This window comes from Bacillus rossius, chromosome 5 (assembly GCF_032445375.1).
Source record: "Bacillus rossius redtenbacheri isolate Brsri chromosome 5, Brsri_v3, whole genome shotgun sequence".
NCBI lineage: Eukaryota > Metazoa > Arthropoda > Insecta > Phasmatodea > Bacillidae > Bacillus > Bacillus rossius.
In genome coordinates this window covers 70,099,121-71,044,708 of record NC_086333.1, presented here as the reverse complement: position 1 = coordinate 71,044,708, position 945,588 = coordinate 70,099,121, and the positions used below count along the sequence as shown (strand labels likewise).

General features: G+C 39.1%; 7 protein-coding genes, 2 long non-coding RNA genes and 1 other non-coding gene across 15 annotated transcripts; 4 read left to right on the top strand and 6 right to left on the bottom strand.

The window, feature by feature from the left end:
• Nucleotides 1-2,179: 2,179 nt before the first annotated feature.
• Nucleotides 2,180-17,374, bottom strand: LOC134532295 (vesicular glutamate transporter 1-like). The gene is made up of 8 exons (XM_063368714.1): nucleotides 17,132-17,374; nucleotides 12,935-13,109; nucleotides 12,084-12,217; nucleotides 7,218-7,341; nucleotides 6,799-6,932; nucleotides 5,517-5,659; nucleotides 4,450-4,570; nucleotides 2,180-2,728 (listed from the first exon to the last, which is right to left on the bottom strand). Exons 1-8 carry the CDS (start codon nucleotides 17,372-17,374, stop codon nucleotides 2,384-2,386), a joined length of 1,419 nt encoding a protein of 472 aa, XP_063224784.1. The 3' UTR covers nucleotides 2,180-2,383.
• Nucleotides 17,375-36,055: 18,681 nt separating this feature from the next.
• Nucleotides 36,056-76,184, top strand: LOC134531986 (exostosin-3). Its single transcript, XM_063368092.1, has 16 exons — nucleotides 36,056-36,401; nucleotides 37,120-37,450; nucleotides 38,181-38,332; nucleotides 39,364-39,635; nucleotides 41,194-42,097; nucleotides 44,734-44,949; nucleotides 45,525-45,641; nucleotides 48,591-48,684; nucleotides 50,970-51,100; nucleotides 52,846-52,971; nucleotides 55,435-55,562; nucleotides 57,312-57,436; nucleotides 59,446-59,594; nucleotides 61,079-61,183; nucleotides 62,366-62,485; nucleotides 64,122-76,184. The coding sequence occupies exons 2-15, from the start codon at nucleotides 37,180-37,182 to the stop codon at nucleotides 62,468-62,470; spliced, it is 2,895 nt and encodes a 964-aa protein (XP_063224162.1). The 5' UTR covers nucleotides 36,056-36,401; nucleotides 37,120-37,179; the 3' UTR covers nucleotides 62,471-62,485; nucleotides 64,122-76,184.
• LOC134531985 (adenylyl cyclase 78C) lies at nucleotides 61,162-565,462 on the bottom strand. The gene is made up of 28 exons (XM_063368091.1): nucleotides 565,023-565,462; nucleotides 475,454-475,621; nucleotides 216,555-216,684; nucleotides 205,696-205,861; nucleotides 193,763-193,933; nucleotides 191,249-191,428; nucleotides 188,767-188,954; nucleotides 184,606-184,798; nucleotides 156,858-157,007; nucleotides 155,121-155,200; nucleotides 153,186-153,335; nucleotides 151,434-151,570; nucleotides 147,218-147,311; nucleotides 138,639-138,905; nucleotides 130,373-130,579; nucleotides 129,111-129,208; nucleotides 127,322-127,523; nucleotides 123,913-124,223; nucleotides 120,968-121,297; nucleotides 117,941-118,172; nucleotides 99,350-99,476; nucleotides 95,598-95,704; nucleotides 91,236-91,347; nucleotides 87,585-87,730; nucleotides 83,967-84,177; nucleotides 82,792-82,985; nucleotides 79,534-79,697; nucleotides 61,162-61,250 (listed from the first exon to the last, which is right to left on the bottom strand). Exons 2-28 carry the CDS (start codon nucleotides 475,489-475,491, stop codon nucleotides 61,247-61,249), a joined length of 4,389 nt encoding a protein of 1,462 aa, XP_063224161.1. The 5' UTR covers nucleotides 475,492-475,621; nucleotides 565,023-565,462; the 3' UTR covers nucleotides 61,162-61,246.
• Nucleotides 143,503-146,253, top strand: LOC134531988 (uncharacterized). Its single transcript, XM_063368095.1, has 2 exons — nucleotides 143,503-143,632; nucleotides 145,733-146,253. The coding sequence occupies exons 1-2, from the start codon at nucleotides 143,627-143,629 to the stop codon at nucleotides 146,132-146,134; spliced, it is 408 nt and encodes a 135-aa protein (XP_063224165.1). The 5' UTR covers nucleotides 143,503-143,626; the 3' UTR covers nucleotides 146,135-146,253.
• LOC134531989 (uncharacterized) lies at nucleotides 160,542-161,382 on the bottom strand. The gene is made up of 2 exons (XR_010075107.1): nucleotides 161,110-161,382; nucleotides 160,542-160,995 (listed from the first exon to the last, which is right to left on the bottom strand). It is a non-coding gene; the product is annotated as an uncharacterized LOC134531989 (long non-coding RNA).
• LOC134531987 (uncharacterized) lies at nucleotides 166,288-181,351 on the top strand. Its single transcript, XM_063368093.1, has 2 exons — nucleotides 166,288-166,521; nucleotides 176,205-181,351. The coding sequence occupies exons 1-2, from the start codon at nucleotides 166,467-166,469 to the stop codon at nucleotides 176,666-176,668; spliced, it is 519 nt and encodes a 172-aa protein (XP_063224163.1). The 5' UTR covers nucleotides 166,288-166,466; the 3' UTR covers nucleotides 176,669-181,351.
• Nucleotides 267,230-276,705, bottom strand: LOC134532387 (E3 ubiquitin-protein ligase Siah1-like). Its single transcript, XM_063368823.1, has 3 exons — nucleotides 276,637-276,705; nucleotides 272,900-273,389; nucleotides 267,230-271,530 (listed from the first exon to the last, which is right to left on the bottom strand). The coding sequence occupies exons 2-3, from the start codon at nucleotides 273,344-273,346 to the stop codon at nucleotides 271,216-271,218; spliced, it is 762 nt and encodes a 253-aa protein (XP_063224893.1). The 5' UTR covers nucleotides 273,347-273,389; nucleotides 276,637-276,705; the 3' UTR covers nucleotides 267,230-271,215.
• On the top strand, nucleotides 268,829-268,900 carry Trnap-cgg (transfer RNA proline (anticodon CGG)). The gene has a single exon. It is a non-coding gene; the product is annotated as a tRNA-Pro (tRNA).
• On the bottom strand, nucleotides 483,220-484,292 carry LOC134532386 (uncharacterized). The gene is made up of 3 exons (XR_010075138.1): nucleotides 484,069-484,292; nucleotides 483,821-483,949; nucleotides 483,220-483,673 (listed from the first exon to the last, which is right to left on the bottom strand). It is a non-coding gene; the product is annotated as an uncharacterized LOC134532386 (long non-coding RNA).
• Nucleotides 565,463-632,518: 67,056 nt separating the features above from the next.
• LOC134531984 (regulating synaptic membrane exocytosis protein 2) lies at nucleotides 632,519-945,183 on the bottom strand. 6 transcript variants are annotated; one of them, XR_010075102.1, is made up of 24 exons: nucleotides 945,111-945,183; nucleotides 910,272-910,476; nucleotides 862,275-862,881; nucleotides 785,102-785,514; nucleotides 779,236-779,268; nucleotides 760,967-761,186; nucleotides 750,675-750,863; nucleotides 745,253-745,395; nucleotides 731,351-731,481; nucleotides 728,563-728,728; nucleotides 725,460-725,552; nucleotides 724,470-724,666; nucleotides 719,893-720,019; nucleotides 717,382-717,518; nucleotides 716,326-716,470; nucleotides 714,630-714,708; nucleotides 708,588-708,807; nucleotides 704,882-705,024; nucleotides 701,966-702,121; nucleotides 696,160-696,310; nucleotides 665,669-665,883; nucleotides 661,872-662,011; nucleotides 655,239-655,575; nucleotides 632,519-641,964 (listed from the first exon to the last, which is right to left on the bottom strand). XR_010075102.1 is itself a non-coding variant. In XM_063368090.1 (23 exons), exons 1-23 carry the CDS (start codon nucleotides 945,155-945,157, stop codon nucleotides 655,369-655,371), a joined length of 4,164 nt encoding a protein of 1,387 aa, XP_063224160.1. In that variant the 5' UTR covers nucleotides 945,158-945,183; the 3' UTR covers nucleotides 649,898-655,368. The 6 variants fall into 6 exon arrangements, 1 of the variants encoding a protein (XP_063224160.1); XR_010075103.1 differs by lacking the exon at nucleotides 696,160-696,310 and adding an exon at nucleotides 669,657-669,804; XR_010075105.1 differs by having other exon boundaries at nucleotides 701,966-702,118.
• Nucleotides 945,184-945,588: the final 405 nt, after the last annotated feature.

The following is a 945,588-nucleotide window of genomic DNA, read 5'->3' as shown; positions in this document are numbered from 1 at the left end:
TACAGGCACAGGAATGCATCATAGACTTCGGGACCAGAAGCATTCATTATGGTGTTAAGACTCGGGCCACAGAGCAATGGTCAGAATATCAGGCGTCCGAAAACATACCAGACCTAGGTAAGGGGGATATCGAGCACCAACTAGACCGCTCCCAAGTAGCACAACTCCTGCACATTCTAAACCAATATAAGAGTGTCTTCGAGGACAGTGGCCCCTTCAAGCAAATCAGGACAATAGCCCATGAGATCTACCTAAGCTCAGAACAGCCAGTGTACGAAAGACCAGGGAAGCCATCCCCAGCAAAACAGAGAATCATTGCCCAACAGCTGGAGGAGATGAAACAACGAATAGTGGAACCAGCCAATTCTCCTTTCAATGCTAGCATAGTACTGGTTCCCAAGAAGAACGGCGAATTACCCTTATGTGTGGACTACCGACCACTAAACAAATTAACCTACAGTGTGGCCCCACCCACAGTAGACATAGACCACACCATGCGGGAATTGTGAGATACCCACATATTCTCAAGGCTTGACCTCAGAGCAGGGTACTGGCAGATCCCTGTGGCCCCGGAGCGCCGGAAATACACAGCCTTTACCAGCCCTCGGGGAGAAAGCTTTCAATTTAGAGTAATGCCCTTCGGGTTAAAGAACGCACCATGCACATTCCAGCGACTGATGATGACCGAGGTATTAGCTGGAGACATAACCAAATTTAGCATTGCATACATGGATGACATGGGAGGAACACCTGGAACACCTTAAGCGGGTCCTCGAGAAACTAGAGATTCACAATCTCACCTGTCGCATGAAGAAGTGCGAGTTCGGGATGCAACAAATACAGTATCTGGGGCATCTAGTCACCCCAGAAGGAAACAAGCCACAGCCAGAGAAGATCCTGGCCATCCTGGAAGCAGAGGTGCCTAAGACCCCCAAACAGTTAAAAAGCTTCCTAGGCACCTGTGGGTGGCTGCAACCCCGGAAGGGTGTACCACGAGCCGCCAAGGACCACCTGAAGGGAATCCCCCGGTGGGGATGTCCATCTGAACTAATCAAGCCCTTCCCTCCGACACCCCCTTGTAACCTGCACTAATTCCACCAACCTGACCCACCCACACGAGTAGACAGTCTCGGTTATAATTGGACGTAGAGGGAAGACTCGTTACACTAGGAAACCACCCCATGCAACCATAATGGGGCCCAAGGGCTACCTGATAGAGCACACCTCGTACTGCGACAAGGATGGTGAGTGGGTGGAATGACCAATTTGCCTAAGGGCTTCTGAATGTGCCAGACTAACTTAGATAGGCACGAGTCCAATAACAAGCAACTGGGAAGCCTTATCGTTGAAAACTTAGGATAAACCTATCTGTAGGACACCAGGCAAGAAAGTGTCTTAAAACAATTAACAAAAGATGTATAAGAATAAGCAGGGAAGTCGGGGTACCCATGAGCATAGGAAGTTGCGAATCAGCAGAGGTACCGCTTCACATATCTGTCTTAGTACGCACTCGGCAGGTAAATGCCTTTCTCGCTACCTTGGCCAATCTGCAGCACACTCAAACATTTCCATACAAATGGGTAGCGGCGCAAACATGCAGGCTAACAATTTAATTCAGAAATACAATCATAATATAAATGTCACATGACTAAAACTATTAAAAATAATAGTTCAGAACGTGTTCAATGAAATATATACGAACTCAAACTTCTTGTTGGTTGGTGACATGTCATCATGGTCTCAAGTATAGGATGGCACAAAGTTGCACTTCACCCTTGAGCCCCATCAAAGGTTGGATCATCCTCCACTACACTGATTATTATTTTTTTAATCAAATAAACACTGAATTGGACATAAATAACACTTCAGGTTCATTGTTATTTAATTGAAGCATATAGTGTACACAATATATGGACACCAAATTATATTTGGTATATAATTGTTTAGAATAATTACATTTTATACATACTTAAATTATTTTGAAAATTGATGTCAGCAGAAGTAATACTAAAACTTAAGTGAAAATCTCAAGATAATATTATTTTATTACTTGGTGTTTTATTAAAGTGAGAAAGGTAGGGATAGGATTTGTGTCGCAATCATGACATGCTTAAATAATCAGTACTTCATAGCCCCAAAAACACTGATTTATTTACACTGGACTCATAAAATGTTATGAATTAGAATTATGTAAGATTGTTATGATTAAATTTCCTGCTTTAATTCTTAGCAAGAATGTGACAACTTAGCGATTGAGGCCAAAGCGTACACGCCACGTTTCTTGACCCGTTGTGTGAGCATCGCTCAGTCCGGGCTTCTTGCTCCAGTGCGCTCTACACAGCCGAGCCAGTCTAGCACGTCCATCCGAGCAACACAGGAATGGTCATATGGTGAGGGTGTGTAGGTTCCGCAGGTCCAGCACCACACAGCCGTGGTCGGACCGGTTGCAGTCCTTCTTGCGGTGGTCGGTGCGGCCGCAGCCCTGGCGCCCGGCCGGGGATACGGCGGGCGGTGGCGTTGGCGGTGGCGGTGGCGGGGTGGCCTTCTTCGCCCCGGTGCGCTGCTGCCGGCCCTGCGCCTGGCGGTTGCAGTCGTTCTCGCGCTGCACCACAGGCGGGTCCTCGGCCCACGCCTGCCGCTCGGCCGAGCCCAGAGCGCCGAACACGGCCGCCCCCACGAGGTACACCGCGCTGGCCGTCCTGAACACGCTCCGCCACTCGCTTGCACTCTGTTGGCAGGAAGATCCAAAAAAAAAAAGACAGTTAGCTTAATATTTTTTTTCAGTGATTCAGTAGATCAAAAGTTTAAGATGGATACTCTTACCAGGACATCTGATACCAAAACTGGCCTTCGAAATCAATCAATATCATTAATGGTTGCCAAGTACCTATTTTCAATACAAAACAAATTGATGAGAATTTTTACTTTGATAACAGTAATTTCTGAAAGTAGCTGAACAGGGCTCTTACTCTATGAGCACACTCTAGTCAACTGGTCCATACTGTGTGGGCTTTCATTCGGAAGAACCCAAGTTTAAATTTGGGCAACAGTTTAACATTGTATCCAAAATTAGTCCAGGGAAAAGCAATAGTTTATGTGCAAGAGCCATAGACATTTTAATCTAAAATATGTACTTTAAATATATATTTGTAATTTTAGTCTTAAATGATTTTGAAGAAACTAAAAGTCAATTTTAAGTTAATAATTAAGTAGTTAATTTTGTAATGAATATCTCCTGCTCACATTTTCTGACCAAACATGCAAGTACAGGAGAACACGTGGACATATTTTATTGTGAAGATTATTATGGCATAATATCTAAATAATGGTAGATAAATGATACAAAGTTGGCAAGGAAAAATAATCTGGGAAGATAATTTTTTTTTAACTTTGTATGTGTAACACAAATGTATGCCAAATAATCTGTACGAATTTGTCATCTGTATATTATGTAAGGAATATATTCATATCTATCTATACTTTAACTTGATACTTATATTTTATTTATTATAACTAAATTTTAAATTCTCATTAAAACTTGTTTTTATTTTCTATTTCTCAAAGTTATTCATACATGAAATGTCGTAAGAGCACATAACATTAACTAGTCACATGTCTGCCTACATTATATTGATCAGGACTTCCGGTTTATGGTGGGCAAAATACGTCGAGTTACATTCCTGGGTTCAGGATTAGATATTGGGGTGTCCTTGGCCAACATCCTGTAGAAGGAAACTGCAAACCACTGTAGAATCACCCTGCCAAGAAAATCTCAGATGCATCACAGGCTTTCTCTTCATGAAGCCATCGCAATCGAGATCGAGCAAAAAAAAAAAAAAAAAAAAAAAAAAAAAAAAAAAAAAAAAAGAGAAGGCTGTCTGTAAAGTCGGTTTACGGACGATAGTTTAACGTGACAACGTCATAACAAAACATTGATGAAATGATTGCATACTTTTATGAATAAAATTGAATCATTTTTATTGAATTTTCACTATATTTTGTATGGATACACAAAGGAGTGAAATGAAATCTACAATTTAATTGATAAATTTACTTTTATTTGCACTCATTAATTTAATTATGTTTATTACTTTAACGAAGAGATTTTTTAACTATAACTTTTATACATGTTTGCTATTTAACTTCTTCCAATCTGTGTTATTCTTTTAAGGATAGGACGATGATAGGAAAAGTAGGAAACGAATGGGAGTGTTTTCAAGTTTAATGTGCCTCGAGAAAGTCAAATCAATGGTTGTTCCAATCGAGTGTGAAGAGAGATAGATGCGGCGCAAGCTTACAATGAGCGTAACGGGACAAAGCGTAACGGGACAAAGCGTAACGGGACAAAGCGTAACGGGACAATGTGTCATCCTTTTTGGTGCGTGCAGCCGGCGTTCATTGATTTATTAGACGTTGTCACGACAAAAAAAGAGTTATTCGTTGGCTCACCCTGTTCTGCACCAGCAGGCCTGTGACGACTGGCCCGATGAGTCCGGCCAGACTGCCCACGGTCTGCGACACACCCACTAGCACGGCGGAATGCTTGGGCGCCAGGTCCAGGTGGTTCACGCTGGAACACAACCCATCGCTTCGTTGTCCCGCCATTGAAAACATCTGAGAGCAAAATCACAAATACATTTTGAGCCTATTTACTTTGATACTGGGAAAATGGGTATGGCTAGAGACCCGGAAATTTCGCGAATTCGTCTGGCCTCCGTGTAGAATTCAAAGTCATAGGTGTGTTAAACCGATGTTTGCTTATCCATTGGTTGATTTCTTAGTGAGAACAGTTTTATCCTTGTTAATTGGCACTAGCTGATTCGCTTACTTCTCTCCTAGCTGGACCTCGTTGGTTCACGGTCGTAGAGGGGCGTGCCCAAATAACTGCTGTCCAATCATGAACACAGTGCGAGAGTGTGAAGGTTTGCATTCTAACTTGCGACTAAATGAATGCGCGAAATTTCCGTGACTCTACTTATGAACTAAACTAACTTGAACTTCATTTGTACTAACCGCAAACAGAGCCGCTGACTCAGTGGTTTGTCTAGTCACGACTGACGGTAATATTCAATTAAAATATACGAAAAACCAATGTTTGAACTTTTGAAGGATTATTAAAGTCATACATAGGTGTGTTTTTAGAATTTGTTTCAAATCTTTGATAGTTTTAACAGGGTCATAATATATTCGGTTTTTGCATGGAGGAAATTTATCCATTTATTTGCTGTTTGTCGAAAATCTGAGCCACTCCATTCTAGAGCAAGAACCTAATTTGTGCAAGTGTCGATTGTAGAATATACATACTACGAGCTGGAAGATTGTCGCTGGTTACTCCTATTGTTGCTCCACTTTACCTTGTTGTATCTCTCGTTTCCCTCAAGCTAGTTGGGGTGAACGACAGGCAAGTGTTTTGCATAGAGCAATTTTGGCTTCACGTCATATCGTCCTTTTTGACCCTGCTGCAGGTGATCTTGTGGCAGAGCTGAGTAGGGTACAGAGACAGTTCAGAAGCCTACCTAAGGGCGGCCGCACCAAATGGCTGCAGTGATATGGCGAAGGCGAGGCAGATCAGGACCTGCGCGGGAGTGTCCAGGACTCCTGCCGTCATGACGAACAAGGACTCCACCACGAAGGAGCCGCACACGTACAACTTTCGCACCTGCAAACAAACAAACCGAAAACATGTAACCAAATAGAATTCATTAAATTAAACAAATAAATTATGCCTCGATTATTTTGCAATTAAAATAGGCACATTCCCAAATTTCCATTGACACAGAAAATGTGGCGTTGCTTAAAATAATGTCCAGTGGTAAACAGGGCTCCTCTGGTTCGGGCTACTCGTCGTCTGGCTGCCGAACGAGTGGTTCCCTTTCTGGCATCTCCTGGAACGGGCTGGTGATCGGGCGTGCTGTGTCCGCTCTCGTCCGGCTCTGGGCTACAATTTTCGAAAATTACAATCGCATGAAGGGAATTGTCAGGTACGTGGTGGGGGATCCGATAGAGAAGAGTGCGTCAGCGGCGACGCCACTCCAGCGCATGCACTAGCTGTCTAAGGGGAAGACGGCACGGGTGTAGCATGCTATATGCTATGTAACAACCAAATCGCGAGATGGCAAGGGAGAGGTATTACAAATGATGCATCAGCAATGCTTCGAATTCTCGTAACACTTGCTTGTGTTTGTCTACTCAGTTTTCGCAACGCCTAAGATTGGCGTTACCGTATTTTATTTTATTTAAAGTATCTACAATTTTATTTATTCATTTGTGCAGTTAACTTTATAAATGTCATTCATTTTTATGTGAATGGTGTGATTGAAAATGTCAAAAATTTATCTCTAGCCATACTTAATAAGTAAGAAGTGGACTCCACGAACACACTTTTTTTTCTCAACTTTTTCAGAGCAGCAGTAAGGTGACCTTGATATCTTAATTCACCTTGTTAGAGAATAATCAAGAATAATCGCTTACGTTCTTAACAAAATTGCATTGAAATTGGTTTTTGGTATAAACCATTATCACATTAGGTTAGTTATACACAAATAATTAGTATTCAGTTATAAATTTGGGAATATATAAGATTTTATTATTTTTGTATTCTTTCAAAATAGCTTGAGAAATGCAAATAACATTTTTAATTTGAATTTAAACTATTATTAGATAATTGCTTTTCTATGATCATCACTCATAACCTTATTAAAAAACTCTTTCCATAATTTACTGTCATAATTTTGAGATATCTGGTATGCTCATAATGGCATAAATAATGCAGGAGCTCATTCAGCCTACTTTATTAACCTTGGTTGCAGTTACCACTTCCTTGGACTGCAGACAGTCAGCGAGGTATCCGGCACCTTGCAGTATAACAGCCATGAAGAAGAATGGCAGTGACAACATGGCACCCACTTGTTGCTCATTGTAATTCAAGGTATCTGTAACAAAAAAAAATATCTTTCGGTACTTGCCATAGATGTGTAACATCTAACCTCGGTAACAAGCAAATTCATGTGTTCTCATGTTGCAAATACACTTATAATACGAAAGAAAACACTATAAATCATCTGTTTGCTTATGTGATTCCTTATTTATCTTTCTTCACGAGTTTCTGGATTTGCCACTGCATGAGAAGTATTTGACTGTTTGTATCTCTGATGCCTACATTTGTGACTGTGTCTCAACACCAAGTGTAACCTAAATCTCTTATTTCCGGCACAAACCTCCCAAGAAGGACGGCAGCTGTTTGAGCAGCGTGTGCGAGCCCCAGGCCTCAGCGAAATGTGCGATGGCGACAGCCCAGACTGGTGCAGAAGTAAGGATCTTCCTCCAGGGATGCAAGACCGCCTGCAACAGAGCCGAGCTTAGCGATGACCGGCTGACTGTGAATACCGCACAGCACTGGTGCACTTGAAGTAGCTTGGCTTATGGGTTGTAGCCGTGTCATTGGCAAATAATTCACCTATTTTTTTTTATTTGCCGATTTTTTATTTGCTAATTATTTGCAAAAGAACACGGCTACAACCCAGAAGCCAAGCTACTTCAGACAATGGCCGTGAAAGCCTGCGAACATTATTAACTGGTGTACTTGTTGCTGAAGATGTCGAAAAATATAATACTCGATGCCTGTGTTCGAGGCTATTGTAATAATAACCAGCGACATGTATTCAAATATTACCTCCCCAGCCATTAATATGTCTTCCAAGGCTATTTGTTACATTCCAGGTTGGCCCGGCAACACAACCCAGAATAATAACAAATTACAATTAAAACACATGAAAAAAATTATCAGTTTATATCTTTAATTTCATTTTGAGCGAGCTGCCGCGGCCACACATTGCGACGATCGCGCGAAAACTCGACAACGGACACTGACTGCAGTTATTTTCCCTTTACAAAGACAAAACAAATAGAGGCAACCCCGTGGGCCAACTGACCAATCACAACACAGAATGTCAAACTTTGAATTTGTATATAATAATGCAATCAAACATAAACACTTCTTATATGTACATATATACATACACATATATACATACATCCAATCAATCATTTCAATATATTATTTAATTATAAGTATTATTTTTATTGTCAGTAAAAAATTATGATATATGACTACCTAGTGTAAAATAACCAATCCAAAGTACTGGGATGTGTATTTAAAGTTATTATTATAACACTTACTTAAACAAATAACAAGTGTTAATATTATTTTTTTAACGACGGTGTTAAAATATGATAATGAGTCATGTAAGAAAATGTTTTAAAAATGTTATTACAGACGAGTTTTGATCTTTTTGAGTTTTATTTCTTTTTGACGTGACAACGTCTAATAAATCGATGAACGCCGGCTGCACGCACGAAAAAGTGTCCCGTAACGCACATTTTCCCACTACGAGGTGTCCCGTTACGCTCATTGTACCCTTGCACCGCATCTCTCTTTCACTCGATTGGAACAACCATCGATTTGACTTTTCAATCATGTTTTCGTCGTTTGAATTATTAATATTATGTAATTTAACAATCGTCCACCGATTTTCAGCACAATCGGTACGGTTATTTAAAAGTAATTTGAATTTTCAAATACGTTTTTGTACGAACAATGGTGTTTTACAGTTACACATAATAATTCAAATTACACCCGGGATCTTTTGCACAATGTTTTAAAAAATATTGTAACACATTATAAATAAGTTTGGTGTATTTGGAATGCGTATTTGTTATAAAATCGTATTATAAAAACGAAATAATATTATTCCCCTATGGTGCTGTCATCTACGGTGACGGACACAAACCGAACGAATCGCGCTATCTGCCGCTTCCGCGGCAACCAGGCACTCGTTAATACATATTTTCCTTTTTATCGCGAGGGGCGTTGTTATTAATGAATTATAAATAAAATTTCGTGCCCGGGGCCACAATTGCATTTCATTTTGAGCACTGGAAGACATAAAAACGTAAAATATTCTCGACGAATTTTAATCTCGGCCCCAGCGCACCACGAGCGTCTGGGTTGGAGATTAAAGCCGAAATTCTTTCTTAAACTTACTAATACTTATTTTATTAACTGCAAGGACATTTTTATTAAATTCTACGTTTAATTTCACGACGAACAAACTTCGTCATTAAATGTGTAATTGCGAAAAAGCGTAAAACATTCTCGACGATCTTGAAGTTAAATAGCAAACATGTATAAAAGTTATAGTTAAAATAATAATCTCTTCGTTAAAGTAATAAACATATTTGAATTAATGAGTGCAAATAAAAGTAAATTTATCAATTAAATTGTAGATTTCATTTCACTCCTTCTTTGTATCCATACGAAATAGTGATAATTCAATAAAAAGGATTCAATTTTATTCATAAAAGTATGCAATCATTTCATCAATGTTTTGTTATGACGTTGTCACGTTAAACTATCGTCCGTAAATCGACTTTACAGACAACCAATTTTTTGTAATTTTTTATATCAACAATTTTATTCCAGAATATTTTTGCAATCAGAGTGATTTATTTGTCACAATACGCTTGATATATCCCTCGGTTTTCATTTAAGAGAATATCAAATAGGTTATTGCCGCAACACGCAGATGACTTCGATACCAACGCGCCTAAAGAAATTCAATTTCAAAAACAACTTCGAGTAGGCAGTAACATCGTAATTGTTGCAACCAAACATTGAACTAACTTTTCCAGCCATAATAAATAATTACAACTGCATAAAACTGGAAAAAGCGCATATTCAAAATTGCCAAAATACCCTTATGAATGTACTCTCTCAATTAATTACAGTTTCTAATATTTGTGTACCTATTGTTAAGCGTAATTGGTTTATTATGAAACAGTCATGTAACTGTAAATTTTACCGAATTCTACCTAAATACTTACGTTTGTATGTGTTTTAAAATGGTTTTTAAGCTTTAAATATTTTGTTTATATGCGCAAATGCACTGTAACGTATTTTTCTTTTGTAATTTTGTCTGTGGGATGATGCAATCATGTGAGCCAGTTGCGTGGCAGTTAGAGTGAGAAAGAAAGGCGTGCGTTGACACAGTGACGCCGAGGTGATAAAACGATGATGCATCCGGTGTAAGACAGAGACAGAGCAACTAGCGTGAGAAAATATTTTGGCAGTCCCCGATTTTGATGTGGATTTGAAAAGAGACAGATCAAGGGAAGTCCCGGGTTATGTGTGTACAGGGTTTTTCATGTATTGTAATTTGTTCTGTGATTGGCTGGTGTTGGAGGGAGTGTTTGATACTGTGCTGTGATTGGCCGAAAGTTACGCCATGGTGCACTCCTGAGACCAGTGTGTCGTTTTGGTTTTTTAGTCATCTACTGCACAGCGGCTGAGGAGGTGGGTAGTTGAGTAGGTGGCTCAAAACATTATGATATTATGAAGATTTGATGATTTAAAGAGTCAATTTCGCGGCTGTGGTCCGGGCGTCACCGGTTTATAATCAACCTTACTTTCGTTTTTTTTGGACATAAATTAGAATTTAGTGACTACAGTCGTCGGTAATCGCCCAAAACATGACTTAGTAAAATTCGTCATTGTTTCCGAGAACATTGTCCTTCGGCATTGTACCGAAAAGTTGAGTGCAACTGCGGGACTTAACTTCGAATTTTTTTTTTTTATATATATTCAATTTTCGGCCAGTCAGTGTGTGATTCAAATTAATAAAGCTTACTTGTTGTGAGTAAGGAAAATACTGTTTCAACTTGTAAATGTTGTGGTCGCAATATGGCGGCAAATGTCTCGTGAATTCGTAAGGTATAAATAAACAGTGAAAAACATTTTTGTGTACGACAGACATCATTGAAATTCAACATCGCCCATAACTAATAGTCTGAGGAAAACATAACCTCAGTTTTTCAGCATCCGAGCATGCAAGTGTATCCTGTATGTTACCCTTCAAAGACCAAAACGTGAAATATCTGAGCTTGTCCCGGGGGGTCTTTGGAGTGTAACAAATGTTTCGATCCTTGGTCGATACAAACAGTTATTTAAGCTGAGAAACATTTATTTAAAATTTATTTAAATAACATCACTTCAATTTAAAGTTTCGCCATTTAAGTTTAGCAATTTTTCTCAAGATAAACTTCTTGCTACTGTAACTACACCGGAGACTTTTCGATACTGCTGCAGATACAGAATCAAGATTAGCCTCTACAACTAATACCTGATGCATAGTGAGTTTTAAATTGAAACAAATACTTAAATAAGTTTTTTTTCAGTAGTTGATCAGCAAAATATATTTTTCATAGAAAATAATACATGTTCAATGTAGTTTTGCTTCTTAACAAAAGATTTTGCCACATGTCTGAATCACATACAGTTTAATTTTTGTTATTTTAGATGCATTGATGCTCTCTTACGGACGAATGAGAAGGAAGGCTTCTCTAGGTCTCAAAGCGTTGCCATGCTTTTATGTGCAATCTCCTTTACTTATATGACGGTATTTATCAGATATGCCAAGGCATATAAGCAAATGTTGCTCAATCTGACTACAAATATAGCTACAAATGTAGCCAATTGCTCAATTCCATTACACTAGAAATGTTACCTTGTAGCCTGGAATATGTGGTCTACTGAAAACATTACCACTGATGTTTAGGAGTGGAAAAAATTGATTTTCAGTATGCTCGATTGATCTACTATTCACAAATAAATAGTCAGACAATCTACATGTATCAGATATACCAGATGTGTAAGTATCATCAGGGGCGCAACAACAAGGGGGGGGGGGGGGCAAGGGTATTTTGCCCCCCTCTGAAACCTTGAAGTGGGGGCAAACGGGGGCAAAGAAAGTGCTGTGTAATCAATTTTTAGATAATAAAACTGCTTAAATAGCACCATTTTCCACCTTGAAATACAAATTTTCCCGGGGAAGTACCCCCGGACCCCCCCGCTTCAATAGGGGGGATCGATGATTCTTTATAAAAATGTATATTCCCCCCCCCCTCCTTTTCGGAAATTTAGTTGTTGCGCCCCTGAGTATCATACTGCATTTCAATCATTTATGTTTAAAAAATTCAAAAACTGTTAATGACTACAACCAAACTTAAATTAATACTTAATTACTTGCCTTGTAAATTTTATCCTGTGGTCCTATAGCTGACTGTATGTACTTGAGTTCTTCAACAGAAATTGAAGGATCTCGTTCAGGACATTCCTTGACCACCCACCACCAAGCACCGAACCACAACAGACCAGTCAGTCCTGCAAAAACAACAGTACCAACCACTGCCATAGCTGACCAACCTTCTAATAAAGCACACAATGCATGCTACATTTCATATGTTGCTAAAACAAAGTAATTTGGATGTGTAATGTTTAGGCTTGAAAAGCATTTCCCTGATCTGTACATTTTACATTAATTTAATATATACAGTTTATGTGATTTCATGAATTTGACTATGGAGGAGGGGCAGGAATTACAGTTTAATAATTTGTTGATAACGAGATTTAAAATTGTATTATTCTAAATTTTTTTAATAAGCTTCATTTAACTTGAAACCCTTACATAATTTTCTGCAATATCAATTATGAGAGTACTTGAACAAGTTACATGAGTTATAAATGGCAGTTCAGTTGTTATGATTAATTAAAACATCAATTAACAATAACTCACACCAACTTCAACTTAAAAACCAACAGACTACCGAGATGCTAAATAGTGATTTTTAGACAGAACCACGAATCCCGAATATCAACCACTATCAGTTAGAAGAATATTTTTACATAGCGACTTTGGTGATAGTGACTGCTGAAGAAGAATATTTTTACATAGGGACTTTGGTGATAGTGACTGCTGAGGCAGCGCACATTCTGTGGCAAAGCTTTATTTGCTACGTAGCACCTGCAATGAATTTCGGGAAACGTGTTCCACAGCAGGATGTAAGTGGAACCGACCGACAGCAACGAACACGTGTTTACCGAACGCGTAGAAGATCGCCGGCCAGCCGATGTACCGCGCGACGAGTGCGGACAGCGGCAGTGCGACCATGGACCCCACGTAGCTGCCGGAGAGAGCCAGCGCCATGAGCCTGTTGCGCTCCAGCGGTGGCGCCCAGCGAGACCACAGCGCGTTCATGCACGGGTGCAACACGCCCTTAAACACACGAAAACACCACGGTCAAATGGGAGACCTAAGATGCACATCAAGTTCTGCCATTCCCGATCACACCCGAACAATTCACCTTCGGCCAACTTCGGGTCTTTGTTTTATTTTTGCGCAGGGAAAAATGAATTCAAATATTAAAAGTGGTCGGATAGATTAGCTAAATTAAAACACTTTAAAACACTATGGACGGTTAGTTAGGTTAGTATAGCTACATTAAAATAAACAGAGAAATATAAATATATATATAAATAAACCCGAGGTTGGCCGAAGGTGAATTGTTCGGGTGTAATCGGGAATGGCAGAACTTTATGTGCATCTTAGGCTTCCCATGTCAAATGATCAGACAACCACCATCTCAAAGCACAGAGCACTGTTCCCAACCATGCCAGATTTAAGTTGGCATTTGGATCCCCGCGGGGAAAAAAAGAACAGGTTTACACGCTAAACCTAGACTAAAACACATAACAAATATAAATATCACATAAGTTCAATAACTATGTCACACTGACAACAGAGGTAATCAACTTTTTTTTTTTTTTTTAACAAATTATTTACAAAGTGTTTGGAAACTCGTGGGTGTAAATTTAACGGGTGACAGAGATAGCCCAAACAAGTTCTTTAAGTTAAGTAACAAATTAAGTTTCGGAAACACAACCCTGAAAAGTTACAAGTGCGAAAAGCAGCGTGAAAATTTGAATTTCGTGAGCATCTAAGCTCTACACTAATGCTGGTAATAACACACATGTTTTGCACTGTGGTCCAAGTGCTACCAGACACCTGTTAGGCCACGGGAATCCGGGAAACCTTCCTCGAAGTGTAGTGATCTAATAGGTCTCATGACCTCCGCGTCAATCCTTCGTGGTATGAAACTCCCAATGAAATAAATGCAGGTGCTATTGTAACATTACCCTTTTGATATTTCATACTGCCTTTTCTGCCATTTTTCCCCCTCCCCATACACCATGCGCACATCAGCAATTTCTGTTAATGTAAAGGCTACCATGCCATTTACGTTCTACAAATCCATAAACGCTGCACCATACTCACTCACAGTCAACAGTGCGCTACTCGCACAAAGCCAAATGTGTAATCATAAAAACATACTACAACCCACCATCCACTTTGATGTACACCAGAATGCTGGTGATAGTGCATTTGACAAGTCCTTTTCTTCATCGAAACACTTTTATCATATATTTACGAGTCAGATTATCTTCTTTCACATTTACACCTATGCCTTACCCCGGGATCGAACCCAAAACCTCTCGCACCGTAAGCCAGTGTGAAACCGACTTTGTTAGGGAGGGCTGACTAGTCTGTCTAAAGCTTAGTTTGGAGTACACAGCAAATTGCACCCACTGTTGCCAAATTGATTTATTTTGTACACTATTAATAATTATAACAAGCTTTCATCTTATCTTAATTCTACTATTTGAATATTACAGTTGTATATATTCCAAAAAGAAAAAATCTAATCACCATATATTATATAACTAGGTATTTGTAGCAATCAATCACTATTATTAACAAAACATTCCATTAATTATGACATATGGTGAAACAGAGCCAAAATTTTTAATAGCAAATTATATTTAAAAAATAAAACGGTTGAATTTTATTTGGTGTCTTTAGGTTACATTTCTTTAGCAGTAAGAACTGAATACTATCAGATGATGCTATAGATTAACTTCAACAGTAAAACTTTTTCCTAAATTATCATCCCAAATATTTTTACAAAATAATTTTTTAAATAAAATTTTAAAAATAAAACTTAAAATTTTGGACAATTTTAGAGGTTATGTTAGCTGTTTTACTACAATGTATAAATTGTGAAAAAGCCCTAAGAAAACAAAATAAAAATAATAATTCTTTGTGTTATTGCAGAAATCAATCAAGTTTTATGTTTAGTATTTAGTATCTTGAATTTATCAGCGAACAAGCATTGTTATTAAAGATGTATTTTACTAGGATACAATACAACTTGTAATCTCGTAATCTTGTAATATCGAGTAGTAGAGTTTTTTTTTCTTTTTTTTTTTTTCAAAATGTGGTACCAGGTCAGGGGCGGCTCCAGGGCTGGGAAACCACCAAAGACCCCGCTACTATTTGGGTCCCGTGCCGACCTGTTTCATTTTTAACTTTCTTTTTTAAAAATGTGGCTGTTATTGGGAAAAGAAAATTTTAATCATTTTTAGCATGTAATTTAAAGAGCTGGTCAATCAATTCTTAAATTCGTGATTTCTTATAAGGAATTCTTTCTTAGACTTCATTGCCTCATATAATAACGCTATTTTACCGTAATTTGTTCGTAAGAATATATAAAACTAACACAAGAATAATAAATCAGGAAAGAATACATAAATTTCTCGAGATAAATGAGCGAAAGCATTGTTGAAATCGGAGTTCCAGATTGGCTTATAAAAAAACGTTGTTTTAAGGAGTTTATTTTTTTAAATATTCTGAAGGAGGGCCTCAGCCTCCACTCCCGTAATGCCCCTCTTCAAAATATGATGCCCCTATAACCAATGGCGGCTCCAGGAAGATCTCTCGGGCAGGGCTCTCACACACAGGAGGATGCAGTTAATAATCATGACATTGCCCTTGGGATATTCACTAAATATATCATCTCAAATAATTCTGAAATTTAGTATTTTCGTGTACAAATTCTGATTGAAAGAAGTGTTTCAGCACATTAATGAAAGTATTTAAGTTAACATTAATATTACATACAAACAGGGGCGCAACAACAAGGCAGGGGGGGGCCGGCAAGGATATTTTGCCCCCCCCCCCCCTTCTGAAACCTTGAAGTGGGGGTAAACGGGGGCAAATAAAGTGCTGTGTATTCAATTTTTAGATAATAAAACTGCTTAAATAGCACCATTTTCCACGTTAAAATACAAATTTTCCCGGGGGAGGACCCCCCCGAACCCCCCGCTTCAATAGGGCGGATCGATGATTCTTTATAAAAAGGTATATTGCCGCGCCCCCCCCCCCCCCCCCCTTTTGGAAATTTAGTTGTTGCGCCCCTGCCTACACATACATAAGAAGTAAAATGTGGGCTCGGAAGGGGCTATCGCCCCTTGCGCCCTTCCTCCGGAGCCGCGCTTGCCTATAACTTTGAATATATATACTGTATAGAAGTCGCGAGTGGATAGGATTTACTCTACGTTTTTCAGGAGCGTATGATGAGCAGCTTGGGAAACTTCACCGCTGCAGTGCGCTGCCGTAACGCCCTGTATCGTCTTAGATTGTTATTTACACGTTAGAGCGCAGCACTGTCGCCCGCTGTCATTTCCCCGCACCCTCCCCCCCCCCAATCATTCACTGCAGCTCAAGATAGTTCATCAGGAGGGGGAAGGGGTGTTTGAAGAGTTCGACACTTGTCCGCTAGGGACCACCACAAGTCGATGCCCTGGAGAGGGTGGCGATTGCGGCGGTGAATTAACCAGACACTATGACTCACCCCCCCCTAACCTAATGATGGCCCCCCCCCCCCACGAAATTTTTTATGCCATTTTCTCAATGATTTACTCAATTATTTTATAATATTATACTTTTTTAGTATTATATTTTATCACATTTTGCATTAATTAAAACTCATTTTCTAATAATAATTTTGGTCATATCAGGTAATATTTCCATCCTGAAGCGACAGATGCCAAACTGCTTTTGTTGAGGAAAGTGCGGGGTTGCCAATTTTATTTACAAGATCCCTTTCAATTATCAAAGCACCAGAAACGTATTTTCACATTAGAAGCTATAATTATGTAAATAATATATACATTTTTTCTCGTCTTTTTACAACCCCCCCCCCCCCTGAAATTTTAATGACGCAGTCTGCGTCGTTACCCCCCCCCCCCCCTTGTGGGCACCCCTGAATTAACCAACTACCTCGAAACCGTATTAGAAATGTTAACCTGGGCTGGCGACTTGTATGCAGTATGTATATATATTCAAAGCCCGTGACAAGCCGGAGCGGGAGTGGCAAGTAGGGGTTGGGATGCCCGGACCTGCAGCGCTCCCTGGCAGACGCGCAGAGCCACCAGCAGGCAGGGGTGCATGCAGGCGAGCGCCGGGGTGAAGAGCGCCAGCAGACCCGAGGAGGCCAGCCCCAGCCCCAGCAGGCGGTGCGCCCCCACGCGGCCCGCCAGCCAGCCGCACGCCACCTGGGCGCCCGCGTAGCCGCACAGGAAGGCAGCGGCCACCGCCTGCCGGGTGCCCGCTCCCCAGTCCATGTCCCGCACCTGTGGCATCACGTGACAGACAGTGTCCCCGGTTTTAAGCAACAGGAAGAAAAAAAAGAAGGAAATTTGAGGTAGAGGAAAAAAAGAGATTTTTAACTTACGCGAATGATTTGATTTTAAGGAAAAAAAAGGGGTTTTTTTTTGTAAAGTCGGTTTACGGACGATAATTTTACGTGATAACATCATAATAAAACATCGATGAAAAATTGCATACTACTTTTTTTTTAATTTTCAAAAATTATTTACATTTTTTTTTTGCAAATTTTATTTAAATAATTTGTTTAAATATACTCACGAACAATTAGTAGAGACCGGAAACATTCGCGGGTTCAATGACCTCCAGGTTAGACTCCAATATCCTCTACACACTCGGGCAAATGCCACCTGTTCATTGGCTGCTGGCTTGTGGGTCGTCTCGACTGGGTGGCCTGTGATTCGACACTCCTATGAGTGAGGGTCTCTAATTGGCCCTCATTACTCCAGATTAACAGTGAACCGATGGCAGAAGCAGCACTAAGGTATAATTATTTGAATTGTAGCATATCACGAAATGAATCCGCGAATTCTGCAGGTCTCTAACAATTAGTTAAAAAGCCCGCATGAACCAGTTTGATATTATATAAGATTTTCTCGCACGGTAGGTTGGCCGGTTCTTGCACGCTCGGCAAAGGCGGAACATGACAATGGGTCATGCTTTTTCGTGCGCACAGCCGGCGTTCATCGATTTATAATACGTTATCACGTCAAAAATACCTACATGCCAAATTCTACAATTTAAAAACAACAGAAAGAGGTGTAATATCCCCGCCATACCATAGAGTACTGCTTAAACAGGTATTATGGAACACACGATGACGACAGCGCAGACAAATACAGTCAAACTTAAATATCAGACAGCACAGGAATGAAAGGAATTTAGTCATGAAAAAAATAATAATAACAGCACAGACGAGCAACAACGACGAGGCAGTTTCAACAGTAACATTAGGTACATTCAGACAGACAACGCAGCAAACATACGAAGAAAGCAGAATTCTTGTCCTGACATATTTAAGTTTGAATGTGTACGTCTGTGACGTATTCGTTGTGTTGTTAGGTTCATCGTCGGGTTTATCTGTTTGACGTCAGCTGATTTAGGCTGGTTTTTTCTGTGGGTTCGTACTTTTCATTTTTTTTTATTTCTTATCTTGCATTTCTGAGTTATTACCATGACGAACAAAGCAAAACTGCAATGGCGTGTGTCCAAGAAACTGTACATTAAATCACTTCGGCCGATGTTTTGGACGTCTAACGAAAATGGCGCAACAGTCGGCCGAAGGAAGGAAAGAAATGAAATGGCTTCACACACTTTCAGTGCAGGCGGTGACGCGGAGGGAAGCCTTCATTTCACAGACGAGAGAGCCACACCCGAAGTTCCCCGAAGTTCATGCTCGCTTTTTTTTCCCCCGTTCTATATCATTGTATAAACCGGCGTGGCATTAAATATTGCGGTCGATTAGGATAGGTTAGCTACATTATAAATACTTTAAAACATTGTGGATGATTGGTTATATTAGATATGTATATATACATTAAAAAATACTGCAAAATCATTTTATGGTTGCTTAGCAAATAACTTTTTTAATATGTAGCTATCCAGGGCTAGGAAACCGGTTACATGATTTCACAGTATCTTTAATGTAGCTATCCTAACCAAATCAACCGTACACAATGTTTTAAAGTTTTTATAATGTAGCTAACCTAGGGTGACCAAACGTCCCGTAAAACGGGATTGTCCCGTTTTATAATGATCGTACACGGGGTCCCGAAAAAGTCTCCCGGGACGCCTAAATGTCCCGTATTTACGTTGGGTTGATGATACACTTTTGTCGCCCCTCTCCTCGGGCCGTCTTCCCCTACTAAAATAATCTTTTCGCTTATTAACATTCAATCGACGGATGAAAGGAACAAGATGGGAGTGGATACCTTTTCTGCAATCTTGCAGGTACTCTACAATTTAAAAATGGACTGTTCTAGTTTTTACAACTTTATATTGGAAAAGAAAGATGTTTTAAATTTGGCTGGAACGAAAGAAAAATATCCCCAATTGAAATTCTAAAGATTTTTAACATAACTTTGACTAACAATTTTAGTTATCTTGTTTAATTATGTTTTGAAGTATGTCATAATACTTATAATAAATAAGTATTCACTGCAAAATTGTTGTTTTTTATTTATTATACCACTCACAATTTAAATTAAATTACATGTGCATAGGTAAATTGAAAAAAAAGTTTATAGGTCTCAAATTAGCAAAAAAAGAGCATGTTTCAATGATTACGTCTCTATGGAGGCCACTCGGACCCCCCTTTAGCTGGAGGGCATCGCCCCCAAACCCTCCTTGGATGTGTCCCGTTTTTTCAAGTTTATGATTTGGGTCACCCTAAGCTAACCTAACCTTTTACGATGAACAAAGAAAAAACCCGAAGTTGCACGATCGGGCGTTTGGCTCTCTCGTCTGTGGAAAGAAGGCTTCCCGTGACGCGGACGTGGCCACACATTGGCCGTGGGGAAGGGAGGGTGGGGGGGGGGGGAGGCTCATAGGCGTGCCCAGACATTACCATTAGGGGCCCTGCTAAATTTTTAAATAAGAAGCTGAATTTAGAATGTTAAATAGCCTAAATACATTCACTCATTGCCGTGTATATATTTTTGTGCAGTATCAACGAGATATGTTTACTAGTTAATATTTATATCCGTTTACTTTAAAAATATTGAAAATGTTTTTTTTTTCCATAGACAATGTTTAAAGGGTACATACACATTCCCCCCCCCCCCCCCCTCGAATTTTCCAATAGCTTGGTCCAGATCTACCTTGAAATGAACTTCTTTTTAGTGAATGCAAACACAGCAATTCAGACAACAGAACTTTAACAAACCTCTTAAAAAAAAATTTTTTTTTGCTTGGCCATTTTTAAGGTACATCTTTTTTTTTTTTAAATAAACTAAGGCGGCTGTATTTCCATAACGATAAAATGTTTGAAAACATTGTTAATTAGCACGCTGCAACACTGAAAAAAACAGTTTCGAGTGTCACATTGCCAGGAATACACGAATATTAACGAACGCATTAGAGAAAACGCCGATCTGAGTGATTACATTAGGTGGGGGGGGGGGGGCGGGCATGGCCTGCCTATGGCGAAGACTCCGGGCGCGCACCTGCAGGGAGACGCCGCCGTCCCATGAGGAGCGTGTAGTTGGCCGTCATGGCCGCCAGGGCCACGTCCGTGCTGGCGCGCAGGCCGCAGGCGCTGCAGCAGCCCAGGAAGGCTAGCAGGCCCCAGCACGTGGCGCCGCCGCCGCCAGAACTTCCACCACGGGCCCAGCTGCGAGTCGCCGGTCAGCGCGTGGCCCCTGCACGCACCGCGCGCGTAACACAATAGTCACACTGTTTTACATTCCATTTATATTTTCTCTGGTTAGAAAAAAAAATGGTTGTCTGTAAAGGTCGGTTTACGGACGATAGCTTAACGTGACAACGCCATGACAAAACATTGATGAAATGATTGCATACTTTTATGAATAAAATTGAATCATTTTTTATTGAATTATCACTATTTTGTATGGATACAATTAAGGAGTGAAATTAAATCTACAACAAATCTACGACAAATGCCTCAATCTGCACGGTGATTATGTGGAAAAATAAAGATGTACGTTTCTTTTGACATTAAAATAATTTCCCAATTCATTCCCGTTTCTTTATTACAGCCGATCGGAGGTTGAAAAAAAAAACCTCGTAGCAATGATGCTAATTTTTTTATAAATGAATTAATTTATTTCGTCCATACAAATTTTTTGGACTCATCATAATTTACAAACATATTTACAAAGGAACTTCGTGAAAGCGGATCGAATGTGGTTAGGCTTTTAAAGTTGTAGAAGACCGCTTGCATAGGTGTGTACGCAATACTTTCATTTCCCCCGGAAAATGGAGGGGGGACGAACCCTTTGGCTCGCTGTTTGCTTTCAAATTATTTCCTTTTGTGGTGAAAATTATTTCCGAATATATATATATATATATATATATATATATATATATATATATATATATTCGGAAATAAAGATATTAAAATGGACGCGAGGCCCCAACAGCACTTGCCTGGTGTCCTCTGGGTACTCATCGCTCGCTTGAGGTCCCTGCTTCGAGTCCTGGCATTCCTGGTCAGGACAGCAAGCACCCACGGCCATCTTGAAACTGATTACATGTCACCTGTGGAGGGGAAATACACGAATTATAATGAATCATATCTCCGGTATGGTGTTATATTGGAATTTGGTAGAAGTAACGATATTATTAAATTGATTTTCCTTTCATAATGTTTGACATGAATACGTCTTTAAAATTGTTCCATAGTGGGAGGCAATTCAAAAAACTAATGATAACAAAATCGGGGGATACAGTTTGGTGTTGCAGCTACATATCTATCATCTCCATCCAAAATTTATTTACACCACTGGATAGTTAAATGATCAAAGAATTCGTTAAGTTAAGTGAGGATTGTGACGCATAGCGCGCAGTGGAGGGGGAAGCACCGCCATTTTGAGGTCATTTTGCTGCGTTTCGAGTTTACATTTAGTATAACTTTTGACTCGGAGAAGCTACGACGTTCGTTTGAGTTTCATTCATCAGTTCTCTTCCAAATCTATCGATTGCACATATAAAACATAAGTGTAAAATAGTTACAGTGAATAATATGATGTTAAAGTAAAAAAAAATATATAATCAAAAATGTATAACGTCGGCCTATACGCAGGGACGTCGCAACAGGGGGGGGGGGGGGGGGGCAGCAGGGGCGAGGTCGCCCCCGTGCTGTTATGCATGGGGGGGGGGGGGGCGAGAGTAGCATTTCGCCCCGCTCCTTTTCCCAGAATAAATGTTTGGTCCTAGTAGTATTTTTCTTAACCAGTAGTTACAAACGTTGCACTGGTGATAATATTGATTAGAAAATCAAATTTATGATTGTCAATATACTGTAAAATGATTGCAAATTCCTAGATAGTATTTTATTTAAATTGTACTACATCTACTGTCAGAGTAGTATTTAATACATACTACGTCATCAAATTCTTGGAATGGTATATTTAATATTTTGGTTCGGAAACTCATTAAATAGCACAATTTTGCATCTACAATTCCAAATTTTTCCGGGAGAGGACCCCGGACCCCCCGCTCTAGGACTGTGGTAAGTGTGATACATCTTTTCGCCCCCCCCCCCCCCCCCCCCCAATCTTGAAAACGTTCCGACGTCCCTGTCTATACGTGTCAAAAAGCCGAATACAAATACAGAGATCGTATACGGTTGGAAAGGGCTTTACAAAAACAATCAAATGATACCAATAAAACACCATATGGCCGAGTGAAGCAGTGCAAGGAACGTAAAAGAATGAATGCGGCCGAGCGGATCAACGACGGTGCTAGTACATAATATGCAGCTGGGGCGGTTGAAATTATGCAAGTGGGTGGTGACGTCTTAGTGTTTAGACATGTTGCCCTTAGAGCTCGTGCTTTTAGCACTCGTGCTCCCAACCAGGCGGCCAACTTAATAAAAGGAGATAGTTTGTCTGTAGCTCACCTAGCGAAGCGACGAAGTGGCCTAGATCCGTGAAATTTGGAACTTGGATTCTACAGGGGAACATCCCGTTTGCACCTCGAAGAGATTTTTACGAAATTCATTTTTATTTTTGACGTGATAACGTCTTATAAATCGATGAACGCCGGCTGCACGCACGAAAAAGCATGACTCATTGTCACGTTCCTCCTGAGCCGAGCGTGCAAGAACCGGCCAACCACCGTGCGAGAAAATCTTCTATAACATAAAACAGGTTAAGGCGGGCTTTTTAACTAATTGTTAGTGATTATATTTAAACAAATTAATTAAAATTAAATTTGCAAAAAAACTGTAAATAATATTTGAAAATGAATAAGTATGCAATTTTTCATCAATGTTTTCTTATGACGTTACCACGTAAAACTATCGTCCGTAAAACCGACTTTACAGACAAACCCCACCCCCCCCCCCCCCCCCATTTTTTTTTTCTTAGCGATCTTTGACCACGTTTACCCGGTAATCTCCATGGCAACAACCGTTGCCTTGTTGATGATGCTTTCTTCATCTACCGCGCAACGGCCATTACGTTTTTGTCGAATATTATTTTTGCCATCACGGTATTGTTGTTTGGTTTGATGAATGCATATTTGGCCTTTTAAAAACTTCTGAATCCAAGATGGCGTCTTTCAGTTATCTCAGTTGCAGCAATTTTAAATTTGGTATTTATTTATACCTATATATATATTTTTTTTCGTTTGAAGTGTTTTGTGTGCAGACCTCCGTAGCGAAGCACGGGTTCAAAAGCTGTTGTGTAACCAAAAACCCGCGCGACTAACGCGATGACAGGAAGTGGGCAAGTGACCTCCTCCCCAAAGGGTGCTGCCCTCGTGGACGGACCCAGACGGCTCCAGTAATTAAGGACCTTCCTTCCTTCTCGCCCGCGCCTGGGCCGTGGGAACCTCCGACCCGCCTCTGGACGAGCTACCCCGTACAACCTGGCCGTCGGAATGCGGCCTTGCCTGGGGAGATGTGGCGCAACCCGCGCGTCTAGCGTCCGTCCGCGCCAGCCTTCGCCAAACATCCGCGCCTCCTATCTTGTAGGCACGCACGGTGACAGTCGTGTCGCGCGCAGCGGTCGGGACAGGGGCGTTGGAACCCTAGGGGGGGGGGGAGGGACAGGAGGGACGTGTCCCCCTGAACTTTTTGGGTGGAGGGGACTGTCCCCCCCCCCCCAACTTTCTAGACCGTGATATTTTTTTTTTTTATAATATTATTCTGCCAAACGTTATTTGTAATTTCTTCACTCAAATTTTATCTTAAGGAAACAATAATAATTTTAACATCGATGTATCCAATGGTTAGATACAAAAACTGCTTAAAAAGCGCTATTTTGCACTTTTAAAATCAAAATTTTCCGGTGGAGACCCCCGGACCCCCCGCATAGTAAGAGGGGAATGGGTTTACATGACATCAAAATCATTATTTGTCCCCCTCAACTTTATGAACACAGCTACGCCAATGGGTCGGGACTGTTAAGTCGCAGGGCCAGGCCAAAATCCACGACAGCGAAAATGGCACGTCGCTCTGTCCTAGAGCGGCTCTAGCCCTAGCGCCGCTCCAACAACACACAAGTACTTTCTCAACGCCACGCGCGACTCAAGTAGAAACACTGGCCAGTCTATTTCATTGCGCCCAATAAGAACACTGGCCAGTTTTCTGTGTGTTCAAAATTACTATGTTAATATGCAGAATTTATTTTAAAATATTCAGGATACAATTTGACGTGAATACGTCTTTAAAATTGCTTCCATAATGGGAAGCAGGGGCGCAACAACTAAATTTCCAAAGGGGGGGGGGGCAATATACCTTTTTATAAAGAATCATTGATCCCCCCTATTGAAGCGGGGGGTCCGGGGGTCCTCCCCCGGGAAAATTTATATTTCAAGGTGGAAAATGGTGTTATTTAAGCAGTTTTATCATCTAAAAATTGATTACAAAGCACTTTCTTTGCCCCCGTTTGCCCCCACTTCAAGGTTTCAGAGGGGAAGCAAAATACCCTTGCCCCCGCCCCCCTGTTGTTGCGCCCCTGGTGAGAAGCAATTAAAAATAAAACGAATGATATCAAAAAACAGGGGATACAGTTTGGTGTTGCAGTTACATATCTATCATCATCCAAAATTTAATTACGCCACTGGATAGCTAAAGGATCAAAGAATTCGTTACGCTAAGTGAGGACTGTGACGCAACGTGCGCGGTGGAGGGGGAAGCGCCGCCATTCTGAGGTCATTTTGCTGCGTTTCGAGATTTACATTTAGTATAACTTTTTAGTCGGAGAAGCTAAGACGTTCATTTGAGTTTCAATCGTCAGTTCTCGTAAAAATCTATCGATTGCATACATAAAACATCAGTGAAAAATAGTTATAGTGAATATATGTGGTGCTAAAATAAAAAATATATATATAATAAGAAATATATAATGTCGACCTATACGCGTCAAAAAGCCAAATCCAAACACAGAGATCGTAAACGGATGGAAAGGCCTTTCCAAAATCAATCGAATGATACCAATAAAACACCATATGACCGAGTGAAGCAGTGGCGGGAACGTAAAAGAATGAATGCGGCCGAGCGGATCAACAACGGTGCCAGTACATCTGCAGCTGGGGCGGTTGAAATTATGCCAAGTGGGTGATGACTTCTTAGTGTTTAAACATGATTATAACATACATAAAACAGGCATTTTATAGAATATATTATTATATTATATAAAAAATATTACCTGTTACGTACACGTATTCACGTACAACACACGGCCTTGTCCATGACACAGCCACACCTCTTTTTTTTATTTCTTAAATGTACAACTTTTAAAATCTTACAATAAAATATCTATCTTAAGACTGCAAACATTATCGTGGCCATTACTGTAAACGTGATCTGCGCATATCGCATAACTTGTGAGCTTTCCGATAACTAAAGACTTGCGATTTTCGTTCTATCAGGGTAAACTCAAACTTTATAAATGATCCTGAAACTCAACTGCTGTTATGTCCACAGGGAATTTGGTCCCACTGCAGAAAATAAACGATTGTGAATAGGGACCGCTTGTTGAATTCACGTGTAAAAGTTCCAGTCCTGCCCCCTGACCCAGGGGCGCAACAACTAAATTTCCAAAGGGGGGGCAATATATCTTTTTATAAAGAATAATCGATCCCTTGTATTGAAGCGGGGGGTTCGGGGGGGTCCTCCCCCAAGAAAATTTGTATTTCAAGGTGGAAAATGGTGCTATTTAAGCAGTTTTATTATCTAAAAATTGATTACACAGCACTTTCTTTGCTCCCGTTTGCCCCCACTTCAAGGTTTCAGAAGGGGGGGGGGGCAAAATACCCTTGCCCCCCTCCCCTGCCCTGACCGACGCTGCCTTATCGCGCCACTGTTACGTCGCCGAAGGAAGAGGTACCACGACCGGGCGCTAGCGCACCCCCCTGCGGGCCGACTCAGCCAATGAATGGCCCGCATTTTCCCGTTCAAGGCCAGCCTGTGGGCGTCCATTCATGTTGCCGTGCACGTCTCGTGTTTCGTTCATTGAGGAGGGGAAAGGAAAAGGGGAGAGAGTGGTCGAAGCGTCTCTGTTCTGGTAGACCGCTCCGCGTGCACGTTGAAAACAACTACTGGAACTGCCACAGTGCGTTTGTCTGCCATGGAGGTATTTTGTCCTCTGAGATCGAATTACTGGACTAAATTAGGAATCCGATAATATGCTACCATGTTTAAATACGATTTTAGTTTTTTTTTTTAATTTTAAGTTATAGATACTTCTTTATGTGCGTAATGGAAAAATGATGAGAGTAAATTTTTACTATTCACACACACACACACACACACACACACACACACATACACCATGAAACAAATTTTGTTCACAGGAAAATGGTGGACCCACGTACATGAACATACATGAACCCATATATAGTCCCTTTATAAAAATTAGGGGACATACCAAATGTATTGGTATGTAAAGAGTAATCTCAAGTTTTCAAAAACCTAAGGACACTGATATTACATTTTATAATGCTCATTCTCCATACAAACGTTGCTAGGTAGCGTAACGGTAGAGCAGCTGCTAATTCACATCCAGGAGTGTGGTTTCAATTTTCGTTAGAAAATTGTTTTACTTTTTTAATATCTCATTGCTTGATTATATAAACTGTTCATTAAGCAAATATCTGAATACATTTTATTTGTTTATATAATTTCTATAATATTATTAAATAGATAACTCAGTCCATTGGATATTTTTTCATTCTAGGTTGGAGCATATCTTCTATTTTTTACTTTAAAATAAATAAATTACGTTTATTAGGAAATTAGTATCCATAAATTCTCATATTTATTTTAAAATAAAACTTTATAATAGTACTACTATCCTTTAATACTTTATGTTATAATTGAAGTTATACTTCTTTAGGCGCGTTATGAAAATAAGATGAGAGTGAATTTTTACTATGAGCACGCAACACGCAATGAAATTTTCACAGGATGAAAAATAGTAGAAGACCTGACATAATTTGTTAGTATTGTGCTATTCCAGTTTTTGTAGTGTACAGTGTGTTTTGACGTAGTAAATTAAACAGGGTTGCGACAGGTGTCGAAAACAGGTAAAATAGGGAAAAGTCAGGGACATTAAAATGTTTAGCAAATACCTGGAAAAGTCAAGTATTCCGTAATTTTTTCTTGAAACAGCAAAATTAAACCTTAAATACCATTTCCGCCAAAGTTAAGGCGCCTCAAAAACTGCTCAAACGTTTATTAATCAGGAAATTTCGTAGATTTTCCTTTTAGTGTAAACAATAAGGGGGTAAACTAAATTTCGGTTGCATACATAGAAGTTTAATAGCCTACATTCGATAGCTTTAGATGAATCTATAGAAATTATATACATACACGTGTATCTATTTAAATTGCGTTAATTTTGCTAAGGTGACACATTTGAAAGCACACACGTCTTCCCAATCTCTCTCTCCCCCCCCCCCCCCCCCCAAATAAATCTAGTAAGTCATGGGATAATTTGTGTCTGGAAAGTCAGGAACCTGTCGATTCAAATCAGGAAATTTTGGAATTTCAAGCTTGCAGCAATACTGTTACAACAGCACGTATTTTGTACCAAAAGTATTAAAATAAATAATTCAATTAAAAAAAAACAATTAAAATAAACAAGCACCATTCAATATTTATAGAAACATTTGTATAAAATAATAATTTATTACGTTTTTATTTAATAACAAATTTAAAATGAACAAATTAGAATATACAGACAGCATATTCCTTTATTTTCATTACTAATTATAATTTATCTTGATTAATTTACTGGATAAAATAATTATTTTATACACATATTTATATTAATATTGAATACTGAGTATTTTCTATTTAATTATTTGTTACAGTAAATTTCACAATAGTTCAGTGACTTAAATAAAAAATTAATTTAACTTCCACCTTGCTTTTTAAACTTTGGTGTGGATGAAAAGTATCAACTAGAGTCATACATTTTGAAATTATGTGCTGCAACATATTTTACAGGTAGTTATGCTACAACTGACCTCTGTGTTAGTCACAAGAGTGTTAAAAAAGGAAAACAAAAAAAAATGAAATAGCTACCTTTTAGATTATAACATTGATGTGAAAGAAAATAACATATAAAGAGATGCCGAATATAACTGTTATTGTGAAACAGCACAATGAAAACCGGGTTGTACACAGGGATGGTAAGTGTGTGTATGTATACACACACACACACACACACACCGAAATATTAAAAAAAATCTATAATTCCCACCAACAAATGGAAATAATTTGAAATTCCACGTACACTCCTGAATGGAAAGTTGTTACTTTTCCCATATAGCTAAGCTAATCTATATATGTAGGTGGAATAGCAAGTATCGGAACGTCGTTAACGGCTGTGAGTGTTTACGTCTGCATGATCGCATGTTAACTGCGTGAAGAAGGTTATGGTAGCTAAATTTTTTATATAACCCAAATTAATTTATAAACTGAAAAAAAAAAAAAAAAACTGTGTTCACGAATTACTGGCCATGTGTCACGGCATAATCATTTGGCAAATAATATAATTGTTCAATAACTCTGCCAACAGATGTCGGAAACATCGCGACATTTCATTGGCTGAAATTAACAATGAGATTTTAAATTGTAAACCGATTTCGAACAGGTCGTGTGCATCCCCTGCTAAGCATTATCGACCCGTTGTGAAAAAACGATGAGTGTGAATTTTTAAGATGCTAGCCAACGAAATTTTTACAGGTAAAAAAAAAAAAAAAAAAAAAACTACCTACACATACAATTTATATGTTTATTTAAATCTTTAAATTTAGTGACAGATATCGGATGGTGGCCCAAATCATTAAAAACATTCATTTATTGCAAATATTATTGATAAATATTTTGTTTATAAAATTTTTCAAGTTTATTTTTATATAAGTTGTTATGTTCCCGTATGTATAATTTATTTGCATAATAAGTTACAAAATGTAACATTATTATTAAAGAAATAAATAATTAAAATTAATACGTTAGAACAAACATTCAGCATATTTAGTGATTTTCATTATTCAATTTAATTTTATCTCGATTATTATATTAAATTAATAATTAATTTTATACAAGTGTTAAGATTAATGTTGATACTGAGTGTTTACTTATTTTTTTTTTAAATTTGATTGAATTTATACTTTACCAAGCGTGTTTCTGTTGGATTGAATTTTTTAAATTGAGATCCCCAGGTTTACCTTGTGCGTGTTGGCGTGTGACGTCCGCGGAGCTACCGGCGCCGGACTCCGGAGTAGCAGCCCTGCATCGCCGGCCGACGGGAGATGGATCCCGGCGGGGAGTGAACTGGGGAGGTCGGGTCCTCGCAGGCTCTTGGCTCTGCCTCTTGCCCCCCCCCCCCCCCCCCCTTCTAAGGCTTCCTAACCATCCCCCTGGCCAGGCAACGCCTGCGTGCGATCTTCGGCGGTAAACCCGCCGCGCAAAGTTTTCTTCGGCGCAGAGAGCCGGCCATCCATCCACCGAGGTGGTAAGCCTATTCCACACATCCAGGGGGCGGTTGCAGGATTTGACCTCTGTGGGAGGAGGAATCCTGCAACACCCCATCCATCAATAAAACGGGGGGAGTGGGACTTAAGTAGTTAGATATTATCCTAAATGATGTATTCATTTTACGTCGTTTCGTGTTTTTTTTAAACATCTACTTAATAAAACTCTAACACTGACTGACAGACAACGAACAGCTTGAACCGGTGGACTTGTAAGATTTGAAAATTTAGAGGAAATATACCTTGAGTACCATAGGGGTGCACTAAGGAGGGATTTTTTTTTTTAAATTCCACTCGTAAAGGGGTGAAAAGGGATTGGACCCCACTCATCACGAGTTCTCCGGAACTAAGCTCCCGAGGAGGTTTTCGGTGGCTTTAAAATTCAAAATTTCACTTATTTCAACAGGATGTTTCTGCAAAATTTTGCGGGGCGTTAAAGATCAAAATTTCCCGTATAAGAATTCTTTAAAATAATGCCGAGCGTGTTAGATATACGCATCCGCCACTATAACACGCTGCCGGAGTAACTACGCCAACTATATAATAATTCGATTGTCAGGGCGAAATTTTAAACAATGTAATCATACGGCTCCGATACAAGTTAAAAAGGCATGAAAAAAATACTAAACCCAGATTTTGGACCTGATTTTCGACAAGGAATTTTATAAATATATTGCCCATATAGTTAAAAATCATTAAACATTTAATAGTATAAAGTTTCCCTTTGGCTTTACGAACATTGGTTCGCACCATACGCCACAGATGGCAGCACCATGTTTACACATTTCCGGTCCATTCACCAAATGCCGTACACCAAGAGCTAATATTTTCAAATTAAAAAAAAAAATTGGTTGTCTGTAAAGTCGGTTTACGGACGATAGTTTAACGTGACAACGTCATAACAAAACATTGATGAAATGATTGCATACTTTTATGAATAAAATGGAATGATTTTTATTGAATTATCACTATTTTGTATGGATACAAAGAAGGAGTGAAATTAAATCTACAATTTAATTGATAAATTTACTTTTATTTGCACTCATTAATTCAAATATATTTATTACTTTAACGAACAGATTATTTTAACTATAACTTTTATACATGTTTGCTATTTAACTTCTTCCAGTCTGTGTTATTCTGTTACGGATAGGACGATGATAGGAAAAGTAGGAAACGAATGGGAGTGTTTCAAGTTTAATGTGCCTCGAAAAAGGTCAAATCGACGGTTGTTCCAATCGAGTGGAAGAGAAATAGATGCGGCGCAAGTGGCATAACGGGACAATGTGCGTAACGGGACAATGAGTCATCCTTTTTCGTGCGTGCAGCCGGCGTTCATCGATTTATTAGACGTTGTCGCGTCAAAAAGTTCTCAATGGCGCAGCTTGTGCCACGCAACCACGCTGCGAGTTGCCCTGGTCTATACTAAATCAAACAAAATCGTGAGACGCTGACTCCGGCAAGGTGAAAACTTGTTGAAGGGGGGTTTGTACGCGTGGCCGCGTGGCCACTGTCCCGTCCAACCTGTCAGGCGTTACATTTTTTTGTTTGTGTTTATTCTCCGCGGCACCGAAAAGAGAATAAAAACTCTGGGCATTGCAGTGTTCGGTTTTTATTTTTCTTTCCCCCGCCCTTCTCGATTACGTGGCCGTGGATGGCAGGCGGTTGTCCGCCGAACTACGACATGGAGCGAAAGATCGGTATATGTACAGCATTTGGTAGAAGTAATTTTTCGTGAATGGAACGTAAGTCGAGTGATCGGAAATGTGTAACCACGGTGCCGAAGTCGTCAAGATGGCAGACACATGTGTAGCAACATATAGTCACTTTTGTCAACATTAGGGGATATACCAAACGTATTGGTGTGCCAAATGAATCTTTATGGTAGTGAAACTCTCCTGAAATATATACCTATGGAAAACTAAAATAGTCATAATATTCGTAATCTCGAGTATTACCGTATAATATGTAAGAAAGTTGATAATACATATATTATCCTTGCAAAATCAAAATAGCCTCGGTAGCAAATCGGTAGAACGCTGACTTGTAAAGCTCAAGGGCGAATTTTTAACGTGGTTCAAACCTCGTCACTGAAAAAAAATTCTAACATAATAGTATAATAGTCTTACATAATAATAATTTGAATCATCTCAATAATACTTACTTTGTAGAAAATATTTACAGACTAACTTCAGGCGTTTAAGCATAAACAAATATGTAAACAAACATATAAGTACTTAGTGTTATAATGTTGAAATTAATATTTTAGAAATGTCATGATAGAAGTATAACTTTTAACAAGATTGGCAGTTATCTTTAAAAGATTTGTGCAATGGGAGTGCATGACTTGATGTAAGTTTTTGGACATACGCCATTGCTTAGCAATGGCGTATGTCCAAAAACTTACATCAAGTCAAGATTGGCAGTATTTTAATTAAATTCCTGTTCGAAAACCATGTCCACATTCGGAGTTTAGAATTTTTCTAAGTCTGGTTCGCTTTTATCGAAGCCATTTCTGAAAGTTAAAATTTCCTTGTGTTTCATGCTGATTGCGCGCAATGTGGCCCAGCAACGTTTACAATTCAGGCAGTGGATTCTAGTGGCGAGCGCAGAGAGAGTGTGATTTGCATCCAGAATCTTGGGTAGGCCTATTTGAAAAACGATTATTTTATTTATTAGTATATATATTACGCTCGGCATAATTTCAAAAATTCTGCTTTAAAATTTGTGTCCGATTTTTGTATTATTAGTTTATTTGCAACATGAACAACACCAGAACACATGATTTTGTTCGTTACCGAGGTTAGATGTGTACACATCCTTGGCGAGTAATAAAATATTCGCTCATTTTTAAATTTTTTAATTATTTGTCTTTAGAATAGAATAAATAGAAACATACAGAATTTCATGCTTATCTGAACTCTTGTAAAACAAACTTTTGAAAACAAATCTTTGCCCTAAACTGGGAAATGAAAGAATTTGTTCACACTGACGTCGTTCCTCCTGCGGCAGTAAAGCCCAGTTCCAAACCCCACCAGTCCCGGACCCTACTGGCGGAATGCACCCCTCGCCTTCGCTCCCGAGTCAAAGACACATCTGTGTCGACATAGAAGAGAAGTAACCAGTGTTGTGGTAAGCGGTCATCTGTTGTTTATTAATCTTTAGATTACATGTGTGCTCGTGCAGTGTACATCAACCCCTTTATTGGCCACAAGGGATAGTGCTTCATACAAGTGTGTTGTCCTCTTAAGGGCACCCTATTTTGTGAATGTCATTGTTGTCCTCTTATGGCCTATTGCCTAAATTAATTCATAATTATGCTGGGTCACACCATCTTAATATTTAAATCCACATTAAATATATCCATGGAGCGGTTTACAGCAAACACTGACAGTCTCCAATTTTTCTAGTAACTGTAACTCTAATTTTTATGAAACATTTAATACAACATTTTTAGGCCTTCAGCCACTTGTTATTAGATATTTTATTCAAGGGATTTGTGAAGTATTTAGTTATTAAGTCTCACATAAAATTAGTTTCATTTCTTTTACATGGTTTGGTGGAAAGCAGATTTATTTTGGTCCCTCTCTCGCCTCCGCCACCTCCTGGCAGTCTTCAGTCATCAGGCCACGACCCAGGGCGGATGGTCGTCCCGTGGGGCACCATCACCTTTGCGTTTATCGATTACTTAATTCTGATAACTATAGTCAAAATGGTGATAGCCGACCCCACGCCCCACCCCAGTTTTATTTAATAGTCGAGCATACGTCTGCCAACATCAGCTAATGTAAGTTCGCGGCTCAGTGTAGTCCGCTAGAGTCTACAGTAATTCCATCATTAATGGTACTGGCCGATTCCCAACATAAATCTGTGCAGGACTGTCACCAGGTCCCATTTAAAGTAACGAAAATCGCAACATGTACCTTTTAACTTTAATCCACAGCATGTTTTATTTGTGTATTATCTCATATTATTTCATGTACCTAGAATATAATTTAACGTGACAATTCAATTTTCCAGTGCTCTGTTGTTCTGTCAGCGCAATGCTTCTACTGTGTACTGCTGCCAGCCCAAACAGCAAATAAACCACATGTTTACCAAATGCTTCTATCATTCAGAGACTTGAAGTGTCCCGGCAACAGCATCCAGTGCTGGAGTGGCTTGAGGTGGGGTGTGACTTCCTCAGTCGTCCCTGTTGAATAGCTCCTGTAGTCGGCAGTCCACCAGGCAGATATGAACTCCTGCTGGTCCTCTTGCTGGGCAGGGATCAGGGAAGAGGAGGGAGGGAAGGGACGCTCCAGGAGGGAAGTCCTGGAGCTTAATTCTCGAAGGGCCGCCCTTCAGTACAAGCCAAGCTTATATACAAGTCGGTTACATTATCATTACAGTCAATATTTACAGATTTAGCCTTTGCAGCATGTTCTATATGATGTCACTGACTGTCCTGATTATATGCTAATTTCTGACTCTCGGGATGCTCCCAACACGAGCGGAAGCCTGCTCCTTCCCTGATTAATGCCACAATGAATCCCACTTATTTACATTCTGCAGCAGGCGCCATCTATTGGCACCGGGTGCATCACAATCTTACAGGATAACTAGCTGAGGTATAGAGATTAGGTAAAAAATATCCTGCAGTGTCGGGACAGCCATGTTTCAGGGATGAGCATGTAGCACTCGCACAAGGGGGCCGAGGCCAAATGCAGGACACGACAGACTCTTTTCAACTTAACCTGCGGCGTGAGCATATAGTGTGCATTGGGCTTATAAATAAACCTCAGACTCCGAGCCTACAGAGCAAAGCTGGGGTCGACCACTCACGAGACATCCTCGGTTAGCCACAAGAGCTAGCCTGGCTCCCTCCCTGAGCAAACTCAAACCTCGTTCATGCCAACCCCTACTAGGCACACCCCGGGTCTCGAACTCAAGACTGCGGTTGATGGCAACACTTTGACATACACCCAGTTATAGTTTGGCAACAGTGGCATTCGCAAAAAAAAGGGGGGGGGGGGGTTTATAGGTCTCCCCCTCCTTCCCGATTCTATAAAATGTTTTTGATGGTTCGGTGAAGGTGGTATGTTATTTTTTGTGATGCAAGATGAGCCGTCACAATGCTTGAAACTACAAGCTACACATGAAGTACCATAGCTGGAGGAACGCCTCGTGCCCGAGTCTGGCCTCGGAGACCAGGACGCCGAGACGCCACTTCCGAGTGTACGGAGCAGAGTAACGTCATGAACACAGCTGCGGCATGCTGCTGACAGAGCTGGGACCCGGGCTTTAATTGAGGGGCAAGGAGGTATGGCGTACATTGTGTAAATTAGCGATGTTCTGTAATTGGCTAGCTGCTCAGAAGCCTTATTCTTATTGCTGTCGGATTAATTTCTCTAAAGGAATGACTTCCAACTGACAGGAGTTGCTAAACCTTATTCTTGAACACTCGCTAGAGAAATTAGGTATTGGCATAACGTCACAAATGTCGGATTTTTTCCGCTACTTTTTTTGACGGCGGAATAGCAATTACTCTAAAGATTTTAGAGTTATTTTCTTTCGGAACTTCGATTTGTTGTTCTGAAATACTAAAAAATCATATGGATTGTTTGTTAAGTTTGACTGGTTATATTTACATTTTGTAAAATAATATGGATCATTAAGCTTTATTAGGTTAGCTACATTTAAAACCTAACTTATTCACCCTATTAGATTATATGATGTATTGTTAAATAAAACTACACGACATGATACTAAATTACTTCATCTACGTGACAGCAAAGACATATCTTGGCACTTCCTAATTCCAGTCCTATAAAGTACAGGAATTGTAATATATTTTTAAAAATCGTTAACATTACTTCTTGTTCTATCCGGCTTGCGCTCAAATGGTAATTTTCACATTTTCTGTAACTTTTACATCCGCATTTCATTTAGCCTTACATCCAGAACATATTTGTTGCAGAAGTACAAATGATGCAGCTTACTAGAACACTGTTGAAATGTTCAAAATGGTTCAAAATAAAATTTTGACATTTGTAGGAATGTTTAACTAAACATTATTGAGCTGATGAAATTTTATAACGTTAATTAAAAAAAACTGGTTTTTATTCAGAAAAATGCCTGTTAGGAATTTTATAACTAGCCTGCATTAGGCATGTCGTGCTTTTTATACGCTGAACCTTGATAGTATGTACGTCTTGGGATTTATATAAACCTAACCTATAACTTTGTGACTTTTCAGCAATAATAATGTGAAATAGAAATTCTAAAACAATTTAACTTTCTGTGTGGGGTGAATTATTAGCCTACGATAAAATGAAGAAGAAAGTTACAGAGGTGAGGCTTATTTAAAGCAGGATCTGTTCGTTCATAAATATGTAAACAAAGCATTAATAGCTTCCTGTTTTTAATATTAATAAACCAGTGCATTATTGGTTACATTAAATTTTTTCTTTAAGGGTTTGTAGGTTGGACTGAAAATGAATGCTGATGCATTAAGCAGGGGTACAGTGAAACTTGGGTACTTAAACAAACAATTTATATATACATTTTTACATCTTATGTTTATAAGTTGTAAGTCTACATGCTGTGCCCATTTAATTCGTATAAGCAATAGTTCTATATTAGCTTGTATTTCAGCCAATGTATGTTAGGAAAAAAATTGTGGATTAAGCAAAAATACGAGTGGATTCCCTACTACGTGTTGACTTCATCAGTGCGTGCAGTCCAGACGTGTGCAGATTTCATCCGTCTTTAAAATTCTGAGCATTGAGCAATAGTCTGACAGATATTGTCCATGTTAGAGTCAATGAGGGGCATCTGTGATGCTTACTGGTGAGGAACTATGGCATAGAAATGAATGGCCGCGATGCCAAGTTGTTGGAGTTCATGCAGGTAAGTATCTTGATTGGTTTGACAGGTCTTTTAAAGCACATGAGTGGCAGTGAAGTGGTAATGTGCTGGTAACAGTTTCAGTCAGAGACTCTATGGATCTGAGAGAAGCGGTATGTCAGGTGCAGATGTCTTGCATCATCCTGATCCTGTTGTCTGACAGGTGTTGCCACGCACGAGAGGCGGTGAGGAGGCGCTTGTGCGTTTATAACGGTGCTGCACCATGACGGTGGACACGAGCGTGGCCGTGAGTGGCTGCCACGCCCAGTGCGTGCGGCTCAGCCAGGTGCGGATGTCGCGCATCATCCTGATGCTGTGCGTGATGCTGGTAGGGGCCCCTCTCGTCTACCACTACTACCTCTCCCAGGTGGAGGGGGCAGTGCCCAGCAGCGACGTGCACCGCACGCGCTCCAAGCTGGAGGCCCTTGATGATTTCAGCTCCCTCAAGGCCTCTGACCTCAAGATGCGCATTGAGGAACTGCTTAGGATTAAAGGTACCTACCCACAAATCAGGGGTGAATCCAAGGGGTAGGGCCTTAAGGGGTGTTTCTGTGTTATTGAGGCTGGATGGTATGTGCGGAGCTTGCTGGAGGTTCTAACTGGTATCGCTTTTAATCCTCTTTATGTTGTGCAATGAATGTGTTGCCAGGTAGGCTCAGGCCCTTAAGTTATACGTGATCTTGTATACACCCTGTAAGTTCCTGACATACGTTTTTTTCTATTCCTTTCATGTCATCTCTCCCTTTCTTACACACACATTCCTTCTCTCTCTCTCTTTTTTCCTCTTAGGTAATCGTTTCATATCATGTATCCAGGTTAACCCTTTGATCCTGATGGCATGATCTTGTAAAAGTTTGTCCTTGAAGCTTGCTGTTTTAATTTAAATACGTTAAAATATCATAAGTTGAATTCAAAACATATTTTCTTTGCTATCCAACTAAAATCATAATTTATTGTTATATCACAAGTTTTGGTTATGTGCAGGATCTTTTGAAGTACTAAATTAAAACAGCAAGCATCATTTACCACAGGATCAAAATATACAGGATCTTGCCGTCAGGATCGAGGGATAAACTTGGACGTGTGCTACGGAACTTTTACCTCCTTTTATTCTTCTGACTATTTTTCGTTACTGTATTTTTTTTAAAATTGTAGTTTGTGCATGTGCTCATGCCGACGGAATGTTACGACCTTGAAACACGAGCACCTGCTGTGCGGTTGCAGGCTCGGTGAGCTCGGAGCTGCGGGACCTGGAGGGGCGGAAGCAGCGCCTGCACCAGGAGATGGCGGGCTACACGCAGCACATCGAGGAGCTCAAGCTGGAGCTGTCGCACCAGCAGACCGAGCTGGAGAGGCTCAAGATCTCTGTCGAGCAGGTGCGCCGCCGTCCCCACGCGCAGGGCCATCGAGAAGGGGCCCGGGGGCAGATAAATGTGTCCCTGTTGTTGTTATTATTTAAATTTGTAACATGCCCATCGTCAGTCATAAGACTTTAATGGTGGGCATGACACGTAAAGACAAATACATAGTAATCATGGCAAAGAAAGGTATGGACTCCCACCACCGCCGGTACCACAGCAGGCAGAACAACTGCAGATGGCCAACACAAGAGGGCAATTGTTCCCCAAATTAGCAGTGATAACAACAGTTACAAGCACTTTTACAGTAAAAAAAGACAAAAAACAAAAAAAAAACACAAAACATGAAAGGACACAAAATAAAATTGCTTGATTCATAAGTGTGATATAAAAAAAGAAGACATGAACTTGAAACTAAGAATGATATTCAAAAACAAATCACTTAAATATTAAAGAATAAATTTAAAACTTTTCAAAACCAAAATTATCTAAAAATTCCAAAGATAGTAAATGTTAATGTAGCCATAATTATTCTGAACGTGATCTGAGCATATTGCATAGTGTAGTGGTGTTTCGTGTAAATCCCTATTAAATGACGAGTTGCTAGGTGCCAAATGTCCTTACGTCATTATTCATTGATCCTGTCATTGCATTTGTGTTGTTCATTCTGTCATTTTTTTCTATTATTTATTCATGAATTCATTTATTCTGTTCCGTGATGACAAAAGTTGAAAAATTCACCCAAAACCTGGTGAAACATAGGTAGCAGCGCCTAGTACCAAATTGTGTCTAGATGGTGATCTTAAGTTTTACTGCGTTTTGTTGGATATACAAAGCTAGGAGAAGGTTTTATTTGCATCCATACAACAGCACTATACAAAAAAAAACTGAAACATGTCCAAGCTCCAAGCACAAACAATTAATGTGAAACATTTATGTAAATGGTCTTTAAAGTCATGAAGCACATTCATTCATCATTCATTGATTCATTTATTGATTTGTTCAGTTATTCATTTATTGATTTAATGATTGATTTGTTGATGTATCAGGCCCAAGTCGCCCAGAGAGAGGCGCTCCAGGAGAACACCCCCGAGCTGGCCTTGCCGCGGAGGCTGCTGCCGCTCTCCGCGCCGGACCCCCTCCCCTCCCCGCGCGGGCGGGAGGCGTCCGACTGCCGCATGTACAACTGCTTCGACCACTCGCGCTGCTCCCTCACCTCCGGCTTCCCGGTCTACCTGTACGACCCCGACCGCCACCCGGTGGTGGGCCCCGGCTGGGAGGTGGAAGGGTTCGTCAAGATGACCTTGAAGCAGACGCTCGGGTGAGTTTATTAGTATCATCGAGGCTCCGTCTCACATGCTATGATGACTTTTTATTATTTAGTTTATACTTTTTTATAACATCTTATCTCGATACCATACTTACATTTGTTGTTCTGTTACAAATATTTTAAACAGATATTCGCATAGTGTAATATCATGTGTGTAAAAAGGTACGCAAGTAATGACAGTTACAAAGAATTGTGCACATTTATTACACCAATTATACTGAACTAACTGAATAACTGTTGCAAATATATGTGGTAGAACAAACAAATGCAAGGGAGATATCAAGTAAAATTTTTAGAAATAATCCTTAAATTAAAGTAGTCTAGACGAAAAACTAAAAAAAATCAACATGGAGTGTGAGACTGAGTTTCAAGAATATCTTTTTTTTTTGTGTTGTCATAGACATCATTTAGGTCCTCTGTGATATTGATCCCTAACATTTCGTGTTTATATGGCAAGGGTTATGAGTTGGATTCTTGCACCCCAGTAAGACTCATATTTATGGCCTTGAGTCTGTTTTCAGGTTGTTCGGATTCTACTATAATCTTGGAGGTTGCGTCACCTCGAGCCTCTGTGCTTAATCTTGCTACATCAAAACCTGTTGTTTCAATCAATTCTTCTTAACTTGTAGCCTTGTTTGGCTTCGACCCGAGAGTGGAGAGACAGGTAGGTGGCCTTCTTGTAGCGCTGCACCGCCACAGGGCAGCTGGGTGGCAAGGTGGCTAGGCTGGCGGCTGTCAAAAAGGCTTCCCTGGCAGGATCAGGCCTCTCGACGACCCTTGTTTGCATGCAGCAGATGTTTGGGTTGTCGGGAGTCGTGTCGTGGCTGTGATGTCCCGAGATCTGGGTGGCATTGTTCCCCCTCCTTGGTCAGCTAGGCTCCAATTGGCTTCTCACTGCTTCACTCTCCCCCCACCCCCCCTATTTCAGTAGGGCATAAGGCCGGACGGGGTAGGAGCAAGGAAGAGGGATGTCGAAGGGTAGATGTGGCTGCTGACACCTGGCTGTCCAGGCCCGCAGTAGTGCTGTGTTCTGTGGTGGTCATTCCTGACCGTCCGTCTGAGCCATACTCAGTTGTGACTATTGTCCCGGGACGCCAATTTTGCTGTGGAGGGGTGACGAGCAGCTGAACTTGTAGCAGGTTGCAGGCCTCCAGGTGCCGGCAAGGTCTCGTATGCACATAGCGCATTGCTGCAGGTTAACTTATGTTAGGGTCCTTTGATTGTGGCACTTGCATGCAACAAGTTGATGAATCACCATTTTTCTCAAACTGCAAGTCTTTCCATCTTTTCTTTTGCTCGCATAGATTTTTATGCTGTGTGACACTGTGTCAAAATTTGGCTCTTCATAGGCAGTTTCACTCATTTGTGATATTATTTGCTTATTACATTCTTTGGCTTTAAACACCCATCCATCGATTCTGTCAATGCTACATTCTAATATCTTCACCATTCATTCTCTTTTGTTACCTTGATGTTGACGAGACTTTAAGCTCTAATTCTTGGGTGTACTTACTTGCATGCACTGATGTTGGCTGTCTGAATGGCTAAGGTACAACCCTCACCTGACGCCGGACCCAGCGTCTGCCTGCATCTACCTGGTCCTGGTTGGGGAGGCCCTCACCAAGACGTGGCCCAACATCACGGCGGTCACGCTGATGGAGGAGAAGCTGCGTCGCCTGCCGCACTGGGGCGGCGACGGCCGCAACCACGTCCTCCTGAACCTGGCTCGCAGCGGGAGCCTGCGCGAGGGCAAGGACTCGTCCACCGGCGGACGGGATGTCTTCCACGGGGTGGACACCGGCCGGGCCATCCTCGTCCAGTCCACCTTCCGGCGCCGCGGCTATCGCCCGGGGTTCGACGTCGTGTCCCCGCCCATCCTGGGGCCTCCCGGCGGAGACGTCTGGCAGGACGCCCCCACGATGCTGCCGGCCCGCCGCAAGCACCTCCTGTCGTTCCAGGGGGAGTTCTTCAGAGCGCAGGGCTCGACCTCGAAGGTGGTCGAGCGGACGGATGCGTACGACGACACGGACGCGGATCGGGGAGAGAGGAGCCGGCCGCCGGATATCCACGGCTTCATCGTGGACCACCTGACGAGCATGGCCTATGGCGAGACGATGGACAGCTTCCTGTTCCACTTCGAGTGCTCGGTGAGCGGTGGACGGCTGCTCCCGAGGCGTGGGCCGACCGACTGGAAGGCGGCGGGGGTGCAGGCGGCGGGGGACTGGGCGCTGTGCGGCACAGAGTCGTCTCGCGCGACCGTTCTGAGGGAGTCGACGTTCGCGCTGGTGATGTCGGCGGCGGGCCAGGAGATGGTGTCGACCACTGCCGTGCAGATGCGCGTGTACGAGGCGCTCAAGGCAGGGGCCGTGCCAGTGCTCCTGGGAGGGGATATGGTCGAGCTGCCTTACGGTGAGGTGGTCGACTGGAGGCGCGCTGCTCTCTTCCTGCCCAAGGTCAGTGCTGCATATCGCAAAGCTTTTATTTCTATACCTTAAAGTGTGTTTTTACTTTGATGGTTAAAAAGAGTTAAGACAAAATGCACACAGCTCTAGCCCAATTTTTAATTTCTATTTAGTAGTATGCCAATAATTTAAGTTCACGAAGGGAGGAGACTGAGATTGTAACAGTTTGTAACTAGTAAAGAATGCTGTCTATTAGAACTAGTCAGAAATAGATGGATAGCGTCATAAAATATCTGCAGGAAATAGGCCTTTAAAAAAATTGGCGTGATTGGTGCTGGCCATATGATGATGGAAAATTTGTTAGGGAATTTACATACCTTACAGTTGGTGTATGCTTGTAGAAACTAGAGAATTAAGTAACTTTATTATCAAGGTTGTGTTCAGTGAATTCTTTGATTGCTTTAATTTCCCCATTTAATATAGAAATCAATAAATGAATTTTTATGTAATGGATTCCTATTTGAAGGAATGTACAACACCCACCTAAATGTATGTTTTAAAATGTAGGACAGCCTTGAATTTAAGACAACTTTGATTGTAAAAGACATTTTTACTGTATTTAAAGTGTGATATATGTTTTTTTTAAAAATAAATATGCTAATAATTTTAATAACTTAAGGACAGACATATGCATATGTCTTCCGTACTTGTGTCGTTCTTTAACAAATGTATGTCCTATCTTATCAAAGTTCATGTCTGTATTTACAAAGTGATAATAATGTTATTGTGAATGCTTTCTTGACATAGTGGTCATTTAAGACTAAAGAATGAGAAAACGAGAAAAGAAAATTGAACATGGATGGAATGAACAAATGGGGAGAATGCTATTACCTTGAGAGAACATGCTGGCTTATGGCAACGTCTGCCACGTTTCCCATTTACTAAAAAAAGGCGTTTAACCCCAATGGGAATGAAATTCATATTGCCTTGGTATAATGCGTGTGATCTGAACCGTTTGTGCCCCCTACATTCGTGTGGCTATCTTTTAAAGTTGTATCAGTTTTTGGTAATTATTAAAAAAAAAAATCGGTAACGGAGGCTCTTAAGGTAATAATAGGAAAGAGCGTGTGTAATGTTTAGAGCCAAGATTTTATGGTGTTATGATAAAGCAAATTTACTCTTTAAAAATAGTGGATTTCATATTTATCATCATTAAAAAATTAAAACTCATGTAATATTTCATGTCAAGTACAATCACATTGATTAACTGCTTCAAAAATGTTAGGTAAGAGACACAAATGGTTTATTTAGAACAACTCTACACATGTTGATGAGAGTACCGTGTTTTCTCGCATAATCGTCACAAATTTTATTCTAAAATCAAGTTTGAAAACTAGTGGTGCGACAATTATTCGGAAAAAAATTTTTTTTGTTAGATGAAGTATTCATAAAAACAAAACCCATTCATGGAAAGTACGTTTATTTACAAAGTGAAGTATAAAAGAGCACGCCAAAGAATTTTAATTCAATAAGTCATGCAACAAAAACCTTTCTTTAACACTAAATAGAATAACAAAATCTGTGATCCAAATGCAAGCCGAACGAACGCGTAACTACCGTAGTAAACACCACGAGTGAGCGGGATATTGAATGTAGTTAACTCGGTTCCGCATATAGAGCGTGCGTTGCATGCAATCGGCGAGATAACGATATTTGACTACGTGTGCGCGCTCTATATGGGAAGCAACATAACCAAACAGTAATGATTGCAATGAGCGCTGGCTACATTTTTGTAAACGGTACACTGCGGCGACGGAGACGAACAATGAAGGTTATAACGTTTAAAAAGTCTTTAAAAGAAAATTTACACATCACACAGCTTCGTATTTCCGTTATTTAAATAAGTACACTGTAATTTCTGAATAAATATTATATTTATACTTTCAAATACATCATTTTATACGGAAGAGATACCTACAATCAGGGAGATATCGATATTCGACTACGTGTGTGTGCTCTATACGGGAAGCAACATAACCAAACAGTAATGATTGCAACGAGCGCTGGCTACATTTTTGTAAACGGTACACTGCAGCAACGCAGACGAACAAGGAAGATTATTTTATAACGTTTAAAAAGTCTTTAAAAGAAAATTTACACATCAAACAGCTTCGTATTTCCGTTATTTAAATAAGTACGCGGTAATTTCTGAATAAATATTATATTTATACTTTAAAATACATTGTTTTATACAGAAAAGATACCTACGTGAAGCGCTCGGCATCTAATAGCGGAACCAAAAACATCATGCGACGTTTAGACGAGAGGTTTTTTTTTTTTAATCCAAATTTTGACGCCCTAAAATATGGGTGCGAAGATTACGTTCGTGCGGACGATTATGCGCTAAAAGAGGGTAAGTTAAAAAAAAAAAAAAAACACTGCAATTTAAAACATTCAGAATTCTTCTGTAATATTCCTCAGTTCACTAGAAAGTTACATATGTGTGTGTGTGTGTGTGTCTATATATATATATAAATAAATATATATATAAATAAATAAATATATATAAATAAATAAATATATAAATAAATAAATAAATAAATATATATATATATATATATAAAGAAACACTTAATTTTTTTTTCTTAATAAGTGTGTAATGTGTTCCGTGTCGTGGGCGGCGGCAGGCCCGCATCACGGAGCTGCACTTCTTCCTGCGCACGATCCCGGACGCGGACATCCTGTCTCTGCGCCGCCAGGGACGCCTCGTGTGGGAGCGCTACTGCTCGTCCGTGCAGAGCGCCGTCGACACAGTGGTGGCGCTCCTGCGGCACAGGGTCGGGGTGCCCCCGCTGCCCGCCGAGGAGGAGCCGTCCCCGAGCATCTTCAACGCCACCTTCGCCGTGAGTGGGTCCCCGCTGCCCTCGCGGGGTGCGACTCAACACTTACTGATCTCATAGTTGTCCGCAACCACATGAGATTTTCTTAAATTGGCATGACCTGCACCTATGCTTTCGACTTTATGTGTGGCCAAGTACCGTAATCACCTGAAAATAAGACAAGTTTTTTTTTTTAAATTTAAAGACCACTGGAAAAATTGGATGTCATCTTAAAACTATTTAAAGAAGAAAATTAAAAGTTGGTTTTAAAATGACAGAATTAAATTTTTTTTTAAAAATATTATTTACAAGTGTTTTAATGACATAAATATTAGTTAAGCATTCCTAATCCTCACAGAGATTTACATAAACCCTTACCTAAATAAGAAAGTAAAACAATCCAAATGTTTCGCTCTGTTTCTCCAAACGAAGTATTAATTTTGTTGTGCTTTTTTTTAGGTAACAGGTTCAGATATTTAGTTGTAGGTAGCTGCGTAAGTTTTTTTTTTTAACAAGATGTCAGGAAGACATTATGGTCCAAATAGTTGCTGCGTTCACATTGCGAGGACTGCAGGTGACAGCTTCGTCCTCTGTTCTAGCCCCTGAAGACTGAACCGGTGATACCGGACGCCGAGCCGGAGGAGAGCCTGGGGCCCATCGAGCCCCCTTACCCGTCGCCCAGGTTCAGGCGGAACTACACGTACTTCCTGCTGCAGGTGCGTGGTTTGAGGCGGCAGAGTTCGAAATGTGTGTTGTACGCACAGGAGTGTGTCGTGGCGATAGTTACTGCTGCAGCGGGATTTTAACCAAGCGAGGCGGCACAACGGTTAACCTTGTATTCGAAAGTACCCCGGTTTGAACACAGGTAGTTCCATCTTTATTTCGGCTGTCCCCCAAGGTTTCACCAAATTACTCTAGGGACCGTAATCAATTTCTTCCTCAATACCCAGAGTTGTGTAGAGTATATCAGTCTTTAATGATCTGGTTGTTTATGGAATTTAAATTATTTATCTCTATCTGTGTGTGTGTGTGTTTGTGTGTCTCTATACATATATGCACATACATATACTGTATTTACTTGCGTATGGGTCGCAGATTTTATGTCGGTTTTTTGTTTGCTAAAATGTACTGCTACTCATATGCAAATTTTCCATTTTGGGTAAAAAAAAATTAACATTGCACTGTTGGGGTTGACTATCTAACCTGTGTTGGTTTTTAATAAATATTTTACGAGTAAGTATAAATTGTGCAATTAAAATATCTCAGCAGTGCATGTAAAGCATAATGAACTGTGCCTTTGGCTACGTTTCCCACCTGTTGGGTTGCTACCCGACCGCAGCGGGTAAGCGACGTGGCAGTCTGCCTGCCGGGCTGGCGCTGGACAAGAGAGGAAAATCTAAAAAAAATAAACCAGCCAGAGAGTGAGAAAGAGGAGGGAAATGCGTGCGTGTGCATCCATCTCTCATCGTTGTAAATTTCCGTAAACTGTCACCGTACGTAATCATCATGTTTCTATCTCGACAGGTTTTTTGTGATGCAACTGTGTCCAAACATTGTTTTTGCGTGAGATTTTGTTCGCTTTCTACTGCAACATTTCATTCATGACAACACTTCTGTGAAAGGCATGCTTTGTTTTTATTGTAGGAACCGACAAAAAAAAAATTGACAAGGAAATAGCATGCCATCTTTTCTCTCGTGGGGAAAGGGATGAGTAAAAAATAAATACAATAGACGAGAAAATAGATGAAAAATAGTGTTCGTTTTACTTTGTATTTTTTGTTAGACTGTGGGAGAATTAGATGGGGTGGAGTTGAAACAGGTAGAAGTATCTAGGGAGTGTATTGGAGGGAGACAAGGAGGAAATAGTGAGGTGAGGACAATAAGGGGATGCATTCTACAGGTGTGTGATAGATTTGGTATGGAAGAGGGAGGTGCCATTAAAATGCAAATGTGTTGTACAATACCTACTTTGTGCCCATAGTCACTTATGGAGCAGAGTCTTGGACTGCAGATAAGAGAGATGCTGGTAAGATCAGAGCAATAGGAATGAAGTACCTAAATGAGGAGTGTGTTGTCAGTCACGAGGCGAGACAGGATCGGGAATGAGATAGTGCGAGCAAGAGCATGTCTGCAGGACTTGTATGGGAGCATTGAAAAAGTGATAATAAGATGTACAGCCATGTCCAGAGAATGGAAAAAGAGAGGCTGCCTAGGAAAATGATGGCGTTGAAGTTCACAGGAAGAAGACCCCCAAGGAAGACCAAGGAGGAGATGGGAAGAGCAGATACGTAGTTAAAGGAGTGCAGGAGAGGGGAGAATACTGGAATAAAGTGAAGAATGAGAAATGGTGGAAGGACAGCGGAATATGGAGGCATTTTACTCGGCTGATCCGGCCGCAGGCTGGAAACAGTTGATGTACAAAAGTGCAGTATATTTCTGATTGATAATCCGGCACACTTGGGACTTCAGGTCCTGATTGACAGAAAATTCTGAATTAACGGGCGGTATCTCCCGCGATTGCTAAACGTTAATTTATAGATCAAATACATACGTATGTAAAATTATGTTTGGCAGCAAGTATTGTTTACCAAGAACATAAGGATAAACATTTCAACACAAATACAGGCCGAAACTAAATTATTATACATTTTAAATGCTTTTATGAATACAATTTTGTAACAGTTATGAATTACATCCATACTATACTTATATAATATATGTGGCCTATAATCCATTGAAAATCCAACAACTAATCTGTTTTATTTAAACAAATCTTGAATGTCTTTTTTTTGTGAGTCACCACAGTTTAAAAAAAAGTTATTTCTAACAATGTGTAAATTAACTAGTTATGCACTACTGTAACTAGAATTTGCTTCAGCTAAGACTATGAATTAGTTCATTACTTTTCCTGCTTCATCCTAACTGACATTTTCCTTTTTTTTTTTTTCCTCTTTCATTTTCATCCTACTTTTCAAGAATCACTTGTTGAAGATTGACAACACTTTGCATAATTGCTCATTTGACAGTTATTTTTTGGTAGGTTCATTCTTATAGATCTCAATACATTCTGCTATTTCCTTTTTGGATATACATATTTTCCAAAAACATTGGTATTAGAACCTCTCTTAACGACATCTAATACTTCAGTAACTGTGTCGTTATCTACTTCTTCTGCAACAGTTTGTCTTTTGTGTTGGAATTCACAAAACCTTTTTTTCCAGCAGCATTATTAAAATTATTATTTTTTATTGCTTTTAGATGCCCCACTTCTCTTTATAGTAGCACATTAAATATAAATATTTGTAGACTGACTGCTTAAATCATTTGGAGATTATCTCTGAAAGGATCTTAGCAATTTTAATGTAAATGTATGCATGTTTCTGCGAATAGTATTATTTGTTATTGTTATAATGTTATTAGATATGTTTGATTTTGCTTATTATATATGTAAAAAAGAAGGTATGATATAAAAAATTGATTAGAACATTTTATTTAAAAGTTTTGAAAAAGTCCTGAATTGGTTTACCAGGTGTTTGTAGACACCCTGGATTTTGAACGTGTGTACGAGTGATTTAGTTTTTAACCACTGATTGCTAGTCACCTTTCAGAACTAGTTTGCTGTTGGGTAACTTCCTTCAATCTGTTTACTGTGGATTTGTGTGCAGGGTCACGAAGTGTGGAACGAGTGGGGAGACCCGTTTCGCTTGTACCCTCAGCTGCCTTTCGATCTCATACTGCCTTCTGACGCAAAGTTCATCGGTAAGTCTTGAAAACGTAGAGCGTTGCAAAGTTCATCGGTAAGTCTTGAAAACGTAGAGCTCGTAACGCAACTTATTATTAGGGATGTACCAAGACTCGAAAACTCAAGCCAAGTCAAGCGAGTAGCTAAGACTCGATTCAAAAGTAAAATTATTTTATATTCAACAGGACGAGACTAGACAATCTTATTTATTACGTACTCATTTGCTCATTACTATTTTACATGTTAAATAAGCAAAAAATCACATACTATTATTTTGCAAACATTTACTAACATACGTAATTTAATATTTATATTTGCACAGTTTTCTTTAAGTATGGTTATTTTACATAATTACACTGGCCAAAAACATAAAACGTTCTTCAGGTATTTGTTTCATAATATATACTTTAAAAGACGTCAGTTTGGAATGGCCTGCTGTAGGTCAGATATTTGACACAGCAGACAAACTATTAAAAGAAAATATTTTTATGGTTTGAATTTTTCATTTTTTCTAAGACAGCAGCAATTGGTAGTGTTGCTGTTCGACACAAACACAAAGGTGTTACACCATGTATATTGACTGTCTAGTAAATTGGCCGATGCCTAACCTTTAAAAATGGATGGACGTAGTTATTTTTTTGTCAACAACAAAATTATTACATATTTTGCACATAGTTTAATGCCATTTTTAAAATAAATTTTTGGTGTGACATTCAAAAATGCCTATGTATTGCTGTTTCGTGAAGTTGTGACATTTATTTGTAACCAGAAAATGGCAGTAGAAAAGGAAAATAATACAGAGTAGATTTTCTGTTTGTTTACATTTTTCATTTCGGTAAGGTTAAATTTTAAGCACATTATTTTTGAAAGTCCAGTTAATAACATAAAAAAAAATTAAATATAAATTATTTTTTTTAAAAATTCCAAAAAATGTGTATTTGAGTAAAAATGTTGCTAGATTATGCTGCAAATGGCAATTTTTTTTAAAAATTGATTGGTTTTGTAAAGAAAAAAACTTTATAGTCAGGAGGGTTATGAAGTTCAGGGAGATAATCCTAAAGAAAAGCCATTACAAATTTGAAAATATAATTTTACTTCATGACATGTTTTTGAGTCCTCTAAGAGGGTGCTATGATACTTTATTAGTTAATCAGTAGCTCACCGTTTTAATTGGTGGTTAGGTTATATACATTAAAAATAGCGGGAAATTGTTAGTACATTAAGCATTAAAAATACTGTGACATGAATTTGAATTTATAGGTAGCTATTTTAAACCTCACCTATTACTATTTTATGTTATTTTAATATAGTTAACCATTCAAACATTTTCTAATATTTTTAATGTAGCTATACTACTTTAAAAAAACCTCTCAAACAATTTTAAAGAATTTTAATGTAGCTAATCCAGCCAACTATTCTCACCATTTGCCATGTAGCTAATGTAACCTAACACTTTTTAAAAAGATGAACTAGGCCTACTGGTAAACTACTTATATCATGTATTACAGTGCTGTCTTAGAAAACATGTTAGCAAGTTTCAAAAAAGAATTTTGGATTTTTTTTTATAAAAGACGCTCTCCTTCAGAATTATCATCTAGGGTAATTGTAGGGTTAAAATAATTTAAAAAGAAGGAAATAATATTTAAGCTCTCTGGTTTTGGCTTAGAGTTGAGGTGGGGCTCAATGCACACTTTATTGTTCACTTGCTCTTGTGCCTCAAAAACAACTATTAGATTTGGTCAACAGGCTGCTTAAGAGGTTTTTACTTTTAAGTTAAAGAAAAAAAAATATTGCCTAAACGTCTCCAGTTTATTTTGTAACTGTACAACATTAAGCACAAAGAACCAACCCTCCATATTTAAGAATATCTAAATAATGAAGAACCTAAAAAAAAAAATAGTCTTACTGTATAATATATCTTTGTTTTTAAGTTTTAAGTATTAGTACATATTTTGGGATCCTTACAAGGTATTTTAAAATTAGTAACAGTTCGGGTATATTGGAATGAGATTAAACAGTAAATATTTTCTGAAGCAATAATACACATTATAAAGGCTATGTAGTATATATATATAAACTAGAATAAATAATTATTAAGTTTTTGTTTTAAATTTAGTAGTATATGAGTTTTTCTTAATTTATAGCATCATCAGTTTTTTTTTTATTTTGACACCATTTAACACTAAAAATTGTTTTTTCTTTTCTGGATATCATCCAATCTTGGATAGTCACTATTTGAATTTGTGATCCACGGACTGTGGAGTGTTTGACGGGTGATGGTGATGCCGTTACATGGTTGCAGGTTCTGGCATGGGGTTCAGGCCTATCGGCCGGGGGGCCGGCGGAGCGGGGAAGGAGTTCTGCGAAAGCTTGGGGGGAAACTCCCCCAGAGAACAGTTCACCATTGTCATGCTGACGTACGAAAGGGAACAGGTACATTGTTGCACTTTTTAGTTACTCTTATAGATGATGCAGTTGCTTTCTTAATTTTTTGCTGGGTCTATTTGTTGCGAAAATGAGTTTTTATCTATTATTACTAGGCCTGTGCAAATACATAGTACTTTTTTTATTTTATTTTGAATAGAATACGAATACAAAATTATTCATGAATACAAATATCAAATTTGAATACTAAGAATCAAAAGTCAGTTCACATTCCCGGATAGGGACTGCATCTGTCAGTGGCTTTATAACATAACATTTAACTTTAAAATTTACTGAACACCGCCTGACCATTTACCGCGGCTTCAACTGCAACAGGGTATGGGTCCAGTAAAAAAAACATGAAAAAAATGACTGATAAATAGTCAAAAATGCCAAGACGTTTAGGATGCGTGATAGTAGTGAACAGAATTTAGTCACTGTAAAAGTTGCTTAACATTTAATAACAAGACAATTAAAAAAAAAAAAATTACGAAACTTGTCAAAATATCAAACCATAAAATCTTGGCTCTACCTAATAGTGGTAAACTATTAACAAATAGCTTTTGTGATGTTGGCGTAGTGATGATTTCACTAATTTCTGTGTGTGCAAACAATTTATTTTGGTGAAGTGTGTTTTGAAAAATTTTTGCAATCCTAACCTTACCCTTTATTTTTATGTATTATTTGTTTTCTTTGAGTTTGTGATTCTATACTTAGTAAGTGTCTGTAATCTATATTTTCAGTTTGGTATTTGTCAGCTTCTGACTGTGTCAGGATTAATATGTCAGGGTTAATACTATTGCCATACAAAATTTTGTTTTAATATTTCTTAGACCATGTCCCATACTCTTATTACTCATAAAAATTCTCAGTAATCCCTATATAAACAGACAATGACAAACCAGTGTGTATGTTCAGAAAAACTTGGCACTCCACACTTTTTTACTAATGTGGTAAATAGCAACACACCACATTTACTTTAATTATTAATTGGTTAAATTAGGCACATAATTATTAGTTGGATTAGCAATTTTTTTTAAAGCAGTTGCACAGATATCTTTATGGACATTAATTAGTAATTACTAGAGCCAAGATTTAATGGTGTTAAAAGAGCTAATTTTGTCATTAAAACAGTGGATTTCATCTTTATCACCATTAAAAATTGAAACACATGTTAAAATAATTACATATATAGAGCACAATTACAATGATCAACTGATTTAACAATATGTAGTAAGACATTTAAAATATTTACATAAAAAATACTACATATACTGATGAGAGAAAGTTAAACAAAAACAAAAACTGCTAATAAATCATGCAATAATCAAAATATCAGTATGCAATGTTAAAAGCCCAAAATTATTATACCTATTACATTATACTTGTAATGTTCCTCTGTAGGCTTTACCCATGTCTGTATGGTATACTTTAAAAGCAAAAAAAAGATAGATTTTTTATTTAAAATGAAGATTTGTGATACCTTAAATGAGGTAATTGAGGTGAATTTATGTGTGTTTCAGAGTTATAAGGTGGTATTGTCTTCCATTTCGGTGTTTGGCATTTTATTGACTTAATTTCGCCATTATTTTGGTTTTATCACTATTCACCATATAATCTTACCTCTAGTAATTACCTTTGTGATACTGTATTCTGCCTGTATTCTCCTTACTTTAACATTCATAACCATTATTTCGTAAAATTTGGTAACAGCCAGATGTTGTGGCACCTATCGCATCTTATTAATCACACAGATCCTGATCAACTCGTTGAGCAGACTTTATGGCTTGCCTTACTTGAACAAAGTCATTGTGGTTTGGAACTCGCCGCGGCCTCCCCTAGAAGATCTTCGCTGGCCGGAGATTGGGGTGCCCGTTCACGTGAGTTGAAGTTTTGATAACACGAGTGCATCTGTATCTGTTTTTGCTAGACCTGTAAAGTTCTGATGCTTTCATAGGGCAATTTAATGTCGACATGCTTGAAATTAAAATTTTCCCATTTCCCATTAATCATTGCAGATATTAAAACCTTCGACTTATGTTAAAATCTCACATGTTTAAAGTTAAAATACAAACAAGCATTACTGTCTATGTGTCATGAGCATTTACCACTTTAAAAAAACCATTGTATATTACAAATAACTTATGAATTAAAATTCAGTCCTACCTAAATAACCAATACCTAAGTAACACCAATGATTTTTGATAGTTTTTATTTTTATACTTAGAGTACTCTTGAAGGTTCTTTTCTAAGGTTATATTTATAATTCTTTCTGAAACAAGGAGTTCAATATGTTTTAGCTAGTGATAATCAATTCAGTAAATATTAGTTGACGTAACAGAATGATTACTAGGAGTGACAAAAAAGTCTACTTTCAAGGTGATGGAAATGAGAGTGCTATATTTGAGGTATATCTGAATTAAGAAAATAAATGTTGTAGGTAATGCAACCAGAATCATGTGCATTGGAAAAATGGAATTGTAGCTAGTATCATAGGCGTGCCTACAGGGGGGGCCAGGTGGGCCATGGCCCCCCCCTAATGTAATCACTCAGATCGGCATTTTCTCTAATGCGTTCGTTAATATTCGTATATTCCTGGCACTGTGACACTCAAACTGTTTTTCAGTGTTGCAGTGTGGTAATTATCAATATTTCTAAACATTTTATCGTTCTGGAAATACAGCCGCCTTAGTTTATTTAAAACACGAGGTCCCTTAAAATGGCCAAGCAAAAAAAAAAATTAAGATGTTTGTTAAAGTTCCGTTGTCTGAATTGCTGTGTTTGCATTCACTAAAAAGAAGTTAATTTCAAGGTAGATCTGGACCAAGCTATTGGAAAATTCGAAAGGGAAAAATGTGTAAGTACCCTTTAAACATTGTCTATGGAAAAAAAAAACAAATTTTCAAGATTGCTAAAATTATACGGATATAAATATTAACTAGTAAACATTCATATCTCGTCGATACTGCACAAAAATATAAACACGCAATGAGTGAATGTATTTAGGCTATTTAACATTCTAAATTCAGCTTCTGATTTAAAAATTTAGCAGGGCCCCCCCTAATGGAAATGTCTGGGCACGCCTATGGCTAGTATATGTTGTTTAAATTGTATCTAATCTATGTTTAAACCTTTCTTGGGACCATAATTAAAAAAATAAATAAAAGGTAGGGTATTAATGTAAATGTAGGGTATAAAGTAAAGATATTCTCCATGTTAGTATGACTGAAGTTTGACTTAATATTTTCCAGTATCAATTTTATTGTATACTAGTATAGTAGTATAGTAGTATATTCATTTAACATTATTATTATTATTTCAGGCCTGCCAACAGTCATAGACTTTAATTGGCAGACACTTAACAAATATTACATAAGATACAGAGACAATCACATATTTACATATACGTAGTACAAAGACAGTCACAATAATTAATGTAGGACAGCACAAACATAAATTATGATAATGACAAACACATGGCAAAGACATTTAAATACCCAAAACAAAGGAAACAGAAAAAATAGCATCATTTTTAAATTGATTTTAGCTAAAGAAATAAAAATAATAAAATTTGAATATAAAATAGTTACTTAACTGCACTAAAATTTAAAAATTCTAAATGTCTTTAACCAAAATTTTTTTATTTGAAAAACGGGTCCAGATCTTTTAAGCAATCTTTACAATTATCAGTCCAACGTTTGAACGATTCATTGTTTCTATAAGTCGTTCAAAATATAACTGCAATATCCTACGTTTAAAAACAGGAAATCTTAAGTCCAATTTTGTTTAATATTTCTGTGTTGTGATAGACATTTGTAAAACAATTCACTACAAAAACACTATCTGCCACTTTTCTTCTAAATTGCAAAGAAAAAGATAATTTATTAAAAAAAAAAACTTTTTTCCCACAATTTTATAACTTGTTGCAGTTAGAAATGTGAATTTTTCTAAGAAATTTGAAATAGGAGTAGGGCTAGTCCATTGTCAGTAGTTGAAACAAACAGGGCCGGATTTAGAGGTCTGGAGGCCTCGTGGCAACAGAGGAGCGGAGGCCCCCTGGCCCCAAATTATTTTCCAAATAAAATGAACAATTTTTTTTCAGTCGATTTTTCCAATAAATAATTTATTGTGAAATCAAGTAGATTCTCTTAGTATTTAAAAAACATACATAAATATAATCGGGGACAAGAATTATATGAAATTAAATTTTAGTGTTAATGAACGGCCCTCCGTTTGTGGGGGCCCTCTGTTCGTGGAGGCCCCGGGGCTTTCGCTCCGGTTGCCCTCCCCTAAATCCGGCCTTGGAAACACAGCTGAGAGTGTTAAACTGCGAGGTTCTACAGGTGGTGAAGGCCAGCCGAAACAGCCTCAACAACCGGTTCCTGCCGTACGACGCCATAGAGACAGAGGCGGTCCTGTCGGTGGATGACGACGCCCATCTCCGCCATGACGAGATCATGTTTGGCTTCAGGTATTTTTTTTTCCTAGTGTTTTTTTTGTCTTGTCGAATGTGATGTCACCAGAGACAGATAATCTCTAAATCTCAGCAACACATTCAAAGAAGGAACTGGGGAATGAATCGGCCTTGGCATGTAGTAAGTAGGCCTCACTAGGCCTCACCTCAATATTAAGCTTTCAAAATATATAGTTGATTTCACAAATCTTCGGTTTAGTTTAAAAAAAAATAAAATCTATATTTTTTTTCTTTTCAATGTATACTATACAGGCATGGGTAAAGCCTACAGAGGAACATTACAATATAATGTAATAAGTATAATTATTTTGGGCTTTTAACATTCCATACTGATATTTTGATTATCTCATAATTGCAGTTTTTTTTTGTTTAACTTTCTCTCAGTATATGTAGTATTTTTTATGTAAATATATTAAGTGTCTTACTACATATTATTGAATCAGTTTGAGTTTATCAATGTAACTGTGCTCTATAAATGTTCTTATTGTTACATGTGTTTGAATTTTTAACGATGATTAAGACGAAATCCACTAGTGCGTAGCTTCGTCTTGTGACTGCTTGCGGGTGTAGCCTAGCTGTGTGGATTGTCTTCCTTGTAGATGGTGATCACCTTGCGTAGTGCAGACTTGTTTGTGGTGGCTGGCCATGTGCAGTGACAATAAATTTTACTAATAAATAAAAAAAGACTACACACACTCCTGACATGAACAGTGTCCAAAACACAGGAGTTCTGTGAAATGTGAGTAGGTTTATTTAATTTGCACTCGTGCCCCATGCCTGTCTTTTTCTTTGAACTTCTTCTCCCGCCCTGCTACCAACATGTTGAAAGCGAATTCCCAGCATAATACGCCGGAATCAGGATCAGTGAAAATGTTGCGTTATTTTTAAAGGATCCGTTGGATGGATGCGGGAGTAGGTATTATGCTGGAGTGTGTAAAACGCTTGACAGGAATTGAAGGAGCTTACAACTGTTTTCCATCAGTTGTTGGATAAAAAAACTTTTCTGAGCTCCAAAAAAAAAGTGCTTCTTAGTAGGGCTGGGCCGATCACTAAATTTGCCGATCATTCCGATACCGAAAATTTGCGCCGATGACCGGCGCCGATCAGGCAAATTAAGAATTTTATAGCTTGTTTAATGTTAATAATACAAATCTAAAAAAAAAATTAATGAAAACTTACCTTATGATAACTTACCATTTATTTAACACTTCTGACAGAGGACAAATTGTTCATTGGTTTTTAAAAATGAACAATAATGTAATGTAAGCGAAGTATTTCCTTTTTATACTATTTCTAGACCTTCCCACCCCACAAACCAAAGTACCTACCCATACGACAATTTTCACAGGTCTTGAACATAAGTGCTTTATAATATCTACAAAAGATTTTCCAAATAAATAACTAAAGGCCTACCGTATTTAGTTATTTTGTAAGTAAATTTGAAATGTACAACTTTGCATTTTTTTAATTCAGTATTTATTAATTTTGATTTAGCATGTAATGATCGGCGTTTGGTGATCGGTTAATAATTTGCAGATCGGTATCGATGCCGATGTGTTAAAATCGGCCGATTATTGTGATCGGTGATCGGCATCGGCCCAGCCCTACTGCTTAGAATTAATTAAATTTGATAAATCTCTTCCCCTTTTGCTTCCAAGTGAAGGAAGGTTGTCGCGTGGAGTTAATTTTGGTAGTTTGCGAGGAAATGTGTGTTTTTTGTTGAAAGTGTGTGTTGTGTGGACTCAGGGTGTGGCGAGAGCAGAGGGATCGCATTGTGGGGTTCCCGGGACGGTTCCACGCATGGGACCTCAACCATGGGGGCTGGCTCTACAACTCCAACTACTCCTGCGAGCTGTCCATGGTTCTCACAGGTACGGGAACCATGCTGCCAGGCATCGGTACTTGAGACTTTGAGAGCCACTGTCTCTTCACGCTGGGATGTGTGCTTGTGGGTTGCAGGCAGAGCTGAGTCCCATCCTCCAGCCAATTGTGTAGTAGGCCTATGCGAAGCTTCGACTAATATTCGATTCGACTCTGCAAAAAAAAAAAATAAGCCTTTTATTTTATTTGAAGCTTCGGTTGTGATACAAAGCTTTGCATCTGACGTGAAGCTTTGCATTTGTTACAAAGCTTTGAAACATTGGGAGCCAAAAATTCGCACACAAAAATATTAATTTTTTTTTTGTGTTTTATAAGTTTTGCTTGAATGATGTTGGTTACTTAAAAAAAATCAGAGTGCTTTTTTTATGAATGCCCAATATTAATATTATGCATGGTTATTTTATAATTTTTATTGAATCAATGACATGTATAGAGCCCTATTGGTTAATCACTTATTCAATTCAAATATTACAATTGTTAAACAATTATTATTTTTAACTTCAATTGTGTATATTATGAAATAAGTGATCTACATTTTCGCTGAGAACAGTATTCATAATTCTATTTGACTTGGCAAGTATTTTAAACATTTAATTTTGTATTTGCTTTGCATAAAAAAATATATTCTCACAGGCTTAGTAGGTAGAATGGTAATTCATAGCCCAATATATTGTTCATTATATTTTATAAACCACCCAATGGTTATAATACTCCTAGTATGTATGTATACAGTAGAACCCTGTTATAATGTTTTTCAAGGGAGCACAAGAAAAAAACATTATAAGCAGGAAAACGTTATAAGCAGGAAATCTCAATTTAGCACTTAACAATGTTTGAGTTTTGTACCAATGGACTCACCAAGCTATGTAAACAACTTTAATGTTAAAACCAAAGATAGTATACTTGATACATGTATTTTCTGAAACAAGCCAACAATTTTCCAACTTCGTATTGTTCCCTGGTTAAATTTTGTTTGTCTTTAAAGATACACTGCCACATTTTTTGTAAAATTGTCTCACGATTCATGATGACAACATTAAGAGTGAGAACGTCTACTCCTTCGCCACCTGAAATTGTTTAATTTTGGGATTCCTACGTATGAATGAAAAAAAATTATTTGTAAGCAATAGAAAACACTTTTAGTTATGCCCTTGCTCAATGGTTGGCAACTTAAATATTGTAGGACTATGTATGTATCTGAATGCCCACTGAAATGGCAAGGAAGAGAAGAGTTGACTAAGTGTGCCAACTGACACGTAACTATGAACATTGTGTACCTTCAGTATATTGCATAAAATTGTATTTTAACAAACTTATTGTATTGTATGGCAGTGGTTGTAAACATAAACATACATAAAGGAAACTTTTTATCGTAAGTGTTGGAATAATTTGGTTTTAAAACATTTTTTTCCTATTTATTGAATGTTAGAAACCAAACATTATAAGCAGGAAATTACACTATTTATGAACATTATATGCAGGAAATAAATACACTGTCCTTATGGGGGAAATATTGGGACTTTAAAAATATGACATTATAAGCAGGAAAACATTATATGCAGGAACATTATAACAGGGTTCTACTGTATACACAATTTTAGTAGCCTAAGCCCTAAGGTCACATTAAAAAAAATTATTTACTGAAATGTAAGTTCTTTATCTTAACTTTCACCAGTACTACTTTCTGCCATTGGTTGTACTGCGTTTACTAATTGTGATTTATGCATAAATATTTTCAGAATTATTCATTAAATTTAAAGTTGGTGAATTGACATGATTGAAATCTTGTAATGATATGGTAGATGGTCAGAAAAAGCTTTAATTTCCATTGTGGGTCTGAAACTTCAGAATTTTATTATGTTTTTGTAGGAACAGCTTTTGAAAAGGTTTTCTGTGTCTATAATCATTTGACGGTATTTATTCTCTGTAATTCTGTGCTGCATGCGAACAGGTGCGTAGTGCCGAGAGTATTCGTTTTTTGTTTTGTTTGCGTGCGTAGGAGCGGCGTTCGTCCACAAGTACTACCTCTTCATGTACTCGTACTGGCTGCCGCAGGCAGTGCGCGACAAGGTGGACGAGTACATGAACTGCGAGGACATCGCCATGAACTTCCTCGTGTCCCACATCACCAAGAAGCCTCCGGTCAAGGTCAGAGGGACATAGGCGTGCCTACAGGGAGGGCCAGGTGGGCCAGGTGGGCCAGGTGGGCCAGGTGGCCCCCCCCCCCCCCCCCCCCCCCCCTAATGTAATCACTCAGATCGGCATTTTCTCTAATGCGTTTGTTAATATTCGTATATTCCTGGCACTGTGACACTCAAACTGTTTTTCAGTGTTGCAGCGTGCTAATTAACAATATTTTTAAACATTTTATCGTTCTGGAAATACAGTCGCCTTAGTTTATTTAAAACACGAGGTCCCTTAAAATGGCCAAGCAAAAAAAAAATTTTTTAAGAGGTTTGTTAAAGTTCTGTTGTCTGAATTGCTGTGTTTGCATTCACTAAAAATAAGTTCATTTCAAGGTATATCTGGACCAAGCTATTGGAAAATTCGAGAGGGAAAAATGTGTAAGTACCCTTTAAACATTGTCTATGGAAAAAAAAACCATATTTTCAAGATTGTTAAAATCATACGGATATAAATATTAACTAGTAAACATATCTCGTTGATACTGCACAAATATATAAACACGGCAATGAGTGAATGTATTTAGGCTATTTAACATTCTAAATTCAGCTTCTGATTTAAAAATTTAGCAGGGCCCCCCCTAATGGAAATGTCTGGGCACGCCTATGCAGAGGGACACAGGGGCGTAGCCCGGGGGGGGGGGGAGTTTTAGGGGTTAAAAACACCCCCCCTCCTCCCTTAGCAACAAATCTTTAATTAATTTCTTATTCATCACTCAAACAAATTTCATATTAAAATTAATAAATTTTTTTTTTACCATGGCAATATTTAAATTTAAGTACCGAAAACTGCTAAAATAAGCACTATTTTACACCTTAAAATCAAAATTTTCCCTGGGGGAGGACCCCCGGACCCCCCCACTTTAATACGAGGGGGGGGGGGGGGCTCATACTTCTTAACACCCCCCCCCCCCCTACACAAATATCCGGGCTATGCCACTGGAGGGACGTCACCGTCATTCTACCATTAATGTTGCAGGGATCATGGTTTCTGGTATTTCAAACTTTTCTTTTTTTTTTTTTACCGATGTGTCAAATCACAATTTTGCTCAAATCTGAATCTCTAATTTGAATCCTAAAGAGTACTTTGAATATCTTGTATTTTGTTTTTTTTTTTCTAAAACTTGCCTAACCTGACAAATGAATTGACTTCTCATAAGTAAAATATGTTAAATTATTTTCTAATTTTTTTTATGGTAGAACTTTCTTGTTTTTGCTTTTTTTTAAGGAAGATTCATAGTTTTTTTTTTCTGTTTTTACTGTTATTTTTTTGTTTATACTTACAGGTATTTTACTTGGTATCTAAAGGTTTCATTATGGTAATCAGATATTTTACTCGTACATATTTTTACAGAACATGTTTCTTTGCCAATGCTCTGTGAATTGCTGTTCCTTTGTGACAAGCAAAAACAGTACGAGTGCATCTGGGTGTTTGTGTGTGTTCCGCAGGTGACGTCTCGATGGACGTTCAGGTGCCCGGGTTGTGCGGGCTCCCTGTCGGAGGACGAGACACACTTCATGGAGCGGCATAAGTGCATCAACTTCTTCACCCAGGTCGGTGGTCGTTTGTCGGCTGTATCTCTCGCCGCGGCGCTGATGCCATCAGCTCCGTGAACCTTATCTGTAAAAAATGTAGCACATAAATCATAAGTGTGTACATGCATTTGTGCATACTTTTCCGTTCTTTTCAGTTAAAACCACTTTGTAGCAAAAACATTGAAAAACTTGTTTTCATCTTGACAGTATGTATTTTCAGAGTGAGTATTTCCCCACAGAAAGGGGATTTACAGTACAGCCAGGGATTTCCCACTGAAAAGGAATTGTTTTTAAATAATAAATTTATTTGTGGCATTAGACCTTTCATTGTAATACATTATCATTAAGATATTCTATTTAAAAATACATTAAAAAAACACTACTTGATTTAACCCTTTGTTTTAAACTGTGGTTTAAACCATTGTGGTTTATATCAGCTAACCCTGCTAAAACATAGCCATATTTTATGTCTAGCTGGTCAATAATTTTTAATTTTTGTTTGAATGTCAAACACAACATGTTGGCGTTTATTATTAGACATTACTGTTCAAAGATTATGACTGATAAAAGTACTGCTGCATTGCGACTGCTGCATTGAAACGAAGCAGGCCAGTTATCGCTTACATGAGTCACGGAACAGCCGTGCCGTTGCGGCGCCAACCTGAGTGCAGTTCACGAGCATGCATGGCTTACAGGGGTGCGTTTATAATTTGCTCCAGCACTATGTTTGGCAACATTTTTCGTCTTGAATCACAGCATAAATTCATCTGTCACATCGATAGATCACAAAAATAAAAAATAAAAATTAATGAAAAATTATTTTTTATGGTTTATGCAAATGAAATCTGGCCCGGTTAACCCACAACCCGGATAACCTGCACCACGATAATAGGGTGTCTACTGTAGTCGGAGACTGTCCAATTATGTATATGATTAAAAACTTTTAGCTTACTAATTTGAAAATTGGTACGTTCATGCGAATAGCATATTTATGTCGTATTATGTTTGATCTGACTTTTTATTTATAAAAATTAAAAATTATCCTGTTGTGAGAAAATGTTTGTCGGAAAGCCTTGAAAACGCCCTGAGATTGGTAAGTCAGATGTTTGTAGGAATCCTGTTACAGGGAGGGAGGAATGAATAGGTTTTTAAAGTTGTCACCGCCTCGTGTACAACTACATATTTCCTTTTCGTGCACAGGTGTTCGGCTACACGCCTCTGCTCAACACGCAGTTCCGCGCTGACTCCATCCTCTTCAAGACGAGGATACCCCATGACAAACAGAAGTGCTTCAAGTTCATATGATGTCTGCGCATGCATGTGAGTGTCCTGCTTTGTTTACCAAGTATGAGATGGAATTACATACCTACATTCATAGTATTGAAACCCAGTCAAAGCTCTGCATTAATTAGTAGGCTTGTGCGAAGACTACCTAGTTTTTTTGATGCGAAGCGAATATCAATTCGAATGTTTAAAATATTCGCGAAGTTGAATAAAATTGCAAAAAATTGTTCTGGGGAAGCTGTGTTGGCACATATTTATTAAAATACAGGATTGAAGTAAAAAAAAATATATAATCTGTGAACGTTTGTAATTTTTTAACTGATTAAGTGATTAACCGATTGGGCCATAAATATATATACGTTCAGTAAAATCATTATAAAACAACCATGTATAAAATGAATATTGAGCATTCATGAAAGCGAATTGAGTGCCTTCTTTTGATTTTTTTTTTAAGTAACCAATTCTGTTCAAGCAAAACATATACAACACAAAAAAAAAATTTCTTAAGCAAATCTTAAGCATCAAATTTTGAAAGCTTTGCAACAAATGCGAAACTTTACATAAGACGTGATACTTTGCATTACCACCGAAGCTTCAAATAAAATGAATAGTAAATTTCCTGGCAAAATCAAATTGAATATTAAAAATAGCTTCAATAGATTTGTGTAGTCGAAACTTTGCACAACACTATTAATCATGGTTTTATTCAATCTTCAGTTATATTTAAATGTCTTCAAAAGAAAGTTATTATTTAAATAGAAAAAATTTTCCTAATATTTTATTTATGCTACAAAAATTATACTCATCTAATTAGAATTAGATGTAGGAAAATAACAGTATGTTTGTAATTACATAGATAAGATTAACATTTTAGCATAGCTTTTGAAAAATTTTATTTAGCATGTCTAGATAGTTATTCATGTTCACTGTCTGCTCTTGAGAAAAGAAGGGTCCAATCACTTGGTCATGTACAACCCCACACCACACATTCACTTTCGGACTATCTCCTATCTGCTCCCTAACCACATTTGGGTTTTCTGTGTCCATAAGTCTACATTATACCTGTGAACTTTGCCCGGTAAATGAGAAAATAAATAAATAAATAAATTAATATAGTGTTTGTGTGTGTGTCTATATATATATATATATATTTTTTTTTTTCCCCAAGAAATCTTAAAGTTCATGCTGTCCAGCATTTTCGTTATAAAATAGTTGACGAGCGTTGTGGCCATAAGGCTTCTTTTTTTGCACTAACTGAACCTTGTATGTACATAACCATAATTTCTTATGCAAAACTCTGTGTACCGTAGCATGTAAAATCGCTAGTTCTTGCATTTCAAGAAATTTTGTAACTCTCTTAACTCATAGTCACTAGGTTGCTTATTGAACTTTTTGCAGTAATTTCATTGATTCTGGGTATGTAGTTGATTTTGTTCCAAAAGCCACATCACACAGATTGCACGCTCGTGAATAGTTGCCATTTCAAAATACAAGTGATTGAGACAAATAAAGACTGCAATTTATGCCATATTTTGGTGCAAATAAAACCTACAGAGATTTACTTCAACTTGCTTCAAATGCCATAGCTAACTCAATTAGTACTCTATGATACATTTTCGAAACCTCTTGTGGACCTTAGACACACACTGTATTGTAGTGTTGGTGTTAACAGATATTTGACTTCACGTATGGTGCAAGACAAGCTAGTCAGCGAATGGTGCGGGCGTCTTCAGAAGTGGCCTATAGTGTCGTGCAGTCTCACTGGAGCATTCTGCTACGAGCGGTCTCTGGTGTTTGGTACGTAAGGCATTGGAGTCTTCAGTGTCAACGATGAAGCCAGAAATGTTGCAGGCGTCATCTGAAGATTTTCACATGCCTTGGTGTTGCAGTGAAAGCGTGGTGATGAGTATGTCCTAGCAGTTCCAATTAAATGAAAAATTATTATCTTTGAAAGATTCGTGCAATGGGAGTGCATGACTTGATGTAAGCTTTTGGACATACGCCATTGCTAAGCACATGTATGTCTGTAGAAGAAAACTACAAAAAACACAAATGACTAAAACACATATGATATAAACACAAATTAAGCAAAAAATTGCTGTTGTCAGGCTTGTTTCTGTTTTAGAAAAATGTTGTGTTTGTTTCTGCTTTTCGTTTTGTCGTGTTTTTGTCTCGTTTTGACTGTTGTGCTGAATTTTTTTGGGTTCAATATTTTTGTGCTGTCATCATTTGTGGGGGTTTTTTCGTTCTCTTCTGTTTTTGGAAAACTATTGTGTTGGTTTCATCTTTTCGTTTTGCTGTGTTTTTGTCTCGTTTCAACTGTTGTGCTGAATTTTTTGGGTTCGGTATTTTTGTGCTGTCATCATTTGTGGGAGTTTTTTCGTTCTGTTAGCCCATTTTTCTTTGTTTGTTGACCATATTCCTGTTGTGGAGTATTGTGTGGTGTTTATATCCTGACAACAGCAATTTTTTGCTTAATTTGTGTTTTTATCATATGTGTTTTTGTCATTTGTGTTTTTTGTAGTTTTCTTCTACAGACATACATGTGCTTAGCAATGGCGTACGTCCAAAAGCTTACATCAAGTTAAATGATAAATTATCATAATTTTAAGGAAATATTTTAGATAAATTATTTTGTTAGAAACCTTTTATTTACAGGTATGGTGTACGATTATTCCATCTCTCTTGAAGATTTAATGATTTTTTTATTTTATTTTAAAGGTTTTGGACATTCATATCTTTCAATTGATATTGGGATGAGTGATAATAAAGGAGTACTTTATAATTAATTATGTTCTTTTCATCTCCGATAAAAATTTCTCTCTTGTAATATATTATGTATTTTATGTTTGTTGACTAAAGATAAGACATGTATTTGCAAATTAGTCAGTATCAACAATCAAATATTTTATTTAATTTTGCTATACAATTTAAAGTTTAGACAGTTATATTTATACATACACACCCACATACGTGAGTACGTAGTGATTAATTTTTCTTGCAAAGAGCAAAGCACAAAGTTAAAGCACTGAACTTTCTCTGTCACTCAGACAACTGCATAAATTTCAATTTGGAAACACTTAAAACAATCACTATTACATGATGTTGCATAAGCCATGTTTTTCTTGCCATAATTATTTATCGATTCTCTTCATGAAATGAAGATTAGTCAAGTATACATATCTTTTCTAAATAAATTTTTGTACAAAGTTATGAAATTGTATTGACTGCTAGCATGCCTTTGCATGCCTAAATTTAATGTGCCATTACCTCTTGATTAACTGCCCTGATAGTAATCATCAATAATATCAAAAGGTATCACATATCAGCCATATTAATTGCTATGCATGACAGTTTATATACAAAAATTTGAAAACTTTGAGCTAAAAAAATATATTCACATATGTAAATATTATTATTTGCATTTCTGATCATTATACAAAATTACAATGTGGTTGGACTGATGAAGAAATGTCTTTCACTGCCTTTCACTTAAATTGTTGATAAAGTACATAATCTAGTCTAGTTTTCTCTAAAACTTACAAAATGTTGTATCAAGCTTTTTTGAATATTAATAATCAAGACTGCTTGAGGAACTGGTATTTAATGTAACATTTCCTGAAAAATAATTACAGGTGCAGAAACCTTTCGTTTAAAAACCTTGGGATCAGTTGTTTCAAATATAGAATTTTTTTGTTTCGAGATTTAGTGGTTGGCCAGTTCCACTGTTTTACTGTTTTACACCTACTCTGATTTGGTCTTATATCATATGTCATCCCAAAAATTATTGGTCCTTAATTTTATGCAATCTTTTATTCAATTTATCTTTGTATTCAGGCTCCAAGGTCAAGAATGTAGGTGTTTTGTATTAGAGGTTATATACATAATATTCAACATTGTCTCGTACTTTATCTCGTATTCGATTCTAAGTTGTTTTGCATTCAAAGCTGTATTATACTTGATTTCGTCAATATAATCGAGATTGTCTAATGTTTATTATTGTTGTGTATTCAGAGTTATCGTACATTCAAAGTCATATTATATTCTAGGCAGTCATATATTTGACGTTGCTTGTAGGCCTGTGCGAATTGCCAAAATTTATTATTCAAATTCGATTTGATTTCAAACAGACTTTAAAATCACGAATATTCATTTGTATTAAAAGTGTAGTGAAGCTGTTAAATATCTCCCCTAAGATTCCTTCCCCCACAATTGGCCCTCTTTCCTGGAGCTCCACTCCTCGGGAAAGTGGCGATGGGGATTTGAGACATTTGTCAGGGTCTCGGTGGCCATCTCTTCGCAAGGCAGCCGAGTTGCGAGAGGCGCAACGAAGTCTTTCAAAGGTGTTACAAGACAGGTGTTCTCCGCCAGAGTATGCCCAAGTTCGGCAGACTTTAAATGACTAATCGAGACAATTTCTGGTGCAAGGCAGTTTATTGTGCCCAAAAAACACACACTGTCAGCTGCCCCTACAGTGCCAGTTGAGTAATGGAACACTAAACAGAATGGGATGTTGAACAGCCTGCGGCGACCTTGCAGTCTTCTAGTAGTGCCGGCCGCACAATGCCGCTGAGAGGCGTCGGTATACATACGGACGGTCGAGCGGCAGTTACCTAACTTTCAAGATAGTGCACCACGATATTGTCAAGATTGTGCACCACAGTGCGCCTGGAAATGGATGGCCGAAACCTTTCAGATGTTCTAATCGATTGCAGACAGGCGTTAGTGGTGTCGGGTAGGCTCTTGTAGTTGAAGGGTGTGGGACTTGGAGTGCAGGAAGTTTCGGCTGTTGGTGGGCGAGACGAGTTGAGGCACAGCGTTCCGAAAGACGACGAGTCATCGGCGACTGAGCGATTACCGGCGATCACAGCTGCCGCGCCCTCTTTTATCGCAATTCTGGCTGTGAGGAATGTACCCAATGGGGAGGGAGAGCAATGCTGATTGGCACACATATTGAGTAGATGGTGGAGGGAGGGGAAAAGGCGCTGCACTTTTTCTCTCCCCTCGTGCGAGACTTGGTGGTCCAAGGTCACGCAGCAGCAATGAGCCAGGTGCATTTTGTGCAGCTACACTCGGCCGGTGCGGTGGCCCTGAAGAGGGGAGAGGGGTGAGGAAATTTTTGTCTGCTGACATTTTTGGTGCGAGGCACTAATTAACCTCATGTAACTATCAAATTTGTGTTTAAAATTCATTGTACAATATAAATGCATATATTACATTTTCAATTTATTGATTGGCTTGGAGATAACTACCCAGAGTTTGATTACAACATTTGCACAGTTAACATCAAAACGGTTGAGGTCAGACTAATGGACTGATTGTAAGACGGAAATTGTTTGATAAGTTGAAAACAAGGCATTTTGCAAACACATGAAAAAAATAATCCATAAAAATTATAAGGCATACTACTTTTATAGTTGGGTAATTATAAATATTAATGTTCAATCCATGTATAATTATTTGTAAGTTGATGTTGATATTTGTATTTTAGAATATTTTGATATTTTTATTTGAATTTGATTCAAACTAAAAAAAAAAAAAAAACACTTGTATTTGCACAGGGCTAGATGCTTGTATTTGAGGTTGACTTGTAAGTGAAACATTTTCTAGGTCATGTTCTTATTTTTGAAATTTTTTAATATTTGCTATAAATTTATATTATGGATGGAACGTATTATACTTATTATTATCTCATCTTATGATTTTTTTATATTGTCATATATTCAAGATCATTTTATATTCGTGATTGTCTTGTATGTGAGATTGTGTTAATTTAAATACTGACTCATCTTTGAAGTCACCTAGTATTTGAGGTAATCTTAGAATTTGTTTGTATGATACTTACATTTGATAATTGTTAGGGGTTGCAAAATTAGCATCTATTTTTTTTCCCAAAATTAACATCTATTATTGTGAATTTAATAATTTTGTTGTATTTAATTAACTTAATATATATATATTTTAAAATGTTTCTAAAATAAAACTTGATACTTAAATACAAATAACCTACAAATAACTCTTATTTTTACTTAAAAAATTGGTAATGCTTTAGGCTAGCAAATTTTAAGTCGCAGGTTTAATCCATTCAATCAAATGGATTAATTTGGTGGAGCTTATATTTGGAAGTTATTTAAGATACAAGTAAGTTTCTTGACTGCATCACAGACACTTGGCAATACCGTATTACAAATCATGCTGGTCATGAAAATTAATATCCAGAACAATTGTCATAAAATCACCACATGGGTCAAGTGTAACATTTGGAAGAAAGCCAAGTACCTGTAGTTCTGCTGAAGCGAAATGCAAGTCTGCAGCCTGTCTAGTTTTAATCTTATTAGCCATCTGTGAGATGAGAGAATTAGTGGCAAAAATGGTGGATGTGTTGTGTTTGTGTATTAACTGATGTGCTGATAAGTCTTAAAACAAGTAAATCTTTTGTGATCCCGAAATTGTTCTCGATTTTGGGGATTCCGCACAGCCCTAAACAAAAACGACTGAATATTCGTTTTTTCAAAGTGTTAGTTTTCGAAATTGAATTGAATATGAATACTGAACTCTTTGTTTGGATCTTTGAAAATTTGAATATAATCGCACAGGCCTGAATAATGCTGTCGGGCATTGAGAAGCGATCTGCTAGTTGCCATAATGTTCTGAAGTGGCCAGCTCAAGAAAGTGGCGTGCTTGATGTGTTATCGTGAGGGTGAGGTTGCATCATCGTGCTTTCTCAAAGTGTTCAAGGCCATTGTGGTATGTGTTTAAGTTCTAGAAAGTTCAGGTGTCTTTTTTGTGTCTCCACAATTATGTACATACATATTTATTTTGTATCATGGTGATGATTATGTATTCAAATGAAATGTGCATTATAAGAGGAGAACTTGGAACTAGTCGCTCTTGTGGTGCTATAACACTTTTTTTTAATATCATATCTGAGTGATTTATTATCACATGTTTATGTACCTAGTTTTAGATAATCAGCCATCTAAGGAACCATGTTGCCCCAAGTTATCTTTGAAAGGTATAAACTTTAGCTGCACATAAAATGCAATGAACTGCTTGTCATTTGTTTTCACATGAGTGTAAATTCTGTATTTTTTTTTTTTAATGTTAAATAATCGTTCATGTATTTTTCTGGTTCTAATTGTTATTTCCATTATTTTGATTTGGTTCACTTTTCCTTTTTCGTATCATACCACACCTTTTCTTGTCTGTTCTAATTCTAACTGTTCCTCATAAAACTGATTGAATATGATTGCAACCATTCCATCTCTCTCTCTTTTTTTTTTTTACATATATTTGGTTGGAAATTGTACGTACTTGTGAAATAGAATGATCTTACTAGAAGAAGAACAATAGTTTTATGTGCTGACTTACTTGAGGAGATAAGGTAATTTATGTTTGGATGGAAGGTATGTGACTTTTCAATTCACGCCATTGTGAGCTCATTATTTCGCAATAGATTTCAATGATTACTTTGCAGTTTTTGGTGTTTTTTTTTTTTTTTTCGTAATTGCAAGTCTGACGAAGGCTGTTCAAACAAAAAAAAAATTCCTACCTTCAATGGGTAACAAAATTGTAGCTTGAGAAGGTGACTGCTTAACACAGTAGTTTGGTTGTATAAACTTTCATACATACGGTATGCGTGCATGTAGTTTTGGAATGATAGTTTTGTATTAGAACTTTATCTGTGGAATAGATAAATGTGTCATTTTATCCAAACCATTGCATCATAGGTCGTATTTTCCTTCATTTTTACATTTGGTATTATTTTGCATGTCTAATTTATGCATGCTTATTAATTATTGCTCAGTTTGTATATAAGCTATACTTTCTTTTTGTTTGGTTGATGCGTCCATTTATTTGTGGTGTGGTTATGGTCATACCTATTTCCAGTAGAGGTCTGCGAGTATTCGACAAATATTCTAAATTCGTGAATAATTAAATATTCGATTCAATATTTCATTAAGAATCTTCCAAAATTATTTCTTATTAATATGGGACTTACAAACAAAAAAAAAATTATTGATAAAATCTAACTTATGAGGTTAAGATGATTTATTGAAAAATTTAGATTGATTTTCTCACCATTATCCACACAGGTTTTTGTATTGAACAAATTATCAGTGATTATGATTTTAAAATATTATAATTTAATAATACTCTATTTTATGTATACAAACAGTGATAACTACTAAACAAATTTCAAATTTCAAATTTAAAATTTAGCTGGTTTAAGATAATGTATTGTCAGGTCTTATTTATTTTTTTTAATTTCCTTCATTTTACACCTCTTTATCATGGTTCTATATATATTTCTCTTTTTTTTAAATTTTCATTTTACTTTATTTTGGATACATTTTTCTCGGACTCCTGTGAAGTGTGAAGATGAAACAAAAGTTTCGATATATGTTCAAATTCAATTAGAAAAATATTTAATATATGTTTGAATATTGTGATATTCAATTAAAAATTCTATCCAAATAAAAAAAAAGTATTCGCAGAAGCCTAATTTTCAGCCTTTTTTCTCCCCCCTTAAGACTCATTATAGTGACAACTGACAAGAAATTGAATATGTTTGTGAAACCTGCAGTATAGTTTTATTTCATTTTTATTTTCAAGTTTGCTTTTCAGTATAAGACTAGTGTCATATGTACTTGTGAAATTTAAAACTAGATTAGATTTAAGAGGTTTAATATAAACTTGAATGTATTAAGGTAGTTTTGGGATGAGTAATATGCTATAATTTATATATAAAAAAAGCTTTCGGATTCAACAGATTGAGAAATTTTAATACTATAAACACAAATCATTAGAATAAATTTTTAGATTTATGGTTTCAGTATAAAAAAAAGTGTTTAATATAGAATATTTTTTACTAACCACCATATTTTGATGGGTACTTGTATCCAAAGGTAGCAAATGAGTGGAAAGGTAGGGTAAATCATTACTCATTACTGAAATAAAAATGCTGCCAATATAAGATCTCTAGTTATTGAATACCTCCGACTTAAAAAAATTTCTTCATGTTGAAATTTTACTTAAATTTTTACTTTTTACGCTACCCAGAAACTTGAGTAACACCATCTTTATTCTACATTCAGGTTTTTGCAACCAATATTTTTTTTAAAGATATTCTTGAAGTTGGCGATACTGCTTATTTGTGTTGACACAGCACTTTGTAGTGCGTCTCATCCTTAGATTGCAGAGTGCGTTTAAAGGATATACACTCTCTTTCCGATGCACCATTTCTACCATTAGCGCTGTCCTTGTGTGCTATGTTGTCAGATCTACGCCATTGAGTAGAAACATTTCAGACTCAACTTTGTGATGTAATGAAATTTTTTTTAAATATGTTTATGAAACATTGTATTTTGTAAAGTATAGTAAAATTTGCAATGAGAATTTTGGAAATACATAATTCCTGTTGTATTTCAAGAGCATCTTCTAATAATATTCATAATTTATCTCTTAAGGAGTGGTAATTGAAAGCTGTCATCTTGTTTTCAACTTTTTATTTAACAGTTTTCTTTTATGTGATTTAAATAAATAATTGTAGCTTTTTTTGAGCACAGCGCCTAATTTTATGAAATACTTTGTTGTTAATAGTGACGGACTGGCACAAATAGTATCTCCTGTGAAATAATAATTGGTGTTTAGGATTGAATTATTTTTTTATAGAGTGACAAATGTGATAATACTGCCAATAGACACAAATTTATAGTCTTCAAAAAAATATCAACAAACAGTAAAATAAAAAAAATATTAAAAGGTATTAAAATTAAAATAATAATTAAAATTGTTAGTGTTAACAAGTCAGGTATTGTGTATCTGACTATAGTGGTCGCCATTTTCTCTGTACTGCAATCTAAGCATGAGACAGTGAGGATTTAGGCCCATTCTTAATTATAATAATCTTCCTGAACATGTGGTCTTATTGTCCGGTACAGAGTAATAGTAAACAAGATTATAATTACTCACTTGTTTACTTTTGGAAAAGGTATGATGATAAACATTGTTTAGTATGCTTAGTAAAGTACATTTTCATTAGTATTTTATTGGTAAATTTTAAAAATTACGTATGAAATGAAGTGCACATGTAGTTAGTGATTTTCAAGAGGATTTTAAATGCCATTACCCACATACTGTTACACTAAAGTGATACACTTTCATTCCATTTTGTTTTTATTACTGAATGTGTGATTCAATAAATTTTTTTCTTTAATAGAGACGTACACATTTTCTGAGCATTATTCCTTAGGTAGCTGCAATACTATGACTATAGTGTATTAAGTAAGGCACAGTTTTTCTTACGTAAAATATTGACGTTTAAAATAATAAAATGCAATACAGTGTTTTTGCATAATGGTAATTTTTATTACACAAAATATTATTAATATAATTAGTCAAAAAGTTGAAAATGCTGATATTGAAACTTTGTAGTTTACATAACCATGAATGTTGCTGTGAAATATTTTTAAACTTTTAAACACAGTAAATATTTCATTTCAGTTGCTCTCTCATTTTCCAGCAACATAGTGATGAGAAATGTAGAGTGGGAAGTAATTAAGGGCCCTTTTTAAATACGAAAACAATTTTAGCAGTATTGGTGAACACTAAATAACAGAAATGTATTTGTATGATTTGTGTAATCTCAAAGTTTTTGTATTGAATAAAGTGTAATATGTGTAATTATTAATTATATACCCTGAAAATTTGTGTTAAGAAAAGTAGTTTTTACCATGACAACTGTACAAATACTACAAAAGTTGTCATAAAACATTTTTTGTAAATACTTGTATGTTATTTTGAGGTGAGAAAAAAATTATACATTTTTTTTTACTAGAAGTAAAGGTTAGTTATGTTTTCTCCTAGAATATGTATTTTATGTACATTAATTGTAAAAAAAATACTTAGCTTGCATAACATTTTGGTAAATTATGTTTTATCCGTATCAGATGTGCCAAAGATTATATGCATTGTATAGTTGTAACAAAATTTAAGAGACACTATTATGAGTAGACTTCATGAAAAGATTGATTGTGCAACCAAAAAATAGGCATTGGGTATAAACTTATACAAGAAAAGTTAATGAAGTTCATTTTCATTTAAAATTGATAGCCAAATCAAAGTAAATTCCTATATTACTACCTTGCCTGTGTTTTGGATGAATATTTTTTTTTTTACATTTGAGAATTGTGTTTGTTTGATAACTCTGTTTCTAGAATATAATTCATATTCCTGTATAGAACCTGAGGCTCATAGGTGTTTGTTGTTACCCTTCAGTTGGGTGGTTGCATATTTTGTAAGTTCAGCCGTGCCAAATTTTATGAAAGCAATATTTGTGTAAGGCTGTTAGTTTTTTAATTGTATTTAATTTTGCACGGCAAGTTTGAAAATTTTGTGGAACATTGTTATGATATACTTATATACATGTGGTAAAAAAATTTAAATCACGTTACTTTAAGCAGACAAATGCTAATATAAGTATATAACATTAATCATGCTTTCGAATCTGTGCTGACTGAACAATATACGGGCTTGTAAGTGATTGTCGTGTGATGAGAACAGCTGTATTTTGACTCTGCCACTAGAGTTGATGCAAGCAAATTGAAACTGCACTGATTGATAATGGCTGTGCTGAGGATTGTATTAAGGGGACTTCCTAGTAAAATATTTTCTATAAAATATGTTTTTGTCCCTTGAACATTTTATCAGCAAATAGTATTACTAGAAAACATTTTTTTATAAACATAAAAAAATATGTCTTTGATTTGAGTTAATTAATTTTTTGTGTTCATAAATGAAAACATTGTTGGTAAGAATGACTATAAAAATGAAATTTTTTACACATTATCTGTGCAGTTCACACAAGATGAGTGAGGAAAATTTGCAACTGTACACCAGTTTACATTTTAGCCTCCATTTTGTCTGACAATATTCTATCATCACTGATAATCATTTCAAGAAATCAGACAAAGTATCGCATGCTGAAACATAGCCAGCTTTGCACAAGGTTTTTATTTTTAATGGAAGTTCCATTAAGTCACAAAGTAAAAAGATACACAAAATATAAAGTAAACCACAAACCAAGATAATTGTATTTTAACTTAAGTAAATTGAATAATTTTTTGGTTCTGTTTGGTGCTGCTATATTGATCGAAATTGTATTCCAAAAATGAATGGTAGTTAAAGCAGTACTTTACTTAATATACAGCCCGCTAGTTGTTTTCTCTCAGTTCTGTTTCAATTGTTATTAATTAGACAATTTTTGAAAATATGTTTTATGTACAAAAATACTAGTGCCCTTTTTATGTACTTTTTTCCTTTGTTGTTTGTGATAATGCATTTGTTTTGCTACAAATTTGAACTTTAGAATTTTTGACTCCTGTACATAACCAACAGCTGTGTCACTTGTTGTTTGAACTGTTGTACTTCACCGAGTGAGTGACTAAATCAAAATTTAAACTTTATAATTGTAAGGATAGAACTGTCATTTTTTCATGAATTATCATCCGTACTATTTTGTAACATAAATGTATTGTACCTGTAAGTTCTTAAGATTTTAAATCCTTTAGCGGTACCTTTGTTTAAAGCTGTATTTTTGTAGTTGATTGATTAATGAATTACATGATTAATCTGAGAAACTGCACATCCAGCTTTATGATGCTTTATGTCTACTTTACTACTCAGTGAATCTGCAAAATAATCATGCATCATAGCATCAAAGAGAAATGCTAACTCCTAGAAATCAAACAGTGGGCAGAATTAATAAACCATGTTGCATCAATTAGCAGGCAAAATAGCCACCTATACTTATGTAACGTCACAATGCATGTGATGATCACAGAAGAACAACCCCACGTAGTCAATTAAATTTACTTAAGGGGAAAAGATAAAAGTCTAAAGATGCGATCTCAGAACCAACTGTTTTAAAGAGACAATTTTTTTATCATTCGTTATTGAATATTTGTCTATTAGGCTGAGAGTTCTCGTTAGTCTATTTTATGAGCCTGTCAAGAGCTGGGTTATTAATAATACTTTTTACAATTGTTGTCATTCTTCTAATGGATTAAACTCTTAACCAAAAACCACTCACAGAAATCTCTTATTTGTTGTTTTGTCAACTGCAGGTATTCCATACAATTATAGAATTATTCGGTTCTAAGATGCATTCGTTTTGTCACTTTTTGAGATCAGAAAATTAGTTGCATCTTACAGTTAATGAAGTCTTACATTTACAAAATTTATTAAACTATAGGATGCTTCTATTTATTGAGTTTTTTTTTTTAATTGTGAGAATAAGGTGGGGCTTAGAATATTGATGACTTCCAGTTGTAATTCAGGATGTGGCACGAGGAACAGTGTTTACTAGTCAACTGTTGCGACATAAAACAAGTAATTGCCACCACACCATTGTGTATGAAGAAACAGATCACTTTCAGGTTGTGAAAAACAACTGTAGAATGTATGTCATTTTATGTATATTCTGGATTCACCAGACTTTCTGCTAAATAGTTTTTCTCTCATGTTCAGTAATAAAGTGGTGACTTGTAAAGTGTTTAAGAATTCCATAATATGTATTAGTGTGGTTAGGATCTAAAGATGCAGGATCTAAATATAGTTTGTAGTAAGTAAGAAAAACGTTCTAATAAGAAAGAGACTCTGTGAATAATTAATTATGTCTATGAAATCAAGATTTGGGATTATCGCTCAAAAAAGAATTTGATTAATTACAAAGTTCATACTTCACTTCTTTTACTTTTAAGTACATATACATTTTAATTCCGTAAAATAAATTTCACCTAACTACTTCTTGGTCTCTTGGGAGTGAGGCCATATCTACCATTTATATTTATATGTTATACATTAATAATTGGATATAATTAATTTAACTAATCAGTACTAAGGATTTTTCAGGTACTTTTTAATTAGAGTTCACTGTATAGTATGTTTCAAAGACAAAAAGTAATATATTTTGGTAACATACAAAAAAGTCTGAAATATATGTACGTACATAGTTTTTTTTTAATTGTAGGCTTATCTAGTTGTAAAACCACACATAGTTTGTTGATTTAGTCATATTCTTTCAGTTATGCTCATTTATTGGCAACACTGAGTACAAATATAAACATACATTAATAGTTAACTTTCAGCATTATCTTGAGCTACTCAATTTTTTGTTTACATCATCATTCGTTTGTGTTACATGTCTCAGATCATTATCTGATGTGTACCCTTTGCTACTTTGTAGGTGTGTTGGTTATCTACTGTGATACATAGGCGATAAAACAAATATAAAACAGGCTGAGACTCTTGGAAAATGAAAGTAACTTGTTTCTTGAGCATAAGATTATAAATATGTCAGGACCTACTCAACTTTGGAAAATAAATGTTTGGAAAACCAAACAGTTTAACAATTACATTTACAGAAATAGGTACAGTATTATCTTATAAAATAGATTGAATTATTTAGACTTCACTGGTTGTTCAGTCTTCCAAAAAATTGTTTCTTTCCATCAGTTGTAATATTTATAGTTTTTGCTCTCTTTGCATCAAGATGGGGCATTTATGGAATTGATATAGACATGATGTTAGATTATTAGCAATAAAGTGTGAGGTAAAAGAGATGTAATTTCAATGTTCCACATTTTGTAGGCATAGCCTCATTATAGTTTTTTAGTTTTAACATATTTAACAGGGTGAAAATGCAATACTCCCTAGAAATTGGTGTTTTTGTTTGCCTAAGGTTTTTATTGTATTATTCATTCAAATTTTCATCCATCCCCATTGATATTCATGATCATCTGTCCAAATACTGTAAATAATAATTTGGATCACGAGTATCAGCTAAACGCCCAACCATTTGGTCTTATCATCGAGACTTCTACTTGGTGGGCCGAAGGTCCCGGGTTCAATTTCGCGGCAAGTCAGGGATTTTTCAACTGTGGGAAGTTTTCCTTCCAGATTCAGATTTGTGTGTTGTGATGCCGGTCACCTCTGTATCGCGGAAGGCAGTGGTGTACCACTGCAGAATCACATGGCCTGCAGCTTCCTCCTCTACCACGGCCGAAAGGGCAGTGGCAGCCATTTTGTGGTGTCCTAATATTTTGTGGAAGGGGCTTACAGGGGGGAAGGGGTAGGGGTTAATGGAATGGCCTCCAGAGAAACAAAAAATGGTTGGGGAGCCCTTCCCAACTCTTTAAAACAATGATTTTGTTACTTTATCTTAAAATATGTTGATATCATTAAAATTCAAATAAATTACATTTGTGATATATAATGAAAAGGGGTTTAGTATTTATGTAATTACAAACCCTTTACACTACAGGTGCGTTGGTAAAAAAAAAAGAGGCTGGTGCGGGGCCCTGCTAGTTCAGGGGCTCTGGGCCATGGGTGTTATTCCCAGGGGCAGGTGCCTATAAGCCCTTATTGTGGGGGCCAGCTTCGCTCTTGCAAACTTGTAACCGTGAAATGGGAATGATAAACCTAATCCCCCCCCCCCCCTTCCCCAGGGAATTCTACAGATTTTCACCCCTGCTCCTGTCCTGGGTTGTTGCCCTGTCCTAGAACCGCCCCTGCAGAAGCGTTCAACATTATCAACAGCGAAATAGATAAGGATACAGAAAAATAATGGGCTGCGGGGCTAAGTGCATTAGAATACTTTCCTGTGAAACCAAAATCAATCTGTCAGCAACGGATACTTCAATTTTTTTTTTCATTGCAGTGAAAAAGTACATTTTGTTGCTTAAAAACACAATTTTTTTCATAATGCATGGCAACAAGTCTGTCTGCATTTTGATCCGGCTTTGAATAACAAATGAGTAAGGGACTATTTTTTTGCTGTATGAATGCTGCATGACTGAACATAAAGATACATAGCAGGAGGGATACATGATTTTTGATCTTGTGTTTTTCATAATCCATAGGTGTACATACAATGCTCTCTCATTGCTAACATTTTTGTAGAACATATAATTGCACCAGATATCACCTTTTTGAGTAGGTCAAGAACACTTGACGTTTTTGGATTGAACGTTATTTGATGCACAAATGCAAACAAACATTCATAATTTTTGTAAATAGTTACAAGTTCACTTCAACTAATCAAACAACCACACCATCACAGATTCCAAAATTGCATTTCTAGCATGCTGTCTTGTGTTGCAGTACTTAAGCGCACAAAGGGTTTGTAATAAAAATAAGTACATGTATAGTAAAAGTGATTTTTTTACATCCAAAATTCTTTTGTAGTTCATACAGGAAGCAAGAAAGTACTCGTAATGGGGAGCAAAAGAACTGGTGGGTTGCACACTTAACAGATACCCAGGGCCGGCGCGTCCATATAGGCAAACTAGGCAACCTCCTAGGGCGCCAAGTAGCTGGGGGCGGCGCAGCACGACACATAACAGCTGATATAATATGTTTAACGATTATTGAAAGTAGATGAAAATGGATTTTTGTAACAGTTTGGAATGTTTATATTGATATAAGTAATTATTTAAAGTCCACGGTGACCTGTTTATGATTTGTAATAAGTAAAAAAGTAAAAAAAAAAAAAACACAAGCCTGCTTACTTTTGATCGCTGACAAAATCTTAGGCTTACGTAAAGTATTTTAAGGTAAGGAAATTTTTTTTTGGGGGTTTCCGGCCGGGGGGGGGGGGGGGGGTGGCATTAAGATTTTCGCCTAGGGAGCCAATTTACCTTACACCAGCCCTGCAGATACCGAAATCGTTTCTGCGGTGAAACGTCAAAAATATATTGCGGTTTTTCCTTCAATTTTTTTAACACGCTGTGATTACTAAACCTAGCACAGCAAAATTAAAATTACTCTGTAGTATGATAAAGGATGCCAACCTGCTCCTATTTTTTTTATGGGGATTTAAAAAAGAAACCTGCTTTGGGGAATAATGTTTTTTTCCACGTGTTTTCACAAAAACGGTTTAAATAATAAAAAAAAAAAGTACACACAAACTGGCAGCCTTGCTTCCGTGAGAGCTTCGAAGGTGAGGGACGGGTGCTTGAGGCAAGTGACGACACCACGGGCGGAGGGCCGGGGGCAGAGCTACCGGGCGGGCCGCCCCTCACCGCTGGTCGCCGGCCTCGGGCTGCAGCGACGCCCCGGACACCTTGCGGGACAGCGGCTGCCAGTCGCCGCCCGTCACGGCGGGAGTCTGCGGCGCGGAGGACGGCTGCAGCGCGGCCAGCAGCACGGAGCTGCTGCGGGCGGCCGACAGCTGCCGCGCGCTGCCCTGCGCCCAGACACACGGCGGCTCGCGTGTTGCACCGATGCCGTACTCGCGAGCGGTTTCGAAACAAAGTATTGATACTGAAGTTATGAGTGGTTTTGAAAGAAAGTATGGATACTATAAGTTATGAGTGGTTTTGAAAGAAAGTATGGATACTATAAGTTATGAGTGGTTTTGAAAGAAAGTATTGATACTATAAGTTATGAGTGGTTTTGAAAGAAAGTATTGATACTATAAGTTATGAGTGGTTTTGAAAGAAAGTATTGATACTATAAGTTATGAGTGGTTTTGAAAGAAAGTATTGATACTATAAGTTATGAGTGGTTTTGAAAGAAAGTATTGATACTATAAGTTATGAGTGGTTTTGAAAGAAAGTATGGATACTGAAGTTATGAGTGGTTTTGAAAGAAAGTATTGATACTATAAGTTATGAGTGGTTTTGAAAGAAAGTATGGATACTGAAGTTATGAGTGGTTGGTTTTGAAAGAAAGTATTGATACTATAAGTTATGAGTGGTTTTGAAAGAAAGAATGGATACTAAAGTTATGAGTGGTTTTGAAGAAAGTATTGATACTAAGTTATGAGTGGTTTTGAAAGAAAGTATGAATACTGAAGTTATGAGTGGTTTTGAAAGAAAGTATTGATAATATAAGTTATGAGTGGTTTCGAAAGAAAGAATGGATACTGAAGTTTTGAGTGGTTTTGAAAGAAAGTATGGATAATATAAGTTATGAGTGGTTTTGAAAGAAAGTATTGATACTATAAGTTATGAGTGGTTTCGAAAGAAAGTATGGATACTATAAGTTATGAGTGGTTTCGAAAGAAAGTATTGATACTATAAGTTATGAGTGGTTTTGAAAGAAAGTATTGATACTATAAGTTATGAGTGGTTTCGAAAGAAAGTATGGATACTATAAGTTATGAGTGGTTTCGAAAGAAAGTATTGATACTATAAGTTATGAGTGGTTTCGAAAGAAAGTATTGATTCTATAAGTTATGAGTGGTTTTGAAAGAAAGTATTGATACTATAAGTTATGAGTGGTTTTGAAAGTAAGTATTGATACTATAAGTTATGAGTGGTTTTGAAAGAAAGTATTGATACTATAAGTTATGAGTGGTTTTGAAAGAAAGTATGGATACTGAAGTTATGTGTGGTTTGGAAAGAAAGTATTGATACTGAAGTTATGAGTGGTTTGGAAAGAAAGTATTGATACTGAAGTTATGAGTGGTTTGGAAATAAAGTATTGATACTGATGTTATGAGTGGTTTTGAAAGAAAGTATTATACTGAAGTTATGAGTAGTTTCAAAAAAAAAGTATCATACTCAGTGAAGGATTAAAAAGTATCGATGCTTTTCCTTAGATACTTAACTTTTCTGTTCAAATTAAACATGTTATAAATAACAAGAACTTGTTTGTATTCGAATTTTGACTCGAGAAATAGCAGAACTCAGCAAGATAAAGCAGAATGAATCAAATGCAAATGAAAGAGCATTATAAAATTTCTGCTTCAACACTCGCTCAGTTGTTGTGGAAATTGTCACAAATGACCCAAATAGATTTATAGATTTTACTAAAATCTCATGTAACCAAGATTAGTTGAAGTTCCCAGCATTGCCTAGCTTTGCTTTACACAGAATGAAGAAGCTTCATTTAGAGGGATAGGGTTGGTTTTTTTTCAATCTCATGTAAACAGTACCTAACACTCTTTTGGTTTGAAGGTCAAGTGTGCAAGCTTCAAGCTCTGAAAAAAAACCTGTAGATTTGTTTAGAGACAAAACTCACAGACACACTCCTTTACATATTATTCGATACAATACCTGCAAAATAGGACTCGTAAGGCAAAAAGTATCACAGAGGTGGATGTTACGGGGTGGGGACAGTGGCCATATATCACCTCCCTGTAAGTTGGGAAAAAATTTTTTAAATATCAGTGAAGGCAGTATGTTATTTTGGGTGATGCAAGGTGAGTTGTTACAACACCTGCAATTTCAAATGTGTGAGAAGCTGCTTCACCTATGGGTACTTCTTTAGGCCTATGTGTCAGTCTGTCAACAGTAATGTAAGTTACCTACATTTTTTCTATTTTTTTTTTTTGGAATCCCCATCACCAAAAAATTCCTGTATCTGCCACTGAAGTATCAAGTACAGAAGTATCAGTATCAAAAGAAAAGTACCTGATAGGGACGAAGTCTACATGCCAGAATAAGAAAATTACAGTAGTTTTTACAGAGAGATTATTTTGGGAGGATATTGTTTCTAATTAGTGGGCTACAATATGTATTTCCTCCTCTCCATTAGCACTATATACCTTGTACACAGAAGCGGCAGGTATGTTGTTCTCACAGTCTGGATTTAATGCTGATTTGCACAGGTGTTAACTTAAGCATGTATTTCACGTATTTCACCTGACGAGTGTTTCATGTTTTAAATATAATATATGTATTTATTTGTTTTAAGAAGATCATCAAATATTAATAATAATTAAATAAAAACCAAAAATATAAAATTGTAAGATTTTTCCCTTTTTTTTTTTGAAGCAAAATTGTTACTTAAATTTCTGTGTGTAAACGTTGAGTTATGATTTAGTATTATATATATATTTATAATTTTATACAATACCTACAAAATATGACTCTTAAGGGCAAAAGGTATCACTGAGATGGATGTTATGGGGTGGGGACTGGCAAAATATCACCTCCCCCTCCATTTAAGAATTTTAAACAACATTATCATATACAGGGGCGCAACAACTAAATTTCCAAAGGGGGGGGGGGGGGGGGCAATATACCTTTTTATAAAGAATCATCGATCCCCCCTATTGAAGCGGGGGGGGCGTCCGGGGGTCCTCCCCCGGGAAAATTTGTATTTCAAGGTGGAAAATGGTCCTATTTAAGCAGTTTTATTATCTAAAAATTGATTACACATCACTTTATTTGCCCCTGTTTGCCCCCACTTCAAGGTTTCAGAAGGGGGGGGGGGGGCAAAATACCCTTGCTCCCCCCCCCCCCTGTTGTTGCACCCCTGTGTATGTATAATGTTTAAAATTCAATTACAAAGACCACCTGGTCGTGAAGAAACGGCACGAGGGCGAGTACCTGCGTCCAGGCGTCGCCGCCCGCCGAGTGCGAGGGCTGGTGGCCGCCGCCCGCCCTCGTGGTGTTGCGGCGCGCGTGGCCCGGGGTGGAGCGGCCCAGCGCGCGCATGCTGCTGAAGTTGGCCAGCCTGCCCACGCTGCCGCCGTCCACGCCCTTCTGCTGCGAGCGCGTGCGGCTGATCAGGCTGCCGCCCGCTGCACACACGCGAGCACGCACCTTCAGTTCAAGTTTTAGGAATTCTTTTATGTGTCGGAAGTAGATTACATATGGAATAAGCCAAGAAACACAATATCAGTAGACGATAAACAATTCATATACACTAGCAGTAATACCAGACGTCTCCATTGTCTCTAGGGAAAAAGGGAAAAAAAGGGAAAGGGAGAAAAGGGAAAAAAAGGGAAAAGGGAGAAGGGAAAAAAAGGAAATTAAGGAAAAAAGGGAAATGAAGGAAATTAGGGAAAAGGGGAAATTAGGGAAATTAATTAGGGAAAAGGGAAATTAATTAGGTAAAAGGGAAATTAGGGATAAAGGGAAATTAAGGAAAAATGGAAATTAGGGGGAAAATGGAAAAAGGGAAATTAGGGAAAAGGGGGAAAGGGAGTAAAGGAAAATTAGGGAAAAAAGGGAAAAGGGAAATAAGGGATAAAAGAGAAATTAGGGTGAAAAGGGAGACAAGGGAGAAGGCGAAATTAGAGAAAAAGGGAAATTAGGGGAAAAGGGGAAATTAGGGAGAAAAAGGATAATGGGAAAAAGAGGGAAATTAGAGAAAAAGGGAAATTAGGGAAAAATAGGAAAAGGGTGAGAAGGGAAATTACAGAAAAAGGGAAATTAGGGGAAAAAGTGGATAGAAAGGGAAATTAGGGAAAAAGGGAAAAGAGGAAATAGGAAAAGAGAAAAAGGGAAAAATGGAAAAGGGGAAATTAGGAAAAAGGGAAATCAGAGAAAGGGAAAAAGGGGAAAAAGGAAATTAGGGGGAAAAGTGAAAAAAGGGGAAAAAGGAAAAAGGGGAATAATGGGAAAAGGGGAAAAGGAGAAAAAAAAGGAAAAGGAGAAAAAAGGGAAAAAGGAAAAGAGAAATGGGAAAAGGGAAAAGGGAGCAAGTGGGAAAGGGGAAATGGGAAAGAGGAAAGTGGGTTGGGTGAAGTGGGATGGGGAAGGGGGAAGGCGCCACTCACGCGTGGTGCTCTTCTTGATGGTTTGCTTGCGGCGAGCCTGCACCATGCCGTACACCACGGCGGCCAGGCTGTTGTACGCGCTGGGCTGGCGCGTGAAGGCCCCCGCGCGCGACCCGCGGCGCCCCACCACGTAGTAGGTCTCCATCTCGCCCTTGCCCTTCACCGCGATCACCCCGCGCAGCTGCAGCTGGAAGCAGCGCGCCTCCAGGATCTGCCGACACACGGCGCGCGTCACTTGCCTGTGCGAACATCAGCTGCAGTCCAATGTCAAACCATTCTCCAAATACGAATATCGAATTCGAATAACAAGAATGAGAATTAAGGTCAGGGGCGTAGGAAACGGGGGGGGGGGGGACAGGGGGGGACGTGTCCCCCTGAACTTTTTGGGTGGAGGGGACTGTCCCCCCCCCCACTTTCTAGACCGTGATATTTTTATTTTATAATATTATTCTGCCCAACTTTATTTTTAATTTCTTCACTCATCAAATTTTATCTTAGGAAACAATAATAATTTTAACATCGATGTATCCAATGGTTAGATAAAAAAACTGCTTAAAAAGCACTATTTTGCACTTTTAAAATCAAAATTTTCCAGCGGAGGACCCCCGGACCCCCGTCTTAGGGGAATGGGTTTACATGACATCAAAATTATTATTTGTTCCCCCCCAACATTATGAACACAGCTACGCCAATGATTAAGGTCAGTCTGCAACAATTGCAATGTCTTAAACTGTGTCCGACGGACACTGATCACTGATTGGCCCACGTGACATGGTGTGGGCGATGGTCCGAATACTTTGGTTGATTTGAACTTTTTGTAACAATCAATGCCGAACCCTGATTACTTTTCATATTTTCTCCTAATTTCTAATCATCGTTTTCCAAACTAACTAAAGTATTATTTTACTGCAGTACTATAGATAACATGACGTTTTTAAGCCACAAAAATGTACTAAAATTGTATAATAAAATTTAAATTGGCCCTCCCCTGACCAATATTATGGATCTGCCCTTTGTCTTAATAAGTGTCCTTTGGTAGCATGAACTCTCGTGATATTTGCTGTTTCCGGTTCCAGTTTCAAAAGGTAATAACAGGCATTTATTAGCCTTTGATTTTTATTGCCTCACAGAATAAATAAATACTTTTTACCTTCAAACAATTTCAAAAGTTATCTAAATATCTTAAAATTAGCTGTGTACACATATACAAAAAATGAAAGTAGAAAAAAAAATCTAAAAAAAAAAAAACAAACGATTATTTGGGTGCTCTATATTTACTAGTTAATACTTTAGTTATCAGTATATACGGACATCAAACATCGCAATTGTAGATAGTATTGTTTACCATGTGACAATGTGACGTCATTCACATCAGGATAAGGACACGTACCGCTCACAGGGCCCGTCTACAACACTCTGAACCTGTGGGCGGTCAGTATCCTTATCATAATGTGAAGGACGTCACATTGTCGCATGGAAAACTGCCCTGTATGCAATTGTGATGCCTGATGTCCGAATCTCCTGAATTATAAAGTAGTCGTTAGAACGCAGAAAATGTTTTTCAATTGTTTTTTGTTTGTTGCTTTCATGCATGATTTTCAAACGGGAACCGGCTCAAATATCGTTAAGTGTGCTGTTGTTGTTCTATGCTATCAAAGGAAACAGATTGGGATAAAAAGTTCAAGTTTACCAATTTATTCGGACCAAGGATATTCGTACCATCGCCCACACCACGCATGACGTCAGAGGGTCACGTGGACCAATCAGCGACCAGTGTCCGTCGGACATAGTTTGGGACATTGAAATTGTAGACGGGCCTTTACAATCCTACAATTATTATTTTTTTCTCATAAAAAATACACAGTGAAAGAAACAAAATTTATGTAGTTACAATCACAAATCAATTCATCTGATCATGCGTGAGAAAAGCAAATGTTTCCAAAAATGTATTGTAGGTGCCACTGCAATCTCATAACAATAGTGAGTGAGAAATTATGGTTATACAAAATACAGATGCGGATACAATTCTAATGAGAATTTAGTGTCCAAGCACACAAACAATACTCTTCTGTCCAGCCCTACTCTTCTTCCTGGACCATTCTCATATAAGTCATATTGCACCCCGTATTACTGAGCCCAGGGGTGTTTTTCCCTGCGTCTATTAGCCGGTCTAGAGTTAATATAGGGGAATTCAGTCACGGCATTAATCGCTGCCAATCTCCGATTTAAGCACACGTACGATGCATAGTACCCTTCCTGCATGGTTCAAACCCCGCATGATAAGATGTGTACACGCGTCCAAAACTAAATACATTTATAATATGTTAGGTTAAGGGAAAACATATTGTGAGCGAGTCTTTCAGTAGGCCTACTCGGCAACGAGCAAATTCGTGTGATCTCATGTTGCAAATACACTTACGTTACGAAACTAGGACGCAAAAATTTTAAAAGTAGAATTGTTTGAAATAATGTCGAGCGTGTAAATATACGCAGATGAGAGCTTTTCGACTACGATTCTTGACGCAAATCACACGTAATTTTCTGCGCCCGCTGCTAAGTGTGTTAGAATTCGCTTCCGGAGCCGACTACGCCGGGCATCGGTTGTTACACCTTTTCCGTTACTCGACTTCCGTCGCGTTCAGAAAATTACTCCAACCAAACGCCAAGAGCTAAGATGTTACACATAGAAGAGAGTGGAGCATGGCCCCGGGCCCAGGCCTGCTTATTTTTAAATGATTAACTATTATAATTTTTTTATAAACTAATAAAAAATTAGATGATTGTACACACCTACAGCTAATTTTATTTTTCTGTAACTATTTTCATTTTTATCTCAGTGTGTGAAATAAATACAAATACTTGCTGCGGTTATTTTAAAGTAAAATAATGTTTATAAACAAAGCTTAGTTTGGACTTATAAAATAGTAACCAAGATTACACCCTGTATTTTCGGGTTAAATAACAGTCTGAAGAGAGTGTAGGTGAGAAATGACCATGCAATTATAATGCAGCACGTGACTGTAAAAATTGTGGGGCCCGCGTCATCGTATATGGGGGCCGTGGGAGTGGAGAGTACATTGTTGGGAACAGGGCCCCCACATGACCGGTGCTACCGTTGCTATGGCAACGGGGCCCATGGATCTGGGGGGCCTGCGAAGGAAAGAAAAAAACTTAAAAAAAAAGTAGACAATTTTAAATAAATCATAGAAAATAATTAAACAGTAAGGCCTAAATTTAGTTACCGATGAAATATTACACCAGAGTAATATTATTCGGAATATGCTGTGCGTACAGAACGTGTCTGAATCTACAACTGTGAGTAACAAAACCACCACCAATTGACGTGACACCATGTTGACAGTGCAGAACACCCTACACTCATTTATTTGCCATTATTCAAAATTAATTTACGTTGACAATCGAAACACTAACTTAAAACTATTTTTAATGTGTTTTAAAAATAATTGTGAAAAGGTTAAAAAAATATATAACTAAAACAATGTACATAAAGGAAAACACATTTTTTTTATCTCTGTTAGAAAAAAAAGGGGGGTTCAACACGACTTCTAGCAACGGGGCCCACAGAATGATGTGGGGGGCCATGGGAGTGGAACGCACCGCCGCGGTGTCCTTGGGCACCTGTATCTGGCCCATGGTGCCCGTGGAGTCCATGCGCGAGGCCTCGTTCACGGTGTTGCCCCAGATGTCGAAGACTGGCTTGCGCGCGCCGATCACTCCGCCGACCAGCGGGCCGCAGCTGATGCCTGCAGCGATGACACACACCCTGCACACCCTGGCCACGCCGGCCTGAAGGGGACGCACCGCAACGCACGAATACCACTACGCCCAGGGGCGCAACAACTAAATTTCCAAAAGGGGGGGCGGCAAAATACCTTTTTATAAAGAATCATCGATCCGCCCTATTGAAGCGGGGGGTTCGGGGGGGTCCTCCCCCGGGAAAATTTGTATTTCAAGGTGGAAAATGGTGCTATTTAAGCAGTTTTACTATCTAAAAATTGATTACACAGCACTTTATTTGCCCCCGTTTGCCCCCACTTCAAGGTTTCAGAAGGAGGGGGGGGGGGCAAAATACCCTTGCCCCCCCTGATGTTGCGCCTCTGACTACGCCGAACGTACAATAACGCCGAAAACCATAACGCCGAATGCCAAATTGACCACAACCCCGACAGCTAGAAAACTGCTGTGTACCACATCGCCGAATTACCACAACGCCGAAATACATTTAACGCCGAAATACATTTAACGCCGAAAAATGTCATTGCAGGACTGCCACAAAGGTTAGGTTAGGTACGGTCAGGTTAGGTTAGGTTAGGTAAGGTAAGTTTAGGTTATGTTAGGTTAGGTACACAAATTCATTCAGTTGTTTTTAATTTTGCTCCTGTGGCCCCCCCCTCCCCCAGCAACATTTTTCGGCGTTACTCTATTTCGGCGTTGTGGTACACAGCAGTTTTATAGCTGTCGGCGTTGCGGTCAATTTGGTATTCGGCGTTATTGTACGTTCGGCGTTGTGGTAACGACCCCTAGCTGGAACATCTTCACCTTCAACTTAACCAAGAGCGCTGGTCACAAGCTACCTAGGGATATTCCTACATCTAGGGATCGAATTCAATAACTTTTGACATTACTTCAAAATAATGTTCTTGTGGTATGAATACATTGCGGGCTTTCCCGCGTAGAACTTCTGCATATTTAAAAGTTTTCGGAATACTTTATCTTCACACGTATGGCCGTCGAAAACGCCAGCCAAAACGCAAACTGGTGTTATGAAATGTGCTTTGCCCAGAACGTCTCTCAAGCTATGTTTTTTTTCTTTTAGTACAAATGTTTCAAACCCCGTTCTCCTCAAACCCGAAACCTGAATTTTAATCACTAAGAATAGCTCGAATCTTAAATTAAATCTCAAGGGTCAAAAATAAAACTTTGTAGTTTTCGCTTAGTGCAGAAATAATCAGACAAACAAACAGCAAGATAAAGAGTGGTGACATTATGGACAATTAATTGTATTACAAACACTTGTTTAAAAATGCCTCTAAACCTGATATATTGCAGTTATATTTCAGCTATATTTCAGATTCATATCAGGAGATTATGCGTTGTAGGGTGAAGGCGTTGTGGTGCATAATCCATGGAGTTAGGAGTCGCATAATCAGTGTTTGGAAAGTACATCTCCTCTCTGCTCCTGATAGCTTGTTACTATCATATGATACGGCTTGCTCTAAAAGCGTTTTTTTACGAGTGTTTTCAGACACTGAAAAAGTGATTCGTCGACGGAACAATAAAATGTTTTGCTTTTTTATCATTCATACCAGAAAATCAGTGTTTTTAGTTACTTTCCAGTGAAAACTGAATGAAAATATCGGTCGGACCCGTATTTTTTGTCCAATTTACTGTTTATGCCACTGTGATATTAGGACATAAGATTTCGAGAGATGGTTTTGTTTTGTATCGCATGTGTTTAGTGTTAATGATATACACCTCCTCTCTGATCCTATCAGCCTGATGCTAACATACCATACAGCGAACGAGAGAGAACGTAGGGAACATAAATAATAATGTGAGCGAGCATTGCACCTCAGTGATATTTATTATAAACCTCGGTAACAATAAAAAAAATCATGTGTTCTCATGTTATGTTGCAAATATACTTATAATACGTAACTCGGACAAGAAAATACTTCAAAATAATGCAAAGCGTAATAAATAAACTGATAAAATAACAAATGTCTGAATACGGATAACTAGAGACCGGAAAAATTCGCGGATTCCTTTCGAGACAGGCTGGAATCCAAACTCGTTTAGCTTAATGTTGCGTCAGTGATTGGACTGCAATTTACCTGACGGACTCTGAGCCAATGGCAAACACTCAACAAAAGAAGTATCGAATCATAAGAATCGCAGTAAACAGGTGTCCCGAGTCGTTAGACAATGACCAGGTGATAGTTGCCCGAGTACATAGAGAATCGTGGAGTCTATCGTAGTGGTCATTGAAACCGCGAATTTTTCCAGTCCCTACGGATAACACACATACTTTCTGCAACCGTCGCATTCGCTGCCTGAAAGAAAAAAAATGTAGAAATTGGCTGGTAGAATCATCTAACCCTTGAATACCGCCCAATCTATGGTGTTTTAGGTAGATTTCAAATAAATACTATTTATTGTAGCCGTTACCATGGCGCGACTTTCGAAATTTTTTTTATATAGTTTATCATTTCATGGTCAATAGACCCCAAAACTATCTTCAACTCAAAAGTGTGTGTGTCTATATATATATATATATATATATATATATATATATATATATATATATATATTCACACACACTCTCATACACAATTTTGTGGCTACGATAGTTGTCGCAATTTTTCACACATCACTTCCAAACTGATACATAAAATCTAGTAGTGGAAAATCTCAATAGAGTTATTTAATGGGTAATATCCGACCAAAGGGGTACAAATAGAAAGGGTTAAAAAAAAAAAAAAAAACCAGAACAATCACTGTAACTCCCATAAAATGGGAAATATCACATCCGTTTGAACATATTATAACACGTAGGAGTAATGCCAAACACTTTTGTCTAAATAAGTTTCTGATACGACCAATCATAACTGCAAGGGGTTGAAAAAAGCAAGGCTTGGAGAACATTAAAAAAAAAATCATATCTCCCTTTGTAGGCACAACATCGAATTCGTTCGGATATTTTGTAGATGTTATATATATATATAAAACTGAAACTATGAGGAAAACTTAGTGATAGAAAGTAGGGGTCGTTACCACAATGCCGAAATATCACAATGCCGAACGTACAATAACGCCGAATACCATAACGCCGAATGCCAACTTGACCGCATCAACGCCGACAGCTAGAAAACTGCTGTGTACCACAACGCCGAAATACAGTAACGTCGAAAAGTTTTGCTGCGGGGGGGGGGGTGGGGGGGGGGGGGCACAGGCGCAAAATGAAAAACAACAGAATGAAATTTGTGTGCTAACCTTGTGACAGTCCTGCAATGGCATTTTTCGGGGTTAATGTATTTCGGCTTTGTGGTAATTCTGAGTTGTGGTACACAGCAGATTTATAGCTGTCGGCGTTGTGGTCAATTTGGCATTTCGGCGTTATGGTATTCAGCGTTATTGTACGTTCGGCGTTGTGGTATTTCGGCGTTGTGGTGCGTCCCCGAAAGTAACATGATGGTGATTGTGAAGTGTATACGTGGGGAACGCTGAAGGGGGGAAGCGGGGACTCACCCACGCGCAGGTGGAAGTTGTTGAAGGAGTGCGTGTTGACGTCATCCAGGCGCTGCTTCATGGCCAGGGCGAAGTCCACCAGCGCGCACAGGTGCTCGTACTCGTCCTCGCCCTTCGACAACCACACACAGGCCGTCTCCCAACAATGGCCCTCACACAGGCCGTCTCCCAACAATGGCCCTCGCACGGGAAACATTCTTTTCACAGACGAGACAGCCAAAACGCCCGATCGTTAGGGCCAGGGGCGCAACAACTAAATTTCCAAAGGGAAGGGGGGGGGGGGGGCAACATAACTTTTTATAATCATCGATCCCCCCTATTGAAGCGGGGGGTCCGGGGGTCCTCCCCCGGGAAATTTTTCATTTCAAGGTGGAAAATGGTGGTATTTAAGCAGTTTTATCATCTAAAAATTTATTACACAGCACTTTCTTTGCCCCCGTTTGCCCCCACTTCAAGGTTTCAGAGGGGGAGGAGGGGGGTGGGCAAAATACCCTTCCCCCCCCCTGTTGTTGCGTCACTGGTTAGGGCCATGAAAATTTTCGCGAAAAGATCCCGAGTGTAGCTGGAAGTTAAAACACTGTAGCATCGTCTGTGTTTCGTGATCGGGAGAGTTACTTTCGAGGTGCATGTCGATTGTTACAACAAACCAATCACACTAATTCAGTGCGGGAAAGCAAACTCGTCCTTAGTGGTCTCGGTCAGACAAGGCAACGAACGACTTCTCTCGCAGACGGCCGCCAATCACAAGGAAGAAACCGCTGGTGTGGGTATACCTTGTTTCAGTCTAGTAGGCGTTCAGTTTTTTTTTTCGCGAAAATTTCCTGCCCCTTCCGATCGTACATCTTGGTTTTTTTTTTGTTCATAGTAAATGTGTTGATAAAAGGATACTAATGGTCAATTAGGTTAAGTTAGCTACATTATAAATACTTTAAAACATTGTGAACGGTTTTATTTGGTTAGGATAGCTACATTAAAGATACTGAGAGAAAAAAAAGCGAGCATGAACTTCGGGGAACTTCGGGTTTTGGCTCTCTCGTCTGTGAAAAGAAGGCATCCACCTCACACAGGGTGTCTCCCAACACTGGCCCCCACACGGACTGCCGAAAAAGCTCAGGCACTGCGGCGAACACGATCACGCACTAATGTAAAAATATCTGTCATTTTACTTGAACATTTCTTTTCCATTCACAAAAAAAAAAAAATTGGTTGTCTGTAAAGTCGGTTTACGGACGATAGTTTAACGTGACAACGTCATAACAAAACATTGATGAAATGATTGCATACTTTTATGAATAAAATTGAATCATTTTTATTGAAATATAACTATTTTGTATGGATACAAAGAAGGAGTGAAATGAAATCTACAATTTAATTGTTAAATTTTACTTTCATTTGCACTCATTAATTCAAATATGTTTATTACTTTAACGAAGAGATTATTTCAACTATAACTTTTATACATGTTTGCTATTTAACTTCTTCCAATCTGTGTTATTCTGTTAAGGATAGGACGATGATAGGAAAAGTAGGAAACGAATGGGAGTGTTTAAAGTTTAATGTGCCTCGAAAAAGTCAAATCGATGGTTGTTCCAATCGAGTGGATGAGATAGATGCGGCGCAAGCGTACAATGAGCGTAACGGAACACAGCGTAACGGGACAATGTGCGTAACGGGGCACTTTTTCGTGCGTGCAGCCGGCGTTCATCGATTTATTAGACGTCACGTCAAAAAAAAAAAAAAAAGAAAAGAGCTCGTGTAACTCAGTTCACGTAATAGAAATGTATCAATCTTCTTTGGCATTTCAAACCTCGACTGGTTAAGTATATCGTAAGGGGTAAAACAAGAGAGCGAGAGAGAAAGAAGACAATTTTTCTAAATAAACGTGTACTAACAATTTTTTTTTATCTCACTAAAATATAACTGCTCAGGATATCAATAATTATTGATCAATAAATAATGATTAATTAACGATAAATATTACTCGCTGTTGAAATACACCATGGAGAAAAACTGTGCGTGTAAAGCTGGACTCGGTGTGATCCGTCGTGTCCGTCCGCCATCCGTCCGTCCGTCCGTCCACAAGCCCAGCGATTCACAATCATCCGCAAGTCCGTCATAATATTTTTTCTACTCGGATGCTGCCTACAACTATTAACGCTTGTATTTTCGAGGAAATTCCTCTTGTAAAGGTTTACCAGTTCGACGTTCATGTACGCTGAGCACTTATTAATGATTAAAAAAAAAAAAAAAAAAAAAACTCTAAAATATTTATTTAAAAATATTTTCGAGTTACCGTGCATTAAAAATTACTTTTCTGTCTCAATTATTGTTTAAAATATCAAATTCAAAACGTGTTTATAGGCATAATACGGAAGCAGATAAAAAAAAACACTATTAATATTCTACGCACGGTATTTGTTTAAAAGTCTTTCTTAAAACTAGCATATTTTTAGTTGGACTTAACATATGTAAAAGCTCGTGGGCTCATAACTATAGCACGGTGTGTGATTTAGTTAATCAAATAATAACCCTGTCAAAATAGCGTGAAATCTTATGCCAGCAAAAAAATATATTTAGTTGCACAGCTAAAAAAAATACTCATATTATAATTTTTAACAATACTGATTTACACAAGTAATTAATATAATACGTAATAGAAAAAAAAAACACAATTTACTTGCTAATATGGCCTGTGGCGCGGTGCACAACAATTAGCTCAATCCCCGTAGTGTTGCCACTCTGCCCAGACACTCCCTTACTAGATGCCAGCAAGTCGGGGTGGCGTCAGGCGCAGGCGGGTCCCTACCGCCGCGACCCGCCTATCCCTGCAGCATGGCGGGGTTTAACCTGAGCCTCATGTTATTTGACCTTCGCAAGACCTGGCCCAAGGTTTTCCCTGGATCACATTAGCTAGCTTTGAGCTAGGGCGACCAATGGAGCGTCAGCCATGGCGACAATAGCTGTCATGACTGGCCAATGAACCTCAGCAGCAGAAGACGCAAGCGACCTTTTCCCGCACTGTGCACCCGGATGAGTAGAGTGTATCGGCTTTAAGCCTGAGACACACTTAGGTCCTCACCTAACCTGAACTCTCTCCGCACACTTTTTTATTTAATTTATTTATTTTGTAATTTTTTTCCGTTGATCCCACATGGAGTCAAGGCTCCGGGATATAGAACATGTCACGTTATTACATGTAGTTCCCTTTACATACAAATATGTATGTGCAGACATTAATATTTACATGATGCAAGTTAAAAAAAAGTACAGAACATGTTACACAATTTAACTGTATAGTGATACTTGATACTTTAGATTTAATTTAGGCTAGGAAAAAAAACGTTTCACAAGTTTCACCGAAACGATGCATTAAAATTCGGCCTTTAAATTTTACCCCCATCACGCTCAAAGAAGTTTCACTAAAAAAAAAAACTATAGTGTGATTATAACGTACCTAATGCTTCCGTATACTGTATCTTGTCCCCGTACGTTATCATTTTAAATAAATTATCTCTATTCTTTAAGGGGCCCGCCTAGCTAGAGGTGTATTTGTTTTAGTAAAGAGGAACAATAAGTGCGATGCTCGCTGGTGCTTCCAGCGCGGTATCGCCTCTAAGCGTGTATAGGGCAATTAAGATATCTGAGTGGTAACTTTGACATTATATGGCGGAGAAATGAAAATAATATATTAATGCATATACCTTGAGTGCTCTTAAGAATCTGTACCGGGTGTTATTTTTGCTTAAAAATTATACTGATTACACGCGTTTCAGCCATTTTCCCTCTTATGTTTAGGATGTTGGATTAAAGTTGACACATCGAAGTGTTTTTTTTTCATGGAAAACGTTTTTATGCTATCCATTAATTTTTGCAACTCGCCACTAGATGGCGCTGTAGCGCATCAACTTCTAAACCGTTCAACCGATCACCATGAAAATGGGTATATTCTATATTGTGACTTTTACTGTCCTTAATTCTCAATAAAAACAAATAGTGATTGCGACTGTGATAAGTATTTGCTGAGTGAGTTTAAAAGTGAATACCATTTTCAAACGTCTTACCTATAGATGCTAGATTACATACAAACCATCCGGTTCAGATGTCTAGAGGTAAATAAATAAACACTGCCGGGTCAACATCTGACGGGGTCTGCTAGTACAGTCTGCAAAACGAAATATGGAGGCAGAACCACTCCCGCACACCGTATGTGTCATCACGTAAGCAGGTAGGATGAAAAGAAATCCACGCTAATATGTCCGTACTGCACTATCTACCCGGGCGAAGTCGGTGGATATTGGTTCTAGCACACAGATAGTTTCATTTTTAGAATTGTTGGACAACATTAAAAATAATTTCACTCACATTTTCCGCTGGGTTGAGGCCGGAGGCCGCCATGTACGTCGCACCGACAGTCTTCACTTTCTCTATGCTTTTGAACCTATCTTCGTCCAGTAGCTCGTCAAAATCCGCTGCAATCATATAGCATGAGAGTTAGGGCATAGGCGTGCGCAGGACTTCAGTAGTGGTGGTGCCAGATTACACAACAGCCCTATCATTCACATACCCGAGCCTAAAGCGGGGGGGTCCGGGGGTTCTCCCCCGAAAAAATTTGGATTTGAAAGCGCAAAATGGTGCTATTTAAAGTGTTTCCGAACAAAATCATTAAATCCACAGATGTAAAAATTTTAACATTTTTTTATGACAAATTTTGAACGTTTTAATCGCCAGGAAAGCTACTAAACTATTTAAACTTTTTAAGCTTTGTTGAGCCATGAAGTATATTGCACAAGTTGTTTGCACGGAATTCATGCTGGTGGCTTTTAAAAACCGTACTTATATGTTTTCTGAAGACGCAAAATAAATGCAAAAAAAAAAAAAACATTTTCAAGTGTTAAATTTTAAAATCAACAAATCAAGGGAGTTTTAGTAACATACCTCAAATATGTAAAATATTAAAATAATAAAAATACACAAATAAGAGTGGGCAAAAGTTTTAACTTTTGGAATACAACAAAAATATTTTGTCGGCGACTGCATGTAAGTCATCGAGTAATCCTTTTCGGGATCCGGCTTTTTAATTTTAATCACCCATTTATACATCATACAGACAGATATATACAGCAATTAACGAACCATAACAACTGTCAACTAGTGAAAATAAAATGATAATTAATTAATGAATGATCCACGTAAAAAACACAGGCTGTACTCGTGTACTCATTAGAACAATAAACTGACGAGTAAACAGTAAGAGTAAACACTACACAGTAGTGCTACCTGGCGGACGGCGGCTATTATTCCGTGCGCCTGCCGAGTGGAGTGAACAGTGTACACCGAGCGCGCATTCTATGTAATTCGAGGAGAACTAGGAGAAGTATTTACATTTCAGAAGTTTCGTAGCCGTGGCCCGCGTGTACAACACAAGTAATTGCACCTGGCTTATTTCCGTGTGTATAGTTGGTTCGATTGATAATTGATATACTGATAGTGTTATGAGCACATATCTGTCACTGGACACGATTGGAAAACATATTTTTTTTTGGAAATAGTACGGTTTTTTGTAAGTATGTATTATTTCTGCTTGTAAAAAATAAAATAACGTTAACCCTAATGGTGGTGCCAAGGCACCTGTGGCACCTACCGTGCGCACGCCTATGAAGGGATTGTTAGATGTCATGATGTGACGTGGTTGAAGTTACGTTCCACCTCACCATCGCCACATTGAAACAAAAACATTGCGGAAGTAGTGCTTTATCACACCTAATGTTGGTTAACCATTATAAATTATATTTTTGTCGTTAAACACAGTCACTACCATAAAATACCGTCCTTTGAAATTGTTTTTATGATGCAAGCACACAGAAAACATTTTCTGTAATTTAATAAACTATTTCGTTCAAAAACAGTTGCCAAGAAATAATTTCTAATACTAGATACAAGAAAAATATTGTAACTTTGTGCTTTTGCATATATGAAATACGTGTTTCGTGATGATACTGAGTATTACGAAATTTGGCGCAAAATTTTTTTTATTGATATATTATTCAAACACATAATTTTTTTTAAACCATGGAAAAGATAACCGAATATTCAATAATTGTAATTATTAATTTTTTATGCTTATTAATGTGCGCAGTTAATACTGGTAAGCTATTCAACTACTGGAAGTACTGGGACAACACAAAGCACAAATGCCGGGTTAATAATCCGAACCCAGTATTACTGCAAACTCTATATTTAATTTTACGTTTCAATAGCCTACATTTTAAATGTGATTTTAAAACAGTTGTTCATAAATTTTTACTAAAATGTGTTTTTAATACGTGTTTTTTTTAAATACGGTAAATATAATCGAATATTCAACAACTTGACTATTTGTTGTAACATTCTTATTATGTGCGGAGTTAACACTGGAAAGATATTGACGGTACTGGGACAACACAAAACATAATTTAATGCCCGGGTAAATATTCGAACTCGGTATTACTGCGAACACTATATTTTAGTGATATGCAGTTGTTTTCATAAAAATGTACAAAAATATTTGTGTTTCATTTGTAGCGGCGGCGGCGTGCTAATTGGGAGCCGCCCCACAACACAACCTGCGGACGAATGGGTCCCCTCTTGGTAGGGGAGGATGCAAGAGGACGGGTGTGTGCGGGCAGGTGCCCCAAAGGCAGTAACCACCAGAATCAGCAAAATATAAATAGCGAAAATTACTTTATATTTTTACTGTCATTAGGGCTGATGCAACCACACAGCACGAGTAACAGTCGGGGAACCCACACAATGTTCCCTGTCTTCGCTAGCGTACATATGAGTTTACAATAATCTTTGCAATCAATTGACATAGGGTACAATCAAATTTAAATATAAGTTTATCTCTCTGTTATCAATTAATAACGGGGACAAGCAAAATCAACGCCCTCATATAATACGAAAATCGCCCAAAATCAGCTCTACAATAGGCGGATGTAATACCCCAAAGACACACAATAAAAACAACCCAAAGAAACAATCCACGCGCGGGTCGTGCTACGCCCTCGGACCGCGGCCGCACGGTCAAACAACGCCACTCAGCCCACAGAGATCCGAGACTAAATTAAAATAACAAACGACTCAGGTCTGACAAAGCCGTCCGCGACCGCGAGCGGATTCTCAGTGGCAGGCGGGGAACATGGCGGAAGGCCGGACGAGATCAGAAAAAATTAGAAGCATGGTCAGCACGCCCTGACGGGGCCCCAAGGCCCAATCTAATAGGGACGATCCGGAGTGCACGGTGCTTCTCAAGGCAAGGACAAAAATGCAGGCTAAATTTAGATGGTGGCAGCCAAATAATCCATACTAATGAAAAGGTTTACATGAGAAGGCACCATTTATCTTCAACTTATAACCCGCGGCCACCGCGCGGACAGCACAATCAAGTCAAGTGCACTACTGGCTTTGAATATATATACTGTATAGAAGTCGCCAGCCCAGGTTAAAAATTCTAATACGGTTTTGAGGTAGTTGGTTAATTCACCGCCGCAATCGCCACCATCTCTAGGGCATCGACTTATGGTGGTCCCTAGCGGACAAGTGTCCAACTCTTCAGACACCCCTTCCCCCTCCCGTTGAACGACGTTGAGCTGCAGTGAATGATGGATAAGGGGGGCGGGGAATGACAGCGGGCGACAGCGCTGCGCTCTAACGTGTAAATAACAACTAAGACGATACAGGGCGTTACGGCAGCGCACTGCAGCGGTGAAGTTCCCAAGCTGCTCCTCATACGCTTCTGAAAAACGTAGAGTAAATCCTATCCACTCGCGACTTCTATACAGTATATATATTCAAAGCCATAGATAAGGGAAGGTAGCTAGCTGGCTAACGACCCCGCGAGAGCACCCAGAGCTGAGCACGGCACAAACTACGTGGCGGCGCCACCATCGCTAAGCGAACCCGTGGAGGGGGGGGGGGGACGTCAGGTAAGAAAAAGGGGAAAGGGGAAGCCAGGAACGAGCGCGCGCGTGGCGTTCGAAGTACTGAAGTGACAATCAGTACACTTCACATTAATATATATATATATATATATATATATATATATATATATATATATATATATATACAGTCCATACCTATGATTTCGTTGAGCAGCCGAATGCACTCCATGCCCTTGTTGATGTCCTCCGAGTAGAACTCCGTGAAGTTGGGGATGCTGGCGAACATGACCCCCACCTTGTCCCGCGACTGGGAGTACAGCTCCTGCAAGAACAGCCGCGTGGCACTCAGCTCTGCCGGGGGACTGTACCAGTGGAAGGCCCGGCCTGGGGTGTCAGGGCGCGTTTCGGTGGGCGTGGAATACTCACAGTTTAAAAAAAAAAAAAAAAAAAAAAAAAAAAAGGCGTCCGAATTTCAGAAGAAACAAAAAAAAAATTACCATAACTATGTTTTCATATGAGTTTTAATAGTTATAAGTTAAAAAAAAATAAGAGTCCTTCAGTACTTGCCAGTGATGTGAAATATCTAAGCCTCGGTAAAGTGAAAATTCACGTACCTATTCTCATGTTGCAAATAGTCTTTATAACACAAAACTAGAACACGAACTTCAACGTAGATTTCTTTATAATAATGCAGAGCGTGATAAATGTACGCAAACTGTGCTTTCAACTACATTTATAGACACGAATCACTGCTGGGAGCAGCTACGTCGATTATTGAACTATTTGATTAGCAGGACCGAAATTATAAACTATATAACGAAATGGCTTCGATAAAAGCAAAAAAAAAAAAAAAAATTAAAAAAAATTAAAAAAATAAATAAAAATCGAAAAAAAAAAAAAATACTAAATCCCAGGTTTGGACCTGATTTTCGACCAGGAGATTTTCTAATATACTGCCCTTCTTGTTTAAACGCATTAAACAGTGAATACTATTAATGTTCCCTTTGACTTTGTGAACTTAGTTCGCACCATCCGCCACAGATCCGCCACGGATTTTCCGTTCCATGCTACTTCCGCTCAATTCACGAAATTACTCCTTCCAAATGCCGTAGTATACCAGATGACCGCTACCGCCACTGTATTACACCACGTGATTAATCAATTATACTAAGAAGTGCCCGTGCGAGTTAAAAAGTCCTAGAGTTGGAAAAAAAAATAGTTAAAAATTTTGAGCCCGTGGATTATTATTTTTTAGTGATTTTCCGGGTAAACCACCTAACAATTATTTAATCTGATTATCATTGACTGTTTAGTACAAGATTGTTCATTGGTTAACATGTGGCCATACTTGATAAGAAAAACCGTGCTTCGGGATGAAATGTAGCTCAATATTTGAAAGTATTGCCCACCTGATAAAAAAAATGGGGAAAAATTACCGTCCAAACAAAAATTTATCAAAAATCCTCGGGTTTGTGGCTTAAATATTATCAGAAATTGTCGATTATCTCAGTTATTGTTATACTGAGTGAATGGTCAATCAAAGCATTTTACTGTTTAGTGTTCAAGGTTATAATTTTTACACGTGTGGTCATTTCACATCAGTGTTGTCTTTCATTTGAGGTTGTCAGAAATTCATAAGTGCCTTTTTATTGTAATTAGTTTTACATTTGGAGTATTTTGTGTTCCTGGTCGTATAAAAATTCGCGTAGACACTCGCTATCGAATTATCTGCTTGATAAAACTCTAGTTACACTGTGATGTTGAATCAAATAGAATTGAAAATATCAAAGTCAGCATTGCTAAACGCTCTGTAAAAATCGTCTTAAAGAAATTTTTTTTCAGGAACATTTTAGATTTAAATTCGGATAAAGGATTACGAAACTATATACAATACGCTTAAATTATGCAATGACATGTGAAAATATGCAGCTATGCAATATCTTGAAGACAGCAGCTGCACTAGTAGTGTAATTATATAGATACCGGGACCTACGAGCATACAGCCAACAAGCCACCAATCACAAGCATCGCACAGCTGACACTGCCGCACATTTCCAAATGCTTATAAATTGCAAGCCTCAGGATGTAGACCCATTAGAAATACACTGTCCCAGAATCGGTGTGATTACACTACTTTTACTGAAACTAAATACAGTTTTTTGGATTTTAAAAAAAACACATATTTCATCAATGTGCCACGTATTCTGCTTTTAACGGACAGAAAAAAATTGTATTTTCTAATTAATGATATTGTGGGGGTCTAAAAATATTTTTTTTAGTCTTCACTAAAAAATTATTTGTTGGTGTGAATTATGACGAAATAAACAAATATATAAATTTGTATTTTTTTTTTGTGGCCGCAGCACTGTTACTTCAGTGCAAGCTGCACTCACCTGAGAGGACTCCCACTCCGTGTGGGCCGTCTACCGTGCAGCGCAACAAACAGAAGCTACACTCGCACACTCCACGAGCGACGCACCACACGCACGGTCATCAACACACTGTCCACATTTCAGGCTCAGTCTCACACGCAGTGCTGGTCATATCACTTCTTTTTTTGGCGTCTTTTGTTTGGTTTACGGTCTATTCCTGCAAATTCAGCTCAGCTCTCATTCAATACATGCAGCGTGTCCATAAAATAATGCCTCCCTTATAAATTTTAATAGCATCAAATTTAAGAGCTGTAAGAGTGTTGGTTCAAGGTAGAGACTGGAAAAATTCGCGAGTTCAATGACCTCCAGAATAGATTCCACGATCCTCTGCCTACTTGGGAAAACAGCGCCCGTTCATTGGGTACTGAATCACGAGGCGTCTCAAGTGGGTAACTTGTGGTTGGATAGTTGGATACCTCTTTGATTGATTGTCTCTAATTGGCCAAGAGTCCTACATATTAACAGTGAACCAATAGCAGAAACAGCACAACGGTATAATTATTTGAATTTTAGCATATCACGAAATGAACCCGCGAATTTTTCCGGTCTCTAGTTCAAGGTAACAATTAAATAGTAACTCAAACAGTTTTAGATAAGCGCGTGCGCGAGTATTGCTTTGTTGTTTTCTCGCTCGCAGCGCCACCTGTGTTGGAAGAATGACTCTTTCCCCAATTATTAGAGGGTGAACCAGTCCACTTTATTTGGCAACATGATGGAGTCACTCCCCCTTTGTACCAGAGTGGTTGAACGTCCAAGTCCCTGACCGTTGGATTGGCCGTAATGGTCGAAACAACATAGCTTTTTTACGCTGGCCTCTAAGTTCACCTGACATACCGCTAGCGAATTTTTTTTTTTCCTTTGGGGCTTTATAAAAGATCGTGTCTACGTTCCGCCGCTACCTAATGATTTGCCAGAGTTGAGACCAAGAAGAACTGAAGAGGCTATTGCTTCATTTACTCCGGACGTGTTAACCAATGTGTGGGAAGAGCTAGACTCTAGGTTGGATGTGTGCCGTACAACTGAAGGTGCGCTTATTGAACATCTGCAAGAAAAAAATAGGTTGGTTTACCTTCAATTTGATGTATGATTTGTCTGAATAGTCTAAATTATTAAACTGTTATAGTATACAATTGAAACTGGGACATTATTTTATGGACACCCTGTATTTAGTCACATTCTATCTCAACTTCATATTTATTAAGTGGTGTCTAATAGGGGTAAAAAGGTGCGCAAATGAATATTATAATGATTGCTTGTGTTACATTTCACACTCAGTAAATGTCTGGAGAGGAAAAAAATTGAGACGAAACATAAGATACGAGAATGCTTATCACGATAAATTTAAAGGAATATCCATTAAATAATAATTATGAAAAAATTTAATAACCATCTCTGCGTGTAAGAACAAGCATTTAGTACCGACTAAACTTAATAACCATACTTAAGCTAAACACTGACATTTATTTACGACAAGTGATGGACAGACTAACATATTGTATATTCATTCAGTACTATAAAATAGTCGATCCGGTGTCAGGATTCACCAGGTGGAACCTTGTGGAGACGGCCAACATCTTGGATTGTGATGTCATGGCAGCCATCTTGGATGACCTCGAACTTGATCCTCGATCTTAATCCTTGTTGCCGTCTGAGATTCCGCCATTTTGAATTATTACATCACAGCCGCCATTTTGTTTTGTAGAACTTTCCGCAATCTTGGATTATAATGTCTTGGCTACTTTTTCTTCTTCTAGAAGTTAATGTCACTTTGTTTTCTAGAAGTTTATACCATTTTTATTTTTATAACTTTCCACCATCTTGGATGCTACTTTTTAAAATTTTATCATGTCCGCCATATTGAAAATATGTAATTATTGTCCAAAACTCTAAAATTATCTTTAAATTTTAAGTTTATTATTTAATTAAAATTTTAGTAACATTTTGATAAAGAACGCATTTACATGATGCAGCCTGGAGTCCTCAGCTCGAAGCCGGTGTTTAAATAATTCTTCCCCTATGATGGTTGACCCCCCCCCCCCCCCCCCCACCCATAATTCCAAGTAATATACTTATTAAACCGACCAATATGATGTCTTGATGGCCGTTAGGACCACACACATTACATCCACATCTTACCCGGGATCCGAACCCAAATCCCCCGCGCAGTAGCCCGGTGCGTTGTGGACTTAGAATCTGTGCTACCGAGACTGTTGGATCTTAGCAAGTAGAATACACGTATCATAATAATTGTAATGCCAGTTTCCTTACGTTTTTTAAAACTTGTAATTACTTTTTACTGTGACTATTTTAGTTTACCAAATATATTCCATGGTAGTTTCAATATAAAAAAAAAGTCTCATTAAGCACTTTGCTGAGTCCCTTAATGTTTACGAAAGTTACTATATACGGGTTTATGTTATTACGCGTGGGTCTGTCATATTGAAGACTTCAGCACCGTGGTTAAAATTTACGTTCATTCGACTTCCATTCCATTCATGAAATTACTCCCACCAAACGTCGTATACCGAGGCTGTGTTCCAAATAGGTAAACATGCGTGCTCACGTACTCGCTATCGGAAGTGACGTCACGAGAGTGTTGTTCCATATAGTCGAGTGCGAGCACGAGAACGAGTGCGCATATCGAGTGCGTTTGAATGCATGCTCGTTGCGTACTCTCGTAACCATTGTTTGTTTACGTTTACGTCTGGACTATTGATCTAAAACAATGGCAAATGAACAATGCACGTTTCATTGTAAGTACCTGTTCGTAATTAAAAAACACGCGATGTCTTCATGTGTACCTCCAGTACCAATCATTGCTGCAAGGATCGTGTTATAATTAAGGTTATGTTACCCGTCTCCTGTTTATTGTCTGGACAATGCGATGTTGTTGGTTTACTACCATTAGGGCCGCAATTGCTCCTACTGCGTGTTCCATTGTCACAAATCAAAACCTACACATAAACACACGTCGCCGCCTACCACATGGGTGTGTTTACTTTGGAGTACGGTTGTGTTCCAAATGGCGAGCACGCATGGAGCATGCACTTTGCACGCAAGGAATTGTGGGTGTGAGTATGAGCACGAGTGCAAGTGCGAGTGCGGATTATTTGGAACACAGCCCGAGAGCTAAGATGTTACACATAAAAAATTGAAACGTTATTTAATTTGCAAAGATTCGTTATAAATTTCCGAAGTATTATGAAAGTTTCATGGTATGCGCACGGATTAAGCGCTGACCTTATAGACGTGGAGACTGATTTCCAGAAGTCACTAAGGTGCAATGTGTAGTGTAACTTAATTGTAAGGCACGCATTAGGTATTTAACCAAATACTGTAATAGGTACAAATATGTGTAACTGGTACCTAAGAAATACGCGAGGCAAGTGATACCAGTGAACCTGGCGGTGTGGGGTGTACCTACACCTGTAAGTGGTTTACAGTAGTGGCATCTAGAGACGTGGAGTATAAATAACTAGAAAGCAATGTATCGCGCTTCGCTAATGCTAATTAACCAGTGTTTCCAAAATTGTCCCTTTACAATATTAGATTGTACTGACAACTTTATTTTTGATATTTTGGGTCCGTAGAAGGCCCATTCAAAATTATTTAATCAGAATGAAAATTAAAATTAACATTTAAAAATGAATTCCAAATTTTAACTTTCTAATTCCTTCATATTCAGGTTAAAATTGGTACAGATTTTATAGTGAGTCACCAATGGGGTTGTATACATGTAAAGCATCCACTGATAAATTGAGTAAAGTTTCCAAATTTATTCCAAATTAATCCTTAAACCTTGATAACATAACCGCGCATTTTGAAAACTAAAACTCCTTGTTGATATTGGTGTCTGACATCTAGCGGCGAAAAACCGAACTCGCACCACGTTTAGTTAATGAAATTCAGTGCGTGCGTTGTTTAAGTCAATAGGTTTTATTGTGATTAAGAGCCCGTCTACAATAGTCCGAACCTGTGCGTGGTCCGTGTCCTTATCCGAATGTGAGTGACGTCACATGGTCTCACCAAAAACTGTCCTGTCCACAATTGCGATGTCCGATGTCCGAATGTATTGATTTCTAAAGTTGTCACCAGAGCGCAGTAAATGTGCCAAACCAAATGTTTTTGTTTATTGTTTTGATGCTTTGTAGTTTGAAATTGAACTTATGAAAGTTGTGGGAGTTCAATCCTTACTAATATTATAAATGCGAAAGTAACTCTGTCTGTCTGTTACCTTTTCCCGGCTGAACGGCTGAACGGATCATAATGAAATTTGGCAAGGAGATAGATTATATCCTGGGGATGGACATAGGCTATCTTTTGTCTAAAAAAAAATAAATTTTAAACCGGATAAAAAATATATATCTTAATTTTATGTAATGTGTGTCATAGATATACAAACTGTTAGTGTCATTCCTCTATGTCTGCCGAGCAATAGCTTTCAAGCCATTACGTTACGTTTTGCTATTGTAAGGAACTAAGTAGAGAGTAAGAAAAAAAAAAGATCTTGACAGTTTGTAGTGTTGCCATATTTGTTTCAATTTTCAATACCGTTTTTGTATATTACAATTTAAATTGCAGAAAAAAATCATGTTTCATAGACACATAAATAGTGAGTGTGTGTCATTTATCTATGTCCACGAGGTCTCGCCGCGTCAATTTTCTCCTTGAGGCGAACCCGTCCGCTTAATTAAATAAACAGCATTTATCGTTGAATGATTTCATGATTTATTTCATGAAAATCTGCTCTCATAAAAAAGTTAGTTTTATAGACATTCAATAGGTCTCTCTCTCTCTCTCTCTCTCTCTCTGAAAATCAATCTATGAATCTTTTACAAATTTATTTCTTTAGTTTTTTAGTTTCACTTCTTCCACGTGGAGGGACTCCACGCAATATTTTTGCATGCAATTAAAAGCTATTTTTTAATGATGCCAAAGAAGTATAACTTCTCATGCGCGTACCTAAGTACACGCACCCATTTTTTTAATTTAATTTCTTCTATATATATTTTTTCTCCATACCTAGGGCACTCATAATTCTTTTAAATTTCACGTGTATGTTTTCAATGTCATTCGAGTTGTACAATTTTTTTTTGTCAAATTGGTCATTATTTATACTTTGTTTCATTTTGGAAACATACGTATTTTAGGTATTATGACAAATAAAAAAAAATAGTTTCACTAACATTCTTAGGTTTTTATTGTGTGGATAGTTTCAAGTTTAATATTATGTAGGTACATAAATGCTTAAACTTATAAATTTCTTCGAAATTTATTCACAGGTTGGTAGGGCCTACTAATATTTTCTATTTGTCAACATTGTTATTTCTTTTTACATTACCTACTTATTTGCAAGGAGTTTGGTTTAGTGTTTATAATTTATCTGCTGAGCGTCAAGAGTCTTAGGGCTGCTGAGACCGAAGACCAGAAATATTTATCAATTATGTAATATATTGCCTGAAAAATTTAAAATTTAATATTTCAGGAAAGGTGATTTTTTTTATTAATTAGAATAGTTACGTGTAATTGCCATCTTCCTTTATTTCATATTAAACATTATGTTTGGTTGAGTGTGAGATAATTTTATTTATGTATGTTTTAATTTCATTTAATTTCTTATATATATATATATTCTTACCTACCTACTTCTATTAAATTTCAGGCGGATGTTAACATTGCCATTCCAGTTGTATACATTTTTTTGTCAAATTAGTTGTTATTTATACTTTTTGTTTCATTTTTGACTATGTTTTTTTTTTTACTTAATTCAAAGATTGGTGGTGTGTTCAGGGAGTGATATCTCTATTAATTTCTATACTCCTTTGGATAAGCGGAATATTGCCACCACAGTTTTACATATAAACAAATCCTACAAATGTTTTAAACATTATGACAAATAAAAAATAGTTTCACAAACATCCTTAGTTTTTTTTGGTGTGTATAGTTTGAAGTTTAATATAATGTATGTACGTAAATCCTTAAACATAGAGTTATTTATTAATTTATTTAGATAATTATTCATAGGTAGGTAATAAGCTTTCTATTTGTCAATATTGTTATTATGGTAGATAGGAGTACAGTAAATGCCTACATTCTTATATTCCTTTATATCTCTTTCGATTTGGAGTGTTTCCGAGACATTCGGGGTCCTCAACGTCAACCCCCCCCCCCCCCAGGTGGTTAAAGCCCTAAAATTTCGAAAGTTTAAAAAATTTGAAAAATCTATCTCTTTCGATTTTAAGTGTTTTCGAGCCATTCAGGGTCCTCGAACCCCCCGCCCCCCTCTGGGAACAAAGCCCCAAAATTTCGACAATTTCAGGAATTTCAAATATCTATTCTTTCGAGATGGAGTGTTCCAAACCATTCGAGGTCCTGAACATCCACTTTCCGCAAAAGTAAAAGCCCTAAAATTTCGAAATATAAGAATATATATAATTGGATGTTGGCATGTGAGGCGTTTGACACGCCTCCATTAACTTCACTTTTATTATTTGTTTGTTTTAACGTCCTTTTAATTTGGTAATTATTTATATCATATGTTATGATAGATTGTTTGGCACTTGGTTCATTTTCGTCCTGAAGATTGATTAAAACAAAAGCATTACGGACATTCGCGGCGCTGCGCTTGTGTGTGTTTCCGCGAGCCAACACCGCGCGGCGCTGAGCCTTATGACGTCATGGTGACGCGTTAACCTGCGACGGGTCTGCGGCTGGCGAGCGCGGAGACGGTGCTGGCGGCTGGTGGAGTCGACTTCGGCTCGCGGGTGCAGGCGTGTTGCGCCACTGCTAAAATGGAAAGGCTGTTCCATTCACCTACGCATCGACGAGTGCCCAGCCCGGGTTATCGTCCACCATGCTGCGCAACTACAAGTAAGCCTCGACGCAACCGCTATTAACAGCCGGACACCGGGTTGGTTTTTCAAGGAAAAACAATCAGCAGAGAGACTTGACTGATCATAAACTCAAATTCATTATCTTGCTAGTTTCTTGAATCGTAATGTGGCGAAATAAACTCTACTTCTCCTTTTTACGCTACGTGAGAATTTACGTAAACTGCAAGCCAGACTTAACACGTTGCTGTGGTGCGGGATGTGAGACTCGCATAATTACGTCGAAACGAGAGTCCGGTTTGACCAAAACATTGGGAATTGTGCCTAAACAACAGTTATAGACAATTACGTCATCCAGGATTGTAATCAACGGACCTGTTAGGGAAAAACTAATGCTTTCTAAATATTTGTAAAATTACCCGTAATATAGTGTTTATAATATGTGATTACTTTAGATGTCCTTTTCTTTAATGCGAGATCTAGATCTTCTGCAGATTTGTGTAAATGGTTCTGTATTTCAATGTACCAAGCCGATGCCAAGCGGAAATATTAAATAGTAAACAGGCAGTGATGTTTTCAATTATTATCCAGGTCATTCTTTTTTGCCTAGGGACCGTACTTCTCACTGCATTTAGTTGGTACTCCCTTCTGCGATCTCCGACTTTAAACTCGAGCGCCTTAAGTAAGGCCTCACATGTATGACGTCGATAAACTCTTACACCGTTTGACCGTTTGACATGAAAGTTGGCACATCGAAGTGTTTTTATCATGGAGAATGTTTTTATGCTAACCATTTTTTTTGTAACTCGCCACTAGATGGCGCTGTAGCGCATCAACTTCTAAACCTTTCAACCGATCGCCATGGGTAAACAGAAAACCATAGGTCACAGATACACAAACAGTAATTATGTGTCATTTCTTAATGTCCACTACACTGGACATATCGCTATCCATTTTGCTGTAACTCGCGGACAATATATCACCCGGTGTTCAGCCGGGTACTGCAGCTAGTATATACATAAATATACAATATTCAGATACGTTTGTTAACCTGAAAATCAGATCTGGACAGCTGAAATATCTTGCTGAATAGTTTCACAAACACATTTCCCAATTATATATTTTTTCATCACCATCTTTTCTTGATCAATTCTGATTACAGTTGGAATATCATTGATTAAATATTAAAGAGTAGTTGAGATAAACTACTACTTTGCGGAACACATAATACCATGAAATTGCATTTGCAAATTTGACTGAAAAGCGTCTATTTGTAAGATAATTAAAACATATATATACCACGCATTGCTTGACGAGGCCTAAAATTGATAATTTTTATATCATAAGATTGTGTTGGAAAGAATCAAATGTTGAAATAAATACAATATTTTATCTATATATGAATCCTGATTGAAAACTATGTGGTTTTTCAGAAATAATATTTTTAGGAATAAAATTCATGTATAAATAAATAAATAAATATTTTTTCGTCAAAAACTTCTAAAATACTACATAACAAAGTTATTGGTCAAAAGTTTGTGATTAAAATTGAACTGTCAATAATAATTCAGAAAATTTATACAGATAAATGGTTGAACACACAACATCGGTATACAACCACGCACTGACTGATACACACATGTATAAAAGCAAATTTTTTTTTATGTTTTAAATATTTGTTTGAACATGGTAGAATTATAATGCTACAGTTACAAAAAACTATATTTTTTTTTTTGCAAAACTCCGTTCCCCCGGAGAAACCCCCGGAATGGCAACCGCATGGGGAGCCCAAGAAAAGAAACGGGCTCCCCATTTGGAAGCCACCTGGAAGGTTTTTTTCTGTTCCACCCACCGTTTCTTTGGTAGCCTGACTTGTTACAAGGGATTGTATTCCTACCAGAGAAAATGCCGCCATTTTGTCTGGGCAATCCGCCTTGGAGGAGCCGGGGCGCGAACCCGGGTCCTACAAGTCACAAGGCAGGCGCTCTACCCCAGAACCAGAGTAGTAGAGCGGATACGTGCAGTCTTCTTAACACTGACATGATGTTAATCCATGAGTTTATGTGTCAATAACACGTGCAGTACGTGTAGTAACATTTAACCTCGGTAACAAACAAATTTATGTATTCTTACGTTGTTCGTTCAGCATGAATTATGTAATTCCATAACAGTGAAATATAATTTGTATAACTAGTCAGGCAATTTTTTAGTCGATTTCCTGCAAATAAACATACAGTACCGCTGTACAATAAGTATATATATACATATAGACTAGTATTATATATTTATTCAGTAAGGCAAAGTGGCAAATGTAAATGCTAAAAAATGAACTCATATCACACTGCCAGAAATGTATTCGTGTGTACAGCCTTCTGGTTTTGTGCTGCAATATTTCTGTTTCTCAGAAGCAAAAGACTCCGAAGAAGATTTTGGGATCGCCAATTAACACCTTCCATTTCCTTCAATAACAAAAACAAAATCCACGTTTTCAAACGGGAACCGGAAATTCAAATATCGTGAGTGTTCTGTTCTTTTTCTGTGTCCGAAGTACACAGGTTGGGAAAAAAGTTCAAATTGACGAATGTCTTCGGACCAGGTAGGTTCGGACCTTCGCCTACTTGACGCATGACGTCAGAGGGTCACGTGGACCAATCAGCGACGAGTGTCCTTCGGACACAGTTTAGGACATTGCTATTGTAGACAGGCCATTATAGGGAAAACTATGTATATCATGGTTTATTCATCATTCTTAGTTTGTCTTGTGTGCAAAATAACTGGTAATTTTCTAAGATAATCAGGATTTTTGACACTGGCCAGGAATATTGGTGGAAGGTTAATTAATGGTTGTTTCGTATGAAAGTCGTTTATTTTTTAAAAACTCTTTTTCGTTTTAAACTTCGAGTAAAGATTAGGATGTTTAATTCATTTTGGGAGCATTGTAGGGGTTTATTGCATAGGAGTAACTTGTAACTTTGCCGCAATTGTCAGTTAAAAAATGGAGTGTTGAGAATGCAAATTCCAAACAAACTGGGATCTCCCATAAGAAAGAATATTTTAAAAGTTAATTGCCCATTTAAATCAATAATATTTGTTTGCTATACATTTTAATCTTCAAGCAAGAGTAATTATTTCAACTGTGATTTCTAATCCAGTTATTCTTATAAATCTCACTAAGTGGAGGGTCAGAGTCGGGGCTTACCGATTTGTCTCAAACTGTGTGAATTCAACGTCCTTTGCCAAAATATTGGCCATGGATGACACTGATTGGACGTGCCTGGTTAATTGACTGTAATTTATAACTGACCTAAAAACACATACCATTTCATGGAAAGAATTCGCTTCGCCTTCTAAGAATACTGCAGAAATTGAGAAATGCTTGTAATTTGATTGTTTCTAGTATTTGTAGTAGAGTTGAAATCATGTAATAATTATGTTTTGTTGTTTTATTTCTTAAACCGTCATTTTTGTTAGAATTTTAATTATTATTCATTTTAGCATCAGTTAAGGATCGAACCAAGCTCAGCAATCAATCAATTTTGACTGAATCAATAATTTAATAAGCGATTGATTGATGATTTTTGGATTTTTCCCCCCAAATTTATAGAAACATAATTACAGATTATCAAGATGGCGGTCAATAATTCATCATCGTCTTACTGGAGGCTGGTAGATGAGGAATTTATGCTTCTTTTTAGGATTTTTCACCATATTTTATTAAATAAAAGTTTTTACCTAATTTTTGACGTGACGTCTAATAAATCAATGAACGCCGGCAGCACGCACGAAAAAGTGTCCCGTTACGCAAATTGTCCCGTAACGCTGTGTCCCGTTATGCTCATTGTACGCTTGCGCCGCATCCATCTCTCTTCCACTCAATTGGAACAACCATCGATTTGACTTTTCAATCATGTTTTCGTCGTTTGAATTATTAATATTATGTAATTTAACGATCGTCCACCGATTTTCAGCACAATTGGTACGGTTATTTAAAAGTAATGCTGAATTTTCAAATACGTTTTTGTACGAACAATGGTGTTTTACAGTTATACATAATAATTCAAATTACACCCGGGATATTTTGCACAATGTTTAAAAAAATATTATAACATATAAATACGTTTGGTGTACTTAGGATGCGTATTTGTTATAAAATCGTATTATAAAAACGAAACAATATTATTCCCCTACAGTGATGTCATCTACGGTGACGGACGCGAACCGAATGAATCGCGCAATCTATCCGCTTCCGCGGAAACCAGGCACTCGTTAATACAAATTTTCCTTTGTTTATCGCGAGGGACGTTATTATTAATGAATTATAAATAAAATTTCGTGCCCGGGGCCACAATTGCATATCATTTTGAGCACTGGAAGACATAAAAACGTAAAATATTCTCGACGAATTTTAATCTCGGCCCCAGCGCACGACGAACGTCTGGGTTGGAAATTAATGCCGAAATTCTTTCTTAAACTTACTAATAATTATTTTATTAACTGCGAGGGCTTTTTTTTTATTAAATTCTACGATTAATTTCACGACGAACAAACTTCGTCGTTAAATGTGTAATTGCGAAAAAGCGTAAAACATTCTCGACGATCTTGAAGTTAAATAGCAAACATAGTTAAAATAATCTCTTCGTTAAAGTAATATACATATTTGAATTAATGAGTGCAAATAAAAGTAAATTTATCAATTAAATTGTAGATTTATTTCACTCCTTCTTTGTATCCATACAAAAGAGTGATAATTCAATAAAAATGATTAAATTTTATTCATAAAAGTATGCAATAATTTCATCAATGTTTTGTTATGACGTTGTCACGTTAAACTATCGTCCGTAAACCGACTTTACAGACAACCAATTTTTTTTCATTGTTTAGGGATTGAATTTAGGACAGAAAGCGATTGAATCGATCAGTAAATTAATAAGCGATATTTTTGATTATTTTTGAATACTTTCCCGAATATCTAGGTCAATAATTGACTGGTTCTCAGAAATTTACGAAAATCTTGTCCACACTCAGTTTTATGTGTTATAAACATTATGTCATAAGCTTTGTATTTTTTTACGAAAACTGTATCATTATAGCTTTTCCAACCATACATAATTTTAGTGTAGCCTACTCATCTCAAAATAAAACAAAATGGCAGTTGACGGAATACTTTAAATTCCCTCATCGTGTCCCATTCTCAATATTACAATGATATTATATTATTAATTTATATTGTTTTATGAAAATAACTATTTTGATATCATTAATTTATTTTAAAATAATGTATTTGACAGTAAATATAATTTTTATCTGGGTCCCCCCAAAAAATTATCATTCCCTCACTTTTTTATTAACACTTGCATTGTACTTTAGAATTCTATAGTACATTGCAGTGCTTATAACATTTTGTAGTTGGCAGTACTGCCAATGTATCCAGATCAGCATTGTTGTATGGCGCGAAGAAATGTATTGCAGTCAACTCATTTTCGTTTCATTAGGGCTATTTAAATTTTACATTTTTATGTATCATTCCTTCACCTCAAATTAGAACAAAGTAATTCTTTTATTTTGTAATAATTATTATATTGTTTTACATGGTTTGAGGAGTAAACAACTTGCCTTAAGTCGCAATTTAATTTGAGGTTATGCACAACCATTTTTTGTAGGCTATGTTCGAATTTATCATTCCCTCACTATCATTCCCTCATCAAAATTATTGAGGGGATGAGAATTTATGAGGGAATAACCATAAAATATTGAATATCTCAGTAAATGTAAAGAAATATATTTATTAAAACGTTAAAAAACAAGTTTTTGTAAAAATAAATTCATGATTAAAGAAAAAGTTGATTATTTTTATTTGAATTTAATGTAAATTTAGCAATGATTAAATAAAAAACCTCATTCCGTCACCTATATAACCATTCCCTCATAATTGATATTTTTCATGTCCATACTATTTTCAATTAAATTGACAAATGTTTGGGACCACATAGGTAGTCAGTTGAGGTAAGGCACTTGTGTGCTGTGTATTTTATACAAAAGTGGTCAATTAAAGGAAATTCTATATTATTTATTTTGAAAATTCATTTTTATCATTTTCGTGAGAACTAGTCATTTACAGATTTTCAAGATGGTGACCAATACGGCCGACAAGATGACGGTATCGCGACAGTTAACTGTCTGTTAATATATAATACTGCACTCTAGCGGGCAATTATTAAACTAATATGGTTATAGTGCCCCCTAGCAGATAAAAACAATATGTCGGATTGAAGATGGTGGCCTCCAGCAGATGAAAAAAAGATGGCTGCCATGATATATGGCTGATTAATATATTACTTGGCATTAGTTGTGGGAGGTTAGTCTGCCGGTGGCTTCCATGGAGGAAGGATACGATGCCATTTTTAATCGAATTATCTAGCCGGGTTTGAACCGAAGTACCTTTTTATAAATTAAATTATCAAATTAAATTTTATTATTATTATAAATATTACAGTTTTTACCGATTTTCTATCTAAAAAATTAAGTATTTTCAAAATGGCGAACAAATTTCAAACTGATGGCATTTATTTTACTAGATTTTTGACGTGACAACGTCTAATAAATAGATGAACGCCGGCTGCACGCACGAAAAAGTGTCCCGTAACGCACATTGTCCCACTACGGATGTCCCACTACGGATGTCCCACTACGGATGTGTCCTGTTATGCTCATTGTACACATGCGTGGCATCTCTCTTCCACTCGATTGTAACAACCATCGATTTGACTTTTCAATCATATTTTTGTCGTTTGAATTATTAATATTATGTAATTTAACGATCGTCCACCGATTTGCAGCCGACAATATATTTTTAATTTCTTTCCTACCACTATAAGAAATAAACATGGCGGACTACATACGTTTTTAAAACTTCCACAACACAAAACAAAATTTTTATAAATATATTTATACAACATCTGAAGCAATTATTTTCATTATGGCCTCTTGGCCGTGCGGTTAGCATCGCTGACTGCCAATTCGAAAGTTGACAGATCGAATACCAGCTGCTGCAATAATTTTTTGCACTTGTAAAAATAAATACGGCGCGCACGACACTTCAAAAGTAATAAATATATTTGAATTAATGAATGCAAATAAAAGTAAATTTATTAATTAAATTGCAGATTTCATTTCACTCCTTTGTATCCATACAAAATAGTGATAATTTAATCAAAATGATTAAATTTTATTCTTAAAATTATGCAGAGGTAGATTTTAAGACAAATTTTAAAAAATTCTTCCTCAAAGAATATAATATTTTTTATGCCTATATGGTTTGGTTGCAAAAACCTATTACGGCTCAGTCTCAGGCCGAATATATTTCATTTTCTTCTGGATCAATATTTTCATTAATGTTTTGTTATGACGTCACGTTAAACGGTCGTCCGTAAACCAACTTTACAGACAAACCATTTTTTTTACGAATTTAAATATTTTTTTTTATAAATTATAGCTTAATATTTACGGATTTTCAATATGGCAGCCATAACCAAAATCGCAAAAATGGCATTTGAAGATGTTATGACTTCAGCGGCTTATGGCGGCTTGCCCGTGGATAATTTAAGCAGCTTTGAGGAATTGTTTTTTTCAAAGTCAGAAATATAGCCTAGTTTGAGGAATTTAATTTTCAAAATTTTAAATTTTTGAGAACTAAAATGGGAAAATTTCCCTCAAAACAGACATTTCTACGAATTGTGAGGAATTGTGTCATGTTGACACAAAAATGGCTGCTGGGAAGGTGAAGGTCATTCAAGATGGCCGCTGTGACATCACAATTCAAGATGGTGGCCGGAACTTCGCACCTCTCTCTGAACCCTGTGCCAGTAAATACTTTAATATACTACTTACGTAAAACAAAGAATGGTGTTTGGAGTTGGACATGAGTTACGAAATATTTCATTATCCTTACAACAAACATACACTGAAGATACTTTTGTATTCAAACATAGTACAGCGTAAGGGACCCGCCTACTTGGGTACACATACGCTGTTCAGAGTTTAAAAACAAACTCTGGTATTTTGAAATTGTTTCAAGATATTAAAAGGTGTCATTTTATTAAAAAAATTGAAGAATGTTTCCAGAATTTTTGAGAGTGAAAATGGTTGCAAACGAGAGTTACTGGGTTTAAAATTCCCAGTACAGATCTTCTACGTGCATTACACCATTATCTATGGTTACCAACCAGATGCTGCAGTAGTACTATGCACGACGTAAAGACTGCTTCAATTCAGGGGTATACGCTTAGAGACGACACCGTAGTAGAGGAACCAGCGAATGTCGACATTATTGTTCTGTTTCAACAATCCAAATACATTTATAACGAAATGCTAAAGCAAGAATTCACCCGCCACTTTGAATTATTATTATTATTTTGCTTCTTTCAGGATTTATGAATAAATGTTTGGAAATTATAAAGAAGCAATTTCGTTAGTGTTCGGCAGACGAGGGAAACTAAGTATATGAAAATATTTTAGTGAGTGAACATGATGCATTTTGTCTGGAAAAATTTTTAATTACAAATATTTTCTCGCCAGTTTATACATTTCTCTATATTAGCATTGCTTTTTTTTTTTTTTGTAAATGTATCATGATAGCGCTTCAGCAGTTCACTTTTTTTGTCACATATACTGGTCACCAGATTTTACTAAGTGTTATGTAATAGTTGCAAAAAGTCAACTATTTTAAAATTCGCAGTTCGCAGTTCTAGCTTCTAGACTGCCAGAAGGAAATACCACGAATCTCAAAATGGCAAAAATGGGGTAAAGTCAATAATCTGTTAACATGAAGATGCTGCTAACGTGGTCATATTAACACAAATCAGATTAACTACATAACTTCGGGTTTTAATAGAACAAGTAATAATTTTTCGATTACCTAAAGGGAAAGAAGCGCAAGTCAAAACTTGACTTACTTTTTTTTTTCAATGGCAGTTTAGAACAAATGTTTATTAACATGTGATAACATATTACCGTAAAAAAACTAATTTAACAAACAATACGAAATAATGAATTATGTTTTTAACTACTATGTATTATTTAACTTCGTCATAAACATTTCAATTACTGTTTGATCAAGTATAAATGTCGACGCTATCTATGAACGCACAAAGGAACTAGCTAGCCACAGTGTAGATGTACCTCGGCCTGCCGCTCCTCGGACAGAAAGTGGCACGCCACGTGGTCGGGCAGCTAGTCAAGTATAGAGTAACCTGTATAAGTGTCGACGCCATCTGTGAACGCGGGAAGGAACTACGGGCGGGTACCTCGGCCTGCCGCTCCTCGGACAGGAAGTGGCGCGCCACGTGGTCGGGCAGCTAGTCAAGTATAAGTGTCGATGCCATCTGTGAACGTGGAAGGGAACTAGGGGCGGGTACCTCGGCCTGCCGCTCCTCGGACAGGAAGTGGCGCGCCACGTGGTCGGGCAGCTAGTCAAGTATAAGTGTCGATGCCATCTGTGAACGTGGAAGGGAACTAGGGGCGGATACCTCGGCCTGCCGCTCCTCGGACAGGAAGTGGCGCGCCACGTGGTCGGGCAGGATGTTCTTGAGCAGCTGCGTGTTGTTCTGGCGGGTCTCCATCATGTCGGCCAGTTCGCGCTCCGCCTGCTGCTTCCACAGGAAGTCGAGGCGCGCCGTCACCTCCACGAGGCGCGCGTGGTACGCCACCATGGTGAAGAACACCACCAGCAGGATCAGCATCTGCGAGTTGAGCGGCATCCTGCAACACGCCACGATGCAAGGAACAACACTGCAGGACATTCACTCAGAGATTAGAGAGAGTTACAGATGGAGCCAGGGCCGGTGCAGGGGCGCAGCCCCGGGGGGGGGGGGGGGGGGGGGAGGGGGTTTTTCGGGTGTCCAAACACCCCCCGAAATATTAATAAATGTATATATATGTACTTATGACAAAATTTACACTTGTCTAGCTGTTGCAAATGCACTTAGATGAAACTAAGAAAGAACCCTTGAGCCGATAACCCTCAATATTCAGAAATGAGTTTTCAACGGTGTCTCGTTAAAAATATCAGTAAGTCGGGACTCAAATTTATGTTATTTAAATCCATTATTTTAATTACGAATGTGCTTAAATAGCACCAAATTGCACATTATAATCATAATTTTTCCGGGGGAGGGGACCTCCCATCCTAGTACAGGGGCAGGGTGTAAGTAAACACCCCCCGAAAATAAATTTTGGCTACACCCCTGGCCGGTGCAAGATAAATTGGCGCCCTAGGCGAAAAACCTTATATGCCCCTCCCCCTCCCGGATACCACAAAAGAAATTTTCCTTGCCTCAAAATACATCACGTAAGCCTAAGATTTTGTCTACAATCAAAAGTAAGCAGGCTTGTGTTTTTTTTTTACTTTTTTACTTATTACAAATCATAAACAGGTCACCGTGGACTTTGAATAATTACTTATATCAATATAAACATTCCAAGCTGTTACAAAAATTCCATTTTCATCTAGATTCAATAATCGTTAAACATATTATATGAGCTGTTAAGTGTCGTGCTGCGCCGCCCCCAGCTACTTGGCGCCCTAGGCGGTTGCCTGGTTCGCCTGTATGGTCGCGCCGGCCCTGAATGGAGCATAAACACAGTTTGTAGGTATCTCTGCTGAAGGCAGGGGACGTAAGGGGGAAGCAGGTCGCCACCATATTGTTCCACAAAGAAAATCGCATTTTATCATAAGTTATGTATGTATGGTGGTGGAAAAGTGCATGAATATTAAACAAATAAAGACTGTTGACTCGAGAAAAATGATTGTGTACAAGAGTATGTAGTAAACTACATTTCTATATACTATATAAACAAATGGCCGCCATCTAGTTACGTGAACAAACTGGCCACAGTGCTCAGAGCTTACAGGTATGCTCCATCTGTAACTTTCTCTAATCTCTGCATTCACTTGGCAAACGGGAACTGATCGCACAATCTCGGTGCATCTAGCAAAACCGGGACGACAATCTTCAGCTTCAATTCTTTGGAAGGAAGGTAACCTCCTAGGCATGACGTGACATACGCGCCAAAAAAGACAGCGCGTTACAAATTCAAGGCAACGCCATCTATTGACGAAGTTCCAAACTGAACTGCTATTAGCGCCTTTTTTGTTCGCTAGCAATCCTCGAGCTTCACTAAGCGGATGGGTTTTGCCAAGTAGAAGGATAGGAAGTTGCCAGACCTTTCTGTAAGACCAAGAGGCGGACACAGAGATATGAAAAAAAAAAACTCACTCTTTGTGGGTCTCTTTGTACGAGAGTGGTTGGTTTTGGTCGTAATGGCAGAGACGGCAGAGCTATTTTTCACCGGCTTCCACGTTTACTTGACATAACGTCATGCGATTTTTTTTCCGTACCTAATGACTTTCCAGAGTTGAGACCCAGAATTGAAGTGGCTATTGCTTCCATTAATCCGGAAGTGTTTACCAAATTGTGGGAAGAATTTATTGTACTTTAAGTTGGTTGTATGCCGTATAACTAAATGTGCACATATTGGACCTTTGTAAAAAAAACTAGTTTAGTTTACCTTCAATTTGATGTAAGATTTGTTTTGAATAGTCTGAATCAAACTGGGTGTTCTCTTAAGGACACCCTGTATTACAAATGGGTGGAGTTAGAAGCGGTGGCGCACATGTAATGACTAGGGACACCTGTATTTCGCGATTTCATTTCATGTCAAGGTATTTCATAAAACAATGTAGCTTTTTCTAAGAGTCGTGGCAAATTGTGAGGGTGCAGCAGTACGGTGACCACATTCTCATTGGCCCCGTCAAGAGCGGGACGACACCTCTCACCGACCTCAGCCAATAACCACAGGAGAAATGCTACAGTATTATGTGAAATACCTTGACACGAAATGTATTCGCGAAATACAGGTATCCCTATAGTTAGAGACCCGGAAAATTCGCGGATTCTTCTGGCCTCAGGTTAGAATTCAAAGTTATAGGTGTGCTCGACCCATGTTTACTTTCCCATTGGTTTATTTCTTAGCGAGAACATTTTTATCCTTGTTATTTGGCACTACCTGATTCGCTTACTTCTCTCCTAGCTGGACATCGTTGGCTCACGGTCGTAGAAGGGCGTGTCCGGATAACTGCGTGCCAATCATGAACACAGTGCGAGAGTGTGAAGGTTTGCATTCTAGCTTGCGATTAAATGAATCCGCGAAATTTCCGGAGTCTCTACCTATAGTAATGTTTAGGGACAGGAAAAATTCGCGGGTTCAATGACCTCCAGGATGAACTCCATATTTCTACGTACACTCTGTCAAATATCACCCACTCATTGGGCGCTGTCTTGTGAGACGTCACAACGTAGCCAGCCTGTGATTCGATAAAGCTTTGGTCAGGTGTTTCTCATTGGCCCAGCGTCATCCAGGTGAGTTTTGAGCCAATAGGAGATGCACCACTGAGGTATAACTATTTGTATTTTAGCCTACCGCGAAATGTACTCGCGAAATACAGGTGTCCCTATAGTAATGACGCAGAGCGAGGGCGGGGTAAGAACACTAACACCGTCTCCAGGTTGGCCATGCTGAAGACGACCGGGTACGCGTACACGATGAGCACGCTGAAGGAGCTGACCATGGTGGCGGCCAGCGCGGTCTTCACCAGGTAGTAGAGCTTGAGCGAGGTGGCGAGCGCCACCAGGCACAGCACCCACGTGAACACGATGTACTCGGGCCGCAGGCACAGGTCGTCGGGCACCAGCGCGTAGCCGTCGCCGCCGCCGCTGCTGCTGCCGCCCCCGACGGCGGCGGAGGCGGAGGTCCGCACCGCGACCTGCGCGTCGGCGCCCGTCGCGATGCTCCTCCTCCTCCTCCTCCTCGTCGGCTCCCCTCGGCTGCCGACAAGCACGCGCATTCGATTCTCATTCGATTCGAATTTCGATTGAAAAAAAATCCGGTTTTTTTCCCCTTCTAATCGTATTCAATTTCGGCTCCAGGAAGACCTCTCGGGCAGGGCTCTCACACACAGGAGGATGCAGTTAATAATCACGACATTGCCCTTGGGGATATTCACAAAAAATATATCGTCTCAAACACTGAAATTTAGTATTTTCGTACAAATTTTGATTGAAAGAAGAGTTTAGCGCATTAACGAAAGTATTTAAGTAAACATTAATATTCCCCACAAAGAAATAAGAAGTAAAATTTGGGCTCGGAAGGGGCTGTCGCCCACCTGCGCCCTTCCTCTGGAGCCGCGCTCGATCGTATTTCGATTGAAAAATCGGTTATCGTTCTAATCAAATTTTAACATACAGTGAAAATTTTTTTCCCCCTTTCACAATTCCCAGGAATCCAAGAAAATCTATCCAAAATACAGTAAAATAAAATCAACACATCTATGGAACCATAATAAAGAGGTTAAAATGAAGGAAATTAAAAAAATTAAAAAACCCTAGCAATCCACTATCTGAAACTAGTAAAATTCTAGGTTTGGACATTATTTTGTTGTTATAACTGTTTGCATGCGTAAAACAGAGTATTAAAATATTAATATTTTAAAATTAATATCACCGAAAACAATATGTAAATAATGTTGCAGAAAACCAATCTACATTCCCCAATAAATCATCCTAACCTCATTATTACAAATAATTAAAAAGAAATACTCAATAAAATGTCGAATTGAATAAAATATTATCAACACATATCAAAATTCTTTCGATTACTCGCAAACCCCTAACGACGAGGGACGGCCAGAGAACCGCCTTTCATTAACCACGAGCGGATAAAGATCAACTCTTCCATGATATAGGGTTGGTCACGTCTTGCAACTTCCGTGTTTTACAAACGACCGTCATTTTCTTGCACCGGTTGCGTGTTGCATTGCTGGGTCGTTGCGTTTCTTTCGTAGTTCATAAACCCGGTCTCAGCGCTGTTGTCGCCACGAGTCGTGAAGTTGAAATGCGCCCTAGCGAGAAAGACCATCTCCCTGTACTTCTGTACTTTGTGCAGTTCTACTAAAAAAATATTTCGCTTCCATTGCGCCGAATAAGTCCTCAATAACGTCAAAATGACGAACGTTCAAAGAGCTTTTAAAGTGCTTTAGTTAAACAATACACAGTAAAAAAATAGCGCAGTTATTATAATGGTAATATGAACTTGCGATGAAGAGGCCAAAAACTAGTTTTGAGTTATTAGTTAGCAGCTGCATGTTTGCAGTACGACTGGTATTCTCATGGCATGTTATTGTGAAGAGCAAGAGAGGGGTAAATACACTAGGGAGGGGACCCTTCAGGACGTTTGGCAACAACAGCACAGTAAAAGCTTTTTAATCAGGTCCGTTCGTGCCAGATCAGCAGTTTTATTGCTCAATCGTCAAACGTTAATAAATTTCAACAACACCAAAAAAAAAAAAACTATACAGTACAATGGTACTCAAAACAATTATAGCAAGCTGCTATGTAGGCATAATTTTATCTAACATAATATGTTGGACATACACAATACACATCATTGCTGATTTATGCTCGTCGTCGAAAAGAAAAACCCTCAGAAACAGACCATATATATATATATATATATATATATATATATATATATATATATATATATATATATACACACACACACATACACATAAACACAGGGAGAACAAGACAATATCAATTGATGTCAAATTTCACATTCACGGATAAAACACAGAAATTTAGTCTGAAACAAAAATTACAGCAGAGACGAACCTAGTAGGAGGACGAAAAAGAGACAGTTGAAACAAAAAAAATTACTGAAGGTAAAAAAAACTCTGGCAGCACAGCGATAGACGTATACGCAATTTTTTAACCAATCAGATAATCTGGACGACAAACGACGAAAGCACGGACAACCAATATTAACCAGCGTTAACGAGGCGTTTTTTTTAAAAAGTAAGTAGTGTTTTGAAATAAAAAAAGTACACTTTCCCTAAATTATTTTATTTTTACGTGAAAGCCTGCACCTTAATATACTTTACTACATAAATTTGAACCAATATTAAGTTTGCCACCTGATTGCATGGAACACACTTCTTGAGACTTGAGGAAACTCATCAGTAGAGACGTGTAAAATTCGCGGATTCATTTCGCGATAGGATAGAGTCCAAATACTTTTGACATTATTTCGCTTCAGTGATTGGGCCACAGTTTATCTGAAGGACTCTGGGCCAATGAAACATCTTAATAACAGAAGAATTAGGGAATCACGATCATTCCAGTCAACAGGTGTTACGAGTCGGTAACCAATCAGCAGATGTAATTTGCACGAGTGCGTAGAGGATCACGGAGTCCATCCTTTAGGGATTTGAAATCGCGAATTTTACAGGTCTCTACTCATCAGATAAGGACGAAATGGCAGAACCGTGGTTACACATTTCCGTTCCGTTCACGAGAACACTCCTTCCAGAAAGCTGTACGCCGTGATGCTGAGACGCGGCCATCGTTGACCACGTCTCCAGCGGTGTCGGGCACGTGCCTACCTGGTGTCCGGCGCGCGCCCTGACGCCCGGCTGTCGACCGCGGAGCGCCGCCTCCTCTGGCCGACCTCGAGGCTGGACCTGGCCGTCAGCACGATGGCCCGGGTGCAGTTGGCGCAGCTAGGGTCCAGCGGCGCCTCAGCCTCCGGCCCGGTCCTGTTCTGCGCCGAGATGGTGAGGATGAGGGACAGGATCACCTGGCTCATGGACTGGTTGCCTGCGGCGGAGGTCGCAGCGGTGGTGGTGGTGGTGGTTGTGCTGGTGGTTGCTGCGGGCGCCGTGAAGTTGGTCATCAGCTCGCACGGACACATGATCTGCGAGGGAAACCAACACACGTGCTGGTGCCGTACTTGCAAGGAAGCAGCGGGAACAGACACGACTCCTTTGGAAGGAGGTATAAAGCATCTTTCACTGGCTCTAGTACCAACGAGTCTGCGGAAAGGGAGGTTGTAGCAGCGGAAGTAGAGATGACTCATTTAAAAGAAGGTACCAGGCATATGTCACCGGCTTTGGTATCAATGCGTCTGCAGTGGTTGTACCAGCAGGATCAGACACGACTCCTTTGGAAGAAGGTATCAAGCCTGTGCCCCTGGCCCTAGTACCAACGAGTCTGCAGAAAGGGAGGTTGTAGCAGCGGGAGTAGAGATGACTCCTTTAAAAGAAGGTACCAGGCATATGTCACCGGCTTTAGTATAAATGCGTCTGCAATGGTTGTACCAGCAGGATCAGACACGACTCCTTTGGAAGAAGGTATCAAGCCTGTGCCACTGGCTCTAGTACCAATGCGTCTGCAGAAAGGGATATTGTTGCAGTGAGAGAGGACACGACTTCTTTGGAAGAAGGTACAAGGCCTCTGACAACGGCTCCAGTACGAGTCTGCAGAAAGGAAGATTGTAGCAGTGGGAGCAGATAGAACTCATATGGTAGAAGTAACCAGTCCTCTTTTGTCGGCTCTAGTACCAATCAGTCTGCAGAAAGGTGGTGTTGTAGCAGTGAAACAGACACGACTCTTTTGAAAGAAAGAACCAGGCCTCTTTCACCAGGCTCCAGTACCATTGCATCTGCAGAAAGGTAGGTTGTAGCAGCGGTAGAAGACACGACTCTTTTGGGAGCAAGTATTATTTGTACTCTGTTGCCAACTCGAGTAAAAGTCAAAAGAACCAACACATCTGCAGAAAAGGAGGTTGTAGCAGTAGCCGCCAAATAACTGAAAGGCTCACACTTAAATTGTCTCAGTGCGCAAGCACTTTAAGTATATCCTACAACCACTATAAATTTCCTAACTTCTGTGGGTAAAGTGCATTTATTAAAAGTCGTGAAACCAATCCTCATCTTTATCTGCCACCTCCTGAAGATTTGTGAAATAACTTGCACCTGTTCGAAAACATCTTCAGCGCTGATTAGTGAAATTGTCGCCATAGATTAAGGAATGATCGCATCGTACCCTGTCAAACTTAATACTATAGTGAACATAATTTTAAACAACTATTCATATCTTAGTGGCTTCAAATTATGGATGGGTCATTTAAAAAACACAAATACTACTTTTGAAAAGTTTTTAAAGGATTTGATATTCAAGGAAAAATATTAGAAAAAATTGTGGAAGAAATGTGGATAATTAAAGAAATTTCTACATGAACGACTATGTATGTAATTATTGGGTAATTATATAAATAAATATACAATATGTACATATTTAGAATTTATTTTGTGTAACAAAGATTTTTGTACTCAGCAGTTAATATCTTTTACAGTTTAAATATTATTTAAATTTTGATATTTGTGCCCAGAATTTATATCCGAGGGCTGAATATGAGGTACTCCTTTTGATTCGAATTCGAGATTTGAATTCGAGAAAATAGGGATCTTACCCATAACTACTGAACATTGAGTTTTTAAGTTTGGATAAATAAACAATTTAAAATGTTACCACGAATTTGATTGTAATTTACTCTCTCTTTCCAATGCACTTTATCTGCTATTAGCACTGTCCTAGTTTCGCATGTTCTGTTGCCAGATATACGCCACATAGCACAAAGGTTTTAGACACATTTTTATAATGTATTAAAAAATTAAATACTGTTAAAAATACCTAAAGAAAATTTGCAATGAGAAATATGTAAATACATTTTCTTATCGTATTTCATCTAGAACATCATGTGATAATATTCTGTTATTACTTTTAAGAAAATGTAACTGAAATACACCGTCTCGATTTCATTTGTTTTGCCGTCAAATCTTTTACATCATTTAATGGAATTTCATTTTATAAATAGTCTGCGATTGAATAAATAATTTTTTTTTATCTTGGGTGTTTATAAACTCTATTTTTTTCCCTTCAGAATGTACACAACTTTAATTGTGATATTGTCAAAATACATTTTTTTATGGTCTTAGAAAAAATCAACAAACAGTAAAATTTAAAAAAATTAAAACTTAAAAAAATGGTATAGGCCTACAAGTAGGGGAAAAGAGAAAAGTAGGCGTACGGCCCCGCGCTACAGTCAAAAAGAGCCTAAGCGCCCATTTCTGCATATTTCAAAAGTCAGGAACAATAACAGCGTCCCTACAAACTCGTCCTACACGATGTGGAAGATGATGGCCAGGCGTGGGGGCAGCCTCGCAACCTGTTCTCAAGGACCCAGGGGGGGGGGGGGGGAGGGACACTCTTTTAGCACAGATGGCTGTTAGGCTCTTTATCCCTGCACGCCTACCCTACCGCTACTTTTAGATAGGGGCAGGCATTTTTCGCGAAAAGATCTTCACACCTATTAGACTGCAACAAGGTAGGTATACCCGCACCAGCGGTTTCTTCCTTGTGATTGGCATCCGTCTGCGAGAGAAGTCGTTGCCTTATTCGGCCGAGCCATTCAAGACGCGTTTGCTTCCGCACTGAATCACTGTGATTGGTGTTGTTACAATCGACATGTACCTGGAAGAAACTCGCGCCCAATCACAGACGATGCTACAGTGTTTTAACTTTCAGCTCGTCTCAAAATCTTTTCGCGAAATCTGCATGGGCCCTACTTATAGAATATAAGGCATCTATGTGCGTGGCAACAATGTTAATAGGCAATAGGAAATAAACTTCTAACGCCTGCGGCATTGTCAACACACACTTCGTACGTGTACTGCGTGTTGTATCTAACCCCCTCCAACGCATTTGATTCTAAATTGGACTTTCAGTAAGGATCCCTAATGTCATTGATAATATAATATAGCCTATAGCCTTCCTCGATAAATGTACTATCCAACACTGAAAGAATTTTTTTCAAATCGGACCAGTGGTTCCTGGGATTAGCGCGTTCAAACGAACAAACAAACAAACTCTTCAGCTATATAATATTAGTATAGATAATGTTTGTGGGTAGGGTCGATCTGGCAACAGCGCCTGTGAGACGGGGTGGCTCACCAGGCTGACGGAGGACGTGGCGGACATGAGCAGCACCACGCAGCAGATGAAGACGGTGCGCCGGTTCCTGTGGTGCACCAGCACGTTGGACATGGTGCGCAGCGCGTCGGGCAGCTGGCTGAACTCCTCCGCCATCACCAGCACCAGCGCGCAGCTCAGCACCAGAGTCGTCAGCGACAAGGACAGCACCAGCGCCGTGGAGCTGCGGGCACAAGGCCATTCCTGTTCTTCGAGGCCGGCACCCCGGGACATTTGGCTGTTGGAACATGCTACCCTTGGGCCCTGATATGCACGATAGCACACGGCTGGTCACTCATTTCCAGGAAGCGGATTTTACGTGTTCTCTCCGGGGACGCACCACAACGCCGAAATGCCAAATTGACCACAACGCCGACAGCTAGAAAACTGCTGTGTACCACAACGCCGAAAAATGTAATTGCAGGACTGCCACAAAGGTTAGGTTAGACTAGGTTAGGTTAGACTAGGTTAGGTTAGACTAGGTTAGGTTAGGCTAGGTTAGGTTAGGCTAGGTTAGGTTAGGTTAGGCTAGGCTAGGATAGGCTAGGTTAAGTAAGGTTAGGTTATATTACGCTAGGTTAGGTTAGGTTAGGTAAGGTTGGGTTTGATTGTGGTATTTCGGCGTTAAGGTACATTTAAGAAACACCCACAAATTCATTCAGTTGTTATTTCGGCGTTGTGGTATACACAGCAGTTTTCTAGCGGTCGGCGTTGTGGTATACACAGCAGTTTTCTAGCGGTCGGCGTTGTGGTCAATTTTGACATTCGGCTTTATGGTATTTCTGCGTTGCGGTAACGACCTGTTCTCTCCGTGACCTATCTGTTGCCCAAATCCCGCGCATGCGCAGAGCTCACCTTTTCGTTGATTTCGCCCAGATGGCGGACCCGCATCTGGTACCGTTAACTCGTTTTTGGGACCATCAGGGGGAAGTACCAAGCGGTGTTGGTGTGCCAAATTAAACTTTGTAATAGCGAAGCCATCCTGTAATACAGTTTGTACACTTAATCGCAACATTGAAAGTACTCGAGAATGTAGGAAAGGCCGGTTCTATTTTTGTGCGATTGTGCTGCTACCTCTTGTATTTTTTTTCTGTAACAATTGTACGGATGGATGCGAAAAGTCCGCTAGAATGCGATGAACCCAGTTTCTAGCCTCACTCAGGGCACTGTTTATTAAAACGATTGCCTATATTTTTTCCTTAGTGGGATTCGCTTTGGACACGTTCTGGAATACGGCCCGCGAGTTAGGTAGGTTACGGTTGTGTCCCAACAATGCATTGCTTATTCTATACCTTACCCGAACGTCTTGGATTACCGCCCTTAATTTCGTCTCAAATGCTCTCAACAGATACTTACTACTAAATACTTTATTTATGTATACATAAATGTTTCTTTGCCTGTTCCGTATGTACTACTAAACAATTCATCCGATTGCGATGGATGACACTTTGGTAATTTCTAGTGCCCGCGAAGACAACACAACTGTCGGCCAACGCGAAAGACAGTACGATGCACCAACAATCGATAAAGTGGCGATCGTTATAGTTGGCGAATAATTTGACTCACGTAATATAATTCTTCATAGCAGAAATGGCGATGTTCAGCGAGTAAACGTAAATAAGTTCATTTTACACGGGAAAACGTCTTTATATATTTACGAAATTCAATTTAAAATGTGATAAATATATTTTCTTGCAAAGGCAAAACGTTGTTTACGTAATTTATTCAAATTAACATTGAGAAGGAAAAACAAAGCAGTGCCAATTCTTACCTGGGCATGACAATAACTTGGCACACAACAATGAAAATCCAGATGATGAAGCAGCACAGCATGTTTGACTTGAACATTTCTTCCCTTAGCTTGCAGAACTGAAACAAGGTCAGAGATACCATTAAAACAATTACATGCATGCTTATCGGCCCTCCTTACATAATGGGCAAAGCACTTCAAGGTAAACAGATTACCACAGAACATCAGGGTTACAACACACTGCCAAGTCGTATATATATCTTATTTCAACGTGTAATACTTCAATCATTATTTCATATTTTATAAGAATTATCTGCAATCCTTAGCGGGCTGCAATATTGTGTTTCCTTCCCATTACAGCCTGATATGCCTCATACACAGAAGCGGCAGAAAATTTTAAAATTACTTTGCATAGATACTTTTGACTTTTTTTTTTTAGAGGAATCATTAAATAATTAACTTAAGAAAAAGAATCAAATACAGTTAAATAAAAACCGAAATATATAAATGTTCAGTTTTCTTTTATCAAGCAAATTCATTACTTAAATTTCTTTGGGTGAATGTTGAAGTTGTAAAAAGTTTACTATTCCCTGAGATTCTAGTACGACAATCAATGGCGGCTTCAGGATGACTTTTCGGGAGGGGCTATCGCGCAAAGAAAGGTCGTATGTAGTTGCAAAAAAATGAAAGTGGTCGGATATTGGCCTTGGAATATTATTTACAAATTACAGGTTTCAAATATAGAACTTTAGTAGCTCCATGCAACTTTTGATGAGATAAAAGTTTAACACATGAAATTATATATATTAAGTAAACATAAATATACACTAATCAATAACGACCCGGAAATTTCGCGGATTCATTTAGTTGCAAGCTAGAATGCAAACCTTCACACTCTCGCACTGTGTTCATGATTGGACCGCAGTTATCCGGACACGCCCCTCTACGACCATGAGCCAATGATCCCCAGCTAGGAGAGAAGTGGACGAATCAGGTAGAGCCAAATAACAAGGATAAAAAATGTTCTCGCTAAGAAATAAACAAATGGGAAAGTAAACATGAGTTGAGCACACCTATAACGTTGAATTATATGCTGAGGCCAGAGGGAGCCGCGAAATTTCCGGGTCTCTACTAATCAATAAAATTGGTCTCGGGAGGGGCTATATGCCCCCACCGGCACCCCTTCTGGAGCCGCGCTTGACGACAGTCAATGTTTATTTTTCGAAATGAAACTCTAAAAGAAAGGTTCGCTCGTGAAAGTGGTAGGCATAGTGGACCCTCGCCTTGGTCTCCATGTCGAGGTCCTTGAAGCGCAGCGTCCAGGGGTTGAGGTTGGCCTCGCGCATGCGCTTGTTGCTCTCGATCTCGATGCTGTGGTCGATGATCTCGTCCACCTCCTCCGCCATGCTGATCCCCGGCTCCCCCTTGTCGCCGCGCTCCGGGTCCTCCTCCAGAAGGTCGTCGTCCGGCTCCGAGCTCAGCGTGTTGAGCTGTCGGACACAACACCCCACTCTCGCACGGCGTCCGCTGTCGCCGGCTTCGCACGGGAAGCCTTCTGTTCACAGACGAGAGAGACAAAAGCCCGATCGTGCATCTTCGGTTTATTTTTTTGACGTGACAACGTCTAATAAATCGATGAACGCCTGCTGCAAGCACGAAAAAGGATGACTCATTGTCCCGTTACGCTCACTGTACGCTTGCGCCGCATCTATCTCTCTTCCACTCGATTGGAACAACCATCGATTTGACTTTTTCGAGGCACAGTAAACAGCTACATATTAAAATGTTATTTGCTAAGCAACCATAAATTGTTTTTAAAGTATTTTTAATGTAGCTATACTTACCTAATATAACCAACCATTCACAATGTTTTAAAGTATTTATAATGTAGCTAACCTATGATGTATGTTAATTAGTAATTTTAAGAATGACATCTTATAAGTTAAACCAGCGCATTTGGAGAATAAATGCCCGCGATTTTTTTTCCCCGAAATAAATACACCTGTTGTGGTACGGGAAAAAAAAAGCGAGCATGAACTTCGGGGAACGTCGGGTGTGGCTCTCTCGTCTGTGAAAAGAAGGCTTCCCGCTTGACATACACTTACTCATAGAACAAGGAGGGAGACGTAGAAGTGCGACTCTTGCAGTGGAAGCTGAAACCATTTTTCGTGCGACATCTGTTGGGTGAGCCCATATTAACTACTAGAGAAAAAGAAACCCTGAATGGCCGGGTTAAAACCCAACGTGTTAGGTTTACAATATTAATTTAACTACTTGACTACTAATTATTTGATACGTAACAGAGATTTAAACAATTTTTTTCCTAACCTAACGAAAAACTAAGTGTATTTGGGAGGGTACAGGTTAGGGAGGGAGACTAAGTGCGTCTCAGGTCGAACCTATACGCTCTAATCATGCAGGTGTTAAGCCATGCAGGAGAGGTAGCATGCATCGTGTGCTAGGAGGGGGATTGGCCAGCCATGGCAGCAATTGGCGCCATGACTAATTCTCCTCACTGTCTATTCTAGACTAAAAACTAGATAAGTTGGGCCCAGGGAAAGCCCTGGGCACTTACATGCGGGATGCAAAAATTTAATGCATTAATAACAAGCAGGTTGGTTGCTACGGCCGGGGGGGGGGGGGGGGGGGGGGCAGGGTAGAGATGGGCTACTAGTCAATGGGCGAAAAATTGGATTTTGCTGCCAGCATTAAAACTTTGTGAGAAATACTTAATGCCGTTTCGTAATAAAAAAAACATGTTCTATATAAAATTAGTAGGACATTAAATTTTTCTAGTATTAGCCCAGGAAAAGAAGGTTTTATGTCGGGAAAAATTAGAGACAAGCTGATATTTTCTGAAGTGTTAGGACCTAACTAGAGGTATATTGTCCCAAAAGTCCCCACCCCTCCCCTATGTGCTTCCCCCCCTAACCCCCCTTAAACATCCGATTTGCAAGCATTTGGATTACCCTTCATATCTCCGTTGTTATTTATTGCAGTCAAATTTTCTATATATTGTTTTATTCCTTATATTATTATCTACAATAACGTTACGTATAGTTTTGTTCTAAGATTAGCACTTAACTAGATATTAGCTGAAGAATGTCAAGTTTTACAATTTTATGTTAAGTTTGTTAAGAATATTTAAGTTTAAAATTTTAATTTGGGTCAATTTCACGAAACACTTAAGATAAAAAGTGTAGAATGATTCTTTAGCTTTCCAACGGTATAAATGTTTTATAGTTTGGATGACGATAACATGTGTATAACACTAGATTATGCGAGGAAGGCGCTGCATTTTGTTCTACCCTTGGTGCGTGCTGCAGTGGGTGGCCTCAGGAGGCTAAACAACAGGCTTACTATCAAGAGCGAGGGAGCTGGCATGTTGAGTCATGGAAATGTCCCTAACCACCCCCGACCATAAATTTCTTAAGAATGTTTACTGGCTTGAGTAGCCCGTCTTCCACAGACTAGTTCTTGGAGTGGTTTTGAAGCGTGCGGTAACGTTCTAGCGTGTATGTGCGTGATTTTCTAAAACTTCCGCTTACTCTACGTCACATAATAACGTGAAGTACTAGAAAGTACGGTGTTAATTTTTGATAACTGAAGAAATTTTGCAACAGCTTCTCGCAAATCTAAGAAGGTAAGAATGTTTTCAATAACAAAAGCTAAGTATTATTGTAACAATAAAAAACCACTTCTTCCCTGTCGGCTGTTGCTATTCAGTGGTTATATTGCTGTTCTCCTACCAAGACGATTTGGGTTTGGTTCCCGGATAGGACCACTCTTTTTTTTCATTTGTACCACTGCATGGTCGGCTGTCGATTATTTTTTCCTTTTTCGCAGCCTTGTGCTATCCCCCACCCTAGCACTCCGGCCCTGCTTCATTCTCATATTAGCATCGATTGTAGATGCTTCACATCTTAAGAGCCACCAGGACATCTTATAAAATATTTTTACACAGAAGACTATATGTCGGCTTTATTGCAGTTTTCTTACTTTTTAAATTTGTATCACGTAAATGTGATTTCAATTGCAACACAAATATCAAACACCGTTAGGCCTATTTATGTGTGTGTCAATACACTGTTTTTGAAGTTCAGGAAATTAATAGATCATATGACTTAGATATTTTTACATATTTGTAGTAAAATCTTTTTAAATATGTAATTATAAACTGATTCAATTCAACACAGTGACTATTTATCGTAATGTTTTTATGGTTCTTCAGAATACCAAACTTTCATTTTAAGTAAATAAGTATACTATTAAAATGCGCATTTGTCAGTCTATGGTAACTTTTTACTATTCGATAATTGCAAATCAACAACTTTCTAAGTGATGAGTAATTTCGTCTTCGTATGTTTCAGGATTGAATCTACCTACCATGTTATAACAAGAATTCATACTAACTAAAATTGAAATGGAACATTTAAGTTTACTTTGTATTCTATGCGGTAAAGATACGGAAGTAGATAGTGCTGTTGTTACAAAAGGGTTGAAGACAATAACAGAAGCAAGCGTTCTACGAAAGGATGGGCTCCACGAGAACTTGAAAGGAAAATCAAGTGTTCGAGTACAAAAACCGTGTAGGCAAAACTATACGAGACCATCAAGTATTAAAGCTGCAACTACATCATCACTAAGTCCTGCTGTATGTATTCCTTCAAAATTATCGCCTGTTTTGCGAAGTGTAGGAAATAATTTTGACTACAAAAAAAGGTTGCATTTTTTTGTGGGGAAGAGGCAATTGTCGATTCTGCTTTGTATCGTAGGAAAAGAAGTTCGTATGGTAGCAACATTAGAAATTAAAGATAGTTTGTTGCAGAGATGTGAAGATCGGAGCGATGAATGGGAAGATCAAGTGAAAGCACGCATTTTAAATGTAAGTGACCTTGTAGCCCCAGAAGCACGATACCATAAAAACTGTCATGACACTTTTTCAAAGACAAACCCAAGTGAAGGATTTGTAGGCAGACCGATGACGGATAAAGAATCTTTTTTAATGTTGTGCAGTTACATTGAACAAAGCGATGAATGCCAATATTCACTTCAAGAGTTGAAAGATATAATGGCATGCATTTCAGGGAAAAAAGATACATATTCCGACAAACACCTGAAAAATCTTCTTCTAGAACACTTTAAAGTACGAATTATGGTATCTAATGTTTCAGGTAGAAATAAAATTGTGTGTTTGTCTGATACTGTCCATAAAATTATTGAGACCTGGTACAAAGAAAGAGATGGGAACCTATAAACGGAAAATCTTAGGATTGTATGGGCTGCAGCTGACATCATTAAAGAAGATATTCAAAAGAAGGCATATTATCATGAAACATATCCAGATACCAATGACATTACATGTGGAGGAGAACATTAAATACCAAAAACATTAGCAGCTTTCACACAAAGAGTTACGAAAAAGAAAAACGTTTCAGAGTTTGAAATGGTAGACAGAAAATGTGTAGTCATAAACCATGCTATTATATCAGCTGTAAGACCCAGATCATTTTTGTCACCACTTCACATTGGCTTAGCTCTGACACTACATCGTTTATATGAATCTAAGCATCTTATCAACATGATATCTTCTATGGGTATTTGTGCATCCTATTACGAAGCTTCCGTGTACATGAATGCTCTCATAAATTCAGAATCACCAAATGTAAATGAAGATGCTTTCATACAGCATGTTTTTGATAATGCTGATGTCAATGTTCGAACACTGGGCGGGGTCCAAACTATTACCCCAGATTCTAGTGTTGAAACTCAAGTAAAGGTTGCAAGGAAATCTTCTGGAACATTTAATCTAGAATGCATTAGGATACGATCTTACCCAAAGAAAAAAGCCCACAACGGACTTAGTAGCATTACTGTGAAAAAGTACAACGAATTAAAAGCTGAGCTGAAAAATTCAGACTTCACAGTAGCAACCATGTTTCCTCTAAACTTTATTTGGCTTTCTGGAATGAATGTCCAACCAGGATGGAATGGTTTCATGAACCTCATTAACAGCAGAAGGGGAAAATGTGACTCAACATATGTCATGGCTCTTCCATTTATTAATTTGGATAAGTGTGTAAGAGAAGCTGGATGCGAGAGAAACGTACTTAAACCATTTACCACATCTAAGAGCCTTTTGCACCAAACGATCTGTTGCACTTAGTGTCATGTTCATGTAAATCTGCATGTGGGAACTATAATAGATGTCGAAAGACAGGTTTACATTGCTCAGCTATGTGTGAACACTGGAATGGTCTTTCGTGTAACAATGCAACAGCCATAGATGAAGATGAAGATGCAATTGATGATGAATAATTATGTATGTAGGCGTTGAGTCGAAAACGTTATGAATAGATCTGTTTGTAAAATACATTGAAGTACTTTTGTTGTAAGTAGAAATAGTCTATACAAATTAAATAGCATGATGTGTAAATAATAGCAAAGTTTGGAAATATAAATGCACATAAAGAAGTAAATAATTCAGTAAATGTCACAACAGCTTGAAGTGGGTGGGTGGGTTGTCCGTGATGCTGTGGATGATACTGATTGCTCTTTATCTCATACTGTGAATAAGCAGTCATGTATTTTTGTTCACAGCTGCCGGTTGTTGCCAGTCCGGGACTCGGTGGGTCCATAGGTGGTGGATAATGGAACGATCCTATGTGGGTTAGGGCTGAAGCCCCCCCCCCCCCCCCCCCCCCGAACCAAAACTGGCAAAAATAATATAAAAATTAAACCAACTTTGTTTTTGTATTGTGAACTAAAATTGTATATATAATTTATTTAAAATAATTAGGAAGAATTACAAGTAACGTTTAAGGCCAGCGGAGCGAGCTTGAATAGGGTGCGGCAGATTGCTTTAAGTCCGGGTTGCGAGAGGCGAGTTCTTAGTTTACTTACGGCCCTCTACTTCATGTTATCGTCATCCAAACTATGAAAAATTAATACCGTTGGTAAGCTAAAGAATCATTCTACACTTTTTAACTTAAGTATTTCGTGAAATTGTCCCAAATTAAAATTTTAAACTTAAATATTCTTAACAAACTTAACATAAAATTGTAAAAATTGACATTTCTCAGCTAATATCTAGTTAACTGCTAATCTTAGAACAAAACTATATATAACTTTATTGTAGATAATAATATAAAGAATAAAACGATATATAGAAAATTTTACTGCGATAAATAACAACGGAGATATGAAGGGTAATCCAAATGCTTGCAAATCGGATGTTTAAGGGTGGGTAGGGGGGGAAGCACAGGAGGGAGGGGTGGGGACTTTTGGGAAAATACACCTCTTTTTGGGTCCTAACACCTGCCAAAAGTACAGCTTGTCTCTAATTTTTCCCGACATTTATACATTTTTTCCTTTCATTTCCTGGGCTATATGCTACTCCACAAAATATGTGGTTAGCAAAATATAGTGAATTAAGTTTCACTGGTTTTGTTTGCCTGATAATACCTCATTTATTACTTCTCACAATCAGTGGAGCTATGTTAGTAATATATTATGAAAGCTACACTCTAGCGGGTTGGCTCGGAGCTTCTTCAAATAACTGTCTCAGGCTCGGCGATTAGAGTTTTTACCCCGCGGACGTACTAAAGGTAAGTTTTAGTAAACATTATGTCATGGAAGAATGCCTCAGTTACAAATTTTAATAGCATTAACTATAATCGTTTTAGAGTTTTGGTTCAAGGTCACAGTTAAAAGTAACTCTTAACAGTTTTAGTTAAGAGCATGCGCGAGTACTGCTTTGTTGTTTTTATCACTTGCATGCGCGAAAAGAATGGCTCTTTCCCCAGTTAGCAGAGGAAAAACCAGTAAACTTTATTTGACAACAGTGGTGGAGCCACTCCCCATTTGTACGAAAGTGGTTGAACGTCCAAGTCCCTGACCGTTGGATTGGTCGTAATGGCCGTGTCAACAGAGCTTTTTTACGCTGGTCTCCACGTTCACCTGACATAACGCCGTGCGACTTTTTTTCTTTCGGGGTTTATAAAATATCGTGTCTACGTTCCGCGTCTACCTATTGATTTGCCGTAGTTGAGACACATAACTGAAGAGGCTATTGCTTCCATTACTCTGGACTTGTCAACCAAAGTGTGGGAAGAATTGGACTTTAGGCTGGATGTGTGCCGTATAACTAAAGTTGCACATATTGAACATTTGTAAGGAAAAACTAGGTGAGTTTATCTTCAATTTGATGTATGATTTGTCTTAATAGTCTAAATTAAACTGTTATAATATACCATTGAAACTGGGATATTCTTTAATGGACAACCTATATTGAACTTTTTTCCAATTTGGTTTTTTAAGACCATAAAAAAGTGACTTTTGACGTGACGTCTAATAAATCGATGAACGCCGGCTGCACGCACGAAAAAGTATCCCGTAACGCACATTTTCCCACTACGGATGTGTCCCATTACGCTCATTGTACGCATGCGCCGTATCTCTCTTCCACTCGATTGGAACAACAATCGATTTGACTTTTCAATAATGTTTTCGTCGTTTGAATTATTAATATTATATAATTTAACGATCGTCCACCGATTTTCAGCACAATCGGTACGGTTATTTAAAAGTAATGTTGGATTTTCAAATACGTTTGTAACGAACAATGGTGTTTTACAGTTACACATAATAATTCAAATTACACCCGGGATCTTTTGCACAATGTTTTAAAAAATATTGTAACACATTACAAAATAGTTTGGTGTATTTGGGATGCGTATTTGTTGTAAAATAGTATTATAAAACGAAATAATATTATTCCCCTATGGTGCTTACATCTACGGTGACGGACGCGAACTGAACGAATCGTGCCCTCTATCAGCTGCCGCGGGAACCAGGCACTCGTTAATACATATTTTCCTTTGTTTATCGCGATGGGCGTTATTATTAAAGAATTATAAATAAAATTTCGTGCCCGGGGCCACAATTGCATATCATTTTTAGCACTGGAAGACATAACAATGAAAAATATTCTCGACGAATTTTAATCTGTGGTTTTGATTGCTTATTACAACAACAATTTCGGCAATAAAGGTTAATTATTCTTGCATTTTAAAAATCTGATTACTAGTATAATTTCAAGTATTAATTTTTTTATTATTAAAAAAAGTAGCATCTTGTGGCGAGTGCAGTAATAATAGGTTATGTTAGATATTTGATATCACTTTATTTATACGAAAACTTGTTCATAATTATATTTAAACGAAAAGTTTATGTGGCTTTCATTGCTTATTACAACAATTTCGGCAATAAAGGTTAAATATTCTTGCATTTTAAAAATCTGATTACTAGTATAATTTCAAGTATTTATTCTTTTATTATTAAAATAATAAAAATATGATTCAATTTTATTCATAAAAGTATGCAATCATTTCATCAATGTTTTGTTATGACGTTGTCACGTTAAACTATCGTCCGTAAACCGACTTTTACAGACAACCAATTTTGTTTTGTTTTGTTTCATCGTGCATGTTACATAATGCCAAGCCAGTATTACTGCGCGGATGAGACACGCGGCCGAAGCAAACGTACGTTCTCGAAGGGAATCTCGGGCTGCCAGTCGGTGGTGGCCTCCTCGTCGATGAAGCCGATGGCCTGGTGGTTGTGGTTGTGGTTGTGGTTGTGGTTGCGTGGCACGGGGGCGGGCGCCGAGGGGGGCGCGGAGTTGTTGTTGTCGGGGGCGAGGCACGCCTTGTCCTCCTCGGACCACAGCCGGGGTCTGGAGCCGCGATGGTGCAGGCGACGGCGCGGCCTCAGCGGCTCCACCTGCCTGATGATGAAGGTCTCCACCCCGTGCTCCTGCGCAGACAAGTCCCGCGCCCGGGCGTAAGGGCGTAACCACGGCGCCGCCATCTGTTCGGTGCATTCGCAGTGGCGGATCCAGGATTTTGGTTTGGGAGGGGCTTGACCCAGCTGAGGCTAGGCTTTATCAAGGCAAACACTAAAACAATAGTGGAGCCAGATGCTTCTGGAGGGGGCTTGAGCCCCTTATCCCCCCCTTCTGGATCCGCTACTGTGCATTCGTACAAGATGGCCAGTATTCTAATACAATTCCTTGTCGAAAACCATGTCCCAAGTCGGCGTTTAGCATTTATTCACGTCTTTCTCGGCTGTTTAACGGACTGTGGTGATTTCGTCACATATTGTGTTTTCGATTTCCGCGGTGGTCATACTAATAATGTAGAGACCGGAAAAATTTTCGCGAATTCATTTAGCGATAGGCTAAAATACAAATAGTTATACCTCAGTGCTGCCTCTGCTATTGGCTCACAACTCACCTGGGTGACCCTGGGCCAACGAGAAACACCCAACAAAAGCTTTATCGAATCACCGGCTGCTACGTAGGGACGTCTCACGAGACAGCAGGCAATGAGTGGGTGACATTTGACCGAGTGCACGTAGAACTATGGAGTTCATCCTGCAGGTCATTGAACCACCGAATTTTTCCGGTCCCTACTAATGTGTAGGGGCAGGCATTTTTTTGCGAAAAGATCTGAACACATATTAGACTGCAACAAGGTAGGTATATACCCGCGCCTGTGGTTTCTTCCTTGTGATTGGCGGCCGTCTGCGAGAGAAGTCGTCGCCTTATTTGACCGAGCCACTCAGGACGCGTTTGCTTCCACACTGGATCACTGTGATTGTTGTTGTTGTTACAATCGATATGTACATGGGAGAAAATCACCCAATCACGAAACACAGACGATGCTGCAGTGTTTTGACTTTCATCTAGTCTTCGAAATCTTTTCGCGAAATCTGCATGCACCTACTGATTTGAAACTAGAATTACACATACGAAGACACGTGATATCGGAGAAGAATTAAAAAATAAATAATAATTTTTGTTAGCAATTTTTTTTTAAAAAGTGGAAAAAATATGACAGACAATATCCAGAAAATCGCTCCGGTGCACGATTTCCTGTGTTAAGACCAGTTTCCAAAGACAGAACAGCAAGTTGCAAGGCGACGTTCTGTGTTTGAATGTACGCGATCGTCATGGGACCACGGTTCATGTAGAAAGATCCGGCAACTTCCTTCCATTCTCCGTCCGCTTAGTGAATCTCGCGGCGGTTTGCGAACTAACGGCGCTAGTAGTCAACACACCCGCACTTAACATTGTTTTAAGTGGGAGTTTCACATATAATTGAGTAAGTACTATTCGTAAGTCTGTCACGTTTTCAAAACGTTAACTACAGATTAAGATTTTTTTCCATTTATTTAGGAGATTTGTATGTTCTTAAACATATAAAAATGACTTGTAAATTTGCTTGATTTGTCAGTTAGATTTTAAGTGAGAACCCAAAACCCAAACAAACCCGTTTCTCTCATAAGAAAACATGTCTTATAATGTCAATTACATATTAAAACAGGAAGATTAGTGTGTTAATTATTCTAAATCTTAAAACACTGTTAGTGCTTTCCAATGTTATTTTTTATGTGATCCAATGAGCAAAAGTCATAATCTAAAATTCAATTTTAAAGTTTATATATGTGTTTTATTTACATCTAATAATATAGAATTACTGGTTCACAAAAGTTAAATTTTAAAGAATTTACCTCGCTTGAAGATTGTTATGTAAAATATGTGAATCTTCTGGATTAAAATACGCATTTGACGCCTAATACATACTCAATCATGGACCATTTTGATCTGTTTGTCGTCACTTAAATTTTAACCGACAAATGCGGCAAAATTACACGTCATTGTTGTGCATTAAACACAGTAACAAGCTCCCAAATAATTGGAAAATCATATTATGTAAACGACTATTTAAAAACGTGACAGAATTACAATTAATATTCAATTATATTTGAAATTCACATTTAAAACAATGATGAGCCCGGGTGTGATGACAACTATCGCCAATTATCTCCCACGTCACCGCGAGCATGTGATTTTTTTTTTTTTAATTTCCTAACCTAACTAAAACTAAGTGTATTTTGGAGGGGTCCGGGTTAGGGAGGGACCTAGGTGCGTCTCAGGCCGAAGCCTATACGCCTAGTCATGCTGGGATTAGCCATGCAAGGAGAGGGTCGCATGCATCATGTGCTAGGAGGGGATTGGCCAGCCATGGCAGCGATTGGCGCCATGACTAACTCCCCTCACTCTTAAATCTAGACTATAACTAGAGATAGGTTGGGCCCAGGTAAAACCTGCATAGACACAGGGAAAACCCTGGGCACATTCATGCGGGATGCAAATTGGCATGCATTACGTGTAGGAGTTTACAGGAGACAGAGGATGGTCTGGATGAAGTGTTGGACAGAGTAGAAAAGAGTCTACCATGCGGGGGTTGGGAACTTGGACTCGTAGTCCGCTTTGCTTTTTATCCAGGACTGGATTTAGTGACCAGGGACGCAAGCGTCCCTGGTGGTGAGTGGTTGCACTGACCACTCACTCCGCCGCCAGTCAGCACCTAAAAAACTAAGAAACTAAAACAGAAAAAAGATAAATGACTTACAAACTAGGCATTTCGTTACGAAATATGCAAACACCCAACTCAGGGATGGACGTGCAGTGCTTAAGATAAAACTAAAATAAGAACTAAAAATATATATATATATTTTAATTTTTTTTTAATAGTTTTTTTTAGATTTTTTATTATTATTTTAGAAATATATATTTTTGATGACTATTACTTAGTATCTAGGACTTATTACTAATTTACAAATCTCTAATATCTACTACTATACTACTAGTTAAATATAGAGGAACTGTCGGTGTATAAAGTTACAGGTGAATTAAGTCAAGACCTATTCGCATTCTGGCATTGTTGCAAGCTTGTAATTCAAAATCCCATGTCTTTCAGAAACACAACCGGCACTGGAGGTGAAGCCTGCCAGGCGGGCCATGCCCATCGTACATAGGGAGTCAGCCCTAACACAACAGGCAGTGAACTCCCGGGAGCCGAACCTACACCTGCGTGCTTCGGACCATTTTGAATAAGCAAATTATTCGTTAATGTCTATAATTTAAGTTCAACTCGCGGGAGACTGATTGGCCGATCGCTCAGCCAGCCACAGCACACTACGGAGGTCTGTGAGCCAAGATTGAATTTGGCATTTTATATTTTCCATGCAACTCTGGATCTTGTTCGCCCAGTGATGAAATATATGGGTTTCTGCTTATGGCACATTTATCATAGAATTTTTGCGCAGTTCGGAAATAATAATGTTTTAAAAGTTCGAGTTTGAGCTCTCTGTGCATAGCCCTTACGGGGCAATACACAGGCGCATCTGTCGCAATACGAATACTCTTATTCTGAATTCTCTGTAGCTTGATTAAGTGAGATTCCGCTGCTGTTGCCCACACCGGCGCTGCATACGTGATTATTGGTTTTATTAGTGCGTTATAAATTATTATTCCGTTTTTAACAGAGCTACCTAAACGTCTGCTCATGACGGGGTAGAGGGTCATGAGCCTAGTGAATGCTGTTTTTCTTTTCGCCTCTATGTGATCGCGCCATAGTAGTTTCCTATCCATGTGTACGCCTAAATATTTAACCACATTTTTGTGAGGAATTTTCTCATTGAAAAGTGTTAGTCGTGGTCTATCTTCAAGTGGCGGGAGATGTTTACGCGTAAAAACTATAGCTTCTGATTTAGTAGGGTTTACCTTAATTCGCCATTTTGTGCACCACTGTTCTATTGAATTTAACGCGGTTTGTAATCTGTCTGCTGCGAGTTCTAGAATACTAGATCTGCTAAACAATACCGTATCGTCCGCGTAGCAGCCAAACTGAACTGATCGGTGTGCGGGCTTAGGCATATCGTGGATATAAATATTGAATAAAACCGGCCCCAAGATGCTGCCTTGTGGGACTCCTGCTTTAATTATTTTTAAATCGGACTGTGCTCCTTCTGTCGTGACTCTAAACGATCTATTTTCTAAATACGAGGCCAGTAATTTAATATAACAATCGGGGAAGCCAGTTTTATATAATTTATAAATTAAGCCTTCATGAAGTACTCTATCAAAGGCTTTTTCTATGTCCAAAAACGCTGCGAGATTATAGCTATTCTGATTGAACGCAGTTATTATTTGTTCTGTCATACGGACCAGTTGATGCGCGAGCATGTGAGCCACACCTGAAAGTTCCGAAGTTCTCCGAAGTTTGCCGGTCACTCGTGAAAATAAAAACACACCATACTACGGTCATAGAATATTTAAAATAACACTAATCCAACCTAAACAACCTTTCATTTAATTACGATAACATTACCTAATCTACCCCCCTGGAAAAATAAAATATAGAACTGTTATTTATTACACCGACAGAACCAAACCTAACATAACCCTTTACTTCGGTAAACTTCGGAACTGTTCGGGTTGTGGTTGTTGCTCTCATCCATGTGAACTGTAGGCTCTCCGTGGTTACGGGTCAACAAAATTTTTAGTTATAACAAAAACCCTTGCTGTGACAGACTGAGAAGCATTTGACTGGGCGCTGAGACACAGCCAACCCTCATCAAACGTAGTTAGCAGTCACATCCGACGTTTCTGACCACCGAGGTACCAGATGAAGGTAAATTAATTACCTAATCAGTTAATTTGGTTTGTGAGGAAGAGATGTGAGGCGGAAGACGCCGTATTGGATTAGAATGTTTTTACTCCATTTTTTTTACTTTTACTATAGTAAAATTGATTTTGTTAGAGCAGATATCACCCTTAAAAAGATTATAAAAAAAAAACAATAATTTATTTTCAAAGTATTATTGAAGTTAAGGTCATTTCCAAAAATTAATTTAATACTTATCGCCAAAGACTGACATTGTGAAACCAATTATTTTAGTACAATTATATAGTACACTCGTCGAAAATCCGCGAGACAAGTGATGGCAGCGAACCTGGTGGCATGAGCTATAATTAGTTTTGTAAACAATATTGTCAGTACGAGATTTTGTGTTTTTATTTCAATTTTATTGATATTTAATGCGTAAATGGGTTGTAAACAAATAATTTTCTTTTTGGCATCTACTACAATATTTGGTGAAGTGTAGGCTTCCCGAATTCCAATTGACAGTTCATAGAGGTGTCAATGCGTAGAAGCATACGTACACAAATTTAAATTTCGCATGTATGCTTACAGCTCACACCGCTAGGAGCACTCTAATAATGAGTCTCGTGCCTCGCCCATGTTAACGGGCCTGAGTTTCGTAGATTGTCTTATACAATATTCGGTGAAACTATCTGTAACAGCCAGTCACTGTAACTTCAGGCATTACATTAAATTATAAACTATACTTTACTCAAACTATAAACCAAAACCATACAGCCCTATGTTATCAACACAGACGAGCGTGTGACATTACAATAATTGTTTTATTAGTTAAAAGTCAAATAATGTAACTTATTATAGGCTATGGCGACAAAAATTTTGCAATTCAATTAGGAAATTCCAAGCACTGGAAGTTCATTCCTTCAGTTAAAATGTGTAACGATAGCAAAAAGTTTGCTAAGAGAATTTTTTTTTAAAGTTTAAAGTAGGTTTTGTACATTTTAAACAAATACAAAGTTAACACTGCACATAAATGCTTCCATCTATTAGACTGGCGTGACAACAATTTCAGATGTAATGTTTTTCACGCGATTTTAAATACGTAGGCTACATTACATAAAACTACAATACTTAATAGTTGGTAAAAATGTTATGTTTGTTAAACATGTTCTTATTTAAAAAAATTTCCTAAACTTTTAAGGCAAATTTTTATGTAAATCCTAGCATGTACTAAAAGCATGAAATCATGTTATATACAGTTGTGGCTTAACCGTTAGTATTTGCCATTGTCTTAAACACTTTATTTTGAGTGTGTCGTTCAAGTGAGGTTTCCTTAAAACCCTTAAAAACTCAGGTTATGTGGAACCAGCAATGACATACGTCCTCCCCCTCCCCCCAGGAATATACGACCATGTCCTAAGTCATGCCAGTAAAATGACGGAGAAGGTAACTTTCTGTAGAACTTGGTCGACTCACGAGATTTTATATATATACATATATATAAAGTACAATATTAAATTCTGCAACTTCTCTCTTTTTTTAATTTCTTGATTTACTATGGAACTTTTACAGTGCATTATTTTATGCTTGAAATAGTTTGCCAAACAGTAAGTACTTTAATCTTTTCCAAAAAAAAAAAAAAAAAATTAAAATACAAATCAGGGTTTTGTTTGCTGACTGATTTTATATACATACATACACACACTAAACACACAAACATGCAAACACACGCACACAGAGTGAGTCAAAATACGACTGACATTTCAGCTGTAGGTTCATCACGACCAAATCGGTTGAAAGCATCTATTTGACTTTTGGTGCAAAGTGCTTCCCAAGACTGGTGATCGCCTTTGAGACTGGGGCTTTTTTTCGCTTGCATCGGAGCCGTTTCATCATCAAAATCAATAATATATATATATATATATATATAGTCGCTCTGCAAATCGAATGATCATCCATAGTCGACGTAGCTGCTCCGACAGAGAATTCCAGCGGCAGGTGCGGAAACTACACGTGATCCGTCCACGTCCATAAATGTGGCTGAAACCACAATTTGTCAGGCTCTTATTCTCCGAATGTTCGCCACGTGAGACTGCGAGTGCTGAAAGGACTCCCGTGTGCTTCCAGCAGGAGAAGCCGGCGGGGCCGGTGGCGGCGGAGAAGACGCCGCCGCCCAAGGACGACAAGGCCAAGAGGCCCGCCGCCAGCCCCAGGAGGTACCCGGAGATCTCCCAGGAGGAGCTGCGGCGCCTGGTGCTGCAGAGCTTCGTGGGCCACGTGCCCCGGGACTGGCGCCAGGAGCCCCGCGCCAGCGAGCTGGAGGAGCCGCCGACGGCGAGGCGCGCCTCGCGCCAGTACAGCGACTCGAACGGCGTGCGGTGCGCGTGCGGCGCCCTCATCCCGCCCGAGCACGTGGAGGACGGCGACGAGGACCCCGAGTGCCTCGAGTGCAGCGAGTTCCGCAAGAAGGTGTACGAGAGCTTCCTGCAGATCAGCCCCAACCAGATGCGGCGGCGGTCGTCCCAGTGATCCCTTCTTGTACTTCTTCTCCTTGACGCTCTCCCCACAAACCACTTATCCCCCACGTACCTGCATTTGGTCATCCTATCACGTAGCAACAACTTACTGCTATTAAAAACATAGAACTACTACCCCGAGAACTTTTGCTCGTCGACTCAAAGTACACCAACGATTTTTTGTTCTTCATGGTAAAGCAGAAAACACAAAACCATACACAAAACTGTCTCAAGAGGTTGAGAAGCAGTCGTTTGGCCATCAGTAATCTCAACGAAAACCCGAAAAAAATTTATATCACTGGGAAAACGTATCAGGTATATAATGTAAAATTCAGTTGATCGAAATCCATTTAACGAAAACCTCATTTGACCGACATTCACTTCACCTGATGTCGTTTCTTTGACATTTCGGACAAATGATCTTCGGTCTACTTAATGCTACCCGACGAAACTCTTCCCCCCTTCTCTATGGTCTATGCCCATTCCCGCGAAATCATTCGAGGCAATCGACGGAGATGGTACCTCACTGTAGATGGACCATGATTGACTCCTCGCTTACGAGATTTCCATGACCTACACATTGCTTATCCATCTCTAATAATCTCGTCATTGACGAGATTCTAAACCAATATATCATACAATGACCTAAAATAAAAGTTCACATTGAAATAACCCTGCATCACAGCTTGTACGGAAGAGATGGGGAGAAAATACTAACGAAACTCATATGTGGGGATGTAAAAAAGGTCAAAATATTACTAAAGATGCATATGTTCACAATAAGAAAATCACTTAAATTGCAAACTCATTTATGGAGACTAGTAAATGATTTGTGTAGAAAAACTTTAAGCAATATGTGTGACAGTCTCTATCAAATGATATTACAGATGCATCACTTGATTACATTATTCCTGCAACTCGTAGTCATAGGCACATAAAGCAAAGAGTCAATACATTGTAGAATTTACAAGTGCAGCAAGATTCAACTTGTTTAGTAACTGAAGAGGAGTCATGTACTGAATTCTTGACATAACCTCGTATGAGGGGGGTCCGGAACATACAGGAAGATCCCCACCACCTGGGTGAAGGCACTGACCTTGAGGTAGCTGTCCCTGGTGTCGCCGTGGCCCGGCTCCACCTCGTACACGTCGTTGAGGCAGTCCAGAGTCGCCTTGGAGATGTGCACGCGCCTGCGCAGACAGTAAGGCAGGGCGCTCAATGGTCGAGCTAGTGGCATGCTGTTGCCAGCTTTGTTGAGTGTTGGATGGTCACGATCGCTTTAGCTGGAGAATTTGCTTTAATTAAGGCTCCATCTCTTTCTTCCTAGTTCTAAGGCTGGCTAACTGGCAGCCCCCCCCCCTTTCCAGACATCCAGTACCCTCCCAAACCAAATGCGGACAGCAATGTCCAAGTTCCCTGCCCCCTGTATGGTAATAACGTTTCTGTCCCGATCAACTCTTCTTCCTGGACCATCCTTCTTTGGTCATATAACCAACTAGCTTGCTTGTATTCCACAGTAATGTGTCCAGGGTTTTCCCTTATGTACTTGGAGGTTTTATCAGGGCCCAAAATATCTAATTATATTCTAGTGTTAGTGGAGTTAGTCATGGAATCAATCGCTACCATTGCTGGCCAATTTCCTCCTAGAATACGATGCATGCTCCCTTTCGGCATGACTGTAACCTAGCAAGATAAGGCGTTTACACTTTGGTCTGATACAACCCAGACCCCTCCCAAATACACTTAAGTTTTTAGATAGGTTAGAGGAAAAAAATCAGGTAGAGCTCAAAAGCCGCATCCACGCGCATAACGTAGACCCGACGTATGTCTTGGACGCTTCGTTTGGACAGAGGTTTGTAACCCTGTCACGAACACGCCAGTGAAACATGGATGACACATGTATAGAGGCGCAGCATCCCGCCACTTGTAGTTGTTCCGCGGGTACAGAACGTAAAGACATGTCTACGTTTGTATCAGACCAGTGTATTTGTAGCAGAATTCGGTATACGATCATGATACAACCGCTCAACGACAAGGAAACTTCACGTGTATAATGTATATGTATCATTTAAGTGTGTCTTCAGTTTACCACCCACTAGTTTTGTATCATCAATTGAGTGTAATTGCCTCTCCAGCTGCAGTTGGCTGCCACCAGCTACATTCACATACATGATGCATTAAGATGGAAGACGAGAAGATATCGAAGATGCTGTACGTTCAAATTGAAATGAAAGTTAAGAAGCTCTTACAGAGGTAGACCCAGGATTGACTTCTGGGGGGGGGGGGGGGGGGGAGGGGGGGGCGGTACCTGTAGTCTGGACCTAGTTAGTATAATACTTTTTTTTTTACTTCAGAAGTCATATTATCCAGTGCATATTTTACATTTCTCGGATAAAATATATCGATACATACCCAGTGCCCCCCTCTAAATCCACCACTGAACTTTTAGACATTTCAAAACTCTAGCGCTATCTTCAAATGTAGAACTGTTCCTATATCTGCATGAACTACGTACATACAGAGAGTGCAGAGGGGATATACTGGAATGATTATGAAGCTCTGCAGCTCGTGTGGCGATGATACAAAACAATGATCGGGAAACATCTCCTCCACACTGTCTGTATCAGCATCACATGTCTTCCATTTGATGTGACAGCGAAAGACCGACTCCTGGCAGGATTGTGTCCGAGCCAATCATTGTATCATTTTTAATACACGTGCTTGATTCTGAACTCTTTTTTTACAGGTTATTTACGATACATTTGCGGTGATTTGATACAAGTGTGGAAACGACCTTACAGGGCAGGTTTACGACGTGTCTGGTTGTACACTCGAGCAGAAAGTCGCTTTTTCTTGCATTCGCCCAGCACAGTCATCATGACCTGGACACGGGAGACTGCTTTGCAGTTCACTGCTCTGTACGAAGACAAGAAATCTTTGTGGATTGCATTGCATCCACAACATTTTAATACAATAAGTACTTCACAATGATGCGTGGGATGCTATGACTGCACAAATAAGATTAGACTTTCAGGCATGAAAGAAAAAGATAACATCATTGCTGGCAGTCACGAAATGGGGACTACTGAACAGGAAAAGGTTTGTAAATCAACATGTAAATTTATAAATTCGTCTGCACGACTACACTTTACACACCCGACTGGAGAAAGACATGGAACACTTAAATTATCGCAGTGGTGAGAGGTTCGACTTGACATAAAACTGTGTCACATATTTGTTATGTATATCGTTTGTGGGTTGCGCATTCACAAAACCCTATTACACGACGGGGTTGTGTAAAGATAAGTGTGTATGCACCTCAACTCTTCTTGCCTTTCAATGACTTTTGAGTTATTTAATTTTATTGCCATTACTATTTTTTATGTGCTAATCCTATCACTTTACCACAACAGTTCTCTTGCATTTTATGCTTGGTCACTAATTTCGTTATCAGATATTCACTAATTGTTATCTGATAACTGCAAGAAAACATGTAATTGTTATTTGGTACAATTACTTTCGTGACATTTTCAAGGACGCGAATAACACTTAGTAAATATCTGGAACCAAAATTTAGGGTGAGAAATAAATTGCAAGAGAACTATCGCGATAAGTATCCCATAATCAAAATAAGTGCTATTAAAATTACTACTCATCATTTCATGCTGGACCGAACATTAACTACTTTCCTCTCTCACAGGCAGACAGAAATGTGAGTCAGCTTCTCATGCACAACCTGCTGAGGTGATTTCCAGACGTTTTCAACTACAACCCTAAATAAAATATTTTTGCAGATCCGAACCATTGTTTTTTGATCACTCAAATTGAAGAATTTTAATTCCTTTGAGTCTTGAATACCTTGCAGGATGTCATTATAGTGTGTGTTATTTAACTTGTCTCGAATTTGACAGTTCTCGACAGTTATAGGGGTACCCACTTCCAAGATGTGACTTTCAAAGCAACACTTGATGTTTGATTACCAATGCTTTTTGCAGAACCACAGTGGCAGAAGGATACTAGGTCAGAGAACAGAGGTCCTATTTATGGTATCTACCAAATTCGAGAAACCTTTGTAAGTACACTTCGTGTATTTTTAACCTACACCAAGATCCCTTGTTAATTCACCCCTGCTCGCAGTTACTTAACAAAGAAATACCAAATTAATAATACATGTTTGTGCACTGAATGGGAGTATAAATATTTATTTAACAGAATTTTTAAATAGAATATAAACGCAGTGACAAAGCATTCACGTCACCGAGTGATGACATGGCAACCACATAATTCCGACAGATTATAGCGTCTGCCATTGTTTTGCGCAGGCGAACATTCAAGATTAGACCTTCTAGACATCAGCTTAGATCATCTGCTCTGAAGTCTCTGAAGGCTCCATTAATGTGTCCCCAGATGCCCAAGCACTGATTCTGGGAAACGTTTGTTACTAAGAAACTATTTACAGAAGTAAAACTTGAAGGCTACATTTAAAATGTGAAGGAATACCCTTTTTTTTTTTTTAAGGTTATGAGACGGACAAGTTTCTTTTAAAATACCATTATTACTATAGTAAAGAAATGTCCAATCTTTGCGCCAATTGGCACGTCAGTAGTGAGGGTTGTGTGAATAGGACATTTATTTATGTATGAATGAGAACTGTCGAGTCGACAACAAAATTGATGTGAGCAATGACCAAGTGTTGAAATTTAATGAATCAAAATTTAAATTCTTAAAGTCAGTTGTTGGCATATAATGTTGTAAATAATTACTAGATCTGCAGTATTAATTGAATAAACTGATTTGAGTACTGTTACAGAACATTTTTACATCCACCAGTAACTATTCTGGACGTAGTAACAGCGACGGAGTTAAAGTTTTGGAAGGATGTCGATATATTTTGCAGTTGCTCAATATTATATTATTTTAGTTCTGTGGATCATTGCTGATCCATATGTTCACAATTATAACTTTAAGTAGTTGGTGTGACAGTCTCTTTCCAATGCTGTAGCAGATGCATCACCCCATTACATTTTTTCTGAAAATTGCGGCCATAGGGGCATAGCACAAAGGGAATCTCCAAATGCATCAAGATTCAATTTTTTTTACTAATTTTGGAGGAGTCCGGAACAATGGAACATAGTTATGCAAGTAAAAAAGTCGAACATTTTGCAGCTTTCAGTCAGATACATACTTAACATCAGAAACGTTCAACTTATATTTTGGCATGGCAAACTCAGATTCGCAAAGTTCTCCGCTTGAACCTCTTAGTTCCCGAGCCCTTCATGACACTGTGAAGTGTTGGCGTGAAAGATTTTTACCCGGGGATGCCTCCTGACTCGAGGTGGTTCGCCAGAGTGACGTCGTAGGACCAGACATCGAACTGCCATTTCCTCAGTCCCAGCACGCCACACAGCACCGACCCCGAGTGGATGCCGATCCGCATGTCGAGGTCAACCTGCCGTACGAGACCACCCAGGGAAAATTACAAACAAATCTTCCTGTAAATAACATTGTACTATTCTACTGATTCTTACAATTACTTTCTTGCGATGGTTTACATAGTATATTTGTCCTTCAGTTAGAAAATGTATTACTTTACTCAGATACAAGTAGACTTAAATATAGATTTATTATCTTTTGAAAGGGATGATTCTCTTTTCGGAGGGATAATCGACCCTACATCCCCTCCTTTGGATAATAAATTTAATGAATAAATAAATTTAAGTCCAGGTCGTAAAATCTTGGCAATGTGAATTCTGTTTCGAATCAGAAGCACATAGGCCTACAAGTAGACTTTCAGCAGAGTTACAGATAGCTAGTATTCATTCACTATGCTCTACCAACTGCAGAGGCCTGCTTCTCCCTGGCTTTATGTAACCCCTCACTGGTACCTATTTCTGCGTTTGAATAAACTCCACGCGTGAAATTGTTCTCTCGCTGCTTTCTCATGAAATGTCGTTACAAATTCATTAACTCCCCCCCCCCCCCCTTGGTGCGCCAATCAACTGAGCAATAGTTGATATTACTGCTAAGTGCAGAAGTAGGCATTAATGTAAAAAAGAGACTGGTTTTCAGAAGTGCTGAATTGTATGTAGAGATACTAGAGATATCCTAATACAATATATACATTTTAAAATTTAATAGGGTATTACATTTCAGATGCTAAAGGCGACGGGACCGCCAATATTATAGGTGGCTTCGAACCACTTGAGTACAGACTTTCTAAGTTCATACATTGGAGTTATGCGGGGACGTCGGGATCAAATCCGCAACTCTCGCCACACGAGAGCCACACATTAGCGATCACGACCACAGAGGACCCTCCTACTGAATTAATTGCTCGGTACGATGTTACGCATGTTAGTGAAATGCCTTTGATCGGGAACATTCGGGACCATTGTCATGTGGATTTGTAATTCTGCTGGATTGCCAAACGGCAGTATAGTTTCAATTAATATACAGTGCAATAGTTTATTTAATAAGTTTCAATTTGCTGCTAAGTATATATAATGAAAAAAAATTACAGATGAGCGTTGGTCTTCTTCAAAAAGTCATCATGGAAACGTACCCGTGAAAATGTGAGTTGTGAAACGTAACCACATAGTAAACAGGAACCACTGTGCTGAAAGAATCCGACAGTAACATTAAACTCTGAAGGAACTAAAAATCACAGGCAGCACAGCGATCTGGTGGTCAAGGTCAACAGTCTATATCCACCTAAAAAAAAAGTGTGCGGGTGGAGTCCACGCGCGACATAAAAGAAACTGTTTGCTTATTATATTATTAGGTATAGGAAACATAATTCTCTTTGGCTGAGGTTGCATTAAAAAAAATGCGAGCATGCTGCGTCATTTCTAACTCTCCCCTGATGTATACTCCTCCAACGGTTCCCACGCCACGTACCCAACTATTCCACAGGTGCGATCGGAATTTTCGTTAACGCTCGAAAATTGTAGCCCCCTCAGAAAAGAAGATTCACTTCAAAACTCTGAAGGCGAGCTGCTCGAATGGAGTACGGGTTGCGGAATGTTGCCGCACCATGGAGCTGGAGAGCACGGAGTCGCACGCACCTGGGTCTTGTGGCGGACGTACTGGATGGCCTTGATCATGTGCAGCCCCATCTCGACGCAGCAGTGCGCGTGGTCGGCGCGGGCCCGCGGCAGCCCCGACACGCAGTAGTAGCAGTCGCCCAGCAGCTTGATGCGCAGGCAGTGGTTCTCCTGCCGACAAGTCAGCGGGGACACCCCCTCAGCGGACCCTGGATCTCCCGGCCTTCCTGTACCTCTCCGGCACGCTCTCTCGGGGAAGACTGGTTCAGCCCAGCGGGGCTCCCAAGGAAAAACCCACCAACAAACACCCCTTCCCCCATGTCCAGTCAGTCCTCTGGAATGCGGCGTACCGCTACACCCCCACCCCTCCTACCAGCACGTGCGTGAGCGATGACATCACCGCGCTCGGAGTATGGCGCGTGCGTCATTTGGTGACGCCCGAGATTAGGAAAGGATATGGAGCATTAGCCGTCAGGCGTGAAGCCTTCAACCCCCCCCCCCCCCCCCAATTTTTGATGATTTTCACATGCCAATGTGGTGGACGTTTGTTCATATTTGTATCAGCTCTTCTAGCCTGCTTTTATTTACGACTGCAGTTAAGCCGTTCGAGAAGAAAATTTGATAAAAATATTACGCCTTAATATTAAAAGTCTAAAACGAATTTTCGTAATACAAATTTAAATATATGTGATATTTTTCTCCAATTTAACCTCCAATACAGGTACAGCTGATACATTTGTAAACAAACGGCCTGTCGGCCGTCATATTGGTGCATGTAGTACACTGAAATCCCTCTACCTCTTTTGGCTTCACCCTCCTCGGCTGGAACTGGACCTTGTGCTCCACCTGTGTATTTCCCTAATCTCTGGGTGACGCCAATGCATCCCAGTGGTGCATTTATATCTACATGTTGCAATAATTTGTTGTGTCTTTTATTCGGACACCCCTCTAGAAGAATTTCTGTGCGGGCCACACCCTCGTGTTGCCGAAGTAAATCTTGAATCTTCTGGTGACGTTTTCCACCGAGAATGTTCGGTCAGTTGAGTGTCTGGTCACCAGAGGGTGTTTAGTGTAACCGAGAGTGTTTGTTAATCCAATTATGCAATGAAATTCCCGATAAACATTCGGGAAGTCCTGGTTCAAAATTAATATCAACTTCCAAGGCTGATTTCCATCCTCATTGGATGCAAATTCTGTTTCTGGTTTCTGAATACTAATTTATACATACTCTTTAAAGGACTGTTCAGTATTTAACTGGAATCAAACTGTTGACCAGCATTTAAAATTTTAATTTACAAATATGTGTAATGAAACACGATTGCACAAGGGAATTAAATGAATGACGGCAGAGTATAGTAAATATATAATGTGGAACTAGGTACTGAAGATGCTCTTTAGAAAGTTACAGAAGAGATGCTTGCTTCAAATTATAATTTGGCGATAGGATAGACTGTAAACCCTTACAAAATAAATAAAAAATATTATCGTTTGATAATGGGGTTATTGAAACGCCTTGAAGGTCTAGAAAATTACAACAATGGTATGACCAAATCATGTGCATCTCAGACTAAAGGAGTAAAATGTGGGATCACAGCCTATATATATATATCAATAATAGCAACGATATTATATATATATAAATATATAAAATATCAACGATATTTCGCTGGCTACAATTTTGTGGATTATGACCTGTATCAATAAAATAGGCTTGGTTAAAATTCGTAGTTCAGGTTTAAATAATCGTATCATAAGAAACTTACGTGACATGCGTGGTAACCGTCCGATACGAGATCTACATGACTGTATTGTAGGCCTTTGCAGTTTATAACCAGTCAATTTAGCGAATTAATTTTCTTGAATTTAATAAAGCTGCACTCTGTGTGAGATAATGGTGCTTCTCCCAGGGTGTAAATGGTGTGTGTTTATACCTTCTGGTAACATGTAGTGACTTACCGCCGCCAGTTTGTCGAAGCGGGCAAACAAGTCGTTGAGAACTCTGACCAGCTCTTGGGCACTGCACTGACTAGCCAAGGCTGAAAAAAAAATTCCCAACAGTTGGACTAATTGCAGGGTATGCTGAACCAAAGTGGTTCAAAATGAGCAGCGTAAAAAAAAAAAAAAATGTATTTTTTTTTTCGAGTAGGCGTCAATCTCTTAATGAGTTGGTGGCTTGGGTTCCAAACATTACTGCTGAATATCAACTGAATTCATTGTAATAAAGGTATATTTTTCTGGATAAAAATTAACGTTAAAATAACCAAGAAACCAAATTGCAGCTAAATGGATTTGCTTTTCTACGAATGCCATTACAATTCAATTTGGCTCGTGACCTATGCTGATGCGGAGAAAAATTTAACAATAAATGAAACTTCATTTTTTTTTTTACCAAACATGTAATGGCACGGTAGTCTTTTGATTTACTTAACACTGAAAAAAAAATTGATTAATAAATGAAAAGAATTAAACGAATTAAAAAAATTTTGTACAGTAATATTATAGTTCACTTTCAAATAAGCTGAGGTAAGTGGCTTACCAGAAAACCACAAGAATTTTTCTTTTTTTTGAAATGATTAATATCTTTACGCCAACGACCAGAGACTATCCTCGTTATCAAAAATAAATTTATTTATTATTCGCGATATATTCTTCAACTATAAAATTAATTGTTATTTATGCTTCCCAGCATAATTTTAGAAAATGTATATTTATTACTATTCAAGCCGAGATAATCGTCGGAAACACAAAATTTTAAGCGCCGCATTCACGACACAGGGAAAAAAAAAAAAACAAACTGGATGGCAGCTACAGTAGATTCAGATTCAGATTCAGAATATTTATTCACATACAGGAAATACCTAGGATTCATACATGTTAAAATGCACGTTCCAGCCATACAACGCTCTTTCGCGAACACATCTTTCTATACTATACAACCATAATTAACATGATTAACTTGAAGTAAAGGAAATTTTGACTGGGAAAAAAACATTTTAAAAAAAACCCTTAGCATAAACTTTCCAAATATACACCAGAAACGTTGTCTTATTTGGTAATCAATTTTTTTCCACTGGTTTTTTACACATAAGGACACGTTATTTCTATTAATTATTTGCATGCAGATTTAAACTTAGTTTTATACTACGCGCCAAGTAAGTACAACTTCTAACGCGCGTACACAAGTACACGCACCCATTTATTTTAAATAAAATTAGACAAAAAAAAAAAACAAGGAAAGTAGAGATGAAAAGGCCGTTGTGGTTGCCTGGGTTACCCAGCCCCGGGTCCGCCCCTGCCCAACAGAGATCAGAGAAAGTTACAGATGGAGCATAAGCTCTGAGCATTGTGGCCAGTTTGTTCACGTAAGAAGATGGCGGCCATTTGTTTACATAGTACATAGAAATGTAGTTTACTACATACTCTTGTACACAATCATTTATTCTCGAGTCAACAGTCTTTATTTGTTTAATATTCATGCACTTTGCCACCACCATACATACATCACTCATGAGAAAATGCGATTTTCTTCATTGCGCAATATGGCGGCGACCTGCTTCCCCCTTACGTCACTTGGCTTCAGCAGAGATACCTACAAACTGTGTTTATGCTCCATCTTTAACTTTCTCTAATCTCTGCTGCCCGAGCCTTCCTCGGGACTCGAACCCGGAACCCTAAGTGGCCGATAGGGCTCACCGGTGAAGCCCTTGATGTCGGCGAACAGGATGCTGACGTCCTCGTAGCGGTGGATGTAGATCTTGTGGAACTGGTTGGGCATGAAGGCGCCCTTCTCCTCCTCGCGCGCGATGTCCCTGATCATCTCCTTCGCCACGAAGTCCGGCAACACTGCGCACACACGAGCGCCAACCTTTACCGCCGCCAGCAACCTTCCCTCTCGTCGCGTCGGGTCGAACATGGAGTCCGAGGCTAAACACGCCGGCATGATTAACTTGCTTTAATCCCCGCTTCCTCAAAAGTGAAAGCCCCAAAATTTCGAAATACAAGAATATATATAGTTGGATGTTGGTATGTATGACTTCGATAAACTCTTACACAGTTTGACCGATCGCCATGAAAGTTGGCACATCAAAGTGTTTTATCATGGAGAAGGTTTTTATGCTATCCATTTTCTTTTTGTAACTCGCCGCTACATGGCGCTGCAGCGCATCAACTTCCAAACCTTTCAACCGATCGCCATGGGTAAACAGAAAATCATGGGTCACAGATACAGAAACAGAAATTGTGTGTCATTTCTTAATGTCCACCACACTGGACATATCGCTATCCATTTTGCTGTAACTCATGGACAATATATCACCCGGTGTTCAGCCCGGGCAAAGCCGGGTACTGCAGCTAGTTATCCATATAATTAAAAAAATGCTATTACGATTACGAAATTTACAAATATAACATTTTTATTTTCAAACCCTATTTATTTTAAAAGAGAAAATAGTTTTAAGGCAATAAAGTATTTTATTTATTCAAAAATATATAACATTTACAATGATATAAAAAAATATAGCCTACATGTCAATATACTACCAGAGAAAAGAAAACTCAACTTAAATATTAGAGAGAATTCATCATCAGTTAAAGAATCTATATAATTTTAATTTTTATATATTGAAAATTACCGTTAGCCTAATAAAATCCAATGACATGCTTGCCGTAAGCTTACGTTGTTTGTGTGTGACAGCCTATATTATTGAGGTACGAACGAGTAGCAAGGTATCCGCACTCGATCCCGCACTTCCAATTATTTGAAGGCCTGCGTCGCGCGTCCAGGGTGCAAATGTTTGCAAGACGTCAACCGACCGGGTGCGGAAGGCTACAAAGGGAGCCGAGGGCTGTTGTTGGCATATCGTTAGCAGCAGAACTCCTGGGGTTTGTCCGACTCTTGCGGCTGCGGCGTGGACGCGCCAAATTATATTTCAGAAGGTAGCGAAAACAGTCGAAGTTCCGAGAAAGTGGTGTTTATCGCAAAACCAATTTTATTTTTGCTGCCATAGCGTCTTTCAAAACAATGGCAACTTATTCATTGCAAAGCGTCGCGAGAAAAAAAATTGGTTGTCTGTAAAGTCGGTTTACGGACGATAGTTTAACGTGACACCGTCATAACAAAACATTGATGAAATAATTGAATATTTTTATGAATAAAATTGAATCATTTTTATTGAATTATCACTATTGTATGGATACAAAGAAGGAGTGAAATGAAATCTACAATTTATTTGATCAATTTAATTTTATTTGCACTCATTAATTCAAATATTTTTATTACTTTAACGAACAGGTTATTTTAACTATAACTTTTATACATGTTTGCTATTTAACTTCTTCCAATCTGTGTTATTCTGTTAAGGATAGGACGATGATAGGAAAAGTAGGAAACGAATGGGAGTGTTTCAAGTTTAATGTGGCTCGAAAAAGTCAAATCGATGGTTGTTCCAATCGAGTGGAAGAGAGATAGATGCGGCGCAAGCGTACAATGAGCGTAACGGGACACATCGTAACGGGACAATGTGCGCAACAGGACACTTTTTCGTGCGTGCAGCCGGCGTTTATCGTTTTATTAGACGTTTTCACGTCAAAAAAAACCAACGCTTATTATACTGAGGTAAGGTATGCCCACTCCAGCTGTTTCTTCCTCGTGATTGGCGGCCGTCTGCAATGGAGAAGCCATTGCCTTACTTGGACGGGCCGTTCATGATGCTTTTACTGCTTCCACACAAAAATTGCTGTGATTTCGTGTGATCACACAGTAGACACGTAGCGGGGGGAAAAAAGCGCGACTAGATCAAGAAAACACGGATTAAAACGTTTTAACACTGTCACGGAATATTTTGCGCAAAAAAAAAAATTCATGGGTCCTATGTACGAGCATAGTTTATGGGTGGGGGTGGGGGGGGGGGGGGGGTGTATTTGTGACGCTGAGGCGGGGTGGTAAGTGCGACGCTCGCTGGTGCTTCTAGTGCGGTGTCGCCTCTAAGCGCAAGGCTGTGAACTGGCGCGCAGTCTTCTCGTCGGGCTCAGGGCAACTATGATGTTCGAGTGGTAACCATGACATTACATGGCGGAGAAAAGAAGACATTGGTGAACTACAAGTCTCTCGAGTGCTTTCGAGTTATCTTCATCGGAAGTTTCATAGCTATTATTATTACGATAACACCAGTTTTCACACACTATATATATGTATATATACATATATATTAAACAAGAAATATACGGAAACAGTACTACCATGCCAACCTGAACATATTCTTATGTACTCTTCGTATACCGACACCACTCGGATGTCTTGAGCATTTTTTTCCCTTCTTCTGAAGCTCTATGTGCATTGTATTGTGTCCAGGTAGGGAGGGCTCTTATGACTCGGTCATATAAACCATGTTTCTATTTAAGTATAATGTTATTTTTTTTTATTTTGGTTTTATTTAAGGGCTCTTTCTAAAATTTTAACTCGGTAACTCCTTCACACTCGTTGTTCTGCCACGAATATTTTCAACAGATATTCAGTTCAAGTAACATCAGGGGTGTAAGAAGTCACGCAAGTCTTCGTAAATATCAACACTTGTGCGTCTTTTTTACAACCACGATACTGCACTAAGTGAATAAACGTAGAAATATTTTTGGCAGGACAAAACATTCCAAAGAGATATCGGGTTAAAATTTTTGAAAGAACCTTTAAATAAGTGAAATAAGGTGGAGGGGGGGGGGGGGGGAGAGTATTTAAAAAAAAAAAATTGAACATTTCATGTGAGACCAAGATTAAAAGGCAAAAATCAAGAAAATATTTCTGAGTCCTTGAAAATTATACGAAAGAAAAAAAGTTATTTGCAGTATTTGCAAGCCGGGGGTCCCAATGGGAAACGTTTCACGCACCCATTGACGGATCCAGAGGGGAGGCCATGGCGGTATGCCCCCCCCCCCCCCCCCCCCCCCGAACCCTGAATATTATCTGATTTTCCTAATCATAGTTTTTTCCAAAATTACTAAACTTTTATTTTACTGCAGTGCTATAAATAATATGTCGTTTTTGAACCAGAAATCAAATTCACACGACTAAATAAGAACTAAAAAAATCTATTATTCAGCTTCCAACCCACTGTTAAATAGAGCAGAAAGCTAATTAATACTGTTATACCCCTAGTGTCTTAAAGAATAATTAAGTAATTAGATAAAAGATTTGGAAACTCTGAATACTGGGGCCCCTCAATTGATAGCTATAAAAGTCAACAACAGAGGCGACACTAGGAGCAAACAAAGAAAATTTAGAGACTCCCTACGAACACTTGGGAGAAAAAGGATCGTTATTATATATTAAATAAATAAAAACAACTGTTACGTCTATAGACTTCCTTATTTTATTAATCATTGTTCTTTATTTTTTTATAGATTAAATTTTCCTTAATAACATCTGTTTTTCATTGATAAGTGATCTTATTTAAATTCCTCACAATTACAATTATTATATTATATTCTTTGAACTTATCTCCTATCGGGCCGGCCCTGAATGTTTAACAAAAATAACAATACTTAAGCACATTAATGAAATCAACATTGGTAACTTTAATGGTTGTACATATAGTCCTTGCAAAACATAAAATAAATTTCTCCTCCTCGAACTGCTTTTACTGTCCGCTGTCTTAACTGGGTTACACTATTTTTTTTTTGTTGAGTTCGTGAATAGAATAATAGAATAATGCGGGTATCACCCGGGGCTGTAGGTAGACGGTGAGCGAGGTAGTTGGCCTAAAGGTGGTGGGGTCTGCTCAAGAACCGACTCCAGAGGTTCTGGCAGAGGATTTTGGCTGCCCCAAACTTGGAACCCTGTCTGAAACAGAAGTCCAAATTCCAAAGAATTAGACCTGTTTCCAGACAGTATGCTTAAATGGCGCAAAAGGCCAATATAAGGAAAATTAAAGGGGGGGATGACGTCAAGACTTACCAAAACAGGGTGTTGGTCCTGGCGCTCAGGAGAGGGCGCCTCGTCTCCGAAAACTCGTACCACGATTCGCGGTAGCCACGGAAGTCATCATGATTAATTTAAAAAAATATAAAAAAATACTAAATTTCTCTAGTTACTTTCAACTAAACTACTGACTGGTTAATAATAATTTTAGATAGGGACTCCATCCCTCTAGTCTGAGCAGACTACATAATAAACGGTGCGATGTCGATGATTCGCCGAAGATCGCAATTACAAACGGTACCAGTCAGTCAGGAGGCGCGCACCGAAGTATCTTCAGAGCGGGATATCACCAGGATATCATAAGCGCGGGGTCTCTAGAGAATGGGAGGGGGGGTAGGCTCTGAGCCGAAAATGACCGAGTCCACCCGAAGGTGTCCGGCATAAAAAAATTAGATCTTACTGGAGTGACTGCGCGACTGAGGCGCTATCTTTTGGTGGCGAGAAGAAGTACTAATAAATCGACTAGTGACCGACGAGAGTGTCAAGCTAGGGGGTAATGGAGTAACCAGTGGTGCCACCTAGCGGCCTGAGACATAAGGAGGGGAAAGGTTGTCGTTACCTCTGCGCGAGCGCGGTAGTGTCGGCGCCGCCGACGCCCACGAGTGGCGTTTGTTACCACAGCCGTCGCTAGGTGTCGCTAAAGTCCAGAATCGTAACTGCGGCTGTCAAGCCTGAGATGGCCTTGACTCCGGTTAACGTCCCCGTGCGGTCGTCGCTCCTAGCCACACTTCTGAGAAGAAAGTGGTGGGTGAGCAGTAGGGGGATGGCTTCAAAAAACGCATGGTCTGTGGGACACAAGGCCCACGGGATCCTCCTGTCGTGTCTTGCTGCTAGTGAACCTTATACCGATTCGTGACAGAGTTAGCAGGGCTCAGCACTACTTCACAAGCTGCTATAGGCAAAAGAAGACCCGCGAAGAAATAACGTTACCGGCTCCGACGTGCCTGGAGGCGGGAGAAATATTAGCCAGAATGCTAGCCTAGCATGAGGCTGGGAAAGAAAATCAGCTCGCCTCTCAGAACAGAGGCTGAGGGCCTGGCCGTAAAGAAAATAAGATGAGAGAAAAAAAAAATATTTCCAAAAATATTTAAGATTACAAAATTTTTAAATACAACGTGCCTAAATCCCTAATATACGGCACAATACCATACTAAACTTACTGTTCGGTATTTAAGTTTTAATTATACTAGAATTTATTAGAAATAAATTATTTTGGCCCCTCCCTGAGCCTCATTCCGGATCCACCCTCTCAAGCACCAGCCTCGACTGCAGGGCAAGGACGATAACGGACGCGTTATCTCGCTATCCGTGCTGAAGCTGGTTGAAGGGGAGCGCCCGCCGGGATCCGAAGATCCCTGGGCGTGCGTCAGTCCGCCGGTGCTGGGCGGATCGATTCCATCAACCGAATCGATTCACTTCGAAACAAGTTCCGTGTATCGATCCGTCCAAAAGATTCGCTTCCATTTTCGTTCTTTTAGTTCCGACCACCGCCGACGGAGCACATCATCTCGAAAGTCGTAACTCCCCGTTCATCCGATTCAAGATCCGTTACGTCTGGGCGGTGAGACTTTGAAAATTTTGCACTTTTTCAGGGTACACCTACGATGCGAAATACTATTTATTGAAAGTCGACTGGGTCATTCGTCTTCAAACTGTGAAGTGAGGTAAACTGTAAAGACACTGGACCGATCTAGTGGCAATTTAGTTTGTAAGAAAATGTTGGACACTCTAGAAGTGAAGCTTAGTTTGTAAGAATTATTTGTGTTATTTGTGATTTTTGTTCGGTATAATCCTTGACGTGTTTGTAGTCTTAGGTAGGGCTCTCCAGCGGACTCCTAATGTGCATTTTTTTTTGGCTAGTTCTGCACTTTATCCTTGTTTGGCTATTTTTTTTGGGTGAGTTTAACTTTGTTTTGCTATAATTGGCTGACTGGTTATCGTAACCTGGCCGGTTCGGATAACTGACATTCAAATGTTTTGGATTTATTAAAACTGTGCCTCAGCGTTTCTTTATTATTAATTACGGTTAAGTTCAGGCAGTAGCCCATGTGAGTCCTGCACTCAGGGCTATTGGACATGTGATCAGGGTGTCAACAAGGAAAAAATATTTCGTACTAACTTAGACGAGAAAAAAGTACTAGATTTGAAAAAAAGTACTAAATTATAATTTGTTATGGTTTTTAACAATTTAGGAAGTTATTATGACATTGCAACGCTATAACTTAAATATCACACAACACACACAAACATTCCATAGTTTTTTAAAAATAATTACGCTTAATAATAAAACATATTGGAGTTACTACAATATTATTATGTTAAAGAAAAATGTACTAGATCTGAGCGTAAATGTACTAGACCACTAAAAAAGTTATAAAAGTACTCGATCTAGTACGAAAGTTCTAACTGTGGCCACCCTGCGTGTGATGCTTGATAGCAAGCGTATTTTAAGTGACTACTAAATAATTGGGCCGATATATCCACATATTATAAGTATGAACAAAATGTTCGTTGCAGTGTTATTCGGCATGGAAATCACGTTTCACGTCTCTGAACACGTGGAAAAATGTCCGAAAATGTTTTGGCGTCACTAGATTCGGTGACCTGGTACAGTTCAACGGTTTTTTCAAAATGACGTATCTTTGATGCTGTGGCGATGGACCAGTTTAATTACTCACATAATTACACCGCATAGTCCGATCACGTCTCACCGATGCACTTATCTTAGATTATAACTATTGTTCGGCGATCGCAACTTAATTTGGGTGCCACCACGAACTTTGAACTATCAGTTGGTCCCGAAAAAACCTCACTGTTCATTATACAAGCCCCTGCCGCGTCTCGAACAATAAAGAAAAAAATCGCATTATTAAAATTATTTTATGAAAAAAAAATTAGTTGTCTGTAAAGTCGGTTTATGGACGATAGTTTAACGTGACAACGTCATAAAAAAACATTGATGAAATGATTGCATACATTCATGAATAAAATTTAATCATTTTTATTGAATTATCACTATTTTGATTGGATATAGAGAAGGAGTAAAATGAAATCTACAATTTAATTGATAAATTTACTTTTATTTGCACTCATTAATTCAAATATGTTTATTACTTTAACGAAGAGATTATTTTAACTATAATTCTGATACATGTTTGCTATTTAAGTTCTTCCAATCTGTGTTATTCTGTTAAGGATAGGATGATGATAGGAAAAGTAGTAAACGAATGAAAGTGTTTCAAGTTTAATGTGCCTCGAAAAAGTTGTTCCAATCGAGTGGAAGAGAGATAGATGCGGCACAAGCGTACAATGAGTGTAACGGGACAAAGCGTAACGGAACAATGTGTGTAACGGGACAATGAGTCATCCTTTTTCGTCCGTGCAGCCGGCGTTCATCGATTTATTAGACGTTGTCACGTCAAAAACTTTGTTAGATCAAGAAGAAATATAAACCAGTGACACCATATTGGATCTAACAATTTTTAAAAGCCTCCAAGTCCACATTTATTTAACAAATACTGTGTCAATATAATGGCGAAATTACTCACAGAAAGACTACATAAGATACGAAAGTGAATAAAGCTTCAACAATGTAATAGCCGTTTGCCAGGAGACAAAGAAAGCATCAACAATGGAATAGCTGTTGAGTTGGAGATTATCGGGAAAACGTGATCGAAAGTTGTAAATATAAAAATAAATAATAATTATGAAAATATTTCCTTGAATTGCAAACGAAACCTTTCCCCCTGGATAATCCAGATACCAAATTTCACGACTCTATAGGCCTAATCGTCTTCACGCTAAGAGAACTACAGACAGACGGCCAGACACACACGTTAATGAATTTAGATTGTTAAGTCTACATCAAAAACTCTCTTCTTCCTTTCACTTGCCTGCCCTACGCCGTTCACAACGGGACATTTGATTCGTTAGTCGGAATCAAGCGTGGATCCTACGAAGATACATTCATCTCGAACTACGAATAACATTAGTTTTATCCGAGGAGCATTCTCTTGTTCAAAAATCCTTAAAAATTTTTTTTTGTGCGCACCAGTGTAAAGGACAGCGCTCACAACCACAATAATAAAGTAAAATACGTGATTGTAGTCAGAACATACTTTAAGTACACCGTTAAAGACGTCCACCTTAAATTTACGAACACTGGCTACAAATTATCCATAGGTATTCGTAAATTTGCTGGTTTTAAGATCAATGAATCCGCAGAAAAATAATATTGGTATACCAGAAAAAAACATTCAGAAACACGTTACGTCTCCTACAAAAACACACTTATTGACGTGACAACGTCTAATAAATCGATGAACGCCGGCTGCACGCACGAAAAAGTGTCCCGTAACGCACATTGTCCCGTTAGGCTGTGTCCCGTTACGCTCATTGTACGCTTGCGCCACATCTATCTCTCTTCCACTCGATTGGAACAACCATCGATTTGACTTTTTCGAGGCACATTAAACTTGAAATACTCCCATTCGTTTCCTACTTTACCTATCATCTTGCTATCCTTAACAGAATAACACAGATTGGAAGAAGTTAAATAGCAAACATGCATAAAAGTTATAGTTAAAATAATCTCTTCGTTAAAATAATAAACATATTTGAATTAATGAGTGCAAATGAAAGTAAATTTATCAATTAAATTGTAGATTTAATTTCACTCCTTCTTTGTATCCATACAAAATAGTGATAATTCAATAAAAAAGATTCAATTTTATTTATATAAGTATGCAATAATTTCATCAATGTTTTGTTATGACGTTGTCACGTTAAACTATCGTCCGTAAACCGACTTTACAGACAACCAATTTTTTCTTCTACGCGTGTTTTTGCCCTAAAAACATAACCCGGAAGTCGAATTTGCGGGTTCTATGATTATCAAGCTTATCTGAAATCACACGAAGAACTCTGAGAGAATTCTTCGTCCGCGTGTTTACTGTAGCTAACAAGAGCGGGCTCGCTGTTATCTGTGTCACTCGTTTTGCGACGTCGACGGGGCCTATAGTTAAAGCCGTGGGCAAACGGGGGGGAAGAAGTTTTCCTGTTGACGAGAACCAAGGCGATTGTCTTCCCCCCCTCACCCCCTTGCTTCCCGACGCGGTGCAAGAGGAGGAAAAGTCGCCAGTTGTCGCAGGGGCTCCAGCCGAGGGGACAAAGGCACTTGTTTGTGCCGCCGGGGCAAATCTTCTGCTTGTTTGCGTGTCCCCGCTCGAAAGCCCTCTCTATCTCGTTCTCGGAGCGCGAGGTATAAAGGCGGCGGCCCGCCCGTCGCGGCGTGTTCAGGTTCTTACACCGCGTCCGCCCGCCACGAAGACGAGATGATGATTCGGGCGTGCCTCGTAGCCGCCATCGCGACAGTAGCCTGCGCGGCCGGTACGTGGAGTATCGATTCTCGATTCCCGGGTTTCGATATGATTTCCTCCTCCCACCACCTTTCCGAAACACTCCCACGGGCTCTCAGCATTCCATCCAACCTAACTTAAACTTAAGTGTGTCTGGGAGGGGGTCTAGGGTGCGTCTCAGGCCGAAACCCTGCACGCCTGATAATTAGAGACCCGGAAATTTCGCGGATTCATTTAGTCACAAGCTAGAATGCAAACATACACACTCTCGCACTGTGTTCATGATTGGCACGCAGTTACTTGGACACGCCCCTCTACGACCGTGAGCCAATGATGCCCAGCTAGGAGAGAAGTAAGCGAATCAGGTAGTGCCAAATAAGGATAAAATTGTTCTTGCTAAGAAATCAACCAATGGGAAAGTAAACATGGGTCGAGCACACCTATAACTTTGAATTCTATCCTGAGGCCAGAAGAATCCGCGAAATTTCCTGGTCTCTACTGATAATTCAGGGTTTTAGCCATGCATCACGTGCTAGGAGGGGATTGGCCAGTCATGGCAGCAATTGGCGCCATAGTTAACTCCTCTCTCTCTCTCTCGTAACTCTAGACTAAAACTAGGTAAGTTGGGCCCAGGTAAAACCTGCAAGGACACAAGGGAAACCCTGATCACGTTCATGCGGGGTGCAAAATGCAGGTTGGTTACAAGAAACGAGAAGTATGGTTCAGGAAGGATAGTTGGTCGGTTTAGAAAGAACTACCGAGCAAGTTTGGGACTTGGACATTTCTGTCCGCAATTAGTTCGAGCGCGTCTGAACTGGTATCAGCAGCGCATGCGCCCCTATAGCGGTAGGAAAAAGTACTCGTGCCCACCAGGCTGTTAGTCAGCTCGAGTACTTAAATCTAGGAAATAAGTTGGTGTTTAACGCTTATGAAACAATTTAATTGAGTTAATTACGTTAATTAATCGCGAGCTGATGCGTCGGCACTTAGCGAAATTATCCAGGCTGTCATTCCATCCTGCGAAGCCATGGTATTGTAGGTGGAGCTGTAGAAACCGAAAGACGCCATCTTGGTTTCAACAGTTCTCATACCTTTTCAATTATAAATGGGACTCATGTAAGTACTTCTTTTGGCGAAAATATTTCCAGACTAGCTGTGTTTTAAACTGTGTAGCATTGTTTGTGTTTCGTGGTTGGCTGGGTTTATTTTAGGTGGAATGTCTACTGTGAGCGCACCTATCTTAGTCATCCAGTGCTGGGGCAAACGCACCCTGAATGGTCCGGCCAAACAGGGTTATGGCTTCAACATATTCGAGTCGTGCGGGGTGTTAAGATATAACCCTCCCCTTGCCATATTAGCGCGAGGACCTTATACGTGGTGAACGAGAAAAAAACAAAACAAATATTCATCTCCACGCTGCAGATTTTTGTAACGTGCCTGTACCTAGTACACAGAAATTTTTTTTCTGTACTTTTACAAAAAAATCCTTTGGAAACCAGTTACTACCAAGAAATAGTTTATTATACTACAAAATATATATTTTAATATGTACAACAATTATTATTTTTTTTTTTGCTGGAGACAATACTGAATAATTTATTACGAAAATTGGCGCATAATTTTTTAGATTTTGATTGATGTTTAATGCAAGCATAATTTTTTAAACCATTGAAAATATAATAGACTATTCAAATATTTTATTGTATTTAGTTGTATTATGCATACTATGTGCGCTGTTAATACTCGAAAGCTATTGAGGGAACATTCCACAAATGACTTTAACTATTGGATGTGTTGGGGCAAAACAAAGCATAAATGTCCGGGCAAGAACCCGAATCCAGTATCACAAATAATTTTTTTTTTAGTAATACAATTGCTTTCATGTAAATGAACAAAATTACTAATGTCTGGAATTTTAAATTAATAGCTCAGTTCCATTTGCAAAACAATAAAAATGAACCCATTTAATAATAATAAACGTTAGTTAAAAAAATTGGCAGATGTTAATAACATTTTATAGAGAGTTTTATTATTTAATTTTAGTTACCTGTATGAAATGGTGTAATATTTTCCTTCATATAATGGAGATATTTGATGTTTTAATTAGGATAATTTTAAAGCTTTTTAACAAAGAACCCAAGAGAGACACAAGTCTGGTATTATAACCATTCGTGTATAAAACTTTATTTTGTAGCAAGTTTCATAGCCACAAGTGCAATATTTTAACATAAAATAATTATAATGTAACCCCCTGTTTAAGCCAATTTTCAGTATTATAGGGAAATGGGTCTCAAAAAATAGCCAATGCTTGAAAAAAAGATAGTAACTGGACAATGATACATCACGAAATAATTGAATTTCCAACATTTTACGTCTGCGATACCTAGGAATGTTCAACGATTCGAAGTTGATTTCAAACCTTTTTTTTTCTTTTCCAAACGAGTGCAGGGTTCTGAAATATCAGTGGCGTAGCAAGCGGGTGGCAGGGATGGCCCCCGCCAGGAGCGCTGGAGCAGGGAAAAGACGTGGGGGGGGGGGGGGGGGGGGCGCCGCGACGGTTTCGCGGTTACTGAACCATCCCCCCACTCTCTTTTAATCCAAGAGGAGGCGCCATCTTCAGTTCTGGCCAGCGGCGCCAGTCACCTTAGCTACGCCACTGTGAAATATTGATCCTTTCACGTGTTACATCGTCGGCTGGTACAACTGAGAATCCGACCAAGTTCTGCCGAATCGTTCGATAACCTAGCACATATCGGCGCGACGTCTGGAACTCGAAAAACGAATAGCAAGGGAAAAAAAAAGTTAATTTTTCGAGTTTTTTCGGACTTGTTCGCACAAGCATTGACAGAAAAAAGACAGGCCGAAGAGTGCTGCCAAAGCGTTGACCGCGGCGGAAACCACGGGGGAGAAACTCTAATCGCCGACACTGGTACCTAGTTATTTGAAGTAGTTCCGAGCCCACCCGCTAGAGTGCAGCTTTCATAATATATATCTAACATAGCTTCGCTGATTGTGAGAAGTAATGCATGAGGTATTATCAGGCAAACAAACCAGTGAAACTTAATTCACTATATTTTGTTAACCACATATTTTGTGGAGGAGCATACCAGAATATTTCAATCTCCTAATAATTTATATAGATAATGTTTTTTTTTATATTACAAACATCATTTAGTATTTCTCGCACAGTATAATTCTCTGTTATCAAGCAATTAGTCGTCAAGTAGTTAAATTAATAGCGTAAACCTAACACGTTGCAGATGTCGCGCAAAATATGGTGTCAGTTTCTACTGTACGAGCCACACTTCTATGTATCCCTCCTTGCTCTGTGGCGGAAACGTGAACTTCGTCGCTGCAGGAGTGAAAAAAAAAAAAAAAAAAAAGAGTTTTTGGGGGCTTGGGGGGGGGGGGGGGAGGAAGAGGGGGTGGAACTCGGTAAAGCCTCCTCAATCTCGCATTACTGTCGCGTCGCCCAGGCTGGGGGATCCTGTGGAACAGGCACTCCATAAAAGAAAAAAAACCCTCCAAAGGGCTCCCTGGGCGGGCACTCAGTAGAGTGCATGCTCAGACTCTCAAGCAGTCAAGAAAAATAAAAAATAAAAATTGGTTGTCTGTAAAGTCGGTTTACGGACGATAGTTTAACGTGACAACGTCATAACAAAACATTGATGAAATGATTGCACACTTTTATGAATAAAATTGAATCATTTTTATTGAATTATCACTATTTTGTATGGATAGAAAGGAGTGAAATGAAATCTACAATTTAATTGATAAATTTACTTTTATTTGCACTCATTAATTCAAATATGTTTATTACTTTAAAGAAGAGATTATTTCAACTAAAACTTTTATACATGTTGGCTATTTAACTTCTTCCAATCTGTGTTGTTCTGTTAAGGATAGGCTGATGTTAGGAAAAGTAGGAAACGAATGGGAGTGTTTCAAGTTGAATGTGCCTCGAAAAAGTCAAATCGATGGTTGTTCCAATCGAGTGGAAGAGAGATAGATGCGGCGCAAGCGTACAATGAGCGTAACGGGACACAGCATTACGGGACAATGTGCGTTACGGGACACTTTTTCGTGTGTGCAGCCGGTGTTCATCGATTTATTAGACGTTGACACGTCAAAAAAAAAAAAAAAAACTATCACGTTGCGTCTCGAGGAACGATGTCACACAGCAGTCTGTATGTAGGCTGTCGGGTTTAGCGAGAGGCGCACGTCAAGATGTTTGCTCGGAAATGTTCTTTGGCGAGGGGGGAAAAGGGGTGATTTTTTTTATAAATTTTCTCTCTTCCGGAAAATTACTTTTAGTTTATGACTTGTGAGAGTGAAACCATAAATGGGACATACATATTTACTTAGCGATGAAGATTTCAAAATAATTACTTTTACCAATAAAAAAGAAACTATACTAGCTAGCCAAAATAAAAATAAAAAAATCTGAAAGAGGAGAAAATTCCTCCCCCTCCCCCCCAACAATAAAGTCCCAGCTCCTGCAGCTATAGCTCAGTTATGTATGGCTTAATTTTAATGTTGAAAATATGGTTCATGGCGTTGAGACCACATGACGTCACAATCCTCAGTGTTAATAATCAAAAATATATGTTAATTAAAATTAATTTTCAGAAAAACAATATAACTTATTATGGAACTTCAAAGAATAAAGTTCACTTTATAATTTTTAAAATCCATATTTCACTATCTGAAACCATCTCTGATTGAGCAATTATTTACGAATTTTATGGTTATAGAAAGTCAATCATTTATTGCTGAAAGTGGATCTAAATTAGTTAGCTTCGTGTTAGCTTTAATTCTTAATATTTATTTGTTCATACAGTTTATTCAATAAAGTAGATGATTTAATATTTCTCTAAAATATTGTTTTTTTTTACTCTGCAGCTATCATTGTTTAAAGAACAATTAAATTGATTTAAATGAACTTGTGAACCAGAATCCAAGTATTATAAAGAGGATTTTTTTAATGTTTACTACAATATAACTGAAGCGTTGAAACGAACACTGCACTAATAATTAATTACTGTTAACTTTATTTGCATAAAACTTCTGCACTGTAGAGCAAAACCACGATTTAAATAACATGCATTTACAAACTATTATTTCTTTAAAAAAGTACATACAATGTGTCCGTATAAAGTCATGGTGAACTTTCAACCGGTCACAGGAAGCGGTTCGTGGTGTTGCGTCGTCCAGTGTATAGAGACCGGAAAAAATCGCGAATTCATTTCGCGATAGGCTAAAATTCAAATAGTTGTACCTCAGGGCTGTCTCTGCTATTGGCTCACGACTCACCTGGATGACTCTAGGCCAATGAGAAACACTCAACCAAAGCTGTATCGAATCACAGGCTGCTACGTTGGGACGTCTCACAAGACAGCAGCCAATGAGTGGGTGACATTTGACCGTTTGTACGTAGAACAATGGAGTTCATCCTACAGGTCATTGAACCCGCGAATTTTTCCGGTTCCTACGGCAATGTAGCGCAAGCTTCAAGCTTTCGTTTGTTTCTGTTAGCCACGGCGAGCGTTCGTAACTGCACCTTGACTTTGCGGACACGCTGTATATAAATATCCCAGTATCTCCCGAGCATACTGTATATAAAGATCCCAATATCTCCCGAGCATACTGTATATAAAGATCCCAATATCTCCCGAGCCTGAGCCACGTCACGACGGAATGGCAGGGAAGCGACCAGTGGCATTGCCTGTCGGAATGTCTGCGCAGTCTGTCCCAGGCACGCGGATCTCGCTCGGAAACTGACGTCGCGTCTGTCTCGGACAGAATAACGGGAAATATTAACTTTGCTGATTTACAATATTTAGGGGCAGGCATTTTTCGCGATTCAAACCTGAAGGTATACTAGACTGCAACATGGTATACCAGCACCAGCGGCTTCTTCCTTGTGATTGGCGGCCGTCTGCGAGAGAAGTCGTCGCCTTGTTTCACCGAGCCACTCAGGACGCGTTTGATTCCGCACTGGATTATTGTGATTGGTGCAGTAACAGTCGCGACATGTAGCTGAAAGAAACTCATCCAATCACGGAACATAGACGGTGCTACATTGTTTTGACTTTCGGGTAGTCTCGGAATCTTTTCGCGATATATGCATGCCCCTTACAATATTTTTAACTCGTGCTCGGGGAGTACTCTTTAATATCTCCATTTCCTTGGCCGACGAGAGTGCGTTTTCATTACTGCTAGCACTTGTCAATACCGCCTGATGTTACCATTATTTTGCCTGTCTCAAAAACAAAATACGCATCTGTGAAAGTCGCCGAGATATTAATTATTAAAGCTTGAAAAAAAAAGTTAATGCATCTTTCAGCCCTAGTAATTATTAACAAAAGACGGCAACTTAGCAACAAAGTCACATTTTAAACTTCTTTTTTAAGCTAATACATTCGAATACCAGTACGCTATTAATAAAACGGTAATAAAAATTATAGCTTACATAACTATATATAACTTTTGGTCAAAATATTTTCTATTCAGAAATTTTCCTTCAAGAATAAAAAAAAATCTTAAAATGATGAATTTTTGAAATTCTTTTACGAGTTGAAGTTTGAAACTTCGGTCGAAGCTCGCGTAAAAAAAAGGGGGGGGGGATATTGCACTCATGATTCCCCCTCCTCCCCATCCCTGAAATCGTGCGTGAGCCATAAACCGGCGGAGGAATTGTTGTGGATAGTTCTATATTAGTTTTTAACTTTATGTTCCTTGTAGGTTTTCGATATAATAGACAGAAGGTTCCATAACTCAAAATAAAATCACGAAGTCAGGCCAGTAAATCACAGTTCTCAATCACCAAAGGAAAATTATAGTTCGAGTTATAGGCTTTTTTTTAAATTGAAATCCCCACGCTGAGAAGACCTATACACAAACAAAAATTTTAATCGGGAAAATATGTCTACTCATATCATAAAACATTTGAGCAAATAAATTGCTAAGCTAGCAAGCAATTTTTTTTACAGCATGACTAGTCAAAGTTGCCTGAATAAAAAATGTTGTCGCAGAAGTCGTGCAAAGAATTATTCTCCAAAAGTATAGCATGTTTGTTTCATTTTCAATTCTTAGTTTAAATTGTTATTTATGATTGCGCAGTATATATCTTTAGTCAGAGTATATAATAATTTATAAACTACGGCCTTTTTTAATTTTTTTAAAATTCAGAACCGTAATTTTATGGCCTTTCAACATTGAGTTATGAGACAACCTATATATATATATAATGTTAAACCATATTATTGATTAACTAAAGATTGTGGTTTAGATAAAATATTCCGTGCAATACTACTGTAAAATGTTTAATTTTTTTTACAATTTGTATTAATAAAGTAGTAAGTAAATTTCGTAGAAAATATAAAAAAACGAACACTATACTTGAGTGATATTTAAATAACTAACCAACATAGTGGTAATTTCTAATATTTGATGCCTAATTGTAACTTTTTTTCTATGAATATGTAAACCATCCACTGTATTCCGAACATTCGTTCTTTATTATTATGTAAGATAAACTACTATCAAAAGGACAACTTATTAATACATTCAGTAAATATAATTCCATAGACTTTTCCTTAACATTTTATCCTTATTTTGGAACTTTGCCCACTCGCTGACAGCTGAGGTTCCAGGAAGGAAATAAAGCAACGCGATAGTTAGACAGGAGCTGGGATAGTGACGTCACAGTGCAGTGCACAGGTGTACAGTGCTCACATCCACAACTAGCGACAGATTGTACGACATGTGCTGGAAGGTTGGTGATGCTCGGAGGTCAACCAGGACAGCTTCACGCCCATTGGCTGAAGCAGGCAGACCCTCGCATATCATCTGGAAGTGGATAGGTGGGGTTGGGAGACGGGTGATTCCCATTTGTACGTTCAGAGACAGATATTTATGAATATTATGAATATTGCACTGCAATCGCTAGAGACCTGCAAAATTCGCGGTTTCGATGGCTTTCAGGATAGACTGCACATACCCCTGTACACGCGTGCAAATAACGCAAGTTCATTGGCTGCCAACTTGTAAGTCGTCTCAGCTGGTTTATCTGTGATTCGATCCTTCTTTGGTTGAGGGTTTATAACTGGTTGATATTCGTCTAGATGAAAAGTAAGCCAATAGCAAAATTATCTAAGAGGTATATGTGTTTGAATTCTAGCCTATCACCGAATGAATCCGCGAATCCCGCGAATTCCGCAATCGTCTTTAGCTGTATTAACTGCTTAAATATTAAATAGTTTTAAGAAACAAGCTAAAAAACTCATATGTATAATATTTTGTTATATTGTCTGAAAATTTTTTTCTTCCGAAATGGGTTGGGTTTCCTGTTTACCGATTCGGCCCAATCGAACCAGCTGTGAGGCTACCGACATTAATTCATCGCGCCAAATATATACTCGGTCACAAAGGCCATGTTGACTTTTTTTCTTTTCATTTTCACATCACGACTATTATTTAAGGGCTGAATCTGTAATCGTCAGCACTGTAACTCATTGTACGAGAGTGGTTGAACGTCCAAGTTCCTGACCGTTGGATTGGTCGTAATGTTCGAGACGACCGTTTTTTTTTTTCGCTGGTTCCCACGTTCACCTGACATAAAACCATGCAATTTTTTTCTTCTTTTGGGGCTTTATAAAATATCGTGTCCACGTTCCGCCGCTGTCTAATGATTTGCCAGATTCGAGACACAGAATTGACGGACTTGTTAGCCAAAACGTGGGAAGAATTGGACTTAAGGTTGGATGTGCACCGTATAACTAAAGGTGCATATATTTCACATTTGTAAAAAAAAAAAAGTTAGTTTACCTAAATATTATGTACTTATGATTTAATCTAGGACACTCTTTTATGAACATTATGTATTATAGTGAAAATTAGTTGAATATTTTTGCTGTAGCAAACAACAATTGAAGGGGGGTAATGTGTAAAAGGTTTAACAGATTCAGCCCTTACGTAAATTAATCTAATGAATGAACGTGGCGAGTGAGACCAGCCTCCGTCGTCACAGCAAAGTTGCAGGCATATACCCGATCCGCCGTCGTCCCCCGCAATGTTGCAGGCATATACCCGACCCGCCGTCGTCCCCCGCAATGTTGCAGGCATATACCCGACCCGCCGTCGTCCCCCGCAATGTTGCAGGCATATACCCGATCCGCCGTCGTCCCCCGCAATGTTGCAGGCATATACCCAACCCGCCGTCGTCCCCCGCAATGTTGCAGGCATATACCCGATCCGCCGTCGGCCCCCGCAATGTTGCAGGCATATACCCGACCCGCCGTCGGCCCCCGCAATGTTGCAGGCATATACCCGACCCGCCGTCGTCCCCTCAATGTAGCAGGCATATACCCGACCCGCCGTCGTCCCCTCAATGTTGCAGGCATATACCCGACCCGCCGTCGTCCCCTCAATGTAGCAGGCATATACCCGACCCGCCGTCGTCCCCTCAATGTAGCAGGCATATACCCGACCCGCCGTCGTCCCCTCAATGTTGCAGGCATATACCCGACCCGCCGTCGTCCCCTCAATGTAGCAGGCATATACCCGACCCGCCGTCGTCCCCTCAATGTTGCAGGCATATACCCGACCCGCCGTCGTCCCCTCAATGTTGCAGGCATATACCCGACCCGCCGTCGTCCCCCGCAATGTTGCAGGCATATACCCGATCCGCCGTCGTCCCCCGCAATGTTGCAGGTATATACCCGATCCACCGCCACGTGCTGTTCGACCCGCGGAGCTACGACCTGCTGTACAACTCCAGCAAGGGCGCGGTGACCGAGTCGTGGTACCTGACGACCGCCAGCACGCTGACGGGCTTCGTGCTGCCCAGCCGCCTCAGGCAGTGCCTCACCGACGACGTGTACGACGAGGAAGTGAGCGTCGCCGTGACGCGCGTCGCCTCGCCCGCCAACCTGCTGGTGGCGTCGGGCCGCTTCGCCGGCCGCAGCGCCCACGGGGGAGAGGTGTACGTGTCGCTGCTCAACGCCACCAGCGGCGAGTACCCCAAGCTCGCGAGCGGCGTCAACTACTTCGTGAAGATCTCGCTGTCAGCCGGGCTGTACCCGTGGCACCTGAACCGGCCCTTCTCCTCCATCGCCGGCTTCCACTCCATCTGCAACGCCGCCGGGTACATCATCGGCGTCGAGTACACTCGCTAGAGCCTCCACAGACTGTTCCCAAGAGGCACCTGAGTCTGACCATTGTATTCCCCCTGGTTCATTGATATCGAGAGATCGGCATCCAGTACATTCGCTAAAGCCTCCAGAGAGATAGTCTTCTTAAACAGTTACCAAGAGGCACCTAAGTCTGACAATTATATTCTCCCTGATTTACTAATATTGAGAGATCGGCGTCCAGCACATTCGCTTAAGCCTCCAGAGAGACAGTCTTCTCAGACAGTTCCCAAGAGGCACCTAAGTCCGACAATTGTATTCTCCTGATTTATTAATATCGAGAGATCGGCGTCCAGTACATTCGCATAGAGCCTCCAGAGACCCCCAACTCCAGTACAGACAGTCTTATCAGACATTTCCCAAGAGGCACCTGAGTCTGTAAATCATACCCCACATTGTTCATTGATATCGAGAGATCGGCATCGAGTTCACTTGCCAGAAACTCCGAAAACCCCAAGATGACCAAATTTCACTAGCAGGGACAGTCGTATTAGAAAAATCTCAAAGAGTCACTTTCGTCTGCATAATATATTCTGCCCGACCCATTACCGTTGACAGAGATTGGCGCCGGGTACTCTCTCTAGAGCCTTCACAGACCCCACGATGACAACATACCTCCGGTTGAGGGTATCGTATCATCAACTACTAACGTGGGAAGATCACCTCCAGAAGGTTTAGGTCAGCCGATCTACGTGGAACAGTTTGGTCTACAAGTATACCAAACTGGCATGGTAACCACTGGCTTTCGATGCGAAGGGTTCTGGTCCAGAGTCCCGGGTAATGCATGAGTGTGAATTTTCATTTTTTTTAAAATTCAAAGTCAAAAGTCAAAGACGATGAAATGGTTGGCTCGTTGGAGACGAAAATTACCAAAACGTCTAGCATTTAAAAAATCAGAGAAATAAATAAAGACGGCAGCAAATTCTAACATGTCTCGCTCATGTCGCGAGGCTCGTGGGTTGGAACACTAACACCCGGGCGTAACTCGTAATTTGTGAGCTCTGAGTTGGTTTTCAAGTGGTTTTGAGCCAACCAAATCTCTGAGGTATGGTCGCCTTACGCCTCTGTGCACAACCTTGTAACGCAAACCCCTACCATATCAAAATCCGGTATTTTTAACTTTAATAAAATATTTTGCAGGTTATACATTGAAAACCTAAGCTCACCAAGGCGCACAGAATACTCTGACAGGTTCTCTGATTGAGAGACCTTCGTTATTTCTCTTTTGAGATAGGTAAATAATTTGGGAAAAAATGATAAATTAATTTTTATTTTAGTCACAAATTAAAAAAAAAAGCTAACTGCAGCTATGAGTTATAGAACAGTCAAAATATCACTTGTACCTTTGTGAGACAAAATTAGATAAAGAATTTGATTATACTTTTTACATATGAGAAAACGTACAAAAATCAAGTTTGCAGGGGTCTGACCCCTCTCAAGTACATCCTCGAAGATAAAGTCGTAATGTCTTCACAACAGTACCATTCATGAAACCACCGAAGTGCAGAATCACCCTTCCAAGTCTGTCTATAAGTAACGTTCTTACAATCTTTAACCACCCATAAAAACTTATGCTTTGTAACACATAATGCCTAGGGACCGGAAAAATTCGCGCGTTCAGTGACCTCCAGGATGGACTCCGCAGTGTACTCGGGCAAACTTCGTCTGTTCATTGGCTGCTAGCTTGTGAGTCATGTCACGTCGGTAATTAGTGATTCGTTACTTGTTTGGCTTAGGGTCTCTTATTAGCTAAGAGTCCTACAGATTAACAGCGAACCAATATTAAATGCAGCAAAAATTTAAAAATATTTTAATTTTAGCATATCTAGAAATGAATCAATGGATTATTCCTGTCTCTAATTATGCTACGTATAGATAAAAAAATGTTAATGAAAAAATTATATTTAAAGAGAAATATCAACTAGCGGAGACTGGTGGTCTCTGAAAATCTATGCAACTTGGATAGCTCATATATTAAAAATAATTTCATAGACATAAGCCAATGCTGGTTTACAAAAGTTGTCATAGGACAACCAAAGAATGAATACACAAACACACGGATAACCAGCCAGTATCAGCTGGCGTCAAATGTTATTTTTATGCTTAGACTGTCACAGATTATAATATGGAAAAACAAAATGGAGACAGCTTAATGAACGCAGTTATGGCTTCTATGAAAAACCAGTTGCGATTGCGTAGTTCCGTTAAACTATTTTAAATCAATCTCCTCCACTGTCGGAATCATCCAAATAGCGGGATGTGTTGGTGAAGTGATTGCATCATCGACCACGCTACGACATGACTGGTGCTCGGTTCCCCACGGTCTCTCAGCCGACTGAACTGTTAACCAATTAACATGGCCAGCCCGAAAAAAAGTCACGTGCACATCAACTAGGTGTTAAAAACACAGTTGTTCCTCGAACAAAAGACGCACCGTTGCTTCAAACACAGTATGTTTGGACGACTCCAATGCCTGGCTTCGAAAAATTCACGTATTCTCTTTAAAGTGGGAAGAATAGAATAGAAAGTAACCTCCCACCAACGGAAATTATTTCCTTTTCATCCTGATAAAAACTTTTCTTTTGACTTAAAGACTGGGTAGTAACTATCCGTACAAAATTTTTGGGTCCTTATACTTTGTACATACGCATTGACTAACATTGTATAATTTTATATTAAAGTGTAAAATATGTATATAATCAAATAAAGCTTGTTTGTATATTGAAACTGTTTAGAAATGTGAATATAAATACATATTAAAATTATTATAACTGTAGTGCATCATATTGGATTTGGTTTTTGTTTATGACTTCTTACACTCACCTACATAGCTTACATAAAGACATTAATACAAATAGTATAAAGTTGTTTTGTGTTTATGTTAAGTAAACTTGAATATACTGAACCAATATAAAAATTATTTTACTTTTATGAATCTTTTTATGTAGCATAAAATATTTAAACACAAAAATATAAACAAATACACGTGCAAATCACGAAGGAATACAGTTACAACAAAGATATAAGGAAGTACTTCATCTTCCCATTCAAAATAGGTTGTCGGGTTATAGTTTTATATATGAAAAAAAAACACATCTAGGCGAGTCGGAGATGTGTAACATATGACGTCGGTAACGAGAAAATTCAAGCGTTCTCGTGTTGCTAATACGATTATAATACGAAACTCGTACACGAAATTAAAAAAAAAATCGTATATTTATTTAAAATAGTGCCAAGCGTGATAAATATATTTGTAAATTGTGTTTTAAACTAAATTTATACGCGAATCACACGCAGTTTCCAAACCCGCAGCTATAATTCTATGCCGAAGCAGTTACGTTGATTATCGAATCATTCGATTCGCAAAGTTAAATTTAAAACTATATTATAAAACGGCTGGATGAATGCCAAAGAGACATGAAATTAAACCTGTTTTTCGTCAAGGAATTTTATTAAAATACTGCCCATTTTGTTACAATTCATCAAACAGTTAATAATATAAAGTTTCAATTAAGCTTTGTGAACCCTTATTCGCGCCTTCCGCCACGGATGGCAGCACCGTGGTTACACAGTTCCGTTCCATGGGACTTCCGTTTCATTCAAGAAATTATTCCCATCAAATGCCGTATACCGAGAGCAAGATGTTATACACCAATATTTAAAAAAAATTGGTTGTCTGTAAAGTCGGTTTACGGATGATAGTTTAACGTGACAACGTCATAACAAAACATTGATGAAATTATTGCATACTTTATGAATAAAATAGAATCATTTTTATTTAATAATAAAAGAATAAATACTTGAAATTATACTAGTAATCAGATTTTTAAAATGCAAGAATAATTAACCTTTATTGCCAAAATTGTTGTTGTAATAAGCAATGAAAACCACATTAACTTTTCATTTCACTTTATAAACAGTCGAGCGGAAGAGAGATAGATGCGGCGCAAGCGTACAATTAGCGTAACGGGACATAACGTAACGGAAAAATGCGCGTAACGGGACACTTTTTCGTGCGTGCAGCTGGCGTTCATCGATTTAATAGACGTTGTCACGTCAAAATCTTTCTAAGCTCCATAAGTGCCATAATTTCATCCCCAACTTAGACGAACAGTGGGTGGTGAAGAATCTTCTCTAAACAAAATAGGACAAATAATCAAGTACCTGAATGGTGACTAAAGTGCCATTCAATAAACATTTCCAATTTTCATCACACACAGTTTTTTTTTCAGCGCACCTAATTAAAATGAAGGAGTTTCAATAAGTTGATAGATTGTGTGAAAAACCGGTCAAGTATTTACATTACAAAACATTATCTGTTATAACTTTTAATTATTTTAATGGCCTATTTTCCACTTATATCTAGTATGCTCAGAACATATATATGACTGGCTATGGTTTTTACTGCGCAATTCTCCGCTGTTCTGTCTGACTATCTTCATTTTGTGAGCTGAAGAGAGATTGAGTATATGATATAGTGTGTACTTTGAAGAGTGTATTATTTAGTGTATATATTGTAGTTATGTTATATACTATCCACTATTTAAAATGACATTCCTCTGGATGTTTTTGCAGTATGTAACTATCTCTGTGTATATATTTTTTAACAACATAAAAACACATAAAATGAACAAAAAAACATGCAATAAAAATATTACAATAATATTATATATTCTTGTTATTGAGAAAAACAATACTTTCCACATTAATATAAACACAACAATTTTGATTCCCTAGCTAAGAAATTATACTGGTGTTCTGTATTTCAAAAGTTGGTTTTATTTGTTCATTAATTAATTAAAATAATGTTAGACTCTTGATATAAGTTATTAATTCTCTGGTCTACTGCAAAAAAATTGTGAAATTTAAGTAGTTCAGTCGGTTCGAAACAGATGTTTCTTAAATCACAGTTCATTACTTCTGGGTTGAGCTATTAACTGCATACTAAATTGCTGATCAAGCTTGCTGATTAAGTGATCTGGATTCAAGCAGTCAAAAAGTGGTGAACTGTTAAACTCACACAGAAGATACCAAAATGGCTGAAGCCATCTTAAAAATCAACCATTGATTTATATATAATCTAATATATTCGTAGTAACACTTCTATCGCATAGACTAATTGTCAAAAATACTTCCACTTCGGATATCGCCTAGAATATTTGTTAGGCCATAAAATGGGCCAAACCAAATCATATAACTCATTACTTAATAATGGTATAAGAACTCTTTTTTTCCCACATAATTTTAAAACAATTCCAGCCAATAACAGGCGTTAACATACCATTTAAATAGTGCGCCAAACAAACTGACAACCAATCCAGTTGCTTAACTTAACTGGAATCTAAAAAGGTTTTACATATCACAGCTGGAACAATATCATCTCTAAAATAGAAATTACTGCAACTTTGACAATAACATTTAACAAGAAGCTGCTAAAATACTTACACAGATAAAATATTGTAAAACATGAAACTAAAAGAAAATGCATAAATGTACAGTTCCAAAGAAGTAAGTATTATTATTAGTCTTAGTGCAGGAATGTGTTCCTTTTCTCTATGCAGTCGAAATAAAATATTAAAAGTAAAGTTTCAATAAGCATCTGTACCTATGTAATAGTACAGAGCTCTGCGAAAGATTCGACTTTTGCGAGTCATGATAAGAATACATTCACGTTACTAATAAAATTTACCTATATCCTACAATCAAATCGATAAATAACAAAATCAGCTTAATCCAAAACACATTAAAATGTAAATTGTTAGAGAAAGAGATAACTGTTTTTAGCGCCGTTATTTCGCTAGCCAGCGCGAGCTCCACTGAGCGGACGGGTCTTACCAAGAAGAAGAATAGGAAGTTGCCAGACCTTACTATATGACCGTGTGGCGGACATAGAGAAATGACACACACCCCCTGTTTGTACGTCTGTGACCACTTACAATTTTTGTTATAAAAATGAATTTACCTCTTTTTCACTCCATTAAGGATGGAATTTCATTTTAATATTGTAGCCTATGTGTTTATCCAGGTTATGAGATTGATATATGTCAACTCTCATAAAAATCAGTCGAGCGATTCGGGAGTGATTGAGTAACAAACATACACACAAACTTTCGCATTTGTAACAGTAGTGTGATAAGCCTTCATGCAGCTAGGATTTGTTTTGCTATCCAATTGCTATTCAGTTTACTTCGAATACAAAACAGACATGCACACCTTAAGACTAATACCTCCACGGGCCTAAGTCACCCATTCAAAAAGTACAAAAAATTGTAATTTCGCGCGTATGCTTACAGCTCGCGCCGCTAGGAACGCTGTAGTAACGTAATCTCGTTAATAGGCCTGAGTTTCCAGTTTACGTGCAGACATGCGTGAAGCCGTTGTTTTCTTTCATATAACTGTTGTGCCATATTGGTAAAATGCCCAAAACATTGGCTGAAGTGTAGAATTTTCAATGTGGAAACAGTTTGAAATGATTTTTATTTCTTTTGTTATGAAAGTGACAGTTTTTTTTTAACGACGGAGATTCTAATTCACACTTACTGATCATAGTCAGACGTGGTCAAGGTTTTGGGCGTATAAATATGGGAAGCCTTCTTTTCACAGACGAGAGAGTCAAACGCCCGATCTTGCATCTTCGGGGTTTTTATATTTTGGACAACTCATGATAACTAATGGTCAATTAGGTTAGGTTAGCTACATTACAAATACTTTAAAACATTGTGGACGGTTGATTTGGTTAGGATAGCTACATTAAAGATACTGTGAAATCATGTAAACTGTTTCCTAGCCCTGGATAGCTACATATTAAAAAGTTATTTGCTAAGCAAACATAAAATGATTTTACAGTATTTTTAATGTAGCTATACGAACCTAATATAACCAACCATCCACAATGTTTTAAAGTATTTATAATGTAGCTAACCTATCCTAATCGACCGCAAAATTTAATGCCACACCGGTTTATACAATGAGATAGAACGGAGGGAAAAAAAAGCGAGCATGAACTTCGGGGAACTTCGGGTGTGGTTCTCTCGTCTGTGAAATGAAGGCTTCCCTATACATATGGCTAGAGTCCCGAAAATTTCGCGGATTCGTTTAGTCGCAAGCTAGAATGCAAACCTCCACACTGTCTCACTGTGCTCGTGATTGGATCGCAGTTATCTGGACACGCCCCTCTACGACCGTGAGCCAACGATGCCCAGCTAGGAGAGAAGTAAGCGAATCGGGTAGTGCCAAATAACAAGGATATAAAATGTTCTCTCTAAGAAATCAACCAATGGGAAAGTAAACATGGGTCGAGCACACCTACAACTTTGAATACTATCCTGAGGCCAGAGGAATCCGCGAAATTTCCGGGTCTCTACATATGGCCCACGTCGAGCCAGGGCCGCAAATAGGGAAGGGGGGGGGGGGGGGGCAAGCGGGGCATACGCCCCGGGCAAAGCTGTGGGGGCGCCGAAATCGCTTGCATCGTAATTCCTACTACAACTGGTAACTGGTAAAAAGTTTTTTAACTTGCATGCCAGGAATGTCTAATCTGATTTACAATATAACGTCTCTCAACATATTTAATGAACAAGTCTAGTGATTATACGGACTACTTTATGGGCATAGTGGGTTCATGCATGGAAGGTACAGTAGCACAGAAACTGTTACATGTAGGTATGGGAAATGCTTGAATAGCACCATTTTTTCCGTGGAAGGGGTTCCGGACCCCCCCCCTTTATTGGTGTGGTATGTGTAAAAAATAGGGGAGGGGGGGGGGGCGCATGAATCCATTCATGCCCCGGGTGCCAGAGACTCTAGTTGCGGCCCTGCGTCGAGCAAGCAGTCTCCCGTCAGTTTCTCGCGAGTGCGCCGCGTTGTGCTATGTTGTCTATGGCGGAAAAAGCGCGCGCGTGGGGGGAAACGGAGTCGCTCACCGGACAGCAGCAGCTTCTCCTGGCGGTCGTTCTCCCTCTGGGTGCGGCAGCGCGTCTCCATGGAGCGGTGCGTCTCCAGGAAGGCCTTGCGCTGGCCGCGGTCCGTCAGGTACTTGGTGTACATGCCGGCGAAGTTCACGGCGATGTACAGCGTCGAGTTGGCGATGGGCTGGTACAGGTTCGACGTCACGTCCTGCGCGGCGGGGCACACATCACAACATCACAACATCACTGTCTCATCTCTCGGTACTGGCTTTGAATATATATACTGTATAGAAGTCGCCAGCCCAGGTTAAAATTTCTAATACGGTTTTGAGGTAGTTGGTTAATTCACCGCCGCAATCGCCACCATCTCCAGGGCATCGACTTGTGGTGGTCCCTAGCGGACAAGTGTCGAACTATTCAAACACCCCTTCCCCTTCCAGTTGAACGACCATGAGCTGCAGTGAATGATTGGTGGGGGGGGGGGGGGGGTGCGGGGAATGACAGCGGGCGACAGTGCTGCGCTCTAACGTCTAAATAACAACTAAGACGATACAGGGCGTTACGGCAGCGCACTGCAGCGGTGAAGTTCCCAAGCTGCTTATCATACGCTTCTGAAAAACGTAGAGTAAATCCTATCCACTCGCGACTTCTATACAGTATATATATATATTCAAAGGTACTGGTGAGTGGGACGGACGGGGTACGCACCAAAACGCCGAACGTACCACAACGCCGAACGTACGATAACGCCGAAAGCCATAACGCTGAATGCAGGGGAGCAACAACTAAATTTCCAAAAGGGGGGGAGGGTGCAATATACCTTTTTATAAAGAATCATCGATCCCCCCCCCCCTATTGAAGCGGGGGGTCCGGGGGCGGGGGTCCTCCCCCGGGAAAATTTGTATTTCAAGGTGGGAAAATGGTGCTATTAAACCATTTTTATTGTCTAAAAATTGATTACACAGCACTTTCTTTGCCCCCGTTTGCCACCACTTCAAGGTTTCAGGAGGAGGGGGGGGGGAAATACCCTTGCCCCCCCCCACCCTTGTTGTTGCGCCCCTGGCTGAATGCCAAATTGACTACAACGCTGACAGCTAGAAAACTGCTGTGTACCACAACGCCGAATTACCACAACGCCGAAATACATTAACGCCGAAAAATTTAATTGCAGGACTGCCACAAAGGTTAGGTTAGGTATGGTTAGGTAAGGTTAGGCTAGCCTAGGTTAGGTTAGGTTGTGGTATTTCGGCGTTAAGATACATTTAAGAAACACACACAAATCCATTCAGTTGTTTTTTATTTTGCTCTTGTGTCTCCCCCCCCCCCCCTCCTAATCCACGCAGCATATTTTTCGGCGTTACCGTATTTAGGCGTTGTGGTACACAGCAGTTTTCTAGCTGTCGGCGTTTCGGTCGTCAATTTGGCATTCGGCGTTATTGTACGTTCGGCGTTGTGGTATTTTGGCGTTGTGGTAACGACCCGGACGGACGTCACTTGAAATGGAAATGTATTACCACGATGCTGCCATCTGTGGCGGTTGGCGCGAAACCAAAGTTCACAAAGCCAAAGGGAAAATTTATAGATATAAATGTTTAATGAATTTTAACAATGTGGGCAGTATTTTAATGAAATCCCTTGTCGAAAGCCGGGGGTTCATTATTTTTTTCAAAAAAATGTTCTCTTTCATCTGAGCCGTTTTATTACATACTTTAAAATTTCAGTCTGTTATAAAATGATTTAACAGTCGATGTAGCTGCTCCGGAAACGAATTCTAGTGGAGGGTGTGGAGGCAACGTGTGAGTCGCGTCAAGAAATGTTGAAAACACAATTTTTTCGTGTATTTATCACGCTCGGCGTTATTCTAAAGAATTATATATTACGTTTCGTGTCCGAGTTTCGTATTACAAGTGTATTTGCAGCATGAGAACACACGAATTTGCTCATTACTGAGGTTAGATGTTACGCATCTCTGATGAGTACTCAAACACTCGCTCAACAGCAAGTACCAAGGAAGTACCCAGGTAAGGAAGGGCAAAATATTTGGGGCTCAGGCATTAGGTTGGCCTCGCCCGAATTTCGAGATTTTTTTTAATGCTTAAGTTTACCCTGATTACAAGTAATGCGATAGGTATGCACAGATCACGTTTACATCTGTGCCCACAGTGAAGTTTACTATCTTTATATTTCTATGTGATCGAGGGGTTTCAATTATTGGTCCCTGGATACTTGGTTTCTTTGAATGGCAGTTGGTTTATCCGAGGAAGAAGGGGGGGGGGAGGCTTTAGAAGGATTCAGGTGCCCCCCACCATCCTCTTCCGGAACTGAGATACACAGAGCGAGGAGTTGTAGTAGTTAGAAACATTTGTAACTACAGTAATCATAAAAAACTACCATTGAATTTTTAAAATAAATAATGTGCGTAGTTTTATTATTGTTCATTTTTTACGGCACCATAGATCGACCTAATTCATGAAAAAAGGTTGAATTCCGAAGACAAATGCCCTTCAGTCCTGAATACGCTCTTGATTAGTACCCTGGTTCATATCCTTGTTAATCTATCCAAGCTCAGTTTTTTTTCCCCCCATGGATTCCCGAAAATATTTTGAAACAAAATGCTGGGATGGTTCCTTGCTATGCGTAAAGTTCTGCAAAATTGGTATTAATCTCTGCTGCAAGGTTTAGACTCCACAAATGTGTGCATAGCTAAGTACATGGTTTTCATGGGTTCATTGGCTGATGGCACGTTTCACTTTCGCTTCAAGTCACACGTGATTCAACCATATTTATTTGAAAAGTGTTTTTCACTGGCTTAAAATCATTACTACCTGTCCAAATAACCCGGAATCTAGCGCCAGGCGTCATTCAAATGCAGTAACGTACCTTTGCAGGGGCGTAAGCAGAGGGGTTAGTGGGGATATATCCTCCACTCACAAAATCCTTAAATATCTGTAAAAGGCTATAATTCCCACCAACAAAAGGAAATAAATTTAAAGAAAAACAGCGGACGAGGAGGTTCTGTCACCTCCCCACAACACTGAAAACAAATTTTACGTACGCTTCCGAAATTTTTTCAATCTTGGCTGTCGTAAAATAATTAAGAGGATCTTGCAGAGTGGTTTGGCATTGCTTGAATTACTATAAGCCAATTACAACTAATAAAAAATAATGTGACCTAATTAAGTATTACTTGGAGGAATATGTGAAATGTGTCTCACGTCAATGAAATCTATGTACTCGGCTATGCACACGAATGTGTGGTCTAAACCTTGCACTAGAGAATGGCGAGAATTTGGGCGAGTGCCTAACTTCTAGAGAGAAAGCTCACACAGAATGTCAATTTGCTAGCTTTCTGAAAGTCAGAGTGCTACATGAGCGGTGGTAACATACAGTCAGATTATAGATGAGTGGGTTGGAACAGCTACTGCACCATATCGAAAGAAAAAAAAACTTTTTTTTTTTCCATAAGAAAACATTTAGTGAATCTTAGGACTGCCACAGTAAAGCGGAAATGGCCGATCGTCGACTAGTTTGTCTGGTATCCTTTTTGCTAGCGCATGCTCCATCTGATGCACTCTTACAATATATATGGATGTATGGGTAAAAATAAATGGAGTTAGGAATTGCCAGGAGATGGCACGTTGTGTAGTAGTTGAAGTCTTTTTCTGCTTCACCATGGCCATATTTAAGATCCCAAAACATTGTGGAAATGGTGCCCGATGATGGTTAACATCACAGGTTAGGATTTCTGTCATCAAACTTGAAATACGTGCCGAAAAATCTTTTCCACGATGCACTCGAGCAAATGCTATGGGTAGAGACCTGAAAAATTCGCGCATTCATTTCACGATAGGATAGAATCCAAAAAATCTTTCATTCTTGCTGCTTCGGTGATTGGGCCACAGTATATATGAAGGACTCTGGGCCAATGAAAAAAAAAAATGTAAACAAAAGAAGTATCGAATCACGAGCATCCCAGTTAACAGGTGCTGCGTGTCAGTAACCAATGATCAGATGCAATTCGCCCGAGTGCATGGAGGATCATGGAGTCCATCCTACAGGTCATTGAAATCGCGAATTTTTCCGGTCTCTAGGTATGGGTGTCTCGCAGACACGGCGCGTGCCGTCATCATCCCGGGCCGAAAGCGGCTCCGCGCGGTGTTTGAAGGCGCCGCTCACCATGCTCACCATCTGGTTGATGAACATGTTGACGACGGAGATGATGATGTGGATGACGGCGGTGGCCACGCCCAGGATCATGCACCAGCGCAGCGGCAGCGGCAGCATGGCGTACGTCACGAACACGATGAAGAGCACGTACCACACTTGGTACTGGAACGTGAAGCCGATGCCGGAGCCCACGAAACCTGACAGAAGGAACAACGCAGAACATGCCTTGCTTGAGTTCTATCGACAAACTTCACATCTGCATCTTCCACCTTAAAAAAAAAAAAAAAAAAAAATACGATCGAAAACATAATACAACTCTATAGTCTAAACTGCTTCTCAAGGCTGGTGTTTGCCTTTCAAGTTGGAGCTAAACAACTGGTTTCCCTTTTGCAAATAATAGAGTAATTATTTAAGATGGATCAATAAGGATCTGGATTATGTTTAATTGAAAAAAAGTTAAACAACCATGTCTCCATCGTAAACTTATTACATTTAAATAATTGGCGTTAAAACCTTTATGTTACATACTTTTTCTGATGTGTTACAACACACAATTATTTTAAAGAAATAAATTTTACTATAGGGACAAGCTTTTCAGTTGTAGTAGAATACGGTACACTTATCCAGACATTAACCAGATGCATAGTTTTACGCCTTAAATATTTTACCTTTTATTTCCAATCAAAATGTCGATCATTTCCAAATTCAAAGGCTTTTTAGATCAAAAGTTTTATTTGTATGATTTGAACTTAATTTTTGGTTTTGAACTTGTAGCCGAAGTTAGTCGGTAAAATTCTGACTCATCGTGTACATAATGTTTAAAAATTCGTGCTGCATACATTAGAGGTTGGTGGTACGCAACCAAAAAAAGAAAACCATGTATACAATGGAAGAAATACAGGGCAATTTCTAGTAAATTATATAAGCATCCAGTTCCGACGAGATGAATGCGAATCAAGAAAAGTTTCACATGCATGTACACGTACGGGCTTGCTGACGGCAATGAAAATGAAGCACAAAGATTTTACAGAACGTGTGTGTGTTGAAGCTGCTATTGTAAGCAATTGTTATGATGTTGAGATTTATGTAGTTGGAAGTTGTTAAATTTTATATTTTCCTTGACTTCATGTGCTGTCATTTTGTCTCTTTCTGTCTTGTTTCTCATCATGTACCGCCCTATCATGTTTCACCTGTTCATTTCCGAGTATAATAGTAGGCGATTTTTGAACGTATAGTTGTATTCTATCAACCCCGTAATGTATGTACTATGAATTTGGAAACAGCATGTGTATATGTATTCGGGTTTATGGTACCTCGGCTTGCCATTAATCTTTAGTTGCTAAGTTCTGAATGTTAGCTGTTGAAGTTATGGTATTAAATTGGTGAACACAATACCTTTATGGTTAGGAAGTTCACACATATATACTATATATGTACTTAAGAGGCTATTTTTAGACATATGTCTAACTATTGACTCAGTGGTTGGTAAGAGCTTTTAGTTAGGGTTGGGGATTGTTTAAATGTGTCTTGATTCAGGAGTATGTGTTGTTCATCCACTTCCTACTACGAAAGAAAATGGAAAACCATCACAGGATCACCCTGCCGTGACACCCTCCGTGATGTGGCTTTATAATGTCAGCAAAAATGTATAACATATATAACCATCTATTATTACTGTTTTATGTAATTTCATAAGTAAAACACTGAGCAGCCGAGGGATTGCAGCATTACATGTTGAGAAGGTACCACAGGCAGATAATTGTACATTGCGAGCTCAGCACTTTGCATGGTATAAAGGAACCATGCTAAGATGACAGACTAACCTCACACATTAATCAGTGACCAGGTGCAGATGAAAGGTCTACCTTGGGCGTTGAGCGGGAACCAGGCGCAGATGGCAGGCCTACCTTGGGAGTTGAGCAGGAACCAGGCGCAGATGGCAGGCCTACCTTGGGCGTTGAGCGGGAACCAGGCGCAGATGGCAGGCCTACCTTGGGAGTTGAGCAGGAACCAGGCGCAGATGGCAGGCCTACCTTGGGAGTTGAGCGGGAACCAGGCGCAGAAGGCAGGCCTACCTTGGGCGTTGAGCAGGAACCAGGCGCAGATGGCAGGCCTACCTTGGGAGTTGAGCGGGAACCAGGCGCAGATGGCAGGCCTACCTTGGGAGTTGAGCAGGAACCAGGCGCAGATGGCAGGCCTACCTTGGGCGTTGAGCAGGAACCAGGCGCAGATGGCAGGCCTACCTTGGGCGTTGAGCAGGAACCAGGCGCAGATGGAAGGCCTACCTTGGGCGTTGAGCAGGAACCAGGCGCAGATGGCAGGCCTAAGGCGTTGAGCAGGAACCAGGCGCAGATGGAAGGCCTACCTTGGGCGTTGAGCAGGAACCAGGCACAGATGGCAGGCTTACCTTGGGAGTTGAGCAGGAACCAGGCGCAGATGGCAGGCCTACCTTGGGCGTTGAGCGGGAACCAGGCGCTGATGGCAGGCCTACCTTGGGCGTTGAGCAGGAACCAGGTGCAGATGGCGGCCCAGTGGAGGTAGTTGTTGGCGAAGCAGCGCCACCAGCCCAGCACGCACACCGTGATGTTGGCGGCCATGGAGCAGGTGGTCCAAGCCACCGCCTCACCAGAGGGCACCTCCTCAAGGTCCTTGTCCAGAGCCCACACCACTCCTGGACACAGCGACCAAACCATCTTCAACTTCTCGGGAGGTCTGACGACCGTATGGATTTTGGATGATATGGAATACGTCCCAGTTAATAGTGTAGTTTCACATTTTTAGAAAATAAAAGCCTCTTAAAAAAACATTTTGTACTCATTGATAGGGACCGGAAAAATTCGCGGGTTCAATGACCAGCAGGATGAACTCCATAGTTCTACGTACACTCGGTCAAATGCCACCCACTCATTGGCTGCTATCTTGTGAGACGTCCCAACGTAGCAGCCTGTGATTCGATAAAGCTTTGGTTGGGTGTTTCTCATTAGCCCAGAGTCACCCAGGTGAGTTGTGAGCCAATAGCAGAGGCAGCACTGAGGTATAACTATTTGTATTTTAGCCTATCGCGAAATGAATACGCGAATTTTTCCAGTCTCTACTCATTGAGATTGGAGCGATTTCAAAGACTGAAGAAAATTAATATTTGTTGTAGCTCTGTAATTTTTTTACTTAAGGGTGATTGTGGGGAGTGGAGACATTCACCATTATCGTTATCAATAAAGATTACCACTGGTGACATAGCATCATGCTAAAGTGGAGCGAAGCGATAGGAGTCACATTTGCTACTACATGTAGTGAATTATCGCCTCTAAGCGCATGGATCTAAACTGACGCGCTGTCTTTACGACCTCCTGTCAAGCAACTATGAGATTTAATTGGTGATCAAAACAAATTATGACGTAGAAATGAAGATAAAGTGGTGTTTCACTACCTATTGTGCTTTAATTAATCCCTACCTCGAGGTCATCCCAAAAACAGATGTATAAGCCATTTTAACTCTCAAGTATATATAGTTTAAAAAAAACTTTTGGAACAGAAATATCATTCCTACCGTAAAACACTCTTAATTTTTTTTGAACAGACACCAATAATAGAACGTGACCAGTTTTTAAGTCACGTGTGTTCTTAAGAAGCTCTTAGAACGAATGCCCATATGGCTCAAGCTCAAGGTGGTATTTATTAAAAAATAAAGACTTATTTCGTGTGAAATTACCAATATTGTTCTGTAATCTGAACAAAATTCATTACTGTTTACCATGTTAATTCTTTTATGTGATTTTGTTTGTAAGAACCATGGTCTTATATTTTATGGTTTGATTTTAAAGTAGTTTTTTTATAGGTATCTGAAAATAATGCGAAAAGTTAGACGAAGCAAACACTTTTTTTTAATATTGAGCATCTCTTAAGAAAGTTAAATGAATAATACCAAATTTCAAATAATGCTATTTTTTTTAATGTTCAAACAAAAATGTGAGCGAGTCTTTCAGTGATGTGTAAAAATCTAACCTCGGTAAAGATCACATTCGTGTGTTCTCATGATGTTCACGTTGCAAACAAACTTATAATACAAAACTCGGCCATGAAATTTAAAGAATAATTCTGCAAAATAATGCCGAGCGTGATAAATATACTGCTCGACAAAAGATATTCGCTTTCAAATAATATAGCTATATAACAAAATTTCGAGACGCGAATCACACACGCACACTTACTTTCTGCTCCCGCCGCTAGATCTCGCTGAATGAATCAATCGTAAAAGGTTGCTTGCCACCATCAAGGAACTTATGAACTTTCGACGGACGGATGTAATTTTCCGGGCCGCCTGATTGGCTGCGGGTCACGTGACGGATTGTTCGGTCCCGGGGGGGGGGGGGGGAAGGGGGGTGCTGTCATAACTTAGAAACACCCAACTTAGAAACACAAAATTTAGAATTTTCTAAGTTATGACAGTTCTAAATTGTGACTTTCTATGTTATGACGTTTCTAAGTTGTGTGGTTCTGCGTTGCGAGTTTCTAAATCACGTGTTTCTAAGTTATGACAGTTCTAAGTTGTGTGTATCTAAGTTGTGATAGTTCTTAGTTATGATTTTATACGTTATGACGTTACTAAGTTGTGTGGTTCTGCGTTGAGTGTTTCTAAGTTACGTGTTTTTAAATTGTGACAGTTCTAAGTTGTGTGTTTCTAAGTTGTGATAGTTATAAGTTATGACTTTCTACGTTATGGCGTTTCTAAGTTGTGTGGTTCTGCGTTGCGTGTTTCTAAGTCATGACAGTTCTAAGTTGTGTGTTTCTAATTTTTGATAGTTATAAGCTATGAATTTCTACGTTATGACATTGCTAAGTTGTGTGGTTCTGCGTTGTGTGTTTCTAAGTTGTGTGTTTCTTAGTTATGATCGTTCTAAGTTGTGTGTTTCTAAGTTACGTGGATTTTTCCAAGTTTTCTAAGTTATGACCGTTCTAAGTTGTGACTTTCTAAGTTGTGTGTGGTTCCCGGGGGTGGGGCACTCACCCAGCACGACCTTCAGCAGCGAGTCGACCACGTTGACGACGATGAGCGACTTCTGGCGCTGGCGGTGCGAGTAGCGCTGGTAGGCCAGCTCCAGGTGGCTCTCCCGGAAGCTGTTGGTCAGCGACGGGCAGTAGATGCCCTTGTAGACGAAGCCCCGCTTGAACACCGCGCCTGCGCACCCGCGCACCACAACACCAGTCGACCCCGCGTTCGAGACATCCGATTCTTGGAACCTCGGTGTGCCTCGCGCCACATCGTCGTCAGCGAAGATGCTGGTCAGTCAACGACCCAGTGGCGGATCCAAGGGGGGAGGGGCCACCAGGGGCACTTGCCCCTGGTGCCCCCCCCCCGAAAAAACCAGTTGTCTGCTACATTAATATTGCCGACAAAAATGATTGTTTCTGGAACCAAAAAAATATTTCAATATAATTTACGAATTTCTTGTATAATCATCATATCTGGTGGTTGGATGTTATGTGTAGTGTGTGTAGATTAAATACAAATTTAGTAATTTTAAGACATTTTTTCTCTGGCTTCTCTGAAATCCTAGAGTGCCCCCTCCGAGGTGAACCTCTGGATCCGCCGCTAACGACAATATGTCCTAAAGACTGGAAACTCAGCCTTTTTTGTTTTCACGCCGACCGCGGAACGACTAACTGACAAATCTGTTCTCTTCCCCTCTATACGGCAATCAATTAAAGTTCAACACGCTAATTTTTTAAAGTCTAAAATCTTTGCAGTAGAAAATGTAAACCCTAAATAAATGTGTTTATAAACTATAACAATTTAATTTTTACCGGGAGCATACCTGTAGCCGCATTCAGTCACCGACTACACTGCCATCTATGAATCTACAAATGAAGTAACATGACTGAAAGTGTGCTTGATGATAGAATGTATCGAACAAAAAAATCGATTGTCAACAATTTTATTTTGAAGCTCGAACTGTTAGTCTCGCTTAATAGAGTATTTATAATAATAAACACCTCAATGCTTGTGTATTTTCAGAATGCTCGAAAAAATTTCAGAACGCTGAATTTTTTTTTTTTAAATTTAAAAGCATTTCTTCTTCACATTATGGACTAATTATACCTGCTAATTTCATTTGCTTCAGTTATTATCGAAGCGTATCAGGTCGTAACATATTACCGTTAAAAAAAACAAAATTAAACAAACAATAATATATATAAAAATATTTTTTAAAACTCATACATTTAATTCATTAACGTTTCAACTATTATTTATTATAACTATTAATGGTCTCTATAAATTGACAAACGAACTAGCTAGCTAAAGTAACGTTATATGTCATGTCGATTCTAACAACTACTTGTGTACATAACATGATATTTGAGTTGCCACCCCGCTGGTGCAGTTAATAAATTTACAATAAACATTAAATCAAATAAATTTGAATTACGTTTAATTTTATAACATTTATGTACTTTTTACTTCCAAAATTAAAAAAAAAATTGTTGCAAGGTATTGTATCCATTTTTTGATTTCATTTATTTACCATAAACCTAAAAAAAAAAAAATAAAAAAAAAAAAAATAAAAAAAACATAGAGGCAATATAAACAAAAATGAAGGGTTGAAATGATGAAATGATTCCAATAGCCCCACCAAAAATGGTTCAAATAAAAACTTCACCCTCAAGCACTTATACAGGAAATTGAGTCTTAGCTTTGAATAGAATAGGTGAAGTTTTTTCTTATTTTGTTACAAAAATCCCCATGGCCAACCCTACATGTTTAATTATGACTAGTTTTCCCGAAAACATAAACAATTGACCTAAGAAAAACGTTTTTAAAACAATTAAATAAAAACTATAATATAAAATTTTGGGTTTTATTTTCTCAAGCAAAATTTCTATGTGTATGACTTTTAACAGTCTACTATTACCTGAAATTTCAGTGTGACAATGAAACAACTCAATTAAAAAGAAAACTTACAAATTAAAAAAAAAAATGTTTTAAGGTATTACTGGACCGTTTCAATTACAAAGTCCTCGCTACGGCCCTGGTGCGAGTGGACCAGTTGGAGGCCAGGAAATACACGTTACGAAATAGACGGCGTTAATTACTGACAAACACTTTTCTTGACACGGGAGGGTTAAAGCCGGAAGAACGTAGGCTAGGGGTGGCCAAAGGTCTGGCAATGATCATAATATCGCAAGCCAAGTATACATTATACTTGTGTAGTGATTTGAAGTTCAGGTGCCCGCTAGCGATTAGAGCGACGCTCGATGGTACTTCTAGCGCGCTGTCGCCTCTAAGCGCAAGGCTCTGAATTGGAGCGCAGTCTTCTCGTCGTGCACGGATCAACTTTGACATTTGAGCGGTGACCATAGCCAAGTATGACTGGTCAATTAAGATAAAGGTTTATTGCAAGTCCCTTTAGTGACATCAAGGATCGCTACCGGGAGTTTCGTAACTTAATATTATTTTTAAAACATTTTTTTAGTCATTTTAACTTTTAAAAAAGTACAGTTTATAAACAAAATATGGAAACATTAATACCGATGCGATCTTAATATATTCTCAAATGCATTTCGTGAACTGACGCCACTCAGATGTCTTGAGCAGTTTTAAAATCGCGTGGATTATTTTGGATCACTGCACACAGTATGTGTGCAAGAGTAGGCAGGGGCCTTAATTTACTAGTCCTGGTTGTGGGTATTTTAGGTTTACAACATGGGAACCTAGTTAAATTACTTATCTAAAGTTGGAGTCAGCTCAACGCCTAAGCCTAAGGTGGAATTGGTACCTACGAATTTACAGTCAGCTCTTCAAATGTTCATACCACGAAATGAGCGTACCGAATCAATACATATTTTATGTTTATTTACATAATTATTTATATGTTTCAGTTAAAATATTTTGATGAAATGTTACAGGAGAGGTATAAAAATACACATACACACACACGCATGAACTTCAAAGTCGTCAGTACTGATTTCATTTACTATATTTCATCCAACATTGTTTATTAAGTTTTTTTTCTCGAATATAAAATACTTCGAATACTGAACATTTGATGGAATTTAAGGATTCCAGGTTTTTATTTACCAATTTAAAGTATTTATATTCCCTACGTACTTTACCTAGGTTTGCATTAATTTTTCTTTATTGGTTATGACCAGCCAAAAAATCTGTTTTCGCATCTTTACAGGTCCAATAAGAACTTGATGATTTCGTGTTCTTACTGAACGAATAATGCAACTCTTAGGTGATATTATATTATCGATTGCAATAAACACAATTTTTTTGTGTAAATTGACAAAAAAAATGTTGCCTTGGTGCAGTTCGCTCAAGCGAAATTTACTATAAAAAAACCGTGAGCCAGTCAGTCAGTACTCTCGCAAGTGATATGTAAACATATAACCTCAGTGACGAGCAAATTCATGTGTTCTCATGTCGTTCATGCTGCATCAAAACCTATAATATGAAACTTTGACACGAAATTTAATGTATAATTCTTTAAAATAATGCCAAGCGTGATAAATAAACTTTTAAATAAAACAGTCATGGATGCGGATCACATAGCCTACACTTCTTTCTGCGCCCACCGCTCGAATTTGCTGCCTGCATTGTAAACGTCGCTTGCCACCATCAAACGCAGATACCAATGAGCAGCAAGAAACAACCGTAAGTCTTAAACTATTAGAAAAACGGCTCTGATAAAACAACGGCTTTGTACGTGATTTGATTAAAAAACTGCCCATCTTGTTTAAATCCAATAAACAGTTAATACTACAAATTTTCTGCACCCGTTAGAAGTTATAATTCTATTTTATTACTAAAAAAATACCTGAAACATTCAAAAATATGTAATATTACATTAAGTATATGTTGTGCTTAAACGGTTGAAATATGCCTGTAGATACTTCATACAAACAAACTTTGTATTTATTAAGCTTATTCAACAATATTATTATATTATGTTATTAATGTGCGCTCTACAACTGTGATACTAAGCCTCTTGGGAATTTAGAAGGAGACTATGTATTATAATCATTGTAATGCCAGATTTCTTAGGTATTTTAAAACTTGACATTACTTTTATCTATAGGTATTTTAGTATACCAAATATATTCCAGGCTAGATTCACTGTCATAATGTTTCGTTTGGCACACCTATACGTTTTGTATGTTCTCTAATGTTTAATAAAGTACGTATATACGGGTTTGTGTTGCTACATGTCGGTCCGCCATCTTTACACCAGATATTCATCGAAATCCGTTATATTTTCACGAAATCACTCCTACCAAATGCTGTACACCGAGACCTAAGAAGTGTACACATCAAAAAGTAAAAAAAAAAAAAAAAAAAAAAAAAAAAAAAAAAAAAAAAAGGGTTGTCTGTAAAGTCGGTTTACGGACGATAGTTTAACGTGACGTCATAATAAAACATTGATGAAATGATTGTATACTTTTATGAATAAAGTTGAATAATTTTTATTGAATTATCACTATTTTGTATGGATACAAAGAAGGAGTGAAATTAAATCTACAATTTAATTCATAAATTTACTTTTATTTGCACTCATTAATTCAAATATGTTTATTACTTTAATGAACAGATTATTTTAACTATAACTTTTGTACATGTTTGCTATTTAACTTCTTCCAATCTATGTTATTCTGTTAAGGATAGGACGATGATAGGAAAAGTAGGAAACGAATGGGAGTTTTTCAAATTTAATGTGCCTCGAAAAAGTCAAATCGATGGTTGTTCCAATCGAGTGGAAGAGAGATAAATGCGGCGCAAGCGTACAATGAGCGTTACAGGACACAGCGTAACGGGACAATGTGCGTAACGGGACCCTTTTTCGTGCGTGCAGCCGGCGTTCATCGATTTATTAGACGTTGTCACGTCAAAAAGAGACTTCGTGATTATTTACCTGTCAGCTGTACAATATGTGCTTTGGGAAATATCTGTGTGCGTGTGGGAAAAACGTGTTTTAAGGGAAGGTTTTATGTCAAGTATGCATAATGCATTACGAAAGAAACTATGATGGCCTTAAAGGTTCGACCACGTAAAAGTTGTATACTTCGGTCCGCTCTGCAGCACGCATCTTTGAGGTTACGAAATATAATAATATACTTTATCGTCAACGTTGATATCTAAACCTTGAAGATGCCTGTTGCAATACAGCGCGAAACAATATACCACTTCAACGAGGCTCATATTAAATAAGCCAAGGCAGTTTATTCAATAACTGCAGCGGAAGTCTGGAATCTACTATAGTGAAATAAACTATTTGAAAGTTCGATTTTCAAGGTTGCCTATCTCCCTTCAATTTCGCGATAGGCCATTATTTTTGCGGGTCGTGTTTGTCTACCCTAATTTATTTTTCACAAGGAATCACCACTCTACGTTTTTTTCCTGGAATTCAGAACCATCACGTATGAACACTCTAAAGAAAATTGAAAGCTAGAAGGGAAGGAAGATAGAACGAGCAACTTTGTTGTTCTCCTTGTGTTTCGGCTACAAAATAATCTCTCCCTCTCCTGTATCAACGAAGGCATATTACGGATATGGAAGGCGAGAGGAAATTGTTTGAAACTTGAAATTATCGTCCCTTGATAACAGCAGTTACGACGTAAATGTAAGATATACTCACGAAACCATTTTTTCCCCCTTTCGAAAGTGGGGTTAAGAAGAAGCAAACTCCTGCATCAGTATCCAATTAGTGTCAATCAATTTCTAAGTAAAGCTCATAGTATATGTTTTTGCTGAGAATGTGGCACAATGGTAAATTTGATAACTTTGCAGGAACTTTGTTGTTTGGATCACAAAATAACGAGTAACTACTCCCACAGCAAATGATCGTTTTGTGCTAGATTTAATTTTAGAAGCCTGCCTGTATTACAGTTAGTAGAGATAATTAAGGTTTATAACATGGGCGCATAGTTAAATTTCTTATCTAAAGCTAGAGTCAGCACAACGCCTAAACATAAGGTAAAGTTGGTACCTACGATATTACGGTCAGATATTCATATGTTCATTCAACGAAATGAGTGTACCGAATCAATAAATATTGTAGTTTTATTTTGCATGATTTTATATTTAATTAAAAATATTTTGGAGAAATGTTACAGGATATAAAAAAAATCACACACACGCACAAACAGACATAGTAAAATTCAAAGCATTCCCTCTGTTCCAAGAATATTTCTGATCACGAGTACTATGAAATAGTGAAAGCTCTCAACTAAAAACAGAGCAAGTTATTTTTTTCCCTTCGTGCACAGCAACTCTTAAAAAAACTGTTGATTGCTTGGAGGAGCTAGAATGTTTAAGTAACGCTCGATAAATGCTTTACACCAGACTGTACTTCGATGTCTGAACAATGAGGGGAAGGAAGGGTAGATCAGAATTAGACACAATCAGTATTTGGCATCAAAGGGACAGCTCTAAATGTAGAGCTTGTTTTACCTTTCAGTCAATGCGCTGTTCATGTCGTGCCACTTAGAAGCACAGCTCTCTCTGGTCCAAACTAAGCGACGACAAGCTTAACATCATGTCGAGATCCGGAATCGGAACCCAGAATCATCATCGATGTCCTTTGTTGGAGTTCAACAGATCCTTTTCGCGGAGATTACAATAAACTGACTCCTTCTGGCGAAATGCAGTTACACATTTCAAGCTCATATTTCAAGGACTTATGGTGACATAATTGGAAAGTTTTCGTGGGAACTCTTCACCAGCTTTAAACATACTGACATTATGTGCCGCAAAAATTATAAACAGTCCGTCTGGGCACTAAACCGTTTGACTCAAGAAGCATCGAATGAAGTTCAAGTGAAACGTTTTAAAGACCGGTTATTAGGGCCTAATAAAAAAAACCTGATCAAGCCATCCGTCCATTCAGAAGCAACGAAAAGGTTGATGCGTTCAACAACTGAGTTATAGATGATGATCCCCACAAAGTTACTGTAGTAGCTCTAGACGAAATGAAAGGCCAACCCAACGAAATATGAAAGCTTTGTCTCGACATAAAATACACGTTGAGCATGAATTTTGACCTTGAAGTCGGCCTAGGAGTGGTTGTCACTTTAAAACATATCGACTTGCGTTCAAGATTTTCCGGTAACTAGAGTTTTACTGTTGCTTCGGGGTTAAATACGAAAGGTAAATTCGGCGGGAAATGCGCTGCAACTCTGAAACAGAACGAACTCCGGTAGAACTGTAAAAACAATAAATCACTGTTCAAACCCCTACTAATATTATAAATGCCAAAGTGTGTTTGTCTGTTTGTCCTTCTTTCACGTAGCAACTGGGCAATGGATCGACATGATTTTTTTAATGTACATAGTTTATGGGCCGGAAAGTGAAAGAGACTACATATAATTACGAAATTTAATATCTAAAGGGATGAAAAAGGTGTGAATTCAGTTTTATAATAAAAAAATCATAGGAGGTAGGTCATAGGCACACAATCAGTGAGTTTTTGTCATACCTCTGTGTCCGCCACACGGTCATATAGTAGGGTATGGTAACTTCCTATCCTTCTCATGGGTGAAATCCACCATCCGCTTAGGTAAGAAGCTCACGGCTGCTAGCCAACAAAAGGCGCTAATAACAGTTTAGTTTAGAACTTCGTCAATAGATGGCGTTGACTGAAATTTGTAACGCGCTATCGTTTGGTGCGTATGTCACGTCATGCCTAGGGGTTTTCCTGCCTTCCCACAAAATGAAGCTGAAGATTGGGGTCATGGTTTTGCTGATGTGTAGCCTCGATACACCGAGATAGTGCAATCAATGGTGATTTAAACTCATAATTTCCCGTTTTACAAGTGTATGTCCTACAAATTTGACACTCGGTAGTGATGTTCCTTATATTATGACGTGTTTATCCCGGGAAACGCCGAATACTTCAGCTAGTAATTCTATAAACACAATCTAAGTATTTTTTAAAATATAGTATATATGTTAACTATAGACAAACTACCATTTATTACGCCTATGGTAGAACTTTTACAATGATGTATATGCACACGTACAGTGCACTGACAAAAAAAATTGGTTGTCTGTAAAGTCGGTTTACGGACGATAGTTTAACGTGACGTCATAACAAAACATTGATTAAATGATTGCATACTTTTATGAATAAAAGTAAATCATTTTTATTGAATTATCACTATTTTGTATGGATACAAAGAAGAAGTGAAATGATATCTACAATTTAATTGATACATTTACTTTTATTTGCACTCATTAATTCAAATATGTTTATTATTTGAACGAAGAGATTATTTTAACTATAACTTTTATACATGTTTGCTATTTAACTTCTTCCAATCTGTGTTATTCTGTTAAGGATAGGACGATGATAGGAAAAGTAGGAAACGAATGGGAGTGTTTAAAGGATGATGTGAAGGAAAATGGCTTACCCAACACCAAGATGCAGTCAAAAAGAATATATTTGCGCCACGGACTCTGCAGCAATGCTAGGAGGAACGGGTTAGCAAAGAGCAATGAAAATGTTACATTGAAATGCATGATAACAGAATTACGCCATGGACTCGGTCGCAATGCTATAAGGTTCAGGTTAGCAAAGAGCAATATAAAATGAGCGTAACGGGACACAGCTAAACGGGACAATGTGCGTAACGGGACACATTTCGTGCCAGCGTTCATCGATTTCTTAGACATTGTCACGTCAAAAAAGGGCACTGATTAATTTAACACGTGATATTAAGGTAATTTCATCTGTAGCCTACATCCAATTGTTATAAAATATTCATTGCATAAAATGTCTCGATAATCCGAGCTGGATGGGACCGGAGCCAACTCGGATTATCAGAACCTCGGATTATTGGAAATACGAATAAAAACACGCAAAATCAATTTCTAATACATATGTCGATGTTTTAATAAAAATAAAATACAAACATATTGAAAGGCAGATTAGAAATATATACATAATTATTTTTTAAAATAATCTATTATTGTTTTTTTTTTTATGCTCCTTGCTTCTCAGCTGCTCGTGTGCTCCACTTCTTAAAAAACATTACGTCATTTGGAGTGACGTCATCTTGCTGCTCCACGTATTCGAGTGCCTTTTCTAAGCGTAGAAACCCATCTGCATGGCTAATTTTTTTGTTGATTTCTTCTTCCTCTTGTTCGTCTTTTTCGGTGTCCTCATCCCGGTTGTTGACCATTTAAATAATTTTCTCATCCGTCAATTCTTCAATTTCATCACTGTCTAACCACTTCTTAACCTCTTCAGCACTGGATTCCATTTCGCAGCCAGGGATTGCCACCATTAAATTCAATAGAGTCATATTATCACAGTCATCTTCAACTGTTTCTTCTTCTTCACTTTGTGAAACTCTCGGTTTTATAAGTTTTGACCAGGATTTCTGTATAGTTTCCTGTTTAATTTCTGACCACGCATCAACTAACCAATAGATAACGTCTTTTATATTAACTGTTTTTAGCATATCTACTAATGAAATTTCTTCTTCTTGCAAAATATATGTCAGAAGCATGCGTCTGTACTTTTTCTTTATTGTCGCAATGACGCCTTGGTCCATAGGTTGAATGAGGCTAGTCACATTTGGGGGCAGGAAAACAGTTATAATTTCATCACTTGAAAGCTCTTCTACGTTTGGATGGGATGGAGCGTTGTCAATAACCAACAGTGCTTTTCTCGGTAATTGTCGTTCTTTTAAAAACGTTTCTACTGAAGGAACAAATTCCTCGAAGAACCAATTTTTAAAAATGGTCGTATTCATCCACGAGTTCTTTTGATTTTTGTATGCGACGGGTAGTGCGTTCATATTTACATTTTTAAAAGCTCTAGGTTTTTTTGACTTTCCTATCACCAAGGGACGAAGCTTATGTGTCCCAGAGGCATTGGAACATGGTAGAACAGTAATTCGTTCCTTGCTCTTTTTATGCCCAGGAGCGGAAATCTCGTCTTTGGATGCTAGACTCTTGTCAGGTAGCATTTTAAAATTTAACCCAGTCTCGTCACAGTTATATAATTGATCATGTGTGTAGCCCCCTTCTTCGATCATGCTTTGAAATTTTTGAACGTAGTTTTCACCACCAGCAGCATCAGCTGAAAGCTTTTCTCCCGTGATATGCAATTGCCGCACACCGTATCATTTTCCATTTATTCAGCCATCCTTTACTGGCATTAAAATTGCTTTCACCTTCTTGTAATTTATTACGAAAATAATGCGCTTTTTCTTGTAATATAGGCCCAGAAAGAGGGACACCTTTTTGCCGCTGTGCTAAAAACCATGAAAACAAAGCTTCACTTGTTTTTTCGTACTCACTTTTTTTCATACGAGATCTGGATGTTGTAGCCTGAGAAAGATTTTTTTGAGTTTGCCATAACTCCAATTTATGTCTGTTGCGCCTCCAGTCACCCTCAGTAACAGCACTCACTCCTAAATCACGCGCAATTGTTTTTAGCGGCTCACCTTTATCAACCCGCGTCAGAGCTTCTAATTTATCACTTAATGATATTTCAGTATGTTTTCTTTTACTCATACTGGTCCGTAATAGAACTGGGACGTAACTACATAGATGTGCTCACGGCGAAGAACTTACGGGAACTAAAAATTGCCCTCTGGAGGGAACGCGGGGAATTGACGAGGGGGCGGAGGATCTAGGCCGACGGAGAAAAGGGGTTTCCCCCAATGTTCTAAAAATAGATTCTTGCGACTTCTGACAGGGGTGGGCCGCTACCTGCTATGTACAGTCACTTACCCAACTCACCCCATCAGGCCTTCCTCCTCAACGTAGCCCTGGCCGTCCCTACATGTTTGTGTGTTTGCAAAATTCATATTTTTTTCTTTCTCATAACCCCCGAAACTGACTCGGATTATTGGAAACTCGGATTATCGGAGCTCGGATTATCGAGACCCTAAAGTACTTGTATTTTTACCGAAGCCTGTAGAACAATTAAATTTTATAGAGATATTTGTGTAAAATGACAGTTGTACTATTTTTTAAAAAATCACGACAAAAATGTAAAATTACAAAGTAGACGCGTTATGAAATAAACAATGAGTGAATTTTTACGATGCGCGTGTACCATGCAACGAAGTTTTCACAGGATGAAAAAAGATTCCATACAAATAAAAATGATATATGTGCTTTTACACCTTACACTATAGTGATTGACAATGAATCCTGGACCATATAAATAAAAACATTTATTTATTATGAATATTAGAGACCGAAATTAGGTTCATATACTTTTTCAAGAGTATTTATACAATTATTGAGGTTATGTTCACGTATGTATAATTTATTTGCATTGTAAATTATTACATTATTATGTAATATTTAATTAAAATTAATAAATCAGAATAATTATTGATTTTCATTACTAATCAAAAAATTTCTTAATTTTACTAAATAAAATTATTATCTTAATTCTTGTTTTTATGTTAATATTTAGTACTGATTATTTAATAATTTTTTTTTAATTTGATTGAATTTGAGCTTTACTGACTGTATTTATAATACAATCCAGTCCTCTTATAGTTTTATTTATATTAATCATTTTAACGAAAATTTAAAGTTAGTGTTTTGTTACGCTAAGTAAGTATAAATGCTAACGCGCGTACATGATAACATGCACACATATATGTTGCAAAACTATTGTTTTGAGAAAAAGGCTCCGAAAGTAATTTGTTTGCTACTTGCTTATGTGTACATAGCACCTTTATCAACTCGTAACTATGCTATTTTTGAAGTTAGAGGGAAGGTGTCTTTACCATTACATAGAATGAATCATAACACCTTCATCCCTGGACTTAGTGAAATTTTTTAAAAAAATGTAACATAACACCTTCATCCACTTACCCCTTCACATATTTTCACACTGTAGCATCTCTTCAAATGACAATGTGAATGTTGCAGGTGGGTTCCTAACTAATGGATGTTGTACACGGGGCACTCACCGCTGTTGGCGACCGACGACTCGTCTTCCTCGACGGCGACCACGGCGGTGAGCTCCGCCAGGGGCAGCTGGTCACCGCCCCCGCCGCCTCCGCCCCCGCCGCCCTCCGTCGGCAGTGGGGGCGGCGTGCACGAGCCGTCCCCGGGGCTGCGCGGCTCGTCGGGCACCTGCGGACACACGCACGCCGGCCATGTGTGTTGTGTGCGCGGCGGACTGTGTTGTGTGCGCGGCGGACTGTGTTGTGTGCGCGGCGGACTGTGTTGTGTGCGCGGCGGATGGTGTTGTGGGCGCGGCGGACTGTGTTGTGGGCGCGGCGGACGGTGTTGTGTGCGCGGCGGATGGTGTTGTGTGCGCGGCGGACTGTGTTGTGTGCGCGGCGGATGGTGTTGTGTGCGCGGCGGATGGTGTTGTGGGCGCGGCGGACTGTGTTGTGTGCGCGGCGGATGGTGTTGTGGGCGCGGCGGATGGTGTTGTGTGCGCGGCGGACTGTGTTGTGTGCGCGGCGGATGGTGTTGTGGGCGCGGCGGATGGTGTTGTGTGCGCGGCGGACTGTGTTGTGTGCGCGGCGGATGGTGTTGTGTGCGCGGCGGACTGTGTTGTGGGCGCGGCGGACGGTGTTGTGTGCGCGGCGGATGGTGTTGTGTGCGCGGCGGACTGTGTTGTGTGCGCGGCGGATGGTGTTGTGGGCGCGGCGGACTGTGTTGTGTGCGCGGCGGATGGTGTTGTGGGCGCGGCGGATGGTGTTGTGTGCGCGGCGGACTGTGTTGTGTGCGCGGCGGATGGTGTTGTGGGCGCGGCGGATGGTGTTGTGTGCGCGGCGGACGGTGTTGTGTGCGCGGCGGACTGTGTTGTGGGCGCGGCGGACTGTGTTGTGTGCGCGGCAGATGGTGTTGTGGGCGCGGCGGATGGTGTTGTGTGCGCGGCGGACGGTGTTGTGTGCGCGGCGGACTGTGTTGTGTGCGCGGCGGATGGTGTTGTGGGCGCGGCGGATGGTGTTGTGTGCGCGGCGGACGGTGTTGTGTGCGCGGCGGACTGTGTTGTGGGCGCGGCGGACTGTGTTGTGTGCGCGGCGGATGGTGTTGTGTGCGCGGCGGACGGTGTTGTGGGCGCGGCGGACTGTGTTGTGTGCGCGGCGGATGGTGTTGTGGGCGCGGCGGACTGTGTTGTGTGCGCGGCGGATGGTGTTGTGTGCGCGGCGGATGGTGTTGTGTGCGCGGCGGATGGTGTTGTGTGCGCGGCGGACGGTGTTGTGGGCGCGGCGGACTGTGTTGTGTGCGCGGCGGATGGTGTTGTGGGCGCGGCGGATGGTGTTGTGTGCGCGGCGGACTGTGTTGTGTGCGCGGCGGATGGTGTTGTGTGCGCGGCGGACTGTGTTGTGTGCGCGGCGGATGGTGTTGTGTGCGCGGCGGATGGTGTTGTGTGCGCGGCGGATGGTGTTGTGGGCGCGGCGGACTGTGTTGTGTGCGCGGCGGATGGTGTTGTGGGCGCGGCGGATGGTGTTGTGTGCGCGGCGGACTGTGTTGTGTGCGCGGCGGATGGTGTTGTGGGCGCGGCGGACTGTGTTGTGTGCGCGGCGGATGGTGTTGTGGGCGCAGCGGACTGTGTTGTGTGCGCGGCGGATGGTGTTGTGTGCGCGGCGGATGGTGTTGTGGGCGCGGCGGACTGTGTTGTGTGCGCGGCGGATGGTGTTGTGGGCGCGGCGGATGGTGTTGTGTGCGCGGCGGACTGTGTTGTGTGCGCGGCGGATGGTGTTGTGGGCGCGGCGGACTGTGTTGTGTGCGCGGCGGATGGTGTTGTGGGCGCGGCGGACTGTGTTGTGTGCGCGGCGGATGGTGTTGTGGGCGCGGCGGACTGTGTTGTGTGCGCGGCGGATGGTGTTGTGTGCGCGGCGGATGGTGTTGTGTGCGCGGCGGATGGTGTTGTGTGCGCGGCGGATGGTGTTGTGGGCGCGGCGGACTGTGTTGTGTGCGCGGCGGATGGTGTTGTGGGCGCGGCGGATGGTGTTGTGTGCGCGGCGGACTGTGTTGTGTGCGCGGCGGATGGTGTTGTGTGCGCGGCGGACTGTGTTGTGTGCGCGGCGGACTGTGTTGTGTGCGCGGCGGACGGTGTTGTGGGCGCGGCGGACTGTGTTGTGTGCGCGGCGGACGGTGTTGTGGGCGCGGCGGATGGTGTTGTGTGCGCGGCGGATGGTGTTGTGGGCGCGGCGGACTGTGTTGTGTGCGCGGCGGATGGTGTTGTGTGCGCGGCGGATGGTGTTGTGTGCGCGGCGGACTGTGTTGTGTGCGCGGTGGACTGTGTTGTGTGCGCGGCGGATGGTGTTGTGTGCGCGGCGGACGGTGTTGTGTGCGCGGCGGACGGTGTTGTGGGCGCGGCGGATGGTGTTGTGTGCGCGGCGGACGGTGTTGTGTGCGCGGCGGACTGTGTTGTGTGCGCGGCGGATGGTGTTGTGTGCGCGGCGGACGGTGTTGTGGGCGCGGCGGACTGTGTTGTGGCCATGTGGAGACCCCCCACATTATTTTGTGGGCCCCGTTGCTAGAAGTCATGATGCCCCCCCCCCCCCCCCTTTTTCTTTTTCTAACAGTAATAAAAAATGTTTTTTTTTCCTTTTATGTATATTGTTTTAATTATATATTTTTTTAACCTTTTCACAATTATTTTTAAAACGCATTAAAACTAGTTTTAAGTCAGTGTTTCGATTGTCAAAACGTAAATGTATTTTGAATAATGGAAAATAAATGAGTGTAAGTGTTCTGCACTGTGAACATGGTGTCGCGTCAATTGGTGGTGGTTTCGTTACTCACAGTTGTAGATTCAGACACGTTCTGTACGCACAGCATATTCCGAATAATATTAGTCTGGTGTAATATTTCATCGGTTACTAAATTTAGGCCTTACTGTTTAATTGTTTTCTATGATTAATTTAAAATTGTCTACTTTTTTGTTTTAAGATTTTTTTTCTTTCCTTCGGAGGCGCCCTAGACCCAGGGGCCCCGTTGCCATAGCAACGGTAGCACCGGCCATATGGGGGCCCTGGCCATGTGTGTTGTGTACGGGGCGGACGAGCGAACAGAGTGAGGCCCCAGGTGCACTGTTAGAAAATACTTCACCTTAAATTTTGGCGAAGAACGCTCGTTATTAATATTACCCAGGGATCATCGTAAATTTATGAGTGTTGAGTTCATGTAACTTGAACTCTAATCCACAAGAATAATGTTGGTACCTATACAACCAAAACTAATAGTGTTAATATTAGTTAATAAATAAAACTCGAGTTAACTAATTGGGTTATCCTTTCGAACCTGTTTTTCCCACACGTAACACACACACACACACACACTCTCTCTCTCTCTCTCTCTCTCTCTCTATATATATATATATATATATGTGTATATATGTATATATACATATAGTATATATACACACACACAAAATGACTTGCTTTAAAATAAACATAAAAAAATTGACATAAGATCAAAATATCAAAACTATTAAATAAAAACCAAAATATATAATGTTCAGTTTTCTTTTCTCGGCAAAATAATAAATTAAATTTCTATGAGTAAAAGTTGGAGTTCTAAACGTCTACTATTCCCTGAGATTTTAGAGCGACAGTTTTTTTTTAAAATCCAATCATAAGAAAATTTATTAAACTTTACTTCTTGAAGGGTCAAAAAATAATTAAAACTTCCAAACAAAATCAGCTACAAAAGTAAATCTTTTACATGTAAAATAATAAAAACTGGGGAGCGAGCCATTCAGTACCTATTCCGCAGTTAATTCTCGGTAAAGAGCGAATTCATGTGTTTTCATGTTGCAAATAATAATGTAATACAAAACTCGGACAAGAAATTTAACGTAGAATGCTTTGAAACAACGCCGAGCGTGATAAATGAGCCATTCCCATGACCGGGTTTATAAACTACACGAGGAACGCCAGGATGCAACAGCGCAACACGCCGTCAGCACAAGAAAATAAATCATGAAATCATTCAACGATAAAAGCTGTTTATTTAATTAAGCGGACGGGTTCGCCCCAAGGAGAAAATTGACGCGGCGAGACCTCGTGAACATAGAGAAATGACACACACTCACTATTTATGTGTCTATGAAACATGATTTTTTTCTGCAATTAAAATTGTAATATACAAAAAGGGTATTGAAAATTGAAACAAATATGGCGACACTACAAACTGTCAGGATCTTTATTTTTCTTACTCTCTACTTAGTTCCTTACAATAGCATTCACTCTCTTTCTCTTTCTATTCCCCCTCCCCAGCAGCGTTAAACGTTTAACGCAACCTTGTTGGAAGTCTCATTAGAAGTATAACTTCAATAACAGTCGTTTCTAAAACACACAAGTCACAAGACGTAACCAACCGTATGACATAAATTTGTAAAACATCTGTAAACCGGTTCTCTAAAGTGTGGCTGCTGAAAGTTTTGCGTCTTGAGTTCCACGCGTAGTTGATAAACCCGTCCAGCTTTCAACTGCATCATGAAATATTTCCGAGCTTGAGATGGTCGGGTGTATCCCAAGAGCTCACCCAGTGCTGTCATCTTGCAGTCACACCTATCAGTAATCGTATTTATGCAGAGAATAATACACACGTGAAGCAAACATGATAAAGTTTGCGGCTATAAAAAAAAAGTAATTCATCTATACAGTAATCAGCTAACCAATCCGTTGAGAGGTTTAAACATTACGGAAGTAAAAAAAAAAGTTAATATAAAAATTACATATTAGGATTGATATTTTCTAGGTACTTTCAAAAGGTCTACCGTCTGATTATCATTTGATGTGGCAAGCAGTGCAGAATTGTATTCTTGAATCCCTTTTGGACGTAATTTTTATAGCACACCTTCTAACTTGAATTTTATCCAAACAATTTTGAAGTCATTAAAATTATCGCGTCACTTATGAAGCTAGCAACCAACCGACTCTATGCGCAAGATATATTGCATGAAACTCTGGTGGACACACAATATTCTGAAGTGTTATTAAGGCCCCCCCACCTGCCCGGGCACACACGCGGTGCGCAGAGCTTCAGGAAAAAACAAAGCGATTTGAAAACTAATGGAGACACCCGAGTGGGGTCTGTTTACACAAAGCACAATTTTCCTGTGCACGACGAGAAGACTGCGCGCCAGTTCAGAGTCTTGACCTGCGCTAGAAGCACCAGTGAGCGTCGCGCTTATCATCCCGGCCCACTAGCGCAGACGGGAAGCCTAAGATGTACATCGAGTTCTGTCCCTGCCCGAACACGCCCGAATATTCACCTTCGGCCAACCTCGGGTTTATTTATATATATTTATATTTTTTTCTCTATTTTAATGTAGCTATACTAACCTAACTAACCGTCCATAGTGTTTTAAAGTGTTTTAATGTAGCTAACCTAACCGACCACTTTTAATATTTGAATTTATTTTTCCTGCGCAAAAATAAAACAAATCCCGAGGTTGGCCGAAGGTGAATATTTGGGCGTGTTCGGGCAGGGACAGAACTTGATGGACATCTTGGTCTTCTCAACGCAGACACACGCCTGACCAGGCGGCGCCCTCCAAAACAAATGCGGGTCGGTAGCAGTTGAGGGGGAACCCGCAAGGGTTGGCAGCACTGGCTCACCTCGTCCAGCAGCCGCTGCGCGGCGCCACGGGCGCGCCTCGCCCGGACGTACACGAGGAGCGGCGACGTCTTGCGCGACGCGGTCATTGCGAGGAAGCGCGGCGATCTCCCCCCACCACCTCCACTCCGGGCGCCGGACGACCCCTGATTGGCTCCCTTCCCCGCCACACGCGGTGGGGGGAACGTCGATCCTACCATTCACTGACCCCGAGGGGGACGCATCACAACGCCGAAATGCCAAATTGACCACAACGCTGACAGCTAGAAAACTGCTGTGTACCACAACGCCGAAATACGCTAACGCCGAAAAATGTCATTGCAGGACTGCCACAAAGGTTAGGTTAGGTTAGACTAGGTTAGGTTAGGCTAGGTTAGGTTAGGCTAGGCTAGGATAGGCTAGGTTAAGTTAGGTTAGGTTATATTACGCTAGGTTAGGTTAGGAAAGGTTAGGTTTCATTTTGGTATTTCGGCGTTAAGGTTCATTAAAAAAAAAAAAACACACAAATTCATTCAGTTGTTATTTCGGTTTTGTGGTACACAACAGTTTTCTGGCTTTCGGCATTGTGGTTAATTTTGACATTCGGCGTTATGGTATTTTGGCGTTGTGGTAACGACCAACCCCGAGCACCATTCTACTCTTAAGGGGCCCGTCCCGTCAGGGGTGTATGTGTGTTAGTGAGGCTCTCTGGTGCTTCTTGCGCGGCATCGCCTCTGGACTGTGGACTGGCGCGCAGTCCTCTCCGTCGTCACAGGACAACTGTGAAATTTGAGCGGTGACCGTAACATTATATGGTCGATAAATGAAGGTAAAGGTGTAATGCAAGTCCCTTAATCGCATTCAAAAATCTGTACTGGTTGTTTGACGCCTAGAGATTATTCTGAAGACAAGCGTTTTAGCCATTTTTAACCCTTCTAAAAAATACAGTTTAAAAACTTAAAAACCGAAATCAAAAGTATTTTTCGGCCCTTGGCGAACTATTAAATGCTTTTTGCAAGCAGACTCCACTCGGATATCTTGAGTTGTTCTGGAATCGCGTTGTTTTTTCCTGAAGCTCTGCGCACCGTGTGTGTGCCCGGGTAGGCGGAGTCCTTAAGGGCGGTATTCCAAGACGTTCGGGTTAGGTAGCGAGTGAGCACCGCCTTGTTGGGGCACGACCCTGACCTAACTCGCGGGTCGTGTCCAAACTCAATCCCGGCAAGGAAACAAATCGGCAACAGTTAGGTTAGGTTAGGTAAAGTTAGGTTTGATTGTGGTATTTCGGCGTTAAGGTACATTTAAGAAACACACACAAATTCATTAAGTTGTTATTTCGGCGTTGTGGTACACAGCAGTTTTCTAGCTGTCGGCATTGTGGTCAATTTTGACATTCGGCGTCATGGTATTTCGGCGTTGTGGTAACGTCCCGACTGAACTAATTCCGACCGCGAAGTCGCGCGAGCGGGCAGAGAACTTAAAGACACGCGCGGGCCTGGTCGGGGTTCAGTGGATCACAGGATTCGCGGCGGAGGAGGCAGGGACCTAGCGAACGAACGCTAATTGCCAGCGACGAGAACGCGCGCGCGACCTCGCGGCAGTCACTGGGTCATCGGTCGACGTCCGGTGCGGTAAAGCTGCAGTGTAGTATTTTGGACGTGACAACGTCTAATAAATCGATGAACGCCGGCTGCACACACGAAAAAGGGTCCCGTTACGCACATTGTCAGGTTACGCTATGTTCCGTTACACTCATTATACGCTTGCGCCGCATCTATCTTTCTTCCACTCGATTGGAACAAACATCGATTTGACTTTTTTGAGGCACATTAAACTTGAAACACTCCCATTCGTTTCCTACATTTCCTATCATCGTCCTATTCCTTAACAGAATAACACAGATTGGAAGAAGTTAAATAGCAAACATGTATAAAAGTTTTAGTTAAAATAATCTCTTCGTTAAAGTAATAAACGTATTTGAATTAATGAGTGCAAATAAAAGTAAATTTATCAATTAAATTGTATATTTCGTTTCACTCGTTCTTTCTTATCCAAACAAAATAATGATAATTCAATAAAAATGATTCAATTTTATTCAAAAAAGTATGCAATCATTTCATGAATGTTTTGTTATAACGTTGTCACGTTAAACTATCGTCCATAAACCGACTTTACAGACAACCAATTTTTTTTTTTATTTACACTTGTCACTGTCTCCATTTCGTAATAAATTTCTTTGAAGATGTTAAAGTGCCAACATTCATTCCTTTCTTTTTCCTTTGTTTCAAAAAATGCTGTGTGTGCATTTTTTTCTGTTTGATATTATTCCCACTTCGTAAAAAGGGGAGGGGCAGCTGGCAACCTCTTCCCCCCTTACTATGGTTACGCTATGAATAATTGCCTGGATTTTTTAAATTAGTTTATTATATATATGTATTGAAATACGTTTTTATCGTGATATTAACATTTTTATGTTTCAACAACGCAGTGATCGGCCTGGTGAAAGCCTGTATCAGCGGCAGCTGGAAGCAGATGCTGGATGTCAGACAGGCGCGCGCGAAGAGGAATCGACGGAGGCTTGCGGCAACGACTCAGCGGGATTTCAACGCTTGTGTAGACAGGAAACCTCCGAGCAGAAAAAAAAAAACTGCGTTGGCGCAATTACGCAGGAAGTGGCGCATATGCGGCTTGCTGAACGAATTTTACGAACACGGATTTATTAATGTCTCAAGCCAGCTTGTAATTTTTCGTTCTTAAGGTTCGGCTTCACCCTCCATATTAATTTTTTTTTCGCTCATTGCAAACTTTCTTATAAAGAAAATGATCATAAATTAGATTACAGAAGCAATTAAGTATATGTTAACCAGCTATAGTATCTCATAAAAAAGGAACTTATAGTGAGTGATCGCGACACAATTAGTTAAACCAAAATTTGAAAGATATATATATATATTTTTTTTTTACAAATGGCAGATAATGAGTAGCACATATCTGGCGATAACATTCAATACAGAAAATAAAATAAAATTTTTATATATTGGAATATCTAAATAAATGGTCCTAGATTAAAATAATTATGATATGAAAATGAGGTAAAACATCGTGGGGGGTTGAAACCGCATCTTTGACAAGATGAATTCGGAAGTCAACTTAGAAAACGTAGCTTAAAGAGAAGTTACAATGCCAGTTTAAATAGTGTGTACATATTAATAAACTATTTGTTATTGTAGCAATTGTTTATACTTATATTTTCCATATAAACATACATCAATATTTCTGCCCTCACGAGCATAGTTAGTCAAAATAATATAACTCATATTCAGCTTTTACAAACCATTATGACATTAATCGTGAATACGCAATGATTAATATGGACTAATATTTTATTTTGATATTTTCATGCAAACCTATGTCTAGAACAATTTCAAGGACACTGTTGTTTAAATGACCTATTTACTTAAAATGATTCACATGCAGTCGAAGACATATGAATCTTAACACTTAAAAAGTATTTTTGTGGTTTCCTGTCTATATAATTTTATGTTTAAGTCTACTATTCATTGTTCCGAAGTTTTATTAGTTATTAGAAAGAAAGTGTGAACGTTAGCTGACACATGTCAAACAAAATAAATTATTCGAAAACTAACTTGGCTTGCGGTAAATTTTTTAATATATAGTTTAAATCCTTTTTTCTCTTTCATTTAGAGTATAACTCTGTTAAAAAACGTTTTTTTGTATTAACAGACCACAAAAATATCTTAAATTAACAGTGAATATGTTACAGCAACCAACTTTAGAACACTTTTAAAAGAAATAAATTTTATTGTATTTAATAAAGTAGTGACTAGAATTTTCACTGAAATTTATGAATTTCCATTCATTTCCTTAACAAATATTTTATTTTGTGATTTGGGGAAGAGAAAAAAGCATATTTGTTTAAACAAATAATGTACTTGAAGTGTTACTTTACTATAGCGCATCTGTGCCTTAGATCGCAGTGTGCATTTAAATAGGCATTTACTCTCTTTCGAATGCACGATGTCTGCTATTAACGCTTTCCTTGTTTCGGTGTGCTCTGTTGCTAGATGCACGCCATAGAGCGCAAAGGTTTCAGACACAACTTTGTATTGTATTGAAAAATTTTTAAACTCTATTTGAAAAATTGTATTTTGTAAAGTAAAATGTGGAGCGAGAATTGTGGAAATAAATTTTCCTGTTGTTTTTCATCAAGAGCATCATCTGATTATATATTTTTTAATTTTTAAGGAGACATAATTGAAAGACGCCATATTGGTTACAACATTTATTGTTAACATTTTGTTTATATAATTTTATTTGGAAAAGTTTGGCTCTTTTCAGCACAGCACATACTTTCGTGGAATGCCGTATTATTAATAGTGATGGAATGTTACAAATAGTTTATCCTGTCAAAAAATAATTGGTGTTTATCATTTGATATTTTTTTCTGTCAGTATGATTACAACTGCAATAATATCGTCAGATGACACTATTTTATGGTCTCAGAAATATCAAGAAATAGATTAGATATATTAAAACTTATTATAAATAACGATAGTATAACGGGAATAATTCGCGAGTTCATTTCGCGATAGGCTAAAAGACAAATAGTTATACCTCAATACAGCCTCTGTTATTGGCTCACAACTCACCTAGATGACTCTGGGCCAATGAGAAACACCCAACCAAAGCTGTATCGAATCACAGGCTGCTACGTTGGGACGTCTCACACGACAGCAGCCAATGAGTGAGTGACATTTGACCGAGTGTACGTAGAACTATGGAGTTCATCCTACATGTCATTGAACCCGCGAATTTTTCCGGTACCTAAAAATGAGACTTTTAACGTTAACAAGCCAGATAGTATCAATCTGTAGAGATCTGCATAATTTGCGGATTCATTCGGTGATAGGCTAGAATTCAAACACATATACCTCTTAGATAATTTTTCTATTGGCTTACTGTTCATCTGGACGAATCTCAACCAGTTATAAACCCTCAACCAAAGAAGGATCGAATCACAGACAAACCAGCTGAGACGACTTACGAGTCGGCAGCCAACGAACTTGCGTTATTTGCCCGAGTGTACAGGGGTATGTGCAGTCTATCCTGAAGGCCATCGAAACCGCGAATTTTGCAGGTCTCTATCAGTCTGGTAACAGTACTGAGACGGACAGTACAGGACGGTGCTGTCACTGGACCTTCACGCGGTCCCCGGCGACAGGTTCAGCTCCAGCGTGCTCACCTTGCTCGGGGCGGAAGCCTTGCAGTCGCGGCCGAAAGGATCAGCGAAGGAGGCTGCATGATGCCTCTGTGACGTGATCTTCCTCACGGCCTTCACCCACAACTGCTTGCGCGCCGAGCCGTTCAGGGCCCTGCAACAAGAAACAGACCCCTCTTCAAGGCTCTGCAACAAGACTACGTGTAATAAATACTAAGACTCTGTATAATATAATTATTTTAATAAGCTTACAATCAGAATCAAGTATAAACAAAACAAATAATCTAATGATAAAAATGTAAAAAGGAAAATTCACTTATGTGTATTCATTAGTATAGTTATTATGAAAATGAAAGAAGAGAGCACGGTACGCTTTAATTTTATTTAAATTAATTGTTTTGGCTATTACTTGGTCCTTATTTTGATTTTAATTTAATTTTTTTAATAGATAAATATGTATAAATATTAATTTATTTAAACATTATTTTATACAGAGTCGCAATTCATTTTGTCGCTGTTGAACAAAGTACTTAAAATTTAAAGATTTTTTTTTTTACTTTTTAGTTTATACAACAAATGAAAGCGTGTTTTTTTTAGTTTTTTAAAATATAATTTTATTTTTTTACCTTTTTTAGTTCATATAGAATTAATTTTCTTTTTATAAATTCCTAGAAATGCGCCACACAATACATTTTCTAAGTCCCGAAAATTCCGGGGGTAGTTGTCCCCCACCCCGCGGGGGGGGGGGGGGGGGGGTGGTCCGATGGTGCCCGAAGGCCTCGGAAACACTCATAGTCAACGCACTCCAATTTTCCCGACTTTAAAAAAATCGGGGCAAATGCCCTCCCCTCTGAGGGAACTTAAATTGACTCCGCGTTCGAGTGGATAAAGTGATCGCCTCCCAACCTCGAGATCACAGGAGTGATCATGAATCCAATCCCAGCCACCGCACAAAAAAAAAAAATAAAAAATAAACAGCGACTGTGGCTCTACCTACCTTCCAATTTCTCAACTAACTGTGACGTCATCCAGAACAAAAAAAAAACTACATGGAGTTTAAGACATAACCTTAAGGTATGCCCATTTTCCTCCAACCACGCAATACGTAGAAGCTCTTTATCACTTTGTCACCATTCACCCATCTCAAATAGTATATATGTGTTAAAGATAATGGTAACTTTAAATGATTAATATAAACTTAAACATCTTGTTCTCATCAAGGTAATTCAAAATGTAAGGAAGTGAACCGGTGCATATTTAAAATTTGACTCTCTAAATTCAGAGACACGTAAAAAAGGGAATACTGAATAAATGCGTGTGTGAAAATTACATTATCATTAAAATAATTTTATTTATATTTTAAAAAAGGTTTTAAATTAGTATTTAATTTAGTATTTTTTATATTTCATCAATATTTTATATGGTCTAAGTCAGTATAAACCTTGGCTGTTAAAATCAAAGAGAAGATTCATCAGTAATTGCTGTAATTTGTTGGTGTGTAATTTCATGTTTGGTTCCTAGATATAACGTTGTTTATGTCTCATGGTTCAATGTAAAAAAAGGTTAGCACGCCTTAACTGCACCAAAGAAAAGTGGAATGAATAAGTAAACGAGATAACTTGGAGAAAAATCCATCCACTCACGGCTATGCCCCCACATTTTCCACTGGTTGGCGGAAGTACAGTGGTACAAACTCTCAGAGAACCACTAAAGAAAACGACACAGCCCCTCAAATACATTTTCTCTTAATATTACTTACGAATAAATCGATGAAAACGCTATACTAGAAACAGATGACATCGGCCCTTAACCGCGTGTTGATTTTCATACATATTACAGAACAGAATGAGGTGAAACTATGAAATTACATCTTAAGCACAGTTTCTCATGATTTTTTTTTTTTTGACATATAACTGCTAACGAAAAAACTTTACGGAGTTAATTCGGTTTTAAAGTGTAATTACAAGTTAACTTCCAAATTTTTCATCGTTAACGCAATATACTTATATATTTATATTTTAGTGCTGTATGAGGTAGAAATTTTGCTAGAAGTAAATTAAACGTGCCTTCAATCATTCAACACTGTCACCTCTCTCTTGAAAGTTGAAGCAAGTCATAATTATTTCGAACTATATTTCAAGCATTTGTAGTATGTAAATACTAAAAAAAATTCTGTAATTACTTATAAATAAAAATTTATTGATTTATAACACAGGGTTGAGGTCTACACTCCAAATATTTTGCAGTTTTTGTAAAATTTCTTCTCATCAGGGTTAAGCTAAAATAAAAAATAAAAAATAACAACTAATTATACTGTTAAGTCTGTAAATAAAAATATAAGCAGAATATATTTTTATTCATTCTTAAATATTAAAATAATAAAAACTACCATAGGTTCAAAAATATAAGTACTGTAATTGAATTTCTGTTATTTCATGACACGTAGACGTATTCTGGTTGGTCTTCAAACAGTTATTGAATCACAAAAGGGATTTTACATATCTACCGTAGTGTTGTTACACATATTCAGTAAATATATTATATCATATCATTTAAAAATTTAAATTTCCATTAATCTATTGAACGGCTCACTGAATAGGTAGGTAAAGATTGTAATGAGCTTTAAAATTATTTTTTTTAATGTTACAGTTATTACGCAGAGCATTCATATCTGATATGTCACTTTGCTGCTTTCTTATCGAAGTGGAATTATTATAAATATAGAAAATTTCATGGCTTGCCCTTTTTATTTATATGTATATATTTTTTTGTTAGCAGCGTAGAAACTGGCATAAATTCTACTGTAGCGTCAGACAGAGAATTCCGATTATAACAGCAATCGGTGTGAAATTTGGCAATTTGCATTCAGTGATAACTTTTCGCAATCTTCCAATTGGAAGCTGCGATTTTCATTTATTTGCAGCTTGCTCTGCCACTAACAATGATAACTCACAAACTACACAGGCTAAAACGCGAACAAGCTGTCAGAAAAAAATTAGTAAATTTTTGGAGCAGTATATCACGGCTAGCACTTACAGTGTAAAGTTCTTGCGTGAAAAATTACTATTTTTTTAGTTTTTATAATAATGAATGTAACAATTATTATGCTCTATTAGTTATCAAAGTGTTAGTTCAATGAAAGTAGATTACAGGAATGTTCAGTGAAATAAAATCACTTCTATGTCTAGTAAGCATGTGTATAAGTAGAATCTATTGAAGTTATTTGATAATTTGTTACTTTTGAAGTTGACAAATGAAACAAAAAGTAACTATTAAATCCACAATATCGGCCCATGTGCCTAATTTATTTCAAAACGCGTCCTCATTTGTGAACAAATAACCACACATTTAAAGGACCAATACGCTGGCGTGATTATAAAATTACACTCGTTGAACGAAAAGGAAATAATGATACAAATGAAACTGCGAAATGTTATGCAAATCAGTGAAACTTAACAGAAAAACTGTTCAAAAGAGCTCCACTGTGAACGTTTTAGCATTCCAGTGAAAATATACGAATTTAGTATGATTTTATTTGTTCCTTTGTTTCATATTTATAGCAATAGGCATTGAAAATATTTTTGGTTCAGTATACAGAGAAATTATTAAAATACACGTCACATATTTATTCAAAGTGGTGAAAATACGCCCCCATCCTACCAAAAGTAGTACAATAATACCTCTACATAAACTATTCCAAGAAAAATAAAAGGTTAACATACCGCTGGGAATGGTGATATTATATTTTCTGCTTCTGTGGGAGTAGTTCTGAAAATTTCAAGGAAATTTTTCTTGAGAAAGAGGAAAATTAAGTTTAAAGCTTAAAACCACACCACAAATGACAGAATAAAAGATCGAATAAACATTTATGCTGCCCATTTATATTTTGGCTCAAATATCGTAAACATGATACTTAATTTTAGTTTCTACATTTGAAGAATACACTGAACTCATATAAATAAATAAATAAATAAATAAATAAATATATATATATATATATATATATATATATATATATATATATATAGTAATGTAATAATGTAAGAGTAGCTTGATCGCGAAATAAAATACACATTTATTTTTACTCGTTCGAAAACATTACATTGTCATCCACGCGCAGAAAACGGCAAACACAACTTCCCACACCAATGCGCTGGCATTTTATGACAACGCTTATCATTCCTGTTTCACAGTTACAATTGCATGCACAGTGGGATTTATTTATTCCAGGAGAGGGCGCGGGTATCTACGCCAATGGCATAACAGGCTTTGTACAAAGTATTGTGCATTTTAAAGGGGGTAGTATCCTAATTTAATTATATTCAAATGTTTAGTTTATTTACGGATGAATTTAAATAAATACGTAATATAACAATATTTAATGTTTATACAAGTTTTTTGACGTGAATACGTCTTTAAAATTGCTTCCATATTGGGAGGCAATTTAAAAAACTAATGATAACAAAATCGGGGGATACAGTTTGGTGTTGCAGCTACATGTCTATCATCTCTACCCAAAATTTAATTACACCGCTGAATAGCTAAAGGATCAAAGAATTCGTTACGCTAAGTGAGGATTGTGATGCATCGCGCGCGGTGGAGGGGGAAGCGCCGCCATTTTGAGGTCTTTTGCTGCGTTTCGAGATTTCCATTTAATAGGCTATAACTTTTGACTCGGAGAAGCTACGAAGGTTTTTTAGATGTTAATAGTCAGCTCTCGTCAAAATCTATCTATTGCATATATAAAACCTTAGTGTAAAATAGTTAAAGTTAGTGTATATATATGGTGTAAAATAAAAACAATAGCTATTTTATATTTTGTATAGAAAATATTACATGTTACGTACACGTATTCACGTACAACACACGGCCGTGTCCATGACACAGCCACACCCCATATTTTTCCCTACTAAACAAGTGCTCCCTTTGAACTCCTGTATCTTTTATTCATTTTTTATTATTTATTTATTATATTTAGTTACATATAATGCACACAAAACCAATTTAAAAATAAAGTCAATAACATGTTTGACAACATACAACATGATATTCCTTTTCCTGTGTTCAAAAAATAAATAAAGATTGTTTAAACAAGTTTAAAAACTAATACAACCAAACTTAAATACTTTCAGTCAAAAAAAAAATATTAAAAATATAAAAAAAATGGAATGGCAATTCATCTGAGGTCCGTAGTAAAAAGTATAAATATAAAAAGTGAAATAGATCTACAGACACATACAAATACACTTTTATTTTTCAGTTCATTACGTGGCTAAGACAGATTTTGTATCCAGCCACGTTCGTCGTCCCAATACTCCATTTGAATCGCACGGCATAGAACCATGTCACATGATTCAAGAAATTGGTGAGCTGCACTTAAATAAGAATTGGAACGGGATTTTAAGTGTGGCAAACCTGGTTCAAAATATGAGTTAAAATGGTTAATGTTTTTTTTTTGTGTTATGGTTAATTTTCAAACGGTTAGGGAGTTTTTTTTTTTAAATTTTATGTCAGTCCCAGCGTGTGCTAAGAACATTAAATCACGTGGTAATTTTTTTTTGTATCCGTTCGTAAGTAGCCTTCGTATTCAAACACATTGTTTCAGTACGTCATTCATTAAATCAATAAAAATTAGTTTTTCCAAAAACCATAAAAAACCCTTCACATTTCAGAGTTGAAAAAAAGAACTCATTTTTTTTAAAATTGATTTTCGGATGCTGTACCAATTTATTTTGAAGACTAATGCTACATATGAATGGTTAACCCAGAAATTAATACCACGTGATTTAATACTTTCAGTACATGCTAGGTCTGACATAAGAACAGTCTGCCTTTAGGTTAAAAAATTCATTAAATAAGGTCATGTTTAGAAGAAAAAATATATTGTAAAAAACAATTAAGTATGGTTATATAATAAGTTTATTATGAGTAGAACACAAAATATTAAAAACAAAATAATTAACTGATCTATCGGGAGCAAACTGCAGGAAACTCCAGAGCAACCTGTCCCTTCCGTTCTTTTACAAAAGATTCCTTTGGAAATCACTTGCCAATTACTACTAAAAATGTATTGTACTACAAAAAATGTATTGTAATTTTGTACAACATATTGCTATGTATACTTCATGTATGAAACGCGATTTAAGAGATAATAACTAGTATTTCTTTCGAAAATTGGCGCATACTTTAATTTTATGATTGAAGTTTTATTAAAGAATAATTTTTTAAAGCACGTAAAAGATAATAGAATACTCAACAGTTTGACGTTATTTTGTTTTACCATGCTTATTAATATGCGCAGTTAACAGTGTGCGCACATGTGTTTTAGTACCATGTGCGTCTCTGCCTGAGGACGGGAGCAGATAGCAGTTCCCGAAACGTCGCTTAGTTTCTGTTTTGGAAAAACTATTGTGTTTGTTTCGTCTTTTCGTTTTGTCGTGGTTTGTCTCGTTTCAACTGTTGTGCTGAATTTTTTTGGGTTCAATATTTTTGTGCTGTCATCATTTGTGGTTTTTTTTTCGTTCCCTTAGTCCATTTTTCTTTGATTTTCTTTGTTTGTCGACCATAGTCCTGTTATGGAATATTATGTGGTGTTTATATCCTGTTGACAACAGCAATTGTTTGCTTAATTTGTGTTTTTTTTGTCTTTTGGGTATTTTTTAGTTTTCTTCTACAGAAAAAGTGCTTAGCAATGGCGTATGTCCAAAAACTTACTTCAAGTCATGCACTCCCATTGCACAAATCTTTCAAAGATAATAACACTGGAAAGCTATTCATGGAACAGTTTACAAATAACTTTAACTATTGAAGGACAACACAAAGCATAAATGCCCGGGTAAGAATCCGAACCAAGTATTTTACTGCGAACACTATTTTGAAGAGATACAATTGTTTTCACGTAAATGTACAAATATCTGTAATATTACATGAATATTTCTGTTCCGTTTACAAAATGAAAAGGTTTTTACAGTGTAACGGCGTGTGTTTTGATCTCTCTCGACCGGCTCCAGTCCTGCAGAAGGGTATTATCTCCAACCCCCACCCCCGGGGCATCTGCTGACGCACTTATCGCTGTGCCAACAGACCGCCGACAACATTTGGAGCGAGGCCTTCTTTCCACGACGGGGTTTCAGCCCGTTCATCACCGGGAAAACCCACACTGTCTATTTCTTCCTTTTATAAATGGAACGGAAATAACTTGATGTAAGCTTTTGGACATAAGCCATTGTTAAAGCACATGTATGCCTGTAGAAGAAAACTACAAAAAACACAAAAGACAAAAACACAAATTAAGCAGCTACTCAATCGCACCTGTGTTTTCGTACCATGTGCGTCTCTGCCTGAGGACGGGTGCAGATAGCAGATCCCGAAACGTCGCATGTTTCTGTTTTAGAAAACTATTGTGTTTGTTTCGTCTTTTCGTTTTGTCGTGTTTTTGTCACGTTTTCAACTGTTGTGCTAAATTTCTTTGGGTTCAATATTTTTGTGCTGTCATTTGTGGGTTTTTTTTTCATTCTCTTCTGTTTTTTGGAAAAAAATTGTGTTTGTTTTGTCTTTTCGTTTTGCTGTTTTTTTTTTCTCGTTTCAACTGTTGTGCTGAATTTTTTTGGTTCAATATTTTTGTGCTGTCATTATTTGTGGGGGTTTTTTCGTTCTGTTAGTCCATTTTCTTTGTTTTTCTTTGTTTGTGACCATATTCCTGTTATGGAATATTATGTGGTGTTTATATCCTGTTGACAACAGCAACTTTTTTGCTTAATTTGTGTTTTTGTCTTTTCTGTTTTTTTTGTAGTTTTCTTCTACAGTCATACATGTGCTTTAGCAATGGCGTATGTCCAAAAGCTTACATTAAGTCATGCACTCCCATTGTACAAATCTTTCAAAGATAATAGGAGCGGAAATATTCATGTAACATTGCAGATATCTATAAATGTGTACATTTACATGAAAAAATAACTTCATCACTACAAACCAGTGTTCGCAGTAGTAATACAATTGATCATTATATATATATATATATATATATATATATATATATATATATATATATTCAATGGTAATACTGGGTTCGTATTCTCACCCGGACATTTAATGCTGTTTTGTCCCAGTGCCTCCAATAGTTAAAAGTTAATTGTAAACGGTTCCCTTAATTGCTTTCCAGTATTAACTGCGCAATAAGCCAGATACACCAAAGTAAAGTCCTTTTGATTATCTTTTCCATGGTTTAAAAGAAACGTTATGCCCATAGGTCGCGAAAACACTCGAGATTTATTAAAAAGTTTTTTATTACGAATAGCATTTAAGAGCCACTGAAGTTGTATATACAAGTTTCGTTTCATGGTTTCGTCTTTAACACGTTTTTTTTTTTACTGGACAGTAAAAACGCTAAAACGGGTGTTTTAGGCATGAAAAAAAAATTCTACACACAGAATTGTAAGCGGAATAGGGGAGTGTAAGGAGTATTTTTCTTTAATATTCCGCTATAACATCATAGGGTCACCGGGTCAAAGTCTCATGGAAGTGCGTCGCAGACGAGAAGACTGCACGGTGCCTGTTCGGTGCCTCGCGCGTTAGGGGCGAGAAGGCGCGTGACGCTGCAGCAGGCGACGCCCTTATCGCTCGTCGTATCAGCCCCGTTTAACGATAACATGGAAACGGGAACGCATCTCACGGGAACAGAGCACAGACACAACAGTACGGACACGGAACGTCACGGAAATTGCTCGGCAACGCTGAGCTCTTTCGTTTGTTTACGTTGCCCCGCGCGACCAATGGAAGATGATTATTTGACTGCGGTGGTAGTCGCGTTTGTTTGTGTTCTAAATACCATAGAGACCTGAAAAATTCGCTGTTTCATTCCGTGTTGTGCTAAAATTCAAATAATTATACCTTAGTGCTGCTTCTGCCATTGGTTCACTGTTGATCTGGAGGACTGAGGGCCAATTAGAGACCCTCACTCATAGAAGTGTGGAATCACAGGCCACCCAGTCGAGACGACCCACAAGTCAACAGCAGCCAGTGAACAGTTGGCATTTGCCAGAGTGTGTAGAGTGTATTGGAGTCTATCCTGGAAGTCATTGAACACGCGAATTTTCCCGGTCTCTACAAAAATACGTTAAAATTTTTTTTTAAAGTTTAAGAATATCTATTGTTCTTATTAGTACTTTGTCGTTTATTTTAATAATATATGTAAATTCTTCCCGTGCTGTTTATATATATTAATATTTTGTTAACCTTGAAATGCAATCTCATCGGTTGCCGATTATGTTTCCGCAAGGGCGTCGCCAGGGGGGGTAGGGGGGGGGGAGTTTCCCCCCCCCCTAGAGCCTTAGAGATATAAAATAATTTAGCCAAATGCAAAAAAAAAAATACTTTTCCCACAACTTGCCCCTCCCCCCTCCTAGGCCATCGGCTGGCGACGCCCTTGTGTGTCTCCGTGCGTTGAGGAAGCTGCAGACGCGACGGTGAAATGTCCCGGAGCTGAACGGAAGCTACCCGGCTGTAGCCTCACCTCCTGGTTGCGTACGCGGCGTATCCGCATCCATGCCCATGGGGGCCCCAGCCTGGACATCCTTATAGGTAGAGACCTGCAAAATTCGCGGTTTCGATGGCCTTCAGGATAGACTGCACATACCCCTGTACACTCGGGCAAATAACGCAAGTTCATTGGCTGCCGACTTGTAAGTCGTCTCAGCTGGTTTGTCTGTGATACGATCCTCCTTTGGTTGAGGGTTTATAACTGGTTGAGATTCGTCCAGATGAACAGTAAGCCAACAGCAAAATTATATAAGAGGTATATGTGTTTGAATTCTAGCCTATCACCGAATGAATCCGCGAATTTTGCAGGTCTCTACTTATAGGATATGAAGGCTGGGTCATAAAACAGGTCGGAGGAGAGATCCTCAAAAACCTGTAAGCCTCACCTCATCCTCCGAGGCGGCGACCTTCAGGAAGTCCTCGGCGGGCGGAACCGGCGACACGACGACATCCTCACGGCGGACACTGAACAACTCCCCGGCTCCCAGACCAGAGAGTCCGGGCCCCCCCAACCCCTCCACCCCTCCACTAGTGCACCCCTCCGCCCTTAATGGGGTGTCCGGGTACGTCGGGGGGAGAGGAGGCAGATATGCACCGTTATCGCGGGCGCCTCGCGCTGTTGACATTGCCAGGGGATACCGCGAGATAGCGAAGTCGAAGCCCCGTCCACGCGGGTGGGATGCCGCCCCTTCCCCCTTTTCCACCCATCATCCTCCGACGAGACCCTCCGCGAAAAAACCTGAACCGACCAATTATCGACCGTACGCGACCTCGGTGACGCCGTGCACGATAGAAACTTCTTTTTTTTTTCTCTCCGCCAGGTTGATCCTCTTCCTTCCCCCTTTAGTACTACGCAAAAAGAAACACGCGCGCGCGCCTCTTCGACTTTTGCGAACTTCGGTTCGCGCCACCCGCCACAGATGGCAGCACCGTGGTTGCGCGCTTCCGTCCCGTGCGAATTCCGTTTCATTCTCGGAATTACTCCCGCCAAATGCCGCACTCCGAGAACTTAAGATGTTACACGTCAATAAAATCAAAACGACGCGTGAGAACAAGATTTAAGGCAAAATATCTAGAATTACAGGATGGCGAAATAAAATATGGTGAAATACAAGATGGCGGACATTGATCTCCTTAACTCCTGGGTGTAACACTAACAACTTTGCCCTCCAAGTGATGCTGGAGTCATAGCAGCAGCGAAGGGCGCGATGCTGTGCACGCGACGCGAATAGAATAACTTTTTTTTCCCCACCCAATCATGTTTTTTTTTTTTATAAATCCGCGACGTCAAAAACGCGACAAAATTCGCGGCCGCGCCAGGCTTTCCATTTTGAAAGAGATTCCATTTTCATCGCTACACTTTACTGAAATGAGCGTCAGATTTTTGTTTCCGAAAGATGATTTAGACTAATGCATTGAAGTGTATTTGAATGTACAATTTATATTCTAGTGTATAAATTGCGTTTTTTTCCCCTGTATGTCATATGAATGCTAATAAAATATTTTTTTTATATCATTCGGAGTCACATTCAAGTCCTCGTCACTATTAAATTTGAAGGACTTAGCATAACCGTATTTTTTACGTAAATGCAATATCACTGTTGTAGTCCCATAACTCTCCAAGATTGGCGTTATTTCGTTTTGAGATACAAGGCGGTTAAACTGAAATACACTTAAATTCTAGCGCATGTTTCGAGAGATAATTTGTGGCTATTACTACACAACAAAATTTTGCGGATTCAGGTCTGAGTTCTAAAAGTCTACTATTTCCTGAGATTTTAATGTAATAATCAATTTTCTTTTAAAATTATATTATAAGGAAATTTTCTCAGTAAATAAAATTGGTTGTCTGTAAAGTCGATTTACAGACGTTAGTTTAACGTGACGTCATAACAAAACATTGATGAAATGATTGCATACTTTTATGAATAAAAATTAATCATTTTTATTGAATTATCACTATTTTGTATGGATACAAAGAAGGAGTAAAATTAAATCTACAATTTAATTGATACATTTACTTTTATTTGCACTCATTAATTCAAATATGTTTATTACTTTAACGAACAGATTATTTTAACTATAACTTTTATACATGTTTGCTATTTAACTTCTTCCAATCTGTGTTATTCTGTTAAGGATAGGACGATGATAGGAAAAGTAGGAAACGAATGGGAGTGTTTCAAATTTAATGTGCTTCGAAAAAGTCAAATCGATTGTTGTTCCAATCGAGTGGAAGAGAGAAAGATGCGGCGCAAGCGTACAATGAGCGTAACGGGACGATGAGCGTAACGGGACAATGAGTCATCCATTTTCGTGCGTGCAGCCGGCGTTCATCGATTTATTAGACATCATGTAAAAAAATGTAAGGGTTGTACTTGACCGAGATAACGTCTAACCTCGGTAACGAGCAAATTCATGCGTTCTCATGTTGCAAATAAACTTATAATGAGTAACTCGCACACAAAAGTTAATATACAATTCTTAGGTGTCTGATGTGGCAAAGCACAGCGTATCTCTGACTTCTCTTTGGTTGCATGCTTCTTTGCCTAGCTGGTCGATGCTTCTGCCTTTGTATCCTGGGTGGAGGGCGGGCTAAAAGTTGAGGTGGTTGAGGTGTTAGCTAGATTATCAAAGCATACATTATTCTATTGATGCATAGTTATGAGTACTAAGTTGATTTAACTTAATCATACAGAGCAGTACCTCACGTATTCGTTGTCGGAAATGGTTATTTTCTTTAATTTTGCTGTCACATAAAAAAAAAACAGAAATATTTGGTGATTTCCTTGAATTTTTTAAGTTTCTTTTCCTGACCATGTAAAACACGTGGCAAAACATAAAACATATGGCATCAAAGAGGGGCTTAAAACTGATAATTTTAAACAGAGAAAACATTCTTAGAAAAACCGAGGGTAGTGAGTTGTGGGTTGTGGCTGTTACATGGACACGACCGTGTGTTGTACGTAAATAAGTGTACGTAACAGGTAATATTTTCTAAACAAAATATAAAATACGCTTTTTTATTTTAATACTATATATATCCACTGTAATTATTTGACACTAATGTTTTATATATGAAATCGATAGGTTTTGACTATACCTAACGATTGAAACTCAAACGAACGTCGTAGCTCCTCCGAGTCAAAAGTTGTACTAAATGGAAATCTTGAAACGCAGCAAAAATGACCTCAAAAAAACGGCGCTTCCCCCTCCACCGCGCGCAATGCGTCACAGTCCTTTCTTAGCGTAACGAATTCTTTGATCCTTTAGCTATCCAGTGAAATGATTAAATTTTGGATGGAGATGATAGATATGTAGCTACAACACCAAACTGTATTCTCCCGATTTTGTTATCGTTCGTTTTTTTTTTTGGATGGCCTCCGACTAAGAAAGCGATTTTAAAGACGTATTCACGTCAAAAAAGATTCGTTTGTAAATCTTTTGCCGAGAAATGATTTGTAACACTACAAGTCAAATACTGCATCGCAATGGGGTTTCCTGGCTGCAGGCCCGATTGCAGGTCTGGCTGTAGTCCCGACTGTCGGGCGTCGCGCCGGTGGGGGACGCACCACAACGCCGAACGTACAATAACGCCGAATACCATAACCCCGAAATGCCAAATTGACCACAACGCCGACAGCTAGAAAACTGTTGTGTACCACAACGCCGAATTACCACAACGCCGAAATACATTAACCCCGAAAAAAGTCATTGCAGGACTGACACAAAGGTTAGGTTAGGTAAGGTTAGCACACAATATTCATTCAGTTGTTTTCCATTTTGCTCCTGTGTACCCCCCCCTCCCCGCAGAAACATTTTTCGGCGTTACTGTATTTCGGCGTTGTGGTACACAGCAGTTTTCTAGCTGTCGGCGTTGCGGACAATTTGGCATTTCAGCGTTATGGTATTCGGCGTTATTGCACGTTCGGCGTTGTGGTATTTCGGCGTTGTGGAAACGACCCGCGCCGGTGTTGTGTCGGCGACGACCGCGACCTCGCCGCTCGGCGCGCATGCGCGTCCTCGCAATCAGCGCGCGACCCGTCGCCATGGCGACAGATGGCTGCGCACACACCGCGGCCACTCTCATGCCTCAGCCGGTGAGGGGGGGGGGGGGGCAGTGCACATCGACGGAAGGCCCCTTGCCAAAGTAAAATCATCACACAAAATTTTTAAAATCAATACAAACTAGCGAAAAACTCTCAGACAGCTCAATTTATACCACTAAGAAATAGGTATATCATTTTCACGCAATACCCAACAATATTCCCCCCCCCCTCCCTTTTCACACCAAAATTGGCCAGAGCCAAACCCACTAGCCAATGAGAGCGAGGCAACGTCTCGCATGCCTTGACGACTCCATTTTTTTTTCTTCCTAATCACATGCACTGTTTGCTTTCTGTTTTTTTTTTCCTACATCACCTTCCTGGAACCTTTGGATACCTCCGTATTATAATGAACTCACTTTCGGCTCTACTATTAAATACCAAAAGACCAAGCCTACATCTTCAATATTTAGGCAGAGGGATGTTTCACCCTGTCTCCCCTCGCATTCACTTGTAGTCAGGGAGTGGGAGGGGGAAACAAAGAAATATGAAGAGGGAAATGAGACTGTAGCACTCAGGTTTCCTCTCAGACCTGCCTCTGGACCCTGCCCTGAAATATACATAGATAAAGACAACTGATAAAAGGTATGTTTAATATTCATACATAATATCTTTACTTGTGGTTGATTATCTTAGAAGATAAGATTAACTATTGTATAAATATTTTTACCTCAGGTTCAAATTAGCTAAAGACCTTACTTATAAAAGGTTATATTAAAATCCATTAGGTATTGTTCCGAGCGATGATAGAACAAACAGCCAAAGAGATGAAAAAAGGTCAAAAGTTTTAAATACTATATATATGTGTGTGTTTGTGTGTATAGGTGTGTTGAGGTGTGTGTGAGTGTTTATGGGTGTGTTCCAAATAATGTACTTAGTCGTTTCAAATATTTTTATGCAATTTTATGCAATGTATAGACTTTTAAACACAAAAAGTTTTATTTCTAGTAAATATTTTAACAGTAGGAACTAATAATTGACAATCACAGCAAAACAAATTATAAAATATTATTTGTAATGTACAGTAGTAATACGAATTTGCCCCAGCGCTTAAAGGTTTACAGGTTAATAATTGGGGATGGGGGTTGGATATATTTTTTTATCTCGGAAGCACACGTAGACAGTAATTTTTCTCTTATTTTGAAAGTAATTTGTACAAAATTTCATCAAGAAGTTCTGCTATAAAGAGCGAGAAATTTCACGCAGAAAGTCATCTTCGTCGTGTATTAGGTCATATGCAAAATTTCATCAAGCTCTGAGTAAAAGTGTAGATTTATACATAAAAAACTAACCCACTGACACTCTTCACACACACACACATATAGCTATTGTATATGTGTGTGTGTTTGCCGGTGTACATAACATATAAAAATATAGCTAAGCAGAAAGTTGTATGTATTGACATCCCTTGAAATATTTTATGGTTCTCAATTATTATCAATTAACTTAAAATTAATATTTCCGTCAAAATATTGAAATAAAAAAACTATTTGTGAAAAGGAATATAAATGGATTTTCAAATTTGAAATTAATATCCCCGAATGTGTAAATGTAATATTATTTGTTCTAGTCTCATCCATACAGATTCAATATGATTGATATGTTTTAATTTGCACCTGTGGCGATAAAGAGCGTCATAAAATTTTCCGCAACTCTTAACATGGGTTGGTTTTCAAATTACACAATTTTTCAAGCCGGAACTAAATATTTCACACTCCTGCTACCTCAGCATTAAATGATGTGGAAAATATTTACATAAAATTTAATTTTGATGTTCCAATTGGAATATTCGTCTCATATCAACCAAAAAAATTACTATGGATAAATAATTTTTACATTATAAAATGAATCCACGCATTTATTACCGTCAGCAAAGATATTTATTTTTTTGATACTACAGAGAATGAGACAAATTCGTAACTAACGCAGTGCTTCACTATAAATAATCGTATACTGTTTACAAGGAAAATCCTTGGGAAATCAGTAGTTGCCAACGATATAACTTATAAATCTGCAATGTGGAGATTCGTCAAATCGCAAATAGCACAAATTTCTGCCTTGCAATTTTACAAGTGATTTAGTTGGCAACTGAGATTCCTATCTATGCAAATGTAACAAACAAATTTTACAGTGTTAGTTTTCTGGACGGGAAATCCGCCGAGTGAAACAGATTATTCATGAATATAATTTTTGTAAACCACTTGTAATGAGCGGTAGCCAGGTCCATTGTGAGGTCAACTTAACCGATGAAAATAACAATTCATGAAATTTTTCTCGAGTGGCAACAGAGACCTGATTTTTATCCGTTTTCAAGAGGACAATGTTGTTACGATTTATAATGTTGGGTGAACAGGGTTCATAAGGGATAGCACAATTCAGTTTTATTACAGTTTTATTGATTACTAATGTTTACATTATTAATAACTAATTGCACTTAAAAAATGTCCGATCACGAATCACGGACAATTAAAATATTTGTATTCTCAAGTCACTCAATGTCTGTCAAGTTCCGCAGTTCACACTCCTCACTGGAGCCAGGCTCGACAGTGGTTCGCTCCTTACCACGCGCCTGTCCACACACACAGTCTCGCGCCACTTAGCCGCACTCTCACGATCCAGTTGAAATCTGCTTCGTGCCACTCTCTGTAAACGGGGGAGAGGGGAGGGGAGTGTCTCTCACCCTCTTCGCCGATGTCGTACTTCCCTTCGCTCGGAATCCACTCGGAACTCCCGCGGAGACCGGCTTCGCTGTTTAAGTAGTCGTGGGTCGTCTTTACAGAACATACGAGAGCGGCTGTGACGAATCGCGTCATTCCGGGCCGACCCGACGCCCGAACAATCCAGAAGGGCGGCGTCCATTCTCGCTTCTCCGCGCGGCGGCCCGCGGAATTCCCAAGGCCGCTCAGCGGTAGATAGCAGCGCTGAGGCAGGACGATGCGCGGGAAGCGGAGGGGGAAGGGGTAGCGACGACCCTTGTAATCCGACCAGGTACGCGTGGCATGACTTACGTCAGTGTACGGCGCGTGACGTCAGTGGCCGTGCGGGGCCGCCAGCCAGCTCCAAACCTGGCGCGTGTCGCGGTCCTGTCTGCGTTCGTAACAATATTAAGGACTGAGAATTGAAGGGATTGGAAGGGGGGTGGGGTGGGGGAGGAATGTATCGTTAAGTGAGCCCTAACATGAATGATCAACATTCTTAGGGTTCCAACTGAAACCTTATGTTTCTTTTACAGCAATCACAAATATTTTTTCCCCCGCATAAGCATTAATATATTACGATACGCTGCAAATTTCGTGCGAGATGTGTTCTGAAGTCCATAAACTAATTGAGCAACGCCAAGCGAATATTCATAGCATACACTTCCTGTCTGAATATATTAGTCATACACTTTTACATTTTTTTGTAAATGGAACGAAAATATTCAAGTAACATTACAGTCGTTTTCATGTAAATGTACAAATTTACAGTTTCACTACAAAATTGTGTTCGCAGTTATACTAGGTTCGGATTCTTACACGACCATTTATGCGTCGTGTTGTCCCAGTACCTCCAATAGTAAAAGTTATTTGTAAACTGTTCCCTGAATAGCTTTCCAGTATTAACTGTGCATATCAGTACGCATAATAAAACAAAATACACTCCAAGCATTGAATACTCGATTATCCCTTCCATAGTTTCAAAAATATGCTTTGTAACCTCTCGTGTCTAACGCGAGGGGCACAAGGGATGAAATGGAAAACAGAGGTGTGCAGTGTGTTGGACATTTATTCATCCAGAAACACATACCTTTAATGACATCGGATTAAATACAGAATATTATAACGAAGTACGTTTGATTCCAGAGCCTTGGCTCCTAACAGAAGTCGAAAGTAACTGAGAACAAACAAACAAAACTAATTATTAGCACAGCCCTTATTTTAGTGAAACCGCCTTAACGAAACACTGGGCTTGTGGCTCGTCAACTACCACGCGACCCCGGCGGGGAAGCGCTGTCAAAACAAATTACGCGACAGCAAAAATAAACCTTTCTTTACTGCTCCAGCCAGAACATTTACACACATTAATGAAATATTCTACAAGACACTGTGATGTTTCTCTATGTAACAAAAGAATAGTAAACAAGTTTTCTGACTTGGAAACTCGATTAAGACACAACTATAAAAATCCTAATTATTTACGCTAAAACACTTAAGACTGATATTACTCTCAATAACATAATTATTACACATTACTGAACAGGTAAACAAGTGACAGATAAGTTAAACAGCAATTAATATGCTTAAAGTTCGAATCTTTTTCAATTTACGAGTTACTTTATTTATGAGTTCAAAAGGCGTTGTTCAAAGGCGAATATGTATGCTGTACTGATGTGGCTATCGCTCTCTCGTACCTGTGTTTCCGTACCATGTGCGTCTCTGCCTGAGGACGGGAGCAGATAGTAGTTCCCGAAACTTCGCTTGTTTCTGTTTTGGTAAAACTATTGTGTTCGGTTCGTCTTTTCGTTTTGTCGTGTTTTTGTCTCGTTTCAACTGTTGTGCTGAATTATTTTGGGTTCAATATTTTTGTGCTGTCATCATTTGTGGTTTTTTATCGTTCTATTCTGCTTTGGAAAACTACTGTGTTTGTTTCGTCTTTTCGTTTTGTCGTGTTTTTGTTTCGTTTCAACCGTTGTGCTGAATTATTTGGGTTCAATATTTATGTGTCGTCATCATTTGTGGGGTTTTTTCGTTCTCTTAGTACATTTTTCTTTGTTTTTCTTTGTTTTGTTGACCATATTCCTGTTACGGAATATTTTGTGGTGTTTATATCATTGTTGACAACAGCAATTTTTTGCTTAATTTTAAGTTTTTTGTCTTTTTTGTGTTATTTATTTGTTTATTTTTATTTTTTAGTTTTTCAACAGAAAAAGTTTTTAGCAATGGCGTATGTCCAAAAACTTACATCAAGTCATGCACTCCCATTGCACAAATCTTTCAAAGATGCTATTGCTGCAAATGATGCAAGTCCTTGTTTGGCATTTACAAGTGTCTTAGGTCCGCAACAGGAACGACTCAATCAGTTTTCCCACAAGTATAGAATTTCCAGTTATTTCTTCAAATTGTAGTTACCGTTCCTTCCGGGATGTTTCTACTCGAAATAAAAGATAAATGTCTCTTATCGGTGGGTTTTTTATGCTCACACGCCGTCAGCTCGAAACCCTGCCTGCGTCACCGCTAGCCCCTTTGCAAGTTTTTACTCCAACTGGTCTCGCTGCCTTAACGGTGTGGTCGTTAGCTCCGCAAACAGTTTTCCGATGAAGTGTCTTACCAAGTCGAATGGAGTTTGGTCGGGCAGCGTGACGGCAGGCAGGCGAGATTCTGACGGCGTAGCTTCTGGACGGCAGCAACTCCCCGCCTCGGTCGTCGACTCGGAGCTGTCTCTCTCTCCCAGGGCAAATTGGGGACCTTATATACCCTGGAATTTGAGGTAGAAAACATCGGAGATTGTTCTGGGCCTACAGGACCGGAAACGCCGCGTAGGCGACGTCCGGTTCGAAGCCCGCCACACGAGCTCCGCCGAGCATTTCCGAGCGGCTCGCCACAATTCCTGTTGGCCGGGTAGCATCGGGCGCGCGGTTAGGCGCCACGGAGACGTCATCATGTACGTAGTGCGAGAGCATACGTAACAGCTTGATTAAAACATCAATTAAAATATAAAATTATGCGCCAATATTACTAAGAAATACTCAGTATTTTCTTGAAAAACGTTATGCAAAAATAACATAGCCAGTGTTGTACAAAGTTACAATATATTTCTTGTAATATTACAAACTATTTCTTGGCAATTGGTTTACAAATGAATCTTTTGTAAAAATACAGAATTTGGTTTTATGTGTAGCAACATATTAGAAATTCATGTTATGTGTATATACTGCCGGTTAAAGTACTAGTAAAACTTTTATAATCATATTATAAAATATTCCTTGTTAAAGTTATGAATTAGTAAACCAAAAATAATATTGTAACTGAGGACAACCTTAAGGGATTTCTTTATTAATCGAATTTAGGGGCTCGCATTTAGAGGAGACCCAATCATTTTCAGCATTCACTTGTCAGTTGGTTATGATCATCACTGGCAAAGTTGTATTCACTTAACATGATCATATTGAACTGTAGATTAATTTTGAAGTAACGGTATTGGTCTTCTGATACTCTGAAATATTTAGGTTTGAATCTACGTCAAATTAACTCGATATTGGTAGAGTTATCTCTGACTATAGTAATTCGAAAATAACTTAAGATTTTCAGTATTCCACCACAAGACCACGTAACGCATACAAGAATAATGTGAAAATTATTTGTTATCTCAACTTATCTCCAATACACTTAAGTAATTGTACATCTGTAAGCTAACTTACACATATCGACTCACATCATTACAAAAACGCATGAAAAATTCAACATCGGAAAGCATCGTCTTAATGGGTATAAGAAAAATAATAATGTTTAAAATTTTCCGGAACTTGCAATTGAACACTATTTAATTAGTTTAATAATTACGTACCAGGTGCCTAGTTTGTGCCAAGAAGAACAAAAAAAAAAAAATAATTTAGAATCAAATTTTAATATCTTAAAGTTTCCTTCAAAGTTTTATTACAATAATCAAATACAACACACAACAGATTAATTTATTTGAATAAAATGAAAATCTGTAAACACTATATTTCAGCAACAACATAAAATTAGATAATTAGCATTTTAAAAATAACATAAAGACAGATTATACAATTTTCATTGATACATTTATTCTTAAAAATTCAGCCTTTTTTGTCCTAGTGATAATTTTATCCTGCAACGTACATTAACAATTGCTTTTCAGGTACAGCAACATAAGGGCACAAATTTTAGAATAAAAATATTTATTGTTTAAACGTAAAAATAATTATAATAAATAATTTAGCATATAAAAATTACATACAGAAAACCCACGCAAATTTGTTACACGTAGATATACATTCCTTCGAATCACTCATACAGAGTTTTTATCGTTATAAATAGTCAACATTTATTTAGGATGTTTCCCTGGAACAGTTTTTTTATTTGGTAAGAAACGTTATAAGATACCTAATTTTAAACAAATTGCATTACTTAACAAGTTCATTTGTGTACTGGAGTCTTCAAATGAATAAAAATACATTTTTTTTTGAAAACAAAAATTAAAATGTTCGTGCGCGAGTGATTAACCATAGAAGATTTTACTGATTTCCTATACCCATGTTTTCGCTAGTCATCCCATCCCATGCTTACTTAAAAGACAGCTGCATTCGTCCGCAACATAGATCCGAGAGTTTTCTTCGCAAACGTACAGGGATATTGGGTTGTTGTTAGTGTAACTTATCCCGGCGAGAGCGGGATGCGAGCCCACGACCCGCGACCCAACAATCCAGGCGCCTCGCTCCGTCGACAAAATTCGCGGCAACGTTTTGCAGAGTCTGGCATGTGAATAACTACGAGAAAAAAAAAATTGGTTTTCTGTAATGTCGGTTTACGGACGATAGTTTAACGTTACAACGTCATAACAAAACATTGATGAAATGATTGCATACTTTTATGAATAAAATTGAATCATTTTCATTGAATTATTATTTTGTATGGATACAAAGAAGGAGTGAAATCAAATCTACAATTCTATTGATAAATTTACTTTTATTTGCACTCATTAATTCAAATATGTTTATTACTCTTAACGAAGAGATTATTTTAACTTTAACTTTTATACATGTTCGCTATTTAACTTCTTCCAATCTGTGTTATTCCACGTTAAGGGTAGGACGATGATAGGAAAAAGTAGGAAACGAATGGGAGTGTTTCAAGTTTTAATGTGCCTCGAAAAAGTCAAATCGACGGTTGTTCCAATCGAGTGGAAAAGAGAAGGATGCGGCGCAAGCATACAATGAGCGTAACGGGACAATGAGTCATCCTTTTTCGTGTGTGCAGCCGGCGTTCATCGATTTATTAGACGTTGTTAAGTCAATAAAACCAATTCACCTGCGCCACACTGTTATTTCTAAGTGATCGTTTAGACACGTGTATGCTTCTCCGAACTTAAATTTTTATCTAAAAGTAATGTAAAGCTACTAGTACCCTCTATAACATATCAATCACAAGCCACGTAACGATACAGTCTGTCAAACAATCAGATGTGCTGATAAAAGAAACGTAGCTGTCTACGACGAATAGGCTACAACAAGTAGTTAATGGTGAACTACACAGTTACTATTACCCGAGTCAGGTGCGTATCTGTGTCAGTGAGGTTTGATGCTAAGCGCGACGCTCGCTGGTGCTTCTAGCGCGGTATCGCCTCTATGCGCAAGGCTCTGAACTGGCGCGCAAGTCTTCTCGTCGTGCATAGGACAACCATGAATTTTGAGCGGTGACCATAAAATTAGATGGCGGATAAAATAAGATGGAGGGTATAATGAAAAGCGCTTAAGAGCTTTCAAGAATCTGTGCCGGGCGTTTCATGTCTAAATTTTGTTCAGATAACTCGCGTTTTAGGCATTTTAACTCTTATAAAAATACAGTTAAAAAACTTTATAAGGAAACAAAACTACCCACTCGGATATCTTGAGCAGTTAAAAAATCCGTTCACACCGTATGTGTGCCCAGATAGGCAGCTATTTAGAGTTACTTCACAAAACATCGGCGAAATTCACGTTATTTTCTGGAGCCTGGATAAACTGCACACACTTGTACGTAATTTAATCTGTGTCAATAAATTTCCATAGCATGTTGGCACAATTTTACCTTCCGTCCAGATTCCGTGTAGTTGGTTAATTTGAAGTTTTTATATTGTTTTTGATTTATTGGACTTGAGAAAGTGTCAAAACTGCCAATGATTCGATGAGAACTTATTTAGAAATTTATGATGATGTGCATTCTAACCGCTTTCCAAATAATATCACAAAATTTGCACGTCTCTACTCATATGGGTTGGAAACTTCTGCACCAGAAAGTTTCACGAGATACAGAGAGCTCATTGGTAATAAAACCCGCAAAAATACGCGTGGTAGAAAAGTCGGGTGTATTAGAAGCGAAAAAAAGGACAATAATAAAAAAAACTTTTTTTTCCAACGCGTTTTGCATCTATTGTGCTTGAAACTGAATTCAGTTCAGTTGGGCGGAGAGCTGGACAGACTTTTGTAGTTTATTTCTAAACCTGGCTACGTAAATGCCGTCTTAATTAATTAATTAATTAAGTGAGGACAGCCATGAAAAGGAGGACGAGAAAATATGCGCAGCTCCAGCGAAGCAGAACGCGCGGCAGAAGTTCTGTAGTTGTTAAATACGCCGAGGGTGATTGTGGGGGGGGGGGGGGGGGGATGGAGGGAGGGGGAACAAAAGTGGAGTGCTTCGTTGTGTCCCAGGGACTAGCGAGAACATTAACAGGGATAACCTACCAAGGGAAGTTTGCAGCATCCCGCTGCTAAGGGCATTAACAGCACGCGTTGTAATTATCGGTCGACCCAGCAACAGCGAATCGCACAGCGAGTCGCTACGTCATTCTTGCAGGTCATTATTTTGCAGTTACATTACACATGTAAAGAATTAAATGCACATATTTTTCAGTTATTTCTGCGTATAACGTCTCAGCAGTCGGTGTACGGCATTTTTTTTAGGAGTAATTTCGTGAACGGGAAGGAAGTAGCATATGGAACAGGAATGTGAAATCATGTTGCTGCCATCTGTGGCGCGTACCAAAATTCACAGTAACAATAGGAAACTTTAATGAACCAAACAAGTATTATAGTACAATTCCTTTTCGAAAAAAAATAATAATTCAAAACCGGGGTTTAGTATATATTTTTTTCAAGTCCTTTTCGTTTTTATCGAATCCATTTCATTAACTAGTTTAAATTTACGATTTGCAAATGGAATGATTCGAAAGTCGACGTCAGCAATTTATAACTACGTTGGAAAAATATATTTTTTAATTAATATTTTTTATGCTGACCATTATTTTAAGAATTTTACCTTAAATTTCGTTTCAGAGTTTCGTATTATTAGTGTATTTGCAACATGAGAACTCAGAATTTGCTCGTTACCGAGAATAGAAGTTACACATCACTGGCTCATAATTTTTAAAAATAAGATCTGTGATAGGCTTTTTTTTTACAAACCACGATACATTTTAAAAATTGGTTCAAAAACATTTACTTAGTGTTTAAGAGATTTTCTAAAAATCTGAATTCGAATATGTTGGCTCTTTTTTGATAAAATGGAAAATATAACATTTAAATGAGTTATTCACTTTTGCCACTTTGCGAGATTACTTTCTCAACAGGTTAAACAGTAAAACACAAGATCTAATTGCACAACAACATATGTGTGCTTGCTTATTATGTGCATCAACTCGCAAGGAATGTTTCACCATTGGCTCTTGCTACTCTTGTTGTTAAGTAAGCAGCAGTGTGAAGTGACCTAAAGCATGACTCCGTCCACTTGCAATATTTCACCTCCACTGACCGGATGCCAGGTCTGAGAGTGGAGACACAGCGACTTTGAATTATAACTCCGCCCTGCATTCGTCTGTCGCCATTCTCTACGAACGGGCAGACCTTCGGTCACGGCGCATTGAAAGAGGACATATAGCATGCATGACTTCACCGTTTTCACAGCTATTCACCAACTGTTGCAGGAGAGTAGGCCAGAAGGTGCAAAACAATGCAGAATGACCTTGAGCGTGACTCCGCCCTCTACTCGCTGATTCACCATACACTGCGAGATGACGTGTCGGAGGGCGGGCCACGGTGCAGGACGACCTTGAGCGTGACTCCGCCCTCTACTCGCTGATTCACCATACACTGCGAGATGACGTGTCGGAGGGCGGGCCACGGTGCAGGACGACCTTGAGCGTGACTCCGCCCTCTACTCGCTGATTCACCATACACTGCGAGATGACGTGTCGGAAGGCGGGCCACGGTGCAGGACGACCTTGAGCGTGACTCCACCCTCTACTCGCTGATTCACCATACACTGCGAGATGACGTGTCGGAGGGCGGGCCACGGTGCAGGACGACCTTAAGCGTGACTCCACCCTCTACTCGCTGATTCACCATACACAGCGGGATGACGCGTCGTAGGGCGGGCCACGGTGCAGGACGACCTTGAGCGTGACTCCGCCCTCTACTCGCTGATTCACCATACACTGCGGGATGACGTGTCGGAGGGCGGGCCACGGTGCAGGACGACCTTGAGCGTGACTCCGCCCTCTGCTCGCTGATTCACCATACACTGCGAGATGACGTGTCGGAGGGCGGGCCACGGTGCAGGACGACCTTGAGCGTGACTCCACCCTCTACTCGCTGATTCACCATACACAGCGGGATGACGCGTCGTAGGGCGGGCCACGGTGCAGGACGACCTTGAGCGTGACTCCGCCCTCTACTCGCTGATTCACCATACACTGCGAGATGACGTGTCGGAGGGCGGGCCACGGTGCAGGACGACCTTGAGCGTGACTCCGCCCTCTGCTCGCTGATTCACCATACACTGCGAGATGACGTGTCGGAGGGCGGGCCACGGTGCAGGACGACCTTGAGCGTGACTCCACCCTCTACTCGCTGATTCACCATACACAGCGGGATGACGCGTCGTAGGGCGGGCCACGGTGCAGGACGACCTTGAGCGTGACTCCGCCCTCTACTCGCTGATTCACCATACACTGCGAGATGATGTGTCGGAGGGCGGGCCACGGTGCAGGACGACCTTGAGCGTGACTCCACCCTCTACTCGCTGATTCACCATACACAGCGGGATGACGCGTCGTAGGGCGGGTCACGGTGTAGGACGACCTTGAGTGTGACTCCGCCCTCTACTCGCTGATTCACCATACACTGCGGGATGACGTGTCGGAGGGCGGGCCACGGTGCAGGACGACCTTGAGCGTGACTCCGCCCTCTGCTCGCTGATTCACCATACACTGCGAGATGACGTGTCGGAGGGCGGGCCACGGTGCAGGACGACCTTGAGCGTGACTCCGCCCTCTGCTCGCTGATTCACCATACACTGCGGGATGACGTGTCGGAGGGCGGGCCACGGTGCAGGACGACCTTAAGCGTGACTCCGCCCTCTGCTCGCTGATTCACCATACACTGCGAGATGACGTGTCGGAGGGCGGGCCACGGTGCAGGACGACCTTGAGCGTGACTCCGCCCTCTACTCGCTGATTCACCATACACTGCGAGATGACGTGTCGGAGGGCGGGCCACGGTGCAGGACGACCTTGAGCGTGACTCTGCCCTCTACTCGCTGATTCACCATACACTGCGAGATGACATGTCGGAGGGCGGGCCACGGTGCAGGACGACCTTGAGCGTGACTCCGCCCTCTACTCGCTGATTCACCATACACTGCGAGATGACGTGTCGGAGGGCGGGCCACGGTGCAGGACGACCTTGAGCGTGACTCTGCCCTCTACTCGCTGATTCACCATACACTGCGAGATGACGCGTCGGAGGGCGGGCCACGGTGCAGGACGACCTTGAGCGTGACTCTGCCCTCTGCTCGCTGATTCACCATACACTGCGGGATGACGTGTCGGAGGGCGGGCCACGGTGCAGGACGACCTTGAGCGTGACTCCGCCCTCTGCTCGCTGATTCACCATACACTGCGAGATGACGTGTCGGAGGGCGGGCCACGGTGCAGGACGACCTTGAGCACGACGACTGCGCACCGGCTCCGCCCGGAAGCAGCTCTCAGCGCGTCCAGCGGCAGACGGACGAACTGCCCGGCGGCGCACAAGTCCTCGACGCTGCGGCCGGGGGCGGCGACCCGGGCGCTGGCCCTCAGGCCGCCCGCCGCCGCCGTGTACCAGAAGCCGGGGGCGGGCGGTGCGGCGGCGGGCGGGGCGGCGTGCTGCACCAGCGCCACCAGTGCGCGCAGGCGCCGCGAAGGGAACGCGGAGCAGAGGAACAGCTCGCCGCAGAACTGAAGCGTGCACATGAGCCCGGGGTGCTGGCAAGGCAGCGGCAGCGCCACCTCGCTCGCCAAGGGACACCTGGTGATCGTCCACGCACACACTGGTTAGGTCACCTTCATGCGCCTTATCCAGAACTCACATCACAACCTTGGGTACATATCTATAGGGACACCTGTATTTCGCGATTTCATTTCATGTCAAGGTATTTCACAAAACACTGTAGCTTTTTCTAAGAGTCATGGCAAATTGTGAGGGTGCAGTAGTACGGTGACCACATTCTCATTGGCCCCGTCAAGAGCGGGACGACACCTCTCACCGACCTCAGCCAATAACCACAGGAGAAAAGCTACAGTATTTTGTGAAATACCTTGACGTGAAATGTATTCGCGAAATACAGGTGTCCCTACATATCTATATAGAGGAGCACAAACATTATTCTACATATCTACGGCAAATCCTATGTCTATTTCTAAAATTGTCATGTACAAGGACACACTCTGGATCTATTATATGTGGAATGCATTATCGGCCAAATACACAACTTGTTATGTATGTAAGCGGTGCCGTGGGTATGTTCACCGATAAGGTGTTCCACATAATCGGAATCCAGTGTATCTCACCGTACACAGCAATGGCTCTAGAGAATAACAGAAGCATTTCCCGACCTGTATCCTCTTTCATGTCCATCTTAGGTTGTATCAATAATTTTTGACGCATATTGTAGATACTTGAATTTGGACGGTTCATTTCTAAGGTCTTGTCGACAGCAATAGCAATAGTTAAACACAACTACACAGACAAATAACAATTTAACCTTAAGCCTCTGGTGATTTCAGGGAAAACCACAAGGAGAAAAACTTTTTGCCAAGACGGGATTTGAACCCGGGTCATGTGGAACACAATTCTTTTGTCTTGCCACAGCGTCAAATCACTCCATAAATGCATCTGCAGATTTCCCGAAGATCTAAATATTCTTTGTTTAGTGTTATTTTTCAGTCAAATACGTAACTACCTTACCCAATATCTTTGCAAGTTAGAACAGGCGGTAGTTCAAAGTTGAATTTTGTGCATTTAATGATAGGAAATTCTGATAGAAGTAAATTCCGTATGTTGTCAGCTGAAATACATTTCAGATAGTTAGTTGTTAAAAGTATAATTTTTTCTTCAAATTAAATATTTCTATCATAATCTATTTATTTAGGCTTAACATCTTGTCGACGTCTCGAAGTGGCATTATGCCTAAACTTATAGAATGAGTGGTTTCCCAATGACTACTGCTTTATTTTAAATTTAAGGAGCAATAAATTTATCTAATTTTTTGACGTAAAAAAGATAGGTACTTACTTTTAACAACTAATTAGCTGCAGTGCATTTCAGCTGGCCTAAAAATTATGGAATTTACTTCTACCAAACTTTCCTGTCATTGAATGAAAAAAATTCAACTTATGTAATAAACAGATGTACTCATCCGTTCTGAGAGCATTCGTGAATGCTTTTTAGAATATGTTGAGCAGTTTTCAAATGGCGTGGTTTCTTCTGCAGCTCTGCGCGCCGTGTGTGCGCCCGGGCTGACGGGGGCCTCAAACTATCCCAGCAGGACCTGGTTCGCTCATCAAGGACTCTAGTTCCCCATTGTCTGGAGCCGCTGGGCTCCTGGGTGTGTTAGCCGAGCCGGAAGCGAAGATATATCACCGACGTTCCGGTCGACCTTGCAGTCGCCATCAGGAAGATGTCAGCATCCTACTCCTCCCGTATTTGTTTATATATGGCGAAATAATTATATTATGTTAATTCAAACAATTTTTTTTTGCAGTAGGAAAGATTCTGTTGACCCAACGAAATGATTTTGTCAACTCAAATGTATATATTTGGTTAGTTGTAACAAATTATTTTTGTTATTTACCGACTTTGGTTAAAATAACAAAATATTTTGTTCCACCAAGTAAATATTTGTTTCGCCATTTATAAACAAATATTTATTTTTTTTATTCAAACAAACATTTTTCTCGGTGTATAGAGGTTCGTTAGTAGAGCGCGCATGCTTTCAAACCGCCCTTTCTTTTTTTATAAAGTTTGCCTGGCCTGATGATGGCGACCAGTGGTAGATCCAGGATTTTGGTTTGGGAGGGGCTAGACCCAGCTGAGGCTAGGCTTTATCAAGGCAATCACTAAAACAATAGTGGACCCAGATGTTTTTGGAGGGGGCTTGAGCCCTTTAGCCCCCCCTCTGGATCCGCTACTGATGGCGACTGCTCAACGTCGACCGAAACGTCGGCCAACAACCCGGAGCGGCACCTGTGCGCCCTCTCGAGGTGTCCGCAGAGGCGGTGTCGCGGTCCCGTCCAGCAGCAGCGGGCCACGTCCCTCAGCGGGCAGGCCAGCGCGCGGCGACCCCTGGGGTCGTCGACGGCGACCCCTCCCGACATGGCGGGCACCTCCCGGGTCGCCGCCTCGAAGGGGGGGAGCAGCCGTCCGACGTCCGCCGGCCGACGCCGCGCCGCTGCGGAAGATATTTCGGACGGCCTCAAGTTCATCACTCGCCGGAGACGTGTAACATCTGACCCCGGTGACGAGCATAATTCGCGTGTTCCCACGTTGCGAATGCGCTTAAATAATACGAAACTCGGACACAAAATTTATCCTAGAAATTTTTTTTTGGACGTGACAACGTCTATTAAATAGTTCAACGCCGGCTGCACGCACGAAAAAGTGTCCCGTGACGCACATTGTTCCGTTACGCTGTGTTCCGTTACGCTCATTGTTCCTTTACGCTGATTCCCGTTACGCTCATTGTTCCGTTACGCTGTTTCCCGTTACGCTCATTGTTCCGTTACGCTGTCTGCGAGTGCAGTAATAATAGGTTATGTTACAATTGACTAAAAAATTATGGTGATTCATATTATTGATGATAGATATTTGATTATAGCTTATTTATATGAAAACTTGTTCATAATTATATTTAAACTTTATAGCTAAACGCCAGTTTTTAAAATTAATTACAAGTCATCTACACGTGAACTGTTTCGTCGACTGTTCATAAAGTGAAGTGAAAAGTTAATGTGGTTTTCATTGCTTATTACAACAACAATTTCGGCAATAAATGTTAATTATTCTTGTATTTTAAAAATCTCATTACTAGTACCTACATCTTCAAGTATATATTCTTTTATTATTAAAATAAAAATGATTCAATTTTATTCAAACATTTTCAATCATTTCATCAATGTTTTGTTATGACGTTGTCACGTTAAACTATCGTCCGTAAACCGACTTTACAGACAACCAATTTTTTTTTTAAATAATGCCAAACGTGATATTAGTTTCTAACAGAATTTCTGGACGCGAACCACACGTAGTTTCCGCAGTTAGCGCGACTTCTCCTGCTCTAAGCGTATATAGAGCAACTGTGAGATGATGTGAATGGTATCCATGACATCACATGGCGGATAAATGAAGATGACAGGTGTTAATGCAAATGCCTCGAGATCTTTCAAGAATCTGTACCGGGTTTTTCATGTCTAAAAACTATTCTGAAAACCCGTCGTTTTGGCCATTACCACGTTTATAAAAAAAATCACAGTCAAAAAACGAAATCCGGAACCAGAACTACTCATCCGCCCTCAGCGAGAAATTCAATGATTTTCGTAAACGGACAGTTTGAACAGCGCGTACGTAGATCCCGCTGGCAAGGGAGGAGGGGGCTGAATTCAAAAAAATTTGCTGTCTGTAAAGTCGCTTTACGGACGATAGTTTAACGTGACAACGTCAGAACAAAACATTGATGAAATGATTGCATACTTTTATGAATAAAATTGAATCATTTTTATTGAATTATCACTATTCTGTATGGATACAAAGAAGGAGTGAAATGATGTCTACAATTTAATTGATAAATTTACTTTTATTTGCACCCATTAATTAAAATATGTTTATTACTTTAACGAACAGATTATTTTAACTTTAACTTTAATACACGTTTGCTATTTAACTTCTTCCAATCTGTGTTATTCTGTTGAGGATAGGACGATGATAGGAAAAAGTAGGATACGAATGGGAGTGTTTCAAGTTTTAATGTGTCTCGAAAAAGTAAAATCGACGGTTGTTCCAATCGAGTGGAAGAGAGATAGATGCGGCGCAAGCGTACAATGAGCGTAATGGGACACAGAGTAACGGGACAAGGTGCGTGACGGGACACAGTTTTTCGTGCGTGCAGCCGGTTGTTCATCGATTTTATTAGACGTCACGTCAAAAAGACCCTCTCGCGCTTGCGAACTCCTAACTGTGTGTGTGATGGGAATGATGAACGTTATCCCGCGGAGTCTCCCCTTGTGAAGCCAACAGACGATCGCCCACGCTGAGCAGCAGGCAGGGTGGGTGGTCAGCTCGTGCTACTCACCTGGGACCTCGACGAACGACTGTGTCCCGCTCAGGGGTGTTGTCGGCGCCGGCGGATCAAGCGACGTGCGGTGCAGTGTGTGTATATATACACGCGGCGGAGTTCCGGAACCACGCCCTGTCATTGGTCAGATAAAGGCCCCCCGCCGCCCCCGCAGATAAGGGCGGACAGCCGCTATGTGGGGGGGAAACCCCCGACATCGGATATCGGTGACGTCTGTCCGTCGGCACCACGACGGACAAATCTGCAGCCGCGCTGTTTCAGTTGCTGGGTGAGAGGAAGAGCGACTCTCGCCTTCCAAAATGTACGGGTAACAGATTTTTTTTTTTTTTGTAATTTATTTTGCGTATTGGTGCCAACAAGGAGAAAAAAAATATCCAAAATGGCTACGTCCAACTACCTATCGAATCTTTCGATTTGCAGAGCGAAATTTTAAAATATATAATGAAAAGGCTCCGACAAGAGTGGAAAACACTTTAAAAAAAATACTATACCTAGGCTTTAGAATTTCGCCACTAAAACTTCAGAAAATATGTATTAAAGGCACTGCCATCAGTGTTTGTACATAACTTCATGCGTTTGTCAATGATATGCAACGTGACGGTAGAGGAATTGTTGCTACCTTTAGAAGCTACTTAGAGAACCATAAAATTCGAGACGAGTTACACGACTCAGTCTATAAATTTAGTTTTTCAGTCAAGTTTCACAGACGTGCTGAACTTTTCTCAGTTTCACATTAAGAGTGCAATAATGAAGTCCACGCATTAAATTTTTTTATGTGTGACCTCTTAACTCTCTGTATACGCCATTCGGTAGGAGTGATTTCGTGAACGGATCAGAAGTAGCACGGAACGGAAAATTCACAAAGTCAAAGGGGAGCTTTAAAGTAATAACTGTTTAATCAATATTAACATGATGAGCAATATTTTAATAAAATTACCTGTTGAAAATCAGGTCCAAAACCGGGCTTTGGTATTTTTTCATGTCTTTTTAGTTTTTATCGGAGCCGTTTCATTACATTGTTTAAATTTACGGTCTGCTATCAAATGATTCGACTGTCGCCGTAGTTGAAAACTTAATTTGCGTACATATTCATCACTCTCGGCCAGTGGCGGATCCAAGGGGGGGGGGGGGGGGCCACCAGGGGCAAGTGCCCCCCCCCCCCCCGAAAAACCAGTTGTCTGCTACATTAATATTGCCGACAAAAGTGATTATTTCTGAAACCAATAAAATATTCTAATATAATTAATGAATTTCTTGTAGAATCATAAAATCTGGTGGTTGGATGTTATGTGTAGTGTGAGTAAATTAGTAGATTAAATACAAATTTAGTCATTTTAAGACATTTTTTCTCTGGCTATTCTGAAATCCTAGAGTGCCCCCTCCGAGGTGAACCTCTGGATCCGCCACTGCTCTAGGCATTAATTTTAAAGAACTCTACGTTAAATTCCGTGTTTGAGTTCCCTGTTAAAAGTGTATTTCCAACATGAGAACACGTGAATCTGCTCGTTACCGAGGTTAGATGTCACACATCTGTTGACGAGTACTGAAAGTCTCGCTCGCGGTCCACAAGACGTTGGGAAAGAGGCGCGGACGAATTGCGTCAGCCCGCTGCCTTTTATCCGCGGCGGTCAAGCCGAGATTGGATACGGCTTAGAGCAGTCATGTCGCGCCGGTGGACAGTTCGACTGGCACTCGGGCTCTTAGCGCACGCCGTGAGACATGTTTGGTAACATTCACAAACAAGTTACGTTTGCCATCAACTCATACAGTTGCATAAGAAATCTACAGCACAAAATTGGTATATTTTCCAAGCATTTCAATTTTTTTGACGTGACAACGTCTAATAAATCGATGAACGCCGGCTGAACGCACGAAAAACTGTGTCCCGTCACGCACCTTGTCCCGTTACGCTGTGTACCGTTACGCTCAGTGTACGCTTGCGCCACATCTATCTCTCTTCCACTCGATTGGAACAACCATCGATTTGACTTTTTCGAGGCACATTAAACTTGAAACACTTCCATTCGTTTCCTACTTTTCCTATCATCGTCCTATCCTTAACAGTATAACACAGATTGGAAGAAGTTAAATAGCAAACATGTATAAAAGTTATAGTTAAGATAACCTGTTTGTTAAAGTAATAAACATATTTGAATTAAAGATTGCAAATAAAAGTAAATTTGTCAATTAAATTGTAGATTTCATTTCACTCCTTCTTTGTATCCATACAAGATAGTGATAATTCGATAAAAATGATTCAATTTTATTCACAAAAGTATGCAATCATTTCATCAAAATTTTGTTATGACGTTGTCACGTTAAAATATCGACCGTAAACTGACATTACAGACAACCAATTTTTTTCCCTAAACAAATGTACGAGTGATGCCAACTTTTGTATTTTGTTAAAGAAATTTTATCATAAATCGATGAAAAAATTCATTCAGGTCTCATCGTGCATTTGATAAAATCTTCGTAAATTTACAACAAATGATTTTAATTTCTTCTAAGATAAACTCAATAAAATCATAATGGTGTGTAAACAAAAACGTTTTAAATCTCCAGCAAACACACTCAAGATCTCTTCGATTGTTTTAGGTGCATATCCTTCTTTGAAAAATCCTTGATTCAAACCTAATTTCTGACAGTGCATGATACATTTTACGTGCATTTGTATGCAGCTAATAACTTCCGTTACATGTCTGGAAACGATAACCAATTCTTTATTTTAGAGTTTACGCTGTATTCAGAGTGCGTTCTGGTTAATCCGAACACTTGAAACAAATGTCAGGAAGCCACGCCCGCACACGGAAACACATTTAATTTAAACTAATTTGTATTGCTTATACGTCTGACTGATAGAGTTTAGCGGCACAAAGAAGTTACAAGGACGGATTAAGGAAGTGTGGAATTGGGGGGGGGGGGGGGGGGGTGTTTCTCGGTAGGCCATATATATAATAATTACCGAAATTTATATGTTTATTTCTTATAAAAACTGTTTTATTTGACCTTGAATACAACATCAAAAGTATGACAATATTGTAAATTAAAAATGTAAATTAAAAATTACAACCGTGGGTGTCTTTTTATGTGTTACCACTGAATCTTGAACACATTATTATTTATTTGAATACAGTACATGAAAAAATTAATACACATATATACTGGTAAATACACGGGATATGAAAAAAAAAAAATAAAAATATTGCATATAATGTAGACGGATGCAAAGCAAACTATGCCTGTTGTAGTGAAAAAGGCAAGGGACAGGATGCCCCGGGTGAAGTAAAGCTTGGATCCGTGTCTGCACGGCCATGCAGCAGACAGTCTCAGAGAGATCCGAACCACGCACATACCAACTCAGTGCTCAAATTGAAACCCAACTGTCACATATCGATTTAGTTAGTAAATCCAAATTGCATAGGTCAACATTAAACTGCAAATTTTTGTAAATGGAACTGAAACTATAATCTTGAATTACATTTTACGTTATCCACTGCTAGTTACACTTTATCATAAGAATTCTCAATTACGGACAAAAACAAAACCAGTCAGCCGATGTCAAAAGTTAAATAAACACAGACAGCACAGAAAATTCCGTGGAAGGAATTTGTGAAGAAAAATATTTCAGCATAGACAGACACATGACTTATTTTCTGTGTTGCTTGTAGCTGCTCCCTGATGATGGCGAACGCAACAATATATTTTCAGTCGTAAAACGATTATCTAGTGTTATTGCAGGACTTCACAGGAGGTTTCTGAATGTTTCACAGTAAAGTCGTTACGCACGCAGAAACCCGCCCTTGTAACAATATTTTGGTTCGTGCGAGTGAGGTTAAGGCCGAGGGAAGAAACAGACAGTTATAAAAGTTATAATTTTACCTCTGCTAGGCTGCGGGGAGCGTGTGTCCAGTAGACCAATTATTGGAGAGCATAAAGATTGACATTCACAGACCCCCGATCAGTCCCCGACGCGGACGCACCACAACGCCGAACGTACAATAACGCCGAAAACCATAACGCCGAATGCCAAATTGACTACAAAGCTGACAGCTAGAAAACTGCTGTGTACACAACGCCGAAATTCAGTTGTTTTTCATTTTGCGCCTGTGGCCCCCCCTCCCCGCATCAACATTTTTCGGCGTTGTGGTACACAGCAGTTTTCTAGCTGTCGGCGTTGCAGTTATTTTGGCATTCGGCGTTATGGTATTCGGCGTTATTGTACGTTCGGCGTTGTGGTATTTCGGCGATGTGGTAACGACCCGTCCCCGACAGAATCAAAGTTCGCCGTTCGCTCAAGCAACTCCGAGGGCAGAAAAAAAAACTTATTTTACGTGACTGCATACATTTGAATGATTTATGAGTATTTCCAATGTCGCTGACCTAAATAAACCAACAATTCGTTCTATTTACAACTAGCTAATACCCAGCATGCCTCAATAATTTTTTTTTTGTAATTTGTTTAAAGTAGGTACACTTATACAAAGCATATCTCTATCTAATTATCTATATATTTATCTATATCTCTATGCATATCTCTCTATCTCTATAAATATATACTGTATATACCTCTCTATACCTCTATATTTCTCTATTGCTCTATAGCAATGAAAATATTAAAAATATATTTTTTTACTTATTTACATTTTTATCAATATTTTTACCTGTCACAGGTGTTACTTAAGCATATAAAAAAACGCGCGCATTTGAATGCAACGTTGTGTAAAAATTTCAAAGCAATCGGTGAAGAATTTTCGGGGATTCAAGATTTTGAACGAACGAACATTTACATTTTTATTCATTTATATTTCTTATATGTGTGGAAAATTACCCACCCGGAAAAAAAATTAAATAATTCTTTGCGAGTATTTAAGTAACTTTAAAATGATTTTACGATGACCACCCAGACGTGGTAACACCTACCCTGCAGCAAATAAAAATAAAGCACGCATTTTTGTGAGAACTGTATTGAAGTGAAACTTCTGAACAGTCGTTAAGGTATAGGTCGAGGTGATGACGTCAGAGCGTTACGAAAGCCTAACGCACAGAAGGCAAATAAAATTGCAACGACCAAGAGTGGGGCTCTCGATGGAATGTTTGCACTATAGATAGAGACCGGAAAAATTCGCGAATTCATTTCGCGATAGGCTAAAATACAAATAGTTATACCTCAGTGCTGCCTTTGCTATTGGCCCACAACTCACCTGGATGACTCTGGGCCAATGAGAAACACCCGACCAAAGCTTTATCGAATCACAGGATGCTACGTTGGGACGTCTTACAAGACAGCAGCCAATGAGTGGGTGATGTTTGACCGAGTGTACGTAGAACTATGGAGTTCATCCTGGTGGTCATTGAACCCGCGAATTTTTCCGGTCCCTAACTATAGAACATTTTCTTTTGTTTCTGCACACTTGTATGATAATGCCCTCGCATACTTGCCAACTAGCATAATTGTGCACATTTCAATAGAGTCTTATAAGTACCTCCATCTCTGAACACGTTCTTCGAATAGGTCCTGTAAGATTGATCTAATATGTTGTTTTGAACATAGGCCATTACGGATTGCATTGAGTGTCATAAGAAACCTCAGTAACGGATATAAAAGATAAATTTGATAACGCACAGAATACAAGCCAAAATCAGGCGATGACAAAAACTTTAAAACATAGATAGTACAGAAAAATCCGAGGAATAAATTAGTAAAAATATATTACAGCATGGACGGACACAGCGGGATAACAACAATGAGAGAGTAGCAACAAGAACAGTAAATAAAGACAAAAATTACCTTGGACACACAATGAAAAACATAAGAACCCAACGATGAAACTAAACAGATATTGCGGAAAACACAACAACACAGACACACACACAGGCGATACCAACGATGTGAGAAAACTGATATTCTGGACACCCCGACACGACGACAGCACAGACAAACAACAAACAGTTGCAACTAATTCATGTGGTACAATGAAATATGTTTTTGAAAAATCGACCTGAAAATATCATGTAAAATTACAGATATTTGTAAATTTGTGCATTTACATGAAAGCAAATGCATCACTAAAATTTTTTTATTAATAGCCCGGTTATTTATGCTTTGCATTGTCCCAGTACCTTCAACAGTTAAAGTTATTTGTAAACCGTTACCTGTACATCTTTACAGTTTTAACTGCGCACATTAATAAGCAATATAAAAAATAAAGGCCAATAGTTAAATGTTCAGTATCCATGCCACGGTTTGAAAAAAAAATGTTTGTATGGAACATAAATCAAAATTTAACAATTTTCGTAAGAGAGAATTATATATATTAATGTTTACAAATACGCATTTCATACATCCAAAAATAACACTCTTTTATTGCAAAAAAAGGAAGGGAGTTTTGTTGTAGTATTACAAATTATTTCGTGGCAACTGGTTTTAAAAAAATTTTTTTGTAAAATCACAAAAAAAAAAAAAAAATGTGTAGCCAGGCACTTGCGTGTTTTTTTTAATTTGACATAAAATTTACCTTTGAAACGTAAGAACAAAAAAAAAAAAACTATCGGATGAGGTGAGAACACGGGTTATTCGGGCGCCTGACTCGGGCTAGGTGAACGGGTATGTTCCCGCCGGCAGAGCAGCGGGGGATATTCGCGCGATGGGGCGACTCTAATCAGGCTCCGGCTCAGAGAGACAGGGAATGTTTGTGTAGCTCTCCAACGCCGCGGGTGTTCGGACACACAAACACGCACACACACAGCCGGCCTGTCAGGCGGGAGCGTGTGTGAGCCCCTTCGCTTATTGGCCCTCTGTCAGCGGCCATGGACTGGTGACGGTCAGGGACGAGATTACACAGTCGACTGCGAAGCGACGAAGTAACAAACAACGGGAGACAGGATGTCCACATAAATTTGAAAATAAAATTTCCCTGTATTTCACCAAAAATTTCAAATCTCCCTGAACTAATGTTTGATGTAAATTTTTGATTTGTGTACATATTAGCTCTCGGTATACGGCATCTGGTGGGAGGAAATCACGTGGAAATGGAACGGAAGTCGATGAACGGAAATGTAACACAAATATGGCGAACCCACGTGTAGCAACATAAACCCGTACATAGTCACTTTCGTAAACATTAGGGGACATACCAAACGTATTGGTGTGCCGAATGAAACTTTATGATAGTGAAACTCCCCAGAATATATTTGGTAATATAATATATTCATAGTAAAACGTATTCTCAAGTTTTAAAATACCTAATAAAACCGACATTACAATGATTATAATACATATTCTCGTTGAAATACGTAAATAGGCTCGGTAGCAAAGTGGTAATAACAATATAATATTTTATAGTAAAATAAATTTTTCGAAAGCTATATTTTTTATAAGTCCGTAGCCAATTTTCCGCTGCGTATTAACTCATCTAATTAGTCCATTTTTCGCTGCGTATCAACACATCCAATTAAAAAATATATATATTATGTTAGGCGTCGAAGCTCTTTCAACTCATAATCTTTTGGTGATGCTTACTTGATTGTTTAATGGCAATCTAAATCACAAACCGTTTGAGAAATTTGCAGATTGTATGCAAGAAAAAAATATGAAGAGAAGTTTTCTAATTTTTTTCAGTTGTACAGATAATTAAATTCACAGCATATTAATAATACACTAAAATCACAGCTTCAAATGACAATAATGAAACTCATTTAACAATTTACAACCGATTTTATACACATGTATGTAAAACAATAATGTTGTGACATGATTTATTCAAAAATGTTTCTGTACAATTTATCTTAAAATGAAACCTGGAAGGAAAATACAGAATTCAGCAATAATAACGGCTTGTTTTGGATTTATCAAATATAGTTTTATTTAGCGAACATTTGGCACACAACTGGTATAAAAACTGTGTGACGCTCTGAATATTTCGGAAACACTAACACATAGCCTATATACAATTCAGTTGGCATGGGCCAGTATGTTGTGGAAATTAATCTGTAGAAAAAAAAAACATAACAAATTCCATACTTGCAAAAGAATATTTGAATACACAAATAGCTTCTATCATGGTAAGACAAAATGTGTCAAAAGCCTAGTCGGGGCGTCTCAGCCAAATACATACCGCAAACTCCCAGCTACTCTGAATGTGTAACGGAAGTCGTTACATCTTTTTGGAGCGGAAAAAGCACACATATAATAGCACACATAATAACTAAGCTCAATGTTTGTACCTGCGGCTCGTAGAGTATGTCCCTCTGTTAGCAGAACTTAAATATACAACAGTGTCTGCCTAGTGTTCAAAACAAAATGTTTGTCAACACATTTGCTTTTAATAACGTGAAAATGATTAACATTAGATCCTTAGTTTTGCATGGCAAAAATCAAACATATTTGAAACTTACAGTGAAACAACTCGCATTAAAAATTCAGCTGAGGGCATAGCATGGAAAGTGAAAACAGAATAAATCAATAAAGATAATAATTCTTTCGAAAATTTCGCGCACAGTATTGTACTGAGACTCATATTATAAATCAAGTAGTGTACAAGGCTCAAAATTGTATGTACAGCAAAGTAAAAAAAACACACGTAATACGTCAAGCAGTGTACACGCTGATGTTACATGTCCAGTAGTGCATATAGCTCAAGTTATACGTCCATCAGTGTACACGGCTAATGCTAAAAGTCCATCAGTGTACACAGCTCATTTTGTATGTCCCGAAGTGTACAGGGCTCATGCTACACGTCCAGCAATGCACCATATAATAAGTCTAGCAGTGTAAATGGCTTATGTTACACGTCCAGCAGTGTACACGGCTCATATTACACGAAAACAATGTACATGGCTCATATTACACATCCGGCAGTGCACACGGCTCAGGCTACACGTCCGGCAGTGCACACGGCTCACGCTACACGTCCAGCAGTGCACACGGCTCACGCTACACGTCCGGCAGTGCACACGGCGCATGCTACACGTCCAGCAGTGCACACGGCTCACGCTACACGTCCGGCAGTGCACACGGCTCACGCTACACGTCCGGCAGTGCACACGGCGCATGCTACACGTCCAGCAGTGCACACGGCGCATGCTACACGTCCAGCAGTGCACACGGCGCATGCTACACGTCCAGCAGTGCACACGGCTCACACTACACGTCCGGCAGTGCACACGGCTCACACTACACGTCCGGCAGTGCACACGGCGCATGCTACATGTCCGGCAGTGCACACGGCTCACGCTACACGTCCAGCAGTGCACACGGCGCATGCTACACGTCCATCAGTGCACGGCTCACGCTACACGTCCGGCAGTGCACACGGCTCACGCTACACGTCCGGCAGTGCACACGGCGAATGCTACACGTGCGGCAGTGCACACGGCTCACGCTACACATCCGGCCGTGCACACGGCTCATGCTACACGTCCGGCAGTGCACACGGCTCACGCTACACATCCGGCAGTGCACACGGCGCATGCTACACGTCCGGCAGTGCACACGGCTCATGCTACACGTCCAGCAGTGCACACGGCGCATGCTACACGTCCAGCAGTGCACATGGCTCACGCTACACGCCCAGCAGTGCACACGGCGCATGCTACACGTCCAGCAGTGCACACGGCGCATGCTACACGTCCAGCAGTGCACACGGCGCATGCTACACGTCCAGCAGTGCACACGGCGCATGCTACACGTCCAGCAGTGCACACGGCGCATGCTACACGTCCAGCAGTGCACACGGCGCATGCTACACGTCCAGCAGTGCACACGGCGCATGCTACACGATTGGCAGTGTACATGGCTGCATGCTACACGGCCAGCAGTTCACACGGCGCATGCTATACGTCCAGCAGTGCACACGGCTCACGCTATATGTCCAGCAGCGGGGCCCCCTGCACGCGCGCCACCTCCACGGTGCGCGAGCCCTTGTTGAAGCTGACGATGGTGTCGAAGTCCACCTTGACGCAGTCGGGCGAGGCGAAGAGCGCCGCCGGGTCCTCGGAGCGTGCGTGCACCAGGCAGGACGCCTCGACGGCCTGCGCGCCGCCGTTCCTCTCCAGCCGCAGGCTGTACCTGAAGTCGCGCGCCGGGCCCGCAGCCGAGCGCACGGCCAGGCACAGCTTCTTCTGCGGCACGTCGAACAGCCGGTCCACGAGGAACACCTCGCCCAGGGCCGCCACGGCGTGGCTGCGCTCGTTGAAGCAGTCAGCCTGCGGGCCGCGCACCAGACACGCTGGCAGCTCTGCACCTCGACCCCCCGTGGCTAGCAACCAGCACCTGCACACCCACCTGGGAGACGTCCCAGCGCGCCAGGCCTGCCTCCTCGCGGGTCGGCACCAGGCAGCCAGGGTGCGCAGTGCCCAGGTGCGCCGCCATCTTCTTCCTGGGCCCGCGCCACGAGCACCTGCGCACCACCGTCCATCCTCGAGGCACACGGCCCAGTGTCGGCACCCGGTAGCCAACAACTCACGTAGTTTCGGTTCCCTACCACGTTCGTGCAACTTCGGATTCCTCTCAAAAATTGAAATTAAAAAAAAAAATCGAAGGGTTGGGTTAGGTTAGGTTAGGTCAGTCACAACATGCTTGTTTTCATTGGAAACTTCTGATTTAGCGGCTGAAGTGGCGTTAATACCAAAACGCAAAACTTCGGAAATCTTCGGAAATTCTTGCAGGGAACCGAAACTACGTGAGTTGTAGGTTTCCCGTTGGCACCACAAGGTCCGGCCACTACTCTCACAGACGGCCAGTCTTGTGAACAATCACATTTCTGCTTCCTCGATGAGTTAACGTTCAAAATATAGATTCTGATAGCTGTAATGTTCATTATGTTGGTGTTTATTTTTATGATTGGTTTTAATCGTTCAAATGATATATTGACGTGTGTAGTTTCGTTTCTAACGCGGCGTGTTGGCCACGCTATTTTTTTTAAATTTAATTTCTCATTGGCAGCTAAGTTGGTACAAATTAAAGAAAAAAACAAACAAACAAAATGGTTGGATACCGAGATCAAAAGAGCGTTATTCCAAGACACTCGGGTAATATAACGAATAAGCATAGCCTTGTTGGGACACAACCGTAACCTAACCGGTGGGCCGTATTCCAAAACGTGTCCAAACGGAATCTCAGCAAGGGAACGGATCATGAATACGTTTTCAATAAACGGTGCCCTGCGCGAGGCTAGAAACTGGTTTCAGCGCATTATGGCGGCCGTTTCGCAACCATCGATACGATTGTTGCGAGAAAAAATAATAGCAAGAGCAGCACCATTGAAAAAAAAAAAAAAAAACAGACTGCCTTTCTAATTTACTCGAGTACTTTTAAAGTTTCTACCAGGAAGTTTCTACCAGGTAGATTCATTTGGAACACCAACGTGTAGCGCCATGAGTTGGTCCGGCATCTGGACGAAATCAACGCAACGGCGGAATTTGGGCAACAAATCGGCAAAGGATTGGACACCAAAACCTGATGTATCTTGGCTTCTGGGTTGTAGCCGCGTCGTTGGCGAATAATGGGTGAAATATTCGCCAAGGACGCTGCTATACAACCCAAAAAAAGCCAAGCTGCTTCAGACAATGGCCGTGAAAGCCCTGCGGACAATATTACCAAAACCTGTTCGCTGGAAAAACAAGGGACTGGCCTTGTCCTACCACGGGAAAAAAGGAATACGGACAGGGTACATAGGTAGTGTGTTGGAAGCCCGGCCGAAGAGTCGGGAGGGAGTGAGCGCCGCGCACCTGTCGGGCAGCCAGGGGCACGGGAACACCCGGTGCGGGCAGACGACGTGGTGGGCCGCGATGTCGCCCACCCGCCGCGACTCGGCGCAGCCCTCCGCGGCGAACCTGCGGGGCAGAGCGGCGCTGACAGCGACCCTCGAGGCCGCTGTCTCGAGACCGGCCCGGTGCGTCTCCGCCGTCTCCGCTGTCTCCTCCGGGAAGCCCACGATTCACCCGTCCTTCCGGACGTACCCGAATGGGAAGCCTTCATTTCACAGACGATACAGCCACACCCTTAAGTTCCCCGAAGTTCATTGCTCGCTTTTTTTTTCTTCCCCCCGTACCACAACAGGTGCATTTATTTGGGATGTAGCTTACTCGTACGTCATACCGTAGATACCCGGAAAAATTCGCGGGTTCATCTCGTGTTATGCTAAAATTCAAATAATTACAACTTAGTGCTGCTTCTGTCATTGGTTCACTGTTAATCTGGAGGACTGAGGGCCAATTAGAGACCCTCACTCATAGGAGTGTCGAATCACAGGCCACCCAGTCGAGACGACTCACAAGTCAGCAGCCAGTGAACAGTTGGCATTTGCTTGAGTGTGTAGAGGATATTGGAGTCTATCCTGGAGTAATTGAACATGCGAATTTTCCGGGTCTCTAGTCATACGCCGTTCTATCTCATTGCATGAACCGGCGTGGCATTAAATTTTTGCGGTCGATTAGGATAGGTTAGCTGCATTATAAATACTTTGAAACATCGTGGACGGTTGGTTATATTAGGTAAGTATAGCTACATTAAAAATACTGTAAAATCGTTTTATGGTTGCTTAGCAAATAACTTTTTAATATGTAGATATCCAGGGCTAGGAAACCGTTTACATGATTTCACAGTATCTTTAATGTAGCTATCCTAACCAAATCAACCGGCCACAATGTTTTAAAGTATTTATAATGCAGCTAACCTAACCTAATTGACCATTAGTTATCATGAGTTGTCCATAATAAACATTCACGGGCACACGGCAAAGGAAAAATATGGCGGCGTACAAATAAATACCGTTGTCTTGTTTATGGTCTTTCCTCTTATCAACACCGCCATATTTATTTACAATGAACCAAAAAAAATACCGATGATGCACGATCGTTCGTTTGGCTCTCTCGTCTGTGAAAAGAAGGCTTCCCACACATCACGAAGTTGCACGAACGTGAGTATTCGGGTATGTCCAGAAGGACGAGTGAATCGTAGGCTTCCCGTCTCCTCCTCGCCCACACGGGCGACTGCGGCATCCGAGCGGTCAACGCGACATGAGAGGCCGGTGAAATGAATACAAGGCCCTTGGGGGCTTGCAATTCATATATATGAATAAACACGTAAACGTTCGTTCGTTCTTTCAAAATCATAGATCTCAGAAAGATCTTCGCCGGATTTTTTTTTTTTTTTTTTAAATTTTGACACAACGTTGCATTCGAATACACGCGTGTTTTTATAAATCTATGTCACACATGTGGCAGGTAAAGAGAAAGATTAAAATATATGCAGGTAAAAAAGTAGGTTTTTAATATTTTCATTGATATAGAGTGACATATAGTGATATATAGAAACATATAAATATAGGTATAGTTGAGAGAGATATAGATATATAGATATAGGGAGAAGTATATATATATATATATATTCTTTTATTTATTCTTTAATTACTTTGATAGAAAAATGTTATTTTTGAAATTTTTTATTTTCGGTATTAAAATTCATGTTTCTTTAATAATTTCGAATGTTGTTCCTATTTTAAAGTATGTTCTTGAATTATTTTCTAATTGTTTAGCAATTTATGATCAGAAAATTAAGTCATTTAAAGGTTGGATGATTGCTGCTGTATGTGATGGAATAATTCCAGTATCTACTGCTTTGTAATGACATGATTGTAGACAGGGGCACAACAACTTAATTTCCGAAAAGGGGGGGGGGGGGGGCAATATACCTTTTTATAAAGAATCATCGATCCCCCCTTATTTAAAGCGGGGGGTCCGGGGGTCCTCCCCCTGGAAATTTGGAATTTCAAGGTGGAAAATGGTGCTAATTAAGCAGTTTTTATCATCTAAAAATTGATTACACAGCACTTTCTTTGCCCCCGTTTGCCCCCACTTCAAGGTTTCGGAGAAGGAAGGGGGGGGGGGGGGAGGGAAAATACCCTTGCCCTCCCCTTGTTGTTGCGCCTTTGATTGTAGATATATGTACCTAATGTACATAGTGAGCACCCAAGGGCCTTGTCTCACGGCCGCCGCCCAGATGCCGTGCGGAAAACGAGAAGAGAGTGCAGACACGGCTCTAAGGAGGACGCACCTGCAGGGGAAGAGCGTGTCCCGCGCGATGGCCTCCAAGGACACGTTCCTGGCGTCCAGCAGCCGCCGGCCGCAGATCGCGCAGCGCCGCGCGAGCTGGCGGCAGCGGCGACACGCGGTGTGGCCCTGCTCGCACAGCGCGAGGGGCGGCTCCAGGTACTCGCGGCACCCGGGGCACGTCAGGGCCGCCAGCAGCTGCTGCTGGAAGCCCTTGTCCGGGTCCGCCGTCGGCACCCCCGCGGGCTCCATCGCCGACCTGGACGCGAGGGCAGTCGTCCGGCTGTACCCGCCAGCTGAGACAGACCTGTATACGACGGTAGTCATCGCGCTTCGCCCGCCAGAGAGGTGCTCTATGGTTGTCATCCACCTAGACGCGAAGGTAGTCGTCCAGCTATACCCGCCAGCTGTGACAGACGTGGACGCGAGGGTAGTCATCGCGCTTCGCCCGCCATAGAGGTGTTCTATGGTTGTCATAGACCTGGACGCGAATGTAGTCATCCAGCTCTACCCGCTAGAGAGTCTTCCGTAGCTGATATCGACCTGGACACGAGGGTAGTCATCGCGCTTCGCCCGCCAGAGAGGTGCTCTATGGTTGTCATCGACCTAGACGCGAAGGTAGTCACCCAGCTCTACCCGCCAGCGAGTCTTCTGAAGCTGAGATCGACCTGGACGCGAGGGTAGTTGTTGCACTGCAAGTAGTCACTACGCTTCAATCGCCAAAAAGAGATTCTCACCATTAGCAATAACAAAGATGTTTCCAGGAAGAAGGTATTTTGGAATTTGTATAATCATATTATTTCATCCGAAGCGCGAAACTTTCTTGGCCTATAGTTGACTTTTGAATATTTGCTGTGTCAAGTCTTCTGTAAATTAATGTAGTTTTCCGCTTGAGGAAAGGTCTACCACAACATTTCACGAGTTTACTTTCCCACGTAACGAGGGGAAGATGTGACGTTTCCTGCAGTAACTAGAGTAAGTAGGAAACTAGGTGAAAATGCTTTGATTAAATATGGCTTCACTGATATTGTTATCGGTACCTAAGGTTGTTCAAAGATGTTATGTTTCCTCATGTGACGATGGTATACTGCGTATATATAATTCAGCCAATGAGGCCAAGGCGTGGTATACAATATCTCACTGCAGTTAGAGATAAGAGATATTCACACTCCTCGCCTTATTTATTATGACTCATTCTCAGAGATATGCATTTCCATGACACGATGCATGCACAGTGCAGCATTTAAACCTTGAGAGGAAATGTCCTGACTAGGCTTGCAAGTAATAACGTATGGAACCCGCTTAGGAGGACACTTCATGCTTCTTGAAGTTTTGCACGTCAGCTAAGAATATAGGCCTAAGCTGACCTCGTGGAAAGTGCACTGATGCTTACTTAATTATACTCTTGTGGTTTCATTAAAATACACGAACGTGTCCATGGACTAGAATAATTGGTAAAAAAATGAACTAGAATATTCGGATCGATTAAATAAATTATAGCTTGCAAACTTCTTAATTATTTACAGAGCACGAATTTCAAACTTCCAACTGTCACCGTTTCGCAGGGAGAGCCAAAACAAATTTGGTATACCATAAGGTACTAACTTTCGGGACCTCTTACATTATAAAACATGAAAAAAAAAAAAAGAAACAATGTTGTAAATAACAGATTATTTATAACGATTCCTCTATATCCCATGCCATTAAAAAATCCAATTTTGTGTATGGCTCGAGTTAAATAAAAAAGATTCATAAAATTAAAACACAGATCAAAGCAATGCACCATTTATATTTATGGCCTATGACAGCAGAACCGTAAGAGAGATATGTGGGTTTCCAAATTGTTTATAAGGAACCATAAAATAGAATCACACTATAACATATTTTAATATAGCCTACAGCTCATAAATTGTTGAAGTGAATACTTCAATAGGAAGGTTTAGATAGGGAGTAAATTCATGTAAGTCGTCATCGACATGGTCACGTGACGTGGTAACGATAACACTATATCTGTTTAAATGGTGTTTTTGTTCAATTTTTATTTTAAATCTTAAGTATACGATTACTGTGCAGTAATAAGTGAGTATGAAATATATTAATATTCTCATATAGATATATAGTTTGAATAAAGAAGAAAACGGAGTATTTGTAGCAATATAACCTAAAAATTAAGAACATCATTATTTTTTTAATACCTACAATTACTATGCAATGCGTATTTTATAGTAATTTAGAAGTTATTTTACTAATGTAATAAAACAAATTTTTTGTGTGATAGTATTTTTTCGTAAAAATTGCGAAAAAGTCTCTGATTTTTATCAAAAAATATTTTCTTATGTTACACAATTATATTTTACAAAGTTGGTATTTCTTATTTCAAATTATATTTGTACTAACTTAATTCTATTATTAATATTAATAATAGTTACTTCTATTATTATTATTATTAATTCTATCATTTGAAGTTTAGGAAAAAATGTTGTGTACATTATATTGTTATTCTCTCTAAATTTCTATTTTTAATATTTTTTTTAGATCCTCGATTCTATGTGGAAAACGTTAAAGATGTCTTCAGACGACGGAAAAAGAAAATTGCAAGTAACAACTGTTTGTTTACAGTTTTAAGTTTTCACTTCTGTCGGCAGACCTAATGACTGCTTTGAATTTCTTTTTCCATTTGAATAATTATGTAAGTTTCTTTTGCTATGTGTTATCGTTACTAAAATATACACATGCAAACGTTAAAGAAGCATAACTATTTTTTACAAGCCCTACAGGCACACTGGTAATACTTGCCTTAATCAGCCTTTGGTAACGGCGCGAACGCAGGAGTGCCAGTCATACTATGTCGACGAAGGCGCGGACGGAACACAGCTGATAACACAATATTAATCTTAACTCGGGTTTCTTATCACTCGGGGAGAACCATGCATCGGATCACAGGAGAAAATGTCAACGTTCAGAATCAAAGACGTCTTCACTTCCACACATTTATTTAGTTATTTAATAAATATGTTCGGGTGTAACGTTTAGTTTAATAATTTCGGTTCTTGGTTCAAGGTTTTAAATAAGTTCACAATATTACTATACGTAATAAGATTTTTATAAATATTGTCACCAATAAATGGTTTTAGTAAATGGTATTTTGAGAATATATACACATACATAAATTTATATTCCCTTCCAGGAACAAAGAGCATATACATGTACTAATGAGGTAGACTTACAGTCAAGAATAACCGCTTGCATGTAAATTGTTTTCGTGAAAACCTTTTTAAGTTTTAGGACATCATTAATATAGTACTATTGAATATTTTCTTTTCCCAGGTGTTTGGAAATGTGAATTTTTTTAGAGTTTTGGGAGACCCACATTTTTTTTTTTTTTTGGGTATTATAAATAAACTGTTACGAACACGAGAGACCGGACCGCGATGCCAGGTTCGGAGCTGGCTGGCGGCCCCGTACGGCCTCTGACGTCACGCGCCGTCCGCTGACGTAAGACATGCCACGCGTGCCTGGCCGGATTACAAGGGTCGTCGCTACCCACCCCCTCCCCTCCTCCGCTCCCACTAGCAACGCCCTGCCCCTGGGCGCTGTCATCTATCGCTGAGCGGCCTTGGGAATTCCACAGAGGCCGCCGCGAGAAGAAGTGTGAGTGAACAAGCGACGCTATGCTCGATGTTTCGTTCCTTCGGGTCGGCCCGGAATGACGCGACTCGTCACAGCCTCTCTCGTCAGTTCGAGAAGGGCGCCTCAGTACTTAAGCAACGACGCCGGCCTCAGCGGCAGTTCCGCGACGGGTGCCGCGTGAATCCCGCGACGAGTATTCGTGAGAGTTCCGCGAGTGAAGGGAAGTGCGACAGCCCCCCCCCCCCCCCCCTGAGAGTGGCGCGACGCGGAGCGAGGGATCGAGAGAGTGCGACAACTGAGTGGCGCGAGACTGTGTGAGTGGAGAGGCGTGAGGTAAGGGGCCAACCACTGTCGAGCCTAGCTCCAGTGAGGCGTGCGAACTGCGGAACTTGACAGACATTGAGTGACTTGAGAAATAAACATTTTTAAAGTGCCAGTAATTTGTGATCGGACATTTTTAAGTACAGTTATTCACTAGTAATGTAAATGTTAGTAATTAATAAAAATTGTATTTGGAAAACAAAAATCGGGTTAGCACTTACGAACCGAGTTCTCGCCTACTTTATACTCGTAACAATACGACATCCTAAAACTAGAGAGTTTCACTACAAAAGCTTCATATAAAGGGTGGATTGTAATTTAGACTATAGAAAACAATTTCAGGCTATCAGTTAATACTAGGGTTAAAATTTAAAGTGACCGTTAAAGATATTAAACTAAAAAAAAAATAAGCATTTATGAATCTATGAACCCACGTGTAAACTATAAATAATAATAGTTATGTTATTGATTGCAATTTTATCCTGGACAATAAATGGAAAAAAAAATTTATAAACGCAAAATGATGTAGAATACTAACCCTTTAAGTCTTCACACTTGACGAGAAGACAGTCTCGTTAAAAGGCAACAAAAAGTCACACGAAAGTGGCATTTGGTATAGTCTGTTTCAAGTAACTTTGCAACAGTTTTGCAAAGTAACACATGTTTGTTTACATTATGAAGTTGTTTATGAACACTCATGACAGAACAATGGTGGCAGAATGATACGTACATTTCTGGTTCTACTTTTGAAAACTTTCATATTTGAGAGAAATTTTATGACACAGAATATGAAAGGATCGGTAGGCGCTGGATTCTTTTTTGCCTGCTCGTAGGCGTAATAATAAAAAAAAACATGTATGTTTGTATCATTAAAATATTGTCCAAAATAAATTTCATGCCAATCTCTTAAACTACCTCTTTAAGAGAAGTTCTCACAATTTTCACTGCAATTCGCTATAAAACAGGTTTCTTTACTACAACAAATGGTTTGTTATGACAAACTAAAAGAAAAATAGTTTTTCTTCAAATACAATTATTTTTTGACAGTATTCTTAAGGTAAAAATCTGTCTTTTTTAATTAAAATAGAGTTTAAATAAGTTTTAATAATGTTATTTTTATATAAATAAACGTTTGTGTAGCAAGAAGAAAAAATTACATCACTATAAACAATTTAATAACAATATTATCTGTTATATAGTTGTTTAAGGTTAGATGCATTTTTTTTTGGTATATTTGGTTATACTATAAAGTAAACGGTTTTATAGCGTGTGAGACTAGATAAAATGAAATATCAGTATTAGAAATGTACTTTATTTTGCGGCACACTATGCTACTTGAAGCGAACAAGATTTTCTGTTAGATCCTGCCTTTAATAGTTTGTGAAATAAGTACATTTCTAATACTGATATTTCATTTTTTTTAAATTTTTTTTTTTGGCACACTATGCTACTTGAAGCGAACAAGATTTTCTGTTAGATCCTGCCTTTAATAGTTTGTGAAATAAGAGACGAAGAGAGTTTTTGTCTGTAATATTTCATACCTTTAAAGTACCAAGAAACAGTGATTTGGCAAAAGTATTTTTTGGCGTATTATATTGCAGTTATTCAATGTTTCCTTACACGTACATGATTAATTAGAACGTGTTTAATTTTGAGAAAGGTAGAAGGGGGGATAGAGATAGAAAGAGGGAAATGAAGAGAGAGTTATGTGTTTTATTTTTTTTTATCACACGCTGAGCGCAACAAGTGTTATAAAAATCCAATAGGTACATATACAAAATCTAAATTCAAGTATATTAGAAACTTTTTAAATGTCTCAGTGTATTAACAGATACAGAAATAGAATCATTAATTCAATACACACAAGCAAAATTATTTTTATATTTTATTTAATATGGCCTAGTTTAAGTAGTCAATTGAGGTTCATTCATTATACAGTTATTCACATTTCAGGTTCTTTTGGATGCACAAACATTATAATTTTGATTCTGACACATATTTACGAGAAAAATGTAGCAATAATCTGTTTGTTCCAAAGATAATACATGGTATAATTAAAATGTGAAAAGTTCTTTAAAGTATGAACGTAACGAATATTCCATCACATGCTCTTGAGGTGTACAATCACAAATTGTTAAGCTGCCACAAAAAAAAAATTCAGAAAATCCAAAAAATCAGTAATTATAATGGTTCGTAATATATGACAAATGAAAGACAATTCTTTACAGTTAAGTGTACAATAAGTTGATATAAATTATTTTATTAGATATTGCCTTAAAAGTAGAAGAATGCTACTCATTTATTGATTTAGTTTTATTTGTAAGCATGTTCCTAAAATATATGTAAATAAAAAACAGGGGCTTCATCAACTAGTTAACCCAAACGTTTAGGCAATCCTTTTTCTTAATTTCATGGAAATGAAGTTAGTTGAAAAGTCCGAAAGTAGACCAGTGTTTCAGGTAAATTAAACAAAGACCTGATATAGTTCGTGCCATGTAACTAGTCCAAAATTTGACAGTCCTCAGAAGTAGTACCAACGTTATCCAAAGTTACGAAATAGTAATTAATTAAAAAAATATATTATGCTTTAAAATCATAGCACAGGCAGAATTTACACATAAAATAAAAATAAACCACAAAGTCAAAAATAGAACACTAGATATTCTTGTACTTGAAACTTAAAGTATTTATAACATAAACAAACATGGCTACCACCGCAGCCAAACACTCGGCTACTATTGGTCGCACGGAGCAACGCAAACGGAAGAGCTCAGCATTGCCGAGTTAATCCATACGGGTCCGTCTCCGTCTGCGTGCTGTTGTAGCAACTCTGTTCCGTGAGATCCAGCTCCGTTTACGTGATACGTATTCCTTACACTGAGAGAAAGGTTTGTTTACCTCAACAAAAATATTTGTTTATATATAGCGAAATAATTATATATTTTTGATTAAAACAAATATGTTGTAGTAGGAAAGATTTTGTTGACCCAACAAATTATTATTTTTTTCAAATCAACTATATATTTGGTTAAGTGTGACAAATAAATTTTGTACCTCAACAAATTTGGTTAGGGCAACAACATATTTTGTTACGGCAAGTAAATGTTTGTTTCGCCATATATAAACAAACATTTGTTCGATTCAAACAAATATTTTTCTCTGTGTACCGTGTTATTGTACAACGGTCCTTACCGCTGGCTGAGGTTACGAAGCGCCTGAAATCAGGCAACCGCCAGAACACTACAACGACCTTGACACAGTCTCACGCCTCCAACTCGCACTTCAACGGCATGGCTCGTTGGTCTAGGGGTATGATTCTCGCTTCGGGTGCGAGAGGTCCCGGGTTCAAATCCCGGACGAGCCCGGTTTTAATAATTTTTACATTAATTGTAAACAAGATACTGCTATTTCGACACGATTATGTAACTTATCACATAGCTTTTCAAACGAAGAGTTATTTTATACGTCATTTTGATACACATTATAACTATGTTTGGGCCAACAAGAAAGGAATTGAGTTTTGTCGTATAGGTACTACACACAAAGACTAAATAAGAAGTTTTAGAAAGTAAATACACAAACCTGTAACTTTTGACAATGGTTTTGCTGGTTATTACTAAGAAATTTTGATTATCTTTCACGATAAATTAAACGTCTGTTAGTTTCATAAATGTCCACGATCGAATTTATGTGAAATCACGTCATTACATGAGGCAATAAAATATTTGAATTTTTTTTCTAATGCAAAAAACTTTAAAGCATAATTTTCAACCGGAGGGCACTGGCCAGCAATTTTAAATCACATGCTGATAACAACACAAATAATGGAAAGAAAAAAACCTGCGTGGGGTCCTGTGAATAGTGCGGCCACGGTGCTACGGGTGCCTCCGGTACTAGTTAGAGAACTGTCAGATCGGAGACATTTTACACGACGGAGACTGCATTTTTATCACTGCAGATTGCTGTGAAGTCGAGCACGCGCCAACATACATACATACATAAATGCATACATACATACATGCATACATACACATTTACATACACACACACACGGACTATACTCTCGTCTTCTGCGGCCTGCGCACAAGGACGACATTGGCTTGCTATTGTCTGGCGAATCCGTCATAAAACAACCAGCCAACGTGTGTATAATGCCAGGTTTGTTTGTTTTCAAATGGTGCTGCTCTTTGACAGCCACACTAGAGTTCGTTAACGTTACTCGATGTACGCAAAGTAGCAGTTTTGCTATGCAATATATATATAAAAAAAATGCTGTAAATAAACTCAAACGTACAGGGAACAGTGTGATTGTATACATAACTGGAATCACAACAGTACACTTAAAGGACACAATGTGGCAGTAATTATATAGTGTCATTACGAACTTGTAATTTGTAATCTATGTTAAAAACAAAAAAAAATTGTTTTGAACGTCATGTTTGAGAGAAATATGTTCAATACAAATGCAATGTTCATTCGTAACTATCATAAAACTAATTCAAAAGATTTCATAGATATATTAAGTAAAAAAAAAAAGGGTAAACCCTCATTCGAGAGACAACAATTCTGGCGGACACTGCAGCGACGCCGCAATTAACGAGACTGAACTGAAAGAGAAGCCTAAGATGCACATCAAGTTCTGTCCCTGCCCGAACACGCCCGAATATTCACCTTCGGCCAACCTTGGGATTTGTTTTATTTTTGCGCAGAAAAAAAATGAATTCAAATATTAAAAGTGATCGGTTAGGTTAGCTACATTAAAACACTTTAAAACACTATTGACGGTTAGTTAGGTTAGTATAGCTACATTTAAATAAACAGAGAAAAATAAGTATATATAAATAAACCCGAGGTTGGCCGAAGGTGAATATCCGGGCGTGTTCGTGTTACTTGATGTACATCTTAGACTTCCCGAACTGAAAGATCGCACCGACGCGACGGCGCAGTCAGGTCGAGCGTGATTGGCCGGGCCGGTAGCGAATGGCGGCGGGTCACAGCTCGGTGACGGAGCCGCCCACGCGCCAGATCTTGACGGAGCGCGCCCTTGACGAAGTGCAGCAGCAGGTCGAGCGTGATTGGCCGGGCCGGTAGCGAATGGCGGCGGGTCACAGCTCGGTGACGGAGCCGCCCACGCGCCAGATCTTGACGGAGCGCGCCCTTGACGAAGTGCAGCAGCAGGTCGAGCGTGATTGGCCGGGCCGGTAGCGAATGGCGGCGGGTCACAGCTCGGTGACGGAGCCGCCCACGCGCCAGATCTTGACGGAGCGCGCCCTTGACGAAGTGCAGCAGCAGGTCGAGCGTGATTGGCCAGGCCGGTAGCGAATGGCGGCGGGTCACAGCTCGGTGACGGAGCCGCCCACGCGCCAGATCTTGATGGAGCGCACGCCCTTGACGAAGTGCAGCAGCAGGTCGAGCGTGATTGGCCGGGCCGGTAGCGAATGGCGGCGGGTCACAGCTCGGTGACGGAGCCGCCCACGCGCCAGATCTTGACGGAGCGCGCCCTTGACGAAGTGCAGCAGCAGGTCGAGCGTGATTGGCCAGGCCGGTAGCGAATGGCGGCGGGTCACAGCTCGGTGACGGAGCCGCCCACGCGCCAGATCTTGATGGAGCGCACGCCCTTGACGAAGTGCAGCAGCAGGTCGAGCGTGATTGGCCAGGCCGGTAGCGAATGGCGGCGGGTCACAGCTCGGTGACGGAGCCGCCCACGCGCCAGATCTTGATGGAGCGCACGCCCTTGACGAAGTGCAGCAGCAGGTCGAAGTCGACGGCGACGCAGCGGGCCGACTCCAGCACCTCGCGCAGGTCCTCGCGCGCGGGACGCGGCGCGTCGGTGAAGCTGGCCCGGCGCCCGCCGGCGCACGACATCTTCAGCTTGTAGCGGAACCCGCCGGCGTCGCAGGCGGCTCCCACCAGCCTCAGCGCCACCAGCCACTTCTTGCGCGCATCGTCGAAGCGGCGGTCCAGCAGGAACACCTCTCCCAGGCAGAACACCACCTGGCGGGAACGACCAACCCGCGCGGTGCTCACATCGAGGATAGGAATACACCGGGAATGTGTCGTTTTGCCTAAAGGCGTTTTGCCTAATTTTAGGCAAAACGCCGTCAAGCAGAAATCCGTTAGGGAAAACGCCGTTAGGCAAATCGCCTTTACGCAAATCGCCTTTAGGCAAATAGCCGTTAGGCAATTCGACGTTAGGCAAAACGCCTTTAGGCGAAATGACTTTAGGCAAATCGCCGTAACGAATTCATGTTTAGGCAAAAACGCCTTTAGGCAAATTGCCTGTTGCTCGAATACACCTCTCTCTTTCATCGGAGGGTTGGCCAGGTACCCATCCCCTGGTCGCGTGAAGCGGTGTAAACGGAATAAAAGAGGGAGGCAATAATGTTCGCAGGCTTCCACTGCCATTTTTTTCTGAAGTAGCTTGGCTTACCGGGTTGTAACCGCGTCCTTGGCGAATAATTCAACCGACGTTTCAGTCGACAATGCAGTCGCCATCATCAGGGAGCAGTAGGTAACTAACTCTAAAAGTAAGGAATTTTCAATTTGATTTTGATTGCTGGTTGGTGGGTGGGAATTAAAAAAAAAAATGTGTACAGCTAAATTATTTTGATTTAGGATCGTAATCAATTTGTTTATCAGCTGTTCTCGTCTTGACGTAGTTTCCTGGGACACGCCCCGTGTAAGACATCGGGATCTTGGCAATCGAACCCGTTCCCTCGTGATCGACGACGGATCGACGGATCGATGGGTCGAAGGGGCGCGCGGAGGTGAAGCCTTCATTTCACAGACGAGAGAGCCACACCCGAAGTTCCCCGAAGTTCATGCTCGCTTTTATTTCCTTCGTACCACAACAGGTGTATTTATTTGAGGGAAACCGTATACATGATTTCACAGTATCTTTAATGTAGCTATCCTTACCAAAGCCAACCGTCCACAATGTTTTAAAGTATTTATAATGTAGCTAACCTAACCTAATTGACCATTAGTTATCATGAGTTGTCCAAAATGAACATTCACGGAATATGGGGCATCCCGAGAATTCTTATTTGTGGAAGGACAAAGACTTCCTAGGTTTTATGGGGTATGAAACATATACAAATCCACGAAGTAGGTTTTTTTCAATTAGGTATTTTCCTCTAAAAAATAATTATAAATAGATATTGTTGCCTTGTTTATGGTCTTTCCTTTTTATCAACACCGCCATATTTATTTACAAATGAACAAAAAAAAAAAAAAAACAGAAGATGCACGATCGGGAGTTTGGTTCTCTCGTCCGTTGAAAGAAGGCTTGCCAACGTGAGTATTCGGGTATGTCCAGAAGGACGGGTGGGTCGATGGGTCGACGCGGGGTAAGGAGACCCACCTGCGAGGAGTCGCGGTAGGAGACGGCGCCGGGCAGGTCCCAGGCGACGAAGGGCGCGCCGGGGTCGTCGTCCAGGTCGAGGGTGTTACCCGGGTGCGCGGCGAGCACGTGCGCCCTGAGGCCGGACCGGGGACCCTCCCAGGGGCAGCTCAGCGGGCAGGGCAGCCGCCTGAGGGCGCAGCGGGCGTGGTGGCGCGCCATGTCGTCGGGCGAGCCGCGAGCCTCGCCGCAGCCCTCGCGGCAGGGGTAGACCGCGGTGCGCGCCAGCTCCTCCAGGGCCGGGTTCCTGGCGGCGGTGAGCCCCCGGCGGCAGGCGGGGCAGCGGTGCAGGCGCGGTCTGCAGCCCGAGCACACGCTGTGCCCGCCCTCGCATGCGGTGATGGGCGGCGAGACGTACTCCGGGCAGGCGGAGCACTCCAGCGCCCTCAGCAGCGCCCCCGAGGCCATGATCCGGCTGTCCGCCGCGTCGCGCCACGGGGGAAGCCTACAACTAACGTAGTTTCGGTTCCCTGCCACGTTCGTGCAACTTCGGATTTCTCTCAAAAACTGAAACTAAAAAAAAAAAAAAAATCGAAGGGTTTAGGTTAGGTTAGGTTAGGTTAGGTCAGTCACAACATGCTTGGTTTCATTTGGAAACTTCTGATTTAGCGGCTGAAGTGGCGTTAGTACCAAAACACAAAACTTAGGGAATCTTCGGAAATTTTTTGCAGGGAACCGAAACTACGTGAGTTGTAGGCTTCCCGCGCCACAGACAGTTGCAGACTCGCGGTCATTTCACAACGCAACTGTGCACTACATGAAGCAGCTTGGCTGCTGGGTTGTAGCCGCAGTCCTGAGGCGAATAATTCACCGACGTTTCGGCCTTCATCAGGGAGCAGTTACCTGCAGTAGGTAGGCCTAAACTGCTCCCTGATGATGGCGAATGCAATGTAGACGGAAACGTCGATGAATTATTCGTCAAGGACGCGGCTACAACCCGGAAGCAAAGCTACTTTCAGACGATGGCCGTGAAAGCCTGCTAACGTCATTTAATACATGGTTTAAAAAATACCATATTATCTACAGCACTGCAGCAAATAAAATAATACTTACTAAACTACGATAAGGAATTAGGATCAGTGCATTGTTGCATCGAATATTCAATGATTGTTGTCACATCAGTCCGAGAGATTGAAAATAACTTCACAAGCATATGATTGATAAAAATATTTTTTACACAGAACTTCGGTAAAAATTTCAGTGTTAAAGTGTGTTTTAAAATGAGTCGTGTGAATTTTTTTATTTTATTTTAAAGAATCCTACGTTAAATTTAGTGACCAAATTTCGTGTTATATAAGTGTATTTGCAACATGAGAACACGTGAATTTGCTCGTTACCGAGGTTAGATGTTACACATCTATGGCCAGTACTAAAAGACACGCTTACATTTTTAATTATTATTATTATTTTTTGCTAAACGTCTCTCCAACAAATAAGGTCAAACGAGTCAAAATTTTTGGGAAAGAACATTTTGATTGAAAACCTTTGCCGTTGGTCAATTCCTGAAATTATTACAACATTTAAGTTGCTGAAGTAAACTTAAAAAAAAAAAATAATAGTAAAATCCAAAACAAGATTCACAGATTTGTGATAAAACTTCATTAACGTGTGTTTACTACTTCTTTGCTTTTGGGCTGAGGCCACGTACGAGGAAAGGTTTAAGTTTTGGCAATTCCTCGTTGGAGCCATCTTCAAGGTCAGCCAACTACTGAAACGTTTAGCCTTAACCCAAAGTCAATATATAGTTGATACTTCGGCCACGAAAGCCCAACTCAAGACTTATTTTACCTGGCGAAGTTAAGGTATGCCCACCTTGTCTACCTCTTAACCAATTAAATGTGGTAAAATGAAATGTAAATTTATAAAAAAAACGCACACATAGCGAACCTAAATAAAAGACAATAAACAAGGGCATGACAAACATCCTAAAATAACAATACGAACAAACCAACCAATTGCTAGCAAGTAACGAAACATGATTCACGCATATTACACTAAATTATACCAATACCACAATTGGTACTTTTAAAATAGTAAACATAGGACAATGATATAGTTAACAAAAAAAATGACAATTTTTTTTTTTTTCAGAGTTTAAAAAATTCCAAAATCAGGATGTCAAAGACACTGCCTACCTTGGCACACACAGGATGTGCAGAGCTTCAGAAAAAAAAACACGCAATTTGTAAACTGTTCATGATATTAGAGTGATGTCAGTTCACGAAAAGCATTTAAGGGGCCTCGCCTAGTCAGTGGTATGTTTGTGTCAGTAAGGCGGGATCATAAGTGCGATGATATCTGGTTCTTCTAGCGCGGTGTCGCCTCTGTGGACTGACGCGCAGTGTTCTCGTAGTGCATGAGGCAGTCCGCCATGACATTTGATGGCGGAGAAATAAATATAAAGGTTTAATGCAAGTCCCTAGAGTGCTTTCAAGAATCTGTGCCAGGTGTTTCTTGCCTGAAAAAGGAATTCTGAATTCACGCGCATTAGCCATTTTCACCATTCTGAAAATACAGTTTAAAAACTAAATACGGAAACATAACTACTGATCCACCCTAAGAGTATTCCTAATTTCTTTTCGTAAACAGTCACCACTGGGATACCTTGAGAGGTTTTTACGAGCGTGGTTATTTATGAAGTCGCCAGGTAGTGTTATGTTCCCTGATTTAGTTTTTAAACTGCGTTTTAAGGCGAGAGAAAGTGAAAAAACGCGTGTCTTCAGAATAACTATCAGGCATGAAACATCCATTACATGTTCTTAAAGCACTCAACGGACTTGCGTTACACCTATATCTTGATTTCCCCGCCATTTAAAATGTTTTATATTTATAAATGATCTGCAATTTTTTTTTGGTTTGACATGGCATAGGACTTAGATTGGGCTACTTGTTGAAGTCAACACTTGTGAAGTGGTGTGATTATCACGATAGTTTCACTCGCGGCGCTTAGAGACTATAGAGCCTTTCAATAAATACGTAAGTTGCAACACGAGAAAGATATGATTTATGCCTTGACATGCCAAAAAAATTGGGATAGATAGTGAATCACAGCTAATAGATGGAACATAATCCGACATGGCGGGGCCTAATCCCTTTTAATGTTACGGTCACCGCTCAAGTTTCGCGGTTGGCCTCTGCACTGCGATAAGACCGCGCGTCAGTCCAGAGGCGACACCGCGCTAGAAGCACCATCCCGCCTCACTGACACACACACACCCGTGACTGGACGGTAGGAGCATTGAATATATATACTGTATAGAAGTCGCGGGTGGATAGGATTTACTCTACCTTTTTTCAGAAGCGTATGATGAGCAGCTTGGGAACTTCACCGCTGCAGTGCGCTGCCGTAACGCCCTGTATCGTCTTAGGTTGTTATTTACACGTTAGAGCGCAGCACTGTCGCCCGCTGTCATTCCCCGCACCCCCCACCAATCATTCACTGCATCTCAAGGTCGTTCAACGGTAGGGGGAAGGGGTGTTTGAATAGTTCGACACTTGTCCGGTAGGGACCACCACAAGTCGATGCCCTAGAGATGGTGGCGATTGCGGCGGTGAATTAACCAACTACCTCAAAACCGTATTAGAAATTTTAACCTGGGCTGGCGACTTCTATACAGTATATATATTCAAAGGTAGGAGCCTTTACGGGTCATCGGCCAACTCTTTAGGAAAGAAGTGAAAAAAGGCAATGGACCTACCTGTGAACCAATGAGATCTTGCGACACGATCCTCTGGAGGTGTTCGGGGCGACTCCGGCCTGGCTCGTGACGGACGCTCCAGGTGCAATGGCGGCCGTCTCGATAACGACAGGACAAGCGTCGATTGTGCCCCGACTCGGCGAGGCGCGCCGCAGATAACACTCGCGCCGGACGGACGAGATAAGCCACGCTCCCGCGAAATAACACATACATTCCTTCTCCGGATGGGGGCAAGTAAAATTATATATATATAATGACTTGATGTAAGCTTTTGGACATACACCATTGCTAAGCACATGTATGTCTGTAGAAGAAAACTAAAAAAAACCAACCAAAAGACAAAAAACACAAATTAAGCAAAAATTGCTGTTGTCAACAGGATATATACATCACATAATATTCCATAATAGGAATATGGTCAACAAACAAATAAAAACAAAGAAAAATGGACTAAGAGAACGAAAAAAAAAAAACCCACAAATGATGAATTGAACCCCAAAAAAATTCAGGACAAAAGTTGAAACGAGACAAAAACACAACAAAACGAAAAGACGAAACAAACGCAATAGTTTTCCAAAACAGAAACAAGCCAGCACAACAGTTGAAACGAGACAAAAACACAACAAAACGAAAAGACGAAACAAACACAATAGTTTTCCAAAACAGAAACAAGCGACGTATCGGGAACTGCTATCTGCTCCCGTCTTAAGGCAGAGACGCACATTGTACGAAAACACAGGTGCGACATACATGTGCTTAGCAATGGCGTATGTCCAAAAGCTTACATCAAGTCATGCACTCCCATTGCACAAATCTTTCAAAGATAATATATACGCAATGTTGCTTCAAATAATGTTCGCAGTCTTTCACAGCCATTTTGTCTGAAACAACTTGGTTTCTGGGTTGTAGCCGCGTCCTAGGAGAATAATTCACCGACGTTTCGGTCGACATTGCAGTCGCCGTCATCAGGGAGCAGTTACCTACAGTAGGTAACTGATGCTCCTTGATTATGGCGACTGCAATGTCGACCGAAACGTCGGTGAATTATTCGCCAAGGACACGGCTACAACCCAGAAGCCAAAACTACTTGTTGCTTCAAAGTTGAGGTTGTGTTCCATGTTCGCTTCGTCCTACTCCCGCAAGATCTACGGTGGTCTAGGCCGAGTCAACAGTTCATCCCACGATCTTTAACGGAACTGAAGAAATTTTAAAACATCTACTACATGCACCGTAATTTCTTTTTTGTAATGGGAACATAAATATTCATGTAAAAATACAGATACCAGCGACCTTCCAAAAAGAATTATTATTTTCGTATTGGGTTTGCCAACGGCCCATTTTCTGACTTATTAAAAAAAAGCTCATTGCTTGTTATAAACACATTAAAAAAACGGTATTTCTTATTTATAGGTTAGGGTTAGGTACATAATAATTTTGTTTGCTTTTTGAAGATGCAACTATATGTTGCCTGTATTATATTCCCCCATTCCAGCGTAAATATTCATAATCATGTTTGTAAATTTGTAGATTTCCATGAAAACAACTGTATCACTGCAAAATAGTGTTCGCAGTACAACTTGGTTCGGATTAGTACCCGGACATTTAATGAATGCTTTGTGTTGTCCCGGTACCTACAATAGTTAAAGGTATTTCTAATCCGTTCTCTGAATAACTTTCCAGTATTAACTGTGCACATTTATAAGCATAATAAAACAAAATTAAGTCAAATAATTTAATATTTATATTTACCATGGCTTTAAAATTATTCTTGAATAAACATCAATTAAAATATAAAATTATGCGCCAATTTTCGTAAAAAAAACTTATTTCATATAATTATGCAAAAAGAACCATATTCAAGTTTGTACCAAGTTACGATATATTTATTGTAGTAATACAAACTATTTCTAGGCAACTGATGTATCGATTGGATGACGAGATCATACAGTACATCTCCAATACCTCTCAAGTCTATCATAAGCTAGACAGGTTTAAGGTTTTTACACTTGATATCTTGATAAAGGCACACACAAATTATAGTACGGGTTGACATCCTATTTCATCATGTGTGAAAAAAAGCGACATATTACACTCGCATTTTATATTATAAATTACCGTAGAGGAAAATTAGAAACTATTACGTTTTTATTCTGGATCCGTCTTTTTCAACCCAGTAAATTTACTTAAGGATCCGGAATTTAGCTTCCCTGCTTGAAATACCAGTCCTTCTCAAGTATAGAGCATCGTATTCGAAACTCAAACCTTCCCTAAACCATGAATAAAACACCGCACAAGTCGTATGTATATAGTTGGTTCTTGATTTTCGAGTACTTTTTCAAATACAGCCTATTACTATCCTGTAGCCATAATCTTTGACAAGTTAAAATTCGCACTGGCATGAGTGGTTCCTGACTTGTATCTAAGCTCTGCACACACGTAAACTTATATTAATCATAATTAATATTCCCTTAAAACCAAAACCAAAACCAAAAATGAAAGCTCAATTTTAACACTTAAATTTAAGTAAGACCTGTCAGTACTAGGTGTTCATATCATCATTTTTTCACATGGTTTATAAGTTGTCTCAGATTTCATACTTTGTACAACCTTTGACTAACTGAAAGCCTCCAGCTTGCAGCATTGGGGAGATAATAATTGAATATTAGCCGCGGGTGACTCTAGGATAGCCACTTCGGTCCAATCGCTGCTCACCACACGATGGAAAACTGCGTTCCAGGTCAGAGCCTTGAGCATTCTAGCGAGCGTCGCACGTAACATCACACCCTAGGCTGAGGTAGAGGACTAACCAATGCACCAGGAGCTGAAAGAGGTCATCAGGAAGTGAGGGAGGTTCACCAGGGGCTGAGGGGCGGCACCGCCGGCGACCCCGCCTCCGCCAGCCGGCACACGCGCAGCCTCAGGGGCAGGCTGCTGCCGTACATGAAGCGCCGCACCACGTCGTAGTCGAGCGCGGCGCAGCTCGGCGACAGCCACAAGGCCTGCGGGTCGCCGCCGGCCACCACGCGCTCGCGCACCGCCACGCAGCGCACTCCGTCGTCGGCCGCGAGCCGCAGCTCGTAGCAGAACCCGCGGGCGCGCTCCGGCGGGCCCAGCAGCCCCACGGCCGCCTGGAAGCGGTCCTTGTGCAGGCGGCAGCGGTGCACGAACACCTCGCCGTGCGCGAGCAGCGCGTGCTGGTAGCCCGGGGTGACGGTCAGCTCGTCCAGCAGGAGTGTTCCCTCGGGCGCGCGCACCACCTCCCGGGGGTGGCCGGCGACCAGGTGCTCCGCCAGGGCCGGCGACGGGCCCTTCCACGGGCACCCCAGCGGGCAGTCGTCGGGGTTGAAGTCGCAGCGCGCCTGGTGCGCCAGCACCTCGCCCGCCGGCAGCCGCAGGCCGCAGCCCAGATGGCGGTTGCGGCACGGGTAGCGCAGCCCGCCCACGATGGCCTCGAGCGCGTGGTTGCGCGCCTTCAGGAACGGCTTGCGGCACGTGGGGCAGCAGGAGAGGCGCGGCCGGCACTGCGAGCACACGTCGTGCCCGCTCTCGCACAGCGCGATGGGCGGCAGCATGTACTCCAGGCACACGGGGCACTCGAGCGCCGACAGCAGGCTGTCGCTGACGCGGCCTTCCTCGCCGCCCGCGCCAGACATCCTCCTCGAGTCCGCGGGTGAGGCGGCGACAGTTCTCTCTGCGCTGCCGGCTCTTCAGCCGTGACGTCCAGAACAAACTGCAGTGCTTTGCGAGAACTTGATTCTTCAGAGGGAGCGATATCACCTTCTACGATGACGCGCGAAACAAACGCACTCTTCAAGACGAAGAGTCTTTGACGTCTTGTTGTCACTCTGATCCCAGTCTCTGACTCATGGGGGCCCTCAAAGGAAAAATACACTTCACGTATAGTCTTTACAAGAGACGACACTGGAAGCAGGCGCACTCCTAAGGCGAAAAAGGTCACCACGGAAGAATGCTATCCTTTAAGACTCACTACTGATCCTTCCCACGAACCTGTTCCTCCAGGGTGTTCTCTCTGAGCCCAGTCTCCTTGCTCTCGGGTGAGTTCAGAGCCAAGTCACGTGACGCAGAGTCTTGAAAAGGCGACGATTTCGCCTTCCCCGAACGTACCGCGCGAGAATCTCCGGGAAGCTGGAATCTCCACCAACCGACGAATCAGAAGAGCAGTCCACGGACCCCCGACGTCATCACCGTCAACGCTAGTGACGCGAGAACAGGTTACGTAACAGCTGCCATCACCTGGAAGTGGTCGCTCGCCGAAAGCAAATACCTCTCAGACGCTTCGCCCTTGAGCCTGACGCACACTCGAAGACCTTACAACACACGCCCGTCCTTTTCGAAACCTGTGTGTGAGTGTTTCTTCTTCGTCCGTCGGTGGCCGGTGGAAGGCAGGTAGGCGATAAAAAACACGTTTCTTTACGGAGAGGGGGGGAGAACTCGAGACGATAACGCGCGATAACAATGTCCTCGGAGTCGGGAAATCGGGCGGACAACTTTCAGCCCGAGCGAGTTGCGCGGACTTGCGCCAACACACGCCGCGCCAGCATTTTCTTGACTCTTGGCCTCCTCCGCTCTTACGAAGGCAGCCGCTAGACGAGATAACGCCTCGAGCCTGTCTGATAAGGAGACAGAAACAATACATTATCTTTTAAGATATGCCTCTTTTCTACTTTTCCCAATCGATGGAAACTAAAGAGCGTCTCAGTCGTAGATGGCAGCACAGTGTAAATGGCGCCCACTCTTGCCAGACTGGTACTAACCGGCTTGTTCACATTAAATATCTTATTTTGTATATTAAAATTTTTTATTTCATTTTTTTTTAATTTTTATAGATCATAAAACAGTGTCTACTGACTAAAACTATACTTGAAATAATCTTGATAAATGTTATATCTAAAAAACCAATTATTTTCCCCTGAATAAACCATTTGCAGAAGTCGTTAACTGTTAATAAATAACAAGTTATGCCATTAAATTATATGCTATACTCATGCAGTGCCAAAAACTGTAATATTAAATCATACAAAAATTGTTTAAAAAAATGGTTTAAACAAGATGGCATCTTTGAGTTACATCTTCTTTAAAGTAAGAATTGAATATTATCAGGAGTAGCACTTGTTGCAATACAACAAGAAATTGTATTTCCGATATTCTAATTCCTAATTATCTTTACAAAATACAACGTTTCAGATATTATTTAAAACATTTTCTTTCTATTATTAAGTCTAAAACTTTTGTGTTCTATGAAGAATATCTGGCAACAGATATCACTGAAACAATGACATCACTAATGGCAGAAATAGTGCATTGGAAAGGGAGAGTAAATGCCCATTTAAATGCACACAGCAAACTATGGATGAGACATACTGTAGTAGCTAAACAATTCCACTTCCTGATATTATTTTTTTTTCCGATTTGCACATTAAAAAAAATAGGTTTCGGGATTCCAGTACGAGTAGCCCAGGGCTCGATCCTCAGCGAACATACTGTTACCTACGGAAAATGTGAGGAGAGAAAAATGGGTTCTTAAAGGGTAGCCCAATTAACTAGATTCAGTTTTTCTTATTACTAATGTCTAAGGAATTGCAGTCAAATCTCTGTCCAAAGCAATTGTTAGTATTACACTGATCAGTCTAGCATGAACACTGCTCACAGGAGCTTGGCTCGCCAGTGGCTCGCTCTTCTGTCAGTCTGTCCACACAGCGCAGTCCTCGACCACCGCCCACGCCGCGTCGCTACGTCGTGTCGTCTCCACGTGTCGCCCGTCGCACCCGACTCGGGACTCTTTAACGGGGGTCGCCCTCACTGGTATCGTAGCCAGAGAGAGACTTCCCCGGTCGCCAGGCCTACAGTCGCCGACATCACTCCCCCGGTAGGTCCAAACTCTCTCGCCAAGGACAACTCGCCTCCTTCACCATCACTCTCGCTGATCGCTAGGTGGTCGCCACTGCCTCTGCGCGGCTCCTCCCTCTACCTTCCAACTCTTTGCTCGGAGGTGGGGGTCATTTTATACCCGCGCGGGCCAGGCGTAGAAGAACCTAGAAGCAACGTGCAGGCGTGGAAGCGCCCAGAAGCCGCGCGCAGGCGTGGAAGCAGCCAGACGCTGTTTTTGACCTCACAAGTGTCCCTGAGCCGAGGGGGCAGGCCTCTTCCATTCCAGAAGTCTCGGTGGCGGCGCGTTGTTAAACACCAGGCCATTGCCGGGCGCGCACTCCAGGGCTCCAGCAGGGGGTGCGGGGAGCAGGGGAGTGCCGTGACTGACAGGCCGCTAATGGCCAGGCGACACCTGCCTCTCGCCGGAGGGTGGGAAGGGGTCGTAGCCTCCCCGGACTCCTCGCCCGCCAGCGGCCAGCGAAAAATATACTTTCATTTTTTTTATAGGTATTCTGTGATTAGGCGTGAAAGTAATTTATTTCACCTAGTTATTTCATGAAAAAGGATAATGTTTTTTTTTCTTGGTTCTGGGTTTGAAGACAGACGAAAACTAACTCCGCAAAGTTATACCAGTTTGACTCTGGTATGGCAATTATTCAGTCGGAAATCGAACCTGAGATAGAGAAAAGTTGAATAACGTCTTTGATGTTCATGGCTGTTTACAACAAAGTTCCCGAACAGGCCAAAATCTTCAAAGATTTAAAAATGACAAATGTACTTCGTTTGGTAAGGTAGCATCAAATATATCCCCGCTCGACGGCTAGCAGAAGGTGGGAGTTCGCTACGGTAATGCAATCTAGAGGAGAGTGCGCGAACTACTTCAAGGAATTTAAGGGAAACACCTATCTCAATGATAACACTTATCTCAAGCAGTTTAATAGCCAGGGCGAGGAGACAAAGTGGAGCAAGTGGAAACAGCTAAGGCGGGAAAAGTACAAACTGGAAGCAGGAGTGTGGATGGAGGGAAAGGAGCATTACCTCGGCAGTAAAATTTCCGCTTCTTGCGCGAGGTAAGGCGTACCCTACCGAGAAAATTACTTCCCATTTCTTCAGCTTTGAAATAAAATGTTCTATGTCACTATATTGTAGTCGTTACTGCGTAAACCCAAGAAGGTTTTCCCTCAATGGATCATCCACTCAAATGAGATTAAGTATTGTGCTATCGCAAACTATAATTTCTATCGGAAAAAAATTCCACGTTATAACAAACGAGCACGACCACAAAAAAAAAGTATTGACATGAGTTTGAAAAACGTTTGCCCAATAATTCTAATTTGTCATTCTAGTGGATGTTTCGCAACCATTGATACAATTGTTACGGCAAAAATACTTGCGTTAAAGGCACCATCGCACAAAAGTATAACAGGCTTTCTAATTTTCTCAAGTACTTTTTGAATGGCGATTATTTCTTGTAATGGCAATTAAAGTGTAAAAAAAAATGTATTCCAGGATTTTTTCGCTATCATAAAGTTTCATTTGGCACACAAACACGATGCTCACAAAAATGACTATGTAAGAGTTCATGGCGCCAGATGCGGGTCCGCCATCTGGACGAAATCAAGAAAAAAAATTAGCTCTGCGCATGCGGAGGCCAGCGAAAAAGAGCTCTGTCGTCTCGATTATTACGATCAATCCGACGGTGTTCAGGGACTTCAACAATTAAACTTCAAACGATACGCACATAACACAAAACGCTTTGCTCTGAGTCGACATTTTGCGTAGGTGAGCGCTGCAAGCGAGAAAAAAAAACAAAGTGTAACTTGCACATGGGCTTATCTAAAAAGGGGTTGAGGTACTCTTTAATTGTGACCTTGAACCGAAACTCTACAACGCTTACAGTTGATACTATTACAGTTTATGACTGGGACATTCATTTATGGACGTACTGCACTTTGTAATTTTAAATAACTGGTTCTTATTACAAACTACGATGACTTCCGACTTCCGAGTTTCGTGTTCAATTGTATTCAGAGTAAATAGACACATAGAATGAAGAAAAGTGATACGAGTGTAGTTTTTGAATGTTTGGTTCATTTATCATGATTAGAGACCTGCAAAATTCGCGGATTCATTAACCTCTAGGATAGACTCCACAGTCCTTTAAATACTCGCGGAAATGACACCTGTTCATTGGCTACTGAAGCGTGAGACGTCTCAACTAGGCTGTCCGTAATTCGGCACTTTTTTGGTTTAGTGTTTCCCATTGGCTCACAGTTCCCCGGATAAAATGTGGGCCAATCGCAGAAGCGGTACGAAGGTATAGTTGTTTTGATGCTAGCCTATCGCGAAATGAATTCGCAAATTTTGCATGTCTCTAATCATGATTATTCGTGTGGATTGATTTTCAAAGTAAGTAACCTAAGAACTCGTAAATATACGAAGGTATCCGTAAATTAATTTTAGATCCCTTGATAATTTGTGACCGGGTTTCTCCTTAAATTTACGGCGAAAATATTTAACAGTGCATATATATGTCAATTATAAGAAATATTCTTCATACTGCGAAACCAAGTTCATTCAAAGTTCCGACTAGTCCGCTCAAGGAGTGTAGAAGTAAACAGAGATTTCACTCCCAGTTTTAAAATAATTCTTTTTTTTTTCTTCTTCTCTTAAATCGGTCACTAATGATTCTCACACTACCAAATACACAGAATGAAACAAAAGATTTAGTTTTGCCCCGAATTATATATAGGTTAATAATATAATTCTTCGGGTTTAGGATCTAGGTCTCGTTAATGCATTTATACATTTCGATAAAATATCGTCTAATTTGTATTTTAGTGTCTTTATATTCATGACACAATAATTAAGGATTTTTAGAAGAATTTATTAGAGATGGAAGGTGGTGTTAGTTGGTGGTCTAGAACAATGTTAAGTTAACCTAGTTGTTTCACAATACTTAACCACATTTGGCTCGTAAAATCGCGATAGTAATTTACATACATGCCCATCTAATACAATACAATTTGACTTTCTTTGATGGGTTAGCTACAAACACCACAAATACGCAAAAAGGAATGTACCATTAACTAGTGCCTTCACGAATCAACCTAAAGGTACTTCCAAACACACACATCATCACACAAAATTGTTGGTATTGAAACATAAACGTTTATCGCATTCTCTTAATTCCTTTACATTTCACTCTCTACACATTATTTAATAGTTACGTAAAAAAAAAAAAAAACAAGGACTCCAACGTGACAGTGTAAATTTTGTTCATTCGTACCTATTTTTTTGAAGAAAAAAAAACTTTTGATAAGTGGATTACTCAACTCTAAAATGTTGTACGAGTAAAAATAATTGAATTAAGAAAGTGATATCACAGTTTATTTACAAGTCTCATTAAATAAAAAAAAATATGGTGTGGCTGTGTCATGGACACGGCCGTGTGTTGTATACGTGAATACGTGTACGTAATAGATAATATTTTCTATACAAAATATTAAATTACTATAATTTATGTATGTTATTATCATGTTTGAACATTAAGAAGTCACGTATAGACCAACGTTATACATTTTTATTTTATTTTAACACCATATATATTCACTGTAACTATTTAACACTAATATTTTAAACATGCAATTGATAGATTTTGCCGAGAGCTGACGATTGAAAACCAAACGAACGCTGTAGCTTCTCCGAGTCAAAAGTTATACCAAATGGAAATCTCGAAACGCAGCAAAATGGCGGCGCTTCCCCCTCTCCCGCGCGTGATGCGTCACAGTCCTCATTTAGCGTAAAATTTTTCTTTGGTTCTTTAGCTACCCAGTGGTGTAATTAAATTTTGGATGGAGATGATAGATATGTAGCTGCAAAACCAAATTGTATCCCCCGATTTTGTTATCTTTCGTTTTTTTTTTTTTTTTTGTGAATTGCCCCCCACTATGGAAGCAATTTTAAAGACGTGTTCACGTCAAAATAACTTTTTTTATTATTCAGCTATGAACGTGAGTGGCATTCTGATGTTGGTACGGGTGGAATCGTTAGTATACAGTAAGCGCTAGTAGGCCCTGTCTAGTGACAGCGCCCTGGGTCCGCTCCCAGCTTGGGGCCTCCCCCGGCGACCAGCCAACCAGGGAGCTCGTGCCAGAGTTGCCGGAGTCGTCGGCCGTAAACAACGCGCAGTTGTTCGGAGCTAATGCCGAGCCGGGATTTACGACCCCGGCTCGAAGCTCGGGGCCCGTTCGAGCCCGCGATGGTGCTCGCTGCCGGAGCCGAGGGGTAACGGTTCGGCCCATAAACTCCGAGGCGATCACTTCACGTCGCTTCAAAATGTCTTCCGCGCCTCAAGAATCGTCGACGAGAACTAATGCCCGGTTCCCGGGGGGTTGTTGGTCTTAAGACTCGAGGGTATTACACTTTAACGACGTTTGTTGCTCAGACGAAGAACGCCCAATACACTGTTACAAACTAAAGTTAAAAAAAAAAAAAAATTGGTTGTCTGTAAAGTCGGTTTACGGACGATAGTTTAACGTGACAACGTCATAACAAAACATTGATGAAATTATTGCATACTCTTATGAATAAAATTAAATCATTTTTATTGAATTATCACTATTTTGTATGGATACAAAGAAGGATTGAAATGAAATCTACAATTTAATTGATAAATTTACTTTTATTTGCACTCATTAATTCAAACATGTTTATTAATTTAAAGAAGCGATTATTTTAACTATAACTTTTATACTCATGTTTGCTATTTAACTTCTTCCAATCTGTGTTATTCTGTTAAGGATAGGACGATGATAGGAAAAGTAGGAAACGAATGGGAGTGTTTCAAGTTGAATGTGCCTCGAAAAAGTCAAATCGATGGTTGTTCCAATCGAGTGGAAGAGAGATAGATGCGGCGCAAGCGTACAATGAGCGTAATGGGACACAGCGTAACGGGACAATGTGCGGTACGGGACACTTTTTCGTACGTGCAGCCGGCGTTCATCGATTTATTAGACGTCACGTCAAAATGACATCGAAAAGCGTTCCTTAAAATAAACTAAGGTTTCTTCGTAGTTTCTAATAACGGAATCTTCGTAGAAGTTACGCTATACTATGTATATTCCTTCTTTTGACGACTCTTGCTACTTAATTTTCAAATTAAGTCTCATTTAGTATCTGTTGTTTTACAAATTTATTCGAAAATCTACGAATTCCCCTAGAAACGTTATAAGTATATAATTTGCAAATACTTGAAAAAAATACTAAAACCCGGCTTCGAACTTTGATTTCGACAAAAAAATTTTTGTTTAATTAAAATACTTCCCATCTTGTTAAAATTCACTAAGCTTTGTGAAACTTGGTTCGCACCAAACCGTAACGTACGACAGTTAAGTGGTTACACATTTCCGTTCCGTTCACGATACGTATTACTCTTGTCAAATGGCGCACACCGATAGCTAAGATGTTACGCACCAGAAATCAATGTCGGGGTCGGCAACACCGCGCCTGTGACGTATGAGGGTGGAGTGATGCCTCGTTTGGGATAGGGGAAGGGGGGCGGAAGTGGCGAACCGGAAGCTGCGTGTCGGCGTGCCGGAAGTATTGGCGTCTGGAGTCTTCTACCCCCTTGACCCCACAAACCACCCCTCGGAGAGCCGGGGGTCCAATGGAGTGGCAGGTGGCGCGATAACAAGCATCATTACCGTCGGAGTGGTTGGGGGGGGGGGGGGGGGGGGTGAGAGAAATATGGGGGTAGCTCGTGCGACTGCGACCCCTGCCGGGGAGGTTAACAACGGGACCGATGCTCCCTGCGACCGTTCTTCCCGGTCTACTTCCTGGCTGCCGATCAGAAGGACGAAGATGGAAATCGAGGAGGCGACTGAATCATTAAAAATCATAGCCTTCAGCCGGATGCACTGAAGGTAATATGTTAGGGAGATGGTACGGTGGCGAATCCAGAAAAAAAAGGGGGGGCCTAAAGCAGAAGAGGGTATGGGGTAGGCGGTAGGCATACCTTAAGATTCAAGGTTTCTCGATGCTTGTACTAAAGCTTGACTCACAATTATCAGGATTGTGAATGCGCACATCATTGCATTAGACACACACACACAAACACAAATTCTTTGTAAATTAGTGGTAACACTCAGTTTTCCGACACGTTTCTATTGACATAAGTTTGTAAATACGGGGCAAGGCTACAGAATTTAATTTCAAAATGTCCAAAATTTCAACCCCGTTACCTCACCATCACCCTCTTATTAAAGTTATTGTAATAAGAAAATACTTTGCAAATGTTGATTCCGTGTCATTGTTTTATTTTAGTTATTGTCATAGTTGTGAAATTACTTATTATTCGCAAGCCCGGGTGAAATTCGACAGCAATAACAGATCCACGCATAGAAATGATTAGTCATAATGGTAATAATAATTTGTTAGTACTTTTGATGGAAACTTTTTTTTATGTTCAGAGAACTGAATATTCGGAAAGCTTGCGTGTGTAATACATACCTTAAACAATTTGCATATGAGAAAACTCTAGTTAAATTAAACAAAGAGCCTAACTTTGCTGAAATGTGACATTTAATTGGCATAACTAATTGAACGCAGTGAGCTTTTTAACAGAATTTGTCAAAGAACATTCCCTGAAACATTCGCAAGTGACGAAATTCTTTGGCTGTTCCTGTAGCCATATTTTTCTGCGAAGCTTTTTTCGGTGGTTGGATTACTCAGCCGGACGGGAAATTACTTGTAGGCCAAGTTATGTTGGCATCTCGGCAGCGAGTGCTGAGTTTAAAATACGTTAGCAGATATTCAAGCACGAAGATAAGATGCTCCGCATTTTGCAAGGGGTCATCATGTAAATTTACTCGTAAAGAAATTCAGAGTAATTTAGGGGGAACAACTGCGTGTGAGGGAAATTAATGTTTGGGTTATTGCGAGGTTGCCTGCCTGCGGTGCGAGATGTGTGCGTTCGACTCGTCAGCTCGGAGTTCGCCGACCAGCGGGCTGGATACGAACACTCGCGTAGACTTGCGATGTTCTACACGCTCTGTCGAGACACGCACCTACTGCATTCCGTGACTACCAACCACCACGAGGCGTGTTCTTCCTCGTGATCCGCGACACTTGAGAGCCACGGTGCGAATCACTGACGTCAAAGGACCAGCAACCACTGGATAGTTAAATGCAGAGCTTCAGGAAAAACAACGCGATTTCAAAACTACTCAAGATATCTGAGTGAGGGCAGCTTACGAAAAGCATTCAAGAGTTCCCTGAGGGCCGAAAAGTACTTTTGATTTCGGATTAACTTTTTAAACCGTATTTTTAGACGAGTTAAAATGGCTAAAACGCATGTTTTCAGAGTAACTTTTAGGCGTCAAACAACCAGTACAGATTCTTGAAAGCACTTAAAGGACTTGCATTACACCTTTATCTTCATTTCTCCGCCATAAAATGTTACGGCTACCGCACAAATTTCAAAGTTATCTTGTGACAACGAGAAGACTGCGCGCCAGTTCACACCCTTGCGCTTAGAGGCTATACCGCGCTAGAAGCACCACCAAGCGTCGCACTTATCATCCCGCCTCACACACATTCACCCTTGACGAGGCGGGCCCTTTAACATGTACATCAAATAACTATTGTGTCAGTGAAATATGAAAACTTTGTTTCACTGATAAATTAAATGTACCTATATATTTTAGAATTAATTTTTATCTCGGGCAATTAAACTATCGGTTGATTTTGTTTGATAGTAATTTTAATTTAAATATGGAGTAAAATTAATTTGTGTCGTCAATGTTGCAATTCCTGTGTCCTGCCATAAAAACATTAAACCATATATAAATAATCCGCCAAAAACGTTACTTACCAAAAACATTGTATTTTGTTACGCTCCTCATCAATCCCAGTTATTATAGGCCTATAAATAAAATCGTGCTAATAAAATTTCACATTATTTAACAATTAACTATAGTTAAACTACATCGCTAACCTCTCAATCGTTTCACAGTACCACGCGTGGTATATAACGTATTGCTGGTATTATAAAAAAAAAATCCCCGAAATGTATATGTTCATACTCAAACATTACGGTGGTTACCGTCAGAAAGTCATCAATGGTCGGGGATTAACGACATGTTGTGTTCGTAATCACGCAGCTTTATCCTGTGTGAACACACACGATATTCGATGTTTACCGTGTTTTGTGTCGCAGCAGAGGCGTGTTTAGCCAGTCAGCATTTACAGGAATCTCGCTGGCTTCAGTGTCCGCCCTACACTTATCCAAACCTGGGCCACTTAGGCTACTTCTGCGGTAAGTCAAAATTTTGGATACGGGCCTTAATGGGGGGACTGGGGCTATGGTAAAGCCACCCCTTCCCTCAGCGAATAGTGGGGTTAAAAGGCCTCCCCCCGGAAAATTGGAAACAAAATAGCATCTTTAAACCCAACTTGGAACTTACATTTCGGCAATGTTTTTGCTCAACAATGTTTTTTATATTCTTGCTTGATAAATAAATAATGGGTTAAGTTTTATAATAATAACGGTCAAAACAGGTCAAATCGCGTCATTGTATGAGGCAATGGAGTCTTTCAAAGATTTTCTAATAAAAAATCACGGCAACTGAATTTAAATCGGAATGTATCCACTAACATACGAATTACATAATAATAACAATTTAGTACTTCATTTTACCACTAATATCAATAATTATTCAAATAAAACTAGACAAAAAAGGAAAACAAAAATTGAAAATTGCTAGTGCGGGGCCCTTTTAGGCACGGGGCTCTGCTAGGCGCTGTCCATGCTAGGCGCGGTCCATGCTAGGCGCGGGTCCTTTATAGGCATGTGGCTCTGCTAGGCGTGGGGCACTGCTAGGCGCGGGGCCCTACTAGGCCAGGGGCCCTTTTAGGCGCGGGGTCCTGCTAGGCGTGGGACATTATCTATAATCAGTATAGAGTTAGGCTGGAAAATAAATTATAACGGAAGGAAGGAAAGCAGGAAATTATAAAGGTAGGAAATAAAAATTAATTCGTCCAATTATTCTAAAAATATGCAAAAAATGAAGTTTGAAAGGAGAAAGAAATGTTTTGAAATCAAATAAAGCTTCGTGTTAAAAAGATAACCACAAGTTTGGGAAAAAAAGGCGACAGCAAACATAGGATTAATTAAAAATACCCGGTAGCGACACCCCGCTGAGCTCTGCCCGCCACGACCTCTCCCAATTGTAATTCCATTTTCCCTCGCAGTCGTTTAGAAAATCCATCGGTATTATTTTTAATTCCGCGCAGCTGATGCTCGCAGCTATGAGCAGCTATGAGCGCTTGAAATCCGGGTCGAGTTTCACACGATTTCAAAGCTGTTTTCCACTCTACAAACAATTGTTTGGACTGGTATTTCGCTTTGTGGGTGAACATGACTACCGTTATTTATTTATTTTATTTTTGGTCCACATCAAGCATAAATGTAGTGCTCTGTGCCACATTAAACTTTTTGGTCAACATATAACATGACTAACGATGAATATGTAAAAAAAAGTCACACAAGAAAAAAAAGGAGGACTTGTCTTGTTAGCGAGAATTGAAATAACACCCGCATCAAAAAGCTATATATAATGCATAAAATTATCAGTAAATTAATTAAAATTTCACGTATGTGTTGAGCCATACTGCAGCAAGTGAAAACAGAATATAAAAATACTAATTTATATATTAATTATTTTCATGAAAAAAAAATACTAACGGGAAGTAATTTTGAAAATAACAGGAGGCTTGGTAAAATTAGCGTAAAAATAGTTACTTAATGTTAGAAGTGTCTTTCAATCTACAACAACTCGTAAGAATTTATTTTCTATCAGTAGTTTACCGTGTTTAAAGCCGTACGTACTTTTCCAAAAGAGGATATAAAACACATTACTTTACTTTTCTCGCTATTGTAAGATTTAATTAATTGAATGTTCTTGTGTAAAAAATTATAAATTTTAATATTAAATTTACGAAGAATGTTGCTTTGAAAATACATAGGTATCTTCGCGAGTTTAAGGATAGCTTCGTAAATTTTAGCAAGCTCAGTTTTACTTTATTTGAACATGTTGCTTTTTCCATCATTACTATTACAAAGGGCGTTTTTTTCTTCGTAAATTTATTCCGAAAGCTCTCTTGCATTTAATGTTTCGTTTTTGAATTTTCCGAACAGATATTGGCAAAATGAGATCACGGAAGTGTTCACAATCATGATAATTTATGGGTCTTATTAAGGCTTGAATCTAGTTTATGATAAATTCTGGCAAAAAAGCAATTTGTCTGCCAACGATGATGGAAAGAAAGCTATGGAAAGAAATCCACTTGGTTAAAAGTAAAGATAAGGAAATTACATAAACAACTCGGCTTGCGACAGATGCATCGGCGATGCATGCGTGATTGCAGTGTTCGGAAACAGCATGCATGAGTGATCCTGACGGGTAGGGTCCGGAAAAATTCGCGGGTTCAATGACCTGTAGGATGAACTCCATAGTTCTACGTACACTCGGTCAAATACCGCCGCCCACTCATTGGCTGCTGTCTTGTGAGACGTTCCAGCGTAGCAGCCTGTGATTCGATAAAGCTTTGGTTGGGTGTTTCTCATTGGCCCAGAGTCATCCAGGTGAGTTGTGAACCAATAGCAGAGGGAGCACTGAGGTATAATGATTTGCATTTTAGCCTATCGCGAAATGAATTCGCGAATTTTCCCGGTCTCTAGTGATGGGGTGTGTCTATGGGGGGTGTTCGTGGACTCCTGGAGGCGCGGCGAGAGATGTCGAAGTCAGCCGCCAGCCGCCGCCCTAATCACCAGGTGCAGTTGGCCTCTTCTGCCCCTCCTAATCCAGTTAGATTTTTCAACATGTTTGTGTACCACGGGTAACAAGAACCGAGTGGTATAAATAACGGAAAACTTTTGTTATTAAAGCCCATTCTGGTGGCAACTGCGTGGTGTGGTTTTAAATTCCTTCAAATTTTTTAATTTAATTACTAGCTGCAGTAGCCGGCGTTTCCCAGGCTAAACACATGGAGCTTTATTGTCTGCGAGTTAAAGCAAACTGGATGGCGCTATATGACAGTGTGTTGGACATAGAGAAATGACACACAATTACTGTTTGTTTATGATCTATGATTTTTTGTTTAACCATGGCGATCGGTTATTTATTATTTATTATTAATTATAAATTATTAAGACCATTAATCGAAATAAAAACTATCATATCTTTCAAGTTGGAAAAAATTACACATAAATGTCAATTTTCATCGAAATCGGTTACTTGGTGAAGAATTCACTGGAAAAAAACATCAGGACACTGGATTTATATATATTAAGATATTTAACCTTTTAAATTCACAATTATGATAGTTTAAACAAGCCCAAGTATTATATATTGTTTTCTGAAATAAATAAAAACCATACTACCTACCACACATCAGCCAGTAACATTGAATTTAAACATAAAGTTACAGTTTTATAATATATTTTATTCTCCATATCCATAATGCATAAAAACGTTGAAGATGGAAATTTGTCAGCTAAATATGCAAACAGTTATATATATATATAATATATATTTATTTCATTTATTGATGGTTCAGCCACTCAAAACGTTGGCAACCGTGTGGAACGTAAATATAAAATAATAACTGGAACAAGACATACCTCCTTAACGATGGCTAATTGTACGATAAAATATTTCTTATGGCCTGAAACGGTTGCCTAAGATTGTCATCCCTATGTTTCCACAATACCGGCCATTCTTCTTTATTTTAATTAATTATACAATATGTAACTTCCTCTCGCAGTGCAGAACTAGAATAACGTATCATGGCTAGACACTTCTGAATGCAAAAAGTTATAACATTTTCACTTGCCCACATGACGTTATCAGATATTTAGAATATTACGAAGAAATTTTTACAGGTTTAACTTTGGCCCATGGCATTGTGCAGGTGTTGAAACAGGGAATTAATAACGAGTGATCACATAACGAACCTTATACAGTCAGCAGAAAAATGTATAGTGATTAAAAGGTGAAAATATTTAACATTATTCAAGTTTTGGTTACTTCTGATTTCAGAAATCAAGAGTAATATGATAACGATCTGACAACAAGTGATCGTTACATTGCGTATGAGACAGCCACCAAAATTATTCAAATTTTTGAGGAAAATATTTGTTGCAAAATTGCTCAAGACTTAAAAGTTGTGTCTGACTACGGACAGTATTTGGGACCAGGTTCTTTCACGATCGTCAAAGTTATTCACAAATTGTGGAAAACAGCATTCAAAGTAGCACACGTTTTGCAAGCACACGCCTGTCTTAATTGTCTCGCAATATCAGGCGGTGCAGCTGTAAACATATACGAAAGTGGCACATTTATCAAACGTAACAAGTAAATTTTTTTAGAAGTTTGTTAATATGTCCAGCTCCAAGTGCTTCACAAAAAAAAACTCTTGCAATCTTTTAACGACGTGAATTTTCAAAAGTTTACAAGTTTTTCTCTTGCAGCCTACTTAAAAAAAAAAAAAAAACCGGTCTAGTGTAAATTGTAGCTCGCAAAACTTGCAGATTAGACTTCCTTAGAACTCAGTTTCTACCTAGCTCAAAATGCCGGTAAGTTACAATTGCAAATTTCCTGATCATTCATATTTAATACAGCAAAAAAAAAATAATTTATAAGTGCTTAGCGTACATGATCGTCAGACTAATAAACCTTCCTACAAAATAAATTTTCTCAGAAATTTAAGCCTTCTGTCAGTTAGCAACAACAAAATGGGAAAATATTATGACGAACGTGTGAAACGCTCTGGTGGTTGACAAACAAAAGGAATTGTGGACGGACGAATAACGGACGGAACATTGAGAGTCCGCATTTATTTAATTTGTAGGCCGTTTCCCAATAAAGTCTCAGCATTAAGTCATTTAATATGTACATATTTTTTGAAATGAGATGGTTAGGGTCATCGTTTGAGTCACACAAGGACGTACTGAGGAGGGAAACATTTTTGCTACGAAAGTTTCATTGTACTTACAGGCGGTAAATACTTCAGTTAGGTACACCAGCAAAAGTCGTCTTAGGTACCGTGACACGCTACAACACCGCATTCAGAATCCGCACCGCAATGCCATATCACAGGAATGATGAAGAATTTCAATGACGTTTAAAGCGAACAGGTGTTTCCTAATTGAATGCGACTCCTGCATATGACCGAGCGCAGATGCTGTGTGTGTGAGATGACTTTGCGTATTCAACATGCATCAATCATTCTAACAAATACGGGCAGGAGAAGGAAAGGTACACAATAGCCTTCTGCTAACAATAGCTCGTTAAAGATTCCAGATAGGCCTACTCGTTTATCAAAGTTAATTAACTAGGAGCTAACAAAATTCAGTTAAAACAAAACTCGATTAATCATTATTAAAAATACAGTGCAACACGATGTTGGTTAAAAAAATGTTATGATAGAAATAAAATACAAAGATTAGAAATTTATTTTACTCATAAATTGTAAATAACTAAAATAAACTATAATTAATATACCAGATGATATTTTGTGCTTTCTGTGAATATTGCAAAAAAAAATATTTTGTTGCATACTGTTACATGAAAAATTTTCATTTAAAATAAAACCTTTGGTTTATATATCACAATTTTTCGCAGAAAAAATAAAGCATTTAACTCCTACAATCAATAGATTCATAAGCCATTAGTTTTAAGGGAACTATCATAATATTATAAATGCATACATCTTTGACAATTATATAGGAACGTAGTTACAGAAATCTTGTAAATATTTCGCCAAAATTCCCGTCTTAAGCAGTAAACTGAATGTTTGGTCTATGTGTCAACACATTACCTTAACATGAAACTTTCTTCAGATCTTTTCGTTCTCAGGATACGGAATGGCTTTGCTGTAAAAAGTTTTTTGCTCATGTACACAGGAGGAAATAATTCATGTATGTTCTTACGATCTCTTGTTAGCAAAATATGACTATAACAAATAAAAGTTTAAGTTTTGTGTGACATAATGTAGTTGGTACACTTGTAACTCTTGTAACTGTAACATGATTTGGCACGTATAAAACTAACAAAAATTGGAAATATAACCTCTTTTAATTAATTTAACGGTAACAGCATTGTATGATAGAAGCACAAGATTGTTAAATTTTTATTTATTTGCAGTATTCATTTCATTTTAGCTAATTGGAGGAAGAACTGAACCGTAACTACTTTCAAGGAGAATTATTAGTAAACTTGCAAGTGTAACTAACCTGCATTTTGAGCTAAGTAGAAACTGAGTAGGTACTAAAAAAAAGTGCCAGCTTGTAGACTCAAAATCGTTCCATGGCATATTTTGGTGTTTTTTTTGGTACATTTAGAAGAAAGACTAGATATCACATATTGCAATCTTAACCATAGTACGACTTCCGAAAAATGTCTACACATAGCCAATTTTTTTTTTAAATTCTTGTTAAAGTCGTGAGTAGATCCAGTGAACGTGTCGAGGGCTTCTCGGTTGCTGTGGCTGCTAAGGCGTCACGCTCCTGGAACTGTTAGACGTGGGACTCAGTTTCCATCTGAATCGCTGACATGACTCAGTCTGTCATGCACCGAGTCGTTGTTCGACAGTAGTTCGGAGCTCACCGTTATCGCGTCGGTGCCGTCCTATATCGAGGTTAATCGATACCCATCATCTGGGCGTTTCATTTCCTCTAATCATTACGGTAAGAAGAAAAAAAAATATCTGGTGCAACGTAGCATTTTATGACTCAACGTTGCGAACTAGAAAGGTTTCCATTTCTTTTCTGCGTGTTTACAATTTTTTTTTTGTAAAATTTGGGTGTTGAGAGCTAAATACAGTAAACTTGACAAGCTTGACTTTCGGAAACGTCCTAAGCCATTGCCTAAGCATTGTTCAAGTTATTACATTTTATAAATAATTTTTAAATAGGCTTACTGATGGCGTTATGGCTAAAATTATTAAAAATTCAAAGTAGTGGGACTGTCTTTGTCTAAGCGCGAGACCATAAGCTACTACTGCTACATCACTTCCTTTATTTTAATTCGATTCTCATGTACACGAAAACTTGAGTTCAAGGACGATACAACTCAATTAGTGAAATCATTTTCAGTCACGAAGCCATACGTACAATTAAACTGGATAAAAACCAACAAGTGACGTAAATAAGAAAATGAGTCTCTTTTTGACAAATGTTTAATTTTCCCGCTGGAAGACATTTTTTTTCTTCAAAATTACGGCACGTATATTGTCCATTAAAAAAGGGTGCGTATACTTGTGTATGTGCGCGATAATTCTTTGGCATGATGAAATAAAGCATATATTTAACTCTAAAAGGAAGAGATAGCGCATCGTTCGTCGAATTTAAAAGAACCAACCAAATTTGTAAATATCTACACCACGTTTGCTTACTACAAATTTTCTCGGCTTATAAATTATAATTAAACCTAAATAAAACAAAAATCCATAAAACTATGTTTTCTGGTTTCAGTTAAAAAAAAGTAAGTACTAGTAGTTTTAACTACTTTTTCAATATTAAATATATATATATATCAGCCAGCGTAAGTTAAAACGAAACAATGACAATTTTTGTATCGTGGTTCCCACCAAGTCAAGGGTGTTTTTTTTTTTTTGTTAGGCAGGATGATAAATGCTAGTGTTTCTAGCATGGTATCGCCTCTAAGCGCAAAGTTCTGGACTAACACGCATTCTACCAGTCGTAGGGCAACTTAAGATTTGAGTTGTAACCATATATGGAGTATAAATGAAGGTAAACTTGAATGAAAGACCTTTGATTGCTTTTAAGAATCTGTAATGGGTAATAAAGCCTAAAAGATATTCTAAAAGAAAAGTGTTTTAGCCATTTTCATTCGTATGAAAAAAACTGTTTAAAATCGGAATACGGAAACAGAACTACTCACATGCCATCAGCGTATTCTTAAATGCTTTTCATAAACAGACCCGAATTTGCTATCTTGAGTCGTTTTCAAATTCTGTGGTTAATTCCGAAGCTCTGCAAACCGTATGAGTGTCCGGATAGGCGGGACCCTTAAGGTTGCGTACTAAAATTTCACCCTCGACACACCTTAAGTATATAATTCAATTTCAAAATGTTATTTGCATATAAATATACAGGATGAGTATGAAATATACCTACAAATTTAAACTGCAGTTTAATCCCGACAAAAGTTTAAAACATCTATACTACTTATGGTCTAAAGTGTTTCACAAAGCTGGTAATTAGTCTTTGAGATTGAAGCTGAACATTTTTATTGCAAATAATATTAAAGGATTTAAGATATAAACTAAGTGTCTTAATTATGTTTTATGGAAATATGAGCTTTAACCACCGAGAATTTTTAGTTGTAGCAAAATTATTTCTTTAAAATAATTTTTGAGTAACAGCTTTATTTTCCCTTAATTTTTGGTACCTGTTACTACCCCGAATTATTAAAAAAATATATTTTCCAACCACAAAATTCGTGGTTGTTGTAAAACTTTATTGAATTAAACATAATCCAGAAGCTGTGTGTCCCTTCTAAAATACTTTCTCCCTCATCAATGTAAATAAAATTTAAAAGTTCGTTCGCTTAAAATCTTAAATCTCAGAAAGTTCTTCACCGATTGTTTTGAAATGTTGACATAAACTTGCATTCGAATACGCACGTGTTTTAATATACCTACGTCACACCTGTGACTCGTAAAAAGATAGATAAAAATACAGATAGGTAAAACCATAGTTTTTTTTAAAAAAAATAATTTCGTGGCTATAGAGTGACATATATGGACATATACAGATATACAAAAGTATATAGAGGAGACAGAGATAGATATATGGATATGTAGAGAGACATAGAGTGGAATATATACATATATATAGATACAGAGATAGATAAAGAATTAGAGAGATGCTTTGTATATCTGAACAAAAATATTTATTGCTCATTTAAAACTTCAAAGGCCTTGGAAAGCCCTCTGGACCATAACACGTACCTATATATGTTTTCAATTTTTATGTCATGATATATATATGAGTTGACGATTGTTTTGAAGTGGAGGAACTGTGAACCGGAAAACTAGGCGGGGTATTGGGGGAGGAGGGGGGAGGAAAGAAGGGCTGCGGATGACAGCGGAGAAGACGGAACGAGCGCTGAGCCGTCTGGAGCTTCGGGGAAAGCTGTCTTCGCGCCACGCCCCCCTCCGGCAAGCCGCGGCCAATCCCGCGCAGCCGTCAGCCGTCACGGACCACTCAGCGGCTGGCGGCATCCGCGCTCAGCCCTGCACTTTCACGCACAGGCGGTTATACCCACCTGCGTCGCCGGGGAGACCTACACCGTCGGAACACAAGTCTGCTTTCGGTTTCAGTTTCGCCCACCTGATTAGTGTGAGTACCAGCGAACCCAGCGTGTGGAAAATGCCAGCGGAACGACTGTTAAAATCAGTAGGTTTATTTCAGTAACTACTGTATAATGTTGTGTGCCGAACTAAAAAAGCAGCTGAAATGGTATTTTGGAAATTTAGTGAAAAAGAAGTTAGTAGGCCTATTAATGACTGGGAAATGACTGACCGCGTTTTTTTTGAACGATCGAGAGTGCGTCAAATGGCTAAGCCACGTCCACCCCACAAAGATTTGAACTGGTAGTAATTATTTTTTGTTAATTTTTCTAATATTAAATGTAATAATGTGTTTTAATTCCAGATACCCATTTAATATGTTTAAAGCACAATGTTGTGGTGAACAGTCAGTAGTTTTTAATTACATATAAGTTAGTGTTTTTTGAAAGGCTAGTTTGATTTAATAAACTTTGCCTTTATTAAATTTTAAGGAAGAGCCATTATTAAATTTTAAGGAAAAGCCATTTTCAACCCGTTGCCATCTTTAAAAATGTTATATGGTTTTGCCTTTTGTAGTGTTTGCGGTATTTTGTTAAAATAAATTTAAAGTCAAAATTGAAATACTTATTTATTAATTTTTTTACTTGCTAGTTAATACAACCTGCTTATTAATACTCAAGTCGTTGAACCTTTTAACTTCGCTAAATTTGTATGTTTTTGCCAGCACCCTGTATTCGGGGAGTGAGGTCACTTATGGGCGCAGTTAATTTAAATAGTAGTTGGTTTGTTTTGATGATCCCATGATGTAGTGCGCGCGGTACTTAACTCCTAGAAGAGTTCCAAGTTGTCAGTTGTCTTCCTGCTTAAATAGACATCTGACAAGATAGACATATGGTTTCGTGCTATTTTCAGTAGGCTTTTTTTATGACACACAATTCTGTAATACATTAATTTGAAGTATCAATCATTTATAAGTCAGCATAAGACACGTAAGTGCTTGTTTGCAAAACATCGAGATTCCTCTTCTATTATTCAAATTTAATATGAATGTTTTACACACATTAACCTTTTGAAAGAAATTCTCTAAATTATGGTGAGAACCGGATCAAAACCCATTGTGTAGTTTAGAAGTAAGCGAACAGACAGAAGCGGATAATGACTTTGTTTAAAACTATTTAATAAAATAATAATACAGATCATTTTGACCAAGCCTTTTCCAATATGTTTGTTACATGAACTATATTTTTTCATTCTTTTGAGAATAAACCACGTTCTACGATGTGTATCTTGCAGTTTGAACACAACTGTACGAAATATGCATGCGTATTGGACTTCATCATGTTAAGTTTCTGTTGTATGCTATGTATAGAGACCTGAAAACTTCGCGGATTCATGTCGTCATATGCTACATTTCAAATAATTATACCTTAGCGCTTCTTCTGCAATTGGTTCACTGTTAATCTGGAGCAATGAGGGCCAATTAGAGACCCTCACTCATAGAAGTGTCGAATCACAGACACTCGGTCGAGACGACTCACAAGTCAGCAGCCAATGAACAGGTGGCATTTGCCCGAGTGTGTAGAGGATATTGGAGTCTATCCTGGAGGTCATTGAACCTGCGAATTTTTCCGGTCTCTAGCTATGTAGCTCACAAAATCGTTGCATGCTAAAATTTCACCCTTAAGGAAGTATAAATTTGAAATTAATCGATATTTAAAAGCAAAACTACATATTTACTTTACAAGAAAAAAAAATATCGCCACATGTACAGAAACTAAGCCTATTCGATTGATTGTATCGCACTCGAGATATGAACGTAGGCCACTCTCAAGAACACCTCGAGTCCTGCTGAAGGTCGCACTCTCCGTAGGAAACCAGAGCGAGGCGGGCCGGGTTATTGTGTTCGCGAGGCAGCCAGCCTGCACGACGGGCGTAAACGGATTCCGTGGGCCGTCGGGACCACCTCCCAGGAGCGCTGTGTCTTCTTCGCTTCCCCCCCTCCCCCCCACAATCCGTCACTCCAGCTTTCTCCTTGCTCTTAATCCAATATCACTGCGTAATGCGCCTTTCTAGCCCACTCAAACTCTCTCTCCGCTATCACCCAACGGTCCAACCAGGTCTGTTGCGGTGTTTCCGGACTTACCAAATATATGGTACGTGTACCAGGCATATTGTAGGCATACCAGACATATGGTTTGCATACCAGACACATTGCATGCACACAATATATATGGTACGCTTACCAGACACATGATACGCGTACCATAATTATGGTACACATACATGACATACGATATACATACAGGACATATGGTATACATATCAAACATGGGGTATGCACACCATACATGTGGTATGTGTACCAGAAATATGGTACACATACCAGACATATGGTACTCACAATATATATGGTACACATACCAAACATATGATACACATATCAGATATATGGTACACATACAACATGTATTGTACGCATATAAGACATATGTACACATAACAGGCATTTGGTATGCATACCAGAATTCAACCATCGGTATGAGGAACCAGAAAAATTTCATTAAGGAGTGTTAAAACACTAAAACGTAATATTTGCAGAAATGTAAATGTAAAAACGTTTGTTAACATAGTGTAAGTTATTCCGCTTTTTTTTGTACTGAGCATATTTGCAACTGTGGGATGGTTGATCATTCGAAACGATAAAAGTTAGTGGAATTAAAGAACGGACGAGACTACCCCGAGAAAATCTACTGGACCACGGAAACGTTCATCGCGTTTCTCCACTTGCGAAACAATTCCAGGGTTTTGACCACGACGGGACTCGGTGGGAGGTGAGTTATCTGAACACTCAACTGGCGTCCTTCATCCCCCAGATTTTGTCTAAGGCGACGGGGCCTTTAGAATGTCTTTCATGCCGGGAGGGTTCACTCGAACCCAGGCCCCTGGAGTACGTGGTGCCAGACATGTACTGTCTTAGGAAGCCTGCTGTGATCGTTTGCGCTGTCCTCGTTGTGTTGTCCCAAATATCTGTTAAGGGGAATAGAAAGGTAAAATATCTTGGGAATGCTGGAATCGAATATCAAGGATAAAATCTGAACTACTCATCATATTTCTTTGCGGTTTGTTTTGCCAACTAGATAATTTAATTACAGAGGGTTGTGTGTACAGAAGTGGCCACAATAATGCATAGTTTTTTTAGAAAAAAATTAAATAACTTTATGCAGAAATAAGGGGTATTAGCCCCAAAATTATAAATTATACCAAAATATAATTTTTGAATGGTGTAATACAATATTATCTAGAGCTCTATAATACAGAATTTTACGTAATTGCTCAACAAGCGTGTCCTTCCTTACCTAAATGTTGCATGGCAGGTTTTAATTGGTTAAAATTCCTTTAAAATTCAGCGATCAAGTGTTTTTCACTTTGATTATCGTTGGGTCCACCTGTTTGTGGCTGTATTGTCCAAGGTCTCTTCTTGTCTGTATCTACTGTTCCCGTTGCAACTTGTCTCGTCGTTGTCAGACCACTACGTTCGTCTTTGCACTGTTTAACATTTTCACCTTAAAATAATAAAGCACGCTGGTTACAAATTATCCAAGGATATGCGTAAATTAACCGTTCATCTTTAAATTAATTAAGTTTATTGACTTTGAACACGAATCTACTAAAATAATATTGGTATACTAGCAAATCATTCAAAAACTTGTTAAGTCTCTTGCAAAAACTCTTATTTCTGCTACGAGTGTGTTTACCTTAAAAAAAAAAAAAAAAACTCGGAAGTCGAAATGATTTATAGTTTTGACAAAGATTCAGTTACATAAATTTACTAAAGAACTCCTCGTTTATTTTAAGCGAATCTTGATATTCTTATGGCTTTTTCCTTCCACAGAATTCTCTGAGCTGTCTATGTATTTGACTGATATTGGCTTGTTTGCTGTGTGTTTACGTATTCACAATTTTTTTGTCCGTTATTGAGGTTTTTTTTATGACATACAGTGTAATCAGCAATTAAGTATGTCCAAAAAAATTTTTTAATCAATCCTCCCCTTTTGCAATAATCATTCAAAGGACGTACCTGGAGTGAACACATCCACTCTTTCTGACACGGTTAAGCAGTTCGTCGCTTTTCAAGTGACACTCTCCCACACTGTGAACGGGAACCGCCTGATAACCATACGACCAGCCGTTCAGGCTTGTGTTGCGTTTAGCCGCGTATCGTTTCACGGGCGCGATATCTTCATTGATATAAAATGCCATTGCTGTTGATTTACATATGAAATAAACTTATAGTTTAACAAACCTAAACCCCCCCCCCCCCCATTTATCGTTGAATAAACTATTAAAAAAGATTTAAATTTTAGTTTTTTTGCCTAACAGCCAAATAATGAAACCACAACACTGTATAACTTAAAACGTGAGGTGCTTGATATCATTTGTCTTTAATTTTCTCTATCACTAATTTTGTAAATAGTCATTAAGTAAACGAAAGAAGAGAGCACCCCACGCTTTCAGTTATACAGGCTGCATCAATTGGCTGTTAGAAAAAATAAACTAAACTTTAAATTATATTTTTAATTTTTAGTTCATTCAACGATAAAATATATATTTTTTTTAATTTTTAAAACTTTAAGTTTATTTTATTCCTTTTAGTCTCAAAATAAAATTAAAATATTGAATATGAGTAACTGAAACAAAAAAACAACTAAATATGAGTGGTTAAAGTATTTAATTGTTACAATGAATTTAAATTTAGTCATTTATGTTCACATAATCTAGTCATTTAAGCTAATGCGTCTGCATTACATGGAACTTATCTTGTTGTTACCTTAGACCTTAGAGCAATCAAGTTATTCTACTTGGAGACCATCGAGTGACTTTACGCGACTAAGAGCTACATACATAAGCCTGTCCGGCAGCAAATAGACGCGATCCCAAATAAACTACTGCATAATCTACAGTGCAGCCTTGCGTTTTATTGCACGGTAGATGCCCAAATCAGTATTAATGGCAATATTCGCCTATCAGTAGTACCATAGCTGTATTTCGCTGGAAACTGAATGGATATTGGTTTAATTATATGTGCACCATCTGTGGCGAAATCAACACGGACTGATGAATTGTCCGTATCATACATTTTATCACGCCAGAAGAGTGGCCAGATAATTTTAGATATAGAACCCATATTGCCATTAACGTACCCCGGGAACATTTTCCACTATAACCCGACCTTGGAAACATTCTAAATCAAACAGATATATTTTTAAAAATTTTTAAATATAGGATTATTACGCCCCCCTCCTTCAAGAGGGATAAAGACAAAGCACAGGCACATTTTCCACCATAACCCGACATTTTGGATCGGAAACATTCTAAATCGAAAAAGTATTGAGTTTTAAAATTGTCGAAATTTTGGGTCTATAGCCCTTCCCTAAGATCACAGTCAACCCCAGGGCAAAATCCCTCCTTGCCCCGACCTCATGGATACAGAAAAAAGCCTGGTTATTACCCATAGCTCGAAATTAGTGTTTTTTTTACCCTCCGAACCTCACTACCCCTTAACAGTAAAGTCTTAAGTTATCAAAATATTATACTGTCAAAGGTTATTTATATGTATGCATAATTTCAACACATGCGGACGTAGAAAAGTGGGTAATAATTGAATGAAAAGATTTTATTACATATTCCATTCATACATATATTTAGGTGAAGCTAATAAAAGCGTGGTAATAAAGGGAAGTTGAAAGAAAACCTTGTGTTTTTAAATTGACACCCAAAAAAAAATCAGATAATTATCAAAACATTTAAAAATTTTACTAACGTGAACTTTTATATCTACTCTGAAACTAAATCCGCAAAATTTCATTTAAAACTTAATTATCATTATGTGCTATACAAAGTGCGAGTGTATATTTTTGGATTAAAAAATATTACATGCCTAATTGTATTTAACTTCTTTAAACAACATACGAATTTAGAATATGTTTAGAAATAGAATTTATAACGGTTACAGTTAAAAAAAAAAGCTTATTTAAGAATTTATCTGAAAACCTCAAAAACCATCTCTTGTTCAAATATTATGTACAAAAACAAATTTATTTTAAAAATACATATTTACACTTGTTTAAAATATAAGTAATAATATTCCATGTACACACGTATCGCTGTAACGCATATTAAAACATGTGTAAACAATCTAAACTAATGTTCATGGAAAAATATGTGTGTGTAAAAACACATAGAGATGAAAAAATTTTTTTAGTTATATTTCAATGAAGTACATAGCCTCTAAATTCGCATATTTGCTGTAACCATTAAAAAAACAAGACAACATAACAATTAAGTATCTTGTTTGTTGTACAAACATGAGTTACCATTTTTTTTAAATCTAATGTAAGGGAAGAACGTTAAATAGAATTTCTAAAAGGTCATTTTTATATTTACTCTGAGTATTTTTTTTTCCTTCACGATATCAGAAACTGAGTTAAGAAAGCTGCATTGTATTTGTTTGTTTTTTTCCCCCCACCCCGCCATCGAAGCAATTTCATGAACAAACGCAGCACGGAAACCATACCCCCCCCCCAGGCGCGTCGGTACCTCCGAACAACGATGCGGCTGCCGATACGGGCGAACGTGGCTGCCACGCCGACACTCGGGTCGACCCTACGGCATTCTCCCTGGGAGCCCGCGCGGGCATGGCGAAGGTCCGGTGATATCGCGGCCATGTCCGCGTCAGGCACTCAGCCACGGGATGTATGTACCCTGCCCGCAGACACGTGTGTCAAGGGATCCTACACACTTCCCAGTGCCCGGCATGAGTTTTTGACGTGACAACGTCTAATAAATAGGGACACCTGTATTTCGCGATTTCATTTCATGTCGAGGTATTTCACAAAACACTGTAGCTTTTTCTAAGAGACATGGCAAATTGTGAGGGTGCAGCAGTACGGTGACCACATTCTCGTTGGCCCCGTCAAGAGCGGGACGACACCTCTCACCGACCTCAGCCAATAACCACAGGAGAAAAGCTACAGTATTTTGTGAAATACCTTGACGCGAAATGTATTCGCGAAATACAGGTGTCCCTACTAATAAATCGATGAACGCCGGCTGCACGTACGAAAAAGGGTTCCGTACGCACATTGTCCCGTCACACAAATTGTCCCGTTACGCTCATTGTCCCATTACGCTCATTATACCGCTACGCACATTGTCCCGTTACGCGAATTGTCCCGTTACGATCAATGCCCCGTTACGCTCATTGTCCCATTACGCTCATTGTCCCGTTACGCTCATTGTCCCGTTACGATAATTGTACGCTTGCGCCGCATCTATCTCTCTTCCACTCGATTGGAACAACCATCGATTTGACTTTTTCGAGGCACATTAAACTTGAAACACTCCCATTCGTTTCCTACTTTTCCTATCCTTAACAGAATAACACAGATTGGAAGAAGTTAAATAGCAAACATGTATAAAAGTTATAGTTAAAATAATCCCTTCGTTAAAATAATAAACATATTTGAATTAATGAGTGCAAATAAAAGTAAATTTATCAATTAAATTTTAGATTTCATTTCACTACTTCTTTGTATCCATACAAAATAGTGATAATTCAATAAAAATGATTCAATTTTATTCATAAAAGTATGCAATCATTTCATCAATGCTTTGTTATGACGTTGTCACGTTAAACTATCGTCCGTAAACCGACTTTACAGGCAACTATCTTTTAATTTGTTTGAGGTTGGTACACACACGAAACATCTCTCTCTATCTCCCTTTGTATCTCTCTACACATCTCTGTCCCTCTATAACTATCTACATATATAGCTACCTCTCTCTACCTCCCTCTCTATATAGCTCTATATATCTCTCCTCTATATACCTATATCTATACATCTCTATATATGTCACTTTAGAGCAAAGAAAATGTTTAAAAAATCTATTATATTACCTATATTTTTTTTTATCCATCTTTTGACCTGTCACAAGTGTGATCATAGGTACATAAAAACACGCGCGTATTAGAATACAATGGCAATGGCGTATGTCCAAAAACTTACATCAAGTCATGCACTCCCATTGCACAAATCTTTTAAAGATAACATTAGAATACAACGCTGGCTAATAATTGCAAAGTAATCTGTGAATAACATTCAGAGATTTTTATATTTTTAACGAATGAACATTAAAATTTTTATTTATATAGATTTAAAAAAAAAACAGCTTTGAACCTTTGACCCTGGAAACCTTACATTAGCCTAGGTAAGCAATTTAGACCATAAGTCATGTATATTTTTTCAACTGAATTTCTCCGAACTAACCTTCAGTTAATTTATTATGCATTAATTTTAGCTTATGGAGTTTCGCGATGTATTAGACTTATTGGTAATGTTTGTAAATAATTTTTTTACTGCATATGAAAACAGTTATTCAGTATATAAAAACATTTAGGTAGGAAAAAGATTTTTGTGAGTAATTCTTACTAGCAAAATATTTTTTAAATTATTTTCTTTCTTTTAACGCTGATTTCATATTGCAGATAATTTTCATTATTTAGTTTCAAAGCAAAAATCACCTGAGAAATGTTATATCTCTACAATTTCTTGCATTATTTTAATGTGTAACAGCTTAGATCTCGCTCGGTATACATTTGGTAGGAAGGATTTCGTGAATGGAACGGAAGTCGCATGGAACGGATGTCGCATGGAACGGAAAAGTGTAAATGCGGTGCTGCCATCTGTGGCGAATGGTGAAAACCAAAGTTCACAAAGCCAAAATATAACTGTATAGTATAAACTGTTTAATGGGTTTTAACAAGAAAAATTCCTTGTCGAAAATCAGGTCCAAAGTCGTGGTTCAGTATTCATTCAAGTATTTTTGTTTTTAATCGGGGCCGTTTCATTATACAGTTTAAAATTTTTCTATGCTAATGGAATTATTGGATAGTCAAATTAGCTGCCCCGGCAACGAATTCTAGCGGTGGGTGCGGAAACTACGTTGATTCACTTCGAGAAGTGTAGTTTGAAAACAAAATTAGCGTGTACATTTATCGCGCTCGGCATTATTTCAAAGAATTCTATGTTAGATTTCATGTCCGAGTTTCCGTATTATAATTGTGTATTTGCGACACGGGAACACACAGATTTGCTCGTCACCGAGGTTAGATGTTACACAATCACAGGCGAGTACTCAAAGACCAGCTCACATATTCTTTTTTGCTGTTTTTTGATGCGTTTGCCGCCGTTCAAAAGGTTCCTTTTCTGGCGACGGAGGTTTCAGGCGGCACAGATGGGCACTTTAAGGCGGGTCGTCTGTCGCGCGTCGGTCCCTGCGCACACCGCAAAAAAAATTTTTTTTTTGCGTGACCACCGTTCGCGTCAGAAGTGAAACTTCAAACTCCAATTTGAATTGATGAAGATTGAGCAAACACGTGGTTTTGTTGGGGAAGAGTTATGATTTGTTTAGCTGAACTAAATATTCGTTTTAAAGTGTTGACCCAACCAAATAATTTGTCGGCGCAACAAATTAATTTTAAACGTTTACTATGATAAAATAAATATTTGGTAGAATCACACAAATATTGCTTGAATGTAACAACCAGTATGCAAACAAATTGATTTGGTTCCTAGAACTAACCCTTTTTCTCAGTGCACGAACAATTGAAGTAAACAATCTAGCACACAATTAGAGGTTCACGCAAACTTTCACAACTGCAACAAAGACGGAAACGTTTTTTTTGACACAATGTTCTTGATAGATAGTTCTTAGATTTTAGTTTGCCAATGTAGTTAACATAAGTTTTTATTTTGCTTGTCGTTTGTTTATCTAGTTTTTATTGATAGAATATTAGAGTTCGTAGTTATTGTCTATTACAAGTTTATATATTTTTTCATTTAAAAGTAAATGTTTTCTTATTCATCAAATCATGTCCAATATTATACTGTTTATGTTTCAATTTGTTTGTTGATTTAGTCTCCATTGTATTTTGTAATTTGTGTTGGAGCGGTACATATAGGCGACACGTCTTCACTTCGCCACATGTAATAAGTTGATTAAAACATAGAACATAGGTAGGCTGCACAATATTAGACCACCGTGTTTTCGAACCTACTAATCCACAGCAAAGATCCTGTGCGTAGATAATAGTACGACATTTTGGACGGAGTTGGGAAGTGTTTATCATAAATTGTCTATAATCAATGGTGGCAAGAAATGGTCGACTTCCTGCTTTTAAATTAATCGTGCAAACTAATCTGCATAATGAAACTAGCGATATATGTAACTGATAAAATATCAAAAATATTTAGTAGGAAATTATTGCTCACCTAAACATTTTTTTAAATTAAATATATTTATATACTGAATAAATATTTTCATTGGCTACTGGTCAGCTGTAACGGGATAAATAGGTATAATTTAAAATATTTATTTACGAACATTAGCAATATTATGTCTGGTGTATCGTAAAACCTTCATCTGCTAAACTTAATGCATAATAATTAAAGTGTGAGCATAATTCGCGCAGGTACGGGTACACAGCTTTCTGTGCACTCTCTAAAGTTATTTTTAATCATAGTCCCGGATTAAGCCCGGTGAATGACGGTTAATTCTCGTGAATCACTCTCGATGTGTTTACATACTTTAACAGACTGATTCTGAATCCGACCCGACAAAAATTGGCTACAGATTATTTCCGAAAAAAAAAAAAAAAAAAATCTGACACCTTATACATATATGACTTATGGTCTTAAGTGATTCCCAAGACTGCTATACTTCTTTGAAGTTGGGGCTGAACAACAATTGTATTTAAAACTAGCTGAAGTACCCGTCGCTTCCCAGGCATCACATAACATTTCACATCAGGTCACGTGTGTAGGACACATGCTTGAAAGACGAAAAATTTTGATCTCTAACGCCCCCGCGACCCCCTTGGTGGCGGATTGAGATCTGTAAGTGCGTAAACAATTAAAAAAAAGACACCAGTAGACCTTAAAGCCTTAAATAATGCAATATAATTAAAAAAAGAGATCATTTCGAATTTTAACGCCCCCAAAACCCCTTCTGGGAGCAGATTTTCGTAAAATCCTTTCCTAGCCGATGTATTACGTAGCAAAAGGAATATACGGGCCAAATATCAAGACTGTAGGTTTTGTAGTTACGGAGAATTCGTGATGAGTGAGCCAATAAATTGTATTTCGCTTCATCAAACTTTACCATCCCTTAAGGGATGGAATTTAAAAAAAAGTCTCTTCTTAGTGCACCCTTAGGTTACTCAAGGAATATTTCCTCCAAATTTCAAATCTTCAGGTCCACCGGCTTAAGCTGCGCGTTATTTGTCAGTCAATGTTAGAGTTTCATTAAGAATATAATAGACAAAATATTTAAGATATATAACTGAGCATCTAAATTATGTTTAGCTGAACGAAGTTCTACAAAAACTACGAATATTGTAACTGTAGGAAAATCAATTCATTGAAATGACTGGTGCGTAACACCCTTTTTCCCACAAATGTTTGTAGTCTATGTTACTTCCCCTAATTATTTCAATGAAATTATTTTGCTACAACGGCCAGATCCACAGTGGCTGTACAGCATCGTTCAATCGAACATAATCCAGATGCTCAGTTTTCCATCTGAAATTCTTTTTCTATTATTCAATGTAAAAATGTTGTTCGTATCCAACTTTAAAGACGTATACAAGCCTTGAGAAGCACTTCAAACTGTAAGTCGTTTGGATGTTTTCAACTTGTTTTGTCGTGTTGCCTAAGTTCGTCGGTCGAATTCAAACTCAACCTGCGTATATATTTTTTGCTGCGTATCCGCGGACGCACGTGACCGGAAGCGGGAGGGTGATCGACCCCCCCTCTCCAACTCGAGGCTCTTGAAGGCCATCTCCGGCGACGTCCATTAGGGCGGAGGGTCGCGCGAGACCCCAGGCGCGGCGGTTATTGCGTTATCGTCTGGACGGAAGTTCGACTCCCCTGCTCCCTTTCAATCTCTCTCTCTCCCCTCTCCCACAACTCATCCTTCCTCCTGCGCAGCACACCTCTTTCCCCCTCGGACCCAACCAGGCTGACCTCCGGTGGTCTTCAGGCCGTTAGTGTGTCCGCGTCCACCACAGTAATTTACCTTCATCATTTGTATCGACACAACTGCTGCTGCTGATACTGCTAATTCTTCTGCTTTAATGCTGCTACTTCTTCTACTAGTACTACCTTTGCCACTGCTGCTATGCTACTTGTGCTACTGCTATTTCTACCACTACTGCTGCTACTTCTGCTGTACTGTTGCTACTGTTCTTCTACTGTTATTACTTTTTCTGCTATCCTGCTGTTCCTGCTACTACTGCTACTTCTACTAGTACTACCCCTGCTACTCCTGCTAATTATTCTGCTATTGATATTGCTGCTACTACTTCTGCTGTACTGCTGCTACTTCTCCTGCTACTGCTACTACTGCTGCTGCTACTACATATTCTATTACTGGTGCTGCTATTATTTTTGCTATACTGCTGCTACTTCTTCTGATGTACTGCTGCTATTTCTGCTGCTACTGCTTCTTCTATTGCTACTACTTCTGTTACTACTATTTCTACTACTGGTTCTGCTGTACTGTTACTACTACTACTGCTGCTACTACTTCTGCTACTGATATTGCTGTTACTTATTCTGCTGCACTGCTGATACTGCTGATGTTACTGCTACTTATTATGCTGATAATGTACTGCCACTACAATTGCTGCTTTCTGCAGCTACACATTTAACTGTTGCCGAAAGAAGTACCAATGATCCACGTGTCCTTTTGCCAGCGATGTTCTGTGAACAGTGTCAGCAGAAAGGAAACACGGTGCGATGCTTCTCAAGCGACGGTCGGCGGGTCGGGACACTCGAGCTAGTCGCATGCAAGGATTGGTCGGCGCAATGGCAGCCGAACCCCGCGACGCAACTGGAGGTACGCCGGCTTCCAGTGCGAGGGGTCCGGGTTCGAGTCCCGCGCAAGGCTATTTGTGTTGCTTTAAAACCCGCCCTTTGCAAACTACGAGGCATCCCACAAATGACAAGTTTGAATACTCGATACCAGGTGAGTTAGTTAACACACATCGCCTGCTAGAGGGCCCAAGGTCAATAAATACTATATTACTAATACCAGTTAAATAATGTTTAATGACGCCAAAATTATTACAGAATTTTTTTAAACGGCTCTTTGTTTTTAAGTATTTCTCTGCAATTAAACATTAAAATATCCTATAGTAAAATTTTTAATAACAGGCAAAAATACTACCACATTTTGGTGAATTTTTTTGTATTTATATTCCTATGGTTTCAAGATACGTTATCCTTGATAGTAAACTTGAGATTTGTATAATGTTTTGAAATTCATTTGAAATAAGTTTTTTAAATTCTTAGTAAAGTTTGAATTAGAAATTAAAAATGTAGATGTCGTAGGTGTCTAAGGGTTTTTAATTAACTTTTTGTGTGAATCATATGATATATTCTGCGATTAAAGAAATAAATATTTTTGAGGTGACGTCTAATAAATCGATGAACGCCGGCTGCACGCACGAAAAAGGATGACTCATTGTCCCGTTACGCACATTGTCCCGTTACACTTTGTCCCGTTACGCTCATTGTACTCTTGCGCCGCATCTATCTCTCTTCAACTCGACTGGAACAACCATCGATTTAACTTTTTCGAGGCACATTAAACTTGAAACACTCCCATTCGTTTCCTACTTTTCCTGTCCTTAACAGAATAACACAGATTGGAAGAAGTTAAATAGCAAACTTAAAGTTATAGTTAAAATAATCTGTTCGTTAAAGTAATAAACATATTTGAATTAAAGAGTGCAAATAAAAGTAAATTTATCAATTAAATTTGTAGATTTCATTTCACTCCTTCTTTGTATCGATATAAAATAGTGATAATTCAATAAAAATGATTCAATTTTATTCATAAAAGTATGCAATAATTTCATCAATGTTTTGTTATGACGTCACCTTAAACTATCGTCCGTAAACTGACTTTACAGACAACCAATTTTTTTTCAATTTTTAAGGTTTTCTTGATGTTATTTATATTACATTTTAATGATTTTTTTGGGGGGTATACCACACAAAGTTTTACACAGTAGAGAAATATAAACGTTTATTACTAATATAACCAAAATATAAACAGTTACCCAGGAAATAACACATTTCAAAGACTATAGTACCATACAATACGTAATATGCAATATATATGATGCTCTAAAGATAATTTACAGAATAAGAAATAGAAATATTTTTACATAAAATTACAAACGGTTACGAGATTTATTTCAAAAAAAGTTTTAAATATCCCTAATGCTATAGGCCTAATATTAACTTTAATTAAACATGTTTTGACATATTAAATTGAAGGAAAATTAACATGTTGCGTTAGTTAACATGTTCATACACTATCACGTCAGTACTATTATAATTGCACATTCGTTAGTAAAAAGTTGTGGTCTATGCTGAACATACTTGTTTCTTGTTCAATGAATCACATATATTAAACTATTCATTCTATTGGCATTTAGAAAGAAATTTCACAAGCCATATTAAAAAAAAACATAAAAAAGTTTAAATCTTTTTTAAATCTACGCCTTAATATACATACGCGAAAATATAATTGTCACCATTTCGTATAAGTTTGCACGTAACGACTAATTCCTACGAATCACGTACGGGACGAACATAAACAGCAACGTCACAATATAATAATAATATTAATATAATGATAATATAATATTGATACGGCTTAAGTCTTCCGTTTTTCACTGTGACTAACCTTCAGTCGAGCTCCAATGCACGTACGATGATACGATGGACACCTTTTTTTCTTCCTTTTCTCGAAAGGAACATATTTACTTTCACGGATTTTATATTTCTGTTATTTAAGGATATGCTTATCGCTACCTTCAAGCAACAATTAAAAAATAGACAAACGTGTGGAAATTATTTTATATTAAGGACAATACTTTATAAAAATTAAATAAAAGTTAATATCAGAGAAAAATCATATCTTATACAAGGATAATGTAATATACCTAACATTATAATATTATTTTAAAATATTTTTCACTCAAGAACAACTCAAACTATTTCAAATATATTTTATATTTGCTTGAAGCCTAGATTAACCTGCAAGGTAAAGCAACTGCATAATAATTGCATTAAGTAATTTAAAGGATAAGAGAAAAATTGATAATTATGACCTTTTTACAGAAAATTTTGCAGTTATTTTTCTTGGCAATGACACAACATCCCTAGGTTCTTGCAGCAATTCTATATTTCTGTTTACTGTAACTAAGTTCATTTTTTTTTCAGAAATAGGGATAAAGATTAATAATTAATACAGCTAAGTGCATTGAAGTGTAACATGGTACTACAGTAAATAAGCAAAAACATAATTAAAGTGAAATAAAAACCTTACAGAGTAGTATTCGAAAATAAGAAACAGAAACGATTAACTCCAGAAAACAACATAAAAATATAATTTACAACACTTCCGAAAAACAAAAATTTATTAGAACGGTTTATAGAAATAGTTAACGAAAATACTTCAGTCATCTCGAGGAAAAGGGAATTTTTTTTTCAAATCCTGTAGTTAATTAAAGGGATGGATGTGAAGAGATAATTTAGAAAGAGCTTTAAAAGTTTTAGTAATTATCGCAGAAGGATAAGCAATTATTTTTTCCCCGCATAGTAGCTTGCGCATCACAGAGACACGAACCATTTTTTTAAAAAAAATTTTTTGTGAGAAAACTCAAACATTTGAGACAGAAGATTTTAGAGATATATACCTAATTGGAAGAGGTATGCTCTCCCTAAGAGAAGGGATTTTTTTTTTTATTTTCTTTATCAATTAAAACTTTTCGTGTTGCGATTGCGTAAGCGCTCTTCAATTTCTGTTGTTTTTTTTCTCTCGGGACATCAAGAACAATACAACTCGCAGACGCCGCTGTCTGCTAGAGAGGCGGCGCTCTCCTAGGACCTGGCTTCCTAGCACCAGGCGTGACAGACAGGAAATTAAAAGCGCTTTCTCCCCAATAAACAGCGACGAAATATGCGCATATTTAAGGCTGCGCATATTTAAGGCTGCGCATATTTCAGGCCCTTGGCTGAGCCACCAAAGGGCGTGCAGAACTCCGGACGTTAAGGCCCTCGCCTACCCGGGCACACATACGGTGCGCAGAGCTTCAGGAAGAACAGCGAGATTTCAAAACCACTCAAGATATCCGAGTGGGGTCTGCTTCCGAAAAGCATTTTAAGAATTGTCTGAGACCCGAAATAATTTTTAGACACTTAAGGGACTTGTATTACACCTTTATCTTTCTATGCCATCTAATGGTATTGTCACCGCTCAAATTTCATAGTTGACCTATGCACGACGAGAAACACTTATTATCCCGCTCTACTTCTTTAAAGAATTTTACGTTAAATTTTCGTGAACGAGGCCCGAGTTTCGAGTTGTGAGTGTATTTGCAACATGAGAACACACTTTTCTTGCTACCAAGGTTACATGTTACAAATCTCTGGCGATTAAAGTCGCTCACATTTTTTTTTTTTTTGCGGATGAGCTAATTGGGCTACGGCCTGCAAATGTATTCTAAAAATATCCATGACAGAGGTGCACGACGTTACGAATTTAAAGTTAAGTACATTGACCCTTTGACCATCGAAGCATTCGGGCTGATATCTATACATACATACATACATACTTACCCATAAATATGCGGAACTATTTTTCCAGCTGCGAGTAACTGTACAATTTTGGGAATTTCCAACTTTTTTGAATCTTTGAAGAACACTGGTTAAAAATTCTTCAGTTTTATATATGTATATATATGTATGTATATATATATATATAAATTTATGGACACTGATATGACGTCATTTGAACAGGAATTTACAAGAATCAATAATACTTGTCTTCCTAAATGCATTATAATCCTTTTTGTGAAGGAACACAGAATTTGTAATCTGGGATTCAGTTTTCCAGAACAACGAATAATCCTTCATTTATATAAGCAGCGTAATTCTCTGAAAAATTCCGTAAATTGACTGTGATTTCGATCAGTGTAACTTCGTCGAAGTTCACAAGTCGAGCACAGAGAAAAAAAGTTTGCTTGATAAAAACGAATAATTGCTTGAATATGGCGAAACAAATGCTTACTGCTCCAACAAATTATTTTTTTGGCCTAGCAAAATCTGACGTGTAAAAAATTTTTTTTTTTTTTTTTTGGGTACATATACAATATACAGGCTGACAACCGAGTTGACGAAACCATTTTGTGGGTTCAACAAAATCTTTCCTACGTTCTTTAAATGATTTTTGCAATTGATAAGACTGATAAATCCTTATTTGGATTACACCATTGTTTAACACTGTACGTTACAGAGAAAACCTGAAGAACGGGCAAATAAAATCTGTGCCTGATGAAGGGAACATAACTTAGTTCCCGAAACGTTGCAACTATGTTGTCTTAAGAAGCCTATTGTGTTTATCATTGTTGTGTTATCAGAATATCTGTTAAATTTCGCCACTGGGTTAGCCTGAATATATTGTCGTTGCGTTTTCCAGATTTATCGATTTGTCATCATCGTTTAAGTTGCTCAGTTTGTCGTTGTGTTGTTCAAGGGTTTAGTTTGTATTTACTGTTCTTGTTGAAACTGTCTCGTCGTTGTCAGCCCAGTGTGTTCGCCTGTGCTGTGATATTGTTCGATCTCTTTCCTCGGAATCTTCTGTGCTGCATTTTCTGGTTTCTGTTTGTCTTCTGTGTGAGTTTTGTAACTCATTTCTTTTTTTTTATATTCTTCAGGTTTTCTTCATGACGTAACAGTTTACATTAATAGGGACCGGAAAAATTCGCGGGTTCAATGACCTGTAGGATGAACTCCATAGTTCTACGTACACTCGGTAAAATGTTACCCACTCATTGGCTGCTGTCTTATGAGACGTCCCAACGTAGCAGCCTGTGATTCGATACAGCTTTGGTTGGGTGTTTCTCATTGGCCCAGAGTCATCTAGGTGAGTTGTGAGCCAATAACAGAGGCTGCATTGAGGTCTAACTATTTGTATTTTAGCCTATCGCGAAATGAACTCGCGAATTATTCCTGTCTCTATACATTAGCAATGATGCATATCCTAAAATATTTCTTACTAAAAATATATTTGTTTGGATTATGTGGGTGTGTGTTCCGCCACAGTCAAACAAACCTTTTTTTTTTATCTCGGTGACGAGTCCTATCTCATGTCCTTCGGCCACGAGGACGAAGGACCTGTAGCGATGTCTTGTCCTCGTGAGTACAGGGGCTTCGTGGCCGGTACGGGGCCCCACGGAGGAATTTCTACCCCTCCCCCCCCAGAAACCTCATTAGGGGGCACCCAGGATCTAATTACCGCAGTCTGGGACCGAACCCCACCCTCTCCCCCTCTTCCGACCCATCTTCGGCAACACGTCCCCGGGAGTATACGGTGTCCATGAAAGAATATCCCAGTTTCAATTGTATATTATAACTAGAGACTGGAAAAATTCGCGCTTTCAATGACCTCTAGGATATACTCCACAACCCCCCACATACTCAGGCGAATGCCGCCTGCCCATTGGCTACTGACTCGTGACATCTGTCAACTGGGACGCTTGCGATTCGATACTTTTTTGGTTGGAGGTTTTCCGTTGGCTCAAAGTCCTTCAGACAAACTGTAAGCCAATCACAGAAGCAATATGAAGGTGCAGTTGTTTGGATTATAGCATAACGCGAAATGAATACGCAAATTTTTCCGGTCTCTAATTAAAACAGTTTAACTATTTATAACTGATCATACATAAAATTGAAGGTAAACCAAACTTTTCTTTCTTATAAATGTTCAATATCTGCACCTTTTTTTATACGGCACACATCCATCATGTAGTCCAATTCTTCACACACTTTGGTTAACACGTCCGGAATAATTGAAGCAATGCCCTCTTAAATTCTGTGTATCATATATGGCAAATCATTATGTAGCGGCGGAACGTAGACACTATCTTTTATAAAGCCCCCCAAAAAAAATCACACGGCGTTAAGTCGGGTGAACGTGGAGGCCAGCGCTAAAAAAAAAAAAAAAAGAACCCTAGTCGTCTCGACCATCAGGTCCAATCCAACGGCCAGGGAATTCGACAATCTAACGCTTAACTGAAATTGCAGATTCACTCTTAGCGAATTGCGGAACACAAAACGCTTTACGCTCGGTAGTACCTAACCAATTTTGCGTAGGTGGCGCTGCAAGCAAGATAAAAAGTGGAGAACGAAAATGAGCCAATGGTAACATGTGCTTTCTTTACATATCTTTGGCTCAATACCTACCAGCTGTAATTTTCACGTCAGAAAAATTTATAAAATTTTTCACGAAAACGGCGCATTAAAATTAGGTCTTGAAACTTTATTCTAATTGCGTCCAAAGAATTTTTCGCTTAAAAAGTGACTTCTACTATACGTCACAGTATGACATATATTAACCTTTCCTAGCGCCATAATTACTTATGTACGACCTCGCTCTTCCTGATGTGGGTGACATGTTTCGTTATTGTGACGTTAGGTAGTTTGCAGACGTGACCTTGCTGCCTCCAGGGCACTAGCGCATGGGGCGGCGAATCTTCCAGCAACGACGTCGTTCCTCAGACTGCGAAGATTCGGGAGAAGTATTCCTCTTTCTTCTCTCTCTCTCTTCGCTCTCCGGCCAGCGACTCAGAGCGGCGAAAGTCAAGTCACATCGCTTCAATTATCGGGGGGAAGGCGTTCGCAGTCGAATACGGAATCAACTGGATCGCTTAGCCCCCCCCCCCCCGGGACCCTCGGAATCTCTGTGATTGAGCCACGCGCGGAATAATTAGGCCGGGCTTAACATCCTTAATCGAGGCAGACGTCTCGCTACATCGGTGCAACTGAAATTTAAGAAAATTAACTGGATTGCATTCAAGCAAACGTCTGCAAACTTGCTTCATTTGCCTCCCCCCCCCCTTCAACCCAGCAAGCATTCATTCGTTCCAATAAAACTATAACATCAAAATTACGTTTGTTGATTCCAGCAAAAAATTTGGTTTCGCAAAGGCACAAGGGGAAAACCAATTTCAGTTTACAGCAGTTTTCGTTTTTAGTATGTATCCACAAAAACAAATTCAGCTCTATTATAACTGTATTTCTATGTTCACTCTAAGTTTAACTCTATGACTCTACATATGAAGTTAGAAATAATAAGGAAGCTGCATGATGTGACGTAGTTAGTCATTTTTTTATGAGTAATATCTTATCTCTCGGTAAACAGCATTTAGTATAAGTAAGTTTGTGAATCGAACAGAAGTCAAATAGAACAGAAGTCAAATGGAACGGAAATTTGTAGCCACAGTTCTGCCAATTGTGGCGGATGGCGCGAACTAAAGTTCATAAAGCCAAACGGGAAACTGTTTTATGAATTTTAACAAAATGGGCAGCGACTTGATGTAAGCTTTTGGACATACGCCATTGCTTAGCACATGTATGACAAAAAACACAAATTAAGCAAATATTGTCAGGATTTAACGCCACACAATACTCCACAACAGGAATATGGTCAACAAACAAAGAAAAATGGACTAACAGAACGAAAAATCCCCCACAAATGATGACAGCACAAAAATACCGCATTTTAGTATAAGGCTTCAAAGCCGGGGTTTAGAATATTTTTTAATATTTTCCGCTTTCATCGGAGCTCTTTCATTATATTGTTTAAAATTTCGGCCTGCTAATCAGATGATCCAATAGTCGACGTAGCTGTTCTGGCAACGAATTCTAGCGGCGGGTACGTAAACTACTCGTGATTCGCATAAAGAAATGTAGATGAAAATTTAATGTGCATATAGGTATATTTATCACGATCGGCATTATTTTCAAGAATTCTACGTTAACTTTCATGTCCGAGTTTTTCTTACTATAGGTAAGTGTATTTCCAACATGAGAACACAAGAATATGCTCTTTACCGAGGTTAGATGTTACATACACATCTCTGGCTAGAACTAAAAGAGTTGCTCACCTTTCTTTTTTGACGTGATAACGTCATATAAATCGATGAAAGCTGGCTGCACGCACGAAAAAGCCTGACTCACTGTCACGTTCCGCCTGAGCCGAGCGTGCAAGCGAGAGCGCGGAACAAGCGATAGAGAGGCAATATCGGCTTGTGACGCATCTATCTCTCTTCCACTCCATCGGCCGATGCGTCCGAGTAGAAGAGAGACAGCGGCAGCACACAACCTACACGTGAACTGTTTTGTCAACTGTTTATAAAGTGAAGTGAAAATTTAATGTGGTTTCCATTGTTTATTACAACAACAATTGCGGCCAAAAAGGTAATTAATTCTTGCATTTTAAGAATTTGATTAGCGATATAATCTCATATATTTGTTCTTTGATTATTAAAAAAAAGTAGCATCGGTCGGCGAGTGCAGCAAGAATAGGTTATGTTACAATTTTGACTAAAAAATTATTATCTCATATAAATGATCCTATAAAAAGTCAACTGCTTTTATTTAGTATTCAATGAAAAAAATTATCGTGCGTAACTATTAATGTAAGATTAAAAATTAATGTTTAACCTCAAACATGTCATAGCACTGTGTCTAACCGGCCAACAACCGTGCGAGAAAATCTTCTATAATATTAAACAGGTTAAGGAGGGCTTTTTAAAAGCAGCAATTTAAAAAATTTGATTTTTTTTGTCCAATTTCATCATTTCAAATTAACAATTTACTGACATTGATTTGATTTCAGTTTATTTTTATAACTAATTGTTCGTGATTATATTTAAACAAATTATTTAAATTAAATTTGCAAAAACTGTAAATAGTAATATTTGAAAATTAAAAAGAATGCAATTTTCAATCAATGTTTTCTTATGACGTTAACACGTAAAATTAACGTCCGTTAACCGACTTTACAGACAACCCCCCTTTTTTTTATCTCGCCATCGCCATATTTATCTCTTGACGCATTTATTACCGCACCCGCTGCTGAAGCAGCTAAGTCGGCTTTCGAAACATTCCATTTGCAGACCGATAAAACCGGAATATATTTGGAAAAAAAAAATAAAAAAAAAACTAAACTCCGGCTTCAAACATGATTTTCGACAAGAAATATTATCAAAATACTGCCCAACTTGTTAAATTAATTAAAAAGTTAGTAATATAACGGTTTCCTTTGTCTATATAAACTTGGGATTCGCACCATCCACTATAGATGACAACACAGTGGTAACACATTTCTGTTCAATGCGACTTCTGTTACATTCATATAATTATTGCTACCAAATGCCGTATAGCGAGATTATAATGTTTACAAATAAAAAAAAATTCTATATGCAAATAAAGAAATTATATCATTAGTGTTATTAACAATTTTAAAAACCTCTTAGTTGATTACGTATTGAACACGAGTTTACCATTATAAAGAAACGAAGAACATTGTATGTTGCGTACAGTACATATGAAAATAAATATATATTTTATTTGAGTTTGAAGAATTTTGTTCACCAAACAACTTGCAACGAAAATTTATTAAAGGCGAAAATTAAATAACGGTAATTTTATTTCTGACTAAGCAATTTCCACCTGTCCAAACACAATATAGCGAAGCCACTTTATCTCAGCTAGTCAAGTTAACGTCTCTCAAAGAGCGCAGCTGATGTGTTTCTGCTTGTGCCGTACACAAAGAACGAGATTGATTGATTTCATTATCGTCTGCGCCGAAAGTTGGATCTAGTCGACCAGTTGTGGAGAGTCACATTCCAATTCCAGGCCATTACGTCGCTCTGCATTGCACAATCGTGTTATTCACTGCTTGTTATGGCCAACAAGCTACAGCACACACACTATGTACGAAACTCTTTATAACCGAAGCCAATTTGTGTAACTTCACTGGAAAATTGTTCAAACGGCACCAAAAAGATTTTAAAAAATATATAACTTTTTGTGGTTTGGTGATGATGATAATACACCACCCTGATGTGTGTAATTATAAGGTACGCATTTTTAAACCACATTCACTAATTTGTACTAGCACATTTTGGATGTAAAACCAGCAGAATAATCGTTGATTTACACATCAACTCAATTTATTTTACATTGATGTTTAATTGTAAGAGTATTTCCTGCATTTGATGTAATATTGCACGATGTAGTGAGTATTTAACTCAAGGAATGTTACTTGGCAGGCACACATGAAAATAATTGAGTTAATTAATTCTAGTTGATAATGGTTAAATACGTAATGTTAATGTAAAATTACACAAACCATGATGGTGTGTTATCATCATAAAGAAATGTGTTATTTTACTTCATTTTCGTGTACCTTTACAAGGAAATAACGGGTGTGAAATAATATTTTGTTGAGGCAAACAATCCTGTATTTCGGTGAATTGTTGGTATTGAAAAAAAAAAAAATTCTGGAAACAATTCGAGGTTATGTTTTTCCCCACTCACGTCTATACAAGCAGCATTTCCAGCACCAGTGGGAAAACTAACTGTCCAGTTGGATGCGGATTTTCCCCCCCGTATTTCTTCCAGCAGGGTGGCCTGGAATTCCAGGGCGACGACAGCGAGGGGCGAGAAGAGAACAGAGGCGAAAAGAAATGCCACGTATATACGTATCGCGGTGAATTCCTTCTCCTCGGAGCTTGTGTGAGGACGGCAGTATTTCGAGCCCGGAATCCGGTAATTGCGAAGCGACGCTCCTTCACGTCCCGCTGCCCTTTTCGAAAACTTACCCCCCCCCCACCCCCCCTCCACAACACATCACCTTTCTCACCGTCATTTGTCGTCTCTGGAAATTTATTTTGTGGCGGTTTTTCCGACAAAGTTTTGCAAGGAAATAAGACGGAAATATTTTCTAAACGTTCCGCCTAATGTGATCACTAAGAAAGTTGTATCCCACTAAATACTAAATCAAAAAACTTTTTTTTTAAAATATAAAATTAACGGAAACTACTTACTTTCCACCAACGGCCCTGGCAAACGGTCAAATTTTCGTATCAATCTCTATTTGACAACAGAGTCTTAGGGGTAATGTAACAAAAATGACTTCCGATCTTCTCAGACAAATAAAAATGTTTTAAAATTTTATTAATTTATAAAATTTTATTTTTGGAATGAACTATCTCAACTTTAATATTATAATTGTATTTGTAAACAAAATAACGTTTCATAGTAAATATGGATAAATTGAACTTTTTATGAATTTTGTACGTTTATTAACTTTTTAAACATCTATAAATTTGAATTTACCTAAACACTCGATGTGTAATAAAATTAATGTGTTGTGATTTTAAAGAGTTGTAGACACATTGCACTCTTTCAACAAATAAAATCAGTTTTTATACCTGTGGCAATCATATTAAATTTATTTTAGTTATTTCACTATAATAACTTCTTTAATCGCTCGTGCTTTCTTCGCTATTTTAAAGATTCGTTAAGACAAAATAAAGGGCACAATTTGCTTGCCACGAATTTGATTGGTTGATATTTTCCAATATCCAGTATATTATGGAATCAGTCCATATACAAATTATTTGTTGGAAACTCCAATAATGTAACTTTCAAACAAAAATGGCTACGGTAGTGACGTTTTCTGTGATTTTTTAACATTCAAATATTACTTTTAAAAAATTTACCAAATAGTTGTTGGAAACAAAAGTTTGACAGTGTGACAGAGCCTTAAGCAATGTATCGTTTAATAAAGTTCCTTATAAAGGAGATCTTAACTAGTGTGAAAGTATGGCCACTAAAATTATTCGCTGTCATTAAATATAAACGGAGAAGCTTAATGCTAGACGATTACTCATAATTAAATTTTGATCCTATTTTTTTTCATTTAAAATATTTTTAAGTCTTCATATTGGGAACGTAAGTTTATTCATAAAGGCTTATGTAATAGTGGTTATTTTAAGTTTGTTTTTATTTTTTAAAGTTTCATTGATGATTGTTTGTAACAAAACCGTACCACAGGAATACATTCAAGCGAATGGGCTGGTCTCTTTTCCTTCCTTGCCGGTGATGCAAGGACGTCTTACTTCCTGATATATTACACAAGTGATGGGGCTCGCCAATTTACGCCAGCCGTAAAAGCTTTTCACATAAATTCCACTCGTGCCCAGTGATCGCAAAGTGAAAGGTCGTTCCAGTTTTATGTCCGAGTTAGCCCATGTCACGTGGTTGCGTAATCAGGCAATACCACTGCAGATGTCGCGCCTTTCACGATGCCTACACAGCGGAACGCTACCTACGGCTATTGTTATGTGCACTTGCGTCTTTAGAAGCTTTGGTTGCGCAGAACTCCTACTTCTAACGTAATTTCACACAAAATGTTACTTCTGCGGAATCATCAATTTAACATTAATATGTATGACTCGTTGAAAGTAAAATACGTTTACAACGATCTAATGCGTATAGTTGTTATTTGTAACAATCATTTTATTTTGGATGTGTAACGTCTTAGCTCTCGGCATACGGCATTTTGGTAAGGAGTAAATTTGTGAACGCAATGGAAGTCGCACGGAACGGAAATGAGTAAACACGGTGCTGCCATATGTGGCGGATGGCGTGAAACAAAGGGAGACTTCATATTATTAACTGTTTAGTGAAATTTTTAACAAGGTGGACAGTATTTAAACAAGGCTCCTTTTCGAAAATCAGGTTCTAAACAGGAGCGTAGTATTTTTTTTTAAAATACTTTTTTCTCTTTTATCGGAGCCGTTTCTTTATGTAGTGCTTGTGGGTCTGAGACGCCTGGTCTATACGTTTGACATCTTACATGAGCTGTTTGAAATGTTCGCCGAGTGTCGGAATAACAGGTCTTTTGGCTACTGACTGACTGTATGCTGCCAAATGTACTAGTTTCACCAATCTACTATAGTTGTGCCTGGTCAACCTTTCAGATAATGTCTGTCCAACCATATCTGACGTCCCTAACCAAAGGTTGGACGCACCTTGCCAACAACTGGATGTGTTAGCCTGACCAACCAACTGGACTTGGCTAGTAAATCGACTGCCGCGTGGAAATATCCTGAAAACACATGCCATGTCATGTAAAGGACTCACTCCACCTTCTAAGAAGACCATAGAAATCGAGAAAAGGCTTGTAATTTCCTTGTTTTCGTTCTTGTAGTAGATAATAAATTATGGAATACATTTTTATTTGTAACAGTCTTGTGTATTCTTCAAACCTGTCACTTTTTGGCTTTATTTAATTAAACTATCTTTTTTTGGCTATATGTAAGTAAACTATTTTTTTACATCGAGCAAGGATCAAACCAAGGACGGGTATTGATTGAATCAATCAGTAAATTAATGAGTGATTTTTTTATGATATTTGGAATATTTTTTCCCGAATTTATAGATAAATAATTAGAGAATTTCAAGATGGTGGCCAATACGGCCGAAAAATTGGCGGATATCGCGAAAGTTGACTGTCTGGTAATAAATACTTCTGCTTTATAGGATGCAAAAAGTAAACTAATATGGCGGCAGTGCCCTCCAGTAGACAAAAACAATATTTCGGATCTAAGGTGGTGACCTCCAGCAGACGAAAAAAAGATGGCCGCCATGACATCATACTGGCTGACATGATATCTACCTTGGCATTAGTGGTTGGAGGTCAGTCTACCGGTGGCTTTCATGGAGGAAGGATCTGTCGAAATTTAATTCTAATGACCTCAGCAGGTTCTAACAGAGGACTCCATGGCATAAATATATTTTAAATAAAAATATAATTAAGTATTCGTTTATAATTTTCAAACTTTTCCTCTATTTTCTAGCATTATAATTACAGATTTTCAAGATGGCCGCAGTAACGAAAAGTGCAACGTTATAGCGTACAAGATAGCGGAACATTTTTATATTAAAATTTTATGATATTTTTTTATAAATTTTAAAATTTCCCCTGATTATTTAGCTTATAGAAAGGGATTTTAAAGATGGCCACCATTACGAAAATTGCAACTATGGCGTTTGAGGTCAAGGTTACGTCCTCAGCAGCTTAGGACGGCTTCTCCATGGGGAATTTAAGGCACTTTGGGGAATTTTTTTTAAATGTGAAAATATTTTAAGGTGTTTGGAATTACAAATTGTTGAATTTTTTTACGGAATTTTTTCTCAAAAATTTAATTTTTATGTTTTCAATTTTCAAATTTTTGGTTAGATTTTTTTCTTGAAAACTGGAATTTTTGCTTATTTTTGGCATATTTTGAGTCTTTTTGTTGCAATTTTTGGTCAATTTTGAAGATCAAGGTTAAAGGTTAAGGTCATCTTAGATGGCTGCCGTGACGTCACAATCCAATATGGCGGACATCCGCTTCAGCTCCAGCACCGGCACCAGTAGCCCCTATTATATACTACTATCACAACGTTTTTATTTACATGATGTGATAATTATATTTAAAAAAAATCACCGTGGTATTATTAGCTCGGGGAGACAGTAAATAAATCGTTTGAATCAACCCGCGCGCGCGCGTGTGTGTGTGTGTGTGTTGTGTGTGTGCGCACGTGCGGGAAAGCACTCAGGGTGATGTATGAGACATACGGTCAAGCTGTTCCTCTATACCTCTTTCTTCCCTTGTTCCATTCTTTTATATCGCATCCCTCACCGCTTTATCCTCCCTTCCGGCCAGCGCGACAGTCGTGTGATCCGGACGGACAATAACACGCCCCCCCCCCCTCCTTTTTTGCCCCGGCACGTGACTTCCGCCCCGAAGGGGGATTGGTTGTCTCCGAGCAGCTCCAGCCAATGAGAGCTCGCATCTCGGTGACCCCCCAGTGACGTCACGATCCACGCCGGTCCACAAACAAGCGTGTGGAGTTTGTTGCAAAATAAACACGATAATTAATAGAAATATGTATTTTTAAAGATATATACTTTTTTACGTGCGATACTAAACAAATTCTATTTTTACGATACGCGCGCAGCATGAAACAAAAAAAATGTAGGGATGAAAAGAGGCTAAATTTAAATAAATATATAATTTTTTAAGAGAAGCTTCCTTACAGCCGGCAGGATGAGAACCCTGATGGCGTCATCAGAGCGTGACTACAATGTAACGTTCCTAAGTGGGGCGCTCGATGGCAAGTGTGCATTAGAGCATACTAGCATATTTACGCACCTTCATGCTCGCACCCAATCACACGCCCAAGGCGGCCACGCGACCACGTGTCATTTTTTTTTTTAAAAACTTTCCAACTCGAAAATTCTTTTTTCTAATATTCCGTTTGCTTTTTTTTTATTTTACCATAGCCTATTTACTTTAGCAGCATGTTGATGAATAACGAAACTCGGAACCATTTAAGAAAAAAAAATATATTTTTAAATGTTGATGTATTCACCTAGCGGAATTGGGTGCAGTGAGAGATAAATTATTAACATGATACACTCGAAACAACTACATCAGGGTTAGGAGTAAGATTCACTGACCGCTCAGTCATTGGGAACTGATCATTAGTAGACGTACCCACATTATATACTTATTGAAACAATTTTATTTGAACGCACGCGACTTCTCAGAGAAATGCATCTAAAAATAAAAAAATATTGGTTGTCTGTAAAGTCGGTTTACGGACGATAGTTTAACGTGACAACGTCATAACAAAACATTGATGTAAAGATTGCATACTTTTATGAATAAAATTGAATAATTTTTATTTTAATTATAAAAGAATAAATAACTGAAATTATACTAGTAATCAGATTTTTAAAATGCAAGAATAATTAACCATTATTGCCGAAATTGTTGTTGTAATAAGCAATGAAAACCACATTAATTTTTCACTTCACTTTATAAACAGTCGACGAAACAGTTCACGTGTAGATGACTTGTAATTAATTTTAAAAACTGGCGTTTAGCTATAAAGTTTAAATATAATTATGAACAAGTTTTCAAATAAATAAACTGTAATCAAATATCTATCATCAATTATATGAATCACCATAATTTTTTAGTCAAATGTAACATAACCTATTATTACTGCACTCGCCGACAGAGTAACGGAACACAGCGTAACGGGACACTGCGTTACGGAACCATGAGCCTAACGGGACACCGCGTAATGGAATAATGTGGGTAACGGAACACTTTTTCATGCGTGCAGCCGGTGTTCATCGATTTATTAGACGTCACGTCTAAAACAAAATAGTGTAGCTTCCAGGGTTGTGACGAATTGCAATACGCCGATGCCCAGGTTTGCTGTGTTATCGGCAATGTGTGACTGAATATACGTGAATGTGCATGCATTATTATAAGAAACTGAATTAGTATTTTTTAAAAATTTTATGTCTTAGTTTTTATAAAATACTATGTTCCAAATATTTTAATACCGTTAGAATTATAACATTGCATATATTTTTAATTACTTACTTTTACTCAGTTTTAACTTTAGATAAATTATGTTTATCTTATGTGCTCAATTTATTTGTTATTTTCATATTTTCTAGTGATTTGTTAATTTAGTTTGTATTTTACTGTATTTAAAAGTAATTTTATTTTTCATGGCTGTAGTTTTTATTAAAATATCTTGCATGTACCTACTTTAGAATTATTTCTGTGCTTAAGTGGGAGACAAGGCGGTACGCCTTAATTTCACCACACAAAGTAAGTCAGTAAAATAAGGGCATTGAATATGTATATTCAATGATAAGGGCGAACGTTTGAAAGATGTACTGCTCTCGTATTTCACGGGCCCCCGGCGGGTGAGACGACAGCGACACACGAGGGATATGAGGGTTGCATAAGCTGGAAATCCGCAGGGGCCAAAACGCACGCGATCGAAGTGCATTCCGTAGATGAGATACCGCCATCTTGGGCTCGGTCCCATCCCCTATCCTACAATTTTATGCTCTGAACATGACACACTCTCATCAGTTACGTCACATACAGCCTATTCGAAAGTTTCTGAACACTTTCAAAATTATTTCAATCAAACTCTCTACTTGATTCTGCGCACGAACATGCTTACAGGATAGTTACGTAAGTTGAGAGTTGGTTTTTTAATAACATAATGAGTAGAGACCTGTAAAATTCGCGGATTCATTTCGCGATAGGATAGAGTCCAAATACTTTTGACATTATTTTGCTTCAGTGATTGGGCCACAGTTTATCTGAAGGACTCTGGGCCAATGAAAAATCTTTAACAGAAGAATTAGCAAATCACTATCATTTCAGTCAACAGGTGTTACGAGTCGGTAACCAATCAGCAGATGTAATTTGCACGAGTGCATAGAGGATCATGGAGTCTATCCTTTAGGGATTTGAAATCACGAATTTTACAGGTCTCTAATAATGAGTGAAAATTTCTAAAGCTAATGTGTTTTTCATTTCTGTTGGCTATGTAAAACGGCTCTATGTCAGTTCCCCGACCTCGTCATAACCCCGACCGTTTCCCCTGCACTGCTTCGACCTCCCTCCACGATACCTCCTGGCAGGCCTCGGTCCGCCCCGCAGAAACATCACTGTTCCCATTGGCAGTGGCCAAATTCTCTCTCATTGGCTGAGGGGGGTGGGGGACCCGAGGGGGGGGGGGCCAAGGGGTGGGTGGGACCCGCACGGTGGTTGGGACTCGAATGCGGAGTGCTCGGGCGAACTGGGTATTAGGCGCTCATAACTGTGTGGGAGGTGAAGGAAACTTCCTGCGGCATTACAAATGCATTCATATGGTCTTTGATCATTGGTCTTTTATTTGAAATATTTACTGCATTCCACTTAAAATATAATGCTGTATGAAACATATCTGCATAATTCGCATTTTTTTGTATCAAATACTAGTGTTCTTTCACCATTCAATTATATATGTGCTTACGTGCTTGATTTTTCATGAAAATATTTTTTTTTAAGTGCCGCAACTATTGGTGAAAACTTACGGGTAAATAAGTTACGAGATAATACAGTAACATACATACTTAAAAGTGTTCAGGTTATTTATTCCCCGCAATTTTTTTTTTGCGTGAAATTGTTTTGGTTATATTTTGTAACAATTAAATACAAATCATTCTTTTACTTGTCAACAAGCTCTATTTGTATCATATAAATATCTTCTAAATCCAAATAAACATCTCTAATATGATCAAAAATTCTAATGAAGGCAACTATTTTGTTTACTGCATGAATTAGTTTCATAAAAATTGGAAATCTACTCTGTGGTTGATCATTCTATTTAGGAAAAGAGCTCAACACGTTTTGTAAATGTATTAGCTAAAATAATTAAACTTTGTATTAGTGTTTATGAAATATTTTGTCAACTTTATCAGTTTTCAAATTTATTTTGGGTATGATCACGACGATAAAAATTATTTAAAGTAAAGTGCTAAGATTTAAATACATGATTCCTTTTTAAAGTTTTCTCTGTTTGCTCTACTATTAAGAAATTTTTAACAAATTCCCCTTAAGATTTGAAACCACAAATTTAGAAGTATTACACAACACTCAGAACTGGACAATTAATAAGCTGCTGTATTGACAATGAAAATTATGTTTGTGACATCGATTCTTTCCAACTGAACAAAATTGAACCATTAAAATATCAAGTCATAGTTACAAAAAGAAAAAAAACTGTTTGCATTATTTTAACGTTTAATGAAATATATGTTTATTTTAAGTAATGATTGGCGTCTTTTTGTGGTAGGCCTACGTGTTTTTTTTTGTTGCCTTGTTAGGTAGATCTCAAAGAAATACTACCTATTGTAGCCGTTAGCATGGTGCGACTTCCGGAAAATTTTTGTAATGCTTTTCGTTTTAGGGTCCATAGACCCCAAAACAATAGTCATCTCAAAAGTTTATATAGCCTTTATATTTTTATATATATATACAATTCAAACTTTTATAGTCACGATAACTGTCGTAATTTTGCACAAATAACTTTCAAACTGATAAATGAAATCTCGGTCGAGTTCGTTAATGGGCGATATCCGACCAAATGGGCAGAGATGGCTAAGGTTTTAAGAAAAACAGAAAAATCGAAATAACTCCCAAAATATGATTAGTATCACATCCGTTTGAACGTTTAATAAATGTTATGAGTAATACCAAAAAATTTTATCTTAGATAACTTTTTGTACAACCAATCTTAACTGCAAGAAGTGAAAAAATCTGGGTTGTCAAAATAAATCATAACTCCCACAGTAGGAATAATATCAATTCCATTCAAATTGTGTATAAATCCTTTAATTTTTATCTAAAACCTTTGGCAGAAACAATTTTTGATGAGACGAACCATTGGTAAAAGGTGTGGAAAAAACAGGGTTTGAATATTTAAAGATAATAATAATTTCCTTACTATGTACGTTATTGATTCCTAATCTTTTTTATTGAAAGAGTATTAATTTTATCTACAATTTTTGTCTGAAATAAGTTTTTATACGACGAACCATTATTGCAAGGGGTGGAAAAAATTGGGGGGTTGAAAAACCAAAAATTCCATATCTTCCTCAGTAGGCACACTATCAATTCCGTTAGAACTGTGTATAAATCCTAATATTTTATCTAAAACCTTTGCTCGAAAATAATTTTTTTATAAGATTAACTCGGTGCAAGGGGATAAAAAATGTTGTGCGATTAAAAACAAATTAATAAAATCCGTACTATGATCACTATTCAATCTGTTCTTATTCATTTAAATACCTATAGTAAATATTAGATACAAGATACATCTAAAAATTTTTTAACTAAGAAACCATTGTTAATATTTAAAATGTCTCTAAGCGGATATTGATGATTTTTCTGGTAATGTTGTTAAAATGAATATGTCACTTTTCTTCCAGCATAAAGAAATATAAACGTCGAAATCTACCTGCTCCTGTAGGCTGCGCCAAAAGGGATTTTTTTCATGTGTTATGTGTCAACCTTGTTCAAACAACTAGGCATATATATATATATATATATATATATATATATATATATATATATATGTGTGTGTGTGTGTGTGTGTGTGTGTGTGTGTGTGTATATATAGATATATAAATCACAGCCAATGAAGCAAATTGACGCAGTTTTAAAAATCTGGATAGTTTTATAAGTCACTATAGGCAAAACAAATGGTAGTTTTCACTTGCAGGTCATGACATATCTTTTAACACACCTGATTGTTATTGATGAGTTTTTCCGTCTCGTATGACCTCATTTTGACGAAACGTTACCCACCCAGATTAAACATTTAGTTGGCCTATATAAAAATAGAAGTTCAACGATATTTGTTTTTTAGTAATTGGAATATTAATTTTATTAAAACTGTAATCGGTAAGTCGCAGTATTCTCATTTTAAGACATCTATAAAGAGAATATGGACATAAAAAGGGATTAAAAATAGAAACGGTAAAAAAACAATGAAATGTGATTGGTGTGAAAGAGGTCTGAAAGGATAATCCAATTAATTGAATACAGTTTTATGTAGATATTGAATAAAGACTAGCTATTGTAGCCGTTACCACTGTACTTCTTTCGGAAAATGTTTATGTAGTTTTTCTTTTATTTGTCCGTCGACTGTTGTTGCCACCATATAAATTAATTGTTTACGCAAGTCATTGCTTATAATTTACTCACATACAATAAAATATTTAAAACCCCATATACTTTCACAACGAGCCTTCGGCAAAATTTTCATGGGAAGTATTAATGAATATAAAATTTTTTTTCGAAACGACGGCACTTTTATTAGCGAAATGTACTGCAAACTTAGTTTTTTTTTTGTTCTTCAAACGTCATACTGCTACGGCAAAAAGAAAATAAAATCACTACCTACAGTATTATTACGAAATAATGTGGGGAGAATCTTCTGGATCTCAGAGAAAAAAATTAAGAATGAAAACCAGCAATTTGAATTACAAATTTTATTATTTATCTTTTTTTCTTATTTCGTCTTTTAAGCCCAAATTATATTAAAAATGTTTTTCTATTAAAATAAATATTAATTCGATGTTTCTCTGGTGCTCAGCCACACTTAAATTGTTGTGTTTTTAAATATTTTGGTAGAGAGCTGCGTGAGCTACCCTATAACCGTGTTTGTAATTAGTGTTCATTTCTGTATACAATTAAAATAATAATAAATAATATAGGTTTAAGTAAAACCACTTTATATTGCGATTTTACCACGAACAGCGAATACCATACCATATCACAACTTAAAACATATAAAGTCCCGTTTTTCTCTTACAAAATATTATAGTTATTAGTCATTTAATGTGCTTTGTAATCGCCTTCAATCCTCTTGGAAGATTTTGGGCGACGTTATAAAAGCGACTAGGCTATAAGGTTATACTTTACTATAAAATTACAACTATGAGAAGGAACCGTTCACTTCAACTTTTGGCATGCAGTACTATTTTTTGTGGGCGTTTTGCATCGATATGTATATGCGCTATCAAAATATTGGCTACATACAAACTAGAAAAACATCAATCCAAGCCCAAATTCATGTTGAATTATTGTTATATTGTTCATCTGCTGTTATATGAACACTTTTCAAATTTACAAGAAATTCATTTATTTTATCAAAAAATTTTTTGTACTCATAGTGATATTTGCAGATATTCAGTTAAAATTGGTCATTATTAAAAGTAGGTAATTATATTTTCAGCCAGTTCTATGTCTTATTAGGAGAAAAGTAAGAATAAATTGATCATATTTATAGTTCTAACAGTTCTACGTGACTTTATTCAATCGTTCATACTAGAAAGTATTATTTACATACGCCAGTGAAAGAAGGCACTGTAATATGGCCATCTATGTAAATTGATACCGCGATTTTACGAGCTAATATAGTTTTATACCACCAACGAACGCCACCTCCCGTCTCTAAAATAATCTTTAAAAAATACTTCATATTTATGTCATGTTATACGGAAATACAAAGTAGATGATATTTTATTAAAAAGTATGAAATTTACTAACGAGCCATAAAAACTGGACCCGAATAATTCTAAATACTTTAGATCCTGATATCGTTCCAGACAAAACTACATTTCTTTGTGCTCATTGGTGCCCTATTTCAGGAAAAGAGAAGAAATTATATTTAGCCTGGGAGTGAAATCTCTGATAACTTCTATACTCCAGACAGCATTGTTGTAGCTTCCAGTCAGACAGGATTATTTGCTGCCACTATGTCTTGTGTGTAAGAAGTTGAGCCGGAAGCAGCTTGTCGCAGAAGACAAAAACCTCAGCCAGATGCAGGTGCGCCTTCAATCCGTTATCGTTGCTAAGTACCCTGCCGGGACAAGACGATGCCTTTCACCCCATCCCCATTCCTTACATATTTTGACCAGCTTTGTTGGGAATGGGAAAGATACCTGGTTGTTCCAACATTACTGAGAATGCAAAGCTCCTCCAACCACAAACCCCGACTAAATGCACGTGTCTGGCAAACCTATCTGACGTTCCTAAACAACCAAATGTATGTTGCTGGCCACTGATTGTACGTTGCTTCTTAATCGACTGTCATATATAACTGCCTTGAAAATACATGTCAGTGCATGCAAATAACTCGATCCACCTTCCAAGAAGACTGAAGAGTTCGAGAAATGCTAGTAATCCTTGTTTGTACTGGTGGAAATAATATAATAAATTTTCTTATTTGTAATTTTGTTGCATTTTCCCTTGAACATTGTAATTCAATATTAAGTTTAAATAGAGAAATATATTTTAACCTAAAATTATCTGGTTGGTGTATGATGAATATATATCTTAGGATTTTTTTTTTTTTGTAATTTATTACATCTTTTTTCCCCTGATATTACCATTTGCGAATAAGGCAAGGATCGAATACGTGCAGGAATCACTCGAATTAATCAGTAAAATAACAAGCGAATTTTTTGATGATTTTTGGTCTTTCCCCAAAATTTTTGGTCAAAATTAAAGAATTTCAATCTTACAGTCCATGTCGAGGCAGCTCAGAGTGGCTTGCTTTCAGGAGTTTTAAGCCATGTTTAGGACATAAGGTTCTTTCAAATAGAAAAACCTTTTTGGTTTTTAGATTTTAGAATTTTTATTTTTTTTATTTATTAATAAACAGGAAATTTTCTCTTGAAACGGAAATGTTTCCCTCGAAATATGGAAATTGTTTGGAATTTTGAGTCATTTATAAATAATTCCGATAGCGCACACGCCCAAACATAGCTGAACTCGTACCATCGCTGAAATGGTTTTACTTGTGATGAAAGTTTATTCAAGCAATGATATGGGTAAAATTTTAATTTATATGGTGGCTGCAACCTCTTGCAGACGATAACAAGTTGGTAGATTCAAGATGGCTGCCATGAAATCATACTGGCTGACCAGTCTGTTCTGGCATTAGAAGTGGAATGTCTATCTGCTGGATAAAATGATTTTAACTTAAAACTTAATCAAGCACAATAAAAAAATTGGGAACGAATAATAATCATACAAAAACCACCAAACTCAACATTACCATTTTGCGCAATTCAAACCCTAGGTTTGATAAAAGGATAGGGTTGTTTTTAAATAAAAAACAAAAGCTTCCAAATGAATAAGTAAAAGACGTAAGATACTAAAAAATTTGCATCTGAAGTTACGTATTACTTTTTGTCGTTTATTAAAATACATCTTGTAATGGCGTGGAAAATGAGGTAGTATGTTTTTAAACATCAAATTTCGGTAACTAAGTAAGATGTAAATAAAATGGTAAGATAATATATTAAAAATTGTTATTATTTACTTATTTGTATGATTCCGTCCTTACGTGGAAGGGGCGACGTTTCATGTAAAGACAAAAATTAATACTTCCGAAATTAATAAATATAAGAATTAGAAATTAAGAATCAACAAAAAGCACATAAAGGTAAGCACTAAGCATATGATTTTTTTCTTTAGTTTTTTTTTTGCCTTCATTTTTACTGGTGCGAATAGGGAGTAAGTTATGTTTATTATATAGAAAAATTCATATCTCCTTAGCAAATACAGCTGGCTGTAAGCAACTTCACATGAATTACTTTATTAAATTATTATCAGGAATACTTTAAACATTTTTGGATATTCGACCTCAAAGGCAGTGCGTGAAACGGGGCACGTTAGTTTTAATAGTAGTCTACTAAATCATATATTCAAGCAAATTAAGATGTTAAAAACTGAGAAAGAATAACTTTCAAATGAGTTATTATGATTTTATATCGGTTTTAACGTTTATCATTTTCCCACATTCTACCACAAAAGGGGTGAAAAACCATTTGAATTTGTTTTTATTATAAAAGTCGTATCCCTAAAGCTAATGAAGCGGAATGTAAGATATGTGGTAGGATTTACAAGCATGCAAAAACTATCAACTCTTTTCTACCAATTACAGAAGTTAACTTTTTAAGAGGTTAAATATTTCAATTACAGTTTTAATATTAAAAAATTATATTATGAACAAATCCCACAAATTTGTGCCTAAGGAAATGATAAATGACCATACCTACGCTACCTAAGTTATTCAAAATTCTCCGAATTATCACTTGTCAGTCTTAACAGAGGTTAATATTATTTTTAAAAAGTAATAAATTTATTTAATCTAATAAATAAGCTGGGTTTGGTTTTTTTTCTGGTTAACCAATATTGCTATATTTACTTAATTTTTAATATTTACATCAGTACCTATCGTAGTGGGAAAGAAGAGATTGGTAAAAATTTGGATATAGGCCTACTGCTTAGTTAATAACAAAAAAACTAAGATTCAACTAATAAGTTCGATAATAAACTTTATACATGTACTCTACATTTAAAAGAAAGATGCGATTGCATCAAATATTCTTAAAAACGGGATGTATTTGTCTTAATGTCAGATCCTTTTATTATTCTAAGCTTAGGTCCAACCATAGAAAATGAATGTGACATTGAAAAAGATTCGTAAACGTAATTGAAATAGTAAGGTACCTTGACCAAATAAGGCCCGGGTCCAAATAAGGCCCGTCATTGAGTTTACTAGGATAGCAAAGAGGTTTTCACCGGACGAGACATGCTGCGGACAGCCTCTGGCATCTAGAGGTCAGTGCAGGTACTACTTGTTGGGACGCGAACTGTTCGCCATTTTACACGCATTAGAGACCAGCAAGGAATTCTTAGTGGCTGTGGTTACTAATTTCGACGAATCGTGAAAAACGACTTCACATTAAGGTAATGTAACTGATACAAAGTATCTATATACCATTTTAAAGCCCGTAGTTTACAGAATATGTTAGTATGGTTATATATTCTGAACTCTTGTTGTTTATTAAACTGTCAGTAAAACACTTAAAGAAAGTGTGTGTTTGCCACAAACTCTAAATAAGGCCCACTTTGGAGAACCAAATAAGGCCCGCGGGCCTTATTTGGAACATCAGTTTTCTGAAATTTTTATCTCATTGTTGCAGCACTAAAGCTTTTTGTAAAACACTAAAACAATTATTTATTGTAGAATAAATATTTTAAAAACCTTCTTAAAAGGTTAAATTAAAAACTATTTTGTAAAAAATATTTTCAAAAAAAATTTGCGAAATTCAAACCACAAGGTAACATTTTGCTTATCTTTGATGGTGCATCATCACACTTGGACATACGCATTGTGGAAGCTGCTGAAGCCTACGAAATCACACTATTCTGCTTACCAAGCAACACAATACATGAGCTGCAGGCTTTTGATAAAACTGTTTTCGGTCCTCATGAAACATTTTGGAATGATGAAGTGTCCTACATTGGTCAAAGCAGACAAACATTCAAGACCGCACAATAACCAAAAGTATTTTTGGGAAAATATTTAGTAAGGTTTGGACCAAAGCTGCTACGCCTAGTAATGTAGCAAGTGGGTTTTCTGCAACTGGCATTTACCCATTTGACCTTACTGTTATCCACGAGAGTGCTTACACTCCTTCAGAACTTACCAGAATAGAAAACCCAGATGAAACAGCACAAGGATCACAGTCTGCAGCCCCAGTTAACCCACAAGAGAGCAAGCATGGGCAGGTAAAAGAGAAAACTCGAAAAATATCTGACAAACTAAGGTATTTAGAAGACTCATCGTCAGGAACAAGTGATTCAAGTGACTCTTCTCTTGTATCCTGTGATGGCACAGAACCTAGTCTAAAAATTTCATTCAAAGATATCCTATGGACACCTGAGGTGATGAAAAAGAATAATGTAAATCGAAAAAAATCGCTTAGCTACAAAGCTGTTGAGAAACGAAGACATTATTTGAAGACAAAATGAAGACTCAGAATGATCAAAATCAAGACAACAAGCCAGGCAATGCTGCCCCAGGAAGTTCCAATGTTAAAAGAAATAAAAAACACTCTGAACCTGCCACACAAAAACATCTTGCTATTGGGTCGAGGGACACGAAGAATAAAGGAAAATAAGCCTGGTATTGTTTCATTCGCACAGAGGACAGGATTGCTGACATGAGACTGTGTGTAAAGTGTAGCCACTATGTTAATAAAGAATGTGTGGGGCTTACTGCTGACAAAATACCAAATTTCATTGCCCAGTTTGTGCTTGTAAGGCTACTTAGTTTCTCAGACATATTGAGTACCTACATGTTCATTTTCAGCTGTGACTTTTCTTTAAAATTTCTGGTTTGTGATTCGAGTGTGAACTTTTAGTATTTACATGTTCAGCTGTAAAATTTTAATATTTATCGATAGAGGTTCTAAAATGTTACGATGTAATTCAAATTATCTGAATGTGGACTACCACCATTGCATCTTGTAATGTATAGATGATTTCATTATTTTTTTTATTGTTATTTGACTTCAATTGGCAGTTATTTAAACATGGGCCTTATTTGGTACTGCTGCTGGGCCTTATTCGGAACAGGTGTTCCTAATACGGCCCTTTGCATCATTTTTGGATAATGTCATTTGGTACATACAACTAGCTAACTTTTGGTACTTCTGATCATGTATTATCGAAGTACACATGTTTAAGAAGGCTGCTGTCCAACATTCATAATTTTTACTATCTTCATACTATTTTTTTAAATTTTATAATTAAGGGGGGCCTTATTTGGCTAACTTACATTATAGATGTAAGTTTAATAAATATATTTTTTAATTAACTACCTCATGAAATGGCAGGAAGTGTAATTTCATCAAGGTAAACTATATCCTCGATCAGTCTAAAAAATAAGTTCTCAAATCCGATACCTAATCTTTACTAAAAATTAAAAATAGCATACCCATAACTACTTCGAAAATGGTTAGGTATTTTACAAAATATATTTTTATGCACCTTACAATTTATTGTGTCTGTTTATTTAGTCCAAATATTGGGAATTAATCATAATACACTATTTTAAATTGTAAGATTTTAGCAACCCTCTTATAATTGCAAGAGCGAAGACGCAAGTTATTAGCTATTCATTTAATAAGATTCTTCTGAGCGAAGCTTGGTCATCCAGATATTGTAAGGAAAATTTAGGTCACGCTTGACACCTCGAATGTTACAAATTTATTTACTTCCAGTTGTTATAACATTTTGAAGTCTTGTTCATGTAATTTTTAGACGAAATAAGTTATGCTTAAATTTACTGTCCATGCCGAACATTTCCAGTGGATATTATTGTAACAAACAATAGTCAGCTGAGTCGTCACTAATCTCAGCTCCAATGATATTGTCAAACTTAAGTTATTATGAACATAAATAATTGCATATAATAAAACGTAAGTTTACAAAATTAAAATAATCTAGTTTTGTTATGAACTATAACATTTTATTTGCAAATTAAAGATTTTTATGAACTCAATACAAACAAAAAAGAATGGCCAGTACCTTGCAATTGAGTTTCTAACGAACCTTAATAACGATAAACCATTTTATCTTACTGAGGAAAGTTATACACAAGAAAAGTGTGGTGAAATGAAAAAGATTAATCGTTGTTTAAAACGGAGAGGTAACATTTAACAGTCGTTAATAAAACATTGTTTAACGACTGTGGTTCAATTGGCCCTTAGCCTTTTTTCATACACAACCGTTATATATATATATATGTGTGTGTGTGTGTGTATGTGTGTGTGTGTGTATATATATATATATATAAACTGCTAGTGTGGTTGATTGATATTTTAATTTTAAAATATACCAAACGTAAATTGTTTCACCAATGAAGTCTCGTAGGCACGATCAAGCAGTATACGTCCATGCAATTTCTAAGCGTCGGATATTTCTGTTGGTTCGGCTCCTCTGCTGGAAAAAAAAAAAGGTCTTGCGGGAACGATCAAGGCAAGCAAACGTTCCTGCTACCTCCATCTGCCTTGTGGTTCCCGGATACTTTAATTAAGAAAATGAGCATTATTTCCATTATTTACAGTTAAGAAAACATAAAAGTTTTCTTAAGTTTTTCTATTAGCTTAAACATTTCGCTACCCGCCATTTTACGAGTCTTTGCCGCCGCGCGGGGGGTCCCACCCCATAAGCTGGGCAGACAAAAGGCTGACAGGATGTCTCGTGGAGGGCGGTGCGGGGGGGGGGGGGGGGTCCCACCCCTTCTGCGGGGCGGACCAAGGGCTGGCAGGATGTCTCGTGGAGGGAGGTCAAAGCAGTGCAGGGGAAACGGTCGGGGTTATGACGAGGTCGGGGAACTGTCCACTGGCCTGTAAAACTCAATGTTTAAATAAAGTTTGTGTATTTGAGTGAAATTTAGAGTTTTTTTGCAAATTAACTAAAAAGTTGTCAAAATCTTTTGTGTCACATCTCCATCGGGTTTTAAATTATTTAAAAAATACCCGCTATTAATAATTTTTAACCGTACTCATCTCTAACACATCTGCGACCTTTATTTATTCGTGTTATTTCGTATATGACGTTTTAATGTTATATTCGGTAAGTTTTTAAAATAATTTTCTTGAAATTTGTTATCAACAGAAAAAAATATTCAAAATGTCATTTTAAGAATGTCCCTGTTTCAATGGTATACTAAAATAGTTTTATTTAGGCTATCATCAATGATCGTACATTAAATTTAATTTAAAATAACATGGTTTTTCTTACAAATGTTAAATATGTTCACCTTTATTTATACGGCACACATCCAACCTAAGATTTAATTATTCCCACACTTTGGTTAACAAGTCCGGGGTTTGGAAGCAATAGCCTCTTCAGTTCTGTGTCTCAACTCCAGCAAATCATTAGGCAGCGGCGGAACGTAGACACGATCTTTTAAAAAGACCCAAAGGAAACAATCGCATGGTGTTAAGTCAGGTGAACGTGGAGGCCATTGAAAAAGAGCTCTGTCGTCTCGACCATTACGACCAATCCAGCGGTCAGGGACTTTGAAATTAAACCACTCTCGTGCAACGAGACTCCAAAGGGGAAGGCTGAAATCACGTATTCATTCTTAGCAAATTGCAGAACACAAAATGTACATGCATTCACGTACAACACACGGCCGTGTCCATGACACAGACACACCCCATTTTTTTTTAAAATTTAATTTAAATAATTTGTTTGAATATAATCACGAACAATTAGTCAAAAAGCCCGCCTTAACCTGTTTGATATTATAGAAGACTTTCTCGCACGGTGGTTGGCCGGTTCTTGCACGCTCGGCTCAGGCGGAACGTGACAATTTTTTCGTGCGTGTAGCCGGCGTTCATCGATTTATAAGTAGGGACACCTGTATTTCGCGAATACATTTGGTGTCACGGTATTTCACAAAATACTTAGCTTTCCTCCTGTGGTTATTGGCTTTCTTAGTGGTTTTGGAGAAAGAAAAAAAAAACCTATACCTTATACCCTTAACCTTTCTGAGGGGCTTGGGTCGCCGGGCGGTAGCCTCCCCGTGGTCCCTGCTGGAAACCAGACAGATTATTAATTTTCGACAATATTTTGTCTGGGCTAAATACCGCTCTCCGCTGTGGGTGGAGTATCCTTCAGATGCTCCTCTCACGGCGGACCTCAGGGGATTTCCAAGCCGACAACCTTTTAACTCTCCCTTTAAATAATTATATAACATGACAATAATGGTATTGCTGATAGTCTTATGTCAGTATCGTAGAACATGAAATAAATTAAATATAAAGATAAATTTTAACCTCGGTAAGGCCATAAGGCTAAGAGAGGTACAAATCGCGTTACTTGTTTATGTGGTTATTGGCTGAGGTCGGTGAGAGGTGTCGTCCCGCTCTTGACGGGGCCGATGAGAATGTGGTCACCGTACTGCTGCACCCTCACAATTTGCCATGACCCATGACTCTTAGAAAAAGCTACAGTGTTTTGTGAAATACCTTGACATGAAATGAAATCGCGAAATACAGGTGTCCCTATTTATAAGACGTTATCACGTCAAATATAAAAATATATATATATATATAATCGTAGGAACGTGTTGCACAGTGTTACAGTTTATTTGTTGTAGTACTACGAACTGCTTCTCGGCAACTGGTTTTCAGAGGAATCTCCGTGCAATGACGGAAGAAGCCACTCGGAGAATGACGACTCGGGACGGCTCGCACACGTCGACCATCAATAATAGGCTGCGTCAACACGGCGGGAGACTATTGACGCCCATCAGCTTGATGGCCGCAAGCCCCGGTCCGGACGGCCCGCCGAAAGAGAAGAGCTCATTAGCACCGCGAGTTAATTGAATGTTGACGTCACTCACACGACACACACACACACACACACGCATGCGCGCGCGCGCCTGGGAGATACGAACCCTAGCGACGACACTGAAATTTATTGCTTTCAATCAAAAATCAGTGTTTGGCTCATTGAAATAACACAGGCGAAATGTTTCAGTAATAAAAAATAAGCTAAAAAAAAAATTCATTTCTTTATTTTAAAGATATGTATGAAATTTCATACAAGAGAAGGATTATTTATGAAAAAAAAAAATTCACATATATAGGATTACTAACCCAGATGTCAAGACATAAAATTGTACAATAGTACTCAACAAAGAATAAAATTAATATTACTCATCCTGTTATGTTTATATTACACTTTCGCACCAATATCATACATAAACTTTGAAAATGGAGACAACTGTCTTTAGGCAAGCAAATTTTCATGAAAAATTTTTTCTTAATGTAATCAAAATTAATCTTCGTTAATAAATAAAAATAAATAAAATTTGAAAATTTAATGAATTAAAAATATTGATTCTATAAATTGCGTAGTAAGAAAATATATATGTGTATATAAGTGTGTATTTGTATGTGTGTGTGTTTGTATGTGTTTTGGTTTGTTTGTGTGTGTGTGTGCTTTTTATAGTCTCAATATATTATAGACTGTGAGCCTAACTCACGAATTTTTGCGACACTCTTTTCTACTTCGGCTACACACATACATATACACAAACCTAATTAATTTGTGTGTAACCAAAGTATAATGAGTGCTGTAAAATTTTATGAACCGATATCACAGTCTACAGTAGGATGTAGGATGTTGACCAAAAAGGTGGGAGAATAATTTATAAATATCATAGAAACTACAACCTAAGAAACCTAGCTTCATAATTTTAATTTAAAAAACTGAAATCAAAAGTGTTTCAACTCTAACGGCATGTTATGATTGTCGCACACTAAATTTTAGGCGACATTAGAGATGTCTTCGCAAAAAAAAAAAAAACTATTTCATATACTTGTATTGTCCTGCACCGAATACTCGAGAGAAACCTAAGTATTTTAGGTAACAGGTAAACACGTAATTTTAAAACAAAAAAATTAAAGAACTAAGAAAACCCACAGAAGTCTCCAGAACAAAAATAAAAGCCTCGAAATGTCCTTGTTTGTGAGCGCGGTTCACGGTTTAACTGCTTTCGACGCTTCCGGCGCGGATGCCTTACGCAGACACAAGAAACCCTCGATTCACTGATCCACGATTAGTCCTGAACACATCCGAAGACCTCCGCTCACTCCTGAAACTTCGCGGTTGGAATTTAATAATAATAATAATTACGTGAGTTTACATACATTTTCACGGTTTTAAAAGTATTTTAAATGTCACTAACCTAACTCAATCATCAATTTTAGATTTGATGACATATACGAGCGAAAACATACCATGCCTAAATAAAACCAGATGGCTTCTGCCATCAACGGAGCTACGTTGATCGTTGATCGGAGACTAAAGGAGAATATGGAATCTAATCAACGTGACTACTCATGTTTGAGCGCATGCGCTCCGGACTTCATCATGTCCAACTTCCATCCGTGGCACGCGCACTTCATTGGATGCCGTTGTTTACTAAAAAATTCATCCTCCACGCACCTAAACAAATATAATTTGAAAAATAAACGTTATAATCAGGAAATCATTCGCCATATTGGCCAATACGGGACCAACACGGAGCGGGTGTGGCATGCAACTGCGCAGTTTTGAAGGACTGTACACTGATATATATATAATTATATATATATATATATATATGTTTTTTAATGGAATATAAGTATTCATGTAAAATAATAGACATTCGTAAATGTTTACATTTTTGCATGTAAATAACGGTATCACTTACAACATCGAGTTCACAGTTATAACTACTGGGTGAAAGTAGTGAAAGTTATTTGCAAACCGTTCCCTGAATAGCTTCACAGAATTACCTGTGAATTAATAAGTATAATGAAACAAAATAAAGTCCAATTATTGAAATTTCGATTACCTTTTCCATGGTTTAAAAATAACTATGGGTTTAAAAATAACTATGATTGAATGAAACACCAATTAAAATATACAATTTTGCGCCAAATTTCGTAAGAAGTAGGTACTCAGTATTAATTTGAAAAACATATTTCATAAATATGGAAAATAACCATGGCCATGTGTTTTACAAAGTTAGGACATATTTCTAGTAGCATTACTAACTAATTCTTAGGAATTGATTTCCAAAGGTATATTTCGTGAAAGTAAAGAATTTTTTTTTCTGTGTGCAGTCCGCCGAGAACGAAGGGGAATACAATCAGTGAAGCCTGCGCAGTATCGCCCTGCACATGCCCACTTGCGCATGCCTACCCACGCATGCCTACCTGCGCATGCCTTCCTGAGCGTGTGAGGCCTCGCAACGCCAGTCCAGATCAGTGGACCATGTCTCTCGACGTAACTGGAACAGTTTATAAAATACTTCGGCTTGTGAAAAGTGACGAGAACCATAAAATCAAACGTCACAGCCTACATGCGTAGGTAGATTTCAATGTACCTATTTCTTCTGGAAATATTTTGGAAACTTCTATAAATTCCTGAAACATTTTAAGAACTAATAACATCCTATATAAATCTTTTAGCGTGTGCTTTCTACCTTAAAGAAATCCAATAAACAATAATTGTCGATAAAATATGTTATGGCCCAAAAACAGTTATTACCTAGATGGAGGCAATCAGTTCATATCCCTCAACTTAAGGGCCCCACCTAGTCAGACGCTTATATTTGCCTTTGTGGGGCGGGATGATAAGTGCGACGCTCGCTGGTGCTTCTAGCGCGGTATCGTCTCTAAGCTTAAGGTTGTGGACTAGCGCGCAGTCTTCTCGTCATGCTTAGGTAGGGCCATGCATATTTAGCGAAAAAAGATTCCGAGAGTAGCTGATAGTTAAAACACTGTAGCATCGTCTGAGTTTAGTGATTGGGCGAGTTTCTTTCAGATACATGACGATTGTTAAAACACCAATCACAGTAATTCATTGCGGAAGCAAATGTGTCGTGAGGGGCCAGCCAAATAATGCAACTACTTCTCTCGCAGACGGCCACCAATCAAAAGGAAGAAACCGCCGGTGCGGGTATACCTTGTTGCAGTCTAATATGGGTTCAGATTTATTCGCGAAAAATGCCTGCCCTTATGCATAGGGCATCTATGAGATTTGAGCGGTTAACCATAACATTTCACGGCGGAAAAAATGGAGGTCAATGTGTAATGGAAAGTCCCTTGTGTGCTATCAAGAATCTGTACCGGGTGTTTCAAGACTAACATTTAACCTGAAAACAAGCGTTTTAGCCCTCAGCGCATTTCTAAATGCTTTTCGTAAACAGACACCACTTGGATACCTCGAGCAGCTTTAAAATCGCTGGGCCCTTAAAGGCTCAAAAACACAGAAAAATATTCTTGCCCTAACATTTATTACTTCAAAACGCATAACCTAACCCACCTTTTACTTTTGCAACCGCAGGCACAGTGAAACGAAAATCCCCGAAGATGCACGAACGCCGATTATTCGTATGTCTGCCTCGGAGCCGGTGAATCTGGAGGTTTCGCAAACAAGGGACGTAAAAACAAACAAAAAGAAGAAGAAGAAGAAAAACAGTCGCGCGATAACCTGACAATGGAGACGCGGCAAACAAGCGGAAGATGGGGACGATGGTGCCTTCCTGTTCCGTCTTGTTAGCCCGCCGGCGCTGCAGTGCGAGAGAGACAGAGGCGCAACGAGTCGCGAGCTGAAGCAGAGCGCATTTCTGGACGCGAACCACACGTAGTTCCCGCAACCTACGCTAGAATACGCTGCCAGAGCAGCTACGTCGACTATCGATTCATTATATTTGCAGAGCAAATATTTAAACTATACAACGAAACGGCTCCAATAATATCGAAAAAGACTTGAAAAAAAATATTTAACCCCGGCTTTGGACCTGATTTGCAACATATTTTTATTTTATTTTTAAATTCTGCTTATCTTGTTAAAACTCATCAAACAGTTAATAGTACGAAGTTTCCCTTTTGCTTTGTGAACTTTGGTTCGAGTCATTCGCCACAGATGGCAGCCCCGTGGTTACACATTTCCGTTCCACGAGACTTCCGTTCCATTCAGGAAATCACTCCTTCCAAAAGTGAAGAGAGGTAAGACGTTACACGTCAAAATAGATTTATAAATAAGAATAATTACTGTAAAACAACATAAAGGATGCAACCATATAAATTACAGTTATCAATATTTATGTTAGAATAATGTGTCTTGCTAAAAATAAAGCTGACAGATTTGTATCCATGTATACAAACAAAGACTGTTAAATCACAAATGTTTACCTGATCACACGGGCTTCGGTTGAGCGTCATTGATGCAAAACATTAAAAAGTTCGGATTCGCACCGTATATTTTTCGTGAAAACGTCGAGATGAAGTAAAGTTTTTAATTTGCCGTAGCTTTCTCAATCGCTTGTCACTGAATATTATTTTTAGGTTTTTTTGGATTCTTTTCGACGCTAAATTTATTCTGAATTGTGTTTTCTACAATTCCAAGAATCATTTACGAGGCATATGATACGATATCTTTAATTACTTTGTGATTTAAAATGTAATACCTTATTATGACATATTCTGTCGAATATTTTTTATTTTCCTAACTTTTGTGACCTAGTAGTACTCCACAAGCACTTCACAATGCCACCCGAACCAATGTCCTAGCGTTTCTATGCTACACCAATTTATAACTTCACACAAAGCTAATTCCTAACAATCACGCGCAGGCGCCTACACTGGTACGATGACGTCACAGGCACGACGGACACGTACAGACACGATCTATCCGTTGCGGGCTCAACCATTGTTGGCGTAAATGGGGTCCACCTTTTGTGTCACATATTTCTTCTTATCGAATTTCGTTCCATTTTCACGAACTCATTCTTACCAATGCCATATACTTAGAGACCGGAATAATTCGCGAGTTCATTTCGCGATAGGCTAAAATACAAATAGTTATACCTCAATGCAGCCTCTGTTATTGGCTCACAACTCACCTAGATGACTCTGGGCCAATGAGAAACACCCAACCAAAGCTGTATCGAATCACAGGCTGCTACGTTGGGACGTCTCACAAGACAGCAGCCAATGAGTGGGTCACATTTGACCGAGTGTACGTAGAACTATGGAGTTCATCCTACAGGTCATTGAACCCGCGAATTTTTTCGGTCCCTACATATACTGAGAGCTAGGATGTTTACACATAAAAAAGGCAGGCGTTTGGGAGGGGAAAAGAACTGCTAAGACTGCGTGTTAGTTCGCTGTTCATAAATGGAACCATGTAATTTTTGGCGGAAAAATTTAAACGACCATTAGATTTCAACAAATTATATCCACACCGGCGGTTTCATAGTTGTGATTGGCGGCCGTCAGCAGGAGAAGCCCGCTGCGTCATTCGAACCGAGCCATTCAGGACACGTCTGCTCCCGCGCTGAATTACTGTGATTGGTGCATTGATGGTAGACATGCACGTGAATAGAAAATCTACTTATCACGCAACACAGACGATGCTACAGTGCTTTAACTCACGGCCATTCTCGAAATCTTTTCGCGAAAAAAAAAAATGCATGCACTTATTCATGGACATTTTCAACGGAACGTTTTGTGTTGGTGTTTGTTTTGTCTACGTCTCCGGTTCTCGGCTCAACGAAGAAGGGGAGAAGACACAGAGAAGGCGAAGGCGAAACAGGGCACAGAAGGCAGTATATGACGAAGTCTTGCCAGAGGAAGGGAAGATTATGTGCCGTCGCCTCCCGTAGGCGTCAAGTCAATGTTTGCCAAACGGGGGGGGGGGGGGGGGGGGGGGGGGGGGGGGGGGGGGGGGCGCCTCCCGTGTCGCTTGTGATTATCCCAGCTCGATGTTCATCCCGGGGAATACCCGGCCTGCCAAGCACCTGCTTGCCTTGAGTTAATATTTCTTCAAGCGCGGCTGCGACGACAACAGCTCGCGCATCAAACGCCCCGCCTTTACGACGCAAACACCAATCGTCGTGAAGGACCTCCAGTCGCGCTACACCGCCAAAGGCCGCGCCTACCCGGGACACACACACACACACACACACACTCACGTCGTGCATAGCGTCAGTTAAATATTATGACTCAACCCTAAACCTAGATATCATTCGCTTTAAAAAAAATAATTGGTTGTCAGCAAAGTCGGTTTACGGACGATAGTTTAACGTGACAACGTCATAACAAAACATTGATGAAATGATTCCATACTTTTATGAATAATATTGAATCATTTTAATTGAATTATCACTATTTTGTATGGTTAAAAAGAAGGAGTGAAATGAAATCTACAAATTTAATTGATAAATTTACTTTTATTTGCACTCATTAATTCAAATATGTTTATTACTTTAACGAACAGATTATTTTAACTATAACTTTTATACATGTTTGCTATTTAACTTCTTCCAATCTGTGTTATTCTGTTAAGGATAGGACGATGATAGGAAAAGTAGGAAACGAATGGGAGTGTTTCAAGTTTAATGTGCCTCGAAAAAGTCAAATCGATGGTTGTTCCAATCGAGTGGAAGAGAGATAGATGCGGTGCAATCGTACAATGAGCGTAACGGGACACAGCGTAATGGGACAATGTGCATAAGGGACATTTTTTCGTGCGTGCAGCCGGCGTTCGTCGATTTATTAGACGTTGTCACGCCAAAAAATGTTTACCTGCAGCATACAATTTACGAATATCATGATTAAGTAATGCAAAATCCAACTACAAATGTAATAAATGTTTACGTGACTTCAAACATCGGCACAAAAGTTCAACTTTGGTGTATCACCCTGTGTAATAAAGGTATTGTTTAGACTAAATTAAAAAAAAAAACATTTTGTGTACTTCTACAAAAGATTCCTTTGGAAATCAGTTGCCAATAAATAGGATATATACTACAAGAAAGTTAATGTAACTTTGAACAACTCAAGGCTACGGTTATTTTTGCATATAAAATAGGTTTATTGAGATAATACTGAGTATTCCTTACCAAAAATTGGTGCACAGTTGTATATTATATTTTATGTTTCACTCAAGCATATTATTTTTCAAACCATGGGAAAATTAATTGAATATTAAACAATTTTACTTTATTTTGTTGTTCCATGCTTGTCTTGTTCACAGTTAATAATTGAAAGCTATTCAGGAGACGAACAACAAATAAGATAAACTATTGGATTTACTGGGACAACACAAACCATTAATACTCGGGTAAGAATCCGAAACCAGTATTATTGCGAACACTATTTTGAAGTGATGTTTTTTTTCTCATGAAAATGTACAAAGTTACATATATTCTGTACTTTAACATCAATTTTCTGTTTCATTTACCAAAATGTTACAGCGAGTTTGTAGAAATGCCTGTTTTCAGAATAAATTTAAGGCAAGAAATATCCGGTTCAGATTCTTGAAAGCACTCAAGGACCTTGCATTACTAGAGACCGGAAAAATTCGCGAATTCATTTCGCGATAGGCTAAAATACAAATAGTTTACCTCAGTGCTGCCTCTGCTATTGGATCAAAACTCACCTGGATGACGCTGGGCCAATGAGAAACACCCAACCAAAGCTTTATCGAATCACAGGCTGCTACGCTGCGACGTCTCACAAGACAGCAGCCAATGAGTGGGTGGCATTTGACCGAGTGTACGTAGAACTATGGAGTTCATCCTGCAGGTCATTGAACCCGCGAATTTTTCCGGTCCCTATGCATTACACATTGGTAGAGACCGGAAAAATTGGCGGATTCATTTAATGATATGCTAGAATGGAAACAACTGTACCTTTATATTGCTTCTGTGATTGGCTTACAGTTTATCTGAAAGGACTTTCAGCCAATGGAAAACCTTCAACCAAAAAAGTATCGAATCGCAAGCGTCCCAGTCGACAGGTGTCACGAGTCAATAGCCAATGAGCAGGTGGCATTTGCCTGAGTATGTAGGGGGTTGTGGAGTCTATCCTAAAGGTCATCGAAAGCGCGATTTTTTCCGGTCTCTACACATTGGACATTTCTCCGGCATGTGATGATACGGTTACTGCTTTAATTTCATAGTTGTCCTATGCACGACGACGCCAGTTCACAGCCTTGCGCTTAGAAGCGACACCGCGCTAGAAGCACCAGCGGGCGTCGCACTTAAACACACATCCTCACTAACCAGGTACAGCTCTTAGGGAGGTATTTCAAGACTTTAGGGCAAGTTGGGGAATAAGCACGGCCTTGCTGGGATACAAGCGTAACATAACTCGCGGGCAGTGTCCAAACCGAATCCCAATAAGGAAACAATCGGCCACCGTTTTTATAAACGGTCCTCTGCTCGAGGCTACAAACTGGTTTCAAACGCATTCTAACGGATGTTTCGCAACCACATACGTAATTGTTACGGTCCAAATACTATAGATAGCAGCACCATCGCACAAAATAAAAGAATGTTCTCAAGTAAATTTTAAGTTGGGATTGTTTTTGCTATGACTGTTAAAGTGTACAAAATGTAATCCAGGATAATTTTACTGTCCTAAAGTTTTATTTGGTACACCAACACTTTTAAAACTTCTCCCGATTTACAAGAAATTGACTATACCTATACGAGTTGAAGAAGCCAAACGTGCATCCGCCAACGGTACGAAATCGCCAGGAATGTGTGATCTGCTCATGCGTGGACGTTTGAGCAACAGATAGGTCTCGGATAGGATAAGAAAAGCCGGACTGGCCGCGTCCTACTTAAAAGGGTTTGGAAACGGGTTTAATGCTCTAGGAATACGGTTAGGGTACAATAGTAGCATATTCAACATTTGCCTTTGAAAGGTTTGTGCAATGGGAGTTCATTACTTGATGTAAGCTTTTGGACATACGGCATTGCTAAGCACATGTATGTCTGTAAAAGAACACTACAAAAAAAACACAAAAGACAAACACAAATTAAGCAAAAAATTGCTGTTGTCAACAGGATATAAACACCACATAATATTCCATAACAGGGATATGGTCAACGAACAAAGAAAAACAAAGAAAAATGGACTAACAGAACGAAAAAAAAAAACCCACAAATGATACAAAAATATTGAACCCAAAAAAATTCAGCACAACAGTTGAAACGAGACAAAACCACAGCAAAACGAAAAGACGAAACAAACTCAATACTTTTCCAAAAACTTTGTGTTTGTTTCGTCTTTTGTGTTTTTTTGCAGTTTTCTTTTACAGACATACATGTGCTTAGCAATGGCGTATGTCCAAAAGCTTACATCAGGTTAGCATATTCAACACCCAAACCCTTATTATTTTCATTTGTCCTGGGACACCGGTCTGACTGTACCAAAAAAAGTTTTATAAATCATTTTGAGATCTTCATAAATTTCCAAGTGTGTTTGTCGGTTCACGGATAATTTGAAGTATAACTCTCTACAATCACCTCCCGCCTCACACGTGCAACAGAACACAGAAGTAGGAGTCAGAACCCGCAGTATTTTTTTGACGTGACAACGTCTAATAAATCGATGAACGCCGGCTGCACGCACTAAAAAGTGTCCCGTTACCCTGTGTCCCGTTACGCTCATTGTACGCTTGAGCCGCATCTATCTCTCTTCCACTCGATTGGAACAACCATCGATTTGACTTTTTCGAGGCACATTAAACTTGAAACACTCCCATTCGTTTCCTACTTTTCCTATCCTTAACAGAATAACACAGATTGGAAGAAGTTAAATAGTAAACATGTATAAATGTTAGAGTTAAAATAATCTGTTCGTTAAAGTAATAAACATATTTGAATTAATGAGTGCAAGTAAAAAAGTAAATTTATCAATTAAATTGTAGATTTCATCTCACTCCTTCTTTGTATCCATACAAAATAGTGATAATTCAATAAAAATGATTCAATTTATTAATAAAAGTATGCAATCATCTCATCAATGTTTTGTTATAACGTTGTCACGTTACAATATCGTCCGAAAACCGACTTTACAGACAACCAATTTTTTCTCTTTACGCATACTCTGTTAAACTATATAACTTTCTGTCGTAAATTATTTTGTTTGAATTTTAGGTACGCTATATAATACTCACCAATCAAATTTGAACAGTGCTCCAATTGGCTGAGGGAGTGGGGTTGCGTGCACAAAACTGGCAGAGTAATAATTACTATTTTACTAATATTACTATTAATACTGCTAATTATTACTATTATTGTTTATTATAACATATACACCAAAATTAAATGTTGCGTAAACCATTCCGTAAACTAAATAAGCAAAAACCAATGAGTGAAGTCACTAATTCGAAATCACGCTACGTATACGTAGGGACCAGAAAAATTCGCGGGTTCAACGACCTGCAGGATGAACTCCATAGTTCTACGCACACTCGGTCGAATGTCGCCCACTCATTGGCTGCTGTCTTGTGAGACATCCCAACGTAGCAGCCTGTGATTCGATACAGCTTTGGTTGGGTGTTTCTCAATGGCCCAGAGTCATCTAGGTGAGTTGTGAGCCAATAACAGAGGCTGCATTGAGGTATAACTATTTGTATTTTAGTCTATCGCGAAATGAACTCGCGAAGTATTCCGGTCTCTATGTATACGTGATCATTCACACTGTTAAACATTCTCACCTTCAATTTACGAAGAATGCTGGTTACAAATTATCCAGGGATCTTCGTCGATTTGCGGACACTTACTTCAGAAATTAACCCAAAAAGGATATTCTTGGCATATTTACAAAACATTAAAAAAATTGGTCAACTATACAGCTCGAACACTCTTCTACCGTTCATGTATGTGTTCAATTTTGTTAAGGACGAAACATACAACTCGGAAGTCGAAATACAGCGTCGTTTTTACGATGATACAGTTATTTGAAATTACGAACTCTTCGTTTATTTGAGTTAAATTCCTCGTTGAAAAGCCCGTAAATATATTGTAATTTCTAACAGTGCACTTCCTTAATCCAAAGTTGTCGACAACACTGAAATAAATTTTAAACCAACTTAAAAATCCACTATATCTCAAGATGTTGAATGGTGTTTATTTATGATTTTTTTTTAGATAATTGCGTGGAAATAAATAATCAATTTACAAAAAAATAATATTTTTTAAAAACAAAACAATCAAAATAGAAATAATGATCCTTGATATTAGAAATATGTGCATAATTATAATTATATATTCGGCAACGTTTACGATATCACAAAAAATAGTCATATTTAATCCTAGTGTCAATATACGCGAATGTATTGAAGTACGTCAATATCACCAGTTTTTGACTAAATACATTCCGCACAGACTGCCAGACAAAAACAAAACATGTTTCTGTCTAATTTTCTAACAGGGGAAAAAAAAATTAGTGTAGCTAATAACTCTAAAACCTCAGACAGACAATTTGACTTTATTTATTTGTATCGATTCGGGATTCCTTATTATGCACTCACGTTTGTAAGGTGAATTAATATCGATCGGTTTCTTTGCGATGTTAAAAAACCTCAACAGACATTTTTTTTGACATGACAACGTCTAATAAATCGATGAACGCCGGCTGCACGAACGAAAAAGTGTCCCGTTTCGCACATTGTCCCGTTACGCTGTGTCCCGTTACGCTCATTGTTCCGTTACGCTGTGTTTCGTTACGCTCATTGTTCCGTTACGCTGTGTCCCGTTACGCTCATCGTACGCTTGCGCCGCGTATTACAACAACAATTTCGGCAATAACGGTTAATTATTCTTGCATTTTAAAAATCTGATAACTAGTATAATTTCAAGTATTTATTCTTTTATTATTAAAAAAAAGTAGCATCTGTCGGCGAGTGCAGTAATTTTAGGTTATGTTACAATTGACTAAAAAATTATGGTGATTCATATAATTGATGATAGATATTTGATTACAGTTTATTTATATGAAAACTTGTTCATAATTATATTTAAACTTTATAGCTAAACGCCAGTTTTTAAAATTAATCACGAGTCATCTACACGTGAACTGTTTCGTCGACTGTTAATAAAGTGAAGTGAAAAGTTAATGTGGTTTTCATTGCTTATTACAACAACAATTTCGGCAATAAAGGTTAATTATTTTTGCATTTTAAAAATCTGATTACTAGTATAATTTCAAGTATTTATTCTTTTATTATTAAAATTAAAAAATGAATCACTTTTATTCATGAAAGTATGCAATCATTTCATCAATGTTTTGTTATGACGTTGTCACGTTAACCCATCGTCCGTAAACCGACTTTACAGGAAAATCAATTTTTTTTTTCCTTTCCGCCAGCGAGGGGGAGAGGAAGCAGATTTGCAGTCTGGTCTCGGAGCGCATGTCCCGGCCCGACCTTGTGACCCCCGCAGTCGCCAATAGCTGTCCGGCGCGCGACCCCGCCGTCGACCTGACGGCCATTGTCCGGGCGCCCCGGTGACCACAAACAAAAGCACGTCGGCGAGATTGGGGTCCCGTCCCCCTTTGTTGTCCGCCGGCCTGTGGAACTCCCAGTCTGCCCCCTGGGGGGGGGGGGGGGGGTGAACGCTGTCACTGCAATACCCCCTTCCCCCTTTTCAAACCCTGTCGTACTTTCTCTTTCCTTTTTTTTTTTAACCCTGCCAGGTCGCTCATGGAAAAAAAAACCCAATATTTTGACCGAGAAACGATCCCGGAACGGCTCAAATGAGAATCGCAAGAGTTCCTCGGCCATTGTCCGAGGCTTGCCGTCTTAGCTAAGAAACAACGCAACTTAGAAACATACGAAAGAATTTTCTAAGTTACTCCAATTAAAAGTGGCGTCTTTCTGAGTTAGGACGTTTCTAAGTTGTGTGTTTCTATGTGGACCCCATTGTCCGAGTCGAAGGCCCACGGTTTCGGTCGATTGTTTTTTTTTTTTCAGTCGCCATCTTCACGGTGACTTTCTCGTAAGTTAAACGAGTGGTAACGTTCTTTGAATGATTCCTGCATGAAGAAGATTAATTTAGAATTTTTTTTTGTGTGTGTGTTCATACGTCGTTTCCTGGTTTGCACAATGTCATAGAGAAACCTGAAGAACATTGCACAAACGCGCAGAAAAAAGAAGGCAAAAAACAACACAGTGAAAAGCAGACGAACCAGTTCCTTTTGAAAGAATAAGGTGTCAGTTTCAAACATTCGCAACTGTTTTGTCGTTGGAAGTCTACTTGTGCTCGTCTCTGCTGTTGACTTTATGTTGTTCAAAATATCTATCAAGCATCATTGTTAGGTTCGTCTGTTTGTCGCCGTGTTGTCCAAGTTTGTTGGTTTTTTGTGTTTACGGTTATTGTTGCTAATGCATCGTCGTTGTCAGCCCATATTTTCATATGTGCCGTGATACTGTTCTAACCAAACCAGAAATGACCTTTTCAAAAAAAAAATAATAAACGTGCGGTAAGATAGGCAAAGGTGCCGACATGCATTTTCGCTTGGATGAAATGCACCATGGTCTGTCAATATACCTGAACTTCATTGAGTAGGTATATAAATGGTAACTATCTTTACCAAATGTATTTGTTTCTACATAAATTTGTAGTGTAGGCATTACTTTATCTTATTATTGAATCCACAGGAAAATAAAACTGAAATACACAGAGAAAAATGTTTGAGACAAATATTTTCTTGATTTAACAAAAGTTTTGTTTCACCATAGAAACTTTTATGTGTAACAAAACTGATCTTAAACCCCTACCAAAATATATAGTCGAGTTGGCAAAAAAAATTTTTTTCAACCAAATCTCTCGTACTAAAATATATTTGTTTGAATAAACCACATTGAAGCTTTGCATATGCTGGCTATAACTTATAAACCATAAAATGTAATTCAAATTTTTTACAAGATATTAATGATGTTATTCAAACTTTAACCATTATTTACTAAATATAATTATGCAATGATAATTAAGAATAATGCAGTCTAGTGCAGTTTTTAAAACCTCAAAGAATACATGCTTATAACTCTATAGACTGTTGTATGTAAATTGTTTTGAAAATTAAAAGTGGATTGAAACAAATTTTACATTGGTAATAATTACTGGTATAGGGTCTACGTACGTATACGAAGATATATATATTTTTTCCGTAAGATGTGTAGACGCCGTATTCCACATTAACGCGAAGAGCCTTCACCTGTCACCATCAGACACATTCGGGGCATTATTATTTTATTACGTTTTCAATGCGAGCATTTAAACAACTCCATTAACATACGAATCAGAAACATGTCAGCGACGTCTCTCGCTTCGCCCGTGCCCTGTCGGATAATCTGGAAAAATTGCATTAGGGTGGGGGGGGGGGGGGGTGTGACCACACACAAATACTGAGGAGGCTATTACGAAACGATATTTGCTCGGCCGGTTCCCCGATGAATTATTAATGACCGTGATTAAATTTCACGTCGGCGGCAGGGTATCACATTTTCTACTCTCGCCGCCTTGCCATATTAGCGGAGCAGCTCCCAGATTCCTCCCCACATCTGCCCCCCCCCCCCCCCCCAGGAGTCTGATGCCCGCGATCTTGTTTACGACCAGTGGCGCTCACGTTCGTATGCGGAGTTACAACGCTGACGTTTCTTCTGAAGTCTCCTGTTTTCACACATGATTTGAAACAAATTATTATAACACAACCACATTCAGTTACTAACAAATGACCTTTTTCTACTAAACCAGTCCTTTTTTCAATGTTATCTTTGAAAGATTTGTGCAATGGGAGTGCATGTCTTGATGTAATCTTTTGGACATACGCCATTGCTAAGCACTTTTTCTGTTGAAGAAAACTAAAAAATACCCAAAAGACAAAAAACACAAACTAAGCAAAAAAATTGCTGTTGTCAACAGGATATAAACATCACATAATATTCCATACATCTTTGTTTTTTCTTTGTTTGTTGACCATATTCCTGGAATGGAATATTATGTGATGTTTGTATCCTATTGACAACAGCAAATTTTTTGCTTAATTTGTGTTTTTTGTCTTTTGGGTATTTTTTAGTTTTCTTCAACAGAGAAAGTGCTTAGCAATGGCGTGTGTCCAAAAGATTACATCAAGCCTTTTTCCAATGGTTTTAATAAACTTGAAGGCAAAATATATGTCACTCCTAGCATGTACTGAAAGCATGAAATCATGTGGTGTACAGTTTTTGACTAACCGTCCGTATGAAGCCTTCGTCTTGAAATTCTTCATATATAGTACAACATTTATAAATAAATAAAACTTAGGTTTTTTTCCAAAACCCTGAAAAACTCAGATTTCTGTGATATCGAGAAACCTAATTTGTATTTATTTAATTAATGATATTATGAAAATAAAGAGTTTTCAGACGAAGACTACATGTGAACAGTTACCACGTGATTGTATGCATTCAGTGAATGCTACGACTGACAAAATAATCTGCCTTTTATTTCATAAAAAACCATTTTATAAGGATTTAAGTAGAATTTATTCGATTTTATTCTACTAATGCTTTTGTAAACCTTTAAACATGGTAACATTACGAATTTATTTAAATTTCATGCGAAAACAAAATTATAAATAAAATATGTCACTAACTAGAATGGACGATGCGAAGCGACAAGGATAATTCGCAAATTCTTTTGGTCGCAAGATAGGCTGAAAACATTCATACCTTTGCATTTATTTAATGATTGAGCAACAATTCTCTGGAAAATCCCTTCTACGACTGTACGCCAGCAGTAGAGTGGCCGAATCACATTGACTCACTCAAAAGAAGGGAAGGTTCTGTAGACATAAATCAGCAAATATGAAAGCATATGTGGGTAAGTATGCATATGACAGTGAATATCAGCCTGATAACTAGGGATTGGAAAAATTCGCGGTTTGAATGACCTCTAGGATGGACTTCACGATCCTCTATGTACGCGGGAATATTACACCACCTCGTGACACCTGCTAACTGGTATGCTTATGATTCGATACTTCTTACGTTGAGGGTCATTCATTGGCTCACAGTCCTTCAGGCAAACTGTGTTCCAATCACTGAAGCGGCAATAAGTTACACGCACTTGGATTCTAGCCTATCGCAAAATGAACCCGCGAATTTTTCCTGTCTCTACTGATAACCAATGGATTCACGAATTTCCGTGTTCCCTAACGATGAGTTACTCGTAGATACGAGATAAATTTATATTTTCTGATAAACTACGCCGGATTATGACATCCGTGACCTTTGTCTCGTTGTAAACATGGTAAAATCACTCGTGGTAATAAAAAGAGTTTTGAAGGGTTTGTTAATTCACCAGATTTATTGTCCTAATTTAAATTCACATTGAAATAAATGAAATCACGGTACCCGAAGATTATTGGACAAATAATAACTAGAGACCTGCAAAATTCGCGGATACATTTCGTGATATGCTACAATTCAAATAATTATACCTTAGCGCTGCTTCTGCAATTGGTTCACTGTTAATCTGGAGTAATGATGGCCAATTAGAGACCCTTGCTCAAAGAAGTGTCGAATCACAGACACTCGGTCGAGACGACTCACAAGTCAGCAGCCAATGAACAGGTGGCATTTGCCCGAGTGTGTAGAGTGTAGTAGAGTCTATCCTGGAGGTCATTGAATCCGCGAATTTTGCAGGTCTCTAATAATAACCAGTGTTTAAAAAAAAAGATAAGTTCTTCTTAATTCCAAGTAATTTAATATTTATAAAAACTACGCCGTATTTTGACTTATCACTAGAGACTTGCAAAATTCGCGGATTCATTCGGTGATAGGCTAAAATTAAAGCACATATAGCTACCTCTTAGATAATTTTGCTATTGGCTTACTGTTCATCTGGACGAATCTCAACCAGTTATAAACCCTCAACCAAAGACGGATCGAATCACAGACAAACCAGCTGAGACGACTTACAAGTCAGCAGCCAATGAACTTGCTTTATTTGCCCGAGAGTACAGGGGTATGTGCAGTCTATCCTGAAGGCCATCGAAACCGCGAATTTTGCAGGTCTCTACATGAGTTATGTGTTTCGTTCTAAACACACGCGTGTACACAAGAAGAGTGTTCTTTCTGTTTACTTAACCAGTTAGTGAAATGTTTTGTTAATAAACCAAATAAACATCACAGTAATTGAACTCAATTTCCTTAAACTTACAAAGATAGCAGTAAATTTATGAAGATCCTTGGATAGTTAGTAACCAGCATTTTTCGTGAATTTAAGGTGAAATCTTGACGATACTTCTAGTCCAACAGATTACTGCGAAGTTCCACGTGTAGGGTCAACGAATCAGCTAACTTTTTTGTTTAAGTGCCCACACGTGTAACCGCGAGCTACGATAAAAAAGAAAGTCTGCTGTGATAACGATTTTGAAAAATAGTCGCGTGCTTCGGAGGCTTTTCTCTTGCACTCTCGCAACACGCTAGTTTTTTTTATATTTTTTTTGCTCTGGCGAAAGGATAAAGAAGGCGCGATAGGCTGCTGACCACCCTATGGGGGTCTCCCTGCGTGCGTGACGTTCACCCCGCAACGGCGAGCTTCACTTCCGCTTCCGGAAACGGAAATAACGGCAGTTGTGTGACCACGGGAAGACTCTACAAACCTCGGATTCGACTCAGGTCGTGTTCGCGAACTCACGTCCCTGGAGCGAGGGCAGATGGTGTGTCGTACAGGGCCGGATTTAGAGGTCTGGAGGCCTCGGGGCAACAGAGGAGCGGAGGCCCCCTGGCCCCAAATTATTTTACAAATAAAATGAACAATTTTTTTCAGTCGAGTTTTCCAATAAATAATTTATTGTGAAATCAAGTAGATTCTCTTAGTATTTAAAAAAAAATACATAAATATAATCGGAGACAAGAGTTATATAAAATTAAATTTTAGTGTTAATGAATATTTCTGTTAATATTTAAAAATAATAGAATAATGTATGTACAAAGTACTGTAGGTAAAGGTAAAACAGCGAAAAAAGAATATCAAAGGAAAATATGTTTATTAGTGTTTACTTGTCGGAATTTGAAAGATTTTTTTTCCGAAGTCTCTATTGTAGGGGCCCTCCGTTTGTGGAGGCCCCGGGGCTTTCGCCCCGGTTGCCCTCCCCTAAATCCGGCCCTGGTGTCGTACTAGCGACACTTTCTTCGACGCTAGCAACGTTAAGGGGCCCGTCTGTTCGGGGTGCATGTGTGTTAGTGAGGCGGGATGATAAGCGCGACGCTCGCCGGTACTTCTAGCGCGGTATCGCCTCTAAGCGCAAGGCTCCAAATTGGCGCGCAGTCTTCTCGTCGTGCGTAGGATAACTGTGTAATTTGAGCGGTGACAGTATCATTAAATGGCAGAGAAATGAAGATAAAGGTGTAATGCAAGTCCCTTAAGAGCTTTCAATCTTTACCTACCGGTTGTTTTACGCCTAAAAACGACTCTAAAAACATGCGTTTTAGCAATTTCAACTCTTCCGAAAATACAGTTTTAAAACATAATCCGAAAAGAAAAGTACTTTTAGGGCCTTAGGGCACTCTTAAATGCTTTTCGTAAGCAGACTCCACCCGGATATCTTGAGCAGTTTTTGAAATCGCGTTGTTTTTCCTGAAGCTCTGCACACCGTGTGTGCCCGGGTAGGCGCTTAGTGAGTCTAAGTAGTTTCACGTCAGCGTTCCTGCAAGTAAGAAGACGAGGATAGTGGACGCATAGAAGGTATCCGGGCACACACACGATGTGCAGAGCTTCAGAAAAAAAACCACGCGATTGCAAAAAAAATCTCGAGATATCAGAGTAGTATCTGTTTAACGGAAATCATTTGAGAAAACCCGGAGGGTGAAGGAGTATATTTTTTTCAGTATTTAGATTGTAAACTATGTTTTTTAGAAGAGTAAAAAAAATGGCTGAAACACGTGTTTTCAGAATAATTTTCAGGCATGATACGCCCGGTGGAGATTCTTGTAAGTACCCAAGGGCCTTGCATTACACTTCTATCTTCCTTTCTTCCGCCATATAGATAGTGGCTCTGTGCACGACGAGAAGACTGCGCCGGTGCGCGTCATTTGACCTAAAACTCATATCGCCTAAACGTCACTTGACCTAAAATTTAAAATAATCCTTCAGTCATTTGATCTAAAAGTCATTTGCCCTAAAAGTCATATCTCCTAAACGTCACTTGACCTAAAAGTCAGTTGCCCTAAAAGTAATTTGCCCTAAAAGTCATATATCCTAAACGTCACTTGACCTAAAAGTCATTTGCCCAAAAAGTCATTTGCCCTAAAAGTCATTTGCCCTAAAAGTCATATCTCCTAAACGTCACTTGGCCTAAAAGTCAGTTGCCTTAAAAGTCAATTCGCCTAACAGTCATTTGCCCTACTGGTCTTTCGACCTAACAGGCATTCAGCCGAAATTCATTTTATGTCGAATGACTTTAGAGCAAGTGGAGTTTACTCGACTGCATGCCAGTTCAGAGCCTTGCGCTTAGATAAGAGAAGCACCAGAGATTGTCGCGCTTATCCCGCCTCACTAACACAAGCACACCCCTGACTAAGCGTGCCTCTTGAAGATTTTTACAATCCAGTAAAGAGAACACGAAACAAATTGATGAGCCCAGATAGCCATAAACAGAATGAACCATAAAATACAATAAAGAACGCTTACTGATGGATAGGGACAGGCATTTTTCGCGAATAAATCTGAACGCCTATTAGACTGCAACAAGGTATGCCCGCACCAGTGGTTTCTTCATTGTGAATGGCGGCCGTCTGCGAGAGAAGTCGTTGCCCTTTTTGACTGAGCCACTCCGGATGCGTTTGCTTTCGCAATGAATTACTCTGATTCCAGCTGTATCAATCGACACGAACCAGAAAGAAATTCGCCCAATCACGAAACACAGACGACGCTACAGTGTTTTAACTTATAACCAGTCATGGAATCTTTTCGCGAAATATGCATGGACCTAATGATGGATGTGTTGTTACCTGTTGATGCTTATTTGAAATTTGGTTGCTCAGGTAATTATGTAAATAACGAAGTGTTTAAGCTGGCTGTTTTGTGCATTTATGGCGTATTGTATAACTATCTGTGTGAAACCCCAAAGAAACGTGAGTGTTAGGTTTTCCTTTGTCTAATTATTTTGGCACGCAACCGTTCCATTATGGAAACGACCGTTCTAAGTGTTGCCCCTGCGATACAGTGAGAGGGCGAGTGGGACACAAGTTCTTGGGGTGGGACAACGTTTAGAATACAAAGAAAGAATAATAATTTAGAGTTCGCCTTCAGACGTCCTGCGCACTTCTTCGACCGTAGAGAAAAAAAATTCTGTACTTTTACAAAATATATCTTTTAAAAATAGTTGCCGAGGAATAATTTACAATACTACAAGAAATATTGTAACTTTATACAACACATTGCTATGGTTATTTATTCACATATAAAATACGAACTTCGAAATATCACTGAGTACCTACTTCTCACGAATATTTGCGCATAATTTTATATTTTAATTGATGATTTATTCAAGCATAATATAATTAAAACATGAAAAAGATAATCGAATGTGCTTATTCTATGCGCAGTTAACACTGAAAAAAGAACGGTTTACAAATAAATTTAACAATTGGAGGTACTGCGACAACGCAAAGTACGAATGCCCGGGTAAGAATCCGAGTCCAGTATTACTGCGAACAATATTTTGTATTGATAACTGTTGTTTTCTTGTTAAAGTACAAATTTACAAATACATGTGACAACTGAACTGTGAAAATATCATCACACAGTTTTTGAAGTGAAACTTCTTTGCTGAGAGGGCTAAAATTTTCAAAGGTTACGAAAATTCCGATCGCATGAGGGGAATAGTCAGGTACGTTTGGGGGGAGGGGTTTAACATGTAGAGGAGTAGACGACCGGGGAGAGTTAGAAATGACGCAGCATATTCGCATACTAGCATACTTGTACATAGCTGCACAATTGCATACATGCATAGGTACTTGCGTTCTTGCCCACTTGATGCTAACACACTCGCATACTTACAAAATTACGCACTCGCATACTTGCCAAATGCATACTTGCACATCGCATATCTGCATACTTGCAAACTTTCAAACTGCATACTTGCAAACTTGCATACTGTCATTGCCGCACTCTTAGCATAATTTAGCACTTGCATACTTGATATATTTGTTTTTATCTGCGACCTATTAATAATATAATTTGTAGAGACCGGAAAAATTCAAGAATTCATTTCGCGATAGGATAAAATACAAATAGTTATACCTCAGCGCTGCCTCTGCTATTGGCTCAAAACTCACCTGGATGACTCTGGGCCAATGAGAAACACCCAACCAAAGCTGTATTGAATCACAGGCTGCTACGTTTGGACGTCTCACAAGACAGCAGCCAATGAGTGGGTGGCATTTGACCGAGTGTACGTAGAACTATGGCGTTCATCCTACAAGTCATTGAACCTGCGAATTTTTCCGGTCCCTAATAATAAGCAAGAAGTTTCACTTCTGTCGCGCTTGGACTTGACGTAAAACATTTATTATTTTTTCCCCCTTCAATCGGCGTAGAGTTCCTGATCGCATTGCAACAGGTTTCTCTTCCACTTAAATAAAAAAAAATCCGCTAATCTCGAGTGTCATTCATATCAAGAGAAGGGAAAGAGACAGAAAAAATCTGCGACGGCGAACACGTCCCTTTCCCTTTCAATCTTAGTGATTCCCTTCCATCGCCCTGGGTCGCACGAAGCGGAGTTGCCAGCTTCCCGCGGGAGGGAAGGGAAGGGGGGGGGGGGTAGTTCCTCCTGTCCCAAACTCTTACTGATTAAGGCCCTGTCACACCGCCAAACTTTCGTCTCCAATTGCGATTCGACAATAGAGTTTGGAAGGGAAATATCGGCAGAAGAAAAGTTACCACTATTCTCCAACAAACTAAATTGGAACAGATAACCTAAAAAAAAAAAAAATATTTTTTTTAAAATTATGTTATACTATAGAAGTTTATTTTTGGACCGATCAATCTCAACTTTTTTTTTTAAATTTTAATCTTACTTTGTAGGACGGGAATTTGGAACATGTTATGTTTTATTTTTAAACTTTTAAAACATCTTTAAGTTTAACTCACATTTATACTTGTTAATGAATAAAGTAACTTTCAGTGATTTTTTTTAAATTTATAGACACATATTTTGCATTTTACGTATAAAATTGATATTAGCGTTATTTTATTTATTTCAATTTAAAACCTTTATTATCGCCCCTATGTTCTTCGCCATTTTTAAAGATTTGTTGAGACGGAAACAGAAGTCATTACCGTTTTCGCTGGGCACGATTTCGATTGGCTGATTGCATCCAACATTTAATTATTTATCACCCGTCATTTATGAATATTTTTTTTTTTTTTATTGATGGTAAGTCAAGTCATCCAACTCGTCAAACGTATATGGCTGCTGGGATGGAGAGGTTATCAATGAGCTCATAACCATACAAATTAGTTTGACAAAACATATTGGAAGTTGTAGGAAGAGAAAGTTTGACAGTGTGACAGGGCCTTCACCAGGGAAGCCAATTTCCCGCGCGGAGATCTCATTCTTCCACCCCAACCCCTGCCCAGAATATTTTCCGTCGTTCCGAAAGTCTCTTTTCCCAAATCCCTCATCTGAGGATCGGAGGAAGCGGATAATTTCCTTCTTCGCCAGGCGTGCCTTTGGCAGGGTGCGGGCTCTTGGGCGGGGAGGAGGGGGTAGGGGGGAGAATCTGCGCAGAAAAGAAAGAACGACCCTTAGGGGGGGAGGAATGAGACAGCATGAAAGACGGGGAGCGGTTAACGAATTTGTCACGTGGGGAAAAGGGAATTCCGGCGGCCCCGGCTATGGAAATGGATTGCGCGCCTCGATCGCTGTTCATTACGCCATCTGGGCCGAGCCTTTTGGGACTTGGGGAGGAAATGAAAAAAAAAAAAAAGAACTTGCGTGGCTATTTTTTTTCCTCTCCCCTCAACTTCCTCAAAGTTCTTGTTCCTTGCCGAAGATTCACCTCGAAAAAAGGTCTATTCTTCAGCGGAACGACTGTCTCCAGTAACTTCAAAACAGCGGTCATTTGACATCTACGAAGAGATTATTTTAACTATAACTTTTATACATGTTTGCTATTTAACTTCTTCCAATCTGTGTTATTCTGTTAAGGATAGGACGATGATAGGGAAAGAAGGAAACGAATGGGAGTGTTTCAAGTTTACTGTGCCTCGAAAAAGTCAAATCGACGGTTGTTCCAATTGAGTGGAAGAGAGATAGATGCGGCTCAAGCGTACAATGAGCGTAACGGGACACTGTGTAACGGGACAATGTGCGTTACGGGACACTTTTTAGTGCGTGCAGCCGGCGTTCATCGATTTATTAGACGTTGTCACGTCAAAATATAACGTTTCATTATTACAGAATTAAAGCCGTCTAAAACTGTAACACCGACTCTGCCGTGGTCACAACATACTTAAGTATTCCCCAATGCAGTGACAAATGTATAATCGCGCAGCTACAAATAGTCTGGATGGTACCCACAAAGTGATGCCTCTTACGTCACCACTCCAAAGGCGCCCATCTCAGATGGAATTCGACATTGCTTGTTATAAAATACGACCCCACTCAAGGATGATTAGGCTCAACAGCGCAGCAACGTTAACAGACCAAAAAATAACATGGCTATACCACAGGAAGTGGGTTAGCAGTACGCGACAAGCCTGTACCCGTGCGTAATTAATTGAAAAACCTGAACGTAAATTGGCGTATACCTCTAACTTTTACTGATATTTCCAGAAATACTTAAATCCCTGATCATGCCAGGCTTTTCCTCCTCCCTCCCACCCCTCCGCCCCACAATGTTCTGGACGAGTGTTCCTATCTCGTCACACGTTGGAATTAAGAAACAAAAATAAGTGCGTCGGAAATAATTTTTGTTCCCTGCCGAAGAATTTTTTTTTTGGAAAACTTCGTTTCCAAGGTATTTTATTGTAATACCATTAGATTTTTTTTTATGATTTGAAACAAAGTTTTGTGGAATTTACTAAATGTTGCCGGTAAATAAATATTGTCTGATTTTACACACACACACACACACACACACACACAAACTCACCTACTCACTCACTCACACACACACACATATGGCAGCACAGTTGTCATTGACGTTAGTTAAATTTCATATTTATGCATCCATCAATAAAAAAATACTATACAAAGTGGCAAAGCACAATTGGCGCTGATAAGTCGATAAAGACTCACGCAGGATTTTTTCGATGGAAACCTCGGACCTCGCCTGACCGCTTCGGCAAATCACCGCCAGCGATGACCTGGAGTTCAGAGGGGAAGAGGTTGTTATCGAGAGGCTGTTTCCGAGGGATCGTTAAGGCTGGGGTAATTAGCGGGGTGATGGCGCAGCGGTCGGCCTATACGCATCACCCTGTTGGGTTGGAGGGGGGTGGGGGGGACTGATCTCTCGTGTCTCGACGAGTGTGCGCGCAGAAGGCAATTATTAATGACTCCGATAATTACACCCTTCGCCGCTCGAAGCCAGCGGCTCCTAGACTCGGCGATCCCTTACGGGGTTGGAGCTCTTGTGAGGAGGCCTGTTCGACTTCCAAACCTGACGGTCTCGCACTACGGAACCTCCTTATTTGCCGAGACAAATGTTTCAATGAAAATTTAAAAAAAAAACACATAATTTTGTTTAAATAAAGGCAGAGACCGGAAAAAAGTCGCGAATTCATTTCGCGATAGACTAAAATACACATATTTATACCTCAGTATTGCCTCTGCTATTGGCTCAAAATTTCACCTGGATGACTCTGGGCCAATGAGAAACAACCAACCAAAGCTTTATCGAATCACAGGCAGCTACGTTGGGACTTCTCACCAAGACAGCAGCCAATGAGTGGGTTACATTTAACTGAGTGTACGTAGAACTATGGAGTCCATCCTACAGGTCATTGAACCCGCGAATTTTTCCGGTCCCTAAATATAGGCCACACTGGAAAAAAAAAATTACGAAAAAAAGTTATGGCTTTTTACTTTGTAAATTAGTTTACTTTAATAAAAAAATTACATTGTTCCTTTTTTGCTTCTTTTTCTTTTACTTAAAACGTAAACACCATTTCCCCTTCACACATATTCTTTTTTCTTGTACTATTTACAAAAGACTCCTTCGTAAACCAACTGCCAACAAGAAGTTAAAACTACAAGAAAAATGTTGTAAGTTGGCACAACACATGGCTATGGTAATTTTTTGCACATACGAAATACTATCTCTTGTCACGCTTACGAAAATTTTCGAGTAGTTTAAAAATTTAACTGTCGTTTTATACAATCGTAAATGTTTTAAACAATGGAAAATTTCATCAGATATTCCACGATTTTACTTGACTTTGTTGCGCTATGGTTTTTGATGTTACCGGCTCGCACGGTTGTATCTACTGATGCGGCGTCATTTAGATTTAATAAGTACTTATGAGTGGCTTATGATATGGTGTAAAGGTAAATTTTGATATGAATTGAATGCCAAAGGTAAATACAATTCTAAACTTTACAAGCAAATATTTCATTATTTTTTAACCAACTTCGAAACATAAAAAGTGATACTGTGAGTCATCCATATAAGATACAAAGAAACATGTATGCAGTCTTTTCTGTACACCGTTATAAGACCCACAATCAGGTAGTACTTTTATTTGATGTATCAGTCATGTAAAAGTCCATGTAAGTCATGAAAGGCCCTTAAAAGAGTCTTTTTACGAGTTGATTACAAAACATCAAGAATTTTTTTTAGTACTATCTATAAATTTTATGTGAATGTACTACTCACATAGACCTTCCAGAAGGAATTCTCTAAATGATGGTAAAAAAAAACCCATCAAAATAAAATCCACTATGGAGTTTAGAAGAAATAGGCAAACAAACAGACGCGGATAGCAACTCTGTTTAATACTATTTAACACATATTTTATTTATGGAGGATTCTTTAAGCAGACCACCTTTGGCCATCAATGATAAACGAGGTGTCTCTACTCTGCTAAATGTCCGGCTTCTGCTAGTAGATAAAACAATACGAAAACAACTTAATTTATATACGAGTTTGTTAACAACCTTTAAATTAAGTCATAACAAACAATTTAATCGTCAAAAGTTACCACAGTGTAAATGGACTCGAACACTCTACGCAATTCGTGCCGAACGCACCAAACGACAGCGCGTTTTAAATTCGACACCAGGACAGTGACCTTTCTCGTGTTTCGAAGGTCATCGATATCGGAGCAAAACTATGGATTTATACAAGAAACAAACAAACTGAAATTTAAAGAAGTTTCGAACCTTCTTTATTTTTAATCTTTTAATCTTGTTGGTATATTTTAGCTGCCCCCGCGTGGCATCTAGTGCAAGTGTCACTCAAAACTGACCGCCCTTTACTATGAATAAACTTGAAATGGAAAGCTCAATAGCTTAAATTGATTGCACTTGGTTGTGAAAAATAGTGGATTTGTTGTTATATAACTCCGGTTCACATAAATCGTAGCAAGATAAAATGTGTAGGCCTAAACGTAATTAAGTTCTAATCATAAAGTTCTAAACACAAAAGGTTTCATCAAAATCAGTCCAGTAGTTTCTGCGTGATTATCGAACGAACAAAATACAAACACACGGATACAGTTTCATAATTGTATTAATATTATGTACTGGAAAGCTATTCAGGAAACGGTTTTTATAAAGTAACTTTAAAAAATGTAGGTATTGGAACAACGCCCAGTATTTATACGGACATTTTTTGTAGCGATACAGTTGCTTTCGAGTAATTGTAAAAATTTACAATTATCTGTAACTAAGCGTGATTATTTCAGTTACATTTGCAAGAATATTTTTACAGTGTGGTGAGCACGAGTTTGTTACAAAGATTCCTGACAAGAATCGTCGTTATTAACATGGACGTATACAAGTAAGTTTCGATTTATTAAGTCAAAAATACCAAAAGCTTAGTAAAATCAGCTAAATTAACCAATCGATTATTTTACAAGATATCGATCATAAAAAAATTGGCCTCCACCTTTGATTCATCAATTTTTATTATAAATGCACCCCAAGCAAACGAAGGGCTCCTCGTAGCTCCAGATAAACAATATATTCGTATAATCTACGTTCGATTCCGTATTCCGAGTTATTCTTCCCGTTGTAAACAAGGTAAACACACACGGGAGGAAGAAGTGGGATTTTCCTAAAGATAAAAAGTTACATATATATTTTTTTAGTATTTGATTCCCACTCCAAAATTATTCCTGCAAGTTAATGCTGAAACAAAGATAATTAATTATTTCCTTGTAATTTTCGTAAATTTTCATAAATTTCAGAAGATCCTTGGGAAATATTGACCAGCGTTTGTCGCAAATTCAAAGTGAATTTTATTACAAGGGCATTACATTAAAAATACTATGTTTCTGCAAACTAATTTCTCATTTAACGTGTATTTTTACATCAAAAGCGCGTTTGCTTTTTCATCAAAACTCAACAAGTAAAAAATACAAGTTACCAAACTACTTTCTTGTTTTAAAGTAAAGGTTATGTTACAAGCCTAATTATTGTAACCTCAGAGAATATTAATGTCATAATAAACTAATTTGTTACTCAAAATTACTACACTCAACTAAGCAGAAGTAATTATTACAGGGGAAAATATGTGCATCCTCATTAGAATGCAATAAATAATGCCCGCAGCTGCGTTTTATGACTTGTAATTGCTGGCAGTCTGGAAGCGAAAGCAACTGCCTTATTCGGCCAGGCCATTCACGACTCCTTTGCTTTCAAGCATAGTCGCTGTTATTCGCGTTTTTTTTCCTTCAGTAGACCCGTAAATAGAACATGACCAATCACGTAACACCGACTGTGTTCAAGCACAAAGCTGGTCTAAAATGGTTTTGGCTGTATGCGATTTTTATTTTCCATCCTCGACGCCATATAGGCAACGCCATAGCGACTGAATAGTATTGCATAACTAGAGCAATGATTTGTTCCCGTATTAGTTTCACTCCAGTATGACTCAAAACGCCTATTAATAATGATCATGCCTTTTTTTTTTTTTTTTTTAATCCTCTTGGTCAGTCAACATCCTTTTGTGGGTCACACGCGAATGGTTAACCATTCTCAACATTGTTTATTAATATGCAAGGATGATTAAAAAAAATGTTATGGGCATATGTCATTGCAGGTTTTCACTTAATGTCATAAAAACCCCACAAGAATGTTTGTGCCTGATGACAAGAACATAAATTATTTATTAATTCCCTAAACATCGCAAATATTGTGTCTTGGAAAGCATATGGTTTTCGTCTGTATTGCCGTCGTTGTGTGGTCAAGATTGTATGTTTTGTATCATCGATTGGTCTCTTATGTTTGTCTCTGTTTTGTCCAAAGGTTGTCGTTTAACTGTTTTTATTAATGTTCCTCTTACTACTGTCTCGTCATTTACAACCCACTCTGTTCCTCTGTGCCGTGAATTTTTTTTACATCGTCTTCATTTGGCTTATTTTTCTGTGTGTTTGTCTATTCATCTTTCTTTTCCATTCTTGTAATTTCCCTTATGACTGACAGTGAAAAGCAGCAATGATGCATGTCCATAAAAATGTTTTTGATCAATCTTCCTGATTGCAGGAATCATTCAAAGAGCGTGTTAATGCCCCGGGTAGTTAAGGGCATTTCCAGAGAACAATAGTCCAATCATCAACGTGAAACAGATGTTCAAATGCTACAAGTCTACTTTGCCACCCGTCGCTTTGCTCATAACTTACCCCGTGACGGTTTTTCGTGTCACCACCAAACAAGTGGAGTAGACATGCTACGGTTAATGCTAGAAGAATTAAACATAGGTTTACTCGGGTTAACGTAGCATTATGCAAGGTTGTAGGGTGAAGTCCGAACAATCACTAAAAAAAATTAGTATCTGGCGATTACCCGTTTGAACCTAGGCGTACCCAACGCTGACTGGGTAATGCTAGGTGTTGCGTCATTTTTTTGAACACGTTAGGTTAGGTTAGGTTTGTTAGCTAAAGGTATCATCGAAACTAAAGTTATCAATCATTTGGTTTTTCTAACATTACCCAATCAGCTTAAACGCCGAATCCAAATTTATTTAAGGTACTCGAACTTTACCAAAAAAATTGGATAATACTAATTTAACCCGTTTAAAAATATGTTTACTTCTTCTTAAAGCGTTACCCGTAACCGATACATAGTGCCTTTCAGAGCGAGCGTGATTGCGAGAGTTCTTACCAGTTCTGCCGCCCGTCTGGCTGGAGGCTCCGCTGTCGTTAGCTTCACGCGGCTAATAATTACGTTTTTTTTTTAAAGCTTGCGAGCCGCCACTACGTATATCCCCCCGCCCTTCAACACCGGGGTCCTAAAATCGAGAAAGCGCTGACCCGCGCAAGAGTTGCACCTCGACGCCTTCCTTGTAGGTCGACGGCTCGCCAATTAATTAACATTTACCACCCGTGTAAGTAGGGACGGCCTCCTAGCCGCAACCTGCTCGCTGTCGTCCTAATGCGCTTCTCGCCTTGGTCGGTCGCAGCGGCGTTCTTGCGCAAGTTACTCAGGGTGAGTCCGAATTCCACCGACGATCTTCGGCTGCATGTTTACCTCGACAAAAATACAGGATGTCCACAGAAGATTGTCCCAGTTTCAATTGTGCATCGCAAACAGTTTCATTCAAAACCATCCACAACAAATCATACATTTTATTCAAGGGTAAACCAACTTAGATTTTTGACGTGACAACGTCTAATAAATCGATGAACGCCGGCTGCACGTACGAAAAAGTGTCCCGTAACGCACATTGTCCAATTACGCTGTGTCACGTTACCCTCATTGATCGCTTGCGCCGCATCTATCTTACACTCTATTGGCCAATGAATCTACTATTATATTAAATAGGTATTAAGTAGCTTTTAAAGTAAAACTATTACTAAATAAAAATAGTGATAATTTAATAAAAATAATTCAATTTTATTCATAAAAGTATGCAATCATTTCATCAATGTTTTGTTATGACGTTGTCACGTTAAACTATCGTCCGTAAACTGACTTTACAGACAACCAATTTTTTTTCTTACAAATGTTCAATATGAGCACATTAGGTATACGTCACACATCCAACCTAAAGTACAAATCTTCCCACACTTTGGTTAACACGTCCGGAGTATTGGAAGCAGTAGCCTTTTAAATTATGTGCCTCAACTCTGGGGAAAATATCGCAAGGTGTTGTTTCAGGTGAACGTCGAGACCAGCTTATCTGTTACCACCTCTGCAAGAAGAGACAATTTCGTCTGGAATTGCTGTTTGTGTGCATTTCAAGGTTTGCGTGTGTTATTCTTCCTATTGCCTATTATTGGCCTTACGGCCTCTGTAATCACAATACTTATTTAATAAATATAATTTTTGTAAACCAAAAACCATCGAAACAGAAGCTCTGTCGTCTGGACCATTACGACCAGTACAACGGTCAGGGACTTGGACGTTCAACCACTCTCGTGTAAAGATATTCCAATGGGGAGTGGCTCCATCACTGTTGCCAAATAAAGTTCACAGGGTAACCCTCTACTGATTGGGTAAAGAACCATTATTTTGCTCTGCAAGCGAGAAAACAACAAAGCAGTAACCGAGCATGCGTTTGTCTAAAACGGGTTGAGTTACTGAGTTACTCTTTAATTGTGACCTTGAACCAACACTCTACAACGCTTACATTTGATACTATTAAATACCATCTACAATTTAGACATTCTTCCATGGACATACTGTTATTTGAAAACATATGTAAGGCCTATGTTCTAAAATGATTCCCAATGCTGGTATACGTCTTTGATGTTGGGGCTGAATCACACCTTTATTTGTAAACAATAACAGAGAAAGTATTTAAGACGAAACACTGAGCGTATGAATTATGTTTAGTGGAATAAAGTTCTACAAACCACCACGAATTTTATCACTATAGCTAAATTATTTCATTGAAACAATTGGGCGTCTTCAAACATCATAAACATATGTGGAAAATAAAGGTGTTAACACTAATTATTCAAATGAAATAATTTTGCTGCAGCAACCAAAATAGCGGTGGTTGTAGAGCTCCAGACCATAAAACATAATCCAAACTCTCAGTGTTATATATTAACCTGTTACTTTTTTACTTAAAATTAAAAAAATAAATGTCGTTTAGCCCCAATTTCAAAGACGTACACCAGCCTTCGAAAGCAACGTAGACCATAAGTTGTACAATGTTCTCAACTTATTTTGTCGTGATGAATCTTTGATCGAAGTTTGTTGGTCGAATGAAGACTCTTCATGTATTGACCTCCCCCCCCCCCCCCCCCATTATAACACTCAGGCTGTCCGTGATCATCGTATTTTTTTTCTCTTCTTTACTATCACTAGAGACCTGAAAAATTCGCGCGTTCATTTCACGATATGCTAGAATCCAAAATGTTTGCATTTTTGCTGCTTCTGTGATTGGGCCACAGTATATCTGAAGGAATTTGGGCCAATGAAAAAATGTAAACAAAAGAAGTAGCGAATCACGAGCATCCCAGTTAACAGGTGCTGCGAGTCGGTAACCAATGAGCAGATGCAATTCGCCCGAGCGCATGGAGGATCATGGAGTCCATCCTATAGGTCATTGAACTCGCGAATTTTTCCGGTCTCTAACGATCACTAGAGACCCGGATAAATTGTGTGAATTTGTCTAGCGTCAGACTAAAATTTAAGCTTTATGTTTACTCTAACAACTATTTTGCTTTCACATCGGCTGAGTTCTTAGCGAGAACAGTTTTGTTGCTGTTAGTTGGCACTACCTGATTCACTTACTTCGTCTCCTAGCTGGTAATCGTTGGCTCACAATCGTAGAGGGACGTGTCAAAATAACTGTTGTTCAATCATGAACACAGAGTGAGAGTATGCAGTTTTGCATTCTAACTTGCGTACCTTTAACACACCCCTAACGATCAACTGCGCGATATTTATCGACGGACATTACTTATGGTTTAACATCACATTAATTTAAAGTAATTATTCGTAGCTCTGAAAAAATATATTCACCACCTATCTTCGACGCGTTACGGTAAATAAAAATCAGATACCAATAATTGATTTAGAACTGTCGTTTATGTCCTCTACTTGTCATATGCGTGTTTCATTTTTTATTTTTTATTTCTTTTTCATTACTCTGCATAAGCGCATGGAGGTGTGCCAACAGTTGCACACGAATTGAAAATATATGGCTGACGCAAAAGCGCGGTCTTGAAAGATAACCTGCGGTGAAGAAAGTTCGTTAGGCGGAGACAGGTTGTTAAACATCAGTTTGTAAAACTGGTGATGTGTTTTTAACCTGCAGCTAAAGTTGTCCACCAAGTGGGCTTATATGTATGTGTCGATCAATTTTTTTTCTGTTAGCCTTTAAATCACCCCGTAAGATTAATTACACAAGCTTACACCGCCGTAAATGTTATGAATAAACATGATTAATTAAAATCTATTGCGGTTGACATAAAAATAATTTAAAAATCACTTTACGCAGGCAACCGTAATGGGTTTATAAAGTTTAATGTATAAAATTTCGCAGAAGTTATTGGGGAAAGATTTTTTTTAAATCTTAATAACCTAGAATAATTATGCAAAACCATGTTTCGTGTCTTAAAAACCATTCTTTATTTTAATAGATGCGGATTTTAGGCTTATTTTACATGTTGCGAAATAATTTATATTGGTCCGCGACTTGACATGGCGTAATCGATATGGAGCTCGCCTAACACGCAAAAACTTTCTAATTGATTGATTCAAATTAATAACTTTTACAAAAGAAAGAATTGTGTTTGCTATCGGTTTTCTCATAAAAATAACACAAACCTTGGAAAATTAGAGTTAACTTTCAGGATGACCAAACATAAACATGAAGTATGAAATTTAATAAAAAATTACGTTTTTGAAATTTTTGACCTATACAGAATGTAAAACAATTTCTGAGTTTAATTATATCCTGGTTTATTTACAGTCTTGCGTGTAGCTGAACATATAGGGACCGAAAAACTCCATATTTATTGCTAAAACATTATTTTGTCTTTTAATATTGCATTTTTTTTACAGTTGCAATTAAACATTCAAGGATTTTAAAAGACTAAAAAATTGTCTACATTAACAGGACTGCAGCGTACAGAGAGTACATTCGGCCTCAGTCCACACTACAAACCTACACTTAGGCGTGAATTGGTCGTCGAAAAATTGGCAAGTCCTTTGTATTAGAGAGAAGAAAAAATTGTATAGATTATCTCATAATTCTAACAAATAGTGCAATCTCTCGTTGAACGAAAGTTTACTAACAACTCTTTCACAAACCACCACATGGATGTGGTTATTTTTGCATATATGAAATAAGTACGTTATTCGAGATAATACTATTTCTTACAAACATTTACACATGATTTTAAACTTTAATCAATATTTCATACAAGAATGATTATAGTTAGACTCTTTTTGTACTTTGCTTATTAATGTGCGCATTTAATACTGTAAAGTTGTCCAGGGAACGGTTTAAAAATAACTTTAACTATTGGAGGTACTGGGACAACACAAAGCATAAATTCCCGGGTAAGAATACGGACCCAGTATTACTGCGAACATTATTTTGTAGTGATAAAAATGTACAAATGTAAAATTATCTGTAATTTTACATGAATAATTCTTTTCCATTTACAGAAAATATATATGTACAGGTTGTTCCTTAAATTTATTAGTACATTTAGTTAAATATAAATGTTTAATTTTTAGAAAAAATGATTAAATTAAATATAACCCTTAAAGTGGACATTATTATTATTCAACAGGCTTAACTACAAAGTAAAAAAAGACAATCATTTTGGAAAAAGTTATATTTTTCATACCACATGGAATTTGCATACCTGGTAGCTATACACTCACATTTATCTCTAGAGAACTTGTAGTACATGTGCCATCAAACAGTGGTCTAATCAGAAAAAGAAAAAAAAAACATGAAAGTTAAAAGGGTGGTCACGTATTAAATTTAAAACAAAGTGTTGAGACCTTTTTTATATAATGAAGTTCAATAAATAAGCCATAGTAGCTTTGAGTAAATATTCTGAAATTTGAGGTAATATTGTATTGACATAAACAGCAAATTTTAACAAAAAGCGAATGTCAATTTACATACCACGGTGTAAAAATACACCTACATCTATGGGAAATCAGCCAAAACATACCAATTAATTGTAATTTTATACTTTGATGGTAGTTTTAACTAAACAGTTAAAAAATATATGAATATTGTAAACGTAAAAATGCATTACCTTCAGTGGAGACTCGGTTTGCCACATACATTATGTTTAAATTACTTATTTTGTTAACACGACTATATAAAGCAGAATAAACTATTTCAGGGTATTTGTATACACAAGGAGCACATATTAATTTTCATATCATGAAAATGAAATACTCAATGCTTTGAAAAATTTAGTATTTTTATAGTAACATAATATGTCTAATCAGCGAAATAATTTTAAAGTTTGTTTGTAGGAAGTATTTAAACACTGATTTCAGTTGCTTACCAAAAAAGGTTACAACGTATATTTAGTGTTATAAATAGTTTTAAAATGTTTGACGTTAATATTTCAGTAATGCCACATAAGTATTCGATACTTCTAACGTGTGCGGTTAACATGTTACGCGAATACCATGTAATCATGTTGCTGTAAAAAAAATATTGATTAAAAAATTGTGTCTCCAATAGCGAGTGCTTCAATATATTCATAGTTCGATTTTCGTATTATAAGTTTGTTTGCAACATGAACAGCATGATAACACATTAATTTGCTCGTTAGCAACGTTATATGCTTACACATCACTGGCGAGTACTGAAAAACTCTCTAACATAATTTTTTTTATAAAGTTAAAAGTTCAAAAAATAACAATTAATAAAAATACAAGATTAAGTCTAACATTATTTTACGAAAAAAAAAGTATTAAAAAGTTAATATTTAAAAAAGTTTAAAAAAATTTAATATTTAAAAATTAAAGAAGGTAATATTTAAAAAAGTTATTCAAATATAGTTAATATTTAAAAATATATAAAAAGTAAATATTTAAAAATGTATTTAAAAAGTGAATATTTAAATATTTATAAAAAAGTTAATATAAAAAATGTATTCAAAAAGTGTTCATATTTAGAATTGTATATGAAAGTTAATATTTAAGTTATATGAATATAAATATGATTCGCCTAGTCGAAACTTCGCACAGACTTAACTCCGCATCTAGGTGGAAGTCCCCAGGTACCTACGCTCTCTCGGCGGCGAGACTTGGGGCCAGTCTTCCAAGACACGGAAATTAGGGTTCAGGTGTCGACTATGCCACGCCTGCGCGGCAACCACATTCCTAGTGCACGATGGGACGCGACCAGTCCCTTATTTCACAGGCAACGGATCTCGGTGCCGTTCTGTCGCCCAAATCCTGCGCACGCGCAGAGCTGAGCTCACATTTTCGCCGATTCCGTCCGGAGACGGCTGACCCGGCGTCTGGCGCCATTAGGCTCGGTCCACACGAACGGGCAGTGTGCGGGACGGGCACCGCGCGGCGCCCGCACGGTTTGTTACGGACAGTAAGATAGGTATAGCAGCCCACACAGGGCGGGCACTGCTGCCGTGCGGCTGTAGCTGCCACCCGCACTGCCCATAGCGCGACGGGCACCGCGCGGCAGCCGCAACTTTGTTACGAGCTGTTGTGAGATATAGAGTCGTCCACACGAGCGGTCGCGCCAGTCTTGCGGGCGAACCGTCTTGTGTGTGCTGTCAAGTTAGTAAGAATTGTTTCCAACATGAATGATATTGACGTAGAAAAAGTTTATGTTGAAGTGTATACATTATATAAAATGAAATTCCGAGTGGAGGTGTTGCGTTTACTCCAAAAAATTAGACGGGCAACATTGCAACCAGGTCAAATAATGTATTCCCTAAATACAGCTCCTATGTAGCCACTGCAAAGTACTTCCGCACACCCAAACCATATTTCTGCTTTCCAGACACCACTTACAAGTGTGTACCACCCACCTCCAACACCTTTGTATAGACAGCTCCCGGTACAAAGTGCAAAACCTATGTATACCCAGCATCTGTCACAAATACAAGGAAGCCAAAACAGCGAGCTTACAGAAAATCGGCTTTTCACTTCATGTCGTTCCATCGTGTCACCATCTGACACCGAACTGTCTGCATTCTCGGATGACTCCTAATGTGCATACCATAAATAAACACTTTGAATATCAAATTTCATAATTATTATCTTTCATCTTTTATTGTACGTGAATAGCTGTGCGAAAGAATTTTTTCAGACTTAATGACGTATTTGTTTTCCAGTGCGTACTGTACATAACAATATTAATAGAATTGTATGAATACACCTACAATACAAGTATATTTTGTTATCTTTCTCATATTTAAAACAAACCTGTATTGTCTAAGAAAGTTATTGCGATATGTACATGGCCTTGTCAACTTATTTAGTATAAGTTAGTACAAGAAAAAGGAAACACACTTACCTAAGCGTTAAAGCCATCATTTACATTGTAGGTATCTTGCTTTTGCAAGGAATAATTCACAGTCTCATGCAGTTCATGAAAGCTTGCAGACGACGTTCTGAAGTAATTAAAAAATTTCATTTCGTCTTCTTGCAATAAAAAGGTTCCTTGTAACCAACGACTGCTCACTATGGGATGTGCCCAATACTTAGGATTCGACTTTCTTCTTTTTAACACCTGAATACCTACGTACACAAATACTGCACTATGGCGTGCATCGATTGCATCTAATGACTGAACTCCAAAATGGTAATGCCCGCAGACATCAGGCACACTGACCGCTCGTGTGGACCGGGCCTTTAAGGCGGGACCTTCCAAGCGCGTCGGTGTGCCAAATGAAACTTTCATGGTGGCGAAACTATCCTCGAATAAAATGTTTGCCTACACTTAAATGGTCATGGAAGACAAAATAATCGCAAATTAAAAAAAAAAATTGGTTCTCTCTAAAGTCGGTTTACGGACGATAGTTTAACGTGACAACGTCATAACAAAACATTGATGAAATTATTGCATACTTTTATGAATAAAATTGAATCATTTTTATTTTAATAATAAAAGAATAAATACTTCAAATTATACTAGTAATCAGATTATTAAAATGCAAGAATAATTAACCTTTATTGCCGAAATCGTTGTTGTAATAAGCAATGAAAACCACATTAACTTTTCACTTCACTTTATAAACAGTCGAGTGGAGGAGAGATAGATGCGGCGCAAGCGTACAATGAGCGTAACGGGACGCAGCGTAACGGAACAATGTGTGTAACGGGACACTTTTTCGTGCGTGCAGCCGGCGTTCATCGATTTATTAGACGTCACGTCAAAAAAGTACCCGAGAAAAGTAAAATCCCGCCATTTAATTCGCGCAAGAGTTCTGCTAACTGTGGGATTTTTTTTTTTTTTCGGAGTAGCCAACGTATTGGTGGTTTGCCAAACGTCCGGTGGAATGCGCTGAGATCAGTTTCTAGCCTCGCGCAGGGCGCTTTTTCGTCACACGACAGGGACTGGGTTTCGGACGCGTTCCTGTAACACGGGCCTGTGAGTTTGGGTTTGCGGCTGCATCCCCAAGACGGCGGTGCTTATTCGCTGCCTTGCCCGAGCGTCTCTGAATACCGCCACGTGTGTGTGAGGAAGCGGGACCGGGGGAGATGAACTCCACTGCTCAAAGGCTCCCGTCGTAATCCTCCTGTGATCGCGTTCTCCCCGCTTGTGTGGGCATCCGCTCCCTCTCTCTATCCCTCTATCTCCCTCTCTCTCTCTCTCTCGTTCAGAGACCCAACCACCAGACCGGAGGAAGACATCCAACACACGCGACGGCGCGACGCGGTTTCTGTCGGCGATCGTTTTACAGTTTCAACTTTCTCAGCTCTCGACGTGTTCGGCGGGAGCGATATATTTCTTGGAACGCGACTTCAAGTCGACGGACGGAAGTGTGTAACAACCGCGCCGCTGCCGTCCGTGGCGGATGGCGCGAACCAAAGCTCACGAAGCCGTGGGGGGGGGGGGGGGGGGGAGCGATAATATATATTTTTTTAAATTTAAACAAGATGGACAATATTTTAGTGAAATTCCTTCTCGAAAAGCAATTCCAAAGCCGGGGTTCAGTATTTTTTTTCCAAGTCTTTTCCGCTTTGATAGGAGCCGATTAGTTTTATAGCTAAAACTTTCGGTCTGCTAATAAAATTATTCAAAATGATTCTACATAGAAGCTACGGCAGAGAATTCTGGCGGCGGGTGCGGAAACTACGTGTGATTCGCGTCAAGAAACGTTGACTGACAAAAAGAATTTGCGTAGGTATAGTTAATCATGAAATAAATAAATAGTAAATTCATAACACCACAAATAAACCATTACATTTAGTTATAAAATATCCGCGGCTGTACTCATAATCAAGGGGAGGGGTAAAATTCTCATGTTACGAAACCAATTTTTCTCTCAGTTTTATCCAGATTACTTCATCAAAACCGGCGTTGGTTTTGACCAGATCAGTAAGGAAAGGACCATTAGCCCTTCCAAGGAGGCGCCCTTCATTCTGAGCTCATCTCAGCTGGTACGATGTCCAGAAAGCAACTCTGTACAGTATTATCTTATATAACACGATCGTGTTCAGCCGTGGTGGAAATAATGCGTGACCGAACATGCTGGTTATATATATGTTAAATTTGGCTGATTTTTACTTACACAAAACATTTTCATTTAAATTAAGAATTTAGTAGGTATTAAATGGGTTTAATTTTTTCATCTATATACCATTTATTTATAGAATGTATAACATAATGATTTTGATTTCATTACATTTTTTATTTCTTATGTGTAAAATATGCTTAGTTAATTTTATGTGTTACAAGGTATTTTTTTCTTGATAGTATTTTCTTTATTTAGTTAACATTGTACAGCATTTTTGAAAAAAAAAAATGGGTTTTAATATTTTTGTTGATTGTTTTTTTTTATTTAGGTTAGCTTAGTTGTATACGTTATGACTAGAGACCCGAAAAATTCGCGGGTTCATTTCGTGTTATGCTAAAATTCAAATAATTATACCTTAGTGCTGCTTCTGTCATTGGTTCACTGTTAATCTGGAGTAATGAGGGCCAATTAGAGACCCTCACTCATAGACGTGTCGAATCACAGGCCACCCAGTCGAGACGACTCACAAGTCAACAGCCAATGAACAGTTAGCATTTGCCCGAGTGTGTGGGGATATTGGAGTCTATCCTGGAGGTCATTGAAACCGCAAATTTTCCGGGTCTCTAGTTATGACTCATTTCCCCCCTCTAAAAATAAGTGAACAACACCAGCACCCCCCGCAACACTCGATGACCGCCAACGCCACTGATGTTACGTGACTGGATGACCTTCGCCTCGGCCGCGAAAAAAAGGCGTAGTTCGTCCCGACCTCTAAGCTGGTGGCGATTACGTCGGGGAGGCTAAAAACTCAAGTTCAAGACTTGATGTAATCTTTTGGACATACGCCATTGCTAAGCACATGTATGTCTGTAGAAGAAAACTACAAAAAAAAAAAAACCAAAAGACAAAAACACAAATTAAGCAAAAAATTGCTCTTGTCAACAGGATATAAACACCACATAATATTCCATAACAGGAATATGGTCAACTAACAAAGAAAAATGTACTAAGATAACGAAAAAAAACAACATAAATGACATACATGTGCTTAGCAATGGCGTATGTCCAAAAGCTTACATCAAGTCATGCATTCCCATTGCACAAATCTTTCAAAGATAACTCAAGTTCAAGCTTGTAATTTATCTTGCTGAAGTCCCAAAAACTGTCTACATCTATGGTTCATAGCGTTCAGGAAATTTCTGAAACCAACGGAATTTTAAACACTAGACATTATGTAATGAAACTAATTACAACTTACAGAGACATCTGGGTGGATCTCCATACGAAATAAAGACACAATACTGTGTGATATTTAAGAACCGACTTCTCCTCTACTGGCTTGATGGAGAAAATCTCAACAAAAATCCCAAATATAGGTGTTAACGCGCCATTTACAAAACCATTCAATATTAATTTCACAAATGAAGCAACTGCTAGTAGTGGAAACCATTTTGTTTCGTTTAAAAACTTTTACTTTTTATACGGCTAAAACGGATTTTCACGAGCGTTCTTTTTTTCGTTTTGGGAGAAGTAATAAAATGTTTGGTACACTACTGTAAGTGTATTATAGGTACCTATATGAAGAGGGCCTTAATTTGTAATATTCCGTAAGAGACATGCAAAATTCGCGGATTCATTTCGCGATAGGCTAGCATCAAAAACCTATACCTTCGTACCGCTTCTGCGATTGGCTCATATTTTATCCGGGGAACTGTGAGCCAATGGGAAACACTAAACCAAGAAAGTGCCTAATTACGGACAGCCTAGTTGAGACGTCTCACGCGTCAGTAGCCAATGAACAGGTGTGTCATTTACGCGAGTATTTAAAGGACTGTGGAGTCTATCCTAGAGGTCAATGAATCCGCGAATTATGCAGGTCTCTATCCATTACAGGGTTGCCACTTTGAAGGTCAAGAAAAGGTACGTTATCGATGCGGGGACTGACGCACATGTCGTCGACCGTGCTGTCAGTATGAGCTGTTAGATCTGAGCCACTGTACGCCAGCACCCGGAGACTGAAGAGACGCGCGCTTTTAGTGCCCCCGTGCGCCCATACCGAACCGCCGAGACAGCGGAATTACTTGCGTTCTTTTTTTTCCCGCGAAGGTTGGCAGGTGAGCTAGAACCTGCGAGATATATCTACTAGCGCGGATACAGACAAGGTTAATGAATGGTTGGAGGGGCGGAGAGAGAGGGGAACGTCCAGGCATGGCAGAGCGGAAGACGGTGGGAGGAAGCCAAGTCCATAATGTTTATTGCTTTTACCGCGAACGCGCGAGGCCGCCAGAACAGTTAACTTGCCCGCTTGTTCTCGTCGACTCTCAAGGACTAGCAGGACGCGCGTTTTTTTTAACGTAATTGTATTCGCGTCGGGTCAGACCTTTGCAGTCGTTCACTCTGAAACGTATTCGGAGACCCTGCTGTCAAGGACAGTACACTGTTAAAAATAAATTGGTTGTCTGTAAAGTCGGTTTACGGACGATAGTTTAACGTGACGTCATAACAAAACATTGATGAAATGATTGCATACTTTTATGAATTAAATTGAATCGTTTTTATTGAATTATCACTATTCTGTATGGCTACAAAGAAGAAGTGAAATGAAATCTACAATTTAATTGATAAATTTACTTTTATTTGCATTCATTAATTCAAATATGTTTATTACTTTAACGAACAGATTATTTTAACTATAAATTTTATACATGTTTGCTATTTAACTTCTTCCAATCTGTGTTATACTGTTAAGGATAGGACGATGATAGGAAAAGTAGGAAACGAATTGGAGTGTTTCAAGTTGAATGTGCCTCGAAAAAGTCAAATCGATGGTTGTTCCAATCGAGTGGAAGAGAGATAGATGCGGCGCGTACAATGAGCGTAACGGGACAATGGGCATAACGTGACCATGAGCGTAACGGGACAATGGGCATAACGTGACCATGAGCGTAACGGGGCAATGGGCGTAACGGGACAATGAGCGTAACGGGACAATGAGCGTAACGGGACAATGAGCGTAACGGGGAAAATAGCGTAACGGTACAATGAGCGTAACGGGACAATGATCGTAACGGGACAATGAGTCATCCTTTTTCGTGCGTGCAGCCGGCGTTCATTGATTTATTAGACGTTGTCACGTCAAAAAAGCTACTTTCTATCTGAGGATTTTTCATCTTAGAATATACGTAAAATAAACGAAGAGTTATTCATAGTTTTACTCAGGAATGCCAACGAAAGCTTTTTGAAAAATAAATTCTAATTCTGAACAAAAATATTTCATGGCTGGTTCGAAAAAATATATTTGACTACATTATTTACTTCAGTTTGACTTAAGTAGGATAGTTTTTGCGACTTGTTGAAATTTATTTTTTAAAAAACTAACCACGTTGAGCGGTTAACCTCAAAATTAATTTTTTTTTGGTTATAACGTTTCTTTGATTTTAATTTACTCTTTCATTTTATTCAAGATAATTTTTTTTAGAAATTAATAAGTTCAAACCTTTATTCCAACTAAACAAAGCATATTATTTAATACTAGTACCTGTATTCTATTTGCATAATTTTATGAAAAATAGCCTATTACTAAAGTGCAGTCCGCAAACATACTTAAGTTTTCCAATGTTGCCCGCGAGCTCTTACAAGAAGGAAACCCATGAATGGGTCGTCGAAGAAACTACACTGGGTTTTGACTTACAAGTTAGGTCTTGTGCAGCAAACTGTAAACATTCACGTGAAAACAAGAACTTTGTCTTTTCTGTAAACGTAAAGGGGAAAAAATGTTTATGATGGTTTTGTCGATACTACGAGAGATTTTGGTATATTCGTGTTCGAAGAAATCCATTGGTGATTTGTAAACGGTAAGCTAAGATAATTTAAGGTGAAACGTTTGAACATTCTACGGTTTAGTCTTTTTACCACGCCGTGAATTTTCACACAGATATATGGATGACACGACTTTTCCAAGAAAAACCGACAAAGTGACTGTCCAATAAATTATAGTTTTTTTACTGCAAGTGGAAAACGTTGAATATGCAGAACTTAAGGGCCAGATCAGTAATTTGAAATCAAATATTTGTTTACCGGGAGAATAAGGATAAAAAAAACAGAAATATTATTTATAAATAGAGTCAAAATATTTTAAAAAAATATATAAAATGGGCTAGCATTTATTTAAAAAAATATTTCAAGACTAGCTGTATTTTAAAACACAGTATTAGCGACTGTATTTCGTGATTGATGGAAATTCTTTCAGGTGCTTGTCCAATGAAGGCATACGAATCATATCTATTTTTGTGCGGAACAAAACGCGTACTGAATGGCCCGTCCAAAAAAGGCAATAACGGCTTCTCTTCCAGACAGCTGCCAATTAAAAGGGCAGGTCTTATAAACTCTGCCGTGTTGAGACTTTTACAAATTCAGCAGTCGACGAAGAGGACACATTTGGCAGGGTTGCAGATAACTGTGGAATACATAAACCCTGTTGCCGTTCTCTTTCGAGCACACAAATGTCATTTTCTGCGAATATTGAACGCGCGGTCAATATCCATACTTACCTATACATTTTTTTCCCCGAACAGTAAGGATGTGTCCTTTACCGATGCAGCCCTGAAAGGATATCGGAATTTTGTCGATGGCTAACACAACTTGCTGTATAGACCATTGGCGTAGATCCCAGGGAGGAGGGAAGGGAGACCACCTGGCATTGGCGTAGATCCGGGGGGGGGGGGGGGTACCACTTTGACCCTCTCTGGAATCAAAAAGCTCTTCTCTGAGGGGTCCCGCTTGAACTTGCAAAATCGTCACCTTGAAATGGGAATGATAAAAGTTATCATTAGAGACATGCAAAATTCGCGGATTCATTCGGTGATAGGCTATAATTCAAACACATATACCTCTTAGATAATTTTGCTATTGGCTTACTGATCATCTGGATGAATCTCAACCAGTTATAAACCCTCAACCAAAGAAGGATCGAATCACAGACAAACCAGCTGAGACGACTTACAAGTCGGCAGCCAATGAACTTGCGTTATTGGCCCGAGTGTACAGGGGTATGTGCAGTCTATCCTGAAGGCCATCGAAACCGCGAATTTTGCAGGTCTCTAGACTTATCATGTTCCCTGTCCCTCCCTCCCCCCAGGATTCCTACAGATTTTATAGTGTCAATAAAATAAATACTTTTGGGCAATCGTTTGCTTTCCGTTTACAATTTTTTCACGCTCTTATTTCAGGAATCAACTGTTTGTGTGACAGCAACAGTTAAAGATATAAGGGCGTAGACAGCAGTTGGCTGGGTAAGCCACTTAAAAACGTCACATTTATACTTTGAGGTAGCGACACAAACCCCTCAAAGTCCACAAGGATGCATGGATTGACGCCAGCTACTCGTTCTTTCACGAAAGGGCGGAAGGCTACATCGAAAGTCCTGTGGGGATCTTGAAAATATCGGAATTTCAATCTGTGCATCATTTAAGGACGTATGTCCTGTTCCAGGTCATAATTTTATATTTACATTTAATACGGTTAAACTTGTAGACTTTTTGAATGGCCAAACTTCAACAAAAAAAAAATACATAGAGTGCATACATTTTTGCATAATTAAGTGGCAAAGTTGGATTTTTAACATTTTTGTTGAGTCTTCATAATAAGAACAAAATTGAATAAATATTTGATCATTATTGTGTTTAAAGGTAATTCTGATAGCTACTGCGTAGTGTGGTTTAAAATTATTTCAGACAAATTGACTTTATTTTATTCAGTTTTTTTAATCATAAAAATGCTTATAATTTTAAAGCTAGATAATATTAAATATTTTTTTCTGAAATAAATAAAAATATTTTAAATAGCAGCCAGTAAAATTGACTTCAAAACTATAAAGTTCCAGTTTTGTATTCCATTTCATTCTCCCTGTCCATACTGTACAAAAACGTTAAAGATGTAACTTTACCAGCTTATTATGAAAAAGTATGCTATATATATATATTTTTTTTTTTTTTTCATTTTTTGAATGTTCAGCCATTCATGAAGTCGGCAAGTTTAACAGCGTGGAATGGGAAAATCACCCTTAAGTTAAAGTTTTGAAGGATATATAAGGCTATGGCCGCGTTTATAGACCAAAAACAAGAATCGAAATAAACAAAAAGTTTAAAATGATGTAATTTAATACACGTTTATGAACAACGCAAAAACTCAACGCAAAGAACGCCCAACTTTCAACTTCTTTCGTTTCGGCTTGCGTTCCCACCTCCCATATTTTTGAAGTAAAGTATTCCTAAAACTTTAAAGACGCAGACGTTTTTTGTACAGAAGGCCACGATATAGATTTTATTACACACGTGACGTTTTAACTTGTTAAACTTTCACACGGTGAAAGAAAAAAACCGCTTTTAAATAATATTATTGGCAAATTTTTCATGTTAAAACAAGAACTAACGAAATAAAACGAAGAAAAAAAATCTTCTTCTGCGTACACAGTGGATATTGATGGGGTTTTCACCATCATTTAGAGAGTTACTTCCGGAAAGTTTGTGGGAATAGTACATACATTAATATTAAATTTAAAGTCAGTATTAGAGATATATCAATTTTTGTAATGAAGTCGTAAAAAGACGTGGCTTGGCTTATGTGTGTTTGATACATCAATTTTAAACACTACAAGATTGTAGGTCTTAAAATCCGAGGTAGCATATGTCTGACTCCTAAGGATGACTCACAGTAACCATTTTTGTATTTCAAAATTATTCACAATATTATGTTATTTTATAATTCAGTTATCTATGTTAATTATCTTAGGGCTTTAATTTATATCAAATCGACCGTCACAATGTATATGTAGGGGCAGGCATTTTTCGCGAATAAATCTGAACGCCTATTAGACTGCAACAAGGTATACCCGCAGCATCGATTTCTTCTTAGTGATTAGTAGAGACATGCAAAATTCGCGGATTCATTCGGTGATAGGCTAGAATTCAAACACATATACCTCTTAGATAATTTTGCTATTGGCTTACTGATCATCTGGATGAATCTCAACCAGTTATAAACCCTCAACCAAAGAAGGATAGAATCACAGACAAACCAGCTGAGACGACTTACAAGTCGGCAGCCAATGAACTTGCGTTATTGGCCCGAGTGTACAGGGGTATGTGCAGTCTATCCTGAAGGCCATCGAAACCGCGAATTTTGCAGGTCTCTAGTGATTAGCGGCTGTCTGCGAGAGAGGTCGTTGCCTTGTTTGACCGAGCCAATCAGGACGCTTTTGCTTCCGCACTGAATTACTTGTGATTGGTGTCGTGACAATCGACATGTACCTGGAAGAAATTCGCCAATCACGAAACACGGACGATGCTACAGTGTTTTAATTTATAACTAGTCTCGAAATCTTTTTCGCGAAATATGCATGGCCCTATGTATATGCTACCTATTAGTACTTACTTATTGAGTCTAAATCACTCCACAATAGTAGATACATCCGTGTGAACCCGGGCCGACTCGCTAGTAGTTTACAAACCCCGGCCTAAAGCGTCTTCGGTGGAAGATTTCGGAAACTGCCTTAGACCATGCGTCGTCCGGCTTCTCGTGCTGTTGATCGGCGCCGCCGCCAGGGGCGCTGAAGTTCGGGCCGCGGCTCTCTTGTTGACGTCCCCCCCCCCCCCCCCCCCCCCGCCCACAAGGGTTCGGGCGCTCGCCGCGGACTTTCGGAACATAGCCGTCGGCGACGTTGCCAAGTCGCTGTGGTCTGCGGCGACGGCCCTTTGCCTCGGAGGAAACCACGCGACTTGAGAACTGCTCCAGACATCCGAGTGGCGTCTGCTTACGAAAAAAAAAAATTGGTTGTCTGTAAAGTCGGTTTACGGACGATAGTTTAACGCGACAACGTCATAACAAAACATTGATGAAATGATTGCATACTTTTATGAATAAAATTTAATCATTTTTATTGAATTATCATTATTTTGCATTGATAAAAAGGAGTGAAATGAAATCTACAATCTTATTGATAAATTTACTTTTATTGGCACTCATTAATTCAAATATGTTTATTACTGCAACGAACAGATTATTCTAACTAGGTATAACTTTTATACATGTTTGCTATTTAACTTCTTCCAATCTGTGTTATTCTGTTAAGGATAGGACGATGATAGGAAAAGTAGGAAACGAATGGGAGTGTTTCAAGTATAATGTGCCTCGAAAAAGTCAAATCGATGGTTGTTCCAATCGAGTGGAAGAGAGATAAATGCGGCGCAAGCGTAGAATGAGCGTAACGGGAAACATCGTAACGGGACAATGTGCGTAACGGGACATTTTTTCGTGCGTGCAGCCGGCGTTCATAGATTTATTAGACGTCATCACGTTAAAAAAACATTTAAGAATACGCTAAGGGAGAATGATATAATAATATGAGTAGTTCTGTTGTTTCCCTACTAAGTCTTAAAATGAGATTTTTGAAGTGAAAACTTCTTTAGCCGCGTTGAGCGATTTTTTGTGGGTGTAAAACTTACGGGATCGCGTCACCGACATGCTAGTGACATGTTGCGCCAGACTGGCGACGCGCAGCGGCCTGTGTACATGTATACGCATATATAGGTACACTAATACACTGTACATACTCGACTGTATCATGTGCGTGTTGGATTCTTTTTTGGATGGGTAAAAATCTTGTGAGTTCGCATCACCGACATGCTGTAGTAGCAGTAAGTGAAGTACATGACCTAGGTCTGACATCACTGGTAAGTCATAGCTAGGTAATGCATTTTTACTTAATTTTGACATACCACTGACATCTGTTGTGACTAAAAATTATACCTGTTATCATCCTGACATCCTACTTATATAATACGAAAATAATTTTCTTGCGTACATTTGTCGTAAAAATGATGTTATATTACACATTTTAAAAAAAAAAACATTTTTAAGTTTTCAATTTTTTTAGAAGAATTTAAACGGCTAAAAGCTTGTTTTCAAAATAATAATTAGGCATAAAACAACCAGTACAGCTTCTTAAAAGCACTCAAAAGACTTGCATTATACCTTTATCTTCATTTCTCTGGCATATAATGTTATGGTTCATGGCTCAAATCTCACAGCTGTCCTATGCACGATAATAGGACTGCGCGCCAGCTGAGAGGAGATACCAAGCTAGAAACACTTATCATCTCGCCTCACTAACACAAATACACCCCTGACTAGGCGACAGGTGTTTTTCGAGAGGGAAAATATCTGAACGCTAATTTAAAGCAGTTGTCCATTATTCGTTGCAATTTGCGATCGCCTTCAAGATGAGCCATTGCCTTATTTGGCCGAGGTCAATTGGAACGCGTTTGCTTGTGCACAAATATTTCTGTGATTCTTCCAACGGCAATGACATTATATCTGTACCTTAAATACACTCTATTTATCACGAAATACAGTCCATGCTATACAGTGTTATATCACACATCTAGTCTCTAAAACTTTTTCCAGAAAATAATTCAGACAATATAAACCCAATACGAAAATAAAGCAAAAAAAAAATAACATTTTTTGTAAGGAATGGAAAAAAAGTTTAAATCATTAAATAAATTGTTTTTGTTTCAACATGAATTATTTTGCAAAAATTATTAGTTTATTATGTCAGAATAAATGTAACTTCTGACAATTTTTTTTTCTACGTGAAATATCTTGACCTAATCGCTTATCTCTCAACTTATGGTAAGGAAGTAGTTTGCAATAAAAGGCTGTTGACCCTAATTTACTACAGATATAACGGATTTCTGCATTAGAGTGATTAGCATTTTGAAACACGTACACGTTTCCTGGGTATATCGGAACAGATGGTAGTCCTACATCGGACAGCAGCGAAATTCTTATTTAGTTAAAGGTTAAATAATCAAAAATACATTACGAAATCATAGGTAAAATAATGACTAGAGATATTCAAAATTCTCTTATTTTCCATTACTAGGGAAGACTTCGTATTATTTAATAAAATCAAAAATGTGTCAAGTGTTGATTGGGTGGTAATACAGCTGTGGCGTACGTACATTAAATTGTTTTAAATCCTCCTAATTTCAAATATCGATAAAAGAACGAATGTTTACAATCAAGTCTGTAGCCAAAAAACCTTTTGAATTTTATAGGTCAATGGTAAATGATGGCTAGTGATATATGGGTTTGCGTTATTATTTAGAAGTAGATTCAATCTGGAAAAAAACATCACGACGTTCTTTGAGATTAAAAATATATATACACAAAGAATGAGTCTGAATTCAATCTAAAAACCTCGGCTGTAGTTTCATCACGACAAAACAAGTTGATAACATCTATTCGACTTATGGTCCAAAGTGCTTAAGATCGCTTGTAACAACACCAATCACAGTGATTCAAGGCGGAAGTAAACGTGTCCTGGGTGGCTCTGTCAAACAAGGCAACGACTTCTCTCGCAGACGGCTGCCAATCACAAGGAAGAAACCACAGGTGCGTCACTGAAATTGAAGCTAAACAACACAATTTTTGTAAATAATAAAGAAAGTATTTACACTGGAACAATGAGAGTCTAGATTATGTTTAAATGAATGAAGTACTATAACCACCGCGAATTGTGTTGGCTGTATAAAAAATTATTTAACGAGTAATATTTTTATTTTCCACATATTTCTGTGACGTTTATACAGAATGCCCAGTTTCAATGGTATATTATAACAGTTTAATTTAGACTATTTACAACAAATAAAACATAAAATTGACGGTAAACTAACCAATTTTTTTTACAAACGTTCAATATGCGCACTTTCAGCTATACGGCACACATTTAACCTACAGTCCAATTCTCCCCACACTTTGGTTAACAAGTCCGGAGTAATGGAAGCAATAGCCTCTTCGGTTCTGTGTCTCAACTGGCAAATCATTATGTAGCGGAGGAACGCAGATACGATCTTTTATAAAGCCCCAAAGGAAAACCAAAATCGCATCGTGTTATGTCAGGTGAACGTGGAGGCCAGCGAAAAAGAGGTCTGTTGCCTCGACCATCACGAACAATCCAACGGTCAATGACTTGGACGTTCAAAGAGATTCCGATGGGGAGGGGCTCCATCATGTTGCCTAATAAAGTTTACAGGTTCACCCTCTACTAATTGGGGAAAGAGACATTCTTTCAACACAGGTGGCGCTGTAAGCGAGAAAACAACTAAGTATTATACGCGTGCGCTTATCTAGAACTGTTTGAGTTACTATTTAATTGTGACCTTGAACCAACACACTGCTACGCTTACAGTTGATAATATTAAATTTTACAACTGGGACATTATTCTGTTGCCAAACTTTACTACCCTCAATTATTTAAATTGAAATAATTCTCCTACAGCCACAACATTTGTGGAGGTTGTAGAACTTCGGTTCAATTAAACACAATCCAGTCGCTCGGTGTTTGCAATAGAATGGTTCTTCCTTTCCAAAGATAACGTCTAGGTTTATAAAGTTATTTATTATAAAGATTCTTAGTTGGATATTTGAGGTGTCATTTAATTAGAGGTTTTCCTTGTAATCCACAGTTCTGAAAGATCCCCGGTACAGCTAGTTTACGTCCCTTGGTAGTTTTCGTGCAGGCTTCCCTGATGCCTGGTGATGTTATCACGATATCTCAGGGTGGTGGAGGCTTTTATAGTGTGTTTATTGTCGTTTTGTGAGTTAGACTAAGACGCAGTCATCTCATCTCGTTTCACTCCATTTCATTCATTTCATTTCATCACATTTCATTATCATTTTCAGTTTATCATTTCATTTTTTTTCACACCGTTACAGCTTGAAACACGTGTGTACCAGCCTACGGAGGCACTGCAGACCACAGGTCGTGGAGGAGGAATTCAAACTGGTGCTGACTTTGCAGCTGGAGTTTGTCGGTGTAATTCCGACTCGGCCTGTATATGCAGACCGCTCGTGTCGCGTGTCTCAGACTGGTCGTCACTGGACGTGGCGGTTTGTGGCGCCGCAGCCAATATAGCGGTTAATTGTGCCCCCTCCCCCCCGCAGATCACATGAGCGGCCATCGGCGCTCTCGAACCACGCGGCGCGCTGGCCTGGTCGTCTCGGGAGTTGTTTCACGGCGAGGAGCCACGCGTTTGGGCAACTACAGTAATAACAGGGTCGGCTCCGGACACGTTCGGGACTGGCTGTCACACACACGGGCTTCACAGGCTTAGCCGAGGCCGTTTGTGTTCGGAGGCGATAAGGTCGAGTCTCGCTCGTGTCGTAAACGCGGCTCTCGTGACGCCCCAAGACCTCTTCACGGAATTCTCAAGGAATCACGAACCGTCTAGTTACTGACGGAGTCGGTTTTCTATGTTAGTTACGAATAGCTCATTAAATTACCGCCTCGCAGAAAAAGAATTGTCTATATTTTTACAAAAGAGTCCTTTGGAAACCAGTTGCAAAGAAAAAGTCTTTAACTCTACAAGTTACTACAACACATGTCTATGATTATTTTTGAAAATATGAAATACAACCTTCGAGATAGTACTGGGCATTTGTTACGGAAATGGTTGCATTATTTTATATTTTAATTCAATATAAATATTTTAAACAATTAAAAAAATATTAAAATATATCGATTAAACATTATTTTGAATTTTTTTATTAGGCTTATTAATGCACGCAGTTTATAGTGGAAAGCTATTCAGGGAACGGTTTACAAATAACTTCAACTGCAAGGAAGATACCGAAGCACTGTTTTGTTTTGTAAATGTAACATAAATATACTTTAAAATTGTAGATATTTGTAAATTTGTAATTTTAAATGAAAAATAAAATTGTATTACTACGAAATCGTGTTCGGATTCAGATCCTTAACCGGGCTGTCATGATTTGAGTTGTCCGAGTATCTCCAACAGTAGAGGTTATTAGTAAACCGTTCCCGAATAGCTTTCCAGTATTAAGTGCGCGCATAAATAAGCGCAATAAAACAAAATACAGTTAAAAAGGCGAATATTCTGTTATCTTTTCCATAGTTTAAAAAACAATTATGCTTGAATGAAGCCATTAAGATATACAATTATGCTCCAATTTTCGTAAGAAATGCTCAGTATTTATCTTAAGAAACTTACGTGCTTTTTACTTACAAACATAACCATAGTCATTTTTAGTACAAAGTTACGATATTTTTCTTGGCAACTAGTTTCCAAAAGAATCTTTTGTAAAAATACAGACAATTCTTTTTCTGCGTGGCGGTAATTTAATGAGCTATTCTATTCGTAACTAACATAAAAACCGACTCTTGTCAGTAACTAGACGGTTTAGGATTTTTTTTTTTTACTTCGTGATTCATTGAGAATTCCGTGAAGAGGTCTTGGGGCGTCACGAGAGCCGCGTTTACGACACGAGCGAGACTCGACCTTATCGCCTCCGAACACAAACGGCCTCGGCTAAGCCTGTGAAGCCGGGACGCTCCACCGAGGTTTTACGACCCTCGAGCGACAGGCGCAACCCGCCTTTACACTGTAAAAAAAAAGCTATTTTTAAATTGGAACTGAAATAATTTACGTTAAGTTACAGATCGTTGTTGTTGATTTGTACATTAAATGAAAGCAAATTTTCCCTACAAAAAAATTTTAATACTCGGAATAATGCTGGATTCACATTTCTTGCACAGGAATTCACACTTTGTGTAGTCTTAGATAGGTCTAATCCAAATTTTCTATTATCCGAATCCCGAATTCGAACCGCAAAGAGTGCTTCGAATAAACCCCTTCAATCCGAATCTAGGTCTCAAAGGTCCGAAATAAAATCACGTATAAGAAATGAAAGATGTTAATTTGGTGTTTAATCATTTAATCATTTTCAGTGTTTTACTAACGAACTAAGATTCCATAATCAATACATATTCATAATCACATGTTAAAAGTTAAATATCGTGAGGAATAGTAACAGGACAGATTATGTAGAAAAAAATAAGTAAACCCCAGAGATTATTAGTGTTTAATTTTTTTAATTTACTTATTTCCTCTTTTAATTGTTTCCAAATATTTTTCTTTATTAAATGAGCATATTAATGAGTATAATAAGCATAATAATGTCAAATTGTTGATTATTCAATTATCTTAACCATGGTTTGAAAACGTATGCGTGTACAAAACATCTAAAACCATTAAAAATTATTTGCCAATTTTTGTAAGCCCTACCAGAAATATCCAGTGTTTTTTTTTTTGAAAACGTATTTCACAGATCACCTTCTAGTGATATAGGCTAGTTTAGTAGTAACTCAAAAAATAAAATTGTTATCCTTGCAACACAAAAAATAAGTAATATGTATTGTTTCAGAGTAAAACACTGGTGTATGACGGTTTGGTGTAATGCAAATACTATAATTTTTTTATTATAAACTATATCTAACACCCAGTAAATTAATGGCTAAAGTCTGCTGTTCTGCTACAAAAGCATAACCGATTAACGATAGTGTGATATGCAAAAATAACCATAGAATTGCGTTCTATAAATTGTGGCCGGCAGGGCCACATTTTTACTTGTAATTTATTTTTGTTGCTGGTCTCTAGTTTTATATGGTTTTTTATTTCACGTATTTTTACGCCTTTTTTAATTAATGTTAATTTATCTGTAAATTTTTTTTAAATTATATTTGTTTCTGTTAATTAGTTATACGCCTTTTGGTAGCTATCGATTATGAGTTTAAGAACATCGATTGTGTTTCACGTAAATACCACTTGGCGAGCGCCCGGCGGTTGGCTGATGACGTCAGACATTCGGCTTGCCGGGAAGAAAAAATCAGCTGGGGCCGCGGGTGTGGGTGCCGAGCGACCGTCGAGGACAGAGCCATGTGACGGCGCGGACTGGTGTGCCGGACGGCAACGGGCGACGAAGAGTATTGGGATGGAGGCTCCACGCTGGGTGACAGGGCAATGGATTGCCCTGTGATACTGAACTTATTAAGGTAAAGAGAGGCCGCAATTTTGATTTTTACCCTCGTGGTGCTGCAGTGGTTTTTGGCAAACCTAGTGAACTGTGTATTTTCCCATACTAAATTTTATTTGGACGGAACTTTTATTAGCCAGTTTGGTGAAGAGGCCCATTTGTTTTCACACGTTGTTCCAGTGTGGGATTTTTTTAAAAAAGGTCGCCCGTTTGCCTGTAGTTGCAATAAAAGTATAAGTTTGGAAGAAACGAACATTTTGCAATTTGTTTTTGAGACTTTGTCATCGGAATTTGCATACGTAAAGTTGGCATTTAGCTAATATATCAGCTTGTGCAGTATTATTAAATGTATGCGATCGGTATTGGACTACATGCGCAGCCTGATGTTGGTTGGTGCGGCCATTCTACGTTTTTATAAAATCATTGGCAAGTTAATAAAGAAGTAAGACTTTGTTTGAAGCTGATGATAAATACTTCTGTGGTAACATGGTTATGTTACGTGAAGAGTTTTTGCTACATTTCCCTTAAAAATAAGATAATTTTTTTTTGATCATCGTTCACGCCTTTGTGAATTCGTACCTATGGCCCGGCGTGGCATTAGACTCTGGAGTTGGTGAGGAAGGTCAGGAAGCCAGCGTACGCCTAGGATATTAACTTTGTTTTTTTGGCAAGTCTTTAGCAACGAACATCTGAAGAAAGACTAAACCGTTGATTGAGAGTTTAAGAACTTTATTTAAATAAATTTTTTGTACTTCAGTTTTATTATTGTAGAATTTTTTATATATTTGTATTGATTGTCTTGTTTGTTTTTTTGGTATTAGGGCAGTCAGTAAATTTTGATATTTTATAGTGGCCACGCCTCACGCCCTTATATATTTTTATACTTGTTGTTATCAGTATTTATATTTTTACGATTTTTTAAAGGTTATTGTTAGTATCGCAAATGGGGATAAGATGCTGCCATTATTAACGTCAGCTTTTGTAACTAAGCTTGTATGGTTATGTATAGTAAAAATTATTTTTGCAAATTTCTATTTTTTAATAACATACGTCCAAAGTCTTGCCTCTTGTTTGTTTAATGGTTACTCTACTATTATATCCTTTGAATTTTTTGGCCTGACCCCTGGGCAGTGGTGTGGGGAATTTATATTGTTTAGCTTTTTATGCCTGGTTTTAATATTTATTTTTTCCCTTCGCGCCCAGAGTGAGTCGGGGACGCAACCCCTCTTCCAATTGAGGAGGAAGAAGGGTCACAAAATTAACAATCTTTTATGCCTGTAGTATTACAAACTATTTCTTCGCAACTGGGTACCAAAGAAATATTTTTTAAGGGTATAGTTAATTTTTCCTTTGAACGCCCTAAATCAACGAGCAGCGCTGATAGCATAGCGTGGTCCACGAATGGTTGGGTATACATAGGTAAAGACGGGTGTGTCGCGAGATAGGTCCGTATACGCATAAAGAAATATATACATTTTGACGTGGCAACGTCTAATAAATCGATGAACGCCGGCTGCACGCACGAAAAAGTGTCCCGTTACGCACATTGTTCCGTTACGCTGTCGGCGAGTGCAGTAATAATAGGTTATGTTACAATTGACTAAAAAATTATGGTGATTCATATAATTGATGATAGATATTTGATTACAGTTTATTTATATGAAAACTTGTTCATTATTATATTTAAACTTTATAGCTAAACGCCAGTTTTTAAAATTAATTACAAGTCATCTACACGTGAACTGTTTCGTCGACTGTTTATAAAGTGAAGTGAAAAGTTAAATGTGGTTTTTCATTGCTTATTACAACAACAATTTCGGCAATAAAGGTTAATTATTCTTGCATTTTAAAAATCTGATTACTAGTATAATTTCAAGTATTTATTCTTTTATTATTAAAATAAAAATGATTCAATTTTATTCATAAAAGTATGCAATCATTTCATCAATGTTTTGTTATGACGTTGTCACGTTAAACTATCGTCCGTAAACTGACTTTACAGACAACCAATTTTTTATGTGTAAACATCTTAGCTATACGTGTAAGGCATTTGGTGGGAGTCATTTTGTGAATGGAACGGAAGTCGAATGGAACGAAAATGTGTAACCACGGTGCTGCCAATTGTAGCGGATGGCGCAAGCCAAAATTCACAAGTCAAAGGTAAACTTTATAGTATTAACTGTTACATTAATTTCAACAATATGAGCAGAATTTTAATAAAATTCCTTGGCGATATTCAGGTCCAAATGCGGGGTTTAGTATTTTTTCCAAGTCTTTCCTTTTTTTTCGGAGCCTTTTGATTATATAGTTTAACCTTTCTCTCTGCAAATCAAATGATTCAATAGTTTACGTAGCTGCTCTGGCCACGAATACCAGCGGTGGGTGAAGCAACCACATGTGATTCGCGTCTGACCACCACGGTTCTCACAGGAAAAGGGAAATGTTAAATTATTAACTTTTTAGTGAATTTTAACAAGATGGGCACTATTTTAATAAAATACATTGTCGAAAATCAAGTCCAAAGCCGGGGTTTAGCATTTTTTTTTCAAGTTTTTTTTGACGTGACAACGTCTAATAAATCGATGAACGCCGGCTGCACGCACGAAAAAGTGTCCCGTAACGCACATTGTCCCGTTACGCTCATTGTACGCTTGCGCCGCAGATATTTCTCTTCCACTCGATTGGAACAACCATCGATTTGACTTTTTCGAGGCACATTAAAATTGAAACACTCCCATTCGTTTCCTACTTTTCCTATCATCGTCCTATCCTTAACAGAATAGCACAGATTGGAAGAAGTTAAATAGCAAACATGTCTAAAAGTTATAGTTAAAATAATTTCTTCGTTAAAGTAATAAACATATTTGAATTAATGAGTGCAAATAAAAGTAAATTTATCAATTAAATTGTAGATTGCATTTTACTCCTTCTTTGTATCCATACAAAATAGTGATAATTCAATAAAAATGATTCAATTTTATTCATAAAAGTATTCAATCATTTCATCATTGTTTTGTTGTGACATTGGCATGTTAAACTATCGTCCGTAAACCGACTTTACAGACAACCAATTTTTTTGCTTTTATTGGCGCCGTTTGATTACATAGTTTAAAATAACGGTCTGCTAAACAAATTATTCAATAATTGAAGTAGCTGCTTCGGCAGCGAATTCTAGCGGCGGAAACTGTGTGTGATTCGCATCAAGAAATGTAGATGGAAACACAATTTTTTTGGTAGTTTTTTTTCACCAGGGGGTTTCTTTATTGTAACTGATAGCCGTCTGCAAAATAAGCCATTGCCTTATTTCACTTAACCATTCAGGAAACAGTGTCGACAGCAGACATGAACCTGGAAGGAACTCAACAAAGCTACGATAATTCCGCGAATTCATTGGGTAGCAGATAACGTATACATAGGGACCAGAAAAATTCGCGGGTTCAATGTAGGATGAACTCCATAGTTCTACGTACAATCGGTCAAATGTCACCCACTCATTGGCTGCTGTCTTGTGAGACGTCACAGCGTAGCAGCCTGTGATTCGATACAGCTTTGGTTGGGTGTTTCTCATTGGCCCAGAGTCATCCAGGTGAGTTGTGAGCCAATAGCAGAGGCAGCACTGAGGTATAACTATTTGTATTCTAGCCTATCGCGAAATGAATTCGCGAATTTTACCGGTCTCTACCTAGCGCGAAATGTAATCGCGAATTATTCCGGTCTCTACGTATACATCTACTCCACGTTGATGATTGGACTGCAGTACTCTCTACCACACCCTTGATGCCTCAGAGCCGGCTGTAAACAAGGAGGAGAGATGTGGTTAACCAATCAATTGTGATCCGCCAAATAATGTAACCTTGTTATCAACCAATGAGCACTCCAAAGGTATAAACGAGCTGAGTCTAGCCTGGAGTGAAATGATAATAATTGAAGTTATACCAATTCCTCTCCAGGTTATTAACTGTCTCTTGGTCGTCAAAAACACTGTAGTCCAATCATCAACGTGAAACAAGTTTATGTATGGGTTTCAAATATACTTCTCTACCAAATGAATCCACAGAGACCGGAAAAATTCGCGGAATCATTTCGTGATAGGCTGAAATTCAAACATGTGTACAATTCTGCTGGTACTACTATTGGCTCACAGTTTAACTGGAGCTCTCTGGGCCAATGAGAGACTATCGACCAAAGAAGCGGTTCAAATCACCAGATACCCAGAGGAGACGCCTCACAATTTAGTACCCAATGAACACGCGTGTTTACTTGAGAAATGCAGAGGATAATGGAGGCTATCCTTGAGGTCGTTGAATCCGCGAATTTTTCCGGTCCCTATGAATCCATGTAAATAATCGTGGCTTTGTTAACACCGTTGTGACAAAAAAAAGTTTACATTATCTCCCCCTGCCACCCCGTCAGTGTACACGACACCGCTGTTCACGAGGGCAGTTAGCTGACTATACCCCCCACCCGCTTTTGCATTTTAATCCCAAAAATAAACATCCCGCTCGGCTCTCGTCCTTTCCCCGCGCGAACCGCGAACCGCGAGCTCAAACGATATTCACGCCCCGATCGTTCGCGACCGTTTGGCGCGTGAAATTTGAAACGGTTCACGAACATAAAGAGCCAGTTTCATAACGCACTTCGCGCGAGAACTACTCGGCCAGTTCAATGTGGCAAATATAATACAAATTTCCACTGCGACGAGGATTTTATTTTTTCATTACTTCCGTGAAACTGGTGTTTGAAAGCCAGTTACAAATTAAGTTTATAATAAAAAAACCGGGTGAATTATTTTGAATGGGGGGAAAAATACTTATTTGTTGGCCTTCACGATTATTTGCGCATTTACTGGGTAGCAAAATAGACTTGAAGCATACGTGCATTTGCTCCACGTTGGTGATTGGACTGCAGTGCTCTTGACACGCCCTTGATGCCCCAGAGCCAGTTGTAAACTAGGAGAATTAGTGGTTAACCAATCACGTGTAATATCCTGCCAGAGGATATGCTCTTGTTATCGATAGAGACCTGTAAAATTTGCGATTTCAAATCCCTAAATGATTGATTCCATGATCATCTATGCACTCGTGCAACTTACATCTGCTGATTGTTTACTGACTCGTAAAACCTGTTGACTGGAATGATCGTGATTCGCTAATTCTTCTGTTAAATATTTTTCATTGGCCCAGAGTCCTTCAGATAAACTATGGCCCAATCACTGAAGCAAAATAATGTCAAAAGTATTTGGACTCAATCATATCGCGAAATGAATCCGCGAATTTTACAGGTCTCTAGTTATCGACCAAAAGGCTTGTGTATGTATAGACTAGTTTATTCTAGCTTGATTGCATTTGTACTCTCGGTTTATAAGAATTTTTTTTTTTGCTTTCAGTAGATAAGCTTTCCTGGAAAAAAATGTAGTAATGTAAAATAATAGGAACACTCGAGGTGTAAAGCACAATCAAAGAGAAAAAAATTTCAATGTTAAAAATTTTCACCTTCAATTTACGAAGAAAGCTGGTTACAAATTATTCAGGGATTTCGTAAATTTACGGACACTGAATTTAATTACTTTGAACATTATTTCAAAATAATATCCTTGGTAGATTAACAATCATTCAAAACTGGTTAAGTCTACAAAAAAAACCTACGTTTGTCCACGCGTGTGTTTATCTTTGTTTAGAACGAAACACGCAACTAGGAAGTCAAAATACGGCGTAGTTTCTGCGAAGATTAAGTTATTTGAAATTACGGATAAGTAGGGGCAAGCATATTACGCGAAAAGATTCCGAGACCAGTTGAAAGTTAACTCACTGTAGCATCATCTGTGTTGCGTGATTGGGTGAGTTTTTTTTCTCGATTTATATCGATCGTTTCATAACCAATCACAGTGATTCAGTGCGGAAGCAAACGCGTCCTGAGTGGTTCGGTCAAATATGGCAATCACTTTTCTCGCAGACGGCCGCCATTCACAAGTAAGAAACCGCTGGTGCGGGTACACCTTTTCTGCAGTCTATTAAGCGTTCAGAATTGTTTTTCGCGAGAATTGCCTGCCCCTACGGATAAGTCTACGTTTATCTGAGTAAAATTATTTGTTGAAAATGTTGTCGATTTGCTGTAATTTAAAGCAGTGTATTACAGTTGTACCTGCAGGTATTAGGATCACACGCCTGGAGAGATGCGTTGCCTGCTTGGGACGAACGGGTTTGAGAAGGTGGCAGAGTGTTACGAGGCTGCTAGAGACGAGGACCGGCCGGCCGGGTCGGCGCGCAGGCCTGACGGGTTCCCAGGGACCACCCCGCACTCTCCTGGGGCAGCTTCCCGCCCTCTACTGCCACGTGGACTTCCTGACAACCAAGGCTTTGAATTTTGTTATGCTTGTACAAAAGTAAACTGCAGACTATTTGAAGAATCAATCTGTGTGGCATATCAATATAGATAGCATCAGTTTGCTAACTGAAGGTTACATTGCTGTAAAGATTATTTACATAACCAACCATAATTGTTAGAGCAGATATTCCAGATCGAAACCCACGTTGTCTTTAAGAAATTATATTTTTCAGATGAAAATAATTATGTCTGAATATAAAATTTGCGAAAATTATTGTAAAGATTTATAGGAAAAAATATTTTGTAATTTGACTCAATATGTTCTGTTTTTCCTTCTTTAAATACAGGTATCTCAATTGCATTTTTACATGTAAAGATAACAGTGATAATTTTTTAGGCTAGTGTTGAAGATGTGTGTTAATAGTGGCGTGAAATTGCTAATACAGCTTTTGATTACAAAATTAGATATGCCATCAAATCCAGCGGCTTTACTTGATCTAAAAATTATAATGGCCGACATAAACAGGTTCTCAGTAATCGCTGGTACCGATATACTAATAGCATGATAAACTACAGTTTTCATTAACGGAAATGTTAACGTCTTTCGTTTGAAGGAAGTTTTCTGAAGACCTTACATATGATTAGCAACGTGTTTACAAAATGATAAGCTACAGTATAGGAATATTGATAGAGTGCGTCATTCACAAACAAGTTAAATTTTTCCCTATTACCATCTTTCATACGCTTTACATATTCCCAGAAACTGTTAGGGTACTCTTGAGTTTATTTATTATATCAGTATCCCACTTACTTATATCTGATTTGAGAAGAGAAACGTGAATATGATAATCATTTTTATGTTTCTTATACATTTTATGAAAATATTCTTTAGAATTTATTATTTTAATTAATTCATTTGTAAGTAATATCGGATATTTGCTGTGGTAATTGGTCGTGAGTAAATAATGGTTGATGATTGTTTGTGTACTGCTAGTTAAAAAGTCTATAATTTAGCTAGCATCATTCATTTTATAAATCGATTTGATAGTTTTATTTACTATACCTAATTGTGAATTGAATAGTAACTTTTAGATGCTTTAGATTTTGTAGTTTTAAAACTACAAGTAGAAATTATTGCAGGACGATGGTCATCTTCATAAATAAGGGGAGTCACGGTTTAGGCAACCTCTTCTGTGTGATCTGATCTAACACTTTTGTAAATGGTAGAGTGAAATCGAACTCTTCCCGATAAAGAAAATTAATGGTTTTCAGGAGTTAACAACCTTTCATTTTATTGTAATAATTTAATTTTTTGCGTATGATTGCTAGTCAAGTATATACATCGCACGTTAAAATCACCCAAAACCAGAATATGATTTGCGTAATTACTAAATTTTTCTTCTAGGAATAATATGAATTCATTATAGTCTGCAACAGATAGTTGAGGTGATAATGATAGAGAACCTAAAAAGGTTGCTGTATATTTTTTTTTGACTTTTAACCCTTGTGGTTTTTTTTCATTATTTACGGCAATGGTTGGTTTTATAAAAATATGTCTAAGAACAAATTTTGATAATATTTGTAAGGTTTAGAAAACATTTGAAATGATTTGATAGTGTGCCTCCTAACTTTCAACCTTCAACCCCTGATTTTTCCACCACTTGCAGTAATAGTTGGTCACATAAAAAATATTTTTGGTGTTAGTTGTAGATAATATTTAGAAGTTTTACAGTAAATATGAACTTATTTCATTAAGTAAATTGTACGGAAGCTATGAATATTTTTGTATTTCACCCCCTCCTTTTTTTACGCCTTGTTGCAATGGTTCGTCTTATAAAAGGTGTTCCAAACAATAGTTTTGGACAATATCTGTAAGGTTTACAAATAATTTTAACAGACTTGATAGTGTACTAAAAAGGGAGTATAAATTATTATTTTTTTCCTTTAATCCCTGTTTTTTCCACCGTTTGTAGCAATGATTGGATCTAACAAAATTTATTTCAGTCAAAAGTTTTACATGTTATTTAAAAGGATTAATGGTGGGCCTACTAAGGCAGTTATGCATTTTTTCGTCCTCCCAGCCTTGTTTTTTTTTTCATCTCTTGCAGTTGTTGTTGATCGTATCAAAAAATTTATTTTTCCAAAAGATTTTGGCGTTACTCTAACGGCTAAAATAAATTCGTACGGACGCGATATTTGTGATATTAAGGAAAATAAAGTGATTTTTCTGTTTTAAAAAAAACCTTCCCCATTCGAACCCTTTTGTTAGAACAATTCTTGCATTTGAACATGAATTAAAATATTAAATTATGCTCAAATTAGCGTAAGAAATACTCAGTATTATTTCCAGAAAAAAAAATGTTTTTTCATACCATATCCATGAGTTGTACAAAGTTAAAATATATTTCTTGTAGTATTACAAATTATCTCGTGGCAAATGGTTTCCAAACGAAACTTTAGTCAAAATACAGAAGAAATTTTTTTTTCTGGGCAGAAGTTTTGCGTCGCACAGAAAGGTCCTCCCGGGGAGAGGGAGGGGGGGAAGGGTGGGGGGGGGGGGGGTGTTCGTGACTTGCATATTAATGCGCGGGTGACATAAATTACGGATCGTTGGTCCCCTGAACGCAATACGTGCCGACACGGTGTCGCCTTGTTACGGAGACCGCCACACCTTAGCGGCAGCGACCGCCGCGTCCTCACAAATCGTTCTACTTCACTTAGCGATCGTTATCAAAAATTAAAAAAAATAAAAGAACGTTACGGGTAAAATAATGCTGTCGCTTTGGATTTATAATGCATTAGATCATAAATATGGCGGCACGTCTCACCCTTTCCCCGCCCTGCCCCCACTGACCAACCTTTTTTTTTTTTTTTTTTTCGTTCCTCGGATGAACGACGATCCCATAAACGTTAGTACTACGTGTGCGGGAAATTAACTACCATCAAATCTGATGCACTTTTGCCTCATATGCATATTTCACATAATTCATCGCCAATATTTCAGAGGCCATCATGAACTTTGAAAAATCGTGAAAAAATTAAAAATTCCTTGAGAGTGAAAGATTCCTTATAAACCTACCCCCCTTTTTTCACAGCTCTACTAAAACCCGTTAGTTATTAGTATCCTGTAATAATACATCATAAGTTTATCGAAGACAACAATTCACTCTTGCGCTGAGTTATTGTTAGTAAAATTAGGCATAAAATACGTGCCAAAAATTATGATATTTGGCTTGGTGGAATACTTATTTTCGCCCACACCAAATGAAATTCAGTATTTTTTTTCCATCGATCCAGCAACAGCTGTAATATATTTTTCCCCTCCATTACATATGGGAACACAGTTTATTTTTTCTAACGTCGTTAGCATAAAAATTTAGTTTTTAGGGAAACCATTTCAATGTTGAACAAAATTCCAGCACTTTTATTTTTGTGTTACTGTAATGTTTTTGTACTCAATAATGACACTCTTTGGATGGTTGTAAATCAGTGATAGATATGGAGAAATAACGTGGCAGAATTATGTTAGCCCAGTTCATGGTACTCCAATGTGACAGTTATGACTGTGCTGTAGTAAAATGTCTCGCTGTGGAGTTACAATAAACAATGGTACAAACTAACCTTTGTTTGTATTTTATACAGAAATTAAAATTTATGTACCAATTTCGAACAAAATCGTGTGAAGAAAATAGCAAGCATTATTACGTGGACATTTTGTTCAATTTCATTCGTAAACAAAAAAACATTAGATATCGTGAATCATTTTTCAAAAACAGAAGTTCTTTTTCCTACATGGAATCTCAAGAAAAAAAATTCCAAACGTGGATATATATATTTTTATTTTTGCAGAAAAACCAATAAATCTGAAGTTTTTCCATCATTTACCAAGTTAATTTTCCGAGAAAAAAAATTTGCCGATGGGAGAACACCGGAAATTAGGAAAGCGGGAAACGGCGTGGAAATGGAGTGTATGTCCTGGGGTTGAATTTTTTTTTGTTTGTAGCTCGCTCGAAACCGCAACGTGTACCCGAGCGAAAATCGTTAATTAATTCTCGCTCGCCCTTACGTAGCGCTTCTACAAGCACGCAGTATCTCCCTTTCCTACCCCCCTCCACCCGCTCAGCAACAGTTTTCCTCGCAGCACTAACTAGCGCGAGGGGCGGACTTCCTACTTCGGGGAACTCCGGCTAAACTTCGGGCGACTTCGGTCTGTTTACGTCACAAACAGTAATCTGTTGCCAACATTCCGCGCAGACACGGATTCAACTCTTCCTTCTCTGCGGATTTCGCTGCAACCCTCTCTTAATCCTTTCCCCCCTTTCGATCGAGCGACCCTGCTTGGAGCGAATGCTTCCTTTTGAGCTGCACTCGTCCTAGTTATTTATTTATCCCTTTAAGTCTCAACGGGCTACCACCGGTGACGACTTTGCAGGTTAACAAGTAGACAAGTCACCAAAGTGCATAAGGCTAGGTTTACGAACCACACGAGAAACGCACAAGAAAAGCTCGATGCCAAAATGTCGGAACACTCGTTCGTAAATCACGCAGAACTAAAAGATACACCGCAGGTCTGCCAAGCCTTTAAAACTTAGGTCCGTTTCGGCTCGCTTTTCCCGCCTTCTGTGTTCGAAGAGAAGTACTCCGGAAACTTTGAAACATTATGATTTTAGAAGGTTGCGATTTTCTTTTCATCTGACCAACAAATAAACTTCAGCACAGTCTAAGAAAGCATCAATTATAAATCTAATTAATGACAATTTCACACGTTTTCATGACAGTCGTAAATCGTAAAAAGAAACCAGTAGAATAATTTTTTTAACAGTTTTACAATTAGGTAGATTTCGAAGAAAGACTGCCTACTGTAGGCGTTACCATGGTGTGACTTCTGAACATTTTTTTATATAGTTTTTCGTTTCATGATACATACACCCTAAAAACATCGTAAACTCAAAAGTTTATATCTATTTATATATTACATTTTTATGTACGGAGTAACTGCCGTAATTTTACACAAATAACTTACAAACTGATACATAAAATATAATAATGGAAACTGCGCTCTAGTTCGTAAATGGGCAAAATCTCATAATATTAAAAATACCACTTACGTTTGAACGTATTATATATAAATCACATGACTTGTGCTGAAAACTGTTGTTTGAATATATTTTTGATACGATCAACCATAACTGCAAGGGTGAAATAACAAGTATTGGAGGACAAAAAAATTCATAACTCCCTTAGTAGGCACACAATCGATTACGTTCGAATTGTTTGTATCATGTAATTTTTATCTAAAGCTTATGTCAAAAATATTTTTGATAAGACAAACCATTGCTGCAAGGGGTAAAAAAACATGGGTATAAATTTAAAAAATCACTAAACTTTAAGAATTATCTACAACTTTTTTGTGAAAAAATCTTTATACAACCAACTACTATTGCACGGGGTGAGGAAAAAATGAAAAACAAAAAAAAAAATCTGTAACTCCCTTGGCAGTATTAAATCTGTTCAGATTGTTTGTAAACTGTATGAATATTACCACAATTTTTTTTCCAATAATTTTTGACATGACCAACCATAATTATAAGGGGTGAAATTAAACAAGGTTTGAGGACAAAAAAATTCATAACTTCCTTAGTAAGCTGTTCTGTTTGTAAATATTATAATTGTTATCTAAACATTTTGTCTGACAAGGCAAACCATTACTGCAAGGGGTTGGAATAAAAATAAATAAAACTTCCATACCATATTTATACACTTTCTTACCATTCTTATTTATTTAACTTTCTAAATATTGTCTAAAATTTTTGCTTGAGTAAATTTTTATGTAACCAATCATTACTGCAAGGGGTGGAAATAACAAGGGTTGAAAAAAATCATAACTTGTTTATAGGTATGCTAAAAAAATCCGTTATAAATTATTGTAAAAATTATAAACATTATCTAAAACCTTTGGCTGAAACAATTTTAATGAATCTAACTATTTTCATAAAAAAAGTACTTGAAATGAAATAAAATCAATACTGCCTTGCTATCATATTCATTCGAATACATTTAAAACCATCTTAATAGTATATACACCTTGGTACGAAGCAAATTTTTATACGACTACATATTAGTGCAAGAGATGAAAAATATTTTTTGAAGTTCAAAAAACTTCATAACAATGTTAGTAGGTATAATATGAAATTTGTTCTAAGCTATTCAATGCTGGATGGATTGAGTTCAAAACATTCACTACATTTCCATGCATGGAATATGAGAAAACGTAGTATCAGTCGTTTTGGAATATTGGGCAACATATGGGATGTCATGTACTTTAAGTTCTTAAATTGGTCCAGAAGTTAATAGAAATTTCCAGAAGAAATAAGTACTTCGAAATTCATCTATACCTGCAGGATGTGCAGAAAGGTTGTTTTTTTAAGTTGTAGTTTTGGTGACATCTTGCAACATTCGTTATTTTATTTAAGTACGTTGTTTTCTTGCGTTATTTGCGTTGATTCCATTTCGCAAACCCCACATAATACCGAGGAAGTTATATTGTCTTGGAGACTTTGAAGAGCCTACGGCATCCTGTTTCTAGTGTGCCTAATGTTTACCCAAAATGTATTTCGTTTTTGACACATCGTGTAGTGTTACTATCGGTGTGGCAAGTGAGTACTGGCAACTTTTTCGAGGCTTTAATGAATTAAAAGGGTCATGCAGATTTCGGGAACAGATTCTGAGGCTAGCTAAAAGTCAAATCACTGTAGCATAGTCTGAGTTTCGTGATTGGGTGAGTTTTCACATACATGTCTACTGTTACAACATCAATCACAGTGATTCAGCGTGGAAGCAACTACGTCTTGAGTGGCTCGGTCAGATAAGGCATCGACTTCTCTCGCAGACGGCCACCAATCATAATGAATAAACCGTATACCGTGTTGCATACTAATAGGCGTTCAGATTTATTCGCGAAAAATGCCTGCCCCTATGAATTAAATGTGTCAAAGATAATCATGAAAATTTCATAATTATTTTAATTTGTGAATAATATTTAGTTAATAATTAATACTCAGTTATTTAATTGATTTGGTATAAAAAATTATATCGTTCAATTTTAAATTTTATTTCAGCATGATTAATGTTTAGTTTTTTTTTCAATTTCTAAATTAATATAGTAGTAGGACCTTGCACTTTCCGCGGAAGAATTTCCACATCAGCTGAGTGTTAAAACCATGTAGCATTGTCTGTGTTTCGTGGTTGGCTGGGTTTATCTCAGGCACATGTATACTGCCAGCGCACCAATCACAGCCATCCAGCGCGGAAGCAACGGCTTCTCTTGCAGACGGCCGTCAATCAAAAGGGGGAAAAAATCAGTAGGTGCAGGTATTTTTCGCGTAAAAAAAATCTGAACACCTGTTAGAATGCAACAAGGTACACCCGCAACAGAGGTTTTCCCTTGTGATTGGCAGCCGTCTGCGAAAGAATTCGTTGCCTTATTTGACCGAGCCACTCAGGACTCGTTTGCTTCCGCACTGAATTATTGTGATTGGTGTGCCGACAGCAGACGTGCAACTGAAAGAAAGTCGACCAATCACGAAACACACACGATGGTGCAGTGGTTCAACTCTTAGCTAGTCTCGAAATCTTTTCACGAAAAAAAATCATGGCCCTACTTATGACTGTTGTTTAAAATACACCGCCAGTGTCATTGCGATAGAGTTCACCAATTATCAAATCAGCAATGATTCTTAACCAAAGTGCTGTTTAAAATGGCAGACAGTATCTAAAAAATTAAAAAAAATTCGCCCGTTTTTTATTGGTTAGAATAAAACGAACAATACTTCAATCATAAACTGGAAGTTCGCAATATTTCTTAATCATGTATTCAGTGGTGACAGGTTGTCTTTGTTATTTTAGTTGTAAACCCACCTTAGCAATCTACACCTGTGCTGCAATCTGTGGTTGTTTTTGATCTTAGATCTCGGTATACGACATTTGGTAGGAGTAATTTCGCGAATGGAACGGAAGTCGCATGAACGGAAATGCGTAACCACAGTGTTGCCATCTGTGGCGGATAGCGGAAACCAAAGTTCATAGAGACAAAGCGAAACATTAATTTATTAGAAGTTTAGTGAATTTCAACAAGATGGGCACTATATTAATACCATTCCTTGTCAAAAATCACGTCCAAATCCCGGGCTTAGTACATTTTTCCAAGTCCTTTCCGTTTTTATCAGAGACAGTTTCGTTGAATAATTTAATCTTTCGCTCTGCAAATCGAATGATTCGATGAGTCGACGTGGCCGCTCCAGCAGCGAATTCTGGTGGCGTGTGCGCAAACTACGTGTGAATTCACGTTAAATTTTCGTGTCGCGAGTTTCGTGTTAATAGGTGAACACGAGAACACACGAATTTGCTCGTTTCCGAGGTTTGTGGTGTTTACACAACACTGGCGAGTACTGAAAGACTAGCTCACAATTTTTTTTTTAATTTCCCCTCCCCCACTGAACCCACCAACAAAAAAAAAACGAGACGAGACACGCTCAGCGAGACAGAAGCAGGCGCGCAGTTTAATTAATTCCCGCGTGGTCGTCGGAAATTGTCGGCGGAGGGAGACCGAGGCGCAGTCGCACAGAGAGGAAGTGTGTGAAATTAGCTGCAGGGGGGTGTTTTAACAAGCGAGACTGTGCTTCACCCCCCCCCCTTCCTAGCCCACCCGTCCTCGTCCATCGTAGGGAGTCGCTTCTTCGTGGTCCGTCTCACCCGCCCGTCAATCACGTGACATCCAGCCAATCAGATGGCCCGAAAAAAAAATTCCATCCGTCCGTCCGTAGAAACCTTCCCAAGCTTTAACTAGGGACCGGAAAAATTCGCGGGTTCAATGACCTGTGGGATGAACTCCATAGTCCTACGCACACTCGGTCAAATGTGACCCACCCATTGGCTGCTGTCTTGTGAGACGTCCAAACGTAGCAGCCTGTGATTCGAGACAGCTTTGGTAGGGTGTTTCTAATTGGCCCAGAGTCATCTAGGTTAGTTGTGAGCCAATAACAGAGGCTGCATTGAGGTATAACTATGTATTTGTAATTTAGCCTATCGCGAAATGAACTCGCGAATTATTCTGGTCTCAAGCTTTAAATTTCGACGGACGGACGGAAGAAATCATAACCTCAAAAATGTCTGAATGGCATTTGTTATTATTTAAAAAAAAAATTGTTTTTTTAATTTCAAAGTACTAACCATATTACGTTTTTAACTTGTAATTGAGTTTGATATTTGAGACACAAATTATCTGAACACATTAGTAGAGACCTGCAAAATTAGCGGATTCATTTCATGATATGCTACAATTCAAATAATTATACCTTAGCGCTGCTTCTACCACTGGTTCACTGTTAATCTGGAGTAATGAGGGCCAATTAGAGACCCTTGCTCAAAGAAGTGTCGAATCACAGACACTCGGTCGAGACGACTCACAAGTCAGCAGCCAATGAACAAGTGGCATTTGCCCGAGTGTGTAGAGTGTAGTAGAGTCTATCCTGAAGGTCATTGAATCCGCTAATTTTGCGACAGGAAAAACTCGCGATTTCAATGACCTATAGGATGGACTCCATGATCATCTATGCACTCGGGCGAATTGCATCTGCTCATTGGTTACTGACTCGCCACACCTGTTAATTGGGATGCTCGTGATTCGATACTTATTTTGTTTACAGTTTTTCATTGGCCCAAAGTCCTTCAGATATACCGTGGGCCAATCACAGAAGCAGCAAAAATACAAACATTTTGGATTCTAACCTATTGTAAAATGAATGCGCGAATTTTTCAGGTCTACAAATTAGTAACTAAAACTCCACGGTGACTACGAAAATATATTTATACATAATATTTTTAAGATTGTTTAACAAATAATAAGTGCTTTGCGTAACCGGAAAACCTCTGTACAATATATTTCCACAAAAATATGAGCCTTACTAAATATTGGCAGTAGGCGAATATAAAAATATTATAACGGACGTGTAGATCATTGTTAGAGACCGGAAAAATTTGCGAATTCATTTCGCGATAGGCTAGAATACAAATAGTTTTATCTCAGTGCTGCCTCTGTTATTGGCTCACAACGCACCTGGATGACGCTGGGCCAATGAGAAACACCCAACCAAAGCTTTATTGAATCACAGGCTGCTACGCTGGAACGTCCCACAAGACAGCAGCCAATGAGTGGGTGGCATTTGACCGAGTGTACGTAGAACTATGGAGTTCATCCTGCAGGTCATTGAACCCGCGAATTTTTCCGGTCCCTAATCATCGTGAGTCCATATTTAAAACCACTATAACCTACAGTATTTTTTACGGAATTCCAACGAAAAATTCGCCTCGCACAAACGAAAAGTTATTCGTAGCTCTGGATAACTATTAGTAGAGACCGGAAAAATTCGCGGGTTGAATGAACTTCAGGATAGACTCCAATATCATCTACACACTCGGGCAAATGCCAACTATACATTGGCTGCTGACTTGTGAGTCGTCTCGACTGGGTAACCTGTGATTCGACACTTCTATGAGTGAGGGTATCTAATTGGCCCTGAGTCCTCCAGATTAACAGTGAACCAATGGCGTAAGCCGCACTAAGGTATAATTATTTGAATTTTAGCATAACACGAAATGAACCCGCGAATTTTTCAGGTCTCTAACTATTAGCTTACTGTTCTTCTAGTCGGACACCGTTGTCGTACGGTCGAATAGGGGCGTGTTCAAATAACTGCAGGTTGTCCAGTTTTACATTCTAGTTTGCGACAAAATGAATCCGTGAAATTCGCGAACCTAAATCAATGACTTTTTTTTTCTTGTGTAAATATATTTTTATTTAATAAAAAAAAATATGCGTAACACAAGATAGGCCTACTATCTCAAATATTGTTTACACTTTCATGTTTATTACAGTTTTACTAGTGACGTTGCTAGTTCAAATTTCAACAAAGAAGCTTAGAAATGGCCAGAAAAACGGGTACAATTTAAACATTCTTATATCGTAACTTCACACAGGCTCGATTTTAATGGTAATTAATGTTTTTATAAATTTTAAATTATTTAAAAATTAATATCAAAATAAAAAAAAACTTAAACAAAATACCCGTAAATCAAAAGCATCTATGCGTTATTCAGAATATTTTAATATGTGGTTATGAAAAATACTACCTTTTTAATATATAAATGAATAAACTTCAAAATGATCAAAATGCAATTTCTTAGACACTAAGTGTTATTTAAAAATAATTATTTGTGAACTTATGTCTTCGTCTAAGTCATGGCCATGGTCCACGCTTTTGAATTTATAAGTTTTTTTTTTAATGTATTATTTGGACTGCAAAATGTGTTTTAAAAAATACCTGGAAGATAGCGGGAAGTTAATAATCTTATAGATAACTAACACAATGTTAAATATCTTAGACGCTATGTTTGTTCCAACGCAGTTTTCTTTGTCAATAAATTATAGGTATTTTGAAAGTTGCGTTTATGTATTGTGATGGCTATTAAAGTTTAGAAAGTGTATTCCAAGATATTTTCACTATAATAATGATACATTTGGCACACTAATTTCGCTTAGTTAATCCCTCGATGTTCACGAAAGCGAATAAGTACGTGCTGCCACACGTGGGTTCACCATTTCGACTACTTCGGCTCGTCGTTATGGCAGAAACGCGCATGCGTATTGGACTTCCAACCTGTTGAATTTCGTCGTGCGCGCATTCTAAAATTTTCATCTCAAAAGTGCCTCGAGAAGCATAAATTCAAAAAATGTTAAAAGAAATTCAAATAACTGCGAGGAACATTAATCGCAAACACGCGCTTATACTTGAGCACACCGCAATGTCCGGCGAAGATACGAGTTACGAAGAAAACTCCTTTTTTAGAGTGGTGCGAACTTTTGTGAAGTTACATTCGTTTAAAAAAAGCCAGAAGGATGTAAGGCGAGAAATGACTTTTAAAGAGCTGGCGGATATCTCGTGAATGGGGAAATGATAAGGTATGAGATGGATGTGAAGGGAATTTTATTGCCTGCGTGAAGCGACGGGCAGGAAGTTAGAAAGCCACAGAGAGAGAGAGAGAGAGAGAGAGAGAGAGAGAGAGAGAGAGACACGCAACCAGGGAAATATACAGAGTGAGTCTGAATTACACCGACAAACACTTCGGCCTTCATGTTCATCAATAATAAATAAGTTGATAACATATTTCCGACTCATGGTCTAAAGCGCTTCCCAAAATTGGAATACGCTCTTCAAGTTGGAGCTGAAATAGTTTAAAATGACAGAGGAAGTGGTTGTTATGGTTGATAACTAAGCGTCCGGATAGTGTTCAATTGATAAGAGACCGGAAAAAAAATTCACGGTTTCACTACTTGATAGGTTAAAATCCAAACCATTTTATTATTACCTCTTCCTGCTATTGGCCCCACAGTTCCTCACGTGGACTGAGTGACAGTCACTACTAAAGCAAAAGAGTAAATTCTCCACGGCAATCGAGTTTAGATGTCTGATAAGTAGGGGCAGGAATTTTTCGCGAAAACATTTGACCTTCTATCAACGGTTTCTTCATTGTGATTGCGAGAGAAGTCGTTGCCTTATTTGACCGAGCCACCCATGATGTGATTTGGTTCCATACTGAATAACTGCGATTGGTGTTGCAGCACTGGAAATGTATCTGAAAAACAAAATCACCCAATCAAGAAACACAGACGATGCTACAAGGTTATAACTTTAAACTAGTCTCCGGAATCTTTTCGCGAAATATGCATGCCCCTAGTGATAAGTACGAAGACCCAAAAATTTCGCGACTTTTTTTTTTTGGTGTCAGGCTAAAATTCAAAACATTTATGTTTTTGCTCTACAAACGTTTTTCTAATAGATTTGTTGATTTCTCAGCGAGAAACCATTTTTGTTCTTGTTAGTTGGACGACCATATTCGCTTACTTTTCTCCTAGCTGGGTTTCGTTGACTCACGGTGGCAGAGGGGCGTTGTCAAATACCTGCGGTCCAATCGTGAACACAGTATTTTATGGTCACGCCTCTTATTTACCATAAATAGAGACCTGAAAAATTCGCGCATTCGTTTCACGATAGGCTAAAATCCAAAAAGTTTTTGCATTTTTGCTGCTTCGGTGATTGGGCCACAGTATATCTGGATGACTTTGGACCAATGGAAAAACGTAAACAAAAGAAGTAGCGGATCACGAGCATCCCAGTTAACAGGTGCTGCGAGTCAGTAACTAATGAGCAGATGCAATTATTCGCCCGAGTGCATAGATGATCATGGAGTCCATCCTACATGTCATTGAAATCGCGAATTTTTCCTGTCTCTAACCATAAATGTTTTTGACGTGTTGATACACCCCAAGGATTACGGGCCCACTTCGAAAACTCTCAGTTCCGCTTGAAGCGTAGGTGCAAAGGAAGTGCTTCACTTCCTCGTCCGTGTACCGGGAAATACCACCTCGAACATCTGCCCTTTGAAGTATCACGTGACTTCTCAGTAGAGCAACGGTTAGTTCGCGGTTTTATTGGGCAGCAACGTAGACTTTAAACACAAATACACCAGCTTCAAGTTCGTGATTCAGCTCCTGTGCTTTCAACACTCCCTTCAAGACCCAGAGCCAATTACAAAAAAAGAAAATAAGTGGTCACCCAATACGCGTAACTCGCCAACGTATGTGGTTTTGTCACCGACCAATGGGTACTAAAAAAAGGCTTGATAATGTACAGGCAAACCAGGAGTGAAGTGAATCCCTGAAATAATCGAGGTTTTACTACATAGTTCTGTTAGTTTATAATGTTATTTGTAGCTGGCCATTTTTTTTTTTTCGTGATGAATGGCTGTAAAGCTCTTCCCGAATATCACGCACGGATAAAATTTGTGAACGCTCAATAGATTGCATTACTGTATATACGTGGAAATCTGAGAGAATGGCCATGCAGATTTTGCGAATAGATTCTGAAACTAGCTAAAAGTCAAAACACTGTAGCATGGTTTGTGTTTCGTGATTGGGTGAGTTTCTTTCACATACAGGTCGATTGTTACAACATCAATCACAGTAACTCAGTGCGGAAGCAAACGCGTCCTGAGTGGCTCGGTCAAATGAGGCAACTACTTCTCTCGCAGATGGCTGTCAATCACAAATGAATAAACCGCTGGGGCTGGTATACCGTGTTGCAGACTAATAGGCGTTCAGATTTATTCGCGAAAAATGCCTACCTCTACGTATAGACAAGTTGTGTATGATCAGGACTGAAATGAACTTACTAGATAATCGTGGCTCTAACCACAGGTCGTAAAATTGTTTGCCATATTAATTTTTCACGATGATAAACCCGTAGCTGATGTTTGTCTGTCGAATTTAGACTCACCCTGTGTATAAACACACCTCTGGGTGCATCATGGATCATTTAAATATCAGATGGAAGGCAGTGGACTGGAAGCCATCGCTCTGGAATGATGAATGGAAAGAGGTCACCGCTTGAAGCGTAAAATTAAATAGCGCGAAGCGTGAAAGATGACCAGGGACTTAAAACCGACTAGTTTTTTAAAATGAGATTTCTTTCGGCCTGTTTGTGCCCGAAACGTCACAACTGTTTTGTCTTAGGAAGCCTTCTGTGTTCTTATGTGCTGTAATCGTTGTTTTGCCAGATGATCTGTTTTGTATCATAGTTGGGTTTCCTTGTCTATCGCTGTGTTGTTAAAAGTTATTCTTTATTTAATGTTTTTGTAGCAAATGTCTCGTCGGTTTCAACCCACTGTGTCAGTCTGTGCTGTGATACTGTTCTGGCTTATTTCTTCTACGGAATACTATGTGCTGTCTATACATTTAACATTTGGCATCGGCTGATTCTGTGTGTTTGTGTAATCATTTTTCTTTGTCCGTTCTTCAGTTATTTTTTCTATGATAGGCGTATATAGTTTGAACCTGCAATGGTGTAGGTCCAAAATAATGTTTTAAATATTATTAGTTTGCTCTCACGGTCGCATGTGCTCCTGAATGTTATAATATATCATATACGGGTTGAGCACAGTGGACATATCTATATTACTCCGTTGCATTTACATGTGGTGGCGAAACTTTGATCTAAGAAGAGAACACATTTCGATCATGATTTTCTAATTATTAATTGCTGAATATTTTTTTTATGTTCGCAAATTAGACAACTTAAATAAATCTGACGTCAAAAAACTAGTCTGTATGTAAGAATCAACTTAACTCAAAAACTGATGATACAATTGCCATAAATTTGAAATATGTTTTAGACAGTAATTCCAGAATTAAATTACTTTTTTAAAATTGTGATATCGCAAATTTTTTTAAGAGCTGATAATAATTATACAACAAAAACGATTGCTAGTGTTATTACTTCTATTTTGACTGTTAATTAAAAAAAAAGTAAGTGTCGATTGATTTGTAAATCGATAAATAAATCCCCGTGAAGTATGTAAAATAAATTTAGATTGGGTTTGCTAAGTTTAATCAATTAATCCCATGCATAAAATATCAGTTGTTTTTAAAAATAGTTCACTCATGTTGATCTAAAAGTTAAGTAGGTGAATTAGTCAATCATGAAGTGGTTTGTTCTTTATCCTGTACGTAAAACCATAATGTAGTTCACAGCGAAGTTTTAATGTAACATTAGTGTACATATTAGTAAAAAATTACTGTGCAACTTTTCTATTTAAATAATATTTATTACAAATATTTTTGTGCTGTCATCATTTGTGTTTTTTTTATCGTTATATTCTGTTTTGGAAAACTATTGCGTTTGTTTCGTCTTTTCGTTTTGTCGTGTTTTTGTTTCGTTTCAAGCGTTGTGCTGAATTTTTTTGAGTTCAATATTTCTGTGTCGTCATCATTTGTGGGTTTTTTTCGTCCTCTTAGTACATTTTTTTTTTTTTTTTTTTTTTGTTTGTTGACCATATTCCTGTTACGGAATATTTTGTGGTGTTTATATCCTTGTTGACAACAGCAATTTGTTGCTTAATTTTGTTTTTTGGGTATTTTTATTTTTATTATTATTATTTTTTTTTTTAGTTTTTAGTTTTTCTTCAACAGAAAAAGTTCTTAGCAATGGCGTATGTCCAAAAACTTACATCAAGTAAATAACATTTCTTAGTTATTCTGCCCGCGCGAACGAAAGTGCGACGATAGCTAAAAAAAATAATAATGTTACATTCACGAAACAGGTAGTAAAAGCTAGAACCGACGAGATGTTTATCATGTTGACGGAAAAACATTTTAACCGCACGGGGAAATGAAATAGTAGCCAGTGTTGAAAATACAAACGTCGAAATGTATCCGGGTTACGCAATCTTGTGGCTTGTCACGACTTAACTCACTAGTTACGTGAGGTAATCGTGACTAGAGTCTCAACCTTGACGTGGCAGACTTCAGTACCCTTGAGCTTCTGTCCCCCAAACGAAGATTGTTTTGAAAAGTGGGAAGCCTGTTGGGAATAAATAAACAATTTTTACTGAGCGACTAACATTTCGGCGTGTCTGACATTCGTTGCTTATTGCTGTACGAGATTTATGTGCAAAACAACGTAAATGAAATCCAAATTCTTGAAATTATACTTAACTTTACAATATAGTTCCAGTGAAAATGTAAAAAACAATATTGCAAATATGCTGAACTGTATTCAATATCTTCAATAAGTTGCTATTTATCTTCTATATATATTAATCAATGTGTATATGTATATTCCCAATGTAATCCAAAACGGCTGGACCGATTTTGATGAAATTCTCAGGCAATCTTCAAATTAGCCCAGCGGGTGATCTTGTGACGGTTGGTAGTGATCGGAACATTTTTTTTTAATTTGTGTCATATTTTCAATTCAAATAAATACAAAATTAGTGGTTTTTTGGGAGTTTTGAACATTCACAATTAAAAACGATATTAAGGTCACTAGTTCATTTATATAGCCAATATTTACCACGATAACTTAACATGTGTAGCTACTAATGGATTGTGTGTGATTAGATTGTAAATTTTTGACATAAAATGTATTGCAGGAGTTTTACGATATTTCAGTAAAGGTAACAAAATAGTTACATAAAATATCATTGACCCAGAACTGTAAAGAGAATTCACACACCAAAACCATCCAAAAACAATCAAAAAACTACATGTAATGACATGCGTAGTAATAACATCGAACAAGACTCTTAACATTTCAAGATACATTTTTATTTTTATACAAGAGGTTATTTAAAAATAAATTGAAAAACGTTAGGTAATAAATACATAGAAACTTTACCATTTTGTGTTGTAGCTGAATGCCATGATAGTTAGAGCCACGGAAATTTCGCGGATTCATTTAGTCGCAAGCTAGAATGCAACCTCTACACTGTCGCACTGTGTTCATGATTGGATCGCAGTTATCTGGACACAACCCTCTACGACCGTGAGCCAACGATGTCCAGCTAGGAGAGAAGTAAGCGAATCAGGTAGTGCCAAATAAGAAATCAACCAATGGGAAAGTAAACATGGGTCGAGCACACCTATAACTTTGAATTCTATCCTGAGGCCAGAGGAATCCGCGAAATTTCCGGGACTCTAATGATAGTGACTCCATGTGCTATCGAAAAGCTAATCGGTGATAGGGTGCCGCCACTGTAGTAAGAAGTCATGTCCCCTTCTAAACTAAACCACGCTGAATTCGCAAGCAGTTGTTAATTTCTCTAATGGTCTTATATAGAGACCTGTAAAATTCGCGGATTCATTTCGCGATAGGATAGAGTCCAAATACTTTTGAAATTATTTTACTTCAGTGATTGGGCCACAGTTTATATGTAGGACTCTAGGCCAATGAAAAATATTTAACAGAAAAATTAACGAATCACGATCATTCCAGTCAACAGGTGTTACGAGTCAGTAACCAATGAGCAGATGCAATTCGCCCGAGTGCATAGAGGATCATGGAGTCCATCCTATAGGTCATTAAAATCGCGAATTTTTCCGGTCTCTACAAATAAGGCAATGGCTTCTCTTGCAAACGGCCATCAGAAACAAATCATAAATTACTTACATAATACGTAATTTCAGTCTAGTAAGTGAAAAAATATTTTTTTTTTTTTTTTTTTTTTTTGCGAAAAATCATGGCTAGAGACCTGAAAAATTCGCGGGTTCATTTCGTGTTATGCTAAAATTCAAATAATTATACCTTAGTGCTGCTTCTGCAATTGGTCCACTGTTAATCTGGAGTAATGAGGGCCAATTAGAGACCCTCACTCATAGAAGTGTCGAATCACAGACACTCAGTCGAGACGACTCACAAGTCAGCAGCCAATGAACAGGTGGCATTTGCCCGAGTGTGTAGATGATATTGGAGTCTATCCTGGAGGTCATTGAACCCGCGAATTTTTCCGGTCTCTAATCATGGCTTGTAGACTCAAGGTCATTTAAGTGTACAAACATTTGCATTCTTGACTGTCGTCAATGTCCGTGCAGGTGGGATGTTCATCCTAACCTATCTTATCTAAGTGTGTTTGGTTTAGGCGGGACTTAAGCGTGGCCCAAGCTATTGCCTGTACACATCAACATGCTGGGCTTAAGCCATTTGGGAAAAGGAGCGTGCAAATTAGGTGCTTTATTTGGGGGTTTCTGGCCAGCCATGGAGGTGATTACTTCCATGACTGACGACTAGGGGCATGCAGATTTCGCGAAAAGATTTCGGGACTAGATGAAAGTTAAAACACTGTAACATCGTCTGTGTTTCGTGATTGGGAGAGTTTCTCCCAGGTACACGTTGATTGTAACAACACCAATCACAGTGATTCAGTGCGGAAGTAAACGCGTCCTGAGTGGCTCGGTCAAACAAGGCGACGACTTCTCTCACAGACGGCCGCCAATCACAAGGAAGAAACCACAGGTGCGGGTATACCTTGATGGAGTCTTATTAGGGTTCAGATCTTTTTGCGAAAAATGCCTGCCCCTACTGACTACCCTATTCTACTCCCTAGCCAAAATATATCTGTTACACTGGATAAGAACCAAATATCCAGGTGACAGGAATTAAGGTTCTGTCACACACGCCATGTTAATCTCTCTTCTTTTTTTTCAACATTACATTTATTTAAAGTCTTTAAATAAAAAAAAATTGTCTTCACATCTCCCTAGCACGCGTTGTTCTGCAGCAAATATTTTAAACAGATATACACTTAGTGTAATGTAATGGACGTAAAAGGGCCGCAAGTCTTTGTATTTATCATTATTTGCGCGAACTTTCATACCCATGATTATAGAGACCTGAAAAATTCGCGGATTCATTCGGTGATAGGCTAGAATTCAAACACATATACCTCTAAGATAATTTTGCTATTGGCTTACTGTTCATCTGGACGAATCTCAACCAGTTATAAACCCTCAACCAAAGAAGGATCGAATCTCAGACAAACCAGCTGAGACGACTTACAAGTCGGCAGCCGATGAACTTGCGTTATTTGCACGAGTGTACAGGGGTATGTGCAGTCTATCCTGAAGGCCATCGAAACCACGATTTTGCAGGTCTCTGCCCTAGCCCTAGTTATTCATTGTCCTATAAATCACAACACACCTAACATTACGAACAACACAGAAGTAAGTTGATCGCGCCGAGACAACCAGCAGACGACTCTTGCTCGAGAGGAGAAGCATCGAGGCCATCCTGCAAGTAGAACGTTCAAGGGCGTACCCCGAGTTGAGAGGCCAGAAAGAGACTTCGAGTAGAACAAACCTCCGGCAACACTGCGTCTGGGCGGTTGTTACACGATAACCGATAAGTAGGGACCGGAAAAAATTCGCGGGTTCAGTGACCTGTAGGATGAACTCCACAGTCATTCGTACACTCGGTTAAATGCCACCCACTTATTGGCTGCTGTCTTGTGAGACGTTCCAGTAAAGCAGCCTGTGATTCGATAAAGCTTTGGTTGGGTGTTTCTCATTGGTCCAGAGTCATCCAGGTGAGTTGTGAGCCAATAGCAGAGGCAGCACTGAGGTATAACGATTTGTATTTTATTCTGTCGCGAAATGAACTCGCGAATTTTTCCGGTCTCTACCGATAAGTAGGGGCATGCAGATTTCGCGAAAAGATTTCGAGACTAGATGAAAGTTAATACACTGTAACACCGTCTGTGTTTCGTGATTGGGTGAGTTACTCCCAGGTACATATCGATTGTAACAACACCAATCACAGTGGTTCATTGCGGAAGCAAACGCGTCCTGAGTGGCTCGGTCAAATAAGGCAACGACTTCTCTCGCAGACGGCCGCCAATCCCAAGGAAGAAACCACTGGTGCGGGTATACCTTTTTGCAGTCTAACAAGTATTCAGATCTTTTTGCGAAAAATGCCTGCCGTTACCGATAAGTAGAGACTGGAAAAATTCACGTGTTCATTTCACGATATGCTAGAATCCAAACAACTGTACCTTTTATTGCTTCTGTGATTGGCTTACAGTTTATCTGAAGGACTTTGAGCCAATGAAAAACCTTCAACCAAAAAAGTATCGAATCGCAAGTGTCCCAGTTGACAGGTGTCACGAGTCAGTAGCCAATGAGCAGATGGCATTTGCCTGAGTATGTAGGGGGTTGTGGAGTCTATCCTAGAGGTCATCGAAAGCGCGAATTTTTCCGGTCTCTACCGATAAGTTTACCGCCGACGCCGTGTGAAACCGACTCGAAGGGGAGCTTGCGGGCCCGCCTTGCACGTGTAACAAAGGCCTGTTGGTTGGAAAACTGTATGAAAAAATGGCGGAGGGGGGGGGGAGAGAGAGAATAGGCTAGGAAAGAATCTGTGGGGTAAAAAGGTGCGCTTCGCAATACGAACGCCGTCTCGCAAGCTACGAACGAGGGCTGTTTCGTCTCCCGTTTATGGGAGCCAGACCATTAAGTGCAATGTTCCGCGTTGCTTTTCCATGCTGCAGTGCAACCGGCCGGCGATATATCGCTACACTTCTGAGTCATAAAATATTTTTTTCGCATCTGCAGCTTCTATTTCAGCACCCCTCCTCCCCTTTTTCCCCCTCCCACCGAGGTGCTTAGGTCGTAATTCTGTCGACTGCGACTTGCACTGAAGCCGCAAGTAAGCTTTGCAAACTTCGATCGTAAAATTCACGCTCGGTTGAAGTGCGCCAACCTTGTGTTCCATGAATGCCTCTTGGGAGAAATTAAATTAAATTTTTAAAGCACTTCGTATCGTTAAAAAGGGGGGGGGGGGGGTTGTCTGTAAAGTTGGTTTACGGACGATAATTTTACGCGATAACGTCATAAGAAAACATTGATGAAAAATTGCACACTTTTTAATTTTCAAATATTATTTACAGATTTTGCAAATTTAATTTAAATAATTTGTTTAAATATAATCACGAACAATTAGTTGAAAATCCCGCCTTAACCTGTTTGATATTACCTATAGAAGATTTTCTCGCACGGTGGTTGGCCGGTTCTTGCACGCTCTCTCAGGCGGAACGTGACAATTTTACGGAACCTTATGAAGTGACGAAGCAATTTTCTGCAAAATATCCAGGGCAAAAAAAAAATTATCCGTGTTGACTTTTAATGTTGTGTGATTTAAATTTATGTGCGTAAATTTAAAAAAAAAATAAGACCTGTTTGTTTCATAACTCTTACCCCTCAAAGTGTCTCTTTTGTTTGATTATTATTTATTTAATATGAAGACATGGTCATTATTAAATGAAGTGATTTTTTTGCGAAACAATCTGTTCACTCACTGCGGACGTTTGAATGAGAATTCACTGCCTTATTTGGCCATTCAGAACGCGTTTGTTTTCCCAAATAATTGATGTGATTCGAGTGCAGACTGTGGGCATGCGCCTGAAAGAAACTTAATCAATCACGAAAAACAGTGTTTTAGCCCAAGGTTTGAAACGAAATATTTTTGCCAAAAATCACTAGCCCTACCAATGAGCATTCTAAAGAAGCCTGATAAACACAGGCAATTTTTTTGTCCATTCTGGAGTGAAATTAACCCTTTAAGTAATCGTGTCTCTAAGAGGTGGTCAGTTTTAATTCAGAATTTGAGGTTTCAATCTTTTAACACTGCTGTTATAAGCAAAGTAGGCTCGTACCGCTCTTGTATTAGCTAATAAGAGAACAGGTGCTTCATTATGGTTACAGAAAGTGTGTGATTTGTATGTGAAAAATCACGGTATATTAAAAATGTCAATTTAAACAATTCGATAAAATTGTTGTAAACATTTGGACATGTTTACATGTTTATAATTATTGTTGTATCTTAACTTTATGGGTTTTTCGTTATCTTAGTAAGAGTAACTATACATTTTTATGTAATATATGTAAATGCTGAGTTGTGCATGGCGCGAATACCCAAAGATATTCCATAGTTCATCAGTTGAAATTGATATTTTGTATATTATTCTTCTTTATTGAACATTTATTCGAGATGTATTGTTCCGTTTATTACTGACTTCGCATCATGTAGGCACTGTTAGCTATAGTCTTCGAGTATTGAATTCTCGCCAGGTAAGAAAAGAGGTTGTTTAATTATTCTTCCTAGCTTAGATGCTCGCTTGTCGGCCATTTCGGGAGGAACGCGGAGACTTAAGTTGGGAACTTCGGAGCGAATGGACGTTCTCTGTGCGCGTGACAGTTCCTGGGTTCGGGAACTGCGCGCAGAGGACAAGAAGATACGTGGCTACCGCGTAATTAGTTATTTTTACAAGTCTTAAGTGAAGGAAGTCTGATTCTTCGTCGTACAGACTATAGGGAGTCGCATTTCGCAATTAATTTTACTACCACGTCGGGCGAATATCCGTCAGTGTGTGTGTTGCAAGACTTCCGATCATCTTCATGCTGCAGTTCCTGTCTGCGCTGGTGAGACCTGCCCAATCTAAAGATTTTTCAGCACACCTGGAATGGCGTCAACAGTAGCTGTCATCATCAATCAGTATTGCTACTGGATCGTAGTTTAGACTTTCTTTCACAGCAAGACTGCTCGTATATCCTGGAAAGCTGAGGACGAGATCAGTGGTCGAAGAGAACGGAGTTTCAACTGCCCTCCCCTGAACTAAGCCGGATTATTTCCTTACTAATAATTTATTTATTAGCTAGAGGCTCATGCAATTCAATTTAACCCTGGACATTACTGGAATTAGATATAGGTATCAATGGGTCGTCGCGTGCTAGGAAAGTTTGTATAAAATTTAGAGTTATCAAAGTTATCATTTTTTTTGTCTTATCTCCTATTATATTACTTAATAAACTATGATGAATTTAAATGTGGTAAATTTATAAACCCGTATGATACTCCTTCACGTTGACCTGATACTAGATCACACCCATTCATTAACATCACAAAATAAATTAAAATATTTAATTACTGATGACCCATCAATGTGGAGTGGAAAACAGTAAATTCTAATTCCAACACATTAACCACAATAACGTGGGGTCTGAAATCTAGCCTAAATTTGATATTGTGTTATTTCCTAGTGACGAGCAAGATTCCGCCGTATTTGCGAATACCTGTTGTCTGAACCAATGTCACGTTTTCATCGACTGATACTTAATTTACGTCCTCAATGACTACAGCTACGATTGTATCGCCAGTTCGTTCCACTCCAGGCTGGACCCAACTCGATTACACGCGCTACAGTCTTTTTGGAGTGCTCATTGGTCTATAACAAGGTCACATCCTTTGGCGGGTCACACGTGATTGGGTGACCACTCCTCCTCCTTGTTTACAGCCGGCTCTGAGTGGTCAAGGGCTTGTCAAAGCAAATGTATGTGTGTTTCGTGGCTCTATCAATAGGGACCGGAAAAATTCGCGAGTTCAACGACCTGCAGGATGAACTCCATAGTTCTACGTACACTCGGTCAAATGTGACCCACTCATTGGCTGCTGCTTGTGAGACGTCCCAACGTAGCAGCCTGTGATTCGATACAGCTTTGGTTGGGTGTTTCTCATTGGCCCAGAGTCATCTAGGTGAGTTGTGAGCCAATAACAGAGGCTGAATTGAGGTATAACTATTTGTATTTTAGCCTATCGCGAAATGAACTCGCGAATTATTCCGGTCTCTATCTATCAATATCTGGTAGCAACCACCATTTTTGATGCGTAACATCTTAGCTCTCGGTATACGGCATTTTGTGGGAATAGTTTTGTGAATATGAAACGGAATTAAAGGAACGGAAATGTGTAACAGGAAGTAGGGAGAAGTGCGCTCCATTCAATTATATTATGATAAATCAATAGCACCATCTTGTTAAAAATGTTTATAGTTGGGTTTTTTCCCTTAATATCAACACTTAGAAAATGTTAGCCATCATAATATTTTAAAATAACTCCTCTAAAGTGTACCCAGAAGAAAAAAAAAAAGGTACAAGTACATTAAAAATATCTATGAACCAATGACTCACTCCAGGACAAACTAATATAAGTACCTTTATTTAACAACCAATAGTGCCATCCTGTTAAACAGAAGTATAGTTGGGTTTTAGAAAGGAAAAACCAAATTTTCTCGACTTTTCCTAAAGCAAACAGGCTACTTCGGAAGATAAGACCCCTTAAAGGTTTTGGTTGTGTTTAAGATATTTTCGAGTTGTATAGATACCCTGTAGGAACAGTAATAATGTAATATAAATATTGATGGTTTTATACAAAACAATTATGTGTGATATCAACTTAAGTATTTAAAACTCCATAATAAAAAAAAATTATAGCCTGGCTCAAGTAAGGCGCTCGTATTGGTTCATTTATAGTGTTAAAGCGTCCTTGGTGTTTTATAGTAGTGTTAGTGATTTTATTGTGTTTAACATCTTAGCTCTCGGTATACACAGAGAAAAAGATTTGTTTGAATTAAACAAATATAATATGTTTGTATATGGCGAAACAAATATTTACTTGGTGGATCAAAATATTTTGTTAGCTTAACCAAATTCGGTAAGTAACAAAAATGATTTGTTACACCTAACCAAATATACATTTGAGTTGACAAAATAATTTTGCTGGGTCAACAGAATATTTCCTACTACAAAATGTTTGTTTGAATTAACAAAATATATTTATTTCGCCATATACAAACAAATATTTTGTTGAGGCAAACAAACCTTTCTCTCAGTGTACGGCATTTGGCGGGAGTAGTTACGTAAATGTGACGGAAATGTGTAACAGGAAGCAGGGAGAAGCGTGCAGCGCGGCCTGCAGTTGGCGCTTGGCTGCAGCGAGTCAGCAGGCGCAGACATTTCCATGGCGTTTGAAGAGAGAGAGAGGAAGAAAGATAAAGAAGACACAGCTGTTTACCGTTCGATCCGCTAATATTAGTCTTGAACAGCACGACTCTTTGGTATTTGGCTTTTATAATACGTTATAAATAGAGACATGAAAAATTCGCGGGTTCATTTCGTGTTATGCTAAAATTCAAATAACTATATACCTTAGTGCTGCTTCTGTCATTGGTTCACTGTTAATCTGGAGTAATGAGGGCCAATAAGAGACCCTCACTCATAGAAGTGTCGAATCACAGGCCACCCAGTCGAGACGACTAACAAGTCAGCAGCCAATGAACAGTTGGCATTTGCCCGAGTGTGTAGAGGATATTGAAGTCTATCCTGGAGGTCATTGAAATCGCGAATTTTTCCGGTATCTAGTTATAAATATGTTGGGAAATACTGGTTTATAATATAAATTGTATAATTATGTAAATACTGTAATTAAAATACGCGTTGTGCTAATAAATAGTGTGTGATGTACAATCGGTTATATTTCCTTTATTTAAAATTACATTTATATGTACATTTGCACACACACATGAAAACAACCGTATCTCCACAAAATTGGTTCGCAGTAAAGTTGGGTTTGGATTCTCAACAGGACATTTATATTTTGTGTTGTCCCAGTACCTCCAGTAATTACAAGTTGTTTGTAAACCGTTCCCTGAATATCTTTCCATTAATTGGGCACATCAATAAGCGTATAATTATTTTACAGTCGATTATCTTTACCATTGTTTAAAAAAAAACTTTATGCCTGAATGGAACATCATTTAAAAAATAAAATTATTCCCCAATTTCCCTAAGAAATACTCGGTGTTACCTCGAAAAAAGTATATCACAAATGCAGACAATAGCTATAGCCATGCGTTGAAAAAATTTACAGTATCTTTCTTTACAACTGATTTCAAAGGGAATTTATTGCTAAAGTAAAATATATTTTTTTCTTTATTCGGGTCAGAAGTATCTGGCCGTCGTCACAAGAACTCGCCCGGGAACCTGCTCCACAGAGGCGCGATGTGGACCGCACGCCAGGTTCGGTTTACACCCTGGTGCCGCAGAGCTGTCCGCGCGCTTGACGGCTCCCCACGCTTGACGGCCCGCGCTTGACGCCGCACGCTTGACATCCCACGCGCTTGACGGCCCGTGCGCTTGACGCCGCATGCTTGACATCCCACGCGTTTGACGGCCCGTGCGCTTGACGGCCCGCGCGCTTGATGGCCCGCGCTTGACGGCCCGCGTGCTTCACAACGCGCGCTTGATGCTGCGCGTTTGACACCGCGCCTTTTACGGCATCGAATCCGCGTAATTTTCCAATCTCTACCCATGATCCCATGAAAATGACATCTTAACGTACGATGATATACAATCTAGCCTTTCTCCAAATGATACCGCGAAATTTTCTTGTCCCTTTTTATAAAGCACCAGTTTTTACAGCAAAAGTAAAGTTCAGTATCTTGCTCTGTTTCGCAGATGCAAGAGGTGAAAGGATTTTTTTTTCTCACGAGAAGCGGTTCCAGGTAAATGAGTTTTCCTTACTGCTTCAAGTTCAGAGAGTTGTGAAATGAGTTGTGGCTCGCACAAGTCCGCAACTTAGAGCGATAACTACCTCGTAAACAAGACATCTTCAACTGTTTTTTTTGTCGCCCCTTGTTCGCCGTGAGAAGTATTTACAACTATCCTCTTCCCGTAAAACTACACCACGAAGAAAATTGTATTTTATGTCAGACAACTCTACTTCAGCGGGTTGCCAGACCACAATCTGGAGAAACTGAAAAACTTGGCTGTGTCAAAGCAATGGAAATTTTAACGACACGTACTAAGCGGCCCGCCTAATCGTGGTTGTGTATCTGTGTTTGCGAGACGGGATGATAAGTGCGTCGCTCGCTGGTGCTCCTAGCGCGGTATCGCCTCTAAGCGCCAGGATCTGAACTGGTGCGCTGTCTTGTAGTCGTCCAGAGGGCCACTATTAGATCTGAGCGCCAATGAATGCATTAAAATGTTTATAAATTAAGATCCTGTTATAATGCAGGCCCCTTGAGTGCTTCCAAGAATCTCTACCGGTCTTTTCATGCAAAAACATTACTCAGAACACCGCGTTTCAGCCATTTTCACTCTCCTAAAAATAGAGTTTAAAGAGGAATTCCTGAAAACGAACTACTCATCCGTAGAGACCTGCAAAATTCGCGGATTAATTCGGTGATAGGCTAGAATTCAAACACATATACCTCTTAGATGATTTTGCTATTGGCTTACTGTTCATCTGGACGAATCTAAACCAGTTATAAACCCTCAACCTAAGAAGGATCGAATCACAGAAAATCCAGCTGAGACGACTTACATGTTGGCAGCCAATGAACTTGCGTTATTTGCCCGAGTGTACAGGGGTATGTGCAGTCTATCCAGAAGGCCATCAAAACCGCGAATTTAGCAGGTCTCTACTCATCCGTCCTCAGCGTGTGTTTAAAAGCTTTCGTAAACAGACCCCACTCGAACTCGTTGAGTGGTGTCAAATCATGTGGTTTCTACTGAAGCTCTGCACACAGTGTGTGTGTGTGTGTGTGTGTGTGTGTGTGTGTCCGGGCAGGCGGGGGCCTTAATACTTGAGATGTCTCAGCAGTTTTTCACTCGAAGAAATTTTGAATTTATCGCAGAAAGGTGACTTGAAATCTGTAAATACGGTTAAGAAGCAAGCTATTTGCCAACTACAATATAGGTACCTACCTGTCATTGGGTAGAATTAGCTGATCTCACTGGGAGCGACGTGCAACGCTAGGATAGAGTTAATAAGTGACAGATAAAGTATAAAAATGTAGGTACCGAGAAAAAAAATCGTGGTTTCGATGAATATGGGGATGGAATACAAAGTACTGTATACACTCAGGAAAATCACGTCAGTTATTTGACTGCTGGCTTGTGAGTCATCTCAACCTGTTTCCCTGTGATTCGATTCTTCTTCGGTTGAGGGTTTATCGTTGGCCCAGAGTTGTGGAGACGAACAGTGAGTTAATAGCAAAACATTAATAGGTAAAATTATTTTAATTCCAGCCCAACACGGAAAGAATCCGCGACTTTTTTTCTCCTGTCTCTATAAATAGGGCCAGTTTGTTTTTTCGCGAAAAGATTTCTAGACATGCCGTGGGTTACAACATTGTAGCATCGCCCGTGTTTCGTGATTGATTTTCTTTCAGGCGCATGCCCACTGTCGGCTCACGAATTATGGCAATTATTTTCGGAAGCAAACGCGTTCTGAACGGTCTGGCCAAATAGGCTAAGGCAATGGTTTCTCTTGCAAACGGTCGCCAATCACGAAGCAGAAATTACTGACCCAGAAATACCGTATTGCGTTCTTGTATATGAACAGACAGTTTCGCAAAAAAATCACTGTCTCTAAAAAAAAAATCACGCAAGGCAACTATTACAGAATTTATGTTGCACGTGAACATTTCCCAGGGGAAATTAACTTGCATGGGGATGAAAAAAAAAAGGTTTGCAAATAAGAGCACGCGTAATTATAGTTTTATATAGAGTGCTTCGAAAATGTGAAGTCTTTAACGGCACTATGGACAAACGGAAAAAAAAAATCATCCTATAGTTTCAACCTTCGTTCAGAGGTATGATTACTACGGAATTCATTTCACTCCAGGCTACGTAGCTACAATTCTACGAGGTCCCAAGACATCATGACTACGCGACTACGAGCTATGAGAATACGAGACTACGTCACTACGAATCTTCAAGTTTACGAGACTGCGAGGCTACAGAGCTACGAAGCATCTAGAACACAAGTTTACGTGACTGCGAGGATACAGGACTACAAGTCTGCATGAGTACTTGACTACGAAGCTATTCGTCTACAAGGCTCCAATTGCCGCATCTGTCTTCGACGGAATTTTCTCTTTTGCTCCAACTGCTCCAACAGCTTAATGCTTTAAGATTACAAGGCTACTTGCTTACGTAGCTTCAAGTCTACGAGGCTCCAATGCATCATGACTACGAGACTACGAGCCATGAGGTTACGAGACTACGAGCCATGAGGTTACGAGACTACGAGCCATGATGTTACGAGACTATGCGATTGCGAGTCTTCAAGGTTACGTGATCGCGAGGCTATAGGACTACGAAGCTTCCAGAACGCATGGTTACGAGACTACATGACTAAAAGGTTGCGTGGCTACGAAACTTCATGACTCTAACTGACTACAATACCACCATTCAGTGGTGAGAGTTAATTTATCTCAAGCAAAATAACCTGTTTAAAGTAGTGTCCATTATTGTCAACAGATGACACCACATGTTGCTTACAGGTAAATATTATTTATTTATTTTATGCGGGATGCGGAATGCTCACTAACGATTACAATAGAATGATTGCTTCGCTAGACTCCAATGAGAAGGAAGTTTGTCCTTCCAGTCAGTGTTTCACAGATTTCTCAGAGCATATTATTTGACTGAGTAATGGTTGTTTATTTTTTTTATTTCCACATGGAAAAAAAATTGCAAGTGCTGATTTAGTAACAGAAATTCTCGAATTAAATGTAACTCCAAATAAAATGTCATGACTCATTAGGCAAAAAAAAAAATCCTTAATGCAGAGAGCGGTTTCTCAGAATAGACAGAAGCACTTGAAGAAACCACAGGAATGATCGCAAGCACACGGAAAAAGCCATCAAAATATTGACAAGAATAATCAGGAGCACACGGAGAAAGCCATCATAATATTGACAAATATAATCAGGAGCACACGGAGAAAACCATCATAGTATTGTCAAGAATAATCAGGAGCACACGGAGAAAGCCATCATAATATTGACAAATATAATTAGGAGCACACGGAGAAAACCATCATAGTATTGTCAAGAATAATCAGGAGCACACGGAGAAAACCATCATAATATTGACATGGATAATCGGGAGCACACGGAGAAAACAGCCACACGTTTTCTTTGATAACATAAAGTTTTAAAAAAATTAAAAAATTAAAAATAAAAAAAAATACAAAAAATACAAAACATTATGGTTTGAACTAGAACTCTATCTTTGCTCAACAATGAGAAGTTCACAAGCTAGCAGAATCCAAGATGGCGGACCGACAATCACAATCCACATCCTGAATCCTGTGCCAGGACATACATTTACACACTACTCACTACAACTTGGACTGTATTTCGTGATTTGTTAAATTTATTTTAGACACGTGTCTTTTTTCAGCTCACGAATCACAGCCATTCATCGCGAATGCAAACGCGTTCTGAATGGTCCGGTCAAATAAGGAAATGGCTTCTCTTGAAGACGGCCGCCCAATTAAAAGGCAGAAACCGCTGGCGCGGGAATAACCCATTTCAGTCTAATAGGCATTCAGATTTTTTTTTTTCGCGGAAACTACTTGCCCATAGTTATCGGTCATAATACTTCAATAATACAGGTGTAGCGTCAGCAGTTGCTGCTCTAACAATTCATTCAAATAATTTTTTAATCAGATCTTGTATAATGCAATTCACGTCTTCTTCGTTACTTAATACTTACGCGAAATAATTGCGCCTCTAATAATTGGCTGTGTATCAGGCACCAACACCTCCCTCATTCATTTTACATCACAGCAGATTTTTTTATTTTTCTGAGTTAGATAATTGCTTAGGTAAACTCGAACGACCTGTAAATCTGGCATGACAGTCCAAAGTGGACACAATTTCCGTTACGAAACGCTAAGGCAATTATTCTGGGACATCATGCGGAGATCAAGAGGAAAAGAATATTTGTGGTACGGAATGCACTGGAGCGATCAATTCGATGACTTGGCGTATTTCTTTCCATTCCTTCAAACGAACTACGTTTTAAAGAATACGGTAGCCAATGACGCGGCAAGACGGAGAATTCGACCATGAATACGAGCTCGGATTGGGCGCGCGGAAATGAACTTTCAAGAAGAAAGCTTACACAGAGAGCGGACCGAACAGAAATTAGATAAACTCTCTTTAAATCACTTTATCGGGTAGATACTCGCGTGCGGGGGAACTTATATCTGGTTCGATTCTTACTTCTTTCGGAGTCCGAATAATCCTAAGGAATCGGAAACTCGGCATTAGATTGACTGTTTCAATCACCGTAATGTTCGTTCATTTAGCTTGAAGGTCCCTTGGCCTGAAACACTCACAATCAATCAATACAATCTAAGTGTCTGTCTATGATTTTTCGAATGATTACCTATTTTATCAGTTTGAAAATTATATACTAAAAACAAATCTAACGTTAAAAATGAACATGTGTCTTTTATATATAGGTACGAAAAGATTTAACTGAAAAACCACTAATGCTATTGACTTTAAATCAAACAATTCTTTAAATAAACACCTTAGCCTGAATTTATTTATAAGTTAATTAAGTAAAATCAAAATGTTTCTGAAGATATTAATAAATTATCATAAAATTATTTTTATAAATCATAAATATGGGCATGTATATTGCGAAAAGATTCCGACACCAGTTGAAAGTTAAAACACTGTAGCATCGTCTGTGTTCCATGATTGGATTAATTTATTTCCAATTTATGTTGATCGTTTCCTAACCAATCACAGTGATTCAGTGCGGAAGCAAACGCGTCCTGAATGGCTCGGTGAAATAAGGTAATCATTTCTCTTGCAGACGGCCGCCAATCATAAGGAAGAAACCGCTGGTGCGGCTACACTGTTTTGCAGTCTATTAATAGTTCAGATTTTTTCCACGCGAGAAATGCCTGCCCCTACAGATGACATTAGCTCGAGTATACACATTACTGTGGAGTCTAACCTAGAGGTCACTGAAAACGCGACTGTTTTCTGTCCCTACCCATAAAAACAAAAATCTATTTTTTTTTTAATTTTAGTAATTGTCAATGTATCTTGGCCTGTGGAAAACCAATTACCCCCCCCCCCCCCCCCCTGGGTCATTTTCTTTGCCGTGTACTTTTCCTATAAGCCGACGCAACGGTGCGAGGTGCTTGACGCCTACGGAGTAGGCAACACGCAAGGCGCGGTTGACGACGCCTGTGGAATAGGCAACTGGCAGTGCGCACGGCGTGTTACGTCAACGAAAGTGCTGCCATTGCTGCCAGCTGGTCGGAGACCATTGAAGAATAATGCTCCAGGTCAACCAGAGGAGCATGAAAGGCCTCGACACAGTCGCCCGCCGATGAATACGGTAGTTACGCCGCCCCAACGCCCCGACTCGCCACACGCCGCCATGTTGCCGGAACTACGCTGGGCACGGAATTATGCATGCCGTCAAAAACATAATCTATGTTGCTGACAGAAATTTTCTCTGAGTACTGCTGGCGATTGAAATCGTACTTATTACTATCTACGGCAGACGCAACAGTAAGGATTACAAGTCCGTGTTTGGACTTAAGATATTTCATTGTCGGAGAATTTATTTACCAGTATTATTTTTTGTACTTTCGGCATTTAAATGAATTAGCGATAATCGACGTTAAAATTTTAAGCTCATGGCTGTCTTGAAAATATTTCCGGAATCTCACTTTTTTTCTGGGGAGGGGAAGGTGGGGTTGATGACCACCAAAAGGGAGAGGGGAGCCTTTGGCGAAGCCTCTCTCCCGAAAGGCAGAGGGGAGCCTTTGGTAAAGTCTCCCTCCCGAGCACTAGCGCAGTCCAGAGGCGCCTCCGGCGAGACCCGGCCAGGACACGGACACGCGGTGGACTGACGCATGTTTTCCGGGAACATGTCCGGCTTTCCGCACCTCCTCCCTCCCTGTACCCGCGCCTCAGAGGTAGAATCAGGGAACAGCTGACAGACGTGTTTGAACAGGCCTATCAAAGCTTCGACACAAGCTTGTTGCCCGTCTGAAGGATCCGTGTTGGCTTGAAAGCACTGCCCCAACACACCTGCCCGGCTGACGCCAGTCAGGTTTCTCAGGTTACACGGGGGCCAATCCTGGTTGCCCGCGTGCACTTGCGGACTCTTTGGGCTGATGTATAGAGACCGGAAAAATTCGCGCATTCATTTCGCGATCGGCTAAAATACAAATAGTTATTACCTCAATGCTGCCTCTGCCATTGGCTCGCAACTCACCTGGACGACTCTGGGGCCAATGAGAAACACACGACCAAAGCTGTATCGAATCACAGGCTGCTACGTTGGGACGTCTCACAAGACAGCAGCCAATGAGTGGGTGATAATTTGACCGAGTGTACGCAGAACTATGGAGTTCATCCTACAGGTCATTGAACCCGCGAATTTTTAAGGTCCCTGCTGATGTGCTGGCCTTCTAAGTAATCCGCGTGTGGGCCGGGGTGCCACCCGCATTAACCCGGTTAGAGACGGTGAAGTGGACGGATGCAGCTGCTCGTGACCGACGGCGCAATCATCTCCGCGGGCGGTCATCGCCGGTCGATACTGCATCAGCGCGACGACCAGTCTCATCCCGCCGTCCGTGCGCCTGACGTGGGGCGGCCAGGGGCCCGGCGTGGAACACAGACTGTTTCCATCAGGGGACCTACACAGTATTTTTTTTTTTTGTAAATGAAAAATATATATTCATTCGTTCGCAGTAATACTGGGTTTCGTATTCTTACCCAGCAATTACTAAGGACCTGAAAAATTCGCGGATTCAATTACCTCAAGGATAGCCTCCATTATCCTCTGCATTTCTCATGTAAAAACGCGTGTTCATTGGGTACTAAATTGTGAGGCGTCTCCACTGGGTAGCTTGTGATTTCGACGCTTCTTTGGTAGATAGTCTGTCATTGGCCCAGAGAGCTCCAGTTAAACTGCGAGCCAATAGCAGAACCAGCAGAATTGTACACATGTTTGAATTTCAGCCTATCACCAAATGACTCCGCGAATTTTTTCGGTCTCTATAAATTACTGCTTTGTGTTACCCCAGTACCTCCAATAGTTAACGTTTTATTTACAAACCGTTCCCTGAATAGCTTTCCAGTATTACCTGCACACATTAATAAGAAACATAAAAATAATAAATTCCAACTATCGAATATTCTATAATTTTTTCCATGGCTGGAAAAAAATATTCTTTGAATGAAATTCAATAGAAATATTAAATTTTGCGCCAATTTTAATAAGAAATACTCAGTATCATCTCGAAAAACGTATTTCATATATGAAAAAATAACTGTAGCAATTTGTTGCACAAAGTTAACAATATCTTTTTATTTAGTATAATAAACTATTTATTTTCAACTGGTTTCCAAATGAATATTTTTTAAAGTACGATTATTTTTCTTGTATGGACGTTTGTCAATTTACTTTTATTTGCACTCATTAATTCAAATATGTTTATTACTTTAACGAAGATATTGTTTTAACTATAACTTTTATACATGTTTGCTATTTAACTTCTTCCAATCTGTGCGTGCAGCCGGCGTTCATCGATTTATTAGACGTTATCACGTCAAAAGTGTCCCGTAACGCACATTGTACCGTTACGCTGTGTCCCGTTACGCTCATTGTACGCTTGCGCCGCATCTATCTCTCTTCCACTCGATTGGAACAACCATCGATTTGACTTTTTCGCGGCACATTAAACTTGAAACACTCCCATTCTTTTCCTACTTTTGCTATTATCGTCCTATCCTTAACAGAATAACACAAAGTGGAAGAAGTTAAATAGCAAACATGTATAAAAGTTATAGTTAAAACAATCTCTTCGTTAAAGTACAAAACATATTTGAATTAATGAGTGCAAATAGTAGTAAATTTATTGTAAAGTAAAGTTATTGAGGAACTTACAAAAGGCGAAACGAAGATAAATGTTTTTATAACGGCACAAATCATTGGTTGGTGGGAAGCCAACATGTTTTGCTCCCCCACTTCTCCCGTTTAGAGACCTGGAAATTTCGCGGATTCTTTTTTGGTCCCAAGGTAGGCTGCAGAAATTCATCAGTTTTCATTGCCTTGATGGTTGGTTCACAATTGTTTCGCCACTCCTGTCTATGACTGTGGGTCAGTCTACTCCCAGCCAGCAGAGGGAAGACATAATAACTTTAGCCACTATCACTTCACGGATTAATTTCACTCCAGGCTAGACTCAACTAGCTTACACGTGATAAAGCTTTTTGACGTGACAACGTCTAATAAATCGATGAACGCCGGCTGCACGCACGAAAAAGTGTCCCGTTACGCACATTGTTCCGTTACGCTGTGTCCCGTTACGCTCATTTTTCCGTTACGATGTGTCCCGTTACGCTCATTTTTCCGTTACTCTGTGTTCCGTTACGCTGTCGGCGAGTGCAGTAATAATAGGTTATGTTACTATTGACTAAAAAATTATGGTGATTCATTTAATTGATGATAGATATTTTATTACAAATTATTTATATAAAAACTTGTTCATAATTACATTTATACTTTATAGCTAAACGCCCTTTTTAAAATTAATTACAAGTCATCTACACTTGAACTGTTTCGTCGACTGTTTATAAAGTGAAGTGAAATGTTAATGTCGTTTTCATTGTTTATTACAACAACAATTTCGGCAATAAAGGTTTATTATTCTTGCATTTTAAAAATATGATTACTAGTATAATTTCAAGTATTTATTCTTTTATTATTAAAATAAAAATTATTCAATTTTATTCATAAAAGTATGCAATCATTTCATCAATGTTTTGTTATGACGTCACGCTAAACTATCGTCCGTAAACCGACTTTACAGACAACCAATTTTTTTTGGAGTGCTCATTGGTCGGTAACAAGGTCACATCCTTTGGCGGATCACACGTGATTGTTTAACCACATATTTTCCTTGTTTACGAACACCTCTGGGTCGACAAGGGCGTGTGAAGAGCACTGCAGTCTAATTAATCAACTTGAAGCAGATGTATGTGTGCTTTCAGTCTACACAATGAATCCGCGAGATAATCCTGGCTTTACTAACATACGTAGACCCACTCGAAAGAAAGGGATGTTCCACAGTAGGAAATCAGGAAATAGGAAAACAGTATGGGGATGAGTATAAATATAATTATACGTGTAAGCTTTCCGGAAAAGTTCTTCTGAGAAGTTTTTTTTTTCTGTAAATTTTCTGCAACACAGAAATTTTTCCATTGATTTATATTTCCACAGAAACAAAACACATGTCTTATTCAAACATAATCAATTAGCAAAATAATCAAACCATTGAGCCAGGTAAAGAATAACTAAATTGACTATACTTACATGAGGACATTCTCCAAAAGATTTATACATACCTCTTAATTTCATTTTTTTTTTGCTTTTACATAAATATAATGGTAGCGTTCTTAATCGAGGAAAAATATAAAATACTATACACGCATACAGACTACAGACAGCTCAGAATGAGTGTACTGTTATGTTAGTAGGTGTATATTTTGAGGCATGCAAATTTCGTGAAAATATTCTGAGATTAGCTCAAAGTTAAAAACACTGTAGCATCGTCTGTGTTTCGTGGATGGCTGAGTTTCTTGTAGGCATATGTCGATTGTCACAACACCAATCACAGTAATTCAGTGCGGAAGTAAACGCGTCCTGATTGGCTCGGTCAGATAAGGCCGCGACTTCATTCGCAGACGGCGGTCAATCACAAGGAAGAAACCGCTGGTGTGGTCTAATAGGCGTTTAGAATTTTTTTTCACGAGAAATGCTTGCCCCTATGTACAACTATCTTAAATTAAGTAAATATATGATGATACTGTCCACCCACTTTATCTAGTGGCTAGCGTGTTTGGCTAATGGGCCAAAAGGCCCCGGTTCGATTCCTGGTCGGGAAGGGGATTTTACGAAATCTTCTCGGCGAATTCGGGACTGGGCGCTTGTGATGTCTCTTTAACCTTCGGCCCACGGAAGGCAATGGCAGCCCATCGTAGAATCCTCCTGCCTTCACTATCCTCACCATGGCTCACGAAGCCCAGTTAATGGTTAAAACGACTCATCACTAGGGACTGGAAAAATTCGTGGTTTGAATGACCTCTAGGATGGACTCCACGATCCTCTATGCACGCGGGAATATTACACCAGCTCATTGGCTACTGACTCGTGACACCTGCTAACTGGGATGCTTATGATTCGATACTTCTTACGTTGAGGGTCATTCATTGGCTCGCAGTCCTTCAGTCAATCTGTGTTCCAATCACTGAAGCTGCAATAAGTTACACGCACTTGGATTCTAGCCTATCGCGAAATGAACCCGCGAATTTTTCCTGTCTCTACTCATCGCCATGTATTGGTAGGGGCATGCATATTTCGCGAGAAAAAAAATCCGAGACTAGCTGAAATTTAAAACACTGCAGAATCGTCTGTGTTTTCGAGATTGGGTGAGTTTATTTCAGGTGCATGTCTACTGCTAGGGCACCAAATCACAGTGATTCAGCGCGAAAGAAAACTCGTTTCCTGAGTGGCACGGTCGAACAAGGCAAACCACTTCTCTCGCAGATGGCCGCGAATCACAAGGATGAAACCGCGGGTGCGTTTATACCTTATTGCAGTCTAATAGGCGTTCAGATTTTTTTTTCACGAAAAAATACCTTCCCCTATGTTTTGGTAGGGGCACCTGTATTTCGCGACTCCATTTCAAGTCAAGGTATCTCACAAAACACTGTAGCTTTTTCCAAGAGTCATGGCAAATTGTGAGGGTGTAGCAGTACGGTGACCACATTCTCATTTGGCCCCGTCAAGAGCGGAACGACACCTCTCACCGACCTTAGCCAATAACCACAGGAGAAAAGCTACAGTATTTTGTGAAATACCTTGACGCGAAATGTATTTGCGAAATACAGGTGTCCCTATGTATTGGTATTGGAAAAATATAGTAAAATTCCCAGAAAAATACGTGGTTTAATTTTTTTTTCAGGAAAATTTTCACCACTCACATCTCTTAATATGACTGTGAATGTCATCCTGATACAGAACGAATCCGCGAAATTCCCGGAGATTTTAGAGACGGTCTTCCTCAGCTTCTCTGGAAATAAACATCCACGACTGGTGGTGACAACAGGTCTACTACTCACGTGGCGACAGCCCGCGCCGGTTGGTCTCATTATGCCGACCAGGGTGTGAGGCAAACTCCTATGTAAATAAAGCCCCGACGCCGCCCTCCAATCACGCTGGCCTCGCCCGTCGCGCGCTCACGGCACGCCCCATTAGCAATGCAGATGGGAAGAAAATGACGGGTTATTAATTCACCGGCTATCAGCGGCGACTGCGGCGGGTGAAACACCCTCAAACAAATGCTCGCAAGCGGCAGACACCTCGACGCGGTCGGCAAAGTCCGGGCACGGCAGATGACGGTCTGTGCTTGCACAAAATATTCCTTTGGAAACCAGTTGCCAAGAAAAAGTTTTCGACGTGACAACGTCTGATAAATCGATGGACGCCGGCTGCACGCACGAAAAAGTGTCCCGCAACGCACATTGTCCCGGTACGCTGTGTCCCGTTACGCTCACTGTACGCTTGCGCCAAATCTATCTCTCTTACACTCGATTGGAACAACCATCCATTTGACTTTTACGAGGCACATTAAATTTGAAACACTCCCATTCGTTTCCTACTTTTCCTATCATCGTCCTATCCTTAACAGAATAACACAGATTGGAAGAAGTTAAATAGCAAACATGTATAAAAGTTATAGTTAAAATAATCTCTTCGTTAAAGTAATAAACATATTTGAATTAATGAGTGCAAATAAAAGTAAATTTATCAATTAAATTGTAGGTTTCATTTCACTCCTTCTTTGTATCCATACAAAATGGTAATAATTCCATAAAAATGATTCAATTTTATTCATAAAAGTATGCAACCATTTCATCAATGTTTTGTTTTGACATTGTCACGTTAAACTATCGTCCGTAAACCCACTTTACAGAGAACCAATTTTTTTTAATACTATCAGAAATATGGCTACGTTTTTTTGTATGTACGAAATACGGTTGTCGAGATAATAGTGAATATTTCATACCAAATTTTGCCACATAATTTTTAGCCGATGTTTCATTCAAAATTAATTTTTTTTAACCCCTGAAAAGATGATCGAATATTCAACGAGCTATTCAGAGAACGGTTTACAAATAATTTTAACTATCGGCTGATACCAGGACAACGCGAAGCATAAATACCCGGGAAAGAATCCGAATTCAGTATTAACTGAGAACACATTTTTTTTTTTGGTGATACAATTGTTTTCATGTCAAATGTGCAAACTTACATACATTTGTGATTTTACATGATTGTTCGTGTTCCATTTTTGACGTGACAACGTCTAATAAATCGATGAACGCCGGCTGCACGCACGAAAAAGTGTCCCGTTGCGCACATTGTTCCGTTACGCTGTGTCCCGTTACGCACATTGTTCCGTTACGATGTGTCCCGTTAAGCTCATTGTACGCTTGCGCCGCATCTATCTCTCTTCCATTCGACTGTTTATAAAGTGAAGTGAAAAGTTAATGTGGTTTTCATTGCTTATTACAACAATTTCGACAATAAAGGTTAATTATTCTTGCATTTTAAAAATCTGATTACTAGTATAATTTCAAGTATTTATTCTTTTGTTATTAAAATAAAAATGATTCAATTTTATCAATAAAAGTTTGCAATCATTTCATCAATGTTTTTTATGACGTTGTCACATTAAACTATCGTCCGTAAACCGACTTTACAGACAACCAATTTTTTTTTTAAAAAAAGGGGGGGTATAACAATTTGAATTTTATCTTTTCGCGAATGAATTCTCGTTGGTTTGTTTTTTTCGAGGTAAATACAGATGAGATTTCAATGCGCTGCCGACACACGTGTGGAAGCTCCCACGGCCAGCGACGCAAGCAAACACTGGGCGCTGATGGGCGCTGAATAGTCATCGCGGACCGACCGGGAGCCGCGTGTAAACACGGCGACTCCGACGGCGCGCGATTTGCATGCGACCTTGCCATTGGCTTTTTTTTTCACACACAACCTTCCCCCCCTCCCCCCCAACCAGCACCACCTCCCCGTGGAAAAAAACCACCGCAGCGATAAGCGTAGCAGCTCGCCGGAGGCTAAGCTTATACCGTGTGTGTTTTTCTTTTACTTACTTTCTCTCTTCGAGAACGACGCAAACTAAAGTGATTCCAGTCAACCTTCGCCCGCTGCTGCCCGTCCGACCACGAGCTCACCCACTTCCTTCATTGTCGATCCCGTTTCGAGCAGTGAGTCGCCATTTTTTCTCGCAACCCGAATCTTGAATTCGACTCCCAGGTAAATACCTCGAATATACCCTTCGGATCCGAATATACGAGCTTAGTGTCAAGCATATATATACATATAAAAAAAGAAGTCAGTCATGGGAACTGTCGACAGAAGTGAAAACTTAAAATTTGGTTTTTATATGTGTAATATGAAAACATTTCTACGTCAAATGAACTCAAGAAAATGGTTTTGTTATTATATCACTAGCATGTCGGTGAAGCGAACCCATATGTTTTGCCCTTACCAATAATAACTTTAAAACTAGAAGAAATGAAGTTTTTCCATTGAAAGAATAAAAAATTATAAACTTAAATATACAAATAATCAACATTATCTCTAATAAATCAATTACCTGACATTTTAAGAAATTCACACCGTAAATAAATAAACAAAGGAAAAAACTAACGTCAACTAAAAAATACCCCATACTCGCAATATGTACCACACAATAACGTTTAAATTTCCTTGGAAAATATAGAAAAAATTAAAAGCTTGTATCTATAAGAATAGAATAAATTAAGTTTTATCCTTGAAATATAAAAAAATCAACACGTCACGTTACCATGTCAATGACGACTTACATGAATTTACTCCCCATCAAAACCTTCCTATAGAAGTTTTCACTTCAAAAATCTACAACGAATGACAAATATTAACTATCATGTTGAAACTGCCTACGATCGCCATTTTTCTCGAATCCAAATACTGCATTCGACTCCCAGGCAAATACCTCGAATATACCCTTCGGATTCGAATATACGTGCTTAGAGTCAATAATAAAAAAAATTGTACAACGAATGACAAATATCAATTACCATGTTAAAACAGCCTACCGTTCAGATAGTTGTTTCACAAATAAAGTTTCCGCAATCGATACGTATTGTAATTTAATTTATATAGTCACACGTTAAAAGTACATAATCTTGTGAAACGGTAATCGGATAGGTATGAAGAAAAAAATACCTAGTAAACTTCAGAGGTTATCAGAGTTGAATTTTTTATTTACTTTATTTCCTTTAATATTTTTCTTCGAATCTTTTTCCTCGAATATCGAACGAATCCTTCGAATTCTAGGGATTTGATGGTATTTGAAAATTTGAGTATTTGATTGGTCCAACCCTAGTTTTGAGTTTCTCCCTACTCGACGAGGTCATTAGTAGAGACCAGAAAAGATAAGCGGATCCATTTCGTGACATGCTAAAACAAACTACTCATACCTTTGAGTTGCTTCTACCACTGATTCTACAGCTAATGTGGAGGTATATCATTAGTAGAGACCTGTAAAATTTGCGGATTCATTTCGCGATAGGCTAACATCAAAACAACTATACCTTCGTACCGCTTCTGCGATTGGCCCACATTTTATCCGGGGAACTGTGAGCCAATGGGAAACACTAAACCAAGAAAGTGCCGAATTACGGAAAGCCTAGTTGAGACGTCTCACGCGTCAGTAGCCAATGAACAGGTGTCATTTCCGCGAGAATTCAAAGGACTGTGGAGTCTATCCTAGAGGTCAATGAATCCGCTAATTTTACAGGTCTCTACCAATTGGTTTATCATTTAATCAGTTCAAACATCACAAACGTTAAAAGGTTATTTTTTTTACTTCAATCCTGTATTTGGTAAAATAAGTATTATATAGCTTCACCAAGAACAATTTTTTTGAAATTAGATTTGACTTCACGAATATTTTCAAACATTCGATTTGATATTCGCTTCGCATCAAAAATCTAGTGTATGTATTCTACGGACTTCCCGTCGCCACTGCTTGTGTGACGTCATCAGCGACCTTGCGTCCTCCTTCCCCCTCCCCCACCAGACCCAACACACAATCACCAAGGCCCGGGGACACGTACTAGGCACGTGGAGGCTTTATCGCATAGGCAGATAGTGGTGGGGATACAAGTGTGCCGAGGGGAGGGGGGGGGAGAGGCATGTGTTCGGCAGTTCCCCTCTACACCTCCCCTCCTTTTTCAACAAAACAAAGGAACTGGCATCTGTGTATGGGGGCGTGTTCTGCAATCAGAGTATTGTCAATCGACCAGACCAGTCGAGTGAATCTAAATACACGGCAACTTATAAAACACAAAAGGGGGGGGGGGGGGAAGCAAATAATTTTATCGGGCCCCTCCCTATTATTCAATGTACAACTTTCCAAACAACAATTAAAAAATATATATATCATAACCTACAGAAGCTACTATTGTGGACATAAAGTGTAAACGTGATCTATGCGTATCGCATAACTTGAAAGGGTTCCTATTAATATTTCATTAGCGATTGGTACGTGCTGGTACACCACCATTTGCAGAAAGTTTATTACGAATTCTCTGGACCAATGAGAAACCCTCGAACAAACAAGTGTCAAACTACAAGCTAGCGGTCGGCAGCCAATTAAAAGGTTACAATTTGTCCGAGTGTGCAGAGGACTGTGTTTACCGTATAGAGCTATTTGAAAACATGATTTTTTTCGGTCCCTAGCAACCGACTTGTTATTAGCATCATATCAGGATGAACCATTAAAATTAAAAAAAAAATATGGTGAGCAAGTTTTTCAGTACTTGCCAGTGATGTGTATTCATCTAACCTCGGTAACGATCGTTATTAAACAAAACGTGCGTTGGTTTCCTCCTTGTTTTTCCTGATTACTTTTCAAATTTTTTGTTGATTTTTTACAAGTAGTACTTCTGATTATTTTTGCTGATTATTCCTGTCAATATTTTCTTGGTTTTCTCAATTTGTTTCTGGTCAAAATCAACTTATGTTGGTTGTCTCCGTGTGCTCCTGATTGTTCGTAGCAATATTTTGTTGAATTTATCCGTGTGCTCCTGTTTATTACTGGCTATACTTCTGTTGAGATTCTCCACGTTTTTTTTTCTGGTTATTACTGAGAAAATAATCACTGCATGTATTTTTTCCTGTATGGACGATGCAAATTTGTTCAGAGGTTCCTATAGATTGCTGAATTCCTGTTACTGAATCAGCACCTACACCATCTTCGCCGATGTCGCACTTCCCTTCGCTCGGAATCCGCTCGGAACTCTCGCCGCACTGTCGCGGAGGCCAGCGTCACTGCTTAAATACCTGTGGCGCCCTTCTCGAACCGACGAGAGCGGCTGTGGCGAGTCACGTCATCCCGGGCCGACCCAATAGCCCGAACAGTCCAGAAGGGTGGCGTCAATTCACGCCGCTCCGCGCGGCGGCCCGCGGAATTCCCAAGGCCGCTCAGCGACAGACAACGGTGGGCGGAGGGGGGAAGTTGGGGTAGCGACGACCCTTGTAATCCCGCCAGGCGCGCGTGGCATGCCTCACGTCAGCGGACCGTACGTGGCCTTGCGAGGCCGCCAGCCAGCTCCGAACCTGGCATCGCGGTCCAGTCTCTCGCGTTCGTAACATTGCTCCCTATACTTAAACCTGTTCTTCCCGAACAGGCAACACTGTGCTGTTGTGGACCATGCCGAATCCATCCTACGCATCCGGCAGGTGCACTGGATATGACCCACTTCCTGACAAATGTAACATCTCGGCCGTCCTCCGACTCTTAGGGACCATATGTCAGCTTCGCATACTATTAATTTCGCTCTTATGCACTTGCTGCTGTGGCGCTTCCCTTTCCGCCGGGAAACCCCGCTGAGCACGTTCCCGTTACGAGCGTCTCCGTTGAACACGCCTTTCAATTCATTTTATAAATGTTTTTTTATTCACATTGAATACTGAATAGTATTTTTTTGATACACTTTATACTTTACCAACCGTAATTTGCAACATCACTCCAGTTTTTTTTTTTTTTTTTTAGATTTTATTTCGTTATATTATTTTCATGCAAAATTAAAGTAATTTTTTTTGGATTGAGTCATCTTTAGTAAGGGGGCAACCATTTTCGAGCATTACTAAAATTCCGATAGCACGAGGGTAATAGTTAGGTACGTGGTGGGGGAACCGGTAGAGGAGGAGAGTTCGTCAGCGACGACGCCACTCCAACGCATGAACTAGTGGTCGAATGGGAAGACGGCGAAAGGGGGGATAGGTACGTTGCGTAGCATTTTATGTGCTACTTTGTAACGGCCGGAAGGAGAGACGGCAGGGGAGAGGTACTTAGAAATGACGCAGCGGCGATGCTTCGGAATTCTCGTAAAGCTGCTTGTGTTTGTCCACTCCTCAGTTTCTGTAACGGTTGACAATTGACGCTGCCATATATATTTTTTTTTACTTCAATAATCTACCATTTATTTATTTCGTATGAAAAAGAGTTATTGATCTCTGCAATTGAGTTTATAATTGTCATTCATATTTTTAATGTGGATGGTTTGATCGAAAATGTAAATGATTCATCTCTATCTACGAGTAGCCTTTACCTAAAAGGCTAGAAGTTTCCTTTCTGTCGTGCGAGGACTCCACGCGCACAACATTTTTTCTTCATTACGTCAAGTAAGTATAACTTCTAACGCGCGAACATAAGAACACGCACCCGTTTATTTTTTGACGTGAAAACGTCTAATAAATCAATGAACACCGGCTGCACGCACGAAAAAGTGTCCCGTTACGCACATTGTCCCGTTACGCTCATTGTACGCTTACGCCGCATCTATCTCTCTTCCACTCGGTTGGAACAACCATCTTTTAATTTTTTCGAGGCACATTAAACTTAAAACACTCCCATTCCTTTCCTACTTTTCCTATCATCCTCCTATCCTTAACAGAATAACACAGATTGGAAGAAGTTAAATATCAAACATGTATAAAAGTTATAGTTAAAATAATCTCTTCGTTTAAGTAATAAACATATTTGAATTAATGAGTGCAAATAAAAGTAAATTTATCAATTAAATTGTAGATTTCATTTCACTCCTTCTTTGTATCCATACAAAATAGTGATAATTCAATAAAAATGATTCAATTATATTCATAAAAGTATGCAATCATTTCATCAATGTTTTGTTATGACGTTGTCACGTTAAACTATCGTCCGTTAATCGACTTTACAGAAGACCAATTTTTTTTTTTACAGCGTACATGCAGCAGCGCTGAGGACGTGTGCGGGAATCCGCACAGAGACGCGACCTGATGCTTTCAAGCCCTCCGCGACTCGCCGCTCGAGACAGGCTCTGGAAATAGCCGAGATAAATATTTCACTCACCGCGGCGGGTCCATTAGCACAAAAACGTTACGGTTTAGGCTCACACTCTCTTACCAAACGCACGAAACAAATCTTCACTCTCTCCTCCTGTGTTTCCATTGTGCACCTTCATCCTCCCACATTATCTCACACACAGACAATTATTATTTATTTCTTTCGTACTTTTACAAAACATTCCATTGGAAACACGTCGACAAGAAATAATTTGTTGTATATCTACTACAAGAAAGTTATTTTTAATTTTTGCAACACATTTCTATGGTTATTTTTGCCTACGTGAAATACGTATTTGGAAACAATATTGAATTTTTTACACAATTATAAATACTGGTGGTTTTTTTATTCAAGCAAAAAAAATTTTTAAACCATGTGATAAGATAACAAAATGTTGGACTGAATTATAGTTTATAATGGTTATTTATATCCAATGTTAATACTGGAAAACTTCTCCGAAAAATATTTACAAGAAAAATCTTTAACTAATGTCAGTACTAGGTCAACACAAAGTTTAAACGCCCCGACAAGAATTCAAACTCAGCATTACTGGGAGGGAAAATTTTTGATTTGTAACATCTTAGCTCTCGGTAAACGGCTTTTGGTAGGATTAATTTTGAGAATGTAGCGAAATTCACATGGAACGGAAATATGTAACCACTGTCCTTCCATCTGTAGCGGATGGCGTGAAACGAAGTTCACAAAGCCAAAGGGAATCTTCGTAGCATTAATGGTTTAATGATTTTTAACAATATGGGTGGTGGTTTTATTAAAATTTATTGTCGAAACTCATCTCCAAAGCTGGGGTTTAGTACGTTTTTAGTATTTTTCACATTTATCGGAGTAGTTTAATTATAAAGTTTAAAAATTCGCTCCGCAAATCGATTGGTTAGATTAACTTTAATTATTTTTGTAAATGAAACAGAAATATTCATTTAAATTACAGGTATTTCTAAATTTGTACATTTACTTTTAAAAAAACTATAGAATTACAAAATAGTGTTTGCAGTAATACTGGGTTCAGATTCTAACCCAAGCATTCATGCTTTGTGTTGTCCCAGTACCTACAATTGTTTAAGTTATTTGTAAATGCTGAATAGAATTCCATTTTTAACTGGGTACATTATTTAGCAAAATATAACAAAAAAGTCGCATTATTGACTATTAGATTTTTTCTAAGGTTAAAAAAAACATGATAGAATGATTCATTAATTAAATTATAAATAATTAGAGGCGGAAAAATTCGCGGATTCATTTCGTGATAGGCTGAAATTCAAACATGTGAACAATTCTGCTGTTTCTGCTATTGGCTCGCAGTTTAACTGGAGCTCTCTGGGCCAATGAGAGACTATCAACCAATGAAGCGTCGAATCACAAGCTACCCAGTGGAGACGCCTCACTTTTTAGTACCCAATGAACACGCGTGTTTACTTGAGAAATGCAGAGGATAATGGAGGCTATCCTAGGGGTCATTGAATCCGCGAATTTTTCCGGTCCCTATAAATAATGCACCTTTCTTCTTAAGAAGTACTCAGTATTACCTCGAAAAACGTTTTCATACATGCAAAAATAACCATAGCCATGTCTTGTACAAAGTAGCAATATATTTCATGCAGTATTACAAACTATTATATTGTAACTGGATTTCAAAGGCATTTTTTTTGTGAAAGTAGAAAACACGTAAATCGAGTGATTTTTATCTTTAACAGCTTTTAGCTGTTAGTAATACATCGGATGGAGGAGTTTTAATATCTGTGTTTCTGCTTATACTTCCTCACCATCTAATTAGTTTGGACGAACGTGTTCCGACATACGTAACTTAAAATTAAACACTTGTTTATTATAAGATATTCGAAACCAAATTAGATATTCAATTAGGATAACATTGCCAGTTTCATCAGTTAACGTGAAAGGAAAGTGTAAAGTAATATCACAAAAGTAACATGGTTAAAAATATGCACTCTGTGTTAGAGAACAAAATTGTATTCTACTCCAAAGCGATGGATAAACTCGTTAAATAATTAAAGTATTGGGCTGGAGATTGAAATAATTACCTCATAGTAGCATTCCGCTGCCGTATTCTGGCTCACTGTATACTTTTTCGAGCGGGTTTTGTTTTCGTTTCCCTCGGGTACCGCAAACTCCCTCTGTTTCGCAAATGAACTCGGAAAAATACCACAAAACATTCTTTGCTAAACAATGCGTTTATTTACTTAAAATTTTACAGTTATAAATTACAGAGATGTGTGTCGGGTCAGAGGTGTTTTTCGACTCCGGGAACATACAATGAAAAAGCTTTTTTTACAGAAGAAAAAAAAAAGGTTATTTGGAAATTATTTAACAGCGTAAGTCTCACGATGCATTAGCGTGGAGTATAATTAAAACTAAAGAGTTGTCCGCAAAAGTTCCGCACAAGAGTGTCATTACACGTTCTGTCTGCTCACACCATCACAGCAAAGTGCTTGAAGATGTAGAACATTAACTAACTTGAAACTTTGCAACACAATATTTTGGCAACAGTCCTCAAAACTTTTCCCTGTAATTTAAAAACATTTTTGACTGTGTAGCTAAAGAAAAGATAAAGCATGCAACAGATCTTGCTAACTCCAAAAAAAAAATGGTAGACATGTTAAAAGTTATAAAAAATTTTATCATTGTTGCACTTTTAAGTATTCAAAGTTGTTTAAGAGTGTAGTTTTAAGAATACCATGGACAGTGAAAATTATTTTGTATTTAATATTTCACACAAATTTTTGAAACATAATTGACCAAAAAATTATTTTTTGACATTACAAGTGCAGATATGAACTCATCACACTGCAATGTTGTTGGGTATATGATGTTTGATGCGTTATGTGAGCAAACAAATATGTGATGTGTAAACATTTTAGCTTTTGGTAAACAAAATATGGTAGGAGTAATTATTGAGAATGGAATGTAAGTCGATGCACGGAAACGTGACACGCAGATAGTGGACCCACGTGTAGCAACATAAACCCGTATATATATGTGTTTGAAATATATTTGGAAGAACAACAAATTAAAGAAATGTATCGAGTTAAAAATTCAGAAATCGCACTCAAACGAAAAGGGTTACATATAAACTAAAATATCAACACAGCGTGTGAGAAAGAGGCCTAACACTGTTCTTTTTTTTTTCTCCCAGGAAAACTATTCAACAAAAGCAAAACGAAAGTCGACTGGTGTGCAAGCAGTCAGGGGTTTTTTTTTTTCGCAGCTGTCGTGACGTACGTGTTGTAAGCTTTATGATGCTGATTTGTACCACGTCACTTTTTTTCAAGTTGTTAATAGAGTTTTACGGCTAGGGGTTCCCAACAGCCCCTTCCCCTACCCTTCTCCTTTACGCCAACATGTTCCGTGGATAATGAGGTAGCAGGGCGTAGCTACGTATTTTTAAATCAGCACGCTGCGCGGAGCTACGGACTTCGCTATGGAAAGAGACTTTTATTTTTCACCACAAACAACGATAGTGATGAACGTTTATTTCAGCCACGTGGTCGCCACTGCAGCCGGTGGGAGCACCAGAAACTTTTACGGCCCCATCAACATTGATTCGTGTTCTTAGTGACCGGCTCGTGGCTCTGGCGAAACCTTAACTCTAAACAAAAATTAAACGGTACGTTTGCCACATTTGTCGTATGTTAACAGCCTGGCAGTGGGAGGGTAAGCGTTGTGTAAAACGAAGTACTGGCTAAAGTTTTATGGCTCAAGAAAACCCACATTAACTTCACCTCGGAAAACTATTTTATAGCTCGCTGAAGGTATTTTGTTGTACTTGAACCCACCGCAACATCTAAGGCGCTGATGCGAAAATTTTTTTTAAAACCTCGCCATTCTTTTTTGTGTTGAAGTAAACAGAGAGGGAAAGATAGAAATTTATGCCAAAAGGTTATAAGTAACTTAGATTTAAAAGTGTTCGTGCTAAAAAGGATGCATGCAACAGCAGCTGACGTAGTAGGATGTTGACATAACATTTCGTATTAGAGTTGTAACGCAGACTTGATACATAAATTTAGCTTCAACATTATTTTATTATGATGATAATGCCACATATGACCATTAACAACCATGCTGTAAGCATTAAATAAAATGATAAAGAAATGTTTCCATTAGCCTACAACTTTTAACAGCTTGGTCTTACTTGTAATTATAACTAAATTATGAATCAGAAAAATACTTAAAAATCAACAAACGAAAGATTCTGTGAGGCCGTGAGACCCAGAGGCCTTTAATCTCCGTGAACATCCAAAATGTGTAATGGTTATGACTAGGGGCATGCATATTTCATTAAAAAAAAGGGAGGGTTGTCTGTAAGGTCGGTTTACGGACGATAGTTTTACGTGATAACGTCATAAGAAAACATTAATGAAAAATTGCATACTTTTTTAATTTTCAAATATTATTTACAGATATTGCAAATTTAATTTAAAATAATTTGATTAAATATAATCACGAACAATTAGTTTAAAATCCCGCCTCAACCTGTTTGATATTACAGAAGATTTTCTCGCACGGTGGTTGGCCGGTTCTTGTACGCTCGGCTCAGGCGGAACGTGACAATGAGTCATGCTTTATCGTGCGTGCAGCCGGCGTTCATCGATTTATAAGACGTTATCACGTCAAAAAGATTCCGAGACCTACTTGAAAGTTAAAACACTGTACCAATCATCTGTGTTTCGTGATTGGGTTGCAGTTACTTTCAGTTGCATCGTATTTCGTTAAAACACCAATCACAGTAATCCAGTGCGGAAGAAAACGGGTCCTAAGTGGCTCGGTCAAAAAAAAAAGGCAACGACTTCTCCCGCAGACGGCCGCCAATCACAAGGCAGAAACCGCTGGTGCGGGTATACCATATTGCTAGAGACCGGAAAAATTCGCGATTTCAGTGACCTATAGGATGGACTACATTATCCTCTATGCACTCGGGCGAATTGCATCTGTTCATTGGTTACTGACTCGCAGCACCTGTTAACTGGGATGCTCGTGATTCGATACTTATCTTGTTTACATTTTTTTTTCATTGGCCCAAAGTCCTTCAGATATACTGTTGCCCTATCACCGAAGCAGGAAAATGGCAACCTTTTGGATTCCAGCCTATCGCGAAATGAATGCGAGAATTTTTCAGGTCTCTACTTATTGCAGTCTCATAGCCGTTCAGATATTTGCCTGCCCCTAGTTACGGCCTGTGTGGGCGGGGCTTCCGGCCTGGAAGACACACCGGGGGAACTCCTGGTGCCATGAGAAGGTCCAGGCAGTAGTGCGGGACCGCAGATCGGTTCTGGGAGATCCCCCCCCCCTTCCCACGATGTAAACAATATGTCTTACATTTTCTATATGGGTACGTAAACATTAATGTATTTATTCAATTTTGAATTGGCTTCCACGTTGAAACCCATTGTCGAGAGACATGACTGGCTGCCACCAGGTACCTTCGGCATCATTGTATGACTTAACATGTTACAAGATTGTTCTGCAACTAGGTAATTACAATTCACATTTTGGGCAGTTATGAAATTTTAGAGCTTTACATTAAATCCATTCCATAAAAAAAATGTATGAAGTAGATTTAATTACATTTTCCAGTTATCTATATTTATACAAATAATGAAATGGGTATCTATAACCATCTGACAATTTTTTTTTCTTATAAAGAACACAGTGCCAATTCGGTTAATTTCTACTGTGCACAGGTAGGTATGATTATAATAATAGAGCATAGGCATGTCAATTATTGACAATAGAATTCATCTTCAAAATCGTTGCAATTAAATACTGCACAATGTTACAAGTTTCAAAAAAAAAATACTTACTAATTACTATATCATTCATAACACTGATAGTTAAAAGGTACATATTTCCTCGTGGCGCTCAGGTCTTCGGGAGACAGAGACCCTCGCACTGGTAGCCGGTCGCATTCTTCTCAACCTCTGCGCGTAGCTGTCAAGCTCCGGAACCACGCCGCGTTTGAAACAGCGTACCATCCCATGTCCGCGGGGCCCGTGGTAAGGATGGGTAGTTATACTCGCGCCATGCCATGTGTGGAAGATCCACCAACGGAACAAACTCGGATTCAGCCCGTTGGGGAGTAGGTGCCGAGTCCCCCTGGTGCGCACAGTTCATAGATCTGCGTTAAGCCCCTGGGGGAGGCCACACTCGGACACGGACGTGAGATTAGCGTCACACTGCCCCGGCGCCGGCCTGGACAGCTGGCGGAGGTTGGATGGGACCTGGGGCACTCTGGGTGTTCGGGGGGAGTCACTTGAGGTGCGATGTGTTCCGACGGGGGCGCCCCTCCAGTTCTCGCTGGACGTGCTCGAATCAGCGAGGCCCTGTCGGTTGCTGAAAAGGGCTAAGGGTGCACGGCGGTGCTGCAGACGATGGGACGGGTTCCCTCCAGCCTCTCGACATGGCCCTTCAGCCAACACACCTCTGAACCCCGCTGGAGTGGCGCTTCTACTTCCCTCGCGGTTACGTGGCCACGCCGAGTCGATGCAACCCATCCAGGGCAATATACGCCGGCCTACAGCAGTCCACCTGGGCGGGTAATAAACGTGCATGAGTTATTGTGAAATAGCTGGCAGTACTCTCGGGACTGGGAGTGTTCATGGCCCCCTACGAGGCGGTTTTTTTTTTCCAATCTCCGATGGGATATAAAAACATTATAATTTTACCACCAAAGGTACAGCAGGGCCTTAATTATTTTTCTACATTATCGCCAAACGGTTGAGGCATTTTTCATATCGTGACACAAGCTTCTCTATGTCTTCTCCGAAGAAGTTAGCCGCCAGTGAATAGAAAGAAACAGGACCAACGGCTGGATCTCACAGACGGCGTATGGGTTAATAGTGCGGCGCATTGTGCCCCACTGTTCTCATCTCTTAACGATACGTCTTGACGCGGGAGCCAGTGCGCCGCGCAATTAGTCCACCCGCCTCACAGCGGTGTCCTGAGGGAGAGGGAGGTACAGGCCCTGTATCTCTATTCTCTGGCGGCTAACTTCTTCGAAGAAGGCATCGAGAAGCTTGCGTCACGATATTTTAAATGGCTCAACTTTTATGGTGATTGTGTAGAAAAATAAATAAGACCCTGCTGTACGTTTGGTAGTATAACTATAATGTTGTGTAATTTTTTTTATAGTCCATTGGAAGATGAAAAAACATATATGTAACTAATTTAACATACCATGCCTGACATTGCTCGTTTTCGCTAAATGTCAAAGAAAAAACCAGGAATGGACAACAAATAAGGATAACATAATCACACGGAAATGAAGCCAATATGAGTTGATACCAAAAGTTACATCCTTTGACAGCACAGAGAATTCCGTTGAAAGAATTTTGTAATTAAAAAGATAGCACAGACGACGAAACAATTTCCAGCAACAACTACGGGTAGCACAACGTCACACAGATGAACCCAGTGACAAAACCGTGACAGCACGGACAAACACAGTTCACTGTGGCGGTGAGAGGTGTTTTCCCGAACTCGACTGGGCCAATGGCATCGCAGTTAATGAACATACTGAAACCCACTGATTTGTCATAACAGCAGAATTTAGATACGGTGATAAATATACTGACACTTGCAACAAGTTAAGACCTGGCCAGCAGTTTCTTCCTCGTAAATGACTGCTGTCTACAAGAGAAGCTAATGCGTTTATTTGGCCAGGCTATTTAGGACGGATTTGCTTCCACACAACATATCTGTGGTCCGCGTGCTGACAGTGAAAATGTACCTAGAAGAAACTCAACTAATTACAAAACCACAGATGATACTGTAATCGTTCCAACTTACAAATACTCTCGAAATATTTTCGCGATAAATAAACAAACATGTTATTGAAATATGAGTATTTAACTAACATTGATACAGCATATATTTTCTCGACTATTTGCTGATTAAAAAAAATAAAATCAAAGACTATTGTAGGCTTTACCTGTATTCGCTGATATATACACTGTTAAAATTTTTCACTTTCATTTTACGAAGTAAGCTCGTTACGAATTATCCAGGGATCTTCGTATATTTACGGCTATCCTCGTATATTCATGGACATTGAGTTCACTTACTTTGGGCATAAATACAAATGAATAATCTTGGCATATTAACAAACCAATCAAAAGCTGGTAAAGTCTACAGTAAAAAAACATCTTCTTTGGTCACGTGTGTATCCACCTTTGTTTAGAACGAAACATACAATTCGGAAGTCGAAATACGGCGTAGTTCCTACATTGATTCAGTTAATTGAAATTACGAAGAACTTTTCGTTTATTTCAGTAAATTCTTCGTTGAAAAGTCCACATACCTATGTTCTGCGTGTTCATTGGTTAGCAAAGTAGACTGGAAGCACATATACATCCGATTGACGTTGATGATTGGACTACAGTGCTATCGACGCACCCTGGACGACCCAGAGTCGGTTTACAAAAAAAGGAGAAGACGTGGTGACCCAATGAAGTGAGATCTGACCAAGGAATATGACCGTGTTATCTTCCGATGCTAAAGCCTCTATATGGACAAGGTGTTCTTTCTAAAGCAAAATTACTTTTGAGGTTTTTCGAAATCCTAATTTTTGACATTTTTGAGGAAGAAAACGACAAAATTTTCCTCAAAACGGTAAATTTTTGAGTCATTTTGAGTCATTTTTGAGGAATTTTGAGGAAATTTTGAGTCCAAGATGGCCGCCGTGGCGTCAGAGCAATCGGCCGGCTCCACGGCACCAGCACCACAGCCGAGCAAGTTGAGTCTATCCTGGAGAGAGAAAAAAGTTGTGGCTCTCCTGAATCCAGAATGAGGATGCACGAGCCGGTTTTTTTTTTTCGACGTCGACGCAGAAGCAAAAATTAAAAAAAAAAAAGTTTTCGACCTCGACGCAGAAGCCAATATATATATATATATATAAAATAGAGTTTTTGACGCAGAAGCCAAAATATAAATGCATAAAGTTTTCGACGTCAACGCAGAGGCCAAAATATAAAAAGAAAACAAGGACGACATGCTGCAGAGGAAACCGAACGGGAGAAGGGTTTGTGGAAGGAGGGAGGAGGGGAGCCGTAGCAAACACGTGGCGGACGAGAGTCGCACCTTCGTCTTTTGTGGCGCCGGGCTCCCGTTGGGGTGACGTCACAGCGGCCATTGTCCCGCGGCGGTCGACACGACGCCAGCGCCGTTCAGCTGCTCGCGACCCGCTAAGCCAGCCGACAACCTACACACGCACCCGGAATAAGAGAGCACGCAGCCCAACTGAAACTTTTTTCCACTTGGGATTCGAACCCCACGAACCCATATCACGCTTACACGTGTTCTCCCGCCGCGCCGTGCTCCTGAAATCGCGCCCCTCAGGATCAGCACGGGGTTCGAGTCCTGACTGCAACCCCCGCCAAACCAACCCGACTCACACACACACCTCAGGGTCGCCGAACATCCGTTTTCTACATCACCATCAAAACCTAATAGTAAACTCCCTATTATCCGCGGGCGGATGATCCACGGTGCGGATTATCCGCGCATGCTACGAAAAAAAATGCAGCACATATGTAAATCTGTATTTTATTACAAGTAAACAAATTTGAACTCTACTGGCGAGTGTATTGTGTGCAGTATACAGTAAAACGCCACAGGCCTTCTCGGAACTCACGCAGTGTCTAATGAAGTCTCTGAGTACGTACAGTACTGTATCCTTGTTACGAAGCAAGTACCGAGTACTTTTATGTTTACATTACTGAAATGTATTGTATGTTAATTATTCAGTAAAATACTAAAATTTTAGCATCATTTAACAATTCTTACTGTTAATTGTATCTAACTTTTACTATACATACATTTTTAGATTTTGAAGTTGAAATTGATGTTTCCATTTTTGTTTCCCATTTTCGGCTCTTTTGCGGATTATCCGCGAATTTCACTATCCGCGGTGGCCCTGCCACTTAATTTCGCGGATAATCGGGAGTATACTGTTATCTATTTTCACAACTAGAGGTAGCGGGGCGGCAATCCGCGGCCTGGGACTCTACGCGGGCCCTTGGTTCGATGCCCGGATCTGGCACTCGGACCTCGAGGTCCGCAATTGGCTGTGATGACAGCACAGTTGCAGAACACCCTGCGGCGGTGTTGCCTGATGGAGCAACAAGTCTGAGCCAGTCGACTGGGAGGCTTCCAGAAGCACACCACGGCCCGCGATGGCTGGGTTGGTGCTGCCCGCTGGGAACCACACATAACTTAGAAACACACAACTTAGAACAGTCATAACTTAGAAACCTCGAAAAAAATCCACGTAACGTAGAACTGTCATAAGTTAGAACGATCACAACTTAGAAACACGTAACTTAGAAACACACAACGTAGAAACACAGAACTTAGAAAGTCATAACTTAGAACTATCACAAGTTAGAAACTCACAACTTAGAACTGTCTTAACTTAACAACGCGTAACTTAGAAACACGCAACGCAGAACCACACAACTTAGAAATGTCATAACTTAGAAACACGCAACTTAGAACAGGCATAACTTAGAAGATTCTGTCTTGTGTGTTTATAAGTTATGTGTTTCTAAGTTGTGTGTTTCTAAGTTGTGACAGCACCCCCTGCCCGCTGAGGTGTTAGTCCATGGAGACCAAAAAGATTCCTTTCGGAAACAGTGGCCAAGAAATATTTTCCAATACTACCAGATAACATTGTACCTCTGTACAACACCTGGCTATGGTTATTTTTTTTACATATATGACATACGTTTTTCGAGGTAATACTAAGTATTTCTTACGAAAATTGGGGCATCATTTCATATTTTCATTGATGTTTCATTCAAGCATATTTTTAAAAAAAACTTGGTTACCAAATATTCAATAAATTAACTTTTTTTATCATGCTTATTTATGTGCGCAGTTAATGCTGGAAAGATATTCAGGCAACGGTTTACATATAACTTTAACCGTTGATGGTGCTGGGACAGCACAAAGCATAAATTCTCGGGTGAGAATCTGAGTCCAGAATTAATGCGAACACTATTTTGTAGTGATAAAGTTGTTTTCATGTAAATGTACCGATTTACAAACATCTGTGATTTTACATTAATATTTCTGTTCCATTTACAAAAGAAAAAAAATTACAGTATACTAGGATGTATTGGTCTAAGGAATGGGTGTCTGGTCTAAAGTTAGGTTCACTAATGGAGTTAGTATGTGCACTCTTTGCCAGGTTATAATTGAATTATAAATGAGAACAACTACCCACACACTTTCCTGTCTGAGGTACAAAAATTTTTCTAATGAAGTTTAACGCTAATTCCTAGCAGATGTGTTAGCTTTTTCGTTTAACAACAATCACTCCTTGAAGGTTTGTTTGAGAAACCTATTAACGAAAATCTTTCAAGCTATTAAACCAACTTGTAGGTAAACACTATCTTGTATTAGCCACGATTTGGTTTTGCTATACAATTTCTTACATGTTTGTAAATTTGGGCACAATTGGGTAAGAAATTTTTCGTAAAATAACGTAGTACAAATAGCACACGGCCATCGGTATACATACCCTGTTAAATTCTTATAAGATTTGTGTCAATGTTGTTTACGGTCACACAACAGTTCCGTCATTCATATACAAGCAACATACTGAAAACTTCCTTACAAGGTTAACACGAGGTTCAAAGGTGATGTGCTGAAAATGTTTTTTTCCCCCCTCTCTGGCGTTCATTTCATAGACACATGAGTTGTTTATTATAATTAATAACTATCCTCGTGTAATAGGCGTGGTTAAACCTCTACGGTGATTAATGGTTTAAAAGCCTTGCGTGCAATTATAGTCCTTCACGGCACCAGCGCGTGGACGCAATTGACCGTGGCGAATTTCGTCCTTGTGGGCAGAACTGGCTGTTGAGCCACAGGCGGCATTTACAACGTCATTTATTTTTTGTAAATTGAGTAGAAATATTCATGTGAAATTACAGATATTCGTATATTCGCACGTTTACATAAAAAAAACAACTTTATCACTACAAAATAGTGTTCACAGTAACACTCTTTTCGGATTCTTACCCGGGCTTTATGTTGTCCCAGTACCTCAAATAGTTAAAAGTTATTTGTAAACAGTTCCCTAAATAGTTTTCCAGTAATAACTGCGCACATAATAAGCACAATAAAACAAAATAATGTCCAATTTTTGAATATTAGATTATCTTTTCCATGGTTTGAAAAAATTGATCCTGAATGAAACATGAATTATAATATAAAATTATGCGCCAATTTTCTTAAGAAATACTCTCTATCATCTCTTAAAACTTTATACTTATATGCAAAAATTAACCATAGTCGTGGGTTGTACCAATTTACAATATATTTCTTTTAGTACGATAAACTATTTATTAACAGACTGGTTTCAAACTAACCTTTAGAAGGATACAGAAAACTTTTGAAATAAAAAAACTTCTTTGGGCGCGATGAGAGTAAAAGTAGTAATGTTTTCGTGAAAAATTGTTGTGAAACGTTTTTGAATCGAATCGAAAATAACAGAGAGAAAGGTATTTGGCCAAAAATATATAACGAGAGCACTACGCTATATACGTTGCTGAGCTCGTTTTCGTTCTCCTCTTTGTACGATGATTCGTCCGCGCAAAAAAAATAGAACCTATATATTATATATGAACGAAAGATTATAACAGACGATTTGCGCATGCGCTTTTTTTCAGAAAATAGATATAGGTAACCATTATATAGAATCAGCTGTGAATGCCTGTGATGAAAGTTGACATGTACCTAAAAAAAATGCCGAGAAATAAATTTTCTGTTCATTCCGCCTTTATGTATAAAGCTGGGCCAATATAAAGCCCGAAGGTATACTCACCCTTAGTGTTTGAAGTCCAGGATAAAAATGGGTTGGCGGATCGCAAATAATCGGTGACATTAGTTATTCACCCCAAGACACGGATTTCAAACGTAGTTCAGCAGGGGAAAAAAATGGTCTAACAAATCAGAGAAGAAAAATAAAACATTTTCTATTTTTTACGTACTTTGATTCCTGTATGCTTCCGAAGGCAAACGTTAATGATAAAACAAATTTCTTAACGTACTATTTCTAAAGCTAAATTGCTTCTAATTTACAATTAGTAATAACTCAAAATTACTTCTTTAAAAGGCAATGTCGAATCGTATAGTTTAAATTGTGATATCTCACAAATACATAAAGTTTAATACCAACCAATAGGCGTAGCAATTGTCTTACCTGAAAGTGTACATCACACTGCAGTTGAACTGGAGCGTTTTAACAGCTTCTATTCTTGTGATTTCTGCTAGAGCGATTGCATAGAGTTTTCATTCCGAAGACGTTGGTTTTCTTCTTTAAATATCAACAATTTCGCAAGTTAAAATTGCATTTTTTTTCGCGATGATGGTTGATAAGGGGCGAAAATCACTTCAAAAGCGCACTTGTGTAGGGTGTAGCGCATTTTTATTTACTAATGACACGCGTTATTTGAGACGGGAACAAAAGAAAAATGGCAAAAAAAAAAGTATAAAGATGATTTTGCCACAGGGACGTCAAACAAAACTAAAAAATAAAATAAAATAATCTGATAGTCTCAAGTAAAGCAATTTTTTTTTGCAGTCTAGTCTTAATCAAGATGACTAAACCTATCGCTTGGCGATACTGAATCTAAATCCATCCGGGGATGTCTCTATAAACACAGCGGAGAAAAAAAAAAACTAATTTCCCAGCCACCATAACATTTTTTTGACAGTTTGCTCTGACAATTGTTTACTGACACTGGTAAAATAATTTTTGTTTGACCAAAACATTGCATTATTAGTAACCACAAACATTTTCTCCCGCTCACGGCCATGAGTCAACAAAAAATATTTGTGAAAAAATAATTCTGCACAAACTATGCTAAAACAAATTTGCAGCTTGAGTGTACACAAAAATATTTGCACCGGTTTGCTTGCATGAGAAAAATAGTTTCTTTTGTTTCTGGTTTGGTTAACTGACTATTTTTGGTTATTCCCAACCACACAGCCAAACATTTAAAACGATTTTTCTTGAAACAAATCAAGAGAAACCATTGTACGAGCACAAAAACACATTTTTTACAGAGGCTAAAAGTTTGCCATGTATGTAGCACATAACGAATAATTTATTAAAACAATTTATATTTTATCTACTTACCTGCACATGATGCTGTAAAGCTGTCAAACAAATCTTCGTTCGAGGGCAAATTTTCCGGTGAAATAAGGACGTAGTCAACCTGGCATTTATCATTTACTGAAGATCACACAGTAAGATGAAAAATGACCATATGCACTTCAACTAAAAAAAATTGTAATTTATTTTCTTTTTAACTGCCAATTATGTTCCCTTGCGGACATCTTGGATTATCTTACCACCCATAACTCACATTTGTAAGCTTGCAAATCTTCTATTCCTTATATAGGAAGCTTATTATTCCATAAAAAATGTTTTAGCGACTATCCTTGTACGTTCTTACGAATAATCTTGCAATAGAAACATAATTTACAATACATATTGCTTCTACAAACTAAGCCACCAAAATAATATAACTAATGTAATATATACCAGATATTAAGAAAAATATTAATTAAATTTCATCTAAAATAAAATAAAATTTCCACAATAAAATATCTGTGTCTATATTCTTTGATTTCGAAAACTCTATTACATCATACTGCTCATACCATTGGACTTGCAGGGTGTTCGAGGCGACTCACCCCAGTCAGCTGAGGGGAAATGAACCCGGGTGTTCGGGGCGACTCACCCCAGTCAGCTGAGGGGAAGTATCCCGGGTGTTCGAGGCGACTCACCCCAGTCAGCTGAGGGGAAATGAACCCGGGTGTTCGGGGCGACTCACCCCAGTCAGCTGAGGGGAAATTAACCCGGGTGTTCGAGGCGACTCACCCCAGTCAGCTGAGGGGAAATGAACCCGGGTGTTCGGGGCGACTCACCCCAGTCAGCTGAGGGGAAATTAACCCGGGTGTTCGAGGAGACTCACCCCAGTCAGCTGAGGGGAAGTATCCCGGGTGTTCGAGGCGACTCACCCCAGTCAGCTGAGGGGAAATGAACCCGGGTGTTCGGGGCGACTCACCCCAGTCAGCTGAGGGGAAATTAACCCGGGTGTTCGAGGCGACTCACCCCAGTCAGCTGAGGGGAAATGAACCCGGGTGTTCGGGGCGACTCACCCCAGTCAGCTGAGGGGAAATTAACCCGGGTGTTCGAGGAGACTCACCCCAGTCAGCTGAGGGGAAGTATCCCGGGTGTTCGAGGCGACTCACCCCAGTCAGCTGAGGGGAAATGAACCCGGGTGTTCGGGGCGACTCACCCCAGTCAGCTGAGGGGAAATTAACCCGGGTGTTCGAGGCGACTCACCCCAGTCAGCTGAGGGGAAATGAACCCGGGTGTTCGGGGCGACTCACCCCAGTCAGCTGAGGGGAAATTAACCCGGGTGTTCGAGGCGACTCACCCCAGTCAGCTGAGGGGAAATGAACCCGGGTGTTCGAGGCGACTCACCCCAGTCAGCTGAGGGGAAGTATCCCGGGTGTTCGAGGCGACTCACCCCAGTCAGCTGAGGGGAAATGAACCCGGGTGTTCGAGGCGACTCACCCCAGTCAGCTGAGGGGAAATGAACCCGGGTGTTCGGGGCGACTCACCCCAGTCAGCTGAGGGGAAGTATCCCGGGTGTTCGAGGCGACTCACCCCAGTCAGCTGAGGGGAAATGAACCCGGGTGTTCGGGGCGACTCACCCCAGTCAGCTGAGGGGAAATTAACCCGGGTGTTCGAGGCGACTCACCCCAGTCAGCTGAGGGGAAATGAACCCGGGTGTTCGGGGCGACTCACCCCAGTCAGCTGAGGGGAAATTAACCCGGGTGTTCGAGGAGACTCACCCCAGTCAGCTGAGGGGAAATGAACCCGGGTGTTCGGGGCGACTCACCCCAGTCAGCTGAGGGGAAGTATCCCGGGTGTTCGAGGCGACTCACCCCAGTCAGCTGAGGGGAAATGAACCCGGGTGTTCGGGGCGACTCACCCCAGTCAGCTGAGGGGAAGTATCCCGGGTGTTCGAGGCGACTCACCCCAGTCAGCTGAGGGGAAATGAACCCGGGTGTTCGGGGCGACTCACCCCAGTCAGCTGAGGGGAAATTAACCCGGGTGTTCGGGGCGACTCACCCCAGTCAGCTGAGGGGAAGTATCCCGGGTGTTCGAGGCGACTCACCCCAGTCAGCTGAGGGGAAATGAACCCGGGTGTTCGGGGCGACTCACCCCAGTCAGCTGAGGGGAAGTATCCCGGGTGTTCGAGGCGACTCACCCCAGTCAGCTGAGGGGAAATGAACCCGGGTGTTCGGGGCGACTCACCCCAGTCAGCTGAGGGGAAATGAACCCGGGTGTTCGGGGCGACTCACCCCAGTCAGCTGAGGGGAAATGAACCCGGGTGTTCGGGGCGACTCACCCCAATCAGCTGAGGGGAAGTATCCCGGGTGTTCGAGGCGACTCACCCCAGTCAGCTGAGGGGAAATGAACCCGGGTGTTCGGGGCGACTCACCCCAGTCAGCTGAGGGGAAATTAACCCGGGTGTTCGAGGCGACTCACCCCAGTCAGCTGAGGGGAAATGAACCCGGGTGTTCGGGGCGACTCACCCCAGTCAGCTGAGGGGAAATTAACCCGGGTGTTCGAGGAGACTCACCCCAGTCAGCTGAGGGGAAATGAACCCGGGTGTTCGGGGCGACTCACCCCAGTCAGCTGAGGGGAAGTATCCCGGGTGTTCGAGGCGACTCACCCCAGTCAGCTGAGGGGAAATGAACCCGGGTGTTCGGGGCGACTCACCCCAGTCAGCTGAGGGGAAGTATCCCGGGTGTTCGAGGCGACTCACCCCAGTCAGCTGAGGGGAAATGAACCCGGGTGTTCGGGGCGACTCACCCCAGTCAGCTGAGGGGAAGTATCCCGGGTGTTCGAGGCGACTCACCCCAGTCAGCTGAGGGGAAATGAACCCGGGTGTTCGGGGCGACTCACCCCAGTCAGCTGAGGGGAAGTATCCCGGGTGTTCGAGGCGACTCACCCCAGTCAGCTGAGGGGAAATGAACCCGGGTGTTCGGGGCGACTCACCCCAGTCAGCTGAGGGGAAGTATCCCGGGTGTTCGAGGCGACTCACCCCAGTCAGCTGAGGGGAAATGAACCCGGGTGTTCGGGGCGACTCACCCCAGTCAGCTGAGGGGAAGTATCCCGGGTGTTCGAGGCGACTCACCCCAGTCAGCTGAGGGGAAATGAACCCGGGTGTTCGAGGCGACTCACCCCAGTCAGCTGAGGGGAAATGAACCCGGGTGTTCGGGGCGACTCACCCCAGTCAGCTGAGGGGAAGTATCCCGGGTGTTCGAGGCGACTCACCCCAGTCAGCTGAGGGGAAATGAACCCGGGTGTTCGGGGCGACTCACCCCAGTCAGCTGAGGGGAAGTATCCCGGGTGTTCGAGGCGACTCACCCCAGTCAGCTGAGGGGAAATGAACCCGGGTGTTCGGGGCGACTCACCCCAGTCAGCTGAGGGGAAATATCCCGGGTGTTCGAGGCGACTCACCCCAGTCAGCTGAGGGGAAATTAACCCGGGTGTTCGAGGCGACTCACCCCAGTCAGCTGAGGGGAAATGAACCCGGGTGTTCGAGGCGACTCACCCCAGTCAGCTGAAGGGAAGTATCCCGGGTGTTCGGGGCGACTCACCCCAGTCAGCTGAGGGGAAATGAACCCGGGTGTTCGGGGCGACTCACCCCAGTCAGCTGAGGGGAAGTATCCCGGGTGTTTGAGGCGACTCACCCCAGTCAGCTGAGGGGAAATGAACCCGGGTGTTCGGGGCGACTCACCCCAGTCAGCTGAGGGGAAATGAACCCGGGTGTTCGAGGCGACTCACCCCAGTCAGCTGAGGGGAAATGAACCCGGGTGTTCGAGGCGACTCACCCCAGTCAGCTGAGGGGAAATGAACCCGGGTGTTCGGGGCGACTCACCCCAGTCAGCTGAGGGGAAGTATCCCGGGTGTTCGAGGCGACTCACCCCAGTCAGCTGAGGGGAAATGAACCCGGGTGTTCGGGGCGACTCACCCCAGTCAGCTGAGGGGAAATGAACCCGGGTGTTCGGGGCGACTCACCCTAGTCAGCTGAGGGGAAATGAACCCGGGTGTTCGAGGCGACTCACCCCAGTCAGCTGAGGGGAAGTATCCCGGGTGTTCGAGGCGACTCACCCCAGTCAGCTGAGGGGAAGTATCCCGGGTGTTCGGGGCGACTCACCCCAGTCAGCTGAGGGGAAGTATCCCGGGTGTTCGAGGCGACTCACCCCAGTCAGCTGAGGGGAAATGAACCCGGGTGTTCGGGGCGACTCACCCCAGTCAGCTGAGGGGAAATTAACCCGGGTGTTCGGGGCGACTCACCCCAGTCAGCTGAGGGGAAGTATCCCGGGTGTTCGAGGCGACTCACCCCAGTCAGCTGAGGGGAAATGAACCCGGGTGTTCGGGGCGACTCACCCCAGTCAGCTGAGGGGAAGTATCCCGGGTGTTCGAGGCGACTCACCCCAGTCAGCTGAGGGGAAATGAACCCGGGTGTTCGGGGCGACTCACCCCAGTCAGCTGAGGGGAAATTAACCCGGGTGTTCGAGGCGACTCACCCCAGTCAGCTGAGGGGAAATGAACCCGGGTGTTCGGGGCGACTCACCCCAGTCAGCTGAGGGGAAATTAACCCGGGTGTTCGGGGCGACTCACCCCAGTCAGCTGAGGGGAAATTAACCCGGGTGTTCGAGGAGACTCACCCCAGTCAGCTGAGGGGAAATGAACCCGGGTGTTCGAGGCGACTCACCCCAGTCAGCTGAGGGGAAATGAACCCGGGTGTTCGAGGCGACTCACCCCAGTCAGCTGAGGGGAAATTAACCCGGGTGTTCGAGGCGACTCACCCCAGTCAGCTGAGGGGAAATGAACCCGGGTGTTCGGGGCGACTCACCCCAGTCAGCTGAGGGGAAATGAACCCGGGTGTTCGAGGCGACTCACCCCAGTCAGCTGAGGGGAAATGAACCCGGGTGTTCGGGGCGACTCACCCCAGTCAGCTGAGGGGAAATGAACCCGGGTGTTCGGAGCGACTCACCCCAGTCAGCTGAGGGGAAATGAACCCGGGTGTTCGGGGCGACTCACCCCAGTCAGCTGAGGGGAAGTATCCCGGGTGTTCGAGGCGACTCACCCCAGTCAGCTGAGGGGAAGTATCCCGGGTGTTCGAGGCGACTCACCCCAGTCAGCTGAGGGGAAGTATCCCGGGTGTTCGAGGCGACTCACCCCAGTCAGCTGAGGAGAAATGAACCCGGGTGTTCGAGGCGACTCACCCCAGTCAGCTGAGGGGAAATTAACCCGGGTGTTCGAGGCGACTCACCCCAGTCAGCTGAGGGGAAATGAACCCGGGTGTTCGAGGAGACTCACCCCAGTCAGCTGAGGGGAAATGAACCCGGGTGTTCGAGGAGACTCACCCCAGTCAGCTGAGGGGAAATGAACCCGGGTGTTCGGGGCGACTCACCACAGTCAGCTGAGGGGAAATGAACCCGGGTGTTCGGGGCGACTCACCCCAGTCAGCTGAGGGGAAATTAACCCGGGTGTTCGGGGCGACTCACCCCAGTCAGCTGAGGGGAAATTAACCCGGGTGTTCGAGGCGACTCACCCTAGTCAGCTGAGGGGAAGTATCCCGGGTGTTCGAAGCGACTCACCCCAGTTAGCTGAGGGGAAATGAACCCGGGTGTTCGGGGCAACTCACCCCAGTCAGCTGAGGGGAAATTAACCCGGGTGTTCGGGGCGACTCACCCCAGTCAGCTGAGGGGAAGTATCCCGGGTGTTCTAGGCGACTCACCCCAGTCAGCTGAGGGGAAATGAACCCGGGTGTTCGGAGCGACTCACCCCAGTCAGCTGAGGGGAAATTAACCCGGGTGTTCTAGGCGACTCACCCCAGTCAGCTGAGGGGAAATTAACCCGGGTGTTCGAGGCGACTCACCCCAGTCAGCTGAGGGGAAATGAACCCGGGTGTTCGGGGCGACTCACCCCAGTCAGCTGAGGGGAAATGAACCCGGGTGTTCGAGGCGACTCACCCCAGTCAGCTGAGGGGAAATGAACCCGGGTGTTCGAGGCGACTCACCCCAGTCAGCTGAGGGGAAATGAACCCGGGTGTTCGGGGCGACTCACCCCAGTCAGCTGAGGGAAATTAACCCAGGTGTTCGAGGCGACTCACCCCAGTCAGCTGAGGGGAAGTATCCCGGGTATTCGAGGCGACTCACCCCAGTCAGCTGAGGGGAAATGAACCCGGGTGTTCGGGGCGACTCACCCCAGTCAGCTGAGGGGAAATGAACCCGGGTGTTCGAGGCGACTCACCTCAGTCAGCTGAGTGGAAGTATCCCGGGTGTTCGAGGCGACTCACCCCAGTCAGCTGAGGGGAAATAAACCCGGGTGTTCGGGGCGACTCACCCCAGTCAGCTGAGGGGAAATTTACCCGGGTGTTCGAGGCGACTCACCCCAGTCAGCTGAGGGGAAATTTACCCGGGTGTTCGAGGCGACTCACCCCAGTCAGCTGAGGGGAAATGAACCCGGGTGTTCGGGGCGACTCACCCCAGTCAGCTGAGGGGAAATTAACCCGGGTGTTCGAGGCGACTCACCCCAGTCAGCTGAGGGGAAATTAACCCGGGTGTTCGAGGCGACTCACCCCAGTCAGCTGAGGGGAAATTAACCCGGGTGTTCGAGGCGACTCACCGCAGTCAGCTGAGGGGAAATGAACCCGGGTGTTCGGGGCGACTCACCGCAGTCAGCTGAGGGGAAATGAACCCGGGTGTTCGGGGCGACTCACCCCAGTCAGCTGAGGGGAAATTAACCCGGGTGTTCGGGGCGACTCACCCCAGTCAGCTGAGGGGAAATGAACCCGGGTGTTCGAGGCGACTCACCCCAGTCAGCTGAGGGGAAATTAACCCGGGTGTTCGAGGCGACTCACCCCAGTCAGCTGAGGGGAAGTATCCCGGGTGTTCGAGGCGACTCACCCCAGTCAGCTGAGGGGAAATGAACCCGGGTGTTCGAGGCGACTCACCCCAGTCAGCTGAGGGGAAATGAACCCGGGTGTTCGAGGCGACTCACCCCAGTCAGCTGAGGGGAAATGAACCCGGGTGTTCGGGGCGACTCACCCCAGTCAGCTGAGGGGAAATGAACCCGGGTGTTCGGGGCGACTCACCCCAGTCAGCTGAGGGGAAATTAACCCGGGTGTTCGAGGCGACTCACCCCAGTCAGCTGAGGGGAAATGAACCCGGGCGTTCGGGGCGACTCACCCCAGTCAGCTGAGGGGAAATGAACCCGGGTGTTCGGGGCGACTCACCCCAGTCAGCTGAGGGGAAGTATCCCGGGTGTTCGGGGCGACTCACCCCAGTCAGCTGAGGGGAAATTAACCCGGGTGTTCGAGGCGACTCACCCCAGTCAGCTGAGGGGAAGTATCCCGGGTGTTCGAAGCGACTCACCCCAGTCAGCTGAGGGGAAATGAACCCGGGTGTTCGGGGCAACTCACCCCAGTCAGCTGAGGGGAAGTATCCCGGGTGTTCGGGGCGACTCACCCCAGTCAGCTGAGGGGAAATGAACCCGGGTGTTCGGGGCGACTCACCCCAGTCAGCTGAGGGGAAATTAACCCGGGTGTTCGAGGCGACTCACCCCAGTCAGCTGAGGGGAAATGAACCCGGGTGTTCGGGGCGACTCACCCCAGTCAGCTGAGGGGAAATGAACCCGGGTGTTCGGGGCGACTCACCCCAGTCAGCTGAGGGGAAATGAACCCGGGTGTTCGGGGCGACTCACCCCAGTCAGCTGAGGGGAAATGAACCCGGGTGTTCGGGGCGACTCACCCCAGTCAGCTGAGGGGAAATTAACCCGGGTGTTCGGGGCGACTCACCCCAGTCAGCTGAGGGGAAATGAACCCGGGTGTTCGGGGCGACTCACCCCAGTCAGCTGAGGGGAAATGAACCCGGGTGTTCGGGGCGACTCACCCCAGTCAGCTGAGGGGAAATGAACCCGGGTGTTCGGGGCGACTCACCCCAGTCAGCTGAGGGGAAATTAACCCGGGTGTTCGGGGCAACTCACCCCAGTCAGCTGAGGGGAAATGAACCCGGGTGTTCGGGGCGACTCACCCCAGTCAGCTGAGGGGAAATGAACCCGGGTGTTCGGGGCGACTCACCCCAGTCAGCTGAGGGGAAATTAACCCGGGTGTTCGGGGCGACTCACCCCAGTCAGCTGAGGGGAAATGAACCCGGGTGTTCGGGGCAACTCACCCCAGTCAGCTGAGGGGAAATGAACCCGGGTGTTCGGGGCGACTCACCCCAGTCAGCTGAGGGGAAATGAACCCGGGTGTTCGGGGCGACTCACCCCAGTCAGCTGAGGGGAAATGAACCCGGGTGTTCGGGGCAACTCACCCCAGTCAGCTGAGGGGAAATGAACCCGGGTGTTCGGGGCGACTCACCCCAGTCAGCTGAGGGGAAGTATCCCGGGTGTTCGGGGCGACTCACCCCAGTCAGCTGAGGGGAAATTAACCCGGGTGTTCGAGGCGACTCACCCCAGTCAGCTGAGGGGAAGTATCCCGGGTGTTCGAAGCGACTCACCCCAGTCAGCTGAGGGGAAATGAACCCGGGTGTTCGGGGCAACTCACCCCAGTCAGCTGAGGGGAAATGAACCCGGGTGTTCGGGGCGACTCACCCCAGTCAGCTGAGGGGAAATGAACCCGGGTGTTCGGGGCGACTCACCCCAGTCAGCTGAGGGGAAATGAACCCGGGTGTTCGGGGCGACTCACCCCAGTCAGCTGAGGGGAAATGAACCCGGGTGTTCGGGGCAACTCACCCCAGTCAGCTGAGGGGAAATGAACCCGGGTGTTCGGGGCGACTCACCCCAGTCAGCTGAGGGGAAATGAACCCGGGTGTTCGGGGCGACTCACCCCAGTCAGCTGAGGGGAAATTAACCCGGGTGTTCGAGGCGACTCACCCCAGTCAGCTGAGGGGAAATGAACCCGGGTGTTCGGGGCGACTCACCCCAGTCAGCTGAGGGGAAATGAACCCGGGTGTTCGGGGCAACTCACCCCAGTCAGCTGAGGGGAAATGAACCCGGGTGTTCGGGGCGACTCACCCCAGTCAGCTGAGGGGAAATTAACCCGGGTGTTCGAGGCGACTCACCCCAGTCAGCTGAGGGGAAATGAACCCGGGTGTTCGGGGCGACTCACCCCAGTCAGCTGAGGGGAAATTAACCCGGGTGTTCGAGGCGACTCACCCCAGTCAGCTGAGGGGAAATGAACCCGGGTGTTCGGGGCGACTCACCCCAGTCAGCTGAGGGGAAGTATCCCGGGTGTTCGGGGCGACTCACCCCAGTCAGCTGAGGGGAAATTAACCCGGGTGTTCGAGGCGACTCACCCCAGTCAGCTGAGGGGAAGTATCCCGGGTGTTCGAAGCGACTCACCCCAGTCAGCTGAGGGGAAATGAACCCGGGTGTTCGGGGCAACTCACCCCAGTCAGCTGAGGGGAAATTAACCCGGGTGTTCGAGGCGACTCACCCCAGTTAGCTGAGGGGAAGTATCCCGGGTGTTCGAGGCGACTCACCCCAGTCAGCTGAGGGGAAATGAACCCGGGTGTTCGGGGCGACTCACCCCAGTCAGCTGAGGGGAAGTATCCCGGGTGTTCTAGGCGACTCACCCCAGTCAGCTGAGGGGAAATGAACCCGGGTGTTCGGAGCGACTCACCCCAGTCAGCTGAGGGGAAATTAACCCGGGTGTTCGAGGCGACTCACCCCAGTCAGCTGAGGGGAAGTATCCCGGGTGTTCGAGGCGACTCACCCCAGTCAGCTGAGGGGAAATGAACCCGGGTGTTCGGGGCGACTCACCCCAGTCAGCTGAGGGGAAATGAACCCGGGTGTTCGAGGCGACTCACCCCAGTCAGCTGAGGGGAAGTATTCCGGGTGTTCGAGGCGACTCACCCCAGTCAGCTGAGGGGAAATGAACCCGGGTGTTCGGGGCGACTCACCCCAGTCAGCTGAGGGGAAATTAACCCAGGTGTTCGAGGCGACTCACCCCAGTCAGCTGAGGGGAAGTATCCCGGGTATTCGAGGCGACTCACCCCAGTCAGCTGAGGGGAAATGAACCCGGGTGTTCGGGGCGACTCACCCCAGTCAGCTGAGGGGAAATTAACCCGGGTGTTCTAGGCGACTCACCCCAGTCAGCTGAGGGGAAGTATCCCGGGTGTTCGAGGCGACTCACCCCAGTCAGCTGAGGGGAAATAAACCCGGGTGTTCGGGGCGACTCACCCCAGTCAGCTGAGGGGAAATTTACCCGGGTGTTCGAGGCGACTCACCCCAGTCAGCTGAGGGGAAGTATCCCGGGTGTTCGAGGCGACTCACCCCAGTCAGCTGAGGGGAAATGAACCCGGGTGTTCGGGGCGACTCACCCCAGTCAGCTGAGGGGAAATTAACCCGGGTGTTCGAGGCGACTCACCCCAGTCAGCTGAGGGGAAATTAACCCGGGTGTTCGAGGCGACTCACCCTAGTCAGCTGAGGGGAAGTATCCCGGGTGTTCGAGGCGACTCACCCCAGTCAGCTGAGGGGAAATGAACCCGGGTGTTCGGGGCGACTCACCCCAGTCAGCTGAGGGGAAATTAACCCGGGTGTTCCAGGCGACTCACCCTAGTCAGCTGAGGGGAAATGAACCCGGGTGTTCGAGGCGACTCACCCCAGTCAGCTGAGGGGAAATGAACCCGGGTGTTCGGGGCGACTCACCCCAGTCAGCTGAGGGGAAATTAACCCGGGTGTTCGAGGCGACTCACCCCAGTCAGCTGAGGGGAAGTATCCCGGGTGTTCGAGGCGACTCACCCCAGTCAGCTGAGGGGAAGTATCCCGGGTGTTTGAGGCGACTCACCCCAGTCAGCTGAGGGGAAGTACCCCGGGTGTTCGAGGCGACTCACCCCAGTCAGCTGAGGGGAAATTAACCCGGGTGTTCGAGGCGACTCACCCGTCAGCTGAAGGGAAGTGAACCCGGGTGTTCGAGGCGACTCACCCCAGTCAGCTGAGGGGAAGTATCCCGGGTGTTCGAGGCGACTCACCCCAGTCAGCTGAGGGGAAATTAACCCGGGTGTTCGAGGCGACTCACCCGTCAGCTGAGGGGAAGTGAACCCGGGTGTTCGAGGCGACTCACCCCAGTCAGCTGAGGGGAAGTATCCCGGGTGTTCGAGGCGACTCACCCCAGTCAGCTGAGGGGAAGTATCCCGGGTGTTCGGGGCGACTCACCCCAGTCAGCTGAGGGGAAATTAACCCGGACGTTCGAGGCGACTCACCCCAGTCAGCTGAGGGGAAGTGAACCCGGGTGTTCGAGGCGACTCACCCCAGTCAGCTGAGGGGAATTGAACCCGGGTGTTCGGGACGACTCACCCCAGTCAGCTGAGGGGAAATTAACCCGGGTGTTCGAGGCGACTCTCCCCAGTCAGCTGAGGGGAAGTATCCCGGGTGTTCGAGGCGACTCACCCCAGTCAGCTGAGGGGAAGTATCCCGGGTGTTCGGGGCGACTCACCCCAGTCAGCTGAGGGGAAGTATCCCGGGTGTTCGAGGCGACTCACCCCAGTCAGCTGAGGGGAAGTATCCCGGGTGTTCGGGGCGACTCACCCCAGTCAGCTCAGGGGTTAGTATCCCGGGTGTTCGAGGCGACTCACCCCAGTCAGCTGAGGGGAAGTATCCCGGGTGTTCGGGGCGACTCACCCCAGTCAGCTGAGGGGAAGTATCCCGGGTGTTCGGGGCGACTCACCCCAGTCAGCTGAGGGGAAGTATCCCGGGTGTTCGAGGCGACTCACCCCAGTCAGCTGAGGGGAAGTATCCCGGGTGTTCGAGGCGACTCACCCCAGTCAGCTGAGGGGAAGTATCCCGGGTGTTCGAGGCGACTCACCCCAGTCAGCTGAGGGGAAGTATCCTGGGTGTTCGAGGCGACTCACCCCAGTCAGCTGAGGGGAAGTATCCCGGGTGTTCGAGGCGACTCACCCCAGTCAGCTGATGGGAAATGAACCCGGGTGTTCGAGGCGACTCACCGCAGTCAGCTGAGGGGAAGTGAACCCGGGTGTTCGAGGCGACTCACCGCAGTCAGCCGAGGGGAAGTGAACCCGGGTGTTCGAGGCGACTCACCCCAGTCAGCTGAGGGGAAGTGAACCCGGGTGTTCGAAGCGACTCACCCCAGTCAGCTGATGGGATATGAACCCGGGTGTTCGAGGCGACTCACCGCAGTCAGCTGAGGGGAAGTGAACCCGGGTGTTCGAGGCGACTCACCGCAGTCAGCCGAGGGGAAGTGAACCCGGGTGTTCGGGGCGACTCACCGCGTGCACTCGTCCAGGTCCTCGTCGTCCGTGTCCATGGCGCCTCGGCCCGGCGGCGCTCCGCCGTCAGCGGCCGGCGGCGTCCATGGGGCGCCCGGCGTGGTGGCGGCGGGGTCCCGCCCCCGGGGGCGGCGGGGGGTGGCGTCTCAGCGGCCTGCGCGGGTCCATCTGCGGAGACAAGGCCCTCCTCGCTGCGGTCACCGCTCTCCGACACGCGTCCACAGTTACACTCAACTCCATCTTGCAACCACCAATAACAGAACGTCCCAGATATGAAAATTTAATAGTATCAACAGCAAGCGTTATAGATAGAGACCTGCAAAATTCGCGGTTTCGATGGCCTTCAGGATCGACTGCACATACCCCTTGTACACCGCGGGCAAATAACGCAAGTTCATTGGCTGCCGCCTTGTAAGTCGTCTCAGCTTTTTTTTGTCTGTGATTCCATCCTTCTTTGGTTGAGGGTTTATAACTGGTTGAGATTCGTCCAGATGAACAGTAAGCCAATAGCAAAATTATCTAAGAGGTATATGTGTTTGAATTCTAGCCTATTACCGAATGAATCCACGAATTTTGTAGGTCTCTGGTTATAAGAGTGTTGGTTCAATGTCACAAGTAAACTTTTAACAGTTTCAGATAAGGGCTTGCGCTAATACATCTTCGTTGTTTTCTCGCTAGCAGCCAATTAGTAGAGGGTGAACCTGTAAACTTTATTTGGCTACAGTGATGGAGCCACTCCCCTTTTTTACGAGAGTTGTTGAACGTCCAAGTCGCTGACCGTTGGATTGGTCGTGATGGCCGAGACGATAGAGCTCCTTTTCGCTGGCCTCCGCGTTCACCTGACATAACGCCACGCGATTTTTTTTTCCTTCTGGACTTTATAAAATACCGTGTCTACGTTCTGCCGCTACGTAATTTGCCGGAGTTGAGACACAGATTTGAAGTCTGCTTACATTACTCTGGCCTTGTTAACCAAAGTGTGGGAAGAATTGGACTTTAGGTTGTATGTGTGCCGTATAAATTAAGGTGTACAAATTGAGCATTTGTAAAAAATCTAGGTCAATTTTCCTTCAATTTGGTGTATGATTTTTTCTAAATAGTCTTAATTAAACTGTTATAATATACCACTGAAAATGGGACATTCTGTATTTTGATATCGCTTGCAATAAAGCTTCCGTGCTAATAGTTTAGGGTTACATGGCATAGGACTTAGATTTGGCTACTTGATGAAGCCAACACTTGTGAACTGTTAAGATAACCATAACAGTTGTAGTCGTGGCCGTAACGAAAAATGCAACAGTTACGTATTAATACAAGATGGCGGCCATGGCATCCCAATTGTCAAGGTGTGGCTTAGAGCGGCTAGTCGTTAAGGAATTCAGGCTGTTTTTAGTAATTTCGAAGCCATTGGCATATTTAAGGACGAAAACGGGAAATTTTTCCTCAAAACGGGAATTTTTCCCTCGAATTTGGGATTATTTTTTTAATTTTGAGTCATTTTTGAAGAATTTTGAGGAAATTTTACACTAAAAATGGCCGCCGTGACGTCACAATCCAAGATGGCGGACCCCGGCACCGGCACTACAAGCCTAAGCCTGGGTTCGGAGAAACTATTCTGCACTAATGTTTAGAGTTTTATTTTCGCAAAAAATACCCGCCTCCATAAATACATCACAACGAGTTGACGTTTGAATTTTTACAAGTAATAGAACCAGCTGTAATATTTTTTTTTTGTCTTAGTAGCAAACAGTCGGGAATTTCTTCTGAGGGCATGTTTCTAAATACCATGTTAAACACGTCTATATTTTTTAGTATCACTCTTACAAAAATGTTACTTTTGTGCTCTTCAATGCATTTTGAAAGGTTACTCCCAGTTTCTCCAATGTACGTGCATCCACGTACAGGGAATCTATTAAACACAGTCCTGAAAATGTGACGGGCCTGCTGATGCACTATTAAATTTTCACCCTCAATTTACGAAAAACGCTGGTAGCAAATTATACGGGAGATTTTCGTAAATTGAAGGCTATCTTAGTAAATTTACGGGCATTGGTTCACTTACTTTCTTAAAGAATATCCTTGGTGTATCAACAAAATTTTCCAAAACTGGTTAAGTCTACACTAAGAACAAACTTAATTTGTCAACTTTTTTTTAGATTTGTTTAGAACGAAACATACAACTGGGTAGTCAAAATGCGGGTTGGCTTCTGCGAAGATTCAGTTATTAGACATTCCGAAGAACACTTCGTTTATTTTAATTAAATTCTTCGTCGAACAGTCCGTTAATTAATTGTAATTTCTAACAGTGGTGGTCATTCTTTTGATTTTCACTTTGACTTTGAAAACTGTTCCTAGGCATTTTTTTTTTTGTTCCACAGAATGTCTGTTTGGTTTTACAGTTCCATGGGCGTCGTCGTGGGTTGAGATTCCCTTACTTCAGTTTTCTCTTCCGAGAAGGCCATATGGCGACGACCCCTTTTCCTTCCTAGATGTTTCTCGGAACCGCCCAAACACGGTCCCCACACTAATTTTTTTTTTTTTTAAATAGAACAGAAATTTTTACGTAAAATTACAGATATTTGTAAATTTGCACATTTACATGAAGACAACTCTATCACTACACCATAATGTTCGCAGTAACACTGGGTTCGAATTCTTACACGGGTCTCTTGTATGCTTTGTATTGTCCCAGTGCTGTATTTGTTAAATTTATTTGTAAACGTTTCTCAAAATAGACTTCCAGTATAAACTGTATACATAATAAGCGCGATGCAACAAAGTAAAAATTCCACATATTGAACACTATTATCTTTTCCACTATAAAAAAATTGCTCGAATGAAACATCAATAAAAATATAAAACGTGTTAATTTTCTTAAGAAATACTCAGTATTAAATCAAAAAAAAACTTATTTCATTTACGCAAAATTAACCATAGTCCTGTGTTTAACAAAGTTAAAATATCTTTCTTGTAGTATTACAAAATTACAAACTATTTTTTTTGGATGTGACAACGTCTAATAAATCGATGAACGCCGGATGCACGCACGAAAAAGTGTCCCGTTACGCACATTGTTACGTTACGCTGTGTCCCGTTACGCTCATTGTTCCGTTACGCTGTGTTCCGTTACGCTGTCGGCGAGTGCAGTGATAATAGGTTATGTTACAATTGACTAAAAAATTATGGTCATACATAAAATTGATGATAGATATTTGTTTCAATTTATTTATGTGAAAACTTGTTCATAATTATATTTAAACTTTATAGCTAAACGCCAGTTTTTAATATTAATAACAAGTCATCTACACATGAACTGTTTCGTCGACTGTTTATAAAGTGAAGTGATAAGTTAATGTGGTTTTCATTGCTTATTACAATAACAAATTCAGCAATAAGGTTTAATTATTCTTGCATATTAAAAATCTGATTACTAGTATAAATTCAAGTATTTATTCTTTTATTATTAAAATAAAAATTATTCAATTTTATTCATAAAAGTATGCAATCATTTCATCAATGTTTTGTTATGACGTTGTCACGTTAAACTATCGTCCGTAAACGGACTTTACAGACAACCAATTTTTTTTTTTGGTAATAGAAACTTTTGTTAAAGCAGAGAAATTTTTTTTTTTGTGGTGATGACATTTTCTTTTCCTCCCAGATGTTTCTGGGAAGCGTCTGAGCCCGTGCGCCAGGGCGGGGTTGCCAGACTTCTTGCCCGGCGTGAGTAATGTCACGGAAAAGATAAACAAAGGAACGTCGCCCTCGCTCAAACGCGTGCCTTTCCATTGTGAGGCGGGTGGGACGCTTCATCCGTTCCTCTTCCTCCATGGCCGACCCCCCTCCACCCCCCCTCCTCCACCGTCATCCTTCAGGGGTCACGCGACAAGGACCGCTTCCTACACAGAAATATTTGTTGATGTGTAAACCTCTTAGCCACAGGCGCACGATATTTGATAGGAGTAGTTACGTGAGACGAGCGTAAACGTGACGAAAAAAAGGTGGCGGACACACCACGTGTGGCAACATAAACCCCGTGTACAGAAACTTTCGTAAGCATTGCGGTGCACACCGAACGTACCGTCGTCCCAAGTGAAACTTTATGTTGGTGAAACTATTCTGGAATAGTCCAGAGTGAAAAGTAATCACAAGTTTTAAAATACCTAAGAAACCTGGCGTTGGACTTCTGATAATACATAGTCTCCTTCACAAATTCCGATTGTCCAGTTAGCTCAGTGGTAGAACGCGCGGTTGATGAGCATAATTGGTAATTTTTGATGTAGTTCAAACCTTTTCACTGGGAAAAAAATATATTTTAATAACTAATTACTGGATTAAACTATTGGCTCTTACGTAAATATACATAGAAATAAATTTTATTCATCTGTCTGCTATAATAATATTAAATACATAGTTCATTCCATTGGATTGATTATTTCAGGCATACTGCCTTTATTTTAACTTTAAATTAAATTAATTTCGTTTATTAGGAAATAAATGTTCGTTAATTTAACATAGGTGTTACAAAAAAAACTTTATAATAGTACAACTATTATTTAATACGTTGTCCTAATTTATCGTCACCTAACGTGTGCGAAATCTTTGTATCAGTTTCGTGCTTTTTCGTGCTGTCATCTGCGCGCGATGGTGACAATCAACGTTTACGCTCCAAGCAGGTAATTATAGGGGCGAGTGGAGAAAGTAAGTACTTGAAAAGTGGATATTTTCTCCCTCGGCATTGGGCATTGAATGGCGCATAGCTTTGCCATGTGGTTCTTCTTACTACGTATGATCTTATAACCATGTATATGTGTAAGTGAAATAATAAATTATGTTATAAAATGAAAATTTCTTTTGAAACACAGTCTGCTACAACACAAAATATTAAATATGGACTGTAAAAAAGTTTGATCTCGAGCTACATAGTTAATTATAAATATTCACAGCATGCACAGAAAAGTTTTTTTCTACTTTTACGAAAGATACTAATTAAAACCAGTTGCCAAGAAATTGCTCGTAATATAGGGAGTCCATAAAAAGTTCCAGTTTCAATAGTAAATTATAACGGTTTAATTTAGATTAATTACAACAACCCATACATTTGATTGAAGGTAAACTAACCTAGTTTTTGTTACAGAAGTCCAATATGTGTACCTTTAGTTATACGGCACACAACCAAACTAAAATTTAAATATTCCCACACTTTGGTTAACACGTCCTCACTAATGGAAGCAATAGCCTCTTCAATTCTGTATCTCTACCCTGGCAAATCATTAGTTAGCGACGGAACTTAAAGTTACTCTTTAATTGTGACATTGAACCAAAACTCTACAACGCTTACAGATGATACTAATACTATTAAAATTAATAACTGGAACATTATTTTTGGACATATAGTACTACAAGAAAATATTGTTAATGTGTATAACATATTGCTATGGATATTTTTGCTTATATGAAATAGATTTTTGGAAACAATACTGATTTTTTCTTGTCGCGCTTACGAAAATTTATTCATAATTTTAAATTTTGATTGAAGTTTTATAAAATAATACTTTTTTTTAAACCATGGAAAAGATAATCGAATGTCCAATAATTTGACATTATCTTGTTTTATTATGCTTATTGATGCAGGCAATTAATACAGGAAAGCTAACCAGGGAACAGTTTACAAATAACTTTAACTAATGCAGATACTGGGACAACATGATGTATAAATTCCTGTATAAGAATCCAAACCCAGTAATGCTGTAAACCATTTTTTTGTAGCGATACAGTAGTTCAAATGTAAATGTACAAATTTTAAAATATTTGTAATTTTACATTATTTCAGTTCAATTACAAAAAAAAAAAAATTATTGTGGGAGGTGGAGGCATGGGCGATACCAACCCCAGAACATATGAATACAGTAGGCTGGCAACGATAAGACAGTTGCAACAAGAACAATAAATACAGACAAACCAAAACTTGGACACCACAGCGACTGGCAGAGGAACCCAACGACGATAATAAACAGATAAATCTGGACAACACACAGACAATACATGGACGACTGCTTAAGATCCCAGCGATGGAATCAAACGTGTGTTCTGACAACACAACGACGACAACACAGACGAACACGACAAAAAAAAGTTGCGGAATTTAGGGAACGGATTTCTGTTCCAGTCATCAGGCTCACCTCTCCCCCATTCCAAGAATTATTCTGAGAACGTATTAATATTAAATTTTTTATGTTGGAGGTTGTATTCATGTTTAATTTTAAGTATACAAAATTGTTTACTAAATTAAAAAAAAGATATATCAATGCAGATAATGAAATTTTCTTGTTCCCACTGGGAGTATAAATATACAGGATGAGTCTGAGAACACTTACAAGTATACACAGAAAATAATTTTCTGTACTTTTAAAAAAGATTCCTTTGGAAACCAGTTGCCAATAAATAGTTTTTAATACTACAAGAAAGATATTGTAACTTTGCACAATGGTTATTTTTAGCATACAGTCCGTTGTACTGGAACTTACGGGCTATAACTTCCAAGTTAAGGCTCGGGGGTAGCGGGGGGTGGTATTTTCGGACGCAGAAGGCTACGCTCTATCATGCAACGATGTAAAACCTCGACCGATAAGAGTGCAGTAATTGCCTTGCACAAGTTGCAGCGTATCTGCACGTCGGTCCGATGCACATTTCATGCACATGCAGCCTAGCGGACCGATCGTGACCTAAGCTCGCTCAGGCATATACGTGAGTTGGGATTACCTACTAGACGCGGTGTCGCGTCAACTTATTCTACATCAATGATACCAAGAAGTATTGGATATTAATTTCTATTTTCAACAAGTAAAACAAGATCACTACACTATGAAGTAAAGTTATAATCCACGTAATTTGAACACTAGATGAAACGAACGCCTCAAACAGCATCAGACTCATGAGAATGAGGATTGATTTGAGTTTGAACCACTGAGGAATCCAATTCAGGTCTTTATCACCCTGCTCGATCTCTTGACGACGTGGGAGTGTGCTTGCGGTAGTTTGTCCGTATCCCATGCTTTCGTGCAACGGCACCTGGTGAGATCGGTGACCTGAACATGGACAGTTTAACATTAATTTCGTTGAAGTTTACAAAAAGTTCTGAAGGATTGGCGCGACAAACTCTTTGAGTTGCAACGGATCGTTGATATGCGTTTGTATAGGAATGACATACTCACTTCTTCGTATCCTGTGCATTTTGCAGAGTCTGGGAGTGTTGCTCTGGACAAACTTGTTCAGGTAGTGGTTGCACATGAGCTTATGAATTTCATAACGGATGTAGGGACTCTAAATACTGGTGGCGATAACAATGCCCGGATAATAATAGAAAAAATAAAAACCGATGACGTAAATGCTATAATAATAAGGTAACAATCCTGGAAAAAATATAGGTGAATAAGCGATAATAACATTTAGTCATATTGCGATCATGTTACTGCGTCAACTGTTATGCCTAAATTGAATGGATTTCCTGTACACGCCGGCCATAAATGGAATTTTGGCATAGGTATACCTAATCGAATGAATGTTATCATACCGTTTGTTTTTAAACTGGAGTAGTTTGTACCTAATCTTGTTAATAATCGAAGACTACGTGCATACGTTTTAACATACTAACTTTTTGAGCTCCGTACAAGATAGTCTTGCGGCTGTACCATCGAGCTCACCAATGCAGTCATCAGTGCATGTTGAAATCAGGAGACAAAGCTCTATCTTGAAACGATCTTAAGTCCTAGGGTAACCGCGTTGCACGAGTTGCAGCGTGAAGCCTACATCTGCACGTCGGTCCGATGCACATTCCATTCAGCCTAGCAGACCGATCGTGACCTAAGCTCAGCCAGGTATACAGGTGAGTTGGGATACCTACTGGACGTTGCGTCAGCTTATTCTACGTCAATGATACCAAGAAATATTGCGCAATAATCTTTATTTTAAAAAGTGAAGAAAAAGAAGCATTACAATAAGCAAACTTATCAACTACTCGGTTGTTTACAGCGTGAATACATAACAAAAATCTTAAGCACAGTCAGGCACAACAACTTTATATTCAAAGGGCCAACGTTGATTCAGATCTGGGCCGTCAAGGAATCCTATTCGGGTCGACAGGATCCCTGGAATCTTGACAACCTTTTGGTGTGCTTCCGGTGGTTCCTCTTTTGAGCGGGACCTCGTGGGATCGGTGTACTGAAAATAGAAAAATCAACATTAATTTCGTTAAAGCTTTTAGAAGACGCTCTGCAGGGTTGGGGCAGACGACAAACTCTTTGCTCAGAAGTTGCAACAGTAACAAGACACTCAGACGGATGCAGTTTGCAGAAATGATATACTCACTTGTCTTGGATTGCAGGGCAACTTCGTCCCGGGTTCTGGCCTCGCATCCGCCGCCAGGAACATAGCCATACAGAGCAGCATGAGATTTTGCATCTTGTAGAGTCTTATTCAGGAGTCACGATTCAGCAGCTGCAAATGGAAACAAAATATGAAATTCAGTCATTAAAGAGGTGCTCCATCCCTGAAAGGAATGCGCAGGACAAGTATAAAAATGCAGAGAGTAATCAATTTAAATATTGGATACTTACAGCAGAGAGCGGACGTTGATGTTCGGGTCTTTGCTTTGGAGGAGCTTGGTCACAGTCTTGATCTGGAAGCACTTGTTTACGCAGTGGCTGTCGATGAACTTATGAATATCATGAGGGATACAGGGCCGTTATATAGGTCGAAAACTGATAAGGGAATTGCCATACAAGGAACAATGGAATTATTCAGACATGACGCAAATCAAGGAAAAATAATTAGGCAATAATGTTGAAATATCTGAATCAATAATGGTTAAACGGCAATCGCGCGGTTAATATCGATTCGTCACCCATTAGAAACAATGGTAATAATATTGCAATAATGTGCAACTATTTCAATATATTGATCCTGATGTCATCACCATAGATGTCGACATGTTTGTGACATAATTCAATAAATGTTGTCATGCGGTTCGTTTTCAAACTGGAGTAAAGTTTGTACCTAATGTGGTCAATACTCTAAGAGCACAAAGTGTATACGTCTTGAGATGCTAACATTTTGCAACTCCGTACAAGATTAACGTGCACGCCAACCAGGTGCTCGGTATCTTGGCCGCACCATCGAGCTACCGATAACACCGTTCCGCACGTGACTATCCGAGGCTGCATCGAGATCTCGGTAACGCAATGGAACGAGCTGCGACGAGTGCGCTATCTCTGAAGAAAAAACCACATGTATTCTGCTCAGGCTTATCACCAGCGGCTCGAGCCCGTCAGAGAACACGTCGCAACGCGTATGAAAAGTTGAGCTTGCAACGAATTGTTCAACTTTCTAAATGCAGCCTGAAAGTTTTGCCGCCCAGCGACAGTTTGTAACTACATGACGCAAACTCACTGAAATTCACGAAAAGCCCAACGATATCAGCGCGGTTTGTGGTTTGCGGTTAACCACAAACATTAATACCTAACGATACATATACCTTTTATGGTTATCCTCATTCCGAAACGGGACTCGTACATTTACCTTATTAGGTAAATGTGACGGGATTTACGAAATCATGAAGCAATTAGCCCGCGTAGTTCTTGTAAAACCCAAGATAAGGTTTTCGGAATAGTTTGGTTGCTATGGCCACAGACTATCATGTTCATGCATTATTACACCATGGTCTTAAGTATTGCGGCACATTGCAGCATACGGAAAACGGATCAGACATGTTCACACCTGCTGTCTCAAGCAGGGGCATGCCTGACGTGACTATCATCGCTGACCGCCGGCATGACGACCGATCGTAACAGCGAAGCTGTTCACGTCATGTTCAGTGTCTTGACCTACGCTACGCTCGTGTACGTGTACGACACGTAAGAATGTAAACATACACACACATACACGTACAAGGAAAACGTGCTATGATCTCATGAAACATCACGAACGTTTCAAGATAAAGCAATGTATGTCGTAGAGGTCTGAGAGCACATGAGCCTTGCACAGGTATGGTAGATTGCTTTGTAGAAGCTGACACTAGCCTTAGGATCGACGTTACGTAACTAAAGTCTAAGTTTTGCGCCGAGGGGTTCGTTAGCTCTGCGGCGAAAAAATTCAAATGCAGTCAGAGTCAAATGCATCCTAGTGCATCGCGTTGACGTGGCAATGGCGAAATTCCTACTCACACCTGCACCTGCATCTAGGAATTGGGGACCATACGGATTTTAGTTCTTGACTGTATATGTAATACGTTTTTCGGAACAATACAAATTTTTTACAAAGTTGGCGCACCATTTTATATCTTAATTTATGTTAAATTCAAACATAAATATGATTTAACAATGGAAAGGTAATCGAATATTAAATAATTCGACTTATTGGTTTTATTATTCTTATTAATATACGCAGTTAATACAGGGAAACTATTTACGGAACATTTTATAAATACCTTTAACTTTTAGAGCTACTGGGACAACAGAAAGCATAAATGCCCTGGTAAGAATCCGAGTCCAGAATTACAGCGAACACAATTGTGTAGTAATACAGTTGTTTTCACGTTTCCGTAAGAAATAGTCAGTATTATCTCGAAAAACTAATTTCATACACGCAAAAATAACACAGCCTTGTGTTTTCAAAGTTCCAATATCCTTTTTTTTTGTAGTATTAGAAACTAATACTTGGCACTGGTTTCCAAAGGAATCTTGTTTAGAAGTACAGAAAATTATTTTTTGTGGATATTGCAACACCAAAAAACATTGTGGGAATGGTGTTTGACAATTTCTTATGGCATTTAATAAGTAAAAAAAGAATGTCCGTTGAATAATATAGTAACTGTCATAAAATTCAATCCTTTGAACCTTGTTTCGCGATGCAAACACCACACTTCAAGCAGAGTTATTTTTTTGTCAACCTCAAACATGTCGCGAACCCTCAAATAACTGGACAAAAAAACAGCTTACTGTAGTATTCCTTTCGTAGGTTGTATTCATGCAAAAATGCATGCTAAAATTAAATGTATCGTGCTACAAATACAAAGATCCAGACGAAAATCTACGCAGATACGCGAGAAACCGGTTCAAATATGGTTTGGGGGGGGGAGGAGATAAAAGTGATTGATTCATTCACGAATTTAATAGAACTTGTGAACTGGTTTCTCTACTGCGTCTAGCGAGACCGCCCGGCGGCAAAGTGGGATATATATATAGAGAATAATATGTTCGGGAAGTGTTTTCAAGGACATTTAGAAGGAAAACATGGTGTAGAATGGATGTTCTTCTCTCTCTCTCTCTCTCTCTCTCTCTCTCTCTCTCTCTCTGCCTCTTCGTTGCACGTGCTGTATGATGGTCCTTGTGGAAACCAGTTTTTTAAGGACATCCGGATTGGACTCTCGCAAGCCTGCTTTTGAAAACAGTAGGTGGAAAAAAACCTACATATTGACTGCATTCCAACCAGTCAGGTTGTAGGCAATCGCGACACGATTCTCTTCGTCCGGTGGAGACATCGCTTGACCCGGTTGAAGATCCTTGCCGTCCTGGCTCCCGTTTGGGTTCGGGACAACTGTGACGGAGTGCCTGGACTGCGACACAAGTCCGTTTCGAAACCGAGTCCAAACCCGGGTTTCGGTTTCTGGTTTTGAATCATCGGGAAGCTGCCACTGCCTTGCCGAACGGTCCCGTCTTTCCTCCGGGGTGGATGATTCACAGACATCAGCAAACGTTCATTTCGTTTCGTTGCACCAGGATGAACTCCACACAATCGTACACACAAATAAGTCGGTGCTACAACATTTTAACTTCCAGCTAGGTTGCGTTTCATCAGGTCATTTGGAAATTTGTTATGTTGTTATTGCCAGGGACTGGAAATATCATCGGATTCAATGACACCCAGGATTAGACTCCACCATCCTCTACATATACTCGGGCAAACTTCATTGTCTGCTAATTTGTGAGTCATGTCACATGGGTAACTTGTGATTCGTTACTTATTTGGCTGAAGGTCTCCAATTGGCCCAGTGCCCTACATATAATCAAAGAACCAATAGAAAATGCACCAAAAAAGGTAAAATTATTTCAATGAATCCGATAATTTTCCCGGTCTCTAGTTATTGGTTCGTTGTCATTCGGATTCGTGGCTAAACTACTTGACGTCCAATGAGAATGGAGTTATAGTGTACGAAAGCACACTTCCTCCTTGCAAACAGTAACGAAAAATTTTCAGGTCTCTAATGATACACACTGAAATGTTTAACTGTTGAAACTTTCGCTACACGGCAACTCTCTTTGTCGCTGGTATTCCAAGGTTGTTGTCTGTATGTTTCTTACTGTTCTTGCTGCAACCATCTCATCGTTGTCAGGCGACTGTGTTCATCTGTGCTACGATATTCTTGAGGCTAATTCCTCCCTGTGCTGTCTAAACATTTGGCATTTGATGTCGACTGATTTTGGAAAATTCTCTGTGTGTTTGTGTTTTCATCTTCCTTTGTCCATTCTTCATGTTTTATCTATGACGAACAGTGTAAACCAGTAATGGCATATGTTTTACAATGTTTAAATCGAAATTACATCTTGTAGCATCATTCAAGTACTTTTCTCTACACTGTTAGAAACTACAGAAAATGTACGGACGGATAGAGAGAAACGAACCCAAGAGTTCGTCATATTTCCAGATAACATTGTTTTCGTACAGATTGAACAATACTACAACTTATGGGGTAGTAAAAATTCACGGATTCATTTCGTGATTTACTAAAATCGTAATACCTTTGTGTTCTTTCTGCTCCTGGCTCACAGTTAATGTGGAAGCCTCTAGGCCAGTAAGAAACGCTCAGCCAAAGAAGTATCGAATCACAGGTTATACAGTTGATACGTCTCACATGTTAGCAGCCAATGAACAACATACGAATTTTGCCAAGCCCCTTGAATTAGAAACCGGCTTTCTCCGTAACTTCAAAGGTGGAAAATCTTTTAACATTGTTAAGTCGTAAACTCTGGTTCGGAAAAAAAAATTCACAGCCTCAAGGCAATCGGAAATTGATTTCCGACCGATATTCGCCGCTGACGTGCGGAAGACAAATGTTTCTAATCGTACGCGTAAAAAAATTTCTCGAGACGCGCCTTCAGTGATTTAACGTCTCATTCGTATTGAATTTACATTCCTGTATTCGTCTCGTCCTCTGGGATGGCTCAGCGGAGACAAAAATTATTGATACCAAAACTTGAGGTCGGTCCCACATTCACCAAGCACTCACTGCAAGCAAAACACTATTTACCACGGACTTTCATTATTTAAGTAAAATTTGTTTGGAAAGACAGTGCCTAACCCGCATATAGAATTCAAATAGTAAGAAAAATATGATCTAATACAAATGTTTGGACATACGGCATTGTAGTTTTACACTATTTGTCATGGGAAAAATTCATAAATGCCAAATAAGAAATGAAAATGAAAACATAAACCCACAGAAAACAGGCCTAAACGATGTACCTAAACAGGTATATGGAGAACACAACGACCACAGCGCAGATCAACACATTAGACTTAAATACAGAACAGCACAATGATCCCGTGGAAGGAATTTAATCATGAAAAAAATTAGTTACAGGACAGACGAACACAGTGGGATAAGAACGATACAGTTTGAACAATGACAGTAAATGCAGACAGACAGCAAAACCTGGACAACGCAGAAAATATACAAACACAACGATAAAGATTAACAGATATTCAACACCGACCAACGCAGTAGGTTTCCTATGACGAAACAGTACTAAGAAAAAATAACCTAAGTTAAAACTTTAAAGGGTGGCAGGACATTAACAACAAAATGAATTATGATTTTTCTTGTATTTTCATGTATAAGAATTATTATAGCGTATTTTAACCAACTATATCTGATTATATATAGAGACCCAAAAAAATTCTTGGATTTATTTCACAATAGGATATAATTAAAATGCGCACATCTCTGTTTTGCCACCACCATTTGCCCATAGTTTATCGGGAAGACTCTTGACCAATGAGGAACCTTCAACCAAAGAATTATAAAATCAATGGCTACCCAGGTGAGACGTCTCACCAGTCATCAGCTAATAAACAGTGCCATTTGCCAGAGCGTGTAGATGAAGTGGCGTCTATACTAGAGGTAACTGAAAACGCGAATTATTCCAGTCCGTAATTATACAAAATATTATTTATTTATTTATTTTGCCATACTCCTCCGAAACGGCTTGACCGATTTTGATGAAATTTTTTGTGCTTATCCGGTATCTATGAGAATCGGCCAACATCTATTTTTCATCCCCCTAAATGTTAGGGTTAGTCCACCCCTAAATTTTTTTTTTATTTCCAGTTTTTGGTAGGAAATCACCATGGCAACGGCTGTTGCTTTGTTGATGCTTCATTCGTCTCTATGGCAACGGCTATTTCATTGTTAGTGTAGTCCTCGTCACTCATTAAATACAGACCACCAATTATTCAAATTAAGAAGACAATTACTAACTACATCTGATTTCTAAAAAGGTCCAGTGAACTCTTTACCAAGTCAACCGATTTCGATGAAAATTGGCATTTATGTGTAATTGTTTCCAACTTGAGATATGGTAGTTTTTATTTCGATTAATAGTCTTAATAATTTATAATTAATAATAAACTGATTATCAATGTTGATTGGTGTTTAAGCCCGGGAAACAGTGGGTACTTCGTCTCCATGACAACGTTGCGTGCTCGAGAGTCGGGAAACCATCGGTGCTATTCGTTTTTTCTTCGGTACATTACAAAGCATTGTATTAAGTTTTTGTCAAAATTAATTAATTTTCATTTTATTTCATTTATTATAACTGTAAATAGGAGATTTGGTCTCATTTCCCCCCCCATAAATACAACCGTGCGAAGCCGGGTCGGGCAGCTAGTATCATATAAATATGATCATGTATTAATACACATAATTAATCATTTACACACAAACCTGTATTTTAAAACAAGGTATGCAATTTTTTTAGCCTTTGATAGCAATCACTTTAAATTTTGATCAAGATAAAAACATATTTATACACATTAATTTAGGGATGATATTGTGGTCTCGGAGAGCTAAAGTATTTTTCAGAATACAACGCAATGATGCGCAATTGAACATGGCCTTATGATCACTAAAATTATTTGCAAGTGCACAATACAAAAAAAAATAATCTTTTTACTTCAGGAAAACATTTTTAACAAGACAACAAGGTTTTAAAACAACTTCAACAACACTACTGGCCATTTAAAGAAAAATAAACCAAACTACGAATAATTATCACTCAAACGACTAATCTCTATATCTCTCTCTGCCAGTGATTCCTCGTGTGTCTTCATGATGTTTCTACTGATCTGCTCTTTCCCCTATTATAAGTAGGGCCTACTCTACAATCCACTCCCCTTTCTTCTAATGTCTTACAAATCCCCCGGATATTCGCAACGTTCTAGATGTAACTTAACCCTTGTTGAACATTCTTTAGTCTACTTGTCTAAAATACGAATGGCCACAGTTCACAGGGATGAAAGCCACAACAAAAACCCCAACAGTTCCGAATTTTACAAAAGTAAAAGGTTTCTGTTAGGTTGTAACCTGTAGGTTCGGTCGGTGTGATTAAATATAGTTTTTTTTTTTCCAGGAGTGTAGGTTAGGTTGAGGTTGTAAACGCGAATTTTTCCAGACACTACTAATAATCAGACCGTCTTGAGTTCGATACTACTCTAATTCATCCAGATTTATGGATTTTCTCATTCAAAAAATAAAATATTTTAATAATAAAACATTGCTCTAAAGTGCACATTGTTCATTATCAGCCGAAGCTACACAAAATAAATTATTTATAGACGTAGTACTAATTAACATGTTCATTGTAAATATTAATTTACTTAACACTGCAGTAAAATAAACTGGCATTAGTGGTAAAAATACATGTGCATGCCTATTTAAATTTATACATCGCCCCGTGCAAGTAAGAGCCTTCAAATTTTACCACACCATATTAGATGTACTTTACATCCTTGAAACGTTTATTTTACTTGAACTCAAGAATAGAATATATCAACTCAAGGGGGTGTAAAATTACACCAACGTCGGTGGAGACTGGTGCCACATACATTTTGTGTGAAACTGCACATTTTTTTTAAGCGTGGCAGCCGTCTGCAAGAGAAGCCATTGCCTTATATGGCTGGGCCATTCAGTACGTGTTTCCTCCCGCACAAAGTCGCTTTGTTTGGAGTGCAATGCAAGATTTATTTTTGTACAGGAAACAAAAATATTCATGTAAAACAACAGATATATTTTTTTCATTTGTACATTCACATGAAAAAATCTGAATCACTACATGATAGTTTTCTAGCAATCCTGGGTTCGAATTCTTATTTTCGTGTTCTTTGTGTTTTCCCAGTACCTCCAATAGTTAAAGTTATTTTTAAACCATTCCACGAATAGCTTTCATATATTAACTACGCACATAAATGATAAACATAATAAAACGAAAATAAAGTCTGATTATTAAATATTCTATTATCTTTGCCATGTATGAAATAATTAAAATATCAAATAATGTGCCAATTTTCATAATAAATACTCAGTATTATGAATCGAAAAACGTATTTCAATTACGCAAAAATAACCATAGCCATGTGTTATACAAAGGTACAACATTTTTCTTGTAGTATTACAAACTTTTATTTGGAAACTGGTTTCCAAAGGAATTTGTAAAAGCACAGAATTCCCCCCCCCCCCCCTTTTTTTGTCTGCCGACAGTAGGCCAGCCCCTGAGAGAAACTCGAGCGATCACTGAAAGTAGATGATGCTACAGTGAAGGCCGTAAACATGGCAGATTCCCCGGAGATAAAGGGGGGAAGGGACGTTGAACGGAATCTGTGGTCTACGGGTAGAGACCCAAAAATTTCGTGAGTTTTGGATCAGGGTAAAATTCGGAGCCTCGTGGTTGCTGTGCCAAACGTTTGCTTCTTCATTGGCTGATTTCTTATCAAGCACCTGTTCTTGTAACTTGACTCTGCGTGATTCGCATTTCTTCTCTCCTAGCTGGGCATGGTTGGCTCTCGGGCGCAGGTGGGGGCGTGGCCAAAAAACTGCGCTCCGATCAGTGTGCAAGGTTTGCATGAAGGTTTGCCATTATAGCTTGCGAATAAATGAATTACGCTAAATTTCCGTACATCCACCCTCGGTCTTTGCTAGAGACGGTGTGGAGGGGGATCGAAATTGAAGCTAGAAAACTCCGCATCACATCTTGTAATCACGTGGTTATTTTTATATCTATACTATAATAAAACAGTAGTTTTTTTCTGTCTGTCTGTCTGTTTGTACGCGGTGTTCTACGAAATTACTGTACGAATTTTAATGGGGTTTTCAAGTTAACTTGAGCGTAGCAGTGAAAGAAATATAAGCTTTATTTCATCAAAATCGGCTCAAGGAAAGAAAAGAAATCTTAATTTTATGACATACAATATAATCATTATAAGAAGCCATTAAGTTTTGCTATTGTAAGGATCTAAGTAGAGAGCAAGAAAAAATAAAATCCTGACAGTTTGTAGTGTCGCCATATTTGTTTCAATTTATCAATACCCTATTTGCAGAAAATCATGTTTCATAGACACATAAATAGTGAGTGTGTGTCATTTCTCTATGTCCACGAGGTCTCGCCGTGTCAATTTTCTCCTTGGGGTGAACCCGTCCGCTTTATTAAATAAACAGCTTTTATCGTTGAATGATTTCATGTTTTATTTCTGCTCTCATAAAAAAAGTTAGTTTTATAGACATTCAATAGGTGTATCTCTCTCTGAAAATCAAGCACTACAAATTTATTTCGTTTATTCATATCAGGATCTTTGTTTGTTGTGGTTGCGTGTTTTTCTGGTAACTGTTACAATATGTAAGGTTGTGTTTGGTTGCAAGTTGGTGTTTTATTATTGTGTGAGTTTTCGGGTTGGTTTCCATCTCTTCAAGCTTCCAGCAAAGATAAGAAATAATAGCTGAAAGGAATGAGTATGTGAAGTAGGTTTCATTGTTTAATATTCACCAATGTTACACATTATCTATTTTCCAATTGGATACAACCAAAACAGTATGTTTAAGTGTTTTATCTTTTGTTTTAAAACTTGAAATCTGCATAGCTGCCGAGTACATGTTGAGAATAACTTCATACGCCTCCTACAACACAATTCAGACAAGGAAATTGATACGAATGACGAAAGAGCAATCAATAGTTGCCTTTGTTCCATTCAAGATATTGTGTTTTCGATTGGGGGCAACTCCGTAGTGAATATGGCCTTCCTGTTCCCTAAATTCTACCTGATCAACCACGCCTCAATCACGAATATGTTGCTGAGACTAGCTACAATACTGCAGCATTGACCACCACAGTAAATGATTAGTGTGGTCGTTTCAATCTAGAACAAATTTATATATTTCAAACAGTCATACGAAGCGTACTTCATAATGAAGGGAAGCTATTTTTCTTGGACGCCCCCGGTGGTACTGGAAAAACCTTCGTGACAACAGCAATTCTCGCTGAGATCAGGCGACAAGGTAAGATTGCTCTGGCAGTGGATTCATCAGGAATTGCAGCTACTTTACTCCCTGGTGGAAAAACAGCTCATGCTATGTTAAAAATCCCAATCGATATAGACACTAATGAATCACCAACATGTTCGATAACAAGAAATTGTGATATGGCAAAAGTGTTACAAGATTGCTCGCTAATTGTTTGGGATGAATGCACGATGGCGAATAAAAAAGAAGTTGAAGCTGCGGACAGGACACTACGGGATATTAGGCGCGATGAAATGTCAATGGAGAATGTCACACTACTCTCTTCTGGAGATTTTCGGCAAACTCTACCAGTTGTAAGTCGAGGGACTAGAGCCGATGAAATCAAAGCATCACTGAAGAATTCTTACCTCTGGCCTCGAATAAAAAACTGCAATTAACAATTAACATGAGAGCACAGCTGGGTGGTAATTTTCATGCGCAAGAATTTTCCGGTGTTCTATTAAAAGTTGGAGTAGGTGCCCTCCCTTAGCAACACGGTCAGGCGACGCTTCCAGAAATACTTGGCAGAGTCGTATCTTCAGAAGACGAACTCATACGTTCGGTATTCGGGGATCTGTCCAACATACAACATCAGGAACATACGTGGTTATGTGAACGTGCCATACTCACTCCAAGAAATGACCAAGCTGCTGCAATCAATGAAAAAATTTTAAACGAATTGAATGGGGCTGAAGTGGTTTACGCATCGTTTAACAGCGTCCTTAATCAGGACGACGCCATTAACAATCGAGTTGAGTTTTTGAGTTCTCTCACTGCAAGTGGTCTTCCTGTTCACAAAATTGTTCTCAAAGTCGGTGTTCCAATAATGCTTCTGAGGAACCTTACACCCCCAAAATTGTGCGACCCGACTTAAAAGTAACTGCTCTACAACGAAATATAATCGAAGCTGAGATTCTTACTGGATGTGGCTCAGGTGAAACTGTTTTCAAACCACGCATACCGATAATCCCGAATAACTTCCCTTTCGGGTTCAAGCACACAAAGTTTCCAATAGCAGTTTGTTTTTTCTCAGATGTGTGTGACTTGCTCGCGGGTCAGTAATGCAGACAATCTTTACATTCTAGCTCAAGACGGGAAAACAGTAAATGTGGTTTACAAAGAAATTTTATGAAATGTCTTCCCGACATTACATTAGAAAGTAGAAACATGTTTACCCAAAATTTAGGTAGTAACATATTTTTATTGCAAAGACTAAAATAGAGGTGAGAAAATTATCATTTGTGAACATAAGAAAACTACTACAACTGTATCAACTGTTATGTTATAATGTTTAAATTTCTAAATGGTGCAAGATAATACAAAATTCCATGCGGAATTGTATGGTTATAGAAAGGTATAGGGCTATGCATGCTGATTTTTCATATACTGCATGGATGCGAACATGTAAGAATAATCTATCTATCTTACTATAGTAAAACAGTAGTTCTTTTTCTGCCTGACTGTTTGTACGCGGTGTTCTATACAACTACTAAACGAATTTTAATGGGGTCTTGCGTATAACAGTCATTACTTAATTATTTGCCTTCAATGCAGTTACCTTATTTCACGTCCAGCGAAGCGGGCAGGTTCGGCTAGTCATTAATAAAGTCTTAGTTGGCAGAAACAAATTTGATGCTGTTAAATTGCGAGTGATAATTATTATTGCTAATATAGTATGCATAGTTGTAATGGGAAGAGGAGGACTAGTGTACTCACACAGACACGTGTGTCTTTTCAGGTCGTCACTACGGGTAAATATATTTTAACAACCACATTAACAAAAAAAAAAAGACAGTCAGCTGATAAGAACACGCCAAGAAAAATTAAACAACCATTGACAAAAAATAAGCTATCTAAAGCATAATATATTATATGTGCTTGTGGACTGGTTATACTTAACATATTCTAACATAGCCTTGACAGACTTGATCAGTTCCGAAAGCATGGAAAACAAGAGATTTCTAAAAATAAAAACACACAACTCGGACAGTAAAACTAACGTACAATTCTTTAAAATAATGCGATAAATATTGTTTTTTTTTTTCAAATACATTTCAAAACTAAGAAATATTTTTTTGCAAAACTCCGTTCCCCCGGAGAAACCCCCGGAATGGCCACCGCATGGGGAGCCCAAGAAAAGAAACGGGCTCCCCATTTGGAAGCCACCTGGAAGGTTTTTTTCTGTTCCACCCACCGTTTCTTTTGGTAGCCTGACTTGTTGCAAGGGATTGTATTCCTACCAGAGAAAATGCCACCATTTTATCTGGGCAATCCGCCTTGGAGGAGCCGGGGCGCGAACCCGGGTCCTACAAGTCACAAGTCAGGCGCTCTACCACCAGAACCAGAGCAGTAGAGCGGATACTTGCAGTCTTCTTAACACTGACATGATGTTATTCCACGAGTTTACTGTAGTTTGGTTTGTCATTAACACGTACTTACTTCTGGCAGTTCATTTAAAAAGTAATCATGTACCTACCTATGTGGGGTATTAAATTAAATATATTGAGCACTCGCCAGGGATGTATGACGTCATAACTCGGTAACGAGCGAGGTTATAATTTCAATTTCATCCGTCCATTCGTCAAAAGTATGAAGTTACGAAACTTTTGATGGATTAAATTTGTCTGGTGATACGATTGGCCGCAGTTCATGTGATTGACGGACAGACAAAGCAAAGGAGATAGAGTCGCAACTCAATGCTATAATTAACGCTGTTATTTCAGCGATCTGTGCTGCGTTTATAAGCAACATTACAACTGATGAGTTATTGCTGGGAATATTCACCATTTAAGATTATCTATTTTGCAATAAGGAACAACAAAACTCTTCAGATATCTTTTGTTTCAAATATTAAAAAACTGCATAGCCGCAAAGCATGAGTTTTGATAATCATAACCTCAGTTTAAAAAAAAAGGCGGTTGTCTGTAAAGTCGTTTTACGGACGACAATTTTACGTGATAACGTCATAAGAAAACATTGATGAAAAATTGCATACTTTTTAATTTTCAAATATCATTTAATGTTTTTGCAAATTTAATTAAAATACTTTGTTTAAATATAATCACGAACAATAATTAGTTATAGAAATAAACTGAAATGATATCAATGTCAATAAATTGTTATTTTGAAATGCGAAATTGGACAAATAAACCATATTCATTTAAATTGCTGCTTTTAAAAAGCCCGCCTTAACCTGTTTGATATTGTAGAAGATTTTCTCGCACGGTGGTTGGTCGGTTCAACTTGTCATTGCGTCTCTATCGCTTGCACGCTCGGCTCAGGCGGAACGTGACAATGAGTCATGCTTTTTCGTGCGTGCAGCCGGCGTTCATCGTTTTGTAAGACGTTATCACGTCAAAAAAAAATTAAAAACACGTGTACGCGTCTGCACATTAGCGCCCGGCAGCCATGCTTATTTCTTTGCCACCAGAAAAATTCAACTCTGTTAAATCCCTATCCCTACTAATAATATAAATGTGAATGTAAGTTTGTTTGTTACGCTTTCACGCTAAAAATACTTAACCGATCATCATGAAACTTTGTACCCATTTTCTTGGAGGTATTAGAAGTAACATAGGGTACTTTTTATTGAAAAAAATTTTTTTTACGAAATATAAAAAAAATGTTTGTCATCTAGCTACTTTAACGCCATCTAGCATTCCAGTTATGAAGTTACAACCCTGAGTACTGTAATACCGTTGCACTGTATTATCGACGGTCAAAATTCAAAATTATTTATTTTTGTTACAGAGAAATATATTGTATCGATTCATTTCTATTGTAATGATATCTGATACTTATTTAATGGCTTCAATGCGAGCGAAGCCGCGGGTAAAAGCTAGTATATATATATATATATATATATATATATATATATATATATATATATATATATATGTAGAGAGAGAGAGAGAGAGAAAGAGAGAGAGAGAGAGAGAGACCTGAAAAATTCGCGCATTCATTTCACGATAGGCTAGAATCCAAAACGTTTGCATTTTTGCTGCTTCGGTGATTGGGCCGCAGTATGTCTGAAGGACTCTGGGCCAATGAAAAAAAAAATGTAAACAAAATAAGTATCGAATCACGAGCATCCCAGTTAACAGGTGCTGCGTGTCAGTAACCAATGATCAGATGCAATTCGCCTGAGTGCATAGAGGATCATGGAGTCCATCCTACAGGTCATTGAAATCGCGAATTTTTCCGGTATATAAGTATATATATATATATATATATATATATATATATATATATATATATATATCAGAATGTTTTCCTGGAGGAAAACTTTCCCACTCACGTCATCAACACTCAAACAGTTGGCGAAATTGTTTGAGGACACTTGTAACGAAAGCGTGATCGGGACCCGATATACGCGGAAAGGCAATGAACAGGTAGGAGTCTCCCGGGCGCGCGTCATGGGTCGCAAATAACGGCCACTCAGCGTGGGACACCGCCTGATCCTGTCCCCAAAGCCAAGAATAGAGAGCACGCTGAAAACAGCGCCATAAACATCTCGCGTGCCCATCGTCTTTCATCCACCGCTAACCGCTTCGGAACCGCGTCGTAATAACTCTCGAGAGGTCATTGCGTGGTCCTCTTCCCACTCGAGGTTGTTGAGAAGGGGGGGGGGGGGGGGGGGTTGGAGGAATGGGCTCGTATTCCCCTACGACCTTAAGGATCATTTCTCTTCTACCTTGCTTGGCTCGAATTTTTATCCGTTATATTTTTTTTCGACCTTTGTTTGATGAGTTAAGTCGTGTACATTAACAACGAATTATCCCTACAAATTCCATAAATGCGAAAGTGCATTAACTAAATATGGCACCGTTGGAGTCTTCTGAAATAATCTTTTCTAAGTCTACTTCAGAATCTACAACAGCAAGGTGCACAATTCTCGCCTTGGCCTGTTTGTTTACTTGCATTTATTTTTTTCAAGCAGACTCTGGCTTTGTGCCCCTTAGCCACGTCATGACGGCATCTTTCTTCCCCTTCCCCCTTCAAGATCAAAATAACGATTACCATAATAACAATTCCCCAGAACGCAACTACGTCAGGGTTCGAACGTGTTTCGCCACGAGTTGGACTCTGAAACTATCAGTACAGCCACACAGAAAGAATTTTTCTGTACTTATACAAAAGATTATTTTGGAATCCAGATTCCAAGAAATAAATTGCAATACTACAATAAATATATTGTAACTTTATACAACACATGGCTATGGTTATTTCTGCAAATACGTTTTTCGAGATAATGCTGAGTATAAAATTGGCGCATAAATTTATATTTCAATTAATGTTTCGTTCAAGCATAATTGTTTTAAACCTTCAAAAAGTTAATCTAATACTCAACGATTAGACTTTATTTTGTTGTATACCATGCTTATTGATGTGCGTAGTTAATACTGGAACGGTTTACAAGTAACTTTAACTATTGGAGGTACTGGGACAAAAAAATATTTAATGCCCGGGAAAATAATCCGAACCCAGTATTACTGCAAACGCTATTATTATGTGGTGATGCAGTTGTTTTCGTGTAAATAAACAAATGTCTGTAATTTTACATGAATATTTCTGTTTTTACAGTGTAAAATGGCTTCACATTGATGATTGGACTTTAGTGCCCTTTGCACGCCCTTGACGACCCAGAGTGGGTTGTAGACGAGGTTTCCCAATCACGTGTGACCTCGTTATCGACCTATGAGTAGGGACCGAAAAAATTCGCGAATTCAATGACCTACAGGATAGACTCCAAGATCATCTATGCACTCGGACAAATTACATCTGCCCATTGGCTACTGACTCGTGACAACTGTTAACTAGAATGCTTTTGATTCGATATTTATTTCGTTGAGGATTATTCATTGGCTCTGATTCCTTCAGACAACCTGTGGTCCAATCACTGAAGCAGAAAAAAGTTAAACACATTTGGATTCTAGCATATCGTGAAATGAAACCGCGAATTTTTCAGGTCTCTACCTATGAGCACTCCAGAAGGGCTTCATCACGCATAAGCAAGTTTATTCTAGCCTGGAGTGAAATGAATTCGAGGGATAATAGGGGCTCTATCAGTCTGCACGTTTAGCCGGGTTGGTGAGGGAGTATGGTGAGGGGCGAGGTCGCGGTAAACACACAGTCCCAGTATCCGCACCGCAGCGGTGGGTACGGAATAAACAAACACGACCGCCCCCTGCGCGTGACACATACGGGAGACGTACGAGTGTTTGAATCGTACGAGCGCAGAATGGGGTACCTGCGCAATCCCCCGCCCCACTCGTTCTCTTCTGTTGTTTACCCCAGCCGCCCTCCACGCACAAGGCAGAGGTAGAAACAGAGAATCCTACGTTTCACTGACTCCCGATCCGTAAAAAATAAAAAAGTAAGAAAGAAACTGCGAGGAAAAAAAAATTTGGTTGTCATTTCTCGCTGCGGGATTTGAAAACAAATATATTCATCCCACTGCTGCCTATTGTGTCCTATTGGCTAACAGTTTATCTCAAGAACTTTGTACCAATGAGGAAAACCCTAAAACAAATAAGTAAGTACCTGTCTAATCATACAGGCTGTCTAGTTGAGACGTCTCACCAGTCGGCAGCCGAGTATTCAAGATTATGTGGAGATTCTATCATGGAGTTCATTGAACTAGCGAATTTTTAGTCCGGTACATATTTGAAATTTACCGCTCGCTCGTACAAATTCGCGGTTGTAATAATAAAAAAACTACATTCTTTCTAGATTTCACACAATTTCGTGATTTTAGAGTATTCTAAATTTTACTGGCCTATCAAAACTAACCTTCCATTTTAGTTACGATTAACTAGATGAGTGAATACCTACCCTCCCCCCCCCCCCCCCCCCGAAAAAAACTGTTATTTGTGAGAATGTTAATTATGTAACAGACTTAACCTAAACTAACTTTAACCTTGATCTTTATCGTAAGCTTTCGTGGCCAGAGTTCTTAACAAGTCCTTGGATTTTGGGATGAAGCAACGTTTAAGGGAGATTAAGCCCCGCCATTTTGGGGGTTTCAATTTTTTTTGCTATAATTTTAATACTTAGTCATTATACCAATTTTTGGCATGTCAAGGCATTAATCATATCTCCCAGAGCCTGTACACCTTGTTGCAACCACACTTTTACTTACAGGCTCTAGTCTGTAAGCGCCGCGAGAAAAATAACTTATTATTTCAGGCGGATAACGACAACTATCGTGATAATTACACCGGTTCACATTGTCATATGCCTTGTCAGGTCAATAAATTAGCATGAAAGCTTTATTGCAAGCGGTATTAAAATATTTGAAATTTCAAGATGGCGAGGTCTCATCCCCGTTAATCACGGGCTTCCCACAGAGACCAATAAATTACAGCTCGGATTTGCCAGCACACAGTGTCTTCAGTTATTCATCGCCCTCGAAGACGGCTGCAAAATGGCAAGTCAGTAGGTATGTTTGGTATGTTCTGGGACACCGGCTCAAGGCTCGGTATACAGGGATCCAGCGGCCATCTTGGATGACCTTGAAATTAAACTTTTACCCCGTCGGCCATCTTGGATTCTGCCATCTTGAAAATATATAATTATTAACTTATAAAATTGGAAAAAAATTAAAGTTTATAAAAAAATTATTAAATTTTACTACAGTCTTGGAATCGAGCGTACAGGACATACCAAACCTACCCACTCAAGCCGAAACGTCAAACAAGTTTTTCGTCATCTTCAGTCGTAATCTCATCACAAAAGCATTTAACTTCTACAACAGCAAGAAAACATACAGAAATGCGCAGCTTGTGTCCGCGCCATAGATTTACCGTGAAAACTTCGGGATAACCCATAACAAGTGTTTCGTATTAATATTTAATTTAATTATTTATCGTAACAGTTATTCACACGCCTACGCTGGTACGATGACTTCACAGGCAAAACAAATACAGCGTGAATAACATGTACAGATATGAGATAACCGTTGTGGGCTCAACTATTGTTGACGCATTATTAGCGTCATCGTTATTAGCGATTTCAATCTGAAGGTTTGACTATCACTGTAACGAGAGAATAGACGTTTTCATGTTTAAAAAAAATCAGAGTTTAAAACATTTTAATGGACAACCGCCATTGCTGGTTTAAACTGGTCTTCATAAAAAATACCCTCGTTTATGGACAAAAGAGATGAATACATAAGCACACGGAAAACAATCCAATACAAGCTAATATTACATTTTTTACACGCCTATATAGCACAGAAAATTCCGTGGAAGCAATTCAGCCATAAAATGATTACAGCAAAGACGAACACAGGAGGCTAAGCTGACAGCGAGACAGTTGCATGAAGAACGATAAACACAGATATCAATAAATCTGAACCACACAGCAACGGAGAGACGAAGCCAACGATGAAAACAAACAGATTATCTGTAAAACACAACATGGGTGAATAGAGAAGGCTATCTATGACTCTTTTCATGGCTTTTTTTCTCCGTGTGTTTTATGTATTAACATTTGTCGTTCATTCTTGAGATTGCCCAACAAAACAGCATATGCCCGTGAACTCACTTTAAATCAGTCTTCTCCGTAGCAAGAGTCATTAAAAGAACTATAAAAAATATGTGCGAGTCTTTCAGTTCTCGCCACAGATGCGTGACATCTAACCTTGGTAACGAGCAAAATTCATGTGTTCTCATGTTGTAAATACATTGATAACACAACACTCGCACACTAAATTTAACGTATTATTCTTTGAAATAATTCCGAGCGTGATAAATATACGAAAATTGTGCTTTCAACTACATCTCTTTACGCAAATCACTCGTAGTTTCCGCACCCGCCGCTAGAATTCGCTGCCGGAGCAGCTACTTAATCATTCGACTAGCAGAACGAAAATTTTGAACTATATAATGAAACGGTTTCAATAAAAGAAAATCAAAACTTAAAAAAAAAAAATACTTAACCCAGTCTTGTTAAGATTCATTCAGCTGTTAATACTATAACGTTTACCCTTTGGCTTTGTGAACTTTTGGTTAGCGCCATCTGCCACAGATGGCAGCACCGTGTTTGCACATTTCCGTTCCATGCGAAATCCGTTCCGTTCACGAAGTTACTGCTACCAAATGCCGTACACCGAGAGCTAGGATGTTTACACGTATAACATAAAAAACTGAGAATTTGCGTGGATGCGGATTAGAAGAGCCTGTGATGTACATTCTGTATTGCACAGACCAGAACAAGCCCGAATATCTACCTTCGGCCAACTTCGTCAGTTTTTTTTTGTATATTACTTTACAAAATTGTGGATGGTTGGTTATGTTAGGTTAGTATAGCTACAATAAAAATACTGTCAAATAATTTTAATGCCGACGTTGGCCGAAGGTAGATATTCGGGCTTGTTCGGGTCTGTGCAATACAGAATGTACATCGTAGGCTTCCCTGCGGAGTATTCGGCCGTCTGACTCGAGGCCGGTGAACACGACTCGACGTCCCCCGGAGAAAACATCCACATAGCTAGGGACGAGTGTGCGGAGGGGTAGTTCGCCTGCATAATGGTTAAACAATCTGCTCCGCGGGAGGAAACCAGATGTTCACCCGCGCGATCGTAAGCTACCAGGGGACTGGCACGCGCCTCGAAAGAGAAGTTTCCCACGGCGGTTCGAGCCGTGTTTGTTTCGTTGGCTCCTGTATGCAATGGCAGGGGGGCTCGCGGTTCGTTTTTGAAAACACCTGCTCCCACTTAGCAGGGTGAGAAACCGCCCAGGGGAAATGGTCCTACCAACCCAACAAACGAACAAATCTACCGTTAAAAATCCAGTGCCCTGCGTCTTTAACGAACACAACAAACTCCTGGATTGGAAGAAACTTGTTTTTTGACGTGACCTCTAACAAATCGATGAACGCCGGCTGCACGCACGATAAGTGTCCCGTTACGCACTTTGTCCCGTTACGCTCATTTTTCCGTTACGCTGTGTCCCGTTACGCTCACTGTTCCGTTACACTGTGTTCCGTTACGCTGTCGGCGAGTGCAGTAATAATAGGTTATGTTACAATTGACTGAAAAATTATGGTGATTCATATAATTGATGATAGATAATTGATTACAGTTTATTTATATGAAAACTTGTTCATAATTATATTTAACCTTTATAGGTAAACACAAGTTTTTAAAATTAATTACAAGTCATCTACACGTGAACTGTTTCGTCGACTGTTTATAAAGTGAAGGGAAAAGTTAATGTGGTTTTCATTGCTTATTACAACAACAATTTCGGCAATAAAGGTTAATTATTCTTGCATTTTATAAATCTGATTACTAGTATAATTTCATTTATTTATTCTTTTATTATTAAAATAAAAATGATTCAATTTTATTCATAAAAGTATGCAATCATTTCATCAATGTTTTGTTATGACGTTGTCACTTTAAACTATCGTCGCGTAAACCGACTTTACAGACAACCAATTTTTTTTATCGAAGAGACGTGGGCCGTAACCGAATTCAAGCCCACTCTTGTGACTAGGCATGCTTCACTTGGCCGTGCCTCGTACTGTGGCAGTTCATACGTGGATAACTAGGGTCGTGTCATTTTCGCGAAATGTTTTCGAGACTACCTCAAAAGTTAAAAATGCTGTAGCGTCGTCCCTCTTTCCTGGCTTGTTCTGTTTCAAATAAGGCGACGGCTTCTCTCGCAGACGACCAGCAATTACAAGCTATAAACTGCTGGTACGGGCACACCTCATTACAGTCCAAGGAGTGTTCGGTTTTTCCCCCGGAAAATTCACGGCCCTGTGAATAATTTTCGTCCTCAGTAAGTGGTATTGGCCAGAAAATATCTATTTAGCTCGAAATATCAGATTTTTTTTCCTCTCAGTTATAAACACGCGAATTTAATGGAATCCATTTCAATTTCAGATTCTATTAGTTACATAATCTGGAAAGAAGGAAAAAAAAACTTTTCAAAACGGAGACGCAACTTTCCATGTAAGTACGCGAGAAGTACGTATATAGATACGTTAACTTGCATATTTGCATACTTCACTTGCAATTCGGACACAGCCCTCATGATTTCACTTCCGGTGAAAAGTACTCATCAGTATATACTTAAGGTGAATTACAACACGACCGTAACCATTTTCCAACGAGTCGCATAAGTTCTGTCGTAAAACAGCTGTTTATTCAAGAGCCATCATGTAAGCTTATTTTGTCGTACCGAGCCAGTGAGGTGATCGATTTTGCTAAACTACACAAAGCGTATTGAAGCCTATCAATAGAGACCCCAAAAATTTTGTGAACTCGTTTGACGTCAGGCTTCAATTCCAAAGCCTAATGTTTGCTCGAACAACATTTGCATTTACACTGGCTGTTTTCTTTGTGAAGAAGTTTTTTTTTCTTGTTAGTTGGCACTACCTATCTCGCTTACTTTTCTCCTAGCGGAGGATCGTTGGCTCACGGTCGTAGAGGGGCATGTCCAAATAACTTCGGTCCAATCATGAACTTAGTACAAGAGTATGAAGATTTGCATTCTAGCTTGTGACCGAATGAATCCGTGAAATTACTGTGCTTATTTATATTCATCAGTTTCCCGCGATACGTGTCCAGCCTTGGGGCAATGTGTATTTTTCGCTAAAACTGTTTCGAGACTTTAAGCTGGTGTTTTAAAAAGCCACAGCATCGTCTAGTGTTTCGTCATTACTTGAGTTTCTTTTAGGTACATCAGTACATGTATAGTGTTAGCATACTAATCACATCTATAAGCCGCGGAAGCAAACGCATCCTGTAGGGCTCTATGCAAAATAAGGCAATGACTTCTCTTGTAGACGGCTGCTAATTATAGGGGAACAATCACTATCACGGACATACCTTACTGCAATCTAATGAGCCATCAGATTATTTAATGAAAAATACATGTCCATTTCGAATGAAGACTACATATTGGATTCGTTATCATGGTGTGACTTCCGGAAAATTTTGTATCTAGTTTTACGTTTCATGTTCCCCATAGCGGAAACCCATTAATTCAAAAATTTATATGTTATATGTATTTATGGACACAATTCCGTTATTACTAGGGGCATTATTTTTTTTGCGAAAAGATTTTGAGACTAGCTGAGAGTTTCAACTGTGTAGCATAGTCTGTGTTTCGTGATTAGTAGAGTTTCTTTCAGCAGGAACATGTATGCCCGGCCAAATTAGTTAATGTCTTCTCTTGCAGACGGCTACCGATTGCAAGGATGACAACGCTGGTTCAGGCAGACCACGATGCAGTCTGAGAGACGCGCAGATTAATTTAGCGAGATATACCTGCCTCTAGTAAATACACGTAATTTTGCACACTTTACTTCTAAATTGGTTAATAAAATATAATGATTGGAATATGACGGTCGTGTTCGTTAATGGGCGAAATTGTAAGCACAAGATGGAAATACACAATGGCAGTAAATATCACAAGCAAGATACCCATAGACAATAGACATATTATTACCTATAGGCCTATTTGAATCTCCGCTCACAGAACAGCACTAAAAAAAGAATGTAGTCCAAACATATCAAAAACACATTTCATCCAAATACTAGTCATTTAAATGTAAAACCAATAATATCAGTGCGAAATAATGTAACATGAACATGTGTACATGTTTGTATATTCACGTGTTCACTGAGACGTCTGCTTAGTTACCTCCGTCGTCGTCGACATTGCATCTCGGGGCGCTCGTGTAGTCTGAAAGTCAGCCGGGGTTCAGAAGTCGCCCAACACTGCCGAGTCAAACTTCATCATTGCGTTCCGCCATCTCGCATGAATTCGCTCGCCTCATGCGGCGGGCACGTACTTGTTTCATTGGAGCGGCGTGTACGTGACCCACTTATTCGGGTCTATCTACTTCTCTAGGGGGACGCACCACAACGCCGAAATACCACAACGCCGAAACACCACAACGCCGAAATACACTAACGCCGAAATACACTAACGCCGAAAAATGTAATTGCAGGACTGCCACAAAGGTTAGGTTAGGTTAGACTAGGTTAGACTAGGTTGGACTAGGTTAGGTTAGACTATGTTAGGTAAGACTAGGTTAGGTTAGGCTAGGTTAAGTTAGGTTAGGTTAAGTTAGGTTAGGTTAAGTTAGGTTAGATTATATTACGCTAGGTTAGGTTAGGTTAGGTTAGGTTAGGTAAGGTTAGGTTTGATTGTGGTATTTCGGCGTTAAGGTACATTTAAGAACACACACAAATTCATTTAGTTGTTATTTCGGCGTTGTGGTACACAGCAGTTTTCTAGCTGTCGGCGTTGGGGTCAATTTTGACATTTGGCGTTATGGTATTTCGGCGTTGTGGTAACGACCCGTTCTCTAGCACCCTTACCGCGTGCGCTGAACCTCTGTGACCGCACTTTATGGGCGTGGTTTACGTTTCAATATTCCCGCGATTCAAATCTGGCGCCAGACAAGCCGTGTTTACTAAGTACACGTCAGAAAACATAGCTGGAACAACGTATTGCTGGTAGGTTTGATTTGTGACGTTTTAGTCGCCTTCCAGTTTCACGTAACAAAAACAGAATACTTAAAATTGTACCACGAGTTATTTGACTCTCCTAATTGGGACTCAATGATAACGATTTAAATTACTCAATTTATTATTAATTTCATTTTTTTTAAAACATTTTACTAAGTTTTCAGGAAATGAAACAATCGAAAAAGCAAGCATGCGCGTGGATGCTACTGGTCCTTTTATGCTACGTGCTGTATTTTGAGTATAATATCCATAGTCTATAATAAAAAATATTTTACAAAATAATACAACACTAACCACAACAAAATACCCAATTATTTTATAAAGCTACCGTTTTAAAAGAGCAATTAATTTTTAGGTATGATCAAGGATTTTATTTATTCAAAAATATATAACATTTAAAATGGCCATTTAAAAAAATACACATGTTAGAAGATAAAATATTAAATATAAGAGAGCTCCTATAATTATATAATTTATCAAGTTATTGATAGTTAAAATTTTTTTGTACAAAAATTACTGCTAGTTATTTTTCCTTCAGGAATAATGCATGATACGGAACCATTTGTGAGCCGGAAAGGCGTTAAATAAGCGTAAACAGCCAACGAACAAAATAATATACTTGTTTACGCACAGGTCAGTTGGAGTCTAGCCTGTCAGTTTAAGGACTCTGTAATTTCCTTTACGGAAACACAGGAGAATTAATATCAAGTGTACTGGAAAATAAAGTTTGTATGTGTGCTGACAGACTGCGTAGCACACTCGAGCGTAATATAGACAGCAGCAATATCCACACCACATTAGAAGCTTTATAGTACAAGCACACTAGCAGCAAAAAAAAATTACTCCCGATAGAATTTAGTTCTTTAAAGGAGAAAAAAAGGCTTCGCAATCAATAAATACGCGAATGAAGGTCCCTTAAATAGTGGACACAACAGTTAAACCATTCCGCAAAAAATTTGTTTAAAAAAAAAAAACCTAATACAGAACTGCGAACGTTCATCGGAGATGTTTACAAACCTGTTTGCGAGCAGGGAGGGGATAATACTAATAAATTGTTTAGAAGATTGCCAGGAAGAATAAAAAAAAAAGTTGTGCTGGCGCTGATCCAGATTTTAAAAAAAAAATGCATTACGGCGTCCGCTGAAATACCGCTGTTTACCGGCGTCAACACATTAAGATAATTAGAGGTTATGCCCCTCCGCGGCAAAGCGTCGGGACGCGATGTATCCACGTTGATGCTGGAATCACAATGGGCCCGAAGCGACAGACGTGACACAAGCGAATAAACTGATATCCATGTTGTGTGGACCCTTCACCAGCGGAAAGCAGTCGCGTACAACCGAAAAAAAATTAAATAAATGTCACCCTGTCCGCCCTTAAAATCACAAGAGGAAGGATTTTTTGACGTGACAACGTCTAATAAATCGATGAACGCCGGCTGCACGCACGAAAAAGTGTACCGTTACGCTTTGTCCCGTTACGCTCATTTTACACTTGCTCCGCATCAATCTCTCTTCCACTCGATTGGAACAACCATCGATTTGACTTTTTTGAGGCACATTAAACTTGAAAAACTCCCATTTGTTTCCTACTTTTCCTATCATCGTCCTATACTTAACAGAAGAACACAGATTGGAAGAAATTAAATAGCAAACAATATAAAAGTTATAGTTAAAATAATATGTTCGTTAAAGTAATATACATATTTGAATTAATGAGTGCAAATGAAAGTAAATTTACCAATTAAATTGTAGATTTCATTTCACTCCTTCTTTGTATCCATACAAAATAGCGATGATTCAATAATTATGATTCAATTTTATTCATAAAAGTATGCAATCATTTCATCAATGTTTTGTTAAGACGTTGTCACGTTAAACTATCGTCCGTAGACCGAATTTACAGACAACCAATTTTTTTTTTTTTTTTTTTTTTTTCGCGAAACAATCTGTTCACTTGCTAGATTGCAATACGGCATTTCTTCATCAGTGATTTCTGTACACGATTGCATCCTTGGACTCCCAATAGCTCACGCAGCAGCTGGTCAGCTGGATATTCGTGCAGTGTGTCCGGGCCCTTTCCTTCATGGATTTGGAAAAAAAATTGGTTGTCTGTAAAGTCGGTTTACGGACGATAGTTTAACGTGACAACGTCATAACAAAACAATGATGAAATGATTGCATACTTTTATGAATAAAATTGAATCATTTTTATTTTAATAATAAAAGAATAATTACTTGAAATTATACTAGTAATCAGATTCATTTTCTTACGTACATTTGACGTAGAAATTATTTCATATTACACATTTATAAACAAAGTTTTAGGTTTTCACTTCTGTCAGAGCGGCGCAAGCGTACAATGAGCGTAACGGGACATAGCGTAACCGAACAATGAGCGTAACGGGAAACATTTTTCGTGCGTGCAGACGGCGTTCATCGATTTATTAGACGTTGTCACGTCAAAAATTCAAGCGAAGACTGAAAGAGAAAATAACAACTGGGCTCTATAGGTTCACAGGCAGAGTTTTTGTAATTCTTATCGGGCCACAATAACGTATTTCCTTCCCCTCACAGCCTTACATGCCTCAAACACAGGAGCGGTAGGAATTGTGTTCACAAGTAGTCTACATTTGCACACCGTGTCACTCTAAGCATGTCTCGCATACAAACTTGACACGAGTATTTCATGTATTCAATAACATTAATAAATAAGTAGGTACGACATTTGTTAACGAATTAATAAAAAAATTGACTTATGAACAAAGTATTAATAACAATTAATATAGTAAATTTATATATAAAATGTTCAGTTTACCATTCTCAAGACAAAACATAACTTAAATTTCTGTGTGTAAACGTCGGAGTTCTAAAAGTCTACTATTCCCTGATATTTTAATGTAAGAATCCATTTTCATTTCAAATTAAAATATAAGATAAACTTTCATAGGAAAAAAAGGGGGTTGTCTGTAAAGTCGGTTTACGGACGATAATTTTACGTGAAAACGTCATAAGAAAACATTGATGAAAATTGCATAGTTTTTAATTTTCAAATATTATTTACACTTTTTGCAAATTTGATTTAAATAATTTGTTTAAATATAATAACGAACAATTAGTTATACAAATAAACTGTAAATCAAATCGATGTCAGTAAATTGTTAATTTGAAATGACGAAATTGGACAAATAAATAAAAAAATATTAAATTGCTGTTTTAAATACCCCGCCTTAAATTATTTGATATTATACAAGATTTTCTCGCACGGTGGTTGGCCGGTTCTTGCACGCTCGGCTCCGGCGGAACGTGACAATGAGTCATGCTTTTTTCGTGCGTGCAGCCGGCGTTCATCGATTTATAAGTAGGGACCGGAAAAATTCGCGGGTTCAATGACATGTAGGATGGACTCCATAGTTCTACGTGCACTCGGTCAAATGTAACCCACTCATTGGCTGCTGTCTTGTGAGAAGTACTAACGTAACAGCCTGTGATTCGACAGAGCTTTGGTTGGTTGTTTCTCATTGGTCCAGAGTCATCAGGTGAATTGTGAGCCAATAGCAGAGGCAACACTGAGGTATAACTATTTGTATTTTAGCCTATCGCGAAATGAATTCGCGAATTTTTCCGGTCTCTATTTATAAGACGTTATCACGTCAAAAAATATGATGTAAAGGTTATGCTGGACCGTCTCTTTCACGAAGTCCTGGCTGCCGTCCTGATTCACGACCGGGTGTTGCGAGCAGGCACCGCCGTCATAAACATCCATTAACCCTTCCCTTCGTTTCTTACGCCCCCTCTGCCGGGAGGCTTCGTCCAAAAGGAGATTTTCGTCCTCCCTTTCAGCCTTTAAAAATTCGGGAGTTCGGTTAGCTGTAAGTCAATACCCTTCGGTTGCAGCGCCTTCCCTGCATAACAAATGTGACGTGGTGAATGGCGAGTGTGTATGTGTGTGTGGGTAACGGGGCAAAACGGGAGAACTCGGGACCCTCAGAGTTTCCAAAAAAACTGAATAACAGCGCTTCCGGGGAATTTATGGAACTTTTTCCATACTCCTTTGGGAAGTGGCACTAGTAGTTTCCTGAATTATTTTGCTTCTTATATTTCATGTTTTTTTTTAATAAATTCATTATAGAACGATTTTAAATTGCTGATAAAAGTTTTTTTACTTAAAAAAAAACAATTGTTTAAACGTTTTTGTAAAAAAAGGAAAATTTTTATGTTAGTCCTAGCATGTAACGATAGCATGAAATAATGTTGTAAACAGTTTTGTATTTAGCTTGAAAATTGCAGGTTTTGATTGTTAGTATATCATTCAATAAATAAAATTTAGTTATCCCCAAAACCATACAATTATGACTTTTTCAGGATTTTGGAAAACAAAAATTGTTTATCGATTTAATGAATTATATGCTAACAATCAACAGCTTCATGGCGAAGGTTACCACATGTTAACTACATGATTTTATGTTTTCAGTACATGCAAGGGATGACATAAAATTTGTCCTTTAAGTTCACAAAAAAAAACACGGTGTAAGGAATTGTTTAGTAGAAATAACATATTATAACCAATTAAATGTGGTTATTTTATAAATTTGTTAAAAAAAATTTAAAAATTCGTATTATTAGAAGTAAATGATATAAAATGGGATGATAAAATATCGCTAACACTCCATCATCTGCCACCTTCATGTCAAATTGCATTGGAGCTGGTTAATGTTGCAGGAATACCTCTAATCGCAATGTTGTTTGAAGAGAGGCTGGAACGCATACCATTACAAAATTGTACTGCGTTCTCGTTTGGCAATAGGTAGGTCTGACACGTGACAAGAAACTAAAAAAGAAACATTCCAAAATCCAAAAGACGCACTCAATGCTATCAGGCGTAAAGGCATAACGCGGCAGCGGCCAAAGGACAATAGACACTAACGTATTTAAGTACAAGCGTGTGAGCAGTGTAAAATAGGGAGAGCTGGCCTTGAGTGGCCCCAGTACCTATAAATAGTTAAAATGAATTGTAAACCGTTCCCTGAATAGCTTTCCAGTATTAACTGCGTACATAATAAGCGCAATAAAATAAAATCAAATTGTTGAATAACCGATTATGCGTAAATTTACTTAATAAATACCTACTCAGTATTATTTCAAAAAACGTATTTCATATATGCCTATATAACCATCACCATGTGTTGTACAAAGTTACAATATCTTTCTTGTATTACATATTACTAGAAACCTGTAAAATTCGCGGATTCAATGACCTCCAGGATAGACTCTACTACACTCTACACACTCGGGCAAATGCCACCTGTTCATTGGCTGCTGACTTGTGAGTCGTCTCGACCGAGTGTCTGTGATTCGACACTTCTTTGAGCAAGGGTCTCTAATTGGCCCTCATTACTCCAGATTAACAGTGAACCAATTGCAGAAGTAGCGCTAAGGTATAATTATTTGAATTGTAGCATATCACGAAATGTATCCGCGAATTTTGCAGGTCTCTACATATTACAAACTATTTCCTGGCAACTGGATTCCAAAGGTGTCGTTATGAGAGTAACTATTTTTTCGTCGCGGTCTGATGACATCATTGATAGAAAAGGGCCACTCCGTGAACTGACGTGGCGGTCACGGAGGGGGGTAGGGGAAGGACGGGTACTCGTGGGGTAAACAAGTAAACAAGTAAACAAGTACACACAGCCGCGAGCGAAGGAACCACTCGGCGGTGGCATTAGCAGCAATGGAACGGAAGAGATCCCGGCCGGCGCCTCTAATGGCTAATGGCGCTGATGTCTAACGACCTCTCGCCCTTTCCAACATTACCCCTTCTGATACCTTCGCGGTCGAGATCAACATCTCTAGGTGTGCGCGGGTCGCGAAATGCGGAAGAAACACCATTAGTTTAAAAAAAAAACCGCTAGCGAAATGAAAGAAAAGGGTGGAGGGTGTAATGTAGCTACAGACGCTTCATTAGAGAAAGATGTTGCGGCGTCCTCAAAAAACAAATTTATTTGCCGCATTACGGTTTTTTTTTTACGTCCACGAAAATAGCACCACCGAAGTTAAAGTACACTTTTTCCTTGGGCAAATCAAAAACAGATCATATTCCCGCCCTCTTTTTATCTTCAAGCTATCACCCCTTGCATAAATTCAACAACATCTGAAGAAATAAACTTCACAGTTTATTTAAAACATATATCCCGTACGTTGTGCTGCATTGAAACCTCGTGAAATTTATGCTGTGGCGAAAGGTAATGCCAAGAAGAAAATAGACTATCTGAGCCGAATGAATTGTTTTGTTAATTGCAAGTAGGAATGGTATGTTAATAGGTTTAATTTCTTATATTTGTCAAGTACTGAAATCGAATGTATCGGTTTGTTTAATAAATTGTACATAAGTACAGTGTAAGGGTAAACATCTGTAAACTGAAGGGAAGTTTTATAATTATCAACCCTGAAAAAAAATTGGATGCTTTTCAATTTATTTCAGATTTCGGTCAAATATGGAGGTTTTTTTTTTTTTTTTAATGAAGCTTGTGATTTCTACTCGTCTCGCGAGTCAGAAACCACAACACGGACACCGGACTGGAAGCAATTACGTGTTTCAAAACCAGCTAATATCAAGATCAAATTACTTAAAACATTACGCGCAGTTACGACCATAAATCCCAACCAACTAAACGTCCAGAAACTAAATGTGTTTACAAAAATCAGACAAATTTTACGAAGGGGTGAAACTGGGATTGCTAGAAATAAATTTAAATAATTACTAAACTATATTGAAAACCAGCTAAACTATTACAAAGTATTCAACAAAATTAACTGGCAATGAGGTAGCTTTATCGGGACGCAGAAAATAAAATATCTTTATGAGTTTTACATTTAATCAAGTTAAAAAATCCAATGAAATACACACCAATAATTAAAAATAAACTCTTAACATTAACGCATAAATGTGGACGCCCCCAAAACGACTTAAAATACCTAGTGAAATGTACCACGCATAACTCCTAATTTCTGGCGCAGTCATTTTAAATACGTTTTCAAATTACAACTGCTGCTTATAATAAAAATGAGTAAAAATCTTACACAGTTTAGAGTTTGTAACTCTGACCAAAAAATATATATATTACCATGTTTAACATTCGAACCATTAAGTTTTTTAATTTATCAAATTTTCACTATTTCATTAGACACTGTAAACTTTAGGTGAAAAAGTTTTAATCACGTTGAAATCGAACCATTCCCGTACTGTCGTTTTCGGTCACAATGTCAATTCCTAAGGCGCAAAAGTTTCTCCCAGCATATATATTTTACAAAATCCTTTAAAAGTTACCAGCTCAATTCGCACTTGGTTCAAGGTGACAAATTTGTTTAACGGACAATTTCCTCAGCTAGCAACGTGCTGAAATTGAAAATTGAAATTATTTGATACGTTAGCGGTCACACTGCAGTGAAGAGTTGCCGTGAAAACATCGCAAGCAAGGATTGGGCTGGTACATCTTTGCTGGGAAGAGGGAAGGAGGTAAAATATTAACTACGTTGTTAAGTACAGTCTGAATATGAAGCTGTTAAAACTACTGCGAATCAGTGAAATTTCGTTGAAAAAAAGAAAACTTTTAAAACTGAGCTATTTCGAATCTTTATATTGTAGTTTGACTTTTTTTTTTTTCGAAGTCTTTTAGCAATTACACGTGATCTTCAATTAAGGACAGCCCGCTGGGGAAACCAGACTGCGAAATGAAGGGTTCGCTCTCGGCTCCTGTACAATCCGATGATTTTTTTTTTATTAATGAACGCTCACGATACTCGTGGAATACTCGACATGTCCTTTTCGGTGTTCCCGGCCAAAGTCCAGTGGCTTTCAAATGGGGGGATTGGTATGGACGTGCATAGACAACGCCTCTTCAATTTTTTTTTTTTATATTTCACATTACCACTGAACACGATGATTTGCGGTTGGCTGCTTGCTGCCTCTTGTCTGCTCCTGACCTCGGCTGACCTGTCCCCCCCCCCCCCTCCTCATCGACCTAACGTGTGTCCCCCCCCCCCCCCTCACACACACACACTCTACTCCGGCCTGCACTGTCCATGCCAGAGCTGCCCGCGGGGGAAGCGGACGAAGTGGATGCGCCTGCCGGGTGAAATATATTCCAGTCCCCGTGTCACTGACAGATTCGGGACCGAAAACTGCCCGGGCATTAAAAAAAATACTTGGGGGTAAAAATGCGCCTTGTTTGCCGGTGGGTTCTTTTTTTTTTTGTTCCTCGGTGCTTTGAGGCTATGCTTCGTACGCCATGTTGTTTATCTCGTTGCCTTGCCATCACTATTAATTTAGACATTTCTACAATGAAATATATATATTTTTTGTAAATTACAACACTTACATAAAAACAACTGTATCGCTGCAAAATGGTGTTCACAGTAATGCTGTGTTCGGATTCTTACCCAAGCATTTATACTTTGTGTTGTCCCAGTGCCTCCAATAGTTAAAAGTATTTGTAAACCGTTTCCTAAGTAGCTTTCCAGTATTAACCGCCCACATTATTAAGCACAATAAAAAGTCAAATTGTTGAATATTCTATCATCATTCCCATGGTAAAAAAAAATTATGCTTGATTGAAGTATCATTTAAAATATAAAATTATTCGCCAAATTGCGTAAAAAAAAATACTCAGTACCGCCTCGAAAAACGTATTTCATATATGCGAAAATTTCGAATAATATAGCCATGTGTTGTACAAAGTTACAATATTTCTTGCAGTATTACAAACTTTTTCTTGGCAACTGGTTTGGAACTGTAAAAGTACAGAATTTTGTTTTGTGTGTATTGTTAATTCATCTCGATAGGTTTTTAGAATTTTGTGTTTAGTATCATGTTCTCTCAACAGATATTTTCTTGTAAGCTACCTCGGCTTTCGTTCTGCAATGCAGCAGTCATCATAAATGTTGAGAAATGAACTAAGCGCTAGAAGGTGGTGAGGCCATATGCATGCTGCTAGCGATATGCTTCAGGCCGTTACTTACGGGAGGCCTCTTCCCATTTGCTCAGATATTAGTTAATCAAGGGATAGTTTTTCTTGCATTAGCTTATGTGCCTGCCAATCATGTTTGGCTTCTTCTCGTTGGCTGTGTTGGTCATTTGGCGTTGAACCCTGTTTGACTTTGCTTTTTTTATTTTGATCTAAAAGCGGTAAAAATCTTGAAAGTTTTCATAACTATGATCACTTCCGTAATATTTTACGGTTCAAAAATTACGTTTTGTTAGTATCTTGTGGTCAAATTCATGAAAAAAAACATAATTTAAATAGTACTATCCGAGTGAATTTACCGGATATTCCCTTTCAATAGAAATAACAATAAAATTTAATACAACTAATTTTGTTTGTGTTCAAAATTAAGACAATTAAAAATCAAAACAAACCTTTTCGTACTTTCACGTATATAGTAACGCACTGTTAAATATTTCCAACAAAATTTAACAAAGAAATAAGGAAACAAATTATTCACGGAATTCCCTAATTTTCAGATGTATTCGTTGATAAACAAAACAAAAATACTGAGTGTAGGTTCTTCCTTGAGCATGAACTCACAAAAATTGCCTAAGAATGAAAAGTGAAACCTCTAAAATTTATAATATCTGCAAAACACAACATATTCTTCCTTCGGTGTTCCTGTTGGTCCAGTTGACAACGGAATGCAAGATTTTGAAGATTGTAATATTACACTCCAGTGTGGACTCAGCTTGCCTCTACGTGACGAAGTAGTTTTTGGAATGTTCATTGGTCGATAACTAGTAGAGACCGGAAAAATTTGCGAATTCATTTCGCGATAGGCTAAAATACAAATAGTTATACCTCAGTGCTGCCTCTGCTATTGGCTCACAACTCACCTGGATGACGCTGGGCCAATGAGAAACACCCGACCAAAGGCTTTATCGAATCACAGGCTGCTATGCTGGGATGTCTCACAAGACAGCAGCCAATGAATGGGTGACATTTGGCCGAGTGTACGTAGAACTATGGAGTTCATCCTGCAGGTCATTGAACCAGCGAATTTTTGCGGTCCCTAATAACTAGGTATCATCGTTTGGCGGGTCACATGTGATTGGGCAGCCACCTCTTATTCTTGTTTACAACTGGCTCTGGGTCGTCAGGGGCGTGTCTAGAGCGCTGTAGTCCAATCACCAACGTGAAGTAGACGTAGGTGTACGTGTTTCAAGTCTACTTTGCTACCCAGTGAATCCGCTGCATAACAGTTGTTCTACCTGTACGTAAACAGCACGCAAATGAAGTGGAGTTAATTTATTGAGTTTGCCACGATATTTTGGCCTCCTCAAAGCAGGTACTATTTAACATTCGCAGGCGCACGTATCTCACAGTTAACCTTTCTCGGCGCCATCATAAACCAACGAGCACATGTTGCGAAGACAGCAGACTTACGGTCCCGCTCGCAGCACGACAGACTGAACACGCCCGCCGCGTCGCTTAGTGGCCTTTATAAGGACATTTTTTGGAAGCTGTAGCCATGTGTCTTCCGTCGTGGTATAGAGGTCACAGAACAAGGTGGGAGATACAGAAGTGCGACTCTTATAGTGGAATCTGAAGCTATGATTCGCGTGACATTTGACGCTATCTGTCGGGTGGGCTCATAACTACTAGCAAAATAAAAAAACTCCAAAGTGTTGCGTTTATAATGTTAATTTCACTGCTTGACGACTACGAGAAACACTTAACGCTGTTTTGTAATTTAAAAAAAAGCATGTTCTATATAAATTAGTACCAGATGCACAAAATATGTGGCTACTAAAATAAATTTCATTAACTTTCACTGGTTTGCTTGCCTGATGATAAGCTTTTGCATTAATTCTCACAATCAACATAGATATGGTAGTAATGTTCTATCAAAGCTACTACCTAGCGGGTGGGCCCAAAACTACTTCAAAAAACTAGGTCTCAGTCTCAGCAATAAGAGTTTCAGCCCCATGGAAGAGGTATGTCGTAGCGCTGGCGGACCCACCCAGAGAGCTGGTGATTCATACTACGGCAGGCAGTGACCAAGAGAAGATATAAAAGCAGTTGCAGCACAAGACTTTACGCGCACCTGGGCCATTTGGTTTTGCGTGGCCCTGATATTTGGATTAGGGGGCTACCCGGGGTGGGGGTGGGGGAAATTGGAATAACTCCCAAACAGAAGCAGCCAACCTGTAACTTTAACTTTCACGGTGGTTTTGCTAATTATCTCAATAAATTTTGGCATTCTTTCCTGATGAATTATAACTACTTTAGTTTCATAAATGCTCACATTCAAATTCCGCAGAAATCGCGTCATTATATGAAGGAATATAATCTTTAGTGATGAGTCAAATACTAATTTTGTCGAATCCTTGAATACACCCCTCAAAACCGCATCTAGGTGTCATGGGTCAAAAATAAAATTATTTACAGTAGATGAATAATATAGTGTTGAAACACTCTAACTTTAAAATGTTTTTTTTTCACCAACTAAGTTTCCAGAGTTTTATTTTTATTTTTATAATTTAATGTTAAAAGTACAATATCTTGGGGGAATGCTAAAAGGATAAGTATGGGGAAAATTGTTTTAAAAAACTTCAGAGATTATCAGTGTCGATTTTTTTTAAACTTTATTTATTTACTTTTTTTATTTTTCTTCAAATCTTTTTCCTCTAATATCGCGTCCTTCGAAGACTAAGGATTTGATGGTATTTGAGGGTTTTAGGATTTTATTGGCGCATCCCTAGCAATATTTGAATGTTTGTCAAAACGAAATCATTAAACTCAATTGAAATCGAACGGTATTTACCACTTACCACCACTTAAAATTACATGCAAATAACGATTTAACTCTTCCTTCTCCCACGAATGTCTGCATTATTCACAGAAAACTGGACAAACAAGGAAAATTAAAAGGACGGGCATCAGGAGCCGAGTCGGCCATGCAGAAGGGTGAATAGCGGGGCAATGCACCCTCTGAAAATAATATCTCCTCCCACCCCTTGTTTTCCTTCCCCGATTAACATTCTGGTGCAAGTTACCGAGGGAAATTACCTTCACGCTGCTTAAAAATATATATTTTTTTTAATTTAATCAAATAATTAATAAAGCCACGTTGGCCGACTTTTCTTTAGAATTTACGGCCGCTATTTACTAAATATTTTGCTATTAATTAATTGCTTGGGGTGATTTGATTCCATCCTGTACAATCAGCCTCGTCTATGGATTTTCTCTGCCGTACTTTACTCATTGTGGGACCTCTTATAGCCTGGCTGAGCAAGCATATCAGGGGAACTGTTTATACCGTACAAGATTTACGTGAGAGGGGTGGGGGAATGGGCTTGTTTACATGCAGTATTAATCTGGTGACAAAACCGACTACCTAGGAGTTATTTAGAATAATCATATCATATAATTCTACATGAAAGTAATAATTGCCGTGAAAATTAAATAACGCAATTTTACGGTTATTCCATTTTTCCTGCCATTACTTTATATATATATATATATATATATATATATATATATATAAGATCTTTTCCCGTATACTTGCATTTTAAGTTTAGCATCATGTTTTCTCAGCTAATGTTTACTAAAAAGCGATTTAAAAATAAAGGCACGCAAATGTCCACAACTATCAATACTCCTATGATGATTTCTTACAACTTAAAAATAACTTTTTTTTTAAATTTATGGTGGAGAAATTTGGTGCAAATTATCCTATTTCTTTCTACTGAAAGATGGAACTCAAAGCATTGTAAGATAATGATAGTTTTGCGTGATTGTGCTATAAGTTCATTAAACACACGCAAGGATCTGAATCCATAACAAAACATCTTACTTTAACAAAATAAATTTCCATTGAAAAACAGAAAATCCTAAACATCTATGAATATTAGCCAAAAAACAAAATTCCCGCAGTTGTATTAATTACATAAAGATATTTTAAGTTTAACCAAAAATGTGATGAGTATTTTATGCAGGTTTGATAGCTTAAAACTTACCTATATTCTTTCAATATCTCTGGTGAATTAATTTGTAACCCAATAAAAACAATGCAAAAGAGCTATCGTGAAACGTTTACAGGAAAAAAAATCTCTCAGTCATGAGTAACGCCAAGAAAATGAAACATTGAACACTGTGTTGAGATCAAACCTAAAGAGCTAGGAATCTCTCAGAATTTAAAAAAAAAAAAAAAAAAAAAAAAAACTGGTTCTCTGTAAAGTCGGTTTACGGACGATAGTTTAACGTGACAACGTCATAAAAAAACATTGGTGAAATGATTGCATACTTTTATGAATAAATTTTAATCATTTTTATTAAATTATCACTATTTTGTATGGATACAAAAAAGGAGTGAAATTAAATCTAACATTCAATTGATAGATTTACTTATATTTGCACTCATTAATTCAAATGTGTTTATTACTTTAACGAACAGATTATTTTAACTATAACTTTTATACATGTTTGCTATTTAACTTCTTCCAATCTGTGTTGTTCTGTTTTAAGGATAGGACGATGATAGGAAAAGTAGCAAACGAATGGGAGTGTTTCAAGTTTAATGTGCCTCGAAAAAGTCAAATCGATGGTTGTTCCAATCGAGTGGAAAAAGAGATGGATGCGGCGCAAGCGTACAATGAGCGTAACGGGACAATGAGTCATCCTTTTTCGTGCGTGCAGCCGGCGTTCATCGATTTATTAGACGTTGTCACGTCAAAAAAAAAAAACTATTCTTGTAGTAGCGAAATACACGTATTCCTTGAGCTGTGAGCTGTTGTCGAAAGGCAGGGCCAGGCTCTCAGAGCGAGTGCTAGACCTCGGTGAGGTTTCACGATGTTGGGGGGGGGGGGGGGGGGTGGGGGAGGAGGAGGTCGTTGACCCGCGCGAGGAACCGAGCATCCAAGGGGTCGCGACTTGGAGATACGGAAGCAGGGGATCATTTGTATTCATGGAGTTCCGGCGCGAATCACGGGTCTTAAAGCCCTCGGCGCGATCCCGCAAGCGACGGCTCGCCGGGAAAATCCGCACGTCTTCTCCCTCTGAGTCTTCCTGATCGGGGCTCTCCCGCTGTTCAATCAGGCCGCGGGCGGAGACACATCGTGGGAAGACACCATAGTCCCCATATTTGTTAAGGATGAAAATACGCCACTGTATCCAAATTATCTGAGGCTGAAAAGACACCTTAATAGCCTTATTATTAGCTCAGGACGGAAATACACCATAGTCCCAATATTTTTTAACTATGTGAATACGCCATGGTACCCATATTAGCTGAGGCTGAAAAGACACCATAATAGCCTTGTATTTGTTAAGGATGTAAATACGCCATAGTATTCATATTAAGGATGTAAATACGCCATAGTATCCATATTAAGGATGTAAATACGTCATAGTACCCATATTAAGGATGTAAATACGCCATAGTACCCATATTAGCTGAGGATGAATCGACACCATAATAGTCTTATTATTAGCTCAGGTCGGAAAGACAACATAGTACCCATATTTTTTAAGGATATAAGTACACCATAGTACCCGTATTAGTTAAGAAAGTAAATACACCACAGTACTGATATTAGCTGAGAAAGAAAATACACCATAATAGCCTTGTTATTATCTCAGGACGGAAAGATACCATTGTCCCCATATTAGCTGAGCTTGGAATTACAACATAATAAATACAATATTTTACTTTAAAAAAATTGTTGACTACTTTTTGGCTTCTGGATTAAGGCCATATCTATTGAAATTAAGGAGTTCCCGTAGTTTTGGCGTGTCTTGATGCAGTTTCTTCAAGCGCAAACAACAAACATCAGATGTGGCTAACTCAGAAGCCAGGAAGTCGTTAGAGACTCTGGCCACATAAGCTTACGGTCTATAAAAATGTTCATGGTTATAATTCGTGATAAATGTTATTGGAAGAGAACTGATTTCCTTTTGTCTTTTTTGCCTTTTGGCTGTACAAAATTTTGGATTAAATTTTCTTATTTTTTAACGTGACGCTTAAACATTTTTGAATGTAAGCAAGTGGGCTGAATTAGCTTCATCGGTTAGCAAAAAAAAATTGAGTAATAGCTTGGTTCAAAACCTAAGTTTATTAATTCTTCCTCCTTTACACACACTCTCTCTCTCTCCCTTATTCCTTGTGGATGTCTGCTGAAGGTCAGAAACACAACGCTGCCTTTCATTGCGTCTTCAGCTGCGTCTCAGTTAGCCTTGGTGGTGCGATAAAGGTGCCTGATTTATGATCGTTGCATCGCCGGTGAGAATCCTGGATATGAAAGACCAGTGTTCAGTTACAGTGCAGCCTCGCTCCGTCTGCGCGTGAAAGACAAATAAATTAAAGTGACTGGACATTACGCGAACGCATGGAACCACCACAGACACTTCTCTCGAGTGTGTGCCTAATGACGCGATAGCGTGATAGCGTGTCATAAACTGGTTTGATCATGGTTCGACCACGTTGTCTGTGGCGCTATTGTGTTTCGAGCGGTGAACCAAGATCATTGGGAACTTCGAGATGTACCAATACAGTCCTTGCATATCATGACGATGACCACGGATCCACACTGCGCGTGCAAACAGTCCCGAGATTTTACAAACATTACGCAGGATAATTTTATCAGTTGTTAATAACAGAGCGTTATCTACAAATAAAAAATTGGAGATCGTTTATTAAAAAATGCTGCTTTCTCCAAAGTTACAATCACTTCTCATAATGTAATTGTTTTGAATTCTCGTAATTGTAGTTCATTTACTCAATTATTTGCAACACTCTCTATGTAATGGTGCAATGTGGACGGGTCTTTCTTTGGCTCTTATTTCTGACACCACCACATGAAATCCTGGAAGGAAGGCAATTGGGGTGATGAGGTTGGGAAGAGGTCAGGATCGCAGTGGTCGGAATTATGATCTCTGGACCTTCGCACTTACCGGTTAAGGATATGCCTTAGACTGATGAGTCATGAGCTGTACTCAAAAGCTAATCGGTTCCATACTCACGCTATTTCTTTCCTTTTGGCACGGATCGGCCCTTTACAGCTTCGATCGCTGGATGCTCCTACTCTATCTAGCGTCGAACCGGAGATCTCCAGCGTGTACGACCCCGAGTGCAGTTCATCCTGAGACTACATCAGGATAGGCAGCCCGCCGTACTCGTTGATAACTATGGTTATACTGTAGAAGTAAATCTCTAAGCGCGTCTCGGCACAACTTTCTGTACTCTAGCTCTCTTTGAAAACACAACTCCCTCTGCACACGTCCAACTGTCAGTCTTTACGGCGAGTCGGTCAGTGTTAATTTCTCTTGCACATTCACACATTCCAATGAGCCTTTGATCATGGTTGACACCAAGAGGCTATGAAACGCGTCATTATTACATGAATAATTTTAATATTTACAGTGTACATATCAAAAACCATACCAGAATCAAAAATGATGCATTGATAAATCGTTGGACTACTGCCAAAAGTGACCAAGTCAAAATAGTGTTAAAAATGAATAAGTTAACGCCAGCAGGTTTTTTTACAAACAATTTTTTAGTTATTGATACTTCTTAAGACTTTCTAATACCTTGTCTACTCATTGACTTATGAGTCTTTATTAGACTGATGGTAAGCCAATCTCATTTTTGACACTTCTTCACTCGGTCAATTTTGGCAGTATACCGATGAAATGCTTTAATAGTGCTTTTTTATTTCGTCACAGTTAACTTCTGTATTAAATAGAGTTTGTTTTAAATCAAAACATAATCATATTTCAGCCTGCTTCCTGTTGTGATGACTTTCAAATACCCGCATGTTTTCCGTCGTTATTAATAATCAACAGAGATGAGGCAGCGTCGATGTGAGCTGTTGTTATCTCGTGGCAACAGTCATGTGGGCATCAACCATGTGCTCGCCACGTCACAGTTGATTGTAGCGACAACTCATATCGTTCCAGCCCACCAAACGAAATGCATTCAACATTTATTCGGCACTGCTGCCACCTGTTGCCAGAGTTTCGAATCGTATTAATTGTTGACGCAAGTGAAGATCGTGTATTCCCAGTATGTGTTGACGCAACGTTTAGAGGATTGACCCAAGTATTGTGCATCTTGTGCTGAGATAATCGAAGAGTAGAATGGTGCAAATGGCCATCCATGTGTGTATGTGTTAGTCACTTGAGTGAAATTAAATTTTCAACCTCAGGTGTTCAAAATTGAGTCAAAAATTACATCCACACAACCTAACAGTTCTGCGGTTGCTACATGACTGACGAATAAGAATACATAAAGATAATCAAAACAAATAAATAATATTTAACTATATGTGATATTCAAATTATTTGTACGTACAAACAGATAAAAAAAATTATATTTTGGTTTAGATATGTTATTTACTAATATACATGAGTATAGAACGTAATAGAATGGTTAATTGAATTCTTGTTACTTTATTGTTATAGTACAGTTGATTTCGAAGATATGATGCTATTCTTATAAATACGAAGTCTAATAGCTGGTTAAATTATTTATATTTTAGTTGTAAAGGAGAAAAATAGTAATCATTAGTACATTGATAAATTATTAGATGCAACAATTTAAAAAAATGTGAGCCCGTCTTTTATTACTCGCCAATGACGTGTTAACATCTAACCTCGGTATCGAGCAAATTCATGTGTTGTCATGTTGTTCAAGCTGCAAATAAACTTATAATATGAAACTTGGACACGAAATTAAATGCCACATTCTTTAAAATAATGCCTAGCATAATTTATATATACTTATAAATAAGCTATTCGTTTTTCATGTACCAACATTTATGTATTGGAATTACCTACGTACTTTCTGCGCCAGCCGCTTTAATTCGCTGCATAAGTCATAAACCTTGCTTGCAACCATCACGCGCAGATATTAATATAAAAAAACTGAAATTTTAAACTATTAGACATGGCTCCGATAAAAGCGAAACATATTTGAAATTACCTATCCCCGAATTAGGACTTAATTTTTGACAAAATATTTTATTAAAATGCTGACCGTGTTGTTGAAATTCACTAAAAATTTGATACTATAAAGTTTCCATACACGTTAAACGTTATACTTTTATGGAATTACTAACATATTAACCGTAAACCTTTTAAAATTCATATTGCAACACTAAGTATATGTTCGTATATTTGTTTTCACTTGAACGACTGAAATCAGTCTGTAAATTCTTCCTTCAAACAAACCTTAACCTTATTGAGCTTATTCTAACATTATTATTACATAATATAATATTATTGCTACGTTATTACAGATTTAAAAAAATTCAGTGACGAGGTTTGACCAACGTCAAAAATTCCACCTAGATATTAACAAGCGCGTGTTCTACCGCTGTGCTAACGACCGTATTTTGAATTTACAAGGAGAATATATATTATAATCATTCTAAAGCCAGTTTTATTACGTATTTCAAAACTCGAGATTACTTTTTACTTGGACTATTTTAATTTACCAAATATATTCCATGGTAGTTTCACTATCATAAATTTTCATTTGGCACACGAATACGTTTGGTGTGTCCCTTAATGTTTACGAAAGTGACTATATACGGGTTGATATTACTACACGTGGGTCCGCCATCTTGTCGACTTCGGCACCGTGGTTACACATTTCCGTCCATTCGACTTCCGTTCCATTCACGAAATTACTCCTACCAAATGCCGTTAAATACTAATAACGATTAATTAATTATTCTTACTCTTTCCACGCAAACGAAGTCACGACCATAGCTACAATTTAAATTAAATAAGTGCTACCTCACGTACCTACGCTAGTCTGTAAGTTCCTAATAAGAATAATGTTTGAAGTACATATTATAAGAACCAATTTCACTTCCGTTCTCTTTGTAGAAAAAAAGTGTTAGAAGAACCTGATAAGCAAAAAAAAAAGTTGTAGTACTGGTTCTCGTAACCATAAAGTACAAATTGTGTACGTGAACCCAAGCCATGTGTTCCTAATAGCGTTGGCATGATTACACACGCCGTTTCTTTACTGGGCTATCGGGAGTTATGGAAGAGCAAACCTGCATTAAGCTAATTGGAAACCACGCCCCTCGCTTGATCTAAGAAAATTAGTGATTTTCTCATTGGCATAACTCGAAAGTACTTTCTGCGAAAATGTGATTGCTAGAAATATCGATTTCTTTTGTCAAGCTGCTAACAGCAAGACGTATTTGCAGCGGCTTAAGAAGTAATTAAAATTGTTTTTACCCAGCCTCAGAGTTTATAACGAATATGTATTTATATTTATTTTAGTTAATTTCATTAACATTCGCCATTTCTGATTCACACTGTTCTAATAAAAAAACTCAATAATGTTATCAAACATAAACTGAAAAAAAAAACACGCAGAACAAGAAAATATCAAATGTAACATGCCTAGACAGCACAGAGACTGTGTGGAAGGAAATCAATCATAAATCAAAATACAACACAAATGAACGCAGTAGGCTGACAACGACAAGACAGTTGCAATTAGAACAGTGAATACATAAAATAACAAGCTCTAATGTTGCCTAATGTAAGTAAACTTTTTTGTCATTTATATTTAAAAAAAATCATATAAATCCATATCTTCTATAATAAATTTTCAACTTCGTAAATTTGTTGTAATAGAATTTTAGGAGCTTTATTCTCCTAAAATTTCAGGACTCTCCAAAGAGTGTAATATGTATAAATATTTTTTTCTGTAAATTCAACTGTATGATTATGAAAAATACAAATATTATTAAATAAACATTTACATGAAAGCAACAGTATCACTAAAAAAAAATTATCGCTGTAATTTTGGGTTCGGAATCTTGCCCGGGTATTTATGCTTTATGTTGTGCCAGCACCTAATTAGTTAAAGTTATTTGTAAACAGTTTCCTAAATAGCTTTCTAGTTGTAACTGCACATTCTAATAAGCCAAATGAAACGAAATTATGTCTAACCTTTAATATAAAAATGAATCGCAAAATGTGTTGGTAAGCGCATAACTCAACAACGCCTGGACCAATTTGGCCAATTTTTTTTTAAATGTTCGTTGAAGTTCAAAGATGGTTTTTACGGCGAGAAAAATTCGAATAATTGCCGGAAAAACCCTAAAACCAGCCCTTTTCTTTTTCCAATACAAACGTTTTCTAACTAAAACGAGCACTCATTGTTGTTTAAACAATGTAGGTATGTTCCTAACGTCAAAGAGTCAATTTGCACTTTATTACCTCTGTACAAAGTTCAATCATATCTATCAAAACAGTGTGCGCTGGAGCACAGATAAACAAAAAAAAATAAACCGAAATCGAATAGTTCCATTTGGTCGGCTTCGCGATATTATTTCATTTGTTTTACTTTAAAATGCATCAGTTTTAAAGTCATTACATCAGTCAAACAAAACCAGCGTTACCAAAAGTATTTCATAAGTTTAAGTTTTTATTATTTCATTTCCCTATTTTAAATACGGCTTGAAGGATTTGACTCCAAATCATATCAAATTAAAAAAGAGTTGAAACAACAAACTGTCAATGTCAGTGTTTTTTTTTTTTTTGATTTTAGGTTTCCTACCCTAATGAGTTTGCTTTTGTCAACTTATACACGAAACAAATTCTTACCTATATAGTGTTTTGTGCAGTGTTTATTTAGGTACCTATGATCGCTAATTATTGCACGTGACAAAATAATCTATAGTATAGATATGCCTCCTATTAGAAGAATCAATTTAGGTAGAAGAACCCGAAATGCTACAAACCAAGCTAATTACCGATCTAATCATGCACTTTATTGCAATTTAATTAGGCAGTACGAAGTCTGCCGGGTCAGCTAGTAACGTCATAAAACATTGATGAAAAAATTGCATACTTTTTAATTTTCAAATATTTACAGTTTTTTGCAAAATAACCCTATCACCAGGGTGACGGTTCTGTTCAGGACAATTTTTTGCCCCGACTATAAAATATGTAGGAACAAATAATGTCACATTACAAATCATTTTGACAGGACTTTATTGCAATTTAATTAGGCAGTACGAAGTCTGCCGGGTCAGCTAGTAGTTGAATATATATTTCTTTAAGGTTAAAAAATGTATGCTTTTATAAAACATCCATCAAAAGCAAAACTATGCGCCAATCTTCATAAGCGCAACAAAAAAACCTTCAGTATTGTTTTTCAAACATGTATACCAAATTTTTTAAAAAGTAACCTTGGCAGTGTGTTGTATAAATTTACAATTATTTTCCTGTAGTATTACAAACAATTTCTTGACGATTAGTTTCCAAAGGAAACATTTGTAAAAAAAAGTACAAAATAATTATGTCTATAACTGGGAGATATGCCAAATTACCAAGTACACTCGGTCATCTGCCCTCCGCACAGCCATAAGCTAGGTACGCCATTGGATTTAGCATTCAATACTGTTACGAGGCGGCCAGAGATGGATGGACGCGCGCGCTGGCCGGGGTTATCTCTGGGGAAACCCCGCTGCGACTCACAAGGTATTTTTTTTTGTAAATGGAACACAAATATTTATGTTAACTTACAAATATTAGTAAATTTGCACATTTAAACAAAAAAACTGTATTGCTACAACATAGTGTTTGCAGTAACACTGGTTGGGATTCTTACCCGGGCATTTATACTTTGTGCTATCCCAGTACTTCCAATAGTTAAAGTTATTTTCAAACCGTTCCATGAATAGCTTTCAAGCATAATTGCGCACATTAATAAACATTATAAAACAAAATAAAGTAATTTTTTATATTCGATTGTCTTTGACGTGTTATAAAATTATTCTAGAACTAAACATTAATAATATATCAAATTTTGCTCAAATATATGTAAGAAATACTCTGTATTACCTCTAAAAACGTATTTCATATAAACAAAAATAACCATAGCCATGTGTTGTACAAAGCTACAATATATTTATTGTAGTATTACAAACTAAGTTTAGGCAACTGGTTTCCTAAGGAATCTGTTATAAAAGTACAGAAAATTATTTTCTGTTTCGGTAATAACCGTCTCTCCCATATCCCCGCACCAGTACTTGGCTGCCTGCTTTCTGTAAAACATATCTCTGTCCCACAGAATCAAGGGGTGGCGTCAAAACTGTCTCGTCCGGTACATTCTGCGCATTCCCAGAGCCGCGGGAAGTGGCGTAACTAGAACGCCGTCGTTCTGGCAGCTTCGGGTGTTAAGTCGACGTTGGTGGCCTCTGGGGGCTTTGAGACATTTCCAGGACGGGACTTCGCAGGTAGATGAGGTGACGGTTGGGGGATGGGGGTGTTTGGCAGAGGCTGGTGGCGATGCCGGCTGATCCTCGTGGCTACTTGCGATAGCAGTGACCCCTTGGCGAGCGATAGAGGGCGACGAGCGACTGGGTAAGTGATCTCGGCACGGTGTCACGATGCGGCGGACGGGTAGCGAGAAGCACTGTGTTGGGACCCGGGATGCGAGTTAAGTTACGAGCATTAAAGCGAGCCACTGCCGAGCCGAGCTCAAGACAGGAGAGTAAATAGAGGACATGTGTATCTGCGCGATTAATTTGTACGTAGACATTTGAATTGGTGCTGTTAAATTAACAGTGTACATTTTAGTAAATAAATAAAAACAGCAAGTAATTAATCAGGCTGTGCTTCCGAACCTGTGTTTTCCCACATTCAAAAAAACGTTCCTGGTCATGACTTCTGAAACGAATAACGGTGACTGTTAAGCCTCGCTATGGGCCACTCTTCGCTGGTTTGCGAGTGTACACGGGGGGAAAAAAAATATTTGGACTTCTATAAAAGATTCCTTTGAAAACCAGTTGCCGATAAATAGATTGTAATGCTACAAGAAAGATATTGTAACTTTGTACAATATATGCATATGGTATTTCTGAGTATTTATTACAAAAAAATTAGCGCTTAATTCTATATTCTTATTGATGTTTTATTCGAGGACAAAATTCCTAAACCATGGTAAAGATAACAGAAATATTAATTAATTGAACTTTATGTGTTTTATTGTGCTTATTAATGCGCGCAGATAGTACTGGAAAGTTTTTCAGGAAACGGTTTAAAACTGTTGGAGGTACTGGCTGGGGATATCTCGCAGGCCGCCGCAGTTCAAGGTCGCCCAGCTTATCTGCTGAGCCCGTTGTAACCTCGGCGGGTGTCAAGTTGGTGACCGCACTTTAGAGCCCATAACTCAAACTTGCTCAGCGACAAGTGTTCGTTTCGCGTGACTTGTGCAATAGAAAACAGAATTTGTAACACATTAGTAGGATGCTTGTATTTTTTCCCCAAAGTAATCTGATCACTAGAGACCTGAAAAATTCACGATTTCATTTCGTGTTATGCAAAAATTAAAATAATTATACTTTAGTGCTGCTTCTGCCATTGGTCCACTGTTAATCTGGAGGACTGAGGGCCAATTAGAGACCCTCACTCATAGACGTGTCGAATCACAGGCCACCCAGTCGAGACGACTCACAAGTCAGCAGCCAATGAACAGTTGGCATTTGCCCGAGTGTGTAGAGGATATTGAAGTCTAGCCTGGAGGTCATTGAACCCGCGAATTTTCCGGGTCTCTACTCATTAGACTGAAAAAAAAAACGTTTTGCCCGTGATAGCTTTTGTTTCCTTGTGATTGGCGGCCGTCTGCAAGAGAAGCCATCGCCTTGTTCGGCCGGGCCATTCAGGACGCGTTTGCTTCCGCGCTGGATGGCCGTGATTGGTGCGCTTGCAGTAGACATTCACCTGAAATATACCCTGCCAACCACGAAACACAGTTGATGCTTAGAGCCACGGAAATTTCGCGGATTCATTTAGTCGCAAGCTAGAATACAAACCTCTACACTGTCGCACTGTGTTCATGATTGGATCGCAGTTATCTGGACACGCCCCTCTACGACCGTGAGCCAACGATGTCCAGCTAGGAGAGAAGTAAGCGAATCAGGTAGTGCCAAATAACAAGGATAAAAATGTTCTCGCTAAGAAATCAACAAATGGGAAAGTAAACATGGGTCGAGCACACCTATAACTTTGAATTATATCCTGAGGCCAGAGGAATCCGCGAAATTTCCGGGACTCTATTGATGCTACATGGTTTTAACACTCAGCTGGTCTGGAAATCTGTTCGCAAAAAGTACATTAGGTAAAAAGTTATGGAACATAGTAATTTGGTAGACATATTTACGTTAGTTTCCTGCAAACAAACATATATATAAATTGCTACAAGTTCTTTGTTTACAAAGTAAACATTTTTAAATTTTGGTTGTGTGCAGCACAAATGGAGCATTAGTTCGTAACGTAGAAACGATCCCTGAAGACTGAAATCTTCTAGCTTGACGTCACGTCGGTGACAAATTTTGCTATATGCTGAAACCCGTAAATTTTGCAAATTATTTTGGCGTCAAGCTGAAATTCAAAGCCTCGTTTGCTTTAACATTGGTTGATTTCTTGGAACCTTTTTGATCGTGTTAGTTGACGCAACCTGAATTATTTACTTCTCTCGTAGTTGGGCATCGTTGGCTCTCGGTCGTAGAGGGGCGTGTCCCAATAACTGCGGTCCAATCATGAACACAGTGAGAGAGTGTGCAGGTTCGCATTATGGCTTACGACCAAATGAATCTACGAAATCTCCGTACATCCAACCAAGACGACACTTACTTTGTGTAAAAGTGCGTGGAATCCAACTTATAGATTTTGCGGGTCTTAAAGATGGCTTTATGATCACCCAATAAACATAAAATTTCTGTTTCCACAGTTGGAACTGTGAACCCCGGAGATAAAATACACTATGCCACCTTATTGTTATTTTTCAGGAAAGTAAGTTTTTCTTCAGTATTTTTCGCTCGTTATAAGACTTACTTTTGGAAAATGAAATACATTATTCTTAGTATTCCTTATTAAATACACGATAGTACTAAGATAAGTCATTAATTAAGTCACAAAATATAGTTAAACAATAACGTACTGTGATAATTAATTCAAAACTGCTTTTATTTCTCAAAAAAGCATGCACAAATATTTATGTTCCCATACCAACGTTTTATCACTTGCCCAATACCAGGTGTACACAATTATTAGGGTTTCTGTCTCAGCCACATTATGACACGTTGCTATTCTTCAGAACAATCATAGAGTACCATTGCCATTTTTAATGCTACCTAGTCGATATGAAATGACCATCATAAAATTAAGGTGCTGCTATCTTTTAAATTTCTTGTAAAATATTTGGCATTACTTTAAAAAATATACAATAACAATTACATACTTAATGACTATCCCTCTAATTCAACGTTTTAATCTTGCCATAAAATTTTAACGTTGTGTCCTTCACCTCCACAAAGGAAAAAATGTTTTGTACTTTAACAAAATATTCCTTTGGAAACCAGTTTTCAAGAAATAGTTTGTAATACTAAAAGAAATATATTGTAATTTTGTACAACACATGGAAATGTTTTTTTTCGCATACATGAAATACGTTTTTTGAATTAATACTGAGTATTTCTTACGAAAATTGGGAAATAATTTTATATTTTAATTGATGTTTCACTCAAGCACAATTTTGTTAAAACCATGGAAAAGATAACCGAATATTCAAACAATTCCATTTTATTTTGTTGTATCATGCTTATTATGTGTGCAGTTAATACTGGCTAGTTATTGAAGAGAAAGCTTTGCACGCAACTTTAAATTGTCTGAGGAACTGAGATAACAACAAAGCATAAATGCCCAAGTAAGAATCATAACCCAGTGCATATAACTGCGAACTATTATTTTGTATTATTGATACAGTTGTTGTTTCGCGTTTATGTACAAATTTACAAATATTATATTTGTAATTTTTACATGAATATTTCTGTTCCATTCACAAAAAAAAATTATAGTGCAGGTCAAAGAATTATATATATGTATGTGTGTGTTTTTTTTTTAAATTTTGTTTTGTTCTCACGAATGATAATTAAGGACGTCACAGCGTTGCATCAGTGGTCCACCGTAGAGCATAACGCACAAGGCCTTTGGTTACGAGTGCCTGGACAGATGCTGTTCGTTCTCTGGCCGATTAACCTTTGCGCAAAGTTCACGCGGGGTTTTCGGGCCGCTCGGCTGTCTCACAACGCTGTTAACGACCAATGGCTGGCGAGATCTGCGGAGCGTGACTGACAAACGCAGCTCCGCGGACAATGTTGCGCCTCTCAAGTCGAGGTGGTTTACAATTGGTTTGCCGCAAGAGGTTACGGAAACGTGCTGCAACCTTCGCAATTAAGGTTATTTTTTTTTCCTAACCGGACTTGGACGCGGGTTGCCGAAAGGACCATTTGTTGACAAGATGAAGTACATAACCACACGTTTTCACACGCAAAGATACTCGTTTACAGTATAATTATGTTTTTTTTTTTTCCGAAGGCAACTCGCCTTACAAGCAATCCACTTATCTAAGTTAAAATTACAGGTTTCAAAATTTGCACCTAGAGAGCAGCGTAAGATTGGCAGATTTTAACATTGAAACGAATTTTTCGGGGAGAAAAAAAATAGGGACGTAACAATCACTGTTTTAGAATAATAAGAATGTGTCCTTTGCTCATGCAGCCTTTAACAAAAATACTTAAGTTTCAGAGCTGCTTTCAGTTAAAAACTAGCCCATCAAAGGATATCTGAATTCTTGCGACGCTAACACCACATGGTGTATCAATAAATAATCGTTAATTTTTGGCAGACAATTTTTTACGTTTAAAAAATTGTACATATTGCTTTTAGGTTAATATTTCATGTCAACAGAGTATCTTTAGAGACATAATTAATTCGCGGATTCATTTCGCGATAGGCTAGAATTCAAATACACATACCTTTAAGCTACTTTTGCTATTGGCTCACTGTTCGTCTGCACGACTCTGGGCCAATGAGAAACACTCGACCAAAGAAGTATCAAATCATAGGCAAATCTGTTGAGATGACTCACCAGTCAGCATCCAATGACCTGGCGCTATTTGCCTGAGTATATACAGGATTGTATAGTAGATCCTGATGGTTAGAGAGACGGAATTTTCGCGCATTCGTTTAGTCGCAAGCTAGAATGCAAACCTTCACACTCTCTCACTGTGTTCATGATTGGCCCGCAGTTGTTTGGACACGCCCTTCTACAACTGTGAGCCAACGATGCCCAGCTAGGAGAGAAGTAAGCGAATCAGTTAGTGCCGAATAACAAGGATAACAATTTTCTCGCTAAGAAATCAACCAATGGGAAAGTAAACATGGGTCGAGCACACCTATAACTTTGAATTCTATCCTGAGGCCAGAAGAATCCGCGAAATTTCCGGGTCTCTACTGATGGTCATCGAAACCGCGAATTTTTTATGTCCACAATTTATCAGTAAAAGACGGAGCCACAAACCCCTAAGTCCACAAGGATGCGTGAAAGAATGAGGGTGACTTGTTATTTTAACGAAAGCCTGCAGCTTTGATTCCGTACGGATCTTCGCCAGTACTTGAAATGTTTACAAAACTAGCTGGCATTCGAAAAGATGCTTTTGTTTATCCTTTCGTATAACGGGTTTTTAAAGAAGGTTACTGGAAACAGCAATTTTTAGAGGTACATTGTAAATTTACATGAAAATATTTATATCACTAAAAAATAGCGTTCGTAGTAATACTGAGTTCAGATTCTTACCCGGGCGTTTATGCTTTTGTTTTGTCCCAGTACCTCCAATAGTTAAAGTTATTTGTAATCCCTTCCCTGAATAGCTCACCAGTATTTACTGCGCACATTAGTAAGCACAATAAAACAAAATAAAGTCCAGTTATTGAATATCCGATTATTTTTACATGGTTAAAAAAAATGCTTGAATGACATTTCAATTAAAATATTAAAACATGCGCCAATTTTCTTAATAATAACTCAGTATTATCTGGAACAACGTATTTCATAAATGCCTATATAACCATCACCATGTGTTGTACAAAGTTACAATATCTTTCTTTTAGTAGCCTATTACAAACTATTTCTTGGCAACTGTTTTCCAGAGTAAACTTTTTTTAAAATACAGCAAAATATGTTTTTCTGTGTAGTTAGCCATTTTAATCTGCAGTCTCCATTAAAAGTCATTTCACAAAACATCAAGTACGAAGTGCAATCACATAAGGTATTGCTTTACGAGTCAACTTACAACTTCAGTTAGCATTAACCTGCACTAAAGAAGTGAATTGAACACTATAGACTACACATGTGTTCTCCCGATAAATCATAGATGGAAACGATTCCGAGGCTACAAAAATAATCCGGTTTAGTAATGTAGTTGCTGATAGAAAAACTTTCCCCCCCCCCCCTTCTACGGTGAGCTAAAAGTGTGTTTCTGCATGAGTTCACGTGGTTGTGTAGGTAGGTTTGTGTATATATGTGTGTGTGTAAAAGAGAGAGATGGAGATATGGGACTTTTTATGCGAAATCACATCCACGAATAAAGCTCTTTGCTTTATTTTTTTCCTACGTATTTTCTGAAACAGACAATACAGAGCTCAGTGAATGAATGCACAGAAGTTCTCGGAAACAAATCTAATGTTTTTCCATTGCAATATTCAAAGCGAGATGGTTTCGAAAGGAACGAGGATATCGATAAAAAAAAATTTAGCGTGTTCCAGACAGTGGCGTAGTTTTTTTCGGAGGGGCCATAAGTTTTGTTAGAAGACATTGTATGCTTAAGGCCCTGTCACATCGTCAAAATTTTGCTTCTAAAACCTTTCAAAAATATTGGTAAATTAAAGTTGGATGGTTATGATGACACAAAAATGTTACTAGTGCAACCAATTTTGTTTTGATGAGTTGGGTGACTCAGTTTTCCATTAAATATTTTGTAAATAGAACTGGGTCTTAAATATTTTAGGTATTGACGGAACTAGTCAATCAGAATCGTGCCCAGAGAAAAAGGAATTGGCTTGCGTTTACATCTCAACAAATGGCAAAGAACACATGTGATATTAAAAAGGTTATAAAGGTCAAATAATTAAAACATGTAATATGAATGTCATATGAATGTCATATATAAAGTTATGTCTACGTAAAATGACATCGCAAAATTTTCATTTTATCATGCACATAGTAATATGTTAAAAGTTAAGAAATGCACAAAAATCATAAGTTCCAATTTTCCATCCAGTATCGTGATGAATTATTTTGATTCTAAATTAAAATAAAATTGAAAATTTAGAGCTATCTGAGTTCAGTAATAAAACTTGACAGTATTACAGGGTTTTAAACATGTTTGAGGTTATTTGTCTGATACTGTTTGATGGCGAAAGTAAATGCTATATTTCGCCGAATATTACGCCTCACACTATGTTGTCAAACCTAGTTGGACTTTGGATGGATCAACTTTGGTTAGGCACGCATGCACAACTGCACACAAGAATATGCATTCATGTACTCATATATAAGTCTCGTAGTATGTTTTCTATATAGTGATTTACTATAGTATTCAATTTTTATAAATATAAAAATCTTCGTAAAAACATGTGTACTATTACACACTTACTTATTTGCCACAAACTAATATGCAAGGTAAAAAAAAACTTTGTAACAAAGCAATTCTATAAATATACTTACATATATACTTAGTTTCGGAGTTGGCCTGATTCATTTTACTAGTGTGTTAAACAAAAATATATTAGACAAAATTAAAATGGAAACATAAAGGCATTAACTTAGGTACCCGGCTTCACAATTTAACAAAAGTTCGCTTTTAAGAATTATTGGAGTATAAAATAATGTTACATTTGTATCTGACCTTCAAATACAAATTTATTAAACCAACACTGTTGTAACACAACAGCTTTTCAGGATATGTTTTATTTGTAATTTGTTATTTAATTCGCGGGCAATTTAGGCACCAAATTGGAAATTAAAAAAATTTCTTTTTATGAAAAGTTACACTCAACGAACAGCCGACTTCTATAAGAGTATATGGATTTTAAGTATGTACATTATCTTTGGTTCAATTATGCCTGATTTTTTTAAAAAGATATCTTAATTATTTAACAATATATTTTTCAAGTATAGTTATGTTTTGCAATGTTTGTTATCAATCACAAATGCCGAGTAACAGGTCGTGGAACAAATATCCTATTACAATATTTGGTGGAATATAAACTTTAAAGAACAAATTAGTTTTGAATAACATTTTAGGCCCATAGATAACGAAGATTACTGACAGAAAAAGGCGGGGGTATTTTTTTTTTGACGTGATAACGTCTTATAAATTGATGAACTCCAGCTGCACGCACGAAAAGCATGACTCATTTTCACGTTCCGCCTGAGCCGAGCGTGAAGAACCAGCCAACCACCGTGCGAGAAAATCTTCTACGCATAATATCAAACAGGTTAAGGAGGACTTTTTTTAAGCAGCAATTTAAAAAATTTGATTTATTTCTCCAATTTCGTCATTTCATATTAACAATTTATTGACACTGATTTGATTTCAGTTTATTTCTATACCTAATTGTTCGTGATTATATTTAAACAAATTATTTAAATTAAATTTGCAAAAACTGTAAATAATATTTGAAAATTAAAAAGTATGCAATTTTTTTCAGTGTTTTCTTATGACGTTATCACGTAAAATTACCGTCCGTTAACCGACTTTAAAGACTACCCCCCCCCCCTTTTTTTTGAACGTTTGGAGCTGTGGAGCGTATTCTATAGACAGAAATGTGGGGTCTGGCTTCGCCTGCTTGAGTTCTACTGGCGTCCTTCCACGTCTGGCAGGACGTGTCACAGCGCCAGGGTCAAGCTATCGCTTGTCCTGGGGCGTTATCATCTTGTTAGAGTGGGGAGGGGAGTGGAGGAGACAGGAAGACATCGGCTTCCGCCTTGCCATTCGGGGTAACCTACCAATCACTCCCTGAGTCACACACCTGAACTATTGCTTTTCGAAAAAAAATGCGACGAATAAACAAAAAAAATGTTACTTCAACTTTTTCACCTCGTGGAGGTTGTTAAAAAAAACACCATTTCTAGGATTATCCATAAGGACATCCTAAGAAATTTCAAATATGAAAACAAATTACAGATATCTGTTCCGGAGTAACCTAAAATGTTGTGAACCCGGTTATTCAAAACTTGCAAATTTTTAATTTTGACAAATAAAAGCAAAATGTTTAAATATACATATATTAAAAAAAAACATTTATGTCCGTTATCGGTACTTGTCGTACAACACATCATTATATTATCTTTAATTATGAACATTTTATGGACTACGTATTGGTAACCCACGAACTTCCATGATTCCACCCGAGTAGAGAGAGTCGAAAAATATCCCGCCTGCACGCACTATCTTTCGGCCATATCCGGGCCATGGACAAGACCAGTATAGTAAAGCTGTGTGCTTTCAGAAAATATGTAGACATAATCCTTAATAGCAAAATAATGTGTGTTAAGGCATTTGATGAACTTTAAGATATTGATGCTCCAGTCTTTTAAGGAACATAATTAGTAGTATGGGTTAGTCGGAGCGTGGATTCGGGTTGACGGTCGCCATTTAGAATACTGACGTCACTGCGGCAGTTTCGGATAACCTTGATGTGTGACTGAAATATGATTACCTAGAGTGTAATGCGACGCCCCGAATATATTTTTACCTCAAAACTATAAGAAAAATGGATGCGTGTAAATATGTGCATGCGTTAGAAGTTATATTTACTTGGCGTAATAAAAAAAACTAACTTAATTTTGCATGCAAATAATTTATTGAAATATATTAATAAAATGACTGAGTGATATTATAAATACGGTTGGTAAAATATAAATACTTACTATCAAATTGAAAAATAAATAAATCTCAGTATTCTATATTAATATTAACATGTGTATAAACTTAATTATTTAGTTTAGTAAAATAATCGAGAACATTTTAATTAGTAAACAAAATACATAAATATGATTTATTTTTATTGTTATTTATTTAATTATTTAATAAATAATAATTAAATAATTTATCATTTATAATTAAATACATTATACCTACGGGAACATAAATTCAAATACTCTCCCATGAAAACGGCCAGGAGACCAATAAACTGTCCACCCATTCCTTCCCTAACAACGGCGATGGAAGCTTACAAGCAACCTGAAATCGTTATACGTACGGGAACATAATCTCACTTATAAAAAATACTTGAAAATATTTATTAACACAATTTATATTACTAATATTCACAATAAACAAATTGTTTTATTAAATTTTGCGGACTGGTATTAAATAAAAATTTTATAGGACTAAAAAAAGGCTACATACAAATAAAAGTTCTATATGTTGTTTTTAGACCATACACCATATGAATACTGGTCCATTTAATTAAAAACAATTATTTATTGTGAATATTAGTAATACAAAATGTGTTTATAAATATTTTCAAGTTTATTTTCTTTGTATTTTTATAAGTGAGGTTTATTCCCGTATATATAATTCATTTTCTATATAAATTATTACATTTTTGTTAATAAATAATTAAGATTAATAAATTATAATAAACATCGAGCATATTTATTAATTTCAAATATTAATTAAAATCTATATCGATTATTCTATTAATTTAAATAAATAATTTAATATGCGTTTTTTTAATAATACATACTAAGTATTTTTTTAAAGTTTTCAATTTGATTGAATTTATTCATTTACCAACCGTACTTATAATATCACTCCAGTTATTTTATTATTTTATATTATTTTTAATTATTTAGATGGAAAATTAAAGTTAGTTTTTTACCACAAGTAAGTATAACTTCTAGCGAGCGTACATAAGCACATTCGCCAATTTTTTTGTATGCAGCTATTTTTTCATCGTGTGAAAATTGCATTACAAAGTGCGCGCTCATCGTGAAAATTCACGCTGATAATTTTTTTTTCATTACAGACCTAAAGAAGTATAACTTCAAAAATAAAATATGTATCATTGGATTTCATTTGAATAACGTGTAATAACTATTTCAAGGCTAGCTTTTTGTTAAAACATCCAAGCATTGTCCGTGTGTTGTGTTTCAGGCGCATGTCTACTGTCGGCAAGACGAATCACAGCAGTTATTTGCCTGAAGAAACCGCGTCCAGAACGGCCTGGCCAAATAAGGCAAAGGCTTCTCTTATAACCGACCTCGCAGTTGCCAGTCACACGTCTGGAACCCACAAGCTGAGAAACTAGGCTACATATTTCTTCTATGTTGTTTCAACTTTGGCATGTTGCGTCTGGACCTTTCCTTGTATTGTTCTTGCGCAGTGCTGAGGTCTGGAAACCAGATAAAAACCGTCTTCCAACCTTTGCATGTATTGTTTTTTATGTGTAACATTTTAGCTCATGGTAAACGGCATTTGGTAGAAGTAATTTCGTGAAGACGACGGAAATCGCATGGGACGGAAATGTGTCACAGCGGTCTTGTTAACTATGGCGGATGGCGTGAACCAAATTCACGAAGACAAAAGGAATCTTTTTAGTATTAACTGTTTAATTAGTTATTTTCAATATGGGTAACATTTTAATAAAATTCCTTGTCGAAAATCAGGTCCAAAGCGGGGGTTATGTAATTTTTCAAGTCTTCGTCGCTTTTATCGGAGAAGTTTTTTTTAATAGTTATGAATTTCGCTCTGCAAATCTCACGATTCTGCAGTCCACGTAGCAGCTCCGGCAGCGAATTCTAGCGTCGGGTGCGGAAATTTAGTTGAAAACACAATTTGGATATATTTATCACGCTCGGCCTTATTTTAAAGAATTCTACGTTGTATTTAGTGACCAAGTTTCGTATTATGAATGTATTTTAAACATGAGAACACATGGATTTGCTCGTCACCGAGGTTAGATGTTACACATCTCTAGCGAGTACAGAGAGACTCGCTCACGTTTGAGATAGATTTCATAGAAACACTATTTATTGTATCCGTTACCGTGGTGCGACTTTCGAAAAATTTTCGTTTCATGGTCCATAGACCCCAAAACTATCGTCAACTCAAAAAGTTTATATATAAAAATAATTATTTATTAATCACAATTTTGTAGACACGATAACTGTCGCAATATATCCCAAATCACTTCCAAACAAATGCATAAAAGCTGACTAATGGAAAATCTCGGTCGAGTTCGTTAATGGGCAATATCCGACCAAAAAGGTAAAAATGGGAAATGTTTTTGAAAAAAAAAAAAAAAACAGAAAAATCGCCGTAACTCACATAATATGAAAAATATCACACCCTTTTGAAAGTATTATAACTTGTAGGAGTAATGCCAAAATCTTATGTATGTTAAAGTTTTTGATACGACCAACCATAACTGCAAAAGGTTTGAAAAACAAGGGTTGGAGGACAAAAAAATTCATAACTCTCTTCGTAGGCACAACATTTAATTGGTCAAAATTATGTATTAATCTTATAATTTTTATCTAAAGCTTTTGTCTAAAACAATTTTTGATTAGATTAAACATTACTGGATAGAGGTTAAAAAAGGAGAGGTAGAATTTAAAAAAAATAACTCCCTTAGCAAGTACACTATCGTCCGTTCAAATTTTTTGTAAATCTTATAATTTTTATCTAAAACATTTTTCTTAAACAATTTTCGATAAGACGAACCATTGTTGAGGGGATTGAAAAAATAAAGTGGTAAAATTAAAAAAAATATATATCATAATGTATGTACCATGTACACTGTTAAATCAGTTGTTTACTGTAAAACCTTATATTAGTGTCTACAACTTTCATCTAAAATAATAATTTTATACGACAAACCATTACTGCAAAAGGGGGGGGGGGGGGGAAATAAACAGGGGTTGAATGACAAAAAGTTGCAGAACTCCCTTAGTAGGCGCATCATCAAATTCTTTCAAATTCTCTTAAATCTTATAATATTTATCGAAATCTTTTGTCTGAAACAATTTTTGATAATATAAACCATTACTGCAAAGGGTTGAAACAACCTGGGCTTGAAATAAGAAAATAAATAAATATTTTCTACCATGTACTCTGTCGTATTAATGTTTATTTTTGTCTAACTATTTAAATATTTTTGAAAAAACATATCTGAAGTAAATTTTAGATAAGAAATCTTTACTGCAACAGGCGAAAATGTAAAAATCTTAAACTTTATCTGAATCTTTTGGCTCAAACAATTTTTAATGATACGAACTATTACCGTACAAAGAGGGATTGAAATAAAAAAAATGTATATAACTTCCTAAGTATCAAATTCGTCAGAATTTATTAGTAACCATCTTAATATTACCTTAAACTTTAGTCCAAAAAATTCCTTTCGGCCATGAATTAGGGAAAGGGGTTAAAAAAGTGTTTGGATGACAAATATACTTGCATAACTACATTAGTACACATAATATGTAATTCGTTAGACATTTAATGCTGGATGCCTTATGTTAAAAACATTAAAACTATTTTCTTTGCATAGAATATGAGAATTTTTTTTTTTTTTTTTTTTTTTTAAATATTGGCGAACATATAGGTTGTTATGTACATTAAGTATTTAAAATGTTTCAGGATTTTATAGAAGATTCGAAATCATTTCCGGAAGAAAAATTGGGACTTCTAAATCTACCTACGCCTGTACGCTGTGTCAGAAGGATTTTTTTTTTCATCTTCGTGTTGAGAGTTTCTTTGCAAATTATTTTATAAAAAAATGCGGCGGGCTAGTTACTCTTAGGTGGCGCATGCTGCTAATTAACACCCTTTTCATGGTCGTATTTTAAAACTTCCGTCTTTATGGAAAGCTAATAACTAGTCTTGGGAACTTCACAAACGTCTTATTAAGTGCAATTTCTAAGTCATTTGTTAGTTGATATTTTCATGTTAAAGTTAACTGAGATGACTCCCAAACAGTGTTCGATGTTTTTAAACACTTTACTTTTGTGTGCCATTAATTAATATAGACTGGGGAAAAAAATTCGCGTGTTTAATGACATCCAGAATAGACTCCACTGTCACCTGCTTACACTCAAGCAAATGTTAGCTTTTGACTGACTGCGGACCTGTGAAACGTCCCAACGTAGTAACTTGCGAGTCGATAATTCTGTGGTTTAAGTATATTTCATTGGCCCATAGTCTTTCAGATAAACTGTTGACAAATATTGTTCGCGGCACAGCGGAAGTACTTTAATTTCATCCTATCGCGAAATAAATCCGCAAGTTTAACTGGTCTCTATTGATTAGCTTGAATTTAACATTTTAATAAATCAAAATGACTGCGGTAGGTAAATGTCTATTTATAAGTAAATACACTTTACTGGTGAACAAATATACACTGGCAAACTATTTGAGTTTTTTTAAAATAATATTTCTATTAAGATTAAATTTTAAAAACAAAACAATATTTACTATACCTAAAGATTACGTCAATATTCTAAAATCAATGGCAGATTCAGCTAAATAAAGAGAATCTGGAAAACACAAACTTATACATCTAAAACCTCTCTCTCACACACACACACCAGTAAATTAGCCGGGATATTTGAAGAATAAAAATGAAGCCTTTGAGTACTTCGCCCTTGAACAGTGAAAGTAACGCAAATAAACCCTGTGTGATTTAATTACAACGCTTGCGCGAAATTCAAAACAGAATCGGAACTGTCGAGAGGCGTTGGTTTGCATATAAAACGTTCCCACTCCCACAACCACTTTTATTTGTTTTCTTCCCTCTTTTCCTGTTTTCGAATCTGTGCTTCCACGCTCCGTCGCACCTCGTTGATGACATTCACCCCCCCCCCCCCCCTTCACCACCCACGCCTTCCAATTCATGACACACTCATCGAGTTAGTTGTTTCATTTCCTCGTCATTATTTCTAACTGTAGGCCTAGTGCATTTTTTTTTAAATCGTAGAGAGATATTTATAAAAAATTTCAGATATTATTAAACTTGTACATTTACAAGAAAACAACCATATTACTACAAAATAGTGTTCGCAGCAACACTGGGTTCGGATTCTTGCCCGGGCACATATGCTTTGTGTAGTCTCAGTACTTTCAGTACCTAGTTAAAAGTTATTTGCAAACCGTTCCCTGAATAGCTTTCCAATATTAACTGCACACGTAATTAGAATGATACAAAAAAATAATCCGATTGTCTTTTCCATGATTTGAAAAAAAAATTATGCTCAAATTAGACATCAGTTAAAATATAAAATCATGCGCCAATTTCCGTAATAAATGTAGCTGCAACACCAAACTGTATCCCCCGATTTTGTTAGTTTTCGTTTTTTTTAATTGCCTACCACTATGGAAGCAATTTTAAATACATATTCACGTCAAAAAAAACTAGGTTAGATTACTTCAATTTGATGTATGATTTGTTGTAGGTAAATAGTCTAAGTTAAACTGTTGGAATATATAATTGAACCTGGAACGTTCATTCATGGACGCCCTGCAATCAAGGCTCCATCGTGGGATCGAAGGAGGGCTATTGAAAGACGTGGAAGAGGGGGGAGACGGGTGCCTCGGGAAACCTTCTTTTCACAGACGAGAGAGCCAAACTCCGAAGTTCCCCGAAGGCCGAAGTTCATGTTTTTTTTCCGTATCTTTAATGAAGCTATCCTAACCAAATCAACCGTCCACAATGTAGCTAACCTAACCTAACTGACCATTAGTATCATTTTATCAACACCGCCATATTTATTTACAATAAACAAAAAAAACCGAAGATGCACGATCGGGCGTTTGGCTCTCTCGTCCGTGAAAAGAAGGCTTCCCGGGGCGCCTCAGTGCACCGGAGGTTGCGACCAGACATCGCAACAGGCCACGGCGCGGGAAACAGTCGCCCGTGTCACACGGTCCGCCGCGGTTCAGCGGGCGCGCGCGCGGCCCTGACACGGAAACAACTACGTGTAACAGCGCCTTCCGTTGAGGCGAGACGACCTAAACTACGGATACAAGAAGCAAAAGAAAAAAAAATGTTTCTGTGTTGCGCGCAAAACGTCGACAAATCGGGCCCAAAGACACTTTAAAATGTGGAGGTCCCTTTTTGTTTCGTAGCCGATACTGTAAGAAATATTCATCATAGTAACGTACAGAACGAGTCTGAATTCGACAAAGTCTAATAAATCGATGAACGCCGGCTGCACGCACGAAAAAGTGTCTCGTTACGCACATTCTTCCGTTACGCTGTGTCCCGTTACGCTGTCGGCGAGTGCAGTAATAATAGGTTATGTTACAATTGACTAAAAAAATATGGTGATTCATATAATTGATGATAGATATTTGATTACAGTTTATTTATATGAAAACTTGTTCATAATTATATTTAAACTTTACAGCTAAACGCCAGTTTTTAAAATTAATTACAAGTCATCTACACGTGAACTGTTTCGTCGACTGTTTATGAATTAGAAGTGAAAAGTTAATGTGGTTTTCATTGCTTATTACAACAACAATTTCGGCAATAAAGGTTAATAATTCTTGCATTTTAAAAATCTGATTATAAGTATAATTTCAAGTATTTGTTCTTTTATTATTAAAATAAAAATGATTCCATTTTATTCGTAAAAGTATGCAATCATTTCATCAATGTTTTGTTATGATGTAACTTTAAACTATCGTCCGTAAACCGACTTTACAGATAACTTTTTTTTTCCACATCAGTGGTCTTAAGTGCTTCCCAAGACTGACACACTACTTTGAAGTTGGCGATTGGAGCTGGATAATTGGAAAACTAAGCGACTGAATAATGTTTATCTGAACAAAGTTCTTCGACCTACAGCAAAATTTTCGCCGTCGTAAAATGATTTCATTGAAATAATTAGTGGTTACAACACTTCACAAAGTATAAAAAATTTGTGGGGATTAGGTATTTCGCAACAAATACTAAACCGTTTTACTACTGCGACATGTTTTTGCGGAGTTTCTAGAAATTTGTTTAATTCTACATTATCCAGACGTTTATCATTCTATCCTTGATATTTTCTCTATTATTTGCACTAAAATAGTTGTTCAACTCCTATTTTGAAGGCGTATACCAGTCTTAGGAAGCTGTTTGAAACACAAGTCTAAGTCTTTGTTTTATTAATTTTTTTTTTCGTGATGAACCTGCAGCAGAATTTTGTCGGTAAAATTATGAACCACCAAGCATTTGCCAATAACATAGAGTGGGATCTATCCTAGAGTGCTATGCCACTAAATTAAACTAATATTAAAAATGGCATCTCATTACATATTTTTTTGGATTGCAAATATAGCCGGAATTTGTCACATCCTAAAAAGAGTTGACGTGTGACCCTCTGTTCACTGGAACTCCTCGCGGGTCTGTGGATAAAGCAGGGCCGATTATCCTTGTCATTCCACCAGTATGCGGCCCCAAACAAAGCACATTATGCAAGCAACACTTTTCTGCGTGGCTGAAACCCAGCACGATTAGGCGGATAGGCGTCGGCTTGAGGCGCACTTAGATTCTTGCATAACCCAGACCCCTCCCAAACAACAGCACTTAGTTTTAGTTAGGTTAGGGGGAAAAAAAATTCAGTCTTTGTTCAGAGTTCTTGGAACCACTTAGCCAGTGAAGGTGCTATTTACCTTTCGTGCGCGATAAGTTATTTTGACGAAGGCGTGTCTTTTTTTCCTGGGGTGAGTCGTTGTTACCTTAACCTCTAGGGTATTAGGTTAAATAACACGGTATTAAGGGGCTCGCCTACCTTGCCACATACGGTGTGCAGAACTTCAGAAGAAACCTCGTGATTTGATAACTGGTCAACATATCAGAGAGGGGTCTGTTAAAAAAAAAAATAATTTAAGAATGCGCCGAGGGTAGAAGAGTGGTTTTGCTTCCCGTATTTCGTTTTTAAAGTGTGTTTTAGTATAGCCAAAAGGGCTAAAATCTTTGTTTTCAGAATAACCTTTAGACATGTAAAGCCCGGTAAAAAAATTCTTCAAAGCACCCAAGGGCCTTGCATTGCACCTTTATCCTCATTTCTCCGCCATCCACCATTATGGTTACTCCTCAAATGTTATAGTTCTCCTACGCACGACAAGAAACTACGCGCCAGTTCAGAGCCTTGCGCTTAGAGGCGATATCACGCTAGAAACACCAGGGAGCACCGGACATATCATCCCGTCTCACAATCTACGTATGAGCAGGTGGCATTTGCTGGAGTGCGTAGATGATTATGGAGTCTCTCCAAGAGATCATCGATACCACGAATTTTTCCATTTTCAACTCATACCTACACAGAAAAAAACAAACATTTTCTGTTCTTTTACAAAAGATTCCTTTGAATACCAGTTGGCAGGGAAATAGTTCGTAATGATACCCGAGATATATTGAAAATTTGTACTACACATGGCTATGATTATTATTGCATTTATGAAATACTCTTTTTTTTAGATATTACTGAGTATGTTTTACGAAAATTGGCGCATCACTTTATACTTTAATTGATGTTTCATCCAAGAATAATTTATTTTAAAACATAGAAAATAGAATAGAGTATTCAACAATTTGACTTTATTTTGTTTCATCATGCTTATTAGTGAGCGTAGTTAATACTGAAAAGTTATTCAGGAAAAGGTTTACAAATAACTTTAACTACTGGACGTATTGGGGCAACACAAAGCATTAACTATTGGATGAGAATCTGAACCCAGTATCACTGCGAACACTATATGGTGGTAATACAGTTGTCTTCACGTAAATTTTAAAATTATGCAAACATCTGTGTAATTTTACGTGGACGTTTCTGTTCCATCTACAAAATCAATTTGCAGTGTGCACCCGAGTCGCTCCGGGGTGCTGGGTTGGAAATCGCACACTTGTCACGTGATCGCGACGCGTTCAGCCCATCGCCCCCCCCCCCCCCCCCCTCCCGGCCCGGAACACGGTACCGTCATTTCACAGAATCTTGCGACGTAATATTCTACCTGGTAGCTCACCTTCCTTCAACTCGAGACACCGGAGCAAGTAAGCGGCTTGGGACAAAGCGACCAGGACTTCATTCAGAAAATCCGATTTCCCAAGAGTTTCTTCTTTTTTTTCGGTTCCTAAGGAGACTGAAGATAATTGAAGCAGAAAACGAATAATATTCTCAAAAACCCAAGAAGAAGTTCCCCACGTCGAACAATTTTACTCTATGAGATAATTATACTCTTGTAGAGTCATCTTTTAAATGGCCAACTTCCCTATGAAAATGCTTCTCGAGTTTCATTACACACACGCGCAGTCAGACTGCAGCGAAATAGGTCAGGACCCATCTTTCCAAATTCTGATTACTGTGAAATAGTTTATAATAAACTTAATAATGAACAAGCAAACAGACTGGAGAAATTTCACAATTTAGGAGACTTGATACCACGTTTCTCCTTACCTCGATACACTTTCATGATTAAACCTAGCAGAAAACGTAAATTAGACAGCCTACTTATTTTGAGAAACGTTGTTCACTAAAACGTTTACAAAATATGCCTTTGGAAACCAATTGTCAAGAAACCGTTTGTAATAGTACAGAAATATATTGTAACATTGTAAAAAAAAAACATGGCTTTGGTTATTTTGCACATATGAAATACGTTTTTTGAGATAATACTGAGTATTTCTTAGGAAAAGATGCCCATAGTTTTATATATTAATTGATGTTTCATTCAAGCATATTTTCTAACCATGGGAAAGATAATCAAGTATTTAACAATTTGACATTGCTTTGTTTTATTGTGCTTATTAATGTGCGCAGTTAACACTGAAATGTTATTCAGGGAACGGTTTACAAATAATTTTAACTAATGTAGGCACTGGGAAAACACAAAGCATAATCGCCCTGGTAAAAATCCGAACCCAGTATTACTGCGAACACTATTTTGTAGTGATACAGTTGTTTTAATTTAAATGTAAAAAATTTACAAATATAAATGAATATATCTTTTCCATTCACAAAAAAATTAAAGTATGTATACATATATAGACACACACAAACAGTTTAAAGAATATCATCTAAAGTCGCCCACTGTACTTGAGTGAAAGTTTATGTTAATGGTAATGAAAATCGGTTGTTCTGTAACATGTTTTAATCATATGATCAGACTAATGTAGAAACGATTAGTTTTGTGTTACAAGCGCAAAAGTATTTTATCATGGTTTTGACACTGTTCACCCATTGCTGATCTCGCACATCACGCCCACGTCGGAATTGCTTTCCAAAGGACGAAACACGTAACTGTAAAAAATACTTTATATTAATTTCTGTATTTAAAAAAAATCTGACGGGTTGCAGGCATTCTTAATGGTGTAAGACAACGAGACCAGCACTCATGACTAGAAATTAACAGGCTTGTCCGGTCGCTCAGACGATAGACTGAGTTCCGGAGAAATGCACTTGTACCTTGGATTGATCCCAGATGGAGAAGTGCAACTCAATGGGATGTGGCATCCAGGCGAGCAAGCCAGCGCGGTCGGCGTGGAAGCTGTCTTGAACGATAACACTCTGGACGCCATTAATAGGGGTAGGCAATTTTCGCGAATAAAAAAAACTGAACGCTTAATAGACTGCAAAAAATGTGTACCCGCACTAGCGGTTTCTTACTTGTGCTTGGCGGCCTTCTACGAGAGAAGTCGTTGCCATATTTGACCGAACCACTTAAGCCGCGTTTGCTTCCGCACGGAATTACTGTGATTGGTTATGAAACGATCGACATAAATCGATCAGAAACTCACCCAATCACGAAACACAGATGATGCTACAGTGTTTTAACTTTCAGCTAGTCTCGGAATCTTTTCGCGAAATATGCCATGCCCCTAGCCATTAATACCCTGGTCTCCGATGCGGACACATCCCACGAAATGTGGAACTTCGTGTGATTAATCAACGTCTGATTAAGCTAGGATAGTTTATGGCCATCTCCCGTTATAGCGATTTGACCAGGGACGTAACTAGACCAGTTACACCCAGGGAAAGAACTCATCTTGGTGCCCCCCCCCCCCCCTTTTACACCTTTCTTGAAACCAACCAGACCAAAACCTTTCTCCACTTTACCTCGTATCGCCACCACATATAAATTCTCCGCTAGTCCAAATATTTTTTTTTTATTCAACCAAGAGTGTAGGTTAATATATTTATTTGCAGTCGTTTCAATTATAATATATCACAAGTTTTACATTAGGCGAATCAAATATTTGACTATATACGTGAATGTATCTTTCAATACAAATAGTTCAGTCCATCTGTCCTTCATATTTTATTTGTGTTCTTACATTACAATATTCAAGCAAATATCTATAGTAAAATGTGTCATGTTAGTTTAGCGCTTCCCTAAATGCTATACCCGGGGCACAAGCTCCGTATGCGCACCCCCCCCTTTCCCCCTTTTTTCTAGTTACGTCCCTGGAGATTATACGCTATACCCAGTGACTCTTCACGAAACAAGGCTGTAATCAATGGGACGGCACCGTAAAATTCAAAATTCATGTTAATTTTACATCAAACTAATTCTAAAAAAAAAATCTTTATTGCAATTTATTTTACATTTAAAGGTTAAAAAAATGTACACTGAAAAAATACCAGCAATAATAAATTGTTATTTGGAGTGGGAAAGTTACTAAAAGTATTTTTTAATAACTAACTCGATAAGTTACAAAAAAAATAGCAACTATCCATAATTACGTGTCACTTCTAGGAATTGGACTTGAACATGTAACCTGCAAACGTGCAACACTTTACATCTGTAGTGTCATTTTCTAATATTTCCTCGTGAAATTTTGAATCTGCAAAAACAAATATTTATAAACACAACGGGTGTAGGTAGAGCATAAAGGTGGAGAGATAATAAAATAAATACATAATCAAATCATCATTCACACCAATTGCTAATCATTAGGTATTGCCAATTTACCTTTGTTAAGGTGGGGATAACGCATCGAGAGATTTTCTGACGCTAAAAAAAAATTGTGGCTACTAACAGTAATTTAAGAGTTTTATTCGTCTAAAAACATTAATTCAATGCTAAATGTCAGTGACTTCACTGAGGTAACTATCTGTAGCAGTAGGATACAATCACCTTCATGAACAGAATTTAATAATCTACTAAGCTTAAAATAAGCCAAACATACTATTATTGTGGCCTAAAAACTATTGAAACTAATGTGGCGTCTATTTATTACCATCCCACCTACTTGAGGAAGTTTAGAAGTTACACAGCAAAAAAGTTATTTTTAATCAAATAATATTTTATAAATGGTGAAACCTATTTTTTCCTTGCCATAAAACAATAATTTGTTTGCCTAACAAAATTTGGTGAATAATAATATTGATTTGTAACACACAATAAAATATACAGTTGAGTTGAAACAATAATTTTGTTTGGTCAACAAAATCTTTCATACTACAAAATATTTGTTTGAATCAAGAAAGTATATTTATTTTACCATATGCAAACAAATATTTTGTTGAAACAAACGACCTTTCTTTCAGTGTATCGCCCCCTTACTTTATATTTACGTGACACAGTTGTTCATCTTGTAGATATTTTGGCGGTGAAATCTTTTTGAAATTAAAAAAAAATAGTTACATGTCCCCCCCCCCCCCCTCGAATAAGAAGCAAAATTACATTTTAAAATTTCAGGTTCCTAACCACAAGTAACACTAAACGGATTAAGAAAAATAAACTTTTAAAGTTGAAACTAAAACTAACGACTAAATTATAATATATCACAATGAAAGTTAGGTAAATTTTTTTGTCGTGTCGAATTCCTCAAACATTTTTGATGTCCAGTAAAAGATAATTTTGCGCCTGATGCCATATATAAAAAAATCCTTAGCTATCAGACAATCTGCCGTCACCTATTATAGCGATAATGCTTCCTAGTATTAATGGTAAACAGGTCTGGTGCAAGACGGAACTAACGCCGAAGGTTACGTAACTAACATAAACATTTTTCAAGCGTAACATATTAGTTCTCGCTACACACCATTTGGTAGAAGTTTTTTGTGAATGGAACGGAAGTCGCATGGAACGGGAATCTGTAACCACGGTGCTGCCATCTGTGGCATATAGCGCGAACCAAAGTTAACAAAGTCAAAGCAAAACTTTATAGTATTAACTGTTAAACGAAATCCCAGCAAGAGGGGCAGTATTTGTAATACAATTCCTTGTCGGAAATCAGGCCCAAATACTGGGTTTAGTATTTTTTTTCTAGTCTTTTACACTTTTATCGGTGCCGTTCCATTATATAGTTTAAAATTTTTATCTTCTGAGAAAATGATTCTATTGTCGACGAAGCTGCTCCGGCAGCGAATTATAGCGGCGGGTGCGGAACTACGTGTGATTTGCGTCCTGAAACGTATCTGAAAACACAATTTTCGTATATTTATCACGCTCGGCATTATTTTAAAGAGTTCTGTGTACAATTCAGTGTCTTGATTTTCGTGTCATAAGAACACGTTAATTTTCTCGTTAACGAAGTTAGATGTTAACACAACTCTGGAGAGTACTCAAAGACTGCTCGTATTTTTTTTTGCTTGTGTCTTCCGGAAGCTGCGAGATTTCGTACCGTGGGAATAACAAGGTAGTGTCTGCCTCTGCGTCTATGTGCTCCACTTATTCCACGATTAAACTCGGGATAAAAAACTGCACGAAAGGGGTGGGTAATGAAACACGGGAGAAGGTATAGAAGGAGAGGAGGGGAAATAGAACGCGTGCGAATGTTTTGTACGGAGGATCGGTCGTGCAGGTCGATTCTTTCAAGCTCTGGGATTTCCTCACAAAGCCCGAGTGGATTAATCAAACCGCACAATTTCCTGTTAGAGTCACTGAAAACAGGTCAAGCTTCTTTGAATCAGATGTATAGCCGGAATCAATTTACTTATTTTCCACGCCATGATAAATTATTTCACGTAAATGTTTTGGATTTAAATCAAGTTAAAAGCTTTTATTAATTTATAGAGACAGAAAGCATCGTTCTATCATACATTTATTCATATCAACAAAATGGTAGTTCCAGTTTTGCTTTTACAAAATTAGTTTTTAAAGAAAAAACTGTTGATGGTTATTGTGCAAAAAATTAATGCGTCAGATAATAAATTTAATTCAATTTTTTTTTATTTATCTAGGGAATATGAAATATTCACAATATCTTCAACGAAATTAGTTTTCGAGCACAATTAAAAGTTTACGTAGCTATAGTAATAGTCGAAATTGCTGCACAGCTATGCAGACAGGCTAAGGGCTATACAAACCAAGGTGACTACCGAACTACAGAGTTGTGAAAATTACTAGACTCGAAACAATATTTTTCGCAAAATGAAAACTTTTTATAGTCTAAGAACATTTATTCAACAAATAAACAATAAATATGTATTTTTTGTGTATTTGATTAAGTTTATTCGTCAATATTGCATAGCTGAATGATTCTAGAATCTATATGGAGTAAAGAAATATCAACCTCTCTGCTTTGAGTGTAGTAATCTTCACGCCTATGAGACTCTGTGTTCATGGATATGAGTCCTACAGAGAGTGCGGATCTCAGCCATGTGACACGTGACATTTGAACGCCTGAGCGAATCATGAACCTCTACTACCTAAGTACGTAGAAAACATTTTTGTGCACTTTTACAAAAGGTCCTTTGGAAATCAGTTGCCAAGAAATATGTTTTCTTTGGGCCTACTACAAGAAATATATTAATATATTGTAACTTTGTACAACACATGTCTATGGTTATTTTTTTCCGTAAATGAAAGACGTTTTTCAAGTTAATATTGAGTTATTCATACAAAAACTGGCGCATATTTAAACTGATGTTTCGTCCAAGCATATTTTTTTTTAAACCATGGGAAAGACAAACGAATATTGAACAATATGACTTTATTTAGTTTTATTATAGTTACTTATTAATGTGCGCAATTAATACTGAAAAGCTGTTCAAGGAACGATTTACAAATAACTTTAACTATTCCCGGGTAAGAATCCGAACCCAGTATATCTGCGAACACTATTTTGTAGTGATATAATTTTTTTTTTTTTTCGTGTAAAAGTAAAAATTTTTCCAAATACTTATAATTTTTCGTGAATACATCTGTTCAATTTACAGAGAAAATTACAGTGTACAAGTCCTGCCTGCGCCAAGAGGGATTTTCGAACCTATATTATTTTTTAACGTTGAGCTTATGTTGGAATCACGACAGAACAGCATATTTGATTGGAATAGAAGTATCAGGGATTGCTTCATGTTCTCTTAACGGAGCGCTCTTGTCCGAAGCCTCACTACCCTGGAGCCTCTGTGGGCACGGAAAAGATAGATACGCCGTTTGCACAATCGGGTAGTCGTTTAGGGCCGTATTCCAAGACACTAAAATAAGGGTTTAGGTGTTGAATATGCAATACCTGTACCCTAACCATATTCCAGGTGCACGATAGGACACGGCCAGTCCCTTATTTTAAGGGCACTGATTTTTGGTGTCCTATCGGTTGCCGATTTGATCCATAACTGTATATATATTTTCCTATTTACTGAACTTTAACGGAACTTTTACGATTACAATTTCCCCCTCTTATATCTTAAAAAAACAGCAAACATATATACGGACAAAAATTCATCGTTTATTCTTGTACAACAAAAATTAATTTTTTATTTCAGATTATACTTCCATAGTTTTAAAAAAATAAACTAAAATTACGATGGATTCCACGAAGTACAACTGTTTATAGCCTCGCACAAGTCCTCATTTATTAAAACGGCTGCCGATCTGATACCTTACAGGGGTTCAGTTAGGACACTTTTGGAATATGACCCGAGAGTTAGGGTACGGCAGTTGCCCAACAAGGCAAACGTCTTGGAATACCGCCCTTAGAGTCACAGCTATGACAAGAGGCTGAGGTAACCCATCCCAGCATCGTCACCATCAAGGATCACTTAGCTTGGATGAGCTGTGTCCTCAGCTCCCGGACCTTGTAAGTCCACAATACTGCTGGCGCCTACCCCGATATCTTACCATTCTCTCTCTCTCTCTCTCTCTCTCTCTCTAGAACACATTAGAACATTAGAATTTTTAATCGCAAGACAGTAACAAAAAAAACCATTTAAACATGCAAATTTTTCTTGCCATACATTCGCACTACATTTTCGAAAGCCAGCACCAAAGCTTACAAGTTTTATTTGAGATAAATTTTTTGACGTGACAACGTCTAATAAATCGATGAACGCCGGCTGCACGCACGAAAAACTGTCCCGTTACGCACATTGTCCCATTACGCTGTGTTCCGTTACGCTCATTGTACGCTTGCGCCGCATCTATCTCTCTTCCACTCGATTGGAACCACCATCGATTTGACTTTTTCGAGGCACACTAAACTTGAAACACTCCCATTCGTTTCCTACTTTTCCTATCATCGTCCTATCCTTAACAGAATAACACAGATTGGAAGAAGTTAAATAGGAAACATGTATAAAAGTTATAGTTAAAATAATCTGTTCGTTAAAGTAATAAACATATTTGAATTAATGAGTGCAAATAAAAGTAAACTTATCAATTAAATTGTAGAGTTAATTTCACTCCTTCTTTGTATCCATACAAAATAGTGATAATTCAAAAAAATTATTCAATTTTATTCATAAAAGTATGCAATCATTTCATCAATGTTTTGTTATGACGTTGTCACGTTAAACTATCGTCCGTAAACCGTCTTTACAGACAACCAATTTTTTTAAAGTCATGTTGTTTACAAAAATTCGTTGCACGTCAAAGTTTTAAAAAACCTCACAAACGAAGCTGATTAATAAGACCTCAAAAATACAAGAACAATGTTTATGTTACCAATTCACTATTTAAACCATCATTAAAGTGACTTCAGGCCTTCCGAGGGATGTAAATAATAGAGAGAAAAAACGTTAGCAAGTCTTTCAGTCCTCAGCAGAGACGTGTAAAAATCTAATCTCGGTAACGAGCAAATTCATGATATCTCATGTTGTAAATGTTGCAAGAAAAAAAACTTATAATACGAAACTCGGATACAAAATTAAACGTACGATATTTAAAATAATGTCGAGCGTAATTAATAAACTGATATATAAAATAGTCGCTTATCAAATATTAAATTTTCTGGATACGAATACATTTTCTGAGACCACCGCTGGAATTCGCTGCCTGAATCGTAAAAGTTGCTTCCCGCCCTCGGGGACGCACCACAACGCCGAAATGCCAAATTGACCACAACGCCGACAGCTAGAAAACTGCTGTGTACCACAACGCCGAAATACACTAACGCCGAAAAATGTCATTGCAGGACTGCCACAAAGGTTAGGTTAGGTTAGACAAGGTTAGGTTAGACTAGGTTAGGTTAGACTAGGTTAGGTTAGGCTAGGTTAGGCTAGGCTAGGATAGGCTAGGTTAAGTTAGGTTAGGTTAGGTAAGGTTAGGTTTCATTTGGGTATTTCGGCGTTAAAGTACATTTAAGAAACACACACAAATTCATTCAGTTGTTATTTCGGTGTTGTGGTACACAGCCGTTTTCTAGCTGTCGGCGTTGTGGTCAATTTTGACATTCGGCGTTATGGTATTTCGGCGTTGTGGTAACGACCCCCCGCCCTCAAACGCGGATAGCAATCAGCAGCACGAAAAAAAAAATAATATAATTTTAAACTATTAGAAAATTCTTTCATATAACCCCAGCTTTTGGCCTGATTTTTTACAAGGAATTTTATTAAAATACTTTACATATTGTTAAAATTCACCTAATAGATAATACTTCAAAATTTCCACGCACATTAGAAGTTATACTTAAATGGCATTACTAAAATATTAACCTGAAACATTTTAAAGCAAACACCATTACACTAAATATATGTTTTATATTTGTTTTTACTCAAACGACTGAAATCATTATGTAAATATTTCCTACAAACAAACCTTAACATTATTGAGCTGATTCAGCATTATATATTTGGTAACCTAAATTAGTCATAGTAGAAAAAAAACCAAGTTTTAAAATACCTAAGAAATCGGACATTACAATGACCATAATCTGTATTCTCCTTCTAAATTATCTACAGACTTAGTAACCTGAAAGAGCGTGGTTTAAATCTCGTCACTCGAATTTCTTTTTCATAGGTCACTAAGTCTACAGATAATTTAGAAGAAGAATACAGATTATCTTCATTGTATTTCCCGATTTCTTAGGTATTTTAAAACTTGTTTTTTTTTTTATTATGACTAATTTAGGTTACCAAATATATTCCGGGGTAGTTTCACTACCATAAAGTTTCATTTGTCACACTGTCACGCACCAAAACACGTTTGGTTATGTCCAAAATGTTTACGAAAGTGACCATATACTGGTTTATGTTGTTGAACGTGGGTCCGCCCTCTTTGCGACACATTTCCGTTCCATTTTCACGTAATTACTTCCACCAAATGGCGTACACCCGAGTGCTGAGATGTCGCACATTTAAAATTTCTAATCGGGGAGTGTGTTTGCTCCCGCGAATTTTATAGCGCTGACGTCACAGATGCGTATTGGTTAAAAGGTTATTTCATTCGCTTCGCGCCGATCGCACTGCTGTGATTCCAGCAATACACCGGTGTCTGAATAGCCTTTAGATTATAGTTAGGGGCAGGCATTTTTCGCGAAAAGATCTGAGCACTTATTAGACTGCAACAAGGTACACCCGCAACTGTGATTACTTCCTTGCGATTGGCGGCCGTCTGCGAGAGAAGTCATTGCCTTATTTGACCGGGCCACTCAGGACGCATTTACTTCCGCACTGAATCACTGTGATTGGTGTTGTTACAATCGACATAAATAGAAAATAAACTACCCAATCACGAAACACAGATGATCCTACAGTGTTTAAACTTTCAACTGGTATCGGAATCTTTTCACGAAATATGCATGCCCCTAATTATAGTTTATATGGAACACGACTTTCGCCTTTCACCAGTTAGACCACTAAAATTAGGTATATAACTGACGAATTAGCTCACCCCTTATGTCATTACGAATCACGTAAAAAAATACTTGCTTATAAAACTTCCCCGGAAATTTGTAGAGTATCTGGTTACAAATCATCCAACAGTGTTCGTATATTTACGGATATGCGCGGGCACTGAGTGTACCTGCTTGGAATGTGAAACTGCATGAATCAGTTTCGATTATCAACGAACCATGCGATAGGGCCTGCGGTGCAAGAGGATCTTAGAAGGTATACAGTGCTTGCTATGACTAGAGACTGGAAAAATTCGCCCTTTGGATGACCTCTAGGATAGACTCCACCATCCCCCACACAATCAAGCAAATGCCACCTGCTCATTGGCTACTGACTCGTGACACCTGTCAACTGGGACGCTTGCGATTCGATACTTTTTGTTTGAAGGTTTTTCATTGGCTTTAAGTCCTTCAGATAAATTGTGAGACAATCACAGAAGCAATATAATGGTATAGTTGTTTGGATTTTATCATATCGTGAAATGAATCCGCGAATTTTTCCTGTCTCTAGCTATGACATAGAAGACACACAACAAAACCAAGCCCAATCCACTATCCAAACCGGCTGCGAAAATTACTACAAGTCCAATTTTCACCTTTGGGGGGGTTTCTCCTCCCCCCTTTTTTATTATTCCACAGAGCTTTAATACAATCGAGCACATGCACATTTTCGAATAATAGGGAAGGGAAGGAATTTTACCTGGGACAAGTTCGAATTACGAGCGAAACTTCCGTTCTTGAATAATGACATGAACATTAAAATTATGGTTGGTTACGCACTACAGGAAAAAAAATAAAAATTATTCTTCCTTTCTTTCTGGAAAGTTTACCAATTTTAGAGTAGATCACTTTATATAACAATGTCCACATATGTTGATTACACATAACTCTTCGTTTCAGATGAATTCTTCTTTGAAAAGTCCGTAAATCTATTTTAATTATAGTAGTGAAAATGGGTTCGAAAAAAATTAATTTCAGTGCTATAAAAAAGCTAATTATACATTCATAATATATGTTACAGCAGATAATAAATTTTTCAATGCAAAAACAACGCAACAAACATTTATAAAATTTTTAGCTTTCTATATTTTACAGTTTTTACCAGACGAAAATGGCACATGATAATATAATGGTATTATATGTTTGTACTTTGAGTTCAAAAACATGAAAGATAATAAAAATTAACTTAGTATGCATTACGTTTCCCACGTCACCAAGAATATTCGAGATGGTAGGCCCTAATACATTTTCCCGTTCAACAAAACTTTTTTTTTTGTAAACACCAGGTGCATTTTTCGCTGAATGAAAAGAAGAAAAAGAAGTTTACGGCCGCATCAGAGCATGGATGAAAGCGATCTAAAAGCGGCCGCTGCAGAAGGTATATTTAGTACCACTTTAACAGATGGATTCTTTGAAACGCTTCGACTTGCGGCTTATGTGCACTTTCCAGCTGCAAGTTGTGGATTCTCAACTCTTAGGCCGGGTTCACAAACTTCGCAAAAAACGCAAGAGTGTAAGCGCGCGATACGCAAAAAAAAAAAAAAACGCAAGGAAATCACTGAAGATTATAAAGAACAAAAGTCACAGGATGTCAAAACTATACAAATTGAAATTGTGGAACTGAAGGGGGGAAAAAAATCTTATTAATTTTTGTAATTTACTAGCTGCAGTACTCGGCGTTGCCAGGGCTGAACGTAGGGTGATATATTGTCCGCGAGTAAAAGAAAAATGGATAGCGCTATGTGACAGTGTGGTGGACATAGAGAAATGACACAGAATTGCTGTTTGTATGTCTATGACCTATGATTTTCTGTTTACCCATGGCGATCGGTTAAACGATCTATAAGTTGATGCGCTGCAGCGCCATCTAGCGGTGAGTTACACAAAAATTGATAGCATAAAACCTCCACGAAAAAAACACTTCGATGTGCCAACTTTCATGGCGATCGGTCAAACGGTGACGGAGTTAATCAACGTCATACATACCAACATCCTATTATATGTATATAAATATATGTGTATGTGTAAATTTTTGAAACCCTTGAATGAAATGATTTAAAATTGTTATTTTCTTTCACTGTGGGAAATTTTAACAACTACTTAATAAAACTTTAACACCGGCTGACAGACAACGTACAGCTTAAACCGGTTGGCATAGAGATTTAAAATTTCGCATAGGAGTTCCTTGAGTAACGTAGGTGAACGCTAAGAAATTATATATATATATATATATATTTTTTTTTTTTGAGATTCCATCCCCATGAAGAGAAATTAACTTTTAAAGTTGATGAAATATTGTAAATATACTCTTCAAAAGAAATAAAATAACACGATACCTATTTCATTGTTTTTGAAAATTCTTTTCCTAAGAGGGCGTTAAAGATAAAAATTCCCGTTTATGGTCGAAAATACCCATGGCAACGAATGTTGCATTGTTGATGCTTCCTTCGTTTCAATGGCAACGGCTATTGCATTGTTGATCATTCTTCGTTGTCCGTTAAAATTTTGGCGGGGGCGTTAAAGGTGAAAAATTTCCCGTTTTCCAAGTATATGGCCTACAGACATGAAACTCGGCATTGATGTTCCTTATATAAGATAGACTTTAACTAAGAACGAAGTTTCCTGATCAGCTTCCAAGGGTGATAGATATATAATTTGCGAATTATTGTTATTATTTAAGTATATTATAAACATTTGCCGCTATTATTATAGTTGCGGTACAAGCATTTTATGTTTAAATTCCCAAGAACAACATTGTAAGTTACGTTGTTCTTCTAAAATATGTTTCTTACGGTGCGTCTAAAATTACAGAATTAAAAAAACAGAAATTATTATACATTTCCACTCTATTTCAAATTACAACTAGGTTCCGCACAAACATAATCGCCATTGTTCACAAGACCGTATAATATCTTTGATTAGAAGACTATATCGCATCGTAAAATACGTCAAGTAGGGCCTACAATAGTTCTGCATAACAGGCATGCCGGGAAAATGAAAGTTACGACTTCTCTGAGGCCAGCCCTTTAATTATGTTTGTGAGGTTCTAGAGTTATTTTTTTTAAGCCCGGAATTAGGACATTTTATTCGCTCTTTCGCTTTTGCTCGAACGCCGCGTGGGGAAAAAATTGCGTTACGTCGGGCCAAGTTACTGTTTGTTAGCCACGGTGGGGCGTATCTCCAAACTCTGCGTTCTGTGAAACGGAACGCTCGTAGTCGAGATGCGCAGAGTTTTTGGTTTCCTGGCGGCATTGTGTTGCATGGTGCTTGCATACACGCAGGGCTGCCAACACCGTTGCTCCATCCTACGTAATCTTCACAGTTGGCAACGCTTCAAGTGTACCAGGCCTAAAAGAGGTGGGAAGGTTTCTTTAGTTCTGTACGTATGTTAAAAAGGATTATTGTTGCCAACTGTAAATTTTTCTTGGCTGGCGATAGATATACCTAAGCTGAAATGCTAATTACCGAAGTGCAAAAAGTCCAATAACTTGGGACGTTAGTCGAATATGGTATTTTATATATATATATATATAAACTTGGATGGAAGTGCACGAGAGAAGCTGTTTGGCTCACTATTTATGAGTGGACCCACTCATTTTTGTCTTTTCCATTAACTTTTTGAGATGGTAGTTTCCAAAATTGTTATATCAATTTTGCTTCTTTTCCTCATGTTTGTAATTAACATCAAAACATTACTACATATGGATATTAAAAAGGGGTTTATCAAGAATAACATAATTGAAAAACTTCAATATCAATATATATCTCAACGCTAGTGTTAATTGAGAGCATGCATTCATGTTATGTACACTTATGAATTAACCATTTTTCATAAACGTTTGACATAAAATATTTTTTTATTAAATATCTTAACTTTCCTACTGCCTTGAAAACATAAAAAAAAATTCAGCATTTTTGGTGGTAAAAAAGTTTTTAAAAACAATGAATGAAATGCCAAAATTAAGCAATTTTATGAAAAAGGAAAAATAAAAATTGTTAATTAAGTACTGCATACAACATGAATATATGCTTCCGGATCACGCTAACGTTGAAATGCAATTTACATAAACATCTGTCGACTTGATTAAAGCATTTTAAAACATCGAACCACAGGTGTATAATAAATTTAACTGAAATCATGAGCAAAGACAAAAAAATTAGAAAAAGCAAAATATTATAACATCATCCTTATTTAATAAATTGGCAGCGAACACCAGTACTACCACTTCAGTTGCATCCGTGATACTTGAAAGTAACAACCTACGTACCTACGTCCTTTTGATTGTGTGAACGTCATCGACAGCTTCAGAGTGTTTCCAACGGAGTTGGATTAACCAAAGATACACAGAACATAAAATTTCTGTACTTCTACAAAATATTCATTTGGAAAAAAGTTGCCAAGAAATAGTTTGTTATACTTCAATACATAATTGTAACTTTTCATAACACGGGGTTTTCTTTACATATAAAATACTTTTTTTCGGGATTGTGCTGAATATTTCTTACGATAATTGGCACATAATTTGTAAATTTAAATTAATGTTTCATTCATGCATCATTTTTTAAAACCTTAGAAAAGATAACCGAAAATTCTATAATTGGACTTTCTTTTGTTTTATTGTGCTTATTGACGTGCGCAGTTGATACTGGAGAATAACTTTAACTGTTGGAAGTACTGGAACAACACAGAGCATAAATTTGAAGTTGAATTTATCCTCGTTTCGTCCTCACAAGCAACTGCTACATAACAAATGATGAAATTCTTCAACTACTTTTGTTTTCATATTAAATTCATGAACCCGTTTCCTTAAACGTTCACCTACTGTGAGAGCCAGCAGAATATTATCATCGTCGGAATCATCACTGATGGAATCCCACGGAATGTGTCTCTCCGACATCGCGAACTGGACTATCCTGTCTGGCCACCTGGCGCAGCGAACATAGCGAACATAGCGAACTTAGCGAACTTAGCGTAGCCTCGGCTCAAGGCGATTAACGCTACGAAAAACGCCCGTGTATATCCCAGCCTTACAGTCTTACACGTGACTGCAATTATAACTTTTTTTCGATGATTCTCGCAACGGTGAATATATATATTTAAATCATTATTTTGTACACGAGCCATTGCTTGTCTGCACCGTGTGTCATAAAGAAAACCCGAAGAACTGACAAAGAAAGATGAATACTCGCTAACACAAAAAAAAAAAAGCCAAAATCAGCCCATGTCAAACGTAAAATGTAAAGGTAAGACAGAGAATTCCATGGAAGGAATTATTCAAAACAATAGCACAACGCAGACGAACAGCGTAGGCCCAACCTACACAATACCACTAGGTTAAACTTGTATCAAGATTAGTATTAGGTATTTCAATATTGTGTGAACATACATTTACCCTGTTATATATTCCATCATCCTGAAAAAAACTGGTTAGTTGGTTATGGTCAGTTGATATAATTAATTAGGTAGCAATAGGTACTTCAGAATTATCTGTAAAACATTTGCAGTTTATAGAAGATTTTTAAATAGAAAACTAGCGTGAGTTTGGAGTCTTGTTATTAAAAAAAAATGAATTTTGGACCCTTACACACCATTAAATTTTAATAAGATATAATTACTCTTGGTTGCATTATTTTCTGTTATCAGGCCAATATTTTACTTTCAAATAAAAAATCTCAGCTACGTGAATGAATACGTACAATAGTTTGAAATGTTATGAAGTAATGTATATTTACATGCATCGCTTGTAAAATTGGTATTTACAAACACCATTCTTCACACTGATATTTTTTAAAGGTTGTAAAATGAACTATTTATTAAGTTTTGTCACCGTTCCATATTTGAACACAGTGTTTAGGTAAAGAACAAACAATTTGACGTATTTTTTTTTTAGCACCTATAGTCGTTCATTCTTTTTTAAAAATTGCCGACTAAACTGAATATTCTAAGAATCTCCTTGTTTTAGTGGTATTAAATACAAAACTAATTTGTAACATTTAAATGATTTTCACTTTGACTGCGTTGGGCGAAAGAACGCCGAGACCTATGACGTTGATTTCCAAACCATCTGCTGGCACAAACTTATTTTTTTGTGGTCAGAATATCTAATTTATTTTAAAATTGTAGAACCATTGATAGTAAAATGACTTATAAGTTTCTTAAGATGTTTTTCTTCAGAATTATCTTTTATGGAATCACAAATTATTTCACGCTATTTAAGAACGCAGCCAGATGTTTACGGTGATTAGTGTCGTCTAGAAATGGACCGAACAAAAAAAAACAACATATAAACCTGCGTTTGTTAAATACTCGATGTGGCGTAATTTTTGCGATAGTAGATGGTTATTATTATTTATTATTATTTTTTATTATAATTAGATATTATTTCACCCAAAAATGTTGCCTACGTTTCTTTTTTTGGCCTTGACTACATTTCATGAGGTGCGAACACCTGTTGAGGACCAATACTTTTGAGAAATATTTTTAAAAAAATTAATAACCGGAAACGTGCACACTATCTGCCTTAAAGTAAATGAGAATAAAGTTCATAATCGGACTCACCTGTCGTCCGTACCCGAGTGTGCGACACTGGACATCATGTCTAACGTCTCTAAGATTACGACACGGTTTAAACACACGTTAAGTTCAGAAGCCACGAGGTAAAAAAAAAATCGTTTTCCGCACTACGTGAGAGAGAAGGGAAAGGGGGGTGAAGTACCGGAAGACAGTAAATGTGTATTTTAAAATGTCCGGTGAGAAAAGTATTCTACCCAAAATACGTTACGTTAAGAAGAAGAAAAAATGTCATTGGACGTGAGGGCGGTGGTCGCAGCACGCATTCGACGAAACGCAGTTCGGAGGGGAGGAAGATGAGGCGGTATTATTTGTGTTTTGGTAAAGGCGTTGGAAAAGACGCGACGCACGCGAAGCCGGCCGACGAGTGAGAAAGAGAGGGAAGGAAAATACCGCTGTGAGGAGAACTCAGAACAACCCACGCGGTCCTGCTGACGACAGCAGACTGAAGGCGCCAAGCTGTTCGCGGCGCGCTTCACACCCTTCCCCTCTTTTCCCCCTATCCATCCCCTCCACACCGCCCTCCCCATTCTCCTAGCTATCTCCCCCTCCTTCCCCTCTCGTACCGCGAGCGCCAATGTCAACCGACCCGCCGCCCGACACACGACTTGGCGGCCGACATTAATCTTATTAAAGGGTCTAATAAGAAGGGGAGGGGGAATTAAGGTCGTCGGTTCACGAAGAAGTCAACACGGGTACCTGAAGGCTATTCTTCTGCGTGTAGCCGAGTCACGCTAAGGGCTTACAGCGAGCGGGGTGTTGTTTATCAAACGTCTCTGCGCCCTTGAGCAATATTTAATTTAACAATACTTTTTTTTTGACGTGTATACGTCTTTAAAATTGCTTCCGTGGGAGGCAATTCAAAAAAACGAATGATAACAAAATCGGGGGATGGTGTTAAAATAAAAAATAGATTATTTTATATTTTGTTTAGAAAATATTACCTGTTACGTTTACGTATTCACGTACACACACGGCCGTGTCCATGCCACAGCCACACCAATTTTTATTTTTCATTTTTAAAGAAATTACAATTTTTTATTATTTAATATTTCTGGACGCTAAAACCATTGTCAACTTGTAAGTTGTAAATACACACACACACACACACACATATATATATATATATATATATATATATATATATACAGGGTGGCCATGAATATGTGTTACAAATTGATAGGGATGGTAGATGTAGATGTTTGGAAAACATTTTATTATGAAACCCATGTCCGGAAATGCATCCTTATACCTGAAACTGCGCAACAAAGTAACAGGGGTAGGTAGGCAACTAGGCGACAACAAACCAGTGAAAACATGTTGTGTTGTCTTACCTACTACCCGATTTGACGATCAGTGACCGCACGAGTCACCGTGCATGTGTTACACTCGCTATTGTCGCCTCTGCAACTGCGACAATAGCGAGTGTAACACATGCACGGTGACTCGTGCTGATCGTCAAATCGGGTAGTAGGTAAGACAACACAATATGTTTTCACTGGTTTGTTGTCGCCTAGTTGCCTACCTACCCCTGTTACTTTGTTGCGCAGTTTCAGGTATAAGGATGCATTTCCGGACATGGGTTTCTTAATAAAATGTTTTCCAAACATCTACATCTACCACCCCTATCAATTTGTAACACATATTCATGGCCACACTATATATATGACCTTTTATGGACACACTATATGCCTTAAATTTTACAGAAATCGGTTCAGATTGATACTTAAAATGTAGAGATAAAATTATATGTCGAGTTCGTTAATGGACAAAATCGGACCGTTAGGGTTCAAATAGAAAGATAAAGAATATATATATATATCACTGTAACACATTAATAATAAGAAAATATAGGTACATATATTCCATCCAATTGAATTTATTGAAGCAGTGACGTAATACGCAAGGGACTAAAATATCACTGCATTAAGTCACTAGATTGTAAGAAGGTAAATTCTAAAAAAACTGTAACTTTGGAACATAATTTAAACAGAAAAAAAAAATTAAGATTTTAGTTTGGTGAAAATTGTGTTCAAATGTTATCACATAAATTAAAAATAAAATAAAAATTGTTTGTCTGTAAAGTCGGTTTACGGACAATAGTTTAACGTGACAACGTCATAACAAAACATTGATGAAATGATTTCATATTTTTATGGAAAAAAGTGGTAGGCTGTTTCAGGACACGGCTGCGAGTTCTTAACGTGAATATGTAGAATGAATAGGAAGTTCGTAAACTAGTCCGGGTGACGTCCGCCATCTTAGCTTTATTCCCTCGCGTTGCAGAGTCCGGTTTGTTCGACAGCGGGGAGTGGCGCCTTTTGGAGTCGTCACGAGCTGCTCTTTCGTCTAACAGTCGTTTCCGATTGTTTAAGTTCGCATTATGTCCCGTCATAGTAATTTTTTCCGTAGAATTCTTCGTAATTTCATCTCACATTTGTTTACAGTGAACTTCTTTTGACGTGACAACGTCTAATAAATCGATGAACGCTGGCTTCACGCACTAAAAAGTGTCCCGTAACGCACATTGTCCCGTTACGCTGTGTCCGTTACGCTCATTGTACGCTTGCGCCGCATCTATCTCTCTTCCACTCGATTGGAACAACCATCGGTTTGACTTTCTCGAGGCACTTTAAACTTGAAGCACTCCCATTCGTTTCCTACTTTTCCTATCCTTAACAGAATAACACAGATTGGAAGAAGTTAAACAGTAAACATGTATAAAAGTTATAGTGAAAATAATTTCTTCTTTAAAGTAATAAATATATTTGAATTAATGAGTGCAAATAAAAGTAAATTTATCAATTAAATTGTAGATTTCATTTCACTCCTTCTTTGTATCCATACAAAATAGTGATAATTCAATAAAAATGATTCAATTTTATTCATAAAAGTATGCAATCATTTCATCAATGTTTTGTTATGACGTTATCACGTTAAACTATCGTCGGTAAACCGACTTTACAGACAACCAATTTTTTTTTGTAAATGGCACAGAAATATTCAATTAAAATTACATAAATTTTAAAATCTGTATATTTACATGAAAACATCTGTATCAATTCAAAGTACATAGTGTTCGCAGTAATACTAGGTTCGGATTCTTACATGGGCATCTTATGCTTTGTGTTGTCCCAGTACCTCCAATAGTTAAGTTAATTTTTAACCATTCCCTTACTAGCTTTCCAGTTTTAACTGCGGACCTTAATAAGCACAATAAAAAAATTAATCCCAGCTATTGAATATTCGATTATCTTTTCCATGGTTTAAAAAAAATGGGTGCGTGTACTTATGTACGCGCATGAGAAGTTATTCTTCTTTGGCATCATTAAAAAGTTTTTAATTGCATGCAAATAATTAATTACAATAAATAATATAAGGGCTGGAAAAAGATAGTCAACACAGTCAATAAAGATCAGTTTAAATTTGAAAAATAAATAAATAAAATTTAGAGTATAATAAATATATATGACATAATTTGTACTAAATGTTATAAGATTTTTAATTTTAATATTTTTATTGATTATTTAATATTTTAAAAGAAAATTTATTAAATATAATAATAAATTCAAAAATTTAATTTTAATTAATTATTTTTTTTAATATTAATTATTTTTTAAATTTAATATTCACTTTTCATTTTTACCAAAAAGTTTTCATTAAATTTGTTTATTTATTTTTATTAATATTTCTTATTTATTCAATTGAGTAATAAATATTAAAAATTAATAATTTTATTCCATGTTTGATTTTAATTTTTATCACAAATTTTTTATTAAATGTTTTATTAAATTAATGTCTTTAGTTTGTAAATATTAAATAACCAATAATAAATATTTAACATTGATAGTAAATAAAATTAATCAAAATATTCCATTTAAATCACTACTGAATATAATTTATTAGCACATATATAATTCGCACTTGTATGAAACTAAAACACGTGTTGTGAATGTAGAAACTAGAAACATGTGGATAAATATTATAAATATGAAAACAGAGGCGACGAGCGTGCCAACATGCGCGACTAATAGAGGTTATATTTCTATTTTGTTGGTAGCTTCTTTTCGAGACATGAGAGGTTTAGCGGGCAGCTTCACCCTGTTAATTTTGTGTTACACTGATGCGCGCGCATCTTAAAATTTCACTCTCATCATTTTTTCATAACGCGCCTAAAGGAGTATAACTTCAAAAAATTATGAAAATTATGCGCCAATTTTTGTAAGAAATACTCAGCATTATCTCCAAAACATATTTAATATATGCAAAAATAACTATAGCCATGTGTTTAAAAATTACAATAGCTTTCTTGTAGTATTATAGTCTATTTCTCGGCAAAATAATGGTTTCCAAAGGAATATTTTGTAAAAGTACAGAATTATTTTTTTATGATTATAATCGTAGCGTCCTGTAAATATACAAAAACTAATTGTAATGGCGCACGCACTGACCCGTGCCATTTATATAAATTAATATATATATAAATTTTAATACCAAAATTGATTCTATTTTTGTTACAATGTAGGCCTACTTTTAAAACCGTCATCCCGATTCATAACATGTATTCCAGTTTTTTTTTTTTAAAAAAGTGAGGAATTGACACAAACATAAAAGTATTAATGTTTGATTCACTGAGCTGGATTATGCAATACTTATTTCCGTTTTGTTTTCTCCGTGTGCTCCTGGTTATTCCTGGCAATATTTTTTTGGGGGGATTCTCCATGTTTTTTTCTGGTTATTACTGAGAAAATAATCGCTCTGCGTGCAGGTATCAATAAATGAAATCAAAACTGTATTGCCAAGATTTTCAAAACACGCGCTATCCACTAGAGTTTCTTATTGCATGTCACATTCTTGAAAACATGAGTTGCCACGGCCCTTGGTAGCCATGATCGCTGACCAATCTCGCTTATGGGGCCAGGGTCGTGGGTTCAAACCCCACACGCAGGCATGACTTCTGATTCATGAGCACCGAGTGGGGTGGCCTAGTAGTTCGGAGCCCAGTGTAAACTCAGAGCTGCCGTCTCTTTGCGCCCCCGTGCGCAGCCCTGCGACGAAAGATTTTTTTATCAAGTTCATGTTAGCGAGGCGGAATAATAAGCTTATGTGCAACGCCGAATGGTGCATCAAACAATATGTTACCTTTAGGGGGAATAGCCCTCTCCATTTTGCAATTCCCAATATTTTGATAACCGCTTGCAATAAATCTTCCAGGCTAAATTGTTTGGTTTGGCATGGCAAAGTACTTAGCTTTGGCTACTTCTTGAAGTCAGCAGTTGTGAACTGGTTGGTGATGATTGTAGTCGTCTGCTTGAAATAATAAGTTATTTCCTCCCGGCACTTATAGGCTAAATATATGGTTGCACCACGGTGTCTTGATATGCCAAAACTTGGGATAATACTACAAAATTATAATTATAGCAAAAATCGTGGAAAAATCCAAGATGGCCTTATTTCCCTCAAGTGCATGGTTCCGTGTTCATGCGAAATTTCAGCTAGCTTACTTAAGCAGTTTTGGTTTGTGTTAAAGAGTTATAAACAGACAGGCACACGCCACTAATACAATACAAAAATACTGGAAAATCTGTGTCCTCGTAATTAATTTATTTTCCATAATATCTCTTGAAGATCAAAACTTCAGATGTAACTTAACACTTGCAGGATCAACATGTATGCCTGAAAACATATCACTTCCATACACACTCAAAACGTTTCTCCAAGTTACAGTTGCACGTAAACAATGCTGAATTATACCTAAGCACGCGACAAACGCCTTGTCCCTGGACTCGATAACGAACTACCGCTCACGTGTTGTTTTGCGACGGGCAATGAATGGCCTTAATCAATCATCCTGAAGAGGAGCCACCAACAGCGCATTACGCGAGACACATCAATAAGCCCTTAAACGCCATTACACTACTGGCGGTAAACATTAGTACGTGTACGATATTGATCGTAGCTTTTCGTGACCACGGTTATTTACCACTTCTTGGCTTTTGGGTTAGACATCATTGTGTGTCCGAACGTTTCGGCATGCCATCTTGCAGCCATTTTCAAATGGGATCAACAGCTGAAGGTTTGGTCATGTATAGACTTTCGCTGGCGAGCTATGATTGGTTTCTATGAACGGCCATGACTGGAGGAAGGTATAGCCAATCAGGATGAGACTGCCTATATCATTTCTCATCTTCAGATTGTGCATTTTAATGGGCATTTACTCTTTCTTTCGCTTTCTAATGCACGATTTATGACATTAGTGCTGTCCTTTATTATATGTGCTCTGTTGCCAGATATTTGCCATAGAGCAAAAAATTGAAGACAACTTCATAATGTTAAGAAAATTTTTTTTAATGTATCTGAAAAATTATATCTTGTAAAGGAATATTTGAACTAAGCATTTTGGAAATACATTTTAGTTTCAATAAATACAACATATATTATTAACTTTTAAATTTTATTTTTAAAAAAGGTATGATTGATAGTCACCTTTTTGGTTTCAACCACTTTTGTCACATTTATATATATTTACATATATATAATATTTCCGTCCTGTTTGAGCGTGACACATATTTTAATTGGTATGCCTTGCTATTAATAGTGACTGGCTGCTACAAATATTTTCTACAGTGTTACAGAAATCGGTGTTACGCATTGAAAATTTTTTCTTGCAGAATGACTACAGCAGCAATACTACAGTCAATATACGATATTTTATGGTCTTAGAAAAATCAACAAATAGTAAAATTACAATAAGTATAAAACGTTTTTAAATTAACGATGGGTAGGATTCATTCTGACAACAGTGGGCACCATTCACTCTTTACTGAAAACCAATAAGAGGTCACTTTAGAGTAGGTTCACAGTTAATCCATTTATCTGTTTTCAGCAACTAGCTCCACCCCAATCATACACTTATATCTTAACCGTAGTTTTTAGTGGCGAATTTGCTTTTGGGTTGAGGCCACGTCCTTGAAAATAACGGACGTGGATTCAACCCCAAGGCTTAGAAGACGAAGAAGAAAAAGAATAAGAAGTCCGGCCTATAAGAAAATATGTTGAGGAAAGAGGAAGGAGAAATTTAATGAATGAGATTTGGAAGTGTAATTTTGAATACCTGAGAGAGACGTTTGACCTCTTCCCGGTGTTTTTTTTTTCTTCAATCGTGGTGCATATATTTGAGGTGTTACATATTGTTACGAGGATACTAGAGACGAGGCAACGAGGCAGGCCAGACGGCCAGCGGGGAGTCCAAGGGAGGCCGCATCTCCCGGGCAGGTAGCGCCCGAGCCTCTGCGGTGTTCCGATTAGGAGTGGCGCATCTCTCCCTGTCTTTCGGGAGTGGACCTGACCCTGCGGGGAAGGTGATTGTCCCTTGAGGTGTCGGAGCTGTTGCCGGCTCCAGTATCCGAGACATGATCCAACAGGTTCACGGAAAGGGTGCAAGGATGCGAATACATAGCCTCTCCGCACCAAGTGGCAATCCTCTGCCTCCACGTGGGCACCGCTGCTGGGGGCGAATCGTGGTGACCATGTTGGGATGGGTAGCCTCAACCTCTGGTCATAGCATCGCCTTAACTGAAGAGGAAAATGCCGGGCATAACCCTGCCGCAGTGCATCCTCAATTGCATGTATGGGACCAGAAATGGTGGATTGGCTGAAGCGTCTCGGCCCCAAAGGGCCCCATAGGGAATGGATCAGGCCTATGGTAATGGAAGGACCTATTAAGACGCCAGTGTGTTAGGGTGCATCCGGGCTTAAAAAAGAGCTGTAAACCGCTCGACTAGGTGTGATATGTTCCCCTAGTTCAGGGGCCGGGGGAGGGGGGGGTTCCGAGGCAACAGCGAGGCCCTCCTGCGCACGCACCGTGGTTGTCATTTCTAGTCAGGGCTTCCTGCGATCGCCGCCGGATCAATTCAGGCCCTTCCGGGCCTTAATTTGCTGTAAATCTGCCGGGCCGAGGTACGGCATGTCGGAGGGTAATCCGAGGAGACGAGGACATCCAGTGGAGTAAAGGCGCGTTTTCCTAGCTGCGAAGTATATGCAGCAGCGGAGAACGGAATCCGCAGTTAAGAAACCGCACCGCACAGCCGTTGCGGAAAGTGTTTTCCTACACACTGCGGAAAGCATAGGTTGAGCGAAGTTTGTGACGTGGTTGATCGCTTTGCTATGAGTTTGTCGAAAATGAAAAGGGTGTGTGTTGCATTAATGATTGCGGATTTAAATTAAATAGAAGAAGAAACGGATATTGTTGTTGAACGGTTATCTAAAGTAAGGAGGTCAGCCAGGGAAATGCACTGCAATGGAAGAAACGAAGGAGTCTACACAATCCTCATTCAAAAACACCTCTTGGCTGACGAAGTAAAATTTAAAGTATATTTCAGGTTCAATCGTGAGCAGTTTTACGACTTGTTGAATAAAATTGAAGATGACATAAAAGTTGAGTCGTGCAACAGAGTCACAAAACCAATTACCCCTGCTGAAAAACTTGCTCTTACTTTGAGGTAAGCATATGTGTACTTATAGTTTCATTTGTAAACAAGGGATGTGTATTTAGTAGTCCATAGCGAAACATATTGTGAAGTAAAACAATAATAACCAAAAACAAAATTGTACTCTGCAAAAAACGTATATTTTAGGGTATAATAATATAAATAAGTGGACTGTAACTATGCAAATTGTAGTAACTTTGATACACAATTCATTGTAAATATGCTCATTGATATGTACAAATTGAGGATACATACAGCAAAATGTGCTAACTAACCATATGACCCATTTATAACATATGTAGTAATTAGGAACATGCATAGGAAGTACACCTAACTATAATAACGAATGTCCGTGTTGCAGGTACTGCCTATAAGTTGAAAGTAATTTCCCGATTCTTGATCGTTGGTAGTTTTGGAGTCTTGAATATGTCCTGCATCATTGTTAGAACCACTGTCATATGATGGTACAGGACTAAACAATGGCGGAGTGCTTCGTGTCAACGTGTCGTTACTGACACTTGTTGAAGAGGTTCCCGTGGCATGGCTACGTCTAATGTGTTGCAATTCATATTTTGTAACAAGACTGAAAATGTGGCTTTTGATTTCATTTTTGCCTCCGGATCAAACTTATTTACTGTAGCTGCAATTGATCTAAAGAATAGGTCGATTTCATCTTCTGTGTCATGTTATAAAGCCTTTTCCACGGACCTATGAAAACTTGCCCTCTCTTCGGATCTTTTCTGCAGTATTCCCACCAATTCTGTATGTTGCCTACCCCTTTTATTTACGCTGGAATTTGGATGTTTATATGAAGACCTGTCATCACTTTCAAAATCACGTTTTTTTGTTGTTGCTGATATTGTCACTAGTACTTTCAGCACATGGGCTGCTTTCGAGGGGAGTGTCTCCGTTTTCACTGAATGTCTCTTCGTGCACACCTTGTGTTTCTTCGGCATTAGATATACTTTGCCTCTAATCTTCAACTTTGTCGAGGAACTGTAGTCGGTCCCAGTAGGCTGCCCTTTTCTTCGTAGCGGCAGAACCTGTTGTTTTCATGTCTTGCTTTTTCACTTTTCGATAGTGGTCTCTAATATTTCTCCACCTTGTTTTACACTGTTTTTCTGAAAAAATCACCAAAGTTTAATGTTAAGGTAGTCTGTTTGTTGATTGTTTATGTTAATGTTATGGGCAAATTGACTGTACTGCCTTTGTTATTGACAAAAAAAATTGACAAAAAATATGGTAAAGAAAAAGGTCACATATGAGATGTGTGCCAGGTGCCAGGTGGTGGATCAAACCATGTAAATGACTGTGTTGTGGGTGCATCTGCGTTACAAATGTTGGTGTTTACCATTTATTTATTATTATGTATTTACAGGTTCCTGGCAACTGGAGAAAGTTTTCGATCGTTGGCATTTTCATACCGCATATCAGCTCATTACATTACTACATTCATCCCAATTGTTTTGAAATCTCTGAAAGAAAAACTGCAACCATTATATTTGAGACACCCAGAAGAAATTGACTGACAGCAGAAGTCGGAGGACTTTTGGAAGAGGTGGGATTTTCGTAATGTTGTCGGCGCATTAGATGGTAAACATGTGCGTATTGTTGCTCCAATCAACAGCAGTATTTCATATCATAACTACATGAAGTACTTCTCTATTGTTCTGCTTGCCTTGGTTGATGCGAACTGCAAATTTCTTATTGTTGATGTAGGTTCATTTGGAAAGGAAGGAGACGCAGGTATTTTCAAAAAAAAGTGTACTGGGACACATGATCAACAATGGGACAGTACTTTTTCCTCCACCTCAATATTTACCGAACTCAAATATCCTGTTGCCCTATGTAGTCCTAGGGGATGAGGCCTTCCGCTTTGATAAACACATGATGAAAGAATATTGTAAACAACAAGCATTGGAAGACGAAGAAAAAAGGCACTTTAATTATCACTTGTCGAAAGTTAGGAGGGTCTCTGAGAATGTATTTGGTATCATGTGTTCACAGTTCAGAATTTTCTTTACGCCGATTTTTGTGAAGCCAGAAACTGTAGATCTGATTGTGATGGTATGTTGCTGCTTGCACAATTTACTCCGAGATGAATACCTCAGTAGAAATCCAAGCCGTGGCGAAATACAAGAATCTGTACACGAACTGCCAACTGAAAATATGATCCCTCTACCTGGAACAGGTGCCTTTGCTAAAGCTGAAGAATTTCAAGTAAGGAGTCGGTTTACTGAATACTTTAAAGGTAAATGTGCCAAGAAGACATAAGCATTCACCAGTGTACCAGGAACTACAATTAAATAAATGGCCTGGCCATTTTTCGTAATATGAAGTAGGCCATATAAGTAAATAAAACCTACCGGAACCAAGTGTGTGTATGTATACGTGTATATATACATGTTTGGGTTGTATTTGTAATGATAGAACAGTATTCTTGTGTTGAATGAAATACATTCTTGTGGTACAGGCTTATGTTTTCATACAAAAATCTCTTTACCTATATTATGTATTTGTTCTGTACATCCATAAAACCGTAATTTAACAAAGTAAACAGGATTCTTGGTGTTATATCTTGTACTTTATTATGTGAGTATGAAAGTCTACTAAATGGACAAAAACACACAGTACTAATGTAATTTCTTAGATAAATTTGGTTATATTACTTTATAATTATATTGTATGTAATTTGTATGTACTGATGTTGCTATGGCTTCGATGCACGTAATGTTTAAGTATATTACATCTCTGATGCTATTTTTAAACAAATATACAATATATTTAAATTTGACCATTACAGTACTTACATAAATACATTTAAACATATATCTTTACCTGTTTTATTCAACATGGCTCCAATTTCTTTCCAGACTAGTTCTTTTTCCATCGTGTTTTAAACTTCTTCAGAAGACATATCCCACAAGATCGCGTGTCCAGCTGCCAACTCTATGAGCTGCTCATCGTCAGCAGCAGTAAAACGCACCGCCATTATTAAAACTGAAAACAACGTCACAACGACACAACTTTAACAGGATGCTGTCGAAACGTATTCACTATATCGCAGCGGACGACGGACTAGACTGCTCCAGAAGGAGTCGGTGCGTTCCGCTGCAGGTACTCCGTCGGCGGAATGCGTGATGCGATCTGTTGGAAAACGCGTCAATGTCGTACTGTACATTGGGTGCTCAGCGGACTCCGCACAGCGGATTCTGTTCTCCGCTGCGGGATATACCCCGCCTCTAGGAAAACGCGCCTTAACTCTGAAGAATGGCAGTCGGTTAGCAGCTGGCGAACAGTCTGCCGAATCAACGCCAAGTTGGTAGTAGTACGGGAAGAATCCATGAAAGATTGAATGGTGTCCCGCTGAGGTTTCCCACAAGGCCCTGGATTCTGATTGGATAGGACTCGTAATTGGTAGTGGTGCTCCGATCGCTTGGAGCAGGCTCCAAGGGTTCCCTAGTCCGATGCGGAGTCAACGTTGTGAGCGACAACACAGCTCCGGTATTAGCCTGGATAGCTAACAGAGGTTGGATAGGCCTCCACCGGACCACGGGTTCATTGGGTGTTTTGAGGGGTCCCAGTGTGATGTGGGAGATTGGGGAAGGCGCCAGCAATGCTGATAAAGTCCTAGGGCTCAGGACATAGCCAACTGTCTGGTTAGCTGAGTGTGGTAAAGGGGTTGAGGCGGTGACTATGCTGGGTTGGTGGCCCCAGCCGCTGGTCATTGTCGAAGCCCTAATACCTTCCCGATCAACAAAAGGGAGCGATCCCTAACAGTTCTGTTTTTCTTAAAGCTCTGGAATGTTATTAAAAGCGAACTGGAAAGCTACTACCTCCCTACCCTATTAGGGCGCATATGTGAGAACGCCAGCCGTAAGGTCGGAATAATCTGTCTCTTGGGTGTTCAGCACATTCCCAGAGCCGCGCCTGCTTGAAGTGGCGTAACTATAACGCCATTGTTCTGGGATCTTCGAGTGTTAAGTCGGGGATTCTGATAACGCGATACTTCGGAGGGTTGCTAGACCATTCCAGGTTGGTACTTGGCAGGTGTTTAAGATGGAGGCCCGAATGCGACGAGTATTGTGGGGGCGAGAGAGGCTGTGTCACAGTACGTACCATTGCACAAAATTCTGTTTTTTTTTTATGGGCCAATATTGTTGGTAAAATTGTATGGGATTCAGTCCTTCCCCGGTGATTACCTCTTTGGAGCATCGTGGACTATATTTGTTATTTCCTCGTCGGTGATCTCACTCTCTAGGAGAATCCGCGCATGTTCGCTCAGACGAGCTGTGGTACTTTGTATGGAGGGTGTCCCAGCGTCACTGTCTACCTGGTGTTCCGAGTGCAAGTCCACATAGTGTATACGGAAGGCGGTCGCGATTGCTGATGTGTCTCGTAGAGTAATGCCATCTACAGTTGTTATTGCGTTTATCTGTCGTTTCGTCTTCATTTTCTGCTCGTTCGCCAAGGAATATATGCTGAGTCTCTCGTTTTGTAAGGTGCTATTGGTGTTCAGAAATTGAAGCCGTTCTTCCATATATTTTCGTCGAATGGCTATAATTTTTGCCTTGAACGAACACTCTTTGTCGGCGGTGCAGTGCCGAGGTCTCGCAGAGCTCGCTCTTAGGCCCGGTCCACACGAACGGGCAGTGTGCGGGACGGGAGCCGCGCGGCGCCCGCACGGTTTGTTACGGACAGTAAGATAGTTGGAGCAGCCCACACAGGGCGGGCACTGCTGCCGTGCGGCTGTAGCTGCCACCCGCACTGCCCATAGCGCGACGGGCACCGCGCGGCAGCCGCAACTCTGTCACGGGCTGTTGTGAGATATAGAGTCGTCCACACGAGCGGTCGCACCAGTCTTGCGGGGGAACCGTCTTGTGTGTGCTGTCAAGTTAGTAAGAATTGGTTTTCACCATGAATGATACTGACGTAGAAAAAGTTTATGTTGAGTGTATACAGACCAGAAACTGGAATTCCGAGTGGAGGTGTTGCGTTTACTCCAAAAAATTAGACGGGCAACATTACAACCAGGTCAAATAATTTATTCCCTAAATACAGCTCCTATGTAGCCACTGCAAAGTACTTCCGCACACCCAAACCACATTTCTGCTTTCCAGACACCACTTACAAGTGTGTACCACCCACCTCCAACAATTATGTATAGACAGCTCCAGGTACAAAGTGCAAAACCTATGTATACCCAGCATCTGTCACAAATACAAGGAAGCCAAAACAGCGAGCTTACATAAAATCGGCTTTTCACTTCATGTCGTTCCATCGTGTCACCATCTGACACCGAACTGTCTGCATTCTCGGATGACTCCTAATGTGCATACCATAAATAAACACTTTGAATATCAAGTTTCATATATATTATCTTTCATTTTTTATTGTACGTGAATAGCTGTGCGAAAGAATTTTTTCAGACTTAAGGACATATTTGTTTTCTAGTGCATACTGTACATAACAATACTTATTAATAGAATTGTATGAATACACCTACAGCACAAGTATAATTTGTTATCTTTCTCATATTTAAAACAAACCTGTATTGTCTAAGAAAGTTATTGCGATATGTAAATGGCCTTGTCAACTTATTTAGTACAAGTTAGTACAAGAAAAAGGAAACACGCTTACCTAATCGTTAAAGCCATCATTTCCATTGTAGGTATATCCAGCCTCATGTTTGTATCTTGCTTTTGCAAGGAATACTTCACAGTCTCATGCAGTTCATGAAAGCTTGCAGACGACATTCTGAAGTAATTAAAAAATTTCATTTCGTCTTCTTGCAATAAAAAGTTCCTTGTAACAAACTACTGCTCACTATAGGATGTACCCAATACTTAGGATTCGACTTTCTTCTTTTTAACACCTGAATACCTACGTGCACAAGTACTGCACTATGGCGCGCATCCATTGCACCTAATGACTGAACTCCAAAATGGTAATGCCCGCAGACATCAGGCACACTGCCCGTTCGTGTGGACCGGGCCTTACAGGTACAGGAGTGAGGCCTTCTCTCATCTTACACGTGCGCCGTGGTATTGAAAGAAGAGCCGGATGCCCGTTTTAACACAATTTTCCCACCATTCCGCTACATCTTCATAGCGTTCGTTGTCTTTGCCTAGCCCACGTAGTCCATCGTTGCTGGAAGTATCTATCCACATCCTCTTGTCCCAATAATCGAGTCTGCAGGCGCCAGTAGTATACGTCCGCGAAGTGGGTTTAGTGTGGGGGTTAGGATAGAGTGCAGAGGACAAGGGAATGATCTGTGAAGGCTGCTGGGATGACATCATAGCTTGTGGTACACAGCAGTTTTCTAGCTGTCGACGTTGTGGTCAATTTGGCATTTCGGCGTTATGGTTTTCGGCGTTATTATACGTTCGGCGTTGTGGTATTTCAGCGTTGTGGTGCGTCCCCCAATCCTTTCCTTGTCGTTGTGAGTGATTACCTCCCACCCTTAACTCGCTCCGTCAAGAGAGACTTGTTTGACAGTGTACGCTGAAGGCCGTGTGGTCGCCTGTCGGGGTTTGTACCGGTGTTCTCCGGGGAGGGGAGCTGTGGTGTCTCTTGTGCCGCTCTTGTCCGGAGCCGGGTCGCGCTCTCCACCTCCAAGCGTCTGAGCCCACGGCATGTGCGCCTGTGTGTAGCACTGTAGCGGCGCGGTGCAATGGGGCAGGTCGCCCGCGCGTGACCCGGCGCGGTGCACAGACTGGACGTCTGTGACACGGCCACGCCCGCGTCACCTTCAACTGTCAGCACGGACGGAAGCCTAAGATGTACATAAAGTTCTGTCCCTGCCCCGAACACGCCCGAATATTCACCTTCGGCCAACCTCGGGATTCGTTTTATTTCTGCGCAGGAAAAATGCATTCAAATATTAAAAGTGGTCGGTTAGGTCAGCTACATTAAAACGCTTTCAAAAAACTATGGACTGTTAGTTAGGTTAGTAAAGCTACATAAAAATAAACAGAGAAATATAAATATATATATATAAATAAACCCGAGGTTGGCCGAATGTGAATATTCTGGCGTGTTCGGGCAGGGAAAGAACTTGATGTACATCTTAGGCTTCTCCAGCATGGACGGGAAGTCTTGATCTAACTCAATCTTGACAACGCGTACCGCCCGTTTTCACTTTGTATTTTTGATTTCCCTCCCCCCCCCCCCCTACTTCCACCCCCCCCCCCCCCCCAGAGCTCGTCAGTTGAAGACAAAAACTTTACCGTAACGTATCAGAGCATTTAGGATGTTTTAATTTTTAATTTGAACAGGCAGGTTGATCACACGCACTTTTTTGAGGTTGTCTGAGGTTTTGAGGTTTCTGAAATGTTCAACCGGGACACCGGAATAACCCCCTCCCCCCCTCCCCCACGTGTGTTCAAGGGTACACACCCTTGGCGGGTTCTAAGAGTTATTTTAGAGGGTAGTTTATTCTCAATGCTATGAATAAATGGCGATAAAGCTACACCCCTCAGTGCCCAATATTGGACTCGCCCGCAGAGTTTCTCGCATCGCGCATGGTCACCGTTGGCGAGACAGTACCATACGATCAAAATATTATTTATTAGCAGACCATCACTCGTCTATAGTTTTCACTTTTCATACAGTACAGAAATAAATGACAAAAGTAATTATCCTAAATAATCTTTCACGGTCAATTAATTTTTTTAGACTTTTTTGGTCATCTATAAAATCAAATATTATTTTTACCGGGACGTGAAGTAAACCGGCCGGGACAACCGGGATTTTGTCTGAAAACCGGGAATGTCACGGTCAAACCGGGACGTCTATGGCAAAGCGTATATACGGCGAATTGCAATGTCGGCCAAAATGGACTCACCCGATGCTGTTAGAATCTAAGATGTCCCGCCTGTCGTTCGCATGATCCTCTCGCAGTTTTGTCGAGGAAGTCAGCTTGATGAAGATGCAGCGTTGTCAAACATCCATCTGGACAGCCCCCAGTTGGTCTTCCTGCGTGTGGAGTGTCTCGTCCATCCAGTTGCGTAGATCCATGGCCAATGGCTTTGTTTGACACTTTACACAGAGCGTGTTGTCGCGTTTTGTAGGCGTATACACATCCACATTAACAGGCTAACATGGCGGTGTTTTTTTTTTGACGTGATAACGTTTTATAAATCGATGAACGCCGGCTGCAAGCACGTAACATTGTCACGTTCCGCCTGAGCCGAGCGTGCAATAACCGGCCAACCACCGTGCGAGAAAATCTTCTATAACATCAAACAGGTTAAGGCGGTTTTTTTTTTTTTTAACTAATTGTTCGTGATTATATTTAAACAAATTATTTGAATTAAATTTGCAAAAAACCTGTAAATAATATTTGAAAATTAAAAAGTATGCAATTTTTCATCAATGTTTACTTATGACGTTATCACGTAAAATTATCGTCCGTAAACTGACTTTACAGACACCCCCTTTTTTTAAATGTAGGTAGATGTACACAGGCAGAGCCTAGCTGAAACAGTCTTTTAACCGCGCGTACTCACGTATGTCGAAACGTACTCACACGCACACGTGTGCACACGTCCGCGCGCCTCGAACACACAAGGCAGACTGCGGCCTCTGCGCTACCGAACCCGTTGACATTTTGCAAGGAGGCTACGTATTGTTCGCTTTGTAATGACCAGTTTTCTTGATTTTTGATTACTTTTGACTATGACTATTTTAGTTTACCATGATATATTTCTGGGTAGTTACACTTCCAAAAAAGTTTCATTTGGGCACGCCAGTACGTTTGGTATGTCCCATTACTAATGTTTACGGATGTGACTGTATGCGGGGTTATGTGGGAAGCCTACGATTCACGCGTCTTTCTGGACATACCCGAATACTCACGTTGGCAAGCCTTCTTTTCACAGACGAGAGAGCCAAACCCGAAGTTCCCGAAGTTCATGCTCGCATTTTTTTTCCGTACCACAACAGGTGTATTTATTTGAGGGAAACCGTTTACATGAATTCACAGTATCTTTAATGTAGTTAACCTAACCAAATCAACCGTCCACAATGTTTTAAAGTATTTATAATGTAGCTAACATAACCTAATTGACCATTAGTTATCATGAGTTGTATATTTATTTACAATGAACAAAAAAAAAACCGAAGATGCACGATCGGGCGTTTGGCTCTTTTGGTTGTTGAAAGAAGGCTTGCCAACGTGAGTATTCGGGTATGTCCAGAAGGACGAGTGAATCGTAGGCTTCCCGGGTTAATGTAGCTGCACGTGGGTCCGCCATCTTGATGACTTCGACAGCGTTCCATTCACGAAAATACCTACTCATGCCGAAAAAGGCCATATATATATATATATATATATATATATATATATATATATATATATATATACTAGCTGCACGACCCGGCTTCGCACGGTTGTATTTATGGGGGGGGGGGGGGGAATGAGACCAAATCTCCTATTTACAGTTATAATAAATGAAATAAAATGAAAATTAATTAATTTTGACAAAAACTTAATACAATGCTTTGTAATGTACCGAAGAAAAAACGAATAGCACCGATGGTTTCCCGACTCTCGAGCACGCAACGTTGTCATGGAGACGAAGTACCCACTGTTTCCCGGGCTTAAACACCAATCAACATTGATAATCAGTTTATTATTAATTATAAATTATTAAGACTATTAATCGAAATAAAAACTACCCTATCTCTCAAGTTGGAAACAATTACACATAAATGCCAATTTTCATCGAAATCGGTTGACTTGGTAAAGAGTTCACTGGACCTTTTTAGAAATCAGATGTAGTTAGTAATTGTCTTCTTAATTTGAATAATTTATATCACTTTCAAATCCCGACCGACTTTGTTCTACCAGTGTATAGTTATTTACCTGTATATATCTAAAAATTGGTGGTCTGTATTTAATGAGTGATGAGGACTACACTAACAATGAAATAGTCGTTGCCATAGAGACGAATGAAGCATCAACAATGCTACAGCCGTTGCCGTGGTGATTTTCTGCCAACTCATACATACATCACATTAGAAAACTCTAAAATTATCAGATTAAGACCATTAATCGAAATAAAAACTATCCTATCTCTCAAGTTGGAAAAAATTACACATAAATGCCAATTTTCATCGAAATCGGTTAAGTGGTTTAGGAGTCCATTGAGGACAAACATTGTGACACGAGATTTATATATATTAAGATATATATATATATACACACACACACACATATATATAGATGTGACAGGATTTAAAAACACGGTTAAGATAGTTTGTCGAACTTCGCCTCGGCAAGGAATCGACGCGGGAACTGACGTAGTTGAGGACAAAAGAGCAACGTCGTGCCAGCTCGCGGCACCTATGTATGGGCGTCGCGCGGTGAGATATAAAAGTCCTCCCGCCAACTTTCGCGCAACATTCGCGCAACTCGGGCCGGTAGCCACCTGCCTGGTCCCGTGCAAGCGCGCCTCACAATCGGGAGTTTCTGGAGGCCTTCGTGTTAAAATCAATCAAGGATCGTTCCATTTTTTTGCATATGCATGCTACATCAAAATGTACTGTATTTTTTTTGACGTGACAACGTCTAATAAATCGATGAACGTCGGCTGCACGCACGAAAAAGTGTCCCGTTGCGCACATTGTCCCGTTACGCTGTGTCCCGTTGCGCTCATTGTACGCTTGCGCCGCATCTATCTCTCTTCCACTCGATTGGAACAACCATCGATTTAACTTTTTCGAGGCACATTAAACTTGAAACACTCCCATTCGTTTCCTTCTTTTCCTATCATCGTCCTATCCTTAACAGAATAGCCTAACACAAATTGGAAGAAGTTAAATAGCAAACATGTATAAAAGTTATAGTTAAAATAATCTGTTCGTTAAAGTAATAGGCCTAAACATATTTGAATTAATGAGTGCAAATAAAATAAAATTCACAATTAAATTGTAGATTTCATTTCACTCCTTCTTTGTATCCATACAAAATAGTAATTATTCAATAAAAATGATTCAATTTTATTTATAAAAGTATGCAATCATTTAATCAATGTTTTGTTATGACGTTGTCACGTTAAACTATCGTCCGTAAACCGACTTTACAAACAACCGACTTTTTTAAATGGAACAGAATGTAAAATTATACATGTTTGTAAATTTTTTACATTTACATGTAAAAAAAAACTATCACTACAAAACAGTGTTTGCAGTGATACTGGGTTAGAATTCTTACCCGTGAATTTATGGATTGTGTTGTTCCAGTACCTCCAATAGTTCAAATTATTTTATAAACTTTTCCTTGAATAGCTTACTGCGCACATTAAAAAGCAAGATAAAATAAAGTAAATAGGTTAAAAATCCGATTATATTATCCATGTTTTAAAAATATTACGCTTGAATAATATATAAATTAATGCATCAATTTTCGTAATAAATACTCAGTATTAAGTCTAAAAATTTCAGTATTTCATATATGCAAAAATAACCATAGTTATGTGTTGTATAATATTAAAATATCAATTTTGTATTATTAAAAACCTTCTATTGGCAACTGGATTCCAAAGGAATCTTCTGTAAAAGTACAGAATTTTTTTTACTGTGTACAGTTTGGAAGTACTTTTGATGTAAGTGTCGAAACCTGACATTTTTAGAGACAGCTTTTCACCTTTTATACTTAGTGGTAGAACAAGGCAGGGAGTGGGTGTAGGATGTTAAATTGGTTTTCTTGCCCCTCTCTTTTCCCTTAATTTTTCAAGCTCATTGATGAGTAGATTTCCAGGTAAGTTTATTCATAGATCGGGTAATTTATGTTTTATTAGTTCTCTTTGCTGCATTTAATAATTTCACTTTAATAGTTTATCAGGCAGAACAGTAAAAACATAAAAATTATATCCATTTACACATACAGTCTACATATAGCCTATGTAATATGCTCATGTGATTGAGAATTATTTCCCTTTCCTGTCCTACCATTAATAATGATTGATCAGCCCCTGTTGTTACCCAGTAGTGCAGTTGTGTTGACTAGAATTAAAGCCGTTTACACAAATGAAACGTTTTCGTGACCTATAAATTGGAGTTAGCACTCTTCGCGAGACGATAATCAAAACTTAGAAACCACCTGGAAGCAGCAGTTACATGTTTCAATAACAAATTAAACTTGACCAAATTACTTAAAACTACACACGTAATTATGTCCTTGCTCTGTCACCAACAGCGTAAAGACGCTAAGTAAAAAAATATAAAGTTGACTAAGTCATAAATAATGGTTAGCAACAAATACTTCTAAATAAAACTATCAAGAAAAATTTTAACTTTACAAATCTTTTTAAAAACAATGTAGCCAGTGAAATAACTTTATAACGTTTGAACTTTTGAAGCTTTAACGATCTGAAAATTCTATTAACCATGACATTAAACTATAACTATTACAGATATTGTGAATGTTCACAAAGTTGCTTATTAAAAATACACAAAGATAAATGTTGCAAAATAAGTTTAGAAAACTAAATACAAAACTAATTATTCTAGCATGCAACTCAATGAAAGTTCTACGCAAAATTTAAAAAAAAAAAAAAAATTCAAGTAAAAAATAAATTTAAGATCCTGTTCTGCGCATAAGTACAGCTTCTGGATACTCCACTCTTCCACCGTGACTAGAAACTTTAGGTAAAACATAACTAAATGTTTGATGAGGCGCGCGTATCCCATCCATAGAGCTTATTACGACGCATAAAATACAGAACTTTCTACGATCGTTGCTGTTTAATCAGATTAAATGCCTTGTCTATGTTGTCCCTTGCAAATAAGTTGTTATTCCAAAGCACTTAATATATATAATTTTTAATATTGAACAATAGTGTAGAAAATCTTAGGGAAAATTATATTTTTAAGCTCAACGAAAGCACTAATTTGCAAATATTTGCCAGTCACGATATTTTTTGTAGCTTTATAAATGCGATTGTGTCAAATAAACAATGTAAAGATATTATCAGTTTTGCATTACCTTTACTAATAAAAATGGAACACATAAAATGTTATAGAATGGTATTGTTCATCAGTGTAATGTAGTCTAACTTTATCTCCCCAAAATTAGTGGGAAAATACCGCTAGTTGTAAATCGTAGGATTGTTACATTAACGGAAAAAAAAAAAAAAAAAAAAAACACTTTTTATTTTGGCTGCATCAAAACAATTAAGTGCGCATATATTTTTGTGTCTCGGAGTTCAGAGTTATTCTCTCCCATCTGCAATAGCAGATTTTTTTTTTTTGGTAAAAACACAAATATTTGTTTTCTGGTGGTGGATAAATGAATTTGCCCCACGCGTTGTTTTGCAGCAGTGACAGGTCTTCCATGTGCCGCACTCCACGTAAATCTCGCGTTATGACGGGTCGTTACCACAACGCCGAAATACCATAACGCCGAATGTCAAAATTGACCAAAACGCCGACAGCTAGAAAACTGCTGTGTACCACAACGCCGAAATAACAACTGAATGAATTTGTGTGTTTCTTAAATGTACCTTAACGCCGAAATACCACATTTTAACCTAACCTTACCTAACCTAACCTAGCGTAATATAACCTAACCTAACTTAACCTAGCCTATCCTAGCATAACCTAACCTACCCTAACCTAACCTAACCTAGTCTAACCTACCCTACCCTAACCTAACCTAGTCTAACCTAACCTAGTCTAACCTAACCTATTATTTGTGGCAGTCCTGCAATGACATTTTTCGGCGTTAGTGTATTTCGGCGTTGTGGTAATTCGGCGTTGTGGTACACAGCAGTTTTCTTGCTGTCGGCGTTGTGGTCAATTTGGCATTTCGGCGTTGTGGTATTTCGGCGTTGTGGTGCGTCCCCCCGCTACGACTCCTCGCACGGCGCGAGCTGCTAGTCCACGTGGTAAGTCTCGGTTACGAGCAACGAGCGTGTGCCGCAATGACAGAGCGCGACTCTAGTTACCAGTTTGCACTGGTTCTTACTGGTTGCTTATTGTATTCGAATTTTAAAGAGCCTATAGTTTTCGTCTTTAATTTTAAGTTAATAGCATTTTTTTTTTTTTTAAGATTTATGATACGTTTGAAGTAGCTTGGCTTTTGGGTTGTAGCCGCGTCCTTGGCGAATAATTCACCGACGTTTCGGTCGACATTGCAGTCGCCATCATCAGGGAGCAGTTACCTACTGAGGTTCTTACAAGTTATTCTGCCTTTATATACTCTCGCCTGAGGGGAACACACATGCACACACAAACAGCTGCAGCCAATCAGGAAGCACACAAAGGTGGTAAAATGATCAGATCACTTGCATTTAACATCAAGGCGATAAAATTTGATAGGCCAATGAATTACGGTTATGAATTAAAAAAAAAAAAAAAACACAAGTGCCGTACATTTTTTTAGTTAAAGCCATTTATTTTTTCAATATTTTAAAATTCCTTCCTTTAACCAGGTTTTTAAATACTAGGTTTTTTTTTTACAATTCACAATTATTGACAACCCTATAATATTGATAACAATATAAAATAAAGTCAAACATGCTGTAAGAGGGGAAAAAATCTTTTCATGTCTTATGGGGCAAACATTTTTAATCGGTATTTTTGGTATTCGCACTGTAAAAACATAATAATACTATGCTAACATAGCAAGATATGGAAAAAGACGACTCATTTCGCTGTTTAGTTCGGTAATGGAGGGGTCAAATAAGGAATTTTTTTTTCTTTCGTGTGTTAAATGTGGCGGACGTTACTCTGAGCCAGTGGGTACTCAACTCACGGTTCTACAAAACCATTCATTCCACCGTTGCGCCGTTTCAACAGCATGGCCTCTCTTCGTCTCCAATGTCTTTGATGTCGACGTGAAGTTAAGCGCGTTCACTCATTCCGTTTCATTTTCCAATTACAAATGGCTCTCCTGTCTTAACACACCCTGGACCGTATACTGCAATGTCAAAATGCGTTAAGGAATGGCTTACAAAACGTCAGCTAAAACTGAAGATAGTTGAAAGCCATCAACCAGTATACATAAAACATTAGTAGATAGTGTTTTATGACAAATGGAATTGAGGTCAATAGGAAGAAGTGACTAATATAGAGAACTTAAAAAAAAAGGTCATGGTAAAATTACGTCTATTACTGACTACCTATCTCTGTGCTCAGCACAATCTTACTTCAGACTAAATAAAACGGTGAAATAATGCTTATCGTTTTCAAAAGTCATACTTTTTTTTAACAGTCCTATATAGGATGTATATACAAATGTATACGTATATATGTATATGCGAAATCCCGCTCAATGACTCACTGACTTACTCTTCATGAAGTCTTGAGAAATAAGACCTACAGACTTGAAATTTGGCAAGTATATTCCATTTGCTACAAAGGCATCCACTAACAAAGGAATCTATGAAAATCAGTTCTCTAGAGGTGTTGAGGAAAAGTTAATGATAAAAATTTGGTTGTCTGTAAAGTCGGTTTACGGACGATAGTTTAACGTGAAAACGTCATAACAAAACATTGATGAAATGATTGCATACTTTTATGAATAACATTGATTAATTTTTATTGAATTATCACTATTTTGTATGGCTACAAAGAAGGCGTGAAATGAAATCTACAATTTAATTGATAATTTTACTTTTATTTGCACTCATTAATTCAATTATGTTTATTACTTTAACGAAGAGATTATTTTAACTATAACTTTTATACATGTTTGCTATTTAACGTCTTCCAATCTGTGTTATTCTGTTAAGGATATGACGGTGATAGGAAAATTAGGAAACGAATGGGAGTGTTTCAAGTTTAATGTGCCTCGAAAAATTCAAATCGATGGTTGTTCCAATCGAGTGGAAGAGAGCTAGATGCGGCGCAAGCGTACAATGAGCGTAACGGACACAGCGTAACGGGACAACGTGCGCAACGGGACACTTTTTCGTGCGTGCAGCTGGCGTTCATCGATTTATTAGACGTCACGTCAAAAATTAAAGTTTTTCAATTATACCAATGTTGTGTCCAACAGACTTGTAACTCGGCAGAGATGTTCCATCAAATGAGAACGTGATCTTCCGAAAATGAGCTCCCAAGGCGGTTAAAAGTCGGAATTTCACTTTTTTCAACAATAAGTTCTACAAAATGTAATGTTGTTTCTTTCTTCGCCTCCGTGGCAACAGCTGTCGCAATGTTGTATTTGTAAATCTTTATTTGACTTGCACGATGTGTACTTCAGCTAGTGAATAGGAGTCGTTATAAAAGGACGAGGGACGATGAAAAGAGAATGAAGCATTGATGGAATGAATGAGTGATGGGGGAACGGGAGTACTTGGAAAACTACCCTCCCCCCTCCCTTCCCAATCCAGTTCCCTATGGAGCAATCAACCCCCGTGACCCCCAACGCCTGCGTGACGTCACGTTTTTGAGCTGTGATCGTCTCATTGAGTGACAATGATCGATACAGAAGCTATTATTTGTTTAACATACGACCCAGGCTACCATGTGTCTAGTCCTACATCATTTTATATAGATTTATTTGCAGTTCCTTAAGGCGGGATTACACACGTAATGTTATAAACTTTTTTTTTTCATATTCTCGTCATTGCTATTAGTTAAGGGGTATTTCTTTTAATTCAAAATCTCAACTCGTTTGCGTATGCTGTTGTTATCTCAATATTCTCAGAAAATATATGTGTGTGAAAAATGACGTGTTTGTAATTACAAACAATTGCGCGCTATTTTACATTCATTACATTTCATTTAGTAAATATATGTTGGAAATATTTGTGACAGAACAATGGATGTGGGAGAATTATAGTGTTAAATTGAAATGAACGCCCAGTAACTAACAGTTATGATGATACAAATTTTAGCGTGGCGTGTGAAACGCAACCTTAAGAGATGCAAAATAAAAATTTTTTCGTTTATGTAAAAACGACAATTTTTTTTGACGTGAAAACGTCTAATAAATCGATGAACGCCGGCTTCACGCACGAAAAAAGTGTCCCGTTACGCTGTGTCCCGTTACGCTCATTGTACGCTTGCGCCGCATCTGTCTCTTTCTTCCACTCAATTGGAACAACCATCGATTTGACTTTTTCGAGGCACATTAAACTTGAAACACTCCCATTCGTTTCCCACTTTTCCTATCATAGTCCTATCCTTAACAGAGTAACACAGATTGGAAGAAGTTAAATAGCAAACATGTATAAAAGTTTTAGTTAAAATAATTTGTTCGTTAAAGTAATAAACATATTGAAATTAATTAGTGCAAATAAAAGTAAATTAATCAATTAAATTGTAGATTCCATTTCACTCTTTCTTTGTATCCATACTAAATAGTGATAATTCAATAAAAATAATTTATTTTTATTCATAAAAGTATGCAATCACATCGTCAATGTTTTGTAATTACGTTGTCACGTTAAACTATCGTCCGTAAACCGACTGTACAGACAACCAATTTTTTTTTCTTTTTCGTTAATAGAAGACAGTTTCTCGTTCGCGAAAACAAAATCCAAACCTACACTAGACTGTAATAACGTACGTCCACGCCAGCTGTTTCATTCCTGTAATTAGCAAACGAGTTGGGATAACACAGTCCTATATAATTGATGTAGACCAATTTTGGCAGCTGATACTAGATTAACAGTAATCGTTATTTGATAACCAAGGCATGGATTCCAGTAGATATTTATTACTAGCTGCAGTACCCAGCTTTGCCCGGGCTGAACACAGGGTGAAGGGGAACTGTTTAGAGATCAGATGTAGTTAGTAATTGTCTTCTTAATTTGAATGTCAAGTGTGCATAGTAATTTATATCACTTTCAGATCCCGACAGACGTTGTTCTGCCAGTTTATAGTTATTTACCTGTTCTGTATGTAATCTAGACTCTATAAAGCAATATAGAAAAAAAACTGAAAAAAAAAGGGATTACTAATATTGAAAAGATTCCATTATCTAGCTAATGCTGGGCATGCATTGCAATGCCTCATTCTGTTTTGTTTTGTAATATGTTTGAAGTAGTTACACATATACAAATAATCTATCCATGTCTATATATATATATATATATATATTTATCTCTATCTACATCTATAGTCCTATATATCTATGTATCTCTCTATCTGTATTTATCGCTTTATATCTACATAATTACCTCACACTATCTCTATGTATTCTATATTAGGGTACTGATTGCTTCGTTGTTAATATCACACGGGTGTTTTTTACTTGTATGGGAAAATTAAGAATGATAAGGCATCTAGTGCGTGGCAACAATGATAATAGGCAATAGCGCCTGCGGCATTAACACACACTTCGTACGTGTACTGCATGTTGTATCTAACCCCATACAACGCATTTGATTCTAAATTGGACTTTTAGTAAGGATCCCTAATGTTATTGATAATATAATATAGCCTATAGCCTTCCTCGATAAATGTACTATCCAACACTGAAAGAATTTTTCAAATCGGACCAGTGGTTCTTGAGATTAGCGCGTTTAAACAAACAAACAAACTCTTCAGCTTTATAATATTAGTATATATTAAAACTTACTTTAAATAAAACTCAAGCGCAATTTGAAGTTTTTAATAAAATAATACTCAATATTTAATTAAACTAAGAGTATCAAGCAAACACTAGAGATATCTTAACCTATAGCATATATAGTAAGAAGTTTGTATAGCGTGTAAGGAGGTTTTATTTTACGTAAGTCTACCCCTGTTATAGCATAAGTTAATAAATTAGTGTTTTAGTGTTACGTTTGGTAAGTTTAAAGTTTCGGTTTCGGTTGGTGATAAGACCATTTTGTACATTTATTTATAAATAGGCCCAATTTACATATGTGAATGTAAAACACAGATCTTCTGAAATTAACAGTTAATTAACTGTTAATTAGTTCAAATGTATGGGCAATAATAAAATGACTCTTGTTAACATTATGTTATAAAACTAAAAAAAACATAAGTTAAGCAAATATTGATTCCAAAATTTATCTGCTTGATTTTCTTAGGTAGGTTTATAATGGGTAGTCTAGTAAATCAAATGATTAAGACATAAAGAAATATACGGATTTACGTATTAATGGTTGATGCGTATACTGATTAACTCATAACTGGCAACAGTATCACCAGAATCGAAAAGAAGAGGTAAATACAAAGAAATCCACCTCTTATTGAGCCCACCCAGGTAGGCAAAAATATTACTGCCGAAACAGTAATTCTTTTTTTGATACATTAGGCAGTATTTGTGTCGAAAAAACGCAGATATCATATCTGGTTAGTTTCACCCTGAATGCAACTTTGGAATTAAGGGATCGTTTGGTTAAGGCTGTATCGGTAAAGGACTCATATTTGCTATTTGGAAAAATTAAGGCTGATAATACAAACAACGCATGAAACGCAAGACGCAAAATGTTCAATAACGAAGTTTTCAAATAACCGGTTATTAACTACGCAATATACTAAAATATAAGTTTTAGCGTAACGAAACAATTACTTTACTAAAGAGCCAAAACCCTCATTAAAAATGATTTGACAAACTGGGATTCGAAGTAAATTTATGTACAAACGATATTTGCAGCTAGGTGAATATATACAATCACATATACGATTATTTTGCTCTAAACTATGATAGTTGTAGTGCCATGGGTTTGATAATAATTGATTGTAATTATGTATATGTTTCTCTTTAAAAGAAAAAAAAATACTCAAATATAACTATGGTCTTATTTCTAGAGACCGGATAAATTCACGGGTTTTCCTACTGCGATAGGCTAGAACTCAAATACTGCTACTTTCGGCCATCTTCTTCGATTGGCCCAGTGTTTATGTAGAAGGCCGTGGATCAATTAGAAACCCTCCATCAAAGAACTATCCAATTACGGGAATCTCAGTTAAGATAGCTCAGTCAGCAGCCTATAAACCAATTACTTTTGCCCGAGCACGTACAAGACTTTGGAGCCTATCCAAAATGTCACCGAACACACGAATTTTTCCAGTTCCCACTTATTTGTAATTTTTTTAATCTTCAATCTAGCGGATTGCTTGGGTAACCCATAATAATATTAGAAGATTAAAACAAATTGTTCTTTACGCTAAGTAAAACATTTTTTGAAATGAAAAGTAATTAGGCGCGTTGAGAGTAAAATTCCAAGACCGAATTTTAATGCATCGTTTTCGTGAAACATTGTTGTTAGACGTTTCTGACGTGAAAATGACAGAGCATAGGTACTTGGCCAGAGAGATATTAAGAGAGCATTATGCTTTATGCATTGCTGGGCTCGTTTTCGTACTCCTCTTTGTGCGATGATTCGTCTCCCACCAAAAAAAAATAGAACCGAGAGAGATATATAAACGGAAGAATAAGACAGTGTGCGTATGCGCTTGTTTCAGAGAACAGATGAAGATATCCTACACAGTCAGCTGTGAGTGTCCTCAATTGTATAATTGCTACCAGCGCGCTCACGTTCCTCCTTATTCGACCAGCAGCGTAGAGAGCGCTGTTGAGACACTCCCTGCAATTTCCCGCATAGATAGCGCTACCTGTTATGAATTTCACATTTCTTTCAAAGATTTGGCGTGAACCAATTGGCAGAATATTGTTTGAAGAAACAGTAAAACGCGCCGTTTTTTTTTTCCCCCTTTGTGACGTGAGTATTTCAACATTCAGTAATATATATATATTTTTTTTTTAGTAAAATTGTCTTCTTTCTCTTTTTCTCTGCCGATTTACTTGCGAGTCGAGGGTTTGAATTGCCGAAGAATTTTCACTTCTATCGCGTGTACTGAGTTACACGCGCTCTTATTTTTCTGTCTTTCTAAGTAAATAAAAAATTATTTTAAGGTGTTAGTTGAGCGAACTAGTTAGTTGAGTGAGTGAACTAGTTAGTTCCGCTGGTCAGCCCCGCCGGGCACCCACCAACCAGCACGCCTCCAGCACGCGTTCCTTTCTCCCACTCCTTTACCCCCCCCCCCCCCTTGATTGTCATGAGACACCCCTTGCGGTCCCCCCACCCTCCCACGCACCGCGCGGCCTTGTCGGCCTGTCCGTCACTATCTGATGCCCCGGCCACGTCGCGCGCGTGGGCGACTGTGTGCTCGAGGGGGGGGGGGGGGGGGGGGGGGCGAAGACCTCGCCCGCTCTCACGTGACACCACTGCACGGTGGCTGAAGGACAGGATAAACTAGGCAGACCATGAACTTCGGTCTAAATCATACTTTACATTCTCATTACGTTCTAAAAAAAATTGGTTGTCTGCAAAGTCGGTTTACGGACGATATTTTAAAGTGATAACGTCATAATAAAACATTGATGGAATGATTGCATACTTTTATGAATAAAATAGAATAATTTTTATTGAATTATCACTATTTTGTATGGATACAAAGAAGGAGTGAAATGAAATCTACAATTTAATTGATAAATTTACTTTTATTTGCACTCATTAATTCAAATATGTTTATTACTTTAACGAAGAGATTATTTTAACTATAACTTTTATACATGTTTGCTATTTAACTTCTACCAATCTGTGTTATTCTGTTAAGGATAGGACGATGATAGGAAAAGTAGGAAACGAATGGGAGTGTTTCAAGATTAATGTGCCTCGAAAAAGTCAAATCGATGGTTATTCCAATCGAGTGGAAGAGAGATAGATGCGGCGCAAGCGTACAATGAGCGTAATGGGACACAGTGTAACGGGACACAGCGTAACGGGACAACGTGCGTAACGGGACACTTTTTCGTTCCTTGCAGCCGGCGTTCATTGATTTATTAGACGTTGTCACGTCAAAATGTATATTAAAAAAATGTATGATGCAACACAACATGTGGTGCGGGAAAATAATATGGTTTGAAGAAGAAGATACATAATTACACATCTCAGTTTGTCTTCATAGTATCAAATCTGATCCAACATATTACCAAAATATTTTGATAACTGCAACCCTTTGCGCAAGGGGCGAGTACATTTGTTTAGTGCTTAGCTTGTGGGACAAAATGTGTATGGTATCACAGTGGGGAAAAAAAAAACAACCTATCTGCGATAGGCCTATTTCAATCTTATCGAGGATATTCTATGTATTGTGAGAAAATGCTGGATACATAGAACAAAATAATAAAATAAAATAAAAACTATCTGGTTGCATTGAGTACGCAAAAAAATCTTAATATATATATATATATATATATATATATAAATCCAGTGTCCTGATGTTTGTTTCCAGTGAACTCTTCACCAAGTCAACCGATTTCGATGGAAATTGGCATTTATGTGTAATTTTTTCCAACTTGAGAGATAGGATAGTTTTTATTTCGATTAATGGTCTTAATAATTTGTAATTAATTGTAAATAATAAATAACCGATCGCCATGGGAAAACAAAAAATCATAGGACACAAACATACAAACAGTAATTGTGTGACATTTCTCTATGTCCAACACACTGTCATATAGCGCTATCCAGTTTGCTTTAACTCGCAGACAATAAAGCTCCACGTGTTTAGCCCGGGCGACGCCGGGTACTGCAGGAAACTTATAGAATGTTTTGAACAATAGGTTTTTTTTTTATGTTCCAGAAGTTTATATAATGTTCCGTGAATTTCCAGGAGGTAACAAAAAAAAAATAAAGAACTTTCAGTCTATCTGCGTGTGAGCTGTGGAGAAAGGTTTTTTTTATAAGTAATTGTAAACCCAGTTTCAGTCCCCCGCCACGTAAGCCGCTTACGTAACCTTTTTAACGACGCGCACTCGTCAACGCCAGGCCGCCGGAGAGAGAGAAAAGAGCGCGAGAGAGAGAGAGAGAAAGGGGAGGGGAGGAAAAGAACGACTGCAATAAAGGAGACGAGAAGGCGACAAACGGTCGCGCGTGTAATGGACGCCCGCGACTCGACGCCCGCTGAGTTATGCCCCTCGGCCCCGGTAGCCCGGGCCGCCGCTCTAAGTCACGTGACGGATGACGTCGCGCAGGGACTGCCGGGTAACGCCCAGTTCATCTTTCAAGGTCATTCATCTTCCGACGCCGCCAAACAACAACTCTTCCCCCCTCCAACCATTCCCCCCCCCCCTCGACTTACCTCGCACATATCTAGATCCAAGGCTTGCGTGGCCGGAGTACACAAACTACTTCTTGGGGGCTTCTGGGGTCGAGGCTGCGTCCGCAGGAATATTGGTGGAGAGAGTGCCCGACGTTTCGGCACGCCTTGTTGCAGCCATCTTCAAAGACTGTTAACTTTTTTTTTTGACCTGACAACGTCAAATAAATCGATGAACGCCGTCTGCACGCACGAAAATGTGTCCCGTTACGCTGTGTCCCGTTACGCTCATTGTACGCTTGCGCCGCATCTATCTCTCTTCCACTCGATTGGAACAACCATCGATTTGACTTTTTCGAGACACATTAAACTTGAAACACTCCCATTCGTTTCCTACTTCTCCTATCATCGTCCTATCCTTAACAGAATAACACAGATTGGAAGAAGTTAAATAGCAAACATGTATAAAAGTTATTGTTAAAATAATCTGTTCGTTAAAGTAATAAACATATTTGAATTAATGAGTACAAATAAAAGTTAATTTATCAATTAAAATGTAGATTTCATTTCACTCCTTCTTTGTATCCATACTAAATAGTGATAATTAAAAAAAATCATTCAATTTTATTCATAAAAGTATGCAATCATTTCATCAATGTTTTGTTATGACGTTGTCACGTTAAACTATCGTCTGTAAACCGACTTTACAGACAACCAATTTTTTTTCTTCTTCAATATTTGGTGTTCAGGCACAGTATAATTGCCCAGCAGTGATTTGTTCCCGTGAGTGATCATGATTGGATGATGGCCGGGGGGAAGGGGAGGTTTGTGGTTCCTAGCCAAATCAGGACGAGCCTACTTAGTAGGTGCACTAGTCTTGTTTATCGCCCTTGAAGGCGACATTTTTTTTCCTGTACGACTCCTTGGAAAACCATTTGCCAACAAATATATTGCAAATTCGTAAAACACACGGCTTTGGTTATTGCATATATGAAATACGCTTCTTCGAGATAATACTGAGTATTTATTACGAACATTGGCGCACAATTTTATATTTGAAATCGGTTTTTCATTCAAGCATATATTTTTTTAAACCATGGAAAAGATAATAAAATATTAAATAATTGGACTTTATTTAGTTTTATTATGCTTTTTAATGTGCACAGTTAATACCTGAAAGCTATCCAAGGAACGATTGGAGGTACTGGGACAAAACAAAACATAAACGGGTAAGAATCCGAATAATTTTTTAATGATACAGTTGTTTTTAAGTTGTACAAATTTACAAGAGTCTGAAATTTTACATGAATATTTATTTTTCAGTTACAGAACAAACAAAATTACAGTGTAGTAGCTAAGAATACTATCTATTCCTTGCAAATTTACGAACATCATCCAGAGATTTTCCCAGATTTACTGATACACTTTCACTTGCAACGAACACGAATTCGCAAGAACTATCAACTTTCTTCTAACAAAAGGAATATTTTTGGGTAAGACAGCACTCCAGAGGGTTCGGTATCGGATACTGGTCCACTTGTCCAGATTTCGGGTTTTAATGGTTTCCCTAATCCACTGCACAGGCAACAGCTAGGATGGCTCGTCACAATATGACATGGCCAAATTCTGTAGAAGACGATGGGGTGAAACACGAGACGCGCTACTACAGCGCTCCTAGCGGCGTGAGTTGTAAGCATAGGTACGCGTGAAATTAAAATGTGTGTACTTTTTAATGGGCGAGTTAAGCCATTACGATAAGAAGTAATACCTCCATGACTTATAAACGGGGTTTCTCTAAATTATTGTACTGAAAATATTGCTCTTACGTATTTTCATTTCGCTCCAAATTTAAGTGAAAACTTCTATAGGAAGATTTGGATAGGGAGTAAATTCATGTAAGTCGTCATCGACATGGTCACGTGACGTGTTAACGATACCACTATATCTGTTTAAATTTTGTTTTTGTTCAATTTTTATTTTAAATCTTAAGGATACGATTACTGTGCAGTAAAAAGTGAGTATAAAATATATTAATATTCTCATATAGATATATAGTTTGAATAACGAAGAAAACGAAGTATTTGTAGCAATATAACCTAAAAATTAAGAACATCATATGTATTGTTTTATTACCTACAATTACTATGTAATGCGTATTTTATAGTAATTTAGGAGTTATTTTACTAACGTGATAAAACAAATTTGTTGTGTAATAATATTTTTTCCTAAAAATTGCGAAAAAGTTTCTGATTTTTATTTTTAAAAAATTTTATATTACACAATTTTATTTTACAAAGTTAATACCTCTTATTTCAAATTATATTATTAATATTAATAAATGTTACTTCTATTATTATTATTTATTCTATAATTTGAAGTTTAGGAAAGATATTGTGTACACTATATTGTTATTCTCTCTCAATATCTATTTTTATAATTTTTTAGATCCTCGATTCTGTGTGAGAACGTTAAAGATGTATTTAGACGACAGAAAAAGAAAATTGAAAAAAACAACTGTTTGTTTATAGTTTTAAGTTTTCACTTCTATCGGCAGTCCTCATGACTGCTTTCAAACTTTTTGAAAATGTATTATGCTTTAAAACTATATATAAAATAAATAGCAATTAAAGTGGAATAAAAACTTAAAAATCTGGTACTAACAACTTTGCTTACATCGCTAGGTGTAGCTCATGCCCCCAGGATCTCTGGGTTTCACTTGTCACGCGGATTTTCGACCACTTTCCTTTATTAACCTACAACAATATTCGAAATGGCCTATTTCTGTCCTAACGTCCTATCTCTGTGCATTTTTGTGTTATCGTATCTAGTGACCTCGCTGTCGCTGGATCGTTGGACGCAAATAAATAAAATAAAAGTAGGTCGACAGAAAACGGGAAGCCAATACTTCACAGAGATGAGGGCAACACCCGAACAGTTCCGAAGTTCTTCGAAGTTGGCCGATCGCTCTTGAAATACCTACATATTGAAAGGATTTATATGTTTTTCGGTCATAGAGTATTTTAGATAACGCTAACGTTAACCTGACCAACTTTTCTTTTAAGTTACGATAACCTAAACTTCGAAAAAAAAAAAAAAAAGTTATTATTTATTACACTGACCGAACATAACCTAACCTTTTACTTTGGTAAACTCCGGAACTGTTGGGTTGTGGATGTGGTGTTTATCCCTGCTAACTGTAGACTATCTCTCTTATTCATAATAACGTGACTGTATAACATTTTTGCAACGTGAACACAGACAGAAGTCGGAAGTCATGATCCGGCGTAATTTACATACGAACATCCGGTTATCTGGGACGTTCCCGCAATTTTTCTTCGATTTTTAAATGTGCCAAAATCGCTGGGTTTTAGGATTCTTCCTCTCTCTCTCTCTCTCTCTCTCTCTCTCTCTCTCTCTCTATCTATCTCACTCACACTCCCCCCTCATCCTAAGATTTTTGGTTGTGTATTGAAGGTACTCACTTGCGAATGACGTTTGTGAAGAAACGGAAGCACAGATGAGATTGAAATTATCTGTTTATTATTTTGTTGACATATTTAAATTTTTTTGATTTTTTTCCTGTAGCATTGTGTTTTGAACTAAAGGTGACTTTATTTGATAACTTTACTCTATGCTTTGACTACTGTCCCGTTCGAACGACATTGCTGAATCCTGTCAAGGAAGTATAGATGTGTGCCACGTAATTTATTATTACTTACAGTTTTATCTGAAGAATAAATATTTCCTATTTTTTCAAACAATGACTTTTGGAACTTTTATTTCATTGTTGACATTTGTTTCGTGCGTCTGTTGCGTATGTCGATGTGACGTCAGCGCCGCAGCGCACCAATAGGCGGCGACATTTCAAAACCCAGGAACTTTTGAACATTTTGAAATACAAACGATATTTATGTTCAGCCACCATGATTTGTGGATGATGCAAGATAGGCGCTGCTACAAACATTGGAAGCTAGCTCGAAAAGAGTAGCATCCATCAAATATTAGGATGGTCAGGGTAATACTATAAAGTCATCTCAATCTAGTTATATAAAGCAGCACCCTACGGTTTTGTAGGTAGGAGTGTTATCAAATATTAAAGTACTTTATCGTATGTCCCTATTTTTTCTATACATAGTCCGTATAGTTGATGACAGAAAAGTAACGCCATGCACGTAATTAAAAACCGAAGCGTCCGACTGAAACAAACTAAGAGTTGTTACAAACTAGGAAACATCACCTATTTAAGGCAGTAGTCAATTTAATTTAGAGTGAAATAGTTTTATTTCTAAAATTTAATATGAATAGCAGTGAAGACAATCTAAACTCAGAGATTATGTGAGTACGACCTTGTGTTTACCACTGAACTAAATTGTCAATCGTAGCCCAGTCTTTAGTGTGTCAGTTGATATTGACGTGCACGTTGTAAGAATGCTGTAGAAATTTAATTTGGAATTTTGATCGCATGGCAATTTTGTGAGTTTCACGTTTCAACTGAATTACGGATAACTTTTGGCTACTAAATTTACCGTCGATCTGATAGGCACTAATCGCTCTTGTAACATCAAACGAATCAAAACACGCGAATTTTCTGGAAACTTAAAACTAAGTCAGCAGCATCAGCAGTTTTTGAGTTAAACCATTTCGGACCTGTCGAAACAGAAAAGTTTTTGAACGTAAAATTGGGTTTAGGTATCTAACGTACTAACAGGAAAAAAAAATATTTGAAATAAAAAAATGTAATATTTAAAAAATCGTAGACATACAAAGCGATTTCATTATTCTGATGTGTTTTAAAATGTCCAGCGTTTATTAGAGATTATGTCCAGTATGTACATGGACGGAGTGTACCCAAACTGTGTGAATTGTTGTCTTGGGTGGGCAATATACTTTTTTAACACCTGTCCATTCGCCCCTCCTCTCTCTCTCTCTCTCTCTCTCTTTCTCTCTCTCTCTCTCAATCTCTCTCTCTCTCCAAGGCACGGCGCCAGTCGCTTATGGGCTATTGGCGCCACCTCCTCCCACACTCTGCGTCCAAGTGATCCATTTCCTTGCGTCACCTCTACTCCCACCCCTTTCCACACACAAGCAGCAAATCAAGTTATTTTATAGCACCGAGCAACCTTCCCTCTTGCTGCGGTAAGAATGCGTGTTTAGTCGCTGGTTTATTAGTTCACTTCATGGCTCTAACGACACTAGACCCACACCAGAAGGTACCTCTGGGTTGGTTCCCAGAAAAGGGCACTTGGGATCAAGTGTTCCTTGTTTTATTTCCGCCCCCCCCCCCCCCCCCTTTTCTTCATCATTTGCTAGAGTAAAATGTTTCGTTTAATTTAAATGGCTGACATGTTACCGAGAGTTCCTCTTCTATTGACGAGATATCTGGTCAAGGACTCTGACATATTTTTATTAAACTAATCTGGCGGGTTTTCTCGGAGTGTTCCCGTCCCTCCCCTCACTAACCAGAGAATTCCGTTACCGCTCCGTCACGCCATCTCACTTCTATTGACCTCGACTGGCAAGACGTTCACCACGTACATTCATTCAACCAGGCTTCTGCAAATAACGTTGTTTTTTTTTATTCGAATCAAATTTATAATCGAATGTCACAGTATTCACTAATATCGAATATTTTCTAATCGAATTTTAACACACAGAGAACAAATTTTTTTCTACACCTCTCAGGAGACTATGAAAAATTTATACAGAATACAGTAAAATAACAAAGAGTGTAATAAACATGAAACAATAACAAAGAGATGCAAATAATGGAAATTTAAATAAAATTTGCAATGCTTTTTCTTAAATCAGTAAATTTTAAGTTTGAAAGTTTTTTTATCTGGTTATAAACCTAAAATAGAATTTTATTAAAAACTAACGGACCCGACAGACGTTGTACTGTTCAAACGTTGTAAATCCAAAAATTATAATTTTTTTAAATAAACTATAAATTAAAAATATATTTCAAAATTTTAATATTTATACTTTAAACTATAATTATTATGAGTATTTTTATTTTATTTTATAAATGTTATAATTTATTTTACAAGCTTATATTTTTATTTTAAGAGGCATTCAATACGTCATAAGTTGCATAGAATAAAATGAGAACTGGCAATTTAGAATTGTAGGTTAAGTTGATTGTTTTTGAATGCACGTGTATACTTCATTAAAATTCATGAAAAATCGTGTAAAATACTCACTTCAATACTGTAGCTTACAAATTTTGCACGCTGTATGTGTATTTATTACACTTTAAAACGTAGAATCAAATGAGAACTGACAATTTAAATTTGTAGGTTAAGTTGATTGGTATTAAATGCACGTGTATAGATCATTAAAATTCACGAAAAATCATGTAAAATACTCACTTCAATACTGTGCCTCACAAATTCGCACAATGTATTTAATTACACTTTAAAAGTTATTTCAATAAATAATAATATAATATTTTCAATAAGCGCGCAATTCTATTTTAATTTTAATGTAATAACAACACTAAGCTACGATGCAAGTAACTGATATGCGAAAATGAAACCAAATTTAAAAAATCCTAGAATCCGATCGCAGCACCAACTATCAAGTCTGACTGATATGCCAACAATTTAAAAATAATAATAATATTCTAAAACGCGATCGCAGCGCTGCCTACCGGATCCAATTGTGAACCTAAACCATCCAAAGATTAACAACACATAAATAAATAAAATTAACTAAAAAAATATTTTCTTTTGGATCAAATTGTGAATCTATACCATTTTCGAACCAACTTAATCACTCACACAAAATTTCATCAAAATCGGTCCACCTGTTTAGGAGGAGTTCAGTCACATACGTACAGAAGAATTATATACCTATATAAAGATTTAAATGACAAGTATTGATTATTTGTTAAATATAAACACAATGTCAGAATAATGTCGCAGAAAACAAATCTCAATTTATCAATAAATCATCTTAGCCCCATACATGTTAAGAAATTTTAATTCTCTTTCTTAATGAGCCCAACATGGAGTAGGCTTATAATTTATATTAGTAACAAATGATTTGAAAATAAAAAAAAATTCAATTTTATATGTTGAATTGAATATAAAGTTATTCATGAATATTGAATATTAAATTAGTCACGAATATAGAATATTTTTTTGAATATTCGCAGACCACTACTTTCAACACAACACTTAAACGCTGCTTTCTGATGCATTATTCACAAGTTCCGAGATAATGAAGAGATTCGACACTTAGATGATCCAAATACGGCATTGCAGGAGTAAATATGATAAATAAATTTTAAAAAATACTGAAATGCATATTTTTCATAAGAAAGTAAATGTGGTGTCCGAATTCGCTTGAATTATATACTTGTATAGGGTTCCTTCTCTTGATCTAGACTATTTCCCTGAATTTTCCCTGTCCCTGTCCCTGTCAAAAAATATTTCCCCCCCCCCTGGCACATCAATCAATTTTGTAAAATAATATAAATATTTTAAACTAAAATTTTTTATCGGAACAAATTTCAACCACACATAACATTTGAAACTGACCATAAAATATTTTCCCGCACAATACACCCGTAAGTGCTATGGCAAACTTAGAACCTGTACACGTATTTTGAACAGGGAATTGGCTATAGACATTTCATCGTAGTTCATAATATTAAATCACGACACTATTGTTTCACTATTTGCGTCTGAGGCATGAAATTAATGATGAAAACACCTGGGTTCAAAAACACAAGAATCTGTGTTGAAAATAGTGACTGATTTTAAGAAATAAAGGGAACCCACTGGTTTTACATGATACGCAAGAAACGCAAGACACAAAAATGTTAAATTACATTGGCCAACATCCAACTTCTTGCGTTTTGGCTAGCATTTTCTCCTTCCATATATCAAGTGAAGTGCTCCATAAAATTTTAAAGATGAGGGCGTATGTGCATAGAAGGCCACGATATTACTTTTATTATAAACATAGAGCTTACTTAGAAAAAAAATTGGTTGTCTGTAAAGTCGGTTTACGGACGATAGTTTAACGTGACGTCACAATAAAACATTGATGAAATGATTGCATACTTTTATGAATAAAATTGAATAATTTTTTTGAATTATCACTATTTTGTATGGATACAAAGAAGGAATGAAATGAAATCTACAATTTTAATTGATAAATTTACTTTTATTTGAACTCATTAATTCAAATATGTTTATTACTTTAACGAAGAGATTATTTTAATTACAACTTTTATACATGTTTGATATTTAACTTCTTCCAGTCTGTGTTATTCTGTTAAGGATAGGACGATGATAGGAAAAGTAGGAAACGAATGTGAGTGAATGTGCCTCGAAAAAGTCAAATCGATAGTTGTTCCAATCGAGTGGAAGAGAGATAGATGCGGCGCAAGCGTACAATGAGCGTAACGGGACACAGTGTAACGGGACACTTTTTCGTGCGTGCAGCCGGCGTTCATCGATTTATTATACGTCACGTCAAAAGTCCAAAAGTTGATCAGTGATTAATATAAATATAAAATCATGACTTGAAATGGGAGGCCTGGCACGAGAGCAGTCAAAAAAAAAAACCGTCACTCCGAACACAACACACGCAAATGATCGAAGCTGCGGCGGTTTGAATTTTATCGGCTCGCATCCAGCCGGGCCGGGCCAGCCAACACAATATCACGCCCCGTTCGAACTGCCGTCGAGGTGTTTATTGAGTCGTAAAAGTTGGCGGACCTGATCAAACCTACATGGGTGGTATTGGCCGGGTTGCAGCGGGGGCCCAAATGTCACAGACGGGAGATCAGACTTCGATACGACTGGTTCGTGCGTCACATATGTGGACTGCAGAGGTTGCGTTTCCAGACGTACCGACAAACTATTCTGATGGAAAAGGTTGGTTAGACTTAGTCAGCTGAAATAATTATGCGAAAAATGTTTGTTAAAATATTCCAGTTTTAAATGAAAAAAAAAAATTGGTTGTCTGTAAAGTCGGTTTACGGACGATAGTTTAACGTGACAACGTCATAACAAAACATTGATGAAATGATTGCATACTTTTATGAATAAAATTGAATAATTGTTATTGAATTATCACTATTTTTTTGGATACAAAGAAGGAGTGAAATGAAATCTACAAATTAATTGATAAATTTACTTTTATTTGCACTCATTAATTCAAATATGTTTATTACTTTAACGAAGAGATTATTTTAACTATAACTTTTATACATGTTTGCTATTTAACTTCTTCCTATCTTTGTTATTCTGTTAAGGATAGGACGATGATAGGAAAAGTAGGAAACGAATGGGAGTGTTTCAAGTTTAATGTGCCTCGAAAAAGTCAAATCGATGGTTGTTCCAATCGAGTGGAAGAGAGATAGATGCGGCGCAAGCGTACAATGAGCGTAACGGGACACAGCGCAACGGGACAATGTGCGTAACGGGACTTTTTTTTGCGTGAAGCCGGCGTTCATTGATTTATTAGACGTTGTCACGTCAAAAAAAGAGTGTTTTATGCCGCTAACCTAACCTAACCAACCTTTCCCCTAGTTTTATTTGCCTTACTTCCCAGATCAAGCTACTCTACATATTATTTCAGAAAAGTTTCGCGAACCATAAAATACAGTGAAATCCGTTACATTTCCGAAAAAAAAATGGGGGTTGTCTATAAAGTCGGTTTACGGACGATAATTTTACGTGATAACGTCATATCAAATTGTTAAAATTGCTGCTTTTAAAAAGCCCGCCTTAACCTGTTTGATATTATAGAAGATTTTCTCGCACGGTGGTTGGCCGGTTCTTGCACGCTCGGCTCAGGTCGGAACGTGACAATGAGTCATGATTTTTCGTACGTGCAGCCGGCGTTCATCGATTTATAAGACGTTATCACGTCAAAAAAATAATATTTTTTAATGCTGTGTTCGAGAAATAGCGATATAATGAGCTCATATTTACATACTAAAACCCAAGTTACTAACGAGTTCCCTTTGTTAACGGCAACCAGTTGAACTGTAATTTAGCTCAGAAAATCTTAAATCCGGAAACATTACTTACGTTTATTTTGTTTTCGAGTCGAAATGTCTGTTTCATCATAGATACATACAGCAAGTAAGCTGCTACTACGTAGCATTGTGGTAGGTTAATTGTGACTGTCGATTTATGTGCCGTTGCAACTGTCGCGTTCGCGTCATTTCGAATCCCACACAGGGCCATTGTTTCCTTAAGGCCCCCGCCCACCCGGGCACACACACGGTGCGTAGAGCTTCAGGAAAAAACAACACTTTGAAAACTACTCAAGATATCCGAATGAGGTTTGTTTACGAAAAGCATTTAAGAATTCGCTGAGGGCCGAAAAGTACTTTTGTTTTCAGATTAAGTTTTTAAACTGTATTTTTAGAAGCTTAATGGCTTGTTTTCGGAGTAATTTTTGGTTGTGAAAAAAACGGTACAGATTCTTGAAAGCACTTAAGGGACTTGCATTACACCTTTACCTTCATTACTATTCCAAATAATGTTACGGTCACCGCTCCGATTTCACAGTTGTCCTATGGACGACGAGAAGACTTCCATTCTGGGCCGTCCAGTAGTTACTAAGCAAACTGTTATCAATCCGGCCAAATGCACGTTTTGTTCATCATACGATTGTAACACATTAAAGTATTTATCTATAATTTTCCTTTCGGCGACACACGCCTATTTCCGAAACATTTTATTCTTTTGCATCTGCAATTAAATCCCGTCTCATGTGTTTGATTTAAATTTTTGTTGCATCAGTATCACGGCCATGGCAAACTCTCTTTTTTATGTAAAAAAAAAAATCAAATTTTTTAATATATTCTGTAATGTTCATGTTTGGATTATTTTCTTCTATAACATAACACCTTTTTATAAATAGGGTGGATTAATACATAGTTCTCTTTCATTATTGTTTTTTTTTAAATGTGTTTTTAGGAGAGAAAAATGGTTTTAAAACGCATGTTTTCAGAATAATTGTGACATGAAACGCCCGGTACAGATTAATGAAACCACTCAAGGAACCTGCGTGTTCATCTTTATCTTCATTTCTCCGCCATCTACTTATGTCGTGGATGCCGCTCAAATCTAATAGTTTTCGAATGCACGCCGAGAAGACTGCGCGCCAGTTGACAGTCTTGCGCTTAGAGGCGATCCCGCGCTAGTAGCACCAGCGAGCGTCGCACTTAATCACCCAGCCTCGCCAACACACATACTCCCCTCAACTTTGCGCACCCTCTACCCTTTCTCAAGCCTATCTGCCACCTCATTCACCAGCGATACGATCTCAAGTTCGTATTAGCGAGCTGACCACACTTATGTGTCTCCGTGACTGACAATTACGAAGTTACAACGGCGAGACAATGTAGACATTTATAAAAATTTATATCGTGAACTAGCCTAGCACTTATTTGCATGTGTTTGTGTTTTTTTTTAATAATTCATTTTGAAAATAAGATGAATTTTAAAATAATTTTTACATAAATATTTAATGTTTCAATTCTATTTCTACTGTCTCAAAATATAATGCCAGCTAAGACGTGTGAATAGCTTGAATTTTCAGGATTCAATTTATGCAGGAAAGCCTAAGATGCACATTAAGTTCTGCCATTCCCGATTACACCCGAACAATTCACCTTCGGCCAACCTCGGGTTTATTTATATATATTTATATTTCTCTGTTTATTTTAATGTAGCTATACTAACCTGACTAACCGTCCATAGTGTTTTAAAGTGTTTTAATGTACCTAACCTATCAGACCACTTTTGAATTTTGAATTCATTTTTCCTGCGCAAAAATAAAACAAATCCCGAAGTTGGCCGAAGGTGAATTGTTCGGGTGTAATCGGGAATGGCAGAACTTTATGTGCATCTTAGGTCTCCCATTGATGCATGGATCCAAAGACATAAAAACCGAAATAAAAAGGCATCGGTATGCAAACATTCCGGTATCATCGGCATCGCGAACGAACAGCTTTTCGGGCCTTCCGAGAGCCGTCGCACCTGGTGGGGCGGAACCCGTGACAGTAACACGGTGGGGGCGCGGCAGGTATCGAGATATCGAGATGTGTTCTACAACCCATTTAGCAGATCATAACGCATGCGGGCCGAAGAACGTCTCGTATCGGCCGGCTAACTCGGAGCGGCACCTCCGCAGCCTGATCTGCATACCTGGCTGTCGCGCCGTGGGAGGCCAGGCAGGTATCTGGGGTCCGCGCGACCAGCGCCGTTCGCTTATCAGATGGTGCGCCGCGTGGTCGTGACAAATGAGGCGCTTTCCCTCAAAAGAATTTTATTTTATCCTCCAGCGGAGGAGCATAAATCCCGCTGCCCCTTCTCGAACGGGTCAAAAGAATTTTAAAAAATATACACGTATGAGTTACGACTTTTTAAAAATGTTAAAAAAATGTATATATATCTTATAAAGATCTCGCAAGGGTGTTTTACGACCAATGAAATTACAACAAGCATAAGATAAATGCCACTAAATAAAATAGTGCTATGTAAATATACTGAAATACGCACAGTCACCGTGCAAAGCAGTTCAGCTTCGGTATTTTATGTTTGCCCTGACGGCAAGTCAGTGAGCGGCAGCGCGACATGAGCTGTCGGTTCACGTAGTCAATGAGCACCGGCGAGAGTACGTGTGATGAACCGATCTGCGCTCTTGGGTGTTCTCAAGCGGGTAGCTCCCTGAATTATTTCGCATGTATGATTCTGTAATTTTGCTTCTCATTTAACTTTGATCAACAATACAAATATATAGTTCAGAGTTTATCAATGGTTTTATAATTTCAGTTTCAGTAAAGGTTTTTTTAAAATTTATTTTAAGAACGTTAAAGGCAAATTTATATTTTAACTCTGAAGTTAATTAGAAGCATGGAATCGTATGTGTAGAAGCTTCGAATTTGTGATCACTTCTCTTCACTCCCAGAGCTAGGGAGCAAATTTGAGAAACCAGCTGGGAGCAGTGTCTAAAAGTTTTAAAAGTATATTAATTCAAATTAACCAAACTTAAAATAATCCAACAAACGTCTAAAACACTTTTACAAAAACAGGGTGTTCTCAAAAGCAAAATGTAAAAGGTCTTAAACAAAGTTGATGAAGACCGAGTACACAGATCAGCAGTGTTAAACATTATCACATTAATTGTATCGGTAAAATTAAACATAACATTTTTGCTGTATTTTAAACGCACACACAATGAGTTGGCTGCCTTATACAATTTTTCATCAATATTTACATAGCTATGATTAATTATGCATACCATGTTAGCGTGCACGCCGACTAAAAGCTACAAATTAAGACGTCAAAAATTACAATATTGTTACGAATGTGAGCAAGGCCACGACATGCGCAGGTGCAGAGCTGGCTGGCGACTGCCGTAACATGAGATGTGCCGTGCGCACCTGGGTCGCCGCTTTATCTCCCCCCAGCCCTCCGCTCCCCCCGCATGGTACTGTTAGTTTGACATCCGAAACCTGACAGCTGCGGAGTTACGCAAGCCGCCGACACGTGTTTTCGAGAGATTTCTTCCGTCGGGACGGCTCGCGATGACGCGACTGGCCCCGGACGCTCTCGTGAGTTCTGGAATTGCGCCGGGGCCTATATACCCCAGGACGTCAGGGCAGGGAGTCAGTTCGGAGTGTTCAGTCGGGAGTTCTCCCGCGGCGGAGTTTCCAGGCGATAGTGCTGCAGGTGCGGCAGAGTGGCGAAGTCCTTGGACGAAGGTTCCAGGGCAGGGAGTGAGTGAGTTCAGTGGAGTCGGGAGTTTTCCCGCGGCGGAGTTCCGGGCGATAGAGTCGCGGGCGCGGCGGAGTCCCGAGCGAAGTTGCGAGCGAGGCGTCGAGTGGATCCTCGGTGAAGGGGAAGTGCGTCGGCGGCGGCGGATTGCGGCGACGGAGTCCCGCGGCGGAGACCCACGAGGGGTGCTGCGGCGAGAGTTGCGCCAGAGGTGCGGCCCTGCGAGGTGTGTGGAACGAGTGACTGGGGAATAGACCTTTTTTTAAGTGTAATTAATTATTTGTCAGTTTAAATGATGTTTGTAAGTGACATAAGTAGTGGCAATAATTAAAACTGTATAGTGTAGTAAAATCTATTAATTGGGCTATCCTTTACGAACCCGCGGTAAATCGTAACAATATTAACGACAAACAAAATTGAATAACAATTACAATCTCGTAACAATAGGCGGCGTTAATTTACAATTAGTTCTAAACAAATATTAAGTTTATAACCACCCGGGTTTCTAGTTCATTATCAGAATTAAATTTTATACGGCAAGTTGGTTGTTTGATTCTAATTAACCTTCCTTCATATTCTCAGCCGGCACATTTGTTCCGCCAAAAAACGGTTTATAAAACCCAGCATACAAATTCTTCAACTTTATCTTGAGAGAAATGCAACTTTTCGTTCGAAATTTATTACACAGCAGGCCAGAGTACATATTACAAAAACTTGAAAATTACGTTCGAGCAGCGGGAACAACAGTTAATACGGACACAAATAAACCGTAGCATCTAGTTTGTTTTGTTTCGGCGGGGCCCTTAAAGTGAAGGCGAAGGTCACTTTGTTGGTGGTCCGCTGAGAGGGCAGGCGGGCCATGTCGGCGCGCTCCGGACCAAAGGCGTGTGACGTCAGGCGCCGAAGTATTCGCAGACGGGTCGTTACCACAACGCTGAAATACCACAACGCCGAACGTACAACAACGCCGAATACCATAACGCCAAATGCCAATTGACCACAACGCCGACAGCTAGAAAACTGCTGTGGGGTCAATCCATTTCAAATCATCCAGGGGTCTACACCCCACCCCCTCAGATTTTCTTGAAATTTTTTTTATAGCACCTATGAACAAATATAACAACGCGTATTTTTTATTTTGCCCAAATTCGCTTTAGTTTTTATTTTATAAGTTTTTTAGAAAATGGTGCATTTTAACTGATCTGTTATTTGAGGTGCAAGATGAAAAAGGCACTTTTCAGTAAAAATCTAATTGTGAAGTTATTATTTAATACTAACTAATGAATTATACAATTATTACTTGAAATTTCATCAGGATTCTAAAAATCAGGTTAAAATAACATTTGACTCATATTAAACCCTGTTTTCACTCTTTAAAGTTGGCGCTCTGTAATTTTTTTTATCTGTACAGCGATATCCGTAAATGTTCATAACTTTTTTCTAACTGATCCAATGAGGCTGATATATGTCTCATTTGAAATAGGATGTAAAGTACTATAATAATATAAAACAAAATTCATGGGTATTTGATGTTATCATTCGATAAAAAGGGAAAAACATATTATATTGCTGAAAAGATGCATGTTAGCTGTAAATCGTTATCAAATCAATAGTTAGAACAAATACATTAATTTTATTATTACACATAACAAATAGCTTATACACACTAAAAGGCTATTGAAACTAATCATATAGTTTTAATTTTGTAAAGGTTACTACTTAGGATTTTTAGGTAACATTCAAGTGGCGAGTAGGTAGTTAAAGTGTGTTAAAAATTATAGGTATTAATAAAGTTATTTAATTTTTTGGCTTACCTTTTTTGTTGTTATGAAACTTAATATTTCCTTGGCCAGGCAGCATTAATGTTTTTAACACTTTTTTTTAGAAAGACTGAACATCATTCGTCCAACTTGAGCACTTAATTGTGGAACATCTATGGAGCAAATTATGTTTGTAAAAGGGACCCAGCACTTATCCTCTCTTCCAACATTTCGGTTTTCTGGCCAAAAAAATGTCTGTGATGGCCAGTGAGGGTGCATAAAATTGATATAAGCATCTTTATTGTCATCATCAAGCTCCAAAATGAGTCCAATGAAGCACTTATCTTCATACACACAGCCTATGTATGTATTTGGTTGGAAATGTGGAAGTTCTAGTTTTTGCGATAAACTATACCTCGATGAAAAATCTTTGTCACTGCTTATCCGTTTTGCTGCTATTACAGTATTAGATAGAGGTTGGAAAAAATTGAAAGATTTTGTGCCAGGTACAGATTTATGTTCACTAAAACGCTGAGTCAACTTCGGTTCTACATTTTCTACACTATCTATATTAATGAATTGAAATATTATTTTTTAAAAGAGTTTGCTACAAAACTTAAACATTTCTTCTGGTGTGCAAATTTGGTCTTTATATGGTCTTTGGAGGTTGGCTCTTGTAACAGATCGTTTAACTGAGCCACCTATACCATCGCAAGCACATTTTCCATGGCTTGTGGCATGAAAAGTCCAGGAAGCTTTTAGACTAAAATCTGCTTCATGAAAACAAAGATTGACTAAACTCTTGAAATTTTTGTATTGTGCTGCACAGCCATCTGTGATGTATTCTATTGTTGTTACTTTTGGTTGTTTTGCTTTCATGTAACTGCAAATTCTGCTTTGTACTTCATAAAAAAGTTTACATCATGTTTCATGTAATCTGATAAAAAACAAAATGATTGCTGTGAAACAGAGGAGCTATCATTGTCTCTGTAATAAAATACTACTGGATGTAGTGTGCAAGATGCATGGGACAAATGATAACTTTGAATCTCATCTTTAAGGATAAATCCGTAATTTTCTGAAAAATCCATAAAGCAAAGAACTTCATTTTGGGATACATTTTCTTTCCTCTTTTTTATGTATTCAGATTGTTGCTTTGAAATATAAGAATGAGGTATCAAGGTTTCAAGTTTTTCATTTAAAAGTGTAATGTACTCGGACAATGGTAGGACTATTGTTTGAAGCTGGCTCCGGTCAGTATTTGTCCATTGCTTGAATATTATTTGGTATTTATCATCATAGTCTTCCAATGTTGTTTTAACTAAATCATTCAACTTGTCAGAATTAGGACATTTATCACACATTCTTAACATGCATTCTCTTTTTACATCTTCACACATTAACATTTTAGTTAATTCCTTCAATTTTATTTTATCCAGATTCATTGGACTTATAAGTAGTACAGGATTTTGATGAATGCAACAAACACATACTGAATGAACTCCTCTATGATTAACTGTTACACACCACTTGGGCCTAAGTTCACAAAACTTTGATAGTCCAATTTTGGCATTAGGGTACATTTCTTTAAAAGCTGAGTACAGTTCCTCAAGATTACAGAGCATTAAACGCTTTTGAATATGGACATTTCTTGCAATACTAACTTTATCTTTTTTTCCTGGCATGATCCTACTAAATTCATCATCCTCATAAAAAGCTTTGACATATTCTAATACATCAATATGAACTTTGTTTCCTTCTTTTGGCTCAGCCATAGACAAAATGCCTCTTGTTTGACGCAACTGGTGTTCCTTTCTAACCATGTATTCAGTCACTTTAAATTCTGATGCAGTTTTCTTCCTCGACCATGATTGGGGTGTCAGAGTTAAAATTTTAATTTTTTCTCTCTTACTTTGGGTGATTATGAGCTTCTCTTTAATAGCATTGACAAGGTTGTCAAAATCTTGGGCCTTTTGTGCTATTGTGGATACAGCTTCCGTTGATGAATTTAAATCATCAGATTCTAACTCATTTTCTGGTAGAGTCAAGACATGTGCAACCTTTGATTTTATTTTACATTTAATTTCACTGACATTTCGTTTCACATATTTAACCTTGGATCCTGTTGAGAGTGATTTTACTTTTATCGGCGAAACTCCTAGTGTTGCCATACTTGTGTCTAAATCGCGCTTTTCCAAAGCTTTTTTGGACAGTGGATTATTTTTTTAATATTTACTGATGTTAACATGCTACTGTCAAGGGAGTTGTCACTGCAACCATCACTTATTTCGTCACCGTCATCATAGTCTAAAACATTTTTTTTCCTGCAGTTGTCACAAATCTTTTTGCCAGGAACTAACACTGCTCCTTTTTTGCTTTTTACTGCTTTAGCAAATTTCAGTGAAATCGGTCTTAAGCCTGCTTTAATGACTTTTTTGTGGACATTGTTTGGGTCACAACACTTTTTTGGTAATTTTCATAATATTCTGTATAGTACAGAAAGTGATGTAAGCATACATCAGAATTAGGTGTCAAGGTTCTTGCTAACCTCCAACTAAGGATTTCTTGTACTTGATCTGGTAAATTTGAAACTAACTGAATTTCTTTCTTATCCGTAAAATTGATAGTATGACAATTAGAATTGGTGATCAGGCCCACACTACACTGTTATTTAGGTAATAATGGCAACTCTTCATCTGAACTCATTTTTACAGTTAGTAGCCTGCATGAATTAACAATTTGCCATCATTTATCTTGATATCACTGAAATATCAAAAAATATTTGTTTTTAAGCACTTAATCAGTTTACTCTAACTACTTACTGCACAGTTTACTTGATCCAAAACTCACACTGTTTTCTTTTACGTATAAATTAATTTACTATAAAAAACTATTTTACAAAACTACTTTTCATAATTTTTATACTTGTTCACAACTAACCAATGATAAAAACTGCTAATGCTATGCTGCTCTTGTCACAACAGGGTCACAGAGCTAACTGAGGTTAGAGGGCTCAACATCCCTGCTGCTGTGAGTCACTGCTCTCTCTAAAAATGATGTTAAAAAGGTGTTTGGTCTGACCCTTCTTATCTGTCACCCCCTCAGCTGTCACATTTGTCACACTTGAAGGGCCCCCCCCCCCCTGAAAGCTGCTTCACAGCCGCCTGGTTTGTTTCAGCCTGCCCCTGTCTGCTTGGCAACCCCCCTCTCCCCCTCCTTCCCACCAACAATTTTTTTCTATGGTCATGTGACTAACTTGCAAGGGACTGAGAAGAAATAATAACTTTCCACCAAGGAAAAAAAAATTAAATACAAGGAAGGATGGAGAAGGCGGCCTCTCCAGCAGATGGAGAAATACATGTGTGCGGGGAAGGGGAGGGGGGGGGGGGGGCAGTGCTGTCGGGTTTACATTCCAATAGCTGAGAAAAAAGACAAAGACTTCTCTTGTGCTCAGAATTCTACTGAAGGAAAATATATGGTGCAATCCAAATTCGAGGGCTCTTAGCATGAAAAGGATTATCCAGGGTTTTTACATTGGTGGGTTCTAATTAACATGGATAATCGAGAGTTTACTGTAAATGTAAATCTCAAGTAAAAGGTTAACTAATTTTAAAGTGTACACAAACTATGTGTTATGTGTAATAATAAATAAATAAAATTAATATGATTGTTCTAACTATTGATTTGATAATGATTTAGAGCTAACCTGCATATTTTCAGCAATATAATAATTTTTTCCCTTTTTATCAAATGATAACATCAAATACCCATGAATTTTATTTTATATTATCATAGTACTTTTCATCCTCTTTCATATGAGACATTTCTCAGCCTCATTGGATAAGCTAGAAAAAAGTTATGAACATTTACGGAAATCGCTGTACAGATGAAAAAAAATTACATTGCGCCAACTTTAAAGAGGGGAAACAGGGTTTAATATGAGTCTGTTATTTTTTACCTGATTTTTGGAACCCTGATGAAATTTCAAGTAAGAATTGTAAAATTCATTAGTTAGTATTAAATAATAACTTCACAATTAAATTTTTACTGAAAAGTGCCTTTTTCATCTTGCACCTCAATTAACAGATTGGTTGAAATGCACCATTTTCTAAAAAAAATATAAAATAATAACTAAAGCGAATTTGGCCAAAATAAAAAAAACACGCGTTGTTATATTTGTTCATAGATGCTGTAAAAAAAATTCATAAAAATCGGAGAGGGTGGGGTGCAAAATTTTGTTTTCTCTGGATGATTTGATTTGGAATGACCCTGTGTGCCACAACGCCGAAATACAGAAACGCCGAAAAATGTTGCTGCGGGGAGGAGGGGGGGGGGGGGGGCACAGGAGCAAAATGAAAAACAACTAAATGAATTTGTGTGTGTTTCTTAAATGTATCTTAACGCCGAAATACCACAACCTAACCTAACCTAGGCTAGCCTAACCTAACCTTACCTAACCTAACCTTTGTGGCAGTCCTGCAATGACATTTTTCGGCATTAATGTATTTCGGCGTTGTGATAATTCGGCGTTGTGGTACACAACAGTTTTCTAGCTGTCGGCGTTGTAGTCAATTTGGCATTCGGCGTTATGGTTTTCGGCGTTATGGTTTTCGGCGTTATTGTACGTTCGGCGTTGTGGTATTTCGGCGTTGTGGTGCGTCCCCTTCGTAGACGTTCCTCCGAACACTCGTCCGAAGTCCGTGCATGTTCACAGACTTGTCGTCCGGGACTGCACTCTCACGGCCTGCAACACTCGACTCCATTCCGCGTCCCGACGTGAACTCACTCGCAGCTGATCCACCGACGACATCAGGTGGCGATCGGCGGAACATAAGTCTTCAAACAAGTCCCAAATAAAATCCCAATATTTACGTGGCCTTTACATACTTCAAAATCTTTATCACAATATTATTTAAAACTATACTAAAATTACAACGCAAGATAACAATTATAAAACAATAACTTTAACATTTACCAACTCAATTTCACTTGCCAACCTCACCATAAAAAAACTGATAACATGCAATAAACTTGAAAAATTTTCTGGCAATAAAATATCATTAATTTCTGTTTTAACAAAAATATGTCGCCAATACATAAAGAATAACATAACTAAAATTTATTTTTTGTTATAGTCTAAATTTCATTCCAATTCAGTACGCGCTGCTGAACAGGGGTGACAAATACAATCAAGTAAGTAGCGTTCGTCGTACAACTCTCTGTGTTTTGTATTTCATTCGTTAATTATTAAATATTCGGCTTTCCGAAACTCTGAAAATTACAATAGTCTGGGCTTTTATAAAAACATTTTTTTGAATATCCGAATTATTATCTAAAAATAAAGAGCATACAAAATTTAAAACACCCGAATTTAGCACCCGAATTAATCAACTAGGTTCATTCTAGTGTTTAAATATAAATTGTCCCTTAATTTTCTTAAAACCACCAAGTAAAGACTTTTTAACTTGATAAACCATTCTACAAAGTACAACTTATACATAGTTATGTTACGAGTTCATTAAAAATTATTAGCAAATATATATATATTTATAGAAGCATGAGAATTTAGGATTCTGCCAAATTAGACTTAGCCTCATACACAATAATGTTTTTTTACGTTTTTTTCATTGTTGAAAAATTTAATTATTTTATTAGCAGACCGAAATTTTAAACTATATAATAAAAAGGCCCCGATAAAAGCAAAAAAACATGAAAAAAATATATATACAATAACTCAGCTTTGGACCTGATTTTCTTCAAGTTATTGTTATTAAAATACTGCCCATCTTGTTAAAATTTACAAAACAGGTGATACTATAAAGGTTCCCTTTGGCTTTGTAAACTTTGGTTTGCGCCATCCGCCACAGATGGCAGCACAGGTTTAACTCTATGCATCCTTCACATTTGTGGAGAGGTTGCAAGCCCTTCATCGAATCTTCCGCCATCAGCTACTCACACTACCTTGCTTTCTGCGTGCAGGTATATGGGTCAAATAACATTTAAAAAAAACACATAAAATATGTGAGCATGTCTTTCAGTACTCATCAGAGATGTATATCATATAACCTCGGTAACGAGCAAAATAATGTGTTCTTATGTTTCAAATACACTTAAAATAAGAAACCTGGGACACGAAATTTAAAGTAGAATTCTTTAAAGTAATGCCGAGTGTGCTAAATATACGCAAATAGACGCGAATTACACGCAGTTCCCGCACCCATAGCTACATTGAAAAATAAAATTATTTTATTAGCAGATCGAAATTTTAAACTATATAATGAAAAGGTTCCGATAAAAACGATCAGACTTGAAAAAAATACTAAGACCCGGCTTCGGACCAGATTTTCTACAAGTTATTTTTTTTAAATACTGCCCATATTGTCAAAATTTATTAAGCAGTTAATACTATAAATTTTCCCTTTGGCTTTGTGAACTTTGGTTAGCACCATCCACCACAGTGGCTACAAATTTCAGTTCCATATGACTTCAGTTACATTCCGAAATTACTCCTACCAATAATGCCGTATACCTTGAGCGAAGATGTTACACATCGAAGGACATAAAATACTGTAAAAATGCACAAAAATTAATATTATCAAGGTTATTTAAATGTTAAAATAATTTACTACAAATATCGGTTGAAAAAAAAACACAATGCATAACCATTTGTATGACCATAGTGGAATGAATATCTGTTAATTATAACAGAATGTGAAACATTACTAGTTTAGGGCCTAACCTGTCGTGGACATCAATATCGTTGAAGAAGACACCGAGGGACAGTGGCTACCAGTCTGAGCTCTGTCTCCTACGCCGGCGGCCAAGGTGTTGACACCAGCGCTGCGCGGGTTGCAGTCTCTTCCGGCGCACCTCGTAACAATAGCAACGTTTCCTACATAAATGTGATCCGTTCAGTAGTCTCCGACGTAAAATGGGCTCTGTTTTCATCGACACACATCAGAATGTCATTCATATGACAAGATGTACCAAGCACAAGTACAATACGTACCAAGTACGCCAGTATTAGTACTACTTAGGTCTCTATTGCATTTAATCCTACAGTAGCTGTATAGCTAGCTGATTACTCCTTTTGTATGAGTAGTTTGAATATGCTTGAATATGTTAATTTATATTTAATTTGTCTGTAGTTTAGGCCGTGACGCTCAAAGAACATTGGCTTATATGCTTCTAATTGATCATACATGCAGTATGGTGGATGGTCCTATCTCCTATAGTAGGTTTTGAAGTTCAGTGAATCTCGTCTCATCATAAAAAAACTTGTGTAGTTATTTTTCTCACTAATAACTATCGACATTAAGTCAGACGCCGAGTTGATTAATTAATGGAGCACTTTGAGCTGTTAAAAAAAAAAATGTTAAGAGACTGATTTCAATTGTTTGAGTAAAAACAAATATATACTTTATGTTGTTACATGTGTTTTAAAATGTTTTAGATTAATATTTTAGTGATGTCACAGAAGTATAACTTCTAACGTATGCGGAAACATTAAGGTATTACCTTCTTAATTGATTACAATCAGATGGACTTTTTTTTGATGAAATTTGGTTTTTTAATTTAATTTTATTGTATCCATGCATAAAAGCAAGTCTACAAATTCACAAATCTTAGTTTATATAATTTTTGCAGAAGCAGAAATAAATTGAAACATGAAATATGTGTAACAAGTATTATACGAAAGTGAACGCATGACCACCAAGTAAATTAAAAGTGGAACTTCACACATCAAAAGTTAATTTTAGTAATAAAACAAAAAATAAATAGTTCACTTGAACGAACAAAAAGAAAAGAGCAATACAGTTTACATTGGATGCTCACACCGGAGGTTGAAAAATTGAAATAAACATGGCGTTAAAGAAGCTGTAAAGATTCTTACAGTGTTTTGACACACTACTTTATTTATTATTTCCCCATCTCTTCAACAACCATCGAAAACACCACCTGTAAGTGTTGAGTTTTTCTTTACCATAATGACTGTAAGAATGATAGTAAAAAAAAAAAAGACAAAATTGAGATAGTGCTGCCATTTGGTGAATATTCAGTGAAAGTTGATCCTCAAATTGTAAACATAGTGTTACAGTTATGGCTTGGCCTGTAATTAATTTTTTTTAAATATATGTAACTGAACAGGGAAATATTAATGGTCCTCATTACGAATCCACGAAATAACAATGAATGTAATTTGGTTAGAGGTGTAAAAGTAACGAAAAAAAGCGTACCCGTATATGTATTCGTTACTATAACAATTAGTACTCGTTACTATCGTATCGTTTCGTTACTCGTTACTTCTGATACCGCATAACATGCTATGTTATGTTGCAGCAACGAATCGAGTCGTATTGCGTACGTGTACAGTATGACGTCACGTAAAAAATAACAAATAGAATATAAACAATTAACAATATTTGATAATTAACAGTTTTGTTAACCAAGAAACAATTAAATCTCATTAAAGCGACTTTATTATATTATCTATTTTAAGAAAAGAACAAAAAAACGTGAAAATACGCGATAATAAAAAACAAAAACATACGTATTTCTAATTTGTAAAAATACTTTCTTACGTTGTTTCTGTTCCAATCTTAAACTTTGTCTACACACACAATACCTTTAATAAACAGTAATAAACTTGGACGACGAATTTCCAAATTATACTTTACCTACTTAATAAACAAACATCGTTCATTGTAACGTAAATTCATCGAATATGCGCACGCATGCGTAAAACATACGAAAAATGCGAGTAACGAAATGCAGTCGTGTGTAACGTTTCGTTACTCGTTACTAGATGGCACACCCGTTACTCAGTACCGAATACAATCATACGGTTTGCTACAGCTCTAAATTTGGTTCTTTGTGATAATCTTTCGCCTTTTAATTCTATGGTGCCGAGTGCTCGCGCGCGAAATCGTTATTGTAGTGGTTTTAGGTCGTGTTCGGGCTAAAATCATGTTCTCCAAGAATCCCTGAGGACTGCTACAGATCTACAAATGAATGTGAGTTTTTTCCAGCTTTAATTAACTCACAAAACACTATTAATTGTGTACATTTCTCGCGCCTAAAAACAATAACAAACAATCACCATGTAGTGGAACTACGTAGAGAGGGAAATTGGGATAGCCCTAATGAGGCAGCCATTTGCTGAGGTATTTCGTGCTCCCAAAAACAACTGTATTTTCTCCGCCATATTTGTTTCAGTGTGTGCTATTATTATTATTTCTAACTAAAACAATTCAGTGACTTGTGTTCTTAAACTTTTATATACTAATATCTATATCGTTTTTAAGTGTTAATTCATGTATTTAATTTAATTTGGTTTTACAGTATTTAGACACTAAATAAATAATATCTTAATAGTTATTTTTTTAACTCAAAATTCAGGACAACTTCGACATAATTGTTTATTTATTTTAATATTGCTCTGTGACTTTAAAACAATATGTAATTCATTTATTCATCCTTCAGTTACTAATTAATTGCTAAATATGTTTTATTTTATTTTCAATTATTTATTAAGTGCACACAATGTTGCTGTTTGTAGATTAGTCATATAACTTGTTTTCCAACATGGAAAACCGCGGTTCTGACTGGGAAGACTTCCCGTCATTACCGTCACTGACTTGGATGCCAAAAAAAAAAAAAAAAAAAAAAAAACGGCAAAGCAAAATCAAACCACGAAAATGACAAAATAGTTCAAATCAGTGAAACATTGCAGCCAAGTAACACAATCACCCCCGAAAGTGACAACCAAAGAGACAACCACCATTGCTCTTTCACACCCAGCGAGGCAGGCCACAGGCAGCAGTCTGCCTGTGTCAAAATTTCAGACCTAAGGAAAATGGACGGGCTGATCCCGACATCGTGCCTCCCGACGACTCTCACAACGAACACTTTCACGACTACAACAGTGAGCAGTTCCCCGATATTCAGCTTCATGAGCACCACCCCGAACAATGACCACCACCAACTACAACAACAGCACCAAAAACCCCAAAACCAACAACTACAACAACTACAGCAACAAATCCCAGCCCTACTGGATCTCCCCCTCGGGCCACCACCACCAGATCACCACACACCACTGCCACCTCGAACCATTGTAATGACAGATGGCTTCATCAGGCCCAAGAAGGCTATCAAACGTGCCCGGAAGGAGTCACTGGGCTCAACATCATCAATATCCTCCACCATCACCACAAGCAACTGCTTTGCCGACAACCTACAACTTGACGTAGACGCAGACGACCCCAATGACACCCCCACTCCAACGACAAAAGCACGACTGCCACAACCACAACAACAACAACAACAGATGCAAACTGTAAAAAAGGACCAACAACAGGCCTCCACCTCCTCAGCCCCTGCCCCATCCTACAATCCCCCTCCACATCCCAAAATGCCACCCATTTCCTGCATCGTTCCAGCCCACGCTCAACCATTCCTCACAGCAGCTCGACTACAGAAACAACTGACTGGCACCCTCACCATCACCAGCATCAAAGACAAGACATCCTTCTACACTTCCAATGTTCACGACCACACGACACTTTTCAACTCACTCAAACAACGAGGCTACCAGCCATTCACCGAACGACACCCTGACGAGAAATGCGACAAGGTAGTCATCAAGCAACTGCCACTAGCAACCACTGCCGACGAACTCAAGGACCAACTGCTCCATGATGGCTACCCTGTCGCAACTGTGACCCCCCTGAGGATGGGCCCTGATGCGGACACCAAGCCCTTCCTGGTGTCCACCAACAAAACAGGGGAGGCACCCCAACTCCTTCAGATGAAGAACCTTGGCAGCTGGGTGGTCAAGGTGGAGAATTAGCGTGGTTCTGGAAGAGTTCCGCAGTGCTATCGCTGCTAGATCCCCGGTCAACCCTCCTACAAGTGCGAATACATTATCCGGTGCTTCAAGTGCGCTGGGGAGCACTGGTTTCGGGAGTGCACCGCCGGCCCGACCAAAGAAAATGCTGCCTCTGCAAGGGGGCCCACATTGCTACATCACCTGAATGCCCGACTCTCATCTCATACATTAAATGCCACCCACCCCGCCCCACCACTGACAATTCCACCCCCACCACTGCACCCCCCTCCCAACCTCACCTCAGCTCTGTCCTTTCCCCCCTCAAGGGAAATGCCTGGACCCAACCCCCTATCACCTCCACGCCACCCCTCCCTCCACCAAGCAACACCCCCCAGCCCCCAACAACCCCTCCACCACCAATGTCCCCACTGATGCTACTTCCCTCACCGACACCTTCCACACCATCATCTCCTGGATAAAATGCTACCTTCCAATCATCCGCCGTACCATGACTGCCCTCTCCCAAGCTCCCACCAAAACAGAGAAATTCGAAATCCTCCTCCAAGCCCTGCTCTCATTCTTTGAATGAATCCCCCCCGCCCCTCAGAATCATCATCTGCAATACCTTCTCCCTCCTGCCCAAGCTACCCGACCTCCTCCATTTCCTCCAAACCCACTCCCCCGATGTCGTGTTCCTCTCAGAAACCTGGCTCTCTCCCACCAACTTCAGATCCCCAGCTATGCCACCCACCACTCAGACCGTGATGGGAGGGGAGGTGGGGTGGCACTGCTTCTCCATTCCCGAATCACCCACCATCGCCGAAACACCCAAACTTCCCCTGCGACTGAGGCAGTCGCTGTGCGACTGCACGGAGGTCCCTACGCCCTCACCCTTGTATCCCTCTACCTCCTCCCACAAAACCTCTTCCCCACAGCTGACATTGTGGCCCTCGGTAAGCTGGACGCACACGTCGTGCTTGCTGGGGACCTCAATGCCACACACCCCTTCTGGGGCTGCATGATGATGAACAGAAGGGGCAGTTCCCTCCATCAGCTCCTCCGAACCTCCCACCTCTCACTTCATGCCCCCCCTACCCCCACGTTCTACCCAGCCCAGCAGAACAGACATCCTAGCATAATAGACCTTGCCCTTTCCTCAGCTCTCCCCCTCATCACAGACCTCCGAACCATCACCACTGGCACCTCAGACCACATCCCTGTCACTGGCATTACCTACCACACACCAACCCCCACCTCCCCCACTTCGATTTCCCGAAAGCGAACTGGTTTGCCTTCCAGAACTCCCTCTCCGACTCCCTCGACCTCACACCTCCTTCAACTCCCCAGCCGATATTGACACCAACACCCTCACCCTCACCCATGCAATATCGGATGCGGCCCACACCCACGTCCCCCTTGCCCCCCACCGCTCCTTCCTCATCCCCTTCCCACAGAACATCAGAGATGCTCTGTCCCTCCGAAACCGCTTTCGCGCTCGCTGGCAGGCCAACCGGACCCCGTTCAGCAGGAGGATCTTCCTCCTGCTGCGAGGCTGGTGCCGCCAGCTGACGGCAGAGTGGAAGGCCCGGCAGGAAACACAGCGCCTCACCTCCCTTTCCACAACCACAGGCTCCCTCTGGTCCTATCTCAGGCGACTCAAAGCCACCCCATCCACCATCCCATCCATCACCACTCCCACAGGGGTGGCGCAAACTGCCAAGGAGAGATTCGAAGCAGTGGCCGCCTACTTGCAAACCACTTTCGCCTCAGCCACCAACAACTCCCTGTCCTCAGACTCCTCAGACGATGAGGCTTCCTCCCTCTCTCACCACGTCACTCTCCCTCCTCTCCCCGACACCCCTACCTTCCCACTGGTTACCCCCAGGGAACTCCAAAAAATCATATCCCACTTCCGCCTCTCTAAAGTCCCTGGCTCAGACTCAATCCCAACTCCAATCCTATGCCACCTACCCCGGAAAGCCATCGTCTTCCTCACTAAACTCAATGCCATGTTCCTCCACTGCCACTTCCCCTCCTCATGGAAGACAGCCATTGTCTGCCCCATCCCCAAACCTGGTAAACCACCGACCCTCCCCTCATCTTACAGACCAATCTCCCTCCTTCCAATCCTATCCAAGATCGCGGAGAGGGCCATACTACAACGCCTCCTTCCTGTCATCTCTGCCCACAACCTTCTCCCTAACCACCAGTTCGGCTTTCGACCCCACCACTCCACTTCCCACGCCATTGCCCGGGTGGAGCTGCTGGCAGTACAGGGCTTCTCCCGGCGGCAACACACAGGCATGGTACTCCTCGACCTTGCACGATCCTTTGACTCTGTCCCACACGTACAACTCCTCTACCGCCTATCTGCTACCGCAATCCCACCACACCTTACCCGCCTTCTCTGCTCTTTCCTGGAGGATCGCTCCTTCCAGGTGAGAGTAGAGAACATCCTCTCCAACCCCCGAACCATCCAGGCTGGCGTCCCCCAGGGTGCCATCCTGAGCCCCCTCCTCTTAACCCTACACATCTCCGACCTCTTTCCCCCTCCCGGCACCTACCTCGTTCAGTACGCTGACACCTGCCTCATCGCCTCCTCCTTCTCCGAGCGGTTGCTCAGGGACCGCCTCAACCGAGGACTTACCTCCCTAAACACCCAATTCCTAGCACACGGCATCGGACTGAACCGCACCAAAACAAAGGCTATCCTCTTCTCCCATTACCACCCACACCAAGACCACCCCCCCAGAATCAACCAGCACACCATCCCTTGGTCACCCACAATCCGATACCTGGGCTTCACATTAGACGCATACTTCACCTTCCTCCCACACCTCGACAACATCCGCACCAAAACCAGGGTGGTCATGGGGCAGCTCGCCCCAGTCCTCCGGCCTACCTCAGGAACCTCTCTCCAAAACAGAATCACCGTTTACTGCACCCACATTATTTCACACCTCACGTATGCCTGCCCCACTTGGTCTCACTCATCCCTCTTCAACCTCCGACCCATCACCAGGACTTATTTCCTTGGCACCAGACTCATCCTTGGACTCCCCCGGGCCACCTCACGACAACAACTCCTACAACATACCCAACTCCTCCACATCCATGACATCATCACCAAAACAACCAAGAAATTCCTCCAGAAATGTTCCCACAGCCACAACCCCCTCATCAGACTCATTGCCGATCCCCCCCGCCTGACTCACCACACCCCAGAAGACCCCGCTTCACAACAGACCATCTCGAAGCGTAGGACTCCGAAGATGAAGAAGACATCATCCCAGTGGGCGGGGCCCACGGCTTACCAAGGGACCAGTACCTCTACAAGACAGCACTGCGGGACAAATAATTCACGGTACATACACCACCATCTCTACCATGACCACCCCACCAATACATCATTCAGAAGCCGACAGTACAGACCAGACCCGAGCCAAACGGGCCTGGCCACACCACCACCTCATCACCATCCTCACCAATCTTGTAAATAATTAATCCATCACCATCTATAAATAACCGGCCCCCATGGACTTCATTGTTGGGAGAGGCCCAGTGAAGTGTAAATGTATCATGTATTGTTTCTTGTAAATATGTATCATCTGTTTTCCTCCATGGATTGATTTGTAACACTTGCAGACTCAAAGTTGAGCGAATTTTTGGCGGGGCGGACCCCCTGGGGGGTGCCCCATTTAAAATATTATATATATATATATATATATATATATATATATATATATATATATATATATATATATATATATATTGACGTCGACCGGGGCTACGCCCTCCCTAAGCCCGATGTGCCTCACGCCGTCGCCACCCCTCTCCTCCCACCACCACCCTCTATATCAAACCTCCCGCCCGTGTGCAGGTGTGTGTGTGTGTGCGTGTGAGGCGCCAACAAGAGGCGGGAGTAAAGTCTGTGCCACGACCCCTTTTATTTTATTATTCAATTTTTAGGTTTACCTAACTGTCTTTTCTTTAAATAATATTCCCTAAGTGTTTATGTTTTAAGTGCTAGTTGTAAGGACGGCGCAGCGCCCCACGCGGCAGGCAATGGAACTACCCGCAACTAGTTTGAACCATAATCATAATTAAAATAATTAATACTCAACTTAAATAATTAAGGAAACTTTGTTATAATTTTATTATAGAATTTTTAGTGTAATTGTTTTAGTTAAATATGTATTAATAAATAACAGGAGAGACTAACGGTAAATCCAGCGCTTTCCGACCGCCATGCTGCCCTGGCCTCTTCAGTCGCTTCCGTTCGTCACCCGGGGTAAGATGCTTGGTGAGCACCGCGCAACTTCACATTTTTCTTTATCAACTGATCTTTTAGCATCCGCCGGACTTTTTATCATCCTTAAACCTTTTTTGTATCTGCGAGGCCTACTCCGGGTGGCCGACTCGTAATAAATATTTAAGTTCAATTCGAACATTTAATCACGAACCACGTCCTAAACTAACGAGGCCAGGCCACGAGGTGACCTGGTCAGCCTGTAAACTTATTCTCTCCCGCCGTTGGCGTTTTATCAGTTTCATAGTGTATGCAGAGGTAGCGCGATTGGAGACGTGTTGTAACGTTGCTGAAATAAAAGGAGTACGTCGAATGTGTGATTTTTAGTCAAGTGACCACGTGTCCCTGCTCCCGAACCTCGAGGCGTGTGGGACGCCTTAAGAGCCCACTGGAGCGGTATCGCGAGTTAAGGGAACAGAGCCTAGCCCTACACGGGTCACGTCACGCCCTGAAGAGAGTCTCCGCCAGGTCCACGTGCCCTCATCACGTGGTGGCGCCCACTCCGACATTTAATTTGTTCGTTCCCTTACATCCCTAGTACGACAAAAAAAAAAAAATATATATATATATATATATATATATATATATATATATATATATATATATATATATATATATATATATATATATATATATATATATATATATATATATATAGTGGTAGTACTGGGTGCTATCTTCTAAGTTTGTTTGACCGATGTGAAAATCGGGTTCCAATATATTGTGAATGTTTTAACTAGAATAATTTTTAATCGATTCTGTGGTACTGAAGTGTGTTTAAGTTCTAAGTATTTAGAAAAATGTATGTATTTTTATAGAAATAAATACGTCAAACATGTGTTACGGAAGATACCGGAGATGTGGGTAATATCTGTTTTACATTAAAAAACTTACATTGTTCTCTTATTTCATTTTCATTATGACTATATCCTTAAATAAGTGACAGGCAATTTAAGAAAATGATTTTGAGCACCCCATTACTAATTTTAAGTTCATGATTGTTATTAAGTTCATAGTCATTTTTCGTAATGACTAGCGGAGAAGGGACATATTTCAACATGAGGCACTTTTCAACAGTTTGAATTTGCCACCAGTGGAACCTTTTCTTGATTGGTTAATGGGCAACCAATCAAGTTCTACAACAAAACAACAGCTAGCAATGGATTTCCCTCTGTTTCTTTTCATAAGTGCTTTGTGATTCAAAAAACACTGTTTTATGTGTTGCAAAATAAAAAGTATTTAATGTTTTCAGCACTGCATTTTTCAGCCTTTACTTTGATGGAGGTAAGTATGATTTATTTACCGAATTAAATAAGAATTTCTGCATATAAAATACCTAATATAAACATTTTTAAAAACAGTTTCTAAAAGTAGTAACATTACTATAACGATTGCTCATGGGGCAGATAACAAACTGCTGGGGGTGGATTTCAACATTGTGGAAATGTACCCCTTGTACATTTAAATGATTCATTTAAGCCGTAACATAGGATTATTACAGCCTTTTTGTAGAGTTCAATATGCCTAGGCCCATAATAAAATGGCTGAGTAAAATGCTATGCTACCTATGCATAAAATCAGTTAACTATCATTAAAATATTAGGCACGTGTATGTAATGTTAACACTTTAACCTTTTGTTTTCTCAGTATTCCAATTGACCAACATGGTCCGAACTTACATAAAGAAGCACAATAAACCAGAAGTGAGCGAGGAATAAATTGCGAAGGCTATGCAAGCAGTAAAAGATGGCATTTCTCTTAGAAGAGCTGCAGATCTATATGGAATGCACTAATCTGCTTTATTGTATAGATTAAAAAAAGTAAATAAATTATCTTAAGCCTGATGATAACTAAAAAACAGAGAGGCCTACGTCATCAAAATGCTACAGTTCCAAATATACAAGTCGACAAGTTTTTACTCAAGAGTGCATAGGACAACTCTGAAATTTGAGTGATGACATAACATTATAAGGTGGAGAAATGAAGAATGATGCTTAATACAAGTTTCTTGAGTGCTTTCAAGAATCTCTACTGGGATTTTATTGTATAAAAATTATTCCGAAGAAACATATTTTTAGCGATTTTTCAGTCTCATAAAAATACAGTAAATTATGATATCCAGAAGCAGATACTCATCCCCCCCCCCCCCCCTTTTCAACATATTCTTAATTGCTTTTTGTAAATAGACATCACTCATAGCTTGAGCTGTTGAGTAGTTTTCTTTTAAAGCTCTGTATTTTTAGTAATTTGCTAATCAAATAAATACTGCAAATCATGAAAGTACAAAAAAAATTGTTCAGAGAAGTTTCATATTTATATTTAAGTTACCTTTATATCTGATTATTACTGTACTTACTCGAAAATAATGCGACCCCAAAATTTTTGATTATGAGTTGATGAAAAAGGGGTTATGGATTGTAAGTCGCAATTCAATTAGGGCCTACATAAAACTTCAAAATTATTTAAATTACTAAATTTAGTCCATATTTACTAGTGCCTTTCTGGTACTACTTTACTCAGGAGTGGGTTACATGGTTTCTTTCGAAACACCATGCCGCAGTTAAAACAAAATGGTCTTGAGCTATTCAGAAAGCAAAGAATGTGGTGATGTACAGTGGTTGGTGGTAGTCTGGGAAGGGTGAAAGAGAAGAGAGGTGGAAGAGGGGGGGGAGGGGTGATGCCTCTCCCAGCAGCCACAGTGAAGGGAAGCAGGAAGAACCCAGTGATAAACTCCGCTTGTACACTCTCCTTCATCCTCTCATCTCTCATCCCTCACGCCTGTGCAGAGGTTAAGGAAGACCAGGACTAAAGTGGCATAAGTGATGCAGTTTACATACAGAGAGTAGTTTTTCAACCAAGTGGTGGGTCAGGAGGTGGTAATTAATAGCGGTATAAAGTGGCATAAGTTACACATTTAGTTTTTCAAACTAATCAGTTCTCAATGGCAAAATACAAGTTTGCGATTATAATGCGACCCCCACTCTCATAATTAAGGGGTAAAAATCATAGCATTATGTTCAGGTAAATTTGGTACTTTATGTTCCAGAAGACATTACTTATTGATTACCAAACAGTTTTCAAAGAAGTGGAACACCAAGAATTTTTAATATGTATTTTTCACAAAATCATATTCAGTAACAGCTCATTAATCTGGTAATGCTCAAGATAATGGCCATGCTTGATTTGCGATTTTGCTGGATTATTGAGGATCAACATAGTTTTAGCAGGAATACCAAACAAAAAATAATAGAGTACTAGTACTACCCCAACTAACATAAAAGTGAAAGTGTTTTTTTTTTGTTTTGTTTGCCCTTTCACGCAGCAACAGAGCAAGCAATTGTCATGATTTTTTTCACAGAGATACATAATTTATGGACCGGAGAGTGACATAGATTACATATAACTATGACATTCCATCCCTAAGGGAGTGAAAAAGGGGTATATTTATATTTACAACAGAATATCATAGGAGATAGGCCATAGACACACAAACAGTGGGTTTCTTGTAATTTCTCTATGACCTCCACACCGTCATATAGTAAGGTCTGGCAACTTCCTATCCTTCTCCTTGGTGAAACTTATTCGCGTAGTGAAGCTTGCAGCTGCTAGCAAACTAAAGGTGCTAGTAACAGTTTAGTTTAGAATTTCGCCCATCTATGTTTGATGCATCCGTCACGTCTTGCCTAGGAGTTACCTCCCTCCCCACAAAATGGAGCTGAAGATTGGCGTCCAAGTTCTACTGATGCATAGCTTTGATGCACAGAGATTGTGCAATCAATGGGACTTTAAAATAAAAATTTCCAGTTTTTCAAGTGTACATCCTTCAGACTTGAAATTTGTTAGTGATGTTCATTATATTATGAAGTGTTTAACCCGGGCAACGCCGGGTACTTTAGCCAGTACTTTATAAAACAGGTTGCAATAAGGTACTCTATGGCAAGAAAAAATACATACGAGTGTTACTGTTTGAAACAGTTTCTGATCTCTCTTCGTGGCAATGCGACCAGGCAATCAAGTTAAAAAAAAAACGCGAGAGGTTTGATTGGTGCAGTGTTACGGAACGTTTTGGACCAAAGAAAGCCCAATAGAGCGCCGACTGTATTAAAAAAAAAAATTTCATCATATACGGACCTGAAACACTCACTTCATGTTTATATCAGTGTATCTTTTCCTTCAGCCTATGTGCAATAAATGAGACGAAAATGATTTTGGTCACCAGTGTGAACAAATGTGATTTTGGTCACACTGCTGTGAAATGTTTTTTGGTAACAATCAGAGAGAGGGATTTGGCATGAACCGTTCTCTCTTGTCATTCTGTTCGAGGGTGAGAACCAAGACAGTCACAACTGACAGGCACCATCTCATTTAGTGACTTTAAAGTTGAGGAAAAAATATCTTAATTTGTCATTCTATACCGTGGTTTAAACACTAGGATATATATAATGGAAAAAAAAAATGTTTCAGAATCTGTATTCTAACCAGTGAAAAATTAAAAAAAAAAACTATCTTAACAACTTTGATGCAATAAGACAAAGTAAAGAACTGAATTACCATGCTCTATCAGTTTTGATAATTACGAAGCAACAGTATTAAGTTTCAAGCTGTAATGCTGTGAAATGAAAAGCTTTCAGTGGATTTCGGACAGATATTTCTTATTATTATAATATGTATAACAATTAGTGAGAGGTCAAATTTCAACTTTCTCAAACCCGAATCTCAAATTTTATTTGCCAAGACTACCTCAAATCTACCTGTCAAAACCAAATCTAGGGCTCAATAGCCAAAAATCAAATAATGTACGAGAAATAAAAAAAAAAATTACGTATAGCACATGAACTATTGTGTTAAAAGTCAACCTTTTAAAATATCATATGAACTAAGTTTCCTGAATTAATATGTATTATAATTTTATTTACATGATTATGTATTAAGAGTACAATATCTTGGGGAATGGTAAAATGATAGGTACGTTGTTAAACACACATAGATCTAGTCAACTTCAGAGTTTCAGTGTTGAATTTTTGAATATTGTATTACATTTCAATATTTTTCTTGAAATATTTTTTCTTGAATCTCAAATCTTAAACTACTGCTGATAATATGGTATTCAAGGGTTCGAGAATTTAACCGGCCCATTCCTTATAATAGTAGGTATCAAGAGCCATTGATAAGAATATGTATGCGAATGTGAAATATATAGTATTTTAAATTCGCAATGTAACTTATAAATAATTATTTTATTTCAAACAAAAAAATCTCAAATGTTTTGTAAGATAAAAAATTTAGGATGAATCACATATACCACAAGAGGTGAGAAAGTATGTTCGGTTTAGTTTTTGTCATGTTTTATTTTTCTTATTCATATTCTCATTTTGAATCATTCATTCATTTTTTATTGTCAGAGTTACCAGAGGCAGACGAGTGTCTCTTACAAGAGAGCAAAGCGAAAGGGAAAAGGGGAAAAAACAGGGTTGCCATTCTCCTTTTCATGTTGGCATCACTGGTAACAGAAAAGATTTTTATCCTTGCATTAAAAAAAAAAATTACAATACTCGGTTTTTACATTTTGATCTCGCAAATATATATATATTTTTTTAAGCAACTACTTGTACCATTGCTCTCAAATGTCAGCTATCCAAGTGATGCCAAATGAAGGAGGATAAATTTCCCTGGAAACATCAAACACAGTGACAAAAGTCATAATGAGTTTGTAAAGGGTGAATTTAGCAGGTGTTACACTTTAATACGCACCTAAAGTTTTGTAAACACTACAGACATACCCAAGCACCACGTTTAATCAACTTGTCTTTAGTTTTTTTTATCTCCAAAAATTTTTTTTCTTTGTCTTTTTACCTAATAGTGTTATTTTTTTTCTTTCTCTTTTTTTTAAAACTACAAATATTTTAAAGCCAGCAATACCAAAGAAAGGCAAGAGATATGGGAAGCAGTCTTTTGTCTGGGGTGCTGCCCTTGTTTCATAAACCAACAATGCATGCCAAATGGTCGAGATAGCGACGACAACATCAAGTGTCAAGCAAAAAACATTAACTTAGGGCACAAGTACACCATTGAAATTTACCTCGCGTCCCATGCAAATACTGATTTTCACGATTGGCCACCTTAAGCTCACAAAGGCTCTGCCGGAGGGCTGCTTGAATCAACGTTACGTTGGCTAGTATTTACATGTTCACTTAACTTTTTGTCTGCAATTATATTTACAAAAGCTTATCAAAATTTTCCAAATTTTTTTTGTACCTGATAAATCAGGGTTTAAACATAAGTAAAAGTAAACATTTTTTTTAGTTATTTTATTTGTGTATAGTTTTTCGTTGTATTTTTTTTGTTGTTGTCAGATATGTGAATCAGTGAAAGAAACTCATTAGCTCGATGCGAGCATTTCCAGCAATCGGATGGTTTGAGCACTCCAGCAGTGGGCAATGTGTGGTCAAGGTCGCGTACACATTACACAGCCGTCTCACCGACACAGACGCACAAACTTCAGAAAAGTTCCCGACTGACATCGCAGGATCACAGCTACAGTTACATAGCAAAATCAAACAGCAATCACATTTTGTTCATTGTTAACTGTCATAAAAAAATTAAAAATAAACAATATCATGTTGGAGTCATCAGCAAGTGAATACTGGTAAAAAGGTCAGGTGAACATTAAAAAATTAATTTCTTCCTTGCAAAACAGACCTGAGAAAATTGAAATGGGAATTTTTTCTCTACAAAAAGAACTTTCTTTTTAGCATAAAGTTTTTTTTTTCTTTTCAAAAGCTACAAATTTACGAAGTTCAACATTTATATACATATGTCAAACATGCCACCAACAATTCAATTTGATTTTCAACTTAATCAGCTAATAATGGTTAGGTAACAATCTTGGGTAGCATTTTGTTAACAATAGCAATGATAATGAGACCAAACTCTATACAAAATTCTAATAGCTAAACAAACTTTCCTTTTGCCTAACGTCACAAACAACTTTAATGAAATACATAACAGATGTATTGTACTTAGCAATTCGGTAACTTAAATAAATAATAATTTACAAAAACTACAGATCCAGCCTTTCAAATTTAACATTGCAACCATTTTTAAAATTTTTTTTATACATGTTACAGTATAATACACAACAGTAACAAACATACATCATAGCAACAGAAAATATAGTTCTTTGAAATCTGTACACAGAAACAACACAGAATGTACACAATGCTAATTTACATAACTTGTATCAAAAGTTTACACGTAAACATGCCAGGAGAACAGAACGTTGGGTGAAGCTGGTTGGTTTATGTGACAGGGCATAGAGTAAGACATTTTCTGCACTTAAAGTCTTCTCAACATTGTGCTTGTAACTCTTCAATCAGATACAAATTTCATCATGTCCATTCAGTTGTTAAATAGTTAATTCCAATCAGTTTTTTTATATATACATATACAATAAAAAGATTCAAAAGTAACAGTCTGTACAAGTCTCGCACATTCTGTGCCTAAACCACTTAACTTTTTTTTATTACAAACGGACAAAAAACACACCTTAAAATGGATTCTACAATCATATCTGTAAATTCAATTGTTCGTTAAAAAAAAATCAACCAGCACTGTCTGTGACGCAACTCAAGGTAAATCCGTTCAACACAAGTTAAAAGCTGCCTAAGAACGTAATTGGCACAATTCTGTTCTGTTTCAGGTGTAGATGAAAGTTTGCAGTGGATATTTTGCATACAGTTCACATACTCATAGAACACAAGCAACAAAGTCTGGTTTGCAAGTGTCTTTTCAAATCTATTTGACATAGCATTTTGCCAAACAGATGTTTTCGCTTGGTGTATTATTAGTCTTAAAATGTTCAAATATGTATACATCATGAAAAAAAATATATTTTTCAAGAGATAATATCTTTTTGCCTAGAATTTATATATATTTTTTAATGATAAACAAAAAGAGAATATTGTTAAAGTTAAATCATCAATAAATTAAAAATGTTCTATGGGGCAATAAGTAAACAGAAGTTTAAAGTAGAAACAAACTCAGTTTAGAAGTAAATGTAAGAATTGTTTACTTATTATTGAAAATACATTTTTTTATAGTAGCATTATTTGAGTTGGTTTAAAAATATTTGAAAAGGCTTACGTAGTTTTAGCAATATTAAAAGCAGTTTATAAAAAATGCTTGGATCCTATAATGGTGTGTACAATATGCAGTCATTGTGAAAGGTTTAGCTCACGTCAGCAAGCCAGCAGGCTTTGAGGGAACTTATGTGATCCTGCAAACTGCAAGACTTGACATCACGAGAGTAGTACCTGCAATATTTGTGAGAAGATCTAGCGTACCTTTTACACAACGCACACAAACACAGCCCCACCAGACTCTGCTATCGCAAGTTTCACCTCAAAATAATTCACTTACACAAATTAGCATTCGGGTGAACCTTCCAATTAAATCAATAGTGCAAATAAAAAACAATGTGATTCATCGTTACACATCCGGTGTGAGAAACTTGGCGAGATTTACATAAACAAGAGAAGAGCGTAAGCAGAATTTAATTTTGGAGGGTGGGGGTGGGATAGAACCACTTTACCCGCTGTTTAGTTTTAAATTATTTCCTTTTGTTGGTGGGAAGGATAGATTTTTCCAAGATTTTGGGGGAACGCATTACACATGTCACACCTCCCCCCCCCCCCCCCCCCCATATGATTTACTTACGTATGAACAGTTTGCGGTACTGTTACATTTCCATGGGGCAGCCTTTGGTTATTCAAGTGAAGGCAGTAATAAACTACAAAAAATTGAATAATACTTTTTTTTACCCACTTCATCTTTTGTTAACACTCTATCGTTTGGTAACGGAATAGACGGCCATGAAATAAAGTTGGATGACTCAAATGGGTTAGACTTTCAAGGATTGTTACAGTTTTCTTTCACGTTGACGTCGTCCCAGGTGCTCCCGTGGCTCGCACAGGTCGTTATGCCACCTTGGTGCCTCACCGGTCGGCGTGTGTGGTCGGTGGTAGTGTCTCGAACGGGTGTAGGTCGATTGTCACGGAGAGCGAGATCGACTCGAGCCCTAACGGGACCTGCCAGTACGCGCCAGTTGGCCTTCACCCCTCGGAGCGAGCAGTCTTGTGCGACTCGCGGAATTCGGCGATCGGTGTTCGTGTGCGTACCGAGAACGTGACAAGTTAGTCGTGTGTGTGGTCCAACCACCCCTGCCTGCCACGTGGCGACGTCACGACCACCGAGAGACGGAGTCTCGTGCTGTGAACTAGCCCACAGCAACCACCCCTGTTAAAGGTTAGTTGGCGCCCTCAGACACCACCCAACCACGCATCAACATCGGCAGGACGACAACATCATCATTAAAAAATTTTTATGATGATGATAAGGGAACAGCACAAAAATTTAATGAAAGTAAATACAGAATAAAAAAAATTTTTTGCACATGGCATAGTTATAAAAGCTTAGTTTCAAAGCAATAAATAATGCAATGTTTTGAAAATTAACTTTGGAAATGTTAATAACTTGTTATCACTTGTATTGCAAGACTATAAATTATATGGTACAAAAGCCTCTCTAAGATCTCTAAATAAACTGTAGCTGACTAAGTCATAGAAGTTCATTTCCTGGTGCTAGTTGCTTAGATGCGGATGTAAAGAAATAGCCATAAACTATAAAGGTTGGGGTTACTCTTTCTGTGTTAGTCACAAGTTGCATGAGAAAGTCACATACATCCCCACACAGTTGTCTGTGACATAGTTTGCCTGCCTGACATGCATATAATATTCTATTCATGGTTCACACCCTCTCGTACAATAAAAAATTAAGGACTTTTTAAGTACCCCTTTACTTTGTTGTCCTAATCACTATCAAGAGATAGAAAACTATTTGATACACAAAAAATAATTTCCTTAGTTCAGTTCTTACTGATGGTATCTCTGGAATACATATTTAACCCAAGCATAGTATCAAGCCAAAATTCGAAGCCAAACGTTCAATTTTATTACATTCTCATTTACTTTTTATAAGTTCAAAGTAAGATAGTAAAACACACATTTTCAATTCAAAGGTGAGATACAAAAATATAAAAAATGAATTGAAAATGTTTTTATACATGAAACCTCATCACAGGGCCTGAAATTCATCAATTGTACTACACTTGCGCAAAGCATTGTTTTCTGCCAAGTTGGAAACAAAAAAACATTCAAATTCCGGCATTCATCCATTACTTGCATGCTATCAGTCTTTATTGAGGATTTTTTAAGGACTGTTCATGAAATGTAAGTACTTTTAAGAGCCCTTATTCAATTAAAGACAAATTAAGGACTTTTTTAAGGCTATTAAGGAGGCACATGAACCTTGTATTTTAATGTTTTTATAGTGAGAAGTAAACAGACTAGCGACATTTTAAAAATAATCTAAGTTAATACTTATACTAGCTCGTATATTTTTTTTTGTTTCATTAGCATAAATGTTTTGACATGAACACAAAACATGTTTTGATTTTTACAATGTGTGGACAAAGCTCAGTCAATAAAGACCAGTATGCTGTTTCAAAAAGTTAGTTAATGTGGAAAATGTGGACAGTTTTATAGTAAGCTATAAATATTTCAACATTTTGACAGATTTTCGAATAGAGTAGGGTTAGATATGGATCTGGATCTGACTTCACTATATATGCATAATTGCATAAAGTCGTCCAACTGAAGTTCTTTTTATCAATGTTTAGTAGGGACACCTGTATTTCGCGAATACATTTCATGACAAGGTATTTCACAAAATACTGTAGCTTTTCTTCTGTGGTTATTGGCTAAGGTCGGTGAGAGGTGTCGTCCCGCTCTTGACGGGGCCAATGAGAATGTGGTCACCGTACTGCTGCACCCTCACAATTTGCCATGACTTAGAAAAAGCTAGTGAAATACCTTGACATGAAATGAAATCGTGAAATACAGGTGTCCCTAATGTTTAGTCATTACGAGTGGAGAAATTTCTTCCTTAGAACTGAAAGTTGGTATATTCAGTAACAGCCAAAACATATTGGAAGTACCTATAATTTTTCCCTTTCACAACAAAATTTAGCACTTTCTGGAAAGTTGTTGATAGTTGTTTCTTAAAATTAAAGGTTTGAGAAAACAGAGTGGAGAAAATTTATATTGTTATAGCATAAGCTCTTTTTTAAAATTTTGCACTGTGATTTTATTGGAAAAGATTCACCATCTTGCAGAATTTTAGCAATATTAAGGTTGTTCCCTGTAAGGTAAAAAACAGCTGAGTTGATTAGATGCTATTACACAAACATAAACTACTGACTCATTAAAATATATACTCCAGGGAATTAAATATGTACAAACTTCTCAATATACACATATATACAAGGCATGGGGAAAAGTAACAAATACTAAAATATAATATGTCATTACGAGAGACAAACACTCAACATAGATATGTACTTTCAGGATATTCAATCATATGTTTTTATTTATTTTCCCAGTAATTTCTCAAGTTCAGTTCAAATGCTGAGGAACATTACAACCATGGCTGTCGAAAAAAAAGTTTACAAATGGCAACTTAATATCCTGCAGCTGCATGTGGAAATCTTAATGCCTCGAAAGCTAATGCTGTTGAGTGCATAGTTAAATTTTAGTCCTGTCTCTAACGTGTGAAATTTTAGAGTAATGCTGACCTTGCATTTGAACTAAAGTCACAATTATTTTGCAGATTCATTGGGTAGCAAAGTAGACTTGAAGCCCATATACATCGGTGTAGATGCTACAGTGCTCTCGACACACTTTTCACGACCCTGAGCCAATTATAAATGAGGAGATGAAGTGGTTACCCAACCATGTGTGACCTGTCAAAGAATGTGACTTTGTCATCGAATGTTTCTAAGCCATTGCCCACAGTAAATGCTACATTTGCTTTCCTCTCAAATGTTTTTTCCAGAATTCGCTGGAATCAAGCATGCAGGTGAACATTTTTGCAAGATATGCCATAATTAACATACTGTAACATGCAGCAGAGCTTCATTAAGGGGACTGTTTAAATATGCCCTCGCCAAATCAGCAACTTCAAAACCCTAAGTGGTTTAGCTTTCCAAAGTCCTTTGCGAGTAGTTTTAGCAACGTTGCAACAGACACAGGCTCAAATATGTACATGAAGTGCAAGTGATTCCTACGAATATGAATCAGAGCTTTAATTTGACCATGTTCCAACTCAACACCAACCCGAATGACGCGAACAAGAGTTTTGAGGGATTGTCCGAGCCAAAAGCCCAGCATTTGTGGACTTTTATAAATGGGCCTTAATGCTGGTTCGATTAAACACCCTGCCTTGCCATCCAACTCGTTCAGTAGGAGTTTTCAAAACTATGCACTTATTTTCATGTGTGTTTATTTGCAATACCTATTTGTAATTGATAGACCATGCATGTAATATTATGGATTACTAAGAACTCGTTAAAAAGTATCGGTTTTGAAGAGAAAAATTATATTTGCAACGTATAATATCCTCAAAACTACGGCTGCATAGTGAGGGCTGCTATACTGAATTTGTCTGGGCCCATCTCACTTTGGCTACAAAATGCTCAGCTGTCTTAATGAATAATATTTTTTTTTCCTTTAAGAAATAGAAAAATTACCTTCTTAGCATGTGACAACAGTGTTGTCTGGTTCAGAGGACAAAACTCATGTTAGCATGTAAATTTGGAAAGTTGAGCTATATAAAATTCATCTGCTAACGTTCAGAGTTTAGCTTGTGTTGCTTATCTACAACAAAGAACTCTGTGTAGACCCTCACATTAGTTACTGAAACAGTTATTAAGATATTTCAAACACCTCTTTCAAATTAGCCCAGAAGAAAAAAACACTGGATAATTGCACCTGACATAGTTAAAATATGTTTTAGTTTTTTCAAATGATTTTATAGATAAACAGAGCAAGAAAATTCACATAAATATAGTTAATTTTGTACACCTCTAAACTTATATTTGTGAGCCGCACTCGAATTTGGTATGTCTAAATGGTTCAATCATGTGTTATGATGTTTCTATGGTTTGTAGGTATGTTAATTAGTGCAAATTATTTCAAGATACAAAAATGAGCAGCAGTCACTATGCAGCAGGAGTCATTAAACTGTGAATAAACTACTTCACACAGTATGTTGCATACAGAATTAAGCTGGAACATTTTACTTTCAGGGAGTTGTAGTTTAAATTAGAATCAATAATTTTCAATGATGATAAATCCTGCTTAAAAACTTGAAGTAAGTAATTTAAAAATATATTTTGAAATGGGACGAAGTACTACATACCATAATTTTAATAGCTATTAAATGGTGCAGAAAGCCTTAACAAACTGATGAGCATGCATAGCCAGCTCTTACCTATTCCTAACCAAATCCCCTCCCAGGTTTTGTCAGCAGACCAGTCTGAGAGCCACACGGCCGACAACGCGACTCAAAAAGATGCTGCCAGCTTGAATCGGAAAAGGTAGAGGAGATAAGTTTCTGTGGTGATTCCACAGGCTACTCTAGAACACCCTCACACACTCAGACATACGAGGGAAAGGATGCTTCTTAAATAGTCGAAGTTAAGTTCAAAAATACGTGAAAGAAATTCTCTGCTACTTTTATTTTCTGTTTCTTCAAAACAAGACAAGGAAACAAGTTAAAGTACAAAATCGTATATTTTTTCCCTCCTTTCTTAAAAAAATTAGTTTTTTTTTTTTTTAATGGTTTACACTAACAACATTGGATAGTTGGATTTTATATACGTTTAGACATTCATAATAAAAACGTTAGTATGGTATTTGTTGTCTTGTGTCTGTATTATGTCTGTACTACCAACTACGGAATATATTTAGAGGATACAGGAGGTTGCAAGAGTTTCGATGCGAAGCAAACATTCTCTCTATTTGCGCACACATCTGGATCAGGAGGAATAAGAGAGAGGAGAGAAATGAACAGTGAGCAGAACTCAAAACTGGCGTGAGAAACCAATCACCCAATGCAAAAAAGAAATGTTCTCGTTTTAAGGAATTAATCCTGCATCACTTATGGTTATGGCATCCTCTTAGATGTTCAGTAATATTTTATCATTCACTTCGGGAAACAAAACTGGACAGAAACTTATGGAACTTAAGAAAGGCAAGTACTTTCACACGGTCATGTACATTCCACTCTCTCCCACAAGCACTCGTTCACAGCGGTTGATTGATACTTAAGTCAGTATTTTATAGTAAAGGTTTGTTTCATTGAGTAAGTATTCATATATATCTATATATAATGATATTCACTCAAAACTTGTGGAAGGCTTGTGAATTTACTGTTCATTTACGTTACTGTATATATATTTATATATCTTCATAAATAATTACATTTGTCTTTTTTTTTAACTTCTTTTTTTTTTTTTGATGCAAGAAAAAAAAAATTCTCTCTAAATATTATGTACAACGTCTTTTGCTTTTTCAATCACTCAAACGACCTGTCTGCAGCACTTTTTCCCCGTCGGTGAACAATCGACCGGGCAGCTCTGCCGAGTTATTCCCCACAATTTGGAGCCACGAGCGCTCGTTCCCTTTGCGCCATTGGTCGGAGTCCGTGCCGCGCGGACCAGCGGCGAAAGGACAGGGCCGCCCCGACGGCTCTCGGCGAGGGAGGAGGGCTTCCCCGCTGCGTCCGTCGCCATCACGACAGCCAGCCGCGGCCACCACGACAGCGAGCCGCCGCCATCACGACAGCGAGCCGCCGCCCTCCTCGCTCTCACGTTCTCACTGGCAGGTCACAGGAGAAGGGGCGTCAGCACGACCGCGTCGCTTTGCGGCGGGAACAGCGACAAGGAAAACGGTATCTTTACGGCACAATTGCTTTTTCAAATAGAAGATAGTAACACACGACGCAGTGCCAGGTATGTGTGGTGTGGAACCATCCGAGCATTTTCCGGGAGTGGTTTTAGGAAACCATAGTAGAAGACCTAAATCCGAATGGCCAGAACGGAATTCAAAAAACAGATTCTCGAGTTCAATGTCTTACCACTACTACACTAGCTCGCTCTATGAGGTGAGAAAATGAAATGATTTCCATGAAAAGGCAAAACAAAAAATACATTGAAATATTAACTTTACCATTCCTGAAATCAAATAACAAATGAACTAAATAAATAACAAATAAAATAGTTTTTTTTTACAAAACATGTAGGTACCAAAATCATCCTATTTCAAATACAAGAACTTCATATTCATGTTTAATTTTATAGGGAATATAGGTAGAATCATAAAAATTAAATGAGTTGTACAGGAATAATTATTTCATCACTTAAGAATGATATCAAACAAATGTCTGGCCTTCAAGTTGTACATTTTGGGTACAGTAAAAAACAAAACTGAAAGGTGTGGTACGAGTATGCAATGAGAATGGACTGGACAGTGAATAAAAAAAAAAGGTTCACTTTTATTTTTAAATCTTGTTGACAATATGGTCGTAAAAAACAGATGCATACAACAGCGTGACTCAGAGAAATTGGGGCTGTAATATGACATAGTTTAAATCATTATTTTGGTCATACACCATTGCTAGTTTGCACTGTATGTTACAGAGAAAACCAGAAGAATGGACAAAGATGAATCCATTACCATACAGAAAACAAGCCAAAATCAGCCAAGGTCAAATGTGAAAGGTATAGATAGCACATATAATTTCATGGAAGTAATTACTGAGAACAATATCTGTGCTGTCTATAATTTAATATTAGACATTGGTTGATTTTGTCTTGTATTCTGTATGTTTGTGCATTCCTATATCTTTGTCCATTCTTCAGGTTTTCTCTATGACACACAGAGCAAACTAGAAATGCTGTATGTACAAAAAAATTTTTTTAATAAATCTTCCCTCTTGCAAGAATCAGTCAAAGAACAAAGAAAGTAATCTGCCATAAGCTAGGTAATTCAAGAGACTGCTACCACACGGATAGTAAATTTGGAGTGCTGCCAAAAAGATACGCAGTGCCAGAGGTTTATGAACTTATATGGTGGTCTAAAAAATTGCGAAATCTGAAAGTCGTCCTGCAGTAATGAACCGATCCTACCGGACAAGCACTTTGGAAACAGTGCAGTGAATTCGGCATGATTCTTCGGAAGGAACCAGTTTTAACAGCAGTCGCAAAGACTCGAGAGCGCAGCTAGCCGAACATGACTGTAGGATCTTGATTCCTCCGTGGTCTCAAACTCTCCTCTGCCATGCTAACACGTGAGTGATTTACGAAAAAGAAACAAAAGTGAAGAACAAATACCAGGTGGATGCTAGTGTCTCCATATTCCACAAGTGGGCGGGAAACCATACTTACAAGAACTTGAAAAAAAATGACTGAAAAAAATATAGTACAAGACAATCCGTCAATGAAATTTTACACACCTTTTCAGTAACTGTCAAAGAGTACAATTCTAAAACAATCATAAAATGCATGTGAGTATGTCAGTATATTTATAAATAAAATAAATATTATGATGTCTTCACCATATATATTTTTTTAATGACTCAAAAGTCCTAAGACAAACTTTCAGAGTAGGTAAGCAATACAGAAACAATTTAATTTTTACAATAGAACATGTAGTCGTAAAAGCAAACGTCTGATGACGGGGCACCCGCCAATTTGGATAGGGTTGTCTATACAAACGCTGTGCTACACTGCCATTTCCTTTCGCTTCCCCTGCAAGTGAAATGTAACTCTGCCATCTTATGTCTGTAGCTCTCCATCCAAAATCAGCAATTGATCCTGTGACAACTAGTCCCAACACACTCGCTCTTTGTGTTTGCCACCCCTTGGTTATTTTGAAAAAATGGACTTGTTTCTGTAAGCCAGACAATCTCTTTCAGTTTGTCCTAGACTTTTGAATAACTGTGTTAATATAATAAAAGCTGATTAACATTTAACAATAACTAATAAGATAAAAAATCAAAATATTCAGCTTTTTTTGTCAGATGATATACAAGCATTTTACTCCATAAAGTGTTTTTGGTTGCAATTTTTCCAATGTTAAACACAATTGTGGTTAGCCATTAATCATATAAAACATTTGAATTGGTACAAGAGTTACATTACGGTAACAATTTGACTGCATGTAACCCATCAGAAAAGTAAATACACAACAAAAGGTTAGCCAGCTTTTTCTGTCTTCTACCTCTGAAAGGTACTGACTTAGAATTTAATTTACTGTTAGCATATTCTTGAAGTGAAACTTCTTTGCTGAGGGGCCTACAATTTTCGAGCATTACAAAAACTCTGATCGCATGAGGGGAATAGTTAGGTACGTGGTGGGGGAACTGGCAGAGGAGGAGAGTGCGTCAGTGGCGACGCCACTACAACGCATGCGCTAGTGGTCGAATGGGAAGATGGCAGGGAGTGTGTGCGTGGGGGTAGGGGGAAGTTGCGTAGCATAGCATGCTATATGCTAGTTGAAACGGCCAGAGGGGGAGACAGCAGGGGAGAGGTAGAAATGACGCAGCAATTCTCGTACGGAATTCTTGTAACGCTGCTTGTTTTTGTCTACTCTTTTTTTTTTTCTTCATTTGAGAGCATACCTGCATCCTTACTATTCTCAATAGGTAATTATATCTTCTTAAATAAAAAAATAGTATCAATTAATCTCTACCTATTCCTAATAAGCAAGAAGTTTCACTTCTGTCACGCGTCGACTCCACGCACACACTTTCTTTTTAAACTTGTTCTTTCCTATACATGCACATATGATATAGTAAAGGTACCTGATGAACAGAATTAGCACTCCACACTGCACTTTCAGGCTCGTATTATGTAAAATAGTATAAACTGGAACTACTGAATTCCTAAATATCAATTAACAGGATGCTTGGAAATCGTGCTGACTGAAATTTGTGAAGTGCTGTAGCATAAGGTACTAATTTCGGTTAAGGGGCCTACCTTGCCAAGGGTGTATGTATATGTGTCAGTGAGGCGGGATGATAAGTGCTATGCTAACTGGTGCTTCTAGCGCGGTGTCGCCTCTAAGCGCAAGGCTGTGGACTGGTGTGGTCTTCTCGTCGTGCATAGGACAGCTATCGAGATTGTGGTAACCATAACATTATACGGCATAGAAAAGAAGATAAAGTTATAATGCAAGTCCCTTGAGTGGTTTCAAGAATCTGAACTGGACATTTCATATCATAATTATTCTGAAAATACATTTTTAAGCCATTTAAATATTTCTAAAAATACAATTTAAAAACAAAATAATCATCCGCCCTCGGTGTGTTTCACGAAAGACGCTGCTCAGATATCTTGAGCGGTTTTCAAATTGCGTGGTTCTTTTGAAGCTCTGCATGCCGTATGTGTGCTCAGGTAGGCGAAGCCCTTAAAGGTGTTGACAAATTATTTTGGTGTGTGTTGGTCAACAGGAAACTCGTTAATTTTATTTGTTCCTCCCAAACTGTCAACAATTTTTATTTTTTTTAAAAAATAATTTTACCAGGGTCCCCTCCCCATCCTCCTTCCCGACCCTAACGGCCATCACAGAAGAAAATTAACTAGGGTTAAGTCATAAGTTTATACCAGATCAAGGTTTGGGGCATATGTGGTGGGAAAATCCTCAATCCATCCTTTTTCAGATTCGTCCCCCTTGTTTTCGATGCTGTATTACCCTTCGCTCCTTCCCCCTCTCTCCCCCTTCTTACATCCAAAGGGGCAGGTCTGTTTCAGTCTCTACTTCTCATGGTTTCACTAAGCCTGCTGTGCTGTCTCTCCTTGTCTCCATGTGTGTGTGATCGTGCACAGGTGGCTGTTCAAACAGCACGCTAGCAATCGGGAAGCCTTCTTTCTTCTTTTCACAGACGAGAGAGCCAAACGCCCGATCGTGCATCTTCGGTTTTTTTTTTTGTTCATTGTAACTCATGATAACTAATGGTCAATTAGGTTAGGTTAGCTACATTATAAATACTTTAAAACATTGTGGACGGTTGATTTGGTTAGGATAGCTACATTGAAGATACTGTGAAATCATGTAAACGGTTTCCTAGCCCTGGATAGCTACATATTAAAAAGTTATTTGCTAAGCAACCATAAAATGATTTTACAGTATTTTTAATGTAGCTATACTTACCTAATATAACCAACCATCCACAATGTTTTAAAGTATTTATAATGTAGCTAACCTATCCTAATTGACCGCAAAATTTAATGCCACACCGGTTTATACAATGAGATAGAACGGAAAAAAAAAAGCGAGCATGAACTTTGGGGAACTTCGGGTGTGTATCTCTCGTCTGTGAAATGAAGGCTTCCCCCAGCAATCCCCCAAGGGGTTGGCACCAATTTGTTCCATTTTTTTTTAAATAGTCATAGGGTTTTTTGAGTTATGATAATATTGCTTTTATTTATTCATGACTAGGTAATTAGTACCATTTTTTACTTTAAAATATTAAATTTAAAGGTTATATAATATGCATGTCTTTCCGATTACTTATTTATTGAGTTGTTTATTTTCTGTTGGTAATAATATTTTTATGTAGCAGAAACGCAGTTTATCTGTTATCAGTGAAAAGCAATGTGGAGAGACAGTATTTAATGGTTTTATTTTTATGTAAATTCTATTTTTAGAATGACAGACTTCAGTGTTACTGTTTTTTTATTTTTATAAACATTGTTTATATATGAAGATGATGCAGTTCAAACAAATACAACAGTAAAATATTAATGAATGTTATTTTCACAAAAATTCTGTTATTTTGAGGGTGATTTAAGTTTTATTTTAAAAAAAAAATTCATTATATGAATTTATTAAGGGATAATTACTCAAGAAATTATAAAAATAAAGAATTTGTGCATTATAATTGGTTGCATAAAATTAGTATAATGTAAATTGTTTTATCAATTAGGGAACATAATCCCCTTGGTTTGTAAATTTTCTTACAAACTACATACATACCACAACAATGGTATTCGGAGAATTATGGATGTTATTTTAAGTAAAGTTTTGTTTAGATCACATTCCAGTGTTAAATGGTGCATTGATTCACACAATTGGTGTTACCAATTTTAATCTTATCGCAGTCTAACATAGAATATTGTCCCTGGCAATATGTGAGTTATTCCAGTTGTGTTTCAACTTTCCAAAGGAGAGTAAGAGTGGCTTGTTACGGTATGCGAGACACTTGGGAGTCCACAGAACAGACCATGTATTTACATTCACAGCGTCCCTGTTGCTGAGAGCGAGGCAGGTTTTTGGCATACTTTCTGCAAAATATACGCTATGTTCGTGAACAACGGGATGTGAATTTAATGGGCGTTAGGGAATCCAAATCAAGCAATTTTCGTCAAGGAACGTACGTCCGGAAATGAAACCTGCAAAGTTACAGGTGCGAACAGTAAGCGTTGAGAGTAAGCATGAACGCAGCGCATGAAGTTCAAATGCTCGGTGGGAAGCAGGCGAAGAGCACCATGTTAAGATTCAGCTACGTGCACCAGTAACAAGCTGATTGGTGTATAGCACATCACCTTCGTAGTATGAAATTCCCAGTTTTCAGGTAGTCGAAGGTTAAGACGTAGGATAGTCTTCCTACTCAGTACATTTCTGTTGTGAAAGCGCTCTTGGTAAAAATGTGCACCCATCCTGCTGCAGTTACTCTCACTGCCCGTACATCTCTGCAAATGTCAAGTCTGTCACGCTGTTGTTGGTTGTAGAATCTGTGGTCGCAACCATCAGCACAGCGCTAATCGCTGAAGTCAAACGTGTGAACGTGCCACGACCAACCATTCACTGTTCTGTCCACCAGACTGCTGGTTGCTAGTGCAAACATTTAATTTTTAACATATGTGCACCCCGCCTTCCCACATACCCTGCTTTCCAAGGATCATCGGAACATCATAGCATTGCGATCGCTCATAATGGTGTGTAATGTATGGGAAATTGAAATATGCACCCTACTGTTCCTGACCGTAACTTTGCAGGTTTGCTTTTCATACATAAGTTCATTAACAAAGATTGCTTATTTTGAATATGATGATGAATATGTTTATGAATATGATGATGAATATTATTCTATCGCCGGGATTCCCTGTCATCCATTAAATTTATGCCCCACTGTTCACAAACACTCTTTATAGGGACTCTCTCACCAGCCTGTGGGCGATGTCATGACCTGTGATACGGCCAAGGTGGATTTCCATGCCCACAAAATAACATTTCAGCAACCATGCGTACTCTCCCAACGAGATCCTCACCAATTTCGTGTTGGATGTGGCGCCTCATGGTTCAACTTAAAAAGCATGTTAATTTGGTCAGTGTTAATACAAATTCTTGTTTAAACGAAAATGATCTTAGTAGTATTAAATTGAGTACACTAGAATGGAAAAAAAATTATAACTCTAGATGGTTCTGTGGTTTTAATGTGTCTAAGATGTTACTATTTGGTTTTTTATCCGGTTGGGATGGAGTGTCAAATGTGGAAAACTATTACATTTGTTTTAGTAAATTTTGCAGTATCATGACAGTAAGGACTTTGTGATGTTCCCAGAACTGAAGTCCATTGAGGTTTGTGTTAATGGGGTTTCACGGGACTGGGCCACAAATGTGGCTGGTCCTGCCACGTGAACCTGGTGCGGCAGTGATCACGTCCACGTGGCACCCTTGTTCAGGGACGTGGGATGAGCTGCCCGCGCACTGCGGCGTCGCACTTTGTCGCAGCCCCGAGAGCGAGAAGCCGCCCGGCACAGGCAGCCGCACGAAAGCCGCTTCAAGTTCGCAAGCATCCTGTGTTTTGCATGCTGTCGTGAAAATTTACTCACGCTACCACAGCCTTAACTACGGATATAAAAGTTCCTTTTTTCTGGACAATTAGTAATGCTCGTCACCAAGCCAAAGTTACAGCTAGTCTAAACTAACTACACTAAAATAGTGATATCATTAATAAACTATTTCTATGTTTCCATAAGCGAAATGACAATAAATTTCATTAAATATGGGAAATTTTTCAGTAAAACCTAGCTTACCACGTATAACTAAGATACATACTATTACAAATGCATAAAAATTCTTAACGTATATAGAAAACACATAAGCCTAAAAATATCAGTTATAAAACTCTGAAAAAAAATTATTTCAAGAATAGATATAGATATATTATTGCATTATTGGTGTTAGAACTATGGTAGTAGCTTATCACAAAAGTGCAAACAATTATTGTTTACGATTTGTGTACGTACTAAAGAGTGTGTTTAAACAAACTGACCATTTGTCATATAGTAATCTGCTTAGTCTTGTGTAAAGCAACTATTGTTAGTTTTATTTCTTGATCAACGATACTGATACTCGTTTATCCTCCCGAAATCTCCTGCATCTCGTTTAATCATTTTAAAAATATTTATATTAGAAAACACTCAGGGTCTTCATTTGGTCATTAACTATAGTACTTGAATTTCCAAGACAAACTTTCCACAACACAATATTATCGTCGGAAATAAAGCACTAAGCATTCAACTGTCACACTGTCATTTGTTTTCATCTCCAACTATATTTGACAACATAGTTGGAGAAGTAATATTCTATGGAATATGGCTTCAGATTTTTTTCATCAGCTTGAAATAACCTTAAATATGTTTTAAATATTATCATACTATCAAAGTTTATTATTGGATTGAGCTATCTTAACTTTTCAATTTTTTATTTTTTTTTTTTGAATTTAAAGTAATTTATCACATCAATGTTTGGTATGATATTTATGCATTTCATAAGTTATGAAATTTGTTAGTTCTTAATTTCATTAATACTTGTTATGTAATAAAATGAATGTTATAAGATTTTTAACAGTTTAAGAAACATCATTTGCTTTTTACTTATAAAATTAGTTTATGTACTACATTTATATTAACATAATTTTAGTTATTTCACACATATATTTTCTTGTGACGTTTTGGGTGATGTCATGACCCTCCAACATATTGACGTCGTCCAAGACTACGCCCTCCCTAAGCCTGATGTGCCACACCCCGCTTCAAGCCCCCCTCTCTTCTTACCCTCACCTCCCGCCAACGAGTGTGTTTGTCCGCCCCGTGAGAGGCTAGTAGAGTCTGTGCCATGCACCCCTAAGATAATATTTTAATTAATGCAGTTCGTAATTTTACTTATATTTTTATCCCCCAAGTGTTCTATTATCTTTCAGCTTAAGGAAAGACGCAGCCGCGCAATGCGCAAAAATTTCGGAACTCACCCCTACGCGGTCATTTATTTTTGAATTTAATTAATAATTACCAACACAAGTAAATGATATTAATAATTAGTAATTAATTGTAATTTATTAGTTAGTGTTGGAGTGGTTCTGTTGTGTTATCTTGTTTCGTAACGTAAATATAAACAGCCTAACAGTGATTCAACTGTTTCCTGCCGCCATGACACCCATCTCATCTGTAGCCAGAGCTCGGACGCATCTTACGCAACTCGTCGATTTCATCGTGTTATTTCAACTGATCTTCAGCATCCGCAATCATTAATGTCCAGAAGGACATTTTAAATCAAACGACATGACTTAGTCGCAGTGTCCTGGTCCGCCCCTGAACTGGTTGAATCACGTAATGTCTTCTTTCATGATTGTGTTCGCTCGTGTGCGGCTTGGCCGAGCAGATCTGCGAGTACTCGACTGTGCGAACACGTGTGCTCCCTGCACAGGGGACCGGGCCGTGCGGGACTCCCTAAGAGCCCACCTATGACCATCATTCGGCATGTGAAGTCGTGTCCGCCGCTCAGAGCGGGCTGGTAGAGCAGGGAGGGGGGGAGAGAGAGAGATCGAGCCTAGCACCCACACGGGCCACGTCACGACCCAGAGACGGAGTCACTAGGCGGGTCCACGGGTGACGCCCATGCCCGTGGTCCGTAACGCGCCTAATTAGTTAATCACATTAACCCCCCAGCGAAGTGAAAATATCGTGAAATTGATCCACCAAGAATTTGTAGACACCGTTGTTACACATGAGGAGAAAAACCGCCAATTTCCCAGTTTCTGTGTGGGATGTACCCATCCATGTCTCGCAATAAACGGCAAATATTTTGGGAATGCATGAGATAGATGATTATTTTTTCTTCTCAAGTAACAGTTCAAAAAGTTCATTATGCTGATTTAATTCTGCATTTGTTACGATGAATGCAGGAAGAAATACAACTACGTACAAAGACTAGATTTTAAAGTAAGGGGAAATTAACGACTAATATAAATGAACCATTTCCTGTAAATCAAAAATCTAATAAAAGAATAATATGATTGCTATCCATTTGACATATGGCCTTTTTTAAGTTTGGACTACCGTGCAGCCATAGAAATCTGAAGACCTGACAGCAGGTAAGCACAAAAAGTGACACACCTGGAGCTATATGTGTTTTCTATACAGCAATATGGTAAACTAGTGAGCTACAGACAACCACTAAAACATGGGGGATTGAAAGAATCACATGAATTGTACTTGATACCTGTTCAGCTGGTAGAATCTGTGCAGAATTATCACAGGAACACAATACATAATAACACAACAGTAAAATGTCACAAATAGAGTAGGTACCTATGCTCCTTTAAATACTAATGAATAGAGCCAAGATATTATGGTTTTAAATTTTAATCAATTTCATTGTAAACAATTTAAGACTTAATTTTTATCCTTTTTATCTTTATGACTGTTTTACCTTCATTTATATTGTGAATAAATAAATAAAATTACACAAACTGGCATATATCAAATTTTCTGTATTAATTAAAGAAAATATGTTATTGTATGGTTTTAACTTCTCTTTGTTGCTGATATACCTACCTAGTTTAAAATTTTAATTTTAGGTTTTGTCACTGTTGTACTACATTACTATTAATAATTAATACAAATAACATTTCCTTATGATGTGTGTCTGTATGTCTTCAACTACTTTTTTTTTCTTTCTTTACTGGTTTTGTATACATACCTAGGAAGAAAATACACATTAGGAACTAAATAAATTTTTGTTTGTATTACATAACTGTTTAAATTTAGAATTTTATGAATATAATTTTACATTTTAATTACATAAATAGGTTAGTCAGATGAATTTAATTGCATGTATTTATTTTTTGCTTGCATTTCAGTTTTAAGCATTACCTATATTGACATTACTTCCGTTTCTGTGTTATTTGGATTTTATCACTATTCACCATATAATTTAGCCTCTACTTATAAACCTTAAACTGCAATACAAAAGTAATTAAATCTATTAAAAAAAGTCTTTAAGTATGCCTTGTTATTGATTCTACAAGTTATTCTTTTATTTATAGCACCTATTAGGGCTTCAAAAAGCCTACAACACTCCCAGAGTTTATTTTCTTTTTTAAGTACACTTTTAATTTACCATTTCATTTAGCCTTTCTTGCAGTCTTTTCTCTTAGTTACTTTCCCAAATTAAACTCCTTGTCATCACAAAGTAGCAACCTATAAATTGATTTTAATTTAAGGAAGAAGCAGTAACATTAGGATAAAAAATTATTTTTGACTTTGCAAAAGTTATAAAGAAAAAAAAATTGCACCATGCACTGAAAATCTGCTTGGTTTGTAAACTCAAACATGTTCAAGGCACATCTGGTCATGGCACAGAACAGTTAAAAATTAAAATTAAAAATGATTATGAGCTCGAGAAACATATTTTTTTATGTTAAGGTGATTGTGCAAAGTGAAACTTTGTCTCTGCAGTCCTAAATGCCCTTTGCAAAATAACGAGTTTTGATAAAAAAAAAAAAAAAAAAACTTTATAAATATAGTCTTTCTCCAAAGGAAGCATTCCTATATAAGTACTTCTGCACAGCATATAATTATTGAAATACAATTCTAAAAATAATATCACTTTTACCAGTGGACTTTTACCAGTGCTTAAAAAATAAAAAATTAATAAAAACAAAATTTAATTTAAATAAAAAGAAAGGAAAGTATTTACGGCCTGGTCATTACAATTACTTGAGGGCTTAACCTCAAAATTTATCACAATAATGCACTTGCCTATCATGTTTTTTGTTATCTGATATAGTAGTAAAGTGTCACCCAAGTCTTCATAATTATGCTCACTAGTGTGACCTTTTAGAACTTGAATTTAATGTTTAGTAAATATCTGCTGAGAAAATTTATGACCCAACAGCAATTCCAAGAGAGCTATCAGAAAATAAAAGAGCACATGTTACTCAGTACACGTGTTAAAAGTGAAACTTCTTTGACAACTGAAGCTTAAACTTATAAGTATATCTTAAGGGATAAAATGGCAGATAGAAAGAGGGAAAGACAATTTTATAAACGATAAATATTACTCGCTGTTGAAATACACCATAAAGGAAACTGTGTGTTGTACTGTTTTTTCAAACAATTCTGCCATTTGGAACATGCCAAATCTCTAAACAAACAGTCATAACAGGAAGCGCTCTCTACGCGGGCAATCCAGGGACCGTCTCAACAGCGCTCTCTACGCTGCTGGTTGAACAAGGAGGAACGTAAGCATGCTGGTAGCAAATATAAAATTCAAAGCACTCACAGCTGACTGTATAGGATACCTATATCTATTTTCTAAAAAACCCACATGCACAATCTCTGTCTTATGCTTTCGTTCATCCATCTCTCTCTCTCTCTTTTTTTTTTTTTTTTTTTTTTTGGCAGCCAACGAATCATCGCACAAAGAAGAGAATGAAAATGGGTCTGCAGCAACGTATTATAGCACAGTGCTTGCTGCTAAATATCTCTTCGGCCAAGTACCGATTCTCTGTCCTTTTTGCATCAGAAAAGTTCGACAACAAAGTTTCACGAAAACGTTGCATTAAAATTCGGCCTTGAAATTTTTGTCTCATCGTGCCCAAAGAAGTTTCACTTCAAAAATTTACAGGAAAATTAATTAATAGTAATGACAATAAAAATAAATAAAAATCTCAGCTTATGAGACAGAGACTTAGGTGTTTACATCAGCTACACATACAGTTTATTTTGCTTCTGGCTACACACAGTAACGAGTATGTGACCGCGCACTTATGACTTAGTACACTTGTGTTCTGGGAAATCATAAACCGAGAGTAAACTTGCTCTAATTGCTCAGAAAATTTGGTACGAGTGCACAGGCAGGTACAACTACTGGAACCAATTTGAATTTAAAGTATGTACTTAATGTCATTTATATATTGTGTTTGCAAAAACTCCAATAATTGCATAGGGTTTACTTTTGCATGGTGTGCTTAGAAAACTGTGGCCATTTTACACAAGAAAAGCAGTTCATTTGTTTATTTAATCACTAAGAACTATGAATAAGTTATAGTGGTTTCTGAGGCAAGGCCACATAGAAATAGTTACAGTGATCAACATTTCAACATACATTAAAGGAAGCATCTTTATTTGCTTTCTGCACTTGCCGTTTTTTTCGGGCTCTAAAGTGAAAATTTTAAGCAAGTTGGCAGAGCTGAACGCTACTATTTATTTTATACGAAAGGTCGTCTTACGTCGCTGTAGTACGGAGTCTGCAAACATGGTGGTGCAATGCTACTGTTTCACAACATAGGATAGAAAATAACTATTTATTGAATGTACTGATCAGCTTGAACCTGTTTCTGACTCTTGTATGTTTGTATCCACACTTAAAACCTCCATGAGTTTTTGTCTAACACTTTTATTTATAATGTGGTCTCTCTTTTACATGCTGCAGAATCTTAAAGTGAGGTAGTAAAAACTGGTTGCCAATTGACAAGTTCTATTTGCATCACAATTTACATAAAATTGTAAATTTATTTCACAATTTTTATTACTGAAAAGTTGACCGCGTACTGTAATATGTATGTCAAGTTGTCCTGTATGCCAGAAACTGCAGTAAAGTTGTTAAAAGTTAAGAGAGACGGGCTTGAAGATGCTTACTACAACATACGGTGAAATGCTGTTGTTACTTCATCACAGCTCTGCCTCGAAATCACGATAACTCATCTGCTGGCGGCTGCGAGAGCCTGCGACGGACTAAGACTAGTTCAGTAACAAAACTTCTCTAAGAGAACTTCTGAAGCTGTGGTTGTTGATACGTACTGTCCAGACGCACTGTCAGTGGAACGCTGTGGGCGGCGTCGCGGAGGCGCCAAGGCGTGTGCGAAGGTGGAGGGTCAAGATGCAGAGGAAGAAGAAGAAGATAAGGTGTCGGGTCAGCACTAGGCACCGGCTAGTGGCTGGTGAGGGAGTCTAGACTAGCCAGAGAACTGCGCCGAGACAGGCCGTACGAGGGCCCACTAACCAATGAGGTCGTCCCGAACAGCTTGTACCAGCCAATGACAATGTTGGACAGGTTGAGGTCATCGAGCATGATCTGGGCTACCCCCATGAACACTTTCTTGCCTTCGATGCGGCCGTAGTCGCCCCAGACGGTCACCTGTAACAAAACATGCGACGCCAACGTCAAAGCACCATCGTGTTGTATTTGAAGCTTTGACACTTTGTAGATGTTATATTAGGCTACTTTATTTACAATTAAATCTACTACAAAGGTAATTATTTACTGAATATATACTGTATTTACCCGCAGAAGAGTCGCACCCTTAATTTTGGGCAAAAAAATCCAATATTTTCATTGTAAGGGCCACCCTGGAATGTGAATCGCACCATATAACTGTCCCCAGGAGAATACAAGTGAAGTCTTTGTGGTCTCTGTCTCAGCTTATTGCCGCAACGGCACTGATGTCCTTCGTCTTTCCCCGCTTCATCCTTTATTACCCTTCCTCCCCCTCCCCCATAACACTAGCACTATCTAACAAAAATACAAAGGAAATGAATGCTAATATTTATACCAATGTTTCCCTTCCCCAAGAGAGAAAAGACAAGATTATTTCTTGTTAATTTTTTTGTCAGTGTCTTCAATAAAAACAAACACGCCCTTTCCAGCAATTTTGTCATGAATGAGATGTTGCAGTAGAAAGCGCAGGAAATCTCACGCAAAAAAAATGTTTGGGCACAGCAGCGTCACAAAAACCTGTCGAGATAGCCGTGATAATTGTGTCCCGTGCCAGTTCACAATGACGAGAAAGCGAGGGAGAACCATAAAGAGTGCTGCATGGCCACATGTACTCAAACAGATGCATGTACTCCCTTACCCTCTTTCTCTGTCTGTCTCTGTCTCTGTCTCTGTCTCTGTCTCTGTCTCTCTCTCTCTGTCTCTCTCTCTGACTGGTTTATTTTTAGATTTCCCCTCTTTCTGAGGGCCTAAGGCTGGCTACGCACGCTCCGGTTTTCCTCAGAGGTCTGCCTCAAGGTACAGAACCTTAAGGTAGACCGGAGTGTGTGTATGTTATTGTACCTTGAGGTTTCCTGGAAAAAGGCGACCGGAGTGAAAATCGAAAATACCTTCGTTCGCCTCAAGGTACGCCCCTCCCTCACATGTTTCCGGTGCGTGTGGACCAGAGATGAGGCAGACCTTGAGGCGACCTGTCAGTGCCTCCCCTTACATCCGCGAGTGAGGTTAGTGCGAATACTTCTGTGGTAACCATGTCTTCTCGAACACGCCAAGTATTGGAGGAATTTATTAAACTGTACAAGGATTCTCCTTGCTTATAGAAAGTAAAGCTAAAGAATATCAAGATCGCATAAAGAGGGGCTGCATACGGACCATTAGTGGAAAAAATTAAAGAAATAGAGCCTACTGCTAACAAAGATGTAGTAATTAAAATAATAATAATTTTAGTAGCAACATCCGCTAAGAAGCGAAAAAAGTGAAGAATTCGAAGAAAAGTGTAAGTGGTGCCGACGACGTTTATGAGCCGACATTGTGGTATTTCTATCTGTTTGATTTCCTGTTGGATGTCCTATTTCTAGGGGTGTGCAAATACTCAAAATTGCAAATATTCGTGCGAATCAAATATTTGATTCGATTCACATTTGAAACCAAATTAGGTATTTGAAAATTTCAAATATTCGAAAGTTTTCGAATATATATTAAAATATTACTTTTGTTTGACAAAACGTGTGAACCTTGAGAAATCATTTTCCCGAGAGACTTAATGGAAGAAAAAAATACTGTAAGCGGACCTTTACTTACATCAAATTTTAGGTTAGGTAAATGGGCATACTGAGAACAGTTAAAGCCAATGTAGCGTGAAAATTAACATAAATGCTTACGATTTTACTGCAAACTTTACGTGATGTGTAGCATAATTAATTTATTATATCCAGTTGTCCTTAGCACAATTTTTGGACGAGCCATGTGCCATATAAAAGTGTAAAACTATTTAAAACAATGCCAACGCATCAGCTTTCAATAATAACCTTTAAAAACTAATGCACACATACTCTTTGGTCACCATTCTATTAATTTTACTAATAAAAATCTAGAGAATTTTTTTTAACGATAGAAAAGTAAACACAGCGGCCATCATGGCCAGAGAATTGTGTTGCTAGAATTGCTCCAGCGCAATCGCTTTTTAAACTACCGAAAATGTTACGTAAATAATTAGATAAAATTAAAAAGGCACGATAAACAAAATTCATTAAAAATTATTTTGCCTTGACACGTTTGATTCCAAAAGACTCTGAGAACGGAATATTGACCATGCTTACGAGCAGTTGTAATAAACAACTCTTTGATATATCAATTGGTAATCGCTTGACTATTTACTGCGGAAAACAAAACTGATACATCGAAGATGTGTTTACTTTCATAAACCTTTTTTGCCGTTTTTAATTTTCAGAAGAAGAATTGAAGTTCAGAACGTTGTATTTCTCCTTCTGGGAACATTGTCACTTCCAAGAGGCAATGCCTTGATCCAGAACATGTAAAGGAATTAGTCTTTTTGCACTGCAATTTACGTAATGTTGATGGCAAGGTGTAGGCTTGCTTTTGATGAAGACATTTCTATATCACTGATTGTGTTTTATTACTAAACCATTAGAAGAGACATAAAATTTACATGTTACTTGAGTAATAAAAATGTATATAAAGCTAAAGAACATTACTCTTTTAAACAACAATTTATAATATGCCAAATTTTGACTATAATAATTCAGATTTATACTTAGAACTTAATTAGAAAATATTCGCAAATTATTCGCTATTCGCAAATATTTGCAATTATTTGATTCACATTTGATTTGCATTGAAAAAGTCACATTCGCACAGCCCTACCTATTTCCCAATTATTGGTGCAGCAAGTAACAAGAGTTTCAATCATGTATCTTCGTCCATCCTTAAGTAATTATGCCAATCTTTTGGCGCGATTATCAGCTCATTCGACAAATTTATATGCGAATATTTTTGTCTTTATTTTAACCAGTATTTGCACCACACTTTTCATTTCACTTTCTGTGTCTTCATTTTCCCCATTTCTATAAGCAATCCGACAGTGAGAGCATCGTCTGTTTACGCCATAATTGCAGGTATACTACTAACACATACGCCTCAAGGTAACTAGCAGACCCGAACGTGTGGGCAGCAGACAGCCACGTGTCACATGCCGCCGGCCAGGTAGCCCACACGACAGGCTTCAGATGTAGATTAACAGCGTAGTTCATGATGCTTTACACTCACTGCTGAGATATTTTAACTAAACAATTTATCATTACTCGTGATATTTATTAAAAACCAACACAGGCTAGTTATTTAAGCATATAGGCAACCACAACATTGGAATGTTATTTTTTTTTTACCCAAAAATGAAATTTTTGTACATGCGTAGCAGTACATTTTACTAAACAAAAAATTGGCATAAAATCTGCGATCCATTTGGGTAATTTGGGTAATTGCATAGTGATAAGTAAGTTATGTCTGAATCTGTGGATGTAAATCAGGTTGCCTCCCATGCTTTTGACAAACAGTTCAATGGGGCACGGATCATCAGGAAGGCCCAGTTGAGTTTCCAGAATTTTTAAAGCACGAGCTTACCCTGATAGTAGTGCAAAATTACGTATTTATTGCTGTTAGACAAGTTATGCAATATATGCAGTTCACATTTACAGTTATGACCATGGTATAATTTAGGGTGGTATTCCAAGATGTTATAGTAAGGTAGCAAATAAGCACTGTCTTGTTGGGATACAACCGTAACCTAACTCGTGGCCATATTCCAGAACATATCCAAACTGAATTCCAGTAAGGAAAAAAAAAGCAAGCTTTTATTAAACAGTGCCCTGAGCAAAGCTATAATCTGGTTTCAAAGCATTTTAGCAGACGTTTCCCAACCATCCCATAAAAATAGAACCGCCCTTATAATTTTCTCAAGTACTTTTTAAGTTACGGTTATCTTGTTAAGTGTATCTACTAAATGTGTTTCAGATAGTTTTGCTATCATTAAGTTTTTTGGGCACACCAACATGCTTGGAACATCCCCCAATGAACACAAAAGTGATTATATGAGTTAATGGTGCCAGACACGGGTCCGCCAATTGGACGAAATCAACGAAAAAGTGAGCTGTGTGCATGCGCTGAAATTTGGGCAATAGATTGGCAACAGATAGGACACCAAAATCCGTTCCCTAAAAATAAGGGACTGGCCGTGTCTTATCGTGTGCTAGGAATACAGTTAGGGTACAAGTGTAGCATATTCAACACCTGTACATTTATTTCTATGTCTTGGAACACTGGCCCTAGGCTTAAATTTTTTTCAAACAATGGGCTTAGAAAAATTGTACAGTAAGTAAAAGGGAGTTATTTGAATCTACGCCCTTAGCTTCTCTCAAAGACCCTGCCCATCAGGAAGAAGGTGAACTACTCAGATCTGTTGGGTGTCGTGCTCTGGTCGGGGACTTTTCATTCGTGGAAAATTTCCTTCTTGTGTCTCGGACTGGATGTTGAGTTGTCCCTCCACCACCGTACCACGGAAGGCAATGGAAAACCATTGCAGATTCATCCTGCCACGAATACTTCGAAATCAGGGGCACTGCGAGAGGTGGGCCCGACGCGCTTTTGCTCACTTCCGAAAAGTTATGTACCAACCACATTGGCATAGTCCTGTTTGTCTGATCTGCCTGGCCACGTTGTGCGACCATCCTGTCGAATATGTTTCCTGTGGCAGCCATATTCACCTTGCCCAATGCATTGGTCCATACGGTACGACATAGAGAGCAGCACGACAGATTATTAAACATATTTAGCTTTACTTTATTTGATAGCTTTAAACAAAATATAGATTGATTGAAATGTTTATAAATGAAATTTCAATGCACTTCTAGAAAATTGAAATAAATTTTTTACATACATTTCAGCCAAACCTGTTATTCACATGCCGACACGCTTTTATAATTTGTATTTATATTTTTGGGTACTTCAATTTCCTTTTAAAAGCAACTTAATGGAAAATAAATGGCCACATACCAACAAGACATTATAAAAATCTAAAATTGATATGTCTGTTAGGAAATGATTACTTTGGCACTACTCTACAGTTTCTTTGTACTCATCATGATTCTCATTGGCTAGTATTGTTCATAACGTTAGATGCAGATGGTGCTGTCTGACCTCGGAAATGCAAATCAGCTCCAGCCAGACAGGTCCGCTACGCCTGACTGTACCATCAGCACCTGACGTCATAATAGGTGAAGTGAACCAATCAAACGCCATATCCACGTCTACATAACAGGCTCCAACACATCAGACAGATGCGACTGCATGAACGTGGCAGACCCTTTACTTAGGAGTCAGTATTATAAAGATACATAGTAAAAGAGTTTACTCATTCCACACTCTTAGTTGGCTTACCACAGTCAACTGTTTGCAGTCAATTGTTTAAAAATAATAATCAATTTTCTAAGTTTCCTCAAATGGAAATGCTTGATAATTAACTCCTATATGCAAGCAAAACAAACCTCACGGCTTCATCTCACATGCCATGTTGGTGATTCTGATTTCTTGTCACTACTGTTATTTAAGGGGGTTTTCCCATCAATTTATTAATTTGTTGTTGGATCACAAATTTTTCTAACCAAGATATTCACTAAAAGTTACTCTCGAGCTATAAAAGCTCACGAGAGTACTCATAATTATCAACACTCGTGTATCTTCTTACCATCATTAGATCATATTAGATAAATATCTGTTGAGAAAATTCAGGGAAAAAAACATAACATGAACAAGTAACAGTAATGACAAAACAACATAACTTAACTTGGGGTGTGATGGCGAGTGTTAAATACTTCACCCAGACAACAAAGCACCTGCGTGCTGAGCCATCAAGAGAAGCCAAGGACCCAGGGGTAAATATTTTGATAGAGCCCCCCCCCCCCCCCCTCCCCCGCCATCCTTCATAATATTTAATGAATCCACAATTCAAAAAAAAAAAAAGTTTAAAAATTGTGGCAGAATTGTAAACGTGGTCTGTGCATATCGCATTACTTGAAAAGATTGCTATTAATTTCATAAACAATAAGAATTGTCATTTTCGTTTGTCACCGTTTCACGCGAACGTGGCGCGAATCGGTAACTGTCTCTCTTAAGTTAGGGTTTATTTTGTTAAGTTGATAATTATTTTCCTTTGATTTATTTATTTATTTATTGCTACTTCATTTGGATTATGTCTTTATGTTAATGATTAATAATTAATAAATCCGTTCCTTTGCGTGAGAGTTCTGTCGGTGCTGGCTCGGTAAGGTAAAACCGAGTATTGAAAAAAAAATAATCTCGAAACGCGACCGTGGCACTGGGATCCTCCCCGAGGTAATGAAGGAGAAATGCGACGGCGCTCTGACCTGCAGGATGCAGCCTTGGAACGGCTCCCGGAACGCCAGCTGCTGCTGGTACAGCGGGTCCAGCGTCCTCCTCGCAGTCGATGTTTTCGCTTTCGCGATGCACTTCTTCCCGCTCACCAGGTACACCTTCACGTACGGTGCTGTGGAAGGGACGGGAAAACAAAAGCAATAATTAGTGATGGGCGATACGAATATCAACTAATGGTGATCTAATCACCAACACATTTGTTTTAAATGATCTGATAACATATACATAACTGATTCAATACTTTTTGTAAATAATTCCAGTGCAAGAACACCAGAAAGTCAGTATTTTGAAGTAAAAAGTCAGTACCGTAATATAATAATTATTTATTGTAAGGAGTCTTGGTGGATGAAAATAAAAGGATTTTATAACATAAAATATGCAGAGCAAATTACACATTATTCCCCTGATTAATACATAAACACAACATTCAAGAATAGCCTTAAATTACCGAAACATTTGGACTAAAAGACACCTATGGAACTATTAACAGGTAAATATAAAATATGGGTGTCACCTTAATGAAAGCAATGATTGTACTTTTTATAATAGTATCAATTTTTTAAGCTTTGGTTGGAAACAATATCGGATATCCAGAAAATTGGAAATACTGGCCAATACTGATTTAAAAATGATCACTTTGGTATATCACTTGTAATAATACGAGGGGTGTTTTTTTACGTAAGTGCTGTTTTGAAATTCGGCCGCTGAATCGCTGCGGTCGGCATTCCACTTATGCGAGCTGTGTGCTTACATCTGTTGGCAAGCCACAGACGCCATTACGGAAACATTCAGCTGTGTTTACGTTTGTTTGTAAGTATTTAAAATGCCTCCGCCGATTGAAAATCCAGCCAACTATAAAGAGTTAGAGCTTGTAAAGATGACCGCACGATTGTTCATGACGACGAACAAAGTGAGCGACCTTCTGTCATTACTGGACATTTGGTGCAGAAAGTTGACGAAAAAGTGAAAGAGAACAGATGTTTTATGATTTCGTCATTATCTTACGAATCTCCTCAAGTTTCGATGGTTGCTTAATCAGGCGGCAGACTTCTATGAGGATGGGATTCAAAAGCTGGTTGTACGCTACTGTTAAGTGCCTTAATATTGGTGGAAATTATGAAGAAAAGCAGATTAAAGTACAAGCCTGAATGTAAAAATAAAACTGTTAAGAAAAGTGTACTTGTATTTATTTTAATTGTAACTGAAATTTTAACTGTACTACAGTCGGCGCTCTTTAATGTAGCATTTTTTGGTTCAGCACATTCTAGCCCCTGGCAATGATTGACATGCTTGCGTTCAAAATTTTTCAGGCAGATTCAAGAATGTTGACCTCGACTGCCACGTGACATCACTGCGCTACATGCATTTTTATTTGGGTCAGGGTTTACTTAATGAGTTTTTTTACACTATATAACACTGCATTTTGTATTCTGCAGAAAATTTTGTCATTCGATATATGCTACTTATATGCTATTTGTAATGAGTCAGGTAATTACAGTATGTCCATAAAAGAATATCTACAAAAGAAGGTCTGAGTTTTAAATTTTAATAGTATTAACTACAACTGTTGGTTCAAGGTCAGGTCAGGTCGAAAGGACAGAGCTCTTTTCGCTGGTCTCCACGTTCACCTGACGTAACGCCATGCAATTTTTTTCATTGCGGCTTCATAAAATATCATGTCTGCATTCTGCCGCTATATAATGATTTGGTAGGGTTGGGATACAGAATTGAAGAAGCTATTCATTGCTTCCATTACTCCGGGCTTGTTAACCAAAGTGTGGGAAGAATTAGACTTTAGGTTGGATGTGTGCTGTATAACTACATGTGCACACATTGAACATTCGTAAGAAAAACTAGGTTAGTCTACCTTCAATTTGATGTACGATTTGTTGTAAATAGTCTAAATTAAACTGTTATAATATAAAATTGAAACAGGGACATTTTTTCCTTGAACATGCTCAACTATTGTATCGTCATCACTCGCTACAAACTGATTTCCTGGGTTTTCGCACATCTGGGTAATGTATACACAATTTTTTCTATTGTCTCAATTATAAATATTTCTTCATAAATGTATGAAAAATGCAAAGAAATAAATATTCAACATAAGTGTTGAAGTCTTGGTCTCACACGCCAAGTTGGTTATTTAATTATTTTTTTCATTACAATTAACTAAGAGAATTTCATGTTAATTAATTCCAATAGCTCTCTTTCATTTGTTGTTGGGTGCCAAGTTTTTACACCAGATGTTTACTGAACAATATTTTCAAACTGTAAAAATTCATGCAAGCCATCATAATTATGAACACTTTCACTATCTGTTGAGAAGATTTTGAGACGAACCATGAAAGCATCCTCACAATAAATTTACAGGAATAGTTTTAAATTTTTTGTTTATTTATTAATACTATTATTAAGTGCTGGCCAATACACACAGTTCAATATGGGCTAGCACTATTCAAGTATAAAACAAATACAAATACAAACAACATAAGTACAGAAAATAAATGAGGGAAAAAAAAATCAAATGTGAAATGTAGACGCAGATCCATGTGATCATACACAACACATTAAAATGTTAATATAGTCAAAATAAAAAAAAATATAAAAAAAAACTAAGGAACGCAAAGGAAATCACTATTAAATTCACATTCAAAATACTTTTATTTGTATGATATCATTAATGAAAATTAACAATTTATGTTACTAAAAGTGAGTCACAACTAAGGCTGCACTAAGGGCTGGTAGAGCAGAATTCAGGGCACGTCAGAGCGACCCCACTTACTTCCTTTGTCGAGAGGCTGCCTACTGCTTCACCCATCCACTCAGGCCGCAAATTTTTATTATTATTTTTTTAATGGCAGTGATAATAAAATGAAATAACCGACATGACCTGTAATACCAAGACCTAAGATGGAGAAACCAAAGACTTGTCCATTTTTGCTTCAAGTATGTAAATATTGGTACATACTAATGACATCTTTGGGAAACTTCGAAACTGCAAGAGGAAGTATGCAGAATATCTGTATTTCTTGCATACTTCCAGGTAAAGAAGCCTCACAATTTTGAAAATTTTAGTAGCTTATAGTTGATAGAACATATAAGTAGGTAATATAATTGAAAAATTTTTTTTTTCACTTCATGCTTTCCTAGGATTAAGAAACTGAATGAAAAAATAAATATTTTAACATGTTTATGAGGAAGTTCCTACAATGATCGTAACTTACAAAACAAAAGCAGAATATATGTATCAGTACTCAATTAGAGTCAGCTGAACATTTTGATTGAAAAATTTTACTGAACTCGGTCATGACATTTGTTGGAATCACAATAACGTGACAGCCAGATGCAAATATTACATTCTTGTGAATACATGGTTTTTAACTGCGTGACAAACAATTGTACATAAAACTGTTTCTTGCCGTTACATACGCACCGAACGTAACGACAGCCATCGATGCTTGCAATTTTTTTTTTAATAGATACGTTTGAGAGAGTATATTTTGTTGATTTCATATTGAACATACAGAGATTTCACCAATAAATTTGGTAAAAAAAAAAAAAAACCCCTTAAAAAAATACGAGAATAATACTGTAACTACCAATGCACCAGTCGAACCAATTTTTGAAAAAATATATTCTGCCACGCGGCCATAGAAATGGGAAATATTTCTAATGGGAAGCTCTGAGGCCTCTGCTGAAGTGCGAGGCGCGTCAGACGTGACGTAGCTGGCGCCGCGCAAGGAGACGGGAGGCAGCGCAGACGGACCTGGCAGCGTCTTGGAGCCCGGACGCGACTGCAGGCCGCGGGCCCGGATCACCTCCACCTCCAGGTACCCCTTCTGGTAGCACATGCTCAGCTGGATGTCCCCCAGCGACGGGGCCCCCAGCACCTGGCGTCCCACCAGCTGCCCGGGCCCCAGGCCGTCGATGAACTCGGACAGCTGCCCGCCGTCCTGCGCCAGCCGCAGCGAGGGCGACCACCTGCGGGCGGGGAGGGGGGGGGGGGGCGGCGGCCCCGGGGTGAGTCCCGCCCGGCCGGGCGTCGCAGCGGCGCCCACTGTTCCGCGAGGCCAGGGAGGCGACCCTACTGCGTGCCTTCGGAGCACCCCCACAGGACGACGCCCAGGCTACTCCAGCCATTCAACTAACTGCGCTAGACTCTTTACGAATACACCACCTGAAAACTTAAGGAATACGCAAAAACTTTTACGAAGACGATTTTCACGTTTGGCCCATCCTTTGAATGAACATAAATCATAATTTTATTTTCAGGAAGTATATTTATTTTTATTTCATCTTGAGATTTTTAATTTGAATTATTTTTTTCCATGGTTTCGTAGAATAATTTTTCTGTATTATTTTGACAGCCTTATTGAGAGCCTACGGTTTAAACTGCCGTTTAAGGGAAACATTTCAACGGATGGCTGTAAGATGCTGTCATTAAGGGGTTTATTGCAGGTTTTCGGTGTGACGCACAAGATGTACGGCGGTAAACGTTTAGAATGTTGTTAAGCACGGTCGACTCTTAACGCTGTACAAAAATACAGCTTTAGACAAATTTTTTGAAGGTTTGTGCCTCTCTTGGTCTTTGTTTCCAGGACTATGAGCCAAGCCCCGTATCTGAATTTGCCCCCAAGTTATATTTGCTTTTTAAAAGATAACTACCGTGGAAATTTCACTACGTAATTTTGCGATCGATTAAAACTGATGATATGATGTAAAATTCACTACCCTTTGCTGTTACTAAAATTATTTAACAAAAGCCAAAGCCACGCATGGGTGAGGTGACATATTTTCAGTCAGTGTTTGAGTTCATGATCAAAGCACACAGCTGCACTTAACCTGACATTTCTCTTTGATATTTTTGGAAGGAACAGCAGTCAACGACATATACTTGTTTAACGCCATGAAATTAGTTGATGATAGCGAGGGTAATGTTAACTTTATTTCACTATACCACATTTTTTTATGTTACTGAAATAAATGGTCTGTGATATAGCTTAAGTGGCAAGCAGGATATGTAAATCTAATCATGATATCCCAAAGTAAAATACATGAAAATTTTTCATTCTTTAAGATTGGGAAATATATTTGTCCACCATTTGAGTAAATGCAGTAATTTGTTTATCTTGCGCAACTAGGCTTCGACTTCACTCCACAAGAATTCTTAGTGGCATCTGATTACAGACAACACTATTTAATCAAACTTTTGATGTCTGAATACTAGTATTTTTTCCACACACTTGATTTCAAAGATTATTTCTAGAGAACAAATAGTTTTACATGTGGTTTTTGCAATATTATTTAGTTCAAAAATTGTGAAGTACAAAAATTTTAAAAGCAGCCAAAGGACATACAATATATGATGGTGTAATAAACGATAGGGTCACTTCTTGAATGTAGTGAAGAATTTTAAGTCATATGTGTTATGTTTAAATGATTGGAATGCATTGTGGTTGTAGTTAATTACTTCCGTCGATGTGACTTTTACATCACGTAAGAAATATCTGCTGGACATGACCCCAAATAACTAGGTTTCATTCCTGCATAAGCCATGGATGTACCTATGTGATATTTAAAATATTTTAGCTGTGCTTATTATTTTTGTAACCCAACCCAATTTGCTGAATAGGATAACAACTTAATGACATTGATGTATCAAACACAATCTGTGATATATTTTCTGTAAATATTGTTGCCATTGCTTAGGGAAAAAAAAAACTGAAAATTAATTACTTCCTGAAAATTCACATTGTCTTAAAATGCCAGAAACACAGCCAAACAGTACCCAGTTTTTCCCCCGCCCCCACCCCCCCCCCCCCACATATAAAACATATTTTTCTTTTTGATATCCTGCCTGGCCTCATGCATGAACAGAGGGCACCGCTGCACTGTGAACAGTTTAGATAACAAGATGATTAATTTATAACATACACACAGTACCTACTGCTTAATATGTATGCTTATTGAATTTTTGTAACATCCAGTCAAATTCTTACTAATTTACAAGAACATTTATTTTCTGAAGTAGAAAAATCACAAATATAGTAGGAACTGAAAAAACAATTAAACTCACTAACTGAACCAGTACATACATTTTTAATGTTGGAAACTTGTAAACATACTGAAAATTATTGTATATTTCAATAACTGTATACAAATTTGAACAATACATTTGATTTTACTAAGAAAGAAGCCATATTTAATAGAATTGTTTAAATATTAACAGGCTATTATTCCATGGTATTAGGTAGGCAAATTCTGTGAAAAACTAATAAAGTTCAGTTACCAATTCAAACTTAAATAAATAGAGATGAGAGGTCTGAACTGCAAAAATCCTGAAGAGCACACAGGAAATAAATAGAAATTAGAGTTTAAAACTGACACCAAGAAACGTAATGTACTCTACAACTCTACCAACATAACTCACAACTCGCTAGAAGTTAGTCAAGAGCGTTTATCGGTAGGATCAAAGGAGAACCACATCCGCGAGATACGGACACACTACGCTGATGGGAGAACGAACCATGTTGCCAGAGAGATACAGAGAGAGAGAGAGAGAGACAAGAGAATTCCTCCAGTCAGCTCACAGACAGAGACAGAGAGGGGGCGAGGTAGCGGAAGGCCTGGGTCCGGTTGACAAGGGAGGGGGGGGGGGGGAGACCATAGGACACACCGTGATTCGCTACGACTGCAAGGCACAATCCACACAAAACAATGCGTGGCAAAGAGCTGGTATTCACGGGGGCAAACTACGTCTGCATCTACTGCTAGCATGCGAGAAGCTTTATGATCGTGACCACAGCAAGCACAAACATCACAATACAACCTAGCACATATGGAAAATCAACACAAGGTTACAACTATGTGCAGAAAATATCAAGCACATTAATACTACCTATCATAACATGGCATGCATATAACTTATGATGTAAGAAGACTTAATGTACAAAAGTAAGAGGGAGGCATTAAAAGGTAAAATATCGAAACAATAATCAACAACATAACCAAGTAATATTAACTTTGGTAGAGCAAGAATAATTAATATAAAGAATCATTAATTATTTAAGTCTGAAATAAATTATTTTTTAAATTAAAACAATGGATTTAGCATCACTGAGAAATGTCAAATAATTGTGAACAAAGAGTAAATTACAACAAAATTTTGCAGTTATGTGAGCAACAAATATTTTAATGCAGTACTTAGTTAGGTATACTCAATTATTATCATAGTTAAGGTATATACTGGAAATATATTGATTTATATTGCAGATCTTTGATTTTATCATTTATCCTTGATTTTTAGTAGTTAATTTATTCTCAAACTAAAATGGAAAACATTCAGTCTGAAAAAAAAGTAAGAAAATAGTTCTAGAAAAAATTTTCATATAAATTCCTACAGTCTTATCAACAGACAAAAACATGTTTGGTAATATAAATTTAGACATGTAAGGTAAAATAAACATGAAATTATTTGGTTAACAGATTTTATTAAAGCACTTTTAACACTGTATCAAAAGTGTAAATAAAATAAAATATTACAGAGAAATTATTCTGAATCACAAAATTTAATGACCAAACAAATTTTTTACTAAAAAAGAAACAATTTATGGGAGACAGGAGGAAACATTTAAAGAAATAGAGGAAAGAGTATGTGTGTGTTTTTTATCAATAAAAAAAAAAGACTGATCGAGGGGTCCACGCACGCACGGAATGTATGAACGATCGAAACGTCGATGGCAAAAGTTACTCACGTGGATCCCTCTGAACTAGAAATGCTGTTGAGACTCCCGTCGGTCGAGTGTTTAGAGGGTAGGCGAGAGGAGGGGTAGTGGCGCGGAACCACTTCTTGCGATCTCTGGATGTTGCTGGTGGGGGAGCTACGTTTTCTAGAGCCACCTTCTGCAGGTTGAAAAACCAACAAAGCAACACAGATCAACAGCAAGCCTCCGCTGGTGGGGTATCGACAAAGCTTTCTACGGTACACTGCTTACGAGCCGGCCCGGCGGGGAAGAAGAACCAAGCTGCCATGTTCCGCACGCTGTCGCTTCCCTTCGTGGCTTTCGCGACGAGCCAGAGACCAAAAACCCACGACTAGACATGGCTGGGATATTGTAAATATTTCATAGTCCTTGATACACTCTGTTCAAGATAAGGTGTCACTTCCTGTGAGTATTCACACTTTGACACCTGAAAATTGTAACCCAATAAACAAAACAAACACAGAACACCAGGCTAGCTTAGCATGTATCGATAATTATTTTGTTAATTTCATATTAATGCTCAGCTGGGAAAGACGATCGCTGAATCAACTGTCAAAAAAAAATGACAAACCTCATCTTGACAGAGTGTATTGCACCATCTGAAACCCATACGAGATTCCACAAATGTAGGTTCATTCATTAATTTCCTACATGAAAACTTGATTCTCTTCAGGCACGAGCTCAGGAATAACGATACAGTACTCACAAGAGGCAGCGTTCCTCCAAGTGGCAGTGGCCGGGCCAACTGTCATCTTCATCGGTGGGCGATCACCGTCGATCATTATCATTAGTCAATCACATGTCGGACATGCAGCCGGTTATGTACACGAGGTCTGCAGCTGTTCCTGACACTACGTGATGCGCTGCCAACCTACTACTAACGCGTCGTACCACGCTAACAGCCAGTAACATTCCAGACAACTGCTCGTAGTGTTGCATTACCATTCCAAGCGACCATGGCATTTTGTGTTTGCCAATATTATCTTTATGAAGACATAAATCATGTGAACTGGATTTGTAAATTTAATGTTTAACTTCCTACACTTTTGCTTTATACTTTAAATAATTACAGCAGACTCCCGATTATCCGGGTGTGAGTTATCCGGTTTGCGGGTTAACCATGCCATATTTCACTTCCATAAACAATTAACGCAAAAATAATATCTAACTTATTTTTTTTGTTTTTTTTAATTTTGGTATCTATTGATGTGACAGAGCATTTCGTGCTGTGATTCAACACTAAAAATGCTGCCAAAAATAGTTCATACATGTTTGGCAAGTTTTAGAATGTACCATGAACTTCAAAACTGCTAGAGAAAATTATAAACGCACCCCTGTAAGCCGTGCGTGCTTGTGTTCCATGTGCCCTTGTGAACTGCGCTCAGGTTGGCGCCGGCACGGCACGGCACGGCTGTTCCGTGACTCACGCAAGCGATAACTGGCCTGCGTAGTTTCAAGGTATCAGTCGCAACACAGCAGTATATTTTTCTGTCATAACCTTTAAACAGTAATGTCTATTAATAAACACAAATGAATAGTAAGTACTTGACATAAAACAAAAATTAAAAATTTTTGACCAGCTAAAATAAAATACAGTGACATCAAATAAGTACGGCTATGTTTTAGTGATATGTACTGCAAATATTTCTGTAAGTTACGTATAACACTTTATAACCTATTACGTACAACCATGTGCAGTGTTTGTCTAGATAGTCGGGCAAAAAAAATTTAATAAAACAACATTGCTTTAAAAGTGTTTTTTTGGTTATCCGTGGACCCCTTGCCAATCATTACCCCAGATAATTTGGAGTCTACTGTGCATAAAATACAATGAGTTAATGTGTTACAATAGATAAAGAAAACTTTTAAATTTTAAAGTTCTTTGCCTAAAATCATTTCAAGAGCTGAATTGATCTAAATGGTTGGATCGCACCATTTGTTGGTTTATATCAAAGTCATGATACAATGTAATCAAAAACCTACTTTCTCAGAGAGCAAACATGTTCTCGTTATATCACACCTCATGTTATTTTCTCGAATCTAGGATATCACATTTACTCGAATATAAGATAAAATCATTTCTAGCATGCACTTCAATATAAACATACTTTTTCAATTTAAAAAAAATGATATATGGAATATTTTGTGTGCTAGTTCACTAATCTAACAATGTTGTTTACAGATTTTGACATATTATTGTTTGATAATGCATTAACCTGATAGGTTTCCTAAACCTTAAATTAGGGGCAGTTGTATTTGACATTAGTACTGTGTCTTATTTGGAATCAAGAGTAGTATTGATTAAATCATGGTTTTCTTGTGCATTTAATAATAATATAATAATAATATTTCACTAAAACCCAAAATGTTGTTTTCAGATTTTGAAAGATATTATTGTTTGATAAGTTATTAACCTGATTGGCTACCTAAACTTTAAAGAGGGGCAGTTGTATTTGACATTAATACTCGGGTGTCTTATTTGGAATCAGGAGTAATTGTATCATGGTACACTTGAGAATTTAATACCTACTTTAGTTTTATGTAATAGATGAATATTGACACTACTGTTTTATGTAACATGAATTAATGCCTCACTATATACTCAGCTCTGTTTATACTTTTCTTTTGTGTATCCTCACAGGTAATCTCTATGTAAGTAATGTATGTATGATCAGAAAGATATATTTGCTTTCTCCCTTAGGAGGAAATTAAAGAGACGGTACGTATTAATAACAGCCTTCCTGTTTTTCCTTCCCATTGTAACCCATTTCAACACGGTATGATCACAAATACAAAAAAAAAAAAAAAAAAAAATAATAACACTAACTTCCAAAATTATGCAAATACACATAAATGATCATAAAAAGAGACAGGTTTTGTTCAATTATCATGATCTACTATCTTAGTGTTGGCTAAGCATGTTTTATTTATGATTATTTTGCTATGACAATGAAATTACTTCTGTAATAAACAATCACAAATGTCATTATTTTGAAAAGAAAAAATTCAAAATTATAACAATCTGTCCCTTTATTATAATGCATTCTTTTATTTTATGATAAGATTTTTCGCTGTTATATGTGTCCATCACAGTTGAGAAACAACCGGAATGTGATTGGCCGGCAAAGGCAGTCGTGTAAGAAAACAGAAGTGGCATGAATTTTCACACAGTTGTGTTGTGTTGCAATTAGCTCCAAAAAGATTTACAAGTTCAGGTTCATACGGCTATCTCTAATTGCATTTACAGCACAGCGTTTGTAGATAAATTCATGAGAAATTATTTTCTCCTTATTCATATTCTTAATTCTGGGAACTGAGCATGGCAGAAAATTTCCATCAATTTATATTTTTTTCATACTTTTAATTTCCTTTACAGTCATTCATAATATTCATGTTTTTACTTGGTATCTATTCCTGCTGCAATATTAAGCTTCCTTAGAGAATTCTCGAAACTTGCATGATCAGTTTTTGCAAAATTTAGAAAACAATGCCATACCAATTGTTGGTATATGGTTGAAAACATTTTTTTAAAGATGCAGAAAAAAAAATTTCAGCTCATCTCTAATCATTTTTTTTTTTTCTTAATTTTTAAATTCTGCATTTTTTACTTAACATGGATTTTGTACTGAATGGTTAAAAGTATTGCGAGGGAGTGGAACACGTGAATGCATGTTGTTTAAAAGAGCTGCAAAAGCAAATGCCTACCTGCAAAGCGCACAACTACATTTTTCCCTGTTTAGCTGCTATCACTGCCGGGTGATAACCAGAATGCGTGGTTTCTTTGTCGCCATTCCACAGCTTAAAGGCGGTAATGTCCCGTTACAGGTCATTATTTTATTTTTATGCTTAACACAGTTAAACTTGTAGATTTTTTGAGCTGCCGAACTTCGACAAATTTAAAAGAATACATTGTCATACTTTTTGCATAACTAGCTGGCAATGTTTAATTTTTTAACATTTTTGTGCAGTATGGATGAGAACCACCAAATAAATAACTGAAAAATTTTGTCTTAAAAGGCAATGCTGCATGGTATGGTTTAAAATTCTTTCATACAAATTAATTTAATTTTTTAAGCCTTTAAAAATCATAAAGATTCTGTTCATTTTAAAGGTAGGTACCGCAAATTAGAATAATTTTTTTTTCTGAAAGAAATTAAACCGTATCACATAGCAGACAGTAAAATTGACTTTAAAACTAAAAAATTCCAGTTTTACATTCCATTTCATTCTCATTATTCATACTCCACTATAACATTCAAAATGCAACTTTTCCAGCTAATTATACTATATATATATATATATATATATATATATATATATATATATATATATTGACGTCGTCCGGGCCTGCGGCCCCTTTGAGCCCGATACGACGCCGCCCAACCACCATCTATATTCAAACCTCCCGCTCGTGCGTGCGTGTGTGCGTGTGTGTCTAGCCCGGCAAGAGGGCGCTTAGCTGCAGTGCGCCGCACCCCTAATTTGCTACGTTTTAATATTATTTGTAAACCCTTTTTGTTTTCATTCGTCTTTGCCCCAGTGTTGTGCAATTTACTTGTGTTTTCTGTAATTTAAATAGGTTACCTTAAATAACTATAGACGTTGCCCGGGCGGACCCGAACAGGCACGGACTTGGACGAGGATAGGAATGCTTTTATATGAATTATCATTAAATAAGTAAATAGTAACAAACTTTCCATTGTCAGTAATTTTTATATATTTTTAATGTTTATCTGTAATTTACTCAACTTTCGCCGGGGCACGGAGTCGTAGAATACAGTAACGGTAATTGTGTTGGCGCGAAGGGCGCCATGTTGCCACCTGCGAGCGATGAGCTCAGCCCAGTCCATCTTCATCACTGACCGAGAGCAGACGCGCCAGCACCCCGGGGACCTCAACCTTTGTTCATCACTGACCAAGTAATTTCTGTATCGTTAATTCTTTTTAAATCGCTTTCGTTCGTCATCCTCGGGGCAGCTCTCGGTCAGCGGGCTGTTTAATTGATTAATTGTCTCAGTCGAGTTTTTTTCATCACCGTGTAATAAGTATACTTTGCAGCATGGCCACGTGTGTGGACCATGCCCTCACCTAAACCGATTCGTGCCTCAGGCTTTTTAACCGTGTAATGTGTAACGTGTAACGGGCGTGTAGAGAGACGTGTTAGTGAAATTAAATCTGGAGAATAAATATAAAGTGAGTACTTATTTAATCACGTGGTGAGTGAGTCTAGGAGTGTGGCGTGCCCGACGCCTAGAGCGGGCCAGGTCTGGGTAGCTAGGATAGAAAGGGCTGGTAACTCGTCCCCACTTGGGCTACGTCACGCCCTGAGTGAGAGACTCCGCCGGGTCCACGTGCCCTTCCACGTGGTGGCGCCCATAGTTAACATCTCGAAATCACCGGCAATGCGCGATCAGCCCTCAAATGGCGCCCAACGTGGGGCGAGTTACATCTTCCGCGAAAACCAGACCTGTACGAGCGTGTGAGATAGGCGGTTGTTACGCGGAGCGCGCGGAACTAAAGTTCGCGCTGGAACTATTGTTCGCGCGGAGCGCATAGCGGGACTCTGGCGCGCCAGCCACGTGATCAGCCAAGCGCACGCTTCCAGGAATCCGCGCACAAACAACGGACTCCGAGCGCAGTAAGTAACACAGTGCTGATGTGTTCGTGAGGACTGTTCGCGTGTAGAGTACCACGTGCGTAGACATGTATCCGTATCCGGACGAGTGTATCGGGTGTTACTTTCCCTGCCCGAGTTGGGACTTGTATGGCAGGACCGCCGCCGGATATGAGTGTGGCTACTGTACGGAGTACCGCATACACGGCGTGACGAAGTGTGGAGCGAGGTCGTGTCCCGGAGGTAGTAGCGAGGGCTACCGCTGCCAGGAATGTGCCGGCCTGTGGCATCGTGGCTGTATCGGCGAGCGTGAATGGACCATACTGCGCAAGTTTTTTACCTTCACGTGCGCACGATGCACTGCCGACCTAGCCACCCAGGCGCAGTACGAGGCAGAGACGCCGAAAAAGACGCCGCTCACGTCGACGCCAACGCCGCTCACGCCGACGACGCCAACCACACCGAAAAAGACGCCGCTCACGCCGACGCCAACCACGCCGAAAAAGACGCCACTCACGCCGACGCCAACCACGCCGGAAAAGACGCCACTCACGCCGACGCCAACCACGCCGAAAAAGACGCCGCTCACTCCGACGCCGACGACGCCTCTCACGCCGAAGCCAACCACGCCGAAAACGCCGACACAGCACGTGCCAGGGACGCCGCCCGTTGCCGGAACGTCACCGCAGCACCAAGCCGACTCCTCACGCACGACGCCGACACCAGCACCACGAAGGTACGTCCTGACGCCACCCGCACCGTCACGTGTTACGCTACCGACGCCTACCGCCCTGACAAAGACGCCAGTCGTCCCGACGCCGACGCCCGCCGTGCCGACGCTCATCGACTTGAAGTCTCCCGACACAAGTCCGATCCCGCCGCCGCCTGCCACACTGCGTTTCGTCGACCCGACGCCACTTATCCCGACGCCGACGCTCGCCGTCCCGACGCCGACAATTCCGCTTCCGCCACCTCCTGTCCTGGAGCCGCCAACCTCGGCACCTCTCGTCGACCTGACGTCTCCCGACGCTGGTCCTAACGCATCATCGCCAGCAAGACCTCGTTTCGCCGACCTGACGCCACTCATCCCGACTATGATGACGCCTGACTCGCCGAAGCCAACCGAGCGACGCCCGACAACGACCGTCCCGCCGCAGTCTGATACGCCGTCCAGCACCCGCCTCGTGTCGGAGACACCTCCCGACGCCGGAATGACCTCGCCACCGCACCGAACCGCCGTCCCGACGCCACCAAGGTCATTTCCGGCGAAACCCGCATCGTCTCCGCCACACGACTCGCCACGGACGCCACCAGACTCGACGCCGACGCTTCGTGTCACCTTGTCGCCACCACCTGGCTTCGACGTCATCCGGCCGTCGTCACCGCTACCAGAGTGCGCAGTCGCAAACAGGACGCTTTGCGACACGATGTCCAGGGCCATGACGCCGAGACGCCTGAGCGCCGCCCCGCCGCCTGGATTTGCTCCTCTGTGCCCGCCTGGCTTCGAGGCACAGACGGATGAACCGGACCGAAAGAGACGGACGCGCGCGACGCCGACGCTGACGCCGCCTACATGCCCACCTGACACGACGCCAGAATCGACCGAGGCGCCACGACGCCCGATTCCGACGCCGATCGCCGCAGTACCGGAACACCGGTCAAGTGCCCTGCCGCACGAGACGCCACCCAAATGTCGCAAGTTGGCAACATTGGGACGCCGCACCGTGAAGAGTCGCCTGAGCTCCCTACATCCGCCTGTCGCGATGCAGGTCGACGCCACGACGCCGGGACGCCCGACCGTCCCACCGCCGAACGTGACCGTCACCCGGACTTCGACACCTGTCACCCGTCTGTCACGACGGGCCGCGAAGCGCCCGCCTGTCGGCGAGGCTGAGCCGGGTCGTGCCGAGCGCCGCCCGCGCTTGCTGCCCGCCTGCCACGAGCCGCCTGACCTTGGCCGCCGCCGCCCCTGCCGGCCGGCGCCCTGGCCACCGCCACGCTATCACACGCAGCAGCCGCCGCAGCCGCAGCTGACGCAGATTTGGGGCTCGGGACAACTGGTGGGTCACCACCCACAAGGTTAGTCAGCCAGCGCCCATTCTGTCCGTGTGTATCGTCCTCCATAGTGTAAATATTGCTCAACTGTCATTTTGTAAACATTGCTCGCCGCCATCATGTAAACATTGCTCGCCCTTCCATCGTGTAAACATTGCTTGTCCGTCCGTCATGTCAACATTGCCACCTGCCCGCACAAACATAAACATCAACATTGCCACGTGGGAGTGCGCGATGTAAACACCACAGGCAACGCCCCCCAACCATCTGTCAAACGGCGCTGTCATATCGGCCTACTTTCGGAGGGGGCAATTGACGTCGTCCGGGCCTGCGGCCCCTTTGAGCCCGATACGACGCCGCCCAACCACCATCTATATTCAAACCTCCCGCTCGTGCGTGCGTGTGTGCGTGTGTGTCTAGCCCGGCAAGAGGGCGCTTAGCTGCAGTGCGCCGCACCCCTAATTTGCTACGTTTTAATATTATTTGTAAACCCTTTTTGTTTTCATTCGTCTTTGCCCCAGTGTTGTGCAATTTACTTGTGTTTTCTGTAATTTAAATAGGTTACCTTAAATAACTATAGACGTTGCCCGGGCGGACCCGAACAGGCACGGACTTGGACGAGGATAGGAATGCTTTTATATGAATTATCATTAAATAAGTAAATAGTAACAAACTTTCCATTGTCAGTAATTTTTATATATTTTTAATGTTTATCTGTAATTTACTCAACTTTCGCCGGGGCACGGAGTCGTAGAATACAGTAACGGTAATTGTGTTGGCGCGAAGGGCGCCATGTTGCCACCTGCGAGCGATGAGCTCAGCCCAGTCCATCTTCATCACTGACCGAGAGCAGACGCGCCAGCACCCCGGGGACCTCAACCTTTGTTCATCACTGACCAAGTAATTTCTGTATCGTTAATTCTTTTTAAATCGCTTTCGTTCGTCATCCTCGGGGCAGCTCTCGGTCAGCGGGCTGTTTAATTGATTAATTGTCTCAGTCGAGTTTTTTTCATCACCGTGTAATAAGTATACTTTGCAGCATGGCCACGTGTGTGGACCATGCCCTCACCTAAACCGATTCGTGCCTCAGGCTTTTTAACCGTGTAATGTGTAACGTGTAACGGGCGTGTAGAGATACGTGTTAGTGAAATTAAATCTGGAGAATAAATATAAAGTGAGTACTTATTTAATCACGTGGTGAGTGAGTCTAGGAGTGTGGCGTGCCCGACGCCTAGAGCGGGCCAGGTCTGGGTAGCTAGGATAGAAAGGGCTGGTAACTCGTCCCCACTTGGGCTACGTCACGCCCTGAGTGAGAGACTCCGCCGGGTCCACGTGCCCTTCCACGTGGTGGCGCCCATAGTTAACATCTCGAAATCACCGGCAATGCGCGATCAGCCCTCAATATATATATATATATATATATATATATATATATATATATATATATATATATATATATATATATATATATATATATATATATAATTTTGTGAAAGTACAGTGACTCAAAAAGTTGCCAAGTTTAACTGTGTAGAACCTAAATATAAAATAAAGACCGGGAATGAGACACAAACACCTTAACATAGCTAAATGCAAGCCTGAGGAAAATACAGAGGACATACCTGAATCTTCACTCTCGTTTGTCAACGTAAACAGTCTTCTTTTTTCACTGCCGTGATTTTTTTACACATCTTGACCAAAGGTGGGAAATTGTGAACAAGTACAATTTCTTTTCGTTTTGTCTGCTAGGAAAAGTAAATTTTTATGAGTACTTGTACCCCAAAAATTAACACATTTTTTATATGTCAAATCTTCTAGTATCTTAATTTAACGTATTGAATAAAGGCTACAACTTAACATTTCTGTATATTTATATAGTATCCTTTCAATTCCTATTTACAATTATTGTGTTTCTAAAATTAAAATGTTCTGTGCAAAAAATAAAATTTGACTTCCGAAAATGAAAATGAAAATCAATGTTTTACTCATAGTTTTTTTATTATAATTAAATATTTATTTTAATAAAATATTAATATCATTGATTTGACTGGGTGATTGCGATGTTGCAAGTTCAAGCAAACCCCCACAGTAACGTACGTTTAAATTCTGGGGAGGGGGGGGGGAAGTGGTCCCACTCCCCCCCCCCCCCCCCCCCCCCCCCTAGGTATTTAGGCCCATGTCTACAGCTGTACAGCAAAGGTTTTGGGTAAGTTAAGAGATAACTAAATCAATAAAACTAGATCATGATCCCTAACCATAATAGAGACTCAGGGAAGGTCTAAAAGTGATCAGTTTGCACGGATACAGCCATGCATAATCAGATTACATAATCAACCTGCATCTTAAAACTTACTTGAAAAATAATCAAAACTGTTAATTTTTAAAGTAAATGTGAATAACAATAAAACCCTGTCATAAGCTTCCCGGTGTGACAACCTTTAATTTACATTATTAGCATTTTATTTGTAAGACAATGGCATTAATTTCCTGGATATAATATTTAATGTTTTAAAATTTCTTACTTGTAACATCATAACATAAGCTTTTAATAAGTAAAATTATTAAATATTTTTGTTTAGTTAGTGTTATCAAACTATTTAGTCACCCACTGATTTGTATTAAAACAGCCAATTGTATTTTAGTCAATAATCTAGAAATTATGGTCCTATAGAAGCAGGTAGCGTTGAGCAGCACATAATACTGACGACAGTCGTCGTGCCCTCCTAGGCTTAGAGGCCGTTTCTGCCCATCACCGGGTACCTGAGGGGGCACGCCCTGTTTTCCCCCAGTGTAGTGCAGTGCTACATATTAGGGACACACCTGCGTGCACCGTAATTGTCTATGTTAAGGACCGCTCAAATATGGACATTTCTTGTATATTTGTAAATATTACTTAATTAATAATTATATGTCAATAGGGTTTATGTTTAGTTATGTAAGGGCCGCACCTGGCTCGCAGCGAACACGTGGTCTCTCCTCACCGACTTTCCCCGTCCACCTATCTCCCCTCGCACGGCGCAGGGCACGCGCGAGGCGGGAGAGGCGAGTGAGTCGCCGCTTGGCTGCCCAGCAGTGTGGACCTGCGTCTCCGCGCTCCGCGAGTTCTGGCGTCCGCAGCCACGTACGGGCTTACGTTTCGACTCGTAGTTTTCGACAGTTTAAAGTACTCGTCTATCTACGTCTACGGACGAGAGTTTTCGTGGGATATTCTTTCCGCGGTGCGACGGGAAGTATGTGTTTCCGTTACTGCGAGACAGGTGCGGTCAGGGCTAAGGCGGACTAGCCGCAGAATAAATCAGTGTGCGAACAATTAGAGGACGTTTACTAATTTTCGACCTGACTTCCAACTCTCACCAGTCTGTCCAAACCTCATTTCCTCAGCTCCCAGTCCCGGCCACATCAGGCCAGAACCCCAACCCTCTCGCTGGATTAGCCGGGCAATTCGTAATAATCCATTTTTCAGACATAAATGGGGACCGGGAAGGGGCAAAGAGCCCTGGGGACGTCAATACTCTGCCAGTTTTCTTACATGACTGCTGTTGGGCTATAAGTGAAAGAAGTATCTAACTCCAAAAAAAAATATTTTTATAAATAACTGTCATAAATCTGTTTAAAATTATTAATTGTGTGTGTCTAAAATTAATATTAAAACATATTTTATAAAATTTAACTGAAGTCCTCAAAATTAAGTTCCTGTTTAGAACATTTCTCTAAATTCAACATTTGTTTTTCTAATTCCATTGAAAAAATGTGAACTGGATTTGTAAATTTAATGTTTAACTTCCTACACTTTTGCTTTATACTTTAAATAATTACAGCAGACTCCCGATTATCCGGGTGTGAGTTATCCGGTTTGCGGGTTAACCATGCCATATTTCACTTCCATAAACAATTAACGCAAAAATAATATCTAACTTATTTTTTTTGTTTTTTTTAATTTTGGTATCTATTGATGGTTATAACAGGACAATACTCTTAGTACCAAAGTCCTATTAATACAGCCCAAAAATTAAACAGCATGTAGCTAGCATAGACAGTAAATAAAATGTAATCGTTGAAACAACTTTACTTGTTTTCCTTTGTTCTAAAGATAACCTCATCAGCAAGCTTTTATCAGCAGTGTAAAGTGAGGTAAAAAATTCTTCAAAATGGTTGTCAAGATGTAATGTAAATATTTTAAGAAGTCTGCCACTAGTTTGGCCTTTGAACACCAAGTGTGCATGCACAAATGAGCATAGCAAATAAAACAATTGAGCATTTAACCTCTAATCATGCTGTTGTGTGTGGTGTTCCTGATTCAAGCTCATTCATTTTATCAGTTATGACTGTTATCAGCTTAGCGATTACATGCCCCTTTGGTATAATATAAAAAAAAAAAAATTAAAATTCTTGCCAGTAGCTATTGAATACTCCAACACACTTCATAAAAATTGATCACCACCTACTACCAATACTTATGTTTTAAACATTTATTATGTGTTTAGTTAATTTATTTTCAGCATGTATTTAAAAGATTTTTATACATTTTTAAAAGCACACACAGCATGAAAATTAACTTGCTTGTTTTGTCGTCGTCCCTCCGAAGGCCATAAAGCCCGGCCTCCACCCGCCAGTATTAAACCCCGCTAACGGAGCGCACCCCTAGCCCATGTCACGTGAGTCAAGCGAGCCGCCGACGCCGGTGAGTGCCTTCCCAGATACGTCCATATGCCAACACCACCAAACAGTTCTCACACATCATAAATTGCTGTGATTAATCAAGTGATTTTTAATTAGCAGAACAACACTTAATAGTGAAAGTGCGTCGTAGGGATGCAGCGGTTTCCCCTGTGGGAAACCACAATTAATAAATGTCCGGAACGTCCCTTTCGGCCTTCCGCCAATAATTAACCACAGTGTTAATCAACCTTATTTACCTCCCTGTTTTTACTTGCAAATAGCCACTGGAGTAGTCAACAAGTGACAGACAGTCTCCAGCTTAACTTTTTATTTTCAAATATAATTAATCTAAATTTTGTTAGGTATTATTATTTTAGGCCTTCCGCCAATTAATTCAGACAGATGTCATTAAGACACGAGTGTTCTATAAATAATAATGACTAATTATGGTTATAAAGTTGTAATACCGGCACATTAGAAAGTTTGGCACGTCATGACACATCCTTCCCTCCCGAACCAGCACAAAGCGGCAGTACAGTTTTACTCACGGGCCGGAGCGGACGTGTGAGTCCGCGCGGAGACTTCAACTTTTTGTGCTTCTGATTCGTCATTCTGGTAACTATTATAATTCGCTAAAACCTTTTTCCTCCTTTCTCTCCCCGCGTGCCCCCGTGCCCTTTTCCGGTGCAGGGCTTATCCCGGCTGCTTTAATGTTTGCTCGTCGTGGAACAAAGGTTCGCGACGCAGTCATCTTACGGTCCGGGCCGACTCCCGCGAACAGAACTTCATGTAATTCGTCGAGCATATGCCTGCCAACTGCAATCTTAAAGACCTTGCCATATAATATTATCTCCGTGGTCCCGCGACTCACACAGGTGAGCCCAGGCACGAATCTATGTACAGCTTATCACAGGAGTGGCCGTTAATCCACCCAAACTCTTCGTCGACCCACAAATCAATGTAGGGACCTTGTTTGCAAGTGCCGCAATGTAACATCCATGTAATACGTAATTAATTATCAGTGCGAGTGTATGTAGTGCAAACGTGTTTTTTTTTGTCCAGTGTAATTGTGTAACTTGTGCCCCATCCACACTATGTGAGATGCGAGATTAAAAAACCAGCACCTAAATACCGTTTCTTTATTTCGCAAACACCTCCTGAACAATTAGGAAACAGTCCTCTATACTGTTTAGGGCCAGTGCGTATTAGAAGTAGGGACTCCCGCCCACCATCAACAGCCGTCGATCCTAGTGGAACACGCAGGGGCAAAAACCCACGACCACCTCAGTTAATCCTTGAATTAACCTGGCGCCCGCCGGAGATTTCCTTTAGAGCCACTGACAACCACTAGGACCGGCCCGGGTCTCGATCCCCAGACCGCGGGTGACGGCAGTTCATGACAACTTCCCTACCACTGACAACTTCCTCCATAACGGTTATGTATTTAGGTTAAGATATTTTGTACGACAAGGTTGGCATTATCTGGGTTAAGATAATTGTGTTGTCTGGTTGGTATTATGTATGTGACAGTTGAACTGTAGCCATGTTTGTGAAAGGGAACCTACAATGTTGAGATTGGGACTTTAATAAATAATACATAATGACATGTGCAGAACATAATAATAACCATGTTTGTATTTAGCTATTTCCACTTGTGACATATACACTTTACAACTATAGCTAAAGATAGGGGAGAGCGGGGATACATTGGACAATTTTTACATTACAAACAATATCTTTTTTTGTAATCAAAATTTTTAGATTTTTCCATTGCAAATAAATCACTTAAACATTCTGCTATCAAAAGGATGTGATATTGATGCTACATTATGTGACATTACAACAGCAAAAATAAAGAAAGAGAAGAGTGTACACTGTCCAATGTATCCCCATATGCGGGGTTACATTGGACATGAGAAGGGGATAGTTTGGACAAAGTAAAGACTCAAAGAGATCATTCATTATATTGAAAACACTAATTATTTTAGAACTTATTTACTTAACATAAGTATTAAAGACTAATAAAAACAGAAATTTAAGGTTTATACAATTTTTATACCAACAAAATGAAGCAAAATCAATTCCAAACATTAACTTTTAACATTTGTGCTCAAAAATAGTAAATGTTATTCTGAGGATAAATATGCATATCTTTAAAAAGCTCTCAGTGAAAAACAGTAATATTTTTATAAAAAAAAACAAATGATATCCTTAGGCAAATCAGACACCTTGATAGAATTTTTGTCATCATCACTCTCTTCTGATAACTCGGAAAAACTGAATGAGGAGTCTCCTGGTTCATCGCACAGGTCTTCAATTTCAGCTTCCGAAGATGAGGAAGAGGGCAGCACTTTCTTCTTGACAACTCTTCTCTGTTTCGTTTTTAATAATTCTATTTTCTCTGGTGTGTCGGTTGCTATCATGCACCGCCCACGCTTTCTACTGCAGCTGGACTGTTCTCTTGGCGGTGCCTTAGGAAGTGGTCTAACATCATCAGGTGTAGGCTGATTTTATATTTTCTGGTGCAGCCCCTCGATCCCAAGCTTTACTCGCGAGTTTAGGGATTGAGTAGATGTTAATGGTGGCATTGGGATTGGAGTTTATCCAGGAATTCACCTCAGCACTGTAAAATGTTTTGAATGGCCCAAAAACACACCTGTCTAGGGGTTGTAACTTGTTGGAGGTGTGAGGAGGCAGAGTCAAAATGACTATTCCATTCTCCTTGCAGAAATCAAGGCCTTCAATGCTGAGATGGGATTCATGGTTGTCCATTATCAACAGAACTGGCTTGTCCTGTGAGCAACGAACATAATCCTTAAAAAAATGCAAAACTTTGACAAAATTGTCTGTTGTCATCCAACCTGATTTATGGGCTAGACCTAATGCCCCAGCTGGCGCTTCCGGCCATCATACGAGCTTCGTCGAACCTAATCCTAGGGAAAACCCGTACGGGAGGAAGTGCATTTCCATTGGCACATATGATACCCACCTGGGTAACAAGACCCACTTGCTTGCGACGCTTTTCGCCAATAACTTTCTGAGAAGGAGGAACAGTGGTGACCCCACTTTCATCCAAGTTATAAATGTCTATTGGGAAAAAGTGGTACCTCTGCAACACTTCTTCAAGTTTGTTAAAAAATACTCCTACAGTGTGCTTATTAAAAGCAGTTATTCTTGCCAAGCTAGTGGCTTCAGGCATTCTGAGGGAAAGATTACGACATCTCTTCAGAAATGCGGAAAACCAGTCTCTACCCGCAGCTTCTTCTTTGTGCCAGGATGTTGGCAAAGTAATACCACACTTTTTTGCATATTGGTATGCTAGCTGTTTGGTATGTTTTTGGGTGAGGCCATAAAACATGCAAGAGCATTTTAATAAATAATCAGCCAGTTTTTGCTCCATGTCATCAGGAATAACCTGTCTATTTTTAAAATTTGTCTGAAAACTCATATTTTCGATGTCTTCGTCTTTGGCTTTTTTAACCAAGTAAGCCAGGCGAGATTTTTTCAATCCATGATTGATGGCTGCAGATCGTAAAGAAGCTCCATTCTCCAAAACTTCTAGAACAGCAGCCTTTGTTGACTGCTTGTCAAACTGTCTCTCAGTCCTTTCCTTGTAATTCCTAACCATCTGAAAGCATAACAATGTAATATTTGTATCACGTAACAGTATTAATAAAATCTGTGATTAAAGGTGCAAGTAAGGGGATACATTTGACAGTTGTCCAAGGTAGCCCCATACCCTGTCCAATGTAGCCCCAAGTAACGGAAATAGAAAAAACACTTCTCAGTAATTTGTGATGTTAGTCAATTTGCATAATTCCTAGTTTATTTTGACACCAAATCATGTTGCAATTCATCATATTAGTAACATTTAAATTAACTTTCATTTCATAATGAAAATTACCCCCCATATTCACACAAAATATTATAAGGAAACCCACAAAAAGGAAAAAAATCCACTCACCTTGCTACTTTTCGAGGTAGGCAGCCATATTGATTTAAAACGGATCAGCTGTTGTCTGTTGCACACTCCATAGAGAAATAAATGGAGTTGGTAATGTTTTGAACGAAAATTTAGCTATGTCCAATGTAGCCCCGTGTCCAATATATCCCCGCTCTCCCCTACCCTTATTATTTGGGTCAAGAATATATGGTTTTATATTTAGGCTAATTTCATTTTTAAAAACAGGAGATTTTGGTGGCAATTTTTTTTATGAAATATGTTTATATAACCAACCAAATACCTATGGCACTCAAATTATTTTGACTAAAATATATTGAAATTTTACAACATAATGATTTTTGATAAGAATTTTAAACTATTCTGGACAGTAAAAATAAATTGGCAAGTATTTGCTTGTTTGAAAAATGTACAGTCACAATGAAAAACTGAATTACTAATAAAAATTGCAAGATTAAAAAAAGTAAACTTTTTTTCCAACTTTTTAGTAAATACATTTTCATACAAATTTGAAATTTCCTTCTAAAAAAAAATTAACATTTATAGAATTTTCTGCATTAAAAGATTAGGTTCTTGTGATTTGAGTTAACTTTTGGTTATAAATGCTGATTAACTTCAATATTTTAGTTGCATTTCAGTGCTTCATGGTGTATGAACTTGTATTTTAGTATTATATGGTGTACCTACTGACATGCTTCTTGGTGTTATTTTGGTTCCATCGCAATTCACCATATAAACTTGTCCCTACCTATTATTCAACCTGGAGGGGCATTCCCTCGCAATCCTGGCTTCCTGCCGAACTGTTTCTCCTAGGCCGGGGTTGGACAAATTTTTAAAAGGCGAGAGAATCAATGACCAAAACACAAAAATACAGCGGACTATTGTACATACTGCATCATCGTTTTTAGTATCAACGATAAACATCCCTTCCCCCTTTCTGCCTTCTGATTAAATGCCACTTTTATTTGTGAAAGAACAACATAATACAGGAAAATGAGCATTATGAATTAACAAACTGAAATATTAAGATTGAATTATTTTGTAAATATCTTATTTGGTTTAACTTTATTCAGTTGTAGAGAAGTGATTGTTTTACGGTAAGGTGGGCCACTGCGGTCTGGCCACCGCTCTCCTAGGAAGTGCTATGCCGTATTGTGCCGCGAAGCGTTGACGTCAGCCGGGGCTTCGCCCCACGAGCCTGATCATCCTCCTTTCCTTTTCTCAACACCTTTCCTACCCGGCATTTGTGTCGTAACGTACGTAGCCGTGTGCGATTCAAACTGCGCGCCACGAACTACAGCAAGAGGGCGCTTAGCTGCAGTGCGCCGCACCCCTAAATATGCTAATTAATATTGAAACCCTTTTTCATTCATTCTTTTGCCCCAGTGTTTTGTTGCAGTTTACCCATGTATTTCTTTAATTTAAATATTACGTTACTTAAAAAACTATAGACGTTGCCCGGGCGGACCCGAATAGGCACGGACTTGGACGAGGGTAGGAATGTTTTATATAAATTCTCAATAACTACGTAAATATTAATGTACTTTAAATTGCCAGTAGTTTTTATATATTTTTTAATGTTAATCTATGATTTACTTAACTTTCGCCGGGGCACGGAATCGCAGAATGTTGTAATGGTAATTGTGTTCGGCGCGAAGGGCGCCATGTTGCCACCTGCAAGCGATGAGCTCAGCCCAGTCTCCTTCTACAGCCGGGAGGACATCACCGTTGATTCACTGAGTAGTAATTCTGTAGCTTAATATTATTTAAATCGCTTTCTTTTCATCCTCGGGGCCTCTCTCGGTCGGAGAGACTGTATCGGTAATATTTATTCACCCCTCGGGGTTTTTATATCACCGGTGTAATAAGTAACGGCTTGGGGCGACCACGTGCGTGGTTCGCCTCCTCACCTAATCTGATTCGTGCCTCGGGCGTTTTGCAGTTGTATCAGTGAAGGAGCGTGTACGGACGTATACCGTGAGTAGAATAAAAACCAATTAACTGTGTTACGTGTTTTTTTGTGTTCGGGGGGGGGGGGGGGGGCACGTGGGTTCCTATCCTGGCCAGCGGCATGTGGGACGCCCTGAGAGCCCACTGCGGATTAGAAGCGTGCCCGACGCTGAGAGCGGGCTTAGGTAGGGACAGGAGTTGCGTGTAACATCCGGAGGGCTAATATCTCGCCGCACACGGGCCACGTAACGCCCTGGGGTAGAGTCTCTCGCCGGGTCCACGTGCCCACTCACGTGGTGGTGCCCACTAATTTCCACCGATAATTTCACCACAACACCGTACGCCCTCAGCGTTTTCCTCAACCCGTGTTCATCTGCCAGGACACGCACTTGTTTGGCTTGGCTCGGACCAGTCAGCAATCACATGAATGCATGTCTTCGAATGGAAGACTGCGCAAACGATCGGAACGGCTCGGCTCATCTCAGAATTTTGCTATTGGCACGCTTCCACATCGAACTTGGATTGCTTTTTGAGCAACTAGTTTCAAAGGTCAGATCAGTCTACAAGGCGGAATTGTTGGTAGTTGTAGCTTTCGAGAGTACGTATACTGTTTTGAAGTGAAACTTCTTTGCTGAGGGGGGCTACAATTTTTGAGCATTACGAAAATTCAGATTGCATGATGGGAATAGTTAGGTATGAGGTAGGGGAACCGATAGAGGAGGAGAGTGAGTCAGTGGTGACGCCACTCCAACGCATGCACTAGCATGTGTCAAACATGATTGGTTAAAAATATATTCACGTCCGACGCATAACACCCATTGTGGTATTGTGATTCCAGCATAAATTGAAAAAAAAAAAAGTAACTTAGCAATTTTGAGCTTATGCTTGATAAAGCAATGGTAATCTGTTCAGCACTAATGCATTTGCCCTAACACCACCTTTATATAAAAAAAAAAATTAAACTAAATAGATTTCTCAATAAACCTACTGTGCAATACATATAGGTATGGTATGACCTTAGAGTAGATTTTTATTTTGATAGGGCAGTAAGTCACACTGTCATTCACAGAGCCTTGAGAGGAGAGTGTCCTAAATTATTTTGCTTCTATTATTTGGTATTTTTGCACAATATTTTTAATGAATTTATAAAATAACCATATTTCATTTTTTATAAAATATGTTTTCTATTAAACAAGTCACTATTTAATATGTTTAATGAACTTAAAGGCATTAATTTGATGTCATTTGTAGCATGTAATGATATCTTGTGGTATTAAGTTTTGGATTAGCCATTCTCCTGTGGGTTTCATCTTCGAATTCTTAATTTTTAGTATATTAAAAATTAGATTGTCCAAAAACCCTAATAAACTCAGCTTTTTTTTTTCGAAAACATAATTTTTATTGATTTGATAAAATATATTTTAACTAAAAATAGAAAGTTTGAAGACAAAGGCTACTTTGAGAACAGTTAATCCATAACTACATACCTCATGATTTAATGCTTTCAGGACATTCTACGACTGATATGAAAATTTGCCTTTAATTTAAAAAAAAATCATTAAACAAGGACTTTTTTAGTAGGAAAAACTTTCATGAACAATTAAATATGGTTATATTATGAATTTATCAAAAATAATGTGCAAAAACATGAAATGTTAGAAGAAAATTAATTTAGGATGCTACCTCCTTAAGGTTACGCAACCTCCAAGGTTATTGTGGGCTCCACATCGTTTGAGTACCAACTCAGTGCTCATAAATTATGAGTCATTCCGGGGTGTTAAATCAACCACGTAGTTCCTTAGTGTGACTACGAGAATGGTTCACGCTTCAAATAAATCAATTCTTGCCACAAGGGATTCCTACGAGTTTAATGTAGATGTGTACGAGGGCGTGTAGTATTTTTCACGGGAAATAAAAACTTGTTTGAGAAACTGTGTTACTCTGGTAGTGTGCTGACCACCTTCAGGTAAGAGGTGTGTGGGATGCCTTAAAGAGTCCACATTATCTTCAATCTGTGTAAGCGTGCCTGACGCTGAGAGCAGGCCAAGTCTTGTTAATTTTGGTTAGTTAAGGAGGGTCCGAATCTCACTTCCACATGGGCAATGTCACACCTTGAGAGGAGTCTTTGCCGGGTCTATGCGCTCGTAAACATACCATGGCGCCCAATTAGTAACTTTTCCCATCAAAATCACCCTTCATACTTAGTACAACAGTTTTTTTTTTTAGGTTGCTGCAAACTATTAATTTATTTTCTTAACGGAATTTCAAACAGCGTATCAATTTATTCACGAATATCAAATATTTTTAAAAACCCAATTCAAACTTACAGTAAACCTTTTTTCTTCTACATCACAGTAAGAGCAACAAAGATTGATACAAATTTCTGTAGGTACCTTAGGGATTTTTTCTCTTGTGTAAAACTTTGATTTTTGGTGTTGTACTTCTTAAGCAACATGGCTGACAGACTTTATTAATCTTAACACAAAATACCATTGGTTGCAATGATATGACTTTAAAACAGAGAATGTCAAAGATAATTATATTGTAATAATTTCATTAAATTATGTGAACAGTGAGGATTTATGGGAATGTTATGAACAGCTATGGCCGCCAATAAATCTAAATTTCCATGTTAGATCTATTGTAATGAATAATTAAAAAAAAAAAAACTGAAATGTTGAGTTGATTATAAAACAGTTTCACTCAAATTCTATTATTTTTGCAGATTTGTCTAGATTTTTCCTGACGTTCCAAACGTCCACCTATATAATTCACATCTGACAAATAACAATCGGTTTGTGCCAAGTTTATGACTTTCGAGGATTTCAGCTTGTTTGTCGGATAGAGATTCCAAATTGGAGATTGTGAAAACAAACGACAGAATGATGGAAACGGAACAGCAACTAACTAATGAACATAAAACCTGCCTTCTGGTCATTCCCCACCCATTTTTATTTACAAAGTTCCAATTTTAAGTGAGAAACCTTGAATTTGAATTGAATAGGTGTAAGGATACAAAAACCACTATAACAAACTTATTGAAAAAAAAAAAACTTAAATGATAAAAATTACCTTTTGTTGCTTGGGTTCATTCTTCCAGACCAAATCTTAAATATTTTACATACCTATGTACTTTTGGCTGTACCTCTTTGGACAACATACCTCTCATCTGTTCACACAGGCAACTAAGTATGTCTACTCATTTGTAGAAAACTATATAATGGTTCACAAAATAAGCACTTAGTTTCCTAAAATCCAGGTCACATTATTCTAGTCAATGTTCCGCGCTTTAACCCTTGATATGTCTATAGAGTACGGAATATAAACCTTTAATACTTGTATAATCAACACATGAATAATAAGGCAACACGAAAAACTGCTTAAGGTAGGTAGTACACCTAACACTCATTTGGATCTAACAATTTTTTTCCAGATTAATTCCCACTTCTGCTTTTGTATTGACTCCGGCAAAAGCAAGTATAGTTCAGTGTTAAACTGCCTAATATTTTCTAATCTGTTACTAGACTGAAGCAATGATTACACTGAAACTGGTTTATAGGTATTTATGTTAAGGACAAATTGTTTCAAGTATATTTTCTAGAGAGTCTGGAAAAGTAAACGGAAAATTTAACTGTATCATTACTGTTCGGGCACATTAAGATATAGGTATCTAAATTTGGTTTCGCTGCAGTATCTTCTTGACTACAATCCCGGGGATTACAAACAATATTTGAAAATATAACTTGAGTTCACCAAATTTTCTTAATTCTTCCATAAAAAAAAAATTATAAATTGCTCCTAAACAATGATCTATGAGTCTAGAAGTAGAAAATATTATTTACAAACAATCTGAAGTGAAAATCTAAAAAAAAAAAAATTGACAAATCCAAGTAAGTGTGTCATGTACGGCCATTGAAGTTAATGAAGTGCCTGCCTGCTAATATCGATCACAGAAACATAAAGACAAGAAAAATTATGACCAGCAGATAAACATAACTTTATGGACAGAAAATCATAGCCAATAGAATACTCAGTTCACACTCACTTTCAAACTGTAATATTAAGAGAAATGTCTTGGAATGGTAATTATAAGAGCACTTGAAAAAAATTGCTATGGTGAAGGAAAAAAAAAGCTATTGTCTACAATGATGCAAATTATGCCTGCAAATATAAATCAGCAATATCTCATTTTTTCATTGCAATTAATTATTTTCATCAAACTGTTTGAACAGAGCTAGGTTAAAACAATTGTTTTCAAAATGTTTTAATTTAAAAAAATGTACATATTCATGCCAAAAAAAAATTACACAATCTTTCACTAAAAAAAGTTCATAACTATTCAACTTAGGTATATTCCTGTTAAAAAGTTTCTCAACGTACTTAATGATTAGTTATTTACAGAGAAAACTAATTAAAAAGGTAAAATTTATTGTATTACTAAACCAATTACTTTTAAACAAATTATGAAGGAAATTTTCTTAAGTGAGTTTCTAAAGAGAGCATCACTGTAATTAATTATGAGTTAAATGTAGACCTCCAAGTGCAGTTGGTTGAAATACTATTTTTGGTGAAAATGGTTTTCGTTAGAATCCTGGTTATGGATGTGCATGGCATTTTTAACTGTAAGATTATGTTAAATTTAGTTTGACAGCTGCCCCTTAATGAGTGGGACCCTCAGCCACTTACTTTTGCTTGCGGGGTTATAATATTTTGGTGAGAGGCCTTGAGTTAGTGATAGAGTGGAGAGATGGGTAGGTACTCTGGTATGAAAGAGCCCGGGGGCTAATTATATGACTATAAATTTTGTACTGACTCTGACAGAAGCATGTATGTTCCATGTTGGACTGCCTAATGTTTTCTAATCTGTTACTGAAGCAATAATTACACTGAAACTGGTTTGTGATGATATGATAAAGATAATGCAATTTTTTTTACAGACCACAATCAATTTACTGGTTCTTGAAGTGATTTATATAATAATGTTAACGAAATCACGGATAGCGTAAACTAAGTTATTGTGGACAATGCTGACATCATTGGAAATAAAATATTCAAGATAAACTTATCGGCAAACATTTTAAAGATGAAACTTCGTTGAATTCAAAAATTACAAAAAATAAATAAAACTGTAGTTCTTCCTTTTACAATTACTGACCATATTTTTCACAAGAAACTAGACAAACAAGGGGGGAAAAAAGGGACATCTGGGGCTCTGGGTGGTTGTCTGGCTTGCCCGGCTCTTAATGAGACCAATAAAATAATTTATTATGAGCTAAGCTTTATAGTTCAAACTATGACCTAGCATATTTTAAACAGTATCAATCAATGCGGATGTACACCGACATTCTATTGTTTGACGGTTATTTTGTTCTTGTCACTGTTTCATTGAGGGAATAAACACATTACTCACCACACAATTTAGGTTAGCAATTGACTTGAGACTGAATGGGTCTCAAAATTTTCGGTATAGCATTTAGGGATCGTAACATGAGGTGACATGCAACACTTGGAACATGAATTATAACTAATTTGTTCTGATATGTATTGAAAAATTTTGAATATTGGCTTGAACCTAGCATGTAATTAGTGTAGGTGTTGTGTTTCCTCAGGGGTCTTCTATTCGTCCCACCACTGTATTCCACTTGCTTACAATATTATACATTTTACTATGAGCTTGTGTCTTTCTTTCTTTGAATATTTTTTATTTAACAAACACACAGCTTATTACTCTGGTATATAATAATGTATAATAATAAGATAGATAAGGGTACCTTTTTTTTTTTTGTAATTTAGGTACCGGAATAATCTGACTAATATTACCAATATGTATAGTATTGTTCAAATTTATTGTTTCTGACTCAAAAGCATAAACATAAACTAAGTTATGCTATTTTACTATATTTAACTTTGTATTCTGTAGAAAATTCAAAATTAAACTTAAACAACCTGTTGAGAATGTAAAATGCTATTGTTATTAAAGGAATTTACATATACCAGTCAGATAAATTAGCTCCTAAAAAATTTTGGTTGAGTGAAATTTTCACAATTTTTTTAAATTTTTTGTAAGCTTAAAAAAAATTTCCTCCTGTACCTTTAATTAAAGTCAGGTAGCCCATTTTTAACACACTCTGAAAGTTAAGTGTATTGAAAAAAATACATGAATGGTTTTTAAGTATCAGGTTGTACTCAAATGTATTTTAGATAAAATTTGTTTACCGTCACCATTTTTTGTCACCTTTTAACTCTTCTTCATCTAATCCCTTGGCCAGACTTTCAAAGACAAAAAAAATTATTTTATAGATAGAAAAAAAAAATTCAAAAGTTTTTTTGGAAAAAAGGAACATTGTCGAGTGGAAATGAGATATTGCCGTGATTTAAGACAAAACTCCAGCTACGTGTACTAAACCCCCTAAGGGAGAAAAAAATTTGTTACATTTTTTGCATCTACATACCTACTGCATGCCCTTAATGCAATTGATTAATAATAATTAATTTACATAAATAAAAGATAAAACACATTACATCTGCTTTCTGTGGAACAGTGTGGAAACAATGCCTGCCTACGAAATTAAAAACAGTCTACACAACATACCAATGCTTCCAAACAAAGGAAATAATAAATGGTTTCGTAAAGAGTACAAGAAAACAAGGAGACTAGACGTCATGTTAATGTTTCCAAAGTCACGCTACAGCAGACGGCAGCAGCATCGGCAGCGGCAGCACAGCGGGGCGAGAAGCGGCTAGCAACGAACAAGAGAGCTGGGGACGAGGAGGGTTTCCGTGGAAGCTCGGGAGTCGGCGCTTCCCGACACCGACACCGCGACCGATCACGCTCGACGTGATCCGGCGTGCCGTGCGCAGTTGTTTCCGCTACTCACCGTTTAGATCTGGGACATCAAAAAAAAAAAAAAAAAAGAGACAAGACGAGAGAGAGAAAGAAAAAAAATTTTTTTTGCCACTACGGTCCATGGTAATGAATGAAACTCCTCGCATTATAAACAGAACAGTGTTAGTCCTCCCTCGTTTGAAATTCGATAATGTATAATACTCCGCAAATTATGCGCGTCTTGTCTTCATCTGCCCGACTTTTGTTTCAAGGTGTTTCTGCAATCTAAAACATTAAGTGACTGAGCAATACTTTTATTATTAGCCAAATCCAATGATTCGTTGCATTGTGAAAAAGTGAATGCATACAAGGATTAGACTTTTAAAAAAATCGGAAATTTTTGAGAACGTAAATATTTCTAGCAGATATGGACAGTTTATACCTCTGGCCGGTGAGGAGCGTGCTAGGGAAGTCTCGGCAAATGCAGGGGATGAAGTATCCCGTCCCGGCTTCCTGCTTCCACGAGGGGTGGAGGGGGGAACAAGGGGAGAGGCACGGGACGTCGCCCCACGAGGAGACGGGATCATGTTCAGGGCACACAACCACACGGTTACGGGCGGAAAAAAAAATACTTTTTTTTTTTTTTTTTTCAAGGGTTCGATCGCTTCTGCAGCTTGTGGCTTTCAGCCTCCCATCATCGCAACGTCAGTCAGTTTGGGAGCAGCCGGAGACGTGGTGCAGAGAGGGACCAGGGGCAGAGCCGCTAGAGTGGGGGGGGGGGGGGGGTTGATTGGACGTGCAGGGAACGCATCAGAGGAGCGAGTGGATGGCTCATAGCAAATTCCATCCCGACGGAGCGATCAAAATATCTGCAAACTTGAAATTTTTCTTAGCAAAACAGTTTAATCAAAACAAATTTTTAATCCCGTAAACCTTACATTAAACTGATTAAATTATTAATTTGCGTATGGATAAAATTATTCATATTAATCACAAAAAAAAATATTTGCAGTTTAGAAAAAAAGTCACAAATCCTTTTTAGGTATGTAATTACGTAACTCAAATGTTTTCGTGTGTGTTACGGAAGAGAAAATACTTATGTAATGAAAATGTTTTAAGTTGTAGTGGTAAGATGATTACTGCGATGTTAGTAGACAGCATCTTCGTAAAAGCGTTTTTAAACATAGTACGTGAAGAATGCGGATGGTCAGTCACTAACTCGTAACTCGATTGCAAGCCGGAAGAACTGAAAAGTGTTTGCGCTTCTCGCACAGTGTCCAGACAAGTCTGCCAATTGAAAAGAGTAAAAAAGAGCAGGTCTGCTTCAGAAATGTTTCGCACTGGACCGGGGAGCTGGAACGTGCCGGGAGGGATGCGGGTGTTGGAAGGGACGGTCCGGGTTTTTTCGGCTCGGTGGTTGTTGGCGAACCTGTCTCCATCTTGCGAGCCCTCCCCGTCGCTGGAGACACTCGAGCCCTGTTTGCCCAGGTGCCGCACGTCGTCCGGCAAAACCTCTTCGCTTCTATGGACGGTAAACGAAGTTTTGCCTTTACGCCCAAAACCTAACCTACGTTTGCGACCTGGAGGTTGGGAGACACAATTATACAAGCATAGTTCCTCGTGAACTGTAGGAGGGGGGAGGGGGAAGAACAAGTCAGTAACTTAAGAAACACACACACACACACAGACAAAAAAAAAAGACAAAAACTCAAAAATAAAAATAAAAATACAGTACTGGAGCTAAACTGCAAAGAACAGCTATTAACCACACACACTTACCAAATTTTCAGTAACAGAAACATGGTGATCATAAACATGCCTTGTGATCAATTACGTTGAGTTGAGTTATTTATAAGAAAATGTATTAATGAACTGTTATTTCAGATAAAATTCACGGGGGTTTGTCGTCTTATAAATGTTCAATTTAAACTACGTGCTTGCTGAGAAAAAAAAATCTGCACTCATTCAAATCATCAAAATTATTGGCTGGCTTCCACAATAGGTGAATCAAGAATTCACCAATATATTGACTGGGCACTAATACACAAGAAACATGCATACTTTCCCAGTATAAAAAGTTGTTGGTTACCTATTAGCAACAATAACTTTTTATTCTTGGCCAGCCAATTTAGATTGTAAAATCTTGATACAATATTGTTCATTAGAACTGCAGCAACTAAAAGCATCCTTTATTCTTACCTGGTAATCAAGATCATTATGCTTAAAACAAATTAAACTTAAATAATATCTGAAATTTTGACAAATTGGCTATTTTTCTGACACAAAAATCTTTTTGGTAAGCTAGTGTGATCCAGCCCGTTAAAACATACATGTTGTTAACCACGCACAACACAAATAATTTAGTAAAAATTAAAACTATGCAATACTTAAAACATATATCACCTCTATTAAAAATAATTTGAATGCTACACTAAAAAAAAAATTATAATTTACAAAACCTTAAAAACAACATACGCTAATAAATATTTAGGCAGGAAATCTATAGTAGCAATGAAGAAACACACCAATAAAAATTATTTGCTAGAGACTTAGAGAGATTTTTCATGTTAACTTTTAACATGTCTTACAACTTAACCAAAGAATTAAAAATAAAATATTACTTTACAAAAAAGAACAAACAAATTCTGAAGCTCATGAAAAATTTATTTTAAAGTATTTATAATCATTAATTTTTTTCTTTCAACTAAAGTAAAGATATTCATATATGTAACTAATTTTTTCCACTGCCAGTATCAGAAGAGCAATTACTACACTTACTTAATTGTGACTTAACAATTAATGTATAGCAATCACAAAAAACTTATTTACACTACTAACAGCAGGTGTGAAATTGCTTGCGAAAATTTTACTGTAAAATTTTAGCTCAAAATAATATTTTTGTAATAAGTTTTTTTTTTTTTTTCAGTAGTATGATACAATTTAAAAAAATCCTTTCTACCACTTATAACTTACTTATTTTTATCAATGAAACAAGAATTATCTCAAGGAAAAACCTACTGTGTAATCTGCTGAGATAAGGTTCTTTAAATACCACACAAATTTTTCTACAGAATTCTTGGTTTTCAGCTAATTGGATACTGAAAGTTTACAATTTGTGGTAATTTAGAACCTTACCTGTCCACACATATTACGAACCCTATTATGTATAATTAAAAATGAATTAGCCTTCGTTCATGCATTTTTAATCACCAGTATGAGGTAAACAAAATACCACAGTTACCTGTTTTAACAAGTTGACTGCCTTTTTATTGAAAATACATATTATTGGTAGATAACACAGTGGCATTTAGGGAAACAGTTCTATGCAACTTTAAATAAGCTACATTAGGTGAAAAAACTGTTTCAGAAAAATTTAATTATTTAAATACCGGTACAAGAAAAGTTTTAATTGTGGAAGCATGGGTTAGTGTATAAGACTGTATGTTTACCTGCAAAATATAATAATATAAATGCATAGTTAAAATTTTTAGTAAATAAAAAAAAAGTAAAAAAAAAGTTTTCCTAGTTTATTTCAGGATTAAATATTAGTGTTTTTTTCCACTGATACATCAATTTTTAAACACTCAAGTGTGCAAAAAACAACAATAGATGCATTGGGAATTATCAAAACAGTTAGTTGCATAATCACTGTTAGTTTAAATTAGAGTATTGTAAATATTTATTTTTAAAAATGCATGATTATAGTAATTAAAATACTATTTGGAATATGTGTACTACAACTTTAACAGTTTGTCTAAGTTATTCTTGATTTTTATTGTTATTTAATTTATAAATTTAATTTTTAAAGATATAACTCACAGATAGATAGTTTTGACAGATAGTTTTAAATAAGATGCCACATTGAATTAAGAATGAGAAATTTCAAATTTTGGAAAAAAAAAGAAAAGTCAGAAGTCTCACAACATAAGACACAAAATCATTGTCTGTGAATGAAAAAGTAAAATATCACAAATAAATTATTTAAATATAGAAGCTTTTGGCTTTGTTTACTGAAATTTTTAATTTTGACTGCAAAAAGCTTAACTAATGGTTTCTAAAATATTTTATTTTTGGTAAGAGCTGTTTGCATAAGTAAAAAAATTGTAAGGTTTAACAAATTTAAAAATTCTGGTGTGCACGTCTCCTGACACAAGTCATAAGCAACATCTACAAACACTGATCAGAATGTTCAACATCGGGAAATTTCACAAATCAAGCCTGTTGACACACAAATGTGACACTTCCATGGAAAAAGTAATGAAGTTACACCAAGACTGGTTACCAATCGAACTTATGGAACACTGGTCATCTGAATGTGGAGTCACTCACACATCATCCACAGAGGCAAGATTCCATTTTTTTTTATCCATAGCACTGGTATTGAATTATTTTTATTGAGAGCTGAAGAGACTTGATGTTGCTGTTAATATTTTAATCAATTCTGTATAACATGGATCTGCACAGAAACACGTGTTCATGTCGTTCCCTCGGGAAAACCGTTTATTCTTTTGGCATTGTGTATTCCCGACACAAATCCAAGCCAAAAGTTCCAGAGAATGTTGGCATAACACCAGCTTATTTTCATTGGTTAAAGAGTTAATAAAGGACACTCGTGTCAAAGATGTGATATGAAGCGAGGCAAGCAAAGGGGAGAAAATACTAAATAATCTTTCATTTCCACTAACAAATTGAAAGGATTTGAAAGCAATCAGTGGTGCCATTCCCCATCCGCTTCCCCTCTCCAGGAAATGAAATTCTGCATCCACTCCTGGTGGTAAGGTACCGGACCCAGGTTCAAATCTTCATCTGTCCATCCTAATTTCTGTTTCCTGTGATTTCCCAAGATTGTCATCCATACAAAAACTATGATACTGAGTGGTTCCCTAAAAATATTTTGTAGTAGACATGAAGGAATAGGTGTAATGCACCTATATGCCACTTTCAAGAATCTGTACTAGTAATTTAATTTCTTAAAATCATTGTGAAAAAAATCTGTATTTTGATATACAGTAGAACCTTGTTATAATGTTCCTGCTTATAAAGTTTTCCCGCATATACTGTCATCTTTTTTAAATCCTGACATTTTCCCCATGACAATGTATTTACATTGTGTGTGTGTGTTGTCTTTCGAATAATGCATTTTCTGCTTTTAACATTTGCTTTCTACTTGTTACATTCAATAAATGCAAGAACTTTCCATATCTGTGAAGTTAACCACATTAAACCATTTACTTTACACTTTACATACATTTTTATTTACAATTACTGCTATACTGCTTATATACAAAAGAAAAATGGTAGCACTAAATTAGCATTGGCCAATGCTGTGTATTTAATATATAAAACTTAACACTAACAGTGCCTTTCTCTTGAAAAACAAAATACTAAATCCTTTCGTTCACTTGCATTCTGGTGAGTTTTTAGATGTACATATGTAATTATACAATATTTTAGTTTGCCAACCATTCTGCCATGGCACAAATAGAACAAAAAGCATTTTCAATTGCTGATAGGGTTGAATTTATTTCATTCGTTGTCAGCAAAACTCAAAAAAAAAATATTTTCAAGTAACGAAGGAATTGGATATAGGCATTGCCACTCTAAATGCCATCATCGCAAATTGTGAGATAATTTTACAAAAAATGTGGCAGTGTTGGCTTCGTTTAAACAAATTCGAGCATGAAGAGTAGTGGTTTGAACACAAAATTTGTGTACATAGCTAAATGAGTATATCGTTAAAAAGTTTAGATACTGACAACAGCTGATTTAATATTTCCTGCTAATAAAGTTTTTCCCCTCTGATCACAATTTTTTTTTTTTTTTTCATTTTGCCCCCTTGAGAAACATTATAACAGAGTTCTGCTGTGTGAACACAGAACAACCATTCAGACTTCACATATTCTAAAATGCTTTTCGTAAACAGACACCACTCCAATATCTTGAGTGTTTTTCAAACTGCATGGGTTTTTCTGATGCTCTGCACACCATACATGTGCCCAGATAGGCAGAGTTCTTAAGGCTCAGTCCCACATGGAAAGTTGATAGTAATTTTATTTCTATGATATTACTTTGCTCTATGGGCTATTTCTGTAAATTTTATCATGATAGCTCTCTTGCCTATGTGATTCGGTGGCAATTTTCGTCACCAGATAACCATATATTTACTAAACGTTATTTGAAAGATGCAAAACGCACACAAGTGACAATAACTATGAACGCTTGCACGACTTTTCACACTAATTATTTTACATTTAGTAAATGCTGAATCCTCAAAAACCTTCAAATCTTTAGTACACAAAGGATTTAATATTCGAGCAAAAAGATTCAAAGCAAAAATATTAGAGGAAATAAAGTAAATTAAATAATTTAACATTGATAACCTCTGAAGTTTACTAGGTCAATATTTTTGTCAATACACACCTATTCTGTTACAATTCCCCAAGATATTGTACTTTAATAAAAGTACAATATGTATTGATACTGGATACTGATTAGCGAAACAACCATTTAAAGGGTAGAATGTTTCAACACCAAAGTCATAATCTTTCATTTGTTGCACTCAATTTTATTTTTTGCCTCTTGACACCTAGATTCTAGTTCAAGGGGTATATTTGAGGTACTCTCTGGGGTTCCAATTGAGATTCGGGTTAGAAAATTGGGATTCGACCCGGCACTTGTAAATATATATATATATATATATTTTAATATTCGTGACAAAATGAACAGATGCAAAATAACTGTAGTGTTAAATTTACTGGAATAATTATGACACTACCCGCATGACGTGTGAGACAAAGTCTTAAGACACTAATTTCACTAAAATCAGTTCAGTGTGTTGAAGCAGTGTGGGCACTGCACAGCATTCCTTCCCCTACTTTCCCCTTCCTCTCCAACCTCCCCTCCCTTGTCTCGTATATCCTGCGGTAATGCACGAGGAACGCATAATTATTGCTAATTTGCTAATTTGCTTGTGATCAACTAATATATGCATGTTATATGTTTTGGCTCTATATTTTTATAAATAAATAGATATTTTTGCACATGATTTATATTATTTGTTACAGCACCAGTCCGCCATTGCCGTGGGTTTTATAGGAAACCTCCCCCCCCTCCTTGTTTTCTCTTTTTCAGTTGTTTAAGGCCGATACAGTGTCTCTCCTGATGGAATCTTGCCTCTGGCCGTCAGCCGCAACGCACTGACACACACACGGGAGCAGAGGCGGGGTCGGCCCTACCTGTGGCGGACAGCTGCGACGTGGAGTTGCTCTTCTTGCCGAGGCCCGCGAACTGGCCCGACTTGGAGCCCCCGCCCCCGCCGCCCGCCATCTTGCGCCGGGGGCCCTCCATGCCGTGGGCGTGGCTGACCGCGGTGTCGCTCAGGCTGCCGTCTGCTGGAGGGCCCATGCACACACACGCCTCCGTCAGTCCCGCCGACCCCACATCTTTTCTCACCAAAATTAAGTTATTAAAAAAAAGTAAAAATAATTTTTTCGACACCGTACACATTGTAGTGTATAAGTTTAGGGAAAGTGACTGCAGAGAGACTGTAAGGAGGGCCAGGTTGGCAGGACTGTAGAGAGTGGGTAGTAGGCATGATGGCGGACAAGAGCTGTGAATGTGTGTGGCTTGTATGAAAATAAAGAAAATACTAAACACATATGTACATCACCGAAGATTTTTATTCCCTCCTAAATTTGTTTTCCGCAAATAGGAAAAACCACATGATCAAAATCAATTCCTTTTGCTACTTTGTTTTCAGTTTACAAGATGGCTAAGTCAGACAGCAGAAGCTTGACTCGTAATGGACCTTAGATAACTCTTGGTTAATCTTAGTTCGAAAAAAAAAAGTATTCTTTGACATGATGCTAATGAAACACATAATGTGAACAAGAACCTTAAGGTTTAAGTCAGATTTGGTATAGCATCAGAAGGCTACAACAAGCTCTAAAAATTTAAAGAACAACATTTCCTAGTTAACTGTCAAAGTTATTTATTGAACAAGTTTTAATTAACATAATTTAAAAAAAACTGTTGTGTGCCCAATTATTTTATAATTTTGGTAATTTTGTCACCCTTTCAGTGAATACACTCAGGGCATTCCTCTTCCTCAGCCTCTGTGCATGGGAGCATCCCGGAGATAAGTCTGTCTGTACCATTTATCAGTCGAGACAAGATTTTAACATTTTATTTTTAGCCCAATTATGTTTTTAAAACAAAAGAATTTGGTGTTATTGTATTTATTAAAAAAAAGCATTTTTTTAAAATGCTTACTCCACCAAAATAGCGATAAAAATTTATATGCTTCATTTTTATGATAAAAATAATTTTTAATAAATTGGTCTAAAACAGATACATTCAGAATCAGTACAATAAAAATAAATTAGTGAGGATTTTTGGTTTAAAAGTGATCATATAAGAGATGCACAATAAAAGAAATAAAATAAATTTTTCTGATTCGTGCACTTTGGTACCTACCATATTTTGTCCGGAAATAACATTCCTTGTGTTTCAAAAACTAACATATCATTTTTTTATGATTCTTATTAAGTTTTGGTTAATTCCATGATATAACTTGCAATTTTGTGCTGTATGATATATTAATTTGCATTTCGGTGTTACCTGTATGTGTTTTGACATGCTTTTCCATGTTATTTCAATTTTATCGTAATTCACCATTATAATCTTGTCTGTATGTAGAGACAGGATTTTATGATTTTATTCTTAGGGAAATTTTGTTCCTAAACCAGGAGATTACAGTGTTATTGTTTTATTTTTTATTTTTTATGAACTCTGTTTATTCATAATGATAGCATAATTTTCAACATAGACAACACTTACTTGTTCAATTAAAGTACGAGCTTCTAGCAAATAGCTACCCACCTGACATCATAAATCAGCACATGACATCAAACAAATCCTAAATCACTTAACAAAAAACTACAGATAAATCAAGTGGCACATTAATTATTACCAATGTTCATGGTCTCTCCGAAAAAATAAGACGTTTGGAAAACAAACACAGACTAAGAACAGTTTTCAAGTCAAATTCCACTATCAAAAGCATGATTACCAAAGTAAAACCAGCCATAGATAAGTTTCAATATCAGAACTGTGTGTATCAGATCCCCTGCGAATGTGGTTGTACGTACAAAGGAGAAACTGGAAGGGCCCTTTCAAGCATTAAGGAGACGAAACAGTACAAAAGTGCAATGGTGTATGTAAAAAAAACTGCATTAAATCAAAACTCCCCATTGCATGAATCATTTAAAGAACCTACCAAGATGTTTCATTACGACTTAACGACTTACTTCCCACACACACACAAAACCTCTAAGCCTGCCTGCTAGGCAAGATGATTGCTGCCTCCACTGTACTCAGTATATTTCAGAATGCAACTTTCGTTCAAAACAAAAATAGGCGGACTTATATTAATTTTGGGATCTTTTTAAACACGTGATAATGACATTAAAAAGTATGAAATAAAACAGAGACATCAATATAACATTCGAGTAATTGTAGAACAGTGATTTCTACCGATTTAGATACTGAATGACAAATCTAACATCGGTAATATGTCACGTACCTATATGTTTGGATGCTGTACCACAAACACTTTCATTAAAGTGGAAACCAGAGTTCCTGTATTTTTATGTGTTTTTTTGCATTGGCGTAGCTGTATTCATAAAGTTGGAGGGGACAAATAATGATTTTGATGTCATGTAAACCCATTCCCCTCTTACTAAGACGGGGGGTCCGGGGGTCCTCCACGGGAAAAATTTTGATTTTAAAAGTGCAAAATAGCGCTTTTTAAGCAGTTTTTGTATCTAACCATTGGATACATCGATGTTAAAATTATTATTGTTTCCTTAAGATAAAATTTGATGCGTGAAGAAATTACAAATAAAGTTGGGCAGAATAATATTATAAAATAAAAATATCACGGTCTAGAAAGTTGGGGAGGTACAGTCAGTCCCCTCCACCCAAAAAGTTCAGGGGGACACGTCCCCCCTGTCCCCCCCGGTTCCTATGCCCCTGGTTTTTTGATATGTTTATAACTTTTTTTACCTATATACAATGTACATACAGTAAAATGTTGTTTCTGAACTGGACACATAAGCAGGATCCCACACTTGAGTGGTCGGAACACTCACCAGCCTTCTCGTCGGGCGGGACGTCTGCGTTGGACAGGCTCCTGGTGAACGTCCCTCTCTTGCTGCCGCCCGGGCCGCCCATGTGGCCGCCCCCGTGCGGCCCCGCCATGCGCTGGCCGCCCCCGCCGTTCCCGTAGTCGCTGCTGGGTCGCGGGGAGGCGGGGAGGGCAAGGGCCAAGCAGTCAGCACCATCGACAGCAGGGACCAGCGAGGACTTACGACTACCACAGGTCTCAAACTCTACGCCGATGGTGGTCAGGGGAGGAGGCCCTGGCGAGGGAACGGGGCAGTCACCTGCTCGACACTTACTGGCTCGTTCCGAGGGCTGGTGTACCGGCTGCGCCGAGATCTGGGAGTTCCTCCTGCTATCGGGAGAGGCGTACGGTGGGCTACAGGATAACTTACGTTGGTCTACATTCGGCATTTGGCAATTACTAGCTTTTTCCAGGGACTTGTTTACCAGGGGTACAGATATCTGGGAGTTCCTCCTGCTATCGGGAGAGGTGTAAGGTATCATAAGTGCGTCTACGTTAGGTGTTTGGTATTTACTAGCTAGTTGTTCCCTGGACTGGTTGATCTGTCTTACAGAGCTCTGAGAGTTGCTCCTGCTATCGGGTGAGGCGTGCAGTAGGTTACAGGATAACTTACGTTGGTCTACATTAGGCATCTGGCATTTACTAGCTGAGCTTTCCTTGGAAGGATCCCCCATATCGTCGCTGGAATCGCACACATCAGTTCCGCTCCCGCGGTCAAGAGAAGCTTTGCTCGAACTGGTCTTGGGTGCAGACGTACCCATGAGCGACCCTCTCCTCAGCGACTCCGACTTTGTGCAGATGTCTATGTCATCTTTCGTTTCGCAAGTGAACTCAAGCCTGTCAGCCATTTCCCTTCTGGTGGTTTTGCTGAGCTCTTCGGAAATGTTCTTGCTGGTCGCCGGCATGGAGAACCTTCTCTCCACTCTCGGCGGCCTCAGTTGGCTGCTCACACTCAGGACGTCCTCCAGAGAGCTGTCCCCCCTGAACGAGACTGACTTTGCTTTCATTTTCTGTTCGGAGCACACGTGACCCACTTCTGGGAAGGTGCTGGGGACTTGCAGCGATACCATGCTTGGCATCACATTTTTCACCGAAACACTTTCACCATCAGGTTTAATTTCTGCCAGTGGAGATGGTTGCTTTGTTTTTGTATTTTTAGTGTCTTGAGCAAAACTATTACTTTTTTGTGATTCACAATCATCTTCTGGGCAGGAATTAAGCCTGGACGTCCTCACATCTTGGGTGGCACACAGGGGTGCGTAATGCTTTGGGATTACGGGGGATGGTTTGGAACCATACGACCCAAGCACTTCTACCGAATGGCACACCCGCACCCTGTCGCCAACGAAGTCTCCAACCCCGTTGCAGTCGACCTCTCTGAAAGGCTGCAGGTTGACGCCCAGGCTGAGGCTCTTGGTGATGTCCTCCTTGGGGGCACGTCTCGAGGGTGGACTTGGAGGCAGTGCGCTGCCACCCATGTCCTCCTTCCCATCGCACGCGCAACGCTCCGCCTGGACGCAGGACCGTCCGAGGCCCTTCACGTCGAGGTGGCAGTCCGGACAGCGGGTCTCCGTCTCGGCCCCGCTGTAGCCGCAGTAGTGCTTCGAGCTTCTCGGACCACGAGGTTCCGCAACGAGGCGTCTCCCTGGAGCGCAGCACGCCTCCTGCCCCAGCGTCACGCTTCTCCTCAGCCGGGACCTGGGGAACTGCGCCGCGCCGTGTCTGCAGACGTCCGACTTGGCCCGCAGGAGCGGGGGCCGCGGTGGTGGGGGAGGGAGCTTGGAGAGCGGGGCGCTACCGCGAGAAGTGTACGCTACGGGGGGCATTGCGACCCAGGTGGGGGCGAGGGGTCCGAGCGCGTGTTTCCGCCAGTAGACGTCTTGCGCGTGACAGCAAGTGCTGGGGCCCGAGGCGGGACTGTCATTGTTTTCCCTATTGCAATCAGTTCTGCAAAAACATGAACGGAGAAATGTGCTGCTGAAGGGGCTCTCTTCGTATCACATGGAATGAAATGCAGAAATGATACATGTTGTAGCTACTTAGGAATTGGAAGAGTTCTTTGCTTATCATCGTGCCACACAAATAAACTCTTTCACTCACTTTAATATTATTATTATTATTATTATTATTATTATTATTATTAATAATAATAATATTAAACATACACGAAATGTTGTAGGTATTGTTGTGTTTAGGTTTTGTTCCAATACAGTTTGCCAGAAATAAAGAATACTCAAAGACATGTATCAACTACGTATCAATTAAAATATTTAATACGCAATGTATCCTAAAGCAGTGATAACACATCCCTTACAATGCCAAGCTAAATTTGCAATAGTTTATTACCGTTAGCCATCCTGGTCAACGCTTATTTCATTATGCTAATACATAATCTTATTCTCATTACAATTTACGACAAAAACTTTTCTCTCTGCTACACTCTGGAATATTAAAGCAATGTTTGAATATAGGTACACATTGTGTACACATGATTCGAAGAGGAGTAGGCTAACAATATAGTGACCACGTCTGATTTAAGGGTATTTCAAAAACTTAATTTTTTTTTCAAATTTTCATGCACATTGTATAACTATTTGAGTACTTGATCTGGCACTGTTTGACTCTTTTCATTTTATTGTATCACTAAAATTTTATTGAATGTATGATAAGTAGATGTAGAGTTAAAATTGTTGGTAGGATTTTAAAACTGATACAGTGCCAAGAGAGCTGATTCAGCCAGTTTTCCACTGAATTGGTAACTTATAAAAAACTAAAACATCAATTCAGATTTTATAATTTTTCATTATAACATATGAGTTGACTTCAATAAGGAGCTACAGGGAAAGACATATTAGTTTTTTAAATCCCAAATTCGATCCCTTATTTTCATTTACATTCAACAAAATATGTTCAGGCATATAATGCTCACTCCTCTTTTCCGTTTATCATTTGTGAAAGTTCAAAATATTTTATTTATATGTGTGAATTTGATACATGTTTTGAGAAAAATTGATTGAAATTTCATTAATTGGCTATGTTAATATGTTAGAGCAATAAATCACAATAAAGGTAAACCTGATTTGGAACTGGTGAATTTCTGGATCAGCATTTCGAACCAGAGTCTGCTTTTAGGTGAACTGGCACATCCATAATCAGAATACAAGAAACAGTCTTGTATATATGGAATTAATTTAATAATAAAAATGACTTTCAAGTGCTATGTACTTAAATTGCGATTTACAATCCATAAAGTATTTTTCATAATCTCACTATCAAAAAGTTTGGAGTCGCATTATATTCAGAATCACGTTATTTTCAGGTAAATACAGTACCATTTTTGTTGGATCACGAGTAACTATAAAATGCCTCGAGGAACTGGAAGCCAAGGACAAACATCCAAACATCCAAACTGAATCACGTGTGACTAACAAGATAATTTTGGAATATTGCATGTGTTTTTTAAATCTAGCTTGACAGCAAAAAAAAAAAAAAAAAAAGTAAATTTTTCATGTCTAAACTGATGACTAGAGACCAAATTTTAAAACTTCAAAGCCTACCATTTAAGGCACAAGCCGTAGTTAGGCTTAAGTTAAGGTTAAGTGAACACTCGCGACTTCTTCAGGTCTCTTAATGCCGGCCGTTCGCAAGCACGACAGCACCTGGGGGCTCACCTGAGACCCCGGGAGCCGCGCGGCCGCTCCGACTGGGTGGAGAAGGCACTGCTCGTCACGCTGACCACGCTCTCGATGTCGCTGTCGCCGAAGTCGCCCGTCGCGTCCTTGTCGGGGGAGAGCGAGCGGCGGGCGCGGGCTCGGCGCTCCCCGGGCCCCGCGGCGGCGCTCCGCGAGGGCAGGTCGCCATCGCTCAGGCCGGTGTAGTGCCGGTCCCAGCCTGCCATAGAAAAGAGAGGGAGGGATAGAAAGGCCACTCTCTGAATAACAGCTAGAACGCTATTTGCAGCGCTGTTGTGGCCGTGCACAGTACTAACCGTATAAACATTGGTGGAAGAATGACCTAAGTAGCTATTTATGCTAAAACCACCTATGTCACAAGCTAGCATTACTATTGAAGTTTGCAATCACATCTACAGCATTAAGAGGGTGGAGAGTTTTCAGCTTCTCGATGTTTATTCTCTGTATCCATTCATTGAATACCGTTTCTTCGTAAACTGGGAAGCGGTGTCTAACAGCAAATTTATCATCGCAACCAGGCACACAGCATTTTCGTACACGTGGCGGCATTGTATTTTACTTAATACGTAATTTTATACTCAATTTAACGATCTTACCTCAATGAAAATATGACCACTAAATAATTGAATAAATAAACACCAGATATTTTCCAGTTTCCACCTACGAAACAATAAGCAAGTAGCACGCAAATAACCTAAAGTCCTAAACAAAAATACGAAAGAAAAATTGCCGCCATTACAAATGAGCCTTGGCAACGAATCGTAAACAAACATTGAGCAGTGAGCACACTAGCGCTCTTACGGCCGTGCACACAAACAAAACGTTGTTCAAGCATCTCTCTAATGAGTGCACATCCCGTGCAGCCTGCGGGCCACACATCACTTCAAGCACCATCGCCTACACCACGGTTCGTGCGCCTCGCAAGTCGGCAGCCGGCGAATACAAGGCTTTAAACCCAATTTAAAAAAAAAAAAAAAACGAATGTGGTATCTATCGTGGAGGTTAATTAATGAAACAGTAAACTGTTCTAGTCCCTGGCGATATGAAACCCTTTTGTCGAATGTAAGCTCCACCCTACCATCAGCGCAAAACTACAGTACAGTAAAACCCTCTTGAAGAATCCTTTTTAAGAAGATTTCCTGCATGAAAAAATTAAAAAAAAAAAAATTTTTAGCTATTGACCTGAAACCTCCCGTACAGTGTTCTGAGTAACTTCCAATCTACGCTTAAGTCAAAAATAATCGAAACACTGGAAGATGAACGGTCTGCTTTGTTATAAATAGCAGGAGTGGCTAAATGTGTGTGTTTGGAGAGGGGAGGGGAGGGGAGGGTGGGGAAGAATGGGAAAACTGACGAATCTGAACACTGAGCTCATTTCAAACATGCTATGAACAATTTGTTTTTTGATTAAATTTAAAATTTAAAATCACAAAAAAAAAAAAAAACACATGACAAAGTGGCATATTAGGTTATGCGTAGTGAGTAATATGTACAAGGAGAATGGATGAACAGAATACCATATAAAAATGTGATCAAATTACAAAATAACAATGATAACATGATTGTAATAAAACAATCTAAGTAAGTACAAAAAAAGTTAGAAAGCAATGAAGTGCAATGACATAATTATGTGAGCAGCTAACAAGTTAAAAAAGGGAGTTAAGAACCTTCACAACGTGTGCCAAACACAAGAACTAAGAATAGTAGTACAATAAAAAATCAGCACAAGAAGGGGCTCAAAATCAGAACTATAATGAAGATTTTTCCCTACACAAAGTTAGGTGTACATGACTCTGATATTTGCACAGACGCAACACCCCAAAGCCAAGGAGCAAACACTATTAAGGAAACTTAATGTAACCTCACACAGCCAGACATAATTTTGACAGTGGCAGACCAAAAAAGGAATTCTGAAAAACCTTTACACAAGACTTGAAGTTACACTTGAAAGGAACGGCCACCACAAACCAGACAACACAAAGCAAACAATACCTATATTAAGCTCGAAGTATAATACACTCGGGCGTGCACGCCACTGGACACAAACTAAATTCATTCTGTCAAGAACAACCCCAGAGTGAGGCCGCAGCAAGGGCTCAAGCCTTATTTAAGTCCTGCCGAAGCGTGGAATGTGCAGGTTCAGAGGCACTAGAGGGAAAGAGACTAAAAAAACTGAACACTTGATACTGTCGGAGTTGGGTGAAGGGGGGGGGGGGGGGGGGGGGGAGAAGAAGGAGAAGTCGGTGACATGCCCATCAGTCTTCAAAAATGCTGAATGAATCTTTAGCACCGTTTCAGACCTACAAATACATACAAATTTTCCAATTTAATAAGTTTTCCCTTATGAACAGTTAAATTTTACTAAAATGGTAAAATTGTATGTACGTAGTTATAGGTCCAGAGCTAATTTTTTTTAAATTTTTAAATTTTTATGCAGGAAATTTTCTTAATTGGATTTTCTTCAGAGAGATTTGCAGTTGGTTTTATTTAACATCTCGTCAACAACAAGTCAATTAGACACGGATCAACGCCAGGTATTGGAGAAGTGCTCGCTTGCGACCTGCAGCAAGGAAATCATCCCAGTATTCTCCTTGGAGAAATGGAGTTAGGACGGACAGACCGGTTTTTCAGGCCTCCCGTACGAGAGAACAATGTTTTACTGTTGTTTGCAACCCCCTCTGTCGTGAGCAGAGACATCTTTAGAGGGGGGGCAGATGGGGCTTGTGCCCTGGGTTCTCTGAAACACTTGGCTGTCACTCACTCGGACGTGTGAGTTACTTCAGAGTGTTGGGATCAAAAGCACGACCCTCACCATATGTGCCTGATGCATTGGCCATCAAGACCAGTTTCACAAAAAAAAAAAAATTGTAATTTTAGGTAATACAACATAAAAATAAATTTTCTGTCATTATTTTACATTCAAAAAATAATGTAAACATAATACACTCTTTGAATGTTTCCTGCAATGGAGAAATTTAGTTAATACAATTTTCTGGACATACACCAATTTAGTTTTGCAATGTTTGTCATATTTCACTGTTGGCCATAACAAACATGCAAAACTGCAATTGCACATGCCCAAAAATTGTATAAAATCATTAATTCAATGTTTACACAAGTCAGATTTTTTTTAAAGTTAAAAATTTCTTCATGAAATTTAGACTAACATAACTTCATGAACACATTTTACTTTTAAAGCTAAAATTTTCTATTACAGAAAAAAAGTTTCTCAAAATTTACTATTGAATTAATCTGCTACCACCCTCCTCATACGCAAACGACGTATATGGCACTCCGGTGCTAAAACTTACCTTAAACAGTCACTGGCATTTTCCTGCGTTGAGCGAACATTCTGCCCATCTAAATCTGTCCTCTCGGTGATGGTCGTGACGTTATAATTACGTAATGGCACTTAAACATTTTTTTTTTTTACGTGATTCACACTGATTCCTCAAAAATGAGTAATTGAAGTCTTTTAACGGTCGGCACGAGTAGTATCCGCTTGTCATTTTCCAGTCGGCGGAAGAGAAGCCACATTCAACACAAAAGCGACGCGTCACGTTTGCACACGAGAGTTTATGAAAATTGCACAGTGAAGTTGGAGAACATCGCGAAGGAGGAGAGCTAAGTGTAGCAGGGGGGTGATGGGGGGAAGGGGGAGGGGGAAGGGGGAGGGGAAAGTGACGGAGCGCTACTCAAGCAACGTGCGAAGAGACGGCCGGCACGTCTTCGGGCGCGGAGGCATCGGTCCGCGCAGCCGGGCGGCAGGCGGGCAAGCGGGCTCGCAGGCAGGAGCAACACAGCACATGCGCAATAACTGCTTCGCATGTAAAACACACATGAAACAACTTGCGGGGAGCTCTGAAACACACTCGCAATAAACCCAGACTTATCTCAATTGCCAGATATACCCAGGGGCGTAGCCAGGGGGGATTTTAGGGGTACAAACTCCCCCCCCCCCCCAGCTTGGCACCAAATATTTAATTAATTTCGTATTCATCACTCAAACAAATTTCATATTAAAATTAATAAAATTTTTACCATTAAAATATTTAAATTTAAGTACCGAAAACTGCTAAAATAGCACTATTTCACACCTTAAAATCCAAATTTTTCCGGGGGAGGACCCCTGGACCCCTCGCTTTAATACGGGTGGGTCATGCTTCTTAACACCCCCCCATACACAAATCCTGGCTACGCCACTGGATATACCAAGTGATGTCGGCAACAAAACAGACATCGCATTCAAAATTTAAGTGAAAATCATCTAAAGGCGGCAGGGTGTGTCAATGCAGCGACATTGTCAGGGAGTAACAAAAAATTCAAAGCTCAGAGAGTACTTAAAAGTGCAACATGGCCTAAATGTAACTAATTGGCTTCACTGGAAACCCAATACGTTGCACAGTAAATTACATAAAAGTTGATTGACACTGTCATTCCTAAAGTCTGGGTTTATTTTGAATGTGTACCATCTACAGTGAAACACATTTTTGGAAAAACTTCAAAGCACTAGAAGATAAAATTAAAGTAAATGCAGGAATATAAAATAAAATAAAAAAGTGTGGTTCATGTGACATTATTAATGTTTATGATAAGGTATTGCAGGCTCTCAGATGTGTGCAAAAGTTTGAACATAACAAGAATCTTTGACTTATTCATGCAACATTATTTTTTCTCGATTTTTCGCTTGCATGAAAACAGTGTCTGATAAAAAATTCAAAATGGAAAAAATAAATTCATTTGGAATGTTTTAGTCAAGACTGCTAAATGTTTCAGTGCAGTACATCAACTAACATGCTAAACAGATCTTAATATTACAATTAAATAAGTGAACTCAAAATAAATTTATGTTTGTTGTTGGTTGTTTAATAAGGGAATATTTCCTGCACATGCAGAACATATAGCTGTGATATATTTTTAGTGTCTCATGTGACATAAAGCTCATTCTTGTAATGTATCTAATCTACTTTAAAATACTGCAACTGCATGCCAGACATTTTTAAATACTTAAATTTTGCTTCACTGCATAGTTAAAGCCATAAGTACCATGCATGGAAAAACAGCAACTAACAGATTTACATAACTAAGTAGGCACTCAACATTTCTCAACACTTATTGGAAATTATGCACAATAAATTATACAATCAGTTATGAAAATATAAGGCCACAAACTAAATATTACTATCTGTATATACAATGACATAAACTGCCATTAGTAATATATGTTTATGTAATGAAAGCTATAATATCATGGCTAATAGTTTCATCATTGGTTGAAGGTCAATTTAGCATAAATGGTGTAAAAATAATACCTGCACGTTCAATAATTTTTGGCAGTTCTTAATACCACAATCTAAAAATCAACATAAAATAAATACGTACAAAACTACCAACATTTCCATATTAGCTCACTTAAAAAACAGAAAAAAAAACTACTGTTTGCATACATATATAATTTTTAAATCCTTCCAAGCCAGCAGGTATTGCGCACACAGTAAAGAAATCACAATACCGAGGCTGTAACAATATGCAGTGGCTTTGAATGATTGTAATGTGGCTTGGCAGGTATTATTTACAATATGCACAATTTCCTCCAAGGACGAGCGAGCAGCAGCGTTGAGGCGGGTGCGACACGTAAGGAGCCAGGAGGAGAAGGGGGGCGGGGGGCGGAAGGAAAAGCCTAAGATGTACATCAAGTTCTGTCCCTGCCCGAACACGCCCGAATATTCACCTTCGGCCAACCTCGGGATTTGTTTTATTTTTGCGCAGGAAAAATGAATTCAAATTTTAAAAGTGGTCGGTTAGGTTAGCTACATTAAAACACTATGGACCTTTAGTTAGGTTAGTATAGCTACATTAAAATAAACAGAGAAATATATAAATATATATATATATATATAAATAAACCCGAGGTTGGCCGAAGGTGAATATTCGGGCGTGTTTGGGGCAGGGACAGAGCTTGATGTACATCTCAGGCTTCCCTGGCGGGAGGCAAGGCAGGCTGTCACCGCAGACACTCACGGCCGCCCATTCCCGACGTGCGGTAGTCCTGCATCAGCTTCATCCTGGTCTTCATCATGCGCGCTCGTTCCTCCATGTCCTGCAGCAGCATGCAAACCACAGGAGTTAGTTAGTGGCCGTCGCGGGACGGCATGCTGAGACGTGGCTCAAGGAGTCAGGAATCGTCACGAGATGGCTTGTTGCGGCATTAAATGACACAACTTACAATACACCGCCACCCATTTAGTCCGGAATTGTCAGGAGATGCATGCTGTGATGCAGGGGCGCAACAACAGGGGGGGGAGGGGGCAAGGGTATTTTGCCCCCTCTCTGAAACCTTGAAGTGGGGGCAAACGAGGGCAAAGAAAGTGCTGTGTAATCAATTTTTAGATAATAAAACTGCTTAAATAGCACCATTTTCCACTTTGAAATACAAATTTTCCCGGGGGGGGGGGGGGGTCCCCCGCTTCAATAGGGGGAATCGATGATTCTTTATAAAAAGGTATATTGCCAACCCCCCCTCCCCCCTTTGGAAATTTAGTTGTTGCGCCCCTGCTGTGATGTGAATCAATTAACTTGCAAAGTTACAACACACCACCATGGAGTCGGGAATTGTCAGGAACTGGCACGCTGCGGCGTAAACGACTTAAATTCCAACACACAGTCATGGATATATTTGTCAGGAAATGGCACATTGTGACATAGTTGAAGTAGCTTCCAACACACCACCATAGAGTCCGGAACTGTCATGAGATGGCATTCTGCGTCGTAATTGAAGTCATTTTCTACCTCACCGTAGATTTATTTTATTGCAACACCCAAAATATTGATGAAATGGTGCTTGACCAAATCTGTACATTGGTTTGTAATTATGAATTAAAATTTCAGCTTTTTAACATTCACTCTCATAAAATACAGTAATTTTAAACTTTTTTCACGTTGCATACACTACACGTTGCCCAATTGTTGGGTGTCCCGCAAAACAAGGCATAAAATGTCAGCTGAACAAATAGCAGCTTCGTGCAGTATTCATGACCCACCCCTGGTTAAAAAAAAGTGTAGGGTGGGTTGCCTACCAGAACTTCAGATCTGAATTAGCATAGAATAAGCATTAAATGAGCATTATAGTAAGTATGTATCAAATTATATGTTGATGAGCATTCTATTAGCTTTGAGACTTAGCATTGCTGAACATCGATTTAGAATAAATTTACATAAATATGAATGGGCATTTAATGGAATTGGCAAATTGATAAATAGGTAGTAAGTGTCTGCGAAATGTGGACCACTGATAACCTTATGAATCCGTGACCCACAATAAATGATAGATTTCACTTACGGACCTTGCAAACCAAAATTAAAAAAATAAATTACCATTTTGGCCAGCATTTGTACAGTGCTAGTAACTAAAAGTAGCTAAGCTTGAGAAAAACCATATATTTTTTTATTTAAAATTCCTGTTCTGATCCAACGGGTAAGATAAATATTTTTTCTGTGTGTTTCACAGGTATGTAGGTTACATTAATAAAAGTAATTTGAAAAGTTTAAAAAATTGAAAGAAAAAAAAACGAACTATAATTACATAGTTTAACTTATTTAAAAAATTTTTGTTTGCGTGTGATGAGCAAAAATATTTTCTAAGATCTTTATACGGGAGCAAGGCGGCTGGGATAGGGTTGGCACCCCTCGCCACGGAAGTCCTTGCGGGTTGGCGTACCTGCGTCATGCGCTCTTTGAGGGCTTTCTGCAGGGTGTGGGGGATCTGCGGCAGCTGGCGCTTCTTCGGCGAGCCGGTGGGCGTCGCCGCGGCCGAGCGCGACGAGAACCTCGGCACGTACGCGTGCGACGGCATGTGGTGGCCCCTGCAACCACAACCACGCAATCACCTCACCGCGCGGCCGTCTGCACACGTTCCTCCGGACCAGCGGCGGACGAACATGCGTCCACACGGCCCGCCCTGAGATTCTTACCATAAAGAAAAGGGGGTTGTCTGTAAAGTCGGTTTACGGACAATAATTTTACGGTGATAACGTCATAACAAAACAATGATGAAACATTGCATACTTTTCAATTTTCATGTATTATTTACAGTTTTTGCAAATTTAATTTATATAATTTGTTTAAATATAATCACGAACAATTAGTTAAAAAGCCCGCCTTAACCTGTTTGATATTATATAGAAGATTTTCTCGCACGGTGGTTGGCCGGTTCTTGCACGCTCGGCTCAGGCGGAACGTGACAATTTTTCGTGCGTGCAGCCGGCGTTCAAAGATTTATAAGACGTTATCACGTCAAAAATTATCAGGTGTACCATCTCGTACCTAACATCTTTATTTGCATGTATGTAGAATATAGTGGTCAGCAGACAGTGTTCAGAAGCCACAGTATTCTCGCAGATATACTCAAACAAATATTATTTATATTCCAGGCCTGTGCGAATACTAGTTTTTTTTTAGCAAAGAGACTATCAAATCGAATGTTTAAAATATTTGCGAAGTCGAATCAAATAATTGTGAATAGTTTTCTCATCAAGGCTGTATTGCATTTATTTGATAAAATATTGAGTAGAAGTGTAAAAAAAAATATATTTTTACTTTTTTTTAATGCTTGAACTGATTACGTGATTAACCGATTGGGCCCTATACATAACACCGTTTAATAAAAGTTGTTAACTAACCATGCATTGTATTAACATTGAGCATTCGTAAAAGCAAAACCTGAGTGTTATCGCAACTTGTGTTCTGGCTCGGGAGCTGGCTTGCAGGGTCTCACCTGGCCTCCGGTGGCGAGAGGCTGCGGTGATCGCTCATCCGGCGCGGGCTCTTGGACCGGCTGCGCGAGTGCATGCTGGGAGAGTCGGTGGGCGCCGCCGAGTGGGACCGCTGCGACATCATCCCCTGCCCGCCGTTCTGCATGACAACACACCGCGCTGCCTCTCACGAAGCACTTGCTGACCCTGCGCTGGGAGCAACTTTCCGGAAGGAAAAAACAGTTTCCAATTGCTAGAGACCGGAAAAATTCGCGAATTCATTTCGCGATAGGCTAATATATAAATAGTTATACCTCAGTGCTGCCTCTGCTATTGGCTCACAACTCACCTGGATGACTCTGGACCAACGAGAAACACCCGACCAAAGGCTTTATCGAATCACAGGCTGCTACGTTGGGACGTCTTCACAAGACAGCAGCCAATGAGTGGGTGGCATTTGACCGAGTGTACGTAGAACTATGGAGTTCATCCTGCAGGTCATTGAACCCGCGAATTTTTCCGGTCCCTGCCAATTGTCGTAGGGACCGGGTTCAATGACCTGTAGGATGAACTCCATAGTTCTACGTACATTCGGTCAAATGCCACCCACTCGTTGGCTGCTGTCTTGTGAGACCATTCCAGCGAAGCAGCCTGTGATTCGATAAGGCCTTTGGTCAGGTGTTTCTCATCGGTCCAGAGTCATCCAGTTGAGTTGTGAGCCAATAGCAGAGGCAGCACTGAGGTATAACGATTTGTATTTTATGCTATCGCGAAATGAACTCGCGAATTTTTTCGATCTCTACCAATTGGGTCTTTACTGCAGCACCGCAGCAGTTATATATATTTTTTATATCGAATGAAATTTGAACTTATGAGGAATGTCCTTATAGAAAGTACCGTTTGGTCATTAAAAAAAATTAACTCGCGAGAAAAAGTTTTTATTGACAGTTTTACTTTACCACATATCTACTGCACAGTTTCACATAGTCACCATTCAGTTCAAAGCACTTTTCGTAATGCTGCGCACCAGTTTCTTTAACCCCTCCTCTGTATAGAAGTTCGCCGCCTGCGAATGTAACGGATGCCTTGGCCATAGGTGTAGACTAAGCGATTTCCGTAGAGTCAAATAATGATGGCTACCATTTTATGAAATGAAAAAGGTGTCATTTTTGATGATTTAATGAAACGTGGGGCAACAATTATTGCAAAAAATTACAAAATTAAGATTGTGAACTGGTTTAGTTTCTAGGTGGTGAAATTATATGCAGAGGGATTAAAGAAACTGGTGCAGCGTTACAAAAAGTGCTTGAATATGAGTTGTGACTATATGCAAATGTGAACTAGATATGTAGTAAACTACAACTGTCAATAAAAAAATTGTTCCACGAGTTTATTTTTTTTAATGACCAAACAGTAGGTACTTACTTTAGAGACATCCCTCGTATATCTGGATAATAACAAGTGTTTATAATGAATGAAATATTCATCATTTCAAGTTACACATGCTTAAAATTGAATCAACATCAAAAATAAATTATTAATTTTGTTTTTTGAAATTTCTTATTTTCGCTCACGCCCAGTTGTTATCAATGAGTGTCGTGAATTTGTTTAGTAGATTAAAAAAATGATGACTATATACTTCAGCATGAACAACTATTTGTGGGAGTGTTCGTAACATTAAATATGTTTTAATATGATTTTGGCTGGTGCACAAAGACTATAATATGGGCAGTAGAAAGGAACCACTCCTAGATTACTGTATCGCATAGCTAAGTAGCATGTGATAGCAATATAATTAGTTATAGAAGGATTTTGCAGTACTGCTTTAATTCAAGTCTTGATCACAGCAATTTTTTTTTTAATTTGTGGTCTAATGGTGAGGATGATGATGAGGATGAGAATGATGAGGATGATGAGGAGCAGGATGAAGATGAGACGGATGATGAGAATTATGAGGATGATTATGATGTGGATGATGGTGGTGAGGGTGAGGATGATGAGGATAATGCTGAGGATGAGGAGGGGGATAATGGTGAAGATTATGAGGATGATTTTTGAGGAGGATAATGGTGAGGATGATGATGATGAGAAGGATGATGGATAGGTAAAATTCGAGCATCAAGTGTAACCATCAGCAGTTTTAACATTATATTTATTTATATAGCTTGATAAGGCCTAAGATAAAAGATTCAAACACTGACATGTACTGAATTGATATTTCCTGCCTATAAAATTTTCCTGCTTGTGTTTTTTTTTTTTTCCTTTTTAACACCTTGAAAAAAATATTATAACAGGGGTTATACTGTTCTTGTAAAATACAAAGGTCTAGAGAGTTTGAGTGTAGGAAATTCCTTTCTTTAAAAAAAAATTTTTCTTTGAATATATATATTTTTTTTCTGTTTTATCATAATACTAAATATTTCACTGTATTTGATAATTTTTTTTAGCCCATTCCTAATCACTGAGTAAGTTCACCCAACTTGCAACAGCCCAGGTTGGATGAGCGGTGTTAGACGGGGGGAGGGGGGACCCACCTTGCGCTGGGGCTGGTAGCTGGCCGCCTTCTCCCGCCCCATGAGGACGGCGGCCCGCTTGCGGCCCTGCGGGGACATGTCCCGCCGCGACCGCCGGTGGTCCGGCACCTCGACCTCGGGCGGTGGGCTGCGCCAACACCACACGTCATGGGGCAGCCTTCTTTCCACAGACGAGAGGGCCAAAACACCCCAAGTTCCCCGAAGTTCGTCTTTTGACGTGACAACGTCTAATAAATCGATGAACGCCGGCTGCACGCACGAAAAGAATGACTCATTGTCCCGTTACGCTTTGTCCCGTTACAATAATTTTAAGCTTGTGCCGCATCTATCTCTCTTCCCCTCGATTGGAACAACCATCGATTTGACTTTTTTCAAGGCACATTAAAACTTGAAACACTCCCATTCGTTTCCTACTTTTCCTATCATCGTCCTATCCTTAACAGAATAACACAGATTGGAAGAAGTTAAATTGCAAACATGTATAAACGTTATAGTTAAAATAATCTGTTCGTTAAAGTAATAAACATATTTGAATTAATGAGTACAAATAAAAGTAAATTTATCAATTAAATTGTTGATTTCATTTCACTCCTTCTTGTAGCCATACAAAATAGTGATAATTAAAAAAAAATGATTCAATTTTATTCATAAAAGTATTCAATCATTTCATTAATGTTTTGTTATGACGGTGTAACGTTAAACTATCGTCCGTAAACCAACTTTACAGACAACCAATTTTTTTTCCGTATCTTTAATGTAGCTATACTAACCACATCAACCGTCCACAATGTTTTAAAGTGTTTATAATGTAGCTAACCAAACCATATTTATTTACAATTAACCAAAAAAAAAAAAAAACCGAAGATGCACGATCGGACGTTTGGCTCTCTCGTCTGTGAAAAGAAGTCTTCCCTATATCATGCCGGATTACAGAACGTCCATTAGTTCAACGGGAACACCAACGAAAAAAAAAAATTAAAGTAACGAAAATGGTCACAGACAAGATTTAATGCTTTTTTTATTTCCTCACCAATTTGGTTTACAAAACAGGAGATTTCATTGTTTATTAAAAATGATAGCATATTACTGAACAAATATGATACTCAAATGTTTAATTATACTTATTTCTCCAAAACAATGTCATTTTTTTTTTTTCAATGTAATGATTTGTATTAAGCATGTCCAACTTTTCGAATGAAATAAAATTAATCAGTTAAGTATTTCTTTGTTTGAAAAATGTTCTAATTTCGTAATGTAAAAATAAGTTACTATAATAGTAAACCTATTCAATCTTTTTTTTATTAAATTATGGTACAAACATCATCCCTGAAACTTACTGTTTCCAAAAATTTGGCGATCAGAGTTTCGAAGATATTTATGAAGCGTTCTAAGCTCCAGACAAGCCGAACAGTTACCAAAATACTGGCGATAAGAGTTTCAAGTTTAGAATTGTAATTAGTAGGTAAGTATTTATGAAGCATATGATAAAAACATAGAACTGTTGTAGCTATGCCAGCCAGTATAAATGCTACATACAATGTGCTTGTGAAGTATAGGATATGACATAGTAATCGTAATTTGTCACAGCTGTCCCATGCAAAGATACATGACAATATAGTCTGTGGAATTCATTCACTGTCTATTGAAAATATACATAAGCAGTTTAAACAGCATTGTTTTGCAGTGATGTAATTGTGGATAATGTTGTGATTTTAAAAATAAGTAATAATAATTAAAATACATAGTAACTTGTGTAACTCAATCCAAGTGATAGAAATGAAACTTCTTTGGCAATTCAAACTTTGACTTGTAAATATATCGTAAGTTGTAAAATGACAGAAAGAGAGAAAGAAGAAAATTTTCTAAATAAACATGAATAACAAAATTATTACTCTCTTCAAAATAACTGCTCAGGATATCAATAATTATTGATCAATCAATATTACTCACTATTGAAATACTCACACCAAAAATAAAAAACTGTGTGTGTTACTGTTTCTTCAAACAATTCTGACATTTGGAACATGCCAAATCTATAAACTAAATATGAAATTCACAACAGATAGCACTATCTATGCCGGTAATACAGGAACTGTCTTAACAGAGCTCTCTACGCTGCTGGTCGAACAAGGAGGAAAGCAAGCGCGCTGGTAGCAAACATAAAATTTAAGGCATTCACAGCTAACTGTATAGGATACCTGTATATATTTTCTGAAGAAAAAAATGCATGCGCACAAATCTCTGTCTTATTGTCTCATTCATCTGTCTCTCTCGGTTCTACCTTTTTTTCAGGCGGGAAACGAATCATAGAACACCAGAGGAGAACGAAAACGATCCCAGCAATGTACATAGCATAGTGCTCTCTTCATAGTACCTCAGTACGTCAGAAACGTTTCACAGCAATGTTTCATTATTCACCAAGGACACGGCTACAACCCAGAAGCCAAGCTACTTCAGATATTATTTTAATTTTAGACAGCACAGTTAAATTAAGGAACACGCTATAGTTCTTGATATTTTTATGAACTTTTTTTTGTTTCAGTATTGATCTTAACAAAACATTTGTGAGCGTGAAGCTGGAAACCAAAGGGAATTATCTACACATTGGCTGTATCCGAATACCTAGGGATGCGTCCTTTAAGTTCACGTCCCTACATCCCTAAACAAATGCACCCACAGTTTAAAGGATGCATTCTAAACGATGTACGATATCCGAATTGTTTTGCAGCTAGCACTACCTGTTGGTTTGTCATTGTACTAATGTGGATTGGCATTTTATATTCATGACATCTAGAGGTGGGTTGTTACAGCAATTTTCGGTATCTGTTCCAACCTGATACTGATACAGTAATGTACCTAGGTACAAGTATCTGATACTTTTGTATCAGAGCAGTAGCGGTCCCAGGAAGCGACAAGGTATCAGCATTCTCGTTACAGGGTACACATCCTCCGTGCCGTCATCACCAGCGTATAAAGGTATCGGTGTCTCTGATACATTATTTATCACGCCCGGTAATTCTCTACCTCTGTTACTCTCATGCCCGCCTGATACAGCCAGTATCAATCAGTTCAACATTCACTGCAGTTCGTCCTGGCCGTGTATTAATTACCACCATGTACATTGTTGCGGGCTGTCATGCTTTGTAGTTAGTATCTTTATAGTGAAATAAGGAATGGATAAGTGCAGGAAAAAGACTTCATTTGTGTGGAATTTTTTTACGGAAAATAATGAGTTTGCTAATTGTAATTTGTGTAAACAAAAACTGAGTTATAAATCATCATCGACTAATCTGAAGAAACATTTGAAACGTAAACATTGATATAGTATGCTCACTAATGTACGCATCTGTTTTTTTTATTTTTAATTTTTGATAAAATCGTAATCTTTTAATGTATGAAAACACTAGTTACTAATTGTTTTCGGAAAAAAAAGTCCATATGTTGATTACATCTGTTATTAGTGTCATCTGAGAATTTATTTGCATTTTCATAGCTGTTAGGTGCACAAATATAAATATTATATCTTGTATTAATGTACTTTTTAATATTAAAATTTCATTAGTTTTATTATTGAACGAGACTGTGCACGCACTGCGCACTGAGCGTACTTTGATGTGGGACAGTAACCAAACGACTCGTAACAATTTCGCTTTGCGCCTCTCCTTCAACGCCTTCCCCTGCGCTTCCTCCCCTATGTTATTTCCCTTCTTTATCCTTTATTCGTCGTTCCTGCTCGCTCCCCTTTCACAAGCTCCGCCCAAGTGACCGTCATCTGCGATCGGGTTCTGCGCACATTGGCCGTGGTTTTGTTCCAGGCGAATTCTGAACTGATACTAAAGTACTTGATACTTTTCAAGTGTACTCGTATGCCATTCCTGATACAGGCGCGTATCAGTGCCAAAGTATCAGGTTGATACTTTTCGACCCACCTCTAATGACATCTAAGGTGGGCCAGTAAAACGTAAATGAACATTCAAAATTGTATACAATTTCGGATGATTTCAATAATCGTTGGGAATTGAAATATGGAAGAAAATTTGAATCTGCGACTTGTTTTTCCTACAATTCAAATTAATTTACTGTTTATGTGAATTATGTAAACATATACTAATGGTATTGGTAAGTATTTATATATATATTTATAAATACCATAGTTACATTTCACGTATTTATCTTCTAGTTCAAACTCCATTTTGATTAATTATTTTGTATCACACGTTCGCTCTTTAAAGGTTATGTTCACAAAGCTAAGGGATGTATGGACGTATCAGTGGATGCAAGAGTCGCATCCCTAAAAATCTCGAATTAGTGGACGCATGAGAGGATGCATCGACATCCCTTGTGAGAATTCGGATACAACTCAAAGATGGCCGCGTCCATTACGATGCACTATCTATGGATCCCTTAGCTAAGGGATCCATTAGGCCACTATTCGGATACAGCTATAATCTCAAAGTATGTTGTCGATGGGAAGATTTTACTTCTTCCCGTCAGGAGGAGAAGGTGACTTTAATCTAACTTTGAGTGAGTATTGCAGGAGTAGCTCTCGCTGCGACCAAAAAAAGACTTGCGCGCACCTGGAGGAGCTGCCGACGCTGCTGATGGACGCGCCGTCAGCCACGCGGCGGTCCCGCGCGCCCACCCCGCCCGGGCCGTCCTCCAGGTCGCACTCGGAGGTGTCCGAGTCGGACAGCCGCGACGTGGTGCTGGGCGGCGACAGGTGGTCCGTGGGCGTGAGCGCCAGGTCCATCTCCGCGGGGTCCGCGTCCCTCCTCTGCGACACGGGCGGTGACGTCACTCTCCCGCCCACTGCGCTCCGCGACACACCCTTGTGGCCACACGGCCTTCCATCAACCTTCCATCGCAGTTCTGTATATTAGACCAGGGCTGAAGCCTTTGAAAATGGTAAAAAAAAAAAATAATAAATAACAGTAGGATGAAACCCGTTGAAAAAGGAAGAGAATATAACAAAAATGAAAGGAAAAATAATTTACGGGCGATCTGAGGTCGGGAAGTGGAAGGGGGTGAGTTTTTAAGGGTAAAAAACGGTTTATCTCGATTTCCGGCGAAACTACAAGTCCTATGGAAAAAAATTAAATAACAAAGTTGTAGGTAATAAAACGATTTATGTACAACTTTTGTCATTACACTTTTTTCACATAACCTCAAAATTTATGTGAAAAATTCAAATAATCAAGTTTTTTGTTTTTTATTTGATATTATACAAAAAAAAATTTTTTTTCACTAAATTTGGTGAAAATTTACCTTTTTATGTCCCAAACAGACTGTAATATTTTTTAATTTGAAATATTTATTTTATTTCACCTTATTTTGACTTAATATCGAATAAGCACCCTAATTTTCAATCGAAATTTCTCGCGTCAATATATCAGCTTTTTTTAAAAACGTTGGTGGCCTTTTTGTTTGTTGTAATCTCTTCTTTATGATAATGTAAAAAATATATATACATTACTATGGTAAATGTTCTTAGAAACTGCAAAGAAAAGAAAAAAAACAGGGCTGTGACGGTAACGTAGGGGTTGTGACGATAACGGAGGGGTACTCACCCCCGCGTGGTGGGGCGCGGCCTCCTCGTGCGCCGAGAGGTAGTACCACTCCGGCTCCTCGTCGAGCGGGGCCATGCTGAGCTCGATCAGGACCTGGGGGAACACGCCACTCCACACGACACCGCTCCATAACAACCCGTCCACAAACACCCAGTGGAACAAGCGCACCGTGTTTACCCCAAGATACTGCGACTCTTCAGTATAATACGAGTTCATTAAAAATACTTTGTGGGGTAAAAATCACAATTCAAACACACAGAAACTAAAAATTAATTACTAGCAGCTTTTCTAGTGCCAATTTCTGTCAGTAGAGTGATTTGCATGGCTTTTTTTTTTAAACCGCAAGCATCAATTAGGAAAAAAAAGCAGCAATTATATGGAAAAGAGTTTTATGGCTGCAGTAGGGCACAGAATGCTGTTATATATGGTTGTTGCCAGTATGAATGAAAAGAAGAGGAGGGGTGTGTCTTGGCCAGCAGCATTTCAAACTGCCGCAATGTTCAGAAAAACAAGAGGGGACTAATGTGGCATACGTGACGCAGCTCACAGGCAGATCGTGTAGTTTTTCAAATAAGCGGAAGTTCAGAATGCAGCTAATTACTAGTGGTCCAAAGTGGCTTAAGTGATACAGTGACTCAGAGCATGTGGTTTTTTTAACCAAGCTGTTCCATTCGCTGTAAATGCGGTTATAATGCTACTCTTACTTTTAGGTTTATCAGTTTGATAAAAACCAACACATTATACTCCGGTAAATGCGGTATATTAATAATATCGAGTTGTATTATGCCTACTCAAGGACAGATCCATAATGATGATCAGGGAAGGACCAAATTATATTTTCGAATACAATTTTAGTACATTTAGGGTTGAAATTGTTATTACATTTTATTTGTGGTTCAATAATGTCCTGTTATATATAGCACTGCAGTAAAATAATACTTAAAGTTTGGTAAACTATGATAATGAATTAGGAGAAGAATTAAAAATTATTCAGGGTTCCAGGGTTGGCCATGCCGCAATTGCCACACCCCCTCCCCCCTTTTCATGATTCCATCAGTGTGTCTACCGATAGCTGAAAAGTGATAGGTAGTATGCATCATGCAAAAAAGACACAAAAACATAAAACTAAGAACAAAACTATTGCAACATATAGGCTACATCTGTAGACATAATACGAAAAATATCTTATATTTTCAGGGCCGCATCATTATTTAAGTTGGACAACTAAAGCCATTTTAAAGATATTTTCACTGGTAGGAAGGTTACGGTATTTATCAAACAAGAGTTATTTGCATTGTGAAATTTACCTATGATGTATTATGGGTTTTGGTTACAATTGGTGTTTGAAAAAAAAAATATCAATTACAGTATTACACATTTTAAATTGGTAATTCCTAAGCAACCATACCAATTATTAAACAGTATTTTCAATGTAGCTATACCAACCCAACAATCCAGAATTTTTTTAAGTGTTTTTTATGTAGCTAACCTAACATAATGCACTGTAAGGTATGTTATAAATGGTGATTTCTCAGAAACTAGTAGGAATTCAGAAAGGCTGTTTTTAAGGTAAATACAGGAACGTATTACGTTGAATAGTCCTCGTCAAAATTCATTTCTCACAGAAATGATTTTCCATTTTTTCCCCCTTTGGTATTTTCAGCAACAGGAAACGACTGCTTGCAAGTGAATAATTCGAATATTTTGCACTAAGGATAAAATTGGCTAATGGTTTGTAAAAAAAAAAAATGTTTAACGTGGATAATAGTTTTAGTTTATGTTGGTTGAAAGGTTTCTAACAAATGTGGTTGAATATGACTAAAAATTAAGATTTTCTTGTTGGCTTTTTCTCACCTAAACTCAGAGGCAAGAGAGAAAGCTGTAGTAAATTAAGAAACTCCGGTTTCTGGAAATCAATTTACGTAGTTAAAACATCCTGGTTTGAAATTAGTTTTTTAGTTCTGAGTAATAATGTTTTTTTTTATTTTGTTGTCAAAGACATGTACGGATATGGTGATTTTTTTTTTACACGTTGAGGTTTAATATTTTTTTTGTGAATCCAGATGATTTTATCATTACTTCACGTAAAAGCCGTGCTGTAAAAAAAATGGGGGGGGGGGGGGGGGGTTGTCTGTAAAGTCGGTTTACGGACGATAATTTTACGTGATAACGTCTTAAGAAAACATTGATGAAAAATTCACATGTTTTAATTTTCAAATATTATTTACAGTTTTTTTCATATTTAATTTAAATAATTTGTTTAAATATGATCACGAACAATTAGTCAAAAAGCCCGCTTTAACCTGTTTGATATTATAGAAGAATTTTCTCGCACGGTGGTTGGCCGGTTCTTGCACGCTCGGCTCAGGCGGAACGTGACAATGAGTCATGCTTTTTCGTGCGTGCAGCCGGCGTTCATCGATTTATAAGAGCCCGTCTACAATAGTCCGAACCTGTGCGTGGTCCGTGTCCTTATCCGAATGTGAGTGACGTCACATTGTCTCACCGAAAACTGCCCTGTCCACAATTGCGATGTCCGATGTCCGAATGTATTGATTTCTAAAGTTGTTACCAGAACGCATTAAATGTGCCAAACCAAATGTTTTTGTTTATTGTTTTGATGCTTTGTAGTTTGAGATTGAACTTATGAAAGTTTTGGGAGTTCAATATTATATATTTATTTAGTAAGGCAAAGTGGCAAATGTAAATGCTTAAAAAATGAACTCATATCACACTGCCAGAAATGTATTCGTGTGTACCTTCCATTTCTTTCAGTAACAAAAAAAAAAACACCACGTTTTCAAACGGGAACCGGAAATTCAAACATCGTGAGTGTTCTGTTCTTTTTCTGTGTCCGAAGTACACAGGTTGGGACAAAAAGTTCAAAATTGACGAATGTCTTCGGACCAGGTAGGTTCGGACCTTCGCCCACTTGACGCATGACGTCGGAGGGTCACTTGGACCAATCAGCGACGAGTGTCCTTGGGACACAGTTTAGGACATTGCTAGATATTGTTGACGGGCCATAAGACGTTATCACGTCAAAAAAAAAAAAATTACCAACTGTTGACCGAATTCGAAAGGACAGCCACGGCGCACCTACCTCGCCGAGGAAGTCGTTGGCCCCGTAGCGGACGTAGTCCCAGACAGTCACTTCGAGGACCCGCAGCTTGAGGTCCGCGCGCCGCACCGACGAGTACACGAACATCTGGTTCCACTTGGGGTCGTTGGTGTTCGCCAGGGTCTTCGTCCTCCTCTTCGATTTCTCACTGCGACAGAAATCCTCCCTTTTTACGGTCGACTGCGCTGCTTCTACTGTAATCAAATCTGAATCTCTACTGACAGTTAAAAATAACAGTTTTTTTTATAATAATTTAAATAACTTGACATATTATTCAATATAAATAAAAATGAGAAAATTAATTTCAGTGGCTCATTAAACTGGACCAGCAATCTAAAACTAAGATAATTTCCTAATTCACTCAAGTATGTGTCTAATGGGCATTATGCAACTAATTTACAGCTGTCAAGTCTTCTATAATGACGTAGAGACCTGCAAAATTCGCGGATTCATTCGGTGATAGGCTAGAATTCAAACACATATACCTCTTAGATAATTTTGCTATTGGCTTACTGTTCATCTGGACGAATCTAAACCAGTTATAAACCCTCAACCAAAGAAGGATCGAATCTCAGACAAACCAGCTGAGACGACTTACAAGTCGGCAGCCAATGAACTTGCGTTATTTGCCCGAGTGTACAGGGGTATGTGCAGTCTGTCCTGAAGGCCATCGAAACCGCGAATTTTGCAGGTCTCTAATAATGAGCTTTCTTCTGTCTTGAAGTCAACATCCTGTAAAAAGGCATAGCAGCAGGTATTCAAACTGGCAAGGTGGTATCTAATAATAAGCATGTTAGTTATTTAAGTCCAGGTCTTCTTCCTCTTGAGCAAGCATCACGGGACGGATTTCTCTTAGCTGGCAAGAATCTTATCTCGTATAATAGTAACATTATTATTTTGTAACTCAGGAATGTTGTTAGAGCCTCTTATAAGCCATATTATCCAAACAAAAATGTGATCCATGAATTGTTTAAATACATCATAGATTGTTTAAACTCAAAAAAGGGGTAAAACACATTTGATTCACGCTCTGTGTTCCTGGAACGAATTAGTATTTTGTTACCAAATACCGCGATAGGACAATATAGGAAACTCTGGACAATTAGCATTGGCGAAGCGCATGACACTGGTGCATTGCCTTCAAGCTGTTTTACTAGATGCCACTTTCCACTACTGTAATTTGTTTCACGGACATTATAAAATGTAGATACACTCCACACCGCCAGGTTCTCTGACGTCACTAGTCTCGAATATTTCTTACCAGTTTCCTATGTTAATGTTCGCAGGCTTTCACGGCCATTGTCCGAAGTAGCTTGGCTTCTGGGTTGTAGCCGCGTCCTTGGCGAATAATTCACCGACGTTTCGGTCGACATTGCAGTCGCCATCATCAGGGAGCAGTTACCTACTGACAAATACGTGACTGGGCTCGTTTCCGTTCTCCTCTTTGTGCGATGATTCGTCCCCCGCCAAAAAAAAAAATAGTACCGAGAGAGATATATGAACAAAAGAATAAGATAGAGAGTGTGCGCATGTGCTTGTTAAAAAAAAAATAGGTATCCTATACAAACGGCTGTGAATGCCTTGAATTTTATATTTTCCACCAGCGCACTCGCGTTCCACCTTGTTCAACCAGCAGCGTAGAGAGCGCCTTTTGAGAACAGTCCCTGCATTTCCCGCATAGATAGCGCTATCTGTTACGAATTTCATATTTCGTTCATATAGGTTATTTGGCGTGTTCCAAATTGGCAGAATCTTTTGAAGTAACAGGAACACGCACAGTTTTTTTACTTTATGGTTAGGGACCGGAAAAACTCGCGGGTTCAATGACCTGTAGGATGAACTCCATAGATCTACGTGCACTCGGTCAAATGTAACCCACTCATTGGCTGCTGTCTTGTGAGAAGTCCCAGCGTAGCAGCCTGTGATTCGATAAAGCTTTTGGTTGGTCGTTTCTCATTGGTCATTGAGTCATCCAGGTGAATTGCGAGCCAATAGCAGAGGCAGCATTGAGGTATAACTATTTGCATTTTAGTCCATCGCGTAATGAAATTCGCGAATTTTTCCGGTCTCTATTTATGGTGTACTTCAACAGTGAGTTATATTTAGTCATCAGGGGGAGCAGTTACATACTGAAAATTAGGTAACTGCTCCCTGATGATAGCGAAACGTCGGTGGAGTTATTCGTCAAGGACGTGGCTACAACCCAGAAGCACAGCTACTTCAGCTTCCTGATGATGGCGACTACAATGTTGACCGAAACGTCGGTGGAGTTTTTCGCGAAGGACGCGGCTACAACCCAGAAGCACAGCTACTTCAGCTTCCTGATGATGACGACTGCAATGTCGACCGAAACGTCGGTGAAGTCATACGCCAAGGACGTGGCTACAACCCAGAAGCACAGCTACTTCAGCTTTCTGATGATGGCGACTACAATGTTGATCGAAACGTCGGTGGAGTCATTCGCCAAGGACGTGGATACAACCCAGAAGCATAGCTACTTCAGCTTCCTGATGATGGCGACTGCAATGTCAACCGAAACGTCGGTGAAGTCATTCGCCAAGGACGCGGCTACAACCCAGAAGCACAGCTACTTCAGCTTCCTGATGATGGCGACTGCAATGTCAACCGAAACGTCGGTGAAGTCATTCGCCAAGGACGCGGCTACAACCCAGAAGCCAAGCTATACTTCAGTCTCCCGTGTCGTCCCTATCGCGAGTGTTGGCGTCGCTTGGAGGGAAACGGCGCGTGTTCCCGAAGAGAGACCACGCACCTCCGGTCCGGCAGCAGGAAGAGCTTGGCGTACGGGTTGCGGGGGCTGCCGTTGGCGCGGGGGGTCAGTCCCGCGGCGCAGACCACCGTCACCACCAGCTGCAGCGCGCCGGAGTCGAACCACAGCTTCACCTGCCGGCCACGGAACACATGACACACCTGCCTGCCGGCAGAACAAGTACAAGCGCCGCTCTAGCGGTGGACGCTATCTGTCGGGTGGGCCCACAACCACCAGAAAAAAAAAATACTTGGACGGGAGGTTTTTTTTTTAATAGGCCCTCTGATTTCGAGGGCCCAACCAAAAATTCACCAATTTATTAAGAAGTAAAGTAAAAGGTACGAAAACAACAAGAAAAACACTTACAACACTATATACATATGTTATCTTTGAAAGATTTGTGCAATGGGAGTGCATGACTTGATTTAAGTTTTTGGACATACGCCATTGCTAAGCACTTTTTCTGTAGAAGAAAACTAAAAACTAAAAATAAATAAATAAATAAAAATACCCAAAAGACAAAAAACACAAATTAAGCAAAAAAATTGCTGTTGTCAACAGGATAGAAACACCACAAAATATTCTGTAACAGGAATATGGTCAACAAACAAAGAAAAAAAAAACCATATTGTTGACCATATTCCTGTTATGGAATATTTTGTGGTGTTTCTATCCTGTTGACAACAGCAATTTTTTTGCTTAATTTGTGTTTTTTGTCTTTTGGGTATTTTTATTTATTTATTTATTTTTAGTTTTTAGTTTTCTTCTACAGAAAAAGTGCTTAGCAATGGCGTATGTCCAAAAACTTACATGAAGTCACTATATACATGGCCCAGAGGGCAAGGTGGTGACAGGAAATGACAGGGTCCCTCCGACGATTCCGTCCCTGGGGCCAAGCTACTTATTGGGTCGGTGCGGTACGTTGTGGTTAGTCGGGCGTCCAGTACCAGGGTCGGAGCCGAGCTGGTGATGGGGCAGCTCGGGAAGGTTAAAATCCAATGCGTTAGATTTATAATGATATTTTAACTACTCGATACAAATTTGCTTAGAAGAAGATAATATGTGCAAAAAATTGGTTGTCTGTAAAGTCGGTTTACGGACGATAGTTTAACGTGACAACGTCATAACAAAACATTGATGAAATGATTGCATACTTTTATGAATAAAATTGAATCATTTTTATTGAATTATCACTATTTTGTATGGATACAAAGAAGGAGTGAAATGAAATCTACAATTTAATTGGTAAATTTACTTTCATTTGCACTCATTAATTCAAATATGTATATTACTTTAACGCACATATTATTTTAACTATAACTTTTATATTGTTTGCTATTTAATTTCTTCCAATCTGTGTTCTTCTGTTAAGGATAGGACGATGATAGGAAAAGTAGGAAACAAATGGGAGTTTTTCAAGTTTAATGTGCCTCAAAAAAGTCAAATCGATGGTTGTTCCAATCGAGTGGAAGAGAGATAGATGCGGCGCAAGCGTACAATGAGCGTAACGAGACACAGAGTAACGGGGCAATGTGCGTAACGGGACACTTTTTCGTGCGTGCAGCCGGCGTTCTTCGATTTATTGGACGTTGTCACGTCAAAAAAAAACATATTTCCTACATAAATGAGTAGGAGATGCAGTTTTTTCTGGTATGCCACACCACAAAATATGTGGTCACCAAAACAGAGTCAACTAATGTTTCTCCGTTTCGTTTGCCTGATAGTAGCTTGTGCATAACATCTCACAATCAATGTAGTTATGTTAGTAATGTATTATAAGAGCTACTATCTAACGGGTGGACCGAAAACTACTTCAAAAACTAGATATCTGCATCGACAATTAGAGTTCCTTTCTCTCCCATGGCGGGAGGGAGAGGCACATGGGCTGAATTCGAAAACATAGGGATAAGTACATAGCACACACATCCCTGCATCCCTCTGCAAATGCAACCACAAAGTTAAAGGATTAATTTCTAAAGCTGGTTGCACAACTGAAAAAAAAAAAAAAACAGTAACAGTATGCCGTGCGTACAAGATTTGAACGCCGTGTTTTCGAACCTACTGATTCACGATAGCGCATAGGATGGTCGTGTGCGTGGGAGACCGGTGATACGCATTGGAGGGAAATTAATATATTTTATTTCTGTTACGGACGCATGACGCAACAGCCAATGAGAGCAGAGTAAGATGCAATTTTCGCGGGACTAGAGAACTGTTTGTACTTATCAACACTGTTATGGCAAAACATTGTCTAGATATTACAACGCTCAGGTGTATGTGATTCCTGCTTTAAAAAATAATTATTGTTCTTACTTATATAAAAGTCACTAGAAATTTAAAAAATGTTGTGTCGGTAAAAAGGTAAAATAAAAATTTTACACAACCATAATTATTTTATATGTTGAAAAACTGTGTTCACAAATTGCTGGTCAGATGTCACGGGATAATCGTTTGGTAGTTAATATAGTTATTTACTAACTCTACCAACAGATGTCAAATGCATTGCGAAATTTCTTTGGCTGAAATGAAAAGTAAAATTTCAATTATGAACTGATTTAGCACAAGTCATGTGCACAGTCTAGTGGCCTGCCATGCACTCGCTTATTTTTTTTTTAAATTGTGAACACAGCTTAAGGGTTGGATAGTACCCGAATACTTTGACTGCTGGCACCACCTGTTGACAGTTGGTAGTACTAATTTGCACGTAAACATTTTGAGTCTAGATATCAACGAATATTCAGCAAAACGTAAATAAGAACAAACAATTTTAAAATTTTAATGTAGCGTGGGTAGCAAAAATGTTAGCAATCAGTATAAAAATATTTAAAAATATTTATGATGATAATTTATGAATATTCCTGTAAGTTCACGTTCGCCTTTTGGTAATTTTTTATGAACGATTTTATTTGACCCCGTCACTTTATTATGTTTTAAACAATTATCATGCCAAAAATCTGAAGTAAATTGTACACAAACAAAATAATACACTATGCCGAAGCTAATGGATGTAGGGACGCATCAGTGTCACATCCCTAGAAACCTCGAGTTTATTGGACACATTTAGGGATGCATCGTTATCCCGTGTGAGAATTCTGAAGAAACACAAAGATGGCCGTGTCCACTACAATACACTATTAGGCTCTGTTAGTTAATGGATCCATTAGGCTAGTATTCGGATGCAGTCATAGAATCCTGTAATGGCGTAAAAGAAAAACCAAGAAGGATGTGGGAAGCAGAGTGTTAAATGACAGTGACAGAGGAACATTGAGACATTTCACTTTGCTGACTCGGTCGCAGGCTGAAAGCAGTCGAGTATGATATTGATGATGATGATGATGATGATAATGGTGATGGTGATTATGATGATGACATAGTATCCTGCCGGAGGCCAGGGGAATATTCAAGGGGAAGTTGGAGGGTTGAAGGGATACATCCCCCCAAAATCCTAAATAATCTAGCACTCTCACCAACGGGAAAGAATTTGAAAGCAATCAGTGGGCAAAGTGGTTCTTAAACCTTTACCTCTCACCTTTTTCGCAAAATAAAATTATGCTTACTTTCCTGCTTAGGGCATGTTTTACGTGTAGGGCCTGCTAGAGGAAGTGAAAGGAAGTGGAAAGGAAAAAGGGGAGGGGGGCTGATGCCTGGGACTTAAGCTCCAAGAAAGTCCTAGTTTCAAGGTTATTTTTAATTCTTGGGTTTACCCTGATAGGACCAAAATTTCAAGTCTGTTGTTAATAGAATAGATAGGAAATCTTACAAGTAAAACGATACGCAGAGATAACATTTATAGTTATACGGCCAAGATAATGTTTACGAGTATTTACATTTTTTTTTTTAATTTGTGGATTTTGATAAAGTTGTACATAATAATAATACAAGGTAAGGGGCCCAATGAAATTATTTGTTCCTAGGTCCTTAGTTTCTCTCGACAACCCTACGACAACCATGGAGCTGGTACGTTCCTAGAGAGACAGGCCTGTGTTCCCAGCATGCTTGAACAATGCGTGATGGTGATTTATTACTTTAGATGAATTAGCATAACAGTAAACAATGTTCATAGATTGTCCCACAAAATGACGTTCACAAACATGGTGTTAATAGATGGCAGCAGCATCTATCTTTACGATACTCATTTCATATTGACTAGGTAGTATATACACTCGTACGTCATTCAGTTTCAAAATGGCGATGATGCTAGATAATTATGGAATATCAGCATGTCGTAATGCGGCTGAGACAGCAACCCCCAAAAAATTTCATTCAGCCGGTACATTGATAAAAAGAATGGGATGAGTGCATTAATAGTGGTAAAGATTACGTGGAAGATTAAAATTAGTTTTGAAGTGAAAGATATATTTCAATTATCTTCTTTTACTTACTTAATGACTTTCCTTCAAATTTTTAATGTTGCTAACCTAGCCTGACCTATTTTATGGATAAAAAATTACTTGAAACAATAGTGTTTTACAGAACTATCGAAGGTTATTAAAAAAACTAAACAAGTGAACAAGTCATTCAGTACTCGCCAGAGGTGTGTAATATCTAACCTCGGTAACTAGCAAATTAACGTGTTCTCATGTTGCAAATACACTTATAATACGAAACTCGGACATTAAATGTAAAATAGAATTCTTTAAAATAATGCCGAGCGAGATAAATATACACACAAAATGTGATTTACACTACATTTCTTGTGAATCATACATAGTTTCTGCACCTGCCACTAGAATTGGCTGACAGAGCAGCTACGTTGAATATCAAATATTCCATTTGCAGAGCGATATTTTAAACTATATGATGGAACTGCTCCGATAAAAGCAAAAAAAAAAAAAAAAAAAGACTTGAATACTAAAACCTACATTTGGACCTGATTTTTTAAAAGGAATTTTATTAAAATACTGGCCGTCTTGTTGTAATTCATAAACAGTTAAAATACTATAAAGTTTCCTTTCAGCTTTGTAAAGTTAGTTCACGCCAACCGTCTCAGATGTCAGCACCGTGGTTACACACTTCCGTCCCATGCGATTTCTGTTCCATTCACAAAATTATTCATACCAAATTCTGTATATCAAGAGCTAAGATTTTACACATAAAAAAACAATTTTTGTAATATTTTATTATATTTTTTACGCAAAAGTCGCATAGGTATGTTACAAGTTTCCGTGTGGGATGAAGTTCGTATGGAGCATTGGCAGAATGCATTGGTGTCGGCAAATGGGAGTATTCCAAAATACCAAAATAAAACCTTGTGGACTCGCATAAATGTCCACCACTGTTTACAGGAAAAATCAGGAAAAATCCTGTCAGGAATCTTTTATAAGAAAATCTTTTACAAGAAAATTCTTGCGAAAAATCTACAAGTGGCAATGGGAATCGAACCTGTATCGCCCAAACACCCAATTATGGTCCCGCGAAGATGTATTTCTTCCATCTGCTTGTGAGTTGGAGAGTGCTTTCGATTAAAAACAGATAAAATTTTACTTATTGGTAAGGTGGAATCAAATACTTTGTTATCGCCATGAAATAATGCAACATTTCATAAGCGGCAGCCAATGTTATAGATTGTTTAAAATCATTACGAATATAATTCATAAAGAAAATAAAACCATTGTAGGTAAATATTCTGCTCCCAACTACAACCAAGAACATGCCCCTAAAATTGCCACATTTTGCATAAAGGCAGAATCCTAGAGTTTTATTTTGAAAAGTGGTGTGAGTGGGGAAAGTGGGGGAGGGGGGGGGGGGGGGTGACAGTATTTTTTTAAATTTTTAACAGGAAAATTAAACAAAGGCTGTACAGTATCTTCTGCCAATGGGTTTTCTTCACAAAGTTACCTAAACATACTGAAATAATAAATTAATTAAATTTGTACCTTTCTTGTTGATATGACATTTATGTACTATATATATATATATATATATATATATATATATATATATATATATGTGTGTGTGTGTGTGTATTTACTTTTATGCCCTCAAGGTGGATGGTGGGTAAAGGGGCAGGATTTCAACACCTAACTCCCTCCCCCTTCCCCATCTCACCGACTAATGGCCAATCACAACCCTCATAACTTCCTCTTCACCCTGGGAACTGCAGAGCATCCACATTGCTGAGATCACTATTTTATTTATTTGTTTAATTTACATATTGAATTAAATCAGACACATTAAAATTTGGAATTTAACAATTGTATCAGTAAAATATTAAAGTTAATATAAAAATACAAGATTTTATACTACACACGGTTTTGGCGCCTTACATAAACTCTTGCATTGTTAATTGCATGACAGCATGTCATGAGATTGGCAATTCATACTTCCTTATAATTTTTTTATTACAATTTTGTTAATCTTTCATTTTACTACATGTTTTTCTCCTACAGCTGTTCACACATAATATTAATTTATTTTTATTATTTATTTTCAATCATTCTGTTGGATGTATACCACAATTACTACACATCGATAATGAATATATTTTTGACTGCAAGAATTTACACTATCTTACGACATATTTTTGTAAAAAATTTACATTTTCAGTCTAATATTTAAACTTTGACAAATGATATATATATACTTGTTTATGACCATCTCATATTTACTTAAAACAAATTCAATTTTCCTTAAATGTTTCTTAATACCCTATTCCAAATAATAAAATATACTGTAAACCATACTGCATTCACACCAATTACAAAACAATATTCTTTAAAAAAATAAACTTATTAAATTTTGTAGCATTGCGTCTTTTCTTCATATACTTACATAGGCAATTTTTACAATTTGTTTCATATTCCCTTTCATTTGAACCAAGCCACCTGCTACTATACTGAAATTTTCCTTTCCTGTTTCTTCCATGCTTGTCAGAAACCTGTTTTACTCATAAAATCGACTATAAATTTTCCTGGAATTTTTAATACTCTATAATGATTTGACAAATTTTTAAAAAAGAACTATATTCAACAATAGAGCTGAAGGGATAGTAATGGAGGGAAAATGGCTTTCAATTTTCTCCATAAAATTAAATTTCGAAAAATAGCTAAAATATGTTTTGAATCATTTTACACTATCAAAGTTAAGTTTTGGTCGGAGCTATCTCAAACTTTCCAAATTTAATCTCATTTTGAAATTAAATAACGCATAACTTGCTGGAAGGAATTTTTAAACTTGCTATGCTGTTTATGCATTTATAAAGTTCTTTAACAATCTAAATATAACAAAAAATAATATTCTTTGCGTATTAAAAAAAAATTCATTTATTTTTCTTTAAGTTGTAGAAAAAAATTCCTTTGTACACATAAATTTATTTCGCAGATGACATTCATATTACTAACATATCATTACACTTTAACAACCTCTTTAATCGCCTATATGCTTTTTGCCATTTCGAAGATTCGTTGTGACGGAAACAGATATCATTTACATTTTCGATAGGCACAATTTTGATTGGATGATAACATTCAGCATCCAACATATTTTACAACCTGTCCAATATGCCAAATATTTGATGGGAACTCAAGTCATCCAACTTGTCAAACAAACACGGCTGCACTAGTGACATTTTTGGTGATGTCATAACCATCAAACTTTATTTGACACAGCATATTGGAAGGTTTTTGAAAAAAAAAAATTTGACCGCGTGACAGGGCCTTTACCAAAATGTGAACTCCTTGCAACAACAGCTTTCGAAATGTCCAAATATCCAAAGAGTCTTTTTTCCGGTTCTCGGGAATGTAGGCTACATACGTGTGGTTTCCTTGGGTCTTCCTACGGTCCTCCATGGTGTTATTTTCCGCTGTCCGAATACTTGTTCCTCGCTGGCCACGGATCGACACTCGCGCTAGAGAAGCCATGATCTTGTGTTTGTCATTCAAAATCGGCCGGCTCAAGGGAGTGCAGCGAACAAATTTAATTCCTCCCTTGTTTATTGTCTCAACGAACTTCAATTTCAGTGAGTTCACCGCCTTCGCATTACTTTTTCAACCTTCCTTTTCGTTATATACACCTATCCCCAAATTTAAACTAATTCCTCTACTTGCTTTAGTTCTGCGTCCTTTACAGTTTTGAGGCTATTTGCGGACTCATCCAACCCTTCTTGCACATTTCCTCGAGAAGCTACCATCCCTCCTCCTGAGAAATCACGGCGTGATCATCAAGACAACATAAATGTCCTCGCTCGTCGTATCATTAAACTCTTCGTAATCTGTAGAGCATTCAACTGTCACGAGAACCACTTTAGAATAATTTTCCCGCGCATGCTCGCAAGATTGTAATTGTTTGCTGAGCATATTATTGACTTCTCCCGTTTCTCGAATCATATATTTAATCTGTAAAATCGTTCCAGTATTCATGTCAGTACTGCAACGACATTCAGTGATGGCCCTTTTAGTGGCGGAATGGCCAAAATGACACATTCTGCCTGGTTCTTAACTGTGTCGTTTGCCGCCTGCTGTGCAGGTCCGTGACCACTATCCATACTTACTAATGTTACAAATATTGTTACGAACATGAGAGACCAGATATTTCTGTTTTATCGCAATTCACCATATTGTTGCGATCGGGTTCATAAAGGATAGATAGCCCTTTTATCGATTTTTATCACACACAGTTTTATTGATTTCCAATATTTACATCACTAGCAAGAAGTCTTCTAAAAAAATGCCTAATAATTAATTACACTTAAAAAAATTGTTGCTTCCCCAGTCACTCGTTTCTTACAATCCACACACCTCGCTGGGCCGCACCTCTGGCACAACTCTCGCCGCAGCACCCCTCGTGGATCTCCACCGCGGGACTCCGTCACCGCACTCCGCCGCCGCCGACGCACTTGCCTTCGCAGAGGATCCGCTCGACGCCTCGCTCGGAACTTTGCTTGGGACTCCACCGCGCCCACGACACTATCGCCCGGAACTGAACTCTCTGCCCTGGAACCTTCGTCCAGGGACTTCGCCGCTCTATCACCAGGAAAATCCGCCGCGGGAAAACTCCCGACTCCACTCACTCACTCCCTGCCCTGGAACCTTCGTCCAAGGACTTCGCCACTCTGCCGCACCCGCGGCACTGTCGCCTCGGAAACTCCGCCACGGGAGAACTCCCGACTGAACTCTCACTGACTGACTCTGAGGCCGGCGTCCTCGGCTTATATATCAGCCCAGGCGTCCTTCTAGAATTCACGAGTGCGGCTGGGGCCAGTCGCGTCATTCCGCGCCAACCCGACGGCAGAAATCTCTCGAAACATGTGTTGGTGGCTCGCGTAACTCCGCAGCTGTCAGGTTTCGGATGTCAAGCTAACAGCGCCGCGCGGGGAGCTGAGGGCTGGAGGGAGGGGAAGCGGCGACCCAGGTGCGCGCGGAACGTCTCATGTTGCGCGGCCACATGATGTCAGCCAGCTGTGCACCTGCACGTGTCGCAGCCTTGCTCATGTTCGTAACATTATAATATTGTCTCTACTTATTGGATAAGAAGTCATATTGTAAACCTTCTATTTTTCATCCTCAAGTGTATTTGTTATTTCAGGATCCCGCAAGCATTTTACTAGTTTATTTTATTTCAGTTAAAGCTTTACAGGAACGGACCCAAACTTTCCGGAGACCATCTCAGTTTTAAATTTTTTTGTGCTGTAATCTTAATTCCTAAATTTACTACAAGTCTTTGAGGCTGGAATAACAATTTCATAATTTAAGGAGTGCAATTAAGGGTATTAAGCCCCACCATCTTGGATTTTGCCATCTTTAAGTTATAATTCTAATTTTGAACTATTTATCTTAATTACCCAGATCTTCCATATCATGATACCAACACGTATTTACTAACAGGCTCTATTCTGTAAGCACCGCAAGGAAATAAATAATTATTATTTCACGGGGACGACTACAGCTGTCATGATAATCACACCATTTCATATGAGTTAATTTCAACAAGTAACCAAAGCTAAGCCCTATGCCATGACAACCAAAAAATTTAAAGCGGAACACTTTTGCAAGTGGCATCAAAATATTGTAAATTGCAAGATGGCCTAATCCCCCCTTTGAATGGCCTGTCTTTTCAATTTGGCGTCAGACGCGCTGTCCAGCGGCCTCGCTCTCCCTAGTCTCTTCGCATCGCCACTCCGAGGATTTCATCTTCAGGTCACAACTGGTTTTCGTCATCCCGACTTCTTTAATTTTTTATTTTATTTTCGGGGCTTACCTCAGGGGTCCGACTGCTTCGTTAATTAAATAATAATCCGCTAGTCGCAGTTGTCACCAACATAAATCTTGTATCCAACCACCCGGTGGCTCTGCATATCACGTAAACTAGTCCTGCAGATAGGCGTTCATGCAATGACCACCCTTAGGAGATGATTTTCGGATAAAACCTGGTTCTCAACCGAGGTCAGTCTATTATAGGGTGATTATAAAGTAACTATACATTGTTTTGTGAAAAACACATTTTATTCCATAATTTGTATTTATTAATGAAACCTATATCATGTATGAATATATTTTTTGTTGTTGGAGGTAACTCGGAAACAATGCTAACAACATAAGAAAGAACCGCTGTTGTGTGTGTGCTCGTATGCATGGATTGACGTACGGACAGGTGCAGGCAGATTTCACCCGCAGGTTTCGGAAGCTGGGCCCCACCAGATTAGCTATCAAAACCCTTGGTATCAAGATAAATTTAAGCGAACCGTTAGTGTTGCAGATGAACAACCTCCAGGAAGGCCACCCGTGTTGCACAGACGCTGTGCAACGTGTAGAAGACGCCATTACACGCAGCCCCTCCGCATCTACCAGGAGACTGTCTCTGGAGCTACTATGGGTTCCACAAAGCACCGCCTGGGAAACTCTACGCTACAAATTGCAAAAAACCTGTGTGTCACATCAGGTTGTGCATGAGCTTGAAGCAGAGGACCATGCAGCCAGGGAAGCAATGTGTCATGACCTTCTAGGGGCTGTCGGAAATGATAATCTTCTGCATCATGTCCTCTTCAGCTACATTCCACAAGTGCGGGCACGTGAAAAGACACAATTTTGGGATCTGGCCTAGTGAGCAGCCTAACACGCTGCAGGAGTGGCAACGAGACACACCCAAAGATAATGTGCTGATGGGATTCACTAGGTCAAAGGTCTATGGACCCTTCATGTTTGCCGAGGGGACAATCACTGGTAACGTGTACCTTGACATGCTGGAGGGAAATTCTTGGAGCCACAATTGACAAGTGATGGGATTATGGATGCCGTTGTGTTCCAACAGGATGGAGCACAGCCCCATTTTGCCCTGATTGTTCGGGACGACCTCGATAAAGCTTTCCCTGGCAGATGGATCGGTTGGGGTTCACCACGAATGTAGGCACCGCGATCATCAGATTTGACCCCACTAGATGTTTTTGCACGGGGGTTTATCAAATCCAAGGTGTATCAGGTGAAGATACACAAAATTTAACAGCTAAATCAATGGATTACAGCAGCATATTGAAGACATTACACCAGCTATGTTGCACCATGTTCTCCAGGCCACGGTGGGAACTCTGCCGAGATGTACGATGGGGACACATTGAAATGTACTAAAGATATGTCCTGGTACAATTTAGGATTGATGTATAAGATAATTTAAACAATACATTATAATTATCACATAAATGTATAGTTACTTTATAATCATCCTGTATAAGGAACATCACTGCTAAGTTTTAAGACTGTAGGACATAAACTCGGACATTTTCATCTTTAACGTCCCCGCAAAATTTTAACAGAGAACAATCGTTGCCATGGGGACTTCGAACAAAAACAGGAATTTTGATCTTTACACTACTGAAACACCACCTTAGGAGATGAATTTTGTAAAATAATGAAACAAGTGTAATTTTATTTATTTTGACGACTATATTTAAAAATTTTCAACATCGTATAACTTTAAAAGAATTTTTTTTTTTTTACTCATTTGAGACTATGGCAGTCTTAGGAAGCAGCGCAACAGTTTATATTGGTTGTTTTCTCTCTCTGTGTGTGTGTGTGTGTGTGTATATATATATATATGATTTCGTCAACAAAAAAATTATACAAAAGAGGAAAAAGTCTGGGAATACTGTTTTTTGGTCTTAGCTCAACTCACAATAAATAATCCATCGCGTCCGTCCATCATATGTCCGTCCGTCAAGCCGAGCGATTCACGATCACTTATTTTATTATATTTTTATACTTCGTTGCTGTTAATTAACTGTTAAGTCCTAAACCATTCAGAAAAATTTACCTTGTAAATGTTTACCCGTCTGATGATCACGTGTGCTAAGCATTTATAAATTATTAATAAACTCTAAAATCTTTAATAAAATATATTTTTAAGTTACCGTGAATATTAATTACTTTTGTTTCTCAGACAAATTATTTTTCAAATATGAAACTTAAAACGTATTCACGGGTAAGTTAAAGACACAAAAGCATCTTAGCAAAAAAATTTTAAAAAACTTTTTTAATAATGGCAATGCCTTTCAGACATTGTTGAGGTTATAACTGCATCCATCCGTTCATCGAAAGTTAAAGCTTGTCAAGGTTTTGACGGACGGATGGAATTTTTCGGGCCATCTGATTGGTTGCATGACACGTGATCGACGGACGGATGGTTGACGGATGGATGAGACGGATCATTAAAAGTCCAGCGTTACTGTTAACATAAATTAAAATCCAAACCAAGAAAGTCTGCAAACTTTATATTAAGGGTTCTGCAATGCTTCTGGTAGGGAGGGGGGAAAAAGGCAAATCTATACCCACACGGACACTGTCGTGTCTGTGTCAATCTCTGAAATTGTTGTTCTGACTATACAACTTTTTTCCTACAAATATAGATTTGCCCTTTTGAGAAAGGAATGATTCAAATGTTTTGCAAAGGTGTACGCTCATAAAAATGTGCACATAACAGCCGGTATCAGTAACTAAAGCTCGTTATATAAAGACACGTAAACGGAGACGGATTCCAATGTAAAAAGTTTCGACAATAGCACACAGAGACGGACCCCATACCTATTATCTGGCAAAGCTATGCTCTTTCGTATACATTGTTCCATACGACCAATAGAAGTTGAGTAATTGGCTACTGTGGTAGCCATGTTTGTTTATGTTTAATATACATAAAAATTATTACAAGCACAAGAATATCTAGTGTTCTATTATTACTTTTGTCATTATTTTTTTAATTTATATGTAAATTCTGCCCATGCTATGCTCTCGAAGCATAGTATATATTTATTTAATTAAATTACAATTTTGTAACTTTCAAATGCGATCGCACTGGTTAACATTTGCAATGTTTCCATGCCTTGTGGAAGAAGCAGACGTGGGTAGCAGACACTAGGCCGAAAGTCATTTGACCAAAATTTCGGAGAAATGATTTTCGATCTAGTGTCTTTAGGTCAAGTGCTTGTATGGTCTAGTGCCTGTTCAGTCTAATGTCTTTGGGTCTAGTGCGTTTTGATCTAATCCATTTGGGTCTAGTTCCTTTTGGTCTAGTGCCCTTTAGTCTAGTGTCTTTTTGTTTAGTGTATTTTTGTCTAATGCCTTTTGGTCTATTGCATTTTGGTTTAGTGCCTTTTTGTCTAATACCCTTTGGTCTAGTGCCCTTTGGTCTAATGCCTTTTTGTCTAATACCCTTTGGTCTAGTGCCCTTTGGTCTAATGCCTTTTGGCCTAATGCCCTTTGGTCTAGTGCCTTTTGGTCTAATGGCCTTTGGTCTGGTGTCTTTTTGTCTCATGCCCTTTGGTCTAGTGTCTTTTTGTCTAATGCCCTTTGGTCTACTGCCCTTTGGTCTAGTGCCCTTCGGTCTAGTGCATTTCAGGCAAGTGATTTTCGGCCCGCTGCCTTGTCCCCGCAGACGCGACGGTGAAGTGTCGCGGTGGCTCAGGTGGAACGGCACGGCGCTGACCTGTATCCTGCCGCCGACGTTGCTGTTGGTGGGGGAGACCCCGAGGCGGGGCGGCCGGCCCGACCTGGAGGGCACGCGGAGGTCGGGGGACCCGGGGGACGTCACCAGCACGCTGGGCTTGTCCCGCCGGCCGTCGTATACGTCTGCAACAAGCGAGGCGAGGCGCGTCAGCAGGCCCGTACGCCTTCGACCGTCGAGGACCGGGAGAACTCGCGGCATTGACACATCTCCGCACTCACCCGCTCATCTGCTGTTCAATGTTCATACTTAGAGACCTGAAAACATTCGCGCATTCATTTCACGATAGGCTAGAATCCAAAAAGGTTTGCATTTTTGCTGCTTCGGTGATTGGGCCACAGTATATATGAAGGACTCTGGGCCAATTGAAAAAAAAAAGTAATAAAAGAAGTATCGAATCACGAGCATCCCAGTTAACAGGTGCTGCGAGTCAGTAACCAATGAGCAGATGCAATTCGCCTGAGTGCATAGAGGTTCATGGAGTCCATCCTATAGGTCATTCAAATCGCGATTTTTTCCGGTCTCTATACATACCTACTGTATTAATAGAGACCTGCAAAATTCGCGGTTTCGATGGCCTTCAGGATAGACTGCACATACCCCTGTACACTCGGGCAAATAACGCAAGTTCATTGGCTGCCGACTTGTAAGTCGTCTCAGCTGGTTTGTCTCTGTGATTCGATCCTTCTTTGGTTGAGGGTTTATAACTGGTTGAGATTCGTCCAGATGAACAGTAAGCCAATGGCAAAATCATCTAAGAGGTATATGTGATGGAATTCTAGCCTATCACCGAATGAATCCGCGAATTTTGCAGGTCTCTATGTATTAAGGCGACCAAACAATAATAGTTGGTTATTTTGTTATCTGTAAATATTACCTGACAGAGATTTAAAATTTTTATTCACACAGCCAATGTTTCGCTCCATATGTAATTAATTTGGGGAGGGGGTGTTGACTATTGATGTAGAACTCAATGAAATGATGATCACTTTTTGCGTTAACATTCCTCAGTACGAACGCACCAGTGACGAACTGTGTCTCCGTTTTTTTAAGATACTTCTTTGTCAAGTCTAAGTTTTAATTCCCTTTGAAGACGTATCTAATCTTTTCCAGCTTCTTTCGAATTGTGATAACAGTGGGGTTTATCGTGATTCGATACTTTGTTGCAATGGTTCTCAACGTATGTGCCCTATAATATTTTTGGGTGCTCCCTATGGTATTCCAGAGAATTAAGTGTCCAGATATAAAATTTCCATTACATTTTTTTGGTTGTATTTTACTTAAATACCATAACACCTTTCTCAGAAATTCATATATGGTGAAAATACAATCATTTGTAGAATTTTTAAATGCAACCCAACTTCAAAACGTTTGAGAACCACTGCTTCATTGGTTAGATTTGTCTCATTGGCTGAAATTCATTCACATGAACCGTGGGCTAATCGGAGAAGCCACCTCAAAGGTGAAACTATTTGAATTTTAGCTTCTCTCGGAAATATAACAGCAAATTTTTTCAGGCCTAATTTATTGTTACCTCTAAATGCGACTCAACGCGGAAAAAACGCACAGCTATGTCACGTGACTCCAATAACCTTTGCAGACTGCCATGGTGAGGAAGTTTTGCACATTGACAACCTACATTAAATTTACACACCAGAAAACTCTCTCTCTCTCTTTCCAGTGCATAATGTTTTAGACCCATCCTATGAATATTTACCCAGAAATCATTACACAGGACAAACATAACACAAATCTAAATTTTATGAAAAGCATAGCTGCATTTATAGCAAATAAGCAGATACAAATAATAGATTACACACAATGGCATATACATAAACGGCTGCGAAAAGCAGCATGAATAGAAATATAGCTAGTTGCCAACTTATAAACATGCACACATTTAGTAAAAAACTTTAACATATTTTGTACTAATTATGTAGTTATTTATGTGATAATGTTCAATATACCGAAAACAATTTATTTAATTTTCATTTGATTAATCACTTAAATTCTTACACCCATAAAATAAATTATAAACGTGTATGATAAATATTTCACACAATACATTATTAAAGATAGGAATCTGTAACAGTCCAAATTATGATTTCCGATCGTAAATTTAACAGGATTACTAAGCAATACACTTTCAAAGTTGTTGCTCCTTTGAACACACACAAACACACAAATAAAATTTTTTTTACATACATTTCAAGAGAAAGTACATCAAGGTGTAACATGCTAGGTCTCTTATTCCTAAAGGAATAAAATAATTATCCAGGTCCTAAAATCATACTCGACCGCGATAAGAAAAGACAACTATAATGCACTACAGAAAGAAAGAACAAACATTAGTACATATACTGCAAATACTGAATTGAGGAAGGGGAAAAAAAGACTTTACCTGCAGCTGAGATCATTTCAGACAATTCTCTGCCAAATATTCCAAAAATATTATTTTTACATATGGTTAGTTGATTTTTAAGAGCAACAAAATGAATCAATTTTGTTATGGACAGACAAAAATATCCTAAAAAATGAGGTAACCCTTACATTTTTTTGGTATAAATGCGATCAACTGCATGTAAATAAGGGGTGAAGGAGGGAGGAACATTGTCAACCAGAAATACAAAATAAAAAAACTGTAAAATACATTTATTATCAATTGAATGTTTATTTTGACACTAGCTGCCTGCAAAATTACAAGTGACTTTACAGGAGCACAAGCAATAAATTCTACAAACTTACAAATACATACGCACACGAAGCCACTGAAGAGCTTGGCATACTTGACATGGAAATGCTAGGCAAGTAGGGCGACTCAACATGTCAAACCATCTACATGCACACAGAGTACACAGACACACACACACACGCAAATGCGCAAATGCTTAGCATCAGTGGCGTACAGTACAAACTTACATGGAACACAACAGCTGAGACGGCAAACATTTGATACAGGCTGTAAATCTATGTAGGTACTGCAGGATCACTAGGCTACAAACTACAGGCTGAAATAGTACATCTTGAAATACAGATTTCAGTTATTCTTATCGAGGTCTTGAGCAAATTTTATTGCCCTACATTCAAAATTTTAAGCAATAACAGAACATTTAAGTCAGTGAGTTTGTGAACATTTTCTGTTCAAGAAATATTTTCTTGGCTGTTGGTAAAAAAATTAATAATTAGCTTCTCTTAGTTAATGTTTCGTTTACAGTCATTTAAATTTAACAAAATTTTCTCATACTTATTTTTTTGCAAATCATCTTTAATAGAAATTTAAATACATTTATATTAAGTTTAAAGTTATTTATGTTTATTGATGTTTAATATCATAAGTAGTTAAGTTATTAACTTTTATCCTGAAGAAATTATCAAATTATTATTTTTTTCATTACAAACATGTGCTTGTATTGTGGTACTTCTTTATATTGAGTAACATTAAAGACCAAGAATATAGTTTACTTATAAGTACGTCCAAAAGTTTAAAACCGAAATGCAGTGGCAGTAGTTGCCATGAGTTACTGCCGTGAACGAGACCCACATTGTTCGAATGGCACATTGTTGCTTTAAAAGGTACTTATGATCAGAGCGTTTCCGTTCTTGAGCCCAGTTTTTGTGGTCAACGGCAAGGGAGTGGGGAAACCAAGGTTGTATTCCACGATCCTGTCACTGCACTGCAAACCCGTGTTTTTTTATTATTATTCGGCTGTGGTTTATTAATATTTATATCTTCTTACAATCACAATGAACTGTTGAAACACAGAAAAAAATATCTAAAACAAACAGATTCCGCTTGAAGCTGGGTAAGTTTAATATTGAAGAAAAAAAACTGAAAATAAATGTAAGGTTAGGATTATGTTAAGCTTTTTAATAAGCTGGATAGTTTGGACTCCGTGCTTGCTTTGAGGCCAGTTGAGTTATGGTCTAATACGAAGCAAAAAAAAAAAATAGATGTTTGTAAAATGAGTTCTGAACTACCTGAGAAGGCTCGACAATTACTCAAAAAATATTTCAACTCTTGTACCGTTGTGGATTATAAAACTTTAAACTACGGCACGGACAGACAGCAAGCGACATGTTCATAATTTGACTAATAGCATGCTCTATGGTGTTGATGATATCGAGGAAACCGTTCGTTAGGTTCATCTGTCGCATCCCCACCACAACGGCAACATTACGACTGTTTGAGTAACTGGCTTGACTGAAATGAACGACAATGAAGACAGACAGATACTTTTGCATGGCAACTAATGGTAAAAATAAGTTTCTTTTTTAACGTACGGTAATGAATTGATCGTTTTAAAAAAATACATATTAAGTGAAATTTTAGTTTATACTAACTAACGCAGTGCGCTTAAAAAATATTAGGTTAAACCAAACATAACTCATGAAGAAGCTACTGTAGGTAACGGCTCAGTAGGTAACTGCTCCCTGGATGATGGCGACTGCAAATGTCGACCGAAACGTCGGTGAATTATTCTTCAAGGACGCGGCTACAACCCAGAAGCCAAGTTACTTCGGACACTGGCCGTGAAAGCCTGCCAACATTATTAAATATAACTCATGTTTTTATTTGTTTTTATACAGTAAGTCATAACAACCGTTTAAAAGCTGCGACAACCGTGTATTAAATTTGAATGAGAGAATAGACGAATAGACTTGGTATTCGGTTGCATTACGTTCTGTTTTAAATAAGCTTGAGTTTTTTGAGGGTGGGGAAGCGGGGGGGGGGGGGGGGGGGGAAGAAGGCCCGGGACACAGTGGCGTAGCTATAAGGTGACTGGCGCCCCTGGCCAGAATTGAAAATAGCGCCCCCTCTTGTGTCCATATAGCCACAATTTCCAACTTTGAAAATTTTTTAAAACATAAAAGTAGCCTAGGTTTAAAAATTTTAAACTTTGTTCTTTTGTTAAAATAATAGGTTTTTTGTGTCCAAACCATTTCATTACTGTGAATTTTTTTTCTCTTTTTCGGGGTATAAAATAACTGTAAGCGGCCTGTACAAAAAAAAATTCCAAAGATTTTTTTAATTGGCCATATACCTAGATAAAATGGCTAATTTAGCAATTATTCACAAATAAAATATTTGCCTATGGTTTTAAAAACGTTTCCAATTGGTCAATGTTCATAATACGAGTATTAAAAATATTCATGATGTCGAATCGTAGTCTCTCGATTAAAAGAGAAGGGGGGAGGGTTCGATAACACTAAACCGTCGTGGCGGCTGGCGGCACTCCCCCCCTTTTCACTGTTCCGGCGCCCCTGGCCGGCGGGGGGGGGGGGTAGGGGGCACCCCTGCCACCCGCTCGCTACGCCACTGGACCGGGAGAAAGGAAGAAGGTCGGCTGGAGATCGCCTGCGGGGTTTGAACGGCGGGGGGGGGGGGGGGCGGGGGTGGGTTTACCTTTGTGCACAGGCGTGGGTGACGTGTGGCTGTGCCGCCACGGAGTCTGCGCCGGTCTGCGGCCGGCCAGGGACCGCGACACGATCAGCTCCACCTGCGGCTCCTGCTTGGACTCGGCGATGATGTCGTACACCTCCTGGAAGCTCTTGCCTTGCAGCGAGCGGCCGTTCCACTCGATCACCTCGTCGCCTGCCCGCGGGGAACAGAGAGTCACACACACACGCACACACACACGCCCCGGCGCTGCGCTGTGCTCAGGACACGGTATATATATACTCTGAGGATTGCACGCAGGGGCGTAGCCAGGGGGGGGGGGGGTTAGGGGTTCAAACCCCCCCCCCCCGCCCTTAGCTTATTCATCACTGAAACAAATTTCATATTAAAATTAATAAAAAAATTTTACCATTACAATATTTAAATTTAAGTACCGAAAACTGCTAAAATAGCACTACTTATTTTACACCTTAAAATCCAACCCCCCCCCCCCCCCAACCCGCTTTATTACGGGGGGAGGCATGCTTCTTGACACCCCCCCCCCCCCATACACAAATCCTGGCTACGCCACTGATTGCACGCACACTTTTTACGCAGGGCCGTCAAGAGAGGGGGGGCATCTGGTTGGCGTAATTTCGTTAATGCGACGGAACAGTGTAGCAACTGCGGTTGCTGCCATCTGTTGGCGGATGACGCTAGCCAAAGTCCGCAAAGACGGAAAATGGGGGGAAAAAATTGTCTAAAGTCAGATCCAAAGCCGGGGTTAAGTATTTTTTTTTTTTTTTTGTAATTCGTTTCTTTTTTTCCTTTCACTTTTATAGGAGCCGTTTTCATTGCACAGTTAAAAATTTCTTTCTGAGAATCGAATGATTCAAAAGTGGACGCAGCTTCTCTCCGGCCATGAATGAATTCGCGACCAGAAATGTAGCTGGAAACACAATTTTTAAGTATTTTTGTCGCGTTCTGCGTTTTTTTTTTTAATTTCTACATTAAATTTGGTTATTGAGTTTTGTATTATTTATAAGTGTATTTTCGATGTGAGAACACGAAAATTTGCTTATTACCGAGGTTTGATGTTGCACATCTCTGGTGAGTACTGAAAAACCCGCTTACATTTTCTTTTTTTTAAATGCGTAAGTTTACTCTGATGGACTGTAAATTACAGGCCTATTGATGAAAGAATTCACTGGAAAACCTTATAGTTAAGTGGTACGCACAGATGATATTATAGTTATGTCTTAGTGAAATATACACTCGGTATTTAATATTTTTATTTAAGTTTATGGAGTTTGAAAAGTTATATATTAGGTTATGGGGAGTGTTCCTAAAAATAGTATTTGCCCCTAGACCCTTAGTTTCTCTCGACGGCCCTACATTTAGGCACAAACTGGTTTAAGATTCAAACTCAGCTGGCCTTGTGGGCAGGATAATGTTACATTGGCAGAAGTGCATGGGCAAAATATTTTAACACTAAAAGCAGAAGCAACAATCAAACTTAAATAAGAACCTAGAAGTAGAGTTACAGCAAACTAACTTGAAGCACTATATAACTTAAGTAGTAAATAATTTTTTAAGCAATCTTAATATCCAGCTGAGCAACATGCAATTCATCAGCGCTATATTCTGAGCACAATCACAAAGAAAAGTTGCAAGGTAGGTACTACAAACACACAATGTGGCATGTGTCACAGAAGTTTATTTAATGACAAACTGCAAAAAAAAATGCAATAAAATAAAGTGTTCTACCCAATCAAACATAATAAAGTTTTAGGTGTTACGTTATTGTAATTTAATCTATGAATCAAAGCAAGCTAGAATACTCAACTGAAAAAGTATATTTAACATTTTTTTGTAAGATGCCAAGAAAAAATGTACATGTCCTTATTTAAGTGCGTAAAAATTTAACAACACACGCCACTCAGGTACTGTAACTCATTTGTAATCACACTTATTTTCATAAGGTACAGTTACGTCATTTATTGATTTGATATTCTTATATAGCTAACAATAAGAGGTAAAAGGTCTAAAATTATCATAAAATATTATTTTAATATTTTCTGCAGTATCTCAGTGATAATTCACATCAACTAAAGATATAAATATATACACACACACATACACACACACTTTTTACAAGGAAAATAATTGGAAACTCCGTTGCCAAGAATATCTCTTGTAAAACTGCAAAGCAGAGCATTGTAAAATTGCAAACTGTACAAAGCTCTGCCTTGCAATTCTACAAGTGATATCATTGGTAACTGAGTTTCAAAGGACTATCTTTGTAAAAGTACAAAAAAAATGTTCTTACAGCGTACATATTTTCGTCCAACTTTTATCCTTCCCAATAAAACAAGAGTACGAGAGATGATTTTTTCTTCATTTCCCCCACCAACATAATTTTATCTTCAGCCCCTGAAGACCCCTTCCCTTTGGATCTTTCCCCGCCTGCCATGACCAGTTTTTTCTGTTTCCTCGACATGTGCAAGGCATGGATGAAGCTACAGTAAGGCTGTAGTAGAGTCCATAAAGGAATGTCCCAGTTATAAAATTTAATATCATCAACTGTAAGTGGTGTAGTGTGTTGGTTCAAGTTCACAATTAAAGAGTAACTTATGCAGTTTCAGATAAGCGCATGGGCGAATACTGCTGATCAGTAGAGGACGAACCTGTAAACTTTATTTGCCAACAAAATGGAGCCCCTTCCCATTGAAATTTCTTCATACGAGAGTGGTTGAACGTCCAAGTCATTGACCGTTGGATTGGTCGTGATGGGCGAGACGACAGAGCTCTTTTTCGTTGGCCTCAACGTTTACCTGACATAACGCCACGCAATTTTTTTTCCGGTGGGGCTTTGTAAAAAAAAGATAGTATCTAGGTTCCGCCGCTACCTAATGATTTGCCAGAGTTGAGACACAGAAATGAAGAAGCTATACTGCTTCCATTACTCCGGAAGTGTTAACCAAAGAGTGGGAAGAATTGGACTTTAGAATTAAAAGTGAACAATTTGAACATTTGTAAAAAAAAAAAGTTATTTTAACTTCATTTCGATGTATGATTTTTTGATAGTAGTCTAAATTAAATGTTATAATTAGAGACCTGCAAAATTCGCGGATTCATTCGGTGATAGGCTAGAATTCAAACACATATACCTCTTAGATAATTTTGCTATTGGCATACTGTTCATCTTGACGAATCTCAACCAGTTGTAAACCCTCAACCAAAGAAGGATCGAATCACAGACAAACCAGCTGAGACGACTTACAAGTCGGCAGCCAATGAACTTTCGTTATTTGCCCGAGTGTACAGGGGTATGTGCAGTCTATCCAGAAGTCCATAGAAATCGCGTATTTTGCAGGTCTCTGGTAATAATGTACCATTGAAACTGGGACATTCCTGTATAGTACTCGCTCGGTTGAGAAATGCAAATTGTTGGTGAAAAAGGTCACATCCAACTTATAATAAAGTGACCAGCACTGACAGCAAAAAGCTAAGCAATAAAAAATAAAAAAGGACATGTTTTTGAGCACTTTGAGAAATGCATGATTTGAGGCGTGAAGTGGGACATGTATTTATTAATTAATAGATTTATTTTCAGCTTTTAATTAAACGCTTTTGGAAACCGTGCTAAAATTGACTACATTTTTCATCATATTCTTCCAAAACATGAAAAAAAAAAAAAAAAAAAACATTATGTGGGCACGTTCTCTTGTGTCCATATAGCCACTTTTTCCAAATTTGAAATTTTTTTAAAACATAAAAGTAGCCTAGGTTTAACAATTTTAATCTTTGTTCGTTTGTTAAAATAATAGATTTTTTGTGTCCAAACCATTTCATTACTGTGAATGTTTTCTCTCTTTTTCGCGGTATAAAATAATAGTAAGCTGCCTGTACAAAAAAAGTCTATGATATATATTTTTTAATTAGCCATATACCTAGATAAACTGGCTAATTTAACAATTATTCACAAATAAAATATTTATCTATGGTTTGAAAAAAGTTTCCAGTTGGTCAATGTTCATAATATTAAAAATATTCATTGTGTGGTATCGTAGTCTCTCGATTAATTGAGCTTAAATTAGCCGAGGTTACGTCTCCTCCACGCTGACATAAAGTGTCATTCCCGGCAAAAATTTGCTTGAGGACTTCGAAAAATATCTAACTGTTAGTAATATCAATTAATCAATTTAGTGGTTAAGCAAATCATGAAGTGACGTGAAAGAATTTACACTGAAAAAGAGCTGGAAAAAATGTTACCCTATAAAATAATAATACCACTGCGCTAACTGACAATTTTCGAAATAAAATCCGAGCTATCCAAGATTTCTGAAGTCCATATTATCAATCATAGTTTTAAATAATAACGAAATCGAACCCAATCCTACGATCGAACAATGCATTTTTATGGAACATGAAGGTAGCCAATAACTTCTGGAAAGAAAGGGACAGGGTGGGATAGGCTATAACGAAGCTATAACAAGAATAAAATTTTTGATATAGTCCTGTTTTTAATTATTGATTTTTTTGAAGGGAGTGGCATGGAATACTTCCCCCACCCAACCCCTCGGTTCGAAAAATAGCGGCCAGTTCGGTGTTCCTCTTCCAGAGAGGTTTTCATAAGATGATGCTTTAATGTGCATTTTCGGATGTCTGATGACTAGAGACCGGAAAAAAACGCGATTTAAAATCCCCAAAGGATAGACTCCATGATCCTATATGCACTCGTGCAAATTACATCTGCTGATTGGTTACCGACTCGTAACACCTGTTGACTGGAATGATAGTGATTCGCTTATTCTCCTGTTAAAGATTTTTCATTGGCCCAGAGTCCTTCAGATAAACTGTGGCCCCAATCACTGAAGCAAAATAAATGTCAAAAGTATTTGAACTCTATCCTATCGCGAAATGAATTCGCGAATTCTACAGGTCTCTACTGATGATTTTCAAGTGACACTCACGAACAGTTCACTAACTTATGAGTAGAGACCTGCAAAATTCGCGTATTTATTCGGTGATAGGCTAGAATTCAAACACATATAACTCTTAGATAATTTTGCTATTTGCTTACTGTTCATCTGGACGAATCTCAACCAGTTATAAACCCTCAACCAAAGGATGATCGAATCACACAGACAAACCAGCTGAAACGACTTACAAGTCGGCAGCCAATGAGAGCCAAGTCGAGGAAGGGTCGAGGAAGGGTCGAGGAAGGGTCACGGAAGGGTCGAGGAAGGGTCGAGGAAGGGTCGAGGAAGGGTCACGGAAAGGTCGAGGAAGGGTCGAGGAAGGGTCGAGGAAGGGTCGAGGAAGGGTCGGGGAAGGGTCGAGGAAGGGTCGAGGAAGGGTCGAGGAAGGGTCGAGGAAGGGTCGAGGAAGGGTCACGGAAGGGTCGAGGAAGGGTCGAGGAAGGGTCACGGAAGGGTCGAGGAAGGGTCGACGAAGGGTCGAGGAAGGGTCGAGGAAGGGTCGAGGAAGGGTCGAGGAAGGGTCGAGGAAGGGTCGAGGAAGGGTCGAGGAAGGGTCGAGGAAGGGTCACGGAAGGATCGAGGAAGGGTCGAGGAAGGGTCACGGAAGGGTCGAGGAAGGGTCGAGGAAGGGTCGAGGAAGGGTCGAGGAAGGGTCGAGGAAGGGTCGAGGAAGGGTCGAGGAAGGGTCGAGGAAGGGTCGAGGAAGGGTCGAGGAAGGGTCGAGGAAGGGTCGGGGAAGGGTCGAGGAAGGGTCGAGGAAGGGTCACGGAAGGGTCGAGGAAGGGTCGAGGAAGGGTCACGGAAGGGTCGAGGAAGGGTCGAGGAAGGGTCGAGGAAGGGTCGAGGAAGGGTCACGGAAGGGTCACGGAAGAGTCGAGGAAGGGTCGAGGAAGGGTCGAGGAAGGGTCGAGGAAGGGTCACGGAAGGGTCGAGGAAGGGTCGAGGAAGGGTCGAGGAAGGGTCACGGAAGGGTCGAGGAAGGGTCGAGGAAGGGTCACGGAAGGGTCACGGAAGGGTCGAGGAAGGGTCGAGGAAGGGTCGAGGAAGGGTCGAGGAAGGGTCACGGAAGGGTCGAGGAAGGGTCACGGAAGGGTCGAGGAAGGGTCGAGGAAGGGTCACGGAAGGGTCGAGGAAGGGTCGAGGAAGGGTCGAGGAAGGGTCGGGGAAGGGTCGAGGAAGGGTCGAGGAAGGGTCGAGGAAGGGTCGGGGAAGGGTCGAGGAAGGGTCGAGGAAGAGTCACGGAAGGGTCGAGGAAGGGTCGAGGAAGGGTCACGGAAGGGTCGAGGAAGGGTCGAGGAAGGGTCGAGGAAGGGTCGAGGAAGGGTCACGGAAGGGTCACGGAAGAGTCGAGGAAGGGTCGAGGAAGGGTCACGGAAGGGTCACGGAAGGGTCGAGGAAGGGTCGAGGAAGGGTCGAGGAAGGGTCGAGGAAGGGTCGAGGAAGGGTCGAGGAAGGGTCGAGGAAGGGTCACGGAAGGGTCGAGGAAGGGTCACGGAAGGGTCGAGGAAGGGTCGAGGAAGGGTCACGGAAGGGTCACGGAAGGGTCGAGGAAGGGTCGAGGAAGGGTCGAGGAAGGGTCGAGGAAGGGTCACGGAAGGGTCGAGGAAGGGTCGAGGAAGGGTCGAGGAAGGGTCGAGGAAGGGTCGAGGAAGGGTCGAGGAAGGGTCGAGGAAGGGTCGAGGAAGGGTCGAGGAAGGGTCGAGGAAGGGTCACGGAAGGGTCGAGGAAGGGTCACGGAAGGGTCGAGGAAGGGTCGAGGAAGGGTCACGGAAGGGTCACGGAAGGGTCGAGGAAGGGTCGAGGAAGGGTCGAGGAAGGGTCGAGGAAGGGTCACGGAAGGGTCGAGGAAGGGTCGAGGAAGGGTCGAGGAAGGGTCACGGAAGGGTCGAGGAAGGGTCGAGAAAGGGTCACGGAAGGGTCGAGGAAGGGTCAAGGAAAGGTCGAGGAAGGGTCGAGGAAGGGTCGAGGAAGGGTCGAGGAAGGGTCGAGGCAGGGTCGAGGAAGGGTCGAGGAAGGGTCACGGAAGGGTCGAGGAAGGGTCGAGGAAGGGTTGAGGAAGGGTCGAGGAAGGGTCGAGGAAGGGTCGAGGAAGATTCGAGGAAGGGTCGAGGAAGGGTCGAGGAAGGGTCGAGGAAGGGTCGAGGAAGGGTCGAGGAAGGGTCGAGGAAGGGTCGAGGAAGGGTCGAGGAAGGGTCGAGGAAGGGTCGAGGAAGGGTCGAGGAAGGGTCGAGGAAGGGTCGAGGAAGGGTCGAGGAAGGGTCACGGAAGGGTCGAGGAAGGGTCGAGGAAGGGTCGAGGAAGGGTCGAGGAAGGGTCGAGGAAGGGTCACGGAAGGGTGGAGGAAGGGTCGAGGAAGGGTCGAGGAAGGGTCGAGGAAGGGTCGAGGAAGGGTCACGGAAGGGTCGAGGAAGGGTCGAGGAAGGGTCACGGAAGGGTCGAGGAAGGGTCAAGGAAGGGTCGAGGAAGGGTCGAGGAATGGTCGGGGAAGGGTCGAGGAAGGGTCGAGGAAGAGTCACGGAAGGGTCGAGGAAGGGTCACGGAAGGGTCGAGGAAGGGTCGAGGAAGGGTCGAGGAAGGGTCGAGGAAGGGTCGAGGAAGGGTCGAAGAAGGGTCGAGGAAGGGTCACGGAAGGGTCACGGAAGGGTCGAGGAAGGGTCGAGGAAGGGTCACGGAAGGGTCACGGAAGGGTCGAGGAAGGGTCGAGGAAGGGTCGAGGAAGGGTCGAGGAAGGGTCACGGAAGGGTCGAGGAAGGGTCGAGGAAGGGTCGAGGAAGGGTCACGGAAGGGTCGAGGAAGGGTCGAGGAAGGGTCACGGAAGGGTCGAGGAAGGGTCAAGGAAAGGTCGAGGAAGGGTCGAGGAAGGGTCGAGGAAGGGTCGAGGAAGGGTCGAGGAAGGGTCGAGGAAGGGTCGAGGAAGGGTCACGTAAGGGTCGAGGAAGGGTCGAGGAAGGGTCGAGGAAGGGTCGAGGAAGGGTCGAGGAAGGGTCGAGGAAGGGTCGAGGAAGGGTCGAGGAAGGGTCGAGGAAGGGTCGAGGAAGGGTCGAGGAAGGGTCACGGAAGGGTCGAGGAAGGGTCGAGGAAGGGTCACGGAAGGGTCGAGGAAGGGTCGAGGAAGGGTCGAGGAAGGGTCGAGGAAGGGTCGAGGAAGGGTCGAGGAAGGGTCACGGAACTGTCGAGGAAGGGTCGAGGAAGGGTCGAGGAAGGGTCGAGGAAGGGTCACGGAAGGGTCGAGGAAGGGTCGAGGAAGGGTCGAGGAAGGGTCAAGGAAGGGTCACGGAAGGGTCGAGGAAGGGTCGAGGAAGGGTCACGGAAGGGTCGAGGAAGGGTCGAGGAAGGGTCGAGGAAGGGTCGAGGAAGGGTCACGGAAGGGTCACGGAAGAGTCGAGGAAGGGTCGAGGAAGGGTCGAGGAAGGGTCGAGGAAGGGTCGAGGAAGGGTCACGGAAGGGTCGAGGAAGGGTCGAGGAAGGGTCGAGGAAGGGTCGAGGAAGGGTCGAGGAAGGGTCGAGGAAGGGTCGAGGAAGGGTCGAGGAAGGGTCGAGGAAGGGTCGAGGAAGGGTCACGGAAGGGTCGAGGAAGGGTCGAGGAAGGGTCGAGGAAGGGTCGAGGAAGGGTCGAGGAAGGGTCACGGAAGGGTCGAGGAAGGGTGGAGGAAGGGTCGAGGAAGGGTCACAGAAGGGTCGAGGAAGGGTCGAGGAAGGGTCACGGAAGGGTCGAGGAAGGGTCGAGGAAGGGTCGAGGAAGGGTCGAGGAAGGGTCGAGGAAGGGTCGAGGAAGGGTCGAGGAAGGGTCACGGAAGGGTCGAGGAAGGGTCGAGGAAGGGTCGAGGAAAGGTCACGGAAGGGTCGAGGAAGGGTCGAGGAAGGGTCGAGGAAGGGTCACGGAAGGGTCGAGGAAGGGTCGAGGAAGGGTCGAGGAAGGGTCGAGGAAGGGTCGAGGAAGGGTCACGGAAGGGTCGAGGAAGGGTCGAGGAAGGGTCGAGGAAGGGTCACGGAAGGGTCGTGGAAGGGTCGAGGAAGGGTCACGGAAGGGTCGAGGAAGGGTCGAGGAAGGGTCGAGGAAGGGTCGAGGAAGGGTCGAGGAAGGGTCGAGGAAGGGTCACGGAAGAGTCGAGGAAGGGTCGAGGAAGGGTCGAGGAAGGGTCGAGGAAGGGTCACGGAAGGGTCGAGGAAGGGTCGAGGAAGGGTCGAGGAAGGGTCGAGGAAGGGTCGAGGAAGGGTCGAGGAAGGGTCACGGAAGGGTCGAGGAAGGGTCGAGGAAGGGTCGAGGAAGGGTCGAGGAATGGTCGAGGAAGGGTCACGGAAGGGTCGAGGAAGGGTCGAGGAAGGGTCGAGGAAGGGTCGATGAAGGGTCGAGGAAGGGTCGAGGAAGGGTCGAGGAAGGGTCGAGGAAGGGTCGAGGAAGGGTCGAGGAAGGGTCGAGGAAGGGTCACGGAAGGGTCGAGGAAGGGTCGAGGAAGGGTCACGGAAGGGTCGAGGAAGGGTCGAGGAAGGGTCGAGGAAGGGTCGAGGAAGGGTCGAGGAAGGGTCGAGGAAGGGTCGAGGAAGGGTCGAGGAAGGGTCGAGGAAGGGTCGAGGAAGGGTCGAGGAAGGGTCGAGGAAGGGTCACGGAAGGGTCGAGGAAGGGTCACGGAAGGGTCGAGGAAGGGTCGAGGAAGGGTCGAGGAAGGGTCGAGGAAGGGTCGAGGAAGGGTCGAGGAAGGGTCACGGAAGGGTCGAGGAAGGGTCGAGGAAGGGTCGAGGAAGGGTCACGGAAAGGTCGAGGAAGGGTCGAGGAAGGGTCGAGGAAGGGTCGAGGAAGGGTCGAGGAAGGGTCGAGGAAGGGTCGAGGAAGGGTCGAGGAAGGGTCGAGGAAGGGTCGAAGAAGGGTCGAGGAAGGGTCACGGAAGGGTCGAGGAAGGGTCGAGGAAGGGTCGAGGAAGGGTCACGGAAAGGTCGAGGAAGGGTCGAGGAAGGGTCGAGGAAGGGTCGAGGAAGGGTCGAGGAAGGGTCACGGAAGGGTCGAGGAAGGGTCGAGGAAGGGTCGAGGAAGGGTCGAGGAAGGGTCGAGGAAGGGTTTAGGAAGGGTCGAGGAAGGGTCGAGGAAGGGTCGAGGAAGGGTCGAGGAAGGGTCACGGAAGGGTCGAGGAAGGGTCGAGGAAGGGTCGAGGAAGGGTCACGGAAGGGTCACGGAAGGGTCGAGGAAGGGTCGCGGAAGGGTCACGGAAGGGTCGAGGAAGGGTCGAGGAAGGGTCGAGGAAGGGTCGAGGAAGGGTCGAGGAAGGGTCACGGAAGGGTCACGGAAGGGTCGAGGAAGGGTCGCGGAATGGTCGAGGAAGGGTCGAAGGGACCACCAACCTGGCTTGAGCTGGCCCTCCACGTCGGCCGTGCTGCCCTTCTTGACCTTCTCGATGGTGGCGCCGCGGCCGCCGCTCTCCAGCAGCTTGCCCCCCACCACCTTGAGGCCCAGGATGGCCGCCGAAGAGGCCGGACCAGCGCCCTCGCGCGCCGTCTTCTTCAGGATCATGTGGCCGATGAGGCGCGTTCCGTCCGCGCTCGGTTGCCACGACAGCGGGTGCTGCAAGCACAGGGTGGCCGGGGGGGGGGGATGCCGCCCACGGTCTTGAACCCCGCTCCTTGCGACAGCGAGCCCTCGGCTGGGAGCGCTCCGGCCGGTAGCGGCCCTTCAATCCGGCACGCGCTGGATCCTTCAGCGTCAGTCAAGGGCGTCGCCAGGGGAGGTAGGGGGGGCAGCTGCCCCCCTAGAGCCATAGATATTCAAAAAAGTGCAGCCAAATGCAAAAAAAAATACATACTTTTCCCATAACTTGCCACCCCCCCCCCCCTAGGCCATCGGCTGGCGACGCCCTTGACGTCAGTTCGGCTTTAACGGAGATCCCGAAGGAAATTCAATTCCCGCGAAAAACGTATTTCGTCAGGCTCGTTGCACGAGAACACGAAGAGAAGTAGTTAAAATAAGTTAAGTATACAGACGAAAGAAACTAAAAAAAAAAAAATAATGCCGGTAGCTCAATAACGCGACCTGGCAAGATGTCTAAAAAAAAAGTTGTGATAAGCTGTTCCAAGGCAGCGAATTTACCCGCAAGGAAAAAAAAATTTCTGAATGCAAGAGGCTTGATCTGTGCCTCATTTGAGAATGTGTCGATCTGAACGATGCCGGATTAAAGACCGCACCTTCTGCTCGACCTCGGACTACATTCAGCGGAACCCGGAGGTCGCATTTCCGTCCCCTCAGGTTCGAGAAACCGACAGTAATGTTCAATGATCAACGAAAAATAATAATTGATTTTTTTTTTCCTACGGCGTTAGCCCGATAGTTGTAGGACTTGGAATCTGCTTGTCCAAGTAGTAGTAACATATATCACTCCTTTTGGAAGAGGTGAATCAATTCGTCATGAGCTGCTATGAATCGACAAATATTTGAAATCAGAAGAGTTTGCATGCCTACCACGAGAGCCTGAAAGCAGCAACGCACTGCAAAAAAAAAAATATACGCTATTTTTCTACAGGTTATTATTTTTACGTGTTTTATCTAGGGTTTTGTATTTTCTTGAACCATTGTAAAAAAAAACATTTTATTTTAATGCATTATTCACTAATGGTTATGTTGATAATTAACATGAAATACTTAAATGTTTTAATCAGAGATGGATGAAATCCAGTATTTCTCAAATCCAAATCTGAAATATTATCCTTAAAATAGTGTCTCAATGCCAATTTAGATTTTAAGAGTCATGAATCAAAAAATATGTAAGCATGAACACACAAAATTACGTAACGAAATAAATAATTTAACAATTAAAATTTTTTCATCTTTCGGCTGTAAAATTAATTTATGTGTCACAAATGTTCCCCGCAGTGTAAACAAAAAAATTCAGAGAACACTTCAGCAAGTAGCAAACAAACATGTCTTTGATTGCTTCTGTAGGGATAAACTATAAAGGTGCTGGTTGAATTTCTGAAATTTTCTTCCTAAAATATTTTTCTTCAATTTTATTTTTTTAATACTAAATATTTGGTGATATTTGAGGGCTGATACCTACAATATGTTAAAATTAAACTGCCAGAAAAGTTAAATTTATCTTTTTTGAACATAATCGTACCTCTAATAATAAATTCCCTTCCTCAACAAAATTTGACATCAGGCAAGGCAATATACAGAAAAACTTTTGGGAAGGTAGGGGTGTGCTGAAAATAAAATGTTTTAATGCAAATGAAACTAACCAAATTATAGCTTTATTTATATTTATTTGTACTATAATATTTATGTCAATAAATAATGGCAACAGAATATTGCACTAATTTAACTGTTCGTTTTTCTGATAGGTCTGCTTGAAACGCTCTTTCCACTGTCTATTATATACAGATAAATTCTGAATTTTAATATCAGCCACCTACTTGCAAAATGTTCTCACGTTATTCTATTTATTCTTTATCCAGTCTGCATATTATTTACACACATGATCTATTCAGTCACGACTACAATTACTTGCTCAATCTCCAGCAAACAAATCAAAAATTTACAGAACCCCTCAAGCTTCTGAGAATAATTACAGAAAAAATTTATGTAACTATAGAAAGGAAAAATTTTAAATTTCACTTCATTTTTGCAGGGAAAATGTGTGAGAAGGGTCAATTTGGAAAGAAAAATTTAATTGCTCTTCTTTTTCAATTGTTGTCATTGCATTGTAAGCCAAATGTTATCTTGTTTCCATCAGATCTTGGTAAGCTTAAGATATTAAGTAGTTGTAGTAAATGTTTGCTGCTGTTAACACATATGCCTTTTAAGGAAAAATTTATGGTCGCTTAAGCGGACCAGAATGCGTGAGTAAAAGGTAACGTGGTACCAATGTACTGTTGCAGCCAAATTGTACTAAGGCTGTACTTTCTTATTAAATTATATTTAATTATTTACATTCCTTCAATTGTTGTTTGAAAACAGTTCTAATTTATTTGTTACTTTTCCACCCCTTTAAGCCCCCTACCTTTCCTCCTACCCTTGTGCCCATTACTGTTTTTATTTTGTGATTGAATTGATGAAGTGAGTTAATTTATTATATTTTCATCGTAATAAAAAGTAAAATGTTATTGGAATTGTATGTATTCATTTTTTTTTCAGCTAGAGAAAACCTATGACCCATTACCCTTCCTGTATAGGAGGTAAACCTTTCTGGGAACCTTGCTCTAACGATGCTACTGCCCCTACTGGTAGTCGTTGCTTAGGAATGTTTTTTTTAGGTTCCAGTTTCAACTTCTGGTGGGCTGCACTTAGCTATCGCCACATACCTAATTATTTTTATTTGTTTTATGTTATTTGTTAACGTAATTCCTACCCACAACAATAAATTTAAAAAAGGCTTTAAAAAATCAATTTCAGGATTGCCAAAGTTATATAGCGACTGATTGGAAGTTAAAAGGTATTAGCTTTAAAACTTAAAAAAAAAATTACAAAATTGGAACTCATAATAAAATATAACGAAATCAGAATTTCGTAGCTGCTGCGTCTGTAGTCACATGCACCGGACCCAGCGGCAGCGCGCTTCTCAAATTATTAATAGAAGCGCCAATGCGCAGTTGCCAAGGGAACGCCAATAAAAATAATGAGTGTCCGTTTCTCCACCCGTTCGCCCACTCCCCAATCCTTTTTTTTTTTTTCGGTCCCCTCGCTCATTTTCGATTCGACCCTTGCAATCACCCCGCCGCGTCGTGCGCTGAATGTAGTCACGTGATGTCTCCCCCTTCCCGCCACGCACAGGCCGGGCGCTCGAGGCGAGAGCTCCTGTCACGCCCTGAGGCGTGGTTCAAAAAACAACATTTCGAAGCTCTGCGGTGCGTGAAGATCGGTGTCCGTTAAACTGGCGTGTTTCAAACTGTCGCTTCTTCATTTCTTCACTCGGTCAACAGAAAAGAAAAAAAGAACGAGTTAAAAAATGTTAAGAGGTCGGTTAGATGTAAGGTTGCCAACTTTTTTTTTTTTTTAAGGATGGTCATACTGCTATTACTTACAAATAAAGCAATCAATCCCTGAGAAGGTAAACTGGTATAGTGATGACCAAACTGTGCATTTGATTTTTTTTTTTTTTGCTTACTTCAAAAATACCTACACCTTTGTGACGTGACCTTAATAATGGATTTGTCAGTCAGCATTACTTCTTGGCAAAAAAAAAAAAAAGATACATAATTAAAGAAGACGTTTAAGTGGAAAAAAGTAGAAACTTAAATACGGAATTTTGATTTCAAAAGTTATTGGACATAACGAAATTTTATCGATTAATTTTCAAATTTTGTTCCATTAGAGCAATTAAACTCACGAATTTAATAGTGACCAATTTTCGCCAATAGTTTTTCGCTGTAAAGTAATCAGCTTTTAGAATGAATTATTTTAAATCAATATAATAATCAGTCAATACTAAGGTATGATCAGTGAAAATCTCTAAGGATCAATTTTACCACGAACTATTAAGAGTTTGAGCTGAGTTTACGAACACAAGCGAAGTTTAATAACGAATAGCATGTAACTAATGGCGTCTTAAAAAAATAATAATTTGTACAAGGAGTCTACGCGTGAGAGAAGTGAAACACCTTGCTTATTAGATATAAATATAGATGGAGATAAATAATTATAATTTTTATTGGAAACGAGATAATAATTGAGAATAGTAAGGCTGCGGGCATGATCTCAAATGGAAAAAAAGAACCTTCAAAAGTTAATGTTTTCTAAAATATTTTACAAGGAATTCGTTTTTAATTTGTAAAAATACATGAATCAATTATGGTAATTAGTTTCTCATTTTTTTATGAATTTCTATCCGCAGAATTATTAGTGTCTATCATAGTGACAATTGGTTATGATAGCTAAAATACGTCACAAATATTTGGGATTTAATACGTTCTAAATTTCTAGAAAATAGAGCATCAATTGTTGTACCCGACCTGGTAGTTGGAGCATTAAGTTGATTTCACAAATCAATAACTTTTTTCCGCACGAATAAATAAATAGCAGGTACTTTAAAAAAAATAAAAGTAGTAACATCAACGTTAGTCATTACGGAAACTGAGGAGTGGACAAACACACGCAGTGTTACGAGAATTACGTTGCATCACTGCTGCGTCATTTATACTTCTCCCCTGCCGTCTCATCTGGCCGTTACAGCTAACATATAGTATGCTACAATACGTACCTATTCCCCCCCCCCTTTTTTTTGCCATCTTCCCATTCGAGTGGCACCGCCGCTGAAGCACTCTCCTCCTCTACCGGTCCCCCCCCCCCACGTTACGAACTATTCCCCTCGTGCGATCGTAATTTTCGTAACGCTCGAAAATTGTAGCCCGCTCAGTAATAAGTTTCACTTCAAAAAATTCCCATCTCACCACCATAGGCTTGACTTATTTTTTATCTACTGGACATAGATTAACCATCCCATTAGTTTTTCCATATAATTGCCAAAATCATCATAATATGTAAGCCTGCGTAATGCCACACTCATTCTTAACACATTTAACTTCGATGTTTGGACATAAAAAGTCCTGAGAGATTTTGTGACATCAAAAATTTTACAACAGTGTACGCCATGAAACATGGTGATAACAGTTAATTTGGACAAACCAACTGCTCAAAGTTGGGACCATACGGACTTGTTACTAAACAGCTGGTAAGGGGGGGGGGATCTAAATTTTGTTATTTATCAATGTGCATGCCTTCTTTTTTGAACCAGAATTTATTGCACAGAATTTGTGAAACGATATTATTGTTTAATTTTGCATTCCACATAATCATTAACACAAGTTTCAGTTTACCGAATTTTGTTAGGTACCTACATCACTGCCCGTTCATAGTCGCTAATTTTACTGCAATCTAATCTTCTACCAAAGTTCAACCAAAAAGAATATCGGACCAGACCCATAATTTAGGAAGTAGAGTTAATTATATTATTTCAGTTCATTTCACATGATTACCGGGTATTGAATACTTAACATCGTGGTCAAAGTTCTCTTGGAAAAAAATATTTATGCCCAAGGCATGAGAAATTCCACATGACATGAAATGGTTGGCAACCCTTTATATATAGAGCTAAAATATTACGTAGAACTAAATGATTACGTCTTCACGCAACGCAGAACCGCTTGGACACTTATTGCACAAAAATATTACATCAACAACTGGGAATATATTTTAACTGTTTCAAGCACTATACATCGTTAAAACCTTAAAAAAAAGTCCTTAAATGCATGTTTTACAGATTGGAAGGCCCGACTATCTGGTGGTATTACTGTTATCTGCACAGGCACAAGAATGCGAGTAGGGCGACATCAAAACGAAAACCAAGCAGTAGACAGATTTTGAGAATTAGAGCTTCAATGCGATGTTTACAAGAAGCGAAATGTGTTGGATATTAGATTTTTGACTAGTATTTAGAGTTTATTTTCATAAGAAAACATTGTGCGAATACTTACCGCGGTTTTTCATAAAAATTGTTTTTTATATCATCTGCAGTGCAGTTCCATGAAAACTAGTCGGCCCCTTTAAGAAGGTTAAAACGATATAGTTACATAAATTATTTAATGAAGTACATATTACAGTAGTATATAAATGAATTTTCTGCACCTGGTGCTGCTGTGTTGATTGGGATTTCTACCGCCATCTTGGATTATGTCACAGCGGCCATTTTGTTTTCTTCTGATGGAGGTACCCATTTTGATTCATCTGCTGATGGTCGCCATTATTGTTTCTCATGGTTGTTCCTGCAGTATGCCAGAATCGCTGTCACATGCGCGTAAGATCGATGTTCCATTACTGATCCGTGTTATGACCCTTAAGAACACATTAAATTAAATTTTTTACACTCAATACAATGGAAGCGAGGTGATTCGGACCTTAATAAGTGGACATTTGGTATGGAAAACTTAAGCCTTTGACCACATCGATGTATATATATACACATATACATATACCAGACTAAGAATTAAATAAGGCATATATAAAAATAACACATATTCAGACTTATTATATATATTTTTTAATTTGCAGGAAAAATAGCAGCACCTGTGGGAAGCTGAACCAACATCTTTATTTTCAATGCTTACTGCTAGTAGCGCTAGTGCCATGTATTTCACATATCGTATGCTAGAGTTCTTTTCCGCCATATTGGATTAATTTACACTTGTTAGAGTGAAGTTGTGTCAATCACTAGACCATAAGATGTCGTAGTACCTGCCATTTTCTACACCATAATTTTGGATGAGGTCATACATTTTCAGAATTCGTAGTTATGTACCAAAAAAATTACAAAAATCACACAACCATTACCTATAAAAAAAATTGACCAGTTGAAAATTAACCTAGTTTGGAACAATTGTAGCTAGTTGGAGCAACTGGAGCTATTATTGTAACCAGATTATATCGTATCCTGTCGATCGTATCCTACCGATCGTGTACCTATCATATCCTAGCATATCCTGCCAATCTCATCTTATCTTATCCTATTATATCCTGCCACCAGATGTAGCCAAATGTAACCAGTTAGAGCTAAGTGCAATTGGAGCCATCGAATACGTACAAGAGTCTACTGCGCGGCAGAGGGTAAAGGTTTCGCTATACAACAATGCAGTGATGCTTAATAGTACATTGGGAATTGGTACAAGAGCAGTAACATCAGCATCTGGCTCTGGCCTGAAAGATTCGTTGTCATCGAATAGACATCCTTGCAACCGCTGAGATAGTAATTAATTTTTTCCCAAGATACACGAAAACACCGAAAGGAGTAAATCCTCATACGACGTTTCGTGGTAATAAGTGACAACCAATTGTGTTCACACGTATCGACAGTTTAAAAAGACACGCGAAAAACTGCAAAGGTGAAGTTCGTCTACTTACTGTGGAACTACCCGAGAACATTTTTTTCCAACTCCTCAGTTTAGGTTGGAGACTCGTGTGCGTACAAACTCTAGTAGAAAATAAAATATGAGCAGTAATCGATTGCGATGTGCCTGGAGATGAATTTAAACCCAAGACTGTGCTCGGTGCATTACAGGCAAAAGATAATGGATGCCACTTGGTGAAATCTGCATTTCGTGTAATTTCGAAAGACTACTATTATTTCAATACTTTTAGTAAGTCGAAAGACATTTGTACTTTTCTCTTGACGATATCCAGCCGAAAACAATCAGCTTACTAGTGAAGTAGCAGCTCATAAACCTTTAAAATATAAATTGTGACTGGACTGCATATATGGTAATACCATATCCGTTCGATGGCCAAATGAAGAAGTGCGATTTCAAGACAATGAAATACTGCCAGTTATAATTCCGACGAAGTGAAGCAGTCGGTTAAAGACAGTGTCGAGAAACTCTGACGGGAAGAAAAAGACTACATAGGGAATGGATTTGGTTGATGGCTGTCATTGGCAAACCGATTGTTGCTGAGCATTAGTCAGTTCAAGCAATGCAGACCCAATTGTCTATTAGAGTTATATATTTTGCATGGGTTCATACATTAGAGTACAACTTACGTAATAAATAATATTTGTATATGATTCGCTTTATTTCTTGAACTTGGAACGTGGACTTTTATAGTTAAAAATTAAATTAAATTGACTTCATTGAAATAAATTATGATCAAATGTTTTTGAACGCAAAATGGTATTTTTTTCTGGCCCCGGACAAAAATCGAAACAAGGATCATAATCAATCCAATCAATCAAAATTTGAATAGGTAATTGTGATGATTTTTGAAATTTTTTGGTTAGTAATGACGGATTTTCAAAATGGCGGCCATGTCATCATACAAAATGTGGAATGAAAAATGGCAGATATTACAACAGCTGATGGTCTGGTGATTGACAATACTGCACTCTAGCAGGAATAAATTAAACTAATATGGCAGCAACAAACTCTAGCAGATGACGTATGCAAATCACGACTCTAGCACTCCTAGTTACAAGCTTTGAAAACAAAGATGGTGGCTTGGCCTCCAACAGGTGCTGCTATTATTACTTCACATTAAAAAAAATAACAAGTCCAAATATGTGTTATTTTTATTTATGCCTTATTTAATTCTTAGTCTGATATATATCTTGATGGCCAAGTGGTAAAAGATGTAAGTTTTCCATACAAAAGTACGAGCTATCAATGTTCGAATCACCTCGCTTCCGATGTATTTTGTATAAAAAAAATTAAGTTTTAAATGTTCTTATGAGTCATAACACTGGTAGGTAATAGAACAATTACCTTACGTGCATGAGACAGAACGATGCTGGCATACTCTAGGAACAAACAGCAGAAACAAAAATGGTGACAAGTCACCCAAGATGGTGACTTTCAACATACGAAAACAAATTGACAACCTCCAGCAGACAAAAACCAAATGGTTGCTGTGATGTCATTACCAAGATTTCGGAATCCAAGATGGCGAATGGGGTCAAGGCCATACAAGATGGCGGCCGTAACATCACAATCTAAGATCGCGGCTGACTATCCATATCCACGCAACGAAACCAGGTGTAGGAAATACATTCATATACTGCTATTGTTTTTTTTATTTGGGGGAAAGTGGAGGAATACAAAAAAACTTGTTTGTGCTACCTACGAGAAAAGTAGAGAAATTTTACTTTATTTATTTTATTTTATTTATATGAGAAAATTTACATACACTGATGAAATGTTAGGTTAATTTTTTCTACTAGACTATAAATAAGGAATTGTGTTTTTATGCACTGATATTTAGCGGTGTATCTTTCTACAATCTAAAATGCAGTTATTTTAAAACAAAGAATCATCACCAGATTTCCTCGCAAAAATATGTTAAAAAGAAGAATACCCAGAAGGCAAACCTTTAAACTCATGGAACTTATTATAGAGTTAGGAAAACAATTACTTGCGTAGAGAAATAAAATAAGATATTTAAACAAAATAACTGGAAATCCAAGAATCAAAGCATTAATTTTCTTCTTAATAAATACTCAAGAAATCTAGCCTATTATTATTGAGGCTACATAAAAAAATAAAGATTCTTACGAAACTTGTTTACTACATATATTAAGTCAATGAATTTAAAATTACAAAGTAATTTTGCATGCTAATCATACTTAATTAAATATTTGAAATAATTAAGGACTAGAGGTTTACAAATAAAAAGGACATGTCTTTAACCGGTGCAATCTTTATTTATCAAACTGTTTTTTAGTATCGATTAGTGCTTAAAACAAGACTAACTTTTATAAAAATAATTTTGGCTATTGTCTATACTACTAATAGAACATTTTGAGGTAAAAATTCAGAAAATTGGATGAATTATGAAAATAAAACTATATGAGATAGCTTTTTACATTATTTAGGACTATTATTGTTTGTCTGTTTGTTTCAGCATCAATCTAAGACTACTTAACGTATTTTGATAAAACTTATTTTATTAGTAAAGTCTTTGGCTAACTTAAAAACTAGGTTATATATAATTACAGAATTCCACTCCTAAGGGTTATATGGTTTAAAGATAATTAATTAAATTTTTTAACTTCTCAAGCATAAAAGTAAATATTTGGTATAAATATAAACATGCCAAGACTACCAACTGCAGTTTTACCATTTTGCAAAATTAAACCCCTAAGGGGTGTAAAGGGTAAAAATGGTATAAAGATAAATAATTATATCTCCAAATCTAATCAAGCTCAAAATATATTATGCACCAATAATATACAAATAAAAACTACCAGTATTTTTTTTTTTTCATTTTGTGAAATTTATGCTCTAAAGGGTACAAAAGGGATAAATATGGTTTTAAGATAATTAATTATATCACTGAATCCAATCAAGCCTAAGAAAATATATTAGCCAAAAATACTAGATACACGAAAATGACCTACTAAAATTTTACAATTTCGCATATATTTTTAAGATAAATAATTACATAAACGAATCTAAACAAGCATAATAAATACCATGTACCAATAATAATAAATCTACAAAAACTACCAACAACAATTTTACCATTTCACCTCAAAGAGGTGGAAAGAGCTAAATATGCTTTTATATCTCTAATTCTAGTAAAGCATAAGAAATAATAGTAAGTGCCAATAATAAATATAATAAATCTACGAACAAAAACTTCCCCTTTTGCGATAATTACATTTCTGAGGGGTGAAAAAGGGTAAATATGGTTTTAATATTATTAATTATATCTCAAAATCTAAACAAGCATAAGAAAAATATGGCACCAATAATGAATATACAAAAATTACCCACCAAAATTTTACCAATTCACGTAATTCAACCTCTATGGGGTGAAAAGAATTAAATTGTGATTTTTAGATAAATTATTATATCTACGAATCTAATCAATCATAAGAAAAGATAGCATATACCAATAATACATCTACAGAAACTAACAACGACTATTTTACAGTTTTGTGAAATTAAACCACTAAGGAGTGTAAAAGGAGTAAGAATGGTTTTAAAAACTGAAGTGAACTATTCATAATCTAATATAAATAGAGGTAAGAAACTAAGGAAGTATAACATACATGTAAATTAGTTTCGTTTTATTTTATTTATAGAAATTAGATCCCTCAAAAGGTGAAAAGAAGATGAGTTTTGATTTGTTGAAATAATAGTATCTCCCAAACTAATTATGTATGACGTAAATTATTAAGTAATAATAAAAGAATAAACCAGGCATTATTATTTTACCATTTACAAGATTCTAGGGCTGTGAAAAGAGAGTTATCTTTTCTTTTTAAATAATTCATATCCCGGAATCTACTAGATCTAAAGGTAAGAAAAAAAGAATGAGCAGCAAGCATTTAATTTACGAAATATCATGTCATCCTTTAAGAGGGTGAAAAGGGGGTACGTTTTGTTTTATCATAATAATTTTTTTTATCTCCATAGCAAATAAAGCTAGGTGTAAGCTGGGTGATTAACTTAAATAATAAGTGACATAGAGTTGTTTTACCTACTTGAAATGCTGTGAGATGAGGGTTTATTTTTTTATGGCACTTAATCATATTTTCAAGCAAATTTAGCTGGAGTTAAGACTCTAAGCAAGAATAAACAAATAATAGGCTTATGTTTTATACCTTTACCATTTATATATATATATATTCGACCGCAAAAGGGTCTAAAGGTCAATCAGATATGTTTGATTAAAAAAGCAATTTCTCTGATGCAAATCAAGTGGGATGTAAGTTATAGTCCAATTACATAGGCCTTTAAATAAAACAATTTGGAGGTAATACGGGAGTTTTTGATATAAGTGACTTTGAAGTATTATAAAACGATAAATGAAAGAAAAAATTTCGACCCCCGAGAATGGCTGAATAAAAAAATTAAATAAAGTATTTTTTAAGATTATTACACAGGGATAAAAGATAGAAGTAAAAGTTCGGAATAAAAATTACACATCATGAAATTTTACAAAAATATGATATATTGACTTTTTTGGCTCATATTAAAATTAACGGTGTTAGATGTTTAGAAGTTGAGGAATGACATGTACAACTTAATAAAAACCATAGCCAGCGGAAAAGTTAGTAAAATTATTTTTTGTTACTTATAAAAATATAAACTTTCTTTTCGTAATTTTTTTCAATTGTTTATAAAAAGTCATACAATTTTAAATTTTAGTGTTTTATCTAAACTTCTTTGAATGGTGAAATCATTGTTTTTTTAATACCATTCTGTTAATTTCATATTATGAATAGTTGCTTTTTAAATTTTTTTCCCTTTCATTTTCAGTTAGGTATAAATTTATTTACCTGTTTGAATTTTTTCTATGGCTACGAAATTAGTCTTCTGACGCCACGATGATCAAAATGAATAGAGAATAACGGCAAAGATAAAATGTTTCCTTTGCTACTGATATGCCTTGACAACGCGTTTGGGTCAAATCTGTAACCTATTGAAGCTCGGCCGAAATATATATATATATATATATATATATATATATATATACACATGGTTTGTTTATTTTTTATGTTATAGGTAAGGGGCCTTTGCAGAGAGTTCGGATTTTACAAAATTTTACGTTCTTGATTATTCGTAGACCAATTATCTTTCAGTTATTAATACCTCTAACTGTTATAAAAAATGCATATGATTTTAAAAAAAAGTTAAGAAAATATTCTGCCATATGATTACCCTAAAGTCAGGTTTATAATAACGTCGTTAGTTGAGGCTTTGTGTGTGCATATATGTGCTTGTATGTTAGGTAACCAATAATAGGCTTGTAAACATTAAAATTTACGAAATTTTATCCAGTAATCAGATGGTGTTTTATTTATAATATTTAGTAGTTAGTATTGACTCGTAGTCTACCAATTTTTACTCCTTCATCTATACCACATCCTTACACACGTCATTTCATGATTAGAGACCGGAAAAATTCGCGGATTCATTTCGTGATAGGCTGAAATTCAAACATGTGTACAATTCTGCTGTTATAACTATTGGCTCGCAGTTTAACTGGAGCTCTCTGGGCCAATGAGAGACTATCGACCAAAGAAGCGTCGAATCACAAGCTACCCAGTGGAGACGCCTCACAATTTAGTACCCAATGAACACGCGTGATTGCTTGAGAAATGCAGAGGATAATGGAGGCTATCCTTGAGGTCATTGAATCCGCGAATTTTTCCGGTCCCTATTCATGATAAAGAATGACTCATAAGTAAAAAATAATAATTCTTTATACAATTTTTACTCGGCAATACAGGGTAGATATTTAATCATCTTCGCCGATCTTGGCTTCCTGTAAGTGAATGTTATTTTGTTGCGCAAAACTTACACAAACTGTCGTGGGGGTCAACGTCGCTGCTTTAGTACTGTGGTGCCCTTCTCGAACCGACGAGAGCATCTGTGACGAGTCACGTCATTCCGAACCGACCCGACGCCCGATGCATCAAGAACAGCATTGCTGGCGGCCCGCGAAATTCCCAAGTCCGCTCAGCGATAGATAACGGCGCCGAGGCAGGACGTTGAGCGGAGAGCGGGGAGGGGAGAGGGTAGCGACGACCGTTGTAATCCGGCCAGGCATGCGTGGCATGCCTACCGTCAATGGACCGCACGTGACACGGTGCATGACACCAATTGCCTGGCAGGGCCGCCAGCTAACTTCCGAACCTGGCGCGTGCCACGGTCCTGTCTGCGTTCGTAACAATATTTACCTTTCGTTGATGAAGAACGTTAGTTTAATAGAAATACACTTATACTTACTTGTTCAAAGTTAAAAATTTTTATTTACAACTTTCATGGTACTTATTCACCAAAACAAATACAAACTTTTCATTAGGTTATATATTTGACGCAAGCGCGGTGTAAAGGCAACACAGTAGTAAAGGAAACATTTTATTTTTTCCGTTATTCTCTGTTCTTTTTTATCATCGTGACGTCACAAAACCAACAATGTAGGCATAGAAAAAAATTCAAATACATCAACAATCTACATCTACATCTACATCTAAATTTATAATTGCCTGAAAATGAAAGAAAAAAAATTAAAAAAGTAACTATTCATTATATAAAATAATGAACAGGTTTGTAATTTTAAAAAATGATTTCTCCTTTCAAAGTGGTTTGGATTAAAAATTAAAATTTTTAAGATGATATGAAATTTTATAAATAATTGACAAACATTTATGAAAAGGAAGTTTATTTTTTTAAATTAAAATAAAAATATTATTAACTTTTCAGCCCGCTTTGAATTTCATGAAGTTTAAATATCATACGTCAACTTCTAACCACCCTAGCTCCGTTTATTTTAATAATAGCAACAACAAAAAAGTAAAAATATAAATTTTATGTAAAATTCTATGATTAAAAATATTTAACCGAAATCTTTCTTTTATCTCTTATCCTTCTTGAATAATCTTAAAATATACTTTACTTAATTTTTTTTCCCTTTCTCAGGGTTTGAAATTATTTTTCCATCCATCGTTTTCTAATACTTCAAAGTTACTTATATCTAAAATTCCTGTATTTCCTACAAAAAAATTATTTAAGGGCCTATTTAATTGGACTATTATGCGATATGATTTATATAATTGCAAAATCCACTTACTCTGTTTTTGAAAGTTGCTGAAATTCTACTTCTGAAGAGGTGAAAGATTGTAAATATGGTATACATTTTAAAATAATATCTTGTTATACAATCAAAATTAATTTAAGATATTGGCAATGATAAATAAATATATTCTACCTTTATTATTTAACGTTTTCCGAATTAACTCGTATGTCGTAACAGGATGAATAAATTTAGAAAAAAAGTATGTTATCAACTAAATCAGTATTGTAAGATATTTTTAAATTCTTAATAAATTTTAGTTTTTTATAAATATTATGGATTTCATATCTACGAGTAAATTAAAACAGGATGAGATGCCATATTTACTAAATCAGTGGTTCTGAATCTGCACAGAGACATCCCTGTGGGAAACGAAGAGAAGGGTACAAAATTTGGGAAATTTGTTTAAGTAGGTAACACTAAGCATAACTAAGTATAAATTTATAATTTAGATAAGAAATTTGATAGCCATAGATTTCAAATAAAAATGTGATAGTTTCAAAAATCTTCAAAAAATTTAGGTATACGTAGTCAGGTGAAATTATTTAATTATTCTAAGCATAGGTATAACCAAAATAAATGTAATCTTACGTGAAAAATATGATATAATCTTTATTTAAAAAAAACCAAATTGGGGCGTGTTTCATAATGTTTTGAATTGGCTACCTACTCCATGATATGCAAAGGAGGTAAGTGTGATTTTATCTATGTAAAATACGTCCTCGAATACAATAAAACGATAGTTATAAAATCACGAACTAAATCTATACTAAATATTATAAAGGTTTCCACATAACCACTTAAGGAAATATCACTCTTTAAAAGTTTGGTTATTAATTTATTATTTGATACACCCTATAATTTACTGTCTCTTTTTCTTTAGTAAAATTGTTTGGAATAAGTTTCTTACAATGGTAAAATATAAGCAATGCCCCAAAAGTGCGCAAGCGAAGCCGTTTTTTTTATTAATTTTTTTTTTTTTTGCCATTTGTTTCATATAAGTATAAATAGATTTGTAAACAAAGTCGCATTTATGCGTCACCTGTTTTTAAATTGAAAATGTTGGGCATAGGCGTGTGGTAAACCCTCAGAGATATTGGATGAATATATATTAGAAGATAAAAATATTAAACCGCTATTCGTTTCCGGGATTGCTCTGTTAATACGATAAGTTTACTGAAGGTTTTTATAATTAATTTGTGTAATGCTTTACAAATAAACCACGTACATTTACATCTTATAATTGCCACACACAGGTTAATTTAAGATCGCTTCTATGTTACCTAAGAAAATTTTCAGCGCGTAGAACAAATTATAACCACGTTAAAATACCATTAACTTTAGTTTGGAGCATGCATATTCTCTACGCAAGTACTTGTATCCTTTTTTATGAGGAAGCGGATATCCGCTACGCTAAACAAACTATTAATACCACCAAATACTGTCACAGGTAAATTAATGTAAGTAACTGCGCAAAAAGAACTGCGTATTTCAATTTTTTTAACTCTGACAGCGAGGAAAATACAAAGGCACACTATAAACAAATAAAGTGTCCGTGAAGAAACAATTAAAATATATTCCCTCAAGACATATTATACTTTAATTTTAAATTTTAATAATTCTATCAGTATACATAGTGATACATTCTAGTTTTTAAGGGGAAAAATTTTTCATGCTTAGGAATATACGTAGATGTACCTAAATGTTGAAAAAACAATTATATAGAAAAAAATTAGTATATATTCCGACATTTATTGACACAGAAACATTCAATAATGAATCAACATTTTAAGGTAGATAATCAGTAATACATAAATAATATAAAATGCATATTGAATAACAATTAATTTACAAGTTGAATAAATTTATATTTTATAGGCCTGTTTTGGTAGCCTACATATATAACACAATGATATATTAACTAATTTTAAGAATTGTTGATGGACAGGAAAATCATAAATAATCAGCTGCTTTTGTTATTTATGTTACTCCTATTTGCTAAAAAAAATACTTGACGAACCAAACAACAGATATAAATAAAACAATGACAATCCATACGTATTCGAATTAATTTATGTAGAGTTACGAATATATCCAGCGAAAACTACACAACAATAATGAACACAAATGCGTATATGCACATGCAGGTAAAACTGAATTATTATTATTATTACTACTGTGGCACGAGCCAAGCTTTTCGCAGTATTTTCAAAGTACTAACAATAAAAATAACATAAAGTTTGGCAGGTTTATTGTTTTAAGCGGCGTTGTACTTTAAAGAAAGGGTGTAGGTAACTTGGCAAAAGTACTCAACCAACTGAGCGATATTTTGTGTAGGCCTCTACAATAAAAAAGTATTTTTTTTTAAAGAAATTAAGCTATTTTTCTTTATTTTTATAGGCTGCCTTACAAAAAGGTTTTTCAAGAATCTTACACAAACACAACTAACTTAAGAATTAAATTCTTAGTTACATAAATTACCTTTTTTTTAATGCATTGGCGCTTAGGTAGAAGCACAAACGATATTCTTAAAAATCTGCAGCCGGAAATATAAAATTTTAAGAAGCAATCTAAAAGTACTACGATGCCTGCTAGAATAGTAACAAATATAGAATTTAAATGTAATAGAAATATGAAAATCACACAAAATTCCTAGTGAGTTTTGCCATCAAATATTCTATGTTTTACTGTACCAAAATGTACGAAAATATTATCCAAAATTTGGTAGGATTTGTATTAATATAAAAATATTATCATAGATTTTACTTTAGTATTTAAATCGATATTATGAATTATTCGAAATAAATGTATAGAAAATTTATTTGCAAACAGTTGCTTAAAATATTTATTTACATCATAATATCTTGGTTAAACTTTACATTAAATAGTACTGATAATAATTTTAACGAAAATGTTGAATATTTACACCTAATTTGCTTCTTAATATTCAACTTAAATAGTATTTTTTCTGTATTTAAGTAGTTGTAATTTTTATAGTAAGTACTTGTGGTTGTGCATTCTTCTTGCACACCTACACAATAAATCCAAAAACCCTATTCTTTAACTCAAAAGTAAATAGGTACCTATTTTGAATAATTATTTTATTGTATTTTCCAATAAATAAAGCGATACCAACCATGTAATAAACAGTATATTAATGTTGATTGATATAACGGTACGACACATGATCAAAACGTTGAATTAAGCAGCTTTTGAGCTTGGCTCGTGAATATTTCGCTAGCGTCACAACAGTTGCATTTTGAATACACTTGACAATGTTCCACGACCACAAACAGCGAAGCGCATTTCCAGCCAACAATTCGAGTGAAAGACTTGCTCGTTGTGAATGTGCTCTATTGTTGCCGGTGATGAAATGGAAGAACATCGATGGTACACGGAATCGAAAGGGAAAGCAGCCAGCTTGCCATGCAGGGAGAAAGTAACAAGCCCAGCACAGCCCAAGAAAAAAAAGGAGAAACAAAGAAAATTTATAAAAAAAAATTGCACACACTCAAAGACACAGAGAAAGAGAAGCATTTTGAAGCCGTTCAATCGTTACCTTGCATGGAGTTTGGCCCGTGTCATGCAACTCCTCGGGGTGCACAAGAACAAAAAGACAAAAACAAATCAAGGATAAACAAACGAAGAAAGCCGGGAGGATACCGCAAACACACAGCCTTGTATATATTTGTTTGTTGATAACCCTCCCGCATACTGACGAAACAGAAACGGAAACGAAAACAGGGCGAGGTGGAGAGAAGGGATGTGTTATGGTAGTGAGGTGTCAGTGTCGGTGAGGTTATGGTAACGATGTGTTTTGAACAAGTGTCGGGAATCGACACTCGAGAGACTGCTGTGCTAGTGTAAGAGGCGTGTTTTCGTGTCTTCGAGCAACAAGGTGAAGCAAAAAATTGTGTTACGCTGAGTCTTACCGAACAGAACAATGTTCTTTGAATTACCTCCTCAAAAACCCCGCCACCTTAGATTTTTAAAATGTTGAAGTGAACCACGGTTTACAGTAGTCTACAGTCGCATTTTATTACTTACAATCGTATGCAACCTAGCTTTAGGCATTTAGTAATGTCAAAATTCAGTGAAATAATAATGAATATTGTAGCAACTTCCGTGAAATAATCAGTTTTATCTTCTGTGGATTCCGACTTTAATCCTGTTTGTAAATATTGACTGTAGTAAAGTGTAAAAGCTTTATTAGATAACTTTTTATACCCTGACATGCCGTTAATTTGGATAAATTGCAATCGACATTGTAGCAAACAATTCAAAAGTTTAAGATAGTGAGGCCATATTGGTTTCGAAAGTTTTGATCCCATTACAATTAAAGGCAAACTTATTATAGTAAAAAAGAGTCAATGAAAATAATCTAATGTCAATTGAAAGTATAATGATTACTGTTGTAGTATTTCCAAAAATAAATTTTAAAATTAAAGTCAGTGACTTTACAGGAAAATCTATTTGCAGCAGCTAGTAACTAGGCATTCTACTAAATAATAGAGTAAGTATGCCGTAATGAAGCAAAATGTTAAAATTTAACAATAAATTATTAATTGCCTAAAAACATTGAAATCCCAAATAGCGTATTTTGGTCCCAAGCTCTTAATTGTGTCATAACGAAGTCAACTTTGAAAATAACTTCCAATTTTCCACTGGCATCGATCTGACAACGAAAACACGCCCGTAGACCACACCAAAATTAAGTAGGCTAAATCAATCGTCATTCCATACGAATTTCAGAGTCTGTAATCAGTAGAAATCATCAATTATTTGTTTTAATAATAATAACTCTGTAATTTTGTATGCAAAGACGGTTATGTGTCATTAGAAACTTCACATGTGTTAAAAGTAAGGAGAAATTTTACATGTAGGCTGTAATAATAACTACCATACTTAAAAATATATCACTAAGCATTGTTAAAACATTTCTTTTAAGTACTTCTGAGTGACGACTGCATTCACTAGCACCAATTGCTGGCACTGTAAAAATATTTCTCTCTATAATGATATTATACATAATGGCGTAATGATCAAGTGATACATAAGTTTTTCCTGATGATTTGATTTACATAAATTATTAGTTAAATATAGTTCAGTTGATCAGTGCAAACTCCAACAATGTGTTCAGACATTTTTCTACCAAATTAATTTGAAATAATGCAGGCCTATGTGATGTAAATAATCAGTCCCCTTTATTTTATTTGCTTCTGCCCATAAAGAGAATTGAGACTTCGAATTGGTGGGGGGTAAACAAATGCATAAATGTGAATAATTTTATGGGTACATTTGTACATTTTCTCGATTGTAGGGTGTTAGTTCACTTGCATACTACTCCATTTACTTAAGCGAATATACCATGATAAAAGGTATCTTAAAAGATTCTTTGCTTACTTCCATGGTCACTGATATAAAATATTCAATGGAATATTTAGTAGTCTGCTGACCGTATTCAAGAAAGTTTTACTTTTTTCTGTGAAAAGTTTTCCACAGGGTATACGATAGTTTGGTGGGGGTCCGAGTTATGACTGATGTCTGTCTTTTTGAAAATTACTATAAATATTCATGCTCTGATATAATTTAAACCTGCGTAGAAGAATATTACAGATGGTGTGCGTTAAATACGTCTACAGATGTTTGTTTACAGCCTCAAACAGCAATTCTGGTGAAAAGTTTCGAGGGAGTCTGTTCAAAATGGAATAATAGGTTTTAAAAACATTGTCAAAATATCATAACCCTGTCATATTTTATTTTCTTAGCTAATAATGTACTTTTACTGGTAGTGCCTGTACATATCATTCAGTATTTTTATCCAAAGTTCGATGCTAGTGTAAACAAAGTGATTTTTGTTTATTAGTTTCGGCATGTGATGTTTATTGAAATTTATTTTTGTAGATCTGCTCCTAATAAAGCCCGAAGGAATATAAAGTTTACGACACCACTACCACTCGCATGCACCAGACAATAGCTAGCACTTCTAGTTGCAGGCATTACATGTTGTGTGTACTCTCGACCACTTTATGTACAGCAGGATTGAACTTGGAACGAACGAGACACAGCACCAGTGTACAAAAGAAGTGCTGGAAACGTCAGATGCCAGAGCGTCTCGCGGTAACTACAGACTCTACCCAAGGGAGTGGGGCACTCTACACATTCCGGGATTGTGGAGCGGCGGGTGTGACGAGACTGGTTGGCAGCGTCCCCTAGTAACCTATACATGTTGACCTGATCGGCAGATAAGTGAGCAACGACCATATTTCTCAGAGAAAAGGCGAGGAGACAATTGTTTTACAAATTTCTTTGCAAAAAGTAACCAAAACTTAGTATAGTGCGGGTCAAACGTCTTCCCGGCAGCCAGCGTGGGTGGTAAGGAGTGTGAGAGACAGGCGGTTCTGAAGGAGAAGCAGGGGAGAAAATATGTATCAGTGAGGCAAGGGCCAAATACGTTGATAAATTTCCTTGGAATATGCTATTCCTGTTCAAATCATGTTGACCATGTGGTTCTTTGTGAGGTATGCACAGACACACGCATGTGTGTAATTGCTATGATTGATGTTTAGAGCAATTGATGTGTAACCGAGCCATGCCTGGTCGGCATTATTTGGTTCCAAAGGGCTCCATAGACGAGGGATGCCCCAAAAATAACAAATCATAATGTAGCACGTCATGCACCTTGTAGCACCAGTTTTCTCCTCTATGGAGCTGTTGCAGGACCTCTCCTGAAGTCAGTCTGCCAAGTGGCGTCATCCGAAAACGACGAGTGTGGTTTCTTTAGTAGTTCTGTGTGTACGTGTCTTTAGTGCGCTCGTGATACGAAAAAAATTCCTGATTCTCAGGAACTTTGTGTGGCTTTACTAGGCAAGAACGTAGAGGAAACGTCACAGCCGCACGTTGTTCGTGAGAATCAGCCTTTTTTTTCCGTGTGACGAGTGCACTTAAGACACACACAAACACACACAGAACTGCCAGAGAAACCACACTCGTCGTTTTCGGGTGATGCCACTTGGCAGACTGACTTCAGGAGAGGTCCCACAACAGCTCCATAGTGGCGGAAATTAGTGCTACAAGTACATGATGCGCGACATTATGATTCCAGTTATTTTTGCGTCCACCCCTCGTACTATTTGGCTCTGCGCGTCTATTCCAAAAAACGCAATTCCATCGATCTACGGAGCCCAGCTTACAAGATGTTCGGTTCATAATATACCAGTGATATGGTCAGCAATTTATAACAGCCGCATGTCTTACAAGACCAGTCAGCACAGCATTTCCAAATCAACTTATAGATGTCACTATATTAACAGCCTTGAAGAGTCTTGGGCAAATAACTTTGGTTCTCTTAAACACATTTCATTTATTTCTGCATTAGCACATAATCTGAGACAATGGCTTATGATACATTTCGAAGCTTTTAACAATGCATGTCATCCCTGAGGGTTACAAAATAGGTGGTTCATGCGCTTACAGATTTTGAACAACGGAGCAATAAATTCTGCTCAAAACACGCAGGCTTCGTTGCTGAAATGAAAATCGAAGAAACGCTGCTTGCTACCTCACACATTTGCCATGTGACATCATTCAGCTTGGACTCCCCACCGCGTGAAAAGTAAAATCATATTGTGATATTGTGAGTGCATCATTGCCGTATACATGTCGTTGGGATCGAATGTATTAATTGAAAAACCCATCATTCCACTCCTCGTAGTATGGCGAAGTGTGAATCACACTACACTGTACAATCACTAACACTGAATGGCCCAAATAAAGGGTTGTTATGTCACCAGACTAATCCTGATAGGGCATTTAAAATAATTGTTTCCTGACACTAAATAATGGCCTGTTTCTGAAAAGTTCGTTGGTATTTTGATTAATATCAGTTATTAAATAATCTCCAAAAATCATGTTACTAATATTGAATCTAAATACATGTAAAAGAATTATTATAAAATTTCGGGACACTATTTTGGGCATTTAGATTCAAGAACTTAAAATACTAAGAACATTATTTAGGTAACTATTTTATAACACTGTATAATTCGCATTTGCAATAAATTACTTCTCTAGTCTTATGGGTCGACCAGGCAACATATGGATGGTTGATACGTGCATGGGTAACAGAGATCATGGGTAATAGCCAGAACACATCATTTCATGAAAGACTGCTTGTATGCTTGGATCATAGTTTATGTAAAAGACTCTGAGCCAACGATAAATCCTCAACCTACAGGAAGTGTCAAAGAAGAATCGAATTACGGGAAACACCAAATATGTAAATAAAAATACACCAGCAGTGTTAAGGAGACAGCTAACTACTGGAAACACCAAAGCATATTAAATAATGAGCAGCGACAAAGAGGTATAAATATCAAGGCAGTGCCAAACACGGCCAAATAGGTATCAAATCAAGAGGAAGCGCCGAAAAAGTATCGTATCACTTATGGAGAGAGCAACGACTGCCCGAGTGTGAAAAGGAATCAGGGGTGTACAGTTCCCAAAGAGGCGTTGCCAGGATAGAGAGTGACAGCTGCCCGAATGTTTAGAGGAATCAGGACTGTACAGTACCCAAAGAGGCGTTGTCAGGATGGAGGGTGATGGCTTTACGGATGTGTACATGGATCAGTGGTGTACAGTTCCCAGAGAGGCGCTGGCAGGATGGAGGGTGATTGCTTCTCATTTGAGTAGAGGAAACAGGAGTGTACAGTTTCTGAAGAGGCGCTGTCAGGATGGAGGGTGATGGCTTCCCGAATGTGTAGAGAAATCAGGAGTGTACAGTTCCTGAAGAGGCGTTGTCAGGAAGGAGACCGCTGCCCGAGTGTGTAGAGGGATCAGGGCCGTAAGTTCCCGAAATGGCGCTTCCAGGACGGAGGGCGACTGCTGCCCGAGAGTGTAGAGGTATCAGGGGTGTAGAGGTATCGAAGAGAACCCGCCAGGATGGAGGTGAAGACCACCCGAGTGTGTAGTGGGAGAGGCGCTGCCAGGGTGGAGGGTGATGGCTTCCCGAATGTGTAGAGGAATCAGAGGTGTACAGTTCCTGAAGAGGCGTTGTCAGGAAGGAGACCGCTGCCCGAGTGTGTAGAGGGATCAGGGCCGTAAGTTCCCGAAATGGCGCTTCCAGGACGGAGGGCGACTGCTGCCCGAGAGTGTAGAGGTATCAGGGGTGTAGAGGTATCGAAGAGAACCCGCCAGGATGGAGGTGAAGACCACCCGAGTGTGTAGTGGGAGAGGCGCTGCCAGGGTGGAGGGTGATGGCTTCCCGAATGTGTAGAGGAATCAGAGGTGTACAGTTCCTGAAGAGGCGCTGCCAGGACGGAGGGCGACTGCTGCCCGAGAGTGCAGAGGTATCGAAGAGTACCTGCCAGGGTGGAAGGTGTCGGAGGAGGGGAAGGACCGACGACCGCGGAGCGCCAGGCAAGTACCTTGGGGCCGTCGCCGCGGTTCGAGTCCTCGCTGGACGTGAAGGTGCTGCTGGTGTCGATGCCGGAGTCCTTGGTCTGCGAGTCCTGCGAGCCCTGGCGCGCCCCGCCGGCCAGCTGCGCCCAGTCGCGCTGGTCGAAGCGCACCGTCTTCTTTCTGCGCTCCGTCAGCCGCCGGCTGTCGCCGTCCTCCTCCTCCTCCTCCTCTTCCTCCTCGTCGCCCGCCCCGCCCCGCGCGCCCTGCCGCGCCACGCGGTCCCGGAACGCGAGGTAGCGGTCCCGGTAGTCGCCGAGGTCGCGCGGGAAGCGCTCCGCCTCCTTGCGCGGCGGCGCGTCGTGTCTAGAGTGGCTGTGGTTGTGGCTGTTGTGGTGGTAGGGCCGGTGCGCGCGCCCCGAGCCGCCCTCCAGCCTTCCTCCTGGCGCGCCCAAGGGAAGGGGAGGACACGGAAGAAGAGACAAACAAAAAAAAATAATAAACCAAAAAATAAAAACTCAAAAAAACAAAAAAAAACTAAATCTCCAGAAGCTTTTTCGGTCCACACGTAACAAGACAAAGAAATAAAAGCGAAGGCCTGTGAGAAATCGCTATATATATATATATATATATATATATATATATATATATATATACACATATATATATAGGTATATATATATACCGTCGGGAGGGAAACCAAAGGCACGACACACCATTGGTTCAGATCACGGACACGAACATCCATAGCTACTGGCACAAGACAAGGACGACCACCGACAAGGCAAGAAGAACTCGAGAAGGTGGCCGCAGGCTTTTTTTTTTTTTTTTTTTCCTCCCCCCGCGCGGCGCTAGGCAACTTCTCGTCAGAAAGCGTCTTCGTTATACAGGAATGGTCCCAAGCTTAAACGTGAAGTGTGTGAAGGAATGCATTTGCGACGTAAAAGAAAGAAAAAAATACTTTTTTGTGGCTGAACAGAAGTTGTGTAGCACCGCGCAAATAAAATATCTCCCCCTTGCGTGTGAACAAAATATTGGATCAGGACTCCGGGGTGGGCTTCAATTGCTAAGTAGGAGAACATTATTTAAAAAGTGTGGGGGAGGGAGAAGAAAATTCAGTTTTGATTTAAGTAGAGGCTTTTTTTAAAATAAAAAAAAAACAATCTTTTTTTTTGTACAGAAAATATATATCGTAAAAAAATATTAATAACTTAATACACTAAGATAACTTACTTAACATGACGTTTGGCTCCCATTGCGAAAAGCCAATTAATTTTTTATCACATTATAGCATGGAAGCTAAATTTCGTGGAAATTTATCACTTAACATTTGGCATATTACGCACTCGTGTCCGAAAAGAATATTGTTGAACTCTAGAATTTGCCTCGTGTAAATTTCAAGAAGGTATCGAAAGTGAAACGATGCGATGCCCGTATAAAATATGCAAGCCTGTAAACGTCACATCTACGGGTTGACAGCATCAAAACTTGATGCGAACGCCGCACCCCGGGGAAGTCCTGCGCCAAGGCGGCGAAAGTTATTCATATAGTCATAGGGCATGCATATAGATGGAACATGACACAGATACAAGCCGACGAAGGGCCACAGCAAACACGTCCTCACCGCTAGAAATTTCTTTATCTTTTCGTCTAAAATGGCCTGTCTTTGCAACCGCTCGCCCAGGTTCTCGTGCGATCCGCCTGCAAGAGAAAAAGAAACAAAACCAACCCCCCCACAGAGTCGGCGGTCAGTGTTCAGTAGGAGCAACAACTTTTCATGGCGCTGGGAAAGGTGCAGCAATGCTGTCGGTTAGTAACGTTACATACACACATATTCCTAACTTAACAAAATAACACTGTTGATTCCACAAAACACGCAATAAACATACAAACTCTCACTCTACATATATATCCCTTTAAGTGTTTTTTGTAAAGCTATTACATGACTGTGCTTATTTATTATAAAGTACTCTAATTTATAAACAAAAGATTTCTCTTTCATTTAGTTCCAACTTTTAACCCTAAAAATAGTCTCACATCTAAGTTTTTTTTTTTTTTTTTTTTTTACAATACCTGATGTTTAGAATTCCAGAATCTTATTTCAAACATTATGAATTCAACGAAAGTTGAATTTTATTCCTTATTTATTCTTACACAATATATTGATTTTTTTTAAGTACTCAGTATTATAATAGATATTCACACCATAATCATGTAATAATTATATACAGATAAATAAAAGTAACCACTTGGCAAAAAATATAATTCATATGGCTATTTGGAGTGAAAAATTTCCGCGTAATATTTTAATAACTTTTACTGTTGTGAATACAATGGTATGAATAGTAACTTTCATTACTATACTTAAAAATAAAGCAGTTAAATTTTAATGCCATTAAGAAACGTTTATTTGTAATGGATGTAATTACAAAAACAAATATTCATTTACTTCCTTGTTAAATAAAAATATAACATTTAGAAACGCAAATGTTATAATTGACAGAAAAAATGTATTCCTATACATCACATTAAATAAATTTTACAGCTTACTTATAAAACAGCTTCATCAGATAAGACAACCTTTTACCAAGCCAAGTAAAAAAATAGCTTTGTAATTTATGTAACAATTATTTTGTCCTTAAATACCGTATACAGCTTGCCAGGAGTTCTTTGACACCCCATCAAAGCTTGTTTTTCACACCTGGTTGTGTACAAGTTCAGCCATACACGTATTTTTTTTTTTATGGTAGCTCCTGATTTTATGTAGGTGTTAGTGTGTAACTATTACTTCCTCATAACCCAGTTTGACAAATTATCTTTTACACAATATTTACAATTTAACTGGTGTAAAATTAAAATTGCAATATTTTGTCTTTATTAAATAAGTGTTTTATTATATATTTCGTAATAATAAATTCATTAGAAATTTTTTGACATCTAACAGTTGTAAATTGGAGTGTGCTCCAGACTAAACTATTCGTGAATACAGGTGAAAATATATTAATAAAATATTGAATTCCTACATCAACAAATTTTGTCGAGGAATATATAGTTGGCCACAGGATAATAAGATAAAACTTCTGTTTTACAACTAACTTAAAAAAGTGCATAATACAATCATTTTTCAGATCTTTTTTTTTTTCCAGGTAGTAACTGTGCGACGCAGGAAAATAATGTCCCTAACCCAACGTGGTTTAAAAATAAAGCGTTTCAACGGTCAGGTGCCTTTCGCGTGGATCAATCTCTGATCAATGACAACACCACTTCTTGGACCTCATGATAATTCCAGACCATACAAGTCCTGAGTCACAGGAAACAAAGAGATTATGTGACATATTAATTTGTATATTTCAAATTGCAAACGGCACGCAATTGTTTTAGGTATATTTCGAATACAGACTACCGATCTCAATTGTTGTAATGGTGCCAATTCCAGCAATTTTTTTTGTTTCACGGTCCCTCGACCCTGAAACCATCGTACACTCATAAGTTAATGTATACAGTTAAGATGAACACGATAATTGCCGTAATTTTACACAAATAACTTCCTGGCCTATACATTAAATAAAGACATAGGTACGCTCTGTTGAGTTCGTTCATGGGCAAATTCTGATTAAGGAGTGAAGTTTTTTTTTAAAACTGAAAAAATAAGTGTAAGTCTCTTAATACTGAATATATTGCAGTCATTTGAAATTTTTATTAGTATATATAAAATATGATGTTGGTGTGTATGACGTTGATGAATTCCGACACCGATTGACAGATCGCCATTAAAGTTGGCACATCGAAGTGTTTTTTTTTATGTATAATGTTTTAATGCTATCCATTTTTTTTGTAACTCGCCGCTAGATGGCGCTGTAACGCATTAACTTCTAAAACGTTCAACCGATCGCCATGAATAAACAAAAAAATCATAGGTCGGAGACATACAAACTGCAATCGTGTGTCATTTCTCTATGTCCACCACACTGTCATATAGCGCTATAACCCTGTGTTCAGCCCGGGCAACGCCGTATACTGCAGCTAGTACCTTATAAGCGAGCCACCAGCAATTTTTGTTTGAAAGTTTTTTTTATAATCAACCAATAGCTAAATTGGTGAGAAAATGAGAGATTAAAGGATAAAATAAAATTCATAACTTCCTGACTAGGTACAGTATCAAAGCCATTCAAAATTATAGTAAACTTTCTTAATATTATCTTAAACCCTTATCTGAAAAAAATTTTTATTCGACTCAAACTTCACTGCAATGGATGACCAGAAGAAAAAAAAACATATTTCTGCCTAAGTAGCAAATATTTATCGAGGCCGTTTAAGATTGCTGCAAAACTTCTAAATATTAACGAATCTTTTGTCGGAACCTATTTATTTTATGCTGCAACCTTTAGCGCGAGGGACTAATAAATTTGTTTGGTTCTTAGCTTATGGAACTAAATAGCTATGTTATTTTAATTGCAGTTACCACTAACGTCACAGCATAGAACCTATCCACACAGCCGGGATTATGTAAAGCTTATCTTGGCCACGTATTCTTCTGGAGAATATTCTATAAATCCACGAGAGTACTGGATGAGTTGAACATAAAACATTAGAAACATTTTGTTTGCACATTTTGTTTGCACATTTTGTTTGCGTAAACGTTTTGGTGTATCAATTTTGAATAATTTACAACATAAAGCTTGCGTTTTGAATACAGTTTTCGGAATGTTACAGAAGTTTCTAGAATGTTTCAAGAGATTCGATATTGTTTGAAAATAATAAGTATGAACGTCAAAATCTACCTGCGCCTGTAAGACGAACAATATTTAAATATATTCTAGCAAAAAAAGTGTAAAGTTACTTAAATTGATTTCGCACTATTCTAATAATCATAATCAAAACTGAAAACGTTACGGTGCATGTTAATTGCCTGTATTTTAGTTTCTTTCAGTAATGTACGAATATAAATGCAATAAATGAATGGGAACGTAAAGTGAATCTGAATGTATTGTACATTTATCGATTCACTAGAAAATTCAATTTTTAAAGTACTTTGTAACAAAATCCAGCCTGCAACACAGACATTATCTTTAAAATAGCAATCTGAAGACTCCTATCGCGCAGGTGTTTCTCAACTTAAAGAAAATAGATTATACATGCTACCAATTATTTCAATCATGCTGTGGTCAGTCGACAAATCGAATAAGATTGCAGTTGTCGAGGCAAAACTAGGAAGGGAGTACAAGTTATATACCTTCCAATCGACTGTAGGTAAAGTAGTTAAGTAAGCAAACAATTAGATCACCATGTAATCTCCCGAAATCAATCATCTTAATTCACTTCAAGACATGACCAGTAAGATATCGATATTTATTTTAGAAATAGACACCACAACCCCAAAATGCGCCATAAGTAAGGACAGGAAAAAATTAGAGGTTTCATTTCGTGATGGGATAAAATTCAAATGTGTGTACCTCTAAGATAATAGCGCTATTGGCCCACAGTTTATAGGGAATACTCCTGGCCAATGATAAACACTCAACACAAACACTCACAGGCTACCCAGTAGAGACGTCTCACCAGTCGGCAGCCAATAAACAGGTGAATTTACCTGCTTACTCAGGGGACTGTAGAGTCCATCCTAGAGGTCACTGAAAACGCATAAGTTTCCTATCCCTAGCCATAAGTACGGACCGAAAAAAAATTTCGCGGGTTCATTTACCTCCAGGATAGACTACACAGTCCCCTGAGTAATCAGATAAAAGTCACCTATTCATTGACTGCTAACTTCTGAGGCGTCACAAACGGGTACCTTGTGACTCGAAACGTCTTTGACTGAGGGTCTCTAATTGGCCAAGATACCCTTCATATTAGCAGTGAACCAACAGGAGAAGTAGCAAAAAAGCATGATTATATTAATTTTAGCATATCACGAAATTATTCCGCGAATTTTTCCAGTATCTAGGCATAATTTGCAGATGAAAGATTCGCTCGTGATTTTGCTACAAATTCAACACAATTTATTTATTTACTTATTTTTGACAGTCGAAGATGGCTCCAGTTCACACCAGTCTCTAAATTATGACAAACACATATGGCATTACAGGTTAAATTTGTGTGTCTTTATCGATAATAATTTTAATGTACTGGAGGTGATTTTGCAAAGAAAATCTAAAAATAAAAATAAAAATATACACGTTTAGGTGGTTGTCTTATGTAAGGTTACGCTTTAGAAAGCCTTGTTTGGCATCTTCATTCCGAAAGTTGGTCCACTTTCGCCACATGGAATAATTAACAATAGAAATGTTGTAATTTATCATTTAGGGCCTTAAATGTTTTTAACCCTAAAGGTGTAAATCCATCGAGTTGTAATACAAATAACCCCATTTAGATTAAGTCATCTGTGGGTATTTAGGGTTTAAATTTTATAATCCCCTTAATTCGGTTCGGATGAAACGTTGCAGTATTTTTAACTCACTCGTGTTTCTAAAGGTTAGGGGCTTAGTATACTATTCAGTGGTTGATGCCGAAAACAATATAATAATCAATCAAATACTGAAAACATACACGTCAGTAAAATTTAGTAAATCAAGTCTCATAGCGAAACATAAAAAAAGGATTAAAATGAAAAATACCTACAAGAGTTCTCTTTTCGCCGAAAAGAATATCCATACAGGGAAGAAGAACAAAGAAGCGACTTTTAACGTTTTTTTCTTTTCAATTTATATTGGTATCGACATAAGGGATTCGAACCCAGTAACCTTAACGCAGAAATTTGGCCGGTGTTCCACTTTAACTACTCGACGAAAAGGTAAATATAAAAGAAAAATGTTGTGAGAAGAGTATAGTGACAAGCTTCTCATCCCTCATCTATAACCCCTCAAAAACACTATCCATTTTTTTTTTTTTTTTTTTTTTTTAACGTCTTCTGCGACGCAGTGGCTGGTACAAGGGAGAGGGAAAAAAAGGTCGGTATATGTTTATTTTTAGTCAATGCTGTACATTCTACGCAGCCCTGCATTATAAATTATTGTCTCTGACGGGGCATTCCTATGTGAACGAGAGAAAAAAACGAACAAGACAATTACTGCAGAACTTGAGTAAAAGGAAGGGCAGATTCTCAAGCCAAATGCGCAGAGAGGGCGTAATACGCCAGAACTGTGTTCGCCGACTTGGACAGAACTCTTAACGCCTCACGCACCCCAATATCATGCCAAAATAGTGTCTTTTTTTTACGGTTGCCGCAGTGTTGGGTTGTAATTTGTTTTTGTCGCAGGATTGGAGAATTCTGCACATAAAAAGAGGATCCTGCAGAAGGATAACAAATTTAACAATTTATACATCCACCACTATTTCACGAAACTCCAGGCTATACTCAAATCATCTACACTGTAATTTTTTTTATAAATGAAAAAGAAATATTTACGTAAAATTACAGATACCTGTAAATTTGTGCATTTACATTCTGTATCACTATAAAATAAAGTTTGCAGTAATACTGGGTTCAGATTCTCACCCGGGAATTTATGAATAGTTTTCTCCCCGTGCCTCCAATAGTTGAAGATTTTGGTGAAACGTTCTCTGAATAGCTTTCCAGTGTTTACTGCGCACATAATAAGCAAAATACAACAAAATGAACACCAATTATTGAATATTTGATTATCGTTTCCATTGTTTAAAAATTATGCTTGGATGAAACATCAATTGAAATAGAAAAGCAAATTACGTGTTAATTTTCATACGAAATATTCAGTAGGTATTATCTCGAAAAACGTATTTCATATATGCAAAAATAACCATAGTCATTACAATAAATTCCTTGTAGTATTACACACAATTTCTTAGCAACTGGTTTCCAAAGGAATCTTTTGTAAACAAGAAATTATATATATATTAAATCCAACCTTTTTTAAAAGATGTCATTGGTAAAACTTTTTGGCGGGTTGCAAGTCATTGGGTAACCACTTATTTTCCTTGTATAACTTGGCTTAGGGTCGTCAAAAACATTTTAAGATCATTGTATTACAGTCATCAACATGACGCAGATGTTTATGTGCTTCAAGTCTACTTTGCGAAATAATCGTGGCCCTGCAAATTTCCTTAAGGAGGAAGTAAATTTCGGCAAAGCTGCGCTCCGAACAGCGGGCGTCTAGTCTCACTGCGAAATTCGCGCGTCTCTAAGTTTCAAAATGACGAATTTTAAATACCCCAATCGTTAGAGAACATGCGAAAATTCGTCAATTTATTTGGCATAAGCCTTGATTTGAAATGACTGAAATGCGGAGTAAACCGAGAAAACCACAGCTTATCGTCCACATTTCACTGAGAAATAAGAAATCAAAATTTTGACCGCTAAAACAAATATTTTTTTTATAAATATCAAATCTTAACCAATTTTTTGTCCTGACAATATAATTTTGTTCAGTGCACGGGAAAATTCACGGATTCATTTCGTAATAGGATAAAACTCAAAATATATACCTCTAAGCTAATATTGCTAATTGACTCATAGTATATAAGGAATACTCCTGGCCAATGAAGACTCCTCAACAAAATAATTACCGAATCACAGGCTGCCAAGCTGGGCACCATTGGCTAACAGAAGTAGAGAGGCGTGTCCAAATAACAGCTGTTAAATCATGAACACAATGCAAAGAGTATTAAGGTTTTCATTCTAGCCTGCGAACAAATGAATCCGCGAAATTCCCGTACCTCTATGGGTATGAGCAACGATTTTTCGCGAAAATATTCCGAGACAAGCTTTTGGCTTCAAACACCGTAGCATCGCCTGTGTTTCGTGATTGGTTGAGTTTCTTTCAGGCCCATTCCAACTGTCGGCACACGAATTACAACGATACTGCACTACCTTGACCTTTGACCATTGGCGGCCATATTGAATGGTGTAACGTCAGCCATTTTGAATTATGACGGCACATCCACAAATGTTTCTAGAACTTTCCGCCGTATTGTATTCTATAACTTACCGCCATCTTGGAACATGCCATTTTGTTGTTTGAAAACTTTACAATATTTTTGTTTTCTAGAACTTTCCGCCATGCCGCCGGGGTCAAGGTCATCCAATATGGCCGCCGTGACGCCACAATCCAAGATGGCGGACCGGCTCCACGGCTCCTCACACTGGAACCTGCCGTCGGGGCCCCATTTATATACTACTAAAATAGTGTTTCTTCTCCCGGAACAAGAGCGAAAGGGGGTAGTTATAGGTACGACGAGTGCGCGGAGTGATATATATCCGGCTATGACGAGTGCGCGACCCTACGCAGCCGTCAGCCAGGCGCTCACCGACAGCTTCAGCAAGACGGCAAGAGGAGGGGGGTCGAGCGCGCCACTAGGCACCGCTGCAGGGTGACAAGTGCGCAGCGCTTTATCACCTCCTCCCCTTCCCCCTTCCCCTTGCACTCCTGCTTGCACGGCAAAACACCCCACCGCGCAAGACGCGGCTGGGAAACACCAATAAACACGTCACATCGAGGACACAGCGCGCGGCTGGCTGTCTCGTTAAAAAGCACGAGATATGGCAACGTCGCACTCTCCCGCCAGACACCGTTGAAGACGCTAGAAACGACTCTCGTGTTTCGTATGCACGAGGACGGTTTTAAGGTGGGTAGTGACCAGGGAGGGGGGGAGATAGAGTGGTCGCAGGATGAGCCGACAAAATTTTTTTTTTGTAGACAACAAAAAGTGTGAAATAAAAGGCGGATAGAAAAAATATATTACTGTACAATATCTACTAATTATTTAATTGGAACGTATATTTCCTCGTTACAATCAGATTTGAGTCGCTTAGTAACTACGAGACTAACAAAGCTTCAGCAGTGGCTGAGCCCACAAAGGATAGAGACCGTGTTTGTCGCGCAGTATTTGTATTGGCCCATGACGTCACCGTACCAGTATAGGCGTCTTTTTCACGAAGTAGCGTACAGCTAGGTGTTTGTGAAGAGCTTGTAAAGCACCACAACTGTAGGTCATTAATTTTAAAAAAAAATAATTAATTACAAATTAATAATTAAAATATTGACAGTTGAATTACATATTAATGCTTAAAACTTGATGTGATTTTATTTTTACGTTTCAACGGAAAAATCTACGGCGCGGACCCGAACTGCGCCTTTCTCTAGTTAGATTTTTTTTTCCTTTGTGCTCATTCTAAACGATCATATTTTCAGAGGAGATACGTATTCCTCAGCGTCTAGTGGTTTCGCGCGGCATGCTTGCTTAGATGCCGTTGGATTGTAGAGGGATTGTTGCGCAACTAGGTATAGTTGGTGTTTAGAAGGGAATTTAATAACCATTGAGATGTTGGCGACCCTGACCATACGGATACCGTTACCGGGCGCCGTCGTTATTGCTCAGTTCTCCCTTTTTGTTCATAAGGTGAGTAGGTTGTGCGGTTGACTTCATACGAGAACACGAACAGCGGGTATGCCTTGCATGCAATTCGTGTTCTGGATCATAGGACAGATGCTGTGACTTGTGGGTTTGGACAGTGTTTCGTGCGATTTATCTCTTGCAATTATTCTGCGTGGTCCTCCGGTGGAACGTTGGTCGTGACAACAAAGGAACTGTGTAGTGCGACGGTAGATGGAGATGCCGGGGGTGGGGATAGGAGTAGATGCAGGCTCGGGATAGACGGTGTATGGTTGAGTAGGTCTTTCCCAGTTCGGACATCAAACTCCGCGCAACCGAGTGCCACGTGCGGTGTTGCTGGAATCGCTACTCGGAAGTAGCTTGGCTTCTGGGTTGTAGCCGCGAGTAGGTAAATGCTCCCTGATGATGGCGACTGCAATGTCGACCGAAACGTCGGTGAATTATTCGCCAAGGACACTGCTACAACCCAGAAGCCAAGCTACTTCAGACAATGGCCGTGAAATTCTGCGAACATTTATCGCTACTCGGAATTTTAGTCCGAATTTTAACTGGGTTTTATTATCACAGTTACTATGTCTATATATTTATATACACACACACATACACACACTGCAAGGAGCTGAAAAAAGAGGAAAAGAAGCTCAGCAAACGACGTGATTAATTTTAATTGAAATGGACACGAATGGTGCTTTCATTGCTTCGGGCGAAGGAAAGCCTAGACCCGCAGACGGCAAGCTCGAAAGCTGCGTGGTCCCGGGGTAGAATAATTATGTTTATCCACGGTGGAACGTTATCCGAAACGCTGTTACACTGTAAATTATTTTTCCTGTACATTAAGAAAAGAATCCTTTGCAAACCAGTTGCCAAGAAATAGATTGTAATTCTACAAATAAATACATTGTAACGTTGTACTGCTCAGAATGTTAGAGTTTGCGGAAAAAGCATTTCAGAATGCGCTGACGGCGTTTTCCGTATTTTGTTTTTAAACTGTATTTTTAGAAGAGTGAAAATGGGTTAAAAACGCGTTTTATCAGAATTATTTTCAGCCTTGACTAGACCCGGGGAAAGATTCTTGAAAGCCCTCAAGGGACTTGCATTACGCCTTTATCTTCATTTCTACGCCATGTAATGTTATGGTTTCCACTCAAGTATCATAGTTGCCCTATGCACGACGAGAAGACTGCGCACCAGTTCAGAGCCTTGCGCTTAGAGGCGACACCGCACTAGAAGCACCACCGAGCGTCGGACTTATCATCGGCCTCGCGCAAGTTCATTCCTGACTAGGTAAGACCCTTGTTCATCATCAGCCGTGGTCTAGCCCCATTGCAGCAAAATTTGAGGCGTTGAGATGTGACGATGGTGATGAATAGAGACCTGCAAAATTTGCGGATTCATTCGGTGATAGGATAGAATTCAAACACATATACCTCTTAGATAATATTGCTATTGGCTTACCGTTCATCTGGACGAATCTCAACCAGTTATAAACCCTCAACCAAAGAAGGATCGAATCACAGACAAACCAGCTGAGACGACTTACAAGTCGGCAGCCAATGAACTTGCGTTATTTGCCCGAGTGTACAGGGGTATGTGCAGTCTATCCTGAAGGCCACCGAAACCGCGAATTTTGCAGGTCTCTAGCTGATGAAGAATGTGGTTTCAACTACGTCACTGCATGACACGCCTGAAGACTCCTGAAGCCGTGTTTATAAACTACGCAAGGAACGTAACGACGCAACCAACGCAAGATAATAACGGTTGTTTATAAGAACACAAAAAAGTACAACATTTTAAGAATCCTAAAACTTGAAATTTCAAACAGATTAAACCACACTTGTTTTTGATAATTCACGTTAATCATGTAAACACAAGCAACTATCAATAAGTTTGTTTTAAAGGTGTTATTTTCGTTCACTGAGCGAATGTTTAACGAGTGTAAACAAACCTGGTGTGTATGGCAAAAAAACAAACTCTTGCCCTTCTATCAACAATAATGTCTGTGTCCTATAAAGGTTTTCGGAAAACTCCACTTCATATATGGTAGGTGGAAAAGCGATCCGAAATGTAAGAAGCTGAAAATCGGCCGATGGTAGCGTTGCGTTTATGCGTGTTGCGTTAGTTTGTTAGCGGATGTTTGAAAACCTCGTCGTAATCCGTGTTGCCGTTTCTTGCGATTGTTGCGTAGTTTCCAAACCTGGCCCTAACTCCATGCGACCGGACATCTCTGGTCGGATGGACGAGCGCGCGTGACTTAGGCGGAGGAGTGGGGACTCTTGGGCGTCTGTGTGTGTGTTAAAAAAAATGAGGGGGAGATGGGCGCTCTCTTGACGTCACGCAGCGTCAGAGGGAGAAGAAGGGGTGGGGGTTGAGGGGCGAGGTTTGGTGGCAGACCCTCTAGTAGCGTTCGCGTCGCGGTGAAGATCGATTGCAGACAACTCAACCCACTAACCATAGAGTGACTATACACATAGAAATACCTTTTTTACTTCGAACCCTGGGGAAAAAAAAAAAAAAATCTGTTGTTTCACAAAAGATTCCTTTGCAAACCAGTTTGCAATAAATATAGTGCAACTTTGTACAACACATGGCTATAGATATTTTTGCATATAAAAATACGTTTTTTTTTTTAGATAATACTCAGTACTTCTTACAGAAATTAGCGCAAGATTTTGTATTATAATTTATGTTTCTTTTAAGCATATATTTTTTAAAATCATTTAAAATTTAATCCATTACTCAATAATTGAAATTTATTTTGTTTTATTATTATTATTAATGTCCACAGTTAATACTGGAAAGCTATTCAGGGAACGGTTTACAAGTAACTTTTAACTATTGTTAGTACTGGGAAGACACAAAGCATAAATGCCCGGATAAGAATCTAAACCCAGTTTTACTGCGAACACTATTTTCATCTCATCACAAAAACTCATGAACGAATTTTGCGCTAGGAAATGAGAAAACATGTGACGAAACACGCTGTTGTGTGTTATGATTCGCGCGCTCATCTTTCAAGAAAAATGTATCACAATAATCTCGGATTTCCGTTTCTACTATTTTAACAACATTATGTGCTAATTGTAAGGCTTACTTACATCGCCAGCTCCTTTAAAGGTATCACTCCACAAAATTATTCTGTGTTACCATTCACTCACAAAAGATCCTCTTCATAGGCACGTAATGTAAATGCCCACCCCGTTCATTGGCTGCGGACACGTGAGACGTCTCAACTGAGTGACTTGTGATACGATACTTCAGCGTTTCTCGTTGGTCCAGAGTCCTCCACATTAACTGTGAGCCAATAGTAGACGCCACACAAAGGCACGTGTGTTTTTGACGTGACATATAATAAATCGATGAACGTCGGCTGCACGCACGAAAAAATGTCCCGTTACGCACATTTTCCCGTTACGTTGTGTCCCGTTACGCTCATTGTACGCTTGCGCCGCATCTATCTCTCTTCCACTCGATTGAAACAACCATCGATTTGACTTTTTCGAGGCACATTTAACTTGAAACACTCTCATTCGTTTCCTACTTTTCCTATCATCGTCCTATCCTTAACAGAATAACACAGATTGGAAGAAGTTAAATAGCAAACATGTATAAAGGTTATAGTTAAAATAATCTCTTCGTTAAAATAATAAACATATTTGAATTAATGAGTGCAAATAAAAGTAAATTGATCAATTAAATTGTATATTTCATTTCACTCCTTCTTTGTATCCATACGAAATAGTGATAATTCAATAAAAATGATTCAATTTTATTCATAAAAGTATGCAATCATTTCATCAATGTTTTGTCATGACATTGTCAAGTTAAAGTATCGTCCGTAAACTGACTTTACAACCAATTTTTTTTTTTTAATTTTAGCGTGTCGCGAAACGAATCCGCGATTTTTTTTTTCCCCCGGTCTCCAGTGACGCGTATGTTGATGTACTGGCCGTTTTCCATTGGCTGTGCGAAGGCTCGAAGAAGATGGGAATGAGGAAGGAGGGGGGTGGAGTGGGGGGGGGGGGAGAAAGCACGCCCACGCGCAACTGTCTCGTGACGTCATCCGACGGCGCAGGCAGGCACACTCTCGAAATGAAACACCAGTTGGCTGGCGGTGGCGTCTGCGAACTTGTAGGGTTTTTTTTTGTTTGAGAAGGGACGGAGTTAGAAGGAGGGGGAAGGCAGAGATGTTGGGTTCATTGCTTAGAGCTGCAGTATCGTTTTTTCTTCCCCCGAGACAAGAAGAGACAGGCCGTTGCAGGACGCCACGGAGTGTTCACGAAGGACGAGGGGCGGGGAGGTGGAAGGAAGTATTTCCCGAGGCCACGTTTGTAAACCACGCAAGGAATGCCACGACGCAAACACGCGACCCGCAACCCACGCAAGGAAATCACGGCGTTTACAAACACGCAAGTCGCAAGACGTCATCAATCCGACGACTTGAAATTGGTAAAAACAGTTCTTTACCATGCTTATTTTGTTCATTCAGGTTTATCGCAACATTAAAATATATTACATTTACAATGATAAGAATTAATAGTTTCATTTTCTCCCGCTGTGTGAAAGTTTAACAAATAAAAAAGTCATTTCACCACGTTACCACGTTTTTATTAACTCACTTTCTTGTCTGTTTGTTTGTCTGTTCGGTAAAAATTTTCTAATCGATTTTAAACTAACTTCCAGATGAGCAAGATACGTGAAACTTTTAACATAGCTCAGAACAGATGAAAATATACTCGTTTTTTTATCTGTCGTTTGTCTGTTCAGTTCATTTTTTTTTTTAGTAAGCCCCCGGATTCGTGGAGTTAGGCTACGAGCATAACAGCACAGTGTTGCGAGATGCATATACGCAGTGCTCCCAGGCGGTGCCTACGATACCGACATTTTATCTGTTCGTATCGATTTTGGCATTTCATTTTTCAGGAAAATCACAGCTAAACAGACTGATATAATATTGTGGGTAGGTAAAACAATTTTCAATCTCAAACATTATCAGGTGAATAGAAACTGCAATAAAGCAGCGATTTGTCATATTATCATCAAGATGTTAAAAATAAATTGCAAAATTTCAAAAACACAAGACTAAAAAGCAGAAAATAACAATTAAGTAAAACTTTTTTAAAACAGCAATTTTTTTTAAAATGTACTAGAAAGCATAAAATAGTTTCTCCTAGCTCCCTACAGAATTATAACCCCATACAGATTCCTAACCCCATCACAGATTGTAGCGAAAATTTGTGATCGTGCATTTTTAATAGCAATGAAAATACTTGCAAGAAAAGACGTGGGGTGCTACAATGGAATATGAACAGTTCACCTGGATCACTAACAATTTAATTGCGTTGCAAATGATATGAACAGTTGTGTGAGTATTCTCAACGACAGATACTGCCTACAGTTCTTACTATTGTCATTGGCATGCGCCCCGCTTTTTTTTTTGTGTGTTACGCCGGCCTTGGAGCTTTACGCTACACTACATGAGCTTAAGTAGGCCTCTTTTGATTCAAGATACCTCACAATCCATTAATTACAGGCATCGCGGCTCATGCATGCACCCGTTATCCAACTGAATGGACCCCCCCCCCCCCTTTTTTTTTCCACCATGACTATGAAGCGAAAGCTGTTTTACTTTACTCGGAACGTGAGCAACTTTTAAGGGGTCCGCCTAGTCAGGGATGTATTAATGTTGGTGAGGTGTGATCATTAGTGCGACGCTCACTGGTGCTTCTAACGTGATGTCGCCTTTAAGCGCAAAGCCTTTTTAGGGCAACTATTAGATTTGAGCGGTAACCGTAACATTATATGGCTGAGAAATAAAAAATGAAGGTGAAATGCAAGTTCCTTAAGTGATTTCAAGAATCTTTACCGGGAGTTTCATGAGCAAAAATATTTCTGAAAACCCGCGTTTTAGTAACTTTCACTCTTCTAAAAATACAGTTTAAAAACGAAATCATGAAACAAGACAACCGATCCCCCTTAAGTTCTTACGAGGCGTGTTTTTTTTAAGTAAGTGCCGTTTTGAAATAAAAAAGTACACTTTTCTTAACAATTTTATTTCTACATTTAATGTACTTTTTACATAATTTCCACCAATATTAAGACACTTATCGTATCGTGCAACCAGATTTTCAATCATATCCTTATATAAGTCTGCCTCCTTATTTAACAACTATCGAGACTTGAGGAAACTCATCATGTAACGACGAAAAGCGTTAAACGTCTGTTATCTTTCACTCTTCCGTCAAACTTTCTGCACCAAATCTTCGGTAAATACAGAAGATCGCCCACTTTTATCCTCATCACGAACATTCGCGCGGACATCTTTAAAAGTTCTAAACCATTCCCTTGCCATTCCAATTGGTCGTGATGTTTTCTCCATACACTTCCAATGATCTGACAATGAATTTCAGCCGCTGTCACGCCTTTAGAACTAAGGAAACGAATCACAGCGCCTATTTCACAGGAGGTGGGATTCTCATTTGGCGGAGGCATCTTTAAATACTCACAAACAAACGTAAACACGGTCGAATACTCCCGAAATGGCGTCTGTGACTTGCCAGCAGATGAAGGAACAAATGCCGACCACAGCGCTGCAGCGGCCGAATTTCAAAAGTGTACTAACTTTATAAAATCACTCCTCGTAAATGATTTTCGTAAATAGATATCAGATATCTTGAGCAGTTAATAAATCGCGTGTTTCTGTCCTGTACGAGTGCCCGGGTGGGTGGGGGCCTTAATATTTAGGGCAAATGTCCAATTCCAGGTCATAATTTGACGTTCCACGCGGATTAATTTCAGGATATTCTTAACTCAGAATACTTATATCTTTTTTATTGCTTCTAACATTAGCTCTCATTCATGTTAAGGACTCTGGGCTTATAAGAAAACCATGACTTATCAAGAAGTATCGAATCTAAAGTTATCCACTTGAGACGTCTCACAAGTCAGCAGCCAAATGAACAGGTGACTTTTACGCGAGTATGCACAGGTTCGTGGAGTCTAACCTGGAGGTATTTTTTTCTAGTCCCTACTTATTATAATGGCCCGAAAAAAATTCAAGGGGTTCAATGTCCTCCAGGATAGACTCTACGATCCTCTGCATACGCGGGCAAACTTCACCTGTTCATTGGCTGCTGATAGGTGAGTCATGTCACACCGGGTAATAAATTGTGATTCGTTAACGTCTTTGGCTGAGGGTCTATAGTCGGCCCAGAGTCCTTCAGATTAACAGCGAACTAAAAGCAAATGCAGCAAAAACAGTTTTAATTATTTTTAATTGTAGCATATCACTAGGGACCGGAAAAATTCGCGGGTTCAACGACCTGTAGGATGAACTCCGTAGTTATACGTACACTCGGTCAAATGTGACCCACTCATTGGCTGCTGTCTTGTCAGACGTCCCAACGTAGCAGCCTGTGATTCGATACAGCTTTGGTTGGGTGTTTCTCATTGGCCCAGAGTCATCTAGGTGAGTTGTGGGCCAATAACAGCAGCTGCACTGAGTTATAACTATTTGTATTTTAGCCTATCGCGAAATGAATTTGCGAATTTTTCAGGTCTCTACATATCGCCCGCGGAATTGTTTTTTCCTGTCTCGAAGTACAAAAAGAGTCCAGGTCGGAAGACTTGCGGAAGACGTGGACGGTCAACTCGGAACAAAAGAAAGCGAGCGGATGGTGTGACGGGCGTCTCCCCCCCCCCTAACACTTCACCAAGGTCTCGCCACGTCACGAGGGAAGCCCTGCCAGCGCGAAGTACGGGCAGCAGTTAGCCAGCACTTGGAACGATGCAGCGGGAGAGACGCCAACCTTCGGAACAAGCCGCGTAGTCTCTCCCCCCCTCCCCCTCCATGGACCAGTCCTTCCGAACACACACCCCAAGTTCGCCGCCCGTCGCTAGAGAGAGTTCACGCACCTCCGACGAGATTTCAGAGTATTTTTTAATGTTACTCACCCTAAAACCTACACACCCCGGAAAAAAAAAAACATTTCAGCAAGAAATTTAAACTTCAAATGCAATATATATAGGGGCAGGCATTTTTTCGCGAAATGATCTGAACACTTGTTATAGACTGCAACAAGGTGTACCCGCACCTGTGGTTTCTTCCTTGTGATTGGCGGCCGTCTGCGAGAGAAGTCGTCGCCTTGTTTTACCGAGCCACTTAGGACGCGTTTGCTTCCGCACTGGATTATCGTGATTGGTGTTGTTACGAAATACGTGTACATGAAAGAAACTCACCCAATCACGAAACACAGACGATGCTACAGTGTTTTAACTTTCAGCTAGTCTCTAAATCTTTCCGCGAAATATTTCGAGAAAAAGATTCCCAAAACTAGCTGAAAATTAGGGGACTGGAAAATTTATCAGGTTCAATTACCTTCAGGATAGACTCCACGATCCTCTGCTTACTCGTGTTAGTGTCACCTGTTCATTGGCTGCTTATTTGTGAGCCATGTCACCTGGGTAGCTTGTGATTCGTCACTTCTTTGGCTGAGGGTCTATGATATGCCCAGACTCCTACAGGTTAACAAATATACAATAGTAAATGTAGAAAAAAAAGTTATACCTGATTATTTTAATTTAAGGATATCATGAATTTAATCCGCAAAATTTTCCCGGTATCTATGTATAATCAAAAGGGGGCATGTATTCTTCGCGAAATAATCTGCTCGCTCGTTAGACTTCAATAAGGTATGCTTGCGCTAGCAATAGCTTCCTTGTGATTCGCTTCCGTCTGTAAGAGAAACCATTTCTAGGGCCATGCATATTTCGCGAAAAGATTCCTAGACTGGTTATAAGTTAAAACACTGTCGCGCCGTCTGTGTTTCGTGATTGGGTGAATTACTTTCTGGTTCATGTCGATTGATACAGCTGGAATCAGAGTAATTCATTGCGAAAGCAAACTCGTCCTGAGTGGCTCAGTCGAAAAACGGCAACGACATCTCTCGCAGACGGCCGCCATTCACAAGGAAGAAACCACTGGTGCGGGTTTACCTTGTTGCAGTCTAATAGGCTTTAAGATTAATTCGCGAAAAATGCCTGTCCCTAACCATCGCCCTATTTGGCCGGGCACGTTCGATTGCGCACCGGATGGCTTTGGTTCGTGTGCTGACAGGTTGACATGTAGGTACCTGAAACAAACCCATCTCTACCACGAAACACAGACAGTGCTACGCAGTTTTTTTTTTTAACACGCAGCTGGTCTGGAAATCTTTTAGCGAGAAAAGTGCATGGCTCTAAATGTTCCATCGTCGGTGCATGGATTTCGCGCTAGCGCCCACACAAAACACGAATACACACGCACCTAGTGGAGAGAGAGAGAGAGAGAGAGAGAGAGAGAGAGAGAGAGAGAGAGAGAGAGAGAGAGAGGACTCGTGGCATTAAAGCATCGCCGGGTACCGGGAACCTGGTGGCTGTCCGTGACGCGGAAAAAAAAACTCTTCGCCGCTTCCGGCACTGCGTTTCAATTACGCCCACTTCCGGCGAACTCGCAAGGAACCTCGGGACTAGCACAGGGTGCGGGCAGAGCTGCCCACGTGTCACCTTTGCTTGCCAGGGCCGCCTGTATGGCAGCAGTTGAGCCATTGAGAAAAATTTGTATGTGTGTGTGTTTGGAAAGGGGGGGAGGGGGGGTGATAGAGATTTTCAAACACTTAGGGGAACAAAAAAAAATTAAAAAACACAAGATATAAACTTTTTTTATCAGGTGACATTAAAATTCTCCTAAATATATTACGCTTAATATTTTAGTGTTACATTTGCATTAAAACACAATTTTGATAAACTAATTCTCAAAAATTCTTTCTCGGTTAGGACCCCCGGACACCTGGTTGGACACTGTAAAATTCAATATCCCAGGTAAATATTTTTTTTATGGGGGGTGGGGGAGATTGTATGTTTAGGAGGGGGGGGGTGCGCGCCATTGGTTTTGACCGACCACCATCAAGAATACTTAACGAAAAAAAAGAACATATTTGTTTCCACAAAAAAGAAATAACAAATGTAAACTCCTTATAAAAAATCATTATTATTATTTTCTTACATACGTATTTCACCATCCGGGAAGATATCAAATGATCACAAACGTAAATGAATGTGTGTAGAGGCCTACGAAGAACCCGCGGGTTCATTCCTACCTTTGTGCTGCGTCTTACTATTGGCTCACATCTGGCGTGGAGGAAAACTCTTGGGGCCAATACGAAACGCTCAGCCAAAGAAGTAAGGAATCACAAGTTGCTCAGTTGAGACTCCTCACAAGTCAGCCGCCAACGAACGTTGCGCAGACGATGGAGGTCATTGTTACGGTCTCTACGCGTGAGTTACGTCCAGGGCGTGGAGGATTGAGTCTGTTTGAAAGGCCGACGAGTCGCAGGAGTGTCTGACGAATGTTCCGCTGACAGGCGCCATGAGCGGATTGTCGTGTTGCTGAATGCTGAGGGGCAGTTGTGCGTGAAGATAGGGTCACCGCGGCTGAAACTTCCCCCGCAAGACGGCCCGAGGTCATTGCGCCAATCGATGCGATGACACGCGGGGACTCGCCCCGGATTGGACCGGGTGTCAAGCGAACGACCCTCTTTCCCCTCCCCACTCCCCCTCGCGCAAACATTCTCTCTCTCTCAACCGCTCGCATCGAACAAGAGATGTTCCAGTGCGAGGCACTTATAACTGAAAACCTGAAATATCCGCGCATTCATTTAACGATAGGCTAGAATACAAAAAAGTTTGCATTTTTTGCTGCTTCGGTGATTGGGCCACAGTATACCTGAAGGACTTTGGGCCAATGGAAAAATGTAAACAAAAAAAGTAGCGAATCGTGAGCATCCCAGTTAACAGGTGCTGCGAGTCAGTAACCAATGAGTAGAGACCTGCAAAATTCGCGGATTCATTTCGCGTTAGGCTAAAATTCAAATAATTATTCCTTAGTGCTGCTTCTGTCATTAGTTCATTGTTAATCTGGAGAACTGAGGGCCAATTAGAGACGACTCAAAAGTCAGCAGCCAATGAACAGTGGGCATTTGCCCGAGTGTGTAGAGGATATTGGAGTCTATCCTGGAGGTCATTGAACCCGCGAATTTTTCCGGTCTCTACTTATAACTAGAGACCGGAATAATTCGCGAGTTCATTTCGCGATAGGCTAAAATACAAATAGTCATACCTCAATGCAGCCTCTGTTATTGGCTGACGTTGGGACCAATGAGTGGGTCACATTTGACCGAGTGTGCGTACAGAATTATGGAGTTCATCCTGCAGGTCGTTGAACCCGCGAATTTTTCCGGTCCCTACTTATAACTAGGGACTGCTTCCATGACCTCCAGGACAGACTCCACTATCCTAATGCACACCCGGTGTAAACTTCAACCGTTCATTGGCTGCTGACATGCGATTCATGTCTCCTGGGTGACTTGTGATTCGTTACTGTCCCAGAGTCCTACACAGATCAACAGCGAACCGATGGAAAATAGAAGCAAAAATGTATAATTATGTTAGTTCGAACTTATCACTAGATAAATCCGCGAATTTTCCCGGTCTTTACTTACAACGTTATAACCAGCAAAACAAAGACTGATTTCGAGCGGGAATTTAATTTTAAAGAAATTGACGTTTTACACGTCTTAAGTGGCGTAATTTCATACAATATTTAAAAAAAATATATTGCAATATATTTTTTGTATACGATAATTATCTGTTATGATAAACTTCTGAATAGTTTTAAAGTATTAGCTGCGCAAATAATAAGCATGCTACAACAAAATTAAAATCAAGTCAATTTGTTGAATATATTTTTTATTTTCCATTTTTTGAACAAATTATGCTTGAATGAAAAACCAATTAAAATACAAAACTATGCGCCAATTTTCGTAAGAAATACTCATTAATGTCTCGAAAAAGAGTACTTAATATAAGCAAAACAGAAGCATAGCCACGTTGTGTTGCACAAATTTACAATATCTTTCTTGGAGATTTCCTGTCGTGTTTTCTTTCCTGTGCTTCCTGTGCTGCGGCACGTCGTAGCCGCCACCTTCCACTGCTCGCCACGAAGAAATCAAGGTTCCCAACGGGTAGCAGGCACTAGACCGAAAATCATTTAACCGAAATTTCGGTAAAAAAATGTTTTCGGTCCAGTGACTATTCGATCTAATGCCTGTTATGTCTAGTGCCTGTTAGGTCTATTGCATTTCAGTCTAGTCCATAATCGATCTAGTGCAATTGGTTTCCGTAGGAATCTTTTGTAGAAATACATAATATTTTTCCTGTGCAATGGAAATTCTAAAAGGGTTTGATTGCGTACAGAAAAGATGAGCCTAGCCTGGAGTAAAATAAATCCGTAAAAATCATCTTTACGATATTTAAAAAAATCGCGGCGTTATGTGTAGAAGCAGACAATTTTCGCAAAAAAATTTCTGAACGCTTAATAGACTGCAAAACGGTGTAGCCGCACCAGCGGTTTCTTACTTGTGATTGGCAGCCGTCTGCAGAGAAGTCGTCGTCTTATTTGACCGAAACGCTCAGGACGCGTTTGCTTCCGCACTGAATTACTGTGATTGGTTATGAAACGATCGACATGAATCGGGGGAAAAAAAAAAAAAAAACCTTACCCAATCACGAAACACAGGTGATGCTAAAGTGTTTTAACCTTCAGCTGGTCTCGGAATCTTTTCGCAAAATATGCATGCCCCCAATTACGTGGTCTCCAGCCGCCACGTGGTGCGAGCTCAGTTTGGGGGGAGGGGGGTTTGTAGAAGACGGGAAGAAGGTAGAGGAGGGGTTTGGTGGTGTTTTTGGCGGGGAGAGTGAGAAAGTAGGGGGGGAGGTGCGGCCAAAACAAGCCTAAAATAACCGCCAGAGAACACGCGATCGCAGCAATGAAGCCAAGGCCCGGCATGGCTTCTCGAGGGAAGGGAAAGGAGGGGTGTTTCCCGCAGCCCGGCGAACCAAAAGTCTCCTTTACGTTCCTGGGTTTCTTTCCTCTCCTGCCCCTCGTCAAGACTTTTTTTTTTTTTTTTTTTTTTTTTGCTAGACAGGCGCGGTGAACCCCACTGCCCCTCTGCTGGGAGTAGGGCGGATCTTAAAACACCCGAAATACCCCTTAAAGGTAGGCATTTGCGAAGATCGTCCCCCGGAGAAACCCCGGCCTATTGCAGACAGTGAGTTTGCGGCCCAGTGTAAGCGAGGCACGAGGCGGCGTGTGTGCAGTCGAAGAGGGCCTAGCATGGTGTCTCGAGTCTGGACACCAGGCGTGTGCCGTGTCCGTGAGGTACAGCCGTCTGGACGGCCTTCAGAAACTGGTCGATAAACGAGTAGCCATGCTCATGAATAGTGACCTGAAAAATTCGCGGATTCATTTCGTGTTATGCTAAAATTCAAATAATTATACCTAAGAGCTGCTTCTGCCATTGGTTCACTGTTAATCTGGAGGACTGAGGGCCAATTAGAGACCCTCACTTATAGGAGACCCTCACTCATAGACGTGTCGAATCACAGGCCACCCAGTCGAGACGACTCACAAGTCAGCAGCCAATGAACAGTTGGCATTTGCCCGAGTGTGTAGTGGATATTGGAGTCTATCCTGAAGGTCATTGAACCCGCGAATTTTTCCGGTCTCCACTCATGAAGCGTCGTCGCTGGGGAAGAATGCGACGAAACATCATCGCGCCCTGAAACACGATCACGGACTGGAACAAATATTTAACTGATAAATATTTCTGTATGAATGTTCGGCAAGATGTGTTTTGAAATTTGATTTTTTTTCTTTTTTTTCTTTCGTAAAAGCATAAGTTGGGGCAGGCAATTAAAGCAAAAAAAATCTGAACGCTTAATAGACTGCAAAAAAAAGTGTACCCGCACCAGCGGTTTCTTAATTGTGATTGGAGGCCGCGTCTGCGAGAGAAGTCATTGCTCGGGGCAGGCATTTTTCGCGAAAATATCTGAATGCGTATTAGACTTCAAAGAGGTATACCCGCACCAGAAGTTTCGTCCTTGTGATTGGCGGCCAACTGCGATAGGATTCGTTGCTTTTTTTGACCGAGCCACTCAGGTGCGTTTGTTTCCTCCCTGAATTACTGTGATTGGTCATGTAACAATGGACATGCGCCTGAAATATACTCACCCAATCACGAAACACAGACAATGCTACAATATCTTAACTTATAACTAGAGACCCGGAAAATTCGCGGGTTAAATGACTTCCAGGATAGACTCCAATATCCTCTACACACTCGGGCAAATGCCAACTGTTCATTGGCTGCTGGCTTGTGGGTCGTCTCGACTGGGTGGCCTGTGATTCGACATTTCTATGAGTGAGGGTCTCTAATTGGCACTCATTACTCCAGATTAACAGTGGACAAATGACAGAAGCCGCACTAAGGTATAATTATTTGAATTTTAGCATAACACAAAATGAACCCGCGAATTTTCCGGGTCTCTACTTATAACTAGTATCGGAAGCTTTTCGCGAAATATGCATGGCCCTAGACATAACTTTTAAAAAAAATTTATTATAATGATTCTTATAAAGAGAGTTTTTAAAGCATCAAAAGAACTTGTCTCTAAATAATTTCCAACAGTGCAGCAGCAGCAGCAGCAGCAGATACCCCTCCCCCCCTTCTGGAGCAGAGACTTCGAGGACTGAGGTCCGCGATCAATATGTCGCCCACTCCCGACCGCCCTTCTCCCTCGTTCCTCACCGCCATCTCTCTCTCTCTCTCTCTCTCGCTCTCTCTCTCTCTCTCTCACCCTCCCTTCCGGCCAAACCATCTCGGCCGGGGCCAAGTCTGAGAGTTGTCTGACGGCAGTAAATATCTGCACCGACGTGGGGGTTGGTGGGGGATGGAAAAGGGATCGAGAGGGTGGCTGTAATACGGGAAGAAATTGAGGGAGGTCTCCTCTTTCGGAACCTTCGCTCGTCGGACGTGATCTCTCGGCGAGGCCTGCCCGTCTCGGACGTATTCGAAAGAGAGAGAGGGGGAAGAAAAAAATTAAAGCGAGTGGGCGGGTACACGGAAGAAGAAGAAGAAAGAAAACGAAGAGGAAGGGGGAGAAAAAAAATGATTCGTTTTGACGCGTGGTGTGATTTACACCTGTGTTTTGAACGACAGCCGTTCCTTCGAAACGTGTGTTCGTTTCGGTTGCACCATCGTTAAGAGACTGGAAAAATTTACGCGTTTCCCCGTAACCTCTAGGATAAACTCCTCGGTCCTATACATGCTCGGGTAAAAGTAAAAGCCAATTTTTTATTGGTTGCCGACTGCCAAGGTATCTCAACCAGGGCCGTAGTTAGGATCTTGTGAAGGAGAGGGTATAGTTCAATTAGACAATTCTTATAAGTAAGTTTTCTTTACATTTTTTTTTAAAAGAAAGTTGACTCAATGAATAGTAAACTTTCATAACTCCAACGTTTACACACAGAAATTTCAGTACAGGTTTTGCTTGAAAAAAAAAACTGAAATTGTGTTGTTTATTAAATTGTTTTTAATACTTTTTTTCTTAAGTCAATTATTTGATGATTTCGTTAAATAAATCGTAAATACACACGTATTTAGATATACGAAACACACTGGTAAAGTTTGTATGAAAGACATAGCTACTTACAATAACATGTGTACAAACTGGAATGAAGAATAAACCACTAGGAAACACCTTCCCCCTGGCTACGTCCTTGTCTAGTTTGTGATTCGATACTTCTTTGGATGGAGGTTCCTCATTAGCCAAGAATATTCCTGATAAACTGTGTAACAATAGTGAAAGCAGCATATAAATATACGTATTTAAATTTTATCCTATCGCTAAATGAATGCACGAATTTTTCCAGTCTCTAAAGTTTGTTAATTATTTCCTGAATTCATTTCCAGAGGCATTGATATTACGCAAAACAGTCTGTTCACTTACTAGCCTGCAACACAGTATTTCTGCATCAGTAATCTATGCTTTGTAATTGGCGACCGTTTGCAAGAGAATCCATTGCCTTATTTGGCCATTCAGGACACGTTTGCTTCCCCAAATAATTGCTGTGATTCGGTTGCCGACAGCGGGCATAAACTCAATCACGAAAGTCATCCGATTCCACAGTGTTTTAATACAAAAGCTTGTATCTAAATCTTTTCGCGAAAAATCAATGGCCCTATTCATTTCACTCCACATTACACTATTAATAGAGACCGGAAAAATTCGCGGATTCCTTTCGCGATAGGCTAGACTCCAAAACTTTTGCCTTTTTACCGCATCAGTGATTGGGCAAAAGTTTTTCTGAATGACACTCGGCCAATGAAAAACCTTTAACAAAAGAAGTATCGAATTACTAGCGTCCCAGTTAACAGGTATCACGAGTCAGTAGCCAATGAGCAGATGTCATTTTCCCGCATGAATAGAGGATCATGGAGTCTATCCTACAGGTCTTTGAAATCGCGAATTTTCCCAGTCTCTGACTATTAAGGTTGAGTCTGAATTCTACCGACATCTTCGAATGCAGGTTTATCACAAAGAAAAAATAATAAGCTGAAAACATTTGTACGATTTATGGTCTAAAGTGTTTACCTAGGGTAGTATACGTCTTTGAAGTTAGAGTTGAACAACAAGTTTTTTTTAATAATAGAGAAAGTATAAAAATCATGGAACACTCGTCGTCTGAATTATGTTTGATTGGACGAAGTTCAACAACCACTGCGAATTTTGTTGCTGTAGCTAAATTATTTCATTAAAATAATTGGGAGGTAGTAGCACAACACAAAAAATATGTGGAAAATAAATGTATTATCCTTTATTATTTCATTTAAATAATATTTTTAAAGGAACAGAATTTGCGGTAGTTATGGAACTTCGTTCAATATTAAAAACTAATCTAGAACAGACGCTCAATGATCAAGCTTAAAAATTTTATTTATAAAAATGTTGCTCATGTCCAACCTAGAAGTCGCATACGAGCCTAAAGAAGCACTTAGACCATAAGTCGTATAAACTGGCTTAGTATATTCAAAGGGGTTTAAGAGCCACTTTTTTACAATCAACGGGAAGCAGATGAACATTTCTACCCAATGAATCCGCTAAATAACCGTTTCTCTGTTAATGTAAATAATTTTGTTATGACCCTCAACTACAATGACCACATTTATAGATAGTGATTCAGCACGAAACTGTTGCAACGATGTCCGCAATACATTGTAGCTTCTCCTTATTCTTATGGTTGGAATATGGTGTTATTATTAACGGCAATATCACGAACTTTGTGTATTAGCTGAGTGAAATGTGAACGCACTTCTTCCACTTATCGAAGCCAATAAGAAAGTAATATTTGCAGATGTGAACAAAGTGAGTTAAGGGAAATTAAACAGTCAGATTGGCTTTTGATAAAGCCATAACTAGGGCCATGCATATTTCGCGAAAAGATTCCAAGACCAGTTGAAATTTAAAACACTGTAGCATCGTCTGTGTTTCGTGATTGGGTGAGTTTCTTTCAGGCGCATGTAGATTGTTACAATACCAATCAAAGCCATTCAGTAGGGAAGCAAACGCGTCCTGAGTGGCTCGGTCAAAAAATGCAACGACTCTCTCGCAGACGCCCGCCAATCACAAGGAAGAAACCGCTGGTGCGGGTATACCTTGTTGCAGTCTAATAAGCTTTCAGATTTATTCGCAAAAAAGCCTGCCCCTAGCCATAACTTATGGATAGAGACCTGAAAAATTCGCGCATTCATTTCACGATAGGCTAGAATCCAAAAAGTTTGCATTTTTGCTGCTTCGGTGATTGGGCTAAAGTATATCTGAAGGACTTTGGGCCAATGAAAAAATGTAAACAAAGGAAGTAGCGAATCACGAGAAACCCAGTTAACAGGTGCTGCGAGTCCGTAACCAATGAGCATATGCAATTCGCCTGAGTGCATAGAGCATCATGGAGTCCATCCTATAGGTCATTGTAATCGCGAATTTTTCCTGTATCTACTTATGGACTGTAAAAATAAGTTTGGTCAGTGACCTCCATGTTAGACTCCCCGATCCTCTGCAGGCTCGGGCAAATGTCGCCTGTTCATTGGCTGCTGACTCGCGAGAAGTCTCAACTGGGCAACTTGTTATTCGATACTTCTTTTATTGATAGTTTATTACTGGTATCAAAGTCCCTAGCTGGCGTTAGCTGTTAGTCCATAGTGGAAGCAGCACAAAGGTACAAATGTTTTGATTTTAACATGTCGTGAAATGAATACTCGAATTTTTCCTATACATAGCCACGACTATGGGCAGATATTTTTTCGCGGAAATAATTTATAGAGCCACGGAAATTTCGCGGATTCATTTAGTCGCAAACTAGAATGCAAACCTCCACATTGTCGCACTGTGTTCATGATTGGACCACAGTTATCTGGACACGCCCCTCTACGACCGTGAGCCAACGATGTCCAGCTAGGAGTGAAGTAAGCGAATCAGGCAGTGCCAAATAACAATGATAAAAATGTTCTCGCTAAGAAATCAACCAATGGGAAAGTAAACATGGGTTGAGAACACCTATAACTTTGAATTCTATCCTGAGGCCAGAGGAATCCGCGAAATTTCCGGGACTCTAATAATTGAATACCCATTATACTGCAACAAGGTATACCCACAACAGCGATTTCTTCCTTGTGATCGGCGACCGTCAAAGAAAAGATCCGTTGCCTAAATTTTACCGAGCCACTCGGGACGCGTTTTCTTACGCACTGAACCGCTGTGATTAGTGTTCTGACAGTAGACACGTAATTGAAAGAAACACACCCAATCATGAAACACACAGACGATACTACAGTGTTTTGAATTTAAACTAGTCCCGAAAACTTTTCGCGAAAAATACATGCCCCTAGCCATGACTCATTAAATTTCGGTCACAAATTCTGTTAGTTAACGTCACGTTTTAAGGGTCTTACAGAAATGCTCAGTGAAACAATGGCCTTTCGTAATGCACCCAAAAAGTTTTCTCTCCAGAGCAACGACTAGGATGTCTTGAGAACCGGACCACAGGCAACGATAACATCAAGATAACATATTTTCAGGAAAGATAACTGTCGGAACACATCGGCTACTCAGAGTTGTTAACACGCCTACTACAGCTCCACTATTCATGGATAGAGGCCTGAAAATTTCACTAATTCATCTCGTGTTAGGTTAGAATCCAAACTCGTTTACCTCTTTTCTGCTTAGGTGATTGGACCACAGTTTACCTTAAGAGCTCAGTGCTAATGAAAATCGTTCTACAGAAGAAGTATCGATTCACAAGCAACCCGGATAACAGGTATTAAAAGTTAGTAGCAAATGAGCACGTGGCATTTACGCGAGTATGTATAAGATTTTTTAAGTCCACCCTATAGGTCATTGAAACCGCGAATTTTTCCAATCAATATTCATGGATTGCTAAAGACATGCAAAATTCGCGGATTCATTTCGCGATAGGCTAGCGTCAAAACAACTACCTTCTTACCGCTTCTGCGATTGGCCCACATTTTATTCGGTGAACTATGAGCCAATGGGAAACACTAAACCAAGAAAGTGCCGAATTACGGACAGCCTAGTTGAGACGTCTCACGTGTCAGTAGCCAATGAACAGGTGTCATTTCCGCGAGTATTTAAAGGACTGTGGAGTCTATCCTAGAAGTCAATGAACCCGCGAATTTTGCAGGTCTCTATGGATTGCCTAAGCTTAGAGCCAAGATAATTTCGCGGATTCATTTCACCCCCGGTTGGACCCAAACTGCCTAAACTGTTAAGAAATTTACTGAATCTTCAACGAATAATTCGCCTAAAATAAACGAAGATGTTCTTCGTGATTTCAGAAGTCTGGATCTTCGTAGAAACTACGCCGTGTTTAATCTCCCAAATTCTATTTTTTTTCGTTATAAACAGGGTGAAAACACACGCGTGACAGTAATAAAGAGTGTTCATGCAGTAGTCTGCATTTGAAGTTTTGCTGATATACCAAGATTATTATTTTGGATTCAAGCTAAAAGTAAGTAAACCCGCAAATAAGCGAAGATCCTTTGGGTGATTTATAAACAGCGTTATTTGTAAATTCAAGGTGAAAAATTTAACAGTGTATTAGAAGAGACCGGAAAAATTCGCGATTTCAAAGACCTATAGGATAGACTCCATGATCCTCTATGCATGCGGAAAAATGACATCTGCTCATTGGCTACTGACTCGTGATACCTGTTAACTGGGACGCTAGTGATTCGATACTTCTTTTGTTAAAGGTTTTTCATTGGCCGTGTGTCATTCAGAAAAACTGTTGCCCAATCACTGATGCGGTAAAAAGGCAAACGTTTTGGAGTCAAGCCTATCGCGAAAGGAATCCACGAATTTTTCCGGTCTTTATGTATTAGTCGGAACTGAAAAAATTCGCGGGTTCAGTGACCTTGAGGATAGGCTCCAGTCTTCTACGCGTTCGGGCGGATGCAACTATTGCATAGGCTGCTGACTTGAGAGGTGGCTTAACTGATATTCCCGTGATTGGATGCTTCTCTTATTCGAGGGTTTCTAATTGGCCCCCAAGTCCTCTACATGCACTCTGGGCCAATTGCAGAAGCTGGCTGAAAGTATCAGTATTTGAGTTCTAGCCTGCCGCGGGAGTAAACAGCGAATTTTTTCCCGGTATCTATGTATTTGTAATCCAGTTATTTTTTACAGTGATCTTTGGTAAATAACAAGATCCCGTACATTGTATGGTTACACGTGGTTGGGTAGCCGCTTTTTTCTTCTTGCTTGTAACTAGTCAAAGGGCGTGTCAAGAGAACTGTAGTTCATTCAAGATAGACACGTAAATATCGCGGATTCCTTTTTCTGTCAGGCTAAGATTCGCGTTACTATGTAAGCTATATCCGCGTGTGCTTTACTATTGTCTGAGTTCTCAATGTAGAACCTCTCCTTTTTGCGGTGTGTCATTGTGATGAAGCGACTCTGGCTGGTAGTTGACTGGCCAACAGTGTCAAAACAATTATTATCGAGTCAGCACAGCAATGCATAAGTAGACGTGTTTACAATCTACCTCGAAACCTAAAGAATACTTGAAATACCACCAATCACTAGGGACCCGAAAAATGTTCGGTCTCGCTGACCTCTAGGATATAGTTACTCCACAGTCCTATGTACACTCGGGAAAATGTTGCCACCAGTTGATTGGCTGCCGACTGGTGAGACGTCTCAACTTGGTAGACTGTGATTCGGTAAAGCTTTAGTTGAGGGTTACTCACTGGCCAGAAGTATTCCCTATGAATAAGGGCAGGCATTTTTCGCGAATAAATCTGAGCGCCTATTAGACTGCAACAAAGTATACCCGTACCAGTGGTTTCTTCCTTGTGATTGGCGGCCGTCTGCGAGATAAGTCAATGCTTTATTTTACCAGGCCACTCAGGACTTGTTTGCTTGGTGATTGGTGTTGTTAAAATCTACATTGACTTGAAAGAAACTCACCCAATTAAGAAACACAGATGATGCTACAGTGTTTTAACTTTCAGCTAGTCTCGGAATCTTTTCGCGAAATTTGCATGCCCCTACCTATGAAGTGTGAGCCAGTAGCGGAAATCGCCTAGAGGTACACATATTTGAGTTTTATCCTACAGCGAAATAAATCAGCGAAATGTTTCCAGTCCTTACCAATCAACAACGTGGAAACCGATGTATATGTTCTTCAAGTCTACTTTTACTACCCAGTGAATCCACAAAGTAATCGTGGTTCTACCTGAAGCTGTACACACCTAGCCACGAAATGGAAGCTCTTCGCTACTATCTATTCTCGAAGGCTCGTCCGACACGCGACCGAATTGATTTTTAAAGGAGATGCACTCGCCAACCTGACAACGTTTCCTACGAGTCTTCTCCCTTTAAACGCAAAATGTGGCACACGCAGAAAAAAAAATTCTGTACTTTTACAAAAGATTCCTTTGGAAACCTGTTGCCAATAAATAGTATGTAATACTTAGGGGCATGCATATTTCGTGAAAATATACTGAGACCAGCTGAAAGCTAAAACGCTGTAGCATCGTCTGTGTTTCGCGATTGGGTCCGTTTTTTTTTTCAGGTACATGTCTAGAGTTACAACACCAATCACAGTAATTGCTTGCGGAAGAAAATTCGTCCTGACTGGTTCGGTCAAATAAGGCAACGATTTCTCTCGCAGACGGCCGCCAATCACAAGGAAGAAACCACTGGTGCGGGTATACCTTGTTGCAGTCTAATAGACCTTCAGAATTTTTCGCCGAAAAATGCCTGCTCCTAGTAATACTACAAGAAATGAATTGCAAATTTCTACAACACATGGCCATGGTTATTTTGGCTAAAATGAAATAAGTATTCCAAAATAATACTGAGTATTTCTTACGAAAATTGGCGCATAATTTTATATTTTAATTTATGTTCCATTCAGCATAATTTTTTTAAATCGCGGAAAAGATAACATAATATTCTACAATTTGATTTGATTTTGTTGTATCGTGCTTATTATTTGCGCAGTTAATACTGGAAAGCTACTCAGAGAACGGTTTACAAATAGATTTAACTATTGGAGGTACTAGAACAACACGAAGCATAAATTCCCTGGTAATAATCCAAACCCAGTATTACTGCGAGCCCTATTCTGTAGTGATACTGTTGTTTTCACGTAAACATACAAATATCTGTAATTTTTTCATAAATGTTTCTGTACCATTTACAAAATAAATTGCAGTGCAAGCTTTAATATCACTTCAACAAGATCTTCTTCTTAAAAGGTTGCCCAAGTGATTTGAAGGAAACTGAAACGCCGCAGTCAGCTCTATGATTAGAGGTGTGGAAATTTCGTGGATTCTTTTTTTTTTACAAGCTAGACTGTAAACTATCATAAAATTACTTTGTGCTCATGATTGGACCGCAGTTTTGTACACGCCACTCTACGACCGTGAGCAGACGATGCCCATCTCAGAGAAAAGTAAGCGAATCAGGTTGTGCCAACTAACAAGAACAAAAAACGTTTCTCGCTAAAAAAAAAAAAAAAATTAGCCAGTGTAAAAGCAAACGTTGGCATAGCAAACATACGGCTTTGAATTTTAGCCAGTTGCTAAAGGAATTCGCCAAATCTCCGAGCTTATATCTATCATTTAGTCAACTAAAAATGGATATTGAATCCTTCTCAGATTTTATTTACATATTAATGAAAGTAACCAATATATTAGGGACCGGAAAAATTTGCGTTTTCAATTACTTTTAGGATATACCTCACAGTCCTCTACACACTCGGGAAAATGTCATATGTTTACTAACTGCCATCTGATGAAATGTTTCAACTAGGTATATATAGCTATGGGTAGGCATTTTTTGTGGAAAAAAAACCTGTTAGACTGAAACAAGGCATACCCTCACCAGCGGTTTCTTCCTTGTGATTGGCGGCCGTTTGCGAGAGAAGTCGTTGCCTTATTTGACGGGGCCACTCAGGGCGAGTTTGCTTCCGCACTGAACTACTGTGAGTGGTGTTGTAACCATCGACATGTGCCCGAAGGAAACTCTCCCAACCACATAGCACAGACGATGCTACAGTGTTTAAACTCTCAGCTAGTCTCGGAATCTTTTCACGAAATATGTATGCCTGTATGTAAGCAGATTAGAGGTATACACATTTGAATTTAAGCCTATCGCGAAGCGAGTGTCTGCATGAGAACGAAATTAAATTTTTCATTACTCAACCTTAAACAAAAAGGAAATATATTTAATAAAAACCTATCATTTACAGAAATTTTTTCTGACTTTAAATAGTCCATAGACGGAACAAAACTGAAAACTCTGTTATTTTACGACAATGATCATTCGCCAGTACTTTCCGTAATATTGTAGACATATTCTATAATATTGGAGAACTGTGGAAATTTTCAGTCATCAGTAAAGACCTGCAAAATTCGCGGTTTCGATGGTCTTCAGGATAGACTGCACATACCCCTGTACACTCGGACAAATAACGCAAGTTCATTGGCTGCCGACTTGTAAGTCATCACAGCTGGTTTGTCTGTGATTCGATATTCTTTGGTTGAGGGTTTATAACTAGAGACCTGCAAAATTCGCGGATTCATTCGGTGATAGGCTAGAATTCAAACACATATACCTCTCAGATAATTTTGCTATTGGCTTACTGTTCATCTGGACGAATCTCAACCAGTTATAAATAGAGACCGGAAAAATTCGCGGGTACAATGACCTCCAGGATAGACTCCAATATCCTCTACACACAAGGGGAAATGCCAACTGTTCATTGGCTGCTGTTGACTTGTGAGTCGTCTCAACTGGGTGGCCTGTGATCCGAAATGTCTATGAGTGAGGGTCTCTAATTGGCCCTCAGTCCTCCAGATTAACAGTGAACCAATGAAAGAAGCAGATTAAGGTATAATTATTTGAATTTTAGCATAACACGAAATGAACCCGCGAATTTTTCAGGTCTCTAGTTATAAACCCTCAACCAAAGAAGGGTCGAATCACAGAAAACCAGCTGAGACGACTTACAAGTCGGCAGCCAATGAACTTGCGTTATTTGCCCGAGTGTACAGGGGTATGTGCAGTCTATCCTGAAGACCATCGAAACCGCGAATTTTGCAGGTCTCTATTTATAACTGGTTGAGATTCGTGCAGATAAACAGTAAGCCAATAATAAAATAATCTAAGAGGTATAGATGCTTGAATTCTAGTCTATCACCGAATGAATCCACGAATTTAGCAGGTCTATAGTCATCAGTAGAGACCTGCAAAATTCGCGGTTTCGATGGCCTTCAGGATATACTGCACATACCCCTGTACACTCGGGCAAATAACGCAAGTTCATTGGCTGCCGACTTGTAAGTCGTCTCAGCTGGTTTGTCTGTTATTCGATCCTTCTTTGGTTGAGGGTTTATAACTGGTTGAGATTCGTCCAGATGAACAGTAAGCCAATAGCAAAATTATCTAAGAGGTATATGTGTTTGAATTCTTGCGTATCACCGAATGAATCCGCGAATTTTGCAGGTCTCTAGTCACCATTGATGAATCATCACTAGAGACCCGTGAAATTAGCGGGTTCAATGACCTCCTGGATAGACTCCAATATCCTCTACAATATCCTCTACACACAACTGTTCATTGGCTGCTGACTTGTAAGTCGTCTCGACTGGGTGGTCTGTGATTCGTCACTTCTATGAGTGAGGGTCTCTAATTGGCCCTCAGTCCTCCAGATTAACAGTGAACCAATGGCAGAAGCAACACTAAGGTATAATTATTTGAATTTTAGCATAACACGAAATGAACCCGCGAATTTCACGGGTCTCTGTCATCACTCATATTTTTTCACGTCTAACACTAAATACATCTAAAATAACAAAGTACTGCTTATGAGAATTTATTTAACTCCACACGTAAATTAGTCGGCGTCAAATGTTAATTGCATGGGGCCAAAATTTTATCTTCCGTTGAATTTCATGCTCTTGGGTTATTTAGAAAATTTCTAATCTTTTCATTGGTTTCTTGTCCTGAAGAACTTGTTAAAGTAGCCAACAATCCAACGACAATATATTAAAAATTTATAATGGTATGATTTATAGATTTGCTCTAAATAGCACCACAACCTTTGCAGGTCTCTATATTGAAAGAAAAAATTTATACTATTCGTTTGGACGCGAAAAACAGGTAGTCATGCCCACCGGATACATAGGGGACAGGAAAAATTCACGTTGTCATTGAACTTCAGGATAAACTACACAATCCTGTATATACTTAGACAAATATGGCCAAGTTTTTTTTTTCTGTTGACTTGTGAGTCTTTTTAGCTGGTCTTCCTGTGATTCGATACTCCTTTTGTTGAGGGTGTTCATTGGCCCAGATTCGTGCAGACGAACAGCGAGCTAATAACGAAAACAGCTTGAAGTATATTTATTTGAATTCGAACCTATCGCGAAATGAATTCGCGAATTTTTCCATTCTCCACGGATACAGCAGCTTGGGTTTCAAGGTCTCATCCAAATGGCTCACAGTGATAGCTAGCTGTTACGCTGCCTAATATTTAGAGACTGGAAAAATTCGCGCTTTCGATGACCACTAGGATGGACTCCACAACCCTCTACATACTCAGGCAAATGCCACTTGCTCATTGGCTATTGACTGTGACACTTGTCAACTGGGACGCTTGCGATTCGATACTTTTTTGGTTGAAGGTTTCCCATTGGCTAAATGTCCTTCAGATAAACTGTAAGCCAATCACAGAAGCATTATTAATGTACAGTTGTTTGGATTCTAGCATATCGTGAAATGAATCCGCGAATTTTTCCGGTCTCTACTAATATTGTTTGGCTGGCGATGTGATGAACACAGGAGGGATAAGAAAAAGGGCTTAAACCCTAAACCTAAATATATATACCATGCCTATGGACAAGCCAGAGAATCAAAAGACTTAGGGGTTGGTGGAGATGTTAGCTGCTAGGAAAAAGTAATATTTTGGGATGAGTTTTCCAACATATAGGTACTTTCACAAAAACACGCAAATAGATTTTTTCGTTTATTTTTTACAAACAGGACCAAATAAAACATACATTACGTCCATCTTTGCCACTTAATTACTCCCTTCTTTTATTAACATACGGGCATACTTCACAGTACATTATACCTACCTTTTGACTTCAAAGTGTTTTATCTTACAGTATTACAAAAAAAAATAATGTTCATACCTTTTACAATTACCGCCAAAAAGCAGTAACTTGCGTTGGCTTGTTGGTTGTTGACTCGAGACTATTTCCTATTCCTTACTTCAGCTCAAAATGAGTCCACAGGAAAGTAATAGTACTCAACTGATCTTTCTTAACGTCTGAAAGTTAGGTAGAAACTATGTTACCCTCTACCAACAGTAGGAAGCAATACCTACCAATGTGAAAAAAAATAATAATTAATGTTAGGGGCAGGACATTTTCGCTAAAATATCTGAACGCTCAATAGACTGCAAAAAGGTGTGCCCGCACCAGCGGTCTCTTACTTGTGATTGGCGGCCGTCTGCGAGAGAAGTCGTTGCCATATTTGACCGAACCACTCAGGACGCGTTTGCTTCCACACTGAATTACTGTAATTGGTTATGAAACGATCGACATAAATCGGGAAAAAATCTCACCCAATCACGAAACACAGATGATGCTACAGTGCATTAACTTTCAACTGGTCTTGGAATCTTTTCGCGAAATATACATGCCCCTAATTATTGTATAAGTAGGACAATGTACTATTCCCATACATATTTCAAGCCTAGCTGTGTGTTAAAACTTTGCAGCTTATTGTGTGTATTACGTGATTGACTGGGTTTATTTCTGGTACGTGCCTACTGCCTGCGCACCAATCACAGCCATCCAGTGCGGAAGCAAACACTCCATACATGGCCCGGCCAACTAGGACAATGGCTTCTCTTGCAGACGGCCGCCAATTACAAGGGAACAATCGCTATTGAGTGTAAAGCTGGAGTCACAATGCCACAACGGGCCAGACACATTCTCAGTACCCAATGAATAGAGACCTGCAAAATTCGCGGATTCAGTGACCTCCAGGATAGACTCTACTACACTCTACACACTCGGGCAAATGCCACCTGTTCATTGGCTGATGACTTGTGAGTCGTCTCGACTGAGTGTCTGTGATTCGACACTTCTATGAGTGAGGGTCTCTAATTGGCCCTCATTACTCCAGATTAACAGTGAACCAGTGGTAGAAGCAGCGCTAAGGTATAATTATTTGAATTGTAGCATATCACGAAATGAATCCGCGAATTTTGCAGGTCTCTACCAATGAAATGCAAGGATCGCCGTGACGTCAACACGACGAAATACGCTACGGCCCGCAAGAAGTAGATCATATTTCTAGTTTCTTCTTCTATTGCCGCATGACGGAAAGCAAAATGGAAAACATTACAAAACTAAACTCAAAAAATTATATCTTACCTGGTAAATCTTAATGCTGAAAAAACTCAATTTAGTTTTACGTTTGGGTACACTTTCACATGTGTAGTGTGCCTTCAATTGTTTATTACTATTTTTTAAATTTTAGCAAAGCTAAGGATGGAATTATGTTCTGCCCCTTATCAAAATATCTACACCGTAAAAATATTTTTTACTTTAACATGGATAGTCCTTGGAAACTCTGTTGCCAACGATATCACTTGTGAAATTGCATGGCAGACCTGTGTAAAATTTGCAACTTTCCAAGGATTTTCCTTCTAAAAAGTACAAACATTTTACAGTATATAGGTATAGGCATGAATATTTCGGGAAACAAATTTCGAGACTAGCTGAAAGTCAAAACACTATACCAATGTCTGTATTTCGTGATTGGATGAGTTTCTTCCAGGTACATGTATTTTGTTGCAAAACCAGTGACAGTGATTCAGAGCGGAAGCAAAAGCGCGCCCTGATTGGCTCGGTCAAATAAGGCAATGACTTCTCTCGCAGACGGCCGCCAATCACAAGGAAGGAACAGGTGGTGCGGGTGGACCTTGTTGCAGTCTAAAAGGAGTTCAAATTTTTCGCGAAAAAAATACCTGCTCCTATGTGTAGGTTGCGAATACTTATTGTTATATTGTTATGCACTTCAGCTATCAACAGTAAATAATTGATTACCATAGGGCCTACACTGGTTTTTAAGCACATGGGAAGATTATAGTTCATGGTGTTAACATTGTCGAGGTATTGTGACCCTATGCTATGAACTCTGTCGTGCTGGAACTATGTAAGACGTAGAATCGGATGTCTTGTCGTGTCTGTCGTGGCATTGCGACTCCAGCTTAAAGAGTGATCAGATTATGTCGCGAAAAATACATGCCCTGATGTATAACGTATATCAACCTAGCTTCAATTACGTAAATCTAGTTGGTAATGTAAAACAAAGGAAAACTTTCCGAAAAATATGTAGTTATACATTTTCGGAATATTCAAATATCAGAAAATTTTTCTCCGAAAGGTTTACCACCCAAATGGTTAGAGGTTGGTTTTTTGTCATCGCCGAGTTCATTGGACACCGGTTTAAAGGTAGAACTATAGTTAGACCTGAAAAATTCGCGGGTTCTATACTTGCTATGCTAAAATTCAAATAATTATACCTTAGTGCTGCTTCTGCCATTGTTCCACTGTTAATCTAGAGGACTGAGGGCCAATTAGTGACCCTCACTCATAGAAGTGTCGAATCACAGGCCACCCAGTCGAGACGACTCACAAGTCAGCAGCCAATGAACAGTTGGCATTTGCCCGAGTGTGTAAAGGATATTGGAGTATACCCTAAAGGGCATTGAACCCGCGACTTTTTCCGGTCTCTAACTATAATGTTGAGTATCGTCGGAGGGGGGGAAGGAGGGAAGCGGGAGAACACGGAGAAAATCCTACTGTTTAACATACACGTTCTACGCTTGCAAGAAAGCCCGAGCTTTGACACTGCTGGCATCCCAACTAAGATCGCCTGTGAAGGAATGTGACAGGGAAGTTTTCGAAGTGAAACTTCAATACAGTCGCCAAAGAAACAAACGGAAGTGAGTAGGTAACAGAGTTAACGTTTCCGACGTATGTAACGAATATTGCTCGATGGTGCAGGATATAAAAAAAAGTGAGCCAGAGATGTGTAACATTTAAAACTCGGTAACGAGCAAATTCGTGTGTTCTAATGTTGCAAATACATTTGTTAGACGAATCAACTCAGACACGACATTTAACGTAGAATTCTTCCAAATGATGCCAAGCGTGATAAATACACGCAAATTGTATTTCAAATAAATATCTGGACGCAAATCACACGTAGTTTCTGCACCCGCTGCTAGAATTCGCTGCCGGGGCAGCTACGACGACTATCGAATCATTCAGTTTGCAAAGCGAAATTTTAAACGATATAATGAAACGGCTCCAATAAAAGCTGACTTGAAAAAATTTACCAAACTCGCGGCTTGGATCTGATTTTTGACAAGGAATTTTATTCAAATTCTGCCCATCTGGTTAAAATTCGTTGAACAGTTAATACTGTAACGTTTTTCTTTGACCTTGTGAACTTTGGTTTGTTGCCATCCACCACAAACAGCACCATCTGTTACACATTACTGTTCCTTCGCTTCCGTATCATTCTCGAAATTTCTCCAACTTAATTCCTATACCGAGAGCTAAGATGTTACACATAGAACCAGTTTTGAATTGGAACATCTTGTTTTACAGCCGATTTGAGATGGCAGCAGCAGCTGCAGCACGTGATTTCGTATCCTTTCCTATACTATTGTAAACGTTCTTTGAATGGTTATTTCAGTGAGGAAAATATTTTGAAAAGACATTTTGTGGACAAACGCCATTGCTGAATACGCCGTATGGCATCAGAAATCTCCTCAAAAGAGACCAAAAAAGATGATCATACAAAACATACGAATGAGAAAATACGCAAAAAGCAAGTCAAAATCTGCCAATGTCAGAAATTTAAAGAACATAGACAGCGCAGAAAATTCCTAGAAGGAATTAGTGAAAAACAAACAAAACATTACAGCATTGGCTGACATGACGAGACAGTTGCAAGAAGAACAGTAATAAGAAACAAAACGCCAACTTTTGACAACACAGTCACAAACAGAGGAACGCAACGATGATTAAAAACAGATAATTTGGACAGCACGACGTTTAAATAGCGACGCGCATGCGAACACAACGATGAAACTAAACAGATATTCTGACAACACAGACTAACAAAGTAGGCTTCTTAAGTAACAACAGTTGCGACTTTTTGTAAACGTTTACATACGTCCTCATTCTTGAACATACTTTTTTTACAATCTTTCGGCAAACAAAACGGCACTGTGTGCCCCGAGCATTCAGAAGCGAAATTTCCCTCGTTTTTCCACGAGAACCGCAGTCACCATAAATGGACGAACTGGCCGGATGCAATTCGCCGATAGATCTCCGAATGGTGTGGCCAATCGGATTGCAAAGGTTGTTTTTTTTTTTCGCGCAGTCACGCGCAGCCAAACAACGGCCAAGTACGAGAATACGTCAAAGGATGCACCAAGCCTTTTTTTCACACCTGTAAGGTGTTTTTAATGTGTGACATCTTAGCTCTTGGTATATGGCATTTGGTGGGAGTAATTTCATGAACGCGACAGTAGTCACGGAACGGAAATGTGTAACAGACGGTGCTGCTATCTGTGGCGGATGGCGTGAACCAAAGTTCACAAAACCAAAGGGAAACTTAATAGTATTAACTGCTGTTCCGGCAAACAATTGTAGCGGCAGGTGCGAAAACTGTGCGTGATTCACGTATCGAAATGATGAAAATACAGTTTGTTTATATTTATCATACTCGGTATTATTAAAAAAAAATCTATGTTAAATTTCGTCTCCGAGTTTCAAAGCGTAAGCGTATTTGCCACATGAGAACATGAATTTGCTCGCTGCCGAGATTATATGTTACACATCACTGGCGTGTACTGTGATGACGTCAGAAGGGTGCTTGTGAGTAAGGAGAATAAGAGTGGACCAAAAATATTTATAGTTACATTTTGGTGGTATGTGTTAGAATGGTTAGAGACCCGGAAAAATCGCAATTTTGTATGGCGTCAGGCTAAAATTCATGGCCTTGAACGTTTGCTCCGCCAACGTTTGCTTTTACATTGGCTGATTTCTTAGGGAGAACCTTTATTTATTTTGATCTCGTTAATTGTACTACCTGATTCGATTACTTCTTCTCCTAGATGGGCATCGTTGTCTCACGGTCATAGAGGGGCGTGTCCAAATAACTGTGGTCCAATCATGAGCACAGAGCAAGAGTGTTAAGGTTTGCGTTCTAGCTTGCGCCCAAAATAATCCGCCAGATTTTCGTACCACTTAAAATAATTCAGTCCATTGCGTAACCAATAATAATGAGGCTATTTAATAATTTGGGAGAAAGTTCAAATGATGATCTGCGTTTGGCTTTACATTAAAAAAAAAAATATTTTTAGGTATAAAAATGTGAAGCTACTTCGCAATCATCCTGTACAGGCGGTTCGGTCCATGTTGCGGGAGGGGCGGGAGGGAAGCGCTCGAAATAGCCACCGCGATGGTTGTCGCGGCGGGAGAGGGGGTTTGTCGGGGATGAAGGGGGGTGCGGGTACGCCTCGTCTCCATGGTGAACCTCCCTCTCACCGCCTGCCGTAAAAAACCCAACCAACCCCATTTGCAGATCTGCGCGAGGAAGTTTGGCACCGCCGCCCCAGCTTCGCTCGCTGCTGCAGGGGAACACAGATCTCTAGAGACAGGAAAAATTCACGAATTTGTTTCGCGATGTGCTCAAATCGAAATGCCTACTTAAAAATTTATGCATAGGTAGAGACCGGAATAATTCGCGAGTTAATTTTGCGATAGGCTAAAATACAAATAGTTATACCTCAATGCAGCCTCTGTTATTGGCTAACAACTCACCTAGATGACTCTGGGCCAATGAGAAACACCCAACCAAAGCTGTATCGAATCACAGGCTGCTACGTTGGGACGTCTGACAAGACAGCAGCCAATGAGTGGGTCACATTTGACCGAGTGTGCGTAAAACTATGGAGTTCATCCTACAGGTCGTTGAACCCGCGAATTTTTCCGGTCCCTATGCATAGGGTACATTTCGCGATAGGCTAGAATCCAAACTCGTTCACCTTTATGCTACTGCAGTGATTGGACCACAATTTACTTACTCTAAGCCACTGAAAAACTCTCAACAAAAATTATCGAATCACAAGCATTCCAGTTAACAGGTATCACTGGCCAGTAGCCAATGAGCGAGTCTAATTTGCAAAAGTACATAGAGGATCAGGGAGTCCATCCTAGAGGTCAATGAAACCGCGAAATTTTCCAGTCTATATTTATGTTATTTCTGCTATTGACGCATAGATAGAGACCCGGAAAATTCGCTGGTTCATTTCGTTATATGTTAAAATTCAAATAATTATACCTTAGTGCTGCTTCTGTTATTGGTTCACTGTTAATCTGGAGGACTGAGGGCCAATTAGAGACCCTCACTCATAGAAGTGTCGAATCACAGGCAAGACGACTCACAAGTCAGCAGCCAATGAACAGTTGGCATTTGCCCGAGTTTGTAGAGGATATTGGAGTCTATCCTGGAGGTCATTGAACCCGCGAATTTTTCGGGTCTCTTCGCATAGACAATGTGAAGGACTCTGAACCAATAAGAATGCCTCAAACAAAATTTTTCAATTCTCAAGTCATCGAGTTGAAACGTCTCACAAGTCAGCAACCAATGATCAGGTGACATTTACACGAGTATTCACAGGATCGTGGAGTCTAACCTGAAGGTCATTCAACCCACGAATTTTTCAAGAATCTGCCGATATAATGCCTATTACAGGATAAAAAGGAAATAACCTGAGAAAATTTTGTCAAAGAAAAAACTGAATTTTCTCAACAGGGGTAGAGTCAACCATGTAAAAATGTTTTGTAAATTTACTATAATAGAAATTGGAAACTCAGTTGCCAACGATATTACTTGCGAAATTGCAAGGCTGAGCTTTATATCATTTGAAATTCCACAAAACTCTAAATTGCAAACTGCAAGGCAGTTTCCAAGGATTTTCCTTGTAAAAAGTACAAATACTTTTTTACATTGTGCAATAGTACATATCGACAGTTGTACCTCGTGCGTCACAAAGAAAAGGTGCAGTAAGTCGTAGACGGCAGCAATTTACAAGCAGTTCATTAACGCATCATTTAGCTCGTCGAAGCTATAAAGACAATCTTAGAACGCATTTCGACACAACCACGTTGAAAAATATCGGTGTATTCATTATTAAAAAAACTAAATGTAAATCGACAAATTACGAAATAAGATTTTAATCTTAGTTAAATAACTTATTATAATAAGAATTTTATACCACTTAAAGACTGAACGCGAAAAAAAAAACAATTAGACGAATGTTTCTGCCCATTCCTTAAGCTTCAAGACGGTTTATTTAAAAATAATATACCGTAGCTGCATAGTTCGCAAGAATGGTCCAAGCGTCATATAGCGTGCCTTACAGCGGCAGAGACTGGGGTCGTAATAAACGGCGCTACATTCATTACTAGAGACCTGCAAAATTCGCGGATTCATTTCGTGATATTCTACAATCCAAATAATTATACCTTAAAGCTGCTTCTGCAATTGGTCCACTGTTAATCTGGAGGACTGAGGGCCAATTAGAGACCCTCACTCATAGAAGTGTCGAATCACAGACACTCGGTCGAGACGACTCACAAGTCAGCAGCCAATGAACAGTTGGCATTTGCCCGAGTGTGTAGAGTGTAGTAGAGTCTATCCTGGAGGTCATTGAATCCGCGAATTTTACAGGTTTCTATTCATTACTTACCGCTCTAACGTGACCTTACATTCGCCAGTTATAGAGTATTTACGTTGTTTAGGGATTGCTGAAAAATGAATTTATTTTATTGTATGTTTGAGTACATTTGAGTTACATTATCAACGCAAGTTAAGATATCTAAATCGCATTTCTCTTGTGAAGAATTAAATGATTAACTGTTTTCCGACTCAAGGCCGGCACCTACACGACTCTTCACAAATATGCGCCCTTAAGGGTAGATTGGGAGTCGGCTTACAGAACAGTTTAAACTTCCAGAGCAAGTAAAATTAAGACAAAACTGTCAAAGGGTTACTCCCCCCCTCTACCAATTGATCAGGAAGGTTTAAGAGCTACAACTGCGACAACCTTAGCCCCCTGCCTCACTCAGCTAACCATACAGTTGGCTGTGTCCTTGGCTCTTAGATTATCAATTGGTAGAGACCTGCAAAATTCGCGGATTCAATTACCTCCAGGATAGACTCTTCTACACTCTACACACTCGGGCAAATGCCACCTGTTCATTGGCTGCTGACTTGTGAGTCGTCTCGACCGAGTGTCTGTGATTCGACACTTCTTTGAGCAAGGGTCTCTAATTGGCCCTCATTACTCCAGATTAACAGTGAACCAATTGCAGAAACAGTGCTAAGGTATAATTTTTTGAATTTTAGCATATCACGAAATGAATCCGCGAATTTTGCAGGTCTCTATCAATTGGTAGGGTCATGCATTTGTCGCAAATAGATCTGAACGCATATTGGACTGCAACAAGGTATATGCGCACCAGCGGTTTCTTCCTTGTGATTGGCGGCCGTCTGCAAGCGAAGTCGATGTCTTATTAGACCGAGCCTCTCCGAACGCTTTTGCTTCCGCAATCAATGACTGTGATTGGTGTTTTAACAGTAGTCATGTGCCTGAGAGAAAAACACCCAATCACGAAACACAGACGATGCTACAGATTTTTAATTTTCAGCTAATCTAGGGATCTTTTATGCGAAATTTGCATGCCCCTATCAACTGGAATAGCTAGGAAAGGTAAACTCAATATTGAACGACAGTAGTTAGCAGGTTTTTGACGTGACAACGTCTAATAATTCGATGAACGCCGGCTGCACGCACGAAAAAATATCCCTTACGCACATTGTTCCGTTACGCTGTGTCCCGTTACGCTCATTGTTCCGTTAGGCTGTCGGCGAATGCAGTAATAATATGTTATGTTACAATTGACTAAACAATTATTGTGATTCATATAATTGATGATAGATATTTGATTACAAATTATTTATATGAAAACTTTTTCATAATTATATTTAAACTTTATAGCTAAACGCCAGTTTTTTTTTAATTAATTACAAGTCATCTACACGTGAACTGTTTCGTCGACTGTTTATTAAGTGAAGTGAAAAGTTAATGTGGTTTTCATTGCTTATTAGAACAACAATTTCGGCAATAAATGTTAATTATTCTTGCATTTTAAAAATCTGATTACTAGTATAATTTCAAGTATTTATTCTTTTATTATTAAAATAAAAATTATTCAATTTTATCCATAAAAGTATGCAATCATTTCATCAACGTTTTGTTATGACGTTGTCACGTTAAACTATCGTCCGTAAACCGACTGTACAGACAACCAATTTTTTTTTGTAAGATATGTATATATTTTTTTAATATCCCGCTGCGCTATTGGCGTGTCCTTGACGTTCATCGGGACCCAACTCCCTTGATTAGGGTAGGCACGTCAAAAGAAATAGGTATTAACATAAGATAATCTGTCTTCGCTTCTGCCAAAATCAGACCGACATCCCCCCGCCTTTAGCTCTTCGTCGACGCCATCCCAGCAGGTTGGTATTAATGCAGCGCGCTCGTCATTATGCTGATGAGACCTGTCTTCCCCCTCCTCTCCTCTCACCCTCAAACCTGACACGTCCACTGAGAAAGCAACGCACTGGCGCATTGTGAATTCAGATTTCGGCTGCCGGCTGCTCTTCCCCTAGGCGCCGTAACCCCTTACCCCCTTCCCCCTTCACCATTAAAACTATACTCTACGTAACGAGACAGTTTACTAAGCGATTTTCGATGTAGATCAACTACTTGCTCCGGGGAACAACAAAAAAAATCAGCTGTATAATAAGGAAGGCTGCGTGTAAATATTTCTTCCTGGATCCGTTATTTTCGTCTGGGTCACGTGGTTGAAAAAAAAAATGTAGGTATGTGAGCAGTAGTATAGGAATGGGGCTCCGGGGACTGGGTTCTGGGTGTGGAGCCGGAGCCGGTGTCCGCCATTTTGTATTGTGACGTCACGGCGGCCATCTTGGATGGATGTGACCTTGACCTTTGACCTTGACCTTGACCCCGGCGGCCATTTTGGATCCGCCATCTTGGATCCGCCATTTTGGATGACGTCATTTTGTTTTCTCGAAAATTCCGGTGATGTGTTTTCCGCCATTTTGAATTATGACGTCACCGTTGCAATTTACGTTACGGCCGCCATCTTTAACTTTTTTATTTATTATCCGATTTAAACGAAATTTTTTTTAAAAATTATAAAAAATTAATTTAATAAAATTTTAATAAAATATTTATAAAAAATATATTTTTACAACACGGAGTTCGGAGTCCTCGGTTCGAACCCGGTGAGTGCAAAAAAAAAATAAAAATGGCGACCGTTCCTTCCTCAATGGTGGGTGCTAGCAGACTGACCCCCACCACTTCTTACCATGTACATATACGAACTTACACCCCCCCCCCTCCATCCAAACACCCCCCCCCCCCAAAATTTTTTTTATCGTAAAAAAACCTCCCACCAATACTACTGCTGCTGTTCTCCCACCCCTCCCTCCATCTCTCTCCCTCCCCTACCCTCCTCCTCCCCTATTTTGTCTAGAGTATAAATACACCTGTTGTCGGACCCGGGAAGCCTTCAGTTACCTGCAGTTCCTCCTCCGTCGACGTCGAGTACTTACTTCTTGCCGCGGAGACGTCCGTCGACGCCGAGTACTTACATCGTGTCGAGGAGACGGATTTTTGTTTTTTTCACGTAATAAGTGGTGTCCTATCGGTATAAATTGAGGTCAACATCCTAGACACAGCAGTCAACAAATAGTCGAGTGGGTATAGAGCTACTGCTACAAATTCAAGCAAATGCCGTTCGATCTGTCTGCAAAGTACGCGGAAGTAACGCCGGGATTCCGCCGTGTGAACTACATCACCAAGGATGGATACTTCCAACTAGAGGTCTGCAACTTCGGTCATCACTGGACCAGTGATTGTGACGAGGAGGCTCCGGACATCATCGAGACATCCTGCAACAAGATAGATTGTGTCGTCCAATATCTAAGACCTGACAGTACATTCCCTACAACATTCGAAGCACTTAAGGCTGCATCAGCGACTGAAACTATAAGCTCGGAACCAGACTACTCCTCAGTAAGGTGCGAGTTGCGGCGCAACACCGATCCGGAGGCAGTAATTAGTTGGAAGGAACAGTGTGACGGGTTTATTCACAACACCACCTACGTTAACCATCATTGGTACACATCCTGCAGCTTTCTACTGTGTAGACTCTACCGCTTCACACCCTTCAGTTAAATTTGTAAGCTAAGAAGAAATTTGAAGGGCTCGTGCGGTTATTATGTCTTCGCGCCATGTCATTGATTTCAACAGCTTGTGGTGTATTAGGACCATACCCTTAGAGGACATACCAAGTGAAGCAGAGGATGAGGAAACATACCTTCACAACTGGTATGACATCGAGTGCTGCAGACGACAGGGACGTCGCTGGTCGCGAGACGAGCCACAGGGTCGATCCCCCGATCGTGACCTCTCACCAGTGGAGTCTGCCCGTCAAGTGTTTGGAGAGGCGGGCTCTCGTCAGTTCGTGAACCATGGACCATCACGTGAGGCGTCATTGTCCCACACAACCATTGCTGGTGCTGCCCGAGAGCCTGGTACATCTCGTGACGGATCTCCATCTTTGTCATCTCCCACACCGTCGAGACCATTAACGCCACTATCGTCAATTGCATCACGCCGAATGTCAAGTTCTACAATGTCTACACCGTCGTCATCGCTACCTCATCATCATCCCGTGTCGAAGTGTACTGATAGTCATCGCTCCATACCAGAGTCCACAGAAGAACAATGATCTGCGTGACGACAAGTATAGCGTGAAATATTTACAGTGTTCAAGTTTTGTCACTCCTGTTGCGTCAGTTATTGTTCCGTAGCTATATCAAAACTTTTTATTTGAATCAAGTGTGAACTAAATAATCATAATCATCAGTGACTCAAAATTACATGTTATATTTTTTATCACCCATAAAAATTTATATGTGGTGTGTAAGACTATAAAGAAAATATACAATCAGAACTATATGTAATGAACTACACTTCATCATTGTAATGCGTCCTCTGTAATCGTCTGGTACCGGACGGGGAATTGTTGGAAATAAAATAAATCCAATTTATGTGTGTATGTTATATTAATCCGCAATCACTATACTAAATTAAAGTTTAAAAAAAAAATATTAAATATTCTTGTTTCACTTTAAATACTATTAGTTATAAAAAAAAGTAGCCGGGAAAAAATTTACAATTTAAAAGTTATTTACATTTATAAAAAAAAAAGCTGATACTTGAAATAACACTAATGTGTTACATTTATAAAAAAGTTGATAATTAAAATAATAATGCGTTACATGTATAAAAAAGTGATATTTAAAATAAAAATTTTCTACATTTATAAAAAAATTCAATATTTCAAGTTTAATGAAAAATCTTTCATATTAGATACTGAATAATTTTTTCAAAAAGCCAGCACAGAGGCGGCGAGAGATCGCTCGACCGTGACGAGGTACCAGCACGAGGTGGGAGTGGAGCAGGGGAGGAGGGAAAAATTTGCAAGCGTGCATGTCCGCTCACCGGCGGAAGCGCTAGCCCCGCCTCCACCAGGGCCGCATGGAGGAGGAAATCTACCATCATTCCTCCGTTGGACGCGGCAGAGAGCGCTGCGCCGAAGACACCGCTCCGGACATACACACAATATACAGCAATTAAAAAATTTTACTACGTACATTAAACAAAGGAAACACATTCAACCATAGAAGAAAAAAACAGAAAAAAAAAACGGAATGTACACACAGCACAAACAGGAAACGGAATGAACACACCGACACACAGGAAAATGGAATTTACACACAGGAAAACGAAAAGTACACACAGGAAAACGAAATGTACACACAGGAAATCGGTACGTACGCACAGTACAAACAGGAAAACGAAATGTACAAACAGGAAAACGAAATGTACACACAGGAAAACGAAATGTACAAACAGGAAAACGAAATGTACAAACAGGAAAACGAAATGTACAAACAGGAAAACGAAATGTACACACAGGAAAACGAAATGTACAAACAGGAAAACGAAATGTACAAATAGGAAAACGAAATGTACAAACAGGAAAACGAAATGTACAAACAGGAAAACGAAATGTACAAACAGGAAAACGAAATGTACAAACAGGAAAACGAAATGTACAAACAGGAAAACGAAATGTACACACATGAAAACGAAATGTACACACAGGAAAACGAAATGAACAAACAGGAAAACGAAATGTACACACAGGAAATCGGAACGTACACACAGTACACACAGGAAACGGAACGATCACACATACAGTAGCGGAAACACAGACTTATTTGGAAATCAGGATACAAGAAATAAATCATACTTTTTTAAAATATAAATAATTCATTTTATTTTTCATTAGTACACACATGACAGTTAATCAAATGATTATTGTAAGTAGCCAGCGTTCCGAAGCTCTTTAAGTATGGTCGATACTTCCACGATATGCGAGTAGTGTCCTCTACGAACAGATGCCACCATCAGTTTTAGCCGGTCAACCAATATGTTTGGATCTTTCCATGATGTGGAATCAATCTCTTCTGCCACCATCTTCCTTGCACGTTTATTATAAATATTATGATCTCTGCTGTCCTCCGTTTTAACACCAACCTCAGGGTTACTTTCATCATCGAGCCAGTGATCATCTCAAGCTTGATCAGATTTATTTATTACATCACGACGTTTCCATCGCTTCGGTCTCAGGACACCACCACGTTCATCGGTCTTGTCAGCTTTAGGTTCTGCATCACAGTCTTAGATCACGTCGCCAGCTTCAGAGTCACTGTAGCAATCACCGTAGAAGGCATCGTCTTCACCCAGATTACCGTATAAGAACTCGTTATCGTCGATGTCGAAGTGTCTGCATCGCCTTCATGCTTCCTTTTTAGGAGTCCATTATTTTTACAAAGTATGGAGTATCTGCTAAATATAGGCTTGAGTGTATTTTCACTTTTCAAGGTGTTGATACTTCCATTAGTTTCAGTCTTCCCGAAACCATCAGCATCCTTCAATATTTGTTTCTCGTCACGATCGTCGTGCTACGGCTTCCATCATTTCTATATTAATAATATTATTTGTCTTAAAATCTCCGCGTCCGTTTCACTATCACAGACGTAAAGACATCATCTTCGTAGCTGTCATCAATATTGCCATGAGCTGCATCAATATCACTCATTTTATGATATCGTTTCCACATTTCAGTTGTCAGTGATTTACCCGCAATCTATGATCTTGTGAGCCCCATTCTCTTTTTCTTTAAAAGCCTATGTGTCCAGTTTTATTATTTAATCCTTCAACCCATCATCCCAAACCCAATTAAATCATCTTAGTATATAGAAAAAAAATCAACAAAGTTCCTTTCATTTAATCTTAGGAACCGCATCATCCTTTCCACCTATATTTTAGTTTCTTGAGCCCAAGAGTCTTTCATTATATATACCATGCAGTGTTCTTCAAGAGATGTGGTATACAACCATTTCTACATAAAAATCCATCCTATCGATGATTTGTTTACACATAAAAAAACCTTCACGTTAGTTTTACATGTTTTATTAAATTATCTTTTCAACTAAAATAATTACCACACATAGTAATTTCTACAAAGGACACTTTGTCCAAGACATTTTAACCATCATCTCTCTGAAAACAACCATGTTCCATCTATATCACAAAGTAAACAAGGGTTAGAGGAGATGGGACAAACAAGTGCTAGTCACTCATAGGGTAAGAACCATGTGTTCGATACCTATCTCAGTCAATGTAGCATCTATGTATTTCTCTTAGCTCATGATGTAGAAAAATATGTTCCAATGCATACGAATTTAAACTTATTCACGTACGACTAGTCAAAAGTACATAAATTCAAGCACGTTAACCTAAAAAAAAATTCTCAAGGATAGAGGCAGAGACCTCTCGATCGAGACACGCCTACCATCACCTGCAAATGAACATTGACCCCTCGCGCGGGAGTTGCAAGCTTGCAGAATGCTGCGACACTCATATGTTTTGCTCGAGACATGCATACATCACGCCGCTAGCCTTCCAACTCAGTGCACGTAAAACTCCAGTGAAATCGTAATCAAGCTCATGTAAAGTACTTGACAGAACCACTTCAAAGTATACATCACTGAACCAGAGCAGAAAATCAGCCTACGAATGTATATCTTGCTACCTACAAAAATAAATGTGTAGCACATATACGAGAGGAGTCGATTCCTACATAGCATACTCCTTACGCTGATAATTATAAGCGGCAAAATACTTCAAATCATGACCCCGGCTAGTATACATTTTTTTCGTGAACCCTAAATTCATGTTAGTAATCGGTACAAATGTGTGAGTAATTCGGACGAATAATCGCTTACCAAGTATCCAGAATCTTACTGTTACAGCCCAGCCAGTGCACCAGAGTACCCCGAAGTGTGGTCAATTGATAATCATTCTTTAATTTTTTAATATCACCTCCGTAGTGTACACCGATATATGACAGGTTACGATTTAAGACCATAAATTTCCCACAAGTCTGTTAGTTTTATTTCGGGAAGTAATAAATTATTTCTCAAAAATAATAAATCAAGTTCTTAGTCAGATTTGCTCTAATGCTACGGTATTACCTGTACCAGCACTTTACCAAAACATCTCCCATAAAAATCTTAAGAATACAGATGGCATACTCAGACAAAAATAATTCTAGCAAAAAAAAAAAACAGTCTTCATCATTATTGGTAAAAAAAATAATACAAACAAACAAGACATAGCGCGCATTACAAATTCGACCAAAATTACGTGTCACATGTAGTTTATTGCATTAAGATAAACGATGTAGGTTAGGGAAAAATAAATAAAAAATTCTTTAATTCTATAATTTATTTAAAATTGTACATTTATACACAATAAAATCTGACATGGTATAAATATCGTATACATTTCTCAGTCCGTGCGACAGTCATTTTTATTAAAATAAATTATTATAGTTCGTATTAAGAATGACAAAATACAAATAATTCATACAGATCACGATACATCAGTTCAGGAGTGTAACACCTTAGAGGGCCTGAAATTATGCTAGAGACCTTCCTTTACAAATTTTATAATGTTTTTTCAAGTAAAATTTTCGTGTAACCTGTATACCGCACTTCTCACACAGAAATTTTACACGATCAAGATTTCTTCTGCAGCCATGCTTTTCATGGATGCGTGTACTTCGTAGTCGTTCAAATCGTTTACCACAGTAGCAGCACTCATACAGATATTCATCGCAATTACCATCGCTTCCCCGATGTACAACTTGCAAATGAACTTTGCTTTTACAATGCCTAATCAAATTACTTTTGTTTGTGAAATGTACACCACACGGGTCACACGGAAATGACACACGATTAGCGTTTCTTCTACAGACATGATTTTCATGTCTTCTTGCATGTTGACGGTATTTAAAACTTTTGTCACAGTAACAGCACCGATGTTCGTTAGTCGTTCTTGAATCACCAGTCATTGAAGTTTCCATCGAGGACGAAACGAAGTTCGTAGAGTTTTCCTGTGTAGCCAGCACCACCGGCATTAAAGTCTCTCCTGCTGACGGTATCACGACTGTTGAAGTCTCCTCTTGTGATGACGTCGTCGTCGTTGCCGACGGGATCTGCACATTCTCCGCCATAGCTGACGTCAGGGTTCCCGTAGTCGATGGTACAACATCCATCAAGTTCGTCGTTTTAGATGGTAATGATGCCATCAAGTTCACAAGAACAGGTAATTACGCGTCTTATGCACCAGAAGAATCAAACTAGGTGATCCTTACACCGTCGTCGTCGCCAGTAACAAACTGAGCGACCTGCTGTCTAGGACTCGCTTATATACATGCACCGGTTTGAATAATACGCTAGTCAAATCAAGAACCAATTACTATAATACTCGAGTCAATACATCATCCATTGTTATTACTAAAAAAAAAATTAGGAATTTCAAGGAATAAAAGTTTAAATTATATCTCTCATCCTACATACACGGTTTATTTAGACTTACTAGAAGGATTAAGAGTCTCTGAACAATGGAACTTTCAGAAACCAAACATAGTTTCAACTACTCAAATTTAAATTTTATTATGTACAGCTACACATAACCTCCAACTGACTCCAAATGTCTACAACACATTTCTAAAATAATTTATACGATACCGGGCTAGGTCCAAAGTCAATTATTTTTGTACCTCTCATCTACAGTTCAGAGGACCTTCAGTGTTGATATAGCTACAGCCAAGACATGTCCAGTACCATACATCTTCAAAGCCTTCAGAGTCGATCCTTGTTAAGCCTTATGACAAAAGTCTCCGAAACAAGAGACCTACTCTATAAGTTTACTATACACTTTTATGCTTTATATAGCACACATCGATAAATATCTTCGTAAATAACCCAAAATATTATCAGACCACTAGCATTCGATTTATGCACATACAGTAGGACACCAACATATCCATCAACACAAGTCCATTCTACATTAAGCTCCTCACTTATTTTCATCAGTCTACACTCAGCACACAAAAACTAAATGAAGTCAATTAACAACCTAGTATTTATATACATCCAGTCATTTAACAGCATACCGATGGCTAGTTAAATAAGATTGACAGTGAACATGTTAGCAAAGTTTAAATTTATATAGGACCAGGAACCCATTGAACCTTCAGAACCGAGCTACACATACTCAGTGCTGGATGCAAGTTAATTCTACACCCATTTTCCATCATCGAAACTCAATTCGTCACTCATTTTCCGTCATCGACACTCAATTCAACACTCATTTTCCGTCATCGACACTCAATTCAACACTCATTTTCCGTCATCGACACTCAATTCTACATACTCTTTCCTTCTTCAACACTCATTTTCCTTCATCTACATAAAATAAAATGTAAACTTTCCAACACCCACCCACACACACACACACACACACACACACACACACACACACACACACATAGATATATATTAAAATAGTCATCCGCAACTCAATTCTTTAAAGTAGCAAACACATGAACTTTTTAGGGCAGGATTAACGACACATTTTAATAACAATTTTTAAAATTATAATACAAAAGTATAAAATTTCATCAGTCAATACACATTACTAACTTATTATATATACCCTGAAATTCTAAGTTCATCAAGAATAGTCCACGTTTCTTTGATAACTGATACAATTTCGTCATCTTGCGAAACAAGTAAAAGTCGCAACCTGTTCGTTAACACGTTCGGGTCTTTCCACGATATATAATCAATTTCACTTGATGCCACCATCTTCTTCGAATGTTTGCTGAACATATTCTGAAAATCGTAATAATGATTATGATAATTTGTATCAACATCATCGGTGATGTTCACATCTTTATCAAACACACTGACATCTTCATCTTGCATATCCCAGTATTTCGAATTTTTTGACATTGGAGTACCATCATTGGCATCAAGCTTACTTGCTAATTTTCCAAAAAAATATTCCAAAGTCCGTAGAAGTCTACTATAAGACGACTTGTCACTTTTTCTGGAGATGTTACTTTCATTATCTTCTACCTTACTTATATCTTCAACACCAGTTAAGCTATTTCCTTCCTCAAAACCTGGAGATATTTTAACACAATCGCTTTTAAGACTAGGTAGATCAATTTCATTGTAAGACATACTGTCCCCGAGCATAGCGTCTCCATCTACGTACTTTATCTCCTGCACGAGCTTGGCTTTACAAGTTTTATCATGTCTTTTTAAATTATCTCTTCGTGTCAACCGTCTTCCACACTTGCCACAAATTAGTAATTGACGGTATGAGCTTTTAACACATTCGTTCTTTTCATGTCTACGAGCATTATAGATGTTATCAAATTATTTGCTACAGTATGTACAATGTCCTACAGATCGAGATCGATATTTGTGTATCGTACCTTCACTAATCTGTACGTACTCCATAATGGTTGAATAGCAACTAAAAGTATTTCTTAGGTACTTCGTATTTTTATGTATGAACATTTATCAATTATTTACGAAAAAAGATTTTTTTTTCTCTCATTTTGAAAAAAAAATCATGTTCCACGCAGTTTTACTACCCACCTTCATATTTCCTCATATGTTATGTTGTAAAAGCAAACAAAGTTGGTTGTAGGTTATGGAATGCTCACTCACGATCTCTTGAAAAAGGTGTACCTCCCTAGATCTCAAGAGGAAGAACATTGACCTTATTTAAAAATTAGTGAATAATATCATGGTCTAGCAGGAATCACAAGATAATCTATTCTCATATTAGCAACCATCATGTATCAGTTGTCTGTATAAGCAGTCAATGTTTTGTGTGGGATGCAGGATGCTCCCTTACGATCGCAACAGAAGGGAGGCTTCGCTAGAACTCAAGGGGAAGGGAAATCTTCGTGAGTGATAGCGTTTCTCAGTTGTTTCATGACGTAGTGATCGTCTGATTAATGAACTTTGGTTTTTGTGTGATTTCCACCTGTTAAAATTATTTTTTAAGTGTTGATTTGATAATATGACTTCGGAAATTTATACGAAACTCTGAATAAAATTACCTGTCTTAGACACCAAGAACAATACAGTTTGTCCTTCATGTTAATGCTTATCAGCTGTCTCAAAGCATATTATTTGTCTGAGTAAGGTTATTATTTTTTAAATCCACCTGATAAAAATATTGTAAGTGGTGATTTATTGACAGAATTTCACTTATTAAATCTAATTCTGAATAGAAATGACATGACTCATTAAGTAAAAAATTCTTCATGCAGAGATAGATTTTTCACAAATAATCAGGAGCACTCGGAGAAAACCATCAGATGTCTAGCCAGGAATAATCAGAAACACTTGGAGAAAACCATCAGATGTCTAGCCAGGAATAATCAGAAACACTTGGAGAAAACCATCAATATATTAACAAGAATAATCAGAAGCACTCGGAGAAACCCATAAGATGTCTAGTCAGGTATAATCAGGAGCACACGGAGAAAACCATCAATATATTAACAAGAATAATCAGAAGCACTCGGAGAAAATCACCATAATATTATCAATAATAATCGGAAGCACACGGAGAAAATCACCATAATATTGACAAGAATAATCGGAAGCACACGGAGAAAACCACCACAAGTTTTCTTTGATATCATAAAAATACAGAAAAAAAATTTAATAAATAACAAAAAAATTAATAAAAAAATTTAAATGACAAAATAAAATACAAAAAATACATAAAATTCTGGCTTGTACTAGAACTATATCTTTGCTCAACAATGAGAAGTTCACAAGCTAGCAGAATCTGTTTATGTATTTTTTGTATTTTATTTTGTCATTTAAATTTTTTTATTAATTTTTTTGTTATTTATTAAATTTTTTTTCTCTGTATTTTTATGATATCAAAGAAAACTTGTGGTGGTTTTCTCCGTGTGCTTCCGATTATTCTTGTCAATAAGGTAAGGTGCCCATTTATCGTCCCCCTAAGGGAAACTTGTAATTGTGACGATGTGGTTAGGGATAAAAATATAGAAAAAAATCCTGTAAACAACTCAACTCAATGGCAATGTATGCTGATATCGTAACTGCATGGAATGAACCTTTTGCGACACAGAGACAATAAACATCATTAAAATGTGTTTGTAGAGATTTCAAAAGTGGTGCTCTAATTCCATCCCCCTTATTCCATATTCGATTTAAGTGTTATTTGCAGTAGCTAACTAGGAAAATTACATTTATAACTTCCGAAACCACAAATGTTTATATTAACACATTAACAATACAAAATGTTGTGAAATAATAATAGTTTTTCATAATAAACGTAAATATACCTATTTGCACACAGTTAGGCATGTAAAATTATCCATCCAAACAGAAATCGCATACAAAATTTTTGTTTCCTGGGGAGGAAGAACACATTTCATGACACCATTGGAAGCATTTGGTGCACTTAACCCATTTTTCTCCTCGCTTGTCCTGCGAAAAGTTTTTTCCATAAATAGGGCATGACACATCACCTTCATCAGAACTGTCTTCATCATCGGTCGATACAAGAGGAATGTGAGTTTCGTCCTCGGTGTCACTGGAACTCACATCACATCGCCTTGTTTGCTTCCTGCGTGGTTTTGTAAGCTTAGAGGATGCTCCTGGCACTGGCTGACATGTAGATCCCATGTTGAGCTGTTTTTTGGTTTGTGGTGCTGGTCCTTTTGTCTGACGCTTTTCACGGTTCTTACGTTTCTCCAAGGAGGCTGTTAGTGCTGTCTTGTGGGTAGATCCTGTAACCAAGAAAGATGTGCCAGCTCTGGCAGATGTTGAAGCCTGGATGATAGGAACCTCTCTGATGTCTCTTGGCCTGATCACTTGGGGTGGACCAGTAGGTTTTAATCCCAATTGCAGTTTCATCATTGACTGATTCCTCCACAACCTCCATTACTTTAGCAGCAAAATGATGCTCTTGAAAGACATCAGGGTTAAATGGATGAATTCCAGTAGCTCGGAACCCATTAGCCGCAGTTTCGAGTGTAGCAGCTCGAAGATAGGCTTCACAAAACAAAGAGGAAACTTGGAGTTTCCTCACAATTCTGTTGGGGTTATTAGCCAACCATTGTTCAATGGCCTTTGCGTACAGAGTTTTCAGTGGGAACATGAACGCCACATCCAACGGCTGCATTTTGTCTGTTGAGTGGGGTGGGAGGCAAACAATTGACACCCCGACTTCCCTTGCCCGGTCAATGACCTCAACATTCCTGGTGTGGGAATAGTGCCCATCCAGTATGAGCACTACAGGCGCCTCTTTTGTAGGCTTAACTATGGATATGAAATGCTCAAACCACATCAGGAACAAAGGTCCAGTAACCCAACCTGATTCTGAGGTTCCACCAATCGAGCCTGGAGGGGCACCATCGAGCAGTTCAACCTGCCACCTTTTCTGCGGAAATATTAGAAGAGGGGGGATGTAGTGGCCGGCAGCTGACATACAGGTTATGACTGTAATTGTTGCCCCACGCTCTACTGATGACAGTCTGTGCACTTGTTTTTGTCCCTTACTGGTAACCACTCTGAATGCCTTGTGCTGTACCACACTGATCCCAGTTTCGTCCACATTGAAGATTTTCGATGGATCAAAGTTAATTCTTTCAAGTTCGACCTTCAGAAGTGAAAAGAACTTGTGAACGTTATCTTTAGTGAACCCTTTGGTTCTAGCTATTGAGAGGTTCTGTGGCCTCCTCAGAGTAAGTTCAGGATGACGCTTAAAAAATAGTCGGACCCACTTTTTACCAGCAGCCTTTGTTTCCCTTGAAAAGGGATTTGGAAGGTTGTTCTTAACAGCCAACTGGTAGGCCATTCGTCTCAAATCTGAGATAGTAAGACCATAGTAATGGTGGTCCATGTCCAGACAGTATTCCACGAGACTATTCTCATGCTCTGAAGAAAAAACAGGGTTTCTTCCAAATTTTGTACTTACACATTCTTCTGGTGTATGAGGAGACTTCACGTAGTCCTTCAGGGTAGCCCTAGGAACGTTGAATAATTTGGCAGCCGCTTTATACCCCATATCTTTGTTTCTCACAGCAATGATGGCTGTCATCATGGCAGCAGAGTTCCAAGATTTTCGGGGAGCCATCTGTGGAGTTACAGAAACAATAATAACATTAATTCAATATCGTTGATTAATTTTATTGCACTAGAAGCTAGTTATTTATATCAGTGTGACATTAATTATGTATATTATTATAAAACATAATTTTATTTCCGTATAGACAAAATACATTCGTTTATAGTTCAAACTGTTTCAATCTATTGCGTGTACAAATATAGCTTCAAGATATTTTGCGCAATGCTATTAAATGTTGTTTATTAAACAATTTTAAATAGGTAGGTAGGTATGTGTGCAAGGTTTCTACCTACCAAAATTAGACTTAAAATTAACATGGATGTAGGGGATGGATTTAAGGATCCCTGAGTCGTTGGGTTCCTAAATCCGTCCCCGGGACGGATTTAGGATTTACACGGGGGGGGGGGCGAATTTAGGAATATCGCAAACATAAACACAGCCGCCATTCCTGTCACACCTTTTTAAATAACGGTAACCGGAAAGCTACTACACAAAGTTCAGACTGTATTTTACATGCAATAAACAAAACAATAAGATAAAACATACCTGGAAGCATCACAATACGGTTGTGAAGTTAAATACAAATATGTTCAAGTTTCGCCTCAAAGTTATAACGCAAATATATGGCGGCGACGAACAGAACGTCCGGATTTTCTCGTTGTCGACTCTCTACTGGATCGTTCCGAAGTGTTTCGTAGCCTCTGGGACAGGTGGCAGCACCTTCCTTGTAAGATAGCGTAGGGGACGGATTTAGGAGCGGGGACGGGATTTGGGCACTTTACCTTATTATGGTGATTTTCTCCGTGTGCTTCCGATTATTATTGATAATATTATGGTGATTTTCTCCGAGTGCTTCTGATTATTCTTGTTAATATATTGATGGTTTTCTCCGTGTGCTCCTGATTATACCTGACTAGACATCTTATGGGTTTCTCCGAGTGCTTCTGATTATTCTTGTTAATATATTGATGGTTTTCTCCAAGTGTTTCTGATTATTCCTGGCTAGACATCTGATGGTTTTCTCCAAGTGTTTCTGATTATTCCTGGCTAGACATCTGATGGTTTTCTCCGAGTGCTCCTGATTATTTGTGAAAAATCTATCTCTGCATGAAGAATTTTTTACTTAATGAGTCATGTCATTTCTATTCAGAATTAGATTTAATAAGTGAAATTCTGTCAATAAATCACCACTTACAATATTTTTATCAGGTGGATTTAAAAAATAATAACCTTACTCAGACAAATAATATGCTTTGAGACAGCTGATAAGCATTAACATGAAGGACAAACTGTATTGTTCTTGGTGTCTAAGACAGGTAATTTTATTCAGAGTTTCGTATAAATTTCCGAAGTCATATTATCAAATCAACACTTAAAAAATAATTTTAACAGGTGGAAATCACACAAAAACCAAAGTTCATTAATCAGACGATCACTACGTCATGAAACAACTGAGAAACGCTATCACTCACGAAGATTTCCCTTCCCCTTGAGTTCTAGCGAAGCCTCCCTTCTGTTGCGATCGTAAGGGAGCATCCTGCATCCCACACAAAACATTGACTGCTTATACAGACAACTGATACATGATGGTTGCTAATATGAGAATAGATTATCTTGTGATTCCTGCTAGACCATGATATTATTCACTAATTTTTAAATAAGGTCAATGTTCTTCCTCTTGAGATCTAGGGAGGTACACCTTTTTCAAGAGATCGTGAGTGAGCATTCCATAACCTACAACCAACTTTGTTTGCTTTTACAACATAACATATGAGGAAATATGAAGGTGGGTAGTAAAACTGCGTGGAACATGATTTTTTTTTCAAAATGAGAGAAAAAAAAAATCTTTTTTCGTAAATAATTGATAAATGTTCATACATAAAAATACGAAGTACCTAAGAAATACTTTTAGTTGCTATTCAACCATTATGGAGTACGTACAGATTAGTGAAGGTACGATACACAAATATCGATCTCGATCTGTAGGACATTGTACATACTGTAGCAAATAATTTGATTACATCTATTATGCTCGTAGACATGAAAAGAACGAATGTGTTAAAAGCTCAAACCGTCAATTACTAATTTGTGGCAAGTGTGGAAGACGGTTGACACGAAGAGATAATTTAAAAAGACATGATAAAACTTGTAAAGCCAAGCTCGTGCAGGAGATAAAGTACGTAGATGGAGACGCTATGCTCGGGGACAGTATGTCTTACAATGAAATTGATCTACCTAGTCTTAAAAGCGATTGTGTTAAAATATCTCCAGGTTTTGAGGAAGGAAATAGCTTAACTGGTGTTGAAGATATAAGTAAGGTAGAAGATAATGAAAGTAACATCTCCAGAAAAAGTGACAAGTCGTCTTATAGTAGACTTCTACGGACTTTGGAATATTTTTTTGGAAAATTAGCAAGTAAGCTTGATGCCAATGATGGTACTCCAATGTCAAAAAATTCGAAATACTGGGATATGCAAGATGAAGATGTCAGTGTGTTTGATAAAGATGTGAACATCACCGATGATGTTGATACAAATTATCATAATCATTATTACGATTTTCAGAATATGTTCAGCAAACATTCGAAGAAGATGGTGGCATCAAGTGAAATTGATTATATATCGTGGAAAGACCCGAACGTGTTAACGAACAGGTTGCGACTTTTACTTGTTTCGCAAGATGACGAAATTGTATCAGTTATCAAAGAAACGTGGACTATTCTTGATGAACTTAGAATTTCAGGGTATATATAATAAGTTAGTAATGTGTATTGACTGATGAAATTTTATACTTTTGTATTATAATTTTAAAAATTGTTATTAAAATGTGTCGTTAATCCTGCCCTAAAAAGTTCATGTGTTTGCTACTTTAAAGAATTGAGTTGCGGATGACTATTTTAATATATATCTATGTGTGTGTGTGTGTGTGTGTGTGTGTGTGTGTGTGTGTGTGTGTGGGTGGGTGTTGGAAAGTTTACATTTTATTTTATGTAGATGAAGGAAAATGAGTGTTGAAGAAGGAAAGAGTATGTAGAATTGAGTGTCGATGACGGAAAATGAGTGTTGAATTGAGTGTCGATGACGGAAAATGAGTGTTGAATTGAGTGTCGATGACGGAAAATGAGTGACGAATTGAGTTTCGATGATGGAAAATGGGTGTAGAATTAACTTGCATCCAGCACTGAGTATGTGTAGCTCGGTTCTGAAGGTTCAATGGGTTCCTGGTCCTATATAAATTTAAACTTTGCTAACATGTTCACTGTCAATCTTATTTAACTAGCCATCGGTATGCTGTTAAATGACTGGATGTATATAAATACTAGGTTGTTAATTGACTTCATTTAGTTTTTGTGTGCTGAGTGTAGACTGATGAAAATAAGTGAGGAGCTTAATGTAGAATGGACTTGTGTTGATGGATATGTTGGTGTCCTACTGTATGTGCATAAATCGAATGCTAGTGGTCTGATAATATTTTGGGTTATTTACGAAGATATTTATCGATGTGTGCTATATAAAGCATAAAAGTGTATAGTAAACTTATAGAGTAGGTCTCTTGTTTCGGAGACTTTTGTCATAAGGCTTAACAAGGATCGACTCTGAAGGCTTTGAAGATGTATGGTACTGGACATGTCTTGGCTGTAGCTATATCAACACTGAAGGTCCTCTGAACTGTAGATGAGAGGTACAAAAATAATTGACTTTGGACCTAGCCCGGTATCGTATAAATTATTTTAGAAATGTGTTGTAGACATTTGGAGTCAGTTGGAGGTTATGTGTAGCTGTACATAATAAAATTTAAATTTGAGTAGTTGAAACTATGTTTGGTTTCTGAAAGTTCCGTTGTTCAGAGACTCTTAATCCTTCTAGTAAGTCTAAATAAACCGTGTATGTAGGATGAGAGATATAATTTAAACTTTTATTCCTTGAAATTCCTAATTTTTTTTTTAGTAATAACAATGGATGATGTATTGACTCGAGTATTATAGTAATTGGTTCTTGATTTGACTAGCGTATTATTCAAACCGGTGCATGTATATAAGCGAGTCCTAGACAGCAGGTCGCTCAGTTTGTTACTGGCGACGACGACGGTGTAAGGATCACCTAGTTTGATTCTTCTGGTGCATAAGACGCGTAATTACCTGTTCTTGTGAACTTGATGGCATCATTACCATCTAAAACGACGAACTTGATGGATGTTGTACCATCGACTACGGGAACCCTGACGTCAGCTATGGCGGAGAATGTGCAGATCCCGTCGGCAACGACGACGACGTCATCACAAGAGGAGACTTCAACAGTCGTGATACCGTCAGCAGGAGAGACTTTAATGCCGGTGGTGCTGGCTACACAGGAAAACTCTACGAACTTCGTTTCGTCCTCGATGGAAACTTCAATGACTGGTGATTCAAGAACGACTAACGAACATCGGTGCTGTTACTGTGACAAAAGTTTTAAATACCGTCAACATGCAAGAAGACATGAAAATCATGTCTGTAGAAGAAACGCTAATCGTGTGTCATTTCCGTGTGACCCGTGTGGTGTACATTTCACAAACAAAAGTAATTTGATTAGGCATTGTAAAAGCAAAGTTCATTTGCAAGTTGTACATCGGGGAAGCGATGGTAATTGCGATGAATATCTGTATGAGTGCTGCTACTGTGGTAAACGATTTGAACGACTACGAAGTACACGCATCCATGAAAAGCATGGCTGCAGAAGAAATCTTGATCGTGTAAAATTTCTGTGTGAGAAGTGCGGTATACAGGTTACACGAAAATTTTACTTGAAAAAACATTATAAAATTTGTAAAGGAAGGTCTCTAGCATAATTTCAGGCCCTCTAAGGTGTTACACTCCTGAACTGATGTATCGTGATCTGTATGAATTATTTGTATTTTGTCATTCTTAATACGAACTATAATAATTTATTTTAATAAAAATGACTGTCGCACGGACTGAGAAATGTATACGATATTTATACCATGTCAGATTTTATTGTGTATAAATGTACAATTTTAAATAAATTATAGAATTAAAGAATTTTTTATTTATTTTTCCCTAACCTACATCGTTTATCTTAATGCAATAAACTACATGTGACACGTAATTTTGGTCGAATTTGTAATGCGCGCTATGTCTTGTTTGTTTGTATTATTTTTTTTACCAATAATGATGAAGACTGTTTTTTTTTTGCTAGAATTATTTTTGTCTGTGTATGCCATCTGTATTCTTAAGATTTTTATGGGAGATGTTTTGGTAAAGTGCTGGTACAGGTAATACCGTAGCATTAGAGCAAATCTGACTAAGAACTTGATTTATTATTTTTGAGAAATAATTTATTACTTCCCGAAATAAAACTAACAGACTTGTGGGAAATTTATGGTCTTAAATCGTAACCTGTCATATATCGGTGTACACTACGGAGGTGATATTAAAAAATTAAAGAATGATTATCAATTGACCACACTTCGGGGTACTCTGGTGCACTGGCTGGGCTGTAACAGTAAGATTCTGGATACTTGGTAAGCGATTATTCGTCCGAATTACTCACACATTTGTACCGATTACTAACATGAATTTAGGGTTCACGAAAAAAATGTATACTAGCCGGGGTCATGATTTGAAGTATTTTGCCGCTTATAATTATCAGCGTAAGGAGTATGCTATGTAGGAATCGACTCCTCTCGTATATGTGCTACACATTTATTTTTGTAGGTAGCAAGATATACATTCGTAGGCTGATTTTCTGCTCTGGTTCAGTGATGTATACTTTGAAGTGGTTCTGTCAAGTACTTTACATGAGCTTGATTACGATTTCACTGGAGTTTTACGTGCACTGAGTTGGAAGGCTAGCGGCGTGATGTATGCATGTCTCGAGCAAAACATATGAGTGTCGCAGCATTCTGCAAGCTTGCAACTCCCGCGCGAGGGGTCAATGTTCATTTGCAGGTGATGGTAGGCGTGTCTCGATCGAGAAGTCTCTGCCTCTATCCTTGAGAATTTTTTTTTAGGTTAACGTGCTTGAATTTATGTACTTTTGACTCGTCGTACGTGAATAAGTTTAAATTCGTATGCATTGGAACATATTTTTCTACATGAGCTAAGAGAAATACATAGATGCTACATTGACTGAGATAGGTATCGAACACATGGTTCTTACCCTATGAGTGACTAGCACTTGTTTGTCCCATCTCCTCTAACCCTTGTTTACTTTGTGATATAGATGGAACATGGTTGTTTTCAGAGAGATGATGGTTAAAATGTCTTGGACAAAGTGTCCTTTGTAGAAATTACTATGTGTGGTAATTATTTTAGTTGAAAAGATAATTTAATAAAACATGTAAAACTAACGTGAAGGTTTTTTTATGTGTAAACAAATCATCGATAGGATGGATTTTTATGTAGAAATGGTTGTATACCACATCTCTTGAAGAACACTGCATGGTATATATAATGAAGGACTCTTGGGCTCAAGAAACTAAAATATAGGTGGAAAGGATGATGCGGTTCCTAAGATTAAATGAAAGGAACTTTGTTGATTTTTTTTCTATATACTAAGATGATTTAATTGGGTTTGGGATGATGGGTTGAAGGATTAAATAATAAAACTGGACACATAGGCTTTTAAAGAAAAAGAGAATGGGGCTCACAAGATCATAGATTGCGGGTAAATCACTGACAACTGAAATGTGGAAACGATATCATAAAATGAGTGATATTGATGCAGCTCATGGCAATATTGATGACAGCTACGAAGATGATGTCTTTACGTCTGTGATAGTGACACGGACGCGGAGATTTTAAGACAAATAATATTATTAATATAGAAATGATGGAAGCCGTAGCACGACGATCGTGACGAGAAACAAATATTGAAGGATGCTGATGGTTTCGGGAAGACTGAAACTAATGGAAGTATCAACACCTTGAAAAGTGAAAATACACTCAAGCCTATATTTAGCAGATACTCCATACTTTGTAAAAATAATGGACTCCTAAAAAGGAAGCATGAAGGCGATGCAGACACTTCGACATCGACGATAACGAGTTCTTATACGGTAATCTGGGTGAAGACGATGCCTTCTACGGTGATTGCTACAGTGACTCTGAAGCTGGCGACGTGATCTAAGACTGTGATGCAGAACCTAAAGCTGACAAGACCGATGAACGTGGTGGTGTCCTGAGACCGAAGCGATGGAAACGTCGTGATGTAATAAATAAATCTGATCAAGCTTGAGATGATCACTGGCTCGATGATGAAAGTAACCCTGAGGTTGGTGTTAAAACGGAGGACAGCAGAGATCATAATATTTATAATAAACGTGCAAGGAAGATGGTGGCAGAAGAGATTGATTCCACATCATGGAAAGATCCAAACATATTGGTTGACCGGCTAAAACTGATGGTGGCATCTGTTCGTAGAGGACACTACTCGCATATCGTGGAAGTATCGACCATACTTAAAGAGCTTCGGAACGCTGGCTACTTACAATAATCATTTGATTAACTGTCATGTGTGTACTAATGAAAAATAAAATGAATTATTTATATTTTAAAAAAGTATGATTTATTTCTTGTATCCTGATTTCCAAATAAGTCTGTGTTTCCGCTACTGTATGTGTGATCGTTCCGTTTCCTGTGTGTACTGTGTGTACGTTCCGATTTCCTGTGTGTACATTTCGTTTTCCTGTTTGTTCATTTCGTTTTCCTGTGTGTACATTTCGTTTTCATGTGTGTACATTTCGTTTTCCTGTTTGTACATTTCGTTTTCCTGTTTGTACATTTCGTTTTCCTGTTTGTACATTTCGTTTTCCTGTTTGTACATTTCGTTTTCCTGTTTGTACATTTCGTTTTCCTATTTGTACATTTCGTTTTCCTGTTTGTACATTTCGTTTTCCTGTGTGTACATTTCGTTTTCCTGTTTGTACATTTCGTTTTCCTGTTTGTACATTTCGTTTTCCTGTTTGTACATTTCGTTTTCCTGTGTGTACATTTCGTTTTCCTGTTTGTACATTTCGTTTTCCTGTTTGTACTGTGTGTACGTACCGATTTCCTGTGTGTACATTTCGTTTTCCTGTGTGTACTTTTCGTTTTCCTGTGTGTAAATTCCATTTTCCTGTGTGTCGGTGTGTTCATTCCGTTTCCTGTTTGTGCTGTGTGTACATTCCGTTTTTTTTTCTGTTTTTTTCTTCTATGGTTGAATGTGTTTCCTTTGTTTAATGTACGTAGTAAAATTTTTTAATTGCTGTATATTGTGTGTATGTCCGGAGCGGTGTCTTCGGCGCAGCGCTCTCTGCCGCGTCCAACGGAGGAATGATGGTAGATTTCCTCCTCCATGCGGCCCTGGTGGAGGCGGGGCTAGCGCTTCCGCCGGTGAGCGGACATGCACGCTTGCAAATTTTTCCCTCCTCCCCTGCTCCACTCCCACCTCGTGCTGGTACCTCGTCACGGTCGAGCGATCTCTCGCCGCCTCTGTGCTGGCTTTTTGAAAAAATTATTCAGTATCTAATATGAAAGATTTTTCATTAAACTTGAAATATTGAATTTTTTTATAAATGTAGAAAATTTTTATTTTAAATATCACTTTTTTATACATGTAACGCATTATTATTTTAATTGTCAACTTTTTTATAAATGTAACACATTAGTGTTATTTCAAGTATCAGCTTTTTTTTTTATAAATGTAAATAACTTTTAAATTGTAAATTTTTTCCCTGCTACTTTTTTTTATAACTAATAGTATTTAAAGTGAAACAAGAATATTTAATATTTTTTTTTAAACTTTAATTTAGTATAGTGATTGCGGATTAATATAACATACACACATAAAATGGATTTATTTTATTTCCAACAATTCCCCGTCCGGTACCAGACGATTACAGAGGACGCATTACAATGATGAAGTGTAGTTCATTACATATAGTTCTGATTGTATATTTTCTTTATAGTCTTACACACCACATATAAATTTTTATGGGTGATAAAAAATATAACATGTAATTTTGAGTCACTGATGATTATGATTATTTAGTTCACACTTGATTCAAATAAAAAGTTTTGATATAGCTACGGAACAATAACTGACGCAACAGGAGTGACAAAACTTGAACACTGTAAATATTTCACGCTATACTTGTCGTCACGCAGATCATTGTTCTTCTGTGGACTCTGGTATGGAGCGATGACTATCAGTACACTTCGACACGGGATGATGATGAGGTAGCGATGACGACGGTGTAGACATTGTAGAACTTGACATTCGGCGTGATGCAATTGACGATAGTGGCGTTAATGGTCTCGACGGTGTGGGAGATGACAAAGATGGAGATCCGTCACGAGATGTACCAGGCTCTCGGGCAGCACCAGCAATGGTTGTGTGGGACAATGACGCCTCACGTGATGGTCCATGGTTCACGAACTGACGAGAGCCCGCCTCTCCAAACACTTGACGGGCAGACTCCACTGGTGAGAGGTCACGATCGGGGGATCGACCCTGTGGCTCGTCTCGCGACCAGCGACGTCCCTGTCGTCTGCAGCACTCGATGTCATACCAGTTGTGAAGGTATGTTTCCTCATCCTCTGCTTCACTTGGTATGTCCTCTAAGGGTATGGTCCTAATACACCACAAGCTGTTGAAATCAATGACATGGCGCGAAGACATAATAACCGCACGAGCCCTTCAAATTTCTTCTTAGCTTACAAATTTAACTGAAGGGTGTGAAGCGGTAGAGTCTACACAGTAGAAAGCTGCAGGATGTGTACCAATGATGGTTAACGTAGGTGGTGTTGTGAATAAACCCGTCACACTGTTCCTTCCAACTAATTACTGCCTCCGGATCGGTGTTGCGCCGCAACTCGCACCTTACTGAGGAGTAGTCTGGTTCCGAGCTTATAGTTTCAGTCGCTGATGCAGCCTTAAGTGCTTCGAATGTTGTAGGGAATGTACTGTCAGGTCTTAGATATTGGACGACACAATCTATCTTGTTGCAGGATGTCTCGATGATGTCCGGAGCCTCCTCGTCACAATCACTGGTCCAGTGATGACCGAAGTTGCAGACCTCTAGTTGGAAGTATCCATCCTTGGTGATGTAGTTCACACGGCGGAATCCCGGCGTTACTTCCGCGTACTTTGCAGACAGATCGAACGGCATTTGCTTGAATTTGTAGCAGTAGCTCTATACCCACTCGACTATTTGTTGACTGCTGTGTCTAGGATGTTGACCTCAATTTATACCGATAGGACACCACTTATTACGTGAAAAAAACAAAAATCCGTCTCCTCGACACGATGTAAGTACTCGGCGTCGACGGACGTCTCCGCGGCAAGAAGTAAGTACTCGACGTCGACGGAGGAGGAACTGCAGGTAACTGAAGGCTTCCCGGGTCCGACAACAGGTGTATTTATACTCTAGACAAAATAGGGGAGGAGGAGGGTAGGGGAGGGAGAGAGATGGAGGGAGGGGTGGGAGAACAGCAGCAGTAGTATTGGTGGGAGGTTTTTTTACGATAAAAAAAATTTTGGGTGGGGGGGGGGGTGTTTGGATGGAGGGGGGGGGTGTAAGTTCGTATATGTACATGGTAAGAAGTGGTGGGGGTCAGTCTGCTAGCACCCACCATTGAGGAAGGAACGGTCGCCATTTTTATTTTTTTTTTGCACTCACCGGGTTCGAACCGAGGACTCCGAACTCCGTGTTGTAAAAATATATTTTTTATAAATATTTTATTAAAATTTTATTAAATTAATTTTTTATAATTTTTAAAAAAAATTTCGTTTAAATCGGATAATAAATAAAAAAGTTAAAGATGGCGGCCGTAACGTAAATTGCAACGGTGACGTCATAATTCAAAATGGCGGAAAACACATCACCGGAATTTTCGAGAAAACAAAATGACGTCATCCAAAATGGCGGATCCAAGATGGCGGATCCAAAATGGCCGCCGGGGTCAAGGTCAAGGTCAAAGGTCAAGGTCACATCCATCCAAGATGGCCGCCGTGACGTCACAATACAAAATGGCGGACACCGGCTCCGGCTCCACACCCAGAACCCAGTCCCCGGAGCCCCATTCCTATACTACTGTGAGCGAGTCTTTAAATACTCGCCAGAGACATGTGTTAACATATAACTTTGGCAACGAGCAAATTAATGTGTTCTCAAGTTGCAAATACACTTACAATACAAAACTTGGACACAAGATTTAACGTCGAATTCTTTAAAAAAAAAATCCCGAGCGTGATAAATAATTAGAGACCCGTGAATTTCGCGGGTTCATTTCATGTTATGCTAAAATTCAAATAATTATACCTTAGTGCTGCTTCTGTCATTGGTTCTCTGTTAATCTGGAGGACTGAGGGCCAATTAGAGACCCTCACTCATATAAATGTCAAATCACAGGCCACCCAGTCGAGACGACTCACAAGTCAACAGCCAATGAACAGTTGGCATTTTCCCGAGTGTGTAGAGGATATTGGAGTCTATCCTGGAGGTCATTGAACCCGCGAAATTCACGGGTCTCTATAAATAATAGATAGAGACCTGTAAAATTCGCGGATTCATTTCGCGATAGGATAGAGTCCAAATACTTTTGACATTATTTTGCTTCAGTGATTGGGCCACAGTTTATCTGAAGGACTCTGGGCCAATGAAAAAATCTTTAACAGAAGAATTAGCGAATCACGATCATTCCAGTCAACAGGTGTTACGAGTCGGTAACCAATCAGCAGATGTAATTTGCACGAGTGCGTAGAGGATCATGGAGTCTATCCTTTAAGGATTTGAAATCGCGAATTTTACAGGTCTCTAATAATAGAAAATTGTGTTTTCAACTACATTAGTGGACTCGAATCACACTTAGTTTCCGCACCTGACGCTAGTATCCGTTGCCGGCGCAGCTACGTCGACTATTGAATCATTTTATAAGCAAACCGAAATTTTAAACTATATAATGAAACGGCTCAGATAAAAAGCGAAACCGAATGGAAAAATTTACCAATACCCGGCTTTGGATCTGATTTTCGACCAGGAATTGTATTAAAATAATGCCCATCTTTGTGTAAGTTCATTGGACAGTTACTACTATAAATGTTCCCTTTGTCTTTGTGAACTTTGGTCGGCGCCATCCACCACAGATTGGCAGCCACGTGGTTGTAACACATTTCCGTTCGTTTACTTCCGTCGCATTAACGAAAGAACTCCCACGGCATGCCGTATACCAAGAGCTTAGAGGTTACACATGAAAACAGTGGTTTCTTACTGAGTCAATATAATATATGTAAAGCGCATACGCAGACAAATTAATTTTCTCCAGGCGTGAATCTTTGAGGCAATAAAAAATACTCAAGCATTATAAAAAAATTACTGGATTTTTTATCGCCCCGTTTAAAGTCAAAATTAAATTTTTTCGTTAAATTATGTTAGATTTATAACTTTTTAAGTTGCATAACTATTATGAAAACTATATACACATAAAGAACATGCTTTTTTTTAATAATTATCTGCTTTAATTTACAATCTGAATCTTTTAGAGGTGACAAATAAGAATTAATTTAATAATAATTAAATATTGCTGTCAAAATCCTCACAAATTAAAGAATATCTAACGACTGGTAAAATTAAATATTTGTTATGAAATGAATGCAAACCATGTTATAAAGTAGCCAGTGGCAGTACCTTGAGACCTAAAAAAAATTATATCCTTTATCTGATTAAATTCTCCATATTTGTATGCCTCAGTATACTTATTAATGAAATTTAACAGCTGACTATGCAAAAAGTAAACAATTTTATTTTATTCTCGTTTTTTTAAATTTAATGCACTCGAAAATTTGTCAAGTATGACATGTTTTAACTTACATATTAGGGACACCTGTATTTCGCGAATACATTTCGTGTCAAGGTATGTCACAAAACACTGTAGCTTTTTCTTAGAGTAATGGCGAATCGTGTGCGTGCAGCAGTACGGTATCCACATTCCCATTGGCCCCGTCAAGTGCGGGAAAACACCTCTCGCCGACCACAGCTAATAACTAGAGACATGCAAAATTCGCGGATTCATTTCGCCATAGGCTAGCATAAAAACAACTATACCTTCGTACCACTTCTGCGATTGGCCCACATTTTATCCGGGGAACTGTGAGCCAATGGGAAACACTAAACCAAGAAAGTGCCGAATTACGGACAGCCTATTTGAGACGTCTCACGCGCCAGTAGCCAATGAAAATGTGTCATTTCCGCGAGTATTTAAAGGACTGTGGAGTCTATCCTAGAGGTCAATGAATCCGCGAATTTTGCATGTCTCTACTAATAACTACAAGAAAAAAACTACGGTGTTTTGCGATGTACCTAGACACGAAATGTATTCGCGAAATACAGGTGTCCCTACATATAAGATAATGAACTGAAACGGAAGGATATTGCTAACCTGGCAAACTTTAGAATAATGTAAAAATAATAATATTTGAATGGCTTTGATAGACTTGCGAGAAAGTAAATTTGAATACGTTTAAAATTTAAATTTCTGAAATAATTTATTCCCAGGCAATTAATCAACCGTTTTTACAATTAAAAAAGGAAGTAAATAAAATTTTCTTAGATTATAAATGGAATTAATGCCTAATCTGAATAATATATACGTCTTGTTTGATGTTGCTAGTCAAAAGTCTGTAGTTTTAACATACTGAATATAAATTCTTACAGAGAGGACATACGCTTGTCCGTATAAAATTTGTAAATTATTTCATGTAGTGTTCATTATGCACCAATTCTAGGTTAAACTTTGACCCATGTTTTAAAAACTAATCTAAAAAATGGAAAGGGGGGAATTATTTTCTTGTATGGATGTGTGTACTATACCAGAGTCAAATTAATAATTCTAGCGCATAAAGAAATTTCATAGAATCATCCCAACATAATTCTTAAATCGAATTGAATTGCGTATCTGTCAAGAAACTTATACTATATTTATCTTAGCAACATAAAATTAAATGATAAACAAATTTATCATACTAACGGATGATCAAGCATAATTAATGCATAACATACATAATTAAGTCACACAAAACCAAAATAATCACATATCATTAATGACAGTTATGCATTTACAACGAACGCTGCGAGAACACATAATTTTGTTTCTATCCTTTTATTTCAAAGCACGTGTAAACATTTTTTCCGCTTATGCATTATACCGTAAGACTTGTACTCAAAATTTTGTTTTATGATGAACCTATAGTGTTCACACGTTGGTGTTGGAGATTTTATTATAATATGTGCAGCCTTTAAAACAAAAGGCATGTGAAAACCATGGATATATTAATCTATGGAGTGGGTGGCTACTCTGTATTTGAAGTCAACATGAAGTCAACTGTTTAGCAGTTGGTCAGAAAAATCATTTGTAGTTGTTTATAAGGTAACAAGCTTTAAATTGTTTAATATCTAGAAAAATAACTCGCGTGATGACTCGAAACAATGCAACAATGTAGTAAATATTACAAAAGAAACATGATATCAACACATTTACAATGAGTTAGGGTTAAACTTCCTTATAATCAAAAGTTGTTTTGCTGTGGATATAATAAAGAGGGGTCAGGGGTCGTTCTCGTATTGACAAGTATTTACATGGCTTAGATAGCACACACCAACTCCCTTACTTTTTACCTCCATGGTGATAACATTATTTTTATTTTTCCACAATATTTACAACTAACTGTCCAAATTACATGAATTGAAACCAATTGTTAAACTACGCTTTGATGTAAGTGATTTCAAATACAATGTTCTATCCTTGAAAATTCTAAGAAACAATGGCTACCCTACGAAGGGTGTAGGGGTGAAATATTAAAATACCCTAACAGGTTTTTACCCATACAGATATTTCATTTTATAAGTAAATCAAAATGTAACTTTGCTTTTCGTTCAAGACAAAGGTGAAACGACTTACATATGATCAACTTCAGCAGTAGAATAACGGAAATAATTCAGAATTAGTATGATGAAATGTGGTTTTTATAATCTAAAATGATTTCGATAAAATGTTCGCATGTAATATTCAAAGATGTGAAAGCTAAAGAGTTGCAATTTTCAGTAATAATAAAACTCCTTAAAATTATACAGCTATGAAGTTATGGGGTCTAAAATGCGTGACGATAAAATATTTTGTGTAAAACCTTAAACATGGTAATCTGTTAGTAGTTACTATACAAACCACTTTCTAGTCGAAATGTTAAGTCTCTGGTCAACTCTTTATATGCATACTTTAAAACGTGAATGCTTCCTTCCATGTAAAATTATAAGGACAAATTCTCAATGAAGTACCAGAAGATGAAACTTTATTGAAAAGTCACAGACTTACAGTTGGATAGAAAGTTGAAAACTGGCATACCGCAAACGAGAGATTAAGTGACGATTGACTTTCAGAGTTTTAGAATGAATTTCGCGAAAACCAACAAAATAAGAGTGAGAGCAGAAAACAGCCATAGTCCGTCAGACTAAAGAAAGTTTAACAATACATTTTTGGAAGTGCTGAAGTAACATATGGGAAGACTGACTGCAGAAATAGCTGAAGGATAAAGTCGCTGTCAGAACTCAGACTGTATAAATAGGTCGCGAGGGGACATTGACTAAGCTGAAGCTTATGGAAAAAATTTGTTTGTGGGATGCAGGATTGGAAAAGTAGTAAGATAAAATTTCAAATTTATGATCAAAGTTCAAGAGATCACGAAATGAGGTCTCAAGAACAACTACCACAAGAAAACAAGCGATACTGATACAAGTAAAATCCAGAGCGAAGCTGAAGAAAATACAATTTTTATATAGCTTTGTAACTGAACAGGGAAACGAACAAAAGTATAAAATTCATGAAAGAAGGTACCACAAAAGGACTGACTGGGAGTTGATAATTTGGTAAAAACATGTCATGCTACAATCTGAGGCCACCACAGTGTACGTTACTAACGGTTGCCAAGACGAGAGCACAAAGGAAAATCACTTCATTAAATGAGCTGTAAGAAAAAGATTGCATAGACCAATTTGCAACGAATCAAATAAACAGAAAAGTACAGCTGGGAATCTGTAATGATGAGCTCCAAAAACCCTGAGAAAACGAGAATTGTCAAGGATTTTGTTGCTAGCCGCTTAAACCAACCAACTAAAGATGAGGCAGGAATAAATAAGAGAAAAACTTGAGTTCGTAAAACTTGTGTGTGTGTGTGTGTGTGTCGCGTGATAACTTTCTATTGAACCTAAATGTAACCTACTTAAAAATTAAAAATTCAGATAAAATGCTATAAATATACATAGACTGGAGAAACAACAGTATCTAGAAACGAAAGTTCTCAGCTAAAAGTTATTTTCTTTGCAATTATATTTTTTATACATTGTTTAAGACAATCGGTGTTACTCATGTTAATTGTCAACATCTTGGTCAAGTGATCATTACTGAAAGCCATTCTTATCATTTTCTTCCAGCCCGCTGTCTAAAACAAACGGAAAATTGCAAAAAATTCTCATCGCCAAAATAAGAATGCGTTGTTCACGCGGAACTATTATATCATTAGAAATATCACACTATCACAACCAAGTACATTCACACCAACTGCAGCACAAACCGTTCTAAACATTTCACTTTTTTTTTCACAAGATGCTTTGGCGTGGAACCACAGTTCACCACTTGGATCCCTAGAGCCACGATTATTTCACCGATTCTCATTGGGCAGGAAAAAATAGTCTCGAAGCCCATAATACACGTTGATTGGACTACAGTTGTGTTTCGACACGCCCTTGACGATCCTGGGTCAAGTTATAATCAAGAAAGAGAAGTGGTCACCCAATCACGTGTGACCTACCGGAATATGTCAAAAGGAAAAAAAAAATTACCTTTGGAAACCAGTTGCCAGGAAATATAGTTTGTTACACTACAAGAAAGATATTGTAACTTTGTACAGAACATGGAAAAGAATTTTACTGATTTTTTTTTTGGTTGTGTTATGCTTATGAACGTGCGCAATGAATACAGGGTACTCGCAGGGCCGGCGCGACCATACAGGCGAACCAGGCAACCGCCCAGGGCGCCAAGTAGCTGGGGGCGGCGCAGCACGACACACAACAGCTGATATAATATGTTTAACGATTATTGAAACTAGATGAAAATGGAATTTTTGTAACAGTTCGGAATGTTTATATTGACATATAAGTAATTATTTAAAGTCCACGGTGACCTTTTTATCATTTGTAGTAAGTAAAAAAAGTAAAAAAAAACACACAAGCCTGCTTACATTTGATTGTTGACAAAATCTTAGGCTTACGTGATGTATTTTGAGGCAAGGAAAAAAAATTTTTTGGGGGTTTCCGGCAAGGGAAAGAGGTTTTTCGCCTAGGGCGGCAATTTACCTTGCACCGGCCCTGGGTACTCGGACAGCACAGAGTCTAGCTGGGAGATAATCGTGGCCCCGTGGGGGGGGGGGGGGGGGCGCGGGAGGAGAGGCCAAGAAAGGGCTGGTGGCACTCACCCTTCTCGCTGTCGGGCTCCTCGCAGCTGGTGCACTCGGGCGTGGACCGCAGCTCGTCGTCGGAGCTGGAGAAGGACTGCTGCTGGTGCTGGTGCCTGGCGGGTACCAGCTGCTGCTGCTGCTGCTGCGGGGCGGGCGGAGGCGCGTGCTTCTTGGCCGAGCCCGCCCGCTTGTGCTTCTTGCCGCTGGCCCCCGCCTCGGAGGCCGGCAGGTCGCGGTACTGCAGCTGCTGCTGCTGCGAGCGCATGAGGCCCTCGATCTCGCGGCGGTAGTAGCGCGGGTCGTCGGGCGGACCGGGCTCCTGCTGCGAGTACTGGCGCCGCAGCGCGCTGCCCGAGCGCTGCAAGGGCTGGTTCTCCTTCTCGGCGGCAGAGTGCGCGCGCTCCAGCTTGGGCCTCTTGTCGCAGGGCGCCGCCGACGAGGCCTGCTGCTGCAGCGGCAGCGGAGACGGCGCCGCGCCCACCAGGTCCTCGGGCTGCTGGTGCAGGTCGGCCTGGATGCGGCGCATGATGGCGTCTCCGCCCGGGGACATGCCCTTGTTGATCCACTGGCCCGTCTTGCTGAGCAGCTCCTGCTTCTTGCGGCACAGGATGCACACCCAGATCACCTGCGACCAGAGGGCGCCCCCTGTCACAACCTGCTCCCCCGACACTTCAGCACTTCCAACAACAGTTAACACTAGGTACACCTGTATTTCGCGAATACACTTCGTGTCAAGGTATCTCACTGAATACTGTAGCCTTTTTCTCCTGTGGTTTATCGGCTGAGGTAGGTGAGAGGTGTCGTCCCGCTCTTGACGGGGCCAAATGAGAATGTGGTCACCGTACTGCTTGCACCCTCACAATTCGCCACGACTCTCAGAAAAAGCTACAGTGCTTTGTGATATACCTTGAAATGAAATGAAATCGCGAAATAAAGGTGTCCGTAGTTAACACTAGTATTTTAGTTTTACAGAGTACTGCTGCATTTCATCAAGAAACATTTCTTAATATTCAATATTCTCTTTTTCATGAGACACACGCCATCTTAGTTTCAGCCATATTTGTAATCGTTCAATTTCTGATTGACCATAGAAACTAATTAATGGAATGCTTTGTTATTAATAATGAGTCTAGGGGCAGGCATTTTTCGCAAATAAATATGAACGCCTATTAGACTGCAATAAGTAGAGACCTGCAAAATTCGCGAATTCATTGACCTCTAGGATAGACTCCACAGTCCTTTAAATACTCGCGGAAATGACACCTGTTCATTGGCTACTGACGCGTGAGACGTCTCAACTAGGCTGTCCCGTAATTTGGCACTTTCTTGGTTTAGTGTTTCCCATTGGCTCACAGTTCCCCGGATAAAATGTGGGCCAATCGCATAAGTGGTACGAAGGTATAGTTGTTTTGATGCTAGCCTATCGCAAAATGAATCCGCGAATTTTGCATGTCTCTAGAAATAAGGTATAAGCGCACCAGCGGTTTCTTCCTTGTGATTGGCGGCCGTCTGCGAGCGAATTCGTCTTATTTGACCGAAGCCACTCAGAACGTGTTTGCTTCCGTAATCAATTACTAGAGACCGGAAAAATTCGCGAGTTCATTTCGCGATAGGCTAAAATACAAATAGTTATAACTCAGTGCTGCCTCTGCTATTGGCTCACAACTCACCTGGATGACGCTGGGCCAATGAGAAACACCCAACTAAAGCTTTATCGAATCACAGGCTGGCTACGTTGGGACGTCTCACAAGACAGCAGCCAATGAGTGGGTGACATTTGACCGAGTGTATGTAGAAATATGGAGTTCATCCTGGAGGTCATTGAACCCGCGAATTTTTCCTGTCCCTATCAATTACTGTGATTGGTGTTGTAACATTAGACATGTACCTGAGAGAAAGACACCCGTTCACGAAACACAGACGATGCTACAGTATTTTAATTTTTAGCTAATCGAGGGATCTTTTCGCGAAATATGCATGCCCCTAATAATGACCGACTGCTCTACATAGTTTATGCTGTAAATAATTAGAACTGATATTTTTTTTTTATTTCATAATGTACCCATACGACTGTACCTATACTGTTATGTCACTGCCTCGCCCTTGTTTATACCACCCTCTCTTCCTACTGGAGTTTCGAGGGGAATCAATGACTTTTGGACAGAGGCTCGACATTGAAAATTTTTTTTTCGGATTTCAATTACATTAATAATTACATGGGCCCGATTCGTCACCGTCTAGTACTGCCTAGCTCATGTTCTCAAAATAACCTAAGGCACCTGGCTATCACGATCGTTTGTAAGTCATTCTTACACCTTCGCTGTTCTTCTGTCGCGGTCGCGGCTGGAGGTGGCGGCGATAGACACCCGGGCTCCGTCGTCTCGGCCTCCAAAATACAACCCCCCCCCCCCCTTTTTTTGGTGGGGGGGCGTGGCTGCGGTGTTTGAAAACTTGGTTTCGCGGCTAGGTGGACAAATATCGTTTAACCCCCCCCCCCCCCCACGCACCTTCATTTTACGCACCGGGAAGCCGGCCTCACGACTAGGAGCTGTCCCACTGTCTCCTGTGATGACGCCTGTGTCGCGAGCGAGGCCTGCGTGCGTGACGTAACACCCTGTCCTCAGCCCCGAGGTGTCGACCCTCCCTGTCTGGGCGGCGCGGGTCGAGGGGACGAGCGACAAGAACACTGGCTCTTTCAGCACGTCGCGATGACGCAGTCGCGAACCCGGGTCCCCTGCAGACGTCTCCGCGCCCGGCCGAGCTACCCACATCCTCTTCCTGCCCCCCCCCCCCCCTCGGTCCTTTCGCTGTCTTTACGTTCAACGTGGGTGTGATAGCTAGGGACCGGAAAAATTCGCGGGTCCAACGACCTCTAGGATGAACTCCATAGTTCTACGTACACTCGGTCAAATGTCACCCACCCATTGGCTGTGCTGTCTTGTGAGACGTCCCAGCGTAGCAGCTTGTGATTCGATAAAGCTTTGGTCGTGTGTTTCTCATTGGCCCAGAGTCATCTAGGTGAGTTGTGAGCCAATGACAGATGTGTTTTAGCCTATCGCGAAATGAACTCGCGAATTATTCCGGTCTCTAGTGATAGCCGAGGACCTACTCCGCCAGTACAACACTGCTAGTCCTTTCTTAATATCGGCCAAAAAAATTTTTTTTGTCCGACAATTTGAATTCGAACCTGCTGTGATTGACAGTTTATTTCCTGAAGAGTTCATCTAGAAGACGTTGTTCATGGAATAACTGTTACACGTACATATATTCTGACGATTACAATTATTCACGTTATCCGGGTGATGACACCACGAGTGACGGGTGCAAAACATAAGCATAAAACACGGAATTATTACTTTAAGAAAGGCCCAGCCTCGTAAATAACGTTCAAAGAAAGTCTGGAGATAAAAATTTACGACCTAACGACGAATGCCAAGAGAGAGGTAGAGAAATGAATTTACAGGAAAATACGTTAGTTAATAGTAACGATAATAGAATGAAATAACCGTTTGAACGCTTGAAACCGAGCGATAAACAGAATGTTAATTGCTCCCCTCATAACCCTTTCCCATCGATCCTACAATTTTCCCAAATTGTGTGTGTGTGTGTGAGCAGATGGCATCGCTTCTTCTCAGTAGCGCAAGTGAAACCTCGTGAAGGTACTGGGCCACGTCTAAGATAATTGATTTTTATCTAGTACACTGTGAAATATTCTTGTAGGATTACATATATTAAAAATTTTGAACATTTACATGAAAAAAACCGTGTCACTACAAAATAGTGTTCGCAGTAATGCTGCGTTCAGATTCTGGAATTTATGGTTTTGCTGTTCCGGTTAAAGTTACTTGTAAACCGTTCCCTGAATAGCTACCCAGTATTTACTGCGCACATTATTATGCGTGATATAACAAAATAAAGTCAAACTTTTTAATATTCTATTATCTTTTACATGGTTTAAAAAATTATGCTTGAATGAAACAACAATTAAAATATAAAATTTTGCGACAATTTTCGTAATAAGCGTCCAGTGTTATCTCGAAAAACGTAATTAAAATATGCAAAAATAACCATATCCGTGTGTTTTTCAAAGTTACAATATCTTTCTTGTAATATTCAAATCTACTCCTGGGCAACTGGCTTCCAAAGAAATCTTTTGTAAAAGTACAGAATTTTTTTTTTCTTTGTACGAACATCAGACGCGTCTGAATAACTGAGATAACCTTCCTCACAGAAACACCTGAGTAGTGAAGAACTGAATGGGAGAGAGACTCTAATGAAGTCCATCTTTTCCACTCGAGGAATTTACTTTGGGACCCCATTAAACAATTGTCCCTTCCCTCCTACCAGCTGACCCCCCCCCCCCTTTTTTTCCCAAACAAAGGACTGCTTTTCAGCTTCGTGACGATTTGAATGCTCGCCCGGCTTGAAATTCCCGAAGTGAACATTCTGCCGTCGTTCTTGGACAACTGATTCGCCACCACCAGGGATACGGAAATAACACTACATTTTTTTGGTCACAATCTAGAATGCAAACTTGCATATTCTTGCATTGTGTTCATGATTGGACCGCAGTTATTTGTACACGCCCCTCTACGAACGTAATAAGTAGGGACCGGAAAAATTCAATGACCTCAAGGATAGCCTCCATTATCCTCTGCATTTCTCAAGTAAACACGCGTGTTCATTGGGTACTAAATTGTGAGGCGTCTCCACTGGGTAGCTTGTGATTCGACGCTTCTTTGGTCGATAGTCTCTCATTGGCCCAGAGAGCTCCAGTTAAACTGCGAGCCAATAGTTATAACAGCAGAATTGTACACATGTTTGAATTTCAGCCTATCACGAAATGAATCCGCGAATTTTTCCGGTCTCTAGTAATATGGTTCTCACTAAGGCCGGTATTCCAAGACACAAAAATAAGGGCTAAGGTGTTGAATATGTTACAGCTGTACAATAACTGTATTTATAGTGCGTGATAGAACACAGCAGTCCATTATTTTTAGGACACGGATTTTGTGATCTTGTCTGTTACCGATCTGTTGCCTATATTCCGCGCATGCGCAGAGCTCACTTTTTTCGCTGGTGTCATCCAGATGGCGGACACGCGTCTTGCGCTGTTAACTCGTATAAAGGTATTTTTCGCGAAAAGATCTGAACACTTATTAGACTGCAACAAGATAAACTCGCACCAGAGGTTTCTTCCTTGTTATTGGCGGCCGTCTGTGAGAGAAGTCGTTGCCTTGTTTGACCGAGCCACTCAGGACGCGTTTGCTTCCGCACTGAATTGCTGTGATTGGTGTTGTAACAATCGATATGTGCCTGGAAAAAACTCACCCAATTACGAAACACAGACGGTGCTACAGTGGTTCAACTTTCATCTAGTCTCGAAATCATTTTCACGAAATCTGCATGCCCATATATATAATATATTTCGTGAATATCGGGGAACGTACCAAGAATGTTAGTGTTTCATATGTGGCTTTATTTTAGCGGAACCATCATAGAATACACAGAGCACATTTATTGGTCATAATAAGAGATAATAGCAAATTAAAAAGTCCTTAATGATATCATAAAGGCCGTTCTATATTTTCGCAACGGTGCTGCTTACTCTAGTATTTTTTTGCTGTGTCAATTATATCATTGGTTGCAAAAACGTCCGCCATAATGCGTTGGAACCAGTTTCTAGGACTTGGGGCGACTTCAGTCAAAATTAACATTTTAATTCATGCATACATGTTTGCAGCTGTATAAAAAGGACATCGCTGTAGAGTTTGTCCTTGCAAACCGCAAAGGATAGAAAATTAAGGTGGTTTTTTTTTAATTTAATATTTTTCTTCAAATCTTTTTATTCGACTATCGGGTCATTCGAATACTAATGATCTGATGTCGCGCAGTGCACAGTTTATTAGAAATGTTTGCCATTCGTTTCCCTTACTGGGATTCGGTTTGGACAAGTTCTGGAGTACGGTTCGCGAGTTAATGTTACGGGTGTATCCCAATAAGGCAGTGCTTATTCGCTACCTAACGCCAACGCGTTGGAATACCTCCCAAGGACATCAGCTGACGTTAAATAAAAAAAAAATGATAAAGCAAACATTAAGGGTTGGAAAATGTTATCTTGACGACACGACTAATTTGCGAAATTTCCGTGTTTCGAGCCCCTTGCCCCACCCACCCCCCTTCAAGGCCACTACCGTCATCGTGAAAGACCAACAACCCCCTTCTTCTTCCGACGCGAAGCAACGAGCGGCGTCCTCCGGGCAGGTGCCGGATTGATTCCGGCGCATTCCGCTGGGCTCGAATGGCGCCACCGACCTGTCCTTCCCAGAGATTAGAGAAAGTTACAGATGGGGCATTAGCTCTGAGCACTGTGGCCAGTTTGTTCACGTAAGAAGATGGCGGCCATTTGTTTATATAGTATGTAGAAATTTAGTTTTCTACATACTCTTGTACACAATCGTTTTTCTCGAGTCAACAGTCTTTATTTGTTTAAATATGCATGCACTTTTTCCACCACCATACACACATCACTTATAAGTAGAGACCTGCAAAATTCGCGGATTCAATGACCTCCAGGATAGACTCTACTACACTTTACACACTCGGGCAAATGCCAACTGTTCATTGGCTGTTGACTTGTGAGTCGTCTCGACCGAGTGACTGTGATTCGACACTTCTTTCAGCGAGGGTCTCTAATTGGCACTCATTACTCCAGATTAACAGTGAAACAGTGGTAGAAGCGGCGCTAAGGTATAATTATTTGAATTGTAGCATATCACAAAATGAATCCGCGAACTATGCAGGTCTCTACTTATGAGAAAATGCGATTTTCTTCATTGCACGATATGGCGGCGACCTGCTTCCCGCCTTACGTCCCTGTTTTCAGCAGAGATATCTGCAATCTGTGTTTATGCTCCATCTGTAACTTTCTCTAATCCCTGGTCCTTCCTCACCCTCGCCCCGCCCCCGCCCCGGTCACGTGAGCGAGCCCCCCCCCCCCCCCCCCCCCAGCAAGAGAGGACAATGCGAGGCGCCACGCGTGGATCGTGAGGGAAGATCGTCATGCTCCATCCTGACTGCGACGGCGGATCGAGGGAGTGTGAGCGTGGAAGTGACACTTCTCGCTTGTCCAGATATACATACAGCCCGACGTGCGACTCACTCACTGACTCGCTCACCTATAATTAGTAGAGACCTGCAAAATTCGCGGGTTCAACGACCTGCAGGATGAACTCCATAGTTCTACGCACACTCGGTCAAATGCCACCCACTCATTGGCTGCTGTCTTGTTGAGAGACGTCCCAACGTAGCAGCCTGTGATTCGACACAGCTTTGGTTGGGCGTTTCTCATTGGCCCAGAGTCATCCAGGTGAGTTGTGAGCCAATAACAGAGGCTGCATTGAGGTATAACTATTTGTATTTTAGCCTATCGCGAAATGAACTCACGAATTATTCCGGTCCCTACCTATAATCAATTCTCATCCACTTCCACTGGCGCTAGAAAGCAGAAATTTTGGCAGTAGGTAGATTTAAAAAATTTTAATTTTGAACCCACAAAAAAAATTAAAAACAGTAAAAAAAATCTACCAATTCAAGCCATAGTAGTATTTTTATTATTAGAATCGTCATGGCAACACGATCGGACCGATGTTTGTTTATTTTGTCATAAATACAATAACACGGCAACACAGGAAACAGAACACTGACTTTATCAAGCAACATTTCCGCAACGTTTTCGCGGAGCAATGTAGCAATGGCGATGTTAAAAAAAGTGACTTCAACTACGTCACATTTCTGGCGATTCCTGAATCCATGATTAGACACAAAAACTTCTCAGCACGCCCAAATATTTACCTTGGAGGCCCGAACAGTTCCAAAGTTTGCAGAAGTTCCCCACCATCTCGGAAAAGACGTCGAGGTCATATTTCATAGACTTTAGTGACGTAGAAATTAAATAACTTTCAGTCTATATAAAAATACTTTAAAATAGTGTGCATAGTTGGTTAGGTTAGCTACTGAAAATACTGTGAGATGTTGTAAACGTTTAGGTTAGGATAGGTAAGCTACATTAAAAAAGCTATAAAATAAAAAGACATTTCATTACATTAAATTAACTACATTTTAAGTTGGCAATTTCTGTCCTCAGCAGTAGAGTTTTGGGGAGCTGTCCCTAACGAGCGTAAGCGAGTGTGTGTGTGAATATATATGTATATATTATATATACACATAAATTCACAATTGGATGTTGGTATGTATGCATGACGTTGGTAAACTCCGACACCGTTCGACCGATCGTCGCGAAAATTGGCATACATAGATATTTGAACACGGAGAATATACTCTCGGTAGCCATTTATCAATAAATCACCACTAGATAGAGCAGCGGATCAATTTTTATTCCGTTCAACCGATCGCCATAACAATTGGTATATAGTGAAGTTTACTGCTCTCGATCCTTAACAACAACAAATAGTGCTCGTGACTGTGATTGATAAGTAATTTGTGAGTGACTTTAAAATTGAATATAATCACCGTCTGACATTCTGGACATCCATTTGAATAACCATTATTCTGTTGTTTATAAACAAATTACATTTGTGTCGACTATACCTTTGGACGTCTCACTTGACAATAAACATTAATGCAACGCAAAAATTCGAACATTGGAAGACGAACCATAAATGCGGGGCACCTGTCATCCAGTAGAGTCGCTGAAATATCTGACGCGCCAGAGGCACTCCGGGAAACTAACCAATCAGAGCCTCTACTTCAATTATTAATTATGAAATGTACATAATTTATCAATTTATACCTATAAAATTAATAGAATCTTATCAATATTAGTAAAATTTCATTTGGCCCTTTTTTTTACTAAAAAGCTTTATTGATTCTAGGTTAGAGACCGGAAAAATTCGCGGTTTCATTTCGTGATATACTAAAATTTAAATAATTATACCGTTGTGCTGTTTCTGCTATTGGTTCACTGTTAATATGTAGGACTCTTGGCCAATTAGAGACAATCAATCAAAGAAGTATCCAATCACAAGTTACCCAATTGAGAAGCCTCAAAATTCAGTACTCAATGAACGAGCGCCGTTTTCCCAAGTAGGCAGAGGATCGTGTAATCTATCCTGGAGGTCATTGAACTCGCGAATTTTTCCAGTCTCTAATTCTAGGTTACATACAAACCAATAATTTTATAAATACAGATTTAAGTAAATAAATACTGGCAGGATAACGTCTATCGGGTTCTGCCAGTTAGTTATAGATAGAAATAAATTATCAGTATTTTTTTATTGAAAAAGATATAATAATTGAGAATAGTAAGGATGCGGGTATGATCTCAAATAAAAAAATGAAATAACAAAAAAACATACTCCAATTGAACGTTAATTACACTTATAAAGTCTATCCCACAAGTCTATCAGTCCTTTTGACATTTCCAATCACATTGTTCCAAGGTATGCCAAAAGTTAAACTACGCTTATAAAGCTAACCTCTTAATTCCATACGTATTTGTTTACATTTTCAATCACACTATTAACATAAAAATGAATTATACGTATTAAGTTAATTGCACAAATCACTAACTCTTTACCACACGAATAAATAAATTGTGGATACTTTAAATAAAAAAATCATTCGCTGTTACGAAAACTGAGGAGTAAAAAACACATGCAGCGTTACGAGAATTCCGTAGCATCACTTCTGCGTCATTTCTACCTCTCCTCTGCCGTCTCATCATCTACCGGTTACCCCACCACGTACCTAACTATTCCCCTCGTGTGACCGGGATTTCCGTAACGCTCGAAAACTGTATCAGTAAGCATTGAAGTTTTACTTTTAAAAAAAATTTATTTCTGCCGTTTTTCGAATTTATGCCGTTTCTAATGACATCCAGGATATACTCCGCAGTCTTCTATATACTCAGCCAGATTTCACTTGTCCACTGGTTGTTGTCTTGTGAGACGTCTTAACCAGGTAGTCTGTGATTTGGCTATTCTTTAGTTGAAGGTTTACGATTGGCCAAGAGTAAATTCCTATGAGAGACCTGCAAAATTCGTGGATCCATTTCGCGATAGGATGGATTCCAAATACTTTTGAAATTATTTTGCTTCAGTGATTGGGCCACAATTTATCTGAAGGACTCTGGGCCAATGAAAAATATTTAACAGAAGAATTAGCGAATCACGATCATTCCAATCAACAGGTGTAACGAGTCGGTAACCAATCAGCAGATGTAATTTGCACGAGTGCATAGAGGATCATGGAGTCTATCCTTTAGGGATTTGAAATCGAGAATTTTACAGGTCTCTACCTATAAGTTGTGTTCCAATAGTGATATAAGCTTAGAAATTTACATCTTTGAATTTTATCCTATAGCTAGAGACCTGCAAAATTCGCGGTTTTATGGCTTTCAGGATAGACTGCACATACCCCTGTATACTCGGGCAAATAACGCAAGTTCATTGGCTGCCGACTTGTAAGTCGTCTCAGCTGGTTTGTCTGTGATTCGATCCTTCTTTGGTTGAGGGTTTATAACTGGTTGAGATTCGTCCAGATGAACAGTAAGCCAATAGCAAAATTATCTAAGAGGTATATGTGTTTGAATTCTAGCCTATCACCGAATGAATCCGCGAATTTTGCAGGTGTCTACCTATAGCGAAAGGAACCCGCAAAATTTCCCAATACCTATTTACGCCTCACCATTTCGGCTTTCGGCTGACAGCCATGGCTGGAAAGGGGAGAGGGAAAAGTTAACCTGAGCATCGATCTGACGAGGCTGGATATTTTGGGTCGCAAAGGGGACTCTGGGAAGGGGATTTAATGATTTGTTAACATGGCGGCGACGACGACATGACAGTATCCTAGTACTCTGTAGAGCAATACCGTACATCTCAAATATCTGACACTTGCTGTTGCACCAGTTGAATAGCGAGCTGGAGATAAGTCCAGCATGTCCAATACCAGCATCGTATTCGAGAGCCGCGATTATCAGGGACCGGAAAAATTTTTTTGCTGTTTCGATGACCTTCAAGTCAGACCACACAGTCCTTTTAAATACTCGGGCAAAAGCACCAGTTCATTGGCTGCTGACTTGTAAGTCGTCTCAACTGGTTTGCCTGTGATTCGGTGCTTCTTCGGTTGAGGGTTTCTCATTGGCTCCAGAGTCGTGCAGGCGAACATAGAGCTAATAGCTAAAGCAGCTTAAAGGTATATGTATTTGAAATTTAGCCTATCGATAAATGAATTCGCGAATTTTTTCTGGTCTCTAACGATTATTTAGCGGATTCAATGGGTATAAAAGTAGACTTGAAACACACATGCACCTTCTTCAAGTATATGATTGGTCAACAATTCTCTTGGCACGCCCTTGACGAGCCATTTATAAACAAGGAGGAGAAGTGGTTAGCCCGTCACGCTTAGACTACCAATGGATGTGACCTTGTATCGACCGATGTATGTTCGAACAAGACTTTATTATATACTGGATGAGTCTGAATTCCACCAACAAACTTCATCTGCCAGTTCACCACACCCACGTAAGTTGGAAACCTAAACGAATTTTGCTATTAAAGTGCTTTCAAAGACTGGTATACGTCTCTGAAGTCGGAGCTGAACAACATTGTTTATGGTAAGAAGTAAATAAAATATTTGAAATCGAACAAACAACGTTTGGATTATGTTTAACTGGATGAAGTCTACACAAAAGGAAAAAAAACTTTCTATACTTATACAAAATATTCCTTTGGGAAACTGTTGCCAATATATAGGGACACCTGTATTTCGCGAATACATTTCGTGTCAAGGTATTTCACAAAATACTGTAGCTTTTCTCCTGTGGTTATTGGCTGAGGTCGGTGAGAGGTGTCGTCCCGCTCTTGACGGGGCCAATGAGAATGTGGTCACCGTACTGCTTCACCCTCACAATTTGCCATGACTATGGGCAGGAAATTTTCGCGAAAAAATCTGAACGCCTACTAGACTGCAACAAGATATGCCCACACTAGCGGTTTCTTCCTTGTGATTGGCGGCCGTCTGCGAGAGAAGTCGTTGCCTTGTTTGCACGAGCCACTAAGGACGAGTTTGCTTCCACACTGAATTAGTTTGATTGGTTGTTGTAACAATCGACATGCACCTCAAAGTAACTCACCCAATCACGAAACACAGACGATGCTACAGTGTTTTAACTTCTAGCTACTCTCGGGATCTTTTCGCGAAATTTGCATGGCCCTAGCCATGACTAGAGACCCGTGAATTTCGCGGGTTCAATGACATCCAGGATAGACTCCAATATCCTCTACACACTCGGGCAAATGCCAACTGTTCATTGGCTGTTGACTTGTGAGTCGTCTCGACTGGGTGGCCTGTGATTTGACATTTATATGAGTGAGGGACTCTAATTGGCCCTCAGTCCTCCAGATTAACAGAGAACCAATGACAGAAGCAGCACTAAGGTATAATTATTTGAATTTTAGCATAACACGAAATGAACCCGCGAAATTCACGGGTCTCTAGCCATGACTCTTAGAAAAAGCTACAGTGTTTTGTGAAATACCTTGACATGAAATAAAATCGCGAAATACAGGTGTCTCTACCAATATATAGTTTCTAATACAAGAAAGATATAGATTTGTACAACACATGGATATGGTTATTATTTGCATTTATGAAATACTTTTTTTTTTCGAGATAATACTGAGTATTTCCTACGTAAATTATGACTAGGGATAATGATTTATCGCTCGTTATACCATAGTTTATTGTAATGTAATATTGTGCTCATTTTTAAGAAGATTGCTTGGGCTGCTTTTTAAATTATTTTTCTCTTGGGCTTTTAATGTTAATATCAGCTTACTCCATCATCTTAACTGAGACATATTTTAAGATCAATTGTTCCACAATTTTGTAATGTTTGTCAAAGCTCTACCGGTTTTATATATTGTGTACTCTGTTATAATGTTCGAGCATCAATTGCTAGTAACAAAAGGGTGCTGGTTATCAACCACTTGCTTTTCAATGAAGTTCGTTATGCTCCTGATCCAGGATGTAACATGTGTTTGTAAACGTCGTTGCGTAGAACCTTAACCTTTCCGGATTATCTTTAGGGGCAGGCATTTTTCGCGAATAAATCTGAACGACTATTAGACTGCAAAAAAGATGTACCCGCACCAGAGGTTTCTTCCTTGTGATTGGCGTCCATTTGCGAGAGGAGTCGTTGCCTTTTTTTACCGAGCCACTCAGGACGCGTTTGCTTCCGCACTGAATTTCTGTGTCTGGTGCTGTGACATTGGACATGCGCCTGGAATAAACTCACCCGATCACGAAACACAGACGATGCTACAGTGATAACTAGTCTCGGAATCTTTTAGCGAAATATGCATGGTCCTAATTATGTTCTGTACTAATCCCCACTTTCTGGACTACCCCCTCCTCCATGCCATGCCCGGTCCGCGTGCCGACACGGGAGCGCTGTTCTTCGTCCGGGTGCAAGGCGATGATGGTCTCGGGAGAAATTTGCGCGCTCGACTGGAAACGGAGAAGATTGCGAGGGGGGTTGGGGTTGTCTGCTTCCGGCACCACCCCTCCCCCGCCCTGCCTCGCCGAGGGGGGGGAGCACGTCGCAGAACCCCCCCCCCCCTACCACAACGAGCAAGTCAACCCTTGCAGAGCGCAGACTCGGTGAAGAGAGCTGAACACGCCGCGAAAGTTTGCATGTCGCAGTGTTCTGTCCCGTGTGTCACGTGTCTTTATGTCTGTGTCTCGCGCGCAGCCGGAGGTACGGGAATACCGCGGACCACCCTGCTCTTGCTGCGTGCTGATGATTAGGGTCATGCAGATTTCGGGGAAAAGATCCCGAGACTAGCCTAAAAGTCAAAACACTGTAGCATAGTCTGTGTTTCGTGATTGGGTGAGTTTCTTTCACATACATGTCTACTGTTCCAAAACTAGAGACCCGTGAATTTCACGGGTTCATTTCGTGTTATGCTAAAATTCAAATAATTACACCTTATTGTTGCTTCTGTCATTGGTTCACTGTTAATCTGGAGGACTGAGGGTCAATTAGAGACCCTCACTCATAGAAGTGTCGAATCACAGGCCACCCAGTCGAGACGACTCACAAGTCAGCAGCCAATGAACTGTTGGCATTTGCCCGAGTGTGTAGAGGTTATTGGAGTCTATCCTGGAGGTCATTGAACCCGCGAATTTAACGGGCCTCTATCCATCACCAAACACAGTGATTCAGTGTGGAAGCAAACGCGTCTTGAGTGGCTCGGTCAGATAAGGCCACGACTTCTCTCGCAGACGGCCGCCAATCATAATGAATAAACCGTATACCGTGTTGCATACTAATAGGCATTCAGATTTATTTGCGAAAAATGAGTGCCCCTACTGATGATTCGAACGCAGTTATATGAACACGCTGTTCTACGACCGTGAGCCAGCGATGCTCAGCTAGAAGAAGAAAATTAAAACGAATCAGGTAGTGCCAAATAACAAAAATGAAATGGTTCTTGCCCTAGAAATGGACCAAAGTAAATAGAAGCAAACGTTGGAAAATCGAACATAAGGCTTTGAATTTCAGCCTAACGTCAGAAAAATTTCGTTAAAAGTTAGTAGACCAACGATTATTTCACGGATACATTGGGTAGCAAAGTAGTATCGAAGCACATACACGGTTAATCCACGTTGGTGATTGGACTGGTTGTAAACAAGGAGGAGATATGGTTACCCAATCACGTTTGATACGCCAAAGAATGTAACGTTGTTATCGACCTATGAACACATAAAAAAAAAAGCCTTCTCGCTTATAAACGAGTTGAGTCTAGACAGGAGTGAAATTAATTCGCTAAATAATTGTTGCTTTGGTAACCTATATTTAGAGACTGGAAAAATTCGCGCTTTCGATGACCACTAGGATAGACTCCACAACCATCTACATACTCAGGCAAATGCCACTTGCTCATTGGCTATTGACTGTGACACTTGTCAACTGGGACGCTTGCGATTCGATACTTTTTTGGTTGAAGGTTTCCCATTGGGTAAATGTCCTTCAGATAAACTGTAAGCCAATCACAGAAGCAATATTAATGTGCAGTTGTTTGGATTCTAGCATATTGTGAAATGAATCCGCGAATTTTTCCGGTCTCTACCTATATTGTTTCAAACTTGACAGTTGCCAATAGAAGTACCAGTGGCACCCAATACCTAACTGCCGCTTGCTAGCATCACATGGAGTGATTTACGGGCACTTGTGGGAGAAGACATCTACAACTGGTACTTCTTCTGAAGTGTATAGGATTCTAAAGACTATAGACCACTCATTTTAATAGGTAGAGACCTGTAAAATTCGCGGATTCATTTCGCGATAGGATAGAGTCCAAATAATTTTGACATTATTTTGCTTCAGTGATTGGGCCACAGTTTATCTGAAGGACTCTGGTCCAATGAATAATCTTTAACAGAAGAATTAGCCAATTACGATCATTCCAGTCAACAGGTGTTACGAGTCGGTAACCAATCAGCAGATGTAATTTGCACGAGTGCATAGAGGATCATGGAGTCTATCCTTTAGGGATTTTAAATCGCGAATTTTACAGGTCTCTATTAATAGGTCTGGCAAATTCCTATATGTTGCCTTGGCATATCCCGTACTCTTACAAGATAAATTCAAGCTTACAAATATTTACATCTAGACTGTATCCAAATAATAACTACGCCCATAGATACTTCAAACATTCATTTTGCTATATGAACTTAACTATTCTAAGAATAGTCAAACATTTAAGAAATGTTCGCTGATCGAAAACAAGGTCAAATCCTGCGGCAGGTTGAGCATCATTAAGTAATGACTTCTTATTTATTTATAACTAGAGACCCGTGAATTTCGCGGGTTCATTTCCTGTTATGCTAAAATTCAAATAATTATACCTTAATGCTGCTTCTGTCATTGGTTCTCTGTTAATCTGGAGGACTGAGGGCCAATTAGAGACCCTCACTCATATAAATGTCAAATCACAGGCCACCCAGTCGAGACGACTCACAAGTCAACAGCCAATGAACAGTTGGCATTTGCCCGAGTGTGTAGAGGATATTGGAGTCTATCCTGGAGGTCATTGAACCCGCGAAATTCACGGGTCTCTATTTATAACTGACCTGGGGTCACCAAAGTCACGTCAAAAATAAATTTGGTCCAATCATCAAAGTGAAGCAGATGCGTATGTGTGAAGACCCGGAAATTTCGCGAATTCGTTTGCCATCAGGCCAAAATTCAAAGTCTTATGCTTGCCCTGCTAAAGTTTGCTTTACATTGTCTGATATCTAGAGACCGGAAAAATTCGCGAATTCATTTCGCGATAGGCTAAAATACAAATAGTTATACCTCAGTGCTGCCTCGGCTATTGGCTCACAACTCACCTGGATGACGCTGGGCCAATTAGAAACACCCAACCAAAGCTATATCGAATCACAGGCTGCTACGTTGGGACGTCTCACAAGACAGCAGCCAATGAGTGGGTGATATTTTACCGAGTGTACGTAGAACTATGGAGTTCATCCTGGGGGTCATAGAACCCGCGAATTTTTCCTGTCCCTATTGATATCTCAGCGAGAAAAATTTTGTCCTTGTTAGTTGGCACTACCTGATTCGCTTACTTTTCTCCTAGCTGAGCATCGTTGGCTCACAGCCGTGGAGGGGCGTGTCCTAATAACTGCGGTCCAATCATGAACACAGTGCAAGATATATGGAGGTTTGCATTCTAGCTTGCGAACAAATGAAGCCCCGAAATTTACGTTCCTCTACTTACGTGCTAAGAGTCTGATTTGCTGCTAGATGAATCATGTTTCTAATAATCAGAATCTTTTGGAACACGAACACTTTTAGCTTAAGTTTAAAAGAACAGATTTGTAGGGACCGGAAAAATTCGCGGGTTCGATGCCCTGTAGCATGAACTCCATAGTTCTACGTACACTCGGTCAAATGTCACCCACTCATTGGCTGCTGTCGTGTGAGACGCCCCAACGTAGCAGCATGTGATTCGATAAAGCTTTGGTATGGTGTTTCTAATTGGCCCAGAGTCATCCAGGTGAGTTGCGAGCCGCAATAGCAGAGGCAGCACTGAGGTACAACTATTTGTATTTTAGCCTATCGCGAAATGAACTCGCGAATTTTTCCTGTCTCTACAGATTTGTATCAAGGTGAAGTACGACTGTGGGTATTTACTCCGCGCCGTACAGTCGAGGTTGGTACAGCGAACGAGTCCGCGATGTCGCCTGTAGAACCTCATTCGTCCAACACCCCCCCCCCTCCTTTCTTACATTTTGCCCCGACGCACAGTCACCACAAGACCGTTACTTCTCAATCTTGCCACAGAGGGCACTGGCTCCCTGCCACGCAGTCTGCACCAGCGATCCATCACCATCTCCTTCCCCCCACCCCCCACCACAAGAATCTCACCCCCCACTCCCCTCCTCGCAACCTCGGGACCTCCGCGAACCAGAAAAACAAATTAAGAAGTTTTATCACCGCTGGTTAAAACTGCGCACACACTCAGAATCAAGACTTCGAGCAATCTTTCCCAATCTTTCTTTTTTTTTTCACCACAGGGGAATTTTTTATCAAGACCCAATCGTTAGAAAAATACACCAGTAGTTCCGATATTAACTGAGGCCCTCACGATGTTCCGTTTCAAGTGTAGGCAAATACTGAACAAATTCAGTGCATGGTAGAAAATTGTCAAGAATGTGTCAAAGTTAACGCAACTCTGGGGTGCTTTCTCGTCAGAGCGATTCAGTATCTGATACATTCTCTAGCAAAACTTAATTGTTAATGTAGTACTACAATGAGCAATAACCTACTTATTTTCATAAAAAGGTTTACAAACTTATTTTGACTCAAAACTCAGAGATGTGTAACATCTAAACTTGGTAACGAGAAAATTTATGTGTACACTTGTAATACGAAACTTGGACATGAATTTTAACGTAGAGTTTTCTTTCAAACAATGACTAGCGTGATAAATATATACGCAAATTGTGTTTTCAACTAATATTTCTGGACGAGAATCACACGTATTTTCCGCACTCGCCGCTAGAATTCGCTGCCGAAGCAGCTACGGCAACTAAAGAATCATTCCAATGGCAGACCAAAATTTTAAACTATATAATGAAATGAATCCGGTATAAGAGAAAAATAATTTTAAAAATCTAAACCCCGGCTTGGACCTGATTTTCGACAAGGGATTTTATCAAACCACTGCACAACCTTATTAATATTCTTTAAAAAAGTTAATACCACAAAGGTTCCCTTCGGCTTTGTGATCTTTGGTTGGCGCCATCCGCGACAGATGGCAGCACCATGGTTACACATTTTCGTTCCATGCGTTTCCATTCAATTCACGAAGTTGTTCCAAAAAATACCTTCTACCGAGAGCTAAGATGTTACACGTCAAAAAGGAAACTTTTCTGGAAAAATATTACAAAAATAATTATGGTTAAATAAGAATGCAGTTCATGTGTTAAATTATATGCATCTCAGCCTCTCTACACATAATAACTAGGAGCCTACATATTTCGAAAAAATATTCAGAAATTAGCTGAAAGTTAAAACACTTTAGCATCGTCTGTGCTTCGTGATTGGGCGAGTTTCTCTCAGGCACATGTCGATTGTTACAACACCAATAACAGTGATTCGATGCAGAAGCAAAAGCGTCCTGATTGGCTCGGTCAAATAAGGCAACGACGTCCCTCGTATACGGCCGCCAACCACAAGGAAGAAAGCACTGGTAAGGTTATGCCTTGTTGCAGTCTAATAGGCGTTCAGAATTTTTTTTTCGCGAAAATTGCTTGCCCCTGATAATAACTAGTGACCCGAAAAATTATCGAGTTCACTGACCTCCAGCATGGACTCTGCAGTCTTCTACATACTCAGAAAAACGTCGCTTATTCATTGGCTGCTGACTTGGGAGGCATTTCAAACTGGGTATTTTCATTGACTGAGAGTAGCTGATTCGCCCACAGTACTACAGATTAACAGCGAACTACTAGCATAAACATCACAAAGGTATAATTATTTGAATTTTTTAGCGTATCACGAAATAAAACCGCTAATTTTTTTCGGTCTTTAGTAATAACTAGAGACCCGAAAAATTCGCGGGTTCATTTCGTGTTATGCTAATATTCAAATAATTATACCTTAGTGCTGCTTCTGTCATTGGTTCACTGTTAATCTGGAGGACTGAGGGCCAATTAGAGACCCTCACTCATAGAAGTGTCGAATCACAGGCCACCCAGTCGAGACGACTCAGAATTCAGCAGTCAATGAACAGTTGGCATTTGCCCGAAGGTGTAGAGGATATTGGAGTATATCCTGGAGGTCATTGAACCCGCGAATTTTCCGGGTATCTAGTAATAACCCAGATTTAGCGTGGCTTTATCAGTTAAAAATACAAATTGCGAAACATGTACCCAATGTTTCGAAGTTTAAAAATAACATTCAGATATACCCGTGAAATGCATACAGACCAGCTGTGTGTTAGAACTGTGTAGCGTTGTAGCATTGTCTGTGTTTCGTGGTTTTCTGGCTTTCTTTTAGGCACATTTGTACTGTCAGCACACCAATCATAGCCATCAATTGCGGAAGCAAACACGCCCGGTTAAATGGGGCAAAGTTTTCTCTTGCATACGGCCGCGAGTTACAACGAAACAATCGCTAGCACGGGCATACCTTGTTGCAGTCTAATGAGCGATCAGGTTATTTCGCAAAAAATACATCCCCCCTATCTACAACGTGAGTCCATTGAAAAGCAGTAGCCTACAAGCTTCTTTCACCGGATGAAAAGAGAAAAGTAATAAATTTTGCAGGCATAAACAAAGCATATCGAAGCCTTACAAACAAACAAATGCTCCCGCCACAAATCACCATCCATATTTAGACGCAGATAAAGAAAGTATTCACTTAGCGGTGTTCACAGAAAACCCAACAAAATTCGTGGTATTATTTGGCGAGATTCCAAATTTCAAAGGTTTGTACAGCTATGTGATCATTGACACTCTCTGAAGCACTACAGCCAATAACAAATAACTTACACCGCGATTATTTTGCGCATTCATTGGGCATAAAAGTAAAAATTTAACCACATTAACAGGATGAGTCAAAAGTCTCAATGCGAATGGCGTGAAACGGTGAAAAACCTATTTCCCGTTTCCAGTTATGTGAACCAATTGAAAAGAGATGCCACTAACGAACGAAGGACGAATGGATTGATCGTTTTCTATATTTTTATACGATATAATTCGTACAAATAAAATAAACATTAAATAAAGCTTTCACTGTGTGTGTGGAGACTTATGTCTAGAGACAGGAAAAATTGGTGGATCCATGTCGCGATGGACTAGAATCCAAACTCGCTCACATTCATGCTGCTTCAGTGACTGGACGCAGTTTACCTGAAGGATTCTAAGCTGATGAAAAACTCTTAACAAAAAGAAGTATCAAATCACAAGCATTCCAGTTGACAGGCATCATGGGTTAGTAGCCAATGGGCAGGTGTAATTTCGCAAGTACATAGAGTATATCGTGGAGTCTATGCTGGAGTTCACTGAAACCGTGAATTTTTCCAGTCCCTGTTTATGACTCACCCTGTGTATCTGCTTCACGTATGTTATTGGCCGACAATGTTCTTGACGCGCCATGGACCACCCTGAGCCAGTGGTAAAAAGGGCGTAGCAAACCACACTAACCTTTTTCAAACCCAGTCTCAAAAAAAAAAAGACTTGAAAGCGCTTCGCAGCTGTTCGGATCTGCAGCACACACCGGGGGCCGACGGTGACTCGAGACCGCTTCCGACGTCGGATGGGACTCGGGAAGGCGACGGACGCTTGGAAATATTCCATGCATTAGCAAGCAGCCTACAGGGCCATCGGCCTACCCTCCCCTCACATTACCCCTGCTGATACAGTGTCCTCTTTGCCCCTGGACGCATCGGCGACCCGCAACGCGCCGAAGATGAGCGGGAAGCGAAGATCAGCCCCCTCTTTTCCTTTAAGAGGCGCTTGGCAAACCGCTTGGTTTTATACCAGCCCCTTTTCGTCAACAGCATCCTTCCTCCTGAACCCAAAACCAAGCCTTCAACAGGAACCTTCCCCTGTTCGAGGACCCCCCAACCAGGACCGGGCAAATGTTGCCTGTTCACTGGCTAACGACTTGTGAGTAGGGATGGGTAGAGATGGTACTTTAATGTTGTTACGGCTTCAAAAACACATTTGTGTTCTTCTAATGACTCTTGCAACGGGGGAGCCTGATTTAAAACACTAAGATGAACAACCATCATTGCTAGTTGATACTGTATATCACAGAGGAACCTATAAAAAAACCGACAAAAAAGATAAATACTCAAAACCACACAAAAACAGGTCAAATTCAGCCAATGTTTACGTGTGCGCGTTGTGTTTCCGTTCTTTTGTCAAGATTATCTGTTGTTGTTTTTTTTATCATCGTTGGGTTCGTCTGTTTGTTACTGTGATGTCCAAGGTGCCTATTTTATGGTCTGTATTTTCTGTTCTTGTTGCACTGTCCCGTCTTTTTCAGGCCCACTGTGTTCATCTCTGTTGTGATATTTTTCTGACCTATTCCTTCCGCGAAATTCTCTGTGCTGTATATGAATTTCAATTTTGACATCGGCTTGATTTTGACTTGTTTCCTGTGTTTTTTTTTTATTATTTATCACTTTGTATATTCTTGAGAGGGATGGCCCAGAGTCGTCCAGATGAACAGTGAGCCAAAAGCAAAACCAGCGTTAAGATATATATAGTTGAATTTGAGCCTATCACCGAATGAATCCGCGGTCTCTAATTATAACACTTAGTACATGTATATGTATATTTATTTTTACTTAAACGACAGAAAACAATCTGTCAATACTTCTTACAAACGAAAAGTAACCTTAAAATCTTATATTTAACAGTAAAAACTTCATCACGAATTTATTATATTCAACATGGCGTCGAATAGTTGCAGGCTAACAATATGTTGTGTTTCTAAATTTCACTGGTAACTAAAGGTTGTCAAAATTGTAATGCCAGCATTTTAATGAATTTTTTAAGTTCTCACTATCTCTTTTTATGATTAAAATTTTTTGTCATAGAGTATTAAAAACATCAAATTAAAAACTTGTGCTCAGTGAAAATTCTACGATGTTTACGAGAGCCATATTTTCAAGATTTCTGAGAATTACACAGATGGCAACACCGTGTTTACACATTTACGTTTTATTCACGAAATTGCTCCTACCAAATACCGTATGCCGAGAGCTAGAATTTTTACATATATGACACCAAATGATTTAATTGTACAATTGCGTAATATTTTGTTTAAACGAACTTAAAATTGTAATATAATTATTCCGTTTTAAGATGTTGTTACTTAAGAGGTTTTTCACGTATTCATTGGGTAGCAAAGTAGACTTGATGCACATACGCATGTGCTTAAGGTAGATGATTGAACTACATACAATGCCTTTGAGCCAGTTATAAAGTAAGACTAGTCACTCCAATCACTTGTAATCTGTTAAAAGATGTGGCCTTGTTATCGACCAACGAACATTCTGAATAAGCCACTTGAGTCTATTTTGAAGAGAAATGAATCCTCTAAATAATATTTTCTAACTATTTGCCAATTCGTTCTAATACAGCGGTGTTTGATGCCAGATGCTAGTTTATTATGAAGGGTCGAAAAAGGATTGAAAAAAAAAAATATTATTTTTAACGTTATTTACCCGGGAAGGCTGAAGAAATATGCGCTGTAACTTTGTTTATTCTATAACGCATAATAGATTTTCTCTGATTACGAATGACTGGTGACCTTTTTTTGGTTGGTAACGGGAGAAATATTTTTTTTTTTACCTAAATATAGCCCCTTTTTTGTCTGTACTTTATTTGTTTCCCTGTTTCCCGGGGGATTTCTTCGTAATTTTTACAGACGTGTTGTGATTAGATTTTGTTTGACGCGGGGGATGTGGGATGGGTAGGGACCGGAAAAATTCGCGGGTTCAATGACCTGTAGGATGAACTCCATACTTCCACGTGCACTCGGTCAAATGTCACCCACTCATTGGCTGCTGCCCTGTGAGACGTCCCAACGTAGCAGCCTGTGATTCGATAAAGCTTTGGTCGGGTTGTTTCTCATTGGCCCAGAGTCATCCAGGTGAATTGTGAGCCAATAGCAGAGGCAACACTGAGGCATAACTAGGGGCAGGCATTTTTCGCGAAAAGATCTGAACACTTATTAGACTGCAACAAGGCATACCCGCACCTGTGGTTACTTCCTTGTGTTTGGCGGCCGTCTAGCGAGAGCAGTCGTTGCCTTATTTGACCGGGTCACCCAGGATGCGTTTACTTCCGCGATGAATCACTGCGACCGGTGTTGTTACAATCGATATGTGCCTGGGATAAACTCACCCAATCACGAAACACAGACGATGTTACAGTTTTTTTCATTTTCATCTAGTCTCAAAATCTTTTCACGAAATCTGCATGCCCCTAGGTATAAACCTAAGTTGTATTTTAGCCTATCGCGAAATGAATTCGCGAATTTTTCCGGTCTCTAGGGATGTGTCAGGGGGGGGAGGAGCGTGCGGCGGAGGGGAGGGACTAGTTCTCCGCACGGCCGCCAGGGGAGCGCCACCGGCGCTCGTGCGGCTCGCCCACGCTAGCGGACCCTTTTCGCGTGGGTGAACCCTCTCCCCCCCACCCCGCGGCTCGTTCCCGGGAGCCCACGCGGGTCTGGCCCGGGCGTCCCGCACCGCTGACGGCTGACGGGGACGAAGTTCTGCGAGGCGGTTATTCGGCAAGGTCTGGGCCGATCAGATCCGCAGATCCTCAAATACCTAGTGCTCCGAGTACATTTGATATTCGAGGAAGAATATTGGAAGAAAAAATATTACCTGGCAAATAAAATAAAATAAAAATATTCAACACTGATAACTAGGGGCAGGTATTTTTTTTCGCGAAAACAATCTGAACGCCTATTCGACTGCAGCAAGGTATACCCGCACCAGCTGGTTCTTCCTTGTGATTGGCGGCCGTCTGCGGAAGAAGTCGTTGCCTTACCTGGCCGAGCGTTTGCTCCGCAATGAATAGCTGTGATTGGTGTTGTCACATTCGACATGTACCTGAGAGAAACACACCGAATCACGAAACACATACGATTCTACAGTGTTTTAACTTTTAACTAGTCTCGGAATCTTTTCGCGAAATATGCATGCGCCTACTGATAACATCTGAAGTTTACCAGGCCAATTCTTTTTCCTCCTTCATACCTGTGAATTACCAGGTGAATCATATTAAATAAATTTACGACATGTAATAGTTCTTGAAAATCAGAGTGTGAAACAAACATTTAAAGAATTCAATGTTTCAACACCATAGTTAAAATTTAAATTTCTTGCGTATCATTTTATTTTTGACGCTTGAGATCTGGATTCGGATTCGAGGGGTGTATTCGAGGTACTCTATGGGATTCAAATTCGGGAGGTATATTCGAGGCACTCTGTGGGATTCTAATTCTAGGGGTATATTCCAGGTACTCTATGGGATTCGAGTTTGAGGGGTAGGCCTATATATTCAAGGTACTCTGTGGGATTCGAAATCGAGGGGTGTATTCGAGGTACTCTATAGGGTTCGAATTCGAGATTCGGATTCGAGGAAATTGGTATTTGTCCCATCAATAGTTTTGGGTGCCATTAGAAGGAAAGGGAGGGGGGTTGGGAAAAGGGGGGGGGAGAAAGAGTCTGCGTTTCTTTTGGGCGCAAGGCAGCAAAGCCCGTGGAGATTAATGAACCCGCTCCAAGTCTGGTTCTTCCACGCCATCTTAGAAATTTTTTTTAATAGGGCTCGTGTCAATATGCGCTGACATATTTCTGAGGACTGAAAAAAATGTTACGTGTTCAACGATCTCCAGGTTGGACTCCACGATCCTCAGTATTTTTATTTTACCATATATCGAAACGAACCCACGAACTTTTCTGGTAGCGGAAAAAGGTTCTGTGCCTAGATAGTCAGTGAAACACTTTGTTATCTCGTTATTGTAACGATTGGATAGAGACCACGAATATTGCGTGGATTCATCGGGGAGCAAAGTAGACTTGAAAAAACACATACATCTGCTTCGCATTGACGATTGGAAAGGACCGAAAAAAAAATCGAGGATTCATTTTGAAATAGAATAAAATTTAACTATGCATACTTCTAAGCTGTTTCGGCGTTAAAGATTACATTTTACGGGGAATGCTAGCGTCCGAAGAGAAAACCATAACTAAAGAAGTCCTGAATCACAGGCTGTACCTAGTTGAGTCTTCTCACCAGTCAGCACCAGTAGAATACAAATCTATTTTATGCAACTGAGTGTGTAGCAGGGATCCGATGTCCGCCATCTTGGATTATAACGTCACGACCGTCATCTCGGATTACTTTGTCCATTTTCATAATTCGTCAAAATTCGCCAAAATTGACACAAAAATTCCCCAAATTTACTACAAATTACAATTTTTTAAGGAAAAACAAAATTACCAGAAATTTCTTTTAAAATCTGAAAATTAAAACAACTACCATTTTCGAAAGAAAATTACGTATCAAAAATTCCAAAATTTTAAACTCTTCAAGTGTTTTTGCCTTAAAAATAACTTAATGTCCCTAAAGGGACTTAAATTCCTCATCTACCAGCCGCCATTAAGCCGCAGGGGACATTTTGACCCTGAAGCCATCTTGGTTTCTAGAACCTTCCGCCATCTTAGATTCTGTCATTTTTAATTATGACATAACAGCCATCATCTGATTTTTCAGAACCTTCCCTTATCTTAGATTCCTTTACCTCGACTTCCGACGTTGTGTTTTCCGTCGTTTAGAATTATACCGTCACGTCCGCCGTATTGAAAAAAAAGTCCGTAATGGAGATTTGGTGCAGTGTAAATGAACAAATTTACAAATATAAGTAATTTTATCAAAATTTCTGGTTTCAATTTTTTTTTTTTTTTTTAATAAAGGACAAAATTTACAGTGTGCTCGTGTGCCACCAACGTTGGGTTGATGCCGCAAACATAATTTCCGCGCTACGGTTGGCGGAGCTGACGGAAAGCCCGGGATGCAAAGGGGTGGAAGGGAGGGGGGGTTATAGGCGGTGATAGCACGCCACTGACCTCATTCCACAGCTAGCCCGTGGACGGGGGTGGGGGTCGCGGGGGAGGAGGGGGGAAGGGGTGGGTCGTGCCGGGACAGGGCGGGGAGGGTAGCACAGAGGCTTATGAGTTCTGGCCTGGCGCGCCGAGTCGTCCGGCTCTGCAGTCAGTCTGTCCTTGACGCCCAAGGATGACGTCAACCTTAGGCCTCGGGCCCCGCCCGCCATCTTGCCCTTTTTTTTTTTACAAAAATTCCCTTTTTTTTATTATTTAACAACAATGAAAAGGTTTCGCGTTTGTAGTAGAACCTTCGTTCGGTTAAACGTTATCCACACAGGGAAATATATTATATATATATTTCTGTACTTTTAAAAATAATTCCTTTTGAAACCAGTTGCCAACAAATAGTTTTACATTACTACAAGATACCAGACACCTCGAAATAACAATTGTATCGTTCAAGCATAAGTTTTTTAAACCATGGAAAATATAATCTAATATTCAATAATTAGACAATTTTTGGGTTTTATTTTGCTGTTTAATGTGCACAGTTAATACTGGAGAGCTATTACAGGAAACGGTTTTTGCAAATATCTTTAACTATTGGAAGTACTGGGATAGCACAAAGCATAAATTGCCGGGTAAGAATCCAAACCCACGCTGTTAGAAATTACAGTAAATTTACGGACTTTATCAACGAAGTATTTAACTCAGATAAAAAGAGTTCTTCGTAATTTCTAGGGGCAGGAAATTTTCGCGAAAAAATCTGGTCTACTAGACTGCAACAAGGTATACTCACACCAGCGGTTTCTTCCTTGTGATTGGCGGCCGTCTGCGAGAGAAGTCGTTGCCTTGTTTGCACGAGCCACTAAGGACTAGTTTGCTTCCACACTGAATTAGTGTGATTGGTTGTTGTAACAATCGACATGCACCTCAAAGTAACTCACCCAATCACGAAATACAGACGATGCTACAGTATTTTAACTTCCAGCTACTCTCGGGATATTTTAGCGAAATTTTCATGGCCCTAGTATTTTTAAATAACAGAATCTTCGCAGAAACTGCGCCGTATTTTGACTTGCGAATTGTGTGTTTAGTTTAAAACAAAGGAAAATACGCTCGTGGACAAAAAAAGAGCGTTATTGCCGTAGACTTAACCAGTTTTTAAGTGTTTTGCTAATTTACCAATAATATTCTTTCCGATTCATATTAAATGTAAGGGAACAGTGTCCGTAAGTTTGCGAAGATATCCGTAAATTTGCAAAGATCCCTGACTAATTTGTAACCACCGTTGTTTGTAAATTAAAGGTGGACATTTTTAACTGTGCAGTATATCTGCGAACACTTTTTTTGTATTTTGTAGTAATACAGTTGTTTTCATACACTTGTACAAATGTACAAATATCTGAGAATTTTACGTGAATATTTTTTGTTCCATTTATAAAAAAAATACTGTGAAAAAGCTCTTTTAATTATTTCTATATTAAAGGCAGAGATGCGGAAATTTCGAGCATTCGTGTAGTCGCAAGTTAGAAAGCAAACCTTCACACTCTCGCGCTGTGTTTATGATTGGCCCGTCAGTTGTTTTGACACGCCCCTCTACGAGCGTGAGCCAACGATGCCCAGCTAGAAGAGAAATAAGCGAATCAGGTAGTGCCAATTAACGAAGATAACAATTTTTCGCTACGAAATCAACCAATGGGAAAGCAAACATAAGTTGAGAAAACCTATGACTTTGTATTCTACCCGGAAGCCAGACCAATCCACGAAATTTCTGGGTCTTTAATTATGGGTTACTATTCACAAAGGCGAATACCAGCTTTAAGTAGGTAGCACTTTAAACCTTGAGTCGTGCGAATTTTATCAGATGATTTTACCTCGCAACCGATGTTTTTCGTTCGTATCGAAACCCAGCCGGTATGTGTTTTGACCTTGCTAGTGCGTCAAAATAATCGAGATTAGATAACGTAGGGTAGACAGGAGTATAAACAACCTAGTCGGGAGTGTATCTGTGAATATGAGGCGGGATGATAGGTGCTTCTAGCGCGGCGTCGCCTCTGGGCGCGAGACTCTGAACTGGCGCGCAGTCTTCGCGTCATGCCTATAGTGAACTATGAGATTTGGGCGGTACAAGTTTTTTTGATAAGCGCTTTTAAGAATGTCAATCGGGTGATCCATGCCTAGATATTCTTCTTTTGAAATTAAAGTTTAAAAAAGATATACGAAGCAGAACTACCCATCCACCCCCAACGTATTCTCTTGAATGCTTTTCGTAACCAGACCCCACTCGGCAGTTTTCAAATCGCGTTTCAGTGCGGAAGCAAACGCGTCCTGAGTGGTTCGGTCAAATATGGCAACGAATTCTCTCGCAGACGGCCGCCAAGCACAAGTGAGAAACCGCTGGTGCGGATACAACCTTTTTGCAGTCTATTAAGCGTTCAGATTTTTTTTTTTTTTTTTTTTTTTTGCGAAATCTGCCTGCCCCTACACGGTTCACAAACTTTCTAAAAAATACCCACGCAATGTTAATTTCCGTCTAACACTCATCTTGGTCGAACCGAGCCGGGAGGCGAAACGGATAAATGCTTTAGCCTACCTACTGTCGGAGGGACTCGAATTATATTTCAGATACGCTCTATCTTAATGTGGTTCCTTGCTAGAGGCTAACGCCGATTGTTTTCCCAATATTCTTGGTACGTGTGCATGTAAAAACCTTTACTGTACTTTTACGACGGATTCCTTTGCAAACCATTTGCCAAAAAAATAGTTTTCAGTACTAAGAAAATTATAGTGTAAATTTGTACAACATATTTCTGTGGTTATTTTTACGTTCTTTTTGAAATACATTATAAAAACTTTAAATTTTGATACATATTTTTTACATGATTACATTTTTCAAACCATTGAAAATATAATCGAATATTTAAAAATCACACCTTATTTTGTGTTATTGTGCTTATCAGTGTGCTTAACAATTCTTATTAATGTGATACTGGAAAACAACTTCAGGGAACAGTTTACAAGAAACTTTAACTAATATATGACATAAATTCCCGGGTAGGTATCCGATTCCAGTATTATTGCAAACATTTTTTTTAGCGCAGTAAGTATACAAATTTACAAATATCTGTAGGTACGTTTACATGATTAATTCAGTTATATTTGCAAAAAAAATACAGTAGGTATACCTAAAACTGCTCAAAATTTTAAATTGAAAATTATTTTGTATATATATATATATATATATATATATATATATATATCCTCTTCTTTACAGTTGACATTTCGTCATCGTCATGGTTGGTTCTTCCTTAATTTTTAAGTTCGTTGAGACGACTAGTGATTGATTTAAATATCTCTTCATTTTCCATCTCTCGTGCAAGTCTGGTTCTTCTAGCAAGTAGATATTTTTTACGAACAGACTGAATAGCTCGATGAATGTCACTGGCCTAGTTCGACATTGTACTGGCTGAAAAATGTTTTGCAAAACTTCCTTTTATACTTTTTTATTCGTTCGCAGAAACTTCTTTCTTGTGGTTGGCCAGATCTGATTTTGTTGTCAAGTGAGTAAGTGAGGCATTCAGACTATTTTGGAAAGTTCTCAAATCGTCGCGTCTTTGTGCGTTCAATACTTCGATCATCTCGCGAATTCGAGAATCCGAGGCTTCCACTTACTGGTCGATGGCTGGCAGGTACTCTAGTATTTCGTTTATCACACTTTCTCCTTTTTGAACCAGTAGTGAAATATATTTGAGTATATCGTCGTCGTGAGTCTTGAGAACAGTGTGCAGTTCGGTAGTACGACTGCTACGACCGAATTTCGAAATGCTATGCCTAATGTTTGACGATAAACTGATCTAAACCTTGTCTGTACCCACTGTTATATAGAGGTCAGTCCTTGGCTATAACTAGCAATCCGTGCTCGTTTATCTAACACAAGGAGCACATGTCCTTGAATTCTTTGGAAAGTCACTACAGTATTTACGTGATCGTCATAAGCGTGACTTATATTAAATTCATCTATGCGGGAAAAAAAATACTATGATGTTCGCGTTGTCTCGCAGGAGACGGAATACTAATGTACGTCTGACACAGATGAATGCAGTCTGATTTGCGTGTCTGTCAATGGAAAAGTACTCTTGTATTATTCCTTGCTTCTCGCACATGATATCGTCCAAAACAAACACCAAATTTGCTTTTGCTTGGCTTGAAGACACCACATCTGCATTATCATTAAATGGAAAATAATCCAGCCCATCAACCGATCGTAAGACCGTAGCCAGACGCTGGTACTTTGGCTATTGCAGAGACTTGGGAGTAGAGGTACACTTTCTAAACTATACTACTTATAGGTAATCATACATTTTGACAGTAATGAAGGTTAAAAATTACTCATTTCAGTAACACAATGATTTTCCAAAAAAAAATTAAAAAATTGTTTGTTTCGATAAATTATTTCAACAACCTTTTCGGCTGGCTAATTCTGTTTAAAGAGTCCAAAAATTAAAACCGTCCTTATTCTTTAAAGGCAATGTTGCAAGTGCACAACTACTGCAGTGTTTAGGCCTTGTATAAATTAAAGTACCCATGGGTACTTTAATTTATACAAGGCCTAAACACTACACAGAAAAAGAACATCTGTAATACTACAAAAAAAAAGGTATTGTAACTTTGTACAAAACATGGCTATGGTTAGTTTTGCATATACGAAATACGTTTTACTAGTTAATAATGGATATATCTTACGAAAATTGACGCATAATTTCATATTTTAATTTATGTTTCATTTAAACAATTTTTTAACAGTGAAAAAAAATCGAATATTTAATAATATGAACTTTTTCTGTTTTATTATGCTTATACCGGAAACATATTTAGGGAACGTTGTACAAATACTTTTTTTTTCGTGTATATGTACATATTTACTAATATCTGTAATTTTACGTTTACAAAAAAAGAAGAAGAAATAATAATAATTTTTTACTTCCCATTTTTTTTACACTTTGTTAACAATATTCACTTAATTAACCGGGAAATTTAGCACTCACGAAAGCAAGCTTGTATTAAGAGTGCATCTAGTCACTTCAAATTACATGCGGTATTTTGACGATGTATAATAACTGAGAAATAAATATATAAAATATAACCTAAGAAACTTTACATTAGTTATGTAAAGATGAAAGTTAAGAAGAGCAATTTATTAAAATTCAATATTATGTATAGACAAAAAAGGTATAAATTATAGCATTGTCACGTGAATAAATGAAAATATAATTAAATAAACGGCGGCGGGTTAAAGGGAGTGTGCTGATTAACGGAGGCGGCCGTGTGCCGGCAGCAGTGGTTCCCCGCCGCGCCGCACCGCGCCGCCACTGTCGGCTCCGGCAGCCCGCGGGGGTCGGGCGTGACGTCACGCGCCAGGACGTGACGCAACGTATTGATCGGGTTGCAGCAGGGCCCGGCCGCGGCGCTCGCCAGACGCGCGCCGGAGTTACGGCACGCCCGCCGGAACTCCGGTACGTGTCGCCGGGTCCTCGCGCCGCACGCGTGCAGGGGGCGCAACTGTGCGGGCGAGATGTGGCCGCAAAGGGGGGGGGGAAAAAACAATCTGTGCCGACATCAAAAAATTAAGTTTTAAGTCTAAATAATTTTCTTGAACATAATAACTTGAATTTAAAAAAAAAAAAGAGTAATTTTACAAGCATTCTTGGTTCAGAATTTATGGAATTATGTATTAACGGAGCAAGGTATTAAGTATATGTAATTGAAAACGATTAACTTTGTAATAATTTTCGACAATGTTGAAAGTCTATTGGTAACAATGAAACAAACATGTGCAGACGTGTGCACGTGTGTATTTTATTTTTAAATTGAAACTGAGGTTGTGATTTTTCAACAATCATACTTTGCGGCTATACAGATTTTTAATTTTTGAAACAAAAAATAAAACATTTTAACGTATTGTTTTGGTTGTTCCGTACATCAAAAAAGATGATCTTAAGCATAGGTATATGGTGAATATTCCCAGCAACGAACGACCACAAAATAAAAATCGAGGTTACCCACATTTACTTTCGAAAATTTAACGTCTTTTAGGTTGTTAGGTTGCTTTTAAAAACCGCACCGTGGGCTGATTCCCGAAGAAAATAAAAGAGTTATTTATAATACTGAGTTGCGGCTCTCTATGTTCCTTGCTTTTTGGCCCCGTCTACCCGGGCTCACATAGATATCTGAGTGGAGTCTGTTTACGAAAAGCATTGAAGAATGCGTTGAAAGCGGATGAGTTGTTCTGTTTCCGTAATTCGTTTATTTAAGGGGTATTAGGCCCTGCCATCCTGTAATTTTCCTTTTTTTTTTTTTTGCTATAGTTCTAATTTCTAAATATCGATCCCAATTTCGGGCGTGTAAAGGCACAAATCATATATTCCAGACCTTCTACGCCTTGTTGTAGACTTGATGTAAGTTTTTGGACATACGCCATTGCTAAGAACTTTTTCTGTTGAAGAAAAACTAATAAATAAAATAAATAAAAATCCACAAGAAAGACAAAAAACACACAAAATTAAGCAAACAATTGCTGTTGTCAACAAGAATATAAACACCACAAAATATTCCGAAACAGAAATATGGTCAACAAACAAAGAAAAAACAAAGAAAAAAGTACTAAGTGAACAAAAAAAACACACAAATGATGACAACACAAAAATATTGAAACCAAAATAATTCAGCACAACAGTTGAAACGAGACAAAAACACGACAAAACGAAAAGACAAAAAAAAAATACAATAGTTTTACCAAAACAGAAACAAGCGACGTTTCGGGAACTGCTATCTGCTCCCGTCCTCAGGCAGAGACGCACATGGTACGGAAACACAGGTGCGACTGAGAAGGGGCTGGAAAATGAGGGTATTTATCAGAGAAAGGGCTACATCTTGCTCAGCCAATGACAGACGAGCTGTCTCCCCATTGGCTGTGCACCATGTAGTTAAAGCGGATTGGTTATGGTGGGTTGAGTATTGGCTATTGTTTTGTGCTGCAGGGATGTTTCTCTCTTTATCAAAGGGATCCACATATTTTTTAATTCAATGCTCTGCTGGCTGAAAATATTTTTATTGCTAATAATGAAGGCTGATTCTTTGATTTTCCTTTTTATTTTATCAGATTCCTGTATGAGTGGTGTGGAGTCTTCCCAGAGAATTTTGTGGCTATTTTCCCATGTATGTTCAGCAAGTCTGGATTTTAGGGTTTCACCCTTCTTGCAGTTGTTTTTGTGTTCTTTGATTCGGGTGGATAGAGCTCTGCCAGTTTCACCTATGTACATGTGGCCACATTCACAGGGGATCTGATACACACAGTTGTGAGTTTGTAATTTTTCTGTGGCTGGTTTCACCTTGGTAACAATACTTTTAATAGTAGATTTAGAACGGAATGCTGTTTGAAGTCCATATTTGTTTCCCAGGCGTCTTATTTTTTCTGAAAGCCCTTGAACATACGGAATAACTAGGGTTCCTGCAGGTTTCTCAGTTTCTGTGGATTTGAGTGTTTTGTTGGATTTCATATGCTGTTTGATGGTGTTGACAGGGTAACCATTGGCTATGAGTTCTTTTTTTATACGATTGTGTTCTACCGCAATAGATTTCTCATTAGAACAAATAATCTCAGCACGGTTGGTTAGTGTGTGAATTATACCAGTTTTTGTTGTTTTGGGATGGTTGGATGCAAAATTAAGGTATTGGCCTGTGTGCGTAGGTTTCCTGTATACTTTAGTTTCCAGGCTGTTGTTTTTTCTGCTGACTAGTACATCCAGGAAAGGAATGCTACCTTTGGTTTCTTTTTCATATGTGAATTTTATTGATGGCCTCAGAGAGACTGAGGTGGTTCACAAATTCCTCCAAAGTTTCAGATCCATGTTGCCAGACAGTGAAGGTGTCATCCACATAACGGAGCCAGATTTTAGGAGGGCTATTACTTTTGCTAAGTGCTTCCTGCTCAAAGTTTTCCATAAATATATTGGCCATAAATGGTGAAAGAGAAAAGCCCATTGCCATGCCATCGGTCTGTTTGTAGAAAATATCCTTGAACTGGAAATATGTTGTGGTGACACAGAGGGTAATCATTTCCATGATGGATGGGATTGGTATTATAGTTCTGTCCTTTAGGGTTGGATCAGCTTCCAATTTGGCCTTGACAATGCTGAGTGTTTCGGCTACTGGCACATTAGTGAAGAGGCTTTGGACATCAAAACTCACCAGGGTATCGTTGTTTTCTATTTTCAGTGTTTTGACTATAGAAATAAAATGATTAGAATCTTTGACAAATGTATCTGTCTGTCCTGCTAGTGGCTCAACAATTTTCAGGAGATATTTTGATAGTTTCTGGCATGGGGAATTACAACAACTGATGATCGGGCGCAGAGGCATGTCGGGTTTATGAATCTTTGGAAGACCGTAAATGTGGGGTGCTTTACTGCTGTGTGGTGTCAGTTCTGATCTAGTTTTTTCTGGGATGTGATTCTGATGTTTTTTTAGAGTTTGGTACACTTTCCGTTCAATGCTGGCTGTGGGATCTTTTACCAGTTTTGTATATTGATCTGTGGTAATCAAATCAGTAATTTTTTGCTCATAGTCTGATTTGTCAAGTATGACTGTAGCACGACCCTTATCGGCTGGGAGGATTACAATGGTATGGTCGGATTTCAGAGTTTTGATGGCCTTGAGTTCATCAGGCGGCAGATTCGGTTTAGGCGGACCAGCTGAGGTGATTGCTGTACGCACATTCCAACGAAATTCATCTTGTTTGGCGACAGGAAGTTTGTATATTGCACTCTCAACAGATGAAACTATGTCAAGTGCAGGAATGTGTCGTGGAGCAATGCTGTAGGTCACATATTTACCAACGGGCTCTGATCTGTAAGCGCCGCGAGTAAATAACTGTTGATTTCAACGTGTAGCCAAAGCCAAGTCCTATGCCACTTCAAACCAAATCATTTCGCGCGAAAGCTTTATTGAAAGCGATATGAGATAATATTTGTTATTGCAAGATGGCGAGGCCTAGTGTCCCTTGAAAACTGTGTGTTTAGAAGAGTTAAAATGGCTGAATAATTTTTTTTAGACATGAAACGCCCGGAACAGATTCTTGAACGCGCTATAACTTCTTTTCTCCGCTATCCAATGGTATGGTCCATGCTTAAATCTCATAGTCGTCCTATGTACGACTAGAAAAGTGCGCGCCAGTTCACATCCTTGTGCTTACGGGCGATACCGTGCTAGTAGCACCAGCGAGCGTCGCACTTATAATTCCGGCTCACTAAAACAGATACAGCCCTGAATAGACGGACCCCTTAAGAGCATAATATCAGGAACCAATGTTTCGCCGCAATTTTTCCATCACCATTCTCCAGAAGGGTACGGGTTTTGCGTCCATGCTTGGAATCCATAAGTAATTAAGAGTTTACAAATGCAAGGTACAATGTCAGCTTTCCTGACAATAAAATGCGTGTACATTCCGCACCAAAAATCACCTTAGATGCAGAATGTCTCGCTGCTGTAGATTTTCACAGTGAACTTCTCTCTTGCTGTAAATATTAGTTTTTAATTTTATGCTCATATTTTGTTGGAAACTGTGACCAAATCTTGAATTTAATGCTTTTCAAGAAACTTGAACTCACCCGACGTAATGTCAAAGCCAATTATTATATGTGAATAAAAGTAGGCAGCTTCATGAAGGGTCCAAATATCCCTGAATGTCTTCTATTGATCTAGTTTACTGTTTTTCTCCAATTTTATGGCTCCTATTTTGTAGCCGAGTCAAACGTGGAATAGGCGATGTGAAGGTTTAAGGGAGACAAGCAAAGAATAAATACTATATCTGAGGAATATATGCATATATACATATTCATACAACTTCTAGTCGTTTACAAAAACTTGAGAAAAAATACAGAATGACTCAAAACTAACATGGAGACTGGTAGGTTTTTTTCACGTCAAATAAGTTTAAAAGGCGTGATGAAACAGAAGTAAATGTCAGTGCATATGATGATAGGGACGATTTTGACGATCACTGGCATGATGTTCAGCAGAAAACGACTTTTCGTGGGACTATACAAATGAATCGGTAGATCATCTGAGACTTTTGATCACTTCGCAAAGATCAGGAAACTATTTGCAATCGAACGAGGAAGTTTCTACCCTCGAATAACTTAGAAATGCGGCTTTCCATTTTATGAATGACTTGAATAAACTACCTATAAGTGTATAAAACGAAAAAGGAAATTATTTAATGTGATATTAAATAAACTACCATAAAAGCCACAATAATCTACAAGTGTGGATGTACATACTATGGTTATAACTAGGGACACCTGTATTTCGCGATTTCTTTTCATGTCAAGGTATTTCACAAAACACTGTAGCTTTTTCTAAGAGTAATGGCCAATTGTGAGGGTGCAGCAGTACGGTGACCACATTCTCATTGGCCCCGTCAAGAGCGGGACGACACCTCTCACCGACCTCAGCCAATAACCACAGGAGAAAAGCTACACTATTTTGTGAAATACCTTGACACGAAATGTATTCGCGAAATACAGGTGTTCCTAGTTACAACTGATAAGTAGAGACCGGAAACATTCGCGAATTCATTTTGCGATAGGCTAAAATACAAATAGTTATACCTCAGCGCTGCCTCTGCTATTGGCTCACAACTCACCTGGATGACTCTGGGCCAATTAGAAACACCGAACCAAAGCTTTATCGAATCACAGGCTGCTACGTTGGGACGTCTCACAAGACAGCAGCGAATGAGTGGGTGACATTTGACCGAGTGTACGTATAACTATTAAGTTCATCCTACAGGGCATTGAACCCGCGAATTTTTCCGGTCCCTACTGATAAGTTATGAGATATTTTTTTTATCATATTCTGCAGCTTTTCAGCAAACATCAGCCGGTGATAACGGACGCTTGCTGAAAGTCTTCGTCCGAATTGTCGGCCGCCTCCGTCATCCCCGCCTGCGACTTCATCCGCATCGCCGGTGTGATGTGGAGGTTCGCTGACGTCACTGCGGTTACGTCCTCAAGCAGCGGCGACGCGAGGCGAGAGAACGTGCGAATAATCCGCCTCGCACGGGCGGAGAGCCGGGATGTTCGCGAATGGGTCGTTACCACAACGCCGAACGTACAATAACGCCGAATACCATAACACCGAATGCCAAATTGACCGCAACGCCGACAGCTAGAAAACTGCTGTGTACCACAACGCCTAAATACAGTAACGCCGAAAAATTTTGCTGCGGGGAAGGGGGGGGGGGGGCACAGGAGCAAAATGAAAAACAACTGAATGAATTTGTGTGTGTTTCTTAAATGTATCTTAACGCCGAAATACCACAACCTAACCTAACCTAGGCTAGCCTAACCTAGCCTAACCTAACCTAACCTAACCTTACCTAACCTAACCTTTGTGGCAGTCCTGCAATGACATTTTTCGGCGTTAATGTATTTTCTCGCACGGTGGTTGGCCGGTTCTTGCACGCTCGGCTCAGGCGGAACGTGACAATTTTTCGTGCGTGCTGCAGGCGTTCATCGATTAATAAGACGTTATCACGTAAAAAAAACATTAAGAGTCAAAATACGCCAAATTAAGGGAATTTTGAGTTATATCTGGTAAAAACCAAAACACTCTCAAGGATTCAGTCATCCGTGAAGGTGGCTGGCTTTGGCTCTACATCGTTAATCCTGCACTCGGACATATTAAATTATAGTCATTGCGTATAATGATAACTATTTTTGCGAAATACGTTACTTTACGGTCGAAATTATTGCCATGAACTGGATTCGCCTTGTGCGATAATTTAGATTCGCCCGCTCTGCAACACAGATTCTGTCCTCCCTCCTTCCCTTACACGTGGAGGGGTACATGTCGTCTGGCGAGCCATTCACCCATCCCCAGTTCATTCAACGCGATACCGCAAACGCCGCCTCCCTTCCCCGCCTCTATCAAAGGGCCGCGATCCGTTACTCACACGAAGGCATCAGCGATAATGCCCGAGTAAATCGTTCCGGTATTCCATGCTTAGTGCTTAACTGATGTCACACTATGCGGCTGAACCGGAGTGGTTGCCAAATTCTATCCGGTGGTTAATTCTAGAGAATTTTTTTAATGTTAGATTTTGACAAATTTACTAAGTGCATACTTAAAATAAAAGAAAGATGGTGAAGAATAATCAGTCAAAAATAAACGCTGTGGAAATTCTAGCTGCAGTGGCATAAAACGCGTAGTGGATTGTAACGTTTTTATTTTTCGTAAATGAAACAGAAATATTCATGTAAAATTACAGATGTTTGTAAATTTGTACATTTACGTTAATAAAACTGTATCACAACAAAATAGTGTTCACATTAATTCTGGGTTCGGATTCTTACCCGGGCATTTATGCTTTGTGTTGTCCCAATACCTCCAATAGTTAAAGTTATTTGTAAATAAAAAGGCTAAACATAAAATACACACACCTTAGTGCTATTGGCTTACAGTTTGTGCGGAGTACTCTAGGCCAATAAAGAAACGCTCAAAAGGATGAAGTGTCAAATCACAGACTAACAGTTTGTAAGATGTCACGCAATTAATCAACCAATGAAGATGTGACATTGCCCAAATTTATAGAAGACAATGGTGTTTATTTGACAAAGCGAATTTCCCTAGCTATAGGTCATCTAGCTTGAGGGCTATCATTGGTCAAGGTTGCACAGGATGACCAAAAATAAGCGTTGCTTAGGATTACTTAATTCTAACCTTCAGTCAAAAAAACTTTGTGAAATTCCCAATAATCTCTTATCACAACCAAAAATTTCCAGTTCTGTTTAGACACGTTTATTAGATACAGTTCGACTAAATACCAGGAACTGTTTAAAACAAAAATTGGTTTCAACAAAAGAACATGTAGAGGTATTAAAATAAATGTAACATTCTAACAATCTTCTATTTGTGTTAACTGCAAAAAAAAATTCTTAATGATAGCTAAAATAATATATTTCATCAATAACCACGTTAGAGCATTACTTTTCCATCAGTAACCAATGTGTCATTTTTACCATTGAAGAAAGGTCTTGAAAGTTTTATGTTGACAATATTTTTATGAAGTTAATACAAATATTAAGATAGTGAAGCCAAATAAAACCGTGACGTTAACAGGAAACGATCAGTAGATGACCCACGAAAATTGCGCGGTTCCATCCGTTACAGGGTAGACTCAACTGTTCTATTTGTAATCAAGCCTTTTTAGAGTGCTCCTTTGCCAAAACCAAGGTCACATCATGTAGTGGGCTACACATAATTGGGCACTTTTACAAAAGATTCCTTTGAAAACCAGTTGCCAAGAAATAGTTTATAAACTACCAGAAAAATATTGTAAATTTCTACAACACATTTCTATGGTTTTTTTTGCATAAATATACGAAATACTTTTTTCACGATGATACTGAGTATTTCTAACGAAACATGAGCGTGATTTTATATTTTAATCGGTGTTTCATTCAAACATAATTTTTAAACCATGAATATTCAATATTTGAATTTTATTTTTTATTATATTTTATCTTTAAACGAACAATTCTTGTATATATATAATCTGAATCTCGGAAACGGCTGCAACAATTTTCATGAAATTTAGTATGCAGGGGTTTTCGGGGGCGATAAATCGATCTAGCTAGGATTCATTTTTAGAAAATGTCGTTTTATCCGTGTTTTCAATAATCAACTTCATCGATAATCAACTTAAACATAAATGACTCTTCCTGCCATCTATTGGCGAGTAATAATACAATTTTTTTTAATTGGGAGCATCTAACTGCTTTAACGACACAACAACACTAAAGCTACTCCAGTAAATAGCGTTGTTAAGCAACACTAAGCCAATGAGTGTTTGGTTTGAGGTTAGACCAAGAAAATCAAATGTTTACTTATATTATTTGTGTGTTTTTAACTCATGTGTTCACTTAAATATTCCTAAACTATCTTTGAAAACAAAACACTTATAAACAATCTAACTTCACGAAGCCGCAACTCGTCTCAAGAACACCTTGAAGAACATCGTCATCAAACTGGTCAGGTTTATCAAACTTCACACAGTGAAGACTCAATTAAAAAGAGACGTACATACTAATTAATTTGAAAATTTTGGTTGCTCCATTAAAATTCGTCCATGCAAACAACAGTCAACAAAAAAATTTCTATTTATACGATTAGAAACACGTTCCTCAGGGTAATGCAATGCACCACAATGGATACACAAAATTTCAAATGGTCCTAAGGCGTGATATTGCACAGCTGCAGTAACGGCACATTTATAAGTTGGTAAATAATTATTAAGTTCTAAAGCCCTACGACGTCTTCCTTCTCGACGGCTTTGTTCTTCTAATCGGTATTCTCGTTGTTCGTCATTTTCAGTAGCTACACGTTGTGCCACACGCTACCGCAAATCTCGCAGAAGTCGCTCTCGTTGCTCGTCATTTTCAGTGGTCACACGTTGTGACGCAATTTTAAAATTAAAACTGTGATGACAAAAATACATATATACTTACGTAGTTGATTGATAAGCTGTAAAAAATTAAGTATTTGTTTCTAATAAAATATTACACTAATTGCACTCGTGATTTTTTTATTTAAATAACCAGTTCATATATTTTATTATTATGTCGGTAAGATCGAAATATATTATTCACATTTCATAATTTCATCGGTATGTAATTCGTATTTAAATATAATTTCTAAAAAACACAATTTACCAAAAAAAAATACGAGCAAAGCTCGGTCATCCAGGTACTGCTTATTAATATGAGCAGTTAATACTGGAAAGCTGTTCAGGGAACGATTTACAAATAACTTTAACAATCGGAGGTACTGGGACAACACAGAGCATAAATGCTCGCGTAAGAATACAAATCTAGTATTACTGCGAACACTATTTTGTAGTCATAGAGTTGTTTTCACGTAAATATACAAAGTTACAAATATCTGTAACTTTACATTAATATTTCTGTTGCATTTACAAAAATATATATATATATATTAATATTGCTGTGATCCGAATCTCACTGATCCAATCACATTGGTCAAATTTAAATTGCCGTTTCCTTTGGTAGCATGAAAAATAAGAATGCTTGTGATATTTTCTGTTTCCAGTTACCGTCTCAAAAATGTGCCCTTAAAATATAAATCTTCTTAAGCTTTATTTGTGTGTCTGTGACTTCTGAGAAACATAAGTTTTATCGCAATGAACCAAACGGTCGTAAAAACGAATTCATTTTTTTTGCTGCGTGATTAGGATTCTTTTACCAGCATTCACTTTTACCTTACCGAATAATTAAATTTGTTGAACTCCAACAACTTTCATAAGTTAAATGAATTTTCAAAAACTTAGATGGCGTACTCTTTTTCAATGCATGACAACCGACAAACAAAAAAAAAACATTTAAAAACGCATTATTATTTTTGAAGTGACAACGTCTAATAAAGCGATGAACGCCGGCTGCACGCACGAAAAAATGTCCCGTTACGCACATTGTCCCGTTGCGCTGTGTCCCGTTACGCTCATTGTACGCTTGCGCCGCATCTATCTCTCTTCACTCGATTGGAACAACCATCGATTTGACTTTTTCGAGGCACATTAAACTTGAAACACTCCCGTTCGTTTCCTACTTTTCCTATCATCGTCCTATCCTTAAAAGAAAAACACAGATTGGAAGAAGTTAAATAGCAAACATGTATAAAAGTTATAGTTAAAATAATCTGTTCGTTAAAGTAATAAACATATTTGAATTAATGAGTTCAACCAAAAGTAAATTTATCAATTAAATTGTAGATTTCATTTCACTCCTTCTTTGTATCCATACAAATTAGTGATAATTCAATAAAAATGATTCAATTTTATTCATAAAAGTATGCAATCATTTCATCAATGTTTTGTTATGACGTTGTCACGTTAAACTATCGTCCGTGAACCGACTTTACAGACAACCAATTTTTTTTTTTTTTTTGCGCTCTGCATCCATTGCGCTCTGGTGACTACTCAAGGAATTCAGTAGATTCGGACATGGCGATTGTAGACAGGGCGCGGCGATGTGGCGGTCAGTCCCAGTAGGTGAAGGACACGTACCGCCCGCAGGTTCGGACGGTTGCAGACGGGCCTTAACGGGCCTTAACGGGCCTGAGACGCACCCACCCTCTCCCCCCGCGTGCATTCTTCATCAGGAACGGACGGCGGATCTGTCCCTGGAGCCGGACAAGTCGTGAAGAATGGAGGACGGGCCTTCTCCGGAATCAGCGCGGCCACTGGCCAAGGAGGGAATTTGCGACATCCCAGCGGACATTCACAGAAGAAAAAAAAATATTGTGAGCGAGTCTTCACACTAGCTTCAAAAAACGGGCAAATTCGCGTGTTCCCGCGTTGAAAATACTCTTACAAGACAATTTGACACGATAATTATAACGTACTAAAATAATGCCGAATGTGATAAATAAACGAAAATATATTTTTTTTCAACTTAATTTCTGAACGCGAACCACACGTAGTTTCCGCGCCCGCCGCTAGAATACACTGCCGGAGCAGCTACTTCGACTATTTTTTTAAACATTTTATTAGCAGACCGAAATTTTACACTATAATATACATAAAACGGCTCTGATAAAAGCGAAAAAAGACTAAACTCCGTATTTGGACCAGAATTTCGACAAGGTATTTTATAAAAAATACTGCCAATCTTGTTAAATTTAATTCAACAGTTAATACTATAAAGTTTTCCTTTGGCTTTGTGAATTTTGGTTTGCGCCATCCAGCATGGATGGCAACACCGTATGTTACCCGATCCCGTTTCATTCTCGAAATTACTTCTACCAAATGCCGTTTGCCGATAGCTAAGAGGTCACAATACATCAAAAACTGGTGTGTGAGTGATCTCCAGGCGCGTTAGAAGTAAAACTTCACAGAGTCGTTTTAGTACTACGTCAGCTCACTAACTAAACTGCATTCAGCGCTGTGGTTTGCCGTATGTGTTTTCGGAAAGAAACTTAATGGTAGAAATATGTAATACATAAATCCACGATTCGAGTGGCTTTGGTGTCAGTGCTAGTACTGTACAATCACAAGTTATGAGTAAGTTACGTGGTTTTTGTATTTAAATAAACATATAAATTCAGTGTCTAGTAGTGCTAAGAAACTACAAAATAACGGGTGAAATGTAGAATAATTTATGAATCCACAACCACACGACCGTGTTTCCATATAGAAGTGCAAGTGGAACAAAAAATTGTGTCAAACAGTAATATATTCCTGATCTTTACAACAACAAATAAATACTATTGGAAGTTCACAATTGTAACAAACACAGTGACCAAAAACTTACAAAGATTCTTCGAGTTCCCTGACTCTCTACTTTATTCGCTGTTCCACTTCCCCGAAATCGAGCAATTGCCATCACCACAACGTTTATTTGCCTTCAACTTTCGTTGCCTGCTCACTTTACTAGGTACGTTAACTTGTTCTGACGTCATCGCTCGACTTATCCTGCCGGCTGTAAAGAAATTGCACTTAAAAAATAGTTTGCAGTCATGACTGGTTAGGGAGGGGGGACCATAAAGCCCGGATTACAGTCATAAAAGGCGTGGGGAAAGAAGGAAACCTAAGCAGTAATGAAGATACAGCTGCTGTGCCATGATGAAAACACACATATATTGCTGGCCATAAGTAGAGGAACGAATATTCCTCGGATCCACGAAGCTCAAATACAAGTTACTTCAGTCATTTTGACTCCACGCTATTATTTTTTTGTAAATGGAACAGAAATATTCATGTAAAAAGTTATTAGTAAATTTGTACATTTACATGAAAACAACTGTACCCTACAAAATAAAGTTTGCAGTAACACTGGGATCGGATTCTTACACGGGCATTAATGCTTTGTGTGTATGAATTGCGCACATCAATAAGTATTATAAAACAAATTAAAGTACCTAGAGTCAATGAAAGTTCGATTATCTTTTAAATTATTTAAAAAATTATTCTTGAATGAAACATAAATTAAATATAAAAATCATTCGTCGATTTTCGTAAGAAATACTCACTATTATCCCGAAAAAAACTATTTCACGTATGCAAAAATAACCATAACCATGTGTTGTACAAAGTTAAATGTCTTTCTTGTCGTATTAGAAACTATTCCTTACCAACTGGTTTCCAAAGGAATCTTTTGCAAAAGTACAGATTATTTTCCCCCGTGTAGTTTTCACTGGTCATGTTTGCACAAAGCAAGTCAAAGCAAAGCTCGGCCCAAATGTTATTGACTTCTGCCATGTTGTCATTTATTTAAATGGAGGATCGAACAAAACGGTACAAGAAGTACAAAGAGAAGAAATTTATTAAAAACTATCTGCATCAAAACATATTAATATTATCTCATTGTCGTTTACTCTGTGATTTCCCATTATTTCATATTAACGTACTTTCTGTTAGAAAATTATAAAAACAAAACCAAATATAATGTTCAAAACTTTTTTCTCTCTGTAACAAAATGACAACACAAAAAACGCTCATGCTATTGACTTGAAATTTAAACAATTTTTAGAAAGAAGCCTCAGATTAATTTAGTTTTTATTTTTATTTTATCGTGTCATCGCAAACATTTCCGATGGAAAGATGATAACCATACCCACAAAATTTACTTCCGTAAATCATTATAACGCGGAGTTATAAATTTGCTTCGTTCTATTCTTTATGTGTAACATGTGTGGGTTATAATATACGTATTATTTTAAATTATATCTTTAATATATTTTCTACTTCTACTATTACTGTATGTACGGACTGACGAATAGTTTATATATCAAGGATTCAAAACATACTAACAAAATACGCATTTTAGTATAAAAGAGATAAAAATGTTGTTTACTTTATGTTTTTTTCAATAATAGTTAATAAAAAACAAACACAGATGGTTTACAAGATAGGCAAGCTTATAGATCTGATTATAGTGGTTTCAGCTATGAGTAGCTACGAGTATACGTAGCATGTTCTCGAGTAAGTAATTTTACTCAATATTTTGTGCTTTCTCCTGAACGTGAAATCAAAAATTTTTGTTAATCAAATAGCTTTAATGTATCTTTAAATTTAGTATCAGATGAAGCGCTAATAAACTGAGTTCGTTATTTTCTTCACGCAAACGAATTCTAGGCACATCTAATACACAATAAGTAACAAAATATAGACATACTATTACTAAAATATTTTTAATATAATATAAAAAACTATTTCAAAATCAAATAATAATAGTACTAATATTGTAATATGTTTATAAATAAAATAAAAATAAATACTTAAAACCATTCTTTGTGAGAATTCATTCTTTTAGTAAAATTCAGACTTACAATATAAACAAATTACTTTTAATAATAGAAGCAAAAGCTAATATAATATTTAAAATATTTAAGATCCATAAGTTATTCAATTTGTGAATAATAAATACTAATGATAAACTTTTTAACCTTTGTAAAGCATACAATAGTACAAAATAAACTTTTCAAAAATCTGTAGCATGGACCAAAACAAATGAGCGAAATTTTTTTTAAAATAACTTTTCTTTAAACAAAACTATTGCATATCAAGAACATTAGACCTATAAACGATATTATTCTTGTTCGAATTGAAATTCAAAATATGGAAAAGAAGATAAATTAACCTGACATTAAACTTTGAAACACTGTATTAATGTTTTGATAAATATATTCTACTATTGGCTATGTTCCGTTAGATGTTATTTTCCGCACTTTCCTGGTCCAGTGAGAACTGCACTACTTTAAGTTCATGATAGCCTGAAATTAGCTACGTCACGTTTAATGGCATACTACCAGCCATAACTAATGCTTAATGACCTGCAGAATAAATTTCCAATTCCAGTACATACTCAGGATTTTTTTAGGGTTCCTCACAGGATCCAGAGGCCTCCAGATAAATTTTTAGCTGATGGTAGAAACAGCTAAATATATAAGTATTTGGATTTCAACCTGTCGGGAAATGAACCTGCATTTTTTTTGTCTTAACCCATGAGTAGAGACATGCAAAATTCGCGGATTCATTCGGTGATAGGCTAGAATTCAAACACATACTGTACACCTCTTAGATAATTTTGCTATTGGCCTACTGTTCATCTGAACTAATCTCAACCAGTTATAAACCCTCAACCAAAGAAGGATCGAATCACAGACAAACCACCTGAGACGACTTACAAGTCGGCAGCCAATGAACTTGCGTTATTTGCCCGAGTGTACAGGGGTATGTGCAGTCTATCCTGAAGGCCATCGAAACCGCGAATTTTGCAGGTCTCTATCCATGAGTAATTGTACGGAAATCTCATTGTTTCATTTCATCACAAGCTAGAATGCAAACCTGCATTTTCTTGCCCTGTGTTCATGATTGGATCGCAGTTATTTTGACACGTTTCTTTACGACCGTGATCCATCGATTCACCGCCAGAAGAAAATTAAGAGACTTAGGTAATGCCAACTAACAAGAACAAAAAAATTCTCGCTAAGATATCAGCCAATGTTAAAGGAAACGTCTGTAGAGCAAACGCAAGAGTTTGACTTTTAGCCTGGCGACAAATAAATTCGCAAAATTTCTGCGTCTCTAACCACGAGAGTAATAAAAATTCACTGGGTTGAAAAATAATCTTGTCACGAATCGTTGACGCGATACACAGGTGTGTCTAACCAAATCATCATCTGTGATGACTAGGGACAGGAAATATTCGCGGGTTCAGTGACCCACATGATAGACTTCAATATCCTCTGCACACTCGGATTAATGCCACATGTTTAGTGGCTGGCGACTGGTGAGACGTCTCAACTGGATCACGGCTGATTCGGTGCTTACTTAGCTGAGCGTTTCTCATTGGACCAGAGTCCTTCAAGTCCATAGTAGAAGCGACACAACATGTATGAGTAAGAAAAAAGTACATGTTGTGGAAAATCATCTTGACACGAATCGTTTCCGAGAAAATGCAGGTGTCGACACTCATCAGTAGAGAACGCGGGTTCAATTACCTTAAAGCTGCTCTAAATAGTAGTCTCTTAATCACTGGGGACCGGAAAAATTCACGGATTCATTTCGCGATGTGCTAAACTCAAAATACATATACTTTTTTGTTGCTTCCACTATTAGCTCACTGCTAATGTGGAAAACTCTGGAACGATAAGTTTTTCGCCAAGGAATCATTTAAACACAAGTTCCGCAGTTGAGATGTCAGCAGCCAACGAACAGGTGGCATTTACCCGAACATGGCGAGGATCTTGGGAGTCTAAACTGGAGGTCATTGAATCCGTAATTTTTTTCCAGCAGTCACCGTTAATCACTAGTTCATTGGCTACTGATCTTTGTAAAAACCACCTGCTGAACCTGTTTTGCCCATCCCGTGTAATTTTGCAGGGTAACACCCAGGTAATCTGCCTACTTTTATCTTCTGTCCCTTACAGCTATACCTACTCTTCGTTTGTTACCTTCTTCTTCCTCGTGAATCCAACCAACCACCTTTGTCTTTCCAACATCTGGCAACATCTCATTCTCCTCTGATACTGTTCAGAAGATTCTCCGTTCAGATGCTGTTGGTTTGTTATTGGTGTAGACTACATGGGTCATGTCAGAAGAACTGTGTCTCAAAAACAAGTGTTCGAGGTTTATCCAGACTGAAATGTCCGGGTATCTACTCATGAGACGTCACACGACTCGGTGGGAGGGAGGGGGGAGGGTGGAGGGTGGAGGGGGGAAGGGGGTGGGTAGAGGGGGAGTGGGAGGGAGTAAGGCCCTCACCTTGTTGGAGCGCAGCGTGACCTTGCCGCCGCAGCGCGCGCAGCACCGGATGTGGCAGTAGTTGCAGATGTGGCCCACGCCGTCGGCGAACTTGGTCTTGAGGCAGATGTGGCAGGTGGCGTCCAGCTCCACGCCCGCCTTCTTCTGCTGCTCGCTGCGCTGCCTGATGGTGTCCTCCAGGATCTGCACCTCGTCCTGCTTCCGCCTGCAACAGCGGCGCGCTCCGCCTCAGCCGTCGATCGCGACCAAGCTACTCTCGGTATCACCCCAGCGAGCAAACATGTACTCTCGGTATCACCCCAGCGAGCAAACATGTACTCTCGGTATCACCCCAGCGAGCAAACATGTACTCTCGGTATCACCCCAGCGAGCAAACATGTACTCTCGGTATCACCCCAGCGAGCAAACATGTACTCTCGGTATCACCCCAGCGAGCAAACACGTACTCTCGGTATCACCCCAGCGAGAAAACATGTACTCTCGGTATCACCCCAGCGAGCATACATGTACTCTCGGTATCACCCCAGCGAGCATACATGTACTCTCGGTATCACCCCAACGAGCATACATGTACTCTCGGTATCACCCCAGCGAGCAAACATGTACTCTCGGTATCACCCCAGCGAGCAAAACATGTACTCTCGGTATCACCCCAGCGAGCAAACATGTACTCTCGGTTTCACCCCAGCGAGCATACATGTACTCTCGGTATCACCCCGGCGAGAAAACATGTACTCTCGGTATCACCCCAGCGAGCAAACATGTACTCTCGGTATCACCCCAGCGAGCATACATGTACTCTCGGTATCACCCCAACGAGCATACATGTACTCTCGGTATCACCCCAGCGAGCAAACATGTACTCTCGGTATCACCCCAGCGAGCAAACATGTACTCTCGGTATCACCCCAGCGAGCAAACATGTACTCTCGGTATCACCCCAGCGAGCAAACATGTACTCTCGGTATCACCCCAGCGAGCAAACATGTACTCTTGGTATCACCCCGGCGAGCAAACATGTACCTACTCTCGGTATCACCCCAGCGAGCAAACGTGTACTCACGATATCACCCCAGCGAGCAAACATGTACTCTCGGTATCACCCCAGCGAGCAAACATTTACTCTCGGTATCACCCCAGCGAGCAAACGTGTACTCTCGGTATCACCCCAGCGAGCATACATGTACTCTCGGTATCACCCCAGCGAGCAAACATGTACTCTCGGTATCATCCTAGCGGGCAACATGTACTCTCGGTATCATCCTAGCGGGCAACATATACGCTCGGTATCATCCTAGCGGGCAACATGTACTCTCTGTATCATCCAAGCGGGCAACATGTACTCATGATTTCAACCCACCGGGCAAACATGTACTCTCGGTATCATCCTAGCGGACAACATGTACTCTCGGTATCATCCTAGCGGGCAACGTGTACTCTCGGTATTATCCTAGCGGGCAACATGTACTCTCTGTATCATCCTAGCGGGCAACATGTACTCACGATTTCAACCCACCGGCCAAACATGTACTCTCGGTATCATCCTAGCGGACAACATGTACTCTCGGTATCATCCTAGCGGGCAACATGTACTCACGATTTCAACCCACCGGGCAAACATGTACTCTCGGTATCATCCTAGCGGACAACATGTACTCTCGGTATCATCCTAGCGGGCAACGTGTACTCTCGGTATTATCCTAGCGGACAACATGTACTCTCGGTATCATCCTAGCGGGCAACATGTACTCACGATTTCAACCCACCGGGCAAACATGTACTCTCGGTATCATCCTAGCGGACAACATGTACTCTCGGTATCATCCTAGCGGGCAACGTGTACTCTCGGTATCATCCTAGCGGACAACATGTACTCTCGGTATCATCCTAGCGGGCAACGTGTACTCTCGGTATTATCCTAGCGGGCAACATGTACTCTCGGTATCAACCTAGCGGGCAACATGTACTCACGATTTCAACCCACCGGGCAAACATGTACTCTCGGTATCATCCTAGCGGGCAACATGTACTCTCGGTATCATCCCAGTGAGCAAACATGTTCTCACAACTTCAACCCAGCGAGCAACATGTACTCCCGTTATCATCCCAGCGGACAGAATGTTTTCGCTATAAAAACTCAGCGAGCAATATCTAATCAAAATTCCAACAGGTTAAAAATATCTACATTCAATTCAAGCAAGGTGGCAATACTTATAATTTATTGGAACCTAGAGAGCAATATGTGTTCACGATTTTATCCCATATAGAAAAACACATACTGCAACCCAAAGAGAAACGTATCTTTTTCTTATTTAAACTCGTTAATCAACACGTACAAACAATTAAATCCTAGCGAGGAACATGTACTCATGATATCCACCCATCGAGAAACATACATTTTTTTTAACCTAGCGAGTCACAGGCCTCTCGATATCTACCAAGTATCAATGTGAACTCACATTCCAAACAAAGGAAGCAACAGACATATATATTTCAACAAAGTGAGAGACATGTTTTTTACGATTTGAACACAGCGAGCAAAAAATATTCTCGATTTTAACCCAGTGAGCAGTATGTTATCTCAAGTTCAACCCAGCGAGCAACAAATATTCTCGATTTTAACTCAGCGAGCAACATTTGTTCTCTATTTCAACCCAGTGAGCAGCATGTAATTCCGATTTGTAGTCATCGAGCAACGAGTACTCTCGATTTCAGCACAGCAGACGTTTGGTTGGCTAAGTACCTATCAATCTAAGCAAATCTGGATAAAAACAGTCCGCTGATACCTTGTTGCAAATTTAGCTTATACTATCGGAAATAAAAAACTGTTAATTATATTTATCATGACCTAATATTTAACTCAATATTTTAAACGAGACATTTATTTTCACATAGAGCCCGCATCAACCATTCTTCAAATCAATCATTGGAAATATGAATTTATGCATGCTGGTGATCTTGTCACTATAATTTCGGCGGACCTATTGCCTTAATCCTCTGTTCCCCTCTTTAAAATGTTTATTTTGTAATTATGTCAAATAATATTTGGCCTCCTCGGTGATACCCCTTACAATTAGGCTACGTGATACTGTATCTAGTGCTTCGGGAAGCCTATAGAGCAGGCGATAATACTTCTTGTATCTGAAATGTATGTACAAGTGCGCATCGCTCTCTAACACATGCAATCAAACACTTGAGAATGTTTGCAGCTTTCGCCGCGGACCCGGATATTATTATTTGGCACTCTACAGATGGTTCTGAGTCCGTAATGAATATTTAGAGTTCGATTAAATTGAAGAAGAAAAATCCGGAATGTGTCTACAGACTGTAAGAAATTTATGTTTGTTGTTTCTTGCGGACTAAATCCATCAATTTCTTCCATTGCCTCACGGGTCTCTTTATTGATAATTTGGTGGCTGACAAAAAAAAAAGACCAAACCGTGACAAACATGGTCCATCGCTCACAACCACTGGCTCAACTGACTCCACATCAACATCAGAATCATCAGAGAGCACATCCACGTCCATTACCAGACAATATTCTGCATTCCCCGTCTTATTCTCGCGACGTGGATGGCTGAGGCACACTCGAGCACAAATTTCGCGCCTCGTTCGGGGGCTCGTTTTGTCCCACTGGCTCATTTCTCTCGGATACCTTTTGCCTCATTCGATACCTACGACACTTCTCTGCATTTTTAATTGCTTTTTCTTGGGCGATTTCGCTTGTTTTCTTTCTTTACTCCAACATAACCCGTTGTGGCTTAGGCATTTTGTGATTAATGGCTCCAATAATAAAGTTACCAACTTTATACTCATTCCACCCAACTATAACCACTCAGTTCTCACTCAACAACAACTTAAAGCTTAAATCACGCAAATCGGTCCATTACTTCCAGAGTCACCGCTCTCACTGACTTCAGTCCGACACTCCCCACCAACGCTTATTACGTCATCACTGCAAATGTTAACTGGGTGAGTCATACGTAAAGACCACGAGCAAAGTCTGCTCTACTAACATATATTCACACACAACTCTGCAGCTCTCATAGTTTACGAGTTTTAAGCGGTGTCGAATCCTCAGCCTAAGTGACACCCAAGATCAAAGACATTCATATTCGAGTCAGAAATTCATGTCAAAAGGAGTAAATAATATCTCTCTTTCGGTAGCCACGAGATAAATCAACGTGAATGACTTAGATGAATACACTCATCTAGCGTAGTTCAGTGAACTGTCTCGGTTACTTAGAGAATATGCATAGGCTCCTAAAAAATTGCATAGTATCGACCATGCATGGTTCCCACTCCTTTTAGCTAAAAAAATTCAAGCACTTATCGAGCACATTCAAGGACTTTTTCAAAAATTTCAAGGACCCAAATATTATGAAAATTTTAGTACGTATATTTTGAACACGTGCAGAATTTTTTTTTCTCTGTCTATTACTTACAAACAGAAAGATAAAAGCTTATCTGAGGAACAGAAACATTTCAAACTGGCTGAGTTTAACATTATACCGAACTTTTATCAGAACAAAAACATTGATGACACCATAACTGCCGGTAAAAATAGTACATAGAAGATATCTTATCGTATGCCATCGAAAAACAGGGCATTAATCTATGTGAAAATATTCGAACGTACCATAAATATCGTAAAATTAAATTGCGGTGCCCCACTTTTAACTTGTCCCAAATAAATGCAACGTAATTATAACTCTTGTAAACAGCGTAAAATTTTTATCAAGCACTTTTAAGCACCTAAATGTTTTTTCAAGCACTTTTAAGGGCCCTTGATTACTTCAAACCATTTCAAGCACTTTTCAAGGACTTTCAAGGAGCGTGGGAACCCTGCCATGGCCTATGGAGGAGGAAAATGGTTGGGAGAAGGGTGGTTTGAGCGACTCGGGGGGGAGGGGGGAATCAACCACATGACTTTCGTGAAAAATCAAAAATATCCTTGCCAAACGATTTTCCTTAAATTTAGTTGCCCCTGAAACAAAACAAAAAAAAATAGCTTGAATGTCAACACACCCCAGGGTGTAAAACCTTTTTTGAGGATGATAATATTTTGTGTTCGCAAGGTACATGGAGGGATATTTTGGTTTTCGTCGCGCTTCGCCGGGTGATTTGCGCGGGCGTCATGGCGTCGGACCGGAAGGGGGGGGGGGGAGAAGGAGCGCTGTCCACGTCAGTGCCGACAAGGGCTGTCCCTCCCCCCTTCCCCGTGCTTCAGGAGGCAGCCGGGCGTGTGATTGGCTGGAGAGGGCGGAAGACCGCCAGCGCAGGTAGCGAACGCAGTGACATTTTCGGGCAGTTTCTCCTGCTCGGCGGCCGAAGCTGCCGGCTGGAAGATTCGTGATGAAAAAAAAAAAAATTAAAGTTGAAAGGACCCTAATTTTATCCGGCGCACCAGCTCGCGCGAATGGAAGGTGAGCTTGACCTTCGATAATGTTGGCTGGAGATGATGGCATGACCCAGGACGTGCAAAATCTCGCACATTTTGCTGACATAATTACACCACGTGATATTTCTCTATAAAAATTGGTTGTCTGTAAAGTCGGTTTACGGACGATAGTTTAACGTGACAACGTCATAACAAAACATTGATGAAATGATTTCATACTTGTATGAATAAAATTGAATAATTTTTATTTTAATAATAAAAGAATAAATACTTGAAATTATACTAGTAATCAGATTCATTTTCTTACGTACATTTGACGTAGAAATTATTTCATACTACACATTTATAAACAAAGTTTTAAGTTTTCACTTCTGTCGGTGCAGCGCAAGCGTACAATGAGCGTAACAGGACACAGCGTAACGAAACAATGTGCGTAACTGGACATTTTTTCGTCCTTGAGACGGCGTTCATCGATTTATTAGACGTTGTCACGTCAATAACTTTTAAAAATGTGTGCGAGTATTTCAGTACTCGCCTCGGTAACGAGGAAGTTCGTGTGTTCTTATATTTGCAAATACATACACTTATTATACGAAACCTTGACACGAATATTTAACGTAGAATTCTTTAAAATAATGCCAAGCGCGATAAATATACGCAAATTGTGTTTCCAACTACATTCCTCGACGCGGATTCGTTGCCGGAGCAGCTACGTCAACTATCGAATAATTCGATTTGCAGAGCTAAATATTGTAAAATATAAAATAAAAACAGCTCCGATAAAAGCGAAAAAAAGACTTGAAAAGTTACTAAACCTTGGCTTTGAACTTGAATTTTTTACAAGTAATTTTATTAAAATACTCCCCAGCTTGTTAAAAATGATTAATTCTTTAATACTTAATTTTGTCTTCATGAACTCTGGTTCGCACCATTCGCCGCAGATGGCAGCACCGTGGTTACACATCACTTATTTAATTACCTCTTCAAACCAACTAGGCTCATAAACCGACGTTACTGCATACGAAGTACTAGAGACACGGAAGTTTCACGGATTAGTTTTTGACGTGGCAACGTCTAATAAATCGATGAACGCCGGCTGCACGCACGAAAGTGTCCCGTTACGATGTGTCTCGTTACGCTCATTGTACGTTTGCGCCGCATCTATCTCTCTTACACTCGATTGGAACAACCATCGATTTGACTTTTTCGAGGCACATTAAACTTGAAACATTCCAATTCGTTACCTACTTTTCCTATCATTGTCCTATCCTTAACAGAATAACACAGATTGGAAGCATTTAAATAGCAAACATGTATAAAAGTCATAGTTAAAATAATTTCTTCGTTAAAGTAATAAACATATTTGAATTAATGAGTGCAAATAAAAGTACATTTTATCAATTAAATTGTAGATTTAATTTTACTCTTTCTTTGGATCCATACAAAATAGTGATATTCAATAAAAAATGATTCATTTTTATTCATAAAAGTATGCAATCATTTAATCAATGTTTTGTTATGACGTTGTCACGTTAAACTATCGTCCGTAAACCGACTTTACAGACAACCAATTTTTTTTTTTTCGCAACCACGATGTAAACATGTACACTTTCTTATAGTTTGTTGACTGGGTCACAATTCTCTCGACACTCGTCTCTACTACTGTGGGCCAGTAAGTTACCAGCCAGCGATAGAGTGGCTGGATTACATTCATTCATTCAACAAAAAAAAAAAAGGGGGAGTATCTGCAGTAAGAAATCAGCCAGTAGGAAAACACACGTGGGTAGAGTACACATAACACAGTTTGTTTTAGCCTGACACCAAATGGATCCGCGAAATTTTCAACTCTCCACTAATTACCTCTAATTACCTCTTATGATTATCAATATTGCAGTCGCATAATGACACTTTTTTAAACTATAGTATACAAAATTTACAAAAAATAGCTATTTTAATATTATAACAAGAGTTATAAAATCATCCAGTTGTCGACCAAAAAAAAAAAAGGAACACTCACTTTTTAAAATAGTAAACACACATTCTTTGAATGCTTCTAGCAAAGAGGAAAATTGATTCTCGATGTTATTTTTGACATGCGCCATTTCTGGTTACACTGTATGTCATAAGAAACCTCAATAACGGACAAAAATATGAAAAGTACAAAAATAAAAACATCAAACACGCATAAAAAGCTAAAATCGGCCGTTGTCAAAAAATTAGAAACATAAGGAACACTTAAAATTCCGTGGAAGGAATTAGTCTAGTATTTATTACAGCACAGACGAGCAAGATGGACTGGAACGCCGAGACAGTGGTGACAGGGGCAGAAAAGAAAATTGGTTGTCTGTAAAGTCGGTTTACGGACGATAGTTTAACGTGACAACGTCATAACAAAACATTGATGAAATGATTGGTTACTTTTATGAATAAAAATGAATCATTTTTATTGAATTATCACTATTTTGTATGGATCCAAAGAAAGAGTAAAATTAAATCTACAATTTAATTGATAAATTTACTTTTATTTGCACTCATTAATTCAAATATGTTTATTACTTTAACGAAGATATTATTTTAACTATGACTTTTATACATGTTTGCTATTTAACTTCTTCCAATCTGTGTTATTCTGTTAAGGATACGTAGGACGATGATAGGAAAAGTAGGAAACGAATGGGAGTGTTTCAAGTTTAATGTGCCTCGAAAAAGTCAAATCGGTGGTTGATCCAATCGAGTGGAAGAGAGATAGATGCGGCGCAAGCGTACAGTGAGCGTAACGGGTCACAGCGTAACTGGACAATGTGCGTTACGGGACACTTTTTTGTGCGTGCAGCCGGCGTTCATCGATTTATTAGACGTTGTCACGTCAAAATTTGACCTTGGACATCACAGGGACAAATAGACGAACCCAACGATTATACTAGACAGATAATGTGGTCAACACGAGGACAGCACAGAGACGCACAAGCGAACCCAGCGATGTGACATAACATATATTCTGGACACCACTGATCTGATCAGTCTGATTGTGACTGAGAACGAGAACAGATCTCAGTTCCCGAATGGTCGCAACTGCTGTCCCAGGAAGTAGGCCTATATTGTGTTCGTCTGTGCTTTCGTCGTTGTGTGTCCAGAATGTGTGTTTTGTCACATCGCTGGGTTTTCCTGTGCGTCTCTGTGTTGTTGCGTTGTCCGCATAACCTGTGAACGTGTGACGTATAATCGATACACAGCCACCCGACACCCCATCTAGAACTGATCCAACTGCACGTCATTTGCGAATTCGTGCCGATATCCTCTGTTCCTTAGTTAATGAAGCTTTTAGAATTCTTGACTGGGTTTCAAGAAGAGGGTAGGGTAAAGTCGGGAGAGATGCCGCAGGGGGATAGATGCCGCAGGTAGTGAATCATCCTGAAGGCCATGAGTAACCGCGCTGCCTGCCAGTCGAGTGGAGAGTCTTGGAAGTGAATGTTCTTTGACAAGTTTCGTGCGGACCGTGCAGTGCAAACGGTTGTTTTATGTCGATTATAACGAAGAACTGTCGTTTCAAGGAGGCTTGAAAACTTTCAGGTAACTTTTCAACATCATGCTGAGTCAATAATCTTCGCAGTTTAACTGAGTCTTGCTATTTTATACGAAAGTGCAAATCGTTTTCTTTCTCGCTGTTGTGGTTAGAGGCCGTACGCCATGTTTTTTTTTCGTTTAGCTGGGTGCGGCATCTCTCCCACGATTTAAGGAGAGATGCCGCATCTGCGATTGGGGTAAGATGCCGCGCTTCAGCATTAAATGCGTGTACAAATGTCATGGTTTCAGAAGGAGGTGGTTAATAATTTTAGTAGTATATAATCCTAGAAATATAAAGGAATTGTCAAGAGATGTAAAAGGTTAAATATCCAAGGAAAATTGTTTTTTTTTTCATTTATGTAGGTTAATAATAAAGTAGATAACGAGGTAGTGTTATTGTTAAAGGCCTCGCCTTATTTTAGCTTTCTTTCATTGTTGAGGCATGGTAGCATAATACACAATATTATTGAATATTTCTTTTTATTTCAGAGGAAATGCCACGTGTTTACACACGTAAAACTGATCGAGCGGCATGGTCACAAGAGGATTTGAACAATGCTATGCATGCTGTAATAGAAGATAAAGTGAAAATTAGGGAGGCGGGAAGACGTTTCAACATTCCAGAACGAACTTTACGTAGGCGACTCATTTCAAGAAATTTTGAGAAACGAAATCTAGGCCCTTCATCGTGTCTAGGATATGAAGCTGAGAAGAAATTAGTTTCTCATATTGAAAAATTGCAAGCTGCAGGTTTCGCACCGAACAGGAAAACAGTCCAGAAACTAGCTTACGACCTTGCTGTAAGTTGCGGTATACCCCACAAATTCAACAATGAAAGGCAGCGAGCGGGTCGGGATTGGTTCAAATCGTTTATGGAACGTAACGTTAACCTCTCTCTGAGAAAAGCTGAAGGAATTTCTGTTCTCAGAGCGCAGGGAATGAACAGAGAAGAGGTTAATAAATACTTTGATTTATTAACTGCTACACTGCAAGAACAGGGTCTTATGGGTAAACCAGGAAATGTCTTCAATGTCGATGAATCAGGTTTGCAGCTTAATAACAAGCCAGACAAGGTAATTGCAGTTAAGGGCAGCAAAGATGTCCATGTTCTTACATCAGGGGAGAAAGGGGAAACAATCTCTGTAATTGCATGCACAAATGCTGAAGGTAGTTTTTTGCCACCATATTGTATTTTTAAAGGCGTGAACAGAAAACCCGAATATTCAGACGGTATTCCACCAGGATCTATTGTTACCATGAGCAAAAAATCAGCTTATGTTACAAGCGAAATATTCATGGACTGGTTGGAAAATCATTTCTTACCACGTAAACCTGCAGGTAAAACTCTTCTTATTTTAGATGGCCATGCTTCACACATGAACTGCTTCAAAATGCTAGAGTTTTGTGTGTTAAACGACATAATTCTCTTATGCCTCCCAAGTCACACTACTCACTACCTCCAGCCTCTAGACCGCTCTTATTTTAAGCCATTAAAAATGTACTTCTATCAGGCTTGTCAAAAATGGATGATAGCAAATGAGAACAGGAAAATCACTCGTTTTCAGTTTGGTGCTCTCCTTTCTAGTGCCTGGTCTCTTGCAGCAACTGTTGCAAATGGTGTTGCTGGTTTTCGTGGTACTGGAATTTTCCCGTTAGACAGGTCAGCTATTCCAGATCATGCTTTTCGTCTTTCTGAAAGCGTAGGTGTACCTAGTGGTTCTACTTCCATAAACTACCAGAATCATCAAGTAAGTGATGAAGCAAGCCTAAGCCAGCAGTTAGTCGATAGGCCTGTAAGTCCTAAACAGTGTTCATCGGTTGGCCCAAGTTCATCTAGGCCAGTCATCCTCCACAATAAAGCTGAAGTTTGTCAAAGCCCAGTAGATCCACAACTAACACCTAATAAGGCCCTTAGCGTAATATCTCCGATACCAGTGATGCCAGCAAGAAAAAACTCAAAGAGAAAGCAGTCAGCTGCAATTCTCACCGAACCCGATTTCATCTCCGGAAAAAAAAGTAAAATTTCTGCTAGCCAAACTGCAGGAAAATGTACGCCTAAACAGTTAATGTGCAACAAGACTGAGTCCAAGGGAAAACCAAGACTGAGGAAACGGAAAATTTCTTCGTCATCATCAGACAGCAGTTCGTTTAGTGTAGCATGCAGTGGACAATCAGAACTTTCCGAAGAAAACGAGTGCGTCGAGTGCTTAGAATAGTACGAAAAAACAACTTCATCGGCAGACTGGATTAAATGTGTTATTTGTTCACGTTGGTTGCATGAAACATGCACGATTTATTGCAACATGTGTTCAGTGTGCGGTAGAATGGAAAAGAGGAAGAACTGGGCAGCTAAGAAACTATAATGTTATTTTCCATAAGCCATCTCTCCCACCACACTGCGGCATCACACCCACCCCTGGTGGGATAGATGGCCAAGTGTAATGATTTTTTAAATGTATTTTTATTTTGTGACATATGTTTTCAAACATACTTATAATAAGATTTAATGATTTGTCAACAAGTACAGATAAGTTTTTATTCATAAAACTTTAGTATTATTTAAATATTAACCTTTTTATTTTATTTTTATAAAATGTGCGGCATCTCTCCCGACTTTACCTTATTCATTTTTTTTTTAATTTCTTTATAGCTGTTTTGTCTTTAGCCTATAATCCCCCAACAGGTTTCGTAGGGCCTGCTTAATGTCATAAATTATATTTTTTGGCTTAAATGCTCTTAAGTGGCCTTAAATTTTACTTAATGTCCTGTAAACCTTCTTAGTATAAACGTTTTATCCAGTCGCATAAAAACGCATTTATCTTTTGTCTTGGACTCTTGCAGCAAACAATGGTTTGCACATGCATTTGGTGAAAGTTTCACAACGTTGAATGCTTAGAGCCGAAAATAGTATTTTTGTCTGCGTTACTTTTCTTAGTAGTTTTCTACAGGGTTTTCATGAGTTAAATCTTCGGATATTTATCATCTCATTTACTATAAACTTCTAGGTAAAAGAAATTTTATTTATATCCATGTGTCTCTAAAACCAATTGAATTTTATATATCTCCTTACGAAATGTGTGAAGGTACGTACCATGTTTAGGGATTGTCACATTAATTGTGGTCTAATGCAAACATGAGCACAGATACGTTTTCAAGAGCTCTATTTGTAACCAATTGTCAAATGACAGCGTGAAATTATCTTATATTTATTAATATTAATACATGGGTTACAGAGGCATGATTAAAGGGCCCCGGTGGGGGGAGTTAAATTTTCGGGGCATTACTTTTACCTAAATAAATCTTTTTCACAAGTACCTAGATAATTCGGAAATATGCCTCTACACATTATCTGTTATAACTTACGAGAAGATTATGTACAATTTTGTGTATATTATAGTATGTGTTATAGCGATTTTAGAATTATAGCATTAGTTATTTAATATAATTTAGTAACTATTAAAAATATCTAAAGCATTAATTGGTCAAATATTTCGTACGCCACATTTGCGACCACCAATATGCAGTAGTAGTGATTTTGCTCGATTATTAAACATCTACATAGTTTTAACAGGAATATCAAAGAAATATTAATATAGAGTACAGTGGTATTGAAAACTAATTGTAATATACTGCTTTATAAAAATAAAAAAACATTAAAACCATTAGGCGTACGGAAATGCACTCGTGAAATATTGTGAAGTGTCGAGTGTGAAATTGTGACCACCAATAAAGATAACCTCTGAGTGAAATGAAAACTCTTCCAGCGCAGTTATGCTTACTAGACTGCGTACTGTATTTCTGCGTCAGTTGATTTCTGCTTTGTGATTGGCGGCCGTTTGCGAGAGAAACCATAGCCTTGTTTGGCCGGACCATTCAGAAATCGTTTGCTACCGCAAATAGCTGCTGTGATTCGTGTGCCGACGCGCCTGATAGAAACTGAGCCAATCACGAAACGCAGGCGATGCTACAGTGTTTTAACCCAAAAAATTGCCTCGAAATATTTTCGCAAAAAATCTCTGGCTCTAGTTGTGCAGCCTAGCGGAGAAAGTTAACATTCAGCCTAGCATAGAGAAAGTTAACATCCACCCGAGAAAATCTGAACTTGAGCAGCTTCTGTATTAAAGAACTTATGGCTCCAATATTATCTAGTAGGCCTATATTTGCCAGTGAAACCGCCAAAAACATGTGTCAAAGCATGAACATTAGACCCATTCTTGAAGATATAAAACTGGATAGATCTATGTGTGTCAGACCATTCATCCAGTAAAAGTTTTATGACGTGAATACGTCTTTAAAATTGCTTCCATAGTGGGAGGTAATTCAAAAAACGAATGATAACAAAATCGGGGGATACAGTTTGATGTTGCAGCTAAATATCTATCATCTCCATCCAAAATTTAATTACACCACTGGATAGTTAAAGGATCAAAGAATTCGTTAAGCTAAGTGAGGACTGTGACGCATCGCGCGCGGTGGAGAGGGAAGCGCCGCAATTTTGAGGTCATTTTGCTGCGTTTCGAGATTTACATTTAGTATAACTTTTGAATCGGAGAAGCTATGACATTCGTTTGAGTTTCAATCGTCAGCTCTCGTCAAAATCTATCGATTGCATATATAAAACATTAGTGTAAAATAGTTTAAATGAATATATATGGTGTTAAAATTTAAAAAAAAAATTAATATAACACACATAAAATAGGGTATTTTATATTTATGTATAGAAAGAATTACGTGTTACGTACACGTATTCACGAACAACACACGGCCGTGTCCATGACACAGCCATACCCCAATTTTGTGTGCCTGGTGTAGTGAAATATCCACTACGTGAAACCTCAGGTTTTTCATTCAATAATTTCAACAAAAGCGAGTGGTTGTGGGGGTGCTCACAGTATTGTAACGAACGCGAAAGACAATACCGCGATAAGCGCCATGTTTGGAGCGGGCTGGCGGCCACCCACGGCCACTGACGTCACGTGCCGTCCATTGACATAAGGCATGCCACAGGTGCCCAACCGGATTACAAGAGCGTCCTCGCTAAACCCTCCCCCCTCCCCCGGCGCTTCCCGCTCAACGTCATGCTTCGGGATATTATCACCTTTAGCAGCCTGGGAATTCTGGGCTTACAGAGGCCGCCGCGAGGAGTGGCGTGAATGAGCGTCGCTGTTCTGGGTGTTTCGGGCGTCGGGGTCAGATTATCTTGTAGCTTTATAGAAAATAATCATATTATAGATTATGTATGTTTACTTAAAGACTACTCTGGATATAATCCTTTTTATAAGGTTTGCAAGAGTAGTTTATTTATATTTATTGCACACATGATTATATTTTTAACACACATATATATATATATTATATAATATAATACAGTTTATATTATATAATAATTCATATCCTTTTAGCTTGCTTATACAGGTTTCCAGGGCGTTATTCTGTCATAATTCTTATTCTTATTTTCAAAGAGAGATCTGGTGTATATTTTTAATTCTCTTATTCTTAATTAATTCTTTTCAGTTCATTTATCTAATTTGATATAATATTCCGGCTGTTCGATTACACTATACACAAGAAGAACAGCCAAAGAAACTTGTGTAGGAGATTCAAAGAGTTATTTTATTTTTCTGTAGTAAGTTATTCCGTATCGGAAAGCAGATCTTCCATCAGAGATTGTTCGTGCATCCAACTATCGAAACGCTCCAGTCTCTTGGATACTTCAAAGGTGTAATTTCTCCATATGTCATAAGTCTTCTTATCTCTCACAATTTGATTAATATCCTTAATATCAACATCCTCCATAGCCATCTTCCTTGTGTACTTGTTTCGTATGTCTTCTATTTTAACGCAATCATTTAGAACATGCTCTACTGTGTCTTCTTCCATGCACACAGGGCACATAGGGCTTTCCACTAAGTTAAAAGAGTTTAATTTGTGTTTAAAATTCCCGTGACCTGTTAGGAATTGTGAAGTGTAGTGGTCAGTACTTATCCATGAAAATTTCATCCGTTCTTCTATTGAAGGGAATATATTGTGTGTATGCCTTCCCTTGTCAGAGTTTCGCCACCTTTCTTGCCAGATTTCAATATTTTCTATGTGAATTCTGCGATATTTTGAAGCAGTGTATTCCTTGTTCATCTTTAATATCACAACTTTTGCTCTTTCTTGTATTAGTAGGTCTATAGGTAAGGCTCCAGCGATAACCTGCAGTGCTTCTAAAGACGTAGTTCTGTAGCTTTTTGTTACAGCAATTAGAGCTGTTCGTTGGGATGAGTTTAACCTTCTTCTTACATGTGAATTGCGTAGTAGTTCATACCAGACTGAGCAAGCATAGGTAAGTATGCCCAGGTATACTCCATTGTACAGTGTTGTCATAGTATTAGTGCTCAATCCTACATTTGTAGGTTTATGACTCCTTATTTTTTGCATTAACAGTAGGGCCTTTTGTGATGCTTCTTGTATGTGTTCTTGGTATCCTGTTCCCGTTGTGATTTGTACCCCTAGATACTTAACTTTTTGTTTTATCTTCACTATTCGTTCTTGAAATCTTATTAAAGGTGGTCTGTCTTTATGTAATTTTCCCTTTAGTAATACGCCTTCAGTTTTTTCAGATGATATAAGAAGTCGGACACTGCTTGCCCAGGTGTTGATAGAGCGTAGAATAATTTCTGCTGTCTGCTCTAATTCGTAGCGTGAAGTAGCGGGTATAATGAGCAAGCCATCATCTGCATAGCCATATATAATGTTATTTACTGGTAACTCAATTTTCAGAAGCTCATCAAATATTATATTCCATAGTAGCGGACCAAGGACTGAACCCTGAGGACAGCCCATGGAGAGCTTCTTTTCCACAACTATGTGGCCCAATCGACATTCACACTTTCTATCTTGCAGAAAGCCCCTTATGGCGGCATACAGGTTCTTAGGTGTGTTAAGATTCTTTAAGCGCCATAATACTTGAGGCCACCAAGCGTGGTCGAATGCTCCTGCTATATCTATCGTCACTCCAAGCACATATTTTTCTTGTAGGTTTTTAATATATTGATTTACATCGTATAGCGCTTTTTCTGTACTATACCCTCTTCTGAAGCCATACTGCTGTTTATCTATTCCCTGTATTACTTCCAAATAAGCTGTTAGTCTTGCATTAATGAGCCGCTCATAAATTTTTCCCATGTTAGGCAGCATAGTTAAAGGCCGGTATGACTTAGTTAATTTCGGGTCCTTAGCATTTCCCTTGTATATGATTTTGAGAACTCCTTCCTTCCATATTTTTGGAAATGTTCCTGAAGATAAGCATAAATTATACAGATGTAACAGTACTTCCTTGATTCGAGGGTAAGCTCGCCAAATTAACTCAGTTGTTATATTATCTTTACCTGGTGCTTTTCGTGGTTTTAACTCTTTAATGATCTTGTCAAGCTCTTGGATGGTGAAAGAAACTGTGTCTTCTGTATCAGGCAGTTCTTTCATCGCTTCTCTCTTCATCTTTTGAATATTCGTATCTTCATCTGGGTTGTCATTAGGTAGTAAATCATGTAGAATAGTTTCCAAATTTTCTGTAATGTCAGTAATTTGTCTATTTGCCATCATCATCCCAGGGATTTCAAAAGAACTTCGTACTTTGCCAGCCATCACCTTGTACACATATCCCCAAGGGTCCATATTCCCCTTGTTAAGGACAAGTTTTTCCCAGTATACCTTCTTCTTTAATAAAATATCTTTCTTATATTTCTTTCTCCTTATTCTGTACTGTTGTAAAATTAAAAGTTTATAAAATCCATTTGCCGCTCTCTTCATGATTCTTCTTAGTCTTTCCAGATCTCTTCTAGTTTCTTCTAATTCAACATCCCACCAGGGATTTCCAGGAATAATTTTCGTTTGTTTCCTAAAGCATTTCTCACAGATATTCTGTAATATAATTGTTAATCTCATGGCGAGTGCTTCTGCGGAGTTATATACATCTTCTTCATGTGATAATTCATTTATTTTGCTTGTTATTAATTCATCAAACTTCTTCCAATCCGCGTTCTTATGTATGTACCGTGGACTTATTATTATGGGAGGCATCTCAGTTCTTTGCAATTGGATTTCATAAGTCATCAATCTGTGGTCACTTGAACTGTCCAGATGAATCTTCCATTCATTGACTCTTTCTTTCATGTTGTTATCAGTCAATGTCACATCAATGAAAGTCTCAGTATTAGTTGCTGGTGATAGATATGTTCCTGTTAATGGATCATCATTAATAACATATAGATCTCTTTCCATGATAAAATCGTTCATGATCTCACCTTTTTCGTCATTCACTGGTGAATTCCAAAAAGAAGATTTTGCATTTGTGTCTGCACCAATTATTATATTTTCATGTCCAATTGTATCCAATATTGAATTAAGCTTATCAATATGTACTTCAATAGGATCTGAGAATTGAAAATAGGATGAGATAACGTATATTTTCATCATCCTCATCTGCATGATCATGCAAACATGATGTTCATTAGAAATGCCGGAGAGTAACATCGTAGTTAGAGTTTCATTTCTAATCCAAATTGCCGATTTCGGATTATCTCCTATTGCATATATTAAACCATGGATTCCTGCAACTTGCCCACGTAATACATAGGGTTCTTGTAATAAGATCACATCAAGCTTCATTTTTTCTGCAATCTTATTTAATTCAGCACTGACAACAGCTGAACGTTGTGCGTTTAGTTGCCCTATTTTTATGTTATTTTCATATTTCACCATAATTAGTTCTTTCTATTTCTCTTTCGTAAGCTCTCTTATAGGCAGGGCAATCAGTGCTATCTACCCTATGCTCGTGTGGTTTATTCTCTCGTCTGCAATTTGCACACTTATTTCCTTCATTTTTCTTACTACATTCTGTATACTTATGCCCATCAAGTCCACATATAGAGCAGATAGTTTTGCTTTTACATTTATGTGCGGGGTGTCCGTAATTCTGACAGTTGAAACATCTAGTTATTGACACAAAATCCCTAATTTTACATGCAGAAAAACCAATATACATATGTGTTCTGCTTAGCAAGATATTCCTTATTTTAGGTGTGCATTCAATGACAAGGTGCACTGTTTCTTTATTATCCTTTCTGCCGCGTCTTGTTCGCACCATGAAACCAGCTCTGAACTCCTCCAGTGAGACTTCATCTGCGCTCAGATTCTGAGCAAATATTGTGCCAGCTATATCAGGGTTATCGAACTCCCTAGGCACGTCGTACATAATAACTTTCGGGCCCTGCTTTGTAGGGCGCTCAGTACGTAGTCCTAGTTTAGATATTTTCTCATCTTTTTGCAGTTTTTCAATCGTGCTGGAGTCTTGTGCTTCGATTATAATTCCTCCTTTCGAAATTTTCCTTATTCCTTTGAATTTCAGCCCATTCTTTATTGGATCAATGTTCTTTAAGATCTCTCTTTTGGTGGTGTCACTTGTTTGAGTTTCGTCACTTGGCAGGACAATCAGCAACTCCTTCTTCTGTTTAGGTATGATCTGTTGACGAGTAGTCCCTCCAATTTCAGCTGCACTTGTTACTTCCGCATACGTCTTCCTTATCACAGGACCTTTACTTAATTCTATCCCCTTTATCACTCCGTTAAGCCGGGAATTGTCTATCAGAACCTTATCTAATAGGCCTTTTAGCTGTGTTACTCTGGGCAGAATATAGTTTGTAGATGCTTTGTTAACCTTAGATATCTCTGTGGTCGTGTAGGTGGTTAGCTCAATTATTAATTTTTCAGCACATGAAAGCACCTCCTGTTCATCCCATTTAGGGTTTATCACAAACTCTTCAGTCGATTCTTCCTTCTCAGCCGTAGTTTTGTCTTTCCTGAAGATTTCCCTTATCATCATTTTAACTATAGTAGGGTCTTGTTCACATATTATGGGACCAACAGATAGCAGCCATTTTCTTTCAGTTAAATTTGGTACTGGTTCCTTAGCCCAGTTTACTTTCTTATCCAGCAATTTGTCAACCAGTATGGTCACTCTCTTCAAGTCCAATCCTCTGTCCTTAGTGTAATCCGTCAAAAGGGTTTTCCTTTCGGACCAGTCTCCTTCTATTGGATGTTTAACTGCCTCTTGCAAATCTTCATGCCAATGCTTTCGATCCATCGTAGAACCAGCGGGCTCACACTGTCTAATCAGTACTATTGACTGTCTGGCATGCGTTAAAGCAGGAGGCGTCGGGGTCAGCCCGGGATGACGCGACACGTCACAGCCACTCTCGTACCTTCGAGAAGGATGATTCGGGTATATAAGCGACGACGCCGGCCTCCGCGGGAGTTCCGATGGTTCGGGAAGTTCTGAGAGTAGGGGATAGAATCTCCCCCTCGGGGAGTGTTACTGGCGATGCCCGTGCTATCAGCAAGAGGTGGAGATGGCAAGTGGCCCTTGCTGAGCGAACCGGACCTATCAGGAGGAGATACCTGCGAGTGAAGGCCTGGCAAGCCAGTCGAGTGCGACGAGCGATAGTTGAGGACTGTACTGCGACGCGGTGTGGGTGAGTGTGCGAAGGAAGCGGACAGAAGAGCCAGCCACTGTCGAGCCAAACTCCAGTGGAAAGTGTTAATGTTTCAATGACCAGTGTAAGACTAAATGTTGTGGAGAGAGATCTTATGTGTAGATATTAGTAATAAATAGAGACCTGCAAAATTCGCGGATTCATTGACCTCTAGGATAGACTCCACAGTCCTTTAAATACTCGCGGAAATGACACCTGTTCATTGGCTACTGACGCGTGAGACTTCTCAACTAGGCTGTCCGTAATTCGGCACGTTCTTGGTTTAGTGTTTCCCATTGGCTCACAGTTCCCCGGATAAAATGTGGGCCAATCGCAGAAGCGGTACGAAGGTATAGAGTTGTTTTGATGCTAGCCTATCGCGAAATGAATCCGCGAATTTGGAATGTCTCTAGTAATAAATACAACTGTACAAATTAATTGGACTATCTTCTCCCCACATAAATCATGAAAGTATATCAATATGAATTCTTGTGTGTTTTTTTTGTTATATTAGAAATCTTACGTCAATGATAAGGCCAATGACGTATCCAGTTCAAAATGCAAAAGGAGAGGGGAAATTTTTCGGAAGATTAGTAATCTTTTGAGAAATCCTACAGGTTGTAGTTCTCATAACTTAACACACACAACGCAGTGTTTCTATTTTGCTAATTAATTTAGCATGTTAGTTATTATTTGCCGAGGGGGTCACAATTTTTAAGCGTTGCGAAAATTCATATTGCATGAGGGGAATAGTTATGTACGTAGTGGGGGATCCAGTAGAGGTTAAGACGGCATGAAAGAGGTAGAAATGACGCAACATGTTCGCACACTTGAATGCTTGCACACTTGTATGATTGTATACTTGAATACTTGTACAATAGCATAATTTAGCGCTCGCATTTTTTTTTATCTGCGATCTTATCCAAAGAGAATTGTGTTTACTTTACCTAGTAATACAATAAGCAAGAAGTTTCACTTATGTCACACGTGGACTCCAACACAATTTTTTTTATAAATGTGTTGTTTGTATATTTTACTGCGCTCCCCCCCCCCCTCCTTTTCGAAGGGAGTAAACACTCCCCCACCCCTCCCGCAAAAAAAATATGACCTGGATGGGCATATACGCAAGAGGTAAGAATCTGTCTACGTTATCATTAGTCTATGGTCATGAACACCGGGCCAAATTTCTGGACGAATTTTCGGCCCAACTGAGTGATGAGGATCTCGGAACATTGTTAAAATGCGAAATGACTGAAGGTGTAATTCTTCTGGGACTCCACTGACGGCCCAGTGTTTGTATTCACGCTGCGGAATGTGGGGCAGGGAGGGCAGAGTGGCCACGACCGCTCGTCGTAAACACTTTTAGTGTGGCGGGGGAAAACATGGCCGCTTTTATTGCAACCTCCAACACGCGCAGCCCAGTTGCACTAATCCGGCATGGATCAGAAGGTCACGAGGCACAAATTGCGCGCGTTGCTCGGACACGCGTCTTTCAAGCAAGTTTTATTTTATTACAGTACAGCTGAATTAATGTTTATGCATGTGTACACATATTTTTTTTTTGCACTTTTACAAAATATTCAATTGGAAACCAGTTGTCAAGAAAAAGTTTGTAAAACTGAAAGAAAGATATTGTAACTTTGTACAACACAAATCCGTGTTTATTTTTGCATATGTTAAAAAGGTTTTTCGAGATAATAATATTCATTTTGAATATTAGGGCATGATTTTATATGTTTAACTATATTTTTCAAACCACAGTAAAAATAATTGAATATTTAACAATTTGGCTTTATCATGCTTATTGAGTACAAAGCATAAATTCCCGGGTAAAATCCGAATCCAGTATAATTCCGAACAATATTTTGTAATTAACCGGTTGTTTTCATGTAAATGCACAAATGTAGAAATTTTTGTAATTTACATGATGTTTCAGTTCATTAACAAAAAAGTTTTTGCAGTGTATGTACACTGTAGCGATAGTCTGTTTATTAACCAACTAACTGCTGTCTGCGCCCTTAAATTTTAATCCACTTCTAGGGACATTAATTTTTCGTGAAAAACATTGTAGACTCGCCTGTGTTTTGTGATAGGCACATAACAACACATGGTCAAATGTATGCAATAGCTTCCCTTGCAGACGGCCGCCAGTTATAGAGAGGAAAAAACTGATGCAATGTGAATATTTTTTTTTGTAAATGGAACAGACATTACAGATATTTGTAAAATTATAGACATTTGTAAATATTTTACATTTTAATGAAAACAACTTCTTCACTACGAAATTTCAATATAGGTTCGGATTCTTACCAGGGAGTTTAAGCTTTGTAATGTCCCAGTTGCTCCAATAGTTAAAGTTTTATTTTTTATTTTTAAAATCTGTTACCTGAATATTTTTCCAGCATTAACTGCGACCATTAATAATCATAATAAAACAAAATAAAGTACAAATTGTTGAATATTCCTTATCTTTCCCATGGTTTAAAAAAATATACTTTGATGAAACATCAATTCAAATATAAATTTATGTATCAATTTTCGTAATAAATACTCAGTATTATCTCGAAAAACGTATTTTATGTACGCAAAAAAAAACCATGGTCACGTGTTATTCCTATTGATCTTTTGCTCTTGGGGCCATGCATTTTGTAAATATTCCAAGGCCTTTCTCTGACTTGTCCAATGCCATTGTTCGCAACTGCAGCCTTCTTTTTACGACAACCCTTCCCCCCCCCCCCTTTTTTTTGTGAAGTCTTCCTGGGGCTAGTGTCACGAGTAATTCACGAGTAAACGTGATCTCTAAATGTCAGATCGGACTAGCAACATGAACTCGAGGCTATTTCTAACCCCCCAAACACACACAGTTGCAAATGGTGAAAGTGATAATGGATGCAGCATTAATAGACGAATTAAGGTTAGGTGTCTCGTTTGCATCGGCATCAAGGACACCAGAGATGGATGAAAAGTTTTATTTATTTTTTTTTACTGCCTCACATAATGTGGCGAAGTTAAGGCCACTTAACCACTTTAGTGTTTTATAAAGTACACCACGTAAATCTTTGAATGATAAAAATTGAAGTCGCTGTCCGAGTAGGTCTGTTCGCTTATTTATTCTAGACTATGGACTTGGACTATGGACTATGGACTTTGATACGGTTTCCACCATACTTTAGAGGATTTACCCCGAAAGGTTTATGTGCATAATACATTCATATTAAATTTAAAGATAGTTAATAAATCGCGATGTTTTGTAATCATATCGTAAAAAGACGCTCTTGGAGCTCTTTACATGGCTTTCACTGACATATATGACTGGTAGGTACATCAAATAATGTGCTACAGAATTATAGGCCTACAAAAAAATCCGCTATAGTGTAGGTTCAAATTCTTACCCAGGCATTTATACTTTGTGTCGTCCCAGTACTTACAATAGTTAAAGTTATTTGTAAACCGTTCCCTGAATAGCTTTCCAGTATTAATTGCGCACATTAACAAACGTGATACAACAAAATAAAGTCAAACTGTTGAATATTCGTTTATCTTTTTCGTGGTTTTAAAAAATATATATATATATGTGCTTGACTGAAACATCAATTTCAAAACAAAATTATGCGCCAATCTTCTTGATAAATATTCAGAATTATTTCGAAAAACGTATTTCATTCAAGCAATAATTACCATAGCAATTTGTAGTACAAAGTTCCACAAACACACTAAAAAAATCGCAAAACAGCCGTTGTCAAAAGTGAAATGCATTGACAGTACAGAAAAACCAGCGGAAGGAATTTAGTTTGAAAAATATCACAGAACACACATACAGAGTGGGCTTCCTAAGACAAAACAACTGCTATGTTTCGGGAACTGACGTTAGCGTCCGTCATCAGGCGCGTTTTTGGGATCGGGAGGGGGGAAGGGGGGTTGATTTAAAACGTTTCCGTCTCCGAAACTTCGGAGCGTTTTTGTCTTTGTGTTCATCTTTGCTGTCGTTGTTATGTTGTCCAGATTATTTTTTTTTTTTTTTAAGTCTACTCGTTTGAATTAATCTATTGTGATGTCCAAGTTTGTTGTATCTTTCTTTTTCTTTTTTCGTTCTATTCTTGTTGCAAATGCCTCATCGTTGTCAGCGCTTTTGTGTTCTTCTGTGCGTGGTTTATATACTTATTTAACTTATGATTTCGGCTAATTTTTGTCTTTTGCGCGCGCGCGCGCGTGTGTGTGTGTGTGTTTGTGTGTTCATCTATCTGTCCGTTCTTGATGTTTCTCCGTGACATGCAGTGTAAAAGGAAGCAGCGGCGGCGAGTTGAATCAATCTTGTAGAGTCACTCGGAGACCGCGACGCCCCGGTGTCCTGGCGATGAGGACTCGCCTCTCGGGACAGCTGACGGCCGCGACAGGGAAAGGGGCATCATCCCACGAGGACGAGCACCGGGCTAAGGGAGGGGGAGGGGGGAGGGGAAGGAAACAGGAAAGCTTAAATCAATGTTTGCTGTCCGTATCTTCCGGCGCCGCGCATTGATTTCCCGCGCCGAGTCGGGCCGCTCTCACGACGGGAGGGCTCTACGAGTGCGAGCCGGCTCTACGCGGCCTGCTCGCGTAGAGCAGCGGGAGCTCTACTCACGGCCACGTCTGGGGAGGGGGGGGGGGGGACGACTACCTCGTACACAACCAGCGGTCGGAGTTTTTGTTTATAGGGCTGGCTGGCAGCAGCCCGGCGGGAAACGACTAAAGTCGCCCCCGAAAAAAACCAGTGCCACCCAAACCAATGCGGACGGCAATGTCCAAGCTCCAACCCCCCCCCCCCTCACCCCCCCCCCCCCCGCCGCATGGTAGACTCTTTTCTACTCTGTCCAACTCTTCTTCCAGATCCATCCTCCTGTTTTCCCGCAAGCCACCTGCTTGATATTAATGCTTGAAACGTTTGCATCCCGCATGTCAGAGCCCAGGGTTTTTACCTGCGTCCATGCAGGTTTTTACCTGGGCTCAATTCATCTAGTTTTAGTCTAGTATAGTCAGTGAGGGGAGTTAGTCGTGGCGCCAATCGCTGCCATGGCTGACCAATCCCCCTCCTAGCACACGATGCATGCTCCCTCTCCCGCATGGCTTAAACCCTGCATGATTAGAGCGTGTGGGCTTCGGCCTGAGACGCACTTAGTCTCCCTCCCTAACCCGGAACCCTCCCCCAACACTCTTAGTTTTATTTTAGGTTAGGGAAAAAAATTGTTTATTATGCCATGAAAGTGACAGGCTGGGAATTCAAAGACACGCGCGTGTTTTAGGCTGAACATTCGATTGCCGATAGGTAGAGACCGGGAAAATTCGCGGATTCAATGACCTTCAGGATAGACTCTACTACACTCTACACACTCGGGCAAATGCCACCTGTTCATTGGCTGCTGACTTGTGAGTCGTCTCGACCGAGTGTCTGTGATTCGACACTTCTTTGAGCGAGGGTTTCTAATTGGCCCTCATTACTCCAGATTAACAGTGAACCAATTGCAGAAGCAGCGCTAAGGTATAATTATTTGAATTGTAGCATATCACGAAATGAATCCGCGAATTTTGCAGGTCTCTACCGATAGGCAGGGGATCATTCCGTGATGGAAAAAAAATTATGATAAGTCCGCTATTGGCACACAGTTCACATAGGAATACTCCTGGCCAATAATAAAAAAAACCCTCAAACGAATCGCAGGCCATCCAGTTGAGACGTCTCACCAATCGGCAGCCAATGAACAGGTGGTAATTGAACTGAAAACTTTTATAGGAAGGTTTGGATAGGGAGTAAATTCATGTAAGTCGTCATCGACATGGTCACGTGACGTGAATGTATGTATGTATGTATGTATGTATGTGTGTATATATATATGTATACATATGTATATATATACACACACTCAGTGGTGCGCGCGCAGCCAGTATGCGTCTTCAGTCCCTGTACATCAGTGCTGTGCATATGTGAATCGAATGTGTGTATGCAGTAAAAAGTTAGTATAAAATATATTAATATTCTCATATAGATATATAGTTTGCATAACGAAGAAAACGGAGTCTTTGTAGCAATATAACCTAAAAATTAAGAACATCATAATTTATTTTTTTAATACCCACAATTACAATGCAATGCATATTTTATAGTAATTTAGGAGTTATTTTACTAAAGTAATAAAACAAATTTGTTGTGTAATAATATTAATGATTTACAAGTTTTAATTTAAGATCAAACAATTAATTTGGCTATCCAAAAATAACAACTGTTTGTTTAGGGCCTATAGTTTTAAGTTTTCACTTCTGTTGGCAGTCCTCATGACTGGTTTGAAATTTTTTTTTTTTCGAGTGTGTAGAGGACATTGGAGTATTTTCCTGAGGTCACTTAAACAGCGAATTTTTCCAGCCTCTATCTATTGGCCCCTCAGTTAGAGACTGAAAAAAAACCGCGGGTTCAATGACCTCCAGGATAGACTCCACGAGCCTCTGCATACTGGGGAGAACTTCACCTGTTCAATGGCTTCCGGCTTGTGAGGCGTCTCGACTGGGTAGTTCATGATTTGTAGGGGCAGGCTTTTTTCGCGAATAAATCTGAACGCTTATTAGACTGCAACAAGGTATATACCCGCACCGCAGAGGTTTCTTCCTTGTGATTGGCGGCCGTCTGCGAGAGACTCGTTGCATTTTTTGACCGAGCCACTCAGGACGCGTTTGCTTCCCTACTGAATTACTGTGATTGGTGTTGTAACAATCTACATGCGCCTGTAAGAAACCCACCCAATGATGCTACAGTGTTTTAACTTTCAACTAGTCTCGGAATCTTTTCGCGAAATATGCATGCCCTAGGTATAGGTAGAGACCTGCAAAATTCGCGGGTTCATTAGGTGATAGGCTAGAATTCAAACACATATACCTCTTAGATAATTTTGCTATTGGCTTACTGTTCATCTGGGCGAATCTCAACCAATTATAAACCCTCAAGCAATGAAGGATCGAATCACAGACAAACCAGCTGAGACGACTTCCAAGTCGGCAGCCAATGAACTTGTGTTATTTGCCCGAGTGTACAGGGGTATGTGCAGTCTATCCTGGAGGCCACCGAAACCGCGAATTTTGCAGGTCTCTACCAATACCTGACCTCAGTAACTAGCAACTTCATGTGTTCTCATGTTGCCAATACACTTATAATACAAAACTCGGACACGAAATTTAACTTAGAATTCTTAAAATAATGCCGAGCGTGATAAACATACACAAATTGAATTTTGAACAACATTTCTTGACCCGAATCACACGAAGTTTCCGCACCCGCCGCTAGAATTCGCTGCCGGAGCATCTGCGTCAACTATAAAATCATTTGAATAGCAGACCGAAATTTCAATCTATATAACTAAACGGCTCCGATAAAAGCAAAAAAGACTAAAAAAAATAATTCTGAAACCCGGCTTTGGACGTGACTTCCGACAAGAAATTTTATTAAAACACTGCCCATATTGTTAGAATTCAATGAACCGTAAAATTTGTAAAATTTGGTTTCCACCGTCCGCCACAGAGTGGCAGCACCGTAGCTGTTACACATTTCCGTTCCTTGACTTCCACCGCATTCACGAAATTATTCCCACCAAATGCTACTTATCGGGAGCTAAGATTTAAAATATAAATTTAAAATTTGTATCACTATGCCCTGCAAGAAAACACAATTTCGAATTTTCACGAAAGCTGGTATTATTTTCATTTTTCGGGAACGTAACTGAGTATTGTGAAATTGGGACCACACACTTGGAAGGCGGGACGGTGCAGCTGTGTCTACAGGCGTCGCGGGACCGCTGTGTCTACACGCGTCACGTGACGCAGGGACACGTCGGCTGAGTCACTCCGGGCACCGGACAGCCAATGACGAGCCTTGTGCCTTCCCTCCCCCTTCCAACCCCTTCCTTACCATCCACCCCCCACCGTTCCGTCACTTCCTCACCGAGCGTCGACACGTGAAACAATGACCACGCAGTATCATCCACAGGAAGTTGAGAAATATTGTAAGCCCAAATAAAATGCGCAGGTAGGTTTCGAAGGGGGACGCACCACAACGCCGAAATGCCAAAGTGACCACAACGCCGACAGCTAGAAAACTGCTATGTACCACAACGCCGAATTACCACAACGCCGAAATACACTAACGCCGAAAAATGTCATTGCAGGACCGCTACAAAGGTTAGGTTAGGTTAAACTAGGTTAGGTTAGACTATGTTAGGTTAGACTAGGTTAGGTTGGGCTAGGTTAGGTTAGGCTAGGCTAGGATAGGCTAGGTTAAGTTAGGTTAGATTATATTACGCTAGGTTAGGTTAGGTTAGGTGAGGTTAGGTTTGATAGTGGTATTTCGGCGTTAAGGTACATTTAAGAAACACACACAAATTCATTCAGTTGTTATTTCGGCGTTGTGATACACAGCAGTTTTCTAGCTGTCGGCGTTGTGGTCAATTTTAACTTTCGGCGTTATGGTATTTCGGCGTTGTAGTAACGACCCGTTTCGGAGTTCATTACTTTTATTTTAAAGCATACCCGGTAATGCCAGGAAAATTCTGGAAATTTTATTGTACAGGATCATGCAGATTTTGGGTGAGTTTCTTTCACATGCGTGTCGATTGTTACAACACCAATCACAGTGGGTCATTGCGGAAGCAAACGCGTCCTGAGTGGCTCGGTCAGATATAAGGTAACGACTTCTCTCGTAGAAGGCCGCCAATCGTAATGAATAAATTGCTGGTGCGGGTATACCGTTTTGCAGACTCTAATAGGCGTTCAGATTTATTCGCGAAAAATGCCTGCCACTATTTATGTACAATTCAACCTATCTTTAAATATTCCAAAAAAAAAATCGATAAAAATTGTTTGTATTTTGCAAACAGCCAAATCGTTTCTGATTTTTTCTATTTAATACATCCAGCACGCTCGTAGAGTCAAGAGCATACGCTGAAATTCCATTCGGAAAAGGGGGGGGGGTGTATTACCATTTGTCCGTTGTTTGCTTTAAAATGTTTCCTTTTGCTGATGACAATGCCAGATTAGTAGAGACCTGTAAAATTCGCGGATTCATTTCGCGATAGGATTGAGTCCAAATACTTTTGACATTATTCTGCTTCAGTGATTGGGCCACAGTTTATCTGAAGGACTCTGGGCCAATGAAAATTCTTTAACAGAAGAATTAGCGAATCACGATCATTCCAGTCAACAAAAGTTACGAGTCGGTAACCAATCAGCAGATGTAATTTGCACGAGTCCGTAGAGGATCATGGAGTCTATCCATTAGGGATTTGAAATCGCGAATTTTCAGGTCTCTACAGATTAGTATAGATTGCCATTGGCCAGGCTCAGATAGGTAGGTTCTGTACTGTGCCGTCAGTGAAAAATTCAATGAAGATAACGTTGGCATTTAATTTAATCCCTCAAGCTAAGCATCAAAAAATTTACACGCCCCTTGCGCTAAGAGTTGCAATAATAGATAAAAGTTTTAGACAAAAAATATTTTGTATAATATCTTAAATACTTAAAGCTATTTTGAATTGGTTCAATACTGTATTTACTAATAGAGTAAAGATTATTTTTTTGCTCTGTGAAATCATTATGTTCACTCCTTAGAGTAAGGCTTGGTCGTATCAAACACTGTTTCAGACAAAAAGATTTATATAACACAAGCTGCAGTACCCGGAGTTGCCCGGGCTGAACACAGGATGAAGGGGGGGGGGGACCTTTTCCGAAATCAGATGTAGTCAGTAATTTGAATGTCAATTTGAGCGAAATAATTTATATAACTTGTAATTCAAATGTATATACCACTAAGCTGATTCCGCTACTGGCACACAGTTAAAAGGGAATATTCGATAGTATTTAGGTAAGACTACACAGTCCTCTGTATAGTCAGGCAGATAACGTCAGTTCATTGGCTGCTGACTTGTGAGACGTCTCAACTTTTCCGCCTGTGATTCGATACTTCTTTTGGTTGACGGTTTCCCGTTGGCCCAGAGTATCCCCGATCAATAGAGACCGGAATAATTCGCGAGTTCATTTCGCGATAGGCTAAAATACAAACAGTTATACCTCAATGCAGCCTCTGTTATTGGCTCACAACTCACCTAGACTCTGGGCCAATGAGAAATACCCAACCAAAGCTGTATCGAACCACAGGCTGCTACGTTGGGACGTCTCACAAGACAGCAGCCAATGAGTGGGTCACATTTGACCGAGTGTGCGTAGAACTATGGAGTTCATCCTGCAGGTCGTTGAACCAGCGAATTTTTCCGGTCCCTACCGATCAACAGTGAGCTAACAGCAGAAGCAGCTTAACGAATTTCCGAATCACGGGCTACCTTGTTGTGACGTCTCACTAGTCGGCAGCCAATGAACAGATGGTATTTTGAAGAGTATACAGAGGACTGTGGAGTCTATCCTACAGGTCAGTGCAAACGCGAATTTTTCTGGTCCATAGAAGTCGCTAGAACCACGATCAATTACTTCGCGGATTCATTTCACTCCAGGTTAGCCTCAACCTGCCTGTACATAATCAAGCCTTTTTATAGTACTCATTGGTAGAGACCCGGAAATTTCGCGGATTCTTCTGGCCTCAGGATATAATTGGAAGTTATAGGTGTGCTCGACCCATGTTTACTTTCCCATTGGTTGATTTCTTAGCGAGAACATTTTTATCCTTGTTATTTGGCACTACCTGATTCGCTTAATTCTCTCCTAGCTGGGCATCATTGGCTCACGGTCGTAGAGGGGCGTGTCCAAACAACTGCGTGCCAATCATGAACACAGTGAGACAGTGTGATGGTTTGCATTTCGGTCATCATATCCTCTTTTTCTCAAATCAGTGATTTCTGATTCAGTTCTTGGAAGATTGCTTCGAACCCGGATATAGATCTGAAGAATAAGGAATGAAATAATATATGAGTGACACTACATAAATTTAAGTTTTGATGAAACATTGAAAAATATATAAAATATTTAATATTTACTTTTAAAATGGAAAGCATAGATACATATTTAGAAAAAGAAGAAAAAACAAAATATCTCATTTAACTTTCCTCCAGCAACAAAAAAAAATTCTCTCCTTCGGTTTTATACTTGTAGATTAGAGATTTTAATTTCACGAATCACATCTTGCATGTAACCAGACCAAAATGTTTCCACTCAGAGGTTGACCTACAAAAAAATATTTTTGGTCCTATTATCGATGTAAAAAAAAACAATATGAGTAGGTCTTTCGGTACTCGCCAATGATATTTAAACATCTATTATCTTTGAAAGATTTGAGCAATGGGAGTGCATGACTTTATGTAAGCTTATGGACATACGCCATTGCTAAGTGCTTAGCAATGGCGTATGTCCATAAGCTTACATCAAGTTATAAACATCAAATCTCGGTAAAGATCACATTCATGTGTTATCATTATGTTCATGTTGCAAATAAACTTATAATATGGAACACGAACGCGAAATTTAACGCAGAATTCTTCAAAAGAATGCCGAGCGTGATAAATAAACTGATAAAAAAAATAGTTGCTTTTCAGATACCAAAATTTCTGGATGAGAATCACACACATATTTTTAGCGTACGCCACTAGTATTCGCTGCCTGAATCATAAATTTTTAATGGCCACCATCAAACGAAGATAGCAATTAGCAGCATGAAACAAACGGATATTTTAAACCCGGCTTTTTACCTGATTTGCTACAAGACATTTATTAAAATATTGCCCATCTTGTTTGAATTCACTAAACTGTTAATACTATAATGTTTCTGCACACATTAGAAGTAATACTTCTATGGCATTACTAAAATATTAACCTGAAAAATGTTAAAAGACATATCATAACACTAATTATATGTTCGTATATTTGTTTTTGCTTAAACGTCTGAAATCAATCTGTAAATACTTCCTGTAAACAAAACTTAACCTTATTTAGTTGATTCAACATTATTATATTATAATTAGGGGCATGCACATTTCGCCAAAAGATTCTAAGAGTATCTGAAAGTTAAAACACTGTAGCATCGTCTGTGTTTCGTGGTTGGGTGAGTTTCTTTCAGGCGCATGTTCAATGTTACAAAACCAATCACAGTAATTCAGAGCGGAAGCAAACGCGTCCTGAGTGGCTCTGTCAAACAAAGCAATTGTTTCTCTCGCAGACAGCCATCAATCACAAGGAAGAAACCGCTGCTGCGGGTATACCTTGTTGCAGTCTAATAGGAGTTCAAATGTTTTCGCGAAAAATGCCTGCACCTAATTATGTTTAAAAAAAAGTAAATAAAAAACCTCCAGTTACGAGATTTGAACCACGCCCCTTCAGGTTCCCAAGCGCACGCTCTAACTATGTTTTTTTTTTAATTTTAATTTTTTTTTAAGATGGGTGTCACACCGGCAAGTTTGACCGTCACCGATGCGCCAATCATCTCCCCTCTCCCCCCCCCCCCCCCCAATTAATATTTGTTTTTATTTTTTTAACCCAGAGTCGTTGTGATATTGTAGTTGTAGTTGGTGTATGGGTAAGCGCCAAGGAGACGATATGGACAACACAAATTACATCCATGTCTTAACCGGGATTCTAACCCAGAACCCCCGTATCGTAGCCCGTTGCGTTTAGCTACTAGGCCTCTCGGGAAGTTAGAAGGAGAATATGTATTATATTGTAACGCTAGTTTTCTTACGTATTTTTAAACGTATGATTACTTTTAACTTTGACTATTTTAGTTTACCAAAATATATTCCAGGGTAGTTTCACTATCATAAAGTTTAATTTGGCACACTAATACGATTGGTATGTCCCCTAATGTTTACAAAAGTCACTATTTACGGGTTTATGTTGCTACACGTGGGTCCGCCATCTTTGTGACACATTTCCGTTCATTGACTTCCGTTATTTTTCACGAAATTACTCATGCGCATACCAAATGCCGTATACTGAGAGCTAATACATTTACACATCAAAAACTGTTCATTTTACATTTACGAAAACTGTAGTGCCTAAATTAATGTTTGTGGTCTTAAGCCATTTGTTTGCCTTGCATGGAAACATTTTTCGCATATTATGTGAATTTTCATCACTAGTAAACCGTTTATTTTACACAAGGTACATAAATCGAAAATTTCATCCAACGCTAAAAAAACTTTAAGCTCGAACACAGTAGCCATATATTACAGCACGAAGGTTACAGGCATTTATGTAACGATACAGTAAAGTCAACATGATTCAGGACGTATAGGATTACATCATATTTCTGAAACCTATCTGATACACTCCTTGCTGTATGGAATACATTTTTTTTTGTGGTCAATATTTCACGTTTACACTTTGAATAGTTTGCAATAAATAGATTATAGAGCTTAATAACCTTCACATAACATAACGCAGGTTTTGAAAAGCAAAATTATTAAAAAAATATATGCTTCAGTGAAACAGCTTCAGTTTTTTTTTATGTAATGTGTTTGACTCAAACGCAGTTGCGTGGCGACCTTAAATTTTAAGATTCTGTTATTTTTCATACGATACATCAAACTCCAAAGAAATAATTTTGCTCGAAGGAAAAAAAAATATATATATTTTCACTGGAATTAAAACCGTAAACGAAGTAATATAGAGAATGAAAATAACTTAGGAAATAAATAACATCGTATATACTTAATTCGACCAGGATATCAAGGAAAATTTATTCGAATCGCGAGGAAATGTAAGAAATGGCTCCAAGTTTACCTTTCCCCAGTTACCGCGAGTACAGAAACCGCCCTGGGACAGATCGATCAATTCCTTCGCCATTTCACAGAAATTTGTTTTCTGGGTCAAGGAAGGACACCTGGACCGACGAATTTCCGGTGCGTACTATTTTTGGCTTTTCGAAACCCCCTTCTCCAAAACCGAGAGTGTCACCATCCATTTCTCCACCAAACTTCCCCTGACAAAAAAAAAATAAAGCAGTATCGTTGTTCATCTGTTTACTTGCTGACGTCATCCTCATGGCGGCAGGATGAAATCGTTTCTTTATTCAACTGCGGCGATTGGTATGACTGCTGAACACAAGTCAATTCTTCCCCCCCCCCCCCCTTCCCACAAAAAAATTAGTTTTCAACGGCAACCAAAATTTACTCGAGTCTCGGGGGGGGGGGGGGGGGGAATCCACCATTTTCCCCTTTTAAGGCCCCGCCGGGAAAAAAAAAAAAAAAAGCTTTAATTTAGTACAACATCCGTCGCGGAGGAAAACCATGGTGGCGAAGCTAGCGCCAGGACTGCGGTGAAATGCGGAACCACGGCTTTCGGGGAAAACGAGCGTTTGGGAAGTATCTCCACGAAAATAAATAAATCCTTTGGCAACCGTTAGTTACTAGAGGAAATCTGTCATGCCGTGACACGTGTCGGTTGGAAACACGGCAGGGACGCGCGGGACTAGTTTCCGTTGCGGAGCGGAAGGGATCTTCAAAATGGCCGACACGGTCTGCGAGGGACGCCACGGTTTATGGCAGCCGGATATCTCCCACGGGCTTTGAGACAGGGTTGCCAACAAGATCACTACAGAAAGTCGCTAAGAACAATTCAAATTCGTTATAGAGTCGCTAATACGTGTCACTAACCACTAGAAGTTATTTTTCGGAAAGGAAGGAGATTATTTTCTTTTGAGTGTCGATCCTCTTTTTTTTTTTTTTTACTAAATTTTCACTCTCTTGTATCAGCAGTAGTTGTTTTGTATAAATATATAAACACTTTTCTGACTATGCTATGTATTTTACTGTACTATATTAAAAGAAACATATCCTTATATTAAAAAACGTTTGAATCGTTAAAAATCTCGCTGGTCACTGTTTTTTTTTTTTTTTGGGGGGGGGGGGGGCGCCTCTGTTACCAAGCACATACGAAAGTCGCTACACTTCGAGGGTATTATTTATTATTAATATTTAAAGATAAAGGTTTAGCGGAAATAAAAAAACAAAAAAAAAACACTGCCATTCACAGACCTTGAGTCAGACGTCCGAATAATAATCAGCATTCGTACATGTAATTCTTTACTGTTTCAAACGTAAAAGAAAATGGGGGGTAGTTTATGTTAGTGGTGTTACATAAATAATAATCCTCACAAAACTCATTTAGGGAAGTTAATTTTTCGCACGTCCAGGCGATCGTAACACGAAACGAGGGATGTTGGTTAGGTCATGTCGGCGTCGTTTAAAATACTATTAAATTGTAAAAAAAAATTATGTATGGAATATGGTGACATGGTGTCGCGAATTTCCGCGTACGGGGGGCGGCGAGCTTCGGGTGTGTTCGGGTGTCTGATCGGGAGGAAGGCGAATGGAAGTGTGTGAGTGCGTGTGCGTGTGAGTGAGGACTCACCTCATGATCTCGTTCTCTCTCTCCTCCTCCTGCTTCTGCCTCATCATCACCGACTCGATGATGCGCCTCTCCTCGGCGGTGAGGTGCGACAGGTCCGGCATGCCGAGCTCCGCCATGGCAGGCGCGGCGGGACGCCTACACGCCGCCCGGCAGTCCGCCGCCGCCGGCCGCCATCGCGACGTTCCGCCGCCGCCGCCGCCGCCGCCGCCGCCGCTCCCACCTCTCGCGCCGGTCGTGCCCTGGAGCGCCCGCCCCACGGCCGTGGGCGGGCCGGGGACCGCGAGTATCCCGCACAGAACCAACCGACTCCCGGCACGCGCTCGGAAGGATGTGCTTCAAAAACACCTGTGTGTTTCCTCCGCTTCCAGAAGGAAAGAACAATACCCCGGACGTAAAACTCACGCGCGCACCTTCGCCGAGGGTCTTAATACTTCTCTCTCTTCTTTTTGTCTGCCGTCTAGACTAATTCATCGGCGGG

Excerpts from the sequence above, each read along its gene's own strand:
- LOC134531987 (XM_063368093.1), top strand. The coding sequence starts at position 166,467 with ATGATGATTCGGGCGTGCCTCGTAGCCGCCATCGCGACAGTAGCCTGC. Across the intron at positions 166,522-176,204 it reads GACAGTAGCCTGCGCGGCCG|GTATATACCCGATCCACCGC; the intron begins GTACGTGGAGTA and ends GCAATGTTGCAG.
- LOC134531985 (XM_063368091.1), bottom strand. The coding sequence starts at position 475,491 with ATGGACACGGACGACGAGGACCTGGACGAGTGCACGCG. Across the intron at positions 124,224-127,321 it reads CCACGTCCTCCGTCAGCCTG|ATCATGTGTCCGTGCGAGCT; the intron begins GTGAGCCACCCC and ends TTTCCCTCGCAG. Across the intron at positions 79,698-82,791 it reads GCGGCGACGCCTGGACGCAG|GGCAGCGCGCGGCAGCTGTC; the intron begins GTACTCGCCCTC and ends GTCTGGGCGCAG.
- LOC134532387 (XM_063368823.1), bottom strand. The coding sequence starts at position 273,346 with ATGGCCTCGGGGGCGCTGCTGAGGGCGCTGGAGTGCTCCGCCTGCCCG. Across the intron at positions 271,531-272,899 it reads CCTACCGCGACTCCTCGCAG|GTGGTGTTCTGCCTGGGAGA; the intron begins GTGGGTCTCCTT and ends CGTTCCCGCCAG.
- LOC134532295 (XM_063368714.1), bottom strand. The coding sequence starts at position 17,374 with ATGCCACAGGTGCGGGACATGGACTGGGGAGCGGGCACCCGGCAGGCG. Across the intron at positions 13,110-17,131 it reads TCTGCCAGGGAGCGCTGCAG|GGCGTGTTGCACCCGTGCAT; the intron begins GTCCGGGCATCC and ends CGTGTGTTTAAG. Across the intron at positions 2,729-4,449 it reads GCCTGCTGGTGCAGAACAGG|AGTGCAAGCGAGTGGCGGAG; the intron begins GTGAGCCAACGA and ends TCCTGCCAACAG.
- LOC134531984 (XM_063368090.1), bottom strand. The coding sequence starts at position 945,157 with ATGATGAGGCAGAAGCAGGAGGAGGAGAGAGAGAACGAGATCATGAG. Across the intron at positions 862,882-910,271 it reads TCACGCTGCGCTCCAACAAG|GTGATCTGGGTGTGCATCCT; the intron begins GTGAGGGCCTTA and ends CTCTGGTCGCAG. Across the intron at positions 714,709-716,325 it reads TCAAAGAGCGCATGACGCAG|GACATGGAGGAACGAGCGCG; the intron begins GTACGCCAACCC and ends ATGCTGCTGCAG.
- LOC134531986 (XM_063368092.1), top strand. The coding sequence starts at position 37,180 with ATGACGGTGGACACGAGCGTGGCCGTGAGTGGCTGCCACGCCCAGTGC. Across the intron at positions 38,333-39,363 it reads TCAAGATCTCTGTCGAGCAG|GCCCAAGTCGCCCAGAGAGA; the intron begins GTGCGCCGCCGT and ends TTGATGTATCAG. Across the intron at positions 42,098-44,733 it reads CTGCTCTCTTCCTGCCCAAG|GCCCGCATCACGGAGCTGCA; the intron begins GTCAGTGCTGCA and ends GGGCGGCGGCAG.